Genomic DNA, 1,153,433 nt, shown 5'->3' on the forward strand with positions numbered 1-1,153,433 from the left:
AGTTCATAATGAATTTATTTTTTAGGCTGCTTTATAGTTATCTTTGCAACTTATATTTCTTTGTATAAATATTTGCAGTGCCCTGCATGCATTCTCTGATAACATTATTATTCTATATCTTAGTATATCATTTTGATTAATCAGTTATTGTTCTGTAGTCTGCATTTGAGATACTTGTTCAAGAATGAATACACAGATGCCCTTCCTTCTGAGCATTTGAATATATGATAATAACTTTCTATGCATTCACATATAAATCACAATATGTTTGGTATATTATTTGGTATATTGTTTTGTACAATGATTTGAGAACAAAGTAGATGACATTCCTTCATCTTCTGATTTTCCTTACGGCATTAAGAACATTTTTCACTTTATTCCTTCTATGAATATTTTCCTAGAAGCAAGTTCATATTTGCTTTCCGGTTACGTGTAAGATACTCTATTTTATTTCTGTATTATAAAAGAAAACAAGCAAAACAAAACAAGAATTTAAGACTACATTGTATTGTACACCCCCATACTCATTCCACCTCTCTCATATTTTCTAACACTTATGCCATTTGCAGGGTTCTCCCAATTATAAAAAAAAAAAATCATCTAGATTAATCCGAGTTGATCATTATAACACCTGGGTTTAATTATTCATTGCATGATGGTCACCGGATTATAAAAATTGGTTCAGTAATGGACAGGAGATCTTTTTAGTTTTTTTCCCTCCACACTCAGGTATTACTTAAGATGAACGGCTAATTGATAGTTTAAATATCAGTTTTGGCATTAAGAAAAACAAATACCCTGAAGGCCCCAAATTATCAAATATCAAGATATTTTTAAATGAATATCTGAGCCTTTAAGAAATTAAAATTACTCTCTAGAGAAAAAAATCTAGAAAAGAAGTATACAAACGTATGCTGTATTTACCCTGGAGCAGAATGTTAGTCTGATCTTGAAATTATCCCTTAGAATTTATAACTATAAACCTAGACATTGGGATTCACATTTATACAACCCACATGGATCAGGAACTCTCCAGTCAAAAAACTGACTTAAAATATGGCCCCAGGCCAATGATATGCCTGGAATGAAGGCAGTAGCAAAAGCAAACTGGCTCTGGTTTTCCACAGATAAGATTAGTTCATAATTCAAAATTATAAAATGTACAAGAAAAGAAATCTACAGAAAGAGAAAATTAGCAAACATAACAATCAGTAGTAGTAGAACTTCTGAGCTTCCCATAGTAGAAATACTGAATAGAGATTCAGGAATAAATATATTTAACTTAGTTAACACAATGTCAACATACAGAACATATCTGTGTTTGACAAGTGACCTATCGGGCTGCCAATTTATGATCTTTGCCTTACCAAATGTTTCATTGTATGAGAATAATGATTTATGAGACTTCCTTACGTAATTGTGAATTAAGAGCTTCACGTCTAAGTCTTCCAGCTCCTATCTTTCCTGCATTGTGATTATGGACCTACCAAACATAGTTGCATTTGAATTACTTAGTTCTAAATATAGGTGAAGATATTTTATGTAATTATCCTCATAACACACAACTCAAATTGGCTCCTTTAGGTTGGTCATAGATCTCAGTTTGCCTGGAAAGTCCAAGTTTAGACCTTGTGTCTCAGCAAAATTAATAGTACCACCATTTTCATTTTCAATATTTTCCCAGTTTTGAGTGATATATGGCCATCATTATTAAATTATCATGGGAATATATTCTCCCATTCAGTTGAAAAAGTCTAGAAGCAAGGTGAGCTTCAAGCAATGATTAGACTGGAACCAGCTTCTATCAGCTAGTGAAAGCCCTTTGTTAGCATCTCTTCCCAACTCCATATTCCAGGACATCAAGTTGGTATCTTGAGATTAGCAATGAGGAGAGTATTTATACTTTGTATAATGTCAAAAGCTACACATCAGGACTTTTTTTCTCCCATTCAGAACAGTATACCACTGGCTGTAGGAATGGAATGATTTTTGTTTGTTTTGTTTGTTTGTGTCTTTTTCAGGGACCCTGCTTTCTCTTCTTTTATTGTCTTATATGTTTTCAAAGTTTTAGTCTCATTCTCAGACTGTCTTTCCTCATGAGGCAAATAGGGCTGCGGCTCTTCCAGGCATATGTTCCTCTCACCAAACCATCCAGAGCAGGTTTAGGGGATCCCCATTGCGTGATTGTCTGATATGAAAGAGATGTTTTGCATCTTCCTATCCAATATCTCCATCATTCACATCATAGCCTCTAGCTGTGACCATGCTCATTTGACATCTGTCTCATGTTGTCTTTTTGCCAACACTTTTTTTTATGCCCTGCTGCTCTTTTTTATGCCCTGAATTTTTTTTTTTGCTGAGGAAGATTCTCCTTGAGCTAACGTCGGTTGCTAATCTTCCTCTTTTTTTTGCATGAGGAAGATTAGCCCGGAGCTAACGTCAGTGCCAGTCTTCCTCTATTTTGCATGTGGGTTGCTGCCACAGCACGGCTGACGAGTTGTGTAGGTCTGTGCCCGGTATCGGAACGCACAAACTCAGGCTGCTGAAGAAGAGTGCACCGAACCCAACCACTATGCCACGAGGCCAGCCCCTATGCCCTGAAATTTTTTTTAAGTTTTCTCCAAAGTCCCCAAAGAGATACACAGAGAAAATCACCAAGCAGCTATTGCCCAGGCAGATACCCTCATAAGGCCTGACATGACAGTTTCTCCCACCTGATGAAAACTTCTGTCTCTACAATTGATTCTCTGAGAGCCTCTCTTATTTGGTATCTGCAATAGGGGGAGAGGATGGAAACGGTAATCAAAAGCCATAGCAGGGTCCCTCCGTGTGAGGCAATGACTCATAACTCCAATAATGGTCTTTGTCTTTTTGCATGTACACTGATTGAGCATCTTCAGGTAAGATAATAAGACCAGCTCTTCCCTTGTTGTTATTCCAGAGAACCACCCAGTGGTTCTATGTAGAATATGAAGATATTTAGCTTCCAAGGTTTTCAGCTGTGAGGCTTTAACTGAAAATTTTAGACAACCAAATGTTACATCTAAGATTTTGCTACACATACCACCAGGTAAAATTTTGTCACCTTCACAAACTCAATTACCCAGAGATGGTCTCTACCAAATATTTTCTGTTTAATCCACAGTGTCTGACTCTTCTTGCGTCTTCCGTGAAGTTTCACTTATAGGGTTTCATGTCCATATCTGTGGCCTTTCACAACCCAAAAGCACAGCTCGAGTACTGCACACTGGTTTTTAAGAGATCCCTGACCCTTTCAAGAATGTAAAATTGTGATTTTATTTTTTTCCAAGTCTGAATTATTCTCTTCAGGCATGACTGTATTACCATTTCTGCTCCAATTGTTCCTACTGCTTCCTTGGGTAACTAATTTATTTAGCAGTCTAAACTTGGAGGGATATAAACTTGAAGCAGTTTTATATTTCTCCAATGACTACTTTCAAGCATGCTCTCCAGAATGTTAATTGCTGACCCCTAGAGCTATTTTGGGAAGATGGCATACTTCTTGATTATGTTCAGTGATAAAATATCCATCCACTTTAAAATGCCAAATTTATGTCCTATTCAAAATTAATCTCTCCCTTTTTCTCCTCCCAAGTCCCAGCTACACTCGTAATCTCGGGGATTTGGAGTTATGAAGGGGTGTGTCTCCACCCTGTCAATCTTCCTGGCAGTCCAATCCCTTTGAGTGTGAGATGGAGGTGTGTGTTTGCTGCTTCAGGAATACCTATATTCCCTCCTTTCTCGAGGTCTTAAGAGCAAATCTACTTCACTTGACCGTTCATAGTGTTACATCCTTGATTATTATTCTTGCTTTTCTAGCTAACACTGATTGTCAATCAATGTGTTCTGAGCAGCAGGTATTCAAATTCTCCCTCAAAGGACACCACAGGATCATATAACTGCACAATTCCCTGAAAAAGGAAAGCCAGGTCCAATTCTACCACTTATTCTCCTCTCTCAACAAGCAGGCTATCCTCGTGAATTGGGTAACCATCAAGACAACTCAGTTAGGCTATCTTCTGCAGGATCTCTAGATCCAAGGGGAAATGATACATCTTTGCTGTGACAAAAAAGCAGGACACTCCAAAGCTAATCATTCTCTTTATCCTGCTATCTCTTCAATGATCTTTCTAACCTTTTAGATAGGTACAAAGCAGCTTATCAACACTGTTGGGTAAGCAGACTTCAAACTGTGCAAATGAAATTTCAGGCTTTCATTCTTCAAGTCAACTTTAATCTTTCCAGTGAATTTTCGGAGAGTAGCCAGTCTCACTTGAAGTTATGTCTGAAAACTAAGCTCCCTTTATAGACACCACAACCTTCCCAACTAGGCCAATGACACAATTCCAAATACACCCCTTCACTGCCCTCCACTTCCCCTCTATATATGCAGAAGATCGTGGTGAGGGCATGCAAAGTCAATGGAAGACTAATTGTGATAGACCTTGAAAAACCCTCTGTACTTTATTCTTAGTGTCTTCATAGCAGCTTTCTCATAGATACGGGATAAGCAATGAGTTTCTATCTTCAGCTTTGGATCCTCGCTCCCAATTTCAGGACAATAGGAAAAATTCTACATAATGTGTTACGATTATGAACACTCACAAATTTTAGTTTATGCTTCTAACTTCCACCCTCAATGGTTTTTGTTATGTTTCATCTTTTCTGTATCTTTGCCCTTTTTTTTTTCAGGTTTTTAAAACAGTACAAATCTGTGTCTACTGTATCCCTGCTCTAATATTTTACACTGACAACTCTGTTCTGTACTGCTCTAGTTAAGGTTTCAATTCTTGTATAACTATTTCTCTTTTCTAGACCCAGATGTTTTATATAATTATTTTCCCCTTTATTTCAATTTGTCTTCTTCTCATCTTTGCATTTTTTTGATATAATTTTCAATAGAAGCTTAATGAAAAACATATCATATATTTTGAATAAGAAAGATAGTCACATGATTAAAAATTGGGAAGTACTGAAGAAAAAAAGGGGGCAACCTGGTGGCGTAGCGGTTAAGTGTGTGCACTCTGCTTCAGCGGCCCGGGGTTCGCGGGTTCGGATCCCAGGCACACACTGACATACTGCTTGTCAAGCCATGCTGTGGCGGCATCCCATATAAAGTAGAGGAAGATGGGCACAGATGTTAGCCCAGGGCCAATATTCCTCAGCAAAAAGAGGAGGATTGGCAACAGACGTTAGCTCAGGGCTAACCTTCCTCACAAAAAAAAAAAAAATTGGGAGGTACAGGGGCCGGCCTGGTGGTGTAGCGGTTAAAATCACACCCTCTGCTTTGGTGGCCCAAGGTTGGCAGGTTTGGATCCCCGGGGGCGGACTGACTCACTACTTGTCAAGCCATGGTGTGGCGGTAACCCATAACAAGTAGATGAAGATGAGCGAGGATGTTAGCCCAAGGCAAATCTTCCTCAGCAAAAAGAGGAGGATTGGCAACGGATGTTAGTTCAGGGCTAATCTTCCTCACACACAAAAAAAATTAAGAAGTAGAGAAAAATCATAGTAAAAAGTCTCCCTCTCACCTTTGTTTCTAAGTCACTGAGTTCCTCTCTCTGGAGGTAACATAGTGACATTTTATATCCAAAAGGAAAATTATATAAATATTTTCACAAAATAGTAGCATCTCGTTCAACATGCTCTCATTATTTCACTTAATATCTTGGAGATCCTACCTTATCATTACACAAGATAGTTTTAAATTTCTTTTATGACTGCATAATATTCCATTATATGGTATTTTAAATTGAAACAACTCCCTATTTATAGACAATAAAGGGTTTGTGCATTTGTTATCTTGTTAGATACTATTAAATCGTCCTCAATTGAGATTGCAAATATAATGTTTGCAATTCTTATGTTTGGTAACATTGATAATTTGTCAATATGATAAGTCAAAAATGATATTTCAATGCATATTAATTTAATGATACATGTGCAGACACATGCACACACTATCTATACACTAACAAACAGAATCCTTATTACTTTTTAAAATATCCATAAAATCTATATGATATAGGAAAAAAATTAAGAAAATGAGATGTAAGACCTATATCATGAATACATGTTTTTCCCCCCATTACAAGTCATTAAATAAGTAGAAGTAAATAGAAAGTTATTTCTAGGAAAACTAATATTATTATATTAGTTCTTCTCAAATTGGTCTGTAGATCAATACAATTACAAACAAAATCACAACATTTGGGGGCAAGATAAGAAGGTTATTCTAAATTTATTATGAAAGAACAAAGACTAAGATATCCCAAGAGATTGAGGTGATGAAACAATATATTGGGGCCTTCTAGGGGGTAATATTATATTGCTTGGCATAGATTCTAAAAATACATATGTTACATGTATCATTATGCTTTAAAATCTTTCAGGTATTTGTCATGCTCCCTTTATATTTCAGTACTGTTTAAGTATGCTTTTCTCATCTACAACAGAAAAGAAAGTTGTAGTGAATAATTTCTAGAGTGATTTCTAATACCTGACAAAAATTCATTCAGTAAATTTCTTTAGAACTCATGCTCCAATTTTTTCTTAACCAAATTTTTTAATGGCTGACCCTTTGAATTGGTTGTGCTCTTGTGAATCCATAACTCTAGGATGCATTTCTCTGTCTCAAAACTTTATTCATACAAATTTTATCTTCAAAGTTGGTTTCTCTAAAACATTTTGTTTTTTTATTTATTTATTTTTTTTGTGAGGAAGATCAGCCCTGAGCTAACATCCATGCTAATCCTCCTCTTTTTGCTGAGGAAGACCGGCTCTGAGCTAACATCTATTGCCAATCCTCCTCCTTTTTTTTTCCACTAAAGCCCCAGTAGATAGTTGTATGTCATAGTTGCACATCCTTCTAGTTGCTGTATGTGGGATGCGGCCTCAGCATGGCCGGAGAAGCCGTGCATCGGTGCGCGCCCGGGATCCGAACCTGGGCCACCAGTAGCAGAGCGCGCGCACTTTACCTCTAAGCCATGGGGCTGGCCCCTCTCTAAAACATTTTAAATCATTGCTTTCTGTAAATTGTGAATGGATATAAAAATAGTAATACTGATTTTGTATGGGGGGAGCGTGATATAAAATTTACAATAATGTAGTCTAATCTGAAACAATGTCCACAGATTAGAAATATGACAGTCTACATTCTTTGTAGCCATAGAGCCAACAGTGAGAGAATTAACATCTCATTGTATTCCTTCTGAAAAAAAGTCATCAAACCATAAGCAAACTACCTATTGAATCCTTTTGTCCAACTATTTCAAACTATGAAGATTATATCTTCATAGTCTAAAACATTCTCCTTGGGTCCTGGGTATACGTGTACTATGACTTTTAACTTTAAAGGTTTATATGGATTGATATCTTTTTCCTGGCTTTATTAATTTTTTAGTGAAAAATTGTGAGAAACAATATTGGCTATAATTAAACAAAGGGTATTCTAAACCGAAGCCTTCATGAAAATTCTAAAGTTACATTTTTATGTTTCTGCACCATCTTTTGTAAACCATCTCATCTACATTGAAATGTTTTAAGTTAAATCTGAATCTCAAGGGTAAATCTTTTTTTTTTTTGGAGAATTTTTTTTTTTAATTGATGTTTTAATGGTTTCTAACATTGTGAAATTTTGGGTTGTACATTTTTGTTTGTCCATCATCATATATATGACTCCCTTCACCTCAAGGGTAAATCTTTTAATATGATGGATTTACTACATACACATATCTATTGTTACATTGGTGGTAACAATAGATGTTACCACTACAACATTGTTACCACTCATTTCTATAATTCTCCATATTTGATCCTCTTTTCTTAAGAAAAATCTTTCTTTTTTTAATATATTATCATGAATCAATTCCTATTGCAGATGTATATTTAAAATCCAGAGGTTTTATGGGGCTGACCCAGTAGCATAGCAGTGAAGTTCACATGCTCTGCTTTGGCAGCTCGGGGTTCGTAGGTTCTGATCCCAGGCATGGACCTACACACCACTTATCAAGCCATGCTGTGGCAGGCATCCCACATATAAAGTGGAGGATGACGGGCACAAGTGGTAGCTCAGGGCCAGTCTTCCTCAGCAAAAAGAGGAGGATTGGCAACAGATGTTAGCTCAGGGCTAATTTCCCTCACCAAAAAAAAAAAAAAAAGAAAAGAAAAAAATCAAGAGGTTCTAATATTTTGCATTAGCCTTGATTGATTAGCCTAAATGGAGTAAAACTAACAAGAGTTCTTATGTACATATTTATAGCCATGCATTTCCTCTCCATCAATTATCCTTTGATTCTTATTTGGTGATAAAGGTTCAAATTCAATAAGAGGTAATATAGGAAGTTCTCATGTGAAATATCCACAGCCCAACCATCATAAAGGGGGAAAAAATGGCGATAGATTTTTATATTTTAAAGAGCAAAGTTTGAAAGAAGAGCATTTGCCTGGATTTTTGTAACTGTTAAACCCAGTGGTTAAATCCACTTCACTCCCCACATTGCTTTTGAATAAATAGAGAAAATAACATTAACACAAGGTGTGTGCGTATGCATTAGTTAGTTATTTTTAAAGGTTAGATAAAAGAAAATAGATTTTGTCACTCTAATATTTTCAAAGTAAAACACATATTAAAAACTGTATGTATTTTAATCTTATTTGAGGAAATAAGTCCAAAGAAAGAACATATGGCTATTGATAATGTAGACTACTTGGCACAACTTGAAAGGAATTCTCAAAATGGATAATAGTTTCAAGCAAAGTTTAATAGCTGTGAGTACTCGGTAATTTTATAATAAGAATGTTAGATGGAAAAATAAAATTAATTTATTAGTCCTTTAAAAAATTCACTTACTAGTAATTTCAATTGAAATGTACCTCTGAATAATTTCTGGCCAGAATGAAAATAACAGAAAGGAAAGAGTGAAAAATAAGCAAAGTGGGTATATGAAACTGAAAACACCATTAATAACTTAATTTTAAAGCAGTTCTCCTTCATAATTTGTATTTAACTTGCTCAAAAGAAATTCAAAGAGAAGATATTATTTTTGGTGTATTTCACCATATTTTACAATACTCAGCTAATAACTTGTATTCAGAAATACAATATTTTACTTAATTATGGCTCAGGCTATTGCATCCATAGTGTTTTCATAATGAAGGTGCATTTTCTTAAGTATATTAAGGGCTTCTATGTCCTTTGTCCTTCTATGAACTATGTGAGCAACATTGAGATTTCCTTACAATTTAACACATTAATACTCATCCTAGAATTTTATTTCTGAATACCTGCTAGTTTTTACTTTTTTTCTTTTATAATAATGATATTATCCTTTTATAGTCTTCTATGCAAGCCTCATATCTCAGGTAATTCTTATAAAGTTTTATATATTCTGTTTTCTTTCAAAAATCATTTCTATTTAAGTAAAGGACCCAATTTTGGTATCCACAATTTGACTTAGTATGACAATTTCTTTTGAAGAAATTTCCAAATCATTCATTAAAAATTATTAGTATTCCACATCTAGAACTGCAGTCCTTCCTGTTAACTATTAAATCTATCCAGAAGCTATAGTGAGGGTTGCTTTTATTATGCCTTCTTCTCAGATGTTTAGATTGGACCTTGAATTTGTTGACCACCAGAAATAGGCCTCTGCGATTTATTAATATTACAGACATTTAGTTTGCATATTCTTTGAGGGGAGGGAGTGTGTCTTGTTCTCACTGTAGAGTGCCTTCAGTTGACTACGACCTTGGTAACTCAGAGGTGTTATACGCAGCCTGTCTGGTTTCTGTTCTCTATGTAGATATTCCTCAGCTCTAAAAACAATCATAGATAGTACCATAACCATTAGTTTCTTGGCTGATATTTTTGGCCAATGTATAAGTCAAGGTCTAGTCAAAAATAAAAAAAAAATAATTCTAAGCATTTCTATCAGAGAATTAAAAATAAATTTAGGGAATTCTTTATACAGGTGATGGAAATGATGAGGATCCAAACAGAGATGGTGAAGCAATCCAAAGACATACAGCAGCATGAAGCCACTACCATCTTTAAAGGCACTGGGGTCACCCCAAGGAATTGAGCTCCCAAGGTATATGCTGAAACCATGTACTTTTGATATCTGGAGTCTTGTGGGGACCTGGCTCCATGTCACCATAATCCTTGCCATCAAAACACCTTTGTATTCTCCCATTAATTATCAAAAACATGTTGGTCCTCAAAGATTTCCTCCCACTTCACCCCACTTTCCCTCCAGAATTGCCAACATAATCCTTTCATGAGCATAGGTTTTAACAATAGATGGAACTTCAGGCTGTTTTGGCCTTCTCTCCTTCCTAAACACTGGGAGAAATGAATTACAAAGCTTGGTTAGTGGCATGCAATGAAAGACCAGGGCATCATGAGGAGGACAAATTTTTCAATATTATTAAATATTATATTGCTACTCACAGAAAAGTGGCATTCTCAAAGACAGAATTAATTTCTCATCCCAGGACAGTAAGCCTCCTATACAAAGCAGGCTATGTGTGTTTTATTTCTTTAGGATCCTCAAGACCAAGGAGATAAATCTGAGTATTTGGTGAATTTCCTACATCTCATTTTCATCCCATCCCTTCCCATTCCAAGGACTCAACTTGAGGTACAACTTTCTCCTACTCTGTATAAGCCTCTGAGTGTTCTGCTAGTTTCAGTTTGTCACAAGGTTAACTTCCTCACCTCCTTCTAGTCCTTGCTCAAATATTATTTTTATAGAGAAGCCTATCTGTGCTACCCTTTTATGAACTGCAACCCCTCTACAGTTTTATTCTTTAGCCTTCATTAGTTTCTAATACTATAGACATGCATCTATTTTTTATTGTCTGTGTCCACCCACTAGAATGTACATTTCACAAGTACTGGGATTTTGGTCTGTTTCCTTCCCTGGATTATCTCAAGCACCTAGTGCATGGAAGGAGGCTAGTAAATATTTGCTGAAGAAAGAAAGAGAGAGAGGGAGGGAGGGAGGGAGGAAGGGAGCAAGGGAAGGAGGGACGAAGGAAGAAAGAAAGAGGAAGGGAAGGGAAGAGAAGGAGGAAGGAAGGGAAGAAGGAAGGGAGGAAGGGAAGAAGGAATGTGGGAAGGAAAGAAAAAAGAAAGAGGGAATGAAGGAGGGAAAACAGGAAAGAGAGTGGAAGGGAGGTAGGGATGACTCTTGTTCTACTGCAGTAGTCCTATCCCTGGAAAACAAACTCAATTTTGGTAGATTACTTTTTCAACATAAGCAATATGTTGTCTGATAGTCTGTTTTGGCATGATCACCCAGCCTCAAGAACTATGTCCGGACTTAGACTGTTAAGGGATTTGACTCTTGTTTTCAGAAATTTGGAAGAAGGCGTCTGAATGTTAAATTCCACTCCAGTTCTAAATGATCTTTTATGAATCTCAGAAAAATGACTCTTGCTAGCAAACTCAAGCAATGCTATGATTCCCACTTCCTTCTGCTGACTACCCTCTATTTTTCTAGCCTTCCAAAGTAGTCTGCAGTTATATTTAAATTAGGTATTTTCACAGTCCACCAAGATATCTAACACGAGCAGTGACTTCTGATATTTCACAATCATACGGTATCTGCAGACAGTTCATTGACAGCGACTTGATGATGACTTTAGGAATTACATGCTCCAATACCAGACAAACAATCCTTGTACAGAATTTCTAGCATTAATGGATAAGTTCTCCAGCTATGTTCTGATCTCAGAGTCATAGGAAGCTCTAAGCCTCTGGGAAGGTCCTTGACATTATCGCTTAGGACTCTGCATTGGCCATTCTCCCAATCCACAAGGCCATCATGCCCAGGAACTCACCAACATCCTTGCTGCTCAAGCAGTGCCTGCTTAAGAGAGCAGCCTCTGTCATCAGATTGCTTGGCTAGTTCCTTGAATCTCTCCTTTGTTCAAAGCTACTGGACATATTGGGGGCCCTTACAATATTGATTGCACCATGGTCTTTGACAAGTTTCTTAGCTTTTCTTTTCCACTATTTCCTCACCTATGAAGTAAGGAATAATAACCATATTTATTCTTGGATTGTGTTGAAGATTAGAGATTAATGCACATGTGACTTCTTAAAAAAATGCATAGCAAGCTAAAAGTGTTCTAGGAGTTTGCATTATTCTGATCACCAAATTTAGAATACATAAGTCTTTGGTGAAAGACTTCTCAGTAGTCCAGGATCTGAAATCCCTGGGTGAAACATGATTAGATCACCAGATAAAATACGAGACATCCAGGTATATTTGAATTTTGTTATATTTGAATTTTGTTAAACAACAAATCATGTTTTAATTATGGGTATGCCAATATTGCCTGGAACATTCTTATACTAAAAGATTATCTGTTGTTTATTTGGAATTCAAACTTGATTGAGTGTATTTTATTTACTCGCTAATATAACGCCATTCACCCTGGATCTCTTCCTGCCTTTAGATCACTGGTCTTCTTGGGATTCACAGATCTCTGGTCCCCTCCTAGGTCCCTGAACTGTTCCAAGCATGTTCAAGTCACTGGGAAGTCAGGAGAAATCATCCCTTCATTTGGGCTTTGACTCCTACTCAACATTTAAAGAAATTTTTACTGCAGGCAATTCAGACTTTTTGCTTGTACCAAATCCCAAAGGGATGAAATTACAAAGATTGGCTAGAGCTTGAAATTGACGGAAGGGGGAAATATCAGACAAAAAAAAAGTATTTTAATGCATCCTTTCATTTTTCTTTGTATTTATGTCTCTTAGCTATCACCTTTCTATCATTTTCTTTCACTAAAGATGGTCTTACCTTAAGATTTCATGCATATTTTACAAATAATCTGGATATAATATGCAAATTCTAAATTTGCAATATTCAGAATTGAGATCAAGAAAGTTATGTTTACTAAATAAATAGTCATTAAAATAACACAGTTAAAGTAGAATACATTTGCTTTTGATATTTCTAAAAATGATCACAACATACCAAATAATAAGCCCATGGAGGATAGATCCCTAGTTTGTTTTGTATCCTCTGAATATACTACAGTTTATGGCACATACTGATTATTTAATGTTAGTTAAATAAATAAATAAATGAATGTTTTACATTATTCAGTCATCTACAGTGAAAATCATCATGATTCTTTTCCAAATTGATCATTAAATATTAATATTTTACTGATATCAGAAATTAAATTTTATGCAAATAAATATTTACAAAGACTTTTTGAAAAGTAATGGAAAAACAAAGTACAATAAACTCTGTTGTCACTCCTATTTAATGTAGATTAAGTGCAAAAAATACCACACAGCTCAGCACATGGGTAATTAAATCCTTTTGCCCTTCATCCTGCCCTTCATAGCAAAGATGAGTAGTTGAGTTTATTATATTTTTTTACGCATATAACAAATTACAGGAATTCTCTTTATTTAGATTTCTTTAGATAAAATATCTAACACTGTCTTTAAAATATCACAGAGCCTTTTTTCCTAAGGTTTTAATGAAGAGGAGCATTGGAACATATATGCAGGCGTAAACATCTTACTCATATAAACTCAAGAAAAAATTATCCATCACGTCATTAGGCCAAGCAATATGCTGGCCGTTGATGATACAGAGCATGAGCTGCAGTTCCTGAGATATATTGGATGAGCTGCAGTCCTTGCCTTCCTTGGGAGTAGGCTTCAATGTGGCAGACATTCTACTGGGGCTGGAGCAGAGATAGAAATGGGTATGGTGCTGGAAGTTAGACAAGAGATCAGCATTTCAAGGACTTTTCATGTCATGTCAAAACTTCTGAAATTTATCCTAAATACACTGCGGAACTGTGCATTGTTTTAAAAAGAAATGCATCAGGTATTTATTCCCAAAAGTCCTTGCCTAGCTGTAATTTTGGGACTGGGTTGGATTAGAGCAGTTCTGAAGGTCTGAGGATCAGTTATAGTTATTCTAGAAATCGAGGTCAGAAACCAGTTTAGTAGCAGTGAGACTGGAAGTAAGTTGATGCATTTAAAATAAATATTGGAAGTTGAAATGATAGGACATTTCCCTCAATACCTGGTGGCTCAAGATAGTCTGGATTTTGTTCGGCTCTTAGGATTCATAATACTTTTGCTGTCATCTGGGCAAGAATTCATAAGTTTCCTTTTGCTAAAAACAAAAAACAAAAAAATCTCCTTGCCTAGAGAATTTTTAGTCAACCTCTAGGACTCAGCTCATAGTAATTTCCTTGTGAAGCATTCTCTGGTGTCTGAAACTAAGTTAGGTCTCCCTGATCTGCAATTCATGTGTATCCTGTAATTCTCACAGATCCTTTGGTGGGTACTATCTTAGTCCAGAAACTCAAGGGTGGATGAAAATAGGTTTTATGTGTATATGGAAGTGAATTTTTTCAAGCCCCTATTCCGTGCAAATTGCAGAAACTGCCTAGTTTGGTGCGGGGGCTTCCCTCCTCTTTTACTAGGGGCTGAATCTTTATGTCCAGTAGGGAAGGGGGCAAGGTATCTTGTACCAAAAGTTATCTGTCCATGAATTATCATCTGAGCTCTCTATTTTACTGTATTATTCATCCTTAGGCCGTAGAGTTAATTGTGGAGATAACAGCTAGTACTTATAAAATGTTTACCATGTGATAAATAGCAGTCCTAAGCTGTTTTTTTTTTTAATTTCAAAGATTAAATCACTGAATATAACTGATACCTTTAGTGATTTCATTTAAAAGTGAGAATACTGAGACATAAAGAAATTGAAAGCAACTTGCTAAAGGTCAACCAGCCTATGAGTAGTGTAGCCAAATTTGAATCTAAGCAGTCTAGCATCAGACTCTGTGATCTCGTTCTCTATGATGCAATGTCCCTCAGTCCCATTCAAGTCTGATAGCTATTTCTCCTAATTTAATACCAACTTAGGTACCTAGAAATTCTTCCATATCCAGGATATGCTATGAGGTTTCTAAATCTCCTTCTGGCTTTAGCTAGGTCTTCTCTCTTTTGCTGCTACCAACTAGACAAGTGGGCCCCGTTTAGCAGTGTTTAACTTAGAATCAGCAGAATCAGGGGAAGTCCAAGGTTTTGTTCCACCTACATCCGCCCCCTGGTGGACGTCAATGGAAACTGCTGCTGTCTATAGGCAGTCCTAAGCTTAGGAATCCTTGCATGGAAAAAGCCTCCTAGATGTCCATTATCTCCTAGTGTTTAAAGCATTCAGCATGTAATATGACAATGATTATAAAATACGGATACAGCGAAAAGAAGTTGAAGGGCCAAAGTTTATTTTTGTACGTAGCGATATTCCCTACCTAATGAATGAAAAATGAAAATCTATTGCCCTTTAAGCTGGTTCTTGTGCTAGCAATTAACTGTTTCTCCTCGGTAGTTAGCAATGAACTATTGTTCCTCAGTTGTGAAACATGATGTAGGGCACTATGAATTTCTTATAGCAACACAGTCTTGATCTTGACGTACACCTAGGGCAGGACAGGAATGAATGGACATCCTCCTGAAATACTCCCTCCAAATGCACATTCTGAAAAATAGGAATCAAGATGAGCCTGAATACCTGCCATCACTAAACTGTGATCACCATTTAGAACTTAATAGCTGATCACCCTCAAAAAGACAGACAGCCCCAGGTACTGTAGAACAACAGGAGAAATGAGAACCGGCATGGAACATAGGATTGAAGGTCCTACTCTTAATGGGCTATCATTTAGAGCATCTCTGCTCTTGACAGATACCACTGAGCTGTGTGTTTTGTATATATTACCTTAGGTAGTTGTCACAAAAGAACCCAAACATGGCAGTTAAAACAATTAAAGGCTAATTAAAACAAATCCTGTCTCATTCAAACTGAAGCTCAGAAAGATTACGTATAATACTCCATCGCTCTGCAGGAATTAGGAACAGAAACAAGAGTTATACTTGATGCATTTCTGTGATGCTCTTTTCTTTTTTCTGCATTTAGTTTTGGATGCATGTTCTTTGATAGTTTCCTGATAAGACAAGTATTTTCCATAAAAAGAAAAGAAAAATAACTGTTTTACCTCTGCCATTTTATTCAAAACTTGATTTTTATTAAATTGATGTCTTCTTAATTCATTTTTGTCTTCATGAATAATAATTGGTAAATGTTTAGGAATGTTGTCAAATTTAAGAAAAATTAAGCTTCTTTCACATGTCAGATGCAAGATTACAGGCATTTCAGGTTTTCTAATGCAATGGCAAATCTTAAATACTGTTTGAATTTCATTAACCAGTTTGTTGTCAGTGTTCTCATGGCAGTGTTTTATATAGATTTTCTAATCTCCATTAATGTTGGAATTTCATGTAACATGAGAAAGAAATTTAAATCTGTTTTTCCTATGTGTTTATTTGATTAATTCCTCTTTATAGTTGGATAATCAGATAATCCAAGAGCTTGCTTGTTAACATCTTTAAAAAATTTCTCTCTTCCACTTAATAAATTGCTCCTTTTGTCTAACCTAATTTATATACCAATTTGCTTGATTTCCAAATAATATATATCGATGCCATTGTTTGTCTTTATCATTTTTATATTCCATTTTAAATATTAATTTTCTTTCAATTTTACAATAAATAATTTAAAAAGTGACTAAAGACATTATCATTAACAATGAATAAATCAAGAGGCTATAATTTCGTATTGTTTTATTGAGAAGTTCCAAAATATTCTTACTATCATATTTCAAATTTTCCTCAGCATAATAGTAAAAATGCCACTTTGCACAAAAGGAAGTGTAAATGAGGAAATATTGTTACAGAAAGATGCAATGCTCTTAACCAATTCTCATTTAAATATCTTAATTTTGCAAATTTTATAAAAACATGTGATCATGAGAACACACACTGTTAGGCCCCCTCCTAAGGCCGTGGAAGGTGCTCTGTAAGTGACGAGCCTGGAATTTAGGCTTCATCAGCTTTAGTTGAGGGTGGTGTATCTGCCATACTTTTAGAGTTTTTCTCATTGTATGCCATTTTTTCTTTTGTAAGAATTCTGTCTCTTTTCTCATTCATCTCCTAAATTATAAAGGCCCTTCACATCCCAATGTAGTAGACACTGCTGGTGTCTTTTTTTTTTTTTTTTTTTTTGTGAGGAAGACCAGCCCTGAGCTAACATCTATTGCCAATCTCTTTTTCTCCCCAGGCCCCAGTAGATAGTTGTATGTCATAGTTGCACATCCTTCTAGTTGCTGCATGTGGGACACTACCTCAGCATGGCCCGACAAGCAGTACATAGGTGCACGACCTGGATGTGAACCCTGGCCTCCAGTGGCAGAGCACGTGCACTTAACTGCTCAGCCACGGGGCCGGCCCCTGCTGGTGTCTTTTTGATCTTTCTTTCTTATAAAAGAAATCTAGTATCCTTTGAGACAACAATTTGTCCAAGTAAAACTACTCATTTTAACTCCCTGGCAGCCAGCAGTGGTCAATTCTGGTGAAGGAGATGTGAGCAAAAGTCATATGAAGCCTCAAAGAAAGCTTTAAAAGGAGATGGACTTAGCTCCCTTGTGTCTTTCGTATTTTGTTTGTTGCTGCCTGAAGATTTAGCCCCGTTAATAAATTCCTATTGTAGAAACATTTTTACTCTATGTTGAAATGAGCTCTGCTCTTTTTGGTCTTCTCTCCTCTCTGTAAGGAAGCCTCTAAAATGCAGCTCAGTGAATGGAACACTGGAATGGACTGCTATGAACTTCCTCATTGTGACTTTCTGATTACCTATTATTCTTCTTCACCAGTTTAAATATTGTGATACTTCCTCTTCAGCCTCCAGCACTATTTTCTGGAATTGTGGTGAAGATTAAATGAAAACTTTGGAACCAAGCTTGGTCACTCAGCTGAATCTTCCCAGTTCCTGCGGTTGTGTAGCTATCAGGTTTCGAGGTAGATTGATGCGTGTCTGTTCTCTTTCATTACCGTCTTTCAGACTCAGTCCAAATGCTCTGTTTTTCAAGATGGTTCCTTATTTTAACAATGAAATTTTGTCTCACACACCACTTTTCAGTATTTCTTTTGGTAACAAAAAAAGACATCAAAAGATCCAATCTATTTCCATAATATTAGACTTAGCTATTACAATTTATTAGAGAAATAAGTATACATTTTGTCTTTAAAAATACATTTTATTACATCTTGGAAGTATATATGTTATTTAGTTTCTTTCTTCACAATAATGAAGAGGAATAAAATTATAAAGATGATGATGAGAAGGAGACAATATAACTTTGTGATTAAATTTTATAAAATCTCTCAGTTTTTTCGTTTTTGAGTGGGGATAGTAATATGAAATTGGGCTGTTGTGGAGATTAAGTGAAATTATACATGTAAAACATTTAATACACAGTCTAGGATTTTAAGCAATTATTAAATATTTTTTATTATTTGAAACAATGTTTACATTTGCATATAAAACAAAGTAAAAGAGTACTAAATCAAGACCGTAAAGACCTGGGTGCTCTTTCTGAAAGAGGGAAATGAAATTGAGTTTCCATCTTTTTGCAGAAGAAATCATAAGAGCAAATGACTAAAAAGCAATTAAGTTATGAAACTTTCACCATGTAACGTATTTCAGATGAAATCTCTTTACTTCTTCCTAATTTTCAGGCTTTCCTCCAATAGTGCTAACTGTGAAATCTGAAGAAAAGGGAAAAGATTTAAAATTCAATAAGTAAAGCTAACTTCTATTGTTTAATGAGTAATGAACACAGATTAATGAAAATGTAATAATTTGGTTTGACCACTCATTTGGTTTGAACATTCCTCCATAAATAATACATATTTTGTTACACCGGTGATAACGTCTCATGAGTAAGGTTTCAGAATATCCTTTTATTTTAATAATTCTGAAAGTTACAGAATTGCATTCTTATACATTTCCTCATGACAAATGCCTTTGCTTTAATATATTTGAAATTATATATATTTGTCAGAGTGCTCTATTTGTCTGCATATGTCTTGTCTTTATTATATCTACAATATTACTCAGCACAGTTTCGTATACATTGTAGATTGCAGAGTGAATATTTTTGAAAACATAAATAAATAATCTATTTTGGATATTTCTTCAAGACACTACCAGAAGCACTATACCACTGCTATGACAACTATGAATAAACAGTGACATAAATGTTAGAGTTTCAGACTCTTTTAGAGTTTGTATGTGATATCTCTCTATACCTTTAGCACTTTGAAGTTTATTACTAAATCCAGTGATAAACTTTTATAACTCTGAGGAAACCTATACTAAAACCAAATTTATGTACTCTTTCTTTTATTTTTGTTTGATCTATAAAATGCATAGGAGCAATAGGAAAATATACTTGCTCAGTTTACAATTTACATCAGGAACTTAAGAAAGACATTTCTTACAAGAGTCTAGATAGACAATTTGTATTTAAAATTAGGGACTCTTTAGATTGTATTCAATTAATCAAACTTGCTAGTTCGATCAATTACTGACATCTTTTTTTGTGTGTGTGTGAGGAAGATCAGCCCTGAGCTAACACCCGTGCTAATCCTCCTCTTTTTGCTGAGGAAGACTGGCTCTGAGCTAACATCTATTGCCAATCTTGCTCCTTTTTTTCCCCCAAAGCCCCAGTAGATAGCTGTATGTCATAGTTGTACATCCTTCTAGTTGCTGTATGTGGGACACGGCCTCAGCATGGCTGGAGAAATGGTGTGTCGGTGTGCACCTGGGATCCGGGCCTGGGCTGCCAGTAGCAGAGTGTGTGCACTTAGCCACTAAGCCACGAGGCCAGCCCACATCATTTTTTTCCTAATGTGCCACTATGATATAGAATTAAAACACATTTTAGAACTTCCATGTATTTATTTTACTAATACAATGTTCAAGATAATGTTATCTAAGAAAAAAACATATTTATTATTAATACTCAGATGTATAATTTCTTAAAAAATAATGTTTTTAACATTGAATTCTAGCATTCAAAGAATAGTACAATATATAAACACAAAGTAATGGATAGGATTTTTACTTAAATATTCCTCAATTACATGAAATTTTAAAATTTACGTATAAGGATATGTCTCTGATCTATTTACTTCTATATATTTACGTACAATTTTAAATGTGTGCTACACCATGTTACAAGATGTTTACTAATATCCTCAAGTTGTAAAGACCTGGGTACTTTTGAAGCAATATAAGTTTAAAGCTCTGAAATTTAAAAATATATATTCTAGAGGAGACAGAGACAGAAGCAAGACTCTTGTATATAGGTCCTTATATACTGAGGACTTTTGAATCATGTAAATATTTTACATATTCAAAAAGAAAGTTAAGTCAAATGCAAAAAGATAAACAATCTCTAAAATTTAAAAATTAATTAACACCAACATACATAATTGGTGTAATAACCACACGTTGAAAAAAACTGTATCAAGTGATTTTGTAACAAAAAATTTGACTGTATATCCTCAGAGAGTATATTCTAAGTAAATTATAACAAACAAAAATAAAAAATAAAAATAAATAATAAAAAAATAAAAATATATTTATATAATCTAAGAAAGCATGAACAAGTGTATTATTTTACATTCTTAAGATTTAACATATATATTATTAACCATGTTATTATTTAAAAACCTGAATTACTTATTTAATGCTTATTTTATCTTCCTTTTCTTATTTAGAATTGAAAAATTATTTTTTTATTCCTCTCTTTCATTTGGTATTCATCAGGTTTTGAATCTTTATAGTTGACTGTATCTAACTTCAGTTGTGACATAATATTTTTAATTTCCAAAAAAAATACTCCAGAGTGCAGATGAAACATACTTCTAATATGCTGGACACAAAAGCTTTGCAGATTTGATGGTTTAATATTATTTCTTAAATTCATACCAGTGAGGTACAGTTTTTTCACAATAATATATTTGATATAGTTATAACAATCAAACTGTTTCACTAAACTAATAGATGCAATGAAACTATATTTGTATCTAGAGATTTCTGAAATTGAAAGGGGCTTTGCCTTAATCTTCAGATCTCTAGCACACAGAAAAACTGAAGCTATTTCTACACAGGTAAATTGAAGTGATGAAGCAATTACATGAATGATTCAGGCTAAAGAAATTACCTTGTCATTTTGCAAGAAGAGTTTGAAGGCTAAATTTAGGTATTACCTTTGTTTACTTTTATCAAATATACTAATACCTAGCTAAACTAAAATCACTTTTTCTTAATATTAAAACATTCTTAACTGAAAATATACATTGTCAAAGTCTTTCTAGAATTCAGAATATATTTGCTAAATACACCGTCTTTTTATTGTAACTAGGTGAAATTATCTTATTAAACTGTAACATGTCAGCCTATCAGCAGTGGCATAAAATAACAAATGTTTGAATTCATGCTTGAATTTCAACAATGTAGTTTCTTATTTTCACAATTAATTTTTAAACAAATTATACAGAAAAAATTAAATATAAATATTGGTGCTATATGCATTATATGCTAAGTCCTATTCTCTATCATTCTCTATAGAACCCATGCAGAAATATACTTATATCTATTACTTAATTACTATTTTTTGGTTAGCCCCATATTTTTTCCCCAGTTCAGTTTTCTTCCAGGAAGAAATACCTAAGCACCTACAAGATGTGTCACAATGTATGATCACAAAACCTTCATCTCAATACGTACAGAAACTTTAGTTGACGTGTTCTTCAGGTAATCTTCCTTCTAAGTTCTCTGTCTGAATAAATGGCACTCATCTATGGCACCCAATTGCTAAAACAAGAAACACATGTGTTATTCATGATCCCTACTGCCTTTTCCCTTACACTCTCAGTCTGGCTCCAGGTTATCTCCTACACCAACCACCCATTTTTTCTGCCTACTCCTGGCAAAACTTTGAGTTCCTTTAATATCCTTTCTTTTTCTATAAACTTTTGCTCTATTACTTCTGCTAGGAATATTCTTCTCATCTTCTCCTAACCTCTTAGCTAACCCTACTCATCTTAGATTGATCTTATTTTAGACACTGCTTCTTCCCAGATGTCATTATTAACCACCAAATGGGCTTCTGGGGAGCTATGAGCCCCTGTAGTGTCCTGTTTTGTAATTGCCTTTTTACTTCAGAGTTAAAAGCAATTCCCCCAGTAGTTCCTAAGTTCCTTTATGTCAAGCCACACATCTAGAATGTTCAACATAGAAGTTCCCAGTACTTGACCCAGAGCTCAGGAAAATAATTCTTTGTTGAGTAAATTAAATCTTAAATCTACAAAAAGTTTAAGCTACAGAGAAACACTTCAAAATTATATACGAACCATGCATTGGATATAAGAACTATTGATCTTATGAATTGCATTGGCAATAAATCTTTATAAGAAAAATTTTACTTAGATTATACTATAGAATAATCATAGTAGATATTCCATTTTTTTTCTAGATATGTGTCTAGAGGCACTGATGAATTAGACATATGAATTCAGGTAGCATAAGCTTCTTTTTATTTAAAAAAAAAAAGACCTTCAAAAATATATTGTCAAAGGAATGAGATAATTTTTCATAAAGTTACAGTAATCCTTTATAAGTGATTTTGAATTTATACAATGTAACCAAAGAATCAGCAAAATGGCATCTTGAATCTGCAATCAGATTTATAATTTGTTGTTCACTAAAGATTGTTTTAAGGCTTCTCTTTCTTTTAGTTACACTGCGATTCTAGGCAAGTTGTCTTACTTCTGTTGAACACTTGTGCTTTATTTTTCCCCCTTAAACCAAGTGTTCAAATCTAGTCTGAGGCTGTGATGAACAGAGGTCAACCCTATGAGTAAGCCCTCCCCTGAGCCCGTGGTCTGAGAGACATAGTTTTTATGCACAAATTGTCCACCTTCCATGGCTGCTGGAGGCTTCCTCCATTCAGCTGTTTCAGGATTCCATGGGTAAGTCTCCATTTCCTCTTTTTCACCTTGCTATATGTTTCCCCAGATCTTATGACAATCATATTCTCCTGCTCAGCCTTATGATTTTTTCTCTTACCCCTATCTTTTAGCTCTTCCTTTTTCTAATAACCCTTCAGAGGAGTTACTTCCAAACCCTGTCTATTGTAACCAAAATTCTCAGAGTGGTGAGATGGATTTATGTAAGTCAACGTTTCTGTTGAAGAATATCGCAAAGGTAAAATCAGAGTCGTGAAGGCACAACGTTTTCCACATAAAACTAGCATGTGGCTCATTTCATTTGTAACAATAGCTTCAACGTGATTTCCCCTCTTGAATAAAATAAAAGATAATAATATGTTTACCCTGGATCCCTGACATGCATAGACTCAGTATTTATTGAAAGAATGGAAGTTATTCATAAACTTAATCTTGAAGAGCTTGATAGAATGGAATCTGTTCTCACCATGGATGTTTAACATAGAGAGATAAGAAAAGTGAAACAATTCAAATAAGGAAGCTCAGAAGAAATACAACCAACACACAGAAAAGCAACAGAAGAAAGGGCATGCGATGGTAAGGGAAGTTCCTGAAGGAGGCTTTGCTTATTGCCATGCTATAGTTTAGAAAAGGCTCTCTTCCCTGACTCCATTATTTTAACAGTCTAATTTATGCCTGAATCCTATATCCCCATATAAAAGAACACTAGGTATCTCTTAGGGTCCCAGAAAAAAAAAGAAAAAAACCAATCCAGCTCTCTTGTCGTATATATCCTGCCTTTAACCTTATATATTTTCTTTTACCTATCTTTGTATCATATTTGTTTTTTGAAGGCCAATATAAACTACCTGGCTTACCAAATTTAGACAAGTAGGATCTAGTCCAGATTAAAGATATGTAGATTGTTCTACTATTAGGTGTACTAATAAGGTAGAGTCCTGATTATGAGTAACTGAGCAGAATAGTAAGTGAAAAGTCATGTTAACCTAAAATATGAAAATATGAATCTCTTTCTTTCTATGTATGTATACATACATATGTATGTGTGTTTATGTATATGTATATATATATGTTTGTGTATGATTTTGAATTATATTATTTAATTTGATATATTTACACATATATTTTTATATTAATATGTATAGAAACTACACACATATATACACACACCCTAAGTAGGTAACTAGGTCAAAATAAATTTTTTGTAAATATTTAGAAATTTTGCATTTCATTATACATTGATTATTTGATAGAAATAATTTTAGCTTTTGTTTCATAAAGGAATACTTCTTGGTAATGCACTTATGAGATCATTGAATTTTTTTGTACATCTCCCCGAGGCTAAATTGTATTGCCCTAAATCGAATGAGTTACGCTATAGTAAACACCTATAAATCATTTAAGGATTTAATCCAACTTGTAAACATGTTAGATTTTGTTCTGTGACAACACATAAAGAGAGTTTTAAAAACTATTAATCCCTTTCAAACACAAGTGCAAAAGAAAGGTACTAAAACTGGCTGTTTTAATAAAGAGAGGGTAATATTTCTCGAGTTACAAAGGTAGTGAACTATTCCGCCACGCTACCCTCCACCTAAGCATTTGAGTTTCCACACTGACCTACCAGTGTGCCAAGGTCAGAAACTCAAAAAGTAAGTGGTATATAATGGACAAGTTAATAAAGTCAGATCCAAGAGATCAGGACAGATAGTCCTGATAAAAGCTATTGTCAAAACATACTCCCCAGTCCCTAAGATATAGAGCACGAACATAGTAAGCAGTTTTATTCTTAGTCCAGACTAGGTCAATTAACCTGCTAATGCCTTATTTCTTTTCTTGGCAAAATGAGAATGCTGCCCAGAACATGTAGAAATAAATAGAATATGTGACCAATACAGACTCCTAAGTGTGCTTTCTTGGAGTTGTGGACTTGAAGTAGAGGGCACCCCGGGGGTATGAAAGATGAGCTATTAGGATGTAAGAGAAACACAATTTATATTTATGGTCATTAAAAATAAATTAATTAAGATTTTCAACATTTAATATATAGATTGGCACTGAAGCCCCTGTATGAGCTATATTTCAGACAATCGTGTTTCAGGTACAGTACTCAAAGTAACTTGAGAGCAGAATGGGAGTTATTCAAGTGTGGATATTGACAGTGGCATCACCAGTATTAATATGTATTATATTATCTACTTTATATTAAGCTAAAGCAAACTCCATAAAATGCAAAGGTGATTTTAAGGATTTTTGTCAATAAACAATGGGCTTAAGATGACAAAGATATGTAAGTCCGAGGAAACAAGACAATAGTAGAGCTGACATTTCTACGCTTAACTCTGAGTTCATAATCAGTCTTTCTACAAAGTAAAAGCAATGGTGATCTATCGGGATCTGAAACTCAAGAATCAACAAGACTACATGATATAAAGATTAATATCCACTATTGTTAATGAACCTCATTCCAAGTACATTTTGCATTGAGAAGTTAATTTATGATAACATCAAATTTCACAATCTCCAAAGCATTTAAGTATTTTTTTGAGAATCTCAACTGTATTTGACTTTGAAAATGATTATTTGTGTTTGCATTATGGCTTTACATGTATACAATTTATAATAAACATATACATGTTAGGTGAGTGTGCTCAAAATGTATTATTCTGATAGGAAAACATGTTTGAAAAAGTTTGGAGACCCGTGCATTGAAGGCCTATGTGCTTTAGCACAAATAATTAGGGGCCTTTGGGATGAAAAGGAAATGCCTGAAACACTGCCTGAAATTAGATAATTCATTTTATGGTTGTGCACAGATAAAACGTTAAGAGAAACAAACGTATTTCTCTCATTCTACTAATATTTATTGAGACTACAATATGAAGGATGAGAATGCTTGTGCTGAGAATAAAAGGAAAGAGGTCACTCCAGGCAGAGGGAAGACATTTAAGAATTGGTGAAAACTACATTTGTGTGTTTGACCGTTGAGAATTTGTCCTGCTTCAGCCCAGTTCCCTCTCTGCTACTTCCTGGCTCTGTGAGGGTAGCAAGGTAGCGAACTTACTTTACCTCAACTGTAAAATGAAGTGATAATCGCATACAACTCAGAGGCTTGTTGTGATGGCGATTGAATTACTGTATGCAAAGCATTTACCACAGAGCCTGCCATTTTCTAACTAATGACCAATTGCCATTTTATTGTAGACTCTGCTTCTCACTAGGAGCTTTTCTGTTTTTACTGGATTTCCAGCACCTAGCATCTTGTTTTAACATGGCAGCAATTGCTGAGAGAATAAATCACTAAATACATGAAACATTCAGTACATGCAGTATCAGCAGGAGATGGCATTGAGAGGCAGGTCTAGAAGAGTCATAACTTGGCCTACCTACTTCTTAAGGGTAATTTAGTAGTGGCGTGGAGGCAGTCAGGAAACAGTATGTGTGTGTGTACATAAGCATAAATATTTATTCATTTTATAATTTATATTTTATATATTATATATACTCATATATACTGCCTGCCAGAAATTTAACTTCATTTGATGCTAAATATTTGTATGTCTTCTCTGCCATGGAGGCAGACAGAATTTCATTAGTAAGCATATCATACAAACATAAACTTGAGGATCAAATATTTTGTTCAGTGGCTGACATGTAAAAATGTTTACATAATTAATATTATTTCTTCAGATACAATGCTTAAATCTTTGTTTACTTTTAAGCTTTCTTTTTCCACAATTCGATAAATACTGTGTTGAACAATTTTGCATCAATTCATACATTAATATATTATGCTGTTGGAGACTTTTAGTAAAATCTGTATGTGATGCATAATATGGAATGTATGTGAGGAAGTTAAGGCTATGTTAAAGATAGTTTATACTCTGATAGTCTATATTTTATTTTCTGATACCATTTTTAAAGTTATAATAAACTTCAGTTAATGATGAGTACCTTTACTTTGAACTGTCGTACTCAATATTTTCAATTTCTTAGGCATAATTTTGCTTTAGGGTTATGTGTATTCGTTAAGCTTTCTTGAAGACTTTTCTTTAAATATAGCAGTATTAAAAAACATTATTATTGGGGCTGGCCCCGTGGCGTAGTGGTTAAGTGCTCGCACTCCACTGCTGGCGGCACGGGTTCGGGTCCCAGGTGCGCACCGATGCACTGCTTGTCAGGCCATCCTGTGGTGGAGTCCCATATAAAGTGGAGGAAGACCAGCACGGATGTTAGCCCAGGGCCGGTCTTCCTCAGCAAAAAAAAGAGGAGGATTGGCATGGATGTTAGATCACAGCTGATCTTCCTCACACACACACAAAAAAACATTATTATTTAACTTTCAATATAATTATTTCAAAAAGAAATTTATAAAGAAGGAACCAATTTCAAAATATCTTTCTTTTTAATAGTTCTGCAAAATATATCTTAAAATGTAAATCTATTTCTTTGCTATATCCAAACACATTATTATAAAACTAAAACTCTGCCTGCTTTATTCTGCAAGGTTAATTTTTAATTCCATCTTGTTAAAATATGTTACTGAACATTAAGAAACTAAGATGTGCTTAGTTTAGCTAATAATAATATGGCAGAATGTAGATACTGAATAATGGAGTAAATGAAGAGATACTATATAAGATGAAAATAATATCATTTGCATGAAAACCTACAAATTACTGAAAATGACATCCTCCTTGTTTAATACATTTAGTGTATTTTTTGTTTCTCGCTGAATATTCTTATAAGATTAACACTGTAGTAATCTGGATGAATGCTAGCGAAAATAACAAAACCAGGCTGATTGATTCCATTACATATTCATGCTATTCAATCCAGAGCTTTTATTCTTAACAAATGACAATAATCTCTAATTGGCTGCCACAGATATTTTTCAGATTTTAAACATGAATCGTTCTCCCCAATCTTCTCCCCCTCAATCTCTGCAGACACATCGGCTCTCCATTTTGTGGGGAAGACAGCAGCCATCTCTTGTGAACACCTTCAGTTTCTTTTCTTAGAGCTCATAACTGCATGAATCTCCTACTCCCATTTCTCATTTTCAGATTCATTCCTCCTCTTCTACAAATAAAATCACTCCATTTATACCCTCGATCCCATCTTCTATCCGCATCCCAGATTTTCCTCGAATGTTCTCCTGGATCTTCTGTTTTTTCCTCTTTTGAATCATATCTGTAGTTTACCATGGCCACAAATAAATTCCCCCTCATGAACAAAATAAACAAAGACAAAATTAATTTCAATCTGTAGTTGGAATTTACATCCCTCCAACTCCAATGAAGGACTCAGTCTCTCCTTATCTCGACTGGCGTTTCACATCTTTCAGTATAATGTAGTGATAAAAACACTGACTTCCTAGTTTGCACCTGGCACCAGCACTAACTCGCTCTGAGACCAAAGGAAAGTTGTTTAACCTCTCCAGACCTTTGTTTCCTCATTTCTGAAACCAGTGATAATAATAATGCCAACCTCCTAATGTTGTTATGAGTATTAAATTCATACAAGTCAAGGGCTATTGAATGGCATATGAAGTACCATAGAGACAATTAAAACAATCAGATTGCTTTTACTGACTCTACTATCTCATTTCCCACCTGCTATTTAAAACACCAGTGATCTGACTTGTCATATACTTTTTTTTTTTTTTTTTTTTGGTGAGGAAGATTAGCCCTGAGCCAATATCCATTGCCAATCCTCCTCTTTTTGCTGAGGAAGACTGGCCCTGGGATAACACCCATACCCATCTTCCTCTACTTTATCTGGGACGTCGCCACAGCATGGCTTGGCAAGTGGTGTGTCAGTGTGCGTCCAGGATCCAAACCGGCGAACCCCGGGACACGCAGCGGAGCACGTGCACTTAACCGCTCTGCCACCAGGCCGACCCCTGACTTGCCATTCTTACTCTAGCTTTTTGCCTTGGTCTCCTGGATTTTCAGTTTTCACAGACTTTATTCCTTAAAACATATGCCACTGTTGACCTTCTTGAACACCACTCCTTGCGTCCATAGGCATTTGATGCTCCTTGCTCCTCTGCCTCTCAGCTACTGCTGCTACCTACTCTGTGATTCCTTCCAGCTTTCGCTTTATACATCTGGACTTTCCCTATGGTCAACACTTCATCTTTTCCTCCTTGTCTGCACATTATTCCTCTGCTCTGTTTATGATCTTCAAGTGAATATTAAGTTAAATGTTCAAGTTAACTGTTAATAATGGATTAATTTTTAAAATTTAATAACGCCAGTAATATACAGTTGCCCTTCCAAAACCTGGAATAGTGCGTATGATACAGAAGTTATCTGATCACTTCCTTTAGTCCTAGTCTCCTCTTTTTTTCCTCCCAGAGGCAACAAGTCTTCTAACCAGCTAAATAACTACACAAAGTATAGAGTATTCTTATGCTTTTTAAATGCAAATTATATCAAATTGTACATCTTCTACACCTTGCTTTAAATCCAACAAGTCATTCTGAGGATTATCTATATCGGTTGAATGCATCTAGTACACTCTGTTACTCGAGCAATATCCTCCCTCCTATCTATATCACATTTTACTAAACTCCTCCCCTATTAATAAGTACTCTTTGGTTCACTTTATTTCCTTATAATGGTTGAGTGTCTATAAATCTATTTCTCTACGATAGGAAAAACTAAATATAAATGTATGCTTTCCTTCCAGAACTTTTATGACACAATCACAAGCCGCCAGGTCGTGTAGTGTTTTCAGCATAAAACTGTGTCTTATTAATCCACAAGGTATTCTCTATTATTGTTTCAACTTAGAACTGAGTTTTCTTTTTCCTGGATTATGGCTTTAGAAATGGCTAGGTGAAACCTGTTCTTGCAGTGGACGTCTGTGGTTTTCGCTTGCCCAGTATGTTTCCTTTATTTTGGTAAAAATATTTAGAATATTCCTGGACATACTTCTCAGTTGGTGTTGTTGTTTACAGTGTAAGTTATAAGCCAATTAGTACATGAGACAAAAGATGTAATGCAGAGGTAAATCAATAATTCAGTTTCATAATTGGTGTAGGATTTTTGTATGTTTGGTTTATTTCTTCCCCCTTTTTCTTTTTTTATTCATTTTCACAGTTTTTAATTCCAGGTTTTTCAGGGAGCACTGGGCACGAGCATGTGACTTAGGCCTTATAAGTAAGAATATTTTGCTCACTGGCTATGCTTATTGTTCAGAGATGGGCGTATGATCTAATGCACATTAATGAACTCAACTCGGAGAATTTTAATTAATTGGCTGGGAAGTAAATGCATCATTTTTAACTCTCAAGAAAACATAAGCCTGAGTCAGAGAACAGTTATCAGGTTGAGAGCCTATCTAGGAGTGATGTCAACCTAGAGGAAAGCCAAACCAATCTGAGAGAAGAGGAGAGAGAGACAGAGAGAGAGATTCCTAATCTCCTGATGCTGTGGTACTGTGTGAACATAGGCACCATTACATTTTACATAAGACAATACCTATGCCTTTTTTATCCAAGCCAGTTGAATTGGCTTTCTTATCACTTGCTGCAGTGGAAATAGTTTCAATGCAACGCCTGTCTCAATACAGAGCAGCTGTTTCCTGGGCCATAAATAAAACACAGTAAAAGGATTACAAGTTAAATCCAAAGTTATGTTCTGCTTCTCCCCTTAACTAATTCCTACATAAACTTACTTTCTGGATCCATCTTATTTTTTAGTGTTGTTCTAAGTATTCTTAGAATAATTGGAATAATGAAAACATATAATATAATGAATAATTAAAAAAGAAATATTATTTATCCATAGTAAGATGTTGAGTCTTTAAAACTGACGTAAAATTTGATTATTCTGTATAATGTATTTTATTTTGAAACAACTTTTGCTGCCGATTCAAATATATTCAGAAAATTATTTTACCATTGGTTATTTCACACATAACATAAATAATAAATGTTCATTTGACTAAATTGCATACTTGCCTTGTAACGGCAAAGAATTTTGACACATTAACATTTAAACAGTAGTCTATGGCAAATCAATTTCATAGTAATTAGTCCTTAAACTGCTAATTGGCATTTGATAAGTATGTTAATTGATATAAACGGCATGGTAGCTTATACGTTAAATGTCAAATGTGTATTTCTTATAATTAAAATTTATTAATAATAAATTAGTTACATATATAGGACCTGTCATGTAACATTAATTATATTAGATTCTTGTCTCAGAAACTAATTTTCATTGAATATTTTAAATAAATTATTAAATATTGAATTATTTGCAAGTTATTTGCTTGATTAAGAATATTTAGGTTTACCTGTACAATAGAAAAATTGTACACTATTCCCTCTTATATGGAGATTGTAGAATTTTTTTTTAAAGGTCTATTTCCCGTAATGCCTATTAACTATGTACGCATTTCTTTGATTGAAGGGACAGTAAACATAAATAAAAGGGAAAGTGCAGAGAAGAGATTTACAAACTCTCATCCAACAATCACTCCTTATATATGAACATAGAGTTAGAGCAGATAATTAATTTTAAATAACAGGAAAGTGTATATTGCTGTATATTGGTATTCTTGATGGTATCTCATTGTTCCCTTGTGTTCTGTTTCTCTTCATTCTTTTTTTCTTTCTACTTCTCATAGTGGGTAATTTCAACTACTCTATCTATTTAATTTTGCTGATTTTTTTTCTTATGCCTGTGCAAATCTGCTGTTAATTCCTTCCAGTGGTTTTTTTGTGTGCTGTTGTGGTTTCTAGCTCCATAAAATCTATTTGATTTCCTTTTTATAATTTCTGTTTTACTGATATTCTCTTTAATTTTTCTGGTTTCCTTTAGCTCTTTGTCCATGATTTACTACAGCTCTTTGAGCGCATTTAAGCCAGTTAGAGTGTTTTACTGGTAAGTCTAAAGTCTGGGCTTCCCGGAGGATGGTTTCTGTCAACTACTTAGTTAAACTAAGAAGAAAAAGAGTGAAGAAGCAAATAACTAAAAGCAGAAATAAAATTGGGACAAAAATACTTACCATACAGAAATAAAAGGGGTAATAAGAGAATATTACAAAGACTTGTGTGCCAACAAATTTGATAATCTATGAGAAATGGAAAAATTCCTAGAAATACAAAAATTATCAAAACCAAATCAAGAAGAAATAGAAAATCTCAACAGACTTATAGGAAACTGAATCAGTACTAAAAAACCTCCTAATGAATAAAAGTTCAGGACCAGCTTGCTTAACTGGTGAATTCTGCCAAACACTTAAGAAGAGTTAAACCAATCCCACTTAAATTCTTTCAAAAAAAATAGAAGATAAAGGAACATTTGCTAGTACATTGTATGAGGCCAGCATTACCTTGATATCAAAGCCAGTGAAAGATAACACAAGAAAAGAAAACTAGGCTATTATCTCTTATGAGTATAGATACAAATATCTTCAACAATGAGTAATCCAAAGTTAATAATACATTAAAGGAATTATACATCTTAATCAAGTGAAGTTTATCACAGGAGTGGAATGATGGTTCAATAAAAGAAAATCTATCAATGTAATAAACCACATAAATAGAATAAAGGCTAAAAACAGCACATGATGATCATTAGATTCAGAAAAAGCATGTGACAAAATTCAACACCTTTATCAAAATTCAATGATAAAAACACTCAGAGAACTAGGAATAGAGGGAACTTCCTTAAGAAGATAAATGGCATTTATGAAAAGCCCACATCTAATATCATACTCAACGGTGAAAGACTGAAAGCTTTCCCCCTAAGATCAAGAACAAGACAAGAATCTCTGCTTTCACCACTACTTTTCAGCATTGTATTAGATGTCCTAGCCAGAGCAATTAGACAAGAAAAAGAAATAAAAGTCATCTTAATTGGAAAAAATAAATAAAATTATTTCTATTTACAAATGACATGATTTTGTATGTAGAAAATACCATAGACTACACAAGCAAACTACTAGAGCTAATAAATGAATTCAGCAAAGTTGCAGGGTACAAAATCACCTCACAAATATCAGTTGTGTTTCTATACACAAGCAATGAATTATCTGTAAAGGAAATTAAGAAAACAATTTTAATTATGATAATATCCCAAAGAATAAAATATCTAGTAATAAATTTAACCAAGGAGGTAAAAGACTGGTATACTAAAACTACAAAATATTGATGAAAGAAATTAAAGAATACCTAAATGGAAAGGCATGCCATGTTCATGGATTGGAAGACTTAATATTATTAAGATCGCAATACTCCCCAAGGCATTCAGTGCCATCACTATCAAAATTCCAATGTTTTTTCTTTTTTTTTATGAAATGAAAAAACTGATCCTGGCATTCATGCGGAATTACATGGGCTCCTGAATAGTCAAAACAATACTGAAAAAGAAAAGCTAAGTTGAAAGACTTGTACTCTTGATTTCAAAACTTACTACAAAGCTATAGTAGTCAAAACAGTGTCGGTAGTACTGGCGTAAGTATAGATATATAAATCAATGGAATAGAATTGAGAATTTAAAAAGAAACTTAAATATCTATGGTTAATTGACTTTTGAAAAGGATGCCAAGATCATTCAATGGGGGAAAAGAATAATCTCTGCAACAGATGACACTGGGACATGCTAAAAAAATCAAGTTGGACTTCCTACTTACTCCATATACAAAAATTCACCCAAAATAGATTAATGACTTTAATATAAGAGCTAGAATTATAAAAGTGTTAGAAGAAAACATAGTGATATATCTTCATGACCTCAGATTTGACAATGGATTCTTAGCTTGGACCAAAAGCACAAGCAAGAATAAAAAATAAATACACTGGACTTCATAAAATTAAAGACTTGTGCATTGGAGGACATTGTCTTCATCCATTCGAGCTGCTATAACAGAATACCATAGACTGGATGGCTCATAAACATCAGAAACTTATTTCTCACAGTTTTGGAGGCTGAGAAGTCCAAGATAAAGGCACCAACAGATTAGGTGTCTGGTAAGAGTCTGCTTCCTGTTTCATAAACTATCATCATCTTGCCATGTCCTCATATGGCAGAAGAGGGGTAAGGGAAATTTCTTGGAGTCTCTTTTATAAGGACACTATCTCCTCCCAAAGGCCCCACCTCCAAATACCATCATATTGACTAAGTTTCAGCATACAAATTTTAGGGGAATACAAGCATTCAGTATAGTAGACATTATCAAGAAAGTGAAAATAGAACCTACAGAATGGAAAAAAATATTTACAATCACATATCTGCTAAGGGTTTAGTATCAGAATACATAGAGAACTCTTACAGCTCATCAACAAGAAGACAAACAGTCTAATTTTCAAAATGAGCAAAGGCTTTTATATTGCTTCAAAGAATATATGTAAATAGCCATGAAACAAATGAAAAGATGACCATTAAGGAAATACCTATCAAAACCACAACGAAGGGCTGGCCCAATGGCGTAGCAGTTAAATTTGCACATTCCACATGGGCAGCCCAGGCTTCTCAGGTTTAGATCCTGGGTGCAGACCTACACACTGCTCATCAAGCCATGCTGTGGATGTGTCCCACATATAAAGTAGAGGAAGATTGGCAGAGATGTTAGCCCAGTGACAATCTTCCTCAAGCAAAAAGAGGAGATTGGCAATGGATGTTAGCTCAGGGCCAATCTTCCTCATCAAAAAAAAAAAGAAAAAGAAAAAGAAAAAAACCTCAATGAGATAACACTTCACACCAACTAGAAATAATAGTAATAATAAAGATATAACAACGTTGGCAAAGATGTGGATAAATAGGAACCCTCATCTCATGATGATGAGAATATAAGATGGTGCCACTGCTGTGGAAAACAATTTGTCAATTCCTCAAAAAGTTACAAAAGAATTAGCATATGATCCAGCAATTCCATTTCTGGGTATATTCCCAATAAAAATGAGAACGGATACTCAGATACTTATTCACAAATGCTTATAGCAGCACTATTCACAATAGCCAGAAGGTTGAAACAACACAAATATCCATCAACAGATGAGTGGATAAACAAATTATGGCATATACATACAATGCAATATTATTCAGCCATAAAAATGAATGAAGTACTGACACATGCTAAAACTTGCTACATGCTACAACATGATACATGCTAAAACCTCACACACACTATGCAAAGTGAAAGAAGCCAGACATGAAAGATTTGTATATTGTATAGCTGTTTTTATGTGAAATATCTAGAATAGGCAAATCCACAGAGAGATAAAGTAGATTAGTGATTGCCAGAGTATGGGGAAGGGAATGAGGAATTATTGCTTAATAGATGTAGTGTTTTTTGGGGGTGGAGAAAAAGTTTTAAAACTAGAAAGATGTGGTGATTGCACAACATTGCAAAAGGACTAAATGCCACTAAATTGTAATTATACACTAAATCATAAATTAAAATAGTTAATTGTATGTTATGTGAATTTTATCTAAATAAGAAAAGCAAATAAAGAAAGAAAGTTGGGATAGACACCCCATATATTAAGGTATGAGGTCATATAACATGTAGCCACATTCTGGATCCAGAGAGGTTCATATCCTCATAATTATGGGAAAATCATCTTGTGACTGTAAAAGAGATTCAAAAATATGAAGAAAATTCCTTTAATAAAGACTATGTAAGTATCCACAATATACAAATTTTACCATTGAATTTTAAAAAGAGCTTTTAGGAAGAAAATCCAAAGGATTAGAAAACTGGTAAAAATAAATTCACTTTTCAAAAAGAACTGTAGAAAAGATCTTTATCAGGAGCTCAATAGCAATAAGGAAAATGTGCTGAGTTTTTTTTTGTAAACCTACACTATGAGGGCTTCATCTGAGTGATGTGCTTCACTCCAGGAAGTAAAAATACAACTTTAATAATTCATTGGAATTTCACACTAGGGATTTTGGAGATTACTGTTTTTATAATTATTTGACATATAATTTAATTTGGTAATAGGATACACCTATATGTTTTTCTAGAAGAATGATTTATGCATACAATTGTAATCTGGACTTAAAACATTTAAACACGGTCACTATTAGAACCATAAAATAAAAGTTAATAATTCAGAATACAAGAAGGTACTGAGTTTTTCCATGAGATTCTTGATTTTGAATATGTTGTACAGTCTGTGGAAATAATTTGAAGAACTAAGACAATTTTCCTTTTTGCTTCGTTTTCAAATAGTACTAGGTTATCTTCAAGAAGCATTTGTAAATAGCTCACTATAAATTCAGTTCATTTCCACAATAATTCATTGTCTCATCTCTGTGTGTTAGATACAAGAATAAAAGACAATTAAGAAACAGAGATTATAAAACTACTTTTCTCTCACTAGGTTACCTTTCTGAATGTTGGTGTCAAGATATATAGCAAGTTATTAACAAATAAAAAATTAGACCTTTAAAACCTTCTTCTTCTCTAGTCTATTGCCTACAAATGATGTTAGGTTGCATAAAATATAATGTATTTAAATACAAAATACTACTATTATTTTTTCTATTGAGTGCTGTTTTTTGGGATTAACATAAAGTTGGAGTAAAAAAAGTAAAGAATGAAAATTTCCCTAACTGCACATAACAAGTTCCAAATCTTAAAGTATAGAGTTCAGAATAATACACCAGGTTTTTTAAAAATACCTGTGCATTCCATCAATATGAGTCATATACATGAATGCAAACTGTTTTACGAAACCAAGTTAAACCTCTGTCCCTGGAATAAAGAAGAAGGCATCCACTTTTATGTTGTTCCACTTTAAGCTTTTTAATATCTTTATGTAATGTCCACATTAAACATTGGCTTTTAAGGATGCCATCCAAAACATAAAGAACCTTGATATGAAAAATGATTTTGATGTTTTATTCTAAATAAATAACTGTAGCCTGAATTCAAATGACATGCCAAAACTGTTGTACCTATAGTATAATAAGTACGAAATGGACAAAGGAAAGGCCAGCAGCAATAAACAAGTTACCTTTTTATATGTAATGCACAGTGTCATAGACATCACTCGCTGACTGTTACTGTTTGTGCAATTTTCTGAATCACTTTACCTGTCATTTATTTGCATTTAAAGATACGTTAGTGTTTTTAGTCTTGGCAACATGTCAGATTAAATATTCTGAAAACTCTTCTATTATAAACACCTAGAAATGCTGAATATTATATAACAAATGTACTTTTATATTTTTGACTGAGATCATAATAAAGCAAGAATAATAAACCAAGGAAAGAAATGAAGAGAGAGCTAAAAAGAGTTCAAAGAGAATACTTAAGCCAATGTCAAAGGTTATCCTGCAAGTTTCTACTGATACCAGGAACTTGGAGCCTTGGATTTGAATGGTTTATTGGAGATAAAATATTCAGCTATCATTGGTTGGGATGTTGTAATAGTAAATGTTACAAAAAGCCAGGAACATTGATAGACTGGAACCTAAATGAAAAGATGAGTAAGAAAAAAAATCTGTTGACAAAGAAAGTCAAAAAGGTAACTTGTATATCCTAAGATATAGGTACAATGTCCTAAGATATAGCTACAATAAAAGAACTTCCCCTAAGAATTTACATATACAATCCTGTCCTCACATGGGTTTGATACTTGAATTTTCATGATGTGTATAATCTAGAAAACCAAGACCAAGGAAGCAATGTAAAGACAATGGTTTTGCCATGGAGTTCATGGAAAAAATAAATGCAAATTTTCTATGGAAGAACACACCCATAAGCCATATCCTTCAAGATTCCCACAGATTGGGTAAACATGTATCAGTCAAAAAGGAACCAAGCTACATGAGTTATGAGTCAATAGAATCGCAAGCTCCAGAATAAGACATTAAGATATACTGATACCAGAATTATCAGATAACATATGAAACAAGTATACTAAAATATATATGAATATAAAAGACAGAATTGAAAAAAATAAATAAACTTAAATACAAGCCACAGGAATATGAAAACATGGAAGTATATTTATAAAGAAGACTAGTTTGAAGCGTTAAACTAAAAATAAAATGAATAATAATAGTAAACGGATTATTCAGCAGATTTATAGCTGGAAATAAATTTCTTTAACAGGAAGATAGATGTAAATATGTCAGAATGCAACAAAGAGAGAAAAGATTTATAAAATAGAGGAGCATGAGAGATATGGAGGATAGAACGAGAAGGTCTAATATGCATCGAATTGATGTTTCAAGATGGGACAGAGATAAAAATGCAAAGAGATGTTGAGGATTTTTCAAAATTGATGAAATTCATGAAGCTTTGGATTCAGTAAGTAAATGGCCCTCTACAGGATAGACCAAAGAAAGGCAGTGCCATGCTGGAGCCAGTTCATAATATCCCAACAAGAGTCTCTGTTAAATATTCAGGAATTTGTCAACTGAGCTTGGAAACAGTGGTAACTTGAATTGGCCATGGTGGAAATATTTACACAATGGAGATCAACAAATATTGCAGGTCAGGGATTTTTCTTTGGAGAGTTAATTTACCAGTATACCACTGAGAAAGACATGTCGTCACCCAACATAAAAATATTGCTGAACACAAAAGAGAAAGAGCGTTTTAAAAGCAGCCAGATAGAAAGAACAGATGATTTGCAAAGAAGCGTCAGTTTAACTGACAGCAGTCAACTAAGCAGCAGCATTGAAACAGACAAGACAGTGAACTATCTTCAAAATACTGTGTGACAGAGAATTTTATTTTGGGTAAATTATCATTCACAACTAGGTCAAAAATGCAGAGAATGTTCCAACAACAAAATCTCACTGTTAACTTCTAGGATATACTTCAAAAAGATAGAAAATGATCTAAGAAGGAAATTCTGAGATGCACGAGGAAATGGTGAAAAAAATCCTCAAACACCTGGTAAATTTTTAAAAATTACTGAATAAAACAATAAAAATAGTCTAACTGTGGTAAATAAATAGAAAAGGCAAGTTAGAACTAAAATATTGCACAACAATGATATAGTAGTTGGGAAAGTATGATTACATTAAAATGCTTAAATTATTTTATTTAGAAAAGACGTACTATGCTTATGGAAAGGAAGACCCAATATTATAAATATATCAAATTTACTGAAAGATATTTATAATGCAAAGCAAAATGACAACAGAAATTTTCCTTGAGATTGGCAACAGATTTTAAAATTTATATGGATGAGCAAAGTTACAAGAACAGTCAAAATACTCTTGAAGAAGAACCAAGTATAAAGACTTGCTGTACCAGATTACAAAGTATAAAATGATTGTAATTAAGAAAGTGTATTGTTGTTGAAGTGACAGACAAATAGAATAATGGATATGAGTAGAGCACAAAGCTATGAAACTTGATAATGACAACATTATCAGGGAAAGAATTGAAAATTACATATATGGTATTGAGACCATTATTTATCCATATCCAAAAGCAATGGAAATTGATCCCCGCTGCAAAAACATTCATATCCAGATGTCCTTTAACGTATGAATATGTTAGCTGTGAAATAAATTTTAAATCTTTAAGAAAATTATATTTAAGAATATCATCATGACTTTAGGATAGAGATATTTTTCTGCAGGAAGACACAAGTGCAAACTATAAGGAAAGATATAAAAACATTTTACTATGTTAAAATAAATATTAGTTGTCTATGTTTATTAAATATTTCATAAGGAGACCAAAAAGACAAACCAAAAAATAGGAGAAGATAATGATACCTGGAAAAATGATTATAATCTAGAATATTTAGGAACATATATAAATCAATAAGAAAAAATGTTTGAAAATGGGGAAGGGTAAAAATTGTGTATACAAGCATTTCCCAGGAATATTCTCAATTTGATCATTAATGAACACAATTAAATTAAAATCATAAAAAGATACCATACATAGACATCAGAGTCACAAAGGAAATTGAAGTTAAGACACTGTTGGTTGTCACAGATGATGAGAAACAATAAGCAAGTTTATTGGTGTTAAGATGGGAATATAAAATTTTATATCACTTTTAAAAACTATTAGGAAATATAAAGTTTAATAGAAGCAAAATCTACAGTATAAGAATTCCTTCCTTCTATATATCCTAGAGAAACACTTTGACATCTATATAGGTGATAAACATACAAATATTTTTAGATACATTATTTCTCATAGTAAATAAGTGGAAGGAATGCACATTAATAGTGGAATGGATAATAAACTGTAAGATTGCTAAAAAATAAAATATTACTCATCAGTGAAATGAAATACACACAGAAATGCAAATCAACATGAATCAATCTGCCTTAATTTTCTATTATTCCATAGAAATCATCACAGCTTTGTGGCTTAAAACAACACTCATTTATTATCTTATAATTTCTCTAGGTTAGAAGTCTAGGAAGCTCAACTGGGTACTCGCTGCCTCACTGATTTGAAATGAAGTTGAGGCTGGGGCTGCAGTTCGCCAGTGGTGCTCAAGATCCTCTTCCATCATGACTGGTTGTTGGCAGAATTCTTTACCTTCTCGTGCTTTCCACGTGGCTCCTTTCATCTTCAAAACAGCAACAGTGCATCAAGACTTTCTCAGACCTAGAATCTCTCAATTCTTCTGCCCCATCTCTCTGACTCCAGCCAGGGAAAGTTCTCAGGTTTTAAGGGCTCGTATAATTCGATTGGGCCTATCAAAGTAATCCAGGTAATCTCTCCGTTTTATGATTCATAAACTTAGTTACATCTGCAAAGTCCCTTTTGCCATGTAACATAACATATTTACCGGTTCCAGAAACTACACTGTGGACATCTTTGAAGTGTCATTCTTCCTATCACACAATCAAAACTAATTTTGTGGAATATAATCAGCTTCAGACAAACTGCGTAATTCCGTTTATATAATGGCCCAAAACAGGGAAAGCTAAGCAATTATTATTTTATATGGTTACATACATATGTAAAAATACTGTAAAACAAAATAAGGTGATACATATCTCTATATTTATGTAACTTACTTTTTTAGGGAGAAAAACACGTAAATAAGGAAGGGTAGAAAGCCAGCTTCAAAGATTTTGGTAATGTTCCTTTTCTTAAACTGGGTGATGGGAATCTAGCTGCTTATTTTATTGTTAATACTTAAATGATGATTATTTGTAATTTCCTCTCATGCATGTAGGAACAACTTCACAATGAAAATATAATCCTTTGAAATATTTTAAATCAATACTTTTGAAAAAAGTACACATGTATATATGTATATAAAATAGATAGCTTCCTTAAAAATATGTCTTACTGAAATGGAAAAGAGAAGACAGAGAAAACCTAAAACTTAAAAATCATTAAAAATAGGTCAATAGGTAAAAACTACAAATAACCTGAGACTAAAAAGGGATTCTATCGATTTCTACTATTCATATTCATAAGAATATATAAATAATTTCAATATTATACAAGTATTTGAAGAGAACACGGAAGGAGAAAACAGTTCCCATTGTTTTTACATGAGGCTTATCTAAACTGGCTACCAAACCTGACAAGAACAATATCACTCAGAGCATGGATGAACAATTCTAAACGAAACTGTTGCATACTGGGGGCTGACCTCATGGCATAGTGGTTAAGTCCAGAGAGCTCTGCTTTGGTGGCCCAAGTTCGCTGGTTTGGATCCTGGGCGCAGACCTACACCATCCCTCAGCCATGCTGTGGTGGTGACCCACATGCAAAGTGGAGGAAGACTGGCATTGATGTTGGCTCGGGGTAATCTTCCTCAAGCAAAAAAAGAGGAATATTGGCAATAGATATTAGCTCAGGGAGACTCTTCTTCAGCAAAAAAAAAAAAAAAAAAAGGTTGCATATTGAATCCCTCCTTGTTCAAATTTAAAAAAGAAACAGCAGGTTGATCAAATTGGATTTATTCAAGGAATGCAATGATACAAAGGAAATGTATTACAGTAAATATTTTTATTAAAGTAATCCTGTGGATGTTAGCATTTTTACAACACAAGTAAGAATCGTAGTATTTAGAATAAAATTTCCAAAGCTACTAAGTGGTGGATCTCTTACTCTAGAGTCCAAGATCAATGCAATTGAAAGCTCATTGTTCATAGTACACCATTTTTCCTCACATGCAATTTATTGATGAAGAAATATAGAGAAATTAGCCAAACAATGTTTTGTTTCACCTGATAAAAATTAAAATTTTGTTAAGTGGAAGCTGATGTTTGCTGAAATAGTATCAATCAAAAGAAATTCTAGGACCCATAGGTGAAAATATTGAAGGACACAGGATCAAAAAGCTTAGTAGCAAATGGAAACTAACACTATGGGAAATGATATATTCTGAAAAGCATACAGAAAGAGGAGTTTTAGGAAGCCACCCCAGTCGTGTTATATCCATCCTCAACATGTTCTCAGTGGCCAAAAATATTTTTGGACTTAGTAGATGAAAGGAAGGAAAGGAAGGAAAAACTAATTTGTTCATGAAAAAAAAATCAAAAATTTTGTCTCTGAAACTTGAGCCATCTGTGTCCTAAAGAGATGAAGAATAGAACTGTATTAGATAATAAAGATGAGATTTAGCTGGAAGCAGAAATTGAGCATATACAAAATTTTATTTATTTTATGTAGGCTAAATTTTAAGCATATTCTTTAGAAGAAAATTGCATTAACCTGATCTGTGGGAAATTTTCTATTAATAGAACTGCTGAATGCAATATGTATATACATATATAACTAAACTGGTAAAATACGTTCATGGTTTTAAATACAAATAAAACTAAAGTAAGGTTATAGGACAATCTTAGTGGAATCTTAGACTATTTGGGTTGCGGTTCTCAACCACAGCAATTACTCATTGCTGTGAGTAATTGACTATGATAACATTGCCAAAAAGACTGCCATCAACAGTATGGCACTTCCCCATGAAGAAGTAGTGTCTATTCCTTCCTTTTTCTTGAATCAGGGCTTGAGTAGGGATTTGCTTGGCCAACTGAATGTGGTAGGTAAGATGTTCTGAGACTTCTGAATTTAGGTCATAAAAATCTTGCAGCTCCTCCCTGGGCATCACAGAACACTCCCTCTTGTATCCCTGAGAGATCTTTTAAGAGACCTGAATACCCTGGAGAGAATACATGAAGATCACATGGAAAGGGAGAGAGTTCCAGCCATACCTAACCATCCGATTGTTCCCATCAAGACATTGGCATGACAGTTAACTTGTCTTTTACCCTCCAAACCAGACCAGGCACCAGCTGAATACCACTATGTGAATCCAACTTCTACTGCATGGAGCAGAGTTGTCCAGCTGAGCTCTGCTCAATTTCCTGACCCATAAAATTATGAAATAGAGTAAAGCGATTGTTATTTTAATTCAAAAAGTTTATGGGTAATTTGGTATTCAGCAATTAATAACCAAAACATTAATAGAGAAAAAACTCATTTGACTTTATAGGTAAGTATTAAAGTACTACGTATTCAAACTACAGAATTAGTGGAACAATGAAATAAATTCTCTTAGTCTCTCAGACCTGCAACTCCAGCTAAACTGTGGAAGTAGTTTAAATCAATATCCAAATGATATCTTTGTTAAATTCTTTATTCTTAATATTTGTTTATAGTCTGATACAAAATATTTTCCAGCCGGTCAATATTAATTATGTAAATATCTGACATGATGGAGGATAAAATTCTTAATTTATCACAATAATATTATGTTAAAACTTATTTGGAGGAAAATGAGTTCCTATTTAATGCATAAATATTTGCATTTCTATATTTATTCATAATGTACTCATTTATTCCCTGATGAGACCCTCACTCTTAGTTCCTGATTTCATGAAACTTGAGATATTTAGCATATAAAACTGCCAATTGCTTCAAATAGTCCTATAAATGAGAATGTACATTTTTGAAGAAACTATATATGGCCTTTCTCTGCTGGCTGTAGTGATGAAACCTTGGAAATTTACTGAGAGAGGGGCAGGACAATGCGATCATCATTAGCATGAATAAATCATTTTACGGATTCAAAATAAATAAAAAGTCATATCAGGACCCAGGGTGAAAACAACAATAAAGTATATCATGAATATGTACAGCAAGGAATGTGCCAGAGAGGGATTTCTCATATTCATTGCATGATTGGTAAGTGCATTCAGCTTACTGTTTCTAAATCTTTTAGCTTAGATAACTTTGCTCTCATGAATTGAGATTATGTAATTAAATATAAGAAATACAGTAACTCTAAGAGCCTCATCCTAAAATAGTGCCAGTTCTATTGCTAGAGAAAAGTTATAATTGAGAAATCTGGAACTCATTTAATAAATATGACTGAATGTCTATAGTACGTAAGAGTACAAAGATAAATAATGCATGTCCCTGTGCCATATTGTAGTAGATGAATCAGGAAGACATGTAAATGATATAAATTCACTGCTATAAGAGCAGTGATTTAGTAATAGCAAAAGAAAAACTTGATAAACCATGCTCTAGTGGGTCAAAGATGAATTCACAGACTAGGAAATAATTAAGCAGGACGCTGAATGGAGAATAGTCCAAGAGGCATGTGAGAGGGAGGAGAGAGTGCATAATGTTTCAGAGGCAACAACAAATATAAATAGATGGAGACAAGAAAGAATGTTACACACTTAGGGAAATATATGGAAATGAAATGTATGAAATGAAGGCCTAAAAGGGAATATTAACAGATGGTATATGGGAGAGAGATAGCCATTTAATTATGGAAGATCTTCACATTAAGGAAACTAGATTTGTGAAATGAGAGAGACTGTAGAGGAGCGTTCAAGAGCTCAGGACTGGAATCCCCGACCTGCTTTCCCATCTCAGCTCTGCCACTTGCTCTCTGAGTAACAATGGGCATGTTACCTGATCACTCAGGGTCGCAGTTTCCTCATCTGTGAAAGGAGATAATAAAAGCCTAACTCATAGGCATTTTGTGAATGAATCTAGATAATTCATACAAAGCAATTGGAATAGTGCCTGGGCCATAAGATTCACTCAACACATTTTTAACCAGTATAGTAGGCAATATATTTATCCTGTAGTCAGTTTTTTTGTGATTTTGTTTGTTTTTGTATTATTAAAGGCAAAAGTTAGTCATGACCTAAAACAAGCAGTGGTACTAGAAATTAAGATGGAAAATGTGAAAGATGTCAAGGAAATAGAAACAAGACAACAGGATTAGTGACTGAATGTAGGTATTGAAGTAAGTGATTTTATAATTAATTTTTATAGTGAGTTTCTATCTTGAGTAACCAGTCCAATGACGTTTGTTTTGTTTTGTTTTTGAGGAAGATTAGCCCTGAGCTAACGTCTGTGACAATCTTCCTCCATTTTTTTGTGTGTGGAACACTCCCACAGCATGGTTGGTGAGGGGAGTAGGTCTGCATCTGGGATCAGAACTCACGAACCTGAGCCCCTGAAGTGGAGCATGCAGAACTTGAACCGCTCGGCAATGATGCCGGGCCCTCCAATGGTGTTTTCATTAACCAAGGTGGATAATATAAAATGAGGAAAGCGTTTGAAGAGAATCATATTAAGTTAATTAGGGAGTATTGTATATATGTCCCATATACACTTAAAAAATTATATGTTCAATCAGGCAAGATTCTGCATGTATTCACTTATGAGTTGTATGACATAGGGCTTGGTGGAAACTTTGATTCTTTAAGGGAACTCATGTAGAAGGAGTAAAGAAAATTACAAAAAAATGGGAGATTAGAATGTTAAAAAATACCATTTAAGGTTTGAGTACAAGAAAAGAGATAAAACACTGAAAAGGAAGAGTTAAGGAAGAAGATGAGGTAGGAAATAACATTATCATAGAAATCAAAGGAATTAAGAATTTCAAGTTGGAGAAATCGATCAACAGTGCCAAAAGCTAAACAGAGATCAGGTAATACAGGAGTCAGAGTGTTACTTGTTATTTCCTTTTGAAAGTAATAATACCAATAATAAAATAATTCAGGTTGTTTAGTTTCATTGTTCTCAGAAACACAGAATGTTATAATTTGAAAGAAACCAATTTTAATCTGCCAACTCACATTAATTTATTCTTTCTTATCTATCAGGAAGCAGAAACTTTTTAATAGTTTTCTAACATATTTAAGCAATTTTAAATTGGCACATTTAATTTTTCAAAATGCAAATCTGCTTAACGTAAGAAAGCATAGTTGGACAAAGGTATTTTCCAAAATCTATATTATGTCATGACACATGTTACAGTTATAATTTATATATTGCATGTTCATAAAAATAGAGGTGATTTTTTATTTAAAAATATATTCTATGTAATTGTTATTTTAAAAAGATGTACAAAATAATAATCTAAGGCTGGAAATAATTGCTTACAATTATTTATTCTAATTCAAAGTTAATATTCTTCATTTTATATATATATATTTTTTAATTTTTTGTTTATTGCCCATCAAGGGACGAATGGATAAAGAAGCTGTGGTATATATACACAATGGAATACTACTCAGCCATAAGAAACGACGAAATCCAGCCATTTGTGACAACATGGATGGACGTTGAGGGTATAATGCAAAGTGAAATAAGTCAGAGGGAGAAGGTCAAATACCGTATGATTTCCTTCATTAAGTAGTAGATAATAACAACAATAAACAAATACATAGGGACAGAGATTGGATTGGCATTTTACATATTTTTAAAGAGAAAAGTATCACTCATTCCAAGTGTAGATATTGGGGAACTACGTGTTGTTATTTTAGAAACTGTGGGATATGAAAAAGCAAAACACACTTTTGAAATCAACAGTTAAAAACCTAACTGGAGGGGACATCCCATTTTTGATGGAAAAGTTGATTTATTGATGCATTTATACACTTCTAAATATGAACAAACAAGGAATTTATTTCTCATTATAAATATAGGTATAGCTATATTTTAATATGACTTTATGTAATTCTATCCCTTCTAAAATCACCTCAAGTAATATCTGTAATTTCACTTATTCCCATTGGTGTAACTGAATTGCTGTAAAATGGAATTAAATTGTTAGATTTTAATAATGCAATTGCAGATACTATGTAGAAATTATGCATAGTAATTTTGGTACTCCATTAATCAGGAAGTAAAATGTGCATATAAACTATGATTTATTGAGGAAAAATGCTATTTTACATCTGGTGCACAGTATAAGGTTTAATCTTGTATGCAACACATTATGAAACTCACACTAACCATGGATTAAAACTAATATTAAACTGCATAATGAAGCATATAGTTAAAAATGATCTTATTTTATTTGTGATGTCACTTAGAAAATATCACTATCCAAACAGTTGTATATACATCTTTTAAAAGCATAAATCATTTTCAAAATTTATGAAAAATAGCCTTAACTTTTTGTCTGAAATAATTTAGTAATATATTTCGTTTTAAATATTATTCATATATCCTAAGAGCTGCTTTGATATGAAAATCACAATAGTCCTACATGCAAGGTACTTAAACAAGAAATGTTTTAGGGCGTCTGAAATTCTGGCTTTCTTTTTAATTTCACATTCTTTTAAAAAATTTCATATGACATCTGCAAATAGGCTCTTTGTGCTTGGAGCATATTTATGAATGAGTTGTTGGGGTTATTATTGTTTTCAGAAATAATGGCATGTATGTTTTATATTGTCAACAGATTCCAATGAAAGCAAGATTGCAAAACACCCTGATAAAATATGATCATCCATTCCATAGTAAAATGTTTCTTTTTTGCTACTAATCTGTTTTGAAAGACAGAATGTTAACTGCTTTTTATTTTTCTTTTGTCTTTTAAGTTACAGCACAAATTATGTGTTTGAAAGAGTAAAATTTGTATACTTCTAGCATTAATGTCAAACAACAACTTAACAAAATGATCTCTATTTGGAATTAAGACCGGTATAAACATCTCTGAAATTGTAAAGGAAATTTAAAAGAATATAAAGCATCTTCTATCTATACATTGAATGAGAATATACATAGTCTTGTTCAATAATTTTCAAAAGTACTACAATGCTGCATTTAAATTAACAGTAATGTTTTTAAAAAGAAAAAGAAAAACTAGGAATGGGTTGCCACTATTTATCTTACACTTTTTCCATTAAAATATATGAGAGTTTGCCTTCCATTTAAACATCTTTAGCCTTCAGAAATTCTAGATTATAAATTACTTTAGAAATATATCCCCATACTGTTTGTATTTGTTTCATAAAACATTAGTTGATTATTTACCATATAGAACCACCACTATTAATTTCTAATATAATGAGATTTCCCAGATAACTAATTTTAGCACTTTACATGTATCATAAATAAAAAGAGTTCAGTTACATGTACCAAATCTAGCTAAATGTACTAAATTCAGTTATATGTCCCAAATAGGACAAGGGATAGGAAAAAGGAGGAGTGAATTATGGTTTATGAAAATATAAATATAAAGCAATTAAAGGAGAAAAAGAGATTTCTTATGCAGTATATAGTTGATGCCAAACTTAGTGAAGGTATTGAATAATATATTTTAAAATAGAAGATCAAATACTTTTGTTTTGATAAGCTTTTTTTGCATGTATGCCACTAAAATTTATGTTTTGAAAGTGTCGTTTTATATTCTGTGCTTGTATGAGACATACAAACATATGCCATCCAAAAACAGTCGTTTGGGTTGAATGAGACTTGTCAAATGATTTTTATCTTTTTAATTATGTGCTGAGCCATATCATGAAAAAGGTCCAAATAAAGAAGGTTTCCTAAATAGATATTCTATTTACTTATAATTTTAATGACCTAAAAGAATTATATTAAATCATTAACTCTGGATTTTCCTTTGTATGATGTCTTTACATAGTCCTGAAATAAAGTAATGTTTTTTAGATAATACTATTCTGAAAGAGTACTTATTCAAGAAACTAAGCCAACTACAAAATTAAAAGTGTCAACCAAGTAGTAATGAAATATGCTTTTGTATTGCCCAGCTTTTCTACCCTCGGAATCGTAATTGTACAGAAAACAAAGTTTTCTATCACTGATTAAAGTGAAATATATTTTAAGAGATTTATTTGACTTTAAAAACATATTATAGTGAAAAATTAAAATAACTTTAAAATACGGATTAATGAAATGACACCAATATGTAGCTATAGTTATATATGTTAACACAAAGTACTTGCTTTATTTTATTTACTATTACAGTTTGGTTGACTACATGAATTTGTTTTAATAATGTATGTCCTTCGTATTCCATGAATAAAGTTAATGTAAAATACTCTGGAACTAGAGTTAACATTTCAAATTTACTTAACTGAATAACCAATAAATTACTTAAGATAAAACCAAATAAGCAATTTTATACCATCGTAAATAACCATAATGTCTTAATAAAAGACATTCTAATTACATCATTCTTTACCCACATGAAATAAACTTTCAGTTAGCACTTTGTATTTAAGGCACATAGAACACCTGGGGTTTGAAATCTGAAATAATATATTGGGTTTCAATTGCCACTTTAATTTATCGTTTCTTCTTTTCAAAGCATGAAATACAAAGCATCAATACAGGATTCATACTGAGCTAAGATGCAATCATTCTAGGCTCAAGTGAGGGTCTCATCATGTTATTACAAAATTACAAACAGCTTATTATGCACTAGAGCAGTTTGGACACCTTGAAAAAAAGCTTTTAAATGGTAACCATGCTGAGCTTAAATGAGACAATTATGGATTTAAATAGATTTTAGTAGGAATAAGAGAATTATGAATATGTTGAACAGTGAAACCAAAAATCTTTCCAAGGAGTGAAAATGTACATTGTTTATTTTATTGCTAATATTATATTTATATATTTTTATTTTTATTTTGTTACAATTTAAGAGTGAGCCATTTCTCAAATATGGATATATGAATGCATCATCCAATTCTAAAGATAGTGTGGGAAAACACGTATTGTTGGTTAACTGCAAGTTCTTTGTGGAATTTTAGTATTTTTCACTTAATTCTGAAATTTATGTATTCTGAGGTGATTTTATAGGTAAGAATATTTTTCATTATTTACTTTCTTAGCATGGTGAAAACATTCAAGCTTCCCACACCACAGAAGGCTCTAGAGTTTTGATCTGTCAACAGAGGAAAATGGGTTTCCTTTGATGTCTAAGAATTTTTCACATTTTCATTGTGTTGGTTATTTAGTGTTGCATAGGATTTTTGTTACTGTTTTCTGAAACATGCATTTTGGAATACTATGCACAGACTGCATTCTTTCAGTATTCTTTTAAGTTCCTCAGATGCATTGTAGCCGGAATTCCTGGGCAACTCTTGTAAATAGGCACTTCAGACTAAATGACATCAAGTAGCCATGTAGGCCATTTTCTCAGACTCTAAGAGAGAGACCCACGAGAGAAACGTGGAGTCCCTCCACTGGAATCAAACCACAGCCAACTGCAGCTGAGACTGGGCCCTGGCACGCCACTCCATGGGATGATATGGAGACAGAGGAACTATGTGATTCTTTGTCTTACTGAGTCTGCACTTGTGAGTTTTCTCTGATCCCAATAAATCTTACTCCTTAGCTCATGTTTCCTGACTTTTCTTCCTGACTCCTGGTCCTAGTGGCAGCTCTGAAGTGACTCACCCAGAATAACACATTTTAAACCCTAACTAATAAAAAGATTCCTCTAAGTAGATGAATTACTGTTTCAGTCACTGAATTTTGCATAAATCTATTTGAAGAACATTTCTTTGCAACATTGCATCTGTTAGGGCTTATTCAAAAAATAGAAGGAATTTATAAAAAAGAATATTTTAAAATTAGTTAATTCTACAGTTCATTCTTTTCATTGTGTTAACAGTGTTTTCTAAAGAAAACATCCCTAAAGGTAATTATTGCCTAGTGGATGGCATATGTCAAAATAAATTTTATTTTATAAAATAAAGGAAGAACACACTTTGAGGACACACGTTTGGTCACAAATATAGAATAAACAATGTCCACCTGTTTTTTCCCCCTTTTAAAATATAACCTTTCTCTGCATGTTTTCTTTCAATTTGCAGGTTCTGAGATTGAAAACAACATTATTTTAGCAGTCATTTTTACATAAGAAATGAGACACAGTTTTTTTATCAAGTGAAAATAATCACACTACGTCCCTACTCTAACACTCTGCCCTCTCAATTTTGAACCACTCACCTCTCATCATTATTCTACCAGTCAAGACGTTAAGGTCTGTAAATTCCAAAGAGTAATGAAAAACTCTGAGGAATTAAAATTTTATTCAGGATATTTTAGGTGTTTTTAAATTAGACAGGGATATTGCTCTATTTAGAAATGGCCTGAGCTTTTAGTGGAAGATGTAGTATAGACACATTTTTCCAGCATGGGTCAGGGTAGAATAATATTATTTATGGTGTTCTCACAATAACTATCCATCAGTATCTCATCTGAATCCTTGGAATATCTAACTATATTTTTCAGCATCACACAAAGAATCTATAATCTCATATCAAAAACTTTAATTAAAGGTTATTTTTAAGGATGTTATCTATCTTAATAACCATTAGTAAAATATAAAGTCCAACTTGTTGCCTAGGGAGGAAATGTATAATGACAATACCTGATGGAGAACTCTCTCTTTACAGTTTTTTTCAAAGCATTTAAAATAAAACAAGGTAAAATAAGTTAAGATTCTTCAGAATAATGTTGAATCACTTTATTTCACTTCAGTAACCCAATTTGAACTGCACTTTATGACTCATTTATAAAATTTTTATTATAAATAGGAAAATAACTTTTATTATGACGTTTTGAAGATAAATAGCATTATACAATGATAGAGAAAAAGTGGGTATTTCTTTTTAGTAAAAAATAAAAATGAATTAAAATCACAAAATAAAGTATACACTGTTAAAATTATAATATTTTGTTTGTTTCAAGTTCATTCTAGGACTAAATGAACAGTAATAGAGCAAATTCTTGTTAAATTGTAATTGTTTACTTGTATCATTGGCTCAATAAATAAAAAGTAATACACTAATCAATACAGACAAAAATGTGTTTAGAGACAGTTTTAGTGTCATAATTCAAATAAAAATAAAATAGATCTCAACAAGCAAATTAAGCTTTTTTGTTGTTATTCAAAGCATGCATTACCTTAACTTGATTTAATTACTGTAGCTATTTCCGTGAAATATCCAAATCACATAATAAAATAAATTATATGAGTTTTACACAAAAATTCTTAATATTTGTTTCTGGATGCATTCTTACAAGCAAGACGTGGTGATGCCAAAATTATCTACCGATATTGTGCTGTGCGTAGTCTTCACTGCTTAAATTGAACTCCATTCAGTTGGCAAATGCCCATCAGCACTGTGTTTTGTGACACACAATAATTACAAAGTTAATTTTACAAATCTCATAAGCTTAGCACTTTAAAGATTAATTTGGATTCTTTAAATAATATGCCTAATAATATTTTGAGCATTTTAAACAACTTTATTAAATTCAAATGAATTATTATTTTAGCTGAAAATGCATTGGGGTTCTTTCAAATTAATTTTGACTTTTGTCATCATGAATTTTAAAGGGATAATGTAAGGTTGAGATCAGCAAAAAGAAAAAAAGATAAAATTATAATAGTCTAACCTCAAAAATATATTTTTGACTAAAATATTTGAAAGTTAGTCATCTTTCTTTAAAGATGTTGGAATAATTTCAGGAGAAGCTATGGTGTTTTAGTAGATTATTGTTTTATTGTATCAGTATCACAATTTTTTGAAGAAATAAAATTATTAAAATAACTTTTATGTAAGAAATTCAATTAACCGTTGATGTCTGATATTATCAAAATGAATCAAATACGTTAATGAACAATTCATGAATTAGAAAGTGTCTCCTGGGCCAGCCCTGATGGCCTAGTGGTTAAAGTTTGGTGTGCTCCACTCCAGCAGCCCGAGTTCAGTTCCCGGGTGTGAAACTACGCCACTCATCTGTCAGTGGCCATGCCATGGTGGTGGCTCACATTAAAAAAAAAAAAAGCAGGGGCTGGCCCAGTGGTTAGTGGTCAAGTTCATGTACTCCATTTCAGCGGCCCAGGGTTGCAGGTCAGATCCCAGGCACAGATCTGCACACCACTCGTGAAGCCATGCTGTGGTGGTGTCCCATATACAAACTAGAGGAGGATGGGCACAGATATTAGCTCAGGGCTAATCTTTCTCAGCAAAAAGAGGAAGATTGGCGACAGATGTTAGCTCAGGGCGAATCTTCCCCAGAAAAAAAAAAAGTGTCTCAGTGTAGATTTCTTGATCAAAGGCATGAGATTTGCTTTTGGGAATAAAATATATAAGATAGATAGATATAATATATAAATACTGTAAATATTATATTTTATACAGGCATTGAGTTAAAAAGCTATTGAATTACAAGATGAAGTTAACAAAGATAAAATAATAATAATCTGTCTGTCCTATATCTTCCATTTGCTATCAATTCAAAAACCTAGCAAAAATAAACTTTTTCTATTGTATTCTAATCATATTATCAAACACAGATTTAAAAAGTTGAATTTAAATAAATGAACATGATTCAATTAGGTACCCATGAAAATATATTTTATTATTTTTTTTCCACACTTTATATATTCCTTGTGACTCCAAAATTGAAAAAATCATTCTCCTAGTATTGTTAGTACTATCAAAGGACCTAGTTCAGGCATTGAATATCTGGAACATTAATAACAGAAGTAACATCAGAATTTCCATTGTTATGTAAAGGTCTCTGAGATTGCAAATTTTAACATTATATTACAGTGAAAGTTATTTTTCTCAGGGTAATGTACTTCGCAGTAGTTTTGTTTTGTTCATTTACTATAAACTTTTTTGTTTTAGAGAAGTTTTAAGTTTATAAAAAAATTGAGTGGAAGATACAGAGATTTCCTATATACCCCCTGCCCCCATACATGCATAGCCTCCGCCATTATCAACATCACTTGGCAGAATGGTACTATTTTTTTTACCAAGGATGATGCTACATTGACACATCATAATCACCCATAGTCCACAGTTTATCTAAGGATTCACTATTGGTGTTGTATGTTCTATGGGTTTGGACAAATGTATAATGACATTTATCTATCATTATAATACCATATGGAGTATTTTCACTACCCTAAAAATCCTCTATGCTCTGCCTATTCATCCTTCCTCCCCACCCTCCAACCTCTGGCAACCACTGATCTTTTACTGTCTCTATAGTTTTGCTTTTTCTGTAACATCATATAGTTGGAATCAAACAGTATGTAGCCTTCTCTGATTGGCTTCTTTCACTTAGTAACCTGCTTTTAAAGTTCCTTCATGTCTTTTTATGGTTTGATAGCTCATTTCTTTTTAGCACTGAATAATATTCTATTATCTGGAGGTACCGCAGTTGGTTTTGCCACTCACCTACTGAAGGACATCTTGGTTCTTCCAAGTTTTGACACTTATGAATAAAGCTGCTATAAACATCTGTGTGCAGGTTTTTGTGTGGACGTTAAGTTTTTCACTCCTTTGAAAAAATACCAAAGAGTGCAACTGCTGAGTAATATGGTAAGAATATTTTTTTTTTATAAGAAACCACCAAACTGTCTTCCAAAGCAGCTGTACCATTTTGCATTCCTACCAGCAATGTATGAGAGGTCCTGGTACTCCAATCCTCATCAGCATTTTGTGTTGTCAGTGTCCTGGATTTTGGCCATTTTAATAGGTAAGTAGTATAATCTCGCTGTTGTTTTAATTTACATTTCCCTGATGACATATGATGTGGAGCATATTTTTATATACTTATTTGCCATCTATGTATCTTCTTCCGTGAGGTGTCTGTTAAGGTCTTTGACCCATTTTTCAATTGGATCGTTTGTTTTCTTATTGTTGAGTTTTAAGTGTTCTTTGTATATTTTTAATAACAGTCCTTATTACATGCGTCTTTTGCAAATATTTTTCCCCAGTCTGTGGCCTGTCTTCTAATTCTCTTAATACTGTCCTTCACAGAGCAGAAGTTTTTAATTTTAATGAAATCCAGCTTATAAATTATTTCTTTCATAGATTGTGTCTTTAATGTTATATCGAAAAAGGCTTCAACATACCCAAGGTCATCTCAGTGTTCTCCTATGTTACCTTCTAGGAGTTTTGTAGTATTGCATTTTACATTTAAGTCTACAATCCATTTTGAGTTAATTTTTGTCAAAAGTGTAAGGTTAGTGTCTAGTTTCATGTTTTTGCCTGTGGATGTCTAGTTGTTCCCGCACCATTTGTTGAAGAGACTTTGCTCCATTTTAGCGCCTTTGTTCCTTTGTCAAAGATCAGTTGACTATATGTATGTGGGTCTGTGCGGCAGATTTAAACTCAGCCTTTCATCATAATGTTCATCATTTCATGGCATAAGACTTTAAAGGGGAAATGTAGAATAAAAATTTGTCTTTTTAGTATGCAGTCCTTTGAGTTTTGAGAATAAATAATGTAACTGCCACCAGAATGAAGATATAGACCAGTTTCATCACCTCTAAGGATTCCATATGCTCCTTTGCAGTCAAGCCCTGTGCTTACACCCTGCCGGTGAGACCACTGACCTGTCTTCTCTCCCCATAATTTTGGCTCTCCAGTATGTCATAGAAAGGAAATCATACGCTATATAGCCTTTTGGTTTTAACTTAATACATTTTAGATTTATTTATGTTATTGTTTGAATCAATAGTCTGTTTCCTTTTATTGCTAAATTGTATCCCCTTGTATGAAGATAACATAGTTTATTTAGTCATTCATCAATTGAAAGAGATGCGAGTTGTTTCTAGTTTGAGACAATTATAAATAACACTATTATCAGAATTTGCATACTGGTTTTTCTGTGCACATAATTTTTACTTATCTTGAGATATCTGGGATATATGACGAATGTATGTTTAACTTCATAAAAACTGCCAAACAGTTTTCCAAAGAGCCTGTCATATTTTTTATTCCCACCAGCAATATATAAGAGTTTCATCTGCTTCAGGCATCTTAAGTAATACTTGGGTTTGTACATTTATATTACATTATTACATATGTGTATTAGTATATATACATTTATATAAATAATAGAGTAAATAATATACAAATAAATAGGTAAATATATAATACATACGAATATGTTCTATGTATATTAGCCATTTTAATAGCTTTGAAGAAGTATTTTGGAGGAATTTTAATTCTTCCCAACAACTAATGATGTTGAACAACATTTCATGTGTTTATTTGCCATGTTTAGATGGTCTTTGGTGAAATGTCTGTTCAAAATTTTTGCTCATTCTTTTATTTAGGGGCTTACATTTGAGTTTAAAGGGCTCTTTATATATTATAGACACAATTGCTTTCTCAGATATGTGTTTTGCAAGTAATCTCAGTCTGTGTCTTGTGTTTACATTTTCCTGACAGTATCGTGATGACCAGAAGTTTTAAATTTTGATAAAGTCTAATATATATCAATTTTTTCTTCTATGAATTATGCTTTTGGTGTCATATCTAAGAAATATAACTTGAAGCCACAACAATTTTCAGAGATATTTTCTTTTAGCATATGTAAGCTTTACATTTTACATATAGGTCTATAATCAATTTTGACATATGGATTGGGGCTTTTTTGCATATTAATGTCCAATAATTACTGCATCATTTGTTGAAAAGACTATCTTTTCTCCATTGAATTGCCTTTGTAACTTTATTGAAAATCAATTTACCACGTATGTGTGGGTTTCTATTTTTACCCTGTCATCTATTCCGTTAACCTATATGTCTATCGTTTCTTCCATACCACGTTGTCCTGGACACCGAAACTTTATAGAAAGTCTGGAAATCAGGTAGTTAAAATTCTCTAGCTTTGTTATTTTCTAAAATTGTCCATGATTTTAGTCCTTATGAATTTTCATAGAATTTAAAAATAAGCTTATCTATTTCTAAAAAACATCCTGGAATGTTAATTGGAATTGCCTTACATCTATAGATCAATTTTGGAAGAATTAACATCTGAACAAATATGTATCTTCCAATTATATCTGTCCATTTTTTAGATCATATTGGAATTGTTTTATCACTTTGCAGTTTTTTCTCTTCTCACATCTTTCACTAATTTTTTAAAATTTATACCTATTTCATATTTCTTAATGCTATTGTATGTGTGTGATATTTTAATATAATAAGAAATACATATTTTTGCCTTCATCCTAGGCTGCTGGTCAGATTTCCTAAAACCTTTGTAATTTCCTAAGTGATAAAAGTGCTAGGAGCAAGGAGGCCCAGTGGCTCTGCTGCAGTGGCCCAGGGCTTGCAGGTGTAGATCCTGGACACACACTGATGCACCGTTTGTCAAGCCATGGTGTGGCAGCATCCCATATAAAGTAGAGGAAGATGGGCACAAATGTTAGCCCAGGGCCAATCTTCCTCAGCAAAAAAGAGGAGGATTGGCATTGGATGTTAGCTCAGGGCTAGTCTTCCTCACAAAAAAAAAGTGCTAGGAGCATTGTATTTGATCTTTGACCCTGGTCTCTGACACAGAGCTCCTAAATCCCTTGGAATTTCCTGGGTAATAGAAGTGTCTTTTGTTCTAATGGGGCAACTCTTGGTGGGCTCCTGATAGCTTCAGGATGGGGACTGGTCACTAGAAGACCAAGCCATGATTAGAAACGTGGAACTTTCAGACCACACTCTCCTCTCTCTATTCTCCACGGAGGGGAGAGGGGTTGGAGATTGAGTTATTAATCCATCAATCCATCATGCTTATGTGAGGAAGCGTCCATAAAAACCCCTGAACAACAGGGGTTAGAGAACTTCCAGGTTGGTGAACACATCCATGTGCTGGGAGCATGGCACACCCCAACTCCATGGGACAGAAACTGCTGTGGCTAGGGACACTTCCAGACCTTGCTCCATGTGTCTCTTCATCTAGCTATTCATCTGTATCCTTTATCATATGCTTTATTATATAATAAACTAGTAAATGTAAGTAAGAGTTCCTTTGAGTTCTGTGAGCCATGTTAGCAAATTATTGAACTCGAGGAGTGGCTTGTGGGAACCCAGATTTAGCCAGGCAGTCAGAAGTAATGATCACGACCTGAGACTTGTGATTGGCATCTAAAGTGGAGGCAGTCTCGTGGGACTGAGCCTTTACCTGTGGGATCTGATACTATCTCCTGGGAGATAGAGTCAGAATCTAATTGAATTGTAGGACACCCAGCTGGTGTCAGAGAAGAGGGGAAAAACTCACATTTCTGGTCATGGAAATGAAGTGGTATGATTAGTGGACGAGAAACCGGATGCTATACGATGGTACTATTTTTATTTTAATTTCCAATTGTTCATATCTATTGTAAAGAAATTAACTGAATTTTTGAATATTAACTTTGAATCCTGTGATATTGCTAAACACACATATTAGCTCTAGTAGCTCTTTTTTGTAGATTCTTTGGGATTTCCAACATAATCATGTCATATGAGAATACAGACATTTCAACTTCTTCTTTTGAATCTGTATGACTTTTATTCTTTCTTTTTTTTTTTTTGGTCTTATCACACTGGCTAGAACCTCCATTGCGCTGAATAGGAATGATGAGAGCAGATATAGTTGCCTTGTGCCAATTCGTAGGGAAAGCACAGCTGTTCACCGTTAACAGTGATATGTGGTAATCTTTTGTATATGGCCCTTCTCATATTACGGAAATCTTCAGTTCCTAGTTTTCTGACAGTTTTGTTTTTTTATAATCAAGAATGATATTCAAACTTTTCTATTTGATTTTTCTGTATCAATTCAATTGATCATGTAGATTTTCTTGTTTAGTCTACTCATATGGTGTATTACAATTACTGATTTTTAACTGTTGAAACAACTTTGAATTTCCAAGAAAATCCAACTAGATCATAATATATTATCATTTTCATATATTTCTGAATTGTTTTACTATTTTTTCAAAAATATTTTGCATCTATCTTCAAGAGGGATTTTGGTCTCCAGTTTTCTTTTCCTGTACACCTTTGTCTGATTTTTGTATTGGGATAATTATAGTGCTCATCCCACAGAGGTGATATAGACCCATAACACCCAAAATTTAGTTCATATGTTAAGTCTGATGATGCCACACACACACAAGAGCATGTGAAAGGTTTATTACTCACATAATGAGGCTTACTTAGGAGAATAGGGCAGGCTTCACAAGCTGGTCTGAAAATGTCTTGAGAATAAAGTGAAAGAGATTGGGTTGGAGTTTTTAAGATGGTTAGGGGGTAGGGCTGGGTCATAATAATGGGGAGGCCCAGGTTTGCATGGTTCAAACCTCCTGCCTGCCAGAGCCAAAGGAGGAAGCACTGGGTTTCCTCATCTGCTTTCCCATATAAAGCAAAAGGGGAAGAGAGAGCGTGTGGCTTAAAAGATGTCCATGGTCAAATGTCAAAAATGGAGTCAAACTCTTTGTTATAGTTATGCTGGCAAGATAAAGAGTTGGAAAGTGTTCTGTTCTCTGAAATTTTTTGGAAGATTTTATGTAAAATTAATACTGTTTTTTCTATAAATATTGGATTGAGTTCACCAATGAATCCATTTGGCACTGCAGTTTTCTTTGTCAGGAGATTATTAAGAATGAATTTAATAATATTTAATAGATATAGTAACATTCAGATTATCAATTTTTCCTTAGTGATCTTCGCATATCACTATGCATAAATGAAAAAATTCTAGTATTTTGCATTTGTGCACATTCTGTTGTTCATAATGTATACATGCAAAGTGATCTTTATGCAAAGATCACTTTATGTGATATGCAAAGATCACTAAGGAAATAATGGTGTCCCTGTTATAAAAGATTTAAAGATTCTTTTGATGATTAAGATTCCTTTGATGATAGGGGACATAACACAATGATACTGGAATAAATGAAAGGCAGAACTATTTGTAACTTACAGCTCAAAAGGAGAAAAGGCTGCCACACAGGGCCACACATGAGATTGCTCCCAAGGACAGCATAACAGCAAGCTGGGGCTAGAGAGGCAAGTTTATGTATTGCAAACTGCGTGGGGTTAACTAAGTTTCAAGGGCTCCCTGTGGATTGGCTACTTTGAATAATTTCTCAAGCTCTAGGGCATAGAGTCTCTCTTTAGTTGTCTGGTACCCAAGCTCATGGGTGATTAGGACAGGTACCTAGTGATCTCCTAGAAGAGTCCTAATGAAGGAAATGGTTGTATGTGGACTTAATCAGCTACTCAAGAAAAAGAACTGATCCTCTGGCCAGGACCTCAAAACTGTATCAGGACAGCATTGAAATATATATATATATATATATATATATATATATATATATATATATACACACACATTAGTATCCAGCCCCATGGCCGAATGGTTCAAGTTCTGCACGCTCCACTTTGGCAGCCTGGGTTCGCAGGTCTGGCCGTGGACATACTCCACTCATCAGTCATGCTGTGGAGGCATCTCACATACAAAATAGAGGAAGATTGGCGCACACAAAAAAAGAGGAAGACTGGCAACGGATGTTAGCTCAGGTGAATCATCTTCACCAAAAAAAAAATATATATATGTATATATATTAAAGGCTCCTCATTCATTATCAGTTTTGTTAGTTTGTGGGTTCTTTCCATTTTTTTCAAAATCTGAGTAGGTTTATCAGTACAGCCATGCATCTCTTAATGACGGTGATATGTTCAGAGAAATGCATCGTTAGGCGATTTCATCATTGTGCAAATATCATAAAGTGTACTTACACAAACCTAGATGGTATAGCTTACCACACATTTGAGCTAGTGGTATAGTCTATTGCTCCTAGGCTACACACCTATACAGCATGTTACTGTACTGCATACTGTAGGCAATTGTAACACAATGGTAAGTATTTGTGTATCTAAACATATCCAAACATAGAAAAGATACAGTAAAAATATGGTATAAAAGATAAAAAATGGTATGCTCGTATAGGGCACTCACCATGAATGGAGCTCGCAGAACTGGAAGCTGCTCTGGGGGGAGTCAGTGAGTGATGGGGAGTGAGCGTGAAGGCCTGGGACATTCCTGCACACACTGTAGACTCTATAAACACTGCACACCTAGGCTACACTAAACTTGTAAAATATATGTTTTCTTCAATAATAAATTTACTTTAGCTTACTGTAACATTTTTACTTCGTAAACTTTTAATTTTTTTCAACTTTTTGACTTGTAAGAACACTTAGCTTAAAATGGATTGTACAACTCTACAAATTTTTTTCTTTCTTTATGTCCTTATTCTGTAGGCTTTTTTCTATTAAATTTTTTTTTCATTTTTACTTTTTAAGCTTTTTTGTTAAAAACTAAGACACAGACACACACATTAGCCTAGGCCTACACACAGTCAGGATCATCAATATCACCGTCTTCCACCTCCACTTCTTGTCCCATTGGAAGGTCTTCTGCGGCAACAACACGCATGGAGCCGTCATCTCCCATGATAACAGTGTCTTCTTCTGGAATACCTCTTGAAGGATCTGCTTGAGGCTCTTGTCAAGGATATATCACTCTTTTCAGAAATATGTTCATGGTGGTTTGCTTGGTTTGATTCTTTTTTCATCATCGATTTGCTTGTGAGCAGATAATGCACCATAAACATTCCTTTCTATTAGTGAAAACCTTTCAGTGTTGGGGGTCTATGTTTTCAAAGGTTTTAAGTAGCTTGTTGAGGTCTGCAAAAGCTTCTGCTAAACCTTTCACTGTGAATTTTCTGGAAGATTCTTCTTTTTCTTCTGCAATTTCCTTTTCTCTTTTCTCTTCTTCAGCTATGTGTTTTTGTTCCACTTCCAACAACTCTTCATTAGTCAATTCCTCAGGAACAACTTCTAGGAGCTTCTCAATGTCATCCTCATCCACACCCAGGTTAAAGTTGTTTGCCATCTCAACCACGGTCTTATTGATTTTTGCAACTTCCTCATCCCTGGCAAATCCTTTGAAGTCATGGATGAACCTCTTGCATGTCTTCTTCCAGATGCCGTTCGTACACTCCTTGGTGACATCACCCTAATCCCAAGCAAGGTTCTTGATGCAGTTATAGATGTTGTTACAATTACAACATGCTTCCAGAATTGCATCAGTGTCTCCTCAGTTGCAGCAATAACCTGGACAAAAGTCCACCTCAGGTGGTAGACCTTAAAAGCTGCTATAACTTCTTGATCCATTGGTTGGATCAAAGAGGTAGTGTTTGGAGGGAGAAGGAGTGCATTGATATTGGGATGAAGATGACCAATAGAAGGAGGATGTGTGGGAGCATTATCAACAATAAGCAAAATCTGGAAAAGTATGTTATTCTCCAAACAGTATGTTTCCATTTCGCTGGCATAGCAATTCAGGAGGGCATCTTGGAAAAGGAACTTTGTCACCCATGACCTCTTATACCTCCTATAGTACACTGATAATGTGTGCTTATTGTTATGCTAATGGACCTGAGGTTCTCACTGTGCCAGATCACAATGAGTTTCAATTTGTAGTCTGGAACATTGCCCCCAAGCAAGACTGTTATCCTGTCCTTAAAAACCTTCAAAGCTGGCATTGACTTGGCCTCTTTATGGATGAAAGTCCTTTCAGGCATCTGTTTCCAGAATAGGGAAGTTTCATCCATATTGCATAGTTGCTCTGGCAAGTAATTTTCCTCCACAATCAGCTTATCTAGAGTTTTCAAAAATTGTTCAACTGCCTTTACATCAGTACTCACAGACTCACCAATTACTTTTAATTTATATAATGAACAATGATTCTTGAATTGTTTACACCACCCAGAGCTAGCAGTAAGTTCAATATCGTAGTTGCATCCAGCCCTTTCTTTCAACACCGCAAACAAACTTTTTGCTTTGGCTGTGATCATCATGGTGCCGAGAGGGATATACTTCTGTGTCTTGTCTTCAATCCAGGTCATTAGAAGTTTCTCCAAGTCTAATATATGCCCTTCTCAAATTTTTGTTAGTCTTGTTGCCTTCAATGAAGCAGATCCTTTAACAGCTTCCATCACTCTGTTCTTGTTCTTCAATATTGTAGCTATGGTGGAATGGGACATGCCTCACTGATGAGCAATAACTATCACTGATTTTCCACCTTTATAGTCCTTAATCACTTTTAATTTCATTTCCAGGTAATCACTCAGTGTAGTCTCTTACTGGCAACATTAACAATACATTTTGTATACTTAGGGGCCACGATGAACAAAACAACAGGAGAGTAAATCAAGGACAAGACATAATGATGCAATTAAGAGACGCAGTAAACGTGAAATGTATGAGGTCCCTGCCAGTATAACACAGCATACTGTTTTACAGTAAGCTATTTTTTTTATAAGTAGAAATAGTTCTAAAATAATGATAAAGGGGTTGTCCCGGTGGCATAGTAGTTAAGTTCGTGTGCTCTGCTTAGGCAGCCCAGGGTCTGCAGGTTCGAATCCTGGCCATGGACAGATGCACCATTCATCAAGCCATGCTGTGGCAGCATCACACATAGAAAATAGAGGAAGATGGGTACAGATGTTAGCTCGGAGCCAATCTTCCTAAGCAAAAAGAGGAAGATTGGCAACAGATGTTAGCTCAGGGCCAGTCTTTCTCACAAAAAAATAAAAAATAAATTAAATAATGAGACAAAGTATAGAATACTAAATACATAAACCAGTAACATAGTTGTTTATTATCATTATCAGGTATTATATACTGTATATAATTGTATGTGCTATACTTTTATACAACTGGCAACACAGTAGCTTTGTTTACACCAGCATCATCACAAACACGTGAGTAAATACATTATGACAGCTAAGACATCATTAGGTGATAGGAATTTTTTAGCTCCATTATAATCTTAAGGGACCACAGTTGTATATGCAATCTATGGTTGACCAAAGCATCATTATGTGGCACAGGATGGTGTTATAGATCCCTTCACAAACTCAGTTTCTGGGGCTGGCCCAGTGGCATAGTGGTTAAGTTCACGCACTCCACTTTGGTGGCCCAGGCTTCGCAGGTTTGGATCTTGGGTGTGGACCTACACAGTGCTCATCAATGTCATGTTGTGGCAGTGACCCACATACAAAATAGAGGAAGAGTGGCACAGATGTTAGCTCAGGGGCAATCTTCCTCCCCAAAAAAGAAAAAAAAAACTCAGCTTCCAGTTTCAGTATATTTTTCTATTGTTTCTCTGTCTTGAATTTTATTGATTCCTATTATTGTACTTATTTGTTCTTTCGTTTTGCTTGTTTTGTGTTTATTTTGCTCTTTTTAAAAAAATTTTTATATTGGAAGCTTAGATTGTTGATTTAACATCATTGTTCTCTTTTAATATACGTATTGAATGCTATAAATACTCCTCTATGGAGAGCTTTAACTGCTCCCTACAAATTTTGATATATTAAATATTCATTTTTTTGGAATTCAACATATACTCTAATTTCCCTTGTGATTTCCTCTTTTATCCATAGGATATTTAGAAGTATGTTCTTAAATTTCCAAATTTTTAAGGAATTTTCAGATATCTGTCTATTGCCGACATCTATATTAATTATTTTATGATTAGAGAACATTTTATTATTTTTAAAGTTTATTTTGTAGAACAGTTTTAGATTTATAGAAAAAATGTGAAGACAGCAGAGAGTAACCATATTTTCCACCCTATTTTTCCCTATTATTAACATCTTACATTAGGCAGATAATTTGCTAGAATTAATGAAATAACATTGACACATTATTACTAACTAAAGTCCATACTTAGTTTTTACATAATGTCTTCTTTTTATGTTCCATGATCCCATTTGGGATACTGTATTACATGTGGTCATCATGTCTCCTTAGGCTAGCAACTAGGCTATGATTTATTCTCACACTTGTTTTTGATGATCTTGACAGTTTTGAAGAGTAGTGGTCAGATATTTTATAGTATGATCCTCTGTTGGAATTTGTCTAAAGATTTTTCTCATGTTTAGACTTGGGTTATGGATTTTCTTGGAGGAAAATTTCAGAGATAAAATGCTGTTTTTATTACATAATACCAAGGGTGCATACTATCAACATGACTTGTTACTGTTAATGTTGAACTTGATTGTCTGGATGAGGCAGTGTTTTCCAGATTTTCCACTGTGAAGTTATTTTTTTTTCCTTTTCCATAGTGATTCTTTGGAAGGAAGTCACTATGTACAACCCCACTTAATAACTAGGGAGTTATGCTCCATGTCCTTGAAAGCAGAGTATCTATACAAATTATTTGGAATTCTTCTGATTAGGAGATTTGTCTCTTTTCTCTCACTCCTTTACTTATTCAGTAATTTCTTTATATCCTTATGAACTCATGATTATTGTACATTGATGGAGTTATGTCAAAAGGTCATAAAACAGAAAACCAAGGGCCAAAACTGATGGTCTTTGGTTAAAATTCAGTACTGTCACTGCTTTGGTGGCCCAGGTTCCTTTCCCAGTAATGGGAGCACACCACCCATCTGTCAGTTGACATGCTGTGGTAGTGGCTCACATAGAAGACTATAAGGACTTACAACTAGCCTATACAACCATGCACTGGGATTTCAGGGAGAAAAAAAGAGGTAGATTGGCAACAGATGTTAGCTCAGGGTGAATCTCTCTCTGCAAATAAATAAATAAATAAATAAATAAAACTAGACAACTGAAAAACTCCTAATGGCTACAGCCAGAAAAATTTAAGTAATCAAACAAATAAATTAGTATTGGCTTATAACCCAAAACATAAAATAAATATCCATGAATACATATTGATATAAATAAATGATTGAATAAATAAATATATCAGGGAGAAGAGACAAATCACCCATGTTAAAAGATTCTAAATAATTTATGTAGGTACCCCACTTTCAAGGAGATGGAGCGTAACTTTCCATTCCAAAAGTGTGGGCTACACATAATGACTTCCTTCCAAAAAGTTCACTATAAAAAGGATAAAATCAACTTTCCAGTGGAACAGGTGGAGTAAATTTACTCCACAGTAACTTCACAGTGAAGAAATCTGTGAAATGTTACATAAGCCCCGTGATCAAAGTCAACATCAATAGTGAAAATCACGTTGAGAGTATTTACCCTCGATATGATGTGATGAAAATTGGATTTTATCTTTGTCTTCTTTCTCCTAAAGATCCATAACTTCAGTCCAAATATGAGAAAAATATCAGACAAAATCTAATACAGATTTGTTAAAGTTTGTGCATTTATATTTTTCCTTAATGACATAAAAAATAAAGATTTTAGAATTTAGTAAAGAAAATACTTCTTTTTTCTGATGAAGTTAAAACATGTTATTTCTGTTACAAAATAACCACTTCAAAAAACTTATATTTTCAAATGAAAACACATTAAAAGAACATATTTGAACCAATATACAAAGATATTTGAAGATAGTAAAGAAATTTTAAAAAACTAATATTATCTCTATCAATGTATATCCCATTTAAAAATATTATATATATTTAGGTACAAAGATATTGAATTCTCTCTGAAAATAATATGTTAGTGCAGTCCTTGTCATGAAACTTGCCTTCGATAGACCACAGATCCTTGAGGGTGGATGTATCTTAGATTCATGCAATAGAGTGTTGGTATTTTCAAAGCAAGATTGATGGTAACTTTGGATCCAGTTGTAGTACAGGCAGAGTTGGTGTCCAGTTAAATGATATTCTGTGATGGTTTTATAACTTTAATTTATGCTATATTTTCCAAATTTACCAATTTCACTAAAAAATACCCAGCCAAAATGGAAAATATAATCAAATCAGTTATTTGGAATAAGGTAGATGTAAAAATAGTCCATAGTTGTTTCACTAATTTAAACCTTTTATTTATTCATTTTAACAGTTTTGCTATATAATGATAAACAAAAGCAAAATTTAAACTAGTTATTTGCCATGAAACTGTATTAATATAAAAATTGAGAGTTGGTCTGTGAAAGTATATCTGGGTAATAGAAGGTGAACTCCTTGTTTTTGTCTTATAATTTCTAAAATAGAAAATATTTTCATGTAGATGTATTATCTTCTACCATAATTAATGAATCTGAATCACTAAGGCATACTCTCCTTCAAGTTTCCAAACGATTCTAGGATCCTATTTTATCTGCACTGGGAGAAATAGCTGGATGAAGCATTTTGTAAAATTGAACCAGTTTGTATGTTATGAAACTAACACCTACTTCCATATGCTCATGTTAATTAATTTTCAAAGTGTTAGTTTGCTGTCATGTAGACAAAGCCATAAAAGAGCATAGACCACTCCACCCCTGAGATAATGAATGACAAGGCTCTGGCAGCAGATGGTGACTAGGTCATTTCTTTTTCCATCTGGAATCATACCTGACTAGATTAGCAAATACAGGAATACTATGAAAAATATCATCTATTCTTTATGTCTGGGGCTGCCCAACTTAGAGCAATATGTAGAAATATCTACACCAAGTTAAATACTTGGCTGAAGATGGTGGTGGAAATCAGTGCATTTGCTACAGAACATTTTTAATTACTTTTATTGATGCTACCATTGACTTTTGTACCATATTTTAGGTGGGCCAACTGATGAAAATCAGACATTTCCTAACATTGAAGAGAAAAATCACCCGAAGTCTTATAGAAAGTTGGGTTAAAAATAAATAATTTCTCCAGTTCTCTGAAGAGAACTAACAAGGTTGGAGTAGAAAGGGCAGAGACTTCCAGAAATTATTAATAGTTAATTGGCAACCTGACTCATAGAATAAATATGAGAGTTCTGTATGCACCTTGATTATCTAAATCAGCAGCCAAAATTATTTATCTAAATACATAAAGCTAGCAGAGCAAAGTGTTTGTTTATACCTACTTTCCACTAAAATGAAGGGGCAAGTGAAGGGAAGAATGGCTATCATTCATACTGTGCATAATAATTGAAGACAAAATAATTTTATGAACCAATCTCGTTGAAATATCACTGACTTAAACGTAGCATGTAATGAATATTTGCTGACTTAATTCAGTGAGTTAGTTTCTACTCACGGTTAATTGGTAATTCTTATAGAGAGCATTCACGCATCAGCTTTCTTGTCCCTTTTTTTTCTGACTTTAAAAAAATTTAAGTTTGTGCCGGCCCAGTGGCGTAGCGGTTAAGGGTGCGAGCTCAGCTACTGGCGGCCCTGGTTCGGATTCTCGGAGTGCACCAACACACTGTTTGTCCAGCTATGCTGAGGCGGCATCCTACATACAGCAACTAGAAGGATGTGCAACTATGACATACAACTATCTACTGGGGCTTTGGGGAAAAAAAAAAAGGAGGAGGATTGGCAATAGATGTTAGCTCAGAGCTGGTCTTCCTCAGCAAAAAGAGGAGGATTAGCATGGATGTTAGCTCAGGACTGATCTTCCTCACAAAAATAAAAAAAAAATAAATAAAATAAACAAAAATGCAATACAGTATTAAAAAAAATTTAAGTTACAGTTAAAAAATTTAAGTTAACTTTTGTTGATAAAATTTTTTATTGAACTACTTAAATATAGGTACATTTTCCTCTATTTGTCCTTTATTCTTAGCTTTATTGTTTGCTGTTTTTGTTGTTGTCATTGTAGTTATTTTGCTTGGCCTGGTTGGATTTGGATGTCGAAAGTCTAAGGTATTAGTTTCCCAAGTAGAATTCCCATTAAGCAGGTTTTAGATTATTTAGCATGAAAACTAAAGGTGATAGTATAAAAAATAAGTGGAGGAGACAATATGGACATGTAGAACGGAACAACTCATTTTCCAAGAATTAAAATCCCCTTAACCTGACAGTGTACATAGTATTAATTGATCACTGATAAATCCTCAATGATTATATCTCTTTTTAGAGTCATTATACTTATAATATAAAGCTAGGAAAGTGCCCTGATGGATGGTATTTAAAATAATTTGAATATATGTATCTATAGGAAACTACATATTAAATCAAAGATGCCAAATAAGAGAGACAACATTATTTTGTCCTGCATAGTAGAAGCTTAATATTTCAAGATAAACATAAGATAATTCTTAGATTTTGATAGACAAGTTTATTTTGTGTTATAACATTTAAATATATAACACAAGAAGAAATATTTTTTGTAACTAAAGTTAAATTCAGGGCAAACAGCAATTACATAAGCATCCGTACATCATATTATCATATGCAACTTTTCCAAGTTATATTTTCCCTTTGTTTAACCAGAATCAAAAGTTTCAGTGTTGAAAAATATAGAGTAAAATGAAAAAATGTAGTTTAATAGAGAAAGGAGTTTTTCTTCATTCTTTTATCTTTCTCCCTCTCTCTCCTTCTTTTTCTTCATTTGGGTCTCTTGAATTCACTTGAGAATCACAAAATACAGCAATTGTGGTGATTAAAATGTGCTAAATTTATGCTGACATTCTACCTACACAAATGTTTAGATTTATGAAAATCCACTCATGAGTCATGTGAAATGAATTCATGTGAAAAAACTGTAAAGAAATCTTGCTCAGATATATACCTTAGTTATTAGATTATAAATGTACTAACATAGACAGTATGCTTATAAATATTTATTTAATAATAACAAGGATTATTATTTATATATAGTGAAACTAAATGATGAGCTGTATTAACTTTAAATATTCACTTCAGAGTAAAGAGATTTATATGAGACTAAATATAACAGATAATACAATTTTGGAGTACTATTCTGGTCATTTTAGAAGAAATTCAGTAGGACACAAACCAGAAACATATGTACATATAAGTGAAAAGGATTTTATTTTTTAATGATTTAGGAGATGGTCCACTTATTTATATCTTTTGTCAAGAGCTAGTTCTTAGTGGTGTAAAGTATGCTTTTTATATATGCAAGGGTCTTTTTTTGTGTGCTGAAACTATAGCTTTGTTTATTGTATTTTTTATTTACTTTTTTAACAAATTCCCAAATCTATTGCCTGTAAAAGTGGTTCTAGTATATTTATTGTATATATTTAGTAAATATATTATAGTTATAATTGGTAGACTCAGTACTAAGAATATCATATTTAAAGCATAACAGATTTAATAAGTTTAAACTAAAGTATCTCACATATTGATTTGAATGTATTCAATCAATGAATATAGTATTTTGCAATGAATACTATTGCGTTGCAGTAGAAAAAAATGATGCTTATATAAGCTTTATAAATTCTATAATATCTTTGACTTAATTTTACTGTTCAGAATTGTCATAGATTTGATTTTGTTATTCAGAGCCATCATAGATGTAAAAGGCTAATCAAATGAAAGAACAATAATTATATAATGATAAAGAGGTCAATCCAGCAAGAGAATATAACATTTAGAAAACCTTATTCATCCAACATAGGAGCACATAAATATCTAATGTGAATATTAACAGACCTGAAAGGAGAAATAGACAACAGCAAAATAATAGTAGGGGACTTCAATATCTCTCTTTCAATAATTGATAGATCATCCAGACTAAAAATAGGGAAACATCAGCCTTAAATGACATGTTAGACCAGATGGAGTTAACACAAAATGACAGAACATTCTATCCAACAGCAGCAGAATACACATTGTTCTCAAATGCATATGGACTATCACTAGGGTAGATTATATGTTAGACTATAAAACAAATCCTAATAAATTTAAGAAGATTGAACTATGAAGCATCTTTTTCAACCACAATGGTATGAAACCAGATATCAATTACAAGAAAACTGGAAAACTCACAAATATGTGGAGATTAAACAACATGCTACTCAACAACCAATGGATCAAAGAAGATATCAAAAAAGAAATCAAAAAGCATCTAGAGACAAATGAAAATGGCATGCAGCAAAAGCAGTTCTAAGAGAGAAGTTCCTAGCAATAACTGTCTACATTAAGAAAAAAAAAAAGAGGGTCCAGCCCCATGGCTTAGCGGTTAAGTGCGCGTGCTCCGCTGCTGGCGGCCCGGGTTCGGATCCTGGGCGCTCAGCGACACACCACTTCTCCAGCCATGCTGAAGCTGTGTCCCACATACAGCAACTAGAAGGATGTGCAGCTATGACATACAACTATCTACTGGGGCTTTGGGGGAAAACATAAATAAATAAAATTATAAAAAAGAAAAAAAGAAAAAAAAAAGAGCTCATATAAAAAACCTAACTTTACACCTCAGAGAACTAGAAAAAGAAGAATAAATGAAGCCCAAAGTTACTAGAAGGAAGGAAATAATAAAATCAAAGTAAAAGTAAGTGAAATAAAGACAAAAAAGATAATAGAAAAGATAAACGAAACTAAAATCTGGAATTTTTGAAGATAAAATAGACAAAACTTCAGCTACACTTACCAAGAAAAAAAGAGAGAGGACTCAGATAAATAAAATTAGAAATGAAAAAAGATGCATTACAAATTATACCACAGAAACACAAGGGGTCATAAGAGACTACTATGAATAATTATACACCAACAAATTGGACAACCTAGAAGACATGGATAAATTCCTAGAAACAGACAAGCTACCAAGATTGATTTTTAACGAAATGGAAAATCCGAAGAGACCAAGTATTAGTAAGGAGATTGAATCAATAATCAAAAATCTCCCCCAAAACAAAAGTCCACAACTTGATGGCTTCACTGGTGAATTCTACCAAACATTTAAACAAGAATTAATACCAATCCTTCTCAAACTATTCCAAAGAGAAGAGGAGGAAACACTGCCAAATGCATTTGATGAGGCCAGCATTACCCTGATATCAAAACCAGACAAGGACACTACAAGAAAAGAAAATTACAGGTCCATGTCCCTGATAAACATACAAACAAAAATCCTCACCTAAATATTAGTAAAGTGATTTCAACAATACATTAAAAGGATCATACACCATGATCAAGGGGGATTTATTCCAAGGATGCAAGGATGGTTCAACATCTCGGAATCAATCAATGTGACACAGCACATTAACAAAATGAAGGATTAAAATCATATGATCACAGCAGTAGATGCAGAAAAAACATTTGGCAAAATTCAACATCCACTTATGATAAAAATGCTCGACTAAGCGGATATAGGGAGAAGGTACCTCAAATAATAAAGCCACACATCACAAGCCTACAGCTAACATCATTCTCAATGATGAAAAGCTGAAAACTTTTCTTCTAAGATCAGGAACAAGATAAGGATACCCATTCTTGCCACTTTTATTCAACATAGTACTAGAAGTCCTAGGCAGAGCAATTAGGCAAGAAAAAGAAATAAAAGGCATCCAAATGGGAGCAGAAGAAGTAAAACTGTTTCTATTTGCAGATAACATGATATTATATATAGAAAACTGTAACTCCACCAAAAAACTGTTAGAACTAGTCAACAAATTCAGTAAAATTTTAGGATACAATATCAATATACAAAAATCTGTTGCATTTCTATACACCAATAATGAACTATCAGAAAGAGAAATTAAGAAAACAATTTCACTTATAATTACATCAAAGAGAATAAAATACCTAGGAATAAATTAGCCAAGGAGGTGAAAAATCTGTACACTGAAAATTATAAGAAACTGATGAAAGAAATTGAAGAGAATGCAAACTAATGGAAAGATATTCTGTGTTCATGGACTGGGAGAATTTATATTGTTAAAATGTCCATACTACCCAAAGCAATCTACAGATTCAATATAATCTCTGTTAAAATTCTAATGGTATTTTTCACAGAAATAGAGAAAACAATCCTAAAATATGTGTGGAACCACGAAAAACCTGAATAACCAAGGAAATCTTGAGAAATAAGAACAAAGCTAGAGTCATCACATTGCCTGATTTTAAACTATATCACAGAGCTGTAGTATCGAAATAGTATGATACTGGCATTAAAACAGATTCATAGAACAATGGAAAGAATAGAAAGTCCAGAAACAAACCCCAGCATATATGGTCAATTAATTTATGACAAAGGAGCCAAGAATACACAAGGAGAAAGGACAGTCTCTTTAATAAATGGTATCAGGAAAACTGGACAGCCAAATGCAAAAGAAGGAAACTCAACCCTGTATTATACCATACGCAAAAATCAACTCAATATGGATTAAAGACTTGAAAGTAAGACCTGAAACCATAAAACTCCAAGAAGAAAACATAGGGGGTAAGCTCCTTGACATCAGTCTTGGCAATGATTTTTTTGGATTTGACAGCAAACACAAAGGCAAAAAAAGCAAAAAGAAATAAATGAGACTACATCAAACTAAAAATCTTCTGAACAGCAAAGGAAACCATCAACAAAATGAAAAGGAAATCTATGGAATGGGATAAAATATTTGCAAATCATATATCTGATAAGGGGTTAATATCCAAAATACTTAACGAAATAACACAACTCAATAGCAAAAGAACAGACAATCCTATTGAAAGGTGGGCAGAGAAATCAAATATATGTTTTTCCAAAGACATACAAATAGCTGATAAGTACATGAAAAGGTGCTCAACATCACTAACCATCAGGGAAATGCAAACCAAACCACAATGAGATATCCTTTTTCGCCTGCTAGAATGGCTATCATGAAAAAGAGGAGAGATAGCAAGTGTTGGCGAGGATGTGGAGAAAAGGGAACACTTGTGCACTTGTGGTGGGAATACAAATTGGTTTAGCCACTATGGAAAACAGAATGGAGTTTCCTCAAAAAATTAAAAATAGAGCTACCCTATGATCCAGCAATTTCACTTCTGGATACATATTCAAAGAAAATGAGAACAGAATATTGAAGATATATCTGCACTCTCATGTTCATTGCAGTATTATTCACAATAGCCAAGATATGGAAAAAATCTAAGTATTCATCAATGGATGAATGGATAGATAAGATGTGTAACATTCCATTGTGTATATATATACACATATATATATATACACACACACACATATATACACAATGAAATATTATTCAGCCACAATATGGGAAAGAAGGAAATCTTGTTGTTTATGACAACATGGATGGACCTTGAGAGCATTATGCTAAGTGGAATAAGCGAGACAGGAAGGACCAATACTGTATATTATCACTTATGTGAAGAATCTAAAAAAACGTCAAACTCATAGAAATAGAAAATATAAGAGTGATTTCCAGGGGCTCAGGGGTAGGGGAAATAGGAAGAGATTAGTGAAAGGTTACAAAGTTTCAGCTATAAGATGAGTAACATCCGAAGATCTAATGTATAACATGGTGGCTATAGTCGGTAACACTGTATTGTATAATTAAAATTTGCTGAGGATAGAACTTAAATGTTCTCACCAAAAAATAAATAAATAAATAAAAATAAAGATAAAGATGTGAAAAAAGGAACAATACAATAATAACTTATATTTTCTTGATTGTAAAAAAAGACCAGAAACTAATTTGGCTTATATTCTTCATTTTGGATATCTTAAAAATAGAAACAAAAATTGTCAGATCTAATTTCATAATTTTTAGCTTCATTTTAAATAGACTGATCGTGTTAACTAACTTCTAGGATTTAGATATGTTGTCATACTCAATGAACTCATAAGAAATTATGTCTGTTCAGTTTTAATGAACAATTCTTACTACCATTATAAATATTCATTGATTAGATTTAGAAAAGTTTTATCTACCAGCTAATAAAATAACATGCATTAGTCTTGTTACTTTGTAAAATAACCTATGAGACCTTTCCCCATTAGCACAGATATGGCTTTTTGAATGTGTGATGTACCCCAAGAACATGTGAGTCAGTTTTTGCTTTTAAATGGTTTAGTTCTATTTTCCCGAATTAAAGAGCACATCTTTTTGCCTCTGAAAAGCTCCTACTTCTCCTGTAATTATCTAAGAGGGCTGCAATGATATTTTACATCAGTGGTTCTACATACAATTACATGTAAAATTATGGTAGAGATAACTAATTTTTCTGTATCACATAATCAGGGTCATTATGGTGTAACACTGCTCATTAATTGCTAAAAATAATAACATCATTTCAAATGATGTTTCATCCTTTGGCAATAGTATTTTTAAATCATATTCAAAAATAGCTATAATTATTATGAGTTATTTTATGGTTTAATTCTTATACCTGATCTTCAAAACATAGTCCATATGTATTCTGTTATAATGGATATTGCTTTTTTTTTTCTTTAAAGATTTTATTTATTTATTTTTTTCCCCCCAAAGCCCCAGTAGATCGTTGTATGCCATAGCTGCACATCCTTCTAGTTGCTGTATGTGGGACTCGGCCTCAGGATGGACAGAGAAGTGGTGCCTCGGTGCGCGCCCGGGATCCGAACCCGGGCCGCCAGCATCGGAGCGTGCTCACTTAACCACCAAGCCACGGGGCCGGCCCTGATATTGCTTTTAATGATGTTTATTTTCCCGTTAGTAATTGTGGGAAGAGTTAACTTCATAAATACAAAAAATAATGTCATTTCAATAATTTATTTATATGAATACCTCTTAGATTAGCTCTTGAAGATCACCTAATGATAAAAGCACAGTAGCAAGAAATTTTGTGATTTTGTGCTCTAGTCTCAGAAGAACAGCTTGAGGGACTATTATGCAGACCATAAAAAGCTAAGTTCACTGAAACTAAAAATAAGATGGAAATTTTATGATAAAGCCACATGCTAACTTTTGGAATTACTTCAGTATTTTCATACATTTTTTTCCATCACATATGCATGATACTACTATGTATTTCTTTAAAAATATCTCACACAGTTGTTCTTAAGAGAAATGAATGCCATTGCTTTGCTGGTTATCATCACTTCACATTATAACTGAATATACTTCAAGAATTCTAACATTTTTCATTGACTTGATTAGCATCTTATCCTTCGACACATTACAAAGAAAGCAACCAAAAATAATTACATGACAAAATCTTTGGTTAACTCTGAAACACTCTCATGCTATTTTTACTTTTATTTATTTATTTATTTGAGTTTACTATAACAACAGTTAATTTTTCTACTCTAAAATCAAGTTGCCTTTCATTATAGCTACAGATGTAATTGAGCATGTCACGTAGTGGAGTAGAGGAGAGCAATTCACCTTGAATCTGTATAGTATCTATCCTGTTATATAATTTATGAATTCTTCTAGACTATTTATAAATGTTTCTCAAATTAAGTTTTGATTTGCATATGTACTTATTTATTTAAGAAAGGGTATGATGGCCTCTAGTGGCACAGAAAGAAACATCAGTGGTTACATTTTCAAAGCAATAACAATAAAAATAATTTTTTTAAACCATTTTATTTATTTTACTTTTTCCCCCAAAGCCTCAGTAGATAGTTGTATGTCATAGTTGCACATCCTTCTAGTTTCTGTATGTGGGACGTGGCCTCAACATGGCCAGAGAAGCGGTACGTCGGTGCCCACCCGGGGTTCCGATCCTGGGCCGCCAGCAGTGGAGCACGTGCACTTAACCGCTAAGCCACCGGGCCGGCCCTAATTTTTTAATAAAAATAAAATTTATCAAGCTTGTGCACGTGTTGTCCCTGGGGCATTGTAATTTTTGAAATAACAACCCTCAATACATTTATGCACATAAACACTTAGGAAAATACACTCAATTGCCACATACATAAAGCACATACTTAAGTATATGTTATAAGGTTGTTGAATGTGTTTCATTGCAGTGCATATAAATTATTGATAAAATGAGAATTTAAGAATTTTAGGGAATTTATTCATATTTTAGGTATGTATTGAATATAGCTATATTTGTGAACAATCATAGTAATAATAACTACAATAATAATAATTAACTGAGAATTTATGTGCCAAGAACTGTGCTGTTTTACGTATATAGCATTTTAAACTTTACAATAACCAGCATAATTCACATTATTATAACTCTTATTTTATATCAAAGGGCACTACACCTCAAGAATTTACATTTTTAGGTCAACGTCCTATACTGCAGGGGCAGAAGCAGGTTTCACACTCTGGTTTTCTGTCTCCTGAGCCTAAAATCTCAATAACTATTTTTTATCAGCACTCAAACTAATGGTGTGACATTTAAACATAGAATATAAATAACTAACTAAAAATTGTGGTGATATTTTATGAAAACTAATAAAAGAAAGTTAAGAGTATTATAACGGCAGGAATTTTTAATATAAAAGCACATGCAATTTTTGAAAGATTTTAATTATTACAATTTATTTCTTATAGTGCATACAATTTATTTCTTATAGTGCTTACAATTTATTTCTTATTGTGCTTTCAATGTATATTGTGCTATACGTCAAACTCTCAATTTCAAACTATTTTTATAAAATGCAAGACTTTTAATTTTTATATTGGACTTAATGGCTGATGTACTGTATTAAGTTGCACCAAGTATAAACAGTGGAAACAGAAATTTTGTTGCTATCTTATTGAGGAGACAATTATTCTAACAACTGGATATTGTAAGTGAAGCACACTGGTGCCCACTTTCTCAGGAATAAACTAGAGAAGGATTTCCACAACTTTGCCAAGTTAGCATATAATAATATTCCTCCCTTCCTTCCTTCCCCTTCCCTCTCTCTCCTTTTCCCCTCTCCTTCTCTCCATTCCTTCCTTCCTTCCTTTTGCATTATATTTGATATTTTAATAATTTTTTTTAGATATACATGCATTAAAATGGACCGACTTTGATGTAAAAGTCTATGAGCTTTAGTACACGGATAGGTTTGTCTAATGACTACTACGATTAGGATACAGAAGACTTCCATCACCCAAAAAATTGATTTTTGCTGCTTCTTTGTGTTCAATACTCCCTTCAAACCTAATGTCTGACCCCCATCGATCCCTGTTCCTATAGTTTTCCTTTTCTAGAATATCATATAAATAGGATGATACAATATGTAACATTTTGAGACTGATTTCTTTCACTCAGCAAAATGCTTTTGAGAGTCAACTCTGATACTGGATTTATCAACAGTTTGTTTATTTTTCTTGCTGAGTATTATTCCATTGTATGCATGTACCACAGTGTGTTTATCCATTCACCTGTTAAAGCACTCCTGTGTTATGTCCAGTTTACAGTGATCCTGAAGAACCATTCATGCCCAGTTTTTATGTGACCATAAGCTTTCATTTCTCTAAGGCAAGTAGCTAGCTGGTCATATGGTAGTTGTTTCATTTTATGTGTCAAACTGATTTCTTTTTAATTTTCAGATTCTCCTTTGAAAAAGATTCTTCTCCAATCTATATTATTTTTCATTTTCTGTTCATTTTCCCTGAGCATATCTACCAAAATTTCTAGCTAGTATTTAGGAAATTGCTTACTGTAGTGAAATTTCTAAACCTCCATTTTGTCTTCATCATGGCTTTGAGATGGTCTCTTTCTCTGCTCTCAGTTTTTTTTTGTTTGTTTGTTTGTTTAAAGGGGAAATAACACTGCTGGACTGGCTATTCTATACCTTATTTACTTAATATTTTTAACTTATTTTGAAGGGCCATATTTATAATTATCACATAAATATAAAATAAAGACATATTTTGAAATAAATGCATTTTCTTTTGATACATGTAATTGTGCTGCTTTCTAATTCGAATCTGGTTTTCGTTAGTTTATCCAGTAGGGACAGACATGAGATAGAGTAGAAGGAGGGATATATACATTATTTTGAAATATTAATTCAGTGGTTCTTTGATTACTCTTACAGGTTATCAAAGGGACCACTGGGGGGTGGTGGGACATGCTGTTAAACTGAGTAGAAAGACAGCTTTCATTGGAGGAGCTGTCATCAACAGCCTTCAGTATAGCAGTGATGATAATGAGAAATATGATGTCTTAATAACCATCTTAATTGGCTATTAAAATGCAGGATCACACATTAAAATTATTCTACTACTCTTGCAGAAATACTCAGGAAATATGAAGTTCCTCTACAGTTTTCTGCTGTTTAGTGGTAACTTGTGACTTTTATATGAATTCTTACTTTTTCAAAAATCCTGTTAAAAAATCCTCCCTATCTATCATCTATCTATCTATCTATCTATCTATCTATCTATCTATCTATCTATCTTTCTATCTATTATCTATCTTTATATATATGCATATATATATGTATATATATTAATTTTTCTTTTTGATGAGGAAGACTAGCCCTGAGCTAACATCTGTTGCCAATCCTCCTCTTTTTGCTGGGGAAGATTGGCCCTGGGCTAATAGCCATGCCAATTTTCTTCTACTTTATATATGAGACGCCTGCCACAGTATGGCTTGATAAACAGCGTGGAGGTCAGGGCACGGGATCCGACCGTGCGAGCCCTAGGCTGCTGAAGCAGAGCATGCGAACTTAATCACTATGCCACCCCACTGGCCCCCTATATGTTAATTTTAATAAGATTTTTTTTTAATGGTGGATCCTAGTAGATGACTTGAAGAGATCAAGAAATCAATAGCATAGTAGCATAATAGTCTCTGCTCATTATGCTAGAATCCAGAATATTAAATTACACTCAGAAAGTTGTTTTGCCCTTATAATGTGGTAAGACACAGTCTACATTTCTTAATTTTAATGGCCTAAACAGACCAACATGAATTTGAGGACACTATTAGACTATGATCATCTCTTTAGCTTCTCTCTCACTCAAATCTCTTATCCTCAATGCAACAATGTCTTGGAACTAGACTTATTTCCAATATTTTCAGACAAACATCTTTACTTTTTTATTTTTTTTACATTTTATGCTATATAATATTAAATGAAGTAGAAGACCAAGAGAACAATACTTTTTCCTAATGTCTACTCAAATTTTTTAAATGTTTATTTTAAATATAAAATAATATTGTGGCCTAAAATGTTATGGTCGAATAATTTTCAGGGTCTCCAAAATTTATATACAAGATTAAGTCATTGCTAAAAAAGGAAAATGAGTCATATATGCAAAAATTGAAAGCTCAAGTTTGAAACTATGATAGATAGAATCTTTTTAAAGTTTGAATTGTAATTATGGAAGGAAATTTGGATTCAAACTTTTTTTGTGTGTGAGGATGATTGGCCCTGAGCTAACATTTGTTGCCAATCTTTCTATTTTTCTTGAGGAAGTTTGTCTGTGAGCTAACATCTGTGCCAATCTTCCACTATTTTGCATGTGGGAGGCTGCCACAGCATGGCTGATGTGTGGTGTGTAGCTCAGCTCCCAGGATCTGAACCTGTGAACCCAGGCCATTGAAGTGGAACACGCAGAAATTAACCACTACGCCGCTGGGCCAGCCTCAGATTAAAACTTTTAAACGGTCCACTTTTACATAGAATTGATGCTCCACATCAAAGAATTAATAATTTTCAATAGATATAGAATCACACAAAATGGAAATTGGAAGATGTTATGGAGTGAACTGTGTCTCCCCAAAATTCATATGTTGAAGTCCTAACTTCCAAAGTGACTATATTTGGAGATGATATGGCCTTTAAAAGATAATTAAGGTTAAATGAGGTCGTATGAGTGGGACTCCAATCCAAAAGAACTAGAATCCTTATAAGAGGGAGAGATACCACTGGCGTGTGTGCAGAGAGAAAAGGTCATGTGAGGATGCAGTGAGAAGATGGTCATCTGCAAGCCAAGGAGAGAAGCCTTAGGGGAAACCAAACTTTTCGGCACCTTGATCTTGGACTTCTAGCCTCCAGAACCATGCAAAAATAAATTTTTCTTGTTTAAGCCACCCAGTGCTATGGTAGTTTTTTATGACAACCCTCAAAGACTAATACAGAAGGAACATCAGTTCAATGGATTTCAAACCATGTCATGAACAGGCTTTGGTGTCAGAAACAATTATATTTGGGGTTCTGGCAGGATTAAAGTTTTTTGTAGGAGCTTGAGTAAAGGGGTTTCTGTCATTGATAAAGGAACCAGTGTTGGTATTCTAAGCAGATTGTTTCTTTGTTCCTTATTTTCTGCCAAAAGCTGTTTCTCAAGCCATCTCTTTACTTTAGTGTGTTACTTATACCTTTCCAATACTTTATTTTCCCAATTAAAATAACACAATTTGGTTGGAAAGAGAAACTCTGACTAGTACAAAGGAAAATACACACGTAATCTGTATATTAGAATGTAAACATTGCTAACTTTGGAGTAATGACTTTGTCTTACTACATGTCACTTATGTATTTTATATATTTAAAGATAGACTAGTCAGTTTATACTATTTCCTATCATTTATTTCAATTTATATTATTTCATGTGCATTAATTGATCATTAACAATTTGTAAGTTTACTTCATAATTATTTCTTGATTGCTTAAAATGTTTCAGGCACTGTGTCAGGTTATATGGCTCTGTTGTCAATAAGTATAGGTGAAGCACTCATGGACCCTGCAGTCCAGTCTGGAGTTTACACTTGACAATTTGTTGTAAGCAATACAAATATCTTTCCTCAGAGACATTTATTTGGTATTAATATTTTGATTATACTTATTATATGCCTGTGTATATATAAATCCAGGTAAACACTTTTAATTAATTTCTAAGGATTTCAAGAAAAAAATAGTTGGTCTAAAGGGTGTGACTGTTCTATAGTTCTTGATAAATACTTGAAAATTATTAATGAGAAACTATAATCTGATAAATATTATGTGTGTGTTCTCACTGCATACTAGCCAGGAATGAAACATAATAAACGAACTATTTGCCAACAAATTGTCTCTTGCTTTTTTCATTATTGCTTTAATTATTACTAGTGAATTGAATTGGTCCCTCATGTTAAAAATCCGTTACTATTTCAATTTCTTTAATTGTCTACTTAGTAATTTTACACATTTTAAATTATAGTTCTCATAATTTTTAATTTTTATGTGGATTATTTAATAACAATGTTTTTAGTTGGCTGCTATATTTGTGGCAAACACATTTCGCAATTAATCTGTCATTTTTTAAGAATTAAGTAGTATTTTAAAGATTTTAGTGACCTTGCTTAACTCATTTTCAGCAAATTTTAATTAGCATTATGAAATAAGACATTGATTTTATTAGTATAATTAACCTTATAATGCCTAGTCTTTAAACTTGGGCTTTACTTCCCAACTGAACAATATAAATTTCTCCTATAATAATCATTTCATCAGTAAAAGGCATACAATCTAAGATAATTTTTAATTAACATATATGTAAGTCTGGGTCATCTAAGAAGCAGACGCCAAGAGAGGATTAGAGTGCACAGATTTTGTGTTAGGAGAAATGCCTGTAGTACAGATGGGGAATAGGGAAGAAGCCAGATAAGACTGGGAGAGCCTCAGTCAGTGACACAAGTGTGATCCCAAGAGAAGGAAGGAAGAAAAGTGTTGTATCCATAACCCAAAAAGGCCTACCAGGCACTATGCTTCTTTCTCTATGACGGAGGATACAAGATGCAGCACTTGTCTTTTACTTTGAAGAGGATATCCTAGAACACCCTTGGCCACTGGAACCTTAAAAATTTCAGGGATATAGATGGTCACATTTTCTTAATGTGCAAAGATTTTACTGGGGAAAATATCTGTGTGAAAGGCACCAGTAAGACTGCAAAGCAAGTCCTACCTTGAGTAAAAGAGAGGGAAGAAGAGGAAGGGATGTGTAATAGGCCACTCTGTAGTCTAAGAAGGGTCCAGCAAAGGCACTGGGGAGTGTTCAAGCCAAGATCAGCCATCAGAAAAAACCTGTGTCTCCCAAGAATGGATTCGCCTTGGTGTCCCTGACATAGTCATTCTTAGACTGGGACACTTGACCTTTATGCCGTTTCAGTGGATTTCAGAGTGCAGCAGCTGGGGCCCTTGATCAATTACACTCCCTGTAGTTGGAGATCTGCTAAGTGCATTCTCATGGACACCACAAAGTATTTCACAGCATTAGCATGTGTGTGTTTAATAGAAATATATATAACATGGTCCATGATGTCAGACAGAAAGAAGTTTAAATCTTACTTTCACCAATGTTAGTGGCATGACCATAAACTAGATAATTTACATCTCTGAGACTTTTTCTTCAGCTGAAGAAATGGATATAGTAACACTGTACTACATGAGAAATAAATAAATAGTATGTAAAATATGTGGTTCAGAGTAGATAAGCAAGATAAATGTTATGCAATATTAGCTCCAGGATTGACTATTTTTAGAGTAAAGCTAAAGATTATGGTCAATTGTGAATCTGAATTTGGCTCAACTGTTTAATAAAATGGCACCCTGAAAACCATATGTATAAGTTAAAAAAAATAAGGGCTTTGGTTTCTACAATTAAGAGTGCAGGACTCAGATACAGATGTATATTATTGTCTTTGTCTGTGGAGAGGAAGAATTCACTGATGACAATGAATGTATTGTGAAATATAGCCTATATTTGGCTATGGGGAGAGCTGTACGATGAAGAGCTAAATCTCTTAGGGGCAGACAAAGGAATCAATAGTAAAGTGTCAAGGCATTTTGAGCCTACTCAGATATTAAAGTGTTCTTAGAATACAATTAAGGGAAAAAAAGCATTCTTACATGCAACAAACACCAGCATATTTATCAATGAAGTCTGAATTAAGCTCAAAGATTATATAGATATTTATTATTTTAACTCTCTCTATATTTTATTTTACAGTTAATTATGAACTTGTAAAATTTCTGGTACATGCGTTATAATTTAGTATATAAAATAACATAGGGAAATATGTCTTCTACATGCACTTGTGGAACTTGTGTCTAGATCACCCGGGATAAGACTAAAGGGAAAGAAAAGACTAGCCTCATCCGTTACACATAACAGTTACAATAAAGAAAAGATTAGGTGAAATAAAAATTCCATTGCCCGAGTACCTGAAGTATAGGAGGAATTTATCAAGAGGATTAATTCTCTTCAATTGAAAAATGCTTTTCTCGAATAGCAGACTCTTAGTGGTAACAAGTATGAATGGTTTAAAATGAATCATGTAGATATTCTGAGCAGAATATTTAGTAGCCTGCAGTGATTTGGTCAGTATAATTTTCAAATCATTTACCATTTAGTACTGATACTCTAACTAAAACAATTCATGGTGGAAAAACGCCTCTGCTTTAGCTACAGTTGGATTTTCAAAGCTAATTATTAATTAAATTATATAGAGCTGAATCAGCCTTAATTATATTTATCCAGTTGTTTATTAAATGCTCTTTAATTTCTCTTGATGTTAGTAAGCTCTTATTGTATGCAATAAATTGGGTGTTATGAATGCTCTTGGCACAAAGATTTTATAAAGAATGGTAGAACTGAGGAGATGAAGTTAAAAAAAGAAGATTAAAAATGTGCTGTGTTTCAATAATGCCTGAAGACACAGGGAAACGGGTAGTTTTCCTCAGACATGTGCCCTTTCCCTGTTTGGGGACACAGAATTGTGTCAGATGCCCACTTTCAAATCTATTCCTATTATGAGTTGTAATGTTTATCATCTGTGGGTTATATTTTGAATAGTTTTCCAATGTTTTATTTCTGTTTTCATTTTTCCTCAAAACTAAAAAATATTATTTCTCAGAGCAAGCATAAGAGCTTGCCAAATGTCTAAATTTTGATTGCTAAATATTTAACTTTTTATAGATTGGTTTATTTGTTGGGTAAAAATTTTAAAATATTTTCAAAGTACACTTTCTAGATCCTATTTTTTTTTTTTTTTTGGTGAGGAAGATCGGCCTTGAGCTAACATCTGCCAATCCTGCTCTTTTTGCTGTGGAAGACTGGCCCTGGGCTAACATCCATGCCCATCTTCCTCCACTTTATATGGGACGCCACCACAGCATGGCCTGCCAAACAGTGCGTCAGTGCGCGCCCAGGATCCGAACCGCGAACCCTGGGCCGCTGCAGCGGAGCACGCACACTTAACTGCTTGCGCCACCGGGCTGGCCCCTAGATCCTATTTTAAAGGAGAAAACGCTAATAAGTGATTTTTTTATCTTCCATAAAAAAGATAAGAAGTTCGAAGAGTGGGAGCTGATATTCCTGAGTTCCATTGTTGGATTCTCCAGATTCTCTTTTTAAAAAAAAATATTTGACATGTAACATTGTATAAATTTAAGGTGTACAAAATGTTAATTTGAGACATTTATATAGTATAATATGATTGCTATTGTAGAGATAATCAGCACCTCTGTCACATTACATAATCATCATTTCTTTTTAGTGGTTGAAATAATTAAGTTCTAGCCTCTTAGCAAATTTGGTGATTATAATACAACATTGTTGTCTATATTCATGATACTGTGCATTAGATTTCTAGGACTTATTTATTACTTGCTGCAAGTTTATACCCTTAAACAACATCTATCCTATCCATCCATGTTACCCTCCATCCCTTGATAACCACCATTTTACCCTGTTTTTGTGAGTTTGGGTCTTTCAGATTCCACATACAAGTGATATCATTCAGTATTTCTCTTTCTCTGTCTGACATCTCACTTAGCGTAACGTGCTTGAGGTCTATCCATGTTCTCAGAAATGGCAAAATATCCTTCTTTCTCATGGCTACATAATATTCTGATGTATATGTACATTACATCTTCTTTATCCATTCATCTGTTGATGGGCATTCAGGTTGTTTCCATATTTTGGCTATTGCAAATAATGCTGTAATAAACATGGGAATGCATATATCTCTTCGATATCCTGTTTTCATTTTCTTTTGGTATGTACCCAGAAGTGGGATTGCTGGAACATATGGTAGTTTTATTTTTAAACTTTTGAGGAATCTTCATATTGTTTTCCATAGTGGCAGAACCAATTTACATTCTCATCAATGGTGTGCAAGGGTTTTCTTTTCTCCACATCCTGGCCGACGCTCATTATCTCTTGTCTTATGATGATAGCCATTCTAACAAGTATGAGGTGATACTTCATTGTGGTTTTGATTTGCATTTCTCTGATGATTAGTGACGTTGAGAATCTTTTCATGTATCTGTTGGCCCTCTGTATATCTTCTTTGGAAAAAAATGTCTATTCAGTTCCCTTGCCCATTTTTTAATTGGATTGTTTGTTTTTTTGTTATTAAGTTGTATGAGTTCTTTATATATTTTGGATATTAACCTCTTATCCAAAATATGGTTTCCAAAATTTTCTCCCATTCTGTAAGTTGCCTTTTCACTTTGTTAATTGTTTCTTTAGCTGTGCAGAAGCTTGAAATTTGATTTAGTCTGACTTATTGATTTTTGCTTTTGGTGTCATATCCAAAAAATCATTGCCAAGACCAATGTCAAGGATCTTTTTTCCATTCTCTAGATTCTTGAACACAAGCCAGCTTTATGACTTTTGTGAAGACTCACTACTCTTGTGGGGACAGGAGAAACGAAAAAATGGAGGGAAAAAAGGATCCAGAGAACAATGTAAGACCCAAATGAACATGACAAAAAATAATAAGACTTTTTCAGCAATATTTCAAATTGTTTCAGTATTAACAGACACTTGATCCTTCACTTTCTTATTGAGAAAAGGTAGATGAACTTCATGAAAAGAGAAGTTAGCAAGACTGAGTTTCCATATAGTGTCAACTCACCCAATCAATCCCATGAAAGAAGCAAAGCTGGAGATAAACAGGAGAGCTTTGTGCTTCAAAGTTCAGTCTAATGAAAAGAATCATGAACATCAGGTGGATGAAAGTTGTCATTCTCTAGGGTAGAACAGGTGGCTTTGCCAAAACTGAACAGTCAGTCCTCTGTTGTCGTTGGGTCCTTAGAATTATTAGAGATGAGTTATCCTTAATCAGAAATGTAGCTTTTTAAAATAAACAAACAGAAACAACATCACTGAGCACTAACTGCGTGTGAGTATTTCTTTTGTACTTTTTCAAGGTGTGATTTCTTCTGAAATAAAATCTAGAGAGTAGAAGCCACTTCTGAACAATCATGACAGGCCCACAGAGTATTAAACAAAATAGTAACTAAGAAAGATATATAAGAATGGCCTCAACCTTTATCTTTTAAGAATTGACCCACAACTAGTAATGAAGAATTAAACAGATATTCTGTTCATAAACAATAATATATTTTGTTTTAATTATCTAAGTTTACGTCCAGGACAGTGGAAAGTTAACCATTTAATTTCAGGAAATACCCCTTTAGGCTTAAATACATTCACTTTTCTTTTATTAGTTTTTTAACTGGCTAAATAGAAATAATGAAAATATTTACTTGTCTTTATTTCTTTCATGTGGTCAGTTGGATTTATAAAAATGAATCTCACCAAATCAAAAAATGCTGCACTGACAAACTGGGAGCAATGACAATAATTCCACTAATGCAGTTGCCAAGTACACTAATTATCCTAATGATAATTCAGTCGTCTGATAATCACATCCCCCAAGGACCATATACAGTCAATCCACACAGCTGCAGAGCCCTCTCCAGGCTCATTTTGCTTTTTCCTGTTTCAGTAAAAACTATATAATGTTACTTTATTAGCATAAAATAATCATCATAGCTGAACATGAGCTGAACATACAGACAGCTAACGTGCTGAAGGGTAATCGAGGAGATTCCTATATGAGGTGCTGAATCCTGTCATTCATTTCTTCCATGCCCGATAGAGCCATAATTTAGACCACAAATCTGTGTCCATCTAAAGTAATGGTGTGGATTCTGAAGGAATAAGAATACTTAATTGATCTATTTACCTAAATCAATAGGCACACTGCTTGAGAAAAATATTTTGAAAATGTAACTAAGTGATATCTTTATAGGTTTGCTGGAAAATGCTTTTTTCTTTCCTTCCTGAATTCTCGAGTAGCAACTGAAAATGGCTTTCACAAGTCTATTGCATTTTAAAAAATAATTTACAACGAAGGAGTATTATCTTATCATGGAGGTAAGATAGCAAAACTTGTATTTGGGGAAAAAGTTTTAATGGTTATCTATTCCACATTCAATAATTTTTTTTTTTTGTGAGGAGGATTGGCCCTGAGCTAACATCTGTTGCCAGTCTTCCTCTATTTTTTGTACGTGGGACACCGCCACAGCATGGCTTGAGAAGTGGTGTGTAGGTCCGCGCCGGGATCTGAACCTGCAAACCCTGGGCCACCAAAGTGGAACGTGTGAATTTAACCACTACGACACCAGGCCAGCCCCCCACATTCAATAATTTTGCCAAATATTTTTTATTTTTCTTCAAACTAAATTTTTTGATTAGACTTTTTCAAGAACTGGTAAAGGTTTGAGATTTTGCTCTGTCTGCATGCCAGCAAGTTAGTCTGTCACAATTTCACAGATGTAGGCAGAAGACAAGGGATTCCTGTGTCAGAAACAAAACATTTTATTATTCATGGCACGGCATACAGCATGAGCTGCGTATTTGCTTCAGTTCCCTTTGCTCCCTATATCCTATGGGGCAATGTGGAGTCACCCAGGTGGATGTTGCCCACACAGTTGGTTTGTGTCACGACTGAGAAAAATAAACTTAGGAAACTTCAATCTTTAAAAGGATATACTAGAAAACCTGCCCAGTGTTTACCCCAGAGGGACAGATTATCTTTCCTATCCTGGACAGCCATCAAATCTGCTATCTGCCCCACGTGGAAAAACTATCCCTATTTTCCAAGCCTTTGTTACCCAAGTGAATAGGAAATACACTGATTTAGTTTGGGTTCTCCAAAAACAGCACCTAGCTCAGATGTAGGTAGTTTATTTGGGAAATGGTCCCAAGAAGTAGGAATAAAGTAAGACAAAAAGGAGAAAAATTGCATACAAGAGTGCAGTTGTTCAAGTTGCCATGGTAGATAACACGAAATCATTTCCTCTGGGACCATTGGCAAGTTGTGCTTACCATCTAGAATTGTTCATCTGTGGCTTGTAACTATCTCATTTCTGAGATTCATTTGTCCATGGGCCAGGTGGGCTCCCACTTGATCAGAGAAGTTCCTGAGTGAGAAAATGGAAAGACCCACAACCACGGTGAAGCTAGAAGCAGGAAGCTATCAACTAGTGGTGAATCTGAGTTCACAGGACACTGTCTATAGTAGTCAAAGCTGAAATCAGAGATGGCCCAAGGATATGTGGTGCAGGGCGCCAAAGGCATCTTTCTACCATCTTGTATTTGACTACTATGTATTCCACGTATATTCAAAGGATTATATAACTTTTCTCTTAATTTGGGAACTATTTATACTGCTTTCATAGGTATAAAAGGGGAACCTCTGCCAGAAATCTTAAAACTTTTTTGGAATCATTATGATAATAAATTGAGATTTTCTTTTCTTTTTAAAATTAGCCTTTATTCACTACTGTAATAAAAAGAACAGATCATATATTGTAAGGTTACAGAAATTGCTGAGCACCAATCTTTTCACAGACTCATTCCTATAATCCAAATACCCATTTCATGCCATTATGTATGCTTACACAACAAGTGCACCATACTATTTTTAGTTAGAGAGTGAAGTTAAATAAGGAAGCAAAGATGTGAGCATGGTTTTCAGTGGTGTCCTTGGTCTTTGCTACTATATCTATAATGTTTCCAGACTCTAATTCTGTAGGAGGGACAGATTTTGATGGCCTTACTTTGGTTTCCCCTTTGGTCTTTTAATTTTCGGAAAAAATATCTCATTTTCCAGGAATAGACGTTACTGACTTAGTTTTTCTTCTAGTCCTTTTAGCTAGCACATGATTCCATAAATAATCCTTTTTTTTTTTTTTAACTATTTTGACTTTTTTTCCACCAGAAACCTTCCTAATCCAAAAATGAGGATGAGGTACAACAGCTCCACCTAAAATCAATGACTAGAAAACATTGTTTTAAAATTTGGGGAGCACTGATCCTGCTGCCCTCATTCATGACCAAACTGATTCTTCCTTTTAGCACTCCATGTGCAGTCTGATTATAAAATCCCACCTGGAACTAGACCAAGTGAAGAATACAAAGGGATTGGCTGGAGCTAGTGCACTAGTTGCTTGTTATACACTGGTGTTCATCAACAGAATTATACCCTTTTAGAGTCAGATGATAAACATATTTCAGATTGAATGCAAACTCTGCCTAATTGATAGTGGCTGCCCGGAGGTCTGAGTTAAGACTTCCAGTTGTAGGCTAAATGAATAAGCACTCCTTGGCTTATTATCGACATATGCAAGGGCACAAAGTGGGGTAGTGGCTGTTCCCCGCTAAATATTCACACACTACCCTGGAGAAGTTATAATGAGGGCTATCAGGGAACTCATTTTCACCATTAATGAGCTCTGTAAACTTGGCCAATTAACTCCTTTGTGCTTGTTTCTTTATTAATAATATGAGGATAATACTAGTACCTACCTAAAGATTTTTGGTTTTTCGGTGGGTTGAGGAGGAGTGGTGAATAAATGAAACAAACTTAATAAGTTGCTTAGCGGAGTACCTATCAAAAATTAAGGGATTAATAAATGCTATATTAAAATGTTATCATTATAATAACCATGGCCATACAAGCCATCGGCATCATTTTCACCTGCACCAGGCGCTATACTAAGGCCTTTACATCTTTTTTTTGTTTTTTGTTCCTCACAACAATCTCATAAAATAGTTATTTTTACCACAATATAAATGAAGACAACTAACAGTTGAGAATATATATTGTCTTACATAAGGTCAAAAAGTTAGTTTTGGGAGCAGAAATAAATCCAGATCTGTGATTTACTGACTATGGTAACACATTCTTGTTATGTAGGAGCATGTGTATATTCATTCTCATAATAACAACATGTTTTAGTGGTATAAATAAAATCAATATGAAAAGGCAATCTACTGAATGGGAGAATATACTTGTATATGACATATCTAATAAGGGGTTAATATCCAAAATATATTAATAACTCACACAACTCAATATCAAAAAAACAAAAAATCTGATTAAATAATGGGCAGAGGACCTGAATTGACATTTTTCCAAAGAAGACATACAGGTGGCCAACAGACACACGAAAAATGCTCAACATCACTAATCATCAGGGAAATGCAAATCAAAACCACAATGAGATATCACCTCACACCTGTCAGAATGGCTATTATCTAAAAGACAGAAAATCACAAGTGTTGTCAAGGATGTGGAGAAAAGGGAACCCTCGTGCTCTGTTGGTGGGGATGTAAATTGGTGCAACTACCATGGAAAACAGTATGGAGGTTCCTCAAAAAATTAAAAACAGAACTACCATACAATCCAGCAATTCCACTGCTGGATATTTGTCCAAAGAAAATGAAAACATCCAAAGAAAAAGAAATATTCAAAAAGATATATGCATTCTTACGTTCTTTGCAGCATTATTTACAATAGCCAAGATATAGAAGCAACCTAAGTGTCCCTCAACAGATGATAGGATAAAGAAGATGTAGTATATATATACAATGGACTATTACTCAGCCATAAAAAAGAATGAAGTCTTGCCATTTGCAACAACATGGATGGAGGTAGAGGGTATTCTGCTAAGTGAAATAAGTCAGACAAAGACAAATACCGTATGATTTCACTTATAAGTGGAATCTAAAAAACAAAACTAAACAGAAACAGATTCATAGATACAGACAACAAACTGGTGGTTGCCTGAAGGGAAGGGAATGAGAGAATGGGTGAAACAGGTGGAGGGCATTAAGAGGTACAAATTTCCAGTTATAAAATAAATGTGACAGGGATATGAAGTACAGCAAAGAGAATATAGTCAGTAATATTGTAATAACTTTGTATGGTGACAGATAGTAACTAGACCTCTTGTGGTGATTTTTTTGTAATGTATAAAAATATCAAATCACTATGTTGTACACCTGAAACTAATATAATATTGTATGTCAATTATATGTCAATAAAAAAGTAAAAATAAAAAATAAAAACAAAATTGATATATTTTTGTTTAAACAAGATATTTCTTAAAGCTCTATTTGTAATTATCCCAACTTGGGATCAGTAAAATGAATGTAAGTCTTAGCCTATGAGTGGAAATTTTCTTAGAAAAAAATTTACAAGCTATTTCTTTTACGAAAATGGGAAACAGTCATATTAACCATTTAGAGGTAGATATAAGGTATGTTCACATTAAAATTTACAATTATTCTTAAATATTTTGTATTGTTAGCGTAGACAACAAAACAAATTACAGTACAGCAATTAGGCAAAATGTGCCTCCCTAAAAGTAAATAAATATTTATTTATTTATCGCTAACCTGTCTGAATGGGTCTTGGGAGTAAACCGGCTAATGATCTGAGAGCTCCTCCTGAAATTTCAACCTTCAGGAAGACACAACATAAAATGTGTATGCCATACATTGTTAAAAAGGAAATCCCCCAGGCCATATTCTATTGGAAGGTAGACCAGATTGTTTTTCAACAATGAACCCCTGCGCCTCCACAGAGGGCTCTTTCCCACAGCACTGTCACTGGGCTTAATCGTGTGACTTGCTTTGGTCAATGGTGTGCAGGCAGTGTGCATATTCTTGTGATTTAAGAAAAGAAAGCAGTCAGATTGGCAAAAGCTGGGTGGTGATGGGGACAGCGGCCAGAGAAGCGGTCCTAGAATTAGATGCCACAGACAACTCTTTAATAATTGAAATCTTTACTAGTTATAATTCTCTTAACTGTAAATGTTCTTTAGAATTGAAATTTCTTTTGCGCCCATTCTACCACCTTAGTCCAGAATTTTGGAACTGAAGGAATATATACGTAATTGGGAAACACCAATACCCCTAAATTTGAAAGCCTATAATAGCTTCTTAGTGAATCTCTACTCAAATTTTTCAGGATAGAAACTAAAAATGTTTATTTGTGCTGAGGGCAGAATTATTTATTTATTTTTTTTTAAATTTTCCTTTCTTTCTTTTTTTTTTTTGTGAGGAAGATCAACCCTGGGCTAACATCCATGCCAAACCTCCTTTTTTTTGCTGAGGAAGACCAGCCCTGAGCTAACATCTATTGCCAATCCTCCTCCTTTTTTATTTATTTATTTTTCCCTTTTTCTCCCCAAAGCCCCAGTAGATAGTGTATGTCATAGTTGCACATCCCTTTAGTTGCTGTATGTGGGACGCGGCCTCAGCATGGCCAGACAAGTGGTGCATGTGTGCGCGCCCGGGATCTGAACCCGGGCTGCCAGTAGCAGAGCGCATGCACTTAACCGCTAAGCCACAGGGCCGGCCGCAGGGCAGATTTAAAATTAGAACACAATATCGCTTTTCTAGTTGTCTCCATTGTCATGAGATTGCTTTTTTTTTTTTTTTAATGAAAGCTATTCTTTCAATATGAAATAATGAAGATATTCTTTTAAAATTTTTAAAGATATTCAGAGTACTTCTACACCCCTGAATGATTTCTACTTTAATTTTCTACTTCTAATGAATATTCCATTTTTATTGTAGCTCACTTCCAGATAACGCTCTTTTTATTACTACTTTGCTCCATTGGAAACCACCCTAAATGCAACACTTCCAAAGAACTTCTAATGCTCATTCTCTGTGGCAAGCTTTGCTAAAAATTCAGGGCTGAATACAAGAGTTATAATATCACGAACAGCTGATTTTTAAAAAGTAAATAATATATAATATTATTTACTTAATTTATTTATTTAATTTAATTTAATTTATTTATTTACTTTAATATATAATATTATATAATATTATAAGAATAATAGATATCTTTGTTCTTAAAAGTCTCATGGTCATCCTGACCATAGGCTACGTCTGACTTGGAATTTCTTCCCATTGTTCTCTTAACTTGTTTCACTTGAGCTGTGTTAAGAAGTGGAAAGTTCCTCTTGGTTTTATTAATTTATTCTGGCCTCTCTTTCCACTATGCCAAGAGTTCTGGACCTTCCTTTACATATCCCAAACATTATTAAGGAGCTTAACCAAGGTTTACCTATCTACACGTGGCCATAAGGACTTTATCTATTAGTAATACAAAAAATGTCAGAAACTTTGAAATAAATGCCCCTGTCTGAGCAAATAGCAAATCTGAAGAGCGTGGCTTCTTTCTCCATCATTCTTCTTTTTTTTTTTTTGTGAGGAAGATTGGCCCTGAGCTAACATCTGCCAATCCTCCTCTTTTTGCTGAGGAAGACTGGACCTGGGCTAACATCCATGCCCATCTTCCTCCACTTTATATGGGACGCCGCCACAGCATGGCTTGACAAGCAGTGCATCAGTGCGCGCCAGGGTTCCGAACCGGCGAACCCCGGGCCGCCGCAGCAGAGCACACACACCCAACCGCTTGCGCCACCGGGCCAGCCACCATCATTCTTTTTATAAGCATAAGAGAGCACTTTATAGATTTATTTTGCCTTGTACAAAGCTATCCTTTTATTTCTTTTTTGAAAGCAGAAGTGTCCACAGGAAGGCTTTGTTTATTTATTAATACTGAAATTCGCTTTTTCCTTTCCTTGAATTTCAGGTTTGCAAGGGACCTCAGAGAGCTGATCGAAAATAATGCCTTTCTCTCTCTCCCAAAACAGCATTGCCAGGTCTTGTAATGGATGATAAACTTCAGAGCTTTGGATTGTTCAGTTGCCTCAAATACTGACTTAATAATGTTCAAATATTTCCCATTTTAATGGATGTTTTAATTATAGTTTTGGATTTTACTTATATGCTCAAGTGGCCTCTACTTACATTTCTAAAGCAGAAAACTAGGGAAAACTAAGCACAGCACAGCCTTACTTCTGAGGTTATAAAAATCTGATTCAATTCCTGCATGATTTTTCAGTAGAAAAGCAATAGCTACATACATAAGGTAGGTGAAAAATAATTGGAAAGGAGAAAAACGTGCACATATAGTGTAAAGTTATAATAACACTGACAAAGATATAAATAAGCAGTATTCAGAAATGGTGTGAGTTGATTGGCAAAGATGTATTACAGTAGGATTAGTCACAGATGCAAACAATTTACAGGATAATTAGAAATACTCTTTGGCTTATTTACTGACCATTAAAAACTAAATTCATTTTAATAAATCTATAATTATGATACTCTGCTATGATGGATTTGTTTAGGAGCCTCCCTCTCTTTTATCTTTGCACCCATGCACACATGTCCTTCACAGATAGAAAAGCATAAAGGTGCTTCTAATTTTAGTGATTTCTTGTTGTTGGTGATGTTGCTGTTGTTATTGTCGATGCTCTAATCATTATGAGAAAAATTGAGTGGTGATCTGAATATACAAGTCTATTGACCAATATTTTTTTGAAACAAGTGAAACTTCCTAAATATGTCAATATGCCTTTTAAAATTCATGTTCATTTAACATTTTAGCATAAGATGTGTTCAAAGGATACAAAAATTGTGCAAAAATAGTCTAATATTCAAAGCTTTATGATTTATTAGCTGGCCTTTCTAGTAGCTTGATAATTAATCAGGTCCCAATGATATTTTTCTCTGCTTTAAAATCTAGAATTAAGTTTAGAGTGTTCACCGGAAGACAAAATATTTCTTCCATTTTTTGGTAACTATTATACTACATGAAATACAAAAAGGTTTAGTTGATCAGTTGATTATGTGATGAATCTAGTATGTTCAGCATAATACTCAATTATATGCAATTTCTTTTTTTTTTAATAATTTTATTTATTTATTTTTTCCCCCAAAGCCCCAGTAGATAGTTGTACGTCATAGCTGCACATCCTTCTAGTTGCTGTATGTGGGAGGTGGCCTCAGCATGGCCGGACAAGCCGTGCGCCGGTGCGCGCCAGGGATCCGAACCTGGGCCGCCAGCAGCAGAGTGCGCGCACTTAACCGCCAAGCCACGGGGTCGGCGTGCAATTTCTAATTCTTCCTGACAACATGTGAATTTGTTGGATTGGTATATCAGGAAAATATTGAAACTTGATTCAACTAAAAATGTTTTGACGCTGACTTTAAAATGCAGTGTTAGTATATTTTTTTAAGAAAATTCAGATATGGGGACACATATATAAAACTACTAAGATAACTTAAAATTTTGTTTAGCTAGGAGTTCTAATTTTTTTTTTCCTGAATCTGTAGAATCTGTATTCTCTAAATATAAAATATAGACTAGTTCTTATTATACCATTCTTGGTGCTCAGAAATGTATGTGTACATTAAGTACTTATTTGAAAGTAGAATTATATTCAGAGAGACATTGGGAAAATTACTAATTGAGTATTGATATAAAAATCTACTACATCTTTTAGTAAACAGTTTGGTTCAGAAGTAAATAATTAATATTTTTTAATCTCTTTAAGAAGGAGGGTTTTTAGATATATTTTGTATGTTTGTATATTTTAGTATGGACAGTAATTTCTAATTAAACAAAGAATGATCACAGATGATAATTTTTAAAGTATAGGATCAATACCTTTATTTTTTAATGGCATGTAATTTTGATGAAGATAAATGACTGGATGATGAAAATGTGAACATTCGTAACAAAATGGGCTATGACTCAGAAATAGACACTACGTATTTTGTGTGTATACTGCCTTGATTTCTAAATGATTTTATATCAGACAATTTTTCAGACATTAAAACACTTACTGATGCCTAAATGCTATCCAGATGTAGTAACCAAAAATTTAGAGCACTCGTTCAGTACTATATTAGGTGAGAAGAATACAAAAGGAATTGAAAAGATGACAACTTTGTCAAAGTAATTGCACTAAATTACAAGATGCAAAAGAGACTTTGAACTGGCTTGGGAAATATTTTGGAAAAATCCATTAACAAAGCATTTCCGCTAGTAAACTTTTTTTCAAAAGAAACCATTATTTAGTTGGAGGAACTTCTTATATCCACTGAAAATATTTTATTACAGTGATCCTAATTGTAAACTGCTTATGTTGGATATGAAAATTCTAAATTATAAGCATTTGGTAGTTAAATGCAAAATGTTAGAACTCTGCAGCTGGAAAAAATCTTAACAGTCTTTAAAAACATGTACATTCACATCAGTATTACTAAACAGAAGCCTCAAGTAGGGCAAATATATTCAAGAGCTTTCTTTCCCTCCCCCTCTCTTCGTAGCAATCCAACTGTGTTAAATCATGCAAAGAGAAAACGAACAAATAATTCACTCCAAGGCTGGAGATCAATGTTGCAGAATACCTGAGAGATAGAAGCCACTCATCAGCAAGCCCAACCAGGCATTAAGAAATTAATGCTGAATAACCAAGAGGATAGGAACCTGCTGTGGTTGTTTGGTTCACTGCTTCATGGGGCTTGGCTCACACAGAGCACATATACTTCAGAAATGTGAGGTGGATGACGCTTTCTTACTTAGCCTTCGTTGTGTATTTCAAGCAGTAATTGCTTGTTGAAATGAGTTGCTCACAATACACTTAGAACTTAATATCCCAAAGTGTAGGCTAGAGAGGACTGGCTGTTATTTTTGCTTTAAAATTGGTGGCTTCATTTGTGTTGTTGACATTTCCAACACTCTTTTGGAAAAACAGAAAATTCTGGAACTGGAACAAATAATAACAATTCCCCCAGAACATTTTTGGGGTTGGGGGAAGAGAGATCTAAAACTTGAAACTGGAAAAGGGTTAAAGCAGACAGTGTATCTGAAAAAGCTCAGAAGACTTCTTTTATTCTCTCTCCAAAACATCCTTTTTGTTTTAATTGAGCTAAAAGTCCCAGATGGGAAAAAACACCCCATAACTGGAAAGAAACCACAGCTCTATTTATTTTTCAATCACTACACAGATGCTTTTGGATTTCTTCTGAGTATGGGCATTCCTCCACAGAAGGTAGATGTATCTTTAATAAGATGCTTCACCATGTAAGTATCTAGAAAGAAATTCAAAGTTACTAATGTTTTTAAATTGTGTATTCTAACTTATTTCAGCATGCCTAACTAATTCACTGTGTGTTAAGTACCTTCATTGCACAGATCACAAGATGAATATTGTTAATCTGCGGAAAACTTTTCTTCAACTACTGAGAGGAATAATAATACATAAATGCCAGTCTGTACATGGTATTTTTTTGTCATCACTATTTATTTTATCTAGCTATATTTCGTCTCAAAAATGGTAATCTTGGTGGCGGTAAATGTTCAACTGGGACAAAATTTGAGTCATGTAATACAGAAAAAAATAAACAGAATAATTTCCTTTTTAGTGTTTTAGGATGTTAGAAATGTCAATTTGGATCAATACGTAATCAACATAATTGATTGTGGATGATATTTAAATTGTATCCAAACCTTTACTGAAAACCTTTCAGACACACTGGCCTCTTTGATGATACATAAACATCTAAGCACACCTCTGTCTTAAGTAAGACATTGGTGTCCTCTGCCTAGACTTCTCTTCTCCACATATGTGCATGGCTTTCTCCCTTGACTCCTTCTGGTCTTTATGACAGCACTGTTTAGTGCTGCATAGATTGTGGCCTGCATGATGCAGGAGGCATCATCCACACAGATTACAGTGTGAATGACACTCCCTGGAGTTGTTGATGCTACAACCCTCATATTTGTATTATACATATGCCACCCTATGAAAGAGGCCTTCCCCATTCCTCTCCAATATTCTCGTCCCCTTTCACTTCTTAGGATATATCTCCATAGCACACACAGCATACTTTCCTTAATGCCTTTGTCTCCCCTTTTAGAATATAAACTCTATGAAAGTATCGGTTATTGTCTATTTTTCTACAGATGTATTTCTAGCATCTAGAAGAGTGGTAAGCAGTCAATAAATTTTGTTGAATAAGCAAACAGTTTGTGCCATATCTTGTACAGAGTGTTTGTGGGGGGGGCAGAGAGACAGAGACAGAGACAGAAGATAGTGAGAGAGTTAGAGAAGAGAGAGCAAGTGAGGGATAGAGAGAAAGAGATTTAACCTATAAAGATCTTGTGTGAATGGGAAAAGAGACAAGAAAAAACTTCATATCAGGAGGACAAAGACAACTGTGGAATGTGATACATGGTATAGATGTAGAAACTGCTACTGATGTAGATCAGAGTAACATTGACGTAGGGCTAATTTAGAGGTCACAAATAGAGATATGGTGCAGAAAAAAAATTCAGTGTAATAATGTAGGATATTTTCATCCTTCTTAACAGAGTCACTACAAAAAGATTTGTTTTTCTTGAAATTATGGTAAAAGAGGATGCTATAGTTGGACAGGGCAGGTAAGATCCTTCCTTGATCAAGCCAAGTATGTGCTTAAAATCCACCTGATCATTAATATGTTTATTATAGGGGATTTTATATTTAGGCTAGTATATGAGGGATAATTGGAGAAGAAAAGTTTAAGGAATCATTAAAATATTTATATTAGTGATAAAAATTATTTCAGATAAAATTGTTTGCCAATCACACGGATATATTAAAGTTAAAATAGTAATTCAGCTTTTCATTGATTTTCTTGGTTTCTACTCACAGGGCACAGAGTATAATATCTGTGTCATACTTATTTTTGCTACCTGAAGAAAACAGCAAGTATGAGAATTGCAAAAATATGTGTACATTAAACTTCAAATAAAAAATCATTCACATGGTAATTATTAGAGACTTTGTAACTTAGGGATAGTAAAGTGATACAATAATAATTTTTAAAATTTTGACCTTGAATAAGGTACAAAAATGCTAAATAAGACTAAAAGACATCAGAACGCCTTATTAAAATATTTATAATCCTGTTAAAGTAGCAGATTGTCTTTTCAAAACAGCAAAGATAAAATAGATTTAAAATATAATTGAATACTTCAGTAAAAATCTTCATTAGCTCCATAATGATCATTTTAACATTTTACTTAATTCTTTATCTTTTTCATACACTCTATTTTCAGAAAAATGGTCTTCAATGATTTCAACATACCATTCTGATCATTATTACAGTTTGTAATAGACCATAAACAGTAAACTGTTTTCATAAAACAAAATTTCAAAATACAGTCTTGTAAAACCCTCTGTTTATACTAAATGGTCAGCAAGATTTTCTAATAACTTTCTGGAGCAACTGGCTCTATAATAAAAAGTTAACCTGACCATAATCATTTTACTTTTGCATTTTACTGGTTCCTAAGGAAATTAGCTAGGGGACATAATCCTGGTTACTACCAATCGTACATGGTAATTCTCTAAGGGGCTCTAAAAATATAGATGGAAGTGTCGAAATCTTTGTTCACATGAGGGTTCACATTTAAGAAAAATTCTAAATATGTCTTTTCCTACTTTTCTATGCCTGTTCCTAAATGCTTCTGCTTTTAATTTTCTAATATTTTCTCTTTGATATCAAAAGAAACCTGTGACTCTCAACAGCACCACATATTTTTGCCAAGAAAAATAGTATAATTGCTCGAAGATAATTCTAAATAAATAATCTTCTTATACATTTTAATATAAGCACATTTTATGTGTGCTTATTTGACTGCACAATTAATATTCCTTTAATCACATAATTTCCCATTGCGTAATTTTTTGAGTTGCATTTCTGACAAAGGCATCTTTCTACAAATGCATTCAAATGGAAACCATATCTTATGTTTGATTGTGGCTTAATATTTTAAATCTATTTAAATTACTACAAAAGTCCTAGTTATCTATTACCATTAGTTGTTCATTTAATGACCAATGTCAGACACCCCACAAATGTATCCACCATTAAAATGATTTTTAAAATTTAGAATACATCCAATTCTCTGAGAGATTTTATAAAATGAAAATAGATGTGTGCTGTGCTTATAGATGTCTGATTCACAAAGTCTAGGATGGGTCCCCAGATTTTGGATTTGGGGCATCTGTGGATTCGGAGGACGATAGTTCAAGAACACAATTTGAGAAACACTGAGTAACAGAGTCAATATTTTTACCTCTTAAGTTATAGCATCAATGCGTTCATAATCGATCAACTGCTGCTTAGAGCATTTCCCCTGCTTTGTTACCTTCATAGGACCAACGCACAAGTTTTCCTAGGGGCTTCAAAAGATGTTTATTAATTGTTGCATTTGCACTCAATAAATAATATCTTGTTGAACTAAGGCATTTTGTAGGCCCTCGATTTTTAAAGGTGTTGAAATATGAAAGAGCACAGGGAGAAAAAGGAACAAAATAGAAATAGACATGGCTAATAAATAACAAAAGAAGTTTAAAGTAAGATGTAGTCAACACCTTAATTGAAATAGATCATTGTTTCCCAATAAATTTGAGACTTTATATATAATAGCTATTTCGGCAAAGATTCAAGAAAATACACTTTATCAACTTTTGGTGGGACTTAAATTTATGTTTTCTGCTGGGCAATAAACCAATATGGAATTAGGATCTTACAAATTTCAAACCCTTTATCAAAGTAATTCTACAGCTTGGTGCAAATCCTAAGGAAATAGCACAATATTGTTTGTTTACTGATTTATTATTTAAAATAGCAATATATCAAGAGTAACTTAAAAAAATATAGAGCATAGTTACACAAATTTTAGTAATAAAACATGATATAATATAATGATTTAAATACTGTTTTCAAAGAATGCATAATATCAAGGGAATATTCTTCATGAATTATAAAGAAAAAAATAAGAAAATGTATAAAATGTAACTGTCTTTTTAAAAACAGAGTGATACAAGCATACAAGTGTTTGTGTGTGCAATGTGTAGAAATACATCAACATTTCTGTAGAGGGTACCGCTTACAGTTGTGATTACATGAGTGATTTTCAATATCTTTTTGTTACTTCTCATTGTTTTGTGTATGTTTTACACTTTCCACAAATTATAAAAATAAGTATATTAAAAATTGTCCTATTATTGCAAAAGATTTGTGTTTGTTTTCTAAACATTCTTCTAAGTTTCAGTAAATATTTCTCCTAAGGAGGGTCTAAGACTTTCAGTTAGTGAATTAAGTCAGAATTCTTCAGAATTATTGCTATAAAGAATTAAACTAGAATAAAATGTCTAGAATTGCAATGTGGAAGCCACATTTATCTCTAATTTCATGTATTAGAAATTTATGCCCTTTTTACATTCTTGAAATTATTAATCTCATCAAAATTTTTAATAATAATATTTATCATTCAGTTAGGGCTTAGTATGTACTAGACCTCATTGTAAATGATTTACAAATTTTAACTCACCTAAATCTTAGGACAGTCTTACGAGATAGGTCCAAAACTAGGGGGCAACCAGTGAGACACTCAACTTGGCACAAAATGGAACAGGTCACCAAAACAAATCAACAATTAAGATAAGTAATATTTTAATGCAATATTAAAAAATAAAAATCAATGCAAGAAAATCCAAGGTGAATAAAATATCAACATTTTAAATAAAGGCACGGACAATATGACTGCTTTTTCCTTTTGCCTCAGATGTCAATATAATTTGACATGGCACTACTAATAGATACGTACTTGAATTACTATCAGCATTTTTTCTTTACATTTAAAGAAACAGAGATAATAAAGATTAGGTGACTTACTATGATCACACATCTACTTAAGAGTTAAATTGAGGGCAATGAACCCAGGCAGTCTGGCCCCAGAGCCCTTGCACTTAATCCTTACAGTAAAGAGGACACTTTTTTAATCATTTTCTTTTTTTTTTTTTAATTTTTTGTTTATTGCAGTAACATTGGTTTATAACATTGTAAAAATTTCAGGTGTACATCATTATACTTCTATTTCTGCATAGATTACATCATGCTCACCACCAAAATACTAATTACAACCCATCACCACACACATGTACTGAATTATTAATGAACCATATTTTGCTTCATCCCTGTATTTCCCTCTGTGGACTCTAATCAAGAGACGGTCTTTGTATCCTTTTGTTTTCCTGTGCCCATGACACTGTCACCTTCTTTGTTTTGTAAGATGGTAGATGTCACAGTCCAAGAGTATTAACACAAACACAAGATTATATATTAAAGACTTTTTATAGGCCTATTCTCCTGGTCAACATGAAGAAAATAGAGGTTGATAACTCCTTCACTCTAGGAAAGAGATACAGAACTTACTCTGGGGAAATATAGCAATACAGAAACAATGTGCCCCAAAACATTGTCAAGTAATAAATACTCAATTAGAAGTTGAGACTTTATTTTTTTTTAATTTTTATTTTTTGGTGAGGAAGATTGGCCCTGAGCTAACATCTGTGCCCATCTTCCTTTATTTTGTATGTGGGATGCTGCCACAGCATAGCTTAATGTGTGGTGCAGGTCTGCATCCAGGATCTGAACCTGCGAACTCAGGCTGCTGAAGCAGAGCACACTGAACTTAACCACTATGCCACCAGGCCAGCCCCTAGAGGTTTAGACTTTAAATAAAATATTTGAGCATATGCAAGATCTACCATTATAAATATCTTCATTATGTAATTAAAAACAGCTTCATGGTATGTATTTGTACCTTATTTGCTAAGATCCAAAATAAGATACAAAGAGTAATAGCTGAATTTTGTCAAACTATTATATGTATTTAGCAAAAATACAAATTTCTTCTTTCCACTGCCCCCAGAGTTACTTACATTTATTTATTTGACATACAAGGTGAATATCAAGTTTAATGTATGTTTAAGAATTGCATATGGAGAAAAGCATAAGTGACTAACAATAATTATGTGTTCCAGATTTTCAGATATCAAATTTTCCTTATCAGTTAATTTATATAATACTTAACCAGATCCTTTCTAACTAGCACATATATTTGAAGGTTAATTTTATTATTTTAGTAGGTCAACCTAAAGCATTCACAAATATCCCATCACTGTTGTATTTTACTTAATAAGAGAGCCAAAATAAATCATGTTTTTCATTGTTTTGGGTCCAATGATCTCAATGTTTTTTTCCCCCTCCACTTTAGAAAAAGACCTAAATATCATAATGTACAGTTACATTAAAAATATGGAATCTATTGATCTTTTCTTTTCACAAATAATATTTTCCCTCTTATTTAGAGTTAACACTAAAGATATTCTAATGTTCTTGGTACAAAGATAAAACATTTGGTGTAGTAATCTGAGATATTCATTAGCAACAATTACGCTTACTGATATTTTGATGAAAGAACAAAGAAATAAGTTTGAATGGTAAATTCAGTACATAGTCCTAAAATAGGATTGACATCAGCGGGATTTTCTCAAAATCATACTTACTTTGTTATGCTACTACGAAGGGTATTTCCAATTAATGTATCTATGAAAAATGAATAGTTTAAAAATGACCTTAGAGATTTAGCATGCTCTTGGAGATTAAATCAACGTTGAGGACAGGGAAGTTTTCAAATAGGAGTAGCATAAAGGTCACTGTTAGGTACATTTTGTTAACACCTATATACTAGTGTTGTGAGAAAGAAATGTTCAGAATGCTGTAAAAGTGTGCAACAATCATAAAGTAAGAGATATCACAGAAATTCATAGATCCTTTTTGGACTATACTACATTAAAAATAACATTTGAGAGATGCACAAAATATATTCAACTTTTAACATGTAGTAATATAACTAGGGTAAAGTAGCACACAATACAAAACTAGAAGTGGCAATGTAGAAGTCAAAATCTTATTTGATCAGAACGCACCAAAGTAGACGTAAGATTTAAAATGTAGAATTTAATTTCAAAAATTTCTAGACTGAGAAAGCACAATTGGTTTTTTTGCACATATTAAGTGCCAAATATCTGACTCAGTTGTGAACTGATCTTTCCCCTTGTTTATCCTTCAGTGTGAATGGTAAATAAAAAATAAATTTTTATTAGGAATTTGCAGGATTTTTTTTTAATCTGAAGACGTTGCAGTCATTGTACAAGAAATTGCTTTGTCTATACCTTAAAAAGCCATGTTGTAATTTTTGGCTTCCACTATTCAATCTTACATTAAAGTAACACCTCTCTACATTTTTCTCATTTTAAAGTTACACATTTATACGTACCTGGGAGGATTAATGAGAGTTTCAGTGTAGTTGAACCCAGTCTTGATACTGAATGTCTTCCATGTTATTAAGTACTAATGATTAACGTAGAAAGGGTAGAATAGAAGGTCCCTTAACAATTTTCTTTAAAACCTCCCCAGAGCCTGTTATTTCCTACCAGTTGCTCAATTCTATTTGATTAAGCAAGAAATTATGGAATGCCTACCGCGTAATAAGTATTTAGCCAAGTATTAAAAGAACACAGTTATACAACTGTTTTAGATCACTGTAGTACCATTTACTAATGCAATATGAAGGAAAAATTCATAGAGCAATATGTGAATCCTGGATTACTTTATGTGCAAACTCAAAGACGAAATATGTGACACAGTCTAAGTGAATTTTAGTATATGGTTTATAGGATTCCACTATGCACCAGTCAAAAATCTACTTTTTATTGGCTAATGATGATTTCCCTAATGCTTCATCAAGAACTGGCTTCATAAATAGGTGTATCTAGCCTATGTGATGTATTTTTTTTCTTTCATATTTTTTTTTTCTGTGTGTGTGTGAGGAGATCAGCCAGGTGCTAACATCTGCCAATCCTCCTCTTTTTTTTTTTTTTTTTTTGCTGAGGAAGACTGGCCCTGGGCTAACATCCATGCCCATCTTCCTCCACTTTATATGGGATGCTGCCACAGCATGGTTTGGCAAGCAGTGCGTCGGTGCACACCTGGGATCCCAACTGGCGAACCCCAGGCCGCCACAGCGGAGCACGCGCACTTAACCGCTTGCGCCACCGGGCAGGCCCCTGTGATGTATTTTTATGAGTTCTGGAAAGTCTATTGCTTAAAAAGTTAAGTCAACCGCTTGTTTGATACTTGCTTAAATTATATCAAAGTGAGACACAGCCTTTATTTTGATAAAGAATGATGTGGCTAAAAGTTTAAATATTCTTTGAAAACAAAGCATGATGATAATAATGTATAATGAGTTGTAAATAGAGTAAGGTAAGAGAGTAGAGCCATATGGTTGCCTAATAAATACAGATTTCTTCCTGAGTAAATCCATTTTGAAAAATTGAACTTTATCTTAAATTATATTATTTCCTTCCTGTTTAAGAATGCTCAAGATTTTGCTGAATATAGAATAGTAAAATCTTGCCATTCTTGAGAGTATATCTTCTCAAAATTCAACTTTTCTGCTCAATGAGCTCTTTAGCTAAGATAGCAATATTATAGTTCACGAGGGAAGTAAAATATATACTAATCAAAGGAAACATAAACATGTATATACTGGTTCATTTCATGCACTCTCTTTAGGGAGCACACATGAAGTCACTGAGGGCACATAATTTCTGCATACATTTTGTATTGTGAAATGTCAATCACCTGGTTTCATTACAGTTAGAAACTATTTGTACACACACTTTATACGTTTTGCACTTTGCAAGCCATTTTCAATGAATCAACATGCTGTATGACTTTTTCTGTCTTACAGTTTACAAACACTAACAGTGAAACTCTATATTAGTGTAAACTGTTTATAAATTGATAACCTTGTATGACACAGTACTAGAACCAATCATTTTTAAACAATTTAAGTAATTCTGAATAAAACTTGAAGGCTGCAATGTTTACTTTACGAATAGGAGTACACCTCCCTCCCCCCTTTATCTTTTGGCCAGGGTAAATTGAGGATTGTCTTTGGAAATGGATTTTATTAATTTACTTTAGCTGTCTGAAAAGTTAGCAACAATTACTCCATATAATATTTGTTAATTTTAGAGAGATGTTAAAAGTGTAGGGAATATGCAGGGTCATTAAATAAGATGACAGGTTAGGATTGAATATTCAGGATCTTGGGTGGCATTTGCTGCAATGTACTTAAAAATTAGATGGAAGCAAGAATAAAAATTTATCTTGAACAATGTGTTTGCTCTTTTACTTTTTAAATGTGTTTTAAAAAATAGATATATTTGTAGAGTAATACACATTATTTTTTTTTCATTTTTGATATAATTTTTCCTGATATGTTAAATGAGGATGTAGGTTTTTGAATTATCACCCTTACTTGGAAAAAACACTGGTACTCCTCTAAACCTCTCCAAAGACTTATCATGACGTTTGGTTAAATTAGCCTTCAATGTTTATATAGCCATAATTCTGCAGATATTTAGATTCTTACACACACACAAAAAAGTTTTTCCCTAGGAAATACTTTTGACTCTATTCTACTCTGAATTCCTTTTTCTATGAATCATACGTGTGCTGTTTTCTTCTTTGTTTCGAGAAAACACATCCTTCAGTGAACAGGAACATGGAGGACCTTCTATGGCTGAAAATATCTTCATCTTACACTAATGTTTGCAGGATGTTTTAGCTGGGTGGAGAATTTAAACTGGAAATAATTTTCACTCAAGTTTTGACAGGAATTGCTTTACTATTCTTAGTACCCATTATTGATAGCAATAGTTGTCCTTGTCATTTTCTTTATATTGCATTAAGCTACTTTGTTTTTCTCATTTAGAAGCTCAAAGAACATATTTTTAAACATATTTGTTTTAAAATTTCATAATTATGTACCTTGATATTAGTCGTATTTTATTCACTGGGTTGCACATTGTATGGACATTTTTAAATTGAGAAATTAAGTCCTTCAGTCTGCATAATTTTCTAGTTATGTATTTCTTTGATCATTTTTACTTCTAATTGTAAATTCACTTTCTGAAACTCCTATAACTCAGCTTTAGAACATCCTGAATTGATTCCTAAATTTTCATATATATTTTTATGCTTAATTAGTCCAATTTAGTTAATTTATTTTATTTATTGAAAGTAGCTTTCAAATATTATTGTGATTTTAAAAAAATCTTACCATCATGGGGCCAGCCCAGTGGTGTGGTGGTTAAGTTTGCACACTCCACTTTGGCAGCCCATGGTTCACAGGTTCAGATCCCAGGCACGGACCTACACACCATTTATCAACCCATGCAGTAGCAGGCATCCCACATATGAAGTAGAGGAAGATGGGCATGGATGTTAGCCCAAGGTCAATCTTCTTCAGCAAAATAGGAGGATTGGCAACAGATGTTAGCTCAAGGCTAATCTTCCTCATCAAAAAAAAAAAAAATCTTAATATCACAATTAATTTTCAAGAATTATTTATTTCATGGTACGTGTCCCTTTCTTTTTTATACAGCACTGTTTTTGTTTATGGTTACAGTATTTTCTCTTAACTCTGAGATTATTAATTATAGTTTCTTTGAAGTTTTACTCTGCATTCAGAATTTTTGTTTTTATTTTGATCTCTGTAAATTCATATTAAAGTCCTCCTTTTCTTTTATTCTTTGCTTTTTTATATTTTAGTTGAAGGCCTTAAAAACTAGTTGGAAGCGTGAGAAGGATGCAATGACTGGAGGATTACAATCTAGTTTTTCAAATGAAGTTGTGGGTGTTTCATTGGAGCTCACTTATGGCAATGTGTCCTCTGAATCGGTCAGTTTCAACTGGCTGCCCATTTCTGGGACCCCAGTGGAGGGAAAAGGAAGAGTATACAGATTTTTCGCTTACTAAGGAAGATAGAAATACATCCCACAAATGTTTAAAATGTTCCTTAGATCTAGTTTCCCCATGTTCTTGGTATTCTTCCGTGAGAAATTTTGTTTTGTTTAACTTTTTATGGATCAGTATTTCCAGAAAAGAAATCTCTTACCTTAAACCAGAATTGCAGAGATTTTAGTCTTGAAACAAAGAAATGAAGGAGGGCATCTAAGGGTCTAACTGTTCCCTGTACAATATTTCAACTCCACTTCTAACTCCACACATTATTCATTTTTAAAAATATCTTGTACCTTCACCTTCTGAGCCTTGTAGGCATTGTTTGACTCCAATTTAAGTCTTCTTGGCTTCTGCTTCTGTAGTAGATGAAGTCATTCTCTCCATTTTATAAAATTACCCTTTGTTCTTCAATTTCCAAAGGTTTTTCATATTGTTCATCTCCTATCATTTTCTTTTCCATTTTCTTTATTCTTTTGGCTTTTATGTAGTTTTATTCTTGCCATATTATTAGTTGATTAATCAGGTAAGTGGAGATAACCAATTCTATTTCATATACTAAATGTCTTTCTCATATTTCATTGGATTCCATGGAGGAAGTAGAGATAATCAAATGTATTCGACATACCACATGATTTTTTAAATATTTCTTTAGATTATTTCTCTTGCAATACGGTCTTTTTTTTTTCATTCTATGCATTTGTACATTTTTTTATACGTGTGTGTGTGTGTGCGTGTGTGTGTGTTTCTCTTTGGAAAACTACATGTTTGGTTTTCAAATAATCTAATGTTTAATTTTTTACCTTTAAATGGATATCTTAAATCTCATCTTTTATTTATAAGTTTCAGAGAGTATCTATTGATGCCCTGTAATGAAAAATGAGACAGTAAGCTTGTCTACCATGGCTTTCATCTCTTTGTTCCCACTTGCATTTGTTATTTTTATCCTTTAACTAAAAGTTCAAACTCAATCTTTCTCTTCACTCCTCTTGCTTTTTCTGCCTTGGCTAATTGTCATCTAATTTTTTGAATTGTGGATTATTTGTCTGCTTCTATAGACAGGTTTTCTTAGTGATACGTGCAAGATGGTCTCAGATAGCCCCAAATAATTAAAATTGCTAAATTTTTATACTCGTAATTCATACAGTTTTATAATTGGCCTAACCTGGGTCACTCTCCCATTTATTTGACAAGAATAACGTTAGCGGATGCGGTGATTGTGTATCACAAGGAGAGGGAGTCAGGTTGGTTCCCAAAAAGAATGTAGTATAGTCTCACAAATATTGTACATATTCACTGTTTTTGATAATGTACCTGTTTTTTTTTTACATTTTCAAGAATTATAATTTTAGTAATCTATTAGGTAAACTACAGCAAGTCTGGGATCCTTAAAACCAGCCCTAGGCTTGACGATTCACTAGAAGGACTCACAGGACTCAGCATATAGTTATACTCACAGCTAAGATTCACTACAGTGAAAGGATACAAAGCCAAATCAGCCAAGGGAAAAGGTAGATGGGGTGAAGTCCAGAGAAAATTAGATGCTAGCTTCTGAGAGTCTTCTTCCAGTTGAGTCACAAAGGATGTGCTTCATTCTTCCAGCAAGAAGTAGTCCTAACACGCATAAAATGTCCAGGGTTTTTATTGGGGCCGATCACATAGGCAGTCTCTGCTTAGCATGTACCAAAAATCAAGACTCCCAGAAGGAAAGTAGGTGTTCACTATAAAGCCATAGTGTTTGCACGAACAGTTAGGCATAGTTTAAGCATACTCCTATCTGTTCTGGGAATAGTTGGAATCCTGAAATCCAAGGTTCTGTAAGCCAGCCAAGGGCCAAACTTGCAAGCTGGCCTTTCTAAGATTAGCAGTCTTAAGCTTACTATGGTAGCCTCTTTCTACACACACAATTTTTAGTTATTAACCTTAGTTCTATACATATAAACAAATGTAATCCTATTGGTCATTTCAAATACAACAATCTCTCCAATCTTGAGCCTATGTTTTAATTCAATAGTTTGTTGGATGAATTTTATCATGATGTTTCATCAAAAAGAACAGGTAAACCTGTACAGAACAATGCTTCAGAACATTGGCCCTGGAGTTCTGACTTCATAAGATAAAATCCATACCTTTTGTGTGATATTGCCCACCTAACCTAAGCTCTCTCAGTTTCCTTCTGGATTGAGGTTAATAATGGGCTCAATTGGTTTCTCTTTCTTTTCTTTTTTGACTGTGCCTTGTCTACAAGCTAATAAAACCACAATATTTCTTCAAGAATACCAAGAATTTTTGTCTGAAAATTTTTCTGTATTTTTAAGTCCTCCTTTTGCGTGTGTGTTTTTAAACAACGTTGTTTCTTATATCCTTTCATAACTTTGGTTTTCTTTTTGTAGTGTCTCTGCACGAGGCCCTTGCTGTTTCTTCTCTATTGCTCATCTCTGTCTGATGCCAGGGGTGTCCCTGGGCCTCGGGTTTGCTCACCATAGTGTAAGTGCACCATATGGAGAACAAGCGGGCTCCACAGGCATTTTTAATACAGATGTTTTCTGAATTTCCCTATCACAGCTGCAGAGACATCTCTTCCAAGGTCGTATACCTGTGCTGTTCTCAGTGTTTCTCCTGTTAATAATGATTACAGCCTGTATCGCATCTCCCCAAACCACTCACCAAGATGGCCTTTAAGTTTTTCTCAGCTTGACTAAACTTTACACAAGTTTCTTCTTGACTAGAGGCCCTGACTTTCCTTTCTTAGAGCACTTACTTTAGAAAACTTGCAATTGTAAATTCTTTCTCTTCTCCTTTGAGATGTAAATCTTCTCCCAGCCTCTTGCTAGTTACACAACCCAGGAATATCTTTCTCAAGGACCTGGGAACCATCCTTTTGAAATATAACGATCAAGAAAGATAGTGCCACTGTCTACCAGTCTCTACGGCTGGGTAGGAACATAACTTCAATAAATGTCCGTTAGCAAACACAGATGGCCTAATTGCATTGACCAGCACCCCCCTAACACCCTTCAGTATTTTTCCAATAGCTCACCCCAGAACTTAAAAACTCTCCCACTTTTTGTTTCAGAGTAGTTGAGTTCAGTCTCTCTCCCCTATTGCAATAGTCTTGAAAAAGTCTTCCATGCCCATTTAACTGCATCAGGTGCAATTTCTCTTTAACACCACCAAGAACTCCTGATCCTGATTTATCCTGCTATACTTTCCCTCTGTTTCACATCATTGATCATCTTTCTATGTATTATACAATTTACTTATTTATAATGTTTATTGTTCATTGTTTGTCAACCTTCTACTAAAATGCAAGATTTGCAAGTGTAGGAATCTCTACCTGCTTTTCTTTTTTTCCCCACTAATATACCGCAAATGCTAGAAGAATACCTGGAACAAAATAAACAGTTAATATTTATTGTATTTAAAGTATTCTTGTTAGTTTGAAATTTGGAATCTGAGATGCTTTCTAGTTTCACTGAAGCTAGCTTTATCCTTTATTTTTCCATGATATTCTTGATTTCGATTGGTTTCAGAGAAGGGAGAGGATGAAAAATGTCTTTAATACCAAGTTATTAACACAAAGACTGCTATAGTATTTTAAAACTAGTTAACATTTTTCATTAAAATATATTTAAGGAAGATTTATCTAATTTACTTATAATTCATTTGTTTAGTAACGTTTATTATTTACTCTGTGTAATAGTTCTCACTATAAATAAACACATATATTTTTCATTAGTCCTTTAAAGTTTGCATAATATGTGTTTAGGAGGTAGAGTTTTATTTATCCCTTCTTCTTTGAATGAATCTATGCACTGAATATTCAATATAATCAACAGGGTTTGTCAAATTTGTTTAGGGTGATGATTTTACATCCCTACCTTATAACACCCAGATAACAAAACCAATGCTCAGGTTGAGTGTCCAAGAAATTCCAACAGCAGAGTACAGCGAAGAATACACACTCTAGATGAGATGTCACCCCAGGAATGCCACAGAATATTCCAGTCGTTGTAGTGTTAAAGTCTGTTATCAACTGGGGAAACATCTTTTTCATCATTAAACTTTATTTAGAGCTACTAAACTGATATAATCGGGGAAGCTCTTCTGTGCCTTGCATTCCGAGATTCTCATCTTTCCAGAAGGAAAACATGAGGTACCATGATGGATTTGACATTTTCCTTAAAAAGCACAAATATGAAAATGATACACATCTGCCTGTAGATCTATGTTGTCTTCTATGATCTCTAGAAAAAATTATTTGAATGCTTACCTCTACATTTCAGTCTATCTCTTTATAAACAAGGTATTGCTTCTCAGTCTTATTCTCCATAATTTCCCAAGACTCAACTGCAAATAACACTTGCTTCATTCCAGCCATAACCAGCTTCCTAATATCCCCCAAACATGACATGCTGTGTTACTTCTCTATACCTTTGAAAACCAAGTGTCTCTCCCTGCTAACACCTACTACTCCTCAAAGATATAATTCAAATGTCAACTTATCAGTAAAGTCTTTTCTAATTCACTACAGCTGATAGTTCTCCCTCTATTTTCCCAATTTCTCTGAAAACACCTCTTTCACCATCTGATAAATTTTTATTATAATTATATGTGCATATATATATATTTTTTCAAGTCAAACCTTTGAGGGTTGGTAAGATGACTATTATTTTAGAACTCTTTGAGGATAGAAAGCTACATTTTAAGGGTATAGAATAGTGCCTTACCCAAAAAAAACCAACGTATTTTTTGGATGAAAAGAATTAACAAAGTGAACTATATCTGCTCATTATTTGGTTTATAGTAGGTGGTTATGGAATAAATAGTTATGAATGCCTAATGAGATTTATTTCCTTAAATGTAGTACATAAAGTTGTATTTAAACCTAAGCTATTGCTGCTGCACAAAGACTTACCCAATATCAGAAAAAAGTCAAGAACAGTTTCAACGTATCACAATCTCATTTTATTTCTTGAGTATTTTTGGCTCTAAAATGATTGAGTATGCTATTTTTTTCTTTTACAACTGCTTTTGAATTGTTAAATGACTTGAATTTGCAAATGCAAAAAAATCTTGAATAATTAATATTATCCCTTTCCATATGGGAAAGCATTTCATGGACATCTATTATGAGCTTTTGTCAATATATTATTTGGAATGTGCTATAGACTAAATGTTTGTGTCCCCCCCAAAATTCATATGTTGAAAGCTAAGTCCCTATGTAAGGGTATTTTGAGGTGAGGCCTTTAGGAGGTGATGAGTTCACGCAGGTGAAGCCCTCCTGAATGAAATTAATGCCTTTATAAAAGAGGCCCCACAGAGCTTCCTCGTTCCTTCCACCATGTGAGGACAAAGTGAGAAGAAGACTGTCTGTGAACTAGGAAGTGGGCCCTCATCAAACACCAAATCCACCAGCACCTTGATCTTGGACTTCCTAGCCTCCAGAACTGTAAGAAATACACTTCTGCTGTTTATAAGCTACCCAGTATGTTGTATTCTATTATAGCAGCCCGGAAGCACTAATACAGAATGCAAGCAATGGATGCAGGCTACAAGAATCATCACAATTTGACAACGCAGTGAGGCTTGCCAACATAGAAACAACCAACATGTCCTAAAAAGTTTAAGAGCAATTAGTCCTGACACGAATCACATTCATATCATTTTTGGCCATTCATTTATTCTATAAATATTTATAAAGAAATAATACAATATTGTGGTTAAGGAAAAGGACTCTGGATAAAATTGCAGATAAAATACAAGACACCTTTACAATGCTTGGAAAAAACTTATAGCAAAAAAAAAAAAAACCCAAATTGTTCATTGTTTATATGAAATTCAAATTAACTAACATCCTGTAATTTTTATTTGCTAAATCTGACAACCCTAAAACTGGAGCCGAAAGGCTTAGTTCAAATCTCAGCTCTACAATTGATAGTTTATGTTAACTTGAGTACGTTACTTAAGCTCTGTGCCTCAGATTTCTCATTTGTAAAATTTGGCTGATAATAGTATCTTCCTCATTGACAGATTGAAGATGTTTATCTGTATATCTATATATATACATTAAATACGTAATGTACTATGAGCAGTATCTGGCTTATAGTAAGCATTATATAACTGTGAATTACAGTATTTTTCAGCCTTTGCTATCTAACAAAGTTTGGGGTAGTAACAAACTACCCCAAAACTCACTGACTTACAACAACAAATATTTATTTCTTGTTCATTGGTCTATGGATCAGTTAAAACCTGTTTTAGAATTGGCCAGCCAACCATCTATTCATACTCTTTTGGCCAAAGCGAATCATGTGACTGAACTCAATCTCAAGAAGCAAGGAAGTATAATTCTTCTACAGAGGGTGTGCTGAGGGAAGAGTGAATACGTAACGGGAACACTATCTACCACGATTGTTATTTTTATTGTTGCGCCTATACTATTTCTATGCACTGGGAACACAGCAGTGAACAAAACAAAGCCTCCTGTTTCAGAGAGGTTACGTTTTGATGTAGAAGAGATAGACAATAAGCCAAAAAAAAATCAAGTGGTGTTATTTACCATGTGGAAAATTAACAGACACTAAGGGAGAGGGAGTGTTTGAATACATAACAAAAGACTGCATCGAAAGGGCAAACCCTACTGTGAAGCTACAACTTGCACTTATCTCCACGATGCTCTGCATCACCTATTCATAATTTCATCCAACAAAACTGTCCTTTTGCTCAACTCTTTTCACTGTGCCTTTGGAAATGTTCACTCTGTAATAACTTTTTAATTAACACAAATGTGCCTAAATTTAGTCAATTTTGGTGAAATGGCTGCATCAAATATGTAGCCTGGAAGAAACATCTTGATACTTATATACTTTATACTTTGGAAATATACATTTCTCCATGAGCTGCTCTAAGCCTTTATGTAGATAATACAAAGAAAGCTTTGTTTATTTAGCAAACGTGTTACTAAAAAAATTGGATATTTACTTAATAATACTAATCAGTGAGTGGACTTCTGGTGAACTGCATTTTGGCAAATTGGCTTTAAGCCAATTGATTGAGAGACATACCTACCATTCTTCTCCCAATGGCACATGTATACACACACATGCACACACACACACACACACACATATACAAATGATACAGAGTTAAAACTGCTAAGAACACATGAGGGCAAGAAATCAGGGAGAGATGTTGGCAATGGAGCATGCATTTTTGAAGGGGTAGTGCTAACATACAGAGCTTGATTAGGGAGAGTATTAGTGTAGTGACAAGAGGGCTCTGATAGGGTGCATGCCAAGAGTATGGAGCCCTTCAAATAATCTACTCTGAATCATCACAAAAACAGAGAGCTGAGGTAGGGCAAGAGCCAACTTTAACATAGCAGAACCATACCAGACAATTATGCCTCAGATCCAAAAAATCATACTGCACCTTACACTACAACTACAACTAGGAAACTACAACTATGAAAAAGAAATTCAACCAGCATATATTATCCACGAACAAACCAAGGAAAAACTCTTCATACCTTCTTGACAAATATGTATCAGGGCAAATATTACTGAAGAGAAAAATTGTATGATACAACAATTGGAAAGGACTGATGAACCAGTGGGAGCAGAGATTCCATTCTGAAGACTTAGAGGAAAAACAAACATCTTCAATCTGATTTTCTGTAAGAAACAAAACAAAACAACAAAGGCAATGGTTCAGATTCTCAAAAGAATAAAAGAAACACGAAACATGAATAGAAAACGATGAACAATTGCAGGTTGAAGAGAAGGGGGAAAAATTAGGGAGCTACAGGAAGAGATTAAAGACAGGAAACAAATTAAAAAGAGCAAAAGATGAAAAGGAAGTATCGAAATGTATCTAAATTTATAAAGCTTAATTGAAATGAATATTAGAGATACGGAATATACACTTGTTATTGGAAGAAGACTCAAAGATCAAAAACAGGCAAACTTTAAAAGACTGCCCAGAGTATAGGGGAAAGGATAAAGAGATTAAAATGAGGAAGATAATGATAAAAACGGGGACAGAAAATGAAAATTCATTTTAAGATTTACAGATGGATGTGCCACATGATTCAGCATCCAGAGTCCATGGGGTCTGTCCCTGGTTCCGGGCGCAGTAGGATACACTGGGCCACAGGCAGAGATTTCGGGGGGGAGCGAGAGGGACATGTCACATCTGACACTAAGGTCCAGCCCTCTGCAAAACAGAGAATCCTGTTCCCCTGAAGCCAGATCTCACAGAAACTCCTTAGCCCCGCAATCCTATGTAGCACTGGGGAGTCCGCTGATGAGAGAGACCTGGGAGAACTGACTTCCACCGAGGCCCTGTGTATCTTCCCGATGCAGGACCATAAGGGATCTGGCTCCAATGACCTTTCCGGCTCCGCATCAGGAGTGCGGTGCTGGAACCGCTGGTCCCAGAAGATGGCCTGCTGGGCTGGAAGTGGTCCCTGCACACAAAAGCCTCAAGGTCCCGGACACCTGAGAACGAGAGCGCGGCGAGCCAACTGCACATGTGCCTGCCTCCCCAACCAGGCAGCCAGGCTCCCCAGCGTCGATCTCTGGGTCTGGACAGTGTATGGACAGGCCTGACCGCACGTGGGGACTTCTGGGGGACACAAAATTTTAAAGAAAAAAATATTTATAGATAACTTTAAGGAAAGAATACAATTGATATGGGAATTATAATTACACTCAAATTGGAAGATTATTTCCTGTCAATGAAATAATAGCTGATTATTCATATCAAAGTAAATTTTGATTATTTATTATTTTCTATATTATTATTCCAGGTGTTAATACCCTGTAACTAAAGATCAGGGACACATATATAGTTTTAAAAATTTGACCATTAGACTCATCACAATGAAAGGGAATAAACACCATAGAGAACTGTAGGGCTCCTCAATGACAAGATATTAGTAGATTTAGGGGAGGTTTCAAGAAAGCAGTGCTTTGCTCTGAATTGGATGCTGTCTGAAAATGGTGGTAATTACCTGATTGGTAATTCTGTGACTTATCTTAAGTCTTATTCAGAAAATCGTAGAAATCAAGTGTGGGTAATTATGTAATGGAAACTATAGTCAGGTGGACCTTTCATTGGTGAAGAAGCAGCAGCCATTTATATTAGTCAGGATAGGTGGATGTTTGGTCATTTTTGTGGTTTATTTTTATATGCGTTCAGATATGACTATGGAGTGGTTTTGTTTTTGCCTTAATTCATCAGGATCAAAGAGTGGTCTTCTCTGTTGTTCGTATTCTGAAGATTTTTATTTTCACTAGAACACAAAGCCTAGCTGGAATTACCTAGCTGTTAATGGCAGGTCACCTCCTGGCAACAACAGGCCAGTTCCTGGCTGTCAGAGCTGCATTTCTTTACATCCTTCCCTGTGTTTCTGCCCAAAGGCAGATGAAGTCCGGCTGCGGACAGTAATCTATAAGATCTTTACCGTTGCTAAAACTATGCTGATCAGGAGACTATTCAGAAAATGTAGCCTGTAGTTGCATTGATATTTGTCTCTCCTGCTCTTTTTGTGGCAGGGTGAGTTGATGAATGCTCGGACTTGACAATGGATGTGTGGTTGTGGTGGCATTTAATATTCTAGGCAGGATATATCAGTCAACTTCAACACAGGCAATTATCAGAAACAGCAGTGGTGGCTTCAGGTAAGCAGATCTTTGTTGCTCTTGATGCTTGATCTTTCCAAATATGGGAATGGCAGTTAGCCAGGCCACCTCAATTCTTGGATGGATCCAAGAAAAATCATCGATTTTAAGTTTGTCTAACATTTTCTAATGTCAGCTCCCATATTCTTTACATCTTGGAGCTGGAATTGAAAGTCCATTTAACTATTAATTTTCAACATTAGGTATCTACAGGTTTTCCAAGTACACAAGCCAATCTTGGAACTATAGGAGGAACCCAATATTTGATTTAATTTAATCTGATTTTGCAGCAAGACAATTACCAATAAGTGGTGGTACTTTTACAAATATGTAAAATACACCATAATTTGTCCCAAGTACAAATGTTTGTCATATAATGATTTGGGTTAATTTTTCATCCATCGTGTCAATTTCTTTAACTCATTCACCTCCTTACTCAGTATATAACCTTTCATTTTGATTCTCATTCCCTGTAGTTCTATCCTTCTTTTGTTGTTTTGATTTTGCTGTTTCTGTTTTGAATATCTCTTTTCTTCTTTTTCCTTCACTATATTTGAATCCTAATAGAATTTTGAAAAATACAAACATTAAAAACTTAGTTTACATTTTTTGACTCTGAAGGTGGGATTAAGATAAAGTATTTGAGATTAGTGATATTTCTAACTTCAAGATCCCATGTTATGTGATATAATATAAATTCCATAAGAAATAAAATAGAATTAGCAAATGTTTATTTATTATTTTGAAGAGTAACTCATACATCATTTTGTCTCCAAATATATTATTAACTTTTGAAGAGTCAGTATTGATATGTTTTCTTTTTGCTTCTTGTAAGAATAGGGATAAAAAGCAAGTTCCACACAGTGTTTGAGTAAACTCATATAGCACATTGCAAGAGAAAAAATAATAATATGACCAATGTTCATAAACAAAACATCTAGTTTGATAAGAAATATTAGGAGGCCAGTTGTCAGCATGATCTCTTGAGCTCTGCCAAAGAATATTATTTATATGTATATATTTTTTCTCCAAACAATGCCATAGAGCACAGAAATCAATTTGGTTATGAAATAAGGTGATTTAACACCTCAATTTTAATAATATTTAAACTATATTAATCTAAAATTTTAGCATTAATTGTAATTTAAAGACAGAGGGATAAATTATCCCTTAGATATTTGACTTTTTCTTAAAGTCAAAGAAAGTTAACAAAACAAACAAAAATATAAGTCATTTAAAAGACCATATTTTACCACAATAAATTAAAATATGATCAACATATTTTAAAATGTCTTGGGTAGAACTATAACTTATAGAAATTCTCTCCATTATTATGTTCTATAAATATCATGCAGATGGAAATAACCTTTCTATGCCACCCATAGTCATTTTAAATGTTTATCTTTAATCACCAATGGAGTAGACTGCTTTAATATCTGAAGATTGAAACACAGGACCCATGATTTAACTTTATCAAAAAGTCTTGCACTTGTGCAAGTGGTTTGCACAAGTGAAAGTACCAGAAGCTGAAATATCTAGATAATAACCTAAGTCACATTATGAAGTGAAGAATTTGCAATTAATTATTTTGATTCCTTTATTTCATAGGTAAACATATGATAGTATAAATACTAGCTTATAATATATAGATCAAACTCAACACTCAAAGTTTTTTTTTATTAGAAACTAGCTATAAATATGTCTGGAATACACATTACATGTGTGCACACATTTATGTATATGCTTCCCTCAACTTGTGATTCAAGGTCTTTGATTCTTGGTATTTAGATTTTTCATATCTTCATATTGGTTTAGTTCAGGTGTTATAGTGAAAATTATAGATATGGAAATATTTGAAGATCCTATCATGGCAAGTTATTTTGAATTAAATTACTAAGTGTATTAGTCTGTCTGCTTGTGTGCATGCTATATGTTATGCTGTCAGAGGAAATTGCTTTCTGAGTCTGTGTACCTGAGTTAAAGAAGCAACATTCTGTAAATAATGGAAAAGGTTGCCAGGGTGTAGTCCATACCTGTAAAGAATGCTGGAATTAGAAATGAAAATAAAAATTTTATTAAAATGAAATAGATTTTAAAGATGATTTAGGTTAATTCTTTTGGGTTAGAAATGAGGAAAACAAAACAGAAAAAATGATGAATTAAGTGACTTACCCTAAATCACAGAAAGAAAGCCCATCAAATTGAAGTCAAAAGTTTGTATTCAATCTTGTAAACTATCCTAGCGAGGAGCAATGTTAACTAAAATATGTCTTCAAATCGTACATCAGTATTCACAAGTAGACAGCAATACCCCAGTGTTTAATCTCAGATACACACTAAGAGAAGGGGTTTTGGAGAGAGTAGATGTGGATGATTTGACAAATAGTACACAGGGTGTCAGAGGGAGACTAAAAATATCCTAGATAAAATTAGTAAAAAGGAAATTTCCTCAGCTATTTATCAACACAAATTATTTTTGGCTCACTTAAAGCCACAGAAATGGATAAAACCCTTATACCACATCTCTAGAATGCCTTGGGGAGGTGAGTGTACAGCAGTATTTTATCTTTCTTTCTTTATTTTGGCAAATATTCCCTATTCTAACACTTATACAAGTTAGAGCAGAATAAAAAATTCACATAAATAACCAGCTAATAAAACTCCATTGAAGATATCCACATTTAAAGATCTTTTAATAAATTACTGATATCAGAGATATAAATTATTCCTGAATATCATTTTCACCAATTATTGGATAAATTGTAACTAAGTATTAAATAAAGAGCCTATTTACAGTTATATCTGTTCACTGATTTAGACGATTGTACTACTGGTGGTTTACTGTGTTGTTTAGAGTTCAGTTTATAAAATGCGCTTGTTAGTCATTCACTCAACAGATATTTGACAAGTGCCTATTATGTGCCAGTCATTGTTCTAGATGGTAGACTGCAGTTAGCAAAACTAAGTTACTTGACCTCAGGATGCAAGTATTCTAGGAGGTAGAAACAGGCAGGCAACAATAGTAATAAGGAGTAAATTATTTATTGAGAGGACATAATTATATAATAAGGAAAGCATATTATAAGTATAAAATGAAAAGGAGAGTAGGGTAAAGCAAATTGGGATATCCAGAATGGAAGGTGGGGAGGTTGCAGTATTCTACAAGGACCTCAACAGGAATATGAAATATGAGCCATGACTTGAAGGTGGAGTAAAATTGAACCAAAAGATATATGAGGAAAGAATGTTCCAGGCACGGGAACAGCCAGTATAGAGGTTGGAGTGTGCCCGGCATGTCTGAGGAACAGCAGGGAGTGCAGTGTGGCTGGAGTGGAGTGAGCTAAATCACTAACACGTAAATCACTGACACCTGTTCTCATCTCGGTTCCTGATTCCAGTGTTCGTAACTCCTTCTCGTCTCAGTTATCTCAAGGCCTGGTCATAGAGAGATCCTGGAAATGCCACTTCTCCACATGAAAAGTGCCATGCAGAAGCTTTGCTGTGATCCATTCCAGAACAGTTTCTGTGGTGCTATTCAGATCCAGGAGCCCCTTCCCCCTACTTAGGAATCTCTTCACAATTTCTGAAATGATCGCTTCCTCAATACCTAAATTTAAGGTGTGAAAATTGTACTTATTTCTATTAAGAAGTATAAGTAAATATGCTTCTCAATTCAAAGAAAAACAGTATTTCCAACTAAATGAACTTTATTGTGTATACCACTTCTAATACATATGAGGCTTGGACTACTTTAAGTTATACACGATGATGTCCAAATTGTTTTGAAAGTGCATTGATTTCATGATGTTCCTGAGACCTCACTTTTCCATAAGTGTGATGTTTTTCTTATATGTTATTTGAATTAGTTTAATTATTCATGTATATTTTTAAATGATTTTTCTTTCTAAGTTTACTATATGTTTAAAACTCCAAGTAATAGTGTTTATATTTGTTTTCCTCTCTAGGCCCCTAATGGTCTCCCTGTGGGAACCTGCTAAATATAATTCATTTTTAAAGGTTTCAAAAATTAAACTCCATATGAAAAACTTAATTCTTGCATTTCCTTGACTCTCGTGTTTTTTCTTCTTGTATGAAACAACAGCGTACATATCAGAAAATAGAAAGAACATATTCTGAATTATATTTTTCAAACATCACCTTATGGTTTCCTCAGCATCACTGGCTGTGTACTCCTGGCAGTGGGAAATATTTTGGCAGTGTAGAAGAATGATTTTCTACTTGCTCTTAAATAGGAACCAAATGTGTGAACAGCTGGGAGCTCCTAGCCTTGGAGAAATCTATTCCTAAGAGATCAAATCACTGGCAAGGTCATAGCATAATCTTAGTAGCTCCTTGACCTTGGCTGTGTGGCATAGATTAAAACAAAATAAATCAAAAATCCTAAAATTAAGAAAAGAAAATTAATGCTTTGACAATTTCATAAAACAGTTTAATTTATATATCTCTTTGTAAATCCTAAATCTACAATAAATAGATAAAATAAAATAACTAAAAATGCATGTGTCTGAGACATAGTCTCAGCCTTCGTGTTTTATGTTATTTTGTTTACTTTATGTTTTATTGAGGCTTACATTAGTTTAGGGGGTTGAGAATAAAATAAAAATCCTCAAGATATTTTATAGTCTTGGCTAGAGAAATTATTACAAAATCACCCACGAGGCACTTATTTTCTGCCTACTATACATATCAAAACAGATTATTGAAGTCTCCCATGTAGGTAATGGTCCCTTTTTCTATTTTCATTTCTAAATAGTTTTGATTTTCATATTTAGATATTCCATTGTGGGCACAATAACAAGTCTTTTCATTTTTTTATTATAACTTTATTCATAATACCTTATATTGCTTAATATTTGTTGCTTTAAACTTCTTTAACATTGTTTCCAGTGGTCATTTCTGTTTTGGTTATACATTTCTGGATTTACATATCACTGTTAGATATCTTATGTTGTACAATTACATGTGTTGAAGACAGCTGAAGATTTTTAGAAAGTGGAAATCTATAATGCTTTCTTTCATTAGGTTTTAACTTCTCTGCTGTGCTATAATGGAACCTTTTTCACTGCTAACCCCAAATTTCCAATAGAATTATACCCTGCATGATAGGCCTATGTAAGCAAAGTTTGGCAGCAAAATCAAAGAAATTGGATATATCCTATATCTGAATTCATTGTAGAGAGATAAGAAAAGGATGTATGAGTGACATCAAGCATTTAGTGGCAACATATATGTAAGCAAAATGGATAAGAAATTTTAGAGAGAAATATTGGCTATCTCACAAGCCCTGGGATAGGATTTGCAGTGATTATCTGTAAATCTCTAAGACAAGCAGTAATCTATGTTACATTTATGTCTTATTTATCTAACCATTCTCATATGGATAGGCTGGGATTTATTATTGTAATTCATCTCTTGTTAGTCAGAGCATGTCTTTAAGTATTATTTTATATGAAACGTTCTCACTCCCTGCATGTTGTAAAATATGTGTGTTCTCTTTAAACTTTAATGATGAATTGAAGAGTATAAGACTCTTTGATCAACTTTTAAAGTAAAAATACTTTTGCATTAACTTTATTGTCCTCTACCAATTTAATTTCAAATAGGTACTTTGTAGGTAACCTGTTTGTTCTGCTTTGAAGCTGATAAGATATTTTCCTAAAGAATACTTACTTTTATTATTGAAAAGCAATATATGGGTGAACTTGTGAAATGTTTGTGTAAGAAGCTCAAAAAATCCTCTCTAGAATAAAACAGCAATAAAAATAGACAAAATAGTCAAAAACAACCATTTAAAAATCTCTGGAAATGGACCAGAGAAAATGCAAGAAGTTGAAAATAGTTTATTCCAGAAAATATACTGATTCTCAGTAAAAACAATTGGAGTCTGTGACATTTAAGCCACTACCCACCAATAACTAGTTGAGGATGTCATGCTCTAGGTACTACTCCTGGTTTCCATCCTCACACCATAACTCTGACTCTGTGGTGGAGCAAATCCACTTTAGACCAAAAGAGAAGGCTATGAAAAATGGCAGTTTTCTTTCTACTTTCTCTTACGCCCAGTTGTAGCTCCAGTGCACAGAGATTCTATTCTAGGTGGCTGTGAGGATAGGAATTTCACATCATCCTCACCACCAGCACTATGTTGAGGAAATTCTATTCATGGATCTACCTGAGGAATTTGACTTTGTATAGAGCAGAGCAAAGAAAAATCCATTTCTAAGGACAATTTGGAGAAATCACAGTGGCAAACAGTTAGAGAGGGCTAATATCAATGTGATGTAAGTGAGGGAAAGAGAAATAGCAGACTGTTCAGAAATTTAACAGGGACTGCTAAGAATAGATACAGCTATAGAGTGTTCTCTTAATGGCAGACTCCATCCCTGCTGATCCAGAAGTTTGCGCCCACGTGTAACTCTGTGCCTGTTCAGGGGACACCAGAGAGAATTGTGAGCAATTGTCACTGGCTGAATGTAGGGCAGACTTTTAACTTCCCTAAAATTGAAAGCATTCCCAAAGCTACAAACAGACCTAATTCAAAGGGTCAAAGCCTTATGGCTCAAAGTTTAAGCACAACCTCTGTCCAGTCACTGGCTGACCACCAAGCTAGGCACACCTGAGACAATCCTCAGAAAGCCAGACTCAAATAATGAACTTAGTAGGAAAAGACTTCATCTAATTTAAATATGTTCAAAGAACTAAAGGCAGGGGCCAGCCCCAATGGCCTAGCAGTTAAGTTCAGTGCCCTCTGCTTCGGTGGCCCGGGTTTGGTTCCCGGGTGTGGACCTACACCACTTGTCAATGGCCATGCTGTGGTGGCGGTTCGCATACAAACTATTAGCAACAGATGTTAGCTCAGGGCAGGTCTTCCTCAGCAAAAAAAAAAAACAAACAAAAACTAAAGAGACTTATTTTTTTTTTTTTTTTTTTTTTTTATTTTTTTTTGTGAAGAGATCAGCCCTGTGCTAACATCCGCCAATCCTTCTCTTTTTTTGCTGAGGAAGACGGCCCTGGGCTAACATCTGTGCCCATCTTCCTCCACTTTATATGGGACGCCGCCACAGCATGGCTTGCCGAGCAGTGCGTCGGTGCGCGCCCGGGATCCGAACCAGCGAACCCCGGGCCGCCGCAGCGGAGCGCGCGCACTTAACCACTTGCGCCACCGGGCCGGCCCCAAGAGACTTATTTTTAAAGAATTAGAGGAGAATATGATGCCAATGACTCATCAAGTAGAGAATCTAAATAAAGAGATAGAAATTATATAATTTAATCACATGGAAATTCTAGAATTGACAAGTGCAATAACTAAAATGAAAAAAATTACAAGAGGGATTCAACAGATTTTATTAGCATAAGAAACCATCAGAAGATTTGAAGATACGTCAATAGAGATTATCCCACTGAAGAACAGAAAGGAAAATAGAGAAAGAAAAATGGTGACTCGGAGACCTGTGAAGCATCATTAAGCATATTATCATACATATAAAGGGAGTACCAGAAGGAAAAGAGAGGAAGGAAAGAACAGAAAAAAGTATTTGAAGAAATAACGGACAAAATCTTTCCAAATTTTATTAAACACATTCATCTACATATCTAAGAAGCTCAACAAACTCTAAGTGGAGTAAAACAAAGATATTCACACCTAGACACACATAGTCAACTAATCGAAATACAATGACAAAAAGAAAATCTTCAAAGCAGCAAGCAAAAATTGATACATCACATACAAGTGAATCACGTGAAGCCTAAAAGCTAACTTCTCATCAAAAATGATGAAGGCCAGAAGGCAGTACAATGACATATTCAAAGTGCTGTGAGTAAAACAATAACTGCAAAAACTAAAACAAAACAAAACAACATATCAACTAAGATCTTGATCTGGGAAAATTATCCTTCAAAAATGGAGGTAGAGTGACGTCAGCATCATGGCTGAGTGAGCTTTCCCATGAACTCTTCCCCCATAAGATACAACAAAAGGAACAGTCACAGGCCAACAACGGAATCCCAGACAGTGAAAAGCTAGATTGGAAAGATCCACAACGCTGCACATCTGAGAGTGGAACGTGCTGGGCCCCGAAGGAAGTGAGGAGAGGTAAGAGGAACTCCTCTCCCTCCCCATCAGATCAGCAATCCCGGTCTGCAGGGCTCCCAGAGTGGGGGAGGGGCGGCCCTCGGCGGGGAAACCGTAGCTCTCCGGGCTCTCTCAGCCAGTGGGAAACTCCCACAGAGAGGACTCAGAAGAGCCACAGGGCTACAATCAACATGTGAGCACCCCAAGAGCAGATAAGGAGGGGTGAACGAGCAGCCCCCCACGCCAGGGACCCAGAGGGCAAAAGAGAGAGGCCCTCCTCCCCACAAACTGGACCCTGCAGCTCAGGCGACCAGACCAGACCAAGGGATCTGCGGCAGACCAGATCAAGCGATCTGACCCATGGATCACAGGGGAAAAACTGCGGCAGAGTGCAGGGGGCTTAGATTACACAGCCCTTTACCACCACACAGTGGCGGCGGGTGGAAATTGCAACCAGAGATTTCCAGGATGAAGAAAAACAAAGCCAGTACAGGAACCACAATGCAAAGATATATGAAATCACCAGACCAGAAGGAAAATGACAAGCACCCAGAAACCAACCCTGAAGACATAGAAATCCATAATCTAAATGACAGAGATGTCAAAATAGCTATCAAAAACACTCAACGAAATACGAGATAACACAAACAATTCAATGAGATTAGGAGTTTCTTCACAAAAGATATTGAAATCATAAAGAAAAACCAATCAGTGCTGATGGAGATGAAGAACACAATGGAGGAGATAAAGGAGAATCTGGAATCTTTAAAGAACAGAGCTGACAATATGGAGGAAAGAATTAGCATTTTAGAGGCTAGGACTACAGATATGCTCCAGATGGAAGAGGAGAGAGAACTAAGACTAAAAGGAAATGAAGAAAGTCTCCGAGAAATATCTGACTCTGTTAGGAAATGTAACATAAGAATTATAGGTATTCTTGAGGGAGAAGAGAGGGAACAGAGAGCCTATTCAAGGAAATAATAGCTGAGAATTGCCCACATATGGGGAAGGAGCAGGAAATACCAGTAAGTGAAGCCAATAGGGCGCCTAAATACATCAAGAGGCAAAGGCCCTCTCCACAACATATAGTAGTAAGGTTGGCTACAGTCAATGACAAAGAAACAATATTAAGGGCAGCTAGACAAAAACAAAAAATAATGTACAAAGGAACTCCCATCAGGCTCTCAGCAGATTTCTGAACAGAAACTTTACAGGCTAAGAGAGACTGGAATGATATATTCAAAATACTGAAAGACAAAAACTTTCAGCCAAGAATACTCTATCCAGCAAAAATATCCTTCAAATATGATGGAGAAATAGTAACTCTCCCAGATAAACAAAAGCTAAGGGAATTCATGGCCACGAGACCCCCCCTACAAGAAATACTCAAGAAGGCCCTCAGGCCTGAAAAAAAGAAGAGAAAGGGAATACAAAGCTTGGAGCAAGGAGAAAAATAGGTAGATAAACTCAGAAAAATAGTAGATCTTCACCGGAATAGGTTAGCAACCACTTAAATACTAAAATCAAAGATCAAAGGAAGGAATTCACCAAAAATAAATTTAACTTCATCACTGTAAACACACACCCACAACACAAGATAGAATAAGGTATAACAAGAACAACTTAGAAGGGGAAGAGGAAAGTGATCGAATTGACTTAGTATAAGGAAATAGGAGGCCATCAGATAATGGAATATCTCATACACAAGATTTTTTACACAAACCTCAAGGTAACCACTAAACAAATAATCAAAACAAAATCACATATGATAAACAAAGAGAAAACTAGAAGAGTCATAAGACAGAACAACCAAACTGAATTGACAGTCTGAAACAAATGGGACAAGAAACAAAGGAAATGCAAAAGAACCAGAAAATAAGTGCCAAAACAGCAATATTAAGCCCTCATATATCAATAATTACACTAAATGTAAATGGATTGAACTCTCCAATCAAAAGATACAGAGTGGCAGGATGGATTAAAAAGCAAGACTCAACAATATGCTGCCTCCAGGAAACACATCTCAGCACTAAAGACAAGCACAGGCTCAGAGTGAAAGGATGGAAGACAATACTCCAAGCTAATGGCAAACAAAACAAAGCAGGTGTTGCCATACTCATATCAGACAAAGTAGACTTCAAGATAAAACAGGTTAAGAGAGACAAAGAAGGGCAATATATAATGATAAAAGGGACACTCCACAAAGAAGACATATCACCTATAAATATATATGCACCCAACATAGGAGCACCAATGTACATAATGCAACTACTAACAAACCTAAGAGGAGACATTAACAACAACACAATAATAGTAGAGGATCTTAATACCCCACTTACATCAATGGATAGATCATCCAGACAAAATGTCAATAAAGAAATAGTAGACTTAAATGAAAAACTGGACGAGATGGACCTAGTAGACATATACAGAGCACTCCATCCAAAAACAGCTGACTACACATTCTTCTCAAGCACACATGGAACATTCTCAAGGATAGACCATATGTTGGGAAACAAAGGAAGCCTCAATAAATTTAAGAAGATTGAAATCATAACAAGCATCTTTTCAAACCATAATGCTATGAAACTGGAAATAAATCATGAAAAAAACAACTGGGAAAGTGACAAAAATGTGGAGATTAAACAAAATGCTACTGAACAACCAATGGATCATTGATGAAATTAAAGTAGAAATCAAAAACTATCTGGAAACAAACGAAAAGGAAAATATGCCATACCAAACCATATGGGATGCAGCAAAAGGGGTCCTGAGAGGGAAACTCATAGTGATACAAGCGCACCTTAACAGACAAGAAAAAGCCCAAATAGGGAACCTTAAATTACACCTAACAGAACTAGAAAAAGAAGAACAAACAAAGCCCAAAGTCAGCAGAAGAAAAGAAATAATAAAAATCAGAGCAGAAAGAAATGAAATTGAGACCAAAAAAACAGTAGAAACGATTAATGAAACACAGGGTTGGTTCTTTGAGAAGATAAACAAAATCAACAAACCCTTAGCCAGGCTTACTAAAAAAAAAAGAGAAAAGGCTCAAGTAAATAAAATTAGAAATGAAAGAGGAGCAATTAAAACTGATACCATGTAAATACAGAGGGTTATAAGAGAATACTATGAGAAATTATATGCCAACAAAATGGACAATCTAGAAGAAATGGATAAATTCTTAGACTCATACAACCTCCCAAAACTGAACCAAGAAGAAATGGAGAATCTGAATATACCCAATCACAAGTAAAGAGATTGAAATAGTAATCAAAACCTTCACAAAAAATAAAAGTCCAGGACCAGATGGCTTCTCCAGTGAATTTTATCAAACATTCAAAGAAGATTTAATACCCATCCTTCTCAATCTATTCCAAAAAATAGAGGAAGATGGAACACTTCCTAAATCATTCTACAAAGCCAACATCACCCTCATACCAAAGCCAGACAAAGACAATACAAAGAAAGAAAATTACAGGCCAATATCGCTGATGAACATAGATACAAAATCCTCAACAAAATACTGGCAAACCGAATACAGCAATACATTAAAAAGATCATACACCATGATCAAGTAGGATTTATACCAGGGATGCAGGGATGGTTCAACATCCGCAAATCAATCAACGTGATACGTCACATCAACAAAACAAAGAATAAAAACCACAATGGTCATCTCAATAGATGCATAGAAGGCATTTGACAAGATACAACTTCCATTTATGATAAAAACTCTCAACAAAATTGGAATAGAAGGAAAGTACCTCAACATAATAGAGGCCATATATGACAAACCCACAGCCAACATCATAATCAATAGCGAAAGACTGCAAGCCATTTCTCTGAGAACAGGAATGAGGCCAGGGTGCCCACTCTCACCACTCCTGTTCAACATACTACTGGAGGTTTTGGCCAGAGCAATTAGGCAAGAAAAAGGAATAAAAGGAATCCAAATAGGTAACGAAGAAGTGAAACTCTCACTATTTGCAGATGACATGATTTTATATATAGAAAATCCTAAAGAATCTGTTGGAAAACTATTAATAATCCACAACTACAGCAAAGTTGCAGGGTACAAAATCAATCTACAAAAATCAGTTGCATTTCTGTATGCTAATAATGAACTAACAGAAAGAGAGCTCAAAAAGATAATATCATTTACAATTGCATCAAAAAGAATAAAACACCTAGGAATAAATCTTACCAAGGAGGTGAAGGACCTGTACAATGAGAATTACAAGACATTATTGAAAGAAATTGATGATGACATAAAGAAATGGAAAGACATCCCATGCACCTGGATTGGAAGAATAAACATAGTTAAAATGTCTATATTTCCTAAAGCAATCTACAGATTCAATGCAATCCCAATCAGAATCCCAATGACATTCTTCACAGAAATAGAAAAAAGAATACTAAAATTTATATGGGACAACAAAAGACCCCGAATAGCTAAAGCAATCCTAAGAAAAAAGAACAAAGCAGGAGGCATCACAATCCCTGACTTCAAAACATAATACAAAGCAATAGTAATCAAAACAGCATGGTACTGGTACAAAAACAGACACACAGATCAATGGAACAGAATTGAAAGCCCAGAGATAAAACCACACATACACTGACAGCTAATTTTCGACAAAGGTGCTAAGAACGTACAATGGAGAAAGGAAAGTCTCTTCAATAAATGGTGTTGGGAAAACTGGATGGCCACACACAAAAGAATGAAAGTGGACCATCTGCTATCGCCATTCACAAAAATTGACTCAAAATGGATCAAAGACCTGAAGGTGAGACCTGAAACTATAAAACTCATAGAAGAAAATATAGGCAACACACTATTTGACATCGGTCGTAAAGGAATCTTTTCAGATGACATGCCTACACAGACTAGGGAAACTAAAGAAAAAATAAACAAGTGGGACTTTATCAGATTAAAGAGCTTCCATAAGACAAACAGAACCAGAATCAAGATGAACAGACAACCCACCAGCTGGGAGAGAATATTTGCAAAACATACATCTGACAAGGGGTTGATCTCCATAATATATAAAGAACTCACACAACTGAACAACAAAAAAACAAACGACCCGATCAAAAAATTGGCAGAGGAAATGAACAGACACTTCTTCAAAGAAGATATACAGATGGCCAATAGGCACATGAAAAGATGTCCAACATCGCTAATCACCAGAGAAATGCAAATCAAAACAACACTAAGATATCACCTCACGCCTGTTAGAATGGCTATAATCACCAAGACAAAAAACAACAAGTGTTGGAGAAACAGGAACCCTCATACACAGTTGGTGAGATGCAAACAGGTGCAGCCTCTATGGAAAACGGTATGGAGATTCCTCAAAAAATTAAAAATAGAGATGCCCTATGACCCAGCCATCCCACTACTGGGAATCTATCCAACGAACCTGAAATCAACAATCCAAAGAGGCTTATGCACCCCTATGTTCATTGCAGCATTATTCACCATAGCCAAGAAGTGGAAGCAACCTAAGTGTCCCTCAACTGACAATTGGATTAAGAAACTGTGGTATATATATACAATGGAATACTACTCAGCCATAAAAAAAGACAAAATCGTCCCATTTCCAACAACATGGATGGGCCTGGAGCGTATTATGTTAAGTGAAATAAGCCAGAAAGAGAAAGACAAGCACTGTATCATCTCACTCATATGTGGAATATAAACCAACATGTGGATGGAGAAAGCTGTACTGTGGTTACCAGGTGCAGTGGGGGTGGGGGGTGGGGGATGGGCACAGGGGTGAAGGGAGTCATATATATGGTGATGGACAAACAAAAATGTACAACCCAAAATTTCACAATGTTAAAAACCATTAAAACATCAATTAAAGAAATAGAGGTAAAATAAAGACTGTCACAGATAATAAAGACTGAGATAATTCATTACTATCAGAGACAGCTTATAAGAATATATCTTTTTAAAGTTATACAGGTTGAATGGAAGTGAGAACAGAGTAATTCAAATCCACATGAAGAAAGAAAGGGCATCTGTAAAAGTAATTGGGTAGATAATTATAAAGTACAAGATAATTATATATTTTTCTTTTAATTGCCTTTCTTAAACTACATAAAACAATAATTATAAAAGTATATCCTTGGACTTATAAAGATATATATACATGATAACAGAGCAAAGTGAGTGTGGAGTAATAAAGCATTTTGGAGTGAGGAAATGACACCACGTTGTTACTCAAATCCAAAAGAAGAAATTTACAATCCACAAAATGATAAAACAAGTAGATTAATATACAAAACTCTAAATATATTCTGTCTTTTCTTTGTGCTCTTAGCTTCTTTAAAAGGCAAATGATTACGTAAAACATTAATTATAGCGTTCTGCTGTTTGATGTAGAACATATATAGATATACTATATATAATTTACCACAGAGAAAGGGAGAGAGAATATAGTTATATTGATACAAAATTTTTATGTTTTAATGGAATTAGATTAGCATAAATTTGAAGTAAGTTTAGATAAGATGTATAATGTCATCTCTGGAGCAACTACTAAGAAGAAAACTCAAAAAATATAGTTAATTTTTTAAAACTATTATAATAGTGCAAGTGAACTTATCACAATAGAAGGCAGTAAAGGAAGACCAGACAAACATTAAGTCAATATTGACATATAGAAAACAAATATCAAAATGGAAGATGCAATTCAACCAGATCAATAGTAACATAAAATATGAATAAAGATCTCAAATCAAAAACTGAGTTTTTATCCAAGATACTAGAAATAGAAAACTAAATCCATAGCAAGAAAAATCAACCCCAAAAAGGAGTTAATGAAGATTAGAATAGAAATTAATAAAATACCACATATAAAAAGTAATAGAGAAAATTAATAACACAGAATTTGGTTCTTTTTAAAAAATTAAGAAAAAGGTGACACACTTAACTAGAATGACCAAGAAAAATAGAAAGAAGACAAAAATTATAAACAATGAAGTTTTTTTCAACAAATTATCAAGAATGAAAGAGGTATAGGTACTATTGACCTAACAAATTTTAAAAATTGAAGGAATACTATGAACAACTTTATGCCACAAATTAGACAAATTAGATGAAAAGGAAAAATTCTTAGAAGCACAAATTAATTGAACAGATTCAAGAAGTAATGGAAAATCTGAATAGAAAGAAAATGAAGAGAGATTAAGTTAGTAATTAAAAATTGTGGCCCACACAAAGAAATGTCCAGCCCCAGATGATGTCAGTGGTGATTTCTATCAAACATTTTCAGAAAAAATACGACCAATACTCCCCAACTATGACAGACAATACAACTGGAGGAAATGCCTTTTAACTCATTCTACAAGGCCATGTTACCCAGATTCTAAAGCTAGACAAAGATATCACAAAACAAGAAACCTACAGAACAAAATCCCTCACGATACAGACATAAAAATTCTCAACAAAATCCTAGCAAACCAAATCCAGCAACATATAGAAAAGAATTATACAACACAATAAGTGGCATTTATCACAGGAAGGGAAATTTGGTTTAACATCTGAAAAATCAATTATGTAAAACACCATGCAATAGAATAAAAGACAAGAAACAAATCATCATCTCAATAGATATAGAAAAATCAACTAACAAATTTCAAAACCCATTTATGATAAAAAAAAAAAAAAAAAAAAAACCTCTCAACACACCAGATGAAGAGAAATACCTCAACTTGGTAAGGAACATTTACCAACATAACCCAAGAAGTGACTTCATACTTAATAGTGAAAGACTAAGTGCTTTTCTCTTAAGATCATCAGCAGGATTTTCTCTGCTCAATACTTCTATTCAACATCTTACTGGAGGTTTTAGCCAGTGTAATTAGGCAAGAAAAAGAAAACAACAAAAGAGAGGAATAAAATCTGCATAGATTGAAAGGGAAAAAGTAAACTGTTTTTACTCACAGGCAACATGATCTAGTATGTAGAAAATAATGAGAAACATACACTTACACACATACACATATGCACACACACATACACGCACAACTACAAGTTCCATCAGTCTCAAGTTAAAAGATCAAATAACAATTTTTAATGGAACCAAGAAAATCCCATTTATAATAACATTAAAAATAAAATGTTTGGGAATAAAATTAGCTAAAGTTGTGCAATTATTCTACACTGAAAACTACAAAACAATGTTTAAAGAAAATAGAGCAAGAGCTAATATAGGTAACAGAAATGTCTATGAGCAAGGTTGAGGAGACTTGATATTTTTAAGATGGCAATAATTTTCAAATTAATCTACTCTATGTGATCCTTATCCAAACTGCTGCTGACATATTTTGCAGAAATTGGTAAGCTTATTATAAAATGGCATGAAGTTTGAAGGAGCCAATAATAAATACAATCTTAAAAGATATGAATAAATGCACTTCCTGGTTTCAAAACGTAGTACAAAGTAACAATAATCAAGACAGTATGATTGTGATATAAGGAAAGATATATAGATTTGTGAAACAAAATTGAGAATTCTGAAATAAATTATTTTATGTACAAGTGATTTATTTTCAACAAAGATGCCAAAAATACTCAATAGAAAAAGAATAGTCTTTTAAACAAATCGTCTTAAGACAATTGGCTATCCGACGCAAAAGGAGGAATTTGGACCCTTACCTCACACTGTACAAAAAGATTAACTCAGTATAGATTGTATACCTAAATGTAAGTGTTAAAACTATAAAACTCTAAGAAATTCTATGCTTCCTGGATTAGCATTAAATCTTCTTAAATTTGGCTTAAGTAAATATTTCTTAGGTATTACATGAATATGGCAAGAAATAAAGTAAGAAATTGATAAATTAAGCTTCATCAAAATTAAAAGTTTTTGGGCCGGCCCCATGACTTACGGTTAAGTGCGCGCCCTCCGCTACTGGCGACCCGGGTTCGGATCCCAGGCGCGTACCTACACACTGCTTCTCCGACCATGCTGAGGCCGCGTCCGACATATAGCAACTAGAAGGATGTGCAACTATGACGTACAACTGTCTACTGGGGTTTTGGGGGAAAAAAAAGAAGGAGGAGGATTGGCAATAGATGTTAGCTCAGAGCCGGTCTTCCTCAGCAAAAAGAGGAGGATTGGCATGGATGTTAGCTTAGGGCTGATTTTCCTCACAAAAAAAAAAAAAAAAATTAAAAGTCTTTGTTTTTCAAACCTGAAGAAAGTGAAAAGGCAAGCTATAGACTGGCAGAAAATATTAGCAATCATATATCCTATAAAGGACTTATATATCCAGAATCTACAAGAAAATCTTACAACTCAAGAATATAAATAGCCCAAATAAATATTGGCACAAACATCTGAATAATCATTTCATTAAAGATGACATGCAAAAAGCCAAAAAGCACATGAAAAGATATTCACAATCAGTAATCTCTAGGGAAATGCAAATTCAAACCTAATGAAATATTTCACATCTATTAGAATGTTTACAATTAAAAAGTCAGAGAAGTCGTTAGGGAAATGCAAATTAAATAAGCAGGAGATGCCATGACACACGTATTTGAATGGCCAAGTCCAGAGCACTGACAGCACCAAATGATGGAGAGGATGTGAAGCAACAGCAACTCTCATTAATTGCTGGTGGGAATGCAAAATGTTACAGCCACTTTGGAAGACAGTTTGACAGTTTCTAACAAAACCAAACTTACCATTACCATACAATCAGCAATCCCTCTCCTTTGTATTTACCCAAAGGAGTTGAAAAGTTACGTTCACACAAAAACCTGCACACATATTTATAACAGCTTTATTCATAATTGCCAAAACTTGGAAGCAACCAAGATATCCTTCAGTAGGTGAATAGATGGGTAAACTGTGGTACATCCGGACAATGAAATATTAGTCAGTGACAAAAAGAAACGAGCTATCAAGCCGTGAAATGACATAGAGGAAACTTAAGTGCATATTACCAAGTGAAAGAAGCCAATCTAAAAAGGCTACATACTGTAGGACTCCAACATTCTGGAATAACCAAACCTATGGAGACAGTAAAAGGATCAGTGATTGCCAGGTGTTGGGGGATTGGGGAGTGGGAAGGGATGAATAGGCAGAGCCCAGAGAAATTTTAGGGCAGTGAAAACACTCCATATGATACTAAAATGATGGATATATGTCATTATACATTTGTCCAAACCCATAGAATGGGTACAACACCAAGAGTGAACCCTAACGTAAACTGTGGACTTTGGGTGATAATGGTGTGTCAATGTAAGTTCACCCATTGTGCCAAATGTACCTCTCTGATGTGGGATGTTGATAATGGGAGAGGCTATGCATGTGTATGGGCAAGGGTATATGGGAAATCTCTATGCTTTCTCAATTTTGCTGTAAACCTAAAGCTGCTCTAAAAAATAAAATCTATTTTAAAAAAGTAAGATAATAACACATGTAGGCAAGTATGGGGAGAAACAAGGATGCTCATACATTGTTGATGGGTATATAAAACTGTGTAGCCTCTTTGGAAAACAGCTTGACAATTTCTTAAAATATTAAACATAGATTTATCGTATCGGCAAGCAATTCTACTTGCTTGAGGTATATACTCAAGATAAATGAAAATATTTGTACACCCAGAGACTTGTATGTGAATGCTCATTGCCACATTATTTGTAATAGCCCAAAGATCAAAGACAAAAAAAAATGAATAGAATCGTGTATTTGGTTATTTTTGCTTAGAGTAATCATAAGTTTTGTAAAGTTATTTAGTGAGAAATAAAATGAAAAGGGTATGGATGTCCCTTTAATATGCAAGTTCTAGAGCTGAATTGTCTCTTAATTCATTAGGCAGTGAGGTGGGACCTTACAGAAAAATCCTGGGGGGAGAAATAGTTACAGGTGAACTTCAGGAAAATTAATTCATTACTAAGTGCACAGTTCCTTTTCAGAAATATAATAAAATAGCCAAATAATGCAAAGAATCTACTTTTTATTACTTTATGCTTGTCTTTCCCTAAGCACACAGGATAAGGAACTGGGCTGAGCAATGGAGGAAAAAAGGCTTAGTGTTTTAGCCAGGAAAACTAACAAGAATATCTGGTTTACTTTGGAGGTCAGTGGTCACAGTGCTAAGGATTTCTGCCACATATTTTTATAACAAAATCACTGTTTTGCAGACCCTAAATATATATTAAAATATTGAAATGTTTATAGGTCTAGTTTGGCTGTAGCTTTTCTTTGGGGTTTATTAAAAATGTCAGACTGCAAAATAAATCTGATTTCAATTGTTCATACTTTATGCATATAATAGTAATAGAGGCTGTTTGGAGAAGAGAATGTTACTAGAATTTATCAAGACTCTATTTACTGGAAAGAAATTACTGTAACCTGTGTTTACTGTAGCTTGGTGAGTGCCATGAGAGTATGTACAGTTATTGGCCTGTGGCCTGTTTTCAAATCATTAGAAGCCCCAGGGTCTTCATAAATCACCAGTTAGGAAGCACTCCTTCAATACTATTCTTTAGTAGCAAATATGATAAAAGCTTACATTTTAATTTTACTTGTAAGAGTAAAGTTCTACAATTTTTTAATACTTGATTTATTTAGCTAAATCTCAGGTTAGCTTTAAATATTGCTCAAAGAGTTGAACAATATCCATGTTCACCTTAACAAGCCTATAGGAAGAAAAATGAAAAGAAAATAAAGGGATTGAGGAATGAGAAAAAAATGTGCATGTAGTTTGATGAATTCCAAATTATAACTCTCTAGTTTATCAATATGCAAATGGACTGATAGAATATGAAGACCTAATTCAGAAACAAGGTTGGAATATGTGATATTCTTAAGCCAGAGAAGCAATTAATGAAATCATAAAGTAATAGTTGAAATATTTTATTAGATTAAAAACATTAAATTACTTGGGCAAAAGGCAATGTAAGTAAAGGTAAAAGCAAAAAAAAAAAAGAGAGCAAGAAAAGTATTTCAGCTTATATGAGTCAAATATTAATATAGCTATGATGATAATTTTATGTGTCAACTTGACTGAGTCAGTGGGTGCCCAGATATTTGTTAAACATTATTTCTGGGTGTGTCTGTGAGGCTGTTCCCAGATGCGATAAACATTTGAATAAGTAATTTGAATTAATATTTGAATAATTATTATTTGAATAAGTAGTTGTCATCTGAATAAGTGATTTGAATATGTAAAGCAGATTGTTCTCCCCAATGTGGGTGGACCTCATTTTATCTGTTGAAGACCTGAATAGAATAAAAGTCTGAGTAAGAAAAAATTCTTTTTCTCTGCCTGAGAGGATACATATACATATATATTCTCTGGAGAACCCAAAGTAATATAATAACAAATATATAAAGAACTGACCCCTCAAAATTATGAAAATAATTAATCTAATCCAATAGAAAAATAGGTAAAGAGTTAAAGTAAAAAAAGAAATAGAAAAAGAAAGAACAGAACATAGGGAAAGAATACACATAGGAAGTCATACTCACACAAAGCCAATAAATATTGAAAAAACTAGCAAATTAATGATCAAAAAAATAAATACTGAGCAATTTATTGTTGCTTATCAGATATATAATATCCAGCTAGGATAAGAGGGCAAAGATATCTCTCAGGCATATAGGTATTTTAGAAACAGGGGAGCAGTATCCCAGGAAATCCTCCCTGCCTCCTCTAACTGAAGGTCATGAGAGATCAGGAGATCTGGCATAGACTCCTTAGGAGCATGAGCTGTCTCCACAGTCTGAATATGTGTGTTAGAGGACAACCTGCAGAGATGATAAATAGAGATTATATAGTGAAAGTTGGAGTTATCTATATAGAGGAAGGATGTCACTCAACTATTTTTGCCATTGAGATAGACATTACTGAGTAGGTTGTGTGTGTATTTTGTAATGGATAAACCTGAAGTAAGGTAGAGATAAGAACATAACTGAATGAGAGATCTTTGAGTCTGTTTCTCATAGAGGACATCCCTTTAAACACATTAACCTAGCTAAAAAAATTCTAGAAAAAAATTGTTTTTAGCAGTATTCATGTCAGGGGCTGCATCATTTCACTTTAACCTCTAAACAACCATGAAGGAAAATTGTGGTGGGCCTAATAGATAGAGATCAAATTAAAATATACAAATGGCAAATAGGCAAACTTCTTTATACAAACTTCTCTTTTAGTGTGTTAATAAAATTTCAAATAACACTAATGCTGCAATATAACCCATTGTAAATACATATGCTTGCATAAGTAATAAACAGCTCAAATGTACTCAACATCTAAAGCACATAGTATTTTATAAATAAAAATGATTATCCTTGACAACTTTAAAATATAAGTGTACACTGTCTTGCCTTACTGCCCTCTTAATCAAGGGCACTGCTATGGCTGAGAGAATTCCAGGTGGACAATTAACGTTTGTTCTCACTGGAGGAATTTCAGTAAACCAGCTTTCTAGCTTAACATAAAAGGGAAAAGAACAGTAAAGGGAGATAAAATGTCTGTTGTTGTTAAATGTATTATACATACACTAATGTATATGAAAATTATCTGACCAATTTAAAGGAAAATCAAACAAAAAACTGTGTAGCCACAGCCCAATTTAACAAATAAATTAAAAAAATATTTATCTTTGCAAATGCTCAAGAGATTCTTTAGGTTCTCTTCCTAAACGGATAATTATGCTTAGGTCATATTCAACTGCACTGGTTAATGCTGTCAAAAACCAAAATCTGCACACTGAATAAAACAAAGCAGACAGATGAGTTTATTGCAAGGGTTTCAGTCTGCAAGCTGGGAAACCCAAGGCAACAGGAGCAATGAGTTCCGAGTTACAGGCTAAGGGATTTTATGGGGTAAATGTGGAAGTTACTTGACTTTCTCAGCTGATTGGTTGCCTAGTGATCTTCTTACTTATTTGAATCAGGGTAGCTGAGTCAGGGGAACAAAATAGGCCCGAAATGGCCTGAACAGACTTGGCTTTTGGGAACTGGCTGATGTCCTCTGCTGATTTTTGAAAAGAGCTGTAGTCTCCTGTAAGGTTAGGTTAAATTTCCTTTACGCGCCTGCATTGATCGTCCCCATTTTGTCCCTGACATAAGTGACTTCATTTGTTTGGTTCTACAATGCCAAAATATTTTCCAAAATGGTTGCTCCCACTAACAGCGGATAAGAAACCCCAATGTCTCACATTACACCCAACACATTGTTTTTACTTAGTTTTAATCTTTTCCAATCTGGTGTGTATAAAAAGGAATCACATTGTAGTTTCAATTTTCATTTCACTGATGGCTAATCAGGTTAAACAGGGGAGAGAAAGTGATTCTTAGTTAAAAGTTTAAATATATTCCTTCAAATGAAGGATTAAAATTTATGCTGGTATGGGGGATCAGAATTGGCCACCCCAAAATGTGTCTCTTTGGCTTGATTATTTTAAGAACAAAAAACTCAGAAAGAAACTTTGACCTCCCCACCTAACTGCCTAAAAGAATTTAAGATAAAAGGCCTGTTCTAGGAAGCAGTTATCACCACAGACAACTCTAGGTGTGGTAGACAGAAAAGCACCCGGCAAGACCCATTTTTATCCAAGTAAGAAGGCCTAGCAAACGTTTGTCGACCAAACATTTGCTTACCAAACATTTGCTTTTCCATCTCCCTGTGAATTGCCTTCCTTCCCTTTGAAGTCCCAAATTACTAACTCTAACATCCTCCTTTGTCTTTAGCTAAAGATGGTATTCAAGGTGGTGACTTCTGCAATTTTGGCGAGTTACTCAGCTTTCCTTGGTTTCTCCCATGTATACATGTTATCAAACTTTGTTTGATTTTCTCCTTTTATTCTGTCTCATGTCAATTTAATTCTTAGACCTGCCAGAAGAACCTAGAGGGTGGAGGAATAGTTCTTCCTCCCCTACACTAGTAAACTGTGTTTATCTTACACAGAAAAGCTTCTGATTTCCAAATTAATATGAAAAAATTTTAAACTTCCTTCAGAAATTTTTAAGCTTCTATATTGACTGAAACCTATGTTTTTCATTGTTCTTTAGGAAAATCTGTAGAACTTTTCAGAAGCAAATTTACTTAAGAATAGCAATCAAGACACTTTGTAGGACAATAAAGACATTAATAATACTTTGTTATTCTACATGTTATTATTCACTCTCAAGTTTAATGGCTTACAGTGCATTTTTTTTTTTTTTTTGGCAGTATAAGGAAATTAGCTCTGTTTCCTGGCACAATTAGTTCTAAGTCCTTCATTTTCATTCTGTTGAAGACTGAAGGACAAATCTGTGATAACAGAATCAAGCACTTGGGTAGTCAGCTAAGATTCTTGTGTAGGAGTAATTTATCATGTAAATGGTGCCTGCTTTTTTTTTTAATGGAAATTTGAAAACAGCTCTCTGCATGATTGAAGCCTTTGTCAGTAGCTCACTCCAACATATGACAAATGTTACTTTTCTCTACAAGATAGTAGGAAGATCAGTGTGATAAACTTCTGAAATGGCATAATTAGTTGAATACATGTATTTTTTTCCAAATCCTCTCTTGCTCTTTTGGAATTTTTATATATATGTTACATTTGCACTCTATGTAAAGCTTAAAAGACTGTAAAATGCATTTTTTTTCTGTGAAAAAAATAAGTTTGGAAGGCCAAATCTAAAAAGTATATAGTATATTTTCTTTCCTTTCGACCTATGGCTTTTTCAAGCTATTGAAATAACATTAATATATTAAAACAATGTCTGCATTAAGGAGAATGCGTCTATTGAAAATATTAGAAAATGTCTAGATGGTTATTTGTATGACACCAGATAACTGAATAAAGTGTATAGAACACAGATTTTCTTTAGTTTTCTTGGGGCATTTGGCACCATACAAAGAACTTAAAGTACACTTCATCTAAATATGTAATACATGAATATTGATATTGCAGTCAATACCCAAAAATATGGATATGCTCAAATATTTGATGTTTATCCCTAAGGAAAAAATATGCAGAAGGATCCATGTCTGTCAAAGGAAAATGGTAAGTTTTAAAGTAATTTTTAACCCATCCTGGAGGAAACTGTTTCTTAAAATTAACATAGTTATTCTTTATTAAAATCATTCAACTATTATATTCAATTGACCATATCAGGAATTATACTGTGAAATTATAGTTTTATGAAATGCTTTATATTTTATTTGTTGTCAAATTATTTGAGTTCTCCACATTATTTGACCTAAATACAGGGCCTATTTTATTCTGTAATACTTTATTTCTCATTTTAATATGTTTATGCTTTCAATTCTAAGATACTTAAATACTTAAAAGACAATACTAAAACATTCTGAAAATTTCTTCTGCTGATTTTGTGTCCTCTATATTGTGATTCTCTTTGGCCATCGCAATTGGCCCCGGTAGTCTTTTCTTAGTATGTCTCTTTCTTTTGGCATCCCCTGTGTATTGTGTATTCCTGCTGGTCCATTTGCATGGTTTACAATTTCTGGATTCCATTGTCTATGTTTCTCTGAAGTTATTGTTGTTTCCATGTCACTGCAATGCCAACCATTTGGAATTGATTTACCAGCTAGGAAGCCCCTAAACTGTCACAAACATTTCCTTCAAGAGAATCAAATGCAGACAGTAGCAGTGACTGGTATTTTAGGGCCTAACAAACCCCTAGTTGCAGGATTCGATGAAACCTCTATACCCTCCATTGTTTTAAAGTGATGGGAATATACAGAGATCAAATGCTTTTTGTTATGTGCCCATCCAAAAATCTAAAGCATTTTACAACCATACAATATTTAGTTATTCTTCATTAACAGATAGGTAGTGCTATGTATCTCCCTTAATTTCCTGGATGGGAAAAGTTTGCATTTTGTACAGCAAACTTATTGTATGATCCATCCTATTTTCTCTTAGAATTTTTAATCCAGAGTTATTTCTTCCACAGTTATTATATGTCTCTTCTGTTCAAGGTATTCTGCTTATCATTGCTGACATGGATGTTATAGGTGCACTTCAGTACAGAGTAATGTATGTGACTCTAAAGAAATATAGTTCATATATTTGCTATTCATTCATGGATGGAACATTCCAACATGCAAAAATGGGAATATAAATTAACTATGTTGGGTATTGTGACTTCACTGATAGCACGGATATGTTTAAAGACTTTGGGGATCAGTGTAATTGTAATATGAGAAGATAAAACTAGTCATTCCTCAAAAAAAAGCATAAGTCTATGTATGTTTGTCTGTCTTCTATGAACAGATATGTACAAAATGGATAAAACATTAAAAAAAATCCCTTTGGTCTGGAGCTAATGGTAGATGCAGTGTTTTGCATCTGGAATAAAACCGATTTCAGAGACATTATTGAGAACGTAAGATGTGAAGAGCCTTGGGGCAGGAAAGCAGTGTAGGTGCTTTAAGACATTCATTAATTAGCTTATCTACCCAAATCCCAGACTGTAATTTACTCTACATGAGAATATGGCTGACTCCTCAGTTTAACTGCTGAGCCTCAGCAACTGTTGTTTTCCACCTTTCTTCTCAGAGAGACTGATAAGCAGTGAAACTGACTTCTGTGGACGTTTTAATATTCAGTTCACCTCTTTCACCCTTTGCCTCTGGGCAGCTAGCACACTTTGCACAACCTAAATTTGGGCAGAATTTGGAAGAATTCACCTTAGGGAAATTAAAACTGCAGATAAAGTCAAGGGACCTGTGATTACAAATAATCCACAAATCCCCATTATTTGGCAATACTGAGCTATATTGGTACAAACTCAGAGGTTTGATTTTTCAGTGTTTCCTAGGTAGCCACATGCAATGTAAATAACTTTTAAGTGTGTCATCTTTTCATCCTAAATCAGCTTGAATATGAAAACAAAAGCATTTTTTGTTGGTATAATGGACAGGACTCTAATAGATATTATTAGATCTTTGTATAACCCTCTTTCAAACACACATACACACACACGTCTGGTAGTTCTTCATTGTGGATGCTTAGGTGAACCATGCAGATCGCCTTTCAGGACTCATTTCCCCAGGTACAGGAGTATTGCCTGCTGATAGCTCATAGCTGAGACTTTCCCTAAGACTCTCCTCTGTGGGAAGAAGCTGCCTTGTTCAAGATCACCTTCACTTCTTCCTCTCCTATGTGGCCTTCATCCAATGATTGGTTCATTCAGGGGTTCAAAGGCCCGTCAGCCCTGTCTCTTTTTTGGACATTTCTGAAGGGGCATCCTAGCTTACGTTCAACTTCTCCACCTGTACAGTCCTCCTTTCCTTACTCCCTCACATGTGTTTTTCCCATATCCCTTTCCAAGAAACATTCATAATGCAGGTTTCAGTTTCAAAGTCTGTTTTGAGGAAACTCAACCTATGTATGTGTGCTAATCAAACAAATAAGACTAGTCCTTCACAGAGGAAGGGGCAAAAGGCATATCCAACCTCAATTCCTCTACTCAGCTTGCTTTTTTGGTGCTGAGCCATTTCAATGCAACCACAGCTCCATTTCCAGGAAGAGAGCTAAGATCTGGAATGGGAGGTTAAAAGATTTCTTCAAGACTGGTCTTAAGTAAGCTTGGGTTGGATTACAGCTTTCTAGCTGCCATTTTATCTTAGTTGGAAAAGGATTTCAGGACTCCAGCTTTTACCTGACAATAACCTGGTAGTAAAACTATAAATGACATATTTGTTTTTGTTTTCTGCAGAACATTTCCATTTGCATTTTTCTCAGTCAAGAAACTTTACACATTTTGTGATGTCTTACAGAAAAGCTTGAGCTCTGGTAACAAAACTTGGATTTCCTGTCTAGGAAGCAGGCCCTGTGTCTTCAAATATGTAGAACACCAGCATCTAAGAGCTGCATCCCCAGGGCACCAATGCAGGACCTTGCATATTTGGCTTCTACAAGTCTAACAGCCAATGTGTGATTTGAGACTTATTGAAGGATTAATATGCTGATGATACTTTGTGTTCTTCAGAAGAATATGTAGTGATCATTTTCTCTTCACTTTTGTTACTCAACGAAGCATATGTAGAGGTTTTACATTGTCCTTTTTTATAACTTTTTCCAAATTTTCTCAAAATTTCCTATAACTACTCTGAAAAAGTACATATTTGTAGTAATTGAGTATGAACGTTGAAATCAATCACATCTATTTTGCATTACTATGCTGTTTACTAAATAATAATCTAAGTTTTCTGAGAACTCTAAAAGCCAGTACGTTTATCTATATAATAAAAATAGTAATATGACCTATAGCCAGGAATGACATAAGAATTTAATTACATAATTTATTTAAAACACAAATCATAGTATTTGCCATGTAGTCAGAACTAAAAAAGAAAACTACAGTAATAATAAAATGATTCTTAACTTTATCAGTTCACTGAAAGATTTTAAATCATTTTTATTATTTCTCTAAACTTCAATTACATTATTTCCTCTACCAAAGGTAACATTTTAAGTTGGCATAATATATCTTTAAGAATTTAACTCTTTTAAAATTGTGTTCTTCTTTTCATGAGTCTCCTTTATTCTGTCCTTCAGGCATTCCAGCCTCTATGCTCTTTCTCATCTCTCCCTTCTCTACTCCTTCTACTATGAAAATATGCTCTTAAACCCATTTGATATACCATTTACACCTGTCATGCATTTCCAATGTATTATCGTTTACAAAGATATTTAAATTAGAAAACATATCTTTATAGAGATTGAAGGCAGTTTTACTTTGCTAAAAAAAAAATTTTAGGTACCAAAAAGCAGATAGAGTGTAGTGTAAGTGCCCAACAATTAGCTTTTTTGATTATAATGTAAGTGCCTGACATTAAGCTCCTGATTGCCAAGGCATCCATTTCAAAGTCATCCCTCTGGAATAAACACAGTGCCAGGTACACAACCAGATAAAGAGTCAGGCTGCCCCACTCGTGGATTTCTCTTTATGGAAAGCCCCCGGTGATCTTGGTAACTGACCTCTTGAGTGACCCTGTGTTTCCCTTTCTGTGCTTTCATTCCCGCTCTTATGTTTTAAATCCACCAATAAAGAGTGAATCCATGAAACCCTAGCACCCCATTTTCTACCCCAATAATGGCAAAACCCCAGGTCTGCACTCTTTCTCTCTCTATCTGTGACTTATTTGTGTGACTCCAGGGGTGCAGTGTACACTCCAGGACTTGTGAGTAATAAACCTTATTTTTTTCAAAATCCCCTAATAGTTGGTGTTGAGGTGCATTGTGCAATCATAATAAGAACCACAAGGGCCAGTCCTGCCACAACATTGGCTTCAGTGGGGCAAACGTTTGTGGGGGCTCGCCACAGGTAGTAACGGCCCTGCTGAGTGTCCTCAGGCATTCCTAGCCAATAGCATCATTATCAATAGGCTGTGACTGATCAAAAACACAGGATTATGCATTTATTTGAAACCTTCACATCACAGCAGGAAACAACTACTCAGCCTATATTTATATCACTGATACCACGGAAAGTTAAAAGTTTAAGAAAGCACATTCACCCTTTAGGAGAGTACACTCATTTAGTGCAATTATTATAGTGCACTAAACAGTACTCTAGTGACTCGAGAGATGCCTCCCTAAGCATTTATTTCCAAAAAATTACACTCATTCTTAGAAGCATCTGGTTCATTATGTATGGTTAAGACTATTATCTACAAAACTCCTGGGAAACAGAAGATAATTTCATTTGCACCTATTCAAGTTTGAATATTTTTGTTTTGTTCACCCCCTCAAATTGCACATGCACAAATATTTTGTTTATTTGAGATTAAACGGAGACTGTGAAGGTATATATACATATTTGCAGGGTGTAGTTGTCAAAGGCAACTAAATTAAATCACAGCATATATTCAAAGAAAACAAAAACTCCACAGTGATTTCCAATTCTAGGGTCACACAATCCCCAGAAAGCCCAAAATTAATAGGTCTGTGAACTACATGCAGTATTTTATTGACATTAACAGACATGTATTTAATCAAATTGATACTAACTAAATGTCAGATTATTTTGCTCTGGTCTAAATTCACATTGGTTCAGAGTCTAACAATACTAACACAAAGAAAAGTTAATTATCTATTTCTTAACAAATTCAGCCTGACTGACATAATACTGTAAAACATGAAATTATTTGGGAGAAAAAGAGCAAAAGACAAAAGGAGTGATTAAAAATAACTAATTCCAATGGCTATTTCTTGTATCACTTACTGATATTTGCAGGATAACATAGATAATACAAATATATTCTATTGATATATTTACCCAATTTGGAGTATATAAATCAAGATTTCAGCAAACTCTTTAGCCTTGAATGCTATTGATCAAACAAATGGATATTTATTAGTCCAAATTGCAGAGATATCACAGGCAAGATAAAGGTAAATAGAAAAATTGACTGCTATAGAAGAAGAAAAAGAATGAAAAAATCACCTAGAATTTTAATACATATAAAAGGCAGTAGGTTTATTGCAACCAATAGCTTTTATTCAGATGCTCTCCATAAAAATGTTTTTCAGATTACTCTCCCAATCATCATGTTAGATGTCTGTCACTTATTTAGTGAGCTCTATTAGGTAATTTTAAGATTAGAGAAGGAATCAGAGACACAATCCCTGTCATTAAAATTCCTCCTCGATAGTTGGAGATACAACACTAAGAACATGAAACAATGTGAAAGTTTTAAAAGCTGAATGTAATTAGTATGCAATCGGAGCTAACATGTTGTAGGAATTAGGAGGACAGGGAATACAATAAGGGCTGTAACAGGAAAGGACACTGGGGAAATAAAAATGAGCTAGATCCTATAGATTATAAATAAGTGTTTAGATGAAGGGTTGAGAGGAGATTATTTTGATCAGGAGAGTGAAATTAAGGTGAGACTCACTTTTAATTTGAAATGTAATAGCAAAATTTGGATCATAATTAAGCCTCTGTCAAAAACTGTCTCGGTAAGAATTTCTATGTTGTTTGCATGAGAAATATCTTTTGAGTCTTCCCTAACTCTGTAACTGATGTTTGATTTTACTCCTGAAGTTACTATAAATGGAAAGAAGATTGGATGATATGATTATGACTCTGCCATGACAGGTTTTTTCCTTGAATTGAAAATAATGGTAGACAAAAGCTGCTCAAGTAATTTAATGTTTGTGCCTGAAGCTTTATTCTGATCATCCTTCAATTTTAAAATGTCTCCAACTACAGATTCTTAGTAAAGCATTTTCATAATTATAGATCCTGTATGCACTCTGAAGTGACGTTTGAATAAATGAAATCTTTTTCATTAGCCTTGTTGCTCTTTAAAAGAAAATCTAAGATATCAGACATTGAACATGCTTTAGAATAAGTTAACCTAAACATACTCCTTAAAAGATATAGTAAATATGCAAATATACTCCATAAAACAATTTTTATCTAGAAACACATAGAAGAAAGCTTCACAGTTATTCAGCCTTAATCAGATTTGAAAGCTGAACAATATTAATGCTATTTGATCCATATATAAATAAAATTTACAATACAAACAGCAAAATCTCAATGTTTGTTGTTTTATTTAATCTTTTTTTTGCGGCTTTATCTCAAATGTTATTTATATGATAGATGCCCTAGGGGAAAATAAAGATATATGTGATGGAAATCTTGAGCATCCACTGTGGCAGCATTTCTTATTTCAAACGCACTTTTCAACATGAGCAGATCAACCAACAGAAGATGCCTGGAGGAAAATATAAAATCACATTAAAATATTCCCAATTTTAAGACATAAAAACTGAACACTAAAGTCTGATTTATTCAAATATCACTATAAACTTTTCAACATTGCTATCAATCAATGCATATTTAAATATGCTAAAACTTAAAAGAAATTATACTTACATACAAGTTATTTTATTTTTTGCTTTGTTGGTTTATCTCTAAAATATATGCGGTGATGCCAATGTTTGGTGTGTCATATAAAGATGAGTAGATTTACTTCATTGTCACTGCTTGTTAAATTAAGACTGAAAACTGGTCTATTAGGGTAAGAAAGAGAACATTTCATTCAAAAAACCGAAAGAAGCCACTTATTGAAGTGCTGAAATTGATACAGGGCAGGACAAAAGAGGAAGTTAGGGAGGGAGAAACTCATCAGATTGTAGAAGACCATGTTAAGCAGGTTAGTCTCCAAACATAGTGAGTATGAATCAGGGAAATCATGTTTGCATCTTAGAAAGAACATGCTAAAGTGGCATGGAAAAGAAAAAATTCAATGTAAAAATAAGATATTATTTTTATCTATATAAGAAATACATTGACAAATCTGTTGTCTATCTACTGTTAACAAAGATACCTGATTTGTTAGTAGGTGATTATCCATTCAGAATTTTATGTTGAAAAGAATCATTATTTAAATTATTGTGAATTAGTTATATATTCCCATCAACTATTGGTTACAAAAATTTTCTAATTAAAATAGAGAAAATTTTTATTGCCAAGTATCATTACTCTGGACATTTTAATCACTACCATCTGTGGAGCTTAAAAAAATATTACTGGGCCTAAACCCAGATATTCTGATTTAGTAGTTCTTGGAAAAGATGAAAAAAACCCATAATTTTTAGAACTAACCTAGGTGGTTCAAAGGATAAGACATTTAGAAAGCAGAATAATAAATAACATTTGCAAGTAAATGAAGGAAAAAAAATATCGAGCGACGTATATAATAATACCCACTTTTTTGCTAACTCCAACGTGTATATTTCAAGACTTAGGTGTACAAATAAAAGAAATGAGAGCAAGTGACTTGTTTGGAATAAAGACCCAAGGGAGACCAGAAATGATTTTCCTTTGAGCAAAGAAAAATATGAAATGGAAAAAGAGATGGGAATTCCCAAGTGCTCAAATAACAGTAAACAGGTTTTAGTTCCATAGTGAATGATGAAAGCGCAGTAGAGTGAGATATGCATTTTAGAGCAAGCAAAGAAGGCTCCTTTCCATCTGGGTAACATGCTAACCATGACAATATAGCCTTGGATCTAAAAATGCTTGGTATTTTAAAGGATTTCAACGGGAGTATCAGGATGATCTTTTCCATAATTGAAAGCTAAATTGAAAGCTTACATTTTTTTTTCTAAGTCTAACCTTCTTAAGATTAAAATTTGAGGAAATAAGAGAAAGAAAAAATTGCCAACTTCATATACAAATGAATGATTAGTATTTTCTTACATAAGTTAATTATATATTAATTTTCTCTTTTTTGCAGATATTATGAAGATTACCAAGGAATGCTTATTGCATACTGTGAGCATAATTACCTCAAGAATGCCCAGGCTTGGATGTTCATTGCTGGACTTGAATGATAACCCATAATGTCTGACCTCACATCCCACACTTCTTTACTTTCTTGAGATTATTATCATTATTTATGAAAGATATAGTGTAACCAAATATTTATATCCCAGAGTCCTTTAAAAGAACTCTAATTTAAGAAGATATGTCTTTATCTTCTAGTCAGAAGATTTACTTCCCTAACAAAATTCCACAGCATTTTACACTACTAGAATCTTTTAGGTAAATTAAAATAGATAAGGTTTAAAAATAAAGAAATTATATTAAACCCTTTGCTTTCCCCTTTAATAATATTATGACATTGGACAGGTTACACATAATTTCAGCTATTCATTTTCCTCCTCCCTACAATGAATGCAGTCAGTGTACCCTTTTTACATATTGTTTTTTAAACATCATATTATATGTATTAAACATTTTTTAAACTAAAATGGTTATTTTTAACTACTGAAATAAAACAGAAAATGAACTTAAAACACATATTCTTTCTAACTTTTTAGAATTATTAACAAGACATCCTAAGAATTAACCTGAATTCATAAACCAAATTATAAAAATATGGCTTTTAGGGGCCGGCCCGGTGGCGCAAGCAGTTAAGTGCGCGCGCTCCGCTGCGGCGGCCCGGGGTTCGCTGGTTCGGATCCCGGGCGCGCACAGACGCACTGCTTGGTAAGCCATGTTGTGGCGGCGTCCCATATAAAGTGGAGGAAGATAGGCACAGATGTTAGCCCAGGGCCGTCTTCCTCAGCAAAAAAAGAGGAGGATTGGCGGATGTTAGCTCAGGGCTGATCTCCTCACAAAAAAAAAAAAAATATATGGCTTTTATATGAAAAAATAAAGTTGATCTTAAAATCTTTAACACTAAATAATTTTAATTATTTTTATTGTTTAAATTGACAAATTGCTATGAAATATTATATTTAGCATAATATTTTTTAATCCATAGACATTTTCAGAAGCCACGTAAAGTATGTTCAAGAAATATCAATGGAATCTAAATAGAATTAAATTACAAGTTTATTTTTATAACTAAATGTTTCAAAATTCAAAATGTATGTTGGTATTTTGCCAACCAAAACCAAGTTCTTAACGTTAAAATTGTAATTAGATAGTAGTTAAATACGTATTTGGATTGATTTTATTCTCGAAATGACACATGGATTGAGTATATAAGAATATATATATAATACATATGTATGTGTGAATTACAAGAGAAATATGAGGTAACTATACATACACACATGTATTTCTGTGTGTGTGTGTATATATATATGTTATACAAATATAACATATATATATTCCGAAGTCTCCCTTCATAGCAAAACATATTAGACAAATCAGTGAACACACTGACAATATATGATATAAAATTCTAATAACATAGATCATTCTGAATTCTTTAAAAATGTTTATTGAATTGGACAGACACCTTAAATTTTGACAACAGACTTTATCTGGATGTCTCAATATATGAAACACTATGTCCAGATTGATTATTCCTTCAATTTGACAGACTTCCTAAGAGTAATGGGACATGACTCTGAGGCAGCTCTCCCAAAGAGTGCACAGAGCAGTTGAATGGTATAAGCAGATAGAGGAAAGAGATTGTAAAAATCAACGGCAAGGGCATATATGATGGTGGTCCTATAAGACTAGCACCATATAGCCTAGGTGTGCAGGAGGCTATACCATCTAGGTTTGTGTAAGTACACTCTGTGATGTTCCCACAAGGACGAAATTGCCTAATGATGCATTTCTCAGAATGTATCACTGTAGTTATGTGACATATGACCGTAGTGGTTTAAGCAAAGTTAAACAATTTTCTATCTCAAAGATTTATTTCATAGAGCATTTATTACATGATTGTATATTATACATCTCAGAGAGATCATAATGCACAACATTTCTCAAACTAATTTCTCAAGTATGTATTTTACGTAGAACATTTCTACAAAGCTAGAGTTGAGCTGAACATACTGCTTTAAAGGCAGACTGAATTACAAAAAAAAAATGGAATGTTCATCTGCTCGTAGATTCTGATGTTAGAAAAGTTAATTAATGTGTCAGATGGCTAGAAAGTGGGTGACAAGGATAATTATGTTGAAAAGAAGAGAGGAAGAGAATGGAAAGGCAGTGAAGTGCACTAGAATGAATATTAGAGTGAATCAGTCGACCAAAGTTCCAGTCCTGACCTGAAATAAATAAGCTACGTAATATTGTGCAAAGTATTTAACAACCTTGCCCAATGTTTATAATGAAGAAGCTTAGCTGAAGATCTGCAAAGTCTCTCCTACTATTTAAAGTTAATTTGAATACTTTTAATCATGGGAACAAACTCATACAGAGTGAGAAGAATGTCTAAATTAATACACTTCTAGTCATGGAACACAGATCTATGCAAACGTAACTCTTTTTATGAGTTATGAATTTGATGTTCTATTAAAGAGGATTCCATGTATGTAAGCATAACCAAGCCAAAGATGTTAATAAAAGGGTAAGAAGCATCTAGACTTACAACACCAAGAAAAAGAGAATAATGACATGTGGACTTTGTAGATAGTGGTAGTAAGTTTTAAGCTGGCAGCTGTTGTTCTGTAGTGAAGCAGGAAATTGGTGGAGAGAACAGTATCAGCTTATCGTTTCACTGATCACAATAGTGGGAAATATCCACTCCCGCTGCACGGTTTTCGGTTTGATTTCATCTCATGCACATAAAGTTTTGACTTCCAGTAATTACCAGAAAACATAAACTTGAGTTTGTATTTTCATTTAACTATGTGGCTTTTATCCACTCATTCAATATATAAATATTTTTAGACCTCCTACATGTGGAGAACACTGTGAAAGTTTCTGGGAAAATATACAAACAGACTTTATACTCTTCCTCACAGTTCTTAAAGCCTAAGAGTGAAATCTAATTTTCAATAAGCAATTCTAAGTCCCAGAAATCAATAGTCATTTAATCTTGAAGTCCTGGTTTTTTAATGTCAAAGATAGGAGTAATTGTAATGTAAAACTGTTGTTATGTTAGAACACATCCACATGTGAAAGTCATCTGGCACAGAGAAGCATTTAAGAAACATCAGAATCCTTCCCAGTTACCCTTCCAGATTTAACATGGATTCTAAGATAATAAAGATATTATGGTTGGAAGTTAAACTTTATATGCATTTCTATATACCTATAAGAGGAAGAGTTTAAGATTTTGTTTCTGGTTAAAAGCCCTTCATATAAATACATTTGTTTAACTTATTGGAGATGGAAAATATATGGGAATAGAGAAAGATCATTATATTTACTGTATGTGAAACTCAGCTATAAAGACCCAACTGTTGCAGGTTGTACGGCAAGACAAAATATGACTTTCAACACAGAAGAAAACACATATAACCCAACACAAACGTCATGACCCTTTCCAAAAATTGCTCAGATTTAGTCTATTACTTAAAACAACTTAGACACTTGCAAAAGCAGATTCAAAGCTTGTGTGTATGTCATCATCATTCTTATTGTAGCTAACAGATATTGAATATTTATTATGTGTCAGATTCTATGCATTTTATATTCTTTTCATTGATTATAGAAATGGCCATATGTGGTATGTAGTGTTCTCAGACAAGGACACTTCTATGGTGAAATTTAATTTCTCTGTTTAGAGGAAACAATCCCTATGGTTCCTATGGAAGTTTCCTGAATTATATTTTCCTAGAATAGTATTAAGTACAATTTGTTGTTCTTCAGCTGTCAATAATAAACATAGCCAATTATCCTGTGTCCTCCCGGGAGGTATGGATATATAACTTTCATAACCTGCTGACAATATTCTTTAGAGATTTACATGACGTGTTTTAAAGAGACCTTAGACCATTTGACTCAAGTCTGGTATATTGCTTGAAATAACCCACGTTAGTCTGTACAGGATTTAACGGAGAACTGTGTGTTATAATTGAAAGATTAATTTTCTAACGAAGTTCAGTTTATTTGATCAGCACTTTCTCTAATCCATTATGATAGATCAGAAGAAATTTAAGAAAATAGGGCTTGGGACAGGTAAATTGTGGGCAACAAAGTTTAGAACAAAGCATAGTCATGAGCAACAAACAATCAGTGAAAGGTGATGTTGCACAGGCTGCTGCTGCTACTGAAATAGGGAATAGCTGGGGCAGAGTCCATGCAGAAGCAGTACTACATGGTGGTTAAAACTCTAACCTCGAGGAGGAGTAGCCCTGGATTCAAACCCCTGCTATTACGTGTATGACTTAGGGGAATTATTTACTCTCACTCTGCTTCAATTTTCTTATATCAAATAAGAATCTTAATATTAACTATCTCAATTTTTCTTTACGTATGTGATTTGGGGGAAGGCATTTGACCCTCACTCTGCTTCAGTTTTCTTTTACAGAAAATAAAGATCCTAATAGTAACTTTCTCACTGGGCTAAAGTAAGTATTGAATGCAAAGCACTCAGGAGTATTTAAGCAGTACTCGGCATGTAACAAGTACTATTACCTATTACTAATATTCGTTCTAAGCAGATTTTAGTTAGGTATGTACGTAAATATATAGGTAGATAGATAAGTAGACTTAGTTTATTTTAATTTTTTATGTTTCTGAAAGGACTACTTTCCAAATTTCCCAAAAATATTTTTATAAAATTTTATAAAAATTACTTTCTGTTGATTCACTTATTCTCCACCAAAAATCACAATAATTTTCATACTAATACCAATTACAAAAAGGTAACTTTTCCCTGATCCTCTTATTAATCAGTGTTATGTGGGCTGAGATAGAGGACGCTGCCTGTGCCTATTATATAGACTACCAGCATGTATAATTTGTTTGATCATAAATTGAAAGAAACAATTGACCTTTTTTGATCATCATCCATATGCCAAATTCTGGGCTAAATAACTTCCATGAATGATACCTTGCCTAAAACAAAATTACTTACAATGGCTAATAGTTCTAGTTAATTTCGTTAAGTCATGTGAGTTGTGTACCACCAGCTTCGTGTCATAAATGGGATAACTGAGCTTAAATAAGTTATCGACAGATATCATAATTAAAGATAAGAAAGCTCATATAGAAACAACTGAAAGTTTGAAAAGTGCTAAAATATAAACTTTCTAACTGCTGCTATTTTAACCCATCAGGGGGAATGTAAATCCTGAGTTCTGACTCTAGAATGGACGACTTGAGAGATATATTCCTATGAGAAGGTAAAATACTTTTCATTTTTATTTTATGCATTATAGAAGTGTTGTAGTGTGAGGAAAACAGTTGAAATTTCTAATTTGTGTCTATCTTTAACTTTGGGGATTATTAAATGTGAAAAATGTGATTCATTTTGGAAGATAGTTTCATCGGAAATGTCCAAGTGTCTTTTAAAGAATTCTGTTTAATTTATCTGAAAAATGTACTTAGAATCATTCTGCAAATCTGTGGCTAGATTAATAATGGCTCACTGGGGAATAAAACAATAGATACAAATTGTTGCAATCTTAAGTGAAAAATATCTGAACTGTGATTTCTGATGATAATGCATCACAATTGGGCTTAGGTTTTTCTATTTACCTACATACTTCTAAGTATATTTTATAGTATATCTACTTCTGCACATGTATCTTTTAAAACTATATATGCTGCAGGTATAATGGCATACCTCACAAAAGAACAGCTTATGTGAAAGATGTTTGCCTTGTCATATAACTAATTTTTCAAAACTCTATTGCTCTCTATTAAAAGGAGTTGTCAGGAGCCTAGACACAAATGGGTAATTGGCTTTTTTCCCCCAAACTCTAAGGATATCTGAATTAATTTTGTTATTCCTGTAAATGTCACACAGTTAATTGAAATGTTTACAGAAAGTTTTACATTTCATGAAAGAAAACACACAAATTGGCAAAAAATGTGGGGAAAATATGAGTAGTGCTTGATACTATGTCTGGAATTTTTATGGATGCTCACTGTCATTCATCATGCTAGGCAGTGCCTGATATACCCACAGATTCTGAAAATTGTCTTATCATGAATATACCAAGCAGGCAATACTCTTTTCCTCTGACTAGTAATCTTGTATTTTCAACTATTAAAATGCACTCATTAGGATATTGGTTCAGACTGAATTTTTCTGTTTAATCAAATTCAAATTTATACACTAAATTAGAGAGCAATAAACTAGACTATCTATTATGTTGAAATCATTCCATGGCGATGATGTATGTGCAAAGGAAGAGGTGTTAATTCAGTTCACCAGCAACTATCTTCTGAGGCATCACTGGGTGTAGTAGACTAATGATGGTCCCCAGGCCTGTCTCTAGGCCAATTTTTGAAATTTGGAATCTGTCTTGATTAATATAACAAGCATGTATTTACTGTTTACACCACCACTACTACTGATATCTATCATCACTCAGTGCCATGATTTCTCAGGTAAGTGGATAATTGTGTATGTGCATTGACTCATGTATCTCTTAACAAAGACTCTTGTCTTTTTCTTTGCCCCACTGGATTTAGGATATTACTGAAACTCTCTGTTTATCCTAAGGAAGGGTATATCTGAGTATACGCTTGACTTAACACCAACTCAAAGAAACATGAACAATGAGAAATGCATTTCTGTCTGTTAACAAAAAGGATTGAACTGTCAATTAACTCAGGGAGATTATAGATCTTGCCTTACATCAAGCTCTACTAATGATTCAAAGGTTGCTGGCATGTATCGTACACAGAGGTAATGTGTTTTTCCTAGAGAAATCCCAAAACAGTATGCTGTAGCTCCCTTAAAAAGCCGTCTTTTTTCTTCTGCATTTTTTACGTTGGGAAAAAACCGACAAGTTTTTGAGTTATGTATGTAGAAATATTGATATAGAAGAAGATACTTTGGTTTTGGAATATCTTCATTTTATTCTTCATTAATTATACGGCCTACGTAACCACCTCCATTCTACCTGCTCCATAAATCCAAAAGTTTCAGGTTTATTTTCCATAAACAATCTGGATAAAGCCTCGTATGATCTGATAAAATCATTTTATGCATATGATCACCTCTTTTTTGTAAATACCATTTCTCTGTGTACAGGGATGCCTGATCAAGGTCATTCATTTCCCAAAAATTCCTGACTGGGGAGAGAATGTGCTCAGGCCTGCTCTTGACTGTTCCCTTTCTGCTCTGTGCCAAGATGAGTGGACACTGAAGTGAACAAGAATAACGTGACCCTTGCCTATTGTGTAGAAAGCAGAATACCAAAGACAATCAAGTATTGTTTAATTTGACCTTCTTGAGACTTTAATCCATACTAACAGAGACTCAAAGATAGGAGGATAACCCTGAGATGAGCTCCATTTTAATCTAGGGATTAAATGTCATAACTACTAGTGGTAGAGTTTACAAGAAGAACATAAGTTCTCAGAGAGGAAAGACAATTTAGGTTAAGAGAGCTAAATTAGGAAATAGTGATTCCTATAGAAGATTTAACTTCTTAACTATTTTTTCCTTGAATTGTGTAGAAAATTTGGCATATTACATTTTTAAAATACAGCTATTATAATTCTTCTTCCACTTAATTTACATAATCATTTGAACCTTTAGTAAAATATTATACACCCAAACATTCTTGTGCGACTAATATTGTGAGACTAAGGAGACAACAATACTGCAACCTGCAACTATGGGCACTCACATATTTAGTTAAATGCTGCTCTACTGTGTAAGGAGATATGACATCCTATCAAGGGGATTTTGTTCCAGAGTTCAAGGTGGTTTCAACACTGACATAATGAGCTGCCTTCAGTAGAGCAGGCAGAGAGTCAGGGAGGAGCCATTCCATTGGGCAAATCAGGAGAGGAACATAGCAGTCCTGACTTGTTCCAAAAATAAATCAGTGGAATGTGACCTCTGAAGGGCAGGGAAGTGGCCAAAACATGGGTTATGTATTTTTTCAGTTTCCTTGATTTATTTTTCCAATGATTCAGATAAATTAAAAATCAATGTATTATGATTTTATATCATCTACCCTACAGAACCATTTGATTAGATAAAGTAGTTGATGCTAAGAATGAAAGAGGGAAAGCTAGTATTTATTGTGGAGACGTGCAAGACTTGTCCTCAGTATGTCAACTAATTCACGTTCCCTTCTTCTATTTCTTCATTCACACTTCTCTTTCAACATTGCTTTTCATATGCAGATATATCTGTCCTAGTATATAAGAGATAAATTAGGAGCAACTAACTTATTGACTCACACAAAAAGAAATTCTACTGATAATGCAATTACTTAGGTGTAACCACACAGGATATGATGTCCAGATTTGACTATCTAGAATCCTTGATTTTAAGGAAGGATAAAGCAACTTGTAGGATACAAGATGAATATACAATTAGAAATTATATTTACGTACTCTATAAATGGAAAATCCCAAAATAAAATTAAGAAAACAACTCTATATCCAAAAGGATCAAAGAGAATACAATATTTAGGACTAAATTTAACAAAAGAAGCACAAAACTTTATGCTGAAAACTAGAAAACATTAGTAAAAGAAATTAAAGGAGACCTAAATAAATAGACATTCTACTTCTATGGTTCAGAAGACTTCATGTTATTAGATAGCAATACACCCCAAATTATCTACAGATTTGATGAAATCCGTATCAAAATATATTATTTCTCCCAATTTTGCAGAAATTATCTAGCTGATCCTAAAATTAATATGGAAATGCAAGTAGCTCAGAATAGTAAAAACAATCTTGAAAAAGAAAAACAGAGTTGGGGCTTCACACTTCTGATTTCAAAACTCAATACACAGCTGCAGTATTCAAGGCTGTGCAGTACTGGAATAAGGGCAGACATATAGATTAATGCAATAGAATTGAGAGTCCAGAAACAAATCTTTACTTTTGTGGTCAATTGATTTTTGACAAGGTACCAAGACATTTCAATGGGGGAAAATAGTCTTTTTAGCAAATGATTCTGGAACAACTGGATATCTACATGCTAAAGAATAGATTTGGACCCTTAACTTACACCCTGCACACAAAAAATAACTCAAAATAAATCATATATCTAAATGTAAGAGCTAAGTCTATAAAATTCTTAAACCAAAACATAGGAGTAAATCTTTTTTACATTAGTCAAAGGCTTTTCGGAAAAAAAAAACCCAAAAGCAAAAGAGATATAAAGAAAAAATATATAACTATAAATTGGACTTTATCAAAATCAAAGACTTCAATGACATAAGTGATACCATCAAAAAGGTGAAAAACAACTTACATAATGGAAGAAAATATTTGCAAATATTTATCATGTTATCTGCTGAAGTATTTGTGTCCTGTTATATAATCTATATAAATAACTCTTACAACTCAATAATAAAAAGATAAATACCCTAATTAAATATAGGAAAGTATATGAATAGACTTTTCTCCAAAAAGGGTATATAATGTGCACATCCAAAGTTACTCATCATCATTAGTCATTAGGGCAATGAAAATTGAAATCACAATGAGATACCACTTCTCGCCTACTAGAAAGCTATAGTCAGAATGTCAGTGTTGGCAAGAATGTGGAGAAATTGGAACCTCATACATTGCTAGTGGGGATGCAAAATTGTGCAACTACTTTTGAAAACAGTTTCGCAGTTTCTTAAAAAGTTAAACATAGAATTAAAAGTTAAACCCAAGAGAAATGAAAAGATATATTCACCAAAAATTGTACATAGATGTTCCTAACAGCATTATTCCTAATAGCCAGAAAGTTTATACTACTCAAATGACCATCAACTGATGAATGGATAAATAAGCTGTGGTATATCCATACAATGGAATATGGTTTGCCAATAAAAAGGAATGAAGTACTGATACACGCTGTGATATGGATGAACCTAGAAAATATGGTAAATGAAAGAAGCCAATCACAAAAGACCACATATTTTGTTATTCCTTTTGTATAAAATGTCCAGAAAAAGCAAATCTGTAAAGACAGAAAATACATTAATGTTGCCTATGACAACTGGGAAGGGTAGATGAGAAGTGACTGTTAATGGATAAGAGGCTTCCTGTTGTGGGTTGTAAATGTTCTAAAATTAAATTGTAATGGTTCACAACTAGTGAATATACTACAAAAAATTGTATTATACACTTTAGAAACATGAATTAGATATTACGTAAACTATATCTCAATAAGACTGTTGATTTTACTCTTTAAAGACCGTTAAGAGTGTAAAAATGCAAACAACATTTTGGAGAACGTCTTTTTAAATATAAATAACTGTAAAAGAATTTGTGTCCAAAATATAATCCAAACTCTATGAATAAAACCTGTAAATCAATAAAGGGGAAAACAACAGAAAAAAAAATGAACAAAAGACTTGAGCAAGTAATTCATAAAAGAGGATATCTAAATGGTCAACAAAGATGTTATAATGGTGCTCAACCTCATTGTTTATCAGGGAAAAACAAATTAATTACAATGTCGTAAAGGTGCATGCACCCTTGTGTTCATTGCAGCGTTATTCACAATAGCCAAGACTTGGAAGCAACCTAAGTGCCCATCAAGGGACGAATGGATAAAGAAGCTGTGGTATATATACACAATGGAATACTACTCAGCCATAAGAAACGATGAAATCCAGCCATTTGTGACAACATGGATGGACATTGAGGGTATAATGCAAAGTGAAATAAGTCAGAGGGAGAAGGTCAAATACCATATGATTTCCTTCATTAAGTACTAAATAATAACAACAATAAACAAACACATAGAGACAGAGATTGGATTGGTGGTTACCAGAGGGGAAGCGGGGAGGGAGGAGGGTGAAAGGGATAATTCGGCACATGTGTGTGGTGATGGGTTGTAATTAGTATTTTGGTGGTGAACATGATGTAATCTATGCAGAAATAGAAGTATAATGATGTACACCTGAAATTTTTATAATGTGATAAGCCAATGTTACTGCAATAAACAAAAAATTAAAAATAAATAAATAAACAAATAATTACAATGAGATGCAACTTCACATATACCAGAATATTCAAATAAAATGCTTGAAAATACCAAAAGTAAACAAGCAATGATAACTCTCATACAAAGGTAACAAGAACATAAATTGATGTAAGTAATTGGGCGTACTTTCTAGCATTATCTATGAATTTGTCCATATGTATACCTGATGCACCAGCAATTTCTTATATAAAACAAGATAAGTGTACTGGAATGTTTACAACTGTATTATTCACAGAAGTCCCAATTTGAAAACATCACTATATCCACCACCAGTGCAAAGGACAGATGATTTGTGATACAGTCACACAGTGTGCTATGGTTTGTTTTTGTCTCCTCCAAATTCAAATGTTGAAATACTAATGCCTAATGTGACGGTATTAGGAGGTGGGGCCTTTGAGAGGTGCTTAGGTCATGAGGGTAGAACCATCATGAAAAGAATTAGCGCCCTTACAAAAGATGCCCCAGAGAGCTTGCTAACCTGCTTCCACCACTTGAGGACATAGCGACAAGGAGCTGACTATGAACCAAGAGGAGGGCCCTTGCCAGAAAGCAACCATGCTGGAGCCCTGATCTTGGAATTTCTAGCCTCCAGAACTGTGAGAAACAAATTTCTGTTGTATATAAACTACCCAGTCTGTGGTATTTTCTTATAGCAGCCCAAACAGAATAAGATAGAAAATTGGTACCTAAAAGTATGGGTGCATAACATGTACCTAAACATGTGGAAGCAACTTTGAAACTGGGTAATGGGCAGAGACTGGGAGAGTTGTGAGATGCATGCTAGAAAAAGGCTTCATTGCCATGAATGGACTGTTAAAGGTGATTCTCATGAGGGCTCAGAAGGACAGAAGAGCTGTAGAGCAAGCCTCAGTCTTCTTAGAGAATGCCCAAGTGGTTGTGAACAGAATGTTGGTAGAAGTATGGAAAGTAAAGGTCATCCTGATGAGGTTTCAGGTGGAAATGGAATACTACGCAGGAGTGGAAAGGCACAAATCGCTGCAGTATCCCAAATCGGATCATCATTAGCTGATATTGTTCACCTGATTACTCTAGACCTGACGTAGTTTCGACTTTCACATTCTTACCAATCCCAATTTTACAATTTTAACAATTGTAAATCATTTTATTCATTTATCATAAATTTTTCTCTATACACACTTACCTGGAAATTCCACAAAATGAAATTTCTATTAGCATCTACACAGAAACCATTACTAATGCCAATAAGTAGGTGGCTTTACAGAAGGGCAGATATGACAATTCCCAACAGTAGCTCTTGAGAAAATCATGCTACTTTTCTTCATTGATCTGATAACCTGTTAAATAAGAAATATGGAACTATCAAAAAAGATCATATGAGAACTATTATTTCCATTTATATTGGATTTTTTAGGACATTTCTCTGTAACACTCTTTGTATATCTCTGTTTCTCTCCCTATCTGTCTCTGCAATATTTGACAAGCTTTGGAAGTAAGTATGTAACCTTAAAATGTAAAGAAGGGTTTCCTTCCTTCTCTTATGATTTTGCACTGTCAAAATATAACTACAGGATTCATTTATACATTAAAAATATTGAAGACTTTACTCTTGAATCATTAAAATCACAAACTTTTTTACTTTTTTGAAGAGAGAGGAACCCATTGATAGTTTTTAATTTTTCTTAGTTATTTTTCTATTTTAGGCTGTGATCTCTTCAAAAAGTTTAGTCTTTTTAGAAACAGTTGCGAGATTTGTTTCATGTTTGCTCTTTTATTATATTTTAAATAATTTATTGTGATATTTCTGTATTACATTATCATTTATATTTTGGTTATAATTACTTTGTTGCTTTAAAAAGTAGCTTCACATGTTTCATACTTAGTCTCTTCTTCCTGGATTATTAAAACCTTTTATTTTATTTCCTTTGAGTAATACTTTGGATTTATCCCATAAAGCATTTTTTCTCTAAAGAATAATGAATCAATTGTTTTCATTCAAAGGATAAATGGTTACTATACAAAATAATTAATAAGTAATAATAAGTAAAATAGTAAGTAAATAATAATAGTTAATAATAAGTAAAAAATAAGTAATAGTGAGAAGTACAAAAAGAAAATAAATAATCCATTCTATCTGCTCATGAGAAGATATTCTTGAATATCACCTACATTGATTATTCTTGAGTGAGGAATATATATATACTTATTAAATATCATTTTTCAGGAATTTAATAAAAAATGAAACAGTGATTATTAAACTACAAATATAGGTACATATATGTGTAGCTATATCTAGATAATTAAAATAATAATAAAATTTTAAAAACACTATTACAGAAACATTTGAATACTGGAGTCATTAGATATTATTTTCAACTTACATACAAAAGTGACTTCCTCAATGTGAATATGAAAAAGTCATCATGTGCCTATTTTAGCCTTATAGAGATTTCCTTTACCCTTAAAATTAAAAAACAAAATTGTCAGCAGCTCTAGCATTGCAGGTGTGTGTGTAAGTGGTAGTGGGGAGGGTGCTCTGGACACGATTTGCTTTTTTCCATTAATTGTCTTATCATTGGTTGGCTTTCATTTTGTAGGTTTGTGGGTTTTTTAAGATCATTAATTTGTTTTGTTTAATTTTACTTTGACAATTAGTTTCTTCTATCTACACAGAGCTTTCTATCTGAAATTTATATTATATAGGTATTGAATCTTCTGGATATACTTTTGCTTCTGATCATGTTGTTTATCCTGTTAATATCCTTTTTATTTATAGAGCAGAATTTCTCTGCTGTGCATCTAATAAACTTATTCAGTTTCCAGCTGTATCAAATCTGCAAGTCACTATTCTATTTTACTTGATAATCCTGCTTTATGTATTAAATTGATTTTTTCCTGCACTCATTTTTTAAGTAATACTGTCACAAGTGCACTCATTAGTCTCCTGTGGCAGCAATAGCTCATATTACACAGCCTGCTGTCCCTTTCCATCTTAGTCTACGTTTACTACTATCACCTCTTGTTCTCTATATTAACATCATCATGCCTCCCAAAATCGCTTCTGTGTGTAATATTTCCCCTGAAATAGCTGTCACATTGTCCACTTTGCCTCTAGTCCAGATTTGGAGCCTGTATTAGTCAGGGATCTCCAGAGAAACAGAATCAGTAGAATGTGTTTACATAAAGAGAGAGAGTTTTTTTGTTTTTTTTAAAGGAATTCTCTTATGCAATTATGGAAGCTGGTAAGTCCAAAATTTGCAACATAGGCCAGTAGGCTGAAGCTCAGGGAAGAGCCAGTATTGCAGTTCAGTCTGAAGGCTGTCTGTTGACAGAATTCCCTCTTGCTTGGAGGAGGTCAGTCTTTTGTTCTAGTCTGGCCTTCGGTTGATTGGGTGAGGCCCACCCACATTTTGGAGGGTTATCTGCTTTACTCAAAGTCCACTGATTTAAATATTAATCTCATGCAAAAATGCCCTCAGAGAAGTATCCAGAATAATGTTTGACCTAAAATCTGAGCACCATGGCCCAGCCAAATCGACACATAAGATTAACCATCACAGAGTTTTAGGGCATTGTGCAATTTTTGTGAAAAATTTTGTATACTTTATTCTTAAGAATGCCTCTCCTTGTAAATTTAAATTGTATGTCCTGGTCTTCAATTGTTTAAACCATATTGCTTACAAATTGCTTACATTTAATTGAACTGCCCAAATCTCAATACTTGGAACGTACACCCACTTAATTAGCAGGAAGTTTTTTTTTGGGGGGGAGGGATGCTGCTCTCCACTTGTTCCCTCTAGGAATCTCTGGTTGGTAGCAGCCTGGAGTGGGGGCTTCTCACAAATACTCATAGTAACTGCAATCCATTTCTCAGGGCTGCTCTTCTCACAGCCCCTTCTAAGATCACAGTGGTTCTGTGATCACAGGTTGCCAACATCACAGGACTTGCTACACCAGCCTCTTCCATTTTTCTCTTGACCTCAAATCAAAAGTGACCTTTCCTCTGTACCTATAATAGAGGAAATCCTCTCCTTTGTGTGACCAATCTTTCCACAGAAAGTTTCCACCACAGAATGATTGGGACCATGGTAACACAGTTCTTGGATTTATAATATCACAGAGTTTTGGGTTGTGGTGGTGTATGGGGAGAGAGCCATCAGGCAGAGCTTCCCATGGGACCCATGCACTAACTTCTCAGACACAAGTGTTTACTGCTGTCTCTGAACTCCTCTAACATCTTCCATAATCCTTTTTTGTCTCCATGGCCCTCAGAAAATCCCTATCCTTTAAACATGTCTGTAAATGTCTTACTCAGGGCTCCTGGGCCTCCTCTAAAACAAGGGAAGCGGCTGAGCAGTGACTTCTCCAAGCATGCAATGACAGTCAAAATTAGAAATTTTAGAAAGAGCAATAACACAAGAAAAACAAATAAAAGGCATCCAACTTAGAAAGGAAGAAGTAAAATTATCTCTGCTCACAGGTAACATGATCTTATATGTAAAAAAAACCTAAAGATTACACAACACACACACATACACACCTGTTAGATCTAATAAATGTAACGTTCAAAGTTTTAGGATACAAAATCAACAGACAAAGATCAGTTGTATTTCTATACAAACAATGAAAACTACAAAAAGAAAATTAAGGAAACAATCTCTCTGACAAGAACATGAAAAAAAGTAAACACTTAGGAATAAATTTAATCAAGAAAGGGAATGACTTATACACTGAAAACTACAAAACATTGATGAAAGTAATTAAATGGAAATAATAAATAAATGGGAAGACCTCTCATGTTCGTGAACTGGAAGATTCATTACTGGAAGAATATTATTAAGATGTCACTATCAGTCAAAGTGATTTACAGATTCACTGCAATCCCCCTCTAAATCCCAATTACACTTTTTGCAGATACAGAAAAATCCATTCTAAAATTCATTTGGAATCCCAAGGTACCTTGAGTAGCCAAAATAATCTCGAAAAAGAACAGAGTTGGAGAAATCAATCACACTTTCTGATTTCAAAACCTATTACAAAGTTACAGTAATCAAAACAGTGTGGTGTAGGCATAAAGACAAACTTGCAGATGAATGGAATGGAATGAGATGGAATGGAACAGACAATCCAGAAATAAATCTTCACATACATGGTTAAATGATTTTTTACAAGGGTGCCAAGATATTTCAAAGGGAAAATGACAGTCAAATGTCACTGGGAAAACTGGGTATCCTTATTCAAAAGAAGAAAGTTAGGGGCCGGCCCGGTGGCGCAAGCGGTTGGGTGCGCGCGCTCCGCTGCGGCGGCCCGGGGTTCGCTGGTTCGGATCCCGGGCGCGCACCGACCCACTGCTTGGTAGGCCATGCTGTGGCGGCGTCCCATATAAAGTGGAGGAAGATAGGCACCGATGTTAGCCCAGGGCCGTCTTCCTCAGCAAAAAAGGAGGAGGATTGGCGGATGTTAGCTCAGGGCTGATCTCCTCACAAAAAAAAAAAAAAAAAAAAAAAAAAAGAAGAAAGTTAGACTCTTACTTTACACCACGTACAAAAATCAACTAAAAATGGATCAAATCCTAAGTGTAAGAGCTAAAACTATAAAACTCTTAGCAGAAAACATAAGAAAAATCTTCATGATAATTAGATTTGTTAATAATTTATTGGATATGACACAAAAAGCACAGGAAACAAAAAATTTATATATACATGTATATATATAAATTATACTACATCAAAATTAAAACACTTTGTGCGTGAAGGAACACTATCAAGAGACTGAAAAAGCAACATGCAGAATGGGAGTGATATTTGCAAATCATATATATGATAAGAGATTAATTTCCAGAATGCATGAAGAACTCCTAAAACTCAGCAAAAATAACAAAAACTCCATTTAAAAAAATGGGCAAATGCTTTGAATAGACATTTTTTCAAAGAGGATACACAAATGGCTAATAAACATAATGCATATTGAACATGTAACAGGTAAATATTACTTAATGAGCATGTAACAATACTCAACATCATAAATCATTAGGGAAATGCAATAAAAAAAGAGTGATAATTACAAATGTTGGTGAGGATGTGGAGAAATTGGAACCATTTTGCATTATTGGTGGGAATGTAAAATGGTACAGCCACTGTGGAAAAAGTATGGTGGTTCCTCAAGAAAATTTAACAGAGTTACCAGAAGATCCAGCAATTCCACATCTGAGCATATACCCAAAAGAATTGAAAGCAGGGAATTGAACAGACGTTTGTACATTTATGTTCATAGCAGCAGTACTAACAAAATCCAAAAGGCAGAAACAACCCAAATGTCCATCAATGGATGAATGGATAAACAACATTGGGTATATAGGTATAATGGAATATTATGCAGCTTAAAAAGGAATGAAATTCTGATATGTGCTACCATATGGATGAACCTTGATGATATTATGTTAAGTAAAATAAGCCAGACATTGTCTGATTGTATGATTCCACTTATGTGAATTACATAAAATAGGCCAGATTCACAGATACAGAAGGTAGAATAATTGTTACCACAGGCTGGAGAGGGGGGGAACTGGGCATTATTGTTTAATGGACATAGACTTTCTGTGATGATAAAAATGTTCTGGTAAAAAATGTTTTAGAGCCAGCCCTGATGGCCTAGTGGTTAAAGTTCAGTGTGCTCTGCTTTGGTGGCCCAGGGTTCGGTTCCCGGGCACGGAACCACACCGCTCATCTGTCAGTAGCTATGCTGTGGCAGAGGCTCACGTACAAGAACTAGAAGGACTTACAACTAGAATATACAACTATGTACTGGGGCTTTGGGGAAGGGAAACAAAAAAGAGAGAGAGGAAGATGGGAAACAGATAATAGCTCAGGGCAAATCTTTCTCAGAATTAAAAAAAGTGTTCTAGAGATGGATAGTGGTGATGGTTATGCAACAATGTAAATGTACTTAATGCCACTGAACTGTACACTTAAAAATGGTTAAAATGGTAAATTTATAGTACGTATGTTTTGCCACAATGAAAATAAAAAAAATTATGCCTTTTTCTACTTTTTCTTTGCTTTATAAATTAGATTTTTATTATCAAAATAAGAGATAATATGAGAAAGAGTAAACTGAATGATTCATTGACTGCTAGTTTTCCATTCCCTAAATGAAAAAAATGTGTTTCTTATCTCCAAAGTATATCTCCCCTACAACCACCCTTTCTTTCTCATTCCTAATCCCCCTTGTCTAGCTCTATTCATTTCCAGAGCATCTACCATCTTCTAAAATACTCTAATGTATTTATTGATTGTATGGTATATTTTTCCCCACTAAGCTCCACACAAGCTAAACTTTTTGTTTTGTTCACGGTTTTATTACTAGATCTTAAAATAGCACCCGCTCTATCATTAGCACTTAGAACAGTGTCTGGTACATAGTAAGTACTCAATAAACATTTGATGAATTAATGACTTTACCTGGGGTCTTAGAGACCACGTATTGTAGTGTTTAGGAATAATAATTTGGGGTCAACCAATCCAGGCTCTGCCAATGACTAGCTGAGTGTCCTTGCCCAAGTTAGTTGACATCACCAAACCTCAGTTCCTCCATCTGGTAGAGTTGTAAGGAGATTCTGATATACATTTTAAGAACTTTGCCCGGCACCTAAGGCATATTGAATGTTCTTTAAAAAGTAGCTATTCTTACTGTTAGCAATATATTTCAAATATATATCTGTATTAGAATGCAATATTATTTAGTTTTTATTTTTAAGAGAGTAGGCCTTATAACAAGTGTGTGTATATACATTTTTTTTAATGTATGTGAGAGGAAGACTCTCTTTGTCTCCATTTCCCAGTTTGTGTTCCAGTGAAGATAATTTTCATGAAATGTAAAGCCGGTTGTCTGTTTTTTGTATTTGGAAAGCTATGCAACCTTCTATAACATTTAAAGTGCTAATGTGTGCATGACTATCCCAAATGAGGAATATAGTGTACATATCACCACTTTTACAGCGAATTCCTCCTTTTTTGTGATGCATCTTAATGAAACCAATATTACATTGAATATCATAACAAACAAACAAAAAAGCTATTTAAAAGATAAACTGGATGATACAATCATTTTCAATATTTTCATTAACTATAAAAATAGTAATACTTAAAAGTAACACACTAATAAAATATCAAGTGAGTATTGAGCAAAATTTTAAATCAATCACCCATGATTTTTTCAGTACATTCCACCATAATTTCTCTGTTTCTTTTGATAATTGGGATCCATCATTAAATATTGATGAATTATTTATAGCATTAATTTCTTGGTAAGAGAAATAACCTACTTTAAGAAAAACTTTGGATTCTCATCTAATCCAGATATAAAAGTATAATCATTTTAACTGTCAGAATAAATGCCAAAGCTTTATCTTCTCACCTTTGGCTGATGCGGAGACTGGGACATTAAAAAAATAATTGACAACTTTTACTTTTATTTCCCACAATAACAAAATTAGGGCATAATAAATATGATGCTGACCTTCAGGATTTTCTTATAGTAAAAAGGAATCGAGAATCAATGTATAAGGGCAAGGCAGAGAGAATAATATCATTTTTAACAAAATCTGTAACTTTTAACTTTATATTTATTTTTCTTTTAATCAAATTGCAAATTTAAAAAACATATTTATATTCTAAGACATTTAGAGACTCCACATTTAGATAGAATCTTGAAGAGCTTTTAAGATTAGATTTAAAATTCAGAAACAGTGGCCAACATGGAATAGAGGAATGTCTTAAGTGCATCCACTCTTTACATCATTTTTGATGTTAGTCTTCAACAGAAAGATGTCTGTGCTGTTAACAAGCCAGCTAAGATCTACAGGGAATGCTCTCAACCATAGTAGACAATTAAAAAGATAGCAGTCATTTTAAGTTAGAATTTGAAACTTCAAAACTATGGAAAATATTTTAAATAATATATATTTATGTGATTTATAATTCATTTTCTTCTTGGTGTGGGTTTAATGCTATATTTAAAGTTCCCAAGTCCTTGTGTAACATGTAATCTTAGATTTTTATTGCCAAACTTTGATCAAAGCCCCTTTGAGAAAAATTTATGGACATATGAAGGGGATCATCAACCATTCTTCTAGTTAATTTATTATGCAAGGGCCAAGCTGGAGTTGCATAAAGCTACAACTTAGATCACACTGTTTTGCATGTCCTTCTCTCATGCCTTACCCCCAAAAGTATTACTTTTCCTGAGTTATGCTTTGAAATTATAACTTGGATTACATTTATAGGCCCTAACCTAAACAGTTCTACAAAACCTACTATTCTATTGTTTAGGTAGCTTGTTGCAGATATTGACTAACATTGTAGCCCCCCTTTCAAGAACCCTTTAAGAAATTCTCTCAGGTATAAGTGCCAGGAAAAACTATATTTTTGTGTCAATTATTAATTCTTTCATTTATTGGCTAAAATTTTATTGACTTCCCAATATGTGTTGGATACTACATTATGCCCAGTTGGATACTACATTATGATCCATCAAAGTAGACAAAAACAGTTCCTAAGCTTCTAAGGCTTAACTCCAGTGCAAAGACATAAAATCAATAAACATTCAACAATGACAGCAGTAAATGTTATGTAGAAAAATTAAGCAGGGTGAGAGGGTGGATTAGAGAAAGACTGAAGTTACTTTCAAAAAATTTTTTTTCATTCAGTCAACAAATGTTTATTGAGCACCTACAAAGTGCCAGGCACTGTTCTAGGCACTGAGGATACAGCAGTGAACAAAGCAGACAAAAATTCCTGCCCGCAAGGAGCTTTCATTCTAGGGGCGAGAAAGAGGCAAAAACAGAAGAAATCAGTGAAATGGTGTATTAGAAGCAGGTGAGTGCCACGGAGAAAAGCAAAGCAAAGAAGTTGCAGAGGAAGCGGTCAGAGAAGCCTTCGCTGAGACGGTGACATCGCACAAGACTCAAATGAGTTTTTTTTTTTTAAAATACACGTTCAGGAGAAAAGACCTGTGACCATTCAGACGTGAAACAAGGGAGCGAGATGTTCACTTAAGAATGCTCCCTGTTTCCGGAATGGCAAGTGTCAAGTCCTTGATTTAAGAGCTTTTTTGAAGTGTTCTAGAATGTTAGAAAGGTTTGATGTGACGGAAATGGAAAAGAGATGGGAAAAGTGTTAAATGAGCCATAGTGATGTTCAATAGCCAAATAACACGTGGACGCACAAGTTCCAGTAAGAACTTGTTCTACTTTTATTCTAAGGTTGTCTGAGAAGAAATGACATAATACATGCTGACTCTTAAAGGACCGCGCTTCTGTGTAGAGAACATATTACGTGTGTGTGGAAGCGTAGTTGAAGCGGAAGGAGAAGACCAATTAGGAAGCTCCTCGAACAGTCCACGTGCAAGATGTTGGTGACTTGTGCTAGTGCGAGACAGAGAAAGAGAACAAAATTGTTTAGACTGGAGATATGCTTGGAAGGTTCCCCTCTTGCGAATTGGCATGATTTTCGTTTTATTCCACATTAATCGTGTAAGTTATTGTGATTCATGTTTTGCTTTAAAAGCTCATAAGAAAAGAATAAAACATTTGCTCAAATTTTACACTGGGTGGGACCCGGAACTCAATTTACCTTGTTTTCTAAATCTTCAATCTTGGGTCTGTATTTCTGTTTCAGATTTTTATATAGTATATATCCATACATGTCAGGATTTTGCTATAGCTAGGGTTCTAAACTAACATTAAAATCTTCATGGAATTCAGTGAGGTCTAAATGCATACAAAACATAGCAGGAATCTTTAACTTTGGTATTGAAAGAACTGTGATTAAATTTTGAGGAAAATTATGTCTTGGCAGACTTATGTTCCAATGGCAACATTAAAGAAAGTTGACTTAAATAAAGAGCATCTGTTTGAGACAGATTAGATGACGTTGAGTTACTTTATTTGTTTTCTTTTTTTTACTATATTTCATACATGGTTTTATGGAAGACTAAAACAGAAATGGAAATTAATTCTAATCTACATTAAAATAAATATTCATTTTCCAACTAAAATAAATGACAACACTACATGCAGTTGAATTAACTGTGGTGATGCTTCAAATGACTTGTTCATTCACTAATGAACTAGAAATATCTGAAATTCTGTCACTACTGTTAAAATGACAAAGGCATACATTACTGTAGATATGCAACCATTCTTTCAGGTTGCATTTCATATCTTTATAGTTCTGGAATAAGAATGGTGATAATGAGTTATAATTTTAGAACTTCCTTTTTTATATAGGCACAAAATCATCATAAAGTATGTGGATCTATAAAATATAGTTAATTATCAATTTTTAAAGTAAAATTACACTAATTCATCACTTCCGTAAGAGTAATTTATTTCATTTTATTCCTATTATCTTTCTTATTTTTGCACCACTGCTGTCTGAAATATTATCATGTTATTTTTTCCACCATTTAAAGGGAGCTGGTAGAGGGAAGAGAGGACACATAGGCGAAGCAGAAAGGGTTTTTAGGGCAGTGAAACCACTCTGTATGATACTACAATGGTGGATATATGTCATTATACATTTGTCCAAACTCAGAGAATGTACAACAGAGCAAACTCTAATGTAAAACTATGGACTCTGAGTGATAATAATGTGTCAATATAGGTTCATCAATTGTACCAAATGTACCACTCTGGTGAGGGATGTTGATAATGGGAGAGGCCATGAATGTGTGGGGACAGGGGTATATGGAAATCTTGTACCTTCAGCTCAATTTTGATGTAAACCTAAAACTGTTCTAAAAAATGAAGTCTATTTTTTTTAAAAAAGGAGTTGTATGTGTAAATAAGTAGGTAACCACGACTATGACTTCACATCTGTGTCAACAGACATCTAGCAATTGAAAATGTATTTTGCCTGCAGAAATAAGCTTTGGGAAAGTTAATTGAATCATATATTTCTTTGCAAACATCTAAATTATAGCAGGCTATAATTCACTGAATTCTGCTATTCTGAAGCTCGATGTCAAAGACATATACAGAGTAACAGTGGAACATTCAAGTGCATTTTTCTCCTACTGGTTTAATTTGACAGCAGATTAAAAATACTTATCTCCCTACATAAATGTTGCAATGCAATCATCAATATACTGTCAAGATCTCATTAAATACATAATGCTATCTCATCTGTCTGCAAAAAAGTTTGGTATTACTAATGTTAATACAAACTTCATGATATAGTGTCAAATAAAACAACAATCAGTGAAAGCTACTCCATGCTTTTTAAGATGATTGTGATATCTGCATATTTATTCTTTGCCAACACAGATTGCTAGAAATTGCTGATAAACATACAAACATCACTAGGAAAACACTATTAATAAACTTTTAAAGCATATCACTTTTCTGTCAGCTTCTACTATAACAAGTTATAATGATTAAAAGTTTCTGATGTTTTGCAAAGATCCTTTTCATCTAACCATAATCTATCTTTGTCCATGTCTAATTCCTCATCTCTACAGATTAGGAAAATCTATCAAAATATTCTCTTAAACAGATTTTTATAGAATATACTCTTAATAATGATTTTTTTTCTTTTTTCATTAGTATTAACTTTACTAAGTTAGCCATTTATAAAGAGCAGTAGTCTTTCAGCAGCTGCATGCAATATGTCAACTATTAAGTTTCTCTCAACTTGATTGATCTTTCATTCCAGAGCATGGTCTGGAGACTAAGGTCTCCATCAGTTCTTTCTGGATCAGCTTCTGCTTCCTTACCTCCATTCTTTTCTTCTGCTAACACAGATTTCACACTGACTGAGACTTAGCAGTGTAAATCCAGGTAATTCCTATCTCACCACTCCCTTGTTCATAGTTCTCTTACGAGCTCAGCAATACCTACGTAAAAATGACGAAATCAGTTCACATGCTAAATTCAATGTCTCGTAGAAACTGATTCTAATCTAACTCTTCAGCCTTCTCTTTCCACTGTTTCTTTTCACAAATTCTACACTCCTTCACACTGAACTGCTTTTGATGGATATGAACTGTATTTCCACAACTCAATACCTTTATTCAAGTTATATCCTATAACGGATGTGCTTTTTATTCCTAGGAAATTTTTACCATTTGTCAAACTTGAGTTAAATCAACACTATCAGGTTTGCCTGAGACCTCCAATTCTCTATGGTTAAATTAATCTCTTTTCTCTGTATCCCAAGGATATTCATTTCCAATTCATTCACCCTGTATTATAGGTCATTTTTTTCAAAAAATGATTTCCTTTCTAAATCGTGAACTACTTAGAATAGGGGACATGTCTGACTCATATCTGAATGCTCCATACCCTAGAGAAATGTCTTGCAAGTAATTATTGTTGCATAGAATAGAAAATACATTTATTACATTATTAATATCATTATTATTATATTCTTGCTTGCATTGAAAAGCCTTCTTAAACTGATAGCTTGAAGATTTCAAAAATTATCAATTTTTTGTTACATGTTAAAACATTTTTCTAATAGATAATTAAAATATTAGGTCTTTTTCGTTAAATGTGACAAATACAACAATCCAAGGAAAGGAACATTCATTGGTTTAATTTGGCAGATTGTACACGTCTTAATTCACTTATCAAGTTTTGGAAAAGTTAAATGTTAATGACACATAAAATAATTTTTCCATTCTTAATTATCCTAATTCTTTTTAAATTCAGGATAAGGTAATTCTGTTCGTTATACGTACATATATATTATTCAACATCTCTTATGAACCAAAGCACATGTTAGCAATTTGGAATATCATGTCTAAAAATGAAATCTTGGCCCTCAAAATACTGATAGTCTAGTGGGGACACAAGCAAATCTTCAATTTCACTGGAAAATGATAAGTACTATGCAAACACAATTCAACATTTATGGAGTGATTACTATGTGTTAGGATCGGTGCTAAGCAAATTGTATGCATCATTTTTAAAAACTACCATGAGGAGGTATCTATTACTAACCCAAACCTTATAGATGGAAAAATGAGCCTTAGTTAGTTTTAAGACTTACTAAAGGCCATACATTTTACATTCAGGCTGGTTCACTCCAGAACCTACAATCTAAGTGTATAGACACATGTGCTATGACAGCAGACCAGAAGTGTCAAAAGCCAACTGGTGACTGAGGTAAAGCTCTGGAGTGTTGGAACAGAGGAAACACTGGGAAGCAAAGAAGAAATGACGTAGAAAAAACACGAAGAGAGAATGTTGTCTAGCAGTCCAGGGAAAAGAGAATTCTGGGCCAGCCCCATGGCGTAGTGGTTAAGTCCGGCACGCTCAGCTTCGGCAGCCCGAGTCATGGGTTCAGATCCCTGGTGTTGACATACACACTCGTCAGCCGTGCTGTGGTGGCAACTCACGTACAAAAAATAGAGAAAGGTTGGCACAGATGTTAGCTCAGAGCTAAACTTCCTTAAGCAACAAAAAAAAAGTGAATTCTAAGAGGAATACATGATCAATACTGTAAAAGGATGATATGAAGTTGATTAAGCAAAAGCAAGTAACTGGAATACTCTGGAACAGCGGTTCCCAATAGCAAGATGTGTCAGAATTATCTGATGCAAAATGTCCATACTACTGAAGTTGAGAAACTGCCCCAAAGTAAGAAACTCAATGCTGGGAGAATTATGGGTCTTCTACTAGGAAATTAATCACAGGGCAACAAAACCACCAAGCATTTTTCCCCCATTTTGGAGTAGCAGAATTCAACATGAAACCCCAGACTAGAGGCAAGCCTTAGGTAGAGCCCTCTGTCATGGGAGTTCCCACAGATGCAGAGATGGTTCTGATACTAGAGATGATGGACAGAGCCCAAAGTGTCATACTTTGGTCCTGTTCCCAGACTTGACTTGTCTTTTATCGCTACTCTGGTACTTGCACATACTCTGGAGGCAAAGTGTCTGTAATCAGATTCAGCATTGATTACTGTGCAAACAGAGATTTTTATTTTTATTTTTTTTTTTGCTGAGGAAGATTTGACCTGGGCTAACATCTGCTGCCACTCTTCCTCACTCTTCTTTTGGATGTGAGCCACCACCACAACATGGCCACTGACAGATGAGTGGTGTAGGTCCGTGCCCGGGAACTGAACCTGGGCCACTGAAGCCGAGTGTGCCAAACTTAACCACTAGGCCACCAGGGCTGGTCCCAAAGAGAGATTCTTATTTGGACTGAGAAATTAGACTCTAATTTCCACATCTAGTAAAACTGGACCCTTTTAAAAATATGGTGAGCAATTATTTGAGGAAAATCGACAGTTTGAGAACACTGTAGTTAAGAAAATTAATTGTTGAGAATTAGTTAATTTGTTCTATTAGCTAAGATAGTTAACATAGAGAACAAGTTGAAGTTCTAAACTAAACATGATTAATATTTGGAGAAGGAATGAAAATTATTATGTTCACTAAAATAAATAAACAAAACAGGGTGCTATGAAATTTGGTGGCTTAATCGTCTGATACCAGTGTTTAAGTTGCACTAATCAATGGATTGAATAACAGAAGAGACACAGCCTGAAGATTAAAGTTATTCACTGGAAGAGCTAACTTAAAGATTTCCCCAAAACATAGGCCAAAAAGGAAAAAAGGAGGAAAAATATGAGTGAAATATTAAGTGACACAAATGACATATCCAGCAATCTCAATATGTTTCTAATAGGCATTCTTAAAGGAAAGAAGAGAAATACCAGGGGCTATTGATTATTAAAAATAAGTAGTTTAATGATTCTAGATCACTGCCCATTTTACTTAAATCCCTTCAGTTCCATATTTGGTATATTGCCATAATTATTCTTATTTGGAATACTATTCTCATCAATCTGTGCACATAGTCTGTGCAGAGGTTGCCAGTTATTCCCAAATATCCATCCATTCTCTCTTTCATCTTTAGCAATATAATGCTGAAGTTTAGCTGGTCATGAGTTTAAAAAGAGTAAAGACTATATTTCCTAGACTCCTTTGCCACAGCACTATTTCCTCAACAATGGAAACCAATGATCAGACTTTAGCAGATCTTTACTTAAAAGGAATAAGACTGTTTTCACATCCTCTTTTTCCTTCTTCCTGCTACCTGGAACATGAATATGGTGGCGAGCCATCTTGGTGCATGGCTAGAATTCAAAGTGAACATATAATGTTTTGTAGCTACCTTTTATCCAATCTATCATCTATCAACTATCTGTCTATCTGTCTGTCTATCTACCTACCTATCTATATCTATCTATGCATCTGTGTGTAGATAGATAGATAGATAGCCAGCCTATGGTGACATATAATGGAAAATATGTGTAACCAATCAAATTCAATACAATTGACAGGGATAAAAAGGAAAAGACCCATTTCCAGGTGCTATATTTGAAAAGATGTTTTCAGTTAGAGAAAAAGAATATATAGTCTTGCACAAAGTTGCATGCAAAATATGGGATCCAATGGTTAAATATTTTATTTATAGATTTCTCTAAAAATTAGCATGTTAAATATAGGTTTGAGGAAAAATATTTTTGCTCAGAACATATACAAAAATCAGACAATACACAGATGAGTCTGTTTCTGATTTTGAAGTTTTAACCTTGCATCTCTAGCTTTATGATGCTCTGTTAATTCCAAGATAATCAGGCCAATTTCCCATTTCAGATGGAGACGAAGAATCAAATGGCATGACATGACACGTGACCTGCAGAGCTACTCAACTCAGCACTCTCATCAACCCAAAGTGACCTCCAATGCCCTATTTTCCCTTCCCATAATACCTGTATCACATTTTTTTCTCTATGAATCTATAGACTTTATCATTTAGATATATAACACTGTTTGGCACACTGTAGCATTTCACAAGATCCGTTGAGAAATTATATACATTTCCGAAAGAGAATGCAAGTTATGTGGGTCACAACGATTGATTTCAAGACTCTGTAATAGAGTAAGCTCAGCTATGCTTGCTGCTTGTAGACAAGAACAAGGTCTCTGAAGAAATAAATTCCACAGTGATTTTCAATGCATTAGAAAGTACACCGGATTTTAAAGCCATCTTCCAAATCCCGGTATGGAACTGTTTTATAGATGAAGCCAACCCACAATGATGGCCATTGGTTATCTCAGTAACCTACCCGCCTAAATGTAATCTAAAAGGGGTCAAATTCATATTATTCATTTTATAGTGAATAATATTAGAATCAGCTTTCAGTGTGCATATTTTTCAACACAGCATACTTAGTGCATTAGATTTTAATCTAGTATTTTCTCTAACACATTTAATATTTAGTTTGAAACAAATATATACTTAACATTTATAATATAAAGAGCTGTACTAGTAATTCTAGGTAATATAAACAAATAACAATTACATATCTACTGAATTTGAATATATTTTTGTGTGTGTGAGGAAGACTAACCCTGAGCTAACATCTGTTGCCAATCCTCCTCTTTTTGCGGAGGAAGATTGGCCCTGGGCTAACATCCGTGCCCATCTTCCTCTACTTTATATGGGACACTGCCACAGCATGGATTGACAAGCAGTGCATCCGTCCACACCTGGGATCTGAACATGTGAACCCTGGGCCGCTGAAGCAGAGCGCACACACTTAACCGCTATGCCGCCAGGCCAGCCCCCCAAATTTGAATATTTATATGCAATTATAAATACATATTTAATTACATAATATACAAATACATACCAATGATTTTGGTCTGGCTAAAATCATTGTAATAAGCCTAATATACTTCAGTCATGAACTTATATACTTGAAGGGAAATAGTAACTTATATAAACTAATTTGTTTTATTATAATAGGTGGTACCAGGGAAAGTATTAGGGATTGTAAAATTGTCTGTAGAGAAACAAAGTGATCAGATTGTGAATCTCAAGGGGTTCAAATTTTACATGGAGAGGACATGGTAGGTTCTTAAAGATTTTAAATAGAGCAATAGTTTAGGGTTTAGAAGCATTACTCCCCCTGCTGTTCGGGGGCGGGGGGTGGATGACAGGAAGACCAGTGAGACGCCTGTTCAATAATAACCTAGCAAAGAATTGTTGTTGATACGCACTAAGTTACTGGCATTGGGTATGTAGATAGTATTCATTCATATTCAATAGTCAGAATGATTAGAGAAATGTTGAGAGTCAAATCAATGCTCAGTCATGACAATTATTCTTATCTTCGAGAGTACTGCTGTTGGGCTAATCCACTTTAACAAGGAAAAACTTCATATGTATCTTTCTGCTTAAATACAGAAAAACGCTTTGGAATTTTATGTTGTCATTTTTTGTAATTCATCCTAGAAATATAAAATTTAACTCTAAGCTATAAAAAATACAAGATTTACATATATTTTCCAGTTAATTCTTTTGTGTGAAAAGTTTAAACCCAGATTACAATGAGCTTTTTCCCGCAAAATTTATACCAAAAATATGACAGCAATATAGACCAGCACATTGCCTGGATAATTTCTGTGGTACCCAACTGATTTCCATGCTTCTGCCTTTTGCTTCCTACACTGTGTTTTCAACAGAGCATTCAAAGTGACTTTTTTAAAAATGACATCAGATCGTATTACCTCCTGATCAAAATCTTCCAATGACTTTCTATTTCACTCAGAATTAAAAGCTAGTCTTTATCATGGCATACAAGTCCCTGAACAATCCAGGCTTCTGTTACTCTCTTTCCCTCTTCACCCCCTGTTGTAGCCACACAGGCCTCCAAAATATTCCTTAAATACATCAGACGTGCTCCAGCTTCAGAGCCTTGAGCTTGCTACTCTCTGACGGGTAACCTCTCCTCCACAAATCCTGACTGTTTATTTCCTTGTTGCCTTCCAGTCTCTCCCAGTTATTACTCTCTTGGGGAGCACTTTCCTGAACACCAAATTTAAAAGAATAATCCTCTTCATCCCATCATGATACCATTTTCTCTTCCTCTTCCTACTTTATGATCTTTTTTCTTCATATACTTATCCAACCTGACATTATACACACAGAATTTCTTTATTTATTGTCTGCTGTCTTCTGCAACCCTCAAAGCAGTGAGGAGGGTTATATTTTTGACCACAATTTTATACCCACAGACTAGAACAGTACCTGACACACAAGAGTCATTCATAATAAGTGAGGAATGTAGGCAGAGACAGAGAGGCTTGCTGATAGCAAGATGAGGGTTCTCCCAACGGACGGATTCTTACTTTTTCTTTTCCTGTGAAGTAGAAGACAAGATCACCTATAGGTGGCAAAGTCTGTGGGAGGCTGCGGGAGAAGAAAATCTACTTTCACTTAAGTCTTAAATCAGAAGTAACCCTTTCTGTCAAGATGCAAGTACTCCTAGTACTTGCTCCTAGTTGCTCCAGAGGAAGAAAGAACCATCAGGGCAGAAAACACAAGTAAAATAACTGTTTCTTTTGTAGAAAGAACACTGGGAAACCAAAGAAATGGGTCACAGCCATTCCCAGAATTTCCAAAAGTCCAAGTAGCCAGCTCTTTGTAGAACACATCATAGGGTAATAATTAATATGACAAAGTAAATGCTATACTTAAGAAATATGTGGCCATTGAACATCTGAAGATTTAAAGACTGTAAACTCAGAAATGAAATGTTAAAGGAAACAGGCAACATCGTAAAGAGACAACGATGTCGGGTAAGAAAAATCTAAGATTAGTAGCAGATCCTAGGGCATCCTTAGAATGAGTAAGTACAGGTTGGACAAGGGCAAACATTCTGCTCTCCAAGGTCTAAATCATAGCTCTATAGTCTACAAAAACTTGTTTTGTTTGGCCCATAACGTGTCCTGGGGAATTGTGGCAGGCAGAAATCTGATGTAGCACCCCACCTTCCCAAAATTTCCCACCTAATCCCCAAGACTGAAATATGACGGATATCACACCCATGATTATATGTCACCTTACATGGCAAAAGAAACTTTTTTTTTTTTAACAATAATAGCTGACATTTTTTTAGCAACATCTGGCGCCAATCTTTCTCTTTTTTTTTTCTTTTTTCTCCACAAACCCCTAGTACAACTATCCCCGAGGATAGTTGTATACCCTAGTTGTACGTTGTTCTAGTTCCTCTATGTGGGATGCTGCCTCAGCATGGCTTGATGAGCAGTGTGTAGGTCTGCACCCAGGATCTGAACCAGCGGAACCTGGGCCACTGAAGTCGAGTGCGCGAACTTAACTGCTACGCCACCTGTCCGGCCCCCAAAAGAGATTTTTCTGATGTGAGTTTTTCGGATGTAATTAAGGTTACTAATCAGTTAACTTTTAGTTAATCATTAGGAAGATTATCTGGGTGGGCACAATCTAATCACATGAATCCTCTAAAAGGAATATTAAACATTCTAATTTTCTCTGACTGGCAGCAGAAGGGGAAGTGAGAGGGATTCCAAGTGTGAGAAGGATTTGACCTGCTGTTGCTCACTTAGAGACGGAGGGAGCCATAGGGTGAGGAATGCAGGCAGCCTCTACGTGCTGAGTGCAGTCCCCAGCTGACAGCCAGCAAGGAAACAGGAACTACATACTATACCCATGAGGAAGTGAATTCCATCAAAAACTTAAATAAGCTTTGAAGCAGATACTTCCCCAGAACCTCCAGATAAGAGCCCAGTCTGATCAGCACCTTGATTTCATCCTTATGAGGCTATAAGCAGAGAACTTTGATGAGTCAATTTGTGTCTGACCTACAGAACTGAGAACTAATAAATGAGTGTTCTTTAAGGCACTGGGTTTTGTGGTAATTTCTTATATAGCAATGGAAAATTAACGAAATGAAATAATGTTATTTAATTTTAAAATAGGAATTTTGGTTTTACTTGTAGAATCAAAAAATCTAGACTTTTTTCTGCATAGCACAATAGACCATTCTCTTTAGGTGAAACATGATCACTGCAATTGTCACAGTTCCACCCAGGACATGTCATTCACTTAGGTTGAACATGTAAATATTTGAGTTTTGATCTCTTCTCTAAAACATACTGACTAGGGATTCTTACCTTTTTTTTCTGTAGATGGAAAAAAAATTCACTGTAGTACTCTACTGTATATCCTTTTAATAGATGCATATGTGTACGCTTATTAATATTTAAATCTATGTAACCTATAAAGTTCTATTTCTAGAGTATGAACCAAAAACTTTCATCATAAACTTTAGTAATATTCCAAGTCTCAAATTCTCTTGTACCTAAACTTACTGACCCATCTTTCATTATAAATGAAAAAGGGCCTGCCTTTGCTCGGGGTTTCTAAAACTAGCTAAATAATACTTCTTACACAGCATTTTCCATGTTAAGTTTTAAAATAAGAGTTTACACTAATAAGTTTGGGAGATAACGTTATATGATGGAAAGCTTAACCTTTATAACAATCCAATTTGAATACTTAAAAATCAATATTCTAGATCAATATTTTATAATGTGGTGTATATTTACAGGGAAGTATAAAAGATTAACTTCCAATCAATGAATTCCACTCCGCAAGTTTACAAGGAAAGTGAAAGTTCACGTGCAAGAAAACAACATTGTCTGCAAATCTTAAGTTAGATGGTATACCTTGGTCAGTAGTAATGGGATTCTGGTAAGTAGAGAAAGGTTGTCAAAGTTTTTCAGGTTACATGATAAGAAGGATGCCAGGACCATTTAAAATTTGGGGAGGGGTGCTTTAACCTACATAAACTGTTCAATGCTGAGCTCTTCATCTTGGTAAGGAAAAAAGTATCTGTGAATTTTAAACGGGTTGACCATACCATCTTCAGGGCAAAATGCTTGTCAACTTGTGATCTGAAAATAGTACAATCAAGCACATTGAAAATTCAGCAGTTTTTCTCATAGGAATGGATGTCTTCCTGACAAGTGAACACTAGGTTTTATTTTGGCCTGGGGATTTGTTTTAATAGAAAAATTTATTTACTCCAAATACATCTTATAGACTATGAAAATGAATCAAACTTGTAACTATTCATCAATCAAATTAGTTCGAGATTCCTATGTGCCTAATTCCTTAGTTATCACATAGCTTATATCAACACACATAATCTGCCAGGACCGTAAAGGAACTATTGAGTGCCGTGTAAGTATATATTGATAAGAAACTGTATCCTTTTTTCCCTTTTATTTTTATTTCATTATATGATAATCACATCTTCAATAAACAAAATTTTGATTGCTTTATGAAATCAAAGAAAATGTAAATAGTTTTAGTGTTTAGGTATTAACTAATGACAAATGAATATATTGACAGAGTTTCACCTCAGGTACTATAGGGGTGAATTACTGTAAAATGGTATTAAAACGCTCACTATTTGTATATTGAAATGATAGTACAAAAATAGTATACCTTCCTTGCACTATATTCAAGTGATGAGATGTATCAGCGTGTGAAACATGGACTAAATATTCCATAAAGTTAAAAAAAAGCACAAATAACAACTGAAAAGAAATAAAAAAAAAGCAAAAATGGTTGTTTTAAAGAAATGTTTTCCAGAGTGAACGAGTGAGTGATTTAGGTAGCACATTTTGTGTGTTTACACACATTTGTGTGTCCTAGATCTGACCTGATGGAGAGAACAGTTTTGCCTTCTCTGGTTATATCATGTCACTCCTCTGCTCAAACACTCCACTATGGGATCCCACTCAGAATAAAAGCCATCGCCCTGCAGTGTCCACAGGCTCTGCCTCCTGCATCTCTGACTTAATCTGCTGTCTCTTCCCAGGTCCTCACTCCAATCCAGCCATCCTGACCTCTCTGCAGACCCTCGAGACCCCGGGCTTTCTCACAAGGGGTCCTTGGAACTGGACTTTCTTGACTGGAACACTGTCCTCAGAGAGCAGCAGGGCTGACTACCTTAATTCCTTACAGGATGGACTCAAACGTGACCTCTGAGGGAGAAGTTTCTTTCACATCTTTTCTAAAAGAGCAACCCCACCCACAACCCCTGCAACCCCACGCTCACCGTTACTCATACTTACTTTCTCTTCCTCCATAGCATTTCTTCACATCTGACATATTTATATGTATATAACTTATTTGTATATTTTTTGTCTGTTTTTCAAAGACATGGTAGAATGCCAGCTCCAGGAGTGCTTGTGGAATAGAAGTCGTCCATTAAATATTTGTTAAGTAAATCACTAAGTGAACAAACATAGATCACTCTCTTTGAAATGTTTGTCACTGTACGAGGTGTAGAAGCTTTACTATTAAAAAACACATTTTGGGGCTGGCCTGGTGGCTTAGCGGTTGAGTTTGCACACTCTGCTTCAGGGCCTGGGATTCACGGGTTCAGATCCCGGGCATGGACTGGCGCACCACTTGCCAAGCCAGGCTGTGGCTGCATCCCATGTAAAGTAGAGGAAGATGAGCACAGATGTTAGCTCAGGGCCAATCTTCCTCAGCAAAAAGAGGAGGCTTGGTGGCGGATGTTAGCTCAGGGCTAGTCTTCCTCACACACACACAAAAAAAAATTTAGAGCAAGATGCACATGGTGGTCTTGAAAATTAAGGATGTAAATCAGACTCTATACCAGGATGTGTTAAACTCAAATATATGTGTAAACTTTCCTTTATGCCCAGATTGTCAGGAAGGACAAATAGGCTTAGCCTATCAAAAGTCAAAACACATTCTTACTTTTAGTTGACCAGGAATGTACTTCAGATCTGAAAGATGGAGCAAGCAGTAATTTATAGTTCTTGGTAGGTGGTAGGTGGCCTTTCAGTTGATGTGATATGTCTCATATAGTCATGAAGAATTTCTTTCTTAAGTGTCCCTGCCTTTTTCCCTTTCTAATCAGTTTCATTCAGTGTCTCAGTTTAATTACTTTGAAGTTACTTGTTTTCCAGGATATGTTGTTTCCCTGCTTCACCTCTCAAGTTCATGTATTAGCAAGTCTGTTTTGGATTCTCACATTATTCAATCTGGGCAAATCACAAGCAATCTTTCCTCCTGATAATGCTAATTGCTTCTCAGCTAAATTATTTGTCCTCTGTCGTAAGTTTTAGCTGGGTTTTATTAACTCTTATCTATTTGAAGTATCATTGACAATGATAAGAATGCTTGACTTTTTGATACCTGTCTATGAAACACTTCCATAGCAACGAAGCCTCAAAATCTCTCCCTTGTCGGAAGGGACATGAGAATTAGGTTTCAAACTCTGAAATTTTACACATAGATTCACTAACTCTGTGGAATCTTTCTGATATCTGGTAGAATATGCCTATCATAATGAATGAGGTGCTCAGTTATCATCAAATGTGCTAGCCAGATTTTGATCTTGATTTCTATAGGACAAAATAATACGTAATTTATTAGGGAAAAAAAATGCTTCTAACCAGCTCTCTCCATCAGGCCATGTTCTGTGCCCTAAATGTGTGAGTAGGAAGCAGCATGTATTTCCACCATTTTTCTATATCTATACTCAGTGCCAAAATGTGCCTTAGTTTCTTGCAGCTGCTGTAACAAATTACCACAAACTTGGTGGATTAAAAACAGCAAAAATGGAGAAATGAAGATGGCGGCATAAGCAGACTCGGAACTCACCTCCTCCCGTGGACACAGCCAATTTACAACTACTCGTGGAAAAATTACCCCGAGACAGAACAGAAAACTGGATAAGAGGAACTCCTGCAACAAAGGACAATCCTAATTGAGGTGGAAGAGGCAGAAACTCCCTTCTGGAGAGAAAAAACATCGCCTTCACAAGCTGCCAGCTTTGCGGCCACCCGGGAGCAGCCCACAGGTCCGCAGCCCCCCTGGAGTTGTGGGGCCCTGAGTCGGGGAGCGCCGCCACTGTAGGCATTTTGTGGACCCAGCACAATCGAGACGAGTGGCATAATATCTGACTTTGCCTGCTACTAAAACATTGGGGAGTACCCCCAGAAAACCTGGTTCACAAAGAAATTAAAACCAGCTCTTAAATGGCCCATGTGCAAACTCACCCGTTTCAGAAAGCAACCTAAAATCACCAGAAAGAAAGGTGCACAGTGATTTGGTGAAAAGAGACTCACCTGATAGCCCCTGAGTGCATTGTAGTGAGATGTGAGACCTCTCCAGGGACTGGGACATTGGCGGAGGCCATTGTTGTGGCCTGGTGTGGGCATGCTGAAAAAGACGCATTGGAGTTCTCCCTGGGGCCTGATAGCCCAGGTCAGCCCGACCCACTAGAGCACCGATTTAATCCAGTTCAGCCAGGGCAGGCAGCCCACCCTAGAGACTGGCCCCACCCAACAACAAGCCCTCAGGCAACTTGTGGGCCTGCATAGATTGGTGACTGGATTCTCTGCAGCCTGGTGATGGGGCCCACTTCAGTGGGGCAGGGCATGCACAAGGAGTGGGTGGAGAGTGTGGGGCGGTGGTGGAATGTGTGAGACTCCTGCCATGAAGAGACTGGGTCCACTTAGGGAGGTTGGGGTGTGCACATAGGGCAGGACTGTGTTGACTGTGTGTGTGGACCTGTGGGCGGTGGGGCTTGTGAGCTGCAGAAGACTTGTGCTTCTCTAAGACCCACATAGGGGGTTTGCCCCACCTTCCAAAGCCTGAAACAATTGAGTGCTCCTGTGCCTGAGCCCAGCCCCACCCAGATGCAATCCTCAGAGAGCTGACAAGAGACCTACAAGCTGGAGGCTTATAACATTTGTAAGCCCCTGAGCCTAACAACCTGCCACGTTGGGGGCCTACTCACTTAAAAGAAATACTGAAACACAAATGTGCTATTAGAACTTGCAGTCAACTGTGCTGGGGCTCCCCACACCTGATAAAGAGACTGAAAGGCCCACAACAACTACAAGCAGCTGAGCATTACAACAGCTGGCTAAGAGCATAACTCGGCCTCCCTGGGCACCTACAGGGAGAGCAAACAGGCCACAGCTGAAGGACACACGTAGCCCACATAGGGGTCAACCCTGGAACATTGAGAACTGAGGGAAGCACACCGCAGGCCTCCTAAGGCATCACTTACATAAGGTCACCTATCCAAGAGCAGGAGACATAGCTGACCTACCTAATAGGTAGACAGAAGCACAGGCAAAGAGGCAAAATGAGGAGGCAAAGCAATACACTGCAAGTAAAGGAACAGGACAAAACCCCAGAAAAGGAACTAAGTGAAACAGAAATGAGCAACCTACCTGACAGAGAGTTCAAACAAAGAGTGTTAGGATGCTAACTGATCTGGGGAGAAGAATAGATGAACTCAGTGAGAATGTCAACAAAGAAATGGAAGATATAAAAAAGAACCAATCAGAAATGAAGAATACAACACTGGAAATGAAAAATTCACTAGAGGGACTCAAAAGCAGAGTAGAGGATAAAGAAGAATGGATCTGTGAGCTGGATGAAAGACTAGAAGAAATTACCCAAGGTGAACAACTAAAAGAGAAAAGAATTAAAAAGAGTGAGGACAGTTTAAGGGACCTCTGGGACAACATCAAGTGCACTAACATTCGTGTGATAGGTGTCTTGGAAGGAGAAGAGAGAGCCAAAGGGGCAGAGAATCTATTTCAAGAAATAATAGATGAAAATTTCCCTAACCTAAGGAAGGAAACAGACATACAGGTACAGGAAGGACAGAGAGCCCCAAACAAGATAAACCCAAAGAGGCCCACACAAAGACACATCATAATCAAAATGTCTAGAATTAAAGACAAAGAGAGAATCCTAAAAGCCCCAAGAGAAAGACAAGTTACATACAAAGGAAACCCCATAAGGCTATCAGTTGACTTCTCAACAGAAACCTTACAGGCTAGAAGAGAGTGGCTTGATATAGTTAAAGCGCTAAAAGGAAAAAACTGACAGCCAAGAATACTCTACCCAGCAAGGTTATCATTCAAAATGGAAGGAAAGATCAAAAATTTCCTAGACAAGCAAAAATTAAAGGAGTTTGTTACCAAGAAACCAGTGCTACAAGAAACGTTAAAGGGACTGATCTAATGGGAAAAGAGAAGACCACAAATAGGAAAAATTATCTATTTCCATGATAAGAGGGTAATGGATACAAATGCACAAAAAAGAGGTTAGATATGATATCAAAAACATAAAATGAGGGAGGAGGGAGATTAAAGAGTAGAGCTTTCAGACAGAAGTCAAACTAAAGAGACCGTCAATCCTGTATAGAAGGAGAAAGGAACAGAGAAGGACTACTAAAACACTGAGAAAAAAAAAAGTTAAAAAATGGCAGTAAGTACATACTTATCAATAGCTACTTTGAACGTCAATGGACTAAATGCTCCAATTAAAAGGCATAGGGTGGCTGATTGGATAAAACAACAAGACCCCTATATATGCTGCATACAAGAAACACAATTCAGACCTAAAGCCACTCACAAACTGAAAGTGAAGGGATAGAAAAAGATACTCCACACCAATGGCAATGAAAGAAAGCTAGGGTAGCAGTACTCATATCAGACAAAATAGACTTTAAAACAAAAACTGTAAAAAGAGACAAAGAAGGGCATTACATAATGATCAAGGGAACAATCCAACAAGAGGATATAACACTTGTAAATATCTACGCACCCAATGTAGGTGCACCTAAATATATAGAGAAATTATTAACAGACATAAAAAGAGAAATAGACAGTAACACAATAATAGTAGGGGACTTTAACACTCCACTTACACCAAGAGATAGGTCTTCCAAACAGAAGATCAATAAGGAAACATTGGCCTTAAATGACACACTAGAACAGCTGGTTCTAGTAGCTATATACACAGTATTCCTTCCAAAAACCGAAGAATACATGTTCTTTTCAAATGCACATGGAACATTCTCCAGGATTGATCACATATTAGGCCACAAAACAAATCTCCATAAATTTAAGAAGATTGAAATAATACCAAGCATCATTTCTGACCACAATGGTATGAAACTAGAAATAAACTATAGAAAGAAAATCAGAAAAGCCACAAATACATGGAGATTAAAGAAAATGCTACTGAACAACGACTGGGTCAACGAAGAAATCAAAGAAGAAGTCAAAAAATACCTGGAGACAAATGAAAATGAAAATACAACATGCCAAAATTTATGGGATACAGCAAAAGCGGTTCTAAGAGGGAAGTTTATAACAATCGAGGCCTATCTCAACAAACAAGAAAAATCTCAAATAAATAATCTAACAATGTACCTAAAGAAACTGAAAAAAGAAGAACAAACAAAGCCCAAAATCAGTAGAAGAAGGGAAATAACAAAAATCAGAGCAAAATAAATGAAATAGAGACTAAAAAAATAATAGAAAAAATTAATAAAACCAAGAGCTGGTTCTTTGAAAGGATAAACAAAATTGACAATCCTTTAGCTAGACTCACCAAGAAAAAAAGAGAGAAGGCACAAATAAGTAAAGTCAGAAATGAAAGAGGAGAAATTACAACAAATACCTCAGAAATACAAAAGATTATAAGAGAATACTCTGAAAAGCTATATGACAACCAATTCGACAGTCTGGAAGAAATGGATAAATTCTTAGAATCATACAACCTTCCAAAACTGGATCAAGAAGAAGTAGAGAATTTGAATAGATCAATCACCAGCAAGGAAATTGAAACAGTAATCAAAAACCTCCCCAAAAATAAAAGTCCAGGACCAGGCGGCTTCCCTGGTGGATTCTACCAAACATTCAGACAGGAATTAATACATATCCTTATCAAACTCTTCCAAAAAATTGAGGAGGTGGAGAAGCTCCCTAACTCATTCTACGAAGTTGACATTACCCTGATACCAAAACCAGACAAGGACAACACAAAAAAAAGAAAACTACAGGCCAATATCACTGATGAACATGGATGCAAAAATCCTCAACAAAATACTAGCAAATCACATACAACAATACATTAAAAAGATTATACACCATGATCAAGTGGGATTTATTCCAGGTATGCAGGAATGGTTCAACATTCACAAATCAATCAACGTAATACACCACATTAGTAAAATGAAGAATAAAAATCACATGATCATCTCAATAGATGCAAAGAAAGCATGTGACAAGATACAGCATCCATTTATGATAAAAACTCTGAATAAAATGGGTATAGAAGGAAAGTACGTCAACATAATAAAGGCCATATATGAGAAACCCACAGCTAATAACATCCTCAATGGTGAAAAACTGAAAGCTATCCCTCTAAGAACAGGAACCAGACAAGGATGCCCACTCTCACCACTCCTATTTAACATAGTACTGGAAGTCCTAGCCAGAGTAATCAGGCAAGAGAAAGAAATAAAAGGGATCCAAATTGGAAAGGAAGAAGTGAAACTGTCACTATTTGCAGATGACATGAATTTATATATGGAAAACCCTAAAGAATACACCAGAAAACTTTTAGAAGTAAAAAATGAATACGGTAAAGTTGCAGGGTACAAAATCAACATACAAAAATCAGTTGCATTTCTATACACTAACAATGAAGTAGCAGAAAGAGAAATTAAGAATATCATCCCATTTACAATGGCAACAAAAAGAATAAAATACCTAGGAATAAACTTAACCAAAGAGATGAAAGATCTGTACATGGAAAACTATAAAACATTGCTGCAAAAAATTGAAGAAGACACATAGAAATGGAAAGATATTCCGTGCTCTTGGATTGGAAGAATTAACATAGTTAAAATGTCCATACTTCCTAAAGCAATGTACAGATTCAATGCAATCTCTATCAAAGTTCCAACAACATTTTTCACAGAAATAGAACAAAGAATCTTATAATTTATATGGAACAACAAAAGACCCCTTATAGGTAAAGGAATCCTGAGAAAAAAGAACAAAGCTGGAGGTATCACACTCCCTGATTTCAAAATATACTACAAACCTATAGTAACCAAAACAGCATGGTACTGGCACAAAAACAGGCACACAGATCAATGGAATAGAATCGAAAGCCGAGAAATAAACCCACACATCTATGGACAGCTCATCTTTGACAAAGGAGCCAAGAACATACAATGGAGAAAAGAAAGTCTCTTCAACAAATGGTGTTGGCAAAACTGGGTAGCCACATGCAAAAAAATGAAAGTAGACCCTTACCTTACATCATACACAAAAATTAACTCCAAAGGCATTCAAGTCTTGAATGTAAGACCTGAAACGATGAAACTTCTTGAAAAAAACGTAGGCAGTACGCTTTTCGACATTGGTCTTAGCAACATATTTTCAAGCACCGTGTCTGACCGGGCAAGAGAAACAATAGAAAAAATAAACAAATAGGGCTACATCAAACTAAAAACCTTCTGCACAGCAAAGGAAACCATCAACAAAATGAAAAGAAAACCTAACAATTGGGAGAAGATATTTGCAAACCATACATCTGATAAGGGGTTAATCTCCAAAATGTAAAGAACTAATGCGTCTCAACAACAAAAAAACCTAACAACCCAATTAAAAAATGGGCAAAAGACCTGAACAGACATTTCTCCAAAGAAGATATACAGATGGCCAACAGACACATGAAAAGATGTTCAAAATCACTAACTATCAGGGAAATGCAAATCAAAACTACAATGAGATATCGCCTCACGCCCATCAGAATGGCTATAATTAACAAGACAGGAAACAACATGTGTTGGAGAGGATGTGGAAAGAAGGGAACTCTCATACACTGCTGGTGGGTGTGCAAACTGGTGCAGCCACTATGGAAAACAGTATGGAGATTCCTCAAAAAATCAAGAATAGAACTACCATATGATCCAGCTATTCCACTGTTGGGTATTTATCCAAAGAACTTGAAAACACCAATGTGTAAAGATACATGCACCCCTGTGTTCATCGCAGCGTTATTCACAATAGCCAAGACTTAGAAGCAACCTAAGTGCCCATTAAGGGACGAATGGATAAAGAAGATGTGGTATATATACACAATGGAATACTACTCAGCCATAAGAAACGATGAAATCCAGCCATTTGTGACAACATGGATGGACATTGAGGGTATAATGCAAAGTGAAATAAGTCAGAGGGAGAAGGTCAAATACCGTATGATTTCCTTCATTAAGTAGTAGATAATAACAACAATAAACAAACACATAGAGACAGAGGTTGGATTGGTGGTTACCAGAGGGGAAGGGGGGAGAGAAGAGGGCGAAAGGGATAATTCGGCACATGTGTGTGGTGATGGGTTGTAATTAGTATTTGGGTGGTGAACATGATGTAACCTATTCAGAAATAGAATTGTAACGATGTACACCTGAAATTTATACAATGTTATAAACCAATGTTACTGCAATAAACAAAAAATTAAAAACAAAAAAAAAAGAACAGAAATATATTCTCTCACAGTTCTGGAATCCAGAAGTCCGAAATCAGCATCAGTGGGCCAAAACCAAGGTGTTGGCTGGACCACAGTCGATCTGGAGGCTCTGGGGAGAATCTGTTCTCACCTCTTCCAACTTTTTTGCTGGCACTTCTTGGCCTGTGGCTGCATCACTCCAATCTCTGCCTCCGTCTTCACATCACCTTCTCTTTTGTTGTGTGTATATCTATATCTATCCTCTAGAACCCTTTACTGTTCTACATGACACTTAATGAATTGGACATAATATCTTCTTTTTATTGAGTAGGATTTTCCTCTGCTCACAGAGTAGGATAAACTTGCACAACTCTTGTTTCTGTACTTTCCCTTCTATGAGTATCTCTAGAACAATCTCTGAGTTGAAACATTTATTTATCTCTTCAGGGTAGCCAGTTTTAAATTTCTGTTTTCCAAAGCTGCTTGGACGCAACCTCAGCAGTTGACACTAGGTTGTTGTCTGTACTCTTCACTTTGAAGGAAGTGACCCATTACCGGCAACCTCTTCTTTTACTAAATATGGTGTCACGAGAGCAATGCCTTAGGATATAACATTTGTATCTCTTTTGCTTAACCAAGATCTGTATTTTGTATACAAGGTATGGTCCAATGACACAAACTTCATGCTGTCTTAAGAGTCTCCCTCTCGTGGTGTATGGAATTATTACCTTCCATCTATCAAAGGGTTTGTCATACATTTTAAAGATTTATTTACACTAGCTTACTTCAATTTTCCAAAACTGTGACCTTGAGATTTTTAAGTAAATGATAGAATTAGATAGATTGGCAAATGCCATGACGCTTTTACTACAGTAATCTTCCTGATATATTACTTTACGAGTGTCTGGTAAACCTAAAGAACTTCAAAGTATTGATGATATTCTATTTCTTCAGTTGGGTGATGAGTAAATTTGTATTTATTTTATTTGTATTCTCTCCTTGCAAATACGCACTGTACACTTTATTTTATAATACCTTTTCACAATTTTGTAAAATAAAGTTAATGCACACTTTAAAAAGGTGCATTAACTAGGCTTATTACCACAGGGAAAAGCCCAAGAATCTTGATACGCCCAACACCATCACCTTTATTAGACATTTCTGAGGATATGGTACTCTGTGGGGATTCTCAGTATTGTCAGCTCTGACAGCTTAGACGCTTTTTAACAGTAGTTCCTGTCAGATTTTTCTCCATCACTTTTTCATCTTTTCCTATGCTGATTCTTTGTTTAAACTGTTTCTTTTATGCCTGTTCTCTCATTTCTTTTTAAAAAACTGAGGAAAATGAAGCTGGAGGAAAAGAGTAAACAGCCATTATTAGAGATGTGTGAAAAACTTCTATGCACACCTGAAGTAGGGGAGAGAAAAAGCTTTCATGGGCTTTTTTTCCTATATAAATTCCTCAATAATATGAGTTTCTATTTATTTTAATGTTCAGATAATTATGGGTAAAAAAATTATTGCGAAATTCTAAATGTTCATGTTGGCTATGTTCATTTTTTTAATGTGTTGATCTTTCTAAACAATAATATCAAAAGGCTTTGGAAAATTTATAAAAATTATGAAATGTTGAATTTAAAAACTTAAATTCTCTCTTTTTCATTGTGTATGGTATCATTTATTCAGAATTTTAGTCTTGATTACATTTTTAGGTTAAGAAACACATAGAGTAAATACCGTTCAAGGAATAAGGACACTATTTACAAAGAGAGAGATGCACTCTTTTGAGGAGGATGTACCAATGGCAGCAAGAGACCTAGAGAAAATTTTGTCAAAGATTTTAACCAAAAATTTTATCAAAGGTTTTATCCAAAAGATTCCCTTCTAAGGGAGAAGAGGAACACAGATATGACATACATGTTACAAAATATGAAAAATAATTTGATATTAAGGCCAATAAACCTCAAATATTGCTTTTCTTTTGGCTTTTTGCTATATCTTCTACTCTTACTCTTTGTAGGTTGTTATTTATCTTTTCAGGTACCCTAAAATAATTTTTGTATGAATAAAATAAGTTTTATGTTGGTTAGCTTTATCAGATTGAGATTTTGCATAGGTATGAAAAAATCTAATTGAGAGATTATGTTTGGGTAATTAATTACATAATATAGGGATTATAGGATCTAGACTAGCCTTTCTGGGTTAGATTCTACTTCTCACCTGCCTACTTACTAGGAGTGGGGAAATGGAAAAGTCTGGACATTGCCTGTACCTCAGTTTCTTCATCTGTTAAATAATGATAATAACAATAATATTCTCTAACTGAAATAGTTTTTGTCAGGAGTCAGTGAAATAATATATTTTCTTTTATTACCTTTACAGAAATTCCTCATTAATAAGTTATAAAATTGTTTGTTAAGGTTTAGAATTTATACAGAATTGAATACAAATTCCCTAAAATGTTCATCATTAATTTTTAATAGTGTGGCACAATATAATCAGTAATTTTTATTAGTGCAACACATGCATTCTAAAGAGGGTTTATATCATCCACAAGGAAGCAAAACTGGTTCTTGAAATGTAGAAAATCTTACCCTCTTCATATAGAAACCACTAATATACATACAGTACATAAACAAATATACAGTATATCTGTGGTATTAAAATTTCATGAGAGTATGTTAAGAAAAGACTGTCTTAAAAGGCACCTTGAGAGGAGAGAAAAAAGGTTGACAACTACTCATGTAACACAAGGCGAAGTAAAGAATAAATTTTTGGAAATGGACATACAAACGGAAAACTTCTTTATTATTGATTCAACACAAACAATACACTAGTGAACAAAATTCAAGTGTTGTTGGTAGACGATTCTCCATGGATCTTCACAGTTCTGTACACCTTGTGGACAGAAGTGGACTGATCTTTTTTCTTGTCTTTTCAATAAGGTATATATAGTGAATAGCCTTAGCATAGAGAAGGTCTCCTTTTGAAGCAGTGGGCCCACATGCTTGCTTCGAGTTCTTCTGTCCTGCAGTCTACTGTATGTGCAGGTGTCACTGGCAATTTAGGTTTTGCTATGTGGATATTGGGGCCCAGGAAATTGGTACCATTTAAGACATTGCTGATTCTATGGCTACAGCTGTTGCTGTAATAAAATCCTTTTTTCTTTGACCCAAATGTCTCATGTCTTCTGTCAGCATCTGTGATTCTGGAGAGAGCTTGTTAGCTTGCATGTAGAGTAAAAATCTCAGACCTTTTAATTCTTAATAGGTGTAGAACTTTAATTCTAGAAATTTGCTTTTGAATTGCCTACAGTGTGAAAAATTAAGTAGATTTTCTTTCTTACTTGTAAGCAATTTATTTTGCCAATCAAGATCTCAGCATGATGTTGTTTTTCATTATTTTAGATATTAGGGGAATTGATAGCTTGATCATTGCCTATTTGTATCACAGACCAACATTTTCAATATTTAAATTTCCTCATACTTAAAAGAATTATTTGAACTAGTCTATAGGTTCTTTATGGGTTATTTATACATTTAACATTGCTTAAAACTATTATAAAGAATTGTTTCATTGTTTATTGTTTTATAATACATTATCCAGATATAATTTCATGCTTTTAAATATTTAAAATGAATGTATTGATTGTTTTTCCAACTCGTTATCTATTTTATCACACAAGTTATTATTCCAGTAAGCTGAAAGAATGATTTGAGTTGTCTAATAATAATTACTCTTATATATGATTCAAATTGTTCACCAAGAATGGAAATAGTTTTCCAGCCCCTCCAACCTAGGGAGAATTAGGCTTCAAGCTCACAGTCTCGTCAGCTTTCTCCCGCTGCCTAATTGATAATCACCAAACTTAGATTTCTTATGTCAAGAAAAATTTTGATTTATTGCTGTAGGATTTTCTGCTGCAATGATCCCACTTGTCTACACTTGTGTCAAATTCTGTAATAGTTATTCCCACGACAGGGTTCATAGGGGCTTTTCTGTTAAGTTGAATTCAGAAGTCAAGTTTCCCCTAAGGATTACTGGATGCCAAGCTGACAAAATACCAGAGAGATTTTCTCTCTCTTTTTTTTCATATTCTTCTTTTCACTCTATTTCTGTTTGCCATTTTTTTTAACTCAGCAGAAAAAATATGTGATTTGAAATTGATGTGCAATTTATAGCTGCATATGCTTATTTTAAGCTAATGTTAATTGTTAGATTAAATAGGAGAATTCTAAATGGAAAATGTATAGTAGAGGTAGTAACGGGCGAAAATCATATTTCCATTAGTTTCTTTTTTTTCTGCTTTGTTATTCTGATGTAAAACATCACATTAAAATTCTTCCTTTCAAATAAGCATATAGTTACCAACTGAAAATTAAGCATTGCACCTATTGGTATCTGTCTATAGAAGTTCTGAGTACATGATTTTCAACGAGAGAGAGACCTACATTCAACTCAGCTGGTATTTGGGTTTCTCATTAGCTTGAAAGAATGTCACTGATCTTTCAGTCATGGTCAAGACTGCATTTTTCCACTTCAATTTCTTGCTACAATCTCATCTTGCATTTCTGATTGCCTTCTTTACCATGTCTCCAAAACCAAATGGGATTTTAAGCTCCTTCCAAGCCCTTGTCTGTCTCACTTTTCTCTCACAAATTCTGCCTGGGTGATGTGGGATGGAGTAGGTGGAATATTTTATGCCATAATTCTTGCTTGTCTAGAACCAATGGATGCACATAAAATGTGAAAGGGAATGCTTTAAGCAAAAGTTAATACTGTGCTTAATTGTGGGTATTTCTTAAGAAAACACCACAGGGATTATCTTCAAGGAGATACTGGGTGAGGGTGCTTATGGAGAGTGGTGCATAACCCCTCCCATCTTACTTCTTCTCAAAAGAAAAAAAATTAGTGAAGGAAGTGAGATCCAGAGAAGGAAGTGAGACCCTTATTGTCTGTGATCAAGTAGTAGGAGGGACCAAGACATATTTTTGTATCTTTCTTTTCTCACTGGAAGCCTGGGCTCACTGTTTGAGAAAAATAATAGGGAACATTGCAGTTTGTACCTAATCCTGCAGTGAATGAGTCAGGAATTTTGCAGAGGAGATTAGAGGGGGTGATGGAATAAGGGATTTTCACTAAAAATTGATCAGAAATAAGAAAAGTAGGCAGATTTTTCAGATTAAAGATTAGTGATTTTCAAACTTTTTTAAAAACTGGTATTAACAATAAGAAAAGGATTTTGCACTACAACTCAGAATATAGACACATTTATAGAAATATCAAAGGAAACAGCACTTGAACTAACTCTGTGTAGCATTCTTGTATTTTCTCTTCACTTCAAATCTATATGGTGATCAACTAAATTGATTTCACATCCTGTGGACTGCAAATCACAATTTGAAAAATAAATCTCAAAAGACTGCACTAGTTGCTGCTACTGGAATTATTCTCTGCTCTCTGCAAAATGTATTTGTAAACTGAGAGGGCAAGAAGGGATCTTACTGATAACCTTCTGTGATCAGGGCTTTTTTCAATATGATGACTCTTCTGTATTTGTTTCTGAAAATACTTTATCTGACAGGTTTTGCAGCCATGATCTCCAAATGTCTTGGATATCTGCTTTTAGTTGAGGAGTTGTTAATTAGCCTGTGATAGAACTATCTGTCATATAATCTTCCAATTTATATAATTCTAACCATCAGTACTCCTTGAAGGTATACAGTACTTATCATCTTGGCTTTGCTTCAAAATCCTAAGGCTTTCTTCCTGAGAGTTTTCTGTTATAGGTGAACAGAAGCTTCCTATATACAGTATGTCTCTCTCTATGCAGCACCTTTGAACCTGGTGGATCACATGATCCAAGTAGCAAAGCAGATTTCATGGAATCATGGAATGGCTACAGAAAGAAGATTTAGTAGCAAGAAGTGCAGACTCGCAGTACATCTCTGAGACGTCTCAGCCAGGTGGATATTCGAAAGCAAAACAAAACATAAAACATTTTGACATCCAAAAAACCCGCAAAATATACAAATAAAACTTGGGTGCCCATATGCTCCTTCAAAGAGATTGTAGGAAATATTTTTTCCTTTTTAATAATGTGTAATACTGTCTATAATTTTTTATTTCCTTATTCTTATACACAATGTGTTCTGAAAATTCTTATATTTTTAAAATTATATTAAAATAAATTTTAATATATCAAAATCAATCTATTTGCTTGTTATATATTTTAAAACATCTTAAATTTCTTATAGCTAAGTTGCAATAATCATGTTTTGTTTTATTCATTTAAATTGTTACCTCCGGTATAAAATCATTATTTTGGAAAAAGAATAATTTAGTTCATTTCAAGGGATCATTAATATATTTTTAACAAATTTATATTTTCGAAAAATTGTCTCATGATTGAGATACAATTAGACATAAAAATCTTGCACCGTTATCTATGAAGAATTTTATTTGTAACTTTCCATATTAATATTTATTGTCTTTAAACAATGAATGATAAATTTAAGTGATTTTTGTTTGATTTTTCTATGTTATTCTACAAGGATATTGATTTAGATTTAATGTACATTTTCACTCTAAAACAAACAAGAAACCCTCCTATCCCTTCTCAGGATTCTATCCCTGAATGGAACTTTTACTCTTTGACAAATAATTTTGAAAAGTAACCATCTAAATGAAACACTAAACCTTTTATAAACCCTCTCCACAGAAACGAATGAAGTCATGGAATGTGCCTTGATACAGTATCCTTGACAGAACACCATAAAAAGAAATCACTAAAAATTTATGGAGGGAAATAAGGGAAATAAGGAATCAGAGTGGAACAGGGCAATAATCACAAAGTTAAATAAATTTAGAGGTGAAAGCTAAAAATTACACCTATAATGACTTTATTAGAAGAAGGCCCACATATTATGCACTTCTGTTTACTGATAGTGTCTAGCATAATGCATTGAATAAATGACTAATAAATATATCAATTAAATTGTGAGTTAAATAATGCCTAATTAATATTTTCAGAACCTCACTGTAATCATTTATTAAATTCCTATTTGGAGTAAGCAATTAATTTGGGTTAACAATTTGTGTCCTCAACTATTACCATAGTAGAAGGGCTAATTAGTAGTGAAGAGAACAGCAGGGAAAGATGAAACGGACGAAGAGGAAAGAGAAACTAAAAACCAAACACTTTTATAGCTCACAATGTGAATGAAAAAATTTTTTTCAGAATTTATACTTTACTGCATTACCTTATATTATTGTTTCCTTTTACATTAAGATTATTTCATCCATTTGATATTTTATCATCTTGGAATTTATGCTCTTTTGAGAGTGTTTTGATCTTGTTATTAAGAATGTTTTCACCCCAAATGCCCATTCGCTACTACCACCACGTCATGTTGAACACTGACAAACAGTAGCTCTGCGCCTCATCCCTCAGTTTTCTCTTTCACATACAGGATTTTTGTGAGATAGAAATGACTTAGCAAATGTAAGCAACTGAGTGCACTTTGAGGGTTGTCATTAAGTAAGCACTCTTTTAGTGTTAGTTTCTTTTATAAAATGTGTAATTAAAGAGACTTATTAAAGATCATAGAACAAATCTTAGCACTACATTTCTAGCCATGTGACTCTCGCCAAGGTATTTAAACTTGTTTCTTGATTTCACTGTCAGTAAAATAAGGCTAATAAAACCTGCCTCGCATTCATCTAATGAAAATTCTGGTAAACATTTTGTGATACTTTAAATTTGATCACATCATAGCAGAGTGTAGAGGAACACAAAACCACTTCTTGAAGTCCTGTGGAGCAAAGATAAAATGCATTTCTTTGTCAACATGATTGGGAGCACATACTGGAAAGCAAAGCAGTTAACTCTGTTTATTAACAGATTCCTTTCACTTGCATCTTCCTGATGATTGATCTCAGCTTTCCCATCATTTCCCTGCCTCCTTCTGGCCCATAACTCATTGCCTGAGGAGGATTACGTCCCTCTGCCTCATGGAAATTTGGAAGAAATTTTATTCAGTGTTAGTATGCAATCCATGTTTCAAAGAAAGGTAATTGACAGATTCTTTGGTATATTCAACCCTGTCATATTTCAGTGTAAAGGAACAGAAGTTCTATATCATGTACGAGCTGTGGGGGAAGAGGGAGAATCTCCCTCTGCACTTTTCCTTAAGATTCTTATGGCTGGCCAAATAATTAACATGGCAGGTTAGCAGGAGAAAATAATACCAAGTTTAATAACATGTATACATGGGAGAAAGCAGGGACACTGCGTTTCTCAACACAGTAGCAGAAATTCTCATCTTAAATACCATGTTCAGCCAATGACAAAGGAGGATGTTGGGGATGGGGGGAGTCAGTTACAGGAGATTACCACTAAAGCACAGTAAACAAGAGTAAGATTATTATGCAGATTTAAGGCCTCACCTTCCACGTTGATAAGCCTCTAGAAATGAGACCATCCCCCCCTCTTCCCAAAACAGAGAGGGAGATACCTTTACAAATGGAGATTTCCCTTATAAATGTAAATGTTTGTCTGGCAACTCCTTGCAGGGCCATCCAGAGAATGTGGCCAGAGAGACAGAACTTCCCATAAGATGGGCTTGTTGGTGCCTTTCTTATTGTAACATTTATCCCACATTATCTTTACAGCCATCATGATAGAAGATCTGTTCTAAGAAGGAGCCACCATGTCAAATTCTTTAGGCAGTTAGTGTGGGAGGTCAAATGTCCCTCAGAGAAAACAATCAAGGTAAAGAGATATATTTTAGGATGGCCAAATCTTGATCTCCCACAGAGCTTTCTTGTGATTTTTCACATTATTATTATTTTAAGGTAGAAACAATATTCTGTTGAAAGACAAAAATCACTACGTAATAATTCTGTGTTAGATATGGGTTTGTATAATTACATATTTTAGTATTTTATGAATAAAGAACATTAGTAAGTCATAAAATCTGCATTTTCTTAAGCTGATTTTGTTAAATGTATATAATTACTTATAGTAATATTCTCAAAATATTAGCAAACTCTGGAAATTTCAATTAAAATAATTTTTATGCTGAATGTAAGTAGAAATCTCAATAAAAAGAGAAAAGAAGATTATTTCATTATCACCAAAGCTATTAATTGTTTCATTATATTTATCCTTTTTTTTAAAAAATACTATTTTTTAGAGGAGTTTTAGGTTCACAGAAAAATTGAGAAGAAGGTACAGATATTTCCCATATACCCACTGCCCCCACACATGCATAGCCTCTCTCATTATTGACATCACTCACCAGAATGATGCATTTGTTATAACTGATGAACATGCGTTGGCACATCATAATTATCCAAAGTCCACAGTTTACCTTAGGGTTCACTCTTGGGGTTGTATACTATTTATCCATTTTTGAAGCCACGATATTTTGAAAATTCTATTGAATTTTGATGCTACATTTTATATATTTCATAATTCTAATTCTGAGGGTTAAGAAGTAAGCAATGCTCACAACAGTCCTCAATCATATTAAATTCTGTTAGTGTTGGTGACAGACACATTGTAAATAATTTTAATCTCTACCATAAGTTTTACTTCGTTAATATTAAGTCCAGTTGACAACTTGAAGCCTGCCACAGAGTCTACATACATTTGCAAGCCCTGAACTGACTAAATATAAATTCTTAAAGCAAAGAATAAAGGCATACCATTGCCTCATTTCTCATCATTTCCTATTGCAAAAGTCACTTCCAGCATAATTCATTATATTTACTGTGTTTAATGTCTCAAACTATAACCTTAGGAGTGTCTGTGCTGTAGATGTAAATGAGATTCCTTTTTAAAAATATATATATTTAATATATTTTAATGTGTTTAATAAATTTTTAGTATTTTTATTTGGTTAGTTGTGGGTGATAATGGTAAAAAAGATGAAATTAGTAAATTACTTAACAAGGTAGGCAAGAGAGTGCTTATAATTTGAGTAGTAGGAGTTGGGATAGGAGTGATACCAATATTTTATCAAGTAAAGATCAGAACCACCTTCACATGACAAAGGTATATTATTTGATTTTGTAATAACAATAATAAACTTATTATATTTTAATATAAATAACATAATATTTATGAAAATTAGCTATATTTTCCCAAATAGAACATGTTCAATGAGAAGTGGGATATCATTGTACCTTTTTGTGAGTCCCTTTAATGTCTGGCTTAATAGAAGACAGCTGCATCCTCATATCTGGATTTGCATTCAAAGTGCTGTGATATAAGAGGTCATATACCAATCATCATTCTCCGGATACATTTCTGGAATATGGCAGAAGTTATGATAATATTGTTTTAACTTTAAAATATTTCATAATGTATAAAGCAAATTCAAACTGTATTTTGAAATTTTAAAAAAGTCATATAGTTTGTAGAAAGTTCCACTTACATTAATTAGAAAACCAGAGTGAAAAAGGCACATAATTTTGTCTTGCTATTACAATAAAAATAGTTTTGATCTTGACGACCTTCCTGAAAGAGACTCAAAGACCCCAAGAGACCCAGAAAACACTGATAACCACAGTACAGTTATAGTCATGCTTTAGAGTTTATTTACCTAATCACAGTTTGAACATTTTATCAATCACACAGTTGGTCAAATTACAATTTGAAACTCTTGGAAAACTCAAAATAAATACTAATATAGCATTATGGGAGGAATCAAATCAAGTAGAACACAATAAAGAATTAATATTGTCGGGGAGGGAAAATTCTCTCCCATCCTTTTAAGTTCTTCTGGATGGTCTAATAATTGAATTAATATGAGACAGATTAACAAGAGAAAATCAAACAAAAGTTTAATAACATATATATCTCCTGTATACATGGAAGATATCCAGGGAAACTGAGTAACTTGCCAAAATGGCTAAAGCTAACCCGTTAAATACCATTTTCAGCTAAAGAGAAAAGATGTTGTGGGTGGGGAGTCAGTTATGGGAGGTTCCTGGGTAAAGCACAGTAAACAGGGTAAGATTGTTATGCAAATTTAAGTCCTTGCCTTCTTCCCTGACAAGAATTTCTAGAGATTTGGTCATCCTCCTCTTCCTGGTACAGCAAGGGAGACACACTTACAAATGGAGATTTTCCTCTTACATGTAAATATCTCTTACAAAGGGTAACTTCTACTTGCTTTTCAGAGCTTCTCCAATGTTTGCTCTTTCTTAAAAATAACTAGTCTAAAATAATCCTTATGCCAAAGAGAGGTATTTTGGCTTGACAAATTCTGTGCCCCTTCAGTATGATGATGAAAACCGATGGAGAAAATTGGAGAGAAAAATGAACGGTAGAAAATGAGAAGACTGACTTACTATGTTAATAATCTTATGGTTCTCAGACCTCGATGCACATTTTAATCACCTGAGCAGCTTTGTAAATGTACCCATGCACAGGTCCAACCCAGGTCCATAAAGAAGAGTCTCTGTGGGAGGGGCCCCTGCTTCTGTATGTTTAAAAATTAAACAGTAGAATCTCTAATGTGCAGCCAAGGTTAAGAATTTTTGAAATAATAACACTGAATTAACCTATGCAAATAATCAAAGTATAAAAGTTTAACACGGGAAATATGATAAAATTGTGACAAGAGATTTTTACATATTGAAGAATATTGGGTAACTATTTGGGTTCAGAAACTGACTTGGTTTGAACTAAAGAAGCCTAACTTATAGCCTATCAACCATACCTTATACATCTGCTTTAACCATTAAAGTAAAGAATACACTTTCTTAAGATAAGAATGCATACTTCCCCTCCTATGCCCTATTGATAATGCCCTATTGGTAATGCCTGTATTAGTCCCTTGCCTGACATCAGGTCATGTTGACCTCCTAATTTGCAACTGAATACCTCTTTGAAATTTTGATGAATATGTGTCTTGGGTATGTGTAATGTTATTTGTTCTAAAATACATAAAACTGTACTGAAAACCACGCTTTTCTGGAATGCTTTCATTCCTTTCTGGAAAAGGCCTTTTCCAGGGTTATAGAATCTCTAATGTGCAGCCAATGTGAGGATTATATAATCCTCACTCTGGTTTAAGTAAAACTCACCTATTTCTCTTATCTATAGAATGCTTATTGGTTATTTTCTGTCAACAAGTATGAGCAGAGTATTGAATTAGTATATGAATCTCATACAAAATATGTTTCATTAAATGTGATGTAAATATACTTTTATCCTGAATATTCTGTAGCATACTGTTTAGCTTTTTCTTTAACACCTGTTATAGGAAGAGAATTTTGACAGAATCTTCGTAAATGTATTTTTTGATTTCTCTCTCTCAAAAATGTGATCAATGTTCTGAATCTGCTGAGAACTAAATTGTTAATTATTTTTGCCTTATAATACATGAACGTATATATAAAATGTGTTAATCATTATATTAAAAACAAACTCTCTTAAAAACTGATAGAAAAGGCCTGTCTTGCACCAAATCAAACTAGGATATTTACGAAGAATTCTCAGGCAGTGTTTCATTGAACAGTTCTTCAATTCACTTAGAAGTTACTCTTTTGTATCCCATTTTATATTATAAAGTCATTAAGATTGAAACTAGCTTACCTGACTTCCGAATCTGTCATGATATCTAAGTAGTTTTAGAAATAGTTGAGGTATTCAGTACATACTCTGAAAATTAACAAAAAAGAAACCTCATTTAAAATGGAGTCAGGAGGCCAGAAGGGGGAGCTCTCACACCCTATGAGGATGGCAGAGCCCAAGAAGAAGAAAAGACTTTCTCTTCTTGCCCAGCAAAAGCTCAGCCAATGAGAGATTGTCACAACTCAGCCAACAAAAAGCCACTATACTTTGAACTGTCAATTCCTCCAATGGGCCCTTTGTTTACAACAGTCCTCTTGTTACTGCACAAAGGCCTCAATCAGCTTGTTGCAAGATGAAGCGGATTAGTCAAGAGGCAAGACAGTGGTAGAGAAAGGACTTTATTAGACAATGAGCTGGCTGACTGGAAGATGGTGGACTAGTGTCCTAAAGAACCGTCTTAAAAGGGTACTGAATCTTGAAGCAATTACATAGGGTCAGTGGGCAATAGAGGAGGGAGTCAGGAATGTTGACCATCTGGCTTGCAGACTGTAGCCACACCAGGTCTTTCAGCTGTCATCAACGATGGAGACCAGTATAGAATTTCTGTCCAAAGGTCGTCACATTCCTAAGAACTCAAAAGACCAAAGCTACTTCCTTTTTGAAGCTGGGAGTTATATATGTAAGCAGGGGTCAGAAAACCTACAGAGCATGCATATTTCCCTGAGGATGATAATCAGTTCATCTAGACTACAGGCAGGCTCAAACATTCCCTATGGAGGAAGAGAAGCAAAGGTTATAGAGAGTTGTAAGATGGCTTCCCCAAGACCAAGTCCGGTTTGGCCTATAACACTCCCAACTTCCTCTTCCCCTCCATAAAGGAGTTTCTCTTCCTCTCGTTGCTTGGAACTTGCACGTGGCTTGCCGTGGTTGTAGACCCCAAATTGCAATTCTTTGTTGACCCATTTTTGCTAGAGAAATAACTGGCTATTTGTTTAAGTTCAACAATACCTATCTGTATGCATTTTCCCACACAACAAAGCAATAGTTTTGTCTGTTGTATGCCTAAGATTATATTTTTCCCTTCATTCTAAAATGTAAATTCCAAAAGAGTAGGGATCTTTGTTTTATGTCACTAATGTACTGCAAATACCTAGAATAATGCCTGGTACATAATAGGTTTTCAGATAGTATTTAGCCAAATGTATAAATAAATGACTACAATCAAGCAGAGTATGTAATAAAGGGCTTCTATAGAAGTTGACCTACATTTCCTTCTTTTTCAAAAAAATCCCATTTCTATGATATGCAGCATCTGACCAAAGAATACATCACTTCATTTATAATACGCTGACTTTGCCAAATATTCTTGATGTCTTCATTTTCTAACATTTTAAATCGTGCTGTTTTTTTAGATAGGAGATGTATTATTATCAAATGAAAAGTACATAACTGTATCACCTTTCAAATAGCATAGAATTAAATACTCATGGTGGAATATTAAAGTTTAAGATACACTTTCTGAGTGTATTAAAGTTACAATCTCTGTTGGCAAAGAAACTTCATTCTCCCAACAATCTCAATTTATCACTGATTTGAGAAAAATGAAGGAATTACTGGGAAATATACACAAGGGAGGGTTTTTATTTGCTACTGAGCTATCATTTTCTTTTCTTTCTTTCTTCCTTTTTTTTTTTTTTTGACATCCATAACAGATTAAACATTATTTATGAATAAGAGAAAATAACGCCCCTAAGATAAATTTGGGTCTTTTTTGGAGTAAAAATATTAGTTTGGGATTTATAAGCCTGAAATATTACATCAAATATGAATGATGTGTAACCCTAAGATACAGTGTATTCATATTCATTGTTTATTCAAAAGAATAAAATATTTTAAGAATTAAATTTTTCACTTAGGATTTAAAAATAATTGTGAGAGACAGTAAAGTGCCCAATACACTCAAATTCTTATTTTTCATATCGTATTAAATGTTGAATTTTTTTTGAAATGCAAAGTTCCCTGAGACTTGAGGTATACATATTTTTTCCTCCTCTGTTTTTTAAAATCTATCCATGGGCTGCATCTTCTTGCTTTATACTCCAGTTCAGAGCTGCCAGACAATAGCTTTTTGAAAACTTTCTACTCTTTGATATGTAGAATGGTTAGTAGGCTCTTGATATAGTTTAAGGAGCCAATGAAATGTTAGCGCCCAATACTTGCTTATTGGGAGATATGACAGTTCATTGGGAACTATTCATAGTGCCTTAACTTTCCAATATTAGCATCCTTTTGGAAAAGCATATATGTTGTGAATGAAGTTTGACATGATTTCTCACTGACCCATTACTAGGAAACAAAGCCAATATCTTTTGATTTTGCAGAGAGTTTTAAGGAAAAGGGAAGAAAAGTTTTAATATATAAAAGACTATTAAATAGGCTACTATTGAGTTCTAGCTTAGCTACTGTTGCTGTAAGTGTAACTGAAGAAAAAACAAGGTGTTTTTACTTTCTAGGAGGCATCTATTTTAGCTAATTAGAGGAAATGGGCTTAATTCTTGGGGGGTAAGAAACAAAACACATCAAAAACAAAAGCATTTAAGTTGGTCAACAAAACCGAGTAGAACTATCCTTAAGGCCTAAGTCTTACTAAATAATGATTGTGCATTTCAATGAAGCATCCCACAGATTTATCTTTTAATATAGTATATGTGTTGTGCACTACAGAAGCACGGAAACTTCTTAGTGTATAGGGCCCAGCTAAGAGTTAGTTGTGCTACAAGAGAAAGAAGAATATTTCAATTCCATGTGTTCTTTTTTATGATAATAAGACAAAATTTAGATAAACTATAAAATACGCAGTATACTTGTTTTTCAGCACACATTGGTCCTCTAAATCCAGGTACTTCATTGCCTCATATTAGAACATCTCCTTACTGTCACAAATGGCTGGATTTCATCAACATGGATGGACATTTCGGGTACTATGCAAAGCGAAATAAGTCAGAGAGAGAAGGTCAAATACCGTATGATTTCCTTCATTAAGTAGTAGATAATAATAACGATAAACAAACACATAGAGACAGAGATTGGATTGGTGGTTACCAGAGGGGAAGGGGGGAGGGGGGAGGGCGAAAGGGATAATTTGTCACATGTGTGTGGTGATGGGTTGTAATTAGTATTTGGGTGGTGAACATGATGTAATCTATGCAGAAATAGAAGTATAATGATGTACACCTGAAATTTATACAATGTTATAAACCAATGTTACTGCAATAAATAAAAAATTAAAAAAAAAAAAAAGAACATCTCCTTAATCCAGAGGAAATGATCCACAAAATTCGACCCACACAAAGGTGATGGTATACTCACATAAGAAAACCTATACTTTAGCAAAATAGCAATTCTCACCAGAGTAATCAAAATAGGTTAGGGTATGTTTTGGCACAAAGAAACCTAAAAATTATAGTGCTTTTGGAGATAACCTGTTTTTTAATTTTTGTATAAGAATATTTTGTAGGCTTTCATTTTGATTATAAGATATTTTAATTTCACTATTTTATATGTGACATTATATAATTTTGGAACTTATTTTTATCTATGATATGTGGGTACTGAACATTGAAGAGAATGTAGCGTTCTAGGCAATATTGTTGGGATGGAGTCAGTGTAATTCAGATAAAATTATACATCACTATATTACATTTTTATATGTAAATTTATATATATTTACCATATTTATATGGTATATTTTATTTATGTGCTAAAATTTAATTTCCAAGCATAAAATTAAAAGTCACAATGGAAATGTTAATAAATTTGACTAAAGAAAAAATCAAAACTTTCTGTTACCTACTCTACACATAAAAAAGAATGATTTTAAACCAAAATACAAAATAAAAAAATTAAAATAAGCCAACAAAGTCTAATAGCCTTAAGAAGTAAAATATTTACTCGAATTGAGCAGAAAAAAAAATGCCAATAGACTATTTTTAAGCTATTGGTTTTCAAACATGAAATTACAGAGCCTAACAATTTGGTAAGAGAACATCTAATATGATTTCTCATACACTGAATGGAAATTCTTAGAGCAGAAATACAGGGAAGAACTTTGGGGGTATAAATCAAAAACCATGAAAATATTCGAAATATTTTCTCCAGTTATTTCATTTTCAGTAACTTATATAAAGTAAACATAAAATATGGACAAAAATATTTATTTCATTGAACCTTGGTGTACATTATTTATTATGGCAAAAACAGAATCATAAACATTTTTCATAATTACTGTGTCCTTGGTTTTCTTCTAAGTGATTTAAATATATTAACTCATTTAATAGTCACAAAAACCCTTTAAAGTATTATCTCCACTTCAAATCTGAGAAAACCAAATTCCAAAGAGGTTAATTAACCTGACTTGGAAGTTCTAGGACAGGAAGCCTAGCTGTCTGGCTCAGGTGATCAAGGCACCTAGCAATAATGCAATGCTGCCTCTCAACTAGAGGATGTTGATGTATCAGCATAGAAAAACTTCTATATAAGAAGAGTGGGTATAAAACACTTAGCTCCTGTCTTGGCAACAAATAAACTATCATTTTTTTGTTGTTAGCGCCACTGAGTAGATTCCAACTACTAGTGACCCTGTGTACAGCAGAGCGGAGCTCTGCCTGGTCTTTTTGTGCCATCCTCTCACCTTCTGGTGCCGTATCAGACAATGCTCTGCTGCTATTCACAGGGTTTTCATGGCAAATTTTTTTGCAAGTGGTTGGCCAGGTCCTTCTTCCTAGTCTGTCTTAGTCTGGAAGCTCCACCGAAACCTGTCCACCATGGGTGACCCTGCTGGTGTTTGAAATACCAGTGGCATAGCTTTCAGCATCACAGTAACATGAAGCAACCACAGTACAACCAGTGACAGACGGATGATTCCTGACTGGGAAATGGGAAACGAACCTGGGTCACGGTGCTAAGAGCCCTGAATCTTAATCACTAGACCACCAGGGCTTGCTAAACTGTCATCAAATGGCAGTTGTTATTATCAGCATTATAATTAATGCTAAGGCATTAAAATAATGTTTTCCAACAAAGTTTGTTATCATTAGAAAGCTTCTGAAGATATTATTAAGAAGATCAGGATATAGAATTGCATATATACCGATATGTAGATGTGACATTTTATCTACAATCTACATCATATTATATTTTCTACATTATATAATTTTCTTTTTTAAAATTTTGAGCAATAATTGAATAGTAGCTATGTAGCAAGTAAGATTAAACAAAATAATTTAATTGTGTATTATAAAAATAAATGATGATAAGTGTTGGGACTTTTAGGACTTCCAAAAGGAGGCAGACCTTAAGAAAAACTAGACCAGATAGGAAGCTCCTGTCCCTCCCAATTTAGTTTTCTTCTAAATATACATAAATATAATTGTGCTCACCATCTATAAACATGTCTGCTTCTTTCACTGAGAGTGGCTTCACTACATTTTCTTTTCTTAAGCACTTATTCTTCTCAATGCATACTTGCTCTGAGCCGTTGTCAAGAAAAAAAAATTTGTTTACGTCATGAACAGAATTCATTTTTCCCTGATGTCCATACAGAAAGAATTGCTAGCTTAATAAGGAAAGAAATTTCTAACTGGTTGCATGGGAGTGGTTGTCAGAAATTCATATAATAGTCGTGTTTCATTGATAGAAAAAATAGCGTTTTATTATCTATAGTTAACCATATATCAGTGATTGATTCCGTTCTTTTCTACAATCCAGAAGGACACTGGGATAAGATCCTTCTAGATTTTGAGAGAAAAAAACTCCTTCATTTCTCTCTCAATTTATTTTAGTCAACCAAATTACAGCTAGATGAACTCAACAACAGAGCCCTCTTGACTAACCTCTTTGGGGACAATATATCTCCCATGTGGCATCTCTTTCTCAGAATGTAGGGAAAATGTCAATGTGACATCACCACACACATCTATATATAGAAAAGACACTGGTAACTCCTAAATCCTGCCCTCAACACAGCAATGTTCTTTTCCCAGTATGAATAATAGATTTTTTATTTCCAAATTAAATAAGCTTTAAAAGTGACCACAATATTATTTCCCCGGAATATATTTGTCTATGTGTGCCTGTGCTTGTGTGCTGCCACATGCATTAGTTCTTTATATGGGAAAACGAAAGACTTCATCAGTGTCCTTAGAACTAGGTTCTACATTATTTTCCTGGAATATATCTCAGCAAATAACAAAATGTTCCTTAGCTTAAGTCAATCTAATTAATATATCTGAACTAAATGTAAATATCTATTTAATTGAAAAGGAATATTGAGATTGTTTTTCCTTCTTAAATTTTAACTTTTGAATAAAAATGGGTAACTTTCATTTTTTGATATGGCTTACAATATGCCAAAAGCTATAATGAATTGGCAGTATTGGAATAATAATATTTTATCAGAAAAATGGACATTAGGAAACATATTTATAATGGAATATTTGTTTTCCTAAGACAAATCAGTGGTTCCAAAAATAGAACCATAGACTAGTTCTACTTTCCCTCATGTTTCATTATTTATCTTTGATACTTGATTTCTAGATTCTTATTTTTAGTTAATGAGTAAGAAGGAGAAAATTATTTCCATTTTGAATTAGAGCACTGATGTTTTTATACAATTCAGTTCATTCCTCTAAATTTAAATTTACTTATACAGAAAATGAAGGTGAAATTTTTTTCTAACTATATTTTCAGGGGTTAGGAACAAAATCAATTTAATAAACATTACCTAATACATTTCTAATATACTATTAAATATCAATATGATATTTTATTTAAATGACATAAACAACACAGCATGTATATTTGCAATACTATATTTATTTCCCCAAACCATACTATATATACTGTACTATATATAGTTCCCAAAACTAAAGAAACACTGAACATTGATGAAGGGTGGAGAAGTTCTATTCTGAAAGGTTGAGATCTACGGGTTTTGTCCTCAAAGCCTAGCTAATTGTTCCCTTGCATCACACAAAGCAGAGAGGCTTCAATCCAAAGATATTAGAACTGTGGGATATGAATACACACTTAAGATTGCTTCTCTCACAACCTTGGGATCTAACTTCTACACTTATAACATAATTATTATGGTCCAGTTTCAGGTTTTATGAAATTTTATCTTGTAGTAGTCTTTTCAAGGAAAATGGTATACTTTTCCCTATTTATCACTTATTTTGTTTTACATTATTACCTCAATTCATCTTATTTTTTGCATTAATATATGTTTATGCTTTCTGCATCATTTGTGAGGTATTTTCCTTTCATTTTATTTTTAAAAAATGCCTCGCAAGCTTTCTATATTTAGGAGAACATATTGATGTTTCTTGTCAAAATATTTTTGGTCTAATTTCAGTCATCTTGGATTGTTCTTGGTATATATTAGTCTCTTTCCTCTTGATTTCTTTCTTTCATTTAGACCATGACTAATAAGCTAGAAATTCAGATTGTCATTTCTTTACACAATGCGGGAATAATCCACAGCTTTCAAGATAACCTATGTGTTTATAGTCATCTTTCCTTACAATTCTCTTCCTTGAGTGATTAAAGTCCCAGAAAACAATGGCAGACTCATTCTTTCTGACTCAGTTAAAGTGAACAATTGGGTCCCTGTTTTTGGTTTGGTGTAGCCAGTGCAACTTAGAATTAGGGATAGAAAAGTAGGATAATTTCATGTATTTCTCTTTCATTCTTGGGCCTTTCTTTTCCTGATGTTGTTCTGAGAATATAATTGGAGTCACAGATTCTGTGTGGTTAGTGAATTTTTTACAATGGATTTCTTTTCTCTACACAATCCAGTGTGGCTGTAAATATTTTAATAGAAATTTGGGAAGAGTAATATCAGGAAAATCAGTTCTGGAAACTCCATGGTACAATGACCTGATTGTTCGTTCATTTTTATCTTCTACATTACACACAATATATGCTAAAGAATTTTTTTTAGAAATAAATTATTATGCAAGTTATTTTATCTTTTTAAAAATTTTGAGTTTTTATAGTCTCAAATGAGTAAAGACATACTTTACCTTTTAACATCACTCTTTTAAAATTTAATGAGATATTTTCTTTTCATAGATCAAAATCTTTCATAACATAAATCTGAGGGCAATGCTTCTAAGTCTCCATGCACTCATAAGAAACATACTCATTTGAAATGAACAAAGACAGCATAGAAATGTAAGGGCTATGTATAAAGGAGGAAAAAAGAACAAAAATAGATACGATAAAAGAGAAACAATGCTTCTTTGAATTCTTCTAAAATGTTAATTCTTTGCCAATATTAATCTCTAGTAAAATGATTTATCATTAATTGAATGATCCTAAAGCATAGAGCTTCATAAACAGTATTTGGTATATTACTATAGAAGTGCAAGCACACTTTTTCCAAACATCTAAAGATACATTATTTATAAGTAATTTGAAAATTCAGCCATGTTTTAAAAATCTTGAGAAATAAAAACAATGATTATTTTCTTGCATTATTATGATTATTACATGAGTATGATGTAATTCTGTCTTCTCTTTCAGACATAACTTGGCTAAGAAGAAGATTTGCAAAGTGCAATTTTAGAATCACAGGTGCTATAGGGTGGTAGATAAGGACACAGCCTACAGAGCAACGATACCTGGGTTTATAGTTGATCTCTGTCACTTGTTACCTGTGAGACTTTAAGTTACTTAATGTCATATTCCTCAATTTCTTCATCTACAGAATGCTTAACAGTACTCACCACATAAGGTCAACCCTATGAAGATTAAATGTGTCAATATATGTAAAGTCCTTAAAACCATGTTTGACAGCAAGTAACAACTAGACAATTGTTCCTTCTTATCAATGAACTCACAGTTTTAAAATGGCCAACATGAAAACGGGGCAATTGTATTTTACATTTATTCCACATAATGTAGAATTGGTTTATATCATGTTGGGATAGCCAGTGCAAATTCAGAGTTCATAATCTATAGAATCAAATGGGAAAAAAACTCCACACACACTCCATTCCAAAGTCTTGTTACCTAAGTTTCCATCTCTAAGAGATAAACTTGATTTTTATTTTATCCTGTTTTATTATTTTATCTTTTGGCTGAAGGAACAGAAATGTTTTATAATTCTGTGATGAGATGAGCACTGGGGGAGGAAATGGGAGATGGACAACTATAAAGGAAACCTGTATGTTTGAAATATCTGATTTCCAATGAATCTCACAGCACAATGTTTTAGCTCAGGTAGAGAAAGAAGGTGCCATTTCAACTGGCATTTTGAAAAGGCACAGTTGTAAGAACATTATAAGGAAACATTTTTATTTCTGCCTTGGAGTAGCTTTTAAAATTTGCTCATTGAGTATCAGATTTCCCATGCTGATAAATGAAACCTTAGGTGCTCCTCATGAATGTTCCTGTCACTCTTAAGCCAAAACAAAACAATAACAACAATAACAAAGAACACTATAGCTACCTTGAATAACAGTTCCAAGATTAAAATATTAAGAATTCCAAATTTGATTTAAAATGGACTCTCCTCTCCTCACTCAAAACACCCATGCTGTAGGGAAGAAGCTTCCTGTCAGGGAAGGTTGTACGATTGGATTTTCTCTTTTTCTTGCCTAGTGTTGCTATCCCTGTTAACCAAAGATTCTGACCCTTCCTGGGCTGGCATCTAAGAAGACGGAGGGCAAACTGAGACAATCAAGTTCTCACCTGGCTGATACTGTCATGAACCGATGGCAAAGCTTTAGCATCAGTACTCACTGGACTTGGAGAGTGTTTCAATTTGTCTCTCCTGTTCACTTCCTTGCCTCACTAGCTATTCTCCATGGCTGGTAATATTTAACCTACAATTTCCTTGATGGTTGAATGCATCTCTGTTTTCACTGGCCACTCATTACTTCATTAGCCCCTAGTAATCCTGACATACCTCTGCTTCTATCTGCTATGATTTTTTCACACTCACGAAGCCTCTCTTGGAGAGGTCCTAAAACAATAACATGTGAATTTTTGTGTGTGTGTTATGACCTACATCCGATCCATGGGAAAACTTATGCATCCTTTCTCTGACCGAAAATATAGATATTTCTAAACTATATTCCTGTTTTCTTCATCTTTCACCATTTTGATTATTGTTCATGACTTAGGGACCAATTCACTTTGTCCTTTAAACCTCATTATATATGAATTGAGCTTTTCAAGTAATCTCTTTAAGAATCCTTTCTTTTGTGTGAGGATGTATCTTGCCAGTCAGAAAGGATAAGATTTTTATAACACCACTCTAAAGAAATCCTCTTCAAAAGTCCCCTGTGTGTACTTTCATTTTTTTGTATTACAGAAACAATTCCGGATTTTCATAAAATATGAGTCACACTCTAACATATCTGCAATATACTATTGGCCACATAAGTCAACCCTATTCATCATGGGAGGGGACTACCAAGGGCCCAATACCAGAAAGTGGCAGTCACCGGAGCCATCTCAGAAGCTGGCTACTGCAGCGTTCCCTCTAATCAGCAAAGATTCATGTACCTTCATGCAAAATACACTCACTTCCTTCCCAAACTCTGAAAGTGTCATCCATTAAAATTCTAGAATCTCATCATCCGAATTAAGTTTTATGTGTAGCTCCTCAAGTAGAATTCCTCTCAATCTGAATACCCATAAATTAGAGACAACTTCTCTGTCTCCCCAATACACATACACACAATATAAACTAATGAGAGAGTTCTAGAATACCACTACAGACATTCCTTTTCAAAGGGAGCTGAGTCGTAGGAGGCACATACAAAACACTGTTCCTCAGTGTTTCTGAAATTCTGCCAGACAAATGTTGAAATTTCCTTGTTTAAGACTCAGTCTCACACTTCTTACGAATTGATTCTCCATGATTCTTTGCTGTGTCCTCTGGATTTCAGAATTCTTGATTTCGCCCTGAGTCATCCTTCCTATTCCAGCAGCATAGCCCATGTTTGCATCTGAGTCATTTTCTCAGACTACTTTCTCTCTGTAAAAGTTTGGATTTCTACAGACTTGTTTTAAATTTTTACTCTATCTCTTTCAGTCAAAGCTGGCACAGTTCCTGCCAATATAATTCTTTTAAAGATTTGTCCATTTATTTCTGTTGAGTTGTCTGTCTTTTTCTTATTGATTTGTGGCAGGTTTTTCATATATCCTGAGTATAAGTCTTCTACAAATATCTTCTTGCACTACGTGACTTGCCTTTTTAATCTTTATATATATATGTGTATATATATATACTTTTTTTTTTTTGCTGAGGAAGATTAACCCTGAGCTAACATCTGTTGCCAATCTGCCCATTTTTTCTTTCTTTTTTTGCTTGACAAGGATTAGCCTTGAGCTACATCTATATATTTTTTAATTATTGCAATTCAATATATTAATCTTCATGGTTAGTACTTTTTAAGTTCTGTTTAACAATCTTTAATCAAAGGTGAAGTTGATATTCTCCTACATAATCTTCTAGTGACTATTGTGTTATCACTTTTGGATCTAAATTCCCTCTGAAATGGATCAGAGGTCATTAGTCTCCTTTTTCACGTGTACACTAAACTCTATAGACAAATGTCATGCTCTTTCAAGATTTCTTTCACCAAACTATTCCCAGAAGGGAAAGTAGTGGGAGATTCCACAGTTCAGCAAGCTTCCAGCAGGGGAGTGAGATCCCTACAGAGTAGTCCCCCCTCATCTGCAGTTTCACGTTCGTGGTTTCAGTTACCCAAGGTCAACCTCTATCTGGATACATATGATCCTCCTTTTGACATATTATCAGAAGGTCAATGGTAGCCTAACACTGCGTCACAATGCCTACATCCTTCATCTTACTTCATCTCATCACGTAGACATTGTATCATCTCACATCGTCACCAGAAGAAGTGTGAGTACAGTACAATAAGATATTTTGAGAGAAAGAGACCTCATTCACACAACTTTTATTACACTATATTGTTGTTAATCTCTTACTGTGCCTAATTTATAAATTAAACTTTATCATAGGTATGTATATAGGAAAAAACATAGTATATATAGGGGTGGGTACTATCCTTGCTTTCAGGCATCTGTTGGGGATTTTGGAACGTACCCCCGAGGGTAAGGGGGCATTGCTGTTCCTCTATTCTCTATGAATTGCACTTTTGAGGCCCCTTCACCTGTCTGCATGGGAGTAGCCAATGATGTCAGTGACTTACAATGACGATGTCAGTGGCTCTCAGCTGTGACTCCCTTTCTCTCTCCCCAGTTATCTTTCCATGAAGCCTGACTGTGAGAACTGGAGAGCCAGGGTTGTGGGGAAGGTTGGTTGTAGTACAGATAAATTCTACTCTCTCTTTACTAATTCCTAAGGGTCTTGTTTAGAACTTGGTACACCTCATCTCTTGCTGTCAGCTGTGGGTCCTAATTTCCACAGCGGAAGTTCTGCTCATCCTATGGTTACATGAATAAAAATGCAGTTACATGAGTAAACAAGATTCTTTCACTTCCTCATAAACTTATTTTTCTGTTGAGTATTAAATCTGAATATTATTGAGGGCACATTTTGAATCCTGAAATATTCTTTTTTAGTATTTATGTCAAAGAACAAACTAGGAAAAGCCATTTTTGCAGGAAAGTAATGTATTGAACTTTTAAAAGAAAGTGATCCAAAACCATAAAATAATCTGACTTTATTTCCGATAGAATTATCTACTAAATTGCAGAAACTGTAGCATACGGTTAATCTTCCAAGTGAGTGGACATATTAAAAAAAGGAAAATGAAAGAATAAGTTCTACTAATATAACTGTTATTAATGTTTCAGCCCTACATACCAAGTTGAGAATTTATTCTTTGTTATGTAGTGTCTTCTATTCAAAATCATTCAGTGAATCTTTCAGTTATTAATTACATGTGGGATTTGTTTTTGTGCTATGATAGCTCTTCTGGAAATGAAGTTATAACACAGGCTATGCGAAAATTTACAAGGTGCTAATGAGCTTTCTTCAAACACCACAAATTATTTAAGTAACTTAATGCTGTTGTTATTTTTACAGTGTCAGAGGAGTTTTCACACTAATGTGAGGCAGCCACATAATTTATTTCTCTGTTTTCAAACTTTCAAGTATAAATTGAAAACATAAGCATAATGTCAGAGAGAATGGCACTAATTTATTTCTTTCAAATGTTTACGTCAAAAGTATTTTTAGTCCAGGGAAATATAATACATAATGACACAATTGATTTTGATCTTTAACAATGTGAAAATTTTTATTGCAACCTCTATAGGGCATGTGTAATAGAATGTTCACACATTTAAATAGAATATTTAATTTGTATTGATTTTTGTTTTATTCACTATATTAAAATTTGATATATATGTGTATATATCTATATATCTTTATGATAACTGTTCTCATTCCATCACACTTGAAGATTAATTTGATTCTTATCTCGTATGGAGATGTAAATGTTGAATAACTAGAAGTTTTCTGTTTTCTTAGGAATCCTCAGAGCTGAGAGCTAAGTCTAATTTGCAGGCACATGCAGGGCTAAAGGCTATAACGGAAAGACAGGCAATTCTAAAGGATAAGTGGAACGTGAGTTCTGGGCTCAGTTGGGTCTAGTACTAGCTTTGGGCTCTTGAGATTATAGGAGATTTACTTGTACTGTTCTAAACCCCACAACTGAGAAAACGGGAAGTGGAGAAGAAGACAAGATCTCCAATATCACATCTAGTGAAGAAAGCACCCCGGAAAAAATTTAAAACAAGACGCAATTAAATTCCCACCAAAGAAAGAATTGAAATGGGTTTAACACTGACTTTTTCAGTGACTGAATTTCTAAAGTGATATTCTACTTGCATGGCCGTATATTTAATACTTTTGAGAACAAGCCCTGGGGTCTGCCAGACTCAAGATTCAACCCCAGATCAGTGCTTACTAGCTGCCAGATCTTGAATAATTTACTCACACTCTCTAAACCTCGATTTCCTCATCTCTGAGATGGGACTACTAGTAATGCATATTTCATTAGGTCATTTCTAGGTTTAAATGAGTTCATAAAAGTTAAGTAGTTACCTGAGTGCCTAACAGAGATTTCAGTTTCGCTGAATTTTAACAACAGATTTTATTACTTTTGCTAAATGAAGTGATGTACGACCTAGACCAAATGAGTGATAATATCAATAATATAAAATAGTGATCTTTTATTGAATTTATAATATGTGCTAAGAAAATCTCAGTATTTTATATAAGTTCAATACTTTCAACAACTCTAGATAGAGATAAATAAAGTGATGCTTAGAGAGGCTAAGTAACTGGAGTAAATCTTACAACTAGGAAGAAACCTATCCCATAGCTAATTTAAAGAGAGATCTGATTCTTAAAAATTCTAGATGTTTATTAATGTGCTTATTATTATCAAGAACAAGAGCTAGTTTCCTCCTTAAATTATCATTTTAAAATGTTCAAAACGACAGCTTGCATGTTTGTAAGTAGACTGAATCCAGATCTGGTTTGGAGACGCTGAGCACACTAATTGGCTTCTGAGTTGAAAAGCGCTTTTGCAAGTATATGTGCCTTGTACAGTTCTGTTAGGGTTTTGGACAATTACCACAGCCTAGCACTTTGCCTTGACATTGCCTCTTTGCAAACAGATGGTAAATTTCTTGCTGATTTTCAATTAAGTGCATTTTTTTTCAGAAGCATTAAAGTACTAAGCATCCAGAAATTTTGGACACATGCACGTGTAATATTATGGAGGCAGGAAAATAAATTTTTGATAATTTAGACTACAGTTGAACTAGATAGTTTCTGGACTGATGACTTTTTTATCTAAGGTTTTCACACTCAATTTCTCATTGCTTCTTCCATTTAGGCTTGGTTTTAGTAAAGGAAACTAATCTATAGTGTAGCTTTTATCTGACTAACATAACTCTGGTTACATAGCCTCAAATTGGCTAATAGAAAACACACTTAAATATTGTATCTCAAATTTCACAAGGAGCATTTGGGTTTCCTTCAACAGTACATTTTAAAATCAAAAGACATGCACTGTGGACTTTGGAGGCGGAGTTTGGAAGTTAACATTTTATTTGATTTTAAACAAAAATTGTGTCTTTGTATATTAAGTACATGAATTTTAATTCAGTAACTATATAGATAGGAATAACAGGGAAAATTAAAAATGCTGGCTCAATATCATATGCTAGGCAAATCTTTATATCTCCTACCAGCTCTATTATTTTTTTCAATTATCTTTACTGATAAGAACAGACCATAAAATGTTTATACCATAAGAGAGCTTCAAGGTTATTTAGTTCAGTATCTTTCTTTTATAGGTTCGAAAAATAAAGACCTGAAAGGTAATAGAAGTTTCCAAAGTGGCACAGTAAATGGAAGAAGTACTTAAACCTTGATCTGATTAAGGTTAAGTGCTGTTTCCACCACACACTAAATTGTCCTTACGGACTGACAATTATGTAAACAAAATTATAGTATTTTCTAATATTAAAGCTACCTCATAATCTATTGTCTTCACAAGGACAATAAAACATAGTAACATTCTCTTCTGGACCTCTATTTACTAGAGATAATTGGGTAAAAAGAAGTAACAGCAGATAATTCAGAAAGAGATAGAAATCAAAGATACCCAGAACTGAATGTGGAAGTATGTATGTTCATACACACACCCGTGCACACAGTCACTAAAGACACACTTTTACATTTGCAAGCACTGTACAAATACACCCACAACTGCACTTGAAAACCACGAGAGGGCTGTGAAAGAAGTTTTGATATAAGAATTACTAGGATATATACAATAATAATATTTGTTTAAGATCTATTAATGTCTAGCCTCCTCAATTGAAGAATGTTTCATCATGGAAAAAGATTTTGGCTCTGACCGAGATGGAAGGAAAAAAAACTCAATATAAGCAGAGCTGTAATGCAGGGAGACTTCAGTGCCCTCAGTTCTAATATTAGGTCCTTCTCAAATTCCACCTCACGTATTCCTTCTCCATTTCTATCCTCAAGCAACTACAATATATATCATTACTATTAATCTATTGGTGATGTTGTCCAAAATTTTGGAGAATGTTTAAATTTATTTTGAAATATTTCAGATATATAAAATGTACAAAGAATATAAAAGTACTCTATCTCTTCTATTAACAAATAAAACTTAAAGTAGAGTTAAATCCTCCTTATAAACCTGCACTGATTGTATTCCTCTTCCACATAGAGGTGCTTAAAATTCTGAATTTGTGTATATTATTCCCTTGCATTTCTTTATATTTTACTACATACATCTGCACCTTGAACCATTGTGAATGAACTAGAACTATTCACATCAACATAAATGAGTCTTAAAAATGTAATTATTAGATAAGAAATAAAAGAAGCCAGTTAGAAAAAAAATGTAAGTGGTAATCATATGAAGTTGTGCTTAGTTTTACATCTATGTATAAACAAACATTTTATATTTCCCTATGTCTTTCCTGGTTTCTACCACGTGTGCTTTGCTATACAATACATCATATTTTATTTAATAAAAACTCTACTAGCTGCTTACACACATGACTCACTAGTAGAGTCACGTGAACTTGATTGCATGACCTAGAGACAGTGAGCAACCTACCCAATTGCAGTTCTTATTGTTTTGGATCTCTTATAAGAATCTGTTACTATTCTTCCTTCTCTGTCTCCTGATGTCTGACATTGTGCCATAGCATCTAAGAGCTTTGTTTACCAACATGGGCATTACTTCTGAGGGTGGGGATTTGTGTGTGTGCATGTGTGTTGATGTCATTCATACCAGCTGTTCGTTCTCTATTCCTACTACTGACATTTTATCACTATCTGGCGGGAATATGTACAGATCTTTTAAATATTTATCATCTGGTCCCTCTGTTGTGCAACATAATGTATAGAATAATACCTGCTCACCAACAGCATTTGCCCTCAGAATCTATTTTGCCTAAGACTCACATCCTTTAACATTTATGAAATAAATGTATTTCTCTGTTAAATGGACTCGTAAAGCTTTAGCACAAAGATTTTCATAAGGTATGAGAGACTATTTGAATATAACCTTATTAATCTGTGTTGCTGCCTTTTCTCTTCCTCTGTTTCTGTGACAAAAAGCAATCATTGTACATTCCTGTGTTGTAGAAGCACATCTAGCATAGACAGTAAAATGAACAATTAAATTAATTGAGTATTCTGTGCAAGAATAGGAAACAATAATAATTCAAAGAAGAAGAAATAATACCACTGAATAGTTGATTCTCAAAACCCTGAATAGATTTCCCATTAGAATTAAATGATATAAAAATGCAAGTTACTCCTAACCCTCACCAAAAATCTGCTTCCCTTGTGAGAGCGGAAACAGTCACATCAGACACATGTATCGAGAAAACGTAATGGAGAGCAACGAAACTTAATTGAAATGCTCTTGCCCATTAGGGTCAGGCCTTAGTGGATTAGAGGCACATACTATGAAGCCTTGTTCTTACTATTGCTAGTTAATGTCAATTTAGTGCAGATGAGTGCATTGTTCTTCTCCTCCATTTAAATTAGTCAAAGTTATATTTTGAAATCTGTACAGAATCAACTTTGGGGAAATTTGCTAACAATATTAAAGAATCAAATTTACCAGTAAGAAAGTTCGAATGTTATTAGTAGTGATAGGCACATTCTTAACATTTCTCCTTACTATCCACATTTGTGTTTAAATAAAAAACATACAGACTAAATAGAGTTTATCAATTTATTTTGAAAAATGATATATTTTAATAAATATTTTACTAAGAAAATAAATGCATTATATAAACAATCAGTTATTTCACTGGAATAAATTATATTTGCTTTCACTGTGTGTGCATTTAAAATATTTCAAAGCCTCATCATTCATCCTGAAGTTACACACACACACACACACACACACACACAGATACATACACTCAACAAATAGCACCTATTTGGGAGTATATAATGAAGTTAATTCTTTTTCCTTCATTTGAATATTTTTTTCTCTTCTTTGACCTGAAGTAATAGTTTTCCTCTTGGTAATGCATGCAGTCGTTCTAGTTGCAGGAGTTCCACAAATGTCCCATTGAACAAACAGGTGGAGGGCAGAACTTCACACCAGCAGAGCCAGGTGGACAATTCATTTTTTCACTGTATCTGTCCCGTGGCAGATGACCTTCACCTTCATAAGCTGTGCTGACTAGATATATTGAAGAAATGTAAAGTGAGATACATAAATAATTGAGTAGAGACAAAATGATAGGGTAAATGTGATATATGTAAAGAAATATGCTATTTATTTTTCTTTAAAAATGATTATCATACAAATGTTATGAAATGACTAGATGAAATAAAAAGTTGTGAATTATTGACTTGCTTTCTAATATGTAACCATAAGAAACAAACTGCTTAATAGTTCCTATAGTTTTCAAATAACAGCTCCGGACATTTATTAAAACTCTCCACCCCAAACACACACACATATACTACTCACACTGACTTTTGCTTGAACAATGGTCCTTTGGTATCAACTCTGAATGTTTTTGTGGTAACTTATGAAAAGAAACTTAAGTTGTGTGTAATGTTAATGAGTTGAGTGACCATACATAAAAAATAAGATGAAGGAATTGATGTTATTCCACAGGTGTCTTTAGCATTGCCAATGGCCTGTCTTTTGCTTTTATACTTTTTAATTTTTATCAATAACTTAAAGAACATTTTTACCAAAATCCAGATATCAAATATTTTAAGACTCTGGATGAGAGACACATAACCCAAAATGATCCTGACAGATTGAAGCATGGGCCTAATGTGACATATTTATATTTAAAGGAAATAAATATATAGCCTTGCTTAATGAAGGCTAATTGATGAGGTCACAAAACATCTAAGAAAGCAATGATTTAAATAAAATATATAATTAATTTAATTAAATAAAATATATAATACAATCACAAAATTCACCAACCGACAAATTTGAGCTAAGAACAGAATTACTTGAAATAAAAAGTATTTTCATTTTAACACTTTATTACTAAAGAAAGATTCAGCACGCTGAACGATGTATTTGCAGACACTGAAAATGTGTAGGAAGACAAAAAATGAAAGAGATAGTACAGATAAGATTAGAAAGCAAGGAAATACAAAGCAAATATAATATACAGAAAAAGAATAAATGCAAAGTTTGTTCTTTGTAAAAAATAAAATGATAGAAAAATCTAGATTGTGCAAGAAACAAAGAGGAATAGACACACATAAAAAATAGCATCAATAATAATAACAGAGGTAGTTACATACCAAAATGACTATTATATTAATATCTTGAAGCTTTTGATGAAATACCAAAATTTCTAGAAAAATGTGACTTGCATCTGAATCACAGAAATCTTGGATACCCCTACAAATTCTAAATAAATAGAAATACTCATTATGAACTTCACAAGGAAAACACAAGGCCCAGGTGATTGCTAAAGTCAAGGGCTACAAGATGTTTCTGGAGCATGTCATCCCAATGGTGTCCAAAGTTGTTAAGACAATGTCTAAGAGGGAATACTTTCCATCTCATTCAGTGGCGCCAGATTACCTTCATAACAAAAGGAGACAGAAACTTTATCAGACAGGAATATTACAGTCAATTTCTTCCTCAGCAAAGCTCCCAAAATCTTTAACAAACTATTAAGATTGATTCTAGCAATATAAGTAACAGGTAATTCAATATGAAAAGTTGATTTTTCCCAGAAATGGGCAAGGGGAAGTGACTAAATGAAATCTATAAATACCATTTGATACATTAATAGAGTAAAGAGATTAAAGAGCACAGATAACAGATTCAGAATAAGTATTGTCAAAGTCTGATGTGTTTTCATAATATTTAAAAAATTTTTAAAAACTAGGAAACAAAGAAAATTTCTGCAACATGATGAAGATTACCTGCGAAACTCATTGCATAATATTATTCTTGGAAAATTGGGAAATCTTGGGAAAATTATTTTAAAATAAGGAATAATACAAAGAGCCCCACAATCACAGCTTATCTTTAACATTGTCCTGGTATTCCTAATTAGCATAATAAAACAAACAAAATAAATTAATGGGATAAATATTGGAAAAGATAAAAAAAGAACATAACTTTTCCAGGATAATATGATGGGCTGATGTAGAAAACTCAAAAGAATCTGTAAGTACATTATTAGAAAAAATAAAAGAGATTGGTAAGGTATCCAGCTATAAAATTCATAAAAGGAAAATCAGTTCTATTTCAACACATATAAATTTCCATCTGTTTCTCAACAGCCAGTGTCTTGCATGTAGCACATAAAAATTTACTTGGCTCTTGAAGATAATTTATTCCATCATTATAATTCCTGCTTTTATGTGCCATTGGCCTAGTGAAATTATATTATTTTAGATTTACTGATTGTATCTCTGAAAGACATGGTTTTTTGTTTGTATTTAATAATTCCACTTTAAAATTTCATGTGTATTTTAAAAGAGTATTTGGGGTACATAAATAAAATCTTTATTAGGTTTAGAATATAGAACACCTTACGAAACATGCTTTTTTTTTAAAAAAAAAATGACATTTATTATTAATGTGCTGTCTTTTTGTTTAACCCAAATCCTATCATTATATCTTCTGATTTGACAAGGGTTAACCTGTTATTTACAGTAGGGACAGTTTAGTTTTGAGGATATGTGAATTTCACACAAATCCTAACCATGGGAATGATAGATTCAAGCACTTCTGAGAGTAAATATTTAGTGCGGTAAATAAGCACATTGTCTAATGGTTGCTACAGCCGCTAGTCAATTTTTAGACACATCACCTGTGATAGGAAGTCAAACAAAGCAACAAGATATCTCAAAGAGTTAACAGCACATTACAAGGAGATTCTGAGACACACAATATATGAACGTGATCCCAGAGCAAGCTGATAGTATAAACTAGAGGGTCCGTAGCTCAGTAGATTCTGGGAGGGTACTGCAGATTTTGTTGAGGAAGGTGTTCAGTTCCTACCTTCAGGATCTTGGGAACCTAGACAGCAGTGCTACCCTTGGGTGTAGGATAACGGTACTTGGTATAAATCGAGATGATATTAAAGCAGAGTAACCAGCCAGCAGCCCACAATAAGAAAGTTGCCAAAATATGAAGTAAAAAATAAAATACAAGGCACAATCCTGAGACTTACTCTGTATTATGCATTTTAGTCACAAGAATGAATGAATGCAAGTCAACTTCAGTTATAAGAACAAATTCATCATGGATGACTGGGGCTAGTGGAAAAAGTAGAAGAGTGACTAACATTGTTTTACCCAATAGAGGTTAGATGATCAAAAACAGAATTAATATTGGTTGTCAAAAACATGAGGCTGAAGCTAAATTCTCTTGGTCATTATCTGAACTAGGGAGAATCTATACCTACTGATGCAGTTGAGTTACTCAGGTTGTGAAATGAAAGGGAATAAAGAGGCTACACTAAGGATGCAGGTTCTTTTCATATTCTTTAATAAACATCCTCATTCGCAAGCCTATAGGGAGCAGTCAGCTTGCTTCACTAAAGACGTTTGTAAGCAGTAAATAAAAGAATATTACCATGAATTCAGAAAAAAATATGGCAGAATTAGATACTTCCTTAACCTATAGCCACTGGATGCTAAACATATTCCTTTTAAAGCTCTTAGGATATTGGATTGTCCTTAATATGATATCTATTTCTTCATTAGTCTATGCTATGAGCCTTTTGTAGAAAAAGGCTATTGGAAAACAAGTGATTACTTAAAGAACCATAAATCCATAATTAGATTTTGAAAATTCACAAAGATCTTTTATTTTTACCAATACAGGAGAGAATAGCTCTTTTAAATACCATACATCACTGTGCGGTTTTTAATAATCTCTGTGAGAAAATAATTCAATTTCAGGTGCTAACATTTCAAAAAAAACTTTTCAACTTCATTTATATTTGAAGCAAGTAACAGTGTTTACATTTATAAACTGTCAGTATTTACTGCATTTTCCATGGTTTATGATATTCCACAACTATTAAAATTTATTTTACAAGCTCTGACATTCATAAAAATATAAATATTTACAACTTAGAGAAGTCAATCTCTGTAATAAAACTAGTCAATAACAAGAATTCTTATTCATTTCTATTGAATGGAAAGTAAACACAGAGAATAGAAATAGCAAAATGTCTCCTTTATGATGGAGAAAAGAGTTTAATGAAACTTAATCTCATCGAGAAACTTTCTTAAACTGATTAGTGAATCAATGTTCTTCATTTGGTAATAAATTCATTTTTCAGCTCAAAGAAGGAAATTAAATAATATACCTGAATAAAGACAGTACTTCTAAGTTCAAAAAGAGTGCTTCATAATAGCTTTCCTTAATTAAAGTATTGTCCCTTCCAAAAGGAGACACATCTCTGAGTGATTTTTCTTTCTCAAACAGGGATTTATAATAGTTTTTATTGATGGGATCATGCCAATTCCTGTACATAGTCTTTTTTACTTACCCAAAGTGAATCTATTGTTCCATATTCTTCACATCCTCAGTAACACATAACTACCACATTATTTCATTAATCATGCATGTTGTTCTGTGATTCATCTATTAATTGGTTTCATTAAAAAAACTTTAATTTCCTTGAGTCTAGAAACATGCCCTTTTATTTGTTTTTTCCAGTATTTATTTTAATTTGAGAAGAGATTAAAGATGTAGTAAATTGTTTTAAATATACGAATAAAGATATATGAATAGAAACATGGCAGATGGTGAGTCACATCTTCCCATATAAATCATGTTATTGAAGTGTATATCTCTTGATTTCCTGTATTATTAAAAAACAAAGAAATAAAACCTTCTCGAATGAAAACATTCAATGACTTTCTCCAGTATTTTAAAGAAATTATTTTCACCATTCTTTGATCTCCTTAAAATATTTTTATTCTTAACTCATATGTTGCTGAAATAAAATTAATTGACTTTCTAAATATATGCTGTGTCATTAAAAATATATTTGTCTTATAAATAATATAACCTAATTCAAACTGTAGTGAATGGGCACAGAGAGTAAATTGTTTTCATGTTTAACAATTGCATCGTCATTCATTCCATAAACCATTTATGCAAAAATATGTAATATATATTAAATACAACTCATATGCCATTAATATTCATATTTCCATTAATTTCAAAATACAATAATATTATGTTTCAAAGTTTGTTGAATCTTGTAACAAAATCAATGAATAAGTCACCTTTTAATTACTTTCTTCAGAGCCAATAAACTCTTCATTAACTATGAGATTATGGCATATGTAAAGCACTATAGATTCATTTCAGTTTTTATGAAATGTTAAATAGGTACCCATAAAACTGTTATAGAACTTCAGCCACCGTCAATATTTGCTTTTATTTCTCCTCATATAATGTGGTTATATGGTAAATAAAGTAGTTTGCTCAGCAATACTTGAAGATATACTGCCATCACACTAGCAATAATCATTGAGCATCTACTGGCTTTAACAGCCGAACTCTTTATCTATTGATTTATCTTTGAACAAGCAGTGTTCATATTGAATTGCAAACGTATTTTATCAAACTCCTACTATGTACCAGAAATTATCTATCCGAGGTACTGAAGATAAAAGTTGGGGAACAGAAAAGACAAAGTCTTTTGTCATATTGCAGGCTACATTTAGAGGAGGGAGAAAAACACACACACATACACCCTCATACACACACAACCATAAACAAAATAAATAAAGGAGCTAAATGATAAGCGCAATAATGGGATATGGGAAGGCAGGTGGTAGGTGTTCTACATTAATGTGAGCAAAGAGAGCTCTCAAATATGATGATGTTTGAGCCAACACATGCAAGATCAGAAGGCAGTCATGCAAAAAGGAAAGGAAAGAAAGAAGAACACTGAAGAGGTCAAATTCAGCACAGCAGTTCTAAAGCAGAAATGAGCATATGGCGCATATGAGGAACAGAAAGAAGACCAAAGTGGCTGGAGCATAAGGAGGGAGAAGAGATGAGTTTAAACAAGGTGGGAAATACAAGCCACAACCAAACTAATTCTCGTGGAAACACAAATTTAAAGATCAGCTTCACAGACATAAAGAAATACAGAGAAAGTCAAATGCTTCTCAGATAGAAACAAGATCTCTTCTGCAGGACAATGTTAAATGACTTGAACAGGCTAACATAGTAACCAATATACCCTTCAATGTGTAATGCTTCCAAACAACAGACTTTTATTCCTCATTCAGGTATCCAGATCAAGGCAGATGCAGATGGGGCAAGCGCTCTGTTCTGTACGGTAAATCAATAGTAAGATATCAGAGACACTGCACCTCCAACATATGTCCTCCAAGATTGCCCTGGGTAACAACACCCAGCTGGCAGAGGGAAAAGGGCCCAGAGGACCATGAGTGGAAGATGTCTTTTATGGACCAGGAGTGGGAGAGGGATCAGTTACTTCCATTCACCTTCAGCTGCATAGAACCTAATCACATGGCCACACCTAACTGGAAGGGAGGCCGGGAAATATAATCTAGGAAGAAGTGGAAATGATGATGTTTTAACAGACGCTTTTGCAGTGCTGTATTTCTAAATTTTGGGATCATACCACTCTCCTATATATCAGAGGTGATTTGTCCTCCTCATTATTTAGGGAGTAGGCAGTACGCTTTAATAAATTAGATGTAAGCTGTTCTTAGCTGATACTTGTAGTTTATATAGCCCTTTTAAAAAGCACCCTTATATATTTCTTCTCTGATAACTACGTAAGTATTCCACTTTTAGTGATAAAAAGAGAATTACAAGCTTGGTATAGAAATATGGTTATTTTTGTTCAAAAATTTTAACAACATGCGTCTTGAAATCTGAGTTATCAAGAAGAAATGCTCATATACTTCCCTGGAGTTTTGATGCCAACCTGATTAAATTTGCATGTGCAAAAGAAATGTGTACTTAAAATAAAGCTTGACATGATCTTCAGTAACTACTTTGTACCACCTATGAGTCTACATTGAACCAGCCATCAATTCTTGAGAAATTCTTGATTATATTTATTTATTGTCTGATTTTAAATGCATATGAATGAATCTTCCATCAGCATTTTAGAAAGGCAGTGCCCTAGGCTCTCATCTGAGAATACATAGCTGTGTTGTTCTTCGGTCCCAATAAATATACTGGATTAGAGCAATTATCTGTGTCGAATGGCTTGGATGATATCCTATCTAGCCACTCCTCTAGGTATTTTCTGTCTATCTCTAAAAGCCAGACCACTAAGCTTAATGAGCTTTATTTTAATATTAAGCCCTTGGTCATTGTCTAAAGAAGTTATACTGTCTAGCAATTTGAAATCTGTGACTTCATTATCTGTAGGAAAACTGTATAAAAAATTATCATTCAGGGCTCTTTAAATTGAGCCCCATGCGAAATTTTAAGTTTGTTTTGTTTTGTTTTTGGTAGAAGTATGCAAGGTATAACTTACTTCCTCTAAGGAACCAATGTTCTTTCCTTTTTGATGATGACAGTTCTATAAGTGACCATGTTTCACCCTTTGCTCTTGACTACTTGAAGGCTGAGCAAACAGTTAGAAATTCATATGGCCTAGGAATATGGTCTTCCTTCCTTATGACTGTCTTGCTTATTTATATCTTCTATTGATACTTTGTTTTGATTTCTATTTCACCTTTTTTAGAATTGTTATTGCTACTTGTCTCAATGCTTTTTGAGAAAGATGAATATATGCACAAATGGAAACCATACATCTTCTAAAGATTCACTGAAGCAGTTGTTAAAGGTGGTTGGTCAACAGGACTGCTCAGGTTCTCATCATTTCACGTGTCTGTGGGCAACACCATCACCTGCTTGGATGGGCACTTCAGTACCTTGCTTCCATTCAAATTTATTTGAGGATTTACATGGCATATAAAAATTTCATCTCCATGTAACTCTATTTGTGTAGAAAAGGACTTAAGCAATTTCCTGGAGTGAATCAGAGGCTGTTTCTAATTGTACATAATTGCACTGTTTCGTGTCTAGGATGTCCTGTCTTGCATTAATGTGTAAATGCATGCATATGAGCACATCCTTAGATTTAAACAGAAAACACATCCAAGGATTTTTAAAACATAAGAAGGAACAGACAAATTAAGAGGGCTAGGAAGGGCATTTGACCGGAGAGGCAAAAAGGGGAACCCAAATTACTTTTAAACAAGTTCTTTTAACAGTGATAAAATGCAGACTGTTCTGACTTTCTCTTTCTTAGGTCGGTCTCCTGTCAAACTCTTAGAGCCAACGATGTTCCAAAAAGAGGGCAGAACTACTGCACACTGGAAATCTCAAATACCTGCTAAAGAAACAATGGAGGTTAGTAGTTATGTACCAATTAGCTTGTAAAGGAGGTAAACATAAGTAACAGTATCTGCATAGTACTTGAAATTTTACAGGTTGCTTTTACATAGAGTATCTCATTTGATTTTCAGGGAAAATAAAACAATAATAAAAAAAATGAACGAACAAAGAAAGAAATGTTAGGGTGAAGAAAGAAAAGTACTATTAGTCTTCTGATTTCACAGTTGTGGAATTTGAAAGTCGGAGAGGTTAAACACGTGCTCAGTGTTTCATGGTTAGCTAACAACACTGTGCTAGATTAGAGTTCAGAGATAGATTGCCTCACTCAAGACCCACATAGAGTTTCATAATTAAGTTGTTAATTATTTTACCAATTCCCCATGTCTGAAAACATAAGAAACATTAAATCTAGTTAGGCTTACTCGGATCATTTTAGTAATAGTGTCAGAGTTGTGCCTTGTTAATTTTAGATCAGATTAAAGAAGTAATTTTCTTAAAAGTCCTTATTTTTTCACTGAATGTTTATAAATATCAGTGTTGGTAACAGTATAGTACAAAGTAAACTTTAATCTTGGTTTTTAAAATTGTATTATCCAGTTTCATAGATTCCACACTTGGAAATAGCTATAATTTCAAATATTCACTGACGTAATTATATCTAGCTGCAGTGAGGCTGTACATAGTACTCTGTGTATCCCTCGCTCATCATGAAGCATGTCAAATGCAATGAGCAGTAGAGCATAGCTGGCTTGTGGAAACTTCTCTCCCTTTTCTCCGCTTCAGTGCTCCCTGTCTTGACCCAGGAAAGAAACACCAACATTTTAACATCACAGTTAAACTATCAAACAACACAAGCTATATTACTAATAAGTTGAGGGAGAAAGGACACTATTGTTATTTTGTTTTAAAATCTAATTCATATTTTTTTAAAGAAATGAAGAAACACTTTAACAATATTAATGCAAATGTTCAGTGCAAAACAAGTATTCACTTACTTAAAAAGCTTTGGAAATCCAAATTTTGTGCAATAAAAAGTTGATATTTCTCAGCAAAATGCTTTCATTGAGAATACAATCCAAAAATTAAACATGAATAAGCTATAGTTTTATATTTTTGTTTACTATATTACACTGAATTTACACTTAAGATATCTATATCAAATAAGGAACAGTGAATTTTCCCTTTTGATGGGATGAGCCCTGATAGGAAAATATAATTAATTCAAAATCTCCTCCCAAACCAGAAAACCTCTCTACAAAGGTAGAAGAGAAATCAAACAATTTTTATTATTGAATCGGCATTAAAGCAGAATGCAAAGTGCATCCCAGGGAATCCACTAAGAGATTGTAGAGACAGAAAGATGTCTCACCCTTTTGTATAGCCAAGCAAATATGACCATTCCATATACATTCTCAATATAAACAATAACTAGCCCTCAAGCAAGAGGAATTGACAGCACCATTTGTCACACAAAGTTAATCCTAGATTCACCTGAATTGGTGTAGCCATCTGTGTTTGTTAATTGGCTTAATCCAAAGGGAAATAAATTCCTATCTTTAGGACAAGAGGTAGTTTTGTATCTTAGAGCAAGGCACCCACAGAAGTCAGGCTCTTACCCTCCCAAAGAAACTGGGAGACAGGGACCCTTTCTTCTTTGATGATTACATTTCAAAGAGATGGTTCCCACATCCTTGGAAAGACATTCCTGGGTGTTCAAGTTGACAAGAGACTTATTTAGCTTTTAAAAAGATATTCATAGGGGCCAGCCCTGCGGCTTAGTGGTTAAGTTGGGTGCATTCCACTTCGACAGCCCGGGTTTGCAGGTTTGGATCCCGGGTGTGGACCTACACCACTTGTCAGCCACGCTGTGACAATGACCCACATGCAAAATAGAGGAAGATTAGCACAGATGTTGGCTCAGGGCAAATCTTCCTCAAGAAAAAGAGAAGACTGACAGCAGAGGTTAGCTCAGGTAGAAAGACATTCATACGTTTCAAGGACGCAGAAAGAACTTACATGTTTTCTAAAGTAGATGCTGTAAGGAAAGGGAGGGGGAAGTGTCTTCCCTCATTTTCAACATGGGGAATTAAGCCTCATTTTTTTTTTTTTTTTTGCATTTGCCTTTACATCCTATGTAGATTATGTACCTATTGAGAGATTGGGTTTTCAACACTTTCTTCTACTAAATAATGCCATGTGGTGAAAAGCTCATTTTTAGGCTGTTTTTCTGATAGGTGAATTTTTGTCTTGAAAATACATTATTTACTTTTACTATTAACTACTATTTGTTATTAATAACTACTATTACCTCTAATACCCATTCAAAACGTGATGGGGTGAAGGTGGGGAGAAGGAGACTGCATCATAATATGTGATCTTGCTTTCAACAAGCACATGAAAGCATCAGATTGAATCTGCTCTTTGTTTATTAAAGAGTATGCTTTCCTCTGAGACTCTTCCTTAAAGACCATATTTTAGCCTATTATGTTATCTAGAGGATCTGATTTCCCTATTATCTCCTCTGCCACCTTGCATCTTGTTTACATATGTATGTATGCATATGCATTCAGCAATCATGAAGGAAATTCATTGCCTCTTCATTCATTTCCCAGAAAGGAGGAGGGAGATTTGCATTGAGCTTGAAGTGTTAAACACAAACATTATAGATGTTCATATTATTTTTAAAGTGAATATTTGTTTGCTTCAAATTTCTAATTCAGTTACTTTTGAAAAGTCAAGAGTACTGTGATGTAAGTTTGCTATATCATAATTAATTTGAATTCACTGTGTACTAAAAGGTTTAGATTTTAAGGAAACCTGGAGGAACAAGATATCAGCTTAAGAAGACCTATATCAGTTACACTTTAAAGATATCTCGACTTCCTCATTTATATGTGTCTGTGAAATTAATGTGTGTATATATACATATATGTGAAACAAGTGTGTCTGTATTTGTGTGTGTGTGTGTGTGTGTAATCGTCCCTATGATACTCTCAGTTATTTCAGTATAGCATTTTATTGCTTTACAAAAGACAATATATCTGAGGCTGTACCTTCCATGATTGTTGTTATGTCCTTCAAACTTTGAGTCAGTCACTGATGTTGATGAAATTTTTTCCCTTTTAATTTTAGATTAGACATAGCCATGTAATAAAAATCACAGAATTTTTAGAAACATTGCCTTAGTTTGAGTCCTAGCTACAATAATTACTGGTTGAATGACTTTGACTATGTTATTTAAACTCCTTATGTCTCAGCTTCCTCATCTCTAAGATGAGTATACTAATAGTAATTTCCTCATCTGTAGTTGAGAGCATCTCAGTGAGTCAATATACATAGAAAGGGGCAGTGTGGTACCATGAGTTGGAAGTCTGTGGATTTGTGTTCTAGTTTCTACTTTGCAAGTAACTACTAAAGCGGTTTTGAGTAAATGGTCCTAATCTCTAAATCTGAAGTTCTTTCCTTTCCTTTAAAACCAAAACAAAACAAGACCGAAAAACAAAACTCTGATAATATTATGTCCTTTAACTCTAATTGGCTATGAATTAGAATCCTAACTGTTTCCTTTGGCTCAAAGACAGTATGAAATGAATATTTTTTGTATGTGTGTGAGGAAGATTAGCCCTGAGCTAACAGCTGTTGCAATCCTCGTCTTTTTGCTGAGGAAGCTTGGCCCTGGGCTAACGTTCATGCCGATCTTCCTCTACTTTACATGGGACGCTGCCACAGCATGGTTCGACAAGCAGTGCATTGGTCCGTGCCTGGGATCCAAACCTGCGAACACCGGGCTGCTGAAGCAGAGTGCATGGACTTCACTGCTATGCCACAGGGCCAGCTCTGAAATGGATATTTTTTTGTTGCATGACAAGACTGAACTATCTCAGAAATTGCAGATATCCTGTCAGCATACAGATAAGGCAACAGAAGATCATATTAAGAAGTCCAAATATCATTTCATGTATTCTTCATTTAAAATGGTAGTTTTAAACCTTTTTGACTACAGAACACTTTAGTTATATGAATGCTTATGCAGACATCTTCAATTTAGGAGGTACAGAACAAGCCCATTTGCCACTCTCAGTACACCTCATATACCAATACACAGAGGTTGCCCTTCATGAACTGCCGGAGAACCCATTGTTCTAGTAGAATTTAGTTAAAAACATGTGCTTTGCATCAAGTGAAAGGATTATTAATCATTCATCAATCTGATCCCTCCCCCTTTTTTAAATCTCTTTTTGATACTTGCAGGTACCAGAAAATGACTATGGCTTTTATAGCTATTTTCAGAGTAACATCCGTATGGTAAGACAATATTATTAATTAGAATTACAAAATTCAGGAAATTAACCCCTGCAGAGGAGTCAAACAGTCAGTAATGTCATGTTTTGTTGGAAGGATGCAAACCAGAGGGAGTGTACCACAAAGTAATAGATCAGAAGTCTACAACTGGGGTTCTACCAGCAATATGTTTTAGTATGTTAAACAAATGAAGTGAACTCTATCAATTCAATAACATTTATTTTAAATGAGAGTCTCTGCCCCTTCTCTCCTCAGGAGAAAATATTTTCAATTTAGTTTATCCAGCTCCTGAAACAGACCTTAAAAAAAAAAAAAAGGAAGATGCATATGTATAGGTTCAGATTCATGAGTTTATGTGATTGGACATATTTTTCCATATTAAGTTTAGTATTTAGAAGGATCTCTGTTGAGTCCTGGGTACCTATCAGCTCAGCAAACTATAACTTTTCTCCTACTCTCATTTTCTTATCCAATTCACACAGTTATTTATATTTTCTTTCCAGTGACCTCTCTTGGATTGCATCCCAACCCTCAAAACCTATCTAGGGCCCTTGATAACCATTTTCTTCCATTTTTTGCCATAATATTCCCAATTTCTTACTGACTCAATTAAAGTGTCCCAGGATATGTCTGTATATTGAAAGAATGTTGTGGCCATGACTCACTCCCTAGAACAAATCCATTTATTTAGGAAGTTTGGCCCAACTCAAGCCCCAGTTTGCAATACCCATTAAACGTTATATTGGGAAATTCTGGTAGGTGATAGCTATTGATTTCTTGAATTCTGTCTCTTGGATTCCAGATTTTTCTCTTTATAATATGGCCTGTATCCTCAAAAACTCAGTAGGCTTCACAGTAGTCTTAGCTTTGACATAATATGATCTAAATTTATTATGAAGATATTGTGGAATCACTTTGTAAATATAAAATGGTGCATAATAAAATTTAGTTTGATTTAAAATGAAATTTATAAAAATAACAAGTCCAAAGATATTCTATAACTAAAGACAAACATGAAAACTTAATGATGTTTTTCTCATAAACCAGAATCAGTAAAACACTCATATTGACAATTTGGTAGCATCAACAGTCAGATGAAATATCCATGTGATAATCAGAGACGGCACATTTATTTTACATTCAAGTGACATCACCCTTTTGGCAGAAGATAGTGTCCCTGATATAACTCCACGGTCTGAAAATAATGGCTAACCACTAGATAGATTAAGTGAATATATAGGATGGCAGGCGATGACTGCATCTCACATATTACATGTTTTCAGTTACGCTATACACATGAGTGATTTTGCATCAAATCATATACATTGGTAGTAATTGTAATTTTCGGATACAAAGGGCATAGTCATATGCTAAACTCTATTTTTTTCTTGCATCATGAGCAGAGATAGAAAATTCCTTAATGTTAATGTTAATTTTAATAATCTCTCACATTGTGAAATGACTTATATCACATGACAGTAATGGCACAAAGAAGGGTGGAGCCAGAAAACAAGCTGGTCACGGTTTTATTGTTGTCTTTCAGGCCAAGCTCTCCTTCCCTTAAGCAATAGCTCAGTGCTCAGTGAACGGATTTAAAACGTGTTCATCACCTTATCTTTCAAATCTCGAAGAATCTGGAATGGACAGCATCTTCGAGGATGGAGTTTAACAGATTTCAAAGTATCCTCAGAATTTAAGAAACAGAGTTTTCATGTTGTTTTGCATGCTCTAACTCTTAAGGCCTCTATGGAGCCCACCAAGTGTGTGTGGGTGTGTGTGTGGGGGGGGTGTGTGTGTGCCTGTTGTGATGTGAACAGGTATAATATGAGATAATTTGGTAAGGCAAAATGATCAATCCATCAGCCCACTTAATTTCGTAGCGCGTGCCTCGTTGTCTTGGTTTGAAAGAATATCTACATACCTGTTAAGTCTTATAATACAATCAAATCAAGCAGAGATACAATGTGATGCAAACTATAATTCAGTAAACCTTAGTTTGTTAACATTCATTCACCATTCAGTTTAGACTATTGTCTAAATCCTATGTGGAGGGTCTTTTTAGAATATTAGTATTTATTCTTTATTCTTTTTGTTTTAACTCTTTCAGCACTTTAAGATCCAATGATCTGGAAATAGCAATTTTTTTATTTCTGAACAAATAAAACTTGGAGGGTGAATTGCAGTGTCAGAGGCATAAAACGTTGAATTGCCTAGAATTTTTGGCCAGGTGTCCGTTCAGAGCACATAATCAGTAAGCCAGGTAAATACGGAATGAAATAGAGGAGGCTGAGAAGAGATTGCATCCCCTCTCACTTTAAGCCTAAGGTCAATATCACGCACTGCCAAACAAAAGACTTTTTTTCCCTCATAGAACATTGTACAGGAACTCTCTTGACTTGGGATTTTCAGAGGCATATCAGATACAAGACCTTGAGAAAGACAGAGAAAAGCAAAAATAAGAATTTAGAAAAATACAAAGCACAACACAAAAAAACTTGGGGATACTTAATAATCAAACCAATATTTAGCTTTCAGAACAGTGCTAAACATACTGCAAAGTCACACAACTATGTATTGATTCATGAAATATCTTGGTGACCAAGAAAGAGAACAATCAGCAGTTGGGATACTGGAACACTAATTATTTCTTTTCTCACTGGCTATCTGTGTGATCGTGAGCAAAAAACTTATTTGGGTCTCAATTATCTCATACATATATTTTAAAACAGAAAAAATCAAGGAATATAATCCTAGAACTAAAATATTTCTAAGAACAACCTAAACAATAGCTTTATTAAGTAGGTCATACCACAAAATTAAATTTATAAACTTCAAAAATAAAATAGACTTCAGTCAAGTATTAAAAATTCAACTAGTTATTGGTATACAATAATGAAAAATAGCTAATTCTTTAGATTTATCATTTATCCCATCCAGAATTAAAATTAAATACTTAAATATCCATAGCTTTAGTTACAAAAATGCAGTAAACTTTTCTTCAAAGAGTATGCATATTATTCAAAAATATTTTACTACCTAAAACTCAATCTTGGTCAAAATCTGAGAAGAAATGTTTGGCTTAAGACAAATGATAGTGCCAGAGCACACACAACATTTGAGAAAAAGAAATGATGGAAGCTGCCTCTAACCACATGTTGTTAAAAGCTGGAAGTGTTGAAATCACTAAGTCAAATTTTGCTTTCTGATATGTGAAGTCTATGGTTTGCAAAATTAAATTTGGATTATTATTATTTGCATTCTTAACAGAGGAACAATCCTCTATTTGGAATGTGTTTAGTGTATTTTATTTGGGGCCTAATTTATCAAGAGTTCATATAGTCATTGTATAGAAGTGTGTATATATTAAATTATATATATTGAATGAGTCCAGTACAGTACTATATTGTGTGAGGTATAAAAATAGAAAATGTATAGGGGAAATTAGACATATATACATGAAGAATTCTGAGAAAAAGCCATGTGTGGCACAGTTTAGGAAAAGGAGTAGTTAATACTGGGTTTAATAGATTACGAAGACGATACGGCAGAATGGATTGGCTGAGAAGAGAACAAAATTGATAAAAATTGAAACTATATAGAAAAAAGAAAAAGTAGAAATTAGCATAATTATGATATGTATTTCAGACGATGAGAGAATTGTTTAGATGGCTTATCATAAAGAATCTCCGTAAGAATATAGTTGGAAATTAAGTTTAAGTGTATTAGTTTCCTAGGGCTGCTGTAACAAATTACCACAAACCAGGTGGCTTAAAACGACAAAAATTTATTCTCTCAGTTCTGGAGGCTAGAAGTCGGAGTTCAAGGTGCTGCAAAGTTGGCTCCTTGGTTTCAGAGGGCTCAGAAGGAGAATCTGTTCCATGTTTTTAGCTTCTGACAGTTACCAAAACTTCTTGGCACTCCTTGCGCTGTAGATGCATCATTCCAATCTGCCTCCGGTGACACATGGCCGTCTTCTTCCTGTGTGTCTCTGTCTCTTATAAGGATACCAGGCATATTGGATTAAGGGCCCTGTCTATTCAGTATCACTTCCTCTTAAGTAATTACATCTGCAAAGAACTTAGTTTCAAATAAGGTCATATTCAGAGTTAATTCAATATATCTTTTGGAGGAAAACAATTCAATCCATAACAGAACGTAAATATTTTGAGGAGTAGGGTTGAATAATATGAATATGAGGTAGAAATTTATAGGAACTCATTTAAGGATTGAGGAAAAGCCAATTTTGAAAGTGGTATTTGGGGATGATTTAATCAGTTGGGAGATTTCTATGAAAATACAAATATGAGATGGTGAAAATATAATCTACTTCAAACGCAGTGGTAAGGGAAAGGAAAATTGATCAAGATGGCTGTTAAAGAGTGATATACTCGACTAGTACTATAGCAAAAATACTAAAAATTCCAGGAAACTATATAAAAATAAAAGCATCTCATGAAGTGCATCAATGAGATCTAAAATGTATTAATAAGAAAATTCTTAGAGGCCAAAAACAAAGTAAAAGAAATCTAGAGAGTCAAGAAGGGTCATCTGCTACCTCTTGTTGAATTTGACTTTCAATTTTCCTACCACACAGCCAAAGACAAAGTCTATGGTCTGATTTTGTGGGAAATCTGATAGATGACTCAACAAATAAAGCTGGAAAAACTAACGGCCCTTCTCTTCGAATAAGTGTGAATTAAAGCATAATCCGCCCTAAATATGCTTGTTTCAAACTTTACATTTGCACCAGGGAAAAACATCTTTGCTAAGAATTCAGATTCAAAAACATTCGCATGGACACGACATCTGAATTCACAGTCCTTACGTGTTTCTGAAAAATTCAAGGGAATAATTTTCTTAATAACGTGGTTGTAGCCATATAACGTCACCAAGAAATAGGGAACACTAAATGTAAACTATTTTTGGGGGAACACAACCTTCAAACCAGATCTCAAAAATTATTATTATAAAGGGGCCACCCGGTGGCGCAAGCGGTTGGGTGCACGCGCTCTGCTGTGGCGGCCCGGGGTTTGCCGGTTCAGATCCCGGGCACGTACCTAAGTGCTGCTTGTTGGTCTGTGCTGTGGTGGCGTCCCATATAAAGTGGAGGAAGATGGGCATGGATGTTGGCCCAGGGCCAGTCTTCCTCAGCAAAAAGAGGAGTATTGGCAGATGTTAGTTCAGGGCTGATCTTCCTCACACACACACACAAAAATTATTATTATAAAGGTTTCAAGGAACATAAGCTTACAAATGAAGATCACTGCATATGCAAGGAGCAAAGGCATCATGAATAAGAGCCAAAAGGATAAAACAGAGAATATAATCACTCTCCAATGAACATAGATAATGATGTTGAGTAAACATATAAAATAAGTATATATAACATAATTGACCTAATAAAACAGTTGATTGAAAAATAAGTGAGGAACAAGAGACTTTTAAAAATAGTCAAGCATATTAGAAAAACAGCTAAGGAAGTTCAAGGAGGAAAGAAAGAACATTTTAATAAATAATTAAATGGACAATTAGCCAGTTAATTAGATGCAGCTGAAAAAAAATGAATAAATTGGAAGAAAAATGTAAAAATGTTAGGGTGGTGATAATAAGAGAAACATTAAGAAGCGTGGAAGAACCTGGAAGCTTTGCCACCTGGCTAAAAAGAGTACGAGGAGAAAAGCAGAGAGAAAATGGTGTAGAGTTAAAATTCAAAGTAATAATGGTGGATAATATTTCAAAATTGATGGAAGACACATATATTCAAATTCCAGAATCTCAATGAATCCTAAACATGATAAATAAAAAGTTTACGCCTAGATACACTAAAGTGAAACAGCAAAGCAACAAAGAACAAAAGAAGGTCTTAACAGCAGCCAGAGACAATGGATATATCTACTTCAGTGGAACAACTTTAGACAAACAGATAAACTTTCCATAGCTACGGTGGAAGCTAAAAAACAATACAACAGCAATTTTGAAAAATTGTGCAGGAAAAATGTTGTCAACCTAGAAATAAATCTTTCATAAATAAAAAATAAAAATATATTCATAGAAACAAAAAATTGAGGGTTTGCAAGTAACAGAATCTCAAGAAAGCAAACTCTATGGATATGATTTAGGCGGAAGAAAAGATCCCAGATGGATTATCTAGGACACAATAACAAAAGTTAAGCAAAAACATTATTAAATATGTAGGTAAAACTAATAACAAAAAATATTAATAATATGTTTTTGTGGAATTAAACAAAGCTACATAAATCTAATGCCTAGAGTGACAATAGCATAGATTATTGTGCAAATTTGATTTAAAGTGTTCTTAAATTCTTGATTTTTTTTCTTAGAAGAATATTAAGGCTGTTTAATAAACTTAGAACTTATACATTATGTATGTTAAAATGTTAGTGGTAACCACTTTAAATAAAACAAAAATAGTGTCTTTAATTTCTGATTAGAGAAAGTACAAAAAGAAAGCAAAATAATATCAAACCAAAATAAAGTTATCAAAATGAAAAGAAAAATGGAAACATGAAGCATAAATACAATTTTGAGGCAAAGAAAAAGTTGCAGAATAAATAAAATATGATGCAATTCACATACAGTTCCAAATATGCAACGCCAAAAAAGAAAAAAATTAAGAATGCATTCATATATTTCAAGACCACGTAAAAGAGAAAGAGAGTGGTTAACATAGAATTGGGATGGTAATTGCCTCCTGAACAGAAGAGGGAAAATGGGATTGGACACAGGCAATATGTTTGAAATTTTTATTTCCTGAGTCTCATGGTAGATACACAGCTATTTGTTTTGTTGTTTTTACTTAAAATTAACACATACTATAATATCTTTTGTGTGTATTAAAAAATTAAGGAGATATTTTTAAAGAGAATTAAAGAGTTGTAAGAGTTTACTTTAAATTTAAAGATTTGATTGCTGAAAATTGAAAATTTCTTGTAAAATTTATCCATATATCCTTGTATTTCTAAACTGCATATTTTTTCTTTCAGTGTCACTTTCCATAGTTGTTATAATTATCTTTAGACAGAAGTCAAGCATTGATGTAGCAACCTACTCCTCCTCTAAAACTGCTTTGCACAGTCTGGTAAGAGATTTAATTTTCAGAGTACGGAGGTAGTAATGGAAGCTTATCAAATCAAATGTGACAAAGTCCACTGTCTTTAATGACAACTTTATTTAGTATGCTTTATGGTTCCTGGAAATTATAGTTTTATCTCCTTAACAATCTTCGGCAGAGTCAAAAGTCACCTTTTATTTGTTCCTCTTGAAAAATGGTAACAGCCATTGGCACTATTCTCAGTCTGAGATGTTTAATTTAATCCAATTCATTATTATAACTTTCTTCAGTTCTTGTAAAATTTGATGCAATTAGAATGGGGGAGATATACGCTGAGGAATACATTTTCAGAAAGACATATAAAATATGTGTATATATTCTATTTACCTATACACACATATTAATATAAATACATGTAAAAAGCAAGCTGATTACATTAAATAAAGGAAGAAGAAAACATTAACCATCAAAGTTAATTGAATTACTGCAATTTAGTATTCAATTTGACTCTGAGTTTCCTGAATTGCACAGGTCGTTATCAGAGATAAGCATTCCAAATATCCACGAAAGGAACTTTAAGTTTAAAGGTCCCTTAAAATTTCTTTATACAAATATTTTCATGCATATAACTTTAAAACTTTATATAAGTACGTCAGTGAAATATTATCATATGTGCTGCTTTTTTTAACAGTTTCTCTCTTTTTTTGTTTGTCTAATTAGCCTCCTCTCCTCCTCCCCAAAACCCCCCACCAGCAGTTAACTGGTGTTAATTACCTAAGATATAGTCTTATGTCTTATATCTATATAAGTATGTTTCCTTAATTTGCATATATGAAAGCACAGGAAAATTTAAGGTCATTGTTGACTGTACAAAAATTAGGTCATGTTGTCCACAATTTAATTAATCAAAGAAAGCTCTTTAAATCAACTGGTATAAACCTGTCTATGTTTTAAATAAATAGAAAACATTGAATAGTATGGTTTTGCCATAATTTTTTAACTTTCCTTAACAACGGGCATTTGCTTTGTGTCTGTATTTGTCTCACAATGTATCCTTGAATGACATATATATTTGTTAATCTATATAAATTATATATAATAAAATATTTGTTAATGTATATAAATTGTTATTAATTATAAATTGCCAAATATGTATTTATTAATATGGTGGTACTTTACCTCTTTAGAAGTGATCCTCAAGTGTTGAACTGCTGGGTTAAAGAGTTTATGCAACTTATCATTAATTTTCAAAGTTGCTAGGTAGTTTTCCATATGGCTTTAATAGTTCACGTACATAAACACTCTTCTGTCCACCACACATAGGCATTTCTAATCTGGGGAAATCTGGTTGTATAACGTGATATGCCCCCTGTTTTGTTTTGAATTTTTCTATTTACTAAATGACTAATCCATTTCCCACTGAAATAACACCAACTTTGTCAAACAATTTTTTCACCTATTTTGAGTTTTATTTACATTTTTGCATACTTTCTTTCGATCTACATGTCTTTTCCTACGCAGATACCAGGCCGACTTATTTGCAGAGGTTCTATTGCTTTTTCTGATAATTCCTGCACACTATGCTTTTAAAAAATATGTTTGCCAGGTACTCTGTATTCTAGCATACATATTATTCCCTTTGAATTTAAGATCATTTTATTAAATTCCCAAAACAACAACCAACAGACTGCTAAATCTAAAAGCAAAACTTTAATATTTGGGCTTATTTAAGAGCTACTGACCACTACACTAAAGGGTATACACAAAAAACAATTTACCATAAATGTATAAACAATATTCAGATATCTGTGTCTTATGCTAAATCATTCCTGATTAAAAATCACTCTGTTTGAAGTTGATACAATATTGGTATACAACTGTTAGGTGAAATATTATGAGTACTAAATACAGATGAGTTCAGAATATGTTTCTAATCAACTTTCAGATAAGATTTCCATAGAATTGATATTTGGATAAATCAAAATTATGCTGACAGTTTGGTATTCTAGAATTCTCTATAACTGAAGAAGGATACACTTGTATTTAAAACAAGAATATTAAATAGTCTAATTGAAATTCTATTATGAGTGGTTTGAACTCTTGTCTATTATTTTTATGTGTGTGTGTGAGGAAGATCAACGCTGTCCTAACATCTGTCAATTCTCCTCTTTGTTTTTTTGCTGAGGAAGACTGGCCCTGGGCTAACATCCATACCCATCTTCCTCCACTTTATATGGGATGCTGCCACAGCATGGCTTGCCAAGAGGTGTGTCAGTGCGTGCCCAGGATCCGAACTGGCGAACCCTGGGCCGCCGCAGTGGAGTGCGTGCACTTAACCCCTTGCACCACCAGGCCGTCCCGAACTCCTGTCTATTTTTTCCATAAAGAAGTACGTATTTCAAGGTTTACTCACAGAAACTGTTTCATGGCCTCTCCATGTTCTAAATCAGGTACTGACCAACTATGTCCTGAGGGCCAAATCAAGGTTCCACCTGTTTTTGTAAAGTTTTATTGGAATACTGCCACACCCATTCATTTTTATACTGTATATAGCTGCTTTAGCTCTTATAACTGCAGAGTTGAGTAGCTGTGACAGAGAACATAAGGCCTGCAAAGCTTAAATAACTGGACCTTTACAGGGAAAGTTTGCGACCTTGCTTAACATACTAAATTCTTAACTCCTGGTGTCTCTCCTGTGTGTCTCTGAGCATTTTTTTATACTGTATACTATACCTATTAGTATACACACTGATACAAGTATATGCCAGTATCAGTATCAATGTATAAAATGATATAAAATGATATATATAATGTGATATATATCTAACTTTATACATGATACATATATATGTAACTTTTACAATTCAACAAATGAGAAAAGCTTTTGTTCAACTATTCTTATGATTATCTTTTTGCTTAAAATACACATCACACCCTCACGATGCAACTCAAACCCTCCACTTCTGTATCACTGTGCAACCTTTAAAAATCAAAGCAAATTTTCACCTTGTGTGTGACCCCTCATCCCAGAGTAAACTAATCGCTCTTTGCCCATGCCCTGTTTGCCTCCCTCTGCCCTGTACACAGGTATTTATCACATAGAAAGTGTTCTCCTTTCGTTTATCCACGTGCTTGCTCTACCCCTCTCCTCACTACTCTGCACAGAGCGGGGTGTATGCTTTATTCTTTTTATTAGGCCAACACATATGCCAGCACCTGTCATACAGTTAGCACTCAGCAAATGTTTGTGGTGTGCATGCATATGTGAATGAATAAATAATAACTATACATCTTTGGGGGAAAAAATCTTTATTTATATGGGGGAAAGTTAATTTGCATCCATGTTATTGGGAAGTTGTTACTCCTTATCTTACTTTCCCCAGACAAACTTTATCTACTCAAGTAAAAAACAACAGCTCTGAATCAATTCCATTCTCTCCTATACTATATTCTCCTTATTTTTGACACTGTTTCCTTTTTTTTTTCTTCCTAGTAGGTTATATTAGCTTATAGTAATAAAACTCTACTCCTCTAATTCTTTTTTTTTTTTTGAGGATGATCTAACATCCAAGCTAATCCTCCTCTTTGCTGAGGAAGACTGGCTCTGAGCTAACATTTATTGCCAATCCTTCTCCTTTTCTTACCCCAAAGCCCCAGTAGATAGTTGTATGTCATAGTTGCACATCCTTCTAGTTGCTGTATGTGGGACGCGGCCTCAGCATGGCCGGAGAAGCGGTGCGTTGGTGTGCGCCCGGGATCCGAACCCGGGCCGCCAGCAGCGGAGCGCGCGCACTTAACCACTAAGCCACGGGGTCGGCTCTCTAATTCTTTTTTAAAAATATATTTTCTTGGGCCGGCCCCGTGGCTTAGCGGTTAGGTGCGCGCTCTCCGCTTCTGGCGCGGTGGTTCGGGTCCTGAGCACTCATCGATTGTCTGGCCACGCTGAGGCCGCGTCCCACATACAGCAACTAGAAGGATGTGCAGCTATGACATACAACTATCTACTGGGGCTTTGGGGGGAAAAATAAATAAATAAATAAAATTATAAAAATATATTTTCTTCCTTTTTGAAGTTGATTTATGAGATTTTCTTTGGACAACTCTTATTTCAAGAACCTAACTTTATTCAAGTCTAATTGTAGCCCTGGCACTCTTGTTTCTCTGAGAACACATTACTGAATTTGCTGCTGAAAACAAATAAACAACAAATCTGCCAAAATTATGGAGTTGTAGAACAATGCGTTAGTATCTCAAAATTGATTTTGTTTTCATTGTACATGTCTCTGTAGGAAATATAGAAAGACGCCCTATTACAGTCTCAGTTAATAACTTTTTCTTCCCAGTGTTGTTAGCTAGGTATTTCTTCCTTCATGATAAAATGAGAAAAGATAGCTTGAGGATGGAAGTAAAGATATTGTTTAAAACAATAAAATTTTAATGGAATACTGTACAGGCAAAGGGATGAGATCGTATAACTTCTGTAATTCTTGCCACTCCTATTACGTGTCTGAAATAAACAACAGGATCTTCTCTGTCCCACACTAAAGCAATCTTTGGTAAAGCAAATTTCGTCATATCTTTTAATGTATTTAGTGGACAGTATCTAGTTTTAGAAAAGAGAAAGTAACATTTATTACATTCATCCAACTACTTCATACTCCTATTATAGGTAGGTAGATAGACACATGTATATTATCTCTTCAAAAATATTTTATCTTCCATCTTATAGTCAGGATTGCATCTAAGGAATAAGAAACCAAATTGAGGAGAATTCGTTCAAAGAGGAAAAATTCAATACACGTATGGTGAAACATGAGTTTATGGAACCACTGCAGATGCCAGATTATCCTGGACTTTACAACATACCTGAACACATGCACACACACACACACACACAAGTTCTCAACAAAGGATTTAAGATGGACAATGTGCATCTGATATTAATATATTTAGATAGAAAATTAGAAAAGACGAGGCTACCAATAAGGTTGATTTGTTTTTCAGTTTGTTGTGTTGAATAGCTAATAGTTAATTTTTGCAGATTGTGTAATGAATAAAGAGTAAATAATATGTTATTGGTAAAATAATGCTGCACTGCTGCATACAAAAAACTTCATGCTAAAGTGACTATAAATGGTGGCATACATAAATATTTATATTATGAATAGTAAGAAGATAACTACAGCTAATTACACAAGGAAATTGCAATTATACCTGAATGTACAAAAAGCCACAGTTCAATAATAGAAAATTTAAAAAAAAATTGTTAAAACAATTACATAGACTTTAATTATATTTACTTCTTTAGGATACTGAATTTCACTACACACACACACACACACACACATGCACACACTCACACTTAAACTTATAGCTCCAAGTATGTAAGCTATTTTATTCATACAAATAAAGTGATCAGAGCAATGCATTCACAATTCCTGTTTCCATAGAAAATAATTATTTACTAAAGTTAAATTTATGAGATATTCCTGGTATTAAAAAATATAGTTGATATACAGTCAAGCTATCTATTCATTCAACAAAAAATATTACTCACATACTATATGCCAGGCTTTCTTACAGAGATTGGGGTATGGTAGTCAATAAAAACACGCAAAAATACTATTCTCGTTGGGCTTACTATTTAATGAGTGGAGATAGACACTGGACAAAATAAATAAGTAAAAATAGAATATGTTAGATGGTGATCAATGTTATGAAGAAAAAGTACATTACGAATGGAGGTTAGGAAATGCTGATGTAGAGGAGTTGAACTTTCAGCTATAGTTTCAGATTGGGCTTCACTGAAAAGCCTTGAAGGAAATGAAAAGTGAACTTTGAAATATCTGGGGTGAGAATGTTCCTGTAAGAAGGATAGCAGTGCAATTATTGCTATCTTATTGCCCAATAAGAGAGCAGCTATAGGAACAGCAGAGAGGCCAGGAAAGTACAAGAAAGTACAGGAAAGAAGGTAAAGGAGGTGGTAAAGGGGGAGAGGGTGGGAATAAAATTCTAAGACAGTGGGTTCTTCTTTTGTCCATGCTCCTTGTCTGTTGCAGGTCTATATCACTTACATATCTTAGTCCTATCTTCCATTTCCACTAGTGCAGCTATGTGTGATCCACTGGCTTCCTTCCTACCACTGGAGGAACTGACCTGTATGTTTTCAGCTACTGTGGGCTATAAGAAATATATTCTTTTGGGAGATTAGGAATCCGGAAGTGAAGCAACAGCTAGTTTGTAAATGACATGTATTATCCTTCCTGTCTCACTTTGTTGGTGTGAGGCAGTGGCCAGCCCAGCAACTGTTCTCCCTTCCCCTAGATCCTCCATCAACTTTTCTGAATCCTGGAACAGGGCTGTGTGTGTGTGTACCTGTGTGTGTAGCTCTGTGATGAAGAGCCCTGACTTCTGTGGGACAACTGTATGATGAATGCAAGAGGCGACAAGAGCCTACACAGGTTTCAGTCCATCCTCTGGGACACAAGCTTGTATTCGTGGGTTCCAGCTTGCTCTTGGTCCTTCCACTTTACATCCATCTTCTCTTCTTGACTGCCTGCCCGCGGACTTCCAGTGCCAGCATCAGACACACATATAACAGCATCACCAGCTCCCATGGTTGCTTATGGCCCTAAGCTTGAGGGATACAGTAAACGACTATAAAATATTCATAAAATGATAAATATGAATAAACAGAAATATAACCAATTTACTTTGAAAAGTAGATAGATAAATAATTGATATATTTTCACTGTTTAATTGGTCAAACTTTCAAAGAACAGAAGCATTCTGTGAACAAATTGTCTCAGAGCAGAGAAAAAAAGTATAAATATTCTCAACTCATTAACAAAAGCCTAATTTATTTTTGACTCTGATCCCGAGTTCTTACAGATTGAGAAGGAAGAAAGACAGGAAAAAAAGGAAGGAGGGAAGGAAGGAAGGCAGGAAAGACAGCTGATTATATGTTTAAATCTATGCACAAAATTAAAAAATAAATATTTTAAAAATGTACATGAATAATACATCATGATTATATTTCATATATAATTTTTATTTTTTAAATTTTGTTTTATGAATACAAACATTATGACATCTAGTATAATACTTATATGTTAAAATTGAAAAACTATATGTTGACCAATATATATCAAAAGGCATTGTTAAATTACAACATAAAATATCCAATAAAAAGTTTTTATAAATAAGGAATACTTTATAAGTCATGGCTGATACTCTGTTGGTACAGGAAGGAATGTTCAGGCATATTACCTATTAAAAATACTGAAATAATTCCATGTCCATTTGTAAAGAGAATAAAATCTTTACCAATGTAAATTCCCTCCACATGGTTTCTGAAATCAAACACTGCAATTCCAAGGAATTGGTCTTTCCGAATTTGATGCTGAAACTGGAGATTTTGCTGTGGCTATTTTATTTATTTTAGTAGTCTAGAGTTGCCTCCAGGTTCAGAGCCTTTGGCAGAAAAGGAGGCTGCCACTCCAAGGTGAAGGGAATAGATTCTGTAAATGTTTGAAAGAAAAGCCTAAGAAGAAAGCTTGATTCGAGGCAGATTGTCTCTGGAGAATCTGCTGGGGTCCACGGTGGCAGATAAATGTTTGTATGATGGCCTACCCCTAATGATTTGGGATATTTGAAAAAATTTCCCCAAAATATGAGGCAGTGCTCCCTATGCAATATCAAGTAGGTCTCAGGGAAAAGAATCAACCTGAGAACTTGTTCTGTCTCTTGTTTTTAAAATGTGGACTCTAGCAAGTAACAATAGACCTCCACCCTGCCCCCCACCCTGCCCCAGGATAGTTGACTGATCTGTGAGGAGAAGCCCTGTTTGGACTAGTCAAATTCTGTCAGCCACATCAATTTCTTCTCTCTAGTGAAAATAAATGAAATCTCACTGGAAAAGTCCAATGGCATTCCCCTTCTGTGACATAAAATCCCTCTCAGGCATCTGAAAAATCTTTAGTATCAACTTAATGAGGAAGACCTTGGAAAAATTTGATGCTTTTCTCTTTGTCATATCATTGCTCAATTAGCCAGTGATATACATTGTATCAAACAAGAGATCAAATCAACAATTTATAGCCATCAATAAACAGTTTAAAATTATTAGAATATTTTGATGAATGATTCATGCTACAATTTCTATCATTTATTTGGTAGGGAGCTTTGAAATATATGATTTTGTGTATTTACAGACAAAATGATAACTTTTTAAAAATTATGTATATAGATTTCTATATTGTATTAAATTACTGTATCAGTTGTTTAATATTTTGAATATTGAACCTTTAGAATGATATAAAATTTATATATCAAATCAACAATTGTCCCAATACTGAAAAAAAGATGACAAGGGATATTTTCATAAAAAGTCAGGGAAATAGAAGTGATTTCTAGGATTTTTACAATTTTAACATTATTAAGTTAAATTCCAGCCTTTGAAGAACTTAAAAATATACCAATTGAAAAATAGAAGTGTATTATTTAAAGGTAGTATGAGTGAAATATATGATAATATACTAAAACCACAAGAATTTATCCTAGTCATTTTGCTGATAAACCTATTAACTTTCTTGTGTGTTATCAATAGTGTTATAATTAGTTAAGAAAAATAATGAAAATATAGTCCATCTACAAAAGCTACATAATAAAACAGTAACTTCAAATGTGTAGGACTAATATACAAAAAAACACAACTGCCCTATAGGATAAAGAGTAGACTTGAAAAATATTAAGAACAATCGGAGGTCTGGATGAAAAGTCAATATTTTAAACATGTCAACATTTCACAAAGTCATGCATAAATTTAATGAAAGACTCATTGTTAAAAGAACAACGAAAAATTAGCAAAATAAATAAACATTTATAATAAAGTAATCTCTACAAGAAAAATCAAAAGAAAATTTTTTCAAAAGAAGGTTTTATCAATCCAGGTAATCTAATACTAGAACTACACTAGGTAATCTAACACCAGAACTATGCTACCTTAGTTTGAAATGATCCTTGTTACCATGTAAGTAAATGAAGAATAAAGTAAACATAGATAGCCTTCTACATATGGATGACAACTTGGGTGAATTCAAAGCTCTGTTAACAAATTAAAGAGCAAAAGATAATTTCGGAAATATTGAAAAATGGATAAATAAATTTATCTTTTACATACAGTTAAACTAATTTTGAAAAACATTTGATAGATAATCTTTAAACTTGTTGAATTTCTTGTTCAGTGAATCTGTATATTTAAGAGTTATGAATATAATGAATTATGAATATATATATACAGATACCATAGATACATATGAATATATATATACACAAATAAAGGATATAATGAATATACATATATTCATATGTATAATATATAAATATTTCTATATATATATTTGTCAAAGTAATCAATGGGCATTATAAAATTTAGAAAACTACACAGCAAAACCATAAAATTTTAATGCACATTTCTGACTATAGAATAACAATTAAATACTTGGGAGGTATAGTCTTCTAAAAATCTCTTTATCTGTTTATATCCATCTATTTATCTTCTATCTATCTATCTATCTATCTATCTATCTATCCTTCTGTATATTCATCTATCAATTTAAATGTTTTTCTGCATAGTAATTGCTTAAAGGAAAAATCATGGAGGACAAAGAATTTTCATTCTTTACCTTCCATTATTTACTATTTTATATAAGTATTTATTTTTTTTTTTAATTTTTTTTTGTGAGGAGATCAGCCCTGAGCTAACATCCGCCAATCCTCCTCTTTTTTTTGCTGAGGAAGACAGCCCTGGGCTAACATCGGTGCCCATCTTCCTCCACTTTATATGGGACGCCGCCACAGCATGGCTTACCAAGCAGTGCGTCGGTGCGCGCCCGGGATCCGAACCAGCGAACCCCGGGCCGCCGCAGCGGAGCGCGCGCACTTAACCGCTTGCGCCACCGGGCCGGCCCCTATAAGTATTTATTTTTTCACTAACCTGGTATAGGAGAAAGAAATTAAAAATGGGGTTAGAAATAGAAAGCAAACATTTAGCTGTTTTTAATCAAATTTTGTGACAAATGATATATATATTTATAATAGAGCAATTCAATTCTAGAAAATTTATCATGAAATGTACTCTTATTTCTCATATTTATGGTTATTATTAGCAAAACGCTTTTAATCTAAATCATTTAAGTAATTTTCTAAAAGCATTCTAATTAATGTCACATCTGTCCCAAGCCCTAAGGAGTAATGTTAGCTTTCACTTGAGCAAGACTATGATAATTCTTGCAAGCAACATACAATGCTTCTCTTGAACCAGATACAGTAGAAGTAAAATACCATTTTGGCATTTTTCCTAGTTTGTCATTGATATAAATTGATTGACATAAATTCAGCTCTTCTACTATTAATACTATGGATTTGTCTATAATGAAGTACATCTTGTAATGTGACCCAGGTCATTGAAATAATAGGCATTAAATCTGTGCTTCTTAAGTCATACATGTGGTAATATTCTAGAAAAGCACACTGTCTATAATAGTATTTAATGAAGACATCATGCCCACCCTGCCAATAACCTGTGTAGTCATGACATAACTACCAGTTATTTGGTCAGTTATGAGTCTTGGTTAGAACCCAAATAAAGGACAAATAAGTTTACCAAATAAAGAAAATATACCTGTTTTGGATCAGGTAAAGGCTGGTTAATCTAAGATTCTAATTTAATCCAATTGTTAATACACATCAAAAATTTTATCTCATCTCTTTCAAAACAATTTGTATGTGATTTTTAAACAAAATTCCATATTCTCATTAGTAAAGAAATTTGGAAAAATGCTTGCTCTTTAAATGCACCATGAAATAAAATTATGTCTAACTTTCTTTTAGAATGTAAAAATTTGTTTGCCTTTTATTAAGGAAGAGAAGAACTGTGAAAATATTCTGACAAGCTCTTGGACCATCAATACAAATTAGCATATAATATTCTTCCCATGATTTCTAAAGGCAAATGATAAAACTCCTTTAGTACAAAAACTAGATAAGAATATGAAAAATTATTGTTTAAATTTCAGACTCGTGTTATAAAAGTGGTGCAAAAGTTCGTAATTGACTAATGGTCATAATGCCATATACTAAATATTAAACTTTTATTTATACCGTTATTATATTTTGGCTTATATGCTGGAACATTTAAAGAATATTTTATTTTCAGAGAAAATAGTACCTAGCTGACAATCAATTACACATTTTATGTTTTGCCTTATATTTTCGATGAGGGGTGTGGTCTTTGATGATGTATATTTGAGGTCCCTGTGGAAGGATTCCTGTGGCATTTCCCTGAATGCTGTTTGTCAGTCCAGTTAATCCATTAAAACAGTTTACTTCCTCTTTGCTTAACAACAAAAAGACTTTTATTGAAGATTAATTTTGTAATGTCATGGAAAAATATTTGGAAAATATATTGTTTGAAAGATCAATACAGCTGCTTAGAGATTAACGTACTTGCCATTGCAACAGCCTACAATTTTTGCTTAATTTCTCAGTGCCCTAAAAAGATATTATGGAGATATTTTCTTTGTAGCATGTCTACTGTTCAGAACAGTTATTGGATTACTTTAGAACACCATTTGTTAATGTTAAGAGAAGAGAAGCATTTTGATTAGATATGTTGAAGCTTGCTTTGAAAGACAAGTGATAAGGCAATACTTTACTTTTGCTCTTACTTTTATTCCTTTGAAATGTTGTAAATTTATTAAAGCTTAACAAAATAATGCTGATTTTTTTTTCATGAAATTAAATATCCTTTACTCCGGTACTAGTGAGATTGAAGAAAAACAAATTTATTCCTCCTACTAATGAAAACTATTGAGCACATACTATATGCAGGGCAATGTAAGGTTGAGAATGTCAAAGACAGATAGATAGATATACAGATAGATAAGGATGCTGGTTAGTCTTTCTATATATAAAGTCTTTCTTTATGTCCACTAAATCAGTACTTGTGAACAATATCACACATTCAACTACCAAACAAATTATTTTGAGCACATCTTTATTTTTTTAACCTGCATACAATACCTATAATTAACATAATTTTTAGTAGGTTTCCCTTGGTTTCTATGAATATATGTTATATATGTAGTCTTTTTTTTTTGACTTTGTGAAAATGAAATAATACTAGATGTTTTCTGTGATTTGCCATCAAGGAGCTTATAGTTTATCCATCAAGTTTACATTCTATTCAGTAAAAATCGTATACAGCGAATTCTCATTCTTTGAGGTAGGTATGTTCTATAAAGTCACTGGAAACACTGAATTAGTGAATATTTAACCACTGTTCCTAGAGGAAATACAGAGTTAGGTTCCTGCAAGCCTCTGGTTGCAACATTTCTGTCAATTGATCAATACATAGCCTGTTTTATGTGTGTTTCTGTTTAAAGACATCTTATTTAATATGCGTTGTTGATTCATTTACACTAAGCTCACGCCAACAGCACCATACCACAAGCCTGAAAACTAACATTATTTAACACATGTATTTTCTCCACAGAGCACATCACAACCTTCTAACACTTAAGCACACTAGACAGCACTTCTGCACTATGCTTGGGGGCCATTTAAAACAGGAAAATCACCAACAATAACACAAAAAATGTGAAAAATATGGCACTAAAAATACCATAAAAATGACACTTATTTACAGTATGAAAGCTGAAACAGAGTCAGAGCATGGCATTGTTGACTTCAGCTGGGAACATGAATGTCAGGTGACTCAAATTTCTCACCTCTCTGTGCATGTCCAAGAATGACCGTGACATCACCTTGGGTATTGATTTTGGGATAACAAATAAATTTTAGCGAGTAGGTGAATTCTCAAATACAGAATCCGTAAATAATGAGGATTGACTGTACTGTGTTAGAACATCTTAAATGCTGGAGAAAAACTTTTTAAAAAGGCAGAAAAGAATAATGAGTTCTGGGAAAAGATGTGGTTGAAATTTTAAATAAGTTAATCAGGACATTCCTAAGAAGAGTATCCCTGAGAAAATGATATTTCAGTAAAAATCTGGAGCAGATAAGGAATGTGGCCATTTGATATATGGAGTGGAGCATTCTAAGCAGCAGAAATAGCCACAGCCAAAGCGTGAAGCTAGGCATATGCCTGAAGCATTAGCAAGGAAGTAATAATGACCGGGAGGGTTGCTTGAGAGAGAATGGAATGGTAGAGCAGGTCAGGGAATTAATGAAGAACCAGTTTCTGTTTGTGTTTGGGGCACTTGTAAGGATTTGTGCTTTTACTCTGAATAAAATGAGAAGTCACTGTAGGACTGACTGACACTTCAAATCAACCTTGCTACTTGCTAATTTGTGAAGAGTCAAATAAAAGGAGGAGGGAGAGACGGTGGTCAAAGGAAAAAGCAAAGGTTACCTCCTAGGATGTAGAGACTAGAGGCCAGAGATGAGATGGCTGTGACACTAACGACAGCAGTGGAAGTGTTGAGAACCTGTAACACTCTAGATATATTTTAAAAGTATTAGATGTGGGGCATGAGGAAAAAAAACAGAATCCATTGTCTAAATATTTTTGGCCCAAGCAACTAAAAGCATAATCAGGAGTAAGCTTATCCTTGAGTACTGTGGAGGGGGCGCATTAGTTTTGACATGTTGAATTTGAGATGACTATGAGATATGGGGATATCACAAAGGCAGTTACATATATGAGTCTGGAATTCAGAATAAAGGTCTAAGCAGAAAATAATAATGTGGTAGTTAGCAGAAATAAATGGTATTTAAAACCAGTACACAGGATAAGTGGACCAAAAACAGAGCTTCGTTACACCAATGTTAAGAGGGTGGGAGAAGAGGAGGAAACGGTAAAGGTGACTGAGAAGTAGAAAAAAAATTAGGAGCGAGTTGTGTCTTGATACCCAAGGGAAGTGGTACATCAAGGTTCAGTAGGTTAAACTGTGTCAAATGCAACTAATAAATCAATTAAATTAAGAAGGGAAAACTGACAGGAAATTTGGCAATGTAGAAGTCATTGGTGATGTAAATGAGGAACTCGGGGAGCAAAACCTTGGTTGGATTGGATTTAAGAGAGAAGAGGGGCTGGCCCGGTCACGTAGTGGTTAAGTTCATGCACTCCACTTCAGTGGCCCAGGGTTCGAAGGTTTGCATCCTGGGCGCGGACCTACGCACAGCTCATCAGGCCATGCTGAGGCAGTTTCCCACATAGAGCATCTAGAGGGAAGTATAACTGTGACATCCAACTATCTACTGGGGCTTTGGGGAGAAAAAAGGAAAAAAGGAGGAAGATTGGCAACAGATGTTAGCTCAGGGCCAATCTTCCTCAAAAAATAAAAAAAAAAGAGAGAGAAGAGAAGGTGAGAATTTGGAGCTAGTTAGCATAGACAATTATTTCTCAGAGTTTCACAACAAACGGAAACAGCTGTGGCAGCTGGTGGTTCAAAAAATAGTTTCGTTTTGCTTTTAGGATGGGAGAATAACATTATGTTTTTATGATAATGAGAACTGTCCAGAGACAGAAAATAGTGTAGCTGATGTAGATGTGGAATTGGGACCCCTAAAAAAAAAAAACAAAACAGACTCTGTGTGGCTAACCAGGACCTAAATCAAAAGAGTCAAGTGGCCATGCCAGGACCGAGGTGCAGTCACGTCCTCTGTTCTCAAAAAAACCACAACTTGTACCTAAAACTGAGCGCTCTTTCCTGACGGTTGGACAGAAGCCTGATATAGCTGATTTTAGAACACCCATATCCATAGGGGAACAAACAAATCAGAGGGCTTTCAAAACAATCTCTGTGGTCTATGGTTTTTGCCTTCATAAGCTCTGCCCTCCCACACACTCCCTGGAGCATACTTTCGATTTGTTCTGGAGGCTGTATCTCCCTGGTTTATCAACTGTGTAAGCAATAAAGCTTTCCTAACTAAATTCTTGTATTCCAGATATTTTTATTGACATAGGAGAGCACCCAGAAGTATTCCTGGGGCTAAGTACCGAAGGAGGCAAAGGGTAAAGGGGAGAAAGTAAGTGTGAAAAACAGAAATGATTGAATTTAGGCAGAATCATGAAGAGTTAATGTATGAGAACATGCAAGAATACAGGGTCTGCAGACACCGCTAAGTAGGCAAATGAGGCAGCAGGAGTGTGTAGATCATTTTGTTATTGCTTCTATTGTGACAGTGAAGGAAGAGTGGGGTCATCACCTGAGAGTGGTGGGTGTGAATATATTGGAGGTTGGATGATAAAGAAGCAGCTATGAAACAGTCACATGGGTGAAGGGGGAAGTGATTGAACAAGTTAAAAGTCCTAGTGTCTTTGCCTTGTATCTTCATGGGCTCTTTTGAACATTGTTATCCTGAATTAAACTGATGCCAATTGACACAGTTATGTGTGTTTTTTTTTTTTCCCAGTCACTTTTAACCACACATTTGCATGTGAGGATGTGTTTAATCAGGGTTTTAGTTTGCCAATAAATAAAACAAAGCACAGAAGGATCAAGGACCAGTATTGCACTTATTCACCTTTAAAACCCTAAGATTGTGTGGTGACTTTATCCAAAAGATAATATATTTAAATTTACCAAACAAAAAACTTGCTGCATAACAGGGAGCTTTTTCCACATTATTGCAAGATCCAGTGATGCAATAACCTTCCAAAAGATGGGCCACCTTTAGTGTCTCCGAGGGCTCCTAGTTGATGCTAATTTATCCTGCAAGCTGCTAGAAGATTAATCTTTACAATTAACTGTTTTACAAATAATACACTTTCCAATTTAAAAAACCATACATGTCTTTTAGGTGAAAGAACAAATGACAACAAAAAAGCTTTGCATATAATCCTATCACCAAAGAAAAGCTTTTTGCCTCCATTTTGCATGTTACTTTCCACATAATTTTGTGGAAATATATACATTTCAGAGACAGAAATTAATACCATTTATGTAGTGATAAATATTTGTTTAACAAAATCTTAAAAATATTTATTTGATATTTTCTGCTTTAAAAATTCTAACCCTTTAAAGATTCTCTTTTTCCTAAAATACATGTATTTTTGGCATCAAAGCCCTTCACTAATTTCCACCCCTATCTTCACTTATGTCCCACATGACATAGATAAGATACTGATGACATTTATTTCTCTAGTCATGACTCTCCCCTGAGCTCGAAATTCACATATTCTGCTTGCTCTTACCTCTTTCTTGATTTTTATTTGGATATCTAATAGGAAATTCAAATATAATGTCTCCCAATGCCTGATTTCAACTCTCCCATGTCCTGGCCCCAGCCCACTCCTCCCTGTCGTTTGTAGCACAGTAAATTGCACCGTTATTCACTCAGGTGCTCATTCCCAAACATGAGAATCTCGATTTCCGTCTTTCTTTCACTCCAATCCATCATCAAATACTGCGCGCTCTACTTTCAAAATGCAGCCTCAATTGCTCAGTCTCTCCTTTCAGGAAGTTCTATGCAACTCCTTCTCTGGAGTGATCCTTTTAGAATACAAAACTCTCCTACAGTTTGTCATCAAAGTTACGATAAAGTCTAAACTCCCACAATGCCTTGTATGCGCCTTAACATAGGAACTTCGCTCTTGAGAGTTTCTTCAGCAGAGAAACTCTTTCCTCAGATCTCGCCACCTCACATCAGTGTTTTTCAAATGCGGCCTCCTCAGAGATGTCATTCATAACTTTGCAATGTAAAATAGTCACCAGCCTTAGCCTCTCTCGCCTCATCCTGCTCTTTTATTGTTTCTTTCTCCTAGTCCCCTCAGATTTCACCCTCAGATCCTCTCTCCTCTCCAAGTGCACAGATTCGGTGGCTTCAGTTCCATCTGTCACACGCACACACCCTTTGTTGTAGTTACTCCTATTCATTTCCAGCCTCCTCATTTAAAAAAGCTTTAAAACAGGGAAGTTTTTTTCTTACTTACTGTTCTATCATCAGAATAGTGTTTTCCATATAAATTTTTTATAAATATTTGTTGAAAGGGGGAAAAAAAACAATAAAAAGAGGAAAGAAAGGAAGAGGGAAAGAAGGAATGCATTGCACAATCTGAATTCCAGGTTTGATAACGTTTCTCAAGGTCCAGCTTCCCTTCAAAATCCCTCTATTGACAAGCTTGAACAACAAAAAGAAAGTCTTCTTTGCTGAATTGTCACGGTAGGAATTATCCAGAAGGGACTATCTTAGTGAGGAAAATGCTGTCCATCGAGGCATTTGGAAATCCGTAGGAGTATTTTGGTGTCACATGGGGATGGGGAACCACTGGCATTTAATGTGCAGGGGTCAGGGCTCTTAAATATTGGGCACCATGCAAAAATGGACCTTTGTCATGCACGTATTTCAAGTGATCTGATATGTATATTTATATAAGATAAAAAGCTTAAAATTATAATTATCTCAACCTAGAACTAAACTTTTTTACATAAACACAATGTTTTTTGGTAGCACCTTTTATTCATATAATTTTCCAATAATGTGACAACTGTATAAATAGAGAAAAGGATATTTTTTGAAACATGGTAAAGAATTGTTCAATATTTCCAAAAATTCTCATCACCAATGACAATGCACTCTTGTTATTGAACTACCTGTATCAGTTGCAGTTGTCTACTCAATATAATGCAAAGGTCTCTGGCTTCTTCATTGTGTCTTCTACCAAAGGTATGCCCAAGAGACTTATTATTGAAGTATATATTATTTTTAACTTAAATTCACTTTTATATTTCATTTTATAATACAGTTAGAGCATTATATTATTTTTTGTAGCTGTCTGTGAAGTTAGGTTACAGTTCTGGTTATCATTGCACTATAAGAGATTCATTACTATGTATATATAGAAGTAGGTCTGATAGGTTTGGGAACAAATGGTATAATATTTAACTTGTTAAAGCTCATATATTTCTATTTATTGTTTTTTTCGCAACAGATACCTCTCATCTCTCCACCATTTTGTAAAGTGAATATGATAATAACAACAAATTGCTACTTTTTTGAATATCTTCTGCCAGTGACTTTATGTTCATCATTCCTAATCCTCCCAACATGTGTAAAGTTCTGAAGGTACTGAAGATGAAAGAGATGCCTTATCCAAAATCACAAGGTGAATAATCAGGAGACAAGACTCAATTTCTTTTTTTTTTTCTTTTGCAGGGAAAGATTGGACAAAGATTGTACAAAGCCCCAGTACACGATTGTATATCCTAGTTGTAAGTTGTTCTAGTTCTTCTATGTGAGCCACTGCCACAGCATGGCAACTGACAGATGGGTGGTATGGTTTCGTGACTGGGAAATGAACCTGGGCCACCTAAGCAGTGAGCCCCGAACTGTGACTCTAGGCCATCAGGGATGCCTCAATGCTCCATTTCTTGTCTGTATCCCTCTTTTCAGACAAGAATACTATATTTCTATGCTCCATAGCACATTCCATAGTGCGTTATGCAGAGGTATTCCAAAAACATCAAGTTTCCTCATGGGAAAAAATAGGGACATATGTTAATACTCACTCAAACTGAAATGACAACTCCACACTATGGCAAGTTGAGGCTAGGGGGTGCTCCAGCTCTGGGGGGTTTCTGGCCTGGGTCACCTGTTTTCTCTCCTGGTGTGCCCTTGAATACCTTTACTGCAGTCTTTCCTATCCTGGTCTCAGTGGTTGGCAGACACTGTGGTACATGCTTCACGCAGTAGGTGCCCACAACACCTCCTTTAACATTTTTGACCATAATGAACCTTGGTCAGGAAAGAAAATTCAGTTAAATAATATATTGCTTAATGAATGTAAAAACCTTCAATCTGAGTATAAAATTCAAAGAATTCATAAATAAGGTAATTTTTAGAATTGATCAATCTTTTAAAATGTTTTATCAATTCAATTCAAAGGAATTTTATAGTTTCAACTATGCATGTGACATATTGTTAAGACTATTATTAATTTCCTTAAAGATAAAATTGTCAACTCATTAACAGCTGAATTTGGAATTTGATTTTCAAAAATGATTCAAAACAATTATCATTAGCAAGTTTTAAGTTGATATATTTTAAATTGTTTGGAATGTTATTTTTTAAAATCAGATTTTTTGTATGTAAGTTACAAACAAAATTATTTTAAAAATAGCAATGGAAAGAAACTAATCTCTGTATTAGTTAGGCAAATGATAATGTTTAAAGGTATACAACTGCATTTCTTCTGGCAAAACAGGAAAATTCAATCCTTGAATCTTTTCAATCTTTCAGTTTGGAAATGTGACAGTAAGTGTAAATCTTGTTGATGTGATTTCCCCATCTCCTGGTAAACATTTAAGCTTGTATTTGAAGAGCCAACACTCATTATCTGTCACTCTGGTTTCCTTTGCATCTTGGAGAATACATTATTAATTCCTTTATTGCAAAGTCATTCTAACTAATGGGTTCGTATTACTAAGAAGATGACTGCGTTAATTGTATTTATTTATTTATTTGCAGGGAAAGATTCGCCCTGAGCTAACATCTGTTGCCCATCTTCCTCTTTTTTTTTTTTTTCTCTCCTCAAAGCCCCAGTGTATGGTTGTATATCCTAGTTGTAAGTCTTTCTAGTTCTTTTATATGAGCCACCACCACAGCATGGCTACTGACAGATGCGGGGTGTGGTTCTCCCACCAGGAAATGAACCCAGGGCCGCTGAAGCAGTGAGAATGCGGAACTTTAACCACTAGGCCATCAGGGCTGGCTCTGATTATATTTATTAATAGCGTATATATATATATATATATATAGCATATTGTTTATATATATAATAATAGCAAGTTGTGTGTGTGTTTATATATACATATGTATAAAATCTGTGAAAAGAGCAATTCTTTTAACCATAAGAATTCTTAAGTAAGTATCTTAGAATTACTAGTAACATGGATAGAATATTTCTGACATGATTTTAGCTAGGTAAAGGTATCTTTCCCTGCTCTTTAAACAGTTTAGCTTTAGGAATAGCAAGAGAGCACAATTTGTCCGACAGATCCTCATTAATTAAGAGGCTGCATCTACTCCAGCCTTATGACATCAATGATTTCACATTAAATTTTATTAATACCTTAGTGTCCCAGATGTCTTCTGATATATCTTAGCTCAGATACGATATTTGTCTTGTAATTCAGAGAACAATAATTCTGCAAAATTAATTTTTGAGAGGTCCATTTATTTTCCATTGCGTCTATTCACAATAGTGCTTCTAAGTGAATGATGAGAGTAGGATCGAGGGAACAAAAGGAAGATGAAAGATTCTATATCTTCCTGACCAGGTTTGGGAGCAGATGACCTCTTGTTCTTTCTCTGATTTCCCATTCTTCCACAATAGCTTGTGCAGATCAGAACAAGAATTCTTTAGTATCTGTCATGTAGCATTAATAATACCTCTTATCTCTCATGACACTGACCTACAAATAAATGGCAGCTAAAAATGACACAGCTCAAGCTCAAACGTGTGTTTTAAATAATGACAGTTTGAACATCAGATACCTTAAAATATTAAATCCATACAAATCTTAGATCAGGAAAGTGTTTCTGATATGTGATAATAATAGATGATCCTAATATGTGAGTGATAATTGTTGATAAGGCTCAACTGAAAAATAGTTTTCAGAAGATTTTCTTTTTTAACCTTACATTAAATGTGCCTCCTTATCTCTTGTAATCTGACTTATCTTGAAGTTTCTTTTATCTGATTTAATACAAACACACTAGCTTTCTTATGTTGAATGTTTATGTGGAATGTATTTTTATATTATTTTACTTTCAAACCATTTGTGTCTTTATGTTTAAAGTGTGCATTTCTTATAGTGAAAGGAATAGTGTGTCTGGCTTATTATTATTATATTTTAAAATTTGGGCTGACAATCTGCACCTGTTAATTGAATTGTTAATTCTGTTTATATCTGATGTAATTACAATGTAGTTGAACTCATGTCTACTCTTCTTCTATCATCTATTATCATTTATCTATCTATATTTATTTATTCACATTTATTCTTCTGTTTCTGTTTTTCTCCTTTCGTTCCTTGTCTTGGATTGATAACCTATTTTCTTTAACATTCAACTTAAATTCCTTTCTGCTATACCATTCTGTATCCTTTTCCTTGTTGTTTCTGGCATTATTTTATGTATCTTTAATTTATCAGAGTATAGAGATAATATTTTAACTTTTATGCAAAATGTAAGCACCTTGTACAACACTATTTCATTTACCTCAAATTTATTGTGCTATGGCCACATATTTTACATCCTCATATGTTATAAATCTAACTATAAAATATTATATTTTTGCATTAAATTATCAGCTGTATATTGAAGTAATTAGAAGAAACAAAAAGTTAATTTTTCTCATTTATCCAAAGCATGTCTCTATCTAGTATCTTTATTCTGTCCTTTGATCAGTTCCATCTGGATTCATATGCCTCTGTCTGAAAATTTCCCAGAGCACTTATTTTAGCTTTAATTTTCTGAAACTATTTTCAATTTACCTTCATCTTTGAAGACATTTTCACTAGATATAGCATTTTTGTTTGTTTGTTTCTCCCATATATACCTTAAAGATGTTTGTCCATTGTGTACTGGCATTCATTTTTTCTGATTCTCAAGAATTTCACTGTTATTTGTACCATTATTCTTCTGTATGTAATGTGACACTTTTTCTCTGGCTGCTTTGAAGAGGTTTATCTTTTTCTCTCTCCTTTTAAGCAATTTAACTATATGTCTAGGTGTGATTTTATTTTCATTTAGCTTGCTTTAGGGTTCCTGAGCTACATAAATCTGTATATTTGTTTTTGCCTTCGTGTTTTGGATACCTTTGTTATTATTTCTTCAAAATATATATACATGAATTTTTTTCTCTCTCTCATATTTTCTGTCTCCTCTTCTGGGAATCTGATTACACGTATATTAGACCTACTAGTTACGACATCCAATTTTTTTATTTTTTAATCTGTTTTTCTCTCTGTACTTCATGTTGGATACTTTCTGTTGACCTATCTGCAAGGTCATTGAACCTTTCTTTTCCCATGTTCAATAGCCTATTAGTCACATCCAATAAATTTTAATTTCTTAAAGCTTCCATTTTGCTGTTTCTTTAGAATATTTCTATTTTTTCCACCTATTGAGATTTTCTTTTTGTGAATATTTGAACATATTTACAATAACTGCTTTAAAACCCCTGCCTGCTAATTTCTATCCCTGGTTTATCTTGGGACGTGTGTTTAGTCATTTTCTGTTGCCCATGAGTCATATTTTCCTACCCTATCATATATCTAGTTATTTTTATGGCTTACTAGACATTTTGGATGATATACCATTGAGACTCTTGGTTCTTTTATCTTTCACTGAGGAGAATTGGTTTCTGTTCAAGTAGACAGCCAAACTTTTGGCTGCTCACATTTAACTTGTAGAGTCTTGAATTTACAGCTTCAGAGTGGGTCTGTTTCAGTTTTTCTCTTTGTATTCAGTTAAACTCATAGATTTGTAATGCAGTCTTTCCTCGTAAGGCAAAGTCCTTCTATGGTTTAACTGAAGACTGATGTGTTTCCCAAGACCCTCTATGTTGAAGATTTTCAAACTGCTAACTCTCTCCCTTTCATTAAGCAGCTGCTAAACTTCTGCTCAACTTATTCATGCTTTGAGATGTGGTTTTCCACCAAGCTGCATGGCATCTCATTCTGGGTTTAGCCAAAGATTTGAGGGAGGATTATAAATACGTCTGAATCTTGCATTAATATTTTGTGAACTAAGCTATTCAAAAGAATGTTGATTGAACTTTAAAAGGTGATTTCTAAGAATTTCTTTTATAATAATTTTAGTTAATATTTCCCCCTTATATGCAGAAAATAATATATATATCTTCCCTACAATACTTAGTATTTATACCATTGTCTGTAATTTTCATCATAGTTAAAATATTTGAAGAAAATTATCTGGAAATTTCTTCTTATTTTTTTATAAAAATGACTAGTAATAAATAAACTATAATTGCAAGGGAATATGGATCATATTTGTATATATGTGTTTTCTGTAAATTCACTAGATAATTTAAAATATCAATAAAATCTTTTTGAAACTTATATATGTAAAATAACAGATTTCTGAGAATAATCTTTTTATTTTCCTTTCTTTTTTTTTTTATGAGGAAGATCAGCCCTGTGCTAACATCTGCCAATCCTCCCCCCTTTTTTTTTTCGCTGAGGAAGACTGGCCCTGGGCTAACATCTGTGCCCATCTTCCTCCACTTTATATGGGACGCCACCACAGCATGGCTTGCCAAGCGGTGCGTCGCTGCGTGCCCGGGATCAAAACTGTCGAACCCCGGGCCGCTGCAGTGGAGCACGCACACTTAACTGCTTGCGCCACCAGGCCAGCCCCTCTTTTTATTTTTCAAGTTCCTATTTTGATAATGTATGGCCCCAACTGATAGCCTTGGATTATTTAGTAGACATAATGGAAATTGGTATTGATTGACCCCAACATTCAAATGACTGTACCCCAATTATCCTTTCTTAACAGATTCTTTAGAGCTCAGATGTATTTTCTTATTAAAAAAATCACACATACAATGTTTATTGTTCTTACAGTCCCAGACAAAACCATAATTTTCCTTCCATCTGTAATTAGATCTTAGTACTAACAGTGCTATAAAAACAGTAAGCTTCCTGGGAAAGTTCCATTTAATCTCTAAACTATAGCACCTTGAACACATTTCTGCAACCCTGGTATGGGAAGAGAGATCCCCACGTTTATGATATTCACGAGCATCCCTATGATCTGGGTAGATCATCTTTAAGTAGGGAGAAAAAATGTTGCAGGCTTTTCTTGGCTAATAAATAGTATCATATTATCATATGATATCATATTATCAAATTAGTATTCAATAGCATATTGGATGTCCCAGACTCTCTTCTTATTTCTCTTCAGATTCTCTTAAATAATGGGTCCCTTTCCTTTCTGCTTCATTAATCTGTTTATTCTTATAAAAGTTAATCTACTTTCTCACAGATTATTTTTTGCCTTTCTGCCTTTAAAGTAGATAAGAAACTCTTCTGAAGTTCTCTAAAGTTTATTTATCATGAGATAAAGTTAGGTAAAATAAAAAGAGATAAAAGAAGAGAATGAAGCACTTGCTATAGAAGTAAAAGGATGTGAAATCCAACCCCAGAAGTCCTGGGAAGGAGAGGAATCTCCATGACTTCCTGCTTTTGTGGCTACTATTGTGCAAGGAGGTCAGCTAATCTGCCCACAGGTATCCCAGGGTACATGGGTCAAAACTAATCTACTTTTAAGTATTTAAATTATTTTACAATCTCCATTTTGGTTATGTTCTGGCTTAAGGTCCTCCAATAATTACTGTTAAAAAAAAAAGCTACTAAATTTTTGAAGTCTCCAGGCAAGATATATACTATTTAAAAAATTAACAAAAGCAAGATATTTTGGAAATAAGGAAAAAAAAAAAGAGAGCTATATAATGATAACAAAAAGAAATCAAGAAACATGAAAACTAAGTAATAGTAAATAATAACAAAGATAATTAGCAGAGCCAACATAAACAGGTACATTATCAAAGAAATTTCCCGTCAAACCGTAAGTGAATAAGATAATAAAAAGCTGAAAAGTTAGGCAAACCACCAATTTCTAAAGGAGATTTACCAGTTCATGAAATTACAACAAAGTAACCAACCAAAGCCAATTGATAAAGTCTATTATGATTTGTTTCAGGCAGATGATTTTAATGACTTTTATAAACTCACGATACATATGTAAGGTTTTCTCACTCCCTAAGTATGGAACAACTTCTAATGCTCTGATTCTTACATTCAGGCATCATTTCTAGTTGTGTGTGCTTGCATTTATGAATTTCTTTTCTTTGAGAAGTCTGTTAGGCATGAATATTTATTTCTTTTATTACCTTTTTTTTAATTGAGGTCATAATAGTTTATAACATTGTGAAATTTCATTTGTACATTATTATTTGTCAGTCACCATATAAATGTGCCCCTTCACCTCTTGTGCCCACCCCCCAACCCTCTTCCCCCTGGTAAGCACCAAGCTGTTCTCTCTGTCCATATGTTAGTTTATCTTCCACATATGAATTAAATCATATGGTGTTTGTCTGTCTCTGTCTGGCTTATTTTGCTTAATGTAGTACCCCCAAGGTCCATCCATCTTGCTGCAAATGGGACAATTTTGTCTTTTCTTATGGTTGTGTAGTATTTCGTATATATATACCACATCTTCTTTATCCAATCTTCAGTCGATGCGCACTTGGGTTGATTCCACTTCTTAGCTATAGTGAATAATGCTGCGATGAACATAGGGGTGCATAAGTCTCTTTGAATTGTTGATTTCAAGTTCTTTGGATAAATACCCAGTAGTGGGATAGCTGGGTCATGAGGTATTTCTAGTTTTAATTTTTTGAGAAATCTCTATACTGTTTTCTATAGTGGCTACACCAGTTTGCATTCTCATCAGCAGTGTATGAGGTTTTCTCCACAACCTCTCCAACATCTATTATTTTTTGTCTTGGTGATTATAGCCATTCTAACAGGTGTAAGATGATATCATAGTCTAGTTTTGATTTGCATTTCCCTGATGATTAGTGATGTTGAACATCTTTTCATGTGCCTGTTGGCGATCTGTATATCGTCTTTGGAAAAATGTCTGTTCATATCCTCTGCCCATTTTTTGATCAAGTTATTTGTTTCTATGTCATTCCGTTGTGTGAGTTCTTTATATATTATGGAGATTAACCCCTTGTTGGATATATGATTTGCAAATATTTTATCCCAGTTGATGGGTTGTCTTTTCATTTGATCCTGGTTTCCTTTGCCTTGCAGAAGCACTTTAGTCTGATGAAATCATACTTTTTTATTTTTTCTTTCGTTTCCCTTGTGTGAGTAGACATGGTATTCGAAAAGATCCTTCTAAGACCGATATCAAAGAGTGTACTGCCTGTATTTTCTTCTGGGAGTTTTATGGTTTCAGGTCTTACCTTCAATCTTTGATCCATTTTGAGTTAATTTTCGTGTATGGCAAAAGTTAATGGTCTACTTTCATTCTTTTGCATGTGGCTGTCCAGTTTACCCAGCACCATTTATTGAAGAGACTTGCCTTCTTCATGGTATGTTCTTAGCTCCTTTGTCAAATATTAGCTGTCTGTAGATGTATGGTTTTATTTCTGAGCTTTCAATTCTGTTCCATTGATCTGTGTGTCTGTTTTTGTGCCAGTACCATGCTGTTTTGATAACTATAGCTTTGTAGTATATTTTGAAGTCAGGCATTGTGATGCCTCCAGCTTTGTTCATTTTACTCAGGATTGCTTTAGCTATTCGGGATCTTTTGTTGCCCCATGTGAATTTTAGGATTCTTTGTCCTATTCCCATGAAGAATGTCATTGGCATTCTGATTGGGATTGCACTGAATCTGCAGATTGCTTTAGGTAGTATGGACATTTTAACTATGTTTATTCTTCCAATCCATGTGCATGGAATATCTTTCCATTTCTTTATGTAATCATCTATTGCTTACAATAATGTCTTATAGTTTTCATTGTATAGGTCTTTCACTTTCCTAGTTAAATTTATTCCTAGATATTTTACTCTTTTTGTTGTGGTAGTAAATGGGATTATATTTTTGGGTTCTCTTTCTGTTGGTTCATTATTAGAGTATAGAAATGCAACTGATTTTTGTAAGTTGATTTTGTACCCTGCAACTTTGCTGTAGCTCTTGATTATTTTTAGCAGTTTTCCAATGGATTCTTTAGGCTTTTCTACAGATAAAATCATGTCATCTGCAAACAGTGAGAGTTTCACTTCTTCATTGCCTATTTAGATTCATTTTATTCCTTTTCCTTGCCTAATTTCTCTAGTCAAAACCTCAAGTAATATGTTGAATAAGAGTGGTGAGAGTGGGCACCCTTGTCTTGTTCCTGTTCTCAGAAGGATGGCTTCCAGTTTTTCCCAATTGAGTATGATGTTGGCTGTGGGTTTGTCATATACGGCCTTTAATACGTTGAGATACTTTCCTTCTATACCAAGTTTCTTGAGAGTTTTTATCATAAATGGATGTTGGATCTTGTCAAATGATTTCTCTGCATCTATTGAGATAATAATGTGGTTTTTATTCCTCATTCTGTTAATGTGGTGTATCACATTGGTTGATTTGCAGATGTTGAACCATCCATGTGTCCCTCGTATAAATCCCACTTGATCATGGCATATGATCTTTTTAATGTATTACTGTATTCAGTTTACCAATATTTTGTTGAGGATTTTTGCATCTATGTTTATCAGCAATATTGGCTTGTAGTTTTCCTTTTTTGTGTTGTCCTTGCCTGGCTTTGGGATCAGGGTGATGTTGGCCTCATAGAATGTGTTAGTGAGTGTTTCATCTTCCTCAATTTTTTGGAATAGTTTAAGAAGGATAGGTATCAAATCTTCTTTGAATGTTTGGTAGAATTTTCCAGAGAAGCCTTCTGGTCCTGGCCTTTTATTTTTGGGAGGATTTTGATTACTATTTCAATCTCTGTACTCGTGATTGGTCTATTCAGATTCTCTATTTCTTCTTGATTCAGTTTTGGGAGGTTGCATGATGCTCAGAATTTATCTGTTTCATCTAGATTGTCCAATTTGCTTGCATATAGTTTTTCACATTAGTCTCTTATAATCCTTTGTACTTCTGTGGTATCCATTATAATTTCTCATCTTTCGTTTCTAATTTTTTGAGCCTTCTCTCTTTTTTTCTTGGTGAATCTGGCTAAGGTTTTGTCAATTTTGTTTATCTTCTCAAAGAACCAGCTCTTTGTTTCATTGATCCATTCTACTGTTTTTGTTTGTTTGTTTGTTTGTTTGTTTTAATTTCATTTATTTCTGCTCTAATTTTTATTATTTCCCTCCTTCTGCTGACTTTGGGCTTTGCTGGTTCTTCTCTTACTAATTCTGTTAGGTGTAGTTTAAGATTGCTTATTTGAGATTTTTCTTGTTTGTTAAGGTGGGCCTGTATTGCTATGAATTTCCCTCTTAGGACTGCTTTTACTGCATCCCATATGAGTTGATATGGTGTATTTTTATTTTCATTTGTCTCCAGATATTTTTTGATTTCTCCTTTAATTTCTTCAATGATCCATTGGTTGTTCAGTAGCATGTTGTTTAGTCTACACATCTTTGTCACTTTCCCAGCTTTTTTCTTGTAGTTAATTTCTAATTTCATAGCATTATGGTCAGAAAGGATGCTTGATATGATTTGAATCTTCTTAAATTTATTGAGGCTTGCCTTATTTCCCAACATATTGTCTATCCTTGAGAATGTTCCATGTGCACATGAGAAGAATGTGTATTCTGCTGTATTTGGATGGAGTGTTCTATATATCTATGTTTTTCATTTAAATCCACTATTTCCTTGTTGACTTTCTGTCTGGATAATCTATCCATTGATGTAAGTGGGGTGTTAAGGTCCCCTACTATTATTGTGTTGTTGTTAATATCTCCTTTTAGGTTTGTTCACAGTTGCTTTATGTACTTTGGTGCTCATGTGCTGGGTGCATATATGTTTATAAATGTTACCTATTCTAGGTGGAGTGTCTCTTTTATCATTATATACTGCCCCTTCTTATCTCTCATTACTTTTTTCATGTTGAAGTCTACTTTGTCTGATATAAGTATGGTAACACCTGCTTTCTTTTATTTGCCATTAGCACCAAGTATTGTCTTCTTCGCCTTCATTCTGAACCTATGTTTGTCTTTAGAGCTGAGATGTGTTTCCTGGAGGCAGCATATTGTTGGGTTTTGTTTTTTAATCCATCCCGTGACTCTGTGTCTTTTGATTGGAGAATTCACTCCATTTACATTAGAGTGATTATTGATATATGAGGGCTTAATGCTGCCATTTTATCACTTGTTTTTTGGCTCTTCTGCATTTCCCTTGTTTCTTGTCCCATGTATTTTGGACTACAAATTCAGTTTTGCAGTTCTCTATGATGGTTTTCTTAGTTTTCTCTTTATTTATCATTTGTATCTCTGTTCTGATTATTTGGTTAGTGGTCACCATTAGGTTTGTATAAAATATCTCGTAGATGAGATAGTTCATTTTCTGATAGCCTTTTATTTCCTTAGCCTAAGCCAGTTCCATCACTTTCCTGTTCTCATTCTAAGTTATTATTGTCACAAGTTATTCCATCTTGTGTTTTGAGTTTGTGGCTAAAATGATGAGATTTTATTTACTTTTGGTGTTTTCTTTAATGTTATAATTAAGTGTTTGCTAATGTGTTCTGATAGCTGCAATTTTCTGATTTTGTCTACCTATTTATCTCCTTGCTCAAGGCTTTGTAACCCCTTTCTTTTTTTTCAGGTATGAAGGCCTTCTTGAGCATTTCTTTTGTGTTGGGAGTCTTGTGGTGATGAATTCCCTTAGCTTTTGTTTAGTTTGGAAAGTTTTTATTTCTCCATCATATCTGAAGGATATTTTCACTGGATAGAGTATTCTTGGCTGAAAGTTTTTGTCTTTCAGAATTTTGAATATATTATTCTGCTTTATCCTAGCCTGTAAGATTTCTCTGAGAAATCCGCTGAAAGTCTGATAGGCGTTCCTTTGTAAGTTATTTTCTTCTGCCTTGCTGTCCTCAATATTTTTTCTTTGTCATTGACGTTTACCAGCTTTACTACTATATGCCTTGGAGAAGGACTTTTTATATTGATATAGTTAGGATATCTATTGGCTTCTATTATTTGTATTTCCAGCTCTTTCCCTAGGCTTGGGAAGTTCTCTATTCTTTCTTTGAACAAGCTTTCTGCTCCATTCTCCTTCTCTTCTCCCTCTGGAATACCTATAATCCTTATGTTGCACTTCCTAATTGAGTGGGATATTTCTTGGAGGATTTCTTCATTTCCTTTTAGTCTTAGTTCTCTCTCCTCCTCCATCTGAAGCATTTCTTTATTTCTGTCCTCCAGACTGCTGATTCTGTCTTCCATACTATCAGCTCTGTTATTCAGGTGTCCAGATTTTTCTTTATCTCATCCATTGTGTTTTTCCTCTACAACATACCTGATTGGTTTTTCGTTATAGTTTCAATCTCTTTTGTGCAGATTCCTGATTTCATTCAACTGTCTATCTGTATTTTCATGTAACTCATTGAGCTTTTTTATGATAACTATTTTGAATTTGTTGTCATTTATATTATAGATTTCTGTGCCTTCAGGATTGATTTCTGGGTCCTTGTCATTTTCCTTCTTGTTTGGAGATTTAATATATTTTTTCATACTGTTTGACAGCGTGGGTTTGTGCCTCCACATAGTGATAGTATCTGGTCATAGATATTATCTGCAGCCACTGGGTGGGGGTCAAGAGCTGTGTATTCTGAGCCCACCATGATCCCTGGCCTCTGTAGCTGCTGCTTTTCTAAGGAATACATGGGTGCCCTGGCCAACTGGCTGAGCTGGAGCACTGGGCAGGGAAGAGGTGGTTTCACCTGTGTTATCTTAGGGTATTCTCACTCTGCCCTGGCTATCTGCTCTCATAGGGTGCTAGTTTGATGAAGACATCCCCACAATAATTTAGTCACCTCCATGTGGGCTTTCCCACAGGCTGTGAGGGAACTGGGAGAGCGATGGTGTTTCCCTGAATGGCTGCTCCTCCCGCCTCTCTTCTCAGAGCAATGTGCAGTCTGGATCCCAGGGTCATTGCCATTGAGGGAGGGATAAGAGATCCCTTTACCTCCTTCCACTTCCTCTGGTGGGTCTAACACCTCCACCTTCAGACATATGTTTGAGTGGGTCTCTCAGATGTGTTTTGTGTTGTGTGAATGTCTTCTGTTGGTATATGAATGTCCTTTTCATTGTATCTTGGGGGGAGGGTCTAAGGAGAGAGCTCACTCTGCCATGATGCTGAAGTCACCCTCCTATCTTTTCTTTTAAAAAATACTTTATTTATGGCATTAGACTCTTTATATGCTATGATAGACTTGAACCAATGAGAAATTAGATATTGGGTAAATTATATTTAGTATGTATTTACTTATCATCTTCATTATTTAAAGCGCAAAATAATGAAAATATTTCTTAGATATAATTTCCTAATGCAGACAACAGTCTTTATTATTTCTGCTTGGAGTTCTGGACATTTATATTAATTAATAGATATCTATAAATGGATAACTAGAAATATAGACAGAAAAAGAGTCCCTCAAGTACTTAATAGATACGTTCTCAATATTCTCCTGAAAGTTGACATAAATTTTTCCATTTTGGCCACTACTCATATCCACACTCATTTCTGGGAATCCCTCCCACATGCCCTTTTTTCCTCTTATGGTTTGATAAGAACACAAAGGAGAGCATAGTTGGATTTCATCACAAGATGGTTGATCAATAATTCTCTTTTTCTATAGTATAATCCATTTAAAATCAGTTACATGAGTTTCATTTCCAGTGTGTCCAATTCTTTATAGGAACTAAATACCTAAACTTTAATTCCAGTGCAGCTCCCTTGGATAGCCAAATGCAGCAAATAAATATTTTGAATCAGAACTAGTGCCAAGATTAGAATAAAGAATGTAATAGTTGTGATATAAAATTGATTTTTAGTTTAGGTGATATAAAGTATTTACAGTAATAAGTAGATGTTGTGAATATTTAACAAATATGTATTTTTTCCCACACCAGCATTCTCCACTATTTCTTAGAGTATTTTAAATTCATAATCTATAAAACATAATCATCTAGCTTCCTTACTTGAGAAGTTTTGTGAAAATCATGAATTGTAGAATCTACACTATTAGTTATTTTAGCCAACTTTTTATATTGCATACAACTACTCTCTTTACTGTATCTTTGCCACAATCCTTTTATATTTTTAGATTATGGGATAATTTTTATTTTCAAAGTTGCATTATATTGACACTTTTAGAACTGTTTTTAAATCTGATCATTAGTGCACTTTTTCAAGAATGCAAGAAAACAATTTTTTACTCAAAAGTATTGATGCCAGACTAATAGTTATCAAAGAATGAAATTAATGATATTACTCCAATGACTTTAAAATAATCATTTGAAATTTCATGCATTAAATGTTTAAAAACTGTGACTAGAAGATGAAGTAGATTATCTTTGCTGACATTTTTTAGAATAATAATTTACTGGGCAAGTTTTAGTTTATTCATTTATAAATTGAGACTACATAATTTAGTAAAAGTTTGCTGAAAATAGGTTTTATGAAAACTTTGAGATATATAAATTTTCAGTATGGAAAAATATTACTTTAGTCACAATTTTAATTCAACATAAATTATAACTAACAATTATATTTAAAATATGTAGGGGCTGGCCCAGTGGTGTAATGGTTAAGTTCATGCACTACACTTTGGTGGCCTGGGGTTCACAGGTTTGAATCCTGGGTATGAACGGATGCACCGCTCATCAAGCCATGCTGTGGCGGCATCCCACATACAAAATAGAGACAGACGGACACAGATGTTAGCTGAGGGCCAATATTCCTCACCACAAAAAAAAAAGTGTATCACTGAACTATTTTAAAACTTGCACTTTCCTTTGCCATATCAGTTACTGTTGTATACTAACAAATATTTATTTATCAAATAAAACACATATAGAAACAGCTATTTATAAAGAACCACAATGTTAGAGTAAAAGAAAACAAAGCATAACTAAAATTTGTCACCTGAAAGGAAATTTAACACAATATACAGTTGATCAATATCTTCTCCTTCCTCCAAATAGTAACAAGACCATTTGCTGACTTTCATCAGTATTTTAGTACCACTTTGTTATTACATTTCCTAAATTAGTCATAATTCTTTTTATTGTTTACAAAGTTAGAAATTGCTCATTGTATAATCAAAATAGAGTTTTAATATTAACCTTTATACAAGTTAAAGATTAATCATCTTATGGTGTCTATGGTTTCAAAAAGTTGGATCTCATTATAAAAGTCTAACGCTTCACAATAATTTTCTTTCTTGGTTATACAAACTAAGACATCTGTAACTAATATAGTACCAGCCAAGATAAATATGTAATGATAATACTTTCCTGGGCTTTAACTTATGTATTTGTGAATTCTAGAATTTAGTTACAGGGAAGATTGACTGTCTCTGTCTTAAATCAAACTTCTAACTTCTATAGCTACAGCCTCAAGATAACAAATATAACCACAACTAACTGGAAGACTTGCAATAATGGCCTTATCTAAGAGGATTAATTACTATGGTTCTCTGTAAGGCATTGTTTAGAAATCCTGTTTCTTGACTATTGTGTGACAAGCAGTGTAAGTACACACTATGTATGATACACAGTGTGGATTATACACATTGCATGTATGAAAATATGCGTTGTGTGTACCTGGGGAAATATGAGAAACTTTATGTGAAAGATTTCACTCAGGCCTCCACACTCTAGCCCAGATATGTTGAAACTTGCTTTTGTCTATTATACTTTTTCTCTTTTTGTATTCATTTGTTCTTTAGTTGTTGCTATAGACTGAATACTTGTGTTTCCCAAAATTTGTGTGTTGACTCTTATCCCCAAAGTGATGTTATTTGGAGGTGAGGTCTTGAGGAAGTGATTAGGTCATGAGAGCAGAGCCCTCATGAATGGGATTGGTGCCCTTATTATAAAAGAGACTACAGAGTGTTCCTTCCCCACTTCAGCCATGTGAGGACACAGGTAAAAGATAGCCATCTATTAATCAGGAATCAAGCTCTCACCAGGCACTAAATCTGCCAGCATCTTGATCTTGGACTGCTCAGTTTCCAGAACTGTGAGCGATATATTTCTGCTATTTACAAGCCACTCAGTTTATGATATTTCGTTATAGAAGCCTCAATGGACCAGGAGAGTTGTGATTAAGATCTAAATGAAAACAAGTAGCTGAACTCTTCCTTTTGACTCTGTTCCTTATTTGCACATGGTTTTGTTTGTTTTCCCTTAATAAATTTCAAACTCAGCTCCAAAGAGAAAATTATTCTTACCAGATTGTTCATCAATGTACATTGCAACAAATTCAAACTCTTCTAAATATAGATCTCGCTTGCTCGCTCCTCCACATCCACTTTCCAATCTTGCCAGCGATGCTCTTGACTCAGTGGGCTATGTCTACAGGACTCCCATGCACTCTGGCTTCTAACTGAGTTGCACTAATGGTAAGCCCCAGTAGGAAATCTGAAGGATGAAGAAGAGATAGGTCAGGAAAATTATCCTCAGGCTTCCTCCCAGTAGGGTCAACACAGGTTAGCTGTGTTCCTAGACTGAAGACAACAAATCCTCAAAGCCTTTTCTTTCCTGTATAACCAATAACCTCACCTCCCCTTCATTTTTTCATTTCTGCTAGTACTGGAATCTGCATTAACGTTTGAGGTTCCACTACACCTCACTTATATCATTATAACTAGTACCTATATGAATAAAACCTCTTTAAATTGTTTTAATTTGCATGTGTCATCTGTATCCAGTTGAGATCCTGACTGACACATTTTCAGAGTCATAGGATACATTATTTATATAGCATGTCCTTAAGGGTACATTAATATGCTTGAAATCTAAGACAATTTTAATAGTCATCTAATAACTTTGTTTAAGCAGCCAGCTGATAATGTGTTAACATCCAGTAAGATACTGAATAATTTCAGTTCTCAAGAGAAGCCACAGGACAAACCCAAACATAATTTGGGTTTATCACTTATAGACAAAGCATTTTCCAAGGAGTTACTTCAAAATTAATAATTTGATTTATGCCACAATAATAATTTATTGAATGTTAGAAGGCCATCATCTGTGGTCAAGTGTTCTAACTCCATATAAACGCATCATCTAACCCCACACAAAGGCATTTAAAAATAAATTTAAACAGTCAAAATTTTTTTGTTAATTACTCTTCCCTATATTCAGAAAAATAAGGAGGTGGCACTATTTCAAAATTTCTTTCATTGTTTTTTAAATAATAATGTTAAATTTAGATGTCCTCAAAAATAGACAATACAGCCAAAAAAAAAAAAAACTCAGGAAAAGCACGATTAAAATATCTTTTGTTTCACATTTGTGAAATATGTCACAGTCATTATGAGATTGAATTAATAAAACCTAGATGGAAAACTAAATTAATTGGAAAAAAACATTAGTTATTTCAGTTGAAACTTAAGTATATTATTTACTTTACTTTAGTTATGTTTTCCAAACTGGGGCCTAATTTACTAATTTGTTGATTTCCCTTCCCAGTTCCACATTGTTAATCACTCAGTTTGTGAAGTATAGGCCTATAGGGTCTGTGCGTTTGGCTCAATTGGTTGGTATATTTCCCTGATGAGCCAAGGATCTATGCCTAGTCCCAACAGGAGTTACTTAGTTTCACACAGAAACAATAACTACCTAATGTATCTTTAATTTCAATACAAACTGGAAAAAATCAGTTGATCCGTATACAAGCTTACCTTCATCTTTGCTTGAGAAACTAGTTTCTCTATTCCAGTATTAATAGTAATTATAATAATAATAATAAATCATTTAGTTTACCATTTTCCTGAATACATCATGTTCACCTTAAGCTCTCTCATGTGGAGGTTGCTCATTTCCCACATCTCACAAATTTGGGGGTCAGGAGGTAATGTAAGCATACCTTTCATCCCTGCTGCCAAAATGCTCTTTCTAAATCATTACTTCTTCACACTTTTGTAAAAGCATCACTACATTTGAAAAAATATTAAAAAGAAAACTCATAAATTTCATCCATATTCTACCTATGTATTTTACAAAACTTGTGTGTGTGTATACACACACACATACAAGTATGGTAAAACAGTAATTGTTTGGAAATCACACACACAGACACACAAACACGTTTGAGAGTAAGTTGTAAATGAGGTGCTCCTTTACCTGTGAGTAATAGTGTGTGTTTCTTGAAAGGGCATTCTCTTAAATAACCACAGTTCAATGATAAATATCCAAAAACAAACTTGATAAAATACTATGTATATAATATATAGATTTTATTTCACTTTTACCAATTGTCCCACTAATGTTCTTTTTGTCTTGTCCGGGATCACATGATGCCATTTTTCATTTTTCTTTAGACCACTTTAAGATACTGTAGTTTCTGAATCTTTCTTTGCTTTTTCGTGACCTGATACTTTTACTGAGATCCCTTCACTCTTGCTTATTCATTAAATAACTGAGTACTGGGTTTATATCTACTTTTTCCATACTGGCATCAAGCTGGGTAACTGGAACATGACTGGACATCACCTCTAGTGCTATTCACCTTCTTTCATTCAGCACCCACTTCACCTGGCTACATTATGGACATAGTCAGTCTCCAAAAGTGTTCCCATTTCTAAAATATTACTTGTCGTTCCTGCATAACATCATTCTTGCTGTTATACTTATTGTCCAATTTCCAAAGAACTCAAATCTCTCTTGTATTTCTCCTCATCAGATTCTCCTGTCTTCATTTTCTTCCATGTTCAGTGAATATTTCGTAGTATATCAATCAACCTAAATCTTGTCAGTACTTTAAGTTCCTTTGACCCATCCATTTCAGTGTCCTCACTTGACAAAGCACTCCTTTCAGATTAATCAAATGTTTTCCGACGTCTTGCCTCTGTTATAAAAGCAGGCAGAATTGTGACACTCTAAATTTATGATCCAAGATCAATTAGGCGATTAATGCTTCCAGTCAATCCTTCTTTCTCTTTTTCCTTCAAAGGAAATAGAAATAAGCCCTGTGGGCAACCCAACATGCAAACTGGCCTGGTACAGGCACAACCGCCAACAAATTCTCTTGCAGTGCATACCACCTTCATTTTTTGAGTGATCCCTGCTTCGTTACCAATGACAAACCTTACCATGCTTTAATATTCCTGTCTCATGTTAAAGATTATTGAGACAGCCAATCACCAAACTAATATCACTTCAAATTCAGAAATGGTGCCCTCTTTTAAAATTTTTCCTTAAGCCCCTCCCATCTTCCCCATATTAAAATGTTCTTTGTTTTTCCATGGTGTGTGCTTCACCTTGCTGTAGCAAACTAAATAAACCTAACATTGTGTCCATACAAGTGTGTTCTGGATGAGTTTTGGTTGTGGGGGTGGCTGACACCTCCTTGACTCATTTCTACCCCCTCTTACTGTTTTTGAACCTTCTTTGCTCATTTTAAACCTTCTTTGTTCTTTTCAATAGTGGCCTTGCCACTTTCCTTTTCCCTTTCCCTTTCGTCCATAAGATGCCCTCCTATTTTCCAAAGAAAATATAAAAGTCTTTAGATAATAACTTTTTCTGGCTGTATCATGGAGAATGTGTTGCAAGAGAGTTAAACTTGAGGTAAAAAAAAATGATTTACAGTTTCGGGCAGGAAATGACAATAGTCTGGAGGAGGTCCCTAAGGTGGAATTGCAGAGAAATGGACAGAATCCAGGAACATTAAGGAGGTACAATCATAAGGCGGAAAGCCAATTGCTGCTGCACTTCGTTCTTAGTAAAGATTCACAGATTTGAGACGGCTTGGAAGAGCAGATAAGAGTTACAGTGAACAAGAGTATGGGTTGCGTGTCTATGATACTGGAGCAGACATTTTGTTAAACGAGCAGACCCTTCATGAGGATAAAAGTCATGAGACTTTACACAAAACTTGTGAGGCCTGCCAAAGTTCTTTCTAAAGTGATGAAGAAGAAATAATCTATAGAGTATGGCGAAAGACACAAAATATATATATATGTTTTTTTTTCCTGAGTTGCTCTATATTGAATTTAGCTCATTCACTGTGTTCCTTATGCAAGTTATTTTATTATTTCTCAATTTTTCCATTTTATTTATTTATTTATTTATTTATTTATTTATTTAATAATTTTTTGTGAGGAAGATCAGCCCTGTGCTAACATCTGCCCATCTTCTTCTTTTTTTGCTGAGGAAGGCTGGCCCTGGGCTAATATCCGTGCCCATCTTCCTCCACTTTATATGGGCCGCTGCCACAGCATGGCTTGCCAAGCGGTGCGTGCCCGGGATCCGAACTGGCAAACCCTGGGCGGTGGCAGCAGAGCGTGTGCACTTAACCACTTGCGCCACTCGGCCAGCACCTCAATTTTTCCATTTTAGATAATATAGACTGCCTTCCTACTGTGTAATATCATGTCTCTTTCCACCACCTGCCTCCCTCCACACTCACAGACAACTGAAATCTACACACATATACAAAGACTTTTCTCTGTGCAACTCTGTGCACAGCTCTGTGCAGCTTGGAAAAATATCTGTGAAAATTATTTCAAGCTTTGGATAATGAATTATTCCTCCAGACTGGATACGTGTTTGCATCTTTCAGGCAACGGGGCAACCGTTAGTCCAGGACTATTTTAATTAAATTCATGGCTTAGTTTTTTTGTCTTGTTTTGTTTTTTGTGTGTAACATGAGGGTATGTTTATGAGGATAACTTTACATGGATATTCAATTTATTTCCGTGATTATGCAGTAACACTTTCCTCACAGTCCCTTAAGATTGGAAGGTGGGACTTATTTACATTGACAGGGAATAAATCTGTGGAATCTCAGCTATAAGGTGTTTGTCTCCTATTTGACCTTTCCTTGGTTTGGGGCCTCACTCTTTATTCCCAGAAACCTAAAAAAACAAAGAAAACCAAAGCCCAAACCAAGTTCCATAAATTACGCCAAGGCAAACACTGCTCTGGTGCTCTGCCTATCTCTGTGGGTTCCCATTGTAGAGGAGGAAAAATCACTTTCCCTCTACGCTTCTGAGTTCTTGGCTGAGATCCCTATAGCAAAAAGACAGACTAACAAGAGAAAAACAGTTTATTAATGTGTGCAGCTCACATCACAGTAGAAACCTAAACCAAAATAACTCAAAATGGTGGCTTAGAATTCCAATGTATATTGCATCTTCAACAAATAACAATAAATTTCTAGAAAAATGACAGTAGAAAAGGGTTTGGGGTAGAGGTAGTAAATAGTGGAGAAGGAACTAGGAAATTAAGAGTTAGTGTAACTCTTTGTTACACTAACAAAGTTTTGTAAGGTTTGTTCGTACGGATTTATCCACCTCAATTCTCTGTTTCTGGTAATAAGAATCTCTTCCTTCTTCCTAGTACGTACGGGGAGGGCAGCTTTCACATGGGAGTTTTATTTCCTGCTTTCAGGAAGAAAAAGAGTGTCAGAGTGCCCTTCTTACACTTGCTGTTTCTCAAGTGCCTTTAACTCAAAATAATCAATATGCCAAAGCGGCATATTTTGGAGTGAAATGGTCTGAACACTTTCATCATCTTATCTTAGATTTTAGCCAAGTAAATACTCACCGTCGTGCAAAGTTTTCAATGTTTACTGAAAAATACGTATTTTTCTTCTTTAATTTACATTGCTTTTTAAAATATTGTGGCTGGCTAAGTACATTTCTTCAAAATACATGTAGATATACCTAGACAGTCATATATTAGAAAGGACAATCTCAGTAACACTGACATTGTTAGGCTATAAATGACATTGAGTCTACAATGAATAGTTTAAAGATGAGCTTTCCAGAATGTATAATGCACAAATGTTATATATTTTTTAAATGTATGTATGTGTGTATAAATATGCAAAAATATACACATATATTACAGTGCTAATTTTAACTTACAAATAACCGATAATATGCTTCCTAAAATAGCCAATCTGAACACTTGTTATGCATGATAAACCTATAATGGAGACACCAATAAAAATGTTCATCCTAAATTATAAGCAAATCTTTTCAGAAAGTCATAGTTTTTAATAGCACAGCTATCTTTTAAATTGACAGTTTCTTGAATTAGAACTTAGGGAGTTTATCTCATAACAATTTCAATTGTTTCCTTGTGGAAAATATAAACATCGTTGTGGATTTTTTTTAAAACATTTTTGTTGTCCCAACTTAATCATGGTTTTAGGAACTTCTTTTATTATAAATGATACCCTCTCTTTAGAATGTAGTGATCCATGAATACAGCCAAACCACCAAATTTATTTAAGGAAACACAGTAGTGCTGATTCTCCAGATGACTGAAAAACTGAATCTTACGGATGCTTTTAGCAAGTATTCAGAATCAATCATATTGGTCTAGATTCAAAAGAACTATATGTATACAAAATAAAGGTCAACCTGTTTGCAGTACTAGTCACAAAACCACATGTTCATTTGTTTAGTTTATTTCACAATACACATTTATTTCTTTTACAATTTTGACCATATTTTGAACTCTTTTCATCAGTAAGTGTTATCTGTCAATAAATAAAACCTATCTTCTATATTCCTGGGCTTTGAAGTATATTACAGAATTTATTAAGAAACATCCTTGGGAAACATCCTTTGGGTGTTTCTCTATCAATGATGAAATTAATCCTAAAGATTATTTTTTACAATAGGAGCAAACCTTTTATTTATTCAGGCTATGTAATTTATGTAGTTTTTTTTTAAATTAATTTATTTGCTTTTCCCCCAAAGCCCCAGTAGATAGTTGTATGTCACAGCTGCACATCCTTCTAGTTGTTGTACGTGGGACGCGGACTCAGCATGGCCGGAGAAGTGGTGCGGCAGTGCACGCCCGGGATCCGAACCCAAGCCGCCAGTGGTGGAGTGCACACACTTAACCGCTAAGCCAGGGGGCCGGCCCAGGCTATGCAATTTAAAAACTAAAAAACAGTAGCTTTGTTGTTTATTTTATATAGAATTTTTTAAAAATCTGCTAACCCACTGATAGATAAATCCATTTTTTTAGCAATACACGTCAGGTACATATCCTCTCTTTAAAAATAACAAAGTAAAAAGAAGAAAGGAAGGGAGGAAGGAAAGAAGGAAGGAAAAAAAGATGGAAGGATGGAAAGAGGAAGGAGGGAAGGGAGAAAGGAAGGGAGGAAGGAAGGAGAGCAGGAGAGAAGGAGGAAAACAAAAAGAATCTAAGAGCTTTATTTGTGGGCCAATGAATTCATGATTTTATGAAAAGTTATTTGCAAAATATGACCACCCACACAGAGTATTTTGTATTACAATTTTGAGATTTGAGGACTATATTAGAAAACTAAAATGTGTCACAATTAGTTGAATACTTGAGTTTATCATCTACTACATATTCACAGATTAAGTACTAAGAGATGAAGATATGAGGATGAGGCAAATTTGAAATTCTTCTCCATCCCAAAGAAAGTGTAGCAGAAGATATTTCTATATGCAGCCAACAATGAATAAAAATAACCTGATACACAAAATCCCTAAAAAAAAATATTTCCAGCACCATCCTCTATCACCTAGACAGTTTTTGGCAGATAACCAAATACATTCTATTATTTTGAAATAGTTTCCCATGTTCCTTTTGAAACATGCTTTTGTCCTACCTTGTTGCATTATTTTCAGCAGTTTTCTCTGAAGTTTTGGGGGGAGTCAGTGATATTTGACATAGACCATAAAATAAATATTTGTTGAATAAATGAGTGAATGATAAGGTTTTCAGATGAGTTTTTCTAATTTGAATAATCAGTAGTTAATCAAATAGAGGAATTTTGAGTAAAATATCCAAAGCAGAGAAAAATTATCCCCAGTTAGAGCTATGCTTTTCTTTTTTCTTTGAACAAATCAGGCATTGTCTTGTTTTAGGGATTTTGGACATGATGTAGTTGAAGCTGGGTACCTGAGGGTTGTTGTAAATATTCAATAAGAACATGGCTACCCTTTGACATTGTTCCCAACACACACACACATGAAAAGAAGTTAATATGTGCATCATTACAATTTTGTTAATTTGCTGTTTTCTTGTTTAACCTGAGGGGTGACTCAAGGGTCACCAGGATTTATGAGCTTGTTTTGCAGAAGAAAAAGAACACCTTTAAGGAAATTACAAACACCAGATAACCAGCCACCAGCTAGTTACCCAGAAGTCTGGTTGCCCAAGGGCCTATCTGGAGTGAAAGAAACACAGATTTCCCCTTCATTTCTCTAAAACTCCTCCTCCCAAGCCCCTCAGCTCTATAAAGATCCCCTGCTTTCTTCTTTCAATAAGGTGGATTTGAAAGAACCTATTCTCTCTCCTTCTTATTTTGGCCAATTCAAATACACCTTTCTCTACCTCCAAGCACTGGTGTCTCAGTGATTGGCTAACTTCACATGGGGCACATGAACTTGACATTAAGAAGTTTGTTATCATAGTCTCTAACTGGAACCATAAAGAGCAGCGTTTCTTCTTGGCTAACTCCTTCAAGTCTTTTCTCAAATGCTACTTAGTGAAGCCGTCCTATCTAAAATTGTAACCTTCTATCCCAACACTCCTTATTTTGCTTCCTTGCTTTATTTTTCTCCCTCAGCTTTATCACCACTAGTATATTATGTAATTTCTTTTTTTTTCACTTGGTTTGGTATTTGTCTTCCACCTTTGGAAGGCAAGCATTTCTCTGTCTCTGTCTCTCTCTTTTTTTTCACTGCTCTAAACAAAGTCTCTAGAAGAGAATCTAAGCCCTCAATAAAAATTCAGTAAATGAATGAACATATTCTTCTTAATAAAATATAAAATATAGAAAGCTCTCAATTAGTCTTAATTGTTGATGTTATTATTGCATTTCTATCACTCAGGATAAGCTAGGTTTTACTGAATTAGCAAACAAATCCAAAATTTCATTAATTATCATGACAAAGGTTTATCTTTTGTCCACATTAAGTATCCAATACAAGTCTATGGAAAGCTCTGTCATCATAGTCACACAGGGACATAGGTTAAGAGAGTAATTATCTTAATACACAGTCTGGAGCATGTTGAGATATTCGCTCCCAAATAAAGGGCCAGTTGCTATGCCTTGTACCTTGTACTATGAAGAAAGAGACACAATTCTTGATGGGCCCCTTTTGAAAGCAGAAGTGACAAAATTTAATTTGCATGTGCCGTTTCCTCTCCTGGAATGCCCTTTCCCAGATTTAACCCATTTACCAAGTGAATTATTAGGCTTTCAGTTTTAGATGGGGTGCAGAGGAAAAAAACACTCCTATCAGGTTCAGAATGCAATGTGAGCTATTCCGCTTCTTTGACCAAATGATCCAGTTTATCTGATCTTGTTTCAAGTTTCTCTGGCAGGTAAGAAAGCTTTATGGAACCTCTGCCAATTACTGATAGGAGTATCATAGCACAGACCCCTGGAGCTTTAGAGAAGATTCATGATCTCTTCTTGAGAAAACTATTCCCCTTTTTAAAAACAGAAATCAGCTTACTACTGAGCTATTATAGAGACTGAATGCTTTACCAAGAACCCATGAGCCTGAGTTATCCATCATAATATTGATGTAATCCTTAGTTGAAAGTAAATTTATGGCATGTAGCAGGACTCTCTCTTGGATAGGAGATTGGATTCCCAATGGTCCTGGAAGAACAAGTAGTTGCTTAAGTAAGCAGTTAAGAGTCCTATGAACCTATTCTTGCTTTAATGCTCCCTTTAGTCAATGATCTCCTATAAAGTTCCCTATAAGCAGCTTAGTGAAGAAACAAAAACAAAAACAAGCACATGTTTGTATATTTTAACCAATTTCTCCCCTCTCTCTTCATCCTATCACTTTACTTAAAATTTATCTGCAATATTTAACTTTGCTTTTTAGTCTTTAGACAAGATATCAAAGAGATATTAGTACTGAGTTTAGTAAGGTCAAACACTGTCCAGATATGGATAAAGAGACTTCTGGAACTATGTGCCCATAATTTTAGAGACACGGTAAACATATCTTCATTTGCACTAGGAATGAGTTGATAGTTTTAGGTAAAGGAACGGTGGAGTTGTTGCTGTTTAATAGCTTTAGTATAGATAGAAGTTTGTATGGGTTGACAAAGTGTATGACCATGCTAGATAAAATACTGGCAACTCAGCATAATTTCTGTCACCTTTGCCTTCTTTCCTAGAAATACCACATGGGAGAAGCTTGAAAATGCATTTCCCAAAATCTCTTCCCAATATGTTCCCAGAATAGGAGCTGAGAATAAAAAATTTAGAAGATGGAAGAGAAGGAAATCTCATTCTCTGGCAATAACTGTACATAGGCAGTTGAAATCCTAGGCTCTGGCTTCCAGAATTACTGAGATTAATCTATTTTCATGCTACAGACATATAGAGTCATTTTGGCAGTTTCTCTGCAATTCTTATGGAATATCTTTTGCCAAAGAATTTTTAAAATGAGTGCTGATTTATATAACATTATTTGAATAGTAATTATTGAAAATTAGAAATGGAAATATTATATCATATGTAGTTAATTTCTATGTTCAGATGAGTAGAAATAAAGAATTTTCACTTTATTACCAAAACTGAAAAAAAAACAAGAAATATTTTATTTCTGTAAACATATCTGTGTAGTCAGATTAAAAGCAGAATTTTGTCTAACATTTGGAATCATAAAAATACAATTAACAAATCTGTTAATTAGGCTAAAGGCTATGGTACTATCATTCAAGATAATTATCTGTAAAGTAATTAAAATTCCATAGATTCACCAGAACTGAAAAGTAAACCAAAATAAGTGTGGTTTGAGTCTTGAGTACAGTTAAAGTAGAGAATTTATGAAGTGTGAAATACAAGCATATTTGTGAAGTTTATGAACATTCTCTCTTAAAAGAAAGATAAATTATGGTAATTAAAAAAATCTAAAATCATAAAGCAATAATTTATGTTAAACAGTTAAAATATACCACAAATTAATGCAACTGAAAAGCTTCTCCCTTTTTATCAGCTATGTATTTACTGGCGTTCTGTATAAAAATATAAATTTATATGCCAATTCATATGTATGCATATGCCTGAGTCTATATTTGTATTCACCATATATACTCTTCAAAAAAAAGAAAATCTCACTTATTTTAGAATTTTTCCTTTTTTCTGTCTTAACTTAAAAGTAAAATATTTTAATTTTAGTTTTTCTTTTTAATAGATTAAATATTTAAAACAAAGGAATATACAGCATGCCAGATTATTAACACATTTACTTAGAAAAATAACTAAAGAAAGTTGGTGAAAATATATAGAAAAGATGTCATGCAGTCTGTAAATACACTGTCTTTTGAAACAATGCAAATTGACCATATCTTAATAACAATGAAAATAATATAACTTTAAAAGGAGACATGTTGCAGACATAATTCTGAATACACAGAATTAAGAATAGAAATAAATAATAAAACTAGTACAAAAAGAGACTGCATTATGCCTAAAGCCTGAGCTTCCTTACTAGAGATGGTGTGCTTGGGAAAATGACTCTAGGAAACTGGTCATTCATGAATTCAGTAGAAGCGGACAGCTTAAAAGTTGCTGGAAGAGTTAAAAATTACTGGTGTCTGCTGAGCAAGCGCTCTATAGCTGTGTTATGAAACAAAAGAGCATAAAGAAAATCTTGCTTGAATGGTAAGGGGAAGCTCTCAAAGGCCAGTGGGAGTCTAAACCTGTTCAGGTGGTATCATTGGCGGTGAGACATCTTTATAAAGGTTTCTGGTTCCAAATGTAAGAAGCTTGGAAATCACCACTCCAACTTAACAACAAGTAAAAAGCTGAACAGACTAAAAAATCAACAACTCTTTTTGGATCCAGAAGAGAGAGGAGACCTGCTGCCCACAAGACTGGAGAGAGATAGGTGAATATAGGGAGTCTAAGCTTTCCAGAGCAGAGATTCATGAGCAGAAATTCTCACAGAGCCAGTACCAGGATAGGAAAACCTGATCTGTAAATTGACACATTGCTGGAGGTTCAGTGTGGACAGTCTGAAAGTTAAAACTCCATGGGGACCCATGGGGAGGGGTCCCCACAACATTGTGAAATTTACCTCCAGTAGCTCAACCAGATTACTGCAATAAATATTTGAGAAAAATATTTTTTTCTAACTGACCTGGGGAGGGGAAATATACAACTCCAGCTAGCTCTAGCCTCCCAGATAGTAGAAGGGAAATACTCAACTTCAGCCCACTCTAGCCCACACAACTAAGGGGGGAGAAGAAGACTGAGAAACACTTGTGAAGTTCACAGCCCAGAGGCATAAGCTCACTAAAAGACTGAGAGGTAATCACAGGATTAGACAAGGTTTCCCTACCCCCCATACCTCACCACCACGTTACTAAAGGCCTATTCATGGCAGTTCCCGTTACCAGTACATCATGTTCAGCTATCAAGAAAAAAAAATTACAAGGCATACCAAAAAGCAAAAAAACACAATCTGAAGAGAGAGCAAGCATAAGAACCAGACATGGCAGGGATGTTGGAATTATCAAACTGAGAATTTAAAACATTTATGATTAATATGCTAAGAATTTTAATAGATAAAGTAGACAGCAGGCAAAAACAGATGGACAATGTGAGCAGAGAGATGGAAATCCTAAGAAAGTATCAAAAAGAAATGCTAGAGATCAAAAACATCTTACAAAAATAATGCCATTGATGGGCTTATTAGTAGACTGGACACTACCGAGATTAGAATCTCTGAGCTAGAGGAAATATATCAATGGAATTGTCTAAATTTGAAAAGGTAAACACAAGAAAGACTGAAAAAACAAAAGAATACCCAAGGACTGTGGGACAACTACGAAACGTACAACATATGTATAATGGGGACATAAGAAGGAGAAGAAAAAGAGAAAGGAGCAGACCACATATTTGAAACAATAATGATGAGAATTTCCCCCAAACTGATGTCAGACAACGAATCACAGATCCAGGAACCTCAGAAAACACCAAGCAGGATAAATGCTAAAAATAAACTACAACTAGGCATATCATTTTCAAATTACAGAAAATCTAAAATAAAGAAAAAATCCTGAAGTAAGCCAGAAGGGGAAGAAAGCACTTTGCCTATAGAGGAACAAAGATAAGAATTACGTCTGATTTCTCCTCAGAAACCATGCAAGTAAGAAAGCAGTGGGGTGAAATATTTAAAGTGAAAAAAAACACCAATCTGAATCCTGCAAAATTATCCTTCAAAAGTGAAGGAGAAATAAAGACTTTCTCAGACAAACAAAAATTGAGGGACTTTGTCGGCAGTAGTTCTGACTTCCAAGAAGTGTTTAAGAAAGTTCTGTAGAGAGAAGGAAAATAATGAGGTCAGAAACTTGGATCTACATGAAGAAATGGACAACACTGAAGAAGGAATAAGTGAAGGTAAAATAAAAACTTTTATTTTTCTTATTCTTAATTGACCTAACAGATAATTTGTTCAAAATAATAACAATGTATTCAATTATATGTGCTTATATTTATATCATATATATATGCTCATATATTCTTATATATAAGTGAAATGAATGACAGCAATGATACAATGAATGAGAGGATGACACTAAGATTATTTGATATTATAAGGTACTCACACTACCTAAGTGGTATAGTGTTATTTGAAAGTAGACTTGGATTAGTTGTAAGTGTATATTGCAAACTCCAGGGCAACCAATAAAAAAGGGTAAAAAAGTATAACCATAATGCAAAGAAAAAATGGAATCATATAAAATGCTCAATTAAAATTACAATGTGCAGAAAAAGAGTGGAAGATAAAAATAGGAAGAAAGAACAAAGGAAACAGATAACAGTAACAAATACTGTAGATATTAACCCAGCTATATCAATAAGCACTTTGAATGTCAGAAGTCCAAAATGCATCAATTAAAAGACAGAGATTGTAAAAGTGGATCAAAAAACAAGACCCAAGTATATGTTGTCTACAAGAAACTTACTTTAAATATAAAGACACATACAGATTAAAAGTATATGGATGCAGAAAAATATACCATGCTAACACTAATCAAAAGAAAGCAGAGAGAGCTATATTAATCTCAGACAGAGCAGATTTCACAGCAAGGAAAGTTATCAGGGATAAAGAAGACATTGCATAATGATAAAGGGGTCAATTCTCCAAGTATAAGGATTCTTAACATGTATGAATTAACAACAGAGTATCAAATTACATAAGGCAAAAACTGGTAGAACTGGAAGGAGAAATAGATAAATCCACTTTAATAGTTGGAGACTTCAACACCTCTCTGTCAGAAATGGACAGATCTAGTAGACAGAAAAGCAGTAAGGTCAGAGTTGAACTCAACACCATAACCAGTCAACTGGATATAATTGACACCCGTAGACTACTTCATCCAATAACAGCAGAATCTATATTTTTTTCTCAAACTCATATGAAACATTCACAAATACACATCTTAACAAAAACAATAAAAATATCTAAGCAAAGCAAAACAAACAAAATCCACCAAAACCTAGGAACATAAATATAAGAGAATTAAAGAAGAAAAAAATACCTTCATTCAATAAATATTTATCAAGTTATTTTTATGAAGCAAATATTATTTTAGCCATTGGAGACACAATGTGAACAAGAAAAAGTCTCCATTTCCTTGGATTAAACATTCTATTGTGTTGGGAGAGACACTAAATAAGTAAACAAATAAATTAACACGACATTAAAATTATGTAAAAGGGCATGCAAGTAGATAAATTAGATTTAGTGAGTGGTCATAGAAGACCTCACTGCAAAGGTGCCTTTTAAGATAAAATTATAGGCCTAGAACTTGAAAATAAATGCAATATTCAAAAATTAAATAAATAAATCAGGCAGAACAATAAGAAAAGAAGACCAAGAGAGAAAGCACAAAACTATAAAGTTAGAAATGAGAAGGATTCGGAGAGTAGAAATCAAATAAATTTAAGAATATGATGCGCAACCATTGGTTATAAATTGGATATCCCCACGGAACAATAAGATATTGAAAAAAAAATACCTTATAAGTGAACCATGGAAAGAAGAAATAGAAATAATAATATAGTCTTAGAAGAAATTTTAATATTTTCAGGATTTTCTCATAAAAAAAGCAAAGCCATGGTCATTTTGTAGATAAATTCTTTCAAAATATTTAAGGTATAAAAATTTTAATGTCATTAAATTGTTTCAGATTTTATAGACTTCCAATTGATTTTATGAAGCCATTGTGGAATAAATAATGACAAAGTTAATACTTGGTTACAATTATGATCAATTTAATTCAGTAATATCGAGAATAAATAAGAAATAAAATATTAGAAATAGTATCCAGCAGATTTTTGAAAGAAAAATATCTCATAACCAATGATAATTTATTCCAGGCAGGCCAAGAATTTTCATTAGTAAGAATATACTTTTCTATATAAATATGTAAATGTGGAAAACCGTATGATTATCTCAAATGATACAAGGCATTTGATACTTTTTAGTACTAATTTCTAATTACTAAATTACTGTAGCATACAGTGAAAAAGATTAATCTTTCTTAACATTACCTATCTATCTATCTATCTATTTATCATCTTCCTCTAAATTTTCTAATGGCTGTATGCATTTAATTTAATGGTGAAATGCAAAAGTTGCCTTAGTTTCAGGAACAGAAATTGATATCTATTTCAAACATTATTATTTAATATTTTTAGGGAATGTTGGAATATTCTCTGGAAATTATTAGAATCAATAAGAAGGCTTAATGAAGTACTGATTAACAATTAATTATTTAATTAATAATTGATATAATTACTGGTTTAATATACAGTTGAAGAAAGATTCTGTTCATCATAACAATCAAAGTCGTTTAAAAAATCTAGGAATAATATATCAAATCTGTGAAGAGGAAACAAACTGAACTTTTCCTGAGGCATATAAAAAGACATTGAAGGTAATGACAGCACCTTGTGCAGTGAAGGAGAGTATCAGTATATAATATGACAATTTTACAATTGATCTGAGTACAAATAAACTCATAATTAAAGGTTACATTAAGTGTTTAGGAATGGGAAAAGTTATTCCAATGTTTATTTTGAAGAATGAACCAGAGACATTTCATTGTAGATATTTACTGAAGGAACTTGCCCTACTAAATGTTAACTATTTTAGAAAGCTACAGAAATTAGAAGTGTTATGTTAACACAGAAAGACAGAAAGTACAATGGAGCAGGAGAGAGATTTCAGAAAGACTCAGTACTACGTGATAAATTAATTGGTGAGAAAACATGCATAGTATATCGAGTGGTATTAGCAGTACTGACTAGTTATGTGTTTAAAACAAAAAATAAATACCTGGATATTTGAAAAGAAATAAAAACTTGAGTCTTCTTTTTTAAGCTCCACATAAATCAAATATTTAACAATTCATGTAAATTATTATGTGACAGGGACGGTAATCGCATCCACAATAAAAATGTAATTTTCTTGATGTTTAAATTGACTTTCTTTAAGAACAACTTCTGAGTCTACTCTGGTTTTGGTCATAGGCTAATATTGGCTGTCTACCTCTCTGAAAATGCAAGCTTATGTTCCCTGAGAAATCTTCCTTTGGAAGGGCAATATCCAACTCCAGCCCCATCTAGCCTTCCTGTCTTACCTAAGGGGAGAATGTGGGACTGAGAAGTACTGCTGAAGGTCAGAGCCCAGGGGCACATGCTTACTAAAAGACTAGACCTAGTTATAGAATTATAGTATGCTTTCCCTCCCCAACACCTTACTGCTGCATCCACAGTGCTCCTCTGTAATAACAAGGAAATACAACAGAAAGAACTACACATTTCAGATCTTATTTAAGAAGAAATCTCTAGTAAACCCAGCTACAACATGCTAGACAAAAACAAGGACACAAGAGGAAATTTTAGCCTCTGACACCTATAGCTACAGCAAACAGTAGACACAGCAAACCTCTAACCAGATAAACATAAAACCTCACACGAAAGGCCTATCTACCTCAGTTCCTTTTATCCAGTACATCATATCCGGCTTTCAACAAATATTTATAAGGCACACTAAAAGACAAAAAAAAAAGTCATTTTGAAGAGACAGAGTCAGCATCAGAACCAGATACAGATATGACAGAAACGTTGGAATTATCAGACGAGGAATTTAAAATAACCATGATTAATATCTAAGGGCTCTGATGGAAAAAGTGGACACCATTCAAGAACAGATGAGTAATATAAGCAGAGAGAAGGAGACACTAAGAAAGAATTAAAAGGAGATGCTGTAAGTCAAAAACACAGCCACAGAAATGAAGAATTATAATTATCACTTCAGTTACTTAGCTAACAAATTTTGTTTGAAGTCTTTTGTATGAAAGTTTGTGAATGCCTGATCTGAGAACTTAATATGTATGTATTCTACACATCATTTTTATTTTGGAGTAAAATGAAAATTAAGAGTTATAGGGATTTTAATTTTCTTTTACTTGGTTTACAAATCTTAAACTCACTAGTTAACATTCTAACATAAAATAACATAAAACTAGTATAAAATTTAGAACTGTCTTCTCTTCATACATATATACATGTTTTTTTCTATGTCAAGAGTTAATAATTTGGTTCAACTCTAATTTTGAATCAAAAGCGTTATCTGGCTCTGTGACTACAAGAAAAAGGTCTCCATGCCAAAGTTGTGATTAACTTTATAGATGCAGGGAAATTATGGAAATGCATCATGCAAAATGCCTACTTGCCAAAATTATTCCATGACCTTGTGCTTAGGCTGAGTTTTAAATAATTCAGTGATGTATTGAATGAATAAATTTGTATTGCTTGTTACTCTAAACAGTCATGCATTCGCTTTTCCTTGCCATTTTTAATAAAGCCTAGTTTTCTAATATTCATGAAATATTGCATTTCAGTTAAATTACATAGGTTTTGAGAAAATAGTTTGCCCTAAGCTGTTTAGTGTTGACACCAACTGTCATTTGCTTTTTCTTTGGTATAATGCCCAAGGAGGCTTTGAGTACAACCAATGCAAAGTACTATCACTCTTTAATGAGATACTTTTTGATCATGTGTAACACAACACTGTCTGAGAAATAGAATAATAAACTCAAACAATATTTTGTTTATGAGGGATATAACATCAAAATATGCAGACATTCTAAATAAACTTTTGCTACTTTAGTGGAAATTGTAAGTGAAAACTGTCCTAACTCTCCTGATTTCCAAGCCTATGCATGTCAACACCCTACATTTTCTCAAACTTTCTCTTTTTCTCTCACTCACCATTATCTATTTTCATGGTACACAAATAAACAGAGAGAACAAGTGGATTTTTGGATTACTGGATTAATTTGGCTTTTAAAATCTATAAACTCTCCTGTAGCTTTTACCTTTTACTTACCTGTTGAATCTGCCCTGTGTTTCATGACATTAATGCCTCAAGTAGTTTTGATGTTCTTCAGTTATTTCTTAACTGAATCAGGATATTAGTTCTCAAAAAAAACCAAAGACATTCTGTAACTACAGATAGCAGCAATAATCAATCTGGTTATGACGCCTGGTGCTTTTAACACACTATCCTATATTTAATTATATTACACATACTTAATGAACTGGGCTATTTTGATAGTAGCATATTTTCAGTCAATTTTGGGCATAATGGAATTATAATCTACCATTCCCCTTAAATAAAAGCAATACAAAATTGAAATATATAGTGTTTTACACTTGAAATAGCATGAATGAATAGTATCCACATATTAATAAGCACTTTCTAGTTGTCTTTTTAAAAATTTTTCGTATGTTCTATATGGTACCATTGGGTTGATAGCTTTGGATCATTTCACATTAAAATTATAGGCATTTTCATAACAAAACGTCCCTTTCAGCATCCTCACATTCACCTGAGCGCTCTGCTTCTGTCAAGGCAGGTGGTTTCAGGCAGCTGGAATTTGATGCCACAAAAGAATTTGAAATCTACTCCATTGCAGAGGACTCAGAAAAAGACACAGTCAGAATCTGCCCCAGGAATTTTGGAAAGCATTTTCATTTTTACAAAAAGCAAGGAAAAGCCACCCTATTCATTTATTCTCTTTAATTCACTTGATCTGCAAAGGAGAATCCATGAAAAATAGAGTAAATTCAAGTAGCACAAACTACCACTATACCTCTCATTTTCTTTCATGTAGAATATTAATAGACTAATATACAATAATATTGCCAAATTAGTGGAAAATAGTCTCCATATAAGGATTTTAATATTTTTTTCAGAGTGGTTTAAAAAAATATCTTGTTAACTTAGATAGCCATTTTCCTCAGCTTCTATGCAAAAAGACTCATCTCCAGCGACATAAATAGGCAGACTTCTAAGGTGGCCTCTGAGATTCCTGAACTCTGGTGTACATGCTCTGCATAATTTCCTTTTCTTGAGTCTGAGGGCAGCCAGTGAATATAATGGGATAGCAGCTCTCTTGATTATTACCTTTACTGGCAAAAATGATGTTATAGTCACTGCTATGATTATGTCACAAAGACTTCTGTTCTTCATACCAGACAAGAGACACTCTCCTCCTGGCTTTAAAGAAGTAAGCCGCCATGGTGTGAGACGATCAAGTAGCTAGGTCTAAGAGCTGACAACAACTCTAATAGACAGTCAGAAAAAATAAATGGAGACTTCCTTCCTACAACCACAAGGAAATGAGTTTTGCCAACAACTAAATGAGCCTGAGGAACACAAACATTAGAAGAGATCATAGGCCCTGCCAACACTGATGTAGGTCTGGTAAGATTTTGAGCAAAGGACCCAGCTAACCCATGCCCGGTGCTCTTACTTTCAGAAACAGTGAGATAAATGTGTGTTGTTTTAAGGGCTGAATTTGTAGTGATTTGGTGTGCTGTAATAGAAAATTAATACAGCATACAAGGATTTTAAATTTGAAGGGATATCAAAAATCATAAATATCTTTCAAAGTGTTTTTTCAATGTATAACATATTTATGTTATTTGTTTTAGTGTATTAGAAACTACAGATATCAATTCTAAATAATATACATTGGGAAATATCACAGCTTAGTATATTTATACACATATGTACGTCTATGTGTGTATGCACACACACGCATATATGCTTAGATAAAGGTACATACATACATGTCTACACATACCCACACATATAGACACAAACATCACAAATATATATCACTAAATGATATGCAGAGATATATAGCCCTAAATGAGAGAGTTTAAAATTGATCGACATTATGCCTCTTGATCAGAATCAGGAAAGAATGACTAAAAACGAAAATAGCAAGGATTGTGTACATAGCAAGTTCATTTACCATTTTCTAATGCAGAAAATCAATGTTGCTGATTACATATCTTTAAATTTCTACTATAATAAAATAAATATATTAAATATTTAATTGAATAATGAGCAATATGTCTTAGAACAATGTAATTTTTAATTTAAATTTTTAAAATAATTAAAAATTTTTAAAATAATTTTATGTTAAATTCTAAACTGTAAACAAAAATTAAATCAAAACTATGATCATCTTAGATCATTTATAAACTTAATAGGAATAAACATTTTAGTGCATCAAAACATATCAAAAATCTATTTTTAGTGTCTATTATTTTATATAATTAGTTCTTTATTATATTTTTTTATAGGAACTGTTTTACATTTTTAATGTAAGTAGGTGAGTTTTAACGTAAAGAAATCCATTGAAATATAAAGGTCTTTTCATATTTATATACATATTTTCAAAGTCCCCTAAATCATGGCATAACGTGGGAGTAGGAAAGAAATTAACTGTAAATAGTGACTCTTTTATGATAGGAACAGTATTTTGAGGAGAAGGCAAAATATCAACCATTGAAACAGAGGTCAAAGGTGTCTATAATAATATATGTTATTATAATAGATACTTCAACTGAAAAAAAAAATGGTAGTTTAAATTTACAAAACTTCTAAATGCTATCTTTGTTTCCCCCAGAAAAGATTTTAACTGTGATTACAATGCACAACTAGCCAAACATTTCTTGGCGTTATTTATTAAGTTAGCCTAATAAAACCATAGGAAAATGCCTTGGTCAATGCAGTAGTTTACTTCTTAAGAATAATTTTAGAGCCATCATGCATGTCTAATTCCAAAATGAATTTTTAATAAAATCTGTTTTATATGTATTGACGATATCATTGATTTTTATGTTCTCACTTAAAAATAATAGCATTCTCTTCCATTAGTGTCAGGTTAACTATAACATTGTTCTTCCCTACCTATGAGTTAATAAAAACTAATCTAAGATAACGCTTACCTTGCATTTGGAGGTTCCAAGGAGAAATGAAAACTTAGCTCTAGTTGGTCAATTCTGAAATTTGCACCACTGTCTAGCGTTGGGTAAAACTGTTTAAACTACAGTATTGGGTTTATTCTGTAAATGGGCTAAAATTAAAGGATCTATAAACAGACTAAAATTAAAGGATCTGAAATATTAATTGTGTTTATATTAGATATTCTTAATGGATTCATTTCTTATTAGAAGACAATCTGGTATAAATTATTCCTTTAATAAATAAATAAATCATATTTATTTAATGCATTATATTAAATTTTAATTAATTTATCATAATAATTCCCAAATAAATAAATCATTTCCGCAGATGATTGTATTTAAGTTATTGCTTTCATTTGACATACGTGATTCTTTTTTAATTTCTCATTTTACTTATATTGCAAGATTTCATAGAATTTTGAGGGGAGCTTTGTTTAAGATAGACTTGCTCTATTATAGATTACATGTTATAAAATTCCTCTTTACCAGTGTGCCTTAAAATCAAGCAATGGTGGGCATATGGCTAAATTCTTACTAGTTCTTATTTATTTGACTTTTGGTTTTTCTTTAGAAAAAAATATTAGATGTGATTTTATTAATTTATTTATGAAAATCTAAAATTCACACACTGTGAAAAATATATTTTTGTTGTTATTACTAACACTTAATTTAAACATATATAATGCACATTATATTATTGAATTCAAATTTATATTTTACGAGTACCTTTAATTTTGGCTGGTAAATTTTTATGGATAATAAATTACTCTTCATTCTTTGGTACATTTGAAATGCAATCCTTAATGAGTACGCTTGGGAACCTCATTGATATCCTAATCATCCAACTTTTATATGTGATGAATTAGACATTGAGAAGAATCTGAAATTTTTCTATTCAATGTGAATGTTGGTCCAATAGCTTGTTCAACATCAGTTAAGTATTTTGTTACTACAACTGTATTTCAGTTGATAAAATGAATGCTAACATTCTAGAATATTCGACTTATGCAGACTAATTTAAAGGGCCTATCATCTTGCAGCTGGAATTTCCAGCATACATGTTCATGTCATGATTCATAGTTATAGTTAATTTCTCAAGCAATTTTTTTGGAAATATTTTATAAGACCAATTATTCAATTGCCTGAATCTATGCAACTATTATTCCTTAAAATTATACATTTTACTGAGCACAATATATTTCACTGAATCATATTTACATACTCATTGTGCAAATCCACATTTTTCTTTATAGTTCATACTTTATTTTTTTTCTACATTATTTGTGGTCATAGAAAAGCCTTCCTAACTGGCATATCTAAAAATGTATAAAAAGGATTATAAAATGTTTTGGGGGTAGTAAGTCTCTTTTTTTCAAATTTATTTTCATAAAAATATGATAATTATATGTGAGCACATTTGATCTCTTACTGAATTCAACATCAGTAACGATATTAATGTAAGCTACAAATCTCAGTAGTGGGGTAAATTTTAGCAATAGGATATTTTCCTTTTTCCATAATAAAGACATTGCTTATTAGCATATATAAGGGATAAAATCAGAACTTCACAAAGTAGACAACTGTGTAATGTTAAAAAAGAAAAATGCCCTCATCAGTTAAAAAAATCTCGTCTTTTCTATTAATGGAAAAAAATTATGAGCAAAATATGTAAATGCTACTTTTTTCTGTGGTGTATAGTAGTAGTCTTTTAGTATTAACTATTTATTAGTAAAAATTAAGCTAATTATTAAACAATTCTAGAATGTAATTGCACAAAAATGACATACCCCAAGTTAAAAGCTGATAGATATATGGGAATGTAACTTTCTCTTGACTAAGTTTCTTTAGCTTATACTCACGTTTTCCTGTTTTGCTTTCTGTTTACCTTGTGTTTAAACTTAGACTGTCATCTAAAATGTCAAATAGACAATGATGACAGCAGCAGCTTGGAAACTGCAGCATATGAATATAAAACCACAGCAAGGTACAAAGTAAGACCACAATTGAGAAACTGAACGGAAGCAATGACAAGCCCTCAGTTCATATCTTTCCCCAAAAGATTTGTCAGTCTCTTCTTCTTTGATTCATCCCAATTTAAATTTATTTCTCTAGAACATGAAAAAATAAAAGTATAATTTCTCAATGAGAAATGTGGAAAAAATTAGGAGTTATCCATTCAAATGTGTCCAATTTCCTTACTACTTTATATTTTGATTGATTTGTAATTTTAATTTTAGGACTTCATTCTAATATATATAATATTCCAATGATTTTAAATTATTTTACTGGTTACATAAGACTCACAGTGTTATATGTGAAAGCATTCATGCAAGAAATGTACTGCTGAACTGACCTTATGGATGGCATAAGCAAAATCTGGCTAAAAATGAGTATTTTAATGTTTTAGTTTTCAGTTCCCTTTATGTTTTCTTTTCAAAGGAAGCTGTAAATTCAGAGAACTCCAGATGCTAAATATTTTCTTCTTACCTTGTTAGTGTAAGAAAATAATTGTATGCATTTGAATTTCATAATAAAAAGGAACTAGGTCTGAAACCAATAGTTATAGCAAGGTTGCAGGGTACAAAAGTCAATTGTCTTCCTACATACCAGCAATGAACAAGTGGAATTTGAAATTAAAAACAATGTCATTTATATTATCATGCAGAAAAGTGAAATACTTAGGTATAAATCTAACAAAATAAATACAAGATATGTATAAGGTAAACTACAAAACTCTGATAAAATAAATCAAAACTAAACAAATGGAGAGATATCCCATGTTCATAGATAAGAAGACTCAATATGGTTAAACTATCAGTTCTTCCAGACTTAATCTTGATGAATGCAACCCCAATCAAAATCTCAGCAAGTTATTTTGTGGGTATCAACAAACTGATTTTAAAGTTTATGTGGAGAAGACAAGACCCAGAAGAGCTAACACAATACTGAAAGAGAACAATAAAGTTGAGGACTGACACTACTAGACTTCAAGACTTACCATAAAGCTATGATAATGAAGACAGTGTGGTAAAGGTGAAAGCATAGACAAATAGATCAAGGGAACAGAATAGAGAGCCCAGAAATCGACTCCCATAAATATAGTCAATGGATCTTTGACAAAGGAGCAAAAACGATACAATAGTCTTTTGAAAAAATGATGCTGGAACAATTGGACATTCACATGCAGAAAAATGAGTTTAGACACAGAGCTTACATCTTTCACAAATATTAACTCAAAATGGATCACAGAACTAAATGTAAAACACAAAACTATAAAACTCCTAGAAGACAATATAGGAGAAAACCTAGATGACTTTGGGCGTAGCGATGACTTTTTAGATACAACACCAAAGGCACTATCCATGAAAGAAATAATTGATAAACTGGACTTCATTAAAATTAAACATTAAAAACTTCTGGAGCTGGCTTGGTGGGGTAGTGGTTAAGTTCACACACTCCGCTTCGACAGCCTGGGGTTCGCAGGTTTGGATCCTGGGTGCAGACCTATGCACCGCTTGTCAAGCCATGCTGTGGCAGGCATCCCACATATACAGTAGAGGAAGATGGACATGGATGTTAGCCTAAGGCCAATCTTCCTCAGCAAAAAGAGGAGGATTGGCAATGGATGTTAGCTCAGGGCTAATCTTCCTCACCAAAAAAAAAAAAATTTAAGAACTTCTGCTATGAAAGGTACTGTCAACAGAATGACAAGACAATCCACATACTAGGAGAAACTATTTGCAAAATACACATCTGATAAAGGGCCATTATCCAAAATATACAAAGAACTCTTAAAACTCAACAGTAAGTAAACAAACAACCCAATTAAAAATGGGCCAAAGACCTGAACAGACACCTAACCAAGGAAGATATATAGATGGCAAATAAACATATGAGAAAGTGCTCTATGTCAGATGTCACCAGCAAAATGCAAATTAAAGCCACAGTGACATAACATTATACACCTTTGAGAATGGCCAAAATCCAGAACATCAACAACACCAAATGCTGGTGAGGATGTGGAGCAGCAGGGACTCTCATTCATTGCTGGTGAGAATGCAACATGGTACAGCCACTTTGGAAGGCAGTTTGGCAGTTTCTTACAAAACTAAACATACTCTTACCATATGATCCAGCAATTGTGCTCCTTGGTATTTACATAGATGAGCTGAAAACTTATGTACATGCAAAAACCTGTACATGGATATTTATAGCAGCTTTATTCATAATTGCCCAAACTTGGAAGCAACCAAGATGTCCTTCAGTAGGTGAATGGATAAATAATTCTGGTACATTCAGACAATGGAATATTATTCAAGGCTAAAAAGAAATGAGCTATCCATCCATGAAAAGACATGGAGGGGCCGTAAATGCATATTACCAAGTGAAAGAAGTCAATCTGAAAAGGCTACATACATGATGATTCCAACTATATGAGATACTAGAAAAGGCAAAACTATGGAGACAGTGAAAAGATCAATAGTTTCCAGGGATGGGGGTGGCAGGATGAATAGGTTTAATGTGAGGATTTTTAGGTCAATCAAAATACTTTGCATCATACCATAATGATGGAAACATGTCATTATACATTTGTCCAAATCCACAGAATGTACACCGCCAAGAGTGAACCCTAATGTAATCTATGGACTCTGGGTGATTACGATGAGTCAGTGTAGGTACATCAATTGTAACAAATGCACTATCCTGGTGGGGGATGTTGATAATGGGGAAGGATATGCATGTTTGGGGGCAAGAGGTATGTGGGAAATCTCTGTATATTCCCCTCAATTTTGTTGTGAACCTAAATCTGCTCTAAATAACAAAGTATTACTTTAAAAAAAAAAGAAATTAGGTAGTCACTGTGCTTAATCCTGTTCTTGAAATAGATCATTGTTCTAGATAGAATGCTTTCAACATGAACATATGATTAGTTAATGGAATAAATTAGATTTTATGGTTCCCTAGAAAGAGCTGTTGATGTTTATTTGATTTAGAGACAGCTTATAAAAAAGCCTTGTGGATATCCAGAAACACAAAAAGAAACATGCACACACACATTCTTGACACATATGAGCATATATCTATCCTTATCAGATAAATTCACTAATCACACTCATAAACGGCAGATGATTAATATGCTGATAGCTTATTATTACTTACGGACTAAACTCCAAGGGAAAACCTTAGCAAATGAATTTATTTGTGTTGCTTATACACCTTTTGTTAAATATACTTATTTTTTTGGAACATGGCTTTCTTCACCTGTTATGAGGACTAATAATGTCCAAAAGAAATTAAGAATATAAAATATTACAAGTAATGCTCAAATTTGGCATTCATTCTATTTCACAGATATTACTATGTTTTGGCCAAAATTATTACAGACTGAAAGATATACTTTATACAAATATAGATTATAGAAACAAAATATTTTTGAGTATTTAATACCCTATTTTTAAAATAGTAATCAGGTTTATCTCTAGGATAATTATGTTTTATACTTTTATTATTCAGTAATTTGTGCAGAATATTGGGAGTATAATTTTAATTCATTTATCATATTAAATCTCATTTTACATACAATAATACCAACGAATAATTTATTTGTTGATAAAATAATTTTAAAAGGACATAAAATTTTGCAGAATCCTATTCAGGCATATCTTACCATCAATAGTGAGTGATAATTTGTACCTTCCTGCAATTTACCCCACATTTGACCTCTAAATTTTCAGGTCTAAAAGTAAAAACTATTAACTTTTAAATATTTAGGACATAATCATGCTGAAAACTAGTTGATATTATGCCATAATTTCCTTTCTTTAAACATTGTTAGATGACATGGGGCTAAACTAGAAAAGCAAACTGGAGACCAGTTTGAATTAACATTTAATTCACTAGTGAGAAATTTAACCTAAAGTAACAAATAAAAGGTAGTCTAACAGAATATCCCTTAATGAGCATGGAATTTCTAATCTGTCCAAAGAACATTTCTTATAAAGCAAAAAGACTGAATAATATCAACAGTAATCCAAAGGCCACATGACCTTCTGTCTATATTAATGCTGTATCCTGCCTTTATTTGAGGTAAACTAGTGTATTCTTCTTCATGTTGAAAATACCAATCATTATTCAGTTTTCTAGAGTTTTGAAAGTGCCTAGTGAAGTTCATATTCTTTCTGAGGTTAGGCAACCTTATGGAGTTAATGGCTGAAAAAGAAAACACAGTTTGGGAATGCTAAAATTTAATCTGTTGGATCATAATTTCAGAAAAGAATACTTGTCAAAATTCAATGCATAAATACAACTCAGGAAGTATAGAATACTCAAAACTCGATTTATATTAAAAATGTATTTTTTCAAGACATTAACTGTATAATTTGCATTGATGGTCTTTTTCTTAATTTATTTTATTTTATTTATTTTGTGTGTGAGGAAGATTAGCCTGAGCTAACGTCTGTTGCCAATCCTCCTCCTTTGCTGGGGAAGATTGTCCCTGGGCTAACATCTGTGCCCATCTTCCTCTATTTTATGTGGAAAGCCTTCCACAGGGTGGCTTGATAAGCAGTGTGTAGGTCCGCGCCTGGGATCCAAACCTGTGAACCCCCGGGCCGCCGAAGCAGAGCATGTGAACTTAACAACTACCCCACCGCACCAGCCCCTGATGGCTTTTTAACCTAATTCTATTACAAACCACCAATTCTACAGCATAAAAATCAATAAAAATGACAATTAAGGAGGAAAAGTCATAAGAATACTACTTTTAATTTAATTAAAATTAAATTCAACCTATAAAATAAACAGTCTCCTCATTTTAGAATTAAAATTTTAGTATTTAATGAAGAAAAACAAGAGAAGTCAGTTTCAGTATTTACTCTTAAGGCAAAAATCTCTGTGAAATTTGATGTTAGATACAAACTTTGTATGATATTTTTCATTGTACAAGTTAATTAATAATTAATACATTAATCATTCAAAATAAAATAAAATGAAGTTTCTATATGTAAAAATGGATTTCTTTAAATATGAGAAGCTAAAGTTTAAAAGGTCATTGCTCAAAATTCATTATCTGATCACAATATTTGAGCTCTAGGAAGGGAATTTTAGGCAAATTTGGTACGATAAATGATATTGAGTAACTTAGTATGACTCTTACACTGGAATCTTTTTGGGGAAATACAATTTTTGACTGAGTTTTTGGATTCACTATAATCTTCCTAAAGAACAAATCCAATTAGATCCTCAAATAACCTCAAGCTTCTTTCTACCTGACAGCCTTCACATAAATACCATGCCATTATGGGGCTCTATTTACCCACCTCTCTTTCCATGTGACTCTTATCCATCAAGTACCACAGCAAGAATCACGTCATTGCTGAAGATTTCCCTTAGCATCCATTTCCACCTCCTCAGGACTGATTAGGCCCTTATACTATACACTCTCCAAATAACATGTGGTTATTCTTGGTAGCCCTTATAAAATATATTTTATTAATTTTTATTATAATAGTCTTAATTTCTATAATTTTCCCAGTATAACTGTAAACCCCATGATATCAGGGACTTCTATTATCTTTTCTAATTCTGCATCTATCACTAAGGTAAACATTCACTAACTACTACAGATTTTGGACAGAATTATTTGACTGCAGCTGTTTGAATCTGATTCTGGTTTTGATCAATTATGAATATCTCTATTTCTAAATCATATTAATAGATTTGTGACCATATATATCCTTAAAAACATAACCATTTTAAGCTATATTAAGATTAATTGAATCAGATCTTTGAAAACAATTCAAAGGCTATTATAAATCTTCTCTGGACTTATAGTTTAAAATTTGACTTCTTGGGGCCGGCCCAGTGGCATAGTGGTTAAGTTCGCATGCTCCGCTTCAGAAGCCCCGGGTTCACAGTTTCGGATCCTGGGTGAGGACCTATGCACCGATCATCAAGCCATGCTGTGGCAGTGTCCCACAATACAAAATAGAGGAAGTCTGGAACAGATGTTAGCTCAGGGACAATCTTCTTCAAGCAAAAAGAGGAAGATTGGCAACGGATGTTATCTCAGGGCCAGTCTTCCTCACCAAAGGAAAAAAAAATTGGCTTCTCTTATATGATGAAGATCTTATGCTATCAGAATTCAGTGTGAGTCAAAATATATAGTAACTATGAATAGCTATTCAATATTGATGAAACTACCAAATTAGTTAAAATTCTGACAGTGCCTTTGGCAGCCAAATATTAGAGAGTCCTAAATTCAGATCATTTGCTCCCACATCCCTCATCTTACTGCTTGAAACTTATCCTGCAAAACTCCACTTAAAAGTCTCCTCTAGGTAATACTTTGCCTGAACACCACTACCCCACACCTGCACAAAGTTGATCATTCCCTCTTGCTCATCACACTTTATCTAGCTTATAGCCCCATTATCCTCTTATAAAAGTTACTATCTGCTTTCTGTAGCACACACACTGTTGTATTAAAACAGGGATAGTGTTTTTTTTTTTTTTTTTTTTGCTGAGGAAGTTTTTCCCAGAGCTAACATCTGTTGCCAGTCTTCCTCTTTTTTTTTTGCTTCAGGAAGATTAGCCCTGAGCTAACATCTGGGCCAATCTTCCTCTATTTTGTATGTGGGTCGCCACCACAGCATGGCTGATGAATAGTGTAGATCCGTGCCAGGCATCTGAACCCATGAATCTGGGCAGCTGAAGCGGAGCGTGCCAAACTTAACCACTATGCCATGGGGCTGGCCCCCAGGGATAATGTTTTATTCAATTCTATATCCCTGGCAAATCTCTCATTTTGCTAAGTAAAGACTTTATTACTATGTGTTTTGAAGAAATTTAAAAAAATTATGTATGTCAATTTTATGAGACAAAACATGACTATTATTTCCACTTTATTTATCAGCATGCTTTTGAATATCATGATTTACTGTTAATGATGGTAACTTATCTTATAATTCAGCTATAATAATGAAATTCAGTATGTTTTCAATGTTTATACTCATGCCTCTATTTGACAGTAATGCGAACTTCATTCAAGAATTTTAATTGAATTTTAACTGTCTACCATATCTCAGTAGCTCTGACAGTAAACCTCTAAATGGATGACCTTTGTGTGGTGGAGTGACACAATGAAAAACCCAATCTAGACTCACAGGCAGCTTCTGTGGCGGTGGTTGCGGTGATGAGGTTTCATCTCCTCCTCCTATTTCCCGGATAGTAACCTCACTTGCCATTACCAAGTTCTTGCTCACTCTAAAAACAATAGAGTTTCATCCATTGGAGGCCAGCATACACCAAAAAAAGAAAAGATGGAAACAAAGAAATAATATATAGCAATTAAAAAAGAATATCTTCTAAGTATACTGGATGGCAGGACACTAAAACTGAATTTCTCAACAGACTTCTCCCCATTATATGTTAGTCCACAGCTCCCTATTTCCTTATACATGACAACTCACTCCCCAGGTTTTATTCCTCTCTATGTAGCTTATGCTCATGTCTCTGCTCAGGATCTTCTCTGCTATCCTTTAAATGGCAATGCTGTCACAAAAGCCTCTTTCGAGGTTAAAATAAAAAGAATAGGGGCCGGCCTGGTGGCATATCAGTTGAGTTTGCATGTCTCACTTTGGCGGCCTGGAGTTCACTGGTTCGGAACCTCGGCAAGGACCTACTCACTGCTCATCAAGCCATGCTGAGGTGGCGTCCCACATAAAAGAGCTAGAAGGACCTGCAACTAGGATATACAACTATATACTGGGGCTTTGGGGAGAAAAAAGAAAAAAGAGGAAGATGGGCAACAGATGTTAGCTCAGGGCCAATCTTCCTCAAAAAAAAAAAAAAGAATAAACCAATTTTGCTTTTTTCTCTAATAGCATTTATTAGTGCCTTTTGATTTGTATAATGAAAATTTCTTTGATGGTCTTTCTAAGTTTATTTTCAATTAATGACATATTTATTTCAACTATATGAATGAATTAATTTTATAACGTCCATTTATGATTTAAATATGTATTAGTATAGTTTCTTATTTTAAAAGCGAATTTCACCATTTTATCTTTCTTTTACGTCAGCACTAAATTTAATTACAGGTTATTGTCTATTCATGTTTCAAATTTCTATTAGTGATATATATTTAGTAATATAAGAAAATTTTTGTATTCATTGGGAATATTGATTCATCTTCATTTATGGGTTTGAGAAACTTAAATAGGTTCCTTTTATATTTTTTCCTCAAAAATTGGTTTTTAAAAAATGCAATGGTATAACTTTCTAATGTAATTGCATATAGCTTGTTTGAGTGACTTGGAAAATGAATAACAGAAAGTCTACATCAACTTTTTATTCATGACATTATCCAATATGTTGACTGCCATTCACTGATAATGTCATAAATGACTCTGTTACCTACCACTGGTTTCCATTCAGGCTGTTATTACTTATTCTCACATTCTGCAATCACTTATTATATAATTCAGTGGAGGGTAACCAACACATTTGAAAGCTTTCCCTTTCACCCCGCCCCTTGATTGACAGAATTCCTGGTTTCTATTAGGAGTGGATTCATTTTTATGTAAAATATTCTGTAACATTGAATTGCTTGCATAAAAATTTAGAACAAACAAGAATCAATGAAATTTTGTCCTAGTTTCAACTGACAAGTGCTGGATGTTGCATACATTGAGGAAATTCTCAGAGGACTTTTTGTGAGTATGACTATTTTTAAAGTATTTAGAGATATGTATCTTCAACAAAAAAACAAAAGAAACATTTTAAAAGAGGAAATATCAATAACAGTGGCATCCTGGATTATTCGATTTTGAGTCTTAAAGGTAAACATAATTCAAGTGACAGATGAGTTTATGCCTCCAGCTGTACCTCTGCACACTGAACTGCATATTTTTGAACATGGCAGCAAAGGTTGGATGCCTACTGGTTATGTAGTTAAATAACACAATATATTCACAGCTTATAGATAGGACAGTTAGATCATAAAAATCATTCACTTCTAGTATTTTAATGTTTTGTTTGTGCAGTCATCTTTAACGTTGTGCTAAAATTTAGGAAATATGCTTCGCTTTTCATTCTAGCAAACAAGTGGCTCATTGTAATAACTGCAACCTAGGCTATATTACTGAAACAAGAGAAAGCAAAGCTTAAATATTAAAATAATGCATATTTTCACAACTTTTGTATGGTTGCAAAAGTAACCCCTAAAGATTGTTGCCCAACACTCCTTTTGTTAAAATTATATTAGCTAAAAATGTTAGAATTAGACCCTCAATAGCAGTAAGCTAATATGGTCCTTAAAGTTCAGAAATGTAATGACCAGCCATGAGAATAAGTTGAAATTTTCTATGGTTTGGAAAGAATACAGAGAATAAAGTAGTGCAATTATCTACACGAAATGTATTTGAATGTAGGATTATTATACATTTAGCCATTTGGACAGTCTTCAAAAAATCTGGTGATGCATTGGGGGAAGCAGCAAAGACTAAGCTTAATCACTAATTAATTGAACTGCAGAAACTGACTAAGGCTTAATTTCCAACATAATTCTCAAATGGGGTATGAAGCAACACAAAGAATAATTGGATACGTTATAGATATATTAAGGAAAATAAACTCAGACTGCTATAAGCATTCCAGTTGATGCCTTCTCAAACATAACTTGCCTGATTTCAGATTATTGAATAGGTTATTTTCATGTCAATTAAACCACAAACCCCTCTCTATCCACACATATGTGTGTATGTAAAACAATGAAAAATAACTGTGATGAATAATCATAGTCATTAACTAGTTATTTTACTCTGAAAAAGAAACTAAGACAGTGTTTTCCATCTGTGGAAGCAGAAAGGCATTATCAATTATCACTGACCCATTACCATCTAGGTGTCTATGAGGTGCCTGATCACTATTTTGCCCGGAAATATTTGTGAATTTGCTTTCAATATTACTTGTTTTGTAAGCCTTCTAATCACCATGATGATCATAAAAAAAGAGTTCAGGATTTATAATTCTGTCAAATTCCACAGATTAAGTAGAGCTAGCTTGTCAACTGCCAATTACTTCACACTTGGGTATCAGATCATAAGTTGTAAGTAGTTTATTTTCAAACCTTGAAATCTTAGTTAGTCCAAAGATCTAAATGTGAAAATAGGTGAAAAATAGAATTGAGAGCTCATAATTTTGTTTATTTGTTTGTTGTTTTGGTAGGATATCCTCCTTACCAATGCGGTTTTCTCTGCCAGACACAGATTAATTGGAAATTAGCTTTTGCCATTTGTTTATTACCTCTGGATTTTTAAATAAGTTCATGATGATATAAAATATGTAGATAATGTGTTCAATTAATGTGCCAGTTGTGCAGCATGGTGACTAAACACACAATAGGTAAAGTTAGAGGAAAGATATTGTAGTAGTGATATGTAACTTTTCAATGTACACATAAATCTCTCATTTAATTACAGGTAGATATCTATAGATGCCTGTAATTAAATAATATAAATTATTATTTAAAGTAAGTCTTTCGGTAAACAGATAATCACTGCCATAGATCATTTTAGTTAAAATAATGAACATAATGCAATTAACTGGTTGCTCCTTGTGTACCAGAGAACTTGGAGAAAGAAAATCATAAGCTCGTTGCTTCAAACTTCAAGATTAAAGGCTTGAGTAAGGAACAAGAAAGCTTCTATGATTGTGTTAAACAACTACTATTTCCTGTAGCTGCAGGGCTGCTATTTCTGAAAACCAAACCCAGAGTCTAAACCTGTCAGTGGCTGAATTACAACACAAATGGAATTTACTACCTCATAGGGTCTATTATTATGAAGATAGGACATACTGGAAAATAATGGGAACCTGGAAATTGGAATGGGGGAATATGAGCAGAATATCACGAAACTGAAGACATTGAATTCCCAAATTCCTTCTGATTCTCCTCGCCAGTAGAGCCAGTCTTTCTTCCCTTCTTTGAGGAATATAGTCTCTCCTTGTCGGAAAAATCTTAAATTGCCTTCCCCGAGGTAGTTGTCTGGTAGGAGACTTCTGATCATCTTCAGGACCACTACTATAGCCTCTTACTCCACTAGACTTATAACTAGACTCGAGTACCAGTATGACCCAGAGGGAAAGGTAAAAAGTGTGACCCACGAGGAAGTGCAATGAACATCAAAAATGGCAAGATTATGTCAAATTACATCAATAGAAATGTGGAGCACATGTTTTGCAATGGATCCTAAGAGTGTTGTGTTAGAACTAAAGAAGTACAATGTTGTATCTGGCTGCAGTCATTGATAGGGACACACTAAATTCATTCTAGGTTTAACACGTTAGCTAGGGTGAATGGGAATGGGCCTACAGTTTGCGTGTTATGTAGTGAAACCTAGACTCAAAGGTAACCTAAATTAAATGAAATTAATATGCTCGAAATTCCCTGGTAAACAATAAAGGATGTTATCCAGAGGATTAGGTACATTTGAATGTTAGAGTAGATGTCAAATGTTGGTGTGGACTATCAAAACTCAACTCCCTATGACCCCTCAGATGACATTCTTATTTGTGTATTTTAACATGGCTAAAAACATTTGGTTCATAGTTGTTAAGAGTTAAACAAAGGGAAATAGATTAAAAACAAGTATCTCCTCAGAGAGAAAGAAAGAGCAAAGAACGTCTTGGCAAAGTGTAATGAGGAAGTGGGAGCCCAAGGGCAAACGCTGCTTCCCCAAACGAGACAGCAAGAAAACCTTCCAGAGACACAGGGGAAATACGCCAAGATAACATATTTTCTCTGAGGAAACAGAGTCTATGAGGAAAAACAAACTGAAATTGGGGAAATAACTGAAAATAAAATCTGAAGTAGTAAATAGAAAAAAGGTAATGAGCACAAGATAGAGAGGAGAAAAGAACAGTGAAATTACATTTATTTATGGATGTTGGCCTTTATCTGAATATATATGATAATGATTTTTCTTCTAAAATAATATTGCTAACAAAAAGATTTCAACTATTCATGTGTATGACTTTAGTATTCTCTTATTATATGATGAATTATTGATGATGAGGATAACAAACTATTTACTAATCATAATTCTGCATTAGAGTTACAATTCATACAGTAGCAGCATAAAGTCCCAGTAGGGACTGGGATGTTACAATGCACTTTTGGAGTATGGAATTTGGTCTTAACAGCATGAGATCAGTTTTTTCTGTTTAACAAAGTCATCTCATTACTTTAAAGGTAAACTATAGAAACAAGTGAATAATTAGAGAAAAAAGAAACATCCCAAAATTACAACAAGATAAAATATACTGAGATAACTCTAATATCCAATATTTTTTAAACAAAATGTAAAACTGTATATAGAGTTGCACTTCCAAAATGACAAAACTAAATTCCTACAAAATATTGGAACTTTTTCTTAAAATATCTTAGAACAATCAACCAAGACAGCAGAGACCACGTTAGTTTCCCCAAAAGAATCATTACTCATATGGATAGTTTATAACTAAGTAGATAATTTCACCAAAATATATTTTATTAAGAAAATGCAATAGTAATTTTTCACTATATTTTTATGAGAATTGGTGAAGTCATATAAAATCCATAAAACTGTGTAGAGGATTAGGTTTTTATAAAGACAATTTTACTATGATTTTCTACAGAATCTAATGATTAATGCAGCATTTAAAAATGATAACCCAATGAACATTTAGAATGATATGAAGAAGTGATTTTACTGACATTTAAGTTAAAAGCTAATAAATACTACAATAAAAGCTGGCAATTATACATTTTGCTATTGAATATAAAATTATATTGATTAAAAATATTAAATAGCAACATCATATTTTCATATGTATTAGAAAATAAACTATTTTTCAGTTGAAATTCAAAAATGTTTCCATAATTTCATATTTATGGATAATCACAACAGTGGCAGAAACATGAAGTGTTCAAGTATGAAGTCATTTTAATAATCCTCAGCCTATTGGTTTGATAAATACAGAATTACTGCTGAAACATACCAAAATGTGACCTACCTGAAAAAATTATACTCCTTTTCCAATATATTATCCGAAATGACAAAGTGTTTTTGAAATACTAACATCTTATGCATTATGATCAGGGTTAGGTCAAGCTATGTAATAAATTCAACAACTTTGTTTTTTTCCAGTTTTGGGTCATTTGTTTGTTCTCTGTAAATATCAGGAGCAAGACAAACATTCATCACTTATTTTATTCGTTTAAAAAATATCTATAATGTTGAAATGCTTTCTTGCTTAACGGTTTAATTTATATCACAAGTAGCGATGGAAAACCCCAAAGCCTTTATCATTTTCTACAGCCTTTATATATCCACCACGGAGCTGAATGTCATTGATGATACACCAGCATTTTCAGGTTAAGACTTTTAGAAAGCAGGTCAATGCTATAAGCTTTTTATTTCTGGACTTTCTTCTTTCCATATGTACCTGCTGTGTTTTTTAACACAAATAATATAAAATAAGGTTAACTTAGATTAAAACTAACCTGGATAAAATTAGCTAACTTATTGTAAATTTTATCTTTATTATCCAAGATGTAATTTTTTCTCATACATATTGTAAAGAACAGTCTTACTGGTTGTTATGGACTGAATTGTGTCTTCAAAATTCATATACTGAAACCCTAAGCTCTGGTACCATAGAACATGACTGCATTTGCAGATAGGACCTTTAAAAAGGTAATTAAGCTAAAATGAGGCCCTTGGGGTGGGTCTAATCCAATCTGACTTGTGTCATTATAAGAAAAGGAAGTTAGGACATATAGAAAGAGACACCAGGATGCCCAAGCACAGAGCAAAGGCCATGTGAGGACACAGAGAGAAGCGGGCCATCTGCAAGCCAAGGAGGGGGCCTCAGAAGAAAGCAAACCTGCAGACACCTTGATCTCAGACTTTTAGCTTCCAGAACTATGAGAAAATAAAATTCTATTCTTTAAGCCACGCTGACTGTGGGGCATGTTGTTATGGCAGCCCTATCAAACTAATATACCTGTGGAAGCAATTTCTTTTTTATTGATCTATTTTATTTTAATTTTTTGTGAGGAAGATTGACCCTGAGCTAACATCTGCCAATCCTCCTCTTTTTGCTGAGGAAGACTGGCCCTGGGCCAACATCCATGCCCATCTTCCTCCACTTTATATGGGACACCGCCACAGCATGGCCCCACAAGCACTGGGTCAGTGGGCTCCCGGGATCTGAACAGGCAAACCCCGGGCCGCAGCAGCAGAGCACGCACACCTAACCGCTTGCCCCACTGGCTGGCCCCCATTTATTGATCTATTTTAATTTGCCTCCTCAGCCATGAGAAGAAAGTCTTGCCAGTAATGTATCAGTTATTACCAAACTCTTTGGTAAACTTACTCATCACATTTGATACGTTGAGCCTTATTTTTTGTAAACTGGAACTCTAGGCTGTAATATTGCCTTGAACTGTGAAAAATAATAGTCTTACATAGGTTTCCACATGGGTGAAGCAGATTCTATTTAATGGTTTCCAATGACTATCCTCTACAACGAGTCCAGTTCTAAGGAATCACTGTCTAACCTAGTAGACTTTAGAGAATGATAGATGTAATAAAGATACTTAGTTTCTTGTTAAATTATCTTAAACTTTATAGCTTTTAATCTCTTGTAACAGAGTAATAGAGTAAAACTCAAGAGTAGCATAGGAACAAATATAATACAATTGAAATGCATGCAATCAAATCATGTTTAATGGACACCCACTATGTTCTACTGTAATTTTTATATAAATAATTTATTGGACAAATCTAGTTTACTTACGATAAGTAAGAAATGTTTGGGTGAAATTTAATTATAGAAAATGAAATGAGAACAATGCATCACTTAGTGCTACAAAAGAGTTTTGATGTTAAAAGATTATTCATCAAATAGCCAGGAAATGTGAGTCAAAGATCAGGTTCTAATGAGCTATGTGACCTTGATGAATTCACTTAATCTTATTGGCTTTGTATCTATACAAATGAAGTAATTATAAAGAATTATTCTGAAATCCATAATACAGCCTTAAGATTCTATAGACATAGAATATTAGAGTTGGATGAATTATTTTTATGTATATACATAAAATTCCAAGTTTTTTTAGAACTGTCAGCGTTGTTTGTATTGTTCAAATTTTAAATATATTCATATTAAATATGGTTCACTGGTTATCTAATTCTTAAACCACATTTTTAAAAAGGAACATATGAAGATTCTGACCATCACTGTTTTCCGGTACTGGAGGATCACTGGGAGAGGAGCAGCAATGTCTGATGGCCAAGCCCACTCAAGAATAGAGATAAATTATGGAATGAGGTTAATGGCTGTTACCTTCCTAGAGATGTGTGCTGAACAAGATCATCTTTTATGACAACACTAGTATATCTGCCACAAATTAAATGGGATAACTTGTTTCTTTGAATGTGTTAGGCATCTACTATGTACCATATTTTGTATTACGTGTTGCATATGCAGAAATAAGAACCTCTATATTCAAAATGGTGAGAATTTAGCAGTGTTTATATATATGACACATGTATATGTATCTATATGGTACTTACATGTATAGTGGTATATACATATACAGTTTATATATATTTAAATAGATCTTATTTTTTAGACTAGTTTTAGATTCACAGCAAAACTGAGAGGAAGTAGAGAGAGTTCCCACATACTCCTTCTTCCCCCACTACACACGGTCTCCCCTACTATCAACATTGTACCACAGTGGTGCATTTGTTACAATTGATGAGCCTCCATTGGCACATCATCAACAAAGTCCACAGTTTACATTGGGGTTTACTATTGGTAGTGTGCATTCTATGGGCTTTGACAAATGTATAACGACATGTGTCTACTATTATACTATCATACAGAAGACTTTCACTGCACTAATAATCATCTGTGTTCTGCCTATTCATTCTTCCTTTCCTTCTAACCCTTGACAATCAGTGATATTTTTACTGTCTTCATAATTTTAGTTTTTTGAGAATGTCATATCAGTGGAATCATAGTATGTAGCCTTTTCAGTTGGCTTCTTTCACTTAGTAATATGCATTTAAGGTTCCCCCATGTCTTTTCATGGCTTGATAGCTCATTTCTTTTTAGTGCTGAATAATATTTCGTTATCTGAGTGTGCCACAGTATATTTATCCAGTCATTTACTGGAGGACATCTTGGTTACTTCCAAGTTTTGGCAACTATGATAAAATCTGTTATAAATATCCATATACAGATTTTTGTACTGACATCGGTTTTCAACTCATTTATATAAATACCAAGGAGTATGATTGCTAGATCATATAGAAAGAGTATTTTTACTTTTGTAAGAAACCACCAAACTGTCTTCCTAAGTAACTGTGCCATTTTGCATTCTGACCAGCAATGTACGAGAGTTCCTGTAGCTCCACATCCTCACCAGCTTTTGGTGTTACCAATGTACTGGAATTTGCCCATTCTAATAGGTGTATAGTAATATTCCTTAAAAATAATAAGGAAAAGACCAAAAAACTAAGTAGGGAAATGAGCTAAAAACATGGAAAAAATAAAATTAAATGAATTTAAAAAATAGGGAAAAGAAATAAATATAGGAAATATAATAAGGAAATATAAATAAATATAAATACAAGAAATATAAATAAAGCTTTTCATCAATGAGATTAGTAAAATATTTGTTAAATCCTAGTCTTGGAAAGATTGGGAAGGAGTCGTTTTCATATCTTGTTAGTAGAAGTAAAAATTGTCCTATTTTCTTTGAAGGGGAATTTGCCCACATTTATTAAAATTTAAACTTCTGTTGAGAGGATCTAAAACAATGACATCTCATTTACCACTTTTATCATGCCCAGGGTCCAGATTTTGGTTTCTAGTGTCCAGGTTTTAGTTTCCAGTACCATTCTACAATAAAAGAAACTACGGTTCCTTAAAGAAATAGGTGATTCTAATGCTGAGGCAGAGAACACAGAAGATAAATCTAGAATATTAAAAAATAGGTACTCAAAACTGAAAATAAAAAAACAAATGGATGGGAGTATGTCAAAAGGCATAAGAGAAAACCTGAAAGAGTTCTTAATGGCCAAATTAGAGTAATTTGAGGAACAAAATGCATAATGTAATACTGAATAAACACTCAAAGAATAAATAGCTACAAGTCCATACTGATATAAACAATTGAATAAATAAATGGATTGGGACAGATACAAATCTCCCTTACAGAAGAATTCCAAGCAATCTATGGAGATACTCCCCTCTCCCAGAGGTGGAACTGAGTCTTGAGTATGGAAAGGGAGAAAACTCACTTCATGGAGAAACATGGCAAAAAACAACTTAACCGAATGATGAAGTTAACATCACTAGTGGTAAGTCATGTAGTTAGCATGGTCACATGATGTGACGCGACTAGAAGAAATTTTATCTCTGTGGTGTTCTTCCAGGAACCCATATCCAGGGTTAGTAGGGGACAAAGTCTAGAGGGGACCCTCTGGCAGTCTTGCTCCAGAGCTGGTGTTCCTAAACATGGAGCCCCTTCCTTATGGCTGGAGAGCAAGTGTTTAGCTTAGTAAACAGTGTCCCAGTGAAACAAAAACATATGCAGTTATTAAAATTATGTTTTTCACTTACAAAATATCAGTCCTCAGTAGGGTGCCCTGGAGCAGACCTTCCCAACAAGTATGCTATAGACAGCACTGCAGGTGCAATAGAGCATGCCATGGGGCACTGCTGCTTCTCAACCTCTATAGTGACAAATACAATCATGATTTACAACCATAAAGAAATTTAAGATGCTTAGAATTTAATTCGAGGTCTATTTGTTTATTCCCTGAATGCAAAAATTATGTTGGGGTATAAGGTTCAGGCATTCAAGCCAGAGGGCATGCTTGAGTTGTTGATACCATGTATCATGATCTTTCACCTCTACATTAAATCTATCCAGTTGGTCGGATTAATATGCAATATAAAATTGATGATAAAATCATCACAAAGTATAAAAACGGAAGATCCTTGGGATATTTTTGTGGTTGTTAGTTTGTTAATGTTGCTGTTATAGTATTGTTATTATTATCTGATATTGTTTCTCGGAAGAGAAATAGTTGATGATTAATTTTCTTAATTTTCACATATATTTATTTAAATATTTATTTATTGACATTTTATTTTAATAGCTAACCAAAATCTACTTGTATTTACTGTGTGCTATTATTTATTAAAGAAAAGTTATTTTAAAAACAATGAATAATGCTATAGATATTAAACCAATAGTTCTACTAATTGTTTTCCGTAGGACTTAGAGATCCAGAAAATTAACTTGTTAAATATTTTATTACACACATACGTAATATGAATAGTTTGTACATTACATGTATGGTGGTCACATCTTCAGCCTACCAGCCTGGGCAAATACCTCCCAGTTGGAACTTTGTCCTGGTATATACGCAGACCATCTATTACTGGCTTATGCTGTGGAACAATGTGTGAATAATATGGGCAGTATGCACTCTATTACTTCTTAGTATAAAAGGTTTTTTCTAAGCCTATGTTCTCTTTGTCCATGTGACACCCTTGGTGTATTCCTGAGATCTTTTCTGCAAGTCAGTCGGTGACGAGCATGCTGCAAATGCTACTAAGCCTGTTGCCACGTGTTCTGGGAGACTACAGGGTTTAACTGGAAACCTACGAGTGGAAGTTTTCCCACCTAGGGGTGACGACAGCTGGTGACTGGTGTCCAGTAACCAGGAATAGGTATAATCATCAAGGAATCTGCTCAGAATTTTGCAAATTTATAAAGATGCTTGCTCCAGGGCCCCAAAAGAATGGAATAATAAAGGTGTCGGTCATTTAAAGGAAAGTCGTATTTGCTACAAAGGAAAAACCCAGTAATGTGGCTGCTGCTGGTGAGAGGACTTCAGGCACTTCAGAGCTTTGGCCTGGGAGGCAGGGACCTGAAAAGTACAAATGTTTTGTGGCTGGAGGCTGGAAAATTATAAAATTTGAGGGACAGGCAGAGCTGAGAGAAAGCTGCAGTGGCTGCTCAAATGAAAACAAGTCGATGAGTTGATGTCAAAGTCTGGAGTGGAATTCAGAAAACCCTGGGGACCAGATGAACAGGTGTAAGGACTAGATCTGAGAGATGCCTCCCTTCTTTCCTCCTAAGAGAAGTTCCCAAACAGTGTTGAACTCACTACATGCTAGCTAAGATAATTTATTCTGCCTTTTGTGTCTGGACTGTTGTTCCTTTGTCACCCTGTATATATAATGTGGATGTTTTGGACACTCCAAGATTGGTTACGGTCATCACAACCCCTGTCTTTGACTTCTTCAAAACCAGGGAAATGCATAGCCAAGAAGGATCTATACCTAAGAAGCTGTACAATTGAAATAATGTCTTGGTCAAGTACAAGAAAAAGTACCTAATTTTCTCGTAGAAGAATTAGTACAGTCAGAGTTACTACCCAATGCATTTTTCAAGTTTAACGACCCTGACTGGACAGTGGAAGCCACAAATGCCTAGAGCTTTACTGTAAACTATACAGGTTTAGGGAAAAAATGGACTGCTTTTTTCCCGCACTATCTGACATCATAAGCGTAACTGAAAATATTGCCACTATTAGAACTTGGCATGCAGCCTTAGGCATTGCTAATCGTTTGTTTTTTATAATGTTCTGGAAAGAAAACAAAGATCAGTTTGCCTTTGCCTGCCTGGCTAAACATGCCAATGAGGAATCATGAATGGATGGACAAATCCTGCTACAGTGTCAACTCTTGGTGGATGTACAAATGCTCTGTTACAATGACTTTTTGATAAGGGCTTCTGTGGAAAAACCTGTTTGCATTTCACTGCATGCATCCTAGCACAACTGGCTAAAATTGGTATGTCTTGAATGGGAACCAAGTCCAAGGCCACATCACCCAGGTGATCACCTTGGGAATTAAATGCCTATAACCCAAAGAAACATTAAACAAGATCTGCTGGATCTGCATCAACCAAGTACAGAGAAGGAGGCCTAACTATTGAGCAGCCTCTTTGGATAGTGGAGGCAGAACATCCCTCTCTTGAGGTATTTTATACCAGCCTCTAAAAGAATCCAGGAAGATGGTCATATTTGAGTGGGAGTACCTATGGCAAAGTGCCTTGAAAGCATGCCAAACAAACTCGAGCACTGCCATGGATCTCCATCTCTCCTTCAGACCTCATGGCATATACATCTTTTACCATCCTCACAAATGATTGGAGTTTTTGGCAAAAAGATCCCACCAGTATTCCTGAGCTGCTAAGTGGACAGACTGTCACTGGCTCCTAACAGAGAAAGATTGTCTCACTGAAGAAAAGTCATGACTTTCATACCTAATATTCTCATCCTACAGTGGACCCTCCAATTAATGGTTAGTATTAGCCCTCAAGGCTTTAGCCTCCCTTGCCAACAGGCAGCTGCTCACCCACTAGAGACGAGACAATCTTGCACACCACAAAAACTACCCACAAGGATCGGTACTTACAATGTGATTCATTAGGGAAATAGCCTGCCTTCTAGGTAGGCAGGTCCAACGGAATACAGCAGTGATCTGCTATAACGATGATGGATTCCTAATGTTTGTGCCACTGGATACTCTGCATAGTGGGTAAAACTTAAACGTTCTTTCTGGAGATAGAACATAGTCTAATACTGAAATCTGCCTTTATAGACTGATGAGACAATAATGGTCTAATTCTATGATCACTCCTTAAGAACTGTATTACAAAAGACACATTCGAATAGAATGAGATATAACAATTTTTGTTCAACTCAATCTTTCTGTCACATGTAAATGTTAAAATATAGCAGCTATATCTTAAGAAAAATAAATAGACTATCAAAGCCAATAAAATATTGTGCTATAGCCATCATCTCTACTATAGCCCAAAGGAATTACACTCTATCCCACCATGGTACTGAAACCAGCATAAAGGACTGGGGTCTATGCTAACAAATTTTTGAACATGCCTAGGGACCACTGTTACTCTTAAGGTGTTTGCTCTATGCCAACCATCTCAGTCTCTCCAGTAAAAGTCTCTGTAAGATTGGTTGATCTTGTCATTAGCCATTTACTAGTTATATATGGCCATACCCCGTCTGCCTCAGCTGAGTTATAAGCACCAGAATCAGAGAACAGAGAACAAGAATTTGAGAAAGAACTGTATACTTTCCTCCATTTTCAAAACAAAATACTCCTTTTCAGGGTAGTGACGTCTCAAGACGGAACAATGGTTTATAGACTGCCTGATTTGGACCTCAGGGGCTGGATAGAGAGATTAGCATTACCCTAACCAAGGATACCTGGGCAGACATTAGCATGGACACTGACTTTGCCTCAAGAAGTTCTATGGGTACTTTCCTCTGTTCCCAAAGTTAAAGGATAATGTAAACATGGTGACTCCGGGGTTTCTATAAAATATATCATTCCAGACAAAGAACAAACATTTTGGATCATTCCCAAGAAGGGCTGACATATTTCAATTGGTTGGGTATGGATGGACATGCCCTATGCTGTGAGGTGAATAATTATCTATTTTTCTATTACACATATAGAAAAAGAAACCCAAATTATTTTCCACAACTCTTCTAAGTAATGTCTTATAGTATGAATTCCTTGCAAGTTTGGATATTTATCTTCCCACCTGACCCAGTGGTGTGAGATCTCACTGATACCCCACTACAACTTAATGTCAATCAGAACCTATGGAGTCACTTATATTTTATGAGCCCTCAAAGGCAATGGAAAGATTGATGAGAGCCAAAAATGGAGGTTCCTGGAAGCTCATTTGTTTTCTCCTTTTGATAGCTTAGCCTAGTGGAAAGCTGGCTTAGACTAACTGAAGATAACTTTCGAAGTTGTTTTCCAGTGCTCTTGGTATGCAAACCTTGTTTCTCTGTATTCACTCTCCCTAGTATTTCTCCTAATACCTGTAATCCCCTGATACTTCATTTATTACTTAGAGAAGCTAGGTTTTCCTTAGTGCCCCACTCTTTAAATACATAACGTGGTGTGTGGGCAGAACTCATTCTCTCTCAAAGTGCTCTCAGTCCTAAAAAAATTAAAACTCATATTCAAGCATAATGTAGTTTTATTCATACAGAAGCTCTTATATGTAGTGATTTAAATGATGTTATATGAGTTAATTATAATAACATTTAAGTTTATACAGTCCATACAGTTTTCCAGTTTATGAGAAGAAATAACATATTATTCTCTGCAATTTCATGCTGAAGTTCATTGCTATCCAGAGGAAGAGCTTTATCAAGAGTTTATAATCAAAATATTTGAATATATTGTGAGAGTGACTCTAATTTTGCAGGTTTTTAGAAGAATATCTTTGCCTCCAGAAATGATTTGTAAACTGAAAATTGAATATTTGAATAAATGTAATTGAAAATTACAAGCACTATTAAAATATAAGAACATGTTCTGACACATTTTATGGATTTAGAGCAAAAATCAACTTTGAGTAAATTTTAAAATGCTCTGGTGTTATTGTAAATTTCATTTTTAAAAATGAGTTATTAAAAGTAGTAGAACACTATCTATGTAGACTTAAGAAAAATCTTCATTGTAATTATCCAATTTTTGGTGGAAAATTACTCTTATGCACATTTCAATTTGTATTACCATAGTTAATTTCATCCTTATATTGTTCAATTAAAGAAAAGGAAGGGCTGATAGAACTATGGAAAATTTTCACCCTTGAAATATAATTTTAAAAAGTTGAGATGGCAAAATCTGAGTTAACAGAGATAAAAACAGTTTCTGTCAGTTAGAGAAAAACTGAGAAATATTCTTCTTCCAATTGCTACCACCTATCTGTACAGATAGCTTCTTATCAATTTAGACTCTCAGAATGTGAACAAACAATCCTTTGAAAGCCTCAGTAAGCAGTTGGATGAGACCATTGTGAGCCTAAAATTTAATATTAAAAAATTATGTTGGTGAGTGACGACAGCATCATGGCGGAGTGGGTTGTTCCCTTAGTCTCTGCCATTTAAATTACAACTAAATGGACATTCATTAGCCAGCAGAGGATTCCCTGTACAGCAAAAAAGGACTTCTGAGAGATCCATGTAGCTCTACCTCTGAAGATGGGTGGACTGGATCCCTGGGAGGCAGTGGATTTAGGTGAGCACACCCCTCCCCCTCCCCAGCGGCAGTGAGCCAGGTCGTGGATCCTCACACAGCAGATATGTGCTACTGTAAGAGGAGGCGGGGACAGCCTGATTTACGTGAACATTTTTGGAGTTGCAGCTTGGCCTATGGGAGTGCCCACCATGCTGCTGCAGCTCTACCGGTGGGAATACTCTACACCAAGCGGCAGTGGCTCAGCCCCCATGAAGGCACCCACTGCTGAGCACAGCACAAGCAAGAAGTTATCCCACGCACTCGGAAGGTGTCCCCGCCCACAGAGCGCGGCAACCCATGGGACCCACCATGTGGGGCAGCTCAACCCCCATTTGGGTGCCCCACACCCCTTGTGCAGCACAGGTGAGAAGGTGCTCCATCCCCTCAGAAGGTGCCCTGCCTGCAGAGCACAGCAGCCCAGGGGACCCACTGAGTGGCAGCTCAGCACCGATATAGGAGCCCTTCCCACTTAGCTCTCAGCAGCTCAGCTGGTCCCCTGCTGAGCACAGAGACCCTGCCTATACTGCCCAACCCCCCACGCAGCACAGAGGCCCTGCCCATGTGAGCACAACCTGCAGAGTGACTGTGGACAGCCTGGGTGAACACAGAGCAGCCCTACCCACACAGCTTCTAGTAGACATGGCAGGCCCAGAAAACAGAGCTCCTGCTACGCCCAGCAGTGGCAGGTGGGATTTGTGACCTGATACTGCCACAAATACTTTAGCAAAGGTACAATTCATCAAACAACATAAAGAACTAAGTAGCACGTCAGAGCAGAAGGAAAATAACAAGTCTCCAGAAATCAATCCTGAAGTTACAGAAATTTACAATCTAAATGACAGAGAATTCAAAATAGTTGTCATAAAGAAACTCAGGGAGCTACAAGAAAACACAAAAAGACAGTTCAATGAGCTCAGAAATAAAATTAATGAGCAGAAGGAATACTTCACCAAAGAGATTGAAAGTCTAAAAAAAAAACCAAACATAAATTCTGGATATGAAGAACACAATTAATGAGATAAAAAATAATCTAGAAACCATAAAAAATAGAGCTCATGTTATGGAGGACAGAATTAGAGGACAGAAATATAGAAATGCTTCAGGTAGAGGAGAAGAGTGAACTAAGATTTTTAAAAAATGAAGAAATTCTTTGAGAAATATATGACTCAATTAGGAAAAGCAATATAAGCATTATAGGTATTCCAGAGGGAGAAGAGAGGGGGAAAGGAACAGAGAGCTTGTTCAAAGAAATAATAGCTGAGAACTTCCCAAATCTGGGGAAAGAACTGGACTTACAAGTACATGAAACCAATTACTTCAATGCAAAAAGATCTTCTCCAAGGCATATAATAGTAAAACTGGTAAAACTCAATGACCAAAAAAAAATATATTAAGCGCACGGCAGACTAAAATAACCTATAAAGGAACCCTCATCAGGCTTTCAGCAGATTTCTCAGCAGAAACCTTACAGGGTAGGAGAGAATGTAATGATATATTCAAAATACTGAAAGACAAAAACTTTCAGTAGAATATGCTACCTCGTGAAAATATTCTTCAGATATGATGGAGAAATAAAAGCTTTCCCAGATAAACAAAAGCTGAGGAAGTTCACGCTACTAGACCTCACTTATAAGAAATAATGAAGGAAGCCCTTCTACATGAAACAAAAAGGCAAAGGTTTACAAAGCTTTGAGCAAGAAGATAAATAGACAAAATCAGAAAATTGCAGGTCTCTATCAGAACAAGTTAACAAACACTTAATTGTAACATAAAAGATAAAGGGAAGGAAAGCATCAAAATAACTATAACCACTTCAATTTAGTCACAAACTCACAACACAAAAAAGAAGAATATGTGACAATAACTCAGAAGGGGAAGAAGAAAGGGTTTTAACCTGATTAGGCCTATGGAGACAAGAGGCTGTCAGAAAATGGACTATCTCACCTATGAGACCTTTTATACAAACCTCATGGTAGCCATTAAACAAAGAATCAGAATAGAACCATAAATCATAAATAAAGAGAAAATTGAGAAAACCACCAAATAGAAATGGCAGTCAGAAATACAAGGAAAGAGAAACAAAGGAAATATAGAACAAACAGAAAACAAGAGGTAAAATGTCAGTATTAAGCCCTCTTATATCAATAATCACTCTAATGTAAAAGAATTGAATTCTCCAATCAAAAGACACAGAGAGTTGGCCGGCCTGGTGGCACAAGTGGTTAAGTGCACGCACTCCACTGCGGCGGCCCAGGGTTCACTGGTTCAGATCCCAGGCGAGCACCAACTCACCGCTTGTCAAGCCATGCTGTGGCGGCGTCCCATATAAAGTGGAGGAAAATGAGCGTGGATGTTAGCCCAGGGCCAGTCTTCCTCAGCAAAAAAGAGAAGGATTGGCAGATGTTAGCTCAGGACCGATCTTCCTCACACACACACACAAAAAGACACAGAGTGGCTGGATGGATTAAAAAACAAGACCCAAGAATAGGCTGCCTCCAGGAAACACATCTCAGCTCTAAAGACAAACATAGGCTCAGACTGAAGGGATGGAAGATGATACTCCAAGCAAATGGCAAGCAAAAGAGAGTAAGTGTCGCCATAATTATATCAGACAAAGCAGACTTCAAGAAGAAAGAAGCAAGGAAAGACAAAGAGGGGCAGTATATAATGATAAAAGGGACATTTCACCAAGAGGAAATAACACATGAATATTTATGCCCCTATCACTGGACCACCAAAGTATATAAAGCAACTGCTAAGAGATGTAAGGGAGAAAATGACAGCAACACAATAATAGTAGAGGATCTCAATACCCTATGTACATCAATGGATAGATCATCCAGACAGAAAGTCAACAAGGAAACAGTGGCCTTAAATGAAAAACTAGACCAGATGAACTTAATAGATGTATAGAGAGCATTCCATCCCAAAACAGCAGAATATACATTCTTCTCAAGTGCACATGGAACATTCTCAAAGATAAACCATATGTTGGGAAACAAGGCAAGCCTCAATAAATTTAAGATTGAAATCACATCAAGCATCTTTTATGACCACAGTGTTATGAAACTAGAAATCAACTACAAGAAAAAGGTTAGGAAAGCCACAAATATATGGAGACTAAACAACATGCTACTGAACAACCTTTGGATCAATGAAGAAATAAAAGGAGAAATCAAAAAATACCTGGAGACAGCATACCAATTCTTATGGGATGCAGCAAAAGCAATTCTAAGAGGGACATTTATAGCAATACAGCCCCACCTGAACAAAGAAGAAAAATATCAAATAAGTAATCTTAAACTACACCTAACAGAATTAGAAAAAGAAGAACAAAGCCCAAAGTCAGCAGAAGGATGGAAATAATAAAAGTCAGAGCAGAAACAAATGAAATAGAGACTAAAAAAACAGTAGAAAGGATCAATGAAACTAAGAGCTGGTTCTTTGAGAAGATAAACAAAATTGACAAACCCTTAGCCAGATTCACTAAGAAAAAAAGAGAGATGGATCAAATAAATAAAATTAGAAATGAAAAAGGAGAAATTACAACAGATACCACAGGAATACAAAGGATTATAAAAGAATACTTTGAAAAACTATATGCCAACAAATTGAGTAACTTAGAAGAAATGCATAAATTCCTAAGACTCATACAACCTCCCAAAAGTGAATCAAGAAGAAATAGAGAATCTGAATAGACAATTGACAAATAAAGAAATTGAAACAGTAATCAAAAACCTGCCAAAAAATAAAAGTCCAGGACCAGATGGCTTCTCTGGAGAATTCTACCAAACATTCAAAGAAGATTTAATACCTATCTTTCTCAAACTATTCCAAAAAATTAAAGATGACAGAATGCTTCCTAACTCATTCTATGAGGCCAACATTATTCTGATACCAAAACCAGGCAAGGACAACACATAGAAGGAAAATTACAGGTCAATGTTGCTGATGAAGATAGATGCAAAAATATTCAAAAAAATATTGGCAAATCAAATACAGCAATTCATCACAAGGATCATACACCATGATCAAGTGTGATTTATGCCAGGGATACAGGGATGGCTTGACATCCACAAATCAATCAATGTGATACACCACATTAACAAAGTGAGAAATAAAAACCACATGATCATCTCAATAGATGCGGATAAAGCATTTGACAAAATCCAACATCCATTTATGATAAAAACTCTCAAAATGGGTATAGAAGGAAAGTACTCAACATAATAACAGCCATTTATGACAAACCCACAGCCAACATCGTATTTAACAGTGAAAAACTGAAAGCCGTCCCTCTGAGAATAGGAACAAGACAAGGGTGCCCACTGTTGCCACTCCTGTTCAACATAGTACTGGAGGTTTTGGTCAGAGCAATTAGGCAAGAAAAAAAATAAATAAAACGTATCTAAATTGGAAAGCAAGAGGTGAAACTTTCACTTTTTGTGAATGACATGATTCTATACATAGAAAACCCTAAAGAATCCACTAGAAAACTATTAGAAATAATCAATAACTACAGTAAAGTTGCAGGGTACAAAATAAACTTACAAAAATCAGTTGCATTTCTATTCTCTAATAACAGACTAACAGAGAACTTGAGAATACATCCCATTTACAATTGCAACAAAAATAATAAAATATCTAGGAATATATTTAACCAAAGAGGTGGAAGACATATGTACTGAAAACTATAAGACATTATTGCAAGAAATTGAATAAGACATAAAAAATGGAAAGATAGTCCAGGGTCATGGATTGGAAGAATAAACATAGTTAAAATGTCCATATCACATAAAACAATCTACAGTTTCAATGCAATCACAATCAGAATCCCAATGACATTCTTCACACAAATAGAACAAAGAATCCAAAGAATCCTAAAATTTATAATGAACAAGAGAGCTCGAACAGCCAAAGCAATCCTGAGGAAAAGGAACAAGCATAGGCATCACAATCCCTGACTTCAAAATATACAACAAAACTATAGCAATCAAAAAAACATGGTACTGGCACAAAAACAGACACACAGATGAATGGAACAGAACGGTAGCCTAGAAATAAAAGCACACATCTATGGATAGCTAATCTTTGACAAAGGAGCCAAGAAAATGTAGTGGAGAAAGGAAAGTCTCTTCAATAAATGGTGTTGGGAATAATGGACAACCACATGCAAAAGAATGAAAGTAGACCTTTATCTTACACCATCCACAAAAATTAATTCAAAATGGATTAAAGATTTGAATGTAAGACCTGAAACCATAAAACTCCTTGAAGAAAATATAGGTAGTACACTCTTTGACATTGATTTTAGCAACATCTTTTTGAATACCATGTCTACTCAGGCAAGGGAAACAAAAGAAAAAATATACAAATGGGACTACATCAGATTAAAAAGCTTCTGCAAGGCAAAGGAAACCAAGAGCAAAATGAAAAGACAACCCACCACTGGGAGAAAATATTTGCAAATCATATATCCAACAAGTGGTTAATTTCCAAAATATGTAAAGAACTGATAAAACTCAACAGCAAAAAAACAAACAAGCTGATCAAAAAACGAGCAGAGGATATGAACAGAGATTTTTCCAAAGAAGATATACAGATGGCCAACAGGCATATGCAAAGATGTTCAACATCACTAATTATTAGGGAAATGCAAATCAAAACTACAATGAAATGTCACCTTACATCTGTTAGAGTGGCTATAATTACCAAGACAAAAAATAACAAATGTTGGGGAGGATGTGGAGAAAAGACAACCCTCATACACTGCTGATGGGAATGCAAACTGGCACAGTCACTATGGAAAACAGTATAGAGATTTCTCAAAAAATTAAAAATAGACATACCATACAATCCAGCTCTCCCTTTACTGGGTATCCGAAGATCATGAAATCAACAATTCAGAGAGATTTATGCACCCCTATATTCATTGCACCATTATTCACTAGAGCCAAGATGTGGAAGCAAACCAAGCGCTCATGGGCTGATGAATGGATAAAGAAGATGTGGTATATCTATACAATGCAATACTACTCAGCTATAAAAAAAAAAAAAAAAAGACAAAATCATCCCGTTTGCAACAACATGGATGGACCTGGAGGGTATTATGTTAGTGAAACAAGCTAGGTAGAGAAAGACAAACGCTGCATGATTTCACTCATATGTGGAAGACAAACAAACACGTGGATAAAGAGAACAGTTTAGCGATTACCAGAGGAGAAGGGAGTGAGGGGGTGGGTGAAAGGGGTCAAAGGGCACATATGTATGGTGATGGATAAAAATTAGACTATTGGTGGTGAGCATGACGCAGTCTATACAGAAACTGATAGATAATAATGTACACCTGAAATTACACAATGTTATAAACCAGTATTTCCTCAATAAAATAATTGAAAAGATTGTTTATAGAAGCAAGCTCAACTTTATGCTACTTCTGAAAATATACTTTGCATGTAATCCTCCAGATTTTGAATCAATAAATACCAAGAAATACGCACAGAAACATCTTCCTTTGCATATTATTTTGTAACTTTTTATGTATAATGTATCATGTCGATGTTTTATGCCGACAAATGTACTTCTACAAAATAAGTTAAGGTAATGTTAATGAAATGCAAAGTATACATGGCATCATATAGATGTGCTAAAATTCATATGTAATCATTTCTTGTAAGAGATGATGACTGTTTCCAAATATTGCTTTTATAAATGATACTATGAAATATCTTAGATCTGTATTGTTGTGCACATTCTTATTTATTTATTTCTGGGATCAGAGATAACAAAAAAAAGTTTTTACAACTTCTGATACAGATTTTGTAATTGCCCTCTGGGCTTTGTAATGTTTTAATTTACTAGAATAATCAGGTTCAACATACGGTTTCGTGTTCACAGATGTGAAGCAAATGGCATTTGTAAGCTCTATTATATTTGAGAAGTCTTAAAGCATATGTAAGTTATCCTCTAAAGTTAGTATGTCTATGCATTTTTCATGTAACAATGATTGTCTATAAATAAAAATTTTCTTCTCCCCACAAAAAGCTTTTTGTGTAAGAAATTGCAAATTGATATTGTATCTATATTTAATATTTGTGATTAAGATGGTGAAATTGCAATGTATTTCAAAACATTGATCTGGGGTTTCAGGCTGTAACCAGGAGTTTAGAAAGCCAGATGCTCTTTCTGTTCAGTAAGAATATAATTGACAGTTAACTTGGAATCTTGCACTTCTGCTGGATCATTTTTCAAAATCTACAGTGATAATGAGGATACGTGCAACAATGCCAATTACCTGGTATTTGCAATGTCACTAACAGAGAAAAATGTAGCAAGAATTTGAAAACTTGAAAAAAAAGATATGGACTTACAGAAGAAAATCTTTGCTAAGTGGACTTCACTTAAAAAAGATCAATGAGAATCTTAAGTGAAAGAGTGTGAAGAAAAGATCTTTGTACCATATCTTTAGGTCTGAATTAACAATATTTCTCTCTGTGCTGACACAGACAATTGGAAAAAATATTCCAACCAACAGACCCCTGAAGTCGTGTCATTTTTATTTTCTTTAGAAGACACTTATAAAACAGGTGCACCCCCTGGAAACATCTACACGTGCTAGAAGGGAGCAATAATTGACCAAAATGGTAACTATCTGTCATAATGACAGAACCTTATTATCAAGAAGGCATCAGGTGAACTTCTAAGAATTTTTTTTTTTTAATCCTCATCCCAGCGGAGAAGGAAATAAATTCATAGGGACATCTTCAAAGGACACTATAACGATTATCTAGACTCTACTTTTCCTTCCAATCTTTCTGATGTGCATTAGTACTCATTTACACATGCATGCTATAACTACCTCAAAATATTATTTTACACTTTTTGCAAGTGAAAAACAAAACAATACAGATACCTTTTCTCAGAAAAACTACCCAAATAAGTAGGCATCTGTTATTATTAATTTTGAAGACTAGTTAAGAAGAATCAGCAAAGAAAACAAAAATAAAAACAAATATTAAATATAACAGAGTTTCTTCACCAGCAATATAACACGTATGTCATGCACAGACAGTGGCACTTCTTTAGGAAGGACTAACAGACGAATCAATCGGCGCATGTCCCGGTTAGATCACCAGTCCTAAGCCCTTTGATTGTCCATGAACCCAAACTAGTTCATAGTCAACAGAAACATGTTTCTTAGTGGCAGAAGAAAAAACTGAAGTTTATTGACAAAGATTCAGAGGAAACAGGGCAAGGGTTTATATTCACAGTTAATATTCTCTTCTTCATTGAAAATATACTTTTCACAAAGTTTTGATAGCATGAACACACTGATGAAGCTCCATTCTCAATGTTTTATATCATTGCCACAATGAATGAAAAAGCATACAAAACCAATTTATTCAGCAAAAATATTTTGTTTTATACTATAGGAAAGATATTTTAAAGATAGAATTACTAAGGTTTAAACAAGTATTTACATGATTCCTGTCGATATTTTCAAACTTAGAAGAAACAAAGAATGACTCGGATTTTAAAAATCCTTAGGAGATCAAAATAAAGGCCAATTTAAAGTATGAATTAATCATTATAAAAATGATGATGTAAAGAAAATATCAGAGGTTTTCTGGACTGTTAAGGCTAGTGATAAGTGGCACCTTAGCTTGCGTCTGCATATCAAACATTTGAAAAAAATATGGATCACAGGATGAGACATTAAAAGCATTAAAATGACTGATAGCTGCTAAATAATCAGGGTTTTCACTTTTCTGTGCCCACACTTCATGGCATTTCTCATTGATGTGCCAAGATTTGTGGTTGTTTCACTTATCCGTATTTTCTTGTCTTTCCATAGCCAATTTTCCCTGCCTAAAATGTTTTCCCTAACCCTCAATCTTTTAAGAATGATCCTGTTTTTGAAGCTTCAGCTTAAGTCTCATGCACTTCACGAAAGCTTACTTGACCAATTTCAATTCTCGTTACCTATATGCCAATCTTCACAACATGTGTAATCCATCAGCAATATTTTGATTTAGTGCTATATTTTCATTCTGCATCACACATCACATGTGTTTGTATCCTAAAATGAATATTTTTACGATTACCTTAAGGAAGCTTAAAGTATATATAGAAATTGTACCAGGTTGAGTTCTGCAGAAGCAAACACCAAGCCAGCATTTGGGGTACAAGTTATTTATTAGGAAGGAATACTATCCCAAAGTTGAGCAGCAAGTCCTTCCTTGAATGGGGGCTGCATCTACAATATAACATAGAAATATATACAAATCATAGGTATACATGCGGCTGAACTGCCTCAAAATAAACACACCATCCCTGTATTTTATCTGACTTTTCTCGTTGTTCTTGGATTAGGCATTAATCAACCAGAAGTAATTTCAATACAGTGATCGCAGTTACACATATATGTTGGACATGAGATAACTGAACATAGATTCCACATTTCCTAAGGAAAATCTCCATTTCGAGTAGGTTTTCCAGCTTTAGTGTTATGTTAATAAAATGCTGAGGGATAATAGGTGTTCTCACCTAGCTGGAGAAGTTAATCAAATCAACCCAGGCAATACAAATTGGATCATATATATTCTACCCAATGTTTTCATCTTGTATCTACCAATTAACTCTAACTGCCAAGACCAAAAAAAAAAGTTAAATCAGATGCTGAGAGCAATTCATTAGTTGGTACTACTTTAAAATGCCCAAACAGCACCACAAGATGCCTAGATAATCCTCAAGGAAGTGTTTTTTTTTTTTTTTATTATTGATGTTTTAATGGTTTCTAACATTGTGAAATTTTGGGTTGTACATTTTTGTTTGTCCATCACCATATATATGACTCCCTTCACCTCTTGTGCCGACCCCCCCACCCCCACTGCCCCTGGTAACCACAGTCCAGTTTTCTCTGTCCATGTGTTGGTGTATATTCCACATATGAGTGAGATCACACAGTGTTTGTCTTTCTCTTTCTGGCTTATTTCACTTAACATAATACGCTCCAGGCCCATCCATGTTGTTGCAAATGGGACGATTTTGTCTTTTTTTATGGCTGAGTAGTATTCCATTGTATATATATACCACATTTTCTTAATCCAATCGTCAGTCGAGGGACACTTAGGTTGCTTCCACTTCTTGGCTATGGTGAATAATGCTGCAATGAACATAGGGGTGCATAAGCCACTTTGGATTGTTTATTTCAGGTTCGTTGGATAGATTCCCAGTAGTGGGATGGCTGGGTCATAGGGCATCTCTATTTTTAATTCTTTGAGGAATCTCCATACTGTTTTCCATAGAGGCTGCACCAATTTGCATTCCCACCAGCTGTGTATGAGGGTTCCTGTTTCTCCACATCCTCTCCAACATTTGTTGGTTTTTGTCTTGGTGATTATAGCCATTCTAACGGGCGTGAGGTGGTAACTTAGTGTTGTTTTGATTTGCATTTCCCTGATGATTAGTGATGTTGAGCATCTTTTCATGTGCCTATTGGCCATCTGTATATCTTCCTTGGAGAAGTGTCTCTTCATTTCCTCTGCCCATTTTTTGATCGGGTTGTTTGTTTTTTTGTTGTTCAGTTGTATGAGTTCTTTATATATTATGGAGATCAACCCCTTGTCAGATGTATGTTTTGCAAATATTCTCTCCCAGCTGGTTGGTTGTCTGTTCATCTTGATTCTGGTTTCATTTGTCTTATAAAAGCTCTTTAATCTGATAAAGTCCCACTTGTTTATTTTTTCTTTAGTTTCTCTAGTCTGTGTAGGCATGTCATCCGAAAAGATTCCTTTAAAACCAATGTCAAATAGTGTGTTGCCTATATTTTCTTCTATGAGTTTTATAGTTTCAGGTCTCACCTTCAGGTTTTTGATCCATTTTGAGTTAATTTTTGTGACTGGCGATAGCACATGGTCCACTTTCATTCTTTTGCATGTGGCTGTCCAGTTTTCCCAACACCATTTATTGAAGAGACTTTCCTTTCTCCATTGCATGTTCTTAGCACCTTTGTCAAAAATTAGCTGTCCGTATATGTGTGGTTTTATTTCTGGGCTTTCAATTCTGTTCCATTGATCTGTGTGTCTGTTTTTGTACCAGTACCATGCCGTTTTGATTACTATTGCTTTGTAGTATGTTTTGATGTCAGGGATTGTGATGCCACCTGCTTTGTTCTTTTTTTTAGGATTTCTTTAGCTATTCGGGGTCTTTTGTTGCCCCGTATGAATTTTAGTATTCTTTTTTCTATTTCTGTGAAGAATGTCATTGGGATTCTGATTGGGATTGCATTGAATCTGTAGATTGCTTTAGGAAATATAGACATTTTAACTATGTTTATTCTTCCAATCCACGTGCATGGGATATCTTTCCATTTCTTTATGTCATCATGGATTTCTTTGTATAATGTCTTGTAGTTCTCATTGTATAGGTCCTTCACCTCCTCGGTAAGATTTATTCCCAGGTATTTTATTCTTTTTGATGCAATTGTAAATGGTATTATCTTTTTGAGCTCTCTTTCCGTTAGTTCATTATTAGCATATAGAAATGCTACTGATTTTTGTAGATTGATTTTGTGCCCTGCAACTTTGCTGTAGTTGTTGATTGTTTCTAACAGTTTTCCAACAGATTCTTTAGGGTTTTCTATATATACAATCATGTCATCTGCAAATAGTGAGAGGTTCACTTCTTCGTTACCTATTTGGATTCCTTTTATTCCTTTTTCTTGCCTAATTGCTCTGGCCAAAACCTCCAGTACTATGTTGAACAGGAGTGGTGAGAGTAGGCAGCCCTGCCTCGTTCCTGTTCTCAGAGGAATGGCTTTCAGTCTTTCCCCGTTGAGTATGATGTTGGCTGTGGGTTTGTCATATATGGCCTTTATTATGTTGAGGTACTTTCCTTCTATTCCCATTTTATTGAGAGTTTTTATCATAAATGGATGTTGTATCTTGTCAAGTGCCTTCTCTGCGTCTATTGAGATGATCATGTGGTTTTTATTCTTTGTTTTGTTGATGTGATGTATCACGTTGATTGATTTGCGGATGTTGAACCATCCCTACGTCCCTGGTATAAATCCCACTTGATCATGGTGTATGATCTTTTTAATGTATTGTTGTATTCGGTTTGCCAATATTTTGTTGAGGATTTTTGCATCAATGTTCATCAGCGATGTTGGCCTGTAATTTTCTTTCTTTGTACTGTCTTTGTCTGGTTTTGGTATCAGGGTGATGTTGGCCTCGTAGAATGATTTAGGAAGTGTTCCATCTTTCTCTATTTTTTAGAATAGTTTGAGGAGGATGGGTATTAAATCTTCTTTGAATGTTTGGTAAAATTCACTGGAGAAGCCATCTGGTCCTGGACTTTTATTTTTGGGGAGGTTTTTGATTACTATTTCAATCTCTTTACTTGTTATTGGTCTATTCAGATTCTCCATTTCTTCTTGGTTCAATTTTGGGAGGTTGTATAAGTCTAAGAATTTATCCATTTCTTCTAGATTGTCCAATTTGTTGGCATATAATTTCTCATAGTATTCTCTTATAATCCTCTGTATTTCCATGGTATCTATTGTAATTTCTCCTCTTTCATTTCTAATTTTATTTACTTGAGCCTTTTCTCTTTTTTTCTTAGTAAGCCTGGTTAAGGGTTTGTCGATTTTGTTTATCTTCTCGAAGAACCAACTCTTTGCTTCATTAATCCTTTCTACTGTTTTTTTGGTCTCAATTTCATTTATTTCTGCTCTGATTTTTATTATTTCTCTCCTTCTGCTGGCTTTGGGCTTTGTTTGTTCTTCTTTTTCTAGTTCTGTTAGGTGTAATTTAAGGTTGCCTATTAGGGCTTTTTCTTGTTTGTTAAGGTGGGCTTGTATCGCTATGAGTTTCCCTCTCAGGACCGCTTTTGCTGCATCCCATATGGTTTGAAATGGCATATTATCATTTTGGTTTGTTTCCAGATAGTTTTTGATTTCTCCGTTAATTTCATCAATGATCCATTGGTTGTTCAGTAGCATGTTGTTTAATCTCCACATTTTTGTCACTTTCCCAGTGTTTTTTCATGGTTCATTTCCAGTTTCATAGCCTTATCGTCTGAAAACATGTTTGCTATGATTTCAATCTTCTTAAATTTATTGAGGCTTGCTTTGTTTCCCAACATATGGTCTATCCTAGAGAATGTTCCATGCGTGCTTGAGAAGAATGTGTAGTCAGCTGTTTTTGGATGGAGTGCTCTGCATATGTCTACTAGGTCCATCTCGTCCAGTTTTTCATTTCAGTCCACTATTTCTTTATTGACTTTTTGTCTGGATGATCTATCCATTGCTGTAAGTGGGGTGTTAAGATCCCCTACTATTATTTTGTTGTTGTTGATTTCTCCTTTTAGGTTTGTTAATAGTTGCTTTATGTACATTGGTGCTCCTATGTTGGGTGCATATGTATTTATAAGTGATATGTCTTCTTGATGGAGTGTCCCTTTTATCATTATGTATTTCCCTTCTTTGTCTTTCTTAACCTGTTTTATCTTGAAGTCTACTTTGTCTGATATGAGTATGGCAACACCTGCTTTCTTTTGTTTGCCATTAACTTGGAGTATTGTCTTCCACCCTCACTCTGAGCCTGTTCTTGTCTTTAGTGCTAAGATGTGTTTCCTGAAGGCAGCATATTGTTGGGTCTTGCTTTTTAATCCATCCTGCCACTCTGTATCTTTTGATTGGAGAGTTCAATCCATTTACATTTAGGGTAATTATTGATATATGAGGGCTTAATGTTGCTGTTTTGTCACTTATTTTCTGGTTCTTTTGCATTTCCTTTGTTTCTTGTCCCATTTGTTTTGGACAGCCAATTCAGTTTGGTTGTTCTGTCTTATGACTCTTCTAGTTTTCTCTTTGTTTATCATATGTGGTTTGTTTTGATTATTTGTTTAGTGGTTACCTTGAGGTTTGGGCAAAAAATCTTGTGTATGAGATAGTCCATTATCTGATGGCCTCCTATTTCCTTATACTAAGTCAATTCAGTCACTTTCCTCTTCCCCTTCTAAAGTGTTTTTCTTATACCTTATTCTATCTTGTGTTGTGGCTGTGTGTTTACAGTGATGAGGTTAAATTTATTTTTGGTGAAATTCTTCCTTTGATCTTTGAATTTAGTATTTAAGTGGTTGCTAACCTATTCCGGTAAAGATCTACTATTTTTCTGAGTTTGTCTACCTTCTTTTCTCCTTCCTCCAAGCTTTGTGTTCCTTTTCTCTTCTTTTTTTCAGGCCTGAGGGCCTTCTTGAGTGTTTCTTGTAGTGGGGGTCTCGTGGCCATGAATTCCCTTAGCTTTTGTTTATCTGGGAGAGTTACTATTTCTCCATCATATTTGAAGGATATTTTTGCTGGATAGAGTATTCTTGGCTGAAAGTTTTTGTCTTTCAGTATTTTGAATATATCATTCCAGTCTCTTCTTGCCTGTAAAGTTTCTGTTGAGAAATCCGCTGAGAGCCTGATGGGAGTTCCTTTGTACGTTATTTTTTGTTTTTGTCTAGCTGCCCTTAATATGGTTTCTTTGTCGTTGACCCTGGATAGCCTTACCACTAGGTGTCGTGGTGAAGGCCTTTGTCTGTTAATATATATAGGTGTCCTGTTGGCTTCGCTTACTGATATTTCCTGCTTCTTCCCCAGATTTGGGAAATTCTCAGCTATTATTTCCTTGAATAGGCTCTCTGTTCCTCTTTCCCTCTCCTCTCCCTCAGGAATACCTATAATTCTTATGTTACATTTTCTAATAGAGTCAGATATTTCTCGGAGTCTTTCTTCATTTCTTTTTAGTCTTAGTTCTCTCTCCTCTTCCATCTGGAGTATATCTGTATTCCTATCCTCTAAGGTGCTAATTCTTTCCTCCATATTGTCAGCTCTGTTCTTTAGAGAGTCCAGATTCTCCTTTATCTCCTCCATTGTGTTCTTCATCTCCATCAGCACTGATTGGTTTTTCTTTATGATTTCAATCTCTTTTGTGAAGAAACTCCTGATCTCATTGAATTGTTTGTCTGTGTTGTCTCGTATTTCATTGAGCGTTTTTATGATAGCTATTTTGAAATCTCTGTCATTTAGTTTATGGATTTCTGTGTCTTCGGGGTTGATTTCTGGGTGCTTGTCATTTTGTTTCTGGTCTGGTGATTTCACATATTTTTGCATTGTGGTTCCTGTGTTGGTTTTGTTTTTCCTCATCCTGGAAATCTCTGGTTGCAATTTCCACCTGCCACCACTGTCTGGTGGTAAAGGGCTGTGTAGTCTAAGCCCCCTGCGCTCTGCCCCGGTTTTTCTGCTGCGATCCGCAGTTTTGTTTTTTTTTTGTTTTTTTTTTCCCGTTGCGATCCACGGGTCCAGTCATTTGATCAGGTCTGCTGCGGATCGCTTGGTCTGGCCTGTCGCGGATCACTTGGTCTGGTCTGCCGCGGATCGCTAGGTCTGGTCTGGTCGGTTGATCTGCAGAGTCCGGTTTGCGGGGAGGGAGGAGATTCTCTTTTGCCCTCTGGGTCCCTGATGTGGGACGCTTCTTGTTTGCCCCTCTTTATCCACTCTCTGGGGTGCTCAGATGTTGATGGTAGCCCTGTGGCTCCTCTGAGTCCTCTGTGCCGGAGTTTCCCACTGTCTGAGAGAGTCCAAAGAGCCATGGTTTCCCCGCCGAGGGCTGCCCTCCCCCCTCTCTGAGAGCCGCACGGACCGGGATCGCTGATCTGATGGGGAGGGAGAGGAGTTCTCCTTACCTCTCCTCACTTCCTCCGGGGGCCCAGCATGTTCCGCTCTCAGATGTGCAGCAGTGTGGATCCCTCCCCTCTAGCTTTTCACTGTCTGGGATTCCGTTGTTGGTCTGTGACTGTTCCTTTTGTTGTATCTTGTCGGGGGAAGAGTTCACAGGAAAGCTCACTCCGCCAGGATGCTGACGTCACTCTCAAGGAAGTGGTTTTATTACATATGTTAAGCAATGTTCATAATGAGAGATCTAAGATTGAGAATAATACAGAGCAGATGAAGATTAAAGTAATGAAATGCTTAAAGAATCGGGACAAAAATGGTCCCCAGTCTTAAATCAATTTTCCTTTAGTAACAAAATATATATATATATACTATATATACATAATATTAGAAGACATTTTTACTTTTATAAATCTATAACATATATAGAGAAATATACCAATCCTAAGCATACAGCTTGATGTATTTTCACAAATTGAACATGTTTATGTAACCAAGACTAAAATCAAGAAACAAAACATGGCCAGCATGCCCAAAGTTATCCTCACATTCTTTCTAGAGACTATTTCCCTAACCATAACCACAATTCTGAGATCTAACACCACGTATTAGCTGTGTATTGTTAAGAAATAATTTATTTTGAAGTAACAGCAAATTTGTAGAGTAGCTGCAAGTACAACAAGAAGGAAACTCATATACTTCTCACTGAGATTCACCATTTTGCAATATGTGCTCTTTTTGTTCTTATTCCTTCATCCCTCTACCACTGGACCCTTTGAGTGCAAGCCACAAATATGCAGATACGATTCCAATCCCAGTTTGTGTTTCCCCAGAAAGAGAATATTTTCCTGACTATTAACCAGGTAATTCCCCAACAGGAAGTCACCACTGATAACGCACTGGCCTTTCCAAACCTCGTTCAAGCATCATATCAACAATGTCTCTTTTTTTATTTCTGGCCCAATATCGCATCTGGAAACAATATATTTGCTATCATGTGTTTTGTAATTTTAGACTTTGTTCCCATATTTGGCTGACCATTCTCTGTGAGAATCCTGATGAAACTAGTTGAGGGAATTATCCTTGGAGAGGATGTGTGCTTATTTCTGCATTTTTCCCCGGAAGACCACCATCCCAGAGCCTCTCCTACATTAACTAATTAGTTTGCGGAGACCTGGATGATAGAGTTAATGAAATTTCTGCTAGAATCTTATGTGAGTGTACGACAATGGTTAAACATCTTAGGGAAGTTGTCCTCCACCTGATGCTGAAGTTGAGGCAGAACTTGCCTCCTTATCTCCCTTGCTAGATAAGTAGATTTTTTTTCTAACTCAGACTTCCCTTAAAATGTATAATTTTTGGAGCCCTGGCTTCATTCAGGGATCTCATTTCCAATTCTCCATCGTCAACAGGCCAAGGTCTTATCTTTTGTCTCCCTCTGGCTGTGCAAACCCCAAATTAAATCCTACTCATACTCTGATATTTGTTTCCTCTTTATAATTGGCTCCTGTGGTTTTCCTGAACTCTTTTTTTTTTTTTCCTTAGCGCAAACATATGTTTAATATGATATGTGTTGCATCTTACCCAGACTTATAGATGTTTTGTGGCAGGACAATTTTCACACCTTACACACTTTTTTTGCTCTGATGCATTCCTCGTTAAGTGCAGACTCCCTCTCTTAAAAAAAAAAAAGGAAAAGAAAAAAGACTTAAAGATTAAACCTTCCTCTAAATTATTTTTTTCAAAAGTCACTGGCTGCTGTTCACTAAACATGTGCGTGTCTCTACTTTTGTTTTTTAAGGTCATAGTAACAGCACACGATTTAAGTTGAGTTTCAGCAAATCCTCTTATGAGAATTTCAGCAGTCATTCAATCCTTTTTAATAGGTTTGAAACTTCCACTTTACAAAGGAGAAATAAAATGAAAATAAAACAGATGTTTCTTCATCATCTAAAAGAAATATTTGCCACATAGAAACAAAGTCATTTAGTCACAAAAATGGAAATATAAGAATTTTCATAGATAATTTATATTTCATTAACCAACTCACTGAGAAAAGTATTGCAGAAATAATATATGGACATAAATTCTTCTCTCTGTCTCACTAGAGGGAAAGTTGCCTGCAGGACATTCTCAGTTAATTTCCATATTTGATATCCTATAAATGTAAGATGAATTGCTATAAAAAATGCAAGGCATGTGGGTGAGCTTTTATATAAATATATCAATGATGGATTAAACAAATCTAATATGAAAATAAGACAACCCCTCCAGGCTTAGAATATGCTGAATTGAATTATCCAGGGAACTGCTAGAAATACATATTTAAAAAGAACTATATTTCAAAGGAACTAAATTAGAAGGTATTTTGAAATTTTCTGAATATTGCAAATAAATTCATTTTATAGAATTTGTGAAAAAGAATTATTACACAGAAGTGAAAAAGATTATCAATACACTAAACTTTCAAGAATGAGCTTCAAAGAGAAATCATTGTTGTTCGGAAAAAAAATAAACACTACCCAGGCTTCTTTCGCTTTTCTATCATAATCCAGAATGCCAAGGATACATATTCTTTACCCACTAGTTATATATATGTAGTTATGATATATATATATATATCATATATCTACTCACATACATATGTGTGTATATATGTATACACGTCATTTTTATTTCTAAATTTATAAATAATTCAGAAATAAAAATTTTCTTTAATTGTATACATGAATGTAAACCATTTCTAAATTATTTTTACCTCAATCCTACAAACATAATCATAATAGATTAAAACGGTAATGTAAAGCTCCTTGTGTAGTTGATGGCCGCAAAAGCTATTTTTAATGGAAAATTTTAGTTTTAAAAGACCAAAATAGAAGAAAAATAGAACAGACTAGTACAATAAAAATATAGAGAAACAATTCTATTTCTCTAAGCAGAAGAATTCCTCTTCTGAAATTTGTATGTTCTTATTTTCTTCTGACTCACATCATTCAAAAGTTCTCATTATTCTATAATATTGTCTCTCCAGTTGCATATACAGTAAACAGCACTAATAAACAGTTTCTGAAGTTAGATTTTTATTACTCTCTCTTTCTTTTTCCTGTAGTGTCGTCTCAGGTCTAAGGAGCTTAAATATAATGGCAGCATCAGTGGAAAGTGTGGTACGTCCCTAGCCTCTGGTTGTGTCACGAGTTGTCCCATCCAGTTTTGGGGTCCTCTGCTGACTCATCCTCTACAGAAGCCAGTAGGTCGTGCCTTGACCTCTGGTTGTGGGGTACACAAGCTTCTTTATCCTCATCCCAATGCTAGGCCTTTCCTTGTTCAACAACACTGTCAGTATCTCTTAAAAACAGGGTATGTTGGGGGTTAGGGAGCCCAGGCTGCTCATCACATACCAAGCTGGATATTGTGAGTCCTCAGTCTCACCAAATTGGTTTCTCCCTTAGCCTTTGCTAATGTACTACCTGGATATCATCTTGCTCTTCTGCTCTGCTCTCACAGAGCTTTTTTAAGATATTGCAAATTTCCCCTGCTAAGCCCTGGCTACACGGGCTTAAGACTCCCTGTTCAGTCTTTTCCCAAACCTATGTGGAAATCCCTTCCTCCTTTCTCCTTCTCCCCCACCCACTTGCTCAGGAGTTAATCAATTTTGGGAGTAGAGATAAATATCATATGTTCAAATGTCATTAGTGAAAAAGTCTAACAGCAACTCTTTATTTAAAATTGCAGCTTTACTTCTATTCTTTATTATACTCCTATTCTTCATTTAATCTCTTACACTTTTTTTCATAAACTTTTCATCTTATAAAATACTATACAATTTAAATATTTATTGTGATTAGTGTTTGCTATGTGACTTGCAGCGAGTACATGCAAACTCCAGGAAGGTAGAGATTTTATTTGTGCTGTTCCCAAGCAAACAGAAAGGCAGTGACCACAGAGTAGGCTGTCAATAAATAGGTATGGAATAAATAAATGAAGAAGACTTACGTGCCAAACTGAATCCTCTCTTTTTCTACAGACTCCTCCACTCAACACTCATCCTCTAAAGAACTTTTTTACCTCCTTCCTAAATTGTAGGGATCTGTCATTATCTCACATTCTTCTTCTTCTTTAATTTATCCTTATACTATAATCTCTGTGCTCCGAGTCCACCAAAATCTCATTGTTAATATACAAACAAAAGCTTTAAGAATACAGAAAATGTTCTTTTTCAAAGAAATAGCTTTAGTAAATCACAATTGCTTTGGTTTAAGCATTCTGTGCCAACTCTAAGTTAAGAAATATATCCGCTAAACCTATCCACTACCAGCCAGGACAAATCAGCTCTCCTTTGAACCGCATTGATGTTTAAACCCACTTGATCATGGTAGATGATCCTTTTAATATATTGTTGACTTTGGTTTGCTAATATTTTGTTGAAGATTTTTCCATTTATGTTCTTTAAAGATTTTGGCCTGTAATTTTTTTGTGTGTTGCCCTTGTCTGGTTTTAGTATCAGGATAATGTTGACCTCATAAATTGAGTTTGGCAGTGTTCCCTCCTCTTAAATTTTTTGGAAATGTTTGAGAAAGATAGGTATTAAATCTTCTTTGAAGGTTTAGTAGAATTCACCAAACATTGGTGAAGCCATCTGGTCCTAGACTTTTGTTTGTTGGGAGGTTTTTGATTACTGATTCAATCTCCTTACTAGGAATCAGTCTATTCAGATTTTCTATTTCTTCATGATTCAGTCTTGAAAGATTGTATATTTCTAAAAATTTGTCCATTTCTTCTAGGTTGTCCAATTTGTTGCTGTATAATTGTGCATAATAGTCTCTTGCCGTCCTCTGTAATTCTGTGGCATTAGTTGTAACTTCTCTTTCATTTCTGATTTTGTTTATTTGAGCCCTCTCTTTTTTTCCTGGTGTCTAGGTAGAGTTTCGTCAATTTTATCTTTTCAAACAACCAGCTTTTAGTTTCATTCATCTTTTTATTTTTTTTAGTCTCTATTTCATTTATTTCCACTTTGATCTTTATTATTTCCCTTCTTCTACTAACTCTGGGCTTTGTTCTTCTTTATCTAGTTCTTTAGGTGTAAAGTTAGATTGTTTATTTGAGATTTTTCTTGTTTCTTGAGGTAGGCCTGTATCAATATGAACTTCCCTCTTAGCACCACTTGCTGCATCCCATAGATAGATTTTGGTATGTTGAATTTCTACTTTCATTTGTCTCTAAGTATTTTTTGATTTCTTCCATGATCCATTGTTTGTTTAGTAGCATGTTGTTTAATCTCCACATTTTTGCAGTTTTCCAGTTGTCTTTTTGTAAATGATTTCTAGTTTCCTACCATTATGCTATCTATATATTTTTAACAAAATACTGGAATTTAATGTAATTTCAATGTAATTTAATTTCAACAGAAGATACCAATGTTGGCAGAGATTTATAATATTTTGGCACAACTTGTAGTTGTCGAGTTTGATCTGAGAAGTATTCACTCTAGTTGCCATAAAGCAAATTTGCCCTAAAAAACAGTGAAGACATTCAAATTGCTTGGAAGCCTTTAAGATAGTTGGCCTGTAAACCCATCAAAAGGAAATGAATTTAGATTTTAAATTTTTATGTCCGTTTGGTTAAAATGTTTTCATTTCTTTACCCTACAGAAATTCATTAAAATGGTTATGCAACAGAAGGAATAACATAAATCTATATGAGAGAGAAATTATATAAATCAATAAAAAACATAATCATCTCCATGAGTCATCTTAGTATATATCAGGCTAAACGTCATAAGATAACAGAGAAAATAATTAGCAATATAATTAAATCTATTTTCATATTGGCTCTATCTTTCCAAAGTTAATAGTGAATTTATAAATTTGTTTAAGTAAATTAAACCTAAATATTTTTACTGATTAGTAGGATTTCATGTCATATATACCTTCATATATGTATAGGTATATTTGTATATATTTTTTCTTTTTTTTTTTTTAATTTTTTGTTTATTGCAGTAACATTGGTTTATAACATTGTAAAAATTTCAGGTGTACATCATTGTACTTCTATTTCTGCATAGATTACATCATGTTCACCACCCAAATACTAATGACAACCCATCACCACACACATGTGCTGAATTATCCCTTTCGCCCTCCTCCCTCCCCCATTCCCCTCTGATAACCACCAATCCAATCTCGGTCCCTATGTGTTTGTTTATTGTTGTTATTATCTACTACTTAATGAAGGAAATCATACAGTATTTGACCTTCTCCCTCTGACTTATTTCACTTTGCATTATACCCTCAATGTCCATCCATGTTGTCACAAATGGCTAGATTTCATCGTTTCTTATGGCTGAGTAGTATTCCATTGTGTATATATACCACAGCTTCTTTATCCATTCGTCCCTTGATGGGCACTTAGGTTGCTTCCAAGTCTTGGCTATTGTGAATAAGGCTGCAATGAACACAAGGGTGCATGTACCTTTGCAAATTGGTGTTTTCAAGTTGTTTGGATAAATACCCAACAGTGGAATAGCTGGATCATATGGTAATTCTATCCTTGATTTTTTGAGGAATCTCCATACTGTTTTCCATAGTGGCTGCACCAGTTTGCACTCCCACCAGCAGTGTATGAGAGTTCCCTTCTCTCCACATCCTCTCCAACACATGTTGTTTCCTGTCTTGTTTATTATAGCCATTCTGACGGGCGAGAGGTGATATCTCATTGTAGTTTTGATTTTCATTTCCCTGATAGTGATTTTGAACATCTTTTCATGTGTCTGTTGGCCATCTGTATATCTTCTTTGGAGAAATGTCTGTTTAGGTCTTTTGCCTATTTTTTAATTGGGTTGGTAGTTTTTTTGTTGGTGAGATGCATGAGTTCTTTATATATTTTGGAGATTAAGCCCTTATCAGATGTATGGTTTGCAAATATCTTCTCCCAATTGTTAGGTTGTCTTTTCGTTTTGTTGATGGTTTCCTTTGCTGTGCAGAGGCTTTTTAGTTTGATGTAGTCCCATTTGCTTATTTTTTCTATTGTTTCTCTTGTCTGGTCAGACGTGGTGTTTGAAAAGATGTTGCTAAGACTGATGTCGAAGAGCCTACTGCCCATGTTTTCTTTTGGAAGTTTCACAGTTTCAGGTCTTACATTCAAGTCTTTAATCCATTTGGAGTTAAGTTTTGTGTATGGTGTAAGGTAAGGGTCTACTTTCATTTTTTTGCATATGGCAGTCCAGTTTTCCCAACACCATTTGTTGAAGAGACTCTTTTCCCCATTGTATGTTCTTGGCTCCTTTGTCAAAGATTAGCTGTCCGTAGATGTGTGGGTTTATTTCTGGGCTTTCGATTCTATTCCATTGATCTGTATGTCTGTTTTTGTGCCAGTACCATGCCATTTTGGTTACTATAGCTTTGTAGTATATTTTGAAATCAGGGAGTGTGATCCCTCCAGCTTTGTTCTTTTTTCTCAGGATTCCTTTAGCTATTCGGGGTCTTTTGTTGTTCCATATAAATTTTAGGATTCTTTGTTCTATTTCTGTGAAAATTGTTGTTGGAACTTTGATAGGGATTGCATTGAATCTATAGATGGCTTTAGGAAGTATGGACATCTTAACTATGTTAATTCTTCCAATCCAAGAGCACGGAATATCTTTCCATTTCTTTGTGTCTTCTTCGATTTCTTTCAGCAATGTTTTATAGTTTTCGGTGTACAGATCTTTCACCTCTTTGGTTAAGTTTATTCCTAGGTATTTTATTCTTTTTGTTGCAATTGTAAATGGGATGGTATTCTTAATTTCTCTTTCTGCTATTCGTTGTTAGTGTACAGAAATGCAACTGATTTTTGTGTGTTGATTTTGTATCCCGCAACTTTACCATATTCGTTTATTACTTCTAAAAGTTTTCTGGTGGATTCTTTAGGGTTTTCTATATATAAAATCATGTCATCTGCAAATAGTGACAGTTTCAATTCTTCCTTTCCAATTTGGATCCTTTTATTTCTTTCTCTTGCCTGATGGCTCTGTCTAGGACTTCCAGTACTATGTTAAATAGGAGTGGTGACAGTGGGCATCCTTGTCTGGTTCCTGTTCTTAGAGGGATAGCTTTCAGTTTTTCACCATTGAGGATGATATTAGCTGTGGGTTTCTCATATATGGTCTTTATTATGTTGAGCTACTTTCCTTCTATACCCATTTTATCCAGAGTTTTTATCATAAATAGATGCTGTATCTTGTCAAATGCTTTCTCTGCATCTATTGAGATGATCATGTGATTTTTATTCTTCATTTTATTAATGTGGTGTATTACCTTGATTGATTTGCGAATGTTAAACCATCCCTGCATCCCTGGAATAAATCCCACTTGATCATGGTGTATAATCTTTTTAACGTATTGTTCTGTGTGATTTGCTAGTATTTTGTTGAGGATTTTTGCATCGATGTTCATCAGTGATATTGGCCTGCAATTTTCTTTTTTTTTGTGTTGTCCTTGTCTGGTTTTGTTATCAGGGTAATGTCAGCTTCGTAGAATGAGTTAGGAAGCTTCCCCACCTCCTCAATTTTTTGGAAGAGTTTGATAAGGATATGTATTAATTCCTGTCTGAATGTTTGGTAGAATCCACCAGGGAAGCCGCCTGGTCCTGGACTTTTATTTTTGGGGAGGTTTTTGATTACTGTTTCAATTTCCTTGCTGGTGATTGATCTATTCAAATTCTCTACTTCTTCTTGATCCAGTTTTGGAAGGTTGTATGATTCTAAGAATTTATCCATTTCTTCCAGATTGTCGAATTGGTTGGCATATAGCTTTTCATAGTATTCTCTTATAATCTTTTGTATTTCTGAGGTGTCTGTTGTAACCTCTCCTCTTTCATTTCTGCTTTTACTTATTTGTGCCTTCTCTCTTTTTTTCTTGGTGAGTCTAGCTAAAGGTTTGTCAATTTTGTTGATCTTTTCAAAGAACCAGCTCTTGGTTTTATTAATTTTTTCTATTTTTTTTTGGTCTCTATTTCATTTATTTCTGCTCTGATTTTTATTATTTCCCTTCTTCTACTGATTTTGTGCTTTGTTTGTTCTTGTATTTCCAGTTCCTTTAGGTGCATTGTTAGATTGTTTATTTGAGATTTTTCTTGTTTGTTGAGATAGGCCTGTATCACTATAAACTTCCCTCTTAGAACCACTTTTGCTGTATCCCATAAATTCTGGCATGTCGTATTTTCATTTTCATTTGTCTCCAGGTATTTTTTGATTTCTTCTTTGATTTCTTCGTTAACCCAGTCGTTGTTCAGTAGCATTTTGTTTAATCTCCACGTATTTGTGGCTTTTCTGATTTTCTTCCTATAGTTGATTTCTAGTTTCATACCGTTGTGGTCAGAAAAGATGCTTGGTATTATTTCAATCTTTTTAAATTTATGGAGACTTGTTTTGTGGCCTAATATGTGATCAATCCTGGAGAATGTTCCATGTGCATTTGAAAAGAACGTGTATTCTTCGGTTTTTGGATGGAATGCTCTGTACATATCTACTAGGTCCATCTGTTCTAGTGTATCGTTTAAGGCCAATGTTTCCTTATTGATCTTCTGTTTGGATGATCTATCCGTTGGTGTAAGTGGAGTGTTAAAGTCCCCTACTATTATTGTGTTACTGTCTATTTCTGTTTTTATGTCTGTTAACAATTGCTTTATATATTTAGGTGCACCTACATTGGGTGCGTAGATATTTACAAGTGTTATATCCTCTTGTTGGATTGTTCCCTTGATCATTATGTAATGCCCTTCTTTGTCTCTTTTTATAGTTTTTGTTTTAAAGTCTATTTTGTCTGATGTGAGTACTGCTACCCCAGCTTTCTTTTCATTGCCATTTGCATGGAGTATCTTTTTGCATCCCTTCACTTTCAGTCTGTGAGTGTCTTTAGGTCTGAAGTGTGTCTCTTGTATGTGTGTCTCTTGTTTTTTAATCCAGTCAGCCACCCTATGCCTTTTAATTGGAGCATTTAGTCCATTACATTTAAAGTACCTATTGATAAGTATGTACTTACTGCCATTTTTTAACTTTTTTTTTTTCTCAGTGTTTTAGTAGTCCTTCTCTGTTCCTTTCTTCTTCTATACAGAATTGATGGTCACTTTAGTTTGACCTCTGTCTGAAAGCTGTACTCTTTAACTCCCCTCCTCCCTCCTTTTATGTTTTTGATATCATATCTAACCTCTTTTTTGTGCATTTGTATCCACTACGTTCTAATCATGGAAATAGATAATTTTTCCTATCTGTGGTTTTCTCTTTTCCCCTTAAATTAGTCCCTGTAACATTTCTTGTAGCACTGGTTTCTTGGTGACAACTCCTTTAATTTTTGCTTATCTGGGAAAATTTTGATCTCTCCTTCCATTTTGAATGATAACCTTGCTGGGTAGAGTATTCTTGGCTGTAAGTTTTTTCCTTTTAGCACTTTAAATATATCGTGCCATTCTCTTCTAGCCTGTAAGGTTTCTGCTGAGAAGTCAGCTGATAGCCTTATGGGGTCTCCTTTGTATGTAACTTGACTTTCTCTTGCAGCTTTTAGGATTCTCTCTTTATCTTTAATTGTGGATATTTTGATTATGATGTGTCTTGGTGTGGGCCTCTTTGGCTTTATCTTGTTTGGGGCTCTCTGTGCTTCCTATACCTGGATGTCTGTTTCCTTCCTTAGGTTAGGGAAGTTTTCATCTATTATTTCTTGAAATAGATTTTCTGCCTCCTTGTCTCGCTCTTCTCCTTCCGAGACACCTATAACTTGAATGTTAGTGCGTTTGATGTTGTCCCAGAGGTCCCTTAGACTGTCCTCACTCTTTTTAATTCTTTTTTCTTTTACCTGTTCACCTTGGGTAATTTCTTCTAGTCTTTCGTCCAGCTCACAGATCCGTTCTTCTGTATCCTCTACTCTGCTTTTGAGTCCCTCTAGTGAATTTTTCATTTCCAGTATTGTATTCTTCATTTCTGATTGGTTCATTTTTATATCTTCCATTTCTTTGTTGACACTGAGTTCATCTATTCTTCTCCCCAGATCAGTGTGCATCCTTAACACTCTTAGTTTGAACTCTCTGTCGGGTAGGTTGCTCATTTCTGTCTCACTTAGTTCCTTTTCTGGGGTTTTGTCCTGTTCCCTTATTTGGAATGTATTCTTTTGCCTCCTCATTTTGCCTCGTTCCCTGTGCTTGTGTCTATGTATTAGGTAGGTCAGCTACGTCTCCTGCTCTTGGATAGGTGATCTTCTGTAAGTGATGCCTTAGGAGGCTTCCAGTGTGCTTCCCTCAATTCTCAATGTTCCAGGGTTGACCCCTATGTGGGCTACGTGTGTCCTTCTATTGTGGCCTGTTTGTTCTCCCTGTAGGTGCCCAGGGAGGCTGAGTTATGCTCCTGGCCAGCTGTTGTAATGCTCAGCTGCTTGTAGTTGTTTGGGCCCTTCAGTCTGTTTATCAGGTGTGGGGAGCCCCAGCACAGTTGGCTGCAAGTTCTAATACCACATTTGTGTTGCAGTATTTCTTTTAAGTGAGTAGGCCCCCAGTGTGGCAGGTTGTTAGGCTCAGGACCTTACAATTGCTGTAAGCCTCTAGCCTATTAGGTCTCTTGTCAGCTCTCTGAGGATTGCATCTGGGTGGGGCTGGCCTCAGGCACAGGAGCACCCAATTGTTTCAGGCTTTGGAAGGTGGGGCAAACCTCCTATGTGGGTCTTTGAGAAGCACAAGTCTTCTGCAGCTGACAAGCCCTGCCGCCCACAGGTCCACACACACAGTCAACACAGTCCTGCCCCGTGTGAGCGCCCCGACCTCCCCAAGCGGACCCAGTCTCTCCACGGCGGGAGCCCCACACACTCTGCCACTGCCCCACACTCTCCACCCGCTCCTTGTGCACACCCTGCCCCGCTCAAGTCGGCTCAGTTGCCAGGCTGCAGAGAATCCAGTCACCAATCTATGCAGGCCCACAAGTTGCCTGAGGGCTTGTTGTTGGGTGGGGCCAGTCTCTAGGGTGGGCTGCCTGCCCTGGCTGAGCTGGATTAAATCGGTGCTCTAGCGAGTGGGGCAGACCCTGGGTTAGCAGGCCTCAGGGAGAACTCCAATGGCGTCTGTGTCAGCACACCCACACCAGGCCACAACAATGGCCACCGCCAATGTCCCAGTCCCTGGAGAGGTCTCACCCCTCACCGAGATGCACTCAGGACCTATTAGGTGAGTCTCTTTTCACCACAGCACTGTGCACTTTTCTTTCTGGTGATTTTAGGATGCTTTCTGAAATGGGTGAGTTTGCGCGCAGGCCCTTTAAGAGCCAGTTTTAGTTTCTTTGTGAACCAGCTTTTCTGGGGGTACTCCCCAATGCTTTAGTAGCAGGCAGTCAGATATTATGCCGCTGGTCTCGATTGTTCTGGGTCCACAAAATGCCCACAGCGGGGGCGCTCCCGCCTCAGGGCCCTGCGCCTCCAGGGAGGCTGCGGACCTGTGCGCTGCTCCCGGCGGCTGTGACGCTGGCGGCTTGTGAAGGCGGCGTTTTCCTCTCCAGAAGCGAGTCTCTGCCTCTTCCACCTCAGTTAGGATTGTCCGTTGTTGCAGGAGTTCCTCTTATCCAGTTTTCAGTTCTGTCTCAGGGGTAATTTTTCCACGAGAAGTTGTAAATTGGCTGTGTCCACGGGAGGAGGTGAGTTCTGAGTCTGCTTACTCCGCCATCTTGACTCCGCCCTCTGTATATATTTTTTCAATTCCTTTCATAACAACTGGAAACTATATGGACATGGTATAGAGGTAGAAATTGAAATATTCCCAGGAGAGCCTGAAGAGTACAGATGCCCCCATTCCTTTTTGACTGCCAATCCCATAACACCCTGCTACTTTTCCCAAATATTTTTGTAATACCCTCGATATATCTTTCCTTTTTTTTGGCAACATAGAATTTTCCTGTCTCCAATGCTAATGGCTTTCCCCCTATACTCTCTAAATCTTTGAGTGGTTATCTTCTCCCAACGCTGAGAGTTCATCCTCTGATCACAACTACTTTCACTGCTTCTACTGTTGCTAGGATTGCTCAGTGATTTCAAAATTAAAAAAAAAAATCTGTTTGGTAAATATTTGTTGTATATTCCATGTCCTAGAAAAAGAGCTTAAAAAATTATACGATAGGCCTACTGTCTAATTACATCTTTCACTCTTTATTACATTATTCACCTATACTTTTTAATCATTTTTTAGTGAACTCAACTTTTGATTTCAAATAATGAGTGGTATGTTTTAAGTTATATTTTTGACTATTTCAAAACTCAATTCATTGTGAAAAATTACTCATTACAATAAACATTCTTTCCTCAGCAATATTTGTTACAGAAGTTAAAACAGAATGTTTGTTTTTAAAAAATAACACAACGTGTCTTTGCTGCCAACATTATTTAAATTGTAAGAGTTTGTTTTTTAATTTTTCTTTTAAGATTAATTGATAATATGTCTGAAGTACAGGCTAAAGGTATTTAAAGACATGTCCTTTTTTTCATGGTGACATTTATTCAAATTCAAATTACATAATTAATGAAAGATTTCTTATAATGAGCTAAACTTAAAGCACTGAATCAAAAAAATAAATTGTCAAATACCTATATTTTCTGATTTTGTGAAAACACATTTTTAATAGTTGTAGTATTTTATATATAACTGTATTGACTACAGGAGCTGGAAAAGCTTCTTGTAAATGTAATATTTATATGACATAATAATTGTGTTTGTTTTCCATTACATTTAGCAATGAAATTCATTTTTCAAAAAGTTTTTACCTCAGGTAGCTAACAATGTTTAACAAGGCATCCAATATCCTCACCTCTGCTTTTTCCAACTGGGAAATGTACTGGTCCAATCCAATAGTTTGAATGGGAATGTCAGGACGTATTACACAATTTCTGTACCAGAGTTTGTTCAGAACAAGAGAAACAACTTGAGGAATCACAAGCAGAAAGGAATTTAATTTGGGAGATTGAAAGTTTACAGAACCTTGGAACAACTAGGAGAAGCAGAGGACAGGAAAGTGGTGATAAGTGTTCAGAAATCAGGAAATAAGAACTGCACAAAACTGTTGATGATAACACAACTTTATGCCACACCTCAATGGGTGTTTTTCAGAAGGAAAGCAAAAAAAAAAAAAAATGCTAGCAATATTTAACATTAGCCACCTGGCGAAGCCAAGAGGTCTGCCTCCCTCAATGACTAGAACAAAAATGGCTTCGTATTGTCTTTTTCCTCCCACATCTCATGAAATGCCTATCATTAATGGAAGCAAATCTGAGAAGCTGAAATATGTTACTCCCAGGCTTACAGTCTCCATTATGCAGGGAAGAGGATATACAGAGTGAAAGGAGGCTGCATCGCTAAAATAGTAGCTAGTGCTGTCTAACCTTTCTCTCGCTCTGCATCTGTACAGCCCTTCTACACTTATTTACTTTTTAGAAACAATAGCCACGTAGATACTTCTACCTAACATGACAGGAATATGTCTTATAAAAATATAGGGGCACCCTCCCATCTCACCAACAAATGGAGAGTCCAAATCTCTCCATTCTTTCCATTTCTAAAAGATGTTCTTTCTTTCTTCTTCTTCTGGTTTTTTTTCTTCCAATTTGGTCCTGTTCCACCTTTGATATCCTATACATTAAAGAATAAATTATAAGAGTAACTACCAAAAACTCACCTTAAAAAAAATAATAGTATAGGAAAGTGAAGAAGAAAAGTAGAATATGGTTACTATATAACAAAATGAGGAAAAAGCTGTATAGCTACACAGTCTTCATTTCTCCCACTTGTCATAAGACCGTTTATAACTTTGCCTTCCTTCCTTCCTTCCTTTGTTCATTCCTTCCTTCTTGCCCTGCTTCCTTCCTTCCTTTCTTCCCCCCTTCTCTCTCCTGCAAGCACAATTTTGCCAGGCATATTTTTTTTTTAATTGTATTTAGTTTGTTTTGAAGCCTTTTATTATGTTATTTTAACCTCAGTTGAGAGTTTTATTTTTTTAACCAAAAATTATATTGAGATAATTGTAGACTAACAAGCAGTTGTAAAAAAAATAATACAGAGAGATCCTGTGTACATTTCACTCAGTTTCTCCAAATGGAACTATTTTGCAAACTATAGTATAATATCAAACCAGTTCATTGACATTGATATCATCCACCAATCTAGTCAGATTTTCCTAGTCTACTCATATTCATTTGTATTTTTCTATGTATGTGTGTTACATGTAATTCTGTACAATTTTGTCACATGTGTGGGTTCATGTATCCACCACCATAGTCAAGGTACTGAACAGTTCCACCATCACAAATATCCCTCATGCTGCTCATTTATAAGCACATCTGCCTCCCTCTCACCATCCCCACCCTGTCCTCATCCTTAACTCCTGGCAACCATTAATCTGTTCTCAATTTCTAAAATCTATAATTTCAAAAATGTTGTTTAAATAGAGTCACAAAGTTTATAACTTTAGGGGATTGGCTTTTCCCACTTAGTACAATACACTGGAGATGTATCCAAATTGTTGCTCTATCAGTAGTTTACTACTATTTATTGCTTAGTAGGATTCCACAGTATGGAGGTACCACTCTTGAACCATTCACTTGTTGAAGGACTTCTGGGCTGGAAACTCAGTTTGGAGTTATTGCATATGAGGCTGCTATGAGCATTCATGTGTAGGTTTCTTCATGAACGTAAATTTTTATTTCTCTGGGATAACTGCCAAGAATGTAATTACTGGGTTGTATGGTAGTTGAATATTTAGTTTTATAAGAAACTGTCAACCTGTTTTCCAAAGTGGCTGCACCATTTTAGTTTGCATTTTCTTTCGTCTTTTTTTTTTCTGTGAGGAAGACTAGACCTGAGCTAACATGCGTTGCCAATCCTCCTCCTTTTGCTGAGGAAGATTGGCCCTGGGCTAACATCTGTGCCCATCTTCTTCTACTTTATATGGGACGCTGCCACAGCATGGCTTGATAAGCAGTGCGTAGGTCCACGCCCGGGGTCCGAACCTACAAACCACAGGCCACTAAAGCAGAGTGTGAGAACTTAACCGCTACGCCACCGGTCAGGCCTTGCGTTTTCTTAACTGAAATTTTTATTGAGATAATTATAGATTCACATGCTACGTAAAACATATCATACTTTTAAGAAGTAAATTTATTTGATTTATGTTTTTTCTAAATATATGTTAAAATTTTGTTTATATATAAATATGTTTTCATCTGGACTTATTTTTATCATTTTTAAGGCTTTTAGTACTGCTACTTTCTTAACTATTCTTTGCATTATGTTTGTGCGCCTGTGTAAGTGTGTTTTATTCTGTTTTGCTTTATTTCTTCCTATTCCACATGGGTAATTTTGAAATAATATGATATATTTTGGGTTCTACTTATGGTGATGTTTTAAACTTTGAATGCTATGTGTAAATCTCTATCAATATCACAGCATACATATTTGCAATTGGTTCTACTTTCCAAATTACAATAATGTTCTAGAATTTATGTCCTTATTCTTTGTGTGGTTATATTAACATTGGGATGTTAGTTATATATTAACCAAAATTATCAGTTATGCAAATTAACTTTTACAATGAGTTAGGTGCAGTGCTTATTAAAAATCCTTTCTTCCAACAGTTGCTTAAAATTATTTATGTTAAATTTTGTTTGTTTGAGTAAAGCTGTTAAATACATGTTTAATAGAAATTCATAAATTGTGTGGTTATTGAGTCTACATATGTATACGAGAAGGGCTTTTTTGACTTTTACATTTGAAATATAGCTTATTGGAAGGTAGAATCCATGAATCACGCTGATCTGCTTTCTTCAAAGCCATATGGTGGTTGTTCTATCGTCCTACTGTGTAGTGACATTTAACTGTGGAATAGCCTAAATCCAATCTAGCACATTTTAGCTTATGAATGACTTGATATTTATACCTGACCCTCAACACATAAGCATTTTTTTCTTTATCCTTGAGTATAAATGACATTCAGAATATTCCTGTTTCCTTATTCTATATTAATATTTCCCAGAAATGGTGAATCTTTGAGTTTCAGAATCTTTGATCTAAAGAATTAATGTTTTATTACTCTTAGGTTTTCTGTTGTAATTGTTTTTTATTTCATTTTATGTTCTCTGTTCCACTTATTCTACTTTCTAATACAGGGGAACAGTTATCTGTAAGTGGAAACTCTATTGTCCCACTTGATTTCTAGCTTCCATCTGTTTCCATCTTTTCATAATTTCTCATGAATTCTGCCTGAAATTAAAAAACTTGTCTTCTGAAAACTTAATTTTCTGTAATATTGATACTAATCTGTATCCCTGTTCAATATACACACTTGTACTGCATTGACATTACTTTCGCATTAATCTCTATTATAGACTGTGGCAATTTTATATTTCACTATAATATTTTCTTGTCCCAATATGAAGCGTTGAATTTCTACTCTAAATAGACTATAACCTGATGTGCTAATTCAGCAGGGATCAGTGACTTTATTCTAACTTCAATTGTTCCTTTGTAGGTAGGAGTTTTAAGGTAAATGTCCCAAAGATTCATATAAGCTCTTCTGCTGGTAGGCAATCCTGGATTTGTGGCACAAGGTTGGGTTTTTAACTTAGAGTTAATCATACTAGCTTTCCTCTTTTTTGGGGGTGAGGGTCCAGCTTTATTGAGGTATAACTGACAAATAAAACTGTAATATATTTAAAGTGTGCAGTGTGACGATTTCATAGAGGTATACATTGTGAATGATTACCACAGTCAAGCTAATTAACACATCCATCACCTCACATAGTTATTTTTTGTATGTGTGAGCATGCTGAAGATCTACTCTCTTAGCAAATTCCAAGTATACAATACAGTATTATTAATTATAGTCACCATACTCTACATTAGATCCCTAGAACTTACTTATCTTATAACTGCAAGTTTGTAACTCTTTCATTATTGTTGTTGCTGTTGTCAATTTTATTAAGGTTTTAGGTGAGACACCTCAAGGCTGAATTTATAGATTTATACAACAATATTTTCTAGTAAGGCTTTATTATGATATATGTGATAATATGTATATCAGATATATGATAATATATTATCGTATAGCATGATACACAAAATACACAATAAATACTGAATTGCTTAAATATACATTCATTATCTCTGCACACAATTTATAACTTTGTATAAAATATAGAAAAATTGACAGAGTAAAATAAGACCCTTTTGATAGAATATGAACTGCCACTTGATTTATTTCTAAACTTATAAGTAAATATTGCCTAGTTCTGTTCCTCAAATCTAAAGTCTAGAAAACTACAGTTTATGATGATTGTGGGAGGTAATGCAGAGGAGGCATAAACTTGAACAGATTTTGTTGATTTTTACTAAGTCTTTGAAAAAATTGAAACAAGTGGGATTTTGACTTTTTATAGGGTATAGGAAAAACAACATAAACCCACGCTGGTATATTTTGTTATAGCCTGAAGTGGTTTTTCTATTTGTATTTTATTACCTACCTGTATTATTGGGAAGAATGTCCCTTTGGTCTTTAAAAGACAATGTTAAATGAAGCTTCCTTCAAGAAAAGTGCTTCTCTTGTTCTTTGGGAGTACTCTGAATATTTCTTTGATAGGAAAAAATAATTTGTCCAGGCTGCTTTTATTTGTTCAAAATAGATGTATTGTAATTTCCAGTTTATAAGCCTCTCCAAATAAGTCATGTTAGCCATAGTCAGTATGTGGAAATATATTTGAAAATTATATCAGAAAAAGAAACCACAAAAAACTTCTACAATTCTATGTACCAAAGACTTTTTTTTGTCAATAACGTGTTTGTTTTAAGAGAAGTATTTCAATAATTTCATTTTCATGGAAGCATTTATATACTTTTTAAAACTTTACTCTTTATTTAAAATTATTTTCCAAAACTTTGTACATCTGTAGAATTTAACATACTCTTTGTCACATGAATTTGAATATTTTAAATTGATGATAAAATAGGACAATATTTGGAAATATCCCATTTTTTTATTTTCTTATCCCAACACTAAATAGTCCATTATCTTTGAAACACAAAGTCATATTATTTTAGTTAAAAACATATGTCTGTTTTCTGTAAAATTGTGTCTGAAAAATATAATACATTCTCTATCAGTGTTATAATTTTATTTGCATGACTAACTATGTAGGCTAAATAATTTAGGTATGGGACCATGTGAAATAATTTTGAATTTACTCTCAAATATAGATAGAAAATTTCAATCTATGATATTTTTCTCAATATGAATCTACCTTTATAATTCTCTGAAATCAAGTCTTTATCTTTACAATAACTAAACTATCTTTACAACAACTAAAGATTGAAGTTCAATCTACACAAACAAATACGTTCTAACTCTATGTGGCATTTATTAGCAAATAAACATTGCTGGTGCAAACTAACATCATGCTAGACTCTTGCGCTTATAATTGTAATTTTAAATGATTTTTTTTTTTTGCTTTATCCCTACCCCTTATTCAAGTCACTTTATTCCAGATGATTGGCTGACATTAAGAAATACTTTCAAAGAAAACTTGCTAAATATTTGTGGCCATATGTTTCTCTTTTCCCTTTTGACTTTTATTTTACTCCCTGATTTTTTTCCCATTCACACGATTTGTGAGAACAGAGACTACCTATAACACATGCAATATTACAAAGTGCCATCAAATCTTTGGTTTTGTCTATTCCAGTATTTAGAAAATCTAGTTAATTTTGCTTGTATGAGACAAAGATCAATAAGGGAAGGTAATAATTGAAGTGGTTATTTAAAATTAAAATGTGGTCCCAAATCAGAAAACTGATAATTATTAAATCATATCTTGGTGCTTAATAAGGAATGACATTGATCTGCAAATCTTATTGTTTTATAAGACAGCTTAGCTTCATACTAACCTGTACAGTTTTGTTGCAAAAGTCTCATGGAGTATTTTAGTTCATAAGAAAATTAATGAAAAAAATCACCCCAAATAAAATAAACTATGAAATGGTAATTAATGTATAAAGGAAGTGTAGTGAAATATATTTTGATTAATAAATTAAATGTTCAGTATTCACTTATATTTAGATATTAGTTTGAATCATCATTAATACAAATAAAATTTTTAACTTGTTATTTTGGGAGTATGGCAGAACAAATAGCCAAAGAGCTGGCAAGAAAGGAAAAACATTAGAATCGAGCAATGATGAGAAAGTTTGAGTTCATAAAGGTAACTAAATTGCAGCTAATGCCAGGCCCTCCCTGGTGGCTTAGAGTTTTGTTTTGTTTTCTAATAATATTTTATTTAGATATAATATCAAAGTAACAGGAATGCTGTAAGAATATCATAAAAAATTCTCGTATGCGTTTTACCCAGATTCACAAATTTTTTACATTTTAGCTTATTTGCTTTATTGTTCTCTTATCCACCTATCATTTATCTATATGATATAATAATCACATAATAATATATGTATATAAATACTATTACATCTAAACATTGAGAGTAAGTTGTAGGTAACTGACACTTTACTGTGACCCTTTATCCTTTAATACCTCAATAAGTATATTCTAAGAGCACATTCTCATAATCACAGAACAATTAAAATCAGGAAATTAATATTGATACAATGCTATTATCTAATCTATAGTCCATCAAATGAGATGAAATTCAAGATAAAAAAATGCAAATCAAACTACAATGAGACATTAGGATGTTCTGACCTGAACTTCAAAACTTTAAAAAATTTTCTTATATTAAGATATCATTAAGAATGCATATAACAAATTGCTTTATTAAATTAAAAATGAGAACAAGGCCACTTAAATTCTTTTTTAAAAAGTTAGGTATCAAGTGCTATTTTCTCTGTATAATATCAGATAGTTTGTAGCTTGCTAATATTTCCACTGAAGGAAAGCCTGTCTAAATCTGTAATGTCCCACGTTTCCCATCTGTGATTCTTCCCATCTCATGAGTGTGCATACGTCAATAGATTACACTTGTTCACAGACAGAAATTTACTGAGCCTTTGATAGCTCCCAGCAACCGAAAGAACAGAAAGAGAAGTTCATAGTTAACTCACTTGTATCTTCAACCAAAGGGTCTGTCTGTAGTCATTAAAGTATTCTTCATTGCTTCACTGCTATATTTATTTCACCCCAGAAAATTAATCCCAGAATAACTCTTATGTGCTTTACAGCTGTAGAAAGAACTCAGTAATTTTGTGTCCTTTGAACATAATGTATGAGAATAAAATATGTTTACTTTGTATTGATTGTGGTTCTAACTGCTTAAGTTAAATAGCACAAAAGAAAACGTTAATTACTATTCATTCAAAATAATAAAAAAATCAGTTAAACCCTCAAAATTTTACACTTTAAGGATTTTTTTAAATTTGGAGTAATGTCCTATCCCCAATTTAGAAATTCCTTTCACTTACATTTAAAAAATACCACCTCTTCAAAATAATTAAAAAAAACACACACAAAAACTCAAAACAGCGCTATAATCATTCCTGTATACATAGAGTCGATTAAAAGATACTTCCCCCTAGACTTTCATAAACTTTCATTTTTCTTTCACAAGTTAGATTATTTTATGAAGATCTCTGTTTACTATCTTTTGAATAAGTTAGGAAGCAAGTTCCCTGGCTTAAACTCAATGCAAGCTTATCAATATGAGAAATTATATTTCTAGGGGCCAGACCGGTGGAAAAGCAGTTAAGTTCGCGCCCTCCACTGCCGCGGCCCGGGGGTTCACTGGTTGGGATCCCGGGCACGCACAGATGCACCAGTTGTTAAGCCATGCTGTGGTGGGGGCGTCCCATATAAAGTAGAGAAAGATGGGCACGGATGTTAGCTCAGGGCCAGTCTTCCTCAGCAAAAAAGAGGAGGATTGGCACTGAATGTTAGCTCAGGGCTGGTCCTCCTCACAAAAAAAAAAAGAAAGAAATTACATTTCTGACTTCCAAAGGAAGTCTTGGTGCTTCCTTGGTGTTTATACAAAAAAATTTTTTTGAGAATAAATGAGAGGAAGGGCACTAATATTTCAGTGGGAAATATTTTTTAAAAGCTACAACAACAAAACACAAGCAAATAAACATTCCACTTATTTATTTTGGGAATGCAAATCAAATTTCCCCAGTTATCACATAAAAATATTAGAGACATTTCATGTTCTGATGAGATAAGCTAATTAGGACTGGTCTGGAATGATGCAAATCAATAGCTATTGTCTTTAAAAGTAAAGATTACAAGATATATCATATCAATACCAAATTAGCTATTAGAATAACTGGAAATAACAATAAAATTTGAATCTTTTTTTTTGTGTGTGTGGGGAAGATCAGCCCTGAGCTAACATCCATGCTAATCCTCCTCTTTTTGCTGAGGAAGACGGGCTCTGAGGTAACATCTATGGCCAATCCTCCTCCTTTTTTCTCCCCAAAGCCCCAGTAGATAGTTGTATGTCATAGTTGCACATCTTTCTAGTTGCTGTATGTGGGATGCCGCCACAGCATGGCTGGACAAGCAGTGTGTCGGTGCACGCCCGGAATCCGAACCCGGGCCACCAGTAGCAGAGCGCGCACTTAACCATTAAGGCACGGGGCTGGCCCCTAAAATTTTAAAACAAACAAATGTATATATGTTTTTTTTTCCACAATCCCCTGTATTTCTCTAAAAACTTGCATTTTCTCCTATTATCCTTAGATCTTCAATTAGTCAGTTTCAATGATGTAGTTTATAAGGATTCGTTAAATGTTTTGTGGAAATAAAAGAACACATTTGAGTTCCTTGCAACTACTATTGCCATTTTTTTTTTTTTGTGATGAAGATTAACCCTGATCTAACATCTGATGCGAATCCTCCTCTTTTTGCTGAGGAAGATTGGCCCTGGGCTAACATCTGTGCCCATCTTCCTCTACTTTATATGGGACAGCACCACAACATGGCTTGACAAGCGGTGTGTCAGTGTGTGCTGGGGATCTGAACCCGTGAACCCTGGGCTGCTGAAGCAGAGCGCAGCACACACTTAACCACTACACCACCAGGCTAGCCCCACTATTGCCATTTTTTAATGGCCAGTATACTGCCCTTATCCTACCATGGCTTACTGAAGTGCTTCTAAAACTCTTGAAATAATATCAGTTTTAATTTTTTTGAGGAATTCAGTAGTAATGATCAAACAGTAAAATTATGATTAGAAATAGTACCAAAGAAGCTGGTGCCGGCCCCATGGTGTAGTGGTTAAGTTTGGCGCATTCCGCTTTGGTGGCCCAGGTTCACCTATTTGGATCCCAGGCACGGACATACACCACTCGTCAGCCACGTTGTGGTGGCAACGCACATGTAAAGTATAGCAAGATTGGCACAGATGTTAGCTCAGGGCTAATCTTCCTCAGAAAAAAGGAAAAAAAAAAAGCACCAAAAAAGGTGATAATCGAATAACCTAGCAAAGAATTTGTTCTCATGATTTTCTGCTAAACAGATTATATCTAAAACTTGATCATATATCCATATTACTTAGTAAATGAAGAAAATGTTTGATCTGCATATATTATGTACGCATTGTTCAATTTTATTAAATAGTGGCTCTCGAAAATAGTATTTGCAAAAGACAATTTTGCTTGGAGCTTTTTATACCAAAAGCAATTTAATCATTTGATGGATGAATAGTACATGGATTATTTTCCATAACTGATTTAGAAAACAATTAATGATATGACTCTAAATATCTTACCTGGAAATATCTTGCAATACTAACTATACATTTTATCTTGTGGAATTTGGAAATATATATATCATATTATACTTTATATATATAAATTACAAATATATATATTACACTTTATTTTTTATTTATTTTTTGTGAGGAAGATCAGCCCTGAGCTAACATCCATGCTAATCGTCCTCTTTTTGCTGAGGAAGACCGCCTCTGAGCTAACATCTATTGCCAATTCTCCTCCTTTTTTCCCCAAAACCCCAGTAGATAGTTGTATGTCATAGTTGCACATCCCTCTAGTTGCTGCATGTGCGACGCTGCCTCAGCGTGGCCAGAGAAGCGGTGCGTCGGTGCATGCCTGGGATCCGAACCCGGGCCGCCAGTAGCGGAGCGTGCGCACTTAACCACTAAGCCACGGGGCCGGCCCTATATTACACTTTAAAAAGCGTGGTAGTAAAACAATTTAAAAGTTGTTTTTTACCGTCAAGAACTTCTGCAATAATAATGAAAAGAACTGAAAAAATTCTGGACTAAGCAAGAATATGCAAATGAATTAGCAAAAGCTTTTTTCAAGCCAGATTGACATGAACATGCTAATGACTATGTTCTGACTACTAGAGATTTCATTATAATTTACATCCTCAATTTGAGTGCTCACAAGCCAGGAGAGCTATAACACTGTGGTTTAATAGTGCAAGCTCTGTAAGCAGTCTTTCCTGGTTTTGCACCACACATCTTTTACATATTAATTGTGTATAGGCATGCAAGTTACCTACATTTTCTGTGCCTCAATAAAATGGACCAATGAAATTGGTGCTGATGCATGCAATAATTTAAAATTAAATTCTAAAACAAATCAAGCACTTTTTATTTAAATGGTATTTTTTCCTAATTTACTCCATAATAATTATTTTGCTAATTATAGAGGTTGATATATTCTTACTGATAAATGTAGGCAGATTAGGGACAATAGAAGGAAAGAAAACTAACTTTTTTAAGACCCATGGGATATGCTTTAAATAACATATTTAATTTGCCCTTTCAAAAACTCTATGAGATAGATATTAATAGTAATTGAAATATTAAAATAATATACTTCAGTTACTGTTTACTGAGTTCTTACCATGTTTGCTAAGTATTTATGGATTATTACAAGAAATCCTTACAACAAAACTATTAGGTAGGTATTATTATTCACATTTTAAAGCTAAGAAAACTGCATCAGAGAATTTACATTGTTTGTCAAAGCTAATTCAGCTTGTAAGGCATGAATCAAAGATCCCAAGCCCTTTCTGTTTGGATCCAAAACACCCCACTTTACACACTATGTGCTTTTGAAGAAAATCAGGTTAATTGTCTTATTCAAAACTGAACAGGTTGACAGTTACAGAGTCAGAGCTAACATTTCTGGCTCGAAGTCTGGTGCTTAAGTATACTTTCATAGAAAAATGAAAACAATCAATTCTTGCTTATTGCTACAAACTAAAACAAAGTAATAAAATACTGAAAGGCAACATGTGAATATTATTTAAACATGAGAAAATAATTTTTATGTATAAAAAATACTTACAGTTATTTAAAAAATCACCAATGTTTCAAGACATACCTTCAAATCTGAGACATGCCTTTGAATGTATCCATGAGCTATAAAGATTTTGTCACAAAAATAAGATAAAACAATATATTAAAAAAATACCATTGACGTCTGTTGAAAAACAAACAAACAACACTTAACTGTGCCTATAAGATTTATGTTCTATAAGATTTATGTTCTAGGCCTGCTTATTTTGTTCTCACAGAAGAGATCCAAAGAAGGAAGAAAAAGACAGAAGAGGGATATCATTTCATTCAGCAACTTCTTTTATGAAGGAATAAAATATCTTTTCAATCAGCTTCTAGTCTTCTGGAATTGATAAAATAATGTATACTCCAGCTCCGACATTACCCTACTGCTTTTCAATTCCCTCATTTGTATAAGTCATCTGGAAATTTTTTCTTTCTTCCTTGCAAATATTCTTTTCAGGACTTTCAAAATTACATTTTCTCTAATTTTTCTATGTTTTTAGCTGGATATATTTTGGAAAACCTTAATTGACCATCTCTGGATTTAGGATAAGTGGTCTATTTCTTACATGTGTTTCTCCAAAGGATTTAGAATAGGAAGTGTCTTTTCTTACATGTGCTTCTCCCAAATTTTAGGACTACTGATGACACTTGCCTGTTTTTCATGGCTAATAGAGATTTCCCTCCCCTTTTCTGTAGTTATGACTATGGTTACAGAAAAAGTTGCTTTCCACCATAATAATGATGTTGGCAGTGAAGTCCAATCTTTTGCTAAATCCCTGGGCTTAAAATGGGGTGAGCTAATCTTCCTGTCCTCTGCGTGCGTGGGGAAAGCATTGTTAAGAAAGGTAGACTGGGTGATCTATGGAGATATTTCTCAACCCATTGTCAAGCCTTCTTAACTTTGTGGGTACTCAATGTTGGACATGTTGTGAAGCTTTCCGAAGGGAAGAGGTAGTAAGTCATTTAGTATTATGGTAATGTAAGGCAGCCATTGAACCTAGTTCTCAGACCCCAGTCACTTCAAACCTGAATCCACATGATAAACACCAAGTAGCTTGGAGACTAAGCTTTTAAAAATTCTCTCTCTTTTTTTTTTATTGATGTTTTAATAGTTTATAACATTGTGAAATTTTGGGTTGTGCATTTCTGTTTGTCCATCACCATATATATGTCTCCCTTCACCCCTTGTGCCCACCCCCCACCCCATTGCCCCTGGTAACCACAATACAGTTTTCTCTGTCCATGTGTGGGTTTATAGTCCACATATGAGTGAGATCACACAGTGTTTGTCTTTCTCTTTCTGGCTTATTTCACTTAACATAATACCTTCAAGGCCCATCCATGTTGTTGCAAATGGGACGATTTTGTCTTTTTTTATGGCTGAGTAGTATTCCATTGCATAATTATACCACATCTTCTTGATCCAATCATCAGTCAAGGGACACTTAGGTTGCTTCCACTTCTTGGCTACAGTGAATAATGCTGCAATGAACATAGGGGTGCATAAGCCTCTTTGGATTGTTCATTTCAGGTTCGTTGGATAGAGTCCCAGTAATGGGATAGCTGGATCATAGGGTATTTCTATTTTTAATTCTTTGAGGAATCTCCATACTGTTTTCCATAGAGGTTCCACCAGTTTGCATTCCCACCAGCTGTGTATGAGTGTTCCTGTTTCTCCACATCCTCTCCAACATTTGTTGTTTTTTGTCTTGGTGATTATAGCCATTCTAACGGGCATGAGGTGATATCTCACTGTAGTTTTGATTTGCATTTCCCTAATGATTAGTGATGTTGAACATCTTTTCATGTGCCTATTGGTCATCTGTATATCTTCTTTGGAGAAGTGTCAGTTTGTTTCCTCTGCCCATTTTTAGATAGGGTTGTTTGTTTTTTTGTTGTTCAGTTGTGTGAGTTCTTTATATATTATGGAGATTAACCCCTTGTCAGATATATGTTTTGCAAATATTTTCTCCCAGCTGGTGGTTTGTCTGTTCATCTTGATTCTGGTTTCATTTGTGTTGTAGAAGCTCTTTAATCTGATAAAGTCCCAATTGCTTATTTCTTCTTTAGTATCCCTAGTCTGGGTAGGCATGTCATCCGAAAAGATTCCTTTATGACCCATGTCAAATAGTGTGTTGCCTATATTTTCTTCTATGAATTTTATAGTTTCAGGTCTCACCTTTAGGTCTTTGATCCATTTTGAGTTAATTTTTGTGAATGGCGATAGCAGATGGTCCACTTTCATTCTTTTGCACATGGCTGTCCAGTTTTCCCAACACCATTTATTGAAGATACTTTCCTTTCTCCATTGTATGTTCTTAGCTCCTTTCTCGAAAATTAGGTGTCTGTATATGTGTGGTTTTATTTCTGGGCTTTCAATTCTGTTCCATTGACCTGTGTGTCTGTTTTTGTACCAGTACCATGCTGTTTTGATTACTATTGCTTTGCAGTATGTTTTGAAGTCAGGGATTGTGATGCCTCCAGCTTTGTTCTTTTTTCTTAGGATTGCTTTAGCTATTCTGGGTCTTTTGTTGCCCCATATGAATTTTAGTATTCTTTTTTCTATTTCCGTGAAGAATGTCATTGGGATTCTGATTGGAATTGCATTGAATCTATAGATTGCTTTACGTAATATAGACATTTTAACTATGTTTATTCTTCCAATCCATGTGCATGGGATATCTTTCCATTTCTTTATGTCATCATCGATTTCTTTCAATAATGTCTCCTAGTTTTCATTGTATAGGTCTTTCACCTCCTTGGTAAGATTTATTCCTAGATATTTTATTCTTTTTGATGCAATTGTAAATGGTATTATCTTTTTGAGCTCTCTTTCTGTTAGTTTGTTATTAGCATACAGAAATAGAACTGATTTTTGTAGATTGATTTTGTACCCTGCAACTTTGCTGTAGTTGTTGATTATTTCTAATAGTTTTCCAACTGATTCTTTTGGGTTTTCTATATATAAAATCGTGTCATCTGCAAATAGTGAGAGTTTCACTTCTTCGTTGCCTATTTGGATTCATTTTACTCCTTTTTCTTGCCTAATTGCTCTGGCCAAAACCTCCAGTACTATGTTGAATAGGAGTGGTGAGAGTGGGCAGCCCTGCCTTGTTCCTGTTCTCAGAGGAATGGCTTTCAGTCTTTCCCCATTGAGTACGACGTTGGCTGTGGGTTTGTCAAAAATAGCCTTTATTATGTTGAGGTACTTTCCTTTTATACTCATTTTGTTGAGAGTTTTTATCATATACGCATGTTGTATCTTGTCAAATGCCTTAGCTACGTCTATTGAGATGACTATGTGATTTTTATTCTTTGTTTTGTTGATGTAGTGTATCACGTTGATTGATTTGTGGATGGTGAACCATCCCTGCATCCCGTATAAATCCCACTTGATCATGGTGTATGATCTTTTTAATGTATTGTTGTATTCGGTTTGCCAATATTTTGTTGAGGATTTTTGCATCTATATTCATCAGCGATATTGGTCTGTAATTTTCCTTCTTTCTATTGTCTTTGTCTGGCTTTGGTATCAGGATGATGTTGGCCTCGTAGAATGATTTAGGAAGTGTTCCATCTTCCTCTATTTTTTGGAATAGTTTGAGAAGGATGGGTATTACATCTTCTTTGAATGTTTGGTAGAATTCACTGGAGAAGCCATCTGGTCCTGGACTTTTGTTTTTTTGGGAGGTTTTTGATTACTATTTCAATCTCTTTACTTGTTATTGGTCTATTCAGATTCTCCATTTCTTCTTGGTTCAGTTTTGGGAGGTTGTATGAGTCTAAGCATTTATCCATTTCTTCTAGATTGTCCAATTCTTTGGCATATAATTTCTCATAGTATTCTCTCATAATTCTCTGTATTTCCATGGTATCTATTGTAATTTCTCCTCTTTCATTTCTAATTTTATTTACTTGAGCCTTTTCTCTTTTTTTCTTAGTAAGCCTGGCTAAGGGTTTGTCGATTTTGTTTATCTTCTCAAAGAACCAACTCTTTGTTCCGTTAATCCTTTCTACCATTTTTTTGGTCTCAATTTCATTTATTTCTGGTCTGATTTTTATTATTTCTTTTCTTGTGCTGACTTTGGGCTTTGTTTGTTCTTCTTTTTCTAGTTCTGTTAGGTGTAATTTAAGGTTGCCTATTTGGGCTTTTTCTTGTTTGTTAAGGTGGGCTTGTATCGCTATGAGTTTCCCTTTCAGGACCACTTTTGCTGCATCCCATATGGTTTCGTATGGCGTATTTTCATTTTCGTTTGTTTCCAGATAGTTTTTGATTTCTCCTTGAATTTCATCAATGATCCATTGGTTGTTCAGTAGCACGTTGTTTAATCTCCACATTTTTGTCACTTTCCCGGTTTTTTTATCATGAATGATTTCCAGTTTCATAGCATTATGGTCTGAAAAGATGCTTGTTATGATTTCAATCTTCTTAAATTTATTGAGGCTTGCTTTGTTTCCCAACATATGGTCTATCCTTGTGAATGTTCCATGTGTGCTTGAGAAGAATGTGTAGTCAGCTGTTTTTGGATGGAGTGCTCTGTATATGTCTACTAGGTCCATCTCGTCCAGTTTTTCATTTCAGTCCACTATTTCTTTATTGACTTTTTGTCTAGATGATCTATCCATTGATGTAAGTGGGGTATTAAGATCCCCTACTATTATTGTGTTGTTGTTAATGTTTTCTTTTAGGTTTGTTAATAGTTGCTTTATGTATTTTGGGTGCATATATATTTATAATTGATAAATCTTCTTGGTGGAGTGTCCCTTTTATCATTATATGTTTCCCTTCTTTGTCTCTTCTAACCTGTTTTATCTTGAAGTCTACTTTGTCTGATATGAGTATGGCTATACCTGCTTTCTTTTGTTTGCCATTAGCTTGGAGTATTGTCTTCTGTCCTTTCACTCGGAGCCTGTGCTTGCCCTTATAGCTGAGATGTGTTCCCTGGAGGCAGTATATTGTTGGGTCTTGCTTTTTAATCCATGCTGCCACTCTGTATCTTTTCATGGGAGAGTTAAATCTATTTACATTTAGGGTAATTATTGATATATGAGGGCTTAATGTTGCTGTTTTGTCACTTATTTTCCAGTTTGTTTGAATTTCCTTTGTTTCTTGTCCCACTTGTTTCGGACTGCCGATTCAGTTTGGTTGTTCTGTCTTATGACCCTTCTAGTTTTCTCTTTGTTTATCATATGTGATTTTGTTTTGATTATTTGTTTAGTGGTTACCTTGAGGTTTGTATAAAAAATCTTGTGTATGAGATAGTCCATTTTCTGATGGCCTCTTATTTCCTTATACTAAGTCAATTCAATGACTTTCCTCTTGTGCTTCTAAGTCGTTCTTGTTATACATTATTCTATCTTGTGTTGTGGGTGTGTGTTTACAGTGATGAGGTTATATTTATTTTTGGTGATTTCCTTCCTTTGATCTTTGATTTTGGTATTTAAGTGGTTGCTAACCTATTCCAGTAAAGATCTACTATTTTTCAGATATTCTCTACCTATTTTTCTCCTTGCTCCAAGCTTTGTATTCCCTTTCTCTTCTTTTTTTCAGGCCTGAGGGCCTTCTTGAGTATTTCTTGTAGTGGGGGTCTCGTGGCCATGAACTCCCTTAGCTTTTGTTTATCTGGGAATGTTACGATTTCTCCATCATATTTGAAGGAAATTTTTGCTGGATAGAGCGTTCTTGGCTGAAAGTTTTTGTCTTTCAGTATTTTGAATATATCATTCCAGTCTCTCCTAGCCTGTAAACTTTCCGTTGAGAAATCTGCTGAGAGCCTGATGGGAGTTCCTTTGTACATTATTTTTTTGTTTTTGCCTAGCTGCCCTTAATATTATTTCTTTGTCATTGACTTTGGCCAGGCTTGCCACTATATGTCGTGGAGTTGGCCTTTGCCTGTTGACATATTTAGGTGACCTATTGGCTTCGCTTACTGGTATTTCCTGCTTCTTCCCCAGATTTGGGAAGTTCTTAGATATTATTTCCTTGAATAGGCTCTCTGTTCCTCTTTCCCTCTCTTTCCCCTCAGGAATACCTATAATTCTTATGTTACATTTCCTAATAGAGTCAGATATTTCTCAGAGACATTCTTCATTTCTTTTTAGTCTTAGTTCTCTCTCCTCTTCCATCTGGATCATATCTGTATTCCTATCCTCTATAATGCTAATTCTTTCCTCCATGTTGTCAACTCTGTTCTTTAAACATTCCAGATTCTCCTTTATCTCCTCCATTGTGTTCTTCATCTCCATCAGTACTGACTGGTTTTTCTTTATGATTTCTATCTCTTTTGTGAAGAAATTCCTAATCTCATTGAATTGTTTGTCTGTGTTATCTTGTATTTCATTGAGTTTTTTTATGATAGCTATTTTGAAATCTCTGTCATTTAGGTTATGGATTTCTATGTCTTCAGGGTTGGTTTCTGGGTGCTTGTCGTTTTCTTTCCAGTCTGGTGATTTCATGTACCTTTGCATTGTGGTTCCTGTATTGGCTTTATTTTTCCTCATCCTAGAAATATCTGGTTGCCATTGATCTGGTTGCCTTAACCGCCACCATGTGGGCGTTAAGGGCTGTGTAATCTGAGCCCCCTGTGCTCTGCCCCACCTGTTTTCTGCGATCCGCTGGCCACTTGGTCTGGTCTGGTCAGCTGAGCTGCAGTGTCCGGCATGCGAGGTGGGGGAGGGCTCTCTCTTTTGCCTGCTGGATTCCTGGCGTGGGGGGCTTCTTGCTCGCCCCTTGTTATCTGCTCTCCTGGAGTGCTCAGATGTTGGTGGTACCCCTGTAGCAGTTTTGAGTCCTCTTTGTGGGAGTTTCCCACTGGCTAAGAGAGCCCAAAGAGCTACGGTTTCCCTGCAGACTGATGCCTCTCCCCCCTCTCTGGGAGCTGTGGACTGAGATCGCTGATCTGACGGGGAGGGAGAGGAGTTCTCCTTACCTCTCCCCACTTCCTCCAGGGGCCCAGCATGTTCCACTCTCAGATGTGCAGCAGTGTGGATCTTTCTGATCTTGCTTTTTGCTGTCTAGGAGTCCATTGTTGGTTTGTGACTGTTCCTTTTGTTGCATCTTATCAGGCGAAGAGTTTACAGGAAAGCTCACTCCACCATGATGCTGACATCACTCCCCTCTCTTTCTTTTTTTTACCCTTGTAATAACTGTAATAGATAAAAAAGGCTTCTAACAAAATCTTCACTGAATTTGTTCTAATATTAAAATAAGTTATTTGATTTTCCTATAATCCTAGTAGTATCTTGTTCTCCAACAAATACTTAGGCACACATTCTAACTGCTAAATAGCCTGTACTATAAGATAAAAAAGATCAAGCAATTCATGTGCACTTATGCCAAGGAACTGGGACAATTATGTGAAAGAAGTACAAAAAATTGTTGGTGATTTGCCAAGTTATAATACTTCCTTAATCTATAAACTATGGCCTTGATAAACTGTCAGTAGCAGAGCATGATAAAACAAAGCTAATACTGTTCCATTTTCATGGAATCACTCCTGTAAATTATAATAAGAAAAATGAACAAACCATAAAATCTTTTGTGATTTTAATCTCACATTGTGTTATGAAATGTTCAGGCTTTCTATCTTGTGATCTCTCATAAAAACAAGTAAAAGAGGGCCTTCCATTTCCACTTTCAATATTGTGAAAATCAGGAGACTTGGAATGACCCTCCCATTGACAGCAACTAAAAATGTAAAAAAAAATATATTTGTAAATGATAAGCTGGCAAAATATTAAGTAACCTTCAGATAAAATAAAAAAAATAAGCAAAACAGTCAAGTCAAGAATTAAGAAATATAGTAGCTAACTTTGCTCTGAGGGCATTTGCAAAATCAGTGAAGATGAAATTTGGTTTTTAAGTCTGATAAGACATGAAGAAAAAGAGATAGAACTCAGGGCTTAGGTGGAAAAATCTCTTAGAAGTCCTACTTCTGGTAGATCTGTGGTCCCAATCACGTTTTCTGCCAATGTCTGATAAAACAGAACTGCCCTCCGTCTCAGAGCAGGGCAAGAAAAATAAATTATCATAAACTTAGGTGCTGAGTGGTGAGTAAGGTAATTTGCTGAGATTTGCGGCCTACAAACAAGCCCAAATCACAAAACCAAGATGATCTGACAAATGTCAAGTTGAGAATTTAATTTCAAAAATTAAAATACAAAATTTCTTTGAGGCAAAGCCTCTTTGGATTTGAAGCAATTTCAAGCCTCTTTGAAGGATGCATCCCGAGAACATATCTATAAATCAAGCAAATACTAAATTAACAGACATAGACACGTTGGGAAAGGCAGCCTGCCCTGGGCTTGAGCATCCCTGCACATCCTTTTGAGTGTGCATGGCTTATATATCTCCTTAGACTGAGCAGTTTCTGTAGCTACATAAGCAACTAGGTAGGTCACACCAACCACACCAGTACTGCCTGCTGCTTGCTCAAAAATTTCTAATCCCTTGGCCTTGGGTACCAGATCAGTAATGCAAACCACAGCATGCACAGGCGTTGTCTTATCCTAAGTCATGTTGCCCTGAGGAAGTTGGGGTTTAAAAATACTAAGGCAGAAAATGAGGATACCATGACTTACTGCTACTGATATGAGTATTAAATGGTCCTTTGTTTCTTACAAGGAATCTTCTTCCAGCATCCATGAAATTGCGACAGGCTAATTTGTTAGCTTGCAAGTAAGACAAAATCTCGGACTCCTTCACAGCTCTTGGTGGTCATCTTCATGCTGCTGACAGGAAGTAGAATGGATTTAAAAAATAAACTCGATTGCTGTGGACAGAGGGCACATTGTGATGGTAACAGGTCTTCCAATATGGCCCAGTAAATAGTGTGTCTTCCTGTACACCCACATCACTCCTTCAAGCAAGAGACAGTGTTTTAATTTAGGCTATATCAGTAGCTGCTTTGATGACTGGAAATAAAAGAAATTTCATTCTAGTAACTCCAAGAAAGGCATTCAGAAGGTCTGTCAGCTTCCAAATCCTTCCTTTAGGAATCCAGCCACCAAGGTCTGAGGAAGCCCAAGCAACCATGGGAATAGACTTGCATGCAAGAGAATTGAAGCACACAACCTCAACTGAGCTCCCAGCAATGTGCAGCCAGTACCAACTTGCCACATGTGAGTGAGTCACTGGCTTCTACCAGTTTTACTAATCCCAGTTTGACTATTCCAGCTGACATCGCTTATAGCAGAGAAAATCTGTCACTGCTGAGCCCTAACTAAATTGTAAAATTTTAGCAAATGAATGTTATTGTATTAAGCCACTAAGTGTTGAGATTTTTTTTTTGTTTTTGCTCTTATAAACTTTTATTTTGAGATCACTGTATATTCGTACGCAATGATAAGAAACAACACAGAGAGATCCGATATGTCCTTAACACGGTTTCCCCTAATGGTACTATCTTGCTAAACTATATCGCTATCACAGCTAGGATATCGACAATGATATAGTCAAGATAGAGAACATTTACAAAGAAACCGATAAAATCTTGTTGAATCATAGCTGAAATATCAGTCACCACAATGAGAGGTATTACAGATTCTCACATAGGAGTCTGAATGAAATGGCCCGTCCCTTTGGAAATAATCAGTCTCATGAACACCAGAGGAGGACGGGTGCAGACCTGTACTGAAATCATCTAAACTATTAAATTTATACATGAACCTTTAATATAAGGATTTAAGTGTATCTGATGGCACGCTAAATTTCTTTATGGCCACTGCCACTTGCTCCTCTCCCGTCCAGAGATGGCTCTGTGGACTTAAAGTCCAACCACTTTCGGCTAATGCCACAGGTCAGACATGCATTTGAGTTTAGGGAATATGTCTCTATAGGTATGGAGCCAGTTATTTCATCAACCGACGCTTTATCCTTAGAAAGGCAACCAACTACAAGATTACAATATGCACAATACCATACGACCAAAACCATGAGTCAACACCCATGCAGCTGTGCATGGGGAGCAATGCCCAAGACCCTGGTCCACTGCTTTTCTTGCCTAGAAGCCCAGTGCTTATCTCCAGGAAAATTCCTATCATCAGCCTCACATTAGACCTTCTGCAAACAGTACTCCACATGTCACCAAGTTTGTACAAGATGTCCTTCTGGGCAAGGAAAACTTGAGCCGAAGACTCTGTGAGTATTTAACTGGCAGGTCTTCACAAACCCACTAATCCATCCATTCCCTAAAAGTAAATCTTACATTAGGATGTATCTAGTCCCATGACATTGTACTTCAAAATAATACAATATTATCATGATTGATATGTTTACATTTAATATACTTTTTTAGAGCAGTTTTAGAATTATAGAAAAAAATGTCTAGAAAGTAGGCTTCCCATATACACCATCTTTCCCTCAGTTTCTTCTATTATTAACATCTTACATTAGTGTGATACATTTGTAACAACTGATAAACTAATATTGACACATTATTGTTAACTAAAGATCATAGCTTACGTTAGGATTCACGTTATATGTTGTACAGTTCTATGAATTTTGACAAATGTATAATGTCATGTATCTACTACTACAGGATCATAAACAATCACTGCCCTAAAAAACCCTCTGCTCCCTCTATTTATCCCTCTCCTCTCTTCCTGAAACCTTGTCAACTACTGATATTTTTACTGTCACTATAGTTTTGCAGTTTCCAGACTATCATATAGTTGGAATCATAGAGTATGTAGTATTTTCAGACTGCTTTCTTTATCTTAGCAATATGTACTTAATGCTCTTCCGTGTCTTCTCATGGCTTGGTAGCTCATTTCTGTTTGTCACTGAACAATACTCCATTGTTTGAATGTTCATCCGTTCACCTATTGAAGGACATCTTGATTGCCTCCAATTTTTGACAATTATGAATGATACTGCTATAAACATTTGAGCACAGCTCATTGCATAGACATTTTTCAACTCACTTGGGTAAATACCTAGGAGCATTAATCCTGGATTGTATAGTAAGTCTACGTTTAGATTTTTAAGAAACTTCCAAAAAGTCTTCCCAAGTGTCTACCATTTGTCATTCCCACCAGCAAGGAAGGTGAGTTCCTGTTGCTTCTGAGCCAAATCTGAAAAGAGTCATCTTGGACAAAAATAATAAAAAGGAGAAACTCTAGAGCTGGGTCCATGTTTAAGGGGAATATGGATGAGGGAAAAGTTCTGAAAATAACACACAATTCAAGACCAAGTCCTGCATTAGGACAGTGGCTTTAATTAGAAAGAAGAGTATTGCACTTTGGGAATATATACTATCAATTTTAGCTGTGATAATATGGAAATAAGAGACATTGAATAAATCTTGCAATATGGATTCCCTGGCACAAAATATGTAAAATCATGCAATTATTTTTTGGAATTACTAAGAAGCACGTACTTAGAGCTTAATAGAAACTTTCAGATAACTTTTTCCTGGGACTAGGAAGTTATCATCATTAGATTCAGTGGATTAATATTCTTTGTGATTTATTTTTACTTTTAGATTATTAAAAGACATAAAATTATACTTTATATAATATGAAATTAATATATGATATACTGCTTAAAAGGTTTTTTAGTAAAAGTTGGTTATGCATGCATATAATGTATGTTAATGGCTACACACAGAAAAGAGTCTACTGGTACAGTGAACCATTAATTATTTATCATTAACTGATTACTTTATAAATTGAGAAAACTAATTTACCTCAAAAGAATATGGAAATAGTTTTTGCTCATAAGGAAAATCATTTTTTAAGGTCATATCCATCTTTGAATTTTTCTTTTATTAGATTACTCTATCTTCAATATCTTTTGAATCAATAAACAATGATTTATCCTAGGATTTAAAATTTCAATATAAAACCAAGTACAGTAAACAAATTGTTTCATTTGTACTCATTAGAGCAATTTTAACACTATATTGATGCTGTTAGATAGCAGTTTCATACTACTAATAATGAAATGCCAGAATCAAGTAGCAGGTAGAATATTAAGGCAGAAGAATCTGAATTCACAATGTGAATTCACTTTTGTAAATGAAGAAAAGTTTGCAAATCATTAAACTTTTTAATTTCTTTTAAAATTTATCTCATTTTTAGTCTTTTAGATTTCAGTGAGTTTCAATTTAATGTGCTATTGAAATAATGAGATTTATGGAAGAGATGTATTGTCACTTTTAATAATTATACTGAAATATATTCTAGTATAAGACTGAATCCAGCTAAGCATTAAAATGGTGAACCAAATGAACTATTTAGTTCTCAGAATAAATGACAGTTCATAGATCATTCATTACAATTTCAGAGTGGCAAACAGAAATTAAAATGATTTCAAACTAAGCGATAATTTGAAAGACTTGGAAAAGGTTATTAGCACTATATATTGGAAAAGGAGAAGAAAAAAAATGATGAATTCAATACAATTTTACAAGTGTAATTTCCATAAGCTAGTACAGTACAGTTTTATAAAATAGAAGCATTTACTGATATGCCTTTCTATTTTATTAGTGAGCATAATATTTAACATTACACGGTTAATTTAGATGAGACCAGCAGAAATATCACAAGTGGTACATTTTCTCCCATTTAAAAAATGTACCTATATTTCTTTCCTTTGTTTAGAACTTGAAATCACTAAATTAATGGATTGCCCATGAATCATCCAATAGGCACTCTGCAAAATTAGAGCTTCCTTTTACAATAATATTCCTGGGAATATATTCCTCTTTTCTCCTGCTCCCTACCTACACATCATAAGAGTAATTTTGCCATTTCTGTCTATCATTTGGTGTATGGCGACTGCTACTTTAAAAAACGGTATTGAATAAATGAAAGCATGAATTTATGTTGTAAGTTCTGCCTACCAAAAGAGGATGATTAATGGGGAAAAGAAAATGCAAAATACACAGTATAAATAAGGGGATTTAGAACTCAGTAAGGCTGGCGATCTGCAGCCATCCCTCTGTCTCTCGTTTCCCCTGAGTTCTTAGGTGCCTGGCAAAACGTTCTCATTGAAAACCTACTACATCTCAGGCCGGGAATCTTGCAGGAGCCTTATCACTAGTCTACCTAAAATATTTTCTTTTTAGAGGTTGCAGACTGTATAATATATTTCAAAGCCAAATATGTTGTGTAATAAATATTCAGATTCCCTGATAAAAATATGCCAGTATTTTCAAGACGCATCCATTATTTCCCTTGAGTACAGATAGTTGATTATGAATTCTCCACATTTTCAATCCTTGCAAATGCTCAATTTAATCTTGATTGAAGTGCAGGGTTCCTCCTGCTTTGTATAGAAAACACTCTGTACTTCCAAGTTTCCTTTTCCTTAAATTTTAAGAGCCTCATTTATCAAGCTCTAGTCATCTTCTACTTTGGATCCAAATTGGCTAACTAAGGAAAATGTCTTTTGGTAATTAGCTTCTATAGATCTCCAAAACTTTTTCATTCACTAGACTCTTTTATACTAATGTGTACATTTGTATTCCATTTTGACTTAATTTTTATACAAATTTCCAAAAATTTCTTGCCTGGGATATAATCATTGTATAATTTGTTTCTTCATGAATTGTCAACAATTATATAAACAAAAGTTATAACCTTAATTTCTTTGAAATAAGATGATTTCTAGTTTTCTATTATATATCATTTGATTACCTTGAGAATTTAATATCAACTATTCTCTCTAAATTTCTAAGAAGTCCACATGGTATAGTTTTCAAGATTTATTAATGTATGAATTGATGAATCTTCCCTGAATTCCATTTGCTTGTTCCAATCTTACATCAGTTTTCAAGACCGGTAAACTCTTAATTTTGTAGCACCATTAACCAATTTCTTTAATCCAAACTATTTAGTAAAATGTAAGTGTAAATAATATTTCTAAAGCATCGCTTCCTTTAAATCATTCTAAGTCGATTAAATAAATCCAGTTTGCCTAACTAGTCAGTACTACCATATACATACTCTATACATGCTTCTCCATGTAAGTAAATTTATCTTAAACTTTAAGGTTCAAATTACGTCCATCTATTCCATTAATTAGGTATTTCATGAGCATGACAGTAAATTATTCCTATTATAAAAAATTGAAATGTAATCATATTTGCATATCAATATTCCAATCTTTTTTACTTATGTGTATTTTTATCTTGCTTTTGTGCATTTTGCCTGGCATATTCTTTGCTCATTCCTCCACAAGCCTAAATCTTGTTCATCTTTCAAGGCAGAATTTATGTGTTACCTTCCATTCCCTATAAGATCAGGTTAGATATCTCTTTCTACTTCCAAATCATTCTTTGCATATTTCCCTCTTTGTTTTTCTAATGTATCAAAATGGTGTAATTACAGGTTTATCTTTTCTGCTAGAATTAATCTCCTAACTACTGAGTACATGGTTTCTTTTGCTGTTGTTGTTGTATTGGGCCTGCTGCTCCATATGCATTAAAAAAATGTGTGTTGAATAAAGTAATCCATGGAAATTTCTTAGTGTCTCCACAGCATTTTAAGATCTCAAAGAAAAAACTATATCCCTGATGTCCTAAGATAATATAAAGATGCAAGCTCTGGAGTAAGAAAGCTTGTGGTAGAAACCTGGCTCTATACTTACAAAGTGTGTTACCTTAGGCAAGTTATTACTTTATTATCTTCATTATCCTCATCTTCCAAACGACAATTATTCTATTTACCCAAATTGCTATAAGCATGAGAAATAAACCAGTAAAATGCCTAATACAGTGAACAAATTTTATAACAACTATACTAGCTACAGTAGCTAATAGTAGCAATAATTATAAATTTGTGTTTCTTACACATTGCCTTAGAAAGTCAAAAACAGTGTAAGGATTAGTAAACAGAAGTTTGAAATTGGGTTGGGCTAAATGAATAAAAAAACTTCCATATCTTTAGATCAATCCAACTTGAAATAATACAGATAGGACAGAGACTCATACAGGAAACATGTAGCATTTTTCAACATAGAGGTGGAAAAATTTTTTAAATATTCATTGATGAATACGGTTAAGTATGTACCATGTAACAGGCTCTGAGCTGTGCGCTGGAGAATGTGGGGAAGACGGGTGTGGGGAGGACAGACTTAACTCATTAAGGTTACAACCCATGAGAAAAGATAGACAATAAGTAATTGCATAGGTTGTTATTTAAATATAAAAGAAACAATTTTATAATAGATGAGAAAAGGAAAATTGATTCTAGTTAGCAGAGTCCGGGAAAACTCTCCTTGGGGAACATAAGCTGAAACTTCAGGTATGAGGGGAGCTGGGTAGGTGAAAGGGGAACACAGACTCTATGCAGTGGAAATGGCATGGGTAGGCAACACCACATTTAGAAAAACAGCCACTCAAGATTTAGAGTGCTTTCCTAAAAGTACTCTAAATCCTTAGGACGCCTGGGGGACTGCAGGATCTCCTGGGTGGGGACCAACATGGGTTCTGTGTCTCTTCCCATGGGGTACTCTATGACCTTTTTGGTCATGGGTTGCCCAGTCATCACAAAGAACTCTGGATCTCTTGCACATGAAGTTGGTCCAGTGGCCCATGGCTGGTCCAGGTTCCAGGAGTGCAGCCTGGTGAGCAAATTATTCTGTCGGCCTCAGAAGAATTTCTTTCACAGGATGATGGTGTGACAATGAAACCGGGATAATGCTGACTGGCTAATTTGAGGTGGCTCGAATTGTTTATATAGACAAGAGCCCCATACAAAATATTTTGTTGAGTCCAGGCACATCCTAGGGACAGCCCTGTGTAGAGGTCTGGAGGCGAGAGGTAGTGTGGTGTATTGGAGAAACTAAAGACATGTATGGCTGGAACATGGAATTAAAAAGACCAACAATGTATAAATGAATTAGAGATTGAAAATATTTAAACGGATCTGTTTTTTTAATTTTACTTTTTCTGGTGGAAAATTAAGTTAGACTAAGTGCCCTTTAATTGATAAAGCGCTTACATGATTCTCCCAAGAAGTTAAACATAAAAGTTTACATCTATAGGTTCTAAAATAGATACTGAAATGCCCAAATTTATTCTTTCACATGATAAAAATTTTTTTAATAATCTTGTAAACAGCTAAATATTTATGAAAAATATGCTGAGATAATTTTAATTAAATTAAGAGATGTTGTTGGAAAAAAAATGTTGAAACAGTTTGAAATGATCAAGAAGGGCTTCAGCTTGAATAAACTTTAAGTAAGCATTGTCCTTACTCTAGGCCCCCGACCTCCCTTTTCTTGGAGCGTTTACTTTGAAGAATTTGAAATTGTAATTGCTTTTTCTGCTCCTCAGATATGTGAATCTTCTCCAGCCTCTTGCCAGCTTTACAACCCAGGAATATCTTTCTCACAGACCTGGGAGCCATCCCTGTGCAATGGAATCATCAAGGGAGAGAGTGCCCCTTGTCTACTAGTTTCTATAGGAGAGTAGAGGCCTAACATCAGCAGGCGCCTTGCTCCAAGTTGTAAAAACACCTCCTGTCATGAAGAGATGAGAAGGTTTATTTGTCTATTGAGTAATTAGAAAACACAGGTAGCCTATCATTTCCCTCTCACTCCAACCTCCCTATGGATAACAATACAGAAGTTCCCCAAAAAATGAAAAATAGAACTGCTATATGATGCAGTAATTCTTACCACCTTTTGTTTCAGCAGAGTCGAGCCTGAGTTCTGGCCTCCCTCCCTTATTGCAATAGCCTTGAATAAAGTCTTCCTTGCCTGTTTAACATTGTCTAGTAACAACTTTTGCTTTGACAGAAAGCCTGGCATTTTTTGAACATCTTTTCAAGAGTGTTCTGTTACTGAAAGACCAAATTGAGTCATTTCAATTTCCAATGAATATGTGATAGCATCTAATTCAGTTTAGTTGAAATTTACTCACCTAAAAGACTTTCTTTTCTATTTTTCAATTGTTCAATTAAAAAAGAATAACATATATTAGTACCTAATTTAATACCCTATTTATCTTGTCTGGTTTCCAAAGAAGAGATAGAGACAGAGAGACAGAGAAATAGAGAGAGGGATAGAAACAGAAAGAGAGAGAGAAAGAGAGTGAGATAAGCAAACAATGCAATGTCAGTTCTATGAATGTGCAGTATCAAAGTGTTCGTGACATAGCATCCTTTAGGGTATTAGGACGTAATACCAAAAAATGGACATAATACTTAAAATGTCATAATACTTAATACTTAAATACTAAATACATAACACTTAAAATGACACAATTAAATGTCATAATAGGACATAATACTTAAAAATGACATTTTCCCCAACTAAAAAAAATGTGAATGTGCTTATAATAGATGCAAGGCCCTGACTGTCTTTTTTTGGTAACAATTTAGCCTTCCAACATTACCCTTTTACGAATTCATGATGTGTTATTTACTGCTTCTAATTTTAAATTTTGACAGAAATTGTTGCAATTTGCGCATGCATATATTTGAAATCAGGGTGTGAACAGCCAGTTGCCAGTTATAAGCTGACCTCAATTCAGGAGGCACATTATTTTTAACTTTAAAATTTCCATGGTGTATGATGGATCATTTACATGTGTAATTTGATTTGTGAGACTTGGACACCAATTATACAGTAAGGTGTGGAGACCAATTATATTTTTGTTTTGCAATAACATATGGTGTAAGAAGAGGGTTTTGTGGAGGTTTTTCTTATGCTTTAAAACTTTTTTAAACTTATAGATGTGCATTTGTCCCAGATAAGAAAAAAAGGAAAAAATAACCCATTCTTATCACTTTTCTTACTCCATGAATTCAATCGCCTTTCTATTACTCCCATCACCTTTCTTGTTTAGCAAGAATTCCAAGACAAAGGGAAACTTTTAGAGATCTTCGTGTGCATAAATATTAAATTTTCTAATACATATAAAATCTTATTTGCACATTAAGTAGAACATAGCAAGTAGTGTTACATAAGTAAATACATGTTGAATCTACTGAAGGCATTGATTTGCTTCTTTAAAAACAGTATCTGATAGGGTAATTAATTGATCCCTTAATTATTAAATAATTAATTAATTTATTATTTTTTGGTAAGGAAGATTGGTCCTGAGTTAATATCTGTTGCCAATCTTCCTCTTTTTCCCGAGGAAGATTGGCCTTGAGCTAACATCTGTGCCCATCTTCCTCTATTTTGCATGTGGAACACCACCACAGCATGGCCTGACGAGCAGTGCATAGGTCTGCACCTGGGATCCGAATCTGTGAACCCCGGGCCGCCGAAGTGGAGCACACTAACTTAACCACTACACCACCAGGCTGGCCCCTATTTTTTATAGTTTTAAATTTTAGTTTCTCAAATAGTGATTATTTTATTACACAATGTGTGATTTGGTGAACATATATTATTTTGACAGTCAGTAATTATTGGCTAATCCTTAAACTTTAAATTTTATGGAGTATTATTTTATTTAACAAGATTGAAAACATGCAATATATATTCGAGTTTAATTGGGTATACTTTCTTTTGAACATTAAAAATGTATCTACTGTCAGATTTCTTATTATACTGAATTAAATGTGGGTAAAATGACCACTTACAGCAATTCATATATTCCCAGGTACACACTGCCAGAGATCAAGCGGCTGTAGCCAGGACTGCACTGCTGGGGCCACCTGTTCTCAAGGCTTTAAAGAAAAATTCATTGAAAGAAGCCTGTCATACATTCCTAAAAAAAGCAGTAAAAATATTTTCATTTGGCTCTAGAGTAAACTTTATTGCCCATAACTAAAGCAAGGCCAGAGTATTGCAATGTTTCTGCCTTCAGGTAAGCAGGGTCTCTTGTGATTCTTCATCGCCTGCTTCCATTATTTCATACCAGGTCATTCACACTGCCGTATGATACCATGGGCTCTGCTCCCTTTAGAGTATTTCCGACTCGGAGAGCCAAAGTGCAGAGAAATCACATGTGAACCATCACTTTCAAAGGTAAAGGAAAAAAATTAATATAGTTTTACCATTTAAGAGCATAAAATGTAGAACTATAGAGAACTGACAAAATAACATGAAAATGTTAAGAATATGCATGACATTAAATAACTACATTACATTCCCTTGAGATCTGATCATACTTCATTCAATCTCTGAATGTGTTCTCATTTTGAATGTAATTTTATGGGTTATTTTTCATCTTTGCAAAAATTGACAGATTTTCTTGGTTATCCATTTTTAACCTAATAACTTATACAAACTGTTACACAAAAAATTACAGATATAGTCACCTTAGCTTTTAAAGCAAAGGCACCATTGACGTGATTAATCATGCAGCATCATCAATAGAGGGAAAAACAATCCACTGCATTATTAAAACCCTCAGTAACAGAATAACAAAGGATGAAGAGAAATTGGGAATGGAAAACTTGATAAACTAGAGGAAATTGGCAGCTGTAGTTGTAAATGGCATGTGCTTGCTTCTCTACCACTCAGGTTATAATTTCTTTTGGCTTAGAACCAGATTAGAGAGCTGATGTATCTAAGGCGATTTTAGTTTCATTCCTTAAGATAGTCATGCATTTTTCTGCAAGGCTGTTAAATTTGAAAAGTCTCAGATAGTAAATCTTTAGATTATATATTTCTATAACTTTTGTTTTGATCTGTTAGTGGACCGACATTATATTTTTACCTACTCCATCATCTCATATACTCAGAATAAAGTGCATGGAATTTTAGTTTTCTACTGAATTTGTGATGCAAAGTTTGTTGGAATTTCAGAAATGAAAGCCTGGATTTATACACATTTCAAAGTCTAACTATTCAAAATTACGACAAGCTTACACTTAAAAAAGAAAGTTACTTAAATTTCCCATTATATTGAGCACGACTCTTGCATTCACTGTATAAGTGACAATCAGAACCACACATGTACATAAAACCAATCAGGCAGATGAAATTTCACTACTGGAAAGAATTATAATATGTTTTGTAAAATTTTGTAAAAGTTGTGTAAGCACTTACTTTGTACATACTTTCCCAATCAAGCAGATGAAATTTCACTACTGGAAAGCATTATAATATGTTTCATAAAATTTTATAGAGATTGTATAAGCATTTACTTTGTACATATTTTCCTTAAGAAATTATTAACTAATGGTCATATTTTCAGGTAGTGTTTTTGGTATTATATGCTACTGAATCTGGAAACATGTGAATACATAATAAATGGTTTATTGGTACACATGTTTTAAAAGTTTAAGGTGATTTTAAGACCAAAAGAGTTGAGAAGCTTTTCTTTAAGTAAATCATGTGGCAGTTCATTAGGGAACATAAGAGAAACATCTTAACTAAACGAGTATTCATCTATTCTTTTAACAGGTAATACGTGCTAGGCCTGGGCATACAACAGAGAAGAAAACAGACAAAAGTTCACGCGCTAATATGGTTTCATTGTAGTTGGGGGAGATTGGTAATGTTTCCAACATAAATACATGTCTAGTGTGTGAGAAGTAGAGATAGGGAATGCCAAAGGAAAGATAATGTTATATGGTGTTTAGGAAAAAACTCATTCAAAGGAAGGAGTGTGAGCTCTCTGGCTACCTGGAGGAAGTGACATATCAGAAAGAGAAACAACCACAACCATGGTTCTTGAGGGTAAGAAGGTGCTGCCCTGCCTGTTCGGGAGCCTCAGGGAGGCTGGAGTGACTTGGCAGACTGAAGGATGGTGAAAGCAGTAGATCAAATGAAAAGGGTAACAACTGACAGATCCATTAGTCTTTTTAAGGACTTTGGATTTTACTCTAATTGAGATGGGAAACTAATAAATGGTGTTGAGTGTAAAAGTGATATGATCCTACTTGCATTTTAATAAAATTACTCTGGTTGCTGATGTGATAATAGATAATATAGGTTCAAAATTTGAAGCAGGCAGACTAAATAAAGAGATATTCAACAAACATGGCAAAAATATTTACTGGTTGTAATCGGGTATAGTAGCAATGGTAGTGTGACAGGGACATGCCACTGTCTGGCTACATTTTGAAGGCAGAACCAGCAAGAATATCAACTTGAGGAAATAAAAAAACAAGTCAAGGGTAACTCCATGGTTTTTAGCTGATTTAAGAGTTGTATCAGCTGAAAAGGTGAAAGCTACAGGAAAAGCAAATCTGTGTTGGGGGTATAAAAAGTTCAGTTTGGCATATAAGTTTGAGATACTTATTAAACACTCCATGGATATATCAAATAGGTGTATTTCAGGGAAGAACTTCAGAGTTGAAATAAATATTTTGGAGTGATCTCCATACAAGTGATATTTAAATTCATTGAACTGAATTAGATCACCTCCCAAGAGTGAGTAAAAAGAAAAAAGAAGAATTTCATGGACTAAGCCTTGAGGAATTCCAATATTAAGAAATTAGGAGAATGAAGGACCAGTCAATAAGATGTATGGAGTAGCCAGTGAAAGCCAAGACAGAGTGGTAACTGGGAACTAAGTGACAGTTTTTTGGAGAAGAAGTAGTGAACAACACTCTTTATTCCATTAGGAAGCAAATAATTACACAATCTAAGAAAAGTTAATGAATTAGTTTCAGGACTTTGTTTTAAGGCAGTAGAAGTTTCAAAGATTTTTAGGTTTTCTCAGCCAGTATGCTATTCTTCAGGACATTTCTACAAAGGGAGAAGGGCATCATAATGGCCTTATTTTAATTTTAAGATGTGGAAAATGTTATTCTTTGGTTTAATAACTCATTATAACCCCATAGAGATTTTAAAATAAAATTAACATGTCCATATGGAAAGTTATCACTAAGTCATTGCAATCATTGTGAAAAGGATATTGGACAAAACATATAATACAATATTAAACTAGAAGCACAATACACTGCAGAATATTGTTTTTTTAACTTAAAATTATTATGTATGAAAATTACTATTTTAAGAAATTTTTTTTAAATAGCCTCTTTGGCTATACTATTATTACTACTTGTTTGTTACTCACTTGGATTCATTAACTCATGTAAGTATTAGCTTATTATTTTAAGACAAATGTGTTTCTAATGTAGTTTTGCCTCCTAGCAAATATTCTGTATTGGAACATATACTTTGGAGGACAACGTGTCAGTATGAATTAAAATAAATGTATGGATTCCATATTTTGGAATACACTCTGGGTAAGTACTCTTGTAAAAACACAGGAGTGCATATACTAAGACATTCATTTAAAACCACTTACATTAGCAAAAAAATGGAACCACACTAAATGTCTAGAGATTGGAGATTAACAATAAAAATGATGCTTATATCCATACTATGGAGTAGTATGCAGGAGATAAAATAACAAGTTAGATAAATTAATAGAGTACTAAGACAACAAGTAGTGAAAAAAGATGTCTTACAAATTGTAATCATATTATATTATAATTTATTTTAAATATTTTTTCTTCAGGTGTATATAACTTTGTGTGTATATTTGAAAAGATCTGCAGATTATTGATAGATTTTATTTGCCTTTGAAAAGAAAACTGGAATGTTAGTAATCCATTTAGAGTGAGATTTTGAAAAACTTTGATTAAGAATATGTTCATGCATTGTTAGTATTGCTAAACATTTTAAAACAGAACTTACATTACTGTATTCTGTATTTTAAGGAATGATCAAAATAGCATAATTTCCTATATAAATACAGTGATAGGTTTAGCCATAAAATTGAGCAACTTACTTATGATTTTGTCTTTACAAACCTGTAACATAGAGGACTTTATTATTTCTCTACCATCTGATCACTTAACCAGATCTTACTTCATTACTATTATCATTTAAAAGTTCTGTTCATTGTTTCTTCTACATATGATTAGAGATAAAATAGATTGGTTAATCTATTAAATTCAATTGCTGTCTTTCAGTTATGATCTAGAAAAAGGTATCTTCTCATTTACTCATTTACTAGAAATCTACTAAGAGTACTTAAGTATTAGAGAAATTTGTATTTAAAAAATAATACTTAGGAGGCCAGCCCTGCGGCATAGTAGTTAAGTTCGACACACTCTGCTTGAGCAGCCCAGGTTTGCGGGTTTGGATCCCGGGTGCAGACCTACGCCACTTGTCAACCATGCTGTGCCGGCAACACATATATAAAGTGGAGGAAGATTGGCACAGATGTTAGCTCAGAGCTAATCTTCCTCAGCAAAAGACAATAATAATAATAATACTTAAAGAGATATATACACAATCTTTAAGCTATGATTATGGAAGTAAAAGCTAACACCTTACTTACTGCTTTGTAATGTTTAGTTATTTATCTATTTTCAAAACATAGAAGTAATGAATTAATGATATGTTGAAGTCAGTGTTTGCACATCTTTGTGCTTCCTTTATTATGCTTAAATAAAAGAATTGACACAGTGATACAAGATTGTGTTCCATGGTGAGAGTAGGGAAAAGAAATAGTGAAAATACAGTAAGATCTGACATCGAGACGAGGGAGGAACATATATAGCTTTTCAACATAAATTATATTAATATAAAGACATTTTTATTTAATTTTCTATTTCTAGGAAGAAGGTTGGTGAAGTTTATAATGATTGTCAAAATTTTTTTCTAAAAAAACGTTTTTCAAAGAGTCCCTCTTCTTCCAGAACTGGTGTATTTCCTGGGCTATATATTGCTGAAAGTGTATGCAAAGGATGAAGTATAGGCAAAGTATAAAGCACAGGGTGATGTCTGCAATTCTAATAACCACACAAAGCAGTAAAAATTTTTGTCTGCATGATAAAGCTTCTTACATCTATCAGCATCTAAAAAAATAATCAAACAACAAAAAAGATACCTTTTCTCATTTGAATGGAAGAGAAAATTGGGAAAATTATATAGGACTTGCAATTTAAATTGAACTTCCAAATACATATTGATGTACCTAAATAAATAAACAAACAAAACAAAATTTAAAAATGTGATTCAGTATGCACAATCATGAATATAAATAGTCTATGTGTATCCTGAATAATATGAAAGATGTGGCATGTTTATTAAAAACAATCTTGACAAAGTTGGCTGTTCCACTTAAATATCAAGGTAGGCTTCAGAACTCAGAAGTTCTGAGGCTGAGGTCTATTGTTGCTCAGGATGTTAGAGAGCTAGGCCAAATTCTTCTAAAGAGCAGAACACAGTCTCCTTCCAACTCCTAATGTTTTTAGGAAACAAAATCCGCTGAGGAGTGAATCTTCCTTCAGTAAACTGCTGGACTTCCTCTTAAGATACTTTTAAGAATTTAAACTTGAACTTAGTAGAAGGTTGAAGAGCTAGGGTAGAATATTTTCAGGGCAAAATTGAATCTTCCCCAGTGTTTCAGAAGAGAGTCAACTAAAATGTCAAACAAGCCCTAACCTACTTCAATTCCTAATAGGATTGAAGAAAATAACCCTTTTGTGGGAGAAAAGTCAATTATCTGGAGCTTCTATCATTGTTATGTACACAGTTTTCAATGTAAAATTTTAAAAAGAATACTGGATATTCAAATAACCAAGAAAATGTGTCTTATCGTCAATAGAAAAAACCAATAATATGAAAAGTTGGAAATGATACAGATGGATAACAGATCCAAGAAAAGGATATAACACTGATTAATCTTTAAAAAGCAAAAACAAATAGATGGCACTACTCAGAGTTTCACAAGAGAATCTGCATATACTAAACGTATTTAAAATATACTATCTGATTTTTAGAACTAAATGGAAAGATTTAATAAGACTTTGGAAAGAGAACATCAAATCAGGAAACATGAAGATAAGAAATTAAAATTACACAAACTGAAGTACAGAGAGAAATAAATGGAAAAAAAGAGAGAGATATGGGGCACGCTCACATGTTCTCAAGTTATAGAAGAAGAGTTATAGAAGAGTTATAGAAGAAGATAAGAAAGACAATAGGAAAGAAGCAATATTCAGCAAAATAAAGATCAAGAATTTTCTAAAACTTATGAAAAAATGTCACACCACAGGATGCTAAGAAAACCCTAGGAAAAATAAATATAAACAAAACTACACCTAGCCATATTATAGTAAAAGGGATCAAAACCAAAGATAAAAGAGAATATTAAAAATATCCAGAGGGGAAAAGATGGCACATTGCCTTGAAAAGAACAACAACAAGACATACAACTGGTTTTCAACAAAAACATAAAAGTCAGATGTCAATGGGCTGATCTTTTTAAAGTCTTGAAAGAATTTTATAACTCAAGCAAAAAGTATCCTTTAAAAATGAAAGCATAGTAAAACAATTTGACAACCAAACACAGAGGATGCAAGGCCAGTAGATTTACATTAAAAGAAATACCAAATGGAGTAATCTGAGCGTTACAAACATGCTCTCTGAAGGAAACAGGGAACTGTAGAATGAAATGGAAAGCAACAGAAAGGATAATTATAGCTGTACTGGCGAATTCTTCCAAGTGTTGAAGGAAGTAACTGTCAAATAAACTTTTCTAGAAAATAGAACAAGAGGGACAATTTTACAACTTGATTTATAAAGCCAGCATAACGTTGGAACCAAAACTCGACATTAACACTACAAGAAAGAAAAATTATAAGCCAATTCTCTCATGAAGCAAAAATCTATATAATATATTAGAAATTTAAATCCAGAGATTTTAAACAAAAATGAAACATCAGAACAAAATTGGGTTCACTCCAGAAATGCAAAGTTCATTAAACCTGGAAACGTCAATCAGTGAAATTCACCATTATCAATAGATTTGCAGAATAATCATTTACTAAAATTCAAGAACATAGTCAAGATCATAATTCTTACAAAACTAGAAATAAATCACATTCTCTTAATCTGATAGCTTATCTATAAAAATTCTTGGGAGAACATTGTACTTAGTCGCATTTATTCATATATTTTATCACTGCAAACTGAATAAGATGATTCTTGCTTTTCCCACATCTAGTCAATATTAGACTGAGATTCTAAGCAGTACAATAATGAAAGGATGCTATGCAAAAACATAAGATTTTGGCAGAAAAAAAAATAACTTTTTTATAGATGACATAATTATGTATGTAAAACTTCCAATGAATCTACAGAGAACTTACTTGAATAAATAAGTGATTTTTAGGAAGGTCAATGGATTCAAGGTTATTTATGAAACTTATTGTGTTTTATATACCAATAACAAATACAAAATAGTATTTAATATCGATACATTTTTAAATAGCATCAAAACGTCAAATACCTAAAAATAAATTAAATGAATGAAAATGTGTATGACTCATACAATGAAAACTACAAAATATTAATGAGAAAACAAAGAAAACCAAAAATAAATGAAAGGACACACCACATCCATTGATGGAAATAGTCAATATTATAAAAATCTCAATGGTCCTTAAACTGATCTATAAATCAAACACATTTCACACCAAATAGGTGAAAAAACTGAAAAAGTAAAAGAGCCATTGATAGACTAAAAAGTGCTCATTGCCAGTAGTCAGCTGGAGAAGGCAGATTGAAATCAGAGGCGTTATCACTACATATCACAAAGAATAGCTAAAATGAAAAAAGTTAACTTGTTAACTTGCAAAAATTGCAAGATCTCACAGCTCTTGACAGTAGTGCCTGGTGGTGGTATATGAGAGGATTTGGGGGAAGCTACTGTTATTGTTACTCCGCCTCTTCATCTGGGTACTGGTTACATGAATGTTTTCACTTTGTGAAATTCATTGAGCTGTTTATTTTCGATTTGTGCAATTTTCTATCGTGTGTAATACTTCAAAGAAAGTGTTTTTTAAAAAAACATTACTATGTAAGATTGTAAGAGTCACTACATATGGATTGAAGTTTCGATTTACCAAGAACATATAACAAAGTACACCTATATCTGCCTAATAATTTAAACAATAAAGCAAATTGTTAACTTAGAAAATAGAGCTAGGAAAATACATTTTCATAAAGAGCAATTTTAACATAGCTTTCAGCAATTGATAGATAAATTATCTTCAAATAAAACAAAACAAAAATAAGTATACAGAAAACTTTGAACAACATTAGTAAGACAATTGAGCTAACCAACTTGATACAGAATACTCTCTCAACAATGGCAGGTTAGGCATTTTTATCAGGTCTTTTGGGGATTTACAAGAAAAGTAACACATATCTGACCATAAAATATGAGTAAATTTCACAGAATTAGTATCTAGAGTGGCTGGTCAGAATGTAATTGTCTAAGACAGAAAAAAAAGATTTTTAAAATCATTTCAAAATAAAACAAAATCTCAAAATTCATGAGTCAAAGAGGTCCCAGTGGAAATTAAATATGTAAAATTTAATATCAAAAAGAGTACATGCAAAATGTGTGAGATATATAGTAAGTAGAGATTAGAGGGAAATTAATTACCTTAGATCATTATACTAGAAAGTAGTAATACTCAGAATTCATAAGATATACATTTAAATTAGGAAGTTATGGAAGATAGAGGATGGAACTAATTAATATAAGTAAGAATAGAAATATATGAAATAGAAAAAAATTGCAATATGAAGTGTTATCAAAACCCAAAGAGTTTTTTTGTAAACACTAATAGTATTATTAATGATATTGATTTAAAAAGAGAAGAAGGGAGAGAGATGACACAGACAACATTAAAAATGAAGAGGATGTCATAAATTATTATGAAAATAGACAATAGGAAAAGTCAAAGAAACTAACCTGAAATACCAAGTTTTGTTAAAGATTTATCAAATCAATTTGAAAGAAAAAACATATAGAACTTCAGTGTAGAGATAATTTATTCTTCAATATTAAAATTAGATTGAGTAAACATCAAAGAATTAGTGACCTGAAAGAGTGATTCCAGAATTGCCATAGGATTTGAAAGATAGATTTCACTCCTATGTTGAAGGGAGCAAAGAAATTCTGAGCAAGATAATATACACAAACAAAGAAATAAAAACAAATCTACAGCTAATTACGTCATAGAGAACTTGAAAAGATCAAAAACAAAGAAATATGCAAATGTAACCAATGTTACAGCTAAATGATCACTGAAGAATAAGCAAATATATGTTATCAGCAAACACCGAGTTTAGCATTCTGAGATCTTTGCTGAAAAACAAAGCAGGAACATCATTATACAGAAATCTAACCCCAGGAAAAGCTGGGATGCAAAACATAATGCTGAGATGGAGAATAAAACTAAGTGTTTGGATAAATCCAAATAAGAATCAACTTTTTTCTTTTTAAGGAACTGTATAGTTAAGAGAGTATTATCTTTAAAGTAATAACTAATGTATTAGGAAAATATAACATGACAAACTGAAAGGGGATATGGGAATTATAAATCAGATTATCATTCCTATGCATCTGTACTTATGTACTGTTTGGGAAGACAGAGAGGTTGGTTAATTTGGTGATATATGTAGTCAAATATACATGTAAAAATATAAGAATGGAGATAAATAATGTATTAAAATATTTAACTTCTGAAAATATAGGAAACAGGAAATAGTCTCTCCAAATTAATAAAAGAAACTATCAAAACAATAGGAAGCAAGAGAGAAGGAAATGAAAGCCTGTCCCTCACCCCCTTACACGCACACACATACAAAAATGATGTGGTAAATAACGCAAAATATAAGTCAAAAGCAACAAGTTTAAATTATCAGTAATCATCATGAATAAATATGGATTTAACTAGCTGATTAAAAGAGGGATGTTCAGATTATAATTTTCACACATTTTGCTATTTTTTTATAAGACAAACATAACAGAAAAATGGAAACTAAATGAAAAAAGATTCAATTAGAAAATATTAACAGAAAGAAAATTGTCATAGCTTTAATAATAGAGTAGACTTTAAAGTGAATATGTATTAGAGATCAACAATATTCTTAAATTACTACTAAAATGAATATTTCAACAGGCACGTATAACATAAAGCATAAATTAACATACTCACAAAGAAAAGGGACAAAGCCACAACTGGGCTAGAAATCATTTTTCCCAGAGACATACAGGAAGCAGGCACACACACAAGATCCGAGAGTGTATAGAATATTCAACGAGAAAATAAATAAATATGGTCACATATAGAACCCTGAACCCCAAAACTAGAGCTACAAATCCTTATAAACATATGTCAAATTTGATCTTAAATTTAAATTTTATTATATAAGGAATTATTTGTTTTAATTACAAAAACTATGTTATGGTCTTAATCTTGGGCATATAGAAAGGAAATTTTAATTTGACATTGAAAATGGTTTAGTGCTTAAGAGAGGTAGGAAAAAAAGGATGTGATGTTTTGGGTTATAAATGAGTATAACTAGAGTTTCCCTCTGAATAATGTAAAGAATAGCTAAATGGTGTTGGTGACACTGGTTGATAGCGTGCTTATTAACATAACAATATCTAAGAGCTCATACTATGTGCCAACGACTCTCCTAACAACTTATATATCAACTCACACAGTCCATACAACCCTACAGGTGAGCTGGCCCTCAGTTATCAAGAGGAATTTGAAACAGAAAGAATACAAGTAACACAGGCAACCACTTGGATGTGACACAGCTAGTAAGGAGCAGACCGCTGTATAAATACCACAGCAGCTCCAAATCATGTTCCATGCATAATAAATTTCCTGAATGAAGGAAATTAAAATGATATTCTTAAAATACAGTTTATCCAAGTCTTACTATGTTCTTTTGTAGAGTTATGCTAACGACTATACATCAAGATTAAAGTATAATTTTCTTAAACTACACAGTGTGAAGTTTATGTCCCTGTTCATGATTATCATTATCAAAATAAAAGCCGTCTACTTTCTTCGATTTAGCTACAGAGATCTTTGTGTATCTTAACATTTATACACACTGGTGTATCCAGGCTACTTTGCCATTGTCTGTGAATGGTAAAATTAAACTTTGAGATGCTGTTAAAGAAATATTTTATATGAAAAATGTGAAAAAAGAATTTCAAATTAATAGGCTTATTAATCAGTGATTTTTCTTTCTCAAAAAAGCTTTCATTTTTATTTAATTCCTTTTCATTTATTTAATTTGTTTTATTTTCATTTAATTTAACTTTAACATTTATTTACTGTTAAAATACTATAACATTCATAAAATATTTATATCAGTATTTATATTTTTTCTTTATATGTTTGCTGTAGAATGTGGTATTTATACCTTGGCATTCTTGAAAAGATATAGAAATGTTTGAAATAAAGATTAAACAGTTTAAAATGCAAACCTGAATAAAATGCACTTAAGTAGAAAAGGCTGTTAAAGTATTAACTTTCCATCTCTGAAATAACTGAGTGAAATTCACAATGAAATAATTTAGTTTGCATTTTCCCTGTTGAATAATTGTTCACATCCAGCCCGTTTAATTTTACTAAAAAACATCCTGCAGTATTTGAGTTCAAATCAAATCTCATGTTAACACACAGAGTACATGTTTGTTATAATACATTCTACCTTTTTCAAGTGAGCGCTCAAATATATTGGTTAAAGTAAAAGAATTTGGAAAAAAAAGTACGCGCTATTATAATTAAACTATAGTCCTTATCTGGGGTTGTAAATAAGTTCTTCTGCGTATAATAAAACAAATCGGCTTGTGAAAAAAAAACTAAAATAAAAAATAGTAAAAATAAACTAAAGTAAACATTTTGTTCTATCAAAACCTAATTTTCCAGTTGTTACAACCGAAGGAACTGTGCATCTAATAGCTATAATTTTATTGTATGTAAATTATATTTCAATTTTTTAATTGAAATATATTTGACATATAACATTGTGTCAATTTAAGGTGTAACCCATATGTCAGATAAGGAGTTAATATCCAAAATGTACAAAGAACTCATACAACTTAATAACCAAAAAAAAAAACCAATCTAATCAAAAATGGGCAGAGGAACTAAATAAACATTTTCCAAAGAAGACGTTCAAATGGTCAACAGGTACATGAAAAAATGTTCAACATCACCAATTATCACAGAAATGCAAATCAGAACCACAATAAGACATCACCGCTGTAGGGCCTGGGCTGTGCTTGCTCAGCAAGAGCCCACAACCCCATTGCCACCATGTGTCCTCTAGGCTCCCTTCTGGGCAGGATGTCCAGCTGCCGGGATATGTAACACTCCAGGGCCTGGCCAGCCCAGATCTTGCCTTATCTCACTTAAAGAACATCGCCTCTTAAAGGGACACAGAGCCCGTCCACGTGAGCTACTGATCCTGGGAACACTGGTCGTACCAGAGACAGCCCCTTGGGAACCATATAGCCTCTGTGTCGCCTGGCTGTATAAGCAACCCCCTCCCCACCCGCGGTTGCGGGTGCACATTGCTGTCCAGCGGGCCGCCACTGGATCTCCCTGTAAGTAACTCCCAATAACCTGTGTGTCTCCTTCGCTGCCTCGGGGTCTTTTCTTCAGTCTCTCCGCAACCTATCCCACACTGCTCACCCAGCTGGGCGTGCGGCCAGACAACCTCACATGTGTTAGAACAGCTATAATCAAAAAAACAAGAGATAACAAGTGCTGAGGAGGATGTGGAGAAAAGGAAACTCTCACTCACTGTTGGTGGGAACGTAAATTGGTTCAGCCACTATGGAAAACAATAAGGAGGTTCCTCAAAAAATTAAAAACAGAACTACCGTATGATCCAACAATTCCACTTCTGGGTAAATATGCACAGGAAATGAAAACAGGATATATTTCAATTTTTTTTTAAGTTATAAGAAGTATTTTATTTTCCAATGTACATAGTTTATTATTTTTTTGGTGAATACTGAAAACACATCTTTATAAAATGTAAGCTATTCAACTGTTTTAGAGTCAAATATTTTTAATATAGATTTAAAAACATGTAGGAATAGATTGTTAAGTATTACACAGGAAGATTAGAAGGCTCTCCTTATTTGTGTGTAGGTAGGGAGGAGTTCTTGGGAGCAGATGAGAGGTTTTCTACGCATATCTACCTGGTAGGATTTATTTTTTATGGATTAGGAGACTATGATCAGACAGATATAAGATTTTTTATAATTTATATGGTTTTATGGAAAAATCATCATATATGACAAATGAAAAGCTGTTTAGATTTTGGATGATGGAAATACTTACGAAGTTCACACTAACAGCTTTAAGTTCACATTATGCTTCACAAGTCACACTAGATTTTCCTTTACCTTAACTCATCCTGAATCTCAATATTCCTTCCTAACTCATTCCTAGTATATTTTAAACCTGTTACAGTTCTGCCTGATTCGATAAACATTTATTTATTGCTTTCTGTGTGTGAGTTACCACTTTAGGTGCGAGAGATAATAAAACGAGAAAAGGTTAGCCTTTCATTCAAGGAGTTTAAAGTGAGGGGAAGAGTCGTGTTCTAACAACAGGTCCAGAACTTGGAATAGGGATACTGAGTGTAAAGTCACTAAAGCTTTGATTGCCTTCTCTATATGTCTCAAGGTCTTACATTCACACTGCTTGTTCTATTTTTTTTTAATATTGCACTAACAAATGTCACGTCAGAATATTTCCATGTTTGCAGATGTTACAGGAGCAACCAACCTTGATACATGTTAGAACACATGTATTTACCATTTCTGCCCTTCCAGGGTTATCAAGTGCTCGGAGACAAGGAAGACTTTGGAAAAGAGGCCATTTTTAATTCATTTTCCCCACCTTTTATATAGCCGCAAGTGTTTCTGCCGTTGGAGCTAATTATATTCTATGGCTCCTAGTTCTAATTGTGAATTTTGTGGAATGTTGATGTAGCTAAAATTTTGTACTTTTTATAACGTACAAAGTTCTATATGAAATCCCAAGAGGCATTTTTATCACCAGAACTCCCTGGGAGGATTGGCCCCAAACAAGGCGGACTCAGAATGCCACAGTTCTCTGATCGATCATTTTCTGTTCCTTGTTTCCCTAAGGCTATCTGGTTTCCTAATTTTTTATTTATAAATTTTACCTTTTTATTTCCTTTATTGTGTCTATGGGTGAGTTATTTTAATCTTGGTTAAGAACAATATATGAAAGTCATTTTTTCTTCTGAGTCTGGCCATTGTCTTTCTTCTCATTTATGATAATTTTATAATATTGACAATGATTGACAAGGTAATTCTTTTATAACATTATTTTGAGAAATGTGATAAGGAGCACAAACTGGGTAGAAAATATCGTATGTGAGATATTGGTCTATATTTATTATAATTAAATAGGATTTGCTAAAACCATTATTAGTGCCATGAATAGTTAAATTTACTTTGATATTAAATGATTAGCCACAAAAATAATGGATAAAACAGGGATGCTTACTATATCTAGACTTCATCCAATTTACCCTATTTAATACCACAGCACAATTTTAAATTTTATTAATCCAGATTGGGAGCTGAAATAATGTTACGTTCTAATAGTATTTAATCTATGTTTGAGATTTAATGATTTGAATAATGTCAAAATTTCTTATGTGTTTACCTATTCCTGGATTTGATATACAGCAAAGTTCAAGAATATGTGTTTTCTAAATAATGCATTTTACCCTGTCCTCCCAACCCCCCCCTACCCTCCACTCCAGTATTTATCTTAACTTCTCTTCATTCATAGTCAAGGTTTTCTGGGGTTTTTTTTGCATAAGCCAACCACCATAGACAATCAATCAGACACAAAACTATAGTGATCATACCACCTCAATATCTTTGATATAATTTTAATATGATGGTCTGCATTCTTACTCACTTACATTCTCTGCAACATGTCCCCAAAACACTTGATGTTACAACACTATTTTTCTTAGCACATCTCAGGAGGTTTATGTTCTGAGAAATATGCTTTACGCACTGTTGCTCTAAAAGTTATAACTAGCTTCATGTATGAAGTATGTTTTGTTTTCCTACTTTGCAGTGCTTCTTGAGTCTAGGTTTATAATAAAGGTAGTTTTAAATATATTCATGTAACTACATTAACAGAAAAAACTTATGGTTTTTACATATGTGTGTATACCTATACATACATGTTGCAATATACATATATCACAGTGATTAAGTTTCAAGATATGATGAGATTTTTATACTGAATAATAAAATATTAATTGAGATTATGAGGATTTTAAATCATATGTTTTGCAATTAATTTCCTTGGTTAAAGGCCTAATATATTCCTACTTCATGAAATACAAAAAGCTGATATTTGCTATTGATTAATATAATTTAGTTAAAGATAATGTATATTGCATAATTAATTCATATGCATAAACATACATACATACATGCATCTATACATTAAAACTATATAATAAATAAATCTTCCTGGAAAATCTTTTTAGCTTTTAAGAAATTACATGCAACCGAGGCAGGGCCCATGGCATAGTGGTTCAAGTTTGGCACGCTCCGCTTCAAAAGACTGGGTTCATAGGTTTGGATCCCAGGAGTGTACCTACACCACTCATCAGACATGTTGTGGCAGTGACCCACATACAAAATAGAGGAAGACTGGCATGGATGTTAGCTCAGGGCCAGTCCTCCTCAGTAAAAAGAAAAGAAAAAATTACATGCAACATACTAAGCATACATAAATCTAAATTTCCTTTTTGTCCTGTTTTTTTAAGAATTTGATTGACAGATTAAACAAAAAAGCTTCCTGCAAAATAATTCTTAATAGTGTAATTAAAATTCCATTAGTTTCTTAAAATTATTTAGTTGTATTCTAATTCTCCTAATCATATTGTTTAAAATTGTATTGTGGTTTGGGAAAAAGTAACATACTATTTTGTTCATAGACTACTGCATTAAGTATTACACATTCTCATTACACACAAACTATGCAGCATGCCTAATGATCATTAGGTTGAAAAATTATAGAACACTTGAAAAGAGATTTAACATTAAAAATATATCTATAAAGAATAAATATTGGCAAAGGAAAATCTCTATTGGATTATAGTATAAGTAAACAGAATTATTTTTAAGCTCAAAAAGAAATAAATATAAGAAACTTGTATTTCTACTTTGTCCTCAAGTCCCATAATGCAGAATATTATTGATAGTCTAGTGGTCCCTTTGTAGAGGCATCATATTAAGCAATCAAATCAACAACATTCGTACTTCACTTTTGCATAAAACACTGTTTTAGATTTTCAGAATATATTTCACAGCCACAGGGGAAATAAAAAAGGCCCAATGAAAATGGGTTATTTTCTTGGCAGCAGTAATTTTGTTTTTTTAGATGAATGCAGAATGGGAGAAAACATAAAAAGCCATTCAAGTGTTTATGTAAAGACCAAGTTCAGCGTACATAAACTGCTAATAATTTCACCATTATGATTATAAGTTTTATAAATGTTTCTTGAATAGTTTTTGAATTGCTTAGAGTGACTAATGTTTTAATTACTGAAAATCTCTCTCCATAAGTTTGCTGATTATATTTCAGAGAAAGGGAATCATGAATCTGTAGAGCAATTAAATATTATATGTATTTACTCTGTACTTCTACAAAATGTAGGGACTCATAAAATGTCCCATTTCACACATTGAACCAGATAATTACTCATGCAGAAATATGGCCAGTTGATCAATATTTTACGTAGACTATAATACGGTATATAAATATTGTTTTATAATAGTACAGTCCTTTTTTCTTTCCAAAATTTTCTGTTATAACTGTTGTTGTAATTACACTTTCCAATAGTGCTTAAGATCTTTAAAGAAAAAATAGAAAAAAGAAATATCTATTAAATATATTGCATGTAAAGTTACTTATTAAACCTAAATATAGTTCTCCCCAAGTAATAGATTTTGAAAACTACAATATTTTGTCTTTAAAAGGAAAACACTTTTAAATTTTCTTTTCCATTGTATGTTTTAAAATGTTATTTTTCAGTTTGAAAAAGTAATATACATACAGGACAGAAAATTTTTTAAATGCAGATATTTACATAAGGCATTAAAATAATATAATCCCAATATTAGACATAAATATTATAAATATTTTATGTAATTATTCAGGCTTTTTAAATAAAATACATACACATTTTAAACTGTCTAAAAATCACTTACCTTTTTTCAATCAGCTGTTTTCCACTGTCTCATTTATTATGGAAATTTCCTTTGTCATTAATCTTCTATGTTATCATTTTAAATAACTGCTAGTTATTTCATCATATAAATATACTGTGACATACTTAACAAATTGTCTTTTATTCTCAACTTAAATTGCTTCTGTTTTAGTAAAGCTGTACTGAATATCATCGTAAATATATCTTTGCTTACCTTTCTGATTGTTTTCTTATAAGTACACTGAGGTGAAATTATAAACACATGGAGGATGAAAGGATTAAAAATGTACTATTTACTACATATTACAGAATTAAATCAGATATGTATGTATATATACATGCATAATATACAACGGCATTTGCAGAAATTCAAAAATTATATGATTACAAGGGCAGGGATTACCTCTTATAAAATTTTTTTTTCATATAACATATAACTAGTTGCAGAAGGTATTGAAGTACATATTATAATCTTGATAAAATGGGGTTTCAGTAATAATTGTTTTCCTATTTTTGTACCACTTTTGAGTTAACTGGATATTGTATCTACATGAACATTTTCCTCAATTTAATATGAAATTTCTCAAATTTACAAAGTATAATTTTGAATTGTTTACACAATCTGAATAAAACAAAGGATCCTTATGACTCCATAGGATGGGGCCAGCCCAGCGGCATAGTGGTTAAGTTCGCGTGCCCCACTTTGGCGGCCTGGGATTCACAGGTTTGGATCCCGGGCACAGACATATGCACCACTCATCAAGCCATGCTGTGGCAGTATCCCATATATAAAATAGAGGAAGGTGGGCACAGATGTTAGCTCAGGGCTAATCTTCCTCAGAAAAAAGGGGAAGATTGTCAACAGATGTTAGCTAAGGGCCAATCTTTCTCACCAAAAAAAAACACTTCATATGATGTACTCAAGTATGGCTTTAATAAAAGTAATGGGTACAGCCAACAGGAGAGAGTACAGACAACGGGAGTAGCATAAGAATCTCCAGACATAGACCCAGGGTCCTTTTACAGTGGTAGAGTGCACACTTTGTCTTTTGGGCAATTAACCACTGAAATACATTCCATGTGTCTTAGTTTGAGGGGAGCCAAGGCACAAATTTACTAAGGGATCTTTTATACCTCACTGGTCACACCGCTTAATGCCAGACTGGATAACTAGCTAAACTATGTGGAAACCATCAATCTGTACCTCTGTAAACAATGTAGACAATCTAGTCCAGAGTACCTCAAGGGGAATTTTGAACATTAAACAGCATATTATAAATCACTGGCTAGTACATCTCATCCTTATATTCACCAAGGGTGATTCTCTGACTACCAGGATGCCCAGCGATAGGCAGAGAGCTGACCCAGTCTCCCGTAAGATAACACAACTATGGTACAAATGTAGTGCACTGAAATAACAACTGTGACATGGGAGTCCCTGATTGTACCATCCCTTAAATCACCTCTAATACTTGAACCAATTGATAAGTTGACAAAATTTTCAGATAGGTTGTGACTAAAATAGTAGCATTATTTTTGATAAAGTTAGACTGGATACTAAAGCTTAAATGTATGACCACTGGTAGACTTCCTCCCAGCTTCACCTATTCTTCAGCCTGGAAAGACCCACCTGAGGGGAAGTTTCACCTGTGAAGCAGTGATATTTACCTGAAATCACTGCCTCAAATTACATTTTTTTCCACCAACCTTCTCGTTGTTAGATCAAAAAGAGTATTTTCCAATTCACTTCTGTCTTCATCCATTGGAACCATGTGATACCACATTCCCTTTTTTAATGCAAAGCTTATATCAGTTGGATTTTGTCAAACATCCAACAGTTTCCTTTGAACTTTATGGCCATTTTTTCTTAATATCCTTCCCAGTCTTGTCTTCCTTATCCTATTATGTTCCATCTCTACATTGATAACATAACTATTTGTATTTCCAGCACAGTCTGCTCTTTTGAGCTCCAGACCTATTGATCCTGAACATTTCTACTTGAGCTTCAGAGAGAAACAAGAAATCTAACATTTTCAAAAATGGAATTCAGGGGCCAGCCCAGTGGTGTAGCGGTTAAGTTTGCATGCTCCGCTTTGGCGGCCCAGAGTTTGCAGTTTCAGATCTCGGTCATGGACTGATGCACCACTTGTCAAGCTATGCTGTGGTGGTGTCCCATATAAAGTAGAGGAAGATGGGCATGGCTGTTAGCTCAGGGCCAATCTTCCTCAGCAAAAAGAGGAGGAGGGGCAATGGATGTTAGCTGAGGGCTAATCTTTGTCACACACACACAAAAAAATAGAATTCATAAGAATTCCCCATAAATCTGTATTGTATTCTTCTTGTATTTCTCATCTCAGAAAAAGACACCATCCATAAGCAAACCCAATTAGCATCTTTCGATATTTTATCTTCTCCTCTACTCCTCAAATTCAATCACTCAACGGGTACAGACAGTCCTCGCTTTGCATGATTCTAATACATATGAATACATATGAATTTTACTTACCATGGTGTAGTCAAATAACACCAGTTCCCCAAGAACCTGGTTCAAATTACCACCTTATATTAAGAGTCAAAATTACATAAAATACCATACTTCATGGCTAGCTCTTTAGTCCACAAATCACATGCACGTCATGATTAGTGACCAATCATGTAATTCCTTTCCAAATCTACTGTTGATTGGTCATCGTACATCTGTTACTCAGTTCACACAGAGACAACAAAGCACACCCTTGTGTTGTATCCTTGACTCCCAATGAAAAATCCATGTGACATTTTACAAGAATGGACCATCAAAAGAGAATTGGCCAACAAAGATTAAAATTCAACAAAGAAATTTTTTTAAAAATGATAATGCTGGAAGTGACATTCTAGTTGAATGTAAGTGGAGTTATAGAGGAATAGCTGACAGTGGGAATGTTGACATTGTCATTATCAGACTCCAGATATGCAGCTATAAGATCTTAGTAAAAGTGAACTCATACACATAAATGAGAAAAGTGTTTATGACAAAAAGAGTGAAGATATCCCAGAGAAAATGACACCCATAAAAATTTTTACATTAAAGGAACACTCAGAGATATTTCAAGACATTAAATGTACAAAAAACAAAATGTTGGAAGCTGACAAATTTAGAAAGTAGTGTGAAAATTCTCCAAGAAATACAAAAGGTGTTTCATCAATATTGTAAATTATAGGATTAGAAGAAAGCAAGACCTGCTCAAACAACTCTTGATAAGTTTTTATAAAGAAATAATACACTTTAATTATAAATGTTTCCAATGGTAGAAATTATAATATACTATATAAATATTGGTTTTACTATTTTTCTCTATTTCCCTATACATTTACAACCGAAGGTAAAAGACTTTTTAATATTCGACAAAAATTTATAAAGATCATGAAACTGTCCTTATTTTTTCCCATTGGTTATTAAATTGCTACACCTGATTTCAGCTTTCATAGTCATTTTTACAAGACTGCACTACTACACAAAACAAGGATCATCTATATAATATATAGATATCTATATATCACATATATATAGATATATATATATATATATAAAATATATATATAATCATCCTGTCGCAATATTTTTCTAATCTAGCTCTTGTCTTCTATCCCATTTCTATTGTCATTTTCATGACACAATCATCTGTTACCTGGAACATCACAATAATTTATTAAGTTGTTTTTTCCTCCATTTTAGATTGAGCTTTCTGGAAAGCTATTCTTTTTAGCAAGCTCCTACATTTAAAATTTCCAGAGGTGGTGTTAAAATGGCTGCATAGGCAGACTCTGAACTCACCTCCTCCCACAGACACAACAAATTTACAACTACTCTTGGAACAATTATGCCTGAGAGAGAACTGAAAGCTGGATGAAAAGAATGCCCACAACAAGGGACAGTGCTGACTGAAGTGGAAGATGCAGAAATTCCTTTCTGGAGAGGCAAAAGCCAACTTCTAGCCACGGTGCTTCATGGCCAGCCAGGAGCAATCATAAGGTATGAAACCTTTCCTGGAGGAGTGGGGGATCTGAGTGGGAGAGCTAGGCCACAATAAGCAGCTAATGGACTCAGCACCACCAAGAAAAGTGCCATAATATCTGGCTTTGGAGGAATACCCCCAGAAAAGTTATCTAACATAAGGAGAAAAAAGCCTGCTCTTAAAGGACCCATGTACAAATTCACCCATTTCAGAAAGCAACCTAAAACTACCAGAAAGAAAGGTGCACAATCCTTTCGTGAACAGAGACTCGCTTGATAGGCTCTGGGTGCATCACGGTGAGGTGAGACCTCCCCAGGTTGGTACCACCTCCCCAGGGAATGAGATATTGGCAGCAGCCATCATTGTAACCTAGTACAGGTGTGCTGACGCAGACGCTGGCAGATGCCACTGGAGTTCTTCCCCTGCCCCACCCACTAGAACACTGATTACATCCAGCTCAGCCAGGGCAGGCAGCCGGCCCTAGGGACTGGGCCCACCCAACAGCAAGCCCTCAGGCAACTTGTGGGCCCACATAGACAGGGTGTGTGGGAGCTCTGCAGAAGATGGAGTTGGTCTGCCTCCGCAAGACGGGACATGCATGAGGGGCTGGCCTGCATTGGTGTAGTCTGTGGGGCCTCTGCAGCAGGGCAAGTGGGTCTGCTCCAGTGGGTTTGGGCATGTGCACAGGACAGGACTGTGTTGACGAGGTGTGTGGGCCTGTGGACAGTGGAGCTTGTCAGCTGCGGAAGACTTGTGCTTTGCAAACAGCCATATATGGGATCATCCCTACCTTCCAAGGCCTGAAATAATTGGGTGCTCCCATGCCTGGGGCCAGTCCCATCCAGCTGCTCTACTGAGAGAGTTGACAACAGCCTTGCAGGCCAGAGGCCTACAGCAATTGTAAGGCCCTGAGCCTAGCAACCAGCCACGCTGGGGGCCTACTCACTTAACAGAAAAACTCAAACAGGAATGTGCTATTAGACCTTGCAGCCAGCTGTGCTGGGGCTCTCCATGACCAATAGAGTGACTGGAGGGACAACAGAAGCTGCACACAGCTGAGTATTACAACCAGCCAGCAAGGGGGACAGCCTAACATCCCCGGGCACCTGCAGCAAAAGCAAGCCTGCCACAACAGGACACATGTAACCCACACAGGGGACACTTCTGGAACATCTGGAATTGGTGACAAGAGGGAAGCACAGTGCTGGTCCTCATAAGGCATCTGTTATATAAGGCCAGCTCTCCAAGATGGGGAGATGTAGCTGACCTAACTAGTACATAGATATAAGCACAGAGAAAAAGGCAAAATGAGGAGACAAAGGAATACATTCCAAGTAAGGGAACAGGACAAATCCCGAGAAAAAGAACTAACAAAACAGAGACAAACAATCTACCTGATAAAGAGTATAAACTAATAGTCATAAGGATGCTCAGAAGAATGGATGAACTCAGTGAGATCTTCAACAAAGAATTGGAAAATATAAATAAAAGAACCAACCAGAAATGAAGAATACAATAATGGAAATTAAAAAATTCACTAGAGGGACTCAATAGCAGAGTAGATGATACAGAAGAACGGATCAGTGGGCTGGATTAAAGATTAGAGGAAATCACCCAAGCTGAACAGATAAAAGAAAAAAGAATTTAAAAGAATGAGGACAGTCTAAGAGAACTCTGGGACAACTCAAGCACACTAACATCTGTATTATAGGTATCCCAGAAGGAGAAGAGAGAGACAAATGGGCAGACAATCTATCTGAAGAAATAATGTCTGAAAACTTTCCTAACCTAAGGAAGGAAACAGACATCCAGAGAGTACCAAGCATGATAAACCTGAAGAGGCCCACATCAAGACAAATTATAATTAAAATGTCAAGAAATAAATATAAAGAGGGAATCCTAAAAGCTGCAAGAGAAAGGCAACAAGTTGCATGCAAAGGCAACCCCATAAGGCTGTCAGCTCACTTCTCAGCAGAAACCTTACAGACTAAAAGGGAATGGCATGATATATTTAAAGTGCTGAAAGGAAAAAATGTACAGCCAAGAATACTCTACCTGGCAAGGTTATCATTCAAAATGGAAGGAGAGATAAAGAGTTTTCCAGACAAGCAAACACTAAAAGAGTTTATCACCAAAAACCAGCCTTACCAGAAATGCTAAAGGGACTCATTTAAGTGGAAAAGAAAGACCACAAATAGGAATAAGAAAATTATCACATAACAAACCAAACAATAAAATCACTGGTAAAAGCATATTACAGTAAAGGTAGCAGATCAACCACCCATAAAGCTAATATGAGGGTCAAAACACAAAAGTATTAAAATTATGTATTTCCATGATATGAGGGTAACAGACACACATGCACAAAAAAAGAGATTAGATATGATATCAAAACATAAAATGTGGGAGGAGACAAGTAAAAGAGTAGAGCTTTCAGCAAGAAGTCAAACTAAAAAGACCATCAACTTAACATAGATTGCTATATACGTAGGTTATTATATATGAACCTCATGGTAATCACAAACCAAAAACCTATAATAAATACACAAAAAGTTAAGAGAAAGGAACCCAAACACAATACTAAAGAAAGCCATCAAACTACAAGGGAAGAGAGCACGAGAAGAAGAAAGGAACAGAGATGAACTACTAAAACATCCAGAAAAAAGTAACAAAATGGCAATAAGTACATTCTTATCAATAGCTATTTCAACATCAATGGACTAAGTGCTCCAATAAAAAGGCATAGGGTGGCCGATTGGATAAAAAAAACAGAATCATATGCTGCATACAAGAGACACACTTCAGATCTAAAGACACTCACAAACTGAAAGTGAAGCGATGGAAAAACATACTCCGTGCAAATGGCAATGAAAAGAAAGCTGGGGTAGCAATACTCATATCAGACAAAATAGACTTTAAAGCAAAAACTGCAACAAGAGACAAAGAAGGGCACTACATAATGATAAAGGGAACAATCAACAAGAGGATATAACACTTGTAAATATCTATGCACCAAACATAGGAACACCTAAATATATAAAGCAATTATTAACAGACATAAAAGGAGAAATAGACAGTAACACAATAATAGTAGGGGACTTTAACACTCCTTTGCACCAATAGATACATCATCCAAACAGAAGATAAATAAGGAAACATCGGCCTTACAAGACACATTAGACCAGATGGACTTAGTAGATATATAAAGAACATTCCATCAAGAAAACACAGAATATGCATTCGAAAAGAATGCATAAGGAACAGTCTCCAGGATTGATCACATATTAGGCCACAAAACAAGCCTCAAGAAATTTAAGAAGAGTGAAATAATACCAAGCATCTTTTCTGACCACAACGGGATGAAACTAGAAATCAATCACAGGAAGAAAATTGGAAAAGCCACAAATATACGGATATTAAACAAAATGCTATTGAACAACCATTGGGTCAATGAAGAAATCAAAAAATATCTGGAGGCAAATGAAAATGAAAATGTCACATGCCAAAATTTATGGTATACAGCAAAAGCAGTTCTAAGAGGGAAGTTTATAGTAATACACGTCTACCTCAACAAACAAGAAAAATCTCAAATAAACAATCTAACAGTGCGCCTAAAGGAACTGGAAAAAGAAGAAGAAACAAAGCCCCAAATCAGTAGAAGAAGGGAAATTATAAAAATCAGAGCAGAAATAAATGAAATAGAGACAAAAAAATCAATGAAATTAAGAGCATGTTCTTTGAAAAGATAAACAAAATTGACAAACCTTTAGCTAGACTCACCAAGAAAAAAAGAGATAAATAAATAAATAAATAAATAAATAAATAAATAAATAAAATCAGAAATGAAAGAGGGGAAATTACAATGGACACCACAGAAATACAAAAGATTATAAGAAAATACTACAAAAAGCTATATTCCAACAAATTGGATAATCTAGAAGAAATGGACAAATTATTAGAAATATACAACTTTCCAAACCTGGATCAAGAAGAAATAGAGAATCTGAATACTCCAATCACCAGTAAGGAGATCTAAAGAGTAATCAAAACCTTCCCAAAAAATAAAAGTTCAGGAACAGACGGCTTCCCTGGTGAATTCTACGAAACATTCAAAGAAGACTTAGTACCTATCCTTCTCAAACTCTTCCAAAAAATTGAAGAGAGGGGGAAGTTTTCTAGCTCATTCTACAAAGCCAACATTACCCTGATACAAAAACTAGACAAGGACCACACAAAAAAGAAAATTACAGGCCAATATCACTGACAAATATCAATGCAAAATCTTCAACAAAATACTAGCAAATTGAATACAACAATTCATTAAAAAGATCATACAGCATGATCAAGTGGGCTTTATACCAAGGGTGCAGGGATGGTTCAACATCTGCAAATCAACCAATGTGATACATCACATTAACAAAATGAAGAAGAAAAATCACATGATCATCTCAAAAGATGCAGAGAGAGCATTTAACAAGATACAACATCCATTTATGATAAAAACTCTGAATTAAATGGGTATAAAAGGAAAGTACCTCAACATAATAAAGCCCATATATGACAAACCCACTGCTAATATAGTTCTCAATGGAGAAAACCTAAAAGCTATCCCTCTAAGAACAGGAACCAGATAAGGATGCCCACTTTCACTACTCTTATTTAACATCATATTGGAAGGCCTAGCCAGAGCAATTAAGCAAGAAAAAGAAAGAAAGGGATCCAAATAGGAAAGGAAGAAGTGAAACTGTCACTATTTATAGATAACATGATTTTATAAATAGAAAACCCTAAAGAATCTAACAAAAAACTTTTAGAAATAATAAATAAATATGGTAAAGTTGCAGGATACAAAACCAACACACAAAAATCAGTCGCATTTCTATACATTAACAACAAAGTGGCAGAAAGAGAAATTAAGAATACAATCCCATTTACAATTGCAACAAAAAGAATAAAATACCTAGGAATAAATTTAACCGAAGAGGTGAAAGACCTGTACACTGAAAACTATAAAACACAGTTGAAAGAAATTGAAGACGATATAAAGAAATGAAAAGATATTCCATGCTCTTGAACTGGAAGAATTAACATACGTAAAATGTCCATATATTCTTAAAGCAATCTACAGAGTCAATGCATTCCCTATCGAAGTTCTAATGACATTTTCCGCAGAGATAGAACAAAGAATCCTAAAAATTATATAGAACAACAAAAGACCTCGAATAGCTAAAGGAATCCTGAGAAAAAAGAACAAAGCTGGAGATATCACACTCCTGATTTCAAAATATACTACAAAGCTATAGTAATCAAAACAGGATGATTCTGGAAGAAAAACAGACCCATACATCAATGGACCAGAATTGAGAACCCAGAAATAAACCCACACATCTACGGACAGCTAATTTTCAACAAGGGAGCCAAGAACATACAATGGAGAAAGGAAGATATCGTCAATAAATGGTGTTGTGATGGACAGCCACATGCAAAAGAATGAAAGTAGACCATTGTCTTACACCATACACAAAAATTAACTCAAAATGTATTAAAGACTTGAATGTAAGACCTGAAACAATGAAACATCTAGAAGAAAATTTAGGCAGTATACTTTTCGACATCAGTCTTAACAGCATATTTTCAAATACCATGTCTGACCAGGCAAGGGAAACAATAGAAAAAATAAACAAATAGGACTAAATCAAACTAAAAAGCTTCTGCACATCAAAGGAAACCATCAACAAAATGAAAAGACAACCTAACAATTGGGAGAAGATATTTGCAAACCATATATCTGATAAGGGGTTAATATCCAAAATATATAAAGAACACATACATCTCAACAACAAAAAAAAACTAACAACCCAATTAAAAAATAGGCAAAAGATCTGAACAGACTTTTCTCTAAAGAAGATATACAGATGGCCAACAGGCACATGAAAAGATGTTCAAAATCATTAACTATCAGGGAAACACAAATCAAAACTATAATAAGATATGACCTCACTCCCATCAGAATGGCTATAATTAACAAGACAAGAAACAACAAGTGTTGGAGAGGATGTGGAGAGAAGGGAACTCTCATACACTGCTGGTGCGAGTGCAACTGGTGCAGCCACTATGGAAAACAGTATGGAGATTCCTCAGAAAATTAAGAATAGAACTACCATATGATCTAGCTATTCCACTGCTGGACATCTATCCAAGGTACATGAAAACACAAATGTATAAAGATATATGCACCCTATGTTCATTGTAGCATTATTCACAATAGCCAAGACTTGAAAGCAACCAAGGTGCCCATCAAGGGACGAATGGATAAAGAAGATATGGTATATATACACAATGGAATACTACTAAGCCATAAAAAAGGATGATTTATTGCCATTTGCGACAACATGGACGGACCTTGAGGGTATTATGCTAAGCAACATAAGTCAGAGGAAGAAAGCAAAATACTGTAAGATCTCACTCATAAGTAGAAGATAAAAACAACAACAAACAAACACATAGAGACAGAGATTGGATTGGTAACTACCACAGTGGAAGGGGGAGGGAGGTGGGCTAAAGAGGTGATTAGACACATGTGTGTGGTTATGGATTGTAATTAGTTTTTGGGTGGTGAACATGATGTAATCTACACAGAAATCAAAATATAATGATGTACACTTGAAATTTATATAATACTATAAACCAATGTTATCTAAATAAAAAAATAAAATGAAATGATTCTAAGAAATAAAGTCTATTTAAAAGAAAACAAATTTCCATATAATTCTCCATTACTATGAGGATAAAGTCCAAATTCCCTAACATCACTAAAAGGCTCTTCTTTTCCTGGTGCCTGGTTACTCTAGTGATATCTCTAAGCCTCCCAAAATATATATTCAAAACATATTTCAATACGTTCCGTTTCCCAACTTTTGCCTAAGTAGATTTATTCATTAATTTCTTTCACTAGTACTTGTGAGTCTAGTATGTTCCAAGTATAGAGAATATATTAAGCATATAGTTTTTAGTAAAAAAATTAGTGAATGATTTGTAATCTTTACACTCCGGTTTGGAAGTAATCATTAAGCAAAATAATTACTGTGCAATTTTATGCTCACACAAGAAATACATGCTGCTTTAAAAAAGCATTATTAGGAAAGTTTGAGGTGAGAGCAAATGAAATTTTTTTGGAAACAGTGAATGGTATTGAATTTGTTGAGATGGTTAAAGTGGCCATGGAGGGCTGGAGAGAAAGGTGGAAGTTAGCGTTTCAGGTAGAGGAATAGTACATGAAAACATCTGTACTGTGTCTTGTCTAGGATTACTTGGGTCTTGGAAAATGGAGAGATTAAGAAGCAGGTTGGGAAGGGGGCAGAGAATGAAAAATTTTAAGTAATAAATAACATAGGCGTAAAGACAATCCTAAATGTATGGCTAAACGTGATGGCAGGCATGGCAGTAAAATTCAGTGACACAGAAAACTTTAGAAGACAGCCAATATTGGCTGGGGAGAGAATGATAAACAAGAGGCTTGTGAAGTACTCTAACAGAGTGATTAAGAAGGCGATTGGATTTATACAACTGAAACTCAGGCCACATCAGCATAGAGTTAAAAAAAATATTAGCAATTTGACATTGGTAAGTAGTGAAGTACCAGCGTATTTGATATTCTCTTTAGGGAGCATATGAGGAAGCAGAGAAAAGGGCCTAGAACTAATCATTGAATTAGTCCAATATTTAATGGCCAGTTAAGTGAGGGAAAGAACACAAAGTAGATTGAGAAGATAGGAGGGAAAGCTGTAGAATATGGTAATACAAAACTTAAGAACAGACAGTATTTCACAAAACAATAGTTTTAAATGCACTTGTGAGTTAAAATAAGTTTAGGAATGGTAAACATATCGTGGCTTTAGTGGTATTGAGATTACTGGCTGAAGAATAGTTTAGTTGGCATGATATGAGTAGAAGTGTAGTCATAGATTGCTAGGTGTGTAGTAGATTAAGGAGAGAAAACGGTAAGGGTACGTGTGTGTGTGCACTTGTGTGTGTGTATGTATTCAAATTTGACTGTAAAACAAGGATAGTATATTAGCAAATTTTGTTTTTGTCTTAGGGGAGCAACAATTCTTTTCTAACAGAAGGGAGTAAGGACACGATAGGTACATATGACACAGATCTCGTTATCTGGTAGTAGAAAGTTGAAGAACACCCTGTGTGATGGCTTCTATTTCCCTTTTTATACAAATAATATAGGTAAACTTACTGAGATTAGAAAGTTTTCTGACCATGCGAGCAGATGGATGAGGTGGCACGGAGAAGAAGAATTCAATTGAGAGGTGATAGTTTTGGATAGATAGTCATATTATATTCATATCACACACACTGATGCCAAATTGTTAAACGGACAGGAAGACTTTAGACCAATTTTCAAAACATTTATTTCAATGCAGGATAATAACTAGAAGTTCCACAGATAACAGCAATTAGGAAGCAGAGATGATGGCAGACATATCCAAATGTCATGACTCATAAAAGAGAAAGCTTTTTACCATGATGATGAATGAATGTAGTACTAGAAGTGACAATGGTGGTGGGTAGTGTGGTTAGGAGAACATTAACCAGCTTTTACAACATCCCTTAATGGTGTTGTTTCCTAGGGTATTCCTCAAAAATCCTGCATGCAAATATCAGAGCCTTGAAGTTTGTTACCCAGGGAGTCACATATATGGCAACTCTGAACAGATTAAATATTCCCTGTTAAGGTTGGCGCAGCCAGTAAATCTTTAATTTGAAAATATGCATAAGTAAAATGATAAAATTATGTGGCTCTTCCGTGAAATTTTATATGTTTAAGGTACTTAGTTGAGAGGGGTGCATGGTTGTAAAAAAGAAATACAGCAAATGTGAGAATTATGTCTATAAAGGACATATAAGGCATTTAAAATTAGCACAGGGAGCTAATTTTAACAGAATTGATAAAAAGCTGACTACTTTTTTGTGAGAATTGCATTGTCAAAATATCCACAGACTGAAGAAAACGAGACTATGAATATCTGAGACTTAAAATTACTCTTGTGCCAAACCGATGATAGCTAAGAAGTAAACCGAAGAAACTGCTCAGCTCCTGAGATGGTCATATTCCCTGACATCTTCCCTGCAGTTTCCAAGGAAGAGGGGAGGAAAAAAAACATCTCCAAAAGGCAGGAGCCATGGAGAATAAATAACAGGAGAGCTACATTTAGGGGACCGAATCGAACAGATTTTTATTTAAAAACTGTTTAATTGGAAGAATTTCTCCAGTATATCAAGCATGTTCTGAGTTGCTCTTTACTTGCACACTTTCTGTAAATGAGAGATCTGATTAAAAGGAATATAAAAACACCTTGCAAATAGAAAGAATCAGGAGAGTGGGCTCGGGAGGATGTTGAATGCAGAAGTGGGAAGCTGGGCGGTGTCTCCCTGAACTCAGTCTTGCTGTGGTTAGAAGACCGCCTACTTTCAGTTGAGTATATGATTGCCTTTCTTAGGTTCTAATTACCACCACGTGGTGAAGCCCTTTTCTTCTCCCACCTGTTACTTCTCTGAGTTAGTTAGTGCAGGTGCTGTTTCCCTTAATAGCATAGAGCCAGAGCAATCACCCTGATGTGTCCATATATAGTGATGACTTTGATAATTTAAACTAAAGCTGCGCTTTGATTATAGGTGAGTCTAGATAAAATTAAATCAGATTGCATATATACGTATATGTATATATATACATATAAATATACACATGTGATTTTTTTAATGTGATATATCTAAAATACTCTAGTGATTTCACTGTATTTGGCTATATTTAAAAATCTGAATTGACAGGATATACAGTTTAGGATTAAAGAAATTTTTGTGATAGCTGGAACATTAATAATTAGCTAATCTATGTGCCACTTCTTTAGAAGTATAATCTATGTCTTGATCTAATATACACAAATGATAAGAAACAGTCCTTGTCCTCAAGGCGGCTCTGGTTTACATGGGGATTTAGGCAAAGAGATGTGATGTGATAGTGGTAAACACTGAGGGCTCTAGGGCTAAATACGGCTATTTATTAATCTTAGTGTTGAGAAAAGAAATCCTTAATGTTTTCTGGAAAAAGCGATAACTGAAATGAATGGTGAAGGATTAGAAACAATTACGAGGATCAATAACGGGAGTGGAGAGAAGGCAGTATGTGGTGGGGAAAAGAAGCATGAGAGATTAGGAGACAGTTATTAGCTCAGTATAATGTAAAAAAAGCTCATTGATGAAAGTAGAGAGCTAGGTAGAAGTAAGAAAGGAGAACTTTTGGTGTTAAAGTGTATTTAGTTTATCTTGAAGGATTTGGAGAAATGTTAAAGGATTTTATACATGATAGAAATGAATCATGTTTGCCATTATCATGTCCAGCCGCCTCAGGTCACTCTAAGATGTATCTTAGATCCAGATAGGTATCTGTTTGCCTAGGCAACAGTGTCCTTCTCAGGCACGAGTGTGGGTTATCCTGTTGATGAGAGATAATGCAAAAATTTGGTCAAAGAACAATTCCCCAATTAATAAGAGAAGGGGAAATTCTGAGTTTAATGTGAAACTTGTCTTTGGGGTTTGGCTTCAGGCTTATTTCAGTTTTTTCTTTCTTAATTAAAGACTAATTAAAACTCCAATTTGAAACATACATGATATGCCATTATAAAATGAGAAGTATGTAAAGACAATAGCTGTTAGGCCAAGAAAAAAAAGTATTTGCCAACTCTCCAGATCATATTATTATCAAAATTTAAAGGGAATAATAAGCTCTGTTATTTACCTGTGATTGATTATAGTTAAAAGGCAGAAAAGTACTTATTTTTTACCTAAATTTTTTATATATATAAGATTGCATAGAAAGATAAACTTTTGTTGTTAACCTATTCGGTGACAGGCAATTTTCTAAGTACTTCATGATTACTTATTTCACTGTCTAATGGTATTAAGTTGGATTTTTAAAAAAATTGTACTGTTAATTATTAACACTGAAAATCATGTCTGATTTCTCAGGAATATAAGATGATAAGTGTAAACTTTGTTTCCTTAAAACACAGGCATCTGCTGGGATAGGCAAGGCATCAGATGAGCGTGTGCCTAGTGGCCACCTACTGCTTAGGCAGTCATCAGAGACAGTGTTGGCTGGCTTGGGAACAAAAAGGAGATAAGGCTCTTGGCAGAGAAATAAATGCCTTGGATACCAGACCAGTGTAGTGAGGGCAGTGGAGCTACACCTGGGTTTAAGTCTTGACTTGGAAAATTAGGAAGTCTATGATTTTCATAAACTATCTGAATCTCTCTGCTTCATTCTTAAATACTGGAAGCATAGTACACTTGGATAACTGTGATGACTAAATATATGAAAGCATCTTGCATAATCCCTCGCACATTAGATACTCACTAAAATTTAATTTCATTCCTTTAATTGAATATTTAAGTTTGAAAGTATTTTTGTATCTTTTTGTGTTTATGTGTGTGTGTGCACCCTGGATTGTGGTGAGCAGTTCTTTTCAGCACTGACTGAAATTCTGATTGCTTCAGAATTCTAGATTCTAGAATTGCTTCAGTCATGTTCTAGATTGTTGGCTCTACTTTTGTCTCTGTTTTTTTTACTGTCTACATTAAGATTATGACCCCAAATTTACAAAACCATACTTACTTTGAGTAATGCCTTCTAACATTTAATTTTGTATTCTAATCTATTCTTTTTTAATTTAAAAATCTAGTCTATTCCTTTTTATTTTAATTAAAAAATCATCCACATTTCCACACTTTATAAATCCTTGTTACATGAATTTCACAACCCTTAATGAATCTCAGTGTGTACTTTGAAAGTACTCTCCTAGAAGGACCTAGGTAACTTATTCATCCCTTATTATTGTGTTCTGAGAAAAATAAAAATACTCTAGGAAAATGGAGAGCAGTATGCCTTTCAGAGCTGAAGAAAGGCTTTGGCAGGCCAACCTGAATTAAAAATAAGGCTTGTCCTACACCCTGTGAAGAAACGAGATGCTGCCTAACAGGCGTGTCTCCTTATAACGCTGCTTCTCTGTGTCAAGTCTCAGAATGTAACCACTACACAATGAGAGGCAATGGAACCTGAGTTTCACGGAACAGCATTGAGGATTGTGACAATTCTTAGACTTCAATATCAAATATCTTACACTCTTAAGATGTTTATGATTCAAAAAACTTGATCAAGATCTTGACCAACAAGAAAGAGACAGTGTATTAGAACAGATGAGAGAGCGTGTGGATTATTGGTGTATGACACACGTCTTCCCTAAAGAATCTGCTATTAGAGACTGTTAATTTTAGAGTATTGACATGTTTCAGTCTCCACTTAGGAGCAAAATGAGGCTCTTCTTGAAATGTGTATGATATCTTAAGGATTCTTAAGGCAGACTCTACAATTTATTTCTAACATTTGGTTTCTCATGAAATGGAAAATATGAGGTAAAATTTTTAATCATTTGAAGGATCATGGTTTTATATTTAACACTAAATACATGCTCTATAACCATGGCCCTGAAGGAAGCAGAATGTGCACTTTCATGCTTGATAAATTAGTTGTGATCAGACATAACCTAAAAATTGAACACTGATTGCACCAAGAATCTGCTCTATTTCAACTTCTGTGTGAATCTTTCGCGACGTTCTTTGATCTTAGCTTGACTTGATTCAAGAGCATATATTGAGAATGTTAATGTTTATCTGACATTAGTTTTTAAATTAAAGACTTAGTAAAATTTTAAATTAAAATACATCTGTGAAGGCTTTGGAAATAACATGTGTTTAAAGACAATAGCCTCTGGGCAAAGAAAAAGAATCCTTTGCCTGCTTGCTCAGTCATATTACTGTCAAAACTGGAATGGAGTTAGAAGCCCAATTGCTTACTTGTGATAGGTTACAGATGCAATGCAGAAAATTATTTAACTTTTTACCTTAATTTATTACATTTAAAGATTCTCATATGAGAATATAAAGAAGCCTTACTCCTATTGTCTACCTGCTATGTCAACCTATTTTCTAAACACTACAATTATTTGCTTCACCAGTTAATGGAGTTCAGCTTGATTTTTAAGCAATCATATTCTTAGCTGTTAAATTGTATAATATCCTACATAGATTTTTTAGAATAGCAATTTACATAGTTTTAATAATTAAAACACACTTCACATATGATAGGGGGAAGTATTCAGAAAGCATATTAATTGGAGGAAAAATATATGACATACTTTTCAAATTACAAAATCAAGCCACCAACTATTTCCTCATCATAGGGCGTCCTTATTAGAGGGTCTATCTTTAGTGAGGAAAATAATATACCAATAATACTAATAAATCCCATCTTTTCAGCCTGGCTGAGCCCCAAGTGATATCCCTTGTAGTAGAGCAGGTGGTCTCACCTGAACAACTCTGATCATACCTCTTCTTTTTGCCCAATAAAAACCCCTAGCAAGGCCATTGCTACAGGTGTGTGGGCATATTGTGTTATTTCTGTATTGTTCTCTAATTATGAAGGCACATTTTTATACTACAAATATACTTCTGCTGGATACATTTTAATTTTACTCTTAGTTAATTAAAATGTTTTAGGAAGGGTATATAATGCCAACAATTTGTGGATTTGTGAATCTGCATGAGAATCACATATTGCTGCAGCATAAAGTACTTGGTTTGTAAGCCCTCCCCACCTTCCCTCCACTTCTCTCAGATCGTATTCTATGAAACAATCTTTTGGATTTTTCTGAGTGTGATGTTAATGTTATAGAGGAGAAGAATGGTTTTGTTTCCTTTATGTTAATAAAAAATGTGGCTCTTGCCATCTTTTTAAGAATATTTTTTGCTCTTTTACTGTGAGTTTCCTTAAGTGATGTCTTATTTCACTCGTCTACTAGCTTCTCTCACCTACTTTTCTTGTAACTGCTTCCCCATTTCATAGGTACTAGATTTTTAAGCATATTTTTCAGGACACCTAAACAACTGTTTTATAAAATACAAGAAGCCTAAATATGAGAATAGCAAAATGCCAGTTACTCTCTCTTTTAAGGTTGTTTTATATTTTTAATTCATTTTAAAGGTATTTGACAATGACTCAAAGCCTAGAAGTGGGTATCATAGGATATATAGGCTTCAAAGGCATTATAGCATAGGGAAAAAACATTGGAACTCTCAATTATTAAGGGAAAAAAATCTCAAGTATATATGGTGGCCTTTGCTTCAAATATGGCCAAATATGGGAAAACTGTCATGTTGAAGGGAGAATAATTTCTTCCTGAGAAGCACAGGAAATTCTTAGAAGTTATGGCAATGCAAACTTAGATTCAGTTAAAAGATGAATACGAGAATAATTATAGCTGTCTCAAATTTTAGTCTACTGATACTAAGACTAGTAACTCTTTCCATATAAGATGGCCATATACCTTGGACAACTATATGACTTATTTTCTCCAAGGAAAAGTTGAGAGAGAGAAAATAGAAGGCCTCTATAAACCATAGATTTTGGAGTTAAGGATTCCTTATGAATTTGTTTTTAATAGACACACTTTCAAAGGAAAAAAAGGAAACAAAATGCAAGATGCAACTTGAGGTATGAAAGTATGGAAAGTAGAAGATGATTTTTAAAGATTTGCATTCATGTTTACTCAACTCAGGACTATTTTAAACATCAGACCATAGTGCTACGTTTTTCGTTCTACCTAATATCTCATATATTTATTGTCTATTTGGAAATCATGGAGCTAAGAGACACCATTGCCATACAATGGTGGGATCCTACTACTACTACCTGGGGACTTTTTCTCATGCTCCACCTTACAAAGGCCCACAGGAATGCTCTGGTATATAAAGATGCACAATGTTGTATAAATTATCTCAGAAAAGCTGAAAATTCTGTGGTGGTCAACAATATGTTCACATTTGCAATATTCTTATTTCACACTTTTTTGTCATCAACTTTAAAAATCATCTTCAATGATATTACTATTTTATTGATCAACAATAATTCTTACATAAATAACTCTTGACATACTTTACCTCACATGCAGCACATGTAAGTATGAGTAGCATTTTCCTCACTTTCTCTTCTCTCTTCTCACTTTGAAATACTTTGCTACCAAATAAACTGAGAGAGTTAATGCACCATATCCTGAGAGGCCCTTCATATCTGTAGCAAAAGGCTTCTGCTGTTCCTGGAGTGCCACATCTGATTGGAGAATCCACAAGTGTATCATAGCAGATAGCTTATCATTTCTGCAAGAGTTATTGAAACATGCAACTGAATCCTTGCTTGCAAAAATTGACCCTGATGTGTCCCTGAATTCTAGCAGACTGAAACTCAAGTCTAAAAGTGTATTACAAGCTGGCTATTAGGTCAGAAAACCAGAAGCAGTGAATTTATATTCCAAGAAGAAGAAAATGGTTTCACATTTGTAGCTAATATTTCTTTGATTTACAAAACCCAGAAAATGCATATTAATAATAATGAGAAACAAATTGAATGTGAAAGTACAAATGTAGGTAACATGTTATTCAACGCTGGTATTTTGCTTAATGAGTAGAAACCAAATGGTGAACTAGATGTTGCCTGTCTCATAACTTTTATGAAATTCAGTTGGTAAAATCCAAGTATTTAATGGCATATATAATATTATATTATGTTTTGGTGGTGTTGATTTTAATGCTTTCTTTTAATGGTTTATTTAAGAAGATTATAATCTTTGGTGTACTTGCCCATGTTAAAACATCAAGTGTATGTATGAGTCCCATGAAATGGGTTCAACACCTGCTTGTACCTCTTAGTACTTCTCCAAAGTCAAAGCAGACAACTGAAAATATAGCTAATAAATTAAAATCAGAGTAATATTTCTATATTAGTAGAGAAAGCATATTTTACATGCAAGAGATAAATTTTCCAAGCAAAATCATCAAATTTAATGAAGCTAATTGGGCTATATATACAAAAATACAAAACCATTCAGCTGTTCTCTTTCTGGGAGAAATAAACAAACACCTCGATTCATTAATTCATGGATATTTATTTTTACAATAATTTTAAATATAGAATTTTAGCCTTTCAAATCTGTTTTTATTTATAAAATTTCACCTACCATTCTAAACTCTAGATGTGCCTCTCTTATGTTGTGAACAAAATAATGCGATGAGTAGATTATTCTAGCATAGAGAATTACTTCTCTCCTATCTTATGTGTTTAGAAGGAGACTGACATCTTGGAGGCAAGGATGGAGAATCTTGGAGAACTGATTGAAACCAAAATGGAATAGATGAATATGAAAAGGAGTCATTCTTCTGGCTGAATCCCTCTCATGCTATGTGATAGGTGTTGGTAGTCTAGGGGGAGGAAAAAATAATACTCTAAAGTTTTGTGCATAACTGAGCCCAGATCTTCTTAGGGGCGGTGAAAATATTAATTTATTGAAGATATTTGTGCAGTCAAAAAGCCTACATTTTCCTGGAATAAAATTTTGCCATACAAATCTCAGACACCAAGAAAAACAGAATAAATACCTAAGTGGGCAGTGAATGTCTGGTGGAACAGCCATGAGAGAATTCTGAAATAGAAGCTAGTACTGCCAACTTTCCTTCTGCACCATATATACTTTGTTGCTTGCTATGATGCAAAAAAAAAATGTTGACCCTCTGAAATATGAGCACCCAGAAAACTTGATAAAATGGTTATTATTAGATAAAGGATTTCTGAAAGTTGGCAATCTAATCGTGATTTCCCATCTGTCCTTTATAAACGGAAATCTCTCTGCTTCTCCTGAATCAAGCTTTGGTTGGGTTTTATGCATGGCTGAATGTAAATAATATCTTGGGCTTTATAAGAGTTGTGGCAGGTAAAATTAATGTGGTTTTTGTACACTTTTTGTATAGAGGCAAAACAGAAGTTGGCCCTCAAAGATCAGGATGGTCTTGGTAGAAAGGCCAACATGTGACCACTTGACATGTGACCACTTATCCTTGGCCTTCACAAAGCTAAGAAGGAACTAATAATGTGGGCTCAATTTCTTCTAGCTCCGAAGCTGGAAATTTGTGGAATGGCTGAATAAATTACGATATAGTCTATGAAACTCGATAAAGCTACTAAAATAATTACGGGTCCTAATAGTTGACTTGAAGTGATTTTTATGAGGTGTTGATGACTAAGAAAATAAAATGTAGGAAGTGTGTTTATTAAAATACCAATTTGGGAAGACAATGACCTCAAGTCCCTATATATGTATATCTGTGTATATTCATATTTATGTATGTTTTTGTATGATTGTATGGTCATGGATGAAATATGAGAGAATACATTTCAGACTTTTAACATTGGTTTTCTGTGTGTGTGTGTGTCTGCATGTGTGTGTGTGTGTGTGTTTGTAGGGCAAAAGAGGAGCATATACCCTAGTTATAAAGGAAAATAATGCGATGCAAGTACAAATTCCTACACCTATGCAATTAGACTCTTTTGGATGGACATGAGACTATATTTTTGACATGTCTTATTTAGGAATTCTTATGAACAGCAAGGTGGCATAGCACCATTCTACATTAAGAGATAGGAGAGGAAAAATTATAATTACTACTTTAAATCTGCTTCCACTTCTAGGGATCATGTTCAATTACTCTGAATAATGAAGCAATTTCTCCTAAGTGTATTGTTTCCAAAAAAGATACATAATTTGGTTATCAGAGAGTCAATAAAGACACATTTTCAGCTTTTCTTGTTCAATTTTGATATCCAGAAGGTGGCCCTTGAGAAAATCTTAACACATCTCAACATAAACATATGTTATCCAAATCATAACTATGATTTTACTGAAGCTTTCTTCACCTTACAGAATAAAATATAAGGAAAGCATGATTTATTTATCTATTTATTTATTTGTTTATTCATTCATTCATATCCCTGTCTGTACTTATGTATTTATTCATATTTCTACTGTCTCACAAGTAGTGGATGTTTAACTAGAATTCATACAACAAGAAAAATCCACATAAAACCCAAAATATGAATACCATTTCCACTTTATTTAGATAAAAGGATTCTGAGCCTTCATCCTATCTATTGGAAGACTGATTTTCATCCCTAATGGAATGTGTCCCTCCCCCTATACCTTCAGGAACACAGAGAGCACGCACAGGCCAAATGTAAATACTAACCTACAGTTCATCATTTTGAGTAAGCCAGAAACCCACCTCCATAAGCCTTAAGAGTCTTTTTTGCTTTCAGCTCTCGAAGCAACTACATTTTTTACTGTCTTGGAAACTCCAAGGATCAAAGTTGTCTGTTTTTTTCTTTCCTGAAATTCCAGAGAAGCAAACTGATTTTAATGTTCCAATGCCAATTTTCTCTCAATACAAGAGTTGGAATGAAGAAATCCACTTTATAGCGAGGACAGAAATTCAAAATTCTTCTTTGAAACTACTGCTCTAATTTGATTGTGCCCACTGGCTGGCCATCTACAGTCACCTTATGCAGTAAGGGTGGATGTTCTTTAAAATAATTTTTCTGTCTTGTTGGTTAGCTAAATTCATTACTAAAAGAAGAACAAACAATACCACCTCTACTATAATAATTATTTCTTTTAATACACATAAAATTTGAGTGCCTAACTCTAGAAAAAAACAGCATTCTCTTAATGCACATATATTAGGTAGCACTTATTTATAGTGGCCAAAAACCATGCTATAGATAAGTGCTGCCTAAATATGTTATCTCATTGTTCAAAATGTGACGCTATTGTGTCAAAGTTCTAACCAAACCAATCAGGAAGGGTTGTAATAATGGATAGACGCAAAAATAATCTGTCTTCTGACATGTTCTTCAGGCAGAAGGAATATGATATCAAATGGAAATTTGGGTCTACATAAAGCAATTAAAATTTCCAGGAAATGGTCAAAAACTGGGTAAACATATCATGATCTCTCTCTGTTTCCAAATAGCTGTCTAAAACAAAATTTATAATTAGTAATGTATTGGTTACAGCAGTAATAACGATACATTGTTAGGTTTATACCAGACATAGAAGTAAAATGTATGATGTTTTTATTGAGGTGGTTTATTTGCAAACATGATAGTCTATATCAGTAGTTTTCAATGGAGTTAATTCCTTCCTTCCCCCTGCTCCTGGAACATTTGGCAATATCTGGAGACCTTTTTGGTTGAGTACCATTGTCACAACTGGTGGATTTTTACTGGCATCTAGTAGGTACAAGCCAGTTGTGCTGCTGAACATGCTACAATGCACAGGACATCTTATCCCAACAAAGACTCATCCCCCTCAAAATGTCAACAGTGCCACCGTGAAGAAACTCAAGTCTAGAAAGGAAGTCTTAGGAATCTACGGAAAGCTACTAAAACTATTAAGCAATTTTTGCAAGTGTCAGAATATAAGTAAGGCCAATATACAAAATCAATTATATATCTATGTACTATCAGCAAAAAGTTGGAAACTGAAAATGAAAAAAAAATGCCATTAAAAATAGCATCACAAATATGAAATGCCTAGAGATGAATTTATCAAAATATGTCCAAAATCTATACACTAAAAACTATTAATTGTTCCTGTTAGAATTTAAGGAATATCTGAATCACAGTTTTTCAATAGTGTTAAAATTTTACTAATATTGTTAAAATGTTGATTCTCGCCAAAGTTTTCTATAGATTCAATGTAACAGCAATTAAAATCTCAGTTAGGACTTTTGCAGAAAATCACAAGCTGATTCTAAAATGTATATGAATTACAAAGAATTTGAATAGCCAAATAATGTTGAGTAAGGATAAATTTGAAAGACTAACACTATCTGATTTCAAAGATTACTCTAATTCCACAGAAAACAAGAAATCATGGCATTGATAAAAAGTTGTCCACATTTACCAGTGGAACAGAATTGAGAGTCGAGAAATAGATCTACATACGTGTGGTCAATTGATTTTAACAAAGGTTCTTAGCCCAAAACAAGTCCATTGAGTTCAATACCAAAGAAATGTCCTTAAAATATACTTTTTAATTATGTTGTTGATATATTCACTCAAAAAAGACCAAATATGCAATATTTCCCAGTAATGCAATACTTGCTTCTAAAATTGGCCAACACTTTCCTCATAAACAAGAATTGTACTTATTTTAATGTGGGCATGGATAAAATTTAGTATCATGAGTTAGAATGAAGGAAGAGGTATCTTTTTTATTTGACCACAAATGTTGTTATTGGCCTCAGTAATGGAGATATAATCTATATTTTTTCTCAGTTTGTCTCCCTGTTGAAGCAGCTCCAAATTTTATACATTTTATATTCATTATTAGTAAAAATAGCATCCATTTAGAATACTTGAAAAAATACAGAAGGATATAAAAGAAACACAGTGTGTCATTGATCCTATAATTCAGATAAGTACTATTAATATAATAGTTAATGTACTTCCAATCTTTTAAGCTCATATAAAATTTAATTTTCCATGGGTGAGAAATACATTCTTAAAAACTGGAAAATTACTTGGAATACTTTCCCCCCTCACTTTGGAATGTGAAGGATATGGAATTAAATTCTTTCTTTGACACTACTGTTTGGCCATAGTAAAGTCACGTGACTTCCCTACGATTCATATTTTATCTGTAAATTGTTATTAATATTATCTAGCTCTCAGTGTAGTTGTGAGAATTAAGTGTTGCAATTAAGAGTAGGAATTACATCGTTATAGCCCTTCTGATTTTTAATGTATTTAGATACTTCTGTATCAATTAATAAACAGCTATTGTTCTTGGGTCCCAAAGGTTCACATCAACTATATCAGTTGCCTGGAGTACTCCTTTGATACCTCCCAGGCATTCTCATAATCCAACCATTAAAGTATTATTGTCTACCATAAGGGGGGTCTTTAGGACCTGGCTTCGTACTACAGCCAGTATATACATTCTGATCGTGTGTCGCCCATTCCATACTTTTTAAATAGTTTTTTGTAGTCATATCTGTTTTGTTCCTGGACCTAGAAGCAGTGCTCCTATTTAGCCAATTTGGTTGTAAAAGGTGTTTCTGTCATCACCCAATTTGATGGCCAAATCACATTCAATCTGATTGGTCAACTTCCATCCCATAAAGATTGCTAAATCTATTGAGTACCACCTCCAAGCATGGATAAGGTACCATAGGAGGACAGAAAATCTCCAAGAATAAAACTAAAATGCATATATTCTCTTTTTTTTTCCAGGAGAGACAATAATATTTATTAACTTCTTAATGAATACAACATCTTGATATACAAGCTCAATTCATTTTGATTATTTATCTGATGGATTGATGATGGACATGATAGAGAAACTAGGTGATTCAGTTCAAGTCAACTTGTCTTGTGAGATGTTACAAGATGTTAAAAGGGACAGATAGGAAAAGACTTTATGGACAAATGGTTATATATTAGGGGCAAAGAAAACTGTGACAGATTAGATCTTTGCTAATAATGCCTCAAGTTTTTATGATAATTAGAGAAAAATAAAAGTGGAAGGAATTTTTAAAAAGTTGAAGTTAAAAAAGCAAAATGTTTCCATTTTAAATAAGTATTCATCAGAATATACAGTTTTGAGTCCAATGGAAGACATCCATAGCCTTATTCCTATGGTGCCCTGCTTGATATAACATCAATAAAATCTAAAATTCTTCCAATTTTTCAGTTTAATCTCTTTCTTTCAATAATATATAACTTGATACAATTCTTGAAATGAGTAGGATTTTTGTGGTAAAACACAGAAAATTACATAATTGATTGGATACACTCTTCTTTATGACATAACAATAACTTATAGGATTTTATATCTTTCTTTCTATGCACATAGCCAGTATTACTATTCGATTTGGGGAAATTTCTATGCCACAGTGAAAACTGTCAAAACTTCTAAAGATACATGAAAAAGATGCAGTGATTTGGTCAGGTAGTATCAAATATACAAAATAATCAATAGTCTTTGGAAATAAAATTAGAAATTTCCACCTACTATGATCCCTCTATCCTTGCCTCTCAAGCACATTCTCCCATTCTCTGGACACAATTGGTACAAATAAAAGCACTCAGTCAACCTCATAGGATTGTACCTTTGTAAATAGATTACCTATTACATTCAAATAGAGTTCTTAGTATATTTCTTAATCATCCAAAATGTAAAAAATATAAAAGAAAAAAAACTAAACCCAACTGAGGACATGATATTGTTAAATAATAAAAAAGTGATTTGCCATTGGGGCCATCTCTTTCACTGCAGAACATCTCTCTTAGAATATGTTTAATATATTTGAAAAATTCATCAGCTTTTTGAAGATACTGGATACTAAGCAAATAACTCTACTTGTCTAAAGAATAACTATAATCTGAAAGAGCTATTAACACTTTAAAACGTATTTAATTATTGTAAGAATGTGTTCCCAAACTGCTGGAAGCCACATCAAAAAGCCATTCTACACCTTAAGCTGCGCTTACACTGTCATCAAACAAATGATTGTAATATACAATTTCCATTAGACCCCAGAGGCAACACAATATTTATTGAACATAAAAAACTGATTTTTTTTCTCTGAAATATTTCACAAAATGAATTTTTAAGCTACCTGGTTTTGGAACTGAAAAAAGACCATAGATTATTAAAACTAAACTATTCCATAAAACTCATCTGAATTCTTCATACATTTAAAACTTACTCCCTATGTTTTCTAGGACCTTATAACAGAGAATTTATTTTGTTGCATTGTAGTTATTTGGTTAGGTACTCATCTCCCTTAATAGAATATGAACTAGTTTGGAGCAAGGCAAATGCCCTGATTATTTTGTCATATGCAAACTCATTCTTAAAAAGAAAAGGGAAAAGCTAGAGAAAGAACTAGCACTGGCTGAATGCCTACTATGTTTCTGCCAGTGTACTGAGCACAGAAGATACTAACTCACTTTATTTTTACAATACTACCATGTGACTTGTGTTGTGATCATCATAATACAGAGATGTTAAGTGATTTCTCCAATATTACTAAACGTGTAGACATTGTACAAGGCTGGGATTTTTCCAATTCTGGATGCTCCATTTAAAGTACAAATCTCACCAATTAAGATAGCATCCAGGGATCATGACAAGGATGTTAAGTGGTCTGACGGTGACAGTGAACGGAATACGTTTTCCCAGGGAATAGGAGGATTAATGTGATTTGCTGTGCAAGACAATTAAACCACTTGAAAGACTGGCCGGCAGAGCTTATATATTTGTTCTGTGATGTCTGTGCAGACTGGATTATAATCAATAAAGTTTACAAATATCAGATCTGATTCAAAACATGGAAGTTTATTCCCCGACTAATAGTGCTATCCATCCGTGCAGTACACTGCTCCAGGAGGTACTCTAATTCCCTTCAGTAGAGTCATTCAAGCAAAGCCTAAATGAGCATCTGTCAGAAATGGAATAAAAGACATTTGTCACTGAGTGGGAGTTGAACTAAATGTCCTATATAGCTCTTTCCAACCATAAGAGTTTATGATTTTATGATAATCATCAAACTCCAAAATAATTGCTCTGACCACAACATATTTCAAGCTATCTTTGGGAAAGCTGAAATTGAACACAATTATTTACATCATAATAATTATGTTATATTGGGGGTCAGCAAACTTACTCTGTAAACAACTATTAATAAATATTTTAGGCTTTGCAGGCCATACAGCTTCTGTCACAACTACTCAAACTACCATTGGAAAGAAACCTTAGAAAACAGGTAAAAAAGGAGCATAAAAAGGCATGATTGTGCTCCAATAAAACTGTATGTACAAACACAGGCAGAAGAGTGGGTTGGGTCTATGGGCCATAGTTTGTTAACCCTGGAGTCAGACAACTGTTGTGGTATGGTGCAAATTCCCCAAACAGCCACATAAAAAACCTTGGTTTAATCTTGTCTCTACTATCTACTATCTTGGCTAATCTGGGATGAGACACTTCTTTATGTTTAAATAAGAATACTTCCATTAGAATGTCTCTAAATTTTCTCCAACACTAACGTTTCATGATTATGGACTAATATTTATTTCTTGCAACTTATTTGTAAAATTCTGTACCTTCTGTCTCCTCAATCTGCCTTTTATTCACGAATAAAGTTTAGACATTATACAAGCCAATAAATTAATTGCCTGAGATTCAGATGAACAAATAACTCACAGTCATTAGTCTGAAATAAGTCAGAGTTTTGAGACACATGATGTGTATGATGGACACAGGCAGCAAAACTGAACATCTGGAGCAGCAATGAAGTGTCTGCCAGAAACAGCAGGCAATGAGAACAGTGACACATCTGGTTAAACCTACTAAGAGCTTGAAGCCAGAGAAATTTAGTCATCTGAAATAGAGCATGAAGATGCACGACTTTTATTGGTCTCATTTTGTCAGTGCTGAGGAAGTCAGCCTTCTCTTACACACTTACGGTTTCTTCTTTGGAATTACAAAATAAGATGGCTGCCCTCCAGGCATTCACTGGCACTATTACTTTTGATGGATTTGTGTTGCCTTGGAGATTTTTGGAAGATATGAGTGTTGAAAGGATTGATTTATACTTGATATAAAGCTAAGGTTTCTAATATTTTTCGGACAGCGTTTATGAGCACTATTTTCTTTAATAATGTCTTTATTCATTTGGAAAGAGATCGGTATAGTTGCCTGAAATAGTTTCCAACAGTTGTAACTTGTGAGTATTATAATTTTACAGTTTCTTTGAGATAACAAGCAGACTAGCTCTCTCCCCAAATTCCAAATCTGTGTCTGGCTGAGTTCTACTCATTCTTTGATTCTCGGCTTAAATATCGCTTCTTCAAAGTGGCCCTTCTTGAATTCCAAAGTGTTTTCCACCTGAATGCATTTATATATACATATTTAAGTGTATGTGTTGCCTGTTTTATTTAATATGCATGTCTTTCTGTGTGTTTGTGTGTCTCCACTAAACTTTAAAAAAGATTATGTCTTTTTTTTTCTGTCATTGCAAGCACAGCACTTACCATACACTGTTTGGTACACAGTAGGCTCTCAATCAATAATTGTTTAATATGCAAATTTATGATTGAACAAATGATGATTGAATGAAGATATAATGTGAGCAGAAATATCTTCATTTTAATATTGTTTAATAATCACTATAGAAATTACTTCTACAATTATTTCAGTGCTTCTGGTTAAATCATTACTGAGAGAATAAATTTGTATGGCTAACAAAGTAGAGTGATTTTTTTGGTTTTTTTTCTTTTTTTTGTGAGGAGATCAGCCCTGTGCTAACATCTGCCAATCCTCCTCATTTTTTGCTGAGGAAGACTGGCCCTGGGCTAACATCCGTGCCCATCTTCCTCCACTTTATACGGGACGCCGCCACAGCATGGTTTGCCAAGCGGTGCGTCGGTGCGCACCCGGGATCCAAACTGGCGAACCCCGGGCCGCTGCAGCAGAGTGCGCGCACTTAACCGCTTGCGCCACCAGGCCTGCCCCTAAAATAGAGTTTTTCTAATGCATCATTTTATGTTCAGAAAATGAAGATGATGTAATTTTGTTTATATGCATCATTGCATGGTTTAAAATAGAATTCTGAGGTAATATCCTGGTTTCAATCCCTGGTTTTCTAATTGTAAATCCTGATAGGAGTTTCCCCTGAAACCATAACCTCATGAATGCCCATTCTTTGAATTTGCCAGTTGTGTGCGTGTGTGTGTGTGTGTGTTTGTACTTGTATAAGCTGAATGGATTTACTTGGGCTCTTTCATAAATTTGATCCACTTTAGCCCCTCATTTCTCATTGTACAGTCAGACCCATTCTCAGTGGCTGCCTCTTCAATGCTTGGAGACACTCCCTTGGAGAAAGGAGGGGAAAATAGCAGGACCTTATGAGAAGAGGCAAAATTTGATATTGAGTTTCTTCTGTAGGATTCCAAGGGCCCCTGTATATTGTATAACAATAGAGACAATATAACTTTGAGAGATGAGTTAATTCAGGGAGAAAAAATGGGGGTTACACTGTGAGGTAAATCAACAAAAATTTTGAACATGATGCTTATTAAATGTTAAATAAAACCTTACACACAATATTGCTTAAATCTAACACATCTAAACCCAAGTGGATATTTTTTAACTATCTGAAGTCTAGGAAGGTAATGACTAATTCTGATTAAGTCTAATTAATATCTCAAATACCAGGTAAGCATTGAGTGATAGTGCAGGAAAGATTAAACCAGAACAGTCCACCTGCCCAGTGTGGAAGAGAAAAGGGTAAGCATGCACTATTTGCTTTTTAAAAATTTTTTTTGTTCTCTACTATGGCATTCTCCAGTAATTTCCAATCTGGTTGTTTTAAAATTACCCTCATTAAATTTATATTTTAAAAAGTAGCAAATGTAATAAAGAAGTGTTCCATTGATAATTATTAGATTATTACAAATAATGATATTTGAAATAGAATAGTATTAACAGTAGGATTTGTTCTATATATTTTGGAATAATTTTAAAAGTTGATCATGCTTATTTTTTCAAACAATTATTTCCAGAGGGTAATAAAGAGAATGGCACATTGTTCTAAAATACTGATTTTAATTATTCTGTAGTATTAAAGAGCAATCATGGGGCATTTTGGTTAGAGTCTGCAGGTTTTAAATTCATCTTTTCCTTTCCCTTTCCCATGAATGCAATATCAATTTTCTGCATTAAAAAATCAATAGCCAATTTTTCCAAATAGTGAAGATGTTTGAACACAATTATTGACAAGCTTAAAGTACAACTTGAGAAAAATATCACAATAAAAGTCATCCTAAGCATCAAAGATTTCAATCATCTTTACTATGTGCAATAGCTCTGGAGTATAAAAAAATACATCAAATCAAATGCAACTACAGGCATACCTCGCTTTTTTGCACTTCACTTTATTGTGCTTCACAGATATTGCGGTTTTTCAAATTGAAGGTTCACGGCAACTCTGTGTCGAGCAAGTCTATTGGTGCCTTTTTTGCAACAGTATTTTCTCATTTTGTGTCTCTGTGTCACAGTTTGGTAATTCTTGCAACATTTCACACTTTTTCATTATTATATTTGTTTTAGTGATCTGTGGTCTGTGATCTTTGATGTTACTATTGTAATTGTTTTGGGGTGCCATGAACCACGCCCATATAAGATAGCAAATTTAATCGATAAATGTTGAGTGTGTTCTGACTGCTCCACTGACTCACCATTCCTCCATCTCTCTTGCTCTCCTCTGGCCTCCCTATTCCCAGATACACAACAATATTGAAATTAGGCCAATTAATAACCCTGCAATGGCCTCTAAGCGTTCAAGTGAAAAGAAGAGCCACATGTCTCTCACTTTAAATCAAAAGCTAGAAATGATTAAGCTTAGTGAGGAAGACACATCAAAAGCCACGATAGGCCGAAAGCTAGATGTCTTCAGACAAACAGCCAAGTTGTGAATGCAAAGGAAAAGTTCTTGAAGGAAGCTAAAAGCGCTACTCCAGTGAACACATGAATGATAAGAAAGCAAAACAGTCTTATTCCCGATACGAGGAGTTTTAGTGGTCTGGATAGAAGATCAAATCAGCTACAATATTCCCTTAAACCAAAGCCTAATCCAGAGCAAGGCTCTAATTCTCTTCAATTCTTTGAAGGTTGAAGAGGTGAGGAAGTTGCAGAAGAAAAGTTTGAAGCTAGCAGAGAGGGGATTATGTGGTTTAAGGAAAGAAGCCATCTCCATAAGATTCAAGTGCAAGGTGCAGCAGTCAGTGCTGATGTAGAAGCTGCAGCAAGTTGTCCAGAGGATCTAGCTAAGATAACTAATGCAAGTGGCTACACTAAACAACAGATTTTCAATGTAGACCAAACAGTCTTATATTGGAAGAAGATGCCATGGTAGGACTTTCACAGAGAGAGGAGCAGTCAATGCCTGGCTTCAAAGCTTCAAACGATGGGTTAAATCTCTTGTTAGAGGCTAATGCAGCTGATGACTTTAAGTTGAAGCTGATGCTCATTTACCATTCTGAAAATCCTACGATTCTTAAGAATTATATTAAATCTACTCTGCCTGTACTCTATAAATGGAACAACAAAGCCTGGATGACAACACATCTGTTTACAACATGACTTACTGTATTTTTAAGCCCACTGTTGAGACTGACTGCTCAGAAAAAAAGATTCCTTTTAAGATATGACTGCTCATTGACAATGCACCTGGTCATCCAAGAGCTCTGAGGAAGAGGTACACAAATATTAATGTTGTTTTCATGCCTGCTAACACAACATCCATTCTGCAGACCGTGGGTAAAGGAGTAATTTTTACTTTCACATCTTATTATTTAAGAAATACATTTCAGGGCCCGGCCCCGTGGCTTAGCGGTTAAGTGCTTGCGCTCCGCTACTGGCGGCCCGGGTTCGGATCCCGGGCCCGCACCGACGCACCGCTTCTCCGGCCATGCTGAGGCGGTGTCCCACATACAGCAACTAGAAGGATGTGCAACTATGACATACAACTATCTGCTGGGGCTTTGGGGAAAAATAAGGAGGAGGATTGGCAATAGATGTTAGCTCAGAGCCGGTCTTCCTCAGCAAATGAGGAGGCTTGGCATGGATGTTAGCTCAGGGCTGATCTTCCTCACAAAAAAAAATAAAATAAAATAGAGCCTGCTTTAAAGAAAAAAAAAAAAAGAAATACATTTCATAAGGCTATAGCTGCCATGGAGAGGGATTCCTCTGATGGATCTGAGCAAAGTAAATTGAAAACCTTCTGGAAAGGATGCACCATTCTAGATGCCATTAAGAACATTTGTGATTCAGGGGAAGAGGTCAAAATATCAACATTACCAGGAGTTTGTTAAAAGCTGATTCCAACCCTCATAGATGACTTTGAGGGGTTCAAGGATTCAGTGGAGGAAGTAACCACAGATGTGGTAGAAATAGCAAGAAAACTAGAACTAAAAGTGGAGCCTGAAGACGTGACTGAATTGCTGCAATCTCTTGACAAAACTTTGACGGATGAGGAGTTGCTTCTTATGGATGAGCAAAGTGGTTTCTTGAGATGGAATGTACATAAACTAGCTGATAAAGCAGTGGCAAGGTTTGAGAGAATTGACTCCAATTTTGAAAAAAGTTCTACTGTGGGTAAAATGGTATCAAACAGCATCGTATGCTACTGAGGACTCATTCATGAAAGGAAAATTCAACCGATGTGGCAGACTTCATTTTTGTCTTATTTTAAGAAATTGCCACAGCCGCCCCAGCCTTCAGCAGCCACCACTCTGTTGAGTCAGCAACCATCAACATCAAGGCAAGACCTCACCAGCAAAAAGATTGTGACTTGCTGAAGGCTCAGATGATGGTTAGCATTTTTTAGCAATAAAGTATTTTTAATTAAGATGTGTACTGTTTTTAGACATAATGCTATTGCACACTTAATAGACTGCAGTATAGTGTAAATATAACTTTTATATGCACGAGGAAACCAAAACATTTGTGTGACTCACTTTATTGCGATATTTGATCTATTGATGTGGTCTGGAACTGAACACACAATATCTCCGAGGTGTGCCTGCATTTTAACTAGGACACTTATCGTAAAATTGTAATAGTTTAAGATATATGTTAAAATTATGAGGAAACTTAAGGGAAAGGTATAACTTGTCACATTTACTCTATTTCTGAAATTTTTTTTAAATTATACTCAATATTGGGGAAAAATACCTTTACACAGTGGAAGCAAAAAAATAGATCATCCAAGCACATCAAAGTAACTATTAAAAGATATAGACAAAGCATCTATCGAAATTTCTGTAATATCTTGATTGCTTTTTAAAATATTATCCAAATTTAAGCTTATTTTAAATATCTATCAAATTGCCACTCATGTAGGTAAATCATACCCTGTCTGAATATCTAAATATGAGAGCTTTATGTGGACTATATGGAGATAAAAAATATATATATATACACACATATAAATATATAATACATTTTAAGTGCAAATTGCTTTTTGAGGCACAATATGTTCTAAATATACCTGGGTGATATTGCAAATGTCATTATTTTTTAAAACTTGATGTTCATTGCCCTCAATGTTTTTATTTTCTTTCTTTTTTTTTTTTTTGGCTGAGGCAGATTAGCCCTGAGCTAACATCTATTGCCAATCTTCCTCTTTTTTTGCTTGAGGAAGATTAGTCCTGAGCCAACATCCGTGACAATCTTCCCCCACTTTATATGTGGGTCGCCACCACAGCACAGCCATGAATGGCACAGGTCCGAACCTGGGATCCGAGCCTGCGAACCCGGGCTGCTGAAGCGGAGCGTGTAGAGCTCAACCACTATGCCATGGGGCCGGCCCCTCAAGTTTCTTACTGTGGACTTTTTAAACCTTTGTCATTCTCATCTAAGCCACTTCAAATCACTGCTCTCCTCACTTTTTTTTTACAAGAATATATAAGGCAATTGATGTGTTCTGTTTCAAATTTTATTCATTCTATGACCATTTATTGAGTTCCTATTTTATTGGGAATAGTAAATAGTGCTAGGTTGTGGAAATGAACATAAAAATATGACATGGTTCTTGACCTAGAGGGTTCACAGTCTGAGGGAGAAAATATATATATTTTTTCAATAATAAAAAATATAAATAGATATATGCATGCTACTTAATATATACTTAAAATATATTATATATTTTTCTTATAGTATATGTATTATATACAATAAAAAAATATATATAATATATATAAGTAACATGAATATCTGGTATGTATATACACATGTATAACAGCGATATAATAATTAGGTATATAACACAAATATATACATATAATTTAAAGGAAAATTTTTGTACATAAACTGTAATTTATCCCAGAATTTTAAATAATGTATAACCTAAAAATTTGTAGTATATAGACAAGTTTATGAATAAATATAAAGTACATTTTCTAAAATACTGATTATATAACTTTGAAAAGTAAAGTCAAGTCAGTGTCAAAAATGAATACTTTCTAAAAGGTTAAATAAATTGTACTGCCACTGAATTAAAGCTGCTAAAAGATCTTAAAGGTCATCTTTTCATATGGTTTTACTTGTTTACTAACCGTATCACTTATCAAGAACTATAAGATAGGCTTCACAGATTGGTAAAAACGTTAAGCTCTCTATGGAAAAGATAATATGTGTTATTTAATATGAAGATTATTATTTAATATTCTTAGCTTCTGATTTGTATATCAGTAAATGATCAAATAAAGAGAACTGGCACCAACAGAATTTACATTTTTGAAATATATATTTTAAGTTAGAGTTGAATGATAAAGTTACCACGCCCCACACCACCTACGCACAAGCAGTAACACACACTTTATCACCTTGAAAAATGAAGAGCTGCTCACAGGCCACATGGCAAATTGACCAACGTTTACCTGTGTACCGTTATCTCCTTTAATCCCACTTATCTCTTAGGGAACTTTTTCACCTCTAGTTCTAAATGAGTGGTGCATTATATTAACTGATATACACTTTACAACTTATCTTTTAAAGGATTTATAGTGTTTTGAGTAACTACTCCTAAAAACTCTAAGTCTAAAGACTTAGATCCAAGAGAATAAAATTTAATTAGTTTTTATTATGGATTAAAGATAAAACTTTGGGAATTAGGGAGAATTGTATGGCCCCTCTCCAATCATACTATTTTTGAAACCCCTTCTTTCTACTTTTCATTATTCAGAAGATTTATTCATTATTCACTGAAGCAGTTCCTGGAACATATTGGACATTTAATAAAAATTTATTAAATAAGTGAACAAGTGAAATGTTAGCTATTATTGTCCAACATATCACTGGGATGACTGCAAAACAAAACACTTAAGACCTCAAATGGCTCTTAATTCATTAATTAAACCAGTTTTATAGACTCTGGGTAAACTCTAAGGTTAAAGTATAAAAAAGAGGAATAATTGGTGACTTCATGTCGCTAAAAGAAATACGTATCAGAATAGACATATTTGCAGAATTATTATGTTTCAAAATGTTTTGTCCTGAAAACGCTTTATGAAAAGTGTTTATGTGACTACATTTCATGTTTCTGTCTCTTTTGAGTTGGGAAAATATGGAGAAACTCACATATAAAAGTAGACATTCTTGGTGACTTTAAAAAAATATCTCCTGGATGTGCTGTCTCAATTCTTCTCTTTCCCTCTTTCCACAAGTATATATATATATACACATATATATATATATACACACACTCATAAAAAATATTCAACAGTAACTGAAAAGAAAAATAAGAAGACACATGCTATGTAAAGGATGCAAAACATCTCACTTTGAGCCTTCTAAAATGATGACAAAATATACTTAAAATTGAATATAAATCACTTTAGTGTCCATAATCTGGATTTCTAAGAATATTTTCACTATTTGACTGATATCCAGTTGCTAAGTATTAGGTTTATCAAAATAGAGCCACTTAAAATTACTGAATAAATATCCAGAGTCAAGTAATTCTACTATTAATTTTTAAAATAATTTCAATTGATTGTTTTCATCTTATTTCCTTCTTTATGATCACTTATTTTCTATCATAAAATGTTCATAAATTTTCTAATCTCAATAATAATTTCATCTCTTCAAAGCTACTACCAACCCATGTTATGTGGAGTGAACGTTTTAAAAGGCAGAAACTGTCAAAGATGGAAGATCAATGTTAAATTGTTCAATTTATGGCTAAATGTGACTAAATATATGAAGCCTTTGCATCAGTAAAGGCCTACATTTTTTTCTTCAGAACTATACAAAGAACTCATTCGTATTCATTCATAACATAAAAAGTAATGCTATGTGTATAGATGTGGGATAACTGAAAATAAGACTTAACTATTTATTTAGTTAATTCATCCAGTGCATTCACAATGAAACTTGACATAAAATGAGCCACTTAAATGCTTAGATCCCATGCTATTCATGGGTGTGCGTAAGGAAACTTATAATAATAGATAACTTAAATATAGAGAATTCCATCTATACACACACCATTCTCAATTGAATTCAATAAACATTTATCAGTGGCCTATCACTCTTGTCAAACATTTTAATTTCTCTGAGAGTCTTAGATTGAGTTCCTCTTATGAAGACTCTGAGACAGGATTTGTGTAAAAGGAATTTAATAGGATGTTTTCCAGAAGCAACCAGTAGAGCAAGGGGAAAATGAGGGAGGAAAAAAAAAACAGGAAAGCAACTATGTAAGATCAAACAACATCACATAGAGAATAATTTTCACTCAATTCCACAGGGAATCCTTGAAGGCAACGTGGGGAATATCTGGAGTTATCCCAATCATGACAACAATAAAAGGAATTAGAGTGTTAATAGCCCACCACGTATCAGTCATTGGTTAAGTTCTATCCATCGAGGAAAGGCATGTTCCTGGGCACTCCACTTTTTCACAAGCACAGACAAAGCACTATCGAGAACATACTGGGACCTAGTGCACAGAACAAAGAGTAAAGAGCTCCGAGGGCATGTGCCTGGAGCACTGACATATTTGATATGTAGGTTAAGATGAGAGAAACATTACTTTAGCATTCGAGGAGCATAAAGGCTACTGGGAAAAGTACATAAAAATCACAGGTATTGAAACAACTATTTCTCCACAACAGTAAATGAAACATGTCTTGAGATCTAGTCACACATAGAAGGAAATTAAATTTCAGCAAGTATTGTTAATAATGCCTTCTCACCCCCGTACCTTGTGTTGGTTCTGAAGAACTTACATATTCCTGAATTTATAAGAAAGGGCCTGATGTTTAGTCTACAGTGGTTATCAGTGATACGATTATTGTCCAGGCAGGTGGGGCTACATACTTTGCTGGACCCAGAGGAAATGTCAGTGTGGATATCTTTGTTCAAAATGAAGAAAATATACTGTTAAAGTACTAAAATATAATGCATGCTTTTTTGCTTTTTTCCACCATCTCTCTCTTGACTTGCCATGGTGTTTTTTTTTATTTGCTATTTAATGTTCTAAGAAAAGAAAAATTAAAATTTAAAATTTTTATCATGAATTTTACTGTTCATCTTTATATATAGTGAAATGCCAATTTTAAATGCAAATATAAGAGCATTTAACTCATATGCAGAATCACTGAAATTACACAATTCGTATTTTGTAGCCAGTACATGCATATGTATTTTGTTCTTACCAGAGAGTGGAAACACTGCACAAAATCGACTGAGCTGCTTATACTTCATTTCTTGATACATGCATATTCTACCTACGCTCTCTAACCCTGCTACTGAAAAGAAACGACTGAAAGTAAAGGAAACTATGAGTAGACCTATCTTTCTCCTTCACTTCTTCATTTTCAACTTAAGAGGTTAGCTAATTGAGGGAAATTACACAGGTAAAAAATAATGTTTTCTTTGTTGTTTCATAGAACACTATTGACTTCTTTCTGTGTTCAAAGATATTTCTGGTGCGAACGAAAAGAGCAGTCTCTAGGGGCTGTCAGTGCCCCATGTACTCAGTCATCGACGTAACTGGTTTATCTTCTACTTGCTCTGAGACTTGCTTGAACTCCCACTATGGGTCCATCTGAAGTCTGCGCTCATGAGGCGTCGCTAACGCTGTACGTAAGTAGAATGGCAAGGAACCTGCTCAGTTGTCCCATTAGACTTCAATTACACAGCACAACTTCAAAAATAAAATTATTAAGGATTCAAGATGGCTCTCTTTCCTGTGTCATCCTGCCAGTCCCTAACACTGAAGCCACACCAAGCTTTTTGCCACTCCCCAACCAGGCTCCACACTCTCCCCCTTTCCTCCTTTGCTCACCCTGTTCATTCTACCTGGAATATTCCACCCCTTACTCTTTACCCATGATTCCTATCCAATTCTAAAGACTACTTGAATCCCTTTCTTAGTCTCGCTCAAGCCTAGAATAGAATCTTTCTCCCAAACTTTCATAAAGCTTTTCTTATTCTCTTTTATGTGAGGTAGTATAGCCTTTTAAGTAAACGTTTTTCATTGAAGACAAAATACAGAAAACTCAATAATTTTTTACCAAGTAAACACACCCATTTAACTATAGCCCAGACCAAGAAGCAGATTATTACCAAACCCCAGATGCCTCCCATGCGCCTCCTCCTAGTGAATGTCTACCAAAAGTTTCTGGTCACATATCGGCTGAATCATGGGTAATGAGCCTTGGAGACTGAAGTAGTCGGCTGTTGCAGGCAGTAAGTGCCCCAGGAGCAGGCAGAAAGAAAGATGGCACCAGACCGTTAGTTCTCCACAAATGATTCTACTTGTCAAATTGCCCAGAAGATTGCTGAGAAAATTCAACAATGAAATTGGTATGAAAGAAATGGTGAAAATACAACCAGGGTCCAGCCTGATGACTGGAAGGGCTAAGCGAGGAATACATAACCCTTTGCTCTTTGAGGAGACAGAGGAGACCAGAGGCTTGTGTTTTGATGAAATATGGAAAGACCAGCAGAAAATTATCCAAGAACAAGATGCAGGCCTCGATGCCCTTTCCTCTATCATAAGTCACCAAAAACCAATGGGGCAGGAAATTGGGAATGAGCTGTATGAACAAAATGAGATAATTGATGAACTTGCCAACCTAGTGAGGAATACAGATGAGAAACTTCACACTGAAACCAGCCATGTGTATACGGTGGACAGAAATTCAACATCTTGTGGAATGATAATGGTGATTTTATTGCTGCTTATGGCTATTATGGCCATTGCAGTCTGGCCTAACAACTAGTGGCAATAAGGGGACCACCTGCGCTGACACCTGCCAATGATGGAGAAAAGCTCAGCACCCTTTTGGTATATGAAAGCTGCTCTCAGTAAATTCCCTGTGTTCAGCCCTTCTTGCCCCATTGGTGGTGGATGCTTCTGAGTTTAATACCAGACTTACATATAAGAATACTGGCCCTAGTTGAGCGACCTGGTATGTTGTCTGGCTTCTCTATGTGCACATAATAGCCCTTGTCCATGGAGATCTTGCCAAGTCTGTGATTCTCTTTTGAGTGTGAAAGCATATGGACTTTTTACTTGCATGATCTGCAAAATCCTATTCACTTTACAGTCACATAGGAAGTTCTCCAAACTTCCTCTCCAGAATGGTTCTTCTCCTCTATGATATCTAAGCATTGTCTGTCATAAATCTGTCACCACTTCCACATCCTTAGTGCATCCTCAGCTTTCTCCAATCAAAAATAAGAGCTACTTAGAGAACTGGCCTCTAGTTTCTAGGAAATTCTACCTCTGGCCCTGCAAACATGTCCCCATAGAAGAGGAAACAAAATAACAGCTATAATTTTGGGATCAAGAATATGAAAACAAATTTATATTAGAGAAAGATCAATGAATGATCCAACCACATACAACATCACCAGATGAATAAGATGTTACAAGAACTTGTCTAACAAGGGCAAAGAAAGAGTGATTGGATGACTGTTATGAAAGAATACAAAATAGCTATAGGCTTCAAAGAATAAAGTGAATGAAAACAGTTCTATGCTTTAGGATTAGAAACTTTCAGAAACTCTTTTTTTTAACAACTGTAGAGAAAGGTAATATATATACAATGCCAAAAATAACTACACTGGCTTTCATTTTTATGCTGAAGAACAACATGTTCACTTTAACGAAACTTATAATAATTAGATTAGTGATGATGAATCATTTTCTTTTGATATAACTTACATCTAAATAAGTACAATTTTTAAATTTTCACTTATTCCTATGGTAGCAAAATTTTATAATTTTGCATATTTATCCAAGACATACTATACAAAACTTTAATTTTGGGAAATAAATAGTTTGCATTTCAGATAAGCATACGTAAGAAATGCCTTAAAAGAATTTGATAACAGACAAGCCATTATCCCTTTACATTGACTAGGAGGAGAAATATAATCAAAGATTTTTTTTTCACTTTAGCTGAGTATGGTTACAGTTAAGGTTGTGTGGGGCCATCTCCCCAACCTGACTAGCTATATAATCCAGGTTCTTTTCATAGAAAGTATTTTTGAAAATGAAGCATCACTGCCGCTGCAGAATAACACATTTACATTGCTTTAGGGATTCATGTAAATTTTTTCTCCATAAGCTTCCTGAAAAGAAATCTGATTCCCTTTTAAAAGCAAACTCTAATTTTTAATCTCATTTTTTTTTTTAATTCAAAGAGGGATTATATTATTCTGTTTCTACAAAAAAAGTCTACATAGCCTCCAGATAATATTTACTTATGAGAGAAATTTGTCTGGAGATACAAAGAGTAAAAATACATTTGCAAAAGTTGTCCAAACAAGTTGAGAAATGAAAATAAGATAACATTTGACCTTGGAGTTCAGGAATAAAAACGAGAGCCAGAACAAGTGAAGAACAACTTTAGATAAAATTGTAGAAATAAATAATATTATGTTGTACAAATCTATTAAATGATACATGAAAATAATGGGAAAACATAAAGCAAAATTATCTCATGCCATTTATGAATATATTGGACTTGAAATCTCTGTCAATATATTATTTATGATTGGAAGGAAATAAAGTAATGTATACTACTCATCCATAATGTGTCAGTCACCATGCAAATTGTTTTATATTTCATGATATTTCATATAATCATCACAGAAATGTAACAGGGCAGGCTTTGATATCCTCATTTTACAAATGAAATTTAGCATCACAGAATTTAAGCACTTTCTCAAGAGCACAATGCTAAGGAGTAATGAATCTGAGACTCAAATACCAGTTTATGTACAAAACCTATTCTTTGAAAGCCAAATAAACCCCAGAAGAATTAGTTTTACCACTTCCATGTTAATATACCATAGTGGTTATATTTAACTACACAAATCTCTCTTTCTGATTTAAAAGCACTCTCTATAGAATTAAAAATAAAATCTACTTTGATCAATATTAATTTGAAATCAGTCATTCGATTACATAATAGTGTAACCATACCTTCTTTCAAAGATTATTTAAATTCAATATAAAGTGAGGGTTAATATTTCAAGTAGAGTATTGCTTAAAGTTGGGACATACCATGGTGTAGGTTGCTGAAGAATATCTAAGATTATATCTGTCGCCCCAGCTGTATTATTGATACTGCCCTTTTTTCCTCCCCAAAGTGTACTGGTTTGAGTGGCAAATTATAAAGTCCACCTAGTTATGTGCAAACGTAAGTGTGTGAAACAAACAAAATATCCAAATAACTGAGTGCTTATAAAAGAGGATAAAATGTAAATGATAAATCTAATTCAAATCAAATGAATAATATGTTTGAACAATGACATTAGTAAAACTATAACTATAGTGAAGCTTAAAGCTAGTTATTATTTGACCCAGCAGTATGAAAGAAACAGAAAAATAATATGATTTTCAGAATGATTCGATCTTGCTATTATGCTGATGCACCAAAGCTGCAAAACGCAATGCAAAGCTTAAAAATGCTTTGCTAAACCAAGCAAGGAATTTAAATACTCTAGCATGTTAATGACAGAAATCAAAAAGAAAACATCAATAATCATCAGTAAATGTAAAGGAAAAATTAAGCTATAGACAATTAATAGCTTACTGGTATATTAAAAGTGTGCTTTTTTACTTTTCCTTTTTTTAACAAAGCTGCTATTAGTTTTCTTTATTAAAAATGTTATTTGTAGTTTTCTAAAAGCTATTGTTTCTCAAAAATCCTTCTCCAGCAGCCTTCACCTGGCAACTTATCCTTGAGTGGTCAACATAGCTGTTATTGCTTCAGTGAAATTTTCTGCCCATAATCTTTCTAATATTTCCTACATTTCCCCTCATCATAGCTTTTATCTCATTGCTATAAAATTGCCTGTTTATTTACCTGCTGTCTTTACTGAACTATAAGCCCTTCAATGGAAGAGGTTGTGTTTCGCATGGAACAGTCATGCAATTAAAGCAAGTTTAATGGATGCACCCACACACCTCAATTAACTTAGCTGAGACAAAGAATGGACTTTCGTCTGCTAGATTGTATATTTACTACACAGTATTATTCATTTACAGAACATGATATAGCCTAAAGTATATCTGAACACATGTAAAATTTAGGTATCCAGATAGGAGTCGACAGCATTTTCCATCCTTTTAATTGTCAGAGTTGTATAAAAATAAAAACATGATTTAAATGGTCAGTCTAATTCTTTTTAAGTCCAAGTCAAAAAATATTTGTCATACGTGTTTTAATGGCTCAAGGGATTTTTATCCTTCCTATCCAATGATATGGTAAGATACCAATCCAGTAAATAAAGATGGGTGCAAAGAAATCCACCACTTTTTTTTTAATGTATAAACAGAAGAGTCTCTAGATAATCTAACTGTATTTCGAAAACTCTAAATGAACAGATGAAATGACACTCATTTTTTAAAATAAAATCATAATGTAATCATGTTTAGGATTCCCATGTCATTAAAGCCAGTATATTTTAGCCTAAACTTGAATTAACTCCCTGCACTCTGCATTTCATTGAAGTTGGTATTGATCAAAGGCATCCAGGGCCTAAGTACACTACATAGCCTGATTTAAGACTCGAGTTGTCCCCAGAGTCAACTCATACTTTTGCATGTATGCCACTAGATTTAGGTTGTATTTTACTCATGATCTAAGCTGGTCTGAGGGCAGACAACATCAGTATCTGAATTATAAGAAAATCCAAAACATTTGCAGCTCTTAGACATATACAGAAAATAATTTGCACAGTTTTCAAAAGCTGGGCATTGGTTATTCCTAAAATTGGTCCTAATTGGTCTCTGATGAAATACAATTTATAAGGTTTATCAGATTAATAAGAAAATGTTGGATAATATAAGATTGTGGTACTTTTACAAATTGCATATTCTTTGTAGGTAGAGCATTCTCAAAATATTTAGAATTTAATTTTAAACATTATTTTATAATTTAGATTAAAATGGATTTTCAAATATTTACAAAAGCTTTTCATAAATGCTTCCTCATAGAAACATAGATGGCAAAATTGTGTAGTAACATACAAAAAATATTTGGGTATGATAATATAATATATTCACCTTGTTTGGAACTTCCATGTATCTTTCATTTCTCTTGCCTCCTGCATAAGTCAGTAATAATCCACGCTTGAATATCTGCTTTCTATGTGGATCCTTCCACATTGCTTTAATTTCTGGCAATTCTCCAACTATCTACACCTCATCTGTAGATACATCCCAAGACATTTAGATGAGACTTTACCCCAAGCTTCTTTGCATACTAATAAGTAGCTTTGAGCAAAATGGAAATGTTCTTTTCCCTGCAAAGGCAAAATAGCACTCTTTTTAATTTAATTTTCAACAAGTACATTTTTTTTCTTTCATTCTGAACTGCATTATTAGCTATTGGCTTCTGAGTCTTTTTAGATTGTTTCTCATTTGTATCTCTGCTTTAACATTGCTTCTTCCAAATCTCTATCACCAATTACAGTAAAACATCTTAGAAAACAAGCTCACTGATTGAGCCAAATTCAGAGAGACATTCAGTAACGCATTCACATTTGTTTAATAACCTCGTCCTCATCCGTAATCCATGAGTTTAATTAAACTCTGTGCTTTTATTTCCAGGCATACATTTTCAATGTAATCTTCCTGAATTCAAACGAGTCTTTGCCCCAGTCAAATGATACTTACAAGAATTATAAGCAAAAGCAATGACTCAGTGCAAACCATGGAGTTCAGTGTTCAGTCTCATACGAGATATTATTTCCCAAGAAGGTATTGTATGGAGCATTTCCCCGTTTATGCCTTTTAATTGAAAGTATTATGGAAAAGAAATTGGTGAGAGGAGAGCCTCTGACAAGAATATTATAATACAAATTTATTAACTGGAGACCGGTATATTAAACCCCATTAAGCATTGCATACTTAAGATTTGCTAAGAGGGTAGATCTGAAGTTGAATATTCTTACTACACATAATAATAATAATAATAATAATAATAATAAAGGGGGCAGGAGGAAACTTTTGGAGGTGATAGATATATTTATGGTCTTAATGGTGGTAATGTTTCCATGGGTATATACTTATCCCCAAACTTATCAAGTTGTACACATTAAATATGAACAGATTTTTACATGTGAAAAAAAACCAGAATAAATAAATAAACAAACCCCTACTAGCAGAAAGCTAAAATGACTTAAACAGAAAGGATTATTTGATATGAAATTGAACATTGGAACAGATGTAAATTTAGCCATCTCTGTGCATATTTACACTTTCTACCACATATCACATTTGCCTATGTATTTTATTGTGAACTGTATAAAGGCATAATGAAATGAAACAAAAGGTGTTAGGCTAAACACATTGCTTTCAATTACTAAAAAGAAACTTAAACTGGACCAAAAACAAACAAACAAACAAAACCAAAACCAAAACAAAACCACTGTAAGTATTCCTATAACTTTGGTGACTTATCCATAAAAGTTGAAGATGCACAGTTCTCAAAGAACTCAGGCCTCGCCTGGTCCATTTAATTCTCAACTAACCCCTGTTTCTTTCAGCTTCCAATAAGGTCTTTATCTCTGACCGATTTGCAAGCATTTCTTTATTCTCTAAACTTCAAACAGGTCTATTTTCATGGATATTTACCACAGGTTTTGATGAGTCTATTATTGCTGCAGTTGATTCTTTCAGTGAGTTCAGTCTTCTGGTGGGATCAGGGATTCAATCTCTGCTCCTAGTTACTAAAGCACCCAGGAAATTGACGTGCTGTCAGTTTTGGTCAAGTTTCAGTTGGGAGTAAAGGAGATCTTTTTTTTTTCCTTTTAAACAATAGAGATAAAATGTATGTAGACTTTTAAGCATGTGTTCAATCCAAATGCACTTCAAACATAGTCTTTAAATATCATACTATTACCTTGTTTTTTCTTATTTCCTAAAGTTTTTCTCCAGTCTGTCATGATCATTAGCTCCATGTTCTTGAATTTTCTTTTCCTCTTCTGCTAGAATAGAGCTTCCAATTTTACAGGCATAGTGAGGTCTGAGCCCTTCAGAATTGTAAATGACCTGGTGAGTGGAAAGTTATTCTGACATTTTCTGCTCTACATTTCAAAATTTCACTTCTTTATCTCTTGTATCTACCAGTACCAACAAGTTACCCCTTTCCCAGGAGAACATTTTCCCAATTTTTTTTTACTTTTTAGTATCTGCTGCTTTTGAATTAAAGTTGCAATTCCAGTTATTTTATCTATCTGCAGCATATTAATGAACCAAATATAATAGAATAAAGAAATATATAAATGCACAAGGAAATAAAAATAAACCTACTAAACTTAGGAGGAAACTAGTTGCCAAAAATCTCATGTATTCTTATGTATCTACTTTCATCATGCTGCTTGAGAGATCTGATATTTTATGACTATCAATCCGGGTTCAGTATAGGAAATGGAAACTCAGAGAGGTTTTAATTAGAGAGTGAATTAATTGTTAGCAAAACCATTGCAGGAGCTAGAGAAACCACCTCTGAGCTTGGCATTAGCAAGTTACTCCCAGCATGTTGCAGAACTCATTCAGTGAGGAATCAGGTGTTGCCAGTGGAATACGGATATCAGATGCACCTTAGTTGAGATACAGTACTCAGGAAGCTAGAGTCAGGAAAACGCCATGATTGTAACTGCCTAGAACCAAGCTGTCATTGCTGCTGCAACTACTTCTCTCTCAAGTGGAGAAATCAGAGACCAGACGCTAGACTTCAGGGAGAAAAAAAAAACACACACACCAAAACAAAGGCCAAAGCAATGTCTCTACAAGTTAGGCTGGTGCATGCAATTATTAGAGCCTGGCCTTTGTCCATAGCTCTAGCTGTAAGGGAGTCTTCAGATTGTTGAGCTTTCAGGGCTTTCCATTATAGAAAGACGCATGAGATAATGTGACAGAATGCCAAGTGCTTAATTACTCCATCCTATACAATATATAAGATGAAGTTTACTCATTCGATTCCGCAGAAGATAAAGAATAATCATTCCTTTCAAGAACATTCCTTAGAAATATCAAATCCCTGAATTAAAAGTTAAAAGTAAATCTAAGAAAATGGAAAATAAATCTATGCATCATACTAATTCTTGATATTTTCATTCCATCGCAACATTTATAAAATAATATTTCCATAATCAAAGTGGAAACTGCAAAAGAATCCTAAGTTTGGGGTAAAGATTCAGTTCTCAAGGAGAAGGCATTGCAACATAGATTTTAAAAGGTAGTGTTTTTGCTTATGCTAAGATTTAGGAGCAACTATCCAGATCCTTGAGGATGTTAGAAGGAAAAATCCAAACTCTTCCTTATAAGAGGGTCACTTATGAGAGAAAGCAAAACCATTTAGCTACCTCCGATCCCAGTCTATCAGTAGGCAATTAATGTTTGAGATCTATCCTTTTAGTCCCAGTCCTTTGCAGATTTTGAATTAGTGAGCATTCGGTAAATATTTGATGAATAAATGAATAGCATTTAAGATGATTTATTGAATCAACACGAAAAGGCTAAATTATATTCACTCTATTATAAAATGAGTTAGAAAAGTATGTCGTAAGTCATTGAAAGGTTTCTAACAGAACAGCTAAAGTGAAAGTTTCAGTTAGTAACTGGGAGAATTTCAGTCATTTGGATAACTCATGGTTGTGAAATAGCTTACTCACCAAGGATACCAGGTAAACTAAGCAGAATTATTGTATTAATTTTAGATAAATATTCTCAACTTAATAAAAGAAAGTTTACAGTTGTTTTGTTTCTCATTTCGCCATCAAAGCTTTACATATTGTTCATACAGTTTCTCTTATAAAGATGAAAGCTAAAATAAAGTAACAATATAGAACCTGTCACCTTAAGTTATTTATGATTAAATAAATAAAACACGGAACCTCACATTATTTAAAATACTTCATTTCAGAGATAGTAACTTCCAAAGGAATATTTATCATTTGTATAGTCCTAAAATGTATTACACCCTGAACATTGTATTGCTGCTAAGATTTTGGCTAAGAATGATACGTAAGTTCAAGTTTAGTTTTTTCTCACACAATAGATCTCTAAAGAAAATTTTTATATCGTTAAAATTTTTTAAACAACTATTCTCTAGAAGTGGAGTATAATTTACAGCAATTGTAACCTATATGTTTTGCAATTTTCAATGTATTTCAGAGAAAAAAGTAATTGATTTTTATATTGATATGCTCATTTGACATTCACAAGGATGTAGTCTAAGTGAAACCTAGAAACTAGCTTTGGCCATTATATCTAATTTATAATACTTGCCTTAAATATTACATGCAAGTTGATCACATTCTCTTGTATTAGTGAGTTGATTGAATACTTACCAGTATATTACATATTATATACATATAAAATTTTAATTTCTAAAATATTTTATATCAAGGAATGAGATTAAGGATATATTAGAGAACAAGAAGCAAGAAACAAAAAAATAGGTCTGCACACGTGTGCTCATAGATATGATGGTGAACTATGTGGTACCAATTCACAAAAAATGCTAGATCTCAGGGTTTATGGCTCTGAAATTCAATGTATAGCACATCATATTTATGATTAGATATTACTGGAAATCTCAGTATGCAGTAAAATTTCTTTAAAATAAATATAACGATACAGTTATTTAACTGAGAAGACATATTTTCACATTCCTCGTGGCTATTCATTTTAAAGATATATTTCTCCTTGCCAAATGTACAGTGAATGAGAAATGGCTAATAGTAGATTAGCCATGCTAGTTTGAAGCAAGAAAACTGTTTTGAAAAAAATAATTACTGTTAGTGAGATGAATAGATGTATTGACTAGCTTACATGTAAGTGTTACATATACCAACTTTTCCTTTCAGTGTTTCTGAAACTGGAATAAAGAACCAGCCCTGCCCTCTCTCCCCTATTGGAGAATATTAATTATATCAGAGTTAGGAAAGTAGGGATTTGCTAAGGTCTTGCAACTTAGATAAATGGTCCTCTATTAAAGACTGTTTTCTTAAAATGTGTCCCATATACTATCAATGAATCTCTTTTGGCTTCAAGTGAAAAAGGCTGGTTTTGGTCGCTTGCAAGTAAATTAAATTAGCTGATACAACTGAAGATTTAGAAAAATGATTGTGGGCAAACAGTATACTTTTCATAAATTTTACATGGTCACTTATTTCTGTAGTTTACTGTTGATAAGAGCACTTGGAAGTCAAGAAAATAGATTGAAAAATGATCATGTTTTGTATTGATACCAGTGTTATCCTAACACAATTCTTTAAATAGGGATAAATTATGCATATGATTATACTTGACAGCATTTCTTGATAATTCTGACATACCTTGGTGAATATTGTATACATAAAAATGCATTTCAGACAAATATAAATCATTTGTTAAATTTTTGCTTTTGGGAATTATTCTTGACATTGCTCTCAAACTTTCTAAGCAAAAGTTGGTTATATATGTAGTGTTTAATTGATGCTGTTAAATATACTTTTACATTTTTGAGTATTGTATTTATTTGTTCTTCTGATTTATTATTTGCACAATATTTAAGAAGTGGATTATTTCAAGTAGAGATAAAATCCCATTCAAAGAAGGACAATGAATCTTACTTTTGCCCTTTTAGTAGCTTTCCTATTTATTCCTTTACTACTCTCTATTCCACTGGCCTTCCCACTTCCAGTTTATACTCATATCAGTAACACAGCCTTTGAGAGCTTTCATTTCTTTTCCTGCCACATACTGGTCATGTAATTTTTGGCAAGTTACCTAACTTCATTAAGCTGCAGTTGCCTTATATATAAAATAAAAATACTTATAGTACCTATGTCTAATTTTTGATGACAAAATTATAGAATTTACCTAAAGTGTTTATCCCAGCAACTGATACAAATTAAGAGTTCAATAAACCTTACTTATTCCTCCTATGTGGACTTTTTGGTTGATGCTAAATAATGTAATAAGTGATGTTTTAGAATGAGGGAAAACAGAGATATCTGGAAGTGGATTGGAATAATTCTCTGGTTATCTGGGGTGAGATAAGATATATTTTGATTGCCTAAAACTTTTTAAATCTCCCTGTAAGATAATTGAAAAGATAGTAAAGATTATGAATTATATTGGAAAAACTAAGAAAAAATTTTTTTTCTTGATCATATATGTGCCTTATTTACAGAAAATTTTACCTGAATGACATTCAGGGGAAATGAAACCTAAATTTAATAATGCCATATTTTTCAAAAGCATATGTATTCATGATGGTACACACCTAAGTAATCTCTTTACAGATCCCTTTCTTTCCAACAGAGTTTGATTTTTTTTCTATATAAATGGACTTCTTTAAAGATAAAATTTAGGAATATAATAACATCTTTCAGTATAATGGTAATTACAGAATTGAAAATATCCCATTCTTATACCTATGTGCTAAACGTTTACAAAACCCACAAATAGGAAATACTAAGATTGGTTATATTTATAATTTTAAACACAATTTGTTAATTCTTTGACATGTATGCAATTGTAAGAGAAATAAAAACCTTACATTTTACATAGTCTCTATTGTCATCTTTGAATAAAGACAAGCAAACAAACAAAATTAAAATCCATGGCCCCAGAAAGATCCATGAGTAAGAGAAGTATATTTTTTTAACCTATAGTTCTTTTTCGGTTACCATTGTCATGTTCTAAGCTAACAGATCAATTTGGAGAAAAGAATAAATGCACATAGCCCTCAATTGTTTGTTAGTAAGTTAGTTCATAGAGATGTTCCTAGTTCATTTTGTCATTTCAATTTACAGTTGATCACAGACAATTTTATCCATATCTTAAGATTCTTTAAAAACTGAACTAGATTCAAGCCACCAGTGTTTATAACCATATAGTTTTGTGTATGTTTTTTTGTTTTCTCACAAGATTTCACTTGGAAAATGTGGTCTTTTCTATTTTTACTTCACTCCTTAAATTATGCAAAGTATGTATGTGGCTGTACCTGGAGCAAAACTCTTTTTGAGTTACTGTTGCAAGATAAAAGTGGAATTAACATTTTGGTACTTAGAAAATGGTGGCTGCGCTTTAAGAGTTAGTCATTCATTTAAACATATTAGTTTTATTATCTATAAGAAGAAATGCTAATGTATCAGTATACAAAAAGCTGTACATAATAAAAAGCTAACAACCTTCAGGGTATTCATTCACCATAAAACTAATTTCACACCTAGTCTATTATGTAATGTGCTATGAAAATGGCTCGATGCTTCAAGATATCATTATACTAGCTTGCAAATACAAATTTGGTTCTCTTCTTTGAAATAAAGACTGCACACACAGTAATAATCAAACTCCTAGACTTGATCCATAAATTTATTCTTATTTTCCACATTTAGAAAATCTGTTTCCATAATAACCCAATCACAAGAGAGTAAAGGTAGACAGATAAAAATATTTGTTATCCACATATCTCTATGCTAGGTGGGATGGTAGACTAAAACATGTGGTGATTTCACTGTACTGATCCTCTCTCCCAGATATTTCCTTCTAGCAATTTCTGGCTGGAATGTCTTACAAGAATATTCATAGTAGAAACATTATCGTACACTGACAATATGCACTGTGACACTGAATGATACTCAAGCAAATAACTTGGAACATCATTTTTTAAAATATATATTTTAGAAAAGAAAAAGTTAAATCAAACAATAGAAGCTTCATATTGTACCTAAGATGTGTAATTTTGAATATCATAATTCACTGATTCTGTCCTTTAACAGTAATATTAAAGAAAAAAACATTTTTTGACTCAGAGATCCTTATTTTCTCTTTTTTTCGTAAGCATTCCATTTGGACTGGATTTGATTAATTAGTAATTTAAAAGACTTGGTTTTTTTGTTTTTTTTTTGTGAGGAAGATCAGCCCTGAGCTAACATCCATGCCAATCCTCCTCTTTTTTTGCTGAGGAAGACTGGCTCTGAGCTAACATCTATTGTCAATCCTCCTCTTCTATTTTTTTCCCCCAAAGTCTCAGTAGATAGTTGTATGTCATAGTTGCACATCCTTCTAGTTGCTGTATGTGGAACACCATCTCAGCATGGCCGGACAAGCGGTGCATCAATGCGCGCCTGGGATTCGAACCCCGGGCCGCCAATAGCGGAGTGTGCGCAATTAACCGCTAAGCCATGGGGCCGACCCCTAAAAGACTTTGATGTGTGGTGTTACAACACAATCAGGTAGCAGGTTGTTTTGTTTTGTTTTGTTTTACATATCCAGTTGACTGTAATAATGGGAGAAAAGGAAAAAAAAAAGAGAGAGAGAAGAAATCCCTTTGGAATCTTTTGAAGAAAAGCTGATGACCATAAAAAATGCAAAGCATCCCAGATAGACAAATTAAGCCTATAGTCCTTAAATTTAAGACTTTTTTTTTTTTGGTGAGGAATATTAGCCCTGAGCTAACATATGTCACCAATCCTCCTCTGTTCGCTGAGGAAGACTGGCCCTGAGCTAACATCCTTGCCCATCTTCCTCTACTTTATATGGGACGCCGCCACAGCATGGCTTGACAAGCGATGCATCGGTGCGCCCAGGATCCGAACCCAGGGCTGCTGCAGCAGAGCGCGCGCACTTAACCACTACACCACCAGGCCGGTCCCAAATTTAAGATTTTTATAAAGCATTAGTTATGCAGTGTTCTGCAAAATGGTATTGATAACTAAATATAGTTCAATATGTAGATGAATTTATGTACTCAGTATTTTTCTAGTATGTATGTGTTAGTATAGTTGATCTTAAGCAATATGTAATAGTTTTTTTATCTACCACTAAGATATTATGTTAATCATTGATTGACTATTGAATTTGGAAAAAGGAATGAATTCTATGGTAGTTGATAGCAGGGTCATAATATCATGAAAAATATGTTTTTTAACTTTTAATGTTATTATAGTATATTTCATAACAACTCAATACAATCATACAAATTGTTGGTAAAAAATATTTAGATATTTGTAGTTTCCTTTTAAAGCTACTCAAATAATTAAATGAAATTATAATTTTTTTTTGCTTTAACAATAAAAACTATGAGTGTCTGAATCTAAAATTTTCCAATTTACAATTTACATTTATAATTTTACTAGAAAACATCAGGAAAAACATTTAATTTGGCAATATTTAACATATATATTCAATATGAGAAAGTAAGTACATTTATTTAAAAGAAAACATATTGATAATAGACAATCTATGTGAGACATATAATTATTTCTTTATTAAAATCAGGTGGAGTAACATTGGATTAGGTAATTCTGACAACCACTCATGAAGGCCAAGAGACAAGCTGGAAAATATATATATATACACACACATCTATATGATATCAAAGATTCAATGAAACAGTGAAAAAAATACAAGAAAAAGATTCAGGAGAAGATGGAAAGATGATCGTTTAGCCAAGCGTTTTGGAGCATCTTATTATAGAAATATTACATGGTGTTCCTTGGGAAAAAAGAATAATCTCCAGATGATAGCACAGAAAAGCAGAGAGGAAAGAAGAGCTTGAAGATGGTAAATATATGGGTGAATCCAAGAGAATGTTAACTGGATAAAATAAGGAAGAAAATAAAAGAATAATGCAGTGTTACAATTTGCTTAGCCAAGCAAGCATGATTCATTCAGTACCCTAACATTAAAAAAAAAAAATTGAACTCACAAACACCACAAAATTGTCAAGCTAATATAGGAATAATATAGAATAATAAAACATATCAATCCAAAAGAAAGACAGAGGAAAAGAAATACTGAAAAAGTAAGACAAATAAGTCATCTATAGTAAGTTGGTAGAATTACACTAATGCGGATCAGAAATGACATTAAATGTAAATTGACAAACTGAATGCTGAAATTTAAAGAAAAGTAATTGACAATTGGAGTAAAAATTATATGCTATTTATAAGAAACATCTTCAAAATGTAAGCACATAGAAAGTTTGGAAGTAGAATGATGGAACAGATGTAGCATGTGTGGTAGACAACCTCTGAGATGGCCCCCAGTGATTCTCACCTTCTGGACTTCACAAAATTGTGTAGTGCAATAACATGGCAAGTAGAGCTGGTCTGCAGAATTTTGAGGCAACGTCAGTGTGTCCTATAGTCTAGGTCGTAAAACACAATGTGACTTCCACATTGCTCTCTCTGGAGGAAGGCAGACTTCATGTCACGAGCATGCTTAAGCAATCTGTAGAAAGGCAAACTTGAGCAGAACCTGAGGACCCCCCCAGCAAGAGTCAGCACAGAATTCCAGTTACGTTAGAAAACTACTTCTGAAAAAGATTTTCCAGCCACAGTCAAACCTTCAGATAACTGTAGTCTCAGCTTCCATCTTGATCGCAACCTTTTGAGAGACATACTAGTCAGAAATCTCCTGCTAAGCCGCTCCTTTACAGAAACTGTGAGAAATAATAAATGATTATTGTTGTTTTAAGCCACTAAGTTTTGGGATAAATTGATATGCAGCAACAGATCACAGATAAGTCACGTAAACACAAAACAACCCAATAACTACAATAAAACAACTAGTATGGCTACATTAATAACTGATAAAGAAGATTTTTACAAAGAGCGTTACTAGAGATAAATAGGGACATGCCATAATGATAAGATTTACTCACCAAGAATATATAAAAATTCTAAATATTTAACTTTCAATAATACAATTTTTAAATAAAGCAAAAAAAGGCAACTGCCTCACAGTCAAATAAAGCTAGAAATCCATAACTAAAAGATATCTACAAAATTTCCATATGTTTACAAACTAATATATAATATATACTTTATGTATAATATGAATAATATAAGATATAATATCTTATGGGTCAGTGAAGAAACACCCTGGAAATTAGAACATATCTTGGATGAGATGATAAGAAAAATACTACAAACCAAAATTGTGTTAAGCAAATGAAGTCATTTTCGAAGAGAAATTTATAGCCATGAATATGTTATAAAAGAAGAAAGAATGCCAAAAACCTAACAGTATATTGCAAGAAGCTAGAAGAAGTACTACCCTATGGAAGGTAGAAGTAAGAATAATAAAGATAACAAGAGAAATTAATGAAATAAAAAACAAACATAAAATATATGTAATCATCAAAGACAAAATTTATTCTCTACAAAGCCTTGAAATTTTAACTATTTGTTAGTATTAACAAAATAATAAATGAAGGTGCAATAATCATTGTCCAGAATAAACAGGAGGACATCATGGACATCATTATGATCCTGCAGACATTAAAACGGCAATAAATTAACATTATGAAAAACATATTGTTAAAAAATGAAAATTTAAATTTCATAGACAAATTACTAGAAAAATACAACTTAAAGAACTGAACCAAAATTAAATAGAAAATCTGGGCATTTATTTAACTATTCAACATTTTGAAATGTTCAAAAAAAATCTTTCCACAATCAAAACTACAGGCATTCATGGCTTCAACAGAGAATTGTAACAAAAATTTACAAAAGAAGTAATTTCAAAATTACAAATATTCTTCCAGAAAATGGGTATGGTGAAAACCCCATCAACTCACTTTTGTAGTCAACCAAACCATGATACCAACAGCTGGCAAAGATGTTGGAAGAAGGAAAATGGCAAGCCAATGTCAAAAACCTGAAAAATATATTAACAACCTGAAATGATTTTATAAAAAATGGGCAATGAATTTTATTGAATAATTTTATTTCTGCAAATATCGATATTATCATACGGTCATTCTCCTTTACTCAATTTATGTGTAAAACTAATTTTGAAAGTTTAAACATTTTTCATGCCAGCCATCTCCATGTCCTGAAAATCACAGTCACAATCCTTTTCAAGACATATCTGTTTCTTTTTGTTTAATTATTGCTACTGTGATGGATACATTTTATGTGTCAACTTTTAGTGAGGCTGTGGTGTTTGGTCTACTCATTTGGTCAAACGCTAGTCTAGATATTGCCATGATGATATTTTGTAGATGTGATTAATATTTACAATCAATTGCCTTGAAGTAAGAGATTACCCTCCATAACTTAGGTGGGCCTCATCCAATCTGTTGAAGGACTTAACAGATAAAAACATGTTTTCCAGGGAAAGAATTCTGCCTCAAGACTGTACCATATAAACCTTGCCTCAGTTTGCAACCTGCTGTTTTTCTCTAAATATGACATACATCATTTTTCCTATGAGAGTTTCCTTCCTAATCGTTGTCAGTTCAAAGCCAATGCTACATATTTTAGTTTTTGCCTCTAGGTTCCAATATCTTATTAAGTCAGTTCCTGTCACAATAATTGTATGTAAAAAGCCACCCCGAATCTCAGTGGCTTATGACAATAAACATTTATCTCATGCAAGTTCTGCAGGTGGGTGACTGTAGCTCATCAGATTTAGTGGTTAGATGGCTGTGCTTAAGTCTGCAGGCTGGTTTTGCTTTCTTCAAAGCTGAAGACTGAGTTCACATCTCTTCCATTTTGTAGCCCAGGCTTAAGAGGCAGCAGTTCCTGGGGCATGCTATTTTCATGGCAGATCACCAAAGTGCCGGGAACGAACACAACTGTGTAAACACCTTTAAGATTTCTGCTCAAATTACACCTGGTTGTGTTATAGTGGACTACTCAAGTCACTTTGCTAACCTGGACGTCAATCAACAGAGAAATATATTCTGCTCACAGTGTAGGAGAAGAGAAGTGGGCCAGACATAACCCAAGCTTTCAGAGAAAATTTTGTTAGAACTCGGCTTTCCACCTGAAGTAAGAAGAGCTATTCATTGTTTCTGATGTTTCTATTGAGTCAAACACAGATTCTCTTTGTCCAGATCCACCATCTAAACTGTCGCCAACAGTTACTGTCCCAGAAATATATCTCCCAACCTCTACTCTCCCAACTCAGCACTCTATACTGCACCCCCTCGGTGGGACCTACCCTGTTGTGATGTATAGACCAAGTCCAAAAAGTGAAAAGGATTAATTAAATTTCCACAACAAATATGTCAAATTTTTTCAGAATATCATATTTTTTAGTTCTTACTTTTTTTAAAATTCAGCTTGCCTGATCACTTGCTATCAAGTGAAATTTTGACCTAAATATTTAATTTTATAACAACCCACAATCTCAAGATATGGATCATTCTTTTGAAATTTTTCTTTTTATTCTATTTTATTTGGTAACTATAAAAGTTTATATTTACATTTGCATATCCAATGCACATATTTAATGCCAATGTCTCCATAAAACCTCAATTAGAGTGAAGGTTTAGAACTTACTCAACTTCATATATGATACATGAGAGCCGGCCCCGTGGTGCAGGCATTAAGCTCGGCGTGCTCCGCTTCAGCAGCCCAGGTTCACCCGCTTGGATCCCAGGCACAGACCTACACCATTCAACAGCCATGCTGTGGCAGCGACCCACATATAAAGTAGAGAAGTACTGGAACAGATGTTACCTTAGGGCTAATCCTCCTCAAGCAAAAAGAGGTGCATTGGCAACAGATGTTAGCTCAGGGTGAGTCTTCCTCAACAATAAAAAATATGATATATGGTAAATTAAGAATTTCTATTTGAAATTCTGAGGTTTAGTTCTGACTAGATCTTTAGAAGTTAATAAAATTGGTATTTCATGGTGTTTCCAGTTAATCTCTTCTGTGGTTCTTATAGGAAAATTCACTTCAGATACTTTCCTAAATAAAGGAAGAAGCCACCAAATATGGATAATATATTAAATTTGTTTTATCATTTAAATTATAACAGACTTTTATAAAACAAAGGAGAAAAAGTATATTGTATTGATTTGTTCATGTAATTAACATACGGTCTGATCATTCTTAATTGAAATTTTAATGTTTTCTGGAATTTCTGCTTCCCTATAAAGAAATTTTAATAGGTATAGAGCTTCAGTTTTACAAGATGGAAGGAGCTATGGCGATTGATGATGGTGATAGTTGTACAAAAATGTGAATCTATTTAATTACACTGTACATTTAAAAATGGTTAAGATGATAAATTTTTTATGTGTATTTTACCAAAATAAAAAAAGAAAAGAAAAATCATACATATAAATTCTATATTAAGATTAATTTGATTGTATGTTTTAGAGACTTTACTCAAACTGGCTAAAACCCAAGAGAAATTGATTCGGTTACATGACTATAAAGGTTACTTAACCTTCGCACTCTAACCTTTGACATGGATAGATCCAGATGAAGCAGGATATCAGAACACTTTCTCTCTTACTCTCTCCAACTTTCAGCTCTGCTTTTCAAAGTGGCTTTATTTTGAAACAAGCCCTCTTCAAGTTGTGACCCAGAGGCCCAGCTTAGCAATGCCAGAAGAAAAACCTTCTCTCTCCAAATACCGCCAGTCAATGCCTTGGATATGGTTCTGTTTAGCAAGGCGTTTGTAACATGTTCAGCCACAGACAATCACTATGACTAGGGGTATGTGGTGCTCTAATCGGCCAAGCTAAATCTTGTGCCTATTCTGAGCACACGGTTGTATCAGGCCACACCCCCACGTGTACTGACTGTAGAAGAGAATGCTGTTCCTGAAAGGAGACTGAAAAGCTTTAAGAAGAAGAAATGTAATGCATACTGGGCAGCAAAGACCAGGGTTTTCTTTGTTACGTTAATATTTGTTTGTCCCGCCTAAGAGCAAATTTCTACAATAAATATTTTATCTTTAAAAAGAGTACACAAGTTTAATGCACATAACATATCTAATTATATCCCAATTGTTTCAGATGTCAAAATGTGTTCTTCTAAATAACAAACAAAAAATCAACACAAAAATGATTTACTGTAATAGTTACAGAAAATATTCTCAAAACTACCCTAAACACTAAAGGTATTGTACTGAAATTACTTTTTTCTTAATTATACCAGCAGACAAACATAATAAACAGCAAAACATAATATGAAAGAAAGCAAAACAAAAAAATTATATTAACCCATATAATTCGACATTTTGAGGAAAGAGTTATTAAAAATGGATTGAGTTGTGTATGCCCACATCAGATGGTTGCTGCTTCATTGGGAGAGGGCTGCTCCACACTATATAAATCTGAGGAGAAACTCTTGCTACAAATATATGTATATATTTAAGTATTTTTTAAAAATTTCTGTTTAGAACTCAATTCAATCTATTAATGCCTGAAAAAGTTTATAATGCTGACAACTTTTAATTTGATACCTACTGCATTTTCTTCTTCAACTCTTACTATTGCCATTCACATTTTCGAGCATAAGTTCTTTAAAACTTACAGTCATATGAATGCTAAATATCAGCTCACTTATAGGTTTTAGAAATGGTACAAATGAGAACCTTTCCTAAAAAGCCTGTACTGGAAGCAAAATGAAATTGCACAAAATTAAGAGTAGTTTATTAATTTAGTTTTACTAAGATTGGCCAATATATATTCTTTTAAAATTTTATATATTACCATATTTAATATTTTATTAAATTTAGCTAGTTATTGTTTAATTTAGTTTGAATAGCATTCATATGCTTAAAAGTTTAAAAAAACGTGAACATGCGCTGCTACAACACCTAGTAAATGTTGTTGAACCATTCCTCTGAAATAAAGCTCCACATAATTAATATTGAGTAGACACAGGGAAATCATGGTTCATGGGTCCAAAAACATTAATAGTTTTGATAAGCTTATTCACTGCTCAAATCTGATTCTGGCATATAATAGATGTTTATGAAATATTTTTTGACTTATGCATCTATGATCATGACTTAAAAACATTTAGATGATCAGAATGTAGATAAAGCATTCCCGAAGTTTTATTGTCTAAAGAAGAGCATAAGTGCTTTCATGAGGCCCAATATTTAGAGCCAATATGTATACAGCTCTTAGGATCTGCTAGGCACAGTTCTAAGTACTTCACATATATTAAAGCACTGAATCCTCACAACAACTCTGTGAGGTATCTGCTATCATTATCTCCAATTTAACACCTGACGAACTGAGACACTGGGAGTCTGAGTATCAGATTCAAGGTCGTCAGCTGGTAAGTCTTGGGGCTCAGTCCCAGCCTGGCTAAGAGTCCACACCTTCACCATTAAGCTATAAAACAGTGAGTTAAATATAAGAAACTTTTTTTTTTTTTTTTTTTTTTTTTTTTTTTTTGTGAGGAGATCAGCCCTGAGCTAACATCCGCCAATCCTCCTCTTTTTTTGCTGAGGAAGATGGCCCTGGGCTAACATCGGTGCCTATCTTCCTCCACTTTATATGGGACGCCGCCACAGCATGGCTTACCAAGCAGTACTTCGGTGCGCGCCCGGGATCCGAACCAGCGAACCCCGGGCCGCCGCAGCGGAGCGCGCGCACTTAACCGCTTGCGCCACCGGGCCGGCCCCAAAACTTTTTTTTTTTTTTTTTTTTTTTACTTCAAATGCTTAAAGTGAATATATAAAGGAAACACAACAGAGCATCTGGCATTTATATTGACAAACAAAAGATAGGTTCACTAAGTCAATTAACAGATTGTATCCCTGTAATAATTTTGTCTTATTTTATTACTAATAACTGCAGTTTTGCTATGAACAGTTCTGAATTTTTAAAATCATTTCCTATGTTTCTAGTGGTAGTTCTGCTGTCATTCATGGCTTGTAATTGCTTGGATTTTAAAATATTCTGTATTTCCAGCAACTAGAAGGATGTGCAACTATGACATACAGCTATCTACTGGGGCTTTGGGGAAAAAGTGGAGGAGGATTGGCAATAGATGTTAGCTCAGAGCCGGTCTTCCTCAGCAAAAAGAGGAGGATTAGCATGGATGTTAGCTCAGGGCTGCTCTTCCTCACAAAAAAAAAAAAAAAAAAAATTCTTTATTTCTAGGGGTCATAGTAAATTCGATTTAACCCTCATACTAGAGCCTAATAGTAGATAGATCTCTCTCTGCAGAAACAATCTCCACCAATTGAAGTATGTGTGTGTGTGTTACAAAAGTATTAATAATCACGCATAGGTCAGTCTGATTCTAGATCTCACAGACCTTGAGGTAACCTTCAGCATTCCTTCTATTAAAAAAAAAAAAGGAGAAAAAAAAAAAAAAACTAGGAACTTGTCTATGGAAGCCCCAAATGCTGAAGTAAGCCATGCCATCTGTGTGTGGTAAGCATCTTCGCTCAGTTCCAAGATCATTCCTGCTTACATTTCTCTGAATATTAATGACATCAAACTGTGACATGTCCCTTGTTGGGTCTGATTTCATAGCATTTCCTATTTTAACAAATATCATGATAAGGGTATATTGTAACCATCTTTTCATAGTTCTTGGCATGAAACATTAAGCAGTGCAGTGAAGCATAATAATTTTCATATTCTGCTGATATGGAAACCTCTAAAAATCTTAATAAGCAAGATACATGACACCTAACAATTAATTAGAAGGAACATGTCAGATTTCTAGTGACAATATGTGAACCTTAGAATTTTTATGAAAAAAGACATTAAAGCAATAGTCATTGTCCATTCTATCCCAGTAACTTGTAAGCTCACACACCAGCTCTACATGTTTGTCAGGTTTGTGTTTTATGTTTTAAATAACAGTTTATTTTGAAAAGTTTTCTCTAGTTACTTAATGTGCATGTATATCAGAACATATTTATAAGGATCCTTCACATTCTTTCCCCTATTACTTCTTTGATAAAAGTATAGAAATTGTCTTCTCCTTTTTAATTCCCTTTTATATTAACATAGGTCTTTATTATAACAAAAATACCAAATATTGTTATTTTGTTCTTATGACTACCATAAGTTTCTGAATTATTACAAATCATCATTCATTAAAGGATACAAAAACTCCTGCCATGCCAATGATTATTTTTTTACACATATAATTATCAGAGGGGAAAATACCCTTGAAGGCTCAATATGCATTTCTCAAAATATGTGGAGTTAAAATACTTGAGACCTGTAGGTTCAGTGTAAAAAATGTATTCCAATCTCATAAAGCCTTAAATAATGCTTAACATGTAGGTAATTGCCTTGTCATGCTACTAATGTCCAAATGCTTGCTATTGAAAATATGATAAATTCCCTAGGAATTATACTTTATGCATTTCTATTTTGAAAGGTAAGTAAGAGCTTCAGATAAGGCATTTTTCCTTTATCAAGTCACTACTAACAGCTGAGAGAAAAAATGAGTCATATATTGATTCAAATATTTGAATTTCTAAGAATATATTTCAGGTCCGTTTAGTCACAAGGCAATGCCACATATCTGTGATATCATCGATTGTAAATAGCTACTCACAGATTAAAAAAGGTAATTCATTATGACAGACATTTGAACAAAATCCTGTTCCTATAAGCATATAAAAAGCAAAACTATATAAATAATGTATTTTCCTATAAAAAATAGATAGAAGCTTGTATTTTTAAATTGTATTCTCAGAGGCTTATAATTAAATGAATAATCACTGAGTATTAGATCTAACGAGAAAATATTTAACACAAAAGTGAAGTTATTCTGGGGAACATTTCACCCTTCTTCAGTTACTCCTCAATTAAATCTTTAAACAAACTTTAAAGATTTTCAGGGCCGGCCCGTGGCTTAGCGCTTAAGTGCGCGGGCTCTGCTACTGGCAGCCCAGGTTCGGATCCCGGGCGCGCACCGACGCACAGCTTGTCCGGCCATGCTGAGGCCGCGTCCCACGTACAGCAACTAGAGGGATGTGCAACTATGACATACAATTATCTACTGGAGCTTTGGGGAGAAAAAGGGGGAAAAATAAAGAGGAGGATTGGCAATAGATGTTAGCTCAGGGCTGGTGTTCCTCAGCAAAAAGAGGAGGATTGGCATGGATGTTAGCTCAGGGCTGATCTTCCTCACAAAAAAAAAAAAAAGAAGAAGAAGAACTTTTAAACATTTTCAAGTCTCTTATGTTTAAAAAAGAACATATTGACAACCCTAAAACAAAACATCTCTTTCCAACTCACATTCTCCAATAGCAGTCTCCTTAGATCTCACCTTCTTTCCAGAGTGAAACTCCTCTACAAGTTTATTTCATTTACCATTAATTCCTCTCCTTCCTGGACCCACTTCAACCTACCTTGTGCTCCCATAATCCACCAGATCAGCTAAATTTATCAATGATATCCGCATCATGAAATGAGGATTATTTGTCAGTCCCAATCATCTTTGTCCTCTTAGTAATTTGCAAAACTATTAATCACTTTTTCCTTAAGATGTTCTTTGGCTATTGTGACACTATGATATACTTGCTTCCTATGCTGCAAAACAAACTATCACAAATTTAGCAGCTTAAAAAAGCATACATTTCTTACCTCACAGTTTTGTAGGTCAGGAGTCCAGGCAGGATTCAGCTGGGTCCTCTGCTCATGATCTCAAAAGGCGGTAGTCAATCAAAGTGTCAGCCAGATTGTATCATTTTCTGGAGCTCAGGGTCTTCTTTGAAGCTTTAAATGAGCTTCATGGTTGTCAGCAGAATTCACTTGCTTGTGGTTGTATGACTGAAGCCCTTAGCTCCTAAAGGCCCCCCTTTACCATAAGCAATTTACTACATGGCTGCTTGCTTCCTTGAGGCCATTGATAAAATATCTCCCTTTTAGAGAACTCGTTTGATTAGGCCAAGATCACCCAGGATAATCTCCCTTTGAGCAAAATCTCTTTTGACTAACGTAGAGCTAACTGATTAAGAACCTCTATCATATCTGAAAAATTCTTTCCATTTTGGTATATAAGATAATCTAAATAAGGGAGTCTCATCCATTACTTCTGCCATATAATGTCATTTAATCATAGGAGTAACAGGTAGAGATCATGGGGCCAACTATGATATTATCCATCATATATAGCTTCCTCGTTTTTATTTAACTTCTCTATTTTTTTCTCAACCTTCTTTGAAATCTATCCTCGTCTACTCATTAAATAATCAAGTTTCTACTGAAGTCTTTGGGCCTGTTCTGCTCTAACTCAATACTCAATTCCATACCATTCTCATATATGTCCTTAGAATTGTTTGTCACATAAAATCATCACAACATTATATCAATAGACTAACTTCTCCTCTGATCAATAGCCCCAAATCCTTAAATTTTATAAAAAGACACACAATATGTACAAAACTAATTTAAGTTCTCCTCCTCACTCCTAATTGTGCCGTTTTTCCACTGTCCTATTTCTCAGTGAATGATAGAACGGTTACCAAGTTTTACAAGTCACAAAGTTAGGAATTATCTTTGACCTGTTTTTACCTTTTCCCCTATAGACTAAATCTCCAGGCTCCATTGATGTTTCAATTTTAAGTATTTTATAATTGTCCACTTTCTCCATTTCCACTGCCACTAGCCTCTACTTCAAGCTGCCATTCCCTCTTACTCAAACAACAGAAATGATCTCCTTTGGAGTACAGCCACATTTACTCATACCTCTGCAGTTATTTCTTCCCCATATCATCCACAATGATTTTTTCTACAATAAAAATATGACCATAGTTTCTCTATTCTTAAAACGCTTTATCACTCCTCATTACCATCTAGGTTAGTATCTAAATTTTTAATTTGGTTTCTATGTCAAAATGCTGAAACAGTTTTGACTCTAACTAGTTCTCTAGCCTCTATTTGCTCAGATCTACCAGTAGAGATTGGAAGCCTTATGTGCTCAAGATGTTTAAGCAAAATCTCTGATCAATCTTTTAGAATTAAGCAATGCAGATACAGGAGTGACCTCAAGAAAGCCAAGACAAAAGAAAAATAAAACTGAATAGAGTCATTAGTGGCTGCACATTGTGGGAAGATAGACTTCACAGGTAGCTGAGACAAGTTATTTATGGTGGACAGAATAATGGCCCTCCAAAGTTGACCACATCTCAATCTCTGATGACAAAAGAGACTCTGCAGATGTGATTAGTTTAAGCATCTTGAGATGGGAAGATTACTCTGGATTATCTGGGTGACCTCAGATAAAACAATCCTTCTAAAAAGAAGGAAGGAGGCAGAGTGTCAGAGAAGAGGATGGGACAACAGAAGTAGAAGTGAGAGAGAAAGAGAGAGAGAAGTGAGAGAGAAAGAGAAAGACATATTAAGTGGCTATGCTGCTGGTTTTGAAAATGGGGTAAGGGTTTAAAAACCAAGTAATGCAGGTGGCCTCCAGAAGCTGGAAAAGGCAAGTAAACAGATACTCATTTGGATCCTTCAGAAGGAGTATAGCCCTGCTGACGGACTGTTTTTTCCCTTGATTTTAGGGATTCTGACTTCTAGAACTGTAAGGTAATAAATTGGCATTGTTTTAAGTCATTAAGTTTGTGTTAATTTGTTCCAGTAGAAATAAGAAGCTAATACAGATTTGGGAACCTGGATGTGGGGTGCCACTGTAAAAAATACTAAATTTGTGGAAGTGAATTTCAGCAGAAGATGGAAGAAATTTGAAGAGCATGATAGAAAAATCCTAGATTGCTTTCAACAGATTGTTAGAAATATGAATATTATAAATATATAACATTTAATATAAATATAAACAAATATAATGACACTGTTAGTGAGAACTCAGAAGGCAGTGAGGGTACTGTGAGAAAAACCTATGTTATGTTAGAGAACGTTGAAATCATCAGGAACAAATTGTTGGTAGAAATATGAGTGTTAAAGTTGCTGTTAGTGAAGGCTCAGGAGGAAATGAAGAACATATTATTGGAAACTGGAGAAAAAAAAGATCCTTGTCTAATAGTGGGACAAAGCTTGTCTGAATTGCGTCCTTTAGTTATGTGGAAAGCAGAACTTGTAAGTGATAAATTTAGATGTTTAGCTGAGGAGAGGGCATAAAATTTGAAAATATAACAAATTAGACTAAGTATGAATGGACTAAATTCCCCTACTTCAAAGGCAGAAATTGGCATATTGAATAAAACAGCATGACCCAAATATATGCTGGGTCCAACAAATAAATTCTAGATTCAATGTTGTAAATATGTGAGAATAATGGATGGGAAAAACTACTTAAAAATAACCATAAGAGAGGCAGAATGATTACAATAATATCAGACAAATAGACTTAAAGACAAGAAATATTACTAGAGAAAAAGACAAACATTTCACAGCAAAAATAATGCATCAGGAAGATGTATCAATTACATGTGTTTACACATCAAACATTTCCCAAAATCCATGAAGTAAAACTGACTAAATTGAAAAAAGAAATAGATGATTTAATAAAGCTTTTAGGAGTTTCAATACCCATAATCAATGACTAATAGAATAACTAGACAGAAAATCAACAAGGATATAGAAAACTTGAACAGTTCTATCAGCCAACTTGTCCTAACTTATATTTGTAGAATATTCTCCAAATGTATGAAGAATAAATATTCATTGCAAATGCATAATATGACATACTCTATGATTTCCCACGTGCTAAGCCACAAAACAAATCTAAATAAATTTAAAATTGAAATCGTACAAAGTGTGGTCTTTGACCACATCAGAATATAATTAGAGATCTACAACAGAAAGAAATCTAGGAAAACATGAAAAATCTATGTTTCAAATATTTTCAAATCTTTGAAAATATTATATAATTTTCAAATTATCCATGGGTCAAAGAGGAAATTAGAAGATAAATTTTAAAAATTTAATTGGGTAAAAATTATAACACTGCATATCAAAATTTTGTGATGGATAAAGCAGTGTTTACAGGGAAATTTATAGCTCTGAATAACTAGATCAAAAAATAAATGCTGAAGTCAATAACCTAAGCTCCCCAGTTAACGGCTTAGAAAAATAAGAGTAAACTAAACAAAGAGCAATCACAAGTTAGGAAATAATAAAGATTATATCAAAAATCAATGAAACAGAAAACAGAAAAATCGATAGAGAAGCTCAAAGAAAACATAATTGATTTTTTAATAGATGAACACAATTGACAAACCCATATATAGATAACTAAGGAAAAATTCTCAAAATCAGGAATGAAAGAGAAAGCATCACTATTGATTCAACATAAATTAAAAGAAATATAACGAAATATTAACAAATTTATGCCAACTCATTAGATAACTTAGATATAGGCAAATTTCTAAAAAGGTACAAATTACCAAAACTGACTAAAAAAAATATATATACATATATATACACACTTATAACACTGAAATGAATAAGAGAATTTGTTTAGCATTTGCTGTATCCGGAAAACGTCTTTTAGAAGATTAAATATAAAATTGATTTATTTTGCAATAAAAATGTAATGGGGAATAAATTCTAAGTAATGTGTTTTTCATCAATAACTATTTAAATGTTCTATAATAGTTCTTTTTCAAAACGTTTAACGCCATCTTTGGCAGATTCCACTGATTTATGTTCACTTTTAGTTATTAAGCCTCAGTTGAGTTTAGACATAAAATCTCACACTTGATGATTTGCATCTTATTTTCTCCCCTCTCCAAGAGCAGGTTTAAGTTCTAGCCCTGGAAACTTGAGTGGAAATAATGACTGCACTCCTTTTTCACTCTTCATTTCCAAAACCTTGAAACAAAGTTCAAGGAAGGAGTCTGGTTCAGAATATCTCCTTGCCTTTCCACTTCTAGGTCTAACTCACCTGGTGTCGAGAGGCTGGAGGGGGGCAGTTGGCAGACAAGAAGCAGATGTAACTGGTCCACTGTCATAAATGAATGAAGAAACATCTCTAATTTTATTCTGGTTCTGTCTGCTACCATCTTCTGTCTGCAAAACTGGTGAATGTGGTTGCCTTAGGTTTTGATTTATCTCAGCCCTTTCCATCACTAAGAATAGTCTGGGCCATAATGCCTTTCCTTGCTAGAGAAAAGCTTCACTTAACCCTGCAGCTAACCCAATACCCCTATGACATTACCTTGATGAGACGTGGCAGTCACCACTGGGGCCATCCTCAGTGCCCTCTAAGATCTGGATATTGAGATGTGGTTCAATCGATTGTCTCCTAGGAAATCTATACAAAGACCCCTTATTACCTCTATGCTGTCCAGAGGCTTATCTGACCTTAAGAAATTATATAGGACACAGAGATTTCTCTCTTTTCTCATAAGCCGTAAACTTCCGAGGGACAAACTCCAGATTCAGTAACTCTCTCAATGTACTCTGCTCTAAGGCAGCAAAAGGGTGGGCCTATTGGGTTTAGGAGTCCAAGAAGAGGCCAACTGTGGAATAGGGGCCAGGCATTGCCAATCTCCCAAAAAACTTTGCTTAGATTCCATCTCGCAATGCTGGAGGTGAGGTGGGAGGTAAGGAATTGCCCTCCATGCAACAAGAGTCTAAGACAAAGTATTTTCCCTGATGACTTCCAATTCTTTCTCTCCATCCCTTCCTTGTTTTGATTATGGGTGTTGTGAAGGTTAGGTGGTTTTGCCAGCAAGCCCGGCCACTTTGCCTTGCATTTCGATAGCCCGTCAGGGTGGGAGAGTCTTGGTACAATTGCTGGAATCTCTAAAACCAAATACTGTTGAATCTGCTATGGCTCCTGTATCCATCATAGAACAATAGTAAGTGTTCCATTCAAGAGTCTGATACACATTCATTGTATGAAATAATCTTTTCAAAAAACTCTATAACTTCAATAGTATTACAAACTACCTTCTCTTATGCCCCCATTATATAGATGAGGTTTATAAAAATTAAGTTGCCTAAGTGACATAATTAGTAAGTAGCTGCATAAAACCTACATCTATTTGACTCCAAAATCAAGCACTAAATCACCACAGTAAACTGAAAAATGTACAAAAGAATATGAAAATTGCCAACACATATTTGTAATGAAAAAACTCATTGATAATCAGAGGAATACAATTTAAAAAAAAGAGATGCATTTTTTTTTTTTTTTTTGGTGAGGGAGATTGGCTATGAGCTAACATCTGTTGCCAATCTTCTTCTTTTTTTTTTGCTGAGGAAGATTGGCCCTGAACTAAAATCTGTGCCCATCTTCCTCTATTTTGTATATGGGGTGCTGCCACAGCATGGCTTGATGAGCTGTGTGCGCGTCCACACCCAGCATCTGAACCTGCGAACCCTGTGCCGCCGAAGAGGAGAGCACAAACTTAACCATATGCCACCAGGCCAGCCACAAGAGATGCATTTTTATTTATAAACTTGAATGATTTTTATAATAAAATAGTATCCAATGTTAGACATTATAGACTTAAACAAATATGCTTATAAAATATTTGGAGCATGGTAAATTTTTCAAGTTCCTCTGAAAACAGTTTAGTAATGTGTGTCAGAAGTCTCTCATAGCTTCTCATCGTTTAATCCAATAATTATCCTACTAATGACATTTTTAATACCATTTTTAAAAGATATAACATTATTTAGACATTGATTGTAGCATTATATATAACAAGGAAAACAAAAATTTCAAGAATTATTAATCATTAAATTATGGAATACCCTATTAAAATAATATTTTATAGTGATTAAAAATGAAACTTACAACTTGTTTTAAATGAGGTAGAAAATGCTTGTGTTTACTTATACAAAATAATGTCAATCTATATCATGTATTTTGTCATCTTAATTATGTAAAAACTCAAAAACTAATGGACATAAATTTAATGTAGTGTACATATTTATTTCTAGAAAATGGATTACATTTTTTCTTCATATAGTTGTGTGCATTTTCTCACATGAGCTCTAAAAACAGATATATGCTTTTTATTTTTACAAGAATGTAGAAAACATTAAATAGCACAGATTGGGAGAAAGTAGTTACTACCACACTACAGAAGTTAAAAACAAGGCTATTAAATTGACAGAGAAGTTCTGCAGAAGCTAGAAGCATTAGAAGAGATGTTATAGTGTTCCAGTGTTACAGTGACGATTCATCCCATGTTACAAGGACAATCTTGAAAAAGTTATATTTTTTATCTTCTCCTCTTTGTATTCCTTCTTCCCCTTCATTCCAACAGCAAATTCAAAATGAAAGTATTGACTCATTTAGATTAAGAGAATGTCTGTACAAAAAATGTAAAGTTTCTAGAAAGACTAGACTGAGCAATTGTTGTGGTAAGCAAAAACTAAAGACAATGTTTATTTTAGCACATGAAATAAATGTTAGACAGGATAGTCAGTGTGTGCTTTCTCTTTTTTGCTGAGGAAGATTCACCCTGAGCTAATATCTGCTACCAAATCTTCCTCCTTTTTTTGTATGTGGGCTGCCACCACAGCATGGCCACTGATGGATGAGTGGTGTGGGTCCACGCCTGGGAATCGAACTTGGGCCACCAAAGTGGAGTGCGCTGAACTTAACCACTAGGCCCCCAGGGCTGGTCCATCAGCTTGTGTTTTGATTATAATAAGTATTACTATCTGGTAAGGAGAGTCTCCCATCTTGTTTGTTTCCTCTGGTTATTCATTGGTTTTTTGTTATTTCTAATTATTTTATTTTATTTTTTGTTTTTTTGGTGAGGAAGAGTAGCCCCAAGCTAACATCTGTTTCTAATTCTCCTCTTTTTTGGTGAGGAAGATTGGCCCTGGGCTAACATCTCTGCCCATCCTCCTCTACTTTATATATGGGACACCTGTCACAACATGGTTTGATAAGTGATGCATAGGTCCATTGGTATCTTAGTTATCTCATTATTGGCAGCCCCCATTATTTTTTTTAATTTTCTTTTACCAGGTTCCCATTAAAACCAAATTTATGTGAAATACAGAGTAGACCACCAGACAAGCAGCATTCCTCAGGCTGTTGTGCAGATGTATCTCTCCTGCATGACTCATAGAACATATGCACTTGTCTTTTTATTAGATGGTAAACATTGATATCAGAGATCATGCATGTTTGGTCGAAATTATATCTTGCTAGTGCCTAGCACAGCATCTAGTCAAGAACTCTGAAGGATCTGAGATTGTATTTTGCTTGCATGCTTACACGTTAGCCTGCCATATTTCATGGATGTAGGCAGAAGACATGACAACCTGAGTTAGACTAAGAACTTTATTACTTGTGGCACTACAGGCTGCCAGAGCTCATGTTTGCCCTGGTTTCCCGTGAGGCTCTCATAGAGTGATGCAGGCCAACCTAGAAGGATACTGTTCAAGCAATGGTTTTGTCCCAGCTGAGGAACTTCAAGCTTAGGAAACCACAAGTTTTCATAATGGATTACAATCACTTCTTCCCAATTTTTGCCTCAAAGAGAGATGCTATCTTTATTACACAGCACACAAACTTGCTCTCTCTTCTATAAAGAAACACTGTCTCGGACCGGCCCCATGGCTTAGTGGTTAAGTGCGCGCGCTCCACTACTGGCGGCCCGGGTTCGGATCCCAGGCGCGCACCGACGCACTGCTTCTCCGGCCATGCTGAGGCCGCGTCCCACATACAGCAACTAGAAGGATGTGCAGCTATGACATACAACTATCTACTGGGGCTTTAAGGGGAAAAAAATAAATAAATAAAATCTTTAAAAAAAAAAAAAAAACACTATCTCAATCTTCCAAGAATGTTTGCTATACAAATATCTTTGAAACCATAGTCCAGAACAAAAAGTTGTCAGTACATCTTATTGCAATATGTTCAGAAATGAGAGAGATGCATAGAGAATTGCCTCCCAACATTACAAACTATGTCTTCATAATTTATATAAATGGAGGAATAAAAAGTTTATCATTGGTTATATTCAATGGCATTTATAAAAATTGATTTAAATATCTATATGTGTAGTTTAGCTTATTTGAAGAATTTTGGTAAATATATATGCTATTTAAATTCAAAGAAGAAGTTGGCACTCTGTATATCTGAATAGTTACTGTGTTTACAATAATTTTTGGACACGTTACGAAAAGGGTTTCTTAGAGCCGAACTGTTTAACATTATTTCATATCTATTAATGATATAAACCTGCTACATAATTCTTTTTCATGCAATTAGACACAAGCTGTGAAATCAATGCTCCTCCATCTGTATGTAAAATTATATATGCAGTGTATTTTTCGATAAGCAATTAAATAATTACTGCTTACTGAAATTACAGGAGTAAACTCTAAATGATGACATGCATAAAATGTAAAAACTAAATTAATGGTAAAAAGGATAAATTTCCATAGTACATTTGGGTGATATGTGCTTATGTGGGTATATATATAGTGTATATACTTATATAGATATAGGTATACACACTAGCATCCATATATACTATGTATACATATAGTATATATATACATATAATATATATACACATATATACTATTTATATGTATGTTTATATTACATAATATCTTCCAATCGAATCCAACTCATTTCATTTGGTTACTGGGCAGCAACCTCTTTCCTCACTGACTCTGTCGCTGAAGGTCTGAGACTAGTGTAACTCATGTTCAGTCTTTTCAGCACGGTCAGTCCTGGTGTCTCTTCGATCTGATATGACCCAGAGGAACACTCATCTGAAATGAATAGAATCACTACAAGCCCTCTCAATTTCAGTCACATCCTCCATTTGATCCCGGGTCTAGACTATGTGTATATCTCATAACCTGTGTTGTGTGATCACTGTCTCTTTACCACAGAAACCACATGGCAGGTTCACTGATTCTTAAATCTCAACTATAGTCTATATATGTGACTGGAGAACACCTGAGAAATTCCAGGTCCTTTTTTATTTTACTGGAATTGATCTATCTAAGACATGAGGTGCTGTTTCTAGTCCTTTAACTGATCAATCACCAATTTTACTCTGCTGCTTCTAGATAAAGGTGGTCTATCAAACACTGTAAACTAATGTCCCAGAGTCTTAAAGGGGGAGACAGAGTATAATTTTTCTCTTTCTTTGATTTTCAATATCATCTGGGATTTTTCTCTCCCCCTTTCCTACCATGTTTCAATCCACTAAACACAGAGAATGGGGAGATCGATGACTTCCCTTTATCAAGTCCACTCTCTTAATCCTCTAGAAGAAAAGTTCTAAGTAAGTTCCTTCCTGTCTTCTAGGAATTTTTCCTCCCTACCCCTTGCCTCTTTCCTACACCATAGGTTAAGCTCTTCACTCAGACCTTCAAACTTTGCTCTTGATAGGTAGCCATGTCTAAATTCTAAGATCCTTGATTCTATAGGGCACTCTGGAAAATCAACTTGAAGACTCAACTGTGTTTAGGGACCTCACTGTTATAAATAGTTACTCTCCACTTGAGGAATTAATGCCATTGATCCAACAATGTTGAACAAAATGTTTTCCAAAGATTCCAAAAGCATTTTAAAATTATTTCAGTTATATTAATGAAACATTTAAATTTTATGCTACCTTATCATATCATTTGAGACTTAGCAATGATGATTTCCTTTATAAATCATATAATTGCATTTTGCCATAAATTCACGTTGCCTAAGAGAGTAACACAAAGAGTTTATTTGTCTTATCTTGCCAAGTTTTAGCATTGAACCTTCTAAAAATTATTATCCAATCACTTAGGAACTTATAAGTCTTTGTGTACCATAGAAAGTTATTAAAACTCCATGAAATATCTTTGTTACTTAGTGACTATTTAATTAATATTATTATTGAGAAATATTAAAAATAATACACATTTCCTTATTCTAAAAAGTTTGCTATTAAATTTTTGCAATCACCCTCATTAAAAAGGCTAATATAAGGAATTAGTACAATGTGTTTTAATATACTCTCTCAAATCTCAACGCACTGCACCAGGTGATTCACTGGAAATTGAATATTGAGGGCATTATTCCATCATTATAAAGGTTTCAAGTTTTGCCATTAAAAATAAAATAACTTTGCTTGTTTATTACAGTCAGCAGGATGTCCTTTAGCTAATATCCCAGTGGATATACTAGAGGATAGTTATATGATATAATCAGAGAATAAACTGAAAACAACTCATATTCCTATATAAACTCAGCTTTTTTCTGCTGAGATTTGGGGCAAAGAAATTAAAGAAAAAAAAACTCTTAAAGATCCATTTTTGCAATTTGCTGTACTGGAATTGAGACACTTATGACAGTTTAAAAACTCGTTTGATTATGAGTTGAAATGTCTTGCTGCTTGTACTCCACTTTGGAAAAAAAATGCTTTAAGAAATTGTATTTGTTTTTCAATGTATATGTAGCTTGTCTGCTCACACTTTTTCTAAAGCACCAAAGGCAATTTAAGTAGCAAAACATGCTACAAAGAGTTATCTTTCACCATGTTAAAAATCCAACCATAGTGATTGATATCTGATATTGTTTAAGAAAGTATTTAAAGCAATGCAATTGAAGAGAAAATAAAATGCTTTTCACATGGGCTGTTCAATAATAGCATCCCAAGTGGCCTAGCAATGTAACTTCCTCCCTTTAAATGGCTAAGACATTTTATATTTAGTTTAATGCCCTCTTTAAAGAGTTGTTGTTTTGTTTCCTCAATAAAACACTTGATTAATAACATAAAATCTTCAGTCATGTTTCCCAACCACAGTTTCTCTAAAATTAATTAAAGTCACCAATACCATCACCTGTTTTATGAAATGGATTCACAAATAGAACCATTTTATGGACATTATGTGACATGGTATCATTGTTTCTGTCATACAGTATAAACAGTTAGTAAAGACTAATTTGGATCACCATATTGGCTTACTGTATTATTTTTAATGTGGAGGCACTAAGTAAAGATAACATCAATCTTCACTTATTTAACATAATTCAACTTAAAAACTGCAAATGATAGAGAATTTAGACCAAATCTAATATTTTCATTAATAAATTTACATATTTTATTCCACAAATATAATAAAACTAAATTGAAAAATTTTAGACATGTAATCCTCTTAAATATCTTAGTTAATGACTTCCACTAGTAAATGATTTTTAAGTTTTTTAATGTATGCCACACATTCCTTTAAAAAGTTAGAGTCACACCTGTACATTTAAATAAACTATCTAAAAGTAAACACCCATGTAACTACTAGACATATTAAAAAAATAGAGCATTGCCAGCATGACAGACGTTCCCTTCATGCTGACTCTATTGTGGCCAGTTAGTATCTTGGCCTTCCATGAAATGAGGCCCTGGTAAACTTTATATACTGGGGGTTGGAAGCTTGAAGGTCCTCACCATAGGATTAAGGTACACCAGAAATGGACTTGCTCTCATAGGGACTAAAGCCTAGTTTCAAATCACTTCAGTTCCTGAGCTGAGACAAAGGTATACAAACGATCTTGTTTTTGCTGAGGAAGAGTCACCCTGAGCTAACATCTGCTGCCTATCTTCCTCTTTATGTATGTGAGCCACTGCCACAGCCTGGCCCTGACAGACAAGCCGTGTAGGTCTGTGCCTGGGAACCGAAACCAGGCTGCCAAAGTGGACCACATCAAGCTTAACCACTAGGCCGCTGGGGCTCGCCCGCTAGTTACTGAAAATACAGACTTTTCGAAATTGCTCGTTTAGTGGTATAAACCCAGATTCATGTAAAAATACATAAAATATAAATACACATAAAATATAAATATATAAAAAACATATATTATTTTAAAATTAATACTGACATTCCATCCTTGACTATAACAGCAAAACAAAAGAAAATCCTAAATGCTCATCAATAGAGAAATGTTAAATAAATCATGCTTTAATTAAACTTTGTAATACTACACAAATAATTTCTAAAGTCTTATTCAATAGGCTGAAGGACTTTCCATAATGTGTTAAGAGAGAGAAGCCAGTGGCAGAGTAATATATTTCTTCACGAAGGTTCACAAAGCCTTACTCAAACTTTAGAACCTCTCCCCTGCAAAGTTCTGAAAATTGAATATTTTTTTCCAATAATGTAATTTGTTGTGAACTAATTTGGTGAAAAAACCTAACTTGAACTGATGTAAGTTTCTTCCTAATATTTATTTACTTTACTTAGTGTGGATTCCTCTGTGCTTTACTGCAGACGTATCGGTGTAGTTGAGTAAAGGACAATGTGCAAATCTTGCTGAGTTACCTGCATCACACCACCCTTCTGAAATCTGAGTAAAGTTGTTAATCTTGAAACTCATCCAGTCCCAAGATATGCAATTGTGGACCTGAAAAATGGTTCCATTCTTATAAAATAAAACAACCAAAATATATGTTTCCAAATATTTTGTTCATATATGTTTGAAAATAATTATATAAATGGACATAGACCATGCTGTTAACATTATTTACTTCAGGAAAGTTGGAAAAAGATGGATAAGGTTAGAGTTTTACATTCTAATGTATAGATCTCACATTATTTCTTTAGTTATGGTATCTTGTATAAATACTGTAACTTTAATGTTTTAGATAATAATTTAAATGACAACCATTTTCCTTACTATATATTTGATTGAAATAAACAGAATTTTTGCTTCCATGAGCCATATAAGGTCCACTAAATCTTATGCTGAACTTTGTGCCTTCCTTGAAAACTTCTTGGATTCTCTCCTTTATCAGTAATCTCACTGGCTCCCTTTCTTTTTGGCCTCAGCCAACCACCATATTTCAGGGTCCATTCCTCTTCAGCCAGAAAACTGTTGTCTAATCTCATCTTCTAGAACTGCCAGTAGTTTATTTCAAAATCCTATTAATGTGTTATGTAAAGTAATTTAATTTCTCTTAATTTAACCCCCACTCATTCATATTATACCTGAGGAGTCATACTTTTTATGTTGAAAAAGAACCTTAGGGGCCAGCCCCGTGGCGTAGCAGTTCAGTGGATGCGCTCCGCTGCTCGTGACCTGGGTTTGGATCTCGGGTGCACACTGACGCACTCCTTGTCAGGCCATGCTGTGACGGCGTCCCATAGAAAGTGGAGGAAGATAGGTACAGATGTTAGCTCAGGGCCAGTCTTCCTCAGCAAAAAAGAGGAGGATTGGCATGGATGTTAGCTCAAGGCTAATCTTCCTCACCAAAAAAAAAACAAAAAAAGAACCTTAAATATGTCCCCCTGGTCTACTTCTCCTGGGATATTTGTGTGTGTGTGTGTGTGTGTGTGTGTGTGTGTGTGTGAGAAAGATTAGCCCTAAGCTAATATCTGTTGCCAATCCTCCTCTTTTTACTGAGGAAGACTGGACCTGGGCTAACATTCATGCGCATCTTCCTCTACTTTATATGGGACGCGGCCACAGCATGGCTTGACAAGCAGTGCGTCAGTCCGTGCCTGGGATCTGAACCCTGCAAACCCCGGGCGCCGAAGTGGAGCATGCAAACTCAACCTCTACGCCACTGGGGCTGCCCCCACTGGGATATTTCTATAACTGCTTCAAGCTATCAGGAAAAAAAATTATTATGAATACACACGTATATATGTTGGATAAGAAAGAAAGAAGGAATACAATAAACCGTGAGAAACGTCTTAATCTCATTGTGTCATGGTAAGAATTATAATAAACATTAACAATAGAAGGAACACAGTAGTGACAATTACACACAAAAAATGCAATTAAAGTACACAGGACAATACTTACACTATTTAACATATTTTATGTATGTGAATACATACATCAATTAAATATATGTAAATCTTATAAACATGTTATATATATGAAACATTCAAATAGTATTAATTTAATTTTTATTCAATTATAGTGTTTCTTTTTTATTAAATTGGGAATTTAGAATTTGATTAAATTGGGAATTCTAAATAATGGGATTAGCCATATTTGTATGTATGCTTCATGATTATTTTATATTTTACATTTAAATTTTATTACTTGAACACTTATTTGTTACTATTACAGGTTACTGAAATCTAATGGCTGAGTACATTTAATTCTCCAACATTTTAGAGAGAAGATTTTAAAAATCGGGGTGAACCCACTGGAGCATCCATGTTTATGACAATAACTATAATGTGCTTATTGGAACGAAAAACCGCTGATCAATTAATACGTAGGCAAGTTATTCATTAGACTTTGACTTTATGGTAATGTACTCAATTCCTAAAATTCGAGAAATACTTATTTAAATCAAAAATTTTGATGCCAAATGCTGTTAGTTTTTGGATTATTTAAATTTCTAGTTTGTTCAGTTGCTATTCCTTTTTATTAATATAGATAAAATTAAATTATACTATGATTCCTTATTTGAATACTGAATATGATATTTAATAGCCAGATAATGTCTCTGAAATACACTTTAGAGAAAACTTTCCCTTTTGGAATCAGATTAACTGTTATTTAGATCCATTTAAAAAACGCCACTAGGGAAAAAGTGCATTGTTATAAATGTATGTTAATATTTATTTTCAGCTTTCTCATTAAACACCTAAGCAACCACTAGGCTCAATTCACAAAGATGTCTCTTGGAATATTTAGTATCATTTTGTTTATAAAAGTCAACCTAAATGCTTTATTTTAGGTCACAGGGGCCAGATTAAAGTTATTTTTGTCAGCTTTACATCAGCCATAAATAGACTGATGCTCTCTAATGATTAGATAGTCTTACCTATAGCAGCAAAGTCCTCTTATGAAACACCTATTGCCTAAAAAATAAATCCATCCAACAAGCATGCTCAACTAGGGCTTTCCACAATGCCTTAATACAAATATATATATATTTGTATATATATATAAAGAAATGGGATATTATCTTAATTTCCTCAACTATGGGTATGCATTTATTTTTTAATTGAGTGACAGCCTGGACCAGATTTTTTCATTTATTTGTCTTGTTTGTAATAACCCTTAGAGAAGCATTAATATGCAGCTTTTATGACTTGAGTTTAAAAATGTTATGCTTATGAAATAAGTGACAGTATCAATTGTCACTCACACACAGTGACCATATATCAAGGAATTACACTACCATTAGGTAGAACAGCAGGTCCATTTGTTCAAATGCTCTCCAAACATATGAGCGATTTTCTCTAACAAGGTCCCCAGGGAACCAACTTGCATCCATCACTGCCTGCATCCTGACTGGAAATTAACTATTGTACACTCCTGCTACAATATGTGATGTTTCAGGATTGAAATAAAGTATATGTCAGGAACTAGAGAGAAATATCCTGTTGGAATGTATACGAGAGAAAATCTGATAGAAACCAGTAACTGCCTATCTAACCAGAATTTCATTTTTGTTCTTATGTTTTCTATTTCATAAACATATATTGATAAAAAATAAAAAACAATCAAAACTTCATAAGATTATTCTCACAGAAAAGTAGACACTTCAGTTTTCCTAAAATGTGCATATACAAAGACAATTTTTAAGGTTCAAATGGATATAAAACACACACACATATAATCTAAAATTTAACATGTAATATGCTAGCAGTTTGCTGAATTCATTTATTTCTTCAACAAATTATATTTCTTGTTTCACAGGACTTATACTCTAGTTAAGAAGAAAACCTATAATTGATGATTATTTTGGCAGACACACCTTGAGGGGACACCCAGTGATTCAACCTCCATTTGGATGTAGGGGCTGCTATGACTTGTGTCTGAACAATATAACATGACAAAGGTGATGCTTAGTCACTTTTGCTTAGGCTGTGTTATGTAAAAATTCATGCTGGCCTGCTGGAGCACAAGAGGTTCTCCTGGCTGGCTTTAAAGAAGCCAACTACTGTATTATAAACTAACTATGGGGAAGGTGGAGAGGGCTACATAGTAGGAGACTGTAGTCTGCCTCTAGAACCTGAGAACAGCTTCCAGCCATAGCCTGGGAATGAGAGGACCCACGGAAAGCTTGAGACAGCATGTTTTTTAAGCCACTGAGTTTGTGGTAGTTTGTTATTCAGTGCAAAAAGCTAATGCAAGATGGATTTATTCACCCAGGATTAATACTAGTATATTGGCTTGAGCACCTTGGAGTGGCATTAATGTTCTGCCAGTTTGCTATAAAGCATGGGCTAAATATTTGAAGGCAGTCTATGAGGTTGAAATGTCAGAACTTTCTTTCAATAATGTAAAGGAAGTAATCCAAAGATTCAGGGAGATGGGCATGTAGAATGGTCAAGTTGCTTAGCTATCCCTTAACCATAACTCTGAGAAGTCTAGTCGAACACTTCCTTCATCAGGGTATTGATATATGCGTAGTTGAGCATTCTTGGAAAGCTCTCTGCCGGCTGCCTTCATAGGCAGAAGATTGTGGCAGAGGATGTTGACATGGAAATGGGTGCTCTTGTCTCAATGGTATTACCGGAATCCAATTATTGCAGAGGTTGGTGGCAGTGCTTAACATTTAGAGATATTGTAGACTCAATACCACAACAAATCAAGGAGAAATGAATAAATAAGGTATTTTGAAGGATGTGCAATTTATTAAGAAATCTCTTGGCATATACTGGTAGATGAATTCTAGGCATAAAGAGGAGATACTTAAAGTAAATTGGTATAGAAGGGATTATGGCTTCTTAAATTGTTTCAGATGCAAACCTGTTTACATTCCCAAAGCCCCTCAATTAAAGGGAAATTCTAGTCTCTCCTGTAGTGTAGCCACTAGTCTATACTCTGACTCTTTTCCCAAGCTTCCTCCAAAGTACTGGTAGCCATTTAACAGATGACTGCATTAGAGAAAATTGAATTTGATCCTATATTAGAAGTAATAGATACTGGCTCTGAACTGATACTAATATCTGGTGATTAATATCTTACCATAATACAGCAATTATGGTATTAGATTACGGAGGTGAGATTATAAAGGTCTTCTGATAATCTATTGCTGTATAACTCTAAAATATGATGGTTTACAACAACAATAATCACTAATTTTATTTTATTCACAAATCTTCAATTTGGGCAAGGCCCAGCATTATGTCTTGTCTCTGCTTCATGCAGCATCAATATGACAGGTGATGTAGCTCTACCGGAGATGGAATAGCCACTTCCAAGATCCATCACTTGCAAGGCTGGTAAATTGGTGCTGGCTGCCAACTAGGAGCTTAGACTGGACAATTGTCCATGGGCCTGCATCCTTCTCCACGTGAGTCTCTTCAAAGCGCAAGTGTTGTTTGGGCTTCCTCACAGTATGGTGGCTTTGTTCCATGACTCAATATTATAAGATGATTTAAGAGGAGGACACAGAGACCACACCTCTCTATCTACAGTGAATATAGACTGACTGCAGACCCATCCTTGACTGCTTTCCCAAGTCTCGGAATTATATAGAAAGAGTGATGAGTAATAACTGATAGAATCCCTACCTTAGTCTGCTGAACAATTATTTTGGAATGATGAATTAAGTGAAAAGAAATCTCAATTTCTGCTCCTTATACCTCTAAGCAAAAATGGTAAGCAAAAAAGAAGTATAACATCCTAAGAAGAATTACAGAGATTAGTGTCACAATCCAAGACTTTATGCACGGAGTGTTATTTACACCATATTCTTATTTTATAGTTTACTACTTTGAGTACTGAAAAAGCAAAAGCTGTCATAAAGAATATTGTGCAGTATTTATATTTAAATCACAAATAAATACTGGAAATTCAAGAGTGGTTTATGTTCAATAGCTGGAATCTAGAAGATGTACAAATGGAAAATATGTTCTGTGTCAGTCTTTTCAGACAGCTATAACAAAACATCACAGGATAGCTTGTAAACAACAAAAATTTATTCTCACATTCTGGAGGTGGGGAAATCCAAGATTAAGGTGCCAGCGTGGTCACATTCTGGTGAGAGCCCTCTTCCTGGTTCATAGCTGGCACTTTCTTGCTGTGTCCCCCATGGTGGAAAGAGTTGGGAAATCTCTCTTACAAAGGCACTAAATTCATTCATGAGGGCTCCACCATCATGACCTAAGCACCTCCCAAAGGCTCCACCTTCTAATATTATCACATTGGGTGTGAGGATTTCAATATAGGAATTTTGGGGAGACACAAACATTCAGACCACAGCATTTGCTAAACAAAATCTAAGGTTGACAGAATAAGAGTTTATGTCAAACTCTCAAGTAAGTATCAGAAGCACATATTAACATAATAAAATTTGTTAATTTTTTAATTCAGAGATATTGTTTGTATAATCGTGCTACAAATACTGTGGAGGGCAAGAGAGAAAAATTCTTTGCCCTCAAGGAGTTTTAATTGTAACTGGGAAGGTAAAAAATAAATAAATATTAATTGCTAGGTATTGCATATCCTACCTGGTATCATAATTTTAAAACAAAATTCTCTGAGTAGCTTATATTCTTTTGGGTCTTTTCAAATGGAGGGTAATGGAATAACGTAAGAAATGCTCCCCAAAGTATTTAAACACAAACAAAATACCTGTCTTACGTGTAATTGGTTCATAAATAAAATTTTATAGCTTGTTGACATTCGATGTTTTTGTTAAAACACAGGGACCTGCATTAGGCACAGATTTCCTTGATGATATACATTTCCTTTGAGTTGAATACTAGTTACAATGGAAGGGGCCAGAGGGCAGCAGGCTTGCGTCTTGGTAGGCTAAAGACAGAAAAAATTAAGAGACTAATCAAAGAACTCCCTTAGCAATATGGTAGCTGACTCCTGTTTCAAGGAAAACAGAATGAAACTTCTCTGAGCATGTGGCTATAATGTAATGATACAGAATAGTGCCGTTCTGTCCAGCAGGGTTCTTCTGAACGGAGGTCATCAGATTGGTCTTTTCTTCCTTCAGTTCTATGATTACAAGAGTATTTCAAATTCAGATTTCCAAAGACTTATTGTCTTTGAAAATGTATACAAACAATACTACCTCCCCCAAAAAACTTTTCAGTTTATACACTATAAACAGTGTATGTATTAAAATAGAGTCATAAATAGAACTAACCATTCTTATTGCTTTAGTTTATATCAACTATAATATGTGATTGACAATAAAAGCATGCATAAATATTAATGTTATTTTTATCCTTTGCCAAATTCCTTCTTTTATTTAAATGTTTAATTGTAAATATGAAGTTTTTAAAGTAGGAAGATAATTTTGAAACAATTTTTGGCATGTATGGAAGCAAAATATATAATAACAAATATCCTAATTAGAAATTCAATGGATTCTTTTTTCATATATATTTAAATAAACATACTTTTTTTTTCAAAATATGTCCTTTAAACATTCATAATAACCATGTACGTACTATTGGATGATCAGTAATACAAATTTTAAGTACTTTTAATACACAGAGAAAAAATGTGAAACACAGCCATGCTCATCACTGATTGCATACAAATCTTCTAATACGTCTTGCATCCTTCGTTGCTTTGAAAATAAAGAACTGGTGAATTACAATTATTGTAGTAACTACTTTCCTTATATTTAAATGTAGAATTCTGAATCAATGACAAGGCCTCAAATTGGTTAGTTTACAAGATGTGCAAAAGTATAGAATAAAAACTCTGCAGCATAATTACTGGCAGTTGAATAATGAATAATTTTTGCATGTTCAAACAAGTCCATTAATGTGACACATAAATTCATGAACATTTATGAGCAGTTAATATTCTGAAAGTTAGTGGAACTGGATATTTTTATTATCTTCCCTAAGGTAGAGCTATTTACATGCTCTGACCAAGTTTACTATTCCTGTCTTCATACCTTTGATTTTCCTAATAAATATGATTTTTATATTTTAAATCACAAATGAGCTTAGTGTCCATAAATTGAAATACTATATTTTTGCTTGAAATTACAAGCAGTTGTTCATCAAGATTTAGTGCATCTCTATTACCCATCGGACTAAGCTAAACAGTAAGACTAAGCTACCAATGATCCTTAATAATCCTAAGGATTATATTTAACCAGATTCTCAAGGTAAGGAATGATATTTTTGTTTAAAATATACATCTCATAGAATATATACACTGAGTTGGAGCAATGGCAAAGTAAAATATGAAAAAAAGCTTTGTCATGTTTCAACTCACTGCATCATTTATCTGAGATAGAATTTTTAAATAATATTATTATTAAGCTTCAGAATCTAATATACCTTATTTGACAAGCCTTAATTTTCATGGTTGCTTCTGTAAAATATCACAATCATTTTTTAAAATGAAGATTTGGAATTAGAGAAAATGTTCCTAGAATTGCTCTGATTCAATTTCAAATAGTTTTCAAAAATATTTTAAACTATGTCATCAGTTATGAATTTAGATGAATAGCCCTCCAGAGGTCAATCTCACTGATTTTTATTATTTCTAGTAAACTATAAAATTCCACCACAGTGTAGACTTTATAGGATTTCAAATATATATGAAGATCTAAAAGAGTTTTAAAAGAGATTGGTTCCACTCTTTGATTAAACATGACAAAATCTTTATATAATAGGTATTGTTTCTTTAAAACTAATGATTAATCTCACTTCAAGAGCCACATGAGTTTTAATACCAAAACTATAAGCTTATTGGAAATAACTTTTTTAATAATTTTTTTTCCTTTATCATCTGGTTGTAGTGTTATTTCTTCCACTATGGAATGAAAGACATTGGACACACTACAAGATTTTTGTCTAAATTTCAAATTAAAAATTCAGCAAGATTTCAGTTGAAAAAATTAGAAAGATCAATGTATCATGAATAAAGTCACACTTTATTTAAGAGAAAATAGGTTTAACATTTATTTCAGAATGTATGGATTTGCCCTTTGCTTTGTTCTGGTAACAGAGGCACGTGCGCACGCACACACACACAGACACACACACACACACACACACACAGAGTATAGATGATTTTCATGAGCTCACACTGATTGATGGGGTAAAGGGAAGGGGATATTGGAGACATGGGATAAAATCTACAACACGGTATAACTATATAATGCATCAAGGCCACATGTTTTAAACAGTAAAACATAATATTTAATAAATTGATTTTGGAAAAGAGAAGTAAGACAGGAGACATTTTGGTGTACAAATTAACACAGAACAATTTCTAAAGAGATGAAATATTATTTATGATGCTTGTTTGCTGTTTACCTGGGTGGTTGGATGGGCACAGTGTACAATAAGAACAAAGAACATTCAAGATGAGGGGCTGGGAATAGTATGAATCAAGGCAACAGCAAAGAAATTTGATTGTTTTTTTAGGAGGTAGCTAAAGTGGCCTGACTAGAAGAGAATATTCTTGTTTGAGAAATATAAAAGAAAATGGAATTACATAAATTAGGGATAATAATTTGTAAAAAACTTTGGATATTAAATAATATTAATAAAGTTGGTCCTTGTTCTGTACTGATGCCATATAGAGCAAAAATTTTTGAACTAATGCTCAATAGATATATGATGAACAAGACAAATGGAATTTGATAATTAGGGAAATAGAATTAAGATAATCAGGGTATTAAGTAAGGTCGTAGTATTGTTATGACATTGAGCATTTCAGAAAGGAGGAGAAAAAGGTAAGATCTAATTCGGTAATGATGCAATAGACAAAGAGTAGAAGAAAACCAAAATAAATTGGAAAATGGAAGGTCTTGAACACTACATATCTTAATTTAATATTTCAGACTATTAAACGTTTTTTGAATGAAGGAGTAAACACAGATGAAAAATAACAAATCAGGGAATCTCAAGCCCACTGCTATCAATTCAGTATCAATATCAAGGCAAGATTAATTGGAGAGAAAGAGTAACTGATTATAATTATTATAAACTATTGTACGTATATATGAAAAATATTAAGAATCTCTCAAAGTAAGGAAATGTTATCATGAAATAGCATCACAAAATAAAACAAAAGTATATTAGAATTAGATTAATTTTAAACATACTAAGGAAGAGAAAATAAAAAAATCTATTAAAAGTTCACCTCAGAGCTTAAAAGCAGGCATCCAAACATCGTAGAAAATTCTCTGCAGCTTGTCCAATCAGTCTCCTTAAAAGAACACGGCCTCTTGGAGAGTATGATGAAGTTTATAGTTATAAAAGCATGTTCTGAGGTAATAGACTGGGTAAGATTTGTCCTTCCCATCTAGCTTATAACCGAAAAGCTTCTAAAAAATCCTGAATAACAATATCATCAATCTTGTAGATATGAGCTACTGAATGCCACTGTATATCATATCAACAGAAAGACAGCAGAATAGGTAGCTGTCAAACCAGCAGAATTTAGTGAGGAACAGGAATATGAATTCTCAATAAGAAATTATAGACAAAAGAGTTGGGAAAGTTAATTAAAGACATATTTCTTTTAAAAAATATGTATACATGTGTATATTTACACACAGGTAAACATATATATCCTTTAATTATATAAGTTTATCTTATGTGGCATGTAGTACTATATGTTTTAAACTTAATTAAAAAAATTTATCAGCTTTATTTTGTAAATGTCTAAATTGTGTAAGAATATTCACACTTGAAATAAATATTTGTCATATCTTTTTCATAATAACTTGATATAAATATCTTAGAATCATGAGTTACTTTGTAGATTTTTAACTAGGTCCTCCAGTGAATATAAATTCGGTATTGTAAACATTTATGAGCTACAATACTGTGACTGTGTGCTCTACATGACAGAATGTTTTACATGGGTAACAAGTTATAATAGTTAAACAATGTTATGTTAAACAAGTGGCTTCAAAATATCTTCTTTTTCACAAGATAATAATGGTTTTATTTGTTTATTTTTTTTGCCACCACTAGCAGAAAATACTCTGCTTTTAAAGGGCTCATGTAATTATGATATTAGGCTCATCCAGATAACCTTCCTTTGGTAAAGTCAACTGTGCCATACAGTGTAACGTATCACAAGAGTGGTATCTCATTTATATTCAGAGGTTCACCCACACTCAAAGGGTAAGGTCAAGGTTCATTGGGGGGTCATTTTAGAATTCTACCTACTGGAGTCACCATTAATTAAATGTTTTAAGATAATACGATGTATGCAATCAGCTGTCTGGCTACTGCAGGAGAGCCCTTGACATCTGTACATAATTTACAATGCAGATAATTCATACATTGATAAAAAGGCTTTAGGTGTAATAATTGTGTTTTCAATCTGCACCAAAATTACCACAATAAAATAACATGTTGCATGACACAAAGCCATTGGGGCCATCACATTTTAAGCATTTTTTATAATTCAATTATTGGAATATAATTTGTCTTTAAATATATTAACACATTTATTATTGCTGTGGTGTAGGAGTATTGGAGATTTCCCCTGTACATCCAGCTTTTTTATTTTTCAAATTTTCTACAATATACTTATATATTTTTTTTTAAAAAATGTTAGATTATGGCTTTTAGAAACTTTTAACAATATACATCCTTGTAATTGTGTGGCCTTCCCATAAACACTGCCCTGATTAGATCGTTAGAGAGTTCAGATGGTAGGTTCATCTTTGCCTTTGCTTCCCCACTGAGAACTCCACAAGTCAGCATCTGTTGTTGTAACTGATTTTTATAAGCACAGAACATAATTGACATTTTTGACAAAAATTTTAGAAAAATTTGTAATGATTTACAAAGAAAAAACACAGAAAGGCAATTATTTAAAGAGTTAGGGAGAATTTACTGGCCTAATATATTCTGGTTATAATAACCAAATTGAACACATTTAAATATTTTTCACATTCATGAAAAGCCTTTTGGGACAGATTATAATATTCTAATGCTTTTTCTTTACATTAAGAATAGTTTCTATAACCAATATCATATATTTAAAAGAAATTTAACTAATGCCTATTTGTATCATTAAAAAAAGAAAGGATTTTAATGACATTTTTTAAAGTACATGATTTCCTAAAAACTACTACACATCCTCTATTTACAAATTTGATTTATAATTATTGACCCTGTATTATTTCTTCATTCTTCAATTCTAGATATATCCTTCAAAATAATTTAAAATATATTCTGAAACAATGTTTAGACATGATAATTTTCTCTCTGTCTTTTTTTTTTTTTGAATCAAAGCTAGGAAAATGGTACCTTACTCTCGAACATTACACCTTAGTGAAAAGTAATACAAATATGGCAAATGCCAGAATTTTCAAAACACTGAACAGAACAGATAAATGATATCAAATAATAGTGAATAATAATTTAAGAGGAAATTAAGGTTACCTTTCCTGTCATAAAGATAGTCTGGGGATTTGAAAGCCTCCCATTATTTTCAACAAAATATTGCAATGACTAGCCATTCAAAACCTGAAAGAAATAAATCAATATACAGCAAAACAATTTCAATTGAAAAACAAAATTTTAAAATGTTACCAAGATACACATGTGCTGTGTCTCTTTTATCCAAGAATCTATAAATATCAGGGCTTCTATACCCATTACATTGAAGTTCATGAAAGTATTTTTATTTATATTTTCACACACACACACACAGAAGAAGGTGTTTCACTAAAGATTCCCATAGTCCCATTGTAGCATCTAAGTGGCATTGCATGAAAATTGCATGTGCTCTACTTAATAAACTACTTGATTCATAATTATTAGATTTTAAGATGAAACAAGATATCTTAGTAGTGTTTATACTTACATTTATTTTAATAAACTATAATAAAAATAAATGCAATGACAGCACATTATATATAATATGATTTTCCTTATTTTATTTTATTTTTTTTACGTTTGTTTATTTTTTGGTGAGGAAGATTGGCCCTGAACTAACATCCATTGCCAATCTTTCTCTTTTTGCTTGAGGAACATTGTCCCTGAGCTAACATCTGTGCCAATCTTCCTCTATTTTGTATATGGGACACAGCCACGGCATGGCTTGATGAGCGGTGTGTAGGTCCACACCCAGGATCTGAACCCATAAACCCCCCGACACTGAAGCAGAATGTGAGAACTTAACCACTACCCCGGGGGGACAGGCCCATCTTATTTTATTTTGACAAATACAAAGAATTCTTGGGAAACTGAGTCCATATTTGCAACTGTGAATCAATTTTTCAAATGAAACATATCTTGTGTATAAACTATCTTGCTTTTCAAGGAAAATTAGACTAGACATAATAAAGTTTATTGTCCATTGCCAACAGACATATTTTAATTTAATCCTGATTAAAAATCCCATATATATATATATATATATATATTGTGTGTGTGTGTGTGTGTGTGTGTGTGTGTGAGATGAGATCAGCCCTGTGCTAACATCTGCCAATCCTCCTCTTTCTTTGCTGAGGAAGACTGGCCCTGGGCTAACATCCGTGCCCATCTTCCTCCACTTTATATGGGACGCTACCACAGCATGGGTTGCTAAGCAGTGTGTCGGTGCATGCCTGAGATCCGAATCAGTGAACCTGGGCTGCCACAGCAGAGCGCGCACACTTAACCGCTTGCGCCACGGGGCCGGCCCCCCATATATTTTTTTAATCCTGATTAATAAAAGTGGAAAGAAAGTTCTTTACATTTGATGGTAATTAAATCAACATCTACAAAAGTGTGTCTTTGTGGTGGGGTTAGGATGTGTGCATGTGTGTGTTTCACAATTAGCTCCAAGATTTTTAATTTTCAATTTATAACTGAGAGGGATTTCAACTGATAAGGAGTGCATAAAGGAAAACTGTTGACCCTTTTTAGGAAGCTGTTATAAGGAAACAGCACATCTTTTCTATCAGAGAACCTATTAACTCTCCTACATTCTCAAGAAATTTTTTTTAAATTGCTTCTTTCAGTACTTGGAGGTAGAACAGGTTATCTGAATGTTTAAACTGCTATCACTCTTGATGGTAAACGAGTTCTACAAGTTTACCATCACCATGTAAATTTGCTTAACTACTGCTGAGACTTATTTGCCCTGGATTTGTGGATAACATAACACACATTTTACTGTGTGAAGTGATTATATAGCAAAATACAGGATCGCTGCACGCATGGAATTTAAATAATAAAACAGATAAAATATCATGACTTTCATATTTCTGGGCAATAACAGGAATTGCTTTTCAGCTAAGATCCGGTCAAGAAGTTGTTTTCTCATACACTGGAGATGCTCATAATCTTACTCTGGAATTCAGCACGGGGAAAAGCCAGAGGGAGACACAGGTCTATAGCCAAGCTGATCCTACAAAAAAATAAAATCTAAAATTCAAATAATAAATCTTAAATCACATGTTATCAGAAGAAAGATACATCCCTTTGGTGAAACTATTAATAATTGTTTTACTTCCAGAAATTGAAATAATTTTTTTTCTTTATGCAAGTATAATAGTGGTTATGTTTCAAGGAAACAAAAGTCCAAAAAAGGCTGATACAAATGAAAACAGTAAAGGATACCTAGAAGGAAAACCACCAAGTGTGGGCAACGAAAGACAAGTTCAGCCTGCACTAGAGCAGAACAATCTAACAGTTTCTTTTTGGCAAGGCATTGGAAATCAATATTGGAAATACACTATATATTATTTATAGTCATTTACTATAACTATGCTTAGTTAACTACTTGATGAAATGTACATATACATTTATAGTCAATTTTAACCCCTGTCCTGTGCCCCGGAAACCTATGTTTAAGTGCCCAATTAACATTTCTGCTTGAAGTCTCATTATACCTCTCGATATAACACAATAGTTTCAAACAGAACTTGTGGTCATTTCCTTGGTTATAAAGCCCACTTTTACTGCACTAAAAACCAAAGTAGCAATGTCATACTACGTGTTTGTTATTGTTGGTGCCCTCAAGTCCGAACTTCTAGCGACCCTGTATACAGCAGAGCAGAACCCCGGCCAGTCTTTCTGCACCATCTTCTCACCTTCCCGCGCTCTATCAGACAATCTTCTGCTGTTATTCATAGGGTTTTCATGGCTAATTTTTTTTGGAAGTGCATAGCCAGGTCCTTCTTCCTAGTCTGTCTTAGTCTACAAGCTCTGCTGAAACCTGCCCACCTTGGGTGACCCTGCTGGTATTTGAAATACCAGTGGCATAGCTTTCAACATCACAGCAACATGCAGTTGTCATAATATGACAACCAGATGGTTGGTGTGGTTTCCTGACTGGAAACGAATCTGGGCTCAGGTGGTAAGGGCACAAATCTTAAAGCACTAGACTACCAGGGCTGGCTATAGTACAGCTATATAATGGTAAACCCCTCCTCAACCTCTTCCTGTCACTACTTTTACTTATGGTTGACTCTGCTACCCAACAACTTAATAAAGTTATTCTTGATTTCATCATCACATGAAATTATTTTATTTCTTTACACAGTAGTTGTATAATATTCATTCCCTTCTGAATCATGTGTTTTTCAATTAGATCCTTCACTGTGGCTCCCTTTCCTTGCAATTTATTTTGAGGGTTTTGGTGAAGAATTTCAACTCATAATGGTGACACAAGTTATTACAGTGAAGTGTTGACGCTGAAAGCATGAATAAAGGAAAATTCTACTGCTGTATGATAAAATGTAATGTTTACTGTGGCTTTACATGCTTTCAAGAATACGATTAAAGAAACAGAGGATAAAAATCATCAGTTGATTACACATTGGAAAAGTCATTTGTCAACACGAAAATCACAGTAAACCCCGGCCAACAAGTATTAGAATAGCATAGGAGAAATGCCTAGAGAATTCAAGCGATTTGAAGAGAAAGGAGCGACATTTGTCAATAGGGGATTCTAGGAACATGTCTATATCAATCAAATAGGAGAAAGAAGTCACATCAATTATTTGAATGAAAAAATGTATTATACAAATGCATTAACTAGCAAGTTATGACTGTAAGACAAAAAGGCAAACACTAAGGTGTCATTGAGGTCACACTGCTGACAGAAGCTACCATCCCTGTGGTTGATGAAAGAAGAGAATAGGCTGAAATTATTAAAACTTAGAAATTTAGAGGAAGAGAACTGCTTCTTTTGGAGTGAAGAAGTGTGGCTGGGTGGCAATCATAGAAACTGCAAGCAGAAATCAACCAACAGGAAGCCACGTGGAAAGAGCAGATCCCTTCTTACTTCTCCGTCCTTGCAGCCTCCCTCTAGCACCTCCTACTGGCAAAGTCTAACACAGCAGCTGGCAAAAGAGAAAAGCGGATTGCAGAGTATCAGCTCCAGTGTCTTAAAGCTGAGTACAGAAGGGTGAGTTTGAATTATAGGGGTCAATGATTTAATACTGGTACAGCTCTGTAGAGGGACCTCATATAATGCTGACCCACTTCAAGCTCTCGTTTTCAGAATCTCATATCCATTCCACGATAAATCTGGATGTCCTGTAAATGACTTCCTGTTTGTCTTCTATGACCTGGGTAGTTCATCTTACATGAACTTATTTACTCTCTGAAGATTTGAAAGAGTTAAAAATAAATAATGCAACTTGTAGCCTTGGAAAAATAGAGTGGAAAGGTGAAGGACTGGAGACAATACACTGTTAAAGACTTAATTCTTCGTTGTTGCAGTTCCTTATAAGGTAAGTTAAAGCATTTTTCAGGGCATTTTTTTTTTCCAGGTGAGGCAATCGGCAATTTTTTTTAACTTTGTGCTTTATGTATTTTTCAGATTTTCTACACCAAAATACCACGTTACTTTTACAATCAGAAAAAGACACATTTGTACAGAAAAGAAAAAACACAACTAAAAGATAAATGACAGTGGAAAATATTTGTAGTACATATAAAAGACAAACAGTATTTATAATAATATTTTAAGCCTATATATATCAAAAATTAAAAAGAGGACTATCTCAATATGAAAATGTGAAAAGACATAAATAGGCAAGTTACAGACACAAACGGTTAATCAAACAAAAAGGCTGACTTAGTCTCATGAGTAATCAAAGACATGAAAACTCAATCAAGAAGATACTAATTTTTATCCTTCTTTTCATGTTTCACTGGGTCCACAAATTATGTAACTACATGAACAGTCCTGGGTGTTCTACTAATATGTGTGTATGTGTTTGTTTTCTGTGTAATCAAACAGATATTTGTGCAGCCTTAATCTTAGAAGCGATAGGTGAGGACGCTTTTCTTCCCTTTTCTCTAACGGACGCTGTCTCTCTAACTATTCAGTCTTATAGCTAGGGAAAAATATGTGAAACACCTACTACAGTTCTTCACAAGCAAGTGGTGAACAAAAAGATTAGTTCCCAACTTTAAATTTTTTAGCCTCTTGTAAAGAAGGGAGTATGTATGTATATGTGGAGGCAACCACTGATGTAAAATGGATACCAAAAATAAGAGAAAAATTATGTATCTTCCAAGTTCCTAAGACTACAACAATAAGGTATACAAACAGTGATACAGAGCCAAAGAGACCAATGAATTACACTTTGAGTAAAAGGATATAAATATGATTATCACAATTAGACTATTCTATGACACAATGCCATATACTATAACAATAGAAGAGTAAATCATTCTTAGTCCAACATACATCATTTGCTCCACAATTGGAAGTAACGAAAATTATCAGATTACTCTCTTAGCTAAGGAAAGATAATTAACGTTAAATGAAATGTCAAATAAATTAGATGACAGTAAGGGATTTATTTATTCAGTATAAAGATGCTCAATTTATACAGTTAGCCACTGAATTCCTTAGATTTTAAGAAAGTGTTAACCAGATTTTGAAGGGCAATTCTATACTGAAATAAGTAATATAGAATGTTGCTTCCCCCATCCCTTTATGTAAATAAATAACCAAACATTATTGTTTTACATTCTGTAAGAAAGTATGTGTATTATCTTTTAAGAAAAAGGCACTTATTTGTATTAACATAATACACCAAATTATTTTAAATATAGTGAATATATTTGTGGTAAATTGTAAAAATCACAACAAATTGTGTATTTATGTATAGCTTCAACCAGAAGTATATACATGGCATTAATAATGCTGTCTTATTAAGTTAAGACTCATTAATGAACTGGTAAAAACGAAGATCAATATATATGGGTTCAAATTGCCATCTTTTTAAGTTTCATAAAATGGGAAAAGTACTAGATAATTAATAGTCTACAAGTAATTACTTTTTTTTCCCACCACTCAGTTAGTCTGAACTCTGGTTTTTCCTTCCTAAAGCTGCTTCTCTGACAGCCACCTGCAACTCTCTTCCTTTAGATGTGATAATCTGCCATCTAACTAATCTACACATACGTAAGACTGATGATTTTGTTCCAGTTTTTGTTCTGCATTCAGCCGCTCTCCTATACTTTCATGATATATTTTGAGATAAGAACCTATCTTCATACCATTCCTCTTTTCACAGGTAAATTGACAAGATGAAAAGGACAAAATGGATCCGCACGGACAGGAAGCTCTCTTCTGAGATTAATTTGGTGGTAGCAAGTGTTTTGTTACTGTGTCCATCAAACAAATGTTTCCCTTTTCAGAAACCTCAAATCTGAATACCATTATCTTGAAATGTGTTTATCATAGATCTGAAGTATCATTTTCTATATCTAACATCAAACAGTTTTGCATTTTCTTAATTGGTCTGTCTTTAACCAATGTGAGGAAAGAAGCTTCTGGCAGTTCTGTTGAGATAAGAGCAGTCCAAGTTTTCTTTTACAGTCTGGTTAGAGTAGTTTTCATATAATTTCAAGTCCTTATTTTACTTTCAATTAAAGTATCTTATTCTAATTGTTTCCTATTTGGTCTGTCACTTACATTGTTGACTCATTTAATTTTTTGCTTTCTTTCGGTCACAACAGCCTTGAAAAGGCAATGATTTATTAAAATAATAATCAAATTTAAAAATATATGTAAATATATATATATACATCCAATCTGAATGTAATTAAATCCAAAAGCACAATTCCAGAATTACAAAATTATTTTAAAAGTTAGGCAATGAATGTTCATGAAATGATTTCTAAGCATACAGTAGAGTCAATACAGTCTACATTAGAAATGTGGTCCATTAGAAGACAACATCACAGGACTGATCAAAGTTAGTGTTCATGTCATTACACAGTCTTCTGTTTTGTTTTTCTCATGCGCTTTACATCCTGCTTAACATCCTTTGCTCTCAGGCTGGTCAACTATCCCAACTGTGGAATACCCCATACTCTGGATTTTTCTAGGCTACTTCATCTGATATTTATCCATCCTTATCACCAACATTCCACCAGCTAACCTCAGTATACACTGGTTATATTTGCTCAATTTCCTGAGGGCTGTGTGTTAGGTTCAATAATAGCAAATAAGTTAATACAATAATCCATACAGATGTGTTAATTAACTAGCACTATCACTTTTCATCATGACAACCCCTTTATGCCATAAAACTTGCTTGAATGGTTGAAAGTGGGATCCTTCAAAATCTATCAACCTAATATACATGGTATGTGAATAAAAGCAAAAAGGTATATATGATATTATGTTTAAAGGAGTTAGAAACTGACACAGTTGAGCATATAGATAAATTATAACTTTATGAAACAAGGGCATGAAATTCATGGTAACCCAAAGTGATGTGGATTTATAAGTCATCTGATAGATCTGAATATTTGAAAAATTTGTGATTGGACAAAAGGAGTATTTTTTTATACTTTACAATGTCCTTATTGCATAAACTTTTTCCGCTATACATATATCTCCTCTCTTTCCAACTAGGTGGCCTCACAGATTTGTTTTGATGTCTCGTTAGACCTCATAAAATAATTAAATCTCTGCTGATATTCACTCTGTAATCCAGAGTGGGCAATGGCATTATCTAATATGGGAGAAACTCCTTTATTTGCATATTTAAACCAACAACATGATGTTTCTGTCTTTGTGATTTTGGATGTAGATTCAGGCTGGGCCTTTACATCTTAAAAGCCTTTATTGCATCTCAATTTGAGCTGCAATCATACATTCCTTTTTTGTTATATTTCTTTTTAAGGTACTCCCAGTGCCCTCCAATGTGAATCTACATACATGACATAAGCTATACTTTAAATCAGACTATCTCAGAGTGCACTTTGAGTTTTTTGAAATTCCATCATGCTAATTTACATCAATGATTGAGTAAATCAGATGGTGAAGAACTACATTTGTGTCATAGAGAATGTATTGTCATAAAGTTCCTGCATTTTAGAAAAGGAAGCATAATACCGCCACTGGAGGAAAGAGGGAGTAACAATCTCACCATCAAATGGTATCATATAGGGCCCTTTCTTCTTTCCTCTAACCTAATTTGCAAGCTTGTTTGGTACACTTATGACTTACCCTTTTTTCTTAAACTTAAAGTAATTGAATTTTGTCAGTAGCATTAAACCAGTATAATAATCTTTATATTCTAACATAATATGTAACCCCTTCACATTTAATAAAATTGATATGTATATTTTCTCAAATATTGTCTTAAGATCTGTTCTCCATTTTTCCCTATCTTTCTGGTTTTTATTCTTTCTTTTTTTCTCTCATTTAAATCGTATTTTTATTATTCAGTTTTTCATTTTTCTATCTTGATAGACATATATTTGTCCTACTTCTTTAAATGGTTAACAAGAGATTAAAACATCTACTTTTACTTTAACAAAATCGAATATAACTTGAATTTATTGCTATTTACTTTCCTCTTGACTTTATGGTTGTTCTAACGAATTTTGATTCAAAGTTATTTTAAACCCAAAATATGGTATTTTATTTTTACATGGTCAAGATTCATTTAAATTTATCCACATATTTATCCTCTCCATAGCTGTTCATTTCTTCCTGTGCCTCCAAGGTAGCATCTAGGAATATTTCTCTTTTGCCTGAAGGATACCTATTAGTTTTCCTTTAGTCTACTTTTGTTGGTAATACAGTCAATAACTTTTTTGTCTGAAAATATTTTTTTGCACTTTTATTTTTGAAAGAAATTTTTATTGGACAGAAAGTTGTAAATCGGCATTAATTTCTTTCATTGTTTTTTAAAGGAGTGCTATTTCACTTTAATTCTTGTTGTTTTGAAAGCAATCATTAATTTTTTTATCTGTATGTTTTAGAAATCTTATTTTTAAATTTGAATTTTAATAGTTACTGTGGGCACCTATGAATGAATTTCTGTTTTCATTTTGTTTGGGGGTTGTAAATGTTTCTTGAATCCATAGTTTATTGTTTGTTTCCCACTTTGGATATTTATCAGTCATTATCTATTCAAATATTGCTTCTTCCCCTCTCTTCTCTCATCTACCTTAGGGACTTTAGATCTTCTAACTATACCTCTATTTTTCTTACTTTTTTTTTATTTTGTATGTCTTTGTCTTTCTATGATTCATTCTGTATCTTTTCTTCTGACATATATTTCAAATCATTAATTCTCTTTTAACCTGTTTAATCTGCTAATTAGCCATCCTTTAAGATCTTTATTTATTTATTGTATTTTAATTTTAAAATATCCATGTGTTAATTTTTACCATTTATAGTTTTTGTATCAAAATTTTAATCTTGTATTTGTCTCAAGTTTACAGTAAGCTCAGTTATTTTCCAATCTGTGCCTCATAATGCCATCACCTGGATATCCTGTAAACTTGTCCTTATTGTCTATTGTTTCTTGTTTTGTAATTATGTTATTTTATTTTCGTTTATGACTAATTAGTTTTTTGAGTTCTGGATTTACTATGATAAATGGCATATAAATTTTAGAGGCCTAAGGTTATGTTGTTTCACTCCCAAGACAGTTTATGTTTTCTTCTGTTCTTTAATGTGTCCACCCGACCCCATGAAAAGTACTGCTTAGCCACTCAGCTTCTCAGAAATCTTTCCTGAGCAGTCAACGACAGAAGAGTGGCTTCAAATGCTAGCCTCACCTCTCTGATTTTTCTTGTCTTTTTAGATAATCATTCTATTATTCTTTTTCTCCTCAATTGCATTTAAAAAAAAAATAACTGTTAGCTATCCTATTTCTTCCAGTAGATAATTTTCATATTTTGTCTAAGTTTTATAGTTTTTTTTCACTAGGAGAGTTCATCCAAATTACTTTTTAATGTCAGTGACACCTTGATTTACAAAAATGTATATATTTATGCATTTCATGATATTTTCAAAATTAGTATATGTAGTATGACCACAGAATTAAATAAACAACCAATTTATTGTTATTATAATTAAACCCTTGTGCATAACTGTAGGTGAATTGTAGTGGAGAGAGAAAATCAATATGAAAACACTAGGAAATTGAAAAATTAATAATGGTATTAAATTCTCATTCTTGTTTTGTATTCTGTTTGTTTAGAGCTGATAATGAATTTACATATCCGTCAAAACATATTAGAGCTGTATTTGTGGCCTTAACGATGCAGCTAAACCAAAGACTGAAACTGTCTAAAGAAACAGTCAGTATTTTGTTTTTTGAGAAACTTACTGAAAAAAAAAGGAATAAATACCTTATTTAAAATGTAACAATCTCTAAAATATAAAATCATAGATTAATTTAAAATCATTTTGATCTTAATTATAAACATCTAGTTAATCAATATTATTTATTTCGGATCTCACAAATTTAGAAGCAAGAAAAATAAAATTTTGACGCTTTAAAGGAAATATAATGCTGATGAAATAAACTAACTGAAATATAAAATAAGTAAAATTAAATATGCCAGGGCTATTATTTGAGAAAATGGATAAACTAATTGTCATGTCTTGTTTCCTTTAATGAATTGTAAATTATGCCTATAATTAATATTCACTTCTGAAACCCTAAAAGGATATTTTTATCTTTAGTATACCTAAATATTTGTGGCTCTGACTGTGAGATTTTGCTCATTGCAAAATTGTAGCAATTGCCAATTTGTGGGTATAAATAAATTGGAATCAGTCACAAAAAAATAGGATAATGAATGCTGACATAAAGACTGAGATGAGACTTACTAATCACATCACTTAGCAACAGCTAATGAGGAGGCCATCATTCCAATTTATCCCCCAAATTATATAATTCAGCTGAAGTATCATAAGCAAATTAGAAGCATTAATGATTGTCCAAAGAATAACACAGCAATGTAAAACCGCCCAATCCATCATAGAATTGTGGTTTGGTAAAAAAAAAAGTCACCCAAAAATTGTGAAATAACATCATATACTACTTTGAGAGCTTAGAGGGAATCAAGAGTAATGTGAATTCAAAATTTTTTTTTTGGTCCTGTAATCATAAATCCCCATAGGTGTGACCATTTTTCCTGGTATATTTTTAAAAATTAGCTAGTATCTATAAGATTATCCTTCTTAAAATCAATGTAATTTAGTAGTTGTTGCTAATATCCTGTCAAAATTAGCAGCTCTTGAGGAAGTCTAAACATCATAAAGAAAAAAAATTATGTATTCTCTCCTCTCGCCTGTTACGTAAAGATCAAAAGCATTTGTTTATGTGTGTCTCAAAAGATACTAAAGGTCAAATAGTAAACCAAAGACACATTTAAAGAAAAGTTTTTCATCCATATCACTGACCAACATCAAGGATATATTTAGCCATTAAGTGTTAATGATGAATAAATTGGTATTGCAGCACATACTTAGCGTAAGCATAGAAATAATTTTTAAAAAGAACAATGGGAGTAAGTTTACATTTTCTTTTAATTATGTGATGGAATTCATATTTATACTTTTGAAAAATAAATAAGAAGTAGCAGTAAACAAATTAAGCTTTTATGCCCTTAGAATATTCAATGTAACTTTTGTGTTTCTATTTTAGCAATAACGATTGGCACACAGTGTAAGTGAATTTACATGTTGATTTACTTAAAATGAGACTAAAGTACCATAAATAACACCTAAGAGATATTAAATTATATTTTAATTTAAAATTTTGTATGGAATCAACATTCAAACTACGTGTATTGATAGAAATCGATCATTTTTGAAATTCTAACAAAAAAGTGAAAAACTAGTGTCAACTTATTGAACAATAGTTTTAGGTATTTTTTTAGCTTGTTTAGTGATATTATATTTACAGTGGAGAATAATTGTTTTTCAAAATACATATTGGGAGTTTAAACACGAGTCTCTTTAAATTTATACTATACAAGCTTTGAGCTTCGTAGAAAGAAAGTATTGACAATTCTGCAGCTGTTTTATAGAAAATAAATGTTATCTTTGTATTTAGTCGCATTCTACATTTAAATTTTGGTACTCTTTAGCATATCATATTTTTAGAAAAAATCGATGGGCACATGTGCATTTTAAATTGCATTTTTCCAAGAATGTTTCTTTTATAGAAATGTGATTATTATCCAAAAATCTGATAGAAGAAATCAATATTGATAATAGACTGGACTTTAAAAATATTAATATGAAAATAGGAAGAGTGTGAGAAAGAAGAGGAGGTGGTGTATAATACAGCTAAGAATGTTAAAAGCGAGTCAGATTCAACAATGAGAAAAAGACAAATCAGAATTAATTACATTTCATAATTAACTGATATTCTTGTCAAAAAAATTGAAATTATGGTTGAAGACATACTTTACTTTCACTGAACACTACATGTTGCATGACTAAAAAGTGTCATTTTTACCTAAGAGAAACAAATAATAGAAACAAAAATGTCTCTTCATATATATCATATATGATATATGCATCATATAAAGTGTCTGTGTGCCTGTTTATACATAACTGAAGATCTAGACATAAAGACTACATATTCTTTATATAGAATATGCATATGATATGAGAGAATACGTGTGTGAGAGAGAGAGTTAACAATTATTATCTCAATATACTAAACTAGAGAGAAGAGAAAGCTAATGTTTAAAATCCACTTCATAAAAGTACTTTACCCTATTTACATAAGTTCTGCAAATTTCACTGGCAAGTTCTTCCCTGAAACACTATACTGAATCGGGCCACTATAGAATTCTGAGTAAAGTTCAGTAGCTTTTATTTTCCTGAATCAAAATCCATTAATTTCCTTTTCACTCTGTGGGTTCTGCTGACCTTTATAATAATGTGAAAAGTATACCAATAATGAAGGGTAAAGATAAAATGAGGTTCTAACCTAGAAAGAAATCCAACCAAATTTTTTCTCAAGCGAAAGCAAAGCACAGGATTTAGGTGCCAATTAAATGATTTTAAGTGGGAGTATAACTCATCAATGACAACACTTTTTGTACCAAGTGTTTTTATCATTTTGTCATTACTTTAATTAAATTCAAATGAATCTTTAATTAAATTCAAATGAAGCAAAAATTTATCTGTATATTACTCATTTATTTACCTATAAAATTCACGTTAACATATATTATCATAATAATCATATAAAAGTTATTATTAGCAACCTTATATAGGTGAGAAAACTAAGAACCAAAAGATCTATATCATGTTCTAATGATTTCATCACAACATGACAATCAGTCCTTGTATCAATATCCTTTGATTCCTACCTAATCATTCTTCCCAAGGACAGTGATTCCTAAGCTTTCAGTTTTATTGTCACATTTTGTGTTTTATTGTGATTTATCAGTCTGAATATAACTCATTGATCTGAAATTAATTTATATGCAAATTGAAAGGATTGAATTGAGTGAATTTAAAGATCCTAACTTACTGGTAATAGGCTAACACTTGAAAAGCTACTTCAATTAGGCCTATTCATACATTACCTCTTTTAAAAATATCAATTACAATGTTAAGTATTTTATTATTTTCCAAAGGATGAAGTAGAGCTTATGAGAATAGAAGTAATTTGCCTGAATTCACACAAACAGCAAGTACTGGAAAGAGTCAAAGCCGTGTGTATTTGACCTCCAAGTCCTCATTTTTTCAACTAAACCATAGTATGTAGTGGCTAAAAAATTATAGCAGTGTAATTCCATCAGACTTCTGGCAAAATTTCCTTTTATTCAAAGGAAGTTAAATGAAAAAATTTAACACTTAATGGTCACTTTCAATCTTGGATCTGAATAATGAACATCACTGGTGCGTGCTTGTACTTGAACCATTCAGAAACCATTGTTTGCAAATAAATGCTTCTTTAAGGTGGGAACTATTTAAAAAAATCTTTAAAGAAAACCTACATACAGCTACTAATCACACAAGTGCAGATCACTATACTTTCTCAAAAATAAAAATTTCTTTAATTTTTCTAACCTTAAAGAAAAGCCTAATATGTCAATCATGGTTTATGGAATTCAATGTTATAGATGAATTAGTATTTCAAATTTATCCTTCAACATGTTATCCATTGGTTTGAGGAAACAGATTTTCACTACACACGCAGCAACTGATCAGTGATGAAAATTAACATTTAAAAAATAACTTCAAATTCTACTCTACAGTTTAGGCACTTTTAGAATAACTTGAATTATTTTCATAAAGGAATGTGAGTTTGGCTATAACTAGATTTCACCTTTTTACCAAATGACTGAGTCCTTTCAAATGTGTTAGCTTCATGGGACTCTGCTTTGTTATCATGTGGGATGAACTACTATAGGACTTACTGCTTAGAATCAAAGTAAACTACATTTGGACTTATAAGTTGTACCAGCAACATTGTGCTACTTATCTTGAAGTTATTTTGGATCAGGGAGATGTTAAAACGTGGCTTGAGCCCATGGTGAGGCTAATTTTTCCACTCTTGATTCTTTTATCTCAGAGGTACTTGTCTAAGTTTTACTGTAGAAGTTCTTGAAAACACATTTTGCAAATTTAATTTGGGCCATCTCAAAATTTATTAATTTTTTTTGTTGTTTTATTATTATTATTTTTAGTAAGCTGACCAAACAGGTCCTCATGTGTGGGAGCATACACTCTTAAGCTGTTTCTTGAGTTCAGATTTTGGGATCTACTAATTACTAACTATGTAACCCAGGCAACTTAAATGGTCTCCTTATGCTTGTGTATATATATTTTTTTCCTTTGTAAAATTAGTATAATGATAGAGCAGATCTCCAAGAATTGTTGAGGTGATTAAATTGGATTCTATATGTAAATTACTCATTCACATGGCTGGCTAAAATATGATGTTCATAATAATGGGTGGAATTATTATTATGCAAATTATATAACTTGAGAAATGCTTAATATAATAGACAGATCCATCAAGGGTTTATTCAAGAATCATTTATGTATGCATTTTTATGAGTCAGACAATAGTGTTAAGCCAATGAGATTGAAGTCAGACAAGATTCAATATCTAGCTTTTAAAAAATTACATTTGTATAGTTAGATAGTAACTGAAAAATTAGAAAAAGTTTGATAATATTTTGACTGTGTTAAGTTTAAAGACCCATGTGAAGAAATTTGAATATTTTCTTTGGAAAAATGTCTATTCAGGTCCTTTGCGAATTTTTTGATTGAATTATTTGGTTTTTGCTATTGAATTGTGTGAGTTCTTCACCTATTTGGGATATTAACTTCTTATAGATATATGATTTGCACATATTTTCTCCCATTCCTTAGGTTGCCTTTTCATTTTGTAGATTGTTTCTTTTGCTGTGTCTAAGCTTTTTAGTTTGATGTAGTTCCACTTGGTTTTTTATTCTGTTGCTTGTGCTTTAGGTGTCATATCCAAAAAATTATTGCCAAGACCTATGTCAAGAAGCTTTTCTCCTATGTTTTTTTCTAGGAGTTTTATGGTTTCAAGTCTTAGAGATATTTCCCCCATATTCATTGCAGCATTGTTTACAATAGCCAAGACATGGAAACAACCTAAGTGTACATAGGCAGATGAATAGATAAAGCAAACGTGGTATATGTATACAATGAAATACTATTCAGCCATAAAAAAGAAAGAAATTCTGTCATTTGCAACAATATGGGTGGACTCCGAAGGCATTATGCTAAGTGAAATAGACAGAGAAAGATAAACACTGTACGATCTCACTTATATGTGGAATCTTAACAAACCAACTCATAGAAAAAGAGATCAGATTTGTAGTTGCCAGAGCTAGGGAGGTGGGGAATGGGGGAATTGGGTGAGGCTAGCCAAAAGGTAAAAACTTCCAGTTATAAGATAAATAAGTATTGGGGATGTAAAGTACAACATGATGATGATAGTTAACACTGCTGTATGGTACATTTGAAAGTTGCTAAGAGAATGGATCCTAAAAGTTCTCATCACAAGAAAAAAAATTTTTTTATAACTATTGGACGTGATAGATGTTAACTAAACTTATTGTGGTAATCATTTCACAACATATGTATGCCAAGTCATTATGCTGTACATCTTAAACTCATACAATGTCGTATGTCAATTACATCGCAATAAAACTGGAAGAAAAAATAAAACTAATGGCAGTAACCAAAGTAAAAAGTAAAGTACAATATGAACACATAACAAAGTAACTAAGCTCCAACTTGGATAGAAGATTTTAGAGAAGTTCGTTACTCCCAACAGGAAATAACCATTGAGCTGAATCTTGAAGAAAGTGTCAGAGTTAGGCAAATAGTAGGTGAAGGGCAAAAAACATGCTGACTATAATCAAGAGCCTCCTCAAAGACCATAAGCAAATGACAAAGTTATGATGTAATCATTGGGCAATATGAAGCAGTTCAGTATTTGTGTGTCTAATCAGGCATTGATTAATAAGGAATTTTGGGATTGATTGCATCTGGAGATTGAAACTTATACCAATAACTTAAAGAATATTTTAGGGAAAAGTGACATGATCAGAATTGTCTTATAGAAATATTTCTGATCTCACTGTGAATAACAGCTTGGAATGGGAGAAAGCTAGAGAAGATGACCATTAAGATACTTAGAATTATGGAAGGGAAATATGGATAGGCTGAACCTATAAAATAGTTGATGGATTGTTAGGAGATGAATAGTAATAATAGATCTACGGTGGGCCTTTAGTTAGTAACAATATTCAGTTCTCTAATTTTACAGATAAGTAGACTGATGTCAGGGACATTCAGTGATTTCACCAAAGTTATATAACTAATTAATGGCTAAGATCGCATGATTGCAAACAAATCTTCTAATATTAGTTTTAATGTTAAATCGCCTAATTTATCTAAAACTTCAACACAGTAGAAATGTGATACAGCTTCTGAATTTTAAAGGATGAACTGGAGGCTCTGAATTATCCTAGGATCTCAGGGGAGATAAGGAAAATCAGAGTTCTAGTCTCCGTGGCATTCAATGAGATCAATTGAAAAGAATTCTGTCAACTTGCATCCTGGAATTCAGACAGATTTTCTTAGCTTTCTAATGAGGAATGTCAGAGAGACTCACAAAGGAGTCTTGTAAGAGGGGCTGCCCTGTAATGAGTGTGTGGACCTTGGAGAACTTCCTGATTCTGATGAACCCGGAAGACTGGAGAGAGACTAAACGTGTGTACTGAATTGTTCCTGGTTCATATATTTGAAAGAAAACTGCTTCTCCTTGGCTTGTGTCCAGTGAGGCCTGTGGAAATAGAGGTGGCTAAGGTCAGAGTTTGCAAAGTTAATCTGACAAACTCACAAGAGTGAAAATGATGTACTATTATCTCTCCTTTGCTTGTTAACCATTGCCCCCAAAAGTCTAACAGTCTGATTTGTTTAAATAACAGACAATGGTATTTATTTTCAATATTTGCAATTATCAATGAAAATTAAATAATGACACTGCAGAATTCAAATCCAAAACATTAATTCAGAAAAAAAGGAAGTTTTTATTAACTATAGGAAAAATTTAACCATCAATTGAGTAAGGCGGCCTTAGTTCTTCAGTAATTATTAGAAGGAAATCATTAAATAAAGAAAATGCTGTTATCACTGTTAGGAAAACAATCAGATGGGGAGCCCCAAACTTCCCCCCCTTTTGAGTCTCTTGAGTCTACAGTACCATTCACATCTCGACTCCCATTATGAAACAACTGAACCTCAGCAGAAGAGAACCGTCTTTTGATTCTGACTCAAATCTGTGTTGCTGCAGTTTGCTAGCATAAAAAGGTATACTTTTTTTTTCTTGTGAAAAAGTGTCAGATGTTCCAAAGGACCGAGAAAGGAAAAGGTGATCATAGAGATTAAGATAGGTTGCTGCATGGGAAGGGGTGGGAGATGGTGAACTGTGTTCAGGAGAAGAGAGAATTTCCATGTGGCATTTTCTTCTTCTAAAAGTTCAAGTCTTTTTTCTCTTGTAAAGTACTAAAGAACTTGCAAGTTCATTATGGAATTTCACTTTCCATTCCTATGGATGAATATTTTTTTTGTTGTTACTCTCCCTTCCTATAGGGCACGTATGAAAGTAATCCCGGTAGGAGAAAAAATAGACTTCTTAGGTAACAGGCATTTGGAGTTTAAGTACAAGCTGTATACAAAAGGTATCTGAAAATCAAGTTTCCGTCATCTGGACATCTGGACAGTTGTGATTCCTCTAGCTGGGAAAGTGAAGTCTTCAATCCTGTGAAAATTCAGGTGTAGTCTCTTGCTAAGGAGAAGGAATAAACTTTTGATTCCTTGGCAACCCAGAATATGCTAGTATCATTTTTGAAAAATCCTGCTTGTCACACCACAAAGTCATAAATTCTGATCTTCCTACAAGATCGCATCTATGAGGAGTTGTTACCTTCCCAACAGAAGAAATATACATATATATGTATATACATATATACGAGCCTCTTCCTAGCAGTTGAAGGCCTTAAGAACAACATTGACTCTTACCTGGTTTCCCAGCTGGCTGACCCTCCCTACAGATTATGGATTTGATAGCTCCCACAATTATGAGACATTTCCTTAAAATGCCTGTCTGTCTGTCTATCTATCTATCTATCTATCTATCTATCTATCTATCTATCTGTCTATATTCTATTTCTGTTTCTCTGGAGAATCCTGATTAAAACACCATGTTTTACACACTGCATCTCAAATAAATTGGATTCTTGATTCTTTTTCAACAGCTTCAATATAATAATACCTCATTAAAATAATGCCTAAAATCCCTGGCATAGATTAAGAAGGACAAAGATAGATTATTCTTACTGGAACACCTGTGGACTATTGTTGATATATGTAATGGTCTGTGTTGAATCTATGCTTAGATACATGGGAGAAGCTATGGCCATGGGAACTCTTACCCAAACTGGAAGCTGACACTCTGAGAGAAGTCTAGTGTTGCAGTTAATCTGAACTAGAACTGTTGCAGTCAGAATAGGCTAAATTGTGCTGTCATAACAAACAATTCCAAAATGTTGGTGATTTTTAAAAACATGTTCATGACTTTTTACACAAAATCCACTGTGGATTCAAAGATATTCCATGGGATGACTCAACACTGGACCTTCTTATTAAAATGCTTCTTTACCATTGGTGACACAAAGGAAGAAAGTCAGCGAAGAGTTGGGCACTGGCGACTATATGCTTCCACTTGGAAGAGACACATATCATTTCAGCATATGTTTTGTTTTCCAAAGCAAGCCATATTATCATGCTTAACCTCAAGTGGCTGGAGGTGGTTTAATCTCATGTGCCCAGAAATAGATTGGAAATGGATATTACTGAATGTGGACAGTGGTAATATTTGGACAAAGTAAGCAAAATAAAAGAAAATATTTTTGATTGTTCAAGTCTTCCAAAAACTAAAAAAAATGAGAGAGGGCAAAAGCCTCTATATGTTCCTTCTTCTATATCTCATGTCTCCAGAATAGTAAACCATGTCAAGACTCTCTTAAATGTATAGTATCCAGAGATCTTTGCAAATTGTTTAACTTCTCGATCTTCAAATCTTAGCTTAGTCAGTACCTACTGATTCTGGAAACTGTTTTTGATGCTTCTTTGGGATTAGGTGCCCCTTCTACATGAACTGTAGCACATTGTACACATAGTAATCACCTACTACTAGTGTCATGTAATGGTTAAATGCAGGGCTCTGGAAACAGACTACGTAGTTTGGAATCCTGGCTCTGACCTTTCTATATGACAAGGGCAAATTTCCTCATTAGTAAAGTATAGTGTTCCGGTAAGATCAAGTGAATTAATACATGTAAGTTCCTTAAGAGTATTAAATATTCAATGAATACTGGCTATTATGTTTATCATGTTTCTTTTCAGAACAAAGGCAAGGATGCCCCATCCTTACATCAGTAGCACAGAATACAGTTACTGACACATAAAGCACTCATAATACATTTTTATTGAATAAATATACAAAAGAATGAAGATACAACGTCCTTATAAAGAACTTACATTTAGCCAACTTTCTGGTCCTAAACAGTATCACTGTGAGTTAGGAAAAAGTGAGCTTTTGTTTGATAGTTCTCCTTTTTTGGATTACTTGCTTCCTGCTCAAGTCTCAGGAAACTACTTGAAAAACTCAATCACATTTAGATGTGACTGACATTAAATATTTGACTTGTTTTACCTTTATCAGGACGCACAATGGGCTTTAAATTTTTATTTATTAAATCATGCTCTATTGTGATAGATATAAAGTCTTCTGGCTCTCTTCGATAGGAAAGAAATCGAATGTAAGTCATTAAAAGTAGCTTCGCTCTTAAAGACAGTATTGATGATCCACTTGGATGCATTTAAAGCAGACGCTCACATGAGAACAGGAGATGTGTTTCACTATTAATGAAAAGTGCATGTAATTATTAACTTTGGATGTCTACAAGAGAAGATGTTAAGCTTGGAAGGAACAATTAAGGGAAGGAAGAGTATGGTGGTTACGGCTCCAAGTTATGAACTCAGCAAGACTCAGTTTTCTTAGCTGCTTATGACCAAGGATAAGGCTCTCTATGGAGACCTAGGGAAGAGATGCTTTAAATGATCACCATGTCACCACCTATAGCAATAGATTATGTGAATCAGCACTCAACAGTTTGCAGTTTACCAAGACAGTTACCATTCAGTGATGAATGTTTTGCTACTCCATTACTGCAGAAGACACTACGAATCAATTCCCATGGTATCTATACGAATCTAGAACTGAAGGCCTCAAGCAACTAAAATCAGAGATTAACTGAGACCATTACTGCACCAAGAATGGGGAAGAGGAGAGTAGACACAATAGCTACATCCCAAAATATCCAGCTTAAACCAAAGTAATGAATATTAGAAATGAAGGTATTAGGAAGATGAGAGTAGAAAAGAAAAAATGAAAGGGAATAAGTTTTTGTGGAGCCAGAAAATATTTCCTACAAAGCTAAAATAGTTACGTGTATCACAACATACACACAAACCTGATTCTATTGAAAAATATAGTAAAACAATAATAAAACTAAATTGCTGGACCTCTTTAAATTTTACTATTCTTCTCATAAAATACTATATAATATACTCTAAATTCAACTGAATATATTTTTGTACATTTTTAACCTATGTTCTTATGTGATATGTAATAATCATAAAGACAGCTCTGAAATATTTTTGTCAAGTAATCAAAAACTTGCAATGATTTTAGGTTATTGAACAGTCCTACAGTAATGGTGAGTGGTTATCACTTTAATGTGCTATTACATCAATAGCTGTTATGAAAAAGTAAACGTGGTATATCTTGACATTGCCCTAAATAAATAGTGTTGGGTTTATTTTATATGTTATAAGTGAATTAACTGCCATATAATACAGTCTTTCTTAAACTTGTTTTAGTTTAAAAAGAAATGTTTCACTTATAAATTAGGAATAGTATTTTCTACTAATAGAAAACAAATGATACACATCACCACTCTTTATCTCTGAAAAACAAAACAAACAATGACACTGGATTAATTCATTCATTGTGGTTATAGAATTCATATTTTCCCTTAATCATGATATAGGAAATAATCACTTTGCTATCTTATTATACTACTTTTATGTGGAAAAGATTGGGTCATTATCTTGTATACGATTTTCTGTGGGCAAACTCCAATTCCAGTGAGTTTCCAGCTGCTAGGATAATGATGTTCTGACATCTTGCTCAATAGGAGTGCAGCTCCCACTAATAAACAAATATCACCTACATACAAGAAAAACACCGTGTTAAATGGAAAATACAACAAGCTTGGATTAACATCATTTATTTTCACATCCTTATTTCCTGTTTAAAAATGAATATTACCTAATTATTCCTAACTAATTACTTCTATCTGAAAACTTTTTGTTTAAGTTAAGAAGTTGAATAGTGCACATAATAGCTCTTTTGTCCCTGTGATAAGCCAACATTTATGCTGCTGAATTAGGTTTGGAGGACTTGGTGCCTGGTTCTTGTCCCATTACAAACCATGAATGTGGCCTTGGACAAGATATCATTTGCTTCTGTGAGGATTTCATAAATAGTATATATAAATAGACGGCAGACAAAGACAATGGAGTATGATAAGAGTGTAAAATATTATGGTTACTATTAATTTAAATTCTCCCATTGAGTAAACTTGATCACCTCTTCAACGAAGCATTTTCTGACTTCCTAAGGAAGAGCTAATTACTCTCCCTCTGTGCTTTAAAAATAATTTATCCTGTATTATAATTAAGCCACCCATCACACACACACACTGTTGGACTGTTCTCAAGGGTTGGGACTGTACCCCTACCACACTATCTGGAAAAGAATATAAGGAGGGGAGAGAAAGGGAGAAAAGAGGAATGGATGTTAGCTAAGGGCTGATCTTCCTCACAAAAAAAATAAAATAAAATAAAATAAATAAAGAAGATGAGGAAACAAAGGAGCACAAGTATGTATTTATAGCTTTTGTTATGTTAACCTTCCTGTTTATCATTTCTGGTTCTCTTCATTTGTTTCTGTGAATTCAAATCACCATCTCAAGTCAATTCTTTAGCCCAATATAGCTTTGCTCCCACCCACCTCTTTTGTGCTATTATTGGCAAATATATATCTATATGTCATAGGCCCAATAATATATTATATACATATTGCTTTATATGACTGCTTTTTAAATCAGTTGAGAGAAGAAAGGAGGAGAAATATATATTTCACTGTCTTTTATAATTACGTAATTACTTTTACCAATGCTGTTTGTTTTGTATGTGGATTCAAATTACTATCTGTAGTCACTTACTACCAGTCTTAAGAAATTTCTTTAATATTTCTTATAGTTAGGTGAGCTAGCAGCAAATTCACTCAATTTTTGCTTATCTAGGACTTTCTTTCAGCTTCAATTTTGAAAGGTAGCTATGCTAAATTTGTATTTTAGTTTGATAGTTTTTTATTTTATCACTTCAAATATATTTTCCCACTGCCCTCTGACCCCCAATGTTGCTGCTGAGAAGTTGACTATTAATATTATTGAGATTCTCTTATAATGATAGTAGCTTCTTCTTGCTACTATCAAGATTTCTCCTTCTCTTTGGTTTTTGGCATTTGTACTATAATGTGTCTTCTTGTGTATCTCTTTGTCTTTATCCTACTTGAAGTTCACTGAGCTTGCTGGATGTGCAAATTAATGTTTTTCATTAAACTTGGTATGTTTTCTTAGATGTTTTCTTTTTTTTTGCTCCTTTTACTCTGTCCTCGCCTTCTGGTACTCTCATGTATACATTGGTGCATTTAATGCTTCTCCTATCACTCTGAAACTCTGTTCATTTTTCTTTCATTCTTTTCTCACTGTTCTTCAGATTATATAATCTCTGTTAATCTATCTTCAAGTTTGCTAGTTCTTTCTTTTTCCCTCTGAGGAAGATTAGCCCTGAGCTAATATCTAGTGCCAATCTTTCCTCTACTTTTTTTATGTGTTGGTTTCTGCCACAGCATGGCTGATGAGTGGTATAGGTCCATGCATGGGATCTGAACTCATGAACTCAGGCTGCCCATAACATCAGAAACAAAACAAAGAAGTCCATTCTTGACCCCTCTATTCAACATTGCATGGGAGATTCTAGATAGGACAATTAGAAAAGGAATATTAATAAAAACATCCAAGAGCCAGCCGTGATGTTCTAGTGTTTAAAGTTCAGCGCCATCACCGTTTTGGTGACCCAGGTTCGCTTCCCGGTCATGGAACCACACCACCCATCTGTCAGTTGCCAGACTGTGGCAGCAGCTCACATGGAAGAACAAGAAGGACTTACAACTAGGATATATAGCCATGCACTGGGGCTTTGGGAGGAAAAATAAAAGAGGCAGATTGGCAACAGATGTTAGCTCAGAGTTAATCTTTCCCTGCAAAAAAAATTTCAAAAAACACAATAAAATAAAAGCATCCAAATAGTAAAGGAAGAAGTAAAATTATCTGTACTCATAGGTGGCATAATTTTGTATATAAAATATCCTAAGGAATCCAGTGAAAAATTTATAACTAATAAATGACAAATTAGCAGGATATAACATTCTTTCAGATTTTCTACATAGATGATCATGTTATCTGGCAAGAAAGACAGCTTTATGTCTTCCTTTCTAATTTGTATATTTTTTATTTTCTTTTCTTGTCTCATTGCATTAGCAAGGATTGCTGGTACGATGTTGAAAGGAGTGGTGAGAGGGGAAATCTTTACCTTGTACCTGAACTTAGTGGAAAAGCTTCATTTCTTACCATTAAGCGTGAAGTTAGCTGTAGGTATTTTGTAAATAGTCTTTATCAAGTTGACAAAGTTTCCCTTTTTTCCCAACGTACTGGGAGTTTTTATCATGAATGGGTATTCAAATGCTTTTTCTGCATTATATGATTATGTGATTTTTCTTTTTTATGCTGTTGATGTGATAGATTACATTAATTGATTTTTGAATTTTCAGCCAGCCTTACATACTTGGGATAAAACCCATTTGGCTGTGGTGTATAATTTTTTATCCCTTTTTTGGATTCAATTTGCCAATATTTTTTTGAGGATTTTTGCATTTATGTTCATGGGAGATATTAGTCTGTAGTTTCCTTGTAAAGTCTTTACTTGGTTTTGGTATTAGGGTAAAACTGGCCTCATAGAATGAGTTAGTAAGTATTCCCTCTGCTTCTATTCTCTGAAGGAGATTATAGAGAACCGGATACAATTTCTTCCTTAAATGTTTGGTAGATTTCACCAATGAACCCATCTGGGCTGGTGCTTTCTGTTTTGGAAGGTTATTAATTATAGATTCAATTTCTTTCATAGATATAGGCCTACTCAGATGATCTATTTCTTCCTGAGTTATGGCAGATTGTGTCAAAGAATTGATCCATTTCATCTAGGTTATCAAATTTGTGGGCATAGAGTTGTTTATAGTATTCTTTTATTGTCCTTTTAATTTCCACAGAATCTATAGTGATATCTCTTTCGTGTCTGATATTTGTAATTTGTGTTCTCTCTCTTTTTTTCTTAGCCTGGCTAGAGCCTTATCAATTTTATTCATCTTTTCAAAGAATTGGCTTTTGGTTTTGTTGATTTTCTATATGGATTTTTTGTTTTCAATTTCATTGATTTTTTTTTTTAATTTATTTATTTTTAATTTTTTGTTTATTGCAGTAACATTGGTTTATAACATTGTAAAAATTTCAGGTGTACATCATTATACTTCTATTTCTGCTCTAATTCTTATTATTTCTTTTTTTCTGCTCACTTTGGATTTAATTTGTACTTGCGTTTTTTAAATGATGAACAGAGATCAGAAATGGCAAGAGTCAAAAAGTGGTGGAAGAGAGTAAAAGTATTTTTAGGTTGTTAATTTAGTTAACCCAACCATGAAAAATTACAAACACAAAATTCATATTAATCTAAAATGTCAAATCTGACTTGGCATTGAAAAATAATTTGAGAACAAATTAAGAAAATCATGGCTGGGATAAATGTTTTGAGTTCCTTTTAATACTCTGGATACCTCATCCTTCAAGTAGCACATGAATTTTTTTTTCTGATGATTTTCAATGTTGTTTTGGATCCCAGGCATGGACCTACACCACTCGTCAGCCATGTTGAGGTGGCAACTCACATTCAAGATAGAGGAAGACTGGCACAGATGTTAGCTCAAGGCTAATCTTCCTCAAGCAAAAAAAAAAAGAGGAAGATTTTCAACAGATGTTAGCTTAGAGCAAATCTTCCTCACTGAAAAAAAAAAAAATTATTTTTATAGCCCACCTGCCCCAGGAGACATTTGTGATCTTTCTTTAAGAATCACTGACATCAGGAGTTTGTTCTTGGTTGTATTGTACCTCTATACTCACTTAGATATAAAGGACCATATTTCAAAAATATGTATATGTATAAAATATATGTATAAGACGTTATGCAAATGAATGGGACCACTATCTTAAAATCAGTTATAGTCTTTCCTTATTATGAATTTTTTGTGTGTGAGTGTGTCAGGAAGATTAGCCCTGAGCTAACACCCATTGCCAATCCTGCTCTTTTTGCTGAGGAAGATTGGCCCTGGGCCAACATCCATACCCATCTTCCTCTACTGTATATGGGACACCACCACAGCATGGCTTGACAAGCTGTGCATTGGTCTCCACCCAGAATCCAAACCTGCGAACCCCGGTTGAACCCTGGGCTGCCGAAGCAGCGTGCACGAAATTAACCGCTACACCACCGGGCCAGCCCCATGAATTTTTATTAGGATATCATTTATATACTATCGTGTACATCATCCTAGTTTATATGTGTCTATTGTTAAGGATTGTAATCTCTCCCTTCTTGCCCTATTTTAAACCTTCATTTTATCTTGCACAGTATATATGACATTTGAATCCTAGCTACTATGTAAGCTTTACTTCATTCTCATTAAGAAATAAAAACTTTTAGTTCCTATATCCAACCAGATGATGTTTTCCTTGTATAAATATGCCATCATTTTGTAGTTTTTCTAACACCATCTGTGTTATTCTGATGTGTAATATTTTTCATGTATTTACCTTTCTTACAAGAATTTAAGTATACTGAAGACAGGAAAACATGCCAGATAAAAAATACCTCCATATTCCAGAGGATGTTGTTTTATATATAGCAGGTCCTAGATATATATTTGATTAATGAAGTTATAAAAAACAACCCCTCGGGAACACGTATCTTTATCACTATTTTTCCTATAATCACATTTTCAAAGCTAAAATTTGCTACCATTTAGAATTTTGGCCCTTTAAATAGAATTACTAATGAAATCCCTATGTATGTGAACATCAGTCTAACTTGGAAATAAATTGATGTACCAGAACTCTTAGCCCAGTGCTGAAAATAATAGTTTTGGCTTTTAATTAGTTGAGTTGATTTTATCAGTCTGGGAAATTGGATGAGTTTTTTAAATTTAAGACTCATTTTGTACTTTTTAAATTATTTTAATTATTGCAAAGTGTCCAGGTGCAATATGGTAGTCATTTATAAATAAATAAATAAAATTAAATAAAATACAAGATCATTATCATTATGTGTAATGTACTAATTACACAGAGCTCTATTCAGGGCAGATTTGATTACTGTGATTCTTCATTGCTATTTCTCTAGATTTAAAAGCCAAGCATTATTACAACCAATTTCTTTTAATTTTATGACGGACTCCTTTTATTTTACCCTTTCTCATTGCTGCATGGGAAGAAGTAAAATTGTACTGTGCATAAAACTACATTTTTCTCCTAGTTTGAGAAAATTAGGAGGTGTCCTTTTTTATCTTTGAATTTAAAATGTATAATTCACAGTGTTTACATGAAAAGTGAATGCCTGGTATTCCGGTATTGGATATTGGATGCTAAAAGGCAGCTTGTGTGGAGGAAGTATTACTTTGTATATGCAGTCCTTTTAACTGTAAAGTATGGAATGATGAGAACATCAAAAATTTAAAAGGAGAAAAAATGCTAGAGTTTTAAAGATAAAGGTAACTAACTAGGTGGAATATCAGAGCCCAGAGTAAACAATCCATTTGGATTAAAATGGCATTGTACTGGTCTGTTTTGGGTGACCCAACATGGATTAGTAGTGGAAACTAGTTAAGCTCAGGGCAGACTTGACACTGAGCTTATGTAAACTTTATATGATAGTCTGAAAATTGTTTTCACCTTAAAAAAATAAGATAAAAACAATTGCTGTCCATTTTTACCTACTATGTGATAGTTTTTACATTAGTTAATTTATATGTACTATCATCTAAATCTCACAACAACTTTCTGGGTTGATATCAGTATTCCAGTTAGAGAAAAGGAAGCAGAAATATACATAGTTTTATAGCAGTTTTCCAAGGTAACATTGAACATGCCAGACCTTGAGTTTGAGCCACAACTTCCTGACTGCAAAGCCTAGTTTCTTTCTACGAAGCCATACAGACAGAAGGAAAGAAAGATTGTGAGCTGAAAGGTAGAATACAGAATGAGTTCTGTTTTAAGGTTGTCTGGCTGGAATCAGTGAGAAAAGAAATAGAGATGGGTCATAGAATTTTAGGGTACAAGATTAATGAGTTACCCTCAATTTTTAAAGCACATCCGTTTCTAAGTCCTGTAATTGTCTTTGTATGATACTAGAAACAAAATATACCTCACCATTTAATAAGATAGAAAACGTGATGGTCCAAATATGTTTAGAACCTTTTCAAGGACACACAGTAATAGTCCAGGCAACTATCAAATTAATTTTCCTTGAAGCCAAATAGAGAGTTTTCATCCACAGGAAATAATTTAATACTATCATTGAAAAGCATAGATAATTTTGAAAGGCAAATATTTCAATAATTTTTTTTGTTGTTTTCAATTTCATTCAGATATTTAGTCAGCAGCCCAATTATCCCTACTGTGTATATAGTACAACTTTAACTTGCTTTAAGAGACAATGCCCTTTTAAAATTTTTATTTTCAAACCTTATACAAAGGGGTGATTTGCATTTAAAACATTAAACTCTTTAAAATCTTTCCTTCTCAATGTGTGGTTAGTGTTGATCTTACCTTGACAAATGAAAATGTGAGCGGGAAATTAACCACTATTCTTAAGTGTAGAAGTTATTCTTTTGTGGAAGGCAAGGAAAACGAGTGTTTGTTAGCAATTGCTAACTGCAAATATGTATATTTATCCCTATGTTGCTGTAGATTCTTTTGGTGAGAAGGTCAAAAATAGATGAGTCAAAACCTTCAACTTTTGACAACAGACGTTGAACCCTTGGTATGGACTGCTTCTGAAACCTCTTGCACCAAAACCTCCCACTGGAGTAGCCTTTCACCAAGAAGCCAGGGCAGTCAGGCTACAGTCCACAGTGAGGCCTGCCAGAACACCCACTGCCACCAATTTTAGGTGCTTAGCATTATTATTGAAGGTACTTTCTTGGGAATTGGCCTCAAGGGGAGTGAGGACAGTATGGGAACCTCTTTAGCATCACTTTGAACTTCCTGGAACTATTGACTAACGTGCTTCAATAAAGAGATTTATTTTATTTACCCAAAGTTGTAGAAAACTTTCATTGTACTTAAACTTTGCTGGTAATAGAGATTAAGAATAACGTATCCGGTAAATTCATTCAACGATATTTATGGAGTACCTGCTGTGTGTTTGTTGCTGGAGATAATAGTCCTCAAAAGGTTAGATGAAGTTTTTTTCCTGATAGAGCTTACAGTCTAGTTGTGGAGACATAAACAAGCTACACAAGCATAGATGCATGATCGCACATTCTGAAGTGGATGTGCAGGAAATGTGTGAAGAAAAAGGACAGCATTCTATGAGAAAGAACAGCAGGAGCTAGTTTTAAACAGCGATCTAATAAGATCAGATTACCATTTCTGCAAGACTGTTCTGGCTGCTGAATGAAGAAGATGCAGAGCATCAAGAATGACAGTGGAGAACCAATGATAAAGCTAATATCATTACATCTAATTAAAACTGTGTCTTCAGAGTTACATACGCATCCTTAATTATTTATTGTTGATATATATACAACTCATGACTCTTCACAACAAATATCTTTTAAAATTTATCCTTTTCAATTAACAGCATTCGGCAAATATTTATTAAGCACCCACAACTTATCAGGCACTGTGCTCAATGTTGAAGATCAATGATGATAAAATGAAAGAACACATTGTCTTCATATATTTCTCAGTCTCATGGTGAAACCAGACAAACAATACCAATAAAATGTGATGAAAATTGTTATTACTTAATCTGTAATGATACTTAGTGGAGTGGAATATTTTAAGATGAGACAGGAAAGGTGAAGAGGGAGTAGATACGCAGAAAGCATGGCAAATATGTCAAGTTGAAGAGAAATGTGAAAACAAAAAGAATAATTTTCCATGGAGAGAAAACACAACTTAAAAAGATTCTAAGTGGACAGATAAATATGAAATATTGGAGGAACTGAAAGAGATTCAATAATGTCTGGAGCAAAATACGGCTATGAGATGGTAGGTGGTTGGGAGTGAGATGAAGATTTTAAGTAGTAAAAGATGTTATTTAGGTAGAGTGCAGTTCAGTAAAAGCCACATAAGCCATAACAAAGAGTTTGAGTTCGATCTGAAGTAAAAAAGAATACTACTGAAACATTTCGGGGAGAAATATCAGAACTTGCGTTTCAGAGGTGTAACTGAGGCTATGATGATGATAGTGGACATTAGAGGATCAAAGTCGGAATCAGTGAAACCGGTTAAGAGGCTGTTGGAAAATAACAGGCAAAAGGTGGTTGATGTTACAATTGGATGATGTTTTGAAATATTTAAAGTAAAATCAACAAGCCCTGGTGACAGTTTGACTTCTGGGTTGGTTGAGCTATTGGGAGAGAAGAAAGTAACTCCCAGTCAAATGTACTCCATTATTTCTGCCATCCATTCTGTGACGAGGATGTGGATATGATAGTGGACTTGATTGGCTAGGAAGAAGTAACATGAAGATCAGGCACATGTGTGTGGTGATGGATTGTAACTAGTATTTCGGTGGTGAACATGATGCAATCTATGCAGAAATAGAAGTATAATGATGCACGTCTGAAATTTATACAGTGTTATAAACCAATGTTACCTCAATAAAAAAAAAAAAAAGAATAACATGAAGAAAATCAATGTATTTTAAACACCTGAAGTGTACTTTTTATACACCCAGCATATGGAGGACACAATTTAGGTAGAATCAGACCTAACACACTACAAAACTGGATTCCTGTCTGCACATCAAATCCTGACTCTCCCAAATGCTAACTGGCTTTTTCTCAATGTGCATGTCAGAAAACAGTTTTCCTCCACATCAAAGGAATTGGTTAGCAAAATATATGGTATTTGTAGAAAGTTCACAAAAAGAAGGAAAAAATATCAGGGAATTGAGAGTAAAATTGGCTACTGATGAAAACTGAAGATGAATGTTAAAATGTAGTTTTTAGTACTTGGGCAATTATGCAAATCATAAGCAGTTCATAAAAGATGATTACATTTAACTGCAAAATAAATTAAAGAATGCTAAATAGGTCAGCACTATTAATCTATCATCTTTTCAAGTTCATGGAGTGACAAGGGTGAAAAGTCGAGGCTAAATCATTAAATTCTAAATCTTAAGAAAGGAATTAATTAAAAATATTAAGATTATTGTTTCTTTACTGAGTACAATGAAAGCATAATTAGAGGCCATTTTTTTACCCATTAATTCACTAAAACATACTACAAGATAAGCATATAAAATCTGTAAAATATGGAATGAGAAACAAGTAAGACTAAGTAAATGTATTTTCTAACTTCTTCTCCTGAATATTTGTATGCTTACGCCTCTGATGTAAGCCAGAAAGATCTGGATATTAGGGTTTAGCAGGCAAGTGGTGGCACAAAGAATCAGAGGAAGAAAATGAGCTAGGAACCATAGAAAAGTTGTAAAAAATCTTCAGGGTGAACAGAAGAAATTGTCTAAAACCTACCTTTTAGTGGAGCCAACAAAATCAAATCTTGCTGAAGAGAACACCAGAGAAATGACATGCTTGAACTTTAAGATGCAGCAAACACACTATAAATCATATTAAATTTTTTTTTTTCAATTCAGGTAGGTGCTGGCACAGCTAAAAAGGGTGGTAAGATACATTCACTGTCCGTAGAAAGTTTGGAGAAGAGATAGACATTTAGAGTAAGGTGTTTAGATGCGCTTTTTTTTTTTTTCTTTTTTTTTTTTTTGTGAGGAAATCAGCCCTGTGCTAACATCCGCCAATCCTCCTCTTTTTTTGCTGAGGAAGACGGCCCTGGGCTAACATCTGTGCCCATCTTCCTCCATTTTACATGGGACGCCGCCACAGCATGGCCTGCCAAGCAGTGCGTCGGTGCGCGCCCGGGATCCGAACCAGCGAACCCCAGGCCGCCGCAGCGGAGCGCGCGCACCCAACCGCTTGCGCCACTGGGCCGGCCCCTAGATGCGCTTTTAAGAGAAGAATGAGTGACATCAATGAATGGGGTGTGGAATCACTTGGTTTCATCTTTAGCCCTCGCATGTGCTTGCCTCTGTTCTGGAAAGGTTACTTACTATTCTAGGCCTAAAGCTTTACTTTTCTCTCTGTAAAGAAGACCTCTTACTTTCAGTCAGCAGCTGGTTCCGTCTTCTTACACATCGCTGGGATGTTTGTTATATGATATCGACACAGACGAAGTCAAGATTAGGATCAAAAGCAATATTCTGTTTTATCTATTAGCAGTACTGGTGTATGGGTCCAGATACTATTTAGTGTGTTTTTAGGATCATCATACATTTGAAAACAACTAGAATGTACCAGCATAATTGTAACTATATGGCAAGAATTAGTTAATATTTTTCACCTCTAGATTTATTCATATTTATTGAAGTGAATTGTCTACAGTGGCCTCAATTAGTTTGGCAAGGTCAATTATTTTAGATTTTCCTCATCAAAACTTATCCTTGATCAATTTATTCATTTTCATGTTTTTTTTTTTTCAGTGTAACTGAGCTCTCTGTGTTATGACTACAGTAGATACAGTGCAAATAGCTTGCCAAATTCCAAATTTTCCGTATAATTTATAAAATACAGTAAACAAATGGACTATCAAAGCTCACTTTTGTCCTTCTAATGGGAGGAGAAAAGAGAAGAGACAATTAATGAAACAATATACAGCTTTGCCTACATTGTAGATATCAAGCAATTTTATTATACTACATTACATAATTTCCTCCCTGAATAACTAGTGATAGACAAAATTTAGACTCATTGCCTGGTGACACCTTACTGTGCTCTTTATAGAAAACATTTGATTTGGATATAGAATTCTCACAATTCATAGCACAATATTATTACATTAAGTTGTAAAGTGCAAAGATAATAATTTTCCACTTCAAGAAAATCACTAAACGTAAGAACTTCTTATATTTTTATGAAATTAATGTGATGTTAAATTTAGAATGGGGACTTTGACCTCTTTGAGAAAACTAATTAAGTGTACTGTTAATTAATTGTAAAATAACAGTAAAATTTGATTAACTGCTGTTTAAGACTTTTAGTTATCTATTAGCTCAGTACCAAAAAAATTCTCATTTCTGTCACTTTGTTATTTTATTGGGTTGTTTGTTTTTTTAACTGCTTTTTGAGAATTTTTTTAAGGTAATTATGTGTCAAGAATATTCATTGCAAATATTTTCTCCAAATTTGTTGCTTGACTTTTTACTTGATTCACGTTTTGATAAACAGATGTTCTTAATGTTAACTTAGTCAGATTGAAGAAATTTCCTTTACATTTGTGTTTTTTCTGTCTTATGTAAGAAATTCTGCCCTACAGCAAGGTCAGAAAGATATTTTTTCCTAAATTTTCTTCAAAATTTTTCATCATTTTGCCTTTCATAATTAAATCTTTAAAACACCTGCGATTGAATGTGGATATGTGAGAGCAAGTGGTGAAATATCATTTTTGCCACAGAGTTAAGCAGTCATTTCTCCACGACTCATTTAAAGATTTCTCCTTTCCACACTGGTTTTAAATGCCTGCTCTGACACAAACTGTGTCCAGTTATTCATTTCTCTCAATGACCCATTGATCTATTCTTCTGTAAATAAACTAATCTCCCAACTATGATCACTTTAGAATTAGTCTCTCTGTGTTTTTTATGTGTTGGGCAAGTCCTTCTCACTCCCAACTCATTTTTTGCCAATATTGCCTTAGCTATTCTTGGTTCTTTAAATGCCCATTTCAATTTTTGTTCATCAAATAATATGGGAAAAGAAAAACCTATTGCCATCTAGATTGTTTACTAATTTTTTTCTTATTTTATTGTGGTGTCTATGACCTATAAACCAGTGCTGATTCAGTGATATTAGTAGATATTCTCATCTTTTTCCCTCCCAAAAGAAAAAATTCCAATGTTTCGCTCTTACGTAAGGTTCACTAATGTATTATAGATAATATCCATCTGACTAAAGAATTTATCTTTTATTCTTCATTTTATAAGTATTTTAATCAGTAATAGATGTATTTTATCAAATACCTTTGTCTAATTTAATTAAATGACACTAAGTATATTTCTCTTTATCTGCAACTGTGATATATTACATTAACTACTGTATAATGTTAAAAGACACCAGCCGCACCTCAGATAAACCCAACTTGCTCATAACATAGATGGTCATAAAGTAATTGGTCATGATCATGTTTATGAATCTCCCTGACTTTACCCAATAAGCCAAAGAAACCAAAGATAAAGAAACCAAAAACACATAGGTAACTTCCACAACAAAGCTAGATAGAAAATTATTCTTGTTGAACTTGAAAACACTGATAGTACATGAAATGTGTGGTCTCAGCAATGATGCAGGGGAAAGCAAAAGGAAGGCAACTGTGTTTGTAATGTCCTGGCTAACAGTAGAACCCCAAATTTGAAAGTGTATTGGGCCAACCTAAAAATAGCATCTACTCTATTAGGAACAAATTTTCAAGTCAGTAACGGACAATGATGTGATAAAGTCTAAGCATGTTGGAGCATTCCATACATATAAACTTTATAATTAACAAACATTCTTTCAAGTAAAAGTCTTACCACTCAGGAAAAACTGGAGGAAAATCCAAATTGTATAGGACAATTATAGCACAGGGAAGGGAAGAGAATATTCAAATAAAAGCAAGAAAAAGGAGTGTAGAAGATTTATCAGAAGGTATGATTTTTTTTTCTTATTGCCTTATGAACCCAATAATGGAAAAAGCTCTAGAACTATGATTTTAGAAACCCCTTTCCTGGCCAACACTTCCTTCTAGAAGTATTGGGAAACTAAGTGCTCATGAAAAATGAGCAACAGAAAAGGATTGCAATCAAATCCCATACAAAACTTTTAGAGAATTATAAGATAATAACAGCAAAATTTTAACCCTACTAACAATGAAACTATTCAAGAAAGACATGCCTAAAAAGTAGACAAAAAGTACAATCTAATATTTTAAAAAGAACTAAAGATACTATGATGTTTACAGCAGTTTTGAAAAAAACAAAATAAATTAGAATTTTTAAAAAACTTAGAAATGAGATTGGAGAAAAAAAGATTAAAAATAAATGTCATAAAATTCAAGAAATAATTAGAAATAAAGAAATAAAAATACTTGAGAAATGAAGACTAAACATAGGTAAATCCAAGGTTGGATTACCTTGGATTTGCTCTTAGAATCCAAGAACAAATAAACACAGTGGAAAAAGTCATAAAAATATAACATATATAACAACAACAAACAACAAGGAGGCAATGTGGCTGAATTAAAGACAAAGAAGGGAATAGTAGTAAGACATGAGTTCAGGAGAATCACAATGACACAGATCATTTTAGACTCTTATTCTAATTATCTATTACTGTGGGTTTCCTGTGTATTAAATCATAATCCATTTCATTAGTCAACTTCAACTAGAATGTGTTAAAATAATAGCATAATAACGTAGTAAATACTGACAAAATGGCTTAAAATGTAAGAAAAATAATTTTTATGATTCTTTGTGTTCACTGCTCTCAGGTTAGCATTCATTAAACATTCAAATTGAGATATTGAATATGTAGTTAGATATTCCAGATTTAAGATAATGGTTCAAACTGGAGATATAATCTTGGGATTCACCAATATAGATGCTTTCATAAACCATGAGACTAGATGAGATTATGTAAGAAGTGCATATATATATATATATATATATATATATATATATTTATATATGTATATAAAATAAAAGAGGTCAAAGAGGATTGTGCCCTGGCACTAGCACCATGCCTAGCCATATTGGAGCTTAAGGCAAAAAAATTGGTAATGTTGATTCTGTTTTTATTTATAATTAGATATTTTGTTTATCATGGATTTTTTGATGAATTTTTTAAAATATTGAAATAATTTTACCCCTGTTACTAAGTTTTTTGACACTGTCTTAAATTTTATGCCCAAAGTGAGTTGGTCATTGTATCACCATACTCTCAAGCTTACCTGAGTACCCCAACATTAAAATTTTGAGGCGACCTTAATGAACCAGCAAAAGACACTGAGACAGACTGGCCAGAAATGTGAGAAAATCAAATGAGTATGGTGTCTAGAATTCAAGAAAAGAAAATGTTCCAAAGAGGAAAAAGAAATTAACCTGATTAAATGCTGCTGAAAAGTAAAATTAAATGAAGATAAAGAAATGACCAAGCGATTTAGCAACAAGGTTATTAGTGACATTGGGAAGTGCAGTTTTAGTGAAATGGTGGGTATGAAATCTAATTAGAGTGAATTCAAAAGAGATAGGGAGAAAAGAAAATAGAAAGAGTGATTATAGACAATTTTTTCTAGGATATTTTCTACAGAGTAGAGAAAAGTCGAATGGCCTATGAATAAATGAGATCATGATGTTTATTCATTTATAAGATGGGAGAAAAATAAGACCATTTATTTATAAGATGGTCAAATGATATTTATATTCTAAAAGGAGTGATACAGTAAAAGGGAAAAATGATGATGTAAGAGAGAAGAGTAGCTTGAGACATGTCCTTGAGCAATTAGTGGGAATGTGACCTGGTGAATAGCTGTTAGAATTGGCCTTAGCTAGGAAGGTGGACTGCTAATACATTTGGAACAGGAAAAAAAGGTGGAGTATATGGGAGCAGAAGAGGGAGGTGATTTGATACAGCAGTACAAACTAATCTGTTATCCTCTGACTGCTTCTATTCTCTCTATGAAATAGAAGGTGAAGAGGGGAGTTGGGAGCGTGGACTGTGGAGAAAGTGTCAAAGGAAGAGAAAAAATTATAAAGGACAAAAAAATGAAATAATTATCTGGGCCTCTAGGGAAATGGAAGAGATAGTGAATTAGGGGAGTCTAAGATGTTATGTTCAGCTGTGTGGGTGTAGCCATAGACCAAGTGCCCAAGGAACGTCCCATAAAACTGTATTTTAACACCAAAATTCTGTATTTCAGAGAGTGGTATGGATTCTTCCATGGTATTACTGTCAAAAAAGAAATAAAACAAGATTATATCTGTATTTCCACTTTTGCAAAGTCTTCCTTTTCCCAATAAATGCCAACATTTGCCAAGATGCAGCTAAAAGTTTTGGGTAAACTTAGTCCAATTCCCAGGCAGAATCAAGCTCCCTTACAAAGCAGCCTCATATCACTCTGTAGTGATTTCAAAATAAGCTATAACATTAAATAAAAACATTTAAAAACGACTAATCAACTCTGTCATTCTCTCTGACTCATTGGACAAACGAACTTTAAATGAGTTTTATTCCTTGATACTATTGAATAAACTAATGATGAATGGGACATGTGCATTCCTGTTCTGAAAATGTAAAAGCTGGAATGTTAGATGACCTTTGGAATTTCCTAGCAGTTATATCATTTTGCACTCATATTTTGTAGATAAATATTCAGAGTAGACTTAAAACTGTTTTTGAAATGGGTTGATAGCTCATTCTGTGGATTCTTTTGAATGGTGCTCCAGCAGGCAGAATATATTAGCATTCATCTTAGAAAGGAAGTGGCAGCCTATCAATTTCCATAATTCCAACGCAAGTAATCAATTCATTGGGGGTAATTACAAGCTAAGACTTCAAAAACACTTAACTTGAACTGCTTAACCTCAAGCTTAGTTGAAAAATTTCCTAACAATGGTTTCTTGGTTCCTGCTTAGAGATTTTGCTCTGAAAAATAAATGTTTGCTAATTCTTGCATTGAGTGCTGTTGTATAAACCACCTCAAGGCCAAATTCAGAGGCAGATCTGCTTAATAGAGAGAGAAAGGAGAAACATTTTATTTCCTTTATACAACTACTACCCTCTCCATTTGTGAAAACAGCTGCCTGTGTCTGCCAGTCATTTGTTGTTTATGTATTTTGGATGACCTCCACTGGGATCCAAAATTTGTCACCCACATTCATTATACTCATCTTCTCCAGAAACTACCATTACTTTATTCTCCAGAGACCTGGACCACAATCAGTTCCTGTAAAACCCTATTTGTATTGCCCCCTTACTCAGTTACAAGTATGAAAAACTATAATGTATCCTTTTAACCTGAGGGCAAACATTTTCACCATGTGCAGCTTGATTAATATCAGATTCTGATGGAGGCATTTATAGACCAGAATACCAAATGTTCAGCTCTCTCTTGTTCAAATTTTCAATAATAAGTATATCCATACTATTCAGTATGATTCTGAAAACTTTTGTATTTTTCTACCTGCTCAAAGGGCCATGCTCCTAAGCAGGAAACGTGTAAATCCCTCCTCTGGTTATTGTTAAGTTCACTGCAGAGAGTATAAAAGGGAAAGCTTACAAAAAAATAATCTGATAATAATTATTTGAGGAAAGATAATATATTAAACTATTTCAATATCTCTATTCATAAACATAAAAGTAATTTAAATGTATTATTTCCAGCACAATTACTTTTGTACTAGAAATGCAGCATAAGGAAAAAAAATAAGTGTATGTTTATTTGGAGATATGTTTATCTATTTTCTTAGATATTCACTATAATAAATATAGGAAGTGAATCCACTCAATCTTTTTTCTCCCAAACCTTAATGGATTAAAGCAGGTGAAGTTAAAAGTTGCTAATAGTTAATAGTTATTTTTGTAAGATTATCATTAGTCCCTTCTAATTTTTCAATAAAATATAAATACATAGGATTTTAATTTATTTGAAATAACAAACAGAACCTTATTAAAATAACAATAAGAGTACACTTGTCTTTAGAAAGAACAAATAATTGATGGCAGTTATATCTGGGGAGCATATCCTACAGGACGCTTAAAGTTCTTAATTTGAAAAATTGAGTCTCTCGTTTTAGGAATAATACCTGATTGTAGTGGGCATGCATTTTTGCAATAAAATAATATATCTGATTTTTGAGAAGTGTGAAAAAAAGATGGCAGTGATAATTCATCTTCAACCGACATTCGGTTTCAACAGAATGCTCCATTCTGTTGAAATTTTCAAATATTACAGACATATGCTATTTCAATTTATACAGTACCACATTGTGATGAAGTTGAAAGCATCAGTACAATGTGAAACAGAAAAACAAATGAAAAGATCAGGCAGAAGGAGGGGCAAAGGAACGAAAAATCTGTAGCCCGGACAATCAGCACCTGAGTAATCAAGATTTGTCTGTATTCTGCTATGAGGTAATGCATCTTACTGCTTATTAACTTCAAACAAGAACTCTTACTTTTTGTCTGATTAATTTGAAAATTCAAGCACCAATTTCTTGATATCACTGCTGATACGTAAAATATTTAACTTTTGAACTCATAAAATTAACATATAATATGATATCGCAGGGAGAATCAGTGCAATACTACCAAACAAATGAAAAATGCTTACGTAGAAATGAATTCCCAGTGTTTTTTCCTAGGTATCTGTGCTTAATCCAAATACATTGCTCAAGCATTTTTATGATAAGTAAACTTATTTATTTTTATGTTGAGATAGTAAATTGAGTAAAAATTGTCTAAGTATGTGTGAATTTTCCAGTGATGGATCTCATCATCAGGCCTTCATATGCCTTTTTCTCACACTGCTAAGTTATATTAGCAATACTTAAGATAGTTCATGAATGAAATTCACTTTTACAGACCTAGATCTGTACCGCCCAAAGTTTGGCTACAGTTTTTAAATAGTTGGATTTCTCATTAAACCTCAAAACTCCTCAATAAAAGAAAATGCCTCAATATATTTTTATCAACATGTATATACATACATACGTGTGTGTGTGCATACATACATTCACACACACACGTTTATTTATACCTACCCAATCTGAAATGGATCTAATTTACTGATTCTCTGTTAAATTGTCTAATATATTATTGCTGGACACATAAACTTTCTTTTTTATTTTGTTTTATTTTATTTCATAGTCTGTGAGTAACTTTTTCACTGTAGATATGTCATTTTCTGTATTTAGACCAAAGCCAAAACTTGCTAGTTACTTTAGGTCATAATTTCCTTTTGCTAAAAATTGCAAGACAATTGCACCTCCAGATCAGGCAGGCTGCATTTTTTCAGTGGACTCCATGTTGAATACTTTGCTGGTTTAGATGGCAGACTTATGCTCAAGTTCCCATGAATGTTATGCAATCGAATTTCAACCCAAGTGGTTGACGGAATATCAGTTAGGACTAAGGCAATCACATACTTAAGTTTATAAAACATCATTAATTGAAAACCGTTTGCATAGATGAGTGATTGAGTTTACAAAAACCTGGATTTTTTACGTTAAATATATAGTGTTCCAGGTCAATTTTAAAGCCACAAACAATTTTGAGCATATCCGGTGCTCGATGAGATCAGGTTGACAAAAATACAGGTATGATTGTTGTCATAGAACTTCCCAGTTTTGGCAAACAACTCAACAGAACTTGATGTAAAGACCATCTGAGGTAAATATCTAACTAACTAGACTAACTTTGGAAAAGAAGGAAGAGTGCTTTAGTTCATAGAAGCTTTCACAAATCTGAGGCTAACTTCTCAAAAGTCCAACATTGTCCATCATTTAAATTTTAGAAATGTATATAATTTTAAATGAAATAAAATGTTCAGATAGGAGTAGTCACTACTTTTGGGAATCTCCTCACCAACTAAATCATAAGCAGATCTGTAGCATCTACTTGAGATTTATGCTTAAGTTCCAAGATATAAATATGTACATATATACATATACAGTCTTACAGCACATAAGTACATTCGGATCAAAAACAGACAACATATAAGATGGTGGTCCCATAGCATTAGTACCGTATAGCCTAGGTGTGTAGTAGGCTATACCATCTAGCTTTGTGTAAGTACACTCTATGATGTTTGCACGATGAAATCGCATAACAATGCAATTCTCAGAATATATCCCCATTGTTAAGTAATGCATGACTGCATATGTCTATACATAAACACACACACACACACATATGCATGTGTGTATATATGTATGTGCAGGTATGTATATCTATACATGTATGCATACACATATTTAATACTGATACAAATATAAAACCTCAAAATAACTTTCATATTTGTACTAAATGCTCTGGGGTAGAAACTTCAAATATCACCCAGTATCCACTGCTTTACCCACAATTAGAATATCAAATAACTCAACCAATCAATAAATGTCTTATAGTTTTAAAAACTAGAACTCTGTTAAATAATACTTTCATAATCATGGAAAGACATCTAATTTTTATATCAACATCACAGAAATAGTTACAGATACTAATAGAATTGGAATCTTTATTTCCATCAAGAATATCCTTTCAAAACAACATAAAACTAATTGACACATCGAAGCTTTAAAAGGAAGGAGTCATAAAATCAGAAATGTTCCTCCCTCTTTTTTCCATTTATAGTTACCTTGACCAACACCAACTTTCACTTTCCTGCTCCCAGACCATAAAGGCATGGATATCTATCGTCTATGTATCTATCTTCCTATCTATCTACCTATCTACCTATGTATCTCTGTCTCTTGAGGTTATGTTTATACATTACTCTATCTTCAAGAGAATACTATGAAATGTATCAAAATGGGAGAATAAGTAGTTGAATAAATTATATTTACAATTGCTGTGTTCCTTGAGCTGTTCAGAAAGAAGTGCATATTTGTAACAATAAACTTGTCTTCTCAAACTATACCCTCCATAAAGATAAGTCATTAAAATACCTCTTAGTCATGAGAATTGGTGTAGGGTAAGGGCAAAGAAATGTGATTGAAGAGACACATTTAAGCCCTGGAACAAAGGACCAAATGCATATGGTATTATTCATGGTTCACTTTATATTTTGCTCCTATCCATAATAGGTCGTATATTTGCATACAATTTACCTCAAGTAATGAATTGAAAATAGAATAAAAGATTGAAATATATTGGTCAGTTGTTTATTCCATAATCTACCTAAATACATGCTCTTTATTGCCAAATCAAAGCAAAAAGAGCTACAATGTCAGTAAGTTACCTTATATTTCATTGTTAATTTATGGCGTACACAAAGCTAGCCTCAGGATCTCCTGATTTTTAGTGACACCAATGGTTCTTGAAGAAATAAGGAAATGTACTCCATTTTCAGTGTGCTCAAGGTTATTATTCACAGTACAGGTTATACAATATATTCTGCTTTTATAATTTTCTTTTTATTAGTTCCTTCTTTGGAATTCTTTTTCACATCTATTTCACTCTTTATTTTCCATCCCAGAACAGCCTGTAGTTGTTCTGCATGAGTTAAGAAGGGAATATTTTTAAACCTCCTTTGATTACCAGGAAGAGCAGAAAGAAAGCAATTTTAAAGAAAAAAATCTGCATTTACTTGTTGCTTTAAATACATATGAAAGACAGTTTATGAGACTATACACTCAACAACAAGTAGGTGATTTTTTTTTTCAATGTCACTCATCGGGAATATTGTTTTATTTCTGTGTCCAGTCTTTCAGAGAACCAGGAGAGAGTCTACAGAAGTAGCCAAGAAGATATTTACCATATTTCTAAGGGATTATTTTATGTTGGGACTTTAGAAATATTTCAAATTACTTGAAGAAATGAACGTAAACTACATTATAAACAATAAAAACTACCAATTATTAAGCATAACGTGCCATGAACTACACTTTGTGGGTCTTGTGTTAACTATGATTCTTTAAGGCCTCAACCAAGACTAAAATATTAGAAAGTTTGGTCCTGGATAACCAGTTCACTTGGTCATTTGTTTGACTACACCCCGGTGTTGCTTATACATACTATCTTGGAAGCCAGTGGTTGAATTTTGACTATCTATCACAAGTTAGCACTCTTGAGTGCACTTCACTAAGGCAGACTTCCACAACAACCAGCTTAAAAGCTAACCTAAATCCTATTTTGGTTGAGAACAATGTCACCTATTTGTAAACGGAGGGGGAATGGGGAAGAGTATTATCAAAAATGTATAAGGTATGGTATACCAAGCTCCATAAACACTGAAAATCTTCTTTCTGAGGTAATTTCCTGTGTCCTTCTATGAATTAATTGCCATAACAAACTACCACGCACTGGGTGTCTAGACATGAATTTTGAGAGTATGCTATTCAATGCACTATAGTCTGCTTTCTGTTTCTTCAAAATTCACATTCATTCCACATGCAAAACATATTCACTCCATCCCAACATTCTCAACAGCCTTAACTCGTTCCAGCATTACTTCTAAGGCCAAAAATCTCATCTAAATGTCATCAACTCAAAAAGTTCTAAATCACATCATCTAAATCAGATACAGGTGAGGCTCTGGGTAAAATCCATTTGCAGTATTTCTGCTGGCTTGATATTCTCAAGAACCTTGTCCATTGTCAGTGTATGTCAAGGAGATCCATGCCATTAGACGCTAGGATCCTCCGCAGATCCTTCCTGGGCAACTTCATCTCTACTTCTGGCTTCTGCTGAGATGATTTGTTGGATCGGTAAGTCACGTAGCTATTATCTCCAGCAACAGATTGTCCTCCTCACCCTTGGCATTTTCTCCAGAGGATGCTTTAGCATCTTTTGAGATAAGGATAGGCTGAGAATTTTCCAAAACATCAAGTTCTGGTTCCAATTTGCTTTATGGTTTCTTCCTCAATTGATCTCTTTCTTCTCACATTTTACTATAACGGCAAGGAGAAACCAGGCTACATCTTCAAGACTTTATTTTGAAATGCCCTTGGCTAAATATTCAAGTTTGTTGCTTACAAGTTCTGTTTTCTTCCCAACAGTAGTGTACCATTCAGCCAAGATGTTTTTACCCCTTTATAACACAGATTGCCCTTTCTCCAGTGTCCAATGACAAGTTTCTCCTTTCCTTCCGAAACCTCAACAGAAGCATCTTTCATATCCATATTTCCCCCAATGGTCTCTTCAAGGCAACCTAGACTTTTTTTTTATCATGAACTTCAATATTTGCAGTCTCTACTCATTACCCAATTCCAAACGAACTTTCACATTTTAAAATATTCGATACAGAAGCACCCCAATTCTGAGTACCAAAATCTGCATTAGTTTTCTAGGGCTGCCATAACAGTGTATCATCACAAGCCAGGTGGCCTCAAATAGCAGAAATTTATTCTCTTATAGTTCTGTAGGGTAGAAGTCTGAAATCCAGATGTTAGCAAGAGAGTGTTCCCTTTGTAGACTCTAGGGAAGAATCTTTCCTTGCCTCTTCCAATTTCTGGTAGCCCCAGCTGTTCTTTGGCTTGTGGTAGCATAACTCCAATTTCTACCTCCCTCCATCTTAAAAACGCCTTCTTCTCTATATGTCTGTATCTTCTCCTCTTCTTATAAGGACACCAATGATTGGATTTAGGGTTCACTCTAAATCCAGTATGATATCATCTCAAGATCCTTCACTAATTAGATCCGCAAAGACTCTACTTCCAAATAAAGTCACATTTTAAAGTTACAGCTGAGGTTCCAGCCGGATAAGGGGGGAAGGGGGGGAGGGATGAACTAGTCAAAACACTATACCTTCTTTCTCTAATGTCGGTAATTGCAAATAAGAGTCAAAGGCTGTTGGATTTGCCATAAGAATGTGGCCTTCCAGTGGTTTTTATTTTCTATTTTAATCCAATATACACACTACTACCTTCAAAATACCTGCATGGACAGATAACAGGCAAGCAGCTATAGAGGCGCATACTAGGAAAGCTATAGAAAGTCATGATTTCCTTGGATTTGGTCTCTTCTTAATGGAGTTGAGTTATTTTGAAGTATGATGAGATTCATAAATATAAGACACACTCAAGTATAGATATATGTTTCTATTCCAAGTCAACCTCTTTTTTCCTGTTAGAGATAAACCTTTACCTCCAACACTAATTAAAAGCTTTTACTTAAAATTATTATTACAGAGTTTGAAAATATTTTCACTGAGGCTGGAAAACCTGAGATTTGTTTAAAACCAGAAAATATATTTACATTTTTCAAATTATAAAATAAACCCTTCACCACTTGCAGGAAATTAAAATGAACACACTCACAAGACACACACACACACATTTTCTTCTAAGTTCTACAAGAAATGTTGCCAAACAAATATGAAACTCTCCAAGTGAATTCCAAATGAGTGATTTTCAAAAGCAGAAATTATTTTATAAAGCTAGAAATGTTCTACTCCACCTTATAGTTTACAATTGAAGAAAATCAAGACAAAAGATGTTGAATTTCCCCTAATCACATAGCTAATTAGTGACAAGGCTAGAGTTGTACATACTTGGTTTCATAGACTGAGTCTGCTGATTTCTCTCACTTGCAGACCAAGCGCCTTGCTTGCTGCTGATAGTGTCTCATAAAAATAACAAGGACTTGAGCTTTCTCTACTTCTCTGTTATGTTCATGCTGAGGCCTGTGAAACATACACTGATCTGCCTTTCTCCCTAAAGTTCTCACTTCTGCAGCATGGGGAAATCCTGCACAGTGTGAGTGAGGTTCAGACTGTTTAACCAGAACCATCTATTAAAAAGATATGTAGACAAGAGTAATCAACTCATTTCTTTGCCAAGGAAAACTAAATCATTATTTCTAAGCCCAATATTATGGGGCTGTCATACCAGCTGCTCTATAGAATAGCAGCAGTGATAATAATGTCTGTTTTAATGCACTGTTTTAAGGATCAAAGGACTCAACATATGTGAAATTGCCTGACACATAGCAGAAAATCAGTGAATCTTAATGTCTTCTTTACCTTTCAATTAATTATACAGACAAAAAAATTGAAATAACACAGACAATGAGTCTAAAAGATATCAAGATAAATAGAAACTAAGAGATTATGAACTACTGAGAGTATTTAGACAAAAGAGAAATTCAAGACTTGTAACACACTTTCTCAAATGTGTTGCATTGGATGTATAAGTAATTTGATATTCATTGAGTTTTAGAACTGGAATGAATCTTAGTATGTACTTAATCTGAAACAGGATTTCTCAACCTCGGCACTATTCACATTTTGGTCCCAATCATTTTTGCTGCTGGGGGCTGTCACGTGCACTGTAGATTGTTTAGCAGCATCCCTGGCCTCCATTCTCTAGATGTCCATAGCACTCCCACCTTCCAAGTTGTGATAAGAAAAACACATTGCCAAATGTCCCCTTGGGGCAAAACTGCCTCCAACTGAGAACCACTGGTTGGAACTGATCATTTTGTTTATAAGAATCAGCAATATCAAGAATTTAGCTGGTGTCCTCTAAATAGGTCATGAACTGCAATGAGATGGAGAAGAAATTTCAACGAACTAGGGAATCCTGTGGATTTAATTTTGGTTTCTCCTCTGCCTTTTACTTTCTGTATGACTTGGAATAAGTCATTTATCTTTTATAGTCTTAGTTTCCTGAGTTTGGAGGCAATCCACCTCCACACACACACACACGTGCACACAGATACACTTGTGTATTATTATCAACATCACTATTGTTAGTTAAGAGCCAGATTTTAAACCCAATTGCCTTTCATACCTAATTTGATCCACTGAAGTAACACTCAGAGCTGCCTATAAGCAGTATTATCAAAATATGTTTCAGCCTCCACCTACATAAGAATAACCTGGCAATGCTTGCTAAAATGCAGATACACAGGCCCATTTCCAGTTCAATTAATTTAAAAGTCTAAAGTAGACTTTCAAATTGGCATGATTAAAGGATAACCTTAGACGATTCTGCTGTTTCCTCTTATTTTTGGATCACTGCCATACTGACCATTTTCAGATATTTCCAAAATAACTTCTATGATTTTCAAGTGTTATATTTCTTCAATGCAATATTTTCCAATGCAATATTTTCCATCTCTTATTTGCCAAAAAATCTTATTGACAAACAATTTTTACTAAATCACTCCCTGCTAAACTTCCTCAATAAGTCTTTCTCCACTGTAGTATAAAATGCACTCTATCATGACAGAATATCCTCCTGTGGTCTGTTCCCTTCTGTGATCTGTTCCCTTGTCCACTGATCAACCGCATCTCCTATATCTTTCTTTTCTTCATCTCCCTCTCCCTTCCTGACTTTCATCCTACTTTTCATAAAGCACCCTTCCTGGCATATATACGCCAGTACTCACACTTGAGGATCCTACAACAACAAACTTTCTCTAACTCCCAAACACAGGTGATTCTCACAAATGCCATGCTTTGCAAATCCTGGTCCTCTATTGTCCACCATATAAAATTCTATCTGTCTTTCTAATCTCATATGAAGCACTCCACAGCTGGATACCCTTATCTGACTTCCACAGTGATGATTACACGCAATTCTTAATCCTTTTAAATACAGTAGTGTGTTGTGTGTGTTCCCATGAACCACAGGATCACAGTGTTCTCTAATGCCAGAAATAGTACATTTCCATTCAATTATTTTGTATATAGCACCATAATTGGCGCAGAGTAAAGATTCAATAAATATTTGTTGAAAGAATGAATGGTACTGTGAGTGATACAAATACTATTGAGATAAAGTCACAGCTCAAAAAGCTTATACAGTAAATGAGATGACTATACCCATAGATAAATATAAAATAGAATGCAATGTGTACTCCACCATATTAATGGTATGCATACAATATTACAGGAGCACAGAAATAGGATGACCACTTGTGTTCACTTATATTCCTGTTTCTGTTTCCAACTAGATCCAAAAGAGTTCTTTTGTAAAATGATTGATTGTATTATCTCATTAATCCACGGGTAGCTGCTTTCTGAAGAGCACATAGTGCAAACCAACTGCCATTATAATATATTTTTTTAAATACTAATATCAGGATTATCTCAGCCACAGGACTGGCCTTTTCCAAAAAGAGTTATTTTTTCATACTTCTCCTACCACTAATGTTTACTTTATATTGTGATAATATTATGCTTTCATGGTATAATGGTCTAGTCTAAACTTTAACCTTCCTACCTGAATACTACATAATCACGCCAGAACTAATCTCACATTTCTCCTAAAGCAGAGACACCATATAAAACTGATTTTCCTCTTAGGCCCATGCAACTTTTAATTAACAAGGTTCACTTACCACCTACTCTCTGTTAAACAATGAGTGGATATGAACGTAATTAAAGACAGCTTTTGAACAATTAGGGGATCTATCTATGCAAAGGCTCTTCAAATGAAAAAAAATTACCTTCAGACTGATGTGGTTAATATCTCTAATTCTCTCCAATTTGGATATGTTTTTGATTCTTACGTGAGGTTCCTTTTTTTGGTCCTTACTCAACTGAATCATCAGTTTCCAGTGCAATCCTAATGTCTTCTCCTAATCTCATACGTCAAATAACTGTTGTTGTGTTCTAATATGAGGGTGAATACTACAGAAATAAATATATGTGTTAGTATTTACACAACATAAATAAATGGGAAACACATTAAATTTATTTAAATAGGCTACATTATAATTTCATTTTATAAATTTATCTAGCAGACCTTTTTATTTTCCTTAGTGGGTGATATGCTTTGTTAAAGATGAATCATTCATAGAATAAATCATTCATTTATCAGAAAGTTACACATGACTCTTTTCAAATATTCCCAAGCATAATAAATGTCTCAAAAGTCTAAAGTAGGAAAAATAGTAGATGTTTTGTTTCTGGTTGGTATTCAAAAAGGAAAAAAATCATATTATTACATTTAATATAGTTATTGAGAAACAACGAGGAGAATTTGCCTTTATAGAAAGTGCCTTCAAGTGCTTGCTTAGAACTTTCTTTTTTTTCTATCAAAGATGCTGGTCAATACTTTATAGCTTTTCTGAGCTTATGCATTCTGATCAAACTTTGGAATATAAAAGATTAAACTTCTCAGCTAATTACATGCCTGAAGGCACATTAACAATGCAAGTGTCAATGCTCTGTTAAAAATTCATTTTGCATTTTTAACACAGTCCTGATAGCAAAACTTTGAAGGCAACAAAGTGGAAAGAGTTATATTCTTATGTTAAAAGATAGCCTAGGAACCTTGAGAAATTGGAACTTCATTATTTCACATTATGGAAAATATTAGAGGTAGTATGAAATCAAAATGAATTTTTACATACTTAAAAATTTCGTGGATCATTGAACTTCAGCGAGAAGGACCTTAAGAATCTTTTGACCCCACCTTTTCATTTCACTACTGAGATTATTAAAGCATAGAAAGATTTCGACTTGTACAAGAGTAGACAGAGAGAGATAGGTCCAATCCTCAGAACTATTAACTCTTATATCAGAGAGCTTTCCTCAGTATCATTGCCTCTTAGCACTACAGAAACTTATTTTTTAAGATGTTTGAAATATATGCTGCCCATTATGGGCTGTGTCCCCTGCAAAATTCATATGTTGAAGCTCTAAGCCCCAGTGCCTCTCAAAATGTGACTGTATATAGAGACAGTGCATTGAAAGAGGTGACTAAGTTAAAATGAGGCCTTTGGGATGGGGCCTAATCCAAACTCAGGATATCCTTATAAAAAGAGGAAATTTAGACACATAAAGAGATACCGGTGGTGAGCACACACAGAGGAAAGACCTTGTGAAGACACAGCAGAAGGAGGCCATGTGCAAGCCCAGGGGAGCAGCCTCAAGAGAACCAAACCTACTGACACCTTGATCTTGGACTTCTAGACTCTAGAACTGTGACAGAATAAATATCAGTTGTTTAAGCCACCCAGTCTGTAGTACTTTGCCATGGCAGCCCTAGCAAACTAATATACTGCCTAAATTATTCAAAATATAGTATCCATTTTATGATAGAATTCTAGATACTAATTTTTTTAAGTTTAACCTTTCCGTAGAACTCTAAATTTACATTAAAACATTCAATCTGATATGAAAAGATTTTACTGTCTTAGTAAAGAGGGAATAATTTCTAGTTTACGTGGAAGAATGCTTTACATGAAGCAATTAACAAAATGAAACTTAATTTGGTGTGTGGGGCAGATCAGATCAAACTTTAAAATTACAAATAGAGTTGTAAATGCATCATAATTGACTACATGACAAAAGTAGAAATCAACACAGAGATAAGTATAGTAAACTGAATTCCACCTATTTTATTTTTGATATATTTGAATAATATCAAAATGTGTTGTGGGGCTGGCCCAGTGGTGCAGTGGTTAAATGCAGACACTGCGCTTCGGTGGCCCAGGGTATGCAGGTTTTCGGATCCCGGGCACGCACCAATCAACCACTTGCCAAACCATGCTGTGGCGGCGTCCCATATAATATAGAGGAAGATGGGCACAGATGTTAGTCCAGGGCCAGTCTTCCTCAGCAAAAAGAGGAGGATTGGCATCAGATGTTAGCTCAAGGCTGATCTTCCTCACCAAAAAAAAAAAAAAAAGTGTTGTTTATCCAACTTAATTTAAAACCACTAATGCTTATTTCTCAGTTTCGTATTGACACAGTGTGAACACAATATTAACTAAGTTTCAGGTTTTTTCAAATAAAAATTCTAAAAGAGCATGACAATTTAATTTTTATGAAATTATGAAAGGAGCTAATATAGTGAAAAGAAATTTTGGCTTAACGGCAAGAACCTAGAATTATATTAGCCCTTAATTAACAGTATGATCATGAGCACATGGCTTATTTTCTCTGAGCCTCAATTGCCATATATCTAAAAGAAGGATTATTCTAAACGATCTCAATATTTATTTATTTTTTCCTAAAATTCATTCTGTGCTGAAGATAACTGCTTTATTCAAAAAGAAATTTCTGACATGTTGAATATAAAAATATCCATTAGTCCACGTTGGGAAAAAAAGAGTCTTGGGAGAAAAAAGTAAACCTCTTTAAGTTCTCTACTCGGTAATCTTCTTATAAATCAGAAAGAGAAAGGGTGAGAAATTGGCAGATGTTTAATTCTTTAAGACATTTGCACCAATAATTCTCTCAAGGCATTTCACAGACTTCGCTGTGACAGAGCCAAAGTGCACCTCCATGCTGTCTGATCAGACTGCTGTTCACCAAACTGAGAAACGTATTTTGTACCTTTTTTTTTTCCCCACAGATGTGACAGAGCAAGTGAGGGCAGACTTATAAACAGTTGCTGTAGAAAATCATTGAGAAATAAAACAAAAGGTAAATATTTTCTTAAGTAGCTGCTCTCTATGCGCTTAAGTTTCTTAGCTAAAGTTTTACTTGGTCAAAACACTCATAGTCATAAATAGATGTTGGTCTAGCACTGCGCTAGGTTGAAGGAGAAAGTAATTGATTCTGGGTGGATATAATTTGAAATGACAAGAAATTTGGCCTAAGAAGCAGGAACCATGTCTTGACTTTGCAAGTAATTTAATTACCATGAGCCCCTTAATCAATAGGAGCCACAATTTAATGTGTGTAAGATAAGTAGTTCACTCAATTATTCAATAAACATTTGTTGAGGACACAGAGGTGTCACACACTTGTGCTAGTTTCCTGAAATTAGAAAAATGAAAGAAAGCTGTAATTCAATAACAGAGAGTGAGAAGTAAAATGACTGCCACCCTTGGGAAGGACTGTTACGATAGAGGTATGCACACTGTGCTGCGGAAGTAAATGAGAAGCATCTAACCCAGCCTGGAGGAAAATGCTTTTGCAAGTTGCCAGTGTCCTTGGCTTTTGTTCTGAGTCTAGAAGTATATGCATGGTCTATTTGAAAGAAACGTCAAGGGAAAGCAGATTAGTGTGCACAAAAGCATTGCACAGAAGAGTAACTGCCAGGAAAGATTGAGCGTGATGCTGGGGTTAGTATTTGTGTCAAGGTTCCATCCAAATCTAACATGCTATTTAAAACATCACTAAACAGATATTCCAAACAAACAAACAGAAAACTCAGAGGTATTTAGTCCAAGCATACTTGGATAAAAGAAAAGAGTGGAAGTATTAGAAAAAAATCTTCCCCAGCTGTGTATTTAGAAAGAATTCATTTTCCAGCCCTGGGCCCTTCCCAGGGGGAGTACCTGATTGTGCCAAATCTTGTTCTGTGTTTACCTTCAAACACTATGCAATATGTTTTAAACTTTCTGATGAGATAAATTGAAAATAAATATTAGATAGTACAGAAATCTCCAAGTTTTCTCTGATGTTCTAGCAACCCTCTGCCTGCCCCATGCTGTAGATGCCATGATCTCCTGTACCCTGCTTGCTTCAGTTTCCCCCACGTTAACACCAGATACGACCTGTTCACCCTCTGGGTAAGAGCACAAAGATACAGAATTCTCTAGTGCTTTGGAGTGTAGTATTTTGGCAGTGAAGTGAATGAAGAGAAAAATTTAAGTCATTACCTTTTCCTTTGAGGAGTCAATGATGGCAGCACAAGGAAAGGAGCTTCTACAAAGACAATGGAAATTCCAGCAGAGCGCATGTGGGAAATGAAACCAGTGCTGCTTCAGCCCCATTAGTTTTGCCACTTCACAATTTTCCAAGAAAGGTTCTGAGCTTGGAGAATACATCTACCTTTACTAGCATAGAGTATTAATGTTTTGTAAAAAAATGAGAAGTATTACTGGATGGGGTCTCCAGCTGGGGAGACACATATTTTAACCAGGCATCTAACCTGAGATGATTGGAGGAAGTTGTCCTGTTCAGATTCTCAGCAGCAGGACTGAGCAGATAGATGGGGGAGACTTTTTGCATCTGTGTTTGTGCATAAGGTCAGCTAAACAAATGTTTATTTCAAATGAAAAACTATCAATAGCAAACCTAATGGATACTAGATAAGAGTACTCTTTCTTTTTCTGTTGTATGGGGTCGGGGTAGGGGAAGTACGAACAGTTGGGTAGAATGGCTGATTTTTAAATTATTAGTCAATCATCTTCCTCCCCATATTGTGTATCCAAGTCACCTTACAAAAGATTTCTCTGAAATCTAAGCCCTATGTTAGGTTTCAATTCAGATTTCTCTAAGAGCACTCCTGCTTGATTTTGGAGTAGGCATTTTAAACAATTTTCATGTAATGCTATCATCTCCTTTGCATAGTATAAAATATTAAAAGTACTTTTTATTCTTAATTTAATTCACATATTTGACCATATTGATTCAGTTACATAGTGAACATCTAGCAGTACATAATTTTGATGTCACAAATAAATTAAATGTTAATTTTTCCTTAAAAATCAGGCTGTTACTGACTCATATTGATATTTATACATACAATAGAAATAAGGATTATTTTAAACAAAGAAAAATATATTTGATGGATTTGAATATGACAACCATATAATGAATCTACTGTGAATATAGCAAGTATGTCTTCTTAAGGCCAGTAGTATATCTCTCTTCTGAGGTTTATTTTGTCTCCTTAAACAGAACGATAATGCATCATAATGAGCTTTAGACATGCTTAGAACAAGGATGTTGTCTCAAATATTAACTCTCCTGCTTTACAAGAAGATACTTTGTACGTACATTTGAGAATAAGCTTGACCTTTTTCACAGTGGCACTATACGACCAATTCCTATTTAATTCATTACCCCCCCTTGTCTTTCTTTGATTCCTGTTTTTTAAAAGATTTCCACTCTCTAATTTGAAACCAGGTCTTTTTGTTTAAGAAATTGTCTGAAGCAGTGATCCATATTAACTTTTCAGCAGGCTTGTGACTCCCAGTCTTTGTATTTTCTGTGTTCCTGCTACTTAAAAAAAGTAAAAACAGAGTAATAAATTTGACTAGAAATAATTTCCAACGTAGGCATAAACTCCTGAATTTTCAAGAGAAGTCATTTGTTTCACATAATATCTGGGGACATAATTCAACAAATGTTTATATAGCTCATTATTTAGTGAGCTATTGTTTTGTTGTAACAAAAATATCCTACATTGAAGTGGTGCAAATATAACAGAATCTTATTGTTCTCTTATGTAACAGGCTATGGTGGCAGTTCAGTGAAGGTAGATAGTTCTACACCACCCATCATGAAGGAACCCTAATTCCTTCCATCTTGTTTCTCTGCCATCTCTGGGGGTGTTGTCCTCAGGTGCACAGGTGATTGTTTTCACTATCATGTTCACATCTCAGCCTGTAGGAAAGGGGAAAGGAAGGAAGTAGAAGGCAAACAAAACAATATCATTATAAATATGCACTCTGGGAGTACATACATCACTGTCGTTTTCATTTTGTTTGCTATAATTAGTAGCATGCCCACATTGAAGTACAAAGAGACTCAGAGATGTAGTCTCTAACCTCATAGCCCCACGCCCAAATAAAAGAAAGAAGGAAAATGGGTAATCATGAAAAGCTGTCAGTCTCTGTTGCAGCTCATAACCTCACATGGCCCTGTAATAATAGGCTTTATAAAGAAATTGCTAGAAACTTAGAAAAACAAGTTACATATTCAAGCTAGGTGTTTAGTTTATTTGCACAGCTATAACAAAGTACTGTAGATTAGGTGGTTTATAAACAACAAAAATACGTTTCACAGAGTTCTGGAGGCTGGGAAGGTCAAGGAGCCAGCATATTCAGTGTTTTGTGGTGACCTGCTTCCCGTTCATAGATGGCTGTCTTTTCACTGTAACCTCATGTTGCAGAAGGGACAAGAGAGATCTCTTGGGCCTCTTTTATAAGGACACAAATCCTGTTTATGAGGGCTCCACTCTCATGACTTAATCACTTCCCAAAGGCCCCTCCTCCTAATACTATCACCTTGGGGGTTAGATTTCAACGTACGAATTTTGGAGGGACACAAAGTTTTAGTTCATAGCACTACGGCGCTAAATTTTTATTAGTTGTTTAAGGAGGCGGCTTCCAACTAGTCAATGTTTGTTAAATTAAAATGTTACTAAATTCAAAACTAGCAGAAATAATCTTGAAATAAAATTTAATTCCTATTGATTATATTGCTAAAATGTGATTTTACAATTCACAGAACTACATTTGGATAAATCTTAAAATAGTATTTTCGCTCACTTTTTGGGAAAAAGTTTGTTTTCCTAGATATATCATTTCTATCTCATTTTATCTTTTAATAATAAATATTTTCTCAGGAAGACACAGCAAAAAAATATGGAAAATGTTTATTCTTTTCTGTACTTATCTTCAAACAACATAGCAGCTTAATTTTTTAATAAAAATATTTTTCTTGCAAATTGTAGCAATGCATCAAAAATATCTGAGAATTTATTATGGATAAGCATATCCCTACAGCAACAACAAAAATAGGAATACAGTAAATACATTTTTTCTTTAGAGAGATTATAATCCAGATTAGATTGATATTTAAATTCAAAATTAAATAATTATAATAAAATGTGCTCTAAGTAAGAATAGAGTTGAACCATAAGTAATAACTAGCTATAAACTACTCAGTCTTCAGTTTCCTCTCTGTGTCTCACACAGAAGAAATCTTCCTTCTCTGGCCTAACGTCACAGTGCCAGGCAGATAACTGGGACTGAGTGCATATGTTTTCAACAAAAGTTAAACACAAGGTTGTATTACTGTCCCAGGGCTACTGTAACACACACACACACAAACACATACACACACACAAACTGACTTAAAACAATAGACAGTGATTCTCTCACACTTCCAGAAGCTAGAAATTTGAAATTAAAGTGCTGGCAGGTTTGGTTCCTTCTGGAGACACCGAAGGAGAACTATTCCATGCTTCTCTCCTAGCTTTTGGTGGCTGCTGGCAATCCTTGGCATTCCTTGATTTATAGCTGCAAAACAGCAATCCTTGCCCCCATCTTTACATGGCCTTCTCCTCTGTGCCTCTGCATCTTCTTCCTTTCTGTCTCTTATAAGAACACTCTTCATTGGATTTAAGGCCCACCCAATCCAGGATGATTTCATTTCAAGATCCTTACCTTTGTTATATCTGCAAAGGCCCTATTTCCAAATAAGGTCACGTTCACAGGGACTGAGGATCAGGAGTTGGTCATATGTTTTCAGGGAACACTATTTAACTCACCTCTGAGGGGAATTTTGTTTATAATGAGATCCTTCAACTTTTTCTCCTACCCCTATAAGCCTATCTCCAACACATATATCCTTAATACCTTTATTAATTTGAAAAGACCCAGAATTAATTTCCCCCAACCAAGTTTCATTAGATAATCTAGATCTAGGTTGACATCCATCTGCAAACCAGATTTAACCATCCACATCTTCTCCCTCGTTTACTGTCTCTATTCCCTTGGACTTTGCCTTTAATTCCCTCCCATCTTGAACATAAACAAACAAACAGAAACCCTGGTCTCAAAATACACTCTAGCTAAGAAATTTCTCCTCTCCTCCTTTAATACCTACACTTCCAAGATTTTCACATATTATTGGCACTTTCCCAAATTCCCATTTATCTCTTGGCCTAATCCACTGGGACTTTTACTTCGTCATTTCACTGAGCTACTATTGCCAAAATAAACAATGTCCTTCAAATTACCCAATTCATGGATTACTTTAAATTCAGATTTTATTTGACACACCTGTGATATTGCATTCTGCTGTGTATGACCGCTTTCTCTAATCTCTTTCCTTTCTTGGCTTCCGGAATACTATTCCTCTGATTTCCTCATGCCATCCTTCTCAATCCTTCTGTGGGTTTCTCTCTCTCTTTTTCCTCTTATCTGTTTTACTAATAGTTTTTTGCCCTCAGCTTTTCGCAAGCTCTATTGATACTGGTGGCTACCACTACGAATTAGATGCTGTCCACTTCCAAATGTTTAGCTCCAGCCCAATCTTATATTCTAAGATTCAAACCTGCTGTTGATCTTTCTCTGGATAAATTACAGTCAACTGAAAGCAGCATGTTAAAAACTGTCCACAATAAATCTCCTCTACTAACCAATCCTCCTCTTGCATTTGCTATCAAGTTAATAATTTTATCTGTCAAGGTATGATCAGTAAGGCAATACGGTTAGGATACATAAACACAAAAACACAAGTATTTTATCTATTTATGTATGGATATCTTTCTATATGTTATCAATATCTATATCTATCTACCTATCTTTTTATCTATAATTTATTCTATCTACCTACCTATCTATCTATCATCTACTTATATATGTATCTTTCCAAATTTATTATAGGGATTTTACCTTACACAGTTGTGGGAGCGTACAGTCTACGAGAGACTGTTGTTTCCATTTTTGATGCTGGAGACTGAGGTCTGAAGGATAAACAGTAAGGAAAGAGAAATGGAGGTAAAATAAGGAAAGCGAAGACAAACAGGAAGCTGTGAATCTGAGCTGGAAGCCAAGAGGATGTATTAGAACCCTGTATGCTCTAGCACCACCTCCAAATCTCCCATTGGAGGATGAGCGGCCTGCAGGAGAAGCTGTCACTCTTCATCAGGGAGTTAAATGCACGCCTGACCCAGAGAAGCTGAGATAGGAGATGTAGCAGGAGCTGTAACTGCTGTGGGCCCAGCTACCACCTCAAACCCTCCAAGTGAGTCAACAGATAAATATCAGCACGCGTGAGCTGCCACAGTAACCTGTGTCCACTGCAAAGTTTTTGAGCACAAGAAGATGATGGTTGCTACTTCATTTATCCCTTCAAAATTTTATGCAAAATATCTTTCACGGTTCATACTAACCTGGAAGTATGCAGAGAAGGAAGCTCTGAGAAATATAGTTCCATCTTAGCTAAGTTGACTTGATACAAATCCACCACAACTGTATCAATGTAATTCAGAAAACTTCAGCCTCACTTCCTCTCTCCTTCCACATCCACACTCTTAATAAATGCTGTCCTTCCATCTTACTAAATATCCAGCACTCAGCACTGTGAATAGATCCTCCGCTATGCTTGCTCCCCCTTAGTTCGTGTATTCATCACATTTTATCTTACTGTTAAAAAAAAATCTCCCTGATTTTCTTAACAAAGCCCCATTATATTCCAAAAGCATCTTCCACAGATTTATCTTCTGTAAAAAAACACTCTAATTGTGTTTAAATATGCTTGAAACTCTTTATAATATACACTGTCACAAAGGATAAGCTCTAAATCAGATCATACAGGTTTTCTCATAATATAGCCTTTGTCTACCCACCCAATACTCTGCCCTCCAGCCACACCACACTCACCATGAAATTTAATTATGTTAATTATTTTGTGGTGGTTATATTTTTATTATACTTGTTATTTTAGATGTGGAATAAATATTAATTGTTAATACTGAAAAACACTGTCAAATGTTGGTCACACATTAAAAGGATGGGATTAAATCTAAAGAAGCCCTTTAAATCTGATCCCTCATTTTGATTATACATGAAGTCATAGTACTTAAGTCATACTACTTAAAAAGTTATATACTCTTGAAAATTTAAAAGAAGAGCTGCAATATTGCTTGAGAGGCACCTCTGAATTCTTTGAAAATGAATATTGACTGAAATATTTAGTCTCAACAAGATCTAGAGAAGTACCACGCTATATAGTAGACAAGATGGTTTGAAAGATAGAGAGCAAACTGAGGAATATGAAGTTAGCATTCCTTCTAGAATCCAGACCTAAGAAGTCATAGCTTATTCAACTGTGCTTTGCCTATTTTATAATCTCTGTTAATGTTCGTTTGCTTTCTTTTCAATTATTATTACATATGACGTAAAAGAAGTTTAACTTGCAAGGGAAAGTAGCCTGAGATGAATAAATTTTCCCTAGCTTATCTATAATTGAATTGTTATAGCCAAAATATCAGGACCTTTATTTTGCAGGAATCTTTGACGACTATGATTCATAATCAAAATACTGGGAAAAAAAAAAAAGAAAAGATAGTTACTGTGGAAGATAGTTATATTAATGACATCTAAATGACTTGGTCATTTAGCTCACTTTAACCAGTCAGACACCATAAAATGTGACACGGGTAAAGGCTTGATAAGCCCTCGTGCACTGGAACTTGTACTTTTGGAACTCAGTGACCATATGAGGAATCCTAAGCTAGCTACTGGAGAGGTCATGTAGAGAACACATAAATAGTTCAGTTGACAGCCTCAGCCAAATGACACACATGTGAATAAGGAAATCTGGGACCAAACAGCCCCCAGCCAACCTGCCATCTGACTGTAAACACATGAGTAAGCCTTGCCCACATTACCTGGAGCAGAGACAAGTCATTTCATCTGACCTCTTCCCAAAAAAAAAACAGCCCACAGAATTGTAATTAAAAAAAATAAAAGGTTGTTTTTTAGGTTACTAAGTGTGGGAGTGGTTTATTAGGCAATAATATATAAATGGCACACCTACTAAAGGAGGCTTGTTAGTGTCCTAATGTAAAGTTTTTGCTTACTATCATGGTCACATAAATGGAAACTATACATACATTGTTATCCTTCTTATTAAATTCATTAAATTAATAATATTAATTGGAGACTATCTATATACTATCTATCTCATCTATCAGTCTATCATCTGTCTCCAAATAGACAGTATTGATATGCATTATTAATGAAAAAAGATACAAATAGTTTTCAAGTGACGTGAAAAACACTAAGAAAATTCAGGTCCATTTTGCCTTATGGTCCCTATAGCATTAAGCTTTCAATAAATATTAGTTATCATTATTATCAAGAATATTATTATACTAGCAAAATCTCCACACACACTATCAACTATTTAAGTCAATTTCATCTATACCTAACTCCTTTTCTATTCCATATTTAATTGACTGTTCTATTTGTTTCACTCATTCTTTGGCAATCAGAATATGTGTCTGATGATGATTCTTAAAAACGTGATTTTTGTAAAACCACTCTGCAAATGATATAAAATGCATTGACAATAATAACTTCATAAGTGTGCTTTCATTGTACTTAATTTGCAACTCTGAAGTGCTTTAAAGACAGATTTTTAGTGATAAACCTTGAAGCATGGCAAGTTTTCTATGCTTATCAAATATGAATTGAGTAGATTATTATGATGGTAGTTTTGAAATGCAGTACACCTCTGCGAAACACTGTTATAATGGTCTATATCCAATTTGCATAACATCAATCATTTAGCATTCAATGGATGTCCTTATTTTAAATTTAAACAATGTTTTCCTAACTTTAAAATAAGTACGATTGTGAGTAAACTTGTATTTGCTGATCTGTAGAACCCTTTTTATTCTTTTCAAAAATCACTTATCCACATAATTACTTCACACATTTAACATTAGTGATGTGATCATAAAAGGAGGCCTTTAATTGAAATGTAGGTAGACATAATATTATATTTCATATAAAGACGTTAAATCATGGCAAGAGAAAAATAAAAATATAACGGTTTCTTCTCCCAAATTAATAGTTACAATTTTAACAATATCAAGCTTATGTTGTTATTTGATCATTTTCTCTTCATGGGGGTCCCACATCCTCCATTGTATTAATTTTGTTTCTATTCCAATTCTGCTCAACTTTTGCCACATTGGCCATAGGCTGTGCAGACTGTGGTCCCAAGATAACAAGATAGGCTCAATAGTGTCATGGACTATAATAGGAGAAAAATGTGGCTCATATCATAAAAGTATTATTGCTAAATTCAAAGAAAGACTTGGTTATTAATATAATATGTGTTCTATTTGAAGATGTTGATCTTTAAGCAAATTCATGAGGTAGCCCCTAATTAAAAAAAAGGAAAAATTAAAATAAAAAGGTAATTTAACCCAATCTGCTAAGAAGCATTTGGATTATTAGCAAAATTTGGATAAGAGAACACATGCACACTGTTGTGTAGAAACTAGTCTCTTGGTTATGCCCAACAAACTGTTTCCACTAGTTTATCCCTCCAGTTCTCAAATGTATTTCCATCCACATGTTGGTTTGCTTCATGTTGAGAGTGGATGAATAAGACGTAGTCTCTGTCTTCAAAGCTATTGCAGTCAAATATATCATGGTGACAGTTCAAAATAGTTAGGGCTCGTGACAGAGGTATGAATGGGTTCTATGGATACACAGAGGAAGAGTTTCTCTCTCCGACTCAGAGAACAGGCTGGGATTTCCAGAGAAGGGAATGCTTGGACTGGAGTTTTGAAGAATTAGTAAAACATAGTTGAATGAGAGTAGGGAAGCCCGAGACAGGGTGGGAAGGAAGCATGTGTGAACTCATGCAGTTATCCAGTTGACCCTAGTGAGGATTTCCTCTATGTGAATAACGGAAAGTGAAGCTGAAGTTGTTTAGGGAGGTGGACATAATATTTTTATTAGTAATGTATTTCTTACATATCTTTTGCAGTTTTGATTTCAATATATATAGTTAAATGTTTTGAAATTGAGAGAGGAGAAAACATATTATTTATATTATCTTGCTATTTGATCACGTAATATAAATAAGCAATGATAACAAATAAAATAAATTATGTTAATTGATACGGGGTAAAAAGGGCAGAAGATTTGCTAGGGTGTGTGGGGATGAGTCTAAAGGATGAGGAAAAAAATGAGCCCATCATAGGGGAATCACATTGTTTGAAAGCGTGATCTACTCTTGTTCAAGTGTGCTACAACGGAGAGATTTTACTGTCTTTAACACCCTCCATATGTTTCTTGATCAAGCCAACAGCGACATAAAAGCATTCACACTGTATAATATTCTATATTTCGATAGTGCCTCATGTTTCACCCCACAGACCTGTTTCCATTTAGTTGCTATTTATGATCATTTTCCATAACCAATGGAATCTTTCCATATGTTGCCATATTTAAAGAATTACATTTGTCTTCCTTGGTATAGATAAATATCCTGTCTCAGGCTTCTCTTCCTGACCGCTTCGGACACTTTACAGATGCTCAGGGAGTAACAAAACCGGTTAAGAAGCATTGATTACAGAGAGCCTTTAATAAGCATTTTTTTCTCTATATAGCCCATGTTCTATATGATAGAGGTAACATATCTGGCCTTATGTCATTACAAAAGATTGATAATATTCAGTGGTTTGATACAATTTTATACGTTGCAAAACCAAGCAAAACTAAGAAGAAAAATACGTATATAGTAAACATATTTTCTTAAAACAAGGTGTTAGTAAAATTCAGGATAATGAAAACTTCTACCACAGAGGGAGGGGATAATTTCCATACTGTATTATTGGATACATTCTTTTTCTAAAATTTAGTAGTGACTCACAGGTATTCATTTTCATTTTATTATGATGATTCAGAAACCACATATGTTACGTATTTTCTCTTGATTGTTTCAATATAGCATCATTTTAAAGCACTGCATTGGGAGTCAAGTGACCTAACTTCAAGTCTCAATTTGGCCATTAACCAATTCTATGATATTTGACAGAGAAGAACTGGACATTTTCTGGCTATAGTGTCATCACACATAAAGTAAGAAGCTAAGCTCTCTATACATTCTACTGTATCTTCTGCCTAAAAATTCTGACTTTATATGCTATACTTAATATAATAGAAAAGCTATTTCATTAATAATAGAGACCTGGAAGAACTCTGCAATGTTTAAAAATAAGGATTGTGAACTCAGATTAAATTTAAGCCATGTTATCTTTTCTCTTGTGACAAAGAACAAGTAACAAAATTATGTAAAACCTCAGCTTAGTATCTGATAATTAATGAATAGCTAACATATATTGAGACCTAAGCATATACCAGATATTATGTTAAATGTATATATTCTTTTTGCATTTAAATATCATCATAAGGCAATGAAATATGTGCTGCTATAATCACCATCTGAAAATAAAAACTTAGAATGTTAAGCTGCCATCAGGAGAAACATTCAAACCCAAATCTTTCTTTCTCCAGATATCTTAGTTAATATAAAAATTCTTTCTCAATAGTAATAAAATGTTTAGAAAAGTGTGTAGCACATAGCACTCAATAAATATTAGACATTATATTTGCCAATTATTCTGATTGTAATTGAGATCAGAGAAGTGTTGTCAGCAATGCAGTAGCCGTAATGGCCATCGTAATAGTAGGGGTCATAGTAGTATGAGACATCCTGTATGTCTCACTCAGTCATGTAATTACAGTGATTTGGGCCAAATAAGCAATCACAAGCCAAGGTAAATTTGAGAAATTAAAAGCAAGGTGAGTAGAAAAGGAGGGAACAAATGAGAGTTGCTGTGGACATTAATTGTTTTGTCTGCTCAGAGTAATGTTTCTCCATTTTGGCGGTAAGATTATTCCTATGTTTTGATGGAGTTCGCCTTACCTGACCCCTTGGTTTCTGTTGTCTGCACATGACTGAGGTGGGGCCATTGTTGTACTCCACTCCTGGCAGGACAGCATGTGAGCCAAGCTTGTCTAGGTGTGTTTTCAGAGCCGTGTGAATCAATCTGTTTCATCATCATAGTATTCATGAATTTCATGTCAGATAATAGATAGGTATAGATAGAGGCTAGATAGATAGATAGATAGATAGATAGATAGATAGACAGACAGACTGATAGATGATAGATGATAGATAGACAGAAAGGGAGATAGATAAGCAGATAGTATTTAGGAGTCGCTAGTTCTTTTAATTTATATTAATGTCTCTAAAATTGCCCACACAATTAAAAGACTGGTCAACAAACTGGGCTTTAAGAAAAATTACATTTAATTATGAAGAATGATAATAAGGATAAATAGCCATCAAACAGACTACATCTCAGAAATGTTATAGAACTAATCTCCCACCACTATGACCCATCCATTTTATTTTAATACTCAGAGTTCAGGGTACACATTACCAGCAGCCTTAGAGACGTGAACTTACATAGTTGTTCACGTTTATAAAGAATGAAAATTGTACTGAAAGATAACATTTACCATATCATACATGAAATACAACGAATCTATTGCTTTTCCCGTCTTAAATGACCTTACGAGAATCACCTACGTGTGGACAGATTTTTATAAAATCTTCATTTGCTTTCTTTTTAGCCATCTGCATTTAAAATAAAACCCAGTTTTAAAACAAAACAACAATAAATAAATTGGAAAACAAATAGTTTTTTTCAAAGTCATTCAGTAATGGTATCTGGAAATTTTGAAAATTAAATGTTAGTTTTCCACTAACAGATTCCAATCAATAGAGATTTCTCAAAGAAACATGAAATCCCAAACTTTGTCATTTGAAATACAATGGTATTCACATGCAAAATAAGAATAAACAGTTCATTTCACCCTTAGCCTGAGAGGTAGAGATGGCCCGGTGAAGAGAGTGGGCATGTGCCAGTATTTACTTTTTAATTGTGTGAGCCTTTGCTGTAAGTGCCCACAAGGAAGGGCACCCTTGACTCCTGCTAACTGTCCTGCAGCCATGGTTGGCTCATTATACTTCCTTTGTACATGGCTATTGGCAGAAGCAGGCATAACATTTTAGCGTGCATTGAGCCTGCTTCAAGCATTTTAATTGGTTTAAAACTGTTGGTAGCGTCTTTTACTGTATTAATTTATTACTTCAGCTTCAGTCAACTAAAACCTTTGCCAGATGCTAGTGCAGCCACTGCATACAGAACAGGAGATTGAAGGTATTTATATGATGCAAATGTCTCTTTTTCATTAAGTATTCACAAACTTTCTCTTAATCATTATATTGAAAAAGTACCACCAAGACTGAGATTTATGCCTTGTGAAAATTAATCTAATTTTGCAAAATGACAGTTTTGTTTCAAAGTGATGGAAGACACAGCTTTTGGGCAGATACTAACAGTTGTAAAGAATATCTCTTCGATGGTTTTGTTTTGTTCGGATTCAATGAAATTCAAAAGTGGCAGCCTTAAAAATAAACGCCCCTCATAGCATGGAATAAGAGAGCATGGTGTTTGTTTATCCCATAACTTTAAAGCATTACGTGTTTATTCATTTAGTTACAGAAAACACACTGTGCAGTAGTTACATAATAGTATGTTTCACAATAGCATTAGCTTCAAATTGTTTGTATAAAAAAACAATAAGTTATTCTCAGGTAGAATCTGACATTCTAAAATAACACACACACACACACACACACACACACACACACACACACAGGAAGAGCACCAAAATAACATTAAAGCTATTTTCAATTTCAATCAATCAAAATTTTGTAGCTTTTAGAATCTATCGCTCAAGACTGCACATAAGCAACTTAAATGCAAATTATATTGGCAGCGCTTAAGGGAAGCAGACTGTGTGCTTTTGAATACCTTTCCTGCTGAAAACATATCTACCTGTAATCACAAAGGCAAAATATGTATTCAAAAATGATCTAAATACATATTTATAAGTTGTACCAAGATGGCCAGGGTCAAAATATCTCTGAATGAAACTCTGCCTAAATACTGCAAGCATTTGTGTATCCATCAGTTTTTATTGTCTAGCAATACTCGTCTTTATGGTATGGTCCATTAAGTATACATAGCGCAGTGTTGATGGGATCTCTGCCTAGAGTGAGAAACATCTCTCAAGATATTTGTTTATAGATAATTGCACCCATAAGCCTTGCCTTGTTGGGGGGAAAATAGAACAAAATCCTTAGTAACAGAAATTAACTTCCAGGGTCCCAAAGAAACAAGAAAAGTTATGATTTATAACGATGGATCATTTTTCATTTAAAAAATAACAGCATCCTATTATACACAAATTGCATTAAAAGAACACAGATTTATTGTTAAGAATTTATTTTATTGATAAAATGAGGAAAGGAGGGAGAGAGAAAGATGGTATTTATCTGAGAAACGGTGTTTTATAAATGTCATAATTGGCACAGGTTCATAATTTCAAACTAGACTGGATCTTTTTGCTAGAGACTTCACTTTTTCTTGGTCAAGCATAACATGTTTTGAAGTGAAAAGTCTGTCTGGCTTTGTCTTAATACTCAAAAGATCTAGTCATTCTGCTTATGAATATTACTTGTATGTTTTTAAATCCAAAGTGATTTATAAAACAAAGAGAAATACATCCTATAAATCTGTGCATTTCCTTTCTTGCATCTGCTTCTGTTATCTTCCAACAATGCCATCCTACAAGTCTCAAGCTTGTGAAATTCTTCCATCAATTAAAATATTTGAAAATAATTTTTAAATTCCTTATAAACTATAAAGTGTGTAAAATCCCTTGTTTTCCTACTAATACTCATTGTTTTCAAGCTTCCCAATTTGTTTAGGTTTTGTAAGATCCTGTTGAGCTACCACAGACAGAGAAGTACAGCCCTATAATTCACAAAGTTTAGGTTTCACAAAATCATTTTCGGTTATTTTTTTCTTTTGCACTCAATTCGTTGAGCATAAAGTGCACAGATTTTAAGTTTACAGATCAATATGTATTGACAAATATATGCCCTTATTTAAGCCTCAATCAAGATACAGAAATTTTCCATTTCCGAAAAAGTTCCTTATACCACCGTGGAAGTCTCTCTCTCCACTCCTCAACCTCAGGCAACCACAGATTTGATACTTTTCATCAAATCTTAGTTCTGCCTGCTCAGAACTTAATATTAACTGGAAACATGCGGTGCACATTTTACTATGTCAGGCTTCTTTTATTCAACCAAATTATGTTCTTTGTTTACACTTATAGAAAAGCAGTAGTTTGCTCCTTTTAATTGCTAGGTGGTATTCCATTGTATCAATTTATCCATTTACCTGAGGATGGACAGTCAGTCTTTTGCCAATTTTTGGGTATTATGAATAAGGCTGCTGACATTTCTGTACATACATGTTTCATTCTGTTGGGGTAAATACTTAGGAATGAAATTTCTAGGTCATTTTTTAGGTGTATATTTTTCACTTTATGAGGAAAAGTCAAACTGTTTTCCAAATTTTTATAATTTTATACTTTTATATCCTTTAAGGCACTTGGTATAATCAGTCTCTCTAATTTTAGACATTCTTTGGGGTGTGAAGTTGTATCTCTTTGTGGTTTTAATTTTCATTTTCTTAGAAGCTAATCATGTCAAGTGTCTTTTCATTGGCCATTTATACATTTTCTTTTTTGAAGTCTTTTCTTTTTCAAGTAATTCTGTGTGTTTATTGGATTATTTGTCATTTTATTGACCATTTTCAAGATATGTATATATTGATATATTATTCTGGATACATGTTTTTGTCAGAATTTTTATGGCAAATGTTGTACTGTTGTATCCTATGGCTTTTGTTTTTATTAACAGTGTCTTTTGGAGAACAGAGTTTTTAGTTTTGATATGATCTGATGCATTACTTCTGTTTCTTTTATTGTTAGTGCTTTTTTGTGTCCTTTCTAAGATACTGCCTTATATTTTCTTCTGGAACCTCTACTGCTTACATTTAGCTATATGATCAATCTGAACTTAATTTTTGAATGATATGAGATACTGGTCCATATTAATTTTTTGTTTTGTTTGTTTTTTTACATATGGTGGATATCCAGTTTGCCCATCGTCACTTGATAGAAAGTCTATCCTTTCCCCATTGAATTAGCCTAGCACATTTGTTAAAAAAAAAAAAAAAAAAAGGCCATATATGTGTGACTTTATTCTGGATGTCCTTCTATTCCATTGGTAGATTTGTTATTCCTTTCACCATTAATATTCTGAAGCTTTATAGAAAGTCTGAAAATCTGGTAGCAAAATCCTTCAACTATATTCTTTTTCAAAATTTTTTCAGCTGTCATTTTCATATATGTTTTAGAAACAGATTGTCAATGTCTAAAAGTCTGCTGAGGGTTTTGACTGGAAGATGGAAGGAAACAAATCTGTTCCTGGGGTAGGCTAGCTCAAAAGTTCAAAGAGGCTCAATTGCACATGCTCAGTCCATTTTTTTAAAAAAGTATCTCAGACAGATGTCACTCCTCTCACTATGCTTTTTCATTGAAATCTGTCAAAAACAAATTGTATCTCTGGAATGTCTCTAGGTCAGACCTCTCATTAGCCTGTTAGTTGCTCTGAGCTCGCTGGCGCCTTCTGACCGTCCTCACTCTTTTGATCCCACACATTCATTCTCATTTCATCTTTATGCTGAAAATTAATACCCTGTTTCTGGACTTACCACCTCAGCCCCACTTTAGATTATGACCCCATCTCTGTCCGTTTTCATGCACCACAAGTGCAGGAAAAAACTGTTCAAATTAGTTCTTAAACCCTACTCTAGCTCCATGATATTTTCTAATATAATTGATGATTTGAATTTTTATACTATACATTATAAAACCATTTTTGCTTCTGTATCACTTCCAAAATATGTATCTTTATTATTTTTATTGTCACTTGTTTGTATCTAAATAGCTTTGTGGGGGAATAGAGGGAGTCAGGAGGGAATACCATATTTTATTGAAATTTGTGTTCTTATTTCTGATACCTGGATGAGTTGTGCGTTTTCTTTTTTTTCTTTCTGCTAAGTTCACTTTTTATCTGCTCTTCCAGTCTCAGTGTACTGTCAGTGTTTCATATAAATTATCAAATATTCATAAACAAAAATAACATGTTCTTCACAAAATTCTGACAGCCCAAGTAACTGGTATATACAGTATTTTCAATCACGTCATGTTCTTTTTTCTTTTTCTTTCTCATCTATATCTTCCCAATTCTTCACAGAGAAAACTCCATTACTGAAGCAAGTATTCAAGGATTATAGCTGTAACAGTGTAACCAAATCTCATCAATAATCTGTTCCAATTCATTGCTCACCTTGTCTCTCTGACTGAGAAATAGATACAAAATATACAGTAAATGTCATCACAACAATCACTCCTGGACTCTCTCTTTATAAAAACAACATGGAGTTACTTAGGCAGGATTGAATTTATATTCATTTTTAAGAATAATGTGGATCTTAGTCACTTGGGATCTGAGCCCATCAGAGTATTAAGGAAACCAGTACTAATCTAATTACCACGTGTGATTCCACAGGTAACAGACATTGAATGAATAGTGGCTCAATAAGCACAAAGCTTTGGAAATTAGTTCCATAGCATTAAGCATAAATTCTGTCTCCAGACATCGTCAACAAGGCATCCAAACTAAACATGAAGCCAATAGTCACATGGGGACAGATACAGGAGAACTGTTGGAAAACTAAGCCTGATTCCAGATCAAACCATCTCTGTTTTCTGAACTACATCTAGCCTTTTCAGTTGAATGACTCAATATATCTTCTTGATTGTTTAAGATGATTTACTTGGGTATTCTGTTAGCTGCAACTCAAGGCGACCTAATTGGCAATAAATGATATGTCAAAACAGATAACATTGCTTAGCCGCCCATGTCTCCTATAAGAGGAAGTGTAACTATCTTTCAAATAAAGGCTTAGACTAGGTACAAGTAAGAAAAATGGTGGTTCATTAAAAGGCAAGGAGTAAATGAAAATAGTCAATAAATTACAGATTGTTTGGGAAAAGACTGTAGAGGATCTTTAATGTCAGTCTGATAGGATGAACTTATACAACTGCTTAATCACATTTATTAACAAATACTAACTGTGTACCAAACATACGGCAGGCACTGTAGTAGGCCCTACATATTTATTTGCAGAGAGGCACTATATCCAGGAATTCAACATCTAATTTCCTTTCATTTAAGAAGAGACATTTTTGTACATCAGAGTGAAAAATGGATGTTAACGGTTTTATTGTTAATTGGCATTTTTTAAAATCTCTCTTGTGGACATTCCCTTGATAATTTAACAGTTTTTAGTGATCACTTTCTAACATTCATTTCTATACTGAAAATCCTATTATTAATTAGAAATTCTGAATGTTAACATCATTATGATAATTTAAAGTTTGTTTTCGTTTTTCCAAAACTTGTAAAGGTTGTTATTTTAATTGTTTCTATATATATTTGGAAAATGGAAATAATGTTATAGACACTAAAAATGTTGTTATGCATAGGAATCTACTATTTTAACACTTTTATTAAATTTCTAGAGTGCTATATTAAATTATATCTTTTAACATTATGCAAGGGAAACAGTCTCATGGTAAAAATAAGCTGGTGGGAAATATGTTATAATGTGTTTAGAGTTAGAAAGAACAGTTGAAAAAATATGTATCTTAGGCTGAAAATTTTTATCAAAATGTATGCGGTAATATATTGAGAAAAATTATAATTTTTTAGTTAAACATTTTTCATTAACCTTAAAAGTGAAGGATAATTGTATAAAAAAATCATTTCTCATCACTTGGAAAGATCAGACATATGACAACTTATTTAATAGGTACACTGATTTTTACTTATATATTTCCCAACTATTTAAATTTATTTATTTATTTTTTATTATTTTTTTATTTTAATTCTTTTTTGTGTGTGTGTGAGGAAGATCAGCCCTGAGCTAAAATCCATGCCAATTCTCCTCTTTTTTTTTGCTGAGGAAGACTGGCCCTGAGCTAACATCTGTCCGTGCAGATCTTCCTCCACTTTATGTGGGATGCTGTGACAGCATGGCCTGACAAGTGGTGCCTCCCACACCTGGGATCCAAAGTGCGGAGTGTGCGCACTTAACTGCTACACCACGGGGCTGGCGCCTCAACTATTTAAATTTTTTTTTATGTTAAAATGACTTCAGATTCAAATGCAATTGTAAGAAATAATAGCTCACATATACCCTCCACCCAGTTTCTCCCAATGATAGTATCTTGCGTAATTATATTATAATATTACAATCAAGAAGTTGATCTTGGTATAATCCATGGATGTTATTTAGATTCCAACAGTTTCACATGCACTCCTGTGTGCGTGTGTGTTTAGTTTTATGAAATCTTATCATATGTGCAGATTCTTGTGATTACCACACAAGTCAGGATACAGAAGAGTTCCATACATACGCAAGAATTCCTTGTGCTACACTTTTATAGTCACAGCCACCTCCCTGCACCTTTCCTCCACCCCCGACAACCCTACTCTGTTCTCCATTTACGCTTTTGTCATTTCAAGAATGTTATATAAATGAAATCATAGTTTGTCGTCTTTTGAAATTAGCTTTTTTCTCTGAGTGTAATTCTGAGATTTACCCAAGTTGTTGCATGTATGTATTAATAGTTCTTTTTTTTTCTTACCGAGTAGTATTTCATCATTTGAAAGTACCACAGGTTTTTAAAATATTCACTCTCCAAAGGGCATTTCAGTTGTTTTCATGTATTGTATGTGGGTATAAGTTTTGATTTCTCTGGGATAAATGTACAAGAGTGCAACTGCTTAGTCATCTGGCGGGCACTTGATTAGTTTTGTAAGAAACTGTCATATGTTTTTCCATAGTGGCTATATACCATTTTATATTCCCACCAGCAATGTATGAGTGATCAAGTTTCTCTGCACCTTCACCAGCATTTGGTGTTATCACTGTTTTTTGCCATTGTATGAACTATGTGGTCTCCTCAGTGTGGTTTTATTTGACATTTCCCAAACAGTTAATGATGTTGACCGTCTTTTCCATCTTTATATCTTCTTCATTGAAATATCTATTTATGCCTTTTGACCGTTTTCTAATTGGATCATTTGTTTCATTACTGTTGAATTTTGAGGGCTCTTTACATATTCTAGATACAAGACCATTGTCAGATATGTGGCTTGTAAATGTTTTCTCTCAATTTCTAGTTTGTCTTTTCACCTTCTTCAAAAAGCCTTTTGCAAAGCAAAACTTTTAATTTTGATGAGGGTTCTCTATTCTGCTCCATTGATCTACATGTCTATCTCTATGGCAAAAACGACATAATCTGAATTAGTGTAGCTATATAATACATCTTTAATTTTTTTTTTTTTTTTCCTTGTGAGGAAGTTCAGCCCTGAGCTAACATCCATGCTAATCCTCCTCTTTTTGCTGAGGAAGACCGGCTCTGAGCTAACATCTATTGCCAATCCTCCTCCTTTTTTTTTTTACCCCCTCAAAGCCCCAGCAGATAGTTGTATGTCATAGTTGCACATCCTTCTAGTTGCTGTATGTGGGACGCGGCCTCAGCATGGCCAGAGAAGCGGTGCATCGGGGCGCGCCCGGGATCTGAACCCCGGCCACCAGTAGCGGAGCGTGCTCACTTAACCTCTAAGCCACGGGGCCGGCCCTATAATACATCTTAAAATCTTAAATCTCGATTTAAGATATAGTTAACACTTTAACCAGAATGTTTAACTGACATTATATCCATCAACTTTATAGTATTTGTCCAAAGTAATGTATATAAACAGTGCATAAATAAAGATAACTTGTTATTTCCAGGCCTAATATTAATCAGTATTCTCAGCATAGTTCATGTCATGCCATTTGACAGATTAACCCACAGTAATCCAGATTTTAAAGTGAGCTTTTCATATCTTAATAATAAGAAAATTGTAACTTAATGAGCAACACAATCAAAGACAATGTGGAAGTAAATGCCCAGAGATTTCACATATTTTTACCAGTCTCTGTGATTATATTAGTCTTAACAACATTTACTTCAGAAAAATAACCACGTGATTTTATAATTATATAGAAATAATATGAGTTTTCATTAATCACATGCCTTGTATAACCAAATCTCATTGAAACATAAGATTCTTGATTTTAACATGAAACTCTATTTCCTCTGTAAGAGGAAACTGCCTATCCAGCTATTTACTAGAAAACCTAATATTCTCATTAAATACTTCTGATTGCCAGCTTTCCCACATGCTTTCATTATCCTTATTGTTCTGAGCATCCAACCATTTTTCACCCAGATCTCTCCATGTTACATTTATAATTCCCTTGGTCAATATTTGCATTGTCGTTGATTAGTGTTACATTTTATGAGAGAAATGCAGTTGAATTATTATACGAAATCTCTAAGACTGGTTGTTCTATCCAGGATCTTTGTGTTTGTAATTGGGTAATAAAAGTACTTATATGGCAATTTGATTTCTATAGCAAGTATGGTACACTTTATTGCAGCTCCTTTACTAGACTGTGATCTCCCCAACGTCATCAGCCATGCTTTATCATGTTATACCCAGTGCCTAGCTCTGAGCAAACACTCTAACGGTTTATTAAGTGAAGGAAGAAAGAGAGGGAGGGAGAGAGAAAAGAAGGATCTGACTCATTATGGACATTATTGACTTTTAAAGACACTTCTTTCTTGGATTTGTCAACTTTGTTAGTTTTCTCAAAATAAAGTACATGTGTGTGGTGATGGGTTGTAATTAGTATTTTGGTGGTGAACATGATGTAATCTATGCAGAAATAGAAGTATAATGATGTACACCTGAAATTTTTACAATGTTATAAACCAATGTTACTGCAATAAACAAGAAATTAAAAAAATAAAATAAAATAAAATAATAAAAATAAAATACTAGATAGGAAATTAATATTCATTAATTTGCATGCTATATATGTATATAAGGTAACATCATAAGAAATATTCCAAATAATATTTTAAAGATTAAAGCAATTTCTGTGGAACGTCCGCATAAGTTACTCCCTTTGATCCCCACCAAGTCTAAACCGTGTTACGTGTGAGTCCCTGGTTGGTCTTTTTCTAGTTCAGGAACAATTGTTCTGTTCTCATATGTCATTACACGATGCCTTGCCAACTCACTCAACATATTGATGTACAAGTCATAATAGTTGTTGAAAGTGCCCCATCATTACCAGGAGAATGGTCACCAAGAGAATACTGCTAACAGTTCTAGGCCTCTGGGCATATCGCTCCATTCTTTGGTCTTATCAATGTACTGAAATGTACTGTATTGCCTTTTTCATATTGGGTCACCCTTAGGCACCTGGGTACTAATCTATCACAGTATATTGTTCTGGTAACAAGGACACATTCTTACACTTCTACCTGTAGCCCTCTCTGTTTAGAAGGAAAAATAAGAATAAGAGTATAGTTTGGGGCCATATAAATACACTCAGAAACAGATTTCCCAAACACTTTTGTGTATTTTCTGTTTCTTTTCTTATAAACGCTGTCTTCTGCCCTCATATTCTATCGGCATAAAGGTTGTTTATCCCAAGGAAACCTGGTTACAATGAGGAAATAAAGTAGTACCACTGTATTTTACTTCAGGATCTTTGTGAGAGCTGGGTTAGGAGCATCTATTAGAAAGATTCATAATTTAATATCAAGATGATTTGAGAAGTTGACTGAAGCTTAGTCATTAGTACCACAGGCTTTCCTGCTTATGTTCTTTATTCTGAGTCTAGCACCTTTACTTAAAATGGGATTACATGTATTAAATCAAGAGTGTGGCTCCCTAGTTCATTCTTTTATTGTTGCACCTAATAATAATCGTCATTTTCTTTTTATGACAAAAAGCTTTTCTAGGTTGAAGAAAAATGCATATGTTTTATAATGTTCATAATGTGTTTTTTTAAACAGGACTCCAGTGAGAAGCCGAACATTTTCAGGTGCTTTTACTGAGAGTAAAATGGTAATAAAACAAGATATTTCAAACTTATTTTTAAAACTACTGCAATTGTGAGAAGGTAAGAAGCCACCCCTCCAGATGTACCCGCAGCTCACTGTTATAAATTTATAACCAATGTAGATCTTTAAAAGAAGAAGAGGAATTGAAATCAGCAATTTTTCTCCTAAACTCTATTAAAATAATGTTGGGAAGTCCCCTAGCCACCTACAGAATACACTATATGTTTATTTTGGATCATTTTAACTTAGGCAATCAATGTCTCAAGGTATGAAAGAAATTTCTGATTTTGAGGTGGTTTTGTTTCCTCTGAAGTTAACTTTTCCCAGTGTGATGACACAATGAGCAGCACATTTTTTTTGCTTGATGTCCTTTCTCTCCTGCAAAGATTCTTCCTTTTACAGTCCCTTTTTTAGTGGAGAGGGTGTACTCCATTGGCAGAAGACACTCATAATTGGCTTAGGGGAAACAACGTAGTTGTATTTCTAAGTGCATGTTTGTGGAAGGATAGTGGAGGAAACAGCTCAGTAGAGCTGAAGGCATATTTCAGTTTAATCAGAATCAGAAGAAAAAGACAAAATAATTTCCTAATTTAGTTTTCTGAACTCATCTGTTATCCTTTTTTGCTAACTAGCTGACACAATTCAATTGGCATATTAGCAGTTCTCTAATAAGAAAATTATTTACTTATATGTACCAAAAAGGGTATTATATTTAACATAACTTTAATAAACCAATTCCATATTCAGGCTATATTTAGTTTTCTTTTTACAAAATTGCAATGCTATAAGTCATGCTGACTTTCTAAATGGTTCAAAACAATACATGTAAATTATGTAATGAATATTTTTTATACTGTGTACCTTAAATTACCATTGCACATCATGTCCATTTAGAATGTCAAGTAAATGGGTTTTCTGATTGCAATATATGCTCATTAAATTAATCACTTGCTATGCTTCCTGAGGTTGTTTAATGGAAAAAGGTAGAGGCAGTTTTAAGTGGTTTTAAAGGCTAAAAAACTAATCAAAAAGCATACTTTCAAATTTCCTCTGTAATAAATATTGAAAATTAATCACGATTATACTAGGCACCAAGCAAATTATATAGATTATTTTATCATAACATTTTGAGATAGTACCATTATTGTCTCCATTATACAGATCGAACAGCTATTTCTTAAAGAAGCTAAGTAAATAGCACAAGGTCACAGAACTTCTCAAAGGTACTGGGATTTGAATACAAGTAGTCCAAATGGACCTCCCAATTAAGGGAGAATATTAACGGTGAAAGGAAAAGACACTCCTCAAGAAAGAATTTTAACAGAGTTTCAATGAGCTTTGAAACAACTCCCAGCAGAGATATAATTTGGTGTCCTAAAAGAGAAGGAAGGACAAAAAAAATAGAAAGAAATAGTCCTTAAGATTTTTCCAAATTTGACTAAAACCGTAAACCCACAGATCCAAGAAATTCAACAACCTTAAGCACTAGAGAAACACAGAAAAACTACATTAATCCACATCATATCATAATCAAATGGCCCAAAATTAGTGACAAAAGGAAAATCCTAAAAGCAGCTTGAGAATTAAAAAAAAAAAACAAAAAACTATTATGTATTCAGGAACAAATATAGATGGCAGCATATTTCTTGTCAGAAACAATAAAAGTGAGAATACAGGGGCCCAACATCTTTAAAATACTGAAAGAAAAGAAATTAAACTAGAATTCTACATCCAGCAAAAATACCTATCTTTCAAAACTGACAAAATAAAAATCCATTCCTAGTAAACATGAGTGAATGTTTGCGAACTAGAAAACCATTTTTTTCTGATACCATGCTGTACACGTGGATTTATGTAAAGAACCTGCAATTTTCTTGGCTTATGTCCTGAAGAACTGCAGTTTTGGTTGACTTTATAAAGATACATCTTACTTATAGTAAAATCCACAAATCTTTAGTGTACAGATTGCTGAATTTTTACATACATATACATTCGCATAACAGATCAAGATATAGAAGATTCCCACTCCCCTGGAAGGTTCCTTCACAAATGTTAGTGTTAGCCCTAAAATAACCACTTTTCTGGCTGCTATCACCATAATAAGCATTACCTGTCTCTAACTCCATATACACAGAATTATACAGAACACATTCTCATTCATTCAATTTCTTTAAATAAAATATGAATGTGATCTTCTTCTTTGCTTTTATGTGCATCAGTATTGCTGCGTAGTATTCCTTTGCAAAAAAAAAAAAAATTACACTTTCTAACGTTGATGGATCGTGGTTTGTTTCCAAGTTTTGTCTATTAAAATAATTAGCCAGAAACAGTTTTGTACATGTTTTTTGGTAGCACTTTCTTTTTAAAAAACTGCATTCCTTTTTTTAAGTTATACATCTAGAGCAGGTTAGTTAGTTAATAAAATATACTTGTCTTTAATTTTTGTAAGTACTGCTAAACATTTGTTCCAAAGTGATTATCTCAAATTACGTTGTCACCAACAATGTGACAGAGTCTCAGTTGTTCCACTTCCTGGACATAACAGGGCACAAGTTTATTTTAAACTTTTCCAGAGACAGAGAGACATTGAGAGACCGAGAGATAGAGAGAGAAGGAGAGAGAGAGTGAAAACATTGTAACACCAAGGTACAATCTATGAACGACAGACAGTTTTGTAAAGCTTGGGCTGAGATAAGACAACATGTTTTGGAGCTTACGCATAGCCTTTCAGATATGGTGAAGAATACAGGTTTCCCACAAAATGAGGCAAGAATTCTACAAGCCAACCTCAGGGTTTCTTTAAACACATCAATCCCTTTCCCACCATTTTGACTGCCAGCCAGCACTCTTGAACCCAGGTTCTTGCATTTGTCTTTTTCTTACTCTTTTAGCTTGTCTCAAGACCAATCCAAAGGGAAGTTATCCTTAATATTTTCCCTATCCTGTATATTTCCTATGCTAATGCCTTCCCCATAGCCAACAATAAATTATTTTTAATGATAAACAACTATTTTATGCTATGAAAAACATTGGCTTCCTTTAGCAGCATGATACTTTGTATACTGTAGAAAGCAAATCTCATTGTGACAAAAGGAAATATACATAAGAAAAAACACTAAGAGAAGTACTTTTTAAAATAATACTTTGAGGAAAATGGGAGTGGAAAGGTGCATATATTGATCCAGATTATAGTTGAGTGTTAAAGAATCTGCATAAAACTTCAAAGGCTGAATAAACCAAATTCTTGTCTCAAATCTATTTAATGAAATATTTTTAAGATGACGTTGCTTAATTTTGTTTAATGTCCCCACACTTTTCTCACATTGTATAGCAAAAATAAACAAGCTATTACCAACTACTATTACACGCAAAAAAATACTGAGAGTAAAATAATCACAACCTCATCAATTCTAGTCTTTGGTTAGCAAAATAGTAACCGTATGCTATCTATTTTTGTATCTATATTTGTACTACGAAAAGATTAAAAAGGTCTTCATTATTTGTCATTTCTAAGAAATATTCTTTAAAAATTATTGAGGATAACTAAGATGAGATTCTCTGTACTTCTAATAATTTAGAGGTTTGTAGATAAGATTGGAAAAGATATAAGAAAATTTAATTTTAAATAAATTTTTTTAGTATGTCGGGTTATGATCTAGCAAGTAGTTCTCCTAAGCATGTGGCTTAACAGCAAGAGATATTTAAGAAAGAAAAAAATATGGCTAAAATGTACCACATTCAACTTTTACTTTCTAATAAAATAATATTTCTATATTTATCATGTTAAACTTATTACTTCCATAATTTGTAATTTGATCTCATTATTGATCATCTTTCCATGAAAATATGTACAGTTTATTACCTATTAAGAAATTCTAAATTAGAATCCTATTGCTGTAAATATGTGGACACTATCAGGTTATTAAAAAAAAAAGAAAACTGTTGCTTTTTACCCTCAAAAGAAAGACAAAGTATCTTTCCGTTTGCTGAAACTTGAATGATGGGCAATGAATGAAAATATTAGTTTTAAATAGATGGAAATTTATAGTTTGTGAAATGCATTGAATTAAACAATTCCTACCTATTTGTGCCATATAATGGCTATGATTTTTGTATCATAGATAACTGTAATGATGGCCAACACAATAATAATTTAAGATTTTTTTTTTTAAAATGCTCTTTTAATGTTTACATTGTCAATGTTTTTTTATTTTTGAAACTATAATATTTGTGGTGATTTGCTTTCCAACTAGTAAATATTAGGATGATATTAAAAATCTATTCAGAAACTTCGTAAATGGAAAATTATTCCAAAGTACACAAATCAGCTATGAATTTTCAATTTACACCTGATCCTGTTCTATTATCACAAAGAGCTATAATAAATATGAGAATGATTACTAGAAATATTAAATTTGCAAATAAAATGAAATTATATAGATTCCTTTTAATAAAGAAGTTTTTGGTAGATTAGCAATTTATTAATTTCAATACTAAGCACCCTTGAAATACTCTAAGATAATATTTCACAAAATTTGTTTATATATTCATCTTTCCATCATTATATACATATCCATAAAGGCAGGGGCTAAACTAGAACAACACTTTTCAACTAAAAGGACATTAATGAAATTATTTTAATTTATGACTGTATTAATGAATAGGTCATCAATTATTGCACTTTTAAAATTATGCAATTTTACACGATTATTTTATTTGTTTTTATCTTCCCAATATTATCTGATAATGTTGATTACTATCTCATCTCACTAGATTTTTAGGACTCCATGCTTTGTGAACACCAGAGTACGCTCAGTCTTTGGCCCTCTGTTGACATTTCTTTATAATAAGTCCCTTAGAGAATCTGTACAATCTGACTACACACCTATCAAGAGACAATTCCAAACCTGCCTCTAGCCCAGATATCTTCCTGTCATTTTTATATTTAGTTCCATCTGTGACTTGTCCAAAAAGTAAACTTGTCAGTCTCACTCCAAAATATCCATTTCTTGCTCTTTTCTCGCCTACCACATTAATACCTTAAATATGCCAAGTATTTTGTTCTTCACAATTTCTTTTCGATGTATAGTTTCCACTTCTATAGCCATTAACCCTGGCAGACAGTAATTTTCTCATGCCTGGACAATCACATTAGAGTTCTTTGTAGTGTTTCCTCTGCTCCTGTTTCTAGTATATTTCATACCAATCGGAATTTCTCAAATATGATTTATAAAAATGTCACTAAATGTTATATTTTGTAACATAAAACGTATGATTTGGATTTCATACATTTAAGCTCTTCTGTATTGTCTTTCATCATCTGGATCCCCTCACGTTTTTTTTTCCACATTCATAACTTGGTTTTGTTTAATAGACCAGTTATTTCATTCAATCTCTTACATTTGCCCTTCTTTCAAGATAACTTGTTTCTTCAATTTTCCGATATACAAATCTCTCCCAATTTTTGCACTTTTGCCTAGCATTTCCTTTGCCATCTGTGCTGGTTATTTTGCTCTTTGGATTCATTCTGTGTCTGCCTCTTCTAATACCACCCTGTCTGGTGGTAGAAAGAGTAGAGGAAATGATTCTCACTATTGCTAGTCCCTGGGCCCTTCCCTATTGTTTGTTCCCATCTATCTTCTGAGGAATCAGGATCCAAATCAAAATTTACCTTCCCATTGTACCTCTTTATTCCTTTTTATAATAGTCATTTCCTTTTCCAGTCTGTGTTTATGTATTTTGTAACAACTTAAGAGTTCTGTCATTTAAAATTGACCCCTATCTCACACCACACACCAAAACCAATGTCAGGCAAACAATAGAATTAAATGAAGATAATATAAGAGAATATCTTCATCATCTTTGGGTAGGGGAAAATTCTTAAACAGACCCCAAAATCACAATATGTAAAGAAAAATAATTGTAGTAAAAAAACATATTGTATGTTCCATTTATTTAAAATTCAATAACAGGTACAACTACAATAAAGTGATAAGATTTAGGATAGCAGGTGCCTTTGGAGAAGGAGTGAGCAGTGATTGAGATGGGGTCTGCATGCTGACAGGGTTCTACCTCATCACCTGGTGGTTATACAAGTGTTATCTTTCTGATATTACCAATGGTTTACAAACATTTATGGACCTTTCTATTTTTATTACGCTTCAGTTGAAGGGACGTTTAAAAATCTATCTTTTATAATTACTTTTATAACATCTTTTATAATTATATAGAAGGACAGAGGAGGTAATAAAACCAGGTCCCTGAGAATGTGAAAGGCGATGCGATCAGAGCAAGGGTAGAGAGAGAAAAGAAAAAGCAAGACTGACTATGAATGCAGGTGGATGTATTTTTGGAGGCCAGAGGAGCAAGATCTTTAGAGAGTTCTCATGTTACAACTTCAATTTTCTCTAAATTAGGAGTAAGTTGAAAGTTCAGGTGAAAGATAGTGACACATGTAAACAATGAAAACATTCTGACCATCATGGGGAATAGAAAACCACCAAATAGAAACAAGCAATAATAGCAGATGCAAAAAGGAATCTGACCCGTTAATGATGTTAGACTATGGACAGCTTTTAAGCCACATTTTGTCTTTTTCTTCTGATTCTGATTAAACTGAAATATTTCTTCAGCTCTACTGAGCTGTTTCCTCCACTATCCTTCCACAAACATGTACTTAGAAATACAACTACATTGTTTCCCCTAAGCCAATTATGAGTGTCTTCTGCCAATGGAGTGCACCCTCTCCACTAAAAAAGGGACTATAAAAGGAAGAATCTTTGCAGGAGAGAAAGGACACCAAGCAAAAAAAGTGTGCTGCTCATTGTGTCATCACACTGGGAAAAATTAACTTCAGAGGAAACAAAACCACCTCAAAATCAGAAATTTTGGCCTTCTACCCACATCTGCCAAGCTAGTAAGGAATCCTAGGTACCCATTCCTTTGACTTTGTGGGGGCATGTAATTATGTAAACCCCATCCAGAGTACATGTCAAATTGTCACCCTGGACCCACTCTCTAACCACTATAAAAATTTCAAACCAGTTTCCTTTCCTTGACTTCTTGAGACATTTTGGACCAACTTTGGATGCCTGCTCTGCTCTATCCCAGAAAACATCATTTTGTGAGTAATAAACTTTTGACACAGTCTTGGTGACCATGTGGCATTATTAGCTCCAACATCCAAACCAAATTTTCAGTGGAGAAGTAGGGAATTGATCCCATCTCTGTGGGGTGATCATTACAGTAGCATTGATGGGGTAGCATAGAGGACCTATACCACATTGGTGAACACAAAATGACCATATAAAGGCAATGGTCCCAATGGTACTAATCTACCGTGCAGAACAAAGGACATCTGTCTAGGTATATGTAGGAAGGCAGTTGAATTCCCCTAAGGTTAAGATTTTACAAGACAGGTGTGCCAAAAGCACAAGCAACCAGAGAGTGGAAAGTTAACCTAAATTTCCATTTAATAACATCTAAAGATTGAGTAAAGTGAGTATTGAGACTGACTGACTAATACAGAGAAAGTAGAGGGTCAGTAGAGTGAAGGTCCCATAAGGTAGAAGGTAGAACACTGGACTATGTGCTATAGCTAACAACCGCAAATAATGTACTATAGCCACAATCATCCTGAAATATTTCACCTCTAGAATGTTAAATTTAGACATCTGAAGGTATGATAGGAGGACCAGATGACTTAATTTAATATTTTACAGATGAAATAGTGCTAGATATTGGTAACTACAGTGACATAGATGAGGTCACAGGAGATGAGAAGTAAGAAACTGAAAGAGGAGAATTTTGGTGGATCATTACTTTAGACTTGGACATCATTTAGTATGATAACATATTTAGGGTAAAAAGCAGGATCCTCAAGTCTTTAAGTGTATGCAACGAATGACAAAAAATTTGGTACATGAGAATTGTCCAGTTGAAGAACAAAGGTCTCAAAACAGCAGCTTGTGCTAAAATGGTGAGGTGAAAAAGTGTAAGAGTGGGAAAGAGGGAAGAAGAGACCTTCGATTTGAACTGAAGCATGTGTAGCATGGGAGATGATAAACTTTCCTTTGAAAAATGTACACGTACAGCAGAAATTTGGTGAAAATAGTTTTCATCTATGTTTAGGAATATTAAAGAAGATTGGAAGAAGTGTTGAGAAAATAGAAGAGTTATTAGTTGACGGTTAATAGTTGTAGAGGACATTACGAGGGATTTTGGAGGGTAAAATGATTTGAAGATGTGTCAGTGATGCAAGAAGCCCAAAGCAGTGTGGGAATGGCTTGTAACTAATTACAGAGACTTATATGTGGAAGTTGATTGAAGAATCCAGGCATGTGAACCATGAAAGATTTAAAAGGTGAGTTTCAATGTGATTTAAATAAGTAATTCAGTTCCCTAGTGGATAGGAACTTGAGTGCTTTTAATAATTCTAGAATGGCCACACAATGTGCTCAACAGTGTGACAGTGGTGACATGAAATGGCATTCCTAATATTCCACAGGATGAATGTCTTCAGACAGCCAGGGCAGGTGGCATTATTTTTTGGATTCCATAAAGAACAAACTTCACGCTGTTTAAAGGGATTATCAGCAGCATGTAGAGGAACTTCAGCTTGGGGGTTCTTGTGAAGCTAAGACGTAAGGTGTTACTTTGCAGGGTGGAATCCTTGCCATATGAGATTAAGAAAGGCTGGGAGAAAACAGATACAACGGAGGTAATGATGAGGCTTAACCTGATTTTTGTATTGCCAGAACCCAGCACAGATCCATTTGGTAAATGATTTGAGAAATCTAACACATTTATCGATTAAAGAACTAAGTAAAGAAATGTGGCGGTCAGGCTTGTTTTTATTATAACAGAAAAGCTTTATTTGTATTTTAGGTTTTAAAAAAACTGTCAAAATATTTTCAAAATTTGAACTTCCATAGAAAGAAGAAAAGTGAATGGACTGTAGTCTCAAACAGCAAGTATTATGTTGAGATTTATTTTTATTATATGTGTGTGTGTATGTGCACACACTTGTATATGTATATACGTGTAGGGTTTAAAAAATTATAAAATAGCATACTCTCTACACAGTTTAAGATGTATTCTATAACCAATGTCTTTGAACTCCCCACTGCGCCTCAGTCAGTTTTACTTGGAAAGGTGGCAGCTATTCCCTTGGGGAAGCCTTATCCCTCACTAAACCGCCTGAAGCAACGCCCAAGCCTCCATGAGCTTTCCCCTGAAAGCCTGGGCCTGGTTACCCAGAAAGCTGAATTCTGAACATATCCACCAGGCTGTTGTGGCTGTCCAGCCTCAGTGCCAGCTCTGCAGGTCTGAAAGGGATGTCGTTGTCCTACTCTTGAGCAGAATTCAAGGACATTCTCATAGCACTGACTTATGTTTCCCTTGATTAATTTGGTAGTAGTTTTAATGAAATATTTAATGAAATATTGCCAATAGCCTCGTTAGCTATTTGGTCTGCCATTTGGAAAACTATAGATTAATGATTAAGGACGTCCCTTCTTTGGATCCCATGAACTGTAGGGAAAAAAAAATCACAGATACTGATTGAAATGCATGGGTCACTCATGTAGATGCCCTCAGCATGGACCTTTGCTGTGAAGGCATCACGCTGGACTCAAGCTGTTGATGGAGCCTGCAGAACTCAGATTGCCACCATTGCTGCCTGGATCCGACTATGTAACCAGTGTGGCAACACATCCGCTATCAGAGACTGAGCACAAAGTAAAGGACTCCAGATTTCAAATGCGTAGGCTACCATTTCATACCAGACTTGTGATTGTTGCCAAAGTTGACCCGGGTATACTGCAGTGAGGAAGCTTCCTTGCACGGTGTTGTCCTTGCCTGCTCCTGGCAGATGGACTACCTCAGACCTTTGTTCATTTCTCAGACTATCAGCAGTGTGTCACTGCTGTTGACATCTTTTCTGATTAGAGTATTGTTGTTCCAGTCTGATGAGTCAAATTGATAGGGCATACTTCTAAGAATGGTATTTAGTGAATACTATTTTGTATTAAACTTTATCAGATTAATAAATTCCCTTCATTCCGGGTACACTAAGGATCCTGTGAAAGATTTTCTCTAAATAAAAATATAAAGAGCTCCTTAATATTGATCTGTGCTATCAATTATACTATTCCTCCGTATGTAGAAGGCAAGATAAGAAAGAAGTCTTTGTGTACAAACAAGAAGCAGGTCATATATTTTACTTTACATATATTAAAAATACTGCATTAACTTTTCACATGTCATTTTATTTTTGCCTTTACTGCCATTCCATATAAGCCTCAGGCCATCTTTCAGGTGCTTTTGCCCTCTATTTGCAAGAAAGCTCTGCTGTGTTGTAGTAATCATGCTTCTTCATTTCAACACAGCTCAGGAGAGTGCTCCCTTGTACTATGGTGAATCAACACAGTTAGCAATACCTCTACTATCTGTTTGATTTTACAAGGCATGAAATTCAGACTCAAAATCCTGATTTTGAGTGCCAATAACCTCTGGTCATAAAAGTGGTTCCAAGTATAATTATCTCCTGTAATAGCTATCTATTACTAAAATAATGATACAAATCAAACAACCATTAAATCTTAGAGACATACAACAACAAATGGTTATTAAGCTCATGAGTCCGTAAGATTCAGTAGATCTGGGCCTGTCTGACCTGATCCGTCCTTTCCCATATTTCTATATCAGCAATAGGTCAGTAAATCAGACCTGCTGCTGTTGACTGAGTTAGCTCACCTGTGTAGGGCCAACTAGCTCTTGGTTGATATAGCATGGCTTCAACTGGAACAACTGGGACAGTTCAGTTCTTTTGTTTTTTAATTTAGTTAATTTCCCGATTGAGGTAACGTCGGTTTACAACATTATATAAATTTCAGGTGTACATCATTATATTTCAGGTTCTATGTAGACTACATTGTGTTCACCACCTAAAGTCTAGTTGCCATCTGTGACCATACAAACACGCCCTTTTACCCTTTTGCCTTTCCCCTCCCCTCCTCCCCTCTGGTAACCACCAATCTGTTCTCGGTATCTATGTGTTTGTTTATTGTTTGTTTGCTTTGATCTTCCAATATGAGTGAAATCCTATAATATTTGCCCTTCTCTGGCTATTTCACTTAGCATAATGCCCTCAAGGTCCACCCATGCTTGAGCCAATGGCAAGATTTCATCTTTTTTTATGGCTGAGTAGTATTCTATTGTGTGTGTGTGTATATATATATACATGTATATATATATACACACCGCATCTTATTTATCCATTCATCCATTGATAAGCTCTTAGGTTGCTTCCAAGTCTTGGCTGTTGTGAATAATGCTGCAGTGAACATAGGGGTGCACATATCTTTATGCATTTGTATTTTTGTGTTCTTTGGATTAATACCCAGAAGAGGAATTCCTGGATCATATGGTAGTTCTATTTTTAATTTTTTGAGGAATCTCCATACTGTTTTCCATAGTGGATGCTCACCTTTACATTCCCACCAGCAGTGTGTGAGGGTTCACTTTTATCTACATCCCGTCCAACAGTTGTTATTCTTGTCTTTTTAATAATAGCCATTCTGATGGGTGTGAGGTGATATCTCATTGTGGTTTTGCTTTACATTTCCGTAATAACTAGTGATGTTTCACATCTTTTCATGTGTCTGTTGGCCATCTGTATATCTTCTATGGAAAAATATCTGTTCAGATCCTCTGCTCATTTTTTAATTGGGTTGTTTGTTTTTTTGTTATTGAATTGTATGTGTTCTTTATATATTTTCGAAATTAACCCCTTATCAGATATATGGTTTGCAAATATCTTCTCCCAATTGTTAGGTTGTCTTTTCATTTTATTGATGGTTTCTTTTGACTTGCAGAAGCTTTTTAGTTTGATGTAGTCCCATTTGCTTATTTTTTCTGTTTCCCTTGGCTGAGGAGACATGATACTCCAAAAGATATTGCTAAGATTGATGTCAAAGAGCATACTTCCCATGTTTTCTTCTAGGAGTTTTATGGTTTCAGGGCTTACATTCAACTCTTTGATCAATTTTGAGTTAATTTTTGTGTATGGTGCAAGAAAATGGTCTATTTTCATTCTTTTGCATATGGCTGTCCAGTTTTCCCAACACCATTTAATGATGAGACCCTCCTTTCTCCATTGTGTTCTTAGCTCCTTTGTCAAAGATTAACTGTCCATAGATGTGTGGTTTTATTTCTGGGCTTACAATTCTGTTCCATTGATCTGTGTGTCTGTTTTTGTGCTGGTAACATGCTATTTTGGTTACTATAGCTTTGTAGTATATTTTGAAGTCAGGGAATGTGATACCTTCAGCTTTGTTCTTTTTTCTCAGGATTCCTTTGGCTGTTTGAGGTCTTGGGTTGTTCCATATAAATTTTAGGATTCTTTGCTCTATTTCTGTAAAAAATGTCATGGGGGCTTTCATAGGTATTGCACTGAATCTTTGGATTGTTTCAGGAAGTATGGGCATCTTAACTATGTTAAGTCTGCCAATGTGTGAGCACAGATCTTTCCATTTCTTTGTGTCTTCTTTGGTTTTCTTCAACAATGTTTTATAGTTTCAGTGTACAGGACTTTCACCTCCTTGGTTAAATTTATTCCTAGGTATTTTATTCTTTTTGTTGTGATTGTAAATGGGATTGTGTTCTTGATTTCTCTTTCTGCTAGTTCATTGTTAGTGTATAGAAACACAACTGATTTTTGTACATTGATTTTCTATCCTGCAATTTTACTGTATTTGTTAATTATTTCTAATATTTTTTTGGTGGATTTCTTTAGGGTTATTTGTATATAGAATCATGCCATCTGCAAAGAGTGACAGTTTTACTTCTTCCTTTCCAATCTGGATCCCTTTTATTTCTTTTTCTTGCCTAATTGCTCTGGCTAGGACTTCCAATACTATGTTGAATAAGAGTGGTGAAAGTGGGCATCCTTCTCTTGTTCCTGTTCTTAGAGGAATAGTTTTTCACCATTGAGTATGATGTTGGCTGTGGGTTTGTCATATGTGGCCTTTATTATGTTCAGATACTTTCCTGCTATACCCATTTTATTGAGAGTTTTTGTAATAAATGGATGTTGGATCTTGTCAAATACTTTCTCTGTGTCTATGAGATAATCATGTGATTTTTATTCTTCATTTTGTAATGTGGTGTATTGATTGATTTGTGGATATTAGACCATCCCTGCATCCCTAGAATAAATCACCCTTGATTGTGGTGTATGATCTTTTTAATGTTTTCTCATATTCAGTTTGCTAATATTTTGTTGAGGACTTTTGAATCTATGTTCATCAGCAATATTGGCCTGTAATTTTCCTTTTCTGTGTTGTCCTTATTTGGTTTTGGTATCAGATTAGTGTTGGCCTTCCAAAATGAATTAGGAAGCATCCTCTTATCTTCAAATTTTTGGAAGAGTTCGAGAAGGATTACATCTTCTTTGAATGTTTGGTAGAATTCACTGAGGAATCTGTCTGGTCCTGGACTTTTGATTTTTAGGAGGTTTTTGATTACTGCTTTGATCTCCTTACTGGTGATCAGTATATTCAAATTCTCTATTTCTTCTTGATTCACCTTTAGGAAGTTGTATAATTTTAAGAATTTATCCATTTCTTTTAGATTACCCAATTTGTTGGCATGTAGTTTTTCATAGTATTCTCTTATTATTCTTTGTATTTCGGTGGTATCCCTTGTAATTTCTCCTCTTTTGTTTCTGATTTTATTTATTTGAGCTTTGTCTCTTTTTTTCTTAGTGAGTTTAGCTAAAGGTTTGTCAGTTTTGTTTATCTTTTCAAAGAACCAGCTCTTAGTTTCATTGATCTTTTCTGTTGTCTTTTTAGCCTCTATTTCATTTATTTCTGCTCTGATTTTTATTATTTTCTTCCTTCTACTCATTTGGGACTTCATTTGTTCTTCTTTTTCTAGTTTCTAGTTTTTTTAGTTTTTTCTGGTTTCTCTAGTTTCTAGTTTCTTTAGGTGTAATGTTAGACTGTTTATCTGAAATTTTTCTTGTTTCTTGAGGTAGGCCTATATTGCTATAAAATTCCCTCTTAGTACCCCTTTTGCTGTATCCCATAGATTTAGGTATGTCATATTTTCATTTTCATTTTTCTATAGGTTTTTTTAATTTCTCTTCTGATTTCTTTTTGACTCAATAGTTGTTCAGCAGCATTTTGTTTAATGTCCACATATTTGTGACTTTTCCAGTTTTCTTCTTGTAGTTGATTTCTAGTTTCATAGTGTTGAGGTCTGAAAATATGCTTGGTATTATTTAAATCTTCTTAAATTTATTGAGACTTGTTTTGTGGCCCAATATGTGATCTACCTTGGAGAATGTTCCACAAAACATTCGAAAAGAATGTGTATGCTGAAGTTTGGGGATGGAATGTTCTGTATATGTCTATTAAGTCCATCTGATCTAATGTGTCATTTAAAGCCAATGTTTCCCTATTGATCTTCTGTCTGGATGATCTATCCATTGATGTAAGTGGAGTGTTAAAGTCCTCTACCATTATTGTGTTACTGTGCATTTCTCCTTTTTTGTCTGTTCATATTTGCCTCATGTATTTAGGTGCTTCTAAATTGGGTGCATAGATATTTATAAGTGTTATACCCTCTAGCTGGATTGTTCCCTTTATCATTATGTAATGCCCTTCTATTTCTCTTGTTACACTTTTTTTTTTAAAGTCTACTTTGTCTGACATAAGTATTGCTACCCCAGCTTTCTTGTCATTTTCATTTGCATGGAATATCTTTTGCCATCCCTCCACTTTCAGTTTGCGAAAGTCTTTAGGTCTGAAGTATGTCTCTTGGGTGCAGTATATATATGGGTCTTGTTTATTTTTTTCTTTTTGCAAGGAAGATTGGTCCTAAGCTAACATTTGTGCCCATCTTCCTCTATTTTGTATGTGGGATGCCACCATAGCATGGCTTGATGAGCAGTGTGTTGGTCTGCACCCAGGATTCGAACCGTGAACCCCAGGCCGCCAAAGCAGAGCACAGAAACTTAAATACTACGCCACTGGGCCGGCCCTGGGTCTTGTTTTTTTAATACATGCTGCTACCCTATGCCTTTTAATTGGAGCATTTAGTGGATTTACATTTAAAGTAACGATTGATAATTATGTACTTATTGCCATTTTGTTACTTTTTTCTGGATGTTTTTATAGTTCTTTTCTGTTCCTTTCTTCTTCTCTTGCTTTCTTCCCTTGTGATTTGATTGCTTTCTTTAGTCTTATGTTGGGGTTCTTTTCTCTTTATTTTTTATGTGTTTATTATAGGTTTTAGGTTTGTGGTTACCATGAGGTTCATATACAATAACCTATATAAATAACAATCTATATAAAGTTGTTGGTCTCTTAAATTTGACCTCTTACTCAAAGCCCTACACTATTACTCCTCTCCACATTTTATGTTTTTGACTTCATATTTTACCTCCTTTTGTGTATGTGTGTGTATCCTTTAACCTCTAATGGAATAGATATTTTTAGTACTTTTTTGTCTTTCGCCTTTCGTACTAGCTTTATAGGTGTTTGATCCTTTACCAGTGATATTTTTTTCTTTGATAATTTTCTTTTCCACTTAAATTAGTCCCTTTAACATTTCTTATAAGGACAGTTTAGTGGTGATAAACTCCTTTAGTTTTTGCTTGTCTGGAAAACTCTTTATCCTTCCATTCTGAATGATAACCTTGCTGGATAGAATATTCTTGGCTGTAAGTTTTTTCCTTTCAGCACTTTGAATATATCATGCCACTCTCTTTTAGCCTGTAAGGTTTCTGCTGAGAAGTCAACTGATAGACTTATGAGGTTTCCTTTGTATGTAATCTGTTGCTTTTCTCTTGCAGATTTTAGGATTCTCTCATTATCTTTAATTCTTAACATTTTAATTATAATGTGTCTTGATGTGGGACTCTTTGGGTTTATCTTGTTTATCTATGTTTCCTGTACCAGATGTCTGTTCCCTTCCCCAGGTTAGGGAAGTTTCCAGCTATTCTTTCTTCAAATAATTTCTCTGTCCCTTTGTCTCTCTCTTCTCCTTCTAGGACACCTATGTTAGTATGCTTGATATTGTCCAGATGGTCCTTAAACTGTCTTCATTCTTTCTCCCGTTCAGCTCGGGTGATTTCCTCTACTCTTTCATCCAGATCACTGATCTGTTATTTATTTATTTATTTTTTTAATTTTATTTTTTCCCCCCAAAGCCCCAGTAGATAGTTGTATGTCATAGCTGCACATCCTTCTAGTTGCTGTATGTGGGACACGGCCTCAGCATGGCCGGAGAAGCGGTGCATCGGTGCGCGCCCGGGATCCGAACCCTGGCCGCCAGCAGCAGAACATGCGCACTTAACTGCTAAGCCACACGGCCGGCCTTGATCTGTTCTTCCATGTCATCTACTCTGCTGTTGATTCCATCTAGTGAATTTTTGATTTCCACTATTGTATTCTCAGCTCTGATTGGTTCTTTTTGATATTTTCTAATTCTTTGTTGAAGTTTTCACTGTGTTCATCTATTTTTTTCCCCAGTTCTGTGAGCATCTTTATGATCTTTAGTTTGTACTCTTTATTAGGAAGATTGTTTGCCTCTATTTCATTTCGTTCTTTTTCTGATGATTTGTCCTGTTCTTTTATTTGGAACATATTTATTTGTATCCTCATTTTTGCCTACTTCTCTGTGCTTATTTCTATATATTAGGTAGATCAGTTTCTTCTTCCAATCTTGATAATGTGGCCTGAGGTACGAGATGTCTTATGAGGCCCAGCAGTCTGCTCCCCTCTTGTCACCAATGCCAAATGCTCCAGGATGTCCCCTGTGGGTTGCACGTAGCCTTCTGTTGTGTCAGGGTTGCTATTGCTGTGAGTGCACAGGTAGGCTGGGCTTTCCCCTGGCTGACTAGTTATGAGACTCAGCCATGTGCAGCTGCTAGGGGCATGTTATTGGATGTGGCAAGCCCCTGGCACACCTGGCTTCGAGGTCTGGTAGTGCACAACTACTGCGGTTTTGCTAGTAAGCAAGTCAAGTCCCTAGTGTGGCTGTTTGCTAGGCCTGGGGGCGTGCAACTCCTGCACGTCCCTGGTGTGGTTGACTGCATGGCCTTGCAGCACTTGGCTGCCGCAGACACATTGGTGGGCAGGGCAGGCTTCTGGCATAAACTGACTATGCAGCCCTGAGGTGCACAGCTGCCTTGGGTGGGCTGATGGGCGGGGCAGTCTCCAAATGCAGCAGTGTGCAACGGTTTCAGGCATTGTTAGGCAGGGCAGATCCCCTGTGTGGCTGTTTGCAAGGTCCATTGGTACAAGTCTGCTTCAGGCTTGCTGATGGGCGGGGCTGGTCCCCGGGGTGGGCTGCCTCCGCTGCCTGGCTGCACTTGATTGACTCACGTACTGTAGTGGGTGGTGCAAACCCCTGTGATAACAGGCTAAAGGAAGGATTCCAATGGCACCTGCCAGCCTCTGTGTCAGCATGGCAGAAGTAGGTCACAATAATGGCTGCTCCCAGTGTCTTAGTCCCTGGGGGGATGGGCACAGTGGCCTCCTGCCTCTCCAGATTGCACTCCAAGCTTAGTAAGTGAGTCTCTTTTACCAACGGACTATGCACTTTTCTATCTGGTGTCTTTGTGCAGGTTTCCAGGTTGAGTGAGTCTGTGTGGGGGCCTTTTAAGAGCAGGTTTTCCTTTCCCTGAAGCTCTATAGTTTTCCTGGGTATATTCTCTGTTGGTTTTCAAAGACAGGTATTTTGAGATCTCATCTCTCTTGTGCTGGATCTAAGGGCTGGGATGTCTAATGTGGAGCTTGAATCTTTCGCTCCTACGGGAAAAGCTCCATATCTTTGAGATCACTCCTGACCGTGAAGTGCCACAGCTAGTGTGTAGTTTTTTGTTCAGCAGGGCTGTATCTCTATCTCTTCCACCCCTCTCTGTGTTGTCCTTTGTTGTGGAGGTTCTTTTCATCCAGTTTTTAAATCTCTATTGGAGGAAATTGTTCGACAGGTAGTTATAGGTTTATTGTGTCCATGGGAGGAGGCGAGTTCAGGGTCCTCTTAAGTCACCATCTTCTAAACTCTCCTGGGGCAATTCTGTTCTATTCCACATGTTCCATCCTCCACCAAAGTAGCTCATACATGTTATCATAGAAAAGGCAGAAGGCAGGAGTGAAAGCAAATCCAACCACAGAAGTGTTTTTTAAGTCTTGCTTGTATAAAAATTTGCTAGTATCCTATTGACCAAAGCAAATTGCATGCCTAAAACTGGAGTCAGAATTGTAGGCACTACAAAATTACACTACGACGGATGTGAATACAGAGAGTGGTGAAGTATTGGAACCATTTCTGAACTTCATTATACCATCTCTCTTACGTAATTGTATATTCCCAAGTATCTGTATTTTAAACTGATTGACTAACTACACGTGCATTTATCTATTCATTCACTCAATGAGCATTTATTGAGCTACTAGCATATAATAGACATCTTTTCCAGAACTATATACAGCAATAAACAAAAGAATTTTAAAAAACCAGTATCTTCATAGTACATAAATTTTATTAGAGTAGTCATAGACAATAAACAAGTCAAAAAGCTAACATATATAATATTAGTGAATGTGCTATGAGAAAAACAAATTAGAGAGAATAAAAAGCTTATGTGAGAGAACTGCAATTTAAATAGTGCCAGCTTTACTTAAGTAAGTAAAGTTCTATAGAAAATGAGGAAGTAAATATTGTAATTGGAAAAAGGATGATGTTATTTACAAAAATGGGAAAGACTTGAAAAGGAGGAGGTTGTCCATTCTTCTGTCCATGGCTTTCTGATTTCAAATTCTGATCACACCAAGCGTTAGCAATAGCAAATTTTTTTTCTTCAGAGTTTTTTGTTTTTTTGCAGGGAAGGATTCGCCCTGAGCTAACATCTAGCAACAGCAAATCTTACACATTACGTGGACGCATGTACCTTTGTATAATCACTTTGGAATATATTTTGGCATTGTCTATCAAAGCTAAAATTGTTCATAACGTACAACCTACTAAGTCCATGCCTAGAGTGATCCTATGAAATGTCTTGTATATGTGTCCTAGGAGCAGGGCCAGCTTCAAGGATGTACAACCTGTCCAGTCACATAGTGCCCTAGAAGGGCCCCACAATTGTTTTAATGCTTTTCTGTCATCATCTTGTAATTCTTACTAATTTTTGGACAAGAGCCCCTGCATTTTCATGTTCCACTGTGCCCCATAAATTACGCAGACAGCCCTAGAAGACATATAAAAGAAGTGCACAGAAACATTGTGTACAAAAGTAAAATTCTGGAAACAGCCCAAGTGTCCCATAAAATTAATTTTTAAAAAATTATATGTGTATATATATATAGAGAGAGAGAAGAGACAGAGAGAGAGAGAGAGACAGAGGGATACATGTATCTTGATTTAGCCAATGGGTTGTCAGGTGATGTGGTACGAGGCACTCATAATTGCTTGAAGTATGTTTGTGTGGTAGAGCTTTCTTTCTTGCACTTCAGGCTTCTCCATGGAAGAACATGTTTTGGGAAGCCCAGTGGTCCTAGAAAAATAAGAATCAGAGTTGCCCCAGCCGAAATTCAGACTAGTTGACTGCAGCATAAATGCCCAGGTGGCGTGTAGAAAAAGGAAAAGGGTAAAAGAAGAAAAGACTTTGAGCCAAAGTGGAAAAGTGAAATATCTTCAGGAACCAGCTTCTATCCCCTTCAATCCAATTTGCATATGTGACCTCGTTCTTGCCTCCCCCCTTCCCATCTGTAGGGTCAAGCTCCATCACCAGTGAACTATATCCTAACATTTTACACTGATATACTAGTGTTTCAACAGTGAAATCACAGAGCATTTTCTCTCCTAAGTAATTTACAACATGATTTTAGAAAGCAAGCTCTAGCATCCAAAGCTTTTATTAGCAAGGGTGAACAATGGAGCTTCCTCCCCAACCAAACTGTTGCTAGTTGACTTAGAAATCAGAGTTCTGATGTTTAATATGAATATTATTCTGCAATTTTAGTTTCCTATAAAACAGTTTCCATATCTCTGAAGTGAGTACAGTAAAATTATTTTCTTGGGTTTATTGTAAGAACAAACAGTGAGTGTCTATTTCTTTGAAAAATTGGAGATAATATGCAACTACAATGAGTATCTGCAGGATTTTATGGATGTAGATGTACATGTAGATTATATGTGGCTGGTGTAAGCATGTGGAATACATGAGCATGATGTGGGATGAAGATTTCACTGTGGATTTATAGACATGCACACACATACATTTAGTGACAGACAAGATATAAACTTAGAACTGCATGTAGATGTTTTTGGGTAATATGAAATATTTTTTATCATCATTCTGGAAGTCATTTGGAGAAATATAAGGTTAGAGAAATCAGTTAAAAATTACATATGGGGCCGGCCCCGTGGCGTAGCAGTTAACTATGCGTGTTCCGCTGCTGGCAGCCCAGGTTCGGATCCTGGGCGCGCACCGATGCATTGCTTGTCAAGCCATGCGGTGGTGGCATCCCATATAAAGTAGAGGAAGATGGGCATGGATGTTAGCTGAGGGCCAGTCTTCCTCAGCAAAAAGAGGAGGATTGGCATGGATGTTAGATCAGGGCTGATCTTCCTCACACACACACAAAAAAGTTACATATGAAAGCTAAAACTGAGACAAGATTTAGATATAATAAGATTTAGGGGATATGGAAATAATGTCTTTGTCTTTAAAGATATCTCATGGAGAATCAGACCCTCTATTCTTTGTCCAGCTGTCTATTCTGCAATCAATGAGTAAAAATGTTGCCACCCATCCAACACTTTGGACAGAATATTTACTTCTTTAATCTACCTTTCCTCTCATAACACCCACTCTTTAGGAAAAGATCTATTTTGGAGAATTCAGGCAACCTAAAAATTAGTGTTATTTTGAGGAAAAATTGATAATCCAGCAGACATTGAACACTAAAAATGTAACTCATGGTCCTAAAGAAAAGGCCAAAATAAAACAAATAAACAAGCACGCAAAAACGACTTCTCTAACTTTTTGTGCAAAGGGCCAGTCTTATTACTTTGTACTTAACATTGTTGTTTGGGGTTTTTTCCCCCTGATTATTCTAATTTAAACACAAAGAGTCTAGTCTACTTTACTGATATTGGCCTTCAGCGAAAAATCTTGCCAATGCATTCCCATCTGCAGGTACATATGCTTTCAGGCAACAGAAGGTTAATATATGCTGTTGAAAAAAATAAAAAAGCCTTAATTTTTTTCGCTTTTACTGAAGACAGGCAGATAAACACCTACAGGCAGATCTCTACCTGCAGGCATGAATACAATTTAAAAGAAAATCTCTTAAGTCATGCAAGATGCTTTTAAAAGGAGTTCTTTAGTGTGTTAGCTAATTACAACTCTGCTCTAAAAAAATGTTTACTTTTAATATTATTGGAGTTTTTCCAGTTTCTTCCGTCTGTTTGCTCACATCTTCAGGAGATAAAAGAAATAAATGTAACATTTTTTTAAAAAAATGTTATTCTAAAATTTTATTAAAAACAATATCTTTACTCTTGGTTTTAAATTTCAATTGATGGTTGGTATTATAAATATGAGTTTTTTAGTGTCAGTGAAATCTGTTCAAAATAGTGATTGAATAAAAAGTAACTACATGGTATTTATTTCAGAAATTTTAAAAAACTTGTTATTGATGGAGTAAATATTTATACCAACAATACAATAGCTTATTTTGACGCTTTATGGAAAATCACAGAAACCACAAGAAAATACTTTGAGTCTTATTAGTCCAAAATATTATTATTATCAAGACTCTTAATTGTTATTAAATAATTCAAACTGATAAAAGTAGTAAAAAAACTGGAGGTAGGCCAAAGTAGGCATATACATTTAAAAATTTAATTGTATTTTGATTCCTGAATTATCTGATGATTTAAACTTAGTTTAGAGAAAAATCTAAGAATTTTACAAGTAATTTATTTCCAATAAATATTATGATTCCATTCGACATTAGAACATAACTCTGATTCATATTCTCTGAATCCTAATCTCAGATTGATTTATAGTGGTTTAATCAAACATATAGATATTTTATTTATCTTTTCACTTGAATATGACTCCCATTTTTGATAACTTAAATTGGCTTGATTTCTGATTTGCAATGCAACATTCCAAAAAAAAGCTACTCACATCAAAAGTCAAGACATACTAATGCTCCCAAAGTGAAGCATTATATTTTGTGAAGCATCTCAAAGTGCATTATGTTTTGACTTGGAATGTTGTTGCAATCTTCAAAAGTAATGCTTTCAAGTGTTTTTATAACTAATTAACATATGTAATGGTGTTGTCAGTCTCAGAGTCAAGGAACTTCACTACCTCAGAAAGAATTGGGAAAATTATTTCCTCTTATTATTGAAGCAAGTCATTAATATATGTCGAGCTTTCATTCACCTATAATGACCCTGTGACATTAGGAGCATATTAACTATGGCAAGGACACACAAAATGTGATATGTCTCAGTCCATTTGAGCTGCTATAACAAAATACCACAACAAAGTCGCTTATAAACAGTAGAAATTTATTGCTTACAGTTCTGGAGGCTGGAATCCAAGCTCAGGATATCAGCATGGTTGAGTGACTGCCCTCTTCCCAGTCAGACTTCTAGTTGTGTCCCCACATGGCAGAAGGGTGAGGGATCTCTCTGGAACCTCTTTCATAAAGCACTAATCACATTCATCAGAATTCTACCTCATGATCTAAGCATCTCTCAAAGGCCCCACCTCTTAATACTATCACCTTTGAAGGTTAAGTTTCAACATATGAATTTTGGGGGGACACAAACATTTAGACCATAGTGGTGATATGAATTGCAGGGGTAAGAGGTTGCAAAAGCCCAAAAGTTGAAAGAATCCCTAAGACTTTTAACTGCCTTTATACTAAGCTACCATAAGGTAAAAGACTCCTCAGTAAGTCTATCAGAATACTAAATGCTAAATTCTAAACATTGTTGTGTCTTGTTTTTTAAGTGGAGATGAGGTGGGATGTACTGGATAATATCATAAGTACTTATCTATTTATGTATGAAGATAGGAGATCCCAGATAAGAAAACCCTGACCCTACATTACCTGGAGGGAGAATTGAGATCAGTATTACCAAGGCCAGGACTGGGTGGAGGTAGCTCAAACTAACACCACCTGCTCTAAGAATAATTGGACATAATTCAGTCAGCTCCTCCAAGCTTTTTATTTCTTGTTGGTTTGGTTTTTCATGTATTAAACCTGGTAAAGTCTCGACTGAAGAACAACAACAACAAAATACTTTGGCAGCATGGTGAAGAGATGGCCAAGATCCTAGAAATACTTCAAGTGAGATGATAGCAAACAAATGAAAGTTTTAACAGCATATTCATAGGTTCTTTAGAAGCAGAGTGAAGGTACGTCCCTGGTGTCCCACCAAGCAAGAAGTAGTTGTCATTCAAGGAGGTGGCAGTGTACCAAAAATAAGGCTTCAGTATGAACTATTATCATTGTGATGATCCAATGCCTTTGCAGAAAGATTGTACTATGGAAAAATACTTAAGATCAGAAGCTAGAGAGCTGTGGGCACTATTAAGAAAAAGGAAGAAAGGAAGGAAAGAAGGAAGGAAGGAAAGAGAAAGAAAGAAAAAGAATCTCAAATCCAATCCTTCCCTGGAATGCCCCAACATAAACCTTCCCTCAGAATTTCTGTGGATCCAAGGTGGCGTGGGAGAGGTCAAATGTGTATGCGCCTAGCAACACAATGTCAAATGATATGAAGCAAAAACTGATAGATCTTCAAGGAGAAATAGACAAATATACTATTATAGTTGAAGACGTCAATACACATCTGTCAGTAATTGACAGATCCACTACAATCAATCAACTGTATCTAATTGACATTCATAGAATAGGTCACCCAGCAAAAACAGAGTACATTTCTTGAGCTTATAGAGAACACTCATCAAAATAAACCCCATTCAGGGCCATAAAACACACCTTAACAAATTTAAAAGAATAGACATCATACAAAGTATGCTTTCAGACCAAAATGGAATTATACTAGAAATCAGTAACAGAACGATAGCTGGAAAATCCCAATCTATTTGAAGATTAAACAACACTCTTCTAAATAACACATGAGTCAAAAAGAATTTTCATAATAAAGTTTTTAAAAATATTTTAAACTCAATGAAAATAAAGATAAAATCTATCAAGTTTTGTGTAATGTATTGAAAGCAATGCTTACCAGGAATTTTATAACATTGTCTGAATATACTAAAAAGAAAAATATCTAAAATCAATAATTTAAGCTTCTACCTCAGATAATTAAAAAAGAATAGAAAATTAAACCCAAAGTAAGCTGAAGAAAAGAAATAATACAAATCAGTGAGATGTAAACAGGAATAACAAAATAACAGAATAACAAAAATCAATGAGATGTAAACAGGAAACAATAGAAAATCAATAAAATAAAAAATTAGTTCTTTGAAAAGATTAATGAAATTGATAAACCCATATCTAGACTAACCAGGAGTAAAAGAGAGATAACACAAATTACTAATATCAGAAAGAGATGAGGGGCCATAGCTACTGACCCCATGTACATTAAAGAAATAGTAAAGGAATAATTTGAGCAAATTTATGCCCACAAATCTGATAAGCCAGATGAAGTGGATCAATTTCTTAAAAGACACAATCTACCCAAGCTAACACAATAAAAAATATATAATCTGAATAGACATATACCTATTAAAGAAATTGAATTAATAACAATGTTCCCAAATTGGAAGGCATCAGCCCCAGATAGTTTTACTGGTAAATTCTACCAAACATTTAAGAAATAAATGACACAATTCTCTACAATCTGTTCCAGAAAATAGAAACAAAAATAATGCTTCCTAGCTTATGCTATGAGGCTATCATTACTCTAACCAACAGCAGACAAATATGTTACATGAAAGAAAAACTACAGGCCAATATCTCTCTTGAACATAGATGTAAAAATCCTCCACAAAATATTAACAAACCAAATCCAACGATGAAGAAAAAGAATTATACAACATGATCAATTTGGATTTATTCCAGGTATGCAAATCTGGTTCAACATTCAAAAATCAATTAATGTAATTAATCACATCAATAGGCTAAAGAAGAAAAATCATATGATCATATAATTAGATGCAGAAAAACATTTGACAAAACCCAACACCCATTCATAATAAAAACTCTCAGCAAAGTAGGAATAGAGAGAATATTGTTCACTTGATAAAGAAGATCTACAAACAACTAACAGCTAACATTCTACTTAATGGTGAGAAAATAAATCTTTTTACTCTAAGATCAGAAATAAGGCAAAGATGTCTCCTCTCATTGCTCCTTTCAGTGTTCTATCAGAAGTCTTAGCTAATTCAATAAGACAAGAATATAAAATAAAAGATACATAGATTAGGAAGGAAGAAATAAAACAGACCTCATTGCAGATGACATTATTGTCCATGTAGAATATCTCAAAGAATTAAAAATAAACAAACAAAAAGCTCCTGGAACAAATAAGCAATTATAGTAAGGTTGCAGGATAGAAGGCTAATATATAAAAATAAGTTGCTTTCCTATGTACCAACAATGAGAAATTGGAATTTGAAATTAAAAACACAAAACCACTTACATTAGTGCCAAAAATATGGAAATATTTAGGTATAAATTTAACAAAAAATGTACAAGAGCTATATGAGGAAAACTACAGAACTCTGATAAAAGAAATCAAAGATCTAAATAAATGGAGAGGAAGTCCATGTTCATGGATAGGAAGACTCAATGATGTCAAGATGTCAATACTTCCCAACTTGACCTATTGATTCTATACTATTGCAATCAAAATATCATCAAGTTACTTTGTGAATATCAATGAATCAATTTTATAGTTTATATGGAAAGGCAAAAGACTCAGAATATAGCCAACACAAAATTGAGGAACAAAGTCAGAAGCCTCCAATGACCTGACTACAATTCTTGTTATAAAGTTACAGTACACAAGACAGTGTGGTGTTGGCAAAAGAATAGACAAATAAATCAGTGGAACAGAATAGAAAGCCCAGGTATAGATCCACACAAATTTAGTCTACTGATTTTGACAAAAGAGCAAAGCAATCTAACAGAGTAAGATAATCTTTTCAACAAATAGTCCTGGAAGAACTGGGCACCCACATGCAAAAAAATGAATATAGACACTGACCTCATATTTTGACAAAAATTAACTCAAAATAGATCATAGGCCTAAATATAAAATGCAAAAGTATAAAACTTCTAGAATATAACACAGGAAAAAATATAGATGACCTTTTATTTGACAGTGAGTTTTTAGATACAACACCAAAAAGGCACAATCCATGAAAAAAAATTGATTCAAGACTTCATTAAAATTAAAAATTTCTACTTTTGAAAGACAATATTAAGAAAATTAAAATACAAGTCATGCACTGGGAGAAAATATTTGTAAAACACATACTGATACAAGACAGGTACTCAAAATGCACAAATAACTCTTTAAATTCAATAATAAGAGAAAATAACCCAATCAAAAAGTGGGCAAAAGATCTGAACCGACAACTCACCAAAGAATATGGACAGATGGCAAATAAGCATGAAAGGATGCTCAATATCTTACGTCATTAGGGAATTGCAAATTAAAACAACAAGGAGATGCCACTACATAACAATTAGAATGACTAAAATCCAAAACACTGATGACAGCAAATGCTGGAGAGTGCGTGGAGCCACAGGAACTCTCATTCACTGTTGATGGAAATGAAAATGATACAGAAACTTTGGAAGACACTTTGGCAGTTTCTTAAATGCCAAACAGTTATACCACAGAATTCAGCAATCACACTTTTAGGTATTTACTCCAATGAGTTGAAAACTTCTGTCCACACACAAGCTTGCACACCACTGTTTATAGCAGATTTGTCATCATTGCCAAAATTGAAAGTAATCAAGAGGTTCTTCACAGGTAAATGGATAAACAAACTGTGGTAAATCCATACAATGCGATATGACTTAGCAATAAAAACAAATGAGCTATCATCCACTAAATACTGCTAAGTGAAAGAAGCCAGTGTAAAAAGGCTATATACTGTACATTTCAACTACGTGATATTCTGAAAAAGGCAAAACTATTGAGACAGTGAAAAGATCAGTGGTTTTCAGGAGTTGTGAGGGAGGAAAGAGAGACGCATGGGTGGAGCATAGAGGATTTTTAGGACAGTGAAACTCTTCTGTATGAATCTCTAATGGTGGATACAAGACATTACACATTTGGCAAAACCCACAGAACTGTACAACACAAAGAGTGAATCCTAATGTAATCTGTAGATTTTAACAATAATGTATTAATAATAGTTTATTAATTGTAACATACCAATGCAAAATGATAATAAGGGAAATAAGTGGTGGGAGAGGAGAGGGATTATATGGGAACGCTGTACTTTTCACCCAAGTTTTCTGTAAACCTTAAACTTCTTTAAAAAATAAAGTCGGTTACTTTTTTAAAATGTGCTATAAACAAAAATACATTTTGTCCCATATTTTTCATCAATTATTGGTTTCGTTTATTTAAAATATTAATTTTAAAGAAATTGAAGTAGTATTTAAGGGATGCTAAGAGCTATTTAAGCATTTGAAAATGCTGATAGAGATTCAACTATATGTTTGAGAATATTTTTCAAATATTATGTTTGAATTGAAAAGAAAATATTTTGGAAGAATTTTTATTTTTATTAATGATAATCTATACCTTTTATGATTCTATGGGTGAATGAAAGGACACATAATAGAAACCCATTAGAGAGTAGCATTTTATTCCCTCTATTAAATATATATTCATGACTATTTTGTAGCTACAATTATAGGGAAGATTTCTGATTCAATTTTAAGCTATCCTAATTAACATGTTGGAGAGCATTTCATGAATAATAATTTGTAAATTTAGGTAACATTCATGAATTCTTGGATGGCAGTTCTGCAAACTTGAGTAACAGGCAAATACATTTATCACTAATTGTCAAGTTAGGAAGAAAATTTACCTCTATAGAAATTATTCCCCAACGAAAGAGGTTGCATATGCAGAAAAATGTGTAATAGAGTACAGATATGTCTTTAGAACTTCCATTTTTATTCTTTCTTGCTAAAAGGAGACATTTTTAGTGTCTCTTGCTAAAAGGAAAGTCATAAAACTATCACAAACTGTTTGCTTTTATTAGCTTGAATTTTTCCTATTTTGGATTGGTTCATAAGAGGAAAATACATGTTCTTTACCATGGTTCTATTTAACTTTAAGTTTTCAAGCAAGTTATCTTTATCATGGAATATAATTATTGGCATATTTCTTTACAAACACAATTAATAAATAAGTAAAGAACTCAAAATAAGTCAACAGGTCCAGTAATTTAGATCAGACTAGTCAAATTCACAGTTGCATCATGATTTAAATTTTTTCCTCAAGTAATTTTGGTTTAACTTTACTTACATCATCAAAAGAGACAAAATCGGTTCTTAGTTACTTATCTTTAACTAGAATTTTAATAATCAACCATAACAATAAGATAAATGTAAATCATTTTTTGTGGTTTAGTAATAAATTTCCAAATCAAATTCTAGTTTTCAGAAATTATGCGATTTGTGGAAAGTGGTAACTGAATGTTTTCATTTTCTTGAAAGTTTACTGAAGTGGTTCCACAAGATTGGGGTTGAAAATACACATCTTAAAGTTTAAGTGTCCATTGTATGGTGATTAGTTGCATAAGTGGTTACTGAGGTTATGTGCATTCATCTCGATGCTTTCGAAAATCACCTTCAGCTCTAAAATTCTATTGATAGCAATAAACTTGGTTTTTAAAAGATGACTATTAACAGTGTTAGTAAAAATAAAGCATGTCATACAAAACCACATGCCACTTGAAGCTAATAAATTTTAAGAGCCAGTATAACATGCTAAATTGTCCACTAGAAGCCTATAAATTTGAGTTCTATTTATAACTCTGACACTGAGATTTGGTGTCACTACCAGCGGCTAAACAATTTTCTAACCGGGTCTCAGATTGTTCATCTGTAATGAAAAGATTACACTCAGTCAAATACAACACAAATCTATTCTGAAAAAGTCAGACTTTATTTACGGAGGCTGAATACTCCACCTCAACTTTTTTTAGGGTGCCTGTCTTAGTCTGCTCAGGCTGATATAACAAAAATATCATACATAGACCAAGCGGCTTATGAACAACAGAAACTTATTCCGCACAGTTCTAAGGGTTGAGAAGTGCAAGATCAAGGTGCCAGCAGATCTGGTGTGTGTTGAAAGCCTACCTCCTGGTTCATAGATGGCCATCTTCTCACTGTGTCTTCACATGTCAGAAAGGTGAGAGAGCACTCTGGGGTCTCTTTCATGAGGACAATAATCCCATTCATGAGGGCTCCACTCTCAACTTAAGCACCCCCCAAAGGCACCACCTACAAATACCATCACTTGGAGGTTAGGATTTCAACATATGAATTTGAAGAGGACACAAACATTCAGTCCATAACAGTGTCATAAATTTTTAGGAAATAATTTTGACTTTATGAATGAAAAGGGAAATATCCCTTTTTTCCTGGACTCATTATATTTTCTCTGTTCTAAGAAACACCTAGAGAGTAAATAAGTGGTTGAAATAGCACTGAAATAAATGACAAATTGAAATGTAATTTTATGTTAAGTATATTTATCTTTCTTAAGCATTGTTATTACGTCTTAAAATTGACAAAAATTGAGTAACTGTTTGTATGCCTCTCCAAATGACAATTCTTTATCTGAAATTTTAAAAGAAATTGATTCAACATGTAATGGTTTTTCATCTGAAGTATACTAATGCACAATCATTGTTGCTCAAATTGTATTATAGTTGTGGACAGCCATATAAAATGAGCAATGAATACTGCGCTGAATATATATAATAAAGATTACAATCAAAGAAAAAAAAAAAAAGAAACACCTAGAGAAACATAAGGGTTAAATGACATGTTCCACCTAAGAATGGGTTATTATTTCCACTTACCATGTAATACTTTTGCCAACAGTTTTTCCAGTAACTATAAACTTGCTCTCAAAAGAAGGGGGAAACTGAAGATAATAAAGAATTTGGAAGAAAGAGCACATAAACATTTATACAAGGCTGTAACAAAGCTAGAGTGTACAGGGACAAAGGGTCTAGAAATAATATTAGCTATGTAGAATTAGAAATAATTAATTTTGATTAAACACAATACTGATTGATAAGACAGATTTATAATTAGTAAGATAGACAATGCTTATTCTGTTTGTGTGTCAAACTTTATCTTTCTTAAGCATTGTTATTACGTCTTAAAATTGACAAAAATTGAGTAACTGTTTGTATGCCTCTCCAAATGACAATTCTTTATCTGAAATTTTAAAAGAAATTGATTCAACATGTAATGGTTTTTCATCTGAAGTATACTAATGCACAATCATTGTTGCTCAAATTGTATTATAGTTGTGGACAGCCATATAAAATGAGCAATGAATACTGCGCTGAATATATATAATAAAGATTACAATCAAAGAAAAAAAAAAAAAGAAACACCTAGAGAAACATAAGGGTTAAATGACATGTTCCACCTAAGAATGGGTTATTATTTCCACTTACCATGTAATACTTTTGCCAACAGTTTTTCCAGTAACTATAAACTTGCTCTCAAAAGAAGGGGGAAACTGAAGATAATAAAGAATTTGGAAGAAAGAGCACATAAACATTTATACAAGGCTGTAACAAAGCTAGAGTGTACAGGGACAAAGGGTCTAGAAATAATATTAGCTATGTAGAATTAGAAATAATTAATTTTGATTAAACACAATACTGATTGATAAGACAGATTTATAATTAGTAAGATAGACAATGCTTATTCTGTTTGTGTGTCAAACTTTACTCCTTACCCCGTCTTTTAAACTCTACTTTTTCTCAATTATTTTCTCAAACCCTGCGTAACATCCTCTAACACTCCAATGGTGATGCCCTGATTTTTAGTATCACTCAATAGGGGCAAAGAGATACTTTTAAAATGTATCTTTTTAATACATATCTCTTTAATAAGCAGAAATTCACATGCACATATATGCTTACATTATTTTACCTGTCTGAGAATCACAGTTTTATCAATGTTCTAACAATATTCTACTTGAGATATTCAATGGCACATGTAAAATAGAATGAGACAAAAATAAATTATCCCACAATTATATTCCTTCATTATTTAATCAGTCACCCATTCAATGGTGTCAAGCTCTGCCCTAGCCCTGGTGATATAACACTGAACAAAGCAGAAAAAAAAAGTCCTTGCCCTTGAGAAGCTCCTATTCTGGTGTAGAAAGCCAGAGAACCATAAACAAAATAATAAATTAACAAATTATATGCATAAAATGCTAGTGCCAGGAAAACTAGATCAGATTTATGAGGATGGCAAGTTCTAGGGAAAGTCTGCTACTTGGAAAGAGTTGGAGAGAAAAAACCTCATCGAGAAGATGACATTTAAGAAAAGGTTGGGAGGAGCGATGGGAGTGATCCATCAAGGATGTCTGACACAAAAGCATTTCAGGAGGAGGAACAAGCTAGCACAGAGCCTCAGAGTGGGGAGCATGCCTGCCATGTTACACCGACAACAAAGGACATGACTGTAGCTGGAATGAGTGAGCTAGAGAAAGAGTAGAAAGAAATAAGATCAGAGAGGGAATGGGGGTCAGACCACATGGGCCTTGTAGGAAATTTATCCTTTATTTGGAGAGAAATGAGGAGTCATGGGTGGGTTTTGAGCAGAGGAGTGACAAGACTTGGCTTCCGCTATACTGGCATTGCACTGGCTGCATTTTTAACAGTAGACTGGGTGGAGGTATGGGCTCCAGTTAGAAGTCTATGAAAATTACAATCGTCTAGAGTAAGCTAATGTACCGAACAATCCCATAACCTCAATAAATTACTACAATAAATTTTACTTCTCATACATACATGTCCAACACAGGTTTACAGGGTTTCTTTGCTCATCATGGTCATTAAAGAGCTTGAAACTAAGAGAAACTCTGTCTGGATGGCTTCTACAACATGTAAGGTAGGAAAAGGGGATGTGGCAAAACATGCATCAGCTCTTAAAGCTTCTTGTGTCACTGCCATTTACCTTTTGTTGCCAAAGCAAGTCACATGGTCACGTCTAACTTCAAAGGGAATAGAGAAGAACAATCCTATCATGGGCCTAGAAAGGGAGAAAAATATCACAGAGAATATAACAAAACTCCAGCAAGAGGTGATGGTGTCTTGGACGAGAAGGAGAGTGGTTGAGGTGGTGAGAAGTCATTGGATTCCAGACATTTTTGGAATGGATGGCCAGCACTATTTCTTGGGGAATGGGATATTAGATGTGAGGGAAAGAGAAGAGACAGGAGTGATGGCTTTTGGAGATAAACAACTGGAAAGAAGGAGTTTTCATAATTGAGATCAAGGAGACTGAAGGTTAAGTAGATTTTGGAGAGGACAGATTTGCACATATTAAGTTTTAGACATTCACGTAGAGAGCTCGAATAAGCCATTGAACATACAAGCTGGGGACTGCAAGGGAAATGTCTGCATTGGAGACAAAAATAAGGAAATCAGCAGCATAAAAGCTAAGATTTAAAGCCATGAGATTGGGTGAGATCACAAAGGCAGTCAATAGAGGTCCAAGGACAGAGCTGTTTCACCAGCTGCTACAAAGTTGTGACTTTAATATCTGAATTCAGAAGTTAATAACGTTTCTCTAGATCCATCTGATATAGATGAGTCTCGGCTTATAGACATGTGCCATGTTCATTATTCCCAAGTGTGTTTGGATATATTTATCCCTTTCCTGCAATGAGGTGATGTATCTGAAGTACACAACCACCAGTACTGCGTGGGCACTAACCGAGCACAAAGGATGTTAGCCAGCACACGGTGGGCCCTGCCTGTAACACCCACTCCGAGCTTCCCTTCAAGAGCCCCACAGTCAAATATGAGATACTCAACTTCACTCCCATAGGTACCATTATTATTTACCTTCTTTTTTTAATCACATATATCAAAACTGTACTATGGAATTTATCACTTTATGCAAATGTTTTAAATGTCTTTTCTCTTCATAAAACACTATGCTCAGAGCATCTTTCTAATATTTTTGTAACAGCATGAAGCAGAGGGCTGGAAACAGAGAAGAATCTTAAAATAAGAATATTGAAAAAATAAATGAAAAATAATTATATTATAGTAACCAAGTAAATTATGACTTTCAGCAATTATCCTAATCCTATTTGACCTCATAGTCCATTACTTACCAAATAAGGCTTTAAAAATTTTAAAACAAGAAACAAAACAACTTGACAGTGTTTTACTAAGCTAAAATTTTAAGTACAATAAAAAGAGGCAACTATACAATTAATTGTTTTCACATCAGGAAATCCTGTCAGGTTGTGAGCTATTTCATTCACTTATAACATGAGCCTATAGCACAGTGCATGTGACACAGAAAGCATTTGATCATTTTATTCAACAAATATTTTTGAGAATCTATTTTGTGACAGGTATTGTCCAAAGACTAGGAAAGAGAGAAATAAACTGGCAGATTGGTATCCTCCTGTTTATAGGAGGATACAAAATTAAAGCAGGATGTGAGAATGAAGTGTGAGGGGAAGAGAGAGGTCAGGTAGCTGGGGGAAAATGTCACCTTTCTGAGATGATGACGAAGGAGAAGAGACAAGAATAATATAAGGAAACTAACCAAATAGAGATTTGGGGGAAAATTTTCCTGATAGAAAAAATAATAATTGTAAAAAATAATAGTTGTGAATGGACAGTGGGTTCAAGCATAGCAAGGCCAGAGGGAGTGAATCAGATTCAGTAGGGAAACAAAAGGAAGGAAATAGGGTCAGAGACTTAGGCAGGGGTCATATTAAGTAGGGCTTTGTAAACTAGAGAATTTGGGTTTTACCCTGGGATAAGAAGCCGCGGGAGAGTTTTGAGTAGGATAGAGATATGATTTGATTTATGTTTCCAAAGAATTACTTTGGATTCTGTGTAGAATATAGGTAATAAATCAGGCGAAATCACAGAGACCGGTTTGTTAACAGGTTTTTAAAGTAATTTGGAAAAGAGATGATGATGGTTTGGACCAGTAGCAGTGGAAGTAATTAGAAGTTGTATTTGAAAGCTTATGGTTAAGCTTACAGACAATAAGCAAACAGCTTACAGATGGTTGAGCACCCAGACAGTTGGTTGATAGACCGCATGTACAATTTCAGGGAATGAGAGAGAGCAAGGGTAAATCCAGGGTTTTGGTATTACTCAATGATTCAGGGAATATTGGAGGAGCAGGTTTTTGAGTCAGGAAATCAATTTTGACTAAGTTTTACTTGCCAATTTCATATTTAAACGAAGATGTTTAGAAGTGAAAATAAATTATGAACTCAGGGTATACATTTGAGGGTTGGCAGTGTATAAAATGAATTCAAATCCATTGATTTGAATGGAATGTATGTATTCAACTCAAAGGAGAGAAGAAAACATCTGAGAAGTGGGCACTTTAGACTTTGGGACTTAGAAGGGAAGTCAGTAAATTAGACTGAATGAAATTAGTTAAGAAGGAAGAAATCAAACCTGGTAGAAGTTTTTGTTTGGGAATCCACAAAAGAAAAGTTTTCATGAAAGAAGGAGTGGTTTGAGAACGTAAAATGATTCTTAACATCAAGTATGCTGATGGTTAAAATGGATCATTGGGATTGTCCAGTGAAGCATTTGGTAACATTAGCAATAGTAATTTCCTAGTAGTATTAAACCACTCAGTCAAAATTAGTATTTGATTATGTTAAAAAAGAACAGGCAGATGTGAACGTGGTAACAACCAGTAATGTGAGGGCATGGGGAATCAAAGAGATTTGTGTTAGCTTGTTTGCTTGTTTTTAAATTGGAAACATTTCTGCAGATTCACTTGTGATGCATAGGAAAGCAGGATATTTGAGTGCAGATAGACTGATAGATTTGTTAATGGAACGATGAGCAGGTCTATTGTTATTTCTTCTATTTTCTGAGTGAAAGAAGAATCAAAGTCACCAGAATCCAAGTCACTGAGAGAGAAGGGAGCGGTGTGAGGAGAAAGAAAAAGGTATAAAATAGTCCTTTGAAGAATCATGAGAAATGTGACTACGGAAATATGAATTTCTAAATAAACTAATCTGAGTGGCTAGGGAGTAAATCGTAAAGAAGTGATAGTGAAAATTGTATCAGATTTGATGAGGTCTCAAAATAAACATGATAATTATTTTTTTAATCTTGTAGGATTCCAAAAAGGAAATCCAACTCCAGTCTCGGGAAGGCGCGGACCCACAGACACAGGAGACCGAGCTTGATGCAAATGCACGAGGTTTTATTAAGCGGAGCTCCGGGTCGACACGTATCTCTCGCAGGAGACAGAGGCGTCGACCCCGAACCTTAAGGGGCAAGCTCTTTTATAGGATTCGGAAGCATAAAGAGGGAAAAGGTTGGCGCGGTCTTACATGATTGGCTAATTTAAAACATTTAAACAGTTACATTTTATGGCGCGAATTGCTATGGCGCGAAGCAATTATCAGGTTACACACACGCGTCCCCATCTGGACCCCCTCCACCCCGACCCTCCCAAACTTATCCCTCTGGAGCACTCTCTTGTTCTCAATTTTCCCCGAACAGTTTAGGGCGAGTCTTCTATGAATAGAGTCAGTCAGGATCGATAAACGTTCCCCCCTATACCAGGAATCCTTAGGGTGTGGAGGTGCCTGTCTCTAAGGTATTAACTTTTAAATTTTTAATATAATTTACTTCCTTCATTCCCCACTTCTTCTTTTGTCCCTAGTTCTAATCTTAGAACTTAGTTTTCGGTGTCTACTATCAGTGGCTCATTGCGTGGGAGAGCTTGGTAATGGCGTTGGAGCATCATAGCATGCACTGCATTGACTCTTTTTCTTATGAAAGCAGTAATTCTATTGAAAACACACGGTCCGAAAACCAAAAGTAGACAAAGAATCAGCAAGGGTCCTGCTAGGGAGGATAGTAAGGTCGTCATCCAGGGGGACTTAGTGAACCAGGATTCAAACCAGCTTTGTTGCGCCTCCCTGCTTTGCTGCCTCATGTCTAATCTTTTCTTTAATCTTTGCATTGAATCTCGGACTACCCCTGTGTGATCTGCATAGAAACAGCAGTCTTCTTTAAGGGCCGCACAAAGTCCTCCCTCTCTTAAAAACAGCAGATCTAATCCTCTTCTATTCTGGAGCACTACTTCAGACAGGGAGGTGAGGGACTCTTCTAATTTAGAGATGGACTGTTCTAAAGTCCTGAGGTCTTCATCTATAGCATTGCTCAAGGCAGTTAATCCCCTTTCTCCTGTGACTAAGGCCGTAGTGCCAGTCCCTACGCCCGCGGCAACTCCCAGTCCCAGGAGTACAGCCAGGGTGAGGGATACTGGTTCTCTTTTCCATAATCTGGATCTCTGGTCAAATTCATCCTCGAAACTATTGGCAGTATGATAATAAATTCTAGGCACCAACTGCACAAGCACGCAAAAATCTTGTGACGAATTGAATACGCTAGTTGAGATGCAGGGGGTTAGGCCCGTGGTGCAGGCCCACCACCTATTGGGTCCTGGTACCAAAAAATGACCAGGAGTAGTCAGAAGGCTGACTTCAATCTTATTACATAGAGCCTGGTAGCCTGGGGGAATTTTTCCTAAGCATAGTCCTGAACCGGTCCCCGACACATCCGTTAGGGTTAGCCACCCTTCTTTGCCCCAAAGACAAGTCGTGTGGTCTGGGGTGTTATTATAGACCCCCATGGTGGCAATTCCTTCATAATAAGGGGGGCTGACCGCTAGGCATAGCCAGCATGATTCAGTTAAGCTCCCCATACTAAGTTAAACAGTCTGTGCCATCTTTGCTCAGTAGGTACTGCGGGAGGTGGCGTAGATGGTGGTCGCAGAGCAGATCTGGTGACCATATCTACGGCCCCATTTAGGGTTATGGATTTTACCTGGGGGGGTTTGGGGCTATTTAACCCTATCGGTCTGCTGGCGGGGGATTTTTGGGGCAGAGGGGACCTCTGATCGGCTAGGATCCCGTTTGGCCCTATTGGTCTGCTGGCGGGGGGTTCTATTTTTAATCTAATAGAGAAGGTCAGGCCATCATCGTACCGTTCTTTGTACAATCTTATTCCCCATGAATGACCATTCCCGATCCAGGTTTTAATTGTTTTTCCCTTCCCTGTGAACTGAATGGTTAAGGGGTGGCACCAGGTATTGCATTCTGAGCCCCGACTCATCTGGTGGCTATAATTTGCTCTAACCCTGATTAAATCCCAAGAAGAGGAGGGTTCCCAATAAGTAGTCCCACTGGTTTCACATCCCCAGTTTTTACAGTAGAAGTCTTCTTTGCCCCCGCACCAGGAGTCAATTGAACGAGGTCTGTGGTGACCGGGACACACGTAAAAGGGGTATGCCTTTAGTTTACCCTTGCGATGGGGGGAGTGGCATCCTCCGGCTTGTTTTGCCCCCCTTCGTCGACCCATGAAATCCCAGTCGGGGGTTCCTATAGCCAGTTTACAAAGGTCAGGGTGTAAGTCTGGCCACCATGTCCAAGGGGAAGCAGTTTTTTGGATTGACCAGGTTATATCTCCTACCTGGGAGACGACTTGCCACGTGAGCAGTTGAGGAGCGTGGGGATTAGGATTGGACGACCTGCTCGCCGTTCCCATGACGCAAACGCAGTTTAAGAGGGTTATCAGTCTTTTCCACCTTCCAGAGATCTGCTGCATTCTGGGGTGCCTTCTTTACGTGTGTGGCGTGAACCCAAGAGGTTATACCGTCCACCTTGACTGCTGTGGGCGTAGTGAGGAGCACCACGTAGGGCCCCTTCCAACGTGGCTCTAATGACCCCGTCCGATGTCGTCTCACAAGGACAGAGTCCCCAACCTGGAATTGGTGCGGGATGAGCAGATCACCAGGCTGGTAGGCCTCTTTTAGCTGGTTCCAGATGTCGCGCCTGACGGCCTCGAGTGCTTTCAAGCGGGCTGACAAAGGTATAGAAGGTATAATGTCAGGGTCATGTATCCCTATTTGTGCCAAAGGGGGAGGGGTTCCATAGAGGATTTCAAAGGGTGTAAGTTTTAAGGGTCCCTGTGGGGTGTTCCGGACGCGGAACACGGCAAAGGGCAGGAGGGCTGTCCAGTCACTATCGCCGGTCTCTATGGACAATTTAGTTAGGGTCTCTTTAATTGTTCTATTCATCCTTTCTACCTGGCCTGAGCTCTGGGGTCTATAAGCACAATGTAATTTCCAATTGATCCCCAGTTGACTGGCCAGTCCCTGACTTACCTGGGCAACGAATGCAGGACCGTTGTCAGATCCAATTACCTTTGGAATCCCGAATCTCGGGAGGATTTCTTCCAATATCTTCTTGGCTACTACAGAGGCAGTCTCTTTTCGGGTGGGGAAAGCCTCTACCCATCCCGAGAAGGTATCTACAAATACCAGAAGATATTTATTTCCATACCGGGCCGGTTTGATTTCAGTAAAGTCTATCTCCCAAAAGGTTCCGGGCCTATCTCCCCGGAGTCTATGTCCAGTGCGGTATTTGGTAACTGCAGCATTTGTGAGAGCGCAAGCTCTACAATCCTTATAAATTTCCTCAGCCGCCTTTCTCAAATCTGGTACCTGGTACGGGGAGGCCTCAATAATTTTAATTAGTTTCTGAGGGCTCAAGTGGGTTAGCCGGTGTAGATGTGATAGATATTCTCGCCCTTCTGCAACGGAAAGGACTTTCTCTTCTTTAGTTAGTTCCCCACCGGAGACAGTTTTGTTGACCTTAGCTCCCTGGAGAGTCAGGACCATAGGTCCTAGTGCCGCCCGCTTGGCTTCCAAATCTGCTAAGCGGTTCCCTTGAGCTATGGGGTCGGTGCCTTTCTGATGACCTGGGCAATGGATGATTGCCACCTTTTTAGGCAAATGTATAGCCTCTAGGAGGCCCAGAATCTCTTTTTTATTTTTGATATCTTTTCCGGCCGAGGTAAGCAGCCCTCTTTGTTTATAAATAGCCCCATGAACATGGGCAGTAGCAAAGGCATACCTGCTGTCCGTGTATATATTCACAGTCTTATTTTCAGCTAACCTTAACGCCTGTGTCAGGGCGATAAGCTCAGCCTTTTGTGCAGAAGTCCCTTCCGGCAAGCTGCTTGCCCACAGAGTCTTTTTCCCGTCTACCACAGCAGCCCCAGCCATCCTCTTACCTTCTGCCATAAAGCTGCTGCCGTCGGTGTACCAATTAGGGGCCCCAGCCCATGGCTCATCCGGCAGATCGGGTCGGGTCCCCGTTTCTGATGCCAAGATGTCGCCGCATTGGTGAACAGGTATTTCATCATCTGCTTCGGGCAGTAGTGTGGCCGGGTTTAAGATGGCCGGTGGGGCGAAGGTAATTCTCTCAGTTAGGAGCAGACTTTGGTAGTGAGTCATCCGGGCGTTAGTCATCCATCGATCTGGAGGCTGTCTGATAATGCTTTCTAAGGCATGGGGGGCTACTACGGTTATCTGTTGGCCCAGAGTTAACTTATCTGCATCTTTTACCAGCTGGGCAGTGGCGGCGATTGCCCTTAAGCAGGAGGGCCATCCACTGGCTACCGGATCCAGTTTTTTTGATAGATATGCGACTGGGCGCTTCCAGGGCCCAAGGGCTTGAGTTAGGACTCCCCGGGCGATTCCCTTTCTTTCATCTACATACAAGGTGAAGGGCTTGGTCAAATCTGGTAGGGCCAACGCGGGTGCCTCTAATAATGCCCGTTTTAGAGTCTCAAAAGCCTTCTGGTGCTCTAGAGTCCAGACAAAGTTCCCACTTTCCTTAGTCAATGGGTACAGTGGAGCAGCCAGGGTAGCAAACCCAGGGATCCACAATCGGCAGAAGCCGGCTGTCCCCAGGAATTCCCTTACCTGGCGAGCGGAGGTTGGGGCCGGAATCTGGGTCACAGTCTTTTTCCGTGCGTCGGTTAACCACCTTTGGCCGTCCTTTAATGTGTAGCCTAAGTAGACTACTTTTTCCTGGCACAACTGTGCCTTTTTTTTCGACGCCCGGTATCCCAACTCACCCAACTCGGCCAGGAGGCGCTTGGTCCCTTCTTCACAGTCTCCCGGGGTTTCCGCCGCCAACAGTAGATCATCTACATACTGTAAAAGAGTCACTTGAGGGTTTTTAACCCTATAATCAGTCAAGTCCCTGTGGAGGGCTTCATCAAACAGGGTAGGGGAGTTTTTAAAACCTTGAGGTAGTCTCGTCCAAGTCAGTTGTCCAACGATCCCCATATCAGGGTCGCGCCACTCGAAAGCAAAAAGTAATTGGCTTTTTGGGTGAAGCCGTAGACAGAAGAATGCATCTTTCAGGTCCAAGACAGTGTACCATTTTCGTGATGGGGGGAGGGAGCTGAGTAGGTTATATGGGTTTGGCACGGTAGGGTGTAAATTCTGCACTCTCTTATTTACTTCTCTCAAATCCTGGACCGGCCTATAATCATTAGTTCCAGGCTTTTTTACAGGCAGGAGGGGGGTGTTCCAAGGAGACTGGCAAGGAACCAGGATTCCTTGTTGGAGCAGCCTCTGGGTATGGGGGCGGATTCCTTCTCTGGCCTCTTTGCTCATTGGGTATTGACGCACCCTTATCGGGAGGGCTCCGGCCTTAAGATCTATCACGACTGGGGGAATTCTCGTAGCCGTCCCTAGTCCCCCGGTTTCAGCCCATGCCGTTGGAAATTCGATCAGCCACTTATCGGTATTGAGCCGAGCTCTAGGCTTAGGCTGCTGATGGAGCCGATATTCTTCCTCTAGCTCCAGGGCCAATATCATGGTGGTAGGTGCGGACCAGGATACTGTAGGCCGAGGTTGAGCAAAATCTATTTGAGCTTTCAGTTTGGTTAAAAGGTCTCGACCTAGCAACGGGGTCGGGCATTCAGGAATCACTAGGAAGGAATGGGACACCCTTCCTTTCCCCAAGTCCACTGTCCGGGAAGTAGTCCATGAGTATTGTTTCTGCCCAGTGGCTCCAACAACCAGAGTCTTTTTAGTTTTTAATTTCCCCAAAGGTTGCTTCAGTACTGAATATTCAGCCCCAGTATCAATCAGAAAACTCATAGGGGTCCCCTCAACAGTTAGGGTTACCCTAGGCTCGGGGAGGGGGCCCGAGCCCCGTCCCCGCTATTCTTCGTCCTCTCCTAAAGACAACACCTTGGGTGTGGCCCTTTTCTTGGGGCATTCCCTTGCCCAGTGTCCTCTCTCCTTACAATAGGCACATTGGTCCTTGTCCAAGGGTTGCCGTCTGCGTGAGCCTGGTCGTGGGGCGTTGCCCAGGTTCCCTGACTGTCTGTGATCTGGCCCTGTCGCTTTTATCACTGCGGCCAGTATTTTAGTTAGTTTTTTTTCTCGTCTCCTGTCTCTCCTGTCTTCCCTCTCCTCAGCCTCCCTTCTCTCTCTCTCTCGCTTTTCGTCTTCACTCTCCCTTTTATGATACACCTTTTCAGCCTCCTTTATTACGTCCCGCAGGTCGTAGTCTTGCAGCCCCTCTAGCCTTTGTAATCTCCTCTTTATATCTGGGGCTGACTGTCCAATAAAGGCCATAATGGCAGAGGCCTTCTGCCCTTCCGAGGACGGATCAAAGGGCGTGTACCTGCGGTAAGCCTCCATCAGTCGTTCTAGGAAAACGGAGGGGGGTTCAGTGGGTCCTTGCTGAATCTCTCTTACCTTAGCCAAATTGGTGGGCCGCCTTGCGGCTCCCCGGAGACCCGCCACTAGAGCCCGGCGGTAAGCGGACAGCGACCCCCTACCTTCAGCCGTGTTATAGTCCCAGTTGGGTCGGTTGTGCGGAAACCCTTCTTCCGCCTCAGCTATCGTTGCCGGCTGCCCGTTGGTGCCTCGGATATTCTTTCTTGCTTCCTGTGTGATTCTTTCTCTCTCCTCCGTGGTGAAGAGTGCCTGTAAGAGCTGTTGACAGTCATCCCAAGTGGGCTGATGGGAAAACATTAGGGACTCTATCAGGGCGGTTAATCCGGCGGGGTTTTCTGAAAAGGGGGGATGGTTATTTTTCCAGTTATACAGGTCTGAGGAAGAGAAAGGCCAGTATTGGAGGGGTGACAGCTGGTTGGGCCCCGCAGGAGCTCCATACTCTCTTAGCGGGAGCGCCACCGTGGTATCAGGCCCGTCCGGAGTGGCTCCGCGGCGGCTTCGGGTTCCAGCGGAGGGACCCGAGCCAGTCGCCCTCCGTCCTGATTGCGATCCTGGAGCGGGGGAGGGGTAAGGGGGAGGCGAGAAAGGGGGCCATTCGGGAGGAGGCTCAATCTCAGGGTAGACCCCGGGGGGGGGGGGGGGCCGAAGGGGTCTCCGACTCCGCTGTTCGAGTTGATTTCGATTTTTGCCATGTCTCCGCATCCTGCAGCGCCAGGACTCGGGGGCTTAGTTTTTCTGCTTTTACCCATGGCTTAACCCACGGGAGTGGGTTCTGCACCAGATCCTGCCACACTGTAATATATGGTCGTTGGTCAGGATGGGACCCCGGTCTCTCCTGGAAAACAATAGCCCTCACCGCGAGGATAACAGTTAGATTAAACGTCCCCTCAGGGGGCCAACCCACATTGAGGGAGGGCCACTCAGAGGTGCAAAAAGTCTGCCAACGCCCTTTTTTTATTTCTACCGCCAATTCGTGCGCTCTCGCTCTCACTTCAGTCCAGTGGTCTAAGGTCAAAGAGAGGGGGGTCGTCATAGTCTGTCCCATCCCGTCAAATGAGGTCCACGTAACGAACAAAAACAGAACAATGAACATCAAAAACACAGCAAGACAAAAACAACTTTGCCCGGTTGGTGTCTGTACAAGCCAACCGAAGGCGGTTTCAGACAGGAGGGGTTTTCGTGTCCTCCCTGGGAAAAAGAGTGCCGTTTCTTTTTCTACCTGAAAGGGGGTAGTCAGGCTTTCCTGACTCCCCTTGTCCCTTGGGGCGTCCCCCAGGGTTGCAGCCTGCAGTTCCCAGCACGTCTGCCACTGCAGCCGCTGGGCCCTCTCGGCCGAAGCGGCGGCTGCCCAGATACCGAGACCAAAGCAATGCTTCGCGGCGCCGCACACACTCGCACACCCAGTCACTCAGGCTTACCTCCAAGGGGTCTTCGGAGTCTGGGGTGACCGCGCAGATCCCGGACGAGCCCCCAAAATGTAGGATTCCAAAAAGGAAATCCAACTCCAGTCTCGGGAAGGCGCGGACCCACAGACACAGGAGACCGAGCTTGATGCAAATGCACGAGGTTTTATTAAGCGGAGCTCCGGGTCGACACGTATCTCTCGCAGGAGACAGAGGGGTCGACCCCGAACCTTAAGGGGCAAGCTCTTTTATAGGATTCGGAAGCATAAAGAGGGAAAAGGTTGGCGCGGTCTTACATGATTGGCTAATTTAAAACATTTAAACAGTTACATTTTATGGCGCGAATTGCTATGGCGCGAAGCAATTATCAGGTTACACACACGCGTCCCCATCTGGACCCCCTCCACCCCGACCCTCCCAAACTTATCCCTCTGGAGCACTCTCTTGTTCTCAATTTTCCCCGAACAGTTTAGGGCGAGTCTTCTATGAATAGAGTCAGTCAGGATCGATAAACGTTCCCCCTTATACCAGGAATCCTTAGGGTGTGGAGGTGCCTGTCTCTAAGGTATTAACTTTTAAATTTTTTAATATAATTTACTTCCTTCAATCTCATTATTAAAAAAACTGATTTTTTAAAAATAAATCTGAAGTGTGAAGTAAATAGTCTAATGCAGCTTTCCCCAGACAAATGCTCCAAAAAATATTTTTGTTCAATGAAATGAAAATAGGTTTTCCATGAAAAGAGGGGTCACTGGTCACATAAGTTTGAGGTTCACTGACTTAACCAAACTGAAATAGAGTTTGGTTGATAGATTATTTTATTTTATTTTATATTTTAAAATTGCAGTACTTATCAGAGCCTTTAATAAGCCATTGGGCATTGTGAATCTCCAAGAGGGTGATTTTGAATGTTGTATTTGAGGATAGCCCTTTTTTGTGGAAGGAGAGGATCCCTAAAGAATCTGATATTTGTCCTTTCTCCAATGCATAGTTACCCTGGTAAATGCCTCAGGTCCCTTTGGGGAAGGCTAGGAGAAAGATTAAAGTATAAAATCTAACATGATTTAGAGAATACAGTTTGGGAGGATCTGCCCCGGTACTTCTGAATTTCAAACATTTTAACACATTCTCTGTTCATTCTGCTTCCACTCCATGGCTGCTTTGCATAATACGTCTACCATCCTTCTTTTTTGCCTTAGATTAATAAAGTATTATAAGATTTATTTCGTGAGATATGCACTGCTAACATCACTTTTCCTATGGTAATCTGGCACTAACCGCCTGTTGTTTCATTGATTGTGATATTATACTTAACTATAGAATAACTAGTAACAGCCTATTTGTGTATGATCTTAGATTGCAAAGAATGGTTTCCTCTGAAGAGTGTTCCATTTTAAGTAAACACAAATAAGAAAAGCAAAACAGCCAAAATTTCAACTTGCTTCACAGTGTCCCTAAAGACAAGAAACTTGAGCAAAATGGGCCATATTGTTCACGGTAGCTAAAGAGATAACATGTGAAATCAAGACTGCTATTTTCATAATTCAGAGGCAGGCAGAGACAAAAAAAAATCTGACGTCATCATTTTGAGAAAAGGCTAAACAAAAACTCTCCTGTGCTTTTCAGAAGATTTTTCTGCTATTTTAGTCCGTACAACTGAGGTTGCTGCAAATTCCATATGCTAATAACTTAATTAGCAGTTCCGTGTGCCTGGGTCTGCAGCCTAAGGTCACTGTGGCGCTGACTTGAAGAATGAAAGCAGCCCCACTTGGTTTAGTGATTCCCATCTCTACAAACTGGCCTTTCGAGTCAAGAAGCATCACTTAGGCTTCCCCTCGTTAACTCAAAGCAGATCACAGGACTCAGATTGAAGTCCAGGGCCCCCGCGCTCTCTGCTCGCTGCCCACGCAGCGGCTGTAATCACATTCTGAGCATCGGGAGTTTGGTTTGATCTAAGTGCTCCAAATCCACTGTCTCAGAAAGGGATGCCGCAGGACAGAAGTGTCTTTTATTGAAATGAGCTGAAAGCATTTAGATCCATGAGAAAAGCTGTGCTTTCCTGAGGAAACTCAGAAATGACTAATTGCGTCTAGTGCCAGGTGCAGAAAGCAAGTCATTTGGTTTTGCTTTCACACTTTTTAAGGAAAAAAAGGCACACTGTATACAAAAAATCAGTATATTGCTTTTCAAGATGTATTTATTGTTTCTGGGAATGATACTTGCTTTATTTCTATTTATTATTCTAGTTCGGTGTCCTTTATTCTTTTTTTTTCTCTTTTATTTCCATATTGAATTGTGATCAGAAGAGCAAACGGAATTGTGTTTTGCAAAATCCTCTGTTGATTCATATATAAATTTCAGAAAATGCAGAGACTGTCAGGAGATTAGCATTTCTTTCTTGAGATGTTCTCGGTTTGATATCCTTCAAACTGAGTGAGATTAATGGGCATCAACAGATCGAAGCTCATGAGTCTGCATATTTTTTCCCAGCACTTCTTTTGTTCATGAAAATGCCGTAGATATTCTCAATGTTGTTTGTGTTATTCTTTTGTTCAGCTCTAATTTTCATTCTCCAGCTATGTCTTTTTTATCTCAGAAGCAGTATTATATAATTATTATTCTTAATCTTGTGTGTGCCGCATCTAATCTTATTTTTTCTAATCCCTAAAGATTAAGACTGTCACTTAATTTGCATGAACCTTTTCCAAATATTCTTCAGTTGTCATGATTTGTTCCAATGAGATACCTTTCTAGGAAGATTTTTTTTAAAGCAAATTAACTATATGAGGTTTATTTCATTTTGTTTTGACCTATGAATTCGTGGCTTTTTTCTGATATAAAATAATTATAAAGTGAGCTTAAATGAGCAAACCCACAGACTATCTATCTGTATAACTCAGTCTAATATTTAGTCTATGAAATATTCTTTGGGTTAATTTTACTATATTCCTGTGTTATTATTTTAGTCCTGGATGTGCCACCAAATATTTAAGGAAATTTGTAGTCAGGGTTCAACCAGAGAAACAGAATCAGCCGTAAATATACCTGAAGGGATTGTTTGTAAGAGGTTAGCTTACATGATTGTAAGGGCTGCCTAGGCAAGTCCAAAATCTGTAGGGTAGGCCATCAGGAATGGAAGAGTGGAACTCTCAGGCATGAGTTAAATATGCAGTACATAGAATTTCTTCTTCTTCTAGGAAAGCTTAGTTCTGTTCTAAGGGCTTTCAATAGATTGAATCAGGCCCACTCAGATTACCTAGGATAATCTCCTTTGCTTAAAGTCAACTGATTATGAATGTCAATCATATCCACAAATATCTTCACAGCAACACCTAGATTAGTGTTTGATTCAATAACTGGGTTCTATAACCTAGCCAAATCAGCACATAAAACTGACCATTAAAGTTCAACATTTGTCAACTTGGTGCCAATATACATCTCCCTAAACTATGTTTACTCTCCAAATAAGAACAATAAGTAAATCATACTTTCTAACACAATATGACTGTCCCGTCTGTGCACAACCCAAAATGCACTAACCATTTCCCTGGAGGAGGATGCATGGTCAGCGTGTGATGTTTACTCTTCTCTTTGATATCCTGTAATTTATATACTGCGATGTACAGTTAACTATTATTAATACATCTTGTGCTAGATGATAAATGGATCAATGGGAGGAAATTCAAATAAAATTTTGCTTAATATATCTATATCTATCTATCTACACACATATCCATAACAGAAGAAGGAATAAATATTCAAAGATGTTATAGTCCTCATTTTTGCAACTGGTCATGAGGTCATAGCTAATATTTATAAGTACATTTCCACAATCATTCCCACACCTTAGCTGGTTATGTTTCTTAAGCTTTAGGTGAGGTGATCTAAATCTTAATTCCTGAAGGCTCTGGGCCATTAGTAGTCCTACCTTAGTTGGAGTGTTTTAGTTTTCTACTACTTTAATCACAAGACATGGCAATACTAGGAAATGAGTTAAGTGATCTCCTGCATTCCAGCCATATTCTTCTTTACCTCCATGGGTAGTGGAAATTGTGCAAACCAATTTCCCCTTGGTGATCAGGATCAATTACCCAGTCGGTATAGGAACTCTTTTCTTTGCCTATTGATTCAGAGATCTGAGGAGACCAAAATAGCCAGTGACACTCTCAACCTCTAGTTCAATGCGATCATTGTTGTGCCTCCTGGTGGAAGCATTCCTTCCTTTGGACTAAGACATCTAAACTAGCAGAGCGTAAAGTCACAGGGACAGGAAGTAAACGTTTTGCTACTGGCAGTAGTTAGTGGTGCCACTCACAGTTCCACTCCTTGATTCCTGGACACAAATACTGGCTATAGGAAAAACAGCACTATATATTGGTCACTGATTTAGTGCATATACAACCTCCTAGAGGAGATTGCTATAGCCCCACAAGGTGTTGCCACCTAGCTGACACCATATCTGAGTTTCAAAAGGCCATAGCTCTGTTCTGTCAAGCCAGCTGATACTGGATGATAGAGAGCATTGTACAACTGGTAAATTCAATGAGCATGGGCCCATTGCTAAACTTAACTTGCTGTTTAAGAGTGATCATTGCTTCGTTGATCAGAAACAGATTATCTAGGATAATGCTATTTGGAATACCATGATGGTGGATATGCATTCTGTAAGTCCACAGATGGTAGTTTTGACAGAAGCATTGTGTGCAGGACAGGCAAATCCATATCCAGAATAAGTGTCACACAGAACACAATGCTGCCCCTTTCATGATAGAAACGGTTTAATGTAATCAATCTGCCCACAGGCAGCTGACTGATCACCCTGGGGAATGGTGCCATATTAGGGACTCACTGTTGGTTTCTGCTACTGGCAGGTTGGGCATTCAGTAGTAGCTATAGCCAGTTCTTCTTGGTGAGTTGAGGTCCATGCTGCTGAGACCATGAATTACCTCTATCCCTGCCACCATGCCCATTAAGCAATGGCAGAAGAGGCTAAGAAAAGAGGCTGACTGGTATCCACTGAGATGTCATCCTATCCACTTAATTATTAAAATCCTCATCTGCTGAGGTCACCTTTTGATGAATATTCACATGGGACACAATATGTTCACAGTTTTTTCCCATTCAGCAAGTCCATCCACATATCTCTTCCCAAGACCTCCCTGTCACCAATTTTCCTATTAAGTTCCTTCCAAGCTCCTGACTATTCAGCCAAAGCACTGGCCACGGCCCATAAATCAATATATACTCATATCTCTGGCAACCATTCCTTCTAAGAAAAATGCACAACCAGGTGCACTGCTTGATGTGCTGCCAACTGGGAGGATTTCGCTTCGCTGCTGTCCTTCAGCAATATCTCAGGAAGGGCCTGGAGCGCCGCAGCTGTCCACTTTCAGATGGTGCCCGCACGTTATGCAGGACTCTCTGCAAACCACGCCTGAGTTTTCTCTTGCTCAGTCAACTAATCATAAGGAACTACCTAGGAGGCCATAGATTTGAACGAGAAAGACAAGGTAAGAACGCAGGAGTGGGAGCTATATGCATTTGGGCCATTTCCTCATGTAACTTGCTTGCGCCTTCAGGGTTTGCTCTAGTCCGATATCATAGATATCGCTTCCATTTGAAAATAGAGCGCCTCTGAGAAGCCCAACTTTACAGCTTGGTGGGTCAGAAAATACCCAGTTTATGATGGGCATCTCAGGTTGCATTGTAACTTGGCTGAAGGTTAAGCATTCAGTCTCTACTAAGGCTCAGTAGCAGTTCAGGAGCTGTTTCTCAAAAGGAGAGTAGTTATCTATAGAGGACGACAATGCTTTGCTCCAAAATCCTAGGGATCTTCTCCGTAATTCACCTGTAAGTGCCTGTCAAAGGCTCGAATCAGCATCTCTATCCGCCACTGACATTTAAAGCACCATTGCCTCTGCTGGATCGTATGGCCCAAGTGGCAGGTCAGCACACAGGGAAGCTTGCCACTGTCGCAGAGCTTTCTCTTCTTCTGGATTCTCAAGTAGCAGCTCTCAAGCCACTTGGTAATGGGACAGAGTAGTGTACCTAGATGAGGAATATGTTGCTTCCAAAATCCAAAAAGGCACTTAGGCACTGTGTCTCTTTTTTGGTTGGGCAAAATGTAACAACTTATTTTTACCTTAGAAAGGATATCTCAACATGCTCCACACCACTGAACACCTAGGAATTTCACCAAGGAGGAAGGTCTCTGTGTTTATTTCTCACCTGTTACATGCAAAGTGATTTATTGGAGGGAATTGGCTTATGTGATTGTGGAAGCAAGTCCAAAATCCATAGGGTAGACCACCAGGAAGGGCAAGATAAAACCCTCAGCATGAGTTGAAGGTGCTGTTCTGTTCTTACGGCCCTTCGACTGGTTGAATCAGGCCCACTCAGATTATCTAGGGTAATCTCCCTCACTTAAAGTCAACTGACTATGAACTTTAATGACATCTACAAAATATCTTCACAACAACACTTAGATTAGTGTTTGACTGAATAACCAGGGACTCTAGCCTATCCAAGTCAACGCATGTAACTGATATTCACTGTAGCCTTTGCACAATAACTTAAAGTATCTCTGGAGATTTTTCCTAATTTGTAAAATAAGGCGATGTGTACGTGATCTCTAAACATTTCCTAGCTCTGTATGGCTTCAGAACTTCCACATGATATTCCACTGAATTCCATTAGTCTAGAAATTATGTGAAAGTGCAAGTGTAATCACCAATTATTTGAGGTAATATTTATAAGCCCAGTTTATCCTAACTTTTCATCCCCATTTTTTTCAGGCTGAATTTAACTCCCATCCTAGTCTCATCATATTTACAATTTATTATTTATAAAATGCTTCTTTTGATGAACCAATGAATGTGTATTACACCAAGGTACTACAAGGAAGAGAAGGAATTTAAGCTTGTCAGGTGTAAGGGCATAGAATTCTAGGCAGTTTTGAGGTAGAAAAAACATACTGAAAAACTGGGCTGCTGGAAGTAGGGGAAAAAAACAAAGTTCTAGTGAAAATTATAGTCAAAAAATTTTTTTAAATTATAAAAGGGAAGAAAACATGTATTTTAGCTTCCTCACAATTTTGATTTTGAGGGGGACTTCTTTACAAGGATACAGGAATTATGCTATAATCACTGGATATTTTGCACATAATTGGAGTTGAAATATCATAGAAGTGAAGGGTATTGCTCTTAATCCTAGAGCTATGTCTGATGCTAGTAATATGAGATTCAGTATATTGAATTAATATGGAGTCTTAAAACAGAGACTTTTCTCCAGATTATGTTTCTTGGTTGCCTATAGTATGAATATAAAAGATTTCTTCTTAGCATTTTTTTTTTTTGCCACAGGAAGAAATGAGACTCTCAATTGAAGTTAGTGTACCTTAATCTAACCCAAATTACCCCCAAAGGGCTAAACATCCCTACTAGTCAACAGTATATCATTTTGATGTCTCCTAACATAGCTGTTTAGACTTGGAAAATAGAATAGAAGAAAGAGTTTCCTCTGGGTTTAGTGCTCTGTTAAGCCCAGCTAATGCAAAAGCTATTCCTACCTTTTGTAATAATGTTCCCCTCTATGAGGCGATACACAATGCAATTATCTACATTCATTTTGTTACAGGGACTGATTCTCGGAAACATAAATTTAATTTTGAGTTAAAACCATACACAGGAAGAGATTTATGTACAGAACAGAGCAGTGAAAGTCATTGATACCCAATATCAAAGCAAGAGTATGACTTTAAAAATGTAGACAAATATTTCTTTCAATTTCTGTAGTAATCACATGATCTACTACAGGACCTATAATATGATATAAAATTTTGCTACTTTTTGATAGTTTATATTTGGTTATTCATTTTTTGAAATGAAAAATACTAAAGAATGTCTTGTACCATTTATTACCTACGCAAATGAAGCAAAGGAATTTTAGAAAGAAATCTTTGTGTACCTTACTGCTAAAGATCCTTTAAAGCAATAGTTTTCAAACAGGGTCAATTTTTCTCCCCAAGGAACTTTTAGCAATGTCAGGAGACATGTGGTTGTCAAAAGTGTGGTGGAAGTGGGGGGAACGATGCTATTGGCATCTAGTGGGTAGAAGCCATGTAGGGTGCGTACCATTCCACAGTGCACAGGCAAGTCCCCTAGCAGCAAAGAATTGTCCACCCCAAATATTGACATTGCTGAGCTAATTTCTTTAAAGGAATAAAATGGAGGTAATTGATGTATATTTGAATATGTGAGAATTGTTATCATACTAATGACAGAATGCTATATTCAACATGACCTTATAAGGTCTAAGTGGCAAACTGTCACATGAATTATAAAAGTTTCTTCCAAATAGATTCTGCTGTAATCTTTAATAATTCTGTCCTTATTTTACCTTTTTTTCCCTCTTTGATCTACTAAGTAGTATTTCATGGGCCATTGCTTCCTAAGTATATATTGCCTTGACAATCTAAACATCTCTACACCCTCCTTTTGCTTATAATTTTCCCTTTTGCTTCAGTCATTTTACAAATGGAAGTTAATTCTATACCTTCAAAATCTTGTATGCATGCATTCAACAAGTATTTATTAGACATATTTTATGACCCAGAACTTTATATTTGCATATTAGTTATGAAAGAAAGAAGAGAATGTCAGAAAGAAGTTGATAACTTGGGAATATTTCAGAGGGAATCAGCTATGAATTAGGCCCTGAAGTTGAGGTTAAAAAGTGGAAATGCAAAGGAGGACAGATATCAAGTAAGAAGGAAAGTGTAGGCAAAGGAGGAGAGCGGTAAATGAGTGAGATACATTTAAGGACTAGGATTAAATCAGCTTGGATGAATAAATATGTTTTGCAAAAACATATGGAAAGGTAAGTGGACATATGTGGATGATGGGCGCATTGAAAAAGATCTTGAAAAGATCTTGAGTGTGAAGTTAACCCTGAGTTTTTGTTTTTGTTTATGTTTTTTAAACAAATGGGAGATGCAGAAATCTTCTGATATGGAGAGGTGTCCTGGTCAAGAAATTTTCTAAAATAATTAATCTGTTTGTAACATGTCAAATAGATTTCGCATAGGGGAAGGAGTCTGGAACAAATTAGATATTGGAGAATGAATTTTAGGAGAAATAGCAATTCTGGAGATAAATATGGGAAATCAAGACATTAGACCTAAATCCCTGGAGAAAATACAGATCAACCAAGGAAAAAACTCTAATGATTGAATACTGATGTGTACTTAGGAAGTAGGAAGAAGAATAGAATAGTGAAGAATTGATTCAAGTGGTTAAAAAAATACAAGAAAAATAGGGGCCGGCCCTGTGGCTTAGCAGTTAGGTGCACACGCTCCGCTACTGGTGGCCCAGGTTCGGATCCTGGGCGCACACCGGTGCACCACTTCTCTGGCCATGCTGAGGGCGTGTCCCACATACAGCAACTAGAAGGATGTGCAGCTATGACATACAGCTATCTACTGGGGCTTTGGGGGAAAAAAAGGAAGAGGATTGGCAATAGATGTTACCTCAGAGCCGGTCTTCCTCAGCAAAAAGAGGAGGATTAGCACGGATGTTAGCTCAGGGCTGATCTTCCTCACAAAAAAAAAAAAAACAAGAAAAATAAAAGAGTGTAGAATCAGTTAATTAAATCTAAGGTCATACTGTATTAATTATTGTAATTCCGTACTGGTTATGATTCACAAATGTTTTATTTAAAATTGTTGTTTCCATACTGACAAGCGAGATTGGTTCAGGATTTGCCATTGTATATTAACCGTCTGTTTATATAATACTCAGATGGAATGGGCTAGGAAATTTTGTAACTTTTGCCTCTGCAGTGGAAATTTTTAAATGCAAAGAAATCATTTTGTCCTTGATTTTACTTTAATTTTTACAGAAAATCTTTATGCAGATGATTATAGGTTAAAAGACTGGGAGGGCTTGGACATTTTACTTCTTTTGTTTGTTTAGTTTTTTTGCTATTACACATGTATTGGTCAATTTAACCTTTCTAAGACAATTTTATATATATTTGCATAATTCATTTATTCCTTCAAAATTCCATTTCATCTAGATTCAAAATTAATAAGTATGTAATTGAGCATATATCCTTCAAACTGAGTCAGATTAATGGGAATTAATATATTGTTGCTCATGAGCATACATATTACAGTCTGTCAGTTCTTTTGTTAATGTAAGTGCTATGAATATAGAACATAATAGTTTCATTAATATAGCTACCTCCTTTGTAATTCTTGTTATGATCATTTTACCAAAAAAAGCATATCCAAGTGACTATCTTTATGTGTCTATGCATTCTTTTTCTTCTTCTTCTTTTATATTCTGACTTGATGCTCTGTGGAACATTTTGATTCAAATTTTTAAGATTTTCTTCAGCTCAGGGAAATTGCCTTTGTTTCTATGATAGCCCCTTTTTCTCGTTTCTAGGTTGTATTTTTCTAAAATTTCTATTAAACATTTTCTGAGTTTTATCTTATGACTTAAACATTTTCATATGTTTGCCCAATGGAGCTAAGGGAGGGCAGCAAGCCCCTGAGACTGCCAGTATATCTCTGGGCGGGCTCCCTTCTGTCTATGGGATTGACAGAATATAGTCTTTTCCTCAAACTGACTAGGTAGGTCATAGACTGGTAGAGTGAGAATAGCCTTTAATTGAGAAAGTGAAATTTTATATTATCATCATAGAAGAATTTAGGAATTTTCTACCCACCGTCTAGAAACCATTTTTATACCTCTGGCTACGATGGTGAGATGGAACTGTCTGAGGTCTCATCTGGCTTTTTTATCACCAAAACACCTGTGTTAGGCACTTAATATGGCAGACACCAATGCACATAGGAAACTACGCCTAATGGTTTGTAGTAAAAACTACAGCCACATTCTCTGAGTACATCAATTAAGCCCTGGCAAGTTCTTTACCCACTTCAATCATTCCAATAAGTACTCTGTAACTTGCTGCGAGTTTACTTTGGTTTTGGTTTGTTTTTCTTCTATTTTTGGTGTTCTTAAGGGAAAATCAATCAACAACCACTTCTAACAGCTTACCTCTCTCCTTTCTCCTTTCTTTGTATCTTTGCTTTTTTTTTTTTTTTTTTGGTGAGGAAGAGTCACTCTGAGCTAACATCTGTTGCCAATCTGCCAATCTTCCTCTTTTTTTGCTTGAGGAAGATTAGCCCTGAGCCAACATCTGTGCCAATCTTTCTCTACCTTGCATGTAGGTCACTGCCACAGCACAGCTTGAAGAGTGGTGTAGGTCCACATCCGGATCCAAACCCGTGAATCCGGGCCACCTAAGTGGAGCATGCCAGACTTAACCACTACACCAGGAGGCCAGCCCTTATCTTTGCTCTTTTTTGTTGATTTTATTCCAGCTGCTTTAAAACTTGCAAACTGGCTTAAAATTTTTGATCATCTTTGGCAAATTACTTCTTTCTAGTGATCCTATGGATTAATTTATATTTCAATATCTCTTCAATTATCTCCTAGTTTATTTTTTGTAAGGAGGATAACATATGAGTACAAAACTCATCTCTTGACATGAAGTCTTTTATCTCCAGTAACATTTTAATGTACCTTAAAATGTTATACATTCAGATACATCTTACTTTCTTAAATTATCTAGGCTGTGTCTTAATTAATACCACTAGTAAACTGGATGTTTTAACCATTATCCGAGGTATATATAAGTGCCCTAATATTCTAATGCTTACGTAGGCTGGATTTTGCTGCAACAGTCTTATTTTCTAATATTTGGCATTGAATTCAACTGGTATTCAGTTCAATTCCTCTAACCTGATTATTGATTGGGAAAATATGTTTACAATTAAGTCAGATCATCAATGTTGGTCTCAAGATTTAGAACCCAATTTACAGGAAGGGAAACAGTCTTCTAGACCAGCAGAATATCTGTAGGGACATCCTCCATAAATCTCTACAGCAGTCTAAATTTTATTTTAGGATATAAAAATATCACTTTTGAAAATTAATAAAACTTTGGGGTTTTATTTTTTGCTGTTGTAAAGCATCTACTAGGAACTGAAACAAATAAAAGTCACACACCAATTATTTCCCCAAGAAGGTGATCATTTAGCAGGAAAGGCACAGATAAGGATAAACAATAGTTCTTTTTAACCTGAATTGTAGTTACAGTCCTGCTAGTTAATAAATGATGGCCTTTGAGAAGTAACTCAGTCTTTCTAAGCCTCAGCTTCTTGTAAAGTGTAGTGATAGAATCTGTGCTTCTTGTATAGGATAACAGGATGATCAAAGGAAACAATTACGTAAATCAGTTTTAAATATGTCAAGATATTGTTCAAAAGTGTATCTGATTTTATTAAATGAATATATTTTTATTTGACTAAACAATTTCTGATTCTGATCTAGCCTTGCATTGGAGAATGTCTGACAACTCAGAGGATAAGCAGCACCAATAACATAGATACTTAAGAGAATGTAAAGTGTTTTCTGGTTACTGAGAGGCAGAGATTCAAAGCTAAGTTTCCACATTAATAATGTAAATCCCATGAACACGGAAGCCTACTTTCGTTCTCTTTATTAAGTCTGACATTCTGATATGTGCATGCCTGTGACAGTGGATATACTAGTTATAGGATGTCCCTCACATTTTGTATGATTTAGGAAAGAGATTGACATGGAGGTACTGATATCTTGGATCTTACCTTTGAGTCAAAAGGAGCAGATGACAGTTGGGAGAGTATGGACAAAATATTGAAAAGTGCTTGTCTGTTTACTTCTAAAAGGACAAGTTCCTCTCCCAAAACCATCTGCCACTTAATCAGATTCTCTGGTCATCACAGACAAACTCAGTCAAATCAAAGTACAGATGGTCGTTTATTACAAAACAACACAGGAGGCTTAGAATAGATGATACATTTGGTCATTTTTGCACATAAAGTCTCTGATTAAGTATGAAAAATGTGAACATTTGTTTATCTTGGAAAAACTGCTATTACTTGTCAGGCATGACCAATTAGTTATTTCTAAACTGTTATCCATATAATTAAGAAAAACAGCCATCTGTAAAGTCAGAAGTTTGTGTCTCTTTTCTGATCCACATGTAAATGTAATTCTGTAATCTGATTTACTTAAAAGAGAATTATCGGGCAGAATACAAGACAGATGATAGAAACTTATGTATTTTATAATTTTCTTTCTCTGTTTATTCCTCCACTTATGTGATAGTATATAGCTACTGTGACTAGAATAAGAAAAACCAAAAAGCATTACAGGAAATCTTAGGATATTTATTTTTCAAATATAAAACATGATTGTTATTAAGCAATGTGAAAATGTCTCATAAGAAAATTTATATTATTTTTATCACGCTTAAGCATTGTACATATTTGAAACAGGAAAAAAATGATATATGATCAAGTCTTCTAAATAACCTCACTGGAATTCAATTTTAATACGCATCTGTATGTTAGTAGGTACACGTATGTGCTTGATCCTAATAAATATTATTTTATGATTTGCTAAACATAACTTTCATATTTAGCTAATTAATAAATATTTATAAAATGCTTATTTATATTCCATTTTTATCAATCAGCATTCTTTATTTCAAACAATATTCCTGCATTATGGGATTCAAAATTAAATTGTGAGCCAATGAACTAGTCATATAAAAAGCGATTTTCATGTTTTTTTTTTTTTTCTACTCATATTCAACACTTTCCTGACTTCCCAGAATGACAGTGGAGGATGTCATAAAAAAGAATTCATGCATCTCTTACAAACTCCAGATGTCCCCTATGCTACCGTTCTTGCTACTTAATCATATACCCAGCTGTCTTTTCTTCATTTCACCTAGGCTTTTTTAATGTTAAACATTTTAAAAGACTATAAACTCTATTTTAATTGAAATTATTAATGCATAAAGCAAAAATACTTAGATTATATCTCTCATAATCAATTACTCTTCAATTATCTACTATTCTGATTTGAAAAGGCTAGGAAAAAATGAAATTCTATAGAAGGTTGTCAGTAAAATAAATTGCTTATTTAATGTCCTTCAATTACTTTCAATTAGTCACAAAATAAGGAAATTCAAGATCCTGGAAACATACCATTTATAGTATATGTGTGAGTAGCAAGTATTTCTGCTATGTATGAATAATCAGTAGTGAATATTTCACTTTTTAATCTTGTAATATATAATCAGAATATTTGCTCAGGCCACTTTCTGCATTTAATAGTATATAGTATATTTAAGTGTGTTTATGAAATAGAAACTTTTTTTAAAAAATTAATGCCTTCTTTTACTCTTTAAAAACAAAAGAGTTAATGGAAATATTGATATGACAGAAAGAACTGAATTCTCATGTTCATGATAAAGAGAGATGTGGTGGAAACAGATTGTTAGACATTTGCCACAAACTAGACTTAGTTTTGCAACATGTCAAATGATTTCCACAGCAGACCAGTCCATGAGGCAGCCCTCCATGTGCTTTCTGGCTAAGTCAAATCACGGTATATTTTTATTTGTGAATTGCAATCAAATCATATGCAATGATATACAAGATCAATGATATACAAGAAATAAATGTTGGAATAAAATGAACAGATAAAAACCAGGTTGTTGTTATGGTTATTATTAGTATTAGTATAGTATTTTACATATTAAAAGAAAATTGAAACAAAAAATATCTATTTCCATGGCTGTCTTCTAGATCAGCTTTTCTGAAACGTTTTGGTCTCAAGAGTCCTTTTCTCTTTTTAAAACTAGTGAGGGTACAAAGGAGATTCACTCTATGTGGCTAATATTCACTGTACTAGAAATTAGAAATTCAAAACCCCTTATTTGTTAATCCATTGAAAACACCAACAGTAACCTATTACAAATTAGTTAAAAATAGCTATACTGTCCTAGACATAAAAAAAACACTATGAGAGGGGCCGGCCCAGTGGCGCAAGCAGTTAAGTGCGCGTGCTCCGCTGTGGCAGCCCAGAGTTTGCTGGTTCGGATCCCGGGCAAACACTGACGCACTGCTTGTCAAGCCATGCTGTGGCAGCATCCCATATAAAGTAGAGGAAGATGGGCACGATGTTAGCTTAGGGCCGGTCTTCCTCAGAAAAAAGAGGAAGATTGGCATCAGATGATAGCTCAGGGCTGATCTTCCTAACAACAACAACAACAAAAAACACTATGAGAAGAATGACATGGCTCTATATTGTCACAAATCTTTAGTATCTGGCTTATGAGAAGTCAACTGAATTCTCAACTCCACTTTTGCTTCTAAAACATGATACCACATATGACGTAGCATCTGGAAACATGCTTTTGTGAAAGAATGAGAATGAAAAAGGCAACTAATATCATGGCATTATTATGAAAATAATAGTTTTGGCCTCACTGAGCCACAAAAGGGCTCCAGGACTCCTGTGGGGCCCCAGAAAACACTATGAAAACCACTATTATAAAGCACGTTTAACACACAAATGCCTTCAGACCGATGGAAAGTATGACAGTTGATAACCCAGCTCAGTCTGTATAATACATGTTGTATTATTCATACCTGATCTTCATGTATGAGCTAAAAGTATATTCACGACTGTATCTATTATATCCACTTGCCGTGTCATCATTTACAATTGATCAGATAAACACATAATGCTGAAGTATGTTAAGTTAAACAATGATGACAAAGATAATGTTTTAATTGCAAGATTTTTATTAATAACTAAGAAGATATTGAACTGAACACTATAATGTTTATCTAAATTAGATTTATAAGTGTATAAATTATATTTTTGGTTTTGCAAATTGATGCAGTAGTTTAAATATCCTCCGGAATAGAAAGCAAAGCCTCTAGTTAACTGCCTTAGTTTAAAACCCTCATACCTCTCCTTGGTCTTTTTGTAACACTGCAATATTGATGCCCTTTATACTCGTTTCTTGGTATAACGTGGAAGACAAGTTTGTAAACTCTCACTGTACTCAGTTATGGCAAAAGAGCAACAGAAAGCACTTAGAGTCCTTCTCCTCACAATGCTCAATTCTAATGAACCAGAGGCATCGCGTATAATGTTGACTCACATTATTTTCACTGCCTGCTATCCTGCCAAAAAGCAAAGGAAATTTGCCATCAGGTTTTAAAAGGGATGAATTAATTCTTCAGTGAGGGATACAACTAGAAAACAGCATGCATTATTAAATGCTTTGCGTAGAAATCCCGTAGGCTAATCCTTATATTAAAACTATACAATAATGCCATGCTCATCAGATCAGAGTAACGATGTTTCATAAAGTAAATAATTAGGGAATAAAATAGTGAACAGAAGAAAGACAAATATGAATTTGCTGACCAGATCTGGAGCAAGTTGATGAGTAAGTGAGAACTGAACCAGTGTTGGTGAACAATGTGAAGCACCGACAGATTTGTGACGGCATCTAGAAGAGAGTAAAATGTGCTAAACTAAGGAAGATGGAGTTGCTGAGATCTATTCTAGCAGCGAAGGAAGCGAAAGCCTCCTGAATGGAAGGTCCACTTGAGAGATGAGATCTTGTCCTCTAATCTAAACCAAAACTCACAGTCAGCACCAGTTAATTTTTAAATATCTTTTCCATGTTTTCCGATCTTTAACTATAGGATATTTTCCCTTGGGATGGACATCACAGGTCAGTATAGCAAAATGCCAAAATTATAAGTGATTTTTCCAATACAAAAACTAGATTCACTAATCGATGCACTCATTCCGTTTATGATTTTCAAAAATTAAGTTTTAGAATAGACAAAGTGACTGGATTGATTATCTTTAAAAGTATGGAAGCAAGGCTATTAATTGTATGTATAGTGTTAGAATTTGTTCCTTTTAGTCTGATTACTATACTTTATACTCATCATTGTTATTAAAATTTAAACAAAAGTGGAACTTATACACTAAATATAAATTTTAATATGACAATATATCATTTGTTATGGTTTAATATTATTAGCCATAATTTTATTGTTAAAATGCAAGCATATACACTTATATAAACGTTGAAAAAGCTGAAAATTAAAATATCGCCTAAAAATACGTCATTGAAATGGATAACAAAGACCACATCAGTAAGCGTCTGGCTGCAGTGATTTCTAGATACAGTCACAGCTAAGAGTAAGGCTTGGATAAACCAGAAAATCTATGAACATAAAGGGACTAAATTTCAGATAAGCCTGTGGACAACAGACTTTCCTTATTACCTCTTCTTACTAAAATTTCAATTGACAACTTTTGTTTGCTACATATACCTTGAGGAAGGCAGAAATTAGGGAATCTGCTACGCTCTATACAGTCATGCATTGTATAACGATGTTTTGATCAAGAGGGATAGCATACAGGATGGTGGTCCCAATAGATTATAATGGAGCTGAAAAATTTCTATCGCCTAGTGACACTGTAGCCATTAATGTCATAGTGCAATGCATTACTCACATGTTTGGGGTGATGCTGGTGTAAACAAACCTACTGCACTGCCGGTCTATAAAAGTATAGCACATGCAATTATGTACAGTATATAATACTTGATAATGATAATAAACGAGTGTGGTACTGGGTTATATATTTACTAGACTATACTATTTGTCATTAGTTTAGAGTGTACTCTTACTACGTATAAAAAAGTTTACTGTAAAACAGTATGCTGTTACGCAGGCAGCAGCCTTATATATCTTGTGTTTACTATGTCTCTTGCTTGCATCATTTTCTCTTGTGCTTGATTTAATCTCATTTTGTTTTGTTCACCATGGCCCCTGAGTGTACAAAATTCACTGCTGATGTTGCCAGTAAGAGGCCACATTGAGTGGTTAACGTGGAAACAAAATTAAAAGAGATTAAGAACTACAAAGGTGGAAAATTACTGATGGTTATTGTTCATCAGTCAGGCATGTTCTATTCCACCAAAGCTATGATCTTGAAGAACAAGAAGAAAATGACAAAAACTATTAAAGAATTTGCTTCATTGAAAGCAATGAGACTAACAAAAATTTGAAAAGGGCCTATATCAGACATGGAGAAACTTCTAATGACCTGGATTGAAGACCAGACACAGAAGCATATCCCTCTCAGCACCATGACATCACGGGCGAGGCAAAAAGTTTGTTTGCAATGTTGAAAGAAAAGGCTGGACCCAACTACGATGTTGAATTTACTGCTAGCTCTGGGTGGTTTAAACAATTCAAGAGTCATTATTCATTATATAATGTGAAAGTAAGGGTGAGTCTGTGAGTGCTGATGTAAAGGCAGCTGAAGAATTTTTTGAAACTCCAGATAAGCTGATTGTGAAGGAAAATTACTTGCCAGAACAAATATTCAATACTGGTGAAAATTTCCTATTTTGGAAACGGATTCCTGAAAGAACTTTCATCTATAAGGAGGCCAAGTCAATGCCAGGTTTCAAGGCTTTTAAGGACAGGATAACAATCTTGCTTGGGGGCAATGTTTCAGGCTACAAATTGAAACCCTTTGTGATCTGGCACAGTGAGAACCCCAGGGCCTTTGAGCATATCACTAAGTACACACTGCCAGTACACTACAGGAGCAATAAGATGTCATGGATGACCCAACTCCTCTTCCCAGTTGCCCTCCTGAATTGCTATGCCAGTGAAATGGAGAAGCACTGTTTGGAGAATAATATGCATTTCAAGATTTTGCTTATTGTTGATAATGCTCTTAGACATCTTCCTTTTATTGGTGGTCTTCATCCCAATATCAATGCATTATTTCTCCCTCCAAACACAACCTCTTTGATCCAACCAATGGATCAAGGAGTTATAGCAGTTTTTAAGGCCTAATACCTGAGGAGGACATTTGCCCATGTTATTGCTACAACTGAAGAAGACACTGATGCAATTCTGGAAGGATTACAACATCTATGACTGAATCAAGAACCTTGTTTGAGCTGGGAGTGATGTCGCCAAGTCGTATATGAATGGCATCTGAAAGAAGACACTCAAGAGGTTCATCCACGACTTCAAAGGATTTGCCAAAATTAAGGAGGTTGCAAAAATCAACAGGCTGTGGTTGAGATGGCAAACAAATTTAACCTGGGTGTGGATGAGGATGACATTGAGGAGCCCCCAGACGTGGATCCTGAGGAACTGACTAATGAGGAGCTGTTGAAACTGGAAGAGGAACGCATAGCTGAAGAAGAGGGAAGATAAAAGGAAACCATAGGAGAAGAAGAAGAAGAAGAACCCCCAAGAAAAATTACAGTGAAGAGTTTAGCAGAAGCTTTTGCAGATCTCAATAAGCTCCTTAAAATGTTTTATAACATGGACCCCAACACTAAAGAGGGAAAGAGGAATGTTCATCGTGCATTATCTGCTTACAAGCAAATCTATGATGAAAAAAAGAAACAAAGAAAACCACCACGAACATGTATCTGAAAAGAGTGACACCTCCTCAAGAAGAGCCTCAGGCAGGTCCTTCAGCAGATATTCCAGAAGAAGGCACTCTTATCACAGGAGATGACAGCTCCATGCGTGTTGTTGCTTCTGAAGGCCTTCCAGTGGGACAAGATGTGGAGGGGGAGGACAGTGATATGGATGATCCTGACCCTGTAGGCCTAGGCTAAGGTGTGTGTTTGTGTGTCTTAGTTTTTAACAAAAAAGTGTAAAAATTAAATAAAAATACAAAATTTTAAAAATAGAAAAAGCTTATAGAATAACAGTTTAAGGAAAGGAAATATTTTTGTACAGCTGTACAATGTGTTTGTGTTTTAAACTAAGTGTTATTACAAGAGTCAAAAATTTTAAAAAATTAAAAAGTGTATAAAGTAAAAAAGTTACAATAAGTTAAGGTTAATTTATTATTGAAGAAAGAATTTTTTTTATAGATTTAGTGTAGCCTAGGTGTGCAGTGTTTATAGAGTCTACAGTGTGTGCAGTAATGTCCCAGGCCTTCACACTCACTCCCCATCACTCACTGACCCCCCCAGAGCAGCTTCCAGTCCTGTGAGCTCCATTCATGGTAAGTGCCCTATACAAGCATACCATTTTTTAATCTTTTACACCATATTTTTACTGTACTTTTTCTATGTTTAGATATGTTCAGATACACAAATACTTACCGTTGTGTTACAAATGCCTACAGTATTCAGTACAGTAACACGCTGTACGGGTTTGTAGCCTAGGTGTGTAGTAGGCTATACCATCTAGGTTTGCGTAAGTACACTCTGTGATGTTCACACAACAACAAAATCACCTCATGACACATTTCTCAGAACGTATCATCATGGTGAAGTGATGCCTGACTGTACAGGTGTACCCCGTTTTATTGTGCTTTACGTTATTGAGCTTAGCAGATACTGCATTTTTTACAAGTTCTTCCACTAGCGTAAAGATTATGACTCACTGAAGCCTCAGATGATGGTTAGCATTTTTTAGCAATAAAGTTTGTTTGTTTGTTTCTGCAGGAAAATTCGCCCTGAGCTAACATCTGTTGCCAATTTTCCTCTTTATTTTCTTCCTCCCCAAAGCCCCAGGGCACGGTTGTATATCCTAGTTGTAAGTCCTTCTAGTTCTTCTATGTGATCTGCTTCCACAGCATGGAAACTGACAGATGGGTGGTGTGGTTCTGCAACCGGGAAATGAACCCGGGCCACCGAAGCAGTGAGACAGCCGAACTTTAACCAGTGGGCCATTAGGGCTGGCTCAATAAAATATTTTTAATTAAGGTATGTACATTATTTTTTTAGACATGATGCTGTTGCACACTTAATAGACCACGGTATAGTGTAAACATAACTTTTATATGCACTGGGAAACCAAAAAAATTCATGCGACTCACTTTATCGTGATATTCATTTTATTACAGTGGTCTAGAATAGAACCCTCGGTATCTCCAAGCTATGCCTGTATTTGGACTGAGGGCAACAAAAGGATTGAGAATTGCAGAAATCTGACACATAACAACTCCATCCAAACTCCTGCACTGAGACACTTGACCAAACTCTAGCATGTCTTCTAGCAGCGTAAGGCTGCATGCCTAGGATGGCACTTGCTCCCCTACTCCCCGTTAAAATGCCTACCTGAGAAGGCTCACCACTGCCAGAAAAATTTACCATGCATCCTAGCCAACAGCCACGATAGGCCCCTGACCTCCTCGCTGTCAGAGCATTTACTGAAAAGGACTTACAATTGTAAATATGTATCTCCTGAAACTCACAAACATCTCTCTCAGGACCTGAGAACCATTTCTTTGAAATGTAATTATTAAGAAGGAAAAGGCCTCTCTCTCCTAGTCTCTGTGGGAGGTTGGAATTCTAACTTGGATAACCATAGCTGGCAGACGCATCTGGCCTAATCCATTTACGCTGATCAGCCCTTTGTAATTTTCACTTGTCTGACTCCACCGAGGCCTTGTACCCTCCCCTTCCTCATTCTTCCTTTAAAATGCCCGATTACCACTGCACAAATTGGAACGGAACTCAGCTCTTTTCCCTACTGCCAGTAGTTACTGAGTAAAATCTGTTTTCACCATTTTAACGAATGTTCAGCTGTGTTTATCATTGACAGTATCATAGGGAATGTGTCGGCATAGGTAGAAATAAATAGATAGAAAGGATAGACAGGAAGAAGAAACACAAGCACATGTGAATCACTTACGACAGAGATGAAGCCTAGGTTCCATTTCCTCTCAGGTGTGTAGACCTTGGCTTTATAGTCAGTCAAATATCAAGAAAGTGTTCATGACATTGCACTGAATCTTAGATCTTCCTACAATCTAATTAATCCTGGAATTCACACGAACCTTCTTTCTCTTAATTTCAAAGTCACAATTAAGTGTGATGTTCCCACCTTCCATTCTGTGGACAAAACCTCCCAACAGCCCAAGGTGGTCATTCTTGCTGACTTTGTATTATGAGGTAGCAGAATTCTTTGTGTTAAAACAACAAGGCCTCCTACTGATTTGGATGTGGAAGTTGGAAACATTGGGTTTGTAGTCATATCTGAGAAGTGAAAATTCATAAGGTGTCAGAGAAAAAGGGCATGACCGATGGCTCTAAAATTAAATTTGTTAAAGGCTTTATGTCTTTGGGTGAAATCTTACCTAGACCGTCAAATCCCTAAGGGAGACAGAAATCATCAAATTTCCCAAAATAATAGAGGAATAATAGAAGTAATTGGGCTGAAATATATTTAAATTTCTGTTTCACATTGTATATAAGTTAAAAGTATAAAGTTGGAAAATAAAGTATGCTTTTATTTTAATAAGTATTTCTATTAGCTAAAGAGTTAACTAAAAGAAGTGAAAAAAATCAAATGGGTGTATTTTCTCAATTCCCATGAGGTGTAATTAGTGCCTTATAATAATGGTCAATAGTAATGACAGGGTAATTTTTGCTTGATTTCTCTATGCATATCTTTGTTTTAGACTAGTAGGCAACTGGATGCTACAAATATTAAAATCTACAGAAAGAATAAAATTTATGAACATTTAAGGATTCATTTCTCCTTTGACTATTACCTATTTCAGAGAAGTATGATAAGAAGATTCACTTTGCAGAAAAGGAGATACAAAAATTCCAAATGTGGTTACCTGGAAAATATTATATGCTGACATAAAAGACAAATATTAATATTGAATGTATCTTTCTATGCAAATCCCATTAGGAAAGCAATTGTTCCATTTCTAGACACTGTCACTATTATAAATAGATCAGTGTGTGCATATAATGTGATTTCAAAGGCCCCCAAAGACTCCTATTTGCAATCCACAAAAAAGCACCATTAATCTATTCACTCTATTCATCAATGCCTCATGTTCTATGAAGAATTTTTGGATAGAATTCTGGGCTCATTAAGTGGAATTACCTTGGGTGATGGCAAAAATTTAGACTGATTATTCATTCATACCTTGAAGTAAGTGAATTTGTAAACTCTTTGCAAAGAGTGGATTTGCATTTACATACTATGAAGATTAAAAGTAATAATAATCTTTGTTTCAGGATTCTTTTTCCTCCAATATATGTGCTTTCATTGGGTGAAACCTCTAGAAATTGTAAATGCTAATCTCACCTAAATCCGAGGCATGGTAAAGATAAGAAAGAGTGGACATCTCTTTCAAATGAGATAAATTTTACCTACATAAAGAGTAATCTTGGGTGTCACATCCACAATATTCGTTAAAATTGTAAGTTATGTTGATTAACATTTTAGGCACACCTGCAAAGAAGAAAGGCATATATTTGAGAGGGGAAAAAAAAGTGGGAGATATGTTTTATCTTTATTTAAGTGTTTGTTTTTCCATTATGAAAAGCCATACAACAATAACCAAAAAAAGGGAAGAAAGAGGAAAGAGAACACTTCATGTCATGAAAAGAGGGGAAATGAAAAAATTCATTGGACATAGTCAATTGTTTTCCATGAATCTGATGGGGGAGTAGCATGAACAATTGTTTTTCATGCCTGTCTTATGTCTTTATATCAACCCTCATCAAATGACACATCATGAACGCAGTGAGCTGCTTGGAGGCAGATAGCAGGGCATGTGTTTATGAAGTTCTTATGCCTGGAGAAGATTGATAATAATAAAGATCTCTTATCATTCCAATTTAAAATGCTGAAATTATTCTATAAAAAGCAAACTGATCTCAATATTTAATAGTGAAAATAAATATCAGTTTACTATTTTAGCATTAAATCCTGAAAATAGCATTCTTTCACTGATGTATATTTAGGGCATTGCAAAATACACAATGTTTTGCATATGATTTTGCCAAATGTGGCGACCAGCACATAATCTCTTAGTGCTTTAATTAAAAATAGATGGGTATATAGTTATCTTCAAATCATATTTCTTGTACCTATCTTAATGATAAGTTTTAAAATACCTCTGAATCATAAATTAAACAATTTGAAATATTCACTTTTTTAAATGTATATCATTTCTTAGGAGAGTGTACTACTTATTATGCTGTATCTATCACTAATGAAGTATCCTGAAAACATATGGATATTTTAAAATTAATGTATTGGTAACTTTTGCCTTTGCTTCTGGCAAGCATCAAAACGTATATGATCTGTTTAATGTGTTTTTCATCTCCCAGTTTTTTCCACGGTATCTAACATTTAATAATTTATTTACTTACATGTTGATTGTTTATGCTCTACCACAAGGATGCAAGCTATATGAGAACAACATATGTTTCATTATTACATTCCCATCACTGAAGACAGTGACTATAACATTGACAGTTTGGCTAATACAGCAGTTATTATAGACTTTTAGGAATCAGCATACTGGAAAGGAGCAAAATTATAACATTAGTGTAATAGTACTTAACTTGGTTTTTATGAAAACTAAATGATATTCACATATGATATGTGCATATTAGCTTTTCTAAACCAAATGTTTCCAGTGATTGCTATAGGTCTGAGTATATCATACAACTTAGTAGACAAGACTTCTGGGAATACTTTCCTCAACTTTTGAAAGAGAGACAAAACATGAGTTTTCTTTTCTTACCTTTGACCATAATTGTGTAATAAGAAGGCACCAGGAAGACAACTTTTGACCTTGAGAGAATAGCCAAGATGCTTACTTTTGTGAATTAAGGATGGCCAAAATTTCTTTAAATAATTCTACAATTGAGAGGTTGTCTTAGTCAGTTCAAGCTATTATAACAAAAATACCATAGATTGGGTGGCTTAGACAAGAAACATTTGTTTCTTGCAGTTCTGGAGGGTGGAAGTCCAAAATTAGGGTGCCAGCTGATCAAATTCTAGTGAGAGCCCACTTCCTGGCTTTTAGAAACCTGCTTTCTTACTGTATGTGAGGACATGGAGGAGAGAGAGAGAGAAAGGAGGCTGTCTTGTGTCTCTTCTGATAAGGGAACTAATCCCATCATAAGGGCTACACCCTCATGACCTAATTACCTCCCAGAGGCCTATTTCCTAATACCATCACATTGGGGGTTAGAATTTCAAAATATGAATCTTGGAGAGTCACAAACCTTGAGTCCATAACAGAGGTGGAGTCTATGTTCACCTCCCTTTGGCTTTGAGTGGGCTCTCTAATTGCTTTGACCAATAGGTTGGACCTTTCAGAGACTGGCAGCTTCCACGTATTGTCTCTTAGACCACTTGCTCTTAGAGTCCTTAGCTGCCATATGAGAAACCCACCCACCTGCTGGGAAGACCACACAGAGAGAGCCTGCAACTATATGGAGAGGGATAGGGAGAATGGCCTACTGATCCCAGTCTTCCAGCCTTCCAGGAATCCTTGCCAAGGTACAGGCATGTGAGTGAAGCCTTTTTGACCCTTCCCAAACAAACTAGCCATGAATGAAATACCACCATGACACGTGAATCAGAAGAATCACCCAGTCGAGCCTTGCCAAAATTCTTGACTCACAGATCATGAGTATAAAAAAATGATTGTTGTTTTAAGCCACTAAGTTTGAGGTGGTTGATTTTTCAGCAATAACTTCAACACAGATCTAGAACCATGTTTTTAAACTACGGAATTAGCCAACTTTCAAAGTGCCTGTACTAGTTATATATTGCTGTATAACAATAGTTCCATGAACTTAGCACCTTAAGTAACATATGTTTATCATATCACAGTTTCTGTGGTCAGGAGTCTATACATGGCATAGCTGGTGCCTCTGTTTCAGGGTCTCATAAAGTTGCAATCAAGCTATGGGCCAGGAAGGTGGTCTCATCTGAAGCTTGACTGGGGAAGGATCTGCTTTCAAGCTCACATGGTTGTTGGAGGAATTAAATCCCTTTTGGGCTGTCAGACTGAGGACATCAGTTTCCTGCTAGCTATTAGCTAGAGGCCACCATCATTTCTTTGCCACATAAGCCATACCAATATGACCACTTGCTTCCTTAAAGCTATCAAGGAGATAATCTTCTAGCCAGATGATTTACAGTCTTATGTCACGTTATCATGTACACATAATCACATACATCCATCACCTTTGCTTATTATATTGATTAAAATTAAGTCACAGTTTCTGTCCATATCAGAGGAGGGGTTGATACATAGTATGGACACCTGGTGGCAGAAATCATAGAGGTCACTCTAGAGTCTGTCTGCCACATTGCCCTACATCTGGACCTTTTTTTAATGTGATAAAATAAGTGCCTTAAGATTTTAGAAATTTTTTTATTTGGAGTTACTCTTACCTGTATCTGGAAGTATCCTAAGTGACATAACAACCAGAACTGATACAGATTAACAGAAGACTGGTTAGAAAGTTTTGGTATTTGAAATTTAGTTGTAGATTTTGATACTGTAGCATTGGACTGAGGAATTTCCAATTCATACATTATAATTTTGCCCCCATCAAAATAGGAATTGAGGGGCCAGCCTAGTGGTGTAGTGGTTGGGTTCATGTGCTCCACTTCAGTGGCCCATGGTTCACAGATTCAAGTCCCAGTTGCGGACCTATGCACCACTCCCCAAGCCATGTGTGGTGGCATCCCACATAAAAAAAATAGAGGATGGGCACATATGTTAGCTCAGAGCTAATCTTCCTCAGCAAAAAGAGAAGATTGGCAACAGATGTTAGCTCAGAGCCAATCTTCCTCACAAAGAAAGAAAAAAGAGAAGGAATTGATATGTTCTGAAACATGCTCAAAATGTCTGTCCTCGTTCCCTTCCTGGAATTCTCTTAACTACTGAATCTGTAAAATTTTAGTATAAAAGTAAGAGAGGCATGGAAGAAAGTGGCTGCTTCCTCAACACAATGAGGACAATCAGAGAAAAAAAAACAAACACTTTGCTTCACACATCAGATCAGGTCATAGTGGCAAGGGAGGAAAAATGTGTTCCAGTAAATCATGAACACCTCAGCATGCCGCTTGCAGACTTCTGAAATGCAAGATGTTAGAACTCCTCTTATGGTTCTGCAACTGCAGGATGCCCTAATGGTCTCCTATGTCCACCATAAATTGTGGTCTGTCTTCAACGGGTTGTTGATGGGGTATCCTTGAGCACACACAGTAAATGAACTTTGGAGAAAGTGACCAGGCACTGTATGAGCAGGTGAGTATACTGAGACTGTCAAGGAGAGATTACAGGGGAAATGCTTCCTCTTATTAGTTTCTCTTAACAAAAATCAACATTTTAGAAAGACTGTCAACATGTACAGACACTAAATCAGAAGCTAAGCTAATCTAGGTAGGGGTCAGGAGGTAGTCTCAGGAAATGAGAGAAGCTTCAGACAATGACTGCACTGGACTCTGGCCTCTCATTTTGTCTCTTCACCCAGGCAGACAGGATCCTAAAGTGGGGCTGGTCAAAGGCTAAAACATCAACATGTTGATCACTACTAACAGACTCTCTTCTTGACCACATTTTAGTCAGGCTCCTCCGAGCCCTCTTCTCAACTAGGCCTCTGTCTTAGCCCCATCCTGTTTTTGGCATACCCAGTCCAGTTTTAGCAAGAATCCTGTTAAATCAGTTTAGAGAGAACTCTCACCTTTGATATTTTATCATCTTTGATATCTGATCCAATTTCTTATCCCTCAGCCTTAATGCATATGGACCTTGGCCTGCCTGCAGCAAGAATCCTATTAAGTTGATGCAATAAGAACCCCTCATACCTTTGATGTCAAATTTTCCATCCCCTTGACCCCCTCACTCTGCTCATTGGCTATAAATCTCCACCTGTCTTTGCTGTATTCGGAGTTGAGCATAATCTCTCTCCCCTATCATGAGTCCTGATACCCATCACAATAGTCCTGAATAAAGTCTTCCTTACTGTTTTAACAAATGTCAAATAATTTTTCTTTAATATTGCTGGCCCTGAAAACATGAGCAGGGCCATAGAAACCTGAGACTGGAGAAACTATGTCTTGAGGTATCAAGCGGACATTGATGGAGATGAGTCGGAAAGCCAACGCACATTACTTGCCCAAACGGAATTTCCACAAGATTACCTTCCAGCTCATCTCAAGGTTTAAAAGTGCGTACAACATGTATGTAGAATCATAGTGAAGTCTGTCCAATGTTTAGAAACTTGGATGGTTGAGCTCATTTCTGAAGGAAAAATATACTCTAAGAAGTACTGTATCTTAATGTTAGGAAGAGAGTTCACTTTTTCTATATTGGAGAGCATGAGGAAATTATTACCCCAAAAGGTTTGTATGAGATAAGTGCAGGCAAATTTGGATACTTTTGAGAGAGAAAGTGAGAGAGCATGCTAAGAATAACTAACCAATTTTTGAGGTATTTATTGGCCAATAAGTAGGTTTTATTTTATTGATGGACATGTAGAATATGTTTATTTAAATTATTTTTACACATAAAATGATTTATCAATATGCAAATTATACATGAAGTCATTTCTCCATTTAAAGTAACTTAGTGGAAATTTTTCCCGATATATACTTATGTACTAGAAACTGCTTCTTCACTATATCTGCATTTAATGTCTTATCATTTATACTTTTCTCTAGAATTTACATATTTTTGATATAGTCTTATGATTTTTTAATTTTGTCAAAATTACTTACAATCTCTCCAAAGTTATATTTAATGAACAATAAATTTAATATTCTTGGCCATTTCAATAATCCCCACTCTATACCATAATACTATTTTTACGGTAACCTTGCTTAACAGTGGCTGAGGTCTCTGGTAAGCTGAGAGAAAATTCAGAAAATAAGAGATATTCTCAATCCCATTTTTATAGTGAAATTTACATATATTTCAAACAAATTATTTTCATACATAAATAGATTTTTGCCTCATTTCAGAGTGCTTTCTGGACAAATAGAACTTGTCATATAACATGTCATAATTCTTTAGAATATTTTATTAAATTTTGATCATAAAGCCAAAAGTTTTCTAAATTTTATTTTATTTTATTCTACTATAGAATAAAATATTAATCAATTAAATTTAGGAGCTTCATCAAAAAACCAATCTGGCAACTTGAGATTTACTAAGGTGAATTTACACAATTTCAAATAAAAAACGTCTACACATATTTTTCTCTCATAATTTACTTGATTCCTTCCTCTTTTGGACTTCCAGGTGTTTATTTTAATATGTTCTTGTAGCATTCCTGTTAATAATTTCATAGTAACACATCCTTTATAATTGAAGATATTTTTGTTGTTCTATTACTCGAATATTATAATACAGGTTCCAAAATAGCTTTGAAGAAAATACAACCAAAATTTAGTGGAATTGTTTACAAAATGTCAAATATAATAGTAGGACTCTCATTTTGGTTTTTTTGTTTTTCTTATAAAGATTCAAACACTTCTAATTTAACGATTGGTCACGAAAATAGGAAGCATTTACTGTCATGCTGAAACATACATTTTATATTTGATACCATATTTCACACAAAAATTTGTAGTTCAGTTATTCTGTTGATACATTATATATATCTTGATAATTATACCTCCTATTACTAGTAGCACATGAATACTTCTTGTTTAAAAATAATATAAATTTTGTATACACCGCAACCAATTTCAAGTATACTTCTACTCCATGTTTCTGTATTTTACCATCAAAATATTTATTTATATTACAGTGCAAAAATAAGTTATTTTATCTTTAACTAGAATATCTTAACTAAATTTACGATCACGTTTACAGTAATTTCAGATGTTACGTATTGATAGAATGAACTTCCAAATGCTTTCCTTTGATTCTGTGAGGTAAGTGAAAAACTGTGCAAGCTCGTGGTTGAAACTAACTGATTTTCTTTTTGAAGCATCTGATGGCACTGGCATAAACTGAACATTTAACATTTGCTTATTTTGTCTTCTGCTATAGGAGCTGACAGAGTAAAGATGTTGCTTCACTTTTAGTATTCGCAGAATAAAACTTGGACTTGGAAATGAGTGACACTATTTTAGAGGAATATTTTGATCTAAACTAAAAGCCATGTTTTATAAAGTAATGGGTAAATGCACTTTCTGCAGCTGAACACATTAAATTGTCCTCTTTAGACACAGAATCTCTAATATAAAGATTAACTTTCATGTAGTGGTTGATGCATCTTCTGCAGATTTGTTTCTTCTGGTTTCCATAGGGTCAGTGATGAGGCTCTGCTTGTCATTCATTTTGCTAATTACGCATACACCATCAATCATTAATATTCTTGAGAAATGGAAATTCAGGACTTACATATTCGTTAAACATTTTTTTTTCTTTTAAGATTAGTATTTTAAAATAAGTATATTGAAAAATTTTAAAATGTGTTACAAAGCAAAAATATGTATAGAAAATTGAGATTTTACACCAAAAAAATTTTTAAATATTGTAGCAAGAACATTCTTGCTACATCTCTTGCATCTCTATATGTTCTATGCTCTGATGAGCCTTGATTTCCTACATGCAATTTACAAATGAGGTTATTATTTTCCTAATAGTCCCACTAACACCACTGCCTAGTAAGATGTCTATCTCTTGCATGTTAAGGACTACAGCATGAAAAACGGCACACTTAGCTGTTTTATCAAATTGACGGATGGAACATTAGTCTAATACTACTCCTGTCATAACCAGAAACAGTTAGTTAACCCTACTCACTCATGCCCCAGTGCAATTAATTTTATCAGCTAGTGCTTTCCATGCTGTCCTTAGAAGAGAAGTGCTAGATACTTTTGCACAGAGTTGGGAAAGGAGAGGATACATTGGTGGTAGCTATTCATGTTTGACTACATATTAAAATGAGAACTTGGCTCAGTGCACAGCTATTTCATATGCCTTCAGCTGAGACCATGGGAGAACTTGGATGCACAAAGCACTGATCCACCAAACTCATCCCAGATTATTAAACTAATACTAGTAATTAAATTAAAATGAAAAATAGTAACAAAAGCTAATCCATACAGATGGATAGAACAAAAGTCCTAAATAAGGACTGTTCCAGGCAAAGCAGAACATGTAGTCACTTGGTTATGGAGAGCCTGACCCATATCAGAGGACTGAGACACAGAGCCAAAACATCTTCATGTCAAATGGTGGCATACCGGGAGAATGTGAAACACCAAGATGGAATGACAGGAAACACATTTTCTCTCCTGCATGCAAATACGTTCAAGGGGAATAACAGGTCAGGATAATTTGCTGAGATACTGATGTGTTTTTTTTTCTCCTAGAGATTTCCTTCCCACTCCCTTTCTCCAAGAACTTAGCATGACTCATAATAACTCTATTCCTCAGTGACTTGGGCGTAAGATCAGAAGCGGCCTAAAGATAATCATCTTGGGTTATTTTTGAAAGTTGATGCTCTTTATGAAAATCGTATCGGGGTCCCAGAGCACCACAAGAGAAATGAGAATGACATTGAGAAATAAATACGAGGAGAGGAGCATTATCTAATATTGGAAAGAGGACAGAGAATGTAGACCTTATAGGCAAAGATTTCTTAGGCCAAAGAAAGAAATAAAAAATTAAAGCATGACAAAACACACTTCATCAAAATAAAAAATAACTTTTGTTCATCAAAACACATCATTAAGAAAGTTACTAGGCAAATCACAGTCTGGGGAAAATATCTGCAAAACATATATTTGGCAAAGTATTTATATTCAGGATACATAAAATCTCGTATTACTCAATAATAAAGGAAAAACATTTCAATTATTTTAAAAAGTGGAGAAAAGACTTGAACAGACATTTCTCAAAAGACGATACGTGAATGGCCAATAATGATATAAGAAGATTTCCTACTTAGTTGGTCGTCAGGGAAATGTAATTTGAAACCACACTGAAATACTAGTACACACTACAATCACTAAAATTTAAAAAAAAAGACAAAAACAAGTTTGACAGTCCCAAATGTTGGTAAGAAGGTGGCACACCTGAGACTTTCACACATTACTAGTAGATTGTAAAATGGTACAATCATTTTGAAAAATTCTGGCATTTAAATAAAGTTAGACTATCTACCATTTGACCCAGAAATTGCACTTCTAGGTATTTATTCAAGGGAACTGAAAATATATATGTCCACAAAAACACTTGTAGAAGAACGTCAATAGCAGATTTATGCGCAGTTGTCAAAACGAAAAAATAAAAACAGATGCCAATCGACAGGAAAATGGATGCAATAAAATACTACTCAGCAATGAAAGGAACAAACTGCAAAGATATGCAAAGCATGGGTGAATATCATGAGAGGGGGACCAAGAGTCCCGGTTTGCCTGGGACTGAGGTGCTTCCCAGTACATGGGACTTGCAATTGTAATACCAGAACAGTCCCAGGCAAATCAGGGTGACTAGTCACCTTAACTGACTTTACATTGACCATAAAAGGCAGACACAAAAGAGTGCATGCCGTACAATTGCATTTAATAAACTTACAAAACACCATTTATATGAAGTTCTGGCACAGTCAAAACTAATCTAACATGAAAAAACACAGACCACTGGTGGTCTTAGTAGGTTTGAGGATGTTGGCTGGGAAGAAACAATAGGAGACTTTTGTGATAGATGAAAATGGAAGAGGGTGAGGTGTGTCAAAAGAATTTCTTAAAATATAGCTAAAAGTTCTGGATTTAAATATATGTAAATTATACCTCAAAATGGAACAATCATCATCATCATTGTCATCATCAAGTGGTGGTCAGGACCTGGTGGAGATATAGAATAAAACAAGACTGGTGGAATATAGGTGATTGTTGAATCTGGCTTACGGATATGTAGATGTTAATTATACTATTCTGCTTATACCTATATATTTGAAATTTCTATAATAAAATAATTTTTTAAAAAAGAAAATTAAAAAATGAAGTATTTATTTCACATCCTTTATTTTCGTTTGTAAATTCCTACCAGAAATATGCCTTTACATACTAAGGATGAGCTTGAGTGTGGCGCATGCCTTAGTTGTACACAGGGAACAGAGAATTGCGTAAGATTGCTAAGTGTCTAGATGATTGACTTTTCAATGATAATTAAAAGATATAGGCCTGTAAAAAGTTATCCCGGTCAAATCTGTAGGTAATAATCAGTAATAGCCAGGACTGAAAAATATACTCTGAGATGCAATATTCTTTGAAATAAAAATCAACTTTTCATTAGATGATTGATTTATCTGTCCACACTTTTAGAAGAGGGATACTTGTATACTTTGGCATATTTTAAAAATTAAATAATCTCTGTTTTAAATCAGAATCCCATTGAATAGGAAGTTATATATATATATATATATATATATATAAGCTGTCATAGAGCTTAGGACAAGTAGCAAATATACAAAATTGTGTTTTTCATGTCTAAGAATATATTTCCTCTAACTTTATTATGGGATGTGGAAACTGTTATATTTCACCCATTTTTCCTGTGTTTTCCTTTTCTTCTTCAACTTCTCTCAGGATACACCTGAATTAATCTTTTTTTATTTTTACTTTTTGAACTTTTGTTATTTATTAAGACAATTATTTCAAAACTAATCAATTTCAATCAATTTCAAATGACTCTAGTCAAACATCCCCAGAAGAAATCACTTTAATATGTATCATCATGAGAATATTACCCTGGACTACATGCATCCCCACCAAAGTATAGTCTTGAAAGACTCAGTAATTTCAATTATATAAATTCAATAGAAATTTAGCAAGGTTTGTTGTTCATTCTCTTTACTCATGCAAATCAGCCTCATTATACTTTAAGCCATTTTTACCTCAAGTGTGATGAGGCAAATTATCTCAAGTAAGACTGTTCATAAATCACTTAAACTCAATTTAGGTAAATCTACATTTATAAGGTAGTGAAGTGAAATAGTAGGATATGAGATCACAGATTTCTAGATGGGAGAAAACCTGAGTTAATCTTCAGAAATGTGCTTAAGGCTGTGAGTGAGCAAAGTGTAATAGCGGGGTGTTGGACACTGACTCATGGCAACTCATTCAAGTTTCTCTCTACTGTATTTTTTTCCTCCCTACTTGATATGATGAGAGGAAATTTCCACTTGAAGTGGTCAGATTAATTATACATATAACCTAGTAAATGTGGAAACTACATTGCCCTATTGCCATATTCAAGAAGACTGAAGTAATTAAAAAGAAATTCCAGCCTTTAATTTGAATATCTCTGAAACACTAACCAGGATCTAACTGCACAGCCCACAGCACCCGCTTTCCTCGGCTATCCACTCCTGCTTCAGTTCACATCAGTTCAAGGGATTTCTTCTTATTACTTTCTGAAAAGTAGAAAATACAGTTTCCACATAGCCATGGTGTGTTTCTTTATTCTTTACTCTCCTTCCTGATATCAAAACACTTTTAAGTAGGTTTATTTAACTATTTCCCCAAAAAGAAAGAATTCATTCTGGGAGAAGTGGAGTTGCTTCTTGTTACAAACAGACTTCTAAGATGGTCTCCAATATTCCCCAGGCCCCTGGCCTACACACTTCTTCTCCTGATTATTTAATTAAACAGTAATCTAGGTACTACTGAGAAGAAATTTTGCAGATGCAATTAAGTTACCAATCAATAAAGCTAACAAGAGAGGCGTTATCCAGGTGGGCCTGACCTAATCGTATAGACTTGAAATCTGGGTCTAGAGGTTAGTGACAAAGAAATCAGAGACCAGATGCATCCTTTCTGGCTTGAAGATGAAGGAGATTTTGTGACAAGTGATGCTGGTGACATGCAGGACCTGTGAGCAGCTCCCAGCTGACAGTCACTCAGAAAGGATACAGAGACCTCAGTTCTACAACTGCAAAAAACTGAATTTTGCTTGGAATTTAACTGCTTTGGAATTTAACATGGAAACAGACTTTCTCCCAGAGCCCCTTGATGAGAACTCCGGCTGGCCAACCCCTTGGTGTCAGCATTGTGATACCCTGAGCAGATATCCCAGACATGTGGTACTGGACTTTTGACCTACGGAAAGGGTGAGGTAAGAATTTTTTGTTGTTTTGAGCTGCTAAATTTGTGGTAATTTTTTACGCAACGATATAAAAATAATACACCTCTGAACATTTCCATCTATGAAATAATACCTATTACCATATAAACAACACATTTTCAAGCAAATCCACTTTATAAATTTTGAAGAATGTGTGGTAGTTTAACAATTTTATCAAAAAATCTTTGTAGATACACTGCTTGAACACTTGTTTAGTTATATATATACATATATAACACTGTACATTAGTCAGAATTATCTTAATCTTTTCCTCTCATGCATTTTTAAATGTTACTATAAATACTGCAGTGCTTTTAGCCATTTTCCTTTGTAACTACTCTGGACAGTTATAACAAAATGGAGTAACATATGTCAAGGCCTCTAAAATGGAGCTAGGAGGCCATTAAGGAAATGGGGCTTCGGCACGTGCACCACAGATGGAATATGGATTTTGAACTGTGCCTCGCTGTTGTTACCTTGACCTTCCTATAAGAAAAATGTTACTCCTTTAGAAAAATGCTTACTCCCATAGATAAGAACTTTTTGCCTTAGAGATAGCCTCAGCAACCAACCACGCACAGCCAAGCAATGACAGTTGTTGCCAGCACCAATCACACATCTTGCAAAACAACCTGTGTGATGATTTATCTCTTCTTGTCTTTATAAACCCTTGCCTTCTTTGTCTTCTCCAGAGCACATTTTAAGTTTCTGCTTGAATCTGTCTCTCCCGAGTTGCAATTCTAATGGCCCAAATAAGTATCTACTGTTTAAACTATTGTGACTTTTTCCTTGGTGGACATTTTTTGGCCTAGTCGGCAGGATCCAGAACAACTGACTCACCCCCCCAGCGCCTCCACAGACACACGGAAGGTACCTTCAAGAAACCCTTGTTCTCTAGGGTTTCCACTGGTGAGCCTCTGAGTTCTGGCAGTAAGTTCTCCTAGATCCGAAAGTCCTATTTTTCCTATAGCCAGTCAGACCAGATTTTATTTGAGTAGACTAACCAGTTCTGTCCTCACTCCTTAGAAGGAGAGAATTCTGTCCTTGCCTTAACTAGGTGGAGGATTTAGGTTCAAGGATTTCTTTTGTGTCCTCACTCTTTTGGAGGGAAGGATTCCATCCTAGTCTAATTAAGTGAAGGATTCAGGTTTAGGGACTTTTCTAGATGAATGATATTGTAGTTTTTGTAGCAGTTTTTCACTTTATTAAAGTGGCCACATTCTCTTACAAGTCAAAATTCAGCTGTTCTTGATAATCAGCACAGACCCCACAGCTTCTCCTGTCATCCAAATGAGGGTCCTCTGAATCCAAAGATAAGAGACATTGCTCCTTCTGGCCCATTTTGAGGTAGTTCTAGGCAACTATGAAACCCTTCCTGGGTCAGAAGGAACTCCTTAAGCTCGTCAGAGAAGTACACATAGAGGACTGGTCGTCCAGTACTTTGAGCAACCTGACAACACCTGGTGTCCAGGATTTTCTGAGACATGTAGGAGAGAGACCAACAGCCCACTGGTGACACTCTGGGAATGGTCCTCACAAGCAGCATAAACCAAACCCAAAACACATACCCTCCTGCCTTAGTCATCCAAGAACAGCCGTCTCTAAATTATGGGGAACAATTGTTCTAGAACAATCACAAATGATCAACCTCCTTCAGGAACCACAGCTGGATTTATGTTTAAAGAATACAGTTCCGCTTCTTATAAATTTTTACCTCAGTGGACTTATATTACCAAGATTACTTAAAACTTCATTGGCCAAGATGGGGAACTGTGCTATTCCAAAATTAGTTTAATTACACTTGCGATTAGAAAAATGTTACAAAACTAGGCAAAATGAATGGAAAGCCTATTTTAATTGGTACCTATAGGCCTCTAAAAATTGCTGAAAAAGTTGCCTTCCTTCAGACAGTTAACTCAAAACTTTCGGAAGCTAATTCAAATCTCTCTAAGAATTTTTAGAACTAGAACAATCAGCAGAAGCTTCACAAACTCCTCTCCCTCCTCAAATTCCTTGCTCTCCTTCTGCTCTGCCTTCTTTGACTCCTCCTTCCTTATACCCTTCCCTGGCTTAACTCCCTTTTCACCCCCAGACCCTGAGCCTCCCTCAGACCCCACAGAACCCAAAGACCCCTTGACCCTCCTGTTCTTACTGCTCCATTTAAAATTAAACCTGGGGAAACAGGAGTTGCCCAAACCTCGTTTACCCCCTGGGCAAAAGCTGAATGACAGGCCAAAGCTAGAGAATTTCTCAAGGCTAATGAAAATCCGCATGAGATTGCTGAAGAATTTAACATTGTAACCCAAACTTACAAACCTAGTTTCTCTGGTCTGTACCAACTAATTATAATGCTGGTTGGCAAAAGTCAGGCCAAAACTGGATGCAACCGGCCAAATGGGATAATACCCTAGAGGATTTTTCCAAATGAAGGGCCACTGATAGAACTGAGGCACTGAAATTAGGGAGCAGAATCTATGAGGCTATTCCTAAAGCTTTCCCGAAACCTATAGACTGGGAAAAAGTCCAACAATGCATCCAAAAGCCTGATGGATCTGTTCTCAACTACTATAACACACTAGAGACTATTTTTGTTGAAAACTAGCATTTCTGCCATTGATCCAGCCACTTACATCATATTTAACTCCACTTTTGTTGATGGCTTAGATTAAGAACTGTCACTACTAATAAAATGACCTCTCATCTAAATTGCCAAACTATGCAAACTCTTGATCTAGTTAATCTGGCTAATCTAGGAAACTATTTAGGAAAATGATAAAAAGAAGGCTGCGCAGATTATGAGCCTCCAACTTCAGCAGTTAACCACTAATCAACATACACTCCCTTTCCAACATCCTAATTCTGCTCCAAGGGCTTTATGTTATTACTATAAAAATCCAGGACGGGGCCGGCACGGTGGCGCAAGTGGTTAAGCGCGCTTTTGCTCCGCTGTGGTGGCCCAGGGTTTGCCGATTCGGATCCGGGCGCGCACTGACGCACCACTTGGCAAGCCATGCTGTGGCGGCGTCCCATATAAAGTGGAGGAAGATGGGCATGGATGTTAGCCCAGGGCCAGTCTTCCTCAGCAAAAAAAGAGGAGGATTGGCAGATGTTAGCACAGGGCTGAACTTCCTCACAAAAAAACAACAAAAAACAAACAAACAAATTAAAAAAGCAGGCCATTTTAAAAGAGTTGTTTTAAATTAAAAGGATTGACTCAAGAAAGAGATAACCATCCCTCTTTGATTTTATTGTAACCATCTAAAAACTCCTTTCATCCACCTTCACAGCAGGGGTGCTCCAAGGGCCTACAGGGGATTTTTCCCCTCCTCCAAGCTAATACCTTGGGGAAAATTGATCTTACTGTCAGTGGAGAGGTGACCAAGGGCCTTATAGATACAGGGGCCACTTATTCCATCTTAAATCCCACCAGCCTCTCTTGCCCCCTCCCTCAAAATACTCGAAGTACACAAATGGTTGGAGTTTTTAATCACCCTATGACAGCTTTTGTTTGTTTTTTTTTGTTTTGTTTTTTGTGTGAGGAAGATTAGCCCTAAGCTAACATCCATTGCCAATCCTCCTCTTTTTGCTGAGGAAGACCGGCCCTGGGCTAATATCTGTGCCCATCTTCCTCTATTTTATGTGGGATGCCTGCCACAGCATGGCTTGATAAGTGGTGTGCATGTCCGCGCCCAGGATCTGAACCTGGGAATCTTGGACCTCCAAGTGGACTGCAAGAACTTAACCACTATGCCATGGGGCTGGCCCCCCTGACAGTTGTTTTTTTTGTTTTTTTGTTTTTTTTTGTGGGGAAGTTCAGCCCTGAGCTAACATCCACGCCAATCCTCCTCTTTTTGCTGAGGAAGACCGGTCCTGAGCTAACATCTGTTGCCAATCCTCATCTTTCTTTTTCCCTTTTTCTCCCCAAAGCCCTAGTAGATAGTTGTATGTCATAGTTGCACATCCTTCCAGTTGCTGTATGTGGGACGCTGCCTCAGCATGGCTGGACAAGTGGTGTGTCGGTGCCCACTTGGATCCCAACCCGGGCCGCCAGCAGCAGAGTGTGCGCACTTAACCGCTAAGCCACGGGGCCGGCCTCCCCCCACCGACAGTTTTTAAGTCCCTTCCTATTCCATTCCAACTGGGGCCCATTCAGGGGTGTCATCCTTTCCTTTTAGTTTCTTCAGCTCCCATCCACCTACTAGGATGAGATTTTCTTGAAGTACGTCAGGCACACATTTCTTTCTCTCAAAAGGGAGAAATATTTTTAAATCTTGAACCCCCAAAAGTATGTCCTTAAGAAGATCCTTACATCTCAATATCTATCCTCACTCTTTCCCTACATACCCATAATTCAGAACCTCTCCTAGACACTGTCCCTGAATCCCTTTGGTCAAAGAGTTCCACTGATATTGGGTGCATATATTCTGTATTGCCCCTTAAAATCCAAATAGTTGGAAGGAAGCCCCTACCTAACATAAAACAATACCCCTTGAATCCTGAGGCAATCCAAGGCATAAAACCCACAACTGAAGACTATTTACAGAAGGATTGATTATCCTTTGTACTAGCCCATGTAATATTCCTATCTTCACCATTTGAAGACCCCATGGGAGGGGATGGAGGTTTGTTTAGGATCTCAGGGCAATAAATAATATTGTTCCCAGCACCCTGTAGTGCCTCATCTACACACTCCACTCTCAGCCATCCCTCCTAACAGCCAAACCTTCACTGTCATAGACCTTTGTAGAGCCTTCTTTAGTATACCTGTTTACCCCAAAATCCAGTTCCTGTTCACTCTTACCTGGAAAAAAAACAATATACTTGGACCATTATGCCACATGGGTACACTGAAAACCTTACCTATTTTTCTCAGATTTTAAAGACTGACATTTCAGATAGTGAATTTTTGTAAGGCTCTTCTTTATTACAATGTATAGATGATCTCCTTCTTTGCTCCCCTTCCAAGGAGGCATCTATAGAAGATAGCCTTCATCTCTTAAAGGAATTGGACAAAAGGGGACACAAAGTATCTAAAGAAAAACTATAGTTCTGTTTGTCTCAAGACAAATACCTCAGACGCCTCATTTCAACACAAGGTTTATTTCTTGACCCTAACAAGACTCAGGGAATCTTGTCCTTTCCACGCTCAAAAACCAAACAAGTACAAGGGGTCTTAGGACTAACTGGATACTGCAGAAATTGGAACCTAGCTTTTCAGCCCTAGCACAACCACTATATTCTCTCAAAACTGATCATCCTAGGACCCTCACATGGACCAAAGATGGCCAGAAAGCCCTTACCAAAATTAAACAAAGCCTCCTGTATCCTCCAGCGTTAGGGCATCCCAATTATGGTTTACCATTTTTTCTCTTTGTACACGAAAGAAAAGGAATGTTCTTGGGGTTTTAACCCAATGTCATGGAGACCAACATAGGCCTATTGAATATTAAGCCAGCAGTTAGATTCAGTAGCCAAAGGCCTTCCTCCTTGCATAAGAGCAGCTACAATGGCAAAATTACTAGAAAGCATAGAAGAAATAATCATGAGTTCTCCAGTTATTTTATATGTTCCCCATTCAATGGAAGCCCTCCTTAATTCCCATCATATTCAACATCTATCCTCTAGCAGACTAACCTATTAAATTCCACTACTGTCACTACCTGATGTTACTATTGCCTGCTGTCCCTCTCTAAACCCCACCGTTCTACTACCCCTGCCTTTTCACAAAATGCTTCATGACTGCATTTCTCTGGTGGACCACCATCTGGTTCCTAGACCAGACTTACCAGAAACCCTGCTCGACAATGCAGATTAGACCTGGTTTACCAATGGTTCTTACCTTAAAGATGAAGCAGGGACACAGCGAGCTGGATATACCATTGTCTCCCTAAAAGAAACTATCGAAGCTGGGCCATTACCAACAGCCACCTTAGCCCAATGGGTCGAACTAATAGCACTAACTAGAGCCTGCCTTTTGGCTGTAGGTCAAACAGCTAATATCTATACAGACAGCTGCTATGCCTTCGGAGTAGCTCACAGTTTTGGAATGCTTTGGAAACAAATAGAATTTCTTACCTCTTCAGGGCAAATGATTAAAAAACAGCACATGTTTTGGAACTTTTAGACGCTATTCAAATGCCTAAATCCTTAGCTATTGTAAAGATTTCTGGACATTCCATGGCAGATATGGAGGAAGCCAAAGGAAACTATTTGGCTGATGCAGCTGCTAAACAGGCAGCCTTCCAAAAGAAAACACCAGTCTTAGGACGCTCCTTGTTACCTCCACTCAAAGCAGTTACAGAAGACTTTAAAAGTATCCTTCAGGAAGCCCCCAAATTAGCATCTGAATGAAAGAAAAATTATTGGACTGAACAAAGCTGCCAATTTAACACCAAAACTAGCCTTTGGTATGGCCCTAATCACCACCGCTCCTCCCTAACTAGCTCCAGGAACAAACCCTTGGTTTTATATATGACTTGACACATTGGAGTTCAGGTAAAATGATACTTTGGGAAAAGCAATACTATTGGAAAACTTCACCTAAAGTAGCTTCTCATGTCTATAAATAAATGTCAAATTTGTCCTAAACACAATCTCGAAAAACCTATCCATATTTCTATGGGGCATTTTCCCTTGCCGTCTGGGCCATTTGAGGTATGGCACCTGGATTTAATCCCTTGTGGCCTTGTGGAATAAACCAATGGTATAAAATACTAACTGGAAAAATTTACAGAATCTTTCCATCTGCCATGGCCAAAAGCTCTCCCATTAGTACTGTTAAATCTCAAATCCACTCTTTTCAGGAAACAAACTTGCACCTTTTGAAATTATTACTGGTAGGCTTATGAGATTGGACCAAGAGGCCTATGAACCCAGTCTACTCAAAGGTGACATAATGACCTATTGTAAGAGCTTAATCCAAGCCCTCCAAAAAAATGAAAGACTGGTAGAACAATCTTTTCACAGCACACTCCTGGGAGACGAAGACATCGAACACCACAGCCTACAACCTGGTTTGTTGGAAAAGGCACTTCCATAAGGACTCTCTCCAGCCTCACTAGAAGGGATCATATCAGATATTGCCAATGTTTGTGCTGCAAAGTTAAAAGGTATTGACTCATGGATTCATGTTTCTCATTTAAAAAAGGTTCCCACATCTACCATCCCTGACTGGACTTCTCAACCTGCTGGCAACCTTAGCAAAACTTGCCCCCAAACAACAATCACCTAGACAAGAAGCGGAAGACATCTGAGGTGGACTGTGAATCCCAAGACGCAGGACCAGGCCTATATTTCTAATCTTATATCTCCCCCATTTAAATCCTTGTGATGCACAAATCATATACCTACTTTATAATTTCTACGATAATCATACTCTTGGGTATACTAACAGTTCTAATACTCTTACGTGACACAAGACACATTCCTTGTGTTTTAGATTGCCTTTTAAATATGGTTTAACTATTGCCCTGTGGTCCTTACCCACCTCAATAGTTCACTCCTTATTTTCACCTCCTCTAAATTTCATACAAAATATATTAAAACTTAATCATAAAGGTTTTAATTCTAATGACTCTTTTATAATAACCATCTAAAATCATTTCATTAAATCATTAATTAATTAGCAACAAAATGTCTGAGATCTGGACGAGAGCTGCATTAATGGTACTTATTACAGTAAGCTGCAGTCCATCTTGCACCACCTTATCTCGTTCTTGCATGCCAACTCGACAGAAACTCACCAAGTGTGCCAACCTTACCAATTGCTGAATATGTGTGAGAGCAGACCATAGTCACAATATTCCTAAACTGGTAGCATGGCTCTACCCTTAGAAGGTTAGAGGAATCTAACTGGAAAAGACGTAGGGTTTTCCTATGGTATTTTTGAAACAACCTATCAGCTGCCCTCTGGAAAACAAGCCCCAGATAGTACCTCATTTCATTGGTACCTCCAGCTCACCATGGTGTGTCTCTCACTTGAATTTGGGTACTCACCCATAATCTTTCCTGGTGATTTGAAAATATAAATGGCACTGGGAAAACTCTGGGTTATTTACCACTTAATATTTGTAACTTCACTCTTCTCTATGATTCTGTTGACTATGAATTCGCATCTCACTGGGGTTCAGAAAATCATTATGATGTTCTATCCCTTGATGTGTCTCTTTGGTGGAGATACTCCCAAATTAATGGAACTGGCAACTGGGAAGCTGACTTACTTCCTTTAATGGGCACTCATCGGAGTATAGATCAAAAATCAGGAGAATGGTAGAAATTAAACAAAAACTATAATAGCCTTAATGACTCAGTTGACCCTCAACAAATTTAACTGGCCAAAATCAATCTCATCTTCTGCTCCAAATTTATAGAAACCTTTGTTATTCCTGTACTCATTCTCACGACAATACTAGTTCTAATTACCATGTCCTCTGTGAGAATGATTACATTTCTGAGCATGAGATCCTCTCTTTTGAACCTAACAAGAGAGTCTAGGTGCATGGACCTACTTATGCCATATCTCTTAAAAACATTGGATACATTTTTCCATGTGGCTTCAATATTTTTCCCATTTCCTGGAAGAGATGATGTGGAATAGTAGCACTCACCCAAGATGCTACCATTAGAAAAAATCTTCCTTCCACTGCTCATATGCCAAATCTTGGTTCATTCTCCTATCAACTCAAGAAAGCCAAAAGAAACTATGACGCTCAGGGACTTCCTACATACAACCCAATTGTAGATAATACAGGATTGGGACATGTCTTTGCTAGAGCATTATTTCCCACTTATGGGGTAATTGGCCTTGAAAAGACCATCCATAACCTCTCCCTCATGATGGCTTCAACCTTTAATGCCACCCAACAAGCTATCAAATATCAACAGAGCCATATAGACAGTCTGGCAGATGTTGTCCTTCAAAATTGAAGGACTCTTGATAGCCTAACTGCTCAACAAGGGGGTATGTGCACACTCCTAGAAGAAGAATGTTGCTTTTATGTAAATGAGTCTGGTCACACAAAACAAAAGCTAAAAATCATAAAAGATAATAAAAATCTCCTCAATGACATAGGTCATACTACTGGCCTCCTAGACTACTTTGACCTTTTTGGTTCGTTACCCTCTGGGCTCGGAACTATTTTGAAGTCAGAGTTCCAAGCCTTACTAATGATTATTATTCTGATTTGTTCAATCTTTGCCACCGTTACACTGATAATGATTTGCATTTCACAATGCTATATGTCTGTCTCTACTACTAGGGTGATGATTGTTCAGTGACTTGAGCTGATCTACCAATCTTGCAACTCTGAGCAAACAAAAGACTTGATACATTTTCCAGATAAAGACTATGCCTAAGACTCATTTCCTGACTGCCTCCTTACTGCTCAGGTGTGCAAAGCCTCTGACTACATTACTCTTACTGATGGTTGAGCATCTCACTTTCCCCTGGTATGTGGGACATGACTCCCCAGGAATGAGCCTTCCTGGCAATGAAGGAAATATCAATACCTATATATAAATATCAAATGGTTGATGTACATTGCTTTCTGCCAAAAAGTCTTGATCAAAAGGTGAAAATGTGGACAGTGATAGCAAAATGGAGTAACATATGTTGGGGCTTCTAAAATGGAACTGGGAGGCCATTAAGGAAGTGGAGCTTATGGACTTACACCACATTTCTACCCAGATGGAATGTGACTTTTGAACTGTGCCTCACTGTTGTTATCTTGACCTTCCTTTAAGAAAAATGCTTACTCCCATAGATAAGAATTTTTTGCCTTAGAGAAGGCCTCAGGAACCAATCACATGTAGCCAAGGAATAACAGATGTTGCTAGTACCAATCCCGCATCTTGCAAAATAATCTATGTGATTTATCTCTTTTTCTTTTTATAAACCCTTGCCTTCTTTGTCTTCTCTGGAGCACATTTTGGGTTTCTGCTTGAATTGTGTCTCCTGAGTTGCAATTCTAATGGCCCAAATAAATATCTGCTGTTTAAACTGTAGTGACTTTTTCCTTGGCTGACACTAGTGGAATATAAAACAAAACAATTCTAAGCTTTCACTGTTTTTCATATAATAAAAAAATCACCTGATTGCTGGTAAGAGCACCTGCTATGATCCTCCCTGATAAATTTTCAATAACACTCTTCAGGTGACTATTTTTGGTCAGAAATGAAAATACATTTATATCCCTTAATTCCTTTACTGTGTAAAATTCTAAGCAGACAAAATATTTAGTAAGCTAAACTTTACACATATTATGAAATGTATATTTCTTGTGTTTAGTTGATACAATTGTCAACAATTCTGTGAGCATGTGTTGTAGATAGAATTTATATTTGTACTCAGTTTTATGACTAGAGATATTTAATTTTTCCCTGTATAATTTTAAATATGATAACAATGTATATTAGATTTATTTTAAATGTATTGTTTCATCACGGATGCCACATAGAAGATGGTGCTTCCAAATATCATTGAAAAGCCTCCAAGATAGTTTTGATATGAGAGATGCTATTATACTTTGTATGTATGTATTCAGAGTACTTTTGAGTTCCTATTTGAAATAAGAATTTTCAAATTGCTGTTGCTTGAAAGTAATGAAGCAAGGGTGGTAAATAGTTCTGATAATGATACAAGATTTTGACAAGCAGTCTCAGTGATTTTAGACTCAGTAGAGGGATCTTAATATACTTTCAAAAGAATCAATGCTTCATAACATCAAAACACAGGATGACATCAATTTTTTCAATATTTTACAAACTGTAAAGTTAAAAAATTCAGTTCTGTGCAGTTTCTAAGGCCTCAGGTGTCCAGTTAGTTACCTATGGATATTGAGATTATATATACAGTGTTCCATCTTTGTCTATCATTTTTATCAATTGAGGATATTATTTGGGTAACAATGAACACAAAAGAGTCAGTAGGCTAGTTTTTAGTTTATAACTAAAACATAAAACTAAAAAACATCCTAAACAGAATAGCAGAAAATGCCAGAACACATTAAATATCATATATCTGAGTGTCAATCACAGATATACCCAGCACACATGTATTTAAATATACTGGTATAGAAATCTCTGTTCAATGTAGTTTTTAAAGGTGGGATCCACCCATCTATAATAAATGCAGGAGAGCCACTGAGAGGTCAATTAAAGTTCAATAACTAAGCCCCAGCCCAGCATTTTTAAGGAATCAGGGTTATAGTTTACTACATATTAAAAGCAGTTCATTAAACAATTTAGAGTAATGGCTTGGAGTTCTGTTGGTAGCTATTAGTATTACTGACTGTGAAGCAGCTGCTTGATTTAATTGGCAAACACTTGTTCTTTTCATTTACAAGCAAAATTAGCACCTACACTCTTGCCAATAAATTAGACATTGTACCTCTTCTGAAATGAGCACCACTAACTACTGATTGTAATTAGAACAGATAACCCATCACGCTTGTCTAAGGCCTCTCATCCCTGTGCTTATCCTCATCTTAGAAAATACAAGGAACTGAGGCATCTTTGATATAGCAAGTTCCTTTGTAAATCTCACACTTCTTTTAGCAAATATCCAATGGAGTAATGCACCAAATAATCTCTTAGTTGTTGTGTATGTTGAATGGATTTCCACCATGTGTGAAAGCATAGATATGCAATATAATATAATTTAGTGGAAGTTTGCTACAGAATTGGTTTTGCAAATGTATAAGGCATAGTTTTATTCACATGGCTGCCTTAAACCGGTAAGAACACAACTTTTATTCGTTAATAGAGTATTATAATCTTTTAAAAACCAAGATAAGAATAGCTATAGCTTGATTAGGAACAAATTAGTAGATTTGGCTTTTTGAAATTTTTTGCTAACAGTCTTCGTAACCTCCTTCCCCCACTCCACCACCCCCACCCCACCCGCTGGCGCACACACATTTGGCAGAAAAATTTAACCTGAGGTATTCCTAGAAAGACATGACCACATTTTGAACAAATTTTCTAAATAACGAATCACCAGATTGGTCTCAGTCTATATAGAATCTATTTTCAAGTCTTCCTCACCAACCTCGGCCTGGGCCTAGCACCTGGATTTTGACTTCCATCAGACCATTAAGAGCGACAGAGAAGGCATTGAGTCAATCTCATCAGATATTGGGCTGGATTTGGGTTTTGTTGTTACTCAGGTCACCTACAGTGTATTTGTAATTATAGGATCCTGGGCTTAGGACTGTTCCCTGCCCCTGCCCCATAGGCACACCTGTTCTTGTTAGTTTTGTTTTTCCTTTTGTCCTATGAGAGCAGTATCCAGTCCAGGCTGAGGCCATGTGCCTTTCCCACAGTTGTAGGCAATGGCTCCTGCAACCTACACCACCGAGGCAGGCTCTCTGGTTATCTACTCTTCCCGCTGTCTGTCTCAGGAATACTAGATGGGCATCCATGAAAAAGAAATGCAAATAACCCTTTTGTTTGGTGCTCTCAGGTGTCCCATAATGTCGCATTGTCCCACACTTGGCCTTTAGCAGTTTGTTTAAACTTGGGTGATTTCTCCTTGCCTACCTATAGAGCGGCTTACACCAAATCCTGCTCTGTGTAGGGAAACCAGTCTCTTCTTGAAAGGTTCTGTTTCTTCCTGGAATTCAGGCGACTGCTTTCCTGGGAGCTTAACTTTCTGATAGTTTCAAGAAAAGTACTGATTTTATATGTCATCCTGCTCTTTTTGTTTTAAAGTGGGAAATGATATTCTTTCCAATTTTCTATATCCTATACAGAAACTGCCTATGCATTTTGATCGTTTGATCTTTTTTTCTCCCACTTGAAAGGCTTTGAGATAAATTAGGATTTCATCTGGAATTCCTACTAAAGTGACTCTTGATCTGTTTATAAATCAATAAAGTCATGGCAATTTTAATACTTATAACAATTTGAACACTGGCTTTATATACAATAAAGAATTTAAAAAGTATGTAAGGATAATTATGTGATTTTCTTTTCTATATATGTTGTTTTGCATGGGAACATAATACAAATAAGAAGAACCACAAATATCAGGTTCCATTCACTTGAGGAAAGAAGGGAGAAAACAATCATGACTGTTGACATTGTAATTTTTACTTTATAATAATTTTATAAAACTTTCTGTCATTTGAAATGGTATGGCTTAGCTGAAATATTGGATTTTTCTTCTGATGTGTTAAAAAATAACAAGTCTATACAATGGAGACTAATATTTTGCACATTTGATGTAAAGAATCTACCACAACACTCTGACACAATATTTTGATTAAGCCTATTGCTCTTATCAACTATTTTATTTGTTGAATCAACTCAAAACTGTTATATGGCCCCATATTACCTAATCATTCTCATTCATTACAATTCCTCTCTATGTACTCACAATTTTACTTGTAGCATTTTTTTCTCTGAAATCCAAATATATCCTTATTTCTATTTTGTATCTTTGTCACATGTTATACATTCTCTTCCTCCCTATCACTATTCTTGTCCTCTTTATTTTTTCTTTCAGGATTTATCTAAACTGTTACCTATTTCATAAATCTTTCCCTGATTATTCCATTCCATATTCTTCTCTGTTCCCTTAGCTGGAGAAGCATTTCATTGTTCTGTAGCTCATAGTTTCTAATGAGTGATCTAATTTGGCACATTGTTCTCCAGCTGTTGGGGTGTTAGTCTTGTCTCCTTGTGCAGAATGTGAGCTTCCTGGGGAGCAGATAATGTATACATTTTCATTAAACAATAAAATTCTCTTAAAGAACTGGTACAGTACTCAGCACCCTTTATTAGCCAATAATTAACTGACAATCATTGGTTAATTATGTAGTGAAATTACATAAATATTATAATTAATTGTGCCACAAAAAAAATCTGTGCCTGTGCACATAATAAATTCAGTCACTGTGAAGATCAAAGTCAATTCAACCAAAAAGAAATCTAATTTGGAATTGTGCACTTATATGACTCATATCATGTTCTAAATCATTACATGTTTATTATTTTCAATCACTGATTTAGTGACATTCACACAACTATCATTTGTGAATAGGAAAAAACATGACTACTGTCTCTAGATATTTCCATTCTTCGGCTCATTGAACTTTGAACTGTGCATTAGAACTAAAGTTCAAATATCGAATGCTCTAGAGGCCAATGGAAAATTATAACAAGGCGTTAAAATAACCTAAGCAAATTCAATTAATTTTGAAGAGTGAGTCATTGTTTTTTGAGTTGATTTCAGAAATTATATAAGACACACTTTGATATGCACTTGAATACCAAATCAGAAATTATTTTCTCGGAAATTTTACTTAATATTTTATTAACCCATTTCTATCTAGACATTTGAACACTTACATCATTAATTTTATTTGCTTATTTGTTTTCCTTTATATTTTTAATAAATTTTTTATTTTAGTATAGTTTTAGACTTTAGAAGTTTTGAGGAAAATATAGTCACCATATATCCCAAACCCAGTTTGCCTTATTTTAATATCTCACATAAGCATAAAGCTTTCTTTTAATGATATCTATCATACTGCAAACCTAGAGTCTAATAGAAGTTTCTATGAAAGGAAATAGTTGAGATTTTTTAAAGTATGAATTCATCTTTATATGAATATAGTATTCACACTAACATATACAAAATTGAGACTGTAGCAAATAACTAAATAATGATATAGACAATATATATTTCATAATGATAGAGTTAAGTACATTTATCCAAAAACACCAAAATTATACAGGCAATTATATGTTCAGGAGGTGTCCTTGCCTTAACATTTTTTCCAAGTTTTAAGTTGTCCCCTTAGTGTATATTTTATGAAGTTGAATTGTAATTGAGAGAGAGAGAGACAGATGGGGAGGGAGAAGGAGATGGAGAGAGAGAGAAGGACAGGGAGGGGAGGGGGGAGAGAGAGGGAGGGAGAAAGACTGAAAAAGAGAAAGAAAGGGGGAGAAAGGGAGCCAGGGGGTGAAAAAGGGAGGAGGGAGGGAGAGAGAGGAAGGGAGGAGAAGGAAGCGGTAGGAAGAGGGAGAGACATATGGAGGAAGCATCAAAGAGAGACAAGTTTGCTGGCTTTGAAGATGGAAGAAGAGATCTTGAGTCACAGAATGCAGGAGACCTCTACAGACTAGAAAAACGCAGAGAAATGGATTCTCCCCCATAGCCTCCGGGAGGAAACACACTCCTGACTTTAATCTTAGTTCAGTGAAGTGTCTGTCAGACTTCTGACCTGCAAACAACAAGATAATAAACTTGTGTCATGTTAAGCTTCTACGTTTATGGTGAAGTGTTACAGGTGCATTAGAAAACTAACATACCCCTTCATTTAATAGACTTCCTCTGATCATCCAAAGTTGAAGTGGACAAGAAAGTGAAATAAAGTTCAAGAAAGATCCTATTCGATTGCAATTGTCAGCCTGATTTGGCACTGGAGTGTTGTTGGGATACATTTCATGGACTCATGCGAAAATAACCCCTCCATCACAGGAGAGCTCACTCCCTGTTCCATTCATATGAGTGAACACTGTTTACTAGCATGGTCATTATGAGTTTCTTTAGGTATGCAGTCCTCCCCTTCCATCCTTTCTCTCCTGAGGTTTCCTCATTGCTTCAGGCAACTTTGAATCTGATGTGAGGTAACTGTAGGCCAACGCTTAATCATGCAGCACACAGCAATCCCTATACCCTTGCTTATGAAAGAGTATGAGACTCTCAGAAACTTGATAGTTTACCTGAAAATCATCATTTGATCTCCTACTCGAGCATTCTGTACCCTCTTTGTATCCTTCTTTGCCAGTCCTGCAGAATGGTCAGTTTGGATTATGGAGGAAATTATCTATTGTTTTCAGATCAAGTCTAAGGTTGAAATATATCAGTTAGGAATGATTTGGGTTACAAAACAGACTACTTATCACTGCAGTTATTAAAGGTATTTAATTGTTTTACATAATCAGAGATCAGAGATAGGAAATGTCATATTTGACACAGTGCCATGTTATTAAGCACCTAGTTCTCTTAATTATTTCACTCTGCTGTATATGTTGCTTTTGTTTTACCTTTTGGATTGCTCATCTCAAAGATAAGCAACATATCTTCAGAAAATAAGCAGGAAGAATAGGCAAAAGGCCCGGAAACTGAATATTCTTATGTATCTGCGTCTGTTACCGGGAAATTGGATATACCACAGAAACTATTTTTTGTCCTATGAGACTTCCTCTTGGGACTCAATGAAAATAACTATGCTATATGACCACTGTATCGGACAATGAATAGATATTTTAAACTTTTAATTGAGAGGGAGCTAAGGTCTATGCCTGTATCATGGTTAGTTTTGTAGTGAATAATAAAGAATGTAAATATAAAGGAGGAATAATTTCAGTGAACAATTAACTCTCATTATTAAATTATTTAAAAGGTACAAAATATAATGCATGCTATATGGATTACACAGACCATCCACTCCATAAGGAAGAGTTCTCAAATAAGATCAGGAAAAATAAATTACATGTTCCTATTTTTAAGACACTATAAAAAGCTGACAAAAATTCATTATTCATAGATTTTTACATATTCAAAACACTGTCATTATTTTGTGATGAATAGAGTAACAGTTATACCATCAAGGACAGATAAAAAATGCCTTTTCTCCAAATTAGCTTTTATCAAGTTGACTATAGCTCCAAGACATACATTAGTTTAGGAGAAGATGATTTATATAGATTCCAATAATAGTCTCACTGTCCTGGATACCAATCAACAGAGACTTTTTCTTATATTATTCACTTGACTTTGTCATTTATGCTGACATACAGACAAAGATCATTGCACACGTTTATAAAGAGAGAGAGTTTAGGCATGTTAAAATAATGCTTTTAAAAAGAACTTTCAACTTTAGTAAAGTATATTCTAATGACCTGATAGAATCTGCTAACATGTTTTAAATAACAGCAAGACATCTGTCTCCTTTATCTTTCAATTTCTTCTAGATTTTGGTAGTAATGGTAATGAAAATATACTTGTTGTATATTTAACATCAAAACAATAAGATTATACTCCCTAAATTAGTTCAAGATATTTTTTAAGTGAGGTGAGTAGAACACTTAGGGAAGAAGAAAAGGATAAACTGAAAACATTGGGAAATTATATTCCCGGCTACTAAAACATATCATATTTTCTTGTTTTACCTTGTTCTCACTCTTACTCAATCATCTTTCTTTAGACAAAGCTCTTAAAAGAGATCTTTGTATTTTAAGAAATCAATAAGAATCATTCCTAATATGAAAAATAAATATTGTTAATTTAGTGAGCTTATTCGATATGGAGGTAGAGTAGGAAAGAGTGTGGAAAAGAATTCATATATATATATTAGTTACTGCCATTATTTGTAAAATAATTTAAATTTTAGCATGTTTTTTATCTGAGATCCAAAATATTTCAGGCTCCTCCATACATTCCAGGTTTATTTATGAAAAAAATCGCCAAAATAATGGCTATTTCAAAGATCCTATTCATCAAAGTAATAACTTCACGTAAGCTATACAAATTTCATTAAGATAAAAGAATGTAAAAATCATTTTCATAAAATGCAATACAATAGAGATAAAACAAACAAAATACCCAATATCCTCTATGTGTGGAGGTATGAAATATTGGAAAATTATTTCATAATGCAACTTCCAAAGGTCTTGAGAAATATAAATTAGTAAAAAAAAAAATGTGTACACACCCTGTGGCTTTGGGATAGAGTCACCATAAACTCATGCCTTAAACCAAAAACAACTACAAAATATAGCATAATGAAATATCCAAGTCCAGATTGGCAAGTGACTAGGCTTTTTTACTGTAGTAGATTCGACTTTATTTATCACAGTTGAAAACTTAAAATAGTTTGACAACACCATCAGTATATCAGGAAAGGAAATGGGTATGATACTAAATTGGCTACAAGAAAATACACAAAATAATTGAGAAATCTCTCTCGTTCTCTCCTATTTTTATTATAAAGTACTTCTCCTTTTTCAAATACTGAGGGAATCCAAAAGTAACTAAAGAATAAAGTAATGTTTACCCCTCATTCTACCAATCAGGGATAACTTTTATTTCAAAATACATGTTCACGGTTATTCTATCTTTCACACACACGCACATTTTTATGATTTCACAAATTGCTTAAAAATATTTTTGACGCATGTGCAGAAATTCTGGCTTGTTTCTGGAGATAATGACATTGATAGATCCCATTTTAAAGTAGTGGATAGATATCTCATATTCCATAATCTTAAATATATTTCTTGCAAGACTATTTTACTTCCTGACATATTCAATGTCCCACTGTCCCAAACGACCATTTCACATCTCTTCTCTTTCTTCAATACCCCAACATACCTTACACTCTCCTTGCTCTTACCAGATGCTTTTGCCTGATAATTAACTGAGAAAATATAAACAAACTTTCAATAATTGTCTAATCATCTATGCTTCCACCACCAAGTCTATCAACAACTCAGCATCCATATATGGGGACAGGGTGTATATGGGATATGTTTGTACCTTCCTCTTAATTGTTTTTGTAAACTTAGAACTGCTCTAAAGAGAGTCTTTAAAAAAAAAAAAGCAAAAGTCTTGTGTAAAGACAGTATTTTGGCTGAATAATAAGTGGCTATATTCTTTTACGTTTTCCCTTATTTCTTCTCATGGCTTTAAGGACTCATTGCTGATATTTGCATTCTCTGTAACCTTGGAGAAAAGGCATGTAGAACATGTGTACTGAGAATTTTATGAGTACAAAGTCAAACTTCACCTTCTGTTTCACTCTCAGCCACAATACACAACCAATGGGATGCTCACAAGATGTCATTCACCCAACAACAGGGAGCTTTGCGCTTGTGCTCTTTTAACGGTATGTTCATTGTATTGCTTTATCAATTCTATTTTTCCCAAACTCCTGTGATACTCACGTTAATCCAAACCTTATTGAAGCTGCCACTTTTTAATTTCACCCGACATTGTGTTCTGAATATGATCCCATCTCAACACTGTATATTTCCTCTCCTGTAAATCCTACAAGTAAAATCTTCATGTAATGAAAAGCAGGTGAGAAATTCCTCAAACCTGTGTCTGGATGTCTATTTGCTACTCCTGTTCCTTGGGATTATAAACTCCAGCCTCAAGATGTGGTGACTGAAAACCAGGACCAGTGCCAGGGAAACTGTCTCCTAAGTGGGATGTGTCACTTTATGAGCTAACCAGATGGTGCCATTTCGGTGCTCAATTTTCTCCACCCATGAAATAAAAATAAAAAGTTTATTTAAAAAAATGTGTGACCATAGAAAAGAGACTCTTAGGATTTTACTCTCAAACTGGATCTTTCATTAATGAGATTGAAACAAGAGCTGATTGTCAGTGAAATGGTGAAAACTCCAGCATGCTGTAGCATTACCTGCAGTGGATTGGAAGAAGCCATAGGTGGAAAGGAAAGCATTGGCTTATGCAGAAGCTCTAGAACTTGATTGGGATGAGGGCAATGTTTAGGATCATGTAGATGTGACTAAGTTAGAAATCTGGAACAGAGAATGACATGCTCAAGTTAGCCAACTATCCTTACAGCATATTTTGAAAGCTGAAGGGCTTGTATGGCAGCTATAATATAAAGACATATTCATCTCCTACAACTAGACAGCAGGCTATGTTGAAAATCAGGCACAAAATTTATCAAAAGTGGCAAATTAAACTGAATTTTCCACCTTAATTGCCCTACTATGATAAGGTAAGAGATCTGATAGTTGGGCACTTCAAACCAGAATGAGACTATCTGGGTGGTTATATGTTAATATTGATATCTATATTTCACTTTGTAGATAGCACCCAATAACAGTACAATTGGGCAGGGACCTATTTGTAATAATGAAGACGTGTGATGATGGTGGTGATGATGATTGATGGTGGTGATGATGATTGATGGTGGCAGAGGTTATGGAGAAAGGCTAACATTTATTGAAAAGCTGATATGCTTGAGAATTGTTCCAATATCCATGCAGTAGTGTCATTCTAATAACCACTTCATGGATGGAAACTTAAAGAACCTTTAAATCTTTTGCGCTAAACCAAAAATTTGGAAATCTTGGAGCCAAGAGTTCAACCTAGGTACGTTGCCTCCACTGAACCATATAAGAAAAAGCTGCTTTGTGTAATGTAAATGAACTTGGACTTTGCCTTAAGAACTGTTGAAGCCTTCAAACATTTGCAACAGCTTTGATTTAGGAGTTTGGTTTATTTTAGTATTCAGAAAGAGAGAGGATATTGTCCTCCTTTAGGATATTTAAGTGAAGATAGAGAGAAATCGGCATATTGCAGGGAGGCTTATAAGATAAAAATGAAAGTTCTTGAGAGTGATTAGATATAGAATGAAATGTAATCAGGTATAATATTCATAGTATTCAAAAACCAACACAGCGTAAGTACCAATCAATCAGATTGATTGACAGATGAATCAGAACAGACAGTAGCAGCTTTACAGGACTAGTGTGTCGTGGCACATTACCAGCTCTGGGTCAACGAGAGACGCAGAAAGTGTGTAGTTCCCGTTTCTGACTTCAGTGAATGGGTGGATGATCAGGCTGGTCTTTCTGACCGGAACGTTTTTTGGCGCTGAATTATAACATACGCTAATTTCCTTCACAAAGCAGTTCTCTGTGTTCACTTCTTATAGATTTATTGTCTTGAAGAGCAAATGAAATACTACATTTTGGTTGTCAATTGCCTGGAAGAAATGAATCATAAATATTATTTGAATAGTTTTGATTTTGTGCGGGAAATGTATATTTAAAATAATGTTGTTTTAAATTTTTTATTGATTATATTCTTAAATATATATACCAGGGAATAGACACATAAGAGAAATGCATTTGGAACAAAGGTGTCTATTAATAATATCGATATACATTATATTAGATATAATAGACATAACTTCAATGCCCAATTATTGTTGGATATTTTAACAAATTATGGTAGATTAATACAATACTATACACAAACACGTTGCCAGAATTAAAAATATACGCACCCACACCAAAAAAAGATGTACACTCATTCTACAGATATCAGTGTGTATGTAAATTATATCACAGGTGGTCTTGCTCCAGCCGTCTGTCTTTAACAAATGATCTAAGGTAGATATTCGACAGGACACCATGAAAGATCTATAGAAATAGAAGGAAAATTAATATTGTACAACTTCCTCAGTCTTTGACTTCCAATGTTAGGATAATAAATTGAGACAACCTATTTCAGGATAATTTGTCAATAAATTTAAATGGACACACATATGTATTCAGATATGTGCTCAAAGAAGCACATCAACAGATACTCATTATGTCATAATTTTTAATAGTATAAAATATTAAAATCGACTTACATATACACAGGTAGACAACAGATAATATAAGTTTTGTAGGCCATGTGCCAATACACAATGAAGCCAAAGCAGCAGTTGGAATGAACGAGTTAAATATAATTGCAGACCTGCAGAGATGTTCACAATATATTAAGTGACAAAAGGAATTTTTTAGTACTATATATATATATGAATGATTCCTTTGGTGAAGCTGAGAAATGAATTCTATTCTTAGGACTCCAAGGCTGCTCAGTGCTTCACTATACTCTAATGCCTTGCAGCCATATTAACAAAAATTAGCATAAATATAACCCCTGTGCCTTAGATTCCCCTGATGCAAAGAACCTCTGATTAATTTCAGACTGGGGTATGGGTGCCTGGCAATATAGATCATCCTTAATTTGACTTAAGCCTCTGCTTAATCCCCAAGAGAATAAAATAAAGCAATGAACTTATTTGTTTACCCTGGCAAATGCATTCATAAGCACTTATAAGGGAATGCTTATAATGCAATTAAGAAAGAACTCTAATTACAGGAAAACAGCGTCTCTAAACATTATACCTATAATGGAATACTGTGTTAGTCTTTTAAATATGTGGGAAAATATTAGAGAGGGAAGGAGAGAAGGAGGAATGAATGAAGGGACAAAGGAGAAAAGGAGTGACAGAGGGAGTAAGGATTAATTTTATTTTTCAAAGTATTCAATATATGATTCTCACATATTTTTTCTAATGTATGCCCTGCCCACGCTTCTTTTAAGCATGTCATAAACAAATGAACCGAATGGGGCCAGCCCGGTGGCACAAGCGGTTAAGTGTGCGCGTTCTGCTGCGGCGGCCCAGGGTTCACGGGATCAGATCCTGGGCTCGTACCGACACATCGCTTGGCAAGCCATGCTGTGGCGGCATCCCATATAAAGTAGAGGAAGATGGGCATGGATGTTAGCCCAGGGCCGGTCTTCCTCAGGAAAAAACAAAAAAAGGGGAGGATTGGCAGATGTTAGCTCTGGGCCGATCTTCCTCACAAAAAAAAAAGAAAAAAATGAACTGAATTGCTGATTTTCTCTGTATATGCGCTCAAGTTTCTGTTTTCATGATTTTGTTCATACCGTACCCTCTAGAGAAATACCCTTTCCCACATCCTCGTATGTCTAAATCTTATCTGACCTTGAAAAGCAGCTCATTGACCACCTGTTTCACAAAGTCTTTCTTGATTAATCTCCATCCCAGCCAAACTCTCCCTGGAATAACAGCTGAATATTACACAATCATATTTTATCTGAAACTTTTAATAGCATGTAGCCTGTCCTACAGGTGCTGGTAAATATTTTCGTTTTTTATTATGCCTCTAAATAAGCAACATTCCCCAAGTTTCATTATGGAGATATTAATGTTTTTTTCTTGGATTACACTTTTTGCTTTTAAAAGTTTATTTCTGAAGTATGCTTGCCTTCTTTAGAGTTTTAATAAATCATGCAAAACATCAAATGTTGTCGTTTAGGTCCTTCGAAGTTTTTACAGAGCTATAAGTAAAGTTTGATTGGTTGCTTATTGAAACAATGGCTTTACAGTATCATATACATATTAGATTAAAATAAATTCTGTTTTATCATCAGTACCATCATCACTGTTTAAAATGTGTTTCCACACAAAATTTTAATTTGATCTCATTTATTCTATAAATGTCATAAATCTATGCAAGCTGCTCACTGAAATTCTGCCTTTAGGAATCCAAAAGGCTTAATACAGGTACAAATCAAAGTTATCCTGTACATTATTACAGGAAATGGGTTCTAAAGCTGCCTTTGAACATAAAAGAGTTTGACCTAATTATACGCACAAATATTAATATAATATTACACATTAATATTATGTTAATATATGTGCGTTAATTACTTAGAAAATAAACTGAGGTTACTGATACTTTCATTTTGTATGTTTACTTATGGCATGTATAGATGTAGAATTACTTTTCTCGAGGTGCTATAGATAACACACTCAGACAAGCCTATTTAATGCAGTGAGGTTTTCATGATATTAAGTATCTCGCCTATATATTCCACTAGATAGTAATATGGCCAGGTGATGGTATATTTGGATATTCACAAATGTTTTATAGATTATTTGGTAGAGAAGATTTGCTCCATTGTTTTTCTGTTTCATTGTATCAAATGACATTTGGTTACTATTCTAATGCCTTCCACAAACTTTATAGCTGCCCCAATAGTCACCATCATACCAAACAGCACCCCTATGCACCTTACTGCAAAACCTATAGCATCTGACCCCTTACTCTTCTAAGCTTACTTATACCATTCTCTCTCAGTCCTGTGCCTTAACCATACTACTCTTCCTTTCCTTTAACCAGCTGAACTCCTCCATATATTAAGTGATTTGCACTTTTAAAAAAAAAATTACTTTCTCCAAATTAAACATATTAAATTTCTTATTTCTTTGGCTGTATGACTCAACTACCACCATCACAAAAAGGGTTTTCCTGAAGACCCTATTTAATAATCCTCACCCTTTCAGTTATTTTTACTCCATTTTCTAAGTGCTGTTTCTTTATATGTCTTGCTACTGAAATCACACTAGTTATTTATTTAACTTGGTTAATCTTTTTCAACTCCATTAGAATGCAAAATCCTTTAAATTAGAGCTCTCTTGTGTTTAATGTTGAAATCTCAGTACCTAAAATAGAACTGGTGCACAGTAGCTGTCCAGCAAATAAATTAATTAATGCCTTACAGCCATAAATATGAGGAAAAGTTGTAGTGTTTTCAGTATCACTGAGGGTGAGGGGTGTTGTGATGCAGAAATTATAATGACTCCACATGTCAAAAAATATCTTTTAAATGTTTAAAATAACAGTGAATACCACTTCTTCCTTTGTCTTGAATTACCCTGTTCTAAAGACAAGAAAAAGTAGTTTTATATTGTTATACACAGAAACACTTAGATCAGGGAAAAGCAATATAATTATTTCAGTAAAGAATGTTGTTCTACATTCACTGCCCATTGAGAACAGGCTACTGTAGATTGTACAGCTTTTGCATAGATGATGGAAAGAAGGGCATCATTTGGATCATCTCACAGACAAAGAGAAACACAGTTCTGTAACGATGGAGCAGGTGCTGTAGAAGACTAATTGTTGCTAGTTATTGCGGCTTTTCCAACTTGAATAGGAACTCTGAAAGAAAAAAGAGTGAGAGAACAAGAGAGAAAAAGAGAGAACAAATTGCTCGTAACAAATTCTAAGCCTGGAATATATAATTCCAAAGAGGAATGAGGGAGGTGGGCAGAAAAAGACACAGACATTATGTAGAAACAGATGGATATTTACTGGTGTGTGTGTGTGTGTTTCTTTATCAGAAATGTGAAGACACAAAAGAGAAATATAACTCAAAAATCCTGTCTCTCTTTCTCCTCATAGCACGAAGAACAGAGCAGAGAAAAATAGACCCTGCAATGAAAATTAAGAGCTATTACTGCCAGCTGTTTTGGGTGGCTTGCCCAGTTTTTGAGTGATTAAAAGAAAAGTTATAAACCACAGTACTTCACCTGCTTATTCATATGGGACTTTGATGTTGGAAAACAGTCCTTGTTTTGGCATGGATGAAATTCACAAGTTTACCTCATTAAGCTCCTCAGGGAAGTTAAGCTACCAAAGATTGTTATTTTGATCTTAATTATATGATTTTTTAAAAAATTAAGGCATGAGAAATTTATTGAATAAATATATTTCACTTATGACAAAGATTTCTGTACAGAAACCATTCCTCAGCACGTGTAGTTGTATTTGGCCACCAATAGATAAAACATTGTTCTAATGTAATCATTAAGATGATAACAACCAAGGTACAAATAGATGAACCGTTTTGTTAATCAGAGCAACCATAGGGCTAAAAAAATCTATTTGGTTTATATATCAATTTAAATAAGTATTATTTTTGAATCGATGGGAAACATTTTTATAAATAAATGACCCTTCTTCACACTATCATTTATAGTGTTTGCTCACACTGGACACTTGTAAGAAACTAAAAACACAAATCTAATCACCGAGATTGGCCTGCTCTGTTTCTATTTGGCAAATACTGACTAGAGCTATTAAATCTGTAGGTTATCAGCAAATTTTCAACCATCAGATTATTTAATTCCAACATTGGTAAGATAAATACTTATATTTCTTTTAAATTTTAAGATGTTTGCTGTATTTTTTCTCAAGGACTAAAATTCTTCTATTGATAAGAAGCCAGGTGGAGAAAAAAGGACCCTTATGTTCTAGCCTTCTAGGCTGTAAATTGCATGAGATTTAAGGAAAAATATTTATTGGGACATAGTCCACTTATGTGTAGTATTAAAGTTAATGGCATCAATATCTTGTACCAGTTCAAGTTTAAGAGGGAAGTAGTGGCTATTAACTTAGTTTAAAAAATATCAATTCCACAGGTTTTCCCTTCAATTTGTTAATTTCATTCAAAAGTCTATACACATCGAAAACCAAGAGATAACCTTGAAACTATTTTCTTCATCTGTTTTGTGCAATCAGTCGGCCATTCTTGTTAATTATGTGTCCAAAATATATCAAATTCATTGTCATCCCTCCTTTTCTGGTGCCATCAGTCTTGTAAGAGCCTGTGCTCTCACAATAGCTTCCTAAGTTGTGTCTCCCCTTTCACTCTCATCTATTTTCCAAATATACTAGCCTTATAAAAATAAATTGGGAACTATTTCTTAGAAAAGTTTGTATAAGATTGGAATTATCTATTTCTTTATTATTCGGTAGAAGATGTCAGTAAAATATTTATGTATTCAATTTCTTTATTGGTTGTTTCCATTTTTCAAATAATTGATTGAGTGGAAATTCACATGATACAAAATTAACCATTTTAAAGTGAACAAATCAGTGGCGTTAATACATTCACAATGTTGTACGATCACCAACTCTGTCTAGTTCAAGACCATTTCAAACACTGCGAGGTAGAACCCCTTACCCATTAAAGAGTTTCTCCCCATTTCCCCTTTTCCTCAGCCCCAAGCAACCACCAATCTGTGTTCTGTCTCTGTGGATTTATCCATTCTGGATATTTCATGTAAATGGAATCATAGAATATCTGACCTTTTGTGCCTAGCTTATTTCACTGAGCATAATATTTTGGAGGTTCATCCATGTTGTAATATGTATCAGTACTTCATTTCTTATTTATTATGACTGAATAATATTCCATAGTATGTATATACCACAATTTGTTTATCCATTCATCCAGTGATGGACATTTGGACTGTTTCTACCTTTTGGATATTGTGAATAGTGCTGCTAAAAAATATGTGTGTACATATACTTGTTTGAAAGTATATTTTCAATTTTTTTGAGTGTGTTCCTTTGTCCCTATTAATACACTTTTCATTAGAGTATTGTTTGTCTGATATTAACATAGCTACTACAGCAGTCCTTAAGTTTTTTCCAGATGGATCTTTACATATTCATTTTTTATCATCTTAACCATTTTTAAGTGTACAGTTCAGTAATGTTAAGTATTTACATTGCTGTGAAACAGATCTCCAGAACCATTTTCAGCTTCAAAATCTGAAAATCTCTGCACATTAAATAACAACTCCCTTTTTCCCCCTATGCCCAGCCCATGGTATCCATGGTTCTACTTTGTTTCTATAAATTTAGCTACTTTAGATACCACATAAAAGTGGAATCATAGTATTTGTATTTTTGTGACTTGCTTATTTTACTTAGTGAAATGTCCTCAAGGTTCATCCATGTTGTAGCATATGACCAAGAATAATATTCCATTGCCTGTATATACCACATTTTGTTTATCTGTTCATCCATTAATGGACATTTTGATTGCTTCTATCTCTTAGCTACTGTGAATAGTGCTACTATGAATATAGGTATGCAAATATTTTTTAAAGACTGCTTTCAATTCTTTTGGGTATACACCCAGAAGTAAGATTGCTGAATCATATGATAGTTCTATTTTTAAATTTTGAGGAACCTCCATACTGCTTTCCATAGTGGTTACACCACCAAAGGTGCATAAGGGTTCCAATTTCTCCACGTCCTCACCAATACTTGTTATTTTCTGTTTTTTTGATAGTAGCCATCCTAATGGGTGTGAGGTGATATCTCATTGTGGTTTTGATTTGCATTTATTTCGTTAGTGATGTCGACCATCTTTCCATACGCTTGTTGGCCATTTGTATATGACCTTTGAAGAAATGTCCAAGTTCTTTGCCCATTTTTAATAGGTTTATTTAATTTTCTGTTGTTGAGTTTTAAGAGTTCTTTATATATTCTGGATATTAATCCCTTATCAGATATGATTTGCAAATATTTCCTTGCATTCTCTAGGGTACTATTTCAACCTGTTGACTGTGTCCTTTATTGAACAAAAGTTAACGTTTGATGTAGTCTCATTTGTCTATGTTTGCTTTTATTGCCTGTGCTTTTGGTGTCATCCAAGAAATCATTGCCAAGTCCAATGTCATGAAGCCTTTCCCTATGTTTTCTTTTAGGAATTTTATAGTTTTAGGTCATATGTTTATGTCTGTAATCCATTTTGAGTTTATTTTTGTATATAGTATAATATAAGGGTCCAACTTTATTCTTTTGTATGTGAATATCCAGTTTTCCCAGAACCAGTTGTTGAGGAGAATATCATTTCCCCATTGAGTGACCTTGGTAACCTTGTTGAAGATCATCTGACCATATACACAAGGGTTTATTTCTGGACTTTCCTTTCCATTCCATTGGTTTAATTGTTTGTCTTTATGCCAATACCATGTTGTTTTCATTACTGTAGCTTTGTAATGTTTTGAAATAATGAAGTGAATCCTCTAATTTTGTTCTTCTTTTCCAAAATTGTTTGGCTATTAGAGGTCTATTGAGATTCCACATGAACTTTGAGATGAATTTATTTCTGCAAAAACTGCCACTGGGATTTTGATAGAGATTCTGTTGAATCTGTAGATTGTTTTAGGCAGTATGGACATGTTAATTTTAAGTCTTTTAATCAATGAACACAGGATATCTTTCCATTTATTTGTTTAAATTTCTTTCAGCAATTTTTTTTTCTGTGTACAAGTATTTCACCTTCTTAGTTGTGTTTATGCCTAAGTATTTTTATTCTTTTTGAATTTATTGTAAGTGAAATTGTTTTCTTAATTTCCATTTTGGATTGTTAATATTTAGTTTGTAGAAATGGGACTGATTTTGTATGTTGATTCTGTACCCCGCAATTTTGCTTAATTTGTTTATTTGTTCTAACAAGTGTCTGTGTGTGTATATGTGTGTGCATGCATGTATGCATTATAAACAGATAATTTTACTTCTTCCTTTCCTATTTGGATGCCTTTTTTTTTTTTTTTGTCTTGCCCAATTACTCTGGCTAGGGCTTCCAATGCTACATTGAATACAAGTTGTGAGGGCAGGCACTCTTGCTTTGTTCCTATCTCAGAGGAAAAGCTGGAGGGAGAGGGCAGGGGAGCTAGAGAGAGAGGTAAGCAATATGACTTTGCTTATGTTTAACTGAAGCTAGATACATTTAAATGTATTCTGATTATTGATATATTGGGTTTCATTTCTGCCGTTGTGTTTTCTGCTTTTATTTTCCCATTTTCTCTGGGCTTCACTTTTTCTCCTTTCTTGACTATTTTTAGATTTATTGACGGTTTTTGTTTACATCCTTAGGTTTTCCTCTTCAGTTTTTGAAAACTTGATCTTCATTTCTCTTCTTTTAATCATTATTCTTACAATTTAACAATGTATATTTAGCTTTATAATCAGTATCTTTAATCAATATCTTTACCCTCATGAAAAGTATATAATGCAGAATTGAGGCCAAATATATTGATAAATTTACAACAAGGAAACAGAAGTTGCAACTCTGATAGCAGATAAAATAAAATTCAGGACCAAAGCAATGAATAAGACAAAGAGGGACACTTTATAATGCTAAAAACTACATTTCAAAATGAAGATGTAACATTTGTGAATATCTATGAGACAAATAACACAGAAGTGCCCAATATAAAATAGAATATACAGAAAATTAAAGGATAAATAGACTATGCTTAATTCACCTATTAGTTAAGATTTTGTCAAATTAGAACAACATGCAAAAACAACTCTATGCTGTATACAGGAGACAGTTATTTTAAAACAACTAAAATAACTAAAAATTGCTATGTAGACAACATTTAGCAAGAAAATGGACAGAAAATTTCTTTCAGTGAAGCTATGGGGAAATAGTCTCATAATTTGATGCTAATACAAAACAATACACCTACAGAGTGGAATTTAGCAATATTCTACAAAAATAATATGAATTTACCCTTCAACCCAACAATCCCACTTTTAGAAAGTTATCCTGAATATATACCCCCAACAATATGAAACATATGCACAAGTTTATTCATTGCACCATTTAGAACTACCTGTATGTCCAAACACAAGCAACAGTTGAATAAAACATGATACATAAACATATTGGAATGTTCAACATGGATAAAGGGTAAATGAGCATTATTTATATTATTCTTATAATTTTTATGAGTTTGAAATTATTTATAAATAGAAGTAAAAATACAAAAGTAAATTTATTGTAATTTATCTCTATAAATTTATCTCTATAAATTTAACTCTATAAATATGTTGCAAGAAGAATTGTTTTAGGAATTCTGTTGGAAGTAAAATATTTTCATGTTTCACGCTATATTTATTTATTACTATGATATAAAATTTCCTACAAAATAGAGTATGGAAAAATTATACTGAAGCTGTCTGAGGAAATTCCTCCTACCTTGGCTTCAATTACAAAATGTTTTGTTTTGTTTTGTTTTGTTTTTAATGATACTTTTTTCTGTTACTAATTCTATAATCTCCCTTTCAAGTTTGTCATAGTCAAACTAGACTAATTATGCATTTATATTACTCATCCAATTTTGAGCTAATTAGATTGTAAATAGCTTGATCTCTTTCATATTTTAATCTCTATTTTAAAAACTTGTGCATATTTAATTAATGTAGAAACACTCACAATGAATTAAAATTACAACCTTATACAGATTTTTCAGATACATAAGACTGTTTTGTGTCTTCTGAAATTAACATAAATTGAAGGATGGTAATGTTAAAACAGATAAACTTTTTGCATTTATTTCACCTTCTAACACAATGTTAATGCTTTCATGATGAACACTATTTATGCAAATACCAAATGTTTCGAGCTGATGTGTTTAAAAATATAGTGATGGGCAGCCTCGAGTAATGAGAAATGATCATGAATATGCACAAATGAATTTGTCTGTGTTTTAACTTGCTCCAGTCTTACAGTACCCTAACATAGTATTGGATGTATTCATAAAATAACCAACAATATTTGAAATAATGAAGGAGGAAATATTTTTGTAGGCAGTGGTTAAGGATTGCTATCATGTTGATCAATTACCCTCACTTCTGTTAGCTTAAGGAAAGAAAACACAAAACCAAAAAGTCAAACTCTGATCTCCATAGTTGATATTTTGTCGAAGTTAAGGGATTGGGTAGGAGATGTGAGCCTATTGTCTCTGCAGGATTTTGAGCCACAGAATATAATGGTATGTAAAACAGATGGTAACCTCTATTTAAATTTTATGCACTCTGCAAAATAAAAAAGTATGCACTGAAAATCATTTAGTGTCCTCTTTTCCTCACTCAAAATCCCTTACCCTCCCCATATCATTCCCTTGCAATCAATCATCTACTGCAACTTTATCTCAGTAGCTTAATTCTATAAACTTATTGCCCCTAACCCAAACTTTAGAATACTTTCCACTCTACCCTCTGGAACAGTATATACTCCCTAAGCAGTATCAATGTTTTCTTGGAGTGTTTCATGCTTTAATTGAAGCATGCCCCTTTCTTTGAGAATTACTTTACCTGTAGCCCTAGGAGACTATTCTCTCACTCCCCATGCACTTCAACTTTGTTTTCTGTGCTTGATGTTCTGTTTGCTCCTTGTTATAATATCTAGATCTTTATTCCTAATCTTCTTGAAAAAATTCTGTATTTTGAGACATATGTCCTTGTGCAATACCACCCAACATTCCTCTTCTTGCTATTATCTGTAACATGTCAGCATCTAACTTCATCTAACTTCCACCCCAACTATTGCTAGCATTCTGGGTGACCCCAGTTTCTATATAGATGACCATTCCAACATTCAGCCTCTCTGTTCTTTAATCTCATCTCCAATGATCTTTTTTCCTCTCCTTCCTCAGCCACATATTCCATCATAAGCTAGACCCTGTTCCACCCAATAGTGCTCCCACCACCCACCTTTGCTTCTAATCATACCACTCACTGTACCAAGGTTCTCAGCTCACTTGTGAATTACTTCTATCTGACCATTCTTTGACCTCATGTGAACCTCCACATTTCCATATTTCCATTCATCCCGTGGTTCATTAGTTTAATAACTCTCATGTCAATACCCTAAACATTGCTCACATTTTTATTCTCACTGCATCCACGAGGTGTCTTCTAAAGCTTGACCATTTGCTTCTCCATTTCCAAACAAGGTCATCTGTACAACTGGAGAAAATATTTAACAAATTGGAGCAATAGCACTATACATACTGTTCAGTAACCCCAACACTGGTCCTCTTCACTCTCCTTACCAGGAATCCTACATAATCTATTTTGTCAACTGCTTACTTTATAATGAAAAGTTATAAAGTAACTGGGCAACTGTTTTTTCGACTGGCAATGAAGCATACTCAAGTCATATCATCTTTAAAATAATCTACTGGACCATATGTAAACTACATCATCCTTCTTCACTATAAAATTTCTTTAAGGTGGTTGACATATGCTTTCTCTACTTCCTCACTTCTGTTTTTACTCCTCAGCCAAATTCAAACTGCCTTGTGCTCCAATCAGTCCATCAAAACAATACTTATGCTGATTACTCAGGACCTCTGGAGGTTAACTTGGAAGCATATTTTTAGGTTTCTTAATTGTCCTTGGATTACTTCCTTTTTAAAACATTTTCCTTGGATTTTGCTACCCAAGCTCTATTTATCACATTCTGTTGTATCTGGCTCCAGCTTCTTGATCTCTTTTTCTAAATCATCACCTCTCTCTCAACATTGGAGTTCCTCAACACTCAGTGCTACATCTTTCCTCTTCTCAATCTCACCTCATCCATATTAATAGTTTCTATTGTCTTCTATATGTACTTGATATGCCAATGATCTTTAAATTTTTATTTAAACCTCTTCGTTGAGCTCCAGACTCTTATCTCCAACTATCTACTTAATAGCTAGAGGAAGTAAAACCATTCTTGGCACAGAGTAGAATCTGAAATAGATGTTAAATAAACAAAGGCCAAAGTTAGGTCAAACTGAACATATTCCAAATAAATTCAGAATCTCTTCCTCATTACCCTCCCACCACAGAAAATTAACTATGTCTCATCCAGTGTTTCCTATCTCGGTGATTATAACACTATTCTTCTTTATGAACATGACAGATATTAAAAAGTCATACTTACTTACTCTCACAGGTTTATTCTATTTATCACTAAGTCTTATCTGTCTGCAAAATGCCACTAGAATCAACTTTGTTTCCTTTCCACGGTCACCACCCTATTTCAAGTAGCCATCACACCCTACCCACAACCTTACTATTGATTTAGCTTCTAACTGGTCTACTGGCAACCTCTGTATACCGTAGCTCAAAGGACAATAATATTTTATAAATTCTTGCAAAAATTTTATGTTCCTTTTTTATATACTGTTTCTTCTGCTTAGAAGACCTTTCCCTTCTATGGTTTCCCCTACCCTCTCAATCATATTTCCTACTTAACTAACTTTCACAGTTTAGATATCTGCTCTATATTACTTAATCAAGAGCTCTTCCCTAACTAGCAAGACTATAATGAATTCCCAGGCTCTATGAACTTTATAGCTTTAGGAATTTTCATACATATAACTTGCACGGTTTAGTTTTATGTACTGGACTACACAATATTATGAGAAAATGGTCTGTATCTGTTATTTTCTGACTGCTTTATCCCCAGTGACTAGCACAGTTCCTGGCACATGGTAGGAAATTAACTGCTGTTTATAGAGTCAATGAATGAATAAGCAGATATAAATGCTTTGTTATAGGGGAGATATAAATACTTTATATGTAGCTTATGTTATCCAGTACAAGGAAACACACAATTCAGCTAGATACAACACTTACAGAATTCTGACTCTGAATACCAGCAAAATGTACTCTGTGATTCTTATATAAGGGACACACGGGGCACACTTACGTAAAGGGCACAAGGGGGATGATAGGCAACGTTTTCCATTATGTTTTACAGAACAACTAGATATTTTCTTTAATGAAAGCTTGTAGATATTGAAAATGTAAGACTAATTCAACTCACTGAAAGTATTTCTACAGAGAACTACAATGATTTTTGTTGTTGTTCTTACAAAACTTAATATAGTAACAAATTACAATACCAGTTCCAAACGCTAAAATGTCAGTCATCTGAAGTAGAACAAATTAAATCTCCCAGGATTAGGAAAGGGATTTGTCCCAGGATCTGGGATATAGCTGAGCCTGTAAGGGATGTTAACTTGTCCTAGGTCTGCCAGTTTGAAAATACCAAGAATAAGTAGCCAGGTAAATAATTACAGACTCTGTGTCTTAAGTGAGGTTTATGAAAGTCTTTTTTTTTTTTTTAATAATTTTATTTATTTACTTCCCCCCAAAGCCCCAGTAGATAGTTGTATGTCATAGCTGCACATCCTTCTAGTTGCTGTATGTGGGACGCGGCCTCAGCATGGCCAGAGAAGCAGTGTGTCAGTGCGCGCCCGGGATCCGAACCCAGGCCGCCAGCATCGGAATGCACGCACTTAACTGCTAAGCCACGGGGGCCAGCCCTGAAAGTCTTAATTGTAAATAATTCATAGTGAAATCCTTTGATGCATGTCTGAAATGCAAATGTTTTGGTTGTTTATTTAAAATAATCCGTATGTTTTAGGTACCAGATGTTTAGATGACAGAGTAGATAATTTTGTTCTAAAATTTATAAACTCACATCTATTACTTCCTAGTTTGAAAGATAACTTCAAGAGGGCAGGCCAGAGAGGTGCCTATGACCTGACATTGATTATGAGATTCAGAAAGGGCTTAGAAGTGTGCCTGACACATAGCCACTGATTTATAATGGTAAAATTATTATTATTATAGATATACTCTCAACCAAAAATATCCTTGTGGAAAACGTAGATTTATTTATTTATTCCATCCCCATTAAAAACCTGGAATTTAGTTTAAAAGTATGTATCTGGACACATTTGTATACCATGAACAGACTTATTTTGAAGTTAATTTGAAAAAGTTCATGGAATAATTATATAGTATTCTACAACTTACTTTTGCTGATTACATGTTTCATAAGAGGTTAATCCCAATTACTCAAAACATAAATAATTAAGTCTATGAATGGATAGCACATCAAGAAGTTTGACAGTTATTTCCATATAAGAAGCTAAGTTTCTGAACAATATTTTCATTACTTCAGGGTCTGGATTATATTAATGAAATTAATTCAAGAAAACATTTTAAGCTTTTACTATACTCACTATGTAATCAGAAAAGTTGAAGAATGGAGAAGTTAAATTGGATCTTTATTCTCAAGAAAAATTTAGTCCATTTAGAAGAGGTAGACACATACACAACAATAATAATCACAAGAAATGCCACAAATATTGGTACTTTGAGGAAACACCTAGTTCTGTACAGAATAAATGAGATATAGATTTCTATGTATGCTGTATAAACAATGTATCATTTAAGGATGTTCACTGTAGGAATTTTGTTGATTTCCTTTTGCTCCAGGAATCATTAGGCAATTTATTGACTGTTTAGATATTGAGGGAGTTAATGCTATCTCTACAATGATCAATTGAGATTTTATATCCATCAAGGGAGTCTGCAAGAGATGGCTAGGATCTCTCATCTCTGAATATCCTGTTTGCCTAATATTTCTCCATGTGCAGGCATCTTTTTGTTATGAGGTAAGGATACTTCCTGTATTTGATCAGTGGATTGGTAAACATATGGATCTACTGAGCCACCTTGCTTTTTTAGCGCAGGGACTAGACACCAAGTACTCCTAGACAGTCTATTTCCACAAGGCACAGTCCTATGCTTCTTAGTTTGCTAGTTGTTAACATTCTACGAGTACAAAAAAGGACAGTTCACCTCTCTTAAATAACTAGGAAAGAGTCCTGATTTGTTGATTCCATGAGCCTTTCCCTGGAATCTACCAGTATTTCTGTGCCTCCCAAGGAGGCTTCTGCATAGGCAATTTCATGTACCAACTTACTTCTAAAAAACAAAGAAAAGAGAGGAGTGAGGAGCATGTATAAGAAACAAATTTCGTGCCCATGTATTCCTCCTCAAAAAAGCACCTCACTTCATCCCTTAGGAACCACTGTTGTCTGTAGACGTGGGTTATTAACCTGGCTCTGACATTTACTAGTATTTACGAGAGTGGACAAGCCGCTCTAACATACCCAACAGTTAGGGTATTATTTTGCCTATTAGAAGAAAACACTTTCTGTTTGCCTACCTGGGAAAGTGTGAGGGCCAAATGAGATAATATATGAGGGCTTTGAGGATTATATTTGATTGGTTTTAAGCTCCATTCCAGTTGAAATACCCTCCCCCAAGCCCTACATCGCTCCTAGCAATTAGAACTCTGTCTAGCAAGTAGAACTCAAGGAAATAAAGAGATTGTCAGAAACCCACAATATGATACATTAAAAATGAAACATGAAGCTTGTGATATTGTGATTTGTAATAAGAAATATATAATTGGTCTTCGTCCCTTTTCCTGGCACAGAGCTCCTAAAACCATTGGAATTTCCTAAGTGATAAAAGCCATAAAGGTGTCTTTTGTTATGTTAATGAGGTGACTTTTGGACCCCCACCTAAGGATGGGGGCTGGTTACCATGGGACTCAACCATGTGATTAGAGGGTTGGAATTTTTAGTCCCACCCCCTGACCTCTGGGGAGGAGAGAGAGGCTGGAGGTTGAATTAATCCCAATGGCCAATAATTTAATCAATCATGACTATGTAATAAAGCCTCTACAAAAACCTAAGAGGAGAGGGTTGAGAGAGCTTCTACGTTGCTGAACATGTGGAGACCTGGAGAGTGAGCAGACCAGAGAGGGCAGGGAAGCTCTGTGCCACTTCCCACATACCTTGCCTTATGCATCTCTTTCATCTGGCTGTTCCTGGGTTATATCCTTTTATGATAAACCAGTAATCTAGTTAGTAAAATGTTTCTCTGAGTTCTGTGACCTGATCTAGCAAATTAATCAAACCTGAGAAGGTCGTTGGAACGTCCGATCTATAGCTGGTAGGAAGCACAAGTGACAACTTGGGCCTGTAATTGGAGGGGGGTGCAGTCTTGTAGGACTGAGCCATTAACCTGTGGGATTTGAGGCTATCTCCAGGTAGATAGTGTAAAAATTGAGTTGAATTATAAGACGCCCAGCTGGTATCTGAGAATTGCTTGGTGGTGTGGGGAAAACCCACACATTGCAATTGGTGTCAGAATTATAAAGCTGGTGAACTATTTCACTGACATCTCTAGTCCCATTATTCTCCCCTTCTGTGCAAGGCAGTTAGTGATAGGTGTCATGGCATGCCTTTCTCCTGATGACTTTAAATAAGTAGACATCTCATTCCCATCAACACACACATGCGCACACACACAGCACAGCAAAATGATTCAGAGCACAGGCTCCAGAACCAGACTGCTTGTGTTGAAATATTGATTCTGTACCTATTGTGTGGCTTAGGCTCAGTCTTCTAACCCCTGTGTCTCAGTATCTTTATCCATGAAATAGGGAAAATAAAATGATCTAAAACCCAGGGTTGTTTGAGGACTCAGTGAGATAATATAACGAAAGTAGTTGTAACAATGCTCAGAATACAGTAGATGTTAGCTAACAGTATTTAATAATTATTGTATAAAATACGGAGTCTTTCTGCATTTAAAAATTATATGAATTATTATCTCTGTCTCTTTGACACTGAATGTGATGTTACTGGAAACTTATCCCCATTGATATGTGATGCTAATTCTTTCCTTTTAACTGCAATATGATGTTTCATCATGTAAATTTAACACTAGAAGATGTATAAGTGGTTTTCAACTTATTTTGCTAAAAAAATTTGTATAGTACTTTTTGTATTTACATAGGAGACATTTCTAATAATAAATAAGCTAGAGTTGCTGACTTATAGGTTAAAAGTAGAACTTTTTTTCCTAAGCAAAAATAACCTGTTTTCCAAACTAACTATTATTTTGCTTTGCAAATGTTTAGATTTTTGTTTAAATTGCATGTTTGCTAATACTTGATATTCACTTTAGAATTCTCTGAGCTAATTATTAAAGTATAGACTGTTGTTTTTTTAATGGCTTTGATCACCCTGATAAGACTAGTACCCATCTGTCATCATACAAAGTTATCACAATATTGTTTACTACATTCCCTATGCTGTACATTACATCCCCATGACCAACAATTTTTTTCTCTATATCTATGAGTCTGTTTCTGTTTTGTTTTGTTTGTTCATTTATTTTGTTTTCTTAGATCTCACATATAGGTGAAATCATAGGGTATTCTTCTTCTTTGTCTGGCTTATTTCACTTGGCATAATACCCTCTAGAGCCATCCCTGTTGTTGCAAATGGCAGGACTTGATTCTTTTTTATGACTGAGTAATATTCCATTATATTATATATATATATATATATATATATATATATATATATACACCACATCTTTATCCATTCATTTATCCATGGACACTTAGATGGCTAATCTACAATTGACTACTGTAAATAGTGCTGCAGTGAACACAGAGGTGCATGTATATTTCTGAATTAGTGTTTTCATTTTCTTTGGATAAATACCCAGAAATGGTATTGCTGGATCATATGGTAGTTCTATTTTTAATTTTTTGAGGAATCTCCATACTATTTTCTATAGTGGTTGCACCAATTTACTTTCCCACCAACAGTACATGAGGGTTCTCTTTTCTCCACATCTTTGCAATACTTGCTATTTCTTGTCTTTTTGGTAACAGTCGTTCTAACACACATGAGATGATATCTCATTCTGGTTTTGATTTGCAGTTCCCTGAGATTTAATGATGTTGAGCATCTTTTCATGTGCCTGTTGGCCATCTGTGTGTCTTCTTTGGAAACCTGTCTATTCAGGTCCTCTGCCCGTTGTTGTTTTTTTTTTTTTTTTTTGGTGAGGAAGATGGCCCTGAGCTAACATCTGTTGCCAATCTTCCTCCTTTTGCCTGAGGAAGAGTGTCGCTGAGCTAGCATCTGTCCCAGTCTTCCTCTATTTTGTATGTGGGATGCTGCCACAGCACAACTTGATGAACGTAGCGTGGGTTTGCACCCAGGATCCGAACCCACACACCCCGGGCCGCTGAAGCAGAGAATGTGAACTTAACCACTACGTCAGCAGGCCAGCCTCCCTCTGCCCATTTTTTAATAGGATTGTTTGTTGTTTGGGGTATTGAGTTGTACGAATTCTTTATATATTTTGGATATTAACCCCTTATAGAATGCATCATTTGCAAATATATTCTCCCATTCAGTAGGTTGCCTTTTTGTTTTGTTGATATTTTTTTATTTTGACATAACTTTAAACTTGTAAAAAGGTTGCAGGAATAATTGTGCGTGTGCGTGTGTGTGTTTGGTGAATAGGACAAGTAACAGCAATGAATCAATGATAAGTTCCTGATTTTGATAATTGTACCTTAGTTAAGAAAATATCCTTGTTGTTAATAAATACATACTGAAGTATTTAGGGAGAAAAGAGCATCAGGTGTTCAACATATTCTCAAAAATATATATATATAATATGTACAAATACACACACATACGCATTTTAACAACATTAGGGTTGCCAGGTATGCCAAGTGATTTGCCTGATTTTTAAGTTTGTGTTTATATGATTAGCAATTTCTCATGTTTATTGGTTGAATGTTACTTTATCTGTACACTATAATTCATTTTTTTAATTATTTGGCACATATTGTTTCCAATATTTGGTTCTTATTGAAAACATTATCATAAATATCTTTGTCTATAATTATATTTCTTGGGACAGATTCCTAGAGTAATTATAACTAAAACATACCGTGGGGATTGAATATATCAAGACTTTTGCAACAGATATCTAGCTAGTCTCTATGCTTCTAATTTCTTCTTGGTCTGTATATTTTTTAAGACAATTATTGCCAGAGTTTTCATCATTAAACAAATGTAATCAAACATCACCTGATTGAGCACCTATTATGGAGTAGAGCGCTGTGCATTATTCTCAATACCAAGTTTACCAAAATAAGTAAGATACAATGTTTATCTTGAATGTACTCGTACTCCTTAAATGTTGAATTAAGGAATTGTTACCTACATAAAAATCTCAAATACATCACCATTGCCTCAGGAAACAATGCAAAACATTTTAGACTGTCATCTAAGACCTTCATAATTTTAATCCTATTTTAGACTTCACATTCTTTCACAGTTTTTCGCTATGTCTTATATATGCTAACTATAACTGAGATCACCAAAACAAGGGAAACTCATTCTTGCCTTATTATCTTTTCTTAAACCCTGCATAAAACCTACTATTAAACTTTCTTCTATACTTTACTTGTCACCTACCCTTAAAATCTAGCTCACGTTTACCAAAAGAAATGTTCTTGTAAGTTTTATTGCAATACTGTTCTAATAACCCCAATCTGGAAACTATTCAATGCCCACCAACAAAATTCATTATGTCTAAATAAATTGTAGTATATTCAAACAATGGAACAATGCCGCAGCGACAGCAAACTATAATTTGATGCAAAAATATGGATGAATATCACAAATATAAAGGTGAACAAAAGCAGCCGCTCACAAGGGAACATACTGAATGATTTCATTTATATAAAGTACAAAAAAAAGGAAAATGAATCTATGATGTTGCTATGGAGTTAGTGATTGGAAGAAATCACGAGGGGTTTTGGGGGATGTTTGTTAAAGGAATATGGTCAATTTGCGGAAATTTATTGAGCTGTACACTTGTGATATTTATACTTTTTGTATGCATGTTATACTTCAATCTGTTGAAATCTATTTTAATTTCTACCTAATTCGTTCATCTATTCATTCAACATTTTTCCCTTCAGACAATTATTCTATGCTGGATAATGTGCTTTGCATTGTAAAATAAAAGAATGAGACATCTGAGCAAGACAGGTTCAAACTCAGATAATTAAAACACAAGTAGAAAACCAAGTTATATAAATTGTATTATAAAAGTACAAGTGAAGAGAAAGCAACCTGTCTGAAAAATCAGGAAAAGGCAAACCTTAAAGAGGTAATCAAGGATAAACAAAATAAAGAACAAGCATGTTTACAGCCAGAGAGCTCACACAACCACTAAGCATTAGTCAAAGCACAGGCACAAGAAACAACTTGATGAAAGACTGGGAACTTCAGGGTATTCAGTGAGTGTAAATGCAACAGGACTTTTATAGTTGAGGCTGAGGAAATCTGTAAAATTCAAAAATACAAAGGCCTTATAAGAACTTCACAGGTAGAGAAAGGGTGATTAGGGAAGAAGCCATGCTCTTTCCCAGTAGGGAAGAGGGCATGGATGATGCTGGAAGATGTGAATTGGAATGGCCTCTTCAGGAATCACGAGTAGTGTGATAGAGATGAGGCAGGAAAAGCACTGAGGGAGGAGTAGTGGGAATTGAAGAATGAAATTTAGGTTAGGCAATTTGCAAATAATTCTATATGCCATATTAAAGATTCTGTAATTTACCTTCTAGGCAATGGGGAGATATTAACATAATTTCAATTGGTAGAGTAATATATTTAGTTTTTTTCTGTAAAACGAACATTGAGTTTGTATGTGTGTTCACATGTGCTTATATTTGGATATGAATGAGCATGGAAAAAGCAGTTTTAGACGTTTCTTGAAAAAATAAATTCCTTACCATTGTAGTTTCTGCCAATGTCTTCAAATTCTATTTCTGTAGCATCAAAAAAGTACAATTTATTAATCTCATAATTTAATTTCTACATATAAAGAATAAGATTATTTTGTATGCTGTTAGTGTGTTCTCTAAACAAAAATAATTACAGCAGAGTAATCCTTTTGGGCTTTCATAATTTCACAAAACATTAAATAACTTCTCCATATTTGTGTATGGTTTCTTATGTAAACCAGGTGTTATAACATTCAGGTATAATATGATACAATGTAATATGATATACTATATGATATAATATGTAATATGTTAGATATTATATGGATTATTATAAATTTTAATATAAAATATAAAGAATGGAGATTACTTTAAAACATTATTTAAATTTTTATATAGCTTTATAAGATCTTGTATACCATCAATTTTATTTAGAGACTAAGAGTTTACTTATTAATAAAGTCTTAACAGATACTTAAACAAAATTGAAAGTTAGTAGTGGAATAAATTTGAAATATTATTTCTTTATATTTTGAATGACATTAATAACTATGAGATCATACACTTCAAATATTTTGAATATACTCTAATGATACAACTATGTTAATAATATATTTAGAAAGAGAATTAATCACCTAATTATAAGAAGAGGGAAAATCCTCCATACAATGTTCAATATTAAAATGTTTTTGTTTCGTAAAATATTAAATCAAAATAGAGCCACAGTGTCTACAGATGTGTTTTGCCCTCATACAAAATCCTATTATTATAAAAAAATTTGATTTATATTAGGTTAGACCACACTGAATTATTACTCTTGTAGGCCAAAAACTACTGAGCATCCAAACTAGATTGAGTATTCTTGTATAAAATGATAGATAATTACTCCTTCAGGAAATGCTATAGTTTAGTTACTGAAAACTAATTCATTTCTGACCTTGTTTAAACATGAGTAATTGTCATGTCTACATTAAAAAAAAAAATTTTAAATGTGATATATATAATAAGTCGAATTCTTTCAAAACAGGTACCAAGAAAAGCAAATTAAGCACATTTCCATTAAAAATGTTAAATCTTTATTTTCTCCTGCATAATGTAGTCCCTTCCTCCTTTTCTGACTACCCCACATCCTCACATATTTTTCATAGGCATATCTCTAGATGAAAAAGAAAATGAGATAGGTGACCTCAGAAGATGCTAGATTGTGGGAGGAGAACTAAAGAGCTATCCCTTTCTTTTTTGACGTTAGTGCTTGCGGATGACATCCCAAAGGGAGACACACGTGGTGAAGCTAAAGTTGTCAATTCAGTGTTTCACCCGATGATACTGTTGGTTTCTGACTCTGCCCTAGCACAAACACAAGATTTAGCTAGTATGCTGGCGTAGTTAGAAATATATTTTCTAAGGAATTCTCACTTATTCTCATCATCCAGATATAAGGTAAAGGAATAGATGTATAAGAAAAACGGGAGGTCTTATTCCCTACATTCCCTGCGCAGAGGGGCTGTATTCCCTCGAAAGAAAAAGTGGAGTTAAATTTAGTAATGGTTTTAAAATTTTAAAAGGTTTTGTTTTACTTTTCTCAAGAACTTTATAGTATAGTTTCATTATAAATGTACCCCATGACTTATTAACTTTCTGGAAATGTGTTCTTTCATTCAAAGCCACATCAGAATACAGGCTCTTCAGAGTACAGATGGGAACTCTTATTCATCTTGGTCATGCCCTTTGGTGCTATTCCCTAAATGGAATTTGAAATGACTGTCAAGAAATCTCGTCTAGCTAGAGGAATGAAAATGAATAAAAAGCTAAATCATAATGTAAAGAATAAAAGGATTTCCCCAGGATCATGGTCATCTGTGGCAAGAGAAATTATATTTAAATATTCTCAACAGTATTTCACAAATACCTGCTTCTAACAATTGCTATAAATGAGGCCGAATGGCTTTATGTGCATGTGTAAATGAACAAAACCTCGCCTGTTTCAATGCGCAAAGGAATAAAGGCACTCAATTATAATGTTCGTGTTGCTAGCACCAACAGCTTCAAGGTGTCCAGTTCGGTCTTATCTTAAAAGGCAGTCAGCCTCCAGCAGCGCAGCATTTCAAGACAAATGGTCTCACCTAGGTTTCTGTGAAATGGCACCTATCTAAGCAGTACAAACATGGAGGTGAAGGGCTTGAAAACTAACAATCCAATTATCCAGTATTCTAGAAACACTTTAGGTGTAATCTTTACATTGCTCAATTTCTATTATAAGCTCATGGTGAAGGATGAGATATATATTCAAAACTATTCATACCTTAGAATTTAGTGAAGGCATATGGAAAACTGATAAATTTAAATTCTGCATTCGTTGAGCCACTTCCATTCCACATAAATGAGTTATTTTTAAAATATCCTTATTTTAAGAAGTAAACATCTTTTAGTATTTCAGGAAACTGAAATTACTCAATATGTTTTCCCTTAGAACAAGATCAACAGATAGATTGATATAGATGTGTACCATAAGTACTTGTATCCTTATTTTCTGAATGTGAGAAGATCTGTAAAACCAGATTATGAAATAGTAAGTGAAATTTGGTGATTCATATCTGGAATATAATTAGCAAAATTCTGGAATCCAGGCTTTTTGTGTCCAGCTTGCCCAGAGATTTTCTTAGTTCTCTTATTCTTTAAGTAACTATATTTAAGAGTCACCTTGAGAGCTTGCCCTGTCCTGAAAGCTTCTGATTCAGTAGATCCACAGTTGGAGAGAGGTCTATAAATTTTGTATCGGGCACCTCAGATGATTCTTACACCACCAGAGATCTGCAAGCTTGGAGAAAGTCTCTAGGTCCTGCCAGCCTGCTGTCAACTATTCTAGTTGAATAGATTCTCAGGAAAGAAATTGTCTATGCATTCTAAGGACATTAAATATCAGCCTGGATATCAAATCAAACATCAAAAAGATCAAAACAATTGCTAATGAAGCAGTGGCTCTTCTCTTCCTCATTCTTTTCCTCTGCCAAGCTGTTTTCTCTTGGGCCACTTGGTTCTCAAATGCAGTTTGCATTGAATAACAAGGTAGGGACTGCTCATTCCTCCCCAGTATCCACTGTACCTGTAACCCAAGATTTTATCTTGGCGTGCGTTTCCCTGAATAAGGACACTATTTCTCAACATCCATGCAAGGGTTGAAGCCTTGTGATTAAGTATGGTCCAAAATGGCTGTAAAGAGATGTGTTATTGCAAGTTCAAAAAAATTCCTCGAAGGGGCCGGCCCAGTGGCACAAGCGGTTAAGTAAGCGCACTCTGCTTCTGAGGCCCAGGTTTGCAGTTTTGGTTCCCAGGCACGCATCCCAGGCACGCACCAATGCACCGCTTGGTAAGCCATGCTGTGGTGGTGTCCCATATAAAGTAGAGGAAGATGGGCACAGATGTTAGATCAGGACCACTTTTCCTCAAGATAAAAGGGGAAGATTGGCATCAGATGTTGGCTCAGGGCTAGTCCTCCTCACAAAAAAAAAAGAGCAAAAAAATTCCTTAAAAAAGAAGGCACAATTCTTTTTTCTTCCCTTCTACTTTCTCTTAGATGGAACAAAGATACGATGGCTGGAACTTCAAGGAAACCAAAAGGTGTCATCACCAAATATGCCTCTTGGACATAAAAATTATTGTGAACTAAAGGTTATTAAAGAAAACACAGTGGGTACAAGAAGGGCCCCTGATCCTCCCCTTTTGATTCCTGAAAGCAGGAGATACAAACCGCTATGGAAGATGTCTTCCCTATATCAGAAGGAAAGGAGATTCGAAGTCAAGATGGTGGTGTAAGCAGACTGAGCTCGCCTCCTCCCACGGACACAGCCAATGTACAACTACTTGTGGAAAGATTACCCCTGAGACAGAGCCGAAAACTGGATAAGAGGAACTCCTGCAACAAACGACAGTCCTAATTGAGGTGGAAGAGGCAGAGATTCCTTCCTGGAGAGGAAAAACGCTGCCTTCACAAACCGCAGTGCCTCACAGCCGCCCGGGAGCAGCCCAAAGGTACACAGCCGTGCCTGGAGGCGTGGGGCCGTGAGACGGGGAGCGCCCACACTGTGGGCATTTTGTGGAACCAGCACAATTGAGAAGAGTGGAATAATATCTGGCTTTGTCTGCTACTAAAACATTGGGGAGCACCCCCAGAAAAGCTGATTCACAAAGAAGTTAACCCGGCTCTTAAAGGGCCCATGCGCAAACTCACCCATTTCAAAAAGCAACCTAAAATCACCAGAAAGAAAGGTGCACAGTGTTTGGGTGAAGGGAGACTCACCTGATAGGCCCTGAGAGCATCTCGGTGAGGGATGAGACCTCTGCAGGGACTGGGACATTGGCGGCGGCCACTGTTGTGGCCTGGTGTGGGCCCGCTGACACAGACGCCATTGGAGTTCTCCCTGGGGCCTGCTAGCCCAGGGTCTGCCCCATCCCCTAGAGCACCGATTTAATCCAGCCCAGCCAGGGCAGGCAGCCCACCCTAGAGACTGGTCCCACCCAACAACAAGCCCTCAGGCAACTTGTGGGCCTGCATAGATTGGTGACTGGATTCTCTGCAGCCTGGCAACTGAGCCCACTTCAGTGGGGCAGGGCATGCACAAGGAGCGGGTGGAGAGTGTGGGGCAGTGGTGGAGTGTGTGGGGCTCCCACCGTGGAGAGACTGGGTCCACTGCAGGAGGTTGGGGTGTGCACACAGGTCAGGGCTGTGTTGACCGTGTGTGTGTGGACCTGTGGGTGGCAAGGCTTGTCAGCTGCAGAAGACTTGTGCTTCTCAAAGACCCACATAGAGGATTTGCCCCACCTTCCAAAGCCTGAAACGATTGGGTGCTCCCATGCCTGAGGCCAGCCCCACCCAGCTGCAATCCTGAGACAGCTGACAAGAGGCCTAATGGCTGGAGGCTTATAGCAGTTGTAAGCCCCTGAGCTTAACAACCTGCCACCCTGGGGGCCTATTCACTTAAAAGAAATACTGCAACACAAATGTGCTATAAGAACTTGCAGCCAACAGTGCTGGGGCTCCCTACACCTGATAAAGAGACTGAAGGGCCCACAACAACTACAAGCAGCTGAGCATTACAACAGCTGGCCAGGAGCATAAGTCAGCCTCCCTGGGTGCCTACAGGGAGAGCAAACAGGCCACAACGGAAGGACACACATGGCCCACATAGCGGTCACCCTTGGAACATTGAGAACTGAGGGAAACACACTTCAGGCCTCCTAAGGCATCACTTATATAAGGTCACCTATCCAAGAGCAGGAGGCGTAGCTGACCTGCCTAATACGTAGACACAAGCACAGGGAAAGAGGCAAAATGAGGAGGCAAAGGAGTACATTCCAAGTAAGGGAACAGGACAAAATCCCAGAAAAGGAACTAAGTGAAACAGAAATGAACAACCTACCTGACAGAGAGTTCAAACAAAGAGTGTTAAGGATGCTCACTTATCTGGGGAGAAGAATAGATGAACTCAGTGAGAATGTCAACAAAGAAATGGAAGATACAAAAAAGAACCAATCAGAAATGAAGAATACAATACTGGAAATGAAAAATTCACTAGAGGGACTCAAAGCAGAGTAGAGGCTACAGAAGAACGGATCTGTGAGCTGGACAAAAACTAGAAGAAATCACCCAAGCTGAACAGGTAAAAGAGAAAAGAATTAAAAAGAGTGAGGACAGTCTAAGGGACCTCTGGAACAACATCAAGTGCACTAACATCCATGTTATAGGTGTCCTGAAAGTAGAAGAGCGAGCCAAAGTGGCAGAGAATCTATTTCAAGAAATAATAGATGAAAATTTCCCTAACCTAAGGAAGGAAACAGACATCCAGGTACAGGAAACACAGAGAGCCCCAAACAAGATAAACCCAAAGAGGCCCACACCAAGACACATCATAATCAAAATGTCCAGAATTAAAGATAAAGAGAGAATCCTAAAAGCCACGAGAGAAAGACAAGTTACATACAAAGGAAACACCATAAGGCTATCAGCTGACTTCTCAGCAGAAACCTTACAGGCTAGAAGAGAGTGGCATCATATATTTAAAGTGCTAAAAGGAAAAAACTTACAGCCAGGAATACTCTACCCAACAAGGTTATCATTCAAAATGGAAGGAGAGATCAAAATTTTCCCAGACAAGCAAAAATTAAAGGAGTTTGTCACCAAGAAACCAGTGCTACAAGAAATGTTAAAGGGACCGATTTAAGGGGAAAAGAGAAGACCACAAATAGGAAAAATTATCTATTTCCATGATAAGAGGGTAATGGATACAAAAACACAAAACTGAGGTTAGATATGATACCAAAAACATAAAATGAGGGAGGAGGGCATTTAAAGACTAGAGCTTTCAGACAGAGGTCAAACTAAAGAGACCATCAATTCTGTATGGAAGGAGAAAGGAACAGAGAAGGACTACTAAAACACTGAGAAAAAAAAAGTTAAAAAATGGCAGTAAGTACATACTTATCAATAGCTACTTTAAAGGTCAATGGACTAAATGCTCCCATTAAAAGGCATAGGGTGGCTGATTGGATAAAACAACAAGACCCATATATATGCTGCATACAAGAGACACACTTCAGACCTAAAGACACTCACAAACTGAAAGTGAAGGCATGGAAAAAGATACTCCACGAAAATGGCAATGAAAAGAAAGCTGGGGTAGCAGTACTCATATCAAAGAAAATAGACTTTAAAACAAAAACTGTAAAAAGAGACAAAGAAGGGCATTACATAATGATCAAGGGAACAATCCAACAAGAGGATATAACACTTGTAAATATCTACGCACTCAATGTAGGTGCACCAAAATATATAAAGCAATTACTAACAGACATAAAAAGAAAGAGAAATACACGGTAACACAATAATAGTAGGGCACTTTAACACTCCACTTACACCAACAGATAGATCATCCAAACAGAAGATCAATAAGGAAACATTGGCCTTAAATGACACACTAGAACAGATGGACCTAGTAGATATATACAGAGTATTCCATCCAAAAACAGAATACACGTTCTTTTCAAATGCACATGGCACATTCTCCAGGATTGATCACATATTAGGCCACAAAACAAGTCTCCATAAATTTAAGAAGATTGAAATAATACCAAGCATCTTTTCTGACCACAACGATATGAAACTAGAAATCAACTATAGGAATAAAATCAGAAAAGCCACAAATAGATGGAGATTAAACAAAATGCTACTGAACAATGACTGGGTCAATGAAGAAATCAAAGAAGAAATCAAAAAATACCTGGAGACAAATGAAAATGAAAATACGACATGCCAGAATTTATGGGATACAGCAAAAGCGCTTCTAAGAAGGAAGTTTATAGCAATACAGGCCTATCTCAACAAACAAGAAAAATCTCAAATAAGCAATTGAACAATGCACCTAAAGGAACTGGAAAAAGGAGAACACACAAAGCTCAAAATGAGTAGAAGAAGGGAAATAATAAAAATCAGAGTGGAAATAAATGAAATAGAGACCAAAAAACCAATAGAAAAAAATAATAAAACCAAGAGCTGGTTGTTTGAAAAGATAAACAAAATTGAAAAACCTTTAGCTAGACTCACCAAGAAAAAAAGAGAGAAGGCAAAATTAGTAAAATCAGGAATGAAAGAGGAGAAATTACAACAGACACCTCAGAAATACAAAGTCCAGGACCACATGGCTTCCTTGGTAAATTCTACTAAACATTCCAAGAAGACTTAATACCTATCCTTCTCAAACTCTTCCAAAAAATTTAGGAGGGTGGGAAGCTCCCTAACTCATTCTACGAAGCCCACATTACCCTGATACCAAAAACAGACAAGGACAACACAAAAAAAGAAAATTACAGACCAATATCACTGACGAACATCGATGCAAAAATCCTCAACAAAATACTAGCAAATCGCATACAACAATACGTTAAAAAGATTATACACCATGATCAAGTGGGATTTATTCCAGCTATGCAGGGATGGTTCAACATTCGCAGATCAATCAATGTAATACACCACATTAATAAAATGAAGAATAAAAATCACATGATCATCTCAATAGATGCAGAGAAAGCATTTGACAAGATACAGCATCCATTATGATAAAAACTCTGAATAAAATGGTTATAGAAGGAAAGTACCTCAACATAATAAAGTCCATATATGAGAAACCCACAGCTAATATCATCCTCAATGGTGAAAAACTGAAAGCTATCCCCCTAAGAAGAGGAACAAGACAAGGATTCCCACTGTCAGCACTCCTATTTAACATAGTACTGGAAGTCCTAGCCAGAGCCATCAGGCGAGAGAAAGAAATAAAAGGGATCCAAATTGGAAAGGAAGAAGTGAAACTGTCACTATTTGCAGATGACATGATTTTATATATAGAAAACCCTAAAGAATCCACCAGAAAACTTTAGAAGTAATAAACGAATATGGTAAAGTTGCAGGATACAAAATCAACATACAGTAATCAGTTGCATTTCTACACACTAACAACGAAGTAGCAGAAAGAGAAATTAAGAATACAATCTCATTTACAATTGCAACAAAAAGAATAAAATACCTAGGAGTAAACTTAACCAAAGAGGTGAAAGATCTGTACACCGAAAACTATAAAACATTGCTGAAAGAAATTGAAGAAGACACAAAGAAATGGAAAGATATTCTGTGCTCTTGGATTGGAAGAATTAACATAGTTAAGATGTCCATACTTCCTAAAGCCATCTATAGATTCAATGCAATCCCTATCAAAGTTCCAACAACATTTTTCACAGAAATAGAACAAAGAATCCTAAAATTTATATGGAACAACAAAAGACCCCGAATAGGTAAAGGAATCCCGAGAAAAAAGAACAAAACTGAAGGTCTCACACTCCCTGATTTCAAAATATACTACAAAGCTATAGTAACCAAAACAGCATGGTACTGGCACAAAAACAGACACACAGATCAATGAAATAAACCCACACATCTATGGACAGCTAATCTTTGACAAAGGAGCCAAGAAGATACAATGAAGAAAAGAAAGTCTCTTCAACAAATGGTGTTGGGAAACCTGGACTGACACATGCAAAAAAATGAAAGTAGACACTTACCTTACACCATACACAAAAATTAACTTCAAATGGATTAAAGACTTGAATGTAAGACCTGAAACTATGAAACTTCTAGAAGAAAACATAGGCAGTACGCTCTTCAACATTGGTCTTATCAACATATTTTCAATCACCCTTTCTGACTGGGCAAGAGAAACAATAGAAAGAATAAACAAATGGGACTACATCAAACTAAAAACTTCTGCACAGCAAAGGAAACCATCAACAAAACGAAAAGACAACCTAACAATTGGGAGAAGATATTTGCAAACCATACATCTGGTAAGGTCTTAAGCTCCAATATATATAAAGAACTCATGCATCTCAACAACAAAAAAACTACCAACCCAATTAAAAAATGGGCAAAAGACCTGAACAGACATTTCTCCAAAGAAGATATACAGATGGCCAACAGACACATGAAAAGATGTTCAAAATCATTAACTATCAGGGAAACGCAAATCAAAACTACAATGAGATATCACCTCACACCCGTCAGAATGGCTATAATTAACAAGACAGGAAACAACATGTGTTGGAGAGGATGTGGAGAGAAGGGAACTCTCATACACTGCTGGTGAGAGTGCAAACTGGTGCAGCCTTTATGGAAAACAGTATGGAGATTCCTCAAAAAATCAAGGATAGAACTACCATATGATCAGCTATTCCACTGCTGGGTATTTATCCAAAGAACTTGAAAACACCAACGCATAAAGATACATGCACCCCTGTGTTCACTGCAGCGTTATTCACAATAGCCGAGCCTTGGAAGCAACCTAAGTGCCCATCAAGGGACGAATGGATAAAGAAGACGTGGTATATATACACAATGGAATACTACTCAGCCATAAGAAACGATGAAATCCAGCCATTTGTGACAACATGGATGGACATTGAGGGTATTATGCAAAGTGAAATAAGTCAGAGGGAGAAGGTCAAATACCGTATAATTTCCTTCATTAAGTAGTAGATAATAACAACAATAAACAAACACATAGAGACAGAGATTGGATTGGTGGTTACCAGAGGGAAGGGGGGAGGGAGGAGGGCAAAAGGAATAATTCGGCTCATGTGTGTGTTGATGGGTTGTAATTAGTATTTGGGTGGTGAACATGATGTAATCTATGCAGAAATAGAAGTATTAATGATGTACACCTTAAATTTATACAATGTTATAAACCAATGTTACTGCAATAAACAAAAAATTAAAAAAAAAAAAGGAAAGGAACATTCTTATCAAGGACAAGACATTGAGAGCAAGAAATTTCTATGCAAGCAGACTTTGTTAAAATAATTCTTATCTTCCTTTAGCCTCCCCACATAGTTTATTTTTCCACCATTGGCTCTTTTTGTTCAACCTAACATAAAAGCAAGCAGGTTTCATCACTTCTTTGAGTCTCCATTACTCATGAAGGCTCTCACGTCATGTGAAACTTATATTCAACAAATTTGTATGCTTTTCTCCTATTCATCTGTCTTATGTCTATTTAATTCTCAGGCCCAGCGGAAAAAAAAACCCTAAGAGAGTGAAAGTGAAATTTTGCCTCCCCTACAAACTCAAGTGGCCATCTTAGTCTTTGAGGATAGCTGCATGTAGAAGATGCACTAGACAGCAGGCTTCTTGAAGACAGAGATTCTGAATGTTTTTATTATTTCACTGCTTTATCTTTAAAGATTACAATAGTTCATAAAACAGCAGACTTAATAAATATTTGTTGAATGACTGGATTTTTTTCAGATCATATTCCAATCAACTATTATATTTCAACTTTCAAAAGTAAATCAGTCCTTGACTTTTACATTTATCACTGAAAGAATGACAGTGAATTACCACAACTGGAATTCTTTTGGAAATAAAATAAACTGGTGAAATTCTTTGCTAGTTATGGCTGTCACTACTGCAATTAGATTGAAGTTGTGAACGTAATTATATGGTGGTTTACCGTCATAGTAACTGGTAATTCTGTTGTAGCTGGGGGTTATGATTTGAGAGAAACTTACAACACTGAAATGGGACTTTTAGTTGTGGCCTCACTCTGCTTTATACGTAATTCATATCTATATCCCAGCCAAAGAAAGGGAGGGGAGAGAAATCCATTTAGTATGATATTGTGCCATTAATAATTGAATTAGCAGATAAAATTAAAATAGGCATTTTATCATTGGCAATTAAAGTCCACGCCTCTGCTGAAGCTCCGTTTTCCCAGCTGTTAAACATGGGGACTTTTTCCAAATTCTGACAGCAACTTCTTTAATTAGATAAAAAATCTTGTAAAATATTGACCCAATTCTTAACTATTTATTCACATTTAATCATTTTCTATACAATGTAAAAACTATTGGTTACTCATATACAATATGGAGATTGTACAAATCTTGATAATATACTTAATTTGCAAAAATATAGTTAATGTGGTTTGCAATGTTTTAGAAAAAAGGAAATAAAAATATAAAAAATTGTAAATTGACTTGCTCTGGCCTCTTTGACCTTACCTGAATGTTCTTCCTGTCTTGGAAATTTTTTGCTAATTAGGTTTGTAATTTTTTAGAAATGTGTTTAAAAAGGAATAATCATAGACTATCATAGATCGTGCTATAAAATGGGTAATGGCTTATCCTATTTATAATTTTATATTTTTTTGAAATAAAATATTAAGGATAACAAGGCAAGCTAAATTTATTATACAAAATTGGTTTTGCTTTTCTTAATAACAGAGAAAGATAAAAACACATATAAATGATTGATAGCTACTTCAGAAATTAATTTTCTAACAAATTGATATTTTTCTGATTCTCCTTCTCCTTTTGCAATTTGGTGCATTTGAAGCTACTTGCCGCACCATTCCTGAAATCCTTTCCTCCTTGGTTTTCCTAGCACCACATTATCCCAGTTCTCCACTACCTCTGTGACTGTTCTCTATTTTCTTCCATGACTTCTCTTATTTCTCTCATTTCCTAATTTTGGGAGACACAGCATCCTTAGTTGATGTGTCTATAACTACACTTCCAACACTGTAGGAAGTGCCAGCTTCATTTTTTGTCTTTAAGAATAACTTAAGCATTTAAATCACAAAGTACCACATCGCCCTCAAATTTCAGTATGGATTTTCTTCTGCCTTGGTCACTTGCACCAGAATGGAAACTAGAATCATCCAAACATGGAGGACATCCAAATGTGGAACTAATTTTCTTTTCTTCCCCCACCTTCTAAGTGAAGGTCTCTCATTTGCCAATTTCCTTTTATTCCATTATTTTTTAAAAAGTGTCTTGATATAAACATTTCATTAACCATTTATCTATACTTACCTTTTCCACTGCCATTATCTAATCATTACCAGTACTGTTTATTCTAAACTTAAAATAAAAATTTCAGCTTCAAATGAATTTAGCAAGGAAAAGTTATTATGCTCCTTCCTTTCTCTCATCTCATATTTAATTATTCTAGAAAATTCTCATTTGTATTTGAAGATTGTCCTCTCTGATACCACATTACTTACTTAAATCATAAATTATTACAACTGACCGTAAATTGAAGTGTTAAATGAATTATGCTGAATTTTCAAAGTTGCCTGATTTATCTCTGTAACTTACGAGAAAGAGACCAAGTAAACTATTTGAAAATAAATCATTTGGAAAATAGAGATAACATGTGATTAATCCATACATTTTGAATTAGATTGACCATGCATTCCTTGTGTGATGCAGGTTAAAACAGATTTGCATGTGTTAAAGTGAATATAATTGTTCTTTTAATAATAATGTAATGACATAATATGACAGTAGCACAATTATTTTCCATTTTATTTTTTTAGCATAAACTATACTATCTGACCAAGTGTAGGTTAAGGTACATAATTTCAGTGTGAGATTGTCATGGAATATAATACTAGTTAAAATATTAATGCTAAATTTCAGGTTTCACTTTATCCCTCCTCTCATATTCCTCACTGTTTCCTATGATTGCCTGAAAAACTGCCTATATAGAAAGCATTAGGAAATTGGGCTAATGCCGTTACACTTTATAGGATTGAAGGGCCTGGAAGGCAAATTGAAGCTTACCAAGAGCTACTAGAGTTTCAGATCAACACAAAAGGCTTTAAACTCATCTTCACATGTTGCTTAGAATCCATCAAAATAATGATGTCTTGATTTCCAAAATAAGTTTTATTTCCTAGTGAAATCCATTTTCTAAGAGATTAACATTACTTTGACTAAGACAATGGAAACGAAAGTACACATATTATGATCTTTAATGACAGTACAGGAATATAGTTGTCAGATCAATGGGTACTTGAAGCTACACAGTGAAAGTGACTCAGAATTTGCTGGATAGAGTTATTTTGAATAGTAGCTTTTTGAACTAGAATAATTAACCAACTCTGATCAAATGTGCCCTCCTCAGATGGACCTTCCCTCACCATATTATCTGAAAAATTAATTAAAGAGGGAGGTCATTAGACTGAGGTGGTTTTAATGCCTTAGTAGCCTATGTAAGCAAAACAAAACCTAAGCCGAAAATGCCTCACGGTTAAGATATCAAAAACTAAGGACAGGGCCAGCCCTGTGGCTTAGCGGTTACGTGCGCGAGCTCCGCTGCTGGCGGCCCGGGTTCGGGTCTGGGCGTGCCCGGAAGCACCGCTTCTCCGGCCATGCTGAGGCCGCGTCCCACATACAGCAACTAGAAAGATGTGCAGCTGTGACATGCAACTATCTACTGGGGCTTTGGGGGAAAAATAAATAAATAAATAAAATTATTAAAAAAAACAAAAAAAAACTAAGGATAACCAATGACAAACAGCCAACTAGGCTTTCCCCCAAACTGCAACAGCTTAAGCTATAGCCAGTGAAATAATGTCCTTGCTTTGCTTCTGCCTCTTCTCTATAAAGTACTTCCCCGAGTTCCTGTCACGTGGAGTACCCCTTACCATTTCCAGTTTGGCACTGCCCAATTCAAATCAGTTTTTGCTCAAACTCTTAATTTTTAATATGCCTCAGTTCATCTTTTAACATATCTAAATGTCTGCCACTTGTTATGCTACTTAAATTTTTTCACAGCAGTTATTATAACCTGAAATATTTATGTACTTGTTTATTGTCTATCATCATATCAAGAATGAAAAGTGCACATGGAAACTTGTCCCATCTATCTCTGTATCTCTAAATATAAAACTAAGTGTTTTATAAATATTTTTGAATGAAGTAAGGAATATTTCCCAAATTAAATTTCATTTCTGTCACAAAATTGAACTACTACTGTTAATGTCACCTAATTTGAACTTAGATTTTAAAAGACATGAATATATCATGAGCTTTATATCATCTCACGTAAAGCCTATGTAGGGTGATATCTCAAAATCTCCACCGTGTAAACAGATAACTGTTGCATAGAAAAGGCAATGTACTGCAGTAAAATTTGCAGAAAAGTAAGCATAAAAGATAAAATGCACCCAAAATATAGTAAATCTATTTTGCTATATCATTCGAAGTTGTTATGCTCTAGATTAAATTAATCGAGTCTGAACCCAATTAGCACATCATACTCCCTCCAAGAATATTTATAATATTCTGATGCCTAGGCCACGCTTCTAGAAATTCTTGTTTAATTGGTCTAGGATATGAACTGAAGCTCAGTACTTTTGAAAATCTCCCCAAAATGATTCTAATCAAATGCCCCCAACACTCTATGTATTTCTAAAATAACATTTTGAATTCCAACTTTCTAAAACTTTATGTTTCACATTTTATATGCTATTATTTTCTATCACATGTTCTAAAATTAGATTTTCTTTGTTTTCACTAATAACAAAGCGAAATAGCAAACAAAAAATTTTAAAAAGTCTCTTAAAATGAAGGATACCCTACACTTACAGGTGAGATTTTGTTAGTCTTAATTTTTATAAAATACTTTATTTTAGAAATGTTTATTTCTTTAAAGAAAACTAGGTTATTTTTATTCAAAATATTTCCAGTGAATATTTGATAGGACATTTTATATGTTTCTTATAAGTTCTGGCTGATTATCTTTGGGTAGTCCTACAAAACCTAATGGAAATAATCTTACTACAATTTCAAAATTTGGCTATGAGAAATTTGACTATTAGTTTGACGATTTTCACTAAATTGATCAGCTAGCGATTGGTTAGTTCAGTTGAAAAATACAAGAAATATTGTATTATGCCATCAAGATCTTGGTAATAAAAGAAGAAAAACATTGGGTATACTGTCTCTATCCTCCTGACATTTTCCACAGCACAAGCACAAACTTGAAGCATTACCACTTATTGTCCACCCTCTGTATACTTAACTTCCTGTGAGTGTAACAGAACTTCCACTGAGAAATGTGATTCTACAACACAGAATTGTACAATGCTGCTGCTTTCTTCAATTTTCTTGCTTTAGGCAGTGGACAGTGTTGACAATCGAACAGTTCACCTGGTTCTGCAGAGTATGTAACAATATCTCTAGAGGAATTCTTTAAATTAGTGCTTTATAAAAATATTGAAAGAATTTCTTTCCAAACTGATACGTATTGCCTTCGTGAGTGTGTGTGTGTACATGAGTGTGTGTGTGTGTGTGTGTGTATAGTATAGCCCTTAATCTATACAGTTTAAGATAATTGTTCTAGGCCCTCCTAACACCTTTCAGAATCCCATTTTGCTTTTATCCCACATACCTGTTTTGGGCTTCAATCCTAAGTGGTTGCGTTATTTTCGGCCAATAAAATAGACCAATTAATGCTGTTTACACTCTCACCCTAGTCCCTGGACAGCTGCTTTCTCTCACAATGCCAAGACCCTGATTACATTGTGATGGGAAGAGCTACTTTAAATCCAAGTAGAGAAGAGATTTTCCAACTGTTCACACATCATAGGCACCTTGACATTTCCTGTGGAATCCATTAAGCAGAGCCCTGCAGCAGTGCTTCCTCATGCTATAAGACTGGGCCAATTCTGGGCATTATGATCCCCAAGCTTATATATTCCTTTACTTGTACAATAGTAGGAAAATTAAAGTTAATTTTTTTCAGTTTTCATAGTATCTAAAATGCCTTCAGTTGATAGCAATAAGTATTCTGCTTAAAAATGAGAAAACAAGAAGAGTAATTTCCCTTACTACGAAGTGTGTACCTGTATGAAAATAGGAGAAAAAGATGATATTGTGAGTCCTTAATTTTAAAATGATATAATTTTGTCTTGAATTAAAGTTTTTGATAAAATATCATTTAACCTACTATTGAATGTGTTTCTATGTTGATAAAACAATTGAGATAAAAACGAATTTCATATTTTAAGCAAAACGTAAAACTAGTGCCTCACTTATTAAATATATAGCTCATACCTAAGTAAAACAGTATTACGTCTCTAATTTGTATCTGCTTATTATATAATAAATATTGGAAATCACAACCCAAATCATCTTAGATAAAAAGATATGTAACTTTTGGACGATAGAAAATTTTAATGTTAATTAAAAAATAATTAGCTTAGGCAAAGAAAACAACAATCCTATTAAATGCTTAATTAGTCAATTTATTTAAATCTTCCCACCGTGAATTTTTATATTTTCAAACCAACCTTTTAACTTAAAAAGTCACATTTTAAACGGCTTCTTTGAGGTATAATTTACATACAATAAAATTCACTTGTTTTATGTATAGAATGCAACAACTTTTAATAAACTTAGTGAAACTTAGTGTTGTGCAACCAGCACTAGAATTCAATTTTAAATATTTTTATCCTTTAAAAAGAGTCTTTGTGCCTGTTTGCAGTTATTTCATGTTCTCACCTCAGTTACAGGCGACTATTAACCTACTTTGCCTTTTCATATAAATGGAATCATCCAATATGTGGTATTTTGTCTCAGGCTTCTTTCATAAACATAACATTTTTAAAGTTTGCCTGTGTTGTAGAATGTGCTTTGTTTCTCTTTATTGCCGAATAGTATTTCATTATCTGGATATACAACATTTGTTTATCCATTCAATAGATGGACATTTGAGTTATTTCTAGTTTTGGGGGGTTTTATGAATAATGTTACTAAACACTCTCATAAAAATATTTGTGGGAACATAATGTTTTCATTTCTTTTGGGTGGATCCTGAAGATGGAATTGCTTGGTTGTATGGTAAATTTATGTATATCTTTTTAAGAAACTGTCAAATTCTTTTCCAAAATGTCTACATCATTTTATATTCCCACCTGCAATGTCTGAAGGTTCCCGGGCTATCCTGCTGTAGAAACCACATGGGGAACAATTTAAGTGTCCCAGCCAACTGACCCAATTAACTGCTAGACATGTGATCTTTTTTTTTAATGGAGGTAATACCCTAACATGGTTTCTATAATTAATTTCATATAATATCCTCTATGTAATTTATATTACCTGTAACAATTGAACAAGACATGAAAATTATTGTAGTTTATATTGTAGGAGCAGTCTTTACTGTAGGGAGCTGTCTTCATTGTTAGGTGGAATTTCATTCATTGGAAAGAATATCAGATAGAAAATTATGTTTCTGGTTTTGCTACTAAGCATCACTAATTAGCAATGGAGTAATAGTAATAATACATTAATTGTAACAATAAAATCATTGTTTATTGAATGTCTACCATGTGCCACAGACTGGCCAAAGTAACCCTAAGAGGTGGGTTAGGCCAGAGTTTGAGTTTATAGCTGACCACTTATTAACATTATATCTTTGGAAAATATTTAACCATGCTTAAGATTCTTTTTCTTTACTAACATAATGGGGTATTAACAATACTTATTCTATTAGGTAGGCATGAAATTTAAATGAGATAATTCACATTCAGTTTTTAGTATAGTTTAACCCATCGTAGATAATGTATTGATACTTGACATTGGTGCTTGTATTCTTATTACCGTATTATGTCTGACTTGAAAGCCTTTTGACATCTTATTCCACTTGACCTATTTAACCACATCGCCACGCTTCTCCACTATATATGCTTTTCCCTAAAAGATAATTTCTTCACTGTTCTTTTTTTTTTTGTTGCTGAGGAAGATACACTCTGAACTAACATCTGCTGCCATCTTCTTCTTTTTGTATGTGAGTGGCCACCACAGCATGGCCACTGACAGACAAGTGGCATAGGTCTGCACCCAGGAACCGAACCAGAGCCACAGAAGAGGGGTGCGCTGAACTTAACCAGTAGGCTACCAGGGCTGGCCTGCTTCACTGTGCTCTTAGCATGTCATCCAATTTCCATGTAAGTGCACTTGCACATACCTCTATGGGCTTTAGCTGCCTCTAATCGCTGAATGAAGAGAGTGAGCCACAAAGGAGTAAGCTGTACTCTTCCTAGTCTGACTCTTTCTTTGTATCCCTTATCTTTCTCTTCTTCATAATTGAAGATAATCTCCTTCATATCGTTCTTCTTCTTTATCAATTGCCTTTGGATTTTTTAAATAAGTATCGGGGTTTGGTCCCTAGGAGATTGTTGGTAAATTGCATTAACTTGAGTAGAGAAATTTTGCCAAGGTATTTTTTTCTTATCAAATGTGTATAAAAAGTGGTGATACTTTTTCCAGGAAAATATCTATGAAAACTTGTGATCATTGCATGCATCCATCAGATACTCCAAATATTAACTCTTTGACTGGGTCATAAAATATTTACATTGATGCATCTTGCAAGTGGAAGTTCCTCTAAGACTGTATAATAGCCTGGCTCAGTCCTCTGACTATGCAGCTGATCAGAAATTGAGAGAGGAAGCTCATTGGGACTTACAATGTCCAGTTTAAATCCAACTTGACATAGAGTTTGCTGTTGGGCACAGATAGAACCGAAAAATATCACTTTTAATCTGATTTTCCTCAGGCTGATTTAGCTTTCCTACCAATTTTTGAAGTCTGGAAAAGCATACAACAGTGAAATCTCCTTCATCAAGTAAAGAACAGAATGAAAAGTGGAATTCCATTGCTGTGTTTAAATAGAGTATCATCTTGCTATAATAATGAGAAATTTTCGAAGAAGAGTACTCAGCTACGTGAGAGGCAAACTCATCTGTTCGATTTGCAAACATCATTCTTTCTAATGGGAAAGATTTGAACAAGGTAATTTTAAGCAACAAAACTACTGTAGCTGTTTTTGTCTAAATTTAAATTTAAATGAAAGCTCAGCAATCACTGTTTTCAAACCAGAATTTTTCATTGTTATTAATTTATTTTGTCAACAGTGTATTATAGACTAAATCAGTGGTGATTTGTAAGAATAATATCGTTAAGTAAAGGGTCTACTTTATTTCTTATCTTTCTGATTACATAATACAAGCCACTTTTGAAAGCTTAACAAAAAATTACAAAGGCTTGTCAGGGCCAAGATAGGGAAACTAATTCAATTATAATAAAGAGGATTTAAACCCAAGTCATGAGAGTTCTTGCTTTTATTGATTATTTTTCAAATTTTCTGGGGATTAAAATCAAAAGGCTTTCATGCAGGATTATAGACAAAGCTAATAATCTCAGAAAACTAGTTAATGCAATAATGTTCATATGAATTAAAATATTTTAGCAAATGTAATTAAAATGTTAAAAGTCTAGCCTTTGACAAATAAACACTTGCAAAATCTAGTGGATCCATAAAAGGAAAATATATTGCAGGTCACATCATTTAGATAAATGCAGCTATATTGAACCAGAAATTAAAATGCATATGAAAATATAAAATATTTTGGTCCTCTTTGGAAAACAAGAAGATCACAGAATTCTCTCCCCTACGCTGCACTGCTTCTACTATCCTTATACCTCAAAGTTCAGTATAGCCCAACAACCAACTGAAAATAGCAAACTGCTACTCTTCAGCAAAAAACAGGTTGAGTTTATTGATTTAGAAAAGTTTAAGTAGAAACAGTAAAGACACTATTGTTTTTTAAAGCATACCACTGGTTATGTCATCATTCTGTTTAAAACCTTAAAGTTCCCATTACTAACATAGTAATAGTCAAACACCTTTGTATAAGTAATGTGATATAAAGTAGGACTTGTCCTGTTTTATTTGGTTTGGTTCCAAGAAAACCATGTGTAGGACATGGGAACACTTGCAAGGAGGCAAGATTGACCTCTCAACTCTTGTTAAGTTTTATTTGAGCTACATTATTAAGCTGGCTCTAGTGTTTCCAAAGAAAAGGGGTAGAGAATACATTGAGATCTTGCCTTGTGTCTCCTGGAGTTTGTAGGGATGAAAAACACTCAGAAAAGTCTGACTTTCCTGTGAAAAATCCAATGACACCACAAAGGTTTTAGCTGCCTCTGATGGCTGAATGAAGAGAGAGCCATAGAAGAGCAAGCTGCACTCACACAGATGGTGGGGCAAAGCTATTTGGTCCGGTCGGCCACACGTAAACCTAGTAGAGAGAAGCCAGGACTTGAGTCTTCTCGAAAAGAACTGTGGTCAAGAAGCCAGATTGGAGGCTCAAATTTATCAAGACAGAGAGATTCAGTGTGAGGTGGACCATGGGAAGCCAGGGCCTGACAAAGGGAGCTGTAAGTTGCCAATTAGTGGAGGCGTGACCCAACACTGGAAACTGCAAGGGGAAGGTAAGTGAGGTCCTTACGGAACACTCAGCAATGAAATAACTGAAAGTAAATGAAGCAAATTCAGCAACACCAGCTATGGAAGACCTGTCCAACTTTGTTACATCACCCATCTAGCCTCCCATTTTTAAAACCCCGGAGGAGTGAGAAGTATACAAAATGGTGTCAGGGGCGAGGGAAAGGGAGAAGGCAGGATTCAGGAGAATGAGTAAAACAAACACCAAAATCAATCAACCAACAAAAAAAAATTGACCACATCTACCACTCTCCTTCTTCATGCAGGCTTTTGAGAGTACGGAAATAAGGCAAAACTTCTGATTTGCATCAGACAGTAAAAGTTCTTTTAGACTTGACCATATTTTGTTTTTTAAAAAACCTGGAAAAATTAGACTATCTAATGAGATGTGAAAGCAAATGAAAATACTTTGGGATTTCTTTGATGTGTTTCCAGAACAGGAGGGTTGAAAGTAGGTGCTTTAAAAAATGCCATTGCTTTTTGTTTCATATCCCACAAGTCTAGTTTGTTCACTAAAATAGGTGCCTGGAATTCTTTTTGACATTCTGAACCCAGTAATAAATTTCTCTTTCATATGACTCACTAAGTCTGCTCTCAACTCATACATGCATCTTCTGATAGTATGCCATACTGCAAAAAAGTCCTTGATGAGTGCCTAGCCCATTGTTGGCTCTCAATAAAAACTAGCTTTATTACCCTGTATTTCAATTACATACTCTACCCATAGAGAGAGTGTGTATGTGTGTGTATTTTTTTCAATAAATGTTTTGTGATATAAATCAATTTAATTTTGAAATGAAACATGGTATGTGCTTATACATAAAGATTATGTAGATTAGATTAGATTAGATTAGTTCTCGTCTGCTGGTATGTGATACCAGATATAACCAAATAAATGTGTATGTATACATACATCACATACATACATACACATATACACACATGCACACATATATACATATACATATATACACACGCCTGCATATATGTATGTGTGTGTCTATATATGCGTGTGTGTGTGTATGGTCCTCCTTGACTTTCTGTTTTATTTCATTCATCTGTTTATCTTTAATCCAAATACAGACTCTCTTAATTACTGCAATTTATAATATCTTGATATCTAAACTGTTTTTATTTTGCGGAAACCTTCTGGCTCTCTGTGGTTCTTTTAGCTTCCATATGCACATTAGAATCAGTTTACCAAGCACAATAATAACTGTGCAATCAGTTACTTCCCTAAGGAGCCCTGATTTCTTTTATTAGAGAATAGGTATAAAACCCAAGCAAAGGTATTACTACCAGGGTGCCATTCCACCCAGGCCGTCTCAGTGTACAGAGCTAGGAAATACCAGAAATGTACGTAGACACATATGTGCATCCATATCTATTTTAATATCAATCTGTATATTAATCAAAACCCATGAGTTCATACTGATATCTCTAATACCACAGGGTTCACTCAAACCATCCCCCACTTTATTTGTAGCTCTTTTCTCTGACAGTTTCTCTGACAGTGAGAAACTGGATTTCATTATCTCCTATATATTTACTGATTTGCCCAGTCCTAGAATACCAACAAAGCAATGTCAGAATTGCTATCTTAAAAAACTCTGTGAAAAACAAATTCACTAAATAGAATACAAAACTGGTGGAAAATTACTTTTTCCTTTAGTATATTTTACTTATAGTATATTCAATATTATATCATAGCATGTTCAATATTTCCTAGTATCTCTTCTTTTTAATATATTTTCCTTATAGTATATTCAATACTATACTAATATAGCATATTCAATGTTTTTTTATATCTCATATCTCTTCCTTTCTTACATGAAAGGTAGCCTACTATAGATATTCCTTTTCACAAAATGCTTTCTCTAACCAAATTACCAAAAAAAAAAAAGAAAATCAAATGCAACAGAGTGAGTCTGGTGATTTTAAAGTAACATGTAACTTTTAAATCCTAAAACTATGTAAAGACTTAAAGTTAGGATTGTTATGGCTCTAGTTTTTATTCTTTCAGTTGGCGTGGTAGGGAGCTATTTGACTAAATTAACCAGGAAAATCACAAAGTTATACTTTTTCCAGGACAGAGAAGACATCTTATAGGTAGCATGTAAGAAAAATGTTATTTGAAAATTCACAAATTATCTTAAATATTTAATGGAGGATAAAAAGAATTTAATGTGCCCATTGAATATGTTGATAGGAAAAATACATGTTCTGTGGTAGTTGCATTAAACTACACAATTCATGCTAAATCATTGTGCAGATTCTGCTATTCTGGGGGAAAATTAAAGCCCTAAAAGTGACACAGAATGGAAAGTGGAAGCCAAACTCACCAAAAATTAGCAAATATTTTCGTGTGTTTTATACAAAGACTTCCATCTTCCAGAATTTTCTTTTTTAACTTTTATTTATAACCACTAAGGCTCTACACCAATATTTTCCTATAAATAAATAAATGCATTAATCAAAGGAAGGAAGGAAGGAGAAGAAAAAAACATTTCACTGTTTTCTACAAAACAAAACAAAAAAAATACCAGTTTGGTAAAATATCATTTCTAGTTAGTTCACTCTTAGACTTTAGTCAGTTTCATGAAACCTAACAGAAACAATGTGCAAAACAAATCAGAGGACAGAGGTGTTTTCTTTCCTAAAATAGCACTGTCTCTAGGGGCCTTTCTTATCCTTTCACAAGTTATTTCTCCACATTTTCACCACAACCACTCCAGTTACTAAAAATCCACATTATACACACTACACAATTTGATCCCAAATTGGATCTACCTTATCATTGAAGCAACATGAATGTATTTAGTTTTTCACCAGAAATGAAAAGGTGTCAGATCAATTCTTCCTCTTTGATTTCTACCTCTGACTCAGGCATTATTACAAATTGCCCTGAGGCCTATCTTTCCTTTTGATACCATGTCTCAAATGCAAACGTTCACTGAGAGTTATTGTTCAACATTATATAACCAAAAAGAAATGCCACCTAGTCATTAAACTGCCAGAACATTAAAAGTGAATAAATCATAACAAACTTTATAGTATATAAAGCCATAGCCACAGTCAATTTTCTTCAGAAGACACCTTCTGAAGTGCATGGAAGGAACTAAACAACCGAAACTGAGTAGGAATATATTGTCATCAGATATTTTAACTGTGTCATGAAAACTAACCATTATCCCTGGTTCCACAAAATTAGTAAGGGTGCAGAATTTCCCTTGTACTAACCATCTTTTTATTATTTAATGTGTGAATTAGTTAAGGAAATATTTCTAACTATTAAAATACAGTTTCTTGCAGAGTAGCTAACAATCACTATCTGATCTGATATTTCATTTCAATTTGAAATCACCCAAGATATCTGTTTATGAATATTTCTGATTTAGCTTCACATAAGTTTCAATCACAAGAGAAGCATATTTTTTAATTTAAAAGAAATTTATAATGCTTTTGTTTATTCCCTCTGTGACCGTGCAATTGATCCATATCACCTTTAATTACATGATAAATTGTTTTCTAGATCGTGCAAAAACATAAACCTTCATCATATTTCCACTTTGGACAAATTTAACAAAAAGATTTGTATATTAATTCAAATGGAACTTTATTGAGTTAAATTAATAATAATGCACTATTGATCTTTCATTGCAAACCAAATAAACATAATAGCAGCTCCTATAAAAGGAAAACCTTTGAGATATTTATAACATCCTAAATTAATGTTGCAAATTACAAGGATATCCAAAACAAAAATAGCATGGCACTGAATGACCTAAATGACTATCCTTTCAGAAAATAAATAGGGATAGTCATAAAACTCAGCAAATCCATGGCCAACTATCTTGCCGCGTCTTGGAGCTACTCCCTGTGTTTCAGACTCAGTACAACCAATGGAGATTGTCAGCAGGTGCTGAAGTAATATATTTTTACTCTACCTGACCGTTTGATATGACCACCAAAGTTGAGAATTAAATTTCAATTCCAACCAATCTCTTCCAACTATTCTCATTAATCTATCACTAATAATCTCAGCTAATTTCTACAATAGGTTCTAGTTCTTGTTTCTCCCTGACAATATCACTGTTTGTGAATCTCCAACTCTCATTAGTTTCCTATCAGAAGCAATGAACTTTCATCGGTAATAATATGCATTGCCTGCACTTCTTGCTGAGACATTAACTTTCCATAGTTTTTAGTCTAGAATGACTTGATTGATGATGGTTGTCATCCTCTTATCTTGCAAATTTATCTTAATAATGGGACAATGTTTGGCAGGTTTCTGTTACATAATTGACTTCCAGATACAAAAGCAGATTATAGAACATGTCAATCCATATGTGTAACAATTTCATTTGTTGCCATCAGGTAGTAATTCTATTAAGCTGTTTTATATTTTCACATGGAAGTTTAATTTTATCCATTCTTTTGCTTGTGATCAGGAAGGAACTTATGAGATCTACACTTCAGAATGAGTGGGAAAATGTCAGTCTTTTGTACTTTCCTAATCCTGAACTTCTGACTTACAATGACAATGGCTCACAGAGATAAAAGAGAGAATTCCAGGCAAAACACAAAAGAATGCAAGACACAGGTATATATGAAACTCATTTCTAAATATCATGTATTGTCGTATATTCTTCCATAGAATCACTTAGTGTTCATTTGTTAGTTAGGAAACTGTTACCATACTCATCTACTCATCATGTAATAGCTCTTAACTTCCTTGTCACAAACCAGATGCAGTGGGTACTCCGCAACTGATGAGAAGGGGTGAAGGAAAGGAAAAAGTCAACATCAGAACATGGATTCAGTTTTATTATTTTATCTCTACGTTCCTTTGGTGATAGGATGTTCATTTTTCTCTTTTCTTACATACTGTTTATTTGGACAAATAAAATATCATTTAGAGATAATGCAATAAATTTGTTTGTTAAAGATTGTTTCCATTGCTCAGCACGAACAATACCAGTGGAGTGGTGCTCCAGGGAAGGCCGGAGGAGGATTTTGAACGCTTGGATGGAATCTTTCAGCAGCCCATCATGAGAAACTTTGTGTAGCCAGTTCCATAAGTGTTCCAAATTATGTGAGAAGTTATCAGTGAATAAAAGGTCAGATAGATTTAGGGAATTCTGAGTTCATTAAAAGGAAACAAGTTTCTTTTATTCATCTCAGAGCTTTAAATAAATAAGTTGAGCAAGGGAGAGATCACAGCAGGGGGAAAATGTGGAACAACCAATGAGGAATGTTATATAGGAGAAATTCTAGAACGATAAGATCAGGCTTTAAATTTCAGATCTGTTGTATAGTATGTTACCTTGGATGAAAGTTTTAATTTCTTTAAACCTATTGCCTAGTTAATGAAATTTGAAAATTATACCTACATTTCAGGGGTGCTGTGAAATTTACCAGTATGTTAAAAAAATACTAAACGCAACTTCTAGATAATAATAATAATGACTAAATCTTTTTTATATGCTATTAAACTTAAGACTAACAAAAACTCCATGAGATAAATATTGTTTTCTACCCTAATAGAATCTTTTGGAGGATAAACATGTTTTTTTCTTTTTTCATTTTTTTCATTGGTGTACCCTAGTGCCTAAAAGTGTGTACAATGAGTCAGCACTCAGTAAATATTTTTTATGAAGGGAATGAATAAAGTGAGAGAACATTCTTAAACCATCAGAATCAAACTATGCAGTTTGATTCCAGAATCTGATCTTTACCACAATATGTTATGAATTTCGACAAAAAGTGCAGTTAAGTTTTTTTCGTTTTTACTTTTTCTTTGAGGAAGTACAGACTTTGAAATTAGAAATTTTACATGACTAAACTAATGTCTTTTATTTTTTTCTGCTTCTGTGAAATTCATGTGTTTATTCATTTATTTAACAAGAATTTATTAAATGACTATGTGAGATACTGAGCTAAAAACTGAAAACTTTGTACAAAAATGAAAAAGACAAAGCTCTTGATTTCAGCTCTAGTATAATAGAGAAGACCCACATGTAAACATTTACTTATAAACAGAGTTCAAATACTCATTCTTCTATTGCTTATTGGGGACCCCCAATGTTCCAGGCAACTGCACTATGAATGGATGACTTAATGGGGAAGAACAACTAAAGATTTTGATGCATTTTACACAAAACGAGCAGAAAGCTTTGAGAAAAGAAAAACAAGTGATTCAAAGATCACAAGCAGCAAATTCAAAAAAGTGGGTTGGTCTTCTCAGAGACCATCTGTCTGCAGAGCGCAGAGCACAGAAAGATAATAAAAAGCTGCTTGTGCCTGCAATTACTGACAACTGTGAAGTGCATGGCGTACAGTGAGACCTCAGAAGTACTGTTGTAATAAGTGAATGAATGATGCTATAAATAATTATTTTTAAGGAGCTGGAAGTGGAAGGGATTTGGGTTGGGAAAATATTTTTGAGCCTTCATTTCGCATTTTACTTGTTTGGGGAAAAAATGTTATTTACTTCTGAATCTCCATTCTCAGTTACTGCTTCTGTAATTATCAGAATACACTATAATCAGAAAAATTAATCCCGAGTTAACCAAATTTGATATAAAGTGACACATCATATATACATTTCTCTTCAAAAAAAAAAAATGGACTCAAGAATACCTGTGTTAATAAAACTTGAATAGATAGAAAGAATTTCTACCAACCAGATGTTGTTTAGAAAAATGTCACTGTATGCTTCGAAACATCTGTCTAATGACCCGTTTGAAAAATAAGCATGATTTAAAGAAAAGGCACATTGGTAACGGGACCAGGCAAAAGTGATGGATCAAAGGAGAGATCAAGGGTAAAGTAGATTGCCTAGAATCACAGATCGCCATCGCTGATTTTCTTTATTTGTCAGCTCTGATTGCCATTTTATAGCCAAGACTAATATATACTGGTGCTGAATTTTTTACAGAAAATATTCTGTAGTAAAATAATCTTAAAGTTGCAACATACTGCAGAAATTTAAATATCAAGGTAAATTTATTTTCCAGTCATTCAAAAGCCTGAGTAGAGTGGGGTGTGCTTGCCTGAGAGACCAGCTAGCCAACCCCAAGGGCCTCCCAGGGTCACCTTGATCACCGTGAGTTTACAGGGAAATAGTTTCTTCCCTCAGCCTTTCAGAAACAACTAATTTTTTTCAACATCCAAATGTAGAATCTGTCTCTGAGGAGAAGGTTCATAGCAACTAAGCTCATAAAACTGATTTATACAACTTAACTGACAATATACTTAGTTATATCTGGGAATTATTGTCAGACATTTCAGACTACTAAAATCAGATGTAAATTACATGAAAACAAAATAAGGTTGTGATAGGGACTCCAAGGAACAATGGTAGAAATTCATTGAATCTTTGTGGTAGATTGCAACGATGACCTCATTTCTTTATCCTTACCTTTAGCCATGCCCTTTGTCACATTATGTAGTAGTTTCTCACAGCAAAGGAGTAGAGTTTCTTTCCCTAAGCCTTGTGTTTGTGGTGCCCTTTCAATTTGTCTTAGATAAGCAATTGAGGCAAAAATGATGGTATGCCAGTTCCAAGCGAAGATATTAACAAAATATTGTGTGGTTTTCATTTGTGCACTTGTGCCTCCACTTCACCATGATAATAGGGTGAGGTTAGCCTGCTAGAAGGTGACCGATATATAGAGCAGAATCTGAGGTCAGCCTAGATCAGCCAACAGATCACTGATCTCAAGACATGTGACCAAGTCCAGCCAAGACCATCAGAGCCTAGTCAATATCTAATTGACTTGAGACGTGAGAGCCGTAAACTCTTATTGCTGTATGACACTGAGTATCATGATTGTGGCAATAGTTAACTGATACAGTATTAAACAGAATCAGATTAAGCTATCCTAAAGACTCCATCCTCAACAGGCAGGTTTTTGAGCACAGGCTCTTGCAGCTGTCTCCATACTCCAGTGGCCCTACCAATACGCTTGGACTATATTGAGTAAGATGTTCACCCAGAACGATATACCTGCATATATACCAATGGCATTTGTTTCCCTCAGTCTCCTTTTCTTACACATCTGTATTAACAGATTTGGTATACATTCATGTCATTTATGACATGTAACATGTTATTAGACATCTAATTCTTTAGAGAAAATAAATCACACACACATATATACACATATATTAGGGTGTATGAAATACACTAGTATTTTCACCATTTCCTAGAAATGCCATTTACTTTCAAAATATGTTCCTTTCACTTGTGATCATGTTTTCCACTAACTTGTACAATATTATGCTATTTTTTTACCCTTTGAAAACTTTCTTACATTCCAACATTTCTCAACTGATTATTATTTAGCAATTACATAATTCCGAATTGTACAGTATTTAACAATTTATATGCCTAGTATCCCTTCTAAGTTCTTAGCTCACTAAGAAAATGACTAAATCTTTTCTTTTTCTTTTACTTTTTTTGCTCTCCTCTTTGCCTCTCCTTCTGTCGCAAGCAATAAGAATAAAACTATACACATAGTAAATATATAGTGTGTGTGTTAACCTCAGTTTATTGTTGAAAGTTAATTTGGTACATAACTTGAGGAATTTATGCCTTGGATTTTATTGTTTCCAGGTAGTTTAAGCTCATCATGTCATTGATTTGAAGTTGATGATGCCACTGCATTTTGCTCCTGTATTAATTTCCTAGGCCTGCTATTACAAGGTAACACAAACTGGGTGGCTTAAAATATGAAAATTTATAGTCACATAGTTCTGGAGACTAGAAGTCTAAGATCAAGGTGTCAGCAAAGCCATACTCCCTCTGAGACTCTGAGTAGAATCCTTCCTTGCCTCTTCCTAGCATCTAGTGGTGGTTGGCAATCCTTGGCTTTCAGCTCCCTCTCTCCAATCTCTGCCTCTGTCATCACAGTGTATTCTCCTCCTGTATGTCTGTCGTCTCTTCTTCTTATAAGAAAACCAGTCATATTGGATTAGGGCCCACCCTAATGACCTCATCTTAACTTGACTACATCTGCAAAGACCCTATTTCCACATTCACAGGTACTGGGAGTCACATTCACAGGTACTGAGAGTTAAGTCTTCAATATCTCATTTTGGAGAACACAATTCAACCTATGACAACGCTTAAGTTCCAACTGATGTTTTACCCAACCTAATTAATACCCAGAATTATTAAGAACAAATCTTGACTAACCAAAAAAATTCTAAAAAGGTAGTTTGTCCTCCTAAAATACAATGTCAGACATTTTTCTGTCAGGCTATAGCAACCCCCATCTAGCAAACCAGTGACAGTATTTACAAACTTGAGAAACCATTAACCATTATATTAAAAGGAGAGGGTACTAAAGACGGAGATTCATCACGTACAGCAGCACAACCATTAATAGTGTTGTATGGTGGTTTGACAGGCAGCCAAGTGTTCATAACAATTATTTGATAAAAAATCATAAGCTACTAATTGCCTAGAGCTGTCCATTTGGACCTGTCAATCAATTACAGATAGAAGCCTCCATAAGAACATCAATGGACTTAGACAACCAATCTTAGCAGTCATGCAAACAACTAGTTTGTATATAAATATTGCCCAATCTGTTAATATTAAAAGTGACATAATACTTATCAGTTCATAAATTTGATCCATAAGCATAACTTATGAAGAAGATTAGAAAATGGTACCCCACATTAATTCAAAAGCATATAATTTCAATAGCAGTCTCCAGGTATTGTTAGCAAAATAATCAATGATATTGGAATTGAATCAATGTCCTGAATGGCCTAACTCTCAGTAACATTTTTAAAATATTATTCAAGATTTATGATATATGAGATTTGTCTCACCATTATTAAAGTCATATAAACACATATATATTGTACTTTAGTGCATGTATTGGAAGGGATTTATGCAATCATTTTCATAAGAAAAATATTTAATAAAGGAACAAGGCAGTCGTATATTATCACAATGATATCACTATAATGATATAAATACGTTTGTCTTCCACATCACCAAATATTTATTCCACAATAATGTGTTACAGTGAAGTCCAATTTTAAAATTACTTATCTGAAGTGTCAAACATAGGTGAGTATTATCATTTGTGCAACACAAATAAAATTCATTTCACTCAAAGTATGGAAAATGCTGAGACATTGAAGTTCCATTCTTGGCCAATTAAGATATTGATTTATGTGATTTTAAAGAAAAAAATATTGATTACATAATTTTCAACTCTTAGTGGTTAACTTCAGAAGTTTCTCAAAAGCTTATCAGCACCACAGTTATTAGATATAATTGCAATGAATATTTTATGCTAAAAATGCCCAATATGAGAGGGAAAATTTGAACATAAAACCTGAGTTTCACCTATATAACTATTTTGAATACCTAATTATTATAGCCATTTTTAGTATGTATATGTAATTATTATTATAACTATTAAATATATACATAGTTATGAAAATCAAGGATAAAAATCCTTCTGTGTAACTGTAATATTATGACATAATAAGAAGAAGAAATACATTTAAGTATATTTTTAAATATATTTTCCCCAGTTCATGACACAGAGCTCCTAAAACTTTTGGAATTTCCTGAGTGACAGAGTGAAAGGAGGGTTTTTTGTTATTCATAATAAACCCCTTTCAAACATATCTGAGTTTATGCTAATGAAGTGACTCTTGGAAGATGGGGGTTGGATATGAAGAAAGACCAAGGCATGATTAGGGGTTGGAACTTTCAAGCCCACCCCCATCCCTTAGGAATGGTAGAGGGGCTGGAGGTTGACTTAAACACCAATGGCCAATGATTTCATCAATCATGCCTATCGAATGAAGCCTCCATAAAACTCCTAAATGGTGGGGTTTGGAGAGCTTCTGAGTTGATGAACACATCAAGGTTCTGGGAGGGTGGTGTGCCCAGAGAGGGCATGGAAGCTCTGCACCCCTTCCCCATACCTTGATCTATTTATCTCTTCCATGTGGCTGTTCCTGAGTTGTATCCTTTATAATAAACCAGCTATAGTAAGTAAAGTGTTTCCCTGAGTTCTGTGAGCCATTATAGTAAATGATTGAACTTGAGGAGGGGATTTGGGGGCCCTCGAGTTGTAGCCAAGTTAACAGAAGTGTGGGTAACCCAGGCACCCACCAATTGTGGTGGGAGTCTGAAGTAGGGGGCAGTTTTTTGGATTCAGCTCTTAACCTGTGGGCTCTGTATTAAGTCTGAGTAGTTAGTGTCAGAATCGCTTAATGTGAGGCGAAAACACTTAGTGTCAGAAGGATTGTGAGTAGTATAGTAATAGAATTCCTTTTAATAGCTATTCAGCAAGCCATCATATACCTTAAAAACTGAAGCATTTTTTCGGTTAAAAACTTTGTAAATGTTCTTTTCTCTTTGATCTAGCATTCAAAGTTGTCTTATATTCAAACTAAAATACCATCTGTCTCATAGATTGAGACATCTTAATACCTTGACAGATAGGACAGTCTTAAGGGAAGTTCAACCACTTTTGTCCATAATTACTTTTTTCAAAACTACTTGATCTCTTATGACATAATAAGGTATTTAAGAAAAAGCTATTTTAGTAGAATACTGGTGAGTTTAAAGTTATCTGTCAGAACTGTTTAACATAGTAATTTGTTAACTTTATTTTTTTCAGAACTTGTATATGTAAGTACGACTATTGCAAGAGTCTGATATTTTGAATGTGAAGGTTGTCAGTTATCCAAGGTCATACTCAAATATCTTCCATCTGTCTTGCTATGGATGACATTTTCTGCGATGAATAGGCATTTATAGGTGTTGATTTATATATCTCAAATTCACTTAATTTACATCCAATTCAAATTTAACCCAAGAAGCATATTTTAATACTACAGTATACCTAATACTATCTTCGATGAGCTTAGCTCAGGGCATAGGTGGGATGGATGATGGGTTAACCACGTGATTCGTTGTCAATAGTAAACTTGTCTTAAAAACAAAAAACACAAAACTCTTCCACCATCTTCCAAGACAGGTAAGTGACATTATTCAATAAGTAAATCAGTCAATATTCATTAAATTTCTAATATGAACAAGCACAGTTTTGGAAACTGCAATAGAACTTGAGCCTACAAAACAGTTCCATTGTCATTGTCATTACCATCAAATCATGGAGACAGAAATTCTAAACATAGAGAATCATATGACAATGCAGTTACATCGTAGAGTAACTAAAATCAGCTTCATTTTACAAAGGAATTATCTTCAACAGGTCTGTTAAAATGTATAAATATATAGAATTCTCAACTACGTAGCAAAATAGTTCTCACCGATGCTGCTTTAACACTTCTGAAGTTATTAAACAAGCAAACGTGTAGATATTAAATTGAAATCTGTTTCATCTTTGTTTAGAAGGGATAATTTCTGTAAACCTGAGTGAGAATGAGGATACGCTCTTAGGACAGATTCTATCTGTCCAATAACAATTAAAAATTGGAGTAGTTTGAGCATATTACTTTGCATTCAATAAAAAAAATGTTCTGGAGAAATGTCCTACTGAGTCCCAATCTGGTGAACTATGCTGTGATGGTTGAAAATAGAGCTTGTGATAAAAGTCTCTGAGCTAAAATCAACACATGGGGGAATCAAAGAGATAGGACACTTTGTTTCAAGTACAGACGGAGGGTTAAAGTGACATCAGCCACACACATATGTTAATATATTCCAGTCCTTAAAAGGCTCCAGAAAGTTGTTTACGTGTCAAATAAAAAGCACCTACCTAGTACAGAGTCAGCTGCTGTCTCTAGTAATAGAAAATCGCTGATATACGGGCAATGCTACCACCAGAGAGATAAAGGCAAATAGTTTCTACATTCCTCACATTGGCAACTCTGGAAAAACGTGAGGATAACAAAGCTTGATTTCGTAGTCAGCGCCTTATGATAAAACCTTTATGCATACACTTTAAAATGGAAAATGAAGATGCAACCTATCAGTGTGTAATACCTAATTTGCATCCAATTTTCTGTACTAATGAATTTATTTCCACTGTAAAAAAAAATCTTTGCCTGTGGTATAGTGGAATGAAGTAGTTAAGGTTAGTAGAGAATGTTTAATTAAATGAAATCTCAGTAGATTAAAAGAAGAGCCAAAAAGGAGATACGTAGTGATGGCTTTAAAATTATTTCTTTAAAAAGAACAGAAAGAAAAAGCTTCCTCTCTCCCTGCCCTTCTCTCTCTCACTGTCTTTTTCTCCCTTAGCCACGGCACTGAGTGTATCTCCCACTCACCTTTCTCTGTCCAAAGCTTGAAAAAATAACAGTCACACACTTAAATTGCAGAAAAAGGAATTTAGAATAAAATAAAACAAAGACATTTTGGGCAGTAATAGTAATAAGTATTAAAATAGATGGCTCTTTGAGGCTGTATCATCTTTTCCCTTTTAGAGAATTAGAAGTAAAGACTGAAATTCCTATTTCCCAGTCTATGATTTACACATATTATCGACAGGAAACTGAGTACGGAATAGAAAATTTCTTGAGGTCTTTCTGTCTCCTCAATTTTTAAAATTATCTGTATGACAATTAGTGGTAAAACATGGACATGATTATGTAAATAGGCTGTTTTAATTAAATAGCTAGGCATACCTGAAGGGGGGTAAAAAAAGTGAACTTTTTATTACCTTCTCATAAATGTTTTACGACTTCGTGTAGTTTGAAACAATACTCCATTGTTAAAGGTTATCTTGACTCTGCCCAAAAAAGAAATATGTAAACTAAGAAGGCTGCATAAAATAATCTGATCTTAATACTAATTACTAATATATAGTATCGATGTTTTACCTGAAAAGGATATCTATAGATAAGGTCTTATACCTTCCATTGATATTACAAATTGGCATTTTTACCTTCCAAGACATTTTTGGCACTTAATTATAAGCCCTATTTCATTATATTTATTGTGTGTACATTCCTTTAGTGTACTTAACAGTTACTACATGTACCTGCTAGAGATAGCCTAGTCACTCAAGAAATAACTGTTAGGGAAATGAAATAATGCAATATTTACAACAAACTCTATGGGTCTTTATTATTGAATGCTAATCCAAACCAAATTTGGACAAAGAAAAAACTCTTTTATTAATCAAGCATATAATTGGTATGTGAACCCCCCAAAACATAATAATATACAAATTAGTTTCTGCAACTAGTGTAATTTTTGTCAACTCAGATATGCAGAGGGGGCATGTAAAGGAGCCAGACTAAGGATGTGGTTGGAAGGAACAAGGGACTTGACAGAAAAAGCAGCAATAACCTGAAGAGTTCAGTGAAATTGCTCTTGGAACAGAAAGAAGAAAAGAAAATCAACGTCTTTATTTGATATAGAGCACCTCTTACCAGGCTGTGTTTGCTTTTCTCATCTCTTTTCTTCATCAGCAGTACAACTTATACTGCCCATATCACACCTAGAAAAAGAAAAATGCCTTATTGAATAAAGCATCTGTGTAATCACTGGAGTGCTGAGGCAGAGCCGTCAGTGACAAGGGAAAGCAAACATATTCAGTGGTTTCTAGAGCTGTATATGGTATTAGCACCGACATACTCAGAAAACAAATTACAAAAATTTAATTTCTCAATGATATAGCAAGATAACATGCCTGAATTCTGCTCTGAAGCTACAGTAAATTACACACTTTGAGGAAATTTGTGATGTTATATCTTGCAAGTGTGTATATAAATAGATATACATATATATTTATACAGTGTTCTTGTGTGTTGTGAAATTAACATTTGCTAATTAATTTTAGTAGTTTTTCTCCAGATTCTTTGGAATTTTCTAGGTATACCATGATGTGGCTACAAGTGACAGTTTTATTTCTTCCTTTCTATTTTTTAATACATTTTTATTATTATTATTGTTATTGTTGTTAAGATTATTTTACTGTATTGCAATGAGCTAGATTTCTCTGTAAAAAGCTGTATAGAAGTGGTGATGGCAGGCATTCTTTCAGAAGATACTATTTCAATATTTTACTATCAAGTATGGTACCTTGATATGGCCTAGAAGTTTTTTTAAGAAAACTTTTTAAAGAAAATTTTCATTTGCTCCAACTTGCTTTCCAATTTGATAAGAAGTGTGAGGTTCTTCAACAAGAATTGTATTCACTGCTTTCTCTCTGTATTTTGAGTGAACATATGCTTTTTTATTTCTTCATTCTTGAGAGTGGTGTATTACATTGTTACAGAAATCTTGTATTCCTGGAATAAACCAAATAGTTTGTAACATATTTTCACTTTTATATATTGCTTCAATGTGTTTGCAACTTTTGTAAGTAGAATTTCTGCATCTATATTCATGAGTAATATCGTTCTGTAGGCTTCATTTCTTATATCATGTGTGTTTGTACACACGTGCATATATGCATGTATGTATACGTGACTGGATAACTGTTGAGATTTTTTTATTCTTCTGGCAGTTTTGATAAATGTTTTTAATAGATTATTTAGGTTCATAATCACTCTCTTATATTTCCTTTTGCCTAAAGAATACTCTTTAGATTTCCTTTAGTACTGGTATGTAGCTAACAAATAGTATTGCTTTTTCTTTTTTTGAGTAAGCTTTCTTTCACTGTTATTTTTGAAAGTTATTCTTATTGGATATAGATGTATAGGTTGGCAATTTTTTCAGCACTTTGAAAATATCATTTCCTTCTCTTCTGTTCTTCATTGCTTGTTGCTCTTGCTGTTGTCAGGTCTCAGTGTGTTTTGTTGCTCATTTAAAGGTGAAAGAAAACCACACCTAGGCAAATCATGGCATCACTGTTGAAAATCAATAGCAAAGTTTAATAAGCCAACCGAAAAAAAAGACCATTATTTTTCCTGTTTGGCATTTATCAGATTTCTTAAATCTGTGGTTTGGTGCCTTTCATTAGTTTTAGAAAAAATATCAACTGTTATCTCTTCAGATATCACTTCTCTCCTCAGCTCTGGCAATACATATATATAACTTTTTCATTATATCCCATGTGTGTTTTAATATCTTGTGTTGCATTACACCTTTTTGTCTCTTTCTACTTCAATCTGTGTGTTTTCTTCTGACCTCCCTCTCAGTCCACTAAATATTCTATCACTTTTTTTTGTTGTGAAAAATAGCTAGTGAGTTCTATATTTTAGCTACTGTATTTTTCAGTACTAGATTTTCCATGTAGTTCTTTTTACAGTTTCTAGTTCTCTGGAAAATTTTCTAGTCTTATCTTTTATTTTATTGATTGTTAAGCTTTATTATTTTAATGTTCATGGCTGATAAATCTCTCATCTGCATCCCCTGCGAGTCTGTTTCTTTTGATTATTGTATCTCTTGTTTTCGTTCAGGTCCTGTCTTCTATCCTGATTATTTTGATTAAGTTCTGGAAGTTGTATATAAACGATACTGGAGATAATTCGAGGTTCTTGGTGATGTGAATTTACTTCCCAACATTGTAAACTAACAATAATAAATCTACTGAAAATATGGAATGTTTTCTTTAAACTCAGGTAGACAATGGAGCAAGTGTGAACTTAGTTGGCTAGATTGACTACTAAAATCAGAAATAACACAACATTCAGGCTCTAATTCATTCCCTGAATTGAAATCGACTACTGATACAGAAAAATAAGTGGTATTATTATAGTATTCTTTAAAAGAGAGTGTAAACTATAGCTACTTTAATAAATGATAAAATTTTGTATGGACAAGTGATAAAAATACTAAAACTCAAATAAAACCATCCCTGTGTGAACCTTAAGAAAAAAACAGAAACAAAATAACTATAACAACATTTGAATTGACAATGGTTATTAAAATTTTTATTGTAAGCTATAATTATATTTACATTTTTTTTTCTTTTACCATTTTAATCCGCAGAAGCGAGAAGCTTCTAAATTTATCTTAATTAAAGCTGACTGTGTGCTTCTGTGCTTTCAAAAAGAAAATAGAATATAGTTACAAAGGAGCAGAATCCTCTCTTGAGACCAGCAATTCTCTAAGCTTTGCTGATATCCTTCTTTTCTATTGACAGGCCACAAATAAACTTGATGGAAAATGCCGGTCATCTCTTTAGCTTTTATAAATAAGTGACAAGCCATTGTACCATCTTATTTTTAGACTAAAGGCTATTTAGTAGGAGCCTAATGAATGCATTATTTGAAGTAACTACAATAATACTTATAAATTAAAACTAACACATTACTTAGAAATATTAAAGCCAGAAAATTGTTAGCAACATCACAAGCATCTAGTACACTCAAGAGAATGCAGGTAATTGTAATTTACTCAGTTTATGGAATGGGCATTTATTTATTAGTGTATGACCTGTATTTTCATCAATGGGTCATCATGTTCAATGTTATACTCTTACTTTCAGTTATATTATCATAATGAGACTAGTTAATTACAGTATATCATTATGAATAATTATATCAAAGAAACTTTTTAAATGTTTAGAGATTTTAATTAAAATTGATACATTTATATGTCTTGGGAAACTTTAAAATATATAAATAATCTGAGTAAAACATGCAATTTACTCTTCTCATACACCCCTCCCAAATCCTGATAATCGTATCACACCCACACCCACCCCCGTTGGGAGATAATTATAGTTTTCAACAATTTGGTAAATATATTTCTAGAATTTTTCCCTGTCACTAATACAGTTAATCATGTATCCAAAAAACTTTGTTTCTCACTAAATAGCATACTGTACATATTGTCCCATTATTTGCCCATTTTTATTTTATCTCTTTTTGATCTTTGTGCTTCTAACTTGCTTAATCATAAGAATCTCCTGGAATATTTTGCCTTCTTCAGCCTTATTTTTCATCAACAAATATACCGAGTGCTTACTATGTGCCAGGATCTCTTATAGTTATGCAGAAAACATCAGTTAGTAAAAGATCAAAGATCCTTCCCTTCAAATAGTTTTATAATTTGGGGAATGAGATAGACCAAAAAATAGTGTGTGCGTGCGTGTGTGTGTGTGATGGTGAATTGTGTTAAATGAAAAATAAAGCAGGTACAACAGGTTGAGGGGTAGGGAGCACTGAAAGGAGACTGTAGCAGGAGGGGTAGTATTAATTTAGAACATGGCGAACAGGGAAGGCGTCATTTAAAATGTGAAATTTGAGCGAAGTCTGAAAGAGGTAAGGGAGGGAGTCGTGTATCTGATGGAACTGGAAGAGAGTTACAGATAGAATTACAACTAGTACAAAGGTCCTGAGGCACCAATATGCCAGGCAGCTTCCACATAGAGGAAGGTTTCCACTATGCCCTAGCAGAGTAATGTGAAGAATTGAACAAGATGTGGGGAAGGACTCTTGGAAAGGTATTGGCTTTTAAACTAAGAGAGTCAGAGAACTACAGAAAGGTTTTGAGGAGAATATTGATATAATTTCATTTAAGTTTTAACAGAATCACTCTGGCAGCTGAGGGAGAATAGATTTTAGGTGGGCTAGGACAGGAAGAGGAAAACTGAAAGTGTTTTAATAATAACAGTTGGGAGATGATGGTGGTTTGGACATGGTGCTGGTGAGAAGTGGTCAGATATAGGATAGGCTTTTGAAGCATAGCAGGATCTGCCACCCAAAATATGCGACTTTCATATAAGGATTATTTTCAACTGAAGGCAATGGAGAAGCAAATACAAGAATAGCTTTCTCCCCTCCCCTATTTGCCTAAAAGCAGGACATAAATTTACAAAGATGTACCTCCTCCCGTCTTCCAGGAAGGACAAAAGTTAATCAACAAAGACAACTTTAGATCCTTATCAGCCCAAAGAAGGCACCAGGGGAATCTACATGACAAACTTTACTAACAAGCCTTTATCTGCCATTAGTTTCCCCCAGCATATTTGCCTTCTCAGTTTATAGCCATTGGGAGCCTAAAATTGATCTCTTTTGTCTTGTCATTTCTTTACAAATGTATTCTGTTTTATTTGTTGAAGATTCTATGTAAGCCTGAGTTCTAAGTCACCTCTTGAGTTACACATCTCTGAGTTTCTCCCATGTATATATTAGATATACATATTAATAAACTTCTCTTTGTCTTTCTCTTATTAATCTGTCTTTTGTTACAGAGCCCCAGCCAAGAACCTAAGATGGGTAGAGGAAACATTTTTCCTCCCCCACACCTTTCAGATAGAGAGGTAGTTTATTCCTGGATTGGATGTTGGATACAGAAGGAAAAAGAGGCTTTAGCATTACTTGAAGTTTTTTGGCCTCATAAACTGAAGGATGCAGATGTTAACACTTGAGATGGGAAGAACATTGCAGAAGCAGGTTGGTAGGGTGGATGAGAAAATTATTTGGCATCCAATTAAAAATATCAAATAAGAAATTGGTTATCTAAGTCTGAGGTTTCAGGGAGACATACTAGCTACAAATATAAATTTGGAAGTTACCAGCATGTGGATGGTATTTAAAACCATCTCTGCAGCTAGGTAAGATCATTGAGGAAATAAAAACAGAGATAAGAAGTGGTTGGGGAATATCATTTGCCAATGTGTCCCCAATTCTTTGCTCTCCTTCAGTCCATGCCCTTTCTAATGTGACTACATAGTTCCTCCATCAAGAGATGGCATCTACTCAAACCCCTTTGAATCTAGGCCAGCCTGCGACTTGCTTTGGCCAATAGATTGCAATGGAAGTGTCAAGCCAGGCCTCTAGTCATCTTATGTGCTGCTGATTTCTCTTTTGGAAACTTGCCCTTGTCATATGAACAAGCAGAGGCTGGCCTGCTGGATGCTGAGAACCATGTAGCTCAGTCACCTATATTGTCCAGGCCATCTAGCCTGCTAGGCTCCAGAGACGTGAATGAAGCTATTGTGACCAACTACCCATCAGCCAGCACACTAGCTGAAGACATATGTATGAGTAAGCAGTAAAATCAACAGAACCTGTCCCAGATCAGCAGAACCATTCAGAAGACATATGGATTCCTGAGCAATAATAAAAACTTATTGCTTTAAGCCACTGACTTTTAGGGGAGCTTATGCTTCCACAATAATTACAGAATCAAGGAAGGAATTTTGAGGGCACTCCCGTTGTTAAGGGATTATGGAGATGAAAAGGAACCAAACAAAGAAAACTAAGAGAGAGGATCCAGTACGTTTGGAAAAAAATCCAGGTATTCACGGTGTCTTTTAACCTGGAAAAAAATATTTCAAAAGAAATAGAATTATCCACTCTGTCAAGTACGGCTAAATCAAGCAAGATGAGGGCTACAAGTTGACCACTGGATTTAGCAATGTAGAGAGAGGATGTTGTTGGACTAATTTCAAAAAGATGCTTCCTTAACCATGTTGACAGAATGAGAACAAGGTAAATTTTATGAAAGACACTGAAGACTACTACATGAATTTAATTATAAATTATAAAATTTTAAAATTCTAGATAGTCTCATTTTGGCTGAATATGTATGTTTTCCAGTATAACAGAATGTATAACCCTATGATAAGATATTAAAAAAACAGAAAAATCAATTAAACCTGTTAATTGTTGCTATAGACAGATTTCCACTTTTTATACATACAAAAATAAATAAAACAATAAAATTCAAGCACTATCTTGCAGTGTAAACCATTTTGTATGTGACTTACACTGTATACTCCTTTCATTAAACCAAATGACAGTTTCATGTATGATTCACAACAGCATATAAATAAGATTCCAAGGAAAAATGTGGAAGGAATTTTTTGAACAGAGTATTTTTAAAGGCATAAAAGCATTACTTAGTTACTTTGACCTATTACTTACGTTAAAGATAGAACTACTATGTACTAAAAATAATTTTCTAGGTCAATATAAAAACTTGTTTTGTACTAAAATTTGGCATTAAAAGGAAATCATTGGTATATATTTGTTAATAGGCTTTAATTTTTCTGAAAGTAAGATTGGTAGACTCTTGAAGCAGGTTTTTTTTTTAGTAGTATTTGCCGAGCCTGATGTAAGATTAAGAAAGGGAATTCTACATCCTGAGTGCTCACCTATGTCCCTTTGTTGCTCAGGAGGCCATATTTATCTTCTTTGCTTCCTGTGTTCCCCCCACTGGAACAGAGAACACGATGCTGTGAGTCTTTCACTTGCTGTTTAACACAGGGTTGAAGAGAGAACACTGAGGCACTCATAGTAACCTTTGTGCACCCAGGCCCAACTGTGGTCAGAAAGAAATAATTACAGCCACTTCAAAGTGATTAAGAGCGGCTCTGTGCAGAACGGAAGAATCATCCTAATTGTGCCCTAGGGAAGAATTGCTTCAGAGGGATATTTATGATTAAAAGTAAGTACTCTGGCCCTCTCAGCAGGCTTCACTAAGTAGAAATGTATAAGTTCTCCTGGACTCAAGGGAGAGAATAAACTGAATACCTAGTGTAAGCATTGATTTCTTAATCCCATGAAGTAAACCCCTGCAGAACATGAGACAAAAACAAACCATGTGATTTCAACTTGAGTGACCCCATCACATTAAAACTAAATTAGACCAATGTCGATAAGCCTCAAGAAATGAATGTCCTTCGAAAGAAAGCAACAGTTTAATTTATAATTCTGCCTAAAGGTTTCTCTGCTAAAAATAATCAAACAGAATGGATCTAATGTTTTCTGTTTAATTTAAAATAACATCAAATGAATGTTATAACTGACCGGTAGTGATTAAGTATTTTGAAAGCACACAGTATTTTCTTTCTTGAAGCTATAGGAAAACATAAAATTTGTCTCCCAATTGTATTCTGGTGCCTGGAAGGGGAGTGTAACTCCTACATTTAACTCACTGCCAAGCAATGAATTAAAAACTAGGGAGAAGCATTTATGTAAATAGATTTGATAGTCTAAATTTCCTTTATTAGTAATAGTTTCCATTCTGGCCTAGATCTTTGTTATCTAAAAAGACATACTTAAAGCTTCTTTGTTTCAAACTCAAGATGTTACAGAAATTACATAAACTGGCAGGGATTATACCTGCTAATTAACTGTAATAATAAGTCAAAACAGGTCTAATTCAGGAATGCTTTTTTATATAAACACTTTGATTCAATAATATTTTAAATCTTTCTTAAATTACATATTTTTTCTACTTAGCTTATTAAAAATTTATGACTAAATTTATCACTAAAATTGTACACTATTGCTGATTTTGAGGAAAATAAAATAGAAAATAGAATTATAAGTGTTAGGGACACTGAGAGTGTCATGTCAGTCCTGTCTTTAAAAAGTAAAATTTAGTTTGTTGCAAGCTTTTTTGTTTGTTTGTTTTACATTTTACAAAGTAATAGTGTCTTAAAGTAGAAATTGCTTCTAATTAAACCTTAAGATATAAAACCATATTCATAAATATTACAAATATACACTTTCGGAAAAGACTTAAATGGGTAACTTAAAAGTAATGTGTTGATGTTTTTCTTTAATTATTTAGAGACAAATGAGAAGTATCAATGTAGAAGATTGAAATGAGTTGCAATTGGATATGTATATAAACAAATATTTACATGAGCTCTTGGGATATGACTGTTGCAATTTACAATCACCTATTTCACGGTATCACCTAGTACAACATTTCTTGTTTGTTTTTTTACTACTTTTCTGGAAGGTTAAACAGTACTACATGTTTTAGTATTAAAAAACCCTGTAGTTTTATGGAATTATAAAACGCAAGTACAGACTAATATTTGTTTTTTGCGTTCTCTGTTGACTATGCAAGATCTCTTATTTAAGTTAGTTTATTTCTCAACAAGTGCTAACAGAATAATACTATGTGGAATGGAACATGTTATTTTTTTTCTTCCTTAAATTTTTACGGGTTATTGACTGCTATTGGAAGACGACCATATGGTATAAAATAAAGACTTCATTTCAGCGTGCTACAATATATTGTATTAAAACATAGGGAAATGAAACTTGGATATAAAGGTCATAAAATTGCTGGAATGTACCATACTGAAAAAGAAGTGATTACTGTCTAAGTCATCTCGTGAACATAATGATATACGTTTCAATATGTGCACTAAATGAAATAGATTTAAAATATTTCTAAAGATGCCTTCTTTATGCAAAAAAAAATCCTAATAAAACAAGCAATATGGCAAGCTGGTATTTAAGTCTCAAAAGAAACGTATTTAAGAGCTTGGGTCCATTCACGCACTCAATAAAATTTATTGATTATCTACAACATAGTAAACCACCAGGCAGAAAGAAGTACAAACTCAGAATCAGTTCTCCAGGCACCTATAATCTACTAATGGTGGTTGTAGACAACAATCAAATAACCATAAAATGTAGTAGGTTCTATTTTTAGTAGACATTTGAAAATGATGTTCTGTGGACCCAGAGAAGAAAGCACTTAATTCTGCATAATAATTCAGGGAAGACTTCCCACAGGAACTATCCTTTCAGCTAAAAGTTTTGTTTCCCTTATTCAACTCTCCCCAAAGGCCAAATCTATATGTCCATAAGTTTAATAAATTAAAAAAAAAAAAAAAAAGAATGATTCACAGCTTCTATTCTGGTGCCCCCACAATCCGTTTCTACAGAACAGCAAGAGTGATCTTCTTAAAACGTCATTCAAAACAAGCCATTCTTTTGCTTAAAAAGTCTCTAGTCAGTGTTTATCACACCATGATCCATAAAGCCAAACATGCACCACATTCTTAATGAATCTGTGAACTCTACTCCTTCCACTCTTCCCTTCATTTAATCTTTACTCTAGACGTGTCTTGACTGCCTTTGTTTCATGTATTCGAAGACACTTCATTAAGGTGTTCACGTATCTTAATCCTTCACTTTATCCTAGTATCTGCTTAAATGTAATCTTGTGAGAGAAAGGACTTTCCTGATCACCCTATGAAAAATTCCATCTCCTAGCCAACTGTGGTATAATAAAAAATAAATATTTAATCTTTGTCCCCAGTTCCTGGCACAGAGCTCCTAAACATTTGGAATCTCCTGAGTGATAACAGTGTCTTTGGTATGCTAATGAGATGGTGGAAACCCCTAGATAGCTTTAGGTTGAGGGCTGGTTTCCAGAAAGACTAAGCCATGATTTCAGGGTTGGAATTTTCAGCCTCTACCCCAACCTCCCTGGAGGTGAGAGGGAATAGAGATTGAGTTCAATCACCAATGACCAGTGATCTAATCAATCATGCCTACATAAAGAAACCTCCATAGAAACCTCTAAACATGAGTATTCATTGAGTTTCTGTGTTGGTGAGTCCATTGAGCGTGCCGGGAGGGTGGTGCACCCAGAGAGTGCGTGGAAGCTCTGCTCTCCCCTTCATACGTTGCCCTGTGCAACTCCTCCATTTGGCCGTGCTGAGTTGTATCCTTTATAATAAACCAGTAAATGTAAGTAAAGTGTTTTTCTGAGTTCTGTGAGTTGTTTTAGCAAATTACTGAACCTAAGGAAGGTATTGAGAAAATTTCTGATTTATAGCCAGTTGGTCAGAAGTACAGGTGACTTGAGATTTGCTACGGGCATCTAAAGTGGGAGCAGTCTTGTGGGACTGAGCCTTTAACTTGTGGGATCTGCAGTAACTCAAGATAGTGTCCAAATTTAATTGAACTGTTGGACAACCAGCTGGTGTCAGAGAATCACAGACCTATTTATTATATGTTCCTGTTGTGTTTTCTCTATAGTACTTATCTTTACCTAAAATTATAGTAAAGGTACTTTGTTTCCCATAGACCCATAATAACAAGTGACATTTCTGTCTAATTCATCACAGAATCCCTGAAATCTGAAACACTACTTTGCATACATTAGGCATGCAATAAAATTTACAAATTACTATCTGAAGGAATGCACAATTGCACTCTGGGAATGGACTACTATATTGATATTTCTTTTATCATTGGTCACATGGAATATAATGAATATATCAAAAGTCAAGCATATGTTTTTCAAGGTTGTTTTAGTCTTGTGAAGAAATATTATCAAATGAAGGATGAGAAATGAGGAGATATTTTGTGAAGCAACTAACAAAGAAACAAAACGAACACAAGAATCTAACTGGAGAAGTTAAATATCTTTGAGTAAAAAATATATTATGCGTTCCCTAAAAGCTGTTCTTTCCATTTTGAGTTTTACAAAGTTCATTCTTTGCTCGAAATAAAAATGATGTGGTTTTCTCCCTTGTTTGCTTATAAGCTGTAAGATCTAAGTATCCCAGCAGGTTTTAGCTGCAAATACGAAAGAAGTAAATTCCCCCATATGGTTTTTGCATTATCCATATGAGGGTAATCAAACAAACCAGCTAGGGAAATCAAAGGGATCAGCTGGAGACTTCCTTTTGCTACAACTAAACAGACCAGTTCAAACAATATGCTTCCTTGAAATGTCATTGTGTAATACTAGCTTTATCCTCCTGAAAATTAGACTCTCGTCCTTTATGAATAATATTTAAAGTTATTAAGACAATTTGCTCTACGTATAAGATATATTTAAATTTGTTAACTAACGTATTTGTAAAATATCTCTCTGTTTTACCATTTTTGTTACCAAATTGCCTCTGCAGCAGACCAAAGCCTAACAGTAGAAAAATCTGATTTGAATTCTTCATTTTCTTGGTGAACTTTTTCTACATTATTCTGACCAACTGCAAAGACTTTTAACAGAAAATACCAACTTAAGTAACAATATCTAAGACTGTAGTGTTATCTCATGTAGAGCTGGCATCTGTTTCCTCTGCAGATTAAGTCTTTACTTTAGTTAAAAGTAGTGTACTGTGGGGGAGGAAAAATAATTTTCCCTCGTTCCTTCTAGGTACTATGGCTGAGATTCCCCTATAATAAAAGATAGATTAACAGGAGGAAAACAAAGAGAAGTTTAATAACATGTATATCTCGTGTATCCATGGGAGATACCCAGGAAAACTGAATAAAAGTCCCCAAAATGGCCCAAGCCACCATTTTAAATTTCGTCTTTACCTAAGGACAAAAGAAAGATGTTGGAGTTGTGGGGAGGCTAGTTATGGGATGTTACCAGGAAAAGCATGGTTAACAAGGGTAAGGTTTGTATGCAGATTTAAGTTGATGCCTTCTCCATTAATGAGTTTCTGGAGATTTAGGGTCATCTTTCTTTTCCTGGTACACAGAGGGAGACACCTTTACAAATGAAGATTTCCCTTATAAATGGAAATTTCACTCAAAAAAGGGCAATTTCTACTCTGTTTTCAGAGAATCTCCTGTGTCTGCAGCTTCTCAAAAATAATCAACTCAGAGTAATCCTTATGTTAAAGAAGTGTATTTTAGGGTGGCATATTCTGCTACATTTCAGTACCAATATTTATTTCCTATTCTTTATAATTATACAGTGGTTATGTAAGTGTCAACATTAGAGGAAATGTTACCATGGCCCCTCCAGGACCAGTTAGACTGACCCCATGTTATCAACAGAGTACTTAAGAGTGATTTTTCAGGAACTGAGACCCCTTGTACAGTTCAGGCCAGTTGAGACCACCAAGCCATTAAATGGGCCTGCACAAATGCTCAATAAGTGATCTTTTTTGATGTCAAGGAGCTAAAAACTCCACCCTGAGATCATGGTAATGTGACCATTTTCTGAACATGGGTCCTATGAAGAGTCATAAAGCTTGACTACAATTGCGCAGATCATCTATTACCTCGCCCCTGCTCACCTCCTATCATCTATCCCCACACTTCAGACCGCTCTGCCCTTCATCCTGTAAATTGTGCCCCAAGCCCTGGATCCAGGAGACAGATCTGAGTGCACATGTCTCCTGTCTCCCTGAAGATCAATCTCACAGAATAAAGCTGACTGGGGCCAACCCGGTGGCATAGCGGTTAAGTGCACATGCTCTGCTTTGGCGGCCCAAGGGTTCACAGGTTTGGATCCCGGCTGTGCATTGACATACTGCTTGTCAAGCCATGCTGTGGTGGCATCCCATATAGGGGAAGACAGGCACAGATGTTAGCCCAGGGCCAATCTTCCTCTGCAAAAAGAGGAGGATTCGCATCGGATGTTAGCTCAGGGTTGATCCTCCTCACAAAAAAGAGAGAAAAAAAAATAAGAAAGCTGATTTCTTTTCCCAGAAGCTAATGCCACAATAATTGGCTTTTTTATGCTCATCCAGTAGGAGAACATCATTTGTGCAGTAACAGAAACAGCGTGAGGGATATAAGAGAATTTTATGTACTACTTTTGCAACTTTTCTAAAATTAGTTTGAAATAGAAGTTTAGGATATAAAAAGGAAGAGAATTTTAGCTTTTAGCTAATTAGTAGACTATGATGTAAAAGATATGTAAAGAAAAAAAGTCCTATAAGAAGATCATGAGAAAAGAAATCTATTTAGGTGAATCAAGTTTTTAAAAAGTTTTTATACTTCCGCTTTTGATCATGACAGTGTATTTGGTACTGGATTTGCTTTCTCACCATAAACAACTATGAAACTAGATGAAATATGAGACAATATTTTTGGACATTAAAAAAAACAGGCAGAACATGACAATGGCTCCTAGGAAATGGAGCAGGGGGCTATTGAATGCAAACCAACCCCAAGAGGATCAAGATTGTAGAGTTAACAGACAAGGACTTGTAAACAGCTATAAAGAATATGTTAAAGAATGTAAAAGAAAAGATAAAATGAATGAACAGATGTTCTCTATCTTCTTAGACAAATAGAAACTAAAAAAGTTGAAATTATAGAAATAAAAAGCACAACATCTAAAATAAAAATTTTACTTGATAGTCATAACAGCAGAGTGGACAGAGCAGAATAAAGAGTGAGTAAATATGAGGACAGTTCAAGACATTACCCGAAATGAAAGAACACAGAGAAAAAAGCTTGAGTAAAAATAAACACACTTCAATGGCTTCTGGGAAAACATCAAACACACTAACATATAAGTAACTGCATTCCCCCCAAAATAGAAGTGAGAATAAGGTGAAATAATATTTGAATAACTATTTCTGAAGTTTTGATAAATTTGGTTAAAAAAGATCAATTTACAGAAGGAAGAAAACCAAAGAAACTCAATAAACATAAATTTACAAAAAACTCCACACCTATGCACACCATTGTCAAACTGATGAAAATCAAACAAAAAAAAGATCTTGAAATAAGACAGAGGAAAATAGTATTTCATTCAGCAGAAAAATAATATCAATAATGCCAGACATTCTTCTCAGAAATGAAGGCCAAAAAGCAATGGAATAATATATTTAATGTGCTTAAAAGAAAACATCAAACAACTGGTAAACCAAGATTCTATATCCATTGAAAATATCATTCCAAAATTAGTGAAAAAAGTAAATAAAACTTTTTTATTTTTAATGTCAATTTTTTGAGATATAATTTTATATAATATATGTAATTGCATTAGATTTAGATGTACAAATAATTATTTGATATATGTGTATATTGCAAAATGATCACCGCAATAAGTTTAGTAACATCCATTACCACGCATAGTTCCAATTTTTTTTTCTTGTGATAACTTTTAAGATTTACTCTGTTAGCAACTTTCAAATGTCTAATACAGTATTGTGAACTATAATCACCATGCTGTACCTTACACCTCAGGTCTTATCTTATAACTGGAAGTTTGTACCTTTTAACCACTTTTACCCACTTTGCCCACTGCCCCCAACCCCCACCTATGGCAACCCCAATCTGTTCTCTGCATCTATGATTTTTTTGTTTTGTTTTGTTTTTTTAGATACCACATATTAGTGAGATTGTACAGTATTTATCTTTCTCTGTCTGACTTATTTCAGTTAGCATAATGGCCTCAAAGTCCATCGATGTTGTTGCAAATGGCAAGATTTCTTTCTTTTTTCTGGCGGAATAGTATTCCATTGTATATGTGTGTATATATATCACATTTTCTTTATCCATTCATCTGTCCATGGACGCTTAGGTTTTTTCCATGTCGTGGCTATTGTAAATAATGCTGCAATGAACATGGAGGTGCAGATATCTTTTTGAGAGTGATTTTGTTTCCTTCAGATAGATACCCAGAGGTGGAATTGCTGGATCATATGGTAGTTCTATTTTTAATTTTTTGAAGAACCTCCAAACTGTTTTTCATAGTGGTTGCACCAATTTACATTCCTACCAATAGTGCATGAGTGTTCCCTTGCCAACTCTTGTTATTTCTTGTCTTTCTTATGACAGCCATTCTAACAGGTGTGAGGTGATATCTCATTGTGGTTTTGATTTGCATTTCCCTGATGGTTAGTGATGTTGAACACTTTTTGTGTATCTGTTGGCCATCTTATGTCTTCTTTGGAAAAATGTCTATTCAAATCCTCCGCCCATTTTTAAAATTGTTTTTTTTTAATTGAGTTGTATGAGTTATTTAATATTTTGGATATTAACCCCTTATCAGATATATGGTTTGCAAAAATTTTCTCCAAATGTAGGTTTCCATTTTGTTGATGGTTTCCTTTGCTGTGTAGAAGCTTTTTAGTTTGATGTAGTCTCACTTGTTCATTTTTCCTTTTATTGCCTTTGCTTTTGGTGTCAAATCCACAAAATATTGCCAAGACCAATGTCAAGGAGTTTACCCCCTATGTTTTCTTCTAGAAATCTTATGGTTTCAGGTCTTTCATTCAAGCTTTTAATCCATTTTGAGTTCATTTTTGTGTATGGGATAGGATATTGGTCCAGTTTCATTCTTTATATGTTGCTGTCCAGTTTCACAACACCATTTATTGAAGAAACTATTGTTTCCCCATTGTATATTCTTGGTTCCTTTGTTGTAAATTAATTGACCATATATGCATGGGTTTATTTCTGGGCTCTCTATTCTGTTCCATTGATCTACGTGTCTGTTTTTACATCAGTACCATACTGTTTTGATTACTATAGCTTTGTAATATAGTTTGAAATCAGGAATCATGATGCCTCCAGCTTTGTTCTTCTTTCTCAAGATTGCTTTGGCTATTTGGGCTCTTTTGTAGTTCCATACAAACTTTAGGATAGTTTGTTCTAGTCCTGTGAAAAATGCCATTGTAATTTTGATTGGGATTGCATTGAATCTGTAGATTGAGTAGTATAGACATTCTAACACTATTAATTCTTCCAATCCAGGAATACAGAATATATTTCCATTTATTTGTGTCTTCTTCAACTTCTTTTATCAATGTCTAAAATAAACCTTTCATAGACAAATGAAAACTGAGAGAATTTGACACTAGAGGACCTGCAACATAAAAAATGCTAAAAGAATTTTTTTAGAATGAAGTAAAAATGTGGATTTGCAGAAACAAATGAAAAAACACCAGTAAAATGACTGAATCAAAAATAATTGTGTTGTATTCTGTAGTTTATAATGAACATAAACATAAAATTTATGACAAGCATACCATAACTGACAGGAACAGAAAGTGGAATTATGTTGTAAAGTTCTTACATTTTACATGAAGTAGAGCATTAAATCTAAATAAATTCTGATATATTAATAATGCATAGTGTAACCCAGATCAACTACTTAAATAAAACAGTGCAAAGAGATATAGCTAAAAAGCAATTAAAAGAATTAAAAGTGCATATGAAAAATATTCAGTTAACTTAAGGAGTTAGAGAAGAAAAAAATGGGACAAAAAGAAAACAAATAGCAAAATAAGAGCACTTAAACCCAAACATATGAATAATTTCATTGAATACAAATGGATTAAACATTCCAATCAAAAGACAGAGAAATGCATGACTCAATTATATGCTAACCACTAGAGAATCACCTTAAACATAATACCAGCGAGGGGGCCAGCCCCACGGTGTAGCGGTTAAGTGTGTGTGCTCCGCTGCTGGCGGCCAAGGTTTGGATCCCGGGTGCACACCGACGCACTGCTTGTCAGGCCATGCTGTGGCGGCGTCCTACATAAAGTGGAGGAAGATCTGCACGGATGTTAGCTCAGGGCCAGTCTTCCTCAGCAAAAAGAGGAGGATTGGCATGGATGTTAGCTTAGGGCTAATCTTCGTCACAAAAAAAAAAAAAAGAAAGAAAAAAAATAAACTACCAGTGATAGGATTAAAGGAGCAGTTATTCCCCAAGCTCATTTTTGGTTTCACAGTAAATGTGGAAAATGAAGCCATTTAGCAAGGTTGCATAGATCCATGCTGGCCAATGGCCTAAATGATACCTTTCTCATTTTCCTCAGTAGAAACAATATGGGGAGGTGGGGTATGAGTTTTTCATTTTTCCTTTTCTGAGGCTTAAATATTTCAACATCGACCCACATAATAGTTCAGATCCTATTTCAGTGCTCATTTAGCTCACAAATTATTTGCATAATCCGTCTAATAATAAAAGCCTGAGATTTGGGGATAAACTATGACATGTGGTTATTTTTATCCTCTATGATCAGTCCATTCATCAAGTCCTCTTTGCCCTGTAAATAACATAAGAATTGGATTATTTTTCCTCACAATCCCAGAAAATTTTTTCTGTAATGGGCCAGAGAAAAATCTTTTTGGCTTTGTTGGCCATACTATCATTGTCACGACTACTGTTAAAGCATGAAAGCAATCATAGACAACAAGTAAATAAATGAGCAAGGTTGCATATGTGGCAACTTTACTCACAAAACCAGGAAAATTTGGTTCATGAGCTGTAGTTTTGCCAAACCCACAAACTGATCTACCTGACTCCATTCTAAACATCCACAGCTCATTCTCTACTTTTCAGTGAGAGGATATTTTGAAACATAAGTCCCCTCTCCACTAAACTCTTAATTGATGTTTCATTTCTCTCAATATAAAATCGAATATCCTAACCTAACTGCAAAGCCCAGCATGGTCATCTCTAACTTACCCACTGCAACCTCAGTTGCACCACATTCATTTGCTATCTCCTCTTCAGTCTTCCTGGCCTTCTTTTGCACCCCAGAAATTATGCACATACTTTTCCTGGGACAATGTGCCTTCATCTTTCATCCTAATAAACATATTTTGCATCCTTCTGATCTCAGCTCGGTTGTACTTCTTTGTAGAAAACTTTCCTGGCCACTTCTTTTCTTTTTTTTTTTAATTTTATTTTTTTCCCCCAAAGCCCCAGTAGATAGTTGTATGTCACAGCTGCACATCCTTCTAGTTGCTGTATGTGGGACGTGGCCTCAGCATGGCCGGAGAAGCGGTGCGGTGCGTGCCCGGGATCCAAACCCGGGCCGCCAGCAGCGGAGCGCGCGCACCTAACCACTAAGCCATGGGGCCGGCCCTCCTGGCCACTTCTAATGGGTAGAATCCCCCATTCAACATCCTCAGATTTTCTTGCACCTCTCCTTACACACCTGTCACAGTCAAAACTTCACATAAGTTTACAATTGGTTGATAAATAGTTGGTACTTTTAAAAGCTTTTATTTATGATATTAAGAGTGCCAAGTACTCTTAAAATGCTTAATGCACATTATCTGATTAAATGCTCACAACGATCACATGAGATAAGGACTAATTTATATCTAATTTTCAGGTTATAAAACTGACGCCTGGAGGTAATTTGCTGAGTCAAACAGCGAAGGAAATGTTTCTGTATCATCCCAGGCAGTCTGACTTCAGAGTCCCTTCTCTTAACCACTATAAAATAACCACTATGTCTTCATTTAGACTGTAAGATATTGGTTTTATATTTTGAGTGCATTATTGCAGAAATAAATAAATATATATACATAATTGTCAATGTGTGGAATGGTAAAATTATTGAAATTCAGTCTTTCACAAAATAGACTACATGCTCCATAATGCAAGTATAGAGATGCTGAAGGCTTGGATTTATATAAAGAACATAAAGGAGTATGGCAAACATGGATACTTTGAAGCAAGAACACAAGCTAACCTGCCACCGTCATCGAGAGGAAGCCTTGCCTTCAGCCTCCTGTTGCTTTCCCTGTATACGGATGAAGGAGACGGAGTATCAGGTTCTATCTATTCACCTAAGCGGTTTGCCAATAATAAAGAAACAAGGAATTGTCAAAGACGATGGAACATAGAATCCAAAGACCAAGATTGCTGTTTGCGTTGCTCCTTTTTCCTAACACTATGGAACCAAACACAGCTTCACATTGGGTTTTAGTTGAGAATCTGTAAGTAGCTCTTAAATCTCTCCACTGAAGCAGGAAGAATAAACACATTACAAAGTCTTATAAAACACCAAAGTTACAGGGGACTTTTATTATATATAAATAAAGAGTATAGTTACAGGCTAGAAAGCAAAAGATTAAAAACTAATGAACAAACAAAGAGTAAGTTCACTGAAAGTTCATTTATGCCTTACATGTAAACAATACATGTAAGTCTTGATTACATCTGTCATTATCTCCTACATTTGTGATATTTAAACAATCCATTCAAATATTTAATCATGTTTTGCAACATGAATTTTACACGAATATTGGAGTTGTCATTTTACTTCTAATTGCAAAGATGAGCTTTATGTTAAAATAGAATGACATCAAGAAAGTCCATATTTCCTTACATCAAACGTGGGAACACTCCAAAGAACCTCAAATTGTGCTAAAACAGAAAACATAGCCAAATTTGCATCGACCAGATTTTCTTGCTACCCAGACATAATTACTTTCATCTTATTTTTTTTCAATGGAGTTAATTGTGCAGAAGGAGGTACAGGCCCCTTACCAAAATTCTTTTAGGCAGTTAAGGGGGAAGTAAAAACTCTTCCTGAGTCTCTGGGTCTTGATTGCCTTCAGCTAAAACTAACCCACATGCCAAAGTGGAACATTTTGGGGTGGCGTATTCTACTCCCCTTCACAATAAACATACTATGCTTGGTATTTTTTCCAAATGAATGTCGACTGTTTATAATTTTACTTTATTTGTAGCTGATTTCCTTTTCAAAGTGAGATATGGTTCTATTTTTGTATTCTTACTCTCTATTGATACATCCCTAGAAGAATGTGATCAAAGAATGTTGTACTTACTGGGTGCAGACTGGAGGAACTTGTTCTTATATAAGCTCCAGAAGATTCAAACTTGTCCAAGTTTGTGAAAGGTAACCATGGGAAGACCATTTATTAGATTGCCCATTTGCCCCAGTTCTGTAATCTACAATCGTTTGATATTTCTCTCTCTCTCTTTTTCTTTCTCTACGCATACACACACACACAAATTTCAAAATTGCCTTTCCCAAACCCAAATCCTTAAGAATAAATTAACACTGCAAAAGAAAAGTAGACACACTAAATGCAGTGAACATTACAAAGAAGTACAAAAGGCCAGGAAATTATTTTTAATCTAGCATTATTATTAGTTAAAAAGTAATTATAATGAAAATTGTCATATTGGCATGACTAGGAAAAGTGATAATACATATTGTAGAATGAGTGGGTATGAGTGTTAGGCTTTTTCATCTACTGTTTTGGGAATGATACACTGACATAGCTCTTCTGAAGATTGTTTTGGTAAAACATATGAAATGTATTCAAAATGTAGAATTTTTGTCTTAGTATTAATATCTACTGAGAATTTGTTCGTGGGAAATAATCAATCACATCGGCAAACAAATAATAATGAAATTATATTTATTGCCCTGTTAGTTGTAAGGCCATGAAATGAAAATTACATTAATGAACAATAACGTTTATTTGTTTTAATAAATTTAGGTATATTTTAATGCAGTACTATAAAATGAGATAGCGTTGTTCAAAGGGAAAAATGTTCACAATGTTTCAAAACATATTTTTATGATCTTATGTTTAAGCCACATAGGAGCATATAAATAGAAAGAACATGCTTCCTAATAGGCCCTAGACAGTCTTGGTTTATACTGATTGCCCTAGTGTAATTATTAAAAGCACTCTCTAAGTTGTCCTTTCTTGTATGATAAATTTAATGGCCAATCTATGTATAAATTAAAAATTCATAATAGTTATTTTAAAATGGTAATATTAGAGTTAATTACTTTTCTTTCAACCTTGCTGCATTTTATCATTTTTCAACAGTGGAACTGTTATATTCTTGCATGAGAATAATAATGAATTTGTTTTCCCATTTTAAACTATTCCTCTTGTTAAATGTTAATACTCTGGTGTAACTTTTCTGTCTTTCTTCTCGTGAAGCATAGCCTGGTTTGACCCTCGTTAGACCAGCCTTCCAAGTTGCTAGACAGGTTTCATGCAATTTCAAGTTAATCATTGGCTAGCAACAGGAAAACAAAGAAACTCTAAATTCATAAATCATTTTTTTCCTCAGATTCACAGTTGTTAGCTTTTTTCTTAACTTTAAATTAAATCAAAAAGAATGAGTACATGTGATTTAACGTAAGTCTAACCTCTCTTTTGAGAAGAATGCTGAGGAGCACATATTCTCATTCAGTAAAAAAATTAAATTCTCCTGGCTTCTCAGATTTTTATTTGATTTGTGTTTACTCTTGATCTGCATACTACCTTCTAGATGTACTTCATTTCCCCAGTCTCTAATCTCATATTATAGAGCTGGGTTTTGTAGATTCACATTTAATATTACGTTAGAAGACATTTACATGTGTCAAAGAAATAATCAAATACAAAAGCAGGTGGTAGGAATAAACAAAAAGAATACATTATGAATTTACACATTCCTTCATTCATTCAAATGCATATTTTTTGATTGCTTAAACGTGGAAGACACTGCTTTTTAAAATTCCCTGGGATTCAAAAAATGCATGAGACAATCTGTGCCTTTGAATGGCTCAAAATCTAAAGGATTACTTTAGATCTAAGTCCATTACATATATGCAGGATTGATACAAACTGTATGCCTACTACTTAACGTATTGTAGTGAGGTGAAATACTAGAAACAAAATAAGCTAGTTAACATCTCATATCCTGTAAGAAATTGAATCCAATAAAAAAACAGAGTTTGCCAAGGAGAAAACATGTACAAATAAGGGGACTCCATAAGGCCTAAAAATTGTTCCCTGGTATTGATAATTGCAAGGCCTGACATATATGATTTGGCAAAAGTCAATGTCATCTAGTAATAAGCACAATTTTGCAAAACATTGCTATTTATTTTTCACCTCTTCATATATCATCATATTGAGTTTTTAGGTGACTCTAAATCTACTTATAAATTTTGTGAGTTGTGTGCTTAAAAGAAACTCATTGAATTAAACAACTCAATTTAAATTTTCATGTGGATTGACTACAGAAAATTATTGGGAAATATTTTTCAAATTTAAAATGAAAAAATTATAACAAGAGTTGCATAAAAAATTGCTGACATATAATTAATCTCTCTTCTATTGGCTAGGCCATAGTTACTGTGCTCCATGTTTTCCCATTGCCTTGATGTGTTTCTTATTATTTTATACAAAGTGTTCTTTTTTTTTAAAGGAAGCACCAGGGGGCTGGTCCCATGGAGTAGTGGTTAAGTTCGGCGTGTTCCGCTTCGGTGGCCTGGTTTCATGGGTTCAGATCCCAGATGTGGACCTACACCACTGCCATGCTGTGGCAGTGACCCACATATCAAGTAGAGGAAGATTGGCACAGATGTTAGCTCAGGGCTAATCTTCCTCAGCAAAAAATAAAAAATAAAATTAAAATAAAAAAATAAATGAAGAACCAGCTGTTTATCACTTCCTGATAATATGTATAATAGTATACTATTTCACTTTATTTTTCTTAATGAGTTTCCTGCAGAAATCCATCCAAACTTTCATGATAGATGCAGTATATCCTGTACTTTCAAGCTCAATACAATATTTGACTTAACAGTCATATCGTCTTGCAAATTTGTGACGTAAAAAATGCTTACACAGGAAGTACACTATTTCTCTTTCATTACACTGTTGTCGTTTTTAGCATAACTTTAAAAAGAAACATTAAAATTTTGCAATTAAAGACTGTCAGTGAGGTTACCTTAACTGAATATAAAATTTGTAGGTTTCAGTTGAAAGGAGAAACTTTATTTAAAATTTAGTTCTATAGAATGTTGTATCAATTCAGTAAAGTGATAATACTAATTTCTTTTATAACTGTTCTGATTATTACTGTTATATAACAAAATATTCAAAAATTTCTGGCATAAAACAACCATTTTATTCTCATAAATTTTGTGCATCTGGAATTTGGACAAGAAACCAAAGAAATACCTACTTTTTCTATGTCTGGAGCCTCAGCTGGGAGTATATGAAATCTGAAATCATCTAGAGTCTGCTTCATTCAAATGTTTAGTACGCAGGCTCAAATAACGCAAAGATTCAACTCAGCTAGAATTTCCAATAAGAGCATATGTACAAGACTTTGCCATTCGGCTTGAACACCTCACAAGATGTTGGCCTCAAATATCTTACATGGCAGCTGAGGGCTACAGCATGAATGTTACCACAGATAAGGTGGACGCTGCATGCCCTTTTATGACCTAGCCTTGGAAGTCACACAGTGTAACTTCTGTCATACTCTATTGCTTGAGACAATTTTAGGTCCACCCACACACAAGAGCAGAAGACATAGACACTGCCTTTCAACAAAGGAGTGTCAAAGTATTTGAAGCCAATTTAAAAAAAATGCCACAATTTCTAAACAGAATTATTTGTTTTAGATATTGCAACCACAAGCTTTGGAAAATTGTCAGAATTAGTAAAATATTTAAAACTGATGTGGAATCTCAGATCATAAAATTCAACCTTCCATATTTACACATGAGAAAGCTAAAGACTAGAGAAGAAAAGTAGATGACAGATAGATAGGCAGGCAGACTGACTGCTGGAGCAAAGACTGTGAACCAACTCTCCTAATATTTTATAAGCTATATCTTATTTGGATCTCACAGATGACATTCTTAACGACATTATTTCCAATAGCTGAGTTGCCTACAGTCAGGAGGCGGATCAGATGGCGCCATGGTGACAGCCTTCCTTTCATCAAGTTCATTTTATCACACAGGTTAGTCAGGCTCCCTGCAAATAGATAACCCAATGTACCTATTTATTATTCCATAAGATCTCTCATGTGTATGTTTGTTGGAAGCTATGGTACTTGAGCTCTTTAACATTATTTGGTCTGCCAGCAAAGGTGGAGTATTACAGACTGGAAATACTGTCCTAAGCCTGAAACAAACAAATAGATAAGATACATAAATAGTAGTATTCAAGATCTGCACAGTCTCCACTGAAGTTTTCATCACAGTAGTGATCAGAACATGCCTGTGAGGAAACTGTCTGTGGCTGGGGAAAGAACCATCCAGAAGCATTAGAGGAAAAGCACGTGGCACTCACACAGGGCCAGGAGCAGTGCCTGTTCCCGCCCACCAGGTTGGAAAACCCATAATTCAAGGGAGCTTGTGTAGGTACAAGAAGAGTCTTGTCTCAGTAGCGGGGAACAACTAGCCCTGGATTAAACACTATTGCTGTCTTGCTTAACAAGTCTTTAAAAGCAAGACCTAAAATGGTCAAACTCTTTCAAAGTAGCTTATTTGCATATCAGAACTCAGCTTCAGAATATAGGAATACAAAAATATCCAGCACAAACAAGGCAAAATATTCAATGATTAGGACTCAATAAAAAATTCTGAGGCACTTAAAGACTCAGGCTCAGGAAAATATGATCCATAATGAGGAGAAAAGTCAACCAATTAAAACTGACCCATAACAGACACATATGTTAGAAAAATTAGCAGGCGTGGTCATTAAAACAGGTCTTAGATTGCATTCCATGTGTTTAAAACTTAAGTACAGCCATGTAAGATGTCAAAAAAAGACCCAAATTGAAATTCTTGACATGAAAACTATAATACTTGAGGTGAAAAACACACTGAATGGGATTAAAGACAGATTCAATATTGCAAAAGAAAAGATTGATAAACTTGAAGTAAAAGTAATGGGCAGTATCTGTTATTGATTATTAATTGTTTATCTCTCTTGTGAAATAAAAAATAAGAATATTAGATGTCTACAGGACCACTAGAAGAAATGAATCTAGTTCCCAAAACACCAGGTGGAAGAAAGCTGCAACAGATAAGGAAAACCCACATTACACACATACACGCACACACATGTATACACACATAATCTAAATATATATTGTGTTGAGCCACTGAAATTTTGCAGTTTGTTAGTTCCAAAAGTTACCAGCTTCCTAACTAACATGGCAATAATATTTATAACATTCGTAGAAATTGTAGACATTCTTCCAGAAAGTTCATCTGAAGTTATGCAATTTGCTCTGCAAATTTTACAGAAAAAAATTAAATCATGCAATATATTTTATTTTAACCTTATGATTTGGGATAATGTTTCAATTATAACATAAGAACTACCACAACCTATATTAAATATAATGCATGTTAATGAAAGAAAATTTTAGCCTAATATTGTATAGTTTATTAATTCTTACCAACCAGAAATAAAGGCAGATGTACAGCAGTGTGCTTAAAGTGTACTGAAATAGAGCACACAATTCTGGCATCAAACTGTGATCTTGCACAAGTTGTTTCTTTTTTAATTTCCCTAAACCCATTTTTTGATCTGGGAAAGAGGACAAAGTGTGTATATATGTATAAATAAATAAGAAGGGAATTCCATGCTAATAGCCATGTGGCTCAAATGTAACCAATGTCTTGAAAATTGAGAATTTGGGAACCAGTAATAATGTTCATTCATTCATTCAGTCTGCTTGGTTTGATTGTTTAGTATAATGAGTGAAAATTATGTGTTAGGCACTGTGATGTATTCAGGGAAGCAGTAAAGAGGAAGATCTTCTCTGTACCTACATAGCTGATAATCAGTAGGAGCTAATTATAACACAGCACATGCAAGCACAGGGTGGAATGGGAGGCAGCATCCAGCACGGGCAAGTATTTCTACCTTGGAATCAGAGTAGAGGTCAGAGAAAAGATGACAACTTAGCTTCAGCTTGAAGGAGTAGTAGAGGAGGTATTGTGAAACACTCTAAGTATAGGCAACTTAGGTAAAAGGTCTGAGATGTGATCATATTGTGTTGAGGAATAGAAAATTGTTCAGTATAGCTAAAGTTTATGGATGAGATGGCAGTGGGAGCTAAGTATTGATCATAGTGGGCATTTGTGGTGACCTCTAGTGTAGAGGAAAATGTAGACCTTTTCTTTGTAACCCATAATTTCGCTGTCCATGTATATAATTTAATCTTGTAACATCTATATTTTAAGCAAATTCTATTTCTATAGTGATCCACTAAAATCCATAGGTCATGCTGAGCACAGTGATGATTTATTCCCCAAATGCCTCAGACTCACAGTGATGGCGTGAATCTGCAAAGCAGTTCATACTTCCCACTTTAGCGAAATACCATTACCATACATATCATATATTTTAACATTAAGGAACAAAATAATCTACAAAAAAAGTGTTCACATTTTAATAACTGGATACACTATACATATCACTCTTTAATAGTCATGACCAACTCATTGTTTAAGTTGCAAAATAATACAAATCGTGAACCAGAAAAATTAATATGAGATTTCTCTGCTATTTCTCATTTTCCTTACATATCCAGACATCTTAAGCAAGCAGAAATATATCTTAAGTCTATCTATAAAATCAAGTTTCATCCTGATTTCATCTTTGAATGAGTCTTCATCTGTTCTCAGCACTTTGGGATTTCAATGGAACTTGACTTTAGATAAAGGTTGTATTATAAGAGCGATAAATAATCGCATTATAAACAAAAGTTGACATAGGAAAAGTTCTCTTACAGGAAGACAATATCTAATTTAACCTGATAGAATGTATTAACATATTGGGAAGTAATGTATCACGCACAAAGATTAGTCAACCTTACAGACATTAATGTAGAACTACTGAAATAAAAGTTGTTACCATTCACACAAATACTATCCAGAATAAATGGCGCATAAATCAACAGAATTTGAGTATTTAATCCCTCTTTCAGAAATGGATATATCCTAGTCTGATGTCATTAAAATATTGACCCATCTAGCTCCTCTTATCTGATTCAATGCTCAGCAAGCAGTCTTCTAATTTTAAAATAATTCTCATGTAGATCTTCCAACAGAGAGAGAGAGTGTGTGCGTACACTGGTCATGTGACCGTTAGCATTCTGGTTCATGTACAGTTTTGTTTTTCCAGGTGTGATAGTAAATTGGAATTCTGATTTTATTTATTAAAGGATACAGTTAATATGCTCTTGCTCTGAGAAAGAGCTCACTCTTCTGTCCGCACACAAAACAAAGTTCTCAGGCATACAAAGTGCCCTTGAATCTCGATAAGTACATCATAATAATATTAACCTCTATAATTATCTTGGGAACTAACCACCCACCTTTCCTTGGCAACACAACCTCTGGTCATATGCCTGTTTAAATTTAAAATTCTATAGCCTGTAAAACATTATCTAAATATACTGTTTCTCTATCTCTTTTGCCCACCAATTTTTAAGTTATACCTTCCCTTTTATATTCTTACCAGTTGTTAGCAGCTCCGTTGTCATTAATTCATGGCTGTCTCATCCAACACAGTTAGATTAAACTCAGTCATTTCACCTACAAGTTCTTTTTTGCCAAATCTTTAACTAAAGGATATTTTCTCATTCTACCTTTTATTCTGCTCTTGTGGAATGATTTGTTTATAAAGAAAAAGATAACTGTTTCCCAGCTATTTTCGACTGGCTACATTCTCATTATGTTCTCTGGTCTTTATAACCAAAGAAATAGAATGGCGTTTTTAAAAATTTGTGGAACAGATCATAGGAGGAAATAACCAGATTCTACATCAGAATTTGAAATGACTTCTGATGAAAGTGGCAGAAGAAAGTGCCAAAATAGGACTGCATTTGAAAATCAAGAAGACAAAAATCATGACTACAGAACTACAAAACTGTAACATAGACAATGAAGACATTGAAATTGGTAAAGATTTTGTTTACATTGGTTCAGTCATCAATTTAAATGGAGACTGCAGCTAAGAAATCAAGAGAAGACTGAGACTCAGAAGGGTAGTAATGAAAGAATTAGGAAAAATTATCAAATTATCAAGGGTAAGGAAGGGTCATTTGAAAACAAGGCCAAGATTATCCATACCCTCATATTTCCACTTACTATGTACAGATATGAAAGCTGGGCAGTGAAGAAGGCTGGCAGGAAAGAAGCTGATTCATTTGAAATATGGTGTCGGAGGAGAGCTCTACAGATGCCCTGCACTGCCAGAAAGATGAACAAGTGGGTCCTAGAGCAAATTAAACCTGAACTGTTGGTGGAGGCAAAACGATAAAACTGAGGCTGTCCTACTTTCAGCACATCATGAGAAGGCAGGATTCTTTGAAAAAGACAATAATGTTAAGAAAATAGGAGGCAGCAGGAAGAGAGAAAGATCAAATATGAGATGGATTGACTTCATAAAGGAAGCCATAGGCATGCGTGTACAGGAGCCGAGCAGGGCTGTTGAGGACAGGACATTGTAGACATCACTCATTCATTGGGTCGCTAGGTGTCGGAGCTGACTTGATGGCATGTAACACACACGCACACAAACTTAGCTTTGCAAATATAAAAAATTGCCAGTGCTAGTAAATACAACACTCTGCCATCAATATTCTAAACTAGTATTTTGTCCTATTCAAATTTTTGTATAGATGTTCACAGATATGTGTACAAAGCAATTAATAATAACCTTGTTTGCAATAGTGAAAAAAAACATTGAAACAGTCAAACCATTATACTGTATCCATGGAATAAAATATTACACATTGATTAAAAAGAATGAAGTGCATATAAAGGGAAAAATATAGACATAGAAAATGTGTTAATGATGCATGTATTAAAAAAATTATATTGTTAAATAATATACTTAAGATGTGTAAAAGAACAATATTGGTCCATTCACATAGTCTTATTAGAAACATGTATAAAATAATGATGATCATGCCTATTTACTATTTATTGTGTTCATCTACACAATGATGCTATTGGTGATAACAACACCATATCTTGATTATAAAATTTAATTCAAAATGTCCTACACTGGCCATTGGGACTTTTTCTGTACCTATAAAAATGATCGTGATTTCTTCAATACTAATCAAGCCTGAAGAATGTTTTGTTAGATCAGCATCATGAAAAAAAGAACAATAACATGAGTCTCTTTAGAAAGTTTGCCGTAATGGCTTCCACTTCCTGTTGCTGTCATCTGGACTCTGTCAATTTGCTATTGATGACTTCTTTTGTGTCAAAGAAATCACTCTATTTATATATTATCTAGAAATATGAAGAAACATAGTCAATATTTCTTTGAAATACCTTTGTTACTAAATGATATTTCTTATTTTGAAGGTTGGATCATAAAATAGTGCTTAAAATTTGAGGTAGATATTCTTGGAGGATTCAAGCTCTAACTATCACACCGTCGCTGAAGGCTACTGAAATGAACTACATCAACTTGCAAACAGTTTTTTCTCTAGTAACTAAAATCAGCATAAAATAAGGTTCTCATCGTTAGTGTTCAAGGTCAAATAACAACTGTCCTGAAATTTTATGTCTTCTCTGTAGTTTTAAAAGCATTGACCTCCCAATATGAACACTTTCTTTCTTCTAATTACTTCTTTTCAACATTCCATAGAGTTACATAGAGGATACGCTGATATCAATTATTAAAGTTCATATAATTGTGTTCAATATTTCATTGTAATTATAATAAGCTCAACATTTTTTAAATTCCAAAGCTATAAATGGAAAGTTTAATTACCATGGTATTTAAAATTGGACACATTGCTTCTTCATCTCCCAACATGATGATTAAATTTATCAGAGTATTTATCCTATAATGCATCTATTTGTATAAGCCCATAAAATTTAATATAAAATTTAAAAAAATAATATTATACACACTAAATAATTGCTTAAGTGTTCTTAAACCTGGAAAGAAAATAAAACAAAATATTTAAAGAATAGTTTTGTAATAAATTTAATTGATGAATTTGTTTTCTGGACCATTCATAGGTGCTCAAACAAGGTTATACTTCAGAGTATCTGCATAGTATAATATTTCCATAAACAAAAGTAGCCTCAATGCTTTTCAAAGTACAAATGGAACTGTTAAAAATTAAGAAGCTTTGCTAAGAACATATTTACATTCTTGGAATTGTTTGAATATTAGAGAAAATTTGAAAATGGTAAAAGTAATGTCACTATATTTAATAGTTTTATAATTACAGCTTAGTAAATTTATGAATTTTTTGAGGAATGGATGTTGTCCCTTTTGAAGATTGTGCTGGGAAAGTCACGGTGACACCACACAGTGTGTGAAATGAGAAAATAGACGAATTCTCTTTTGATGGCGCCATCATCCTTTCTCTTAACTATATACATGTGCTTTCTTATCTTGCAAGTATCCTATACTTTGACTTGATTTCTCCCTCCCTGTCACTTATGATTTGGAAAAATTATGTTTCCTGAAGGCAAAATATAACATTAGAGAGGCAGGTAGGTTGGCAACTATGGTTGGGAGAACATGGACATTCTTTCTGATCGCTAATGGAAAATTATTACACAATTGCTTTTTTGTATAAGAAAAAAAGCATCTGTTCCTATAACACTAAATAGATTAATTAACAAAGTACTCAATTATACGCTTTACATAGCCCTTCAGTAGACTTGAAGGTATTTAAGGACAATATCGATGTATATTAAAGCTACACTCCTGGGGGACGGCCCAGTGGCATAGTGGTTAAGTTGCCACACTCTGCTTCGGCGGCCCAGGGTTCACAGGTTCGGATCCCAGGTGTGGACCTACGCACTGCTTATCAACCATGCTGTGGCAAGCGTTCCATATGTAAAGTAGTGGAAGATGGGCATGGATGTTAGCCCAGGGCCAATCTTCCTCAGCAAAAAAGAGGAGGATTGGCAACAGATGTTAGCTCAGGGATAATCTGCCTCACCAAAAATAAACAAACAAATAATTAAAAGAAAATCCTACATTCCCTCTGTCTGCATTGCACTGTGCTGGGATAACAAATGAGACAGTAACATAAATGTATCACTAAATTACATGTATCTTTATTTTATTTTCCTCTCAAGGTACATAATAGGACAAAATCCAGGTGACAAAAGCTAACTGTTCAACTTAGAGGATCATGCAAAACAAATAAGATAAAGAACAAAGCAATTAAAAGTAAGATAGACTCTGACTGAAGGTTCTAACAAAATAATAATGATATAATTATGCATTTATTTATTGTTTATTAGAATGATTCTGTTAGAAACTTTGCATAAATTTGTTCATTTCATCCTTACAACAATTATATAAGATAGATATTGCTGTTATTCCCATTTTAATTTTTTTTTTAATTTTATTTATTTATTTTTTTCCCTCAGAGCCCCAGTAGATAGTTGTATGTCATAGCTGCACATCCTTCTAGTTGCTGTATGTGGGACGCGGCCTCAGCATGGCCGGAGAAGCGGTACATCGGTGCGCGCCTGGGATCCGAACCCGGGCCGCCAGCAGCAGAGCATGCACACTTAACGGCTAAGCCACAGGGCCGCCCCACGTTATTCCCATTTTAAAAATGAGCCACAGAAAAGTTAAATGGCTATACCAAGTTCTAACTACTAGTAAGTGGTGCAAGTGAAATTCTGATTCTGAGAATCTGACTGCAAAACCAGGATAGTTCAATTAGTAATGAATTTATTTTACTTACAATTGCACTTATAGTTTTTTGAATTTACTTTGAATTTAGATGATTTGAAAATTTATATACTTTCCTAAATGTTTAATCCCGTCAAACTCATATTCTGGAAAATGCAGGCATTATTACACATTTTTAGATGTAAATATATGAAATAGTATTTTTTCCAAATAGAAATTACTTTATGATCATAATTGAACATTGTATTTTAACAGTGATCATATAAACTTAAAGAGGTATTTTATTTTTGCTTTTCAAAAAGTTTTTAAAAACAGATTTATTGAGGTATAGAGGCATACAATAAATTGTACATATTTAAAGTGTATAATTTGATAAATTTTGACATATCACCAAAATCAAGATAATAAACATATTTATCACTCCCAACAGATTACTCCTGGCCCTGACTTCTGGCCTTACGTCACAGTTCCCAGGCAGCAATTAATCTATTTTCTGTCATTAAATTTGTTTGCATTTCCTAGAATTTTATGTGAATGGAATCATTTAGTATGCACTCTTTTATTGTCTGGCTTCTTTCACTCAGTATGGCAATTTGGGAATTCATCCACATTGTGTGCATATCAGCAGTTCATTCCCGTTATTTCTGAGTAGCATTTCATTGTATGGGTATACTGCAATTTGTGTTTCCCTTCGCCTATTGAGGACTTTGGGATTGTTTCAGGTTTCAAACTATTAAATTTAAAGCTGCTATGAGCATTCATGTTCAAGTCTTTGTAGGGATCTACGCTTTCCTTTCTTTTGGGTAAATACCTAGGAAAGGAATGGCTGAATCATATGGTAGGTTTATGGTTAATTTTTAAAGAAACTGCCAAAATGTTTTCCAAAACAGTTGTACCATTTTACATGTCTAATAGTAATATGTGCAAGTTCCAGTACTTCCATATATTTTTTGTTTGTTTTGGTGAGGAAGATTCTCCCGGAGCTAACAACTGTGCCAGTCTTCCTCTATTTTGTATGTGGGACGCTGCCACAGGACTGCCTGACGAGCAGTGTGTAGGTCCATGCAAGTGGTTGGAATCCATGAATCCTGGGCAGCCAAAGCAGAGCACGTGAACTTCACCACTATTCCACCAGGCCAGCCCCTCAGTACTTCTGTATTTTTACCAACATTTGTTATGTTTAATCTTTTTATTTTTGTATGATTTATTTATTTATTTTTTACTGAGGTAACATTGGCTTATAACATTATATAAATTTCAGGTGTACATCATATTTCAGTTTCTGTGCAGACTACATCATGTTCACCACCCAAAGGCTAATTACCATCCATCATCATACACATCTGCACATCATACACATCATATACATCACACACATCATCACCTCTTTCGCCCTTCTCCCTCCCCTCTTCCCCTCTGGTAATCACCAATCCAATCTCTGTCTCTATGTGTTTGTTTGTTGCTGTTTTTGTCTTCTATTTATGAGTTAAATCCTATGGTATTTGACTTTCTCCCTCTGACTTATTTCGCTTAGAATAATACCCTCAAGGTCCATCCATGTAGTTACAAATGGCAAGGTTTTATCATTTTTTATGGCTAAGCAGTATTCCATTGTGTATGTATCAACAAAACAAAAAGACAATCTAACAACTGGGAGAAGATACTTGCAAACCATATATCTCATAAAGGGTTAATATCCAAAATATATAAAGAACTCATATGTCTCAACAACAAAAAAACTAACAACTCAATTAAAAAATGGGCAAAAGATCTAAACAGACATTTTTCCAAAGAAGATATATAGATGGCCAAAAGGCACATGAAAAATGTACAATATCACTAATTATTAGGGAAATGCAAATCAAAACTACAATGAGATATCACTTCATACCTGTCAGAATGGCTATAATGAAAAAGACAAGAAATAACAAGTGTTGGAAAGTATGTGGAGAAAAGGGAACCATCATACACTGCTGGTGGGAGTGCAAACTGGTGCAGCCACTGTGGAGAACAGTGTGGAGATTCCTCAAGAAATTAAGAATAGAACTACCACACGATCCAGCTATTCCACTATTGGGTATTTATCCAAAGAACATGAAAACATGAATGCGTAAAGATATCTGCACCCTTATGTTCATTGTAGCGTTATTCACAGTAGCCAAGACTTGGAAGCAACCTAACCTTTTCAATGTTAGCTGTTATCATGAGCGGACAGTGGTACGTCATTGTGGTTTTATTTTTCATTTCTTCAATGAGCAATAATGCTGAGCATTTTTCATGAGCTTGTTTGCCATCTGTATAACCTGGAAAGCTCTTGGCCCTCAGAGATTCAAGCATCCCTGAGAAAGTCATTGACATTGTGACTTTGTGTTAATGTGCTCAGGTATCCCTGGGCCCCTAGGTCCAGGAGGAGCTAAACAGATTCTTTGGATCTTGTCTTTAAGACTGTGAAGATCAATGATATACAGAGGCCAGGACACGTTTTCCAGTTGTCACAGCCATAGAATGGAAGCTTGCCTAAATTTCATCACCAGGCAACTATACCAGGTGCTGAACAGTTTTGAAAGTATACTATCATTTGGGAAAAAAGGATGAAAAAGTGAATATAAACATGTATTTTAAAAATACACAGAAAAATTTTTATAAGCATATACAACAAACTAAGAAAAATTTTTATTTTTTGGTAAAAGAAAAATGGGAACTAGGAAGAGGGTAGGATTTATAACTGTATATTTTCACTATTCTGGGTCTTTGAATCATACAAGCAAAATTAAATGAAATATAGGAAAATGAAAAAAGAAACAATTTTTGTGTGTGTGGCAGAAAATAAAAATGTTGATTCCCCATTCTTTTTATGTTAATGTACTACAGTTTCTATTAGAATTCTTGAACAGATGTTGATTTGGGGGTAAAAGTAATAAATAGTCTTAGTACTCATATGTGAAATAATATATACCCAAGAATAGCTAAGGAACTATTTTAAAAGTGGAAAAATGATGGGAGACTTTCTATACCAGATATCAGACAAAATTAAAAGACAGCCACTCAAATCAATATACAGCAGAATGAAAAATCCAGTATATATAGAATTTAATGACCAAAGGATAACTTGATTCAGAGAGAAAGGATGGATTATTTACATTTTTACTGTCAATGTATAAGAGGTGCTGTTCCTTCACATCCTCACCAACAATTGGTATGGCCAAATTTTTTAATATTTGCAAAACTGGCTATCGAACTGGGAGAAAAAAATGAATCTAGGACTGGCCCTGTGGCTTAGCGGTTAAGTGCGTGCGCTCCACTACTGGCGGCCCCGGTTGGGAACCCCGGACGCGCACCGACGCACCACTTCTCCGGCCATGCTGAGGCCGCTTCCCACATACAGCAACCAGAAGGATGTGCAACTATGACATACAACTATCTACTGGGTCTTTGAGGGAAAAAAAAAAGGAGGAGGATTGGCAACAGATGTTAGCTCAGAGCCAGTCTTCCTCAGCAAAAAGAGGAGGATTAGCATGGACGTTAGCTCAGGGCTGATCTTCCTCACATACACACAAAAAAAATGAATCTAAAAACTTCCTGATACAGCCTGCAAAAAAATGCATTGCAAATATATTGTATACTTTAATTTTAAAAAATCTTTAATCAGAATCTATGAGATTATATCATCCAAAATCTAGAGATAGAAATTTTTTAAGCAAGAGTGGAATCCATATAAGAAAATACATATTTGACTATACAAAATGCTTTTAAAAAATCTTTTGTATAGAAATTTGTGCCATTACTAAAGTAAGCAGTCAAAAAATTACTTAAATAAATAATTGCCATGTATATGGTAGAAAAAAGAGTTAATATGTATAATATTCCCACAACTGATAAAAACTGATAAATGAGAAAACTCAATACAAAAACAGAAAAAAAATCTATTTAACGAAAATTCACAGAGGAGCAAGTATTAAAAGCCAATATATGCATAAAGCAGTCAAACTCACAAGTAGTCAGAGAATGACTATTTGATAATGACATAGTATTTACAGGAAACAACAGATCACTCAACATCCATCAGATAAACAAAAGTTAAAACGAGTTATAACACCTATTGCTGCCAGGGATTAAAGGAAAAGGGAATACTCTCTTTGAGTGCTGTGGGTAACGCAATGTGTCACAGCCATCTTGAATGCAATCTGGCAATAAGAAACTAAGAATACTAAGAATTAATAGTTTTCATTAAGAAATTAAAAACCTTTGACTCAGAAAAAAATTGTAGTGTGGGAGAACATATACCTGAGGGTGTTCTGTCACAACAAGGAAGGAAGATAACTGTATAATCATGTTTCCCATGGTTCAATAAATCAAAGTATATCCATGCCAGGGAATACCATGTAGTCATTGTAGGGAATGATTGACAGAAATACTAGTTTACTGGGATAAATTTCCATTTTGTAAAAGAAAGTTGAGTTGTACAAATATATGTAGTGAGGTATTACTTTTGTAAAGCAGAAAGAAAAAATTAAGCCCTGTATTCCAATAAGTGAATATAGCATAATAGTATAGATATCAATTATAGTATAAATATCTGTATGTAATTACATGAGCTTAAATAAAACTACATTATTCTAAATACTGGGTTGTCAATATGTACTACTTTGGGAGGTATAATGATATAAAAAGTAAAATACTTAAAAATATGTATTTAATTATAAATTTATGTAAAATTATGTGTGACATTCATAAAGGACTTTCAAAGTAAAATAAACAACCAATGAATATCTCAATTTATTTCAAACCAGAGAGTTCTAGAAACCCATTATCTATTCTTCTGATATGATTCCTGAACATTAAAGTATTGAGGGAAACACAAGATAAGCAGAAAAATTTTACTAAATTGATTAAATCATCTTTCTTCAATTAATTTTAAGATAACTAGTTTTTCCCTATCTATAAATACCATAGTTAAATCTTTTTAAAAATTGCAAAAGGTATTATCTTTTTTGCCCTTTCAAACGATTACTTGTTCATAATTATATCTAAACATGTTCACGTTTGCCTTTAAAAAGCCACTTATTGCAGCAATTAACATGCAAAAATTGTTTCTGCTAATAAGAGAATTTGATTTATATGTCTTTTATCAATATGCATCCAAACATTAAACCAACAAATGGAGTTTAAATACTGGATCTCATAATACACGTTACTAGACATTTTTTGGAAAAGATCACTTTCGTGTTTGCATCAGTGTTTTGAATAATAATGGATGTTCAGCTCAAATCCACACTTAGTTTTACAAGCTTTTTAAAGAGAAGTCTTTTCTTCCTTTAATTCTATACACTTGGATTAACAGAAGTAATCTAATGCATGTTAGCCTAACGAAAGAGAAGTCGTGAATCAAACCACATTTATTTCAGTTCACTTATTCACAGGCTCACTCATTTGTGAAATCTAATGAAATGCTTCTGGAATGAAAGGGAGAAAGACAGAGAGGCTGTAAAAGATTTGTAGGAAAATCTGAATTAATTTTGAGACAATAAAATGAAGAGTTTAAGGAAGCTGATACTTTCTGTAAGAAAACTTTATAACAACTAATTCTACTGAATTCGGGGCATGTTACTTCATAAAATTGAATTGCATGCCCAATCAATTTGACTGAATATGTTAAACCATGTTTCATTGTTACTAAAATTTAGAAATAGTTACCTTGGGCTACGCTTATCCATAGAAAGTGGAATTATATATATTACAGTTCGTTAACTGAAACACAGATTTTAATTAATCACTCACCTGGAAATCTATGAACAGCTCCAGATCACATGGTTAATCTCAAAAAATATTATTGTGATTTATCCTACTGGAAATTTTCAGCAGCTGAAAAATATGAATGTGAAAGAAAAAAAATAATCACAACAGTTAATTACCTGCTAATTTCATGAATTCTTGGTCATTTTAACTGATTATCTGAGATTTTGAGTTTAATCTAGTCATGTAGTATTACTAGTATGACAGTAATTTAGTTGTTTTTGTTATTTTATATATACAAACGTATGTAAACACATACACACACACACACCCTTCAGTTCTGGTAAATACAGATAAGTAAATTAGCTCATTCCAAATATGTTGTAAAATGTGGTTTTGTATAGATCTTAAAAAAATACACATTTAACAAACCAATAACAAATCTGCAAGAATTTAGTTGAAAATCTGATAACATAAAACCACCTAAAAATCCTTTTTTCAGATTATCAATGCTAAATTTGTGCAGGGATGCAGTAGAATAATGTTTTAGAAAATTCTAGAAATATGCAGTCTAGAAAACCATTCCAGAATCATTTTTCTCACAGAACTTAGATGCCTCTATAACCAAACACATGGTATATACAAACTTGTTTTACACATTTTGGGTCCTGTTTAACCTTAAAAGCAGGAGATCATATACATGCCTTTCTCTGACACTTGATTTACACCCATAAAAATGTACATCTGGTACTATCTTCAAGTAAATAAAAAAAGTATATAACTTAACCCTTTTAGGAGTTTTATATGAATCCAAAATACAATGATTTCACAATGATTTTAACTAATCCCCTCTTCATGGACATCCAGATTATTCTTTTGTTGTTTTATTGTTCCTACAAACATAGTTGAAATAAATATCCTCACTTTTGTATATTTCTTCTTGGACTTCTACTTTTATAGAATAGGTAGCCAAAAAGTGAGAGTCCTGAGTTTAAAAATATTGGCATTTTTAAGTGCAATTGCTATGGCTAGCCTGCTTGCCAATATTATCAAACAACTTAGACTTCCAACGGTAATGAGAATCACCTTCTCCAGGATCCCTTTAACACTAAATATTATTTTCCTTTAATATTTATTACTTTTAATGGTAAAAAGTGGCAACTTTCTGTTACTTATATTTATTATTTGTCTCCGCTAACCACTTTACTTGCCTGTTGTCTTGGACTCACTCTTCAGCCCACTATGGACTTTTAGAAAGTCTTTCTCTCTCCACTACAACCCCTATCCCCTCCCAGCTCCTAGGTGTTCTCTTTTTGAATAATCTTAGTACAGGTCATTATTAGGTTTCTCTTATAGTATCCCCTTATAGCACTGCATGTGTATTTAAATGCCTAATCATGCTTTTATTAACATCTATTACGATAAACATGTGTGTCAAAATTTATTGGTCACAATTATTTTCTCTCTATCTTTTCCCCACCTTGATATTTCTGGTTTTGTTCAGCCGCCAGTTGAACAAGTTAGTTTTTCAACTACTTTCCTCTGATGGCATATGCCACTAACATACTCTCTAAAATAATTTCCTTTCCTTAAATATTTTTCTTTTGCCCTAAAAGAAAAATTATATCTAGCATGAGTATACTATTCTTGGAGTGAGTATTTTTCTCTGTCCCGCTAACTTCTACCAGGTAGAACTTACAATGAGAGGCTGATGCTAGTATGTTTCTTTTTCTTTTATAAGTCATTGGCTGTAATTTACTGGAGGCTGTGGGTTACTGTCTTTATCCTTGGAATTCAAGATATTTTCTGTGATGGTAAAGGCATTTTTTAATAATCCTGCCTAAGACTTGATGAGATTTTTAAATCTTTCTTTGGGTCAGATAAATTGTCCCCTTTGATTTATGTAATCATTTCTTCTATATCATCTATTCCTTTCTCTTTTCTATAACACACATTATTTTCATATTATAGCTCTGGCAACTATCCTAAAAACTTCTTATAGTTTCCATTACACGCCATCTCTACTTTTTTCTGTGGGTTCTGAGCTATTAATTTCACATGATCTGCCAAGCCACTAATTTGATGCTGAATACTGATGTCCTAGTCTTCCAAATGTTTAAGTGAGTTTTCACAATGTTAATATCATGATTTTAATAACTTAATTCGTGCTTCTCAAGGGCTTATATTATCATTTTGTTAAGGTTGTTGTCTGCTAACTCCAATGACTATTTCAACAAGAGCAATTTAATCTCTGGGTTCTGTTTATTCCTTCCTGTGGTTCCTTGTCCTCTCAAGGATAGTATGATTTCTTTTTCCTTTCACACCCATAGTGATCAGACTGTTATTAGGCTAGGTTGGACCAAGGAATACTGACCAAAAGGCATAGCTCTTTCTATGCCTCTGACCAGGCAGGAGACAATCTCTTAATTGCCAGCTGTCTTCTGAGACTAGGGAAAAATTATCTTTGCTCCCAGGTCTCACCAGCTGCATTTGTCAGACCTCTCCCAGGCTCAGAATCTGAAAACCACTCAGCTTGCTTTAGCAGTTCCTTTCCAGATCCAGAAAGACCAAGAAGGCCTGCTCAAGAGGCTTTGTGAGCAGGCAAGTACAGATCTTCTTTGAGCCTCTCAATGCTGAGCAATCATTGGTCATTAGGGAATCCTGTTCTGGCCCTCAGCCCAGCACCGAGAAGTCCTGTGCTCCAGGGGATCTGGAAAGAGCCCTCTGCCTCAAATGCCCTCTCTTGTGTTGATGTTAAGACTGCAACTATCTTATCCCAGAGAAGAAGTCAAAAAACAGAAGGAAGGGGATATGGTTTGAAGAGTTCAGGTTTTTTTCCAGAACCTCTCTCCCAATAAAATTTTCTATTCAAATAAAATAATGAAATATGATTATTAATAAACACCATATATCCTTAGATATTAAAAAAAATATTTTAGACGATTTTTAAAAAAATTCATGTGCAAACTCCCTTATCATTCTCCTAGGTTTTACATGTGGCCTGCTCATTTTGTTATCAACACTAATTGGGGTAGGGGTGGGGATAGGAAGGAAGAAGGAATATAAGAAGTGGTGTATTAGTGTTTATAATAATGCACTGCAATGTAGCTAAGTAGTAATTCTAAGGGGGCATTTTCTTATTTCCACAGGGAAAGTGATACAGAGTGGGAAGAGGCAGAAAGGTAGGAGAACCAATTACTTGTTTGCAAGATACAGTGTGAATATTTCTCCCCATCACTCTCTTGTTCTGCCTTATGAATGAATCCTACTTATGAGACAATTAAGTCTAACATTCATGGAGGGATGCTGCTGACTATAGAGTGGGTTCTGGAGTTTTTCCAATGAAAGCTGCTCAAAACAAATTGACTCCTTCACTCATGTGAATACATCATTATCACAAGTATGGGCAGCATTCAGGAAGCCCTCTGCAAGAAGCGCTGGCTGGGCACTATTTTGTGGGCATCAGTTGGTTTCGCTGGGTTTAGTCCTTAATTCACAAAGTTCTTATTCTCAGAAGGATATAATGAGGATAAGTGTTTAGAAGAAAGCTAAACTCACAGTGTAAAATAAATCCTATGAAAAGTATTAAGTAGGTTAACCAGTGCTGCTGAAATAAATATACCTAAAAACAAATAAAGGCACAAAAATCTTAGGAGATTCTTGTTCATATATTACCCAGGGAGGTAGTGGTGGGAGGATTGTTTGTTGCTTAATGTAATCATTAAAGAATCCTGGTGGTTGGCAGTCTGCCATCTTCAACATGTGGTTTCTAAAATCGCTCTGTGAGGGCCGGCCCCGTGGCTTAGCGGTTAAGTGCGCGCGCTCTGCTGCTGGCGGCTGGGTTCGGATCCCGGGTGAGCACCAACGCACTGCTTCTCCGGCCATGCTGAGGCCGCGTCCCACATACACCGACTAGAAGGCTGTGCAACTATGACATACAACTATCTACTGGGGCTTTGGGGGTAAAAAAAAAAAAAAAAAAAAAGAAGGAGGATTTGCAATAGATGTTAGCTCAGACCCAGTCTTCCTCAGCAAAAAGAGGAGGTTATCATGGATGTTAGCTCAAGGCTGATCTTCCTCGCAAAAAAATAAATAAATAAATAAACTGTTTAAAAAAATAAATAAATAAAATAAAATAAAAAATAAAATTGCCCTGTGAGTTGTCTTCATTCCTGTCAGTCAGAACAGGGAAGAGGATAGATGAACAGATATGGGAGGTTTAAGCAGACCAGTCTGGAAGTAGCCCCCTCTACTTCTACTCAAGTCCCATTGACTGTAATGCAGTTATATGGCCCACATAGCTGTGAGGGAGGTGGGAAGTGTAGTCTAGCTCTAGGCCTAGGGAGAAGAGAAATAGTCTCTGCTTCACAAGGTTAAACTAAAGTTAACTAATGAATACACACCTACCAGTTTAAAATAATACAAACATAGTTTAACATTAAGGATGATCCATACTTATATAGAAGCAATGATGAAATTTGTTCAGTGTTTTTATTTTTTCTACTCCTATAAACCACACTTTCCAAACGCTCAGCATGGGCAGCCTGCTTATAGCAAATAGCACATTTTTCCACTGGAGAGGAATGTTATAGGTCACTCTGGATTTTGGTGGAAAGAAAATGATATTGAGGAAGAAAATGATATATTTGGGGGATATCTAAATTTTTTCTTCTATTATTCTTTAGTAGCAGCACTTCTCTCTGACTTTGCATGGTGAAGTTTGCATTGCAAATTTGCAACTGCACATAGTAATTGTGGGAATGGTATCAGTAGACCTGCTCCAATGCCATGCTCCAATTAAATGTCTGGCATGTGCACCAACCATGCTAATCAAATATATCCCTGGGCATTAAAATCTTACATGGGATAATACAAGGAAGGAATGTCGTAAACAACTACTTCTGGTTAATTATGATGTTAATGCCCTAAATAAGAGGCATTGAGTTCTGCTGCTGAGATTGGGGAGCTCACTTGGTTTTTTTCCTACGCAAAGCCTAGATTTTAGGCTTTTCCTTTGATTTAGTGAGCAGTATTCTCCAACTATATATTTCAATTTTTAACTAATTTTTGTTTAAATTAGTTAGATTCAGGATCTTTTGCTCCTACCTTTCTGAGGAAATGAGGTCAAACACCTTCTGAAGCCCCTCCAGCTAGAGACACCCAGGGAAAATATGAGATATTGGGCCCACATTTGTGGTTAAAAGGTATACAATTTTAGCAACTATGATTAACTAGGTTTTTTTTGCAAATAATCGCTAAATAAATTACTAAGTAGAATTGTGGGGATGTACGTTTTTGGTGGTACCAGATATCATCCAAGTAGGCAAAAAAAAATCGTAGCATTCAGTAGGAAGGAAAACTTCACCTGTCTGTACAGGAACATGGCACATTTCTCAGTGATATGTGGCATTGCTCCTGTGTGACTCTCAAACATCTGTCCCACAAGGTTTAGGAACCAAAAATCAGATTTTCAAGAATTGAATGTTCACCAGGTTCATGGCTTCAGCTTCTACCCAGAAGGGGAAATCAATAAGTACTGTTGACTACCTGTCTACTCACTCTCCAGAGACTCTAGCCTTATGACCTTGAGGGCATATTATAAAATTTGGCTTTTCAGGCCAAGAGACACCAGTTGATAATTAAAATTCTCATACTGCAGCTATTTTAATATTTATGGCTTAAATATATTTAATTGTCATGTGCCCTGAGGCTTTCTGCAATGGGTTTATCTTTACAAATAATTAATAACATTAAAAGCAATATTTTAATTTCTAAGAAATTTAACTGTCCAACTTTTATATCTGTTCTGTTCATATTTTTGTCAGATAACTAAGAAATGCAGATATAACAGATGAATATAATCAGAATTAACAAAAAAAAGGCCTAAGAAGAACGATTTGAATTGATTAAGCAAGCAATTTCGAAATTATCATTTTAAAAGAAAAAGTGAATACTATGAATTCATTTTATAATTAGCCTATCAACAATTCATTTTGAACGTACGTTTATAGCAAAGGCCTAAGGCAGTCATATATGGATGTCAATCTCAGGTATGACAATGTTAGTATCCTAAATTAGTTAAAACCATCTATATAACACACACGTGACAATCAAACTACCCTAAACCTTGACTTCACAGTCAATGACCCTTGGTACTCAAGGAAAAGTAGGTTTTTTTGATCATATTATGAACCTGGGAGATTTGCATATTTTCATTATTATTGCCATTTTCATTCTGAAGATAATAATACTAACTCAAAGACATTCTCTCTCTCCGTCCTCCCCTTCCCCCTTCCCCTCCTTTCCTTCTCCCATCTCTATCATCTCTCTAGCTCTAGCTCTAGCTCTTTCTTTCACCCATCTGTGAAATCAGTCTAATTCAGTAGTACTTAAACGTTTATAAATCTGCGATTTCAACATTTGGATTTTTCTTAATGCCTGATATAATGTACATTCCTTTTAGTTAGTAATATGTATATATATTTAGTTAGTAATATGTGTGTGTGTGTATATATACATATATACTAGGTATTATATTGATATGTCTATTGGTCTATCTTCTTAAACAACAACAACAAAAAAACACAAGGAAATCTCAATCGCTATTTTATGTTTAAGATATTTGAGATGCTATACTGATATGCTTACAGCTAAATTGAGTTCAATGAAAATTAGTTCAATTAAAATTGAAAGATGGGAAATGCATACAAACATGTAAAAACAAGAGAATCAGAGAAAGAAAGATTATCAAAGTCTTCCTACTGTAACTCCTGGACTGAAAAACATCATGATAGTCTTTATTATAGTGAGAAATCCACTAATCTCCAACCAAGCTATAATTTCAGATTAGCACAGTCTCTTTACCTAAACCTCTTTTTAAGAGAGAGATTCGGGGAAAGAAGTAGTTACACTAATGTGCAAGGAGATGAGCAGAACACCAAGGCCAGATGTATATTAAAAGATCCTGATTTGGCAAGGCCTTGGATTGGGTTAACAAGCAAAGTCTAAAGACTGCGTTAAGGGGCCGGCCCCGTGGCTTAGCGGTTGGGTGCATGCGCTCCGCTACTGGCGGCCAGGGTTCGGATCCCGGGCGCTCACTGACGCACTGCTTCTCCGGCCATGCTGAGGCGGCGTCCCACATACAGCAACTAGAAGGATGTGCAGCTATGACATACGACTATCTACTGGGGCTTTGGGGGAGAAAAAGGAGGAAGATTGGCAATAGATGTTAGCTCAGAGCCGGTCTTCCTCAGCAAAAAGAGGAGGATTAGCATGGATGTTAGCTCAGGGCTGGTCTTCCTCAGCAAAAAAAAAAAAAAAAAAAAAAAAAAAGACTGCATTAAGAAGTTGACTGAGGATTTTCAGGATGTTGAAACCTCAAGCTTCTAACAGGGAGGGAAACAGTAGATACTCATGGTACGCTCTAAAAGTGTACCTTAAGATACTTCAGAGTAGAGCGTCTACAAGGAAATTTTCTCTTGCTAATATGGATTACTTTTCCTATAATGACATCAATGTATTATTGTGCTAAAATACCCCCTCCCCACTAGGAAGAGGATAAAAAAAAACAGGAAAAAACTGTTACTAGGAATAAGATTACTTTTTTCCCCTATCTCTCTGTCGGATCCAGAGCATTTTTGGTTTTGCATATTTCCATTTAGAAGTTTCTCTAACTTCCCCTAAGTAGTATTTTAAAGCAAAAATTACCACTCTATTGCACTTTTAAGGCCAAGGTTGGTAACAGCGTCCTGCTATTGAGAGTCGCAGGATAATTCATCATTCTGTTCAGTGTCACTCTAACTTTTCCATAGCTTTGTAAATAGTCCATTTGTTAAACGCCTTTTAGTCCACACTTTTGAGTGTTCCATCTGTTTCCTTTCTGACTGATTCAGAGTCTTTGATTTCTCTTTTTCTAAGTCCAACAGTGAAATGATCAGCAAATGCAGACATCTCTACATTAAGTTATATCCATTATCCAAATTTATCTTACCATATTGACTGCTAACCACTTTTCAGTGCTTCCCCTTCTGTGCCATGGCATAGGGAGATGGAGACTACTTTTACCAACATTGGGGCGAAAGGACAAGGCTGCTCACAGCTGAAATGAAGGGCCATTGGGGACTAGTACTTAGATCATCAAACTGCCCTTGAGGCCTGAGAAGACTGATACTTCTGCACATAACTTAGAAAACTCTGCTCTAGTCAGACCGCCATTATCAATGCCAGAACTATGGCAAGAGCCTTCTGTCTAGTCTCTCAGCCTCCACTCACCCCTCGGTCAGAGCAGCTGGGGTTATCATTTGAATCATACGTCAAATCTCATCATTCCCAGGCCTAAAACCTTCAAGTTGTTTTTCCATTACAAGTAAATTAAATCCAAACTACAAGACCCATTATAAGGCCTGTCTTCTGCCAACCTTCCCCAATTTCTTATCTCTACTTGCTTTTACTAGGCACCTGCTACATCCTTAGTTGTACCTTAGAAATCCCTTGCTTATCCTTCTTTTGGTACATTTTCAGCTGTTCCTTTTCCTTAGAACAGCCCCCCCCAGAACTTCACTACCTTGTATACCTCATATACAACATAATTCAAGTGACATTTCCTTAGAAAACTCTTCTATAGTGCAACCTAAAATAGCTTCCTACACCAGTCACTCTCTATCATACATCAATCTCATTTTCTTCATAGCTCCTATCAACCAGTAAACCTAACCTATGTATTGATTATTTGATTGTTCTGTCTTCTCACAGTAGAATATAGGCTCTTTGAGGGTACGGATGTTGCCATGAAGCTGGAAGAATATTATCTGATTGATAACAGATGTTCAAAATTATATGTTGACGGCTGTGGTCTGTCTTGAGCAACTTCAATCTTCATTAAGCCTCTTATTTCTTTCCTTTGAATTGGAACTAATTGCACTCTTACTCTATCATTGTGTGGATTTGAGGATTAATTGACATATTTAGGTTAGAGTGTTTAGTGTTCTACAGAAGGCTAGATATATGCAAGGAGTGTATTCCCACAGTATGCTGGACCGAGCTCTAAGTTTGCAACAGCTATTAAATTTTCAGAAATTTTGTGAGCTGGCTGACATCATGTTGTAGCTTGAGAGTGGCCATAGTAGAAGTAAATATATCACAGAAATCAAAAAATACTACCAATCAGGGCCATTTTGTCCTCAAAGGTCTGGTTTGTTAGATATTTACCAGCATTTCACTGAATTCCAACCTACGTTAATAAATAGCCTCTTTAATATCAATACTACAAAGTGTACATTGTGAAGAAGTAGAAAATTTAAAAGTAACTGCTTCATGGGTTAGAAACCAAAATAATATTGAGAATAGTTTTAAATCATATTTTATTCAATTGCGGATTTGTAATAACTAAGTGATAATACACTTGTGTCATCAGATCTACTACTTTACTACTATGTTCAAAGAAGCCAGCACTCTATGTTTAGACAGTCATTTCAAAGGAACATTTATAAAGTCTAAGATATTACCTTTCTCATCCAAGCCTTCTTAAAATTCTAAGACAGTGATTCTACTATTTCACTGGACATTAGGATCACCTGAAGAACTTTTAAAAATTTCAGCATCCATGTACAAATGCCCATGACCAATTAAATCTCAATTTCTGATGATGGAACCCAGATATCAGTATCTGTCTAAGCTCCCCATGTGATTCCAATATTCAGACAAAGTTGCGGTCCACTATCCTAAGGCAAGGGAGTCTTTAAAAATGGGCAGCATGCCAAAAGATATGGTTATAGATATGAATATAGATATAGATGGAATATTTCCATTTAAGCCTTATGCAAGTCAAGTTAAACTTTTGTAGATACATTATGTCATTATCTCTGAAATGTGTTTGGTTGAAATCCAAAGAAGATAAATGAGCACTTTTCTTAGAAATGGCTTAATTTGGCGGACACCACTACTTCTGTAAACAAACTGTTCAACAAAATCAATTCTTGGAATCATTATAACTTAAGAATAAGAATTAAAAAACTAGGTGGAGGTTGTTATATGTAGCAGCAGTAAATATAATGGAAACACTTGTACTCATTTCATTATGAACAATATTATTTCTCAAGGTGCCTATCCACCATTTCAAACGTACACCATGGCAGATTGGCTTATCCATTATCCTATACCATTGTCTAAACATATTCTCCTAAGGTAAGAATGCACTGCTATTCAGAGAATCTATTTCAAGAAATAATAGATGAAAACTTCCCTAACCTAAGGAAGGAAACAGACATCTTTGTACAGGAATCACAGAGAGCCCCAAACAAGATAAACCCAAAGAGGCCCACACCAAGACACATCATAATCAAAAAGTCCAGAATTAAAGAAAAAGAGAGAATCCTAAAAGCCGCAGGAGAAAGTCAAGTTACATACAAAGGAAACCCCATAAGGCTATCAGCTGACATCACAGCAGAAACCTTACAGGCTAGAAGAGAGTGGCATGATATATTTAAAGTGCTAAAAGGAAAAAACTTACAGTCAAGAATACTCTAGCCAGCAAGGTTATCATTCAAAATGGAAGGAGAGATCAAAATTTTCCCAGACAAGCAAAAATTAAGGAAGTTTGTCACCAAGAAATCAGTGCTACAAGAAATGATAAAAGGACTTATTTAAGGGGAAAAGAGAAGACCACAAATAGGAAAAATTATCTATTTCTATGATAAGAGGGTAATGGATGCAAATGCACAAAAAAGAGGTTAGATATGATATCAAAAACATAAAAGGAGGGAGGAGGGGAGTTAAAGAGTAGAAGTTTCAGACAGAGGTCAAAGAAGGAGAAAGGAACAGAGAAGGACTACTAAAACACTGAGAAAAATAAAAGTAAAAAATGGCAGTAAGTACATACACAGCAATAGCTACTTTAAAGGTCAATGGACTAAATGCTCCAATTAAAAGGCATAGAGTGGCTGACTGGATAAAAAAACAAGACCCATATATATGCTGCATACAAGAGACACACTTCAGACCTAAAGACACTCACAAACTGAAAGTGAAGGGATGGAAAAAGATACTCCACGCAAATGGCAATGAAAAGAAAGCTGGGGTAGCAGTACTCATATCAGACAAAATAGACTTTAAAACAAAAACTGTGAAAAGGGACAAAGAAGGGCATTACATAATGATCAAGGGAACAATCCAACAAGAGGATATAACACTTGTAAATATCTACGCACCCAATGTAGGTGCACCTAAATATATAAAGTAATTATTAAGAGACATAAAAACAAAAATAAAGAGTAACACAATAACAGTAGGGGACTTGAACACTCCACTTACATCAACGGATAGATCATCCAAACAGAAGATCAATAAGGAAACATTGGCCTTAAACGACACACTAGAACAGATGGACCTAGTAGATATATACAGAACATTCCATCCAAAAACCGAAGAATACACATTCTTTTCAAATGCACATGAAACATTCTCCAGGATTGATCACATATTAGGCCACAAAACAAGTCTCCATAAATTTAAGAAGATTGAAATAATACCAAGCATCTTTTCTGACCACAACGATATGAAACTAGAAATGAACTATAGGAAGAAAATCTGAAAAGCCACAAATACACGGAGATAAAACAAAATGCTACTGAACAATTACTGGGTCAACTAAGAAATCAAAGAAGAAATCAAAAATACCTGAAGACTAATGAAAATGAAAATATGACATGCCAGAATTTATGGGATACAGCAAAAGCAGTTCTGAGAGGGAAGTTTATAGCAATACAGGCCTATCTCAACAAACAAGAAAAATCTCAAATAAGCAATCTAAAGGAAATGGAAAAAGAAGAACCAACAAAGCCCAAAATCAGTAGAAGAAGGGAAATAATAAAAATCAGAGCAGAAATAAATGAAATAGAGACTAAAAAAAAAAAAAAATTAATAAAACCAAGAGCTGGTTCTTTGAAAAGATCAACAAAATTGACAAACCTTTAGCTAGACTCACCAAGAAAAAAAGAGAGAAGGCACAAATAAGTAAAATCAGAAATGAAAGAGGAGAAATTACAAGACACCTCAGAAATACAAAAGATTATAAGAGAATACTATGAGAAGCTATATGCCAACCATTTCAACAATCTGGAAGAAATGGATAAATTCTTAGAATCACACAACCTTCCAAAACTGGATCAAGAAGTAGAGAATTTGAATAGACCAATCACCAGTAAGGAGATCGAAACAGTAATCAAAAACCTCCCCAAAAATAAGTCCAGGACCAGACGGCTTCCCTGGTGAATTCTACCAAACATTCAAAGAAGACTTAATACCTATCCTTCTCAAACTCTTCCAAAAAATTGAGGAAGGGGGAAGCTCCCTAACTCATTCTACGAAGCTGACATTACCCTGATACCAAAACCAGACAAGGACAACACAAAAAAAGAAAATTACAGGCCAATATCACTGAGAAACATCGATGCAAAAATCCTCAACAAAATACTAGCAAATCGCATACAACAATATGTTAAAAAGATTATACACCATGATCAAGTGGGATTTATTCCAGGTATGCAGAGATGGTTCAACATTCGCAAATCAATCAACGTAATACACCATATTAATAAAATGAGGAATAAAAATCACATGATCATCTCAATAGATGCAGAGAAAGCATTTGACAAGATACAGCATCCATTTATGATAAAAACTCTGAATAAAATGGGTATAGAAGGAAAGTACCTCAACATAATAAAGGCCATATATGAGAAACCCACAGCTAATATCATCCTCAATGGTGAAAAACTGAAAGCTATCCCTCTAAGAACAGGAACCAGACAAGGATGCCCACTGTCACCACTCCTATTTAACATAATACTGGAAGTCCTAGTCAGAGCAATCGGGCAAGAAAAAGAAATAAAAGGGATCCAAATTGGAAAGGAAGAAGTGAAACTGTCACTATTTGCAGATGACATGATTTTATATATAGAAAACCCTAAAGAATCCACCAGAAAACTTTTAGAAGTAATAAACGAATACGGTAAAGTTGCAGGATACAAAATCAACATATAAAAATCAGTTGCATTTCTATACACTAACAAGGAAGTAGCAGAAAGAGAAATTAAGAATACTGTCCCATTTACAACTGCAACAAAAAGAATAAAATACCTAGGAGTAAACTTAACCAAAGAGGTGAAAGATCTGCACATGGAAAACTATAAAACATTGCTGAAAGAAATTGAAGAAGACACAAAGAAATGGAAAGATATTCCGTGCCCTTGGATTGGAAGAATTAACATAGTTAAGATGTCCACACTTCCTAAAGCCATCTATAGATTCAATGCAATCCCTATCAGAGTTCCAACAACAGTTTTCACAGAAACAGAACACAGAATCCTAGAATTTATATGGAACAACAAAAGACCCCGAATAGCTAAAGGAATCCTGAGAAAAAAGAACAAAGCTGGAGGTATCACACTCCCTGATTTCAAAATATACTACAAAGCTATAGTAACCAAAACAGCATGGTACTGGCACAAAAACAGACACACAGATCAATGGAATAGAATTGAAAGCCCATAAATAAACCCACACATCTATGGACAGCTAATCTTCGACAAAGGAGCCAAGAAGATACAATGGAGAAAAGAAAGTCTCTTCAACAAATGGTGTTGGCAAAACTGGATAGCCACATGCAAAAAAATGAAAGTAGACCCTTACCTTACACCATACACAAAAATTAACTCCAAATGGATTAAAGACTTGAATGCAAAACCTGAAACTATGAAACTTCTAGAAGAAAACATAGGCAGTACGCTCTTCGACATCAGTCTTAGCAACATCTTTTCAAGCACCATGTCTCACCGGGCAAGAGAAACAATAGAAAAAATAAACAAATGGGACTACATCAAACTAAAAAGCTTCTGCACAGCAAAGGAAACCATCAACAAAACGAAAAGACAACCTAACAATTGGGAGAAGATATTAGCAAACCATACATCTGATAAGGGCTTAATCTCCAAAATATATAAAGAACTCATGCATCTCAACAACAAAAAGACTACCAACCCTATTAAAAAATGGGCAAAAGACCTGAACAGACATGTCTCCAAAGAAGATATACAGATGGCCAACAGACACATGATAAGATGTTCAAAATCACTAACTATCAGGGAAATGCAAATCAAAACTACAATGAGATATCACCTGACGCCCGTCAGAATGGCTATAATTAACAAGACAGGAAACAACATGTGTTGGAGAGGATGGGGAGAGAACGGAACTCTCATACACTGCTGATGGGAGTGCAAACTGGTGCAGCCACTATGGAAAACAGTATGGAGATTCCTCAAAAAATCAAGGATAGAACTACCATTTGATCCAGCTATTCCACTGCTGGGTATTTATCCAAAGAACTTGAAAACACCAATTTGTAAAGATACATGCACCCCTGTGTTCATTGCAGTGTTATTCACAATAGCCTAGACTCGGAAGCAACATAAGTGCCCATCAAGGGACGAATGGATAAAGAAGATGTGGTATATATACACAATGGAATACTACTCAGCCATAAGAAACGATGAAATCCAACCATTTGTGACAACATGGATGGACATTGAGGGTATTATGCAAAGTGAAATAAGTCAGAGGGAGAAGGTCAAATACCGTATGATTTCCTTCATTAAGTAGTAGATAATAACAACAATAAACAAACACATAGCGACAAAAAAAAAAAAGAGAATGCAATATTCAATAATGGGATCAGAAAAGCTAGCTGAATACTTGAAAAAGAAAACTTAGGTTCCTACCTCAAAATAAACAAAATAAATCTCATATGGATTAAACACTAGAAAGTAAAAATAAAACCATAAAAGTACTTGAAAAAATAGGAAATTACTTTTGTTATTTTAGAGTAAAACAATCCCTTAGTGTAACCTGAAGATTAGATACCTTAAAGGAAAAGACTGAATAGTTTGCTTGTAAAACTGTATTTTCTTCATGACAGTTGTTTTAAATGTCGTGAAATATAAAAAAAAAAAAAAAGAATGCACTGCCATTATCTACATAGAGCAATCTTTAATAGTGTCAGTTAAAATGGATAGAATGTCAATTGTTTTATTAAATGAAATGAACAACATACCAAAATATTTCATAAAAATATTGACTACCACTTCAAAATTTGTTTATAAAGACAGATTTACATTTTTATCTATCTCTCTACCTACCTACCTACCTATCTAGATTTAGTTAAAAACATTTTATGTAGCTACTGTTGTTTTCTAATATCTGAGACTTACAGAATGAGTTTGAAAGCAAAATAAAGACAATTGAAATAGAATAAGTAGTTTCAAGAAACTTATCACAAGTGCCATTGTGAACAATTTCCATTGTTATCCCTGTATTATAGGAACTTAGTATATATCTTGAAATGTGTAAACTGAGTCAAAGGAGACCCCTGAATGAAAGATTTTAACATCATTGTTCACTGTTGCTCTGAAAGGGACAAAAGTTGAATAGACAACATTTTTGTTTTATTCTCAGTCATTCGCTTTTTCTCTAAACAACGTGTTTTTTTTCCTCTTGTGTGTGATACAGATTTAGAACAATGCCGCACTGTAAAATTGTGTTCCTTGCAGAATGCCCAAATATATAAAATTTAGCTTGCTTTCAATTAGTTTTTTATGATAGGTTAAAAACTTGCTTTAAAAAGTATCCCTGTTATTTGAATTATCATAGATAGTATTTAGAAATCCTTGCTTAAAGGAAAGAAATATTTGAAGTTTCATATAAAGTAGATTTCCATATTTTTTCTCTTCCACAATGATTTTCTTTTTTGTTTTTTTGTGAGGAAGATCAACCCTGAGCTAACATCCCTGCCAATCCTCCTCTTTTTGCTGAGGAAGGCCGGCCCTGAGCTAACATCTATTGCCAATCCTCCTCCTTTTTCCCCCCTTTTTCTCCACAAAGCCCCAGTAGATAGTTGTATGTCATAGTTGCACATCCTTCTAGTTGCTGTATGTGGGATGACGCCTCCGCATGGCTGGACAATCGGTGTGTGGGTGCGCGCCTGGGATCCGAACCCGGGCCGCCAGTAGGGGAGCATACACAGTTAACCGCTAAGCCACGGGGCTGGCTCCCACAATGATTTTCTTTTATACAACTTGAGATGTGTTCTTATGGAAATTTATCAGTTTCTCCCAAGATAAAAATAAAGAGAACGTAAAATTTTAAAATGCTAAGAAATACCTTTAAAATGTTTAGAGGTATTTAATACTAAAATGTTAGATCAAAGTTGATGAATTGTTAATAATTTCCAGCATATCTGGATCATGAGAATACTGAAATTACAAGATTTAAAACCAGATATTCATTATTTTAGAAGACTGTATAAGAGGGATAGGGAAAGAGAAACTAGTGCATAGTCCTTGACTCCCTCTGTGAATCCACTCACCAGGTCACCTGACACATAGTCCAACCATTTTCCTGATGTACAGTCGTATGTTGAGTTTCTATTGGATGGTTCCATATGAATGCTTCACAAACACTACAAACACTGATCCAAACATATATTTCTATTCAAATATGCAAAATCTCCTGTTTTCAGGTTTGTGCAGAACAATACTATTATCTAGAAACTGATTCTTTATATTAGGACACTAGATTCACCTTGAATACTGGAAGTAAAAATGAGTTAATTTGATAAAAATATTTCATTATATTTACTTATTTCTTATAGAAAACACCTATAAATTTCAGGTTTATCTAAGTAATTTTGAAAGTAATTAATTATATCAATTTTCCTTTAAATTATAATATACAATTTTTGAATATGTGAAAGAACTAACATTTGGGGAAAACATTGGTAATTCTATTTTTAATATTTATGTTTAATTTACATGTTTTATGAAACTATATTCAGATTTTGTAATCTGTAAATATATTTACTTATTATTTATAATCCTTTACATCTAAACATTTTAAAGATATTTTTATCATTTTAAAAGTGTATACCAGTAGTCATCGCCAGTAGAGCACAAAATAAGAAAAATCTTAATTAAGAAAATATAATGAGTGATTTTGTCAAAATGAAGGCAAGAAAAATGTTGCATGAAAAATGTATAATAATTTGTAATAATATATAACTATAAAAATGTATAATTTCGAATTATAAAAGTCTTAAAATTTCTCTCATCCAAACATTGCCTACCCATCTACAGAACACCTGAACTTGTACAATATTAATTATATTCAGTTGTTTTTGATATGTTGTTAAATTTTTGTAATTTAATATTTATTAATTTCCTAGGGCTGCTCTTCCAAAGTACCACAAACTAGATGACTTAAAACAACAGAAATGTATTCTCACAGTTCTGGAAGCTACAAATCCAAAATCAAGGTGTTAGCAGGGCCATGTTCCCTCCAAAGCCTCTAGGGGAGCAACCCTCCTGGCTTTTTCTAACTTCTGGTAGCTCCAAGGTGTTCCTTAGCTTGTGACAGCATAACTCCAATCGTCACGTGGCCTCCATTTTCACATGGCCATCTTCCACCCATGTCCGTGTGTCTCCATGTCTTCACATGGTGTTTCCCTTGTGTATCTGCGTCCAGGTTTCTCTCTTCTTATAAGGACATGAGTCATTTGGATTAAGGACCATCCAGCTGAAAGAACTTTAAAAAAATAGAGAATGTTGCAAAATTTGGAGAGAGAGAGAAAAAAAGAGAGGGGGGAGCAAAAATGTTTTTCTTTTTAAGGAACCATGGAACAAACCTATTGCTGCTTTTTCTTGTTTTTAAATTCTTACTGGTTTAAGGATTTTTAACACATTACATTCTAGAGGAAGACGTTTTGGTGACTTATTTCCGTTACCAGTAGGACTCAAAGAAATCTGGAAATGGAAGTATGTAAAAACTTAGAATACTGTTGTTTTCCCTAAATTCTTGATTTTAAAATTCATATATAAAATAGCCCATAATGAATAATACACAATGGTATAAGAATCACAGAAACACTAATTTGCATCTCTTCTGCCCACTGATGCATCCTCAGTACTAGAATTACCCGGCACATGTCAGACATTCGACTATTATATGTTGAATGAATTGATAGCACATGTACTTCTCCTATGAGAAATATTTGAAGCATATATTTATAGTTGGGTTACTCTTCTAAAAAGCAGAATATCTAGAAGGGATCTTTTAGGTGTTTAATAAAATTTATTAAAATAATGACCCAATCCCATTGTCCCAAGAGCAGTTGTTTGTCCTTTAATTATTGCCTCTCCTTAGGTGGATGGGCTGTTGTCATATCACAGGTTGTTATAAACAACACACATCCCAATGTTTTCTTCTTCTTTATTTTTCTAATGGTTTGCATATGAAGAAAGAGAAACATATATATGAGCTACAAACTTAGTGAAATGAAATTGTTAATGAGCTTCTCTTAAAAGCTTCTTTCCTTGAAGGGAAATGAAAACTTACGCTGAGGAAAGGCTGGCTCAACTTCTCATAGTAATTAGGTCAACTGACAACATTTTAGGTCTCTACAAAAAAAAAAAAGAAATTAAAGAAAAGGTTGCGTACTATTTTAAATTTTAATTAAATCATATTATTAAGAAAAGTATCTAGACATTTACTTGCTCAGACTATTTTATTGTTAATATGCATTGAGCAAAAAAGATAGACTAGATTTTTTAAATCAATTTTTTTTTATTTTAGAAAGCTACAGATTTACAGAAAAATTTCAAAGGTATTACTGAGTTCCTGTATAACTCAAACCCAATTTCCTCATTATTAACTTTTTACAATATATGGCACATTTGTTGCAATTAATGAATCAATATCAATTAGCTGAAGCCCACTGTTGATTCAGATTCTCTAAGATTTTATCTGTCTTCTTTTGCTGTTCTAGAATTTTATCCAGGTTACCCCTTGACATTAAGTCATTATGTCTCCTTACGCTCCTTTTGGCCGTGAGGTTTTCTCAGATGTTCCTTGTTATGGATGACCTTGTCAGTTTTGAAGAGTACTGGTCAAGTATTTTGTAGACTGTCCCTAATTGGGATTTATCTGATCCTTTTCTTTCTCTCATGGTTAAATACGGATTTCTTAGAGGTAGAACACAGAGGTAAAGTGCTATTTCCTGGTAAGCATCATTATCTCGTATTAACAGTACATATTATCAACATGAATTGCACCATTGATGTTGGCCATGATCACCTTGCTGAGGCAATGTTGTCAGGTAACTCCACTATAAAGTTACTCTGATCTGCCCCTTCCACACTACACTCTTTGGAGGGAAATTAATATGTGTAGCTCACACTTAAGGAGAGGGAATTTATACTCCACCTCCTCCTTCGTGTCTATTCTCCTCCATTTATTTATTCAAATAATTATTTATGTCAGTATGAACTCATGGATAATTATATTATACTTTGGATTATAATCCAATACTACTTTATTTAATTTGTTGCTCAGTTTTTTTCTAGCTTTGGCGGGGAGTCCTTTCAGTTGACTCCTATGTACCTTTGACATATATCCATCATTGTATATGTATTTTTTTTCCTAATTTTTGTTTTTGAGCACTATAAGATGCTCCAGGTTCTTGTTGAATCTTATCTGTTTCAATTCTAGAATCATCCATTTCTCTGAGAACCCCTGCTTCCTGATATTGGAGAATGGTATTAGAAATCAAGATCTCAGTGCTAGACATGCTTGTCACTACAGGAGTGCCATTGTTTCTAGGTCCTCTCAGCTGACAGAGCAAAGCAATTGTGTGCACATACTAACTCATGTATCTACACATATGTATAAATATTTGTATATCTAGCCATCTGTATCTATATTAAGCTAAACAGGAGTTCTTATTGATGTCTCCAACCCTAGTCCTCTAGCACATGGATCAGTCTAGCTTCCTCTCCTTGCTTATTTGTAAACTCCCTCTCCAATTGTGAGCAATCTGGCTCATCCCATCCACCTTCCATTTACTTAATTGTTCAGTTCCACTTTACATGTAAAGCAGTAGCAGAATTGTTAACTCATGCCCCTATAGGAAATGACTTTGTCAACTAGAGTATGGTGCATATGTGCAGTTCCTTTAGCCTTTAGTCATGGAATCCATTTCCAAAGTTACATAGGTCAGCACCTTATCCTCCATCGCCTCAGTGAGGTTGTTTCCTAAAGTCAGATTGTGTTGTCACATTCTGCATTCCATCCTAGGATCTCCTGACCTCCTAAATGATATTTTTTTAAATTTGCAAATATTGAGGTTCATACTTTGTGCCTCAAAGTTCTATGAGTTTTGATAAATGCACAGTGTCTTGTATCCACCATTTCAGTACATACAGAATAGTTTCATTCCCCTAAACAAATCTTCTGTGTGTCACCTATTCAACCCTCCCGCCCCCAACCCATGGCAACCGCTGATCATTTTACCCTCACAATAGTTTTGCCTTTTCTAGAATGTCATATAATTGCAATCATATATTATGTAGTTTTTTCAGCCTGGCTTCTTTCACTTAGCAATATGCATTTAAGATTCTTCCATGTCTTTTTGTGGCTTGGTTTTTATAATTGAAGAATATTCCATTGTATGAATACACCACAGTTTCTTTACCCATTCACCAGTTGGAGGGCATCGTGGTTGTAATGTTTATCAAAACATTGTAGTGAAAATAAAAAATTTGTACTAAAATGAACAATCACATTCACTGGTAGCATTTTATTCTCCTTTACTTTATGTATAGGAATCTTACTCCTAACACACACTGGCAGGATATGATTCAGAATCTTTGAATCAATCAGAATTAAATTCGTGTTTAAAAGCATACCAATAAAATACAGTGAGCTTGTTTTAATACTGTGCCTTTGAAATATTTCCATTCAGTAATATTGATTTCTTAATAGATTAGTGTATGCAACTATTTATTCACAACAACAAAGAATATTCCAAATTGGATTTTTTCCCAAAGAAATATAGTTTTCATGTAATTAAATATGTAGTTAAAAGTAACTAAAATACTCTTCATTTGACCAAAGATCATTTCTTAAATAAGTTGGTTAAATTCCACTCTCATATGCACACATACATGAACTCAAACATATTGTAACTAATTATTTTCATACTCAGGAAATGTGACATTATATTTATAAACCTAATCCTTATTTGCCTTTAAATACATGTATACATGATTTATATAAATGAAATTTTTTAAAGACATATTCATATTTTGTGATTCCTTTAGTTTGAAAGCAATTTTCTCTTGAGAGGTGTATTTTTATTTTCATTGTTTTGTTCCCATAATTGAAGGGCTGTAACATTAGTATATTACAAATGCTGTCCATCTAACACAGAGCAAAAGAAGGACATGGTAGGTTAAGAAATTATAATAATAATGATCAAAATAAATGATGCTGAACAAATATATTTTAACGTAGTTACACACTAAAGTATCTTTACAGTCTAGTAAGTGTCACTGTATAATATTTGGTTTCTAAAAATAACTATGTGGCTAAACTTTCCTCTCTAAAATATAATTTTAGGTTATGGAAATATGTGTTAAGCAATTTAGATAAACAGACTTGTACTCAAACATTTGAGATACTCCTTCTCACACAGACTATTAAGATCGTGATGGATCATTGTATCCCAAAGAACACGGGTTACCATTTGCTCTCCACAATAAAGCCATGACCTTGGTTTTGTCACCTGAGGTCAACACAGTAACATCTCTCTACTTTAATTAATTTACTCATGGCCACTGTATTATTTGGAGAGGGTCTTAAGAAATGTAAAGTAAACATTCCCTGACCACATCTCTAGTAGCTTTACTAGTATGTTTTCACAGGAAAAAATATTCTACAACCAACTAACATATTAAAATGGATGGAGAAAACTTCCAGAATGACCCTCTGATGGTTTCTTTCTTGGCCTAACATGCGCTGTGTCTGCATGACACAAACTACAATGACATTAGTGAAAATATTTTAATCAACCGTCTTGTTCCCTAAGTGGAAATCAAAATACTAGACTTGTATTTTGGCATTTTAAGTACTTAAATGTTTATAGCATGTGTTCACAGCCTGGAGTTTTTCTACCAGCAGCACTATACATTCCTTTCCAGCATCAAAACCAAACCATCAGGGATCACTTTGGCATTGATGGGGTCCTGGATGGTGACAGTCACCTTTTGTAAATGTGACATTCCTGCCCACTGATTTTGTTCCCTGTACGATATTTTTCATCATCTTATTTTCTAAAACCATAGAAGGTGAATCATCTTTAACAGAGCCTCAAAAGTACAATTTAATAAGATAAAACTTAAAATTCTAATCAAAATATATTTAACAGAGTGATGAGAAAAATGCATGCGTTGTTTATGTAGTATGAACATATGTGCATTTAATATGAATACAAATAATGAGAATGAGACAAAGATATGTTTTCTTCTCATTAAATATGCTGTTACCCACAATTAGAAGAGGGAAATTTGTTTTTCAGGCTTAATTTTAAAAAAGTGTATAATCATAGAAGCATTATATTCTAGCTCTCTCAGCATGTATATGTAATGTCCATATCTGAAAGGGGAAATTTTAAGAAAAATATCCAGGTTTACACAACAAGAAAAGGCAAACTAAGGTTTTAGTATCTGACTCCAAAATCCATGCTTCTCACCTACACCATACTTCTTTCTGTTAGTTTAAATTTTAATAAGAGGGAGAAAAGTGCAAGATTACATTCAATTATAGTAAAACCTGGAGTGGTGTAAGGGTCACATGCAGGTTAAAAGGAAGCATTTTCTAGATTGAAGCAGTTAATAATGGACAAGGGTAGCTTAAGCAAACAGTTTATTGAGGTTTTAAAACCTATTTGGCATTGTTTTCCACTAAACTGCAGTCACACTCACAAAATAGTTTTTTTTTTTTTGTGTGAGGAAGATCAGCCCTGAGCTAACATCCATGCTAATCCTCCTCTTTTTGCTGAGGAAGACCAGCTCTGAGCTAACATCTATTGCCAATCCTCCTCCTTTTTTTTTCCCCCCCAAAGCCCCAGTAGATAGTTGTATGTCATAGTTGCACATCCTTCTAGTTGCTGTGTGTGGGACGTGGCCTCAGCATGGCCGGAGAAGCAGTGCGTTGGTGCGCGCCCGGGATCCGAACCCGGGCCGCCAGCAGCGGAGCGCCCACACTTAACCATTAAGCCACGGGGCCAGCCCCAAAATAGTTTTATTCCATACCAATATCTCTCTGTTTCTTCAATTTTAATTTTAATAATATACAGAACTTCTGTGGATTCTCAGGCCACTATGTGAGACAAAGAAAATTACCCCAATGTGTAAAATCATATTTTTATCCATAGCAATTAAATTGTATAACTAGACATATAGGATTTGAAGACAATGAAATGGTGAGCATAAGTCCATCCAAGTCAGAGGCCAGAAGAAAAAAGACAAGGAGGCAAACCACTCAGTTTGTAAACCTTATGAATTTTTATTAATTCATTTGAGGATGACCTAATTTTCAATGATCTCTTTAGCACATTTTACCCATTTCATCCCTATATGCTCCTAATAACTTATCTAACCTAGCTAGTACAAGTTTGCATTACTCCTGGAAATGTCGTGAGAGTGACAGAATTTCCAGTGAATTAGGCATGCCTTTTATTCTTGGGGGACTTCTGTGTTTAAATGAATACTCACACACTTCATTACAGTATCACTAAAATACATGCAGACCCTGAGGCATACCAAATTACTGAATTAAGGTGACATAATTCTTAGAAAAAGAGTTCAGTACTTCACTCCTAAAATATACCTGTCTCCAAGGTTCTCACTAATTTATATTGCTAGGGGAACTGCCCCAATTTACTTTGGCTTTCAATAAAATACCTCCAGCTGCCTCCAGCTACAGCTCTGATTTGGGACAGCAGTACCAGCCAAATTAGTGTTATCATAGTGTCATTATTTTTAATAGATCTTCACTTCATCTGAGTGAAAAGATTAGGACCCAATCTAACTTGTGACATTTGTTGTTACTCTGAGAGCTCACCATGCTTCCAAATGGCACATTAATATTGGTTTTTAGCTGCACTGAAGATAACATTTTCTTCGATGTATAAATAACACCAACTATAAAGTTCGGACAATTTTCTTTGTCTCATTTTAGTGGCCTGAGAATTCACAGAAGTGCAGAAGATAGTTAAAATTGAAGAAATGGTGAGATGTTGTTACCGAATCAAATAATTTTTTGTGCATCCATTAAATGACAGAACTGTATTCTTACCTCGAATAAAATGAAGGAATATGATAGATATGTATTTTTAATGAAATAACAGGTTATTATTTTCATAGCTTTCCTAAAAGCTAAGTTATAGAGTGGTATTCATGCTGGTCTTTCTGACGTCAGATGGGTGAAGCTGGAGGACACGGCTTTAACCCTGAAAAGGAAGAATTCTGTCCAATCATGAGTCAGATACAGGGGGAACAATTGACTCTTGGTTTTCAGTTGATTTGAGTCAACTGTTTAAAACTCTGATTTTAGATTTCAAATCCAGCTGTGTGTTCATGCATTCTACAACATGAAAGCTGCATATCCAAAATGGAACCAGGTCAATTATATCTGGTAGACAACAGAAAATGTATATATGACCTTCTGTGGTGTAGATAAAATTAATCCATGCAGTATTTCTTCTTATTTTTATTGTCTAAACCCCCATGGAAAAGGAACAAGCTCAACATGCAAACATCTCTACTCAAAAGGCTGTGGCAAAGGGGCCGGCCCGGTGGCGCAAGCAGTGAAGTGCGTGCGCTCCGCTGCGGCGGCCCAGGGATCGCGGGCCCGGATCCCGGGTGTGCACTGACGCACCGCTTGGCAAGCCATGCTGTGGCCGTCTCCCCTATAAAGTGGAGGAAGATGGGCACCGATGTTAGCCCAGGGCCGATCTTCCTTAGCAAAAAAAGAGGAGGATTGGCAGATGTCAGCACAGGGCTGATCTCCTCATAAAAAAAAAAAAAAAAGGCTTTAACAAGACACTGGATCTTTCTCCATCAGCTAAGGGGGTCTGCATATAACCAGGGAGCCTCAGCAGTCAATTTTGTCAACTTTTCTGGAATGATGAAAATAATGTTGATCCCAGAAGTGCAATCTGCCTCCTTTTATACTATAAAGATTAAACCTGTGATTGCTTCACTCCCCCATTCATATATTGTCTCTACGTTATCCAAGAATCGAAAGTAGCTACTCCCTCCCCCCTTCTATTCAAAAGTAAATTTCTTTTCAGATAGAAATTTATTATTTAGTAAAATATTTCCCCCAGAACACTAAATTTCTGTTGCGTTTTCCATTCTCAAAGACAACAAAATTAAATTATTTACTCTACTAGTTTACCGATAGTTTAAAATGATACTATTTACAATTTCTGATTTACTCTCTCATATTCCTGTTAAAGTACTCATGAAACTCTAAAAAATAAAGAGGCAAAATTTCAATTAAGAAAAGTTACCGGGTAATCATCTCGTGGATGCAAGAGGACTCCTAAAGTAGAACTGTGGAAAATTCCATAGAAAACTAACTAAGATACCTCCATTTTCTCCGCTAATCTAATCCCTGGATGTAAATAGCCAAAAGTATGCATTTTTTGGCAAACCAGAGTTAAGGAAGCCAATCTGGCATATCCTCTTCACAAGAGAGAATGAAATTAAAATGACCAAAGAAAGCTTGAGCAAATGTGAATCAGTCAAAAACAAATAGCAAAATAGCAGATGTTGTGATAAAAATACCTGCTATAGTGTGAAATGCATGAAACAAAGCAAAGACGATTATAACATTTTAATTTAGCACACACTCAACAATGAAGATTTTGTAGTCATGAGCCTCTTTATCTGTTTTAAAAGCAGGAATACCTTGACAGAGTCATAGTTCACTGTGGGGTTTTACTAGTCATGGTTTTACACCTCTATTCAAACGGGAGCTTGTATGCGTGGTGTTAAGATCAAGGGCCCTGGAGCTAGATGACCTGAGACTGCATCGCACCTTCAATTCACTAAATGTATGACCATGTATAAATTGCTTCAGCACTCCAATTCTGAATAACAATACCAAAATAAGATTATTGTGGAGATTAAATAAAATACAACTAATGTGCCTACAACTACTGCCTTGGCCTTGTTTAAGTGTTAGGGTTTATATAACGGATTGTTAAATATAAAAAGTATATAAAGAACCACAATTCTCAAACTTCAGTTGGTATGAAAATTACTTAGGAATGTGGATAATGATCCTGATTTGTGATACTCACATCCCTGGATTTTGATTCAGTGCGAACAGAAGAGGTAACAGTAATGACCATTTCTAACAACCATATGAACCATACTTTTAGGAGCATAGAAAAGTCGATAATACAATATCATTCATAAGATTGATTCTATTAATATATATTGAAAATTGAACATTGCAAAGAGAGAATATATCGTTATTTTACGAGTTCATAGAACACTTCAAAAGCTAGTTTTTAAAAAGGTGGCACACAGACACAAAGCACAGTTATTTCTCAAGGCCAAACTGTAAGAAGAAACAAAGTCCCTGATAAAAACACAAAAACAAATTATGATCAGAAACAAATAACAGAAAGTGAAAACAGCAACAACAAAACCAAGTGGAAATATTTTTTAAAACACAATTTGTGATTAATATCAGAAATCAATTTTATCAACTATTAACAAAATAAAAATCATAAAATTTCCAAACTGTATGATACCCCCAAAGTGGTATTCAGTAGTTTTCATGATTATATTTTTAAAGAAATAAAATGATGTAAGATTTACACTCAGCAAGTTAGAAAATTACAATAAGAAAAAAAATTTATGGATTGAATAAGGTGTCTCAACATATGTAGATAGAGAGATATATAGATATACACACATATGACACTACCTGCTATACAAAAAGAAAGAGGTGGGGACCGAAAGCGAGGGAGGGAAGGAGGGAGGGAAGAAATTCTTGTATTCACAGAATCATCATCTTAGTAATTTGTGAAGATGAGAAAAAATGATTTTAATAACAGAAATAACAAGAAAATAAAGCATAATTTACCCTCAAAATAGTCCAAATTTTGGATATATCTAATTTAATCATCTCAGTAATTATTTGTAGTGAGGCCTATAAATAATCAATTTTTCAGAAGGAATTGATGCTTGCAGGTAAAACTATAGGACCTCAGTTTTGGATTTTTGAAAAGTGGAATAATATTTTCCACAGTGGTTAAGATATAAAGAGAATATCAGACATATTCAAAATTACGCCTGAACTTCCTAGAGATTGCTGACACAGCAGTTTTTCGATTTTTCTTTTTGTGTTGTAACAAATTAGTTTTCTCAGTTGAGGATAAGAACAAAAAGGTGAACTGCTTTTAGAAGACTTTCTCTCTCCCTCTCTCTCTCTCTCTCTGTGTGTTTGTCTGTGTCTGTGTGTTTACTTTATAAGAGCTTAATTGATTCATGTCTCCCATCTCAAGTACACTCTTGAGAATGAGCAACATGATTAAAACTTTAGCAAAATTACCTGTACTCTTAATATTTTTAAACTTCTTATTTGCTTTCTCCCCTCCTTCATGCACAGATAATTGAATTAAGTAAAAATGCTAACAATGTTTCCTGTTTATTAAGTGTATAATATGTTCTAAAATAGTTGTAAGGTGCCACAAATGATGTCTAAAACAATCCTCATGACTTTTATTATTTAATTATTTCTATTTCATAGACAATAAAAATAGAGGCCAAGGACACAATGTAATATTCTTTCACTAGAATGTAGGCATTTTATGCAGTCTACATGATCATTTTATATTCATCTTCTAAATTTCTATGCCAGAAGTCTTGGAATTGATAAGTAATCCAAGAACTGATTTTGTTGATTTTTGTTGAAAATAAAAACTAAAAAAGGTAAGTGTGTCTTTAGCAATTATGATCAATGAAATCAAAGGAAAAATGAGAAGTCTAGATTGCAGAAGCTGAGGTGGGGATGTATTTGGGGGCTATCTGAACCTGGTAAAGGCAGGAAGCTATGGTTTTGACATCCACATAGACCAAGGATTTTAGGAATCAGGAGCCAAAATAAAACAGAACCTGAAGCTGAGCTACCTACAGAAAATCAGAAGTCACAGAGTATGTGTAAAAAGGAATCTGAAATAATTCCAGTTACTAGTTCAGGGAACTACCAAAGTATCTTGCACTCCTTCAGGGTCTAGGCTAAAATAAGCAACACCTTGAGAAGTCAAGAACCTCAGGCAAATGTGGGTATCAAATTCACACCACTCTAATAGTTTATGAATAATAAGTTGAGAAATTAGTCTGAAAACCTATGATTTTGAAAACTGAGATCACCGTGAGTCCCATCCTGGGAAAAACATAAAACCTTCCTCTATAGATGTTTCCCAAGCCCAAGACACATGGAGCTCTCATGAAAACCACTCTGAGGATAAGTGCACAGTCAGTGTTTACAAACCATATGAGGAGACCCGCAATGAGGAAAAGTTAACAGATGGAAGAGATGGGAGAGTTTCCTCTTCAAGTAAAAAAATTCATCGGCATTCTAATCAAAATCACACCAGGAATTTTAGCATAACTTAACAAGCTGATACTAGAATCCTAATGGAATTGTAAAAGTCAAAAATAGTCATGGTGCTTTTGAAAAAAAAAAAGGTTTATTATCAAGCCATAGTAGTTAAAACTGACTAGATGGAACAGAACTTGAAGTTCATACCCCTCTGAGCACACATAATACATGATATATGATAAAAATGACATTGCGCATCAATGGGAAAAAGATTGTATTAGGGTTCTCCAGAGAAAAAGAACCAATAGGATGTTACATGTTAAATGTGAACATGTATATACAAATATATACTTATATTTACATGAGTGTATATATACAAATATATACATATATTTACATGTGGGTATATATATGTATATATATAATATATATATATAAAAAGAGAGGGGAGGGGGAGGTATTTATTTTAATGAATTGGGTCACATGATTGTGGACGCTGACAAGTCCATAGTTTTCAGTGTACACCTACATGCTGGGGACCCAGGGAAGAGTTTATGATGCAGCTCAAGTCCAAAGTCAGTCTGCTGCCAGAATTTCCTCGGAGGAAGTCATTTTCTTTCTCTCTCTTAAAGCCTTCAACTAATTAGATGAGACCCACCCACATTATGGAGGATAATTTACTCAAAGTCTACTGATTTAAATGTTAATCTCATCTAAAAAATACCTTCATAGAACATCCAGAATAATGTTTATTCAAATATCTGGGTGCTATGGCCCAGCCAAGTTGACACATAAAATTCACCATCACAAGTCCAACCCTTGTCAACTTGGCACCCTATACATCTCCTTAAAGCACACTTAATCCTCAAATAAAGACAATGACAAATAATTCTGCCTAAAATGATACATAAGATGTGTTGACTTTATATTATAGTATTTAAGTATTGTTAACTTTACATCATAATATTAGGTTACAGGATATTAAGAAGAGTAAACATCACCCAAGGACTTTGCATCCTCTTCCGGGGAAGGGTCAATGCGTTTTTAGTTGTACTCGGGATAGTTGTATCATGTTGGATGGAAGTATGACTTTGTTATTGAGTTTAATTGCGGATTAAGTACAGTAGAAGGAGATGTATACGGGTGCCAAATTCACCATCACAAAGATAGTCAGGAAACATTTGCTCTCGTATTCGTAACCCTGCCCTCAACTGCCTGCTTAACATCTTTCTGGAAAGCCTCAAAGACTTCATGCTCTGCACTACCAAACTGAACTCAGGATTCCCGAGTCCCAAACTCATGCATCTAAGTAAAAGGCAGCACCCCTCATCCAGCTATGTAAGTTGGAGACAAGTGTGTCATCCTTGTCACTTTATGCAATAAAGATGAAAGGAAAATATCAATTATTAAAAGCCTTGTTATTAATCCCCTTCCAATTTACTTTCTTCAACATGTTTATACTAATTAATTTGGGTTTCAGAAAGTTAATTAAATTTAATTAAATTAGACAACCTAGTTATTTCTGATATTTTTACTATTTTATAAACTCATGAATCCAAGTTTATTCCTAAATCACGCATGTTTAAAGTACTTTTTTTGTTTAACTAAAAAAAGTATTCGAACACTTTATTCAAAATATAGATCTGTATTCCACAATTTTAGAAAAACTCTGCCTATAAAACTTTTACACTAGAAAGCTTTACATTTACAATCAGTGGTAATTGTAGAAAAAAATGTAATTTTAAATCTGACAACCAAAGTGTTGTTGAATATACATCACTATTAAGAATAGCTTTTGGAAACACGTCTTACATTTTAATGGAAAAATAACAGGCCCCTCAAGAATCCTGCTAGTTGCTCTCTTTGGTCGTTTGCTTTTATTTTCATTTATTCTCTTTAAAAATGTTAATACACACTGATGCCTGCTAGGTTGAGATTATCAGGCAAAACTGCCATAGATTTGCTATTTCTTGTATGTATATACCTTGAGCCTTTGATTCCAAACTATTTTATTCTTTAAGACGGTGTAAATATAAACCCCTATAAAGCAACAGAAACAAATGGACCAGCTGAGGAGTGGTGAGGCGTGACTAGACGACTACAACTCTTCCATCCGAAAACCAGAGATCTGAAAACCAGATCTCAAGACTGAGATCTAAGGACCAGAGACAGAGGCAACAACAGACAGTGTTGATAGCTGCTGCTCCTTTGTTGTGATTTCACAACACATGTACACTCATTTCTAATCAGTACCTCTAGCCCTGTGCTGAAGTGTTGTTTCATACATGTTTCCCTCATTAGCACACTTGCCTCTGAGGTTTTTGATGGAGGAGATTCACTCATCTCTGTATCTTCAACACATACATAAAATGCCTTACCAAAGAAAACTGTGTATACTAAGGGTTTATAATGGAGTGCTATAATTAATAAATACAGTGAAGGCTGAAAATAAAGGGCATTAATCATATGTGCATATTCTGTGAATTATTGCATTTTTTTAGACACATTCACATACAAACCATGCGTCTTATTAATAGTACACTATTAGAAAATAGACACTGAAACAAATGAATATTATTTCAGATGTGGTGCACTTTCATGCAACTACTGCTAAAGAACAAAAGTTTATCATGTTTAAATATATTTGTTTTCATATCAACGTATTATATGTTGAAAATTAAACAGCTATTACTATTATATTTATATATTTATTATTTAAAAAGGAAATCAAATTTGCGCATATTTTATAGCTTTGTTTATAAACTAATTTCTAAACAAAACTTTATCTTACTTGGAATTCTGTTTTCAATTTTATGTATGATATTGTCCTACAAATATTAAGTTTAACTCAATATTTAGACTTCATGCAGGATAGCCATGGCTCACTTAAGTGGGAGTAATTTGGCAGAGTTTAATGAAGGAAAGTGTTTTTTTAATTTTATTTGTTTATTTTTTGGTGAAGAAGATTGGCCCTGAGCTAACATCTGTTGCCAATCCTCCTCTTTTTTCTTGAGAAAGATTGTTGCTGAGCTAACATCTGCACCAATCCTCCTCTATTTTGTATGTGGGATGCCGCCACAGCATGGCTTGACAAGTGGTGTGTAGGTCTGCTCCCAGGATCTGAACCCGCGAACCTTGGACCACCAAAGCAGAGTGTGTGAACTTAACCACTATACCACTGGGCTGGTCTCCTAATGAAGGAAAGTTTTGGAAAGGGCTAAGGGAGAACAAAAAAGAATTTGGTGTATGTCTCAGGTCTGGTGACCATAGGTGAGTAGATGGGTGGGTGGTGTCTGCTATCATGCTGGGCCTGAGGAGGTTGCAGGTGCCTGGACTGCAGGAGAGGGTAACCAGGGAGTAAAGACTCTCCTGCTGGAGATCTAAATTTTCCAAATAAAGATAGGATTTCACAATGATGTCTGCTGCTGGGAAAGGAAGATCAAATTCTAAGTGTCGGTTGTCATAGCCTCAAAAAGAAAAATTAAGGTTATATTCAAAGATATAAGGGAGAATTGATGTCTTTTCTGGTATAATTTTGTATTTTTTTTTACATCTCCTAGGCTAGGCTCAGCCCGGATGGTGTAGCCCATTGAAGATCAGCGTTCCAGGGCATAGCAGGGTGGAAAAGAGTGGAGGTAGAATTTGGAGGGGCAAATGGAATATATCCAGAACAGCCTGTGTCTGTGACATTACTTTTACGTAATAGTAATAAAGAAAATTCTTGCTTTGCTTTTATTCTGTACAAATGAAGGAGGATAAAATCATATGGATTTTCTTTAGACTATAAAACATAAACAGTAACTAAAATACGTGTAAAGAATGTCTCATTCTTCTCAATCTCCTTTTTTAAGTACAGATCTTACTATCTATAGACATAGCTAGTTCACAGAATGTAAGCCAGGTATATGTTTTCTGGGGATGATATCTGATTAAATTCGTCAATCAAAAAGGTGGTATTAGGTTAAAACACAGTTACACCCCATAGTCTAGCACATTTTCTTCACGGCTACTCATATATTAAAAACTTCACACATCAACTCCCCAGAAAGTCTCTGTGTACAGTGCATAGTAATACCATGGAAGACATCAATTCTCCCCTATATCTTTGTATATAATCTCAATTTTTTTTGAGGGGAAGTTATGAAAATTGACTCTCAGAAATTTATCTTTCTTTCCCAGCAGCAGACATCATTGAGAAGCCCTATCTTTATTCAGAAAATTTAGATGTGGTTTCAATATATTGATTCAGTAATAGATCATTTTTTAAACCCACTAGCAGCTTCTCTGTAAAAATTTAATTTTATTAATAGAGAAAATGTGTACATAACAATTTGAATCTGTATGAATAATTATTTGTCCAAAACTCGTTTGGAAGTTGGTAAGATTATGGTGCTCGCGTACCATCAACCCTGAATCACACACAGAGAAATGGAGCTGATATTTTGCTTCCAGAAGTTTTCTTACCAGTACTTCAAAACAGTAAATATAGGAGAACAGATGAGGTATTAATACATGAACAGTGACACCACTGCATAGCTCAGTGAAGCCAGGTAAGCTAGGCAGACGCTCAAGGAAGGAGAAGATGGGTTCTGTAGGTAAGCACTGAAGTGAATTTTCCAATATTATCCTATAGTTGAAAAACTCCAGGGTGGAAAACAGGAAAGAGAAAGCAGGAAGAATACAACAGGGCATCAAGCAGCGAAAAACCAGAGAAACTCTTCTGAGAGTGACTTCTGGGGCTAACATGAATTTAAGGGGCAATTCTCAGTGACCCCCTCTGCGATAGCCACAGACAGAAGCATTATCTACACGTGCGCTCACTGTGGAACACACTGTTAGTCATACATAGTTTGAGACACACTGGTTCACACAAAAATTTCAGTCAATAATAACATTTCTTTATAGTAATACAAAAGAAAACATATATAAAATAGAGATATTTTTGAAATCTCAATTGCCTAATGAAAGTAAACACACAAATATTAAATTAAGTGGAGTAAGACATTTGTTGATCCAAACATACCACGTTAAAGCATTTGTCCCCTACACATGTAGTGATTTTTTTCATGTAAATACTTTCTGAGAAACTAAAGATGTTACCTATAGGTTGTTATTAAAAGGAAAATAAAATCATACTTACCTTATATAGTGAGCGCAGCATAGAAAACAGAGTTTAGAGCTTGAAAAAGTATTTATAAATAACTTTTTTTCCTAATGTAATGATCATTAGATTGAGGTCAGCATCCAGCTTCTTCTTTTCAGCAGTGAACTTTTCTCTTAAAAATACACAGATATCTCCTATTTACCCTTGTAATTCGTATCTATTTTTCAGAATAGGCATGTGATAATGGTTATGGTGCCCCAATCCTTAAATCCATATTCTTTTATATTTGCGTTCCTCTACATAGAATACTACCCGTGTCTTTTATACCCTTCAAGTAGGCTTTTACTCTTCTTGTTTAGTGATCGTATTTTGTCTTACCAGATGACAGCTATTATAACATCAGAATATCATCAGTTTTATATTCATGTTGAAGTTATAGCTATTTTTAATACTTTTGTTCTGTAACTTTTCTTTATACTAGAGTTAAGTGTTAACACACCACCATATTACAGTATTAGAGTATTCGGGAAACTGATATATTGAGCCTTATGTTGTCTTGTAGTTTGATTTAATTACACAAATTTTTGTTAATGGTTACTTCCTCTCACTTAAAGTTTAGCATGAACTACATGTTATAATAGGAAAAAAGGCTTCATAGTAAGAAAGTGAAATTCTTGGGTTTGATAATAGAAATTTGGTAGATATTGTCTAAGATGGAAAGATAAATACATGATTATTCATATAACTGAATAACAGTTGTATATTTATCTTTCCATTTATATATGTATATTATGGAATTAAATTCCAAAAGAAATAACCAAAAGAGTTGAAAGTACGCTCCCTGAAGGGGAAATGAGGATAGAACAAGAACTCCTATTATTTATTATAAAATATATCACTCTTTGATTTTTCAAACAACATATTTGCACTATTTTAATACAAAAATTTTAAAACGAAGGATATCTTAGACAAATCAGGTAAAAATAGAGCTACAAGAGGATGTTTGCTATGCTCTTATATGGGTTAACAAAACCGCGAAAAATGTGCCTCCATGTACACAATATACTAGTGCCCTATTTCACCAGGGACTTGGACATTGACAATAACTGAAACAAAGGTAAATGAAGAGGAAGGATGGTAAGGATGGTGAGACACTAAGATCATGAGAAAAGCAGAATGTTTTCACAAGATGGATATAATATATAATATTAGTTCCTGAAGAGACCTTGAAGATCATTTAGCCAAACTTCCTCATTTTACTAACAGGATTAGAGAAAGCAAGTTAATTGAGGATGGTTACACATCAGTCAACCCAAAATCTGAGCTGGGCAAACTCTCTTGTCTATAGGTCTGGGACCTGTTATCCTCCAGTGGCGTAAAACCAGACATTCTCCTTCACCAGAGAGCTGCAAAGAATATTTTTCCAAAGGGAGAAATTGTAGTAAGTGGTATAGTACAGATAGCCTCCATACTCGGAAGTATGTACAGTTACCACCCAATTATGCACAAGACGGGGAAGCTGATCAATTTGGTCTATTCTGAATGTGTTCATAAATGTAAATTTTGCATGAAAATGATGCAAAAACATGTTAAATACTTAGAAAAATCATAAACAGTATGCACACATGAAGAGTGGTTTAATGGGTAAAATTTGAATGTTTTAATGTTTGCAATATTCCTGTTTTCAAGTTTTTCCAAGTTCAATATTTTATACAAAGTTTGAAGCATTTAATTAGTATTTAATTATGGTATACTTTGAAAAATATTCTGATACTTCTGATGAAAATAGAAAAAGGCAGACTGACAGTTTGATACTAGCATGTAAACATAGAACAAAAAATGAGTTCTATAAGAGTCTTTTTAACATACATATGTATATGCATTGTGTCTTCAAAGTTCAAGTTATCATTTTTAATTAAAACATTTATTTTCATTTAAAATTAACTGCTTTCTGAGAATTTATCAATGTATCACTGAAAAATTCTTTTTAGCTGTATTTATGAAGTCCAGCATTATTTATTAACATAATTAGAAGTAGAATTGAGAAGAATTAAGAGTTATATTAAAAAGGATTTTTATTTAAGGTTATTTGGAGTTTTAAAATTTTACAAATTTACCAAAAGAGAACATAGTCAAACTAATTAGGTTAGTTAATATAAGTAACATTTAAAATTTTTAATTTAATCTAGAAATTAGTACAATTACATTATTTCTGCTTGAGTACTTTAAGTCTTACAAAAGTGATATTGTCTTTTGAATATTTCTAGTCAGTTCAGTTTGCTCCCGACTGTTAGAATACCTTTCCACTGCTTTGAAAATTTGTTTAAACATTTAATGGAAAGCTGAATGATTTTAGCTTATGAACCTTGTTCCAGTGATGTTCTAAATATAGAAATTGTTCTTTTTATATTGAAAATAATACTCTTGAGACCTGAAAAAAATGTGATGTTAAAGCCATTCAAGTCTGTTTATAGAAAAAAGCCTCCTGCAGCAAATGTTTACTTATGATTCGGGTACAGTTCTCTGCCATAGAAATCTTTTATTAGAACCAATCTTTAATGTCACATTGTTTAAAATTTTCAAGCCAATTTGAAGCCAATTCATCTCCACATTTACAAGATGTAAGTCATTTAGTCACTTAATGGATATATCTTGTTTACTGAATGGTATGACAAAATCTGATTTATTTATTAGAAGCCATTATTAATTAAGAGGAAACTTATAGAGAAACTACCTAAGACTGCTCCAAGAATAGAGTTATAGTTTCACACCTTCTCAAGATAAGAGAATGACATTTCTTAATGAAAAAAATAAAGCTATTGTGCATCTAACATTTTTAATGTATTTAAACATTAATAAAATCATCACTTAGTTTTTTCTACTATTAATTTTTAATGATTCCCATTTCACTCATGATAAAGTTACTTTTTAATTTTAATAACTGCCAGAAAGTCAAGTAAGAAAAAATATAAAACACGGTAAGCCCTTTTTAAATTAAGGGACAGAATCTCCCACTTTTGTCATTCTGATTTTATGCCTACTCAGTGTGTTTCTTCAAATGCATAACGTGAATGGTCTATGCTCTAGGTCAAGTTTAGGAACATGTTAGCACACCCAATGGACAACATTTTATTGGAAAGGGGTCCCCACGGGAAATAAGAATAGATCAAATGAAAGATAGGCATTAAGAATATAATAACAGGGCTGGCCCAGTGGAACAAACCGTTAAGTGCGCACGCTCCGCTGCCGCGACCCAGGGTTCACCATTTCGGATCCGGAGGTGCACCATCGCACCACTTGGCAAGCCATGCTGTGGTGGTGTCCCATATAAAGTGGAGGAAGATGGGCATGGATGTTAGCCCAGGGCCAGTCTTCCTCAGCAAAACAAAGAGGAGGATTGGCAGATGTTAGCACAGGGCTGATCTTCCTCACACACACACACAAAAATGTAATAATGGTTGGAGAATACGTAAACGAAGAAATATAAAAAATAGTTCCAAGTTCTTGATCCATTATAAATGTTACTCAAAACTGTTGAAAATTAAAAAGAAGAAAATCCCATTGTGCGCTATATGAAGGCATCTTTTCAGTTGGTTTCAGCTGATATATTTGAGATTACCTTACTTACTTTTCCCTCACTTTACCCTGCATATTTTTTGTTAGTTGTTTCCTTGTCTTGTTTCTCAACTAGTACCCACTTGAGAAACACCTACACAAAAAGAAACACTTTGATCATGTCTATTATTTTCACTTTAAATGTGTAGCTTAGAAATATCTGTCATTTATTCCTTGTTCCTGTCACAGAAAAAAAAAGTGATGACTACATCCTTCTCCCTTCTAGAGACTAGAAATTAAATTCCCTTTTTCTATACAGTGACACAAAATCTAATTTTGAATCACAGCATAACTGTTCTCTATTGACTTTAATGCTAGATAAATAATCTCTCATGTATTGAATACACTAAGATTCGTTTGCTATGCATTTTTAGCTAAAAATATTTTTCTAGGTTTTAAGTACCTGAAGACTTTTTCAGTCATTCTGAAGCAGAAATTGATCATATCATCTCTTTAATTATGGGTAGCATTATTATTGAGCCATAATACTACCTAAAGTGTGTAACTTCCAACCAAGCCATCAATATTCATTTTAATTTCTGATAGCCATGAAATACGGATTCCTTTTCTGCATGTTAAAAATGATAGGGGAAGTTTATACTTTTTAAAGGTTTATTTTGAGCTCTTTGGAGTTAGCTGGTGTCCTGACCTTCAGAGTATTCTTCATGGATTCTAGGCACTGCCCCATGCTCGGCCTGGTTTGACAGATACTGGGCAAGTTGTGTTCACTGGCACTCTGCCCCATGTGTTTAAGACCTGGAAGTGACATCTTTCAGCTAAGAAAACCCAGCATGAACAACTGTGCTCAAAATTCTACACAATGACATCCAAGAAAAGTTTACTTTTTGGGAAAACAACATAATTTACCCCTGCCAAGCATATAAGAGTATTTCCAAATCACATATATCTCTAAAAGAGAGAACACTATTTATTTGGTGTTTTCAGAGAAAAATAATATTCAAAATAAAATATTTTGAGATCTCTAAATGTATTCAGGACTTAATTTAAAAACAAGTTTCAAACACTCAAATATATTCCAGCTCTGCATTCTTTTATAATTTTCGTTCAAGAACTCTAATTTAAGAACATACCTTTATGTTGAACTGTTTATGCATTTGTGTTTTTATAAAGAAGATTAAAATAGGAATAAAATCTTTATAAGTCTCTGATTTAAAAGTATTCAAAAAGTATTTTTATACATTCAATCCTTCCTATATAAAAGATATGTTACTTAAAATTAATTTTCTTAATCAACTATTAAAAAGATAACTAAATATGTTTCAAACTAATCAAGTGTATTTACTATTAATGCTAAAAATATTAGAAAAGTAAGAAAGAGGTTCATTAAAATACTGGGATTATTTTCTTTATCAATGTGGGAGAAGGTAGTTTTTGCAATAATTCATGCCAGACCTAATTATACAGTCTATTCAGAAGTCAAAATACATCTGGTTCGTTGTGTCCTGATTGCATGATGCTACCCTCTGAGGCCACAGGCTGTAATGTGCGGTAAAATGCCTGAATCAGAGAGAGAGATGCAAGAGGTAGCAAGCATCTGTCATCGTCTCTCACTAGAGAGACAATACTACTCTGCTGCCTCCAACAATCTGCATTTAAAGAATAATAGATTCTATGTAACTATACCCTTTATTATGAAGCCTAGAAACCCAAATTCCCCTTCTAGTTCTGCGCAAAGGAGAGCCTATGTTCAATCGATAACTTAGTTGTGTATCAATGCACAGAGATTGTTTAACTTTGCTGAAACTATTTTCAAATGACAATTGTATTAATAGAGTATAGTCCAATGATCAAAAACCAGAAGCTCAATCCAAACCACGTACTTAAGATAAAATTGAATAAAATTTTAAGGTTAAGGTTTTCCATATTTGGAGCTATCCTTATGGTATGTGAAATACTAGATTGAGATTCTATCCTGTTATTGGGTTATTCTAACCTTATAGTAACATTCTTCGTGGATCACTTATATCACTGACATTTATTCCTTCACATTTTTGTACATTTTCATATTCAATAGAAGATGCAAGTTCTCTCACAAATATGTCACATCTGTCCTGCCATGCCATTGCACTGTCATTGCATTTGAAGTTGAATGTGTTCATGTGACTCATCTTGGGCAATGAAATGCAAGAGAGGCTTGTGTCACTTCTAGGTTGACATTTAGAAAAAATAGCATGTGCTTCACCACGCTGTCTTCCCCAGATTGAGGATGAGAGTGGAGAAGGCACTGCCTGCCTTCAACAGACATGCGGCAGAATCGAAAAGCAAGCCTTTGTTGTGTCACTGCAGCATAGTGTGGAGAGTCCTGACTGATGAAAAAAAAGCCGTAAAAAGTATATGAATTGGGAGATAGAGTTAATTTTGTACAATCCAAAGATACAAATATTTTCTTTTCCAAAATCCAAATCTCCAAAGCTGACACTCTTTTCATGCTGCTTTATTTCTGATATCCACTCTCTAAAATACGTTTGAAGACCTCAAATAATGTGAATAAAGTTCCATCGGACAACACTTATGCATGCACAATCTCACTTTTGAGCTTCCTTTTTCCCTCTTTCATAACATAAAACTCTAATTTTCAGAAAGTGTTAAGACTTTCAGCACAAAAAAAGACGCTATTTTCTTAATTTTTATTATAACTTTTATTAAGTTTATGATTTGCCATGTTGATACAGGCTGTTTTCACAAAGAATGATTTGTATGAAAAGGTCCCCTCGAGTACCTGGATCTTTTCTATTCTATTCTCTGAATACCTTATTGAACATGAAAATCTTGGGAATAACATAGCATATCAGTTTTAAAGGATATTCAGAAATCATGAAACTGATAAGATCATGATTCAAAACAATTTTTAAATCTTGTATATAACGAAGAATACAAACAAATGCCATCCAATAAGTGAATCATAAGGCCTTTTGTGGCACTTGATGTATTTTGTTTGATGGCTTGCTACATTCAAGGATTTTTTCCCCCACAATAGGAACACTTTAAGCTATATTACTAAAAGAACACATACTGTTTGATAATCTTCAAACTGTTTGAATCTTTTGTAGCTAAATGGCTTTATTCCAGAAAAGCAGATAAAATTTAAGCTGATTGGAGTCATAAATATGTCAAGAATCAGTCTAAATCCATCATTAAATATCACACTACAATTTGAGATGCTCTACAAATATCGACAAAATATCATCTTTGAAGTTTTAAAGATATCAAACATATTAAAAGGATAAAAGATACTGCAAAACTTTAAACCAGCTAAAGACATTAGAAATAAGAAATTAGCATTCAGATATATGTATAAACCATGCAGTTGCTTTGTATTTGGAATTATATTGCGCATCAAATTTTACTTTATAAATGTTCAATTAAAAAACTCAAATAGACTTTGATGTATTAAAAATGTATTTATATGATATTGAATGAATTAGTATATATTAAAAATCACAAAATATTAAAAACAATTTCAGATATCTTTTTTAGCTCATAATCTGATTTGAACTCCTTAATATTTCATTTTACATTAACAAACTCAGAATCACATATGCTTATAAATTTTTTAAATGATACTTTTCTAATTATTACGTTAAAATTATAGTTAATTTTCAAATAGAAAAAAATAAGAATACACCACAGTGGAATGCTTTTAAATCTTAGGAGGTAAGGTACTCCGAGATGTTTAAAACATTATATTTTTAGTGCTTTATTTTTTACCTTTTCTTTGAAATTAATGTTCCAGCATGAAGGGTAACAGAATGTGTCACTCCAAAATATGCCACTTTTGGATTATTTTAAGGATTATTTAGAGCTGAAGACAATTGAGAAGAAGCAGATACAAGAAAAGCTCCCTGTCGTCCTGCTATTTGCCTAAAAGCAGGACATAATATACAAAGATGTCTCTCCTCTCCTCTCTACCAGGAAAGACAAAAGTTAATCACTGGAGACAACGTTAAACCTATCAGCCTGGAGAAGGCATTAGAGGAATCTACATAACAAACTACTAACTAGCTTTTATCTACCATTAGTTTCCCCCCACATATTTACCTTCTCACACTTTGCTGCCTTTGGAAGCCTAAAACTGCTTTCTTGTGTTGTGTTATTTCTACACAAGTGTATTGTTGTTTGTTGAAGATGCTACATATATCAGAGTTCTAAGCCAACACTTTGAGTTACTAATTTTTTTCCTGGGTGTCTCCCATTTATACATGAAGTGTACGTGTTAATGAGCTTCTGTGTGTTTTCCTCTTGCTAATCTGTCTTTTATTATAGGAGCCCTAGAGAGAATTTAGAAGGATAGAGGGAAATTATTTTTCCTCCTCTACAAATATTTAGTAAGAAGTATTAAGAATGTGCATTCTAAATAGTAATTAGTATAAGATAAAATTTTCAGAGTTGCACCAGATAAAACCCGTATCTTATACGATTTCAAGTAGAAAATAAAACAACAGAAACCAAGAGTTTCTTCTCAAGGCCTATTCTCCCACTTTAATGGCCTTACAGGTACGTTTATTTTAAACAATTGTCAAAATTATCCCTTAAAAGTACTTCAGTAAAAAGTACCTTTACTGGAATGAATAATTCTCTCAAGGTCATGCTCACTAATTTATGTTATTAAATATTAATGCATTAATTGATTTGTTCAATAAACAGGTAACAAATGCATGCTATGGTGAATCCTGAAGTAGGCAGAGAGAATCAATGCAAGATTCCCTCTCCCAAGGCTCTACAGCACAGTTTTCAAATCACCTAGAGCAATATGGTGAGACTTGACAAGCAAATTAGAAATATATCATCTTTTGAATATAGTTACCTTATCAGACCAAGAACTTTAGATTTTATTAGATAGGAAATTGAAAATCACTTATGGAACTGACTGTTCCTGCCAAAGGATGAATCTGGCAGCTTCCATATTTGAGGTCTGTATTCTCCCATGAATCACTTCTTTCCAGTTGTCTTGAGTGAAAATCTCGCACTCTCGCCCACGCCCCACAGACTTCACAAAAGCAAAAAGGGAGGGGGAGGTGTTACACATTCTCCTAGCTCCAAACCATTATTTCCCACTGTCTGGTTAAAACTAACCAAAAGACTGAACTATATAAAAAAGAAAATATTCAACCATTCTCCTCCTATGCAAAAGGCAATTTCATGAGATTCACCGATTATTTTGAAGCTCTCAGGACTTTCTTTTATCCAATGATATTATCATTTTGCAGTATTAACAATGTTGATACCTGACTTATAACCTATTTATTTACCCACTAAAGCATTACCATTAAACAACAATAATTTTACCATATAGACACTGTTATCAACACCCTAATTTTACAATCTTTGGTTCTCAAATCCATTCATAATCACCTCTATTCTTCTTCAGCAACCATTCTTACAGTCGTGGCCTAAACCTTGTTGACTTGATGGCACTACCAAGTGCGTGATCTTCAACCTCTGCTAGGTCCTCAAAATTGCTTGGAAATTATCCTTTGTGCCCATATCTTCATTCCTCTCAGGATATATTTAAAACCTTCACCATTTTCTTCAAGTAATTTATACCTCACTAGTACCACTGAAGACAGACAATTTTATGTCATACTTTGCATAGAAAATAAGGGGGACATACTCTCAACTTCTCTTCCTTTACCTCAAGTCAAAGTAGTAAGTACCTAATTGTGATAGATTGTATTATTGATTCTATTCTTTCCTCTGACCCTATTGTAGTAGAATAAATCCATACCTTCTGATATATGTATGAGTTTGTTGTGCCTCCCTGTAGAGTACAAGGAGTAACATTGCCTAAGCCATTACTTCGGGCTTGGGTATGTGACTTATTTTGGGCAATGTGATTTAGCGAACTTGTATAAGCAGAACTTTTAACTATTTTACGTTGTTTTGCTTTGCCTCTTGCACCTCAGACATTCCATTAGCATGATGTGAATTTCCTAAATAGCCCATAGGAGACAATTGGAGCAGATCTGAACCCAACCAATAACCTAGAGTAAAGCCCAATTCCGGAAGAGCCTGGCATAGACACAACCTCCCCACAGACCTGAGAGTGAGAAATAAATGTGTACTATTTAAGCTGCCATAGACTAGATTGTTACATATAATTGTTAAATTATTACATCATTCTAGAAATTCTGTAACATTGAGCTAGAAAGATATCCTCCTACCTCAACGAAAAGTGTTGACTGCTCTGTCCAAGGGTCCTCTTGGCTTATTCTGAATTTTACTTTCTTGGCAGTCTTACTTCAATATGCCCTAGGTGACTTCTGCTAGACCTTTCCCACTTTAGGTCAGCTCCTCCCCTCTGCCATACACTCTCCTGATCCCCTATATGGATACCCTCCCTCCACATACTGCTCAGGCTCCCACAATCTCCCTGTATAACCAGGGCTCCTGTCCTCCCTGATTAGGTACTGAATGCCTTTTGGACTGAATTGTTTAGACAATTTTGGAGAAGAGAAAAGGAATACAAATGGTAGGATTTCTTCATATATTCTGAGTATGCAATCTCTTATCACTCTACGTGTTATGGATGTTTTATGCTAGACTAATACTCACCTTTAAAATTTACTTAGTATATCTTTCCCCTTCCTCCAAGAAAATATATATTCTAATGAAGTAAAATTACACATTACTCACTTGATTTGTACTTTTTGGAACTTGTCTAAAGATGTTTTTCTTTACGCATGTCATAAATATATCCAGTATTTTCTTCTTATGACTGAACAATTTTCTATTTTATGTTTAGGTCTGTTAACACATCTGAAATTTATTTGTATGTATAATAAGCTAGGCTTCTATTTTACTTTTTCCATGTGGCTAACCAGTTTTCCCATCACAATTTATTAACTAGTTAATATTTTCTCCATTGACTTGTAATTCCTTCTTCCTTGTAATAAAAATATCCATAAATTCTTAGGTCTGTCTATAGGTTGGCCATTCTGTTCCATTGGTCAATGCCAAATAATAAACAGTTCCAGACATAGGTAAGGAGAGACTTTATTTGAAAGGATTACTGCAAGAGGGGAGGAAGAGACTATTGCAATAGAGAGAATACTATTGTAATAGAGAGAACACTCTAAGTGTAAGATCTGCAAGCATCTCTAAGATTAGGCAGAAAAGGGCTTTTCTTGTATAAGGAGGGGTAAACAACACTAGAAAGTGCCAGATGCGGGTGAAACTAGTTAGCAGTTAGCCATTAATGATTAGGTAGCTAGTAACTAAAGCTTTTTTGGCAATTATTAATTGTAGCTTTGAGTTGTTTGCCCACCCATTACTAGCTGTGCTGCTTAGGCAATATATTATCTGATTTCCACTAGGTTCCTATAGATAACACCTCCCTGGTGCCTCAGTCATCATGGTAATGGATGCTTGAGCTGTTTTTCAGGAAATAAGAATCGATTCCTGTCTGGTTCAGGCCTGTCAAGACCACCAGCCCACCAACTGGACCTGCACAGGTGAAAAATAGGTGACCTCCTGACATCAGGGAGCTAAAAACACCACTCTCAGATCATGCCTATATCACCATTTTGTGAACACATATTCTATGAAGAAGCAAGAAGTTTGACCAAGCTTGCACAGATCATCAGTTATTTCACTCATCCTTGCCCCCAATCATCTATTCTCAAACTTCAGACTACCTTGCCCCTCTCCCACATAAATATCTCTAGTCCCCATTTTCAGGGAGGTGGAGTTGAGATTTGTTCTCCCGTCTCTTCGCTTGGCTGCCTTGTGATTAAACCCTTTCTCTGCTGCAAACTTGTCCTTTTGGTGATTGGTTTTCTGTGCGATGGGCAAAATGAATGTGGTTCGGTAACTTGGGGTAGAGGGATGAGTGAAGGTGATGTGATCACATAGTAAATCAGAGAATGTTTAACCCTGAGCCAGCCTATTCTCAGATGGGGCTGTTAATGAGAGGTTGTCTGCTGGCTCAGGCTGAGGTGGGTCAAAGTGCAGGGGCCTGAGGGAAGCAGAGCAACTTAACCAAAGTTCAGTTACCAAATATTTTGTTTCAACTGATTAATGGGGGCAAAACATTTCAGCCAATTTATGTGGCCAAGAATGAAAATTTGGGGGCTCTGTGTTTGGCCTGTCATAGGTAAGCAAAGGGGACCTTGACAGTCTGATCCTAAGTCATGGGGAAGGCTGTTTCTTTGCAGTACACTGTTACCTGGAATACAAAATGGTGAACGGATTTCTTTAAGCATGACTTTTTACCAGGATTACAGGACTACTGTAAATTTCAATATTGTGATCAATTTGCATGAGTACTACAGCTTTGTGTTCTATAGCTCTGTAAATCCTAATATCTGGTAAAGCAGGTTAGTCTTAATTATTTTTCAAAATTACCATAGGCATTATGGATCCTTTTGCCAATTCAAAAATAACTTGATAATCAATATAAAAATTCATTTTATAAAACTGGAATTGTATTATATTTATAGATTAATATAAAAATTAATTATAAATTAATTATAAAAATATAAAAATTTTTCAATTTTTTGTCATTTTTATCACTTTTAATTTTTCTTTCTTTGTATGTGGTACATATCTTAAAATATTCTTAGGTACATTATAGGTTGTTTTTTATTTTTTGGTGAAGAAGATTAGCCCTGAGCTAACAACTGTTGCCAATTCTCCTCTTTTTGCTGAGGAAGACTGGCCCTGGGCTAACATCCATGCTCATCTTCCTCTTCCTCTACTTTACATGTGGGATGCCTGCCACAGCATGGCTTGATAAGTGGTGCATAGGTCTGTGCCCGGGATCCGAACCTGCGAACCCCAGGCCACCAAAGCGGAGCACGTGAATTTAACCACTACACCACTGGGCCAAGCCCACATTATAGTTTTTATTGCTCCTAAAAATGAAATATTCACATTACTATTACTGCATGTCTAATTTTTATAACTAATATAAAGGAAAACTATCAATATATATATATTGGTTTTAAATCCAACAAACTTGCTGAATTCATTTGTTAGTTCACATAGTCTGAAATTGTCTTGAATTTTCTGTATATGTATTAATATCCTCTGCAAATAACAATGTTCTTCCTTTCTTTCCATTCTTTGTAACTCTTAATTCTTCATTTAGTGCTAACTGGAGTTTAGTACATCCAGTATCCAATATTAAATATAATTGGTGATAGAAGACATCTTGTCTAGCCCCTGAATTTGAGGGAATACTTTAAGTTTTCACTGGTATCCAATGAACTGATATTTCACTAAACATACTTTGCAGCTTAAAAATTTTAACAAATATAAGACAGCTTTTTTTCTTTCTTTCCTTTATTTTATTTTTTACCAGAGGAAAAATACATAGTCTGTACCTACTCATGATATTAGTGATGTTTGTGTAGCATCACTTTTCACTTAAGGAACCAAAGCATTTATCAAATGCATTTTAAACCTGTTCTGGTCTCAAGGCCAGGATGCTATGCTACCTATGTTGCAAGTTTAAAGGCAAAAAACTAAGTTGGTAAGGACCATGGTTCTAATCGAATATGTCCTCCTTGAGTTCCTTTGAACCACATGTGGAGGTAAGCACACACTTTGGCATTATAAAATAGACATTCTTAACCAATACAATATCAGGAGTAAAAAGGATTTGCTGATGTACTCTACAGTCTGGGGAACCCAAAACAAAAGAACCAGAACAAAGCAAAACAAAAAAATAAAAAGCAAACCAAATTCTGAGTGGAGACTCAGTAAAGTTCTGACAAGCTTCAAGCGGTGACTAAATGGGAAAAAAAGAAGAAAACAGCACATTTTATTGGACAATAAAGCATAATTTTGACTATCTAAGCTTCTGAGAACTTCAGAAATACACAGCATGTAAATTCTTGCAAAGTGTAATGCCTAACTCGGAAGGAAATTCACATGAATAGAAAAATAAAATAAACAGGGCAGGAACACTGGGAATCAGAAAAATAAAAAAGATCCTTATAATGGACAGGTGTAGAGCCCACAGGAAGATGATTTCAGAAAGTATTTTACCAGCACAAGTATGTAACATTGAGAGCGCCACGTTGGAAGGCAGATCCTGTAGAGCCCTAAAGCTGGAGCGTGGGGCTGAGGCCGAGAATTCTCCCGAATCAGAGAGGAAAGTGGCTGCACAGCAAGGACGTACCCCACATGTGAAACGGAGGGACCCCTTGGAGCATCGAGGTGAGGATGTTGCCACTTACCCCTCCTAACAGCCTGGAGATACGCACCTCGTTTGAACATGGGAAACAAAAAAGGGTTTTGTTTAATTCCGTACAAATTATAAGACAGAAAGTGATAACATTGAAATAAATAAGAGTTCAAGAAAAAATGAGGACACACCACTAAAACGGAGCAACAAAGCAGGAGAATGTACAATAATCTAATTTTTTGAAGTAAACTAAAGGTTTAATAAAATGATCACAGCTCTGCAAATACAGTGCAAATCAGAAATAAAATACAAACTAATATGGCAGAACGGAAAAACAAACATAAATTATATCCACAAGGGTAAATAAACTTAAATTTGATACTGTTAGGATATGAAAAGATTTAGATAAGCTTTACTTCCATGGAACACCAGAAAAAAAGTCACGATAGTATAAAAATCATGATTATCTCTAGAAGTATCCAAGAGCGGTAGAGGCAAAAACCCCTCAATTTCCTAAGAGTGGATGGAACTCTTTATGGTGAGCTGTAAGACAAATTAATTTCTGAGAGCAAACAAAAAGTGTGAGCAGGATGGATGGAGGTGAAAGTCTGCCACAGAGAATTTCCCAGATCAGAAAGAGGGCAGTTGAGTTATTAGTGATAGCGGGTAGGGCAAATAGGACCCATTCAAGTCTGAAAGAATTCCAGGTGCAAGATTAATTTACTTGGAAAATCATCCTCCTCATTCTTAGCTCTTTAAAATAGCCTATGTTGTATTTTAATTGTTTAATAAGTGATGATTAATCAACCAATGTTTTTTGAAAAGGAAATACATCTGTCACCAATTGCCTTCAAAATGTATGAAATATCTTCCCATCACCTGGTATTAGGAATAAGGTAACATTGCAGAAATTAACACTTTTTGGGTTCATTATGTATATCATATATATCATTACACATAGTATACATATCATATTATATAAAATATATAATAGATTTATGTAGATGTATATATATGTACATATATAGAGAGAGAGCCAACTATGTGGTCTTTTTCTTTTATCAGATAACATTACTCCAAATTAATTAATAAAAAATGACCTTGAAAACACAGAATATGCTTTGTCAAATTTTATTTCTCTCTCCATTCATTAATGGGGAAAATTTATTCACTCCCTACCATTGCGAAACACAGTGCCGGGGCCAGGAAAAACAAGATGAATAATGGTCTTTATCTTCAAAAAGCTTGCAGTTAGAATTAGACATGAGGACTGTAATTATAATACCTCATGGCAAATGCAGTGATAGAGAATGCGTGATTATTTGAACAATGAAGAAAGTTTTTTTTTTGTTTTTTAATCTCATTCTTAATGATAAATGCTTTCAAATGGTTAAGGAAAGCTTTCTGGATTAGAGGATATCTATCTGACTGTTAAAAGTCAAGAAGGATTAGTCAAGCAAGGGAGGACAGTGAAGGAATTACAGACTGTGGGAACAGCAAACAGAGCAGTATGGTAGATAAAAACAAGGTGTGCTGAGAAAAATAAAGCAGATCAGCATTTCTGGTGCATGGGTTTCCCGGCACGGGGTGGCAGTTGTGTGTGTGTTGGGAGCAGAGGTGGTGAAAACAGTTGGAGAGATTTCAAAAATCAAATCAAAAAAAGAAATATATGAACCAATTTGAAGCAATGGAATTTTATATTGTAAACAGACTTCATCAAATTTTATTTGTTGGTCAAATTACCCATCTCCCCCTCCTCCTGATAAATGAACTCTATTTCCAGAAAATACAAAATAAAAGGTCAATAATTCTGTCTTGCATTACAAAATGACTAAAAAAATGGCCCTTGAACAGATTTTTATTTTAATAATCCACTGTTCTAGTGTAGGTGTGATAGCTGGATTTGAGGAATATACAACTAAAAGTATAAAAAAGGAATTATACGACTTTGGTATTAATGAAGATTAGACTTGATGAGAATTTATTCTAGAATTATCTCCAATGGTACTAAAAAGGTGGAGTGGAATAGATAAATTTAAGAAAAGTGATTGTGAACTGATGGTGAGAGAGAAGAAGAATGAAGGTCAAACTCAAGTTTCTAATTTAGGTACTGGTAGTGAAAAAGCTGAGACATTGGTTATAGAAAGTAAATAAAGTATTTAAATATGAACCTTAAACAACGCAACATACTAGAAAGTAATGTTGAAATGGAGCTAATCTTGTTTGACAGTTTAAGGTAAACCATGATTAGGATAAATAATAAGCATTATGTCAATATTGTTGGCTTTGACAACACCAGGTGACAAATTTTAAAAAGATTAACTTTATTATTGGTGCTCTATTATTCTCAGGTAATGGTAGGTAGCAAAGACTAATTTTAAGCAATCATTATCACCACAGACACATTCCCCGGAAAATTCACTCAATATACTCATTTCAAATAAAAAGTTCTTTGGTGTTCACTGTGTAAAATACAGTTTAAATCATGCGATAGTGGTAGATGAGATATCAGATACAAATTTAAACAAATTCCAACAGTTTTGAATGAAAGAAATTCATAGTCAACTAGAATTTCCTGCCCAAAGTTTAAATTACTTGCTCCATCTGTGTTTGCTGCTCATCTGGTTTTCTCCTCTTACAGTTTCCCAGAAATCAGTAGCCGTGCAGCTTTGTACGAAGCTGTGCTTCAAGGAATCCTTAAGCATTCTTCCAGGCTAATTATCTGGAGTTACCCACCTCAGTTTGCTGTAAGAAAGTGTTCCGGTTCCTTGGATACCTTCATAGAGAACGGAGAAAGGCACAAGAGACATAGTCTTCTAGAGGCAGAGATGAAACTGTTGCCACGAAAGCAGGCACTGGGCACACTCTACCAAACATGCTGCCTTATTTCCATTGAGCTGCCCATTAGGCTGCAGTCCAGGTTGGGTTGTAAAGGCTTTGAAGAGATAGTCCTCAACTGCTTCCTCTAACAGAGGGCTTTATGGTGAAGCAGTAAAGCTTATCATTTTTAAGAATAATGTGGGTTTCTTCAAATTTTTTCTTTAGCTCAGAAGTTAAACTTAGGCTTTCCCTAATAAATAAAGTTATCCAAAGAGATAAAACTACACTATCACTTAAAAATGAATTTTAAAATAGCAACCAACTAACCAACTAAAAAAAACCACAGAAAATAAATAAATTTGGGGATTAATTCTAGCTCTTACAAGTCACTCCTATTTTTACAAGAAAAAGAAATAGCATTGACATTGTTTACACATGATGTTTTTTAATATTTATTTTAAAGGGAGGTATATCCAGTGACTCAGGTTTACCTTCAAGTTATACTATTTTAAAAATAGATTCTAGGGCCAGCCCTGGTGGCCTAACAGTTAAGTTCAACACGTTCTACTTCGGCAGTCTGGGTTCACTTCCTGGGCATAGATCTACACTGCTCTGTTAGCAGCCATGCTGTGCTGGTGACCCACATACTAAAAAATAGAGGAAGATTGGCACCGATGTTAGCTCAGGGCAAATCTTCCTCAGCAAAAAAAACATAGATTCTAAACATTTACTGATACACTCTTGGTTTAATGTGCCTTCAAAATAGTCTTCAAAATAATTGCAACTAATACGTTTATTCTCAAGAATTTCAAGGTATGTGTCTTGAGCAACAGAGCATAGGCTCTAAAAAGACAATGTGATGAGATTCTCTAAGAAGGCATGGGGACAGGGAAAGAATAACTAGTGGAAAAAAAAAAAAGAACACCAATAGATATTACATGTAAAAATGTAAAATCTATTAAAAGCTTTCCAATAATATATCACACATTAAGTGTTAATTTCAGATGATTCTATAGTGAAGATCTTTTATAGATATTTAACTGCCAGGAATAGGTAATCAATATGCTTCTTAAATTATTCCAGTGTATAAAAGAGAGATTCTAATAAATTTAAAAAATTATCACAATGGAAATAAAACAGTGAAATATCCCAAAATAAAAATCCATAAATCAATCCTATATAATAGTATTGATTTCAAATACTTAAATAAAATATTAACAAATTCAAGTTCCTTTCAGTTCTCATTGTTCATTCTCAATAACAGTTGCTGTTTCAAAAATAGTAGTCATTTTCCCTTTCATTCTCATACACAAACATATTTACATAAAAATAATTGCTGTACTTGAAGAGAATAACAGTTGGAGAATTTAGGAGTCAAAGCAATATTATAATTACTTGCCATCAGTAGAGAAGAATACAGTGGCCTAAGCTCCTAAAGAAAAAATTTTCTTTCCTCTCTTCTTTCCTTCCTTCCTTCTTTCCATCATTTCTTTCTTCTTTCCTTACCAAGAGCTATAATATTGTATTTAGAATATTTCAGAGATTAAATGCACCTCTTTTTAACTGTATCCTCAACCCAGGTTTATAGTTAGATGTTAAGTACATAATAAAAGCAAATATATCTTCCTTGACATACATTTAATAATCTTCAGACAGTTGAGACTTTCTTATAGGAGATTTAACATAGCAAGAGGCAAACCCCTAATTCTTCGCTTGAAGCCTATAGAAACCCAGAACAGCTTTCTAGTAACTTCCTATTCCTTGCTTTGGTTTTTGAACTCACTGTCTCTCCAGACTTTTCTGAACTATATCCAATTTCTAGGCTTCACCTGTTAATTTGCAACAAATCTACTTTGTCTCCACAATAGATAAGGATATGGATTGAACCTTTTTCTGCAAATAGCACAGCATGCTTTTCCCAATTTCTAGCCAGTTGCACCTGCCACCCTAGTCTCTTGCTGCTGCCGTTAATGTCTTGTGCAGCTGGGCCACGTAGTTCCCAAATTCCCTTCTTCCTCAGTGTGTCAGCATCCTACAATGAAAAAGGAAGGCTTCTTTTGATCACTAGACGATGGCTATTTCTGAAGGCAGCATCTGAGTTTACTAAATAATTTGTTCCTTACCAGAGCGAGAAATATATTACATGTTGGTAGACATGTTAGTTAAATCAAATCACCTGTTCAGATATACACAAAATAGTTTGGAATATTGATTAGCAAGGATCCCAGAAAATAAATTTCCCATTTTATTTCCATAAATGTATTTAAGCATAAAAAATAATTAAAATGTTCCTCAAATAAAATAACCTCCATATTATTTACACAAGGAAAATATGGCTTTATTCATAGTCTCAAAATAAAATTGCCTATGTGGTATGGCGTGATCTGAGACACACTTAAAAACCCAGCAATTCTCTAAATATGCACACTCTCTATTACAAAGCTGATGCCCCCATATCTTGAAAAAATTATCATCTCCTTACAGCTCTTACACCGTACTTATCTTCTATTGATTAAATTATGCAATGGGAAGATATTAATATGATAGCAAGCAATCCACATTCAATAAATATTTATTGAGTCTCTGTTATAGGCAAGAAGTTTGATTGGCTGTTGGAAACACAGACACAAATAAGACAGTATCTGTCCCCCTGGAGCTTACCATCAAGGTATCTAAGACTCTGCTTGTCCTCTACATATCTACTCAAAAATCTCTAGCCATCTTTCAAGGCCGGTGATCGGTTTTAAGGATTCCAATGTACTAACACTGCATGTCATTTTAAGGTATAAAACTACTGGTGGTTTTGATGTGATATGGTTATTTCAGATATCACTCTGTAGCTTCATCTGCTTTGCTTTGATTCTTTCTCCAGTGGCTCAATTGTCCCGTGCCCATTACCGATATCCTTATCCTCTTTCTTCATTTTACTGTACAACACTTGATACCATTACTATCTCTCTCCAAAGAAAATACTCAGCAAAGATGACTTGTTTGTAGTTTTCTGAAGCTCAGCTTCTCTTCTGGATAAGGAAGTGAATAAACAGGAATGTAGACAGAATCCTCTCACCTTGTCTATCTAAAAAGAAAGAACAACTGGTCAGAGATGAGGAGTTTCCCAGAAGCAAGATCCTGAACTCTCCACTTAAAGAAGCTGAACACTTCAGGAAAGTAATAGAATAGATACAGTGTTAGTCCAGTTTCTGGAGGGCCACAGTCTAGGATGAACTGAAGTTGAAAGAAGCAGCAAGATCAGTGAAAGCTAATAATTTATATATTTATAAATACATTGTTTACTTTATATTTTGTACATGTAACTTTCTTCACAGCTCTTTCAATCTCTACCAATGGCCTATTTATTGTTCTTCCAGACTTCCCCCACTGCATAGTCGCAAAGCAAATAGTAAATGCTTTAGGTTCTTGTTACGGAAGCACTCTAGATACAAGAGATTGGGAAATAGACTGATGCTAGAACACTAAAGTCATGGGCATACACACTGAGATGGGAGCAATCTTGGGCTAGAGCAGTTCAACTGCTGTAATTATGCCAAAGTTTGACAAGAATCAATTTTCATGAAATGACAAGACAAGAATTAGAGTTAGCAAGAAAAAATAATAATTGGAGTGAGCAAATACAGACTGCTCTTAGACAGACTTATAAAGATAAAGAAATGTGAAGTTAGCTAGACAGTTAATTGGGGTCAAGAAAAGCTTTTCTTTTGTTTTGCTTTCTATTTAATGGGGAAAATAATAGTATGTTTGCAAGCTCATGGAAATAATACAGTAGAGAAGGAAAGCTAGATGATGCAAAAGATAAAATCGTCCTTTCAATTTTCAAAAGAAAAAAGTATTATCTTTATATGAGTGGGAGAATATGCCATCCAGTGTACAATTGGATGCTTAATCAAAGTCAAGAATAGAGATAGTTCTTTTGTGGTAACAGGAGAAAAAGTGGAGTATTTGGGCACAAATGCTACATAGGTGGCATAATGTAGTTGTGAGACCTTGATAAATTACTTTGTGGTTGATGTTATTTGAAATAAGAAGTAGAGTTACCAGCTGAGGGGAAGAATTGGGTAGGCAATATTGGAGATTTGAAGACAGGGGAAAGAGTATTTACGTGGGAGTATAAGTAAATGAACTGGTCTAATTTCTGCATAGTAGGCATCATTAAAGTTGGTGCTCTTAAGTGAGAAGATCATCTGGTGATGGTTTTCAATAGCCTCATTTAGTTCTGCAGGTATTGGCAGAGAATAGGAGGAGAAATATATAACCTTCATCAAGGTTATGATTTAGACAAGCAAGTGAGACAAAACATATAGAGAGGAAGTAGATGAAAATTATGAGAAATGGATACTAATGATTGACTATGAAATTAAACTGGAAATGCCAACTTGATTGGGTAAAATACATTAAAAAATTGGAAGAAACTAAATATTGTAGGTTACACTGAGGTAGAGGAATTGATGGAGTTAGATTCCTAGAGGGAGTGAACTGGAAAAATATGAGGTGGTGACTAGAGAGTGGAATATTTGAAATTAAGATTTTTCAGGAATTGGAGTTATTGGTAAATACAAGATCTACAATGTGACCATGAGAATAAGTGAGATGGAGGCCAAGAAATGAAGGAGAACTGGCCAAGAAGCTAATAGATCAGATTATTGGAAAAATAACCTACTAGATTCTAATAGCTAGAATACTAAAATAACCAGAAATAATAATAGGACTAGCAGTGGACAGAGGGACAGTGAGCTAGGTAATAAAACTCCCAATTTTCAATAACTGAAAAAGAATGGGTTGGTAGAGTCTTATGAGAATCAAAGTTCGTTGTTTTTTGTAGATGAAAGGGGAAATGATTTAGAAGTTGAAATAAGAAGTAAGACAGGACACCTACAATATGATCTGCACATGATTGTCTTAAAGAAACTCAGATTTCCGTTTGAGCAAGAGGCAAAGAGTATGTTCTCAGAAGTGCCTGATGATATACGAGGTTTGCTGATGACAGACAAGGAGTTCTTAAGATCAATCTGAAAGGTTTTTGTTTTAAGGAAATGGAGATTAATGAGATATAATCACACAGTGATCACAAGAGTGATCTTTAGAGCTGTAAGTGGATCAGAACCAGGGGAAGATAGATGATAAGGGAGTTCTGAGTTTCTTGTGCTAGCAGATAAACAGAAATAAAAACCATGATGCGATTGTCCTAATAGTCTCAAGGCAGATATTGGTGGCAAGCTGTGAATGTTGTGGAGAGTGAGAAGTGGGAATGTTGCCAGGAGCTCTTAATTTCTGCTGAGGGAAGGAAGAAAGAGAAAGACCCAAATTAAAACAGAACATGCTTCCCCCCAAAACACTGAAATAATTCAGGGGGGAAAAAAGAAACTTTTAAAGTACTCCTATTAGTACTCCCAGAGTGTTGTAAAAGTTTCTTGCATCTGAATGAAAATATAATTGAGTGTTAAAAAAAAAAGGAAGCAACCCACAAACCAAGAGTGTTCTTAGCTACTAAAAATTATTGCAAAAAAAACACAATTGACTGACAGCCTAGAACACATAATTGAAGGAAAGTACAGAATATAGAACAAAAAAGGGAAGGAGTCAAAAATCAAGAAAAAGTTAAGAAAATAGAAAATCAACTAAAAATTCAAACTAAAAACCAACAAGTAAGGAAGTTCAAATGTCTGGGAAGAATTATGGGGATGATATCCAGGGAAAAAAACAAGAAATGCAAACCAGACTTTTGAGTCAATTTTACCAGAGAGGAAAACCAACAATTCCTGAAGAATCAGCTGAAAGCCTGAGATGTTAAGCTTCTGAGAGCCTCACCGGGGTCTGGGAATTAGAATGTAATGCAGAGCCTTCCAAAAAAAAATTAAAATCTTGTTTAACACACCATGCTTTGTATTAAGAATTTTAAGATCACCTTTGAATAAAAAGTTGACACAAAATACACCAATCCTTATAGAGACTAGAACTCAATTTCAAATTATCTTAATCTTGAGTCTTGAAAATGGATTAAAATTATCCAGGATTCCTAGTGCTCTTATTTGCTTGCCAGAGCAAATATAAATTCTCTCTGAGTTAAGGTAACATCATTATAGGCCTCAAGTTATTTCTGCATTTTTTTCATATAGAGTGTCCAGGATTCAGTCAAAAATAACCAGACAAAATAAGTGAAAAATGATGTGTGTGAAAAAGAAAAGAAACAATGGAAAGTATGTAAATAACAGGAGATTCATATAATGTACTGATTAGACATAGACACTTCAATAATTCAAAAGACCACATTCATAACTTTAACAGAGAAATGGAAATTATTTTTTGTAAAAGCCAAGCAGAATTTTAAACATGCAAACTTTAAAAAAATAAACAAAATTGATAACTCAATAGATGGGTTTAACAGCTGATTATATATAGATACATTGAAAGAGTATGTAAACCGGGAGAAAAGTAAAAAGAAAATAAAATGAAAATTATGGAGATGTAAAATAAGAAACAAAGAGACGTAAAGGTGAGAAGATCATAAATACATTTAATTTGACTCCCAGTAAGAAAACAGAGAGTCAGGAAGAAATAATATGTAAAGTGATATTTGCTATATCGTTTTTTTTAATTAGACAAAGAAGATCAGTGAGTCAGGTTTACCAATTCAAGCAGCAGGTTAAATCCAAAGAAACTACGCCTAGGTACATCAGAGTAAAACTGTTGAAAATAAAGACAAAGAGCAAGTAATAAAAGAGTGGGGGGCCAGCCCCATGACCAAGTGGTTAAAGTTTCATGGGCTTCACTTTGGCGGCCCAGAGTTCATAGATTCAGACCCCGGGCGCGGACCTACTCCACTCACCAGCAATGCTGTGGCAGCATCTCACGTACAAAATAGAGGAATACTGGCACAGATGTTAGCTCAGGGCTAATCTTCCTCAAGCAAAAAAAGACGAAGATTGCCAACGGATGTTAGCTCAGGATGAATCTTCTTCACCACACACACAAAAAAGCATCAGGAAAAAGAAAGTCATATTATCTTCAAAAAAGCAATCCTAGGGCTGAGAGCTGATTCTCAACAAAATTGAAAAAGCAGAAGATGATGGAATTATATTCTCAAAATGTTACAAGAAAAAATAAGCTGCCAATCTATAATTCAATAACCAGAGAAAATAACTTTCAAAAGTAGAAGTAAAATAAAATCCTTTTCAGACAACAAAAACTAAGAAAAATGTCACCAGTAAACCCACAATAAAAAACACACTAAACACTATTTCTCAAGCCAAAAATAGTTGTCCAGTTTGGAAACTGAGATTTAGCAACAATGAAAAAAATAAATATATGGATAAATGTAAATAAATATATACTATACAACTCCATAATAAAAATGTGTCATGTGGTTTTAAAAATATACAGTTAACATACAAGAAAAATATAAATTTTAAAGGGAGGTAAAGTGTTTTAAAAATTCATGCTTTTTCAGGGAAGAGGTAAAGTAGTAATTTCTATTATGGCTGACAGACACAGTATGAATTTGTAAATCCCAGGATAACTACTAAGGGGCAAAAAAAGTGAATATTTAATAAGCTACTTAATAGAGAAAAATAAGTAAAAATTTTTATGTTTCAAAATAAGATGCATTAAAAAGAAAAGCAGAATAGTAGAACAAAAAAGAAGCAAATAAGATGACAGATTTAAACCCAAATAATTCTGTAATTACATCACAATGTAAATGAGTTAATGTTTCATTTAGAAGATGTTATCAAATAGGGTGAAAAAACAAAACTGAATGAAGATATTTCACAAATATAAGGAAACAGAAAGATTGAAAGTAAAAGGATGGAAAAATAAATAACATAAAAACTTTATCCAATAGAAAATTGCTAGAGCTGTGTTAAGAACATACAAAATAGATTCTAAGGGAAAAAGAAGAATTCTCTATGATGACCAATGTTAAAATTATGGGGAGTATATGATAATTCTAAACTTATATGCACCTAACAGTGTAACCTAGTATAATACACACCTAATAGTACCAAAATACATAAAGCAAAAATTAAGTGCAATAAAAAAGAATTAGGAAAACTCATCATCGCTATGGGAGAATTTTTTTAAAATTTATTTCCCTCTGTAACTGATAGGACAAGAGAAAAAAAAGTTATAGGGATTAGAAGATTTGATCAATACAATAAAGAAAACTGACTTTATTGGCATGTATAGAATACCGCAACAGACAACCACAGAATGCACGCTCTTCTCAAATACTCACAAGATATTTGTTAAACTTCAATATATGCTAGGACAAAGTAAGTCTCAACAAATGATAAAGGGTTCAAGTCATACAGAGTACATTCTCATAACATAATGTAAATACAAAATAAGGAAACTCCTATGTGTTTGGAAATTAGGGAACATATTTTTTAAAAAACCAGTAGATCAAAGAAAATATTACAGTTAAAAATAGAAAATGTTTTGAACTGAATGAAATGAAAATACAATATATCAAAACTTGTGTGAGCTAAACCATGCTTACAGGGAATTTATATATTTGAATGTAAATATTAGACGAGAAGAAAGGCTGAAAATCAAGGATCTAAACATCCATCTCAAGAAGTTTGAAAAGGAGCAGTAAGTTATACTCCAGAAGTGGAAGAAAGTAAATTTTTTAAATTAAGAGCATAACATAATGAAATAAAAAACTAAAGTACAATAGAGATCATCAATAGTCAGAGTAGATTCTTAACTAATACTAAAGACCAATAAAATATATTAATTCCTGGGAAGATTGATATAGAAACCTTTACAAATGTTAGGAATAGAATAGGGGATATTTATGGACTCTATCAACATTAAAAACTCATAAGATGAAAAAACAAATAAACAAAAACAAACTTTATGCCAACAAAAAAAGAACACTTGGGGGCCGGCCCGGTGGCGCAAGCGGTTAAGTGCGCGCGCTCCGCTGCCGCGGCCCGGGGTTCGCTGGTTCGGATCCCAGGCGCGCACCGACGCACTGCTTGGCAAGCCATGCTGTGGCGGCGTCCCATATAAAGTGGAGGAAGATGGGCACAGATGTTAGCCCAGGGCCGTCTTCCTCAGCAAAAAAAGAGGAGAATTGGCGGATGTTAGCACAGGGCTGATCTCCTCACAAAAAAAAAAAAAAAAAAAAGAACACTTGGATGAAATGGATAGATTCCTAGGAAAAAAAGAAAACTTAACAAAGCAGACACAAAAAATAAACAGAAAAATGGAAATGCCCTATGTCAAGAAAAGTAACTGAATCTGCAATTAAAAATTAATTTCTCTATAACAACAATTAAGTAGAACATAGATTTATAAAAAATAAACTATACGTACAATCAAAACATTAAACTTGTAGGAATAAATATACCAAAATTTGTGTTAGATCTCTATATAGAAAACTGTAAAAGGTAGTTGTGAAAATTTGCAAAGGGCCTAAGTAAATGTAGGGATACTCATATCCTTGGACTAGAAGGCTCAGCATTGTAGTTTCTAATTCTCCTCAGCGTAGTCTATGGATTCAGTGCAGCCCCAAGCACAAAATCTTTTATTTTTTTGGTGAAAATATGTATGAAATGTGGAGGACGAAAATAGCAAAAGCCCTCTTGTAAGGCAGAAGGACCTACAGCAACATTATGAAAACATATTAAAAGGCTATAATGATTGAAATAGTATGCTGTTGAAGCAAGGATAATAAAGTAAACAATTGGCACTGAATAGTTGAGCTAGCCCTGGTGGTCTAGTGGTTAGTGCACGCCTGGATTTCTTTTCTGGTCAGGGAACCACACCACTTGGTTGTCATGCTGTGGTGGCTGCGTGTTGCTGTGATGCTGAAAGCTATGCCACCGGTATTTGAAATACCAGCAGGGTCACCCATGGTGGACAGGTTTCAGCAGAGCTTCCAGACTAGGACAGAAGAAGAAGAAGGACCCGGCCACCCACTTCTGAAAAATTGGCCATGAAAACCCTATGAACAGCCATGGAGCATGGTCTGATGCAGCGCCGGAGGGTGAGAGGACGGCACCGAAAGACCGGGCAGGGCTCCACTCTGCTGCGCACAGGGTCGCTAGGAGTCAGAGTCAACTCAATGGCGCTAACAACAAAAAATTGAATAGATGATCCAATAATGGACCTATACTTATCAAAACATAGGATTTATCATAAAGCTGGCACCATAGAGCAATGTGGAAAGTAAGATCTTTTCAAAAATGTGCTGCATCAATTGGATATCCATATAGGAATAAAATAAAAATTAAAACATACTTTGTGTCATACAAAATAATTTAGATGGATTGTAGATTTTTATTTTTTATTTTTTGAGGACGATTGGCCCTGAGCTAACATCCATTGACAATCTTCCTCCTTTATTCCTTTAATTTTTCCTCCCCAAAGCTCCAGGAGATAGTTGTATGTCCTTCTAGTTCTTCTATGCAGAACGTTGCCTCAGCATGGCTTGATGAACGGTGCATACGTCTGTGCCCAGGATCTGAACCAGCAAATCCCAGGCCACCAAAGTGGAATGTGCGAATTTAACCCCTACACCACTGGGCCGGCGCCTGGATTGTAGATTTAAATGTGAAAAGGTAAATAAATATTGCTTCCAAAAATAATATGGAATGTTTTCATGATACTAAGGAAGAAAAAAATTTCAGCAGAACAAAAAGCATTAAGGAAGGAAGGAAAATCTTGATAAATTTGACTACATTAAACTTCACAATTCGTTTTCATCAAAATATACCATCAACAGTGTGAAAAGGGAAGCTGTGGCATAGGAGATGTGATTTTCAACTTATACTGCTAGCAAAGGGTTGAATCCATAATATATACAGAACTCTGAAGAAATGAAAAAATAAAAGTATGCAACACAAGTTTTTTGAAGTGCAAATGAGTTGGACAGTCATCAAATGACCAGTAAATGTACAGAAAACTGCTCAATATCGTTAGTAAACAGAAAAATGAAAATTAAAGTAAAAATGAGGTAGCACTAAGCAGACCCTGATTTCAAGTGTTGAAAACATATAGAACAACAGGTATTCTAATGCACTACTGGAGCGAATATGCATTTGTACAAACACTCTGGAAATAATGTATGGCATTATTTATTAATTGTTTGGCATTTATATACCAAATTTGAAAATATACATAACCTATGACACAGCAATTCAACTCCCTGGTATATACCCAAATAAAATGTGTGGACATTGGCATCAAGAAAAATGTATCATGATCATTCACAATATTCACACAAAAACTGAAAAAAAAATCTTGATGGTAGAACAGATAAATAAATTGTGGTATATCCCTTTGATGGAAATAATACTGAAATGAAAATTTCAAAAAAACTGCATGTACACTCAACAATCTGTAACAACATCTCAAATATAATGTTTAGAAAAAGAAGTCAGGCACAAACAATACATACTGTTTGATTTTATCTGACATACATTTCAGACACAGGCAAAGGTAAATTATGTTATCCAAAGTTGTAACAATAGTCATCTTTGGGGAGTAGGGATGGTAGTTATCGGGAAGAAGTACGAGGAGAGTTTGCCGTATTTCTTTCCCTGTGTCATACTGACATGTGTGTTCACTTTGTGATAATCACTGCGCTGTACACTTATGTCTGTACACTTTGGGGTATGTGTGTTATATTTCAATTTCTTTAAAGTTATAATAAAAACAAGAGACAAACTATGAGAAAACATGTGACAAGAAGATTAGTTGTGAGGGTCCAATATGTGGCAAACAGTATTGAAGGAAAGAGAGAATAAGTAAGAAAAGAATTAGTAAATATCCTAGCTCGGGAGTAGATCATAGAGCTACTGAGTTATTACATAGCTAAGAAGTGGGTCATAGGGTATTTGAGAATGCTCATGATAGGTCAAGCAGAATGCATAAAAAGACCTATGCCATTCTTTGGAAATTTCCAAAAACAGGCCACCTATAAAGCAAAGAATCAGACTGGCTTAGGACTTTTCATTGATGCTTCTTGATGTTATGAAATGAGAAGAGATGATTTTAAAGTTTTCAGAAAAAAGTTATATTCAATCTAAATTCAGTATTCAGGCAAGCATCCAGCTAGTTTGAAAGTAAAACCATTATGTAGCATACAGACACAAAGAAATCAAATTCCATCACTCAGAGATCAATCTTGAAAATAAAAGACATATTTAGGAAAAATTATGATGAAAAATGTAAGAGAGATAAATACATGAAATTCAAGATCTTTTCTCTCAAAATTAAAAGAAAAGAGGAAAGAAGGAGAAAGAGAGAGACGAGGAGAAGAGAATGCAAGAGAGAGAGAGGAAAAGAGGAGAGAGGGAGGAAGGGAGGGAGGGAAGGAAGCAAAAAAGAAGGGAGGGAGGAATTGTGATGGTCTGCAGCAGTCCTTGTAATAAAAGACTCCTGATTAGAATTCTTTATCAGTGGGGGCCAGCCTGGTGGTGTAGCGGTTAAGTGCGCGTGCTCTGCTTCGGGGGCCTGGGGTTCGCAGGTTTGGGTCCCTAGTACCGATGCAGAGCTTGTCAAACCATGCTGTGGCAGCATCCATATAAAGTAGAGGAAGATGGGGGGCCCGCTGGTGGCGCAAGCGATTAAGTGCAGGTGCTCTGCTTTGGCGGCCCAAGGGTCACAGGTTTGGATCCTGGGTACATACCGATGCACTGCTGTCGCGGTGTCCCATGCATAGTGGAGGAAGATGGGCATGGATGTTAGCTCAGAGCCAACTTTCCTCAAAAAAAAAAAAAAAAAAAAGAGGAGGATTGGCATCAGATGTTAGCTCAGGGCTGGTCTTCCTCACACACAAAAAAAAGAATTCTTTAACAGTGGAATCTGAGAACGTGCTCAAAAAAACGATTTTCGCCTCATATATAAACAGAATAAGGAAGATGGCACTTGTCATAATATAGAAAGAAAACATTTTCTTCTTTTTTCAAAAATATAAAAGTAAGGAAATTATAAACTCTAAGACAATACATAACTTATACACTATGTAATAAAGCCAAGACACTATTTTGAAGCAAATTGGAATAGAGCAAAACAAAAAGACTGTTATACTGTGGACATTCTCCTTCAAGTGGCACAAAAATCATGACATTGGATATATAAAAACAACAACAGCAATGATAATAATAGCAGCCCTCAATCATCCAAATCCCACTATTTACCAGGTACTATTCTGTGATCTTTTCTTGTGGTGAATCATTTGATTCTCAGTACAGTCCTATGAAGCAGGTCCTATTTCATATTTTACAGATAAAGAAACTAAAGAACAGAGAGTTTATGTAATTTGTCCCAAGTTACATTCCTTAGTAAGTGCTGGATCTGAGATTTTAATATAGATAGGTTGGCTCTAAAATTTCAGTCTTTAATTAATATGTTTTTATGTCATCTGCAAAAATGTAATTCCACAAACATTCTTGTTTTTAAATTAACCAATGTTAACTTCAAACAATTGAGATAAACAATTAAGATTAATGCTAATTTTAATATATGAAGTTTATATCATGATTATTTGGGGGTGGCTCCATTTTTCCTCTCTTATTTGGTTGGTTCTCTCTTTTTCTCCCCCTCTCATCCTCATTCATATCATCCACCCCCACCTCTTGCTATATTAGTAACTTAATAACCTGTTCATAACCCAGTGTATAATCATGAATATTCCTTCATGCTCTTATAAACATATGCCAGGGCATTAGGGCAGATGTTTCAATATACAAATACAAATAAATGCCTGGAACCAGCTGTGTTTCCTCTCTCTCATTTCTTCCTGGATTTTGGTGAGCTCTTTCAGTCTGAATATTCAGGTCTATTTTCATTTTATATTCATTGCTTGTATTCTATGTTCATTTTCTTCTTTAAAATTAATCTATATGTATCATGCTGTATGTTTTTCCCTCTTTTTAGACTATTAAAATACACTTTAAAATATTTCTTCTAACTTGTTTGCCAGGCCACTAACTTGAGTCTCAAAAGACAATAAGGGACTAAATTAGGGAAATATTTTGTTGTTATTCAGACTTCAGAATTATTTTTTTCTTAACTATATGTGAGTGCATAATGTGTGCTGAAACATCGGAATTGCCTTAATTGTTATAATTAAATTTTTCGGTTCAAATTGACAGTCTTCTTCAGCATCTTTACCGTGAGGCCATGCATTCTATTAGTGCTGAGCCTTATTCACCCTCTGGCTGCCTCAGCTATGTTGGCTCATTGGATTACTCTCTGAGAGAATACTAGGCACAGTCCCTCAAGAAAAAAGGAAAAGCCTTCTGTCCAGCAATGGACCAGTGATATAGAATCAGGCAGGCTGGAGTCCCAGCTCCTAGCTAAGATATTTAGAAGGTCAAGCACATCCATGGGGCTGACTTTAAACTTTCCCATTACATTCCACAGAGCTCTGAGGGCCACATTTTTCTCAGGAGCTGCACCCCTGTGATCTTCAGAAGATTCTCTGATGATAGACTCAAGACAGTTTGCCTCACCCATATTAGAGAAGCCTACATCAGTCTTCTTGGGCCAACTCCCATAGAGGCCAATGGATTAACTTCGACCCAGCCACCTCCCTTTCCCTACGCATTTCAAGTCTGGAGAGGCAGACAGATTAATGTTGGTAATAGCGGGAAATGAGCTAGTGTGAGGAGTCTGGCTCTTGGCACAAACCTAAGTGTGATTTTTCAGGCCCAACCATGATCAATTACAAAGGCTTACCTGGCAGGCCTCATGGGAAAGCTGCCCTCCTTACACCAGACTTGGAGCACAGCCAGTGCATTGCAGTCTCTGAAGGGAGTTACAGTCAAGGACTCAGGCCCCGCTGGCTGCCTGTGCCCTTGATTCTATCTGCATTCCTAGCCCTGGTTTCTCCATTTGGAAGCCTCCTTATGGGGAGGCGGTGGGGAGGAGCTCAGCTGAGGCAGTTCAAGTGGGCCTTGAAAACACTTTTCTCCACTCAGTGTTTAATACTTTTCCACTCCTAGCCCTTTCTCTTCATCCTTCCCCAGCAACAAAACCGCAGGAGACTTTGTTCCGGTTTCCTTCAGCAGTGAGACAATCCCCATATCTACAGTGATCCACCTGACTCTCACCAGCTGTTGTTCCACTGGGAAAAATGGAATATCGGAGGCACTGACGCTTTCCCCTGTTTAGCTGCTTATTTATGTTATTACAGTGAGGCATTAAAAGCTTGGCTGTTCCTTTCATTTTGGCTTGACTGCTCTGACATCTGGCTGCAGCTGGCAGCCCAGCTCTCTCCAGTTCAGCTCAGCTCTTGACATAGGGGATGCTGTGGTGTGCTGCCCAGACACCCCTTCAGGACCTAGGCAATCCCCCAAGAGTTTCCAACAATCTTGGCTTCTGAGAGTTTTCAGTTGGGTTGCTTCCCAGAAATTTCCCATAGCCTGAGGGAGCTGCCAGGGCCCAAGTTTACACCGGGCCCACGACAGAGCAAGTGTGCGATAACCGGTATAAGTAGGGATAAAAAGGTCCAGCTCCCCTTACCACATTGACGGGCACCTCTGAAGAGTCAACCCAGCTCCAGAGTTCCTTGTAAGACCAGCTGAGGCCCTTGATTCTATCTTACATGCTTAGTTGTCCAACTACCACCTCTGCCTGATCCTGTTGCTTTCACTCCTCTGTAGGTGACCCCAGGACACCTCCTCATAGAGGACATGCAATCCAACTGAACTGCATAGTCTGGTTCCCACTGGACCTAAGACAAGAGTTGGCTACAGGCCTTCAACTAGCCCAAGTCCGCTGTTCCTTTACCATAACTTTGCTTTAACTCTTATAGGCGAACTACAGGCAAAGCAGAAAAAAATCTAATTATGGTGAATATAAGTGTAAAGGATAGATATTGGGATAAAGGAAGTTGGGAAAAGACGAGGAAGAAAGAGGAGTGCTAATATTCATATGTTATATGACAGGCATAAAGAGATATCTAAAATTGATGGCAACTGAACACTTTTACATGTGGACTAAATATTATATAAGAAACCATTTTCTTAAATGTGAAAATAGTATTACGGTTAAGTAGGAAAATATCTTAGTTTTAAGAAAGGCATACAAAGGTGAAATATACTAATGTCTACAATTTAAAATAGCTCAGCCCAAAATATATAAATAGATACAGCATGTAAAGAAAAATCTTATATTAGCTAAGTCTGTATGATGAGCATGGATATGCATGGTCATTTGGCTCTGGTCTTTGCTTTTTTGTACGTTTGAAATATTCATAATAACGGTAAATAAAAGCATGAATTAATGAAATGGGAATTTATTTTCCAGAATATTATTTGATTATTAGTGACTACAATTATCATACATTTACCTGAAATTAAAGAGAAAGAGGTGACATGAAGTGAATTCTACATGTTCTCAATTTTATCTATCATAAAAAGAAGTAAAAAAAAAAATTGTTAATGTTCATATTTCAAGAAATGCTAGTATAAGCAATTAACTTAGCATTGTAGAGAAAAGCAAGAGGATCCAAAATATAGACATTTAAAGATCATTGCTTCTAAGGAGGGGTAGTGGAACCGTGGTTCAGAAAGGGATGTACAGGATGATGTTGCTTTTTTTGCATTTTTCTCAATACCATTTGACTTTCACCATCTGTAATTGTTACAACCGTAATAGAAATAATAAAGTAGAATTGAATAAATAAAAATAACCACTGTTGCCTATCATGAATTAAATACTATGTCTTTCTTTTTATTCTAATAATTTCCAGGAAATGTATAAAGCGACTCTCTCACTATGATGTTTTCTGAATTTTGTTGGTAGGTGACAATATATGTTTCAAGGACATCTATTCTCCAAAACTCATATGAAGAGAAATAATTTACAAGTGAGGTGCAGCCTTCCACAGAGTATAGTCTGTCATTACTGCTTACCATTGCCACTTTGATCAAGAATGTTCCCTATAGCTCTATAAAGCAAATAATATATTATCAGGAAATCATCTCAAATATCAAAAATCCTCGTTTTGCCTATCTATTTTTTTCACATTGGACTTCAAATTTACCCAGTGATTTAAAACACTCTGATTTATTTTATGATTTGTTTGCATAAGACTCAACTTGTTTATGTAGCCTTGCTATTCCAGATCTTGTTACAAGTAGAAATGACAGGAGTGGTGATGCAGCTGAAGATGTTTGCGTGTGGTTATTCTAGTTCCCAGTCATTTCAATCTGTGTTGAGCTTCTCCTGGGCATAGGGCATGGCGGTTGTGGATTGTGACTCCAGCAAGGTATTTTTGCTGTTGCTTACATGGGACTTGGATGTGTGAGAGATACTACTAGTTAAGTATCTTCTGGCACTCACATATCAGTTGTTCCGCAGTTTAGCTGCATTAGTTAATTACTAGCTCTAGGTAGCCCTTTTGCTTTTTCCATTCTTAAGAATGAGAAGGTCTTCCGAGTTGTGATAGAATTGATAAAAAGGAGTGTGGGAAGCACTGAATCTTAAATGTCACTTGTCCTTTAAAGCATCTTGTTTATATAAAATAAATCCTAATTTAAAGGTTCAAAATTAAATAAATAATATATAATAAATGTATATCTTTATATATGTGAATTATATATAATAAATATATTTATTTTTCTATATTATATATATCAGCAGTTATAGAGATTCAGAATTACATTGGAAGAAACAGTCAAAATGATGTGCATGGTACAGGAAGACCGATTGGATGTTCTGTTTCAAAATTCAACAATGCATTTTATATAGTGAAATTTCTTATCAATAATCTATATCTATATTTGAAGGAGAGGTGTTAAGCTGAGGGTGCTATCTACAAATGATCAAGCTTATATTTTTCCAATAATAAAATATTTACTTATAATGAATAGCCACAGTAGGACAATAGAAAAAACTAGACAGGGAATCTGAACTTAGTCTTAATCCAAGTTATTACTATATGACCTTGGCCATCTCATTTACTCTCTGAAATTCACTTTTCCCATCTGTAAAATGATGATGAGAATAGTAGCAGCAACCTCACAGGGTTCTGCAACTATCATAGGAGATAAAGTATATGAAAGTTCTTTATAAATTTGCTCAAAAATGTAGCTAATTCAATGTAATTTAATTAGCTAGAGGTCATATTCTAATATACTTGACATCTACATTCTTTTTCATTCCCATTTAGAGTTAGGAAAAGTCATTCACTAATCATAAGGTTATTATTAAAACTTGTTTATAATTCAAATGAGGCAAATGTTAATCAGATAAATTAAAAATGCCACAAATTAGAAAGAGCAACACTTTCCTTCTGGGGTAAGTACACACGGCATATGGGAATTTAGTGTTAGATAGATGATTGTAGTAATAATGATGGATAATTAAATTTATGTGTTCAAGTGGCCCCATTTCATTTGAGTGTGTATGTATGCGTGTGCACATGAATACAGAAAATAAGCATTTTAAGGTAATATTATTTCCTGCTTATAATTTGTAAACATTTAGTATTTATTAACATAAATTATATTTTCCCAAATACAATAAAAACATAATATAAATCCAAGATGTATTTCATTATTATTACACAGATTCAGAAATATACAGAGAAATAATGTATCACCTCCTTCCTACTATAAAATCAAATTATATACATAAAGTCTCTTGTGAAATATCTTTTTAAGGAAATATGTTGCTTTAAGACATTCTAAAATTGATTAATCCATATATTTTTATTTAAATAAATTATCACAAATATGCCACTTAAGTAGAAATTACTTAAAAGTGCATTCTCCCATTGGAGCTTAAAAAGAAAAAGCCATTTTTCCAAAAGCTTTTTTACCACTGACAGTTTGTTTAAAATAACACATCAGACCACAAGGAGGAAAACGTATTCAGCATTGTCTTCAGTGCTCTTAGCTTCACCTAATTGTTAAGAGTGTTCTATAAATATTTGTGTAATGGTTTTGCTTAAGACTGTTTAATTCACTTCAAAGTATGTTAATACACTACTCTCCTATGCAAAGTATTTAAAGTTGTCTTTAGTACAAGTTAATTTGCAAATTTCATATTTTTAATTTTTAGCTTTTTTTGAAGATTTAATAAAAAGAATAAATTAGAAAACTTTCAAATGATAACAAGAGAAAGCTATTTTTACGCTCTGTATATTTTGTGAATGTTACATTTTGTTAAATTGTACCATAAAAGGAGGCAATATCTACCAGCTGCATCTATTAAAAGAATGCTTTAATTTGTTTTAAAATAGAGAACTGGGGGAAAAAATAAGAATTCATCACAATTAGCATCACCTGAAAACTTCTTTTTATATGAAGAGCACCATCATTTTAAGCACATGTATTCTTAAATTGACTAAAAAGAATGTGTAATCACCATCAAAGAGTTCCTTAACAAAGAACAGCAGATTTTAAGTGACAAATCCTTACAATTTAAGATTGCAAAGTGTGTATTAATGCTTTTTATGCACACTCTTTTTATTTTTATGAGATATTTATATGAAATGAGTTTTTTCGATATTCATTAAGTTAAACAGAAGCATATGTGGGAATGATTAAAATAATTGTCTTCTGAAAGAGAGCTGAGGGAAATCAAGTAACTACAAAAATATGCTATCAGGGCCGGTCCTGAGCATGAACTCTGGAGCCCCACTGCCTGGCTTTATCTCTTGCTCTGCTGCTGAGTCTAACATGGTCAAGTCTTCTAACCTCTGATGACTTTTTCTCAAGTGTAAAATGAGAGTCATAACAACATCTACCTTATAGAACTTCTATGAGAATTAAAGTTATAGGCTTTAAACCAGTGCACACAATAAGTATTGTATGCATTTAGCCATTATTATTGGCAGTTACTTCTTTGATATTAAATTATCAGCCATGCATATAATTGTTGTTCAGTTTCTTCAGGGAAGTAACCAAAAGCAATAAATGAGTTAATAATCAAATGCGTTGTAGAAGGAAACCATGTACTAGAAATGTAGGAAGACCCATGTAGAAGAAAGAAATAAAATACTTCAGAAAGAAAAGAAAAGAGATCATTGCATCTTTCTCCAGCTCTGTTTCCCAGACATCTGTTTTGGAAGTGGCCTTTGTTTTGGTAAGGTACCCCATCATTGCTGTCCAGGATATAGCCTAGCTGTAATGGGCCAGGGTAGGTGGTGGTGGTAGTGGTGATGGTGGTGATGGTGGTGACGGTTGTAGTTAGGCCCAGATTGAAGGCCAGCTGCCTAGTGCCTTATGTTTAAGGAATTTTTTTTTTCTATGAATTCTTAATGTACCATTTACCTATTACGCTACAAGTTGATCTTTATTCCTTGATATTTAAGAGCTCTTGGTAGATAAGGATTTAAACTCTTTGTCATACAAATTGGAAATATTATTTTCCAGTTTGCTGTTTGGTTTTGACTTAGCTTATTGTGTTTTTCCTTCAATTTTCACCCATTGAAAACTTCACACCAATTTTCTTCTAGTTCACATACAGTTCCATTTATTACATTTTATTCTCTAATCAATTTGGAATTTATCCTGGAGTGGGAATGAAAAAAGAATCCAATTTATCTTCTATCAAATAGCTATCTAGCTGTCACAACATGATTTAAGGTCTTTTCCTTAAATAAATATCTAAAGCATGGAATTCTTTTTATTTCTGGCATATATCACAAATATATGTTTTCCAGTTATGGTTTCCTTAAGGTAAAGTGAGAGAACTTAAAGTTAGACAGTAGAGAAAAAAATCTCTTTGCAGAATTCTTATAGATATTAGAATTTTTTGAAATTTTACAGTCTTTAAAAACATAGAGAACAATTTTTTAATGACATCAAATCTGTAAAAATACCTTATTTTCATAAAAAATTTAGTTATGTATTCTCTTCTTACATTGCATCATTTTGCATAATCTCTATTAAAATTTTTTTAGAATAATAATAAGTAATTTTGGCACAAAGTGTTTTGAAAATAAACAACTGATTCATGGCATTAGAAATTAGGCATTTGCCATGCGTGGTAAGCGTTCTATGAGCATGAGTCAGTACTTTTTAGTCAATAGAGTATCAATTAAACCAGGTAGTCGTTTAAAAAAGAGATTATTTAAAAATGTTTCTACTGTACGTAGATTCCAGGGATCTCAAAAGTTGCAAATTTACTTTTGAAATAAATGAACTCCTATGATTTCCAATAATAGAAGACAATATTTGCTCTACAAGTATTCAAAGCATCTTATTTTGATTTATAAATAAACAAATAAGACATCAGATACAAGAAGTCCACTTTTCCAGAACTATCTTTTAGAAACAGTCTTACGATAGTTATAAAACAATACTTTAAATAAAAACAGAAAAAAGTTAAAAGTTATAAGCACTGAGAAAGATTTTCTATAGGTTTATGCTAATGTGGTCTTGAAAGATTTTTAGGCATTGGGACTCATTTAGACCCCATTCCTAAAACAAATTGAGCTTCTCACAAAAGTCAGATCTGAGTCAATTTTCATATCTAATTAGTCTTTAGTTTTTTTGCTCATGTGGATAGATTTAATATTCCAAGATAGTACTTTTCAAATCTTATTTCAGGCCAAAGTTAGTGTGGTGACATCTCTCTCAGTCTGCCTCATCTCAGTTTATTGCCTTTTCTACCTTGGCTGGTCTTGGCACAAGACATTGATCACTTTCTCTCTAACCTTCTTAGATTATCTGCTGATGGATGATACACTTGACTTCAATCTTACCATACTTATAGAATATTTTATGAATTTGTCTTAATATCCCTGTAAAATGATAAAGTCTTTTAGAGGAGGAATTGTAATAAAACTTTCTATTGTAACTATATACTAGTATAAATTTAAATTATTTGATATTCGGGGTATAACTAGTTATGAAAGTCTTACTTGTTTCCTTGGTTTTCAGTTTTGTAATAATCAAGTTTGCAAAAGCTATGGGCTTATAATGAGTACTAGTATTATTATTGGTATACTAAGGAAAATAAATAAAATAAAGATCAATCTTAAACATCTTGGATGTATAATCAGTGTAACAATTGTCTTCTTTTTTAAAAAAGTGTGAAATTTAAGGGGCTGGCCCAGTGGTGCAGTGGTTAAGTGCTCGTGCTCCACTTCGGTGGCCCAGGGTTTGCGGGTTCAGATCCCGGGCACACACTGACGCACTGCTTGTCAAACCATGCTGTGGCGGCGTCCCGTATAAAGTAGAGGAAGATGGGCATGAATGTTAGCCCAGGGCCAATCTCTCTCAGCAAAAAAGAAGAGGATTGGCATCGGATGTTAGCTCAGGGCTGATCACTCTCACAAAAAAAAAAAGGTGTGAAATTTGTACTTTATGGAGTATGAATGAACTGGGTAGTATATACTTTGGTTGACTTATTATTAAAATCTATGGTTGCTTGAACTGCATTCTGATGTATTGAACATAGAACTTACTTCTGTTTTCTTTACTAATTTTTAATATGTTTACTGATATTTAAGGCGTTATGAGAAAACATGCAAACTATCAAGAAATGAAGATTGAAATTTTTTGAAAATTTTTTTCATAGTTATAAATATGAGCAGAGAAATGGAAACAAGGGCTTTTATATATTGCTATTTATAAACTGTTTATAATAGTTTTGATAATATTTAATGAATCTTCTCTTATCTACACACAAAATTTGTGATTAAAGCCAAAAAAACTATTACATGCTCTGTATGATCTAGGTAGAAGTATACCTAACTAAATTATTCAGAATTTATGAAGATTAGCTGTGATGTCTGAGTTTTTCCTTTTCTTTTTCACATTGCCTATATACACAAAAAAATGGGAAAAGACTTACTGAAATATTTAATATTCAAAACAATATACGTTAGAGGGCTGGCCCAGTGCTGTAGTGGTTAAGTTTGTGTGCTCCACTTCAGTGGCCTGGGGTTTACGGATTCAGATCCTGGGCACTGACCTACACACTGCTCATCAAGCCATGCTGTGGTAGCACCCCACATACAAAATAGAGGAAGATAGGCACGGATGTTAGCTCAGGGCCAATCTTCCTCAGCAAAAAGAGAAAGATTGACAACAGATGTTAGCTCAGGGCCAATCTTCCTCACACACACAAAAAAAACAATATATGTTGTATATCATAAAGCAAAGGAAATGTGTTGATATTCTATAATTTTGTTTATGCAGATTACCCTCCTCATGCTCAGGATTCATTCTTAAAGTGTAACTAAATATTTAATTATCAAAAATCTAATAAGTAAGAACATTTCCTTTAAACTTGGTCTGGGTAAGTACATATTTGCCAGAGTGCCTAAATCATGCGCCTGGTAGTAAATGCCATAGTAATTCACATTTCAAACAATATTTAAAATTCTTCAATAACCTGAAAAGTATTTTAAGTAGAATAGCCATATGATATGCAAAAAATGTATACATATTCATAAGGTCCAGGAAATAATATAACAAATGTGTGTGGGCAACAGTGGGTGTTATGATGGTTTTGCATTTTCACACTATTTAAAATAGCCCTCGGTAATTTTATACACCCATGGAAACAATACTGATCCTTCTAGGACACCAAAGTTATCAAATTCATTGACAGATAACTTCTTACCTATTTATATTCCATTAACTCTGATGAAATTCATATTGCTTCCAACGATGCAACTCACAAGCATGGAACACAATGAAAAACAAAAGGGTAACACCTAGGGATTAAAGATCACAGAGCGTGAGTTCACTATGAGCTCCATAGTCTCCCTACAATTTTCCAAAGGCAATATCAAATGAAGATGAATTTCAAGAGAAGCCTTAATTAAGAAAAGAAGTAGCAAAGTTACGGCATAAAGCTGAGCCTATATGTTCCAGAGGATCTTCAGTCTCCGGTACTGGAAATATGTTCAATTTTATTGGAGAAGGATTAGGAAATGAATATGGTTGCAAACTTCCTGTTGTGCTTTGTATTTCTCCTTCATCTCTCCTGGTTGTCTCCCTAAATAACAACATTGAGAGGACAGGAGCTAAATCTTCTGGAAAGGGGCAGGGAGGTGGCAAGAGACAAGCGAGTTCAAGGATAGGACGAGCCCCAGTCACCAAAGGGCATTCTTGTCCAAGAGGATTTTTTTTTTTTTTTGTGAGGGAGGTCAGCCCTGAGCTAACATCCGTGCTAATCCTCCTCTTTTTTTGCTGAGGAAGACCGGCTCTGAGCTAATATCTATTGCCAATCCTCCTCCTTTTTTTCTCCAAAGCCCCCCACTAGATAGTTGTACGTCATAGTTGCACATCCTTCTAGTTGCTGTATGTGGGACGTGGCCTCATCATGGCCGGATAAGCGGTGCCTCGGTGCGCCCCCAGGATCTGAACCCCGGCCGCCCATAGCGGAGCACACGCACTTAACCGCTAAATCACCGGGGAGCCCTCCAAGAGGATTTTGCTTGATGAATAATCAAGTATGGTTTGACTCGCTGTCTGGAATAATTATAAATTCTCATTAACATTTCCATAACTTTAATGTTTAGAGAAAATAATTACATGTATTTTAATATAAAGAAATTAAACCTTACTTACCACTGCTCTATGAATACTAAATAAAAATACTAAATATTCATTTAAATGTATTTGATTACCATAGTAACCTGGTAAGAGATTATTGTTTTCTCTATTTTTTACAGATGAGAAATACTAAGAAGTGGAGCTAGAATTCTAAGCTTTGTACCATTCTGTAACAGCACTTTACATCTCTGTTCTTCGTATGTAAGAGCCACAGACTATACACAAAAGCATTAAAAAAGCAGATAGGATATGGGGATAGATTTGGCCCTATTTTTGTTAATATGTTCTTTGCTACATTCCAATCAATAGCCATGATATTAAACAAATTCTTTCTTTAAAATCAATCTTTCTTTTTGAAAAAGTGCCAAGTGACACTGAGTAGACAATTTAAAATTAGACAAAAGTGTATAAAAATATTCATGCTCTTTTTGAAAAATTAAAGCAATAAGTAAGCCCTCTGTCAAATGCAACTGACATGTTGAGGCTTCCTCTGCACTGTGCTGGTATATAAGTTGCCAATGTACAAATATATCCATGTATAAATATAAGTAGCCTTTCTACGACTGTATATTATTTTAGATAAAACGATATATTAAGCGTGTGGAATTTAGACTTTGCAGGTGAAGAATCTAATTGCCCATGGCAGCTGTCTTATTTAGAGCAGCATATGAGAGGTGGGAGAGAAGTGCAAGTGTCAGGGAAAGGAAAGTCCTTTTAAGTATCAAGATTTCTCCAACAGATGGCTTGATAGCTTATTTTTTATTTTCTATGAGTTCTAATTTTCACCATAGTAAACATATTTTAATAATGTCTCATATCAACTTAATTTGTTGGTGAAATCAAATGATGGAAGCTAGGTTTACAAAATTCTGAATATAGAACTGAAAAGTATTCTTCTTGGTTATAAGCCATACTGAAAGTCAGTGGTCCAAATGCATTGAATTTCTATCCTATGAGAACTGTAGACATGAGATTTGCAGAAAAGGCAGGGTGAAGCTCAAGAGGAATATAAAGAATAACTATCAAAAAAACTGGCCTGCTGAACTAGCTCCCAATGGCCAAAGCTGAAACAATTCAAGCTACAAAATTAATAAAGTAGTTTTGGATTGTAACCCCAAATATAAAAGAAATATATGCAAATCCATACTGATATATTTAAGAGATTGAAGAAATAAATAAGTGGACAAATCTCCTGTGCAGAAAAATTGCAAATAATATATGTAGATATTCCACCCTACAGAAGGTAGAGCTTAATTTGTACCTTCCACCCACCCCTCCTCCTCACTTCCAGGATGTTCTAGACTTTGTGACTTGCTCCCAAAAATAGAGTAAGAAAGGAAACAATAGTAATATTACAAAGAAGGAACCTGGCAAACACCACCTTAATCAAGCAGTGAATGATAATTTCACCAGTGAGATCACGTGGATATGAAGTACCCTCTGATAGATGCACTGAGAAAGGCACTTCACCTCTGTGGTATTCTTTCTAAAAATCCATTACCCTAGCCTAATTTAAAAAAAAAAATGAAACCCAAATTGGGGGCATTCTGCATGATACTTGTTCAGTGTTCCTCAAGACTGTCAAGACAAGGAAAAAGAGAGTATCGGAAACTGACTCAGACCAGAGGAGACCTGAGAGGCAGGACATATAAATGCCAGGTGGCACCCTGGATCAGATCCTGAAACAAAAAGAGGGCATTGATTTGAAAACTGATGAAACTCAAATAAGACTGGATTTCAGATGATAGTAATACATCAATGTTGATTTCTTAGTTTTGAAAAATGCACCACTGTAATGTAAAATGTTGAAAATATGTGGAAGGGGGAAGGTAAACAATCTCTCTAGATGCATTTGCAACTCTCCTGTAAGTCTACAATTATTCCAAAATAAACAGTCTTTTAAAAAAGAAAACTGGCCTAAACCTTAAAAATTTTTACTGTCATGATTACCACCCCCTCGGAAAAAAAAGTGAAGGGAACATTTTAGGTTAAGAAGTCTAAAGAGACTTGACAACTAAATGTAATGCATAATCATGTTTATCCTAGATTAACAAAGCAATCTAACTAAGACCTATAAAGGGAATTATTGGGAAAATTTGTATACGAATCTTATGTAACATTTTTATATCGTATATTATTATTCTATCAAAGTTAAATTTATTGTTTGATAATATTATTGTGGTTACAAAGAGAAATACCCTTGTTTTTTGAGAAGACTTGCTGAATTATTTCGGGCTGAAATGTCATGTTGTCTAAATTTACTTTCAATTGGTTTGGCAAATAATATGAAGATGATATAGACAGAGAGAGAGATATGGAGATAGATAGATAGATAATATATAGATATAGATAGAGAGGTAAAGCAAATAAAGCCAAATGTTAAAAATTATTAAATCTTTGAATTAGTTTGGTCTTTACTATGAGTCAATTTTTTAAAAATATTGGAGGAAAGGGGCCAGCCCCATGGTGTAGTGGTTAAGTGCACACGCTCTGCTGCTGGCGGCCCGGGTTCGGATCCCGGGCGCTCATTGATGCACCACTTGTCAGGCCATGCTGTGGTGGCGTCCCACACAAAGTGGAGGAAGATCAGCATGGATGTTAGCTCAGGGCCAGTCTTCCTCAGCAAAAAGTCGAGGATTGGCCTGGATGTCAGCTCAGGGCTGATCTTCCTCACAAAAAAAAAAAAAATATTGGAGGAAAGAGCGACATTGACTCTTTTCAGAATCTTATATTTTTATTGTGGAGGCAAGTGAGCTAACAGCCAGAAAAATAAGAATAGTGAAAAGCAGAATTCTGAGAGGAATGAAGCATGGTGATTGGAGCCTTTAGTAAAGATGGAGAAATAAATCAGCTATTAGAATACTAGATTTATTTATAGTTTGTCTTTTTTGACACTAGCCTGGAAAATTAAATAAAGTTATAGTAATGAAAACTAACTATATCTACTTAGCTTAGTTTGAATTCCTCAGTATAAACCTAAAAATCTTTTATAGAAGTTATCGCGGCCATGGTGGTTGACGTTCCAATATCCATCCATCAAATTAAAAAACTTAAGCTAATAATTATTTTCCAATTAACGCTGGTCGTGAATTCTTCTAGAATGAGCTTTGTATCAGACACTATTGGTGTCTTGCCTTATTTGGCCCACCCAAAATATCATCTGTACCTTCAGTGGATAGTTTCTATACCTACCGTCAACTTCCTACCTGAATTGCTTGCATTTATCTCCCTGAGGCTTTCTCTGGCCAATATGAGGTTCTCAACCATGTGCAAGGACAATGGAAGTGCCAGGGAGTACTATCACCTAGAGAGGGATAAGATTTGCAGAATAAATCTGCCAACTTTCTTTGTGTCCTGCACAGTCTCTGAAAGGATCCCTGACAGGAATGAACTGCCTTACTCACTCTGTGTTTTCCTTTCTACTTTGCGTTCCTACCACTCTTTCCTGGTTCTTCCCTGATAAATTACTCTATTCAAATTCTTGCCTCAGGGTTGGCATTTGGAGAGATCTGAACTAAGATACACAAATTACCTAAAGTTTGCAAATGAGTCTTGATGTGATAGGAGTAGAGATAGGTGCAGGGAAAGGTTTTCTCCCTCTCTAAGAAAAAAGTGAATAGGTGGCCATTTCTCCCTGAGGACACTGTTATGTCTAAATATGAGTCCTGGGAATTTTACAGTCCCTTTGAACAGACCTTGAGGATGAATCTGTAGGGATTTTGGTTACACCAAAAATTTTTTAAAAATTAGAGCCCTAGTGTACCACTTATAAAACCCACCATAGCTTTGGATATATTACTATGTGAAATTTACTTACTGTGTGAGATTTCTGTGTTCGTAAACTGGTTTTAATTGGGATTTTTAATTACCATAAGCCAAAATTCTTGTAATTGATACAGAGGAGTGTGGGGTAGAAATTGGTTTAGGGGAGAACACAGTTGGGGGTAGAGGGCTGTTTTGAGGTAGTTACTTAAGAATGAAAAAAATGTTAATTGTGCAAATTCAAAAATGGAAAGGACCTTAATAGTGACTGTTAGAAAAAGTGCCCCTTGACAGTGAAACTGGGTGTGCCTTCTCCCCTACCTCCCTGGCAATTAGTTTAACCAATAGCTGCAAATTCTCTATTACTGTTAGTTTATTTACTCAGCAAACATCAGTCATATCCAGTATGCCCAACTTTGTGTTTAATTATAGAATGAAATACATTGCTTTCCTTTAATAAACACATGGATAATAAACACAGATTGCCTAAGTCTAGGAGAGCTGTAATAGACTTAGGCACATGGTGGGAGCTCTAGAAACCCAGAGAAAGTGTTCATTACCTCATTTTACAGTTAGATGGGTCTTACTAATGAATTGTCTTAGATGAGTGAGTGAATCAGAAGCATAAGGAAAATTAACAAACCAAAGATAGTAGGCATGGAGAGGGAAGGGCATACCAGGCAAAGGGAATACCACGTGAAAAAGCACTGAGGCAAGAGAAGCATAATTCATTTTATAAAATGTACATTTCCATATAACTGTAGCATGGTATAAGTGTCAGAGTACATCACGAGATAAGGTTGGAGCTAGCTGAGCGTCTTATATGCTGTGATTAAAAAAAACAGTTAACTTTGTCGTGAAGACAATACAATAGAGTATTATGATTAGCTTCATATTTGGGCAAGATCATACTGGCAGTAGTGCAGAGAATAAACTAGGGAAATTATAATTGAAGGCAAGAAAGGGAGTTAAGAGTCTGTATGCTAATCTAAGCAAGATTTTCTAACAGTGGTGGTGAAAGAAAAGCACAGAACTTAAGAGACAGTAGAGAAGCCTATGCACATCAGAAAAGCAGAATTAAGTGGACTGAGTCACTGGATTAGAGAGCAGAGAAAATAAGAAGTTGTTAAGGCTTGTCCCTTGTCACCTGCTTGAGTGAGTAGGTGAATAGTTAGAACAATCACCATGATATAGAGTACAGGGAGAGAAAGAAGTGAGAGAAAGAGAGAGAACGAGCAAAGCTTGGACATGATAATTTTTAGATGCCTATGTGACAGCTCAATGACTCTATATCTTACAAAAAATCTAAATTTTAAGTTTTAGGAAAGTGGTTTAGACCAGAGAAACATGTTTATTAATAGTAAACATATAGGTGTGTATTTAAATCATGGGACTAGATAGTATTAAAATTAGAGAGCTTAAGATTCCCTCTTTCTGCTCACCAGTTTTCTAAAAGCAATGATAGAAGGACCCAAATGAGAATAAAAGTATCTATTTTATAAATGTACCAAGCAGATGTTCCAAAACCCAAGAAATAGGCTCACTTAGTAAGGGTAGAACAGAGAAAACAAATGGGCTGAATGAAAGTAGAAGCTTCTAGGGAACTCTTAACTAGAGCTGACCCCTAAGTCCTAGTCTGGAAAGCTGGAGCACAGGTAAAGGAGATCTTGTTCCAATATGCAGAGGCATCTGATGATTCTTGGCATGGAGACCAGAAGTGCAAGGCAAGCCATTCCACCTGAGCACAAGTGGTTGAAAAAATAATAAAGAATGTGCCAGGAATGGGACATGTGGCCTCAACATTTAAGCTTTGCCTTGTGAAAAATATCCAATAAATATCAGGCTCTCACTACTCTCCCATTAGGTTCTATTTGCAAGTAGGTGGGTAGATAGAAGAATGAAGCACCGTCCTTGGAAATTGCCTGACTAGGGAAAGAACAGAGGAAATCTTGATATGACCTCCCCCTAATGGGGAAGCTAGCCTAATTTCTAATTTACTGAATCATGAATATAAGAGGATAACTGCTGCCCCTAATGGTGATGTCACTCAGGAGAGGGTATAAATGCAGGGGAAGCAGAATAAGGACAAATAACTAGAGAACAGAAAAAAAAGAAAACAGAAGAAGAAGAGGAGGAGAAACAGAGAGAAAAAAGGAAGAGACAATGATAAAAAGTAAAGGAGGCCACAACTAGCACCCATTGGTTTCTAATATCATTCTCTAATGAGTCAGGGCTCCTTGAAAAAATGGCTGACTCTATGCCTGGGACAGGAAGGATACAAGATGAACCTGGAACATCTCTGCAGTGCCACAAAGTAAGGAAGTGCTCAAAAAAGAAACACACACACACAATGATGTGGATATACCAAACAGACACAGAAGTCAACTGAAAGAGCTCAGAAGGACCAAAGCTGGAACAACATAAGCGACAAAATAAAGTTGTATTGGATTATAGCCCAAAGTATAAATTAAATATCCATGAGTCCATACTGATACAAATAAATGATTAAATAAATAAGTAGGAGAAAACAGACAACTTTCCTGTGCAAGAGAATTGCAAATAACTTATGTAGATACTCTGTCCTCCGGAGGCAGAATATATCTCCCAACTCCTTAAATGTGGGCTCTGCATAGTGACTTCCTTCCAAAGACTCCAGTATAGAAAGAGGGGAAATGGAGTAATTTCACAATGCTGTGAAGCTTGATCAGTGTTAATATCAAGAGTGCTGAACTATGTTGCTAGCATGTACCACTAATATAACGTGATGAGAATGGAACTTTACCTCTGTGGTCTTCCACTAGAAACATATAACCTTGATCTAATCACAAGAAAAACATCAGACAATCCTAATTGAGAGATATTCTACAAAATACCAAAGTAGTACTCCTCAAAATTGTTAAGGTCATCAGAAACAAGGAAAGTCTGAGAGACACAGAACCAAGAAAAGCCTAGGAGATGTGACAGCTAAATGTGAAGTGGTATACTAGATGGGATCCTGGCAGAAAATGGACTTTATTAATAATAACATATCAATATTGTTTCATTAATTGAGACAAATGTACCATACTAAGGTCAGATGTTAATAATAGGGGAACATCTTATCATACTAAGAGGAGATGTTAATAACAGAGGAAACTGAGTGTGGGGCATAGAAGAACTCTCTGTACTATCCTCTCAACTTTTCTGTAAATCTAAATTTATTCTGAAATAAAATGTTTATCTAAATAAAAGGCAAATGAAGACAGAGTTTTGGTTATAAGATAACAGTCAAATCACATGCGCAACAGTTGGAGTTAAGAAAAAATAATGACCAAAGAAAGTTTACTGGATTTGGTGAATAGAATTTCTTGGGAGATGCTAGAAGAACCAGGTTAATGGTAGAGAATAGAGAGAATATAGCTGTGAACTGGGAAGTAAATGATGATTTGGACAACGAAGGCAACATGCTTAAAATACTTCCTTAAAATAACTACTTTGTGAAACAAGGAAAGAGCATGAAACAGCTTATAAACGTGAAAGGAAATGTTACTGAGTAGAATGTGAAATAAGGAGGGAGTGAATAAATGTGTGGATATAAATTTCCCAAGACAATGGGGTGAATGATACCTGGAACAGGAGAACTAGTAGCCTTGGGAAGAGAGAAAAACTCTCCTTCTGAGACAGGAGGAAAGACAATAGTGATGAGTGGATACGCAGATAATTGTAGTCATACTAAGGGAGTTGGGAAAGAAGATGCAAAATAGTCCTGCTCCTTGGACAGCAGAGTATCTCACAAATGTTAGTTAATAAGGTGTATTCTTTTACTTTACTGTCCTAAAAAAAGAGTTGTGTCTTTCTCAGTTTATGGTTGTGAAGCATTTCTTTCCTTGAAGTCAAGATGTTTGCTCCAGACCTCCTGTCTGATATTAGTTATTCTGTTAATATTGAAATTTCTGAATCATATTTTATATTACACAATTTTCTCTATTTACTCCATGTTAAGTTTTTAAGATCTACCCATGTTGACACATACAGGTTTAGTTCATTTATTTTAACGGCTGTGTAATATTTAATTGTATGAATTAAACAAAGTTTATTTTTTCATTCTTCTATAGACGGACTTAGGTTATTTTAATTTTTTTCACATTACAGTGCTGCAATGAACATTTGTGTAAGTGTGTTCTGGTACACGGTATAAAATTTCTCTGAGATAAATCCAAAAATCCCAATCCCAGTGCCCTAAAGGAGGAAGAAGTTTCAGCAAGTGTTCCTTCCTCTTCCCTGGGCTAGGGTGTTCAAAGTTTTGCTTTATTTTTTAATTTGTTCTGTTTCAGGTATAGAGCATACTCTTGACTAACAACTTGGTATGAGTAGGTGCATCTCTAAGTATAATTGAAATTACAAAGAGAAAAAGGACACAATGCACAAAGTTTCATGTTACAAGAGAAACTGTGACAGGTGCTAGAATAAAATTACCACCTGCCATAATACCCAACAGATGGAGAGATTTTAAATTCCAACCAGAGGAATAGGGTGACTTCGTGAATATTGTGGTTTTGAACTTAACCTTAGACGATCACAATGATTTCAATAGGAAAATAAGGTTTGAAGGTATGGGATGCTATTACAAGTAGAAGGGAAAATGTTGCAAGGCGATTGAGAGAAAGATTCTAAAATATGTTCACGAACAATGAATTAATGGATTATTTTAGATGGAGCACAAAAGTTGTGAAGAGTAGTTTTGGAAGATAAAACTGGAAAGGTATGTTTCAGCCAGTTCATACAGGCCCTTAAATACTATGCTAAGGGTGTATTAATTTATTCTAGAGAGAATAGATAACAATTAAAGCAATAAAGTGAAGTGACTTGAGTTGCAACAGATATGCCTTTGGCTCTACATAATAACCAAAAATAAACCAACTTTACTTTAAAAAGGCTTTAAATGTAAGTATTTTATTATATCATACAAGAGGTACAAGAGACAGTGAGGTTGGAGGGTTGGCAAATACAATTGCTCAGTCATTTCATTAAAGACCAGAGGCTTTCCGTCAATCTGCCTCGTCATCCATCCCCATGTGCTGGTGATGTCTCCCTTCATGGTTGAAAGATAGCTGCACCAGTTCTAAGCTTCACATGCAGAAAGCTGATGTCTTGTTAAAAACAGGAGCATTTCCAACCTTGAATGTCTTTTATCCATACTTTCCCAGAACACTGCAGAAGATTTCCCATCAGGTACAATTTGCTAAGAATGAGTCACAGGCCACAACGAAAACAATCATGTGAAAGGAAATAAAACAAATATGATCTTCTTTGACCGATTGTGAGGAAACCCAAGGAACAACAGAGAGCTATTGTTCCTAGCACAAGGGATGGTGGACACCAAAGCAGTACTGGGACTTTCCCAATAGAGAGAAAGGTGACGGTTGTGTGCGTACAAACAAATATATCTGGCATAGACGTGTATAAGACTCATGTGAGGAAGGAATATTGTCAATAAGCTCGTCAATAAAGGATTTATTTTAAGAGTTGTAATGAGGCCTAAATTAGAACAGTATCAGTGAGAAATGAAAAGATAAGACTGCTTCAAGGGATACTGGAAAAGTAAAATAAAGAGGACTTGCCAAATGGATGGGGGAAGATTTGGTGACTGAGACTAGAAATGACTTGAACGATGGTTCTAGAAGGATTGGGAAAATAGACATATTAATTATACAGATAAGAAATGCATAAGGAAAGCACATGAGCATTCGAGATGCTGAGCAGTGTTTGAGTATATTAATTTTAAAAGGCTACTAAAGTATCCAATAAAAAGTCTCTATAAATACCTGGAAAGTAACTCAGAAGAATATATGGGCTATAAATACAAATTTGATAATCAAGCACATAAATGTAATTATTAAAGCTGGGAAACTAGAGAACTTCAAGGAAGGGAAATGATGATAAAAAGATTCAAGTAAAGAAATTGAAAAACGTCTGTATTTAGGGAAAGTCAAAGGAGAAGATGCTAAAAGAACATAGTTAGAAATAGTAGACATATGGTTAGAGAAAAATCTAGAATAATTCTGTGTTGTAAGTGGTATAAACATAAAAATCTATGTACCAAGAAGGCTGAGAAATTTGTGATTAGTCATCTGTGAGTTTATTCACTATTTCAAGAGATGCACGGACACACACCAGATTCTGGTGGGTTGAGAAACAAGTGGGAAGTAACCATGAGGGAGCGACGAGTGTTGGCTACCTTTCACTCTTCAAGAAATTTGGTAATGCAAGAAAAGACAGACATTGGATGGAAGCTCAGTGATTTTCCAGTTTGGTAAATGTTGTTTTATTCTTGTTTATTTTTATAAGCATAAATGACCCCTGACCACAATTATATGGAGTACAAAAAGACCTAGGAGAGAAGGAAATACAAAAAATAGATAATGCAAGACTTTAAAAGTTAAATGGTTTTTAGAGGCAGAGAACAAAAATAAGGTTAAGAGGAAAAGTGCAGTGATAAGCTTCAGAATGGAATAGGTTTACTTATTGGAAAGAGATGGCAAATAATAGCTAGCCATTTTCTAAAATAAATTAAAAGGGACAACGTATTTAGAATGTTAGAAGAGGATGGAGGAATAATTGCAGAGAATACCCATCACCACAATCCCCTTGTAAAAAAAAAAATGTATTTTAGTTCCTCCTTTTACTGTATAGAATTCTTTTTAACATTTGTAGTCATACTTTGTTTACCATTTTGGTAAATATCCATGAGTGTGTACGTGTTCATATGTGGAAAGAAGATAAATGAAGAAACCTCAATCCATTTAGCAAAATAAAAGAAAACATCATGTGCTTGAAGAAAGGAAGAAACACGCAGAGGGAAGCATATGAAAATAACTAAAGATCAGTATTAATCAAGCAATGGGTAAGGGGTCTTATAATCTACACAGGATAGTAAATTATTATTAATTAGAATTTCTGTGCCAGTCAAGCAGTCAATCAATCCCTAAGCGGCAGCCTGTTGGCAGCTGCTAGGTTGACTTGCTGTACTTACGGACGTTCATCTGAAATGGAGACAATGAGCCCAAATGGAGTTGGCAAGTTTATTGCTTTCACAGAGAGCAAAACCATGGTCAGTTGTGTCAGCTTCCCACATCCCTGGTTCCACAGCACTACACCAAACGGAAGGAGCCAGATGATAGACAACATGAGGATGGAGGGCTCTGTCTTTAGGGAGCCAACTCTAAACTGCAGTCAAGCTGTGCTATAGGCTACTGCTGTACCAAATAAGAGCGAGAGAGAAAATCTCAGGCCTGACAGAACTAAGGAGGCAGATGAGAAACTGCTTCTTAGCAGCCTCCTACAAGATACGAGGTGAGCAAGAAATGGCCTTGTGACAAACTCCTCACAAGATTGCATATTTCACCATGTTCCAGGGAGGATCACAGCACATTCTACCAACACTTGGTTCAGATTATGATCAAGTCTTCTCTAAGTGGCCAACATGGAGATGAGCAAGATTGCCAGGGTGCTATGGTGGAGATATATTGCATGCAAGAGACTATTCATTTTACCCATCACTTTCTTTAAAACCTTCTTTTCTAGATATTTCTTATTATCATTGTCTCCAAGAAGACCTATTTCTTCACAAAGATAAAAATTACATGTCTTGTTGCTCTTAGTGAACAGACACTGACATACCTTCATTTTCTCATGTACAGTTACTTATTAAATCCCTATGGTATGACATTTCTTATTAAAGGAATAAACGAATGTATTTTCATACCTCTGTCAACGTAAAATGATCAAATCTCTGCATTAATGACTCACATCAAAGACATTCTAAATCACAAGTCATAAAATGAAGAGCCATCTTAAAATAAAAAATAAAACTGCAACAATTGAAAATAAGAACAAAAAGATGTGAATGCAGGAAGAGCTGCTAATCAAAATTACCCACTCAGAATTTCTTGCAGAGGGAAGTGCAGAACAGTTTAAAATGAATGAACAGCTCAATGAGCAGGCAAACGAGAATGATTAGAAAAACACGTTCTCTTACACCAAAATAGAAATATGTAAAATAAAGCATGTGTGCTTTTTATACACATTTGGTTGGTTTTCTTTAATGGATTCTGGCTTTTTAGCTATTTTTTAAAATTAGTACTTTAAAATTAAAATCTTAGGTTGACTTACTGATCCCTCAATTGCCTTTTCTTATTTTCCTTCCCACTACCAAAAGATAACAAAAATGTAAACCTTTCTGCTTGACTCTAGATCCATCTTTAAGGGAAAATACAAGGGAAACTAAAAGAATATGTGTACTTACTTATATGCAGGTGATTAGTCAGGGTTCTTCAGAGAAACAGAACCAATAGCATATATAGATATATATATACATAAGCAGAGATTTTTAATAGGAAATGGTTCTTGTGGATATGGAGGCCAAGAAGTCCGACAATCTGCCGTCTGCAAACTGGAAAACCAGGAAAGTTGGTGATATAATTCATTCTGAGTCCAAAGGCCTGAGAATGAGAGAGCCATTGGTGTAGTCCTGGAGTGCCAAAGCCCGAGAACTAAGAGCTCTGATGTCCACGGGCAAGGATGGACGTCTCAGCTCAAGAAGAGAGAGAAAATTCACCCTTCCTTGGCCTTTTATTCTATTCAGGACCTCAAAGGATTGGATGAGGCCTCACGTTGGTGAGGGTGGATCTCTTTACTCTGTCTGCTGAATTAAATGCTAATCTCTTCCAGAAACACAGACTCACCCAGAAATAATGTTTTACTAGCTATCTAGGCATCCCTTAGCCTAGTCGAGTTTACACATAAAATTAACCATCACAGCAGGCAACTAATCCAAGTACTTTACGTATATGATCTCTTTTAACTATTAACACATTTATAAATGTGTCCTTTTAAAGGTAAACAGTATTATTCATAACATAAGTATTTACCCCCACCACTACCCATCCCTCTTAAAGGTTAAAAGCAGATCTTTAGAAATTCTCCTTCTTCTAGGAAAGACTGGAAGTTGGGGTCTATTCCAAGGTCTCTCTGTGTTGTCCACTGGGCACCTGCTCCTATACATTCTGTCTTTCTCCCGGTTATATCTGCTGCTCCAAGGACTTGACTCGTCTCTGTGCCATCTTGGGGAATGTGTGGCTGATTCTGTACCACTGTAGATTCTGAGTCTGAATTTAATCACAAAACTCAAGAATGTAAGACAGGTAATTTTTAAGTTTCTATAACCCAACTAGTTTTCTAGTATAAGCATCCATTCCACAAGGTGAAGAGAAATTAATCTCAGATGGTTAAAGGTTTTCCCCATAGGATAGGTGTTGCCCTGAAGGGATTAAGAGTTGTCATCTGATCTGAGTCATTAACAATACACCTTGGTACCTGATGAGATGCTTTTGCTTCTGGTGGCAATCTGCAATCTGCTAAGGAAGCCACCCAGTCGTCGTTTTTGCCTAACAATAGGGGACCTCTGAGTTTGACTCTCATTAAGCCAAACTGTGTTGTCCTATCTAGTGCATGTGATTATTCTGCTGCTTCTCCATCATGATGGAGGTATGAGAAACTCATGGGGACATCTATGATGTTTCACCATTTCCAGGCTATTCTGGGAGCTACCAGAATTGTTCTGCTGCCCTCTGTCTTGTAGGACCTGGGGTAGCTCTACAACGGCCTTCAAGTCTGTCAGCCAAACACGTCCTGCAACCATTTCTGTTCTGGGGTCTGTTCTGGGCTTCCTTGAAATTTACCAAGAAAAGGAGTTAGAGGTCTCTGAATTCAGATTCCTCCAAATCTATGTAGGATTTCTGCAAGCTTCTCTCTTTCCCATGATGATGCATATGAAGTCAGGGTTCAGGACTCCAGCAAGGGATGCAACCAGCATCTTAGCTCTTTGCTCTTTCTCTCTGATCCTCTAATCCCCCTCACAGGGAAAGGTTAGAAGGGAGGAACCTTGCTCACATCTCACTGAATTCTCCTGAATCTTTGTTTTCTGGGGAGATAAGACCTACATGTTTCTCCCAGAAGCTCTATACTATCAAAGACCAAATCCAGGAAAAGACTTCTTGTTTTCCCCATTCTTCTGGAATGTTCTCCCCTTGACACAAAAGAGCATGCAAATCTTTTTTACTGACTAAAATGTGTTAAGAAATGAGAGCAGAATGTGTTAGCAAGGTGACAACTATGGGGTAAAAGAAAATATGGTGATGTGGATCTGTTCACATGTCAAAATATTATCACATGGCACAGAGTCAAGCTGACAGAATGAATGAGGGATAGCAATTCCTTTTGTGGATCCTATCTCTTTAGTTTTCAGAACCATACGGTCATATGTGAGTGTACTTGACTTTATTAATAGGTTGCAGGTAACTGAAGAATAAGAAAATTGTGTATCTAATATGACATTCTCCTATTTAGGGAAAGCACCCAAAAAATGCTTCAATGAAGAGTCTCCTCCAATGCCTCCTCACTTTGATCCTTTTGCCTTACAAATCATTATGTACATTTTTGGGGTTCCCAAACCTACCTACACAGGTATTTAACTAAAAGTGATCACTAATCTGGGTTCATTAGTACGGACTAATATTAGGTGTAGGGGGTGGAATTTAAGGTGATCCATCATAAAACCATATAAGGTAGACTTTATCTCTCTTTTTCTACAACCCCGTCTAGGCCTCAACACCTAGGAGAGTTTCATGTGTACCTATTAATCCTATTAATGGGTACTGTTCAGATAACTACAGGGATACTGGACCTAAGCTTCAAAATTATTATTTTATGGGCCTAAATATATTACTAGTCAAGGTGTACTTGGGGAAGTGGGTAAGCTGGGTGGGAGACTGGGAAAAGAGAGGGAAGTTGTTGTTGAGTTTGTTTCTCGAATATTGGGACTGAGATTAGTCTGTGTTAAGAGAAATAAGGAAGACTGGAGTTAGAACATTGTCAGCACTTACAAAAGTAGCTTAGAAACATGAAAAGTTTAATACCGTATAGGTCAAACAGGCCTGTTCAGTTTAGACTTAGCAGAGAAATTAAGTAGAATAAAGGATACTTGTTCTTTCTAATCACTTACCCCCATTTATTAATTTAACAAATGTGTGAATCATGTTCAATGTTTAGGCAGTCTTCTGGGAGCTGTGGGTACAGTGGTGATCAAAATAGGCTGCTCTTCAGGCCAGCCTGGTGGCATGGCAGTTAAGTTCACGTACTCCACTTCTGCGGCCCGGGGTTCACTGGTTCAGATCCTGGTCCAGTGCATGGACCTGCTCACTGTTTATCAAGCCATGCTGTGGCGGTGTCCCACATAGAGCAACTACAAGGATGTACAACTATGACATGTACTATCTCCTGGGGCTTTGGGGAGAAAAAATGAAAAAAGGAGGAAGATTGGCAACAGGTGTTAGGTCAGGGCCAATCTTCCTCAAAAAACAACAACAACAACAACAACAACAGGCAACTCTCTTCCCTCATTTTCGGTCTTTTGTGCCCACTAAATCTGCTTAATCCTGTGATTCTGCCATTTGTACGATAAGTTCCAACGATATCAAATGATGGCCTCTTACTTTCTAGTCGCCATATACTTATACTCCTACACATGGACACACACAATCATACCCCATGTTCAGTGTGCAATAAAATTTTTGAATAAATGAGGTTCTCATGCATTACATGAAAGGAGATAATTCTAATTATAACAAAAATAGTTGTTTTCCAAATTTAATTGCTTGATGACTATCAAAGCCTGCACTTTAAAATTAAAGGAGCTTTTTTCTATTTTAGTTGGCACAAAGTGAGGATTCAATTAAATAACTGAATGAAGTCTAACACTATTATGTTGAAATTAAGACAAACAAATGGCTCTACACCTTATCTCAAGTTGTCAACTTAGGTGGGACTTTAAGTTATATATAGACACAATTAAACACAAGGAGATATTTGATACAGAGGTGTATTTGAACTTCAGCTTTAGCACTGAAAATTGAGTACCATTTAGTAAGCATGTGGACAGTTAAAAGGGAAAGAAGCAAGGTAAGATAACATCATGAAAACTTCCCTGAACTGGAGAATATCTTATAGAAGATAGCAGAATATATTCACTGGATTTAATACATTTTATCTCTGTGCTTTTTCAAAGTCACATGAAAAATCAAATATTAGTTCCAGTATTTTATATTCTATTCTGTTAGTTTCAGAGAAAATGAATAAGGATGCTTGAAGGACATTTTTTGCATACTTGATGTCATTATAGCCAATTTAAATAAAGAAATATCTCTGTAAATATACTATTATTGCTATTGTTTCATTAGAAACAGTTATCATCATTATTAATTAAATTGAAATACCAAAAGTGATATTCTCTCTGAAGCTACTCTGAATGGAAGCAGCGAATTTTAGGAAAGCTCACGTGTTACATACAGAGTTTGTTTTTTCTCACGAGAATTCTATCTCTAGTTTTCAGTCTCTCAAGGCTTGAATAATTAGTCTAAATAGATAGCTTGCATACTGAGGAGCTTGGAACCAAACATTTTTTGAAGTTTTTTGTTACTGGTGATAAGAGGAAAATACATTTCTTCTTCTGCTTTTTAATGAGACCTTTAAATTTCTTTTTTCAAAAAGAAGAGTAAAGTAATGTGTGCTCATACAGGCAAAGGTATATTATTTTAGAAAACACATGAAGAAAGAAAGATTATTTATTGCAATTTTATTCATTATAATTCAAAAACTTAAAAGCATTTTTATAAAAATGAAAAAATTGAAAGCTGAAGTTATGGAAATTATTATGTTGACTATTTTTCCAATTAAGCAGTACATTGTTTTCCAGATCTTATGGGGATTATAAAATGGCATGGGAAAATATGCTAAAATATTCCTATCTTCTTCTTTTATTTTCTCCTCTTGATCTTTCTTCGCTAACTTCCGTTTTCATTCTATTGTTTTCCTCTCATCTTTCGTTTTTTTAATTATGTTTCAACTCTATAATAAAAAGGCATTTTAAATAACAGAATAGTCACATGGAGGCCAACCCTGCTTCTCAGTGTAAAGGGAAAAATTTACAAAACAAGGAATCCAAACATAAATATCAGGAAAGCATCTATGTTATGGATGCATCTCCACCATACGACTCAACCTCAAGGCAAGCAAAGGGTAGGTATTCATCTCAGCAGAGAAGAACCTACCCCTCCTTTGCAGACTCTGCTGGTGATCCTTATAGTTGCAATTCTTACATCATATTATCCTGCCTCTCTCAGTGCCTGACTGGGACATTGGAAAAAACCTTCATGGCCAGGATCTCTCTACCATAGTCCCCTTTTCTGCCTCCACTGCATTATATCTTCTTTACTTCTTCAGTAGTCCTCACTTCCACTCAACAATCTCACTCCTCTGTAGGCGGCATTAAATTGACACCACTGTGGAAAGAAATTAATCCTGGTTGGCCGTGAGGTCTAAGATCTCTCATGTGAGGATGGTATATAGCCAAATTGCCATAGTTCATTCTTAATGCTTGCTTTTCTGTTATATGTTAAACTGCTTTAAAAGGAAATTTGACAATGACTAAAGGTCACTTAAATAGGGTTAAGTATTTAAAAGTGATTCAAATTACTGGGGGAAATATAATTCAAAAGATAAATATATATCATTATATTTTAGTATTTCAAGAGGCTCTTGGAATCTTATTTAAAGTCTATCTGTTTTAACGTGTCAGAGAAAATAAGAGCATAAAGGAAGATTTTTATTTTTATCCTTTGGCCTCTAAGAAGCAAGAAGACTGAAAGAAAAAAGATAAGAACAAAAAAAAACTAATCTAGGCATAGCCATAGAGCAAAGACAAATTCCTCTTAAATCACAGAAGACAAGAAAATTTAAAAGACTGATAACTCTCAATGTAGTATAAATCATATTTTCCATCTATCAACCTAGACCTATCTATCTATATTGTTACTGGAGAAAGTATCATTTTTTTTTGACAAGCTGTTGCTCTTAGCAACAAGTCATCCTGATATTTTCTTTGATTATAACTGAAGAGCAATATCCATTCTTGTTACATGGGTGTAAAGTATAATTTAAAGCTCATTAAAAGTGTAGCAGGTGTTCATGTATAAAGTACAAAAAAAAATAGAGGAAAGAATTTCTCTGTGGCTGAGCTGTCAGTGCTCTAAAAGCCTAATTTATTTTGCATAACCTTTTAGCAAATAGACATGATTATAATAGAGAGAAGAGAAATGGAAACAATATATGCAGGAAAGTAAAGGGACTTAGCCTTTTGATTTGACCTTCATTCCCACCCTTTGAAAATATTACAGTCTTTTAACAATTCCAGCTTTGACATATAACACACTTTTCTTCCCAGGAGATGGAAGTTCTTGAGACATTTTCTTAGCATAAAAGCTGCTCTAAAGTAGAAAATGAGTAGGTGCATAAACTGAAACAGAGTCAGTTTATGTTCATTGCAAAACAGAGAAGAGAATGAATGTTCAATCCCCCAGACCTCTCACGGGTTTGTTTTTCACGTGGAAAACTCCGATTCTGAAGAGAGGAAATTCAAACTCAAATTCAAAAGTGAGTAAAAGTCTAGCAAATGGAACTATTTCTCAATACCCACCATTGTTGGCCCAAATTAGGCCAATGGTGAGAAAAAAACCTAAGTATATCAGATCTAGACATTGGACTGAAACTAGAAGTAGTGACTGTTAACACAGTAACAGTATTTGAGCTGTGGATTTGCATCATTCAACCAGTAACTCTAATGAAAGCCCAGGATTGTTGAAGTTCACTGGATTTTGAGTAATTCAAGTTATTAATATTTTTCTCCTTTTAGAAAAAGGAAAGAACTATATTTTTTTAAAAGGCAGAGACATATATAAAGGGGAAGTTGTGGTATTCAGGAAGGAATGGTGAGAAATAAAACACAACTTAATTGTAATAGAGTTTTGATATTGTTTTCTAAGATTTCATGCTGTTGTTAAAATTAATTTTTGAAATACAAAAGGCAAATATTCATAGCAATGAAAATGAAAATCTGAAAGTAAAATTCCATATAGTCTTTACAAAACCCAAAACGGGTTGAGGAAGGATAGAAGTAAAAGTGTGCTGAAGACCTCATCACATCTAGTATGTAGGAGTGGAGGGGATGATTAGAGATAGTGTTTATTTTCATTTCCTAGACAAGAAATTTACATTTAAATATAATTATTTAAATTGAGGAAGAATTAAGAATAGACATTTGCTTCCTTTTCCCACCAATGTCATTGTGGAGAAATTGGTATATTGAAGAATATGAAGTAGCTATCACATATGTGTCTAAGAGTTTAGTGCAGAAGTTCTAAAAGGTATTTTTTTTGGCTAGAATAGAGGGTTTTTGGGAGTTTTCTTGTGTGTGTGTGAGGAAGATCAGCCCTGAGCTAACATCTGTCACCAATCCTCCTCTTTTTGCTGAGGAAGATTGGCCCTGGGCTAACATCCGTTCCCATCTTCCTCCACTTTATATGGGACACCGCCACAGCATGGCTTGACAAGCGGCACGTCGGTGCTTGCCCGGGATCCAGACCCCAGGCCACCCGCAGCAGAGCGCGTGCACTTAACTGCTACGCCACCAGGTTGGCCCTTAGAGGGTTTTTTTTTTTTTTTAATGAGCCAATTCTTTATCTAAAAATAAGTAGTTAAATACAACGGAACAATTAGATCTTGTAATGCTAGGGTTGCAGGCCAAAGTTGGTTGTATACAGCAATTTATCAGAGTTGAGAAGCAATTGTCCCTCTGCCTCCAACCCGTTGGAAATGATCAATGTCTTCTTAGAGTGCCACAAATCTCCTTTTAAACAATGCCACCACTTATCTTCAGACAGCTTTGTGCTTTTCTTTTACGTCTTCTCCTTAGTGGATGTTTGAATTTGTCACTTGTAACAGAGCACAAAGTGGTTTTATTTATTATTAATAAAATCAAAATCTGTGTCATTCATACTTTCCGATTTTTTTGCACATAGAAGTTGCTAAGTAAATATTTGCAGACCGCCATTGAACTTTTTAGTCATGACAATGTGAAAGCAATATTTCAAATCCTGACCTGTCCTGGGGCATCTAGCTTTGAAATTTTTAAAGATGACATAGTTCCACATTCTATTAAGAGAATATTTAGGATCATTTGATTTCAAGCAATGTGTACTGCTGTGGCAATTCTTGTATTTCATTCTAAGGGAATCGAAACCCCTTTTGCTATTGTGGAATAAACACATGTATTTAAAATCGCAAACCACAAAATTACCTCCTTGCCACAGGGTATTTATTAGTTTGTATTTATCAGAAGATAACCTAATATGGAGACTTCCCCTATTTTGAAAAACTTGATGTGAAGAATGGCTACTTGTGTCAAGTTAGCATTTGTGTTAGAAATCACCCTTTGATTTCTACAGAAATCATACTTTCTGTAGCATACAACGATAGATCACACTGTTATCTTTCCATGGGGCCTCCGCAAATATTGGACATGGTTCCCTATTAGTGCTCTTAGAGGTCTGCCCTGTGAATATTCCAGCGAAGCAAAATGCGCCCTCTAAAAATAATCTGCAAAGTGGCAACATGGGTTTGGGGGTTGAAACTATTCACCGTGAGAAACAAAGCTCTCACAGACGATTAATAATTCCAACTGCTCTATAATGATGTTATTGAGAATCAGGCCTTCAAAAACGTCAAAAGTTTATTGAAAACCTTTATCATTTTTGAAATAGGGATAGTAATATTTCACTATGACATATTTTGGGCTACTTCTGGTATCGTGTACTTCTCTTGAGAGCCATCTCTTTTATTTGCTTTAAAATAGACTAAAAAATCTTTCATCATAATAGTAATAGTATGTAGGCTAACTAATATAAAATATATCAACGTGTCCCCAAACTATCATTATAAGTAAAGGGTCTCCTTAGATTTTATAGTGGAGGCATATTTAATTATTTACTAGTAGTAGTTTGCACTAGCTGTACTCTGTTTCTGTTACCCAGTTTCTAAAAATACTTTTTTCCCCAGTCTGTAAGTAGTACATACTCATTAAATAAATATTCTAAATACAGGATGATAATGTCTATATCCCTGAAGATACGGTTTGGGGACCAAGGAATTACAGTAATATACACTTTCAAGGTTTTGTAGTAGGTGAAACGGCCCCAGAATAGAAAAAGACAAGTCATCTCTATTGACTCTAGCACTTATATATAATATCACAGGGAAATTAAAAATAAAATGAGGTAAATAAAAGGTCCCCAAACTTCCCACTACAAAGGAAATATAATATTTTATTACTGTTTTCAAAACTCTTATAATACAAGGAAATAATGGATCCAGGTAATGACCTTCAATAGCTAGTAAAATTATTAGGCAAAATTTTAATGATGAACTTTATAATAATCAATCAGACTGCTATCATCTGAAACCATGATTAATCTTAATATTACAATAAAATAAAATGTTACCAGAGGGAAGCAAGATGTAGACTAGATACGATATAATGAGAACTTAGATGATGCTGTTGTACATAAGGAGAGGATGCCTGCCTGTACCCCAAACGTCAATATAAGAATAAGTATTTGGGGGATGAGGTTAAAGGATAGGTGATAAAAGAAAGGGAAAGTTGCCTTTTTTCCAGGTGGTAGCTCAGGGTTCTGCAAGCCTCACTGGGAAGCCCTGTGTCTAACACGGAACATGAAGCTTGGATTAGCAATGGCTGAAGAACGTTCGTAAATTGATGAAATTCAGTCTTATGAGACCCATGAATGCACTTAAAATGTTGCAAGGAAAAAGCCAAGACTTCCTGAGGTGGGAGCCTTGCTGGGTCAAGGGGAGAGGGGAGGGTAGTTGCCTATAAGTGTTTAGGGAGCCTATAATCAATCAAAACCATTAAACTTCCCCCTTCCAAAAGTTTTGTTCAATGAAAGTTCAATTTCCACTTAAACAATCTATTTGTTTAAATTTCTCAAACAAATAAGTCACTGTCAATGATTTTTGGCCAATGTTTGCATGTTTGCTTAATTCATGCGAATGGAAAAGAAGTTTGTATTAGGAAGGAAATCTCTGCTGAATAAAGAAAAACATATCCACAAGCATTTTAACAGACACTTAACAATACATCAAAGAAGATGCCAATCCATCGGCTTCTGGTACATTTTTTTATAGCTATCTTTCAGCTCTCTTTGTTTCTTAAATCTTAATCTTCAACCCCTGCCACACTTTCTTCCCTTTTAATTTCTAATTTATTCTCTATTATGTTCAAAACATAAAACTACACTTTGCTTCTTCTTCTTTTCTCCAAATCTCTGAGCTTTATAGTCCATAATTCCCTTCCGATGAAAGTTCTTCCTCTAAATTAGTTTCCTTGGTATTTGGAACAGCTAAAGCAGCCCTTCATATCATTCACCGTTTAGATAGAGGATCTTAATTGCAAATCGGGATTTTCCTTTTTTTTTCCTATAAGCAAGCTGTTATCCTAATAAAAGGCTCAAGGTGTAATGGACTTCCTCTTTTTCTGACTCCTTCCAGAGTTGCCCTTAATTCTTCATTCTGCACTCTAGTCTTCCTACTCCACTCTATGGACTACGCTCTTTCAAAATAGAAATTTCCTACTCTGGAGACAACTCAAACCTTTCTCTATGTCTAGTAAGCGTATGGAGTCCTTGCTTAGCACTCATCTATTGCCCCGCGGAGTTTTGGACATAATATTACTACTAATCATAGCAATGGTGATAAGGTACCACATGTGGAACACCGTGCGGAAAACTCTACACCTAATTTATTCTTCCAGCAATTTCAGGATCCAGACTCTATAATTAACTCTATTTTATAGATGAGGAAACTAGAACATAGAGTAGTTTAGTAAATTGCTCAGATGGCACAGATAATAAGTAGGGTACAGGATCTGACCCCAGGTGAACCTGGTTCTAGTCACCCATGTTTGTAGTTTCCCCTACCTCCTCCACACTCCTTATACAGGCTACCTAAGACTGATTGCTTATTCTAGACACTACAAATAGTGTTACGTGTCCTGAAAGCTAATTATCTTGAAAACTCCATATGCAGGTAACCAGTCCTAGATCTGGAAACTTACACCTAGAGTCCAGATTCCATTCATCCCTTTGTTTGCCATCTGGGCTTGGCTTGCCTTACATGCTCTCACACATTCTTAGTTTACAGCATAGTATCATACTCTCCATGGGAAGCTATCATAGTGATACAAAAAACAAATGGATTAGGGGCCCATTCTACCAATAGGAATGCCCAGATTAATCAAATTAAAGCAACTGAAGTAGGTTTATTCTGCTTTCTCTACAACTGGATGAGACAAGTGCACTTAAGCACTGATGTTTGTAGTTAAATATTCTTTTCATCCTGTTTTCAGTCGATCCTTTTCTAACATAAGTAACACCACTGCTTTCTGCTAATCCCCTCTGGCCACCTTTACTAAAAGACCTTTAATGGTATATCCTTGAATTAAGTCTTTAAATACCACATAAACCAGACAAAGCACATTATTCTAACTGCAGATCATTTCTTAAGTTCAATGAAATGAATAACTGTGCATTCTAACTTATGCTATGGCCATATTATCTCATTTCCTCAGATCTTTTTCCACTTCCCACAAAAATACTTGAAAAGGAAAAAAATAAAATCACAAGAGTAAAAAAAAAAAGAGAGAGCAAGAAAAATCACTAAACATAATTTAACATTACCGTATGAACAAGTTTATATCCAAATTTTTATTTTGAATACATTTCCATAAGTGTTTTCCGTAATTGCCTACTTATAGGAAATATTTTAATGAATGCATGATTTTTCACCAAGAATAAATACTACAGTTTACTCAGCTCTTTCTTTATTGCTTAGTATTTAGGTTGTTGTTAATTTTTGCTTGTATTGCTATATATTTATGCAATGAATAGCTGTAATTTATAAAATCACTTCTTTGTTTAGAATCAAATTTTCAGTTTAAAAATAACTAGGTCAATCGATACAAACATTTCAAAAACTCATCATGTATTTAAAGATTCTTGATGCTAAAGATGTTATTTTTCCCTAGTCAAAAATATATATGTTCAGTGACTCAGGCCATTCAAAATGAGTTAGAAGTACAGAAATTACTACTCAAAATCCTTGGCAATTTTATTGCCAGGGTGTTTAAATGTGATTAAAATATTATGTACACATTTCTGTGGGACAACACTTTGAAAGACCTATTGAGTGCTCCAGATTCTGAGGAAGAACTGAGTTCACATTTCTCGTCAACATTTATTTTCATATTTACATAGACAAGTTACTTACTGTCTTTAAATGTTTCTAATATCTGAAATGTGAATAATAGTGGTTCTATCCCATAGCTGTGTTTTATGTAGCAAATGGTGTAATGATTTAAAGAGCACAGTAAAACGTTGGGTACATAATGAGCCCTCGTTAAATGCAAGCGATTTCTAACTCAGCAGAGCCCTGTGGCCTAGTGCTCAGGAGTATGTGCTCTGGAGACAGGCTGCCCGAGTTTGAATTCCGGATCCACCCTGTACTAGTTGTGTGACCATCAGCTAGTTATTTGAACTCTCTATACCTCTGTTTCTTCAGATGTAAAAATGGGAATAATGACAGCACTTACATCTAAAGTTTATTATCTGTATTATATGAGAACTTAAATGTCTAGGATAGGCCTGCCTTATATTAAACATTGAACAAAAATTATTTTTTACTAGAAATTGCCCGTAATATAACATAATTTTCTATTCTGTTTTTAATTAGTGGCTGTCTTCATTAAAGAAAATAGATTGATTAGCAATAGTCTCAAAGAAAACAGATGCTTAATTTAATTTTTAAAAGAGTACTTTCTTTTTACAACACACTACCTGGGCTAAATGCTACCTTAAGTCCATAGCTGCTGTATATGGATAAAACAAGGCCACTATCATGCAATACAGAGGCCTGTACACTTCTTCCAATCAAGCAAGAATTGCTGAATATGATTTTAGGATTCTACTACTAAAGTAAAATTTTAAATAAAAACATTCATTTATCCTTAGATCCTTAAGGAAGACAGATTTTAGCATTAATAGAAAACTTCTAAGGTAAACTAGTAAGTAGTTATATTTTTTCATGTTAAATTCAACTTTTTCTCTCAACTCTTGTGCCCCATTTAAATGTGTTCTCAAGGTTGAAATGGATCTCTGATTTTGAGGTTTGTATGGATTAAGTTAAAGTACCATACACACAGACACATAGACACACAGACACACACACTTAATGTATATATAATTTTAAATTTATTTCTAAATGTAAAATAAAATGATATTTTCATTTCATTCAAAACTTTTCAGGAATTAGTAAAAGTTAGGATACTTACTTTTTTATTTATTATTTATTTTGGAGTCCTGGACCTTCTCCAGCAAAACTAAGAAAACCATGTGTTTGGTTACTGTAACTGTTTTTATTAGAATAGTTTTTTCTCAGAACCATAAGTTTGAGTTTAAAATATATCTTAATTAATTCTAAAATGCCTATATTTTTAATAATTACAATTTTTTCCAACACTCCTCTTGGGCAAAAATAAAGTTCATATTCTTTTTCCTAAATCAAATTTTCAATTTGGCCCAAGTCCCAACTTGCTAGTGGTGAAAATCCCATTCCTTCGTGTTTTAGGATCTCTTTCCCCTCTTAGGATCAGAGAGGAATCTGGAGGGTTTATGTATTGACAAAGTATAGGAGTAGACCCAAACCCTGTTCCATTGTGGATGTCACCATGTTGCTCCTTCCCCCATACAGTATAGCCGCCTAGTGGAGTCCTTTTCCTTCTAGGCTCTCAGATGCTCTGGATGGGCTCAGAGACTCCCTCACAGCAGGACTCCTCACAGAGAGGAGAGCCCGGCACAGATTCTCTAATGATGTCTCTGGCTCTCACGTGCACAGACATTCTACAGGCGCATAACCAGGTCAGGATAAGCTGGACAGCAGTTTGCTACTCTCAAACGAACAAGGAAACAAACAAGAAAACAGTCCACAAACACTTGCACTTCTCAGTCTCAATAATCTCTCCCTGCCATTTTGAATAATCCTCTAACCCTCCCCTGTTTGCCCACCCTCTCTGCCCTTTGCCTCTCTGTGTCTATATCCTCTCAAAGGAACTGAGATTCTGGTGAGACAGAGTGTCTCGGAAGTGCCTTTAGACATCTCATTTTTTCTCCTGAAACGTGCTGGGTGTTAACGGCTGCCTGAAGAAAGCAAGCCTCAAATCAGAACTGTAGAGACTGCAGAAGGGAAATAACTCTCCATTTTGCAAGACTCCTACAACAGTCAGGACACAATAAAAATAGTTAATAACTCAAGAAATTGTCTTGCCGTCCATCTTTTATCTGTCTTAAATCATGTTGTACTTTAAAAAGAATAATATAGTAAACAGTACAGCAAATGGTAGAACTGTTTCAATATAATGGAGAGAAAGAAAGAAAATACAGTCTCTGAATTGACTTGTGAGGACAATTTTCTTAATCAATGTTGCTTTCAACAGAAAGATACAGATAATTCAGAGATGAAAGAAAGAGCATTCAGCTCCAAAGTATTTTCTTATCCAGTTTCTGCTGCTTGAAATTGTTTCAATTCTTGAAATTGTTTAAACCTGGAATACAACAATTAACATCCATAGCACCATGATGACAGGTGAAACAGGTGAACTTGTTTGGCCACTAAATAACAGATGCGAACATTTCTCACTCATCCTTTTCAAAAACTGGACTCTAACATTTTAATAGTGCGTTAAGGAGAGCCACTAGAGAAAAAAATAACTAAAATGACTCAGATACTGTGTGCCTGAAAGAGGAAAGGTAAAAAGAAGAATGAACTCAAACCAAAATAAAACAAACACCTAACAGGGACAGGAAGGCAAGCTTCTCCACCCTCTGGGACCAGAACGGGCAAGTCTTCATATAAAAACAAATTCTTGACATAAATTAACAATGTTCATTCCAACTATTTCAATTCTACTATATTGTTAGTTACGTGTTCAGAAAGCTTTGGAGTAACCACACTTTCGTTGTCTCGGAATCCTCTTTGTCTTCTATAAAATACAGATTGTAATGCTCAAACATACTTTTGAGATCTGCAGATGAAGGCATTAGATAGCTGTTATCTATTAGCATAGGACCATTTACATAGCTTATATAAACTTCTCAAAATTTTTTTAAAATGCTCTACTTTTTTTTTTTTTTTAATGAGGAAGATTCACCCTGAGCTTACAACCATTGCCAATCTTCCTCTTTTTTTGCTTGAGGAAGATTAGCCCCGAGCTAACATCTGTGCCCATCTTCCTCTGTTTTGTATGTGGGTAGCCACCACAGCATGGTTGATGAGTGATGTAGGTCCATGCCCGGGATCCAAACCTGTGAACCTGGGCCACGGAAGCAGAGCTTGCCAAACTTAACCACTAGGCCATGGGGCAGGCCCCCTACAAAAAGCTCTACTTAAAATAAAAATAATGAGAAAAAAATGGAAGGCTTCATTATAAATAGTAGTTTTCACAGTTTTGTATTTGAATGCTGGACAGGCCATCAAAATAAGGAATCTGCCAAGAAAATTTCTCCTCCAAAGCTTTATAAAAGAACATGAGCTGTTAGAATTTATGAAAATTGTGTCTTACGTTCTGGAGATATTATGTATGTTATGTGACTGTTTTTCTATCAAAAAAGTCACCATCAAAATCGGATTCAAAATATCTTTGACTTCAATGAACCCTTACTTCATTCTGTACCATAGATTCAGTTGTCCTGTTTTTGTTCTGAAAATGGTATATTTCAAAATTGAAACAGCAATTTTAATTGCCAACATTATCTCTGTATCTTTAGAAAACCATTATGTAAATTTCTAGTTAATACATTGGTGGGGAAATTAAATGCAGATTATTTTATGTCTTAGTCATCATATTTCTAGGTTTATAATTCCTTAATTTTTCCACTGGAGTTTTGCTTCCGTTTTAAGTGAGATACCTGCCATTGTTCAGCAAAATCAGCAGTGAGAAACCCCTGAGAACCCCAGGCTCTGATATCAAGGGGAGAAGATGTGAGAAAATCAAAGATTCCTAAGGTGTGGTAATAACTTGCAGCCAAAGGCACTCAGCACACTTAATAAGAGTAAGGTCAATTATAACAGCAAGGATAAGATTAATTTGATCCTATATTAAATTATAAAGCTTATAAAATAGTGATATTATTTTGCACTCATCAAAAAATGCATCAAGGTGTCTCCAGAAAAAATACTAACAATCAGTAACTGCTCTGTATTTCAAACAAAGATCTAAATTTAATTTGCTTTCCTCGTTATGATCTTGCCTTTAAGCATGGGGCAGTCATATTTCTTAGTGATGAATCCAAGACAACAATCCATTTCCTCTCCCTAAATATCATCCTCTTTTTGAAAACTGGCTAGACTGAAAAATGGGTAAAAGCCTCAATGGCCACAGGGCTCTGAATCGCCGACTCCAAGCACATTATTCTTGCTACAGAGGCTCCTCCTTGGCCCTGTATGATCAGCGCACAGCTACCTCGGAGTCACCATGGCTGTCTCAGGAAGGAACGGCTTCTCCATGGGCATACTCTTTTAAATTCAGGAAGCCTCCTGGCTCTTGTGCATAAACACCATATGTGGAAGTGTCACCATGAACAAAGACGTGAACTGGTAAAGATGAGCTCAGCCACAAATTACCTCTATAGCACTGAAAAAATAAAAGCCTCCTTGGTCCTCTGTTCCTTAGTATAAAATAAGCAGGTTGTACAAAGATCAGTGGTTCCCCAAGGAAGCCACACTTCAATATTACTTAAAAAGCTTCGCAAAAATACCAATTCCTAGCTTTATCCATATTATCCTTATAGAAAGCATCCCACCACAAGGGCACCGGAATGTGTATTTTCTAGGAGCTGCAAAAATACTTTGGATTCTTAGTTGGAAACCAGGAGACTAGATGATACCTAAAGTCTCTTTCATTTCAAAAATACTAAGAGTCCAAAAATACCAAAGAAATAAAATAATAGCTATGCTCTCCTAAATTTATACATCTGTGTACATCTTTTCACTGGGTTTTGCCAGATGCCATGCCATGCATGATATTGGATGGTTTATGTATAATATTTTATTCAATTAATTCCACCCCCATCTAAGAGTGTTATTTCATTTGACAGATCACAACATGGCTTACTTACCCAGATTCATGTGGCTAAGGGTAGCATAGCAGCATTTAATCCCAGGGCTGTCTGACTGTAAGACTTTGAACGATGATGATGATGATGATGATGATGATTACGTACTGTCTCTCTAGTTAGTTTGCTATTACACATGATGAGTGGAATTATTAGGGTACCAAATATTTCTGTGTAGATTATCAAAATATTACTCTCAAAATGCCTATAACAAATAAATAAATAAATGTGTTAAGAAAGTAAAGGGAATGATAAAGAAGAAAAGAAGAAAGGAAGGAAGGAAAGAAAGAAGGAAGGAAGGAAGGACAAAATGAAAGAAGGAAGGAAGAGGAAAAAGAGTCAAGTTGTTTAATAATATCTATAAAAACCTGATAAAATCTGCCTTCCTTGAAAATTCAACTTGACCCAACTACATTAATGCTCCCCAAAACACTATTTCATTGTCAATTCATAAAATGTCTAAGAATATTATGATAAACACAATGAAGGATAATTTAAATAAGAAGCGCAATAAAATTCTTCAATTATTGTTTCAGCAAAAGATAATTCACTCATTTTCAATAAGTATTAAAAGTATACTTAATGTCCTCTATTTTTTCCAATAAAGTCAGTAGTGGAAGACTATAATATCCTAGGCTTACAATGGTAAACAAGGCAGAGCTCCTTCTATCAAGGAACCTAGAATATATAAAGAGTTGGGGACAAATAAACAGGCAGATAGTAACAATATTGTGTGGCAGATGCATTGTTAAAGTATAAATAGAAACAGTCACAAGAAGGGTGTAATAAGGAGTCTGACTTAATATTTTGATATTTGCTGACAGTGTTCAAGGGGCACCCCTCCTTCTCCGTCTTCTGCCTCACATTGGGGCAAGCTGAAAGAAAACCTAGGTGCTTCCTACTTTGGTGCCAATGGAAGATTCAAAACAGGCAAACTCCTGCCTGCATTCTCTTTTAAATTCATGCAGTGGGAGAACCCTTACACTGCTCCTACACCTTAGCCACAATAAAACCCCAAGCCAGTCTCCTTTTCGCCATCTTTCAAGCAATTTTCAGGCCAGGTGGGGGCCTTCCCTACACATCCCAGAGAAGGCCCATTGTGTAATTAATAAACCTTTTTATGCCTTCTTAGCATGTGTGTTGTCATCAGTCTCAACACTGGAACAAAAATTTAAGTAGGGATCCATCCCGTCTTGATAGGATATCCCAAACAAAGGGGATTACAGGAAAGGCTCCTTGCCCAGAGAAAGATGTTCAATCTATTACATGAAAAAAAAAAAAAACACATGAAAATAATTTAGGTAGAACTAATATTGCAACATCTACTTTTATCTGGAAATTTGTTTCAACAAAAAATAAGCTAAGAACAGATATTCAAACACTTCATTTCTTACTAAAACATCCCAAAAGTCTAATAGGAAAAAATCTGTAATATCATTGGATGTTAGAGAAGAGCCTGACCCATGCATTTGGTCCAGTGAAGACTTTTGGCAGTAAAGCTTGCAGGTACAAGCAGAGAGAATATGCCCGGGCCTGTTGTGTAGAATTTGCATTGGGCAATTTAAAAGGAAAGAGAATAGAGATGTTTTCTCTGACACACACCTCCCTACCATTGCCCTGCCTCCTGGGAATGAAGGGAAATATGGCTTGCTCAACATTTTAACCTAGTGGACCTGGGAAGATAAGATGATGAGCATGAAGAAATAATAGTTACAGAGGATATGAAAATGCTCAAATATTCAGTCCACAGTAAATATTTAACTTAGAACAAAAATTCCAGACACTGAAGACACTGAAATGAACATTTAAATAACCCATGTTGGAAAACTAAGTCAAAGAATTCCTGTAAGGCAAAGATATTTAAAAGGGTTAGATACTCTAAAAGGAAAGTTATTGGAATCAGAACATTTCCGGGAAATTTAGTATATGTACAGGAACTCTAGCAGTGACAACAGAGCGGATGGAGGAGAAGGGCTAATCAAAGAAATAATACTAGAAACTTTCACTGAATTAAGGAAGGGACTTGAATATGCATATTAAATGGGGCTACCATGTTTTAGAAAGAATTTTTGGGTGAAAATCGACACAAAAACAAATTCAGATGAAGACTTTTGTTTCAAAGTTAAATTTTAAAAATTCTATAAGCATCTACACAAAATATCTATCAGAAAATGTAATAAAAATTACATTTATCTGCAAAACTAAGTACTAAAAGACAGATGTATGTTTGAAATATAAAGGAGTGTAGTTCTAGAAATCTTCATCAGCCAAAGTAGCATTCAATTACGTGGTCATTGTCAGACTTAAAATTCTAAAAATATATACTGAGCATATAACCCTCTGAAAACAATTACTTGTAGAAGTAACCCAGGCAAATGAGGAAAAGAATCAGAATTAACGATTTTAAGAATGGGCAACTCATAATTAAGAGCTCAATACAAATGATCATTAAACTAATATTTTGTGCAGGGATAAAGCCATAGCTTACAATTTTACTCTGCCTCTATGAGTGTGTGTGCGTAACTAGTCATATATTAGAAATAGGATGTAAGCTTTTCGAACCACAAGAGGAAAAAAAGGAATCAACAAAACTGGATTTTTTTTGTAAATATTTTGTAAACAAATTAAGCTCTTTTACCAAAAAGCCAGAAAGGAAAAAAAAAAAATAACATCCAAAGCATTTGTTGAACTCAGAGGGAGAAATAGAATAAATTATACTGAATATTTGAATAAACTAGATGTCTAACTAAAAATGCATGTGTTTACAAAATAACTAAAGAAAAGTACAAATTATGATTGGGACAATACCATGGCGAATCCTGAAAATGTTCTCAACTACCCTTAAAGAATAATAGACTTGAAATCTTTATGGGGAAAAACTATAAAATCTTTAAAGAGTACATTAAAAATATTATTAATTTCTACAACAATCCTAATTTTGTTAAAAGCTAGAATAGCCTTAGCAAATATTGGGATGAATCAGAGCAGTAGGAAGTAAGGTGACCGTTTGTGTGTGGGATGGGAGGGGGTGTTTTTGTTTTATCAGGTTGTTCCTTTTTTTTTAAGAATAGGAAATGCTATGCTAATGTAATCTGATCCAGTATATCTGTCCCCAATGCCACACTTAACTACCTGCCCCTTAAATTAGCTCCCCAGAACCTGTACTTGCCAAGGCTATCAAGATTAACAAATATTTTAAAAGTTACTATCAAAGGAGACAGAGAAGACGCCACTACAGGAGAAATACAACTCTAGGAAATGCCCGTAGTTTTCAAAAGCAAGGAGTGTACAATATTGGAAATCAAAAGAAACTGCCTCAAAGTTAATGAAGATAATAATTTTGAAGAGTTCATAGTAGGTAGTAGGTATGGAATTGCAGACACATATACTGAATTCCACCCCTGACCTCCTCCATCCATCTGCTTCATCTTGCAAAACTGCCTAAAGTTTCTAGTCTATGAAACTTTTCTGTCTCCCAGACCTGTCAGGGAGTTATTTTTATTTGAGTATGACTTTTATCATGTCCATATAATTTTAGAAGGAGGAGATGTATACAAATGGACTCAGTTTGTCACTTTGAACAGGAAGTCAAAAAACAACTATATGTGTGTCTATAACGTAACCAGCAAGAAGAAACAGTTTTAATAGTCTTTAAAAGACATTTTAAATTTCAAGAGAACACCCATTTTTCTTAAAAGTTGGAATTTCAATTTTAATAGATGTTATAAGACTTCCCCCTTACTCATAAGGTTTTCCCCTTACTCATTGTGTCTCATATTATATTGGTTTAATAAAAAATAAATTATTAACATTATGAGAATATTGCCACAGTTTGTACATTCAGGGAAATCCACGCTATTTTCTTCCAATTTTACTGTGAACATCATCCTGAAAACAGCTGAATATAAAGCTTCGTACCTTTCTCCAAATGCACCTTTCATTTATGGGAATCTCTTCAGCTGTTATTCCTATTAAAGCTAGTTGTAAGTTTTCAGGTCTATAACGATGTCTACTACTTTTTTAAGTAAACTGATGGACAATTTCCTAATTAAGAGACTACTCAGTGATCATACTGATTTATTTATTATTGCTGAGAGGAAACTGTTCAAGAGACAACTTTTGTTTCTACAATCTACATTTTGCCTTTATTTGAAAAAGCACGAGCATTTGCCTGTATATTACAATTTTCATTTTTCTCTCTGCTGGGAACTAAATGAAAGAGTCCCAAGAAGAATAAAAATTGAAGATTTTAATATTAAAGCAAATTCTCGTACATTCTCATATCAAATAAGTAATTATATAGTTTACAAAATTCCCAAAATATAAACCTATTTAGATCTCCAGAGCCATTTTGTTCTGAATTGACTTGTTAGTGTGTACTAATATGTGGTATATCGTACTTACTCTTTCAGACTTGCCGAATAATTTTAAGTAAGTAATTTCACTTTTATAAACTTACTTTCCATAGACTAAAAGGGATACAGCAAGGTCAATCAACAAAAAGGGAAACAATGTTTTAGCCAAAATTGAGGCATCTCTTACATTAAATATACAATTCACTAAAGATATTTTGCCACTTTTGTTACAGAATTTTACGTTAGCTAAATATACCAATAAATGTGTGTCAAAATTTCCCTCATAAATATTTTAAAAATTATTCTTTATATTAAATATTTGTTAATACTAAATACAGTGAAGATTAAGTTTTTAACTACATATCAAGGAGAATCTAAGTTCTTGGTTCATATGCAAAATACAATAAATATATTTTCGCAAAATATTACGGTTCATTTTTTTTTATTTCATTCTAAATTTTTGCTTTTATTCTCTTTTTTGTGTGTGTGAGGAAGATTAGCCCTGAGCTAACATCCGTGCCCATCTTCCTCTATTTTATATGGGAGGCTGCCACAACATGGCTCCACAAGTGGTGCGTCAAAGAGGAGCACGTGCACTTAACGTGCTGCGCCACCGGGCTGGCCCCACTTTTATACCTTTTTAATAACTTTAAATGTAAATTGAACTCTTATCTTTTAAAGGCAAGGTGATTATTTTAACCTATCTCAGATATATTTTCAAACACTCATTTTTAAATCTCTAGAATATTCTTCACTATTTTTTACTTAAAAACATAATGTAAAGAAACAGCATAAGGGAAGCAAAAGGAAGAGTAGAGGTAAAGAGGACTTACCCTAATTTAAGAAATTTTACATTTTCAAAAATCTTAATATAAATTTTAAATTAAGAGTTTATTTATGCTCAAGAAAGTCTATAAATCATCTACCTCTCAGAACAGAAATGTTAGGAGTTTGAAATCAAACAGGGTAGAGGTTTGAGGAATATGTTCTGAGAAATGAATCAGAGTTTCTTAAAGTAGTTGCTTAAATGGTATCTGTTCTAGAATTTGGTTATACGATTTACTAGGTCTTTATTAAAATAATGATTACATTAATTTTTATTTGATGGTTTGTATTTGACTGTTTTATTTCTTATTTACAAACTCATTCATAGGATAATATATTTCCCACCACCTTTCCTCAACTCCACTTATAAGATTCTCTTCAGTTTACATATTTGATCTTGAGATCAAAATTATTAATACATAATTAAGAAGTAATAGTTCACAGAGACAGTTTCAATATTCTTTCTCTTAAATGAGGGATTAATGCCCTGAGGGACCCATCTAAATCTACGAGAGTGTTTTGAATTGCTATATGTTAGGTAAATGAATATATTCATCATTACAGTTATACAGTACCACAATTATAATCTTTTCTCTCTTTACTATTTAAAATATTAACTAATGGTAACTAAAAATACATTTGAACTTATAAGATTATTTAGAGTACATGGTATTTCATTTTAAATGTTATCATATACCTTTTATTCCATACACCTCTTATTTCCATAGAAGGCAGAGTATCCACCTGTCACACAGAAAAATTTTATATCCACCTTTCTAGATATATTTGAGGTGGTGAGGTGTACAATATGCAAGAGAACCACGGCACGAATGAGATATTTCATAGTATTAGACTGTTTTAACTCTTCACCTTTACCTAAACAGTGTCATCAGTTTTTCTCTTAAACTCTATACTCATTCACAAATATGTGTGTTTTATAGACAATTCAGACCTAAAAGCCTCAAATTAATGTATTTATTACATAACACCTACTTCTCATACACATTGCATTTCCGATCTCAGTTATTTTACCTGGGGACCCAAGTTAGAAACTCCTGACTAATATTTAACAATTCTCCCCATTCCATCTCACATTCAATCTATTATCAAATCCTTTCTATTCCACATTATGAATATATTTTCATTGTTTTCAGATTTTCCTCTCATAAATATTATTGGCAATTTTTTTTTATATCTGAATTATTGCTGTAGCATCTCAGTGATCTCACCTCCAATCTCGTCATGCTAGCCTGCCGTTCTGTCTATTACTTATCTGCTCAAAACTTGATAATGCAGCTTCAAAACCCATCAGTGATTCCAATTTTTCACTGAAATAGATGTCCAGATTAATAGTACAGGAGTTAACATAATGTAGCACACATACTCCATGTGACATCTAAACCTCTGTAAATGCCATTTTCTATGTTTAGATTGTTCTGTCTTCTACCATGTACCAACCCAGGAATGAACTGTTCAAGCATATATTGCTTCAAAATTCAGGTCAGATGTTACATCCTCTAGAGAAACTTTTTGATTCTTTTTAGCAGAGACTTCCAGTTGTTTTCTTCTTCCATAGAAATGCAATCTTTTTTTAGTGAGGCACATGCTTGCTTGGTATAGCTACTATATTTCCTCCCAGACAACTTTGAGCTATGTAGCTTCAAAGTAGATGAAGTTTGGGCAATGAAATATAGCCAAAAGTGTCATATGGAAGCTTCAGGGAACTTTTCTTCAAAGATGATTGATGTATGCCCCTTGCTCCTCTCTCATTGACCCTTCTGCCTTCTTAATGGCAGGAACATCAATATGATGCTGGCAACAAGAATGGAATGATGGCTACTATAGCAAAGACCTGGGATGAAGGAAGGTATTGTGCATTGCGATGAAGAGTTGGAATGAGCCCCGGGGCTCTGAGAGAGACAGAGCCAACATACTCACCCTGAACTCTCTACCTCCAGACTTTTATGTATGTGAGACAGAAATAAAAATCTTTCTCATGTAACACACTGGTAATTTTGGGCTTCTGTTGCCATCAACTGAACTTAACACTAGGATCCACTCCTCAATTCCAAATTGTTGCACTTATTTACTCAGCATTCCTGCTGCCATTCATACATTCACTTATTACAGTGTATCTCCCTATATAGCAATTATACATTTATATGACTTTCTTCCAGTCCAAGTATTCAAAATATTATGAGAAATTGAAGTACATTTTAATAATTAATATTTTATTTAGTGTTTCCTTTACTTAAATGTGTTTCTTCATTCATTTAAGCATTTATTGAAGGTTAGACACTGCAATAAGAGATCAAGAAATGAATATTACACAGCCTACCTTTTTTATTATTGTCTAACACAATTCCTTATAAATAAAATGTGCTAAGAAATCTTTATTGTGTGAATAAATCACATCCTCTCCTCAAAGAACTGTGATGATGGTTAGTGTAATTTATTTATGTTATGCTAGAGGCTATTCAACTTTGTTGGTAGAGCATTGTGAAAGGTCATCTTAGCCAAATTAGTGTACCCTCGACCCACAGTAAACTAGTTCAAAATTAGAGAATGAAAACAATTCAGCCATTTGCAGCACTGTCCAAATCTGGTTAAAAAAATTGTGCAAATGTTAGGTGAGTTTAATTATAACTGCTACGTGTTTCCAAAACAAGACAGTACAGAGTAAAAAATAAAGATTTATATGAAGGTTAAATTGGTATATCAGCATTCTAATTTCAATTTCAAGAAAAGAAGTAAAGAGATTTACATGATAAACAAAAATGTTAAAAGTTGTTGCCAAAAGCCAATTAATATACTTAAAATGAATTTTTGTCAATCTTTTCTATGGGAGAGCTTTCACACAATTCTCACCTTAGAAAATATCTCTTATAAACTACACTTTGTTACATTTTTCAGAATAAGTATATCCCCATTCTACAAACTTACATTGGTTCTCTATCATATATTGGACACTCATGGGAAAGCCAGATTTGAGTAAAAAAAGATACCGAAAGCTGGTATGATTTGATGGGTCTAGGCAAGACCCCTTCTGAATGTATCTGTTAAAGATCAGCTAACAAAATTATTTTATAATCAAAATTTAAACATAAAAAGATCACTATATAAAATCATGATTAGGTTATTAATTAGTGCAATGTAAATGATGCAAATTTACAGTCTTACGGTTAGGTATGAATATATTTTATTTATATATTTACGTCTAGGCAAACTTCAGGAAAGAAGATATAACTAGTTCACTGAAGCAGGAATCTTTTGAGCAGCTAAAGTAGCGAGGGCATACTGGGAAATTGAATAAGAGAGTTCCACGAATCCATGAGTGGAAAAGGAAGGCCTTGGAGGTTAAAAAGAAAAAGAAAAAGAAAAAAGACAGGCTACTCAGAGCAAAAAAGCAAATTCACAGCTATGCTGAGACAGGCATTAGCTTTCTCCTTTGCATTCTTTTCTATTTAGAAGGCTATTTTTCATTTAGGAAACCTGATTAAATATTTTAGATTATTATTAATACCATACACATAGAATCATACACTTTACAAATAACTTCCATCTACATTATCTCACTTGATTCTCTTCACAACCTAAGCAAGTCCATTTACAATCTTGAGGTAAACGGTAAGGTTAATGATTTAACCTCCATTTTACATAAGCAAATTACAAAGATTCTAATAAACACCAATCACACACTGTATAATTATTGACTCACTAAACATTGTTATTAAGACCATATTATCATATCCAATTTAAAAGAGAAGTGTAATATTAAATGCAATTAAGAGTCACTCTGAAACACAGTTTCCTAATGTTTGGGATTAGTCCAAAATGTCACAATAATTCAGACGTTTGAGAAGAGGTTTATGGGAAAAAGTAGTTATCAAGGCAGACATGTAAATGGAGTATCAGTGAAAATGAGTTAACGAAGCGAGGAGGCTCACTTTTAACAGTGGAAAACCATAATGAAAAGAAATACTCTTTTCACTCTTGTCAAGCAGAGAGGGTAAGATAGGGGGTGGGTCGAAATGTGAGAAGAACTGTAGGAGGGAAAAAGAAGATATTTTAAAAATAAAAGGTTTTTGAACTTGATGTAAAAGCAAGAGGAGTGTAAAGTGAGATGTGAAATTTTAGATACTGAAAATCTCAGCTTATTTATCTAGCAGGTACCACTCTGCTAGCAGTAGAGCTGGAATTCTCAGCTTTCTTTTTAAAAATTAAAGTCTTTTTTTAATAATTGTGGATTAGAGCTGAGTGAGAATATTTATAACCACATAGAACTACTTCAACCATTTTTCCATTTTTTATTTTGAGCAAAACTGACTTTTCAGGAACAACTTCCATAAATATATCAACTCTTTCATAACTAAGTGACTTTGTCATGGAGATATAGACTCTTGTCATATCACATGCACTGCTAATTTTTGAGCAATTTACTCTGATTGAAACAGATAAGACCCAAAATCAGTGCTTTAAACTCTGTGAGAAAAAGCTACTACCTATTGTAAAGCTCATATCCAAAGAGCATAATTGGAATTTTCCCACAGAGCAGTGTGGAATACTTTCTCCAACCCAGTTTTGGTTTGGCATATAATATTGTCATAATTAACCAATTATCCAAACAGCAAATATTTATCTGGAACTATGTTGTGGTAACAAATGAAAGGAAGGGTGCTAGAGTCTGGCAGGTCAGGGTTTAAAACTCACCCTTGGCACTTTTTAGTTGTGTAAACTTCAGCGATTAGTCCAAACTGTCATGCTTAAGACTTAATCAGCCAACAAATTATTTCAATGACACATAGATCATGGTGTTGTTTGGAAGATATAAAAGAGTATCTGAAACAAAGCCTAGAATACAGTAGGATCTCAATAAATGGGAGATATTCTTCTCAGCAATAGAGATAAGAATGGAATAAAATGCTGCTCCCTCATCATATTGCACTTAGGGTCTTATTTTTTTTCAGAGGAAGAGGAAGAAAAGAGAAAAGTGGGAAATCATCAATATTAAGTGAATTAGATGATCATGTAGGATCATGTCCAGTTTTGCCACCAGGGATTGGTCCAGCTATGAATATTATCTTTGCTTTCCCTTCTCACCTTCTCCACTTTGACCCACTTGGGCTAACTGAGACAGTTTTCTCATAATCTGAGTAGGTAATCTCTTCTGGAAACTTCAAATCACATGAGAGTATCACAATAGGAAAAAAAAATAACCTAATCTTTTATTTACTACAGAATTCCCACTGGATCACTTGGAACAAGCAACAACCAGAAAAATTTGCAACCAAATCACATTTTATACCATGCAGATATGAAGGAAGTAAACTCCTACCATCTAAATCTCCAGAATGACTGCACCTTCCTAGGTTGGCTATATGATTAAACTTTCTCCTTTGTTTAGGATCCCCAATGATCCATTCTACTCCCTTTTCCTTTGCAATGATGATGACTTTGTTCCTTTTTGGGGAATTCCTATACTATAAATTCCAGCTGTGGAATAAAACAGGATTGCCAGAGTTTTCCTAATCCTCACTCTAAACACATTCACACACATGGACACACACACACCATAAGAATAAAACTCAAAAGCAACAACATCATATATACCACAAAGGATTTCATTACAGAAAAAAAAAGTAAAAATGTAGCAAGTATGTTGTTTACAAAATGTTCCAGAATTGCATAAAACTCTCTCTGCTAATGTCACCTTCTAAAGCTTCGGACGTTCTTTCTGATGGTTAGGTCAAAACTACCAACCTCTTGTCTATTCTCCATTTTATTAATCTCCATCTCCCAGTAAAGTCTCTTGCAGGCCTTGCCTCTACAATCACCTCAATAATCTCAATATAACCTGCAGACGTGGAAAGTTTAATATACGCTCACATTAGCATAACAAGATGGTGACCTCATCTTGTAGACACGCCTAATTGTGTGTGCCAGTACATCTACACTAGTAGATCCCTTGTTTCTTGTACCTGTTTAATTTACAGAGAAATGCTGACATTTTTATAGCTAAGTAGGAAATATTGTCTTGGTAAATTCTAGGGTCTTATTTTCAGACCACTTGTTCAGTATAGGAATTATATCCAAGTAATTTACATGCTTGGCAGAATCCCATTCCTTGAGACTATTAAAATAAATCGTAAAGGACACAAATTTTTCTCCAAAAATATCTATGGCATTGCAAAAAGTTCAGGGAAACTCGCTGTCAAAAGAGACCCCAAAATATAGAGGATTTAATATGATGGAACTTTATTATTTTCTCAAGTAACGGACTCAATATGAGTGATCCCAGTTGGCAGAGTGGCATGGCTGTCCTTTGTATACAACTTCTGAGTTTATTCCACCCATCACCATTTTCAGGTACTAGAAGGGGCAAAGAAAGTAAATGGAGAATAAGCAATTTCCTTTCAAGCATGTGGCATGTTAATAACATACATCACTTCTGCTCATATTCCTTTGTCGACAATTAGCCACACGACTTCACCCAGCTGCATGGGAGGCAGAGAAATGTAAAACATCTCTGGAAATGTAAAACGTCTCTGGATGGCCATGTGTTATACTAACAGCTGGGGGTTCCAGTTCCAAAAGGAGGAAAGCATGAAATGATAGAGAGGATATTTAGCTTTCCCTGAAACACTCATCATACTTAGAAACGCTACTTTCTCTCAGAGTTTAGAAAAAGGATGTATGTGTGTGTTTGTACCTGTGTGAGTGTGTGTGATGTCTGTCGTGGACTTGGCACAAAATGAAATAAATTGAAAAAATACTGTAATCTTCCTTTTTTTCTGTACCTAACATGAGATGTCTTAGACTGTGTTCCCTAGGCACAGATTCTGACAAAGGTGTTTGGGTGTTGGAAGATATTGGGAAGTCCCTCACAAACAACAGCTATAAATGAGGGAGAGAGGAAGGACTGGGCAGAAATAGCAGTTGCTCTGTGATGCAGTGCCATAGTTATCTCAGTCAATCCCATAGGAAGCTTGGAAGCTAAGGAGGTCCTTCAGAGATGCCTTACACAAGACAAGGGGCTCCACTTTTGCACCCCGTATTAACCAAACATTGGATGTAGGTAACTCTCCAGGGAGGGGCATACCATGGTCAAGTCAGCTCCCTGTGAGCAAAAGTAATTTCTATAGAGTGTGGCTTAGTCACTTTGGGCTGCTATAACAACTACCATAGACTGGCTGGATTACAAAGAGTAGAAATTTATTGCTTACAGTTCTGAAGACTAGAAGTCTGATATGAGGGTGAGGAGGCCTCTTCTGGGTTGCATACTGCTGACTTCTATTGTTTCCTCACACGGTAGAAAGCAGAGAGGGAAAGCAAGCTCTCTCATGACTCTCATACAGGCACTAATCCCATTCATGTGGGTTCCACCCTTATAACCTCATCTAATCCTAATTACCTTCCAAAGGCCTCACTTCCTAACACCATCCCATTGGTGAGTAGGGTTTCAACATATAAATTTTGGGGGGACACAAACATTCAGTCTATAACAGAGTGCCTCAGCCTTGAACCACCAGCCACCAACCTTCCCAAGAGCTGCGCAGATAAGTATATTGGTCCTTGTATTAGTTTTCTTTTGCTGTATAACAAATCGCCACAGATTTAGTGACTTAAACCAACACGTTTATTATCTCACAGTTCTGTAAGTCAGAAGTGAAGACAGGCTAAGCTGAGTTCTCTGCTAAAGGTCTCACAAAGCTGAAATCAAGGTGGAACGGTCTAGGCTCTTATTTGGAGGCACTGGAGAAGAATCCGCTTCCAGGCACTTTCAGGTTGTTGGAAGAATTCAGTTCTTGGAGGTTATAGGACTAGGATCCCTGTTTCCTTGTTTGCTGGAGGTCATGCTCAGCTCCTAGAACCTGTTCACATTCTTTGCCACTTGGCTCTCTGCATCTTCAAGCCAGCAATGTTGCATCAAATCCTTCTCACATGGAACCTCTCTGACTTCTGCTTCTGCCGCCAGCCAAGGAAAAGTATCTGCTTTCAAAGGGCTCGTGTGATTAGGTTAGGCCCACCCAGATAATCTCCACATATCAAGCCAAATAATTAGTAATGTTAATTACAGCTACAAAATCCCTTTGCCATGTAATGTAACATATTCATAGACATGACACCAAGGGGTGGAGATCATGAGACAATCTTAGAAATCTGCCTGCCACACTCCTGAACAGATCACCTGAGCACATCCACCATGTCAAGGCAATAAATATTTGTACAGAGAGTCCAAGACTTAACCATGGTTCAACTTATGATTTTTTGACTTTATGATGGTTTGAAAGTGATATGCATTAAATAGAATTTTGAAGTTTATTTTTTCCCAGGCTAGCGATACGCTGTACCGTACTCTGTCATGACGCTGGGCAGCGGCAGTGAGCTGCAGCTCCCATTCAGCCAGGAGATCATGAGAGTAAACAACCGATACACTTACAACCATTCTGTACCCATGCGACCATTCTGTTTTTCACTTTCAGTACAGTATTCAATAAATTACATGAGATATTCAACACTTTCTTATAAAATAGACTTTGTGTTAGGTGATTTTGCCCAACTGTAGGCTAATGTGTGTGTTCTGGGCACGTTTAAAGCAGACTAGCCTAAGCTCTGATGTTTGGTAGGTTAGGTGTATTAAACGCATTTTTGACTCAAGATATTTTCAGTTTGTGATGGGTTTATTGGGGCGTTAAGTGAAGGAAGATCTGTAGTAATATTCATCTTACTGGAATATGCTGTCAGCTCACTAGGGAGACCCTCTGCATATATCTTCATACCCTACTTCTCCTCCCCAACTCACAAATACTTCCAACTTTTGTTCAATTTAATTAGCTTACTTTTCTTCCTTATTTGTGTACAGGGATACCTCAGGAATATTGTGGATTCATTTCCAGACTACCACAATAAAGTGAATATCACAATAAAGCAAGTCACATGAATTTCTTGATTTCCCAATGCATTTAAAAGTTATGTTTACACTATACTGTAGTCTATTAAGTATGTCATAGCATTATGTCTAATAAAACAATGTACATACCTTAATTAAAAAATACTTTATTGCTAAAAATACGCTAACCATCATCTGAGCCTTCAGTAAGTTGTAATCTTTTTGCCGATGGAAGGTCTTGTAAAAAATGCAATATCTATGAAGCACAATAAAGTGAAACACAATAAAATGAGATATGCCTATATGGTACTTATTAAATCATAACATATATAAAAGAACCCAAATCATAAATGTAAAGTTCATTGAATTGTTCTCTCTTATTTTTAATTTGTTTCATCTTGTTTTATTCTTTTGATTCTTTGTAAACTGCTTCCATGTATTCCTGGAACTAAATAGGGTAGAAATATATACCCAAACTATATTTGAAGAAAAAAAAATATTATACATACTAAATAATCAGATTTCATATCAAGACTGAAGGATGTGAACATCTCCATATTTGTCAGATTGCACACATTTTTATAAAACTCAGATAGAGGAGATGACAAAAGTACGGGGAAGAAAAAAATTTGATATACACGTCTGAGGACATTGTAGCTCATGACTCCAGAAGAGCAGTGGGTAACCCAAAATCTCAGGCTGATGGACTGGATGGAGGTGTAGAGAATTATTCAAGAAGGTCTTACAATGCTGGGATCTGTCTCGTGGTCATTCTCGCTGCATGAAGGCAGTGAATAAGGAAGAGCTACGTGTGGAGTCCTAGGTACACAACCAAAGTTCTGGGGTAACAGGATAGCTCCTGAGCTACCAGGCTGGTAATCGAACCTAAGAAATGAAAGTGACGGTGGTGGAGGGGGGTGGTGAGTACTAAAAAACCAGATGGCAAGAATTGGAGCAATATAGGAAAACGTTCCATTGTCATTCTAGGACTAATTATATATGAACAATCGGTATATATTGTAATGCTCCTCTTAAGCATATCTCATTGCACCACAGATAAGGGGCAAGTATGATCTGAAAATAACTCAAATAGGACAAACAAAATATCTTGGGACAGTTTCCAACATTTTCTTCTTCCTTGCCCAGAAAAGATGCCTTTTAAATAATGCTATGTAGAAGATCAATGTTTGTATCCTTTCCCTTACCCATGCATCCATCCCTTTCAGGAAACTGGAGGATGCCATTAGCGTATACAAAGAGCAAAGGAAGATGTGTTCATTAGATCTGTATCTGAGCATCTCTTTAAGAAATTTACATTTACTCAGGGAAAACAAAGACAAATAGCTTATTTAGAACCTTCTTTGTTTTCCAAGAGTATCATGAAGACCAGTTACATATTAATTCCTATACATCCCTTTTGTAATATTTTTAGGTTATATAATACTTCAATACCACTTTGTGCCTAGTATATCTGGAAATAATCTCAGCACTTGTAAAGTTTGCTTTTCTTGTATTGTCATTTGAAATCAGTTTTAAAATGGAAAAATCCGTGAATCTCTGTTTTATCCTTAGGACTATCTGTAAGAATAGCAATAACTTTTCTGCTCCTACAATTACCACCATATACCCCTGGAAATACCTTCAATAACAGCTGCTATGTTGTTCTCTACACTTCCCCTGCCCATCTCTACTCTTATTGGCACTAAATTTTTGAGCAAGAGTCATGTGTAAATATCAAAAGGCAGATGATGCAGATATATTTGGGAAACTTACAGGCAGAAGCCTGGTAAGTGCAGGTTGTCCCAAGTCTCTCATCTCTCATTAGCCTATGGAGAGGTATCTTGGACTTATTCTCTGGAAGAGGAACTCAATTTCCTGCTACTTTGCAAATTTATAAGGGAAATGAATGTCAATGACATTCATGGGTCATTCATGGAATGACCATCCCGAAAGCCCTGAAATGGACAATAAAGGATGCAGTCTGTTTTCTGCCATCACTTACTGAGGGGGTGGGTGCATTTATATCATCACTGCTTTCATCCTAAGGCCTTTCACCTCTCCCTGCCAAGTCAGCTCTTTCTCCCCCAGCTTTATTGAAATATCGTTGACATATAACGTTACATAAGTTTAAGGTGCACAACTTGTTGACTGGACATACTTACATATATATATTGTAATATGATTACCACTGCATTAGCTAACACCTCCAACACTTCCATCACGTCACATAATTACCATTTCTTTTTATCTATTTAAGATATACTCTCTTAGCAACTTCCAAGTATATAATGCAGCAAGTCGGCTCTTTAAGAAAGCACTATCAGGGCCATCCACCAGAAACACAGTCTTGCTCTCCTTATAAATGGAGAAAAATAGTTGAACACAACTTTCCATAATACACACCAAAATGCCATGGGGCTAAATCTCCATTCTGAAATTTGGATATGGGTGGACTATTAAATAATATAGAGAATTATTATTAGTTTTGCTACTGTGCAAATAACATTGTTGTTATATAGAAAAATATTCTTAATTTTAGTGATACATACAGAAATATTTAGGGATAAATTATCATAATGTCTATAGTTATGACAAAATACTTCAGCAAAAAAAACCTTTAAGCAATTTGGCAAATGTAAACAGCTGTTCAGCTAGATGAAATGTGTATATGTAAGTTCATTATATGATTCTCTCCTCTCTATATTCAAAATATTGCATAATATAAATTTAAAATTAATCCTCATTCTTGTGCAATTACTGTGCACTTTTATAAATTTCAATCAGTGGAGAGAAAATGTGTATGGTGGCAAGAATATTCCTTATCCCAGGAGCCTTTTTACCATCTTGTAGATCTGTTCCTAATTGGTAGCTTCTCTGTAACATTTAATTATAGCAAGATTGATTTTCCAGTCCAGATACTTGAACTATCTCCTCTAAATTGTCATTTTACTCTTTCTTCTCTATGTCTGTCATAATCACCTACTCCCCATATACAAATGTGATAATAGTTGTTGTTAACATGTTATTGCACTCTTGGGGGAGATATTTAATTGTTTCCCGCCCACTTATATAATTGTGGCATGATTAGTACAGACAATACCTGAATTTTTATTGCCTCAAGTACTGTGGAAGGAATAAAAAGAATTAAACTTTGTCTTAAATTTTAAAAACCTTATAATCAATTTTAAAAATAAAGAAATTGCACATAAATGTGCACATAAAAACTTAGCTAATGATTCACTGCAATGTGTAAATATATCAAATGGATAATATCAATGTGTAAATATATCATGAAATAGAATAATTATTACAAAGAGAATTGATGTTTGGCACATATTCTTTGAATTATTTGTATTAGTATTTCCCATACTACATGGAGGAAGAAAAAAATTATTCAAAGAGTTCCCAGTCATTCAATTTAAGTCTAACATAAAAAAATAATACCATCACTATAAGAAAAGACTTGCACAAAAATTCATAGATTCCAGCTAACTTCCTTTGAAGACAAATAACAATGTGGTTTGAATGGCAAAAGTCATTTTCTTTTTTTTTAAACTTTTACCTTCATTATAAACCAAATTGAGGTAATTCATACTCAGCAGCTAGAATCAAGAGGGAGAAAAAACCCTCATTTAAAAAAAATATGTTAGTATCTTAAATTCTTCACAAACAAATTCAATAAAACACATACTAATCCACTGTAAAAAAGAAATGCTACTTGGTCAACATTCTCTAATATTGATTGTAAATATATTAGAATGTCTTCACATCAATTTTTCTCTTTTTCAGCTCTTTTTGTTCTCAGTACAAAGTGACTTTTTCTTTTTGAGATTTAGTATGTCAACCACAGCCTGCTCCATTACGCAAAGATGCCTGGTTACTTGAAAGACTTTGATGCATCTGTGCTATTCCCTGTGTGCTGACATATGTCTACTTGCAACGGAGAAAAGAAACTTCAAGGCTGAGCTCCACTCATTTCAGTAATTGGTATTCCGGCCTGCTAGTTCAGATGGATTATTGTTAGTGAGACAGGCAGCTAACATTAATGTCAAATTAACATAAACTATAAGGATGAGAGTATGCTGGAATTTGCATAATTTTCATCAGAATCTAAAGGCTTTTGAAATTGATTCTCAAGGACTAATAAAGACATATTAGTTTACTTACTATAACATTTTGGGGACGTTATTTAAAATGTCACATTCTGATTTTAAGTCAGTGATCTGCAACTTAGGATAATGGACAATATCTGAATTTTAGACACAGATTAAATAATTTATGTGAAAATATGAACCCCCAGAGCTATTAATCAGCCTGTGGACAGAGGAGCACCATTTTGTTGATTTTTTTATATATAACCCTACTTAAATTTAATCCCTTCTTAATTTCATTCTAGGAATTCACTGTGTACATTCTCAGGTGCCTTAATGCAGTCTGTTCAGTGATTCAAAGTCAAATGTTAATGGCTCTATTTCAGAGTCTTCAAAAAATGTCATACGTGTGATTTCACTCCAAGAGAGAAACTTTTGAGAAAGTTAAAAGTGTTTATGCTTTTAAAGTTTTTTCTGTAACGTTGAAACATAGAAACACATGGAGAAGACATATGGCATGAAAGCAAAGAATGTGCCCATCCCTGGCCTGTTTGGCTTTGGAGTTGTTCCTCTGAACAGAGTATCACTTATCAACTGTGAAGTTGAAATATGAGCTTCTCAAAGCACAGAAACTGGTTTCTCTTTAGGTGGCCTGCCTGCTTGAATTCTGCATCCCCTAAACGTCTTCCACTTGAGACATGTTTTGCTAACCCCGTCAGCAAGTTATCCATATACCTACCACTATTCAAAGCATCACTATACTGAAGCACAAAACTGCACCACATTTCAAACATGCTCTGTTCCTTTTTTGTCTCATCTTTTTCAGCAAACTTCTGGAAGATAATGCTAGTTGCTCAAAATAGGGAGGAGAATTTCATATTCCATGTACTCTGTGGTGTACTATTAACACACTATTACAAATGTCTGTTTAAGACGTCGTCAACTGAATATATGTGCAATGTAACTCAGCAGAGCTGTGGCTTTCCCTGAACTAATGAAAGAAGGGAAAAACTGGAGATGTGCACAAGTTTTAGACAAGTTAACTCAATCAAGAAAACCTTAGTCAGTATTGGAGAGTTAGATCACAGACATGGCTAGACATCACATTATTGGTAATTATTTGTTGTTACAAATACTTATTTAATTATTAATAATAAAAGAACATAAGCTTGTTTAGGCACATCTGAGAGGTAATCTTATTTAATTGAAGCACCTTTTAGGATAACTTCTTTGGATACAGAGTTCTAGTTCTAACTCTCTGGTGTGATAGCTGTGCAACCCTGGCCAGACATATATTTTTTCTGATCTTTCATTGTAAGGATAGGATAAAAGAACTTGCCCTGCTTACTTTCAAGAATTATTGGGCACTTCTAGCAAGAATCACTTTTCATTTCTCACACTTCAGGGTAAAGATCAAATTAAGTGTTTGGCTGTGACACCCTTTGAAAGGCCTCTGAGAGAATTAATACATTGCATAGTGGACAATTTCAAGTGGATCAAAAGGATTCTCAGAATCTTTAGGATTTTTGTCTCACAGCAGGCTGATATGTCCATTGCTTTTCTACTCATGCATTGACTAGCATGAATAGAAAGATCTGCCTTGATAAGAATGTTGTATGTTATTCTTGGTGGATTCTGTTGAATTGAGTACTGTAATTGGCAAAAGTTCCAGCATTTTGGTCTAAAAGGGACTGAGATTGTTCAAAATGCAAAAAGGCCACCATGATTCCATCTTTAAATTATAAGCATCAGGCTGAGAAAGTAGAAGTAGCTCAAAGGGCATATATTCTATGCTCTCTTTAGAAGTGGCCAAATAGAACCGTGACAAAGAAAGAGCTTTCCATAGAGCAAAGTGAAGTAGAGAAAAATGGACTAGAGAGTCATTTCCAAGTTGCAGAACCAGGGCCCAGTCAAGAAATGTTAACCAGCCAGATTAGCAATTCTGGCAAATCCTAGATTTCAGAATTGCCAAAGACTGCTATGTGCCTCTCATACTTCCTCTTTTCAAATGGGAAGATCTTCTGTGTGTTATCTGTCTAACAGTTATCTGTATGGGCATCATCATTATATTTTGGGTGTTTGGAGAGCAAGAAAACTTGTCTCTTTAGTTCACAGTTCTTTAAATTAAGAGGAAGTGCATCCAAGTATCAACCTCCAGACCTAAGGTAGATCATGAGATCTATATGGACTTGGATTGTGATGATGTGGTACAATGAAAATTTGGTGGTTTTGAGGAGAGAGAGTATTCTGCAGATGGAAGGGTATGAATATTCTGGTCAGGAGGTGGACTGTGGTAGTTGATTACAAAAATAACTCCAATTCTTGATTTTTCTCTTTGCTTATGCCCTTTGCAATGTGACTTTGCATCGCTTCTTGTAAAGCAGTAGAGTTTACTTTCCCACCCTTTGGATCTCTGCTGGACTTACACTCGCTTTTGCCAGAGTAATGTGGCAGAGGAGAGGATGTGCCAGTTCTAAGCCTAGGCCACAAGAAGCATTGTATGCGTCCACTATGTTTGTCTTCTGCTTTCCCCGTGTTGATGTGCTTGCACTCATTTCTTGGAGGTAGCACGCATAGATAAGAGCTGATTCAGGCCAGCTGCGCCAGCCAGCCGAGGCCCCATACGTGAATAAGCATGCTGGTAGCTGACTGGCAGCTAACTGCAGATGCATGAGGAAGCCCTGTGGAGATCAGCTCAGATCAACAGAACTGGTCAGCTAACCCATTGACTGGTAAATATGGATTGTTGTTAGCCACTTGAAGTTCCGTGGTTGTTACCCAACCTAATTATGTAACAAATAATTAGCACAAGATGTTTCTATTGAGGATGTTCGGTGTGGTAAAAATAGCTATTCCGGCTCTGTGGTCATACAGAACTTGTTTGAATCCTTATTCTTCCAGATACTTCTTTAAAAATGTTGGACACGTTACCAAACTTGAGGGTAGTGGCGAGCAATAGGACCTCCTTGATAAGAGTTGTTTTGAGACTTAAATGTGATAATATATCAAACTGCATAGCAGAGTAGTTGGCACATGGTAAATGCTAAATAAATTCTAGGTATTATTCTTATTTCCCCATTCTTTTGAAATAATTTATAAACTGTTTCTGTATAATTATAAAATAATTTTAAACTGAATTAAAGTTTAACATTAAAAATTATGTGACATAACCAATATGGCATGAGTTATACTTATAATAGAATATTTTAAAAAATACTTAAATGAAAAAAACAGGCTCCATAAAACACTGTAATTTCTACAAGGACAAAGATAAGGTTACATTTAACTATTTTATTCTGATCACTTAGCATATTTGCTGCCAGATTGCGGATGCTTACTAAATATTTGTGGGCTTGAACCCGTGCATAATAACACACATAAGGACTTCCTTGTTTGCTGCCTTCAAATTGAAGGTTGATAATAAAATTAATGTAAGCTAAAAATTAATTTTAATCAAATAACCACATTACCTTACACATAGTGGCCACTCACTAAGCATTTGTTGAATTGACTATGAAATCAAACAGAAAAACACACAAAGGTCATGGAAATTAGGTAATTAGCTTTTGAGAGGTGAATAAGGCAAAATGAATTATTCAATGCAGTTTCTGTATTTCTAAATAATTGTTAATAAATGATTTATCAAATGTCAGCAAGAGAAAGGCATTTAAATATGTAAGTAAACGCTATTAACAGTAGTCTCAGTTTGCCAATAATTTCATGATTATGTAACAAACATAAAACTATACACTTAGTTTTCTTAATACGTAATTTTTTCAAGAAAAATAATCAAAAATTTGTTGAGTGCCGTTTTTAATTGCCAGGTATTATACTGCATGATAAAGAAAGAAAATGAGTGAAAATGAGTCATTTTATTTAGAGAAGTCAGAACCTAGTCAGAGAGACAAATACATAATAAAATAAGTATAATGCTGAGAAATAGATGCTGTATGATATGACCAAATATGGAAGCATGTAGTATGGAATGACTGTGCCAAAGGGGCGGGAGGGGGAGCGACAAAGGGTTTCTTCACTTAATAGCAATGTTTAGTTCATTCTACAAAGAAAATTGGGGTTTATCATGTAGAAAAGACGGGAAAAGAACATAGATCAAAAACTACTATTATGAGTTAGTAAATACATTTGATGATATTTAGTTGCAATTTCACATATGACTATGATAAGTCTGAAAGATAGGTGTTATTATCTTCATATTACTAAAATACTTAAAAGAGACTAAAATTTATATATGTTAAAAAATTAGAAATTAAATCTAGGGTCTTCAATCTTTAAGAGCAATTCACATTCCACTATCCTAGGCTAGAGAATATACACAAAGGCATAAAAGCGTGGAATTGTGGTATTGAATGCTGATGGAACAGCATATGCTCATTGCAGGCAGCACCTAAGCCAGGGATGGTAACCATTGAGACCGTAAATAAAAGTAGCACATATTTGGGCATGAAGAACATGGTTGGATTTGTTTTTTCTGGAAGTGACAGAGAATAATTGAAGAAATGCAGAGAAGGATTTACATAATCAGCTTGTATATTAGAAAGAGCTTCTGCTGATAGTCAGAAGAAACGTCTGAGGAAGGAGACTCAGGAGACATGATTGGGAGTTATCACTTAGGTAACTTATAAATAGTTAACTGGTCAGAAAATGAAGTCTTTACTCAAAGAAGTGGCAGTGGGTTTACAGAGGAAAGGATAGAATTCAGAAATAGTTTACAGACAGAATCAATAGAATTTGTAGCCAACCTACAGCGAGAGTTAGGATGGAGATCAGAGTTATCAAGCTGGGCTGAGCAGGTGGATTGTGCATTATTAACAGAGACAGAGTGAATAAAAAGGGAGAAGCAGATTTGTGGATAAGACCTGGAATTCAGTAAGGGTTTGCTGTGTTTGAGGCGACTGTAAACTATTTAAAGTAGGATAGTTAGTAGGAAAGTTTAACTTTGCTCAGATATGTGTGCTAAACCTTTTCATTTAGTTTACTATCATATATTACACATTAGAGCCAAACGTAAACTGGAGAAATGAAATACCATAAGAGAAAGAAAAGTGAGCACTGAAACTAGTAAAATAAGTATTCCACCTAAACAAAAAGTTAAAAATGGGGGCCAGCCCGGTGGCGTGGCAGTTAAGTGTGCACACTCTGCTTCAGCGGCCCGGGATTCACAGGTTCGGATCCCGGGTGCACACCGACGCACCGCTTGTCAAGCCATGCTGTGGCAGTGTCCCATATAAAGTAGAGGAAGATGGGCATGGATGTTAGCTCAGGGCCAGTCTTCCTCAGTAAAAAAAAAAGAGGAGGATTGGCATTGGATGTTAGCTCAGGGCTGATCTTCCTCACCAAAGGAAAAAAAAAAAGTTAAAAATGAAATATAATCAACAATAGGGAATGTAAATTCATTTACTACTAATAATCTGTAACTAAGGGGAAAAAACAGAATTTTAACGTTAGTAACAAAAAAAAGAATGCTTTCGGTAATAAACAGTAGTTAAGTGTCCTAAACACCATATTTTCATTAAGACAAAGACAAAACTGTCTTGATATTTTAGAGAAATATTAATCTTAAATGTATTTTATTCACATGCCTTTTGTTAGGGTAAACAAACGAAGCATTATTAGATTTTTTATTACAACGTATTATGTCCAAATCAATATAAATTTTAAAAAGAAGAATGCTTAACATTACAAATGACAAGTGCAAAAACACTCCATGAGCGTATTTCTCATGAAAACATAAGAATAACAAGAGAAAAATTTTACAAGAGAATAACAGAAAAATGAAATTATGACTAAAATAAAACCTGCATATTACTATAAATGTAAAGGTTAAACTCTCAATTTGAAGAATGCCTTCAAACTGGGTCATAAAGCCAAAGCAGAAGAATACAATTAACAAGACACACATATACGAAAGAAATGACTGAAAGTGATTAAAAGTAACAGGTAGCATGTGGCAAGAAAGTGCTAAACAACATAACAACCAAACAAATACCTTGTGGAAATATTAATATCTGATGGAGGAAAAACAAAAGGAGAAAAATCAATCATGAACACAAAGTTGTTTTAAATACACATGTAAAGAAAACATCCAAATCACAATGAAGATTTAACTCTAGAAAAAAATTTTCTCATCATGTAAAGTAGGATGACAGTATCTGCTGTGAAATGTTCAAGAATATAAGAACCAAATGAAAAAATAGATTTTAAATATGAAGCAGGCAAAACAATGAATAAGTCTGCAAAGTAGTTCAATAACAGCAAAAAGTACACTACGTGTAACCCTACAAAGGTGTCAAGCTGAACATCCACCCATTTGAAGGAGGCTGAAGGGAAGAAGGCTAAAAGCACGAGTAGAGGTGGAAGTACTCGGAACTCTGTACACAGAACCATTCCACTTGTTGGTCCCACAATTTCTCCCTAATTAATTCTATCCCATCTCCCAAAACTGCCTGCAATTTATCGCCGGGTAAAAATATCATTTGCTACTACCTCCGAGGAAATTAAGTTTATTTTCTGAGAAGAATTAGAGCTACTCAAATAGTGGATCTGCTTTTTTTTAATCCTCCTCTTTTTGCTGAGGAAGACTGGCTCCAAGCTAACATCTATTGCTAATCCTCCTCCTTTTTTTTTTCCCCCAAAGCCCCAGTAGATAGTTGTATGTCACAGTTGCACATCCTTCTAGTTGCTGTATGTGGGACGCGGCCTCAGCATGGCCGGAGAAGCGGTGCGTCAGTGCGCGCCCAGGATCCGAACCCGGGCTGCCGGTAGCGGAGCGCGCACACTTAACCGCTAAGCCACGGGGCCAGACCCTGGATCTGCTTTTTAAAAAAGTCCTTTATATTTTGGCTTGTGAATTTCTCCAAGTCTAAATGCTTCTTGCTCATTTTGTGCTAGATGGACCATGAAAGAAACAGCACATTGAGATGATCTGCTCCCATACTTAAGGTACCCCATCAGCTTCACAGTAAATGGGAGGAAGCTACCTGAAAAAACAGAAATACATATAAAATATTGTCTAGATTATAGCATTGTTTCTGGAGTCAGACCAATTGCACTGGAATCCTGTATACTCTATTTACTAGCTATATAGCCTTGAAAATGTATTTGCCTTTCTCTGCCTCTGTTTCCTCTCTTCATCTACTAAGTATGGATAGGACTACTGTTGATCTCATAGAGTTATGAGAATTAAATCAGTTGAGACATTGACGCATGGAGGAAGCAAAACAACATCATGGACGAGAACACCAAACTAAGTTAGACCAACTCAGCCCATTGGTAAGACTGCTATTTTAGGGAGAAGCATAACTTTAAGATAATTCCACGTAAACGAGAATCAATATTCTTCATAAAGTCAAGGAAATTATATAATATAATGAAAAAAAATTTACAACAACAACAACCACTATAACATGAAAAGACAAATAACCTAGAAATTACCTTTAGAAATACACAAGTTCTACATAGAGAAAATGTTAAAATACCATTGAGGAAGACACACACACACACACACACACACACACACGCATGTGCCAGACAACCTAAACCAATGGAAAGACCTCTCAACATTGTAAAGATGTTATTTCCTCCTAGATTAATCTATTAATTCATAAAGTTTATATGAACCTAATAAAGATAATTGATAAAATTTGTTTTTGTTGTTATTGCTTGGAACTAGACAAGGTGACTCCATAGCCCATAAGTTAAATAAACAATGACACTAACTCAGATCGTTTGGAAAAGAAGAATGCTCATAAGGGACTTGTCCTATCATATATTTGATTATTATATTAAAAACTTTTGATAATTAAAACACTGTGGTTCTAACAAATTCTTGGGGCAGAGAAATCCAGGCAGAGGAAACTAATTCAAAGATTTTAAAATAGGAAAAATCTTGGCACATTTAAGGAAGAAAACAACCAGAGTAGCTAGGGCATGCATGGTGAGTGAAGGGGATGTAGTAGTAGGAGTGAGGCCAGAATGGAAGGCAGGTGCCAGATCATTTAGGGCCTTGTAGGCAATGGAAGGATTTTTATAATTTATAAGAAGGTCATCTGTAGAACCACTATGATAAATTTGTGGAAAAGATAGAAGGAACAAGGCCAAGAAAAGAAATTTGGAATACATATGTAAGAGGGAGGCAGGCAAAGAAGACAGGAGATAGTAAAGAAAAAGTCGTCTAAGTGAAGTAGGGAGAATTAGGAGATAGAGTTGTCCTTTACCACAAATAAAAAGAAAAAAAGGGGTTGGAATAAGAAAGGTGCGCTTCAACATTTTAAATACTGTAGTGAGTTTAAGAGACGTTGAAACAGAGTCCATTGAATTTAAAAATTATGATGTGCTTAGAAAACCTATTTCGTCAATGGAAAAAGGAAACCAGAGTTCCTAACAGGCTTATGCAATACCACTTAAGAATTTTAAATGTTTTGTCTAATATTAGTCCTTGAATGCTGAAAATCAGTAAGATATATTCATTTCCATAGATTCATTTGCATAGATTCCCAAGACTTCTAGAATTTTGTCTACTTTGCACTTATGTAATAGACTAGATCTTTGAATATGACATTATTTTGACTCATCACAAGAAGATCAAACAGTTACTCATTAGTGTTTATTAAGTTTAATTCTTTCTAGATCTACTTTGTACCAAATAAAACAATTTGTACACCTAGACAGAGTGAAATTAGTTGGCACCTATTTGATTTTAGAGCCTTTTTAAGTTTATGGAGATTATGGCCCATAAACATTTACAAATGTAAAACAGGGTTTTCAAATGTAGGATATTTGAAATATAGAATTATATTTCATAGAATGTATAGTATACTTATAAAGTATATGTAGTATATTTACAAAGTATAAAGAATACTTAGCAATAACAATTTAGATAACTATTGTTATTTAGACAATTATGAAAATGATTTCAATTTCATAAGCCCTTTCATGAATGAAAAACCTAGGAAAAACAGTTCTTCTTCAACTTGTCCTACACTCCGCACCCACCCTAACATCCCATAGCCTCCACAATAATACTTTGGTGAAATAATGTTTCTACTTCTGGCTCCCTCCCTATTTTTGTTTGTTTTACTGTGCAAATGTTGAGGACACTGCACACTGCACAGTACACATACATTCAACGAAGGGATATATATATTCTAAAATGTAGTGTTGGGAAAAGCTCCCCGCTCCCCCCAAAGAATAGACGCATCCTTATTTCAGAAACTTTGAAATTGGGAAGAGGTTGTTAAGACTTGACTGCTCAGTTGAGGCCAATTTAAACCTCAACTTAAATATATCGTGATAGCCTTTCTCAGAAATATAAACCTGTTTCACTTTTCCCTGGTCTTGAATTTTTATTTCCAGATCATTTTATCTCATATTTTCTTTTCAATAGTTAACATTCTCATTAATGAAACAGAAAAAGCATGAATGAATAAAATTTCATTGTCATGATATTTGATGATGATAAAACTCTAATGCCTGAAAAAAAGGATAATTTACTAGTTACAATCAAACTTCTTCACTTTACTGAAGAATTAATTTATTGTAACCATGGTTTCTCAATTATTTATTCCATTTTGCTGGAATAATTTAGCCATTTCCTCACCTTTAAATGTTCTTTGTTTTTCACTAGTGAAATGGGACACTACTTAACTTTATCAAAAATTCTGTTTTTATCAAAATTTTAAGTTTTACAAGAGAAAATATCATGGATTGTCAAAGGAGTGATCTGTCACTTTGAATTTCACCTTGATGAACTAATTTTAGAAGCAATTTTAGAAGGTTTTCTTTACTCAGTTAAAATGAACCACTCATTGATAGATTTTGCTTTTCAATCAAATAGCATTTGTCATAATGTTCAAAAATATTTTTTACATGTAATTTAATAATTTTCCAAGCTGACCTGTGACTCACAATTATATCCTTGCTCTCATAAGGGATACCTTAATTTACTTGTAAAGTGATATCTGCCTTCGTATTCTAGTGTTTCATGGAATCTAGCTTGCTTCTCTCCTAAATCAGATTCTTTCATCTTGTAGTTCCATTCCATCATTCTGGGCTTTTCCCTTTGGCCTGGTCCATTTGGATGGATACTTTTTTTTAAATTATCTTTTTGGTTCTTGGTGGACTTTCAGCCCTAGATGTTGCCTTTCTCCTTTCCCTTGATTCAACACCACAAAACTGGGAACCAAGTCCTTCCTCAATCTTGATCTCTCTCAAGCCTCTTGGAATCCTAAAAAGGTCTCAATTCCCGTAATTTAATTGTCTTTAAGACAGAAAGCAATTACGTAAGACAATTTCTTAGAACAACCTGTGACAAAAGATAGAAACAGTTTGCTAAAAACAATTTTATTATAATCTAAACTAAAAATCTAATTTGGTAAAAATGGCTTAAAAATAGCATAAGGAATCATGCATTACGTAGTCTTTATGTGTGCAAAAGTATCACTTTTTCAGTTTTGCAAATATTGAAGATATTAGTCTGTATTTATTATGGGACCTACACTTAACACTCTGTGCTGCTCTGTCATTTGTTATAAACTCACGAGAAACCGGGGCCGGCCTGGTGGCGCAAGCGGTTAAGTGCGCGCGCTCCGCTGCGGCGGCCCGGGGTTCGCTGGTTCGGATCCCGGGCGCGCACCGACGCACTGCTTGGTAAGCCATGCTGTGGCGGCCTCCCATATAAAGTGGAGGAAGATAGGCACAGATGTTAGCCCAGGGCCGTCTTCCTCAGCAAAAAAAGAGGAGGATTGGCCGATGTTAGCTCAGGGTTGATCTCCTCACAAAAAAAAAAAAAAAAAAAAGAAAAATCACCAGAAACCAAATCCATCCAAATCCATGCTTACACTAGGAAAAGAGACTGTTTCCATGAACACAATACAGAAGCAACTCGTCAAGTAACTCTCTCATTCGTTTGTTTATTTACTTAAAAAGAAACTTTTTAAAATGAGTAGGGTATTCAAGATTGAGGAGGCAGATACTGTGATTCCAACAATTGACTATTGCTCCTTGCCACAATCATAGCCACCACCTCAGGCCACTTCATGGCCATTTGATACCCATGACAAGCAAAGCTTCTTCTCCAGGGACTCCTTGGGCATGTGACTGACTTCCAAATCTATTCTCCTGTTTTGTGTCAGGTTACAACATGGGAATGGAAGTGATATATGTCACTCCTTAAGTTATTTTAACTAGCAGCTGTGGCCCCTCCATGCTTTCTCTTTTCCCTTTTGCTGGCTGGATTCAGAGCACTCCACGGCTCTAGGGATAAGGGAGCCACAAAAACGGAAGGAACTTGAATTTCAAAATGACTACAAGAGGGCCGGCGCCATGGCTTAACGGTTAAGTGCGGGCGCTCCACTGCTGGCGGCCTGGGTTCGGATCCCGGGTGCACACCGACGCGCCGCTTCTACGGGCATGCGGAGGCCACATCTCATGTACAGTGACTGGAAGGATGTGCAGCTATGGCATGCAACTATCTACTGGGGCTTTGGGGAAAAAAAAAAATGACTGCAAGAGGGAACTTCTAGCAGAACATATCTTTGAACTGTTATTTGTCATTTCTCCAACGACGTGACATTGGAGATATCCATGAAGGTGACATGAGGAATATAGCAAAGGAAACAGAAAGAGTATTGACAAATATAAATCTGCTGTTTATGCGAAAAGAAATTTGTTTTATCAATAAAATATGTCCACAACTCCCAGGATAGTGAAGTTTACTGAAAACTGATATGATATCAAAGCAGAAGGTCCTTGAAGAGATTTTTGAAAACCTCGGGGGTATATAAAATATTTTTTGTTAATGATTCTGATACTGAACCTCTTAACCTCAAGTTCGTGTGCCCAATGTGCAATAAGCCAATCACTGAGATATCAGGTGTTTGGAGATGGAAAAGATTTATTCAAATTGGCCAAAATAAGAAGGCAAGAGGATAGATTCTCTCAAATCTGCCTTAACAAAAGAAGAAAGCAAGGGATTTTATAGAGCTGAGGGGCTTGTGAGGAGGAGTTTTGGAGAAACAAACAGGAAATCTGTGTTTCTTTCACTCCAGATAAGCCCTTGGGCAATCAGACTTCTGGGTGTCAGTGGCAGCTGTGGTCTTGTTATCTGGTGATCGTGATTTCCTTGAAGGCATTCTTTTCCTTCTGCAAAACAAGCTCATAAATCCTTGCTACTCTTGAGTCATCCCTCAGGTTAAACAAGAAAACAGCAAATTAACAAGATTAACTTCTTTTCATCTGTGTCTGTGTTGGGAACAAGGTTGAAGGGTAATCATGTTCTTATTGAATATTGACAGTAACCTTCGGGTACCCAGCTTGAATTCCAAAGACATAATTTACATTTTAAAAATATTGATTATGAGTATACAGTTTGGTTTTTATGTTTCTACTTTCTGAACAACCATTCATAGCTTTTGTTTTTATGGTTGTTCTAAGAAATAGTAGTTACATTAGTTTTAGGGCTGGCCTGTGTAAATTTCTTCTATTGATTGGCACAGAGGAAATGAACATATGCAAAACTGGAATATTTGGATTCCTGTTGTCAGAGTGTAGAAAAAAAATTGAAGCATCACTATGTTAGAATGTTACTAATTTAATTTTAGTACTGGCTTTTTTTATTGTTTAATATGGGTTTCAAACATAATTCTAAGCAATAGAATTTTTCTTTGTTACTTTTTGGGCACTATTTTTTGTTTGCTTTGTATTTTTGGTCTTTAATTGTAGGCATTTGTGATATTTTTTATTGTATTAAATCAAAATGGTTTTTAGTCTCAGATGATGGTTAAATTTTAGGGAACATCTGTTTCTTGTGAGAGGCTGGTGGAGACGATATTGTGACCACTGTATATTAGTTATTTTTACTTTCTTTAAAGAGTTGTTTCATGGTGCAAACGTACATTTGTAGAGTTTTATATATATTTTTTTTAGTGTTTTTTTGAGCAACACAGGGTAAACATATTTGCAGAATTTTAATGCAAATGATGAGCCTATTTAATCTTAGAATAACTGAAAGAAGCAAGCAAACAAAATCTGTTCATTTTGGGGTGTACTTAAAGCACTTCAAGCAAAGTTATACATTTAAAAGAGACAAATTACTAAAAAATGCCCCACCGTGACCTATGCTAGATCCGTTTTTCTCCTTCTTTCTTAACAGAAACCTGATTCTATTTCAGGTGTCAATGTTCTCATTTAAGAAATCATATTTCCCTGATTCTACTGCAGTTAGAAGCGGTCATTTGAACCATTTTGGGCCAATTAGATATAAATAGAATTTACCCTTAAAGCTCTTTAAACAAAGAGACTCAGGTAGTATAAACTTTTGTCTTCTTCACCTTATGTCTTCTCATCTAGAATTTAGATGTGATGCCATAGGTGAAACAACCAACCAGTTACCATGAAGCATTGAGCACGAGGTCAAAGCGATATGTTCAAATGGCTAAGTGAAAAGATAGAGAAGTCTTTCATTCTCAATGATAATTTACTGCTGCTATTCTAGACCCAGTCTGAATATTCCTACTCTTCCTATTATGTATAAATAACAAAATCACTTACTAGTGTAAAACCATCATTTTGATTCATTCACAGCCAAATTTAGTCTTCTTATCTGATAGAACCGGGTCCCATAACAACAACAACAATACTAACAACAAAATAAGAAACTTTATGCTTCTAATGCTAGAAGGGCTAGGTAAAGAAAAACAGGGAAAAAAAGTTAAAGAGAAAAAAGCCTCAGGCTGAAGGAAAATGGAACAGATGTTACCTGATGTGAAATGCAAAGAAATTGAGATGATGGAAGAAAATCAACAGTCTTCACAATGATACAGAAGTACAGTATTTTTTTCTTTCTATCAGCAGTGTTAGCCACCTTACATGAGCTTTCCAAATGCCTACAAAAACAGAAAGGGAGGAGGGAAATCGAGGCATCATCAAAAATAAAATTATAAATATAATCAAAATTAAAATTAAATTTTTGTATATAGTACACAAAAAAGGCAAGAATAGGTAAAGTTTCTTTTTTAAAGGGTGGTGGAGATGATATATTTAAAGGCTGGTGGGATAACAACAATCAGTTGCTCTATTTATGTGTCTCAAAATTTCTGAAAGAATTGCAGCTGATAAGTTTTGTCATTCAAATCGAAATAATCTTGTTGAGTAGTTCCATGGTCAGAATCTGCCTAAATAAAGACAACAAGATGATATTATTTGTAAATTAATTTATTTCAACACAATAAACATGAGCCTTCCAGCCCAAAGCAAATACATATGAAAGGTAAATGATTTTATGAACAAATAAAGTTTAATGAGCATTATGTCTTACTGAATAGTGCTGTTCTCATTTCAAATTTTGATGTGGAATTAAGATAAAAACAATTATTTAATCAGGTTGCATTGTCAAAAGTGGGTATTACTAAAGTCTGAATTACTAAAAATGAACAATGTTGTGAGTGATTTTAAAATACTAATGAATATGATCTGTTTTTGTCATGTTTGCAAAATTGAAAGTCGGCTAAATTAATCTCAGGTTTTAGTCAACTGTCAGTTCACATATTAAAATGTAATATTAGTCGTTCCTGTAAAATATCATTGTAATACCGGTTTTTCCAAGTTTTATTTTTCTACCAGCTACAAAGCTTAGGATAATTCAAGAATGAACAAAGAAATCTTTTAGTTGATTCCATCTTGATTTTACACTTGCAGTAAAAGATCCAAAAGCTTCCAAAAGGATCCAAAAAATACAAAACGTTTGAAGTTGCTCAAATATCGGGCAATTATGGTGTTCAACCTCGTTAAGCAGAATTGTGCCTGGACATGCTTTTGCTATTTTTTTTGTACCTCATTCTTATTTCATTTAATCTATCAAAGGGAGCATATTTAGTATAAGAAATATACTTAGAATTAAAATAGCTGAAGAAAGTTAATTCATCATGGTGGTATTAAAGGTATATTGTATGTCATTAAAAGAAGACATTTTAATGATATTTATACCTGAAATTCATTTGATGAAAATGGAAAATTATGTTTTCCTGTTGTATTTACAGAACAATCTTTTCCAAAAGAAAAATAATATGAAAGCCTTAATTCTGAAGTCTCAAAAATGTGCTAGTATGTATCCTTGAAAAGTCATACACAGTAGGTTGCAAATGACAAGAGTTGATGCGACAAACAGTGCTACTGATGCAGAAATAATGGTTTTGAATTGTTTTGAATGTTGAGAAGTCAAAGGACAAAGAGGACAATATATTGAAATAAATTTTTAAAAATCTAATGAAAAATGACAAATACTTTTGGAAGGCAATTAGCAGAAAGTATCTATGTCACCCTACTATTAGAAATTCTATTCGATATCTGAGACTAAGAACTCAGAGACAAGAGATGGATTTGACTATGACATCTAAAATTCTGAATTCCACCTCATGCGAGAAACATGATCATGATTCAAAGAAGAATGTGCCTTGTTTATGGAGCAGATTATTCGATATTCAAACATTATCATTCTCATAGTTCAGCATCTGGACGAAAACCAAATGGATATCATCCTTCTATGAAAAATCCAAATACTATTTTACAATTACAAACATAAATGTATGCAAAATATCTAAATTATTGTTGAGTTGCTTGACAAAAGGGAAAAAAGCTTTAGCTTAATAAAATAAAACAGTACAGTTTAAAACATAAGTCAATTAACAATGCGTGTGACCTGTGCAACCAAATGACCGGTTGAGTCTTGCAAGAGAGAGATTTTCTCAAGCTACATTAATATGGCTTAATGCATTTTTCAGAGAATCACATTTTAGGCAATATGAATGGATCTTGAAGTAAAAGACATTAAGATATAGCCTGTACTTTAGTGAGGAGAAGAAACATATGTTGAAACAAGCTCCTATTGAAACTAAATGATCTAAAACAATTGATATTAATTTGCTCAGTCTATTTTTATATTAGCCATATTTCTACTCTGAGAATTGGCATACTGTGATAGACACAATACCCCCAAGCAGGCCCCATTTTCCATGGGGAACCATGTTACACTTCCATACAATATTATTTACTATCCTAATAATTATGTTGCCCAAACTGATAGATTGATGAAGTCAGAAAGGCAAGCTCTGGACAAAACTTCTAAAATTATGTATCAGGAACTTTGAGTTTAGAATCCCAATATTTCATCCCACAGCTTTCCAGCAGAGAGATTTGAGACCAAGTAGAAAGCACAGTCAGTTAATGCAGAATATTGTTTAAATCTGACAGTGGAATATGGCTTTTGACTACCATTACTTGGAATCGGTGGACAATCTAAGTGGATAAATATCATAGGAATGAAAGATTCAGCCTAAAGGTAGCATTTTAGCTATTTTAGCCTATCTTAACAGAAATTCAGGGTTTCACACTTTGTTTAAATGACAAGTCTCTCCCCTGGCAAAGTGAGGAAAAAGATACAAGAGTCAGAGAAAAAAATCAGAAGATTAACGAAAGAAAGAAATTACCGGGGCCAGCCAGGTGGCGCAGTGGTTAGGTGCAAGCACTTGGCTTCGGCAGCCCAGGGTTGGCAGGTTCGGATCCTGGGCGCGCACTGACACACCGCTTGTCAAGTCATGCTGTGGCGGCATCCCATATAAAGTAGAGGAGGATGGGCACGGATGTTAGCCCAGGGCCAGTCTTCCTTGGCAAAAAGAGGAGAATTGGCATCGGATGTTAGCTCAGGGCTGATCTTCCACACAAAAAAGAAAGAATGAAATTACCATGATAGCCTATTTGGCTCAGAAATGAGAGCACAGAGATCAGTATCAGTTGCCTGATAGAGAGTAGATTTAAGTTTTTAGGGGGTAATATAGAAACAGTGGATGCCACCCTTCTAGAAACATAATTAATTGTTATTCATATCCTAGTCCTTTTATTAGTGAAGTAGGGAAATTAGAAATTAGTAAATATATTTCACGTGAATTAACTGACACACCATTTGAAATTTATTGTTATTACTATAGGAGAGAAAACTTCAAGTGCTAGAGGCTAGGTAACATACTCAAGAGCACAGTTCTAATGTGAATCAAGTTTTGCTTTATTTGCAACACTATGACCTTAACCACCACCATACAACACTGCCTTTCCGAAATGAGGCTTTCGAGATAGGAAGTTTGAGAATAAATGCTCATCCTGTGGGAGAGACAGGAACAACCAAATGGAAGGGGAAAAGAGAGCCATCTCCCTTGCTTAGGGCGGAGAGAGGCTCTGCTCACTTCTCTCCCCACATGTTTCAGTGCTCTTTGCTGGTTTCATGAAGATAAACTAAAATAAAGATAACAAAGAGAAAAGAAGATAATAAAAAATTAAAAACTTTAATGAAAAATAGATAACATAAAAAGGAAATAATTAAAACAAAGCCTAAAGGTGATAAGAAGAAACTAGGTAAATAAGTAATATAAGAGCAAAGTAAACAAGAGATAAAAGTCTTATAAAAGAGTAAGAAAAGATAAATCAGCTAAGAACAATTAACTGTGAGACTGTAAAAACAAAAGGACTAAAAGATTAAAAGGAAAACATAAATATTCAAAAAAAATGTAAATGAATTCAAATAACAAGAAGAGAATAAACTAGGGCATAAAACGCTAACTGGAATAAAAGAAAGAAAATTGTACTGCAAATTCCAAAGTTTAACACAGGCATACATTGGTGTGCTTAGAACTAAAATTACTGAACATGTTAAGTGGACACAACACAAAACTGAGATCTCAACACTGAGGGGCCCGGCCATGTCTACTTTGGCTTGAAATCCTCTGGAGAGATCCTGACCATTCTATTCTTCTCTGATCTTACTCTCCAGCCCAATCTGTGCTCAGAGATGCTGATCAGCCATTAAACTGCTTTGCAGAATTTCCTGCTGGGTACCCACAGGCCCACAAATCCTTGTTTCCCTTGGGATTGTCTTTTCTAGTCAAGTAGTCTTTTGCCAAGAAGTTAGCATAACGCCATTGAAGAGTTTATCTGAGAAAGTGAAATGCTGTTCCCCTTAACTTTAAAATGTTATTCAAAATGTGCGGGTCTTTTGGAAAGATTTATTAATAATTTAGCCATTACATCAATCATTTTCAAAAAACATAGCCTACGAAATTATGTATTTACATATGTTGTGTCTTACTGTTAAAGAACAAAAATTTGACCAAGTAAATTTAAAGATCTAAATAGCTTTACTCAACAATTCATGAATAGGACAGCATCCCATCTAGCAAACAGATAGGAGCTCCTAAGAATTGTACAAAATGGAAGCTTTTTATAAGCAGACAAAACGGGACAAAGAAGTTAAAAAAGTGGATTATTTCAGGCAGTCACCTTCTCTTAAGGGAAAGGTGGGTCTTATCAGGCAGATTATCGGATTAGGGTTGACCAGGAAATTCCAGACTGATTGGTTTAAAATTCCACTCCCGGGAGATGCTGACTGCAATTAGGTTAGATATTAAGTCTTGGTGGGGCTTAGCATAAGCGACTCCATTTTGGGCCTGTTGTTTCCTTGTAACATTACACAGAAGGAAAATAAATAAAGATATGGTAGGATAATATGGTGATATATTAACTGAAGCATTCTTTTCTCCAACACCATCCCCTGTCTATCACCTTTAATTTTTGTCATGAGGCATGAGGCCAATGGAAGCTGTCAGAGAGGGATCTGAGAATATATGTGAAAATTATTTAACTTCTGAGTGAAAAAGCTGTGGATCTCGATTTAAGACTGATATATTTAAGAAATAAGCCAAATAGTAGAAACTTTTACTATGATCGCTGCGCTCTCCTTTTCTAAATATGTTAAGACCCACAGAAATATGGAAGACAGAGACTTGGGACATCAGGGAACCAGGAACTTTCAGTATTACAGGGAACACTGTACCCTTCTCCCACTTCCTAGAAATTGATCTTGGGGAGAAGGCTTATTCCACTTTTACTTTTAAGGAACTACAGTGGACAGAGTCCATGCCTCAGACACTAGGTGAAGTACAGGAGGCCAGTAAGTTTAATAAAGACTCTTGCTGTCATCAAGTGGGAGTTGTGGAGTAGAACAGTGGTGTTATGTATGAAACACAAGAGGACTGGAGACATTTCCCTAACTCTTTCATGGAATTGTTGTGACCTAGTATTGCATCAGAATGACCCAAAGAGCCGACCAGCAAGGAAACTTATGGTTAAAATGAGGGGGTGTCAAATTACACATATTTAGTTTGGACAATACCCACAGGATATGAGTAAAAATGGAGCTACATTTCAGAAAGCCACAGCAGGGACCAGATTAAGAAACAAGTCAGCGCCGGACTGACAAATAGATTGACCAATAGTCATTCACTGCATCATCTTGCATCACTGTGCAGAGGACCAGACAGGTTGACTTTCATGTGGAATGAAGGCAAGCTTCCAGTGTGAGAAACATTCCCTCCTTCCCAAACATACCATGTTTTAAATCGGGTTCTACAAGATATTCAAGAGTTTTGTAGAACATCAAAGATAATTAGATTGTATTAGTACCAGAACGCCCCAGTTAAAGATACTTCTTGGTGTTTTTTGCCTGCCTAGAAATGGAATGGATTTACCACATCCTCATTTTGACTTGCTATCTTGCAGCATGCATTTTGTTCTTCTGTCTTATCTATATGTCTGCTGTTTTCCTCTTCATTTCTTTACCTTTACTTCCCTTGGATATATTTGTAGATTCTAGAGCAGGGAAGGAAGATAAGGAAGATGAGGTGTGGGACAAAAATCATTAAAGCGGCATTTAGGAAAATTTGAATAAAAAATATCAACTATTACCTAACCAGACTAGCCCAAATGACACAAAGTTGTGTTTGTAATAATTCCATCTATAATCCCACTACATAATTCCCCACTGAAACATCCATATTAGCATCAGAGAGTGAAAGCATTCTATTTTAAGCACAAAATGTACATTGTGTCATATCTTATAAATTCTGCATTCTGCTGCATAATATATTTATGCTCTTTAAAATATATAAATATTTTAAACACACAAAAGAAAAAAAACAAAGAAAATATTTCTATCTTTGGTAAATGGCTGGTAGGTTTTTATTTCATCTTTCAATTTTCAAAAATCAGATTTGAAAAATCTTTCAAATTTCTAAATGATTTCAGTAACTCAATTTCTGGTTCTTGTGACAAATGTGGCATTCCATTAGACAGTTAGTTTGGGAAAGCGGGTCCCAGAAGGAACAAAAAGCCACTGTTTTATGGTCTACAACCATGTAGCAATGCCACAAGCAATAAAAACTTGGTCTTTGCTTTAAGAAATCACCTCAAGTGGAATATCTCAGTTTATATTCTCTTGCTAGGGTTACTGCTTGAGAAACACAGGGTATGATTTATAAACCAATATTTGATAGAAAATTGCCATAAATCCTCTAGATTGGGAATAAGAAGAGGTGAGAATAAAAGGACAACCTCACCCCCATGGCTATTGTCACACAATGGAAGAACCATACAATCAATGGTCATTCCAACATAATATACAGCACAAAAGTGCTTCAGATCACTGAAAATAACCTACTATGATGTCATGTGGCTCCAACTTGCTTGCTCTGTGGTTTAAGCTACTGCTGAACTTGCTTCATTTCCCAACATCAACTGAACACAAAGTAATGGATTAACTGTACTTAAACGAAAACATCTGGACCTTACTTATAGGACATAGTTGTACCCTGGGTACTGTTAGGCTCAAGGGCTGGCATACCCTGACCCAAGTGACTAATGAGATTTAATCCACATTACTGGTTTCCTTGTTAACATCTCATGTAGACACCGTTGAGATAATCAATCATCCTGAACTCTCACTCCAGTACTGTTTTCCACTTTCTGATAGTCTTTCTTCATTTCTCTTGCAAAATTTCTTTCACTGTAAAATCTGGAACCTTATTTCATGATTAAGAACCTACCCTATATCTTCAAATACTTCTTCAAATGTTCCCTCTTTCTCTCTGCATTAAGTGGGGCATTTCCCACAAGAATATTTCCTCCCATTGCAGCTATATTAAAAGAAGACTGTTTCTTCTTTCAGAACCTAAGAATCTCTGGATCAGAAGATGTAAATGACTAACGCTGTTGAGCATTTTTCATATACCCACTAGCCTTTTGTATAGCTACATTTAAATGAATGTCTTATGATCCAAAATATATCATGCTGTTTTAAGTACAAAAACCATGTATTGTTTTCTTCTTTGTATTTCTCGTGATAGCTTGTAAAATGCTTTAATGTAATAAATAAAAAAATCATTACAAAGTCCTTTTACATCCTGAATATTTCTTACATCTGTCCACATCGCTCCATCTCTACTCCCATTAGCTTTGTCAATACCACCTTCATCTTTGGCCTTGTCCACCACATCAGCTTGCTAATTGTCTCCCTCTATCAGCGTAGCTCCCTTATAAACCATCCTTTAAACTATAGCTAGCTGAATTTTGTCAATATTTACTCTAATCATGCCACACTCTTCAAGAACTTGCCATTGCTTATAGGATAAAACCCTTCACATGACCTATAAGGCCTCCTGATCTGCAAAATATCTTCTTCAGCCTCATAGGGAAGCTGTCCCACTCTTCTCGTTTTATTACTCTCACTTTCCTTTCCTTGCTCTGGCTCACTGCAGTCTCTCCTTTATATATGCGCTCCCTCTGTCTGGAAAAATCTCTTTCTACAATTTTTTTTTTTTAAATAAATATACTATACACTTATCCTATAAACCTCAACTCAATCATCATTTTCTAAAATTTTGATCAAGTTCCTCTTTTATATGCTCTCAGAAAGCATACTCTGTAGCCAATCAGTGTAATTCTTCAATTTACCTCCCCGAATTAGAACATAAACCCCCTGAGGGCAGGTGCTACATCACTTTATCTCACTCTCCATCATACTCCAGTGCGTAGCACAGAGCATTGAAAATGGAGCTATTCAATATAAATATTTGAAGATTTTACTGAGAAAAAGAATAAATCTAAGATGTTGATGTACAATAATCATTTTTGTAAGCGATAACGTTGGATGGTTTATTCTGAACAGTTGATGCTTTAATATTATTTAAACACGTATTGTATCAATGTTCCAAAACATTTACTCAAAAATAAATAACTTAGCTATCGTCACTTGTGTCCATTTAAAAGTTAATACTTTTAGAGACTAGCAACCATGAGATTTCTCTAACAGTATGTTAATGAAGTATGCTTGGTTAATAGAGTGTATTCTGCTAACGAGATGAGGCAAGAGTAATTTGAGAAATACTACTAAACGAATAATAATTGTATGTATTTTCTTGTCATTTTTAATGGAGAAATCAGCAATCCAATTATTAATAGCATCAAAAAATTTGAAGTCTTGGTAATTATCATTTCTCAGACATGCTTTAATTTTTATCCTCATTTAAATAACATCCATTTTATTTATTTGATTTTACTACGTATAGTATTTATGTATTAAATAAATGTGAAAGTCAAAAGCAGTGAATTATACTATGCATCAAATATTTCCTTGCAGGCTCTACTAGATGTATAACAAACATATACATCAAGAAAACATTCTTGCGAAATTGGCACATTTAGAAAAATGTTGCCTAAAATAAATTTATTTAATTTGCTTATCAAAGAGGAAAACTTATGTACTTTGCAATCAAAGAAATACTACTTTGAGTGTTAAACATATTAGTTACTAGTTAAGAGATCTTTAGTGAACAATTTTAACTTTTTAAGCTCTGTGTGCTAGCCTATTAAATATACGTATAGTGCCTAATTCACAGGGTTATTAAGAAGTTTAAAGAAAATAATCTTATGACGTTTCTATCATACTATGTGGCATAAGAGCAAAAAATAAAAATTTTTTTCCAAACCATCATTTATTCTCTACTATAGTTTATAATGATGTTGGATCCTATACTGCTTATATTATCTATTTATGGGCATAGCTGGAAATGGAGTAGACTACTACCTAACTGGCAAGAAGTGAAATTCAAAATGTTTATGGAGAATTGTTCTTGCATGTGGTCTTATATTATGCACCAAATTTTACATGAATTTCAGAGCTAGAAAAAAGACAACAAACAACTCAGTCTGTCAGTAAGATATTTTTGATTTGTCTGGAGTGTCAGAGCAAGACAGCCCTGAAAACACAGGTCAAAAGAGAATTGCTAGAGAAAGTACTTTTGAAACAATACAGAGTTGTAAGAAGGACTGTCCAGTACTTCTAAAATATATCTGAAAGACCTATCAGAGAGAAATGAGGCAACACCTCAATTCAAAGATCCCGTAACTTGGTGGTGGCAGATATCATACTTGTACAGAAATCAATGGTCTTTCAAGGGAAAAATGAAGGAAAAATAAAACTGCAAGTACAAGACAAGTTACAGAGAGCTGAAAATCTTGATCCCCAAACTACTAGATAAATATACTATGAACATACAAGTTTTGTGTTTTTAATTTTAAGAAAAAGGAAAAACAGAAGTCTTTGTTCATTAGTTATGGCTCTGTTGTCTACAAACTTATTCTTTTTCTTTTTGAGAAACTTTCTCTCTTTACTATACTCCTCCAAATGTTATAATCTTGACATCAGCATCATTTTAAATAAATGAGCAAAATTAATATCACCTATTCTGAAGTCAATATCTCCTTGTGATTATTTTCCTCAGTTGGTCCTCCAAAGTCCACACACAATCCACCAAAGAGTAGTCTCTCTCAAAATGATTCAAAATTGGGAGCCCTTTTTCCTGTGGTCACCTAGGGGCTTTTCTTGAAACCTGTCCCCTAAACTATTATCCCCAAGCATGAATGGGTTTCATTCTGACAATCTTATATAATCCAGTTCTCCAAGTCAACCATTGTTCTATCAACTGGACACTTTTTTAAATTAAAATTTCACCTGACTTTAATCATTATTTCTAAAAATATATTTATTTAGCTCATATTATATGCAAGAAATGCTGCTAGGTGCTGAGAATACACAAGTTAACCCAAGGATTTGGGCCTTGCCTTTATGCCTAATGGAGAGTATACTTTGTAAATAAATATTGATTCAAGTTATATTTGTTTTAAAGTAATAGGAATTTCAAATAGATTTTTGAACATTAGACCTACATTCCAAAATTACATACAATATCCTTCCACACTGGATTTGCAAAAAAATGGGGGGAGGAGGAGAATGTGTTTGTAATTATTAAACCACTCATCCTCCCTGATGTCATGAAAAGCATCGGCAACTGGAAGAAGATTTGGAGGGGGATTTTTCTGGAAGAAGCTATGTTGTGAGTCCCAACATCTTGCCTCCCCACCTCTCCCCCTCCCCACCTCCCCACAAGAAGAGATTCTAAGACTATATGCCTGTCCCTTATACCAAGCTAAGCAAAAGGAGTCTGGATGGACCTTAGAGAATATCATATGTATCCAGCATTTGAAGAACACCGTAGATGAACCTGGAAAATTTAAAGAGGTAGGAATTGGCCGACTGCCTGAGTTGACAGTGAAACTATGGACAAGGGACTTCATTAGAATCAGTTTCCATATTGTCCAGGCAAAAAATGCCTGTTGGTTTTCTCTGAACAATATGTAGATGACAGGCAAAAGAGGGCTGCCTTGGATTCATCTTAGGTCGTGTTTAAAAGAGCTACCTGGAGGGATAAATAGAGTTCAGAAGAAAGAATAAAAAGTATCACCACACACTAGAGGTGAACAAAGGATTACGTGTCTTCATCTTAGGAACTACCGATGAAAGATTCAAAGACAGGAAAATCTATAAATAACCCACAAAAGCGTTCATGGGACAAGCAACTTTAAGTATCTGCCAATTCCAGTTAGCATCATTGTTAGCCATGCTGGACTCATAAAAACAATGTTTCAGCTCACAGTTTTTCTCCCCCATTCTAGAATGGTCACAACTGTGGTTAACAAGAAGGAAAAGGAAAAAGATTGCAGATGAAGACAGAGACAAAAAGTTGACTATATCTCTCATTCCACTCCACAACTTTAGGTTTCTACCTGAAGCAAGACTAGGCTGTGGGAGAAGAGAGCCTCACATTTATATTACCTTTGGAAATTTTATTTTTGTATGGGACTGGATATTCAATTAACATAATTGAAGATGAATTTCGTTGCTTAAAGCAGCCATTTTACCTTTTATTATCTAAGAGTAACTGGAAAAGTAATGATAGTTGCTCATTGAAAAGCAGGGTAAAGAAATAGCTCCAAGAGCTTATTTAAAGGAACAGTGGATACAAAAATATATGTATATTATAAAAAATTCCAGGATTTGATTCTCTCAACATAATAGTTACTTAAGAAACAAAAATTCGTCTTAAACACCTAAGTAAGCAGGAGAATTTGTTATAGGGATAGAGGAGGTCTCACAGAACCCAAAAACAATGAGACAGCTGAGTCAGAAGAGAGACAAGAATCAGATAAGAACATCAGAGGCGTTTCTTCATCCCTTATCTCTGTTCCTCTTTACATGTTGACTCTCCAGATTTTCCAACTCTCCCTTCTTGGTTCATTAAGTAGAAAAAGAAAGCCACCAAGGCACCCACAGATTCAACTTTCCTAAGAAACTATATATCTTTTCTGCTACCAAACCAATGTTTCCGGAAAAGTCTCTTCAGTCATGACCAGATGGCTAGTCCGACCATATGAACATAGCTACTATTGTAGCCACCACTGTAACCATGGGGATGAGAGGAAAAGTACCTCAGTAAGTGGTCACTACAAAAGAAAATGAAAGGCTGTGTGCTAAGTGTTATGATAAAAGCAATCAAGAACACCGTGTAAACATGAAGAAAAGGCATCTAAATCAGACTTTGGTGGGTGTGGTGAGAGGGAACATGAAAGTTACTCAGAAGTGATTGGACTACATGTAAAAGGGCAAACTGTTCTTCCGTAGGGTTTATTTGCCGATGAAATTAATATGGACATAACAGGTGATGAAGTAGGCAACTCGCAGCTCGGCTTTTAATTGATTCACCACATCAATACTTTGTTTTAAAGGTGTTAGAAATGAACTGTGTTTGTCTCTGTAGCATTTTTTTCTCCCTTAGCACAATCTGGGAATCTTTGTTTTTTAGGAGAGAAGCTAAAACATTTATATTCATTGTCTTAACTGATACTTTTGGCTTTACATCTGTCATACAGTTTTACAGTTTTTGCAATGTATGCTTCCTTTTTTATATATTTGTGCAATGTGAACTTGGCAAACAAGACCAGCTGCTGAGATTAAAGTCTATAGTCAAAAATTTTGTCTTACAAACTTATGTAGGTTTTTTTCTCTTTTGAGGTCTGGCAATTAGGATTGCATTGGAGAAGTCAGAGAATGGTGGCTTTTTATTCCTTTCTAGGTTATCTCCTCTTTCTGCCTAGATTTACATAGTGATTGTTTTATTCTTTACCTTCAAAATTAAAAGAAAAATTTACCCAGTTATTTCTAGATACAAATCTATTTTCATCAATTTTGCCTATAATCTAAGTTCATTGTTTTTTAATTTAAGCTTAGTAGAAGTCTCTTTATGCATATATTTTATTATTGCTACTGTTTTAATTGTTTTTTCTTTCTCAGGACTGAATGACATTCTTTGAATAGACTTTTATCATCATTTTTCATGATCTTTATCATTTTATCCTTTTTAAAAAATCATTTATTTGCACCATGATATGCAAAATCACATGGAAATCTATGTGGAAGACTGTTTTGCCTACAAGGCTAATTCTACTCTTCACTGTCCACAGTGCATCCAATTGCTGAGGAGTTGGGCCTTACTGGAACAAGTGCTCTGTCCTTTCAGTCAGCATCTTTTAAGACTATTTGTCACTGCCTACAGCTTTTGGCAATCCACAGGATCACATTCACCTCAGCCATGACTTATTGATCCAGAGAGACCACGTGACACAAGGGAGATAAAATCATAGACTTGAGGGTATTCATCTAATTATTGATTCAGAATCTGATCTATGGAACTGGAGACTGAGTGACTGAATTATATTTATGGAACAGATCTAATGGCAAGGTCCCAAACTCCTACCACTGAGGTTTGTTCCCTTCCTTGGGAATGTTTTTGTTTGTTCCTTTCTTTCTTTACAGCTTCTCCTTAAACACTTGGATTTCTGCATCCTACTGTAAACCCAAAGCCCTTTCTTTCAGTTAGTTTCTGTACTTAGAAGATCTGTGGTATTTTTTTTTATTGCAAAGATGTTCTTTCCTTGTGTCTCTGTGCTACTATTTCATTGAGCCTTTTTGAATCTTATTAAAATACCAAAGAGATTTCTAAAATATTACTACAATAAATCATTTTTAAAAGGTATACTTTTTCTTTCACTTTCAAGATAGGTTTTCCTCTTTATCAGACTGTAGTATATTTCCATAAGTCCAACTTTATTTTCTTTCTCATTATTCATCCTCTAAGGAGCACATATATACCTAAAATTAAACCCTGCAAACTAATCTCTGTGTGTGAAGTGTGTAATGTTCTTTTCCCTGTGCTCTGTGTACTAGTCAAATTCCTTTCTTTTTTTGTGCAGAGTGCAAGTTAATAAAAAACAGCAACAGCAACAACGATGGCCAGAATTTGCCTCAACCTCCTGCCCCATGCCCGTGATTCTTTCTGTCTGTGCCCAAAGCTGAGTTGTTAACTTGATTGGATTATATACCATTATGTAAATGTCATTCTTGCAAGGCCACCCTTCCCCAATCCAATAGATCTCTATAGCTGGTTAGTTCCATGCAGTATCTTCTCCTCAGTTTAGGCCACAGGGAAAAAGAATGAATGAAGAGTCTCCCCAACATCAGACCCACAGGCACCTTGCCATTGATGGGCATTTTCTGTTCAGCTCCACAAGGCCTGCAAAAACCAGAAATCCCTCCTTACATAGGGCTGAACATCAATCTTAATTTTCTCTCATGTTTCCAGTTGTCATCTTTTCCTATTTTTCCATTGGAATTTTAGAGAAAAGTTGGAAAAATTGCGTCTGTCCTGATAGTCAGATACTCTGTACTGGTATTTCAAACTTAAATTTCTAAGCCTGAATTTGAACTGTTTTTTTTTTTTTATTGTTTCAATACATTAAATTATCATTTAGTTTGCAGCAATTGATTTCCTAAATGTGGTTATTTTCTTACTTAAAGACAAATGAAAAAAGAAACTATTCATATATTCAGTGGAATAATGGTACTGCCATTAGAATCATTATGGAACAGCTTATACAGTAAAAATTTAACAATTCCAAATAAAATTTCTTTAAAGAAATCAGTGATAGAAATGCTTTTGATTTTTACTTAGTTTGGAATTTTCCAAGACTGAACGCAAGTGGAACAATTTGAATTTAGAATTACAAATCTGTTTACATATATTCGAAATAACTATTGTCTATGACTAAAACAAGAAGTTATTTTTTAATGCCCTGTATTCATTCTTTCAACAAAAAAAAATTATTGGGCATATATTATGTGCCTTACACCTTTTTTGGTCTTTCCAAGATAATAATAAACAACAAATGATCCTGACTTCCAGAAGCTCATGATCCAGTACTCTAGCATAAATTTTAGAAGTTAAATATAGTATACAAGTCTGCAAGTTATTTTTCCAGACTTAGAGCAATATGGAGAAAAAATCAGGTAAAACTTGACACCAGAACAGGTGCTAAGTTAACATACCCCCTATTAAAGCGCATACAAGCTTCTGATTTGCTTTTTTAAACATAAATACTGGCTTCTTCCCTAATGTGATTTACAGTTATGCCCAAGGGGAATTTGCCTCATCTCTTATCTTGTATACGTTATGCCCAGGTAGAGTGTTGTGAGTGAAAAATCATTCATGGAGAATGTGAGTTTGGGGAGTAAAAATCCATAGATACTAGTGTGCTCTGCAACATTTCAAAATGAATTCTAAACCTTTTGAATGCATAAGAAGTAAAATAAACCCTTTAATGATTCATGTCTCACATTCTAAAGAATCCCTCATCGTTTTCAAGGCAATCAGACACATACAGAATCTCAAAAGTAGTTTTGCATTTTTCAGATCAAGAAAAGGCTGTAGGCAGTTGGAAATGCATAGTACATAAGGCCTGAATGGCAATAATAATGAAAGCTGTTAATATGCAGATTCAATTCAGAATAGCAAATAATTTATTTTTTAACCAAATGAGAGCCATTTTACTTCTCAAAAATTAATTTTTCTTATTTTGGTACCCAGTTCACTTTATGGAAACATATAGGCTACAAGAAGCAGTAATATATCCATATGCAGTACTTGCAAATAACAAAGGCTTAACTGTCAAATATAGTTCACCACCATTATAACATAAAATTTACATTACTATTATCTATATGACAGAATAAAAATTAATCATATATCTACTTCAGTTGCCGATTTTCACATAAAATTTAACAAAATACTTATGTTTTCTAAGTATAATAGAGTAGTTTTAAAATATGCTACTAATAAAATGTGCATTATAATAAAATAGTATTTCTTGTGTCATTATTCACAGCTTCTAAGTTGTATTTCAATAAATCTTGTGTTCAGGTCATCATTCATGAGCACTTTACAAGACTATTGTCTAGTCTAATCAGATAATGAAACTAGTTTTCTTTTTTTAACTTCTCCATCTCCTACTCATTGAAAACAGAAAATAGGTTTAAAAAAAATAATAAAATGAGAGAAAGTGGAAAAGACTATGGGACCATATCAATGAGTGAGAAATCAGATGTAGTTTCCTGGGAAATAAGAATTCGGGAATTTTTCACTCCACCAAAATCTTCATACTTATAGAAATGCTATCCACAAGAACCAGGAGCTATTTAATAGAAGGAAATACAAATCTTGTGGATAGTCTTTATCAAGTAAAATAAGACTTAACTAATCCCTATTATGCAAATAATGATGCTTATCCTATCTGGCCAAAACTCTGGGCATCAAGATTTTGACTTCTCAAATTGGTTAATTCCACTGGGTTTAGATATTCATCCATCTAAACAGCTACAATTAACTCAGATTTTTTTTAACATAACAATAGAATTAGTCCTTGAGGAGACAACTTGATTTAAATATATCTATATTTTCATATGTATAAATATAGAAACAATAAATAGATCATTTGTCTATACATTATGTATAATGTATAAATTTATATATACACGTATAAATATATATATATATATATATGAAATAATATATGGAGAAAATTTAAAGTGTAGTTTCAAATTTGAGTGCCAAATGCTTCCTATTTTATTCCTGGCTAATCTCTTAGCCAAGAATAGCCAGAATCATATATTCTTTTTTATTATGTTCTGGGTTTTTCTCCTGCCTTACTCTTCTATATTATCTGCTGATTGACTTCTCTTTTCACTACGACTTCATTTCCTACTTAGGTCCACCCCAGCCTTGCCCATTCTTTCTATAAGTGCATAATTTGTTGAACACCTTTCTCTGTGAACAACCCAGAGGCAATGCATAGTGAGCACCTCTGGTAGATATGTTTGTACTATGCTCTTCCTAATCCAATTGAATGGATACTTGACTGAAGTAGGGCTGATCATATCCTCTCTTCTAATAATTTGCGATTACAATAGAGACAGGACCAATCTCTGTGAGTGATGAAATTCTGAAATTATAGAAAACTATTATTCCATGATGGAGAAAGATAAGAAGAAAAACGTTGTCTGTGGGGAGAAAAATGAAATAAATGCACAGTGAAATTAATGCACTGAGAGAAGCTCTAGTGCCTTCTGAGACAAGGCTTCCTTCTTGCTCTTGGCTTTATGAATCACTGTGAATCCTCTTTATAAACTAGATGGTTTTCTTCAGCTCATCTGAGTGGGTTTTTTTTACACCGAAAATTGAAGAGGTCGTACTAATATAGGTAAATAATTATAGAATCGTATTCTCACCTTCTCTGTCTGCAACTGTTCAAATCTCATCCTTTAAAGTACGTATTTCTAGAGCTCTAGCTATTTCAGCTTCAAGGTACCTCTCTGCAGATTCATATTTTAGGAAATAAATTTGTCTGGAAAAATATCTGGTAAAATATGCCTTTTTCTATGCATTTTTCCTATAGGAATGGGTTGTTTAGATTTTCTTGAATTTAGCAAAGTCTTTTGGCTGAATACTGCTTATAAGAGTGGCATTTCTTTAATAAAAAGATCTTTACCTTCTGTTTTCTTTGTTGCAATGGATAGCCATTTTTATTCCTTTAAGCATTTCTTGCATATGTTGAAAAATATCCATTTATCACCTTATGAAATTTGAGTTAGATTTTCCAGTCTTATACTCTGACTTGACATTTATTTACCTACTAAATAAAATTCTTAAAAAGGTATAGTATATATACATATGTATGTATATACACTTATACTTACACACTTATATACTAATAAGTCTCTCAAAATAACATGACCATAACCAAATTCCATATATTTTCACCAAAATGAGTTTCTCTCAACATCCCATCACAATAAATATCAAATCTATTCCTGCCATCCTTCAATCCAAAAAACAGATGATAGATCCAATCTGTGATCAAATAATGAAGACTACATCTTCAGAATATATCCAGAATCTGAACTGTTCTCCCATCTCCGCTGCTAGACCCTGGTCCAAACCTCTCTTTTCTTTCAAAGGTTCTTTTGAAGTCACCTCCTAACCTAATGTCTTCCTGCTTTTGTTCTTGTGCTCCTTTGGTCAATTTATTCTCCAGCAGCTAGAGTGTTGTGTTAAAATGTAAATCGGATCATGGCATTCCTTTTCTTAAAATCCTGTAAGGGCTTCCCACTCAATCAGAGTAAAAGCCAAAAACCCGACAATAACCTACAAGGTCCTACAACATATGTAAAGTTTTTACTACACTGTGCTTACTACAAAATAAGTATATAGTCAATGGTGGTTAATGTTATTTTTTAATCACTAATTTAAATTATATATAAGGAAATATAGGCATAGAAAAAAGTGCCAAAGAGTCCTAACTCAAATTCCTGATTTTCTTTCTTCGAAGATAATGGAATCTCTTTCTATCTACAGAAAAAAAAGTTAAATTGACAAAATAAAAATAAAGAGCTAGTGAAATAAACAAGGTGCAAGAAAATTTGGTAAAATATAAATGTAAGTTCTACAAGGAGTAAAGAATTTTGTCAATGTCCCAAAGGAAATTTGGGAAAAAAAATAATGTATACAAATCACTCCAGATCAGGAAAGTTATGTGAATTTATTAACAGAGATATTTGAGATGATTCTAAATCTGATGCTAATAGAAAAAAATTATTAAAATTTATCAGTAAACAGAGGCTATTGTTTGTGGCTGGGTTCTTCCTATGTGTTGATTTGAATATGATCAGACACAAAAATTTGAATCAGAAAATATTTAATATTAAAAATAGAAATTTGTAGCAGCTAGTTATCTCATGGGGGAGAAAATGAGGTAGGAGAAATTGTGCTATTTTCTGAATGGTTTATTAATTAATTATCAGATATCTCTATTGCCTTCTCTAGGTTCATATTTATTGGCTTGGGGAGTTCCAAAATATGGGTTGTGGGTAGTCCCAGAAATGAAGAATACAAGTGGAAACATATGAGTTATTAGGTGCCAGATATTTTCAAGTATGTGTGTGTGTATTCACATTAATATATAAAATAAATTTTGATTTAGACATAGAAACCAAGGTTTGGTAATATTGTCAAATTTTCATAGCTATGATGTGGCCTAGCTAGGAGTTGACCTCAGGTTTATCTGAATCCAGAGCTAGTGTTTTTAACCACTGTCCATATATCTCTCTTTGAGATATAAGGATCAATCAATAGGAAAGCATCAATGTTCAATGTCTTAAAAGTATTTTTAAATTAAATTATAAATTCAGCAGCACAGTAAAAGGATCATTCTCTACAATCAGTGGGATTTATCCCTGACATGCAAGGATGGTTCACCATATGCAAATCAATCAATGTGATATGTCACATTAATAGAATAGAAAAAAAAGAATCATATGGTCATCTCAATAGATGCAGAAAAATCATTTGACAAAGTTCAACACCCATTCATAATAAAAATACTTAACAAATTAGACATAGAAGAAATATATGTCAACATAATAAAAGCCATATATGACAAGCCCAGAGCTAACATCATACTTAATGGTAAAAGGTTGAAAGCTTTTCCTCAAAGATCAGGAACAAGACAAGGGCGTCCACTCTCACCACTCCTATTCACCATAGTACTGGAAGTCCTAGCTAGAGCAATTAGACAAGAAAAAGAAATAAAAAGCATCAGAATTGGAAAGGAAAGAGTAAAATTGTCTCTATTTGCAGAAGAAATTATTTTATATGTAGAAAATCCTAAAGACTCAACCAAGAAAACTGTTAGAACTAATCAACAAATTCAGTAAAGTTGCAGGAAACAAAATTAACCTACAAAAATCAATAGTGTTTCTATACACTAACAACAAATTTTCTGTAAAAGAAATAAGGAAATTGATGCCATTTATGATAGCATCAAAAACAATAAAATACTTAGAAATAAATTTAACTAAGGAGGTAAAAGATCTCTATACTGATTGATGAAAGAAACTGAAGAAGACACAAATAAATGAAAAGGTATCCTATGTTCACAGACTGAAAGAACTAATACTGCTAAAATTTTAACGCTATCAAAAGCCATCTGTATATGCAATGAAATCCCTATCAAGATTCCAATGGGATTTTTTACAGCAATAGAAAAAATATTCCTAAAATTTATATGGAACTACAAAAGCCCCCAAATAGCCAAAGAAATTCTGAGAAAGAAGAACAAAGCAGGAGGCATCACACTTCTAGAATTCAAGCTATACTATAAACCTATAGTAATCAAAAAAGTATGGTACTGGCATAAAAACAGACACATAGACCAACTGAACAGAATCAAGAGTCCAGAAATAATCCCAAGCTGTACAGTTAACTAATATGTGACAAGGGAGTAAAATCAATCTTTTCAATAAATAGTGCTGAGAAAGTTGAATATTCAAATATAAAAGAATGAAACTTGACTCTCATCTTACACTGCTCACAAAAATTAACTTGAAATAGATTAAAGACTTAAATGTAACATCTGAAACCATGAAAGTCCTAGAAGAAAACATAGGAAAAAAGTTCTTGACCTGGGTCTTGGTAATGATTTTTTGGATATCACACTAAAAACACAAGCAACAAAATAAAAAATAAACAAGTGAGACTACATTAAAGTAAAAAGCTTTTTCACAGCAAAAGAAACCATCAAGAAAGTGAAAAAAACTATGAAATGGAAAATAAAATTGTAAACCATATATCTGATAAGGGGTTAATATCCAAGATATGTAAAGAACTCATAAAACTCAATAGCAAAAAAACAAATAATCCAATTAAAAAATAGGCAAAGGATCTGAATAGATATTTTTCCAAAGAAAATATTTGAATGTCCAACAGGTACATGAAAAGACGTTTAACATCTCTAGTCATTAGGGAAATGCAAATTAAAACCACAATAAGATATCACCTCACACCTGTCAGAATGGCCATGATCAAAAAGACAAGAGATAACAAATGGTGGTGCGGATGTAGAGAAAAGGGAATCCTTCTGCACTGTTGATGGGATTTTAAATTGGTACAGCCACTACGGAAAACAGTGTAATGATTTCTCAAAAAATTAAAAATAGAACTACCGTATACTCCAGCAATTCCACTTCTGGGAATATATTCAAAGGAAACAAAAACACTAACTCAAAAAGACATCTGCATCCCCATGTTCATAGCAACACTATTTACAATAGCCAAGACATGGAAACAATCTAAGTGTCCATCAGTGGATGAATGGATAAAGAAGATGCGGTATATATTTATACCACATATGGTATATGTATATATAGAACAGCATTCATGGAATAGTATTCAGCCACAAAAAAGAGAAAATCCTACCATTTGTGATAACAGGGACGGATCCTGAAGGCATTATGCTAAGTGAAATAAGTCAAAGAGAGAAAGACAAATACTGTATGATCTCATTTATATGTGGATCTAAAAAAAACCCATCAAACTCATAGAATAAGAGATCAGATTTGTGGTTACCAGAGGGAAGGGCTGGGGGGGCGGGGGAATTGGAGGAAGGTGGTCAAAAGGCATAAACTTCCAGTTATAAGATAAGTGCTAGAGATGTAATGTGCAACATGATGACCATAGTTAACACTGCTATATGATATACAGAAAAGTAGTCAAGGGAGTAGATCCTAAGTGTTCTCATCATAAAGAGAAACTTTTTTCTTTTCTCTTTATTGTATCTATATGAGATGATGGATATTAACTAAACTTATTGTGGTAATCATTTCACAATATATGTAAATCAAACCATCATGCAGTACACTTTAAACTTATACCGTGGTATACATCAATTACTTCTCAATAAAACTGGAATAAATTAATAAGTAAATTTTTAAAAATTAAATTACATTGGGACATATTATACCTAAAACTTTAATATACATCTTTAAAAAATAAGATCATTTTCATAGATAGCCAAAATATCACTAATACATCTAAAATAATTAGAATTTCTTGTATTGTATAATATTGTCTGAGCTTATCTTAGCTTTTTTTCTTTTTACTAGTTTATCTTTTCTCTTTTGGGCCTCTTATTATAGGTATGTTAGTTTGTTCTTTACATACCCTCCATTTCCTTTTCTAATATTTTTTTATTTCTTTGTCTATTTCTAAGTTTTCATTTCTTTTCTTACTTTTATCCTCATTTCTTTTCTTACTTTTATCCTCTCTGTCCCCTACATCTTTGCTTTCTCTGTTCTCTTTTTCTCCCTTTGCTACTTGTGAATTAGTCTGAGTTTCTGAAATGATTTTTTTCTTCAATTTATTTCCTGATTTCTGGGAGTTTGTACTTCGTATCCTTTCCTTTGGTTTTCTGTGTGTGTGCCAGTGTGTGCGTCAGTTATAATCTCACTTCATTGATATGGCCATTTTCCGCTCTTACTATTCGTGTTTGAATGAATGGAATTTTCCTGGCCCAGCTAGCAGCAGCATGATCTGGCAGAGAAAGTGCAGAAGTGTAAGGGTAGTTTTTCTGGTTTCTCCACTCACAGGCTCTCTCTTTTGCTACAGAGTCGAGTGGTTTCTTTACAATATGGTGCTGCCACCTCAAATCCCTTTGCACTCTCCATACTTTATTTCCTTTACCTCCAACACAGTGCTCTGCCCTATTCATTTTCAGAAATCACAGCAGTTTCCACATGAGGTAGAGCTTCCTATCTTGTGGGGTAAATACCTGCTAGTTGTTTGTTACTTTTTTTCCTGGAATTGACCACACCTCTGACCCTTTGGCCTTCCCTATTCTTATTCGATACCTGACATAATCCTACAAACATTTTGTTCTTATTATGTGCATTTTTCCCCATTATATATTAGATATTTTGAGCTTGGCAGCTTTCTCTGTCTTCAGGATTTGCTGAAGGTATAGGTATAGTAGGCTTTGACGGTCCTTCTGATTACTTTGTATGGTTTTTATGAGAATAATTGGGAAGATTTTGTTCTAGGTTGCGGCTATTCTTCTATTGTTGGTGATTTATTTTTGTGGGCAGAATGGGTAAAGTGTGAAAACATGCCCAGAATCTATAAACCAAAAATACGGGAAAGGACTTTTGGAATTTTATCTTGTTTAATTCTTCTATTGTTTTACTTATAACTTTGTCTGACATTTATTGAGGGCTTATTATGTAAGATATCTTTTCTTTCTATTATTTTTACTTGGACTAACTTATCTGATCCTGTTGATATAAATATTACTATTTATCCCTATTTTAGAGATGGGAAAACTTGGTCAGAACAAGCTCAATTAAGCTGCCCAATATCACTTAACTGTTAGATAGCTGACACTGTACCCAAGCAATCTGACCTCAGATTGGGCATATTAATTAATATGTAGAGAGCCAAGGTAACATGAGAAGAAAAAAATTCTGGGTTTTCTGGTAAATAGCATATATCTTTATATAAACTAGGTAATACATTCTAAAAGATCTTCATGATCAGTAGAGAATTTTAGAGTTTAATGTTCAATAGACTTGGAATGATCCTTAAGTACCTTATATAACATATCTCTTTAGTTCATGTATTTTTCAAAAAAAAATAACCCAAGCAATTCCTTTTTATAACATTCTGTAAGCATACTAAGAAATAATACCAGTTGTGGTGAGTTGAGAATAAAGATTTTCTAATATTGAATTCAATGCTCTGGATTTCTTAATAACGGTTCCTTTTTTTTTTCTTCCCTGATAATATGGGAAATCATCCATGCTATTTACACACATAGCTTAAAGTAAGGAGTAGAAAAATGTTGTCTTACATCATTCCAATAAAAAAGAATGTGCCTAGCGTGAATTTCAATGTATCTTAAACTATACCGAATCGTTGAGCTAAGTCTAGATAACAGTTTCTATTTTAGTGGCCTTATCTAATTATTATTCCTATAGATTTTCTAGGAAACTTTCATATTTGAAATAAATATTTTTTTGGGAAATAAAACTGTATTACTGTATAGATATATTTGATTTTATTTGCAATGTAACAAAAGTGAGAAATTTATTTTTTGAAATGAATATACTCACACAAGTTTTATTCTTTTTATCACATTAGATTTAGCACCAAGAAACTGGCTGAGTGTGAGAAAGTTCTACTAAATATCATTAGTAAATCATTATTAATAACTAGTAATATCATTAGTGAATGTTTCAAATTATGAAAGTAATTTTATTTAGTGTTACATAAAATGTATTTTCATACTCTTACCATTTTTTATTAGTCTATCTTTTTCTAGAGCATTGTATTTCAGCACAGAAACTTTTCTCAAGTATATAATCTATATATTCTTCTGCCACTGAAACTCTAACTTCTGCTGAAAACTTTAATATGATATTCATTAATCCAAAATAACTAATTACTTAACATGTATTACATGAGAAATAGAATGAAGTAGAAATTGAATGTGTTCTAAATATTAAATGACGATATATTTTATACCATTCCTTTTATTAAGAAAAGGAGGTGGAGAATGGTAGTATTAGCATTATATCACAGTAAAATAGTTTTGTTGAATTATATCATTCTGTTTGTAATAATCTCCTTATATGAAAAATCAAATGTCACCTTAAAACAACATTTATAATTGGCGTTTCTTCCTCTGTCATTTGGTTTAATGATCTCCAGGTATTTGATAATAAGGGTAAGATTGGAGCTCATTTCTTTGATTTGCTTTGATGTTTTCAAAACAGAAAATGCTTTCAAATCATTTTCTGTGCATAACCTGATGCAGGTAAAGAATTCCTCAACTTGTCAGAATGCTAATTAAATGTAATAATAATTTGTGTAACCTGCTGTGATACTGAAGTGGCTAATGGCAATCACTTGGGTTTCCAACAAGGAATGGTTTGTTTTGATGCACATGTCTAATTTAAGAAGTTCACTAGTTTATTACTACATAATATTGTCATTTACTTCAAATAATACAAAGCTGATAGTGAACTGATCATTCCTTAAGAATTTGTAGTTTCTTGCAAAATCAACACAGAGAATCTATTTTCAAAGAAAGAAATATCGAAATTAAGGAATAATTTAAAAATTACTGGGGAAAATACCTTGGGTAACTCATAACAATTCCTAGATGTTTTTTATCAGTCCATGGTGTTACAGTAAGAAAGGCTCAAATTTACAGATAAATGCTGGCTTGCTATCTTCATCTCTGAGTGTGGGTGTTCTGGACGCAGCACAACAGATACACATTCTCCAAGAGAATTAATCATGGAATGTTACGTGATGCTCAAATAGCTCCTTCCTTAGGAAAAAGGAAACTATCCAGAAACTCACACACCTAAGAAAATCTATTAGAACCTTTGGACTCAGGTATTTTTATAATCCTATTTCCTTTTCCTTAGAGCTATTTTGCTTTAAAAAAATCATCTTTGTTCAAAAAGAGCAAACATTTTATTTACTGTAAACTGACAGAACTTTTCTCATATTTTCACAAATGTCAGTGTTTTTGTATTTCAGGAATTAATTTGAAATGCTGTCATCAAATAGAATTCCCATATTATTTTAAAATATTTATTTCATTATTATCAAATGTCAAAAGTAATCAGTGTTATTACTCTTGAAGCCCAAAGCAGATGTTGACATGAGCATGCTATCCATGACTACCCCTTACTGTGGTGCACCGTTGTGGCAGGTATAATTTCTGAAATGGCCCCCAGTGACATCTCACCCTAATCCCTGGAACCTGTGAATATGATGAAATATCACTTCTTTAATTATGTTATATTATATTACACAATTGACATCAAAATAAGGAGATTATCCACGTGGATCTAACCTAATCATATGAGCCCTTAAAAGCAAAGATTTTTCTCTGGTAGCAGAAGGGGAAGAGATGTGAAGTACAAGCAGGGTTTGATGTGCCAAATTGACAGCTTGATGGCGAGAGCAAGCTATGTACCCAGTAAAGGGGGCAGTGTCTGGCTGAAAGCCAGCCACAGGCACCTCATTTCTACAACTACAAGGAAATAAATTTAGCCAACAGTGAATGAGCTTGGCAGTGGATTATTACCCAGAGCCTTCAGATAAGAGTCTAACCTGAGAGACACCCATGTCTGTGAGCCAGTTGAATTGGCTCAGACTTCTCACTTACAGAATTGTGGGGTAATAAATGAATTTGGTCTTAAGCTGCTAATTTTGTGATCATTTGTCACGTAGGAATAGAAAACTAATACACAGTCAAGGGTAAGAAAAACATTAGCCTCACCCAGGTTTAAATGCACATCATAAATGCTAAGTTTGTGTTAATTTTTTACCGCAGCCATGGAAAACTAAAAGTGGAATGTATGTTCTTTGTTATGCTAGAGAGAGTCTCATTATGTAGCCTTGTCAGTATTCTGAAAAAAAGAATGTCTCTTTCTTGTATTTCCTCAATTGTTAGGCAAATAGCTTAAGTATTACTGTTCAAATAAAATCTGTTCTCCATTTAGAACATATGACCTATTTTGGACACAAATGCATAAAAATCTTACGCCAGTCATTTTCTTGTTTGCTCTCAGGTCCACCCAATGATATTCCTCATGCTTCTGCACCCACTGGTTTCAGTTAGGTTTAATCAATGGGGTGCTCTGATGGGAGACTACATAGCAGGAAGAGGAGAAAAGCTAGGGTGCCTCCCTTCAATCCTCCAGTGATATCAGGCTCAAATTTCAGTTCTTGCCTTGCATCTCCATGTCCCAGCTCCCACAGATAGGCCTAAGAGGTGTCTTCAGCTCCAGGGGTTCGAATCCTACCTGGTGTTCACTGTTCCTGGACCCTGGTAACATCGTTTTCCTCAGTCCCTCCTGCCCTAGGGGCTTTCTGCAGTTGGTTTCTGGTTGCCTCATATTTCCCTTTTTTCAGCTTCTTGAGTACCTCTATAACTCCCCATATATACTCACTATACTGAATTATCTAGCGTCGATTCTATTTTCCTGACTAATGTAGTTCCTGTCACTAGAAGCCATCTCAAGAAACAGACTTTTATGTTGGGATTCTAGACTTGGGTTACACACCTATTTCAGCTACAATATAGTGGAGATTTCATTGCCAGTGGGAAAAGGAATACTAAATATCCACTGCATAAAGTTACATCATTATTGCTTAAACACCAGTGGTTGTTATTTGAAATCAAGCCTTCTAGAGACAAAACTGCTGTTGCCCTTGATCTTCATGATAGAAATGATGACTACAAAGTTTATAGGATGAGTTATCTACTTCTGGCTATCCTGGAAAAAAAAAAAGATAAAATCTTGCAATAAAACTATCAGCTCAAGACACAGAGTACCAGAAAGCTTCTATTGTGGCTATGAAATAATATCTATTTCTTACAGCCACAGGGTTGACATGGCTAAGAATCAAACTCTAAATTTAATCATGCCTGTTGGGAAATAATAATGCAAATTAAATGAAGAGCTTTACTGAATTTTTTTAAATGAAGTTTAGAACACTGAAAAGTGAGTTTCTAAGATTTGGAATGGAGACTTTTAATTGGAGTCAGACAAATTTGAGAAACTTGAACCATTATGCTCCCCTGAGCCTTCCTCTGCTGCCTGTGGGAGAAGCCTCTTTCTTTCTCTTCTGAGGAGACATCTCTCTTTGCTTAAGACCTGCTAATAATCTCACTTTGAAATGAGATATCTATTCTCCTCAAGACCCACTCTCCTCACTCTTCTTTGCCCCCAACCCCATAAGAGGAAAGATCTCAGCATGCCTCTCGGGAATAAGGCAAAATCTGATCCAAGATGAGATCTCATATATACAAAAAGAATTGCAAGATTTCACCATTTATTTTGGCAGGCCCGAGGAACATGAGTAATAATAGATTCTAACTATGCTGGGCACTTTGTAACATGGATTGAGTCAAATGTATCCATACGTGCGTATTTTCTTAAGATTTTTACTTCACTATGCTAGTTTCCAGCAGTTGGAAGTGGGGCTAACACTTTGGTTGATTAATTCACTAAAAGCTATATGTAAAAGTGGACTACATTCAATAAGATTGAGATGCCAGAAAGTCCCTGGCAGGAGGACGAAGAAGAAAGCCAAAGATTTAGGAGATGGAAATGTTAGAATAGATTTATGATGAGTCACACTAGCTACACCAGGGTAGTAGAATTTAATCATCAGAATAAAAATGCCCATCAAATGGGCAGCTGGGGTGGATTGACAAATAGAATGTTTTGACATTCAGGCATCTTTATTATGGTGACTAATTGATTACTGAATCCCTAGATATAAAAGAATTGTCAGACTAGTAAAATATTATTTGATCTATATTACTGGAAAAACTCTACACCTATTAAGAAGAAACGTGGCTTAAGTCACCACAATATGAATGTGCAGACTCTTGCTTGATTCCAAGACACAGTTCACAGAGTCAGAGCCTCTTGATCAAGGGGAAGTTTGGATTCCCTTGAATAAATACCCTTCGACAATGTCACAAGTATATCTTATAAGTCACTCTATAAGCCTTCTCCAAAGGAACTAGAGGCCACTACCAGGGTGACTGTGCTCTGGGGAAAGGAAAACACCATCATATTCCAATGATTATGTTTTCCAGCGTTGATGTTTTAGAGATAATCTCTGGAGCTCCAACTCACCAAGGTGGCCGTTGGTTAAGGGATGGGAATTATGAGTCAGGTGCCAAATGAAATTTATTTCTAAAAAGGAAAAATTCTCAGCTTTTTCCCTCTGTATAGGGAAAAACCTAGTTCTTTCTTACTCTGAGTTTTTCTCAGTGTGTCTCCTTTACTACTCACACAGAACACTTTACTTCTGACATTTCTAGTCACCAAATATACTGAAGATTTTCCCTATACCAAGCAATTCTCTGCAACGCCAGCCAGGTGTCCCCAACTCAATTCTGATACTATGTACTCAGAGATAGCATCAGATTCCACAGGGTAAGGGCTTGGTCCCACAAGACTGCTCCCCCCCCACTTCAGATGCCAGTCTCAGGCCCAGGTTATCATCTGTGCTTCTGACCAACAAGCTATAGATAGGAGGTTCCAACGACCCCCTCCTTGGGCTTCAGATGCCAATTACCAATGCAGCTTGTTGTCTGTGCTTCTGACCAACTAGGTATAAATCAGAGGTTCCCATGATCCCCTCCTCAGGTTCTATTAATTTGCTAGAGCAGTTCATAAAACTCAGGGAAACACTTACTTGTATTTACCAGTTTATTAAAGGATATGATAAAGTGTACTGATAAACAGCCAGGTGGGAGAGATGCATAAGGCAAGATATGTAGGAAGGGGCGTGGAGTTTCCATGCCCTCTCTGGGCGCACCACTCTCCCGGCACCTCCACATCTTCACCAACCGGGAAGCCCTCTGAACACCCTACTATTGGGATTTTATGGAGGCTTACTCACAAAGCCATGACCAATTACTACCCTCATTTTCAGCCCCCTCTCTCCTCTCTTTGACAACGGGGAGTGAAGCTGAAAATTCCAAGCTTCTAATCATGGCTTGGTCTTTCTAGTGGCCAGCTCCCATTCAGGAATCACCTGTAAGCCCACCCTGAATTACCTCATGAGAACAAAATATGCGTCTAGTGCTCAAAACCAGAAGCTCTTGAAGAGTGATTGTGGATTTTCATAATTGTCATCAGATGGGGACTGAACTGCATTTCCCAAACCAGACATTTTGGAGCAATCCTGCACACTGTGTTATCTGATATGTATTGATCTGGAAACTGCTAAACTTCTATATCAATTAACAAGAAGGACTTTACATTTACTCAACAGTGGTAGCAGTACAGCTCACTGTATTAACTAAGCTCTATGGAAACTCTCAGCTGTCTGTTATAATACAGTACGCACGGACATGGATAATCTTGAATTCCACAAAACATCATCCTGGTTCCCCTTGACAATATCACGCTTAATAAATTTAGAGGAAAAAAAAGTAGTAAGTACTTTAAATAGCTTAGTAGGTATATATATATGACAAAATGTGAGTGGTAAACTCTAAGAAAATCAGGGCCTGCCATATTGAAGATGTCCAGTGGTCTGGGGCATGTGAAAGTAAATGTCTGCACCTTGCACAGCCTACCAATAAGGATGAAGCCAAAGGTTTGATGCATCTCTTTGCATTTGGTGATAAAAATTGTCTCTAAAATCCATTAATTGAGAAAATGTAAAGCTGCTAGCTTTTATTGGGACATAAATAAAAGGCTATGTTGCAGTCTGGTTGAAGTTCAAGCCACTATGACACTTAGGCCTTGTGTGTCAATTGAGGATTGACATGTTTGTGACATGTAAAGATGCTTCATGGAGCTTCTGGCAAAATAGGGGAGTTATAGTGCCAAACTCCAGGATTTTGGAGCAAAACCATGGAAATCCTCACACTGAGTGGAACTTCTATTTTGTTTATTTGCTATTTACTTTTCCTAGAAGGGATCATGGACTATGCTACAGATCTACACTGATCTATGGCATCAGATAAGAATTTGGAAAGAAAATATTAGAATACTGAGGACAACAAGCTTGAGAGAGAGGCAAATGGACAGATCTTTAGTATGTGCATAGAGTGTGAGAATTTTCTGTTCCATATAAATACCCGCAAATGTTGTCTCACCATAAGAAGTCTCTCAATAATCATATGGGTAAAATTGCCCATTTCATGAGTATACATGGAACAGATCACTCTTCTATATATGAATTCACTTTCCTCACTTGTAGAGCTCCTGCCAGCCCTTCTTAGGTTCTTATTCACCATTGTGTTTGATATCACACACACGATTGCTTCTTTCCAAGGAGTTTGTTTCGCTGTGAAAGAATACAAAAAATGGCTCTGTAGTTATGCATTATCATGATCTCACCATATACTCCACTATTCAGCTCCCCAGAAAAACAGTGGAATGATTTACCAACGCCTCATTTATGGAGCCAGTTGGGAAAATTTACCTTGTAGGATTAGTTTATTTGGCTCTAGTTGGAGAGGTAGAGACTCTGGTAGATATCAGAAGCAGACTCAAGTGGTGTAGCATATTCCTGGAAGACTGTTTACACAGCTGTTTGAGGCTGTTTGCATGAAGTCCTGAAGAGAGCTTAGAGTCTCAGAGTAAAGACAAGAGGCTAAGATTCAGAAAGTCAGAGCACTGACGTCCCCAGGGACAAGAGAGGGCTGGACACAAAACTGAAAGCATTATAATGCCCTGTCACTTCCACATAATTAAAAAATAAAAAATAAATAAAAAACTGATGCGAGGAAGTCCAACCAAGGTCTTTTCCACAGTAAATACTTTATGCTTTTTTTTTTAATTGTGTTTTTTTTTTTCAAAAATAGCATTTTTATTTGATGTGTGTGTGTGCTTTGGCTCCCGCACGAGCTTGATCTTCTTACTGGGTATTCCAGCACTGGCAAGCTCCTGTGTTACAAGATAACCAGAGCTATGCAAGATCCTCCCCTATATGAGTAATCTCAGACTTTGCCGCGTTAGCTTCAAAGAGGTAGTCTATTTCATACAGCAATAAATTTACTGCCTGATTCTAGTGAACAGAAATCCCACAGAATCTTCCCACAGATTCTCATAGAGTCTTGTCTTCAGCGTAGACTGTGAGACTCTGCCACTCAGTGCTGTGTCTTCACACTTTGAAAATTCTCCTGTGCTGTATGTAAGAAGGATCCTAGACAGTCTGTTCGTGATCTAAAAGTTTTACACTTTCTTTCCATCCCTTCGATGGAAAAATCTACTTCTTTCCTCCCGCAATGCCCTGAAAAGATTCTCGATAAAACAGTTTCAGAGCAGAGAGAATGGCCTTTGTCTCTTCTTACAGAGTGAAACATCTGCTCTTTGGAATGCCCTTCTGCCTCCATTTAACAAAAGGTGTCAGATGTCAACGGTCTCGTGCTAAGTAACAGGTGCCTCGGCTCTTTGAAGAGAAGGAGAAAAACATCCCTAGAGGTAGGACACCACTAATGGTCAAGGCTGCCCTAATTCTTTTCAATTTACTTTTAAAGTTCTTGGAGATATGATATAAATAGAAACATTTTTTAAAAAGAGTTACTTAACAGTACTTGAATGCAAACATTTAAAACCTCCAGGAAAAAAGCTAAGCACTTCTTTCATTTAATATGGAGAACAAATGTATGAGGTTGCTATTATTGACTCCTTTCGTATATTTACTTTTCCTGGAAGGGTTCATGGACTGTGGTACACATCTACACTGATCTATGGCATCAGATAAGAATTTGGAAAGAAAATATTAGTATACCGAGGACAACAATGCTTGAGAGAGAGGCAAATGGACAGATCTTTAGTATGTGCATGGAGTGTGAGAATGTGTAGATGAGGGGATAAAGACTAATGAAAGTAAAATAAATGATCCGAGGTTACAAAACTAGCAACTGATAAATCCAGGTTTCTCTCTGATGTCTATTTCTAGATTACAGCATTATGGATTAATTTTTATATTACTCATTTTTGTTGATATATTTCGTTTCTAAATTTTCTGCTATGAGAAAGAAATAACTTTTATGAAAACTCGATTATTTTTGTTTATGATGTCAAAAATCTGAAGGAAAGAATTTCAATGAAGTCATTAAAATATATATCTCTCTGCTTGGCAGTAAGCACACAGAGCCAGGCTGTTAGCTTTCTGGATAAAGCAGGCGCTTTGCTGGTGTGATGAGACAATTGCTAGTGGAGGGACCATGACAAATAGGCAAGTACATGCCTCATTTAACTGAGTTAGTGACAACTGGACTCTGGCTAATTTTTATCACCTTAAAATTCAGTCACTGTTCCCATGTGTTCTGATTTTTTTCATTAAAATAAGTTCCCATTTCTGGATTTTATGTTAAATCACCCTACTTTTAATATTGTCAACTAACGCAAAAACATCTGAAAACATTACGCTGACCAAACAAAGTATGTCCACTGTCCAAATGCAAACCAGTTTGACCTTTCTTGTGGCTAATTACTAAAGTTTTAATTCACTTTTTATTTTTATTTTGCACATTGTTCTATGATGATACTGTTAGTCTTAGTATCTAAACATTAACTCCTGTAAATAGGACATTTACAAACACAAATTAAAATTAACCTATTCTTACCTTTTTCTCTCTCACCATGAAAGTGTTGTAGAAGTGGAATGGCATTTTTTCTACTTTATTTGTTAATTTTGAGTTCTCACGTTACTGAGGCCAGAGTCTAAGCTTTAATTATTTCAGTATGTACCATAAGGTCCTAATCTAAAGTTTTGCTTACTGGGAGCTTAATAATTTGTCATTAGAAAAAATTTTTTTCATTTATTTAATCCTTACATTTTTCTTAAGCATTTAAATACAATCATAAAGGTAAAGTTTCCATGTTCTTTAAAGTCAGAGATTCATTATCTGCAAATACGTTTATTGAGGATCATTTTTTTCTTAATTCTGGATAATAAATAAATAATATAAAATTAGAGATAATAATAAAATTAGAGATAGCAAAATATTTTATTTATACAGTTTTTTTTACCTGAACCAAAATAATTATGTAATTTTGCTTCTTGAAAATTTTTCTTCAATAGATGTTCCATTGTTCTCTCTAAGTGAACTTGAGTTATCATTTAGTAGAAAATATTAGAATAGATCTTTCTCACAGCAAATCCTCTAATGAAACAATGAGTATCCAATTTCCTCCATTTCTTAGAAGATATCTACATCAAGTATTTGAAACGAGACTTTTTTGTGCACTTCCTAAAGTAATACTCTTTCTTGAAGGCGTTTTCCTCCTCATTCAAGAAAGCACATCTTCTCCTTTCTATATAGAAAGTATTTTTATGTGATTTCTAACTAGTGATATTATTTTGACAAAAAATTGCCGCAATAATAATCAAGATGTGATATTATTTTGACAAAAATAATATTTTTTAGATATTATTTTGACAAAAAATGCTGCAATAATAATCAATATGAAAGAATAAATCTTTATACTTCACACATTATCTACATTATTTCCCTCTGTTTTAATCCCCTTTTGCTCTTCTTTTTTGTTTTGTTTTGTTTTTTGTGAGGAAGATCAGCCCTGAGCTAACATCCATGCTAATCCTCCTCTTTTTGCTGAGGAAGACTGGCTCTGAGCTAACATCTATTGCCAATCCTCCTCCATTTTTTTTTTTTTTTTTTTTTTTACCCCTAAAGCCCCAGTAGATAGTTGTATGTCATAGTTGCACATCCTTCCAGTTGCTGTATGTGGGACGTGGCCTCAGCATGGCTGGAGAAGCGGTGCGTCGGTGTGCTCCAGGGACCCGAACCCAGGCCGCCAGTAGCGGAACGCGAGCACTTAACCGCTAAGCCACGGGGCCGGCCCTGCTCTTCTTTTTCTAAATTTCTAACTTCATTATGATTTATTCACTTTTTAAAGTCACTTCTAATTTATCCTTCCTTCCTTACTTTACATTTTTATTTAAAGGCTGGAATATCATGTTTCTGTTCTCATTGTGTCTGTCTCTGTTGCATCCCTCTCATTTCATTGCCCCACTAAAATCTGACAACCTTTCTTTATAGTATAACACTTAATATTCATGTCCCAAATTTCTATTCTGTTGTCTTCTAGAACCTGTACTCCTTTACAATGATGTTGAAAGATTTATGCCATTGGTGACAGCTGGTGAAATTAAGTGAAAAAGTAGATGTCTCCATAATTATAGTCTACACTACTTTACAAAGTGACTGTTCATAAGAGAAATTTTACTGTCTCTTTGTTATGTGAAAAATTTTTCTGACTTTAAAGGCTATTGTTATTTGACATCTGAATATTCTGTTTTGCCAAAAATTTTTTAAAAAGTCAATTCTATCCTGAATACACTTTAATTCAGGTGAATATAATTAAATAATATACTGGGAGGATTTTTGTATTTTCAGTATTCATTCATTAGGAGAGAATCCTCATTTGCTTTGTCTCCAAAGAGCAGTTTTGTCTGTCTTTGCCTAACTGAGATGTCTATGTAACTTGAATCAGAGTTTTTGCCACCATATTCCAAATTGAAGTGAATTTGGGTCATTCATTCTTAAATGCAATTCCACAAGTTTCAGTTTATTAGTGTCAGAGTTTGCACTAAGTAGCTTTATTCCTTGTTCCCCAATGTGTAATATGCAAATAACAGATTAATGCAGATTTCTCATCTATTCAATTCTGGAATCTAATCTCAGAGGACCCAAAAAGATTGGAGACTAACATAGGAAGATGGATGGATAGGTAGACATTAATATAGATATAGATCTCCAAAAATCATATGTAGCTTCAGTATATTTTGAACGTTCAAGAATCAATTCAGATTGCCTAGGTTTTGCCTAGGTAGCAAAACAGAAAAAGATAAGCGTAAATATTTCTGATATGAAATGACATAATTGAGAAAGATTCTACTAACTTACAATTGGAAATCATAAGCGCTTCATTTGCTTAGTTCAATTGTGGTCAATAAATATTTGCAACTTGTTTATTATGTGCCTTACACTGTGAGAAGCTCTGGACCCCACCCTCAGGTTACTGAGTTAAGGTGTGGATGACACAAAAATATAGATAGCACACCATAATATGCTTGGTAAATGCTATACTTACAGAACAGAATCCTTCCAAAGGGCATTTAGCCTGCACTTGGAGTTCAAATGAAGCTTTTGGAAATACATACTTTTTAATCGACATTACTAACTTTTAGGCTCCCCTGCTCTCTATCTCTGACAACAGCCAGTATTGTAAACCCTAGATCTAACATCTCTTTAACAATTCAGGTAATTGCTTCATCATGATAGGGACAGAGACCTGCTGATAAGTGTCATCTAGACTGTAAGTACTGATCCAAGATGTCTACACTAAATGCATAGATAAAAGTATGGAGTTTGGAGTTAAGCTCACCTTGATTTGCAAACTGGATCCCCTCAATTTCCTCACCTGCAAAGTGATGGCAAAGTGCAGTTGGTCTCATAGATTTATTGTGTCTTCTATGCGGTAATACATGTAAAGGACTAAGCACAATGCTGGATTAGTTTACAGGCAAAGAATAGCTATTATTATTGCTTTTTCTATACTTATTGTCTCCTTTATATTCTTTTAAAAATGGAGGAACTCTAATACCCCACTGAAAACTCAGCAAGAAAAAAGAAATTAGTATAACTTGCTTTGAGGAATTAATAAGACAATAACTTCATCATGCTGATTTATGTTCCAATTTAAGCACAAATACTTAAAAATAAAGTTTCTTTAACACAAGAGTGTGTCCACAGCGTGTTTTTATTGCCCAGTGAGGATTATTACTCCACTGAAATTACTAAAATAATGGAGTAATTCAAATACTCACAAATATTTGATTTGATAGTCCACAAATCCCTTTTGTGTATTAGGAAATACTTTTTCTTTTAGCAGAATATACTGCTAGAGGAAAAAATTGTCTATTAAGTTACAGTACAATGAATAATTCCAGCAGGGAATAAATGTCATTTCTAAAGGCATAATAAAGAGAAATAAACCCTATATTTAACCATAATAATACACAATTTTTTCTAGACAAATATTATACTTTCACTGAAGACAAATAAGTTAGAAAACAGAGAACCTGAAAATTATTATGTAAAATTAATAATTTCCTTGAAGTTGTGTGATAATTGAGGCAAATGTGATAACTTTTATGAATTATTTTTATAAGTATCTCATTTTCCGCCTAACTTTTTTAGTGTAGACTACTATACAGAATTTTTAAAATCCTGTTTTTGAATATCCTTACATTCAGCAAGGTTAAAAATATGTTTAAACTGTTAATAAGTGGATATTAGAATCTCACACTGTAACTTGTAGGGAGATTCTCTAATGAACAATTCATATTTAAATTTCTATTGCCAATTTTAAATTTATATTAATTCATGCTGACTTCAAGTGGTACCAAATTTTTGTGAAAGAGAAAGCCCAATAGGCTATACAAAGAGACCATCTATTCTTATTTCCATTTCTCTGGACCACTGCTGTCCAACAGGACACTCTACCATGATGGAAGTATTGTAATCGTCCCTTTGCAATACACTATCTACTAGCCACATGTGGCTATGCAGCACTTGAGATATAGCCACTGCAACCACAGAACTGCATTTTTAATCATATTTAATTCTCATTAATTTAAATTTAAATCTGCACACGTCACTAGTGTCTATCGCATTGGACAGTGCGACTGTAGATATTTAGCTGTATAATAACAAAAAGCATATTTAGTTCCTCAACTTTTTTGTTCCTCTTTGCCCTCAAAACAAAGACAGACTTTGGCAGGAAAAATGTTACACTCAGTTCTCCTGCTTTGAGGAGCTTAAGAGAAAGACTGACCAACAGCCCTGGGTGCTACTGTTGCAAGTAGCATAATTGATGACAGCACCAGGTGCTGTTTCCTGAATCCACCACCAGGCTGTGCTGAAGCCACTCTTCCCAAAGGCTGCTGGTAGCCAATGAATAAGCACAGCAGGGATACCGAGGCAGGCCCATTCCTGCAAGATGCAGGATGCCTCTGAAGGATGACTTTGGCTTGAGGAGACAACTTTGGCCTTTGTAGACCTGTGCTATTGTTTGAGAATCTGGCTATCAACCCTCCTTTATGTTTTCTCTCCTCCACAGTAGTCAGATCTGCATCTTAGTCTTATGGTTCTCTTTGACAATTCCAGCTCTCTCCCCTTTTTTCTTCACAGGAATTTCCCCCTAGAAATCTCTTGCCGTCTAATCCCATTTTGGCAAATGCTACTCAGAGGACCTGAACTAACACATAGGTTTTTGTCACTTTTTAAATAAAATAGTTTCAAGGTTATTTTTCAGGAGTAAGGGTAGTCAAGAAATCTCCACAGAGAGATAGACAGTGGGTAACATATAATGAGTAAGAGTTAAAATAATTTAAACGTTTTCAAAACAATAGTGTACAACTCCCTTCTAGGATGAAAAATCTAATCTCTATGGATATTTTTTGCCATTTTTTTCCCTACTGAATCTCTCTCTTTCTCTAGCATGTTAGATATAATAAAGGCAGGATGATGGATTCAAACAAAGTAAGTTCCCATTTTGGCTCAGTTGAAAAAGTTGCATAAAAGCCTCTTAACCAGTAATTCTTAACCAGGGTGATTTTATCCTCCTAGGGGTATTTGCCAACATTTGGAGACATTATAGGTTGTCACAACTGAGGTGGTGCTATTGGCATCTATTGGGTAGAGGTGAGGGATGCTACAAAACATGCTGTAATGAACAGGACAGATTCCCCACAAAGATTATCCAACACAAAATGTCAATAGTGTTCAGGTTGAGAAACCATGATCTAGAACAGGTTTACTTCACAGCTTGTACATGTCTGTGAATGATCCTCTCAGACTGTTTCCATGCATTTGAAAGCTGTTTATGGCATAAGGTATAACTAGTCCTATACACACAAAAAATGTAATATTCTTCTTAATGATTAAGTTCCCCTGGTGTTTGGGTAATTTTGTGCCACATTGATTTGGCATATCCCAACACAGTTCAGTCAAAACTTTTGGCTTCTGAAAATAGTTATTTGTAAAGTCAATGACTGGTACACTATTTTTAATTAGTATAGTTATTGCCTATCATTCAAGAAACATGTGCTAAGCAACTACAACAAGTTAGGTACAAAACCAGGCATGACTCTTTCCCTAATTTCATGGCAATTAGCATATATTGAAGAAGACAAGTATATAATAAGGTAGTTATATTATAAACTATGGGAATTCATAGAAAAGACATCTAACTCAGAAAGGAAGAGAGATGGAATAAAAGTATTTGGAAGGAGGCATCAGCAATTGATTTCCCAAAAAAGCACGTTATGAGAAGGTGTAGAATTTAGCCCCTTGTGGATAGTGGAATAACAATGTAAATAAAGGGCATACCATATGAGAAGAAATATAAGCCAATTTAATCATCATATTCAGAGAACCATAAATGAATGTAATTAATGAAGAAAAATGCATTTGGAGGGTGAAAAAAGATGAGGCTACTAATAATATAAGAGAATGGTTATGAAAGGCCTAACAGGCCAATACTCCTAGTATAGCATAAGGATTCACCCCGTGATTAATTTTTCTTCCTGTTTATCATCTTCGTTATGATTGTTTTTGTTCTTGCTGTTGCTTTTAAGCCTTTAAGATATATTGAGCTCATTGATGTGGTTAAATTTTTAATTTCTGAAGTATTTCTGTGGTAGTGTGTGAATAATGGAGTTGCATAATTATATTTCAAAATGTGAATTGAGAAAACACTGTTAGCCCCCCTCAAATCCATGAACCTGTTTTAGTACAAACACACACACACACATACAATCAAAATTAGAAAAGAAAATAATACTGAGTCAGAATCTGTGAAGAATCTTTGAAATAACATATGTATATATGCTGTGTATAAAGTTGTCACAATTGGATTGAACATAAACCCAAACCCAAAACATACATAGTGGGATAATGATATAAAATAGTCATCAGCTTCAAGAATTTTCCATGTATCAAGATGGTGGATACTAGGCCCAAGAGAGGGCCATTAATAAATTATAGTGTAATCATTTGTGCTTACGGGTGGTTTTTTTAGTAGATTAAAAGGGTGCAAAAAGATGAGTTGGCCTTGGTACATCAACATTCTCTTCCTAGGCTAGCAATAGCCATTGGGCTTTTTGGCTCTAGGCACATGCAATGGGTCTGCGAATTAGAGGTGCCCTTGTTGTCTGGGAGAAATGAGGAACAAGATATACTATCTAATGTCATGAACCAACCCGCCCCTATTATCACTGAAACAAGATCAGAATACAACCCTCGAAAGCATATCTTACCAGTTCCCCATGTAGATTAGACAAATATATAATAATATTACAGATAATCTTTACTAAAATATGAAGAAACTGTTAGACTCACCAAAACTTTGCCAATAAAAAGACCAAGATTATAATGTGCTTTTTTTTCTGATCTCCCTCCCCCTCCTCTTACTCCTCCTTCCTTCTCTCTCTCTCTCTTTCCCAGGAATTTTGAGGAGTTAAGATGTACACACAAAGAATAGTTTAAAAGATGTAAAACACCAGCCTAGTGTACTTGAGCAACATATACATAAAATGACTGGTAGTCAGTAAATGCTGTCAGAATTTAGAGAAGCGTGTATTATGTATTTAGTAGATGTGTATTGAAGTGACTGGAGAGATCCAATGGAAAACACTGGATTGAAACTAGACTATGGAGAGTCAAATTTGGAAAGTTAAATTCTACACATTTTTCACCAGTAAAGAAGGGAAGAAAAGTGAGATCAATAAGTAAAGATTCATGTAGAATGTGGAGGTATAAGAGAAGCCCTGATTTAAAATAGAGAAGCGGAGGGGGATGAGTAACTTTGACTCGTGAAGGTCTCAAAGCAAATTGAGGCAGGATTTAAAATTTGAATGGCAGTCCAATGCATCATGGAGAATTCATCATATATGGATATCATTTATCTCTCCATCTATTAAGACATTTGTGGACTGCTTCTCAGTGACTTCTTGGGCACTTATCTTCAATGCTTCTTTTTAAAATCACTACAGCTTTTAATATTATGACAAGAAGTTACTATATCCCAAGAAGCAGCAACTGATAAGCTGACGCTGAACTCTTTTTTTTGGTGAGAAAGATTGGCTCTGAGCTAACATCTGCGCCAATCTTCCTCTACCTTGTATATGGGATGCCACCACAGCATGGCTTGATGAGCGATGTGTAGGCCCACGCCCAGGATCTGAACCCACAAACCCCGGGCCGCCGAAGTAGAGCACATGAACTTAACCACTACAGCTCCAGGCCGGCACCTTAACTCTTTAACATATACCATCAAAAAATTCTGTAATGAGAAACGATGCACTTCACCTAATGATCAGCTTGCCCTTCCCTGAGACTCCTAAGCAATATACAGATTCAGGGCCTAAAAATTTGTTTAAAAATAGTTGCTAACATTCTCTGATATTTTAAAATTCAGCAGAATATACATCTTTTAAATATAGCACCAGGTCTAAACCTGGATCCTTTTGTCATCAGAGTTTTTAACATTCTCAATATCTTCAAGCTGAATAAACATTGAATATTCATCCTTTTTATTAAAAAATCATAATTTTTGAGGTTTTAATTTAATGGAAATCAATTGATTATAATTTGTCGTATGATTTCATTCACTTTTTCTCTCTTTTTCATTTAAGAATGACAATAAAAGGTCATTAAATCTTTTGGTTTGTTGTGTTAAAGAATGTAGTGGAAACATCTTAACCTAGTACGTAAATATTTTTATCTAAATGGAATGAGAAAAATCTTCATTAATATAATAGGATCTAGAACATATTATTTACTCTCATTACAATTACATTAAAATAATTTAACAACCAAATGATCCATACTTTTTTTTTATTGGTTTGCTTTACAAAACTAAATCATCTATAAATTCATCTGAGCCCTTTAAGCCTACAAGACTGACCAAGTCTCCTTCTTAAGGACTAGCACTCCCCTATTGCTTGAAGATGATGCAGAAGGCCCTTCTCCCAAACGTTATTTCCCCCCATGAGCATTTACCACTGTGACTTTCCTGTCCATTCAACAATAATTGTGGTTAACGCATAACATGACTCGCCCACAGACATGCTAGGCTTGGTAAGAAAGTACTAAGACTATGTCCCAGAGAAGCTGCAGGTCATAGGTAGCATATAGATGGGACTATATCATGAAATAGCTTGATCAGTTAAGGTGGTACAAAGTATTGGATTAGAGAGTATTTATTTGGGATCAAGTCTTCTGAAATACAGGATTTAGCACTCTGGCAAGACAAATAATCGGGAGAAGGTATAAACTCTACTATGACAGCCCCTAGAAGTATGGAAAAAGTGATAGTCCTTACTAAATGTGGTAGAAATGCCAGAATTGCTGTGGCAGATGGTAAAAGAAGGAATTCAAAGGTTTAAAGATGTGAGCACATTTGAGTAGATACGCTATGTAAGACTGGAAAACCCACTAGAGGACTGTGTTTGACAAAAAGGCCTGAAGGATGTACTAGTTACCAACGCAATGCAGAAGATGCTGCAGGAGGGTCACCAGCATCACTGAGAAGTTAAGCTGTGACTGTCCTCTCTTTGCCAGGCCTGACAGAGGACATGCTGTTATAGAACTGGGCTCACTGACAGCAAGGATGATAATTGGAACTGATAAAAATAAAAGTCTTTCAGAGTCATCGGGAGACAAATATTTTAATGTATAGCAAGATCAGGGAGGAAGCCAGGGGAGGCTTGACCTGCAGGGAGCTATAGAGAAGGCTAACATAGCATGATGACATTAAGGACAAAATGGCAGCCAGCAAAGGTACTCGTTCTGCACAATCAAAGGAAATCAAGAATAGATCCTCAAAAGGTTAAAAGAAGTTAACAAAACAAAAAGTCATGATTTCTTGCCAAGTTTCCAGATAAGAGCCAGTTTGGGTCCTGGAAGCTTCTGCCTAAAAGTGAGGTCAGTTCCCCAGAACCTTGGCCTGTGGGGTAAGAAAAATCATAATGTGGAAGGTCAAATGGAAGCATCTGACATTGATGTTCCCTGACAGAGATCATAAATAAAAAACAATATTGCATCCTGGGATGAATAGCACACATTAGGGATATCCCTATGAACCCAAAGAATGCAGAGTGGTGATTTCCACCCAGTGATTTCACCAGTCTGACCCCTGAAAAAACAAGGCAGATCTTGCAAGATGACAGTGTACCATAAACGCATGCAAGTATTAGACTCAATTGCAGCTGTTGTGTCAGACGTAGTGTCTTTTCCAGAGCACTTGAACACTATTAATTACGTTTGTTATATTTTTTTAATCAGAGTTAGTCATTGTCATTTGTCGCTACTTTGCTAAGAGTTTAATAATGAGTATATGTTGAATTTTATCAAATGCTTTGTCTTCATCTAAGTAGGTGAACTTAATTTATTTTTGTATTTATTAATATGAAGAAGTGTTTTGGTTGGTATACAAATCTTTAACCAATCTTGCATTCTTGAAGTTGGACCAACTTGCCTCTGCCACATTATTCTTTTTATATTTTGGGGGGGATCACATTTTGATTAGGACTTTTTTACCTATATTCATGAGAAAGATTGGTCTTAATATGTAATATTTTTATTATAATAAAAATATAAAAATGATAATTATATTATCATTATGTTAAAAATGTTCTAAGTTGTTTTTTTCTTTGATCCTTGAATCATTTAGAAGTGTACTGTTTAATTTGCTTATATTTGGGAAATTTTAATATATATCTTATTAGTGATTTCTATCAACTCTGCTGTGATAGAATTATTCTCAGTATGTTTAATCCTTTGAAATACATAGATATTCATGGGAAAAATATGCATAATCTTTTTTTTTTCCATTTGAAGATTATGTCTTTTATTTTCTGTTTTTTAAGAGTTTCTGTCCAAATTTGGTTCCTAGTAGTTTTATTTTGCTATCTTTAGAGTGGTTTCCTTTGTACTTTTTATTTTGGGGTTCATAGCATTTCTTGTAATCCATGGTTTGATGTCTTTAATCACCTTTGAAGAAACTTCAGCCTTTATTTCTTTAAATATTACTTATATACCCTTCTCCATTCCTATTATACTGGTATTCCAACTACAGGTTTGCTTAATTTTTCACCGTGTCCCCCTCCCACACACACACACACACTCCAGCTTCCTCTCATTCTGTGCTCCCGTTCAAATATTTTCCATTGACCTCTTTGTCCAAAATGCTGTTAATCCTGTCTGCAGAATGCTTAATTTAGTTATTGTATTTTTTATTTCTAGCATTTCCATGTGAATATTTTTATACATGCCAGTTCTCTCCTGAAATTCTACATCCTGTTATCTATTTTCTTGAACATATTATCCATAGTTATCTTAATGTCCAAGTTTAGTCACTACATTATCTGAGTCATCCTTCATCTATTTCTACTGCCTGTTCCTCTTTCTTTTTAAGTCTGATAATTTTTAAATGAATAGCAGGCATTTTATAAAAAAAATATTGAGGCTAATAGATGATATTGTCATCCCAGGAAAACATTCATCTATTCTCGTCCGGGGAGCTAGACTCTGGTCAGACCATTACAATCTAATTGGAATCTGAAATGATTCAAAATTCTATAAATCTGTTTTGTGGTCTTTGGTCCATCTCATGTTTATACCCATTCCTAGAATCTCAAATGAGAGTTTGGAATGTTTATAGGGTCCCTTCTCTTCGTAGATCTTGAGTTTTTTGTCTCCCCAGAATTTGAGGACAGATAAATATCCTGCAAAGCTTTTTAGCCATCTTAGTCTTTAGCTCTGCCTAGCTTAGACAATGTAGAGTATTAGGCTCATTTAATAAGCTTGTCTGTGATTTTGGCTCCTCAAGGTTTGACTGCCTTGGCAGTTCTCCAATGCCTTCAAACATAATTTATTTTCATGTTTACTTTGGCTTTCTAATTGGTCTTGGTGAGAGTGTTGATCTACTATAAGCTGCTGCATCATAACTCTAAGTGGAATTCCCCAAAGTGCTATAAAGTCTGGGAGGAAGAAAACAAGACACACAATGATAGCTTCATACGGTAGCTGTATGACACATTCTTCTTCCCTTTAAGCTTATCTTCATCTATTCCTCCAAATGGATTTACCTGAAACATAAATATAAATAAAACATTTACTTGTTAAAAATATTTCAATGAATATCTGCCACACGTCAGAGTAATTTTATCCATTAGACGTCCATTATGCCTAAGGTCTCTTAAGCTTTTTTAACATTTTATGAAAATATTTGAAGAATGAATGAAGTAACTTTAGTCAATGTTAATTTGATCTTTATAAATGTGACATGTCGATGAGCCAACACAACTCAACACACCTCATATAATTTTATACAAATATTATTTATTGTAGAATGTATGAACATTTTAATATTTTTTATATAATATAGAGTGGTTTCAAAAAGTAAGCTTGGGGCCTGCCCAGTGGCACAAGCAGTTAAGTGCGCGTGCTCTGCTGCAGCAGCCGGGGGTTCGCCGGTTCGGATCCCGAACGCATACCGACGCACTGCTTGGCAAGCCATGCTGTGGCGGTGTCCCATATAAAGTGGAGGAAAATGGGCGTGGATGTTAGCCCAGGGCCTGTCTTCCTCAACAAAAAAAAAAAAAAAAAAGAGGATTGGTAGATGTTAACACAGGGCTGATCTTCCTCACAAAAAAAAAAAGAAAAAAAAGTAAGCTTAATGCCATCAAAGTTCCTGAGAAGTCCTGACCTTAAACAGTGTCATTATATTTGTTCTTTGCCCACTATACAGTTTTATTTTTTAGTTCCTCACCATCCTAACATTGCTACCCTCAATACACCTTGACATGTCTGAAACTACCTGAACATACTTGAACATTATCATTATTCTTTTCTATTTATCCACATCTTTATTGTTATTATTTCTATAGCATATAAATAAATGTTATATTTTGTCCACCAGCAGAATACCATTTCTCTTTTAATTCTTCCCTAGTAATTCCCTTCATTTGGTTTCTATTACATATTATATATACATCTGGTATCTATAAAAATGTATCAAATTTATTTGTTTAACATTTTTTTCAGTATATATTTGTCTTTAAGCTTCTTGAGTGCAAGGGTCATGTCTTGTCTTTTTTGTCTACAATAAGTAGCAAAAGACTTGACATATAGTATCCACTTAATAAATGCATGCTTTCCTTAAAATGAAATTTCAATAAGTTTTGAAGGGTAGGTAGGATTTATACAGACTTCCATAAGGAGGAGAGTGTTGTAGAGGAGGAATTGGAGCAGCTAACAGCAGGTGCATTTGAAAATAGATAGATTTTCTTTCTACTTATAGTATATAAATCCAGTATAGCTATAAGGGCAGTGTAGTTGATAAGGTCGGAAATATAGGTTAGAATGTTTATCAAAGTTTTAAAGATAAGACAGAGGAATATTAAGGATTATATGGTTAATTTAAGGAATTTTAAGGATTATATATTATATAGTTAGAGATAAGACAAAGGAATTTTAAGAATTAAATGTTTCTAAAGAAGAAATAATAGGGGCCAGTCCAGTGGCATAGTGGTTAATTTCAGTGCACTCCACTTTGGTGGCCTGGGTTCGCAGGTTCAGATCCTGGGCACAGATATACACCACTCCTCAAGCCATGCTGTGGCAGTGACCCAGATACAAAACAGAGGAAAGACTGGCACAGATGTTAGCTCGAGGCCACTGTTCCTCAAGCAGAAAGAGGAAGATTGGCAATAGATGTCAGTTCGGAGCCAATCTTCCTCACCAAAAAAAAAAAGAAGAAGAAGAAGAAATGCTATAACTAGACATTTTGCTCTAGGACTAGTTATCTGGTATAGAGTTCATCATGTAGGAGGTATCAATGGCCTTAACAAGGACAGAGACAATAGGGATGAGAATAAGAGACCTGGAATCAAAAGAATTAAGCAAATGGTTGGATTGGTGGCACACGGAAAAGAGACAATGTAAACACTACTTCCTAACAGGGAATTTTGGCATGATTGAATACTGATATCTGTATGTATTGGATGATTTGTACTGGAATTTGCTGACAATAATATTACACTTGTTATCCATGCCATGAAACTAAGTATTATGACATATTCTGCTTGGTGGTTTTTAGAACAAATCTAAGGTACAGTACACCACATTTACAGGGTTATTTATTTTCTAACCACTAACGTTATATAGGGACTCCAAAATTTGACAGAAAATTAAATTGCTGTCCACTGCCAAGAAGAATTTGAATTTTTTTCCTTATTTTAATTTTCAATTTTTTTTCCATATGTTGGGGGGAGAGGGTGTGTCTTAATCTGCTTGGGCTGCCATAACACAATACCATAGATTGTGCATCTTAAACAACAGAAATTTATTTTCTCACAGTTCTGGCTGCTGGGAAGTCCAGGATCAAGACGCTGGTTGATTTGGGTCCTGGTAAGAGCTCTCTTCCTGGTTTGTAGTGGAGGCCTTCACGCTGTTTCCTCACATGGCAGACACAGAGAGCAAGCAAGCTGTCTGGTGTCTCTTCTTATAAGGGCACTAATCCTATTATCGGGTCCCCATCCTCATGACCTCAACTAAACCTAAGTATCTCCCAAAGGCCCCAACTCCAAACATCATCACATTGGGCGTTAAGGCTTCAATATATAAATTTGGGGATAGATACAATTCATCCATGTGTGTGCATACACATACCGAAAAATTTTTCTTCCTACTGGGAATGCTTTTTTGGCACTCTATTTGAGCTGAGCAAATAAAATCTATGTACATTAGCTAAAAATTGGGTTATGTTCTTGTCCAAAATCCCAGTATGTCACAGAGAATGGTAACCCAACCCTGCTGGTCTTTGCCTTCCAGGGTCAGTAAGAAGCATTGTTAAATGGAAAACTCGCCCAGGAGGCCAGTCACTGCCTCCTCTGCAGCTTTGCACTCCTAGAGGAAGGGGTCTGCTAACCACTTCAGCTGCCTAGCTTCTTAAAGCTGAGTTTAGGATATTAAGATTGGCCCGGGGGAACAAGTGTCATCTGTTCTCTGAAAGTTCTTTGGCTTTGATTCTGTCAGCAGCTTTTTAAATGCCAGCATATTGTGGCTTTAAGGTTTAATTAAAGGGATTAACATAACAAATCTAGGAAAAAGATAACCATACTACATGGCTTTGAGTTTACTAGTAGGACATACAAAATAATTAAGATAATTTGATTTTCTGCCTTTGGCAATATTTTTTTTCCAGATATATGCTAAACAAGCACACAAAAACCAGTGAGCAGAGACCAGGCTTAACCATATGTTCAGCACAGAAACTACCAGAACATGTGTGAACTTGTGCTGATCAATACTAATTTTTAGTAATCACGAAAATGTACTAAATCACTAAATGTGGTAAATACTCATAAATGTGTTTCCTTGTAATTGGTTTAGCTGGGAGTTTTCAGGCACATGAAGAAGCTAAAAACTCTGTTAAAGTTTCATGTTTTTAAACAAAATTGATCCTCACTATTTTAAGTTGGTGGTATAAATACGTATCGGGAATGGGGTGAGGCAATGTCCATTCCTGTCAGTGTAAATGGCTAAAGGCTTGCTTGGAGTTGCGGGTGGGGGGAAATGTACTATAGGAGCAATTTATGTTTTCAAAACTTTTCTCCGAGGTCAAAGTGCTTCTGAAACTCACAAATGAGTTTGTGCAATCTACTATCCAGGATCTTTGACAAATAAGCTAGTCATATAGTCAGCAGGTGAGCTAAACTTTTGGGTCATGTCTATTTCTAACCCTAATCCTAGGTATCTTCTCATCCAATATCTCATATAGTACTAGAAAAGATGTGTGATAGAGGCAGAGGTAAAACTGTACCCCTTTCCAACTTTATTTTATTTGGTTCAAACACAAGCAGGTTTTCATTGATTTCACTTAATTTTATAAACAATGTAGTAAAGAAGGTATGCAGTTGATTTCTTTATCATTTTCATTCTAAAATATAAGTAATAGAGATAGAGTTTCATTTGGCTATAGTTCACAGATCAGGTAGAAAATTCCTTTATTTTTCATCTTGCTACAAATTCAGAAAAAGAGATGCAAGACAGTGTTCTAAAAGTAGATAAGGAAATAATACACACCTTGTTCAGACCTCCCTTTGTCAAATTCATGGCCGTTAAATCAGTCAGTTACACATCCCATGACCTTTCTTATGTATCTCTACTTAAATAACGATATTCTGAATATTTTAACACAATGTTTTGTGTCTGCTTATTGTTTAGGCAGCAGTGAAGGGCACAGGTTTTGCCGTTCTCTATAGCATCATCTAAAAAGCAGATAGAAGATATATTTTAAAGAAAAAAAGAGTTGTGTGGAAAACAATAAATCAGAATATGGGAGTGAATTATGTTTATTTGGAGGTTTTCCTCCATCCCAGTTGATAGTAAAGGGGTATACTACAACCTCAAACAACTATATAACTTTCTGTGCACTTAGACTGTTCTGTACTTTTCCAACTAACACTACTTGCAATACCGCCTACGAGACAAGGGTCTACAATTGGAGCTGATATTTTGCAAATCGTTTGCCTTGTAATAAATATTTTCTGTCTAGGATTACAACAGTGAGAATAAATGAGAGAAATTGGTCATGTGTGGGGATCTTTCCGGTGGCCATTGTAAGACACACGTTTAAAATATATCGATGACGAAATGTCTCTCCTTGATTCATCAGGAAGAAATCAATCTAAAAAGTTCTTACTAAAAAATAAATTCATATTGTCAGTTTTAAGATGAGGTAATGTTGAATGACAGAAGCATTTGGTGGCTGAAACCAAGAAAGAGAAATGAAGAGTGAAAAATCAGTCAGTGTCGCTTTAGGGAAAATTCATGGCTGTATGTGTTCCAATTCAAGATTATTCATCTTTGTAATTTAGATAGTAAGAGTCTCAGAGTGAAGATCCTTGACTACTGTAGGAGGATTTGGGTTATAAATAGCAGAAAAGAGAGCCAAGCAGACTTAAAAAAATAAAGGGAATTATTGGCTCATGTAATTGCCTAGTAGTGGTCTTGGCAAAGATATGTTTGTGATTCAAATAATCTCACTTAACTTCTATTTACTTCCCATACTTCCTGGTTTTACTTCCTTGGGATTAGTCCCACTGGGCAATAAAAAGAAGTCATTTGTTTCCAAAGACTTTCAGGAAAGGTCCTGATGACTGCCCTGAGATCCACCTAGGACATGTGCATGAATCTGAAATAATTGCATTGGATAAGATTAATAGCAATTATATTCATTAAGCCTCCACCTTTGGAGCTGGGATATAGTTAATTCCATGCAAATTAAAATATCTTTAAATGTTAGGGAAAGATAGTTTCCCAAAGAAAACTTGAGGTGCTTTCCAAAAGATGGGGATGAGGTGGGAAATTGATGTTTGTCGCTTAAATCTGCAAATATTCACTAAATGAGACAACATTACTGATTGACTAGTTTAAGATTCCATTTCTGGGAGAAACGAAGTTAAATCTTGGTGTGGTGATGTGGGATGTAGCATAAGTGACTCAGTTTTGGGCCTGTTGCCTTGTTTTTTTTAACACCTCATACTTTGTAGTCAAAGTATAGTTTGTCATTCTGCTTAGAATAACACACGGCTGAAATCAAAATTAGGTGTCGGCCAGGCTGAGTTTTCCTCTGGAGTCTCTCGGGAAAATTTTGCTCACAAGTCATTCTTGTGGTTGACAGAATTCATTTCTTTGTGGTTATATGACTCAAATCCCATTTTCTTGCTTGCTGGAGGCTGGAGGTCATTCTCAGCTCCTAGAGGCCACTCTTAGTTCCTTTTGTCAGGCCCCCTCCATCTGTAAACCAGTAATGGCTCCATGAATCTTTGCTGGTGCTTCACATCTCTGACTTCCTTTTCTGCAAGTATCCCAAGAAAAACTCTCCTTTTAAAGGCTGATATTAGATCAGGCTACCCAGAAAAATCTCCCTATCTTCAAGTCAACTCTGCCATATAATATAGTCTAATCCTGAGAGCAAAACTCATCGTATTCAGCTAGGGGATTCTTCAGGACATACACACCAGAGAGAGCAAGAGATCTTCGGGGAAATCTTAGAATTCCGTCTAACACATCCACCCAGTTACTTTTTGCTTGCAAATGATCTCTTAAACAAGTTTTTCACATTTATCCACTTTAGAAAAGTATTTTCAATTATCATGCCAGGTATATTTTAGGTATAGCAATTAATTATCATTCAGGTTTAGTAATTAGGGCCTTTGAATTTGAAGTGATTAAATTGATAAATTATTTTTTCTGAACTTTTAATGTAAAGAATCAAGCAAGGAGTGGTCAGTTTTTGAGTCCCTCTTGAAATGGTCAGTTACCACCACATCCCCGACAATTACAATTGCTTAATTGTCCTAGGTTCAATTTTCTCTACTCCATTATCTTCCCACTTATACTAAAATTTGATTGCTAGTTACTCAAAGGCTATGTATTCATAAAAATAAATCCCATATGCAATGCCCTGTTTAAAAAGGTCATTTAAACAAGTGGGTAGAATATAAAAGCTTACGATGGAGAAAGGGATATTTACGGTGCTTTGGTAAACATGATTAAATTGAAATATTGAAGGTTTCAATACATAAAAATGGCTAAATTACTGCACCTATTATATTACAAAATTTTCATTCACACTTAATCAGAATTGCCCCCTTATTCTTTTCCTTTTGTTAGCTTTAGTTTGCCAGAGGATTTAATGAAATGTAACATGTTAAAGATAAACTCAATTACTTGACCCTTACCTCAACGCTTTCCCATATTTTACCATCACTTTCAATAATACCAGTTTTTCCTTCTTTGATTTCTGCTCCCTCATTGCTCTTTATATTCAATAATAAAGGCATGAATCCCTTGGAGAATCTGATAAAAATCTGTTGATCTTCATCTCACAGACACGTATATATGTGAATATATGCACACATACACAACATTTTGCTTTCAATTTATATATTCACTGATCCCCTAAAACTATCTCCATTTCATCTCTCTTAAGTTTGGCTATTTATTTCTCTGAAAAGTTTTATATCCACAGTCCCTCTCCATTTCCCCAGCTCTCCACCTCCCACCTCATTTACTGCAGTCACATCCTTGCTCTTTCCAGACACCAGTGTATCCATACTCAGGCACATTAGACACAGGGAAGGTTTAACTATTGTTTTCTCAAAAAACTCTTTCAATATGTTTACTCAAAAGTTTCCCTCTCTATATTCTAGTGCTCATTCCTCTCATCTGAACTTACAAAGCCCCTTTTCATCTCTTTTCCTTAAACCTGCTGCCTCATCCTGTTCCCTAATTGCTGATTATGGAAAATACTAAAGCAAGTGTTTTCTTGGCTTCAGCCAAATTCAAATAGTTTCCTCTAAGTGAACTTGACTTCTTCCTTGCTGCCTGTAAGCCTTTCTCTGCAGGTGACTTCACAGCTACCCTTCATGCCCTAGCTTCACCTATCTGCCTTCCTACAGTTATATTTCTTTTGCATGTGTGTGTATGTGCTATTTGATATTAACCTAAAGTAATTTTTACTCTGCTCATTTTCTCCATCACTACACTGCAAAGTCAGAGGGAAAAACAGGGTGTGTGTCCATTGCACCTGTCTTTCTACCTTGCCTCCCCTTGCCACTTTTAATTGAGTATTATGTTGCCTGTAAAAGCACATGTACACACATGTAGTTAAATATTAGTACTCAACATAAAAATGAGCCAGTAAATTGTATTTTCTTTATAATTTTCTATATGTTTTTTCAGAAAAAGAAAAAAACTAATTTTAATAGAACTGAATATAGTTTGAAATCCTGTTTTAAAAGTCTACTGTTGATTACCTCCAGAAAAATATCTTTCTGGGCCAGCCCAGTGGCATAGTGCTTAAGTTCACGCTCTCTGCTTTGGCAGCCCAGGATTTTCGGGTTTGGATCCCGGGCATGGACCCACGTACTGCTTATCAAGCCATGCTGTGGCAGGCGTCCCACGTATAAAAAATAGAGGAAGGTGGGCACAGATGTTAGCTCTGGGTTAATCTTCCTCACCAAAAAATAAAAAATAAATAAATAAATATCTTTCACGTAACACAATACTCAAATACACTTACACACACATATTCACACATGTACAACCTTGAAAATAAAATAAGTGAAAAAGAAACTTTTCATTCTCTCCAACAAAAATAAAAAGAATAAGTTCTCAGGAGTTGCTCAGAGGTTGACTCTCAGACAAAGCAATTCACTGACAAGGTATTTCAAAAAATGTACTTCAATGCAGGAAGCAGAGTTTTTGACCCTACATTGTACCTACACCCTGATGTCTGGTAACAGAATGGAGGAGAAAAAAGAAAAAGAAAAACAATTGTGAATTACGTTAGTGTCTGGCACAGGGAAATGGTAATGGTTTCAAGAGGAACCCTTGCCATGAAAAGGCCCAGATGACAGTAGGTGAGTGAGTGATGGGCTCAGTGACCGAGAGGGAACACAGAGCAAAGGAATAGCCCATTTGTGGTAGTAAGGCCCCTGGTTCACCCCAGGACAAATGTTTGTACTGGTTTCTGCTAGCTCTTTCCTGGTGCCGTGATCTTGGGCCAGATTTGAAAGAGGCCCTCTGGTCAATGGTCTCAAATACAGACATGGTAGTCATGCAGCTAACAATGGATGCATGGATTCTTCTCATGAATTGTCTGGGAAGTATGTCAATTCTCTCATTGACATCAGCAAAGTCAATCAAGAATCAATGCAGCTACGCATAAATAGAAATACCTGCAGGGATTATGGGGGGTAGAGGGTAGGAAGAAGACAGTCAAAATTAACCACAATAGCAGCTCCTTCCACTTTTCAGTGCTGAAAAGAGGAATTTGGGAGATTGAGACACAGAATAATTACTATGCTGTTAATTTGCACTGTAACTGTACCTCTAGGCTGGTGGCCTAAGGAAACACTCATTATGTTTATATTTACATTTTATTTGGTATAGATTGGTTATTGTGGGAATTCAGAGCATGTCAAACCAACACTGTGAAGTGACATTATAACAACCTGCCTTGGGAGGTGCTGAGAAATCATTCCCTTTAGAACTGGAGAGTTCCTGCTCCATGCTGCACGGAGAACAGCATCTATTAGACTAATCCTTACCATAGAAAAATTTATTTGATTAATTTAAAGTGTAGCTTTTCAGAGGTAGTGACTATTGCATAGGCATCACGTAGTTCCTTTGTTCCTCTTGTATTATCTGTAGGTTTTCAATTGAAATGCATGAGCTAATACCAGTATTTAGCAGTGCCTGGATATGTTGAACTATTAGCGTCCTTTACCACCTTCTGGAATAAGCCCAAATTCTTTACTTATCAGGGGATGAAAGTGAAAGTCAAAGTTGAAGTGACTTGCCCAACATATTTAGGATGTTAATAGTGATAGTATGTTGCCTGTATGGCAGTAGTTTTTACAATTCAACATTTAAGTAGACAAAAATGTAAATTTTATGCAAATCGACAACTAAATTTTGTTCTATTAAGATATTTTGAATGGATGTAACACTTGGAGTGAAATGCTTCACTAAAGGAAAGGATTTAGTTTCCAATCCAGCTTCTGCAACTTAATACCTGTAAGATCTTGTCAATTAACTGAAAGTTAGGAACACATTTTTATCTATTAAATAGAGATTAAAAATTCGTATCTCACAGATTGTAATGGGACTTAAATGAGAAAATGAGCTGAAATCACTTCGCAACTGCAAAGAGGTAAAATAAATTCTAGTTATATTATTGTCATTGTTAAATAAGTACAGTTAGGATAATCATACGGAGTGCTACTTTAAACAGAGAGTAATAAACACATAAATTGGTTAAAGCAGAAGCCAGACAATCTTAAAAATGACTCTAAAAAGGTGTTTAAATATTGAACATAAAAGACGTGATGGGTAAATAATGGAAAATGGATTGGGGTAAATTTCTGGCTTTTTGAGAACATTATCATTAACTTCATAGCAGTGCTTCTTAACTGGAAGCTTTGTAAATGTGTAGTGACATTTTCAATCTTAATATTGGTTAGTCTGGATTAATCATTATAATACTGCATAAGATAGCATTGTACAGTCCAAATGTCAACAGTGCCTATTGAGAAACACTGAAAAAGGAGCCATGAGGATCAGCAATTAGTGGGGTCAGCACTCATCTTTGACTACATACCTCAAGCCTGTGTCATTTCTCCCACTGATAAGAAAAAAAAAGAAGAAGAAACCAAGGCCAATATTATAAACATCTGTGGATAAGCTCTCTGTGCATGTAATACAGATTCTCCACTTGTATTACTCCAAATAAAACTTATAAGAAGAGAGGTAAAAAGAGCGAATGTCAGGAAGATTGTGTTCATTGCCAAATCTCTTGTGTAGAGAGATGGATCAGGGGCTGAGTTGTATTGGCGAATTCAAGGGATCCATTTAATTTAATTTAATTTCTTCCATCTTTCTTTCCTCCCTTCCTTCCTTCCTTCGTTCTTTTCTTCCTTCCTTCCTTCTGTCCTTCCTTTTATCCTTTCTTCTTTTCTTCCTTCCTTTTCCTTTTTCTTTTTTTTATAGATACTCATGTAATTACTCTGGCAGCGACACTGATGATCAATAGAACAAGTACCTCATTATGAACTTGAATTAACTCTTTCAGGAGCTTGAGAATTTATACTTTGTTCTTCCAATGATTTCATGATATATGGAGGAAGCGTAAGAATTGCCACTTCTAGTTATTTCTCTCTATTTTCTGGAATTCATCTTGAAACTCAGGGAAGACCAACTTATGTTGCTGTACATTTTTGCAAAAACAACACGTGTATAAGTGCAGTGGTACAGTATTTACCCAGGGTAAAAATTTTAGGATAATTTGGGCCTGAAGGAAGCAAAACTCTGTATATGGCTTCTCCATACAGAGGAAAAACCAGTATGTAAATTCCATGATAAACAAGAATAATAACAAAACATATCAAGAAGCCTTCTTCCTGTACTCTCATCACTTTTTAATTTTTAGCAATTAACTATGAACAACAATCCTGAAATTACTACAAGTAAATCAGATAAATAACAATTCTTATCTAACTAAATAATATATAGATACTAGGATTTGTGTGTGTGTGTGTGTGCTTTAGAAATTCATGAAAATATACAGAACATATGACACAACTACTCCATACTTTTCATGGCTTACAGTCTGTTTCTTCCATCACTCAATGGAAAGTTGGGTAAGACAAAAGAAACTGCCTTTACTAAAGTGTTCGAAGTTCTAATCCCAATTCTGTAATTACCACACCTGGGTCTTGGGTCCTCTGAACTTCAACAGGCCTCAGTCCTCAGATGTAAGATCAAAATATGAAAGGTTCCAGCTCTAAAGGCTTATTATTATATATGCCAATGGAATCCTGTGACAATGGGGACAACTACCTCCATCCCCACTTTCTTCACTTAAAAAAAAAAAGAAATGCACTTAATGGTAGTTGACTGACAAGAGCTCCTATGCATTCAATAATGCATTAAATGAATTTTTTAAATTAAATCTGATAGTTTCTGTAAACATTTGAAAAGTTGAAACACGCAATCCTATTATTTACTCAACAGAAACAATGTTTTGTGCTCTTTTAGATTCACTCAGATCTAATGTTGCCAGGTGATCAGGCACCAAGGAATATTTTCTTTGGATCACACAGGATTAAAAAAATTGAGTCAATATGCAAAACTCAAATTTATTCTGCTAAAAATGTGGATTTCTATGTTCTTTAGACATGCTCAAATCAATGGAAACAATCATCTCAATCTTGGATAGAGCATGAGATTCTGGAGTTCACCTCATCTTCCAGCTGTTTAATTTATGTTTGCTTTCAGCCTGATTCCTTTTTTTAGATTGTCTTGTTTTCTGATTGGCCCCATAAGGCACCTAATTCTCACTCCACACTTTGATTTTATTCCTCTTTGTTTTATCCAGACTCTCCTTAATTTTGTAATACAAAATAAACTCATCTTGTTAAAGTCAAATGCAAATAAAAGTAGGCAACTTACCTCCTCCCATTAACTACCTGTGGTCACTCATGTTTACTTCCCCACCCAAGTTCCTTCTTCTTTTCTCAAATGAAGTGTTTCACACTCCCTCAGAGACAATTCTTTAGCTTCTAATTCAACTTATGTGCATTACATTAAAAATAGAAATTTTAGGCAAAGTTTAGGAACGTGAATTCCCAAGGCAGGCAATAGGAAAAGCTTTTTTGTGTAGAAGAGGCTGTGAAAGTCCACGAAAAATGTATCACATGGCTGTCTATTTGCTCCACCAACAAACTGAGTTGACCCAGCCATAGCATACAGATTGAAATAGAATTAAGATGTCACAGTTAATTGAAAATAATGTTCAAAATAAACTCAGTATCCCTCAAAGATTACATCAAGATTGGCAATAATACGTCAATTTTGGTGAGTAAAAGACACTGGGATTTCCTTTTCATATATTGGACAGTCTTGATATTTCCTTTTATGGTTCATGCTTTTTGTGTCTCAATCTAGGAAGTACTTGCTTCCTCCATAACCCAAAGATGTTGATCCATTTGATATTCTCCCAGGTTTTTATGGTTCTTGCTTTTTTTGTTTACATATGTGATCAGTCTTGATCAGTCTCAAAATAAATTTCATTTGTGCTGTAAGACAGGAATCAATGTGTTTTTTTTCCATTGGGATATCCATTTTTCTAGCACAACTTATTGAAAAGAATTTTCTTTACCATGGAAGTGCCTTGGCACCTTTGTTGAAAATCACTTGACCATATATGTGTGGGTTGCTTTACAAACTTTCTACTCAGCTTCATTAATACATTGTTTTTCTATTTTCTAGTCAATATTATATCATCTTGATTGCTTTAACTTTTTACGAAGTTTTGAATCAGATAGTATTCAGCCTCCAAACTTGTTTTCCTTTTCTAATTTTGACTATCCCAGGTACTTTAAAAGCTTGCCAAAGCTATCTTCACTAAATATATTTCAAATCAATCAGCACTAAATTTAAAGTACAATACAATTTACATAAATATTTAATGCAGTTAATTTGCCTTTCAATGAAAAGTAGTAAAAGTGACAGTAATGCTAACAAATACTGTTGTAATAGAGGTTGCTTTACTGAAATGTTTGTTAGTTTTGAAATAGAATCAAATACGTGTTTTGATTTCAATTAATATGTCTCTTTTAAGCAATACTTACAGGTTATTTCTAACAAGCTAGAAAGTAAACATGCAGTTAAACCTAGTACAGAGTGGTCCTTAGTCAATTTGTCAATATGTAGGACATTGACTTGCTGCCAAGTCACTACATGCCTCAGGAGATGTCGGATGAGCTTCAATTTTTATATGGTAATTGGAAATTTCAGAACCCAGTGTTCCATCAGTTAGCAAAGATGGACATGTCCAAAGATATGATAACAATTTGCAAAAAATAGCTGGTGAGTGCAGATATCTAGAAAGTTTAGCAAGTTCAAGTGTTAGAAAATTGCAAGAATAGGAAAGTAATTTAAAAAATATAGAGAATCATTCAATTATTTGTGATCTGTTGGAAACTTTCCCAATTTTCCAAATCTTATCAAATTCCATTCTAAATCCATGGGAAAGAAATATGAAGCAGAAAATCACTATGCCAATCCTGGCTTATTTTTATGTTTTATATTTGTATCTTCATAGCAAGGATGAATAATTTTGAATATTTGAATACTATTTACAATGCTTGGCAAAGTTGTTAATGTAACATTTAATGTATCACCTATGGTTCTTAAGCCCAGAAATAAATATATATTTGCATTTACTAATTAAAGACATTCAAATATATTTTTGTTTATTAAATATACATTTTATTAAAACTTTTTGGTCATGTAACTGAGGTATTTTATCTGTTTTTAATGAAAATAGTCATGATATTCAATATTAATATTTATTCACAGTTAACATAATTATTTAAAATGATGTTATTTCTTGATGACAAGGAAAAATGCATATATAGAAGGCAGTATCATTCATTAATTCATTCACTTGTGTATTTATCAATTTAACAAATCTTTTTGAAGACCTATCTTATATGGGAACTGTGCTATATATCAGGGATGAAAAAACAGTCTCTTTGCTGAAAGACATTGCACTTGAATAGGTAGAAACTTTATTTATTAGAACACAAAATAAAATAGGAAATGCTCTCATGTCAAATTACAGTTACACTTCAAAACTTAGCTTTCCTCTAAATTATTCCATATTTTCTAAACTTCTATTAAAAACTTGTTCATTGGTTTCTAAATGCACTTAAAATTTTCAATGTTAGACTATTGGCATGAACTAAAATACTTTTAATCCTAGCACAGGTCCTGATATTTAATTGCTCTGAAATAAGATTAACATCGTAGTCACCAACTGAGAATCCATGGGTAAAAGCTAGCCACTTGGAGTGTGAAAAAAGAACTTCCTAGGTAGAGAAAAGAGAATATCAGAAGCTTCCAGGCAGAAAAATGGCTGGGTTTATTTGAAAACTTAAAGAAATCTCATGTGGCAAGGCAATATTTATGAAGAAAATGAATGGAAAGATAGGATAGGGCCAGATCTTAAAGCCCATCATTAAAAGCATGGAATTATTTTGAATTTGTATCAGTTTCCTAGAGCTGCTGTAACATAAGTATCACAAACTGGGTGGCTTACAAGAACAGAAATATATTCTTTCACAGTTCTGAAAGCTAAAAGTCCAAAATCAAGGTATCTATGGGGTTCGTTCCTTTGGAGGGCTCTGAGGGACAGTCTGCTCTGTGCCTCTTTCCTTGCTTCTGGTGATGACTGGTGTGGGAGATGAAGATTTGGCCACCCTGAAATATATCTCTTTACCTTGATTATTTTCTCTGATGGACATTTGACCTCCGCCACTAACTGCCTAAAGAATTTGACGTAGTAACTCCTTCCTGGAACAGATCTTCTATCTGATGGCTGTAATGTAATGTAAAATAGATGTTACAATAGAAAAGGCACCAACAAGCCCATCTTATCGGAAGTTCTGTCTCTCTGGCCACATTCTCTGGATGGCCCTATGAGGAGTTGCCAGACAAACATTTACATTTATAAGGGAAATCTCCATTTGTAAAGGTATCTCCCTCTCTGGATTGGGAAGAGGGGGGATGACCTCATTTCTAGAAACTTATCAATGTGGAAGGTAAGGCCTTAAATCTGCATAATAAACTTACTCTTGTTTACAATGCTTTAGTGGTAATCTCCTGTAACTGACACCCCCCACCCCCAACATCCTCCTTTGTCTTTAGCTGAAGATGGTATTTAAGACGAGAATTTCTGCTATTGTGTTGAGAAACGCAGTGTCCCTGGTTTCTCCCATGTATACATGTTATTAAACTTGGTATTATTTTCTCCTGCTAACCTGTCTTGTTAATTATTTGGCCAGCCATAAGAACCTTAAGGGAAAGGACAGAGGGGGAATCTCCCTCTTCCCCCACGCTGGCAATCCTGGGTATTCACATGGCCATCTTCCCTGTGTGTCTATGTGTCAAAATTTCACTCTTATAAGAACACCAGTCACATTAAATTAAGAGCCCACCTTATTCCAGTATGACCTCATTTTAACCCGCATTTCAAACAATTCACATTTAAAGTTTAGCACCTATTATTTAAGATATAACATTTTAAATTCCCATCCTTTGATTATTCAGTCAAACATTAACTGAACTACTGGTGTGGAAGGATTTTGCAGATGGATGTAAAGTCTCAAGTCACTTGATTTTAAAATATGGAGATTATATTATCTGGGTGGGTCTGGTCCAATCAGGTGAGCTCCTTAAAAGCAGCATTTTCTCCAGGAAGGAGCAGAGAAGGGAATCAGATCTTCAAAGCACATGGGGGGTTCAACGCACTGTTGTTGACTTTAAAGATGGCGGAGCCACATGCAAGAACTGGAGCTCTGTCTCTCAGAGCTGAGAGTGCCCCCTGGGTAACAGTGAGGAGAGAAACAGAGACCTCAGTCATACAACCACACGGAAATGAATCCTGCCAACAAGAATGAGCCTGCAAGAGGATTCTTCTCAGTAACCTACAGAGAAGAACACAGTCTTGCAGACACCTTGATTTTGGCCTTGTGAGACCCTGAGCAGAAAATCCAGCCCCACCATGCTAGACTTCAGACTTACAGAACTATGAGCTAGTAATGTGTTTTCTTAAGCCACTAAGTTTGTAGTCATTTGTCACACGACAATAGAAAACAAATACAATTTTGGCCTATGTGTTTGATTTGTCTTTTTTTGTGCGGGTGTGGTTATTCCTCTCCAGAAAATACATAGCAGTAGTGCCAAGAAGGGAAACTTCAGGTTCAGTTTCTATTTTTTCCTTTTAATTTCCTACTTGAATTCCTTCTTTTTAAACCTTAGCCAAGCAGGTGTTAACGTATTGTCACAAAGTTCTACTCTACAAGATTTTAATGGTGTACTATATAGCCCACAACATGTGATGTGTGGTATATGGTATGTGCTTAAAACTACTTAAAAATAAAAAGTAAAATTTTAGCTAACCATTATAGAAAAAAAAAAGTAATTAAGCTTAGCTTACTTTCTTGAAACTACTCTTTTTTCATAAATTTTAAAAACTCATTATGTAAATATAATATATTTCTGTTAAATAACACACAAGCCAAAATTTGATTTATATTTTTCTAAACATAGGCTCAATAGGTTTCATTTAAATAGAAGATGGAATTTAATCAATTTTATTTACAACATAAAATTTTATTCACATTTAAGTATTAAAACTATAAAAAAATAGCTAAGACAATATCAATAAAAATAGAGCCTAAGATATAATTTTATATAAGATTTTAAAAATCTTTTTTCTTACTGAGTAACATGATCAGCTTCAAATATAATCCTAGCAGCTACTAAATTATTATGCATGTAAGTTGGCTTCTTGATCTTTTTTATGGGCTTCTATATGCATAGCAAGTACTATTTTGAAACTAAAAGTAAAGAATGAAATTTACCTTTTTATTATGAAACCTGTCCTTGTTTTTTTGTTGCACAAATACTCAGTTCTAGGTAGAACTTAAATAAGCACACAGAACTGAAATAAGGTCATTTCACTCCTCACTCTTGATGCTTGTTAAACAAGAAAATGCCTGCTCACATATGTAAGATGTTGAAACTATAACAAAATGTTCAGTGCTTTCCTGTGAATGTCAAAACACTCTACTTTCTCAGAATTCCAGAACTTATGTAGGGGCAGATAAGCAAATCTCATCTTTACTCTATGATCAGACTGTAGCTCACAAAGTTCTTCCTGTTTTCTCAGAGTCTAGTTCTCAGTCTGAGCCAAAGATTCAGAGTCCCTCACTCATTCATACCCTTGCATTCAACCGGAGGGCACACCCTGTTCCATTTTCTTCTACAGCTCTTCCAGGTGGTTTTCTACAAGATCCGAGACTTGCTGGCTCCCTTTCACATACTCAAGTCCGAGTAGGAGTGGAAACACTTTAATTTTCTTTTGCAGCTGATTTTTCAAAAGGTTCTGTTTCTTTTTACAACATTTCCTGCAAGACCTCACAAAAACCTGTTCAACTGGTCCTTGTGTGGAAACACATCTGCTAAGCAGATCAGTTCTGTCAGCCATACTTCATCTTGAAATTCTCCACTGAATCAAGTCTGCTATTTTGTTGAGAGCACTCTTTCAATTCACCTTTAGCTGAGGCACGGTTTCTCTGCTAAGCTGCACAAAGATTTCTGTGTGTAACAAATGTATGTGCTCTTTGTACATCCCATTTTTAAAACATTCTCAAGTGTAACTGGTCTTTGTTTAATAAAGTATTTTTGTAGCATCATTCACGACTTTTTTTTTTTAATTTCACCTCCAAGAACTTTTGTCACCAGCATTTTTCAGTGAAGAAAGCATTGTTGTGCCTACATCAGGATTTTCTTTTATTTAAAGAGACATAAAACCTCTCATGGAACCAAGCATTGATAGGGCACCATCAGTACAGATGTCAACACAGTTCCTTTAAGACAGACTCTTTGTCTGCAGATAAGAGGAAAAACATTAAAACATCTTGGCCACCATTGCTTGTTTCAGTCTGCTCTTTGGAGTAGAAAAAGAAATCTTGAATCTCACCGTCAATTCACAAATCTTACAAATGCTATAGCATGACATTTACTGGGGAAAATTCAGGACTCATCAACCTGGTAAAGGAGCTGTTGGTTTTTTGGACTATTACACAAAATTTCTTCAGCATGATGTGGCATGATATTTATATGTCTATTATCATGCCATTGGAGAGTAGAGCTTTTCCAAATTCTCATACTGCATCTTGTCCTAGCATCTTAATCACTATAATTTTACACACTGGCATTATTAGGTTCTCACCAACTGTGTGACTTTTCCTTCTCTGAGCAATAAGTTTGGCTTCTAAATAACTTGCTTCCTAAGACATTTCACTAATATGACTTTTTAAAATAGAAACTTTAGTTTGTTTTGAGATTCTAATATCCACTTAAAATAATCAGTACCTTTACGTGTCAAAAGGCTGTGAATTGTTATGTGATATATTTTCAATTTTGCTGGAGCCATTCCTGGACTTTTAGTTTATTTGCTGCAGATGATTCACAATGGAAAAGGAAACTCAGATTATTGGCCCAGGAAAAGCCCACAGATAAGAAACTTCCATTGTGACAGCAGGCTTTTTTGTGTGGGTGTGTTCCTTGTTATTCTTCTGAAATGAGTCAGAAGATTCTAATTGTTCATCATCTACCTTTTCAGAATTGTTCATTGGCTAAGACCTAGAATCTCCTCTTTCTTTTATACTTCAACTTCAAAAACTACACACTCAACTTTCAGACATAATTTTAAAAAAAGGCTAATAAGATATAAAACAGAAGTGCATCATACATAAAGGAGAAAATTGCAAAAAATAAAATATGAAAATTTCACACTACAATTCAGTTCTAACCTACACAATCCACATTATACAACATTTGCAACAACAGCAAAGTATCAAAGGGAGAAGCTAGTTGTAGCATATGAAAATCTTCCTTCTATTAAAAAAAATCAAAGAAATGAATAAAAATTCTTCCTTCTAAATGAAACTTTCCATCTGACTTTCTTTTACAGTGGTAGAATGTGCTCACTCCTGTGATTTTCCTAAGTCAGTGGGTCGTACTTATGAGGAGGCTAAGGTAGATGATTTGGGAGAAAGAGTCATGTTATTGACCTCCTCTCCTTCCCTCTTACCAATTATAAACAGCTTACCAATTATAAACAGCCTCTCCTATGTGGCCTCAAAAACAGAGTGAGCACCAACAATTGAGCATAGTGCTTCTGCGCACTGCTATATGGGAATGAAAAAAACCTCTAAAAATTTGGTAATGGGGATGCCATCACTGTGAGTGCTAGGATCTTGCACAAAATACAAAAATAACTTTATTTTTGTGTTATGATCATTCACACTACCCATAACAATATTTCATCTAATCCAGGAACCCAGGTTGAGAAACTTTGTTGTATACCCTCATTGATTAATATGTTATTTATCATAGTATTTATATTTATCAATAATATTTACTAATTATTGGATCTTATTTTAATATATATGTTTGGTATTTGATTATATCTTTTTAACTGCTAACATACAGATAAAAGTCATAAAAACTCTATGTGTAAAATAATCTGTTCTATGAATTATCCAGTAACTATCTATAATGATTTAGAACCAAGACACATAAGCCTATAATCATGTTGACAATGATGTTGGGAAACTCATATCTGTATGGATGCTATTCCATAAATCAAGTAAGAAGAAGGAACAGTAATTTAGATAGGCAGCTTCATCAGGATTCTCTCCACTTTCGTGCATCCTATTGGAGTCCAGCAGTACAAGCAGGCCTTCAATAGCAGAGCCTCTTTTATTATTTTTGTCATAAGTTCTTATTTTTTTCTCCTTCCTTACCACTGGGAAAGTTATTCAGGCATTTTATGAGATAAGATTTTATGAAACTGTATACTGTACATATCATTACAACTAAACCTTATTTTACTGTCCTTCTCGAAAAGTGAAACCACAAACTGTCACTAGATTAATCAAATGGCAGCAATACTCCCTATTCAAGTGTAGCTATGGTTGAGCTGGAGATATGAAAACTTCACTAAATCACAATACAGATACTATAGCACAACATCAAAGCAGAATTTATTTGTAGTTGTAGACTCCAAGTCCATCATATGCGCTAGTCATCTTGTCCATTACTAGCGGGATTTCAAGGTCAGAGTGGTAGTCAGTAATGTCCTCAATGCTGGCAAATGTCCTAAGTTCTGTCTGAGACTAAGTTTTGCAGAAGTAATTAAACTGGAATAAAATTATATGCAAAGCAAGAGTGAACAATTGTCAAATTGGCACTCTACAATTAATCAAAACATGTTGAAGGACTTCAAGTAAGCACATGTATCTGAAATTTTATTTGTATTTCCTAAGTTCCTAATATTGAGCCAATTACACTATTAGACTTGCTTTAGAAATTGATCCACCTTGTTTTCAATCTAACTGCACATAAGAATCACGAGTAAAAATTAAAACAAAGGAACCAATATATAATCACCAGAATCCATCCTGAAACAACAGATAGACTCTCTAAGATTGAGGACCAAACACAGATTTTATAAAGCTCCACAACTGATAAAGAACAGACAGAGCTGAAAATCTCTGGACTAAATAATGTAAACATTTAAATTTCATCTTTGTACAATTAACAAATAAGCTACATTCATGATAATTTTATCAGTCCTAGTGGTAGCTATGATGAGTCATTCATTCATTCATTCATTTAATCAGGAATTCATGCATAAAATTGTAATTAAATGACTATTGCATACATTATATTCCAGGAAATGAAAAAACAAGAATGAATTAGGCATGATTCCAAATCTCAAGAAGCTCACCAGTTATGGAAGCCAAGCACTTTAAAAATTATAATGCAATGTGATAAGTGCAATCACAGAAGTATTGCAATGCAAAAAAATATAAATACAACGTGTAAGTGCAATCACAGGCTGTACAAGAGAGTAGAGAGGAGGGATGTTTAAATGTGTTTGAGATGTTAGTGTCTTGAAGTATGATTTACACCTTTTTTTTTTTAATTTGCTTGCATGTGAAGGATGCAGGAAGGAAAGCATCTTCGGAAGCAATAGGAAATGCAAAGACATAGAAGAGTAAAGGTTGGATACGGTTGAATGGCATACATTTGAATAGAGATTATGAAAGATGGGTCTGGAAAAATAGATTCTTGAACATCATGTTGGGGCTTTTTAACTTCATTGTCTAGGCCACTGATTACAACAATTTGAATTCACAGATAGATAAAGTAAAAGAAAAGAAAGTATAAAAAAAGGGCACAGAAAAGAAAAAATAAAAATGAAAAGAAGATGAGAATGACCTTATAAGACTGTCAGTTTTGTAGTTTTACGAGGAAGATTAGGAAATGACATCGTTATTAGCCCCATTATTTCAAAGCCTTAAAAGCCATTTTAAAATCACAAAAGTAGAAAATAATGTAAAAATGCAGGGTAATTTGATGAATTGAACACGTTCAGTTTTATGCACAACTTGTGACATTGTCCTTTTTGTTCTCTTCTGTTTAAAGACAAGTAAAAACTCCATCAGGGATTTGGGAATCACTTGGGGGACTTGGAAACTTTTAAATCTGGAGCAAAATTAGATTTTATTTTTATCAAATCAATTCTGTCAGAGTGGAAGGAAGTGTGGTGGGGGACAAGATTACTTCTTTTCTCACAAACTGTTAAGATTGCATTTGGGTCAAGTTTGCTCTTCCAAAATTTTTAACTTCTTTTAGCCAGGGGGTATAATTTAAAGCATCAACTTTTAGAACCAAATTGTTTGCATCAGGTTCATTAATTTACCATCTTCTTCACAGAGACAAAGCTCCCAGTTTCAAATCATTAGCAGTGTAATAGCAAGCACATTGAAAGGTACTCTTTTGAATAAAATCATCCAGTATGCAGTAGCATGTTTACAATGATTGGTTGAATACGTAAGAATCAATACATTATATAAAAATAAGAAACCAAAATGAACCCTCTCTGATTTTTTTCACTGTAAACCAAAATGAGAAAGATTATTATTTTTATTCCCAACAGATTGTTAAAAATATGTTAACAAGTTCACTTAGTGGGGAATCATTGTTTTCTGACACTACCAGACAATGAATTTCTGGCTTTGACGCTACAGCATGCATAGCCTTTTATTGTTCTGTAAGGTTCTTTCCACAGGTCTAATTACTTCAGAAGAGTAGAGGACAAGGAGCTAGAGTCAACATGCAACACAACAGTTTTGTGCTTCTTGTAGAATTGTCAAGAGTAATGCGTGGTATTAAATTCTACATATCCTATGTAAAATTATTATATAGAATAATTGTTTTAGATATGAAGTACCTTGATTTATGTCAACCTCTCACCAATTGTAAACACTTTGTTAGAAGTTTTCATATTCGTATTCATAGAAGTTCATATTATCAATGAACAGAATATAAAATAGCCAGTATATAGAAAATTAGAATGGTTAATATGACCGAAACGTAACGTTAAAATATAGGGATAATGTTTATTTTTTAGCTCAGGTTTGACTGTTTTAATCTTTAGCAATTAAAAATATTGTGAAAAGAATATAAAGAATAAAAGAATATTGTCAATATGGCAACAAAAATATGTCAAATAACATCAAAGATTATAAATCTATCCTTTCTGGTTACAGATAAGGTAGACTTTATCTGATTGCAAAACAGTACTAACTGTATCACCCATGGAAGTGGATCACTCTTACGCTGCTGAGTAACATTTTACTTACATTTAATTATCAAACACATAGCTCAATAAAAGTGAAAATTTCTAGTGACATCAATTCTAGAATTCCCAACAGACTCTTAAATTTTAAGTGAGTGATTATAAATACTACTTCCCTATAATTTTTGGAGATCTTAACTATTTTAGCTAATAGTGTATATTTTCAACTTTATTTCTGCTTGTCAATACTAAAGGCTGGAGAAATTCAGTAAAACAAGGTGATTACTCATAAGAATGAAATATCATTTAATGATATCAGCTATATATAATCATAAGCAGAGAGAGAAAATATTTCCCAATCATTTCTCACAATTCTCCTGGCTAAGAATGAAAAATACCTCCCCAAATGCCAGTGATCTGTAATGACCATATTTTCTAAAGGCTCTTGCTGGAGATCTAGCATCAAATAACCCCCTTTTCCCTTCTAGAAATCACTCTCAAGATGGCCTTGGTTCCCTTTTTCCTTTAATTTACTCTAAACCTTTAGGGATAATCATTAACCTAGTCTTCTAGAAACATTCAACTAATCAATTCCTTGTTCTCAGTAACATAAATATTAATACATTCAGTTATATAGTATTATATATTATTTATAGATATATATGTATTATATAACGTGTGTGTGTGCGTGTGTATTTTTAGTGGAACAGCACTGTCTTACTCTTTGTTGTAATGTGAATTAGAAATGAGAGTGCTGAATGAGCACCTTTAACTATAAAATTGCATATGTTTTTGAATCATGGAGCACTCTTCAATTTCCCCAAATTAAAATACAATTATGTTGTTAAATATCAAAAGTTGAACAAAAGTAAATCATATCTGCCAACTATGACTTGGGTAAGCAGCAAGAATATTAGCTTAGGGCCGGCCCCGTGGCTTAACGATTAAGTACATGCGCTCCGTTGCTGGTGGCCCGGGTTCGGATCCCGGGTGAGCACCGACACACCGCTTCTCCAGACACGCTGAGGCCGCGTCCCACATACATCAACTAGAAGGATGTGCAGCTATGACATACAACTATCTACTGGGGCTTTGGGGGGAAAAAATAAATAAATAAAATCTTTAAAAAAAAAAAAAGAATATTAGCCTAGTTGGCTGGGGCTGCTATAACAAAATACCATAGACTGGTGGCTTAAACAACAGACATTTATTTCTCATGGTTCTGGAGGCTGAGAAATCCAAAATTAAGATTCCTAGTGAGGATGTTCTTCCTGACTTACAGATGGCTACCTTCTTACCATGTCCTCACACGGTACAGAGAGAGAGAGAGCTCCCATCTCTCTTCCTCTTCTTTTAAGGACACTAGTCCCATCATGGTGTTCCCACCTTCATAACCTCATCTAAAACTAATTACATCTCAAAGGCCTCGCTTCATAAATACTATTATATTGGGGGTTAGGGCTTCAAAATATGAATTTGGGAGGACACACTCAGTCTATAACAAAAATCTTTGACTAGACAAATTTAGTTTAATTTTACAGTTTTCTTTCACTGGAAAAGCTAAGAGTGGCTCAAAGATAAGACAGAAATCTTATACAGTAGGATTCCATTATTTTCCCTGGAAAGTTGTAAATTAATATAAAAACAGTGACCTATGACATTAAATATATTTTAAATCTAGCTGTTTAATATTTTCATTAGTGGGAATTCCTAGACTGCATTTTTCAGATGAAAGAAAATCCTAACATATAAAGCAGAATACCAAGAAAAATATGCATTTAAAATTTGATGTTCTCTTGAAAGTCAGCAGAGTCAACCCAGTTCATCATTCTTCCATGCCTTCAGTAAGAAAGGGTGTGCTATCAAGAATACTTGAAGAAATTTTGAAGACCAGACTCGTGGTGAAGCAATTGATGAAGGCTTACAAGCAAGACAGAGCCCTTTCACGAACTCTTGATGCACATCAGCTAGGACTTAAGCTTATAGCAAATGTCACATTTGGCTATACAGCTGCTAATTTTTCTGGGAGAATGCTATGCATTGAGGTTGGCGTTAGTATTGTTCACAGAGCCAGAGAGACCTGGGGATGAGCTATTAAACTGGCATATGATGCCAAGAAATGGAGTGCTAGGTTGTATATGGTGACACTAACAGTATGTTTGTGCTACTGAAAGGAGCCACTAAGGAGCAGTCTTTTAAGGTTAGTCAGAAAACTGCTGAAGCTGTAACTGCTACCAATCCTAAACCAGTGAAACTGAAGTTTGAAAATGTTTATTTGCCCTTTGTCTTGCAAACAAAAAACAGGTATATGGGTTACATGTATGAACCACTGGATCAAAAGGACCCAGTATTTGATGCAAAAGGAATAGAAACAGAAGAGATTCCTGCCTTGCTGTTTCAAAGATACTTGAGCATTCTCTAAAGTTGCTATTTGAAACAAGAGATATAAGTTTAATTAAACAGTATGTTCATTGACAATGTATGAAGCTTCTGGAAGGAAAGGCCAGCATACCAGATTTCATGTTTGCCAAGGAGTACAAAGCAAATTGCTCTTATAAACCCAGAGCTTGTGTGCCAGCCCTTGAACTTACAAGGAAAATGCTTACTTATGACTGGTGCTCTGAGCCTCCAGTTGAGGAGAGAGTGCCATACGTCATCATTTATGGGACCCCCAGGGTATCACTTATCCAGCTATTAAGGCACCTAGTGGAAGTCCTGCAGGACCCAACTCTGAGACTGAATGCCATTTACCATATCACCAAGCAAATTCTTCCACTCCTGGCAAGAATCCTCTCACTTATTGGTATTGATGTCTTCAACTGGTATCATGAATCACAAAGGACCTAGAAAGCCACCAGCTTCTCTCCAAGTGAACCTAAAGGGCAAAAAGACACTATCTCACAGTATTTCACTACCTTACACTGTCCTGTGCGTGATGATGTGAGTCAGCACGGCATCTACAGTAAATGTTGCAGCCAACTTCAACATGTGGCAATCATCCTCAAACAAGAAGTTAAGAGTTGGAGTGTAAACAGGACTAATTTGTATAGATATGCAGGAACTGTACAGATTGCTTTGATCGACATATCCGGTGCTTCTCTGAACTGCCCAGTACTTTTCAAACTCTCTCCAGTATATAGAGAATTATCCAAGGCACCATATCTCCAGCAATTACTAGACCCGTTTTAAATTGTCAATATCACAGAATTCCAGGTGTTATTTTTTACAGTGTTTACCATTGAACTGTTGAGCATGGTGCTTTTCCAACTTTCATCAAGTATGTTCATTGTCTGTCTATTCCCTGAAGAATATGAAGACTTTTATGCCAACTGAATTAAAAATTGTACTTCTTGATCTCTGAACAGCTCACTTATTACAACGTACAAATTCCTCATCCTTTCACTTTTTTAACATTGTTTTATAATACAGGTGTAGAATTTGCTCCAGTATGTGCAACATCTTGTAAATCCATTTGAGCAGACCATGTTTATTTCCCTGTGGAAGGAACAATGAAAACCTCTTTTAAAAAAAAACCCATTCATGTGTTTTCCTTGAAATCTCTGTATCAAGACATGTTACTTAGTCCATTTACTTTATAATTTTGACTGTGAAATATTTTGTAAATATACTTTTTTACTTTTCAAACAACTGAGTGATATAATGTGCAATGAATTTTATACAAAAGATTTTCCAGTTGTTTGGTATATTTCCTCTAGGTTTTGCTTGACTCAGAGTAGGGTTGTTATTTTGATCAAACTGTACAAACAATAGTACTGTGTGCAGCATTTTGAAACATTTTTTTCTAAAACTGCGATTTTTCTTTAGCTATTAATGGGGCGTTGTGAGGAACTTTGCAAAGATGTTTTTGTTAAAAACCTGTAGGTCTGTTTTAATACTTAAAAAATTAAAAATTTTATTTAATTTTTGCTTGTTTTGTATAGACATTTCTATTGTTTCTTAATGTGCTTAAAATATTTTCTTTCCTTATATACTGTATAATCTCATTTGCCATCATCTTGAACACAAAATGTGTATTTAGAATTTTTCTATAACTGTATAAAATGAAAAAGGAATTATGTGGTTAGTGAATTGTTTTCTAAACTGGAAATAATTTTGTTTTAAAATTTAAAAATGAAAACCATATTAAAATTAAATAGAATATGAAATATGAAAACAAACAAAAAAATCGATGTTCTCATGGAAGGTACTTCAATGGTATGGATTGTAAAAATATTTACTTAATATGTTGGCATTTCTTACATGCAACTCCTTTTCAGAATGGTTATTCCTGTGTGACTCTTTGATCATAAAACTCAGTGACAAAAAGCAGGTTACCATATTTTACCACAATAACAAAAAAAAGTGGGCTACTTAAAATAATGATGGATTATTTTGCAACAGTGCAAAAATGTCAGTGTATGAACATTCACATCTTTCCTACTAACTCCTGCCCATGGGAAAATTTTTAGCCTAGCTGCCAAGTAAAGAAATATGGAAAATAGTGAAGAGAAGAGAAAGAAAAGCCAGATGAGGTTGTAACTGAAAGAATTTAAGAATTTGGCAAGTGAGGGGTTTGAAATAACTACCTTCTAGAAGACATAGAAATTAGGAAAGGGAGGGATTTTTGAGGAATGTTCCTGGTGTAATGAATAGAGTTAGTATTCTTTGAGAGATTAAATACAAATGAAATTCAAATTAAATTATTTTGACCATTAATGTGAATCCATGCAGAAACTAATCCATATAATAACCGCCCCCCCCCCCACCTTATACAACCTTCAGATCTGTACAGCCAGTCTACTTAATTCCTTCTTAGACATGTGGTGGGTCATACTCAAATCCATACAGAGTCTTTGTCCAGAGTGTTTGGCTGCCAAAAGTCTCTCCTTGGTTAAGGATCTCAGAAAGTATTTGCTGTGCTGGGGGCAGATGCCTAAATTTTCTACGCAATTGGTTTTTCTTCTTTCTTTTTCTTGCTTTCTTTTGCTCTTCTTTGCTGCAACTATCTTTTCCCAGTGTCTCTGTTTACTTTGGACGTTTTTTGAGAACCACACTGTATTCCCTGTGGGCAGAGTGTCTCCCTCCTGCTGCTCGCATTCTGCATCAATCTGTAGAAGTTGGAAGCTTTCAGAGATGCCATCTTCGCCAGTGTCCTCCAGGATGACTTCTTGCTCCTGTAGCACGCGTGACTGTTTTCTGAGTCCCTTCCAATTTCCAGTCCATGTGCTTAGTCCTCTGTCCTTTTCACCCTGATCCCGTCGCCTCATGCAGCGGCGGCGGTGGCGGCACACATCCCACCAGTATTCTTGATTAAAAATCATTCTTCAATAACATGAAAAGATGGTTCTTGAATAACATGAGAATGCCAAAGAGACAGTGTAGAAAATATTCTGAAGTTGGAAGTGCAAATTTGGGGATAACTGATGGTTAGAGATTGTAAACACTAGCTAGAAAACTGAAACTGTGTACAGCATAATACAGATTCACTAAATTGTGGACATCTAAAACTATCCTGCTGGAAGTGCTAACGTGAAAATTAGCTGTTATGTCCAACTTTCAAAGACCCCTAGTTTATTTGGAAATTGTGGTCATTTAGAAACAGTGAGAAGACATGAATATCAGGAGTGGTTAGATTAGTTCAAAGCTTCAAAGCCCTGCCTGACTCCACAATCAAACCAAATACTTACTATCCTTCAAGTTTTAGAATTGCTGGTGCAGACTAATTGCAATGAATAACCTGAAACTTTTTTTCAATAATTACGTTGTCAGGGATCAGACAAAAGGATTTTGAATCATGGTGAGAATACGTCATAATCAAGAATGGGCCATTTTAAAGTGTGAACTGCAGTGTTGGTACCAGAGGCTGTTCCTGGAACAAAGTTATACTAACTGATGTGTCTGCAGAAAATTTCTTCACTGCCATGGACTATATGTATTTAGATCAACGTGGCTACCGAATGGGATTGTAATTTAAAATTATAGATTATCAACCAGAGTAGCAGTGTACATGTTATACAAGGACTAAAACAATCATCTGTCAGATGTTGATGGACTCAGATTCAAAGATCAGAAGAGTACAAATGAGTATTTAGGAATAATTAATAATAATGGATATAACCATTACCCAGATAATTTCTAATTTTTTCAGTTGGTGAAATTAATCATAGTTGAAGAGGAAAGCAAGGTATCTCTAGTAATACTCCAGGCATGGGACAAAATAATGAAGTTCACACTCTAAACTCCAGGCAGATTGGAAAAGTCTAAGACATAGACACACATAAGAATTTTGAAACTGAAATCTCAAAGAAATCCAAGTGCATAGGAATAAACAAATTTCCATTTGGATACTGTAAAAATAATCACCATCCACAGACGACCCCCATATTTGAGAGTCTAGAAGCGTCTGGTTTTGGCATTGTTTTAGCAAAGAGTAGCTGAATGTCCCTGTACACCATCATCCACCCAGTAATCACAAACCCTCACTTTCCAGAAGGAGATGTTGAATATTGATGTTTGTGTTTACTCTCTAGGAAGTTGCAATTTCCAGCCTCAATCTTGGAAAGAAGGGAACCTCATTGGCCCCACCAAGCTTGACACGGCAGCAACTACTGAGCAATTAGAAAAGAATGGAACACACTCCCGGTTAAATAAGAAAAGAAACTTGAAGATCTTGGGTTGTAAATAGAAGTCCTTAATCACTCATGATAGAAGTGTGATGATAAAAAACAATTTAGTAAAACAGTGTGAGAGTGTTTGCGAAGTTGTATCTTTCTTTCCTTCTAATTTCTTCCTTGATACTCGCTAGCTCCTCCTCGCAATTTGAAAGACATGAATAGTATAAATATGATTTCATAAAGCAGATAAGCCATATGTCCTTTTCTGGAATTATAAGAATAACAATAAATACATAAGAATCTCCTGGATGGATCAAATTTTATCCCATAAACATGTCTTATGGAGGAGATTCATTGAAGCTATTTTGTTGCCATCTGTATCAGTCAGAGTCCCATCCGGGAGCAAAGTATACAGTAATTTGGACAGGGAAAGTTTCATATAAAGAATGATTAAGTTTAACAGGGGATTGGAGTAATGGGGGTTTGGTAATTAGAGGTAAAGAGAACAATAAAAAAAAATCTCAGAAATAGCAAATATAAGGAGCAGCCACTAACCCTAGGGCTGAGATAGAGCACCCAAGCAAGAGCACTCCACCCCTACCGAGGGCTTAGATAAAGACCTCGTTGGAGAAGGTGCAGCCATAGATCAGTGGGTGGTGGACAAGTTTCCCGAGGTTCTGTGTTGGCAAAACTCTGCCCTCTGAGATGCCTGGGAAGCCATTCATGGAGAGGTTCCATATCTTGCTACTTGATAGAAAGCCGTCTGAGTGAGTCACCAGCATCATTCTGATGTGAAGATGCTTGAGGAAATATACGGGAAGCAACTGCCATCTATGCACTGCAGGAGCCTGGGGTTGGAAAAGCCACCTCCCCCACCTCAGAAGAGCCTGGTAAGAGAAGCACATTAGAAAAAGAAAACTCTTCCTCCTCCAGTGCCCTCTACCAACAAAGCTTAACATTGTGCCAGCTGACAAAGAAAGAAAAAGTTACAGGACCGGCTTCCATTATTGCAGAGAAGCCAATCAAGTGTGAACTTAGACCTCCAAAGCAATAAATTGATAATGGAATACCATCCCATTGCTAAGCGTCGGCGAAACTTAACCCACAGCTTTGCTTTTACATGGCTTGATTATTCTTTTTTCTCTACTTCAACTGTTCCCTTTTAGCCAAATTCCTCATACTCTATGGAGTAGATGCTTCTAGAACTTTGTATAATGTAGTGCATTTTTGTACTTATATTTACAGTGTACTCACTGTTTAGCTTTCTCATAATTTTGGATCTTGCGTGGACTCTCTTCACCCTCACCAACATTCAGATACTTTTCACTTTTCCTAAATCATATTCTTAAGAGAGAAAATGGCAGACCTTGCTCAATACTATTTAGGTAAAAATTTGAGCAATTTTAAACAATTAAATGGCTTATGAATTGACTTCTTTATATTAAATTCTTAGGCCTGGTACCATCAGTTTGGACCAGCAGAGAAAAGCAGATTTTGCTCCATATTGGGGCAGTGTATTGAAGAAGATTGAGGTAAAAACATTATTTTGTGTGATATATCAGAACTGAATGTTCTATGCAGTCTGGGGTGATTCTAGAAACTGCTCAAAAGAGTGTTAGTCCCTTAGTAACTAGGAGAATTGTGGAATGGAGTGCAATCATATGAAAAAATATATATAAGTTCATGTTCCATATCCTAAAAAGATATCACTTTCATAATGTGCTATGGTGTGCCCTAAATATTAGAAAGCTCCTGTTAGTTTTATGGAAACCTGAACTCCCAAATCTAGGAGTTTGAAGATAAGATTTGAAATTGTTTTTCAAACTATTTTTGATACTTGCTAAATTAGAAACACAGCGTTTGAGTTAAAAGTATTGATTGACAAGGACATACATGCTATACAATCTTTCAATTTGTGAAAACAATTGATAAATATAAAAATTGGGAGAAAAGATTGAAAACCATTTTAAAATTATTGAATTAAATATTTTTAATAACTAAGGAAATCACATATTTAAAATCTAAATCTCAAATGGTTGTCAGCAAATAAAAGCATTTTAGTTAAAACTATATTTATAAATATATGTCCAATGTGTTGGATAAGACTCACTCTTCCTGTGTGTCTCTGTTTTACTCTTATGCCACCACCACACTTAAAACACTTCGACACCAGGTGTGTGGAATTTTTTTCCCACACCAAGCAATTCTCCAATTCTCATCGAACATTGATTGGATGTCCCACAAATTTAACTCAATTCTGACACTCTCTACCTGGAGATAGTGTCAGACCCCACAGGTTAAGGGCTCAGTTCCCTCAATTCAGGCACCAATCAAAAGTCCAGATTGTCACTTGTGCTACTGAGTGACCTGCTGTAAATTGGAGGTTCCCATAACCCCCTCCTCGGCTTTGATTAATGTGCCAGAATGGCTCCACAGGACTCAAAGAAACAGTTTACTTACTAGATTACCAGTGTATTACAAAAGGATATAACTCAAGAACAGCCAAATGAAAGAGATACATAGGCAAGGTATGTGGGAAGGAGTGCAGAGCTTCCATGCTCTCTCTGAGGGCGCCACTCTCCCCAGGACTCTACGTGTCCACCAACCTGGAAGCTCTTTGAACTCTGTCCTTTTAGGTATTTATGGAGGCTTTATTACACAGGCATGATTGATGAAATCATTGGCCATTGACGGTTGATCAACCTCCAGCCCCTCTCCTTTTCCTGGAGCTCCTGGGGTGGGACTGAAAGTTCCAACCCTCTAATCACATGGTTGGTCCCCCCGCCATCCAGCCCCATCCTCAGGTGCTTTCCAAAAGTCACCTCATTAACATAAAATCAGGTGTGGTTGAAACAGGTTTATTATGCATATCTAGGCTCCTTTATTACTCTTATCACTTAGGAAATCTCAAGGGTTTTCGGAGCTCTGTGCAGAAATGAGGATGAGGACCAAATATATATTTCTTATTATAAATCACAATATCACAGCGTGGAATCGTGATACAGGATGTTTGAAATATCAAGGACACAAACAACTAACGTGACTCAATTTTATTTAGAAAAGGCCTGCCTGGAGCCTTCTGCTTTAATTAACATTTGGTGTGGGGAAAAGTTCAACCTATGATGGTTGGTATTTTATTTGAGGTCAAATACTAAACAGAGAAAGAGCTAGAAATAGAAGCAACCATTAATGGGCTCAGGGGCAGAAATTCTCTTCCAAACTTTTTATTTTATTTGACCATGTCATGATGCATGACACAATCTACATGAACTCTAAGAAGCTGTGCAAAATCTTTTAAAACTCACAGCTTCTCCGTTGCTTATAAGCTATAGTGTCCCCTGTTTAATTTTTGCAGCTGAAAAACTACATCCTGTAGTATACCTTACATAGCATATTTCTTCTAACATATACGGTTATTTGGATGTAGACAAAAGAAACTTAGTCTGGCAATTTTGAACAAAGTTGGGATTTATTTTAAGGATCTAAAGGGAATTAAAGAATTAAACAGAAACTTTCAAATCTAGCACCAGAAAGGACATGATCCAGAACTTTAAGTGTCTTATAGGCTAAGGTTGAGCAAAGCATATTTCTCTATAGCCTAACATGGCCTTATCCAAGGTGGAAAAAAAGGTAATTCTCCAAGAGAGATTTTAGCATGTTTTTCCAAAAGAAAGGTGAATGCTTTCTGGGTGACTGAAATGCAATAAATATCAACTGTAATCCACATACACATATTTAACTATTTCAAAATAGTCAGCAGGTAATTGTGGTGGGACATTGTCTAGGAGAGAAATTTTACAGATGTGCAGGCTTATGCTTCCATGATGATTTACTCACAATTTAGTGAAAATTCTACTACCTTAGTCCCAGATTTGTTTACGAACAGTTACTGTTATTTTTTCTGTTGGTTTCGGATGTTTTTCTTTTTTAGCTTGATGCACTTCTTATCTTTCTTTGTCTCTCCCTCCTGATGTTTTATATGTCACTGAGAACTAATTAAACTGCTCTAAGCCACCTATCGATTGACATGACATGTGATAAAGTACCAGTATTTAAATTCAGCACTGTGGTTTATTTATCCTTTCAACTTGTGTTTATTAAATGTCGTCTATGTATTGGCCACCATTATAAGTGCTACAGAATCATCAGTGAGCAACACAAATGAAAATTCCTTCCTTTATTCTTAATAAAAGGACACTTTGGTGTAATTGGAGCTTTTCCAGAATATATGTTACTACATTTATTTCACAATCAGTTAACTACAAATGCCCTGAATACCTATTAAAAATTATAGCCATTAAATTTTTTTTGTAAACTTCAACATTTAAATTTATATTATAACATGTATCAATTGACAATGAAGATAATCATTTTGTAAGAGTGTCTAAAATTGGAGACCTGGAGTGAGTGGAGTGATCTGCTTTCTATGCTGGGAGACAGCTGGATACGTGTCCCTGTCTCCCCAGGTCTATCTTGGTGCACATATCGTAAACCTTGGTCGTGATAGCTCGTTTTCTTACTCTGGCACCTGTATTGTTTTACCCTGTTGGGATATTTAAAATGACTCAGCAGACTCCACAGAACATTCTTATATAAGCCTTTTGTTTAAAAGCAAAGGATATATGCAGGGAGAGAAAGAGAACGCGGTATGTATCAGGTGTCCCAGAGGCACTTCACAGCACCAGCTCCCCATGCATCCAAACATATGTATGGAATGTGCTAAATGTGCCTTGAAGTGCCACCATCTGTGTAAGGAATCTGTTTCAGGACAGCCATCAATGAATGAAACTTTCAATGAGGGGCTCTTATAAATCCCTTTATTCACATAATGAAGCCAGGCTTGTCAAACCAGTTAGGCTAGTTGTAAACCATCATTAAAGAAACTAACCATGAAGGTTGTCATGTGGAGTTTCAGACCTTACACAGCATGTCAAATCCCACTGCCCTGATCTTGGCCAAAAGTCAAACACCAAACATCCAGACCTTCCCAAAGATAAAGATAGAAATCTATCCACTTAGGCTGTAAATCAACTCTATCTCCATAACACCTCATTTAACCATGTCCAAATCTGTCAGTATATTGAATCCCTTTTGCACCCCTGTAGATAAGATCAGAATACAGGCCCTAACCCTCAATTCCAGAAGGGTTGAGACACTTTATGCAATTGAGGACTACTATATTACAGTTTTCTGCTGTGTGCTTTGTCAACATGAAAGAATCTTTGTAGATTGATCCTCATTGTTCTTCTTCATCAGGTTGCAAGCATGTGCCGTGCTCCAAAACCATATTAGAGCTTCGCTGATAGTCTGAATGAGAAGGTCTTCACATTTTATTTTTTCCTCTGCTGCAATGATCTTCCCCAAGTATCTTCATGATTACCCTCATCACTTCCTAAATGTCTTTACTCAAAGGTCACCTCCCAGAGGAGCTTGTCCCCGCCATTTTTAAAAAAAGTTTCAATGTTTTCTTGCCCAGTCGTTTCATATTTCCCTTCTCTGCTATATGTTGTTTTCCTCCTAAGCACTTATCAAATATAACATTTATAATATTTTACTTATTTATTTTATTCGCTGTATTTCTGCCTCAATCTTAAATAAGCTCCAAGAGATAAAAAAATTTTTTTTTCTGATTTTTTACTGCTGCATCACCAATGTCTAGAACAGTATCTAACATGAAATAGGGAGTAAAAAGATATTCGTTGAATGAAAAAATGAATGACCCCAGCTGTCATGAAGCCCAAATACAAGATTATCCCTCATTTTGACCATGATTTGGAATTTATTTTTTTGATGATGAATTTCTTTGAATCAGCCAATACATCACCTACATTTTGGTATAGTACAGTAAATAGCTGCTAAGATACTACACAGCTCGTTGCACTTGATACATTCTTTCAAATTGTTATATTTTCACTATAGGTTGCCCAGTCTAAACATCTTGAAGTCATTCTCAACTCCTCTCTTTGTCTTGTACAGCACAACGAATACACAATGTACCATGGTGGACTCCACCTGTTTCCATTCTTGTTGCTTGTCAACACTTAACAAAGAAGCTAGAGGGATCTTTTAAAAATGTAAGTCAGACCATTTACTCAAAACCCTCCAGTAGCTCCACATTTGGCTCAGAGTTAAAATCCAAAGTCCTTAGCAATGGCTCACAAGGCTGTACTTACTCTGCTCCCCCACTGCCTCTCTGACCTACTTTTCTACTTCTCTCTGCAACACTCCAGCCACAGTGTCCTTCTTGCTTTCCTAACATGGCAGATATGTTCCTCCCTTAGCAACTCCACTGGCCGAGCTTTCTTCTGCTGTGTTCTACTGCTTCAATAGCCACATGGCTCACTTCCTTACCTTTTATAGGTCTTGGCTCAAGTGTCACCTTTTCAATGAGGCTTTCCCTGTACATCTTATTTAGAATTGCTACATGCCGCTCCCCCTAAAGTAGCATTCCTGATTCCCCTTATCCTGCTCTGCTTGTTCTTTTTTTCTGTCTCAAAACTTAATCATCTTCTAATATAATCTAATTTACATATTACTAATTAATTACACTTATAGTCTCGCCCTTCCCAGGAGAAGGTAAATTCCATGACACCAAGGTTTTTTGTCTATTTTTTTTCACTGATAGATCCCAATTACCAGGCACAAAGTAGGCATGTAATAAATATATAGGGAGTAAATTAGTGCAAGTGTTTTCATGAAAGAAGTTATTTTGCACTATTTTTTCTTTGCTTTATGTAATGTTTGTTTTTTAGTAAGATATGTCTATGGACAACGGATTATTAAATTTTCTTTAACTCTAAAGGAAAGAATAATTTAGGAAGAATTTAGAATGTACCTTTCATTCATTATTTGTTTAACAGATATTTAGCTATCTAAAATATTCCAGGCCCCAACCTAGGTGGTGATAGAAAAGCGAACAAGTTGCACTTCTTCTGCATCCTCCGGGAAAGTAATCAGGTAATTACAACAAAGTATGGTTGGGGCTATGATACAATCATGCTGTACTTTCAACTTTCTCCAAAGTGCTCACTTTGCTTTCTAGTTCCTGGCTTAGTAATAGAAAAGCAAATATAACATGGTCTTGTTACAGTACCTTGCATTATAAATAGTAAAATACGTATTCAAGTGTAGCTCCGTTAGTGTTAATGACAGCAAGAACATGCATCCTCTTCAAAGCATCATCATGCACCAAAAATGTTCTGTAAACTGCACTTCTTTTGGGATAGCTATTGATTACAATGCTTTACTATGCACACAATAACACCTACTAAGGACTCTACTTTTTTAATTACAAGACTATTTTACTGAAAAAGGATTTTTAATGCTAAGTATATATTTTTAATGGAGGCCTGACAGTCTGTTTCATCTTTTAAAAATATCTTAGAAAAGCTGCAGATCCCTTTTTAATGATTAGACCTGCTTGGGTTTTTCTTGCTCAGGGGGTGGCCTGCTCGGTGCTGACTCCACTGCCTAGGGCAGCAGGGTGAGCTCATTTCCTTTGTACCAAAATTGAAAGCTGACTACCGCTTGGTTCAAGAGTGCCTTACTGCTCATCAGGCATTATATTATCTTGCCAAGCACCACAGGAGACTTATCATGGGGATATTGCTGATTGCTAGGCTGTACTTAGAGCTGATAAATATGCAGATGTGTAGAATATTAAATGACTTTATTAGCAATCAACATATTATGCCATTAGGTTCATCTGTATGATCAAAAATTAGTAAAAATTAATCTAATATTTTTAAACCAATCTAATATTTTTTAACCCTCTTTTTATTTTTTTAAATACAGTTTCTAGTTTGGGTAACAGGTAACTTAAGTTATGTGAAATCACCAAAACTCTATGTCCCTACTGTTATCCTCTTTTGAATAACTAAATATGAGTAATTTAAAGTGACAGCAATTTCATAAGCTGTGTAGAAAAAGTTTGGGGCAAATCAACATTTGTCAGTTCAGTAAAATTAACAACCCAGTACCCACACAAGTATAAATGTTAAAATTGAAGACGTTATCCAAAGATAAAAGTGAAAACGATAAAAGTAGTTTTCATTTTTTAATTCCATTATTAGAAAATTAGATTAGATATAATAAAATTAAGGTGTCCATTTCCCATAGTTTTTTTTTTTTCTGAAACATCTGAAATAATCCCAACATGGATATTTTTATTTGCATGTATATATCCTGATATATTAAATTCATTAATTTATTTCAAATGATTGGATGTCTTGAAAGTTTTAGAGTGGACTTTTGTCATTTTACTGTCAGTAACTATGGCAATGTGAAAGTTTAACAAATATAAGTAAACTTCATATTATTGCATTTCAGAGGGACTAGTGCTTACAGGATATCAATAAGGAACTGTAGAAAATCTAAGCAAAAATATGAAAAGCAAATTTGAACCTCAGATAGAAGTTATGTATTTAGATTTAAAGATAAATTGAACAAAAATTTTGGATCATTAGCCGCTTAACTTCGAATATCAGTCTGTTGAACATTAACTTGCAATTAGCTAATGAATATATAGTGATATTCAACACTAGGCTTATATATGAATTTTACCGCCAGTCTCCTGGGACATCTGCACCTATGGCAACACACAGATCTTACCTTCACAATGATTCCTTTTGCAAGAGGTTAAAATCAAAATTTCCACTCCGAACAGCAGTCTTCTATTTTTCTACTTTCTTATTCCAGATGCTGCCCCTACTCTCTTTTTTCTACAGCTTAAGACCTTGAGCCCTTAGTTCTTTCTTTATATCTAATCTGTCAAACTCCTTCTATTTTGGCCTTTACTTTCATATGCCTCCCCAGAGTGCACCACTTGATGTCTTTTCTTGCTAATAATCTCCATTCCCTCATCCCATTATCTTTGTTTCATCCACCAAGTACACTTTCATTACTCAAATGGGTTTACCCTACACCCTCCCTATTACTCTACCGGCCTGTAGAATGCTACTTGGATATAACTTACACAGCTGCTAGACTGGACCCAATGTAAGTCTATGAACTCAAAACTGGAGTGTGATTTTTCACTCTATGCAGATATCTAGTTATGTTTTCTGATTCAATCGCCTTTCCACCCTTCATATTACTTATTTCAAAATTTCTCCACTCTCCTCAAAACCTCATCTCTTCCACTGAACTCTTTTCTGAGAGTTTGAAATTATCTTTTATTTTGCAGAGAATACTGAAGTTATCTGACAGGTTCACATTCAACCTACGAGACCCATGAAAGAAAACTTTATTTCATGTATACTCAAATGTTCCTTTTTCTACCCATTAAAAAAGGAATGTCATTTCCTTTCAAAGACTAATTCTTTCACCTGTGTTTGTGATCTCATCCTTTCCCAAGTCCTCAAGTGTCCTTGAAGAACGGCTTATCATACCTCTCCTATATTTTCAACTGCTTCATTTTATAGGCTGCATACAATTCAACATATAATTTACAATTAATTAATATTTCCTTGACTATTCCTGTCTCACGATTTTCTTTATTTTTTTTGACAGCAATGTTTCTAAAAAAAAAAAATGAGTCATCTTGTAAACCAATAAAACCTGAGTGTGTATGCATCTAGCGAATAGTTGCATGTGTGTGTGTTTGTGTTGAATAAAACTGAAATTGATTTTTCAACAATGAAATAGGAATAGGCATGTTCTCTGATTTCAAGACATTTTCTACACAAGTGAAAAAACTAAACATTAATATTTATTGGAAAATATAAGAAAATATGAATTGTAGTTGTAAATTTTGTGGTTCAAAATGTAAATGCTATATAAATAAAATTATAGAGGTGTTAATGAAAACTGAAATAGTCAAGAAAGACTTTACACATTTAGGAAAACACTGAAAATTTTTTGCATTGAATTTGTATGTGACTTCTTTCTAAAATAAATAGAAGCATACAACAAATGTAATACATAATTCAAGCGAGGTAGAATAGAAAGGTAGAGATTCAAGAAAGAGTAAGAGAAGCAAATATGCTAACAGCTCACTGTCTCTAGGCTCCCAGGACATTAATTTTGAGATCCCACAATAAATTGATCCTACCCCTTTTTCTAAGCCCCTACATACCTCATTTCTTAGCTTTCCTTCTTACCTAGCCTTATTTCTATGGTCTGTCATTAAAATCATTGCTTTATATAAACTGTTAATTTTTCTGGTTATCTTACTTAGAACTCCCTTGGCTAAAATACTGTTCTGATTATATCAAATCTTCATCCATTACATGTCTGCAACTGCTTAGCTGAATATGACTAGAGAAAAACACAAAACCATGCTGATTCTCTTTATTTTAAATCAGTGGCCACTAACCTGAACAGTTATGATATCCTTCCTAAACCTACTGACATTCTTAGTCTCTTATTCAATTATGCCATCTTTTTCCCCATTTAAATGTATAAAACATCATTCATTTTCCTCATTCTTAGCTGATAACCTTGCTTTTGTTTTCAATTTAAATAATAGAAGCAGTTAAAAGAAAACATTCATGAGCTCCCACCACTACACCTACTTACTCATCTACTTGTGTCTATGTCTACATACTCCATCTCTTAGTATAAATGACCTTTGCTCCTAGGAAGGGCCAAGCTTCCATTTGTGCATTATATGGCATCTCTTTTCATCCATTCAAGAGTATTGCTCCAGAAATGCTCTCCTCTCTCACATGCGGCATCAGTTTTTTGGGATCTTTTCCATAAGCCTCAAAACTAGATATTATTTCTCTCTAAAAATCACTTTCTTGATGTTTCTCTACCTTTTTTTCTCTTTCAAGCACAAATTCTCAAAGGAGTTCCACACACCTTGAGTCCTTTTTCTCATTGTCTATTTTCTATCTGACTTTGTCCAATCAGAATATCCACGCCACCAAATTATACTCATCAAAGTCAACAATAAACACTACAATGTGAAATCCATGGTCAAATTTTAATCCTTTTCCTATCTGACCTATCAACAGCATTTCACCAAATTGGTCATTTCTCTTTGAAGTGCTGTCTCTACCCAGCATTCTAAACATCATATTCATCTTGTTTTGTTTCCTTCACACTCTTCTCATTTTCTTTCCATTTCCCTTGGTGTTTCCTCATCTTCTCCCTACATTCCCTAAACACTGGAGTTCTCAAGAGCTTAATCTTTGGACCTTTGCACTTTTCTATCTATACTAATTTCCTTAGAGATCTCATCCATTTTGTGGTTTTGACATCATCATTATGATGATAACTCATAATTGTACATCTCAGGCTAGACCACTGTCCTGAATTTTTGACAGAATGCTTGTTCAACTTCTAAACTACATAAATGGAAAGAACTTAGGATAACTACATTTTTTTTTAAAGGATGCATTTGGAAATAATATCCTACCTGATTTCAAAACTTACTGTAAAGCTACAGTAATTAAAACTGTTGTAGTGGTACATTATGAGTTGACTTGTGTTCCCCCCCACCTCATAAAGATCTATTGAAGTCCTAACCCCAAGTACCTCAGAATGTGACCTTATTTGGAGACAGAGTGTTTACAGAGATAGTCATGTTAAAATGAGGTCATTAGAGGGGGCCTTAATCCAATATGACTGGTATCCTTATAAAAAAGGGGAGAAATTTGGGCCCAGATAACGCACACAGAAGAATGCCATTTGGAGATTGGAGTTATCCTTGCACAAGTCAAATAATTACTAAAAGCTAAGATAGAGGCTTGGAATAAATTCTTTCCTAGCACCTTCGGGGAGCATGGTTCTGCCAATCTTGGACTTCTAGTCCCAGATCCGTGAAACGACAAATTTATGTTGTTTGAGACACTCAATTTGTGGCACTCCGTTACAGCAGTCCTAACAAACTAATACAGGGTGTGAGGATAGACATACAGATTAATTGAATGGAATAGAAAATTCAGAAATAGACCCATATATCTATGGTCAAGTGATTTTTTGACAATGATGCCAAGAATATTTAACTGGAAGAGTTAGCCTTTTCAACAAACAATGAAGTAGCAATTGGATATTCATATGGAAAGAAATTGTCCTCAATAATTACTTTACCGCATGTAAGAAAAAATTCTCAAAATGGATCATATACCCAAACCTAAGAGCTAATACTGTAAAATTTCTAGAAGAAAATGAGAAAGACACAAGAAAATCTTTTTAACCTCGGGTTAGACAAAAAGTTCCTAGGCCCCAAAAAATATGAATCATAAAAGAAAAAAGTATATAAAGTGTATTTAATCCAAAAAAATGTCATTTTCAAAAGTACTATTACAAAAATGAAAAGATAGGTCACAAATTAGGAGAATACATTGAAAAGTACACATCTGGCTAGTGACTTGTATCCAGAATATATACAAAATTTTACAACCCAACAATAAAAAACGTACAAAAACCTTTAGAAAAATGGCCCATTTTGAATAGACACTTCACAAAAGAAAATATACAAATGACCATAAGCACACGGAAAGAACTTCAGTCATCAGAAAAATCTGAATGATACCACTAAATATCTACTAGAATTCAAATTTCTACTAAAACATTTTGTTGTCCAAACAGTTCTCCATCTAGATATTGATGTAGTCTCAAGGTTTGCAAGTGAGCATTGCTGAAGAGAATCAAGAATCAATCTTAGAGAAGGGAACGACAATAATTAGTGGAAGGATCTTGAGCACCAGTGAGTTAGGTTCAGGTTCAAGGCAGACTCAAATCCCTGCAAATACCCTGAGTGAGCATCAAGAATCAGGACACCAGAAAAGAGGCCAATAAGGTGGACTAGTCATGAAAGGTGAGGGGGGTAGAGTGATCCCTAAAGAATTATCGGATAGAGTTTGCAGATGAATTTTTTTAGATTATATCCACTAGTGGGGAAAGGAGTTCTAATATATTTGTGTTGGTTTATTATATGAATAGATTTAAGCCATCGAGTGACAGGCAAGAATTATGTGCAGTTATAAAAGGCAAGGGCAAGAGAGGATGGATAGATGAGAGGTCATTCAGGCTTCGAGCAAAACTATAGTATATTTGACATATTTCTCCGTGAGGTAAATGTATAACAAAGGTAGCTGAAACTTGCTTGCTTTTCATGTAAAATGTTGTACTATAAAATTTCACCTACACTGGAGAACAAGCTTGAATTGGATTTCAAAGGATGAAAAGAAGTTAGATAGATAACAGTTAGGGTAGAATACTGTAGGACATGGGGTTCAAACTGTGCTTCACAAGGGAAAATAAAAGAAATCAGTCATGAAAGTGATACTATATCCCTTTCTATCTTCCATCAAAACAATCTGCTTTTATTATACATATATTATGTATTTATATTATATAATGGTTCATATTTCTAGGTAAGATTTTATTCTGACCTAGAGGATAATTCTATCCTTTTTTTTTTCTAAAAACTACTCTGAGTAGATACAAGAACATAAGCCAATTAGAAACAATAATAATGCTGCATTATTCAAAATGTAGACTTAAAATTTGACCAAATCTAAGACTTTCATTGTTTGTGACTACTTTAAAATTACTTTAATAAAACACATTTTGAATTAGTTCAAGATAATAGAGTCCCTAGTATTATCTACAAGTAGCAAACATCAAGATCATGTGAAAATGCTTTTCAGGATGATAAACTGTTTTCCTTAATTTGCATACAGAGATGAACATGGATACATTGGGTTTGTATCAGTTAGGATAGGCTAGTATCAGAATATTTGACTGATAATAACTTAAACAATAAGACAATCACTGATTACCTAACAGAGGTACAAGGATAACTTGTATAACTGTTTATACAACCATTATCACAATCAATTTAGAAGATTTTCATCACACACAAGACTCCAGTACTCACCAGCAGTCACACCCATTTCTCCCTAAACCTTTCTCAAGCCTAAGCAACGACTAGTCTACTTTTTCTATCTATATATTTGCCTATTCTGGACATTTGAATAAATAGAATCATACAGTATGTGGTCTTTTGTGACTGGCTTCTTTAACTTAGTATAATATTTTCAAGGTTCATCCATACCTTAGCATGTGTGAGTATTTCATTCATTCTTGTGGACCAATAATATTCCCCTGTGTGGATATACAACATTTTATCTATCCATACATCAATTTATCAAAATCTGGGATGTTTCCACTTTTAGGCTATTATGATAATGCTGCCATGAATATTTTGGTGCAAGTTTTTGTGTGAATATATGTTTTTATTTTTCTTGGGTATATACCTAGGAGTGGAATTACTATGGCATGTGGTAATTAAATGTTTAACCTTTTTGAGGAACTACCAGACTATTTCCCAAAGAGGCTGCATCATTTTACATTTCTACTAGCAATGTTTGAGTGTTCTGATTTCTTCACATCCTCACCAGCACTTGTTATTATCGGTCTTTACGATGATAGTTATCCTGGTAGACATGAAGTAGTATATCACTGTGGTTTTGATTTGCTTTCCCTGATGACTAGTGATGTTAAATATCTTTTCATATACTTATTGGCCATATGTATATCATTCTTGGAGAAATGTCTATTCAGATCCTTTGCACGTTTTTGATTGGATGGTTTTTTTATTTTTAAGAGTTCTTACTGGTTTTTATTCTATATGCAAGTCCCTTATCAGACAATATGATTTGTAAATGTTTTCTCCCATTCTGTGGGTAGTATTTCACCTTACTAATGGCATTACATACAACACAAAATATTTTCCTTTTGATGAAGTCTAGTTTATCTACTTTTCTTTTGTCATTTGTACTCTTGTTGTCGTATCTAAGACTTTGCCTAATCCAATGTCATAAAAATGTACTCCTATTTTCTTCTAACAATTTTATAATTTTTGCTCTTACATTTTGTTCTATGATCCATTTTGAAGTGTTTATGGTGTGAGGAAGGCATCCAATTTTATTGTTTTGCTTTTGCCCCAGCACCATTTATTGAAAAGTCTATTCTTTCCCACGCTGGATTTTCTTGGTATCTTTGTCAAAAGTCAAAAATTAATTGACCATAAATATGGACTTATTTCTGGATTCTCAATTCTATTCCATTCATCTCTGTTTATCTTCGTGCCAATACTACACTGTCTTGATCACTGTAGCTTTATAGTTAAGTTTAGAACTCAGCAAATGTGAGTTCTCCAACTTTGCTCATTTTCAATATTGTTTTGGTTATTCTGGGTCTGTTATATTTCCATGTGAATATAAGATCAGTTTAGTAATTTCCGGAAAAAGAACAACTAAGGTTTTGGCAGGTATTGCACTGAATCAACTTGCAGAGTGTTGTCTTCTTAATAATAAGCATTCTGATCCACAAGCATTGGATATTTACCATTTATTTAGGTATTCTTTAGTTTCTTTCAATAATATTTATTGCATAAGTTTTACTTTTCTTTTGTTAAATTTATTCATAGGTGTTTTACTTAATAGTACTATACAAGTAATTATTTTCTTATTTTCACTTTCAGAATGTTCATTGCTGGTAAATAGAAATAATGTTGATCTTGTATATTGATCTTGTATCCTGTGACCTTGCTAAACTAGTTTAGTGGTTTTTGTAGGTTTTAGTGGATTTCTTAGAATTTTCTCTATATAAGATTACATCATCTGCAAACAGAGATAGTGTAACTTATTCTTTTCTTGTCTTGATGACCTTTTCTTTTCCTAATCTCCTTGATTAAAACAATGTTGAGTAGAAGTAGTACAACGCTGAATAAAAGCAGCGAGAACAGACATTCTTGTCTTGCTCAAGGTTTTAGAAGGCTGAGGCAGAGTTTTGATAAAAGAAAAGCAGAAACTGCATGTGGGATCCTTTGCTTCTTTCTCTATTTGCCCTCAGTGAGACAGCAGTGAGATCTCCCTCTACCTTCTGCTCCAAGGCTCAGAGTGGTTAGAAGAGTGTTGCTTGTTCTAGCTTGGATATAGAGTATGTGCAGTGTTTCTGCAGCCCAGCTAAAGAGGGAACAGTCAGCAGTCAAGAGTTATATAGTGAAAGAAAAAATAAAACAACAGTGGTTACTACCTCAAATTTCCATTGAAATTAAACTGTCTCTGTGAACAAGGACTTTTTTCCCTGTATGTGACTTTTGAAAGAACACATGCAAACACATATACATGCAAGGGTAAATGGAATAAAATGTCATCTATAAAGAAGTATGTACGTGTGCAGGTATATGCACATAATTTCTCTCTGTGTAAAATTTTTACAGAAAATCTGAGAAAAAATGAGGTAGCAGAAAGAGTACAAGTTTTGCAACCAACCAGAACTGCAATGAAATCCTGTTTTCTCCAATTACTACTTTTGCAATTACTTCAGAAGATTACCAACTGCTCTCATCCTTTAATCATGAGTTGTAATTCCTAAATTAGAAAAATATTTTGGGAATTGAAAGTAATGTAAGTAAAATTCCCAGAAGAATGATAGACACAGTAGTAATGAACACAAAGAGCACAAACCAAAGCAAACAAAAACAAAAAATAATTAGGTAATTTATATCTAAATATATTTTGTGATAATAGGTGTCAAATATTTTAAGAAATGATTGGGGAATTATAATTATTCAAAAAAAAAAATTGTGGGATCCTTACATGTTGGTAATCTTCATCAACCAATAATTCCTGGAATGCCCTACATTTCTATGTATGTCTGCCCAATGATTTTCTCCAATTCATGTTTCAAACTGAATCCAAATGTCTTGGTAACTTTTATTGTTCTCAAAAATGACTTTGTTTTCCTATAGCATATCTTGTCTATCTCGAATAAGATACTTATATATGTAAGGGAAAATGCAAATAGAAAAAGAAAAAAAATTACTTCTTTCTATTGAAAATAAGGGAAGAGACTTGACTTCCATCTCCTTCCTTTTCTTAGAGCATTTACTTTAGAAAAACTGTAATTGAAAGTTCTTTCTCTGTCTCTTTGAAATGTTTGTAAATCTTTTTAAAAGCTAAAGAAGCTTGGTGCCAGCTTTGAGACTCAGGAAGGTCTTTCTCAAACACCTGCGAACATCTTTTTGAAATGTAATCATCAAGAAAGACAGAGCCCCTGTCTCCCAGTTTCTGTGGGATGTTAGGTGCTTAACTTCTGTGGGTGCCTAGTTACAAGTTGCAAAACTACTTCATGTCGTAGAGATGTGAGAAGTTTATTTTTTCTTTGAATAAAGCCAATTAGCTAACACAGATGGCCACCCCAATTACTAAGTGAATATAGGATGAGCTATGTGTGACAAATGGTGCTGTCAAGTCTTCTTATTGAGGACTAGTTATTGTGTACTTTGCAAACATGTAAGGAATGGATTGTATCTGCCTGGCTATATAAAAGAGTGAAATTCCTTTCAGTCTTTGTGATTTCTTAGCAGATTGCCTGAGAGGTGTATCACATTCTACTTTAATGTTTATTCAATAATAAAACTGTTTTCATTTTCTTTTCCCTTTGTGGAGTGGTTTTCCGGGTTGGGAGATTTGTTTTCAATTATATTTCCTCAGCAGTTCTGTTGATGAGGAGAGGATGTTTGATAATTTCTGATTTGGGTGGACGAGCTAAAGGTCTGTGGCCACACAACAGTCAGGTAAGAGACCCCAAATTATAAAAAGTCTCCCTTCTAGTTTTTTGCTCTTTTGAAATACTAGCCAGACCACCCTCTACAAATTCAAGATTTTAATATTGAATAAGCATGGGTAACACAGGCTCTAAAATCCCATAGGATCACCATATGGTTGGAAAATGTGGGAAACCAGGACTGTTGCCTTCAGATCTTTCTCTTAAAGGGTTAATATCTCTCTGTCATATTTTGGAATGAGTATATAAGAATCTGGTCTCACAATTGCCTGAGGATGGTTCTTTTGATTTGGATAAATTAATTAACATATTTGCTGGAGTTCTGAGACAAGTCTCATTCCACGCAAATGAATTACTAGTATTTATGGGATGAATATCATCTAAGGAGAAAATTAGAAATGATTTGAATAGCCAGAGGAAACGATTGAGAAAAATGGAAGAGCTATGGGAATGAAAGGCACTTTCTCTTTCACAGAGCTCTTCTCTCTTTTCTTTCTCAACTCCCTCTGCTTCCCCTTTGTCTCTTCATCAATCCCTTACTCAAATGGACTCTCCGGAAAGGGAGGAGATGAGTAGTTCCCTTCGTTAGTGGATTTCCCTACAAAAAGGAACAAAGGTACAACTTCTTTAACTAGTAACGCATTATCTGCCCTGTTTGAGGATGAAGGTTTATTTGTCTCATGGCCTAGCCCTGAGTCCACTTCATGTCTTAGCCCAGATCCACCTCCATGAGTATCTCGTAGCTAGGAAAGCATGTAGCCAGGAAAGTAGTTATGATAACGAAACCTGACCTGGTAATAATTGAGAACTTGGACAGAAAACTGTGCTCCCATATAAAGGCAACTCGGAAAAAGGCAAACAGACAGGGTATTAAGCTCATAAGTGTCAACATGGGAAGAGAAATCAAAATGTTGCATGATTTACATTTTTCTTATATAAAGAAAAACCAGCCCTTCCCATTTGGATTGCCAGCAAAGCTGATGTCATTGAAAAGCTACCCAGAACTCCCTGGGTCATTGACATGCCTTTTTCATCTGCTGATATTACTCATTTAAATGTTTCTTTTCCTGTGACTCCAGAAGTTCCAGAAGTACTACAGCAGCATGTTATCAGTTTAAAGCCCCACAGATGGAGATGTGCACTGGTTATGCATGGAATTATGCAGACAGCAGACTTTGCTCCCTTGATGGAGCAAGCACATCAGGGTAAGGAAGATCACCACATCAAAGGGTACGGTGGCCAAGGGAAACCAACTTGTGCCGCTTCCTCTAACCATGGAAGATCTAAGGGCATTAGAGATCCATCAACAGGAGTTGCTAATGGCAGGACTTGAAGCCTTCTCCTAAAGGTCAGCTGGATGAAGTTGCAGCGATGTGCCCAGGAGAGGGGTGAGTTCCCCAACTGATGGAACCAGTGGTTTTTTGAGACCTTCTCAAAAATTATTGGCATGGATTTAAGGGTAGATCAAATTCACCCTTTGGCACTAGCCACATTTGTCTTGGCTCTCTTGCCAATTATCAGAACCCATATTAAGGAAAAGGTGGTAGGAAGGCAAGGAGACACTGTTACTCAAATCTTAGCAACAGTGGCTCAGTTTGGGAACAATCTAGAGTAAGACAAAGAATAAAACATATTAAAGACTGCTGTTTGGCTGCTCAATTAGAATGCATTATTTAAAGGAATAATCCCTTCTGCCCAACCAATGAAGGGAGCTCCACAGGCATTCCATCCAGACTACAGAAATCAATCTGCACAAGCAGACGATTAACAGCAATTACTAGAGCTGCATTTTTTGGTTCTGGATTTTAAATGAATATATAATATACTTACTACTAATAAATAGATGTGTACTGTCTGTCATGCAACAAAACAAAATTTTAAAAATAGTGGATTTTTTACTTCTATGGATATTAAACATATCTCATGGAAAACTGATAGCTGATTCATTAGAGGCTTTACACCTGTCTGCTCAAATATCAGTAATCCATTTTCATGACAGAACTGCAAAAGCTGCTGTTGAAACATGTCAATTTCCAAACTTAGAATAACCCCTTTTGATACAATAAGAAATGTTTGCTCATTTTCAAAAAATATGCTGGCCGGCCCGTGGCTTAGTGGTTAAGTGTGCGCGCTCGGGCGCGCACCGACGCACAGCTTCTCCGGCCTTCCTGAGGCCACGTCCCACATACAGCAACTAGAAGAATGTGCAACTATGACATACAACTATCTACTGGAGCATTGGGGAGAAAAAAAAAGGAGGAGGATTGGCAATAGATGTTAGCTCAGAACCGGTCCTCCTCAGCAAAAAGAGGAGGATTGGCATGGATGTTAGCTCAGGGCTGAACTTCCTCACACGCACAAAAAATATATATATATATGCTTAATGAAAGAAGATGGATTATAAAAAGGGGCTAGAAGAAATTTGACTGGACTGTGAAATTACCTCAAAAATAATTCCTACACCACAATTTCTGTTTGCTTGGTCAGTGTTGTATGTTATCGATAGAATTATCTGAACAAAACAGGGATTTTAATGACACTGTACTCTTTCTATCCCTACCAAAAAGATAAAATATTAAGAATATGTTAAAGAGATGGGCTATTTGTTGGCAGAATTCTTTATAGGCTACTCCCAAGATAGGCAAAAGAAGTTCTCCCTAACCAACTTTACCAAAAACCAGGTGGCAGTTGGATTTCATAAAACTAATGCTTGTAAAAGATAAGATATCTTTTCTAGTTATGATGTGTATGATGCCTAAAATCTTTCCGTCTTCAAAAAAACCAATGTTCGGGCGATGGTAAGGACTCTTGTAATAAACGTGATTCCCACTTTTGGGTCTCTAGATCATTAAAATCAAACAGAGAAAGTCATTTTATTTTTACTGTCGTCTAGCAATTATGCAAATGTTTACAGATTCCTATAATCCTCAGTCCTCTGGAAAATTGAATGAAGAATCAAACTTTAAAAAACTCATTGGCTAAGATTCTGAAACCTACTATGTTAAGATAGTCTACAGCTTTACCACTAACCTTGTTAAAAATTAGAATGATTCCTACAAGCAAAAATGGAGTCTCTCCCTTTAAATTTATGTGTGGCAAGCCTGTGAATTTAGGTCTGAGACCATGCCCTGTAACTGATTTGACTGAATTCTGTTATAATCATGTTCAACACCTAAAAGAGTTCTTTTCTTTAGAAATGCCCAGGCATAAAGTCATCAAGACCTAGAAGGACCTGAAAGAAGTCAGCCACCCCTATTGACCAGATTTTGTCTACATGAAAGTGTTCTGCAGGAAAAGATAAGATGGGCTGTCACCACGTTGAGAAACTCTCTCAAGTGTTGGTGGTTACCCACAGGGCGATCGATATGAAAAACAAACAAAAAACTAGATGAATTCATGCTCCCCATGGGACGCAAGCTTCTCAGGATGACTGGACTGTGGTTCCCATAAAGGACTTGAAATTTAAGTTTTCCAAAGTTATTGATATTAGTACTGAACTCAACTGAATGCAGGTATTCCAGCAAACTTATCACTGTTCTCGTAGACCATTCACAGTAGAGTTGTTTCAGTTACTTTAAACATCACATTTTACTAACAAACACATTATTTGTTACATTACGTTTTCTTTCTGTTCTCCCAGTAACGGTTCCCATAGTCTCATTTCCAATCAGCTCCAAATTCTGCGTCCAGTATAAAGAGGGTGTAGATGTATAAAGAGGGTGTAGACTTATTAAATGAACAATCTGATTATTGACAGAGTGAAAATGGGCTCATGTTCATTAGCAGTTTTTCACAAGCAGAAAGTAAAGATAACTAGTATGCATCCAGGTACTCAAGCCCTAAACTTGACACAGAAACATTTTGTTCACTGGTTTGATTAGAGGATGAGGTAGAAAAAAACATCTAATAATAGACAAACAGAAATCTGGCATTTACAGATAGACTGAAAAGACAGATCTAATGTCACTTGATTAACTTTGGGCTGTTAGTTGTCCCCAGTCCCAATATTGAAAGGTGAATGCATGTTAGTCACATGGATTTAGTTGCCTGTTATAATAGTATGACTCTTGATTTAGACTCAGTGCAAGAAAAAAAAAAGAGGGGAGGGGCATAAGGTATGTTTATTCTCAAGATTTAAAACCATTAGAGCCATATACATTAAACATTGGACTTTCAATCTGCACCTTTCAGTGGGTGCCTCATACCAAGATTTTGACACCAAATGAAGGCCCTGGGTGTCTTTGTGTTTTCCATCTGGGAATAATCATTTGAGAAGATAGAACAATTACCAAAGGGCCCAAATTGTAGTATAAATGTGATCGTACTTACGTGATTGACTGAAACTCAGGAGAAACTTATTGGACTTTACAAGGAAATGTCTTAATTAAAAATTTAGATTATCAGGCTCCAGATTATTAGGTTATTAGATTATTAGGCTACTCCTTAGGCTTGGATTGAGTAAGACTTCATAAGGAACTACCAAATAATATTTAGATACTTATTTATTTGAAAATGCAAACAATAAAGATATCACAATTTGTAAAATTAATGTAAGCAAAGAAAATTTTTTTTGTGCATTACTATTTAAGAGTATGATTTAACTATTTACCATTTGTATGATATATTCAAAAGTTACTACCTCAGGCAAAGAATGTATAGAGTTTTTAGAAATTCATTAATTTTATTATTTTATCAGAAACTGACAATTGCTTTGTGTTGTATTTTGCTATGGACTTGCTGGTTATTTACAGGGCTGCAACTTGCCCAGAGAAAGGTGAAAACAGCAATGGAGTGAGAAATTTGTAGTGTCACTATTTTACAGTAACAAAGGCAGAATTGTATGGGTAAATACAAACAAAAAAGAAAAAAAATTAATTCTCCCTGTTGAAAATAAGAGAAAGACTTCCATCCCCCCCTTTTCTTAGCACATTTACTTTAGAAACTTCTAATTGAAAGTTTTTTCCTCTGTCTCTTTGAAATGTATGTAAACATTTTTAAATGCTAAATAAGCCTCTTGCCAGGTTTATGCCCATAATGTCTTACTCAAGGACCCAGGAACCATCTCTTTGAAATATAATCATCAAGAAAGATAATGTGACTACTTCCAGTTTCCCTGGGAGGATAGAAGCCTTACTCTAAGTGACAAAACTTACCTCATGTTAAAGATATGAGAATTTATTTTTCCTTTGGATAACTCAAAAGGTCATCCCAATTATGAAGTGAATTTAGGATGAACTGTGTGAGAAAAATGGCACTGTCGAGTCCCCTTAGTGAGGACTAGTTATTGTTTGTCTTGGGAGCCGGTATGTAATGGGCTGTACCTGTTTGGCTATATAAAAGGATGAGATTTCTGTCTTTGAGATGTCTTAGTGGATTTCCTGTGATGTGTATCACATTCTGCTTTAATGCTTATTCAATAATAAAACTATTTTCTTTCTTTTCTGCCTTTATGGAGAAGTTTCCTAGGTTGGGCAGACTTTGTTTTTTAATTATTTATCCCCAACACATAGTGTGATAATTTTATTTGTTTACCTCAACCAAAAGATAGTGAATGCCTGAAAGGCAGAGTTCAGATATTGCTTATATTTTTAAACCCATGCCTAGTACTTATTAGGTATTCAATAAATGTAGGTGTAATCTTATTTTATTCATTGGATATTATATTAAATATATATATGATGATGAATGTTTAAAAGATTGTAAAAGAAAAAAAGCTTCTACTTCAAAAGCACACTACAGCTCTTTGCCTATAGCCTGCTTTTACAGTTTTTCCTTCCTCTCCCCCAAATAAACCATTTTTATTTTCCAGATTTCCTGAAATATTTTTATGTAATTCCTTATTTTTCATGGCCTTGTACATTTACATGTATCCCTGCTCCCCTGACCCCTTACTCAGGAATGTCCATCTACAAACAAATTCTTCTACCTACAGCCTTCCTGACATACCGGCAGCTGTGTTCGTATCTAGGGAAGAGAAAGTATAGCTAAAAGAAATGGCAGGCAGATTTACTTTTGAAATGTGCATCCATGTGTACCTTTTAAATTTTGTTCTTTATATGCATTAGCTATTACAAAGCAGATAAAATATATTAAATATTAAATATATTTTGATAGGAAAAATTTAATACAAGAGTCACTTCCTGTAGGAATTCACCCATTACTCTCTGTTGGCTAGGCTATTAGGCACATTAAAGTAGAGCTCTGCTTTGGAACCAGTCACATGGTCAATGCTCAATAAAGAATTGCTGAGTGAATGAATAAATAGAAGGAAGCTTGTGTTATCAAGTTATCAATGGCCCTAGCATTTTCAGGGAAAAATCTATTCCAACTGCTGTGGACAAGAAATGACAAAGCTCACCTCTGAGCTTTCTGACTATAGAAAAGAGGCAAGTTTTAGAAGGGAGTTAATCTCTGTCTGCAATAAACAATTTCTTGCTCATGGGCATGTTAAAAACAACTTTTAAGCAAAAATTCCAGATGAGACAAGTCTTTCTTAACCAGAGCAAAGTGCTGTTCCTGACTGTGATCGGATTGTGTTCGATGATTTCATTTCAGTGGCTCTTTTAACACAGACACTGTAAAATTAGAAATTCCTTAGTGAGAAAAATAATTTCAAAAATAAAAACCAATAATAACAATGATTCAATAGCATATCTCTTTCAAGAGGTATGTGCAGTATATTTGGTATTATGCTTTTCATGGTACCTAAAAATACTAAATAAAATTAAAATGTCTACTAAAAAGCAAAATAATCATAATCATGATTATAATATGATTATAATTATCATAAAGGCTCTAACTACAGAGTGTTTGTTCAATATTATTCGTGTGACAGATTCTTAGAACATTAAGCATCAGATATTTCCCTCTGATTTAGTGTGCCATACAAAATGTGGGGCATTCTGAAGTAAATTGTATAAAGTCAGAGAAGGAGAAGGTAAAACAATCTCCTTTCTTTCCAATGATAGGGAATAACTGGATAAAAGAAGTCATTCTAGATGAGTTGAGAAATAGCAGTGACCATAAGGACAATGTTTTTTAAAAGTGCCTTGAGTGCAGTTGCATATTTGTTTCCTAGACTGTCTTTGCTTAACAATTAGCATATAAATGGTCCCAACTAGGATTGGAAGTTAACGTTTCATTAACCTCACTTACAACACCTAAAGGAGGCATCCACATTTAAATTCAGGGGGAACATTAGTCTAACTAAGCTCTCCTGAATATAATAATCTTGAAGCAGCCACAACCACACTAAGAATCCCAAGTCCCATTAGGAAACATACACACACACTGAGCAAAAATGGAAAAATTCACTGACGGTATTTTCTCAAAGGAAATCTTTAGTGACGTCTTAAGATATTGTCTTCCAGTATTGAACCAGAGGTTTTATCCAAAAAAAAAATAGTCTTTCCTTTATTTATGTATTCAATCATATGGGGGGCTGGCCCGGTGGCACAATGGTTAAGTTCATGTGTTCTGTTTCGGCAGCCCGGGATCCGCAGGTTTGGATCCTGGGTGCAGACCTACTCACTGCTCATCAAGCCATGCTGAAGTGGCATCCCACATAGAAGAACTAGAAGGACCAACAATTAGGATGTACAACTATGTACTGGGGCTTTGAGGAGAAAAAAGAAAAAGAGGAAGATTGGCAACAGATGTTAGCTCAGGGCCAATCTTCCTCAAAAAAAAAAATCACATGGCAATTCATTTCATCTTTTATTAATTTACTCATTAATTTACTCATTCTTCATTTAACAAATGTTTAAAAATCACCTACTTCAGGTAAAGCACAATTCTGGACCCAGTGGGAGACCCAAAGGAAAATAAGACATGACCCTACCTTTATGGGACCTGCTGCCTGGTAGGGAAGATTAGACTACAAACAGGAGCAAATGCAGAAGAATATGATGAGTCTTTAAAATTGAGTTCCTAATATGTGACTAGCACTGTGTTAAGCAACTACTCCTATGTCGTGGTGCCATGAACAGAGCTTAGTAAAACACAAAGGGAGTTCAGAGAGATTTCTACTGTGCAAAAGGCAGAGTGAATAATGGTTAAGAAGAAGGTCACTCAAACCATACTTCTTTGGTTTGTATCTTGGTTTGGTCATTACTTCCACTGTTACCTTAGGCAAGCCATTTGATGTCTCATTGCCTCATCTTCATTGTGTATGAAAGGGAATAAGAAGAAGGATGCCTACATTACAGGTTTACTGTGAGGATTAAATTAGTTAAGAAATTCAAGGCACTAAGAACCATGTCTGGTATGTAGTAAATGGTGTAATAAATATTATCTTTTTTTATTTTGATATATCATAGAAGTTTTCCAAAAGGATTGACATTATAGCTAAGAGGTACCTCAATTGTAGGTTCTTTTTTCTTTTCCTTTTTTTGTTTTTTAAGTAAATTCTTGTTTTGCCTAAATCAGTGCTTTATTAGCACTAAATCTTTAGTACCCACCCCTGAGGACCTCTCTGGCACTTTAGAATTACAGTGTTTGTGTTAGAAAAAGTACTGAACTAAGAGTCAAGCATACCAGTGATAATTCTGGTTTTATAGTAATTGTTATATACCTTTCAGCAAATTACAAAGTTCTAAATTGTAAACTTCAATTTCCTAATCCACAAAATAAGATGCATTGTTGTGTGTATATGTGTAATGGGGGAGGAGTGTCCTACTGCAATGTGTTTAAATACTGCGATAGGACTTGAAGGCTCATAATATAATGCAAGTCACTTTTGAGTCTTACACTCTCAAGATTTGCACCATGTGCTGCAATTTCTGCCTCATAAAATTTAAGAAAGTACAGAAACATCTAACAATCATAAAATAGCATTCTTATTGAGGTTAGGAACATTATATTCTGCTGGTAATCAACAGAATATGTGAAACAGAGAACTGAAGTTTAGTTGGGAGATCTTATGTAGAAATCTTATTCTTGGATCAATACCAACTCTGTATCTGTATCTAGCACTTGCCTGGAATTTATTTTCTCACCAGGTGAGAGGAAATTATTGTCACGTTCTTTAAGCTCTATTTCAAATTGGTCTACATAAGGCTGTCATGAAATAGACATTTTAATTATAAATTGTATTCAAGTTGAAATTTTAAAATGCACAAATATATGTTCATCGTAATATATCCAAACAGTAAAGAAATGTATATAGTAAAATGTTAAAATATCTTTGCTCCCAATCCCCACCTACCTGGTGTGGCCACCCATCCTATTCCCGTGTTTTGGACCTTTCTAGATATAATAACTATTTTAACTATGTGATATGATTCTGTTCAAATTGATTTTCTTTGTATTTATGTGCACATATATGTACACGTACACCTGCATATACAATAGGTTATATTCTATGATCTAAAAATAATAGCATTCAGACTTCTGGTATCCTGTTATGCATTTAAGGAGCTTGGAAATTGCCACTCCATCCTAACAATAAGTAAAAGACTGAACAGATTGAAAAATTAACAGCTCTTCTAGGATCTGTAAGAGAAGTAAGTACACCTGGCAAACCATAGCCTCCATGATCGGAGAGACAGACAGGTGAAGCCAAAGCCGCTGACTGGGTTGCACCGCACTGCTTGAGTCTGGACTCTCATTTCCCGCTCTTCTCTGAATCTCCATCGGTAAGCTCCCCCTGGCTTGATAGGTAGATCCACTTGCGGCCCACGAGGTGCCGATGGAGTCCCTGCCTCTGCCGCGGGTTCCCGAGGTTGCCCAGGGTGCCCGGAGGAGGGAACCCATCAGGAAAATCTAAGCTGTAATTAACAAATTGCCAAAGGCTCAATGTGGACAACTCTGCCAGGTAAAAATTCCAGGGAGGCCGAAAGAACAACAAAAAAGAGAAAAAAAGAACTTCTGGAAACTAATAAGCAATTATAGCAAGGTTGCAGGATAAAAAGTTGACATCAAAGTCAACCACTTTCCTACATGCTAGCAAAGAACAGATGGAATTTGAAATTAAATACAATGCCATTTACATTAGCACCCCCAAAATTAGATTACCTGCATATTTTTCTAACAAAATATGTACAAGGCCTATATAAAGAAAACTACAAAACACTGATAAACGAAATCAAAGAACTGAATAAATGGAGAGATATTCCTGTTTATTGGCAGGAAGACTCAATATGTCAAGATGTCAGTTCTTCCCTCCTTGATCTATAGATTCAACGTAATCTCAATCAAAACTCCAGCGAGTTATTTTGTGCATATTGACAAACCAATTCTAAACTATATATAGAGAGGCGAAAGATCCAGAATAGCCAACATAATATGGAAGGAGAAGAACAAAGTTGGAGGACTGATGCTACCCAAAATGCACATCTGGTAAAGGACTGCTATCCAAAATATACAAAGAACACTTAAAACTCAATAATAAGAAAACAAACAACCTGATTTAAAAATGAGACAAAGACCGTAACAGATATCTTGTCAAAGAAGATATACACCTGGCAAGTCAGCATATAAAGAGATGCTCCACATCACATGTCATCAGAGAAATGCAAATTAAAACAACAGTGAGATATTACTACACACCTATTAGAATAGCCAAAATTTGGAAGACTGACAACACCAAAAGCTGAGAGCAATAGGAACTCTCATTCATTGCTGGTGGGAATGCAAAATGGTATAGCTACTTTGGAGCATATTTTGTCGATTTCTTACAAAACTAAGCATGTTCTTACCATAAGATCCAGAAATTGTGCTCCTTGGTATTTTCCCAAAGGAGTTGAAATCTTATGTCCACACAAAAACCCCCACACAAATATTTATAGCAGTTTTGTTCATAAATGCCAAAATTTGGAAGCAACTAAGATGTCCTTCAGTAGGTGAATGGATAAATAAACTGTGTTACATCAGGACAATGGAATATTATTCAGCACTAAAAAGAAATGAGCTATCAAGCAATGAAAAGATATGTACGAACCTTAAATGCATATTGCTAAGTGAAAGAAGTCAATCTGAAGAGGTTATGTACTGTGTGATTCTAAGTATATGACATTCTGGAAAACGCAACAAAGATCAGTAATTGCCAGGGCTTAGAGGGGAGGAGTGAATAGGCACAGCACAGAGGATTTTAGGGCAGTGAAAATACTGCCCTAAATATTTGTAAGGATATTATAATGATGGGTACATATCATTATACATTCATCCAACCCATACCCATACAATGTATAACCCCAAGAGTGAACCCCTAAGGCAAACTATGTACTTTGGGTGATTATGATGTGTTAATGTAGGTTCATCAATTACAACAAATGTAACACTCTAGGGGGGATGTTGATAATAGGGGAGGTTGTGCATGTATGGGAGCAAGGGATATATGGGAAATCTCTGTCTCTTTTGTTCAATATTGCTGTGAACGTAAAACTGCTCTAAAAAATAAAATCTATAGAAAAAAACAAACCATAAAATGACATGCTTCACTAGAAAAAAAACATTATTTTTTTAAGATTCATAATTAGAGCTAGATTAAGCAAATTTCCTACTCTTTATTGGACATTAACGTTGTGAAATATCTATTCATAATTTTTGCTCATTTTTTTTCTTTTTTAAGTAAAACTTCTTTATAGTTTTCCTTTTCTGCTGCATATGTTGCAAATATTTTTTGTCTAGGCTCTCAATTGACATTTAAGTTTGTTTCATGGTCTTAGAAACAGTTTTAATTTTATAGGATCAAGTCGTCATTCTTTTCCTTTAAAATTAGTTTGCTCAAAAGCAATTTCCTACTTAAAGCTAATAAAATATTATTTCCAGTTTTCTCATATATACGTATATGTATTTGTATGTATGTATAAGTATGTACATATGACTGTGTGAGTGTATATGTATATGCTCCTCTAAAAAATAAATTTAGTTATATATACAAATATATTTAATCCATCTTGTTATATTTTTTGTACCGGATGAAGTATTATTTTTAGTTTTCCTTTTTTATTCCAACAAAGAATTGCTTATTTTCTCAACATCATTTCTCATTTCTAGCTCATCCTTTTACCACAGATTTGAATTTCCATCTTCATCATATAATAGATTCCTATCGAAATATGAGTAAAACAATAACTAAGGCCTACAATAGTAAATTTGTATTACGCCATATTTTTTTGTTTTAGATTAAAGTGTAAAATGGCTTACTGGAGGAGATTTAAAGTGTTTAGCAGGAGAACAGTATTAAAGAAAATCCATTGGAAATAATGCTGTAATATCGTAGATCTCCTAGCCAGGAGTGTAATTCACATAAACTACTTCGTAGTGTCTAACATGGATATACGTTACAATCTTGTGTAAGAAATACCAATGTAATCCATCCATATCCAATATTTAAAAAGTGAAAATCTCATACTAGAGTTATTTTTACCTGATATACTTTGGCAGTCATGGGAAAAGAGACAGCATGTGGGCTTTGCATTTCACATGACCTTAAGTCAATCATTCTATGATTCTATGAAGTGAAATGCAGAAAGATCTTAAAAGTGCTTTCAAACCCTGTGTGTTCCATGTGTCCCTAAGACCACTGTTGGGTTCCATGATTCAGCAGAAGGACTCACACAACTCAGAAAAGCTGGTATACTCACAGCAGTGGTTTATTATGGTGAATTGAAATCAGCAAGGAAAAAAAGGGCATAGGGCAGAGGTCAGATGAGACAGGTGCAAGCTTCCAATTGTCTTCTCCCAGTGGAGTCACGCCAACAACACTTAATCCTTCCAGTAAATATGTGTGACAACACATATGGAGTATTGCCAACCATGGAGGCTCATCAAGACTTGCTGTCCACTGATTTGGTTGGGGATGGGTCATGTAGGTATGGAGCACCTGCCTGGCTGACCCTATTTCTTCAGTCTCCAGCCCCTCCAGAGGTCAAACTACCGCATGGCCCAAGGCCCCCGTCTTAAATTATATTGTTAGCATAGACTTCCTAGTGTAACCCAAGGTCCCAGGTAAACAAAAACACTCTTATTAAGCATGATATTCCAAAGGTTTAGAAGTTATCTATCAGGAGCTGGTCAAGGGCTAAACTGTTCTTTGGAATGTGTAGGGTTTATACAACCCAGGCCTGTTGAGTTAATTCTTCATTGCACAGTGTGTGACTTGTCAACTAAACGGATATTACAGAGATACTAATTAGGAACATGCCTGCAAAAAAAAAAAAAAAAAAAAAAGTCAATATGCATCCTACTTTTAATGTCTTAAAGTAAATTAATAAATAATATTTCAAATATGGTCATGGGTATATTTCAAATTTCAAAACCACAATGAATAATGCTCTATTGCCCTGATTTTTTAAAAAACAAATTTCTTCCAACAGTAGAGAAAGTGTATTCTGGAAAAATCTCACTTGTCATTTTCCACACAAGTCGAACAACGTGATGAGCAATTAGTAGATGCAAAGAAGCACTGCAATCTCCAGAAACCTCTTGAGGGTATGAGAAGAATATCTTATTTGAATATTGGGAAGTAAGGAAGTCAATCTGATCTGATCTATGCAACTTGCCCTTTGAACACCTAAGTTGCCGTCAATCATCCTTTCTGAATTAATGTTTAGCACAGCAGGAAATACTAACTTATGCAAAAACCAAACTGCTGCCAATAAGAAAAAGATTAGGAAGGAGTTTTCTATTTGCAAAAAGACACATTTATTTTCAAGAGATATTTCAAGAGATATAAAGATATCTTTGTAAGTACGCAAATAAAATGCATTTAAGTTGTGTAACTCATATTTTTCTGCTGTAAAAAGATATTAAATTGAAATATTTCATTACTGAATTTATTTTTCCTTTATATGTTTTTATACTATGTAAATAGAATGAATATTGTGGTGCTCCAAAGACATAATTTATAAGATAACAAAAAATAAATATTTTTTAAAGATCAAGTCATACATTTGAATATAATTAATAACAGTACTAATGAGGCAACTCATCAATAAAAGCATCAGTTTCTTCTGTTTGTTTTGTTTTTATTTTTTATTGTGGTAACGTTAGTTTATAACATTATGTAAATTTCAGGTATACATTATTATATTTTTATTTCTGTGTAGAGTACATCATGTGCACCACCCAAAGACTAATTGCAATCCATCACCACATACATGTGCCTAATCACCCCTTTCAACACCACCCCCCCCGCCCCCGGTAACCACCAATCTAATCTCTGTCTCTACGTGATTTTTTGTTGTTGTTTTTATCTTCTACTTATGAGTTAGATCATACAATATTTGACTTTCTCCTTCTTACTTATTTCACTTAGCATAATACCCTCAAAGTCCATCCATTTTGTCACAAATGGCAAGATTTCATCCTTTTTTATGGCTGAGTAGTATTCCATTGTGTATATATACCACATCTTCTTTATCCATTCTTCCCTTGATGGGCACCTATGTTCCCTTGATGGGCACCTATGTTGCTTCCAAATCTTGGCTATTGTGAATAAAATTGCAATGAATACAGGGATGCATGCATCTTTACGCATTTGTGTTTTCATATTCTTTGGATAAATACCCAGCAGTGGAATAGCTGGATCATATGGTAGTTCTATTCTTAATTTTTTGAGGAATCTTCATACTGTTGTCTGTAGTGGCTGCACCAGTTTGCACTCCCACCAGGAGTGTATAAGAGTTCCCTTCTCTCCACATCCTCCCCAACAGTTGTTGTTTCCTGTCTTGTTAATTATAGCCATTCTGACCTGCGTGAGATGATATCTTGCAGTTTTGATTTGCATTTCCTCGATAGTTAACAATGTTGAACATCTTTTCATGTGCTTGTTGGCAATCTGTATATCTTCTTTGGAGAAATGTCTGTTCAGATCTTTTGCCCATTTTATAATTGGGTTGTTAGTTTTTTTGTTGTTGAGGTGTATGAGTTCTTTATATATTTTGGATATTAACCCCTTATCAGATATATCATTTACAAATATCCTCTCCCATTCAGTAGGTTGCCTTTTTCTTTTGTTGATGGTTTCTTTCACTGTGCAAAAGCTTTTTAGTTTGATGTAGTCTCATTTCTTTAGTTTTGCTTTTGTTGCCATTGCCTGACGAGACCAAACAACAAAAAAGATTGCTAAGACCAATGTCAAAGAGCTTACTCTCTATATTTTCTTCTAGGGGTTTTATGGTTTCAGGTCTTACATTTCAAGTCTTCAATCCATTTTGAGTTTATTTTTGTATATGGTGTAAGATAGTGGTACAGTTTCATTTTTTTGCATGTAACTCTCCAGTTTTCCCAACACCATTTATTGAAGAAACTGTCTTTTCCCCGTTGTGTATTACCGTCTCCGTTTTCATAGATTAATTGACCATATATGTGTGGATTTATTTCTGGGCTTTCTATTCTGTTCCATTGATCTATGTGTCTGTTTTTGTTCCAGTACCATATTGTTTTGATTACTATGACTTTGTAGTATAGTTTGAAATCAGGGAGTGTGATACCTCGAGCTTTATTCTGTCTCAAGATTGCTTTGGCTATTCAGAGTCTTTTGTAGTTCCACACAAGTTTTAGGATTCTTTGCTCTAATTCTGTGAAAAATGCCATTGGTATTTTGATAGGGATTGCATTAAATCTGTAGATTGCTTTGTGTAGTATGGACATTTTAACAATATTAATTCTTCCAATCCATGACCACAGTGTATCTTTCCATTTATTGGAATCATCTTCAATTTCTTTCATTAACATCTTATACTTTTTAGAGTACCGGTCTTTCACCTCCTTGGTTAAATTTATTCCTATGGATTTTATTCCTTTTGATGCAATTGTAAATGAGATATTAATTTCTTACTATCAGTTAGATAAAATCACATCACCTAATCACAGTTTGAACCTAGATAAATATATTCTCATGAATTAAATGTCTTTGGACTTCATAACTAATACTACTACCTTTTGAAAATGAAGTAATTGAAATAGTGTCACTTTACACAGGAGTAAACTGTTGCAAATAAGTGTTAAACTATTGACCTAGGGTAACCCTCAACTAAATAGCTAAGCTGTAACAGAAGTCCAAAACTAACTCCAAAGTCTAGACTCTTAATTACTATGATGTAATGCCTTTTCTCTTCTACTTTTCCCTTTTTACTTTTGAAATAAAATACATTTCAAGAGAAGTTGACTCTCCCTTCATAGAAATGCCTAAAGCAAATTTTAAACTGTAATCTTCTGAAACAAGTTAACTGTAACCTCTTAGTGGAAAAGAGAATGGGTGGTATTTTCTTCCAAACATCCATTTAAATTCTTTGATTTTATAATTCCACTAATTCATCCTCTTATATTAATAATACCAATGATAGTGTCTCTTGAAATAGAAGCTTAATTTCATGCTAGAATTATTTAATTGATAGCTCAGTAACTGACAATCAACTTTAATTGTTTGAAATGGGGGGGGATGAATGCTATTTCCTCTTATTTTGGTGAAACTGTATCCCAACATTTTACCTTAAAAATTCCCTATACAAGTACATTTTGCTAGATTTAAATCTGTTGTAGGTTCAGTGGCTATTGTGGTAGCTTGTTGCAGTAAAGGCCCCAGGAATCAAGTCTTCCCGGTATCCACACCCTATTTTATTTTCTGCTTATAATAAATCTGGGCTTGGTCATGTAAATTGTGACGTCCAATGGGAAATCAGCAAACAGAGGCTTACACAATGGTGCTCATCTTCTTACAACAACGCTCTGAACCACCATGTCATGAAGACACATAAGATGAGAGACCACACAGAGAGAAGGACCCAGACAACCCAACCCTTCCAGCTGAGCATAGCCACTAGCTAACCTATCAGCTGATTTCAGCCTCATAAGTGACCCAAGGTGACACAAGCAGAAGAACCAGCCAATAAACACAAACATAGAATCATAAAAAATTATTAAATCATTTTTGTTTGAATCTACTTGTTTATTCATATCATTCAATAACTGAAATAGAAATTGGCACTTGAAAGTTGAGTGCTACCATAACTAAACACCTGAAACATGTGACATTGGGTTTCGTTCTGGGTGTTGGGCAGAAGCTGGGAAAGGGACTGTTGAAGGCCAGAGAACAGGCAACTTGTGTTTTGCTGTGGGGGAAACATTTGTGAAACTGTTCCTTGCAGTACTTGAAAAAACACAAATTCGGATAAGAATAGTTTTAAGCAGAATACTGAATATGCCAATTGATTTTTCCTAAATGCATATCGATAATATGTGGAAAGAGAGATGAAAGAAAGTAATTGTTCAGTTTGCAAGCATAATTTAGAGGAAATACTGTCTCTTATCATAAGTCTCCCATAAAATAAAAAAGAAGAAGATAAAAATGTCCTGAGGCCACAAAACAAATCAGTGTTGTGACAATAAGATATCTTTCTAGGACTTCTGAATATTTTCAGTTGGTGCCTAGTAGATCCACTCAGTTAGACCAAAAGACTGTTAGGAATCTTAAGGTTGTTGTTCCCTAGCAGCCTCACACATGGCCCCAGTTATAGAAAGGCCTGTCCTGAAAGAATTACGGATACGTTTTTTTGAGAGATAGTGTGTACTCCAATAAGATTCCCTAAAAAAAAGACTTAAAAATAATCATATTGACAAAAACACCACCAGTTTAGACTATAAGAGACTCAAATAGTTCAAAATTAAGAGAAGCCTCTGGGCCTCCACTTCATATGGGAAGAAAGCATACTAACAAAGGTAGTCAGCTGCAAATATGTGTCATTTCTTAATGAAAGTGAAGATGTCTCAGAATGTGTAGACCAGCCCCCAGATGGTACAGCCAAGAGAAAAGAACAATAGACTAGGGACCTATCTCTAGGGAGCAGAACAAGATCCTAATCAAGGAATATCTCCTGCGTCCAGAATTGGGGGAACTAGTGATATATCCCTGGTTGGGATTCAGAATTATCACAGAGTGGCAGCTAATACGTCCTTCATTTTCTTCGTGTTTTTGAACAGGAGTATCTATTGCAGCTTTTCTATATCACCATTATGTGTTGCTGTGTGGGGGGCAAATAACTTGTCTTTCTAGTCTCTTGATCAAAAGATGCTAGAGGAGCCACAGGGGAGAAGACTTATCTGTATCTGAATCAAAGGCAGATCACAAGATCCTGAATTTTGAACTTGAAGTCTGTCATAGGTTGAATTGTGTCCCTCCCACACTGCCCCCTCCACCCCCCCATTCATACATTGAGGTCCTAACCCGAAGTACCACAGAATGTGATCTTATATATGTTGATAGGGTCCTTATAGAGGTAATCAAGTTAAAATGAGGTCAGTAGAGTGGGGCCAAATCCAATACGCCTACTGTCCTTATAAAAAGAAATTTGGAGATGCATATACAGAAAAACACCATGTGAACAGACACAGGGAGAAGACAGCCATCTATAAGCCAAGGAGAAAGGCCTGGAACAGATCCTTTCCTCATGGCCCTCAAAAGAAAACAACAAAGGAACACCTTGATTTCAGACTTCTAGCTTCTAGAGTTAGGATACAATAAATTTCTGTTCTTTAAACCACCCAGTTTGTGGTACTCTGTTATGGCAGCCCTAGAAAACTAATAATAATGTGAGAATTGAGACTAGACTTTTGGAGATTCTGCGATGGCATATTTTACATGTAAGAGGAATGTAAATAATTTGAGGCCAGAAGGTAGACTCATAGGTTATTTAATGGCTACAAAATACTTCCATCTTATTACGCAAGCCCCCTTTGCAATGTGAATTTGCTGCTCCTCTCATCCAGAGGTAGGATCTGTTTCTCCATCTGCCTTGAACATATCGGGCCTTGTGACTACATTTGATCAATTGAATGTGACAGAAGCAACATCACACAAGTTCTGGAACCTATGCCTCAAACAGCCTTGCCACTTCCACCTTCACCCCCTTGGAATACTGCTCTGAAACCTCCATTTGAAAAAGAAGATGAGGGCCTTTCTAGGAACGGAGGAGAGTTAAATGAGAACCCATGAGCCCCAGCAAACAGCCAGTTGGTTTGCTGGCTTACAGACATGAGAGTTTAGCCATCTTAAACGATCAGCCTGGGCAAGCTGCCAGCTGGATGAAATCACCTGAGTGAGTATCTAGATGAAACCAGCCCCACAAAAACCATTAAGTTTTGGGGTGGTCATTATGTAGCAAAAGATGACTAAAACAATAATATTCCGGAGAAACAAGACAAGTTGTGAAGCTTAAATCCCATACTTTACTAAAAAGGAATAGTTCAAAACTTTCTGTTTTTTCATTTTGTTTTTATTTACATATTTGTTTTCAGATAGGTGTCTTGCTTTTATCTTTAGCACACATCTGAGACGAGACCAAAGGCAAATGACATTCATTTTCAGTTAAATAGAAAACAGTGTTTAACTCCTTGTCTTATTTACAACATACTTTACAAATTTGAAGATATACATTTTTCATTAAAAAAATGAAGCAAGGTATCATTTTATCTCATGTTGTTATAACATCCAATATATGATAAAAAATCAATACACATTATTGTTTGTTTCCTGTTCTTAAAAATAAGTCAAAAATATCTGATTATGGTTTTCTGCACTTATTCAGATGCTTTGGCATCAATGGATTTAGCCATTTAATGATTTTAAGTAAATAACTAGCAATAGCAATAATAATATTAATAATAATAATAATAACAGAGTAATCTACATTGATTTAAGAAAAGAAGAAACCCAGTAGAATATAATATTAAAGGCATTATAAAATGTGGTCCTTAATGAAAATACTTTGAGATAACATTGCCCCATGATTTTATTTAAAAAATGATCAATTTTAAAATATCATGAAATATATTTACAAGGTCTCGTGTAATATTGTCAAAGTTAAAACTCAGACCTGTTAAATCCCCAGAAATTTTAAAAAATAAAGTATAATAAATATAATGAAAATATAAAGTATAATAATTATAAAAGTATTGAGAGTTACGAGAACAGAGAGTGCATCTGAAATTTTCTAGCATCCATTTTATAATTGCTATAAAAATTTAGGCTAGAGGCAATATTAATTTATTTATTGTTACTTTGTCCTAGGGACATATTCTCCTTGTTTTACTAACAATTGTTACATGATTTGATTTTATACAGTAAATGATTCATTCACTTAACAAATTCTTTTAACACATATTTGTTAAGCATCAACTATACATGAAGCACTGCATTAGATGCCAGGTATCCATTAATAACAGTATGTTATACCAGCCATCAGGGAATTTATAATCTGGTGGGAAATAAAAAATAAATAAATGAGTAAATAAAAAATACTTTTTGTTACAAATTTAGATAAAAGAAATATGGAAATGTTTACTGTCTTGGTGATACTTAGGCTTGAAGGATGAGGAGGACCAATGGTTAAGAAGTCAGTTCCTCCACAATCAACAGAATTAACGCACATACTCTAAATTTAACTCAATTAACAGAGGTATTTAATATTATATTTACTTGGATAAACACTGTGACAGCTTTATTGATCTATTTTATTTCCTAGCACAAACAGTGTAACACCTTTATAGACCCTGATATTTATTGAACAAATAATTTGACTTCATTTAAATGTATGTTATCACTCTCATTCTCAAAGAACCTACTTGAAGTTTGGTAATTCATGGCCACAGAGTCCACTTTTCACTTCCTTGCTCAAAGTCTTGGTATCTCATCTTTCCTATTTTATATATCATGAGGTCCCTCCTCCCTTGCTGGCCACAAATCTTAGAGGAATTGGTGATAATATACAGGAATGAAAAAATTCTACCCTTTTGATGTATTAAGAAACCTGGGTGTGATTATGCCTAACCCTTGGCTGGTGAGCACTCTCCCCCTTTCTTGCTTTGCTCTTGCAATGCAATATGTATAACTGACAAAGTCCTTTTTTTCTCTCTTCTTTTATTAATTTTGGGTTTTGGACTTTTATTACAAATTCTAGCCAGGCATAGAGGAGGTGAAATTCCAGGCAGGGGCTAGTATGCGTCCAGACAGTATTTTCCTCAGAGGGGGAAATAATTTTATTTGAAATCAGATAGTTAAATAATGAAGCCAAAGATTTGAACTTACTGGTTCCAGTTACTGGTAGAACTTTTAATGCATTTGATCAACTAGTTATATTAAAAAGCAGTGTTAGGTATAGATTAAGCATTCAGGCTCTAGGATTTGGTTACTTACACTGATTTCTATGTCTATATCTTATCAGTTGTTTGATTTTGGTGAGCTTGTGTACCTCAGTTTTCTCAGCTGTACAACAGGGATAAGTACCAGGATAATGAGAGTTTCTATCACATGGGCTTGTTCTCATTTTTAGTAAATGAATATATGCTACCTGGCACGTTATGAGGGCTAGCTCATGCTAGCTCCTATTACCATGCCATTGTAAAATTTTTTCCAACTTTTCAAGCAGCACCCTTTTTATTAAAATACAGCCCAGATTGTCTCAACTCTTATTCCTCAAAATTATTTCCCTGTTATTCCCAGTTATTTCCCAGTTATTTTTTGGTAGGATATCACTAATTTTACAGAAATATGCTAAACTCAGCGGGGAAAAAAGTACTCATTAAAAAATTAAGGTAGATTATTTAATCATTAAAATGCATTGCTAAACACAATGTTCTAGAACTTGTGGGAAGCAGCAAAAGCAGTTCTAAGAGAGAAGTTCATAACAATAAACGCCTACATTAGGAAGCAAGAAAGATCCGAAATAAACAACCTAATTCTATATCTTAAGGAACTAGAAAAAGAACAAACCAAGCCCAAAGCTAACAGAAGAAAGAAAATAGTAAAGATTAGAGCAGAAATAAATGAAATAGAGAACAGAAAACAATAGAAAAGATTAATCGAAGTAAGACTTGGTTTTTTGAAAAGATAAACAAAATTGACCCTCAGCTAAATTAATCAAGAAAAAAGGAAAAGGACCTAAATCAACAAAATTATAAATGAAAAATGAGACATTACAGATAATACCACAGAAATTCAAAGGATCATAAGAGGTTACTATGAGCAGCCATATGCTAACAAACTGGACAACCCAGAAGAACTGGAAAAATTCTTAGAAACATACAACTTACCAAAACTGAATCAGGAAGAAATAGAAAATCAGAATAGACAAATTACAAGTAAGGAGATTCAATCAATAATCAAAAATCTCCCAACAAAGAAAAGCCCAAGACCAGATGACTTCACTGGGGAATTCTACCAAATATTTAAAGATGAATTAACACTAATCCTCAAACTCTTCCAAAAAATCAAAGAGAAGGGAACACTCCCAAACTCATTTTATGAGGCCAGCATTACCCTGATACCAAAACCAGAAAAGGACATCACTAAAAAGGAAAACTACAGGCCAATATTCCTGGTGAATATAGATGCAAAAATTCTCAATAAAATACTGGCAAACTGAATTCAGCAGCATATTAAAAGAATCATATACTGTGATCAAGTGAGATTTATCCGTGGGATGCAAGTTTGGTTCAACATATGCAAATAAATCAATGTGATACATCATATTAGTAGAATGAAAGAAAAGAATTATATGATCATCTCAATAGCCATAGAAACAGCATTTGACAAAATTCAACATCCATTCGTGATAAAAACTCTTAACAATTGTTATTATGTTGACATATCTCAACATAATAACAGCTATATATGAAAGCACACAGATAACATCATACTTAATGGTGAAAGGCTGAAAGCTTTTCCTCTAAGATCAGGAACAAGACAAGGGTGTCTACTCTCACCACTCTTATTCAACATGGTACTAGAAGTCCTAGCTAGAGCAATCAAGCAAGAAAAGTAAATAAAAGGTATCAGAATGTGAAAAGAAGTATAATTGTCTCTATTTGCAGAAGAAATGATTTTATACATACAAAATCCTAACGTCCCAACCAAAAAAACTGTTATATCTAATCAATGAATTCAATAAAGCTGCAGGATACAAAATTAACATACAAAAATCATTAGCATTTCTATACACTAACAATAAATTTTCTGAAAAAGAAATAAAGAAATTGATCCCATTTACAATAGCATCAAAAACAATAAAATACTTAGGAATAAGTTTAACTGAGGAGGTGAAAGATCTCTCCTATGTCTACAAGACATAGATGAAAGAAATAGAAGACACAAATAAATGGAAAGATATCTCATGTTCATGGATTAGAAGAATTAATATTGCTAAAATGTCAAAAGCCTTCTATAGATTCAATGCAATCCCTATCAAGATTCCAATGGCATTCTTTACAGAAGTAAAAAAAAATACTCCTAAAATTTATACAGAACCACAAAAGACCCTGACTAACCAAAGAAATCCCGAGAAAGAAGAACAAAGCAGGAGACATTACACTTTCTGATTTCAAACTACCGTATACAGCAATGATCATCAAAACAGTATGATACTGCCATAATAATAGACATAGACCACTGGAACAGAATTGAAAGCCCAGAAATAAACCCAAGCATATACAGTCAACAAATATTTGACAAGGAAGGCAGGAATACTCAATGGACTTTTTTTCATTAAAAGGTGCTCATATAATTGGAGATTCACATGTAAAAGAATGAAACTGAACCCACCACTCACAAAAATTAACTCAAAATGGATTAAAGACTTAAGTGTAAGACCTGAAACCATGAAACTCCTAAAACAAAACATAGGAATAAAGCTCCTTGACATGGGTCTTGGTAATGACTTTTTGGCTATTACACCTAAAGCAACAAAATCAAAAATAAACAAGTGAGACTACATCAAACTAAAAAGCTTCTGCACAGTAAAAGAAACCATCAATAAAGTGAAAAGGTAACCTATGAAGTGGAAAAAATATTTGCAAACCATATATCTGACAAGGCGTTAATATCCAAAATATATAAAGAACTTGTACAACTCAACAGCAAAAAAACAAATTAAAAAATGGGCAAAGGACCCGAATAGACACTTCTCCAGAGAAGATATACAAAAGGCCAATAGGTACATGAAAAGATGCTCAACATCGCTTGTCATTAGGGAAATGCAAATCAAAACCACAATGAGATGTCACCTCACGCCTCTTAGAATGGTCATCATCAGAAAGGCAAGAGATAACAAATGCTGGTGTAGATGTGGAGAAAAGAGAACCCTTGTGCACTGTTGATGGGACTGTAAATTGGTACAGCCACTATGGAAAACAGTATGGAAGCTTCTCAAAGAATTAAAAATAGAACTACTATATGTTCCAGCAATTCTACTTCTGGGAATATATCTAAAGGAAACAAAAACATTAACTCGAAAAGATATATGCAGCCCCCCCTCATGTTCATAGAAACATTTACAATAGCCAAAAAATGGAAATACCCTAAGTGTCCATCAATGGTTGAATGGATAAAGAAGTTGTAGTGTATATACACTACGTACATAGTATGTACATATATACAAATGTTACCTGACTTCTGATAGTTTGGCTTTTTGATGGTGCGAAAGCAATATGCATTCAGTAGAAACAATACTTCAAATTTTGAATTTTGATCTTTTCTCTGCTAGTGGTATGTGGTATAATACTCTTTCCTGTTGCTGGGCAGCAGCAGTGAGCTGCAGCTCCCAGTTAGCCATGCAATCACAAGGGTAAACAAGCAAAAAACTTACAACCATTCTGTACTCAGACGATCAATCTGTGTTTCACTTTCAGTACAGTATTAAATAAGTTACATGAGATGTTCAACACTTTCTTATAAAATAGGCTTTGTGTTAGATGATTTTGCCCAACTGTAGGCTAACGCAAGAGTTCTGAGCACATTTAAGGTAGGCTAGGCTAAGCTATGATGTTCTTAACTTATGTAGGTTAGGTGTATTAAATGCCTTTTTGACTTACTATATTTTGAACTTACGATGAGTTTATTGGCATATAGTCCCATTGTAAGTCAAGGAAGATTTGTACAGTGGAATATTATTCAGCCATAAAAAATGAGGAAATCCTACCACGTGTGACAGCAAATGACGGACTTAGGCATTACACAAGGTGAAATAAGTCTGACAGAGAAAGACAAACACTGTATGATCTCACTTGTACATGGAATCTAAAAAAAACCCAAAAAACAAAAAAAAAACTAATAAAAAGAGATTATAGTTGAGGTTACCAGAGGCAGGGGGTGGGTGGAGGGAAAATTTGAGGAAGGTGGTCAATGGTTACAAGCTTCCAGTTATAAGATAAATAAGTGCTAAGGATGTAATGTACAACAGGCTGACTATAGTTAACACTGCCGTTATGATATACAGAAAAGTCATTAAGAGAGTAAAGCTATGAGTTCTCATCACAAGGAGAAAATTCTTTTCCTTTATGTTTTTTTCTTTCTTTTTGTTTTATTGTATCTATATGAGAAGATAGACGTTAGCTGAACCTATCATGATGATCATTTCACAGTATATATCAAACCATCAGGCTGTAGCCTTAAACTTATATAGTGATGTATGTCCATTCTCAACAAAACTGGAAAAAAATGGGATTCTATATTTGCATAACTAAAAATATTCATTTGAATCACAATATTTTAAACATATAATTTAATCTTTAAACATTGGTATCAAAGACAAGAGGATATGGACCACTTTCCTACAATCGAAATCTAAGAATACAAATAAGAAATAACTTCTTAGTAGGAGCATTTTAATTTTTCAAAATGCAACAAAGGGTAATTGAAATGAAATATATGAAAATCCCCTAATTGCCTACTGGCCTGATTTGTACAAATATCCTTCCAAGAGTAGTTGCTTACCACAGTGACACACTCCTCTGTCCATTAAGACTACATTCACTTAATTGACTCATTGATGTATTACTTGGCCTTTTTTTTTTTACATTCTCAGGTCAATTTCCGTTTTTCATTTTTAGTGAAAAATTCTCTGATTTATCAGAGTAGAAACAAAAGTGGAGCTGGTGGTACTTTGTTGTGGAGACTTGGATTCAAGACTGCTGCCGTTGCCCAGTTACGTGACTTTAGGCATGTTATTAACTAGCTATGTGATTTGGGCAAGTTAATTAATTCTCTTTACTGGCTTTTGCATATCTATTGCTTATAAGATGACAGCCTTGAAGTACATTATCTTCCAGCTCTGATCTATTATAGCTCACATGTGCCCTGAAATTTCAAATTTATTTTACTTTTTAACAACCAAGAGAATAGTGAATTATTTCAAAGGACGTTATCAAATTCTCAAATCTTTCTTAAAATATTGTTGAAACTATAAATGCAATTTGTAATAAGTATTTTGGGTCAGGTTTGTATCAGCATATCAAATAGACTATTTTAATGTATTGCAATTGCAAATGTATTGAGAATTACTTAACTATAATCTTGCAAAAAACATCACATAGATGTTACATATACTTCCTCACTTGCATTTAAATAGATAAAAGAGGGAAAAAAGTGTTACTTGAATGTCCTCAAACCTAACCAGCCTAATTAAATTACATTAAAAGTCAGATTCATAGTGTGCTAGATGGATGACATTCTAACTGCAGAAATGCAGCATGTCATTTTCTTTTTTGAGGTTTCTTTCCATCTCTGTTTTCTTAAGAGTTCCCAGAGTATCCAATGCACTGTTGAATCAAGCCCCTGGTGCTATGCTCCTCAGGCTTGTGTGCCATGTTCCTGCAGTCTCAGAAAACACTGCTCTGCCACTGATGCTTGTGTCACCCAGGAGCTTCGTGAGCCACACCCATCTGTCTTAGGGGTGAGGTGACTGCTTGGCCACGCCCTCATTGCTCTGAGCAAATCTGCCCCAGAGAGCCCGCCCATACTCTCTCAGGCTCTGCTGCCATTACTATCCCTTTTTTGGACTGCCAACTGATGCACTCTACTGAATGCTGTGGACAAAGTTCCCATTTCTCCTTGCTAGTAGGGAATGCTTCCCCCTTTACTATCTATGAATGTTTTAGGGAGATCCCATAGCAAAGTTGCTTAAGGGCCCAGATCTCACAACTCCTTTTGTTTTATAAGCAGCCTTTTCTTCCTCAGGTCACACAGCTGTCCAGGACTGAGTGTTCCATTCTAGGTCCTGTGCTCAGTCCAGTGAACTGTGCTGGATTCCTTCTCCCATGCTGCTTGCACCCCTCCACAATAGTTCACCAGACCTCTCTGGGCACATCTGAATTGCAACATTGAATAGAATCCAAATGCCTGGGCAAATCAGCAGATGCGGCTAGATATGAGGTGGGAGTTGGTGCTGGAGGTGGGCAGTGCAGTGGGGTGTTGCCTAACATGACCTGGGCAATCTATCCTAATCCATTTCCTGATCAGGCCGATACACAGGATTACATAAGGAAACCCAGCTGTAGTTCATCTCAAAATTAAATCAAAGACATTTCATTAAGAATTCTAAATATACTGTGGAGATTTATAACCCACACTACCTAGGGACAGCAAGTTCATAATAGCAATAAGCTGAATTTATGTTCAAATTCTAAGCAAAATTTTGACCAGTGAATGCACTTTTTAATGAGCATTCAAATAAGTAAAATAAGAAAATGTTTTTCTAAAGTGAGATAATAACTTTTCAAAAGAAGTAATTATAAAACAAAAATAGGTACTGTAGTAGAAAATACAATACAAGTGGGAGAGGTTTGGAGAACAGACTGAAAATCATTACCTTAAAATAATCCCTATTTTGTATTGGAGTTTCCTTCCCAGTTTAATTCTTCTGTACAGATTGTTGCTATTGTTGTTGGTATTAATATTTTTTTAACATTACTGCTATGATATTGTCCACACTAGTTTATAAACTTTGCTTTTCACTTAAGATTATTACATATTTGTCTATCCTTGCCATTACCCAGAATTTATAACCATTAACTGTAGCATGTATGGGAGATCAAGATTTGGCCACCCTGAAATCTATCTCTTTACCTTGGTTGTTTTCTCTGAGGATATTTGACCTCCCCCACTAACTGCCTAAAGAATTTGACATGGTAGCTCCTTCCTGGAACAGATCTATCATGATGGCTGTAAAGATAACGTAGGGTAAATGTTACAATAGGAAAGGCACTAACAAGCCCCTCTTATCAGAAGTTCTGTCTCTCTGGCCACATTCTCTGGATGACCCTGCTAAGAGTTGCCAGACAATCATTTACGTTTATAAGGGAAATCTCCATTTGTAAAGGTATCTCCCTCTCTGTTTGGAGAAGAGAGGGGGATGAGCTCATTTCTAGTGACTTATCGATGTGGAAGGTGAGGCCTTGATCTACATAATAAACCTTACTCTTGTTTACTGTGCTTTAGTGGTAATCTCCTGTAACTGACTCCCTCCACCGCCAAAATCCTCCTTTGTCATTGGCTGAAAAAGATATTTAAGACGAGAATTTCTGCTATTGTGTTGAGAAACGCAGTGTCCCTGCTTTCTCCCATGTATACATGTTATTAAACTTGGTATTATTTTCTCCTGCTAACCTGTCTTGTTGATTATTTGGCCAGCCAGAAGAACCTTAAGGGAAAGGGCAGAGGGAGATTCTCTCTCTTCCCCCGACACATGCAATACACTAAAAGCTATGGCTATAGTAAAGATTATTAAGCCCTTCTCTATCATTAACTCTTGAAGTTCCTTTCAATTTCTCACAATTTCAAATTGTTTTAATAAACATATATGTGCTGAACATATTATATTAATTTCTGATTATTTCTTTAAGATAGATTATAAAAGATACTTGGCTAAAGTGTGTAAATATGTGGAGACACTTGATACCTATCATCAATTGCTTTTCAAAAGAATACCACCTTACACAATCAGTTGTGGTGTATGAGAGCACTTAAAGAACATTTGAAAAATTGCATTTTCAAATTGAAATTTTATAATTTGAGTTGAAATATTAGTATGCAATAAATAGGTTTGAATAAATTAGCAAATTATTTCAAATTAATTTCATTTACTGAGAAGAGTCATTAATTGTATGTGGGTAATCTAGTTCCTTATATTAGCCATAAACTAATACAGCGGAAATTATCATGTGGGTTCTTTAGAAGGCTATTTACCAAGGTTTCTTTGTCTGAGAATCATGAAGTTGTTTATTTTATTTTTCTTTCTCAAATTAAGGCTGTCTAAATTTTACTGAGATAAATGGTGGAACATAAAAAAAGTATGATTTCTCCCCATCTATTATCTCAAACGTTATCTTCTGACTGTTACTCTCTTTCCTGAAATAGACTCCTAACTAATAAAATATATGCATTATAACTGTTCATTAAAATCATGCATTCGTTTTTAAACTGAAACTCAGTATTAGGTAGACTTAGTCTGTAACACATAGCTAGAAAATGGCTGATCTCTCTCCAAGGGGACAGGGCTGTCCTTGTAAAATATATGAGATCAAGCATTGGCACAGAAAATATACTTCCAGGGGACAACCAGACCCCCAAGAGAAAGGAGGGAGGAAGGGACTAGGTCAGGCATACGTAATTCCTCCTCTAACACTTACCAAACAGATAGCTCGGTCCACCCGGTTGGAAAGAAGTAGTGGGAAGGGCCCAAGAGCGTTTAAGGAACAATCTTGTCTCATGTAGACTGGGCAAATGAGGAAGAAACTTCTTCCATAATTATATCTGACATACATTAAACACTTTACAGGGATGGTTCCAGTTGCTTTACATATATTACCTTATCTACATCTCCCAGTAATTTGACTGGTGGGTAGATACTGTAGATATCCTGACTATGCAGATGAGGAAACAGACACTAATGGAAGCTAAGTAGGCTGCTTAAGGTAACAAATGTAGAAACTGGTATAGCAGAAATTTGAATGCTGGAAGCTAGACTCCAGGGGAGTTCTTAATCAGTTACAAAACTCCATACTACATCCTCATAAATTTAAATGCTATGTTGTGTTCTATTTTTTGTGTGTGTGTGTGTGAGGGAGATCAGCCCTGAGCTAACATCCATGCTAATCCTCCTCTTTTTGCTGAGGAAGACCAGCTCTGAGCTAACATCCATTGCCAATCCTCCTCCTTTTTTTCCCCAAAGCCCCAGTAGATAGTTGTATGTCATAGTTGCACATCCTTCTAGTCGCTGTATGTGGGACGTGGCCTCAGCATGGCCAGAGAAGAGGTGCGTCAGTGCACACCTGGGGTCCGAACCCCGGGCCACCGTTAGCAGAGCATGCGCACTTAACCGCTAAGCCACAGGGCCGGCCCTATGTTGTGTTCTTAAAAGGAATTGTTTTCTAAATGAGTAAGTCAAACTGTACAACTGTATTAGGGTTAAATTTAGCCACAGAGTAATTGGTTGCTGAGTGACACAATGCAGGGCCTGGATTGATTTATATGCCCCCAAAATTGGTCTAGTTTAGGCCTGGAAATTTAAGGTAAGACAGAGTATGAGAAATTGATGAGGCCAGGCTCTGTCATTCATCTTGTATCACCAAGAATGCCTGCTTTGGAACTGGAAGATGATAACACTTACGTCATCTTCCCTTTGTATGAACAGATGAATGGATTAATGGATGGACTAATATATAACTAGATGAAAGGAGCCAGGCTAGACTTAGGGCAGGGTTGTATAAATAGCTTAGATTTTTCTTTTTCTTTACATTGGCAGTGGCCTTGTGAAAAGAGCACTGGTGTTCAGCTAATAAAAAATACAAATACACAATACCCAGAGGCTGAAGGTACCTCACTGCCGTGCTTTCTAAACTTTAATCCCTGGGGAACTTGCTTCTTGCTACTAAAACTGGAAGTCACTCTCACTTCCTAGAGGCATCCTCAGTTCCTTGCCACACGAGTCTCTTTAAAGCCAGCAAAGAAAGAGAGAGACTCCAGCAAGACCAAAGCTGCAATCTTATACAACATAACCATGTACATCTCATCACCTTTATCGTATTCTATTGGTCAGAAACAAATCACAGGTTGTGCCCACCTGCAAGAGGAAAGCTTGTGCAAAGGCATGTATGGCAGGAGGTCGGACTGTGGGAGCTACTTGAAGAGTCTGTTCGACACATCTACTAGCCTCTCTCTGCTAACTCAGAATTGTTTGTGTGTGTGTGTGCATGCTCATACACACACATACATCGTTTTGCTTAAGACATTACTAAATATGGATTTACATATAACATCCACTTTAAGTTAATGATTAATCTTTGAAGGATGTTACTAAATGATCAGTCATTTTCAATTTAGTGGGTTCGTTATGATTTTATTATTCTTTACAAAAAAAAAAACAAGAAACATGGGGCCGTCCTGGTGGCATAGTGGTTAAGTTTGTGCACTCCACTTTGGCAGCCCAGAATTCGCCGGTTCAGATCCCGGCGCGGACCTACGCACTGCTTATCAAACCATGCTATGGCAGGCATCCCACATATAAAGTAGAGGAAGGTAGGCATGATGTTAGCCCAGGGCTAATCTTCCTCACAAGAAAAAGAAAAAAAAAACAAAAACAAGCAACTAATTAGATAAGTCTTGAAAAGTATTGCTTTTTAAAAATATCTCCATATTAAAGAAATGGTTAAGCATGAATCCCTGAACAAAAGAAGAGCCATTTACCATTAAAGATTTAGCTGACTTTACAGTTTTCCTGGGGTGCTTTTTCTGGAATGTTTCTTTGAGATCAAAAAAATATTTGTGCAACTGTTTCAATTAATATTGAGGTATATTGCAAATAGAAATCGGGGCTGAGTTAGTTTTCGATTACTGCTGTAACAAATTACCAATACTGTAGTGGCTTAAGACAACACAAATTTCATTCACTTACAGTTCTGGACTTGAGAAGTCTAAAATGGTTCAGCAAGCCTGTTTCCTTCTGGAGGCTCTAGGAGAGAATTTGTTTCCTTGCCTTTTCTAGTTTCTCCAGGATGTGTGTATTCCTTGGTTTATGGTCCCTTCCTCCATCTTCAAAGCCTGTAGTGTGGCATCTTGAAATCTCTCTCTGACTTTGACCCTTTCTTTCCTGCCTCCCTCTTTCACTTAAAAGAACGCTTGTGATTAATTGGGCTCACCTGGTAATCCAGACTAAAGTTCCCACGTCAAGATCTTTAACTAAGTCACATCTGCAAAGTCCATTTTGCCGTGTAAGGTACCAGAGTCAGAGGCTCTGGGGATTAAGATGAAAGCATCTCTGTGGGGGCAAATTATTCAACATATCACAGTGCTTAAATAAGGAGCTTATTTCCCTTGTGAGAGAGAGGAATTTAAAGGATCAATAATGTTCAAATTGATTGAAGGATTGGATGAGGAGGATTTTCCCTCACAACCGGAAGATATGCTATTGTATATCACTATCACATCCACGTTTATGTTAGGAACAAGCAGGAAGGAAGAGAGAAGGAAAAGCGTGAGTTAACTTCAGAGTATAATTTATTAACCAGGACTCTTCCACAGAATCATTCTGTGGACGCAAGAAGGAGAGGGGACTCAAGAATCTAGCTTGTGTAGCCAGAATTTTAGAGATAGATAAGGGAGAATGGTGTTAGGTTTGAATATTTGGTGAGCCAGTTGACAGTTTATGCCAGAATTTCAGTATCTTATTATAGGATAATTTTATATTTTGCTAATTGTTAAATTATAAAGAAAATGTGCCCTATGTATTTTCCTACTTAAAAAAGAAATATTTCTTGGTAAATGAAACGATTTCATCAGCCATCTTTGTGAGGACTACTTGAATAAATGTGATTTCTTTTCTTCTCAGAAAAGCAGAGAATTCATGACTGTGATTTCCATTTTTACACCCTTATCCTATATAGAGTTCCATTAGTACTATGTAATCCCCCATTATTTGTTTTCCTCTTGGGACAATGAGTAGAGATTTATGAATGAACCTAAGAAATTAGGTTCTGTAGCTTTCAGCTGTCAGTGAATTAGAGCTGTAGCGTTTCTGGTTACAACCTTCATGGTATGGTAACTAGAGGGCTGTCAATCAACTTCGTCTGCATATATTTTCAGAGAGAATGGAGCAGAGCAAATGCACATTGGAAATGAATTTTGAACAGTTCAGCAGAAGAGAGGTTTTCTCTCATAGGAACAAGGCATTCAGCAGGAGTTAAGGTCAGAACTGACGTCCTTCTGTCAAAATGCTCCCAGATTTACACTGTGGACCTTATAGTCATCTTTGGAATCCCCTGCCTGGCCTTGTCTGAACAGGGATTCCAGCAGTTTTGACTCTTAGGGCACTAAAACATTTCTTGCAAGTTGGCTTAGTTTAAGACATAGAGAACATTGTATAACATTGTATATCTTCTTTAATGCTGATATTTAGTAACTCATCTTTATTATTCGAACATTTGAAAGAATACATTTTATTCTGTGCATACTGTGAGTCATTATAGAACAAGTTAATGTTTTAAACACAAGAATAATAATAATCAGTATTTTTCTGAGTCAAAAGCAGTTCTTCCACTACAGACATATAACCTATTCTGAGACCTGAGCACAATTTGGGTCAAATTTATATGCTGGCACAGTTCTATTTATTTTTATGGTAATTTGGGATTGTATCAAAGCCTTATTTTGGTTTATTTCCAAGAAAGAAAAGATCAGTTTCTACCTCTGCAACATGAGAAAGAGGGAATATATTGAACGGTTCTTATTTTAAAATAAATTTTTAAAAAATTGTGTATGCTTACTCTGAACCTAAATAAAAATGTTATATATTATCTTTGAGAGTAAAACTTTAATTAGATGGTTCTCTGGAGTGGAAAAGAAATTTATTATAATCTTACAGTCCTAAAATGAAACTATTAATACATTTTTCTAATAATAGATCAAAGACCCAAGTTTTTAGAACTCAATCATAATTTATCTGTCAAAATTAAACATCTGTTAAAAATCCTTTCAGTATTTTCTATTACATTAGTGAAGTCCAGAGGTTTCATTAAATGCATAAATGCTTTCGTCTTAAAGCGTATAGTCCAACTTTACTTTTAAAGAGGAAAAAGTCTTACCATTTTTTCACCCCATCTTTTTCTATGCTTTTGGAGCGTGTAACAGCCCCTTTTGGGGCCATAATTGATTTGTGAAATCTCTGATAACCAGAAAATAAATTAAAGTACAAAAAAGTATATGTTGATTTATGCTTTCCTTTCACTGTGTTTACTAGTCCGTGGTTTTAATTTTTATAGTAATGTACATATATAACTCTTTGAAGGACAGACTCACGTTTGAATTATGTTTATATACATTCAGTTTCTGAAGTACACTTCATACATAAAACGTACTTAAATCAATTTTCCTTGGAAAATTGAGACAAGAAAAAGCATAGAAAATTACTACAGCTCCATGTACCTTTTCTCTGTCTGACTTACCCTCTTATTCCTTGTACTGTATACTGATTAACAATGTTATCCAATACAAACCATAGAGTCTCTCTAATCCTTCCTGGACAATACATAATTCGGATTTCCATGAGTGCCTCCATATCTTGTGTAAACCTGTGTAACCACTGCAAAAACTATATTGGATTTGCCTACCTTTTACTTCTGGTTGAAAAAAAATTAGAATAACTGTAAAACTTGATAAAGGATGATGCAATCCTCGGTCTTGAGTCAATTAAATGGTTTCCATTAAATTGGCATGCTTCTTCTAATTAAATCTCTTATGTTTTCATGGCTTTAGTCTGTTTATCTTAGACTAAATTTAAGATATTTTTCATTAGCTCCTGGGGGAATCATGTACAAGAAACATATGTGTCATGGATTTAATTTGCACGTCTGAAAAAAAGTTGAGTGGGATTGATTTTCAAAAGTTAAGTATTTAAACATTTTAAAGGAACTATTAAAAGTAACTGAAGCCATTTAATACTAACAAAAAAAATATTGCTAAAGGAATTACATTATTCATTTTGAATCTAGAAAATGACCCAAATCAATTTCTATCAGTTATCGAAAACGTTATTCAATTCTCCTTCATGTCAAAATGAAATAAAGTATAGTTCAGAAACATTTCTTCAGGAAAAAAAAGTCATTGGACAAATGACCACTTAAATACTTGGTTTCTGAGAACATTAAGGTCATATCTGAGCTAGAAATGTGAAGACATAAATGAGACAAATTTCCAAGATGAAGTAAAGCTGAAATCTCTTGTGCCAGAGCAGGCCAGATGCCTCGCTAAATTATAAAACCATAATGTGCATGACTTTATCCACCAATAAAATGGGAATTATGCTACAAGCCAATTCTGTCAGAGGATGTTATAAGATAATGAGATAATGTCTTTTAAGTGCTTTCAGTGTCTCGGATGAGAGAAGATAACTTTTCCAACCTCAGTAAAGAGGAGACCCGTGATCACTAACATTTCACATTGTTAAATGTACCTTCTTTAGAAAAGTGATGCCATTAAAATAATGATACATAAAGCTCCTCTACTAACCTGCTGTAAATCTATATTCATCAATAATGAAGGCGTGGATCTGTAGCTGAAGTTGGTGAGCTTCTCTAAAATTATCAACTATTTCCTATAAGTTGAACAGCCACATTCAAGGGCACTTCTAGGCTAGCTGTAGACACGAAGCATTCCAAAACATAATGCATTTTCTATCAGCAAGGAGTTCCTCTAGTTAGTATACATATGTGAATAATAAAAGGTTATCCTCTTCAATGTTAACTAAAATGTGACCTAGTATATATAACCTGGATGCTCTTTTAAGCTGTCGTTTCCTTCCACTGGCCAATAGAACTCATTACATATAACATATTCAACTAATCTGTCCTCCGAGGCACCATATCTCAGTGACAAAATTGATTTTGGTTGGTTCAACAAAAGGGAAAAGCATATCCAAAACTTACATAGTATTAAATTGGACCATGACCCTCTCTCCAACTGCAATGCTTTACTTTAAATTTGATAAATGATTAATTAGCCATATTGTCAATGAGAGACCTGAGAGGGCAGTTTCTTTTTCCTTTCCTTTGGCCTCAGTTATCTGTAAAGTTGGTGCAATCTCTGGAAATAATCTACATAGAGAGAAATTAAATGCCTAAGAAATTAATAAATGCCCACAACAATTATGAAAAACTTTAAATCTCCAAAGGAACAAATTGTAGTAAAATAATAATAATAAACGGCGTATAACAGAACCTGTGAATGACAAAACAGAATACAAATTGTTCCTGAAAGTTTCACTCAAATGCAAGTAAATTTTCATTTTTAGTAATAAGTTTTGTCTTAGTCATAAAGTACTGATGGCCATGTAAATGTTTAATATTTTCAATTTGATATTTCTCTAATTACAAAGTATGTAATTATTTTCCTCTTGCAGTGATTGCCTTAGGTGGGTCCTTGTGCCCCAATTCCAGCTAATGAGAAGTTAGAAGCCTTCTGGGAATGGAAGGGTTAATTAGGTCATAAACAAGACTTAAGGAAAAGATGATCTCTCTTCTGCCTCCAGACATTGGTGTATAAGAATATGACGCCTGGAGTTTCTGCAACCATCTTTCAGTAGAAGAGGAGGGAGTCAATATGTTGAGGATGAATGAGCAGAAAAAATGAAAAGAACTTATACCCTTGATGAAGATACTGAATTGACCAAAGCGTAAATAAATTTACCTCTATATTTTGTAATAAATTCTCTTAATGTTTATGTCATTTGAGTTTAGGTTTTCTAGTATACGCAGTCCCGAACAGCTTGATTTACACAGGTACTTTGGTGAGAACCATATCTACGTGGACTTCAGGTGTTGACCTAGCGGATTCTGACTTTGCTCATGGGGTTAGCGGCAATGGCCTTGGGATCCGGAGGATTGTGTGGCTTGGTTAGAGTTCATCTTTCTGGGAATGCCATGACTTTCAGTCTGGCGTGCCCCACTGTCAAGAGGAAGAGCACCATTGCTGAATGGCAGTGATATTTAGGGACTCAAGGAATTTCATTTGGAGGTCCATTCACTCCTATTCTTTTCATTTGTATTGAGTTTAACACAAAGCAGTTATCTCCCCACTTTGAGAAACTGTCTCTACTTTGAAGCACCTCAATGTTTTGTTCAGGCAGGCTTAACTGGTGGCAGTAGCAGGTAGGAGGCGGAATATGTATGGAGACACCAATATTAACTTAAAAGTCGGGGAATCCAACATCCTTCAGGGCTCAAAATCAATAAAAAATCTAATATTTAGTGGAAACATAATTGTTTCCCTTTTATTGGAATTCCAAGCTAGCTAGGCCTTGGCAAACTTTTTAAAATAAAATTTACCTGAAGTCAAGCTAGTTAATGGCAGAGTTGGGATTCAAACCCAAGCACTCTGGCTCTTTGTCATTAAAAGCAATAAGATTAAGACAATATTCTTAATCATTAAGCTACACAGCTTTTCACCTCGAGTACGATACATTAAAAAACAAAGAGGTGTACAAGATAAGTGGTGTTCCAAAGGAGGAATGGGTAGTTTGACACTGGATCTGTTTTGTGTGGTTAGCGGCAGAGTGGTTCGTAACTTGTTTGCTGGAGGATATGGTTTAAAATGAACTTTTAAAAAATGACTAAGAACCGTACAAATGGTCTGCCAGGAAAAGACTATTTCAGTAGTTGGAATAGCATGTACTGAGAAAATTAGTGAACTTAATTCGGGAAACTGCCTATTCTTTAATCTCTCTGATTTAAAGTGATGCCAGCAGGTGAAATATGAGAATAAATTTATCTAAGGAAGGAATAAATCTCCCTGAGGATTGGTTAAATAACCTCCTTGTATGTGTACACATTACACCCTTTAGCTCACTAATTTATCACTTAACTTCATAATGCTATTGCTGCCTGTTTACATGTCTATTTTTCATTGGTCTTTCATGTCTATTAAGGTAGATAATATGTCTGCCTTGTTTACAGCTGTATTCTTTAAGACATAGTAGAGTGTCTGGCACATAATGATTCCATTAATATACCAAGATGATTTGTGTTTCCAGACTCTTTTTAACTAATTCTACCAGAGCCTTCCTTCAACACCTCTTCGTAGACAACAAAGATCAAGTTGAAGACTTGAAGTAGAAATCTAATGTCTACTGTCAAGAAGTATTGAAAGGATGACTCTCAAGGAAAGAGAAGGATGGGACACTGGAAATATTCTGAAACTGAATTATTTCACTTTCATTGTTTCTTTGTTTTTACTCAAGGCTATGTTCTAACAGAAATGAATGCTGAAAATATTTAAATATTGACAATTAAGATCATGATGAATATTTATTATTGTTTTATAAAATAAAAAAATGTTCAACAATGAGGAACTATCCTTGGAAAACTAAAGAAATGTTTTAGTAATATTAACTAGAAAATGAGAGGAATATTATGATATCAGTGTTTGAGTGATTACATGCTTTTATTCTATGATTGAGTATACTTGGCCAACAGACTAAAGACACAAACTTGTATTAGTAGTAATATTGACATTTTGATATACATTCGAATAACTCCAGTGTCTATTTATCCCTTAGTTCTCAACTTAGATTGAGAAAAGTGGCATTAATTTAAAGATTGAAACTTAAACACCAAGCGGAGAGAATATATATTTTATCTGGAGATCTGTGATGCTGAGAACGTCATTTCAAAGGAGATTGTATCTGAGTTGAATTTGATTCCATCCTCTACTCACAGGGTAGAGAGAAGACCCACAGACTTTAAGTGCTGGGAAAGAAATTATGAAATGTAGCATGGAGAAAAACATCATGCAAACATTTTCAGGAATTATCAGATGATAGTAAATTGACTCCCAGAAGAGCCAGGAGAAAATTGGTACGAAGTAAATCAAAAAAGGTAAGCTTGGTAATGTAGGTTAATGAATGTCATATTAAGAATTTTGAACTTTACTCCAAAACCAGGCAAGACACTGAGTGTTTCTGTCCAGTTTCTTGTTCTAAAAAAAAATATAGGAAGCCATTAGTAATGTCTATTGAATATGTTTGAGAGGGCAGCCAAGAGGAACGGGAGTGTTGAAACAAACTACTGACTCTCTCTGCCTGTGCCCCTAAACTTATAAATATTATATAATGTCTCAGTACAGGCTGTGATAAGTTCCACTGACTTAAAAGGAATAAATTGAAATGAATGAATGATTGGTTTTGAAACAACTGGGTTTAGGGTTCATTAAAGTGATCAAAAAGGGTTGTCCAATATATGATCATAAAGGTCAAACAATTTATGAAAGTGCCTAGCTTCCTATTTTTGCTTCATTTTCCTTCTTGCTATCTTTTTCTTTGTAAAAGTGCACAATTAACCCTCTTGAAGCCAATTTGGAATTGAGACTTTGGCTTTTACTACTTTTACTATATCAAAGACTTCATGATTTAGCTTAGTGCATTTTTTCGGGAGTATTCAGGAGTCTGGGGATTTTAGTAAAAACATCACTGAAATAGAGGGAGAGCTTCAATGAATGAGCAGTTGACACTCAAGGATCATTTTCATAGGACTTATCAATTCCTGTTCAAATCTGTTCTACTTTTTCTTAGCATTGATTTCCTTTGCACTTTTCAAAACACCTTTCACATATCTGAAAATTTTCACTTTGGTTTTGTGAGAAGGTAACATTGTTTTAAGTAATCCTGAATGTTAATTACATGGGAATAACGGTTCTGCTATCTATAGAGATCATTAATAGTTAATGTGTTGCATGTGTTACTATTCTCACTTTGCTTTGAAATTTTTCTGCCTCTTTAAAAAGTAGCCAGTTTTGTTTAAATAAAATAATCTTAAAACAGCAACTTTCCTTAATATATCTTTTTTATTCATAAAATATTCTTTCTGTTTTGTGTAGTGGTGGGTTCTATTTTCTAAAGTTTTCTTAGGTGTTTTTGCATCTAGACTTATGAGAACTTTTGGTCAGTAATATTCTTTTCTTTTATTATCTCTAACAAGTTCTGGAATGAGGAATATGTTACTTTCAGAAAATGATTTGAGAAAAGTTTCCTCCCCTCTATTTTCCTGAAAGAGTATGTATAAGTTGGACATTATTTTTTCTTAAACACTGTATATAATATGTGTATCAAAGAAAATTGGAGGTTTCTTTGTTGTAAATATTTAATAACCAAGTAAATTTTTTGTATCAATTTTGGTAGGTTGTGTTTTTTTAAGGATTTTTTCAATTCACCTAAAATGTGCAGTTTATTAGTATAAAGTTGATAATTTCATATTATTACTCTATCTGTAGGTTTTATAGTGTTATAACTTCTTTCATTTCTGATATTAGTAATTTATCTCCTTTCTTTTTTCTTGATATATATTATTAAATGTTTTTCTAATTTGTTAATATTTTTAAAGAATCAACTATTGGTTTTATTAATTTTTTGCATTGTTCTTTTTTTTTTTTTAAAGATTATATTTATTTTATTTTTTCCCCCCAAAGCCCCAGTGGATAGTTGTATGTCGTAGCTGCACATCTTCCTAGTTACTGTATGTGGGACTCGGCCTCAGGATGAACGGAGAAGTGGTGCCTCGATGCGCACCCGGGATCCGAACCCGGGCCACCAGCATCGCAGCGCACGCACTTAACCACCAAGCCACAGGGCCGGCCCTGTATTGTTCTTTTGAAAGGATTGATTTCTGCTCTTTTCTTTATCATTCATTTCCATTTACTTCCTTTGTGTTTACTTTGCTCTTTTTTTCTAGCTTTCTAAGAAAGAAGTTTTAAATCAATGTTTTGAAACTTTGTTTTTGTATATAAACATTTGATACTAAAAATTGCGTTGTGAGTATTGTTTTAGCTGTGTTGTTTAATATTTGCATATTGAGTGATTTTTCTGGATAAAACATTATTGATTCTGATTTAATTCCAATGTGGTCAGAAAATATATTCTCTAATATTTTATTTTTTTGATATTTATCAAGATATTTTTTGGTCAGCATATAGTTTATTATGGTGAATTTTTTTTTTTTTTTTGTGAGGAGGACCAGCCCTGAGCTAACATCCAATGCCAATCCTCCTCTTTTTTTTTTTTTTTTTTGCTGAGGAAGACTGGCCCCGGGCTAACATCCATGCCCATCTTCCTCTATTTTATATGGGACGCCGCCACAGCATGGCTTAACAAGCGGTGCCCGGGATCCGAACTGGCGAACCCCGGGCCACCGCAGTGGAATGTGCGCACTTAACCGCTTGCGCCACCGGGCCGGCCCCTATTATGGTGAATATTTTACGTGCATTTGATAAAATGTATATTCTGTAACTGTTGGGCACAATATTGTATAAATTTCAATTATGTCAAGGTAGTTGATTGTCCTCTTCAGATCTTCTATATCCTTACTGATGTTTTCATCTAGTGCTGTATCAATTGCTGAGAGAGTTGTGCTAAAATCTTCAACTATGATTGTGTATTTGTCTATTGTTCCTTTGCTTTTGTCAGTTTTTTGTTTCATATATTTTTAAAAATCTATTAGGTCCATACACACTTAAAATTGTGTAATCTTACTGATTAGTTGACCTTATTAACATTTAATATTTCCCTCTTTATTTCTGGTAACAGTCTTTGTACTAAAGTCTACATAGTCTGGTAGAATATAGTCCCTCAAGCTTACATATAATTAGTGTTTTCATGGTGTATCATTTTCCTTCGTTTTACCTTGAACATATCTATGTCTTTGTATTTGAACTGTATCTCTGATAGACAACATATGATTGGCTTGTTCTTTCTTTTTTTAACACACACTGCAATCGGCTTTTTAATTGGAATATTTAGTCTAATTAATAGAATTATTGATATGGTTGAATTTAGGTCACACATTTACTATTTGTTTTCTTTGTCCCATTAGTTTTTTTGTTCCTTGGTCCCTCATTTCTTGCCTTTTATTGGGTTAATTAAATAGTTTTTAGTGATCAAATCTTCGTATTTCAATACACATCTTCAACTCATCACGATCTACTTAGAGTTAATATGTTAGTACCTTGAGTAGAACACATAAACCTTATAACAGTATTATTTCAATTACTTCTCCATTCTTTGTTTTATTGTTATAAACTCTGTATTTTGTGTATTAATTTTAACTTTCAACAGTCATAAGTCTTCTTACAAAATTAGAAATCTCTTTTCCATTTATTTATTATTTCCCGTGCTCTTTATTTCTACCTTTAGATCTGATTTTCTGTCTGATGTTACTTCACTTTAGCCCAAAGAACATCCTTTGGCACTTTTTGTAGTACAGGTCTCCTGGAAAATAATTTTCCAGTTTTCTTTTATCTGAAAACATCTTTATTTTAACTTCAATTTAAAGACTAGAGTTGCTAAATATATATTCCTGTGTTTATATTTTTATTTCCTTCCTTTATTTCCTTCCTGGCCTCCAATTTTTTCTTCTAAGAGATCAACCTCATCTTTTATCATTGTTTCCTCACATGTAACATGTCAGTTTTCTTTGGCTCCTTTCTTTATCTTTGCATTTTATCAGTTGTGCTATGAAATGTTTAGGTTCGGTTTTCTTTGTTTATTCATCTTGTTTGGCATTTACTTTGCTCCTTCAAACTGTAGATATAAATTTACAACAAATTTGCAAATTTTTCTAATATTATTTTTTCAAATGTTCTTTCTGTTTTACTCTCTCTCTCTTCATCACTGGGCTTCCAAATTAAATAAATTTTAGACCACTTAAATTTGTCCCATTGATTACTGAGTCTCAAAATGGATAATTTCTATTGATACTTAGTGTTAAGCCCATTCAGTGAATTTTCCTTTCACTGACTGTACTTATCAATTCAAGAATTCCGATTTGTTTTTATTTTTATAATTGTCATTTCTCTGCAGAAAGGCCTTTTATTTCAATTCATTATGACTATATTTTCCTTCAGGTTCTTGAACATATTTAAAATAGATCCTTTAAAGCTCTTTTCTGCTTCTTCCAATGTCTGGATCATCTGGGGATCTGTTTCTGTTGACATATCATTTTCATGAGTATGAGTTATGTTTTTCTATTTCTTATTCTGTTTGATAATTTTTTGCCTTAAAAATAGACATTTTGAATAATATATTGTAGACACCCTGAGTTTAGTTTTAAACTAAAGTTATAAACTGCTTTGAGGAGGATTGATTTTTGTTCCAGGAGGCTGTTAACTTGTCTGGACTCAGACTCCAAACTCTGTTTTCTCTGGAGTGGAATGCAGCAGAAATCTCCACTCCGTCTGTCAGATTAGTTTCTGGTTTCACTACAAACCCTGTAGTCTCCTTGCCACGTGCATAATTCAGTGATCAAGCAATGATTTGGACAAAGTTTAAAGAAATTTTAGAGCTCAACCCCTCTATGTCTCCCTTTTGTCTGGACTTCTGCTCATCTAGTTTTTGTTTTTATAATCTACTCTGTTATCCTTGTGCTCTCTGTATTCTGACACCTCAAGTAATTAAGACTGCCTGCATTGTTGTGCTGTACCTAAGAGTTTAAGGTATATCCTTAGCCAAAAAAGTTACAAGCAATTAGGTCCAGTGTGCTTCATTTCTTTCAAATGTCTAATTTTCTCAATTTCTGCCCACTTTTAGTCAGCCCCAATGCCATCAAAACACTGATTTTTTTAAATAATTTGTAATTTAATTATAATTATTATATATGAAAAGTGAGTATGACCAAGATGTTTCACATCACCAGAATATTTTTACTAATTTAAGTCAAAAATATTTCCTACCTATAAAAGTGTAATGGGTAATAGCAATAAAACATTATTCAATGCTTGTATATGAATCATTTGGAATGTACCTACTGCAGGATGACATATTCAAGGAACCTCTTTTAGAAAAAAACTTAGAAGTGCAGGGGTTTTGTGTAAAAATGGTGAGTTTGGGAAAAAAAACCTCAAAGAAAGTAGGAAAAAAAAGAAATTTTAAATAATATAGAACTTATGAATCAGTTACTTAAATGTCTCTTCTATTCCTGTCTGTGATGAGAGTGAAATTGTCCAAGCTAAAACTATTTGCCCCCTCTGATATCAGCAGCGTAAATCAATCATAAATTCCCCAAATAATCCAGATAATACGCCTTTGCAATAGAATCTCTGACTATCCTAAAACCTCATATTAGGAAGTGACCTTGTTCTTAACATTTTTCTTCTGATGAACGACTATAACGATCCAAGCATTTACGAGCGGCTAAGACCAATCAAATAAGCGCTCAAACCAATTCCATCCACTGGTTAAGCATTTATGAAACTCAAACAATCGTGAAGAAGCACTGTGTAAAAAGTACCCTGATTTTCAGGCAAAAAGATATGAAAGAGAAGGACAATGAATAGAGTACTTCATGATTTTATTTTCTTCTGCTCTAGTAGAAATGCTTCTGCTTCCATCTGCTATCTAGGAGGTGCAAAGTGGCCCACGGGGGTGGAGATGATGAGCACTCAGATGTAGCTGGAGCCATTCTGGAACACCAGAGCCGAGAATAAAGACTTTGACATCAATCAAGAGATTACAATTGAAGAAGGCTATTCCTCTTTTTTTTTTTTAGAATTTATCCTTACAAAATCCAAGATAAATAGATAGCAAGGGAAAACAGAAGAACTTTTCACCTAATAGTCAGTTGCAAGTATCAACATCTTTCTAGTGTCTTCAGACTAAACAGGAAGAAAAAACAGTTTGATCATCTGAGAACTATAGAAATAAAGTTTTATATATCTGCTAAAACAATATGACGGAAAATGGTTCCTTAAAATCACTTTTTCCTCCATCAAAGTCAAAAATGACTCTGACAACATTATTAAGGATAACTGAAAACAGGATACAGCTATACAATTTCAAAAGAAATCCTTTGACTAAAAAACATATGTTAAGTAAGTGTGCTCATCAATCATACTTTGTCACAGAGCAGTCATAATTTTTTTAATAATATAAAATGTTGATTTTGTCAGCATTTTTGATGCTATATAACTTCTATAAAAATGCTGCCCACAAACATAATCAACTGCATCCCGAGTGATGTTAGATAGTTATAATTTTCTTTGATGCAGTCTGCAAATGTTTACAATTGGGTAGCCATATTAAATACAGTTACTTTCTGGCAGAATGCAATTTTTGACTAGTCAATCATGTTTATCAAGCAAATTCATTATATATTACTTGTGACTTAAAGAAGCGTTTTATGGTGAATAACGCTGCAATGAACACAGGGGTGCATGTATCTTTACACATTGGTGTTTTCAAGTTCTTTGGATATTTTCAACAAACTCAGCACTCTGATAACAATGATTGTTTGTGACTCCTGGTTAAAAATAACTGTGTGAGAGAGATGGAGATAATTTTTTTCTGTTTTCTTTCTTTTTGGAGAATAAATTATATAAAAGAAAAATTACATGTATGTTGACATTGTACAGTTTTTTATGTTTCTTAATTATCCTCTTAAAATGCTATTCTTTTGGGGCCGGCCGGGTGATGCAAGCGGTTAACTGCACGTGCTCCACTGCGGCGGCCCGGGGTTGGCCCGTTCGGATCCTGGGTGCGCACTGACGCACTGCTTGGCAAGCCATACTGTGGCAGCATCCCATATAACGTGGAGGAAGATGGGCATGGATGATAGCCAGTCTTCCTCAGCGAAAAAAAAAAAAAAAGAGAAGTATTGACAGATGTTAGCACAGGGCTGATCTCCTCACAAAAAAAAAGTCTATTCTTTGACATATATTTCAAGAAAATGTCCTTACAATAGTCCACCTTATGTGCGGTTTCACTTTCTGTGGTTTCAGTTACCAGTGGTCAGCCACAGTCTGAAGATATTAAATGGAAAATTCCAGAAATAAATAATTGGTAGGTTTCAAATTTTTGCCTGTTCTGAGTAGCATGATGAAATCTCTCGCCTACCTGCTCCACTCCACCTGGGACATGAATCATCCCTTGTCCGGCATATCCACACTGTATAGGCTACCGGCCCCTTAGTTACTTAGTAGCCATCTCCCTTATCAGATCCACTGTTGCAGTATTGCAGTGCTTGTGTTCAAGTAACCGTTATTTCACTTAATAATGACCCCAAAACACAAGAGTAGTGATGCTGGCAATTTAGATATGCCAAAGAGAAACCATCAAGAACTCCCTTTAAGTGAAAAGGTGAAAATTCTCCCCTTTAATAAAGAAAGAAAAAAAAGTGTATGCTGGGGTTGCTAAGAGCTATGTTAAGAACGAATTTTCTATCATCTGTGAAATTGTGAAGAAGGAAAAAGAAATTTGTGCTAGTTTTGCTGTCATATCTCAAATATGTATGTACAGGAAAAAACATAGCATATGAGGATTCAGTACTATCTGCAGTTTCAGGCACTCACTGGGGGTCTTCGAATGTATGCCCTCACAGATAAGGGGGGACTACTCATTTCTTTTAATTGAGTAAATGCTTCAGTTCCCCGTCTGATATCTATATGTCACAGTGATTATTTATATTAAATTAAGAAATCAATGTTTTATTTCTCTTTAAATGAAATTATATCATATAAAAATAAATACAGTACAAAAGGATATAAATTGTTAAAAGTAGTTACATTAGAAAGAAATATAAACCATATGTATAAGTGAAATTAGAGGTCAAAGTTGAAAAGTAATGATGCAGGAACGTTAAGGTATAATTTTGCTGTATACTTTAAGATTTCCTCCTCTGAAAACTGAGAGATAACAGATAAGAGGGATGGAGAAGTGGGAGGAAATAGAAGTAACAATTGGCCTTCTCCACCATGAACAGTCTAGGGCCTACATTAGACCCATGTACTCAATCTATTTATTAATTTTAACAAGTGAGCTGTTATGTCTTCTGCTATTTTTTTTTTTCTTTTGTGAGGAAGATCAGCCCTGAGCTAACATCTGCCAATCCTCCTCCTTTGCTGAGGAAGGCTGGCCCTGGGCTAACATCCGTGTCCATCTTCCTCCACTTTATATGGGACACTGCCGCAGCATGGCTTGACAAGCGGTGCGTCGGTGTGCGTCCGGGATCCGAACCGGCGAACCCCGGGCCGCCCCAGCGGAGAGCGCACAGTTAACCGCTTGCGCCACCGGCCCGGCCCATGTCTTCTGCTATTTTTAAGGGAGAGTGAACTAAAATTTTTCAATTCCTGCTGAGTCAGGTACTTCACACAGAAATTTCCATATAGTATCTACTTTAATAAATTTGATACTGTTGTAACAATCCTTTTCAAGTAACGGCAGTAACAGTCTTAGTAATGATACGCATGTTTTCTGGAAGGTGGAAACAATATATAGGGGTCATGGTACTTTGATTCTACCTACATTATAATACTTAATGTTTGCCTAAAGATAGAACTTGCTCCTTACAAAATGGTCTCTCTCTACAGGCAGTGAATGCTGAAACTACATATGAAAAGTTGTAATCTAAATAGTTAATTCTAAGTCATGTTAGTGTAAGTCCTGTGCCTTCCTGCCTTCCTTCTTTCATTTCTTTATTTTGCCCATGCCTCTCTACATTATTGTATTAAGAATTGGCTTAATAGCTGAGAACTGGTCCACAATATTCGATTCTGTTTTATGACGATATACTGAATGTTAAACTGAATAAAAATGATTCAAATGTTAACATTTTAGTTGTATAATTATCATTTCATTGTCATAGGATGGCACCATATGACAGTCTTCACTTCACATTTGGCTTCTAAAGAAAGAGTACCAAAGAAAAGTTATTAATAAAAATAATTGAGGACTTCAGTTTTCAGACAGACTTCTCATCACTTGATATTTAAATCATTCTCTTTCACAAGCTCTTTATCATCACCTTTGTCAATGATCCTTTCAATTGTGAACATGTGAACTCTGCCATATGCCCAATTTTCAATGGTTTTAAGTCATAAATAAATTTGCTCAACATCTCACTTTATTGACTCATGAAATTCTACATCTTTGCCAAAATATAGGCAAATTCACCTTGTAATTACTCTCTTTTTTATTTTGATTCTGCCATAAGATGTTTATAGCACCCAAAAATTCGCAAACTATTTCCAGGGATAAATGCCTGTATTTAGTATGTATGTGTGTGTCTGGTGGGAGGGTGGCGGGGGGAGATGTTTGAATAAGAACTAATTTTAGGAGTTGGTGTTTTAGTACTAAATAATTTCACATTATAAAATTATTTATTCCTTTTGCAAACTTGTAACTGCAGGTATTCAAAAATTCAGTATTTTGATGATGAGGCCTCTTTATCAAAAAATTAGTAATAAGGGCCCTGAAGCAAGAAGCAGAAATCTCAGAGTAGAGAAGAGGACATGAGACAGGAGGAAAATTAGGCAAAGCAAAGATTAATCTAGACTAGACCATCACCATTTTCTTAGCCAAACCAATTGTCTCATCACCAATTCTTCAGTGATGAAGAATGAAGATTGATTTTAGAATCAACCTTTGCTATTGTTTGCTTATTCTATGTATATAGTTATTTTAAAGTGCATTTGAAATGCATAATACTTCCCACACATTTTCTTATTGCTTTCACAATGTGCTGAGTTTAGAACTCCATGAGGTAATAATATATCAATGTAACAGGAAGGAAAACTAAGAAAAGTAAATGGTCACAGAATTTCCAAACTTCAGAGAAGGGAGATTTATGTCAGAGGAAGATGAAGCTTTTGTTAGGAAAACTCATTATTGGATCTTTTTAAAGTAGAATTTTATTTTGAAAAGAAGGAACCTGTCTGTGAGTTTCTCCTTAGCTGCTCCTGAGAGGTTGGGGATATCAGGAAGCGGAGAGGGGAAATGAAAAAATGTTCTACACAAGACCAAAGCACCTAATCAAAGCCAAGGTTAGAACACAAATACAAAAGAAAATGATATACTCCTTGGGGTATCCTTTATTAAAAACCTGTTAAAATTAATGGTCTTGTGCTAGTGGCCCTATGGAAAAAAATGAGAAAAGTCTTTGGTTATATGTACAGGAAAGTGGTAAGTCAATATGAAGAAGTAAAGATCTGAGCAGAAATCAAGAATTTGGAGTAAAGTTGACCAGAAGAGTCAAATATCCCTCCAGATTACCCTCGAAGAATCCTCAGGAATATTGAGGGATCAGGTAGGATAGTTCACAAAGATTTTTCCTGACATGGCTAGATATTGCAAGACTGGTGTACAACAAAACTTGACATACATTCAGCCTTTACAAGATACTAGTTGGTTACCACATGGTATATAGGCAAATGTTGAAGAACAAAACATTCTATAACCTGGCAGTGTTGAGAATGACAGAAGAGGTGTCCTGGTATAGACCCTTGATTGAACTCTTGACAGCATCAGGTACAGGCTGGCAGATAAAGCTATGACTGAGAATCTCCTTCTAAGGTATCCCAGTCTAGTTTTCTCAGTTGGAAATTTACCAAACTCTCCTTAGAATAATTATCTTTATTTGTTAGCAGGAAATCTGAGAAAACATCTGGGGGTACCCAGAGAAAAGAATTGAATTTGAGTCTGCCCATTCTCGATATTGGGGCTCTTGTCAGAAGAAAAGTGTCCTGATTGACAATGCAAAGATATTAAGTCAATAATTCTTGTAGGTCTTTATGAATCACATGTCAGATAGGGCAACTCTTTCCATTATTAAGGTATACAATAATATGAATTAAGCACATATCTGTATTGTGTGAGCTTAAGATCAAAAGAAAAATGAGGCATAATTCCAGCACAGACATTCATTGATTTATTCTTGAGAAATATACTGTGATAAGAGTCATTAAGAGGACAGAATGTGAAGTTAAGCGGGTCTGGATTGAAACCTGGCTCTGTTACTTATTAAATCTCAATGTTACTCTGAGAAAGCTACTTATATTTCTTTGCTTTAGTTTACTTATTTGTAAAAAAAGGATGATAGTATCTACCCCCTCCCTCAGATTGTGGGTTGCGACGAGAATTACAATACATAGGGCAGTATTTCTCAAAGCTGAAATGTGTAACACCAGTGGTATGTGAGGTATGTTAAAAGTATTGTTAAAATATTGTAATAGTGGCGTACTTAAATATATGTGTGTGTGTCAGAAAAGAATATATAGTTAGGAGACCCGTAATTTCACGGAACAAGTAAAAAGAAAAAAAATGAGTTCATTATAAAGAAAATCAAGCAAAAAAAAGTATATCCTCAATATGGCAAAGTATTGAAAGTAAAGTTTGAAAAACATTGAGAAAATATACACGAAGTTCTCAGAAGAGCAAGTGCTATGTAGAAAGCATTCAATACACTGTAGTTATTGTTATAAAATGAGTTATTGCCCTAGGGGCTTTCATATACATTACTTTTTGTAACCCTATCCGCAATCCCACGAGGCATGAACTGCTATTCACATTTTAGAAGACAGATGATCAGCAGTTCACATACATGAAAAAATGCTTCTCCCAACATCACACGGTAGGTTTGGCTTATCAGAGACTCCAGCCTAGGAACTCAGAATGCCACTGTCCCTTTGCACTTTCACTCTGTCACAGTTGTCTCTTCGTACGGTTGTTCTTTGCCATAAATGATTCGGTTATTTTAGACTCTGTGATTTTTCTGACCAAAAACATTTTATTTTCTGACATCACCTGGCAAGATTTTTTTTTTAAATTTTAATAACTGTATTAGAATTCTACTAGCACGTGTAATTACCCTGGCAATACTAAAAGAAGAAACATTTCCAGCAAATGTGAGTAGTATAAGCTGTTCATGTCAGTAATTACCCAATTCATGCAATTATTGCTGGATTTCTTATTAACTAGGGTCACCATTGGCTCTTTTCAGGTTAAATAGGGAATTCTTAACAAAAGGAAAAAAAGAAATAACCATCATATTTCATAAGATATGGTTTTTAATAAAGTGACTTTTAAAAATTAATTGGTTCTATAAGGATAGCCAAAAAAACCAAATGAAGTCAGAACCATAAATGAATCAAGCAATAAATTTAGATCTATTGTATAAAATTGCAGGAATTAGCTGAATTTTGGAGAATAATAAGCATTTATTAAATTGCTTTCTTGTTTTCAGTCACTTAAATATGTACTGCAGTAAATATAGAAGCAGGAAAAAAAGGCTCTTTTAACTTTTGTTATGTGGCAAAGTCATATCTTTAGGAAAAGAACCACCTGAAATCAACACGTGAAAGAGCGATTTACAGAGGTGCTTTGTAATTAACAGAGAAATTCTAAGTAGGAGAATGTTTGGGTCAAGATTAAATAGAAAACTATGCATGAGAAAATAAGGAGTGTTTTTATCGGTTCTTCGGGTAAAAGTGGGCTTTGGAAGGAACGCTGTGCAGAACAAGTTGAGGGATTTCTGTAAGGTTAGTTTAAATGAGAGGGTTATGGAAATTGGTTATCAGCTTGTGATTCAACTCATGACAAACAGGTAAGTGGAATCATTAAGCAAGCCTTGCCCACAAATACCAAACTTCAAAAGAGCAAGGAGTGTGAGTGAGGATGGGCTATGTGGTTCCTCATAAATTCATTATTGAAATACTATGTATATGTAATGGAATATTTGTATAAATGATCAGAACTTCAAAGTATACCCATTAATTCAGAAAGAAAATACTAAGCAGGGAAAATCAGGAATTCTTATCTCCTTCCTCTCTCCTTTCTTCCTTTCATTTCTTCCTTCAGTAAATGTTTATTGATATAAACTCCAGGAAAACCCTTCATTTGAGTACTAAGGAGGAAGAGAAAAAAACAAATATGAGATGTTCTCTGCTGACCAATACGCACATGTAGTGGAGAAAATAATGCTGATTGTAATGATGCTAATTCAAGTAGAACAGGCTAAGCACTATGCCAGAAAGAGTACAAATTAGATGAAAATTAATTCCTGATAGAGAGAGAAAGGAAAGGTTCTGTGGAGAGAATCAGAAAGTCCATTAAGTCTACCTAGAAACTGAACAGACTGAGCTGGGCAGAGAGTGAGGAGAAGGAAGAAAGGCATTTCAGTATGAGGACTCTTGTAGCAAAGTAATGATGGTCAAATTGAAATATCTGTTGGAATTGGCCACTCTGCTAGTGTTCCTAGAATAGATGGGACACAGGGGTATTGGAAGAGGTAAAGCTGTAAAGGTCAGTTGAGTCCAGACTCTGTGTGTGGGTGGGTGGGTGAGTGGGTGTGTGTGTGTGTGTGTGTAGGGGTGGGGAGCTTTTCAGTTAGACTATGAGCTTTACATTTTTTTTTTTCAGTAAGGCTTGGAGGAGCACTTAAAAGAGATTTGGAGCAAAAGATTGACATAAAAATGTTGAAGCTCTAATAAGAAAGTGGCAGAGGAAGGATGGACAGGAAAAGAAGAAGCTTTGAAGCTTGTACAAGAGTAAAATTGAGAAGCAATGAGATCCAAATTAAAGGGGAGGGAAAAGTTCAAAACAGACACAAGACATATTCCAGAAATAAAATCAAATGAGACATATGAAGAATAACGCAAATTTTAAGTTTTGGTAAAGGAATTGAGGAATACAGAGGAGGGATTTTAGGAAATACCATGGGCATTTCTCTTGTGATTCTCCTTCAATTTAGCACATGACAAACTAAGTTATTAAAACCTGCTGCTACAATTGTGTGATACTGAATGCATCACGCCAATTGTTAAAAAACAAATTCAAAAATAACATTGAAAATTTAAATGACCCATGAATTTAAACCAGATTATCCATTGCAATTATTTTTATAGTCTTTTGAATTGATTCCTAGCATCAAGAGCTCACAATATAGTTAAATGCTTTCATCATCCAAACAGGCTAAATGAACAGAATATGTTACACTCTGTTCCATTAGCTTCAATAGACACACCCTAAGGCACTGACTGCATTTCTATGTAAGGTTATTAAGGACTTAAAAATTCAAATTCAAAAGATTTTTTATTGTAAATTTAGACTAATTAATAAATTTGATTTAGGAAAGAAATTCTAATAGGGTTTCACCACAGTACTAATTATAAATATATTCAGTTTCTTTATGTAAAAAAGAAACTGTCTTAAAAATTAAATCATATTTTAAGTTCACACACTCACTATCTCCTGAAATTTAACTTTAAATGTCTGTCATGAAAACCATGATGCAGTTACATTTTAAATTAAACGTTATATATGAGTGCAAGTTAGATGTAATTGCATAATGCCTCTTAATTACTTGTTTAATAACTGTCAGACCTCATAGGATTGCAGAAATTAAATATGCAAAAACATATTAACTCATCTATTCCATCCCCTTGACAGTGCATGAATATACTCTGTTAAGAAAAATGGTGTTTTACAAAGCACTGTTTCTATTTCAGTTTTAAATTACCTTGCCTTTTTTTTTTGTATTTACCTGACAATACTGTTTTGTGGTATGCAATGATTTCTATGTTTTACTTTAACAACAGGACTAATTTTTTGAGCTAGGATGTTGGGGAGGGAACTCAGATCAATGGATTCCAAAAATATCATGCTACGCATATAAACATGATGAAATTAACTAACACCATGTTAAATAAAAATATAAAATATTAATGTAATATAGGCTTTACATATATTTTTGTAGTAAATAATAAAAAGCAACTTTTAGAGCCCTGTGGCCTAGTGGTTAAATTTGGCGCATTCTGACTTGGCGTCCTGGGTTCAGTTTCCTGGTGGGGACCTACACCACTTGTCAGCAGCCATGCTATGACAGCGATCCACATACAACATAGAGGAAGATTGGCACAGATGTTAGCTCAGGGCGAATCTTCCTCAAGCAAAAAAAAAAAAAAAAGCAACTTTCCAGAGATAAAATTGATAGAACTCAGTAAATGATTCAACATGGTGCTGAGATTAAGAGAAGTACCATGATATGTCTAGAGATTTCTCGTTTGAGACATCCAAAGTGAAGATGGGAAGTTGGGTACGGTATAGGTCAGAAGCATGAGCACATAAGAGAGAGAAGGAGAAGATTTGCACGGAAGTCAGATGCTAAGTACACATCTTCCCATTCCTCTGTATCCCAATTGCAGGCTCTCTTCTCCAGCTGCCCAAAGCCCTTGCTCTACCCTTTGGCTGCACAGAGTTCCATTGCAGAACTTCAAACCTTGACCTGCTCTCCTCCAGAGATACCACTTTACACATTTTCTGCACCTCACAATATGCACGGCATTTTCGCAGAACTTGAAATACATGAATTTAATATATTGCTACTTACCATAACCCAAACAAATGTAATACTCCACATTTTGCAGGTGAGTAAATGAGGCTTCACAATTTTAAACCATTAGAAATACTAGAAGCCAGTTCTTTTGCTCCCAAGCAAGTATTCTTTGCTCTCTTCCTCAATCTCTCCAGAACGACCAGAACTTTAGTGGTGCTTCTAACATATTGGAGGTAATTAAAGCACAATTTCCTAAATCACCCAAACAGTCATTTTAAACTTTTTGGTAATAGATTTATCAAGCAGTAGAAATATTTTAAGTGAAATGTGTGCCATTCAGTAAAGTTTATAATGATATAATAATCCCTAGCATTTTAGCATTATAAATATCTATTGCATGCATTTAAAACATATATTGATAATATTTAGAATTGTATTTCTACAACAAATAACAGCATTGAGTCTGATACTGAAAATGAATCATTTTAGTAATGTTCTTTTTATTCTGAAATGGAAAAGCATAATTTTTGCCATCTAATAATTGTCATTCAAAAATTGTTCTTCAGAGAAGGTGAAATGAAAGAGGTTGTTGATTTTTGCTTTGAAATCTCAAGTTGATGAAAATAACACTTTGACAACTGAGTGTCTCAGGAAATACATTTCATCAACAAAAATCTCACATATAACATGCAAATTTATTTAACAAGTGGTATAACTAAGTTGAGTGTGTAGAAACAGTTGTATTCAAATGTAGGACAGTTGTAAATTAGATTTTATGATGACACTTTATGCGTGCTATTTTGAGGAAGAAATGTCAAAACTATCAGTTCAACAAGCCACTACAGGACGAAAGAGATTCATAATAAACATAAAATATATAATTAAATAAAATAAGGTCAAAAGCTGAATAATAAGAAATAGATGGATATGTACATTTTTCCTTTTTCAAGTCCAAATGAAGAATGTTATATTAAGTTTGGAGAACAGTTTGAGGGGTTGATTTTTGTTAAAATAATACATATCAACTCTGATATTAGAATTTTCAAATGACTGACAATGCAATTACGATATAAAACATTTTAATCTAAGAATTATTTAAATAATTTGAAAGAAATGATTCTTATGCTTCTTATACAAGGATGTGCTTGGTTGAAAGGGATACTGAGTGGTATCAAATGTCCTCCGTAGGGAAGAATAATTAGTCAATCCACTAATCATGATTCTGTTTTGAAAGCTTATTCTTTTAGTTAAGTTTGTGCTACTTTTTTACAGCCTTAGTCAATACGCTGTTAGCATTTATGAAATCAAACTCCATAAGCTCAGAGGATTTCTAGTTAGCTATTCAGGGACATCAAATGTTTCCTTTCAATTTGATTCAATAAAATTTATTTTTTCTCTTCTGTGAGAAGAGCTACGTTGTATCCTGAGAGATACAAAGATAACCAATACATGGACTTTGCCCTCCAGGAGCTGATGATTCCTTTAGAGAAACAGACATAAATTCCAGTAGTGGGAGAACATCTCCAAAATAGGTAAAAGGGAAAAAGTAAAATCAAATAACACCCAGCGCTCAGGATAAGAAAATTGTAACTGACAAACTGCACTATCATTCTTCTTTATTATAGATATCAGTGATATTCAATTTAACCTGTGCAATCAATGACTTTTTTATTCAATAATGCAATCACTGGTCACTTTTTTTTTCTTTTTGAGGAAATTGGCCCTGAGCTAATATCTGTTGCCAATCTTCCTCTTTTTTTTTTTTTTTTTCTTTTTTCTCCCCAAAGCCCCGGTACCTAGTTGTGTATCCTAGTTGTAGGTCCTTCTAGTTGCTCTGTGTGGGACACCACCTCAGCATGGCTTGATGAGTGGTGAGTAGGTCTGTGCCCAGGATCAAAACTAGGGAACCCTGGGCCACCGAAGTTGAACGCATGAACTTAACTGCTACACCACTGGGCCAGCTCCTGGTCATTTTTCTATTTGTGTGTTTCATTTCCTAAATATTTTCTCATAAATTTAAGAAATTTTCTTATTGTTCACATTCACTTGAGATCCTAGCTTTTCTTTTCTTTTTGTACTCTTTTTTTGAATGCTGTAGGTTCTGATATAATTTGAATATTCTTGTAAAATTATGCAGCTGAAAAATTAGCCTCACCCATGTCTCAATGTGTTAGCAAATAAAGGATTGAGATGATCCTTGTTCCATTTAAAATATTTCAGTGTGCCAATCCACGTAAAATCATTGTTGTTTCTTATATTTCCTCTTAGCTTTAATATCCAATTATTAGTCATTCAATCAGCAAATATTATCCAGCCCCTAATATGTGCCAGATACTGTTCTGGCACTGAAAGTGTACTAGTGAAAGGTACTGACAAAAAATCCCTGCCCTCGTACAACTGTCATTCTAGTGTTGGAGACTGAAAATATGGAAGTAAAATACATTGTACGTTAGATAATGATATGAGCTAAAGACTCAAATCAAAATATAGAATCCTATTGCCAAACGTGAATTGTACACTGAAATCTGGATAAAAGGGAGTCTGAAAAATCTAGTTACCAGGCTTTTAGCACTTGTGATAGAAAGAAGAGCATGGGAGAGTTTGGGAACAAATACTTGGTGCCAAAAGAAACAACAGGTAGCAGAGGATACACTACTTTGGTCAATATCTAAAATTTCAACCTGTAGCAATGGTAAAAACAACATGATTCTTTCTACTGTAATAGAGCTATTCTTCATACAAAGATTTCCCAATATCTCCCCACCAAACCTAGGACCCAAAGTGCCATCAATCACCACATCCATCCCTGAGTGGTATTCTTCCTTAAATTCAGTTGCAACCCCTTTGATATATTTAGTCCCTAAAAATTAATTTATGTGAACCACCACCACTTGATGTAAATTAGAAAGTGAAGAGTGAAGAGATGGTAAGAAGTGGACTAATATACACAAAACATATACATAATAAAGCGAGTAAGAAAATATAAATATGCATAGTTAATAAAGTTCTCTTTTCTACAACGGGTCACAAAGTTGTAGTCTGCATTTTCTGCTTTCTTCTTCCGCTAACCATTCATTATTGCCTTGCTCTCGGCCAGCGGTTAGCTGGTGTGATTTGAATCTTCATTCATGAATAGGTAGGAGACTTTGTCGATCCTGTCTTTAGTTAGTTGCTGTAGTTTTCCAGGGAGTATTAAAATGTTCCCCCCAAAAGAGAATCTCTTGAGATTCAGACCTATGCCTCTTTGTCCCCACTGTTAAGCAATATTGTGTTGGACATTTTGTCAGATACTAAATGATAGAGTGTGTTAACAGTAATGCCAGGAAATAGACCCAAAATGGAAATCTGAGATGAGTTTTCTGAGCTGACTGGGCTTGAATTTATTGCTAACTTCTTTGCCACCCTGGTGCTCGCTTAGTTGGCTCACACTGACTGTGGCCACGGTGGTCCAGGTGAAGGTTATCCATAGGCTTTAAACATGAAATTTCCCTCAGCAAGTCTCGCCTGCCACCGCCACTGCTGTCGAGTGTCTAGCCAGCCAGCAGCAAAGGTCAACACTGACTAATAGGGCTTTATGCCCCAGGGCAACCATCCAGTCACCTGGTGGCAGGATAATTACAGGAGATCCTTTTCAGTATGGAGAGGCAAGGGATTTGTCCTCATAAAAATAAACCTGTTGGATATAGATTATTTTTCCCCTCAATGCTTGCAATGTTTCTGCAGAAGCCACCTTCTTTGACATTCTGAATGTTTTATTGTAATGTCCCAGGGCACTCACAGGGGAAAGATCTAGAATTTGCTGCAAAATGTCGTGTCTGTGAAGCCCGTGTGTCTGTGTACTGACATTACAAAAGAAAACAATGGTTTTTTATATTTTTCTATCTGAAAATCTCATATAGGGGTCGGCCCGGTGGCATAGCGGTTAAGTTCGCGCACTCCGCTTTGGCAGCCCAGGGTGTGCCAGTTCAGATCCCGGGCACGGACCTACTCACTGCCCATCAAGCCATGCTGAGGTGGCATCCCACATAAAAGGGCCACAATTCTACAATTGTAATATGCAACTATGTACTGGGGCTTTGGGGAGAAAAAAGAAAAAAGAGGAAGATTGGCAACATATGTTATCGCAGGGTCAATCTTCCTCAAAAACAAAAACAAACTCGTATAAATATATCTGATTGGCACAATGTTAATCACATTGAGGATCCTTGAAGAAAGAGAGTTTTATAAATATATTACCAGAGCTTCTATTCCTTGCAATACAAGAGAGAGTATAGGAAGGTGTGGAGATGACTACAGATTGAAATATGGGAATGTACTGGAAATTTTTACCCAGACAGATAACGTGATCTAACTTTCCCTTCTAGTCCTCTGCCCATATGTCCATTGCCTGAATCAGGTGTTTCTTTTCCATCATTTGCAGATTTAGACAAATTGTCTTAATTGGTTAATGCAACATAGGAACTATATTCAAGTTTTAATAAAGCTGGGATATTTTTCTTAGCAATCAAATCTTTCATAAGGGATATCATAATCCCTTCACATACTGAAAATGTGTTAATTAGATGTAAGTACTGAGAATATAGAGTTTAATGACTGAGGCTTCTGGACACAGGATCCAACAGTTAGGTTGGGAATATATTTTTTAAAAATATTACATAAAGTTTGGTCAACATGATGCAGAAATTTCAGAGAAGAGTATCTGATACAGACTGTGAGTGAGAGAAAAGATTTAAAGACAATGTATTGGTTTAATTGAATCTTGAATGATGGGAATAAATTAGGCAGTCAAAGACGAATGGGAAAGACGTTCTAAGAAAGCAGAGTAGATGCTAATTACAACTGTGAAAGCATATGCTCCTGTCAGGGAGCAACAAGCAATTGTTAACATAAGTAGAGTGTTAGGGTAGGGTGTGAGACACTCCAATCTCTAGAGGAAACTCAAAACTTTCTTTCTTCCTGAAGAAGTAAAGCTTTGCTGTACACGTAAGAGAAAATGCGTTACTTAACAATAAAACTAGACCACTCTACTTGAGTAGAGTTGCGTGGAAGAAGAAGTTTTGCCGATAAAGATAAATATACATAGAACTGACAGGGCCATGTGTTCTTCTGATTCACATCGTTTGCCCTTAGATACCCTTGTTCTCAACCAGCTGCTACGTTAAGGTAGTCCTGAGTAACCTAGAAGAGACATTCAACCTTGGATAATCAAAGGATAACCAACCAGACCTCATGTTGAAAAGGCGGCAAGAATAGGCCACAAAATCTTCTCTGTGATGGGTTTGTTTTTATGGGAGACATCTTAGCTTCTGGAGGTCCAGCCCAGCTCAGTAGAATCAGAAACTAAGAAGAATTTTGTGGGCCACATCCTAGCGATAAAGGAGTGTGTGCATTTTCCAGTGATGTTGTCCATGATATACAGAATAATCACCAGATTAACAGAAGAAGCCACAGAGTAGGTGGCTAGTCAAAAATTTGAAGGAATTGTGTCTTTGTATTGGCTGTTGACACTCCAAACAGATAATGCTCATAATAGTAGAAGGCTCTATAAAAGAGATCTAGTTTGTAATGTTAATTTGACTACTGAATAAGATAAAAACAAATTCAAATCCAAAAAATGAGGTTTCAAAATCAGAATATGTGGTAGTCTAAAAGTCTTACTTAACTTCATAGTTTCTGATAATTTTTGTAATAAATTATTACTGAAATTTTTTGGAAACTTCTACAATATAGGTAGAAGTACCTGTCAGGCTTTAAATAAATTGTATGGGTATAGGATAGGCATCTGTGTGCCAATGTGTACTGTCTTGGTGCTATTCCCTCAACAAAAATTAGCCCCACGGCTTAGAATTTACATTTATGCTGCTGTTTTTTGGTGATACATAGATACTATGAAATATTTTGCCCTGGGAACTGCCGAAAGAATCTATCTAACTCTATCTAATTTTGAGCTTTATCATCAACAGACGATAGTAGAGGTTTCCTTAGTAAGAGATGGTTTTATATTACATGCTGTAAAATCACAGTTCAAATTACCTGAGTAAATTTATTTTCTTTAACAAGTGCTTTATAAATATTCATTTAAAAAGTCATGTTTATAAATTGAAATGGTCCTTTGTAAATGTCCAATTACAATCATTTGACAAGTATAAATACACTTTGTGGCAAACAATACCCTGATTTATGCAGATCCCATTAGATATGACTGTGAACTATAATTATCCTAGTGGACTATAATTTTGCCTGCCCAGTCATTCATAGAGTTTAATACTCTCAACTGAGACTGAATTTTCAAAGCTGTTTCTAACAGCGGCAATGATGTATGTGTCACCGCCCTGTCTAATTCTGTTTTTGCTTGAATAAATAATCTCAGCTAGAACTTCATTCATGTTGTTTTGCTAAACTCAACAGGTCCAAAACAAAATAAGAATAATATTAGTAGCAAGTCATTTTTACCCAGTCTAAAAAAAACTTGTTTGCAACCTTTGTATTTTTTTGTTTTTAATATATTTGGTCATTAGATGTTAAACACATTGGCAGTTAAATTATTTCCTTGATGAAGTAAATTGCCTCCTTTAGAGAATATTATATGTGGGTAAGATATCACAGCTAAAATATATGTGTTAAGTTTGAACAAAAAATTGCATGTTTATTTCTCTATTTTAAATGCATGACCCCTCATTTCTCTTAACTTGGTAGATAAAATCAGTTTTCAGAATTTAATATGCCTTTAGAAATGGCAAATAACAATGCATAACCCAACTTAATCAAGAGACAGCCTATACAGGGAATCCCTTTAGCAAGGTGTTTGCATGACACCAAAACAACCAGGCAGTTCAGATGAATCACCTATTTTGGTGCCATTCAAAAATATACGGATATGAATATAATATTAAATAGCACTATATTGATCCTGAACAGTCTCCATGTTATAAAGTTTTTCAGTTGATGTTCACCAAATAGTTGTGGATTGTAGCCCTATTTTTCTAATTTTTGATGACATTCTATGGAGAACAGTGTTTATTGTCACAGAGTGAGTCATCTCTTCTCAACTCAGCATTCAGATTCAATTTATAGGAATTATTCTTTCTAAAATTATGGTATTATTATATCGTCTTTATTAATTGATTTCTTAGCACAAAAATAAGGTATGCAATCCCAAACAAAATTCCAGCAAATTAATTCATGGATATCAACAAACTGATTCTAAAGTTTATATGGAGGCAAAAGACCCCGAGTAGCCAAAACAATATTGAAAGAGAAGAACAAAGTTGAAGAACTGACACTATCCGACTTCAAGCTTTACTATATAGTGAAAGTAATCAAGAAAGTGTGGAACTGGCAAAAGAATAGACAGGTCAATGGAACAGAATACAGAGCCCAGAAATAGACCTCCATAAATACAGTCAGCTGATCTTTGACAAAGGAGCAAGGCAATAAAATAGAGCAAAGACAGTCTTTTCAACAAATGGGGCTGGAATAACTGAACATCTTAACGTGCAAAAAAAAAAAAGAATCTAGACCGAGACCTTACACTCTTCACAAAAATTAACTCAAAATGGATCATAGACTTATACGTAAAAGACAAAACTATAAAACTCCTAGAAGATAACAGAAGGAAACCTAGATGACCTTGGGTACAGCAGTGACTTTTTATATACAACACACCAAAGATAAAATCCATGAGAAATGATTGATAAATTGGATTTCAATAAAATTAAAACCTCCTCTTTGTGAAAGATAATGTCAAGAGAATGAGAAGATAAGCCACATACTAAGAGAACATATTTGCAAAAGACATATCTGATAGAAGACTATAATCCAAAATGTAAAAAGAACTCTTAAAACTCAACAATAAGAAAACAATTTGATAAAAAATGGACCAGAGACCTTACAGGACACTTCACCAAAGGAGATAGACAGGTGACAAACATTTGAAGAGATGCTCCACATCACATGTCATCAGGGAAATGCAAATTAAAACAACAATGAGATGCCACTACACACCTATTAAAATGGCCAAATCCGGAACACTGACAACACCAGATGCTGACAAGGATGTGCAGCAACAGGAACTCTGGTTCGCTGTTGGGAATGAGAATGGGTGGGAATGCAAAATGGTACAGCTATGTGGTAAGACAGTTTGGTGATTTCTTACAAAACTAAATGCACTCTGGCCATGCAATCTAGCAATCGTGCTTTTCGGTATTTACTCAAAGGAGTTGAAAACTTATATCCACACAAAAACTGGCATGTGGATGTTTACAGCCACTTTATTCATAATTGTCAAAACTGGGAAGCAATAAAGATATCCTTCAGTAAGCGAGTGAATAAAGTGTGGTACATCCAGACAATGAATATTATTCAGAGCTAAAAAGAAAAGACTTATCAAGCCTTGAAAAGAGATGGAAAAAACTTAAATGCGTATTACTAAGTGAAAGAAGCCAATCTGAAAAGGCCTACCTACTGTATGATTCCAACTATATGACACTCTGGAAAAGGCAAAACTACAGAGACAATAAAAAGATCAGTGTTTACGGGGGTGGTGGTGGTGAGCAGAGATGAATAGGTGGAGCACAGAGGATTTTTAGGGCAGTAGAAATATTCTGTATTTTCTGATGTTCTAACAATGGATATATGTCGTTATGCATTTCCCCAACTCATAAAATACACAACACCATGGACTTTGGGTAACTATGATGTGTCAATGTTGGTTCATCTTTGATAAAAAACGCACCATTCTGGTGAGTGTAATTGATAATGGGGGAGACTATGCATGTGTGGGGGCAGAAGTCATGTATGGGAAATATCTGTACCTTCCTCTCAATTTTGTTGTAAACCTAAAACTGCTCTAAAAAAACTAAAGTTTTTTTTAAAGGTAAGCTTACAGAAAATTGGAAATTATAGAATTGAATTCAGCAATTTTAAAATGAGTTTGCAAAGGATAAATACTTGTTTCACAATGCAAATATTTTTTCTTAGCCACTCCCATTTATTAAAGCTACTGTCCCTGAATGTGATTGAAGACTATCATCAGTATTTGTCTCTGAACTGTTTTCTATAAAACATAAACTCAACTGTTTGGTGACACTTGGTCTAGGATCTGCCTCCCCTGGGATTGCTGGAGTCACTGGAACGCTACAATGAGATTGACCTCTGTGCCTAGGGCATAAGAGTTCTGGGCCCCAGACATCAGATTGGACTACTGACTGGGCTTGAATACAGTGTTGTGTTCTATGCCAATACAGGGAAAATATTTCTCCTGTATTTTGTAGTAACACTCTGTTATACGAGTTTCAAAACAATACTAATTTATCTCTACATATATCATTGAAATTTAGCAAAAATGCATTTTTCGGTTTTTATTTATAACCTCGTCTCAACCTTAAAGTCAGTCATGAGCTCATAGGAGACTGGGCATGGTATATTCAAGGTAGGGAACAAATGTGAATTTTAATCAACACCTGGCATGTATAAAACCCAGAGAATTTGAAATCTACAAGCCTGTGATTCTAGGCAGGTGTACAAGACAAACTCCCCTGGAGAGTTTTTTCCCCAAGACTTTAACCCTTTCTTTCCAAGGAGCTTCCAATCTCTTTTGCTTGTTGTTCTGCCCAGTCAGGTCAGTTCACTTCCAGAAGTCCAGAAATGTTTGCAACCCACCAACAGCTCAGTTTAGGCTCATAATGGACTTCTGCTATACAATGAAATTATAAAACAATGTTTCTTAATTCTATGTATAATACTAAATATACTGATGTATGTTCACACATTTATTTTCTCCCTTACCTCTAAATTTTGCTTCCATGTTTTGTTCTAAATGTTTTTCTTCTTATTGTTTGCATTAAATAATTATTTTTGAAAACTTTATTATTGTCTATATAGAAAAATACCCTTTTTGCCATTTTACTCACTTGGAGTTAAGATTAAGCAGAAATGTCAACCCATTTGATGTTTTTTTTTCCCCACAACCATTGCAGTATCATAAAAAGTGCTAAGCTCTTAAATTATTGTTGTCTATGTCCATTAAACTTCTAGTCAGTTTTGAAGAAGATGTATTATACTACTTCAGAAGATGCTTGAGATGAAATTCCTTCCATAGTAAGAAATTATGATTTCTATATACCTGCCTTCTATACATAACACTACCTTTGGTTCACAATTTTTATATTCACCTTTGGAAACCACAAAGTCCCAAATGTCGCATTTGGATGGTATTAAAAATTAACTGTTTTGTTAAGAGAAAAAAAGGTTTTTTAAGATAAAAAAGATAGTAGCATAGGCTCATTCATGCTCCATCTGTTGTTCCAGTCTCTTCAATGGCAACTTCAAGGCGTATTAAATATATTGAACGTTTCCTAAAAAATGCCTGCACAATAGACCCATTCTGAGAGAGAAATCAGAAGAGTTCCGTAGCAAAAAGGAATGTTCTCTTTCTCAGTAGGCTGGTTAATTGTATGTGCATTCATTTTGATTGATTTTTAAGACCGGTGGAAAGAAAGTAACTTCAATGCAGAAACAATTAGAGTAGGAACTGCTATCCTTTACTGAATGAACAATGCTATTTATAAAGGAAGAAAATTACAAAGGTTTGTTTCCTGCTGATAATTTTGCTAGGGTACTGAATCAGTATGATACTGCTGGGAGCTGCAGGAGACTTTCATGATACAGGAGCAGGAAGGAGGCAACCTGATGAGCGGTGTTAATCATCAAAAGCTCTAGTTAGTGAATGAGTCAACAAGGGGCTGGAGAGGAATTACCCCGCCCCCTCCCGCTAAAGTCAGTGTGAAGATAATGTTAAGTAGAAGTGAAAGTGACCCAAATCATTGATTAATTTTTACTTGAATTAATTAGAGGTAAGAAACAAAATTCTTGATGAGAACAAAGCAGTTATATTAAAGGAAAATCAACAACAATATTGCTTCATCTCTCTTTTCTCCTTTCCAGCTCTGTATTTAATTTATATTAGTTTGCTAGAGCTGCTTTAACAAAGTACCCCAAACAGAGTGGCTTCAACAAACAGAAATTTATTGTCTCACAGTTCTGGAATTTAGAAGTCTAAAATCAAGTTGATAGCAGGATTGATCTTTCTGAAGGCTATGAAAAGAATTCCATGCCTCTCCCCTAGCCTCTGGTGGTTTGCTGGCAATCCTTGCTTTGTAGAAAGATCACCTCATCTCTGCCTTCATAGTCACATGGCTTTCTTCCTGTGTGTGTATGTCTATCTCCAAATTTCCCTATTTTATAAGGACACCAGTCATATTAGATCAGGGCCCATCCTAATGACCTCATTTTAACTTGTTTATCTCCATAAAGAGCCTATCTCCAAACAAAATCATTATTCTGAGGTGCTGAGGATTAGGACTCCAATATATCAATTGGAGGGGGTACACTCAATTCAACCCACAACATGATTAAAAAATAATTAACGAATAAGTTGGACTTTCAATCTATAGCTAAAACAATTTATAGTTTGCTTGAGAGATAAAACATACACTTATCAAAATGTTTGCAGGGGGCAGAGCATGGAAATATGCATATATAAAAGTTCTGTGAAATGTCTGCAGATTAAAACTTTTTTTGTTGTATTGTCTGTAAAGATTGGGTCATGGAATATTAGCTCTGGAACTCCATTTTTTACATGAAGAAACCAAGGTTGCATTCATGCTGAAAATCCCGAAGAAATTACAAAGATATTCAGAGGCAGGACATGCCATTTCAGTATGAATCTTAACAGAGCACCCTAAACAGAAGGCAGACACAGTTTGCTCTTTCCGGGTAGATTTTGTACTCAGCTGATCTTTCACTGTCTAGTGCCACAAAGTGTGCAACTATTTTCAATTTTGCTATGTGAATAAATTATCACATGTAGGTTCTGGAATGAAGAGTAAATTTAAAGATATACGTGGTACCTCTGTGGGCAAATAAAATTTTCATCAGAAGGAAGAACCCTTTCGAAGAGAATTAACATAGTATGCGTCAGTGCTGAATATAAGGGAATCATATTTTAGATTTCATAAGCCATGTAACATCCCTATTGCTATAAGGTCACTGCAGGAATAATTGTATCACAAGGGTTATTTTTCACTTTATAGGCGGTAAATGCCATTGTGAACATGATAATGCTTTTAATCATCAGCGACCATATTGGACATATCTTGCAAACACATTTGGTTCATTTGGTTCCCACACGATCCATGTATCCTGGGATTGACAATTATCCTACTAGAAAACTGTTGCCAAGACAGCTTAAATAATGGAGCTTTATTTTATTGTGTGTTTGTTTTTATGTTTTTGCCATGCAGCTGTGGAAGGCCTAGTCCCATCTTCATAGTTTTCCTTCAGTCTGGGTTTAAAATACGGGATTCTTGCCCTCTAAGGCTATTTCCAATGGTTAGGTACTGACAAGCAAGTCTGACCACTGACCTACTCCCATATTCAGTTAATTATGTCTGACAAGGAAATCTTGATTCAATCAGAACATTTAGCAACTCATTTCTTCTCCAGAACTTTTAAGCTTTTCTAGAATATTGCATAACAAACTGCTTGCCATTTGCCTGTGTTTAGTCAAATGAGGGATTTTAGTGCATTATATTATGATGAAAGCAGGCCACGTTTGCCAACACAAAATAGCAACCATGCTAATACCACTTACATGCGAGTTTTGTAAGTTTGGTAACTACTTCTATCAAGCCTATTTTTTTTTTTAACTTAGTCTTTGGAAGTGGGTTGGCAGACATTAATATCATTTATAGCAATGGATGTTCATATTGATGAAATAATTTTTAAGAAAAATATCTCTTTGAATGCTAAAAATATCTCTTAGAACTTCACTTATCATTTTTCTTTATGGTTAAACTTACTGCGCTTATCCAGGGGTAACTCCTCTAACACCCAGCATAACGCTGCCACATAACAGATACTCAACGGATATCGACTGAATAGAGGTGTTATGAGAATAATCAAGAATTATTTCAGGCTTTAACAAAATGCACTAAACCCTTTTCAAAGCACTTAAAATTGATCATCCTATTTATTTATCTTAGCATCCTTAGGAAATAAGGACTATTATTATTCCCATTTTACAAAGGAGGAAAAGGCTAGATAAGGTGCTAAATATTAACAGAGTATAGATGGATTTTTGCAGCTAGGCTCTCAAACCTCAGAACCCATGCTATAATGATTACACTATACTACTTTTTAAGTGTAGAGATAGTTAAAAAATAACAGGAGCTGGAAAACGTATTTTGTTTTTATACAGAATAATCTTACGATGTGTGGCAGCACTGAACTTCTAAGAAACTTCTGTGAGAGTGTTAAACCAATGGCATCACTTTCTTAGACTGGGTCAAGGCAGCCTTGGTGTTTCCCTCTAATGATTTTAGGTTTAGGATTATGAGCATCAGATATGGTTGCAATGATTTAGCAGAAATTCACTATCTTGTGTTCTCATCACAATCAATAGAAAAATGTTAAGTAACCCCCCCTGCACCTTTCCCAAATCAGTCATGTTGGCCTCAGATATAAATAGTCTCAGTGCCAAAGCTCTTTATGTTTTCAGGGTATATTCATGTGAGCACAGCAGCCATGGAAAATAATTATGGATTATCTAGTTCCAAATCATTATGCAACAGATAAAAAACTCAGTATTTTTACAACAACCAATTTATACTGAATTCTTGTTTAATTTAGATATAAATGTATATATAGATTTTATATTTATATCTTGGAGAAATGATTAATAGAATAGAAATGAACCCTGTGACATTGCATGCCCCCTCATGCTAATTTAGATAAGGATGTGCTAATTACTTGACCATACTCGTGTCCTACATCCCAGCACCAGAAGCATTTTCTCATTTAAAAATCATTGTTATTTATAAAATTGCCTAGCATATGTATGCAATGCTATTTATTTTTAGTTTCCTTTTTTGAAAATCTCAATTTACATATAATTTTAATGAAAATAATTTTTAAAATTTCTTACTGGTTTTTAAGGACTGAAAGAGAGCAAATAATGAGAGCTTAAAGTGTGCAGTGGCAGTAGATCTAGATTTTAAAATATTTAATAGCTATATCAAGGAGGTAGATATAATTGACGCATGAATCTGAGGAGCAAATCTAATGGAAGGAGAACAGAGCAGGAACAGGCGCTGCTATATTTAGAAGCTGGCCATTTATTTAGAACTGATTACCTTGGTTAATTCCAATTGTTGTAGTATTACTCAGGTAGAGGATGTTCTGGTGTGGGGTGCTTTCTCCTGTTCCCTGAAATTATAACATATTTATGACTGTAGTAAATAACATTTGGGGATGTTAAAGAACAGAACAAATGAGATTAGCCTCCTCTGGAAATATCTGAGGTTCCCAGTTGTTGTTTGAGTTGTGCCAACTATGGTGCTGAAATTGTGAAAAAGACTTCTTTGAGTCAGTAGGAGTTAGCTTCCTCTAAAGGTAAGTATATATGTGTGCACAGTCTGTAGTGCTCGTTGATTTAGGATTAGAACAGCTGGACAAAATGTGGCCACAGAACTCAAACCTGCATTTCAGAAATACCTGTTAGCCTGGAGGTGTGACTATAGTGGAGTACTTAAGCATGCTTGGACCGCTGGCTTGTGCATTTTGGCAAGGTTATAAATATCACACATTACATTGTGTAGTCCAGTACAAAAGAGTGAAGTTGTTGTTGAACATCTGTCAATGGGTCAATATCAACCTTTTTTTTCCACAGGGTGAGAGGAAATGTAGTCAAGCAGAATTCTCCCATTCCAAACTACAGAGGGGAAGTCAGCTGGCTCATCCATTTTGGTATGAGCCTCGATTGAGGTTGTAGCCCGACTTGCAAGAACAGGATCATTGTCCAGTGCTCCAGGATTCATTATTGTAAGTGCTTAGACTGAATGTTTGTGTCCCCCCAAAATTCAAATGCTGAAATCCTAATGCCCAATGTGATGGTATTAGGAGGTGGGGCCTTTAGGATGTGCTTAGGTCTTGAGGGTAGAGCCCTCATGAATGAGATTACCCCACAGAGCTCCCTAGACCCTTCCACCAAGTGAAGTTACAGCAAAAAGATAGCTATCTATGAACCAAGAGATGGGGTCTCAGCAGACACTGAATCTTCCAGATCTGTGATGATCTTGGACTTCCTAGCTTCCACAACTCTGAGAAATAAATTTCCATTGTTTATAAGCCACCCAGTTTATGGTATTTTGTTGTAGGAACCTGAACAGACTAAGACAGGAGGGTTTGCAGATCAGTCCTGCCTATGCTCAGTGGAACTGGCAGCAAGAACCTCAATTTCACTTAGGAATTCACACGTCCTCTATAGCTTTTGAGGCTCTCATATTTGGGTTTTTGAAGAGGACAGAACATGGTGTCTTTAGTGACAGGCTTTATGCCATATAAACCTTGCTTCCACAACAGTGGAGCTGGCTTTACTACGGGACAACTATGCTACCCTTTTTATTTGTGCTTATTCTGACAGATGCAAGAAAAGTGATGGCTGTGCTCCACCATTTACTATTTTATCTGTCACCCCACCCCCTGGGTCCACCTCAAGCGATTGATTCAACTCGAGTAATGACCTGTGAGGAGTCATAGATGGTTCTAATTTGCAACCCCACACAAATATAAAAATGTATTTTGTTCATCCTGCTGGTTGATTGTGGAGCACGTGTTGGCTCATTGTGCAGCGTTTCACTGAGAGTCTTTTGAATCATTTTCTGATTGTGGACCATTCTAGAAAAGAAGAAATAAGAGTATCTTATTCTGTAGCTTACTGGCCATCTGTATCTTTCCCTTTTGGGAGAAAATAGATTGCAAATTTCCCTGCATCATTGTAAGCAGTGCTGTGAAACTTTCTTGGAAGAGTCATTTAAAAACATCTGTAATCATCACTGAAAGGACAGCCAATTTGCATGAGCTAGTTAATCCATCTTACCTCTTCTCTGGCCAGCAGAATGCAAGAAATGAGACCCTTCTGATTTCTTCTGTAGAACCCTATCTTGAACCACAAAAATACACAGCTTCATGTGGAATCCAAATGGCTTTTTAATAGACTGACTAGTGTTTCTCTGGAACACACAAAGAAAGGCATTGTTGGGGGATGTGGGCTTTCACAGCTGCGAGAAGTGAGATCTGTGAGTTTGGAGAGCAGCTTATCCACAGTTAAGAAAAATTGTATGCATGGTTTTTTGCTCTTTAGTGCCATATTCTTAAGCCTCAGGGCCTGGAAAATGTCCACAAGCTCACCACTGTTTTTTTTTGGTCAGGGGCATACTCTTGGTTTCTGGCAAAATATAAAAATTTCCTCCAACCTTTCTCTCATTTGAACTCTAGATTCACAAGAATCTAGATTTCACAAGAGCTAGAATATCAGGTTCTAAGGAAACTACAAGGCAGGTATGTCATGAGAGAGATTCTAAAAGATGAAAATCAAAGAGACACTCTAAGTTAAAGATCTGTATGGAGAACCCAGATGAGTACAGCTCAGGAGACAAAAATGACAAGCAAAAAAGCCAGGAACCAACAAGGCAGGGCAAAGAGCTGAGAGACAGAAGTTAGATGGAAGTATGGACAAAATAGAAAAATGTTGTGTACAAGCAAAGAAGGAAGACCCATGATTCAAATGCCAGCCAATGTTCTTTATTGCTTGGCAACTGGCTAGTATATGATGGATTCAAGATGGCAAAACACTTAGGACTGTCATAGGTAAGGTTAGGGATTATTTAAATTATTGAGGTAAATGTTATCACCCAAGAGGTTGATGAAAATGAGAAAAGAAATCAAGGTAGATTCCAGAAGAGCATGGGTTTCTAACTAGGGGTCAAGAACGGAGGGTCCACAAAGAAGGCAGGAGGGTGGGAATGACGAACCAGGGGAGCCAATGAAGAGGGATATCCTCACAAGAAGGAAGGAGTGGTGAGAAAGGTCAAATGCTAAAGAGGATGGGGAAAGGGGAAAATACTAGCAAGTGCGGCAATTAGACAACCATTGGTTCAATGAGAACAGTTTCAGTGCATCAATGTGGCTGAAGTCAGATGTGTGAAGGAGACCATAAATTCAGCCATGAAAGTAAAGAGGAAAATGGAAGCAAGAGGCTGATTTCCGGAAGGATTGCTTATTTTTCTAATGGGAGAGAATTGCTTACACACACAGACAATGAAAGAGGCAAAGAGGGAGAGGTAAAAATCTAACTGTTTTACTAAACATTTAAAATCATATTTATATATAAAATTTTATATTTCCATTTATATGTAAAGTGGAGTGTGATGAGTCACAGCTTAAAAAGTGTTTATTTTTCCATGGCTATAAGCAGAAAAATAAGTAACCTGAAATGAATTAGGAGCCTGGGCAAGTTTTGACATCAAATTATTATGATCTCTTGACAGAATGCAACACCAGAGCAGAGGAATCCTTCTCCTCTCCCCTCCCCATCACTTCTATCCAGAAACCTGGTGGCCCTGTGGCCAGTCCTAAAGGAATCATACTGTGTGGCTAGTGCTTTCCAAAACTTAAAGAGATGCATTTGAATCTGTGACGCTATGTTCAGGTGACAGGAGCAGTGAAGAACAGTGCTCCCCCCGCCCCCCCCCACACACATACCATGTCCATGTATGCTTTAAAATAGTTGGAGATTCCTGGACAAATAACATTGAGGGTAAAGTTGGAGGAGCATAATATGCTGAATTTTTAAAAAATTCCTCTGGAAAAGAGAATATCTCAACATTGCTAGGAATGCCACTTACAAGATTTATTCTAAACGATCAAGCACATGAGTAACCATGACAAAATGTTTTGCCTCCTCATTATAATTAATAATTAGGACTTTTAAAAAATGCAAATAATCAAATACAGATTTCTCATTCTCTTGCTGCTCAGAGACTATTATTGTTAATATTTCGGTGCTTTTACTTTGAAAATTTTAAATTTATTTGAATCTGAGGGAGATATATGGAGAAAAATCTATTTTCATTTAAATATACAGAATCATTTTCCTGTGTTATTATAAAACTGTGTAAAAATAGTTGCAATAGTTTTATAATATCCCATCATACGCCAGCAAATTAATTTATAAAAAAAAGTCTTAGTGTTGAAATTTAGGTATTGAATTAACTATTGTAAGCATTCAGTGCATTTTTATGATATTTCAGGATTTTTCCTTGGTATATGTTCTCAGAAGTAGAATTACTGAGTGAAATATAGAAAATTTTAAATAAAGCTTGATACTGCAAAATTTTCCCCAAATACAGAACCAGTTTAAATTCCCATTTCTCATGCAGAAGACCACATGGTTCTCTTTGTTCTCAATAAACCGCCTACTCCCCAGTCTCATAAAAGTCCACGTTTACTTTTGGTAAGAAAGTATTTTACTACTGTTCACATTAAAAATTACATTTTTTTAACTAGAAAAACATTCTAGTATATATTTGTCTATCATTCGTGGTTTCTCCTTGATGATATATATTCTGAAGACCTTACAATACTATCTATTTATTTATCTGAAGTTTAAAATGCCCTCAATAATGCCCATTTCATGAGAAGAGCTAATGCACAATGGAACATATATGTGTAAGGTTCAGGGAGAGGAGGAGTTGCGGGTTTGGGAAAAAGAGAAGCTAAAGTGAAAGTTCTGAGACCTACGCTAAGAAGTCACGAAAATGAGAAAAGTTTGAGGGTTGTAGCCTGAGAAAAAGAAGAATGGTCCAAGGGACTGAAGATCCCAGTGATACTAAAGAACAGATGTGGTTGTTTTAAAGGAAAGAGGGAGCCAGCAGGGATAAGAAGTCGGTTTTCATTAAAGGCTGAACAATGAAGTTTATGTTTGTGGTTCAAGTACTCCTGGTTGGTGCCGAGGTCAAGAGAACTCTCACAGGAATCAAATGTTGAGTGGAGTGAAAGTGAAATTACCAGAAATGAAGTGAAAGGAACATGGGGTTATTGAACCTGACATGTAATTCACACATTCAAAGGAATGGTAGAAATTGTTGCCAAGTCTCTGAACCTGAAAGCCACAATGAGAGGTTGAGTAGATGAATCCAGATAGCTTAAGCTTCAAAGCATTTGTTTCTCACGATGAGAACACGATTATTTTTTTTTCTCACAATGAGAACACAATTATTTATTGGGACCAGCCATAATAGGTGGTCACAATAATACTGGAGGTTTCTTCCAGCCAAGTAGAATGTGGAAGATAATATATTTTATAAGCATCTTGGCCAAATGTTATATAGAAAATCATATAACATGCATTTTGTTAATTCTTTCCTCATAAATCAGATTTGAGTTAAACAATTTTTTTGTGTGTCAAAAATATTAGATGAATGATTTTCCATTGCATAACATTATAAGTCACATAATGTCCTTTTGTCCTTATCAGTGATGTCAAATTTGATCATTTTATCTGGTGTCGGCTGCTAGATTCTTCCATTAGAAGGAAAAAATTTTCCTTTGGTATTACGTAAATAATATGTGGGGTGATGCATAAACCTATGTGAATGATTTTTAACATTCGTTGATAATCTTTGCTTGAATAAGAAATTATTATGATAATCACAAATGCTGATTTTCTATTTTCCTTCTACATATATTAGCTGATATTCTTCTGTTGAAAAGGAGCTTTCCTCCTCCTCCAATTTTATTTTTAAGTAGCACAATGGACTCATGAATAAAATGTTATAATTCAGTGTGTTATAATTGGTTACTCTCATTATTCTTTACGATGTTTGTCTCCAATTTGGTTCCTGGGCTTTCTAGCTGGATCCTGTGTACTTTGACATGTTCCCGTTAGTTTTGGAGCATGTCTTTGCTTCCTGGATCTCTTATGCATTTGGAGTTATTCTGTTATGTTGCAGTGAGGTATGGATCTAATGTCTCTTCTTTTCCAAATGATTACTTAGTTGTCACAACGCCATTTACTAAAAATTAAATTAATCAGTGAGAACACTTTAAAGCCAGAGAGATTCACACTGATTTGTGATGCCATAGTTATATACGTAATGCAGTTTCTTAAATGAAATTTTATCTTTCTCAGTAAGAAATCAACTTCTTTGGGCTTGAGTTATAATTGGTTAATTTCATTCCATAAGTAGTCTTTATACGTAAAGCGAGCATATATATATTTTGGAGACTTATATTCAACAATTAATTCTCTTTCTCTCTCTCTCTGTCTCCCTATTTCTCTCTCTCAATCTCATTTTGATCTCGACATTAATCTCTTACAACAAATGATTACAAAGACCAATATAAAAATAAAAAAGAGAAGACATCTGTTTTTTAGTCATAGTATACCTATTTAGATGTAAGAATTCTGAAAAACAGTGAAACAAAGATCAACCAGTTTAAAAAATTATCTCATTTGCTTTAATTTCATGAGCCATGGTTTTGTGTTTGCCCTATATAATCTCAAATCTGGTTAAAAATATTCTTCTATTTTAATATTGTCAAAATTATGCATTTTATGCTGACTAATTTTACTAGCATGATAGACTAAGGGATCATTTTGAAAATTACAATTCCCATGCAGAAAACAATAAAGAATTATAATAGAAGGGCACTTTTTACTTCACTCATTAGGCTTCAAACTAGTAACTAATTTGTGGAGTTGTAGAACAAATTAGCCAAAACTGTTTTATTTGATTCTAATTATAATTTGTCATTTGTAAACAAAGATGATAGTACTGACACAATACCCATAACTGATGCACCGTCTGTGGTTTCCCAGCATGATGATGGATTTTCATGGATTCACTCACATTATCTTAACCTGTCTCCTTGGTGATCACTGTTTCTCAAGAAAAAATGATTTTCTCTTGAGGAAGATATTTGATTTGATTCAATCTGTGTCCCAAGTAGCTGCTCTAAACACACATTGACATGCTGTTAACTCTAAAAATAATTGACTGTGGAAAATTTAAAAAAATAATGAACTTATTAAAATTTGATAGTCTGTGGAATGTTAATTGTAGTGTAATTATGGGAATTCGCAACAGAACCTGAATTTAAAAACCTACAGGATAATTAACTGGAAAATACTAGGATTGTGCCAAGTCCCTAGTTATAAAGTTGACTTCAAGCCACCAATCTTACATGTAAGTTGGATATCCTATTATATGTCTTTCCTAAGTTACAGGAAAAATTTAATTCCCCAACAGATATAAATAAGCAAACAAATAAATAAAATTTAAAAAGTCTTACCTGAAAATCTCAGAAAAATTAAATAGTACCTTATATTTATCAATAGAAACCCCATTTAGTTTCCATACTGATTCTGCATCCCGTTATATTTTTGGAATTAATGTGGATGAACTGATAATCCTAAACTGATAGTCCTAAAGATTAGATAGTTTGATAGTTTTATCAACTAGATATTCACTCTAAGGAATACTTCAACATTGTATAAATTTCAATGCTTTTCCTGTACAGACTACGATATTTCGGCAGCTTACACACAAACACTAACCTCAGGGACAACACTGGAAATTTGCTGGGAAGGAGAATGATGCTCAAGTCTCCTTACTCAGGTGACCTGCCCATCTCTAATACAATGAAGAAAATGATGATGACCATGGATTCTCAGCTTCCGAGCCTCCCAGGTTTTCAGTTTCCTTCTGGGTTTTCTATTCTCTATTGGCTCTACTATGTCGTGTTGCCATCTAGCTTTTCAGAAAACAATGAGAACTCTTTACAATCAAAGAAATTAACACTAAACAGGTAAATCTGAGATGCTTGATCCTAAAAGGCAGCAATGCATTTAGACATTTCTCAGAACAACTAGTACCATGGATGTTTTCTAATCTGAAGGGAACACTCAGGATGGATGTGCAGTCGGTATTAAAGGATGAAGAGAACTCCAATTTAGTCAACTATATCATCATCCTTAGCCCTTAAGTTTCAAGGGAGTGACTGATGTCACAGCAAGATCAACTGCAGCTTGGGGTTAACGCCATCTTCTCTGGCAATCTTGAGAACAGAACCTGATAGCTGGTCTTATTGGACAGCTAATCCTGGAACAATATGGGCATCTTTTAAAAAGGACTCTACAATGTCTTTTAATTTCCTTCATTATATTTTCTTTCATATTTTTATAACACGATGATCCTTTCACAGTTTGTAAACTATTATTTGGATATCTACCGTAGAAAGCTTGTAATTCTTCCAAATAGAGAACTTCATTGTTCATTTAGATAGTGTTAATGTGTCAGTGTGGTTTCTTCCTTTCTTTCCTTCCTTCTTTCCTTCTTTCTTTCCTTTCTCTTTCCTTTTTTGGTTCTGAGAAGAAATAGCAGCATTGTCTAATAAAGCATCTGTGATCCATCAAACTGTGAGTATTAAAAAGGAGTAAATTTGTTAACAAAGAATAATGTTTGTAAGATTTATGATAGACTTAAATGAAATTTATTTTACTTGTGGGAAAGGGAAAAATAAAAGGAAAAGAATATTTAGCCTATGGAATATTTAAATCAGAATTTGTGCTAGGTAGTTTACACCAGTTAAATATCATATAGTCCACTCAGAAAAAAATAACTAAAATATAGATGTTATTTAATGCAAAGATTTAGTATCCTGATCTAATTACTGAAGATCTCAATTAAGACCATATATCTAATACATATTTGATAAGGAGAAAGAACTCATTAGATGATTATAATAACAAATTGAATGGAACCTTAACTAGATAAAGTGCTTTCAGACATTAGAAGATGATTTTAGCTCCTTAGATACAGTGCTTTCAGACATTACAAAATGATTTTAGCTCCTTAAACAGTGCATAAGTTCGGGAGAAAGTTTCTCTAGGCTTCCATGTTGCCTCTTTGTTTTCTGTCTAGAACTGAGTGATGGGCGGTCATAGTTTTCTTAATTCTTTGTAGGCTTCTCAATTTGAGAGGGAATTTAGTTTTAAGTGGGTTTCACCACGAAAGCACAAAATCATTCAGAAAAATTGCTTTATCAAAATTGCTTTTAAACTCTTCTTTATCATAAGAACAAGCTTTCACTATCATATGACATCTGATAAAGTAGCAGTGTTGGAAAGTGGGAGATGATTCTTGTATTCATGTATCCTTTGAAGATATTACTTGCATTAAGTCCTATTCTCTATGATGAATTCAAATGAACAGACCAACAACTGTCAGGTGAAGGAGTCCAGGCTGTTCGCAAATTCCCGGGAAGAGGTGCTGAAGCTTTGCAGCAGCTGTTATGAATACAAAATTAACCTCAGTACTAGAGTCCAGGCTGCTCTTCAAGCTTACTGTGCTTTAGTCCCATAAAGTCCAAGTTTATCGGAAAAAGAAACAATTTCACAAGTATACTGTTGGCTGCAGAATTGTGACTATTATTGTGCTGTTGAACAACCACAGAGATCTATAAAATCTAGCATAATTGCATGGTAACTCTTTGAAATATTTTGGTTATTGTGAAATAATGAACACAGCATTTGATTTTTTTTTAAACTGACAATTGTTGATATTTCTTTTGCCATTCGGTTCTAATTTTATATTAGTTCTACCTGTTCTCTCATGTTTAACATATATTTTAAATAACTCTATCCATATTATGTACCATGCCCATTATTAAAATATTTACTGCTTTGTTGCTTATACATAGTGAAAGACAAGTACCATTGCAGAGGAAAATTCAAGGTAAAAGTGGAATAATATAAAATTATGATCAAGTTTCTAAAGAGAGTGGCATTGCTTTACTGGAAAATTCAAACAATTCGTGAAAATATCTATTCTCATAGGTATATTACATTAATTAATCAGAGCTTAAGTTTACTGGAGGAATTGAAAAAAGAAATCAAGAATTGTTATGTATCAAGACAGCTAGTAATTCCATTCACACACATAATGAAATAGAAAATTAAATCATATTAAATTAAATTTCAAAGACAAACATCTATATAAATCTAAGGATGCATATATTGATGAAAGTTAGCAAAGTTATCTCTAGGTGGTGGGATTTACAATACAGTTTTTACTTTTTTTTGGCTTATTTATGTTTTCTAATTTTTTATTATTAACATAAACTTCTGCAATCACAATGTGAAAGTCCCAAATTTGCATCAAACATTGCAAATCCTAATGATTTTCTGTACAGTAAATGAATTCCACTGTTTAATTGATGTTTTATTTTTGTTTAATCTGAACTTTTTAGGCATCATTTATAATCTGCATATTTAAAGAGGATTTTAAGTGGTTCATGACAAATACAAACACACACACACACACACACACACATCACAATTTATATTAATTTTTTGAGTGAAATTATAGGAAAACTTATGCATCTTTAGAGTTTGGTTAACATAATGTCAAGTGGGGGCCGGTCCCATGGCTTAGCGGTTAAGTGCGCGCGCTCCGCTGCTGGCGGCGGGGGTTCGGATCCCAGGCGCGCACCAATGCACCGCTTCTCCAGCCATGCTGAGGCCGCGTCCCACATACAGCAACTAGAAGCATGTGCAGCTATGACATTAAAACTTTATCTACTGGGGCTTTGGGGGAAAAATAAATAAATAAATAAATAAATAAATAAATAAATAAAAATAATAATGACAAGTGGTTAGAAACTACACGAGAAGACAGTAATATGTTTGTTCTTTATATTTGAATCTGAGCTTTCTCACATACATTACTTAAGGTGAGATATGATACCAATTCCTTAGATGAAGTTAATAGTTTTCTTGCACTGAATTATTTAACCCCTACCCCCACAAAAATGTAAGTTAATCTTAAGACTAATGTCATGATAATGCAAAAGTAAATATATCCTGATTTCCATATAATTTTATGACACAAAAGTAGAGGACAGAAAATAAAACACAACACTATTATGACGGTTCTATGAGGACAAAGTTACTGCAGTTAGAATACGTATATTTTCAAAGAATGAACTGATTTCAAAGGTAGAATCTAGATTACTTTGAGGAGAGAATAAAATCCAAAATAAACTAAAAGTTTTCCTTCATGTCAGTTCTTTGAAATGGGCTTTTGATAGGAGCTAGAAAAGAGGCACATTAAGATCGATTTCTTACATAAGAGGCCAGGGTCTTAGTGCCCTGTGTTGTTGAATGAGAAGCCATGGTAGTGAGGATGACAAATTAACACTTTCACCTGGAATTCTCCCCTTTGTAGAAGTCAACCAAGATGGGTGAAAGTGAGGTTTATGGCTTTTCACTCCAAACCGTTACCTGATCTCCCACCCAATTTTGGGAGAATTGACCATTGCAGCAGAGAAGCTGAACAGCTTGGCTCTCACTTTCCCTGCTTACTTAGCAGCTCAGGCATTTTCCTATGATTGAGACTGGCCAGTCTGAGACAGAGAATCATAAGTGTGTGATGCAGGAACAAGAGAGAATTATTCAGGCATGTGATGACCATGGCAGAAAAAAAAAGTCTAGATGAAGATATGTCGGAGGAGTATTGTGCAGTGTTGGTAGGGGCAGAGATGACAATACTAGTCTCCAGCTTTCAACATTAGTGGTACTTTCCTTATTCAGCCACTTCCTGTGGCATGATTCCAGCTGTGATACTGGCTTCTGAGTCTCCTTTGGTGCCTGCTTATTTTGTGAGCCTGACTCTGTATCCCACCCATCAATTCTGTAAGCCAGTCAGTATTTTTTCAATAAATGCATTTTTCTTCTAAGTAATTGGGAATTAGCTTTTGTTGCTTATAAGATAGAGCTCTGATTGGTAGACTTTGCTAAGAAGCCATTCATTAAATTTAAGATAGCAATAAATTTAACTTTATAGTAGTCAATATTCTTAAAAAATGATTAAAGAAGACAATTTAGGTGATACAAACTTTATTTAACACTTCATGAAGTGAACAGTCTCCTTTTGGATAACTGCAAAATGGGATGGAAGGCAAGAAGCTTTTATGGGATAAAGAATAAAGAACAAGGAAGACACAAATAGAAAATATCTGATTGGCAGGGACCACATAGTCAACTCTGTCTGGGGTGAAAAGGCCCAGAGTTGGCTTGGCATTTGGGGATCAGCTGACTGAAAATACTGAATTTCTAGTCTAGTGGAACATTTACAGGGACGCAAAAGTTATCTAAATTCTGGTTTGCTGACATGGCACCCTGGGCAGAAGTGGCTCCATCTTGGGCCTAGAAATTTATTTCAACAGTCCCCCCTTTTGATCATCCTCTTGACCATTCAAGAAGTTTGATCAAAAGTATCAATCTTAGCATGGCTCTGGGTTACCATTGCCTCTGCAGATCTCAGTGTAGTATTCATAAGAGACAATTTCAGGCTTGTATCCTTAGAGCTGATTACATTCTTCTGTTCTCTTTTGTCATTCCTGTCAGAGACCATCTGTTGGCTGGTCAATATGCATTTAAAACTTTTGAGAGAACATAGCATAGTAGGGAGACAACATAATTATCAGTAGCAAAACAATGCCCATAGTTTGGAGAGCACTCCTGAGCCAGGGTCCTTATGACCCAAACTAGCTAGAATCAAATAAATCAAATTATCTCAAAGAGGGGGACACTTCTTTAAGCTATTCAGCCTGTTTATATATTTCATGTAACTGTGTCTCCACTTCCCCAGAAGTGGTTATCTAGTGAGCTTATTCCACAGGAACCGAGGCATTGAAAATCAGGGGAAAGTTTGTGACGGGCAGAAAGAACTACGGGATCACTAGCATCATAGTAAATCCAACAGTCAGTTGGAGGTTGAATTACCCTTCTTTGCAATGGCCTGAGATATGTGAACAATGGCATAATCTTTTCAGGCCAGGGCAAAGAAAAAATTTCACAAAAGAATCACAAAGACCTTCATAGTGTAAAAATTAGGAAAAGGATGGTCAGAGAAGGAAAGAGGAATGTAAAGAAATCTTCTTGACCTGATGTCTTAGGAAGAAGCACTCTACCCCAATGGAAGCTACTTCTCTTCCCAGTGAATTTCATTTTGAGGTCTCTGGCATTTACACAGGACTAGATGTAGGTGGAACCTTCTTCAATTGTGAAATATGCACCCAAGGTTTGACACCTTGTAATTTAGCAGCTGTGTCAGTGGTCAACAGTACATGGTAGGGTCCTTTCCATGAATCTCACTTTTACAAAAGCATCAGAGTGAAACAGTAACTGTCTGTAAATTACAAAAGACTTAAAAATGCCCATAGTTAAAGATCTGACAAGAGTTCATTATAATGGAACTGACAAGGAAATTTTGTTTTCTGTGACACATGTTTTAAGATGATAAGTAGAATTAAGACTGATAATATTAGACCAGGATATATTGGAATTTTATACAACTTCTAGAACACTAATATTAATAACATATACCCATACAAATATAACCTAAGAAGGTTAAACATCACTTCTTATTTGACAATGCTTCCTATGTAATTTAACATATCAAATAAGCCTAATTAGTTTAACATTTGTCTTTTTATAAGGAGAGAGAATTAATCTTTTGAGATGTTCCAGGGGCCCTTTGGAAAATCCCAAAGTTAGTTTGAGGTCAAAGAGATTTCATTTAAGATTTGACTTTTGGGATGTTTGTCAAAAAATATGCCTTCAACCAAAGTGACAATTAAAGACTTCAAAGGCAAATACAGAAAGCTACATGATGTAAGAAATCTTAGTTCTTTTAATTTTGAGAAAACTGTGTTTTCTTAAGTAATCAAAGACCTGGTAAAGACAATGTGAAGCACAGTAAATTATTTTGATAACACACAAAATCTCCACTTTCCAAGCAGATTACTTAAAAGGTAAAAAAAAAAAAACCCTTTGTTTATAATTTCTTTTTCTTTTTTTGTGAGGAAGATCTGACCTGAGCTAACATCCGATGCTAATCTTCCTCTTTTTGCAGAGGAAGATTGGCCCTGGGCAAACATCTGTGCCCATCTTCCTCTATTTTATATGGGGTGCCACCACAGCATGGCTTGACAAGAGGTGCATCAGTGCATGCCTGGGATCCGAACCTGCAAACCCCAGGCTGCCAAAGCAGAGCATGTGCACTTAACCACTACACCACTGGGCCGGCCCCTATAATTTCTTATTAAGAGCAAACCAATAATCTAAGAAAACTTTGTCATTTTAACAGAGAAAAAACCAAATACTAATTTTGCACCAGTGTACTTTTGATATTAAAACTCATTTTATTTAAAAAAAAAACTTAAATAAATCCATTACAATCTTAGCCAGCTCAACCACACATAAAATTTCTTTCCCAAGATTCCTTTTCCACAAATCTTCTATAATTGTTTATATACATTTAGATTTTGTTCTACTTTGTTTCTCTCTTTCTCTTTCTGGAACAATCAGTCGGTTTACTTTAGGACAAAATTGCTCTTTTTTTCCCTTAACAAAAACATATCTCCATACTCATACCTTTTTGTACCAAAAATACATCCTACTTTCTTTGCATAGAGGTGTTTCCCTTATTATTTCTAGTAGTTTTAGTCAGAAAAGTTAATTAGAATTCTTAACCCTTAGAATCCTTAATTCCTAGTGAAAACTGACAGTAAGCAATTTGTGGACTATCTTTTACACTAGCATTCTGTAGATTGGCAAATTTATAAATACATTTCATAACTTCTAGTATATTTTTCCTCTTAGTAAACTTTTCAATGTGGTACAAAACACGTTTACTGATAAACCTAAACATCTTTAGTTGCTCTGTTAAAGGAAGCCAAAATTGGATAAACCTATGTTCAGTAATTAATGTTTCAGTATTTTATCTTATTTGGAAATGATCCAGGTATTCAATGAATAGCCATCATTTAATTTATCTCAGTATAACTTTACGGTTGCAAGTTGCTGAAAAGATTTTGGAAACTATTTTTAAGTGAACATACTATAAAGCATAATTATTGTTGTAATGTCCATTTGTAAACTTTTATCTTACTTACATCTACTTAATTTACTTGTTCTTAACAATTATATTTAGATTACTCATGAAATTTTCATAAGTCATTAAAAAGCTAACCATAATCTTAAGTTATCTTTCTTGCTGATAAATTCTGTAACAGAGATAACATGAGCTTATTTGACTTTTAGTAAATCTAGTTAGAATAAAAGTATTATATTCAATGCTGGCAACACTAACAATATGCCTGTTTTAATTGAACCAACAAACTTAAACTAGCTTTTATTTACTGAAAACTACCCTAGATCATAAGAACTTAAAAAGAGCTCCTTACAAATAGTACTATCTGGAGGTAGAAAATGAAACATTTATAACATATGTACATAGGTGTACATAAACATACAGAGGGAAACAAAGAGCTTATAGCTTTTGTTTAATAATTTTAGCCATGAGCTGAGTATGATAATGAAAAATTCACTAGTTTATAAAAGAACAGTTGGTTCCAAATTATGTTTATGGCAGATGGAATAAGTTAAGGTTACCTGCTCAGATGGCTTAAACTTTTTACTAATATTTGTGGAGAAGATTTTAAGATTTTTTTATTCATCTAGTTTCCAAATGGCATTTCCCTTTTTTTCCTTCTAATAAGAATTGCCTCCCTGAAATTTGCATTTCAAAGAGATAGCCCTGAGTTCCTAGAGAAGACCTAGCAGTACATTTACATCCCAAAGGCACAGAGAAAGAATGCCAGTTCCTGCAAGAAGTTTTGTTTCCTAAATCCAGAATTTTTACAATACCTACAAGCCTTGTGAGATGAACAGGGGAAGTTTGGGGATTAGTAAAAAGGATAGGTGGGTTTTTCCTCTTCTCATAAGACTTAATTAGTAAGACAAGTTGTACGAGTTGTCCTGAATTTGTAGGACAATTATTTTTAATTCTTCAAAGAATTGGGCTGCAACCTGAGGGATATCAAGGAGCTGATCCATCCATCCAACTGCATTATCTTCAACTTGCTTCTTTATGTCAGGGAGAAAATCTTCAACTAAGATAGAAATCAAAAAATTCTGTATTCTAGATTTAGAGCTGTTTGTCTTTGGAACGTTTTTCTTTTCCTCTGGTACATAGTTTTATTTAGCTTAGGCAAGAAGGCCTTAAAAAAAAGATCCTATCAGGCTCTGAGTATTAGTTTCCCACTTAGCCAACTTCTTGACCATAGACCTATGTTAAAAAAAAAAAAAATCCTTTCAAATATCTTGTCAGGTTTTAGCTGGGACAAACAGTAAGTATTTCTGGCACTATTGAACAATATCATGGACCCAAGAGGCATCCCTAGAGAGGACGCAAAAGATACTGCCTGTCTAAAATCCAGAGCCATCCCCAAAGATAGCACAAAGAAAGAAAGACTTAGACAATTCCCTGAGAACTGGCAATAGTTAGTAGTGATACCGGATCAAGACAAAGTTGACATGAGGGAAACCATGTTGTAGAAAAGAAAAACTCTATTGTAACTTTGAATGACCTCCGACAAACTAACCCAGCTGGATATGCACTCTCCAGCAGATCTAACTGCTTTGTAGATTTTACGACCCCTGCTTGTACATCTGCCTCCCAGCTGCAATAAGATGATAACTTTGTTTTTTTGAGTTCCTTAGGAATGTGATGACCCCCCGGAACAGAGAATCTGTGCTGATAGCCATCATCATTGAAAACTGAAAGATCTAGGGTGGCACTCCCAGTCTGTAACACCAGAAGTTCAATATTCCTAACCCCCTCCCTATAACCCACCAGCCTATATAACTGCTGTAAGGCTTGGTGCACCTTAAGATGTTTTTTTCAGAAATTAGCCAGCCATCTTCCCTCTTGCTAGCAAGCTGTAATACAAAAGTCCTTTTTCTCCTACCACTTTGCCTCTTGACTATTGGCATGTCTTGCAGCCAGCAGAAGGCCCCACATTGGGCGGTAATAGTAGGACCCCAGCCACAAATGTAGTGCAACTCATATTTCCATCCAGTCATATTTTCGGCCCCCAACCTGATGGTTGAACTGCCTGCATGTGCAAGAATCAACAACCTGTGTGTCCCAGAGAGGCAGAAAGCCAAGCCAGGTTCTTAGGACACAAAATAAGGCAAACAAGAAGGCAATAGTTGTCCCTGGGAGAGAATGGTTTTGATAACCAATAAGAGACAATGTGACATTTTACCTTTCTTTCTCAACTGGGTACTACAGAAATCTGGGAGAGTTGATTCTGGTAAGAATTCTCACCCTTTGCTGTCTTCTGTCAGTTTTCCCAAGATCCCATCTGCAGGCTCTAAAGTGAGTAGATTTAAAGTAGAGAGTGTAGCCCCAGTATCTACTAGAATTTGGCAAGGTTTTCCATTAATTTTAATTTTAGTTTCTTCTTGGTTGTTTAAGGGAATAATTGGTAGCAGTTTACTGGGGAATCCCTCAGAGTCCTGTCAACCCTGGAAAGGGTCCACATGGGGGCTCTCCTTTGAAAGTAGATGTGTAGGAGTTGGAGTTGGCGTGGAAGGCTTTGACTTTTGTTTATGGTCTTGTAGTCTTTTCAGAGTGGAAAGGCAATTCAGATAGAGGATAGATAGACTGAGTACTCAGGTAAAGGAGGATAGAGGTCAGTAGTAAGAGTCAAGTCAGTCTTATAGTCTTTCATTTTAGGTACCTCCTGTGTCTTTAATTTTTCATTAGCCTTTTACAATTAATCTTTGAATGAAGCTATTTTGGAATTTTGAAGGCTTTTGGAGGCTTCTGCATGCCAATTAAAATAGGTATCCCATTCTGTTTGTTTTGTTTGGGAATTCCTGCTTCCAAGTGCACTTCTTAAATGAATGATCTTGTCTAATTGGAATGTTCTTCACGATGTCCGTTGTAATTTTACATTGTCTTAGTAAGATTTTCGCATTTTTGTAGACATCTAAAGCTTCTGGGACCACAGTTCTTAGACATAAAATAAGCAGACGTGCCACAAGGTGGTGCACTCAATTCTTTGAAACTTGAGAATTCCATTTCTTTAGCTAAGCCTTGGGTCTCTCAGAGCCAAATTAATACCTAACAGGGATGTGCCACTGGATTGAGGATTTCGTAGTGTTTTACAGTGTACCTCATTGCACAGAAATTTTCTTGAGTTTGGTGGGTGATCTAGTGTTACTCTAATCTGTTCTGTGACCAAGTTATCCCAGCACAGGAGTCTTAGAGTTAGGTGGCAAGAGCCCTAACAGTTTCTAAGTGCTGGACCCATGCCCACCGGTTTTGTGGCTTTGGTTTCCAAGATTCCCATTAGCAATAGATCTATTATTCCTTTCAGAAGATTTATTTATAGTGGTAGACTCCCTAATGGCTTTTAATAGTCTGACTTATGCCTACTTAGATTTTGATTTTGATGATCAAAGCAGTCTGACTTTCCTGTCTTAATTGATTTCTCCAAGCCCCCCAGCGGTTCATGCTATGGACTTACCTTGAGCCTTTGTGAGTCCCATAATGGCTGCCACCTGATGCAAACTCCCAGTATACCTATCCTGGAACCTTTCTCGGAAACCATGACCTTTCTTGGGACTATATATATATATATTATATATATAATATATATATATTATTTTTTTTTTTAAATGAAGTTTGTTTGGATTGGAGAGCTGGATGCAAGAGAGTGGAGCTCAAATCTGAGTGTGACTTAGCCAAGGCCCTCAGTAACGACGAGAGCAACAGTGAACTCAAAGGGATCAGCAGATGCCTTGCCTGTGCATCTCGTCCCATGGACCATTAGCAGTCAGCTTCAGATCCTATTCCTCATCACCAAAAATCTATTAAAAAATGATTTAAGAAGACAATTTAGATGATACCAAAAACCTTTATTTAACATTTCATGAAGTGAACAGTCTCCTTTTGGGGAACTGCAAAATAAGGCAAAAAGCAAGAAACTTTTATAGGATAAAGAATAAAGAACAAGGAAGAGACTAACAGAAAATATCTAATTAGCGGAGGCCACATGGTCAACCTTGTTTAGGGTGAAAAGGCCCAGAGTTGGCTTAGCATTTGGGGATTGGCTGACTGGATACACAGTGTTTCTGGTCAAGCAAGGCATTTACAGGGACACAAAAGTTACCTAAGTTTCGGTTTGCTGACATGGCACCCTGGGCAAGAGGGGCTCCATCTTGGGCCTTGAAATTTATTTCTACAATGTTAAATAATTCTTTCAGTTATAAATAACGGGATTTAAGTCCCTCTCATGAAAATTTTGAGAAGAATTGTATTGTGTAAGGTAGTGGGGACCATGGTCAGGTGTTGGGGATATCCATTATACAGTTTTCACCTTTGAAAGGACAGCCAGTTTATATGAGCAAGAAGCTCGAAAATGAAAATTTTACTAAACTAAGGGAGTAAAATATCCTAATACTGGCCTGAGAAGGCATTACCTCAGAGTGCAAAGAACAGGAATGTGGTTGTATGGTAAATATTTTTAATTCTCTGTATATTGTGATATTTTGCCATCGTAAAAATCGTCTGTGGCTGGGGAGAGACTGCCCCTCTTCGGGCTAGGCAATTCTTAGAGATGGCAAAGGGTCCAGTCAGGAGCATGTCTTTGATATGCAAACTATCCGATCTAAAGCTATTCCTCATCTACTGGCCTGTGCACCCCAGGAGGCAATATTCCTCTGCCTTAGTCATTCTAGGACCAGGTGCCAGGCAACTGGGAACTACTCCTATAGCCCGAAGCCAACAAAATTATCTCAATGAGCCAATCCTAAACTGTTCCTTCTGCCCTGTCTTGTCTTTCCTTTCCTGTGGAAACCCCAATAAAGGCAGTGACCTACACCTGTCTTTTGTTTCTGTCTTCTGCCTCCTGACCACACTGGTGTCTTTCCTGTGTGGCTCTGCATGGTGTTCTGTACCTCCTGTCTCTGGGACCACTGAGTGTAATAAACTTTGTGGTTTCCTTAGCCTCTCTCCTGTCTCCTCTTGTGGCGGCACCTGACTGACCATGTCATAAAATAATACAAAACATTTGCAATCAGTAGATTTTAAGGATTGTCTTTTCACTTGATATAGGAACTTGTGCAAGTTATTTAACCTCCTCCATGGGGAAGAGATAACTCTCCAGAAGTGCTGTGCAAGGAGTCATTGTACTTACTCTACTCAGAGCAGTGGTTCTCAACTGTGCCTTTACTTTAGAATCACCTAAAGAGATTAAAAACAAAAACAGAAGCCAAAAAAAATAAACATTCAGTTAAGCAAAAAATAGAACAATTAAGTTAAAACTCCTGGTGATGAAACCTGGGCAACAGTGATTTTTTGCAGCATATGCGGCAGTGTTGAAAACGTCTCATGTAATGGAAATAGAGAGATTCTTAGAACTTTGGTCTTTCTAATTAAGTCTTGATTGCCCATAAGTGACATAGTTAGTGTGTTTGTTTACAGACATAAAAAATCAAGCACAGAAGTGATTCCATTTAAAACAACTATTCCTGATCATCTCAGCAGGACTAAATATCTCCAACGACAGTGCCAGGCTTTCTGCCTGGTGGCATTTTCTGGGTCCCAGTGTAGAAAAGGCATAACCAGAACAGAGCAAAGTGGTCTCACAGAGTTGAGAAACTACATTTAGGAAGACTATCATGAAAACAAACATAAAAATATTTAAAATGTTCAGAAATTCATTTGAGTTATATATAAAAACAATTTATCATGAAAAGGAGGTTTTTGCCTCTAGAAATGTAAGTATGGTTTAGCATTTGAAGGTAAAAAAATATACATTATTTACCATATTAATAGAATAAAGGAGAAAAGGTATATGATGATATCATTAGATATAGAAATAACACGTGACAAAATTCAACATCTGATCATAAGAACTGTCTGTCATACAATTAGGAATAAAAGGGAAATTTTCCATTCTGATAATGGGCATCTTTGAAAAATCTACTTCTAACTTTATACTTAGTAATGAATGACTGACTGCTTTCCCTCCAAGGTTAGGAAGGCAAGGATGGTCATTCTCACAAATTCTATGTAATATTTTTCTGGACTATCCAGTGCAACAAAAAAGAAAAAGAAGTTCAAAGCATGCTTATTGCAAAGGATGATGTAAAAATATTTTCTCTCACTGAAAGCAAGATTTGAAAGTTGATGGAATAGTCAAAGAAACCTAGAAAATACCAATTGCATTTTCATACACTGAGAAACAATCAGTAAATGAAATAAAAATACCATTTAAAATAGCATAAAAGAGGCAAAATACTTTGGGATAAATTCAACACAATATATGAAAAAACAATATACCAATAATTACAAAACATTTTTGACAATAATTTAAAAGAACCTAAATTTGGAGAGAGATATCAATTTCATGGATTGAAATAAATGATATTGTGAAGTTCTTTGTTCTCCCCAAATGGATTCATATATTCAGCTTAATCCTAATAAAAAATTGTCAAAAACACTTTTTGGTTTTGTTTTCCTAGAAATTGACAAACTGATTGTAAAATATGTATGGAACTATGAAGCCATAAAAAAGCTAAAATAAAACTGAAATAGAACAAAGTTGGTGGAATTACCCTAATGTACTATTTTAAGACGTATTCTCAAAGTATCAAGTGGTGTGGTATTCACATAAGAATAGACTTATAGGTCAAATGGAATAATTCAAATAAACTAGAAATACACACTTCATCTCCACTAAAATCTGCCTTTGTCCTCTGCTCAACCCGCTAAAAACCAAGCTTTTCCTAAATCAAATTAATTGATTTTTGACGATGCTGCTATGGGCAAAGAATGATCTTTTTTATTTTTTGGTGAGAAAGATTGGCATTGGGTTAATATCCTCTGCCAGTCTTCCTCTTTTTGCTTGAGGAAGATTGTCCTTGAGCTAACATCTGTGTCAATCTTCCTCTATTTTGTATGTGGGACGCCTGCCACAGCATGGCTTGACGAGTGGTGTGTAGGTTGGTTGGTACCCCAGGATCAAAACCCACAAACCCCAGGTTGCCAAAGCGGAATGTGCAAACTTAACCACTACGCCACCAATCAGCCCCAAGAATGATCTTTTCACTAAATGGTGGTGGAATGGTGGAATGGATATCCAAAGAAATGTACCTTAACCATCTCCTCTTTCCAAATATTTATCAACTCAAACCTTGAGTCATACACTTATATAGAAAAAAGATAAATCTGGAAAAGTTCTAGAAAGAAATAAAAGAAAAAATTTTCTCCAAAATAGGGGCAGCAAAGATTTTTAAAGAACTCAAAAAACTCAATGCATACATATGTACATGTATATAGTGTGTATGTATATATATTTATATGTATTTATAAATATACACGTATATATGTACACAAATTTGGTTAAACCTGCAATATAATATTGTGCAGTAAGAAAGAATAAGCTACAGATATAGACAACAACATGGGTAAATCTCAAAAACATTTTGCTAAACAAAAAAGCCAGACATAAAAAGAAAATACTGCATTATTCTATTTGTGTGAAATTCTAGCTCAGGCAAGACTGAAAGCAAATCTGTGATGACCTGGAACCAGGGATAGTGGGTGGGCTTAGCACAAAGGAGAACAAGGCAATTTTGAGGGTAATGGAAAATGCAAATATTCTATATATCCTGATATGTGGTGGTTACACAGATATTAACATTTTAAAATATATGAACTGAATATTTAAAATGAATTGCATTTTATCAAAATAAAATAGATTTAAAAAGTAAATGTGCAACAAATAAATAATAAAATAATGCTCAAGCCCTATCACAATTAAACAAGAACAATTAAATAAGAATTCCTGGCGGTAAAAATCTGTGTATTGGTATATTCTACAAAGCTTCGGGGAAATTCTAATATGTAGGCAATGTTAAAAATATCTTTTTTAATGGAAATTAGGGTCTCATTCTTGTCGACTTCAGTATTCTACTTAAGTCTTGGTTACTAGTAAGGGATGTAATTGTTATTTTTATTTTGTTTTGTTTGTGTGTTCATAGATCTAACTCATCAAACCTGTACTAACTTGATTATAAAAATCTCCTGATGATGACCTTAGCAGTACAGAACATCTCTTTTGACTCAAAAAAAGAGAAAAATGTTGATATACTTTCAGAATAAGAGGATGCTTCTTTTACCTTGCCTATAGGCAATTCCAAAACAATGGTAGTAAATATTTTATAAGAAGGGCTGATTTATTTAACTAGTTTTTACACAGCATTTTGTGCTCAAAAATATTTCAAAAAAATAACACATTTGATTAATGTGCAGAGTCTAAAAAAAAGTATGAAAGAGGAAAAAATATCAGGGTCCCAATGACAATTTGTTCTTGAACCCTCAGTTGTCATGATCCCTGAATTGAGCAAAAATGATCAATAAATTAGACATGTTGAAAACATTGAAGTAACAAAAAGTAGACAAATCTGATTATGGATTGTCTTCTTCCAGAAGATTGGAAGATTCAAAACTGACTGATGCCTCTTACCTCCTTCCTGCCACCTCTGTGTGTCTCATGGTTAAGACTATGGGTTTTGAAGCTAGACATTTGGAATTTTAACCCTGCCTCTATCATTAACTAATCAGGTGGCTTAGTGCAAGTAAACTCATCTCTCTGGACTTCATTGATAATCCTGGATAAAAATAATTGCTATCAGATAAAGTGAAGGTAAATTGAATTAACGTATGTAAAAAGCCTAGAAATTTTAAATTAAAATAAATTTTAAATACCATTAATGTTATTATCATTTCAAAATTTAGCCCTTGTTAATGACCATACAGGATAGAGACAGTGAATTTTATATCATCTAAATTCATATGGCACGATAAAGCCAGAACTAGAGCTGTTCAAATAAGATGACAATGTATAGCCATTTTTTTAAATTTTTTCATTCTTTTTAAATTTTTTGTTTATTGCAGTAACATTGGTTTATAACATTGTATAAATTTCAGGTGTACATCATTATACTTCTATTTCTGCATAGATTACATCATGTTCTCCACCCAAATACTAACTACAACTCATCACCACACACATGTGCCAAATTATCCCTTTCACCCTCCTCCCTCCCTCCTTCCCCTCTGGCAACCACCAATCCAATCTCTGTCCCTATGTGTTTGTTTATTGTTGTTATTATCTACTACTTAGTGAAGGAAATCATACGGTATTTGACCTTCTCGCTCTGACTTATTTCACTTAGCATAATACCTTCAATGTCCATCCATGTTGTCACAAATGGCTGGATTTCATCGTTTCTTATGGCTGAGTAGTATTCCATTGTGTATATATACCACATCTTCTTTATCCATTCATCCCTTGATGGTCACTTAGGTTGCTTCCAAGTCTTGGTTATTGTGAAGAACGCTGCAATGAACACAGGGGTCATGTATCTTTATGCATTGGTGTTTTCAAGTTTTTTGGATAAATACCCAGCAGTGGAATAGCTGGATCATATCGTAGTTCTATCCTTGATTTTTTGAGGAATCTCCATACTGTTTTCCATAGTGGCTGCACCATTTTGCACTCCCACCAGCAGCGTATCCTTCTCTCCACATCCTCTCCAATACATGTTGTTTCCTGTCTTGTTAATTATAGCCATTCTGACTGGCGTGAGGTGATATCTCATTGTGGTTTTGATTTGCATTTCCCTGCTAGTTAATGATTTTGAACATCTTTTCATGTGTCTGTTGGCCATCTGTATATCTTCTTTGGAGAAATGTCTGTTCAGGTCTTTTGCCCATTTTTTAATTGGGTTGGTAGTTTTTTTATTGTTGAGATGCGTGAGTTATTTATATATTTTGGAGATTAATCCCTTATCAGATGTATGGTTTGCAAGTATCTTTTCCCAATTGTTAGGTTGTCTTTTTGTTTTGTTGATGGTTTCCTTTGCCGTGCAGAAGGTTTTTAGTTTGATGTAGTCCCATTTGTTTATTTTTTCTATTGTTTCTTTTGCCCAGTCAGACATGGTGCTTGAAAATATGTTGCTAAGACTGATGTCGAAGAGCGTACTGCCTATGTTTTCTTCCAGAAGTTTCATAGTTTCAGGTCTTACATTCAAGTCTTTAATCCATTTGGAGTTAATTTTTGTGTATGGTGTAAGGTAAGGGTCTACTTTCATTTTTTTGCATGTGGCTATCCAGTTTTCCCAGCACCATTTGTTGAAGAGACTTTCTTTACCCCATTGTATGTTCTTGACTCCTTTGTCAAAGATTAGCTGTCCATAGATGTGTGGGTTTATTTCTGGGCTTTTGATTCTATTCCATTGATCTCTGTGTCTGTTTTTGTGCCAATACCATGCTGTTTTTGTTACTATAGCTTTGTAGTATATTTTGAAATCAGGGAGTGTGATACCTCCAGCTTTGTTCTTTTTTCTCAGGATTCCTTTACCTATTCGGGGTCTTTTGTTCCATATAAATTTTAGGATTCTTTGTTCTATTTCTGTGAAAACTGTTGTTGAAACTTTGACAGGGATTGCATTGAATCTATAGATTGCTTTAGGAAGTATGGACATCTTAACTATGTTAATCCTTCCAATCCAAGAGTACAGAATATCTTTCCATTTCGTTGTGCCTTCTTCAATTTCTTTCAGCAATGTTTTATAGTTTTCCGTGTACAGCTCTTTCACCTCTTTGGTTAAGTTTATTCCTAGGTATTTTATTCTTTTTGTTGCAATTGTAAATGGGATTGTATTCTTAATTTCTCTTTCTGCTACTTTGTTGTTAGTGTATAGAAATGCAACTGATTTTTGTATGTTGATTTTGTATCTTGCAACTTTACCGTATTCGTTTATTACTTCTAAAAGATTTCTGGTGCATTCTTTAGGGTTTTCTATATATAAAATCATGTCATCTGCAAATAGTGACAATTTCACTTCTTCCTTTCCAATTTGGATCGCTTTTATTTCTTTTTCTTGCCTGATTGCTCTGGCTAGGAGTTCCAGTACTATGTTAAATAGGAGTGGTGACAGTGGGCATCCTTGTCTGGTTCCTGTTCTTAGAGGGATGGCTTTCAGTTTTTCACCATTGAGGATATTAGCTGTGGGTTTCTCATATATGGCCTTTATTATGTTGAAGTACTTTCCTTCTATCCCCATTTTATTCAGAGTTTTTATCATAAATGGATGCTGTATCTTATCAAATGCTTTCTCTGCATCTATTGAGATGATCATGTGATTTTTATTCTTCATTTTATTAATGTGGTGTATTACATTGATTGATTTGCAAATTGAAGCATCCCTGCATACCTGGAATAAATTCCACTTGATCATGGTCTATAATCTTTTTAATGTATTGTTGTGTGTGATTTGCTAGTATTTTGTAGAGGATATTTGCATTGATGTTCATCACTGATATTGGCCTGTAATTTTCTTTTTTTGTGTTGTCCTTGTCTGGTTTTGGTATCAGGGTAATATCAGCTTCGTAGAATGAGTTAGGGAGCTTGCCCCCCTCCTCAGTTTTTTGGAAGAGTTTGAGAAGGATAGGTATTAAGTCTTCTTTGAATGTTTGGTAGAATTCACCAGGGAAGCCGTCTGGTCCTGGACTTTTATTTTTGGGGAGGTTTGTGATTACACTTTCGATTTCCTTACTGGTGATTGGTCTATTCAAATTCTCTACTTCTTCTTGATCCAGTTTTGGAAGGTTGTATGATTCTAAGAAATTATCTATTTCTTCCAGATTGTCGAATTGGTTGGCATATAGCTTTTCATAGTATTCTCTTATAATCTTTTGTATTTCTGAGTTGTCTGTTGTAATTTCTCCTCTTTCATTTCTGCTTTTACTTACTTGTGCCTTCTCTCTTTTTTTCTAGGTGAGTCTAGCTAAAGGTTTGTCAATTTTGTTTATCTTTTCAAACAACCAGCTCTTGGTTTTATTAATTTTTTCTTTTGTTTTTTTGGTCTCTATTTCATTTATTTCTGCTCTGATTTTTATTATTTCTCTTCTTCTACTGATTTTGGGTTTTGTTTGTTTTTCTTTTTCCAGTTCCTTTAGGTGCATTGTTAGATTGTTTATTTGAGATTTTTCTTGTTTGTTGAGATAGGCCTGTATTGCTATAAACTTCCCTCTTAGAACGGCTTTTGCTGTATCCCATAAATTCTGGCATGTCGTATTTTCATTTTCATTTGTCTCCAGGTATTTTTTGATTTCTTCTTTGATTTCTTCATTGACCCAGCTGTTGTTCAGTAGCATTTTTTTTAATCTCCACGTATTTGTGGCTTTTCTGATTTTCTTCCTATAGTTGATTTCTAGTTTCATACCGTTGTTGTCAGAAAAGATGCTTAGTATTATTTCAATCTTCTTAAATTTATGGAGACTTGTTTTGTGGCCTAATATGTTATTAATATTGGAGAATGTTCCATGTGCCCTTGAAAAGAACATGTATTCTTCAGTTTTTGGATGGAATGCTCTGTATATATCTACTAGGTCCATCTGTTCTAGTGTGTCATTTAAGGCCAATGTTTCCTTATTGTTCTTCTATTTGGATGATCTATCCATTGGTGTAAGTGGAGTGTTAAAGTCTCCTACTATTATTGTGTTACTGTCTATTTCTGTTTTTATGTCTGTTAATAATTGCTTTATATATTTAGGTGCACCTACATTGGGTGCGTAGATATTTACAAGTGTTATATCCTCTTGTTGGATTGTTCCCTTGATCATTATGTAATGCACTTCTTTGTCTCTTTTTGCAGTTTTTGTTTTAAAGTCTATTTTGTCTGGTATGACTACTGCTACCCCAGCTTTCTTTTCATTGTCATTTGTGTGGAGTATCTTTTTCCATCCCTTCACTTTCGGTTTGTAAGTGTCTTTAGATCTGAAGTGTGTTTCTTGTATGCAGCATATATATGGGTCTTGTTTTTTTATCCAGTCAGCCACCCTATGTCTTTTACTTGGAGTATTTAGCCCATTGACATTTAAAGTAGCTATTGATAAGTATGTACTTACTGCCATTTTTTAACTTTTTTTTCCTCAGTGTTTTAGTAGTTCTTCTCTGTTCCTTTCTTCTTCTATACAGAGTTGATGGTCTCTTTAGTTTGACTTCTGTCTGAAAGCTCTACTCTTCAACTCCCTTCCTCCCTCATTTTATGTTTTTGATATCATATCTAACCTCTTTTTTGTGTATTTGTATCCATTACCCTCTTATCATGGAAATAGATAATTTTTCCTATTTGTGGTCTTCTCTTTCCCCCTTAAATCAGTCCCTTTAACATTTCTTGTAGGACTGGTTTCTTGGTGACAAACTCCTTTAATTTTTGCTTACCTGGGAAACTTTTGATCTCTCCTTCCATTTTGAATGATAACTTTGCTGAGTAGAGTATTCTTGGCTGTAAGTTTTTTCCTTTTAGCACTTTAAATATGTCATGTCATTCTCTTCTAGCCTGTAAGGTTTCTGCTGAGAAATCAGCTGATAGCCTTATGGGGTTTCCTTTGTATGTAACTTGTCTTTCTCTTGCGGCTTTTAGGATTCTCTTTTTATCCTTAATTCTGGACATTTTAATTATGATGTGTCTTGGTGTGGGCCTCTTTGGGTTTATCTTGCTTGGGGCTCTCTTTGCTTCCTGTACCTGGATGTCTGTTTCCTTCCTTAGGTTAGGGAAGTTTTCAGCTATTATTTCTTGAAATAGATTCTCTGCCTCTTTGGCTCGCTCTTCTTCTTCCGGGACATATATAACAAGGATTTTAGTACACTTCATGCTGTCCCAGAGGGCCCTTAGACTGTTCTCATTCTTTTTAATTCTTTTCTCTTGTACCTGTTCAGCTTGGGTAATCTCTTCTAGTCTTTCGTCCAGCTTGCAGATCCGTTCTTCTGTATCCTCTACTCTGCTTTTGAGTCCCTCTAGTGAATGTTTCATTTCCAGTATTGTATTCTGCATTTCTGATTGGTTCTTTTTCATATCTTCCATTTCTTTGTTGACATTCTCACTGAGTTCATCTATTCTTCTCCCCATCAGTGAGCATCCTTAACACTCTTTGTTTGAACTCTCTGTTGGGTAAGTTGCTCATTTCTGTTTCACTTAGTTCTTTTTCTGGGGTTTTGTCCTGTTCCCTTACTTGGAATGTATTCCTTTGCCTCCTCATTTTGCCTCTTTCCCTGTGCTCGTGTCTACGTATTAGGTAGGTCAGCTACGTCTCCTGCTCTTGGATAGGTGACCTTATATAAGTGATGCCTTAGGAGGCCTGCAGTCTGCTTCCCTCATTCTCAATGTTGCAGTGGTGACCCCTATGTGGGCTACGTGTGTCTTTCTTGTGGCCTGTTTGCGCTCCCTGTAGGCGCCCAGGGAGGCGGAGTTATGCTCCTGGCCAGCTGTTGCAATGCTCAGCTGCTTGTAGTTGTTGTGGGCCCTTCAGTCTCTTTATCTGGTGTGGGGAGCCCCAGCTCACCTGCTTGTAGTTGTTGTGGGCCCTTCAGTCTCTTTATCAGGTGTGGGGAGCCCCAACACCGTGGGCTACAAGTTCTAATAGCACACTTGTGTTGCAGTATTTCTTTTAAGTGAGTAGGCCCCCAGCGTGGCATGTTGTTAGGCTCAGGGGCTTACAATTGCTATAAGCCTCCAGCCTTTAGGTCTCTTGTCAGCTCTCTGAGGATTGCAGCTGGGTGAGGCTGGCCTCAGGCATGGGAGCACCCAATTGTTTCAGGCTTTGGAAGGTGGGACAAGCCCCCTATGTGGGTCTTTGAGAAACACAAGTCTTCTGCAGCTGACAAGCCCTGCCACCCACAGGTCCACACACACAGTCAACACAGTCCTGCCCCGTGTGCACACCCCGACCTCCCGAAGCGGACCCAGTCTCTCCACGGCGGGAGCCCCACACACTCCACCACCACCCCACACTCTCCACCCGCTCCTTGTGCACGCTCTGCCCCACTGAAGTCAGCTCAGTTGCCAGGCTGCAGAGAATCCAGTCACCAATCTATGCAGGCCCACAAGTTGCCTGAGGGCTTGTTGTTGGGTCGGCCAGTCTCTAAGGTAGGCTGCCTGCCTTGGCTGAGCTGGATTAAATCCGTGCTCTAGTGGGTGGGGCAGACCTGTGCTAACAAGGCCCCAGGGAGAACTCCAATGGCGTCTGTGTCAGCACACCCACTCCAGGCCACAACAATGGCCGCGGCCAATGTCCCAGTCCCTGGAGATGTCTCACCTCCAGGCACGCAGGGCCTATCAGGTGGGTCTCTTTTCACCAAAGCACTGTGCACATTTCTTTCTGGTGATTTTATGTTGCTTTCTGAACCGGGTGAGTTTGCGCGTGGGCCCTTTAAGATCCGGTTTTAATTTCTTTGTGAACCAGCTATTCTGGGGATACTCCCCAATGCTTTAGTAGCAGGCAAAGTCAGATATTATGCCACTCGTCTCGATTGTGTTGGGTCCACAAAATGCCCACAGCAGGGGCGCTCTCTGGCTCAGGGCCCTGCTCCTCCAGAGATGGCTGCGGACCTGTGGGCTGCTCCCGGGCGGCCGTGAAGCTGGCGGCTTGTGAGGGCGGTATTTTTCCTCTCCAGAAGGGAGTTTCTGCCTCTTACACCTCAATTAAGATTGTCCTTTGTTGCAGGAGTTCCTCTTATCCAGTTTTCAGTTCTGTCTCAGGGTAATTTTTCCATGAGTAGTTGTAAATTGGCTGTGTCCACGGGAGCAAGTGAGTTCAGAGTCTGCTTATGCCGCCATCTTGACTTCTCCCTTCTGCATATTAATAATTAAATAGCCATTTAATATTAATCCAAGTAATGGAGAAAAAGCTAACCTTTTAGATCTCCTAAAATATATTATTACAGGTTTGCAATATTGGGGGAAGAAGTTCTGATTTCATAAAAAAAGACTTACAAAGCTTGTGTGAGGAAACTTGGTCTCTCTTACTGAGGCAATAGGTCAAGGTTGGCAAAAATATGCCATGCATGCTGCCAGCACGGCAGACATCTAATAGATCATGAAAGTGTCCCACCATGTCTTAAGGGAGCCAAGAATCTTTCTTACTTTAAAGCTCTAGGCTGTCTCTTCCATTAAAGTTGACATTTCTGATAGATTGTTATAAAGGGATATAGGTGATCTTTATAGCTATAACCATTATAAACAGTCTTTCTTCTGCACATACAAATATGAAAACAACATCCAATGATGTTTAAATTAAAAAATACAATTAAAACAACAATAATAAAAATTAATGAAGTCAATGAGTGTCGGAGAGGAGAGGAGATCTGTGAGAACTCTGTACTCTCCATTCGATTTTCCCACTAACCTAAAACTGCTCTAAAAAGTAGTCTGTTGATTAAAAAAAATTTAATACAGTCAAGTATAAATTATGCATGTGACCAAATATCAAACAAGATGGTTTTGTGCCAAACTAATATAAATTATAATTAATTGAAAAGGATAATGTAGAAGAAAGATGGGTCATAGATAACTGAGCTCCAATAAAAAGAGTAAAACAACAAACGGATTAAGACACTGAGAAATTGGAAAAAAAATCTCCAAGAGGTAGTTACAGTTGGAAGCGGGACAGCATTCTAGAACGAGCTTCAAACCTTTTCTCAGAGACAACCAGCCTCTCTAAGCTGAAAGAGATGGCAGGATCTGTAGACTTTGAGATTAGACTTCACCCAGGATTTAAGGTCCAAGGCAGATTTTTCTCCATTTCGAAGACTAAGAGCTAAGAGCAAAAACGTTTGGCTTTTAAAACACTAGTTCACATTTGTGAGCTTGAAACTTCAGACGTCTAGCCAACGTTTAAATGGAGAAGGCGGGACAGACACCTCTCAAGTGTCCTCAGGGTTCATCTTTCCATGCTCATGTCTGGCCATCTCACAGTGGCAAAGTATAAACATCAACTATTTCTATTATATAAATTCATAGGCTAGGTACACAGTTGAATAATCAGATTTAAGGGCTAGTTTCTAAAAACTAAGTAAACAAAGAGGTATGTTCATTTCTTCTTTGATTTGCCTTATAAAATATTGTGAACACTTATCTTGACTCAAACGAGCAGTTGATTGATTTTTTTTATCCTTAAATACAGCAAAAATAAAACTCTTCTGGGTCTCTTTAAATCTACTCTTGTAAACAAAATTGTTCCATTTATAACTCATTCCATGTCTTTTACATACGCGTGATTATTATCTCTAGAATAAGATAATCTATATGAAAAGCAGATTTTATTGCTTTGGGTATATTTGCCAAATGATTTCAAAAAGGAAGATACAATAGGTTAGATGAATTTATGGGGCAAATAACCTACTCTTGGCAATAGGATGCTAAGAAAAGGCTGGTTTAAAAGTTAAGAGGCTCATAATGCCAGGTCAGAATTTGTAGCTAACAATTTTATAGGCCAAAGCCACCACGCAGGCATCCTCATCCTGCAGTGTGAATAAGATTACCCTTCCAAGCATTATCCTAATGTGGAATTAAACTGTCGAGTTGGCTTGCTTGCTGCATGGACTTGTGCATAAGATGAATGTAACTCTGAGTAAAGTTTAATATTGCTCCATCTGTTAAGCAGCTTTTTCTTCTAGAAATACAAAAACTGTAAACTCGCATATGCACAACATTCCTAATTAAGTACTGAGTCATAGTGGATTGACTCATTGAAAAACATGGCAATAGCAGTCCAGATCAATCTTTATTATAAATGCAAATTTCTCTATTTCTTAAAAATTTTTCTAGTTCTTAAAAAGCTGATGTAATTTGAATTATTTGTTTTTAAGTAAAATAGAGGTAAGAACCACCAGCAGAAAAGCCAAATATAAATTATATAAAGTTGGGAAATAAATATAAGAATTTGCTGTCAATGTCAATCTCTAATAGGAATAAAGTTATCTCCATAGCTAAACCTCTTTTCTGTGATCATTAGAAACTCTTTGGATCCTTTTAATTATTTTGTGTTCTGTCCATGACACATCTTTCTTGGTAGAATCACTGTATTTTAACCATAACGATAGTGGAAAATTGCAAGGATAGACAGGAAATTATTAATTGTTGAAATAGCAGTTACCTGATAATTTACTAATCTGAATAACACTGAATATAGAAAAGAAATAGCTAAAAAGTACCTAGTTTCACCTGAGAGAAGAGATTTAGAAGAGGCAATATTTTAAAGTAGTGGGATTACAAGTTTTAAAATTGCTTCTTTGGGGAGAAATTTGTAATTAAGACTTTTTCCATAAACATTTAGCTAATATTTTTTTTAAACTGGTGTTTTTTGTTCTCTTTATTTTTTTTTTAATAGGAAAAATTTCACCATCATCTCACAAAGATAATAATTTAGCCCTAATTTGATATAAGTATTTTCCATGCATTTTCTTTAAATTGCTTCTAAGGAGGCATAAGCATAGCTCAGTAGATAGTGGTCCTTATTTTTCAAGAAAAATTCTATGCTAATAAGTATTTTACATGATACTAACTCAAGAGGAAAAGGCAGCTTTCCTCTCTTTCCCCACTTTTCTTATTTTTAGGAGAAATATTAACAAGTAACAGGAATTTATGAAATTGCATACTCTTAACATGTTTCTATCCATATTTAAATAAAAGAAGTAGAAGTAATTATGTAGGTCTGGAGAACAGATCCTAAGGAGGCTCTCCTTTGACATTCTTAAATTTTTGATCATAGGAACTGATTTATGCGCCAATCAATTGTTATAGCGTACATAGGGATTTTTTCTTGAGTACTACAACAAAGTGATTTTTAGCACAAAAGTTAAAGGGAAAATGATTTATATACATTTTAATGTATTTTTTTCCTATTCATAAGTAATATAATATACTATGCACATATAAAATCATAAGATCAATGATTGGAAGCAACAATACCAACTGTTAAGTGGTTAACTCTGGGGATGGATAAGTCATTGAGAACAGAAGGCAATAAAATGTGTGTGGTGGGGGAGAGGGGAGTGTTGTGTTGTACTATATAGTGTGTATATATATATATATATATATATAGTATATAAAATGCTGTTTTTTTAAATTATCAAGGCTTTTTGAATGTAAAAACTAGCAGACCAGCTTCACTGTTTACTGTGTTTTTAGGATTGCCTCAAGCTAGCGTCACTTTAGCTGGTAAACAGAAATATCCACTTCTCTCCTTTTTTTTCAGTATATCCTTTAAACCATACTGTTTTTAATGTGCATTTGAATTTCCAAGAAATTTTTTATGATACCTGTGCTGTTATTTTGACATTTGCTTTTGTTATAATTTGAAAATATTTTTATTTTATGACAATATCATCTAAAACTTCATTAATTAGTAGAACAAGTGCTAGTTTTGAAAAGTGCTGCCAGGCAACAAAATCTTTGGAATTCAATTAGATATATTACATTTCTATGAAGAAGGTCAAGTTTTTAATTTAGATAGCTTTATTTTAGATAAAATAAAAAACATCATTAGAGAAAAAGTACAAACAGGAGATGTATGTGCTGTGATTAGAAACATCTATTTTCTAAGACTGCATTTCTCTGTTGCCTTTTCTACAGGAAAAATTAATTTTGAATTACTTTAGGCTTGAATTATGCAAACTTTCAATTATGTAATATCCCCAAAAGTGCCTCTCTTAAAATAAAATACATCTTTTCCATTTGCCAATGTTGTCTGAATCTTTTACAATGAGAAAAGTACTATTTTATTTTGAAAATAATCATGAAGGAAAGCAAAAATGATTATAAAATTTTTAAAAATATAAAGATTTTTTTAAATGCCATGAGTAATACTACCCACCAGAGATAATTATTGTTAATATTTTAGCAGATTTCTTTTTAATATATACATATATATGTATATATAATGTATAATAATTTTTATATTTAATTTAATTTATTTTATATTATATACATAATATGTTAGCAGGTTTCCTTCTAATATATACATATAATGTTTAATAAACTGTATGTAAATGTAAATATGCATATATTTTCTCTTATCATTGTATTGTGAGAAGTTGTCCATGTCAATAAGATATTTTGGAAAACATAATGTGGATAGCTATATAATATGTAATCATTTCCATTCTTTTCTTAATGTAAATAACACTGTACTAGTATTATGGAGAATTCCCAGAGTTTCTGATAATTTCCTTAGGATAGTTTCCTTGAACTGAAATTACAGGATATTAAATCTTTTAAAGCTTATTTTAAGCTTTGCTATTTTGCCTGACTGAGGATAGTGTACCAAATATGAATTGAACTGTCAAAAATCAAATGCAGAAACCTCTATCACAAAATGGAAATCTATTTTATGAGAGCAAGTATTTTCCATTTCTCTAAGCCGTATGCCTGCCTCGGGCAGATCTCTTAGGCATTAACACCCCAATAATTCTTCATAGTCCATTTGGTCAAGCATTTTCTTTCTTCATAAGGATATTTTCTTCTCACTTCTTGAATGTGGCTGCTTCTAGTTTCTTCTGCTCTAGAGAGCCTGTCTCTTGGCCAGGGAGGAGGAAATAAAAGGGTGACCACTATGTGGTCTTTCCATTGACTTCTAACATCCTCAATTAGGGCTCTATTGGCATTAGAGTGTGGCTATTCTTTCTCATGTAGAATTGGCCAGGCCATTTCAGAAGCTTTGCTATTTTTCCCCACTACAACTCCTCCATCCCTACCCAAATAATTGCTGATAGAACCTCGCCAGGCACTGTGACACCAAAAATCACTCCAGCACAAATCCATATGAACACTGGGTGCTGGCACTGCCTGAGAAATGGAAACAGGAGGGCAGCTTCCATTCTCTTGATCTCATTGAGGTATCAGAGATCCTGAACTCTATGTTTGGTTTTTCTGCTTTTATGTCATTTCATGTTTACTCTTCTCCAACATATTGGCTGATTTTTGTCTTAGTTGGGCCCTTTTAATAAGAATTTGATGAGATAAAAATATTACATTGATGCTTTTTATTAGCACTTTTTAATTAATAAAGTTTAAATATATTGTAATTTGTATTAATTCTGTAAGTACTTTTTTCATATTTTTGCTTGTTTTTTGCTTATTGGCTTTTCATATTTGATCAGCTCTCTATATAGAAGGATTATACACAATCAATCTGTTCTCAATGCAGCTGACATAGTGATGTTTCTAAAACATATGTTGCATTATATTACCACCTGGCTTAATGTTTTTAATAGTTTTCCATCACAGTTAAAATGAAATCCCAAAATCATGACATGAAGATTCTCACCATACCATTCCATTCCAATATTTCCCTACCTCAAGTTCCCTACCTTGCCCAAACTTACCAATTCTGCTCCCCACATTAGGCTTCTTTCAGTTGCTAAAATGTACAAATGACATGCAGAATTTTTCTTACTTTGTCCCTAGTCATGGAATTTGCCTTATTATCCTTGAGCTGACTTATGGACTAAATGTTTGTGTTCCTTTAAAATACATATGTTGAAGCCCTAACCCCCGATGTGACTGTATTTGGAGATAGAGCCTTTATGGAAGTAATTAAGGTTAAATGAGGTCATAAGAGTAGAGCTCTCATCCAATAGGACCGGAGACCTGATAAGAAGAGACACCAGAGTGCTCTCTCTCTCTTTCTCTTTCTGTGAAAGCACAGAGGAAAGGCCATGTGAGGACACAGCGAGAAGGCAGTTGTTTGCAAACCAGGAAGAGAGGTCTCACCAGAAACTGAGAAACTAAATGGGTCAGAACCTTGATCTTGCACTTCTAGATTCCAGAACTATTAGAAATGAATTTCTATTGTTTAAACCACGTTATTTTGTTATGGCAGCCCAAGAAAACTAATATGTTTTAGTATCATGAAATGAGATGCTGCTATAACAAATACTTAAAAATGTGGAGGCACTTTTGGAACTGGCTAACGAGTATAGGCCTGGAAGAGTTTTGAGAGGCAGGCTAGAAAAAGCCTAGATGTCTCTGAAAGAACTGTTGGTAGTAATATGGATGTTTAAAGGTGATTCTGGTGAAAGTTCATAAAGAAACGAGGAGAGTTGGAGAGAAAGCCTCCACCCTTAGAGAATATGTAGATAATCATCAACCCAAAATGTTGGTGGAAATATGGCCATGAAAGGCTACTCTGTGAAGTCTCAGATGGAAATGAGGAACACGTTATTGGAAACTGGGGGAAAGGTAATTCTTAGTAAAAAGTGGCAAATATCATGGCTCAATTGCATTCCAGTGTTTTGCAGAAGATAGAAATTGTGAATGATGAAACTGGATAATTAGCTCAGAAAATTTCTAAGCAAAATGTTGGAAGTGTGATCTAGGTCCTCCTCATTGCTTATAGTAAAATGCAAGAGGAGAGAGACAATTGAAGAAGGAATTGTTAAACAAAAAGAAATATGAACTTAAAGGTTTGGAAAATTCTCAGTCTGTCCATATTGCAAGAAATGAGGAAGCATGTTCTGAAAAGAACACCAAGGGTGAGGCTGAACTAACTTTCAATAAACAGATTATGGAATTATATGAGCAGAAACACTGCGAGTTTGAGCTAAAAAGGACAGAGACAGGAAAATTTCGTGAAGGCTGTAGGTGTTCTTAGATTCCACAGGATGGGGCCATAGAGCAATTTGGCTATGAGCACGCCTTATCTGTCAAGACAAGGTAAGAATGACCCCAAAGGTGATTCAGAGAACATCAGGGCTGCCACTCCCACCACAGATCCTGGAAGCAAGGCTATTTCTACCTCAGCTTCAAAGGGTGGGGCAACCATCAAGGTTTCAACAAGCCAGGCTGCCACTAACTGGAGCCTTGGGCCATGTGGAGTCTTAAAGGCAAAGTTGCCTGGTGCACTGGGGGTGGGACACTGCCTAGCAGAATGCTAGTGGCAGAATTCCTGCTTGGCAGAGCCATGTGTGAGACTGCAGCACCAGTGGGTCCAGAAGGTGGGTATCAAGCCAAAGAGGATTATTGTCAAGTCTTAAGACCTAATAGTATTTGCCTTGCTAGGTTTTGGACTTGTTTGGGACCCATCACTCCTTCCCTCTTTTTTATTTCTCTCTTTGGGACTAGGAACTATCACCTACCCAACCATTGCATTTTGGAAGCACATAGCTTGTCTGGTTTCACAGATTCACAGCTAGAGAGGAATTTTGCTTCAGGATGAACTGTACTTTGAGTCTCACCACTACCTGATTTAGACGATATTCATGTGAGACTTAGAACTTCAGACTTTTGAGTTGATGCTGGAATGAGATAAGACTTTTGGGGCTATTGGGATGCAATGAATGTATTTTGCATGCAAAGAGGACGTGAATTTCCGTGGGCCAGGGGTGGATTGTTATGAACTGAATTTTTGTGTTCCACAAAAATTTGTATATTGAAGTCCTAACCCCCCAATGTGACTATATTTGGAGACAGAGCCTTTTTAGAAGTAATAAAGGTTAAATGAGGTCATCAGCTCTGATCCAGTAGGATTAAAGTTCTTATAAAAAGAGACAACAGAGAGTTTTCTCTCTCTGTCTCGCCATGTGAGCACAGAGGAAAGGCCATGTGAGGATACAGCAAGGAGATGGTCATCTGTAAGCCAGGAAGAGAGCCCTCACGAGGAAGTGAATAGGCCAGAACCATGATCTTAGAATTCTAGACTTGCGGACTGCGAGAAATAAATTTCTGTTGTTTAAGACACCCAAGCTGTGGTATTTTGTAATGGCAGCCTGAGCAGGTTAATACAGGCTGTGACTTAAATATCATCTTCTCAAGAAGCAACCAATGATAACCTTTAAAAGTACAACTTCCACCCTTTAAAAGTAAAACTTCCACCCTTCAACATGCGCACCGATGTTGCCTACTGCTCTGTTTCTATCAGAGACTGGTCACTTATTAGGATTTGGATTTAAAAATATTTTTAGCTTTTTTTAATTTGTAGTTTCATTTTCTCATTTGTCTTTCATCTAGACTGCCAACTATACTACCTACTCTACAGGCAGAAATCTTTCTTACTTCACTCACATTTCTTTATATGCAGACTTAGGACAGTGCTGTGTACACAGAGTTGCTTAGTAAATACTTCCTAGCAATTTATATAGCTATATTTATTGATTTACCAAGCACTGTCAGAACACTTTACAAGCTTTCTCATATTTATTTTTCCAAGAACCACGTTGTGTATGTATTATTTTTTAGAAATGAGGAAATTAGGTATCTAGTCCAAGAATAAGAGTTAGCGTCGAAGGAGCTGAGATTAAAAAATGGAGTTTGTCTCCGAATCACTCATTCTCAACCATGACAGTATGTCATATTTTTTCCCAGTAATGAGTGACTTATTTGAATGAATATCATCTTGTTGACTGTCATATTAGTTGGACATCTTTTCCCACATTTGCATTTTAATTACTTACTGTGATTCTTTTAATGAATTTTACTTTATATGAGTCATACATAACGCTCAGTTGAAAAAAATCAAATGGAACCAAAGAGGCTGGTAATGAATTGTGGCCTTTTCCCCACTACTTCCTAAGGCTCCCTAGTTTCTTTGTTTTTTTTTCAGTTGTATCTTCTTATATTTACTTCTGTGTATATAAAATTTATGTCTATACTGCTATTTGTAGATATATAATTTTTAGCAAATATTTATTGTTTTCTATTATGATGTGTGAGATTCAGATCTCTAACACCAAAAGCCCCTCCCATTGTTCTCCCTCTACTCTACACTTACAATAAGCTTACAGTGCAATATTGATTAAATAAATATTCAGTATATATTACTATGCAATTACAATTACTATTCAATGCTGAATCAAGTATTATATATGAATAGGCACTTTTAAAACAACTTTTTAACTTTTCTGAAATGAACTCTCCCTCTGGTTTTGAATTTGTATTTTCTTTCTTTCTTTACTTTCTTTCTTTCTCTCTCTCTCCCCCTCCTTCCTTCCTTCCTTCCTTCTTTCTTCCATACGTCTTTAATGTCTCTTTTTTTTTATTGCAGTAACATTGGTTTATAACATTATATAAATTTCAGGTGTACATCATTATATTTCAATTTCTGTGTAGATTACATCATATTCACCACCCAAGAGCTAATTACCATCGATCACCACACACATGTGCTAATCATCTCTTCTGCCCTCCTCCCTCCCCACTTCCTCTCTGGTAACCACCAATCCAATCTCTGTCTCTATGTGATTGTTTGTTGTTGTTTTTATCTTCTACTTATGAGTGAGATCATACACATTTGATTTTCTCCCTATGACTTATTTCACTTAGCATAACACCCTCAAGGTCCATCCTTGTTGTCATAAGTGGCCGGATTTCATTGTTTTTTATGGCTGAGTAGTATTCCATTGTGTATATATACCACATCTTCTTTATCCATTCGTTCCTTGATGGGCACCTAAGTTGTTTCCAAGTCTTGGCTATTGTGAATAAAGCTGTAATGAAAATAAAGGTGCATGTATCTTTACTCATTCATGTTTTCCTGTTCTTTGGACAAATACCCAGCAGTGGAATAGCTGGATCATATGGTAGTTCTATGCTTAATTTTTTGAGGAATCTCCATACTGTTTTCCATAGTGGCTGCACCAGTTTGAAGTCCCACCAGCAGTGTGTGATAAATATATTTGCTTTTTCTGAAACAGTCCATTAGTGTCTAAAAAATCTCTCAATGGCATTTTCTACATGCTCAAACCCATCACAATAACTATCAGTTCATTATTTTCAAGGTGACATCTGTCCTAGAGCCCTCCTCCTTCTTCACTCACGCCCATTGTGCTCCTCTTCTCCATGCCCTGCTACACAACTTTTCCTCACACTTCCTTTCACTATTGTCATTTTGCTAGAGCTAACTCTAGATCCTCTATTTTCTGGAATTGAGATCTTCTTTTTTCTTGGTGTACTCTCTAGACTTTTGCAGAGTACAGCCTCCAGTAGTTTCCATAAAAGGCATGGGAGGTAACACTTTGAAAAGATTCATATCTACAAAAATAATTATTTGTTCTACCATAATACAACATCCTTATTTTGCCTTAATATAGAACTCAAGGGAGAGGGGTAGTGCTTCTTCTTGGTATATGAAGGTATTACTCTCTTATCTTCTAACTTCCATATATCACTGAAAATCTAAATGAAGTTCAGCCTGATATCTTTATGCACTATGTTCTGAAATTTTGTAGTGCACTGTTTTAGTTCAAATCTTTTTCATTTTTGATGGATACTTGATGGGCCTGTTAATATGGAAACTTATGTCCTTCAATTCTGAAAAAAATTATTTCATTGTCTATGATTAATGTCTTTCCTCGGTCTAATTACGTTTATTTACCTAGTCATGTTAAAGAGAACCAAAGTGCTAAATAGCAGTTCTGTTTGAATGGGTAGAATTTGTCCACCAGTGTGTATATTAGTTTCTGTTCCTTATTGTCACATAGCAAATTACCACAAACTTAGTGGCTTAAAGAACACCCATTTATAATCTCACAGTTCTATAGGTGAGAAGTCTGAGCATGGCTCAGATTAGTTTTCTGCTCATGGTTTCACAAGGCTGAAATGAAATTGTTGGCTAGGCTGCATTCTCAGTCAGAGGCTCAACTACGGAAGAATCTATTTCCAAGCTCATCCAGGTTGTGGGCAGAATTCAATTGTAGAAATTCTCACTGTTACAAGGCTGAGGTCCATGTTCTCTTGCTGGGAGCTGGCCAGGGGTTATTTTTAGATCCTAAAATTTGCCTTCAGATCCTAGTAGCGCGGCCTCTCCACAGGGCAGTTTGCCACTTCAAGGCCAAAAGGAGTACTTCCTCTGCTGCTTTAAGTCTCTTTTAAGGACTTATCTGTTTAGGTCAGGCCCACCCAGGATAATGTCTCTTTTTATTAACTCAGAGTCAACTAGTTAGACACCTTAATTACATCTGCAAAATCCTTCCACCTTTACCAATAAGATGACCTTACAACTGAAGTGATATCTCATCATATTCACAGGTCCCTCCCCTGCACAAAGGAGGGGATTATACAAGGCTGTGAGTCATTGGGAGTCATCTTAGAGTTCTGCTTACCACAATGTGGATCACAGTATAGTGATCCAAAAATTGAGGCTAGTCCACTGTGGAACTGTACACTCCACTGAGAGTATTCTTTCTTTTCTGCTGATTAATTTAAAGGAAGGAGTCATTCAATTATGTCTCTTAAGGGGTAGAAGTTATAACTCTAATTTTAAAAATCCTGGGAGACTATCACAAGACTCAGGCTGGATTCTTGCTGATCACCAAGTGGACTTCCATTTAGTCAACCTTCTTTAAATTTGGCACTCTTTTCCACAGCTGTGCCAAAATCCACCATCCCTCCATAGAGTAAGCCATCTGTCTTCTGCCAAAATGGCAAGGGATAATGTTTTGTTTTGTTTTTGATTAGAAGTGGGAGAGGACAGTCTGGAATCTAAGTTCTCCTTTTATTGACTTTCAATTATTGTCCCACCTGTTTTCAATTCCATTTATATTCTGTCTCACATCATTTGTCTATTTGCCTTACAACTTTCAAATTGTGTTACCAGCTTCTGTCTGCTATGATGTTCTTTCTTCTCTTTTATTCCTATATTGGATACTATTACTGTGTAACAAATTAGTTCAAGTGTTAGCATGTTAAAACAGCAAATTTTTAACATCTCCCAGTTTCTGTGGGTTAAAAATTCATAAATGGCTTAACTGGGTGGTTTTGGCTCAGTATGTCTCAAGAGATTGTGGTCTAGAGGTTGGCTAGCGCTGCAGCCATCGTCACTGGGGCTGGAAAATCTGATTTTAAGATGGCTCACCTAATGGCTGTTGGCAGGAAACCCCAGCACCACAATGGTTGTTCACAAGAACCCTCAGTTCCTTGCTACATGGACCGCTCATTAGGCTGCTTGAATGTCCCCACAACATGACAGCTGGCTTTCCTCAGAACAAGAGATCCTTTAATTTAATTGTAGTGTGGTTTGGAGAAGTAGAAGAGATAAATGTGTGTATTAATATGTTGAGGTCTGCACCAAAAAAAATCTGTTCCATTAAGCTGTTTCTTTTTTCTTGTTCTTATTTTAAGCGTCATCTCTCCATTTGTCTTATGTGTTTGTAAAGGTTTACAGTTTTGGCAATTCAACATTAATGGTGAAAAATTCATCATATCAAATATCTAGCTATATCTATCTATATACTAGATAGTCTTGTGAATTTTTTTGTCTGTCATCTAAAGTTTTGCAAATAGATATTTTGGTCTAACATATTATATCACTTTTAGAACATAGTGTTGCTTTTCCAGTGGGGTAAAGCTCCTTTAAATCAAAACACAGTCTAATATAAGTTGAGAAATGACCCACGTTTTTCTCACACAGCCCTCAATAAACCTCACTGAAAGCTAAGTGATGGTTCTGACTGTTTCTGTGTTGTTGACTATTAAGAAAGAGATATATATATTTCCCTGGATATTCCCTAAAATGTGATGAATTGCATTTTTATTATGGGAAGAGTTTCAAAACATTATTTTTTCTTTTTAGTATCCAGGGCCTCAACAGTCAATAAATATCTTTTCAAAAAGCTTACAAATAGGGAGGAAGCTTGAAAATTCCAAACAGTCCATTATTTGGGAGGAGGAGAGCTTCAACTTTAAATTTTTATTAACTTTGTAACTACCTGAGTGAATGCAAAATTATTTGTTTTGTAACAATTTATTTGTTCATATCAGAAAATGCAAGCATTTACCAGCAAATTATACCATTTACAAGATTTTGTGCGCGTGTGTGTGTGTGTGAAGAAGATCAGTCCTGAGCTAACATCCAATGTCAACCCTCCTCTTTTTGCTGAGGAAGACTGGCCCTGGGCTAGCATCTGTGCCCATCTTCCTGCACTTTATATGGGACGCCGCCACAACATGGCCTGACCAGCGGTGCGTCAGTGCGCCCCCAGGATCTGAACCCGGGCCGCCAGCAGCGGAGCGCGCTCACTTAACTGCTACACCACGGGGCCGGCCCCTATTTACGAGATTTTTAATACTACTTCTAGTATTAAAAGATCAAGACAGAAATTGTAATACTGAAAATATGCTGGATATATACTCTGATTTTTTAGACTTTGTAACCAATAGTGTAAATGGTTCCTTTGCTTGGGAATTTAGAATGGTGTTGCTGTTAAAAAGCTCAGAAATCTCAGGACATTCATCAGAATTAAGACAACTATCTCCAGTTGTCAGCTGAGCTCAAATTATATGCCATTTTCGCCTTCTACAAACACTATATTTTTCTATTTGTTTGATACAATTTTCCCTTGGTATTTGACTAAAACACTAACAATTTAGACCTGATGATGGTGTGGCTGGAAAGAAGAGAAACAGAAAATAAAACATACAGGCATATCTTGGAGATATTGTGGGTTCAGTTCCAGACCACCGCAATAAAGCGAATATTGCACTAAAGTGAGTCATGCACATTTTTTGGTTTCCCAGTGCATATAAAAGGTTTGTTTACACTATACTGTATTCTATTAAGTGTGCAGTAGCATTATGTCTAAACAATATACATACCTTAATTAAAAATATTTTATTGCTAAAAAATGTTAACCATCATCTGAGCTTTTGGTGAGTCATCATCTTTTTGCTGGTGGAGCGTCTTACCTTGATGTTGATGGCTGCTGACTGATCAGGGTGGTGGCTGCTGAAGGTTGGGGTGGTTGTGGCAGTTTCTTAAAATAAGACAACAATGAAGTCTGCCACATTGATTAACTCTCCCTTTTACTAAAGATTTCTCGGTAGCGTGTGATGCAGTTTGATAACATTTTACCCACAGTAGAACTTGTTTCAAAATTGGAGTCAATCGTCTCAAACCCTGCTGATCCTTTATCAATTAAGTGTACGTAACATTTTAAATCCTTTGTTGTCATTTCAACAGTCTTCCCAGCATCTTCACCAGGAGTAAGTTCCATTTCAAGAAACCACATTCCTTGCTCATCCATAAGAAGCAAATCCTCATCCATTAAAATTTTATCATGAGATTGCAGTAATTCAGGTATATATTCAGGCTCCACTTCTAATTCTAGCTCTCTTGCTATTTCCAACACATCTGCAGTTACTTTCTTGAACACCTCAAAGCCATCTATGTGGGTTAGAATCAACTTCTTCCAAACCAGTATTAATGTTGATATTTTGACCTCTTCCCATGAATCACAAATGTTCTTAATGGCATCTAGAATAGTAAATCCTTTCCAGAAAGTTTTCAATTTACTTTGCCCAGATCCATCAGAGGAATCACTATCTATGGCAGCTATAGCATTACAGAAATGTATTTTTTAAATAATAAGACTTGAAAGTCGAAATTACTCTTTGTTACATGGGCTGCAGAATGGATGGCGTGTTGGTAGACATGAAAATCACATTAATCTTGTACATCTCACCAGAGCTCTTGGGTGACCAGGTGCATTGTAATCGAGCAGTAATATTTTGAAAGGAATCTTTTTTTCTAAGCATGGGTCTCAATAGTGGGCTTAAAATATTCAGTAAACCATGCTGTAAACAAATGTACTGTCATCCAGGCTTTGTTGTTCCATTTATAGAGCACAGGTAGAGCAGATTTAGCATAATTCTTAAGGGCCTTAGGATTTTTGAAGTCATAAATGAGCACTGGCTTCAACTTAAAGTCAGTTGCATTAGAATCAGTCCTTTGAAGCTTTGAAGCCAGGTGTTGACATCTCCTCTCTAGCTATGAAAGTCCTAGATGGCAGCTTCTTCCAACATAAGGCTGTTTCATCTACCTTAAAAATCTGTTGTTTAGTGTAGCCACCTTCATTAATTATCTTAGCTAGATCTTCTAGAAAACTTGCTGCAGCTTCTACAACAGCATTTACTGCATCCTCTTGCACTTTTATGATATAGAGATGGCTTCTTTCCTTAAACCTCATAAAGCAACCTCTGCCAGCTTCAAACTTTTCTTCTGCAGCTTCCTCACCTCTCTCAGCCTTCATAGAATTGAAGAGAGTGAGGGCCTTGCTCTGGATTATACTTTGCCTTAAGGTAATGTTGTGGCTGGTTTGATCTTCTATCCAGACCACTAAAACTTTCTACTTATCGGCAATAAGGCTGTTTTGTTTTCTTATCATTCATGTATTCACTGGAGTAGCACTTTCAATTTCCTTCAAGAACTTTGCCTTGGCATTCACAACTTGGCTAACTGTTTGGTGCAAGAGGCCTAGCTTTTGGCCTATCTTGGCTTTTGACATGCCTTCCTCACTAAGCTTAATCATTTCTAGCTTTAGATTTAAACTGAGAAACATGTGACTCTTCTTTTTGCTTGAACACTTAGAGGCCATTGTAGGATTATTAATTGGCCTAATTTCAATATTGTTGTATATCAGGAATAAGGAAGAAGGCAGAGGAGAGGCAGAGAGATGGGGGAATGGCTGGTCGGTGGAGATGTCAGAACTCATGCAACATTTATCTATTTCATCGTCTTACATGGGTGTTTCGTGGCGCCTCCCAAAATTACAATAGGAACATCAAAAATCACTCATCACCATAAGAAACATAATAAAAAAATGAAAAAGTTTGAAATATTACAAGAATTACTGAAATGTGACAGAGAGACATGAAGTGAGCAAATGCTGTTGGAAAAATAGTGCCTATAGACTTACTCCACACAGGGTGGCCACAAACCTGCAATTTGTGAAAAACGCAGTATCTACCAGGCAGCACAATAAAGTGAAGCACATTAAGACGAAGTGTGCCTGTACTTAGTATCATCTTATGGCTAACTTAGGTGGTATTTAATTAAAGCAAAAGGAAATCACAACCAGATATAAATGAATGTTGCACCAGATGAGTGGATTCTGGCATAATTGTTTTGGTTTAACAATTTTGTGATGGAAAAATCACATACGTTCTCAAACAATAATGCTTTGTTTATAATATATGACACTAATAATAATTAACATTTTTGATTGTTACCTATATGCAGGTACTGTTCTAAGCATTTAATTTCAATAACCCTTTTATGCACAAATCATTACCTCCATTTTTTTTTTTTTTGGTGAGGAAGATTAGCCCTGAGCTAACAGCTGTTTCCAATCCTCCTATTTTTGCTGAAGAAGACTGGCCCTAGGCTAACATCCATGCCCATCTTCCTCTACTTTATATGTGGGACACCTTCCACAGCATGGCTTGGTAAGTGGTGCTTAGGTCCGTGCTCGGGATCCAAATCTGCAAACCCCGGGTCACCGAAGTGGAGCATGCCAACTTAACCATGCCACTGAGCCTAAGAAACTTTTGCTTCCAAACAGATCAGAGTTTCTCAGCTTCAGCACTATTGACATACTGGGATGGATAATTCTTTGTTGTAGGGGACTGTCTTGTGCCTTGTAGGAAATTTAGCAGCATCCTTGGCCTCTATCTAGATGCCAATAGTTACCCCCACCCCTTGTTGTGGCAACCAAAAACGTCTCCAGGCATTGCAAATGTTCCCTAGAAGGCAAACTCACCCTCAATTGAGAACTGATGATGTAGGTTTATCTATTCTATATTTAACGCCATAGTAACTTAAAATAAAATAAGACATCATATAGATGGGTTTGGTATGAAAATATAAAGAAAAATTGAATGAAGTCATCACTTTTTTGTTCATCAGATATATCACATTCCTATGTCAATAAGTAGAAGAATGACGGCAATAAAGAGAAGAAACTAATTTGAAAATGCTATTATAAAAATTTTTTAGACTTGCAAAATTTAAAAAAATTTTTTTGAAGGCCCTTAACAAGATGGAGACAAATAAGACGAACACAGTCAGAGAAGTTTCAGCTGGCACATCAGAGGAACAGAGACTTGCAGAACAAAAACAGATAAATCTAAGCAACTTGCCTAGATATCATAAAAGTCAGGGAGCCCCAAGGTCAACTGCAGAGTGCATGTCCCCACTAACGCCATTCAAGTTCAAGTTTTAAAAACAGTCAGCTAATTAAAATTTTTTTCAAACCACATTCTCAAGGATAATGATTTTTGAGACCCCAAAAATGGTGCATTTTCTAGGAAGAGAAGTTATCATGTGAGTAGGCCCACACTGGAGGCAACCGTAAATAGTATAATGTAGTTAGGCTGTAAGATTTGATGAGAAGATAAATGCCTGGAAAAGTAATGTATAGACAGAGTACCAGGGCCTTGTTTGCTGTGCTAAGGAGGCTGGGGTGTATCTTAAAAATAGAGGCCATTGAACATGTCATAGAAGGACAACATGATTAAGTTTGCATTTAGAATATCCATTCTTTGAACAATTTTGAGGTTGGTTTGGAAGATACTGATTGTAAGAAAGCTGTGAAATATTCTGCCGATATTGACCAGAATCACAAAAGTAACAATGGACTTGGGGAGAAATAAGAATGAATTCAAACATTAATCAAGAGGCAGCAGCCAACTTGGGCGTGACGTAGCGAATGTGTGCAAGGATTCTGTAAGATTCTAAATTGGCTCCCAGATTTTTTGTTTTAGAAATTAGGTGGTTGGAATCATTCCCAGCAAATATACAGGAGGAGGGGTACGTGAAGAGGGATGGATAGTGAGTTCACAAATAACTAGATGTGGACCCCCAAAATGTTTATCATGTAAAAGTTTAATTTTAGCTTTATCTTATTATGATGCAAAAACAAATTGGCATTAGTGTTCAGTTTAAGCAATTTTCAGCATTAGCTTGGCACCAGCTTTTCCCATTGGCACTCTTTAAACTTGCCCTGGCTTCAGTACCAATATTGCCGGGATGTACTTGGCAGTCACAAGATCTAGGTGTCAAGTTGTAAAATTATTCTGTTCCACTTTCTTTCTAAATGAATGATTTTTCCAAGCTAACTTTACTTCCTATTTAGTGATTTAGAGTGAATTTCTGAGAAATATTTTTCATATAAATGTTCAGTACTGAAATTCAGTAGCTCCACTATTTTTCTGGGGATCCTGCCCATTTCACACACCTCAGCCACACTCTTTTTCTTTTTTTTTGGTTGCCCCTGAGCTCACATCTGTTGCCAATCCTTCTCTTTTTGCTGAGGAAGATTGGCACTGGGCTAACATCTATGCCCATCTTCCTCTACTTTATATGTGAGACGCTGCCACAGCATGGCTTGATAAGTGGTGGGTAGGTCTGTGCCTGAGATCTTAACCTGTGAACCCCGGGCCACCTAAGCAGAGTGTGCAAACTTAACCATGATGCCACTGGGCTGGCCCGAGTCACAGTCTTTTTCGTCTTTTTCAATCCACTGAAAAATTAGCCCTTTCAAAAATAGCGCTATGTACCTGAAAAGCCACTCTCCCGCAGGCATCACTTCAAAGCTCATTCATTTTACATTGGGTTCCCGGGAAACAGATTTTGAAACAGGGAGTTCTGTGCAGAAACGCTTATTGGGGAGTACTCTTGGGAGATAGACCTATTAGGAAGTGAGGAAAGCAGAACGAGATAGAGAGACTATTGCAAAGCTGTGCAACCAAGACTTCCCTAAACCTGCATGGAGCTCTGCAGCTGGAATGGCCCTTCAGGGTGGTTCCAAATTTAGGCAAAAGACCAGGCTTTTGTATCCCCAGATCAGCCAATCTTCTGGTCACTCCTGGAAAGGTGAATAACATTGAGTGAAGCAGTTTCCTGTGACTAAGGTGATTTGCAGAGAGGAATAGAACTATGAACAATCAGCAATCAAGATGGTGTGCTTGGCAGCTGGAGGATGGGTGCCTTAGGCTGAAGAGGGGATCTGAGTGAAACACCACAGAATTGCCACCCTATCATTCATATCATTTCTGAACCCCTATCTCTTCCAGGAACCTAATTCTCATTGCTCAAATTTTCATTGTCCAGGTGGAACTTTCTGGAACAATCATATTTTTACCTTCATCTGCATAATCTATAAATTAGATTACCGTCTATTCATTTTTTGGCTTCTGGGTCTTTTTTTTTCTTCTCTGTCTATTCTGTATGTTTGGATTTAAGACATCGACAGAAAAGCTGCCAGACCTAAATAGAAAGTGGTATAGAATTACACATAACCTTGAGCATGAACACTCACTGATCTTCAAAGGACTATGTAATACTGGAATATAAAAATTTGAACAAAGTGTATAGAAATAAAAGCTTGAGAAAAACTTGAATATGTAATGTATATAAATACCAAGCCCAGTCCCTGGAATAAACATCTCTTTCCTTTTAGTGTCTCTCCTAAATCGACACTTAACTAATTTTGGTTAGATCACCTATTTAACCAGTTAGAACTAGTTTTGTGTTTTCATTGCATAATCGTGACAATGTTAATAATTGATAAATATGTAATACTAGATGTAACAAAATGTTGAGATCTTGAGCACATTTTATTACAGTGAAAAATATCTGTTCTTTTCCTGATATTGGAAGGAAAGCATATAGATTTTCACCCTTAAGCATCATGTTAGCTCTAAGTTTTTCATAGGTGCACTTTATCAGGTTGAGGAAGTTCCTTTGTATTTCTGGTTGGCTGAGAGTTTTTATTACATAAATATGTTGAATTTTTTCAAGTGCTTTTACTGCATCTATTGAGATGATCATATGATTTTTATTTTTCTAGTCTCTTTATTTTGATTACAAATTTTACACAAACCTTGCATTCCTAGGATAACCTTGGTCATGACATTGTATCTCTTTATGTAAATTACTGGAATAAATTTTCCAAACTATGTTTAAGGATTTTTCATCTGTGTTCATAAGGTGAGAAGTGTTTGCTGTTCTTCTATTTTCTGGATGTGTTTATATGAAACTGTTAATATTTCTTTTTTAAATGTTTGGTAGAATTTCTCATTCATTGTACCTGGACCTGGAATTTTCTTTGTGGAAACGTTTTAAACTACTAATCCAATTTTTAAAAATAGATACAGAGCTATTCAGGGTATCTATTTCTTCCTAGATGAGCTTTGGTAGTTGGTGTCTTTCAAGGAGTTTTTTCTATTTCATCTAATTTATCAAATTTGTTGGCACAAAGTTGTTCATAATATTCCCTTCTCATACCCTTAATGTGTATAGGATCTGCAGCGATGTCTCTGCTTTCATTACTAATATTGGAAATTTGAATTCTCTTTCCTTTTTGTTTTTCAGGTAAGCTAGAAGTTTACAAATTTTCTTGATCTTAAAAAAACAAGTCCTGCATTTCATTTTTATGTTTTCTATTTCATTGATTCTACTCTTGTATTTCTTATTTTATTCTTTTTACATATGATGGATACACTTTGGTTCACCTTTTCTAGTTTCTTTTTTATTAGATTTTTTTATTGCAGTAATATTGGTTTATAACATTACATAAATTTCAGGTGTGCATCATTATATTTCGATTTCTGTATAGGTTATCTCATGTTCACCACCCAAAGACAAATTACAATCCATCACCATACACACTTTTCTAGTTTCTTAAGGTGGAAGCTAAGATAATTGATTTGATTTTTTTTTTTTTAATATAACCATTTTCTTACCATAATTCTCCCCTTAAGAACTGTTTTAGTGGTTCTGTGTGTGTGAATTTTAAATATATTATCTCCCTGCCTTCTGGTCTTAGGTATTTCTGTTGAGAAGTCAGCTGTTATTCTTATTGGGATTCTCTTGTAAGTCATGTGCTGTTTTTCTCTTGGTTGTTTCAAGATTTTCTCCTTGTCTTTTACTATCAGCAATTTTTCTATGATATGTTTTTGCAGGTCTCTTTATTTTGATCCTACTTGGAATTTGTTGAGGTTCCTGGATGTGTAGGTTATTTTTTTTCAATAAATTGGGAAGTTTTCAACCATTATTTCTTTGAATATTTTTTTCTCCCCTCTCCTGATACTCCCATTACACATATGTTGGTGCCCTACTCTTCCTTGAAGCTCTGTTCATTTTTATTCATTTTTTCCTTCTCTATTCTTTGCCTCCCATAATCTCAGTCAATTTAACTTCAAGTTTCCTAATTACTTCTTTTACCAGTTCAAATCTACTGTTGAACCCCTCTAGCAAAGTTTTTTAATTTCAGTTATCGAACTTTTCAACTCTAGAATTGACATTTAATTCTCTTTTATAATTTCTATTTCTTTATTGATATTCTCTACTTGATGCAAGATTGTCATCATACCTTCCTTTACTTCTTTAATCATACTCTCCTTTCACTTCTTCATACTTATTCGCTTCTGTGAATAAGCTTTTAATCACTACTTTGCATCTTTTTCTATCAAATGCGACATCTTCTTGCTCTCACAGTTAGCTTCTCTCACCTGCTTTTTTTCCCCAGTGTATGGGTCATACTTTCCTATTTCTTTCCCTGTCTTATATTTTGTTGTTGGCAACTGGACATTTTAGATAACATATTGCAGGAACTCTGGGTACTCTCTGGGTACTGTTCCTCCTCCTGGACTTATTATTGTAATTTGCTTGTTTATTTGTTTAGTGGCTGGCTGGATTATTTTACTGAAGTATTCATGCTCTGTACCCACACGGTGTTAGGCTTCTGATATTGCTCCTCAAAGAGTCACAGCTTTCAGTATCCCCACAGTCACCATGGCATGACAATGTCACTGGTCCCTGAACACACCTATCTGTGAAACTCCATTAACTGCCTTGTTGGCCACTTTGTCTACTGTTTCCAGCAAGGTCCTGGGGAAAAATTACTCTTCAAACTAATCCAGTCAAATTTGTCTCCTTTGAGGAAATAGTTTCTGAGATCAGCATTTGATTGTTCTGCGTGTTCCTCCCAGCCGTCTTATTCCACAGTTTCCTCCTGCAAACTACTGGACCCACAGTATAAGCTGTATCTTTGTTAGAGCCCCTAATCTCCTCCCAATTGTTTTTCATCAAAACCTCAACTGCTCTTGACAATGCCCTTAGGTTTAAACTTCTCCATACTCTGTTGCAAAAGAAGTCAGTTTCTTTGGGAACAGATTGTGAATTATCTGTTTTTTGTCCTGCTTTTCCCCAAGGGCAAAATCTCTGAATTAGAACTCTGGAGTTGGGGATGGGACAATGGAAAGCTTCTCTCTGAGTGACACGTTTGCAGTAGGAGCTGAGCACTCATGGCAGGGTAGACAACAGCCTGTGATTCTCTCAGCTTGCCTCTCTGGTGTGGTAGCACCACTTCATCAGGTGGAGGAAGAGCTGTGGGGGTCCTAGTATTCTCAACAAGCCACACTTAAAGAAGAGCCTCCATTCCATGAGTGGAGGTTGCACAGAAGAAGGAAGCCCCCTCCTCTAGACTGCATTTGTACGTGATTTAGCCTCAGCAGCAGGTGTCTGGGGGCGGGATGAGAAATGCCGAGGTCATGCCTCTCCTGGGAAGAAAGCCCTCTGGCTGGGAGCTGGCAATAGAAGGGAGCCCCGTTTCTCAGGGGCAGCAGTCTGCCCCTGAGACTCCCTGGCATGGAGTCTCTTTCTTGCTGAGCTGGCAGAGGGAAGGGTGGAAGTGGTCCTGGTTCAAATACCACAGACTTTTGCCTTTCCTACTGAATTTTTATAGATTCTCTTGAATAGATGTTTCTTCTTTTGCGGTTTGTCCTTAGGATATTTCCAGGCTTTAAATGGTTGTTTTAAAAAATAATTTCTACCAATTTCACCAGTTTCACTGAGTCAGTGAAATTCCTCATGTTCTTATATTGGAAATTAATCCTTTGAACTTTACTTTGGAAAAGTCTTTTTGTGGGTATTGAAATAGAGGTCAACAAATTTTTGTTCTTGCTGTTGTTACTTTAAAAAAAACATTCTATTATCTTTTGGCTTGTGTGGTTTGGGGTGAAAAGCCTGCTGTCATTCTTCTGTTTATTTCTTTGTAAGTCACAATTCTTATTTCTGGCCGAAGATTTTTCTTTACCATACATTTTCACCAATCTGATTATGATATTCCTAGTGTGGTTTTTCCCTAATTTTTCTGCTTGGAGTTTGATGAGCTTCTTGGATCTGTGAGTATGTAGTTGTCATCAAATTTGAAAAAAAAATTGCCATTATTTAAAATTTTTTTCCTGCCTCTCCAACTTCTGGTACTCAAATTACACAAATGTTGGATTTCTTGATAACTTCCCATAGAAAATGTGAAATTCCATTCATTTTATTAGTCTTTTTTCTCTTTTCATCTTCACTAATCTTATCTTGTGGAGTATCCAATCTGCTCTTAATCAAATTTGGTATATTTTTCATTTCGCTTTGCATGTTTTTTTGTGTGTGTGTGAGGAAGATTAGCCCTGAGCTAACGTCCAATGCCAATCTTCCTCTTTTTACTGAGGAAGATTGGCCCTGAGCTAACATCCATGCCCATCTTCTTGTACTTTATATGGGACGCTGTCACAGCATGGCTTGACAAGCGGTGTGTTGGTGTCCACTTGGGATCCGAACCTGTGAAACCCGGGCCGCCGAGGTGGAGCGTGTGCACTTAACCACTATGCCACCCGGCCAGCCCCTGCATGTTTGTTTTTTTTAATCTCTAGTAGTTTGATTGAGTGATTTTTTTTAAATCTGCTATTTCTTTATTCTTCATATGGTTTTGAACATATGTAATAAAATTACCATAGCTATTTTAACATTCCTGTGTTAATCCTATAGTCTTAGTCGTGATTTTTTTCTGTTATTATTGATTGATTCTTTTCCTGGTATTGGTTATTCTCTTGCCTCTTTGCATGCTTGTAAATTTTTAAATTGTGGATTACAATTTACTGCTCCTTTTAGATCCAGTCATTTTTTTCTTATAAGATGGATGAGATGGATGATATGTTGCAGTGAGATTGAAATACATTTAAAGGTGTTTAGGTTTGTTTGGTCTAGTAGGCAAGGTTAAATCACTGACACATCATTTCTAAACTCTAAGGCTTGGTTTTATTCTTTGTTAGAATATATCTATTTTAGTGTTTTCCTTAATCCTAGAGCACGGCTCGTATTCAAAGACATATTCTTTTCTCCCAAGGCTTGAAGTGTCTACGATCTCAACTGAATATAGAAGGAGTTTGGGAGGTCTCTATCATCTGGCTGGGCTAGAACTCCAATGTCTTTCCACTTCACAATCTCTGGTATTTTTCTTAGATTTTGGCCTCCCTGCAGCAGTGACTCTCTACTAGCCTTGTAGTAGTTTCCCGTGCTCATGTGCAAATTTTCCCTCTGTCACAGAAACATGGGGCACCCTCTGCAGATTTCTGAGACCTCTCTCTCTGCACTCTCTTCTCTCCAGCACCTGCCCTACTAATTAATTTCAACCACTTCAGCTGCCCTGAGCGCCAATATTCTTCTTCAGCTTAGTGAGGCTCTTGTACTCTGATTGAACTTCAACTTATTTCCCTGTAATATCGAAGGTCTCCTCAGCCAGAAAGCCTGAGTGCATGTGGGGCACATTTCATTTGTTCTCCTTTTCTCAAAATCACAGTCATTCACTGCCTGTGGTCCAAAGTCTGGAAATGTTTGCCTATGTCTCTTCTGCAATTTAATATTGTCTAAACTGAAAAAGCAAGTTTGGTTCCATTTAACATATAATGGCTATAATAGAAATTTTGAATTCTTCAACTTTAAATAAAAATTTCTATTCTTGTCTCTTTGAAAATAAATCGATATAAAAGAAAGATTCATCATAATTTTGAAAAAAATAATTATTTTTCAGCACTATCTGAAGTACTATTTATTTGTGTAAAAGTAATGTTGGACAAATATTTTATTCATAATCATGTAAATGCTTCTAGATAGACAGCATGGGATTTTGCTTAAATTTAATTTTTTAAAAGTCAGCATCAAATACGGCATCAACTGTTACTATCATAAAAAGCCTTTACTAAATATATTTATATTTATTAAATATTCTAATAATCTGCTACCCATAAAATTAACCCAATGATGACTTTCAGTTTTCTACTACATTGCAATGAGTCAATATATTTTAATTATTTGAAAATGAATGAATGAATCTAATTACAAGTACGTTTTTACATGTGAAAGTAAGTTAAAGCATTTGTGCTTTTTAGCACTGGGCCAACTGGCAAATCAGTTTTCTATCATATTGACTGTCTTCTAGTCATTTCTTACCATTTTAACCAACAGTGAGACAAGCTATATTCCTCCATTTATACAGTAGTAGTGTAAAAATCATTATTATAATCAGAGAAACTCGCAGACAAGGATAATGTTTTTATATGATTACAAATAGACACAGTGTAAGAATAACCATGACTTATAGAGGAACATTATTTTTTTTCAAATATAATTTGAAAGGCGCTGCATTTCTCAGTATATTCCCAAAACTAAGTGGCAGCCTGATAAGAGTTGCATTAAAGTAAAGGTCAAGTAATGATGACAGGATTCCTTCCATTTCACTTTGCCCCAGTTTGACATAAGCTGCGATTTATGCTATGTCATCAACCACCAATCAATCACCTATACAACGCCAATAAAGAGATGAAATGGCTAAGTAAATATACATGTTAAAAAATACAAAGGAAAAAAAAGAAATAAAATCAGCTCCTAGGCTGTACACTGAGAAGACATGGCTCAAATCCTCTTTTTGTCTGAAGCGCTTGTATTTTAAGGACACGGACACTAAGCACTGCCAATTTTTCTTTTCTTGCATAATACATTAACTATTTTAGTCCCAGAATAGTTTTGTTAACATACTACAGTCTCAGTTAATTTTGTTTCCTAAGACCTGAGAGGGGGCCGGCCCCATGGCTTAGCGGTTAAGTGCGCGTGCTCCACTACTGGCGGCCCAGGTTGAGATCCCGGCCAAGCATCGATGCATTGCTTCTCCGGTCATGCTGAGGTGGCATCCCACATACAGAAACTAGAAGGATGTGCAACTATGACGTACAACTATCTGCTGGGGCTTTGGGGAGCAAAAGGGAAAAAAAATGGAGGAGGATTGGCAATAGATGTTAGCTCAGGGCCGGTCTTCCTCAGCAGAAAGAGGAGGATTAGCATGGATGTTAGCTCAGGGCTGATCTTCCTCACAACAAAAAGAAGACCTGAGAGAGAGTTCATTTATTCTTGAATAGTTATTGTCTTATTGGTAGGCCTTGGATGGCTATGCTATAAAGATTACTGGTTTCATAATATTTTATGAACTTGTTCTCAATCAATATCTTTGTTATTGTTGTCAAAGCAAATCAATTTAGATGAGATAATGATAATGATAACAACAGTAATTTAAAAATTAGTTAATGTTTTTGAGCATATACTATATATCCAAAACACTTTTAGGAAACACACAACTCAAAATTTCTAAAAAGAAGATGCTATTATAATCTTTCTAAATTATAAAGCACAGTGTTAATTTCTAGAATTTCTTGGGTTTCTGCAGTAAAATTAAGAACATTAGGAGGAAATTATTTAGAAATAAGATGACTGACTCTGGTTTCAATGTCTTTTCTCTAAGTGACAACAGATAGACTTACCAGAAGTAATCATTTTCGTACAGATTCAGGGAAGATATAGGTTGGCATGAAGAACAAGAAAAAAGTAGCAGAAGATGAAAACAGTGGAAAGGCTGAACAAGACCATGAGGGTATTGCATCAAACCATACCCACTGAGAACCATGCTAACATTTGGAGAGGGAGAATTGTAAGTTAATATCAAAAACATAGTGTGATTTTGTATGTATACAAGTTGTAGTTTTATTCACCTTTAAATAAAAAATACATAAAATTTTACTGCATGGTATGCTTTAATTATTTTCTTCTCAAATTCTTTTTATTAAGTTTATGATATTTGATGTTAAAAGATGCTTGAAAAATGTACTTGAAAAGATAGCTACACATGCCTGACGGATCTATGAAATATTGCAATCCAGTACGGAGTGGCCAAAGGGAGCAGAATGGAGAACACCATGCCTTACAGGCTGGTTCCATCTGCACCTAGATAATTAAGCCCAGGATAGAGCCGTAAAATATGCAGATGCTGATTCGTGAGACAGTGCCTGGTAAGACCCACAAGTACATGTGTACTCACACCAAAAAATGATTTTGAAAGAGAAGATGCTTTAAAACAATTTTAACAAGGAGTAAGTTTGACTTGCTTGTTCATTATAATGGCATCTACAAGTAGTATAATGACACAAAAGTAGTATAACGATGCAAACATACACTCTATTCCTTTTTTATTTTCTCAAGGCCCTCTTTTTTAAAGACCCTGTTTCTTCACATATTTTTCTAAGAAAAAATGGTCTTATTTTAACCAAATAATATAGATATTAACAAAGGAATGTGATCATTTCCACACTCAGACTTTTGTGTTCTGGATATTACACAGAAAGATGATCACAAAGGGTCTTGACCTTAGGAAAAATCAAATAATTTTTATCTTGGTGTTAATTTTGGCAAGCAATATAAAAGTATATATGTATTTGGATTCAAATTTGAAACATATCAGAAAGGACAAAACCTGATTTCAGAAGTCTTTACTTGCTTGTCAGAAAGAATTTTAAAAAGGTGTAAAGCTAGCAACTATAAATCACTTTCTCAAAATGTATTGAGATAGTTCTAGTATTTTCACATTTTTCTCATACATATTTATTGAAATCACTATAAAGAAGCCCTTTAAATTGCATGCTTTGATGAAAATGGCTTCATTTTCTTGTGTATTGTCATTAAAAATAAAGAGGGGAGAAATAAAAAAGCAAACAAAGACTAAATAAATGAAATTTTTTCTGCAAAAATTTATAACCATATCACATAAATTAAAATAGCTTGTGGTTATAGTATTTCATTTGTTATTCATTTTTTATACGCCTCAAAAATCTTTAAAAAAGAAAAAATTTGCATAATATTTATGATTCATTTAATAAACATTTATTGAATAATACCTTATGCCAGCTGCTATCTTAGCAACTTGAACTATAAAAATGGCAAAAAGTCACAGTTTCTTTGCTCAAGTCCAGTCCAATGGGAGAATATAGAAACAACAAATCATTAATATAAAACAGATGAATGCACACTGGTATGAATGGAATACAATACAGCAACAAGGTAGAATACGTTTTGAAATATGATACAAAAATATTCATTTCTTTAATAAGTTTTATATCTGAATTTGTTCAGGAATATAATATCTAATAATGATTTCAGTAAAGAACCAGTCATATTTGACTTTATAGTTTCTGTTCTAAGAGAAAATATTCTTTTTAATCAATGAGGAAAACTTGTAATATTCACGCTAGAGAGCATATTTTAGTGTGAACTTAAGGTCATCATACTAAATGAGATAAGTCAGATAGAGAAGGACAAATACTGTATGATCTCACTTATATGTGGAATCTAAAAACAAACAACCAAACAAACAAAAACCAAACCCATAGATACAGAGGACACATTGGTGGTTGCCAGAGGCAGGGGATGGGGCATGGGTGAAATGGGTGAAGGGAGTCAGAAAATACAAACTTCCAGTCATAAAAGAAATAAGTCATGGGGATGTAATATATATCAAGGCAACTGTAGCTAATAATACTGTGTTGCATATTTGAAAGTTACTAAGAGAGTAAATCTTAAAAGTTCTCATCATAAGAAAAAAAATTCTGTAATCATGTATAGCGACAGATGTTAACTAGACTCATTGTGGTAATCATTTTGCAATATATACAAATATTGAATAATTATGCTACACACCTGAAACTAATATAATGTTGTATGTCAATTATACCTCAATTAAAAAAAAAATGTTGATGTGTTCTCTGCATGCTCACTGTCATGCAGAGTCCTAGTGCCATTTAAGCTTTGTGCCCAGGAAACACTGTTAATTCGCATAGCAGGAACCGAAAAAGTCTATGGATATTTGTTTTATGTTTAGAGATGTTAAAAATTGTGTCTAAAATCAGAGGCATCAACTATATGTGTACGCTATTGTTGTACAAACAAAACTACAGGCGACTTGTTGGCTTATTTTTCTCATCATATGGTTAATTTACCGAGACCTTTCCTCTAAAACATTTAAAGTGACAATATACCATATGATCATTCACATAGTAAATACCACTACAAAAATCATATGCCTCTGTAATGCAAACATTTTCTTTGTGAATTCATTTTATTTTTCAAAATTTAGATAAAAACAGAATTTTCTACCATTTGTAGATTTTGCATCATATTTCTTCTACATCCTTGCACACTGGCTAGTAGCTAACTGCATTCCTATATAAAGTATCCAGATCTCATTTCAAAGCAAGATAGAGTGATTTAGCGATTTTGATAACTCTTCATTTCTCATTCCCCTATACTATTTTCTGAAGGAACTGGCCATGTCTGCATGTGGATGTAAAATTGCCTATCATCTGGCTAATCCACTTTTTCATCTTCCTTACTATTTTTAAGAAAAAATGGTTCAGAGTGAGCAATATCAAATGAGGCAATATCAAATGATTTAAATGAGGAAATACACAATGTTTTACTTTATTTAATTTTATTTTTGTGACAATGAGAGTTCTTTCTTGGTGATAGCATCATAAAACAAGCCCATTACTGGAGCAATCAATGTGTTCATAGATAGTTTGTGAGAATATAAAGTTTCATCTTCCATAATAAAAAATTCATATCACTGAACTTAAAACAAATTAATAAGTGTAGTATAAGTTTAATGTGAACTGATTTGCCTTGTTTAATATATTTTTCGCACTATGGATTACAGCATTTTATACTTATGAGAGTCTTGAATAACCCCAAAGCAAAGGATCTGGTGTCTATGTTTTTTGTAAGATGGTGTTGCATGCAATAAAAGTCTCCCTACAAATTGAGTGTTAGAATCCTGGATCAATATTCACTTAACAGGAAAAATGCCACACATATCATTAGCATTATCTCTTCTTACATCGCTTGTCACTGATTTGTAGACTAGGTGAGGTGGTTTATAGGCACAAAGCCACATGGTACCAATGATATGTGATTAGGCATGAAAATAAGCCTTCTTACCACCAAGAAACATTCAAGTCATAAAAGGGTATGCACACAAAACTTGCAGAGTTGCTCACTTCAGGCTGGGGAGCTCATTAATAGATTTGTCAAGTCAAAACTATGACTCAAGATTAAAAATAAACCCTGCATTTTATTTTTCTGCATCTAAATTTGAGGTTATTAAAATTCCAAGATCAGTCTTTGGTAGTTTGACCTCATGTACTTTTAATATATAATCATTTTAAAAAGCAAAAGAAGAAAAAGAAGAAAAAGAAATAGAATAAGAGCCAAAAAAATACACCAAGTATCTGGAAAAAATAATATTATATATGTATATATGTTATATATATATAATATTATTAACGTTTTCATTTATTTTTACTTGTTGTAATCATCAATTACCAACACAGATGTAGGAACTTGTCAAAACAAGACTTATAATACTTTGTATGAACTACAAATAATTCAGGAAATAAGCTCTATGCTAATCAGACCTTAAGAAGTAACACGCTCTTTTGTTTACAACTTCCTTCAAAGGACTCCACAGTCTTCACTAAAAAGAACAAAATCAACATTCAATTCATTGAGTTATTACTATTTGCAGGGAGTATTCTAGGTTTTGGAAATACAGAAGGAAACAAGATAGCCAAAATCTTGGGCCTCTTGAGGCTTATATTCTAGTGAGATAAATGACAATAAACTAGTAAGTAAATAAACAAACAAAATATGTTGTTCACTGATGTTGATAATAGCATAGTTCTTTGGTTGCTTGGAAGAAATGTTCTCAAATTTAACTTAGCCAAAAGAACTACTAAATAAATCAGAGAATATGGATAAGAAAAATGACAAGGGGGCAATTGTTGCAATTTTATTTAACATGATCAAGAACCTCATGTGTTTTCACTGCAGTGATGACATTTGTGCCAAGAAATGTCCAAAGAAGATGAGCAAGCAATCCTTGAACACATTTGGGGCCAGAGTATTTTTTAGCGAATGCAAAAACTTGGGCCAAGCCTGGAACTTGTTCTGCAGTCTCTAGGAACAGTCCCAGCCTGTGAGCTAGGAGTGAAATGAGCCAAAGGGGCCAGCAGAAGAGGAGTCCAGGGAAGGGGAGGGTGTAGGGCTTCCGTGCCCACTGGACCAACTTCATCAGAAGAACAATCATAAAAATTCTGAAAGACTGGAGACAAGTGGTTACTAAGATGATATCTCATCGTTTACAATTGTCATATCGGATGGCATTGACTAATCATCTAATCTAATGTTATTGGGTTAAGAATGCCAGTGGTCAGAAAATATCCCCATTTATCAATGGTCTTTCTATACAGTTTCACCTAACCTTACCAAAAAAAAAAAGAGGGAATGGTTTTCTTTAAAATATGAACAAAATAATATATGAGTAGTTGTCTATATTTTCTAGTTCATATTTCAACATTTGTGCAAAAGAAAATTTGTTCCAGATAAATTTTTATTGAGAAAGGAAGATGTATTGATTTCTGAAACTACCTGTGTTTGAACTTGGACACAACACTTCGTCTTTATGGGGCTCTATGTGTTTTTAATCTGTAAAATAATAAAGGTGAAGTAGAGGATTTAGAAGTGTCCCTTTATGCTCTAAAATGTTACTATTTAAAAATGAAAATGATATTGTAAATATAGCAAATATATCACAAAATCTATTTGAAAGGGCAGATTGTTAATCTTCTGTGAAATTAATATGTAAATATTATATATCCATGCATAAATATGGTTTGAAAATAAAAGAAACATATGAAACATACAAAAAAACTTTTTTCTTCAATCACCAGAAAGAAGAGTTCTCTCCACTGCTTTAAATTGAACAGTTCTTCCGAGCAACCAAAGAGCTATGCTGCCACCTACTGGCAGAAAGGTTAGCACCTGCAAGATGCTGCAATTCCCTATTTTAAAAAAATACAAAGAGTAATAAAGACCTACCCTGGCTTATATAGAGTCTTCACATTTGAAAATAAGAATTATAAAAATACGTTTAAATTCATTTAAAATACATTGGAGGAATTCTATTTAGATCCCTGTATTTCTTACAAACCAAAACAGCACTGCTGTTTTTCAGTTGGTTTTTCTGGTGATAATGCAATATGTTTCTCATGGCCTTTCCAGGGGAAAAACATCACTGATACTTTGATCAATGCTCCAGTATTCTGTTCTTTTATGGTAACAGAAATAATGTATTTTCTTGGACTCCCAGAAACAAGGCAATAGTTTTAGAAGCAAAAATATAAACAGCTTTTAAAAAAGGAAAATCCCAAAGTAAGTCTTGGTTAATGACTAGCTATATCGAAAAAGTCATGTTAAGTGCTAATAATACACTGGCTTTTTTGAGCACTAATGTCCCTAACATAGCCATGGCACTTAAACCTCTTTCATTTAGAAATATTAGCACCTAAGCATCTTACAGAGCTGCTGAGAAAGTCGCCATTTGTTCATCTGTAACTCCCTTTTTTTGTTAGAAAAGGCCTGGCAGTGTGTGCAGTTGTGAAGGTGCTATTCTGCTGTCACACTCTGGCAGGGAATTGCTTTGATGAATTTATGTTGCATCATCCCCACCCGTGATTCTGTGATAAGGCAGTCCTCTGACATGATTCTTATTCTTTTGAAATTTTTTCACATCCAAACCGAGCACTTCTCTTTTGAACAAACGGAAACTCTTCATTCTGATAAGTCAACAGCAAATAGAAAAATTGAGAGGAAAACAGTAATCAAGCATTTAAAAAATTTAAGCTAGCATAATTTGCATGCCACACTTTGTCCCCAAAAAAGATCTTGAGGTGTGTGTTTCCTGACTTTCATTTGAAACGCAAAATATAGACACTGCAGAAGGAAAAGGTGCATCAAATAATTTCTGTGCTTGCTCTCAGAGCAAAGCCACTCCAAGGTAGCCCGAGCTCTTTGAACCACCTAGCTTTAATGTCTCTACCCCTGAATCCTTAATCAAATAGATTGCCTCATCAGAAAGAATTTTTTTTGAACACTTGCTTAAAATTTAATTTTCCTTTAACAAAGCAAACTCCCACATTTTCCCCAAATATGTTTCATACTCTGCATGATACTTAAACCTTTGATAAGAACATTGATTCTTTTTTTTTAGGTTACTATATATACATATTTTTTCCTCTCCCTTTGTCATTTTCTCTCACTTTGTCTGTCTCTTTCTCATCTCTTACTTCTCAGTTCTCTTAACTTTCTTTTTGTGTATGTTCATATTCTAAAATATCAAATAACCAAATCTACTGAAGCAAGCGTAACGACCTATCTCTTCCATTTTTTTTTTTTTTTTTTAGTGAGGAAGATTAGCCCTGAGTTAACATCTGTGCCCGTTGTCCTCTATTTTGTACATGGGATGCCACCGCAGCATGGCTTGATGGACAGGACATAAATCCACGCCTGGGATTTGAACCTGCGAACTCTGGGCCGCCAAAGCAGAGCATGCAAACTTAACCACTATGCCAGTGGGCCAGCCTCTCTCTCTTCCATTTTTATACACAACATTGGTTTAAACCCGTGCACTACTTCTTATAATAACTTATTTATCCTTTTAAACCTAGAACTTTAAAAAATTAGTTCATTCATGATGACATTCTGAGTGCTCACCCCCACAGTCCCTGGCAACCACTTTTCTACTCTCTGTTTCTATGAGTTTGACTTTTTTTTAGATTCCACATATAAAACCATGCAGTATTTGTCTTTTTTTGTCTGGCTTATTTCATTTATCATGACATCCTCAAGGTGCATCTATGTTGTTGCAAATGGCAGGATTTCCTTCTTTCTCATGGCTGAATAGTATTCCATTTTGTCTATATATACCACATCTTCTTTATCCATTCACCCATTGATGGATATTTAGGTTGTTTCCATATCTTGTCTATTGTGAATAATGCTGCAATGAACCTGGGAGTGCAGATATCTCTTCAATATTCTGTTTTCACTTCTTTTGGATATATACCCAGAAGTGGGATTGCTGAGTCATACGGTAGTTCTGCTTTTAATTTTTTGAGGAACCTCCATATTGTTCTCCATAGTGGCTGCACCAATTTACATTCCCATATAGTATAAAACATTTTATGTATTTTCAGTTCATTTTTTAGAATAGATCATCAGAAAGGGGTTCATAGAGTTAAAAGATGATGCTCACGATTTTAAGAGTCTTCTCATTTCTCCAAAATTTAAGTTAAATCATCATGAATCAAATCCCAAACCATGGGATCTGTCATTGCTGGAGAAAGGACCATGGAGAGATTCATTTGCCACTTTCCCCAGAGTAAACGGTGTACATTTGGAGCAGTGATGAGAGGAGCTGTGGTAACCAAGGGAGCTGCTTCCTTTTGGAGCCTTTCATTGCTTCATTTCTAGGTCTACAACTTGAGGAGGAAAGATTGTCAGCATTTCTTGTTTCTGGAAGAGTAGAGGAAGCCTTGGATGTATACGTGGTAGGTATGACACAAACCATATTACATAAAAAGAATAAAAATACTAAGTTATTTATTTGGATTGCAACCTATAAACTCTGAATGAGAACTTCAATTTAATGTGAAAGAGAATAAAATTCTTAAATCTTGTGGGATATGTCATCTGGGAATAATGTTAACTTAAAGTCTCATTGAATTTAATGCATTTCCTAAGTTGGTTGCTGTTCAAATATTAATACGTTTGCTATAGACTTTAAAAAAACACTTTAATTCATGACTATAAATAGGTATATATACATATCAGGAGGTATTAATTAAATAATGCAAATCACAATAGCAAATAATTGAATCAATCTGTGTTTCTTTTTATTAGTTCCATGGTAAAGTAATTATTCACTTAAAGACTTTGTGCTTTGACAACTATCAGGCAAGTATATGAGCAATTAAAGAAATTCCTTTGATGTTGATTCCATCATATATATGTATAGACTAAATTATAACAGCTGCATAATATGTCTTCAGTGTAGGATAAAGAGAAATAAAATTTAATCAATGTTCTAAATGTTCTAAATATTTTAAACATTATTTAATCATTGTACATGTTGAATAATAATACTAGTATCTCCTTCCATTCCGTGGCTATTACAACAACCTCCATATATTTCATGTCATCATAACTCTCATTGACTGTTGTTCACGTAGAGGACAAGTTGAGAATCTGAAGTTCGTGTGAATGTTTGTATACAAATGTCCAGAGAAATGAGTTAGGTTGTCAAAGTGTCATGTAAAAGAAACAAACAAAAAGATGAAGAAGCACAGAAATGACCCCTGTGTGTTTTGCATGTTTAGTGACCCCTGTGCTTGCTACATTTAGTTAAAAGCTGTTCTAATTGTTAAAAAAAGGTTTGAGGCAGCCAACATTTTACAAAATATCACCAGACTGCATCCACCTAATCTTCTTTACTTTTTAATGCTTCTTTCTTAGGTTTGATGCTTTGGGAAGTTTATTCATGATGTATATTTTTAGACTCCAGAAAGACACCTGGGAGATTCTAAGCGGAAGAGAGACAAGAACACCGATGCTGACTGCATGGAGTTATGCTCGTGAGTCCCTCCCTGTGGAAATGTAGCCCATTGAGGGCAGGGGCTGACTGGGTTTCATCCATGGTGTACTTGTTTCATGGCTCATCACCTGGAGCATATAAGCTACTTCCTACTGTTGTTGAGGCAAAGTAGGAAGGAAGGGTGAGGGGAGAAGGATAGAGGACTGAAGGAATGGTTAAGAACACTACCTAGTTAAGTCAATTTTATTTTCACAATCTTAAGATGAAATCTGTTAAATAAAATTAAAGGAACATCCACTAGGTGAGATAATTCTCAAAATATAATTTGTAGCCTCACCTTTCACACACAGTTTTCCTAAGACTTTAACTTCATCTTAAGTTTAAAATTATTTCAAATTTCCTAAAGATAAAAACTCCACTGCTTGATCAAAATGCAAAGGGGACAAAATTCCATTTAGTCATCCTTCCCTTCCACCCGTCATATTTTAATTCTAAATAAGTTGAGAACCTGATGACACACAAATTGCCCAATCTGCTATGGGTAGTTGTTATAATCAGGGGTAAAAATAACTTTTTTCTATGCCATGTAGTGTCTACCCTGGGTTTTAATTAAAGGTAAGTGACTGGTGTACTTTAACCTTTTCCAAATGACCCCTGTACCCAACATATCCTTAAATGGAAACCTTCTCAAAGTTCCATAATTTTCTCTGTCCCTGTTTTTATGGAAATCCTCAAGGTAGTTCAGATAAGAATAGTCAACTGATAAATTCCTTTCTTTTTATTCCATAGCACATTAGTTGCAGAGATACAGGGAATTAATTGGAGGAGAAAATTCCAGGCATATGGACACAATAGTTCCCATGACACTTGGGCTTAGTTTTGTGTCAAGCACAAAAAAATTGGTTTTGCTCGGGGAAAAACTGTTTCACATCCTCGGATGATATCTCTAATCCTATTCAGTTATTCAATAGCTACTGTTATTGGTGATCAGAGAAACTTAGAAAAGGAGTATTTGAGAGCCGAGATTGATCCAAATCTATTCAAAACCCATCTAATCAAAGTATGTAAGACTCTTTACCCTATTGAGGAAATATAAATATTACAAATAATAACTTGACTTTTTCACCAAGGGGGAAATTTCTAAGGCACTGTTCCTATATTTAAGTCACAGACAATGCTGTTGGAATAAGTCGTTTACACACACACACACATACACACACACGAACTTGTCACATTTATACACCTCTCAGGCTCATGAGTGTTATTATCTTAGAATTGGGTTGGGGAAAGGGGAGGGGGAGGTCAGTAAATGAAGATTCTTTCATACAGAGTCCTTGTACTTGAGTTAGAACTGTACAGAAAGGCAAGTTAGAGTAGTAAGGAGACTTGTGATGTGGCTGGGAGGAGGGGTGCGGAGTCCTTGGGTAGCTCTACTCCACAAGTGGGCATTTCAGTATATAGTGACATGCACTAATCCTTTATTTTATTTCACTGTATTTTATTTCACTTATTCATATTTGGGGTCAGTGAGAAAAACATAAGCAGATTATAGATATACATGACTTTACAATATTAGTAAAATTAGTTTTAAAATAAATGTAATAACTCAAATTACGTCTCCATACATGGTATGCTGAGTTTAAAAAAAATCTATTTGTGCATTATTGTTGCCCAACAAACTTGAGAAAAATTATGTCAGAACCAAGAAATTTGAAGCATATTGCAACATGCTAGATGTTTTACAAACTCGTTCTACTTACTCAATTGTTGGGTTAAACTCTAAGATGACTATGTTTTGTATATTAATGAATGCATTATTCATAGGGTATTTACATGTAGCATAAATAAACGAAACATTAAATGTCAACAAATGTACAAATGAAAAATAATCATCAAATACTACATCTAAACAAATGAAGTTAGTAGATAACCACTAGATGGTTATCTAGTCATAGCCCATATTTTCCTGCTTCATGTACTAGGATATTCTGTTTATTTCTTTATGGAATAATTTGAACAATATGACCTTAGTTGCTTCTCTTGAGACACAGTATTGCATTTCCAGTGGATTTCACTTTAAGAAAAATTTATGGGCTGAACATCCAAGCTCCTTTTTACTTGATAGTTTTTACTTATTGTATGCAGTTACGCTCTTTCCTGTTCTTAATTATCCTCACTTCAGATTAATCTACAGGGCAGTGTCCACTAGAAACAGTTTATTGCAAGTTATATAAATATTAGTTGATTTTGGTTCCAATACTTTGGGTACATGTTTTCAAAGAGTGACATATATTTTTAATGAAGATAGTAGATGACATATCTATTGTGAAACATAAATCAAAGAAAATATTGAATACTACTCAAATTGAGAGGAAAGAATAAAAACTCAAAGAAGGTCAAATAATTTTCTCATGGGAGATATGGACAAAAAGATCAGCTTGTTTTCCTTTTTTGGAAAAACATTCTGAAGAAAGGGTTGTAAGAGTGCCTTGCACTATATGCAGTATGTAATAGATCATACCTCCCTTTGTTTCCTCTGCCACCGTCACTGTTCAGAACAGTTTGTTTACGGGAGGCCTCATTAATGGTTCTTTACAGCTGACCCCTGCTGTAGAGGGTATTGCCACTCCACAGGCTTCTATCACACAATTTTCTGGGTATGTCAAAAGCATATGTCAGAGCAGAAAGGGCAGGAATAAACCTTGGGGATTCTAAAGAGTGACACCTGGCTGGAATTCAATTTGTCAGGAAACGTAAAGCTGTGTTGCAATGCACCAAGAAGCCTGGGTTAACTTAAAATGACTCATTTGCTGGAATTTAAAATTAATTCTAAGGACTCTCTGTGACTATGTTCAAACTCTGTACAAACATAATGCTGAAATATTTAAGCCCAGTGCAAATTATGTTTTGATTCAAAACAATGAATATGCTTAATTAAACTGGCACTGAAAATGTAAATATTTTAGCTAGTATGGCATTAACGCTAAAACCCTGGGAATTAAATGGTACATTTCTAATCTTTCATAATAATGAAATTCAAAATGTTATTGTTGTGTTTATAAAGGAGTCCATTGTTAGGCAGCATATTCATTATGAGACAATGGTTACACATCTAATTCCACAGCAGGGAAAAGATTCAATGTTTCAATATTGCATACAACAACAATAAGTGATTTTACCAAAAAATCAATATGATGTAATATTGGATTCTAAAATCTGAAGTTGTAGAAAGAGAGAAGGTATCACAACAAGCTAATATTTGTAATTATAGTCATATTCTATCTTGGTGGACACTATAAGAAAATTATTTTGATAATAAAATAAACTGGCATTCTAATTAACTAAACTAAAAACTGTGGCTGTTTCAGGGGAAAAAAATGTTACGTTTTACCTAACAACTAACAGTAAACAACAATAAAATATAAACTAAATCAAGTCAAACACCTTGATTTTCTAAAATGTGTAAATGTGGTTCTTTACCAAGGAAATAAATCCCTATGATTTTATGTAAAGCCATTTTATTGTTTTTTGATCTAATGTTGACTTCACTTTGTTCAACAATTTGGTGTAAAGACAAAACATGATAACTGGATATCTATTACCCCAATATTAGAAAATCAATGCTATCAAAATTATGAAAAAAATCTGAAGTTCAAAGTTTGATTGTCTTTTGTTGAATTTTAAAACTAGTCCTAAATGGTGGTGGAACCTGCTGATATTTTAAAATATTTAATTGAAATGGCTATTTTGAAAGTGAGACAGTGTGCATATGTAGCATTTAAATTTATTAATCTTCTCCTTTAATATGGTTAGTTCCCACTCTACCCCACAGCCACTCACATTGCCAAAATAGGATTATCTTAAGGAAGTGTCTGTTATCCTGTTCATTTACATGTATTTTCTTTAATCACAAGTGTAAGAGGAAAAAATCAAATGGGTTTTCAAGGAAAATAATTTGTGTACATCAGCATTATTAACATTACCCTTGTGGTAGGTAGCCTCTAATATGACCCCCAGCGATCCCTACCTTCTTTATATCGTGCGCTTGTATACTCCCTTCCCCTTCAGCGTGACCTAGACCTAGTGACTTGAATAGAAAGAAGCAAAAGTGATGGGCTAGCATTTCTAAGATTAGGCGATAAAAAGAGGGTGACTTCAGTCTTGGGTGCCCTCTCTTGCTCTGTTACTTACTCCCTCAGAAGGAATCGAGCTGCCATGTTTTCATCTGTGCTATAGAGAGGCCTTCATAATAAGGAACTAAGGCACGCCTTCAACCAATGGCTATGAGGAACTGAGTCCTGTCAATATCCACACATGTGAGCTTGGAAGCAGGTCCTCTCCCAGTTAGACCTTCAGATGAGACTACAGCCCCAGCCTACACCATGATTGCAGTTTTCTGGGAGACTTTGAAGCAGAGGTCCAGAGAAGTCACACCTGAACTCCTTACTCACAGAAATTGTGAAATAACAAATGCTCACTATTTGAAGCCACTAAGTTTTGGGGTCATTTCTTACGTAACAATAGATAACTAATAAAACCTTGTTCACCCTCACGTCTCATAAAGAATCTGTCAATCAGTGAACAAAATTTACTGAGTTGACAATGGGTGTTCAAAAGAAATTTAAGATTTAGTTTCTGGCATTGAGTTAACTAACCAAGACCTGTTATTCCTTCCCTTGCTGCTGATTATTAGTGACTGTTTGTGGGCAGCTGGTGCTGCAGATACCTGCGAATCATATTGTCATTTTATGTTTTATTCTAATTGTCAAAAACTGTTAATATGGCATTATAAATTCTACAAGAAGGATTAGATACAGGTTAATTTTATTTTTCAGCTTCTACAGCCCAAGGAGTTTTGACCTAAGCCAGAGTGTCCTTGGAAATCAGCCCTAGATACAAAAAGATTCTGAAAATAAGAACTGGATTTCTTTCCCTTTCAGTTGTTGCCACACAAACCTCCCACTCTGAGCCCAATATAGATATAGATACAAATATAGGTATAGATATAAAACTTCAACTACCATAGCTACCAAGTATTTATCTAGCATCTCAAGTATAACAGGTTGTCTACAGAGTGACAAACAAAAAGTCAAACATAAGGTAGGCATGGTTTCAAATCACTCCATAAAAAGTGTTCTGTAGAACCCATAAGATGCCACACGGAATCCCTGGAGGAAAGAGGCCTGAGGAGAAGAAGAGGACAGGAGGATTGTTGTGCCGAAAAGTCTCACTAATTTAAAAGAGAGTTTTTAAGTTATGGGAATGGTGGCACATGCACACACATACACACTCAATTCTTGGTTAGAAACGAATAGGAAAATGTTGGTCCTGAACTGACTCCACATCATACAGCCATTCATGGTCATACGTCGCACACCAACATTTTGGTCAGTGGTGGACCGCACATACAACTGTGGTCCCAAAGATTAGTACCATGTAGCCTAGGTGTGTAGTAGACTATACCATCTAGGTTTGTGTAAGTACACTATGATGCTCACACAATGACGAAATCGCCTAATGATGCATTTCTCAGAACGTATCCCTGTTGTTAACTGATGCATGACTGTGTTTCTGTATCAAATCAGGATAAACCGAAGTGGCCCTGGAGCTTAAGTGTTTTCACTTCTATGTGATCACCATAATTACCAATACAAGTTACCATCTTCATTCTCAAGTTTGTGCAGATTTCATTGGAAATCTGCAGAATAAATCAGACAACTTGGTTTTTTAAATTGAAATAAAAAAAACAGAAAACACAGAATTTGTAAAAGATCCCACTAAAAAGCAATGACAGTCCAAAACTAATACATGGACTTTGATAGAAATATTACTTTTTTCTTACAGCAACTAGTCTTATCTTATAAAATGTAACAAAGCTTCTATCTCTGTGACGCATGCCATTAAATAACTAAACTTAGAAACAAGATGCTTAGTCCCTACCATTTTACTCATATTAGTTTTTTTTGCATCCATTAGTGGAAAAAAAGAAAAAATATAAGACTGGAAGTAAATTTTATAATAACTGACAACATAAAGTTATTACAGATAGCTGATTACTCAATATCAATGTGAAGCATAAAGATGAGAGGCTGAATATGATATATATAAAAGTTAAGAAAGTAGATTCTGAGAGTTCTCATCACAAGGAAAACAACTTTTTTTCTTTTTCTCTCTTTTTGGTGTCTATATGAGATGATGGATGTTAACTAAACTTATTGTGGTGATCATTTCACAATATACGTAAGTCAAATCATTATGCTGTACACCTAAAACTTACACCATGCTGTATCTCAATTATATCTCAGTGAAACTGGTGGAGGAGTGTGGTGAGATGCTTAGATCATAACCAAACCTATTTTATATCTTGCTTATCTCTTGCCATTTATGGCCAAGGAGTTTACTGATAGCTTAGTTAGAAGGAATTGTTAAGCAATATCACAATCACACTGCAAGTGTGCCTATCTATTATTTTCTACGTGCATACTAAGTATGCATTTTCTTATTCAATAACTACTCAATATTATGTATACATACACACCAACACACACACATACACACACACAAGACTGGTTGTATTAGTATATGAATGAACAAGCTAGATACCTACTATATAAAATTCTTGGCACAAGGTTTAAGAGTTTCTTTTTTGGTGTCTTATTATGCCACACTATAAAATGTATTTCCAGTTACTTTGGCTAAGGTTAAAATAACTTGTCTTACTACTGCACTGGGGTTTGAGGTTTCCCTATTTAGTTATTAATCTATGTAGATTACATTCCCTAAGATTCCATAAAATGTATACAAGGCAACATAATAGTTCCTATTAAAATGTATTTTTATAATGATCAAAGGATTAATCAATCATAAAGACATAACAGTATTAAATTGTGTATGCGCCAAACAACAGAGCCTAAAAATACATATGCAAAAACTGATAGATTTAGAAAGAGTAATAGACAAACCCACAATTACAGTTATGGACTCCAACATCCCCCTCTTGGGGATTGATAGAACTACTAAATAGAAAATCAACAAGGTTTTAGAAGAAATGAATTACACAAGCAACCACCAGGATCTAACTGACACATAGAACATTCTAGACAACACCAGCAGAATATACAGTTTTTTCAAGAAGATATACACCAAGATAGACCATATCATGGGCCATAAAAAAAATCTCAAAATACTTAACTAAAATTATGCAGAGTATGTTCTCTGACTATAAGGGAATCAAACTAGAAATCAAGAACTGAAAGACAAGAGGAAATTTCCAAACACAGGGCGATGATCAACACACTTCTAATTAATCCACGGGTCCAAGGGAAAGCATCAAAAGAAAATTCTAAAAAAATATACAGAACTGAATAAAAATGAAAATACAACATATCAAAATATGTGCAATTCAGCTAACACAGTGCTAAGAAGAAAATTTATAGCACTAAATGTCTACATTAGAAACAAGGAAAGGTCTCAAATCGATAACCTATGATCTACCTAGAGGAAAATTTTTAAAAATGTAAAATAAGGAACCAGTCTGGTGGCATAGAGGTTAAGTTCACATGCTCTGCTTCCCCCTGGGGGTTCACCGGTTCAGATCCTGGGAACGGACCTATGAACGCACCATTCATCAAGCCATGCTGAGGTCGCATCCCGCATAGAGCAACTAGAAGGATGTACAACTATCTACTGGGGCTTTGGGGATAAAAAAGGGAAAAAAGAGGAAGATTGGCAATCGATGTTAGCTCAGAGCCAATCTTCCTCAAAAAAAAAATTAAAAATGTAAAATAAACACAAAGCAAGCCAAAGGAAAGAAATAATCAAGATTAAGGCAAAAATCAATAAAATTGAAAAGAAGAAAATAATAGAAAAATCAATGAAACTAAAGGTTGGTTCTTGAAAATAAAATCAGTGAAATTGAAAAACTGCAGGACAGTGGACATGGATAAAAAGAGAGAAGACTGAAGTTATCAATATTAGGAATAAACCCAGGAATATCCATTATAGTCCCTGTCAATATCAGAAGGATAATGAGGGATTATTGTGAATAATTTTACATTCATAAATTATACAATTTAGAATAAATGGTCCCAGGATGACACACTACTATAATTCAACAAGATAAAATAGATAATCTGAATAGTCCTAAAACTATTAAAGAAATAAAATTTTTAATTTAAAAGCTCCCACAAAAGAAATTTTTAGGCCCAGATGACTTCACTGTAGAATTCTATCAAATAATTAACACAATTTTATGTCTTCTAGAAAATAGAAGATGAGAGAATACTTCCCAAGTCATTCTATGAGTCTACTCTTACCCTGATACCACAAGTAGACAGAATACAAAAAAAGAAAATTACAGACCAATATTTCTCATGAACTTAGGTGCAAAAATTCTCAATAAAATATTACCAAATTGAATCTAACAATGTACGAAAAGAAGTATACACTATGACCAAAGGAGATTTATTCCAGGTATGCAAGGCTAGTTCAACATTAAAAAATAACTCATTGTAATCCACCACACCAACTGGTTTAAAGAGAAAATTTATATGATCATATCAACTGACCCAGAAGAAAAGCATTTGACAAAATCTGACACTCATTTATGATAAAAAATCACAGCAAACAAGGACTAGAGAGAAACTTCCTGTTATGGGTGGAATCGTCTTTCTCTCCACCCCTTAAATTCATATGTTGAAGTCCTAACTCTCAGTGCCTCAGAATGTGACTATTTGGAGATAGGGTCTTTGAAGAGATAAAGTTAAATGGGGTTATTGGGGTGGGCCCTAATGAAATATGACTGGTGTCCTTATTAAAAAAAAAAAAAGACAGGCAATTAGGACACAGACACATACAGAGGAGAGACCTTGTGAAGACACAGGGACAAGACAGCCATCTACAAGTCAAGGAGAGAGGCCTCAGAAGAAAGCAACCCTACCAACATTTTGATATTGGATTTCTAGTCTCCAGACCTGTAAGGAAATAAAACCCCCCTCAACCTGTGCTACTTTATTATGGAAGCCCCAGCAAACTAATAAGCTTCCTCAACTTGATTGAAGAACATCCACATTGTGTATATATACCACATCTTCTTTGTCCATTCGTCCCTTGATGGGCACTTAGGTTGCTTCCAAGTCTTGGCTATTGTGAATAACGCTGCAATGAACACAGGGAGAAGGTCAAATACCATATGATTTCCTTCATTAAGTAGTAGATAATAACAACAATAAACAAACACATAGGGACAGAGATTGGATTGGCGGTTACCAGAGGGGAATGGGGGAGGGAGGAGGGCGAAAGGGATAATTCGGCACATGTGTGTGGTGATGGGTTGTAATTAGTATTTTGGTGGTGAACATGATGTAATCTATGCAGAAATAGAAGTATAATGATGTACACCTGAAATTTTTACAATGTTATAAACCAATGTTACCGCAATAAAAAAAAAAGTAAAAAAAAAAAAAAAGAACATCCACAAAATATCTACAGCTAACATGACGCTTAATACGTGGGAAAGACTTAATACTTTCCCACCAAATTCAAGAACAAGCCAAATGTGTTCACCATTCTTCCAGCATTCTTATTCAACATAGTGCTAGAAGATCTAGCTAGTACTTTAAGGCAAGAAAAAGAAATAAAAGGCATATTGATTTGTAAGGAAGAAATAAAACTGTCCATATTTTATGAAAAACTCTTAGAACTAAGAAGTAAGTTCAGCAAGGTTCTAGCATACAAGATCATATATAAGAGCAAATCACATTTCTATACACTAAAAATGAACATATGGAAACTGAAATTAAAAACACACTGCCATTTACAGTTGCTTTAAAGAAAATGAAATACTTAGGTATAAGTCTAAGAAAACAGCTTAAGGATTTGTATCTTGAAAATTACAAAATTCTGATGAAAAACTCAAAGAAGATCTAAACAAATGTAAAGACAAACTACATTTGTTTGAAGACTCAACATGGCAAAGATGTTAATTCTCTCCAAATTGACCTATAGGTTTAATGCAATTCCTATCAAAATCCCAGAAAATGTTTTTATAACCTAGACAAGCATATCTCAAAGTTTATATGAGAAGACATAAGACCTAGAAGAGCTAAAAATAAGTTTTGATAAGTGGGAATAGTGTGAGGAATCACTCTATCTGAACTTTGGTCTTACTATATAGCAACTGTAATGAACGCAGTGTGGTATTGATGGAGGAGAGTCATACAGATCAACGAAACAGAATAGAAAACTGAGATGCAGACTCACAAATATGTGCCTAACTGAGACTGACAAAAATAAAAAAGCAATTCAATGGAAGAAATATAGCACTTTTAATGAATGGTGTTGAAGCAATTGGACATTAATAAGCAAAAAAAAAAAAAAGAAAGAAAGAACCTCAACCTAAATATCACACCTTAATACAAAAATTTACTCAAAATGGATTACGACTCACATGCAAAACAAAATTGTAAAACTTTTAGAAGAATACATAAAAGAAATTCTTTGGGACCTAGGGCTAGGTGGCAAGTTTTTACACTTATTACCACAAGCACAATCCATAACAGGAAAATTTAATCCACTGGACCTCGTCAAAATTAAAAAGTTTTTCTGTGTCAAAGATTCTGTAAAGAGGGTAAAAATCAAGCTAAAAACTGAGGGAAAAAATACTTGCAAGCCACATATCTAAGATAGGAATAATATCTAGAATATGTAAAAGAGCTCTCTAGTCAACAGGGAAACAACCAAATAATCCAATTGGAAAATGGGCAGAAGAAAAAACAGTTACTTCACTGAAGAGGGTATACAGACACCAGATAAGCACATAAAAATATATTCAATATTGTTAGTCATAAGGAAAAAGCAAATTAAAACCATAATAATATTTACTATACACCAATAAGAATGACTAAAATAAAATACAGCGATTATATTCTATGCCATCACGAATGTGGAGGAACTAGATCCCTCACACATTGCTGGGAATATAAAATAGGACATATATTCTGGAAAAAGTGTGACAATTTCTTAAAAACCTAAACATTTACTTACCATCTAACCAAGTAGTTGCACTCTTGGGCACTTATTCCAGAGAAATGAAAACTTATGTTCAACTAAAAACATGTATTCAAATGCTCATTGCAGCTTCATTTTTAATAGTCTAAATCTGGAAACAACTAAATGTCCTTCAATGGATGAATAGTTAAATAAACTGCAGTTTATCGATATCATGGACTACTACTCAGTCTTAAAAAGGAACAGACTATTCAGATGTGAAAATTTGGTTGGATCGTAAAGGAATTATGCTGAGTGATTAAAAAAAATCTCACAGGCTATGTATGATTGCATTCACATAACATTCTTTTTTTGTGTGTGTGTGTGAGGAAGATCAGCCCTGAGCTAACATCCATGCCAATCCTCCTCCTTTTTTTTGCTGAGGAAGACTGGCCCTGGGACAACATCTGTGCCCATCTTCCTCCACTTTATATGGGACGCCGCCACAGCACGGCCTGACAAGCGGTGCGTCGGTGTGCGCCCGGGATCCGAACCCGGGCTGCCAGCAGCGGAGTGTGTGCACTTAACCGCTATGCCACGGGGCCGGCCCCATATATAACATTCTTGAAGTGACAAAATTATAGAGGTAGAGAACAAAAAAGTGATTTTCAGATATTAGGGAGGGGCAGAAGGAGGGAGATAGGTAGCTGTCACTATAAAAGGAGAGCATGAGGAATCCTTATGACGGAATTGTCTTGTATCTAGACTATGGTCATGGTCACACAAATCTATGCATAGAACTAAATACACATACACACACATGCAAAAACACACACAAATGAGCATATAAAACTAGTGAAATCTGAATAAGATCAGTGATGTATCACTATTTCCTGCTTGTGATATTACACTACAAGTAATGCAAGATACTGAGATTGGGAGAAACTGGGTGAAGTTTATACAGAATTATTCTGACTTACTTCTTAAAATTACATCTTAATCTACAATTATCCCAAAATAAAAAGTAAAAAAAGTATTCTTAATGATAATCAGAACTTAATGACCGTGATCATAATAGCTAATTACCAGGCATCAAATGCCGTGCTAAGCCTTTATAATATTTGTTTTAATTGTTGTGAGAGCTCTGTGAGACAGGCACATGTTATTACTCTCTACTTCACAAATAAAAACATTGATATTTTGAAAGTTAATAAAGTTTTTGTAAGAGGATATAGGTTACTAGTAAGAAAGTGGGGATTTAAACTGATGTTAGTTTGAATACAGAGCTAAGGCTCTTGGCTACAACACTTTTTTGTTATGAAAAAAGCAAGTTTATTATCTCATATGTCTTGTACACTTATACTTGGCATAATGATTGGCCATAAATTTATAAATATTTATGAATAAAAGAAGTAATCATTAAACCCTCATTTTATTCTCTGAAAGCACAGGAATAATGGTATACGGGAAAGAGCAAATTCTATGTTCCTTCAAGTCATGTAATTTGGAAAACTAAATGAAAATCGGAGCTCCAGTTTCTTGATTGCTTGACTAGAGAAATGGATGCTCCATATATCTTTCAGATCCTATCTTTCAAATATCAGATGTCTCAAGCAAGTTTTTGGCATCACAGTTAATTTATGATTGACATTTTTAATGAGTGTCTGAAATGCCAATATTTTGTGTTGTTGATAAAACGATCCATATGTTTTACATTTCAGATACTCAGGCAGCTGAATTGACATTCTGTTGTGAAATGTTAGGTTCCTAATGTGATTCCAAATCCAGACAGTAGGCTAACCCATTTCCATAAGGAACTTAGAGTATGCTCAAGATTTTATTCTTCTTCTCGTCTAAGACTTGGAGTTTTGAAGTACCTAGAATGTGCAAAGATAAGTGCTGCAATAGATTAGTCTTAATAAAGAATAATTCTCTGTAGAAGAGTTAACAACATTATTTGCCAGCACAAGGGACTGAGCTACTAATTTTGTATCAGCCAGCTCAGAAGACCCTCACTAGCACTTTAACAGGGACTTGTTGCTTAGGTGTCAACTGTCTGCATCAGGACTGTAAGATTCAGAAGGGCAGGAAGTTGGTGTTTCCTCTACCACACTATTCCCAACATTTATAACAGCCCTTGGCACACAGTGAGGTTTGCTGTACCAACAAAATAGCTGAAAAGTAATCTAGTAACATCATAAACTAGTATATTTAGATTTTTACCCAATTATTGTATATAAATCCCAATTGCTGTGTTTATTTGAACCTCACCCCAGTTAGCTTGGAATTAAAATCACTGCAATGTCTTCTTTCATTCTTAAACTTTGGCACAAACAAATATCTGAGTACAGTATTTCAGATTTCTTTCATTTCCCTTTTCAGAGTCTCTTGCTAATATAGTAACCCAATTCATTTCTTTGGAATTCCTAATTTTTCCCTTGATTTATACATAGTAGAAGAGAAATAAGATAACTTTCTCAAGATATCTCTTTATGTTGTTGTTACATGCTGTCAGGTCAGCTCCTATTCCTGGCGACCCTATGAATGAGCGATGTCCACAATGTCCTGTCCTCTAACAGCCCTACTCAGCTTCTGTAGACTCATGCCTATGGCTTCCCTTATGGAGTCATCCATCTTATATTTGGTCTTCCTCTTTTCCTGCTGGTCTTCTACTTTTCCCAGCATTATTGTCTTTTCCAAAGAATCCTGCCTTCTCATGATGTGCCCGGAGTAGGACAGCCTCACTTTTATCCTTCGTGCCTCCAGGGATAGTTCAGGCTTAATTGGCTCTAGGACCCACTTGTTCGTCATTCTGGCAGTCCAGGGTATCCACAGAGCTCTCCTTCAACACTATATTTCAAATGAATCAACTTTTTTCCTGTCAGCCTTCTTCAATGCCCATCTTTGGCATCCATACACAGTAATTGGGAACAGAAGGGAGTGGCTAATCTTGGCCTTAGTCTCTAATGACACTTCCTTATACTTGATGATCTCTCCTAATTTTTTCATTACTGCCCTCCTGAGTCTCAATCTTCTCTTGATTTCTTGGCTGCAGCCTCCATTTATATTGATGACTGAACCAGGGTACACAAAATTTACCAATTTTGGTGTCTTCAATGTCTACGTTAAAGTTGTGTAGTTCTTCTGTAGTCATGATTTTTGTCTTGGTGTTCAAATGTGGTCCTGCTTTGGCACTTGCTCCTTTCACTTTTGTCAGAAGTCATTTCAAGTCATTGCTGCTTTCTGCCAGTAAGACGGTGTCATCTGTATGTCTTAGATTGTTGATATTCCACCAATTTTCACTCCTACTTTATCTGAGTCTTGCTCAGTTTTTCATATGATATATTCTGTATACAGATTAAACTGATAGATAAAATGCACCCTTGTTTGACACCTTTGCCTATCGGAAACCATTCTGTCTCTCCATGTTCTGTCCTGACAGTGGCTCCTTGTCCACAAAAGAGGGTATGTATCAGGACCATCAAGTGCTGAGGCACACACCTCTCTTTCAGAGCAGCCTGTAGCTTTTCACAATCTACGCAGTCAATTGAGAGCAGTAAAAATCACCTATGCTTTTTATCTCATCCAAAATTTCTTAATTGTATGTTTTTTCTTCTATAGAATAGCAGCAAATTCATACATTTCCCACTTACCACCTTCAACTTGAAAACTATGATAATCTGTACACCATTTAACATTGGAACACACTGAAGAAAACTACACACAAAAATAACATTTTTTGAGTAGAAATACCTTTTTCAAAATTAAAAAATTATCTCATGAGAAACTCATTACTTCTTGTGATACAGGAAATTACCATCAATTTCTATTACTCATAATTAAAATTTCTTTTTATTAATTCCCTCCTTTGTATTTTTATAGTTTACCTTTTGTAAGTCTCATAATTTGATCTAATGGCTAGCAGCAGCATTTTAAAGTCAAATTCAGCAAGGTAGATCACTGACACTCTGTGTTAGGTATGCTCTACCTTTGTCTTTTCAGGAGCCCAGTGGGGACTTTCTGTCCTGCAAATGAACCAGACTGGAGACAATAATATCTGTTACTAACATTGTCCTCCAAGTTTTACACTATGGTCCACTCTCTCCTGTCATGCTTTTGATTTATTCTATCAGGACAGAAATGTCATTATGAATAACACATGGTTTCACTTTCTGCAGTCTGTCAGAAATTTAGTCAAAAAGATTTCGTTCATTCATTCATTCACTTAAAATATTCTATGCTAGACAATGAGAATATAATAGTGATTTAGATAGTATGATTCCTTTCCAGTAAGACTTAATGGCTTTCTTCTTGATTTATAAGAGTTCATAGCTATGGTCAACTTGATTTTCTCTATTTCTGTTGTACTCACCATGAACTTTTTTTTTTTTTTTTTTTTTTTTTTGTGAGGAGATCAGCCCTGAGCTAACATCCGCCAATCCTCCTCTTTTTTTTTTTGCTGAGGAAGACGGCCCTGGGCTAACATCGGTGCCTATCTTCCTCTACTTTATATGGGACGCCGCCACAGCATGGCTTACCAAGCAGTACTTCGGTGCGCGCCCGGGATCCGAACCAGCGAACCCCGGGCCGCCGCAGCAGAGCGCGCGCACTTAACTGCTTGCGCCACCGGGCCGGCCCCTCACCATGAACTTTTAAGTGCAGTGCAAGACCCTTAACATTAAGGGTCACTTTGGAGAGACCCTCCCATGGCGACTCTACTTTTCATTCAAGATGATGACATTGATATCTTCCAGGAGTTCATTTTATTTTATTTTTGTTATAATTGGTCAATTTGATATTATGTCATAATTAATACAAGATACCTACCTTCCCCTTTTCTCTCTCCTTTGATTTGAGAGTGCTATATCATTTCCCATGGGTCTTATGTTTCATTTGCACACGGCAAATGCCTTTGTACCTTTCTTTGCCCTTAGCATCTGCTATTAAACAGCCGCCCTCATGGTGTTGGCTGTAACTGGATGTTCTCGGTCCTCCTGCCTCTGGTTATCAGATCCACAGTATGTCGTCCACTCTCTAACTCGGACTTCTTCTTAGACTCCTGAACATGCCCTTCCTCTCTTGACATCAGTGCTCTCCTCCAAACTTTGAGGTCTCCAGAACTTTAAATTACTTTCCTTGTACCGTGCATATCACTTAGAAGGTCAAGAATTCCTCTGCCAGAAGTTTAAGGTAGAAGCTTCTTTGCTCTAGCTCTGGACTATATAGATAGAGAGATATAAATATAGATATAGATTATACATTGATTATATAGATTACATATATTGACCATACATAATCATATATATAGCCATCAAATACATATTATACATATATTATACATACATTATACATATTTATACAAATATTATACACACATTATAGTTATACCTTCAAAAAGATCTCTTAAATTATTCTCCTCCTCTTTCCTCTGACTGGGATCTCATCATTTTTTGCATGGATTATTGCCTTCTAACTTTTCCTTTCCTCTAGTTTCTCTCTGCACTCATGCTTCACATTTCCATTAAAATTATGAAACTAAAGCACAAATTTTTCAATGATTGCTTATTGCTTATAAAACAATCAAAAACTACAGGTCAAAAACTACTTTTCTAGACTCGTTCCCTCCCTCTTTCCCAGCACTCCAACACTATCCACCTACCACACCAGGCCAGTCGACACACAGGACTCTAAATACACTCTGCAATTTCACGTCTTTGGTAAGTTTCTCAGATGGGTTCTTCTTTATGTGTACGTTCTACTCTGATCACCCTCCTCATCTGCCTGCCACTTTTTTCCCAATATCCATTTTCTATAGCAGTTTGTAGATATTTTCATTATAATTCAACTCATTATAAAGAGAAGTATTTGTTTATAGCTGGATTGCAATCCTTTTGAAGATAGAGATTTTGCCCTACTCCATATAATCACAGCATTTACCTTGTTGTCTATACAGAAAGAAAGAAAAAGAGAGCCAGAGAGGAAGGGCAGGAGGGAGAGAGAGAAAGGAGGGAAGGAAGGAAGGAGAGAAGGCAGGAAGGGAGGTGAGAGAGAGACAGAGAGAAAGAAAAAAGAGGGACAGAAGAAAGGAAGAAAGGTAAAAAACAAAGACTTCTGAGTGAAGGAGATGTTGTTTATAGGTTCTGAGTATAGTTCTACTAAAATAATTCCCATATAATGACATTTTTATGTAATAATGTTCATTTTTCTTATGTAATTTATTCATCTATTGGCTACATATGGTTAGATATGTTGTATATTTACAATTAATATGGAATTAAATATTTGCTATGAATTTGCTTGTCCGCATTTTCTAAAATAATGTATAAGAAATTGAAGGGAGGGTAGGAGAATATTAATTCACCTATCCAGCAAACACTTCGACTGCAAGTGAAAATATTTATTATTAAAATTATTAAACAAAAATTCAGAAAGCTCTTTTTTAAAACTTTTAACATTTTTATCAATTATAAAAAACTATATTGAAAATACGTTAAAAATCTCTCTCTCTCTCTTCTGTCTACCTACTTATTCTCTAAACCTATAAGCCAGAAAAATTCACTGTTTTTATATTTTTTCCATTAACTATTGGTTATTTTTTTACCAAGATTCCATATTATTGAATAACTTATTTTATCTCACCATCGGCCCCAAATATGTCTCTGAATTACTCTTTATTTCCAAGAAGTAAATTTTTTTTAGATTTTCCATGGCTAGATATAAACATTTGAATCACAATATGTTTTACTCAAAATTCTACGGAAATGGATTCACTGTTTTTGGCACTTATGTTTGTCTTTGACAACTCTCATGTCTGTTTTATTAGGCACTGAGTTGTTATGGGTTTTTTGGGTTTTTTTTGGTAGTGTGTTTTTTTTTATATTTCTGCATGACTAAGAATAGTTTTTGTTGTTGTTTTCACTCTTAAAGTGCAATTACTTTACTATGATGTAGGTCTCTTTGCATCAATAGAATCTGGTATGGAAGTGATTAGAGTGAAGAGCTCAGAGGAAAACTCTGGGTTTGAATCCAGGATCTAACTTTCATCTTGCACTTCAATTTCTGCCTCTGCAAAATGCTGATAATAACAGCATTCCTTTAACGGAGTTTAACAGGGTTAATAAGTTGTGAACGCTAAATGAGCTTGTAGACATAGAGCGCTTTGGAAGTTAATGATTATTAGTTTAATGTCAGTTATCATCACACCACCATTATCAATTTAACACAGTACCTTGTGAATGCTCACAATTAACAAAGAAATTTTCTTCAACTTTTTTCTTATCTTATTTCTTCAATATTGCTTATCCTCCATTTTTCTCCCTGGGTTTCTGTTTATAATATTATTAAAAGTTATTAATATTTCACTTATGCTTATTTCTCTTCTTATTTTCATTTTTATCTCTTTCATTTATTTTTATTATATGGGAACTTTTTAAGCTTTTTTTATTATTTTGGTGCTGTTTTTTTTGTCTGAATGACCCAATCTGATATATTTTTTTAAAATCAGAAATTATCTTCCATATTCAACAAAATTCAAGTCAACAAATATTTCTTGAGCTCCTACTTCATCCCTGGGGCCACGGTCCTTTTCTAATCTCAGATTGTTCTCTCTTTGTGTCTGCCACCTCTATTTTCCTGTATAAAAATTGCTCTTGAATTTTTCTTAAGAAAAAACCTGTGGAAAGAAAATTATAATAGAATTTATTATAGTGGTTAGATGTTAATATTTGTAACACCCTTAGAAGAGCACCTAGCACATAGTGAGTGCTTTGGAAGTCATATTAAGTTTAATAAATAAAAAATTATGGGGGCCAGCCCAGTGGTGCAGTGGTTAGGTGCGCGCGCTCTGCTTTGGAGGCCCGAGGGTTCGCAGGTTCAGATCCAGGGCGCACACTGACATACCGCTTGTCAGGCCCTGCTGTGGCGGCGTCCCATATAAAGTAGAGGAAGATGGGCATGGATGTTAGCCCAGTGCCAATCTTCCTCGGCAAAAAGAGGAGGATTGGCATCGGATGTTAGCTCAGGGCTGATTTTCCTCAACAACAACAACAAAAAAAATTATGAATAAACAAAATTATATATTTTCTATATATTTTCTTGACTCATTACAATTCTTTGTCATAGGGAGACGTTTGTTTTTTCATATTGCGCTCTTCCTTATGAATTGAAACATTTTTTCTTGTGTCAGATAAGTTTTCTCTTTGTCCCATGTTTAACAGGAGGAGGAATTAACTTTCATGCTGTGAATTGAGGTTCTGCCAGAGATTGTGGGAAACCCTCATCTCTCCTTTCAAGTCGCCTTGAAGGAGAACATTTGGACTTCCCGCAGCCTATTTGGTTGTTAGAGAGATTTGACAATAGGCAAGATGTTGAGGGAAGACAAGAAGGAGAAGACGGTGGTTTTCCTTGTTTGTTGTGGCAGTGGCCGGACTCTAGCTGGAGCCAACAATTCATCCCCTGGCGTGGATGCGCTAGCTGAGAAGCAGCGGGACGAGTTCATGGTCACTTTGCCCAGCCCAGATACCAGCTTTAAGCTGCAGCCTGGAGTAATCAGCACATCGGGATCTCTATCCAACACGGCTTCAGAGGTTTCGGAGAAACATTGCTGGAAAGGTGACTGATTTCCCTGACGCAATCTGGTCCTTATCCCTTCAAATTATGGGTTCCATTATCAATTTACAAGTGATTTGTGGCAGGTCACGTGCCACATTTATCCTTTCATTTATCTGTCTTTACTTGTACTTTGCTGGCAGAAATGTCTGTATATTTTTGACATATATATACATATATATATATTCAACTTTTTTTGTGGTTTATCTTTTTTCTGTTTCTTAGCCATTTGATTATTTGAAGATGAATCTGGGTTGTGGGCAACTCAGGAACATATTCTCACATCTCACGTCAGAGGTTTGATTGTTACCAGTATTAAAATAACGTTTTCATGGAATATTACTGCACTTCACCATACTTATAAATGTGATACAACAAAGAATAATTTCTTCCTACACAAAAATGGAACCAATTACTGAGGAATGACAGGAATTTAAGACAAAACTTTTCCTAAAACACAACCTCATATATATACATCTTACACAGATTTTGTTGCATATGTCTCATGTTAATGCCATGTGTTCATATGAATCTTAAAAGAATAGTTCTGTCTAGTGTAAATGAAAGTAAAGCCTGAAGTGCAGTATCTTAATTATAAATGTTATGGGTCCACTGTTTGAGAGAGCTTTTCTCCAGAGATTACAAATAGAATGAAGTACATCCAATTAAGTACCAGATTGACAAGAATTTTCCTTTTGCTTACTGGCAACTCTCAGATAACTCATTCAGAATTAGAGATTCAAGTACTCTTAACGACAGCAGGACTCCACTTTCTACTCATTTTGGTATTTCTATCTCCACATAATGGAAATACTGGAACCTCTATTCTATTAAAGTGTGTGTGTGTGTAGTGAAAGTAACAAAAAAAAAGGAAAGAAAATATATTGCTGCCCATTTTTCTCTGCATACAAAGAGATTTTAAAAAATTCTTTTCTGAACTTATCTTCAACTACATAGCTCAAAACCAAATTGAGAAATATCTTCTTTGTAATAATAATTTAGTGTTTATGTAAAAGGAATTTACATGAAAAATATACATATCCATATACATGAAAAGGCAGATATTGTTAAATATATATACATTCAATTAATAATAAGATAATAATATCTGAAATTAGGATAGTATGATTTATAATGAGAGAGACCAAACCAAAACAAAAACTATCCAGAGAGTAAAATCTTTCCTTTATAAATTCATAAAAATATAGTCTTAAAAAATAAACAAATTAATTTGCCTGTCTACCACTCAGCAAAGATGAATCCTCAATATAAACAGAAAAATTTTTGACAGCTGGGATAATGTGCCTTAATGGTTCATTGACAGGCAGACTGGTTTCAACCATCTGCATATTTATTTCTGTTTCTGTGGTGGTCCAGCTGCAAGTGTTACCACTTGATAACGCATTCAATTAGATCTGCACTCTTAATGGATATCATTATTTTTCATAACCATCCGCCCATGGGTTTCATTCAAAGTAGGCAACAATAAAAATATATAAGTGATACAGTTAACATTCAGTCATTTTATGTTTCATTTTACTAGGGGAGTGACAAACATTGACAGATTTCAGCAAATATATGGCTTTATACTGATGCAGTGTATCTCAGTTGGCCTCCCTAATGATTTTGTGAACTAATCCTTTATGACTCTTTTAAATTAAAATATGTGTTCATCTGATACATTTTAATGAAAGAAGTAGGTCATGTCTGTTAGTGGACACCTGAAGATCCATTCCTACTTATTTCCCTTTATTTTGTGACTGATTCCTGCCTTGTTAATCAGCTCTCCCTTTAATATTATAGAAACACTTAATGGTTCTCCACGAAGTAAGACGAAAGCTGAACTACAGTTCATTTTTTCCTTAGGGCCTCAAATGATAAAGGTGGCTTCAGAAATCTGAGACACGCTGAGATTGAGCTGAAAGCAAGAAGAGACTTAAATCATCCCCACAACTGAAAAGCCTGCAGGCAAGTAAGGTGGACCAATTAAAGCATTCCAAGTCATTCCCAATGGTTCTTTAAGTCAGATATTAATTATCCCTAGACTCACTAGGTGCTGAGCATTCTCTCTGTGTATCAAGACCTACTTGGACCTTAATTTGGCTTTGTCAAAATAACCTTTGTGTGTGACAAAAGTCTTCTTTAACTTGTAACGTTGATTAAGCTCTGCTAGATAAGAATGGTGAGCTAATTTTATTTGGAAATCCTTTGATATCCACACTAACTAAATTTCTGTCCAGAATACATATCCCAGTTAAATATTTTCAAATGAATCCCCAGAGATAATCTTGAGCCATTTGGAATTTTTTTATTATGTAGATCCAATATTATTATGATATTTACAATCATTGGACAATAGAAAATGCTTTTTTTGTGTGTGTGTGTGTGTGAAGAAGATCAGCCCTGAGCTAACATCCATGCCAATCCTCCTCTTTTTGCTGAGGAAGACTGGCCCTGGGCTAACATCCATGCCCATCTTCCTCCACGCCACATGGGACACCGCCACAGCATGGCCTGACAAGAGGTGCATCCGTGCGTGCCCGGGATCCGAACCCGGGCCGCCAGCAGCAGAGCGTGCACACTTAACTGCTACACCACGAGGCTGGCCCTCGAAGATGCCTTTTAATGGTGAAGACTTTTTGTTTTGTTTAAAAAAACTGGAAAAGAAAAAAATGAAACTATCTTACATGTGACAAATACCATCGTTCTAGTTTATTGCTTGGAGAAAAAACGTTGGTTAATTGGTGGGTACTGTCTTTGCCTGTCAATCATGAACTAAGACCTCTGTTGTCAGAGTATAATATACATGGAGAACATCTATATTACCTTCCTGTGGGTCCTGATATCCCCACCATTCCTTTTTAAAACATGACAATTTATTTCCCACGTTATATCTATTTCTTGTCCATTACATATTTTGTGACAGAAAATTTTTAATCAGACTGATACTTTGAAGCTGAGGTTGGTGTTGTAATTTAAAAGGCACACGTTTTAAAGAGAAGCAAAACTGAATTTGAGTCCTGGCCCTTTCTCTTACCAGGTACATGGCCTTTGGCAAATGACTTACGTGAGACTCAAACTCCTCACCCTTAAAAATTGGATAATGATCTCAAGTGTGCAGGGTTTGTTGAAAGGATTAGAATTCAATGTATGCTATGCACTTAACACAGTGCCTGGCAAAAAATGAATGTGTGTTAATATGCCTTATTGTTGTTATTATTATTAGAATTCTCATTCTGTTAGGATGTTTCAAATTTTCTGATCACTGCTACATTAAGAATCCCACATAGCCATGGAAACTTACTATGTCCTGCTGTAATATTATTTTATATTTGGAGATATAATAAAGAATTAATGCCTCCTGGATATTTTAAATGTTGCAGCTTCAGTGTTATCCAGAATATTGTGTCGAAAGTTGTTTTCTGCAAATCCGTCTATGCTAAAGAGTGTAGTTTAATTGTAACCACATGGTGAACGTGGGCACATCGAGAACTGTCTCATTTGTGTCTTTCTGTCTGCCAAATCATACAGAACCTACTAAAATAAGTGAAGTGGAGAATGAGCCAATTTTCTGAGAAGCTTTAGGAAGGACTCATGTGATATATTGGAAGAATGAATACCAGAAATAAACAGTAGGATAGCACAATCTCCTGCTAAGAGTGACATTTCCAAGTTTGGGCTAAATTTCATCACTTCCCTAAGATGCCAGCCAGGAAATGATTAGTATGTAACTCTGTATATGGCCTAGTTAGAGTTTCTCTCAACTTTCAACTATATAAGTTCAGTTTTCCCCAAACCTCGAAAGTTTCCGTTTTCTGGTAAATTAGAGTGAGTATAAAAGTATACAAGTAATAGAAACCGAAAGAATAATATTAGTGGTTTTTGGAAGTTTCACTAGACCACGAGGTGAGTAGAGACAATAGAAGCTGAGGTCAACAAGACCAGTGCCCCCACCTGGCAGGTATTTCAGGCAAGAGACTTTGACATGATCTAAAGTTAAAGGCTTTTATACTTAAAGGAAAACAAACAGTCATGTTATATTTAAAGATGGATATTTTCTACAATAAGATGAAAATAGCTTTATGGTTAGGACTGTTTTGCATCAAAGAAGCTAAACTCATATCGTCATCATATGCGAGTAAAATACGAGTTACCAAAAGTTTCCGTTAATTTTTATAACCCACTAGAAGATTACAGAAACATTCAGTGATTCTCCCACTGTAATTGTAATCACTACTGCTGTGTATAATGTTGTTCTGAGAACATCAATTGCTTAAAATTGATAACAGTTCCACCCTAGAATTACACAGCCAATTATGTGTCTCTCTCATTTGTCACACCAGATTAGATTTCTGGCCCATCTAGTTAGGCAGATTGCCTCTGCCAGTGACCAATACAAGCAATGTTTAAATGTGAGGAAAAGAGAACACAATGATATAAGAAGTGAAATAAATGAGCATGTCTCACTGCATATACTTCCTGGGAATACTAGCATGAAATCATATATCAAGGGCTTACTAACATGTATAATACAAATATATAATACACAATCTGATACAAATACATCACGATTGGACATAAAAACCTTTAAGGACGTTTAAAACATCTTGCAGGACATTTGATGCTGCCTCTCTGAAAATCAGTTAAAAAGTATTATAATACCCCCTGTTTTAAGGAAAAAAATCCTTCAATGGTCTTAAATAATAAAATGAATGCATTGACTCATAGGACTGCAATGCATAGAGTTAAGGCAGTCCCCAGGCAGTAACCTCTGTCAGGGCTCTAGCTCTATTCCATTGCCCCCATTCCAACGCCAGCTTTGTCTGCAGGCTAGCTTTCCCCGTGGGAGCTTAAAGCAATCTTACAGTTCCTTTTGGCACATTATTGTTTTTTTCACATAAAAAGTGAAAGAAGCCATCCTGTCCTACCACCAGAAGACGAAAGATTTAAGTTTACTCTAATATGTTAGAAAAGAACATCTATTTTCTTGGTTTCCCATTTCTTTCAGGAAATTTTTGCAAAAGTAGCATTCCTGGCCATTCTTTCCACATTTTCCTCTCTCATTATAATGGAGGAGGCATGACCTATCTAACTAGTGAGGGGCTAAGGTCTTCCATCCTTTAGCAAATTCTTCCTGGGGGAATAAGGTGTTCTTTCCTGTGCTCTTATAACTTCCTGTGCTTACACTGTTGCAGCAAATATCAGTCTCCTCTGGGGTTTTCTCCTTTTCTTGGCTGTAAGCTTCTCCAAGGCAAGGATGAAATATTTATCACTGTATCTACAGCCTGTTGTACAGTGCCGAATTCATAGAAGATACTCAATATATGGTTGATGATGAATACACTAAACTGAAATTTAATAATGTAGTATTGTAACATGTTTTAGACATGCCTATATGAATTCCTATTGAATTTCTCTGCTGATTGCATCATTCCTTCCTTCTCCTTTCTTCAGTCTCAACTTGCTATGTGTTACTCCTTTCACTTGGGGAAGAAGTATAGCGTGAAAACTTGATCCTTACTTATTTAAGCTGCTTTTAAAGATGCTTGCTCAAAGGCTGCTGAATTGGGTATTCTAGGTTGAAGGAAAAACAAGATGTTCTCCTGTAGAATAATGATGTCTAGGTCTATGAACAAAAGAAATATCCAAGTTTATGCATAATTATCCAGTGAGAATACACTATTAACCATTGCATCTATCTACCTATTTACCAGTTTTCTATCAATATTCTGGGTAATTTATATGTCATTTATGAGCCATCCATAAAGAAAGTCTAATCATCAATCCTACTTGGGGATTTCAAGTAGAAGAAGAATTAATTCTAGGAAAAAGAGTACAGAATCAATGGGGGAGAATGAATTCACAACCAAATCCCTTGAGAAGCTTCTTGGTTGGTTAAGGGACTTGCCCTGAGCTAGACGGCTCAAATTTTGAGATTTTGGTCTAGTATCAGAGATAGTCCTGCAGCTTGTACCATATCCTTCTGGGAGTCTGTGCTGCAGTTTTCTAATAATAGGGAAGGAGAGTGAAAGATTTTGTTTCCCTTTCCACCATGCACCTCTGACTACCATCTCCAAAGCTGGTAGAACTAGGGCACATTTATTCACCACTTGGTGTTTTGGTTCCCTAAGATAAAAATACCCATATTTTATCTCATGGACATGTGTCAAAGATCATTAGGCCTCTAAACAAAGACATTCTCTCTTTACAGCCTCCAAACTGTATGTTCCCCTGCGAGAAAGAGATGGTAAAAGAAGAGATAAAGTGTAACATTAATTGCATCATATATCTCTAACATTAGATCCTTGCTTGGACGCTGTTGGGATGGGGAGTAAATATAGGAGCAGGGGAACAGGGAATGCTCTGCACATGAAGAAGATGTCTTAACTGTTAAACTTGAACATTAGGCCATGGGCTTTCACTCCAGCATTTTAGCTGTAACAGTACAACTCTGTTAGGTGTTGTAGCATGTTAATAAATTAATCACTTAAGTACCACAAAGTCTCATTTCTGTCATAAGGACTATGACTTCAGAGGTAGAAAATATCAGTGTTAGGCTACAGCAAAGAGTGGATGGGATTTGTGATTTGGGGGAAGGTGGCATTTGCTGAATTCCAGAGTCTGATAATAAGGACACAGATCATACATTTATGGCATTTTTTTATCTAATGAATGCTAATTATTCACACAGCTGAATGTCATACCTAAGAGTACTTGTGCATGTGTGGGTTTATTTATTTATGTTTTGGTCACCTTGTCTTCATAAAAGAAGATGCCAGTTCATTGAGAGTATATTTTTTTAAAAGAGAAATAAAATACGACACTTCAAAAAAATAACAGATGACTTACTTAAGAATGACAAATTTAGGTGAATACTTTTATATTCAGGAAAAGGCCATATAATTAAACTATTTGTTTTACAAAAGTCTAAAAGAAAAAGCTGCCAAATACTTAAAAGTAGATACTTGGGGGGGTAGGAAAAGTTCAGTGGTTCTGGGTGATAAACTCCAGAATCTCTCTTGATTTCATCCCTCTGGAAGCTTTCTGCATTTGTGGATTGCAGTATCCAAGTACCATGAGCTACATCTTTGGGAATCCAAGTATTTGGCATACTTTTCCTACCTAAGCAACAAGAGAGTGAGATTATCCTCTCTGGAAGAACACAGTGGGGTGTGCAAGCTATGTAGACAAGAGATTCATAAAATAAAGGGCCAACATCATGCATTTCCATACAGTTCAACTATGAAGCAACATATTCACAGGCAGAAACAATAGATATAGTGAGCTGATTCTACTGCTGTAATCCTTTAGTTTAGACATGAAAACTTGACATTTTTAGACTATAACTTTTTGCCATGGTCTTTGGAAAGTTCAAAGGGAACATATTGGACTTCCTGATACTATGGCCAATGGTAGTTGGAGCAATCAATGGAAAGATAATAAAGACATTAGCACACTGATTTAGTGGAATACTTTATTCTGATAAGTAAGATATTATGCTAAGTAATTATCTGAAAATTAATGTCCCCAGTACAGTTGTTAGTTTGAATGAACTTCTCCTTTAGAGTTCCCATAACATCCTATACATGACTTTATTGTAGCTCTTCTCTTAACATATTAGAAGAGTTTGTTTGTCTATGAGCATTTGATAATGAATATTCTGTCTTACTTATTGTGAATCCTCAGTACCTACTACGGTTATTAGCAAACAATAAGAATTTAATCATTTTTCTGTGATAATTTACTGAATAACCAGATTTGTAAAATCTGTGATCAAGAGAGGACCCTCAGCTAGCTTCCAATCTGACTGAAAACTTGTTTAACTGCAATTGGAAAACTAGAAAAATGGTATCTAATTATTTTGCCTTGCTTTCTTCCAATAAAATGTAAACCCTAATTCTTGCATACACAAAAGAAATATCTCAAGAAAGTACCAAAATTTGCCTGATTGGCAAAGAAGGAAACTGTGCATATTAAATTTCCTTTATATTTGTCTCACAATGATTTTATGATGGCTGGAGCTCCCAGAAAGAAAAATGATGCTGACATATACCCGTGCAAAATATCGCTATGTATAACTTTTATTCAGGTAGAATATTCCTCATCTATATATTTTTAGCATCTAGGATAGGAGTCACAACCTATGGCCCTTGGGTCAAATCCAGTCTTCAGCCTGTTTTGTAAATAAAATTTTACTGGAACACATCCACCCCATTCCTTTATGTACTTCTTCCAAGCTATCATGACAGAATTGAGTAGTTATAACAGAGACCAATGGTCTGCAAAGCCTAAACTATTTACTATCTGCTTCTTTATAATAAAATGTTTGTCAATCCCTATTAGGACATAAACTCACTCAAAGTTCCATTCCTTAGTGAATTTTTAATATCTTTCATAAAGTTCTTAAATTTTGTATGGTCTTTCATAGTTTTATAATTAAAAAGAGTTGTATCAACAGTACTGTTCCATGTTGTCATCTTTAATTTACATCTCCAGAACATTTTAATGGGTTATAGACTAAGCCTTTTTGGTGTTGTTATGGAAGTCTTCATACTTTGAACCAAACTGTTTATATGTATTTAACTATTTATGCCAACCCTTCTTATTTAAATAAATTAGAAACCCAATAAATTTCCTTGGGAAAAGAATGAACTAAGAGCTTTTTTGATCCTTCTTGAAAGAAAAATTACTCTTTATATTAGTTTGCTTCAAACCTAAAATTTTTATATTTTCCTATCTAGGTTTTCTTTTGGGGGAGGGGATATAGTATATCATGAGACTTACGAATTCCAATTTCTGACTTAGAATAACAGTTAGCCATACCTTCCCTGATTCTCTTCATTTTCTCTCTTTCTGCACCCAGCCTTGGCAGGAGAACCATTTCTCGGATCCACTGGCTTTACTTCCTGGAGAAACAGAGGCAGAACTGGCAAGGACTGATTAATAGGGATGACTTTCCTACACTGCTCTAGCAGAGACTGAGTGATCAGGGACAATGTAAACAATACGTGAAGGAGTAAGTCAGAGGCAGAAAGTCAGAGGCAAAAAGTTGCCAGAGTCCAGGTTGTACTGTCATTAAAAATTTCAAAGTACAGTTAGTTCTCCTTTATATCTCTCCAAGGTATCCTGAAATTAGGATCCTGCTTCACTTTTCTTTGGAAAATACCTTTTGCATCTGATCAGAGTTTCTCTTTTTTCCAGACCAAACTAGGATCAGAACAAAAGCTCAACTATCTTTCTAACACATATGTCCACAAAACCTACACAGTCCTTACAGGTATCCTCAAGATTGTTGCATTTAGTCAAAAAAGAAGAGAAAGAGAAACAGAGATCCACCTGTTCTTGGCTGTTTTCCATCATTATTCAGTTATTAAAATTTTTCTCTTAAAGAAGCCCTCCATTGATCAATCATCATACAGCTGCTTCATTCTCTTTTACAAGACAAAGTTAAATTTCTTGAAATAACCAGTTAAACTCATTGTCTCCTTTTCCTTCTTAAGCGATTGCTGTTCGTTTGCTGCCCCATAAATCCCCCTAATCTGGGATCCAAAATCTTTTAATTTGTTCACCCTAAATTCACTGAGAATACTTTTTTCATTTTTTATTTGCATATAAGTGACCCTTCGGCAGCATTTGTTTCTTTTGATCCCTCCTTTTACTTCTATAAAGCCACAAAGCTATGTCTCAAATCACACTGCTCTCATTTGCTCAAGTTATCTGTTCAACTGCCTATTGCACATGTATGCTTGAGTGTCTTCCAGGCATATCATACTCCATATTTGAACATCTAAACTCATCATCTCCCAAACCTGCCTCCTCTCCAATGACCTCTTTTTAAGTGAATAGTATTGATGACTACCAGTTGCCTAACATGGCAGACATCCATTTGATTATGGCACTTCTCCGTTTGCAACTTTTCAATGGTTTCCATTTCCTTTCAGGAGAAAGTCTATACTCCTAAACTTTTCTTACAAGTGCCATCGTGGTCTGGTCCTTTCTTCCCTCTCCAACCTCACCTCTTAAACTAATATCCATTACTTTCTATAATCTAGTAACTATCATTGAATATTTATTTCAGTCCCTTGATGGTCCCATGTTTTTCTCATCTAAATCTTTATGCTCTCTCTCTCTGCCAGGAATATGTATCCCCACTCTGCGTGATGAGTATGGTGGGGATGGGGGAAGGCATGTCTGTTGTGTTACCATTATATCCCTATCCACAAGACAGGGCTTGACATTGAGTAAGCACTCAGTATAAGACTGCAGAGAAGCATTCAGACTTGTTATCAGTTACTCTGTTTTGGATTTTGACCCTAGAAGTTGTTGTTGTTGTTGTTATTGTGATTTGTTTGCTTGTTTGTTCTGAAGCAGACTGATGAATTTTTTAATGTGCATTTATAGAATACTAAAGCAGTTTGAGAAAAAGCATGTACAGAATTTATCACAATGTTCTGAAAAGTCTCTTTCTTTTGATGAAAAGCTACAATCATACTTTTTAGGGTCAGAGTCCCAGCCAGTAGCCCTGGCTGTTCTTACTGTGGGAGAGCCATTTTCCCAATGACAGCTGTGGGGAAGGCCACAGGACCTTACCACCTTGGACCTCTGTTCCTAACTGTTCTTTCAAATAGCAGTGGAGTACGTAGATTATTTATGTCAAAGTCATGATATACCTGGACAGAAAAATTTATGTTTTCAATGATTTATATATGTTGCAAATATTTTATCATTTTTCTCCATCCATCTTACTTGCTGGGTTTTTTGTTTGTCAGTGTAGTTTTAAAATTTTAGATGCATAGACTAAAAATATAAAATGTTAAGATTATTTTAACTTTATATTTCTAGCTTTAAATTGGTGTCACTAATAGTATGAATTTGAAATCTTATATATTTGATTTACTTTGTAATATTCATTTTTTAACTAGATGCTTCTGATTTTTAACAAAAAGTATTTGACATTCATAATGGTGGTGATAAACCTACCCAGCATTTTTATTAGTTCAGGTGGTTGAGATGCTTGAAGACTGCAATATAAACAACATACGCAGTATGTTCTGATTTCTTCCACATGAAGTAATACAGACTTACAGGAGTTACTCTGACGTTAAAAATGATACATGACCTACAAATGCATTAATACTATGCCTTTCCAAGCAAACAGTCCGGATTTTAGTCTATTAGAGTCTACAACTGGAATCAAAGGAAATTAAAAAAATAAACATCAAGATAATTTGGAATGATGTGTGTAATTCAATTTAAATACAAAATATTTATTCCAGATTTTGCAGATTTTGCCACTATCACTTAGATTTTAAAAGTAATTTCCATAGCTAGATGTTATGTCAGTATCATTGAGCCCATCAAAATGACAGAATATCTTAAAGAGATACTAACACATGTACATCATTAGCCATTAAAAATTCCCCCCCTGCCCCTCCCCCAGTTACTGAAACAGATGGCAGGAAAAGCATATCTTGGAAACTACTTGGCTAACAGGAGCACAACTTATCCAGAATAAATGAAATGCCAATTGATATACTTTGCTTCCAATCCTATTGAAAAGATGCTCAAAAATTGAAAGAGTAGTAGAGATTGAGACATAAAAATTACATTTTGTAAAACACAAGGCAAAATAAAAGATGGACTATGACCTAGGAAAAATATGGAAAATTAAATGTGGAAATGAGGGCATATAATCCACATAAAAACAACTATGGCAATACGTAGAGGTGCTCATATCTGTTTAATACACTATGGCAGTGGCAGAATGTCCAGCCAAAAGCAATAGTGTTTGATGGAGACTGTTACTACCTAAGTAGTAACGACTACTTTTGCTGCTGCTGCTGCTGCTAATATGAACAGATTTTTAACTTCATACAATTCAGCCAGTGATTGGTGATACACACTTCTATTAAATTTAATTCAGTCTATAAATTTTAAGGGTGCCAAGGCTGTATAAACACAAGTTTTTGATGTAAATAAAGCTGTTCAGTCTTTTGAAAAGCCACACATTTATCAGCTGACTCATTGACTTACTACATAAGTTTATCATAGTCAATTGTTTCCTGGGTCTATACGATGAGCTCTTAAAGCACGGTGGTAATGTATTATTTGCATAAATTGTGAGAAGGTGTGAAATTCCATGTGTTTTATATCTTAAGGAAAGTTAGTTCATCATAGTAAAGATGCTATGATAATTAGAAGGTATCATGGATAGAATGTTGCATATAACAACTATGTTCTTCATTCGTGGCCTAATTTTATGACTTGTACATTAAGTTAGCACATACATAGCACATCTGTACAAGGAAAAATAACATAGACTCCTAAGGTATATAACATTTGAATTCTAGAATATGTAACATTATAAGGTTAATTTTCTAGTACTTATATTTTTTAAAATGACAAATGGCTTAGAAAATTGATCATCTTGGATATATGAGCCTCACATGCTCTTATAAATCTTTAAATATATTTGCAAATACCAAGACCCATCACTTGTCTGATTGTGCTTCTCTTAGGACAGAAACAATTTATCTGGCCGAAATAAGGATAACGCATTGGTCATGGACACCCCTACCTCTATCATTTGCCACAGCAGAGAATTTGTTCTGAGCCAGAGACAGATTTTAATCAACAACAAATTTGGTTTCAATAACTTCTCAGGAAAACTACCTATCAATTCCACTTTCTCAACTAAATGGCAGACTAATGATCTACATTCATATTAGACGATTGGAGAGGAGACTGAGTTTGTTCTAAAGCAGAGATAATTTTAGCAGAGAGGGAGATTAACCCTACAATTCCCTCCCTTCTTTGTCCTGGTGGTGGTTTCTCCCTCTCTCTCTCTCTTCATTCCTGTTATAATACTTTATTTTCTTCCCCAGCTCTTATCATCTGGCATGCTATGTAGTAGTCTTTTTATTTGCTTATTATCTGTCTCTCCTCTCTAGCACATAAGCTGCATAATGCAAGGATTTTGTCTGTTTGCTTGACTACCATATCCCCAGTACCTAGAACAGTGCCTTCCCAATAGTGCACACTTAATAAATATTTATTGAATTAAACCTTTCCCTTTATCCTGAGAGTTCTTATCTCCTTAATTAATATCCCAAATCACCTATGACCAGATTGTTTACTGCCTTTGCCAAATTTCAAAAACAAGCTGGCTACATAATTTGTGGAGCCCAGTGAAAAACAAACTTATTCAGAAAATTCTTAAGAATTTCAAGGCAAAGACAGCAGAGCATTATACCAAGCGTGGGCACTTCTGAGTGTGGTGCCCTGTGCAGCCGTACAGTTCTCACACCTATCAAACTAGCCCTGTTCAAAATCCTTTATTTTTAGATTTTTATATAACCAATAAGGGAACAAAGGTATTCTTTAACATTCCTAGATATACCATAATTTATGGATACCTGGCTATACAAGGGATCAAAGTTGGGGTACATGTTTGTTTAAGTGAAGGATATGAATTGAATCAGCAGAGAAGGAGAAGATTATAGGGAAGCCAAGACAGAGTGATATTTCCACTTAAAGTACCCTTCAGAAAAAAAAAGAAGAAATTTTATGCACCCTCCAAATTCACTATGTGTTAAAATTAGACCTCTGTATGATTAACAATGTTATATCTCAAAACTACACACATATTGGGCTGCAACAGCTGATAATGATTCTATGTAAAGTGGTATTTACTCTCAGTTTAATAGCCAGTGGATACCCAGGACTGGTTGAATTAGACATCTTTCAAACTTGAGGGGACAAATTGAAAGTTGAAAGATTGCAAAGAAGGCCATTGATATGCCAAGTTGGACTGCCTAAGCAGAAGAGACAGAGTTAATCAAGACTCAAAATTAACGTGGCCCAGGGAAAAATGAGATATAATGGATCAAATACATTTTGGTGCTAGTGTCATATTTGCAATTTTGCTACAGCATTCCTTTTACGAGCACTTTAGCAGGTCATACGGAGGTGAACTTCGCAAGGTCAGAATACAAAATTTAATCATGTACATTTCAGAACCCAGATTTTTCCTGGAGTTTAGCATTTACATAATCACAATCCCATAAATGCCAATCACAATAATTACATAAGTATACCTAATCTATTGTAAAACTACTTTAACCTAATAACAAGCTATACTTAAACTAGTTGTATAATGTCATACTTACACCCAGGATTTATTCCAATGCCTTTAAGTTCCACTCCAAAAGAAGTCCACTTTGCTCACGCTTCTACTCCAGGACCTTAGAATCCCTGCAGTGCTTCTGAATATTCCCAGTATCTGGAATTAGAAAATATAGCTAGTTGAAGGACACTATGGCGGCGAAGGAGCACGTCCTTTTTAACATATAAAGAAATTCTAACTATTCATTTTAAAAAGAAAACACACATTCAAGGTAATGCAGGCTTGCTTTCTTATTCCAATGTGAAGTTTGTTTCTTGTCTATAAGAGTAAAAAGAATAAGATGCTGTAAAGACATGAAATTAGCATGTTTATACCAATTTAATCATTTTATGATGTACTCATGATATGTGTTGTTTCTTGAGTCTAGAAGCTTCTCTACCTTAACCTTCTAACAATAAAATACTACCATGCCTGTAACACTTGAGGTTCGAGAGTTTCTAGTGATTTACTTTATAATGATATCACAGATGAGTAATGGTCGTGAACAGCAGTTGGTAGCTAATGTTAAGAATTTCCCCAAAGGAAAAGGATTTATGTATAAAAAAGGATAAAAGAAATTCTCACGACAAAATTACATTTGAAAATAAGGTATTTAGAGGTGGGGAAAAAGGTTTTCTCAAAGCAGTGATCATACAAGAACAGCTGTGATGACTGGATCTTAGCCAAAACCTTCACAAAATCTCAACCCCATTAGGATATAGCGACAAGGTGTCAAATTCAACCATTAGTTAACAGGAGATAGGTCTTAATTAAATATTGGGCTCCTGCCATCCTCATTATGTTGAAGGCAAATTAGGCAGTAGACTTACATGAAAATAATCATAAGACAAAGTGAGAAATATACCTTCATAACGATATTCAGTTCAGGTGACTTAGAATTGTGTGCTTTCCCACTCATATATAATTCTGACACATTTTGTCATTTGATTTAGAAAGTGAAAATCTAATTTCACAATTAGAGAGTTGAGGTTTAAAAAGAAGGTAATGAATCCTTTTGTAAGTGACCTACATTAGGCCTATGGTTGCATATTTTCACGTTGAATATTTTTGTCACATGCATGGAAGCAAGAAATCAAGAGAAAAAAAATGCTGAGGCCGGCCCGGTGGCATAGTGGTTAAGTTCGTGTGCTCTACTTCGGTGGCCCAGGATTCGCAGGCTTGGATCCTGGGCATGGATCTACACACCACTCATCAAGCCACGCAGTGGCGGCATCCCAAATACAAAAAATAGAGAAAGATTGGCACAGATGATAGCTCACTGACAATCTTCCTCAAGCAAAAAGAAGAGGACTGGCAACAGATGTCAGCTCAGGGGAAAATCTTCCTCACCAAAAAAAAAAAAAAGAAAGAAAAAAAAATGCTTTCTTTATATCATTCTCCACCTTTCAAAGAAAGGCTTTTTTTTTTACTATCAGAAAATCAAAAAGTTAAAAGAGAGGGCTGTAGTCTCTTGACAATCAGCCCAAATGTCTTTTATCTCTAAAGCTTCCTGTCCCTTCACTCGCTATCATTGTTCCCTTACATCAGGGTCAAAATGTGGTTTACTCTTCATTAAAACTCTAACTTTTTGGGAAACCTAAGAAGTAACCTGCAGTTGTAAGACCCGTGGTGCTCTTACAAACAAAAAGTTGGGAAAATGTGACAAATCATAATATCTAAAATTAGAAACTTCTCCTTTTAATTTAATCCAGTGTTCTGTTTTTGTTTTTGAGTTTTGGCAATAAAAACACTTATCCACTAGTTATTGTGTGAGGTGTGTACAAAACATATAACAGATTTCTGTCTTCCTGTACGTTATAATCTTAACGGGAAGAAATGATACACCACATAGCCTTGTTTAATAAAAGCAAAAGATCATATGACAACAACTGCTCAAATGACTATCTCCTCTTCTAGAATGTACACTCCACACAGGCAGGAATTTTGAACTTTTTATTCACTCCTGCATCCGCAGATCCTAGACCAGCAGTAAAACACACCCACCCACCGTCTCACACACACATGCGTGCATGCACACGCAGAGTAAGTAATTTGTCACAGACAATAAATGCCATAAGATATTAGTTAAGATACATATCATTAAGGATTAGAGTACTCAAGAAAACAATAAATATTCATGCTCGTTCTAGCTCTATACATTTAATTGTTGAAATATGAGCAGTATTTAGACAGGTAAAGTCTGGGTGGGCATTTCAGGAAGTAGAAACTGTAGAAAAAAAGACAGAGCATAAAGCAAACATTATGTCATTGTGGGGCGGTGGTGCAATCACACTGGTTGGAAAGGCAATCAGTTAGCCTTTTCAGCACAGACTAGAGTGTGTTTATGTGTCTGTGTGTGTTATAGAAGGTTAGAAGGAATATGCTGAGGATAGGTAGAAGGGTTTGAAAGTCAGTTTGAAAAACTAGTCAATAGGAGAAGAATACATATATTTCAGGGTAATCTTTTTCCTTAATATTTTATTTCAGGATGATTTGATTTCCTTATTTTTGTATCCTGAAATTTTATTTTAAGACTATTCAAAACTGAATATAAGTGTGGTAGAAGAAGACAAATAATATAATGATGCTCTAAATAGGGGGTTAGCAAACTATGACCCATGGGCCAACTTCATGAGCCACCTGTTTTTGTAAATAAAGTTTTGTGAGAACACAGTCACATCCATTCATATTATCTATGACTGCTTTCACACTACAATGGCAGAGCTGAATAGTTGTGACAGAGAACATCTGGCCCATAATGCCTAAAATATTTAACATCTGGCTCTTTACAAAATCCATTTGCAAGCCCTTGCTCTACATAAAGAGCAGAAAACAGGGTGCTCACTGGAAGGGATGTATTTCCAAAGAAATTTATGTACCACACGAAGACAGCTCAGAGAGAAAAGAGCAAATAACTCTTCCTGAATCTGGACAAACTAGGGGTTCAAGGAGTGGATTAAGGTCTTCGTGTCACAGTCACATGTTTAATCCTTGAGTCTCACGTCCCAGGACATATCAGGCACTGCCATCTGTTAAAGTGAAAAGAGTAATGTGAGTGACCTCAGGGATGGGAAGATATGAGAAGTTTAGCAACCACTGCAAGAATATGAAGCCAGTATGGCATCACCAGTGTGGCAGCTGCTCTCTGCTGCATGAGCTAACTCTTTGTAGGTCAATTTCTGTCTCTGTCTCTCTCTCTCTCTCTGTCTGTCTCACACACACACACCAAGGCAGCATTTTACTAAAAGCCGCCAAAACACTGATAAATTTTATTAATTCAGGGAAAAATGTTTTTTGATCTGGAGTTCAATTACTTTAGCCCTTAATTTCTGTGTAATTCCAGAAATCTGTATTTTAATATATAGTATTGGGACTTTCAATTTGATTTTGAAGGCACCAGATGTGTGCATTAGCTCTTTTCTAACCCAACAAGATTTGTTTCAGACTAAAAAATCAAGGAACACATGGATAAATAATTAAGTTTATGCCGTTGCTCTCAACTGGTGCTCAGTATGTGTGTGTGCTGCAGATTATGAGACTGGTGATAAAAAATATGACAATAAAACATAAAATACTATACATGAGATGATAGCCATATATGCAAAGTTAATCTTTGGGTCTTCCGTATGTCTTTCTTCAAAACATTGCACTATGGAAAGACCACGGTCTTTAGAAACCAAACAGAATTGGAATTAAATTTGAGTTCTCTCAGTTATTAGGTACATGATTTTTGCAACTTGCTTAAACTCAGTAAGTCTCAGATTCTTCATCTGTAAGACAGGGATAATAATGCCTGCCAAGTAGTATTTCAGAGAGTAAGAAGAGAAAATGATGGAACGGTCTAACAGTGACTGACGCAGAATGTAGGGATCATTGTTTTTGTTGGCAGATGCTTATGCTATTTGTTTAGCCTAAGTTTTTATAACAGTTTTGCTTTCTAAAAGTGTCATTTTTTTAGGCCTTGTCCCCTAAATCACAAGACCACTTATTGTTAGACAGCTATGTACAAAGTACACTATTGACACTGACATCCCAACAGGCTGTACAGTCTGTGTAGGAGCTCTCACATGAGTAATCTTGTACCAGATTACAGGTCATTTTAAAGTGTCAAGTTTTTATAACATTTCAGGTTTAATTTAATTTCTCCAATACCATAGTCTGCGCCATGGAGTCCAAACCCTCAATCTAAATAACAATAATCTTTTAAATGGTCTCCTTGTCCCTAATGATACCCTTCTCCAACTCACCTTCATGATGTTATCAATTAGGATACATTTTTACTACCCAAACTCTACTTGGAATAAATAGGGAGATGGAAATCCAGAGCCAGTGCTGGCTTTATATTGATTCATTTAGAAGTCCAACTTCAGCATTTAAAACCTGAGTTCTTTCTTTCTCTTCTGCTTCCCAAATTGTTGACTTTTTCATAAAGTAATTTTTATCCAAGATGCTAGGGTGGGTGCCAGTGACAACCAGGGCAAGAGAGTACTTTTATACAATTGGCTAGAATTGCATCACATTGCATGACAGATCCAATTTCTTTGGGTTGGTTTATCTTTAGACCAAAAAGCTGCAACCCTAGAGCTGAGAGTACAGCCTCCCCTTAGACACTTGAACTGCCTGTTATCTGTTAGGATGAGGAAGAGGATAAATGGATACTAGGTAATATTCACAACAAACAAAACATTTCCTACAGTATTACTTTCAGTACCTCCCTTAGACCTGGGAGGTCTAAGGCTCTTGCCCATCTGGGACAAAGATATTGGCCACCTTCAGTTTATAGAACCTGTGGATAAACCTGTCGTTTATCCTGTGCAGCCCCTATTGTCAGCACTCAGAGTATTCACCCCATACCTTCCACAGATTCTTTGCCACATGTTTGTGGATTAGTCTTAAGCCATGTCCAAAGAGAGACTGATAGTCCTTTTGCAATTTAGACTTCACTTCATACTCCACCCACAGGTCCTTTGCCTACCCTCCTCACTAAAGGAAGGCAGGGGTTCCACAATATTGAAAGAGGTCATATTATAGGAATGCAATAATTATGACCTAAAGAGCTCGAGAAGAC

The 1,153,433-nt window shown here is 34.9% G+C and overlaps 1 protein-coding gene across 1 annotated transcript; it reads right to left on the bottom strand.

Moving 5' to 3' along the window:
- Positions 1-599,641: 599,641 nt before the first annotated feature.
- LOC131411619 (uncharacterized) lies at positions 599,642-613,235 on the bottom strand. The gene is given in 5 exon segments (XM_058550638.1): positions 599,642-600,519; positions 601,735-604,837; positions 605,509-605,754; positions 611,459-611,658; positions 613,178-613,235. Coding segments are annotated over 5 exon segments (3,954 nt in total). The 3' UTR covers positions 599,642-600,172.
- Between the last annotated feature and the right edge of the window lie 540,198 nt (positions 613,236-1,153,433).

The sequence above is a fragment of the Diceros bicornis genome, chromosome 11, assembly GCF_020826845.1.
Source record: "Diceros bicornis minor isolate mBicDic1 chromosome 11, mDicBic1.mat.cur, whole genome shotgun sequence".
NCBI classification, from domain to species: domain Eukaryota; kingdom Metazoa; phylum Chordata; class Mammalia; order Perissodactyla; family Rhinocerotidae; genus Diceros; species Diceros bicornis.